The 1034707-nt window shown below is 37.4% G+C and overlaps 18 protein-coding genes, 3 long non-coding RNA genes and 2 other non-coding genes across 58 annotated transcripts; 13 read left to right on the top strand and 10 right to left on the bottom strand.

Moving 5' to 3' along the window:
• Window positions 1–107877: 107877 nt before the first annotated feature.
• Window positions 107878–145006, top strand: LOC143303163 (autophagy-related protein 16-1-like). Its single transcript, XM_076621448.1, has 5 exons — window positions 107878–108019; window positions 115846–116025; window positions 117253–117337; window positions 117736–117882; window positions 141354–145006. The coding sequence occupies exons 1-5, from the start codon at window positions 107929–107931 to the stop codon at window positions 141448–141450; spliced, it is 600 nt and encodes a 199-aa protein (XP_076477563.1). The 5' UTR covers window positions 107878–107928; the 3' UTR covers window positions 141451–145006.
• A 12237-nt stretch (window positions 145007–157243) lies between these two features.
• On the top strand, window positions 157244–217142 carry LOC117163817 (uncharacterized). Its single transcript, XM_033346561.2, has 6 exons — window positions 157244–157723; window positions 203444–203649; window positions 210181–210316; window positions 212929–213062; window positions 214953–215187; window positions 216732–217142. Exons 1-6 carry the CDS (start codon window positions 157642–157644, stop codon window positions 216803–216805), a joined length of 867 nt encoding a protein of 288 aa, XP_033202452.1. The 5' UTR covers window positions 157244–157641; the 3' UTR covers window positions 216806–217142.
• A 445-nt stretch (window positions 217143–217587) lies between these two features.
• On the bottom strand, window positions 217588–218409 carry Pfdn5 (prefoldin 5). The gene is made up of 2 exons (XM_033346562.2): window positions 218087–218409; window positions 217588–217953 (listed from the first exon to the last, which is right to left on the bottom strand). Exons 1-2 carry the CDS (start codon window positions 218289–218291, stop codon window positions 217685–217687), a joined length of 474 nt encoding a protein of 157 aa, XP_033202453.1. The 5' UTR covers window positions 218292–218409; the 3' UTR covers window positions 217588–217684.
• Window positions 218410–219944: 1535 nt separating this feature from the next.
• On the bottom strand, window positions 219945–278517 carry mAChR-B (muscarinic acetylcholine receptor). The gene is made up of 5 exons (XM_076621474.1): window positions 277574–278517; window positions 264012–264192; window positions 230270–230469; window positions 229571–229765; window positions 219945–229063 (listed from the first exon to the last, which is right to left on the bottom strand). The coding sequence occupies exons 2-5, from the start codon at window positions 264107–264109 to the stop codon at window positions 226809–226811; spliced, it is 2748 nt and encodes a 915-aa protein (XP_076477589.1). The 5' UTR covers window positions 264110–264192; window positions 277574–278517; the 3' UTR covers window positions 219945–226808.
• Window positions 278518–288867: 10350 nt separating this feature from the next.
• Window positions 288868–293957, top strand: LOC117163761 (lipid storage droplet-1). 4 transcript variants are annotated; one of them, XM_033346410.2, is made up of 8 exons: window positions 288868–289027; window positions 290620–290778; window positions 291268–291453; window positions 291539–291731; window positions 292330–292499; window positions 292726–292983; window positions 293084–293182; window positions 293330–293957. In XM_033346410.2, exons 2-8 carry the CDS (start codon window positions 290632–290634, stop codon window positions 293465–293467), a joined length of 1191 nt encoding a protein of 396 aa, XP_033202301.1. In that variant the 5' UTR covers window positions 288868–289027; window positions 290620–290631; the 3' UTR covers window positions 293468–293957. The 4 variants fall into 4 exon arrangements, with proteins under 4 accessions (XP_033202301.1, XP_033202302.1, XP_076477989.1 ...); XM_033346411.2 differs by lacking the exon at window positions 288868–289027 and adding an exon at window positions 289708–289811; XM_076621874.1 differs by lacking the exon at window positions 288868–289027 and adding an exon at window positions 289857–289877.
• A 1366-nt stretch (window positions 293958–295323) lies between these two features.
• Window positions 295324–301083, bottom strand: LOC117163760 (uncharacterized). 5 transcript variants are annotated; one of them, XM_033346407.2, is made up of 11 exons: window positions 300943–301083; window positions 299170–299276; window positions 298755–298976; window positions 298067–298563; window positions 297819–297993; window positions 297417–297752; window positions 297132–297337; window positions 296683–296929; window positions 296368–296598; window positions 296042–296293; window positions 295324–295975 (listed from the first exon to the last, which is right to left on the bottom strand). In XM_033346407.2, exons 1-11 carry the CDS (start codon window positions 301025–301027, stop codon window positions 295748–295750), a joined length of 2586 nt encoding a protein of 861 aa, XP_033202298.1. In that variant the 5' UTR covers window positions 301028–301083; the 3' UTR covers window positions 295324–295747. The 5 variants fall into 5 exon arrangements, with proteins under 5 accessions (XP_033202298.1, XP_076477985.1, XP_033202299.1 ...); XM_076621870.1 differs by lacking the exon at window positions 300943–301083 and adding an exon at window positions 300799–300934; XM_033346408.2 differs by lacking the exon at window positions 300943–301083 and adding an exon at window positions 299433–299888.
• On the top strand, window positions 300844–309592 carry Rab5 (RAS oncogene family member Rab5). 7 transcript variants are annotated; one of them, XM_076621875.1, is made up of 7 exons: window positions 303703–303932; window positions 304500–304537; window positions 305485–305653; window positions 305768–305919; window positions 306138–306354; window positions 306650–306774; window positions 308842–309592. In XM_076621875.1, exons 3-6 carry the CDS (start codon window positions 305491–305493, stop codon window positions 306760–306762), a joined length of 645 nt encoding a protein of 214 aa, XP_076477990.1. In that variant the 5' UTR covers window positions 303703–303932; window positions 304500–304537; window positions 305485–305490; the 3' UTR covers window positions 306763–306774; window positions 308842–309592. The 7 variants fall into 7 exon arrangements, with proteins under 7 accessions (XP_033202304.1, XP_033202305.1, XP_033202303.1 ...); XM_033346413.2 differs by lacking the exons at window positions 303703–303932; window positions 304500–304537 and adding an exon at window positions 300844–300934; XM_033346414.2 differs by lacking the exons at window positions 303703–303932; window positions 304500–304537 and adding an exon at window positions 300899–301009.
• A 1010-nt stretch (window positions 309593–310602) lies between these two features.
• Window positions 310603–311986, top strand: LOC143303205 (uncharacterized). Its single transcript, XM_076621876.1, has 3 exons — window positions 310603–311264; window positions 311342–311423; window positions 311550–311986. Exons 1-3 carry the CDS (start codon window positions 310928–310930, stop codon window positions 311767–311769), a joined length of 639 nt encoding a protein of 212 aa, XP_076477991.1. The 5' UTR covers window positions 310603–310927; the 3' UTR covers window positions 311770–311986.
• On the bottom strand, window positions 311687–324996 carry LOC117163510 (uncharacterized). Of its 4 annotated transcripts, XM_076621869.1 has the most exons (41): window positions 324576–324996; window positions 324193–324375; window positions 323905–324101; window positions 323711–323726; window positions 323240–323319; window positions 322974–323157; window positions 321537–321572; window positions 321321–321443; window positions 320706–320831; window positions 320556–320606; window positions 320318–320452; window positions 320151–320246; window positions 319952–320077; window positions 319768–319875; window positions 319593–319688; window positions 319379–319513; window positions 319249–319290; window positions 319075–319158; window positions 318907–318999; window positions 318633–318791; window positions 318455–318550; window positions 318286–318354; window positions 318125–318214; window positions 317871–318017; window positions 317706–317801; window positions 317244–317306; window positions 317031–317117; window positions 316070–316183; window positions 315818–315961; window positions 315530–315577; window positions 315361–315458; window positions 314788–315280; window positions 314446–314691; window positions 314282–314362; window positions 314076–314213; window positions 313820–314008; window positions 313582–313728; window positions 313264–313511; window positions 313005–313176; window positions 312314–312362; window positions 311687–312231 (listed from the first exon to the last, which is right to left on the bottom strand). In XM_076621869.1, exons 1-41 carry the CDS (start codon window positions 324783–324785, stop codon window positions 312227–312229), a joined length of 5100 nt encoding a protein of 1699 aa, XP_076477984.1. In that variant the 5' UTR covers window positions 324786–324996; the 3' UTR covers window positions 311687–312226. The 4 variants fall into 4 exon arrangements, with proteins under 4 accessions (XP_076477984.1, XP_076477981.1, XP_076477982.1 ...); XM_076621866.1 differs by having other exon boundaries at window positions 311687–312362; window positions 324576–324995; XM_076621867.1 differs by having other exon boundaries at window positions 311687–312362; window positions 316070–316153; window positions 324576–324995.
• A 384-nt stretch (window positions 324997–325380) lies between these two features.
• Nle (notchless protein homolog 1) lies at window positions 325381–327806 on the top strand. 3 transcript variants are annotated; one of them, XM_033345589.2, is made up of 7 exons: window positions 325381–325813; window positions 325890–326300; window positions 326370–326609; window positions 326688–326941; window positions 327016–327253; window positions 327379–327549; window positions 327624–327806. In XM_033345589.2, the coding sequence occupies exons 2-7, from the start codon at window positions 325928–325930 to the stop codon at window positions 327761–327763; spliced, it is 1416 nt and encodes a 471-aa protein (XP_033201480.2). In that variant the 5' UTR covers window positions 325381–325813; window positions 325890–325927; the 3' UTR covers window positions 327764–327806. The 3 variants fall into 3 exon arrangements, with proteins under 3 accessions (XP_033201480.2, XP_076477999.1, XP_033201479.2); XM_076621884.1 differs by having other exon boundaries at window positions 325383–325761; window positions 327328–327549; XM_033345588.2 differs by having other exon boundaries at window positions 325383–325813; window positions 327328–327549.
• An 88-nt stretch (window positions 327807–327894) lies between these two features.
• Window positions 327895–344346, bottom strand: LOC117163369 (ATP-dependent helicase brm). Of its 4 annotated transcripts, none has more exons than XM_076621881.1 (12): window positions 344186–344341; window positions 340012–340102; window positions 333942–334153; window positions 333211–333284; window positions 332380–332921; window positions 331964–332305; window positions 331476–331889; window positions 331243–331400; window positions 329173–331138; window positions 328860–329034; window positions 328613–328777; window positions 327895–328529 (listed from the first exon to the last, which is right to left on the bottom strand). In XM_076621881.1, the coding sequence occupies exons 2-11, from the start codon at window positions 340030–340032 to the stop codon at window positions 328641–328643; spliced, it is 4041 nt and encodes a 1346-aa protein (XP_076477996.1). In that variant the 5' UTR covers window positions 340033–340102; window positions 344186–344341; the 3' UTR covers window positions 327895–328529; window positions 328613–328640. The 4 variants fall into 4 exon arrangements, with proteins under 4 accessions (XP_076477996.1, XP_076477997.1, XP_076477994.1 ...); XM_076621882.1 differs by having other exon boundaries at window positions 328630–328777; XM_076621879.1 differs by having other exon boundaries at window positions 327895–328777.
• On the top strand, window positions 334769–337493 carry LOC117163371 (uncharacterized). Its single transcript, XM_033345590.2, has 6 exons — window positions 334769–334936; window positions 335693–335826; window positions 335979–336241; window positions 336485–336593; window positions 336722–336873; window positions 337281–337493. The coding sequence occupies exons 1-6, from the start codon at window positions 334784–334786 to the stop codon at window positions 337406–337408; spliced, it is 939 nt and encodes a 312-aa protein (XP_033201481.2). The 5' UTR covers window positions 334769–334783; the 3' UTR covers window positions 337409–337493.
• LOC117163372 (uncharacterized) lies at window positions 339791–343584 on the top strand. The gene is made up of 6 exons (XM_033345593.2): window positions 339791–339950; window positions 341575–341708; window positions 341791–342047; window positions 342266–342371; window positions 342806–342966; window positions 343214–343584. The coding sequence occupies exons 1-6, from the start codon at window positions 339885–339887 to the stop codon at window positions 343318–343320; spliced, it is 831 nt and encodes a 276-aa protein (XP_033201484.2). The 5' UTR covers window positions 339791–339884; the 3' UTR covers window positions 343321–343584.
• A 769-nt stretch (window positions 344347–345115) lies between the features above and the next one.
• Window positions 345116–346162, top strand: ND-ASHI (NADH:ubiquinone oxidoreductase subunit ASHI). Its single transcript, XM_033345594.2, has 4 exons — window positions 345116–345297; window positions 345443–345666; window positions 345767–345919; window positions 345998–346162. Exons 1-4 carry the CDS (start codon window positions 345171–345173, stop codon window positions 346049–346051), a joined length of 558 nt encoding a protein of 185 aa, XP_033201485.1. The 5' UTR covers window positions 345116–345170; the 3' UTR covers window positions 346052–346162.
• Window positions 346163–346464: 302 nt separating this feature from the next.
• On the top strand, window positions 346465–349917 carry LOC117163417 (uncharacterized). 2 transcript variants are annotated; one of them, XM_033345667.2, is made up of 12 exons: window positions 346466–346663; window positions 346893–347054; window positions 347124–347643; window positions 347717–347917; window positions 347997–348032; window positions 348124–348306; window positions 348387–348569; window positions 348631–348847; window positions 348917–349176; window positions 349251–349376; window positions 349453–349584; window positions 349666–349917. In XM_033345667.2, exons 1-12 carry the CDS (start codon window positions 346581–346583, stop codon window positions 349741–349743), a joined length of 2181 nt encoding a protein of 726 aa, XP_033201558.2. In that variant the 5' UTR covers window positions 346466–346580; the 3' UTR covers window positions 349744–349917. The 2 variants fall into 2 exon arrangements, with proteins under 2 accessions (XP_076477424.1, XP_033201558.2); XM_076621309.1 differs by lacking the exon at window positions 349453–349584 and having other exon boundaries at window positions 346465–346663; window positions 349639–349917.
• Window positions 349918–350212: 295 nt separating this feature from the next.
• Window positions 350213–353130, top strand: LOC117163420 (uncharacterized). Of its 6 annotated transcripts, none has more exons than XM_076621310.1 (6): window positions 350213–350250; window positions 350744–351034; window positions 351160–351268; window positions 351343–351690; window positions 351756–352077; window positions 352174–353130. In XM_076621310.1, exons 1-6 carry the CDS (start codon window positions 350228–350230, stop codon window positions 352698–352700), a joined length of 1620 nt encoding a protein of 539 aa, XP_076477425.1. In that variant the 5' UTR covers window positions 350213–350227; the 3' UTR covers window positions 352701–353130. The 6 variants fall into 6 exon arrangements, with proteins under 6 accessions (XP_076477425.1, XP_033201561.2, XP_033201562.2 ...); XM_033345670.2 differs by having other exon boundaries at window positions 352168–353130; XM_033345671.2 differs by lacking the exon at window positions 350213–350250 and adding an exon at window positions 350293–350460 and having other exon boundaries at window positions 352168–353130.
• mbo (nuclear pore complex protein Nup88) lies at window positions 353131–425246 on the bottom strand. The gene is made up of 13 exons (XM_033345668.2): window positions 424969–425246; window positions 369702–369871; window positions 356254–356352; window positions 355793–355979; window positions 355622–355719; window positions 355218–355413; window positions 354852–355012; window positions 354688–354773; window positions 354304–354548; window positions 354068–354178; window positions 353770–353996; window positions 353372–353617; window positions 353131–353285 (listed from the first exon to the last, which is right to left on the bottom strand). The coding sequence occupies exons 1-13, from the start codon at window positions 425170–425172 to the stop codon at window positions 353222–353224; spliced, it is 2094 nt and encodes a 697-aa protein (XP_033201559.2). The 5' UTR covers window positions 425173–425246; the 3' UTR covers window positions 353131–353221.
• Window positions 425247–425787: 541 nt separating this feature from the next.
• On the bottom strand, window positions 425788–425861 carry TRNAT-AGU (transfer RNA threonine (anticodon AGU)). The gene has a single exon. It is a non-coding gene; the product is annotated as a tRNA-Thr (tRNA).
• Window positions 425862–427538: 1677 nt separating this feature from the next.
• On the bottom strand, window positions 427539–427612 carry TRNAN-GUU (transfer RNA asparagine (anticodon GUU)). The gene has a single exon. It is a non-coding gene; the product is annotated as a tRNA-Asn (tRNA).
• A 14454-nt stretch (window positions 427613–442066) lies between these two features.
• LOC143303169 (uncharacterized) lies at window positions 442067–658189 on the top strand. 6 transcript variants are annotated; one of them, XR_013059217.1, is made up of 6 exons: window positions 442067–442263; window positions 461000–461183; window positions 508778–508830; window positions 575222–575545; window positions 656150–656200; window positions 656392–658189. It is a non-coding gene; the product is annotated as an uncharacterized LOC143303169 (long non-coding RNA). The 6 variants fall into 6 exon arrangements; XR_013059219.1 differs by lacking the exons at window positions 442067–442263; window positions 461000–461183; window positions 508778–508830 and adding an exon at window positions 571746–571952; XR_013059222.1 differs by lacking the exons at window positions 442067–442263; window positions 461000–461183; window positions 508778–508830 and adding an exon at window positions 571961–572384.
• Window positions 572961–579253, bottom strand: LOC143303168 (uncharacterized). 3 transcript variants are annotated; one of them, XR_013059215.1, is made up of 4 exons: window positions 576079–579253; window positions 574956–575617; window positions 574020–574841; window positions 572961–573425 (listed from the first exon to the last, which is right to left on the bottom strand). It is a non-coding gene; the product is annotated as an uncharacterized LOC143303168 (long non-coding RNA). The 3 variants fall into 3 exon arrangements; XR_013059216.1 differs by having other exon boundaries at window positions 574020–575617; window positions 576079–576221; window positions 576310–579253; XR_013059214.1 differs by having other exon boundaries at window positions 574020–575617.
• A 15810-nt stretch (window positions 658190–673999) lies between the features above and the next one.
• LOC117163676 (uncharacterized) lies at window positions 674000–676484 on the top strand. Its single transcript, XM_033346190.2, has 4 exons — window positions 674000–674407; window positions 674634–674946; window positions 675358–675483; window positions 675704–676484. Exons 2-4 carry the CDS (start codon window positions 674659–674661, stop codon window positions 676406–676408), a joined length of 1119 nt encoding a protein of 372 aa, XP_033202081.2. The 5' UTR covers window positions 674000–674407; window positions 674634–674658; the 3' UTR covers window positions 676409–676484.
• Window positions 676485–714665: 38181 nt separating this feature from the next.
• Window positions 714666–891327, bottom strand: LOC117163532 (uncharacterized). 2 transcript variants are annotated; one of them, XR_013059195.1, is made up of 8 exons: window positions 891170–891327; window positions 890311–890729; window positions 889922–890036; window positions 889532–889815; window positions 874405–874454; window positions 717932–718191; window positions 717055–717841; window positions 714666–716946 (listed from the first exon to the last, which is right to left on the bottom strand). It is a non-coding gene; the product is annotated as an uncharacterized LOC117163532 (long non-coding RNA). The 2 variants fall into 2 exon arrangements; XR_013059194.1 differs by lacking the exons at window positions 714666–716946; window positions 717055–717841; window positions 717932–718191; window positions 874405–874454 and having other exon boundaries at window positions 888698–889815.
• Window positions 891328–1034707: the final 143380 nt, after the last annotated feature.

Raw genomic sequence — 1034707 nt, 5'->3', positions numbered from 1 at the left:
CTTGTGAATATTGAAATGGTATGCGTGCATCAGCCCCATGAAAATCGCTACTGCCTTCCAGCGATCACGTCTATTTGAAGTGTGTTCTAGCTGCATTAACTAGTCTTATCTACACGTGTTGCAATGCAATGAGAAGAACATTTATTTTAATCTGTTCTACGTTAGATCCAAATACAAGTGAATTATCTATCTCCAATAAATTGTATTACGTGATTAATTGATAGACCAGAACTTGGAAGGAATCACGTAACGATGATAGATGTTAAGTGTGTTGATAAAATAGATATTGGGTTTGAATTATTGATGTGTCGTAAAGTTGATTCAAAGGACAGAAACATAATGAATTGATAGGTTTTCTTAGTTGCAGCGTGTGTTAAGAAAATGTCTATATTTTATTTGACAATTCTTTTACTTTTTGCTGAAAATATCGGAAAATTACTTCAGTTCTCCATTCTTTGAATAGCTTTACATCGAGATCATCGATATCGTACAATTTTTATTAAGAACATTTTCGTTTCATTCATATTTTTTGACACATTTAACTATTCTTAGCTAACCTCAACACACTGTGTATAGCAAGATTGAATTCTGACACAACAATAGTGAAACCATTTTCACTCGTCATAGTCTGTTTAAATCCTTTCCTTGTGATCTCCTTTCCACTGCGTATACTACGAAGGAAAGGAAAGCGAGTTATTGTTTCACGGTCGGATTAAGGAATAAATAGTATCCTCTGCATCTTATGACGATCTAATGACGAGTCTCACGAATCCAGGTATCTTCGATGGTTTTACATGAATTATAATCTCGCGGTTGGTTAGACACCTGGCCAAGTCAAACCAGCGATAAAGCCATGAAAATTCTGGCGTCGTATTATCACCAGGTCTAAGAAATAAACGTCAGCGGAAGACCTCCGCTGAACTTTTTAATATGACACATAGCCTTCGTACCAGCCGTTATAAGAAGTCAGGCTACGGAATTTAAATTCTTTTCACAGTTTCTCGGAGAATCCGCCTTAGAAAACGAGCGAAGAGGAAAAGAGTGGATAGGGGTAGATAGGGTGGGGGCGTAGAAAGAAATATTAATTCCAGGTTTTTCTCTTGCCCTGCCTGTAAGAAGGTGCGACTATACGTGGCTCTCATATTCCAAGTAGCGGAGCTTGCGAGGGACCGAGTCAAGAAGGTAGAGATGACGAATAAATTTCCGTCTATGAAAGCTGGTAATGGATGAACACGGGCCTCCAGCTAATAACATCTATCAGCGTGAAACTTTTAAATCGAACGGCTCGGGCACAATGGCCGAAAAAGATTCGGGTCGTTCATTGTACGAATATTATGGCGTGATAGCATTACGTAGTAATTTTTTAAACAACAGAGGCTAATGTTGATTTTATAATTCTGGCGTTGATTGAGAAATCGCTTCGTTATTTCAATACCCGAATCGTAAATCATGTAATGACGACAGTAATTGAAAGGCGTGGATGAAATTCATAGCGGAATTTTTAACAAATTTAGCAGTGAAATAACGCATGGTGTTGCGAGTACTGTTATGGCTTGTACTGTTATCTTAAATGATTACAGTATGCTTCTATGGATGATTTCGTTTATGAGGTAAGTTTGGTTTCAACGTTAGTTTGGAATATTGGGAGATTAGACAAAATTAATTATTTGTCTTGGCGAAAGTGTTACACGTGGAAATATTGCACGTATGAACTGAGTAAGATTAATATTAAGTGTGTAAAAATTATTATAGCCTTTCGCAATATCTTTCAAATTCAATTATAGTTTCCTCGATTAATGTGTACTCGGTGTTGTATGATATCCGTATGAAGGGTAAAAGAAGACATCCTATTTATTGTTATATTTGAACTAATTGCTCTATAAATTATCTCCGTTTTTTATTATAAACTTTAACTTTGCAGTATATTGCTTGGTGTGTGACTTTTTAGAAGCACTTATATATAAATCGTTCTATAGAAAAAATGCAGAGGTTATACCAATAATTTATCAAAAATTGTATATTTTATTTGCAAAAATAGTTATTTCCAAATACCTCAAAACTACAGAAAGATTCAATATATATACATTTTCGAAATATCCAGAAATCCTGCTGCGTGTATCTTCAACGTTTCCACTTCATTGACAAAGCAATATGTCGATCAGCTAGAAACTAAAATCAATTAAACCAAAGTGATGGATTATTAATATCTAGATGTATATTTTTTCAATTTTGATGCAACGTATCCTGCTAAACACGTTACTTTTCATTAGGCATGGGTCGCCGGCATTTAAAAGCGGTAAGAGGATCAATCAACTATTCCTGTGAAACACGTTCTGCGTATCGATAAAACGTTATTTTATGGCTCATAACCGCGGCGAATGCGGCAGTAATAACCGTAACATTAATAATTAGCCAGCGTACAGTGTGTAACATGCTGTCATGCGACTAATGCGACTGAAAAGGGTCGTAAAAGCAATGCTTCCGGTGTTTCCCACCTCTTTTGTCCTTTCTTGTTTGCCTTTTTTCTTCTTTAGGATCGATTAGGCATTTACTGGCCCCGGTGTATACGATTTCATCGAAACGATCCGTCGGTTTTTCATCGGTCACAGACGATACTGCGTAGAGCTCGGTACGATCGTTTAATACGACAGTCGACATAAATCGGCGAATCGAGGCTCAAGTACCACTCGAGATCTGAAATTGTACCGTTTAATCTGCCGATAATGGGCATTTCCAACGGAGATACGTAGATACGTAGATACACATATTTGTCTAGCTTGCTGCGTGCAACTGTTTCAACTGCCGCCGATTTGTTCCTCTTTGCGCAGACGCCAACGCTTTCGCCCCTGTCTGGTCGTTCCAACACTCAACCGCGAGGTCAAGAGTCTGTTTCGACTTTACTGCCATTCGATCCTTTAATTAAATCGTCCAGCTACCGTTCTAATCTGATTTTCGTCCCTGAGCTCAGAGGATAATGTTTAGGGTGATATACACACGCGGAGTGTAATTGGACAAAGTAGCAATTTGCGACAACCAATTATCAGATTTTAATCGTGTGAAGATTGTGTTCGTTTGATAGGTACATTTTTTCTAAAGGTTTTCTAACATATTTCAGAAGTTGTTATTATTATTGTTATTATTAGAAACGTTATTTGTAGCGAATTTTATAGAAGCTTTACGCATTCATGGATTGGCAATTACGATCAATATATTTGATTCTTCACTGTTTATTTCATTATTTTATTTCTATTTAATCGATCATTTTTTATGTTTATATTCCATATAACTATCATAATGGAATGTTTACATGCTGTTCGATGATTATAAATTGAATTTGTTTTAACAAAATTAAATATTTCTCATACAGTGCTTCAGTTTTCGATACGATTCATTATGATTTGTATAGTAGATACATAATGTTTAGAATTGCTACTAAGTAAGGCTATCTACGTAAGTAATATAAGATATAGAAATTAGTATTCATAAGGAAAATTGGTTTTATGAGATAAAATATGACTACGACAATTCATAAATTACGTTGTAATACTTTCATACTAATAGACTTGCGTACCACAATGAGCAATTTACAAAGGGCTTGCCTCAGATTCACCAGAGGACATGCATCATAGGAGAATCTTCCATGACAACGAATACGCATTCGTCTTGATTATCGAACCGGCAGATGGCTGACAGTCGTCTTGCCGCACAATGCGATTATGTCATTTAATTGATGCTCATTTATTACGTCAACACAAGGTAATAAATATTTTCAATAATCACTTCGTACAGAAACAGATAGAAAAACAATAAATATCTACAGAATCTAATCGTTCAATTATCAAGAAATAAACAATTATACTTCAAGGTAATAAAATCTATAAATAATTTTAATGAGTCACGACGTCTGAAGAATACTTTCCAGTCTCACAAGCAATGATATAGAATACGAAGACGTACCAATAGAAGAAAGAAGGATATTGAAAATGGGTTACAAATATAGATCGAGAGTTTTCTAAGTATCTGCATCGTCACTTGAAATATAACATGTTGACAGACCTATCTAATAGAGATTCAGTGGCTCATAGCAGTAAGAGTAACAGAGCAGTAAGAGTAGCTAGACCAGTTGCTAAACCGGCCGCGTCGCGTAGATAATCCAATGAAGAAAAGAGAGAATGGTGAAAAGAGTATTATGGGGCATGGTTTATAGCACAAAATGCACCGGAGGAACTTACAACGTCGTTTGCTATATGACATATGTTCAGAAGAGACGGCCAGTTCTTGAATAGCCGAATAAACGACCGAGGTTATAGAATCCATCAGCATCTAATCCTACCATGAGTCGCCTTCGTATTATCGTTTTCATCGTAGTTTCACACCGTCAACGGTTCTTTGCATTAATGTTTTCTTCCAATCTCTGCTTCCTCTTGGGTTATCTGATTTTGCTGTAATCCTTCTTACCTACCGTCTGCTCGATCATGTGCTGAACAGAATAGACGCTACCAATAGCCTGGCTATAACTATCGGCTTTACTAGCTCTTATTATCCATTTATTATCCGGATTTATTATGTATTTTGCTGGTTAACATGCACTAAAACCGAAATAACATTCCATAGAATTGTTTTCTTAATAATTGCGTGATGTGGTAATTTATGTTGACAGTGATGGCCGAATCTGTATCCTCTATTAATTTAATACCTAGTCGATGCTTTTTATGGATATTGCCCAATATAAATTCCATTTCTGTACATTTATAAGTCGCCTATAGGCGCTAATCGTGAGCATCATCCATTCTTGAGCATCTTCGATTAAAAGGATATAAAGGATATTACGAATTAAAAGAGGTCAAGTGAAATAAAAAGCGTAACTTTTAATGAATGTAGCAGTAAATGTGTGAAATATGCAACGAATGTGTAATTATTGTTACTAAAGACGATAATTTTAATTGCAGGCCTATATCAATCCGGAGCTTAATTCTTTTCGATTCCAATATATATAAAGTTTATTCTTTTATGTTATAATTTAACTTGTAGATATACTAATGGTTACAATATCAATAAGTAATAGAAATACAATAAACAGAAATTACGAGCAGATTTTCGAACCAATTTATTCTTTACAAGCCACTCAGAACAAAATATAAATTGCTTGAGCTACAAAGAATTATCTCCTACATCGAATAAAGGAAACTGAACAACTTTAATCCTAATGTTACATCTACTCATCAATAAACGATATTATCAAGATCCATTTAAGGATATACCACGTTCAGCTCACCGAATAATTCGCGAATCTTACAAAGGATCTTCTGCATCTACTTATAATTTCTAGTTATACTAGCTTTGTGTTTTTCTAATTCCTGTTCGAAGTTAGCACCTTGTCATTCGAATGGATCGCATACATTTGTCGGTACAGCATGTTGGATATAGAATATGGTCAAAGATGGCACACGGCGTGGCTGTTCGCGACGATGAGCGTGGCACGGTCTCGTGGTAACTCCATAGCTTGGTTATTATAAATTCTCTGGCAGTAACCGCGGAGTAGGTAGCTGCTACGTAGCTACGTACTTGGATAATAGTCTAAAACAAGTACCGCCACGAAAAGGGCGAGGTCAACTTGTCTGTCGCATATTAAAGACACTGTGCATGTATCCCTATCTCGCTAAAGGCAGGAATGCGCATACGTGGTTCTCTGGTAAGTGGCTCGTATATTGGGACGTATGTCTGACCGGTAGTATCGAACAGGAAGAAATTTTCTTCTGCTTCAACACGGTCTATCGCTACTTTCGGATTCATTGCAGTCATGGAAAGAAATACGCTGTTGGCAAACCAAAAATAGCCTTGCGTCTCGAATTTATGTGATATTTCGTTAGTTTCAACCACAAAACGAGCGATAGCAGTCGCTTAGGTGTTAGCTAAGTTATGCAGAGATAACCTATTCTTTAGTTGCCAGGTGATAACGAGTTTGATTTCGTCATAATTTCATCACTCATCAACCCGGAACTTTGATAGAAAACAATTTTCCTTGGAAAGAGACAGTTAAAAGAATTTTGAACGATCCGGTACACAAAGTATTCACGAACCCTACTCTATTGCGTTACCACAGTTTGCAACTACTTCGAAGATAATTAACGTCACGTGATCCCTTGGAAGCGTCTTAGTATCGTTATCGGGCAAAGTACACTGTTAGGTACCTGCTTTGTACCTGCTGCGGACTCAACACTGTCGGCCAAAGTATACGTTGGCGGTTGATCGTAAAATTAGTGGGACGTCTTGGCAACTTGTCCCGAGTAAAACTAAATTCCTCCGGCGAACAAGCTTCTGGTTACGTCATCGTTCAGAAAAGAATGGCCAGGGGGAGAGAAGAAGGGGGAGTGGATTTTTCAACAGAGCAGGGAATGTCTTCGCAACGACAGGATGGAAAAGATGCGGAACCGATCTCGACTTTACCTCGCTAGCCGATCATTAATGGCCGTGAAACTGTACTCGATTAAACCATCGATTGTTCCGAAGGAGATCGTTAACAATTTTTTGCCGCCCTCGCTCTTTAGCGCTGTTAATGCTCGATAAAGAATTCTTCGACACGTGGGAGGTAGACTCAAAGAACGAAAGAAAATAATAAAGAAATATAGAAGTGAAAGAAAGTAGGAAGAGAAATAAAATGGAGGGAAGAATTTTTCACGGAAGGTGGTCGACAATATTTTAAGTCTTTCTTGAAAAATTTTAGAAATAGTTCTCTTTATCTTTCTCTGTCGACTGTCCCCTCGGTCGTTTCACCTCTACCGATTACGGTTTCCTTTGGACTTGTTCATAAGGCAGCCACCATCCCGGGAAATTTCCATAAAGAGCACCGAACCTCGCAGAAGTATCCGTACAAAGGATTGCTTTATGAATTTGCGCGAGATCTATCCGGCCAAGACGTGAATAATATGCACCTGCTGCAACCGTAGAATGAGCTACGTGCGGCAGTTCCTATTAACCTTCCTGCTCGAGTCACGTCTCTACCGAATATTCGCCCGAATTTCCTCACGTTTTATCGTCCGGGGCTCTGATTTCCCCGCGACCAAACTAACGACCTAGACGACCGGTCATAACTGTGCCCATTCCCTGCGATTTCGCGAGCGAAGGCCCCTACGGCGGTCACGAAACTGTGCAGCGACGCGTATGGAATTCAAAAATGCCTGTCGCCCGACCCAGTCTTCCAAACACGCATACTTCAACAACATTTCAAATTTTACAGAAGTTAGATGCTCCCTGTGTACTTTAGACTTGAAGCTTCGGGTGCTTTTATGTCAAGAGAGAAGAAATTCAGCTTGAAATTCACTGCTGCCCCTACAAGATACTGTTGCAGATGATTATTATAGGAAAACAAGTAGATAGAGGAGAATCTTGGTTATTCCAAGCAATCATGACATACGCTGTTTGGATAGTTGAATAATTTTGTTTCTAGAGTAATATTTTATAAATATCAACATTGAACGAACAAACCTTTCGAATAAGAATGAAACGATTTCGTTCAGTTTCTATTATCGGCTCCCAATCTTTTGTTTATAAGAGATCCTTCTCGAGCTTTTCCATTAATACGTATTTCAGTAATCCGCATATTTTCTAACAACGAGCGAAACGTACATATGCGATGTTTGTAAGCGGAGTGTGTCACTAGCCAGACATAAATTCTGGGAATTAGTGGAAAGGTAACAAATATGCATTGATTTCGATTGACGTTGCGATCAATTTTAATGTATATTTAATCGGACAAATGTCATAAACTTCAAGAATTCTACGAGTGACCCGACTCTCTCACGGAAACACCAGAGTCCACACTCTGGCATCGATAACAGCGGGTTCGCCTCGTCCAGCTGCTTAACTTACTAAACGGAAGAGTAATCAGTTGCATTGTCGCTCGCAGATCGAACGATCGAGTCGAAATAACTCCCGAGTAAGTATCCCCTTATCCCTGTAACTCGGATCTTTATCGAGAAGGATTTATCGATCGGTAGCGTCACGGCGAGCCGGTTGTAAAAATATTAATTAGTCGCCGAGAGGGCAGTATATAGGTTGCGGTCAGGCTTGGTATGCGATTGCCGCGTGCAAGCAATGCCCGTATTCGTTGACCTAGCCGGTAACCAGCTCGAGCCGTTGCATAAGTAGCCTACATAAATTGCCAGCTGAGTAGCGTGTACCTGGAACAATAAAGAGGCCAGGGGAAAGGAACAAGAGCGCGACAAGAAAAGAGAGAGAGAGAGAGAGTCATCGTTGTACGCGATGGACACGCACGCGTGTACATGCGGAAAAAGGAAGCGAGGGTGGGAGCTGCTTAACGCCAATAGAGATCACTTCGTTACACTTAAACGAAACGCAGAATGGAAATACAGTTGGTGAAGAAAGTATTTGAACACTTGTAGATGCATTTTATGAATAGGTGTATCGTGTGTTTTAAAATTTGGAACTAATATTCCGTGAATATCCTTAATATTCAGAATGATCTTTGACACTCATTATATGCTTAAGATAGCTGTTCCTGTTATGTACTAATTTTTCTAAATATATGTTTGTAACAAATACCCTGTACTTTCTATATACGTGAATTACCAAAGCAGTCACAATAGCCTTGTTACAGTTATAGCATTACAGTGTTAATGAAATTAATGTCAAAGTTTTAATGAAATGTCAACATTTTGTAGATGTCGATAATAGGGACATATAGTTTGTTTATGATAAGTATCGAAATACTTTCGCGAGCCACTGTACGGCGCCGTGACGATCCACGTGCTTGTAAGCTGACTTGGCCAGTGCGCAGGTGGGCTCGTGTGGTTTCGCTCGTATGCCAACTCGTACGCGCTTTCTGTAACGGTCTTTGCGTGAAGCAGTTTCAGCCAGGGGATCTCGAGAGTTCGTCAGACGGGACAAACCAAAGTTAGACATTTAGGCTAGTGAGCGTTATCGAGTAGGTTAACGAGCCCGTGGCACTTGCGGTTCACCAATGATCATATATATGTAAAATACCTTTGCACTGTAATGACGGAACGTTGATGTGGTTTATTATAATTGCTGTGGGAGCTGTAAAAGCGACGAGCAGAAATAGGAAATTCTCTTTGAGAAGATATCTGATACTCTTTTGCGTGCTTCTCCTGGCTTCTTGCCTTTTGGGAGTCCTACTTTTGAATGTGACAAATTGAACGTTCGCTATTGTTGGTTTATTGACTTCTTCTTGGCGAACTCTGTTCGCCATGATGATGTCCGTTTTACTGGTTATGTGGCTCATTATAGACGCGAAGAAATTGCTTAAAGATATCTAAAGTGCTGTCTCCAATTTAACAAGTATGCATAGTAACAGCATAGAGATTTGTAATTTACTGTTATTTGTGTTGTAACAGAATTACTACTAATGACTCATATGGTACGATGATTCAATTATTTAGGTAATGCTGCTGACACGAATGTTGTATTTTAGTTTTTATTACTTTTCCATTGAGTTACAAAATGTAGGTCTGACTAGTGCCACATCCTACTTATGAATGTCATGCGTTAAGTGATTTTGAATAAGATCAGTAAGATTTACAATGAATGAATGAATGACAAGTAAGATTTTGAAAGCAAATCTAGGAATAGAATGGCGAATAAACTGATTCCTCAAAAATAGCTGGAAATATACAATCATGTATGATCAAGTTTTATAAGAAACACCGCAGTTGCCTCAGTATTGATAATTATGAAAATAATTATCTACTATAAATCAATCGTGTATACCTGTAATTACACATATCCGCTTAAAGAAATTTTTTTTACTGTACTTAATGAAATATCTGGCATAACTGTTAAGGTCCAGAGAAAACTAACGATGTCACGGTGACCTCGTACTTCAAAAGGTTACGTTTGAAACGAATATCGCGCACGAAACCAAACTTTTTTTTAAAAAAAGATATTGGAAATATCAAACGAACGATTCGGGGTTATTAACGTTTAAATCGTAAATTAAATAGACATTACAGTAGGCCGGTTATTACTTCGGTATTCGAGTCTGTCGAATAGATAGATTGAGCAGGCTTTCGTAATGTTTGTTGTCGAAAAAATCCTGTGAAATTTATTGCGCAACCGTGCAATTTACGAGACAGATATATTTGATGATGATGAAAGCTCTTTGATGCCGAGCGTGGGAGGTATCGTGCTACAACTACGATGGGGTATAGGTCATGAAGGTCGAGGACCTTTTCGATCCAACCGATGAAATCGGGTTTGTTACGCGTACGTTGAGGTTCGGCCAAACTAGAAAATGAATCGTCGGTTGTCGGAGGCTGTGTATGGAACACGGTGGAAAACGTATCCAACCGGATTTATCTGACGGGCGTTATCAGGGTGACAAATAATTATACAGCTGATTTAATAATGTTCTCTATCGTATACGGGCGATCTTAGTGTGGCGGGTTTGAATCAGCGGGACGATAAATCGGGTAATGGAACTAGATGGTAACGACATTTATCGAGATCGTTCTTTGCGCAGCCATTTGCACGCCGTCTTGGATTTCCGTTGATCGTTAGATAACGCGATATTTCTTAGTTCCCTTTCGTCGCCCTGCCTCTATATTCGTTAGGATAAATTTGTCACGAAATGCATACATGGGAGAGCATATATGGAGATAGTGTTATTTATTTGAACTAGCCAGTTACGTGTGCGCGTACCTCCATCGCTGCTATTTACTACGACGTTCAAGCTCCCCTTCCGGTTAGGATGTAAGCTTCGAGGTATTATGTGTTATTTTGGCGCCTGCTTTAACCAGACGCATATTTCACGCGTCCCACTTTCTTGTCACGAATCCGAGGCCGCGAGGCAACCGGTCTACCTGCGAAAGGAGCTCGCCTGTCGTTTTTGCGCATAGCAGCGCACGGTATGCACCGAACTGACTTGACTCGGCAAACGTCGTCGGGTTTAACGGTACACGCCAGATTGGAACCGTCCACGGTACCCTGGTAGTTACGTTTGGTCCCACGAGAAACTTTGCCGCTTGGTTTACGAGGCTATCAAATCGATAAACAAGTTCGCTGGTAGAGATTAGTTCCTACGAGTAGGAGGAGTCAGATTATCAGGATTATTTATACGGAAAATGCAAACCAATGCTCCTTGAGTGCGCGAGGAATAATCTTAATATATATGGATAATATTCATGAAGTATAACTGAATCGATAAAGGCGTGGGCCAGTAAGAGAAATTTCTCTAGCTAAGTAAACCGGACCAACTGGATAAACAAGAATTATATGCGTGTACCGATCTTGATTAGAGTGTTGTCGAAAGTTTTAATTTCCTTAATGTGATGTCGATACTGTTCGGCTAATTAGAATCGAGCGATATCATAGAGGAGAGTGGAGGTCTCTCGGGAGTGTCGCATGGTACTGACCCGGAGATCACTGTCCAACCTCTAATTTCCTCCCGTTACCTCGTATCTATACCGTTGTGTCGTATCTATACGTGGTCACACTCCTACGGTAACCCCCCGCCAACCCTCCTCGTTCACCTCTTGCTCCTTGTGTTGTCGTCGCCTATGACCCGACCTGAATGTACACAACGGGGCCAATAGCAATTACGAGTAGCTATATGGTCCTCTTCGTGAACAATGAGTCGATCGTTTTGATCAAGTTATGGCACGAAACCTGAACAATTGGCCTTTTCTGAACGTACAATACGTGTATTAGAGTATCGTATTAAATGTGAATTGTTTTTTTGTTCAAAAACTGCAGAAAAGATAGACTTAAAGGATAAATAGGTCAAATTCGTTAAAGAAAGCAATAATATATTATTGAGGCGAGAGATACGTAATTGATAACATATATACATAATATATAATAACTTATTAATTGCATAACATGATTTTTTGATGTCTATTAAACGTTTTCTGAGAAACAATGACACTTAGAAGAAAAAGTATTATACTGTGAAATAGTATTACCGTATTGTTATATAGTTAATTGTCTTTTTTTGAAGTCGAATAAAATTCATGAAATTATGTATACAAATTTTGAATTTACGATTAAACTGCGTTCGTTAATATTATTGTCGAATTTCATTTTTGAGATAAACATTTACCGAAGTTTAATATCATCACACTAGATCACGATTTAACTACCATTAAACCGGCTTTTACGGCAATAGTATAACACAGCGAGGACATCGGAAAACCATGGTCGTTCCTATGACAAAGATTAATTCCCTTTATTATCATTTCCGTGACGCAGTCATTTTAGTCATTATTCCGGCATTTGCACGAGCAAAAGTGTCCATGTGAAATGAACGCAGTTAAATGACTACGTAATCGTCCTATTGCCAGCTTTAATAAATACACGCTTAGAAAGTCTCATGTATATGATCAATGATACCTATTCATTAATATCATCATCGTTTCACTTATTTTCTGTGAAATAGTGAAATTTCACGTAGTATAGAACGCAAGTTTAATGTATAAAATAGCAGCTTATAAAATTCCAGAATAAATTCTCTGGAACAAAAAGAATCTTAAAATTCCGACTAGTCATACACTAAAGTATATATAGTCTACGCTTACTGGAACCATAATTTTGGAATCTTCAAAACAGTTTTTGTCGAAAGAAAAAGTCCATAACGTGTCGAGTCGAATGATGGACCAGAATTTATACTTCCGTGTTAGTTCCTCAAATTATATCGCTGGTATTGCGATTTTTGCCGGTTCATGTAAGTGAATTCGAAATAGCGGATATCAACGGAATCATGATCGTCGTCAAACGGCACATGATCGCCGCGCACATGATGAGGTACACCGCAAGAATATACGAGGAAAATTGAAGTAAAGTCACTTAAGTGTTTACCCACGTTCTCAATTATATACGATGAACCCTTGGCACCAAAATAATTATCTTTTGCAGTCCGTTACTCGAGACTCTGAGCACAAGAGTATAAATCGACCATCTTAGACAGCATCTCTCTGTTCTCGTTGTACGTTCTAATAGACTGTTACATATATACAAGAACGTTCAGAAGCAAGTTCCCAGGCTTAAAAGGCATTAAAAAAGATGACCGGGTAATGTAATTCCGCGAATAGATCTTCACGTCATATTTATTCTCTGCACGTTTGTGTAGAATAAAGTAAAAGTCCTTGATAACTGATATATGTAATAACATTATGTAATTGCGTGATGATGAAATAAACAGTTGTACATATAAATGACTATAACTGTTTAAGTGTAGAAAAAGCTGGATCTAAACAATTGTATACATATACATATATAAATTGCCTTATATTATTTTGATTGCCTTGTTGAAAGAAACATATTTTATTTTCTATACAGTTAAAGGGAGAAATAAACGATTATAAGAATATAAAAATGTACAAGATGATACATTTTTATCTAGATTCTATTTCTAGCAGTATTTCTACAATTTCTATTACGGTAGACTTAAACATCATAAATTTAACTACTATTTATTGGATATTAACTTATTCATAATTATTAATTTAGATATTTTATATTTAAATAACAATAATAATTTCGAAAAATCAACACAGATACAGACGACAGAAAATGTTACACTTAATTAAGTAATATGTACTTAGCTAATTTAATACGATATTCTCTAATAACAACTACAACGTACCAATTGTATTTGACGAGTGCGAATTCCAGTTCAGTTATGATTAGAGGTTTATCGAGCTATCGAAGAAAGTAATCAATCGAAGAGAGGGAGAGCACAGTTAACTCGAACGTAATAATTATCATGATCTCTCGTGAGCTCCCTCGCTTTGAGTCCGCGAATCCTCCGCAAAGTCTAGTAAGAAGGTATTAGGAACTTGGAATAGAGAGCGAACGAATCCACGAACGAGATTTAATGCGGGTCTTATCAAAGAATGTCGAGGTCTAGATAAACCGATATAACCTTATTCTGACATGTGAAATAGAACCACGTCTGGTCTTCGAATAACAGTAAATCGGTTCCATTCCGTTTGTACGACATTTCGATTAGTATCTCTTCTGCTGCCCTCCGTTGCTTTGTTGTCCATCGCTTTTTGCTACATAGAATTATATTTTCGATGTAACAAATGATTCAAGGGGTTGGACAGCTTCCTATTGGAAAATACTGTCCTTCGTGGTCGATCAGAGAGATATTCTAATTTATGATAGAAAACGTCAAGAGATAGGCCATGGTTTCGTCTAACGGTATCCCTCTATACCTATTTCATCTGCACGTTTCAATCAACACTTTCAGCTCTCTAGTTCCACTTTATTGCCCACTGTTTCTCTTCTCATTAATGGACTGCGAATTCTTTACAATTTCCTATGCTTTTACTTTTTTATATCTTTATAGCTTTACATTTGTATATGTATTTTTATATTTTTGTGAACACACGTCTAAAGAAATGGAAGCTACACAGAAATTTGCTTCACTTACTAAATGCTATAAGAAGTACTATAATTTGAATATTTAATATATGTTTGAGCATTGTGTGCACATTTTTTGTATTTTTGCGTAAACACCAAGATACGGATAGACAGTAATTTAAAAATATATAAAACTTTTAGAGGCAGAGATTTTATACGATATTCTTTTCTTAATTTTAGAAATCATAAGATTTCAAAATGAATTAGAAACGTCTTATTTATGTATAAAGCGTATTCGAAGCTCCGTGTAGGAAAGCAGAGATGAAAAGTGACCTTTTCCATCATTATTTAATTTTATCATACGTCGATATGTATTCTCTTTGGAAGGAAATTTAATGAAAACGTCTAGCAAAGGATCTGCTTTTTCAAGTAGTCATCACAGAGTCGTATCGTGTGCAAGCATTAATGTTTCAGTATTGACGCTTGTGTCAAATGGAGAAGCTTTCGGCCGCAGCTGCGCCCAGGATTTGCGCGTGTTTTTCAAAGAGGTCAGTCCGAGCAATTTTCATGAGCGAAATCAGAGAACATCGTGACCACCAAAAGGATCTGAGGACAAATATTGACTTTTATACCGAGTCAACTGTGAAAACGGGCGAGATAAAACGATAGATAACAAGAACGAAGAAAGTAGACAGGTTGAGAAGGTAAATCACGATGGAACGAGCAAGAAAACGGTAAGATAAAGAAAGGTAATGAAAACGATTGGAAAATAACTTGAATAACACGTGCGCAACAATGATACAACTGTACATTGAACACTGAGAAATGGTGGATTAAAAACACTTTTAGCGAATAATTTTAGACATCATATATCATACAAAATCTTCATTTATCTATTGCTTACTAGATACTGACGAGGCATTGATCGACAATTGGTTTTTAATAGCATCCTCCCCTTGCTCAAACCATTTATTTTTTCTACTATCTCTCCCTCTTCCTACGCTTTTACTTTCATTAGTACACTAATTCATCTTTCCTGCCAAAAGGGGAGATGTGTTTTAGTAATTCTTCAGTAAGTAAGAAAAGAGAGTTTCTTTATCGCATACAGTTAGTCTTTCGACGTTTTTACCGTTGTTACAGCGGAAACAATTTTCTTTGTATAACTAGATACAAATGTTTGAAGAGAACAGAATATGTGTTGTAATAATACATTCGCTACCAATCGCATAAAACAGACACTCTCAGATAAATTTACGTTTACCTTCAAGCTGCGAAACAAATGGATATATCGTATAACTGACGTGACTGGTTAAAAAAGAAGAAGTTTTAGATATTGAGACAAAAATGCAAGAAACAAGATATGATTTATGTTCAATCCTTATGATAATCTAATAGTTGATTTTTATTGAATTGACTAAGTGAATTAAAAAAAATGATCATAACACCTATGTTTTATAGTCACGTACAGAACTGTGGAAATTAAGAAAACTGTTTTCAATTGATATATTGGGATCATTGGCAATATTCATCGAATGAGATAACTATCTTTCCGCTAGTAATGCAGCTTCTTGAAGTATATATTACCGTTAAAGGAGATCGCTATCGGAATCGGTAGACCACCCATGATGGAGTATCACGAAGGGTCGAACAATTTTTTTCCATGGAGCTAGGATGCCATGTAGGAAGAACATAGATGCTAACGAATGGCTGAAAGTTTCGAATCAACTATGCCATTTCAGTATTTCTTACTTGGCCTTATCGACCACGATCGATACAATCGTAATAAAATTTTTATTCCAATGTAATAATTTCAATAAACCCCTGCAGGCTTCGATTCTATTGTCATAGTTTAACATCGATCGTTATCTTCGCGAAACTGAAGCCCTGTAAACCTATATGTTTTCTGACATTCAAGAAGACAATAGAGACAAGCTACTACGAAGTAGGCAAGCCAATCATTATAATTCCCCAACGACCCGTGGATAACATCACCGATGACAGGATTTATTTCTGTTCCGACTACTAGCTGTATGAAAAGTGCTTATTACGAGGATCTTGATTGACGTAACAATATGTAGATAATGTTTTATTATTTTCTTCGATTTTGGATTTATCATTATCCGCAACGTGGATAGAATAAAGAAGAAAATTATTGGGCTTGGATATGCATGTTATTTATGTTGCTGTTGAAGTAAATCCAACTACGATTTGAATATAAAGGAAAGATTAAAATACTTTTCGAACCTATTGTTGTTTGCCTGTTTTAATTTCAGGGATTACTTGTATTGTTATTACTAAATTAACTTTATACACGGAAAATGTCTTAAAGATGAAAGAAAACTAAAATTCTATAATCTCTGAAAACATGTAATTCGGTTCAAGCTTTTAAATGTGACTTACTAGAAAATCCCTTTCAAAGGCAATGAGAATAACATAAATGTAGATAAAAGCAAATTCCATTATTTAACAAGTTGTCCAAAAAAACATTAGAATTTGTAAAACAAAAACCGGAACTAAAATACACAGAAATTAGCATATCGAGAAACGAGGTAAAGTCACTTTTATTCGACCTAAATATTCGAGAGCTCTCTCGCGAGGAAATGTGAAATTTAAACGTGTAAATACTCGCCTTTCAATTTCATTGTTTCAATTCTGTTGAATAAACGACATTGTACAACCAAAATGAGCCATTGTAAATTCGCCTTTAACTGGCGTTTATCTTTCCTAGCAGAGGTTTTAAAAGCCTTTATAACGTGGCAAGAGTAAACCGACAAGCTAGCAAGCTATTGCCAGCCAGTTTCCTCAGGATGAATAAACAATTTGCATGGGCGGACGCTAATGCTGCGCTACGATACAACGCGGATTCGATCTTTTTCGGTAGGCAAAATCTCCCGGAACAAGAACCTTCACCGACATTCGCAGAGACAATGGAAACGGGAGATAAACTAGCCGACCGTCGTCATTCTGCAACAATTTAACAGCGCCGTCGCCGTTTCTTTTGCCGCTCGTAGACACGGTTAAGTTACGCTGAATTATCCATCGTGTAGAGCGAAAGATGGACACTAGAGTTAACCTCTACTCTTAACCTAAGCTTGAGACCGCATCAGCACGTTAATGCCAACGAAAAGGAAAGAGGTGAAGGAAGAGTGTGTGTGGTTGCTGAAACGAAGAGAAAGAGAGGGGCTCCTCGCGTTATCTCTGCGAGTGCGCATACATTTGCTGGGTGAAGCAGTTCCGTTTTCTTCGCTTCTCTCTCGCGCGCCATTCTCGACCGGTAGACGAACCTAACTGTTCCGAATCGTCGCGATAATTTTGAATCTCGCATTCAAGGCGGCGCTCTCCTGCGCATACCAGTTCTAAACTACGCCCCTCCCGCCGTCGCCAACGCCACTGTCATCCCCCAGGCATCTACTAGTTTCCCTTCACCCCCTCATTCACTAAATCAATAGATAATTCTATATTATTGCACATAGATATAACGTAATAAGCGTGCACGCTGCGGATGTTTAAGAGGCTCCACAGTCGAAAAGCACGAGATAATATTGCTACGTTCCTTCGATTCTCGGATGGGTATAATCTATATACAGGAATAATATGACTTATTGGAAGGAAAATGGGAGTGAGCTATAATCTTGCTGAATGTGAATTTATAGCATTAATTCATTCCAGTAAGCTGATTCAAAAATATGAAGATGTAGGAGCTCGTTGTTTTTAAATCAAACCCAGATAACATAAAGAAATTGGACGTTACGTTGAATACTTTGTGCTCATATTTATTTTCTACGTATAGTTGCAAATACTATGTTACGTTGTAATGTATCGTTAAATATGAGCCAGTTAAACGATAACACACTTTCCGACAAACAGTTTTGAATCATTTACACGGCGAATTCTTAGATGCCAGTTATAGCCTGAATAAGTAACTAAAAATAAGCGATTAGATTACGACGAACGAGATATTAAATTCTTAAACAGTCAAGATATCTGGAGAATTTTCAAGAAATATTTTAGTCGCATTCCTGATACATACATACGATACTTTAATAAACTTGCAGCAAGTAAGTAACTTTCACTAATTACTAGATGATAGTAACAATTCAACTGGATTTCCGCTTGTAACATGAATATTTCATTTCACACAATTTTCATCTCCATACCTATGCATAATCCTCGAACGCAATATGTGTGCTTCATCCAATCGTTTTCGACATGTTTTTTTCATATAATAGAAACTATTTTATATTTTTTACTAAAAAATTTACGCTATAAAATGTTATATAACTCGAAACTAAAATGTCTTTCGATCCTACAGTTGCAAATATTTTGTTAAAAATTGAAATATCGTTGAAATGTAGAAAATAGAGATCGAAGGCGATAATCCTGACAAACGTAACAACTTTTAAAACGTAACAGATTTGAAAAACACGCGTTTTAGTCATACTTGCGCTGTTTCCCAAATGTACAATATACAGTTCATTTGTATCAATCGATAAATAATCCCGTGCATTGTAACAGTTTTACTATGTAGCACATTTCGCTCTTTACGAAGGAATATCCGCAGTGCATCCCCGTTTTTCTTCCTTTTCTTACCAGTTCCTTCCTCTTCTTGCAGAGTTAATGACGCAATCGCCAAGAATTATACTCAATAGAATCGTGCGTCGTACTCTTACACACTTCAATTCTTCCGGTATTATTCATTTAACAACTACCATTCTCTTTCCTCTCTGCTCTTGCTTTCTTCTATCCTCATTTCGAATCTGGGCTTTATACTGTGACTATGTATATCCTCTTAAGCGAGCCAGATAAAAATGGCGGGACACATTTTATTTCAACCGACGCGAAATGCATTTTAAATGTTGGAAACGATCTTCTTGATGCGTTGTTATTATTATTCACGTTTCGTATTTGGTATTATTACAGTTTTACGCCTCGTTATTACGTTATTGATTTTAGTTACGTTCGATTGAGTGCTCGTTGGTACTCGTATTTATTATATCCATTTTTCCCTTTTTTATTTGTATTAGTTATTTCACGATATCATTTAAAATCTATCGGGTGTACGTAATATAAATTTAATTGAAGTCTCGGAGATCAAGTACGATGAGAGAAAAAATTATTGTCCATGGCCATTTCTTTTGAACTCTTTAATATTTATTCGCGCTTCTGTAATATTTTCAATTGTTTAATATTTATTTCCGCGGAAAATGTTTTCATCCTATTACTTGTAATAGCGGATGCCCTAAAGTGATTTTTAAAAAAAGGGCCCTAAATAAATTGACGAAATTCCTAAATAGATCCCTAAATAAGTCCCTAAACGAATCCAACGCTATAAATCCAGTAAAAGATTAAAAGTTAAAACGCATCGCTAATGAGAATTTACGAAAATTACCAAAGGACACCAATTAATAATTAAAATAGATATTCCAATATACACAGAATATACAATGGAAATAGTTTTCCGTAATAAGACTTTCAAAAAGTAATTTGGAATTCAGGTTTGCTGAAACTATTCGACTAAGGATAACGATTATAGTTTCTGTTCTTCGGTTAATGTTCCGCTTGAGAATTACCTGCATATTTCTCGATATTCATCGGAACGGTATTGTTAGAATGTTCATGAACCGCAGGAAGCTCGAGCCTGGACGCAACAAACAAAGATCAACGATTGGAAGTTTTTACTGGCCTTCTTCATCAACTTGTTCGAGTACACGAGGTATAAAAGCGAAACAAATCTACGGTTCTACGTTCTTTTCTTTGAGTATCGATCTCTCGAGCATCTGTTTCGTTTCATCATCGCAAAAACCAAATTCCCAGATCTGAACTTTATATACGTCCGTGTATTTTCTAATCGTCGAAATATTATGGTAGAATAGCAAAAGCAATTAACACGTTCTTTTATTGTAGCTATAATTTCGTGCAAAGCACCCGGAGTTACGTAGAAAATATATAATCGCCTCGGCGAGATGTTTTCAAGAAAAATGTAATTATATTTTCCTTTCTGTTTGCGTGACTGATTCGTTAACGCCCATGTTATTAGTCGAGATTAGTCGAAGATTGCATGCGCGTATCTGATACGAAGTATGTGTAACAGCATCAAAAGAACTTGAATTAAGTCGTCCAACTAATTTACACGTATGGAGCGTCAAAAAAACATATATAGCCATGTGCACAATATACGCATAAGATGCAATGTTTATCAGTTACGCTGATTATGCTTCGTTTAATTTCTTTGTCACTATGCCCGCATATATCTGTGCGTATCGTTAATTGCGTTTCGTTTAAAACGTTAATATCGTTAATTGAATTTCGCAATGGTGAAATAGAGAAGTGAAAGTGAGAATCTTCTACTGAAAAAGTAATTATTCCGTGCATCTACTCTGTTAGATCATACTTTCTATAAAAAAATAAATTATTGTTCCTAATTAAACACCATGACTGTCAGAATGCTTCAGATAAACCAATCCTTTTCCACAATTGTAAAACTCAACCTTTAACTTCAACCAAGTCATTGATAACCTATCATAATGGTTGATGCAACTGTAAACTAATTAAAATGATCAAAACCAAATATCTAAAAATATGTAAAATTTGGCGTAACGAGTGTACAATTACTCAATTTTGACTACTCAATTTACTATCGTCTTCCTTTATGAATTCCAAGCGAATGAACATATATCAATTTTTCTAAAAAAATTTAATAACAAACATGCATCACCAACGACCACTGTGACAGTCAACGTGTTAAGCAATACGAAATGAATTGAAAATGATTATTTACCATTTCAAACATTTTAAATTTGAATTCCTCTAAACTTCTAAGCTGATATTTTCTTCTTTCGACAAGCGATAACTAATGTTCCCAGCGCACAGGAAACCGCAAACGGAGATTACAGGACTGCTGCGCGCAGTAGTTCGGGGGATAAGGCTAAAGATCAAAAGGAGTAACGTTCCTCCAGCGAATCGAATACCAGTTGAGTAGCCTAGTGAAACGGTAAAGTCGAAAATAGTTTTCCCAGGCAGTTTTATTCCGAGGCAAACGTGACATATCGACAAGTTGCTCGCGTGGAGCCACCACATACGCCACGCCTTCGAAAGAATCCACTCGTTTTGCGTTGACTGAAGCCGTGAAAAATGGTGTGTGCTTTTATACCCAGCCTCGCCGTCATCTATAGACCGAGGGAAACACCGAACCAACTACCTTCCCCCGAAGAAGAAAAACTTAGCGGCTCGTGTGTTACGGAGCCACGCGAAGCGAAGGCACGTCTAGCTGGTAACTCATCGTCATCCGGCCAAGGCAAAGACGTGACGAGTACTAAAAGGTTGTAAAGAAGATCGGGCGGACCAACATCGCCCACGACCAATTTCCTTAATAAATGATCCTATTACGAGCCAGGAGGAAAAACTTCACGTTAAAGCGTCTTATATATCATTGCAACATGAAATTGGATATTTATTGGTGACAGATGGGACGTGGCAGTTCCGCGGATCACGCGGCGCGATCAATCATACCGTAATACTATACACTTTAGCGCAGTGCCGCGTAATGAATTGCATCTGCAGTAATAGCGGGTCAGTGGTGGCAGTACAGCCTTTGAAAAATAACCGTAATATCATTGTTCGTACGGGGACGAAGCTACATGTGGGATTCAGAACGCAACCGGTGAGACGCCACGCAGTTATAGAGGTTTCTATACATACAGGGTGTCCGAGTAAACGCCATATGATCAACAAAATGACAATTGTCTATGAAAGGACAAGTCGAAGATATAGAGCAAGATTTTTTCGTGTGACGTTTCGTTTTCGAGATGAACGAGCTAGAAAATTTGTCAGGTTTAAATAAAATGAAATCAACAGAAAATTATTCTACGCGTTAAAATAAACCGAAAATGTAGGATACAATTTTTTTATAAGGCTCTTTATTTTGGCTAAAATTCAATTTCAACATTCGGCAAGTACATACGTGCCAGTTTTTTAACACGTTCTACCTCTACTTTCTCCAAAACTCTGGCCTTAGGCGAAAAATTTTTGTTCTACCTGTTTGTCTCGTTTTCGCGTGTAGAATAAGCTCCTACTAATTAAATTACAAATTTACATATATTGAGAAAAATTTTCAAATGGAATCTTATCAGGAACGAAGAACCGCACGGAAAAAAAATGTTATTTCATATTTTCGATTTATTTTTACACGTAATATCAGCCTCTTGCAAATTGCATCGTGATTACTGGCACACTCTGTATAGCTATATCTATGTTTCTCTCGTAGTCTGGTGCGGCTGCTCTCTGCGTTCTATTCTCGCGTTATCTGCTGTCTCGTTTCACTGAGTTTACATGCGACCGGTAAACTAAATGCGCGCGGAGCCTCCAAGCGACAGACGCAACGTCGCCTGGGAATAGAAACACATGCAGCCCCGATTTGATATGCCGACTGACACACAGGATCACTGTTCGAATCTCCACGGCATATGGCTTGATACACGCGATGCGATGCGGGCCTTCGCCGCTGGCATCTATTTCCACGTGATACCTACGAGAAGAGAGCCGTACCGGTACACACAGGGAGGCAATGAGAGCCAGAGATCGGAGCAAGAGTTATCGGTTAAGCTCGTTAAATTTAACTTTGACTTTTCGAGCCACGAGAGCCCGTGGGACGTAACGGTGCCTGCAATGACGAACGGCCTTTGCTTTGAACACAAATCACGTACGCCCAGGCCGAGCCTCCGCGAAGAATTAAATGATTCTTCTCGATCTTTTATCGACTCGAAACCGACCGCCGCAAGAGCACACCAGGCTGCCATCCGATCATCTTTCTTCCTGATTCGAACCTCATATAGTGTATCCGTCTTTGAGTTATCCGACCCGTGTTTTCAATCATAGTTCAATTTTCTTACCGCGATGTTTCAAGAAAAGAACAATCGAGACGGGAATTTTGCAGTTTTCACGATGTATATGTAAAAATGTCATTTTTCCCCCTTATCAACATTTTTAATTATTTGATCAAGTTGAGGTATAAATATATTAGGGCAGTTGATTGACTCAATATTTATTTTGCAATCTTTTTTCAGCCAATTTATGTTATTAAACATAATCTGTATTCAATGTTTCTTGTCACAAAATTTATTAAAAATAACGAAACGCAATCTCCATCTTCGTTAAATCAGAATCGCCATCCGTAATAAAGTAAAATAGATCTATGAGATCTTAAAAAGTTGAAATCTGTGAAATTCGTAAAAGTTCAATTTACCTATTGAAAAAGTGACAAAAAACAATAACTTCACTCCCATTTTCTATTTCTTAAACGAAAACACGTTATGCCAGTTTCAAGGAATTCTTTATCCATTACATATCAAGGCTCGTTCCCTTGCAAAGTGCTTAATATATAGTTTACACCATGCACGGTTTATTCAGTCCCTTTAAATCAAATTGATCGTCACGGTCACGGAAGTGAATACCGGCTAAACACCACGTGTCATCTCGTTTATGACTCGTGAAGGTGTAAGGCAGTCTCTAAAATAAATTCATTGTAGCAGAAAATGGCTTCGTACGGCGAATATTAAGGCGATAATGATAGCAATATGCTTCGTAGCAAGCTGATGATAATCACTTGGTGGTCAATCTTGGGGAAGAGGCGGCCGCAAGACAGCGGTACGGTACAGCGGTGCACATGAGCTAACAGAGGCCGAAAGGATGTCATGACCTAACCTCGGCTGTCGGTGCGCGGGAGCGTCATTAATACGGTAGCAATTTATTACGCCGCTGTCTGACTGGTTGTCTGCTCCGACAGTGTCTTCGGGGCGTAGTCATCGTCTGTGAACCTGAATCTTGCGACAACACGTACGTACACACACACTGGTACACTCGACAAGAGATAACGGCCAAGAGACAATGCATCGACCACGTAAAATTCTATAGATGATGGAACGTTTCAAACGAGTTTGGAGAAAAAATCGGGACGTGAAAGAAATCGTTTAAAGTGAAAATATATTGCTCTTATTTTACAGCTTGAAATAGACAGTTGACATATTTATATAGACAAAGGAGCAAGTAGTACGAAGTAACAGAAAGCTAGCAAAAAAGTGGAAGACGTGATCGAACATTTTAAACATCGATTTGGTCGCTTGTGGAGTAATAAAGACGAGAAAGTTCGACATGGCAGAGATGTTACGAAGGTGATAGTCGATTATGTTGTATATGTAACGGTATAGTGGCGTTGGAAAAATATGTATATCAAAAGATGGGAGATTTATTCGTATGAGCATAGCGTAGGTTATACAATAAATCGAGATAAATATTTCAATAAATAAGTGGTGAAACCTATTGTTTGTAAAAAGAACCTTGGAGTTCTGATTCCTTGAGCCTAGTCTTCAGAAAGCACGTTTAAAGTTTAGTAAATTACTAACACGTTTGGAATCATCAAACTGTTTTAAGAGAAGAAATAACTAATGAAGTATTTATACAGATAATCACGAACCTTTTGAAACTGATTTTCCCAATAGACGAACTTTGTTCGGAAAAGAAACTATATCGCAAACTTTGATATTCTACTAATTAGTTTCATTGTGGCAAACAGTAACTAGATCGTAAAGAAACTGCAAGTTGCATCTTTCATTGAAGAGTACGATTAATTTTTACAGTTGCTTAGCTGATATACGAATAACTGACGACGAGTAGGAAAGTTTCAGCTGATTTTCGACAGCAGACCGCTTGAACGGAAGTAGAATTGGCGCAAGGGGTCAGACCACTATTTGGAACAGTGCATTCCCGGCGCGGCCAATTAGACGTTATTCAAGGCGGAGACCTTTGACTCAGCGGTGCACAGGGAAACTCAAGGGCGGCGTCTCACCTCTTTCGCTAGTAAAACTTTGCTCTTCGTCGTTAGCGATAATCATGATGAAAGTTTATTATTTGTATTGTGATTCAAGCTAACCACGATGGATGGTTCTTTCTGTGAAAACAGAATCACGTGGCCTGCGTATTCGATCGTGTACGCATACGCTTGTATTAACGAAACTTGCCAGAATATCAAGAACACTGATGCAATGTATTGCATAGCGAAACAACGTGAAACTAACACGTGCACCCTGCGGCGGCATACCGTAATAGGTGCAATGTAATTCCTGCGCGTGTCATTCGCGTGTCACTCAGTTATCCGAAATCTCGTTCCTCGCGTTATTAACGACGTTCCATTCAGTCAACAACCTTATTTTATGATCGAACGGATATCGAAAATTTTGTTAAAAAGGAAAGCAATTTTAAAACAATAACTTGGTTAAATATATTTATACGGGCATTAGTAAATTTATTATATATTTTTATGAGTCTCGTTAGAAAAGTGGAACCTGAGCAGAAATTTGTTTCGTTCACTAAATTATAATAAGTATTTTATTTTTGATATTTTACATACTTTTGCATATTATGTGCATTCTGTACATTTTCAAAATTATCTGATAAATGTGTAAAAATCCATATTCTATTGATAATTAATAAACTTTTATGTGGAATTAAAAGATATCAAATTAATTAATATGTTACTTTACAATAAAATTATTCTCTTAAAAATTGCGTATGTAAATTTATTATATAAATTTTCCTAAATATCGAGAATTAGGCTTTTTCTTATATTATTTCCATATGATCATCTTCTCAATCTGTTCAATTCACTTTAACGTAAAATTCCATAATTCTAACATGTTCAACGACTATATTTATTAAGTAGTGTGACAAAAAAAAAAGTTTGTGAGCGGTTACTGTTTAAACATTTACTGTTAAACAAAACAGATTGACTAGAAAAAAATTCAATGTTCTAATTTTTGAGATGGAATCAATCGACTGAAACGTCACCGACGTTATCGGTTAATATTCGTGAATTTAAACATAATCGATTAAACGATTTCACGCACTATTTAAAGTACGAAACAAGATTGAGCGGCTGAATCGTATTCGAATCATATTATCAGATTTGAACGTTGCTCTTACACTTATCTGTATAAAAAGGAAATGATATATTTCCGGAAATAACATTTCTATTTGGTCTGCTATTTTGAAAAATGAATTATCGGATGTATATGTGCTACATGACGTCCAATGCATATCTAACAAACCTATATATTTCACAACGAGCACATTGATGACACATATAATATCTACTATTCGTCTTTTGGTTTTATTGCATTTCGAAATTACAATATTGATCCAGTTCTTTATCTCGTTAGAAATTACTTTTACGTCGGGCTGGAAAATTAATAATATTAATTGCTCAATAACTATGAAGACAGATCTGTTTTTATTAGAAAAATAATATAAATTGATTGCTAGTTTGTTAATATTTTTTAAATATGTCATTTATTGTAAAAGTGATATTTAAATGTGGAAAAATGTAGAAGAACGTAGAAAATATACAATGTATGAAATATGCCAAAATAACATAAACTAATCACTAGACTACGAATATTTATGCATTTATGCAAAATTTATATGGGCAAAAATGAGAAAAATACAAAATTTACGTAATATGCTAAAATATGTAAAATATCCAAAGTAAAATATTCGTCACAATAATATTTAGAGTTCAGTGAACATTTAGATTCTATTTTGTTAGTTATATTAATGAAAATATCAATTTGAGTAAATGTCTATATTCTACTGATCACATATATACACTGAAATTTTTATTTTTCATAAAAATTATAATAATAACTATTTACACAAAATATTATCACACTTTTGAACAGTAATTCGAACCGCAACGTAATTGCAATCACGTGAAATACTGCATTTAAGTTACTCTCCGCTGTGAAGCCTTTTTATGACTATATTAACAATTATTTTTGTCAATTATTAATGCGTCTGCTATTCACATTATCGATAAAGATAAATTAACGTACCGATCGTTTCAGTAAACGAGCAATCATGGTAATATTATAATTTCCAATAATTTGATGATGCTTATCAGATATTTTCTTTAAATACATATTTCCATACTATCAATATGTACATGTATCATCTATATATATATATATATATATATATATATATATGTAGATTGATATAATATGTATTTCTGGTTTCTCTACAGAGTATGACGCTGCATTTATATATAATATTATGCTCTATAAAGGATTTTAAAAACGCTAACACTTTCCCAATCTCGAAAGCAATCTTTCTAGAAATGTCATCTAAACGAAACACATACTTGCATTGTGTCTGGCATAAGTTACATTTATGGAAAGAAGCAGAATTGTTTCAAATGTCGAGATAAATTTTTAAATATAATTTGTCTGGCTAGTTGCACGTGATTGGCGACAAATCTTCATTGCTCCCGAATATACGATAAAACGATCGCATCATCGAAACATTTATGCCATATTCATTCGTAAAAAGAGATCTCAATACCAGCATAAGTCTCGTCTAAATATTTTACCTGCAATAGAATCCCCTTTCGTGAGGAACGAACGATCAGGTTGGAGTTAGAACGTTCTTTAAACAGCCCCAGCCAGACCTATTTCGAGCACGAGCGAGAAACTCATCGAGAAAGCGTGTTTCAACTTTTGATACTTTGCTCGTGAGCGAGTGGAACGAGCTAGTACACTCAAAACGCAGAATAGTGGCTGGGAGTATAGCGACTGGGGGCGGGGGATGAAACTCGATACCGAATCCTACCGTGATTAACGACGTTTCACGCTCGCTGGACGTCGGTTCGCGGACGCTCGGAAGGATTTGCGACTCACGAGATTTTCCTGGGGCATCGACCTCGCTCTTCTGGTACCAGGATACCGAGCCTACGACCCGAGAGGAAGCTTGTGCACGACTTTCTCGTAAGCGGCGGTCGTTGGAATTCTTGCCCGTAGTAAACACTTTTTACGAGATACTTTGGAAATCTTCATAAATCCGGGAATGTCAAGGCGAATTTGCTTTATGAGAGTTTACCCTTGTCACGAGCTATGTTCCCATGGTGTTCCCGTGGAAATACGATCTATTACGCATGCCCGTGATTTCGAATTTATTCTAGTCGTTCGCCCGACGGCTATCTCATTAATTCGACGCCGCTGAACGCCGACCGTGGCATCGAAAGCGGTGAATTATTTAAATGTCATAATCGACGGGGAGACGACAAATCAGAAATAATAGCGCGATATAGTGGGAAATATTGCGTGACGAAAATGTGTCATAGTTATAGGGATTAAGGTCCGGCTATTTCAAGATATAAAAACCTAATAACTAAATATATTTGGGATCCTTCCCTTGTAGAGGAGACTATCAATCGCTGTTTAGATCGCTTTCCTTGTCATTTTAAGATTCATTTTGTTAAATGATCGTCTTCGTTAATATGTAATAGAAATAGAACAGTTCATAGTAGTATTTTAGCTTCTTAGTTGGAAAAATTGTAGGTAAAAAATCTGATGTCTTATATCTTTCCATTAAACCAATTGATAAAATGTAATGATATAGTAAACACATCATAGGACTCAATACTATTACTATATTTTGAAAAGTAGCAATGGATTATCTTCGCTATACTATTTTGTCTGGTGTACTTGCAATTAAACACATGATTCAAAATAACACTATTCCTTTAATAATTCTACAAACCTTAAATCTAATAATTTGATCCTTCGATAAAAACCATTGTACGATTCACCGAGAAACTGATCTCTACGTCTACGCGGAATAGAACAATTCCCGCTAAAGTGCTATCGAAACGTTTCTAATCGCGTTTTAACAGCCCCAGTAAATCTGCTTTAAGAAGACCGAAGTAGACGAATATTTTTTAACGCTGACAATAGTCTGGCATTAACGAAAATCTGTGGTAAGCGCCTTTAACAAATGGTTTCGTTACATGGATACCGGTTTGATCGCGTGGCCGGCTACGAAAACCCACAGCACGTTTCGCTGTAACAGAAAACCGTACGCGCGAACTTCATGCGCGCGATATTAAAGACTATAATAGTCGGCCATTAATTACCGGGCTGGAGGCTTAGCCGTTCCACGAGAACCCTCGCAGTCCGGTAGTCGAGCATTCGTCTTGGTGAATTCCTCTTCTACGTGAGAACCGAAGTCTTGGCTGGGAGAGGAGCTACGGAAAAGGGAGGAGGTGAAAGAGTTTATCGTTCACGGTGCGGGAAGATAGTATCCCGGTGACGCAAGATCGGGTTCCGGGAACAATCGTTCGTATACCGTATTGCGAACATTCGCGGACGTGTACAATTATCCCCTTGTGCCCTGTCGTCGACTCGATTAAGTATGGCCTTTCGCGGAATTTATTCCCTTGCATCCCTGTGTCACCATGCGTTACCGGAAGTCACGCTGCAATATGCTTCCTACCATCGATACCGCTCATCATGGTTTTAACATTCTTCCAACCGTCGCAATGAGGCTTCCCCTCCTTAAGGAAGAGTCTTTGGCTCGTGTAAATGAATTGTAAAGGAGGAGGAATGTATTACAGAGGTAGCAAATAATGAATGACATTAATTAATATTATTATGACAGAGATGATAGGACACTAGCGTTTGCGTTTGTAATTATGAAAAGATTCGATAGGATTATTAAGGGAGAATGAAATTATAAGAAGTTATGTAAATGATACTTTTGACTTTTAAATTATACCTCTACATCTTTACTTTTGTATATCCGTGACCTGAAGACCCCTGTTACGAAGAGAACAGAATTTAATGAAACAGAAAATTCGAAATAAGGTGCATATTATTGTGCCCTTGAATATAAATTATGTTTCGGGTTACAAGGACTATAAACAAAAGAGCTATAAGTAGATTCCTATTGCTGTTTCTTGTTACCTTCAGCTAGAGCTACAAGGTTAACTTTTTCGGTAACGTCCTTTGCTATAAATATATGAACGTGCTCCTTATCGCTTTTATCGTATTGTAACACTATAAGAGCGAGGATCTAGATCAGCAGATTATTATGTACATTATACTTATACCTTTATTTATTTCAATATATTTCTCTAATACAAATTCATCCACTCGTTCTTCTATCAGTCAACCTCAACAATATGCAAAGTACAAACTTATGAACTTATTAGCGAACTGCGAGACTGATTTAAATTGAAAGGTCTTTAAAAGGAAGTTACCGAATTTTGTCAAATTCTTATCGAAGCTTTCCTTAGAAATTGACACGATCTACCAGCAATTCGCTATACTTGGCCAGTCATAGTGTGTCAATCTAATATATATATATATATATATATATATATATATATATATATATTCGCTCATCGTCTAAAGTAAATTTTGAAAGCAAGAGAGCCACATGTATCGAGATATGTTCGTATCTAAGAACGTTCATACGCTTACGATGCTTCAATCGTGGGACACGTTGAAGACTGGTAGACAAGTCAGTAAACTTCATCGAGAGACAATTATTAACAGACAGCTGAAAGGTCAGATCGCGCATAGAAAATGAAACGCGTCTGATACGTCCGCGTATTTGATATTAAATCAATCAATCGGGTGTAGACGGAATTACGACATGCAGGATGTCGCGCACAGGATGAACCACGCGATGCAATCACCGCATACAAATCGCTTGGAAAATAACACGTTGCAAGGTTCTATTGTTGTTCGAACACGCGCGATATCTTTGAATATCTCAATTATTGCGGCGTTATAACGGCTAAGTGCTCGCGATGCCGACCGATTTCTCACCATTTAGACGAGTTTCTCAATGCCGTTGCCTCACTCGAACGCGAAAATCTTTGATCTCGAAACAACGGTACTGTTATTTCGTTCAGTATGTGGGACGAATGGTATGGCGCGTGGGCATCGCGAACCGGGATGCGCGTTGCAACCTTATTTGCCCGCGGGATGATTCACAGCACTCTGTCGGCGTTCCTCGCAGGCCAAACTGTTCGCACCATTCGCGGCAAATTCGTCCTCCTTTTGTGTATGCGACTATTCAAAACATCGCTTCGATCGTTTGACATCTTTTGGATGTTTGGATCATTTGTATCTCCGTTGCGCGTTTGGGAAACAATCGATTTCGTTGTCGATATACCATACGTACGACGCTTAAAGGACATCCTTAAATACTGCTATTTAATTATAAGATTTTTTAAGGATACGGAAAATTATATGTTTGCTGAATTTAAATTGAATAAGAATCTTTATATTCGAAATACTAGAAAATACCAAATAAAAATCCACTATTTATCAATACTCTATATATTATCAATCACATAACTAGATCGCATACGTTTATGCATACATTTATGGGAAAACTAAAGATGCGAAATTGCGTGGAATGTGTGTAACACGTAAAGATATATAAAATATTCAAAAAGGAATGCTCGTTATGATATTCAGTAGGTAAACAACATTTTCCATGTTTTTACTCGCGTTCATAAAAGTAGACATTTGCATAAACATTCGCCGTCCACAAATTACAGGAATTACTTTTCTATGCACCTGTGTCCAGGAACATCGACAACCGGTACATTCCAGTAGTAGATACCGGTTGTTAGCTGTTCCTAATCAATCTTAACTATCAATACCCGTTAAATGATGATCGTGGAACAGGACAATGTAACGGTGTAATTAAATAACCAAGTAGCGTGGAGAATCGCATGAATTGGCTGATGAGACGAAAATAGATGTCGTGGGTTGACGCATGCCGATTTTCACGCTACGTAGCAACGTCGTTACGGTGAAATCTGAATCGGCGTGACATCGTGCTGACGCGATAGCCGCGTTCCACGTTACGGAATCCTCAACACGCTGAATATGGATGACGATCCTCCTCCTCCTAGGTGGGCCCTATTTGTGGTACATTGAGCTGTCACACCAGCCACGGAATTACGAGGGCTCCCGATGATAACCCGTTAAACGTACATACGGATGGACGAACGAGCTGAACGACTAGCCAATGCTCGCCCTAGGATTTACACCGCAAAGCATTATAGCGGCTTGTAATTCGCACGCGATCTCTTTGCGTGTTGTCGTTGAATCCCCCTTGTGAAAACGTGGAAAGGATAGAAGCACGGTGGTGCTACAATTTACGATGAATTTTCTACCAAAGCAGATGTTGCCTCGCGTGTTAAGCCTAGGAGAAACTTTCGTGAGACAAGCTATCGAACCGAATGAAATTTTAGATTACAGATACCGGTTATTTGAGTAACGTGTATATTATTACGAGTTTTGTAACGATGATTGCGCGTATAATTACTCTATCATATTTATCTGTATATAATATTATTCTGAATGTTGTATTAATTAAATAATAAGATTTAAATGCGTGTTTCAACAAAAACAAATAGAATTTTTGCTCTTAACTAGTTGTTTAAAATATCAGATAAATCTAACGAAACGATAATATTTCTAATAAAAATTTAAGATAAACTTGTCCAAATAAATACTTCACATAATTACTAAAGTATTATTAAAATGCGCCTGCATTATCCACGCATAGAAAGATAAAACTAGGCGTTTTAAATAACTGTGTAAAGCTTACTTTATCGAATATTTTTCCACGATAATACCATTAGCCCCGTATACGTAAATACACGTAAGTCGTGAATTTTAATACGGATTCGTTAACGTAATGAGACCCGCGAACCTTGACCAAGAAGAACACCGGCAACTGCTCATGAACTGGATCTAAACGCCGATCAGAAGACATGTATGCATAATTCGCTGTGCAAAACCCCATTTACTTGAAAAAATAACCCGTACTGCAACTCGTATTAAGCCGGTTTTGCAAACGGTACATGCCGTGTTACAACGTGGTCTAGCTTCCTGTTTTGTAAACCGAATTTTCTCTATTTTTCCTTCCTAGCGAGCTTCATACTGTCGCAAGAGGCGATACGATAAGGCAACTAACATTCGTTTGAAAACAAATTTTTTCCACTTGCATAATCTCTGTGCGTGCTAAGTGATTTCAATTCGTTTTTCAGTGTGAACTGTTCATGTATTCGAATAACGCATGCCAAATAAACTCGCCGGGAATTATTTATCTCGTGTCACAGACGGTGTATAAATTACGTTTTGCATTAGCACGCGGAATGCTGCTTGAAAAATGAGTCGGTGGTGGTTTTAATACGACACGTTCAAAATCAATTCAATACGCTTGTTCCGAGTCAACTGTCCGTTCGATCACGTAGATTTTCGTTATTACTATTCCGGGAAATTTATTGACAATTAACGCGTTAAGCATTAACTATGAAGACTGATTTCCTGGTTGAAGTATTGAACTGGTCAGTTATTGAACGTCTTAAGGTATGTGTATAATAAGGTGCCTTATCGAACTTCTTGAGTCGTGAATCTGATTTTCTGTTAGTAGTTTCTTTTGGCAGTTTAAAGGGTTTTAGGAAAATGTATTGAGATCGTTAATATTCGTAATTGATGGAATTAAATGTTCTCGCTGTATGTTTGTGGTTACTGAAATAACAGGCATCCATATCTATATAGGGTGTATTTGATGGATATTAAAAATGAATTGTCAACTATTGAATATTAGATCAGATTTTATAAGCTTATGAAATTGTGTTCGAATTATTATCATTGCTACATTTTTGTATGTAGAATTTTGTATGTAGAACATGTTTATCATGTTACAAAATTAGATGTTCTATATTCAAATATAGCATATATCATATGATCATCAAATATCATATATTCAATTCCATATCTAATTAAAAACACACTTGTTACTAATTCACAGGGTAATATAATTTAAATGAGAAATCATTAATAACGTTAAAATGAATTTTAACAAATACATTTTCCCCACACCATATTACAAACATCCGAATTATATATCAAATTGATTGAAACGTTTGTTTGATCTGCTTATTGATGTAGACATTAACAACTTAATTCAATCTAGTAAGTGACTGGTAATTAATTCGACAAACTGTTAGAAAGCTGGTTGCTTCTAAGGTTTCCGCATGACTGACGTGTAACTGACGAGTAACTGACGAGTAATTGATGATTAATTGAAAGCTTAAATGCTTTCAATACTTCTAAATGCTGATTGATTTGTAATTATCTAATAGCCAACTTATCATCATGCTTTAACGATTTCGAAACATTACTTCGCGAGATGACTTAACTGCAAACTTTAATTAAATATCAATTTTTATAGGTTATAAATCATTTAAACTAAACAAAAGGGATATTGAAGTCTACAAAAAGTAATACACTTTCTTTGTAGATATTTTCTATGCACATCAATTTTATTCATTTTTTTCAATTTATTCAAATTCAATCTAACTCCCATATTAACAGATAATCGTCTTAAGTATATATATTTGATAAAGATTCTCAATTTAAAACCTTTTAAGAAACATTTCCACTTTCTTATTTCACATTTTATTGCATATTTGGAGTGAATCCGATGTGGATCTGTGTAATGTGTTTAATTAGCGATCTCTAGAGAGGAAAATATATAGACTCAATCTACGGACGAACTTGCATTTATGAAAACATATCATTCACAATCTAGGAACGAACTATATCAACCAAAAACTTCGTTCAAATACGCTTACGACCAACATAACAAATATCAACCTACAATTTAAATTGTATCTTCTGCAAGACGATTCTTCTAGAAATGCATTTTTAACCGTTGCAATTACCTATACATCATCGTACTAATATTCACGCCAACAACAGACCTTTGAACCAATTACAGGGACCAATTCGAGTAGCTGCCTGAAATAATACAAAGATCAAAGTAGCCGAAAAAAGCGTTCACCCCGTGGAAACGTTTGTCTGGTTTCCGGGTTCTCTGTTCGTCATTTAGCCGTGTTCTCCACGGGCATGGCTTTTTCTTTCGGTACCCACGAAACGCGCCGCGAAACGTCCTAGCACTTTGCCTACCATCCCCCATTCCTCGAGCTTCCCTTTTCCACACCCCGCGCAATTTCCAAGCACACTTGTCTACGCGGTGTCGACAGCGGCGCCGTGGATAGAACCGAGTAAATGGAGGAACGTTCTGGATACACCATTTCACAAAGAGACATCTGAAATTTCTGCGCTCACACGAGAAACGCGAACTAGGTGGAGAATGGGTGGAGGGAGGGAATTAATGGCGTGTGCACCCTGGATAAAGTGCCCCTGTGCGGCTGGTGAAAAGGCGCGCGCGCGCTTATCCTGCAGCCACTGTACCCGCCGGTAGGCAGTTCGAGACACAGCTAAAGAGAGATTCTAGATGAGCAGGAAACAGAAATAGAGGTAGGAAGAAAAGAGGGTGGAGGAAGAGACTACGAGGGTGCACTAGGTAGCGCAGTCAGGACGTAACTGCGTTTAGTAAACACGGGGATAAGTTACGTCGGCGTGCGGCAAACGACTCCTCCCGTGACAAAACAAAGTTTGATACGCGCGCCCGAGAGTTACGCCGCGCCTTCTGGACTATCCCTCTCGCCTTTCTCCGCTTTCCAGCATCCCACTAAGAGTGTTCAGGGTTTGCTCGATGAAACTCTACCGTGGTTGTTTACCCGCAAAAGCAATTACGCGTCGTCACCGCTTGATTCCGTCCTGACCACCTTGTTCGGAAGAAATAACGTTTTCAGAGTTTGTTTTTTAGCTGCGAACAGTAACGATAACTGGAGCAAATACGCAAAAGTTTAGAGGTTTATCCATATTTATGGTTAAATGGGAGTTATGGTGGAAGAGTTATCGATAAGTTACGAATGCTTGTACAATTTTGTTTCTCTGTTAGTATGATGGAGAAAATGGAATACGAATGAATGCTTTCGAGACTAATGGGATAATGCGTTCCAAGTGAACTTCCAGAAAGATTACTAGCTTATTATAATTTTCTTGGCACCACTACGACCTATGGTTATTTTAAATGGAATCCTACATTCTAATATGTCTTAGCGATGTCAGGAAAATTATGACGAATGAATGTCATGTAAAAATTATTTTTTGACTATATATGTGTGTATAATGTACATATATATATATACATTATACATATACATATATATTTTTTAATCCAAATTTCAGTGTATTATAATCTGTACTGTCGTATTATTACGTTCATTGGTAAAAGGAAAATACCTTAGACTGAAATAAAGATCTATTCAAAGCTTCCGATATTCTAATCAGTATTCTATTTTGAATATTATGTACATTTTTACATACTATATGTACTTCGTAGATGTTTGCATGTTCAAATTTTTCATTAGTAACTGGAATGGATTAATCTAGGAACTACTATAATATATCTCGTAATAGTCACCAGTATATATATCCACCAGTGCAAAGTATTTAATTAGTGCTAGATATGGAGCAGCAAAGTCAATGGGCTGAGGAATGACACAGTTTAGTTTAAGGTGTTCGTGTTGTGGTCACTGTGCGGATCTTTGGTACATTACCTCTATTAATATCTAATTTAGGTCTAACGGTTCTATAAAATTACCTGTTGAAACATTATGATCGGCAGATCGTAAAGTGAATCGTAAAAATGATTTAGTACTCTTGTCGCCTGTGGCTATCGTTTTAACAACTTAGTCTTATTAGCTTCTGATGTATTGATGGTGGGAATATTAAGAATAATGAAGTTCCTTGTAATCTGTTACGGATCGTTGCCATGTATTCCGACTTTTGTACATTTCAAATAAATGAATCGAATTCTTGTAATTTAAATTGACTATATTTGATGCGTCATATGTGATCTATTATTATATATAGTGTATTCTATCTATATATCTATGTATTCTATATATAGTGTATTATATATAGTATATATATATAGTGTATTATATATAGTATATATATCTAGTATTATATATAGTGTTATATATATATATCATAGTTTGTAATGGACATTTAATACAATATATGTCAGTGCAATGAATGTGGAAGATATTTGGTACGATTGTATGTAATAATCAAATTACATATTTGACAAGTGATTAATTAATTAATCGTTTTAAGTACTAGATAAATCATATCAGTTTCAATTGACTAATCGTGTAGTTATCTTGCTAACTGTATATAATTTCCAATAATCTAGATATTGACACACATCGGTTATGTTTGTCATCTGTCTTGCGATTTGTCTATCGCACTATTGTATGCCAGTGATCAGATTTGGGGTTTCTATTCTTGAGGAGATTGACACATCTATTTCCCATTCATGTGATGAACAATTATGTGCTGTCAGGCGGTCGTATGCTGAAAACGATCGGATATCCTGATAGCGACAGTGATAGTGCAACTATCGCGTCATTAACGCATATTTAATTGAATTCGCTAGAAAATCGTATCGAAACGAAGTATTAGCAGTAAAATTAATTGAATAAAAGCGTTCACAATGAAAGTTTGTATAATATTGATACGATGCTTAATTATCTAAAATTGATAATTAATTAATTAATTAATATTATTAATTGATGTATCCTATTGACTAAAAGAATTCATTGTTTAATGATTTTAATGTCGTTGCGTTAATATAGCTGATTGAAGAAATTCGGTATTATGAATTTATGTATACTCGAACTTTAAAATTTGATAATGTTGCAATGATTTCTATGTATATTCAAATTACAATCGAATTGTAAGTAATTGATATCGGAGAAATTTATATAAGTATTCATATTGTCTATGTATATGTGTGAATTTACATATTTTACAAATTCAGTAATCAAGATTTATTTATATATGTAAACAGAATATTTATTGCTATATTTAAATGTTTAGTATATTACTAAAATATTACATAATTTGGATAATAGATGTAGATAATATATATCTAATATATAATTAATATATAATTATATATCAAATATAATATTTAATGTATCTAATTTCGATTTCAATACTCGGAACATTTCAGACTTGCCTATTATGTGTAGCAACTAATAGCAATAGCATATATGGTCGTCTGTTATTCTGTCAAGGTAGCGCTCATAATTGACATTAACATTAAATTATGCAGACTAGCACATCACGTACAATCAATGATTCGCCTCACATCGAACAACATAATAGATTTGCTTAATTGTGTTACGATTTGGTATAAGCAATCGGTGGTATCGAAAACCAGATTTCCTTTACTACAAGAGGACTCTTGTGTGAACCACAAAACTAGTAGTTCGTGACATGGTCTCTTTGTTCCTATTCGAATGGTTAATTATATACACGTTGGAGAATTTCAAGTGCCCGAACCAATCCACATTCTCATTACGAGAGACCTATGCGATTCAGTTTACCGAAAGTCGTGTAAATTAATTCCAGTGGCAGCAAGCAATTGGAAATTCGCGGTTGTACATTGATAGGGCGGATGGGCACAATCGATGGACACTTGCTTCTCCATAAAATAGTAACCGTTCGTCGTGAAATATAACTCATTGCTGGCTTCGCGTGGATCGCGATAAATATATCAAATATTTATTCTTATATTTCGCTCAAAAACGTGTTTGAGTGAATTCATTCATATTTTTCTGCTGTTGTGATAACAAAAAATTGTGTGAATCCTTGTTAGTGCTTTTCAATGCAATATAAAAAGCAAAGGAGAAAATATAATATGATACCAGTAAATATGGTTTTAATAATATAATCTTTTATATTCGACAGTAAGGGCGAATGTAAAAATCAAAGTAACAGGATACTTTCTTTGTTTGAACAAAGCAACATTAAGATTTCTGTAGATAACGAAATTAATATTACATTTGCAACAAAATGTCTTGTAACTGCCATGTACATTTCTACATCTAATTCAAATTTTATCAACATAGTTACAACGGTTGTGTCTCATTACAGTGTTAATGAAGTTCCAAAACATTTAATACAACGCACATAATGTATCCACAAAAACGTTCTACACTAAATAATCAAAATGTTGACTCAGTAGAGATATCTGAAACTCAGTCCAAACTTTCTTACGTATCTTCCACACTTGCTGCTATTCTCGTAACATTTTACTCTCACCTCGGAACTCTCCTTCAACAGGATTTCCTTTTCACGGTTTAAAGGGTCTTCTTTCCATTCGACTGGATATATAAGTAAATAGGTAAGCAGTGCTCAGGCGGCTTGAAAATTCATCCAATAAAACGCGAATCTCTCCTATCAAGGGGAACCGTTTAATCAGGGCAGTGAAGTGAAACGCGATTTGCGATGAGCGCGCTAATAAAGATCTTACGCGAGCAATACGAGGCAGGTTGTGATGTATATCGTCGATTTTCTTTGATTCTTTTTTCGAGGCTCGTGCCACGCCATAGGCGCTGGACTTTAAGGAACAGGTAGCAGGAGGTATGAGGGCAGACGCCGCGGAAAAGAGAGAAGGAAAGGCACAGGTATCGCGGAAGCGTGCGTGAGCGGAGCGCATTTATTGCCCCGGCGTAAAGTAAAATTACCGCTGTAACTGCTGTTACCGCAGAAGCAGCTTCGCTCTTTCTCCTTTCATCTGGCCGTTGGCCGCATGTAACGCGAAATTCCCATCGTTTTAGTGGCAACTGAAGCAGAACCATTTTCGGTGTGTACCAGAGAGACTGCATAACGGGACCGAACGCAAGCGTTTCCCTCCCGCCTTTATTTTCACCGTACGCTTGTATCCTGAACTCTGCGCAGAATTTTGTACGTTTCCCTGTTTGCGCGCGGTAAACGATGGGAGGGAAACCACCCCTGCCCCCGAAAACGCTTTGCCCAGCTTTCGAACGTATTAGCAAGGAAACAGTCACGTTCCCGGTTAATTGCTAAAGTCATTTTTACTCCCTCGCCACCTGTTCCCGCGCCACGTCTCTCGGGCTTCATGCGAATATTTCTTTCTTTTCTTGCGAATGTTTTCTGCTTCATGGTTAAAAACGAAAAATTGCACGGACGAGAATTATTATTCATAGAATTACTCTTTAATTGGTTGGTGAGTTATACTTCGGTGTTCGTGTTAATTACAAATCAAATTTTGAAAAAAATTATTAAATAAAGCGAGAAAAATTAAGTTTTCTCTTATATATAATTGGATGTTAAGGAACTTGTTTAAGATAAAGATATAAGAGCACGAGCACTGACAACTTAAAATGGAAATTAGAATTTTAACAATATTACACAGCGAAAAATTATTAGCTAAATGTATTCCGTTCAATAACATGTCAATGTAATAATCGAATATCATTATAACGTAATATGTAGATATGATACGGAATGGTGTATAAAGTTCAATAAATGTGACATTAAATTACACGTAATAAAATGTAAGTTGAATTAAAGTATAATAAAAGTTCATTTTGTAGCGTAATGTATGCATCATATATGATAAATCTGTAAAATCAAATTAATTATATAATATGTAAATAAATATCTTCATCGAAGAATTATTCCGGAATTGAAAGTAATTTTTTGATGACCATAACACATCGCGTTGCTGTTGTATTATGCTCATTCAATACTTTTTGTTATACATAAGTGTATTGTGTACCATCCGAAAGATTCTCAATTATTAATTCGACTTATCAATTACCACAAAGTTAATTTGATTTTACGAATTCATCATCTGTGATGTATACATTAAAAAAGATATATTCATGTTTTTATTCACAATTCTATCCATGTTTATTCACAATACATCCAAACTGTATGCGAATGATAGTGACAGTAAAAGTTTGTAAAAACGCCTACGAGAGTAGACGTCGTTGCTTAATCTTGCAAATTGCCCGCAGCGCTTTTTATCGACCAGTTTTTGCCCTATCTCTTCATCCACAGAGAGAGAGAGAGAGAGAGAGAGAGAGAGAGAGAGAGGGCTACATCGGCCTAGAATCTCTAATTGAAGATTATACGGAAGATTTAACGAAGCAGAGTTTACGAGCATTACAATTGTATGGAATGCGTTCGTTTGATAATCATTTCCTTTGTTCTTTTTTTTCTTCGATAGAAAAATTGACGGACGTTCCGCTGACCCAAGCGGAGAAATCATGAGGCAACTTTGTCCGCTTTTGCGTGGGTAGTCTCCCGTTTTACATTTCTCTAACGCGACTCGACTGTTATTCTTATCGCACGATACCAAGGACCGCTGCGCTGGTGTATTCTCGTGCAAAGCTGCCAGCGATAGAACTCCTACGGAGAGTTCGACGACTTCGTTAAATGGCCTAGAGCAAGTTTGACTGTTACCCAGCAGCTGCCATGTTGCGTGCACTTTCGCAAAATTTCGCTTTCTTGGTGGTACAAGTGTTCCACGACTAGCTACTGGACTTTACATGTACCGGGAGACCGTAATGCGGCGGAGAGCAGACGTTTCAACACTGTACAGCCTATTTAATATAGGTCTACTATATTGTTTAGTTCGAAATTCGCTCGTAAATGGATCGAACTTCTTACCATGTTTCCTATATGTACAGTGACTTGATTTTGAAATTGTATTCGTAAAATGAAAATATATTTCAGTAACGTTACATGTTGAATCTTTTGTGTTGTAATAATTTGTATCGAATATATCTCGATGTATGTATCTCGCGAAGAAATTTTTCAATGTCTATGTAGATCAACAAGTTTAGAAATGGATTATAAGATGTATGATTGCGAGAACAGTATAATAAAAAGTTACCGAGTTATTGTACTTAAAATTGAATTGATAAAGTGGAGGAAGTTTAACAGCGTTTAGTATATCGAGATCATTAACAAGAAACGCGTATAACAAATTACTTGAAGAAGTATTCTCTGTTTGTTCAGAAAAATTCTAGACCATATAATCAAATTTGCATACTATATTCTTGTAATCCTACCAGTAAAAAAATGTCAGAGATAAATTGAATTTTTAATCAGAATATCAAATGAACACGTTCCAAACATCCTTACATTACAAGTATCGTCTCGTAAATCCATTAAAACTTTTCTATTGATTTTCTGTATCAAATAAACGTCTACCAATTTAAGTGCTACCTCAGAAACTTTATGTACAACGTCTACTACAATTGCCCGAAACAACCGAATTATTTCGAAGAAATAAAATCGTACGGACACTTCACACCATATTGGCTTTGCTGAATGAAACAGGAGCCGAAAGGAGTATCGTATATCGAATATCCATAAAGGTCTTGCGGTAACGATGTAATTTAAGGTACATAAAAACTGGCTCCCAACTGATTTCAATTGGGATTCCGTATACCGATCCTCAGAGAAGTCAACGACCAATGTAAAAGAATGGGGCTACTTGAGATACAACGAAGAAGAGAGTGAATGAAAGAAGGAGAAGAGGAAGAAGAGAAAGAGTAAGAAAAAAAGAAGACGAGAGAAGGAACCCCAGACGGTTGGAGACTTTCCGTTAGTCCGTAATTTTCGGATTCCAGAAGTTGCATTGGGTGGGTCAAGGGAAGATGCATGTTCCTTTTGGAACGGTTGCTCCACGTTGTGCCACTTTGATGCAAGACCCAAGCACATGGATGGAAAGGGAGACCATTAGCGGAGCCATTTGAATATTTGCAAAGCGTAGAAACCGAGCGCGAAGGTTAAAAAGATGTGTATAATATACTGGCTGGCGTTTGCTTCCACTTGTGCCTCTGAAACTGTCGCGTCGACTCCTTTACGGGGGAGTAACGGGATCACCTGAGTAACATCCACTTGAAATTTCATTTTCAAGCTTCACTTAACTGTGGCTGCAGTTTCGAATGCCGGTCTTTGGTAAATATTTGACATTTTATCTTTAGCCTCTTGGATATCGCTCAGACTCCAATAATATTAAACGCACCTGCATTGGTTCACGAAAGTATTTCAATGCTTAGCATGGAACGCTTCTATGGTCATATTGTATGTGCTATATAAAATATTTTGAAATTTTATCAGTACTGCAACGAGGCACGACTGTCACGATCATATTGGTTAAATTTGATATTTTATTGTTCCAGTATTTTAAAACTTTCGATCTGCTATGTATGAGAAAGTTATTTACACTCGTAAATAGATATTTAATTTTCATAATTTTTATTTACTTTGAAATCGTGTCAAATGATAAAACATTGAAAATATTAAGGGAAAATAGTCTTGAAGACAAGTAATTTCAGACAAACGCAAAATTTCAATAATTAACTTGAAAGAGGATTTATGGCCACACATGAAACTATACGTTTGGTAACTTTGTGTAAGAAATATCTTTAAGATGGTACATAAGAAATGTCGTAAACTATGTCGTAAGAATTTAATTGCAAGACTAATTTGAAACTGAACGTGATATTCATCTATGAAGTTGTTAGTCACGGTTTTCAAAGCTGTCCAGCTCGCTATCCGCCTACTTTTCTTCGCTGTCTCGTTATCGCCAAGTAGCGATTCGAGTGTCTTTAATTACGTGCCGGAAACCTGGCAACTGGCCTGATTGGAAGAAAATTTCACGTTTAACTCTGGCATGTCCGAATGATTTACGCGCTATCTACAGGCACAAAAGAATTCCTGCATCAACTGGAATGTAATACATTGGGAATATCTTTACTCGCCGTATGTTCTAGGTACATAAATTAAATGGGACATTAAAATTCGATACTTTTAAAACTATCACGGTAGAACACGAAATATCTTGTAGATTACCCGAGAGGTACAGTTCGCCTCCAAACTCTAAACGTCATTTGTAATCCTCTTCGGTCGACTGCTGCCTCCCGGAAGAGACGCTCAGTGTACCTTCAGGCATTTCAATCCTATTCGTCCTTCCATGCCAGTGATTTGCAATTCGCGACACTTAACAGATCAGAAGAAAACCACCGATACGCTTGATATTATCAGGATTTTCGAGAAATCTCTTCGTAAGATGTTTTACGTTCTCGAATCGATTTTGTATGCGACCCAGTTCTCACGATTAAGTTGCAGTGTGTTGTAATAGATCATGTTATAAATAATACATATTCTCTTTCGTAAGTTGTAAAATAGTAACGAAGACTGTTAGTTTTTACGAAATATTTTGCCATCCTCTTTTTATATATATCTTTGGAAAAATTTCTTTGTACTATTACAAAGAGGTTAATTTTTTATTATTTTTTAATTTTTTTATTATATCTATTCTATCTATCTATCTATGTTTGAATTATATGCTAAATAACAAACAAAGTCCCCCTAATTTATATAAGAAAGGAAGATTACAATTCGGAATTCTCTGTGGAAAGAACATCAGAGATTTATATACTGACCTAACACGATATATTGAATGAGTTTATCGTTATTATTTTGTTGCAAAATTCATACTACTTCTGAAACAACTTGACAATTTTATAAGTTGATAACCTCTGTTAACAAACCAACGAACGTTTGAAACAAATGATTATTCATAGAATGTGTAGAACATATGTAGAACTGTTTCGTCATTAATTGTACATGCGTTTCATCTATTTTGCAATATGTTTCTGCTGTAATTGTAGCCTCAGGTTATGAGAAACTGTAATGAGTAAGTTCTACAGATGGCCACCAAACAGTCACCATTATCTTGTTCGAATGAAGTGGTTTGGTACGTGTTTTGCATATTTGTCTTTAACGAGCAATTGTCTCTGCTTGGTACATATAAGATGTATTTTGCATCATAAAATAATAAAATCATCATTTATATATCGTTTAATTCATGTGAAATTCTTTGTTCAGTTTTTCCAGTTTTCCTACTTGCGAATAAATAAAATGTTGGAAAGGAGGAAGGAAAAATCAACGTAAGAGATTTGCTAACCTTTTCATAGAAAAATTACAAGCCCCTACAAAGTGCAACATAAATCATTACAGAAACTTGGAGGAAATCGTATTTAAGCGAAGCTTAATACACGAAACAGCGCAATTTTAATACCGGAAAATGTGGCTTCATACGTATTAAAAAAAGAAATCATTTCCGTCCCAAGAAATTTCATTCAATCTACCTTATAGCTCGCTTGAGAACGTCCAGCAACGGTATTAATGTAAGTCAAGTATTTCCAGGTATTTGATTCTGTATTATCCAGCTTCCTTGCTCGATACTTCAGTTTCCAGGCGTTTAAGAGAAAAGTGTGGAAACTTTGTGTAGGACAAAAACGTATTCCAAAGAAGTACTTCATCGTATCAGCGTAACAGCTTTCAATCTGCTAAGCGTTCGAATTACGTTTCTTGCAGCTGGCTCGAGGAAGAATGTTTTCTGACATTTACGACGCCATCGAAGAACTTGGTTTTCAAGTAATCCCGTGTCCCATGGTTATGAGGGAAAACTGTAGATAATTCTTCTCGCTAGCTATTCGCACGGTACGGTACTTTATTTCGATATTTTTCAAAATCGAACTATACTTCGAGTACATCAATAAATTCGATCTTTGACATGATACAGTGAATCGTAAAAGGTATTTGAACATTTGCTATAGAAAATATATATACATGTCTACTAATTGTGTTATCAAAAATTGTTCAACATTTTGTTGATACTATAATGAAATACGATTATCCTGATTACCTATATTCGCAAAATTTTAAACTAATCTGAAAATATATATGGAAGTTACAAGCCATTTACTGCAGATATACGATTCGTGAAAAATTAATGCATATCATGTAGTGAATGAAACGTAATCTGAAATATATATTATTGTATATATATATATAATTAATGCTCAGAGTGGTCTTACGAAATATCGTAGATTCTTAATACGAGTGAATAATTCACTATTTCACGATTTCTACAACAAAGATCTAGAAGCATTTGTATATGTACATTTCCGGATTCGTTTCAAATGTCATCAGTATAATTATGATAATGCTGTCTCGTTACAGTGAAAATAAAATTTCAAAGTGTTTTATATACATATCATATATTGTTGAAAAGTCTCTATAAACGTGTAAATATTTTTGTGAGCTACGGTATCTCACGTTATCGTTCGATATTTATTTATTATACATTAACGCTTTTTAAGGAAAGTCCACATAAATGTCTTTGCTTCATCGCTGGTATGAAAAATCAATTTTATGATATTAATTGATATTTCACTTCTCGTTAGAACGAATATTCAAGTCGAAATTCATTGCGTTAGCCACTTTTATACATTCTCCTGAAGCGCGAGAAATGAAGCAAATACCAGGAGGCGTGAAAATAAATATCGCTCCTCCCATCTCTTATAAAATCCAATTTGACGTCCATCGAGCAGTTTTATCCTTCCATTAAACAAATTGAAAGCCACATCACATCGCCGCATTATAATACACGCACGTTAGTCAAATGTGTATTGAGAACGAACTGTCAGATCGGAATTATAGTCATTCTTGATTACTTGTTTTAAAAATGTGTATTTAATTAATAGCATTTTTTATGAAACTCATTAAAAAGTACATAGATGCACCAATATAAAAATCGTTGTTTAAGCTTAACTTAGCTGTTGTTGAATATAAATTTAAATTAACCAAATGAACTATATAAAGAAGAGATATAAAATGCTCCAAATTTGTTGAAAGCGACATTTTAAACAAAACAGTTGGACATTTACTTTTATAATTAATTCTTAATATTTTTACGCTTTTTTTCTTTTATTATATTTTCCTTTACTTTCATTATGTCGTATTTATTCCAAAAATTATATAACACGCAAACGTAGAGATAGATAAAGATCGCAGATTTTGATTCGGAATGTTAACCATTTTTACAAAAAACAGATTCGCTATCCATCCACCATCAATATTATCAGCTTTTGTAACGAATTTCCGTAATTTATAAATCTCTAAATTCCCACACCCTTCAGGCATATAATCATGATAAAATACCGGAGAGATGTTCATTCTACGATAAAGGTCAAGACGAACAGATTTCCACTACACTCCCTGGAATAAAACCGCATATTCTACTAAGGATTTCTAATGCGTAATCCATGTTCGAGACGTTGCGAAACAACTGCGTTGTAGATTATTAGATACGTGTCTACGTTCTTTGGAAATGTCGGAGATCCCCGAGATATAAAAATTAAAAAGGTTCAAATTAACAGTTACTTCTCATCAAACTCGGGTCCCGACCGCAAGAAAAACTCCTACTGCCTTCCTGTGAATTTTCCAGGAAAATTATAAAATTACATGGAAATTTATATTATAACACGTGTACACGAGCTTGTTCAAAGTTCAAGGTTAAAGATTACAAAATTACGGTTTAAAGGATGTACTACGATTTTTAATCTTATTATTGCTACATTGATGTATCATGAAATATGTTGATAAGATAAAATTGATTTCTATAAGATAATATACTACAACAAAATTGGTAGTCGTAGGTATGAAATCCTACGAAATTGTTTCGCTATTTGAGAAATTCTTATCTTCAACCTTTTCGACTTACGTTTGATTCCCTGTCTATGGAGCAAATAAAAAGACATTTTTCTGAAATGATATTGCTATTTCAAAGCAAATAATACTATTGAAACTAGAGATATCTCTGACCAAAAAGGATATAGTAAAAAGAAGTAACCATTTTTTTTTATAACAATGAATCTATTAAGAAATATAAAGTATCTACAAGTATCTATAGATATAGATATAGATATAAATATAGATATAGATATAGTATCTATAGATATAGATGTAGATATTTTATATTTCTTAATAGATTCGTTGTTATAAAAAAAAATGGTTACTTCTTTTTACTATATCCTTTTTGATCAGAGATATCTCTAGTTTCAATAGTATTATTTGCTTTGAAATAACAATATCATTTCAGAAAAATGTCTTTTTATTTGCTCCATAGATTTATTCACATTTGTTTTTTAAAAGAACTATCGTTACATTTTACCTTTTATCAGAAAATTCTAATACGTCTATTTTTAGATCCTGTTTGCTAAAGTTTTCCAACTAATGAAATAATCATAACACCAGAAAACGAACAAACTTATCTATTATATGTATTACATCTATTTTCCAAATCTTATGATACCATAGAATACAGAAGATTAAAATAATAATTTTTTAAAATGATGAATGTTCCTTCATTATTCATCACAGATACAAATATTTCTTTACGAAATTTATTGTTCGACGTAGCATAGCGTTAATAATGGTAATACGATGGTATCGGAGAGACGAGGAAGAAAAAACAACGTGCACATACGTTTCCATAGCTGAGAAGCATGAGCAAAGTCCGGCACCTCGTTACGGGACTCTCGCCTCTCGATTACGCGAAGGAGATGTGAACAACCTTCGTTTATTGCAGCTGATGTAAATATTACATGCTCGTTAGCGGTAGATCGCGTAAGTACATGTGGTTGTACGACGCCTTGCATCGTCCACATCGTCGAACCCTCAAGGGAATTCCATAAGAAACGTCGATTCCATTCTTTCTGCTCGCATTACCGGAAAGATTAGTAAGCCTAGTGTACCACCCAAAGCGTGCCATTGTTTTGTAATTACATTGTGTTGCATTTGTTACGTTATACATCTGCAAGACTATCTTATATTTATAACTCAAGCGAAGAGGAAGAGAGAAGACGAAGGAAATGATTAGTGCTTTGATCGTACGAGTCATAATCGTAAAAGCTAACAGTACATTTTTATTAAAATTAATCCTCCATGGGTAAACTGGGTTGTTTACGGCCTAAGAGAAATTTCATACTTGAATTCTTTCCCTCCGAATCTTTATTCCTATTGGAAAAAGTTTCAAACATTCGACTTAATGAACGATTATATAGCGTGGTGAAAATGTTAATAAGTATCACACAATATTTTTTAATGTTTTTGAAAGTGTAAGATAGCGAAAAAGTTACATTTGGGCACAAATGGGCTTAGTTTGGGCACGTGAAATGTAAGAAAATATACCTACAGAGAAGGTTAAGTGGATTGGTCAATAACAAAAATGTACATTGTAACTATAAAAATCGAAATGTTTGGAGAAAATATTGATTCTAGTTTTCGCCATACGGAAACTAGAGATAGAAGTTTTGCAATAATAGAAGGTTATTTTTGTTGGCTTTTTAACGCCATGTTATAACACATGGTTGAATTTGTCTCGTCACACGGTTTTTTTATGGTAGAAAAACAAAATTTTCCACTATGATACACTACAAACGATTAATTCAACTTAAAAGACCAAAGTAAATATAGAATTTTTTAGCTTCAAGCTTATTTTTTGATCTTTGAAGGTTAAGAGTAAATTAGTTGCCAGAAACTAACTTCGTTAGTACTAATGTTATAATATTAACATATATTAAATGTAATAGCGACAACTATAAATAAGGTTGACAATAAATTATTTTATAAAATTTGTTGATAGATTCTGTATAATGACACGTGTTATCTATACGTATATTGTTATAAATATTAGCAGTATAACAATATCTAGTTTTAAGTAACACAACACCAAGACATAAAGTCGAACAAAGAAATTTTAATTAATTGTCGTATATGCATCTTCTTTCTTTTCTGTTCTTCTGTTTCTTTTCTGAATTTAATCTAATTTTTAATTCGTCTTCTATTTCTGTACATTGAATTAAACTCACGAAAAGATATCAATACATTGTAAAATATTTTATATCGATTGATATTATCAGATAAGTAATTCAATAATTTTTTTATTCTTAAACTTTGCCTGCAATTCTATATTATAAAATGATTTTCAAGCATTACTAACAGTAATAACATTTGAAACATCAAAAGCAAAGAGAATAAAACCTAATTAGGGTAGTTGTATAGCCAAATGTAGCATGATCGTCAGTTATCTCGTGACTTTGATTCTCTTTATCTACATCTTTGCTTCCTGCCTGCTTTCGTATACGTGGATCATTCCGGTTCCAGTCAGACTTTCAAATTAATGTCTACCGTTATCCAGTAATACGTACCAGCTACTTTTGATTCTGATTAAGCGCGCTTCCGGACATTGTTCTCCCAATTATCGCGATCGAAGATGTCGCAATCCACGTAAAACAGCTGGAGATCAGCATTTCGGTTATACAGGAAGTCGAGAACATGTATTTCAAGCCGTGTAATTACTTAATTAATTCGATCGTATACCAGCATCAGATACCTTGTTTAGTACGTTTGTTATCTCTTGTATCAAACGACCGTCTTTTCGGCAATTTCGTTTATTTCCCACAAATTCATTCTTCGTTAAGTTGTTCCAATTAACCTCGCGTCTCCGTAGTCCCAAAAATCTTTTTTTAAATATAGCAATCGTCGAATACAATTTTCTCAAAACCATCTTGAAAACCAGATTCATCGTATAAAAGTACGCAGAGTGTATTATTTTAAAGATCGTATAGTTTGGAAACCCGTTGACTGTTCTGTTAAAGTTATTCGTTGCAATTCCTTCGTAACGGAACTTGCGGAATAAAATTTCTCAACAGAAAAGAAATAATGGCGTATAACTCCTAATAAAACCATAAGTCCCTTTAGTTTACTTAAATTCACAATGATAAACGATTCATGGAATCACCAGTGGCTCGAAATAGAAATGCGAAGAACCACTTGCGAGCTATCAGCGTGGAAACAAAAGTGGTTCGAGCACGTTTTCGGAATTCCACTTTAAACAACTTGGAAAACACTTTGCATGTTACGGAGGAAGTTCGCTCGAACGCGGTCAGATAAAGCTTCATCGGAACAAAGGGGACAAGTTTAGGATCCCAGAAGTCTCATCATTCAAGAACAAAGTCGCGTTATCGCGACGATGCGATGCCTCCTCGTGGAAACGATCCGAGGCAGTTCCTTGAACAATCAACGGTATCGGAGATAATCGTTCAGCAAGGTTGAACAGGAACACCCTGTACTCTGGTCGATCGCCGATTTCGGGGAAGTCCAGCCAGTTCAAACGCCGCTTCGGGGGCTGTTACTACTTCCTGGCCATGATACATGTATCAGTGATCGTCGTAGAACGCCTCCAGGGTTGGCCAATTATTTTTAAACGGACGTGTGCCGTTCATTTAACGTTTCGCTGAGTGAATGCGTGTTCCTTCGATCGAACATCGAAACGAATATCATTTCCTCGTTCAATCCGCCTTTTTTCTTCCTTTTTTTCTCGATCGAGACGCGTAACCGTTAATCCTTTCGAAGACAAGCACCGAATCCCACGCACGTAGATGATGGAATTAACTAATCCGACGCTGGGTGTTAGTCATTTGCACCGTTAACTAAGTCGAGAAGTATATTGAACGAGAATACGTGCACGTATTCGCGTTTTTTTAATTTATGCAAAGAGATCGATAGACCATTTCTCGAGATATTCCGTGTTATTAATTTTTATCACTTGTAGATAGCGCTATTATATGTAGGCTTAGCTTGCAGTTCAAGTAATAGATCTATCGTATGTTTCAACTCCTTGTTTCTATTAACATTGACAAAAAAAACTAATAATTTAGTTAATTTGCAATATTATTTGATGACGTTTAGAATCATAAGAAGAAAAGAAAAAGAAATATTTCTGTATCGTTAAGATTTCGTGCATTACTGGTCGCAAATACAGATAATGTGAAATTTCATAGAGAATAAATGTTAATAATTGCATTGTATATGGTAAAATTTAAAACGTGAAGTTTGTAATGTTTCATATTATATTTGATGATCTATGCACGAGTGTTTCACAGTCAAATTGAATTCATGTAGATTTATGCAAAACAATAAATGTAGTAATTTATCAGAACGATCTTTTCGCCTGTTTTAGTATTTGCTCTACATTTAATGATGATTTTTCTCATAGGGATCATACTTTCATAAATATGTATATATGTATATATAGAATGCATTCTTAAGTTAAACTAAATTTCGTATGTAATTAATTGGAGTACCTCGTGAGATCTTGTTATGTTAAAAGAAAAATATCTAAAATTATAGTTTTTATCGCTATCCCTAAATAGTATCGTTATATCAAATTTCTCGACATGGAATTAACTTTAATCGTGAACTTGATAAAATACATGTACCTTTCCTGAATTATTTATGAACTATCGAATACATCTTTTTACTCCATTCCACTGCAATTATATACTGAATTTTAATTCTTCCGGAGATCACGTAGTTACTTGTCCCAAACCAGTCAGGACGTCGTTCAAAAGTGGTTGACATTAATTTCTCGACTCGATCAAGTTAGTACCGTATGACCTTGCGAAACTAGTGGTGACCCGTTGAATGCAAATTTTTCGCTTTAAACTTGCAAACTACCGGTATGCTTTTCTCTTGAAAATGTATTCGCGCCAGTGCTGACAAATGCAATGAAAATTACTTTTGATCAATTTTCTTGAAACTTTTTGCAAGGTATTCTACACTAAGTATGTAAAAAAAGGGAGGAAATTTGGAAAACTTGCTGAAAGGAATCGAAAGTATGAAGAAAATTAAAACAACCGTCGAATGGAGTTTCTACGGACATTGTACAGAGAGTCATTTAATTCCACAGATTTTTGAATCCATATATTTTCACAAATATACTTCATTTATATTCGACATTTTACTCGATATTCAGCACTCTTTCGAATTATTCAAATTATCTGGCAATAGACTTTTTTCGCCAGTTGAAAATTTGTAACAATCGAAAAAAGTTTTTTATCAAAATTAACCTTCTATACTTTCGTGACATATAAATCACCAATTTCTAAGTGTTTCATACCATTCGGAAAAATCATGAATTCAATGCTGTATATACAATAAAACCATCGAGGTGTTCCACGACTCCTAAATCCGATGCAAGATATCGATCGATACAAATGAAAATACAGCGAATCTGGCGAATCCAACGAACCACGAAGGAATCCTTTATTCTGTTTCCGAGAAGCGTGCCGATACACATGGTTCACGGTGAGCCATCTACGATCTATAGGTGTAACGGTGCCAACGGCAATTAATTTCGCTCGTCCACGTGGCACTCCCATTCTAGCCCGAAGTCTTCAATTACGTTCTCGCTGTGAACAGTGGTGTCGGCGCGTGAGCAATACGCTTTCGAAGGGAAAACAGTGGTGGTACACGCACGAGGTCCACGCGCACAATCACACGGGGAGAGGGGCGAAACACGCATCGTGTACGTTGTTGGTCTTGTGTAAAACGGATGTTCACCTCCCAGAGCGCATAATTTTTCGAGGGAACCGAGACGGAGAACACTAAGAAAGAAGCGAGAAAGGAAATTGGGAGAAAGAAGACCGTGTAAGGAAGAGGCAGAGAGAAAAAGAAAGGAGACGATCACTGGAAACATTGGGGGGCACAAAGAAAGAGGAGGAATAAAGGAAAAAGACAGCTAGAAACACCGAGAGAGGTGAAAAGAAGGGAAACTGGCGTATCTAGACAGAGATGGAAGAGAACAGCGTCGAAGAATAGAGATGGAAGATGATTTGCGCTTTCATGAGAGCGGCCAGACTTCTAGTGGTCGGGTAGGAGTACCCAGGGGGCTATTAACCGTTCGCAAACAATGATCTAGAAGCGGAAGTGGCTGCGTTCTCCATCCCCGGCCGCCGCTATCCTTATCAGAATTTCAGTCTGGGTAGGAGAAGGAGACAGACAACCGAAGAAGCACGAGGAGAGAGTTCCAACTAAGAGATAAGGGTAACCAAGGGGGAGTGTGTTCTCTTTCGTGTGGTCTTCTAATTGAGCGACTTGTACGACGAGTTGCCGCATCCGCGCTTCGCGATGCCACAATTCTCAGCTGAATGACGTCAGTACCGTGATTATCTTGTAATACAAGAGAACTCATTGGCTCATCGATATGGTAATCGATATTCGAAGCGATCCATTATACCGCTTCGCAATCGTGATACCCTTCGACGAGTTGCGATCTAATAATTCTTAATATAGTTATTTGTTTAAAAGTGTTTCGGTATTATGAATTTAAATATTTGATGTTTTTGATGACCGACATGGAAATGGTTTTAATTAATGTTTCGTATCAATGTTGTTCAAATTATTTTCCTTCGAAAATCATTTTATCTATGAATTCACCGCTTGATTTGTATTTTCTATTTACTAAAATCACGGCTACGATAGATAGAAATAAAATTGCATTTCTATAATGCAGCTCGACTATACACGTTTATATATATTCATGCGGAACATGGGACAGAAATTTGAATGTGTAGTGCAAGTTCATTTTCGAATTTATTTTATGCAATTTAATCTACGATCAAATATGCTAACACTTCATCGTAGAACGATGAAACTAAGTGACGAACTAATTGCTACAAACTAGCCTAGATCAACGCTTCTAAGTAAAAGTGAGAAACCAGCTTCCTTCAATCAACTATGAAAACAATGTCCATGTACTTAAGCCTTACACAAAGATGTCTGAGCTGGCGTTCTATTTATACGATTATAGTGTTCTGACGCTACAAGCATTTAAATGAAATTTTACACGAGCGGTAACCTTAATTGTTAGAGAATAACCGCGCGAACCCGGTGGAAAACAATTATTTGTGGTGATATGGAGAAGCGAAATTACGAAGTTTAATGATGTTGCATCAAAGAACGCAGTTGATGAGAAACCGCTGCGGTAAAAAGCAGCTTTAGCGGAGTCGCGAAACTCCGTGAAAATTGAAGCGACAGCCAGTGCCTGTTTGCGGGATCGTTGGCTTCTCCTTGCCGCAAGGTCGTGTTCAAACGCGTTCCCATCATCTGTCTCGGATGTCAGAAGGTATGGAGAAGTACCTGTTTGAGCCATCAACGAGAGCACTAAGCAACGAGAAAGAGAGAGAGAGAGAGAAAGAAAGAGTATGAAATCGTTCGCGCATAAGGAGCCATCGACAATCTTCGTGCATTTCATTTTAACAGAGACTTAATTAGATCGGGCAGATATCGAACTAAAAATATAGTTAGGATTGTGTAAAAATGATACGAGAGACGTACGGCGCCGTTCCATGTGTTTAATCCAATTACGGTCACGTTTAATTGAATCGTTGTAACCGTGACTCGCAATAAACCATGCAAAAATGTCGAAGGATATAATTTGATTGAAGAGGGCACGAAAGGCGAATAATTACAAATTTTTGAGATAATGTCATTATCGGTAATTGGGAAGGAAGAAGTACATTTTAGATTATTCCAGTTCACTTTGAACGACGTTAGGTCGGAATGTAACGTCGTTCGTATTTAAGTATAGTAGATCTAGCGTTGTGGTGTCTTAAAAATTGATCTAATTTACGTACAAATAATTAACATTACACTTCGTACACACTATATGCTACCATAAATAATTTTTAGTATTAAAAGCTTGAATCGTTTTAAAGTTCCCTTCTAAATTTTATGACTTTTAATTTGGCTTTTACATTCAGATCGCCATTATCGTGTATATCGTTGAAGTACGTGCTAGCTGAGGTCGAATAAGTCCATAATGAACACGTAGGTAACCCCCTATAAGATATTAAGTCGAAAGTGAAGAATAGAATTTTTTAAACGAGTCTTCGTCTTCCAGAAGATCGATTTTGAAAACGTATCTTGCACACCGCACTTCACTTCTAACAGGTAGTGAATTGGCCTTGGAGTTCTTGAATACCTTTATACGCATGGTTGACGTTGTAATTTATTATGTATCACCTTACTGGATTTTTATCGATGTAAAAATATGTATCACCATGTTCATATCAGAGTGAAGTACACAGTTATACCTGTTGTTTTCAAAATTGATTCTCTGAAACACGAAGTCTCATTAGAAACATTTATTCTTTACATTTCTTTTTTCTTCTTTTTATGGAGAATCACACTTTACTCGACAGTACTACAGTTCGTAGAACAAGCTTGAACGTTATCTTATTGGAAGATGTTATCTAAAAAAGAAAAATCATTTCAAAATAATTTATTTGATCTCGTTGAATTAAGTTGTTTGTAAGATAACGATATTCAAGTAGTTAGAATCTTGTAACAATTAAAATCTGATCAAGTTTGTAGCAAAATAATTTGTTCATAAAAATGTTATAAGTATTAATATACATCTTTATTGAATTTTTAAACAACAGTAAAATAATTAAAATTATCGCACATGTCTCGATAGAAATCATAATAAGTCAGATAAATATAATTCTCTTGGCTCGTCGTTCTCGACTACTCGAGAAAAACGACTCGAGTGCCAATCGTAATCGAGTTAATTCTTTACTTCTCCGCGTCTTAATGAGAAGTTTCTTAGCCAAGAAGTTTTACGGCTTCTTAGCAGTTCGTAACCGAATGAACACGGTCACTTCCTTCCGTAGAAACGAGTTCGAGGTGGCGCGAAAATTTGCTAGGAGTTCCAAGAATATTATTCCGATTTCGCTCGGAGCTGAATCCTTGTAATACGTATATACGTACGCATATGGTTGTACCGTTATAACAGCGAGGCGGTTATAATCCTCTCAGCTGGCTGGTGACGCTCGATTCCAAGGGTACAGAAGTATCCTTACATTTTATTGGACATCTTTTCTTGGAAGCTGTGTTTGCGGAAGATCGAGTTTCAGAAACAAACGACGCGTTCATCAGATTTCTTTTTGACTCACTCTTTCAGTGTAATTTCAGAGCATTGTGCTCGATAGTCGATCTAAATGTTTATTAGCTCTTATTTCAGCATCCACGTAAACTTTCTCCTCTTGTTTAAGCGATACAGAAGATGTCCATTCTTTCCTTCATATTACTCAATACATAACTTAAGCTTTTTCTACGATTATTTATGCAATAAAACATAGCGTTGATTTAAAAATGTTAAAAAACAAAAATTTTCCATCCTATTATTAATATACACGAAACACACGAGCAGAAATTGCAGAAGAAGATGTAAATCATGCACTAACGCGTAAAAATTAATTATAGAATATATTTATTCTACGACATTTCACATACTCTCTTTCGTTTCTAACTATGCTAAAGTTACAATTTATTCCAACTGTATAGAATGCCTCGTATACGCTTTGTTATATTAACCTATTAAAAAAAATGACTCAATTACAACAAGACAATACAAAAGGAATTATAGAGTACATCGGCTTAATGTTCGTTAAACACTTGTTTCTCTTTTTGATTCTAAAACGTAAGATATCCAGTATTAGTTCCCAGGGAAATTATCGTGTGTACACTGTACATATACTATCTTACATTCTGTTATATCAACAATCTCTGGTTCACAGGAATGCGAGCATATCAGTAGTAGACTTACAGCGTTAAAACGATTAATTGGCAGCATTCGTTACCTCATTAAGAACGAATACTTAAAAGATACGGTGCCTTAATCGTACGTTGGGATTCGTGGAATCAAATGCACGCATTCACGCGCACGCGTTCCCGCACGCTAATGCCTTCTGTCGAATACAAACGCGTTCCTTTGTGTGTAAATTTGTGCAAGACCACCGATGTTCTACACAGAACTTTATGAAAGAACAAAAAATTCTTTTTAGCATCTCCTTTTCCGACTATGCCACGTCCCTCCCCTTGGAACATTCAACACGTGGTTCGAGTTTCAGCGAAATAATCCAATGGAAAATGGAATAAGATCTAGAACATTTCGAAGATTGTGTATTATTATTTAATTCAACAGAGTCTCTCTGTTTGATTGAGCGAAATATTTTATGCATTTTATGGACATATTTGATCGAACGCGTTAAATATTTCATAAAATAGATATTTCTATTCAGATTATCTAGATTAAAATCTTCTTTCTAAATTTTATAGGCTCGGAGAATTAACATTCTAAGTGCACAGTAGCAGGTTACGCTGGATATTAATTCGATGCTAATTCAAATTCAACGGACGTTAACAGCTAACTATAAAATCCATTAAAGAGTAATAAATATTGAACTAAAAGCCAACACTATTCGCCGATTGAGCGAGGAAAATAGTTCTTTCAGTTACCGTACATCTAATTAACCAATAAATTTTCATCGATCGAACGCGAAAACGAGTCGAAGTGATTGCATGTCTTCGGTTACGCACAACCAAGTATTTAATTTACTGCATCGTATATCTCATGAAAGTCACAGTATCGTGCACAAGTTGACAAGCATATATCGTTCTAGCTTTAATTGACACGTTCAATTCCTACTTGTAGATCCTAACCCTAATTACGACACATTATAAAAGTCACTTAATTACTTCCACTGACATAAACCAGGGGTCAATATTAATATATGATATGTTTTCTCAAATGCATGCACTTTAAGAACGGTTTTAAAGTCGAGAAATGAGAAAAATATTTTATGATATGAAGATTTATGTTCTTAGTTCAAGGTCTATTTAGCAAATGCTTTTCGACGTTCAACTGAAGCAAAGCGTTTCTACAACTGGCAATATACACTTATACTTATGTAGTAATAATTTCACCATAGAAATTTCAATCATGAAATTGATGCTGTGATTCAGTATAGCGTGGCTCTACATCAGATTTATGATTGGAATAAAGATTAATTTTCATTATTAAAATCGATTATTGTAGCACGCATATGCAGGATTAATTATCATTTTGATATAACAGGAACTTATTTATTCATTTATCTTTTTCGAACATATCTATCTTTAATCAACCATACATCATAAAATGTATCTTCTTCTCTGAATAAATACTAAGCAAGAAATCGAACCAGCAACATAAACTCTCTATATTCACATGCTATCTTTCATTATAGTTAGAGAATGATTTGTGTCTTGAAATCCGCCAAGAGAGCATCCTGTGCGTTAGCCTCTAGATACTAAACGCCCCTAACTTTCTTTAAAAATGTCTTTAGTGTTTCATTATCCTAGCCAGTAACTCGTCTAGCTCGCAGGCAAATACCTTATCTCCGGAAACTAGTTCAATTACTCAACAGTGCCGAAAGAGAATATCTGCAACATAGCAGATTGCAGATTATGTCACTGCTAAGTTTCTCGATGTTCCCCTGCCAGCAAAACTTCACTGACGGATTACTAGCTCAAGGACGGCCAAACCAGAAGTATCTATGGTTTCGTTCCTCGCCATCAAGGGATGTTTCATTTTACGCTTCAGTAACACCTAGCTGCGCGTGTTCGATCCGTATGCAATCACATTTAATTTCAAAGCAACTGTAATTTACCATGCGAAACGGGGATTACTATAATTCCGTATACATTCGTTGCGATATTTGGAAAGTCAATTACTGTGTACGCAAAAGTAATTTTACACTGATGAACTATGCTCATAGAGCAGTGTGTATTCTCGTTAGATGTTTGTCGTAATATGTAAAGTAAAATTTCCAATTCTAAAATTAAAAGCATCGTTTGTTATCTATGATAAAATTTATTTATCATTGATTTGTATCGTCTCTTATTTTCATATAAAATTTATTTTAAGGAAATTTATTAATAGTTACAATGTTAGTATTCGATATGTGAAAATAAAATATTTCAGAAGTAATACTAAAAGGATGTCTAGGTGAATTTAACTCTTTGGAGACTAATGGGACAACGTGTTCTAAAGTAACTTTTAAAAAAGTTACTAAATCGTTATAATTTTTCTGACATCGCTGGTACCTGAATTTGATGAATAAAATTACATAGGTATTTTATTCTGAAAATTATGCTGAACATACTTTTTCAACTTTCAGTGAATCGTAGTCCATATTATTACATTATTGTTATCGTTGTTAAAAGGAGAATCTGTCTCGAAGAATTAAATTTACTTTCAGGTTTCTATCTATAAATGCTACTAATACTTCGAACAATTTGAAAATATAGAGCCACCGCAATTTTATCTATTTTATTCTCTACTATGAACATAAGAGATTCTAGTGAAATTAAAAAATTTAATATCCACTTAATATTAACGAATAACGCGTGGCAGCATTTCAATACTGCAACGTTATTTCAAGACTCTACCGTATCAAACCAGGTTTCAAATAAATTAATGGAGGAAACCTGTTGTATCATTTTCAATCATGTCACTCTTGTTAGGAGCTTACGCTGTTTCTAAGGTCACCAGCGGGTTTGCATCCGGTCAAGGGCGATAAGATTGATTTCACTGGTCTTTACAAACTCTACGAAGCCATCGAAGGAAACTAGTCTTGTTCGCAATTTATACGGCTTGTTAGCCACAGCGTTAATATTACGTGACGTTCGACCCTCCTGCTAGATGCATGTTTTTTGCGAGGAAGTAATATCGCAATACTCGTTAATATTTTATTGATGCACTCTCAAATCGGCCAGTGCATCATTCTGAATTGTCACGTTGAAGATTTAGCTACAATATTTATAGTTCGCGTAGCTTACTATCTGTTTAGTTACAGATTTATCATAGACTAGAGTTTAGAAATTTCAGGAAATAAAGATCACATTTTTCAATAGCAGAAGATTGTTTCAAATAAACTGTTACGACTCATGAATGATTCTGAATGATTGGTGCTTATGGAAGTTTGCTTTATGTCTCGCTAAAATTATCATCGAAGAACCGATCAAGTTGTAGGATTTCGAATCATATGAATATTAGAAATATTAAAAATAATTGTTATGTAATAATTATACCTGGATTTAATACTCTATTCGTGGACTGCTTTGAACTACAAGAAGACTGTGAATATGAACGATTGTGATTGAAAATTATACGATAATGATTGAAAATTGTGATTATAAAATACACGACTATAATTGAAAGTTATCAAGTTATATAAATTGTCAATCATCTCAGTAAATTTCTATTGTAATGACAAATTTTGTCGATAGCCATAGTACCTTGAAACAATGGACCGCAAGTATTCGTTGAGTTGAATTCTTCCCTTTTGCTCGATTAGCCAACGAATTGGAATGTTCCCGGACTAGAACGATTTTTCCCTTCGTTAAGTTAAATTTCATTAAATTTTCCTACGCTCAAGATCCTTTTAGTACCTTGTATTTTTAAGTAACTGCTAGCAGAAGAAAGCCATCATTGACTTATTTGATAAAAGGTTTATCGACAATAATATTATGTTTTCCGGTTACTGCGAGTCTAGTAACATATCGCGTCGACTAACTTTTTTTATTCGCACTCGATTGAACAGGCAAGTGGAACAAAGCTATTAATACTACTTATCATAGAATATTTCTCGTAAGCCAAATTGATAAAAATGGTCTATTTTTAACGTCCACTGTCCACAAGGCCGAAAACATGAAAGTAAAAAGGATTTCTAATAAGTCTATAAATATTTTATCTTAAAAAATAAATGAAAGGCACTTTCTTGTATTTTTTTCGATGAGCGATGGAATCAGAGCGTGAGTATCGCATCACAGATAAAGATTTTTCTTATAAATAACGATAAGACTATTTTATTATTTAACACGGCGCATCAAAGCAATTATTTTAATAATGCTACTGATGAGATTGTTGCATTTTTATTTTTTTTCTACCTTCAAGAAAATTCATTGAACAATTAAACAAAGCAAGGGATAAAATGTTCATTATGACTACTTCAAAGTAGTTATTGTTATTTGAAATTAAGACACTTCTATTGAAGAAAAAGAGAACGTGTAATTCCAACTTCGCCGTATTTTAATGAGAGCAAATGGATTAATCGTTCTTCAAGTTAGAAGAAAAAAACTTCTTCCTTATATCGAATCGCAAGAATCGCTCGCCACCGGCGAGGAGTATCATCCGGTAAGCACTGCGATGAACGTTATCGATAACAGTTATCTCTGGAACAGTGTACGAACAACGTTTGCTTCCGCCCTCGCTCAATTAGCTACACAATTCGTACAGAACGACCAGTTTAAATGTGCCACACTTGTTTACTCTCTTTTCGCAAATTAAATGTTCTCATTCATTAGCGTTCAGCGTCTATTTTCTTTCGACTAGAACAGTGTGCGTGTGAGAGAGAGAAGAAAGAGAAAGAAAGAAATAGAGAACGGCAAATACGATCGCGACATACATATAACGTGCGCTTTGTTTAATACGTTTCACGGTCTGTTTCACGACCTGTTTCACTGAATTTCGTACGATTACTCAGATACATTATTCCTGTGTTATAAAACGATATATGCATTATGCACTGTTTAAAAGATTGCGAGTTCATTTCTCCGAATGAAAACGCTATATTATGATGCAAACTGACACGAAGAGACAGTTACTGGAAGCTGTCCAAAGTTTTAATCTAATACGATGTGTAATCGCGAAGAAATATTGATAGCGATGATAAATCTAAGAGCGAAGTAATTATGCTAGTCAGTCTTAAAAGGTGACTTTGTTGATGAAGACACGGCCGGAGCCACTCAACGCGACTTGGCTTCTTTCTTCGTATTTAATTAACGACTGAATTACCGCTGGCATGTCACGTACAGAGAGAGGTGCGAAATGATGTAGTTTCCACTCAAGGATGATAAGATTGATTCGCCTATCCCTTAAGCCTCTTGTAAAACCATTGAAGGGCTTTAAGTAATCAATATCGCACGAAAACGGAGGAGTTGCGAGCAGGGGAACGGCGGGTGAATCTCATTACCCTCTGCAGCTAAGGCCATTGTGCAGCTGAACTTCATTATCCGGACTAATTATTTCAAAGTTAGTCGAACAGTTCGCCACAATGTAATGGCGAAGGAAACGGTCTTAGTGCCGCGAGGTTTGCAGCTAGACCAAAAAGGAACAAGAAGAAGAAAGACCGACTATGCAAGAGAGAACATAATATCGTTTGGTATAAGGATCTTGCCTTTGTTGCCATTCATTAGGGTAATTACAGGAACCGATTTTCTCGCAAATACCACCGCGCAACCAGGAATTGAATATCAGTGTGTGGAAGATCGCGGCTACTGAATACCGAACACCGAACGCGCGCTCCTTGAAACACTTAGGTATTCCTGTTTTCTAATGTCCTATCAACAATCCTATTTATATATTGCACATACTGATTTCGGTGTTGTTATTTGAAAATTATTTTATTTATATCTCAACATAAATAAGAATACAATGTGAGAGATCATCCGTCAAAAAGATAGAAGCGAATTACGTCTCTAGGTGTAGCACAAAAACAATCGTGCGGCCACCCTTTTACGGTTCGAAACGAATCACCAGCACCTCCTAGCAAACTGCTGCGAAGAGCTTCCTTTTTGCTTGCCTTTCGAGTGGTATACCGTAGCAATCGTAGGAATCAACCGACATCTAGTCAACGGCAGTCCTTTCATTTACACCACGATGTCGTAACAAGGTAATACGCTTTTTGATTGAAAGCACAAGGGAACAGAGCTGTCCGCGCCAGTATGAGGATAATGTCTTACACGTCGTACGTATGTGTACGCACTTCCGTTCCTCGCAGCGATCAATTATTCCAAATCCGGCGTGTGCAGGCGCACCAAGGGAAGAACCGAAAATTCCCTCCGAGTGGGCGAAATCATCCAGGTGGAAAATTGTTTTGCCGCCATTCGCGATACGTAGAGTGGATAGGTATAACCGTCGCGGATTGGACTTATCGATTTTATTGAGAATACAGCGCGGTTCGTCGGAATACGATCCGAGGGGCGGGATGAAGGGATAGATGCCTCGTCCAGCAATCGGCGAGACGTGAAAACGCGAAATGGAAAAATTTGAGGCCAGGTTGGCCCGATCAGGCTGGTGATAGTGGTGGTAGTAGTAGAGTTTTCGCGTTTAATTGAAAAAAAGAGGACCAGCGGGGGCCAAACCTCTCGAAAGGATCCGATTTAGAATTTCTGCCGGTGCTCGATACCTCCCAACAGCCTCGAATCGTTTTCATTCGGTATAGGCACTTCCCTAGCATCGTTGGGGCGACGTTTTGCGACGCGACGATCTATGAGGAGGTCCTCAACGCGCGACAAACCGTCACTTCTCTCACGGGAATTTTCAATCCACGCTTCTTTGAACGTCGACTGCGAGATAAATCACCAGCTTTTTTCATTCGCGCTACATCCGAGGAGAGGGTAGATTCGATTCCCTAGACCGAATCTTTCGATCGAGCGAAATTAAAAGGATCACTTGTTCATCTTCTCTACCTACTGAACTCTGGGTGTCTGTCGCGGGCGATTGACTCTGTCGTGACTCTACTTGACGGTGACAATAAAATAACGAACGCGCGTGAAATACAGCGATAAATTAGAGCGGTAGGATCTAAACGGCAAGAGAACTGTCATTCGTGAGAAATTACGTACCTTGGTCGAGTGTCGTTGACTGGGACGGTTGGCTGATGGAACCAGGGTAGATCGACAAGACGTGGTGGATCTCGTACGCAAGATAGACTGTCGTAGCACTCGGATGGCTTTCTCTCTTTTACTCTTTCTTCATTTGTCTCTTTTACTCTTTCTCTCCTTCTTTCTCTCGCTTTCTCGCTCTCTCCCTCGCGTGCCCTTGGACTTGAGCCCCGTTCACGGCCACAACCAACACAGAAATGCTGGGATTGCAAGGCGTGCGGCCACTTTTCCTGCCGGTACCACCAGGTGGGGGGATGTGCCCGGTTGCTGTTGGCAGGTGGAATGCTCAACATCACCGCAACGTACTCACGAATTATTAGTGCGACGGGACGTCCTGGAAAGGGAGAAGGAGAAGAGGAGATAGTGGTGTGTTTGCCTGGATAGGTAGAGGGGGGAGAAGAAACGATACTCTGGAGGGGATACTAAAGGGAGGAAGGCCCCCGCGATTCGGGCAACTCAACGTGTGATTTCAAGTACGTTCACCGGCACTGCGCTTCCGCGGTTTCGCGGAATGAGCCTTTTGGGTTCCTGGCCTTGCCCGCCTTCGCTTTTAAGGTCTTTGGACGCTAAATATTGCTGGTTCCTCACACGCCTCGCTCAACTTATCATCCCCGTCGTCTCGCTTCCTCATGTCAGCGGATACTAATTATTTTTTCAATTATTTTCCTCATCAGTAGCTGAAATTCCTTTTGTAGCCATATTCGCGTGCGAAACAATAAAAGTCATTTGCAGCTCGTCTATTTTTGAGCATTGAAGATCGTTCTATCGGATTCAATTTACCTCGTGTAATTGCCAATTACATAGTTAGTTAGTATAAACATCTAATGTAATGAAAATTAAGTTTTTTTCGTCTTTTAGTTCGAGCTTCCGGAACACTTGACGAAAATAACGTGCATTAAAAGAATAGAAATTATAATTTTATTGTGCTATTTGGTTTTTGTTTCCTGTTGTTTAATGGTGTTTGATGATCGTCGTTATTTTCATAGATAGCAAAATGACTAAATAAGAGAGATCCTTAAAGAGGATATCCAATAGGAGGTTTCCTTTCTTTTTTGCTGTAGCTAAACAACGTTTCACGTTTCTTGCTTTAATGTTGCACTTGAAATTAAAATTTACTTTCAACCCGTTTTCGTTGCCGTTAGTTTCTCGTGCACTTTGGATAAATGGTTCGTAGACGTCGGAATATGTAATAGTGCGATAATACGGTACTCGAAGATTATGATGTACGGTTCACTATTTCTTTAATTACAGTTAACATAACATACTTATGACACACAGTGTCAATTTCTAATTTCTACGTCCTTTCGAGTACTATTAATAATTTCAAATTTTTGGGGCGAACCATAAATAACTTTCATTTTTATTCTTCTTCTTACTAATTTGTTACAATTTAATTGTGGATATTTATTGGTACAATTAAAGAAACAAAATTTAAGTAGAGTTTGTTTTACCTATTAAATATTCTAACGAGTACTCTACTTTGATTATTTTATATATTTTTGCACATTGTATGCATTCTGTGCAATTATAAAGAACTTGCTATATCATGTTTTCTTGTGTTTTACAATTTTTTCCCATTTAATGCATTTTTTTAACCTTACACGAAGATGGTAATCTATAGAGACGATGTTGAGCGGATATGGTGAATGTGATAAAACTGACCATTCAATTGCCGTGTGAGTTTTGCTACATGCGGTCGCGCATTATCATGCAATGGAACCACATCCTTGCAATTGATATGCGCACAACGTCTTTCCTCAAGTTTTTGCTGCACTCATTCCAATTTCTGGATGTAGGTACGTGTTACGATTTCAAGTTTATTTTCGTTCAATTTTACAAATTACAAGGATACACCTCTTCCATTAGTATCTGTATTAGTATCTCCCTGGAAGCCATTGCAATTTCCCATTTTAAAAAGATGAAAACAGTGACACTTCGACAAAGAAGGTGCATTCATTCGTTCGATACACAGCTTCTATATTGTATCATTTATGACGTTTTATTAAAACTTTGCATTAATTATAATGTTCTTGTAACGTTTAATTTCATGTCATTGAAAGTTTTGGTTAAATAATAATTTGGAAAACAGCTTAATCCTTTTTGTATAAATTCCACATTGTAAATGTCATCATAACTAATGCAATTATCAGTGCCTATTTATATTCTATAAACAGTAGAAAAAATTTATTTTTTGTATTTGGTACCAGTAAGTTAGAAAGTCTTATTAATAAAGAAATAATTATTTTCTGTCATTCATTTGGAATTCGTTATCATTTTATTATACTGGAAATTACTGTTGTGTCTAGTAAATGATCTTACTCCAGTTTATCTTTGATGTCTCTTGAATGAAACTTTAAAAACCATTTACACATTGTCCGATGTTATTATGTCGTCACGTAATCATACATGTTAAAATGTCTTTTTCAGTCGTCATTAATCTCCTGTTTGAATACCCGGAGATTCATACGAACGTGTTCACTTTCAAGTTTTCCACTATTTTTAATTCAAAATCACACTTGAAACACGCTGATTAGCTTCAGATCAGTGACCAGAAAATTGCGAGCATGTATTTATTACAGAAATAGAAAAAATATTACCTGCAATGTGCCACATAAGTTTCTCCAAGAATGCAAATTTCTTTTAGTCACAGTGGAAGTTATTTATAACTCAACTTAATAGTTCAATTATTTACAATTAGTTGCACTAAAGTTTAATCGATACGCACCGGTTTATCGTTCTCTCACAGGGTGTATTATAGAACTTCTATAGGCTGCATTACGAACGTTTTCTCGTGATTGATTTATTACAATGTAATACTGCTTTATCTTCCATAATCATTCCAGTTTTCTCTGTCCAGTTAAACGCGTGGAAGTTGATCCTAACAAGCTTACGACTTGAGCATCGACTTCGTTTGCCGAACTACGTATTTGCATTACTTCCCGGTCGACAACTTTCGAAGTAGAAGAAGTTGATATAATTTTCATATGCAGTTCTCAAATGAGAATTTTAGTAGAAAAGTAGTAGAATAAAATATTTAATCTTAGAAAACTGTGGTAATGGTAAATTTTAATAGTATGCCACGAAATATCAAGACACGTTGCTGTATGTTGTCGTAATAGCATGTAAATTCATGAAATCTTGTAGATATCATAAATACGTATCTTATATCACATATCGTCGCCTGTAATTACCTTGTCTTTGAAAAAAAATTGTAGTTGTACTACTTTCCTTAAATTCCTTGCGTGATAGTAATAATTGATTCTCCTATTTATTGTACAAGTTCTGCAAGGTATCTTCTAATTATGTTCTCTCTTCGATATTAATAAACGTATCCGACGAAGACAGAGAAATTACACGAGCTATTAAGATTAAGAACAGATACTATCAGCACAAGATTTAAATTGAAAAATTCTTTTCACAAGTAACGAAACAATCAACTGTCAAAGAACTCATGGCAATTATATCCTCCGTGTTCGCAACATTGTCTATAATATATAATTGTTCTCCACGGGTAATCTTCGCACGTTAATTTCCAAAACGCACGATAGTACTTTATCATATCAAAGTATCTCAATCAAAGGAAGGAAAAGAAAGAGAGGGAGAGAGAGAGCCTTCTGACCATAAACACGCTGACGAACGTCTTATCCTTTCTCATTCCTATTCTATAATTACGTTTCGATGCGATCTGGATGGGTCGTAGATGGCGTAACACGCAGAATACGTCAAATGAATTGCCATACTCGTATTCGCCGCGCGTCTCGATATTATCATCGGGTAAAATAATATCGCAAATGATTGCCGGCGAACGTGATCCCGTTCTTTAAGCCCGGCGTATGTACCGCATTAAAATGTAGTAAAACGGATGCCATAAATCTTCGAGCTACTTCGCGGCTGCGCACACACCGCGCTAACGTTAAACGTTCAGGAAAACGTCAAGTGGATCTTGTCCGAGCAACCTGTTCGGAAGCTTTTCATTCGCGTTGAATCTTGGCTACCACGAACTTGACTCACACTCGTCAAGGAATTGTCATGGATCTCTTGACCGTTTGTAAATCGTGCTGCTCCTGGCTGTTGGATATTATCCCTTCCCCCCTTGAAGGCTCAAGCGACTTAATAGTCCTGGGAACTGTCATCGAGGAACAAGCACACAGAGAACATGTGGAGCAATGAGATTCGCGTCATCGTTTTAAAGATACAACCATGTGTTAAGTAACAGAGGCTATCAAGATATAAGCGAACAGCGTAATAGTTCGGAGTTGTAGCCAGCGCGTTCGTTTGATTCCGTTCCGGCGTTTCGAACTGGTTACGCTTCACGTCGTAGCCAACATTCTAACGGGCATTTCTATTAGCAGCCAGTCGCTTCTTAGGGACTACGATTAATTTCGCCGAGCTTAAGACAAGTAATACGATTCGAATCCTTTCAGTGTGAGGCGAATGAAGTTAGCTGATAGGTTTATTAAAATTTATGTCGCATGGTGGGCTGCCAGGAGAGTGTGTTGTTTGTAGAAATTCCTTTGGGATAAGATATTGGGACAAGCAATGCAATTTGAATGCTTTGAGGGTAAAATGAGTTTATGGAAATTTACGTAGGATTACGGGTTATTAGTTGCGTGTATTGTTTATGGAAACGTGGAAAAATATATTGGATATAATCATTAATCAACATGATTCTTTAATTTTACACCGATGGCGCTATAGTTGAATCCTTCATTACTGTAATTATAATTATAATGATAAACTATAATTATGATTATTGGTTTAATATTGCTGTGAATGATTGGAAATAAAATGAGAATTATACTTTCTTTAAAATACAATGTACGGAATACAAAATACAATGTTATTGATTAAGAAAAATCAATAACACGAAAACTCATGTCAGCTTATTGATACTTATATTAGGAGGAAATTATGAGCTAAATCAAAATGTATTTAAACGTTGAAAAATTAAGACGATATTTAATATGCTAATACGGTGGATAATATGCTAATTTCAGCTAGGATAGGATTGATATTTATTATATTATATGTATATGGAGAAGTTAATGGAAAGTATATCGGATAACTGATACATCTACGCCAAATTTTTTCTTATTTCTGGAGATGACACTTAGATAATTGTAGGTTCAGCTTTGTCTACTAATTTAAAGGGAGTAAACAATTCTTACGCGATGCAATTATCTAAGATTGATTTAGTTATATCTTTCATCAGAAGATCACGTAATCAGAGACGCTAAAAAGATGGAAGATACGATACGAGATAGTTTCTAGTAGAATTAAATACATCCTATACAACCACATGAAAGATCGCTTTCATCTTAATCAGATATAACGAGTACGAATCCTTCGAACAATTATTGCATGCAGTTAGAATTCTATTTTGTCGTTTATCTCATAAAATCTAACTTTTAAGGATCGATCGTTGCTTTTTATAATTCGCATGGATTTAACATTTTGCTTTATTGATTATTGCATAAAGTCCAATTTTTAACGAATCATGGTTGCCTTGTATAGTATTTATTGGTGGGCATAGAAAAATTCAGAATTTGCTGTTACAAAATCTTAGTGGAACGTGTGGGTTGGCGTTATTGGATATTTCCTTATTGCACCAACTTTTCTTGCACCCACGTTCAAGAGTAATGGCTGCACGTTTCGCTTAGAAATGTTACGGTATATTATATTAGAATATTCACACACTATTTTAAGGATACGAGAAATGTGGTTAAGCAGTCTATTACGGGTGTTGATATTTTGTTTTATTATTTTTGCTCGAGACATGTTAAACTAGTCAATCGTAACGTTTTCTTTTCCGATTCAAGAGTTCTGCATTTTACTGTTAATTGTCATACTGGCATTTGAGATATTGCCAAATTTCTGGACAATATCCAGTAATCATTGTTACTTTCAATTTTTATGAGACAAATTGGAAAATCAATGTTGGAGTTTTAAACATCCTTTACTTGTACTAGTAAGGAAATGAGTGTTCAGAGAACAAAATAATAAAGGCATTTTTATCATTAATTATAAATTAGTTCTGAATACATTAAAAATTGGTTACAAATATATTGAGCCCAAACTACTTCAATTGTAGAATTGAATAAGACAATAATTGTGTTAAACAATATAGTAGCAGGATTTTATTCATAATTTGCAATTGTGTTACCATAGTAATTCATTATATCAGTTAAGTCAAATTAAACAGACTGTGAACCTAATGAAAAATGAATTTCAATTCGAAAATATTGCTTACTGTTATACATATAATAGCGTTCATTTCTATAAATATTTCTATAAAATAATAAAAATCAGAGAAGCTATGCATTACAAACTAAGAGCCACATTGTTTTTAAATTTTCACTACGGACAATAAAGTTCTAAATTTTAGAAATTTATAACAAAATGTCTCACACAAGCTGTGATACAAAGTCAACAGTGAGGAACGGAGAAATTGTTAGCATATCTTTGTAGATTCACTGTTGCACGTTGCGAATAGTATACTAAAGACGAAACTAAAGTGTCATAAGTCTTCCGATAAAACGGAACAAATGTTACAGTATTTTCTACGAAGCTATAAACATTTTCTAAAGAACACTTACTTAAAGAACTTGCTTCTTGTTATGCGATGTTAGAAGTTGCATTTAACGTGCACCAATCTTCACTGTCCAATAACATTAATTTTCTGATGATTTACATACAAAAATGGTACTTTTATTATAAGGTATTTAAATAAATTGAAATATTCTTTATATTCTGAGCACGATTCGTGCAATTGTTAAGACTCAGTAGATATCAAATAAATCAGAAACCTTATTTCTCGATATGGTTAATATATTCGTCGGCGGAATCCCTCGGGCTGTAGACTGTAGATTGCTTATTCGTGCAGCGCTGCAACCATAGATGACAAGTAGCTGTAATCGTATCAAAGCACACACGCGCGTATGCGTAGGCGTAGATAATCTAAATAAATATTGCGATATGACAAATGCGCTAGTGTATCAGTGATTTTATTTGATGCCTAGGGAAATGGGAAATACATTCATAAATGTTAACTAGTTCAGATTAAAACGATTATAAACTGTATTTCATTTGTTAGACTCATAAAACTCGTTTATCTCTGTTTTACGAAACTGATTGCAAATGTTTTTGGATTTATAGGAAATTTAAAGGTGCAAACATACACAGAGTGCATATACTACGATAAAATATATAAAATATTAAATGTACAGTACTTGTCGTAATATTCAATGAAAATTTATCTTTTGCTCTGTTCATTTATTTTCATCCTGTCAAAAATAATCAAGTGTGCATAGCACGTACATTTCAATATATTCGTGGCCTACGTTTCTTTAGGCATTCACATTACTATGTTCTTGATTATATTTATGTTAGCTATTTTTCTATATTATAGCATATTTTCTATATATATTACAACGTGCATATTTCATATGCAATTCTTCAATTATATTGTATGAATTGACCCAAAACATTCACTGGGTCTTAGACCAGGATCAGATCACATAAGCAATCACGAATTTTATCCAATTCTTGTAAATAATCTTCATGCAGTGACTACAAAAAATATTCGTACACATCCTCACTTTCCAATGAGACTTCTTTCTTTTCTTCTTTTATCAGCTTCTACATTTTATTTATATATCAAATTTTTGTATTCGTATGAAGAAATATTATTAAATGATACGAAATTTCATAAGGACTAATTAATTGGTATGATAAGTCTACAATAAATACAATGTTATACGTATTTTTTGTAAGTACTGTATCTAAGTAATCATATGACATGGAGCTTTTGCATGGAGTTAGAGAGGCAAGCACGTTATATACGGAAAAGAATTGTTATTCTATTATCCGCATATCAAACTACGTTCAATATGTCCGAATGTATACGTACGTTGAAACTTACTATGGCGTTTAATAGGATATGTTGGCACGTATGTAAATTGGTAGCGTAAACGATTCGCGAATCGACACCGTACGAATAACTGTGACTATAATCGCATAAAGCGGGGCTGGTTAGAACGCGGAAATGTATGAACGCGTTGTTAAGGGTGCGCGTAACAAATGTACATGCGGTTTAACGACCAGAGGACTCATTCTGAAACCAACTAGAAGGGACGTTCTGCAATTTGCAACGCGACCTGTCGGAGATAAATGTCTCGCATTGTTACCCAGCTCGAGTGTTTCCAGCAAAAAGCCAACGGGGCTCTGATGTCACCGCTGGAATCCTATAAGCAACCGATTACAACTTGGTGACAGTTCGTTACGCACTTTGACGCAATTACCGCTCAAACCCACAATCACATTTTCATCATAAAGCGAGTAGTCCGATCAGCGATAGTGGCTGACATTTATAATCGTAGTTTGTTTCTTATCGATCACATTTATGCTGCTATTTATCTAACTGATGGTATGCAAATAAGGTATCGAGAGGAAAACTGCACTCCTTGGTTAAAATGTTCTGTTTAGCATTTTTCCATTTTACAAGATATTTTGAAGTACGTATTTAAAATTCCTCGCGCTTTTAACGTTTTATGTAAAGTTATACACTCTGCAGGTCGTTATGAAATAACGACTGGATTTTAAATTGAACGAAGAGAAGCAAACGGTACAAAGAAAATAATTGAAGTTCGGTGTTTTTCAATTTTGAAATGTTAAAGAAAGAGTAAAAAGAAAGGGTTCGGAATCAGATGGTACGTTATCTTTGTAACTGCAAATTTCAATGTTATTATAATACGGTGCGTAATTTATTCAAGCATTGCGTAATTTTTGTTTCATATCATTGGAACCTAATTATCGGTTGGACAACGATATTCATTATCACATACTTTAAGTATTGATTTATGTGTCACATCGCTGAGAAAAAAAAACTGAAAAGGGTATTTCCATTTTATCCTTTCTTGGCTGGCAGCACCCTACTTTTCATGTAAAAGACCTCGGTAAATCTTACATACGAGACAACATTTTGCTCCTATGTTTAATAATTTTCAGAGAAAACACCATATAACATTCTAGATAGAACCCCTTGCACGCCATTGCCCGTTTCACCTTGGATAATATAAAATTTCATGAAAAAGTGCTATGCAAATGCCGCGACGTAGTATTAAATCAAGTAACCGAGATGCTTTGTAAAAATTGGCAAATTATATACATAGAAATTAAAAAGTCGAATATTCTCAGCGTACTTGCACTCATCATCAACCTGTCCCCAGCTATTATTGTACAATATAGCCTTATCTGTCCTTTTTCCATCTCCTAAATATACATGCGTCGTTGCACTTGGAGAAAGATGTCGTATTCTTTGAATTTTGCATTTTCTTATATGCAAAATTCTTTTTTACCCTTAAGGTCTATAAGATTTTTCCAGTAACAGTGCTAGTTCATAGCCGTGCATCCTTTTTAAATTAGAAACCTAACAAACAAGTGGAATTGAATATTTTGCTCTTATTCAATACGAGTTGAAGAGTAGACAAATGATTTCTTGCAGCGATGCTGTTGTTACAGGACGATAATGTTAAAGCGAAATTCGCATAGGGTGAAATAAATTGGTAGTCTTGAAAGGTGAATGATAATAAGAAAAAAATCGTAATTTCTAATGTTATCTGTGTCACCATATAGTAACTGGAAAACACTTATGTATGTAAAATATTATATTTATTATATTATAGTATTATATTTATCTATTTAAATAGAATTCTTTATACATATATCCATAAAGGCTTATAAAGATGTATTACAATCCGAACAAGTTATCTGTAAACGAAAGTGAAAATTGCAAAATAGAATGAAACTCCTTTCATAAAATTCAGGACGCCATCGTATCATTAAGATATTTTTATAGTGATGCGTAGTATATTCCCTGTTTATTTGTTTTCTTGATAGCAGCACATAAAATGCGAAGATATCTATCATGATATATATGGGAAATAATTAACAATTTAGGAATATAATTCAGTATACTACACGACGTAACGGTGCATATTCAATATAGAATTGAAATCCGAGTATGAAATAATTAACTCTCAACATAAGATAATTGACCGACTGGTTAAATAGTAATTATATCCCAATTTGAATATATTAAGCGATGACTGACTGAGTGGTGAATATATTACATGTTGATTAAGTTCTACTAAACAAGCGTTTCATTGTTAGTTAAAGAGAAAACGACTTGAATGATGTTAAAATGTAACATAAATACCGGAATGAATCTAAATGAACTGTAATTTTCTCATAGAAACTATTTCCTGCTTTAATTAAAGTACATGCTATTTATATATTAAAACTGTTTAACAAGTAATTCATCAGCGAATCACATAGATCTACCATGAGTGCCTGAACCCCTTCATTTATTTCTCACGACTGGGAAATACTCGTTTGTTTTGAGCAGTGCTGTTGAATAAAATTTTTCGCTGTTAGTATAATTAGATTGTGGATCTTTAGAAAATTCACATAACATTCAAAAATATAGAAAATGTTCAGAGTAAAGTTCTGTTTGCAATATTGAAAATTTCAAGAATAAAACGAATCTTTTAATTAAAAGCTATTTTCAAGGGCCTTACGTTTTTACATTTAACAGGATCTTTTCATTTTTATTTACGACAAAAAGACATAAAAATTAGAAAATTAATAAAAAATGTACTTATCGTGTTTCTCTCATGTTATTTTCATATGAATTTACATAAAAATTCACAGTCTAAATATGATTATTTAGCACAATTAAGAGCATAAAATACTTATACAAATAAGCAATATGGTTCGTTTCGAGCAACTAGACGTGTCAGAAGTATGACTCAATATTACAATTAACTTAGTGCTGTTTTACTCCGATACAGTACCGTTAACCAGTCGACGCGAATCGTATAATTAGCACGTTGATGCTGTAAAAAAATTGGAAATCGTATGGGGAAAAGCTTTTATTAAAACGGTGTATTATAATACGAAGCAGCGATATAATGCATTAGTGCACTTTTAACAGGATGTGCTATATGTATCTCGTAAATGTTCTTCTTTCCTGGTAATAAATATAATACCAGGTCGGCTAGTGAACAACACTCATCAGCGAACAGTAATGCCAATTATTGCGTTAACAAGTGGCAGCCTACGAACTTTTCTTTCTATATTAATTACGTCGAAAATAAGGATATTAAAAGTTTCTCTCGTTCTATAGGAGAAAAATTGTTTATGGACATGTTAATGCGCGTTGATGACATAGTCATAATCAATTAGTCACCTGTATCGTGACAATCCATTTTCTTATAACGTATCATAAATATGTTTCGTACAAGTTCCTGGATGATGATGCCCGGGTCATTTCTAATCTACATGTTCTCTGAATCACGTTCGTATCATTCTGTTGAATTATATAATTTCACTTTTTAAAAGTGGTAAAGATAGGATATTATAGAGTTTTATTTGACTTATCATCGTCTTTGAATCTTTATTACTTTATAAAAGCCACGAAGCCATGAAAAAGTTATGAAACAAAAATTATGGGCGTTATAAAATTGTTAGAAGTATATTAAATAACGATAATTACAAAATGAAATGTCATCATTAATATGTCTTTTTTCTCTAAAACATCACAATACATGGAACATCAGATGTGGGTTGCTTTGTTACGTTCAGTGGTTAAGCCTCGGTGGGAGATTAAGATATTACAATGAAACGCTGATAGTATTAATTCCTTCGCTGCGTCGCAAATATCGATTAATTCTTTGTTAAAAGCATATGTACGCGTTATTTATAACTTAGACTCGTTATACAACAATTTATCATATTGCACAAAGTATTTAAATATTCACGCATAATATATTTTCCCAGTTATCAGAAACTGCTACTAGCACTATACAAAAATTATTTCCATTCCAAGCTTATTATAGTGACAGCTATATATTCTTAAATATGTATTATCAATTAACTATTTAATATTAAAATATATATTCAAAATACAGTGTACATAAAATTAAAGATCTCATTTCGAACGAAGCGAACATTTTCGATTTCCGATTTCCGATTTCCGTTAAAGCCGTATTGCGATCGTGGGTAGTATGTCAACCCTATTTACAATTCCTCTGTATTTTCTGGCACTTGATTGCGAACAGTCGAAGGGATACAATAGCCATCGCACACGCCCACTCTTTTCCAAACAAATCGAAAGACGATAGAATTTCTTTCGGCCAGTTTACATTCGAGACCCCAGATCCCGGCTCCCCTTTACAACGACGCGAGGGACAATATTTACGTGCACACGATCAAATTTGTCCACTAGAATAGGAATAAAAGAACGAATATAAAAACGAGAAAAAAAAAGAAAATGGACCAACAGAAAAAAAATAACCGTCGACTAACAAGGCCTTTTGAAGCCGGCGGTGTTTATAACATCATTAACTTTCGTACAACAACCGGCTGCCCTGTTTTCATTAGTTTGTTGGCACATGGCACATACTATCGATGCAGTGACACTTGCCTATTGTGTTGTCCGAGTGTAGTATTGATTTGTCGGGTAGTACTAACACTGTTCGCTTTTCGCGTGGACGCGTACGTTTTTGATGTTGCCGAACCGAAGCTTTATGTACATTTATATAGCGCCTGCTTGATACGTCCTATCTGCGTAATTCAACAAAAAGCAGCCGGAATCCGATGTAATAGTTTTATCCAGCTTTGATGTACGCCAGTGTCCATTGATCTCGTGAAATTGTCAAAAACCGATTAAAAAAAAAGAAACAAAAAAAGGAAAAAGAGAAAAAGACACTCCTGCATGATTGCTGTTTTACGTGTTGGAAATATACGCGTGTATTGTCGTGAGTTTCTATAAAGTAATTTTATAATCCAACAACTGTTTCGCTGAGGATGAAAAATTATCTTAATATTGATTGCGATTTTTGAAATTTTATATAATCGTTACTTTTCGTGAGAATTCTAAAGAATTGAAACGAAGATGTAGATTATGAAGTAAAGTTTGAATGCCTTCAATCGTAAAATATTTTTACAGAGAAACATATGTACATTACTAAGTAAAATAAGTATGTTAGATTCACTGTTATGATACAACGATTTGATAAATGAAATCAACAAGTAAATAGTCTCTGCATGGCAACACGTTTGTGATAATGGATCAGAATGAGGACGTCTGTACTTAAGGGCTTCGAGTACTCTTTCCTCTTCTTGTTTTCTCCATCTTGATTGAATATTCCATATATTTTTGACTTTTCCAATTGAGATTTTTATAAATATTGTATTAGCAACTTTACTAGGTTAAACGAACAATTCATACGTAATTAGTCACGCAGTAAAAATGAAGTGATCAGGTGCTGCTATGAATAACGGACGCGAGTAGTATAAATCCAAAGAACCGAAGTAATCATGTGGCAAGGAACGACACAAGAAACGTTTCCTTTTCTAATACCCTTTGGCTTAGAAACGGGATTTTGTGCTTGTAAATGGCCCTACAGTCGTAAATAATAATACGGCTCAGGCAATAGCGGTTTCGGTTGTCAGAGAAACGATACGAGAATCGAGCCAATATGAAAGCGATCCTCAAAAAGGTAGTGAAACAGACCCAACATAAAAGAAAACCGATCCTGTTTATAACCGCTACAACAACATTTTGATTCTTTACAAGTGTTTCGATTTCATGAACGTTAATTGAAATATCGTAGCGATTACGTTAATGACATCGAAGATGAGTATGGTTTAGGATAAATAAATGGTTCTAAAATAATTTTAAGTACCAAAAGTTTACCAGGTTTGGGATCTGTAAAAAAATAAGCGGAACAGTAAAAGCAGAATATAAACGTTTGGTATCACGATTTAATAGCAGCTATTCAAAACCGTGGTAACTATTCCAGCGCTAAATGCGCTAGCATCACACAGGCACACATTTAGAACGCTTTAAACGTGACGAAATATAGGGTTCTAAACGATAGTTTATGTCAAATCTACAAGTTTCCTGGTGGTTTGTGATATGTAATCAATATTTTTTTAACTAGAACCTACACTTAATATATCCATAAACACTTCTCGCAGACTTATAATTTCTGTATAGCCACAGATTAAAGAGAATTAAGATGTTTTAAATAATTAAATGGGAAGTTTATTATCATTGGATCTTAATTCAGAATTTGTAAATTTCACATTTAGTAATAGTTCATCGTTTCAGGGCTGAATGTTTCTGAGTTTTTAAGGAAAACCTTCTTTACCAATTATTAATTATGGAAACATACATATACATAACAGCAATATCCTCCGTTATTTTCGTGGAATACGACATGGTACGGTAAAATTAGAGCCAGTTTTACCACAGGCAAATACATTTATCATTTAATTAATAATTCGTTGTATGTGTAACACGCAGTGAAAAAGTTAATAACTTGCATCAACAATATTCACACGTTTATTTATTATATTTGTAATTTCACAAAGATCGCACGGTCGGTCAGTTTCCAATTTCTATTTCGCAAACACTGTGAATTTCGAAAATGAGAAAGAACGCAGGTGCGCGCGATACCAGCGCGACAATTTCCGTGTGAATAATTAACCATAACAGCTCGAATCAACCGAGGTATCTACCTAACGCTGTACACTTGTTCTCTTGTATCGATCCGATTACAACTTGGCTCGAATGCTTTTGTGTTTTCGCGTTTTCGACACTTGTCAAATTGCAACGGGTAGAACGTGACTAGCTACGGAGCAAACTAAAAGAGAAAGGCAACCTTCCATAGAACTCGTCACAAAGCCGCTGTTTATGAGTAATTACACGTTTACTGGTGCTCTCGATAAATTACCTCAGTGCCGTTCTAACTTTACGACAGGTGAAAAGCGATTAGTGACCGCGTTACGTTACAGCTTATAAAGCTTGTTCGGGATCCTTTATTTTCATCCGGCTTTACCGATCACATCATCCGCTTCTAACTTTCCTCCCTTTCCCGCTTTTTCATTCTTTTTCTCCTCCTTTCTGAATTTCGATCTCTTACCGACTTTGTAATACTTTCAATCTATGGGGTTGATGAATAGACTGCTGATATTTATGCAAGATTCATATTCTTCAGAATATGATTAAAAACGCAAAACCTTGGTGGAAACTTGTTTACGTATCAAATATTATATAAATAGTACTATTTATGCTTTGGATATTTTATGTACTTGTTCGTATTATGTGCATTTAATGCTATTGCGCACGTTCAGGTATATTATAAATGCATAAAATGCATAAAAATTCAACACGCGTAGTTCGCAAATATAATATGTTCGTTTTACTGGCGCGAGGACTAGCGATGCAACACCTATCAGAAGTCGATCCCTATCTCGTCGAAGAAGCGATATTCTGAATCGCGAGCTCATAAAAAACGTAATCTCTTACGGTTTTTTCGCATCTTGACCATGTCTCGCTGAGCGCTGCAGCCTAATTGAGTCTGTTTGTAATCCTGCTTATGGATCTTTATGAAAGGGAAGGTTTACAGGCGCAGCGTAAACCCCTTCATCCATCAAGCAAGAGCGGCAGCTAAAGACCTCATCAGTTCCGGTGCCAGCAAACACGGTGTCTCCTTGATAAGCCCACCGAGATAGAAGCCAGAGGAAAGCGGACATTCAAGCTGTAACCCCTCGTGGAAAAATCCGCATAACTCCCTTCCCCTATCCTTGGCAGATCTTATCTGTGTGTCGCCAGATTTATCTGAACATCAAGAACGCACCGCTAGTACGCTACACCTTGAAAGGTGTACTCGAACCAACCGGTGGAAAAAAAAAGAATTAGTATCTGCCTATTAACGTGCACGCAAAGCTGGTGCTACGTGGTGATTTTTCGCGATGAGTTCACGCTTGTCGGCAGAGACGGTTCGTTACCAAGCTATGCAGAATATTTTTAAACCAGTCTTATCGTCATCTTAAAGTGCGCCGCCACTTTGAAGAATTTGTAGCCCCGTTCGGGTATGCGTGGGCTTATTCGTCGGCAAATCCACCGATGACTAACGCAGTTCCGTTACGGAGAGTCGAGCTGCTCGTTTCCTTATTTACACCGACTAAATTCTGCCCGGCTAAGCAGCGGACGATACTACTTTTTCATTAATGTCTCGTGCTTCTATGATCTCGTACATCTCTCTTTCGTATATGACGCTTCCAAATCAAGTTTCCAAAGATCTTTTCTATTGTCAAATCGAGGCATCCTTCCCCTCTACAACGATAGGAGAAGCTTGTATAAAATCATATAATGAAGATAGAGATGTGTATTGCGTTGTGATAAAAGAACGTTCTTTTTATCAAGTTCTCTATTTCATTTACATAATATCAGATTTTACTGATCATATGATGGTAGCACTGAATGATACAAATTCTTTTTCGTGTCTCTAATTTGTGTTATAGGTTTTTGCAAAGTATTCGCTGTAACATGTACATTGGTTACTTTTTAAGCAACCATTACGTTGAATTACATTTTTACAATTATTTATTTGTTTGTAAAAACTCATTCTCGCTGCTTTTACAAATCGTGTAAACCTTGTAGCATTAACGAGTAGAATACTTTTACACGAATTCACAGTAACCCATTGTCGACATTCCCACAATTAAATTTCGATTTGAGCACCGACAAGAAATTCCTTAGTTGCAACATTCGTCTAAAACCATCTTACAATCCAAATAGCACATATCTAAGCATGAAAAAGACATTTGTCAGTTAAACAAGAAGCACTGCTCGTAAGAAGGCATTGCTCAGCAGGTTCTGGATCCTCGAACTAGGTCAGTTTATACAAATCGTTCGTACTAAACTTCTAAGACTGTGCAATAGTTTGTTTCACGGTATATCTCGATGACCCGCTATTCGCTATCTCCGTCTAATATTAAGTTGAACCCGTGTGTCTCACGATACCGAACGTATCATTGTCGTAATATTTCCTGCTGCTGAATGATCCTGTTTTTACCAGCCGAACGTTATTAAGAATGATTGAAGTACGAAGCAATGGCAATAATAAATTCCTGTAGGTCGATAGATTGAACCGAGTGACATGCACGCAATGAACGCGAGGCTGGAATAAGGTTCCACGCGAGCTTCGTATATCCTAGGTGCGGATAAAGTAGCAAGCGCGTTCAAGTATAATGAACCCTGTGCGCGATAATCCTCGTAAAACCTCGCTTCCCGAACTGCGTTTCCCTGGGAGCGAATACGAGGAGCCCTGCCTCCTCGTGAAAGGAATCTCGAGAATAATCTGAGCCTCATGGTACATTCTTATTCCGTTCCCGCATCAAGCTTCAATGGCATCGATTTATCACGTGCTTCGTAGGCGAACTACTTGGCCCTCGTGTGTTGCTCGTTCGAACGCGACGGAGTGAGAGAGAAAGGGAAAGACAGTTCGCCACGCTGGTTCCTGTATGTACATAGACGGCGTGTACGATCAACATACGCATGTACGTACACACGCGTGAATAACACAGTCGTATATATCCCGGAGACATAACTCTTAAAAATCCCTGAGCATTCTGGCCGTGTGTAGTGCTAGGTTTCATGAATGCGTTCCATGACATCGGCGAAGCGCAATAGCTCCGCTTTACACACGGAGTAATGACAAATCAATTTCTCGACAAGCATTTCCTGGCTGGTAGGAGCAAGGGTCTTGCAACCTTCGATGCGACGGAGACCGCAGGAACAGCAGCGTACCAGGGGTAGCCAATATCGTAGATCTGTAGTCTCCGAAGCGGCACATCGAACCATCGTTTCAAGAACGTTCACATCTTTCCGATTCCCGTCCTCTATCACTTTTCGTCTATCTTTCTTCTGTATTGGGCGTTCGGAACCTTATACGAGGTTCATTTCAACTGTAGTAGTATTTAAGTATAGCATTCGTATGGGCGAAGAGCAGATTTCTCCCCTTAAAATTTCTGGTCTTAACTCTACCCCGTTCTTTGGGACATCTTAGAGTCAATCGTGTTCCTTTTATTGTTCGGGAATTTTTTATGTTTCAGGAAATACGAAAAATACAGAATTGTTCTTGATATGCATCTTGTATTAAATATGTAAAAAAGTTGTTCTTTGGATGTTTGCTTATTGAAACAAGAATGAGATTAGGATCTAGAAATTCGAAACCATAGTAGGATTAATAAATCATGCTGCAACTCGACAATGTATCATTCTTATTGCAATAAAATTCCTATTTGTGAACTAGTCGAGACAAATCGTGTTTCCACACATCGTTTCGCCCTAATTAGTCTAATCTCTTCGTAATCTGGCGGAAGTTGATTAAGATATTAGAAATTCAGACAGAGAGCAGGAAACCAGTTAACCAAGGCATCGTTCCAGTTGGTTCTGTTGAATTTATTCGTTGCATCTTCATCAGAATCCTCTGGCTCGTTACACACGATACCGTAGGTGGGCTGCTCCATTCTTCATCGATTGGAGCAGTAAATCAAAGCGTACCAGACAATGTGACCTTGACTAAAATCTTAATAAAGCCTTGCCTCCAGGTAGCTTCTAGAGCTATAGGAATAGAATAGTTACTTATAGGCCTTCGTGCCGTTGTTAATAGCGTCATAGTCATTTTTATGCACACATATTGTACAGAGGTGAGTATAAATACCTTCGACATTGAATGCAAATTATATATTTTCGTCTGGTTCCCGTCCCACGAGAGCATAGTCTTCTGTCTAGTCTCACGTGGGACTTCATCGAACGTTGTGTCAGGTATCAGGTAACCTAGCAATTTGCGGTAATTGTCCCGGCTTCAGCACGTACGTTAATGATTACGCGTGACAGAATAAATGGCCAAACAATAGAGGCATTTAATTCTTAGAATCGAATATTGCGATATTAAATGAAAATGAGGGGATTCATTAATTAAATAGGAAACTTAGATCATAGAATGTGTGAATTTTATAAACCTTCTTATTTTTAGTTTTAATATTTAATACCAATCGTATTTTGTATTTAAATACACTATTATAAAGGAACTATTGGTTTTCCTATATCTTTTACTCATTGGAAATTATTTGCTCTTATAAATTATTCTTTTATTGCTGGTATTTTATTTTACCATCACAATATTTAAAGTAGTTTTTTAATGTTAATAATCTTCAGTTAATACTTCCCTCGGTAAAAAGGAGAAAGAAGTTTCGCCTTCAATTAAAAATATTTCCCATTTATTCTCACATAGACTTTCAGTTATAAAGCGGTTTGTGGATTTGTTTGGGATAATAATTATAATTCTTCAATTGTATCAACTACTTTACGATTAATATCTCTATTCACTCATTGGTTTCTACCAAAACTATTTGAAGAATGTTTCCACTGATATACTTTTCCACCTAATCACACAAACTAGTTAACGACAGTTACGAGAGTAACAGATTTTTCCGTGTAAAAATCACGCAAATAGAATCGAGGCTAGGCGAACTATGACCAAGACCATCAAGCCTTATTAAAATTCTCAAAACGAACCTGTACTCCTCTAAAATCCCGTAAGCATGCATAATTCACACTTTTGTCGCAAATATCTTATATTACCTTAGAGTCGACGTATTATTTCTCACAGAAGCGTATCGAAATATGTAGCACGAACTGCCTTTATCCTGCGTAGAAAACGAGCTAGAGACCCAGAAAAAAGGATCAAATGTTATCTGCGAACGTGCGAGTCACATGACCTTTAACCCATTAGTCACAGGCATTGACCCAGTGTCTTTTCAAGACAGGGACTGGTTTTGCTGAACGAAAACGGTAGCCGAAGAGTAACGGCACGTGTATAAGGCCGCGGTTACACCATTGACCCTATTTGACGGGTTATCGAATTGTTACATGAGCAATTTCTTCCAGGATCGAAAGAAGGGAGAGGCACTGCATGCCGATGTAAACTTACGAGCAGCCTTCGTAGCCGTAAAGTCTGCGAGCGTTCCGAAATGCAAAACAGTTATTCGTAGCCGCGTCTAGGACGGCTATTTGACTGTGTCTGCTGGCACGTTGCCGCCATTGTGTCGAGGAATATGAACGTCACTACCGAGAGATGCGAACAATAAGAATATATATATCTAAATCGGTCTCGCGTTGTTCCGATATACAAATTACAGTTGACCGTTCCGAGTGACAAATGGAGATATTTTGCGGAAGTTATTAACATGTTACACTTGTATATATTATATACAGTGGTTTATGAAAGTGGTTGAACTCCTGTACAAACTTTTTACGGATGCATTAGGTATATGGTATGAAACATTTTAAAATTTCATTGTTAGTAAGAGACGATTATTGCGATTACATTGGTAAAAATTGAAACCAATTTGTAGACTTATAAGTAGATTATTTATAGATGTAGTAGTTACAAGATATATTTAAAATGCAAGCGTATATTTTGTAAGAATCACCGATTCGAATTCTACATGCGCATGCACCTCTATGGTACCAATATTGTGAAGCATTAAAAAAATCATATCATGATATTAGGTATACAAATCTTATCAGTTTTCATATACAGTAACAATAAGAGTAAGCAGTAAAAGTAAACAGTAAGAGTAAACAATAACAGTAAACAATAAGAGCGTCGTTTACAAAGCGCATTGTTATTGGTTTGTCTAAATCGGTCAGCATAGATATTCTTTTACCTATATATTTCTAAACAATCCGCGTTTTGTTCCTCGTTTTCCTAGAAGAGTGTGTTCTAACGTTTCTTCGATTGGAAACGGTTTGCATCTTTGTCTGGCCGCTCCTTAGAAGTGAGACATTCCCGTAGAACGAAATATCTATTCGCCTCGTGCCTCGTATTTTGCATCCCGCACGGAAACAAAACTTCAAACGGGAACGAAACTTTTTTTTCCCCGCGAAGAATTTCATGCCTCTCTGATACCGAAACGCCGCAACCATTGTACAAGACGCTGAGAACAGCTTGTCCGTTTGCGGAAGGAACAGGCTGGTTTCAAACAACCATATTCAACCGCAGCGTATTTGCATTCTCTATTTGCGTCATAATTTCCTTCGACATTTTTTTCATCTTCACCACGTTTCATGTTACGATGTACTTGGTTTAAGAGTGTATCTTCCATTATTTCTTATTGTTAGGTTACGAGGAATATGAGATGATTGGTGAAATCGAGGTAGCTTTAAGGTCACAGTGATTGTTTTGCGTTAAATGATTAGATAGTTAGGTTTGAACTGAAGATAGTTGTTTTCAATTGTTAGTGTATATACTTTGGTATGTGAAATCACATGGCTCATTTTAAAAACACACAAAGGTGTTTAAATACGAAAAACTACGATGGAATTCTGAGACCTGGAGAACGTAAGTAGTATTAGACAGTTGAAGTCAGACGCGTAAAATTAATAGCTTGTCTGTTGACATATAAGTTAAATCGTATGCAATTATTTGGTGCCAATCAAGCATTTAATTTTAGAATATTGTCTATATATCGTGTTCCAAAAGTGATCATAAATACAATAAAAAAAAATATTTATAAATATTATAAAGATCATCATGAGTATTAAACTTTAACTTTTTAACTGGTTATAAACGCTTTACAAACGCTTTATAAATTTCTTTTCTCTACCTATAGTCGTACCTACATATATATAAATATTTAAAAAGTGCATACTTTTAATATCTCAACAACTACGTCCCTTTATAATGAAGCGCCACATGAATTTATTTTCATTCACCAGATAGGCGCCAAGAAGAAATCAAGGTCATCTAGGTTCTTCACATGGTATAATTCTTTTAATAGCATGTGATAGTTACTCGTGTTAAATTATGTGCTAGAACAATAGAGAATGGCGCTATTATTATTATATAAGGCAGACGTGAATGTTACTTCCTTATTTGTATGGAACTCAATTAGTCGAATATTTTATTTAATTTGCCACATATCTGCAACAAAATTTGTATTTTATTCCCTATTCAGTTGTAACAAACTGCTATATTCATCTGAAAATACTATTGCGAGATATTATAATTAATTTTACGGTTACTTGGAATGAAAAGTACTTACTAAAAAATAATAATTTATGTGTGCGTTTTCTACGTTTTATTTTGAAATTTAGAAAATTTTCCAAACTTAGATAACTAATCAATTAGTAGTTTTCAAGAACTACTTTCTGCATCGTGTTAAAAATTCTGTAATATTGTGACATTTCACGTTGAACTCATTCAGTGAGTCAATTACACACTTAATAAACTTTTCAATGCTTTTTGGCCATATCAAATTACCGTGTTCCATAATCTCGCATCATTTTCATCTTTTTCATTCCTTCATAATTGTATTTTATGCGACATCCACCTGAACAATCATCTCGGCTCGAAACTCTTCATGAAATTCTAAAGATCAGGAAGCTAATTTCAAGAGTCATAGGCATCGTCACGCACCTGCACTCGTTACTAGCGTCGAAAGGAACGAGCATAATCTTCCGCAAGTAATTCCACGCGTTACACACCGTTTTCACATCGAACATTGCGACCTATTGAGCAACTTCTTCCATTATTCGCTCAATTAACTATTTTCTGCCTGTTTTTTTCCTTCTTCGTGCATTTCATCAAATTTGAAAAGTGAACGCGCTTTTTCTACATAAAATACGCTAGATATATCAAGTACTGGTTGATTGATGGATCGCCATTATCAACAAATATGCATCACCGAATCAATTAACATTATATGGTTAATAGAAAAGTGTTTTATAAACACGCCTGATATCGTTCAGCTTGAAACAACGAAAATCCATTTTTCGAAAATTCAAGACTTACCAGGGACGAACACTCCCTGTGCTCCCACTCTATGAATGCTAAATTACCAGCAGAACAGTGTGCACTCATCATTAAAACTGGTTCGAGCCAATTTCCACTCTGGCTGGACAAGCATTTGTTCGTTGGTTGGACGATTTGCTGAATAATTTCGCGTACACGTACGAAGGTATACGAGACGACTCAATGCATAATTAATCGTAGGATATTATTATTCGAGGGTGTCCAATTAAGTTTCACAATTTATTCAAGCCGAGGAGAATATCCGATGAGATAATAATCGGGGAAAATAAATTGAAAAGACTTTCTCGCGATGCGCGAAAATCTGATTTAGGTAATGCACGAATCGTCATGTTTTTATGCTCGCTTTTACTACCTTCATGAGCTGTTGCGTAAATAAATAAATCTCTGTTTAATGAACCTACACGGAGAAGGATACTAAAGGCAGAAACATCGCGCTTTCTTTAAATAAAAGAGAAGTGAATCGAACAATTATCTTTTAATATATAGCACTATGATGGTATGGTACTTTAGTTTGTTGAAATAATTCGATTATGAAAGTATTCTTTTTGCAAATATATAATTACGTTAATAAATATATATTTATTAGGATATTTATAGTAATAAGTTGCTAATTCCACAGAATATTATATAATATATATATTGTCAAATATAGGTGAGATAAAGTATTCACATATAGTAAGCAATAGTAATACGTTCAATATTCTTAAACAAGGTTAAACTATCGAACTGAAGATATAAATATATTTATCTGCCCGAAAGGGAAAACGCGATGCTAAATTTAAATCTCTTTTTACAAACATCCAGCTTTGCTACATTCTGCTATCTCGCGTACAGCATCTCTGCATAACGAGTTTAATAATTCAAAATAACATAACTCATGTCTGATCAGTCATCCAGATATGTAACTGGAAGTATTAACTATAAATATATTTGCAAACCGAATAACCATAGAAACAATCATTTCTATATGATATGATTAAAATAAAAATGAAATATATCGCTTAATAAATTTCATGTCAAATTTCGAATGTAATTGAGACATTTCGAGTAATTAAAACTAAACTTAAAATTTCTTCAAATCGTAATAAAACACGTTCATAATAAGCATTGCTTGCAAAATTTACTTCTTACGAAAATACCTATGCAGTTTAGTTACTTTTTCCAAAATATTTACGATATAAGGAAAAATTGTTAAACTTTTCGTTTTCTTAATAAAATAATGAAAATTATATTAATTTTTCAGACTCTCTCGATTGATTTTGTAGGCAGTATAAAGTTTCCTAAAAAAGGAGACCGAAGATAAACAGTAAAATTTGCATAAAGTTACTAGTCGCATAATTATCAGAATGAACAATGAAAATAATAAAACGGTCGGAGTGCTGTTTCTGTTTTGATATTAAACAAATGAAGGCACAATCGTGATGCTTGCTAGAAAGGAATGAACGGTCGGAGTGGCAAGGACGTTCGCGCGAACATTCGCAAGGAATGTACGCAAGCCGGAAAGAGGAAGAGGCGGAAGGAGTTGAAAGAAACTCCGTGACTCCGGACGTTCAATCGCGTTCTCATCCTCGTGTAGTCTCGTTCCTGCAGCGCGATCAGTTTCGTCGTACTATCGGCTAACGAGAGGATGCATGACGAAAAGAAAGAGAGAGAGAGAGAGAGAAAGAGAGAGAACGAAGAAGACAGAAAGAGCGCCGCCACTGAATTTGCATTAAGGTCGGTGCACACTGCACACGGGTTCCTTGTACCGTGTTTTTCCGCGTTGCCACGTTTTCCCCGCAGGCGATCATGGCTTTGGTGTGTGGTTTCCGCGAGACTGCCGCCTCCAGACCGTCGTCTACACCGCCGGTTACGTGACGATCAATGAAACGGGGCCAAAACTATCTACGTACCCCTCCCCCTCTCTTTTTCTTAATTAAAACCCTTATTTAACATTTTTTCATTTTTTAAGATATAGCGCATATATTTCAAAAGTGACATAACTCACAATGTTACCAAAGATAACTTCTAGAAGACAATGGTAAAATATTATTGATTACGTTAAAAGAAAAGTTAGTTATATCATTTATATAATCGGGTATTATTAAAATCGTAAAATATTTCGTGTAACGCATATAATATATTTGTAAAATGTTTGGACAAATGTTCGAATACTTTCGTTAACAACTGTAATATGGTACGAAGAAAATATACGTAGATTCACGTCATATCGTGCATTCGAATTTCTTATATAAAGCGGCCAGTTTAGCTCGTCAGTTTTCTTTCCTCTCAATGATGAATTATTCCATGTTTATATTCGACATTAGTTCCCTTGGAAATATCTACGAAATATCTTTCTCCGACGAATAAATTTCGATACATTACGTGGCTAAAGTAAGATGGAATAAGATATCTTGCGTCAATTTTATTCAGCTCTGTTCGATTCATACCGTTTGCATAATATGAATGGACTGCATTACGTGGAAGCGAAGCTTTGCTTCGCTTTTTTTCTTCGCCCTATAAGGTGGTCGTTTTGCTTTCACGTAAAGAATTTGCTACAAATCACGTAAGTCTTATTACTTCCTTTTCGAGCACGTAGCAATGTAATAAGTGGCGACAATTACCACAAGGCTACATAACCATTCTGCTTTTATTTACCAAACAATGACCACCACTTTACAGTTATCGTAAACCCCGGGAAACGTTTTACAATCAATTTGTGACCACGGATAGCACATTATGGTTACACTTCGGTCGACTCCTGAAACCCACGTATAACTGCATTATCGGGTAATTATATTACATTTGAAGCAATACATTCACAGTTCGCTGACAATCACCGTTATTTCTTTTTATCTACATAGTTTATCATGGACTCTTCTGTTATTATTATAGGATTTAGTTTTTATTATTTTATTACTTTTGACCCCACATTCTTTCGATTATCTTCTATCCAGTTATATTTTTCTAGCACTAGAAAATATCCCAAGTGCGAATAAAATATGAAAATATTCTTATTGATACGCATGATTTGTTGTTTCAGTTTTATGTTTGGCATCTTCTCAGAATACTACAAACCATTCTTGTTTGCTAAAAGTGAAATAGGAATATTTTATTTTCATAATTTCCCTTTCATAAAGGAACAAATTTTTTAATCTATACTTCCATTTTATTAATTATCGAGCAAAGAAATTGAAATAATTAAATTAACCAACTAACTGATACGTCTTTGGATAATTCCATCTTATCAACAGGTTAAGTTTACGATAATAAGGAGGAGAGTTTATCTCCTTTTTATAATATAATATATCTATTTCCTTCTTAACGTGATAAAAAATGCTAACATTGCCAGAATTTTAACAAAGAAGATAGATAATTAAACGCGACACGTCAGGAAATTTTGTTTATATATCTTTGTCTAGTCTTGATGTTTTCACGATAAGTTTGCAGGCAATGCATTCACGGAAGCGTAACAACAGTGTAAAAGGTGTCGGACATATACAAAGTTTGCGCAGACGAGACAATTAGAAGCGCCTTTAGCATAGAATCGAGGAATGTCTCGAGTAACATTTAACTTGAGAATAAATAGTTCCTTAAATTTCCAACATGTTGCGTAATCACATTCGACTTGATAGATATAATTACATTTTAGTGGATATATTTGAAAAAATTATTGATTCAATGAAATGTTATACTGCCATTTGACTTAAGTCATAATAGTAGAAATTAGTTCATCTTTTTGTTTGTTAGCTTATAAGTAGTTTCATAAATTATAAATAGTACATAACATATAATAATACATAATACATAAACAGTCAATAAAGTGACATATTTAAAAAATGTGTATAATCGTAGATATTCGAGGAAGATGAAAAATTCTTTCCTCGAGCGACTAGGTATCAGCTATTCTCGTAGTCTGTTGCAGAAATTTTATTTCTATAGGTATTCAGTTATTTGAAATATATATTTTATATAAGACCGAGCTTTACAAATTTTATGGATTATTATTATATTATTATATAATATATTATATATATTAAAAATACCATTATGTGATATTTGATATGATTATGAGATATAACTGTTATAAATATATTAACAGAGAACTAAATCATGAAATTGTAGATTCAAATTCATTAGAACTTTATGCACACTATAAACATATTTCTCTTAATGTGTACCATTAACCTGAATGAGACAAGTGGCGTAATTCAAATTGGAAGAGTGTGGCATTGGAATTTACATATTGACATTTTGAGCAATTTCATTCGATGTAATAATTCTTCCTACAAAATCACAATATAAATTACCGTTAATATAAACAATTAACAATAGAAATGAAATCGTAGAACGTGAAATATAATAACTCAATCTGACAAAAGAGTATAACATTTTACAACAGCTTGATCGTCATAGCTACATAGAAAATCTAATACATTCGTATGACCGATCTGAAAATGCCATAAACATCCGATAACATATGAAAGACAGTAATATCAACTGCGAATAACGAAAGCCGAATTCTTCTTCACGCATGCGGAATGTTCAAACGATGATGAAAAATTCCTGATGCAAGCGATTGGCGTCAGCTATTTCCAGTTAGAGAGGATAACTTTTGACGAATAAAAGTCGACATAATCGAGATCCCACAAGAGAAAAGTAAAAGAAAAAGAAAATAAGAGATGGAAGAAGGAAACTACCGTCCTTGATTAAAATGTTCTAAGATACATATTTTACTTCTTGATATCTTCATTTCAGTGGAAATCTTTATGCTTCCAAAATGAATTAACGTATTTAACGTAATTTTCTTAGTAACAAACTCTCTAAATTGTTTTAATTATTTGTCTTTCAAGATATAATCTCTATTAAGTAAATATATTATGGTAATTATTCCGTATATGTTGATAAATTTTAAATAAGATAGAAGTTATATTAAATATTTAAATATAATTCCTACCTTAACCGTATCGTGGGAAGGTGTCCAAATGTGGAGAAACGACAAGGTTTCTCTTATCCACATTTCCAATGTATACATAAACGTTTAACTCTCATTAGAATCATAAACTGGAATCTTCTATTTCTGTAAATCAAGAGATTCCTGTTTCCAATCCTTATAAGAAACCAGAGGCTAAATGCGTTTCTCATTCTCAGTTTCTTAATCGAGGTGTCCGACAATACACGGAAAACTAATCAAAAACTCGTTCGAATTGAAAAAAATGTAAACCAGTCGTTTAATCGTGTTACATCCGATAACGATATTAATGTGTTCGGCACGCTCACTCAGTTTTAAATAGAACCTGATTCTTCGCGCCATACATTTTCTATTTCTCTAACAAGTAACCACGCATAAATTATTTATAGTACTTGATGTAGATTGTGGTCTTGAGATTATATCATATTTAAAATTGGCAAATATGAATATGAGCGAAATTTAGTTGACATCTGCAACATTTCCAATATAATTATTCTTCGTGTACGTATTAAGCTACGTACATATACAGAGTTAGATCGCAATTATTTTTTAATCATTTAATTTATACCTATTTATTTAATTCGATTTTCCACCAAATACTGTTAATTATTCTACTTCTAATTGAAACGAAGAACGACTGCCAAAATTATTATTTTATAGCTATGTACATATTATTTAATAGAAATTGGGCTTGATTTTGGTATATAGTTTAATAGTGTTCATAGCGCTTAGCTGCAACTTGAACTTGCTTTAACAGTCCTCGTCGCACTTAATTAGAAGTTAGCTTAACAGGCATCACAACACTTGGCGGGAGCTCCTTCAACCTGTATAAGACAAGTACTAATCTACACGAACAGCGAGAATAATATTTCCAGCCAAATGAAACAAAAATTCAAATGTCTTTTAAATCCTTCATTATATACTCAGAAGAGGTGTATATTAAAAATTCACAACAAAAATTGTCTACACCAAACGCTAGTCTAATTACTATAATCACACGTGCTCGACGATTAAAATTCTTTCTTAACGTTTTTGCTACTATTGAAATTTCACTTTCTGTCCTCAAGAGCGACATATAATCACACAATCTTTCACCATATAATCTTTTCATCAGAAACATTTTGGCACACAGCTTGATCGGGAATTATTATTTAAACAAACGATTGTCAAAAACTCAGTGATTCAAGACATCGAGTAACTATCGCCATGGCATTCTTTTTTTTACATATTCTTCTTTTATTTTACAAAGATGCGAGGGCAACATAAAATATTTAATAAAAAAAGCAGACGACACACTCGTGTCAGCGTCTTCAGCAGTAATAAAAATCTCGAAAAAAAAGAAATCGTGTAATTTTTTCTCCAAAATACATCAGAGTTTCTTTTTAGGTCGTTTTCTGTATATGTACATATCGAGTGTGTATAGTATTATAGTATTATATGCTTGAGCATTGGTCGCTCGTTCGCGCGGTTCAGCAAGCGAGTTATCAGGAAGAACCGCCGAGAGGGGAAAGGAGAAAGCGAAAGAGAGTAGTCGATACACGTTGGAAGGAGTTGTGTTGGAGGTGAGGAGGAGAGGAGGAGAGAGGCTGCTACCAACGACTAGTTACACGTATGAAATAATCTATTATCTGGAAAGGGGAGTTATCTGGTGCGGGCATTGAATCGCCAAGGTCGCGGTGAAGTCTTGACGGAGAAAGGAAGACGGAAGGAAGGTAGATAGACGACGACGGAGAGAGACAGTACGACAGATAGAGCGATAAAGGAAGAGAGAAGTCTCACAGGCGGTCAACGAACCTCCTTCGGCGCTGTGCTCAGCCCGCACGTACGTATCTACGTTAGCGATGTTACTAACGCAACCATGATCTACGTATGTACGTACGTACGTAACGTAAGTACGTATGGGAGGTACTAGCCTACCATTCAGTCGACGTTGCTCTCGCTGTCTAGGCGCCCACGATCTACAGGGTGTATCCTCATACGTGCCAGCTATTCCTGTCATGCTCTGCATCGCTTAAGCGTACCATGACCGAGCATAAAAACTGCCGTTTGTTTACATTGCATGGTGTTCGTACAGGACGGATATACAGTCATTGAGAGGCGAGTAATGGTTAAATGGATACTAATAGAGTTAGAAAGTATTGGACAGTAACAGTACAGATGGAGATACATGGTGTTTCAGTTACATTCTGGAAATCATTCGCTAGATAAACGGTTTGTACAATAAGAATTCTCGTTCGTATAGTAGAAGTGTATGCTCAGATAAGTAGATTCAGTCGACAGAAGTTCATTTTATCAGACACTAAGTATTTTGAAATTGTCATTGCAAGAAGAGTAATAGTTAAATGGATATTAATAGAGCTAGAGTGTATTGGACAGTAGTAAGGCAAGTAAAGATACATAATTCAGTTACATTTTGGAAGTCCATTTATGTGAATTCGTTAGGGGGATAAACAGTTTCTGTAATAAGAATTTTCATTCATATAATAGGAGTTCATATTAAGATAAGTGAATTCAGTCCGCAGAAATTCATTTAATCAGACAGTAAGTACGGTTGTTGAAGTTGTTATTGGGATAGTAAAATAATTTCTAGTAGTTCAGTTATATGAATAAAGTCATTAGACAGACAGTTCATATGATAGAAATTTATTAATTCACTTTACTATTCATGGTTTTTCCTTCATATTCAAATAAATAGATTCAGTCGGCAGAAGATCATGTTAATCAGACACTAAGAAAGATTTCGTTCCAGTAGATGCACAAATAGAGTTTCATTTGTTTCATATCTACCTATAACTTTAATACCAAGATAAACCAGATAAGTACATCCTAATTACATATTAGCTCAAGTAAGTAAACTACAAATGCATTTTTTATTGTAACGAAGGAAAGAGATTCGTATTAATTCACGTGTATGTTTTTATTTTATTTTATTGTATTTTCAAGTAAAAGCTTGTCCGATTTCCCGAACAAATTGTTGACACGTGCAAATTATAATTAGAAACCGATATTGAATATGTATACATACATATATATACTTGATGTATATAAATAATAATATTTTGATTTTATAACGTCCACATGTTAAGATACATAGAAATTCAAAGTATATAAAGTATGTTATATATCTTAATATTTGATATATACATTTGCACAATTGTTTTTCGTATTTCTATGAATCGTAATGGTATTATGATATTTTGTATGGTAGGAAACACCCAGTATACGTACACCTAGTAAAGTGCCTCCCAGTGCTTCCTCCTCCGGTTCTTCTCTCTCTCTCTCTCTCTCTCTCTCCTCCATCCAGTTCCCTTTTTCTTCCTCTTCTATTGCTTCTCCGCCACCTTCAGCATCTTCTTCCTCGAGTTGGACTCTTCTTTCTTTGGCTCGCACGCTTCTGGAGTACCGGCGCGTCTCAAAGCTGGAGGTTCCTACTAAATAACAAGTGCTTAGATTTACCTAGACAACCTTCTTATTTTCTTTGTCATGTTCACGGTCGCCTACCAGCTTTCCCGATAACAACCGCATCGAAATGACGTCCCAGGGGTCTTCGATAGGCACCGGACCCAATAATTAGGAGGAATATCGAAAGGAGAACCGCGCTGGTTCTCCGATGAACGCTCTCCTTTAACGCAATACCTACGGCAAAACGAGAGTGTCGATGCGCTCTGTTCTACTTGAACACGTACCACTGACAGAGACGCCATCGCGAATCTTTCCTTTTTTTCCTCTCCTGACGTTGAAATCGCCATGATAATATAGCGAATTTGATTTAAGTTCGCGAGGCGAACCTTCATTGCGATCGTTATGTAAAAAAAAAGAAGAAAAAGAAAATAAAAGGACAACCACCATGTCCTGCGATTTAGTGTGATTAGCCGTGCACTCGGAACACTTTATGCCCCTTGGAACGAGAGATTAAAATTTTACGTCTTCTCCGCGTATCGTTTGGAAACTCAAACGCCTGAAAAATGCGAAAATGTTTACCAAGCCCGAAGAATTCCAATAAACTTTGAAAACCAGCTGAAAGCTTTAACTGATGTGAATGATGCTAGAAATGTACAAGTCCATGATAAATAAAAGAAAAATTCCGATTATGGACATTTCTCTCTATAATTATATTTTCCGTAACCTACAATTTATCTCTATATCAAAGGTCAACGTTTTTGCAACATCGGGAAATTAATAGATACGAGCATCTTCATGTTTTCAAATTAATTGTAAATCTCCAATTTTACCCCGGGCAATAACAATTCGTCTCGAAAGTATCCTATCGAAATTATGAGAAATAGAAAAAGATAGCTTCGAAGCTGGAGAATTGCCTTAATCTATTTTAAGCCATTATTTTAAGTACTACCTTACGTCGATATGTTTCTCTCATCCTCATATCCTCTAGTTGTTTTCAAAGCAGATCTCAAACGCAAACTTAATTAATAAACAGTACTGATAATTTTGATAAATTTCATACAGGCTATCCCATTTTAAACTTTCATTTGCAAAATTTGTACACAGCTTGAGAGATGAATGATTTTTGTTAGAAGTTAAAGTCATTAACAGAGTGATCAATTATCAATTATGTTAATTGGTAAAATTTATTTGTAAAACTTTCATAACTTTATTATGAAATTATTAATGCCGATTACTTGTAACTTTGTAACAAATGTGTTAAATTTACAAAATCTAACTAATAATGTCAATTCCTTCGTGAAAAACCGTCCACAAAGTATTCGATGCATCCCGATGTTTTTCCTCTTGAATGACCTTGAGCATCAATGCGATGCTACCTTTCGTCCTTGACTGATAGTTCTACCTCTTCGAAACTTTTTCTGGTAATTTGTTGGCAGACATCAGTGATCCGAGCAGCAGATTTTTCTCAGCGAACTTTATGTTTTACAAAACGCCACAAGGAAAAAAAAGTAAAAACATGAAATCTGGGAATCTCGGAAAGGATATTCTACGTCCTCTTCCTATCCAACGACCAGAAAACATGTTGTTCAGCGTTTCTCGAACCCTGCGGTCGTTATGACCAGATGCATCATCATGTTGAAACCACATCCGTACTCTGGTAGCGAGTGAAACGTCTTGCAAGACTTGAAGTTCATTTTGAAGTTACGAAGTTTCAAAGTATGGAAACTCTTGTAGCCGTTTAACGAAGGGAAACTTTAAATGATCTTGAAACACTAATAGAACATAGATCGATGAATTCCTCCTGTAATGTTGCACACTATGTTACACACATAAATATATAGAGTTCCATTTAAGTTTCGTTTGTAACATAAAAACAGAAATAAAATATTATAAAGGATGTAATTCTCAAAAAAATTAGAAAGATTGGGAGTAACTACAGCTTGATAAATAAGCGCGTGCATAATGTCATATCTGTAAAATGAATTAATGTAAAGTATTGACGTAATTGAATGTCAATTTCCCTCTGACAATCAATAATATCGTCAAGATTTGAAAGTTCTGAACGTAAATTCGGTATGTCAATAAATATTGACAATAGTGTATTGACAATAGATATTGATCCTCTTAGTTGAGAACCTTGAAATATTGACAATATACAGGGTGTCTATTCTATCTCGATACAGTGAAATATCTTTAACTGTATCGAGGTAAAATAGATACGCTGTATATTGATAGTCTAAGGCCACTCTAAAAGTCGTTTCTCTAGTGTGTAGGTTAAATTTTCTCTTTTGTATTTTTAACAAGCTTACGTCACACACGTTTCTAAGCATACATATAGAGCTAATTTCCTAATTTACAGTATATAGATAAAACAATATTTACATGTTAAGTAGAACAGTATTTACATCATGCATTCTGTTTCTAACTGTTCATAGCATCCCTGAGTTTAGTTGACATCTCTATATTTAGCACGTAAGATTCCGTTACGCCTTGTACTTCGCCGAAGTTTTCTACGAAACGGTAAGCGTTTGTTTCCATTGATGCGTGAGAGACATGTTCGCCAAGCAACGTGTGGCCTGATGCCAGTGATCAAATGGTTACTATAAATTTCATATTCACAATAAATTCTCAAGTTTGGTTAGTTTCCCACGTTTTTTATTTTCAAATATTTATATTGAGTAAAATAATTGATTGTTTGTTACCTAAAGCACGAGAAACGTAAATGTTTATTTTCATCATTTGGATTTTTCCTTTCCACTGTACTAAGTTCGCCAGTTTAAGTATCGTATCGTTGGTATTGATACTTTTACTATTGAGATACAATATTTCCTGTACTATTCTCGTAGAATATCATTATCTTAGATTTTAAAAAATGAATTAATATTTGAAATGTCAGTAATAAATTATACGTTCGTTGTTAATATTAACTGTAGCTTCCATTTTAGAATAGTTAAGTTGAAACTCGTAAAAGAAAATAACTTGAATTTCGCGCTCGACTTGAATTCATTCACTAATGATATCGTTAAACAATTCGGTTACACAAAATTATTTAATTCAATGTATTAAATGATGATTTAATGTCAATGTATCTGTAATAATACTGTAGCAAAAATATAAAAATATGTGGAAGTATAAATGCAATAATGATGCCTGCATTTTATTTATGTTTCATTTTTATAATAGAATTATACTTTCATCACAGTGAGAAGTTTTTGTCCATCGTTTTAACTATATTGCAATGACACGCACAAAGCAATACATTTAAGTAATACGTTTAATGCACAATTCAATTTACGAAACCAGCAACGACCAGAGACCAGAAAATACCAGCAACGACATTAGTTCACATTCTCCGACTCTTACGCTTCGGGCTACATCTTATAGCCATTTATGTTATTACGAAGATCAAAGAGTCATTTCATCTGAATTCGTCGACTACAACCATAAACTACCGGGAATAATTGCAGTCGTGCGTAATTTAAGGCTTAATCATACGTGAGTTCAGGATGTGTTTTTCACGCGTACCGTATGAAACATGGGACAAATCACTTTTGCCTGACATAGAATGATGTAATGTTGGTTTAGGCTCAAGCTCCACGCTGTACTCTCATCTAACACGAAGATCTAACAAAACATTTCTAATTTTAGTTCTAAAATGACACTGTGGCGCCTGTGCGAAATTTTAAAAGTAAATAATTTATCTACTGACATATAAATAAACTTTAGAGTATTTAATTCTTGTTTAATCTTCTTATTTCTAATATAGTAAAAAGAGTTTATCGAAAGAAAAGTTGGAAACTTCATTTCAAAGGGGACATTTTTTAAGATGGTTAGAAGTAGAATAACGCCGTTGGATTTCTCAAGCGTGGAGTTCATGATAAAATTTTAGTATTTGAAATAACTTGTATTTTGAAATAATTTCTCATTTCTTTCCTTTAAATAAAGCAATACGTTGCAGTTATATTTTCCGAAAATGTCGAGAGATCACTGGAAACAAGTGTTTCGGTAAAAGTAAGTAATATTTAAAATATTGAAATTTTATTTAAGAACGCCCGCGAAATGCAATAGCATTGTTCTAGGTCTATCTTAAAAAATCCATTTGTACCTAAGCATCCTTTGTTCCTTATTTAACCTATTTATTAAGATCGCTTCGTTCAAGGATCCACGTTTCACTACAGCAATTATAACAGTAACGCTTTTATTAAAATTCCGTTATGATAATCCAATTGGGACGAACGGGATGTCTCAATTTCGGTAAATGGCGGTCCGTTAATGGGATTAATTAAACGGGAATGTTTACTCGACAACCGTAATTTATTACCTTTTCATGATATTCTCTCTTATTTTTCGAATATATAACGTCCATAATTTCGATGAAAAATGCGACCAGTGGCCAATATCGAATCGTTGAAAAAAGATAGGAAACAAGGCTGTCAAGAAAGAATGGTAAAGTAGGGAAATGGCTTTTCATGTGTTCCCAGTATTGCAGTTCTGGAAATATAGATGCTAGGCTGCAACTAAAGATGTTGAAGATGTAGTCGAGCAGTTGAATACCTGGGTCGCACCCAAATAGTCTTCGATAAAAGCATCTAAGTACTTATCCTTCATGTTACGTATAGTTGGATTTCTTTATTCTTTTTTTTTATTATACGGCTCTTTGACGTGCATCAATAGATCTAGCTGGTTTTCACGAAACGACGATTTTCGAACTATATTATTTGCTTAAGGATCCAGCACACATAAATACAAATGATAATAATGTCAGTATAGGGAATTTTATCGCAATATTTTTGAGGAGCTTGAAAGTGCAATAAAGTGGTAAATGCAAATTTTAGAAACTTTGGGATAATGGATATTGAGACGTGTCCGGAATAATGTTCATATTTTATCGCTTTATGGAGGGACACGCTGCTAGATGACGTTCCCTGTTAATCCGCTGTATATAACCCCTTCTAGTCCACATTATAACGGCTTAATAGATCTTTTGGTCGAAACGATATTATTGTGAAGCATATGTCATTGTATCGTTAACATAGGACAGCTTAATTAATAAGTGAACAATTGAGTTATTGATTATGTACGTTTGCATTGTGTTGGGATTTGCTCCTCTTCATGTTGGTTTTATGAAACTTAGGTTAGTAATGCTTCATTAATACTATAAAAGGTATTCTAATTGATCTAGATGCTGTTTTAAATATTCATCTATTTTATTTTAACTTTAGTTTTATGTGAATACTCAGGGATGTGAGAAAATAGAAATTGATAAGGAAATGGTAAACAAAGCTATGATTAAATGAAATGATTTTACATGCACATGCTATTATACTCTGATTTGGAATATCTGAATTTATTTAGTATAGTATTATAATTAATCAATATATTATGTTGAATTGTATATATGTCATTTTATATCGAAATCAGTTGTCAATATTAGCAGGAGAGGATACGATGAAAATTGTTAGTATATACAAGAATGCCAAATTATCAGTATTACCATCCAGTACCAGAAAATTTCAAAGAGATTTCGATTTTGTTCTATTAAATATCAAATGCCAAACTATAAATCCTCTTTTACATCCATTAAACATAAAGTCCTGCAAATTATATATTAAATGCAATAAATCCATGATATATGTGATCATATATGCAATTAATAACAACATATCGATATGTTCGCACGCATACGTCAAATGTTTTCAACCTTTCTCAATAAAATTCTTAAAAACATACATCAAATAAACAGATTGACTCGTTCTTCCTTTTACACCAAGTTACACATTGAATAAAATTCGAAACACATACGCCGACAAATCCACTAAATTATCAAACAGATATTTAACATTTACAGTATAAACGTCTGGAATACTTACCTGTACGAATAGCTTTTCACTAATATTTACGGCGCATAAAGTGTTTTAAAACGTCCTGTTTAGTAATTCGTAGCATGTATTATATCTATAACCGCGCGCGCATACGGAAATTTATCGATCCTGTTATTAATTCGATCCCCACCCCATCTCTTGGCTTCTAATTAATTTGATTTTCCAGTTGACTATGTGCGCTATTCACCATTCACTTGTCGGTTTATACGGTGTCACTTTATAGCGGGCGGTTTTTGCCGCGTAAAAGTCCATGTAACAGGTTAACATGCTATAATCTTCGGCCGGGAAAACCAATAAAACGGCGATATCTCGTGTCGTTGGTCGACATTTCATGATGGCGCACTAAGTCACGTGTACATCGGATCTTTTTGCACGCGACCAAGCGGCCACGATTCTTCCTCCTTCGGTCTTCTCATCAAGTATCGAGCGTGGCTACGACAACCTTCGGCCAATCAAACCCAAACCATCGGCCAAGTTGGATGTAATTATGGGATAGGACGTTAAGGCGGCGGAATTCCGCTTCGCGGAAACACTCTGTGCCGTGCTGTACTAACGAAGTGGCAGTGAAAAACGATGAGAACGCTATAGAACCGTCGCTTGGCGCTCGCCTGGCTAGTATTCCAGTATGTGTAAACTTTGCTTAGAGCAACGCATATATAACCTTCGTGTCTTACCTGAGATGTTTTCCGCGGAAGTTGCCGATGTTTGTTTTGCAGCTAACAACAGCCGATTTACGTGAATCGATACATGATACGATAAAACTTTGTGCAGTCGAGTAAAGCATATTTTTGCTTTGGGAAAACTAGAATGGATTAGGTTACATCCTTAACGCATTCCCGTGGTCGACTGAGTTACGTTTCGCTATATGTTTCTCAGTAGATTTCTTGCGATTTCTAGTGGAAAATCTTGTCTTATGTTAATTCGTGAGGTTGTTTAGATTTCTTTTTTGATTATCGATGAAAGTACAGTTGACCATTTTTATTTAGAAATATTATATAAAGTACGAGAAGGTTTTCTATAGTGAGAGTAATAATAATTGTGACATGGATGATTTATTTCAATGATAATTGCCAAAGTTATGATAAATTAGTTACGACAACATTTTGTTATTTTTATAAACATTTTGATTGAATCATTCGCTTTTCTAATATATCGATGATATATTCAAAAATGCAAGATATGGATTTTATTTGTAATACGCATTCGTAGGATCAACTGTCTAAATAATACGATCTTAGAGAAAAGCCAATGAAGTGCAAAGTTTACTCAAAAACAGCAATTTGTCGCTATACCTTTGTATACACATACTTTTATATGTAAAAGAAGAACCTGAAAGGTGCCTACAGTGGCAAAACACGAATACAACTCGCGGTTGTGGGCTTTAAAAACGAAGACAACGTACTGGTTGTAAAACTGAGGTCGCTAGTTACTTCCAGGAAGGTTACCAGGTTCTTCTTTGCTGTTTTTACCGACTTTAATTGAACCTTCGTACAACTCAGAAGGTCCATCTATTTCTCTTTCGCAGTATTCCTCTTTCTGCTTCGAATCTTGCCGGCGGTTCACTCTCCGACAGAACTCTACGAAAGAGTTTATGCCTTTATTGCAACGATGCATCTGGTACACGTCTCCCATTGCCGTTTCAGGCTCGCCATAAAAAGACGATATCACCTACATTTCGTGAATCTTGGTCTGTATCTTCCAAGAACGATGTATAACGTGTGATTTCGTGTTTTCAGGCGTAAAGAAGAGAAAGAGAGGAAGTTTACGTAGACCACCGCTCGAAAATATTTGGACACTTGCTTGCTGTCGATAGAATATTATTAAATAAAAAGTATTTTAATTGTTACATTGAAATGTTGTATAAATCACACAGGTATTGTTGCTACATGAACAAAACAGAAACGCGAAGAATACTCGAATGCAATATGCTTGAATACCTCTTCGCTTCTTTCATGTTTATGCACAGTGCAGGAAAAGAATCGAACCAAAGTTAAAACTGTAACGATAAAAGCAGTTGGCAAATCGTTACACCGATGCCCTGTGATTTTCTTAGAGGAAAATCACTTCGAACGTTGAATCGTGCGATTGGAAAAAGCCATGTAATGTTCTTATATATAAAGTTAACCTCTCGCGGACCAGTGGTTTTACCGTGAAATCGGCATTTTATTTTACCTTTTCTAGTGGTTTTTCTTGGGTTTGAAACAAAGTTACGTTTAGTTCTTTATTTGTAGAACTTGTGTCTTCAGCAACTAGTTTAATACGGAACATTACTGATATCTTCTTTGTTTTTGCTGTTTGTATCTATACTATACTGCGTCTTTTTCTATTATTCATAAATGTTAAAAAATGCACGCACGCGTATAAATTTGTGTGTTCTTTAAATCTTTTATTGCCATTTTGAATTTTAGCGAATTTCACGTGATCCTCTGATTTCACTAAATATACCAATAAGTTTACTATAAGATTAATATATTTTTTGAAACTTGTATATACCTATGTCAAATTTTCTTCTTTTCAAGAAAGATACTTCTTGATGCAGGCTGCAAAGTATTTATAAATTATAAACAAATTCTAAAATTATTGTTAAAATAATTTATTTTATGACGTCGTAATCATTGTTGCAGATATGATTGTGACATATGATTAATTAAGATCTCTATCTATCTTAGTACCTACTTAATGCGTTTCTCATTTTTTTGTACCTTTTACATAACCATATATTAAGAAATGTAATTTATATATCTCCAGAAAAATTTAAAGCGAACCAGTCAATTTCTAAGACAATAAATTTCTACTCTGGATTTTTTCGGGATTACCTCAAAATTTGCCTATTTGATTCACTATCGAAGAAGAAAGACGATAAAAGAAATTTGAATCTGATAAACATCGCAAAAGACCGTGCAATCGTAAATTCGGATCTGATTGAGCGGAAGATACAATCAGAAGAGAGAATCCAGTGGATCGTTTGATGCTCCTGTAAGAAACGGGGAACTCACCTCTGCACTTTCGACCAACTTCTCGAGACGTGGGATTATAGTATACTTTCGGTTCGCTCTCTCTTCTCCCTTTGCCCTCTTTCCGTGGAAAAAGTTCTTTTCTTGACTCGTATAACGTAGGTGGGTGCCGGTGCCCTCCTACCTGTGTTTCTTTCAAGTTACAGCCCTTCTGGCTAAACTTCTGGCCCATTAATTTACATTAGGACATTTTTCAAGAGCCCCCGACGCCCGTGTACCTTAAAATTGGCGAACTCTTCTTTTTCACGGCGCCCCGTACCCTGGAACAGCCCTCGAGTTGTTCGTGTTTCCCTTGTCGACGTTACGCTTGAATTCTTCACCATTAAACGGCGAAGCAGAGAGGACAGGCCATGTGTGTCGGATAACTTTATTAGCCTGTATATCTCGCTCTTTTATTGTTTAGAGGCGTCAATGGAAAATAGTGGCCGACCGTTGTCGCGACTTTTACACGGTGACATTTTTATTGGACGATGACAAAGTTCTCAAATGAATTAGTGAGCAAACTATATTTATAATTCACGCGCCTATCTCGATCGGAAGTTCTGGATAACCAGTTCTATGGGATGAAAGTACGCGAGGGAAAAGTAAAGTGTTTTCGTAAAGCGTACACTTTGATAACTTAGAGATCGTTTTACAATTATGCATGTTCGATAAATTGGATGCCCTTTAGAATATGCTGTTTGAAAAGATGTGATTATAACACATGATATTAGCCGTATCTATTAGATTCATAAATTAAACAATAAAGAAAACTGCGTTGAATATAATAATTCCCTTAGAATTTATCCTTGTTTATCATTTTCTGAAAACAAATAAGTTTATAGAAATAAAGCATTTGCTTTTTTTGAAAAGCTCGATACTAGTCACGTATCCAGATATTGAAGTTGTGAAACTTAGAAAATGTGGAATTAGTCAATAGTAGTCACGACAATTATGGTCAGACATCAGAATAGAAATTGACGGGGAAATGAATGTACAAGAACTTGAAAACTCATTCAGAATTGCGTGAAAAGATTTTTGACACAGGGTTGATATATTTTATAGAATAGCAGATTGAAATAAACATTTTTCTTCCACATTCTCCAACTCCTTAAAGTAGTTAACTATGTACATGAAAAAATCCTCAACTCTATTCTTGTCTGAATTTTACTTGAGGAAGCTTCTCCTTCTATTGTTGTACTACATTTTACACAATACTTTACGTATTATTTTTTTAATGTCCTGATCTTTTTCAGTTTTTTAGAAAATATTTCTAGTGTACTATTTAGAGCTATTAATTGGTGTATTAAGATATTTTATTATTGACTTCTTGATGATTGGAAAAATTTAGTGCTGTACTATAAAATATATATTAATGTTATAATATAAATGAAAGTGTTATGTACATGTATCGTATCTCACGAGTAAGGCAACAAGCAATTCAATTTGATTACATTTATGACTGAAATGAATTAATAATTGGTGTTTATAATTCATTCATATCCGGGATATTTCTTACTTACAGGAACGAATTGATTATACAGTGATTACTAATAAACATAATTACCAAATTATTATACATTAGTATTATTATTACATTTTAATTATTTCATAAACGTTAATATATCGATAATGTCAAAATATTCTATTTTCGTAATTGAGTTATTGGAGAGGCTATTTCTCATAAGATTAAGTTAATTATATACACCATTTTGTACTGTACTATTTATGTAAAACGAAATATATATATAAATATAGACATATAGGCTATCTAGATTTGAATTCATAAAATATATATTATCCGTAGTTATAATAATTTTCTCTCATTATAAACTGGTTATCTATAAATACCTGTTCTTAATACGATGCGGCGTGATTTTATGAAAAGTTTTTCAGGATTGCTTTAGCAATGTTACTAGCAATCTGGCTGTATTATAATGCAGTAAAATTTACGATGAAAATTCACATCATGTCATTTAAATACCTCAATACATATTTCATTCTACGATGCAAGGGAATAAGCAATAATAATATATTGAAATTAAAATGATCAATACGTTTTGCATTTAGATCATGTTTTGGGATACTAACCGAAATTAATATGAATATTGACACGTAACTTCAAAGCGTATTCATTGATTTAATCAAAGTCACGCAACTGGACAATTGAGATTGACGTGGATATACTAACAATTGAAATATTGTAACCATATTCGCATTAGTTTTTCGTATTATATTATCGTTTCATTTAAATACGTATATATTTTTGTTATTTAAGTTATAAATGTCTATATTGACTAAACTATGAATTACGATGGTTATTATTGCATTCATTCTAATAAATCTAAACTGAAACAACTCATTATTAGAATCTTATAACAATTATATTTACATTAGCCAATTTTCTAATATTGATAAAAAATTATCGTATTTCAATTACACACACTCTTTTAATATAATTCCAGAAATCGATATACATGCTATATTTGTTTTATTTTTTTTAACATGTAAATAGAATTCAGTAAAGAGAATACATACAAAAAATCTATCTGTGTCAATAATACGATCCTAGCTAGAAATTCAATTTATTTTAGCAGAAGTAATTTATATATTTCATTCATATTTATTAATTTCATGCTATTTCTATTTGATTTTATTTAATTACTTATTTTACTCAGTTAATAAATATGATATGTATTATTACATGTATATGATGTATTATTTCCTAGTACGTTAGCGATGCATTATATTCCTAGTACCTCACAACATATTCCAGCACGTTAAGAAATTATTGACTTTATTAATTGATCAATCATAGCTTTCCTTGTTAACATGTATCAGCTTGATGCAGACAGAGTGTAGAGTATATTACATCGAAGCCTAATAGTGACATACATGTAGAATCACCGAGGCATCTTTGTCGCATGTACTCAGATTTTCAAACTCAATTTCCTCGAAAAGGAAACCTGGTATACACTGTAAACCTCTTCGGTTGCAACATAAATTACGTCGTACCTTGCATACAGTGCATACCATAACTATTTTACATTACAGTTTCAATCAGTTATACATGTTTCTTATTTCACGGGAAATAAAATTACACAAAATTTAAGTTTAATTCCATTTTGTATCTTACTTTTATTTATTGTGTAGTTATATAAAGCAACACATATATTAATAAGCAACGTATTCTATATACAGATTTGTACAAATTTCGTAGCATCAATCCCCAGATATAAAGATCCTTTCTAAATCAAACGATTAACGAAAAATATTTTTTAACTGAGTTTAGTTGCAGAATGTTATATAAAATGTAATCTACAAAAAATCTAAAATCTGACTCATAATAGAAAATGAATTAAAAGAATTCTAATCTATAGAATTATATAGAAGTTTTATACATATAAAAAAAGCTGACAGTTAATAGATTTATCAAACCATTAATATGAAAAAGCTACGAGTTTTTCGGCATAAAAATTTCGTAGTCATAGAATTACAAGTATTCCATGTTAAAAAAAAGTACCTTTACAGAATTTAATAGATAACTTTCCATAACTCATGCTATCAAGAGAACTTTTCACAGTTCAGAACCACAGCAATATGCTCGCCAGTAGAATCCAAGCATCCAATTGCTACGAATCATTTTTAATACGTCACGTAGATTACAAATGATCCTATTATCACGCGGAACGAGTTGGTAAATGTTCCAAAACGACATTCCCATTTCTGTTTCAGCACACTCTAACGGGCCACTGTGGGAAGGTGATGGCGGCGAAGTTTCTTGGCGAGCCTTCAAAAGTAGTTACTGGCAGTTACGATCGTACCCTAAAAATTTGGGACCTGCGTAGCAAAGCGTGTAAGTAACCAGTGCCAAACAAATAGCAAGCGTTTAGCGTACACAGTATACTGGCGCACTCTTATCCTTAACCGTAACCAGAACGTTGTTGCGCTATAGACAGAAAATAATGTACGGCATTACCAGTAATCACGCTCCTCATTATTGCCATTAGTCATGAATAATGCTAATATACTTACTAGCGTCGTGGGACAATAAAAGGTGCGCGACTCTGCCTCTTCGTATGTACGCCTATTACGAGCCATAAGTTTGAGGCCACCCTTAACTGTACTGTACGTGGACGAATTGTTTTGAGAAAATTGAACGACTGTTACAGAGTTTACTAACGACTGTAAAATCAATCACCGTGTTGTAGGTTTGCGTAGAAACATGAGATGAATTGCTTAATCCATTATTTGTTATCTCGTATTACAGAGTCTATAAATGACAATAGAATTAATTAATAGGGTGCACTCTATTAATTATATTATTTATATTATAATTTGTATAATATACTAATATTTAGTTAGTTCTTATATACATTATTTATATTATCAATTAGTTAAATTAGTTAAATAGTTCTACCTGTAGATAGAAGTATGGATACGTAGAAATATTGTAGTAATTTGAAGAAAGTAATTGATTTTTACGATTACAATTATAACATGTAGTATCTCCATGAATGGTTGTCTCTTTTTTTCCTTTACGTAATTGCCTATTTTCTTTCTCAGATAGTTATGTATTTTTTCTTTTTTTACATTTGAAGTACTGCGATATTGCCTTGTTATTGATACGTGAACTAGATCTTGTTAGTTTAATCCGTAGTGGAATAAAAATAAGGCACTACAAGTGGAACAGGTCAAAGAATTGAACATTATATATATACATATACGTTCTTCAACCATTAAAGCGTGAAATTAATGCGAGCGAATGTAGAACTACTATTATCATTGTTTTCGTTTGAAATTCTTCTGCGGTTTAATATTCTAATCATACGCGTTTTAAAGTATCCTCAAGATAACAATTTTTACTAGTTGTTGTATTCACGTATTTGCGCCTAAATTTATGGTTTCTGAATATATAAGATAATATAATAATTTTTAATATTTATATTTTATATAAAAGTAAATTGTTACTTTCAGTTTAAGTATATAATAGCATTGAATTATTTTAAAATATTTCTAAATAATCTATGGATAAATTAATACAATAAATTAATTCTACATGTTTTAATAGATTACAATGTCTCGTTATATTAATATAATCGGTTACTAATATAAAAAATTCTTTGCAAGTGGGTAGTTCAATTTCCTCGCACCTTTATATTCGATTCTCGGCATCTTCTCGTTGCTTTCCCTTATTTACGAGCGCCCGTAAAGCCATTACACGCCTAATTCGAATCATCAGGAGGCATAACGTTGCCGTAATAGAGGAATCTAAAATAGCGTCGACGATGTTGTGCGATAACTTTGCCGGATTATGATACATAAAAGAGAGATTATTTCATGTAAAAAAATAAAAAGTTCTATTGAATATAAAAAGAGCCTCATTTAGCGTGTCTATAATACTCTTATTTAATTTATAGCGTGATTTGCGCCTAGCATTATGGTTATAGCTATTACTTAAAATCAAAGAATAGTGAAAAATACATAAAAATGTTACTGACACTGCTAAGATTATTCTATTCCTGCAAGTAGTAACAATGTCACGTGTAAGAAGTGATACCAAAGATTTCTCAAACGAGACTTTGGCTCTAAGCCAAAATGTCCACAGACTACGTATCGGTGACTGCAAGAAGTTCGAGGTTCAAAAGCAACAAACATTACTGAACCAAAAACGGTCGAAAAATGGAAAGAAAGTTATTGATGTTACTAAAGAATACTTCAGCGACTGGAAATATTTCAACGTTTAAGAATGACGATACATTCTGTTCATAAAATACATAAAGTGTGGAATTAAAAATACAAAACATTTTTTCTAGACCTAATATAAACTTAATGTTCAATTGTTGCGTAAAAGTATTCTTCGATCTTCCAAATCATTAAACACTTTTACACACTTTCAAGCAAATATAAACTTCACCGCAATGACCATAATAGTTGTCGGATCATATTATTTTTATTTCGCTTGTAGTTCGTCACTGATTATAATTTAATGCTCCAACTTTGGGATCTTCTTAAGGATTTTTAATATATTCGGTTGGAAGATGACTGGTTCGTAAAAGGATCGAATAAAAGTGATCTTTCGTTGCGTCGTCACTTCGTGAGATTAATTAAGACGATAACGTTCTTATCAGCAGTTAGCGAAATCTTTTCGAAGTTGCTTCAACCTGCAGTTTTCTTGTCGGCAGACGAGCTTTTGTTCTTGATCAGTGACGGCTCTAACGGATGATGTTTTTCGATAAAAAGGGCTCGATAAGAAATTGGTAAATTCATGCAGGATGAATGCGCCCATTTTCAAGGTAGATGGGACGAACGATTAAACGGAAGTTCCGACAAGAAGAAATTTAATTTAGATCAGCATGTAACGAGACAGCCTTAATTCTGTTCCACCGGTTTTAATATAAAAGTTTGCAAAGTTTTTTGAATAGATTATTTGGCGAATCGCCTAGTGTCTTAAACTGAATATTTTAGCGCGAAAATTTTAATGAAATGCAAATTGCTTGTATACAGACCGTTAACGAAGATGTATAATACGTGTCGTTGTTGGCAAGAAAATTTGATTTTTATTTTCCTCTTTTTTCTTTCGAACTGTATTAAAAAGAAGCGTCACGTAATATTTTTAATATTCATGTTTTATTCTCCACCTAAAGCAGCGAGGAGGTTTTGAATTTTCCCTGATATTTTGTTCTAAAGAATGAAAGCAACGTAATCAGGTAACACGTCAAGTTTTATACATGTTCTAGATTCGAATTTGTATAAATGATTGCAATTTACGATATTGTATTGGATGCGTGCATAAGTTTATGTGGATACTTCTGTATAATTTATTTGCAAAAAAGAGGAATTGCAAACTTTACTGTACGGTCACTAATTTTCCTATATTCAGATAGAATCTCTGCAAAAGAAGATAGTAATGCAATTTTTTATCGGTTCAAGAAAAAAAAAAAAGAAAACGATTAAGGGAATAGTGAAAAGCTATGATCCTGTCACGTTCATTGAGGATCATTATGAAATATATTCGCGGTGCAGCGACGAAAATGCCTCGGCATGATATATTTATTATTCAAATATTTACCCAGAACAGTCAACAAATCCACGGAAACCACCATCGCATAGAAATAAAGCCATTAGTTTCTATCTATAATATCAATTTGTGTGCACGCGGCAATTGTCAGCCGTTTAGGTGAGAAATATTCTGCTCAATAATGTTTTCAATACATGATTCCTTTTATTTTTTTTTCTTTATTAGATGTCATCTCTTATCTCTCGATTTGACATATCTTCCCATTGCAAAGTTTTAAAAGATTACATATTCTTCTTTTTCTACTCCATGAAAGATTTCATTTTTAAAACAGTTTTTACACATTTGTCTTTTTACATACTTTCGTTATCTGTGTGGCTTCTATGTAGGTTTTCAGATTTGTTTCAAACCTTACCAACATATCCGTGATAATGCTGTCTCATTTCGTATAACGGTAATTTTGTATAACACGTAATATATTCATAAAAAATTTCTACAGGTGCCCGAATATTTTTGCGAGCCATCGTTGACGAGACTTTACGTCATGCAATTAATTTTAGAACGAAATTATAATGTTTATAACGGATAGAGTATTCCACGGTAACAGTTAAGTCTCTTTTCGATCATTTACCTACAAGTTCTCTGTCGACAGGTCGTGTGGCAACAATCTCGGCAACTGTGGGTAAATTTCGCTATGATCCTTCAGTCGAATCTTGCAAATTAATACGACCGGTGTACTATCATCCACGGCAGGCTACATCGTGTATCCTTTGTCAATAGAACTCCACCTACCATTGGGGGCCGCACATCACCCACAACTTCGGCTACCTCTGTAGCAATGTTGACCAGAGTGTAAATCGATATCTCGAACGGGGTTCCTCGAATGATATGGTTTCACGAGATTAGTCAACCGTCCATAGGGATCGAATTGTAAATTCTGCATACATTTGCAAACTATTCATGCCTTTCGTTGGTTCGCGTTTCATATCGGTTGATCATGTCCATTCACCTCGTTCAATTTACTTTTCGTACCCTTTAAAGTCGCCCCTATTTGCTGAAAGAGTCTCACCTACTCTGTACTTCGCCGCGGCGAATAGCCACTTTCACCCCGCCACTAAATTATCACTTTTGCCCCTTTCTTCAAAGCACCGCTTATCACGTAAAGATCGCGGCTTGAAAACGTGCAAGGGTCTAGCTATATACCGTTGCTGAATCTTCAGCTACGATCTGTATTTCTTTTTCGGGATACGATCGGTTTCGAACGGTTGTAAATAATCGGCTTATCCCTTTCTAAATCATCAATCCGATAATAAAAATCCTATTCCACATAATTTCCCTGGAAATATAAGGAGTTTCGGTGAGATTGCATAACGGAGGAACGAATAATTTTTTACGATAAAGGTGAATCGAAGCAATGCGATAAAACTGACACGAGGGAGATCACGATTTCTGGAACATCAATTCCCAAATTCGATCTCGAGTTCGATTTAATACACCGCGGCTCATGAAAATATTTGAATACTCATCGAATTTTATTATTTTATTTTTACTTATTTTATTAGTATTTTATTTTTTGTGACTTATTATATCTTTCCTCAAATCTGCGAATATCACTCATATTACGTACACGTTTGTCCAACGACCGCTGTCTCTGTGTACTTTCAAACTCTGCAGATAATCCCAGTCATTCTGAAATCACTCTGTACAGCAATACTGGAACGGAGGATCGTGTACTCGTTCAACGCAAAAAGTGGAGTTCTTTTGCTAAGTTGTCCCAAGCGGATACGAGCACTCGATGAATTTAAACGCGGAAAGGCGAAACTTCAATCCTTTTTTTTTTTCAAAAACAGCGTAAGCGTACTAGTGCGGGCTCTTCTTTTTTCTCTTCCAATTCGACGTTCCCCTCTTTCTTCTCTTCTGTCGTATATATTCTTTACACGTATAAATATAAAGCTGGTTTAGTAAATCCAGTAGGACACACTTGAACCGTTCGCCGAAATTTGTACGCTTTCACGAGTTAAATCCAAGTTAATTTCACATAGGCGGAGATAGAAGAACCGGGGGCAGGTTGATACACACAGACACAAGCCGGACATTCATTTTGGTTCAGGGTTCTCACGCTTTTGTTGTGAACGCGGTCCTACGGGCAAAATAGTGAAAACCAAGCCCGGTGCTATCACAGAAAGGCGGACGACGGTGGAAGAGATGTACAAAAGTTTAGCGCAAATAAATCTCGCTACGCAAGGAGCGGACAATGGAGAACGGCGTTGCTGAAAGCGCGTTTAAGCGTGAATTATTGTTTAGCCAGGACGCTTTAAGACAAAAACCGATGCTTAAAGTGGATCAGCTGTTTTCTATCGGATTATTACCTATCCCTCTTCGCTACTCTTCCTATCGTTTTGTTAATGTTTCGCAGCTGCACCGGCTTACGGGTACAATTGCTGCGTTTCTTCCATTTTAATTGGAATATTCCTGTTTATAAACAGCAAATAGTTAGCAGAGCCAGAATATCTGGGAAGAGAGATGAAGATTTATCACTTAAAGTGGTATCATTTCCTTATCTTCCTTGCCTTAAATAATTTTAGGATAATGGGTAAATGGATTATAGTAATTGTTCCATTCAGAATATTTGATATACCATAAAGTCGGAGACTAATGTAGTTTCGTGTAAATAAGGGATTCAAGTTTTGTATCGTATATTCTGTGTTCAACTTTTTATATCTTCTCTGTTAGGAAATTCTAGGAATGCTTATTCATTATTTAAAGTACCAATCTATGGGACGCAAGAAATAATTTATTTCTTTTCTAAATTTACTGGTTCCTCAATATTATCTTTAAATTTATATAGCAAATTTATATCATTCTATCTTTATTTACAAAAACTAAAGCTCATTAATTCGTCCTCGTTACTTTTTAAGTTAAGTTATCGTAGATATTCTAATAAATTTCGATTGATGAATAATGATAAATGGCGTCATTAGCTGGCAGAGAGTAATTTGTTTCCTGTTTTAATAACTTTTTGCGATTCGCTCATGGTTATATCTGAAAGATCCATTACTCATTCTTGGAAATCATTTTATACCATATGTATGCTTTTATGGCAGATGAATTGCTTGACACAAGTCGTTAGAAATGTAGATTAGCCTCAAAAACTCACAAAAGAGAGCGTGTTCGCGAGATTGAAAGCGCTCGGAAACTCGCGTTTATAGTTAACTGTAATCCATTGAGAACCCTTCTCAGCTAATACGGGTAGCAGCAGGAAAAGTGAATCGACGACGAGAAACGCTTAGGTACTTTAGACTGTACTTCAGTTGCTCGAATCCGGAAACTGTTGCTGTTTGTAACGTGTAACGGAGGAAACGGATACAAAGGGCATAAAATGTGTCTATAAACTTCGCGTAAATGTATACGAACGTGCAATTAATACTTACGCATCAGCGAGTGCTGTAACAAAATAATAAGAATTTAGAATTCAGTTGATTTTATCAAAGTAAATTATAATTATATATCACTGGAGAAAGTAAAATAAACATAAGAGTTAATTTCTATTGCAGATTCTCAAAGAATCAATTGAGGTTATAAATTAATTTTATATTCAATAAATTTGTTATATGAATTGGACCATATGTCTCAAAGGAAATATAATTGCTACTGTTAATTATACTAGTTTTATATTATACCATATTTTCTTGGATACAATGTCTAATACTTATTTACGACGTATAGTTATTCTTTACATCTTTTTCTTTTAATTAATTTATGTACGTATTTCTACACATATTTTCAAATTTACTATTCTTTTTTTTATTTTGCATAAGGAAATTCAAAGGAAATAGGCAAAGTATATACATATATTGTGTTATACTTACGACATCGATATGTTCTTTCAAAAAATTTACCTAAATTTGCATTTAAATATCTATAATAAAGTCTTATGATAAAGATTATTCGAGAATTCAATGGTCAGTTATTGGATTTGGAACGGGGAAATCGCGAATAAAGTTAAACAGCTGACTATGCCCAAACTGTTCATTCGTACGATTGCAAATTTTACATAGAACTGCCCGTTTTACGTTGTCAATGGTGATCTATATTAAATCAAAGATGATTTACTAGCCGATCAATTGGCTTGTCGAACTTACCGCGACGATACGTCGCGTCGGTTATTGATATCGCTTGAGGCACTGTGCTTCCTGTGAAGATGGAATTACTGGGTCCAATTACTTCATGGCGATGCATCATACCCGTCAACTTAGGTGTACCGACGTAAGCAGATTTTATGTGAATACAGAAATACACGATCTGATTGAAATTTCAGATGTAGAAACGATTGCGTCTATTCTTTCTAGGGTATTGTAGTATACGTTACAATGTACATACATATGCAGTAAATATTGCAAAAGCAAATTTTTAATCATTAATTCTTCTAGATAAAATATGAAACGTACGAGATCACGAATATAGATTCACAAAATAGTAAAAGTTATCGTCCAGTAAATATTCATAGGTACAGTTGTTAAATTATTATTCGAATGTGTATCATATGTGTAATAACTTTTTATTATATAAATAATTAATCTAATAAAATACTTCTAGCAAATAAACGTTTTACAAAATTTATTTTCCATACAGATACTTGATGTAAGTTGAATTTTGTTTTACAGGTATAGAGACAAAGTTTGCGGGTTCCAGTTGTAACGATCTTGTAACTTCTGATGGTGCTGGTTCTACAATAATTAGCGGCCATTTCGATCAGAGAATTAGATTTTGGGACACCAGAGCCGAGTCCAGTTCGAATGATATTTTATTGGAAGGGAAAGTGACGTCGTTAGATTTATCTCGCGGTAAGTTTCCTTTTCAGATACTTTGTATAACTTTTCCATTCCTGTCATGGAGTTATCACCTCTAATTCCTGAAATTGTTTCTACGAAGCGAACGTCGTTGTTATTGGTAACGCTTTGTCGGTGATTATTTCGCTATTAATTAGTCACCGAAAAGATGTATCATATTTTTTCTGAATTATGCACATCAAACATTTACAAGGTTTCTAAAAATACCCAAACATCATTATTTAACGCTATAAATACGTAATTGGAATATTCGAGTGATTATCTGATATAAGCTTAAATTTGTAAAAAAGACCCACGAATAAAATCCAAGAAAGGTTAGAGGCATCTATTTTATCTAAACAATGTTTAAAATACTTTGTCATAAATTACTTTAAAAGAAATTTAAAATTAATAAAGAAACTGTGACAATTCTGTTGCAAAAACTTCTTAATTTTAGAATTGACAATGATTCTTATAAATTTGGAATAATGAAATTACTTGATTGGTAAAAAGCTACAAGCAATCATGCACAATTTATTTTGACTAAATGTAAAATGTTCTAAGGAAACCAAGTGCGGTTACAATTTCAGTTGAGGGAACACTTGAGAATTGTCTGTTCTATGAACACTGAACACTCTATGATGACATTTGAAATATTCATATCCAGAAACATCTGTTAGGTTGTCATACTTATTAAAGAATTCTTTGGGAATATGCAGCTCGCGTTTCATTAATTTCGGCAAAAGCGAGAATAGAACACGAATGAAACGATATTGCCAGAGACTGTAGAATTCTGCTCGATTACATCGCGCCAGTTTAATGGTTTTCCTTTATCATTCAACGTAATACATTATGTATACTTCCATTAAAGTATAATGTACCATTTCTTAGGAAATGTGGCCGGTAGATTCACAATGAAACCTTTCTCGAACGCCTCCCCATAAGATTTATGCGTCTCGAAAAGGAATTATTTACTTAGCATCTCAGTGCATTTCAAGCCGTAGTAAACGTATTTTTTCCTCTCCTTACGTACTTCTTCTTTTTGTCGCCATTAGAATAATAGAGCAACACCGCGGAAACTTCACCACGGCATGAAGTAAATGCAATCAGAACATAATCAGCGATTATGTTTATTCAAACAGAATAGACAAGCTGTTGTATTGCTAACCGTATTAGCACAACCAATTTAACTTTAACATTAACGACATGCAAATTCAAATAGCGGCACCTGCTTGTTTCCAGATGCAAATTACCTTCTGAGTTGTGTCAGAGACGATACGTTAAAACTCATTGATTTACGAATGAAGAAGATTATTGGATCATTTAGGTGAGTATAATTTTATTACGAATCTATTTAACATTACACGACTTACAAAGTGGGATGCAGAAGTAGAGAAACGGGCCTGTTGCATGATCGATTTTGTACAATTTTATATAATTTAAGCTATCAAGACTCGAACCAAAGCATCTTCAGTTAAATATATTTTAAATTTTTTATTCGGTTTCATAGAATTTCAAAGATTTTAATGTTTGATTCCTTTTACGTTTCATTGGTAACTATTCAATTTAATAGTTATGTGCAAAGTAATGTAGTATCGTACTTACACTAATATCTAATAACACAAATACATTTCAACAAACATTTAATTTCGATGAAATCGTTGCATTAAAGTATCTTTCCGAATGAAACAGGAAATTAATTACGTGCGTTACTTTATTTTTCAGTGCTGATGGATTTAAAGTCGGCTTTGATTGGACGAGAGCAACTTTCAGTCCAGATGGCCAATACATAGCGGTTGGTTCTTCGGATGGATCTGTTTTCATTTGGTCAGTCACTACCAATATGATTGAAACTGTGCTGAAAAACCATTCGTAAGTAACTTTCCTACATAATTAGTAATGCTTAATCAATGCTACTAACTCAAATCTAGTCCCATCTTTTTTTAGTTCATCATTTGAAATTATTTAATACTATTACGCTGTAAAATACTTCAGTTATATTATTCATAACTGTTACAAAATCAATAATATACAATTAAATACAATAACTTCAAAGTAACAGAATATTTAATGATTTTATGTGGTACTGTTTGATTTTTAAGCAAAATAAAATCTTTCAATTAATAATTCATGAACTACAGTGATATATATGTTCAGTCAAATTTACAATCTTGTTATGAAAATTTAGGTGATTGAAATTTATGGGAATATGTAAAACACTCTTTTTTCTCACTGTTTATACTATGTACTCATTATTTATACTTGTATTATGAATATTAAAATGGTGGATATTCGTTTGTCAGAAAATTTGTTAATTAAACTCACTTATCATACGTAATAGAATATTTAATAAGTATTTTTCACTCTGTATTGTGTGAATATGTGAATTATTTGGAGGACACCTTCATAAACTTTAGATCTAGTTTTGTACCTTTTTTCTGTAATATTAAGATATACTAAAAACTGAAATTATAAGTCAGTATCATTGAGAATATTAGTATTCTGTATCAGTCCCATATTGATTACAACCATTCATATCAAATCGCGTAATCAGAAATGAACCTAATTGAATCATACAAGTACGTATGTAGTAACCAAACACAGACCTGAAGCAACGATTGGTGATTCATGCTACCAATTCAAACTGTACGGTATAATCAGTTACATTAATTTCATTGTGTTTGGTTTAATCGAATGAACTTAGGTTTACGATTAATCGTACCAACCGTGTTTCTACACGATCTTATTCATTACTCTAATTACCGTTTCCTGTATAAGATAGATAACTGTTTCAAAAGCTTATCTCGAAGAAAAATTCATAAATTTTCATATTATCGGTACAAAAAGTTAATTCGGCAACGACAACTAAATGACTACTTTCAGTCTTGAGTTATTTGGATAATTATTATTAAACTAGTATTATAAAATATAGGTAGTATTATATACACCATTCCTCTTTTTAAATGAAATATTTCATAATTTATTTCAAACTATTAGATATAGTAAGGGAATATTAAAAATATTAATATTTATTAATTCTTAGGTACTGAATAATTTTTGTATTTATTACTTGCATAATATTCTTAGCACAAACTACATATTTTTTACACGTGTTTGAATATCAATAGTTTTAGAAGATTGGTTCCTCGCAAAAAATTAATTCGCTCTTAGGAAGAAGTTAAACATATATAATAGCAGGATCCTCAACCATTAAACTCTAATTTCCAACATTAGCTTGCATAAAAATTAACACTAAATGGGCGATACAGCGTAATATATTTTAAGTGGTACGATTTTGGTAAGTCTACTCTATGTAGCACCCAATTTATGGTTGTAATAAAGACAACTTGAAGATGCTAGAAACTACATTCTGGAAGCAGAAAACTCGTAAATCGCCTCCATACGTTATTTAAACATACTAGGAAATAATCGCGCGTTTATTTTACGGGAGGCCATGCACTGGTATCGATACCGTTACACAATTTGCTGCTAAAATTATTGTCGATCGATCGGTTCTACTAAACCAGTCCTTAAGCTGTGGACCTTCGCAAATTACGTCTGAATTTTCCACCATTTTTTACACTGTTGACTCATAACTATTTAGATTAAATTTTATTCAATGTTCTAAATTAATTGCCCATTGGTATTCTAAGAAGTGGATGTAGTACCAAAGCTGTAAACTCTACATAACAGAAAGTCATGAACTTATTAGATCTAATCGAATCGAAGGATTCGGTGCAAGAGCCTTTATTTTCTTTTTTATTTTTTCTTTTTTTTTTTGCAAAGATTGGATTTCCATGTAGTAGTAATTCTAACTACATATATCCCGCATTGCTAATTACAAAACTAAGACACCTCTGATTATCGAGATAATGTAGTTTCCCAGATGTAAAAATCACTTAGTTCCTAAAATGCAGCATCAGTGATTTATGTTTTCCAAATTTTCGCCTAAAAAAAGTTCGGCTATCTCTTTATTGTCTATAGAGAAGATGTATACATAATATTCGTTACCTATTAGATAAAAACAAAATTAGAAGATGTTTCTTCATTAGCAAAAAAACATGTACCGAAAAATGACTTATGATGTCCAAATCTTAATCCAAATTTAAATCCACAAACTGATACAGATAGTAAATGAATATTACGTATATTGAATTTATAATCTTCGTTATTTATATGGTTCTTGATAAATAAACCTGCATTTAGAGATTTTCATTTATCTATTCTTAATTTCGATGCAAGAAACTGACAACTCCACTGAAGAAGAAGAAATTCTATTGAAGCTGTCACTACTAGTCACACTGTCTCTCGTGAAAAATGTGTTACTAATATAATCTTTACACGTTTAAACAATTTTTACAGGAGAACTTACTGTTAGCTAGACAGTTGATACTGTGAAGTTTCCGATAGTGGAGTTGACCGGTTCTCGTTCCGAGCACTTCAATTGGAAATTTTAGATTGGTTTCATAATTCTGTTATGAGACGCAGAGTATTTGAATAAGCAAGCCTTAAAATCACATTAACGTTCAACTAAAAATCATTTTTACGTAATCATTCTATTCGAAGCTATCAAGGCCTGTATATAGCATCATTCTTCAGCTCCTTTTCATTGTCTTTTTCTCATTTTTCTCTGACGGCTCTGATCGTCCTGACTCGAATGCGCGCTACGCTTGCGTGCAGAATCACCAAACCGTTCATAATTGTTGCAAGCACCTTCCAGTGCTTTGCATACGTATCGCCGATGAGAGAAATTGTGTATGTATGTTCTTTAGTCCAGAGCATACACGTTCGAACGCTTACATCCCCTAACCTTCGCCTAGTAAAGTGGAAAGACGCAGAAAAATATCTCGGCGTGACCCGATTTCCTTCTCCAACTTCTCTACTTACATGTATATCTGTGGACACTCCCCGCCCATTTTACGTTAGACCCTCTGTGCACATAGTATTTTTATATATTATTATATGTATATGTATATACGTATACACACATACACACATATATATATGGGGGATACATCGCGATATCGCAAATTTATACGGTAGCTTGGTAGCCAGCAACTTCTTCAAGCCACCGTGTCGGCTCCCGCAATTCAAACTGTCGCATCGAACGAACATTCATTTTTCGTATAATAAAATATGCGTGATAAGGGAGTCACCGTACCACAATTTGTACGTGAGATTGAAAACAAAAAAGGTGTTGTATAAAATACAGGAGGTGTGCGTTAATTACTTATCAAATAATGACATATTGTGATCGCAATGCAAGTATTTGCATTTGTACCCTTATTTTCCAATGAAGTAGTTTTCTATCATGTTCCTTCATGTTTACGTATATATGAATAAGTATATATATACTTGAACATAATCGAAATTGATATGTGAAGGCTATAATAGATACAATGGTGTGCGAATACTTTTTGTAGCCATTCTATTATAATTGTATAGACGAATATTATTGATAAAATATCAGCTTTTTGCTTTTACACAAAGTTATCGACATATTATTAAATTTGCAATTGCGTTTCGTAAATATGCTTTGTTTTTCAATAGATTTAATAGCGCAAATACTACAAGAAACTTTTAACTTGCTCAGATTTCAATGAATTATACTTATAGTCTAAAACATAGCTTGATCGCAATTAAATAATCCACTCCTGTCCATTGCCATTATGTCTTTGCTTTTTCTGTTGGTCTATTAAACAGGTTCGATCTAAAAAATTATAAACAATCTCCGCTGATATCGTAACATCATCCACCACATATCCTGCAATCCTTACATGTAACATCGAGACAAAGTCACGATAAGGAAGAGGAAAGGGGACTATGAGAAAAACGAAAGCGGACTATCCGCTTCTTCTTCAGTGGTGGCGCGCATGTGTGATCGTTTTCACTCGAATTTCACGGTGGATATATCGCGAGGCCCGTTCTACAATTATCCGTTCCTTCCTTCCCCTTTCTTAGTCGTTGACCGCTTCGTCCTCGGCCTCCTCGAGCTTCCCAAGGACGCTACGAGATCTTCGGTGGTGGTTTCTATGGGAGAGCCCAGCGGGCGGTTGTGTAGTCCGGCGTGCACCTAAGTACCGGTCGTATCGAAAAATAGCTTAAGTACCAGTCACGTAGAAGCTGGTCCAGTGAGTTGGTCTGCGTGCGTGATTTTGCCGGTGTATGCGCACGTTTCACTGTTATTACTTTCACTATAGACGAAGCGCGGCCGCGGCTGGGGTCGGTCGAAGCGTCATCTTTCGTCGTCATTTCTCCTCCAGTCGTCCTCATCACCTTCGTTCTCTGTCGTATTCTCCTCCCTCCGCTTTTTCTCTCATGATCGTCGGACGTACGAAGCTGGATCGTGTAATTCATACGTTGTGGCGCGTACTCGCGCGCTCAGGAATCCCCGGCACTAACTTAATAAGCGCCTCGCCCTTTTACAATCGCCTCCCGCCTCCTTCGTCCGCGTCGAAGCTTCGCGTACGCTCCGCAATGATTCTACAATCCTGTATTTAATGCGCGCTCTCGATAGTCAGATACACGTAACCGTATCTATCACGGATAACGCGTGAGATTCGGCCGTTTCGCGAAATCCTATAACACGCAAACCATCCTTGCAATGGATATGTAACTGCATGTTAGATTCAAAGTTAACAGATTACTGCGAGCGATACTCTTCTTATTTGTCGGCTATCTGGCTTGCCTCGCCGAGATAGGAAAAATACCAAGCGAACCAGTCCTGATAAAAGACCAAGGGGTTATGGTTAGATATAAAACCTTTCCTTCGTTATTCAAGACTGCCTCCTGTGTTCTCGCTGAACGTTCTACTTCTTAGTATGTAGCCTAGTTTGGAAAAGAAACGTTCGCGTTTATAGCAGTTGTTATTTTGGAATGCTTGATGCTGTTTAGGGTAAATATAATATTTTTCTGTGAATTTTATACTCTGGAATTAACATTTATTTAGTTTCGTTATCTAATCTGTTAATTAATTTTCCAATATTTATTATCGAGTTTGGTTTTTATATATTTTCTGGGAAATTTTTTGACTCGTAGTAATTCCATTAATTAAAAAAATTTATCTATATTTTTTAATTCATTATTTAAAATCTTTACCTATAAAACGATATCCTTTGTAACTACGAAATTATCTTTACTGAGAAGATAATAATAAAAGATCAACGTAATATTATTTTCTGTTCCATAAGAGATATATTTAAAGCAGTGCTGTACAAGATTTACTCGAGTAAAACAAGCTTTAGAAGAGTAAAACGAGCTTTCTCGATTTCGCTTTCCTTGTCAAGGAAATCGAGAAGGTAGTCGGGCAACCCTCGGGCATCTTATTCAAATCTCGTAGATCTTAAAATATAATGAGTTATTCTTAAAGTTATGAAATTAAAGCATCGATTGTTGGTAATTCCTGATGAAGAAAAGTTCAGTTATTGAATATAGGATATATTATGCAGAATGATGTAACGTCATAAAGGAGAAAAACGTGTAAAGTGTCACGGTAGTAAAATATTCAGATGTAGAGGGAAAAAAGCTACATAAAATACCCTGTATAAGACTTTAAAAGATCATGAGTTTTTGTTAAGGTACTTTTGTAATTGAAAACTTCCTTGATATACACCGAGACTGTTTTCATTAATACTTAAGCGTTTTATATAATTAATTATAGTATAGTACAATCTTCGATTTTCTCGACATTAATAAATAATTCTACTTGCATCTTTTGATCCAATACAATTTTCGTGCATAGTATTATTAATAAGACTTTCTGCTTTAAATTAAGTAATTTATGAACTATAAAGCGATGTAGTAAATACAGTATAAGTCGACGCCAATAATGTTCTTCTAATTAAATTCGTATCATAACTTACTACCTCACTACATACCTCGCTATTAATAAAGAGTTATATGCATGTTTGTAATTTAATCAAATTAAATCGCGTATAATTTCCTATAATGATCGAAATGAAGAATTCAAACAAATTAAAGTACCTAATGTCTCACAATCATTCTCATTTATCTTTTAATTATCGAATTCTGTCAGAATACATTCACTGTTACGTCAATAAAATCTGACACGTAAAAAGTTCTTGAAAAAAAGAAAAAGACCAATAGTCGCGTTCCCGTTTGATCGAAATTTTTTCTATCCGATAATCAATGATCTAAAATTGATAACATCCTTATTTACATTTCAAATAAAGCAACTCGCTTAGGCGCGGCTAACACGCGGTTTATGATAACTGGTTCCATCGAAGAAAAATCGCATCGATCGCGTAGCTAAGGACGCGCTAACGCAAAGTATAGATAAGCAAAATAACCCGAAACGTCGTTAACTCGAGCAGCCAGAATGCGGAAAATGGAAGGATGTGCTCAAACCAAGGCACAATGGTTTTCCCACGTGCACGAAGAGCAGCGGGAATAAAGGCTATCATTCCGCCGCGAAGCCAGCGATACCTTGATTTGTGTAACTTGTTATTAATAAATAAGTGCGTAGCCAGGCGTGGTAACAGCACGGGTTATTATTCTTTTCAGCGGTAACTGACAAGTAACAGCATCTCATAAACATTACTGCGCCATATTTCAGTCACGCACGCATTTATGGCGATTTTGTCTTGTACTTTACGAGTAGATGGCTCACCGCGATAGTTAGAGGGTATAACTGGACCCCTAAGGAAGTAGTTCGATTAGTGTATTTCATGGGTTTTTGCAAGTATTTCGTGTCTTCTTTCTTATATTCTTGCAACAACCTGCGTCGCGTGTATTGGTATCAACCACGGTCCTTCGACTACAAAGATGGGACACTTTTACCTCTTTTTATCGTTTATACCTGTAAACAATACGTGTTTATGGTAATCCTTTGCAGCTCTTGGTTAAATTTTGTACTCTTTCTTTAAAGAGGGACTATTATTGTTTCATAGTGACTTGTTAATCGTAAGATTTTGGAATAACTGATAAGTAACAAATACTTATCGGCCTTGGCATGAAACACCAGAAACACCTCTTATAACAGCTAATGAATCATGATAGATTACATACACATTTGTCATTGGAATTCTAAAGCGTAGATTGCCAACTAAAACTAGTACCAGAAGCGATAAATCAAGTGAAAATATTTAATACCAAACGATGTTAAAATATCTCGTGAAATATTTCTAATACATAAATGTCCACACGTGTAAGAAGAGTAGATGAATATAAAGTAAATAATTCCTATCTCAATCTTTGCCAGCAACATTATCTGAAGATTTACTTTATACCTCTACCGTTATTATTGCCAAAGGCTATGGTTTTGTATATTTACAACGCATTCGTGAGTACATTTCGCATATACCCACTGAAAATGATAAAATGAACTATTTACTATAAGCAGTGCGATATGGAATGATATAATGCTAGTAACCACACCTTTATAGCACGTTAATAACTATTTTTCATTTTTAATGCGTTATTTGAAATTAACTCGTAACTAGTAAGCGGGGTCTATCAGAATCTAGCAGCTTTAACGTTTGTAATAATCGGGAAAATAATTGTCATACCTTGTTGTACATATATAGTAACAGCTGCTATTAAACAGTGCATAACATAAATAGTTTCTAAAGCAAGTAAAAGAACAGCCTGTGGTTCTTATGATATTATATAGAACACAATGCAATGATTATTGTTTCTATAATAAAGAAACAAATGGAAAAAGAAATACCTGTGCATTTCGCTTATACCATTAATATCTATTATTAAATATTAAAAATTCATGAAAGATTTTATAAATGCAGGTATATCATTTTGAACATTTAATAAAATACTTCTCATCCGAGAATATATTTATTTTTATATCATTCACTTCCATTTGAAAAAAACGTTTTTCGCAACAACTGCTTACCTATACAGAATAAAAGCAGTCTCAGATAAATAAAGAGAAGTTAATATCTCATTTCACTCAAAATAAACGAAGAAGATACTAGAAGAAGGAACGAAGAAGAAACGAAGAAGACCTAACCTCCACAGCAGAAAAATTCTACTTAAATATACCAGTCAATAATTCATCCTGAAATATTCGAATAAATCCGCGATTACAAGGATAAAACAAAATCGTAAGTGGTAAACGATAAATCAACGGAAGACGAAAATTAGGTGCTTCCATACATAAACTGGCTTCGTGATAAGTGGAGAAATCTAAGTAGCGATTTCGAGATTCTTGCAAGTTATATCGCTGGGATAACCTGATATTTTTCGTTCCAGCAAGCCATGCATACCATACTTCAACTACGAATGCCTAAAAAAAAGTATGTATATAATATATTATCCTAGCACACGCAGCAGCGAGTAATTACAAAGTTAAACGTTATAGACTATGCATCAAGGTAACTAAAAACTTGAGACTGCTTTAATATACGGTGGCTGGAATGAATTTAACAAATTGCAAAAATTTCCTAATAAGGCAAAGTCAAGATTCTAGTTGATACCGTTTCTGGAAACTTGTCCACTTTCAGACAGTACTCTCTGATTGGTAGGTAGAGGTTGCGATCAACAGTTTAATATTAGACCACGTATTAATCGAGTACCCCTAGCCACGCCGAAATTATTGGGTCTTCCTAATTATACAGATATAATATACCACCGGACACCTAAATACCGTGAGCCGCCTTAACGCTCATTGCTCTCTTATTCAACCGCTGGTCCTTTAATAAGCGTGCTGCCGATAATGCTGAAAGTCGCGGTAGCGAGACGGGGCAATGATTTATGGCGATGGTTTACGACCGTGCCGAGTAAATATTTACAGATGTCGTAAACTCAACAACAGTAATTAGTTGATGTATTCATAAATTTCTCCGATCGATTATTATTATGCTTCTTTGTGAAATATGACGATGTCCAGTGATCATTGTAACGCTGTTGTTACAAAAGTAGGTATTTCCTTATCCAGATGGTTAGCTTGATTCGTGAAGTTAGTTCTTCGAATGGCGCATATTTTATCGTTCCGTTTATCGACAGTTCCCGAGTAATTGTAAGTAAGGAATCAATATCACCAAGGAATTAAACACAGCCGTCAGTGAATACGGCGACCAAAAGGCGTAATGAATACTCAGCGATTCTTCCTTCAGGACAGTGAAGAGGGAAGATAGACGGTAAACATGTCGGATGAAGAAAAAAAGGATTACATTATATTGGCTGAATGTGTCGATACGTATACCGTACACGTGTATCCTAACCGTTTGAATCAGCCAGGAAAGCAATCTTCCTGGCATTCCCTGATGAGTATCAGACGGATTTCATTGTCGCCCAGCGTAACGAAGCATCGTCAGAGATCAATTGCCCCGTAACACTCTTTTCGCTTAACTCGATTTCGTTTCTGGGGCAATGATCGGCCAGTCCGGCACGATATTATGTCATTTATCTTCGTCGTATCTTCGGAAAGGCAAGCACCGGTGAGCTCTTTATCTGTTTTTCCCATTCCTAGGTCCCTTCGTGCCAGGAGCTGGCAGCTGGTACGGATATACATGTCAGTTCAACCTCGTGCCTTCTCTTCCACCCCCGTTCCTTCGTATTTCCCTCCCTTTCATACCCTTAACAATCCTCCCTTTTCCTTTTTGCTCGTTATATTTTTCTATTGATGATCAGCTTTCGATAAAACCTCTCTATCAACCGCGTATAGATCTTTTCTCTTGCGGTTACTGGCATCAGTTTAATATTTTTTAAATAGGTCGTTGCGCATCTTCCATAACGTGATCGTATTTATGATTAGAGATTTTAGGCCATTGTGTGACAATAAACTTTACAGGAGAAGATGTGGTGGATGTCTGGGATTTGTGGATGTCGATGTCTCTGTCTACAACAATTTATTAATTAAGAATATCAGTGAATTCTTACACAATAATTTATTAATTAATAATATTGATGATTATTAGAGACTTCTATTGTACATATAGCATTTTTACAATTTTGTATTGAATAAAACAATTAACTAGCACGTAATTTGCAAATTTCACTTTTATTACTTGTTGCCACTATAAATATCATTGTTAGCGTTTATAGTAAAATTTCTCTAATAATAGTAATTGAGAATTGGCTACTAGTGAACTATTACACAAGTAGCTTTAAAAATTTTCGTCGGATGGAACAATTATCTGGCGTGTAATTTCAAACAAATTTTTGTCAGAAGTGTTATAACTTCATTATCGTTGTTAATTAATAACTTAATAATTAGCAACATTTCCCTAATATTAGTTCCATTACGCAAGAGTTTTCTGATCGGATAACGTTGCTCAAGAGCACGTTAATCTGGAAATACTATAACTAAGCAGCTTTAAATCCATATAAACAGCTGTTACAGTTCTCCTGAAATCCTAGCAATCCTCCAGAAGTATCTGCTTTGAACTAAATATAGACAAACTGCTACTTATTTGTCATACTGATAAAATAATTAATTTGCAGAAAATTTATTTATATTAATACTTAATAGACACCGCAAATTTATTAGTATATACATAAGTGCTGGTACATATATTTCACTTATCTTTCACGCAGAGACTTCCAACCATCATAAATCGATGAAAGTTACGCGCCAGCTGCATCCGAAGTAACGCCAAGGGGCCCTTTTTCACGTTATAATTTACCTTAATTTTGGGCTTTTCGAAACAAAAAGTTGTTAAAAGGCTACTGTTACATGCTTATCTCTATCACGGCAAGTTAATTTCTATCATATTCGATGCAATATCCTCATATTATATTCCTATCAGATTAGCATAAATCTCTCCTTCCGATGCACGTCGTTGCACTTAATAATCAAGTAGGAAGAATTTAACCGATAGATATATCTCCGCTTCCTGTTAACTCTATAAGCTCGTCTAATGATTGAATTTCCCTCGTTCTTAATTTTGTGTTCCTAAGAAATATTGATCTAGATAGGAATTCTAGAAAAAGTCTAAATCGTTCTGTCATCAATTCCAAGCATTCTGTAATTATTTTAAATGCACGTCAGACGTATATAAAGTACGTTACTACTTTCATATATTAAAAACTGTGTAATCATAAATGTTATAGTCTAAGTTCATTGATTTTATTCTAAAATTTTCGAGAGTCAAACGGCTTATATGATTGGAGTTTATATGATAGAAGTTCACGTATTGTAGTTATTTCATTGTCTATCATTTTTCGTTCACGTAATAGGAGCCACGTTCAGGTATGTGAATTCAAAGCAGAAATTCAGTTAATTGGACATTAATCACAATCTTGTTCCAACAAATGGAGTTTTATATTACAGAGTAATTTCGTTTCTGGAATGTTCTTCAATGTACCTATGCAATTTATTTGCTTCAATTTCTCTCATTCCTTCTATCAAGCCGTTCCATTTGCAGCTTTGATTTCTTTTTTCTTCTCCTCCCTTTGCATAAAACTAGAAAAAGGAGATAGATGGTTGCCGAACGGAAATAGACCTTTTAGCGTGTATCGTACGTTAAGAATTAAAAAGGGGCACGGTAAAAAAAGCAGGAAGTTTGCTCGCCACTGCTGGTGAACTAACTCTAACGTAGGAATAATGGAGCACCGTGCGAGGATGCAGCACATCGATCTTGAGTATAAGTATTCACGGGATTCAACGTTGCACCCAACCACTGCTGATGTACCCAGGAAGCCTTACATAGGTGGTGAAAGTGAAGCAGAATTTCGCACAAGCGGTGCGAAACTTTAACGGAGAACCGCGTGGAATTTCGCTGCCGTTTACTAAAACTGTATGTTCAATACACTCGAGAAAACGTTCGGGGGACCAAGCGTGAATTCGAATCAAATATGAACTCGTAACCGTAACGCGAACATGGGTTAAGTAAGAGAATTTGTGTTACAGCGGAATTCATTGTCACGATCGTTTCGTTTGATCGTTTATGGCAACGTGTATACGTTTGCCTCGTGCTTCCAGATTTTCCTGTTACAGCGCTACCTAAAGCGCTTAAACACACAGATACATACATTGCTTAAGGTACTGTGTATAGCTAAGTTTATTACAGATTTAATCGCAACATTTGTATATTATTTCGTTTATAAGTAGGACAGTTTTAACCTTTTCATTATAAATCGTTAAATTTTTATTGAATGTTGAAATCTCTTTTAAATGCTTGTTTTAATTGTATTATTCGACGCTTCCGTGTCTGATTTCATTTGTATATTGTGGAATTATTGCGTATATTTTAAATTGTATAGTGCTTTAATTGAAATACCTACTGCGTCGAACCACAATATGAAAGTTTCTTGTAAGTATACGAAGAAATATCTTCACGCATCTGAATTCCAGAATATAAAGAAGAAATCTTGTAATTGATTAAAAATTGTATATAAATGCAGAACGACAAATAGATTAGATTACATCATACAGTACATTATGCAGACAAGTGTATTACATTATATCCAATTAAATAACAAAATAGAGAATAACCGGTAAAATGTGCATATAACGTTCTTTTAAAATATTTTCACATCATTTACTAGAAAAACCGCAAACATCTAAATCATAAAGATACTTCCTAGTACACCATTTATAATCCACTGTATCTCTACTCTCTGATTTCATCAGATTCCTATACTACCACTAGCAGCCACACATAATAATAAACCTGCGGGTGAAATAATTTCTGAGAAACACTCTCAGAAATGCTTCCGCGAATCCTGAATACTGGAAAAGATGTTGATTATCAATATATCTGGTCGATAAGGCGCTTTGACACCAAACAGGAACATCCTGTTCGCGCTTATCGGTCGTATCTCGAAAAACCTAGCGATTTTATAATTCGATAAATCTACATATCTGTAATAATAATGAGCCGCCTTTCACATACAGGTTTATCCGAGCCGTGTACGCATTCGCGTATGCAACGAAGGTACAAAAGAGGAGCCTGTGAAAGCTGCTTACGAGCGCAATGATGTGTCACAGGCGTTGCTTCTTTACGACGATAGTGTTTGTGGCGACGTTTCGCGTCATTTGCCGTGAGAACGACGCCGATCTAATCATCGTACGTATTGTCATTCTCGTACCCTGCAGCCCGTAGAGTCACCGGGAACTGTACGTCAATGAGCGCGCCATTAGGCGCCACTGTTCGTGGCCGAGCAAGCATTCAGATACGCGTCGCTCGCGGCCACGTAGATTGATGGCAGAGATACACGATTGTCTCGATAACCGGCGGAATTCCTTGCAGAATTGTCGCGACTCCTACGCGTCTATGAATTGCTCCCCGCGATCACTCACTTCCGTGACTCGGCCGCTAAATACACCGGAGAAAGTAATCGCCATCGCGCTATTCAAACTCTTCCGCGGATGTTCGCGGGCCTGTTCGTTTCTTTGCTTCAATACAACGCTAGATTTACTCGATTTTCTACACCGTTCCCTTGATTGCGTTGCATGCCGGACATATAATAAAATCATGCAGATGCCCCGCTTGTTTTATCTTCTTATTGATATATGTACGCATTTGGCGCATTTGCTGGTTCTTATATACAGTGAGCATTATAAAAAACATTTACGTACTATTGTTTTTATTGTAGCATTTATATGCCAATTAGTTAATACTAAACGTATTGAATTTTATAGTATTTTTATGTAGCTTTTAAAAATTTAATAATGCCAGAAGAAAATGTAGAACATGATTGATGAAAGTTTCATTGGAAAATAAGTGAATGTGAAATGCTTGTGAAAATTATTTTTGTATCGATTGTAGTAATTCGAAATAATGAATGGGAATAGATTATATTGTTTTGGAATAATCTTTATTTGACGCTTTCAATCTATCTGACAGATAGAATGGACATTATCTTTCGATGATAATTTAATGTTACATATTTTCGACCATTATTATGCATAATTACGTTAAACAAATAAAAACGACGAAAGTTTGTACTACAAATTAGTTGGCGATTTAAAATGGTTGATAATATAAATGGTACTGAAAAATATAAAACATTAAAATTTGTTTTAAAAAAAATTTGAAGCAAGTAAAATCTTTACTTTAATACATTTCATTAGTTCTAAATCGTATATACGACAAAAAGAATGATAAACGAATTGTAAAGAACTGTCGACATAAACCTACCATTACACGTCACCAGGTAATTGAAAGGCTTGATTTAAGCATGTTCTTAAAATCAGTAGCCCGTAGATTAAAGGAAGCAAATTTGCATAGCTGTACGTCATTAGGAAAAGCAGTCATTAGCGATTTGAATAATAGGAAGCGCTTAACTTTCACCAAAGGGTATGTTGACATGCCAATCTCTCCTTGTAAAAAGATTGTATACAGTAAAAAGCAAAGGAAAATTTGAATTATTTGATAGAAAAGAGAAAAGAAAGTTTTGAGAAAATCAAACGAAGCACTCGAGAATGAGATTCATGGCTCAATGCATGAAACATTGCAGAGTTCGTTATGCTGTAACATCGCTATTCTTGGCGTGACGTTGGTAAATTGGTATTAATGGAAGGATATATATCTACGTGTTGTGGATGAAAACGTGGAAAAATATGTTGAAAGTAGTTATTTCACGAAATAATTGCTTTTGAATAAAATAATTTTGTTATATGTAAAGTGCAGAGAACGAATTTTTTGCACAACGCAAAATACAACCTTTAAATTGAATATTAAAGATTTCCGACTATAAATTCACTACAAAATTCGTGAAATTTATATCATTAAGATAAGAAAGTACAAGTTACGAATTAAACGAGATAAATTAAGATTCTTTACTTGTACTGCAAAAATGTATAATGATAATAGAAGCTATTACGAAAAAGATTTTTGGATGTGTACATATAAATAAACTTTATTTGATATTTTTTTAATTGATAAACTGAAGCAAGTGTCCGCTACGATCATACGAGATCTTTGATCACTGAATTGCTTAAAATGACAGAACGTATCAAGCTGAAATTCATTGTAAACTCATTTGTGGCGTGCATCCAACAGCTTTCCGAATCAATTAATTCTGACGTAAAGGTAGTTAACCCTGCAACGCTTTGCGCTCCACATTCAGTTAAGCATGAATGTTTACTACGATACGATTTGCAAAGACATCTTTGTTGGTTAACCTCGAAATTTGTAGTTATTTCTTATACCTTATCTTTTACCAAATACGATAATTATACGATACAATTATATATACTTAATTATAATTATATGTATTTTTATATTTGCGACGAAAAATAAAATCGCAAAAAGTATTTAAATGATAATTCACACCAGAATGAATACAAAAGAAGTGATAATAATTAACTTTAAGTAATAATGCGTTATTCGTAAGAGAACTTCAAATGTTAATAATTAAATACAAATTTCTAATTTCATTATTATCTTTATATTCATCTTCAAAGCTAAATTGTAACAAAATTTCCTATTTTTCTAAATAGGATACCGAAACGTATGAAACGTGTCTATCTAATTTTTCTAACATTAATACCGTACAACCATATCCGAATTCCGCCCCGTGTATTTGTTAGTAGAAGGAAAATCATGTTTCAAATTATGCGCTTTTTCATCCGCCTACGTAACCGTAGCTCATTTAGCTTATATAAACACATGGACGGTGATACATATATAATGTAACAAACATTTTTACCCTGATTAAATGGCAACGTGCCAGTGTAGATGAATTACTTGCATAAACAGAATCGTGAAATTGATTCCTTTTTATAAATTACTGCCTATAAAGGGATCCTTTATCTTATAACCTAAAATAAGTATATATACTTATTACGAATATTATTCTATATTTCAAGGTAAATTTATTTCTATCCAATTTATTTAATATAATCATCGTATTTATTTTTTAAATTACGTTAAATAATATACATGTTTTTTGAGTTTAGAGGCAGAAACAAGAAATGAAATTTACGTAGTAATATTGAAAACCAACCATTTTATGCTAAGGTTTTTCTTAGAATGTTAAAAGTTTTATTATTCGTTGAAAAACATATTGATAATCAGTATTACTCTATTAATACTCGAATAATTTTCAAATTGGATTAGTTCCGCCATTAATGATATAATACACTGAAAAATATTAAGATGCAGTGTTTTCATAAAAATCTAAAATACATTGTGTGAATGCGTCAACATGTTGCTGCGCAATGAAAGATTATATCTCACGGTTAGGTGCGTTAAGATTCTCATTTTGCCGGTGCTGCAAATTTATCGCCTTAAGGCATCGCCTACGTCGACTGTGTCAACAGGTGGTGCTCATCATTTTGCACTGACATATTACAAAGGAGCTGCTAAGTATGATAAAAGACGCATTGCCAAAGAGTAAATTGACCAGCTCCTGCCTGTCAACCTGCTTCCCCTTTAATACTTATAAAACAATGTTTCGATAATCTTTCCGTGCGATAAATCATATTTTTCACTCATTCATTTTAATACAGGTCTCGACACGTTGCGCGTAAATCAGCCGACTTAATAATTGGCGGTTGCATATGAATTTGGTGTTAGCCACTGGTGATAACTCGTCGTTCCTATAATATGAAAATTAAAAATAATTATAAATACCGAAATGTGAAGAGGTAGGTGCTTTTGCTCGTTAATTATTATAATTTATAACATTTATAGAGATTTGCGATGAAAATGCTGTTGGGAAACTGGATATTATCGGTATCCTGTACACTTATGTTTTTGTCTAAGAACCAAATTTATGATACAAGTTTTAGCGAATAGATGAATATGTTATCAACGTTTTCAGATCATTAGATTATGTATTACACTTTGGTATCGTAACACGTCTTTAGTGTCTGAATAATAATAAATATATAGTTCTTTTATGCAAATTACAGTATGGAATTTCTAACTACATATTATTGCTTTTATACTGTGAACTGTGGTAAGCATATTTAGTCCTTTTGTGTAATGATAAGCTATGATTTTTTAGACACTCTCGATGATCTGAGAAAGAATGTTCTGAATAAAAGTTTGACAATACGCTCGAATGTAAACGAATTCCTGAAAAAACTGCTTTTCTCCAATCAAAACGTAGTCATCTGTGTACTTCTTTAAATAGCACACATAGTAATACACATTGGAAACAACTACTTGTTTTTATAATAAATTCATATTATAGTATGTAAATTAAAATTTTTTACTTGAAGCTCTAAGTCACAATATTCTCTGCAATTTTGTTAATTATTTCGCGTTCCACCGGATAAATGAGGCGCACTTATGCTACAAAATAGGCGACGCTGCTCTTCCGATGCTTTTCTTTCCTTAAGTGATCCCCCGGCAACAATATCCTCTTTCTTACAATCCTTGCGCTCCGCATAATCCATCGCCCCAAGCTGAAATCTGAAATCCTTGGTTGCTCTCCTAGCGAATACGTTTCACTTGCCACTTCCCTTCCTCATTCTTCTATAATTATTTGCCACTGGTTTTTATAAAACATCGTCTATCGACGTTTACATGTTGATCTATAACAAATCGAGTTTTTTTTCTTAATTATTCAACAATCACTAAAAGATAAGGCATACTTCACTATCAAGATTGATTCTTGCTATTGTCGGAACAGAAGCAAGTACATTAGACAAATTTTATTCACTATTGTTACGAGTAAAAAATGTATAAAAGAAAAACCCAGAAATAGTACTAGAGAAGAAAGAAGATTATAAAAGAATTAATTAATGTCCTGCTTTCCTTTTCTCTTATCCTAACGCAAATAAATAGCGAAGTTTCCTAAAAAACAGGTGCAATTATAGAATAACACTTGGCGAAATTAAACTGAATCGATTGAATAATTGTGATGATATTACTCGGCTTTTTTCTTCTCTTCGGTTAACCAATCTTTTTCGCGTTTCTTCCAGCCATTTTTTTTCTTGGTTAAACACTAGCACACTCGCCATAGAAGGTGGGTGGGGAAAAACAGGCGACCGAACGAAATGCAATGCAATGAAAGGAAAAGAGAAACAAAGGGGGCAGCTATAGAGGCAAAGTAACGGTTGGAAACGTCGTTCGAGAAAGCTTATTTCCACACTCCTTCGGCAAAAATGGATAGGGCTCCTTTATCACACTCGCAATACACACCACGTAGGTAGCTGGTTTCGCAAAGGTATCTCGGATAGGGAACCGAGACACTTCGAAAAATATCGTTGTTGTTGTGGTTGGTTGTCGTTGCTGGTTGTCGTGGATGGTAGCACTGCCTGCGGTGACGACGGCGGACGCCGTGCACGACGGGCGGTCGTCGCGACGCACGTTTCTCCTCCAATACTTTTTCTCTCTTCGACATTGTTGTTTCCTCCCATATGAGTCCGCCTTCTTGTCAGAAACAAAGTTTACTCACTCATAGGCATATCGATCAAGCGTCCATGTACAATCGATTTGATTCTTTCTTTTTTCTCGTTTGTAGGATCAACTATTTGCCACCTATCTATCTTACATTGAAACTTATTGAACATTTCTAGCGGTTTTTAGCGATTTTACTTCTTTAACTGTTGGCCTTCTACTTAATCCGCAATTTTTTGCCCGGATTTGCTTGTTTTGCTATCGATACATACATGTATATTACCGACTTTTCTTTCTTTATTTCGCTCTCGGACGAACATGAATATTCGCGAAAAGTATACCCGCATGTCGCAAAACCATGTTCTAAAGAGTATCATTTTTTATTCTCACTATAGACACTATAGGTCGGCAAGTACTACGTGTTAATGTACAATTTGAAATAGTGTAATACTTAATGTACTAATTAGAAGATGGAAAAGCAAGAAATGTTATAAAACTTCATTTTTATTCAAAGAGCGAATGTTTAATATCCTAGTTTATGTGGAAACAAGATTCCATAAATTTAACTCTGCTATCCATAAGATAGAAATTAATGTTCTAATTAGAAACTAGAAACGAAAATAAGTACCCTAGTTCTGTAGCAAAAGCACTGGAACTTTAAATGTTCCCATTTGAATCAATTGATTTATATGTTCCTAGAAATATAAAATGCAAAGTCTAGTATCTTGTTCTATTTTCTATTTAATGTAAATTTCTATTTTCGTCAACTATACATTTCTAGCTTATGTGTACATGTTTCATAAGCTATCCAATATTAGGTAGATTACAGTATCAACAGGAAATATTCATATACCATAAATAATTAGTAAGAACTTCGTTTTATTACCTGGAATTTCATAATTCATGCAAATTGAATTTAATAAGTAGCAAATTATATTAAATTAAATATTAAATTATTAACGTTTTCCATGTATGATGTCACCGTACTGCTGAGTGTAATTCGAAAGAAGATGATTATACGTGGAATATGTGAAAATACAGAATACTTTTGGAAGCAATCGTACGAGCGTAGTACGCAGGACGCAATTACTTTGGTAGAGAAATGGGAGTTATTCCCGACAATTTTTGCATTAATAGAGAACTTTTATTGTTCATCTTTCATTTTTTGATATGTGATTACGAGCACCAATACAAGTAGGTTATAACGATATCTGATCGAAGCATAAGTGAGTCCGCGCGTAAACGCCAGCACTCGATGTGACTTCGATATCGATTTATTCAAAAATGAAGTTTCAAGTGAAAAAAATGGTATTCTACATTTTCGTTTTGTCCTTCTATTTAGAACCAAGCGCATGTTCATGCAAATGCATATTTTTATAGAATGCAAATAGACAAGGGAAATCTAAATTTTAATTCGTTTTTCGACTAGGAAGATTATAAAAATGTGTGTTGTGTATTTTGCATTTTCTGCATATTTATGTTTAAGAATAGAAGCGTATATTGACACTCGCATATGCATTTAACATGTATCTAAAGTCTACTAAGAAATTAATAAACTTCTTTGTTATAACTATAAAATTACGCAATGTTGTAAACGAAAAATAAAATTATGTGGATTATCGATAAATTAATGAAACGATGATTGTAATATCAGAATACTTATTTATTTTACAATGTCAATGTTAGTCGAAGAGTCTTTATCATAGTTTCACCAAAATCAAAATCAATGTTGATTAAGAAATGACAGCTTCTAACTATAAAGTACGAAGTACTTCAATTGATATACATGTATAAATATCATTTGCTTTCCGCTAGCTGCGTACAATATAAATGAAATATAAGAGCGTATAGGTACAAGCAAAAATGATATGGATGTCAAAAAATAACACCGGAATGTTTTTCTCTTGGTCAGTTTTTCTACGTTGCAGCATCAATCCATCATATTGCAAGTGACCTGGTTTAGTATGCAGAACGTTGTCAGCAACTGAACTCGAAATTTTTACTTTGTCTATAGTTTCGTAGGTTTATATATGTATACGACAACTTAATCATTGTTCAGAGTAAAAGATCATGACTATACTGCAAATTTTTATGCATTTATGCGAAATTTGAAAGTGAAAAATGCATAGACTACACATAATTTACAAAAATATGTAAAATATCCAAAGTGTAGTACTCTCTATAATATTTAGTAAGTAAAATACTTTTCTCTCTAGATTTCATTTCTTTCAATCAGGTATATTTATAAAAATATGAATTTACTTTGAATATTTTCGGTATTTATGATACATAATTGCTTTTCTACTATGTAACATTAGAGGCAATAAATTAACGTATCTGTGAATCTTACACGTTAATTTCTTCTTCGAATTGCGTCATATTAACAATTTTTTTGTTTAATCATACAGCGACATTAATATTAGAAAATTATGAAAACTGTATCTATCATGTTCTTCTCTTGTAATGTTCGTCTATATCCACCATAGACATTTCCCAAAAAGTTTCTCAATCGACATATAAATTTTTTAATCATACTTTTACGAATCCAATTTGCCTTTAGCACATCATTCTCTCCGTTTGTACTTGACCTTTATAGTATTCCAAATATACAGACATTTTATACCCGTTTCTCGACGCACTATCTCCGGGCGAAGTTTTACTCGAGACGCAAAAGGTATGTCATTTTCAGCACGTTTGTCCTCGCATAGAAACACCCTTTTACGATTCTACGGAGCCCCGTGAATCACCCTCGGGAATTCAGGTTTTATAGACCTTTTGCTGCATGGGCAAAGCCGCTCGGACCAGAAAATTACGCACCACTGTGTATTTCCACATTCAAATGAAATCTTTAGCGAAAGCGGTGCACGCCATCGTTGATTTTCGCGTATAGGGTGGTCTGTTGTCGCTTTAATGCTTCCGTAACTTAGCGGTTCCAAGAACAAAAGTTTTTCTTTAACAAAAGATACACAAAGAGAAAAGTATCGTATTGCGGTAATAATATCTTTATAGGCGGTATTCTCGAGATGTGAATGTTACGTTTATTCTTTCATTCAACGGAATGATATATCTTTTTTCGTTTTATGATGTGATAGAGGTTTTTGGCAGGATATATGTAGGAACGTAAAAATGTGACAAAAGAAAATACGCTCTCTTTGTGGTAAATGATCGACATTCGCTGATTTCGAGATTTGGATTTTATAGAGTTTTAGGAATCAAAAAAGGCAAAAACTGAAATGTAAGGTTTTAAGTGAACTCTTTTTAACAGTATAATATATGTTTATAAATATTATAATATATATAATATATATTTATATGATTGTATAATATATATGTAACGCTACAGATTGTTATCGAACAGATTACAAAATAGATTCTAATACAATCTTGGTATAAGTTAGCTAATAAGAATTATTGTTCAGGGCAGATTGCATCATCTAACAAGTTAATAATGTTCCATATGAATTTAGAATGCAATGAGCTGTATCAGACGGCACATTTAAAAATTGGATTTAACAGTAGAAAAGTTGCAGGAAATACATCCAAGTTTCATGCCTTAGGTCTACTTAAGAATGGCATTTGCTTTAAATCTGTGGAAAAAGGGAAACAGTTAGTTTTTAACATTTATGTATATGCGTAACACTTGGCTGCAGTAACGACAAACTAAAGTCTCGTATTTAAGTTACTTCCCCAGTACGAAACATTTCCATGGAATTAAATTCAACGACGACATATTCGAAATTCGAACGAATCTGGTAATAAAAAAGCTGAAATACGTATGTAAATAACGTAAATAAAATCATGCAACCTTATATAATAATAAAAGAAATGCATTATGCTTGATTTTATTGTTGTATAAACTAAATAAGATACAATTACTTACAATTAGGTAAAATTTCTTCCAATTTCCTTGAATGATAACTTCTAAGTTAAAAATGTTAAAGTATTTCTTGTTTCTTTCAAAAAATATCCAACATAAACCGACACATACAATAGAAATTTGTTCATCAATGTAATTTATCGATAATCATTAGCAGCATTTTCAAACTAGTTCACCAGTAAACAGATAAAAATCCATATTAGGCGAAGATCTACCTGCAAAAATCGTGGTATCCGAGCGGCCTGTTTCTCCATTTTCTCTCATTTGACGAGACAAGACTGGTGAAAGACAATGATATTCAGTCATCCTAATTAAGACCGTGTCCTTCACCGCATTATGTCGATTCACAGCGGCGGATGAAACGAACGGAGCTACGACAATCCTCTAGCACATATTTACCGCATGCTACCGCGCAAAAACAATAGAAACGAGAAAACAGAGAAAACGGTATGACCGGCACCGCAAAGGATGCCGTGGCCAACTCGAATCAACCACGTCGGACATATTTGCGTGTGCTTTCCTGTTTCCAGAGACAGCGAATTCACCAGACGAGTGAGAAACGTGTGCGCAGTTCGCTTACCGATATATACCAGTCATGGGAAACCGGTGTTCTTTTATAACAGTTAGCCGGTGGTCGCAGCGATTCGATCAGGCTATTACGATCTGAAAACGCAATCTGAGATCCACAATTGACCTCAAAATGACGCTCACCTCGGAGCAGTCAGTTAATACATTGCATGTTGTTTCGTGTAATCTTTGTAATTCTTCTTACCTCGTTGTCAACTTTCCAGCACCTTTATTCAGATAACCTTGCTGTTAATATTGTGAAGTACAGAGATAAAAATAAATGAACAAGTAATAAAAGTATCAATGAAGTTTAATAAACTTATAATACTACTATATAATACTACTACTACTAGTATTATATACTTAAGTCTATTTCTCATATGTCCTTATACAGATCGTTTAATAAGTAAATGAAATTAATATTTATATTTTTGCATAAACAAGATGCGTTTAACGAAACTTCATTGATAATTATCTAATTCCACTATATGTCCACTTATTTTTATCACCGATTATATACATATGTATATATATATAAGTTTTTAAATTTAGAAACAAGTTACTAATTCCGCCGACTTTAATCTATTGTAAAATCCGGAAATCTCTAAATTGCAGCCGTCATGTACGACGAATTGCAAAAAAGTTGCGTTGATCTAATCAATCTGTTACACTATGTCTTTCAGGACTGTGGTGACAGCAGTTTCTTGGCATCCGCACGGTGCCTACCTCGCATCGGTGGACAAAGCAAAAACGGTGACAGTCTGGGGCGACCATGTTTAACGGGACAAACAATCCCGGGATAGACGATTGTTTCACGTACGAAGGTCAGCGCGTTCTTTTGTGCCGAGACGGACGTTTGTGGAATTGAAAAATGTAGATGCAAGCTTTACGCGCCATAGAGGAGGAATATCACAAAGGACACAATCCGGCGTGTGCAGGATACTAAAAATCAACGGTGTAGGTTTGGGCGCGCAGGCTGTAAAGAGTACCATTTCGAGGTTGTACAAAGCGATGCTACCGGCGATGAAGCAAATTTCAGCCACGGTAGAGATTATTGTACATAAAACTGCCCTGATTGTTGCCCCCCCAAGGTTGTAAAGATTTCCTTTTTTAGGGTAATACCCGCGCGCCACGACCGTCGCCCTTTCTTCAACAAATTGAACAAATTATCGTAGTTATCCTCTTTAAGATTCGCTAGATACACTCCTTTTACTTGTAAAGGACTATTTTTCGCGTTTCAATCGTCTGTGCCGGCAGACGCGATCGCTCAAGTTGGATCACGTTTGCGAGAAACGATAAAACACGGTTGTTTCTTTCCTGTTTCTGTTAGGTTACTGCATGTGAAATGTCGTTTTATCAAATGCAATTCTAGTCGCGTATTGCTTGTTCAAAATATGTTATTTAATCAATGCAAGTTTCACGCGATTTGATGCACTTTCCCATTGATTAATTGATTTCATTGTTTTAAATTTAGAAGAATCGTTAAGGATCAAATTTTTCTATCTTGAATAAACATAAGCGACATGTCTGTAACAGTAATAAAGTTTCAGTCTTTCTAATGCTCAATACACGTAGTCTATGATCAGTATATTCTTCTTTGACGTGGTCGCCAATTGAGCCATCAAATCAAAGTGCCACGTAGGTAACAGAGAAATGTTACAAACATTACTTGTTAAATTTATCTTAAAATTTAGTATTATGTATGCCATCTTCTTGCAACAAGTGAAGTTATAAGAGCACCGTTTGTTTCTTCAGAATTGAACATTAATCGTGTACTTATGTAATGAAATTGAGAAATTGTTAAAAAATGGAGTTGATTAGTTTGGCTTCTGACAGGTTTAATCAACGATAAAACAAAATTTAATACATATTGTTAGTTAGAAAATATTCGAGCTTCGAAACGAAAACATATCATATGCATCGATATAATATTTTAGTTAGGCTATTTTCATTACGAAAACTGTTACTCGGTTAATTCTTACTTCAGCTTAATTACTGATTCGTCTGTAGTCGATCTTCCCTTCGTGACTAATCACAGGTCACGTGCAATACACTCTCACTCTTCCTCCTTCTCTATCTCTCTTTTTAAGTAGAGAAAATTAAAAAAGTCTTATTGTAAGTAAAGTCACAGAAGAAGCTTGTTAATTGCCGAAGCAACCGTGAAATCGAGTCTTCTCGAAGTTCTCCAATGTCAGCGAGTTTCGAACGTTTTTATCGTAAGTCTGATATAGGATGCAAGAGGATGTACTCATTAAGTGAAGAAGCACAATAAAGTTCTAATATTGATACTGAGTATATTGCATTATACAAATTTTATTCGATCGATAATAATGTATCGAACAATATTACGTTTGTCTCAATCGTCGGATTTATTATAATGGTGAAGAATCTATTGATTTGTATGAGTCATTTCACATAAAATATATAAAAACTCACAATACTTGTTAATAATCTACTTAATTGTATAGTTTATTCAATGCTCCAACTTCATAGCTTAAAGTAACGTGTTAGGTTTAAAGATCAAATGAAGCAAATAGACTGATATCAATAAAAAATGCTTCTTATGTATTGCAATTTGAAAATTTTAAGTACAAACTTTTATCATTCAGAATTATCTCTTATTGACCCATGAATTTTTTTATTTGTTTTTTATTCTTTTTTCGTTAGCGGCTCGATTCAACAATGTGGATTTTCTCTGGTATTCCCATTTAGTATACGATTTTTAAGCTTTCCATGTTTCTTCCTTAACGATCTGAAAATTGTTCTCAAACCATGAACTTAATAGCGAGCTATCTCGAAACCAGATGAATACAATAAATATGCACGGTACCTTATCCCACCTCGAGCAAAGTTCTTTCTCCTGAAATTTTCAATTAATCCAAAACTTTATTACTTGTATGTATTTTTAACGTTTTAACCTTAATTTTATAGATTTTTATTTAATTTTGCAGAAAATTCATTAAAGAACTTAGAAATATAGTCTGAACATATTGAATTAAATCTATCATACTACGAAGCAAAAGCTTGTGTTCATTAAAAAATATTTATCATAATGTTATTCCTACATTACAGGAATGGTAATTTAATGTTTGGTAAGAGGCTCTATTTTAAACTGCATTTTAAGCGTGAAAGCTTTATCTAGACTTATAGAATTTTATACAAATTATAGTCTGAACTCTATCAATGAAAAATACAAAAAAATTGAAAAGGAATAAACGGATATGTAATTTCACGTGAAGTGACTCATACATTGTATTTTTATGGTTTTCGTTTCAACTACGAACACTCTTTTTGTGTCACAATTTTACGCGTTTACTCATTGCTCCTTAGTTCGTGCACAACAATTTGAAACTGGTCGCGACCGTAAATTGCACAATAGCTGTAAGATTTGTAAGTGAATGCTTTTTAGGAGTATACAGGGCCAAGATCGAAGGGCTCTAAGTATAATTTAGCCTCTAAGGGCTTCTATAGCGTAAATATAAGAATTTATGAGTCATAAATTTTAAGAAAAGTTTGCCAGTAAAACGCGAAATGCCAACGTGTATAACTTTTCATATTTTTGATACGTATTTTTGTTAATTCGAATACACAAGTAAACGAGACATTGATATAATAAACCGCGAACGTGATAACAAATTTCTTTCCTCTCTTATTTCATGTTTCACCAGTTTAAAATATTTTCACCTGTTTTTAAATATTTTTCTTTTCTCAGAGTCCTTTGATCATCGTTTAGTATAAGTCTATATTAACACCGTGAAGGAAATAATAGATTCTGCGGATAAGTTAGATGTTATATATAGATTTTGGTATAGTATGCATTGAATTATTACAATTAGTATTTCTTTATTATATAGATAACCAATACATTATGATATTATTTTCTAGCGTTTAAGTTTTGCGAACTGTAAGTTGCTCTACTCAAACATATGATTAATTTCGATATGACTGTTCATAATTTCATCGGTTTACCTGGTTGAAATTTTATATAATAGCATCGATTACGTTTGCTACTTTGATTAACCACCTCATTGATCTCAAATGTGTATAGTTCATAGAATAATATCGATCAAACGGTTTGCTCCGCTAATATTTTTCTATAGAGATAAACCGATGAGCATCAAGTGGTTATATCGTTTGTAACGTTTGATTTATCAAATAAGTCCGTTCTTGAAGCAAATTATTATAATTGCGTCCAACTTGTTACATAATTCTTTTCCTATCGTACAAGCAATACAGTGACATACATGTATTCTGTTATTCTTATTTACATTTTCTCCTACACCAACTTCTGCGGAAACAATGTATACACTGCTCGCAATATATTATACATATTAAACGTTTTCTTCTTGTATTTTTTGAAATGTGTTGCATTTTTAATTAAATCCATATTCTCCATGTTAGATGATAAATTATGGAATAAATGGTTTTACATTAAAATTATTAAAATTTCGGTTTAAATTTTTATATGAATCTTGCTTGATTCCTGAGCTTTCACACACAATTTATTACTAATTAAATTAGCAAAATTTTATGAACCACAAGTTACATATAACAAGTATTAGTGAATATCCTTACAGCAATGAGTTTGATAATAAAATGAATGGAATTTTCCAAGCAAATTTTATAGATTATCTATGTTATTGTATTAAATAAATTACCTTGTTACAAGTGAACTGTTCTATAATATGTGGTGAAAAATGATAAAATCTGTTAATTTTTGCGAATATTATCATGCTGAAGGATTCTAATCTCTATGTCGAAGTATATGTTTATTAATTTCAGTAATAATACACAGTTTCAGAAATATAGCGGTTTCGTGCCTGAATTTTATACAATTCTTTCTCAACTTGGTATTTGTACAGCGTGAAAAAGGTTCCTTTGTTACGAACGACAAAGATTCGCGGAAAGAGTTTTTATTTGAAGATGTTTATGGATAAGTAGCAAAGATCCGAGCGCGCAGCGCATTCCTTGTTTCTTTTAAAAAATTCCAAATGCACCATCTGTACTCCGAGAAAACTTTGATTTACCACGAAATGAAAGGTTCTTTCATACTAAAGAGACAAGCCGCATCATACTTTATCTTTTGTCTTTTTCCTCTCCTTCCTCCCCCTCCCCTTTCAAAATAAGCAACCAACATTTTAAATAGACCGTCGTTTGTAGTCGGCGAAGTTTCCCCCCTTCGTGTTTTTTTAACAAAGAAATATTTCTTACAAATTATAAAACTTCGAAAATCCACGTCACAGAGCATCTCTAGAAACATAATTTCAATTTTATTTAAATATGGTTTAAACAAACATAATATCGAAGCAACTGTGTAACAAAATGTTCTTTCTAAATATATTGGTCAATGATTATAATATCGATGAATGAAATGCCCTTTCTAAATATTTATTAAATCCGTGATAATTATTTATCTTAATTCTACCTGAGTTGTATCGTTATACATTGTAATAAATCCGTAAAAATGTTCATGTAAAGATATTTCATATTTATAAGAAATAAGTATATGTAATAATAAATAAATAAATATATATATTATAAGAAACAAGATATACATATTTGTAATAATTCTTTGATAATGCTTCCTGTACTGAATAACATGCAAAACTCCTTTATACGAATTCAACAAACTGATGTTTCATTCTGTACGAAGTATTAAAACGAATAAATTAATGTTTTATTACATACAGATTGTTAAAATTAATAAGCTACAAAGTATAAAAACATACATCTTTTTACATTTAAGATTAGAAATAATTTTTATAAAATTTTGATTATAATATATCCTACACATATCCCATCTCATGTTATTATGTATTTTTTTATATGCAGAAAATTCTTAAAAAGTTGCGAACAGATAAAAACGTAAATAATCCCCATCCCAATATCTTTATCATGAAATCTAGATCATAAGATTGTCTTCCACAGACTCACGCCTGGAAATATTTTCCACCAAAGTACCTTCAATTTTTCGCTCACCACGTAAGTTCCTAAAAATCGCACCTCGTCAAACCAGTCCATTACTTTTTAATTAACTCCACTCTAGAGAATGGCGACACATACGTGTCCTCGATGCCATCATTCCCTTTCGGCACGTACGTGTACGTATTCGCCGAAAAGGATGATAAGTCTGCACACGGAGAAATCGCGTACTCGCTCTCGAGGATGTGTGTACTTGTACGTGCGCATGTATCAAGATCCCTTCACAGAGGTCCACGATATAACAGAGCGTGTATCTGACAGTACCTAACGTGCTTTCGAAAGCGCTCATTAGTCACTGAAATGCGGTCGCGAAGTGACAACTCGTACGTGGAATATTATACGGTCGAAGAACTTCCGCTGTGTCGTATCGCGCGAGCAATGCGCGTCCTCTTGCGCATGCACCGTTCACCGTCTCTCTGTTTCTAACTTTCGCATTATACGCCCTTTGTCCGCGATTCGACAGTTTCGACAGTTTCGCAATGGAACGTGAGAATGCGGCGCCGCGGCCAGGGGAAGCCGCTTGCAAACGACGTTAAAGTTCGATCGGTCGGCCGCATCTGGGGCCACCGAAATTTTTCTCTCGCCCTCGCTTCCCTACGTGTATATACACGAAAGGGTACACGAGTACGCAAAAGTGCATACCAGCTTCGATTCCCGTGGTTTACCGGCTAAACACTATAATCAATTGTAAATCTTCGCCGAAACAGTTCGAATCGAAAGAATTCGAACAAAAGATTGCATCTCGTTTCCTTGTAACGCACCCTTTAAGTGCTTGGCCGTACGTAATACGGATAATATATTAAATACCCTAAAAGAATACTTGTTGTTTTATACAAATTTTACTATCGCGCCAAATAGAAAAGATACATAAATGCAAAGATTGCTGCGTTGCGATAAATATCTACTTAAGAAACAAGTTATAATAGGAAGAAAATATCATTATATAATTTGCGATATAGACTTAAAAATATTATCTTCTATTCAAAATTGCAGAAGGAATTTAAAAATTAACAAAAGCAAATCTTAAAATATACACAAAACACATATATCGATGTTCAAGTCATAAGGAAGGTAAAAATCTTTTCGGCTATTTTAGCGAGCATTCGAACGACTAATAAAAGTATTTCTGTCTGTAGTGATAAAAGATGTACAATATCCTTAATTTAATATACACTTGATTTTCATAATTTTCTTCGAAGAATCTCTGCTAATTGCTTACATTAATCTACATTAATCTATAATAGCGAGATGAATCAATAAATACCCTTCTCGTTTTAATTCTCGATTCCATCACACTAAAGATTAAACCTTGCTTATTTCTTTTATAAAGGAACGATTAGATTCGCTTGTATTTTCCTTATGGTGAATTATAATCGTATAAGATACACGAGAATTGATAAAATTTGGAGGAATAAAAGCTGATTATGATAAGATAATTTGAAAATTGATATTTGACTGGAATTATCGTTGATCTACACTACTGAACGTAGATACGGTGACTTGTACTCTTACAGGCATGTGTTAAGCTGGCTGTAGTCAAAGTATATACTATGTAGGCTGGCTTAAACTTACTATACAGTATGATGAGTTGGATTTGAGTTAAGTTAAGATTAGAACCGCGTTAATTCTACATTAAGTGTAAGTTAGTTTTGCATTATGCTATTAAAGCGTCACTTCACCTTGTTTAGAGGGATTGAATATAGATCTAAGAAGGATGAGATATATATACAACTATCTTTGAGATCCCCTTTAATGTGTATGTAGGTCTTTAAAGCATAAGACATAGAGAATTTGAAAGGAAAAAAGATTTTTTTGGTCCTATGATACAAATTAAGTTAAAACTCATTCAATATTGCCTATAAAGTTATATTTATTATTTCACAGCTGTATAATCCAATAAAACAAAAGATTTTCCATTCAGAAAGCACACAAGTTAGAAATTAAATGAAAACCTCAAGTTCCACGTTTTTCACTTTTGCCACCTGTTATACCAACATGTAACACTGTACGTTTCTACACTTCATTTTCTATTTCCCTTCACACACTTTATAAAGACTTAACGACATCAGCTTGATTTTTCACTTCCCTTGATACTATCTTCGTGTGAATAAACGTGCTCCGTAATTTTATTATATTTAATATACAGAGTGGCACTGCTGAAGAAAGATGCCACAACATGATTATTGTTGCGCGAAGTCTATATGTCGCTTCCAGCTCGCGGTAGTTCGCCGCCAACGTAATGAGCAAGAGATTAGGAATTCAAACGCAAAGAGGTGCCGTATAAAGGAATCAGAAGAGCGACTCACACTTTGGCGTAGCTTCGTGAGATCCAAGTAGCCTCGTCTCGTCTCGAGGCAGAGGGGTTACGAACATTATCGGAAAATCCGACGGAACGTCGGTCGTCAGGGCCAGGTAAGAGACTCGTGAGCAAGTTTAAGCACGATGTTTGTCCACTGATATAGAATCAGCTTCTGTGAGATCCGAAATGCTTTCGCGTTCCATCACACGGAAATACAAACTCCTTTGCTTCGATATTTTGACTGAACGTGTCTCTTTGGGTGTTCTTGCGAAAGATTCCTTCCTACTGGATTTAGCAGGAATCTCTCTGCATAAACTGTAAATACGTCGTCACTGAATATTTCAGTTTGTTCGAATATTTAGGTCTTTATTTGGAAATATTTGGTTTAGGAAATTGTTTATTAGATTGGTAGAAACTAAATAGTGTTCTATATATTTGTTAAATTGAAGAAAAATAAATAGCTTATTATAGATTTATTAAATTGGACAATATATGGTCAATTAAAATATTCGCTGCTAATGACGTATATTCATTGTTGTGTTCATTAAATTATTTAAAATTTAATTGTCAAATTATAAATAATATTACTGGATCGTTTTATGAAAAATTAGTTGAAATAACAGGCAACATAACGAACAATGATATTAAAGCGAATATTATCATACAAATTAAAAATATTTTTGATGGAAAAGGTACGTTCGATAGCTCCTGGAAAAGAATTATCCATTTCAGCATCAACGATTCACAGCAATTCATTGTGATAGACTTTCGCTGCTCATAATTATTTTTGAAGAATGAAAAAGAGAGTGAAGCTTGCAAAATATCGTAAGATATCGTGTCCGTTTCTGTTAATTCCTTGACGTTGACACGAACGTGCTATGAGCTTTGCCGACAAAGATCTCACGTAGTTCTTCTGTGTGTTCCGAACTTAACATATTGTAATATTGAAATATAATATAATGTATATTTAACTATCTTCGATCTGAGTAGAAGTGAAGTGAAGTTAGAATTTAAATTAAATTTTATTACAAATTCACGTACTCGTATTATATAATCTGCTCTTACTAAGCCGGGTTTGTAATCCATGTTACGAGTATGGCTTTATAAAATACAAGAGTTTTACACATTTTTATGGAAATTTTTTAATTATCGTTGAAATATTACGAATTAAATGATCAGTATTTTGAGTACTGGCGACATAACATTATCAAATGTGTCCGTATGTAGAACAGTTCAGTTATTTATTTGAAGCATGTTTAATACGACGCGAAATATCGTTGGAAAGTGCACGATAAAAGTTGCATTTCATGCTTTCAGAGCTTGTGAATTTATTATTAGTTTTAAAAAATAAAAAGGTGAAGTATCCTATGACACACCCATTTATTGCACTTAGAACTCCATTATACGTTTCGATTTTTCAATCACAACTTTTTTTAACGCACTTGAACCTAATTTGTGTAAGATGAATATAGGCTTACTAAATAAAATTTGCATTTTAAACTAGCTCTCCATACATTCCTGTTCAGACAAAATAATTGAAATAAATGGAGAATGAAATTACATTTAATCACTGTAATATATATATATATGTGTGTGTGTGTAATGTACCTAATCTTATAAATTAACATAATTTATTTTATTTAAAAGATACGATTTGTACAAACAAATCTTAACCACATTTTTAATTGAGTATTGCATAAAGCGCCACACACATTGTTAGGTTTGCTATCGGTTTGATTTTAAAGTGCTTTTTCTACATATAAAATACTAGTTAATAATGAAATTCATATTTTTTATGCACGTCTGCTAGACAAGTTAACGAAGCAGTATATTTTAGTGGGCGACAGATCGTGTTGTGCTCAACGAGCATATTTTGTTTCCATGGTGACATTAATTATTTGAGCTTCTTGAAATATAAGCCTGTTTGTTTGCAAAATTTGTCAACTGGAGACACTAGATTCTGAAATAATCTTTTGTCATCTTCAGTTATGAAAATTTATCACTAAACTATATCTAATAATAATTTACGGAGAGATAATAAAAACTAAATCCAATTGGTTTTAAGTGATCATTTGATGGTAAAAATGTGTAATGCATTTGAAATACGCGAAGGTCTCGTTTATATAAGATTTACATAAGTTAGTATAATTGAAATAACAAAACCCAAATAACTCCGTCTTTCAAAAATAACCCGAGCTTAAAATCAACAGTGTCGCGATATTGACATTTTTATCAAAAGAAAATTACCTTCTTTCTTTTCTTGTTGAAGTCGTCCTTAAGAAATGTTTCAACATGCAATTAACATGACCAACATGGTCGTCCTAAAATTTAGTTTATGTAATCAAGTATAACCGAATTTTATTTCAGGATCATCCATTTACTTTTAAAGTAAAACTCGCGTAAATACGAGTAATATTGTCAAATAGAAGAATTGAACGGAATAAATTTTAGTTGAAATTTATATCAGAAATATTTCATAAGTTAACCAATGATCGTTCGCATTCGCGTATTTAATACACACAGAAGGATTTTAAATTTTTGTATTAATATATTAAGTTCAATGTATTTTATTAGCACAGATGGACATTTTATAGTAATTTAACAATGAAACCAAAACTGTTATTATTTCAGAATATATAACCTGTTAATAGCCATAATTTTAAGAAGGAGATAAATTTATAATATTTAGCAGATCTGACCTATAATACAATTCTAGTGAATCTAAAGTATGGATAAAAAATTAATCAAATTTAGGTTAACGCGAGAAATATTATATAGGAATAAACCAAGTATACATATGTACAGATAAATCAATAACACGTGAAATAAGGGTTGCATAACCCTATGTAACTATGAAGCATATAGTTCACAGAGAAGTTATGAAATAATAACAATGTTTGTCAGAATTTAATTGAAGACTTTGTTTCAAACATTAGTTTGAATAATATTCAATGTCTACGAGATTTCAAAATGATTTTAAAACGTTAGATTAAATAAGAAGTTGAAACAATGGAACGAAGTAACTTCTTAGCAGTGTAATTCTCACTTCCTAGAGAATTATTCACGCGCCAAATAGAAAGAACGAGATGATAGTCGTAATGAGAATTGAGATATCCCCCACAAGAACTTCGAAAGACACAGTCTTAATAATAAAATAATATGTTTTATTACTTGTACTATTTCTAAAATATATGCTATTAATAATCGAGAAGCTTTCCCCGAACAGAGCCCATGGGTCTACAATAAATTTATAGGTGGTGGGGATATCTTTTAGTCAAATAGTTAAAATATTATGAAGTTTTCTTGATTTTTTTAAAACATCAGTTTTCATTTAATCTAGGAGAACAAAACTCTTCAGAAACCTTATCATAAAACTATAATTATCATTTTAAACATGATCAAATTTAAAAAACTAGAACTGAAGCTTCCTCAAAATTTACTCAATTCGCTACTTTGTCTTGTGGACCCTTTTAAAAGCTCTTCGTAATTATGTGATATAAGTAAATATTATACTAATTGATAACTTCTTGGAACATAAGCTTATGGAAATCTTACACAAGATCAATGATACTACTTAAAATATAAAATGTAGATAGCTACATATGAAATGCTATTGCCGTGTAAACGTCAATCATACTTCGATTCGACTAATACCCTGTCTTGAATCCAGGTCACTTACTCGAACACGACTCATCCATCCGGTCTTAATTAACTTAACTGTTTGTGATATACAGTTGTTTCTTCTTAAATGATATGGTCGTGATTGCCAGATTTCTTTTAGATCAGCTTAAGTCATCTATGCCAAACCAGTCGGATAAGTGGAGAACGATTATCACGATGATCACGATAGTTTTTCCCAAATCTAATTTTGAAGGATTGAATTCTTACGAGTTGATGATAGTTCCCTCACTGCGTCTATAGAATCTGATGAATATACTATTTACTCTCTTATGTTTGCATGTATTTGTTATTAACTTTACGAACAAAATAATGTTTTAATCGTAATTAATCTCTTGGAAATAATATAGATACAAGAATTTAACAAATCATAATTATTCTTTTCTTTTTATTGAGGTTTATTTCTCCTATCTGTGGTTTTTTATTTTGTTTTATTTTATAATAATGTTTACATATTATAAATTAATCTTTAGGATATTTCTACACTGAACTATAATCAAATCGTAGAGTTAAATGAATAGTATCTTAATTGTTTTGATAAATCTATAAATGTTTAGCATTTTATTTAAAAATTGTACCAATCTAACAATATTGTACATTGGTATATTAATTTCAAGGAAATAAATAATTTTACGTGGTAATAAGTGACATAATGTCTCTAATTTAAAATTCAATTATATTTTACAATTTTTTTAGAAGAATTTCTACTGATCGCATACATTAATCTATAACAACTAGAGGAATCGTTAAATGTCGTTCTCATTTTCATATGCACTTTAGTTGAATACCATGTTATCTATAATCAGTGATCTGTCGATGTTGATCGGCAAACACGGATTAATTAGATGTGATATGCTACAATATATGCATTGCAGTTGAAGGCCGTTCAGATGTCATCTTGCGTTATTCATCTGAGCTTAATGAACATAATAATTGTGTTCACTAATTATATGTTTCTTAAAGAGCACCAACCAACCTATTTATTTGTAAATTACACAAAAATATCTATTCTTGAAATAAAATGGAAAGTTAGCAATGAATTGATATTTATGACCAGTTTTTAATATTCACATTTATTGGATTAAAATTTTTAGACAAATTGTTTGACCTATATCCACGATATTTTTGAAAATGAGGAAATATTAGTGATACATGTCACAATTGAAAATAGATTTTATGATAATAATTTCTCGTTTTTTCTGAATCTCAATTATTTATAATTAGGTTACGTTGAAAAATGAAAAAGAATTTTTGCTGTTCCAGATCGAGATCTGGAATTGTATTCAACGTTAAACAAGCAAATTAAAGATGCTGTGGAAAAAACACGTGGAAATTCTTGGTTGAGAAAATAGAGAAGAAGTCACGTTGACATTATAAACGCAATTCACGTCGCTGTTCTTAACGCGCCATCGAGCACACGTTTTCACTTTTCTGGCATCATGTGAGCTAACAAAAATTCCCGTATCTCTCTCCTTTTAAAAATCACTGACGCATAATATTAGTTTCAATAAAATATTATACAAATACACTACGAAAATGTTGACAAGTATCGAAAGTAAAATAATATCAGTCTATATTGTACAATATTTTGAACATATATTATGTATATAGAATATATAGAATATTCATTTCTAAGGTTCCCGATTTATAAAAATTATTTTTAGAATTAAATTTTCAACATATAGAGTCGATCAATGTGATTTCAAATGACTTGTAGGATCGTTGAATTGTTAGGATTGTTGAATAAAGATGAGCAATATCGGTAGAAAAATTTCTCGTTAAATGAAGAGCAGTAATTCAGACGAAATTAAAAGAAGTAGCCACTGTGTATCAATATAAATCCAAAATACAAATGTTAAGTCGGTGGTAGGAGATTTAAAATTCACCGAACTGCGCTGCGAGATATTCTTTTGTGAAACTCGTGCGAGTGAAGGTAGATCAGCTTGTTAATAAGAACCTTCTACTGGCGATTCGTATCTACCTCCTTGAAAGACGTTTAGGGGCCGCAGGGTGATCTTGTGCAACATCTACTTATAATAATCACGCCATAAATTTTCTGAAGAAACCGATTGATGTTCTGCAAAAAAAAATCCTGCATCAGCGAAGCAGATAATATTAGTAAACTTTCTCTGTAAGCGCGTAATTTGTTTTGTCTTCTGCCATGGTTAAATCGGATTGCTCGGTTTATATCCAGCACAATAATGAGGTGAGATGGAAAAGTACGAGCGTGTTTCAGAGTTTCAAGTTTGATAGAAATTCTATCAACATCTTACTTTAAAAAGACAGCCAGGGACTCACAGTATACGTACAATACATATCCAGAATCGATATCTCGAAACATATATAACGAACATAACAATAATAAATTTTATGAAATTTCATAACGTCTTGCCACATTTTAAGTTTTTCGATATCGAAAAAGTATTTGTTGAAACTTTCGTGGTTATGAGTGGTACGTCATTTGTAGTAGACAAAATATTTCTATATATAGATAGAGTTAACTTTGATTTTTCCAGATACCTGTTTGTTTTAAGTGCAATTCTATGATTTTTAATTTATGACCTTTGACTTTATGTAGTAACGCGAAGATCGAAGAAAAATATGATAATGTACTCGTAAATAATCTTGAAACGTCTTGATGAGCAACATTTGTGGCGTAATTTATGTACGAATGTTGATTTCATTCAGCACAACAATCCATTCAAACGAGAGAGCATAAATGTTCAGAAGTTGATGAAGAGCATTTTGTGCACCTAATATAACATTTTGATACTGTTGATAGATTTGAAGATTTTATATATTTCACAAGATATTATTATATCTTACATATTTTTCTCGCACGTTTTAAATAATTATCAAGTTAAAAATATAACATTTTGATAAATTTGGTAATTCTAATAAACATCTGTCGCAAAGTATACTTCATTTGTTTGGTAGAAAATTAATTATCGAATTTTCCTACATACGTTATCACTTAAATAAAACATACAACGACGTGTGAGATTCACATAACGGTTCTGCAAGGAAGTCCGAACATTGCGTGTTCCCACACGAATTATGCTCCAGACGTGACAAACGATAATTAAATTTAAGATAAAGTTTAATTGTAGCTCCAAGTTTAACTTTATCTTATAGGATTGAAGATCGTTTAATGCAAAATGTGTACAATATTTTCCTATTTTCTATCTATCCTAGTAATTTCGCTCTGAATAGCTAACTTCGATTTTACTAACAAGATCATCGAGAAATTACGTTAAAATCAATATGATTATAAGTTGTCGAAGCTTGTCAAAAAAGAAAACTGAAGAAGAATTCATTTCACAAAGATAAGAGATATATAACGTGACAAATGTATTTTAAATTATATTTGCGTAAAATCAAATTTTATCTAACGCAATTGTGATAGTTCCTTCTTAAATATTAATTAAAACAAACCCCTGTTATATACCCAAAAAATAAGAACATTAAAACCTACATTCCAGTACTAATTGAAAAAAAAAGAGACGTGAAACTTCACATCTCCATTGCACGTGACCCATTCATTTTCACGTTCCAAGGATTACTATACGCTTGACAAATAAACGGAAGCAATAGATCAAAGTGTCCATGTATGATGCGTCGCTGTCAGTCTATCCAAATCTCAAGAATTACAATACGAATAGGACTATGGTCATAATCAATGCGTGTCCTGACTAATACGCCAAAACAATGAAATGTGTACTAGATTACTAAGAAAGGGATTAATCAAATTGAAGTTTGTATTCGAATAACGTAACGCACAAAATACAATAAGAAAAAATGTATGAAAACTACTATTTACAATACTTGGACAAAAATAATGAATTAATGACTACGTGGTGACAATCACAATTCTTTGGTTAATTCTCTCCCCGTTGAAAATTTAAAATGAACTAGCGCTACATAATTAGATAACAACATATAAAATATATTATAAAAAAAGAATACAATAGAGTAGCTAATATAAAATATCGTGAAGGATATAATAATACGAATGTTTAAATTGCTATAATCGATGAATATGCATAACCAAAATCTTACTTTATTATGTATAATCAATAAATTTTTATGTCATGATATCTAACATAGGGAGTAGGCACATATCATTGTGAGTATTTGATTTTGTGAGTCTTAATTTTCAAATCGTTAAATTCTTAAGAAGACGCATTCGTTGTAACCATTTATCGTTACCTTTGGTATTTCACCCCCATTCTCGAGAAACTTAACATCCCTACAGTACATAGTGCTCCCGGCGCAACCCGGTACCCACTTCCGGTATGTGGCATGCATCCCACTCAGGGATATCGATATTGAAACGTAAAAAAGATTCAATCAGTCGCGAAGTTTCATCGCCAATCAATCACCCCTTCCCTGGGGTTTCTATCCAGCTTTAGGACGTGAAAGCTCTCTCGCGCGCGCAGCCTGCACTGGCGCGGCTGATCGCGACGACGACGCTAAAATGGCCGAGGGGGTGAAACGAATAGAGGCCGAGGAGGGGACGAAGGAGAGAGAAACGAGCTTTCGGGTTGCATGACCGAGTCGACGCACTGGAAGCTTTCCGTGCTTGCGGCGGGAGCCTCAGTAGCCGCTTGTACGTCGACCGGAAGAGCTCTTCGCGTTACGCCGTCCCGAGACGCGCAGCGCGCCATCGCCGACCAGAGATCGACGAATCGAACTCTCGTCTCACCGAGTCAACCCTTCGCTTTTGTTTCGTTCGTTTTCTTTTTTTTTAATTAGAAGACTCGCTCGCTTGGTGTTTAATTTAAAAATCAGAAAGTTTCTCTCTGTTACCAGTGGATGTTTCGAAACGAATGAACGAACGAACACAAGGGATTTTGTCATTTTGGTGAAGTGTCTGGTGAATGGATATTTGGAATAAGTGTGACAACGAGTAGATAGAGGATGTGCTAATATGAACACGGAGCAGTGAACCGTGAGCGTATGAGTGTATAATATAACAAAAAGAAAAAACAAATTGGAAACACGGAAACACGATGAGAAGTGCCACAAGATATCGAGAAGCGCGACCTCCCCTTTTCGCGTCCCTTTTTGTCGTCCTCGCCGTTTTTGTGATCGGTAAGAAATCACCGTGCGAATGAGATACGCAGTGATCCATTGCGATATTTTTCATCCCTTGTTTCATTTTAAGGAAGCGCGCTGGTACCATATCAATGATAATTTAAAAGGAGGATTTACTACTTGAGACGCAACAATTTTGGACCTCTTTTACACTACCTTTTTAAATAATCTTTAAAAAGTGAAAGAACAATTAAACGAAAGCAATTGCAATTTTTTAAATTAAATATCCTAGAATGTAAAATATTTAATTTAATTTGATTATTAATTACGAATATTTAAATTTCAATGGATAATAAATACGTAAGTTCGTGTTAGCTATCTGATTATTAAAAGATCAGAGCGGGAAATGAATGGTTCTTTTACGTTTGCCGCTGACCTCATCCGCCAATGTTGCTGATTCAATCTCCAGAAAATTTATTTGCCAGTTGTGATCTAGAAATCGAATATCCTTCGTATAACCGAGTAAAAAATCGGGCCGAAACAAAGTTACGTTTGAAACTTTAAATATAAAAGACTTGAAAGTGATCAATTACGTCAAGTTTGATATTGCTGCGAATAATCAACGCATTTCGCATTCCATTGCAATTCATCGCGTATCACCGGATCTGTACATGTTCTTTCATATTTTTTCCATATTGATTTTTTTTTAATATCATTGCAGTTTTTACAAGTACGTAAAGAAAACAAACGACAGAATTAATATTTTCAAGCGTTCAAAAATAAAAACAGAAACAGTGCAATTTCTTAAAATATACGAATTCTTATTAATACATAACTTTTCTCTATCATTTCAAATCAATTAAAGATACTTAATCGTTTAGATGTACAAATCCTTGGTAATACATAACTTCTTTGCTCTACTTCAAATCGTGTTAAAAAAATTAAGTAAATAATGAAAAAAAAGAGAACGTAACATCTCACGTAGTTTTTGGTGCAATTTACTTATATAATTTCTTGAAATATACAAATTACTACAACATCATACGACAAATCACACGACGTAACATATTATAATTTCTTGATTTTATTTCAAATCAAATTAAATAAATTTAAACATCGTTAAAAAAGTCTTGATGAGATAATAGACAAAATGAAGAGAACGACGATGTTCTATCCAGTTGTTAGCGTAATAGATTCGCGAATTTCATATCATATCAGACGAAATTAATAAATTTAATAATTAATAAAATTAATAATGATCGAATCATTTTGATTTAAAAAAAATCGTTATCGCATAATAAATAAGGGGAGAACGAATATTCATATAGCTTTCGGTATGATATACCCGTATGGAGCGACGTATCTCATAGGGGTCTGTAATTTTTAAAGGTTCAATCAGTTTTCGTTGGCGCGCTTTTCTACAGCTGAAAGCGACGGGGCTTTTTCGAAACGACACGCCAACTCATTCGTCTTCGTAAAAGTATTTGAAACTCGGTTTTCGAGAGTTGAGAAATCGCTGCCGGGAATTGTACACGGGAGCCGTGTTTTGACTTACACCACGTAACTTCGTTGAGATAAAGTATCGAGGCAACGAAAGAAATGTTGGGTGCAAACATATATCATCGGAAGTATTCGATTCTGAAGAAAATCTAGTGCATTTACGGAATTCGAGGCCGTCTTTATTAGATGTCGATAGTAATCGTAATCTACCGAAGGGACATTTGCTCACCGATTGCGGAGAATGGGTTTCTGCGCCCGCTTCGATGGAACATTACAGTTTCCTCCTTTTATGTCGGACAGAACCGCCATGGAATAGGATTAAGAAAGGTTTTTCACCGATATTACCCGCCACAAAATTTTCGTCAGAAAGAAAATCGAGTTACTTTCGCATCCTACGTGAACAGATTTTCCTATGAAAGCTCCTGTATCAAGCAATAATTGGCTGAAATTTCAAAAAACAAATCCCGACAGAAAATTTCATCACAAGGAAGATCGAAACAGGCTACGTGTGCTTCCTACGTGGACAGATTCCTGTACGAACTCTTCGGTCTTATAATTAAATAATAATTGACTGAAATTTTTAAAAATAGAGCCCAACAGAAAATTTCATCGCAAGAAAGATCGGAGCGAATTACGTTGGCATTCTACGTGAACAGATTCCCGTATGAAAGCTTCCGTATTAGGATCAAGTAATAATTGACTGGAATTTCAAAAACCAGAACCCGGTAGAAACTTTCAACACAAGGAAGATCGAAACGAGTTACGTTCGCATCCTACGTGAACAGATTCTCGTACAAAAGCTTCCGTATTAGGATCTGGTAATAATTGGCTGAAATTTTAGAAAACAAAGCTTGACAAAAAATGTCATCATAAGGAAAATTGAAGTGAATCACGCATACATTCAGCGTAGGCAGATTTTGGTATGAAAGCTTCTATCTTGGGATTAAATAAATGAATGAAATTTAGAAAATATGAAACTCGACAGAGAAATTTTCAATACAAGGGAAATCGAAACGAGTTACGTGAATATCAGTACAAAGCAACTAGCTTTCTTTTTATTTTTTGTTTTTAATTATTCTTTATATCCACTATGGTATTAATCGCTATAACAAATTGTAATTTGAAATTATAGGTAAAGTTTTATAAATTTTAGAAGAGATTTATTTAATAAATGAAAAGTAAATTTAAAAAATGACATTCCATTTTAATGTCAGACTATATTTTTCTACACTCTTTCAATAAAATTCAAGAATATCTCTGATTAACTTACTCTAAGATAGAATCACAATGTTGTTAAAATACAACACTCGAATAATATCGGAAATTATGGCCAAATCAATACACATCTACAGGATTAAAGTGTAAAGTTTAAATACAGGCAAACGTAACGAGAAATTAAAGTGAAAATGTAGCGAAAAACCGGACGATATCGGGGCATTTAGAAATAAGAAACTTAAATTGCGAACGTAAAGCTGTCTGAAAGAACTGGTTCTTTCAGGTAGAAAACATTAGTCAAACTAAGAGAGCTGTTTCTCTGAAGTGAAACGTAACCGTGAACTACTAAATAACGTAAAAGAAATGATTCTCTGGAAACTTACATAATTTCCTTTTTGGCGATGTTTACGATCTCTCGCTACTGTTGCACGAGAAATGAAAGCCTTCTGATTATTTTGAATTTATTTCAACGAACTTTCTGTGTTCAATTAATACAATTCGGTAACGAACGTGAATGGGCCGTGTAGATAAAATTACCTTTTCCCCCGAGAAACCCCAGAGGCGTGCAAGCATATCTCTTTATTAGGCCGGAATCAATTTACGATCGTGTCTAGACTCAATTAAAAATTTTTATTGACGCGTAACCAATTTATCTTCGAGAGAAAGGGGAAATCACGCCATTGTAGAAGTTCGTACTTCGTCTACCAATGAAGTTATTAACTTGTTAGTAGTGTTTTGTCTTGTTTATTCCTGTTGGAGATCGTTGGATGTAATAGCAATTAATATCGATAGAAAATACAAAATATAGTTATGAGCTACAGAAAACATGTAGGAAATCTCGTATAGCCTCGTTCTATCATGTGTAACACTTAAGCTAATTTTCAAAATACAGTAAATCAGTCGTATAGGAATTACATTATGAATGTTAAGAAAATTCATTTTTCAACATTAGACTTCTTCTACGTCGAATGCACATATTCGTATTTGTGTATTAAATACGTCATCTGACGATAAATTCAGTGATTTACATTCAGTGATTCAGTGATTCTTCTAATAAGGAAATAGCAAGAACTGCGAAATTAAATGCCTTAGGTTGATGGCAAAACAAAAGGATTTGACGGCACGACCCTTTGTTTTCTTTGCTTGCTTCTTTTTTTTTAATCTTATACTTTACAAATTCTTTTAATACTAATGTCATGTTCCTTCTTAATATTAAATTTTTACAATTTTTTTGATAAATTTTTCATTATTTTTATTTATTATAGTGCTCCTTCATATTTTTACAATTTTTAATTTATTTACAATTTTTTGTAATAAGAACGTTTAAAACATAAGAAGTTGCTACACCGAGAACATAATTTCTCGATTAATTCTTCGAGAACAAAGGACCATACACTCAATCCTTTTGGGGTTGTTTTACTATCAACCTGAAGCATCGAATATACATGCAGCCAAGTCATTCCAGATTTCGCAGTTCTTGCTATCTCCTTGTAAGATAAATTCTGTACGAAATATAAAATTCTTAAAATCTGAAATTTCTTAGAATGAAAGCTATGAACGATAAAAATTCTATTTCATGAAAAATTCAATAAATATACAGTCAATACAATTATATTAATATAATTCGATCATCTGACTTTTTATGTATAATCAATATATTGCAAACATGAAAATAGATAAAGATTGTGATATAAAGAAGAAGAAGAATGAGATTAGATTCAACAGAGAAAGTTATTGTTTCACTATATTATAATAAACTGTGTCAAATCACTGCTAACAGGAAATCTATTTCGTAACAAATTCAGTGTCGCTGAAAATGACTTTAATAAAATAATGTGGAGCTTTACCGTGGCATAATCAAAACTTCATACCCGGTGTTGCGTCAATGACGACGTAACAATAAGTATATCGAACGAAGTTAATACATCTTCCGAGGACTATTTCATTCAATGAATTATATACAGTATCAAAGTGAATGCTATACACCAGAAGTCACATCAATTACTTCATGTACTTTAATACATGCAGATATATATCAGACTAATAGCTGCCTTCTACACTATATATTGGAACAATTATGTTTCCCCGTCGAGAAGTACAGACGCTTGTTAATCGTTATGCCGGTGAAAAACGTACTAAGTTCCAGGCATTTGTTTAAATTTTAAGGTGTTTGACGCACCATTATAATATCAAAATCATAACTTAATTAATATATAAATTATTCCATTAATTTGTGAATTTTATTGAGCTTTTTCTTTCTTTTCACTTATTATTCTCTAGCCCAATTTATACGTATTTATTTAATTTACAGAATAACTTAGAGATCTCGTAAACATATAATGACACAATTAATCAATTTTAGTGCAATTATTCAGTTTAATTGAGTGTATACAGAGTAGGCATTATGCGTGCATCAAGTTAATTTATTATTGTGAAACGAAAACACGGTATAAAATAATTTTAAAATATAACGTGTTTGCATGTGCAGTGTGCTTATGTATACGCAGTTTTGTACTGTTCATTCAGAAGGAAACAAAATCCAATACAATGTTTGTAAGAAAAAAGAAATCTACAAATATAAGAGAAATTTATATAAGTATAATAAATTTAAATTTATACTATAAGTTCGGAAGACTCATACTTTAGTAAAAATTATCAATACAAAGAAAAGTTTAATGTAAAATTGGAAGATTACTATTTATTTATCTAAAAATCCATTTTCACCGAAAATAAACCGAAGGATAGAAAGAAAGAGGAATGAAAAGGATCACGGATGCAAGACATTATTCCAAAATTAACATACTCTATATTGTCTGAATCATTTTCTGTGCAAACCCATTCTGCAACAATGTGTATCTAGAAGGCTATCCTATTTCACAACATATACCAACATTGTATAACTGGAAAATTGAAGCGTAATTGGAAAACTGAAGCGTTAACTTCTGTGCAGTGTAGACTTTAATATCCGTTAACCATCGATAGTGTCTATGTTTCGCGATAAGGACAATCAAGATGTGCTAGAAGAGAAAAATTAAACATACAAAACAAATTTTCATTAACAGAATCCTCACGAATGGGATACGTAATTATAAAAAGTCGTGCTGAAAAAAATTCAATTAATTTTCTGCTTAAATAGAAATGCCATTTGCCTCAAACGACAGAATTAACGCAACTTGATAACAAATTGACTTTAATGTATTAACAATGAGACATCAAAAAATGTCTTATCATTGAAGTTGAAAGACTAGTCCTTTTACTTTAAAGGGAAATGCAATTAGCTTTTTGGTAAGAGAGTACACGCAGAAGGATAAAAAAAAAAGTTACACGTCAATCAATCAGTAACAACATAGAAAAAACAAACTGCACTTTATTTTTATTTCGTGTGCAATCGGCGGATCACGAAGAGAGAGAGAGAGGAGAGAGAGAAATTCACGCATATGTTCTGATAGAACTATCGCGAAAGGAAATAAACTAAAACAACGTGAACGAGCGGGAAGTTGAACTCTCCAAAACGGCATAAAAACGTGAAGGGCCTATAAATCCTAGATCGTAAATTGTTTATAAACTAATACCATAAATCGTCGAACTCTATTAATACCCCATCCTTGATCAGAAAGAGTGACGGATTTCGTGAAGAATAAATTGAAGTTAATTGAAATATGATTCGATAATAAGATATAACGATGAATAATCCTAGCATAAAAGCATGGCGTTAAAAAATAAAAGAAGATAGGAAAAAGTGTCATGTTTTATTTAACAGTGAATGCATCGAATATTTAAGTATTTAAATATTATGTTTATGTATTAACTGGTGTCAGTGTTTTATTTATGCAAAGAATATTTAAATACAGATTTTTTATAATATCAGAAACAAAATTTTGTAAAGGGATACAGCATTTACATTAGATTTATACAATGATAAAGTAATTGAAATAAATTTATTCAAAATATTATAATTATAAGTAAAGTGACGTGTTTCATTTGCTATTGCGAACAATTCATTTTGATTGACATAATGAACATGGAATAGAGACGAAGTTTGGTAACATTCAATGCCGTAAATGGAATAACATTTGAGAGATAATATAATGTTGTTAATTGCCCCCTGCAGATACTTTGCATATATGACATATTTGCAGTAGCTTAAATGTCATTTTATCATTGCTATTACTATCAGCGAAACTATTCTCAAAATCATGATATATATGACAAAATCTTTCATAGCATGAGTGCAATGCGAATTATAAAAACGAAATTTTTTATTAATTATTGCATCAAAATCAGTCAGAAAGTACAAAGCTAATTTTTCCATTCCAAACTCCATGATATTTTTTTTCATCGTATAATATAAACTCTTTGTGTTTGCTGCACTAATGTTAATCAGAAAATTCTGCTGCAGAAAAAGCTGTGTGTGTCTATTCGATGCATTCAAAATTTCCAGTATATCTCCGATTGTCCTTTACTTTTAAGTAAACATGAAAGTTTTATAATTGACATTTCTATAACATAGAACGAACCGAATTGAATCAGTATTCATTTATAGTACTATTTATAATGCTGCGACATAGGATCCATTTATAATACCGCGTTCCTTATAAATTAAGATCGCATAGTATTGTGTAAACTGAAGGAAATGTCAACACGATCGCAAAAAGTGTTTGAATTGACAGAAAGTGATTAGATGGAGCAATAGAATTTCACGATAAGACATTACGAATTCCAATCGAAGTAGAAGCAATTTAATCTCAGAAATAGCAGAAAGACTGAATTCCATCTGCATTATGGTAATACTATACGTAGACACTTAACAAAGATTGGAAAGTATCTAGACTTGGGAAATGGGTTCTTCGTATACTGTCTATGGCTAACTGTATCCAAAGCACTATCATTTGTATTTCATTATGTGACCAAACATATCCACTCATTTCCCTATTGAATTATTACTTCAATGAAATATGTACATGTTTCGTGCAATTTGGATAACATAAAGAATTGTATTCAACAACAATATGTAATCTAAGGCTTTGTTTTATGTTTAGTAATACAAACTATGATTTCGCTTATTTGTCAAACTTAATTAAATTATGAACTAATGTGAAAATCGAATGTTTAATTTTATTATGTAATTTGCTAACAACACGAAAAAGAATGTTTTACTCATTGACATTGCATCGGTTATTATTACTTCTGTATATTTTTATTGAAAATTGATAATAAGATATTTTCTAAAAGTTTCTAACCATATATCGATTATTTTGCATATGTCGCACAACTTTTTGAAGACTACAAAATTGTATTGCATAGTTCATATACAGACGTGATATTTATATTTTGTAAAGTCTAATATTATATACTCGACCATCGAACAAATTTATAAAGTGCATACGGCTATATACACACATTACCAAGTAATTATTATTTACTAATGATAAGTAAATGGAAATATTAGAAAGAGAATTTTGTACAAATGAAACATTATTTCGAAGAAAATATTCAATTTTAAAACAATGTTACGTGAGGTGATCAATAATAACGGAAGTTGAATAATGAAGTAAATTTAAATATGCTCCTCTCACATGTCATGTGCCACTACGAACATATGTCGAACTATAAATTAATTTTATTTCATGAAGATCATCAATCAATCACTGCCAGTATAGAAAAATGTTTATAATTTATTGTAATTCACATTATAATCACAATAACCAAGTAATATCATATTTTCAATACATGTACTTATTCTCATTCGCTTATTAAATTTTCATATGTCGCATATTCTATTTTCATACTTCGATACGTTTTAAAGACACAAACATCTACACTCTAACAATCGCGCTCAATAAAATACATTTTATAAAATTAAAAGTAATTTCATAAATATCTCAATTTCAATCGTTTAGTATCGGCTTTGTGATTGCCGAGAGACCGTTGTATAAAATGGATTTACCTTTTGAATGCTACTTTTATGTCACTGTTTCCTTTAAAATTAAGAAACCAGTTTTGAAAAGAATTTAATATCTTAGACAAACAAACTCAGAAACAAGCAATCCAATAGAATAAGCTACAAGTATAGGAAATGCCCTAGCATGGTGCACGTTAATTACCAATCGAATCGAATTTTCAGCGTGGAAGTTAGTTTTAGTTGGATTTACACGACAGCATAATTAAAGTGTCACGCGACGAGCAACGTTGATAGCGCGTAAAAGTAAGAAGGCCAAAGTAACGGGTGCTCGCCTTTGTTCTTTGACGCTGAGCGAGGGCTTACTTGTGAGAAATTAAGCAATTAAGCCGCGTATTTTACTACCGGAGATCCGAGTTCCAAGCATGAGCCAGTCTTCCGATGTAAAGTCGTTGGTTATTGCACGACCGTGAGTACAGGCACAGTTGTATTATTAAGATATGCATGAATGTGTAACGCGAGATCTGCACGAACGAATCACCAAAAAAAAAGTATCAATGGAAAAATACCTATAACGAAGGAAAACGAAAAAGGAAAGAACCGATAGAAGAACACGAACTTCGAATAAGTTATTCGTAATTAAATTCCACTAGCGTGCCCATCGAGCCATTATTAATAACTTTCGTAGCCAGCCTCTAATATCTTGGTCAACTATCAAACAGAGGTCGTTAAATAATAATTAGGGACTTATATTTATGAACCGGTGTACCACAATAACGATGTTATTCCTAAGCTATATACATATAGAATTTCATTTTTAAAATAATTTCGATGTTAATGAACAGAAGGTTAAGAAATCGTAGTTATGAATTTCATTTGATAAATATGTTTATGTATCAGGATCGTTGCGCTTTTATTGCAGAGATATGGAAACTATAATTATAATTGCGAATTATGTTGATCGTGAGTAAATTAAACGAAAGTTATTCTAACTATAAAAAATGTTTATTTTAAAATCTGTTATTTACACTCGTTGACGATCTTTCATCTTAAAACAACATTAATAAATGAAAATTAAAAAATCTGATCTTGTTATAGTGATATTCCACATTTCCCTTTGAAACGTCAGAATATATTGCGTGGCAATTCTTAAAATTTATTCCTTTATTTAATTCAAAGTATTACATTGAAATGATACCAGTCATAGTCAGACGAGCTTACTACATTTATCAAACATTAATGAAATATTATTGTGACATTAATTACCAAGCACTCGTATTCTTTACCGTAAGTGTAAAGTACATATAACTCTGTTAGAGAAATCGCTATAGTCGTTTCCTATTCCCTTAGATTGAAATGAATTTGGACTTCTGCCTGAGAAAACAAGTAGCTCACTGAAGCACAGAAGTAACATTCGGAGGCTTTCCGTCTATATAAAGACTAATCTTACTAGTAATTCTGGCAAATCCTATTAACCTAATTACATAACTTGCTTAATAGCGTGTATCTCAAGCTTTCTGCGAAGAATGTGCACCTGTGCCTGTAATTCGTAGCAATGCGCGAATCGATACTGCGGTTCGACATTTTGCCATCAACAGTCTGATTTATTGCTTTCAAACGATTTGCTATTTCTGATTCTGTCAATGGAAGCAGCATTCTCATTCTTTCAAAGAAAACGCAATGTCTTGGCTTAAATTTGAAGGAGAAGCTACTTGTTCTATGAAGCTGGGAATGGTATTGTCTTATGGTCTCCAAAACTTATTCGAAGTAATCTATGCTTTCTGTTCACAATATAATTTGTGCAGAGAAAAAAATTGATTTTTCATATATCAGTAGTCATATACAATAACTTGTATAATAATATAAAACTAAATGTTAAGCAATAAAAAATATGTTAATCGATGATTTAATTAAACAAACAGCCCACATTTTTACAAACAATGCAATAAAAAAGACTCCTTTCTAAGATACCAATCTACAGTATAGTAATTATTATCAAATGTAAATTGATTTTCAGATCGGTTTCACATTTGACCAATATAGTTATGATAATCGTATCACACTATACAGTGTTAGTGAAATATCAAAATCTTTCGTATAACACATGCAATATGGACATGAAAATTTTCTATGGTATAGTGGGTATAATATGGGTATGTGACTAATAGTATGGTATGTTCGAATACTTTCGTAAGCCAGTATGCATCAATGCATAACAGTATCAAATTACAATAACGAGTAATATATTGTTGCATATGTTGCACAATGATCGTTTCCTATTTCACATTTCGATCATACGTTACAATAAAATAATCCCATCACTCATAGAACGAATTACGCGGCACTTGCCATAAATTGTGGCAATGTTTGTCTTCGTTTCAATTCATCACGAATGGAATGTAAGCGATAAGAGTGTGTTCGCCGTAAAATTATACTCCTCGGCCCTCATTATACGAGAATAATGTTGACGGAAGGAAGAGAATAACGAAGAAAGTTACCGTTTGTATTAAACTTTTGATAAAATGACTCACGGTGCTACTTCTGGAACTGAGACAAGCGATTCGTCGCATCAAAGTGGATCCTCGAGCGGCGCAAACGAATCGTTAAGAGCGGGCTACGATGTTGTTTTTACATCGTAAATTCAATTGTGTTGCTACGAGAGAGTTGTCAAAGCATCTCTCTAGAATAAAGGAATTAAGACAAAACTCTAATAATTTTCCACATCTAAAGTTAAAAGTAGAAGTGATTAAAGTAATTGCGAAAAGAGAGAGAGAGTTAAAAGTACCGTTCTTCGTACGGGTTTGATTTTCGCATTTTCTTAGTGCTATAAGATAATTATTTGTAGTGAAGACAAACTTCGAGTGATGATCAAAGGGCTAAAGAATTATCGTACTGTTTAGCAACGTCATATTTATAAAGATTGTCTAGTTGAGATAATGCTATTCGGCTGTGGCATAATACGACCTTCATAGCTTTCTTGAGGCACTTAAATTGCGTGTGATGGAAAAAGTGCGAGTGAGAAATCTATAGAATGATAATTAGTGATTCGGAGGCACGCAGCACTTCATCTTGGAAAATTAAAAAAGTAGTAGATAGAACGCTTTAATTAAGTAGATTCTGTGGGACAGCATTTTAATTTTAATTACATATATCGTACCCGCGTAACAAATTTTTAACATATTTATTCCATTAATATGCAAAATCGAATTTATTTTAAATATTACTCTTATGGTAGATTAAAACTGGTGCATAATTCTTAATTGTCTTCTGACAAAATATAAAGCAAGAAGGTAGAAAACGGCCAATTTTTGTGTAGACTCAGATACCACAAATATTTATAGGACGTCATTCTAGGTTCATTTGTTACAAAGTTATGATGACTCGAAGTTGACGATCACCAATTTTTCGCTCTGTTCACTTCATACTTTAATTACCTTTTTTACAACTTTCCAAACACATCAACTCACCAATCACAATAGAAAATTGTGCTTACATAATTCTTTGGAACCCATAGAATAACGTTCTGCAAATATTTTTGGTGGCTGAGCTACGCGAAAATTGGCCATTTTTTACTTCATCCTTCTTTGTAAATAAATTTTATAAATAAATATATATAGTTAGAGTTAGCGAAGACATCTCTAGAAATCTATAGCACGGTTACTGCATAGAAAAGCAGGTACATGTATACAGGATAGGGAGTGATTTCACATTCACATGATAAAGAAAAGTTGCGAAGGGGAGAGATAGAGTTGGTAACAGGGTTCCGGTGTGTCATAACCCCGATAAGCCGTTGCTGATTCTTGCTGAACTTTAGCCACATTTGAAAGGGAATCTTCGGGATTACCATTACTTCCATCTGAAATCCTTTTTCCAAACAACGATATCGCTCTTTACTTTGTAAGCTGTCAGAAGAGGGAGAGAGAAAAAGAAAGGAATAGGGTTCGAGAAATATAGAGTACGAAATGAAAACCGGCTGTCTGAATAATCCATTTCAATTTGCAGTAAACTACTCGCGAAGGATAAAGAAATCACGGCGTATGAGGAAGAGATGAATGGGCGAGGAACGGGCCAGAAGGGAAGATTTAAAAGAACAGTTTGGTGTATAGATCAAACCGGAGGGAATGCGGAAAAGGGAAAACGCGAATGAATTTATAGGCCACATATTTGAATCATGCTTCGCGTTAAAGTTACAGCGTACTTGCTCTGACATTCTGGCCTTTGGCCTAACTGATGCTACGAACGACTGTGTAGAGTGTTTTATTTTCTCGCAAAGATAATTGTTTTCCTGTTTTGGAGTGTATAAGTGGTACATAAATGCGTGAGATGACTGCTGGAGTAGAAATGGAAGGAATATAATGGGAATCTTATGTCAGTATCATGAATAAACTGCGGATATTTATGCAAAATTATATTTTTATGAATGTAATTAAAGAAATGGATATTTAGTTGAAAAATATTTTACCTAGCAAATATTATAAAAAGTACTTTGAATATTTTATGTGCTTCTACATATTACGTGCATTTTGTGCATTCCTACATTTTCAAGCTTTTCATAAATGCACAAAAATCCGCAATTTAATCATGAATGCTTTATTCGATAAATTATAGAAATTCACGGTTAGGTAATTCTGGCACAATTAAGAATTAATCATAAAGTGACGAAAATATGGTTTTTTAAATGTGCAACGATAAAAATCATAAAAGTTTAATCAATAGCCAAGATTAAAGTTGAAAATTTTATCTTCATGATGATAAAAAGTAGACAGCATAGGAATCATAACAGTGAAAATATATAGACCACAGAATATTGTTATGTGTAGTGGAAACAAAAAAATATTTTTAACTAATATAAAGTGTTCATTACTGCAGAATTGTTTGCAGTGTAAAATGAAAATAACATTCTTCACAAATGTCTATACAGTTCTGTGTTTTATTTCACATGAGAATGGGAATATAAATGAATCCACCGAGAATAATGTTTCTACGCTGAAGAATAAGCAAACAATAGAGCGAGTTTATTAGAATAACAGAAATCTATAATCAATTACTTCCATATATACTTCTATACGTCCATAAATACGTCGTCGCGTTAAAATTTCAAAAACTACAATAAATTGGAATGCCTCGTATGTGACGAATAAGCCATAACTTATTTAATTGTATGAAAGAACGTCTCGTGAGATAATCCTCATGCAGAAAAGACACAGGGAAGTGTTATGCGTGGAAGGATACGGAATACGAATACAGTAGCTGTCGTACACAAACTGAAGCTGTTTGTCTTCGAGGAAGAAGAAAAAGGCCAAAAGGAAACGACCATTCTTCAGAAGTTCTTCCTGCTGTCTGGTTTTCCTGAATCTCCAACCTATCACCGCTTTCTTTCTACTTACCAATGTGCATGAAAGTTACTTGTTTAAAATTAATTGAACAATGGAATTGTAAATATGTATACTATTTTATAAATACATCATAGCGCATATAACTTTTAACAAATTTAGTTTGGTAAAGAGATTTGAAGATTTAATAGTAAAATATATATAATAATAAATGTTTAATAATAGAATAAGTTGTACTTGCATTAGTAACTTTTCAATTAGAAATTTTTTAACATGTTGGTAACGTCTATTCTGAATTATACATATAAGTATATATTAAGTATATCTATATTTATTGGTCTTGTCAAATATTATTTGTAATATATATTTATAACATCATTTATTGTAATTTACAATACATGATTTGGATATTAAAAGAGTGCGCATTGCTAATAATTAATATTTTATTGATATCTAAAAGTTCTAAATATATAAAATATTAAAACTTTGTGTTCTATTGTTAAGTATACAAATTCCTACGTAAAAAATCTTTCACTTTATTTTCCAAGTATTTCAACAATTCGCAATTTAAATCTCTGATAAAAGAGTACTCCAGCTATTTAGTATATTGTAAATGAGAACTGTAAATGTTCAGTTATCTGTGATACAAATGCTCAAATCACTCGTTATCGGAATATTGAAGAGTTGTCCACTCGAGCTTCCGGATTCAAGCTTGTTGCACTCGTAATTTACATATATTCGACAGTTTTTTTTGTGTGTGTGTGTGTGTGTGTTTCAATATCTCAGTAGCAGTGACAATACACAATGAACGAGAAAATAATCCGATTGTTCCTCCTGTTATTACACAACAGTATACACATATATGCACTTGATACTATTAAAAATAAAGTTTGTTTCTCGATATACAATACTAAATAAGGTTTTTAAATGGCAAAGACAAAATAATACAATTTTAAAAATTGTAATATTATTGTGACGTTTCATCGGTTTTTTTAGAAAACATGCTTCGTATCTAAATGATAAAATGATAAAAGACGAGGTTACATTTCAACGAGAAAACTAGCAATTTTGCACAGTTCGAAGGGAAAATCGGCGACAGGAAAATTCAAGTTCTGCGATAAAATTTGAAATTCCTATTCGTCCTCACCAGGCAAAATCGTGATGCATTCTCGCTAACATCGATATTGGTTCTATTGTATCGAGTCAATGGGCTATCCATCTGGTGCAGTTATCAATTTGCTAAATTGCAAATCGATACGTCGAATTCCGTGCCTGGTAATATACCTGACCACCGGCGCGATGGCCGTCGGATACGTAATGATCTTTAAGGTATACTCGATATTGAGCTGGCGTCGCGACGTCTCGGCAGTAACCGAAATTACGGCTTCTACCGCGTTACATCTTTAAAGTCTTCTAGAAAATATATTTTTCGCCGGATATATCGACCAAAGGAGGCGACTAGCGCATACGACGTGGTTCGTAAAATTGGATTTCACACTTTATAGAATGTAAATTACGCGGTACTGCATCGAATCGCGAGATTCACTGTCGCATAAAGTTAGGTCTCCTTGAGGAAGACTACAGAGTATGGAAAACACGAAGGAAACCGCAATGCTAACAAATATTTCAATATCCACAACAGACGTGCGGGATCGATGATTTACTCCATAGAGAAAGATAATTTTTCTTATGGCATGTTATATCGTCGAAAAAAACAAAAGTGATTTTAAACGAATGTGTTAGAAAAATGTACGTATAATAAATAAGATATAAATGAGAGATTGAGAGATTGAATGAAAGACAAGATATAAATTGTAAATAGTTAATAGAATTAATATATTTAGGAACATAAAGTAGATATATGAAAAACTCTTTTCGTAAATTGATTTCTTTTTTAAAAAAGTTTAATGCTTGTCAGTAATTTAACCAAAAGTAAATGTTTCAAGATAATAACTCTGCTATATTCTTAAAATCATATACAGGGTGGTTGGTAACTGGTGGTACAAGCGGAAAGGGGGTGATTCTACGCGAAAAAAGAAGTCGGAAATATAGAATAAAAATTTTTTTTTTTTTTTAACTATTTCCATCGAGACAACGATCTACAGTGAGATTCGTTATAACGTACCGCGCGCGTACCGAGCGAAAATTCAAAGTCGATTTTCTCGAAGGCAAAGCCTCAAACGGAAAATTTTTATTCCATATTTCCGACTTATTTTTTTGCGTAGAATCACCCCCTTTCCGCTTGTACCACCAGTTACCAACCACCCTGTATATTAGATAAGTTTAAAGATTAAATACAATGAAATTTTATTTTATTCTTTCCCTTTACTTCATGTATAAAATATCTTCTTCGAGTGTATTATTCAGTTAGAAACTAATTTATATTTCTTCAAAGTTATATAAGTATATAAGTTTACCGAATTCCTCGCTTTTATAATTTACATCCTTTATGAATCTTCCTTCTTGACGCAGCCTTACATTTACGTGCTTTTAAAGCTGAATATTCTCAGAAGATTGAGCGGATATTGCTAAAACTAAAACATTTCACACTAAAAGACTCTTTATATTTAATCCATTTCAGTGGAAACAGTGTACTTAAAGTTCTCAAAGTCAATATTTAAAATTATTCAACAGGAAACTTCATCTTTTGATTTTATTAAACAATTTTATCCGCACGTTGCTTTCATTCTGTCTACCATTTTAATTCTATTTTCAATCTTAAACGAGGTTTAAAACTAATCAAATTGAACTTTCGTTTTGCATTCCTTAATAAAATACATCGCAACAAAAATACTAATTAAAGATTAATTAATGAAATCTTCCAAAGGGAAAATATCAATATTATGGAAATATTTAAATGAAAATCTTAACAAATAAATAATGTATTTAAGAATTTCTTTCTTATTCTTATTTTAAAGTAAATACTTTTAAAAGAGAACAGCCATTGTCAATAATTTAGAAATGCAGCCGCGAACATAGCAAGTCAATATATTACAGATTTACCATTAAATCGGAGACAATATAGATACGTGTAATTACGAGACAAGAGCTCTTATCGTCAATAATTTAGTTTCTAATTCGTTGTATTTATAGGAATCTTTTGTACTTAATTAATCGCGAGATTAATCGTGATAGGTTGAAGCATTTCTTGGCTCGTAAAAGTCAATTGAGCGAGATGATAAATTTGGGATCCACGATATTTATTACGAGTAAACGTCCTTTTCCTATCTTTTTCATACGTGCTCATCGAATGAAGTCAATGGAGCGAACGATTATCGATTTGCCGGGCCGAGAAAGAGTATAACAATAGTTTGGCGTAGACGAATACAAACGTCTATTCCCGGTAGTTTTAATAAAGGCCTGGTGAACTTTCACGACTCGTAATTTCGACAAATTCAGCATGAACGAACGCAAACATGAAGAAGGGATAAACCAATATACATTCACGGTAAGAACAATTGGCCATAATCAGAGCTAATATCCAGCTCTGAGATATCGATGAAATATCCACGTGTCACTGAGACCAGTGTGCCAAATTACAAATCGATATTCGGAATTTCGTCCGCACGATTCTAACCTCCTACGTAACATCTTGAAGGATTGACACGGTTCCTGATTCGAGAGGAAAATTCATCATCACAGAACCATTCATCAATCAAAATTATTTAGAATTCCATTAGGCGGGAACGTAGTAATTAATTTTCTAGAGGTCGAGTATTTTCACGTAATTACGTACTTACTCACGTGGAATGCAAAGGAAAGAGTGTAAATAACAAATGCGATGATTTATACGATTTATGGAAATGTCAAAAAATCTAATTGCTTTAATATAAAAATATACACGTTTAAGTACAGAAAATTTTATGAAAATTATTCGTTTCTATTACTAAAAAAGAAAATAATTTCGCGTGTATGTTAGTTTTGTAAATATGACATGTAAATAATAAATAATGTTTTCGTACTTATTTTGGATAACATGATGTTTCGGATTGTACTATCTACAATCATTGTATGATGATTAACCAAAATTATTTCTCTGCGCTTTGATACAATTCTCTCGATAATTACTTAATCTTACAATACCAGATTTATATATCAATTGAAAAAATAAAAATTGGTCATTCATAAAAATCAGAGGAATATGACGATATGACAAAAATTCGTATCCTAATATTTGAACATCTTATATATGGTCATTTCTTTTTAAACATAAGATCTTACGTTGTAGTGAAAATATTCATTTCTCGTTATTTACTAACGGTTATTTTTCTTTATTAATTCCGTACACATTCCGTACATTTGCCTACAATACGTTTCTTCTGTAATTGTAGCCTCAGGTTAGTAAACGGGAACGGATAGATTCTGCACATGACCATTAAACAATCACTAGGTGGTTTCAGCATGTACTTTGCATGTTCACCTGTATTGAACCATTGTTGAAGCGCGTGAAACGGTTTTCAGTTATTATTATACGGTAGAACTCTGTTCATATCGAAAACGTTCTATCGAAAAACAAGCATCGCCATAATAGAAATTCACTGGTTTTTCTCATTACGTATAGATTTTTCCTTTATAACAATAGAAGATTAACTTCAGATAAGTAGATTCAGATAACAAGAGTGCTGTAACTAGACACTACGATTAATAAACGCTAGTATTATTCAATACCGTATATTAATATTAGGAAATATTATAATATTATTATTAGGCGTAGCATATTATTTATCATAGCAATATTATGAAATTATTACATAATAGCAGCAACAATATTCTTATAGTACGTTAATAAATACTGCTGCAAAATCTAACTTTTCATCAAAAACAAAGATACGTTTTGAGAATGGATTCTTTTTACATATTTCTTTGCGATAGCTATCTAGGATAGCCATCTGGCTATATTCACAATATACGGAATCCATTTATCCATTGCTTTTTACAATTCCTATTTGAATCAAGCTTACTTTTTCTTTTTAAAATAATTCTTCTCTGCAAGAATAATTCTAGAATGGCTTACTTTTGTTCAAAAAAAGTTTTTTGTCTGCTATTTCCCTTGTTGTATGTCGTGAATAATATACAGTAATATTTCTTGAAACATTCTCGACGGCATTTTCCTGTTGGTTAATCTTCTAATGAAAAATCACAAACTCGAAATTTCAGGAACCAACGTTTATGTTTTATATCATCATCAATCTACATTATAACTAAAATTTATAATAGAAACTATAAATATAAATGTACTGAAATTATTTAATTTATAATTGATAATTTATCTATAATTATATATATATATATATATATTAAAATGAAATAAATATTAATAGAGACCTCGTTTATGCTATGACACTATCGATTTCAATTAATACTTTCATTGTAGTTATGTTTCATTTATTAGGCAGCCGGTAATTGCAAAATTAGTTTCGTCTCTAAAATTTATGAATTGGATATTCATTGAATACCTGTCCATCCTACAAATTCCAGATTGTACAACGTTAAATATAGAATATTATAAGGAAAGGAATCTACAGCTCAAATTGGGAATAATTAATTATTTTTGCATAACTAATTCTACAAAGTATATATATATAGAGTACATTTAAAAACAAGAGAATTAATAATTAATATAATGATTAATATATTGAATATTAAATTTTTCGTTATAAATTGGATGCGATTCCTTACAGTCATTCCAATTATATAAAATCATGAATCGATCGTAATAGATTGTTGAATGCTGAATCACATTTCATCGTGTCTAGATTTCTTATTTCATGGAACAATTTCAGGATAACCATCCATGGCAGCGGCGTTCAAGATTGAAATTACAGCCATTCGTATCCATCAAATGTCAAGGAAACGTAACATTTCCTGTTACACTGGTGCAAGGTCGATTTATCTTTTCGATAGGACTAGAGAAACTGCGCTCCGTTTTCGAAAGCGGAATGCTTCGTTCAAACTTTGATAGGAAACTTGAAAAACATTGTAGATTTTCTGTCAGTCGTTCGTACCGTACCATTGCCACGAAACTGACGCTACTTCGGAAACGTATTTTTCGGTCTATCGCTTTGAGAAAATCTTAAACTAACGTTTTCTAAAACGTGTATTTTCACGTAAAAATAAGAAAAACGATACTTGATTCTATTTTATGAGCGTTATTGCCTTTATTGGCAAATTTAACCCAGAAGATAATTTTAATATATAAAGACAGTTCACACACGAAACTCTTGCGTAAACAATATTTTTGTAAGATATAGCTTTGAATAATTTCATAAAGTTAATTTTGAAAATTTAAATACATCATCGTTAATATAAGAACTGTTAACAATACTATTATAAACGGTATTGTTAAAAAATATATATATATATTTATTCCAATAAATCTTAAAGACATGTGTGACACCTACTAAAAGTACTAAAAGTTTATACAGTTATTGTTACAAAACCAATAAACATCTTCAAATCTAGTTAGAATTTTCGAAGAGAACAAACCTTCCTCTGCAAAATTCTTTCTGTTTCATTTCGGTACAACCTTCTGTTGCTGAGATAGCGTCGCTTGAAAAGAACTGAATTTTTTAATAACTCTTTATGGCTATCTCTCTCATACACTCACAGATTTAACAGCGCGTTGGTCAGTGACAGTGTCTGCATTTTTCTTACCATTACTACTACTAAACATACGCATTTCCTGGAAAAAGTGTAGGTTAAACAGCTGCAGATTGTCATTTATAGTTCTATAGTTTTAGAGTCGTATTGCACTTTATAGTGCTACATCTTCAGAATCAGTCGAAATATCGATTTAAATCAAAATGTATTATTTAAAGGTACGCTTTTGACTATCCTCTGGTTAGATACCTAATATTTAAAAATTTCACGATTGTTTCATGTGCTTCGTTTATAAAATTTTTATGTACTATTTGGCGAAATTTATTGGCGTGATTGTACATATTTAAAGGAACTGTACAATAAAAAGCAATACAAAATATATAAATGAACAGGTTTCAGCGGAACATAGGATTTCGTTTATTGAACCCGGTATAAAAATCCATTCGAAAATGTAATCTAACAGCAATATAAAATCCGATATATAGGAATCGTAACCGAAACACAAATTCTCTCGTGACAGTTATTCGGAATAAAATTTCTATAAAAGTATTTTAAGAATCGAGAGTAATATCGAAATTATCTTCAATCTTTGAAAATCGTGTTTCACATAAAAATCGAGCAAAGAACGAGGGAAATACGAGAAATACGAAAAGTGTGCTATCAAATGAATATACGCAATTTAATCATTCTCTAATGATTTGTCAAGTACATCTCGTTTCTTTTTTTTTTTTTTTTATTATAAATGTTTTAATACTTATGAACAGAAACATCTATATTCGATAGTAACGAATATACGCGGCTTAATAATTCTCTAATAGTTGTATCCCAATACTTATGAACGAAAGTGTATATTCGATACTATCGATTCTACAATGTTATCGTTTTACCGGGTGCATTCGAATCCCACCAAACGAGAACAAGAGCATCGTTGAAAAGCTACTGCTATTAAGCGTCACCAATCCTCTAGAACCGAGTAGTTCTCCGGCTTGAAATACCATACCGGACATTCTTTCTTCCGAACAACAGACACGGATGGTGACTCAATTACGGGATCAAAGAACGCGCAATCCCCGGTCACGGTAAATCACAATCAATTCTTCCTAAGATAGTATAATGATCCTGGAGGAAAGGTTATGGGACTGATCTACTCTGAAGTTAAGCCATTTTTCGCTAAACCGGTTTACGGTGTCAAACTTCTCAAGGAGAAGCAGAGGAGAGGGATCGATACTCTGGCTGGTTCTCTAAAAGTCGCTTGGCCTGATCCTGGGGATGACTGGGGAGAAAGCAAGCATCGAGGTGTGGGCTGAGTTTCAGGGAAGCGATACCTGTTAAATAACGTTTCGGGGAAGCGCAGCCGAAGATGCTGGGCAAATTCGATCAAGTGTACTCACGTAAATCCTCGTTTCCGTTTCAAGCGATTTTGGGCTCAACTCCGAGTGTGGATCGACTATTCCTTCGGGATAATCTGCGTAAACTGGGTCTCGAAATTCGAAGAGATCCGATTCGTTATAATGTACCACGTATCGTTGCAGATTGTCGCGATTAATGATCTTATCGGATAATCCTTACGATTGAAAATGTTTATCTTTGATAACCGACTGATGTGTGATTGTGTACGTATTACAGTGAATAATTTTATGAATATATATATTAAAAATATCTTTTCTATTCTAATGAAGAAAAATGTATGGTACATAAGTACTTGATGTACATTGTATCGTGAAACAACTGTCATGATTATATTGGTCAAATTTGGAACCAATGTATATAGAAATTATAAAATATTTATTGTGAACATATGTATATTTAACAAAAAATTAGTATATAGCCATCTACAAGCGCTCGAATATTTTCGTAAGCCTGTGTATCTATTTCACGTTTATTTTAACATTATGCAGCTTCTTGAAGTTTCTCTCGAAAAGAAAAATTCCTCGTTATAACTGTTCAACTATGCAGAATGGAAAAGAATGCTTCGAACAAATGTGAAAAGAAAAGAAAAGGAGAATAGAGTTCTTTATCATCTTAGCAAATATCCTAGAAAAATTTGTAATGCATTTAATGATTAGTACCATTTACTGTAAAAGCCGACATTATCATATGAATGTATATTATAATCATAAATAATACATTCATCGTGTAATGGAGAACAGCCTTGACGTTGATTATGAAATACCGACAATCGATATATTGAGTTTTCCCAGATATAAATAAACGCAACATGAAATCTGATATAAAGTATCATTTATCAATGTCAATTATACATTGAGAACTGGATAATATGTCCATCTACAGGATTAAGTATACCTACGACTTATTATACATTAAATATTAAATATATTTTTATCGATATACATGTTCCCATTTTAATGATTGTAAAGTTATGAGGATAATAATAAGGCTAATTTTATTTTTCTAGTTTACTAATTATTATTATACTACATGTTAAGAATTCAAGAATGTACATATATATATGTGTATGTATTTAAATCACATATCGCCTATTGGAGAAAATAATCTAAAGTTAGAATGTTCTGTGTTTGTCAAACACAATTTCAGGTTCGCAATTTTTTTTTTTTTTGTTTTGTTTTATTAATTAATTTAAAGCCTTGCAATCTCACGAACTCATTTAATTGCTTATAAACGTTTCCGTTTCGCACGTCAGCTAGCGCAAAAGCTTTGGAAGCTTGATAAAATCAATTAACTACTCCTTCAAGCCTCTACTATTTTACGTTATGTTTCAATGAAACTGACTTGAAACAAACTTTCCCAGTAACATTTCCTACTTCATAACATCGCCTCTAGAGCATTGGTGGACCCGTTATTTCCATCTGAGTGGTTTGTTAGATCGATTTGAAATTACTTTATCAAATGCTCGATTATTAAATTTTTCAGAACAGAAAACCCGAATAGTAACAAAATGAGAAATATTTCTCATAATATTGTTTCCATTAATCTTTTTTCGTGTACATTGTTAGAATTAATTACATTTTTCGTTCATGTATTCAAATATATATTTTAATGAAATATCCATAGGTTTTTATATTAAGATATTTTAATTAATTCAAAGTATATTATATTTTAATATTTTAATAAAACATTCAAATATTTTTATATTGTTATTTTATTAGAACAACGACTTTCATGTTTCTGTTATAAGGACTTCCATCTTTTTGTTGTAATTACCTTTTCACATAAATACTAATTACGCAAAACTAAAATAATAAAAATATAATATTCGTAATCTTCTTTCTTTTATTTCGTACATCTTAATATGCTACTGTTAAAAATTTGTCACATAATGTACCATTAATTATAATCGTCAATTAACTGAAATGAAGGAAATATTAAAGATTATTCTATAATCCATTGGTTATTTATTTTCTTCGTGGAAATGGAGCTTTATTATTCGCGGTAAGAACTAATTTAACAAACAGAATATTACGAAATGTTTAAAATATTTTTGCGTATTATCTCCGCTATCCCCGAGAACTTGTGAAAAGCAAGAATTTTATGGAAATGCATCTAAAATGAAGACTAAACGCGGAAAAATATTACGGGTTAATATTTCGTTAGGTGAGTTATAGTAACTTGCTTTCTGTTATTTGCAATTTACAAAGCCACTTCTACGAGAAATTATTCGCTATCGCGCAGCAGAAGCGAGATTCTACTTAATACAAATGTCACGACATCTCCAAACATTTCTTTGTTATCCCAGTAATCGACCCATAAAGATACGCTCAGCGTCTTGGTATTCAGGGGAAACACGTCGTTTTCGCGGAGAAATGCGAATGTTCACCGTGCTCCTTCTTTTCAATGTCTTTGAAAAATTGAATGGAGTTCCTCCGCTAATATAATGAACCATAGCCTATGCTATACATCGTTTAAACTTGCAATGCCTCCCTTCGAAAGTTTCCTCGACTATTCGAAAGGAAACGAATTTCTGTAACTTCAAGGAGCACCATCTGAATGAATTTCCAATCCAGTTCGAAATCACATCGCCCCAGACGTTCCCATTTTCCAGCGGTAGGGTTTCAAGAGAAAGTAAAAACATTTCCGAAGTCATCGCCATATATTAGCTTGTGTCTACGATAATCTTTGTTCGTTTACTTTTGCAACGTTTTCCAGATAGTGTACGATTAGACGAAACTTTTTACTCGAAATAATTTAACTCGTTAAAGAACGAACAATAAGGTGAAATAATGTTTAAGAGTTCCATAAATGTAATAACATCATTACAAAAAGCGTATAAAACGAGTTATTGTTTTGACACGATTGAGAACATGTATTACGATCCAATGCAGTCCTTGCTCAGTGCATTAGGACCATCTAAAATTTTCTACATTATTTGTGTAGTAATAAAATCAAACGTACCGGTTATAATATATATTATAAGTATACAATAAAGTTTACTAATTACTAAGGTGTTATACATTCGAATAATTTTTGTTTCACATTTATGTTTCTCTTGCTCAAATGACAATTCTATTCTTTCGGATATGGTCTGTATCGTATACTTTATATTCCCATTATTTTACTAAACATCCTTTTCAATTAAATAGTGACAATAATAAGATACTTCGACTAATAACTCTAAAAAAAAGTTTATTGAATTAATTTATTCATAGAAATTATTAAACCTTAGTTTTCAAATTGAACTAAGGAACTATAACAGACGACAATCTTTCTCTAGTGGACAAAATTTCAATTGTGCAAGCTTAAAGATCTTTCGATATCGTTAATATCATAAACTTTGGCATAGGAACTGTAAGATAAGGATGGGTAATGTTGATATTCTAAAAGTTCTTGAATCTAGCGCCGTAGACATACATAATAAGTCGTATAACTAAATTCCGGATGGTACACTTGTAAAATACATTCAAACGGCGATAAAGAATGAACTCTGTGCCCGCAAATGTTCCCATTTTTCAGAAGAATCGAATTTTAAATATCTCGATGGAACTATTCAAAGTTGGAAGAATCCTCGGTAATAACGACGAAAGTTTAGCTAAATGTCTGCGGGGATACCCATTTTAACCCGGAATCGTAAATCGTGATTGAATGCCCATCTATATATTCTACTGCAAAACGATATCTGTTTTGTGATTGACACATTAAGGACTACATTCATCACTAATTTCCTTTTAGTCAATTCGTATTATTGAATCCTATTGAATTCAAATTACAAATTAGTATTATTAAGATAGTTATATCTTGAAACTTGAAATTATTGCTTTAAAAGTTATTACAATTTAAAAGTTGCTAAACTATTCGAATATATCAGTAAATATTTGAGTGATCGATTCAATGCATTCTAAATACTTGTTCATTTTCTCCTTAACACCATAACCATATACGAATTTATTTAGCTGTCATTATCCTTCGTATTTAAAAATCATTCTGTTCTTGTTTTTTAATCACAGTACCCTAACGACTACATCAATACGCCATCGTTCAATCATCACACCCATGCAAATTTAACTACTTCTAACAAAAAACTAACCAAACACGCAAATAAATGAATCACCCACTATTATATAACGGTTCTTAAATTACGAGGAACTACGTTTATCTCCAGAATAACATCATGTGCTCTAACTATGATTACAGCGCTTTGTTGTAATTCCGAAAAGTTTCAATTATCAACTCTTATTAAAGAACGCTACATGTCTGTGTCTTTGCATCTCATTAATACTTTACTCAGTCGCCGCGTAAAATGACGACATCGTTCAGAAATGGAACGCGAGAATTTGGATTGATTGTATTTTAGCTTAAACGTTGAAACGCTAACGAACACGCCGAGAGATATGCTGGAGTGCACCACGGGCTGCATGTAATTTTCTACTATTTGCCGGATGCGCATAGATGCAATGAATGCACGACTACACCTGCCGGCTCGTCGCGCCTGGTAATAAAGTACTTCGCTGCAGTAAAAGAGCTCATTTTTCTTTCTAGCTGTTTACACTTCATTATACCACGCACGTCAACAACAGGTAATCAGGTACAACTGTGAAACAACGCGTGCCACGAAGAGGAGCGCGCGATAAACTATACAAGAATTATATACTCCCTACGAATATCTGGCCGATGTTGAACAATGCTTGACTTTATTATTCCCTTATTCATTGTTTAGCTCACTAATGCATCTTTCTACACCGAGTATTTTCTAATAGAAGCTTGCACTCTGCAGAGTATGTTAAGCCTTCATGGTTGACGTACAAGTTGCTAAACTATTGATAACAAATATGAAGTAATATATTATACATTTAATTCGACTGTTTCTTTCTTCAGAAAATTGGTAAATTACGAACCTACCTATCGCACGTGTATTTCAGAAATGACGCAACTTAAACAAGTTTCTCAGGGGAAATGAAAAACTGTTTGGAGAAACTTACAAAGAAAATTATTAATTAAACGCGTAATGTTGGTAAAATGATAGAGAGTTCTGGGTTTTTAGATTGTTACTGACATAGATTCAGCAGAGTAATGTAAATCCTAACTGGATGGCTAGGCTCTATTTCTCGAAGTTTCTAGAAGTTTATTTCTCCCATTCCTCGTGGTTTAATTACGTGTCATAAAACTGAAGTTTCTGAGAAGTAAATTAGAAATTAGTTGTAACGGTGCGGGAACCAAAGTGTCAGAACCTGAAGAAAATTTCATACCGTTGCAGAACTTTCATCTACTTCGAATTTAATCCGAATATTGTCAAACTCCTATTCAAAAGAAACCATGCAATCGTTGAAATATTCGTTAAGTAGTTGCTACAATTTTTGTTATTATATTAAACTCTTAACTATTTTACAGGACAAATACCATTAATAGTCTTTAACAAATAAAATACAGAATACAAATTAAATTAAAACAATCGAATTAACATAAAAGTAAATAACTTAATCGATAGTATCACAAATCATTTATATGCGGCTCAATGGTGAAAGGAGGTACAAAATTACCATTTACGTCGAAAGTATGGATGATAAAATCAATATTAGATTTGACTCTTGAATTGTTTAATCTTTTTGTTTTAACATCTCGTACATCACTAATACGGTTTCTTATAATCTATCTAATCTACACCTATTTTATAATCAAAAGTAACTTAAATTTAATCAACTAACTAAATATAAACTCGTGACAACTACATTACACTGTAATATTATCACCACATTCCTATCTTGTATTTTTCTTAGAAGTATTTCGTTCTGCTTTTTCTATGGCTTTCACTTGCCAGTTTTCTCTAAATATTTCCAGTTTCCTGTTCTTTTTGTCTCTCCACTGTTAAGACACTCTTTTCCACATCGTACATCCTTGGTAACATACGTGTATCCTTTAGACTTGGAACTAGATCCTTTTCTATTAAATTTTTCCTTCTAAATACTTTCTTTTCTTACTCTTGTCTTCCTCTTCTAAGCTCTAAATAAACGCTGCGATTTTCCACTGTCCTCGGTTCTTTACCACGCTGAGTCTTTATCTAACCACGCCACGAACTTCGTTAACTCTCTTTCATGTAAGTACTTAGCTGTCACTAAATCGTTCTGCACTAAAACAAACGAATTACGATAAAGAATGCTCTTAAACTGTAACGTTGCAAAAATATAAATTTTTCTAACATCACCTGACGCGTTTGATGGCCAGCTGTCGTGTTATACCTAGTATTTGTACCGTCGTTATGGAATTGCATTGTTTTTTTCCTTTTCAAGATCGTAAATCTTCAGTTAACTAAAATGGCGTACGATTCTTCCGCAGTTGGTAGCCGCTATATTAATAGTGTTTATGGACTGTGGACTTTTATACATATATGGAAAATTTCACGTTGCAAAGTGCACAGAACGCACATATTATGAACAATAAATATTTACAGTCTAATTATATATATATATATAACTATACTTTTGACATCTTCACAATTAACATTAAAAACAAATGAACAAAATTATAGCTTCATAAATTAACTACATTATATTTGTAATTTTTAATAATAATTAATATTATAATATTAGGAAGTAATTAATGAATGTAGATTTAAATAACATAGAATATCGATCTGCATATAGAGAATGTGTACTTGAAATTATTATGGCTTTGTTAACTCATGTTATTTGGGACGAAGGAAATAAGTGACGCGGAATCAATCGAAGAATTGCTTCCTATGGTTGGTCACGGAATTTCCTATATCATCACATGAAATTACCTTTGCACTAACATCAGAAAAGCCACGTTTAATTAAAAAACTCGGCGGCCAGACGAGTGGGATAAAGTAAAGAGCAATGAGAAACGAAAGCAATCGCGTTACGAGACGTAGCTGACAACCAGCGTTGTCCCAATTTCGCGCGTGGCAATTAAACGTTATTCGTTGGCCACACGTAGAGAAAATTTCTCAGTCAGGGAGCACGATGTATTGTTGTTCTTTCCTTTTTTTCTCCACCTCTCACCACACAATCACTTGCGGATTTGGACATATGGCGTGCAATGAAATCGAATATCGCGTTTCAATTAATTTCCAAAAACTGGAAACACAGTTTTCCTTTTTATATTCTAACCTTTTATATTCTATGTCGAATGTTTTAGACGAGTTTATTCGGTGTTTTAGCGAGTTTCGTTAGATGTTCTTTTTGTAGCGTTTACTTGGATGTAATTTTGAATTTTCATAAAAAGATGTAATTTGATATAATATAATGTACAATTAGAAATTATGCGAATCAATATGTTATCGTAATTAGATAATTATGTTAAGAAGTCATGATAGAAAAGCTTATTTAATCTTAAGCGACGAACTTAAAAATTTCTTTATATATGTAGCTAGAGAACGGAAGCTTAGATATTAAAAACTCAAAAAATCAAAGACACGACGTTCAAGAATAAGAATCAAAAGTAAGTTGGACAATCAGAGTCAAAGTACAAAAAAGTTGAAATACAGACGACAGAAAATTGAAGGATAAGGATTAAGGCATACGAAGATAAAAAGGTTCAAAGTTCAAAAGGATGTGTAAGAAGCAAAGTTGGAATTGTTTTACAAATGAGAGGCAGAAACTGTGTTAAACCTTTGGTGAATAACTTTGGACAATCTACACGTCCTGATATTTATCTTATAAATACACTATATCTGTAGATATCTGTAGATACATATCTGTAGATAAATATCTGTAGATACATATTCTACAGATATTAATTTTCTGTCAAGCTATACAATATTAAATAACAAAGTATTTTATGCAACAACGTATGTAAAATATAACAAAGAATAAACTTTCGCGGAATTATACCGTGAACATTCATTTTTACCATTTTGTATTGATAACCGAACTGGAAAGTGGTGCAGAGTTTGAACACATCCGCGAGCACGATAACAGAAAATCAAAACCCACTGGCACGGAATTTAATTAAATCTGTTATTCGAATTCTGATCAGAGGAGCCTCGATTAATAATCTTTTAAGAATTGCAAATTTTTAAAAGATTCGAGCGAGTAGATATCGTAATTTAATTTTTAACGAGTTCGTCACGATTAAATGATTTTGCAAGAATAGTCAATGAAAATTGGCGACAAAACCATCGGAATTTTATCGTGGATTTTATTGCATTTTGCTTCGTTTTTCTATATTATGACATAGTAGTCCCGCATGACAAAATCGAATATCGCGCGTTTTAATTGAACTTATGGTTCCGACGTCGATAACAGACTTTCAATTTATTTCTAATTTCAAAAGTTTTCTATCGTTTAGATTTATTTGTTTATAGTATATTTATACACAATATTGCACACTAAATTATATGCATTGCTCCATTATTAGGATATTTTCAAGATCATGTTCTTTGCTATACAGACTGTTAACACATTTTAGTAAAACAGTATACTATATTTTTAATTTATTTCCAAGATCTATTTGAGGTGTCAGTGTCATTTATCATTATTTAACAAGTAAATTGAGGATCTCACGGGTAACTAGGGTTTTATTTATTGCGAAATAAAACCAGACTCATTAGTTACACGTATGTTAAACCTAGCTTAACGACTCCTGACTTCCTAATAGACTTGCCGTCTTCATCACTTCACGTACCAATGTCCTTTCATTACTGCGTGTAATAAATCTAATCAACTAGCTGCTACTTTCTTTATATCCGTTCCCTTGCTGTTACCAAATGAAGCTTCAGAATTATGATGATAATATTTATCGTAATTTTCGTCTACCTTCAAGGGTACATTAATCACAGAGAAAAGTACAACTTTATACGACATAATAACTATAGATTGATAAATAGTTAATAACTGCAGATTGATAAATTTTTTACCAAGATATGAGAATATAGGCAACATAATAAAACTAAAATTATTTTCAACGATTTTAATAAATATTTATTTTATGTACACTTATTCACGCACGTAATGCTAGTTGCGATTAGCGCAGACATTGCTTTATTATTAGATAGAATGGATTAAATGCATATCTGCAGGGAAAGTTTGCTACACGAGACACCTGTTTCGTGGCTGCCAACACTTTCCTTTGCAAATCACCAACTATGTAAGCGTTCAGAGTTTATAGACCTAGTTGTCACAACAAGGTTGAAGGACTGACGGGTTTCACCCTGAAGCATACTCTCTCACTTCCTCCTCTCAGCTTTTCATCATCTTATTCTCAAATTATATTATCATTCAGACCAAACATTATAATTCGAAACATCACGTGACTAATGAAAATTTAATAACTAAGCAATATATGAATCTCCATTTAAATAACACATGTATGTATAAATAGTCTGTATAAACTCAAACATAGCGTGTATCATCGTCAATTTATCAGACCTAGGGACGAATAAGATATTATACATTGTAATTCTGCGTAACACATTTATGTACAAAAACCAATACGTGTTACGTTATGTTATATAACCTATTCTAGAATATAAAATAAATATAATACATATTCTTTTTTCGTGATAAAATTTCATCGAATATAAAATTCGCATTTAATCAAAGTTTAACAAAATCAAATTTTGATCGAATTGAAATATAATAGAAATAGCGTGATGAAAAGAGGTGATGTTAGATCGTACTTTTAGATAATAACACCAATCCATTTAACAGGATGGAAATTGTTTCTTCTGAATATTCTATTATTAGTTGAAACAGTTTTTTAAGTTATATGAAATACTACAAAATATTACTAATTATTATCACTAACTATGGGAAATTCGAAAACTAGTGCACAACAATATAAAAAATTATCATTTTTTTATATTTTATACATTATTAGCGTATGTCTATTTTATTCTTAGAAAAAAGAGAACACATTCTGAAGTTTTATGACATAGTTTGCAACGATACGTTCGAATTATTCGCAACGATACGACGCGACATCGTCAAATTTCTCACTTTAATATTGTATGTACTAGAAATGAATTCTATCATGCAAACCGGATGTGAATTGCTAGAAGACAATTTGAAGCTACCTTGTAATTCAGACTGTTCGAAAGCAATTTAAATTCTCTCTCGGCAAATTCAAATTGCTTTTGCAGATTCGCGTCGTATCGTGTTTGCATTGCATCTCGTAGTTTGTACCGCGTGTTGCTCTTCATCTTGCAATCTATTTCCTACGCACAAGACATTTTTCCCCGCGTTGGTACTGATTACTATTTTAATTCTATAAATTAATTTCAATTACATTTTACTTAAATTTAGTAATATATATCAAATTTACAGTATATATAAATTCAATTAAATATTACTAGCGTCTTTAGAAAAGAAACTTACTGGAATCTTTATATACTTTACTTGATGAATTTTATATCAATAATTAACTTTTATAATCAATTTCTGGGAGCAAGTATTAGCATTTTTATAATGTACTGACAGGAAAGCGTAATTTTTATTAATATTTTTATCAACTTTCGTACTTTCTAATTGATACAAAATACGTTGTAATATAGAATATCAATGTATAACTGTAACATATGGTATATATCAGATCATACCATATCATATAATACATATCATATTACAATCATGTAACATATATCGTGTAACATATCTAATATTTCAAATATAATATGAAATTATTATGTAGTATTAAAGCATTACATTGTTTATCCCAAATTTCCAATTACTTACACAAATGAAACATTAAATACAAAATATATTCTAGTTTTTATCGAAAGAGATAATATATATAACATATTTCTTTCTTTATATATATATATATAGTCAGAATAGTCATATCATTAATAGTTTTAATGCTATCAGAGTTAAAAGTTTGTTGATGAAAATAAAAATGTATGATCTGAATAAACAGAGAAAAAGAAAAGCATTTGGATAAAGCTAAAAATCGCATAAGGTCGCGATTCACAATGAACTGCACTTTCGATGCAGACACGAGTTACACGAAGCAAGCGTGGGTACCGGAATGCGAAAGAATGCGGGGGCGATGATGTCTGGCCGACTCATTACACCAGTCCCGGAAAGTCTCGAGCAGAACCGTAAGCGGTTGAACTGCATGAAACGATAAATAAAAGGTGCAAAGAGACGTAACAACAGGAAGAGGCATTCTCGAATGCGGAACTGCGTTGCGTATCGGTTCGCGAGATATCAAGCACCGTAGAAAAACCTGGACGACTCCTGATGGAACGTGGAACAAAATCATTATGTCTCAGTGATGATCGAAAGAAGCATACATACATCGCTTCGCGCCGACACGTACGGTTCTCGTAAATTTTCTGCTGCTTCTCCGTTCCTAGATTCCAACTTACACAACAAAAAGAAAGACTCCGTGTAATGCGTATTTTAAAGCACTTATCTCATATATCTTCATTTCATCGAATTTTCATCCGTCTCTTAACGGGTAAAAATTTGACGAAGCAGAAATAACGAATTCAATAATGCAAACTTAGGAAGTAGATATCGATGGATGAGTCGGAGAAATTTTAATTAAACAGATTCTTGTAACGCATTGAGGAGAAGTAAATTGATTTCTCCGATTATTCTCAACAACTGACACGAACAAAATGCTTATAAGTAATTAAACAATTTTATGAATCAGTATGTCTTAATTGTTGAAACCAAATTATTGCAAAATTGGGATAAATAGTTGTGATTGAATAGTTCGCAATATTTAATTAGATTAGTTGTTTCATCTTTCTGATTTCTAATGTAATACTTGTTTCTTACTAGCTTTTTTTACAGCACAAAATAATAAATACATATAGTCGTAACTTATTGTTGATTTCAACAATTTAACGCAACACTGATTACCATAATATTAACATGAATACAGAAAATCATTTCAATTATGACTATTCATTATGTCTGTTTATTTATAATTCTACTGATGTTGTTCCCGAGTGTCTGAAGTAGAACGCTCCATTCTACTGCGACTGCGACGCGTGAGCATCAACACAGGTAATCTCAAACTTTACGTACTTTATACATAATTTTCAATCAGATAATGTGTTTTTAATTTATATTGCGATCCTATTGTGAACCATTAACGCATAAAATTTATTCTAAACTGCTTGCTACTCCCCTAAACGGTATGTGAAATAAAATGACAATTTCTACTTAAGTTTCAAATGAATAATGTGTTTCTAATTTTTGTAATTTTATTATCAATTACTAATATATGAAATTCGCTGTAAATTAATCTTATTGCTTTCCTAGTCAATATGCAAAACAAAATAATATCCCGAAATAGCGCGATTCGATTTCGAAGAACCGAAATCGCCATCAAACTGCACGCGTACATCCCTGCACTATAAACATTACACGCTTCCGCGAGAATGATAGGTTAAAATAATTTCACGTAACGGAAAAAAAACCGGGAAGAACGCGTAAGTAGCTGGTGTAGCGAACGAGCTGTAGTTGTCGATGATTACCCGCAACGCCTTTGTTTCGTCCTGTACCGCGTACGTTTCTAGGAGGAAACATTAGATTCCGTCGGCTTATCTTGTGACAGACGCGTGTTATTCTGTCGCATCGAATGACGGCGCATCGAGGGCATTTACACGTGTCATCTTGACGGAAGGAAGCATTCGTTTCAACGTAACGTATGAACGACAGGTGGTACAGATAGAGCTTCCATTTCCGCATCCGCTATCGATAATCAGTTTTACGATGACCGAACGATCCAATATATCCTGCGCCCTGTTTCCAGATAATGCCTACTGTTTTAGTTTATTCCGTCATTACGCAATAACTCGCCGGATGAAAAGAATTGTGCTACTCTGTTCGCGTTATAAAATAAATCCTGATGCTGGGTTACGTCGAATTATGGATGTTTTTATTGTACTGTTTCAAGTATGCACTACGGACCAAACTTTTAGAATTGCTTTTTTAATTTTACTTGTAATGTATCTCTTGATAATGTTGCTTCTAATCTGAATATTACGGGTATTAGTAATAATATTCTCCATTTAGGTAAATTTTTGACGAAGGAAATTTGTAAGGTAGCAAAAGTTTAAAAGCTGACATTTTTTTTACAATTCGTAGATTGCGTGGTACACGTACTGATTCCAAATTTATTTTCTTACAATTATTAGTTATGTATAATTATAAAAAGAGGACGTCCAATGTTTAAATAAGAAATACTAAAAAAATGCATTTACATCTAACAGAATAAAAATAAAATTTGTAGATATCTGTAAGATAGTGTGTAGCGGATCACTTTGAAAAGAAATTTCGCAAGAAACTCTATTAATTAGATATGCTTCCAAATGGCAAAAACTAGCAATCTGCTGTTGGAATGGAACCAAGTTTCCAGCGAACAAGCGTAATCCTTTCATCTAATAAAAAATAAATCGCTATCAACTTAGCCAACAATTACACTCTACAAAATGAATCTAATTGCACGTAATGAACAAAACTTTAAATGCTAATTCTGAATGTCCTTATTTGTCGGCATTACGTTTGCACATAAATGCATCTTCTTGCACTTTCCCTCCGTAACTTTACATTTTATCGTTGTTCCTTGTCAGAAAACGGTTAGTAAACATTTACAACATAATAACAATTCTAATTGACGCAATTCTTGTCTTCCGTGAAATTTTACACATCCTCTCACGCACGCTGTTTATCAAGCCAAGATAAAATATCATAAAGTCGTTTGTGAAATAATCCTAAGATGCCGGAAAGGTGCGACGTAACATTTTTATTTGTTTCGAGAGTGCAAAAATGCAATAAAAAGAAATATGCGTATCTTCGTTGATATATACACGAAGTTACGAGGAAGCGAGCCCAGCAACAATAGCTGTATATTATACCAATAGGGTGGAGGGGATAAAGTGTAATCCCCTTACACGTCTACAAGCCTTCGTAGTCAACAATGAACTCATATTCTCATGTTTTCTACGACTCTTCTCACCTTCGTGGTTGTTGAACCAGACTTTCATGGCTTTAAACCATCCAGGTTTCTCTTAGAATCTCGTATACGTGCCAATCGTCACTACTAAAGACGTGTTTGCATTATGTTGATGATTCAATCGCAGGCGGGAGGTTTGTCTGTCAACCAATTTTTCCAAAAAACCTTACAAATAATTAACAGAGAGAATTTATTTCATTTTCACATAATATGAAATCTACAAAGCAAAATTATATTAAATAAAAAATACAATAAAAAGCAAAAGTTCATACATAATAACAATTGCGGAATCAAAATAATAGAAAATATCGTTATACAATAAGATAATTGAATGTAATTAAATAGCTATTATTACTAATTAAATAGAATGTAAATAAATTGATAATGAAAACTTCGCTGGAAGTGTGAGCGTTATTTTACACGCATATGGAAAATTATTATAATTGTAAGTGGTAATTTACATTTGCCTCGATTAGAAATTTGTTTGAAATTTCATATTGAAAGACATTTTGTGTACAAATGATATAAACAAATAGGATGAATATTTACAAAGCATTGAGTAAATTAAAATTGAAAATCCATATAAAATGAAACCCGATTCTGTGTGCTTTTGTAAAATATTTTGTAAAATATTGTGCTAGTTTGATTGCATGTAAAACCAAAGCGAAGAGGAATACGTAATTGGTAATATAATTATACGCAATTAATGTACAAAATGAAAAAGTATTTGTTGTAAGTTAATTGTTAGTTAACTTACTTAATAAGTACTTTTACAATAAGTAAGTAAACTTATTGTTAGTTAAGGTATACTTATCGATTACCATTAATATTCTTCGTATATATACCTATATAACATCTGTTATAATTTTTATTCACAATTTAATACCTCGTCTTATGGAATTAGAGAAAACATTGTGTTTTTAACTACTGAATACTATAAATTTAAACACGTGAGAATTTAATGTATTTCCAATAAAAATGAACGAGAATAAAGCGGAATATAAAATATGAATGCATTATAGATTAAATTTGACTTTAAAATTGTATGGATCTATACTTAATAAGAAAATTATGAAATTTAAATTTACATAAATGTAATCCACAAATTTTTCGTTCTTTAACACTAATGAATTATCAAATAGTTCCAAACTTCGTAATGAGTAGACTTTGAATATGAATGGTATATAGAATTATTCAAATGAATACATAATTTAAAAATATATTCAATTTCTTTATACACATATTGTACATAGTATAAAGCAACATGAAAACACACCAATAACGTGAGTTATGCATTAAATTTTTATACGCATAATATATATAATAAAATATAATAAAGACATATAGAAAAGCACCAAAAATGATTTGTGCAACCTAACTTCCAATAGATTAGATTAAATTATAAATGAAGGCCGGCAAAGAGTTAATGTGAAAATAGAGTAAATGTGGTTCAATTAAACCGCAAAGCGCTGAAAATCCTGATTTTCAGAATTTCACCAGTTTGAAACTGGAACCGTATCAGCACTATGTGACCAGCATGAACTTCTCCAAGGATTACGATGCTGCAAGGCAAACGCGTTACTGGAAGCTTCGAAAGCAATCCAACAGACCACCACTGATACATAGACGAATTTATACTGCCGCACACCATCAACAGAAAACGGACAAATTTCGCCCTCTGCTTTCTTCTTGGCATTGCCACTCTCCACGTTTTCACAGGAGCCAGTCATAGGAAGATACATAGCCCTGGAAGCGAGTAAATCACAACCGTATACAAACACGCAACACATACTTCCGAAGTTAAGCTCGCTCAGAATAGGGTTTCAACTGAGGGTAGCTGGATGGGTACGCGGGAGGTTGATACGAGAGAAGACAACGAGGAATTGGGAACTCTATTGTGGCATATTTCGTATCCATAGTACGCTTGTTCCAAACATGGATCGGTTGATAGAAAATTGTTTCTGAAACAAGGAGTGATTTAATAATCAAACCAGCATTCTATTTTATATCGTTACTTGCAATCTATAGTGTTAGAATTGTTTAATTTCTTTTATACAACTGTATGCGTATATATCTCAATGTGTTTTATCTTAGTTCTTTTTAGCTTTGTATTTAGTTTCGGTTTTATGCCTAGTCTATAGTAACCTGTAATTCTAAGATAATATGTTTGTTTTAAATACGGATAGATTAAATAACAGTGTTTCTAAAGGAGAGATTGGTTTAATTCCTACGTTAAAGTGCTATTTATGAAGTTTAAGTTATTTAACTTCCTGTATCGAACTGTATATATGTCTCAGTGTGTTTCAGTTCATTTAAACTTCATCCTTAATATATTTTCCAAGATTTCTGTAATATGTTTGTTTCAAACCATAATTCTACTTAAACTATTACTTACAACTCTGTATATAGCTGTTGTTGTAGCAATCTAAAAATTAAGTAGTTATCGACTATATTCCTTAAAAGAACTTCTGTAATTCTAAACAATTCTAATTATCTATATAATGTAGCGGAAATTAAATATAGCAACAAAAATAGGAAAATTGTTAGTCATGACAAATGGAAAATTCTGTATATTTGTATTGAGATTTCTTACATTTGTTTTCAATAGGAACAGTTTCAGTAGGATGGGTTCATATCAGAAGAGAATGGAAGAAAGAGATAAAAGGAAAGAAAAGAAAGGTTATCAAAGGAGTTACTTACTTCGCCGACTTTCTTGTAGCAAAACTTTGCCACGATGAACCAATTCGGACTATGCAGAAATACGTATTTCTTTTTCCAGTAGTTTGTTTATTCTCGACTGAATGATAAATTGGATTGGATTGACGATTTGACCCATTTTGATTCTCGGAATTTTTATCGATAAAATACTCAAAATAATAAGAAAAAATATCAAATTCCTGAATTTATTAAATTTACGCATATATTATTTACTTTTCTTTCATGTATTTATATAAAATTTATTAAATGGCGTTAATTGTAGCTTGTATTTTACATTAGTCAGAAATTATTGTGTAACATAAAGCGACCTCGCGTGTTATTTAGAGAAAAATATTCCCGCAAACAGTTAACACAGCTTGTACTTTGAAACAGTAAACTTCCTCCTTGGAGATAGAAGAACAATAGCGCGATACAGATTAAATTACTGCCTGCAAGCACGTATCCATAATGTGAAAATAAATCTCTACAATTAGCGTACATAATGTCTGCGTAAGAAGACATCACTATGTTACGAATATTAAACTACTTCAACTTTAAAGTACTTATTACGAAACATTTTATTTTGTATTCATTGACAAAACGTTTATTTAATTTTTTAAGATTTTTATATACAATAAAGAATATATGTAAAATAATTTACTAATTATTGTTATGAAAAATTGTAATAGATATACAAATGCAAACTAAAAGAATATTAATTAAGGAAGGTGTATAGTACGTAAAATATATTGTAACTTGAGAAGTAAATTTTATAAATATTTGTCTGAGTTAAAGCTACTAGTTTATTAAGTGAAATAAAATATTCATGAAAATAAAAGTGATATTTATCTTATAAATTATAAATTTCTTTATTCAATATCTTGATATTCAAATTAACTTTTCAGTATTTTAAAACATCGTTTCAAATATTTTTACGATAACATTCTGAATTCATCCATGTATTTAGATAAGAACTATTTAAATATTACAAAGCAGAATTATATATAGAGAGAGAATTGATGAAATTATTAGTAATTTTAGAGGTTAAGAATATTAATAACATGTAAAATCTCTCGAAAGTATTTCGAGCGTGCACCGCACTGCACCGTTGGGTATTCACGTTTAATGGACGTACACTAAATTTGCTTAAAATCAGCATTAAATTGGTTTTTAAAACATTTTTGTACGCCTGCTATAAAAGCAGCAGAAAGAATCAAATATCCGGTTAAACCGAAAATATATTAAAGTACTTCATAATCAGGGATATAAGCACATAATCGCATGGAATGGACTTTGTTTTTATTTTCTCCATTTCATTATTTCTTCTAATAATAAAGTTTATAGATTGGCACCTTTCTATACATGCAGATACCAATCAAATAATTGTATATAATATTGTACATTGAAGATTAAATCAAGTTATTTCAATTGCCCATATTTTGACATCTAAAAAGCATTTATCAAATTTAAGATATTTCATTTCTCTTTTACGTTACACTTTTATTGAACATATTTAAGTATGAAGCTTGCATCATAAATTAGAGATTGAAGTAGCTTCAAAATTTATTCCAAATATAAAATATTCAATACTTCAGCGGTACAAGCTCACGCTATTATTATATATTTACAAAAGTATCCGAGTTTCCTCTAACATAAGAAATAAATAGAGATGAAAGATTAAAAGCAATTAAATACAATAAATTTGAAAGCTTTAGTATAAAACGAACGTAAAAAAGCTATTCGGTGTACGTGATATACATCAAAGATACGTGCTACGTTAAACCACGAAATGATCCGGGAAATAGACGCGGTTTGAAAATACTCATATGCGACTAGACGACGTCAGGTACTTATCCTCGATAGTCTGTTCCGGTGTACATTTTATTATAAAACTTTTTACGAGCATCGTATAAAAGTTCAAGACCATTTCGAGGGTTCGTATCGCTTTGGACTCGGCGAAATCCTTTTTCTGCTTCCGATTGCTGGCCGTCTCTCCCGCTACGGGTTCGAAACTTTAAAGATTCAACGAGCGCTTCTGAATCTTACAATATTAACTGAGCCAGCCCGCTTCGACTGGTAGATTCTCGATTTCCATTGGAAATTAAATACGGCCAAGGCACCGTTCCGGATACGTAGCAATACTAAGTCGATCGTAACACTTCCATCTGTTGGATTAAAAGATCGGCCTCGTGCCGCCTTCTAGCCACTTTCTTCACCGAATCGATACCAATCGTCAGAATTAATGTCTAGTTTTCCATGGATTCATATCAGAGGGGTTTCGACGTTATTAAGCGTTATTAAACTCGCTTCTTGTGTATTACGAAAGTATTTAAATGCGTCTCAACATTTTAAAACTTATCTTTTATTACATATTGAACTCTGTTACGTTTCTTGGATCATATTGAATCTTTTCTATAAAATATATTATTGTTAAAACATTTCTTTTTACATCTAGGAGGATGGGAAAGAAATATGAAAGGATCATTGTTAACGTATGCGATTTCTTATCTTAATTTTACTCGAAAATATTTGTTGAAACATTACAAGTATCTTTCGCTCGTTGAAAAAATAAAACGAATAATTTTTAGGCGAAATATTCCTCATCTTCTCATAAATGTAACCATATATTATTTGTTTATTTGCCGATCGTTATAACTTTCAGTTAATTAGCACTATTATTCTTTTGAAATAGAAAGGATACGAGACCAAGATGCCTGATAACATGAAAGCAATAAATATACATACTATCATCTGTAACTCCAGTGCTCTTTTGATGCTGAAGCAGATTATGGTATAGACCGCTCCGGGTACGATATTTTCTTTGTAACAAATATTTCCCGAGACTCTCTTCCACTCGTTTTTCCTGGTTTTATACAAAACAATAAAAGGGTCCACAACCGACGGTGTATCAGGAATGGGGTTTCATTTAGTTGAGTTCTGAAGGAAGAAAGGAATCTCATTTCAAAGTACAAGCTCTTTACGCCTTTGGCTTTTCCGTCTTTGCGGCCGTAAGGGATCTTGCCAAGGATATGCATAATGCTTTGAAGACTTTTTAGAGGGGCTAACGCCATATGGCCGTTGAAATATATAAGTAATTAAGGCCTAATTAAAATTCAACGGGCATCGCCGTATACTTAAAAATGTTTGCAAAATCTTCATTCGGAGATAAGCGAGCATTTAAAAGTAATTTATCGTAATGTGTGACAACTGTGTCTTGTGGTTAATAAAGACACTACATAAATCCCTGTATGATTGTAGAAATTGCCGCAGCTAACTGTATACCAATTAAGAGCGCAAATTAAATTTTAACATAAGAAATCCGTAGGTATAATATGATTTCCTTTACGCATCTGATTTCCTTTCCGCATCTGATTTCCTTTACGCAATCTGATTTCGTTCGCTAATTATAGCACCGATCTAATTATAGCATTGACACACCCTCTTTTGTGAACTGAAACAATTCCCACAGCGAGGTGTGTGGAAATTACTTTTTTTGTTGCTTGGGAATGTAATTTCATCTACTGAAAAATTGCTCGTTTAAAAACTATTTTCTTAAATAAGTACAGTGTTTAAATGTATGTTCGGCTAATAACATTTAGCCATTATCGAAAATAGTATAAATGAAGTATTTTCTTTACTTAAAATTTTATATAATAATATACTACAAAGATGTGTATCGTGGGTGTCTTGTAAAATATCAATTTTAAAATGGAAATAAATTAACCTAACTACAGTTGAATAACTTGTATTGAACTTCCAAACAGATTTGCATAATATTTTCGCGATTTTCTAGAATTTAAATTACCTTTATAAATTGATTATTCTATCACTTTCATTTTACAAACGAACTACAGAATAATGTAATATATCCCGATTAAATCGATTTGTAAGGTATCGTCTACATCTTGGGGTCTACATATTATGGTCTACATATTATGAGACAATAAAAATTTAGCGAATGATAATACTTATAAAAATGATAAATTGCAGATGACCAGTTCTAAAGATAAATTATAAATTAGCAATATATATCATGGGTCTATTTTTCGATGCGTTCACTTCCTAACAAAAAAAATGGTTGTAATCGCATACAAAATCTGTCGTCTTTGAAACCTACTTCAATTATATAAACTGTAACTCTTTAGGAGGGTTTCGAAATCTAAATAACAGAATGTAGTGTACCTAATCCCGAATGGTCTGTGTTTAACGTTTGGCTGCGCAATTTGACGAAGAACGCGGCAAAGTGGTCGTGAAGGAAAACGATTTTGGGATCTAGCTACGCTTGCCCTATTATTCCAGCGATAATTTAAGGGCAAGAGAGTTGATATATAGGTAGCGAGTTTATGCAACGCCATTGTCTCGGGGTACTGTTATTTATGGGAAGGTTTCATCTTCCAAAAATGGAAGGTGCGTGTTCCACGAACCCGTGATGCGAATAACAATCGGGCTAGGGCAGTAATTAAGGATTAGCGAGGTGATTAGCGACCAGCGGGTATTTAAATCTCACTGAAACAATCTGCCGGATGAATGTGTGCGTCTCCCGCTGTGTCTTCAGTCAAACAACTGATTCTACACGATCATCATCTATGTATGCACAATTCCGAGACCTGTGTAACCATTACATTAATCTAATTAGCCTTTGCCAACGCACCAAGCTTTATGATAACTATGATAGAACATGGATTCGAATAAACGGTCGATTATTTGAACGTTGGTAGATTGTTATCCAAACGAGGTGAAGTCATAAACATTAGATTAAATATTCCCTTTTTTATTATAAATAATTCTGATACCGCTGAATTTTTAGACAATGTATGAGAACGATATTCTATAATTCCGTAAGTCTAAATGGTATCTATTCACAACAGGTGAGAATATTCGTTCTCGTAAAACGAAACATTTGTACCTATTAAGAACGTAATTTATATAATATGCTACTGCAATATATTATTATAATAAATTTACTATAATAAACACAGTAAGATTGGGAAAGGAATATAGAAGGATAAGAAACGTGTATCATGCTTCTTAATGTGGTACCTTTATAATTATTTATTAGATCAATTAGGAACTAATTACGTTACACGTGCAGTATCCTGGCTCTGTATACGTTGTATCATGAATAATTAACAAGTTTCGCGTTTCCATGAAAAACGGTTAATTAATGACGAAGCTAGAACGTTAGTCTGGCATCGCAAATGCCACTCACGTTCATCGCGTGCTGATCTCGCAAATCCACGAGCTAGACGTTTAACTTGCGACAGATTTTTTTCCTCCCTTAAGCCGAAACACCGACGAAACGGACAAAGTTTTCAAACCGTTGGCGATAACTGTGAGCTCGGAATATGGCACATCCTCTTATCGTGAATAGACAAACATTACCGTAGGCGGTTGCATCACATATTCATTCTGTTATAGGTCTAATCATAAATATAAGATGTACCGTTTGGATCTCTACCGCAGCGATCTTGTTATTCTGGAAATACGTACATACAAGTTTCAATTGAATTCGGAGAAGCAAGAAGCGAGAAAATTATTTATCAGTAGTTATTCTCGTTATAATGGAAAAATTGAATTCTAGATTGAAAATTATTTAAATTATCCAATTTTCAAACCACAATAAATACAAGGAAATTAAGAAAAAATATTTCGATTGGAATAAAATCGAACTTCATACGACAGTCGATATATCAACCCTTTTGTTGCGATGGTGTAGATATTTAGAATTTAGAATAGAAGAAGGTTAGATATTTAGAATTATAAAAAAGAACGTGGCTTTTATTGAGAATCAATTATATATTATAATTATGGATATGGTTTTATTTTATTTCCTTATATGTTCCTAATTATAAAATATTTATGGGGATCATTTATCTGTCGTATGATCGTATTAGGTGGAAAAATTACAGACAAATGTTTGTAATCATTTTGAGAATGAAAAGGTTAAAATTATGCTTAATTAATACTTACGTTTAAAATATCCAGGAATTCTAGTCTATTACTTTCAGAATGCATAAGAATATAATTGTAAATGCTAAAATAATTGATGTTCTGAAGCCGTAATTTAAAATGTAAAAACAGTTTACTAGAAATCAAGAAGAATTAAAATACATAATCTTAAATATCAACAGCACATAAATACAATTTTAACTATTAAACATTGTTTCCTTTAAAGGAAAAAACAAACGCAGGGGCATAATTATTTCTCTCATTTATATTTACAGCATATTATTTCTCGTAAATATCATGATACTATAACAACGAATATGGTTTCATATTTCCCATGAAAACTATCATTTCAGGTAAATGTAAATTTTAATTCACACAGTTAAAGATAAAGTGTGGAACTTTCACGAGAGTAAGCCTTATCCGTAATTAGAATTTAACACAATAGAAAGTTTTAGATGCTTCTACGTATATGGAAATATTAGGCGACAAAAGTTGAAAACGCGTATTATTACCATCTGAAAAACGAGTAAGACCGCATAGTTCCCTAGAGTAATATTTAAAAATCGATGTCAATGTCGAAACTTTTTCCTACCCTTTTCACGCAATTCTTTTCTTGGGAATGTAATCCCATGGGCGAATAACGTCGACGCTGACGTTGCTAAGCTTACGTAGAAAGTTTCGTAAGTACTTGTCTGTTTAAGTTATTATAGGATAAATGCTTGTCGCTTAACTTTGTATACCTTAAAGGAAGGTTTACAATTTCTATAGGAGAGCTTTTCCTTTATCTGACAAACTTGTTTAAAAAAGTAAACATTCGATTTTTTACTAAATAATAACATTTACGACGTGGTTAATTTAATGCTAAAATTTAGATCTTTTAATTCACAAAAAATTTGAGAATGTATCCTAAAGAGTAAATGGGGCGAAGAGATAGAAAGATGTAGAAAAAAGATAGCAACTACATAGAAAGAGAATTCAAATATATTAAAACGACTAATAATAGACAAACACAATTATGTCAATCTGAATTAAATTAAGCAAAATTCCTAAATCTGATTAAAATATTATTTTATAGACAATTTCATAAAACGTAACATTTTACATACAAATCATCTTCATAAGAAATTTTTGTATTATATAATTCTTGCATCAAAATATACAGAAACAAATTTCGTACTGTATCATATATTACTATATGTATATAAATGCTAGTGGAACAATCATATCGTTTTATTTTATTTTCAGGTGTACGCGGACTTAAGAATATATCTATCGATATTCCATTGGCTGTAGCAGCTGGCACGACTGTCAATATGAGTTGCGGATACGATTTAGAATCAGATACTTTATACGTAATGAAATGGTACTACAAAGGTTCTGAATTTTTTCGATACGTTCCTAAAGAGTTGCCACCGACAAGTACTTTTGGAGAATTGGGTAATAAGGTCATTGTAAGTATTCATGTCTTACGATCTATTCATATAATATTCAGTATCATTCACAAATATTTTATTTTTATAAAATTGCACAATGTCAAAGATGATCTTTTCCCTTCGATTATTTGATTTACATTACTTAAATAAATTATTCTATTTCTGTTTTAATAAGTTCATAATATTTCAATGTTTTTATGTTAAGATTTGAAAAATATCTAAACGATGGCTTATAATCGGTTGTTTCACTAATTAAAGTTGGTTAAATAAGGCGGTTTTTGAGATTTCGCAACAGTAATCTGCTGGACGCTACTCAGAGAATTGTCGTCGAGTTATTTCGAGCTAGGAACACTCCCAGAATTTCTTACTTATTAAAAGTTGGAAGGCGACCCTGTGCGAATCACGTTTTACATTCGCACCTGACGTGCAATCGTCGAGAACCGAGGAAACGGAAGTGAGTCTCTCGGATTATATTTCCCCAAGTTTCGCTAAGCGTGAAAGTTTGTTAGTACCATTCATGTCCTACTTTATTATATAGTTGTACCTGACAAACTACATACCTATATACGAGCACATATACCATATCTTTTAAGTAATTAAATGTACACCCTGTATTCGCTGTATTTTTCATGGCATGAACATCTACGAAATTTTCATTTCCTAGCTTTGTTAATGAACTTCCCAATTATGTCAGGCCAATTGACATTTTGTTACCCATAGTTTTTAATTTAAAATGTTCTTCACAGCAGTATCTTCGTTATCAATGTTTAACTATCTTTAAAATATCATACATAATTAAAGAATAATTTATAAATTTCATGTCAAAATTTTTCAGAACAAATATCTTCAATATTTTGGTGTCATTGAAAAAAATACATTTGCTATATATTACGTAAAACATAATTTAAGTATAATTTTGAATTCTGTGAAACTAATATAAATAATAATAATTCTTGTTTTAACGTTAGCTTTTGACTTTCAAGAATTATTTTTTAACTGCTAAATCGTATTGACTAATTTTTTTATGTCTACGGTGCTGTACCGTGAATAGTGAGGGTGGCAACGATTTATGTGAGGGTAATACTCGAAACATTGATTAGAGAAGCTTTCGAAACAGATATATTGCTCTGTACTTTCTATACTGCTGCGAGCTTTCTAATGGATGAAATTGTCAGGAATTAAACATTTGAACAGGGAACAGAGAAGATACGAAATATGTATATCTTTCTTGTATTGCCATCTATCTGAATTAATAGATAAGTATTTAAATTAGTTTATTATCTTCCAAGTACTTTAAGAAATAAAGATAGAACATAAAAAATATTATTATCAATCATTATTATATATTAAGCATTGAAAATTCAAAGAAAAAAGGAAATCAATGAAGGATCGGTATTTTTAAGAAAATGCAAAAACATATATTCCATTCTAGTACACAGACAATCGATAGAACGTTAAAATTTCGTCAGTCACATTCTAATTTGCTAAAAGCGTGCACAAATACTGGTGACCAAGCAGAATGTACCGTTGCTACGACTGGCTGATCTGGAAGAAATCCTGATTAGTTGGAACTGCTCGAAGCTTCCGGGTGTAAACCATGTTCTTTTAGACAGTTTAATTAATTTAACGAAATCTTGAAACAATCCTCTGAATTCTCTTATCGACCCTTCTTAAATACATCGAAGCAACAAAGCAATTCTACGCTTAAAACTATTGTACTACTTTAATTCGATTTATTTATTACGTAAAATTTAATTATCTATCCATATCTTTTAATTTTGAAGAGAATAAAGAAACCCAAATTTGATAATGAGATGAATGGACAGCATAACGAATCGCAAAATTACTTTCTCTGTAAAAAATAGAAAAAGTACCTCATTACGTTCTCTCCCTGTAATCTTCATACATTACAATGAACTTTCGCCCCATGATAGTCTGAAAGAGTTAACATAGTTTCAAAACGAAACATTTTTCTTCAAAATTATACAATGAGCTATCTTCACAAATCACTGAAAAATTATCTTCTATCCTATCGTCCGACTAAGTCACGAAATCCGTATCGAAAGTATCTTTCTTCCATAAAAAGTACAACTTTCTTTGATCCCATAAAGCTATTTCAGAACTATTTAGGAGCTATATAGGAGTGATACAATACGAAACAAAGCACACGGTGTTCGCGTGCAGTGCGGAACGCGTATCAGAGAAAAGAAACGAGTGGACGCCACAAAATCAACGCTTCGATGCAAGTTAAAAATCTGTTAAGGGCTTTACGCGACGTCACGAATTCCATGTACACGAACCAACGTGGACGATCGACCGACTAACCACTGGAGCGTTTTCATGCACGCAATGCTTTTCCAATTAGATTTTACCGGCGGAAAGTACGGACAACCCCTTGAATCGATAAATCGTAACGCACACCTACCACTTCACGGGGAGTAATATATGGAGCAACAAAAATTTCGATACGACCTCTTTTTTATACGGATACATGTTCGCCGGGAAACTTTGTTTTCGACAAGATTAATTCTGGAGCTGATGTATGCTCACCCTGTTTTTAGGTGGAAACTGGTGTAATACTGGATTTAACCTCACTTGTATTCGTCGAATTAAATATTTGTGAAAGGAAAGATTATTATAAATAAAAGTGTTTTATATCCTTATATTCTTTTGATAGATTTAGATCTACAAATAATCTTATACGAGAATTATCAATTATCAATTACTTTCTAATGGATAAAACGAATAAGCTGTGATGTAATGTTACGTAATATTGTGTTTTAATATTTACCTGGATCTCCCTTAAGAAAAAACAATATATATAACTTGATCTATAAACTTCAGGAGGATCTCAATTCTCAAATTGATAATGTTTTATAAACTTTAATAATTATGATTTAATAATAATTAAGTAGTTCAATTTACGTAGGTATATTCTTGCTTTATCGAAATGTGATTGGTAGACAAATCATGAATATTGCAATAATGAATAATTTGCAAATCTCATAAAATATATTCAAACGTTGTATAAAGTGTTAATAATGAAATAATTTCATTCGACAACCGTAATAATCTTCTCAAACTAATGTTTATAACGTGTGTACTTATGTATCGTGAACTCTGTTCGCTATATTTATACAAGTTTCTTATCCATAGTATATAACATATGTGATAATATGTACTTAAAGTGAGGGAAAAAAAGTGTTTAAAAGCACTAATAAAAGTAATAAAAATTTATTAGTAGGCTAGATGTAGCGTTAGCTTCTCCCTTGCAATTTTCTTTTTCTCGGTCAATGGATATCGTGATCGCAATGAATATTTTTCTTTTTAGCCTCGTTCTAAGTCTACTACTGAATAGCGCTGTAATCTTACACGATGCGCCAAAAGATTCTAGCCACCTTTGATCTGTAAGAGAGAAAATAAGTTAGTAATACCGACTTTTATGGCCTAGTCCGGTTAAAAATTGCTTCAGCATAGTAAACTTCTACAGTCGGCTTTAGGTAAAAATCATATTTTTGAAAAATCTTGCTAAAATAAAATTAAAATCGAATTTATTTAGCATTATACTTAGTATTTATAACTTGAGAACTGATGCATATGTATAAAATTTAATTAACAAATTATATTATTAGTTTCATATTAAAGTTACAAGGAAAAGAAAATTTCTAGAACTCGTTTATGGCATGTTAGCGTACCTAACGTCTTCAGAATATCTTATAGAAAACTAAACGCTGGAACCTGTTTAGCAGGCAACATTTTCTTCCAGATACTTCCGTCTTTTTCCTAAAAAAATTTCTACTGTATCCAGCGTTCCCAAGTACATCGTCTATAACTTTTACTTTCGAGTAAACACCGGATCCTAATATAACACATCGATCAGTCAATAATAACCACGCAATAAAACATAGAGTAACAAGGTAATAGCATTCATTCGTAACAGCTCAACGTCACGTAATATCATTATAGTAATACCTTATATCGTTTCCTTCCGATTGACAGCCTGTAAAAAGCGTAAATCTAAATATATGAATCAAAGATAAAATTAATAAAAATAGAATAAAGGTTATTATTTATAAGAACATACAAAAAATGTATACATCTTACACATAAACAGGATATCTATACACGATAACTAAATCAGCAACATTGTTCATCACAAGATAAATACTTCAACGCAAGGCAACTTGAAATTACATACTGTAGCTGCATACTTAAATGCGAGTAAAGACGAAAGACTGATGAAGACATAATTCCGTTCGATCATTTATTTGTTTGTATCGCAACTAAAATCAATTTCTCAGCTAGAAAATTATTCTTTCATTCGAAATGCTTTCTCCATAAGCTACTCACACCGACTCAACACGTAATCATCATGTAAATTCATTGGCCATTACATAGTTTGCATCATTTTTGTCGCAATGTATTCCCTAAGGGAATCATAGGTGCAACTGTAGGTACAATTGCACACACAGTAGCAAATAGAACGAAGGGAATAGGGTGTACATGGGGTTAACAGACACTGGCACTTCGTATTTCACAAACAGTAACATTATTAAAATTGTCAGTCAGCCAGGATGAATTTATGCGTGGTGGCCGGCAGCGAATTGTCGAATCGATGGAGGTTAGAGAGAGACATGGTGTGAAATGGTATGTACAATGAACCAACCGAACCGATGCGTGACTGCACTCCGATCGAATATAGTCGATCGATCCCTACTTATTTCCCAGCGATACGTTTCATCCGTAATTCTCTCCGTGCAATCCGTTTTTCTTCTTCTCCACATAATTCTTCGAATGCATGAACAATACACCGCGATGTTATATTTTCAGAGAATGAAAATTATACACCCGATTCGTGCGTATGCTGAGAAATCGGAACGCTATAAGGTTCTTACGAACGAGCGAGCCATACTTAACCTCCGAGCGAAATCTGGCGTGCTATTTCCACGAGATTACTTCTTTGCTTTTTTCACACGTCTGCAAGAATTGAAATAGTACATCAAAGTCACATTAGTGATATTAAGATATTAGGAAACAGCAAAGTTTCTACATTTGTAGGAATATTAAAAATTGCTCTTTTGAGACTCAAGGTTCTGTGATTAAGCCAGAGACAAGATTTTACTTTCAAGTGCCTTAATTGTAAATATTATCGTTTATATCGTTTATTGTTATTATTAATTCAAACAGAAGGAAGAAATTATCCTCTTCTTAGCGTTGGTAATCGATCCACCTGACTATATCTCAGTCACGAAGAAATATAATTCTAAGTTAATGTATTATATATTGTGTTACGTTTTCTGTATATTTAAAATATAATATATAATTACGAATATTTTTACCTGCTAGATGTTATAACGCGTGTGCATATTTCTTATACATATTTTATGTATTTTTGCATATTACATGTATTCATACATAAAAATCTATTTAGCGATATACCACGTTAAAATATTACATAACATGAAAGTATAAAAAAAAACGCAATAAAAATTATCACCGAAAAGCAATAAACTACTAATAAACTAAAGCGATGCTACAATAAACTAAAATTACATTTTTTAAAAGTTTATCCGCGTGTTTAATTATCTATTAAAATGCCACGAAGTATCGAGACACTACAAGAAATTGAATATCGATATTCCTTGCATTTTTGCAAAATTAAAAAATTCCATAGCTCGACCTTATCGCGCATCCAGATTATCGTTCAAGTATGAAGAAATATGTTAAGTTATTGTGTTCGTTCAATGAATATGTACGGTCGATTGGCAACTTAGATCATGAGAGTGTTCACACCACTCGACGAAAATTGATTGTGTGATTTATATGCTGCCACTGGCAACATGTAATTAATCGATGTTGTGAGGTATTGTTTGTTAGAAACGGGCGAATGTGCGAGGATGTCAAAGGGAACGAGTAAATGCGATCGATTTGCAATAAATGGTACGCGCTCCGTTCGCAGTTCAGACCTTCCTGTAATCATCGCCGCTGAATTTACTCGAACTGTATCGAGTCACAGTAGCATGAACCGGCCGGCTTCATATTGGAGCGATTTCTCAATTTTAATTTAATTACATCGTTCCAAATTCGATTACGATGACGTTCGCAGAAAAATATGCGCTTATCTTATCGTACAACTATCGATATCGAATTTTATTCGAATAAGTTATGCCGACATAAAACAATTATTCTGTATTACAGATAGATGCACACAACGTTTCAAGATTTATGTTTCATCGAAATGCATCGAATACGTGGAAAATCTCTGAAATTTGTTGTTGCATCATGATGAAAACATATTTACAGGAATATTTTATCGACATTTGTAACAAATATGAAACTAACCATCACGATTGATATTGATGCCGACTACCATCCCATCACTAAATTTTCAAGATATAGAAAATACGTTTTGTTTTGAAGATTTTCATTATATTTCTTTTTTTCTTCGTTTATTTAACTATATTTTTGTGTTCGTTCTTTAACTTCAATTGCAGCTAATTGATATCCTGTTTCAGGTATGATTAATAGATTTTTACTGGTACTTTGCAGCTAAATAAAAGTGATGATCATCGCGTAGTTTTAAGGGACCTGCAGCCAAACTACACTGGAAAATATCTCTGCGAGGTTTCTGGCGATTCTCCATCATTCACTACTTTGGTAGACCTTGCTTACATGCATGTGGCTAGTAAGTACCGCAATTTTATTTTCGATTCATACGAAGAACGGCCGACACATAGAAACTAATATTATAACAAATAGTTATTGCATCTACTTGCGTTAGATGCTAATTAAATTTGACATATACGTCTACAGTTTAGAAGAATTAAATAGCTCAGATTTTTGCTGATATAAAACGCAATTTGTCTAAGTACGAAACGCAAGTTGTTTAAATATGATGTTTTGCTCGTAACATATGTAAGTTAATTTGAAATTAGCATACATCGCTTCTTTTGGCTGAAAGAGAAGAAGTGCATGCAAACTACAATATGCAATATTTCTATTCTTCGTTAGTATGCAAACTCGTAATCATCAAGTCATTTCGTAAGCAAAGATCTATTCACACTAGAACCACGAAAAGACATTAACAACCTCCGATATCTACATATATAGCTGCATGATATAAGCAAATACAGTCAAAGGGGATAATTTGTTCATTGAAATATTAAGAAATTGCATAACACTGTAACATTAGCGCTGACTTAATATTCCTAAAAAAACCTGCAAGATGAAATTCTCCTTAGGATATGAATTATATATATAAATCATTGTTTCCTACGGGTTAGATCATTAAACGTTTTGTACTCGTCTATTAGTTTTTATCTTCATGGCTATTTTATCTTAGAATTAACTAAATAAATTAATCTATTATTATTATTATTATTTCGATCGCACATACAATTAACAAAATTAATCTATGAAGTAGACCCCTTTTCTTGTTTATCAATTTTTGTTTTATAACACATTTTACAAATATAAAATTTTCCATCCACGCAGAATTAAACTAACCGTAGGATTATTGAAATAAACGACGACGTCAAACTCAACAAAACAAAACACACGAACAAGAGAAGAGAGACCACAGTGGGTCTCATTAAATTCACCGAACAGGCTTCTTTCATTTCATCATTTATCTTTCACGGTTCTCTTAACCGAGTTACTGTTAATTAACAGCTCACTCCTGATAAACATAACCCTACTTCCATTCAATATCGTCTCACCTAGTTCCTCCGGATTGACCTTTTAATATGCACTATTAACTTTCAATGAATACATTGAATGAATACTCGAATATCAGTAATAAGTCGGCAACCGTTTCGTGACCCATTATTTTTTCATCGATTCACACTGTGCGTCTTCAATTCGCATCATGGCACTTTTCATTATGGCCGTTGACTACGCTCTACGCGATGAACAGAGTGATCATAGCGATAACGACAAATTAATACATGATTCGAAAGGGTAGAGCAACGAAACATAGAAAAAGGAATGAAAAAACAAAATGAAGTGGAGACAAGCAGGTAAAGGATAGAATATCGGGGTCTCGTTCCCACCGTCTCGTATTCTCGTTGAACGTCGACTTAACGACGCCACAATCACGGTAGCGATTCTTCTTTGAAGAGACGAGGTGATTGCCTCTCCTTTCCGATCACGGATCGCTCGTAAAAGCTCGATACTGAATCGAGCCTTCGAATCTTGCCTTGTATCCCTCAGACAGTCTCTTGCTTTTCTTCCTTTTCTCCATTCTCACGAGACGGGATGATCGTCTCGCATTCACAACATTACCAAACAAGTTCAAAATGGTAATCTTCAGCGATCGTGTCCTTGAGAGTGATACAGAGAGGATCGCGGGACACAGAGGATTAGCTACCAGGCGGAAGTCATTCAAGCTCAGAAGTGAGACAATTCTTTGACAGCTACCGCTACAAGGAAATTGACTGCCTTCTGTGGACAGCATAATGATCCCTCGAGATGTACATGACGTGTTATGTATACGGAATATCTTACCGCAGGATACCACAAGGTGAAAAAGTAGCGTCCACCTCATCCAACAATGGCGCGTCGCCAGTACCTGTATATGCTCTTGAAATATATGAATGACAATAAATCAAATTGAACGACGTGGCATCGGATGATGGTCGGATAATATATAATTAATAATGGATATCGTCAAGTTAGTAAGACAATTAAAAGAGTTGTGATAATTCGAAATACGACATTTTAATGAAAATTTCGATCGATGATTCAATGTTTTAAGAGAATTACATGAAACAACAATTAATTCAGTTTCTTTTATTTTCAATTAAATTCGTTGCAACGAACAAAATATAATTCTTTGCAATTCACGAAGATTTGATCTTTTGTTGCATATATCTTCTATGCTCGTACTGGAGCTATAAGTATAATGTCATTAATAAAACTGATCTTCTCTTCTCCTTCGTAACCTACTCTTTGTAATATATTAGTCCTTCCATCTCAAAGTAAAGAATTATTATAAATTATTCTAATACAAAATCTTCCATCTTTATACAAAAAAATCTCTTTGAGTGAAATAATTATACATTATGTAGTACATAAATTATACATTATTATACAGTTGTACACGTTAATATTTAAATGACTTTATGTACCAAAATATAATAATTAATAAATACAATAATAATATTGATATAAAACGTATAAAGAAATCCAGTAATCGACTAATGTTAAAATAAAATTAAAAATCAACCAATGTGAAATTAATTATCACCTGGTAAGTCGAAATCTTGTTCCGTTATTAAGAAGTTCAATGGATTTCAGACCTCCCGAATGGCGAACCTCAAGTAAGAGTCGAGAAGGTGCGGTATGCAGTAGGAGATACTGTGCGTGCAAACTGCACTGTTCCTTCGGGAAACCCTCCGGCAAATGTCACGTGGACTGTCAATGGGGTACCGGTAGGTTGATAGATGTAAAAACTTCCAAGAGATGTTTGGCGCTTCCGATAAGTTGTCGTTGTAACTCGAATCAATATGTTACTGCTCTTGTCTGCTATATTTCATTCTCTTCAATGAATTTTATTGATCTGCTTTCAATCAAACCTAGTGTTCAATAAAAAAAAGCTTCGCTTTGAAACAACAAACAGATTTATAATTCAATCCCTATTCAATATCCAATAATATTAAATAATATTAAATGTTACTTTTAAAAATTAATATTATTAAAAATTAATAAACCCAAGTGTATTAATAAAATAATAAATTAATAAATCTAAGGAAATTAAAGTAAACGACTATTTGTTAAGGGGAAAAATATTGAAGTGTAAAATTATTGCAAATGATCTCTGAAGTAATTTTTACATTATCCTAATAATAGAAGCTCCAAAATTAAAGGAATTGCGTGCTGATTATTCCTATATGGGGTATAATTTCCATAAATAATGTGCTACAATATACACTTATATTCCAATATTTTCTTTTAAAATGTTCTCGGAACGCTACAAATGCAAATGAACGTCGAAAAAGAATAATAAATCATTTTTAAGCAACTTCTTGAATTTTGTACACGCTTTACGTATTCCTCCTGCGTATAGGCACACGGGTATCGATGTAGGCATGTTGCACATGTCTTTAATTTAATATACCGGCCTGCAATCATATGATCCTGTACAGGTATTTGCTGTTCTCATAAATTCGCCATACGTCAATGATTATTGAGAAACAAAAAAGAAGCTTGAACTTTTAATTGGAATTTAATATTTCACTTTTGACTGTAATGTCGCTGTTAATATTTTATGTTTTATTAGTATACATATATAAATAGATAATTGAACAATCTGAAAGTCACTAAAATAGAAGAAGCAAATTCTTAATTTTACAGATAATGAAAAAATTTCATTTTATAAATATAGATTTTAATATCTCCAAAATATTTCAATAAATATAAATTGTCAAGTTTGGTAAATTACTTTTTCTTTTTTTTTCAATTTATGTATGTAACGAAGATCGATTAAATCTGATATAACCACTTGTAATATTAAGGTAAAAAGCGAAACATTAAAACAACAGTAAGAAACGTGTTGAGAAAATGATCGATTCGCGAATGCAACGACACGATACCGTTATAAGCGTAGTACAAAGTTGTTCAGGAAATTATACTTGGTTCGGCTATCCTCAACTACAAGCAACTTCATTTAACCCTAGGTCTCATTTCGGTGCAAACTAGCAATCTGAAACGGTTTATGGATTTCCTAACAATCTGATAAACATTATAATTGTAGTTGAATACACCACAAATTATTTATGGTTCCCTAGAGAGAAGTATTACAGTGTTATTGAGAAGCAGGAAGTACTTACTGTATGTAGTATTGTCCTTATCCTGTTCATTCTCCTTTCCTTTCGTCCTTTTTATGGCAATAACACGTATATTTTATTCATGAACGGACGTTTAACGGACTATTAATTTATTACCATCATAAAATATTTAATAACATTTTAAACTAAAAATATTATCGTCCTTTGTTCGTGTAAACGAAAAATAGTAATTGAAACATGATCTCTAATTAAATATCTTATATCTAACCAAATAGCGTTGAAACTTAAAATCTAAAACAAAATTAAAAATATCTCATATAATGCTATCTTTTTATAACTTTCATTATCCAGTGACGTTAAAAAATTATACTCCTAGTAACACAAAAGACAACGTGCGAAAAGTATTCGTGCCTACCTAATTGTTTTCATCTTTACTAGTTTCAGAATGATTAGCAAATAAAATAATTGCTAAATCTCATTAGTCATGTATTATCACCTAATTTCATGTTTTGTAAACGAAATTTTTTATTTCAGGTGAATTCCAGTTTCATAATGAACGTAACGGACAAGCTCAGTGACAATCAGCAAATAATGTGTATCGCAGGATTGGATTTCGAGATTATACCGGATAGCTTTAACAACGGAAGATTACATATTGTTTGCAACGCTAATGTCTTTCATTTGTATAAAAAACAAGCTGGTGTTTTTTTGATCGAGGAACGGCCACGTTTGGCATCTGTACTAGGAACTCGGGAATCTTCTTACATCGGTATATCTTACAGATCTATTTATAATTGTTCGCCGATGGTACTTATTTTTTCCATTTGTTTTGCAATTAGTACTGTTTAAAATCCCTATGATATCAGGCTCATCTTTATGAAAGGATTTTCCTAAGTATCAATTACGTAATCAAAAGTATCATAATGCATTCTGGATTTATTACAAAGCTTTGTGACCTTACGTGGTTTCCGATTAACGGCAACGAATCTTTTTATGAATTAATTATTTTATCAATTACAAAATATAAAGGAGAGATTTTTCTCAAGTGATTTATATTTAATAATTCCTTTTATATTCGTTTAATGTATTTTTCAACGTACCCAAAATAAATATGCATTTTTGAGAAATATAAATATTCATCATTTATCAATGTTTTACGTTAGAGAAAGAAAATAACGGCTACATAATTTCCCGTTTTAATTATTATATGAACTATGTTCTTCTCAAAATTAAAATGTTTGTTATTTCTGCATGTGTATTCATAACGACTAATTCTAACGATAGAAACCTAGATAAAAGAATAAATATATATTTAGATGAATTCCTTTTTCAATATCCTATTCAAGTAATTCATTGTCAGATCCCCGATTAATGATGGAGTTAACATCTTCAAAGGTCGCCTTCAGCAAAGATTTCTTTCTTCTAAAGATTTATGGTAAATCTTCACATAAACAAATCCAAATTATATGGAAGTCTATTGTATATCAATTACTGTACTAATAAAATTCTACATAGTATCTTGTATATAAACGGAGAACAAATAATGGAGCATTAGTATATACCGTAAAAAAGTAACTTGATAACATATTGATCAGGTCAAAGTAATAATCAACTGAATATGCTAATCTCAACTCAATCGTGTAATATGCTAATCAAACTATAATCATGCTAATAATAACTGAAATTATACATCAATCACAGCGTAACGTCAAAGTTTCATTGAAATTAGCATGAAATGTAAAATTATGATAATATCAGAAGAGTTCCTCTCAACTGTTTAAATTAATCTTATTGATGCTACCATAAATGGTAGTAAAAGTATTACGATACCAAAATATATACTACAAGAAATTAACTAGAAAAGTATGTCTTATGTGTAGTACCTATCTATTACTATAAATCTTAAATCTCGAATATCAGGATCTTAAATAGCACTGAATCAATTAATCGTATTATTCGAGAGATATAACTTTCTTTTTCTTTTCTTTAACTTTTTTAATAATAGCTTTATAATATCGCAAGTATATTTTACCTATTTTATTTGCATTACTTTATTTCTTTTATCTATGTTTAAAATTTTTTCATCTATATGATACAATAGAAATGAAAGTACAACGGCACAAACGTAAATGTAGTATTTTTATATATCGTTTAATTTAAAGACTATTAATTGCAAAACAACAATTTCTTCGTATCATTGAAGATTGACTATTCAACAACTAGATCTATGAATATTAGTGTCTAGTTATATCTTCTTGTATGTTCTATATATATTTTTTCATAGATTCGTATGTATTGTTTTATTTGTTTCAGGAGGTGCAGCAACACAATTTAAAGAATGGTTCTTGAATGCCGCAGTTACGCTGTTGCTGTGCAGTTTTAGATAACAACGATGAACCCGTTAATCACCCTATACGTATATGACTGTATCGAAATGAGAGGGCAAATTGTTTGTAAAATTTTGAAATTAAGTGCGACGAGGGAAGATCGACAAAAATTTTTCGTTAACATAAATATCGACCGTATGTTATTCGTGTAAATAGGATAAAAATTTAGCTAATTATCTACATGTAATTACGACCTGCGCTGTCTCGTTGCAACGAGACGAATTTATAACCTGAATAACATGTCATAATATTATGTATTAGATCGACGATGTGTCGCGCCAAAGTGTTCGAGAACTTGTTTCAGTACTATTATATCGTGTTTTCTATCCTCTGACAATGATTTTGATACCTCTTCCGTAAAACATTCCGTAAAACATAACTGCCACACTGTATCATCACAAGTTTCTAGGTAAAAGCTGTTATTATTTGTGAATGAAGTTTTACTTAAGTGAAAAACAAATAAATAATTCACCTTCGTTACTTTCGTCTTTTTTTTACTCAAATTCCTCACCTACTCGTCTTGATCAAATCATCTTGCAATGCAATAGTTTATACTTTCAAATATAGAATTGTTACTTTTATTGCAATAGTGGTAAAATTTGTTTACTATTTATTAGAAAGAAGTATATAAGCATAAAATAAAAAGTAGTGCCAACAAATTAATAAATAACACACATTTACAGAATGTGAATATCACAAAATGATAGCTAAAATATCTTATCACTATAAAATTTAATGTTCTTTTAAAATGTCAAGTAATTATTATCATAGCTTAACAAAAGTACAGAACAATGTAATTTAATCACATTACCAATAAAAGTACAGAACAGATTAGGTAAAAACGCATAATTTAAAAAAGTTGATGTTTTATAAGCGTTCTCAATCTTCCTTCGGCATTTGATTTTGAAGTTTCATTTCTATTACATCCACTGTCGCGTCTCTAATTTTACTTTTCTCAAGACCCAGTTGCTGAATTTTTTCCATTTGCTCGGTAACATAAGCTACTCTCCTATCGAAGTAGTCCTTTGCATCTGGCACCTTCTTCTGAGCATAATAACCAGTTCCAATATCAATTAGAACATTATTAGTATCTACCAGTTTTCCAACCACATACATGGATCCAGTTAGTGGTACAAGAATTTCATTACCTAAAATAAATTCAATGATATTACTAAAATGAAGCAAGTTAAGCATTCTCACATTTTCTAACCTTAAAGTACTAAATATCAAAAAGATTCTTTACACTAGAATTTACGGGATAGAATACTAATGTAACTATACCCTCCATGGACGGAGAAATCTTCTCGAGGCATGATCCTGATTCTTGAAATTTACTTTGAGCAATTTTTAACGTTTGCAACGAATCTTGGAAAACACCGAGTTCTTGGTCCAATTGTTGCTTCAATACTGTGAGTTGTTGAAGATTTAAAGTAGTTAAATCTATTTTTTGCAGATGCGGCGCTTCTGTCATCGAGATTTCTGACATTTTAAACTATTTATTATAAAAACTATGTGCAAACAAACGATTGACACACGCGCTCCAGCCCTATAACCAAAAACGGTCAAACACCGGAGCCAAATAGTACAGCCCAACTCATATATTACATGCATGTAGTTGCTGCAAGCGTTTGCTAGATGGCGAAATCATCTGCACGTTCTAGCGACATCTGGATATGATAATATGGCTAAAATTATTATAATTACAGACTTGTTTGTGACACCTGTACCTCGCGTGTTCAGTTTCCATGCGATTCTCTACTTTACCGGTTGGGTGTTTGGTTTTCATACCATTCTATACTTTATCAATTGGACGTAAAATAACATTACTACATTAGCAGTAGTTAATATTGAAACAAAAATTTAAGTAAAATAGGAATTGTTTTAGACAGACAAAATAAATGTTTAAATTTTACTCTTTTATATATGTTTTTAAAGTGACATTCCCGTAAATTGATTAAAAAATGAAATGCAAGTCCAACTAATTTGTTATTTATATACACAAATCATTTTCATATATATACAATAACATGCATAATAAAAGTATACAAAATGCAATCATACGTATAAAATAGTAACCATACAACACAGACTGTTGCAATATGATTAGTGCATTTTATGAGTTGGATATAATTCATTCTATCATTTTATCTTAATATTCATTTCATCCATTTCAAAATAATTTTTGTCTCAAAAAAAATGTTATATATTTTTTTCCCCTTTCATTATGTTTTAAAATTCATAATAAAGAGAGAGCATCTTTCTTCGATGGCGAAAATCTGCCATTTCTATTTTGTATGTAATTCATGTTCTCCTCGTCACCTAGTTTCCGAAGTAGAGACCCGTAATACGAAAAGAAATGGCCAGACTTTTTATTACAATGAAAGCATCAGATTACTTTTCTTTAGCACTTTGGATCTTTAATTTCCGCACTGAAACCTACTTTAAGTGGAATATCGATATCTTCGCCGAAAAAAAATCTAAAAGTCGTGGATATATCATGAGTATGTGAGTGAAATAGCAAACGAACTGCAGAAGAAAGGGCTATGATTTAACGTATCTTCTCTGTGGTTTGATATTAATATTATTCCAATTTGATATAATGAATTTGCAAATCTATTCCAATTGAATGCTAATAATGAATTTACTATTCATTTATTTAATAGAGAAAATTGAAGACATATTTACTGGTATATGTACTTTATATTCAAAACGAAATTATGTAATGAAAATAAGGGATCTCATTAAACATATTTAACATATTTTTATTATCGTAGCTATTTACATGCCGATTTAATGATAAATACGTGTCTTTTTTAGTTTGTATTATTTAGTGAATTCTCCTTATCATACATAACATACGAAAAGTATATCTATTTAATAAAATTACCATTCTACTAAGATATTAAATAAACAAGGAGAAACGTGTTATTGAAATAACATTGTCTTCGTTGTTCATAAATGAAAAATTCATGGATATTGTATTTATTATTGCTTAAATAAATTACCTTTTATTACTCGAATGTAGTCATCATTTAAAACGAATCTTCATTTTTTTTAAACATTAGAGCTGCTAAAATATTATGAATGATTAACGGTGCTGAAGGTTATTAATGCTATGCACAATAGATTTTTACAATCATATCACATTATTCACTTTATTGTAGCTGCTTCTGCATATGTTATATATATATATATATCTTTTATTTAGTTTTAATAACTAGGTACATTATCATCCATCATAATTGATATTGTACATCGGTACAGCTGCGTGCACAATGCATTATAAATAATTAAAAAGAAATAATTGCTATCTAATTATAACTATGTCACTGTACTCATGTAACTACGTTATTTATATGGTTATGATTGAGCTGCCAATGTCGAGTTTTTCTCCACTATACCAGTAATCAGTTGTGTATCTTAAGAAGTATTAAACCACGTATGTACAGGGTGCATCTGAAGATAAATCGAAGCTGTGGAATAATTCTTTTCGTAATAAGATTATAAAATGATATAAGACATTTTATGTCTTCTTTCATATTTCATTGTAAGATTTTTCGTACATCCAGGAATTTTCTTTCAAAGATTGTCCTGAAAGAGAATTATTCTTTCTTTCAAAACTAAAGTTATCCTTTTATCTAAAGCACAAGCTATTACACGTCCCTCTTCCAAATTTATTCCATAACTTTCTTTATTTTTCATTTAATATATCATGTATCATAATTTTTATTGCACCGTGTACATAAACGCCATAAATGCCACTCTGGCAAAGTTTCTTCTTTAAAATAAGTAGAATGTAACTTTTGTTAAGAATCCAGCATATAAACATGCGTCATATACATTACAGCGTTTGAAAGCGCAGCTGTGCGATGTTAACAATTTTACTGCGCTAGTACAGATTTGATATAGATGCGTCCGTTTTCGTTTTGCGTCCTATTTCATTATACAACATATATTCACACACTTTATTACACTGTTGACTGTCGCTAATAAGAACAGTTTCTCTACGGCGATTACACAACTCTTTTTTCCTCTATAGAACTACTTTCAGACACGTGACATTTAAGCACTTCTATTCATATTTAATGACGATTGTAATAACAATTATTTTGTTTATTGGACTTGCTTTCCGTGTATTAATAAAACAGCGAGGTTTTGGAAAAGTCTGTTTTTTAACGCTTTCAAGATACATTCACATTTGACAGATATTTTTTGCAATACTTTTCAAAATGAATTGTATAGTATATTAAATTGTACGTTATACGAATTTGTCAACTTAATTTATACAAGAAACGATAAATATCATATTTTGTTAGAACATAATATAATTTTTTATAGAGGAACATTTAACGTTAAATATTAAAATTATTATAAATTTTTGCTTAGAAGCAATAGATTAAGATCAAAGATGTCAAATGCAAATATATCTTAACTTATGCGGTTGACATTACAGTGATTGACGAAGTACAAGAAGTTTTTAATATTTTCAATTTTAATCTTATTGTACGTATTGTACATATAGCTTGCGATATTGTATTTGTGATAAAATTAGATTATTTGCTCTATATTTTTCCTTAATTAACCCTTAAAAGCTAATTGTTCTAAGCTTTTAATGCAATTATATATTTTGTAGATATGCTTTTTCTTTACTTAAAAAATTGTTATCATATTCACAATCAAAGAGAGAACAATTTTAACGAAGATAATCAAAATTTAATATATTTTGGATGTTATTGTTAGCTCTTAAGGGTTGTTGAAGTTCAGATTGTCGAGCGAGTGCACGCATAGTATTGTCTAGAATTTAATTACAACGAAATGTTTTTTCATTGATCCCATGATAGACAAGGATGTCCATGAAAGCACATTATATTTCCTTCTGTCTTGTAGCAGATCAGTTTTCTATTTTTACTAAAAATCGAGGAGAAATGAATTTAATTTTCAAGAGCGAATTTAAATATCTTTCTGTCCTAAAAAATGAGTATCATAAATAAAGTAATTTTTTAACGAAGTAATAGTAAGAAGCATTTACGTGTTTGTTATCAATCAATTTTGGATTAAAAGAATGTAATATTTCATCAATTTCTTTTTATCATATATATATATTGATATAAAGTGCTTATCAAGCAATACCTCATTAACTTTTTTTGTACGTTTTTGATAAATTTATGGTTTCTATAAATAATTCTAAAACAAAAATGTATAAGATCTATGTACACTAAAAATCTCATTTATAAGAGTTGAGTATAACTGTTTGTACTAGTTTTAACAGAATAAGTAATAAATTATCTTAGGTAATTTATTATAAATAGGTAATTTTCACAATATATGTCAGTCAATGGTTGCAAGTCAATAAACTATCAGTCACGGAAACAACAACTTAAATTACTTAAATTTACTTAAAAATACTATTGAAGAGCTAAGTGATCAATTGATTAATTCGTAACTTCAATAGTGAATGATAGAAGCAACAAGATTTCATCAATTTATTAAAAGAAAGTAATTATATATATATGTATATCGTGTCAAAAAATTTTATATAACATACAAATTTTAACGTTACAGAAACTTCTTCGGCGCAAAATCAATCGTATATAAAACCTAATGACGCAAAGCAACAAATATCTTATAAAATATCAGTACATATATTTCATAGCGAATCAAAAACCGATCCGCAGCATGACTCTCATATTTGTGTTTGCGTATATTGTTTTGAGGTAGGAAGAGTGAAATTCATCAGGAGACACCACGAACCATTTCTAATGGTTAGAAACACGACGAGCACTTATACCCAGAAACGAACGTTTTAATTGATTTTCGATCTCTGTTAATTGAGACGAAACGTGGAGACTTTTTTTCCTTTCCACGGCTTGTACCTAACGTCTTATAGCTCATTATCGTCTCCTCCTTTTTTTTTCTCGTTCTTAATGACTCTGCTTCATTGGTAGGCGTTAATGAAGAATACTACGGCGATGAAAGCTTCGGCACACAGAAAGAAATTGCAGAGCGCAAGATATTTACTTTCTCCACGACGATCGTCTACTTATCATCTAGGCTTCTCATGCTTATTTTCTTCTTATTCGTTCAAACATTAACTTTAATCTTCTCTAACGCTATTACGCTTACTCTCTATGTATCTTTATGTTCTATTGATTATGCTACCTTTATGCATTCACGCTACGCTTATGTAGCTCGCAAGCAATCATTATTTGTTTACCTCTTTTATTTTGCGTGTAACTTGACACAGAAATTGTTAGAATATTGAGAAGAACATCATTGCTGGAACGCCAGCTGTGTGGAAGCGAGTATGTTAATTATTCTGCATGTACACAAACATCGAACTTTCTGGTAATAGTCATTCTGTGCAAAAGTCTTAAATGATTTACATGTTCTCGTTCCTCTTTTACATACTGACAATTTGAACATAGAAATATGAAATTTGAGTGACACCTGTCTTCGTTCTAGTTTAGAATCATTAATTATTTGAGTCAAGTATCTTCTGTCATTGTGCTTCGTTAGTTGACAATGTCCTAGTGAAACGTTTTTAATATACTCAATGGAAATTCTATGTTATTCTGCCTGAATGGCTTGCTCATTCCAAACGATTACGACAAAAAGTAATAAAACAGAAAACTGTGTGCTTTCATTGCACGTTCAATCAGTCAAGTTGTTCCAAGTTAAACGACTGCAGCTTGATAATTCTGATGTTCTAAGAAGTTAATAATAAAATGTTTGAGGCCTGTACATTATGAGAATAATTATTGAAAAGATGTAAAATTTCGATCTTACATCTCATATGTTCAAGAACATATTAGCATAATATGAATGAGATTATGAACACATTAATCAATTTAGCAGGCCGACAAAGAAATGCAATGAACCATTTGTTCTGAAATTATTCTCAATCAGCTCTGTCAAGTGTCCTTAATTACAAAATAATGTATCTAGATTACGATAACATAAAATATATTTGTTTATGTAAACGTATGAATACATTTTGTTTAATAAACTTATGAATATACATTTTATTTTCACCATGAACATCTAACACTTTTGCACGGTATTACACGTTCTCATTTTAGAAGATCGATTTTCGATCTATTGTGTTATTCGTGTTATACACTAACCATGTATTTTGAGTTTCTGAAAAAATTGACATTTTAACAAGCATATCCTATTCACTCTCATCTTCTTTTGCCATCTAGAAACTTCTATTTAGATATTTTTAATATAATATACTGATGTACTTCAAAGAAAGGAAGATGATATAACACGTTTTCTGGCTTATTGTTAATATCATATATATTGTACGTACATGTGTACTGTGTATAGTATTCGACTGGACATTTTAGTAACTTACTCCATGCCTTCTCTTCTTTTTCCCAAACATAGATTCCTCCAGACATGTATTTTGTTATATAACAGAATTCCAAAGAGATTAGGATGAAAAATAACAGATTCATCAGGTATCACAGCCCTAACTAGATGAAATAAATAATTGCAGATATGAAAAAGAAATAGAACGACCGTTGCTATTGGCAGTGAATTTCGAGAAATGTAAAAGATATTAATGTAGTTAAGAACAAATTAGTATTATAAAATGCAATAAATATGAGTTAAAAAGATACAGAACTAAATATGTAATAGGAAATTTTGATAATTGCATGTTCTTCCTATTTTTCTTATTATTTATCAGAATGTGATATATGTAGTTAGAAAATCGCGTGTTTTCATTTCGCGTTTACACGAAATCGAGTTCGTACCATTTCTAACAAAGGTTACAATAATTACATTAGCCGCCGTACAATCATTTAAAATATAAAGTGACTCACGTTTGTATTCTTGTTTCGATCACGTTTAACGTTCATGAAACACGAAAATTATACTTTTACGAGCAAATTGTAGTTTACGTAAATTACCGTGCAAGATAATTGCATGCTTACACTTTCGTAAAAAAGGTACAAACGCTTGAAAATGATTAAATCATGGGAAATATAAATATTGCCTGTTTTTCATTTGCTTAATACAATATTGCATAAAAGCTATTATAAAAGTAAGTTTCACAACGTACATTTTACGAAGAACAGCGAAAAATATCAATCTGACGTTCTTTTTTACGTTGTTAACGTTTGAATTTTCTTTTCCTCTTTTATATAAGGAAATAATTCCATCCGGTGATAACCGTGATAACTTTATGTAAGATTTATGTCGTACTATGTAGACGTTATTTAAAAATATATTCCTCTTAAAGCATGATATCTGGAAAGGAATTTGGATTTAATGTTTTTGTCTTTATTTAATTAGTGATTGTATCAGAAAGCTCGATTAACAGTATCAAAGTTGTACATCGTTAATGGATTAGTCTCGCGAGACCAATTTCACCTGTTTCTCAAGTTTCATTAATATGCCTTTTTTTTAAATAGAAAGCATACTCAGTCAAAACAGTAACGAAACGTTTTATAAAATTCCGAATTTTTTTCTAAAATTTACACAAGTAGAGCATCTCAATGACGAAAAAAATAAATAATTAACATTTGAGGATAGAAGAAGATTAATAAAATGTAAAATGTATGCACCTATTATGAATAAGTGAAATATTCCTCGTAACGTTTATATAAGTATATGCTGTGATGGTTACGTTGATTTATACAAACTGCGTCGCTTATTACGATTAGTGTTTTACGAATGAATAAATGACATTGACATAATCATTTTTAGATTTATTTGTGAAATGTACATTACCGCTCAAAAGTCTCCGCTTTGTTCATTTTGATGAAATGTAATTTAATTAAAAAAATTAAGGTGTAATGATCTTATCTTTTCTTATAGAAATATTATTAAAGTAATTTTTTCAAAGTTTCAAGCGATTTTAACGATTAAATCTTCGGTGATCATTCTGTTACTTGAAAAGTGTAACATCCTTCTACCATTTGAAATCTTCAACTAAAATACCTACAAAGAAGTACAACAAAATATCTAATTTCTAAAGAAAAGCAAAATTCCCTTTTGCATAATAGGGAATCCTCTTCGATCTATAAAATCTAAAATGAAGGTAATGTCAATGTCATCGATGAGTTTCTGAAAACTTCATCCGATGAAGTCAATGCGTTTTACGTAATATTAATAATAAAAGGAAACGTTATCGATTAGAAATCCGTGGACGCTCGTTCGCGAGGACAGCACCAAATGTAACTGAATTCGGAGAAAGAAGGCCCGCGTAACAGTAGGCCACCCTAAGGCAGTGTGTACATAGATAATAAAATCCTTGATTGTTTGGTACTTCTTCGAAACGAGCTATTTCCATCTGGTTCGTTGCTCGTAAAAAATATTTCTCTATCGTTGAAGATATGAAACCATAATATTCGCACGAGAGGCTCGTACAACAATAACACCACATACAATTGGCCGCAAAAATGAATAATTAAAGCTTTTCGTCTTTGACTCGAGAACATTCATCGTGATGCAGTGATATTTTTCTTTTTTTAAATCGATGTCTTTCTATAATCTTACTTCTTGTCCTTTTATCGAACGATTCGATCGTTCGTTAAACTAGGAGATTTACATATCTTTATTTCCTTTTTAAAGAATACTTAATCGGTGATTTATAATCTATATATATATATATATTGAAGCACTTATCGTAGCGATTATTATTGTAATACGCACAGTTACCTAAAGCTATCTAAATACGTTATTTTTCTACATGTTGCTTACGCATGTTTCTGCACAAGAATTTAACAAATATTCATACATATACATTATGTACATCCTTGACTGCGATCTAAAACTACACCAACGCATCCTCTATCACTATATACATGAAGCACACGATACACGACTCGTCTGTATTTAAACTGTTTACTACGTTATTCTCCAATTTAACCATAATCATGGCGTGTAAATATAATTCGGTATTTAATCATGGAAGGCCTTCTTCTTCGTAATATTCACCTCCAAGCTACATCTTCTATCTCCTCCTCGTCTCCTTCCATCTTTATCCTTTCTTTTACGTCATGTGCAGGTCACCCTTCAATATTCTCGTGAAAGTCTTCTTAAACTGCTGGTTAGCCAAGGCGTAACAAAATGGGTTAATAGGACTGTTAGTGTAACACAGGAAGTATGAGAACATGAATAGATGTTCGTTCGTGCACGGTTTGTTCGAACAGAAGCCCTCCACTAGCGCCAAAATGTGGTACGGTGTCCAACAGGCGACAAACGCGCCCAGAATAAAAGATATCGTCCTAAACGCTTTTCTGGCTCTATTCTCTGTTCGAGACTTCTGTCGTCCTAATAAAGGATCCCTTCTTTGCGTCTTGGTCTTCAAACGTTTGCCAATTGTCTTCACGAAATCTTTCCTGGACCCACCTTCCTCGTTGCTTCTACAATCTTTTTTCTTCGATTGTTTCTTTGGATCCTGTTCGTTTCCTGTTGTGCCAGAGATCGTTGGAACCATGCTACCGCTAGAGGATGAATTCTGAGGAGGATTGACCTTCGTATCCGGATCCGAAAACTGATTCATCGCGCTGTTAAAATTTTCCACTGTAGATGTGCTGACAATGGTCGTCACAGGCTGTTGCTTCGTGTCCTTCGCCTTTACTGTAACCTCTGTATGCACTTTGCTAACGGTTGGTGAGGTCTGAGAAGCAGCGTTTGATTTCTGAGTGATGAATACACGAGGAGGATGCGTCTGACTGGATGCATTAGACATCACCGGTTGAGGCTGACTTTGTTTATTCTGACCCGATTGTTGGTTGTTGACTTGTTGCGCCGTAGCTCTGATTAGAGCAGCTTGTAACAAACTCGTATTCGGCGCTGCAGACACGTTTCCTAAAATTGGAGATGACGGTGCACTCGATAGAGGATTCGCTAAGCTGTACGACAAAGAAGACGATGGACTTTCGTAAGAAGGACTTGGTAAAATTACCGAACTCTCGTCCATGTATCTCAAGTCTCCGCCATCCAAGCCAGTCAAAATGTCGTAAGTACCAGTGCCATGAGAAGACACAACGAGTGACTTAGGTCTGTCAGATAACGAAGTAGAAGGACTGTCAGAGACTTGTGGACTACTTTGAAATTGCGTAGGCGGTGGTATAATATTTTGTTGGCTGCTGCTAATAGACCGAGTAGGATGAGTGGGTGGTGATGTCTCAGCGGAGGTCAAGGGTTGCTGTTGATTGGGACCATCACCATTCCAGTGAGACTGTTCAGGTGTCAACGTCTGACTACTCGATTTGTCAGGATCTAGCACGTTGTCTGTATCTAAGAGACTCAATTCTTGGATCTTTGGCAATGTCTGAGCTTTCTGTGTCGTTGTACCTATGTCGCACGTCGAGTTCACCGAGAGAAACTTTTTCGACTGCATATTCATGTCAATCTTCGCGGGTACGATTCCATTTAAGTGGCCATTAGTCGAGAAGACTGGAAGAGCGCCAGATTGAGCAACCAGTCCAGCTAGAGAGGATCGTTTTCTGATGCTACTGAGCTGTTGAGCCGGGCCCATAGTGCTCTCTTCGTCGGAATCAAACGCTGGACTACTAGATCTTTCTGATTTTTCTGTCTCTGTGGGGACGGTGCTTCCATACACTTGCTTTTCAGTCGAATCGGTTGCACCAGTTCCAGAAGTCTTTGAGGAAGATTTCTGTCCTGAACCATCTCCACCTGTTCCTTCTTCAACCGATGCACTCAATTTTGGCTTATCCTGGCTCAAAAGAGTGCTCTGTGTCTTCGATATTCCTATTCCTGCTGCACGACCTGCCATGCCAGACATTGCACCGGCACTTAGAGCAACCATGGATTGCATCTTTCGCTGTTTTGCCTCGCTCTTCTTCTGCATGTCATAAGCTGTCTTGTATATACCACCGTAAAGAATAAATAGAACCACGAGTGTCGTCCAATAATAGCCAATGATAAGAGCAGTGTTAAAAACTGGATCTTTGAGAAATTGAACAGTGCACTGGCCAGGATCTAAGTCTCTATAGCCGATAAAATGTTCCCAACCGAAAATACTGATAAAGAAGAGCAAGGCTGGGATAATCCAAGTAATGGTGACCATCCAGATTACGCGGTTTTTCGTGCGCCAGCTGCGATATCGTGCCGCTATTTTCACTGAACAAAATCGATCAATCGTAATCAGTAATACTGTGTACTGGGATACCAGGCATACCGTGTAATCTACGGACAGCCATAAATCGCAAAGCAAGGGCCCAAGATTCCAATATCCCATCAGAACGTAGACCGTGTAGAATGGCATGGAGACGGTGCCTGTTTAACAATTGTGTCACGATTAGATCAATTCAACATAGAAGGTATCACACTGCATGTAAATTATTCTAACAAAATTCTATGATTGCAAGCTTGGTATGTACTGAAATCCTAAGGCGAAATACAAATATTTTAAAGTGTTATTTCTAAAATAGCAAGGAGGAAATAGAGGAAAATGGAAAAAAATAACCCACTACGTAATTTCACTGAAGTATAACGTGTAATGAAATGTAATAAAATACAAGTTGTAATTGTATTGTAATGCATAATATTTCTATATACTAATAATTTTAATTTAGTAATAATTTAACTATCTAATGTTTCATACACAATTTTCCTTTACTCTACATATATAAGTCCAGAATATTTGTGTCAATATGACCAACGCTTCTAATAAATAAAGTGTAATTATATTTTGTTATCTTTTCAAGGCAATATCATTTACAAAAATAAGAATAATTTACCCATAGTTGTACGATAAAAAAATATAAAAACAGGAAAACTTACCAATAAGCATATCAGTAGCTGCTAATGAGGCAATGAAGTAGTTGCTCGGTTGTCTGATGGTCCTATCTACGATAAATGCCAGAAGGACGAGAATGTTACCGCCGACAGTTAACAGTATGCATAATGCGAGGGAGAAAGCAATCAGTATCGTCTGCCAAAGTTCGAAGGGCGGTAGAACAGGCGCAAAAGGTTCCGCTGTTTAATATATAGAATGTCTTTTCAGTAAAAAAGCGCTTCTCATTTCTGTTCAATTATAAATAAAAAGAAGTATTAATATTGGGTCCCTGCATGCTGTTATGTTTTAATCTTGTCACTATTTTATTCATTAAGTTGGAACCATCATTAATTAATTTTTTACCAAAGTTGATTTTGAAATAACATGTATATATATAAAGTGTAAGCACCAAACATAGTAGAGAATATTATTGTTTTCGAGTTAAAAAATTTCATGACTTATAACTAACCTATTTAAGTAATATGCTAATAGTAGTTAGTGTGTAATATGTTATAACGAATAGTAGATATATAATACACTCTAATATACTATAATATATTAATTAAATAATTAGATATATATATCATTAGAATTGTTTGTTAAAATTATTCATGACGACGTTTTAATGATAAAAAGCAATTTCGAGTAAATGTGGCTCACTAAGTATAAGTAATGGCATCGAGAAAAATTTAATTGTGTGTTACCAGTTGATAAGGTTGTTGCATTTCCTGTTATCGTTCCGTTGGTAATATTTGACGGAAACCAGTCTGACAGAAGTTCTACATATTCCCCGCTGCTCCAGCGCGGATCATCCGGGTCAGGCCAACTTCCATTTAGCTGCGAGCATTCCGTCAAAATCTGATTGTACATGCGACAAAGACGTTCCCGTTGCCTCTCCCGTTTCCTAAAAATTGTATTACAAATATTAGAGTATTCGTACTTAGACAAAATACTGAAGAAAAACACGTTAAGGATATTTTCATCAGAAATTTTTATTTTTAAAAACGCAAAGTTAAACTAATTGCTATTTTCTATTTCAGAAATTACATTTATTGTTATTTGATTTGAACTTATTCACTGTTACACAACAAAGTAATATTTTAGCTTGAAGAATTTAATTTTGGGGTAGATCAGAGTAAGTTGAGGCAGAAATTATTTAGACATTGGATGCGCATAGTTATTTTAGAACTTGCTGAAAATTTTAGTATGATAGACTATATATGTTGGAACATACGCATTAGTGGAAGTTATTTAATTGCTTCAATTTCCTCTTGTTGATTCTTGGAGTCTTCTGGAGACGTTATATGAAACTTTATACTCTGAATTAGTTTGACTTCATATCGCGTCGTTTGAAGATAAGCTGACTTCGTTTCCTTAATTCTTTACATAGATAGTATATACTTTACTTATCTCTATAGTTTTTGTTAATCAGAATATAACAATGATGACATCATACAAAGACAATTATTATATAAAATGCGCTATATACTAAGATTTCATCATTTATACTGTACTGAACCTTTTCAAATTCTGATACACAATTACTTCTATTAATAATCGGACAATCTTTAAAATGGAATAACCTTTTTAAAATTGAATCAAACGTCTTCAAATTTTTTTATTTTCTTTATCTTTTTTTTTTGAGAAGTTAGAAAAATTAGTTTGCTAGATGACGTGTAAAAAAAATTTAGGAAAAATTGAAATTGATCGAAATCGCGAAGAAAAAAGTAAAAGTAAAAATTTTCTACAAGCTTTTTTTATCTAGGTCTATAATGACAATTTAAACAACACATTTTGAGAATTTGCGCCAGTTACATATAGACGTACTGCTATGGGCGACAAACGGTGATAAATGGTGAAAATCGTGAAAACTGTGAATAGATGTAAAGACCTTTTTATGATCTTCATCCTTCGACGCCTGTCGTTTCTGCATCAATCGATTTTGATGAAATTTTCAGCATATACACAACTAATATAAACCTTTAAAATATGTTATTTGAATTTCCATTGCAAGCATAGATATAAAACAGACTCCCTTTGCCTGATTTATCAATCACACAGTAAAAACGTTAAAAAATATAATTAATATTAGAACTATCGACAGCAGTATGGAACTTGTACCAAAGAAATCAAACTGAAAAGTATAGAAAAGAAATACACGGCGCAAGAGACAGGACAAACTTTCATCCCCATATTTGACAAAAAGATCATTCAAACTTAAAAATGTATAGTCGCGAGTTTATGAAATTTTTACGAGAAATAGTTAAGATTATTTGATCAATTTTGATCGATCTGGTAAATTCTAGCGTTGACAGCCGTCGTTAATAACATATACAATATCGATCATCTCAAAGTATACTTCCTTATCTTGAAGAAAATTATTATTCCAAAACTATTATTCTGTGTTCATTTTCAAACAGAATATTAACAATATCTGTTCTAGATATAAGTTGGTGATTCAGTAATGTATTGGCAAAATCGTAGTGTGTCACGATTTGCTACAAAAGGCATTAGGAGGTATCATCGAATCATAAGGGCGTTACTTCTTTAGTAATGTTCGTTAGCATCGAAGAAAATGTGACAGCGATATTTCCTGATTTTAGCTAGTGACATGCACATGCCTCTTGCTCTCTATGAAACATTGCTGCAGTGGCAACACGAGAAGCAAGTCAAAGGCTGAATACACCGGGCACACAATGAGCTTGAAATAAGCATGAATGGAACCACATCCATTCCTCTCTCGCAGGTCCCTGTCGCCGCTAGGCAAGAAACGATGGGCTGCGCCTTAAAGAGGGTGACTCGTTTTTAAATAATTTAGCCAGTCGATTGTAACTGTTCCGGGTTAAACATACCTCTGTCTCTTGCATTTTCTAGCTTCACGTTTATGAAAGATCTGATTAACGTCGTTCATTCATGAGTTTAGCTTACAAAATATTCACTGCTTTTTCATACAGTTTTATATAGGTTTTTTTAATAAAATTAAAACCATCCAAAATTAAAATTAAAATGTGGATTAAGTGATATACTTGTAATTTAGAATCCACTGTAAATGGCTTATATACACACTGCCTGCAGTAAATATCAATTATTTTGCATTTACTGGGAGACTAGAAAATTCCTACTTTGCTTAGTACTTCATATTATAAAATAAGACTTGATACTATAAGAAGTTTGTAATAAGGCAATTAGAATATAAGTGCAGTTAAAAGCGTTTATACTGAATATCACAGTTGATGTATTAATTTTTATAGCTGGTAGTGTATTTGTAATACCATAATTATTTCTATTATTGTTACTAACATTGATGTAGTTAAAAAAGATGTTTTATAAGTTTGTAAATATTCAGCTAATTGCTATTTTTATATTTCATATTATCGTTTTGCATCCTGTAGTTCCTGGGATGTACTGCACACTTTTCGATAAAAAAAACCTTCTATCATATACAACTTTTTATTTTAATTACGTTTTTTAAGAAGAAGTGCAGCAATGTATAGGAGGAGAAACTTCCATGAAAGAAATACTAAAATACCAAAATATTTTAACTTCATGTGATTGTAAATATGAGTATAATGCGGTATTTAAATTTCATGAAAATGGTAATGAGGTATATGAGCTATAAACTCGCACTTCATAGAAGCGGGTAATTTTTTGTAAAACTGAAAAGGATGCGTTGCTTAAAAAACAGGTATGAAGAAATTTTACGTGAAATTTTCTTATTCCTACATCTATTAAATTTTAATAAATTCTACATCAATTTTATGAATACTAAACTTTTGTTCTACTATAATTAGAATTCTTTTTAAACAGATAAAATATAATTTTACATGGAAGTTCCTTTTAAGAATGCATATTCAGTGAAACGGTCTAGTGACTATAATATTTTTAAAATAAGAAAACCATAGATTAAGAGTAATATACTCAAGCAAACACGTTTCAAAGAATTCTTTTTACTGCTCTAATTTTTGCCAGAAACGATCCTGATAATAGTCCTTCATTATCGTTCTTCCCCTGAATAGTTAAAATAGTTTTTTTGAAATTTCAGACAATTAAATAGTTTATTTTATCTGAAAAATGGCTTATCGTATTTTGCGAATCAACAATCCCAATTCGTACCAGATCTTTTCAACGGTCTACTTCGTTACATTCAGTATAATAACTAATTTAATGATTAATTAAATTTTTGGAATTGTAAAATTATTGATAGAAGCAAGGCTTCAAATTTTACGCTTTCTTCCAGCCAGAAGTTAATCGAAGGGTTTACACGAATACAATTAACTCGAACGTCTTCGGTTTCGAATCAGATTTGCAAATCAATAAGATCGTTCTAAGATTATTAGAACAAGTTTCTGCGAACACAGACAATGAAGCCACGCGAATAAAAGATGAGAGAGATGAGATCCATTGTTTCAATGTTCTCGAGGGTAAATACTTGTCCTCGTTATAGCAGGCTTTCTCTTCAAGTTGCACCACCGTGAAATGATTCGTAAATACTTGTCCTCGTTATGGCGGCATTTCTTTTTTATGGCTCTGGCAAGTGAAATGATTCGTAAAGAGGAGCCAACTACCTGTAATTAACTATAACTTCGAGCGAACATCATACCGACAAAGAACAAATCTTCGTATCAGTACAGTACATGTATCAGGGCCTAAACATGTTAGATCAATACCCAATACCCGTGCCACATTAATTGTTATTTCACCACAAACATGTCTCAAAATTCATATTATAAACATAACTCGTAAGATTAAATACTAATATTAATATTTTAATACTAGATATTCAAAGATATCCCCATGAGGGAAGAATATTTAGAGACAAGAGATCAAATGGGAAAGTGTATTAGTAAAAAAGAGTAACAGAACAGTCTGATTCAGGATATTGAACGCTTTTTCTGCTAAAAAATTTTGCTGTGATTAATACTCCCCCAAAATATAAGTTATCCAATTTATCTAATAATATTACACTACCTTTTTATATATTTTATATTTCGATAGTTAAAATACAACAATTTGGCAAAATTCCAGAATAAAATTTTAGGTATACACATAAGCAGAATCTGATAACAGAAATTTATTCATCAATCTAATACTTCCTATTTGTCGTTAACTTAAAATATAAGCTTTCTAGTGAATATATGTTTCTTTTTTTTTTTTTAATGATACAATGAAAGTTAATCAAGAAAATTAGTTCACGATTTAAAATAACGAAGATTAAAGATACTGTAACTGTAAAGACAAGAGAGAGTATTTAAACGAGTTCGAAGAGGGAGCACGGGAGTATTGGTAAGAGCCGAATGTCGAGGAGGGTGGCTCGGGGTAAGAGGGCGCTTGCAGGATACTTTAGAAGAGGAAAGGGTGCTCGATGGGTTGCCGCAACTCGTGCATCGAAACAAGGGTAAAGTATCCGTTTTGTCTAATGAGTTGTAATGCCCGCTCATCAAGGTCATTCAACCGTGAGTCGAACAGCCAGAGACACCCTTGTCAGGGAGCACTCGCAACTTTTCAATCCACTTTATTTCGATATTCTTCGCAACGCTTGGTAACTATTCGAAAAATCATCCAACAATCACAATAGAAAAATTTCGCGATACAATGCTCATTACCTAGTAGTTAGCTAGTTCATTGGTAGTAAACAATCATCAAATTAATTGCTTAAAAGGAAACTATCCGTTAAACTCTTGTTGCATTAGATAATTGTTTTCTTATTCTTTATTAATTACGAGCGATTCGTAATTAAGATGTCGTGAAATTGCACAGGTGACCTAGATTGTAGGTCTGAGAAAAAATTTTCAAGTACACTTAGTTAAAGTCTGCAGTAGTCTTGGTTTCCGAAAGCGTCTGTAACGAAAACGCAAATGTGCTCCATAAAGGTAGGTAAAGATAAATAGGTTTCCCAAGAGCTTCGTTGTGAGTAAGAGATTTTAGAAAAACTTCATGTGGGATATTAGAATAGTAAAAAGCCACTATTATTTGTGATAATAATTATATTTTTCTTATAAATTCTATCGTCCATCATTTAAAAAAAATTTTTTGAGTGATATATTATGTCTTACTATTTCTGCTTCTATTGTAAATAATACCACAACTGTTTAGTAAATTTGATTTAGGATGACTGTATTATACAGTATCCCCATATATTAAGAATGTAGTAAGTGACTCGGGGTATAGTGTACTCGGTGTTATTCCCTTGGAGCAAAACAAAATTATATTTTAAAATTCCCATTCTTTCGGGACTAACAAGAAAACGCATGTGAAAATATTTACAGATACGTATATGGTAGTCCATTATCTCGCACATAACATCTAATGCCCAGCAACATTCATACAATGACTGAACACGTATAAAAGCACCATTATACTTTATCGTAGACTATACATTAAAAAGCTTGTACTCTTGCTTCTTCTACCCCTGTACGGTGTCCATTCGAGCTAAAGATGATAAATTTACTCTCGTAAAAATGACACTATTCTACTGCTTCATGTACATTCTTTTCTATTTTGTTGCAAATTCTTCCCTTTCCTTCTCATTTCATTAATTTATGATACTTCTTCTACGTGTTATTTTGTCATAATAGCTATTTTTTCGTAAGTGATTCCTAAAATAGTGGTTGAAATATTCAAATTTATATTGGCACTGAATTTTTCAATAATTTTGCACTTGATACTTGTCAATATTGAATTTCTTTTTGGCGAATAAGAATGACGAATGGTGAGTGTTTAAATGAATTTGGCGAATGTTTCCGTTTCTGAAATTATTTATTCCAGTATTTTGTGATTTGGATAAGTTAAGTATTTGTTGCATTTTATATTGTGATCTATTAACGATTCAATTTATCATTTTCTACCTCTCTTTTAATTACTTCATTACTCTTGCGCAAGAAAACGCGTGTTTCGCGAGATGTCAACTTACTTCGTACAACGAGTATACGTACTGCAGTCTTAAGGACTTTCAGAGACAGAGTCAACTGTCTTTTGGCTACATCGCACATTTAAAGAGGAGACTTGTCAAAAAGCACTTCTTCGTGGTTATTTCTATCAATTATGGAATTCTCTTAAACGTTTCCGTAATGTGCAAAACATTTGAGTTTTTTATATATTTTCATCATCTTAAACATTCATAGCAATATGTACGAATTATAAGTTGTACGAAATTTCTTCTGAAATTATTCGTTGTGTAAATACTTTTTAAACTGACTATAGGTATTTTCTTCGAGGACAGTTCAATAGTTCAACTGAATGACAGAGTATACATTTCTGCGTTGAGGGATTTACGCAAGAGTCTCTTTACCGAATGAACGATACTCAGGTGGCGGATATTCAGTTCCTCTTGAATACCTTTGGATGAAAGGAGAATTCAACGAGAGGAAGCTTGAGAAGCTAAATAGAGAGTAGGATGTGAGAAATGACTTTGAGCATATGAAAAATCTTTTTTTGATTAAAGAAGCGTGTGCACACTGAATGTTCTCGGTTATAAGCACGCTGATGCCTTTCGTTAAAATATTTTAATTAACTTGATTCGTTTTTGTCAAAAGTGCTTTAACCTGAATCATTCCATTCGTTCGTGAATTCCACGTATTCTGTCAAATATTATTTAATTTGCAAAGGTTTAGTTTAATGATATTCACGAAATTGTGGAATGATCTATATAGTAGTTGCTTTTGGACATGAGAATGAGTTTACGAAATTAACACAATTATAACTTTTTAGAAATAATAATTTTCCATTATTCCATTTAACTAAACTTTACAGTAATAATTAAAGTATTCAATTAAATGTTAAAATAAATACTTATATCGAGATTTTTTAGCTTTTGTAAGAATGATACTTCTTATAGTAACTTAAATGTACAATATACCTATGTATATAGATACGCTATTATATTTTAACATCTCTATATACTTTATAACATCTTCTGTTTATTTTTGAACTTCGTTGCATACATTTGTTTCGAGGAACATCTCCCCACTCCTCATTGTATATTCATTTTTTGTTTATTTTATACTCTCTAAAACGAACACTTAGAAAACTCTAATTATTCTTAAACAATAATTCTATTATCAAACTCATTTCCTTTCACGACATAAACAAGTCTCAAATTTTCACTTTCATATCATAAAACCTTATTCCGCAAACCAGATAACTTTCATTTCAGTTATCTGCCATTCGATTCACTTATAGAAAGCAGCTTTTCATCCCTTTAAAGCGAAGCATCTCGTATGGAATGAATGCACAACCTATCGAAATTTCAAGAACTTATAACGCGATCCACCATATTTAAAAGAGAGTTCTAGTTAAATTTCATTCACTTCAAGTACCTCGCTTCTTCATACCTGTTCCTTGACCTTTTCCTCTTCGAGAACTCTGCAAAATATAATTCGCATACATTTCCATTTAATTGAATTAAAAAGAAAAAAAGAAAAAAAAGGAGAAGAGAAAAATGACTGAAGGTGAATGAAGTTCATCGAAAGTTTTATTTATGTAAACAGGCGGCCCAAATACATGGACAGTAATCGACGCTGCTTTGCCGGTATGTTAGATTCACCCTTGTATATATGTGTGCCAAGAGGACGGTGAAGGGTAGCTGCTACGTAAGCCCTGTTAAGCAGAGGATCATCGCCGTGGAATGGCATGATCATACGGATAGACAGAGAGGAAAGGATGAGCGAGCAAGGCGAACCAATACGAAGATGGGGTGAGCGGGAAAGAGTTGAAACGAACGAGGAGGAAAAAAAATTGCGGGAAAGGGAGGGCAGCCAGAGGAATTTCAAACGTCGAGAGCAACTGCAACAAGTACCGAAGCAGACAGGCATCGTTCCAACATTATGTGAATGCTACTCGCAGTTTCGATTCGTCCCGCAATGAACCAAAACAACCGTTGCCATCGGCATTGTATCGAGTCGCAATGGATGACACGCCTTACAGCCATCAAAATGATGCGACATTGTCAGAATTTGCTGATTCCCCCCTGAGAGCTCGTGGAACACTTTCGCATGGTTTGACCGCTGTTCTTTATGTCACGATCCTCTATCGTAATCTTCTATTCGCTAAAAATTTGGACATTTTCTCTTCAATTCTTTTGATAAAGTATAACTTGTTATAAAATGAGTTATTTCAGGAATGGATCGACATTATTGGAATTTGTTGGTTCCACTCTGAGAATACGTAAAACACTTTCGCACGGTTTGACAGATTTTAATATCCCTCCAGTCACGATCACACGTTATTCAACTAAATAAACTTTAAAAATTGAACATACATTCCTAATTTGTTTCTTATTACCATAATATGGGAATTATATGGCTCATGATACATCATGTGTACATATGAGTAACATATGGATATTAGTCAATGTGGTCTATTCTTCTGTCTCGACCAACAAACCATGAACGAGAACAAAGGCGTGTAGGAGGATCTCTTGTGCATACCACTGAGTTAAAATCTATACATAGTATATAAAGCATCTCGAAAAGGAACTGATTAGAAATTGATAATACCGTGATTACTTGTGATTTTAATTCTGAAATAGTTGGTGACTAATTAAGCTCTTCGTTCATTGTTTTGATTTGATTCGAGAATGATTCTCACATTACTCGATCTTAATTGTAAAATGAATCGTGGTGATCGACGCTTAATTAATTGAAAATCGGATGACAATGAATAATTTCGTATTAAACGCATCTAATTTAAGAGGAGGAAGTAATAATCCGAAAAACTAATGGTAGAAGAAACAATGGGATATATGTGAAAAAGTCAGAAATTAATTGAGATTATATTTTTATGATTTAACACATTTTGTTTTTAATATACTCGTATCAAAATTAAAATTATAATCTCTAAAAATTATAATCACTATTACGATACTAAAATATTTTCCATCGTTTTAATTAGATTACTTCTTCATTTCTACATAAGTCTTTAAAGATGATTTGAAAATGATTTTGCAATATCTATATTCTTCAGTATCTTCAATGTTAATTGTTGCTACTCACCAGTGGTACTGAAAAACTAGAACAAACTAGGATTACTAGAAGAGATGACGGCCTACACGAGTATTATTTGCATGAAACCGAGCTTAAACTGTAGGAGTTGATGAATACGAACGAATCCCAGAATGTTAGCAGATGGCTCGCCATTGTTATAAAAAATGTTTTAAAATTTTTATATCCTCCATATATTAGGAGGCAATAAAGGATACGAACAGTACAATAATTGTAGCTTAAACGTTCCGAATTGTTAATCAGAAATATTACATACGTTCGACGTTTTTAAAATTTCTACTTTTATAGACACAGTTAAATATAAAATTAATTTTATATTGTTACAATATAACTAATAATTGTTAGGATTTTTTAACCTTTTACTTAGCCAACAAAAGACTAAAATATGAAGAATTCTCAAAAAACTTTTTTTTCAATAAAAGATCGAGGTTACTTGCATTTTCACATCTACAGGAATGAAATGATGTAAGCTAAAAATTTATGAGATTTATAGGATTCGAGACGTTCTCAATGTCGAAGGTTCAATTTACGGTCTCCTCAAGTGGTTATGGAAAATCGATTGTTGTCGGAAAATCGAGGTGTGCATCGTGCTGTTAAGTCATAAAAAATCTAGTAATATCTCGCACAAGATATAAGATAACGCTCGATAAAAATTGATCCTCTCTTAACTATATTTTTTCTATTTAGGCAAAGATACAATTCGCTAAATCTTAAATTCAAATCTGCAAAAAGTATCACATGTATGTTCCATTAAAGTGTGAATTATTTATTATTTTTTAACTTAAAAGGACTTAAAACTTTTTCGTATATGTATATTTATTAACAAGTAAGGATTTACTTATCTATTGAATAATCAGCTCCATTATATTATGACGCATAATATTATGATTCAATATATCTGGGTAGTGTGACAGAACAGTGTACCTGTTCAGCGAGATGGCAGTGATTTACCAAAGGACTTGGGAAAACCATGACGAATTGTTACATCACACCATCCCCATTTCACAATACTTCCTCACGACCCCCTCAAGGGAAACCTTATTTTTATTTTCTTCTTTCGCAACTGGATGCAGTCTTTGAAAAGGTGCTTGTTCCCTGTCTCGCCATGCACGAAATACATAACCCATAGCTGCAGGGGTGATATCAGCTCCGCTGTTTCTTCTTCGGTGGTACACAGCTTTCCGTGACATCGTTTCCTTAAATTCCGCGATACACCCCTTCAGAGAAATAGGCCGTTATCGCAAAAAAGTCTTTCCGGGAAGTTCGGATCGGTAGGCGTAGAAACTTATGTCGTGCATGAATCAAATCACGTTTTCTCATTTTAGTCAATGGATAGATATTTGCGTTAAGGAATTTTACTATCGACGATATTATATTATCGAATGCAATATTGGTATGTACGTCTCCTTTTTGGTTTCATTCTTTTATCCTTTTCAGGAAATTCATACTCGATACCTTCCTTTCACTTTATAAATAATTTATCTTTCTATGAAGATATATTTTTTAATTGGTTTTTGTCTTTACATCAATTATACTGATGTTATAGATGTATTATAATTATTGTACTGATAATATGAAGGGAGGAGTACGCTACAGGAAATTAGATTTTGTTATAGAATATCGAATTATTCTCTTATGAGAGGAAATATTTTTAACATTTCATTTAAAGTTTCTTTGATGTTGAATCTACGCGACTGTGTATGATTAATAAGATAAATATAATACATTTTTCATTTCATTCTGCTTTTCCATCAAATATTTTAGAACATAATGGTACTAGATTGCAACAGTAACAAGGATATTTTGTTTCTTTACATTGCTCGTTCTTCTTATTTATTACAGAACGTTTTGTTAAGTGGTAGGCATTTGTACAGGAAAGCGGCACGATCTTAAACAGGTTGATCGTTTTTCGCCTGATTTCTCTCCTTAATAGTAAATATTTCCTCCGGGGTAAAATATCTGTTCTATGAATCAGACGACGATTTTTCTATTTAAACAATACTTTCATTTTTACTTAAACGAATATTACAATAAAATGAAATATCGTAATGTCAATAGGATGTATAAAATATTACATACATAATTTCCTAATTGTATGTATAAACCTATAGCTATGTAAATTTTGATCAATATAATGTACCTTTGTAACTATCTACATCTCTCTACATCAACGTCTACATGGATATCTATTATGATGTAAAATAGTATTAGGCCTCTGTATACGTATGTATATTGTCCCGTAATCGATTTTAGTACACTTCATTAAACAAGGACTACATATAGTACTGAGAATTAATATTAGGACACTCCAAAGCGTCAAATAAACAACTTCGAATTAGGAGATATCTCATGCAACCCCTGATGGATAAAATCAGTACACGAAACATTTCGTTCATGGATAAGTTTAATCGAAGCTCAATTTTTTTTTATATTTTATAGTCATAAATATGTTGTTTCAATCCTACCGTCTTCTTCTAATTTTGGTAATTTATTGGCGCTATTACAGTGATACTGATAATGTGGAAAATCATTCTTCGTATTGTTTTTATAAATAAAAAATAAAGTAAGGAAACTACGATATAAACCAATTTATCTTTATTTATCTTTATCTCTTCAAAACGAAATCCTACATTTTAAAAAGTATCAATACACCATGAAATTGAGCTAGATTTACTGGTTGATTACATCATAAAAATCCTCAGGGCGAGAAGTATTAGATCTTTTACCTTTAAAAGATCTACACTGTGACTTAAGAGGATTAAAATGTCATAATCAAAGGATTTAAATCTCTTCTCCAGTCTTTGAGTTTGATTTAGAAATCTGATCATTTAACGGGTATGTACACATTTCCGGAGATTCTTAGCTCGGGGATTTATATCGAATTATTTACTGACAAAATATGCTCTTAGAGACTGTTGCTGTTTGTATTTGAAAACTCTACCATTTTCATCATCAGTTGAATTTTACCGGCTTGGTCGTAGCTTGCCAACGGCAAAAATAAAAGAAAATGAGAGCGAGTGAGGATGAGTAGAAACTACAATATGTAGGGGAATATGTTCTACATATACATATATACCATGTATATTCGTGCCTTGAATTGGTAATTTCTTATTTCAACCTCATGTAATTCGCAGAAATATTGCTAAAATTGAAGTAAAACGTAGAAAAATTTCACTTTCCATTAATGTTTAATGTTACACAGAAAAAAAATTATATAGAATATTACACATTGAAATAAAATACAAATAGACATTTCACGAAAATATCTTCAGAAATACACGTATTGTTATATGTATGTACATTTATTTCGGAATAATATAAAAAAATTTAATAATATTTTACAATTACGAACAATTACGATCTTTTCTATATTACTTTTCGCCAGTTTATCTCAAAAATAATTAAATAGCGAAAATAATCCTCTTCAAGTGTTTGTAGAATACTTTAAATTTAATATCCATTAGCAAGAAATGTGTATATTAAGAATGAATAGTGAGTCAAGTTTTTAGCAATTTACGAAGCTACATCTTCCGTTTAATTTCCTTTCGACTTTGCCCTTGTTTTGTGTTGATTTTAGTTCCATTCTCTGTGCAAATGAAATTCGGCGTGCAGAAGTCTAGAGATGAAAGTCGAAGTTGGCAGAAATTTTGCCGAGATTGGACGTAGCTGCGGTTAGAAGGATTGGCGCTAAGGCTGCGTTTATCACTTGTCAAGAATTCGGCAACTTCTTTCCAGGTTCTTCTGGGTTTAGTAAGAAACTTTCTACTGTTGCCACTAAGCAACAAACAGTTTCGTTATATTACAAATTTTAAGGTATCACCGCGATCCCGGCTACAAACCTTGATATGAAACAGTAATTTATAATATAAATTTGCATTTCTCATGTTTTTAATTATTGCATCTACTTCTCATGTTTTGTCCCGTTGTAATGAAAAACACAAGCTGGAAATAAATTTAATTAAAACCTTGACTCTTCAAATTCGTATAAATTATATGAAACATCGCAGTAACTTGCTTTTGTATATTTTCATTATTTTAACCGTACATCTAATAACAATCAATTCCTTCGTATCCACATCCAATAATTTTAATAAATACACTTCGTTCAAATTTGCTAATTTTAAATTCGTTCGTCAATTTTAAAGTATCCAAACTATTGCTTCGGTAATGTACAAGAGAATTCCATTGTGTTAATTATAAAAAACCGCCAATTAGTTTTATTCATTACACGATCGCTATCAGTGATTTGTTCACCAACGTAGAAGCTGTAAATTTCATTCAAAGTAAGCTTCCATCGTTTGCTCTAGCCATTCTGAATTCACGAAAGAATCGATCAAAACGTCGATACACCGTGACTAATGCAAAACCATAGTACCATGGAGAATTTCTAGAAGACGTGTTGTCAAAAACAGAGGTGTTGACGATCCATATTGTAGGCCGATTTTCTTCTATACCGATTCAAGGGCTTGTTGGAAGCTTAATATAGGTAGAGATCAAATCGGATTTACACTTGGACGGAGGGCAGGCGTGTTCCATAAATATCAGTGTTACGATGGCATGCTGATGGAAGTGATGTAGCAAACTCCACGGAGGGGAAGCTTGATCGCTCGGGGGAATTGAACGAACGCGTTTAATAACTATGCTGGCATACGATCGCCCACGGCGTGACACTGAAATCATCCAACAACCGAGACGAGACCCTCGGCGGAAAGTCGGGAGGAAATACCCGCCAATGTTATCATCAGTAGCCAACCTATGTCGAGTTATCCGTGTCACATGATCACTGTTCAATGATGTTTCAAGATAGAGGTATCTCTTCTATCTTCTCTAGCGTACGATTAATTTCTGACTTCATCATGTATAGAACTCTCCTTTCCTTTTACAAGAAATACAAACTGTGGCGTAGTTCAATTCAATGAATTGAATGTAGAATATGTATATATACATATATGTATATATCTGTGTATATTATACATATATTATATGTATAAATGTGTATATTATATTGTAAAATGGATTTCTGCGATCGAGAGAACTAAAATTTTTAGCACTTCTTTGTTTTTAAAGATTATTAAATGTGTATGAAGAAGAATGTGTATTTTGTTAGATTTTTTTTTGATTGAGAGCTTGGAAGATTTTTCGTGAGTTGTTAACGATGAGTAAATAGATAATTGTTCATTATATTATTTTATGAATTACTTTTTATTTCCTAATAAATTTCAATATATCATAAATTTTATGGAGTTCGAGTTTGTATTTGTTGTGGAATGAAACTATATATCTTACACAAATTAGAATTTGGCGGTTCGTTGTGGAGATAAATTATATTTTTTGTGCTGTTGTCACTCGATTGATTATTAAGGTTACATATCAAGGCAGTTACATAAAAGTAGTTCTATGATATTGCTAGGACTTAAATCATATTTATTACATGAAAATAAAGAACAATTAACGATATATAAATTGTGAGACTAGGCTAATTGACAAGAAAAAACAAAACGATTTTAGAATTTCCAGAGTAACGATAGTTAAAAATTTTGTACGTATGTGTTGTGATACACTACAATACTTCTTATTTGCAAATAAATTTCCACTATAATATTAGGAGTAAAAAATTAGTTACTTTTGTGAGTTCTTCAACTTTTGTGAGCTCTTTTCTTTACTGACCCTTTCCTTCTATCATAAGGATTGAGTTAAAATGTATAAATCTTGTTTGTGTGTGTAAGTTGAAGTTAATTCCGTTTCAATTGATCAGCACACTGAGTAATGAGATAACTATGTGCGTGACTTTAAATTATCCTTACGCGTTAAAAATTGGCCCAAGGCTGAACTTAAATACCCTTGGTACATTTAAAAACATAACATTTCTTATTGTCTACGTACTTTGCATGTACTTCAATCTCCTGTTTTGCCTGTTATCCACCCTTTACAAGCTTTCACGACTCTTAATACTAGGGTATTAAAGTTCTTATCACTAGTCTATTACTCTGGTAATAGTGTCCTTTATTTATCTAGTCGATCCTAAAGCGTATAACACTCACCATGACTAAAATTCCTAAATTCTGAACGAGTAAATGCAATGAAGACGCATTTTTGTCGTTTATTTCGTAATAAATTTATATAAATACAATTTTCCTGGTATTCGTTCGCGATAGCATCTTGTAATATATAATTTCTTTAAAAATCTTATCTTATTATCTGCAGAAAGGAAATCTTATTTGATTATTATTTATCTTAAATTATAAAACTGTAGATTATATAGATATCATTTTACATTGAAGCTTTCATTAATTTCATTATGAAAATTGTTATAATGTAATGCATAAATATTATAATATATAGTATGAAGAAGAAATAATAAAGCATTTCGAATTATATATTACTAATTCTTCTTCTCGTACATTAATAAATTTTTGATTGAAAGAAATTAGCGTCTATTCATCGTAAGTAGAAGATATCGTCGTAATATAATAGAAATGAATATTTATCGCCTTATGATTCTCGCTTTTCCTCGATGGCTTAATTCGGTAATGAATAAATGTGCCATAAATTTAGAAGTCTCTCAGGAACAAGCCAGCGAATAGTTTTTAACGTTTTTTATGGACCAATCTGTGGATTTGAAGTTTTATCCTAGAACAAAAGCTGTATTGCTATATCCTCCCCTTAAAGCAGAAGTCATAATCCAAAACTCGACTCTCAAACTGATTGTGTTCTTCATAATTTATCTTCAATCGCTATTGAATTAAACATCAATTGATTTATTTCATTCTCTGGATCGTATCTAATTTAATTAATATAAAATTTTAAACATATACGATCATATTTTTTCCATCAAAAAATCCAAGTATCTCTTTTTCTTTCTTTTAATCCTAAAGCTTTGAGCGTCGGTGTTCATTTAGTTGTAAACTCAATTCTAAACAACTATTTTATACAAATATAATTAACGTCACATCAACTGATTCTTATGCCAGCAAGGAAATCCAATTTCCTGGTGATTTAATAGTTGATAATACTTAATTCAGTAACGTATTTCTGATTCTAGACATACGGATCACAGTTCAGCGTGAAAATTGGTTACACGTTCGTTTAATTAGTGTACATATTACGCACAGGAAATTGCAAAAACGAGAAATACATAGATTTTTCATGACTCTGGTTTTATATAATTTTATGAGCTGAACATATACAGTCGGGGACAAAAATAAGTGGCTGGACAGTAGAAATAGCTATTAACAAAGTGTCAATAAATACGGCTTATTTATACAAAGATGCAAGTATTAATTTCGATTATTTACTAAATAATCTATGTATTATAGTGATATAGTGATATAGATATAGTATATAGTGCGAATACTAGTTTGATACCTAGAACTTTGTTGATACCTACATCCACTACCTATTCGCTTATTTTGTTTCTAATCGTATACTAATCAGTAGTTTCTGGAATCTCTTGATATATAGCAATCAAGTTACGCTTAATGCCATCTCTCCACCCTAACCTCTCTCTCTCTCTCTCTCTCTCTCTCTCACTCTCTCTCACACACTCTCTCTCTCTCTCTCTCTCTCTCTCTCTCTTTCACTCACTATTCGTCTGCCTCCATCTCTGTTTCATGAAAAGACAAAGACTGGCTCATAATTAAGTGACGTGTATAGACATTGCTGATAGGGAACATTATGTTGTCATCGCTTAGCTGAAATGATCTATGTATATACATCATTGCTCCCCTATACGTCATACATATGAGTATGCGTATCAATTTCCAGTAATTACGCGACGACGGTGTGGTGTCTTTATTCATTTTACATCAACGTGTCATCGCCATTTGACAGTTCCGTCGGATATACCTAGAAATGTTGAGATTCTGCCAGATCGAAATGAACATAAAGCTGAATTATTATAAAAGACTAATTTCAGTTTTATTGGCCAATAATCATTAATGATTGATTTTTAAAGCTTTATTGTGTGATGTTACTATCAATGGCAATTGTTAATTATTTCCGAGCATTCGTCCACTTATGGTTTACAAAAGTGTGTGTATTGGTAAACATCGTTCTGAATATTTCATCATTAATCATCTTACATCAGTTTCAATTTTTTATTCCAATTTCGTATCTACTGCTACTACTACTATTTCTGCTACTTTTAATTTCAATTTACTCGACAATTATTTCTCGATCATCTAACGGTCAGTATTATATTACATGTGATTACAAGGAGGAACAGAAAGGAAAATGTGAAAGGTATCTAGTTTTCTGTACGGATATTTTTTACAAAAGAAGATAGCTAATGTTACATACCGTTAAGCACTCGGATTTCCAACTCACAGAAAATAAACAGAAGCTAAGTGGGCAATACGAATGATAGAGAATGCAGAACAAAAAAAAAAGAGAAGAAACAAAAAAGGGACAAAAAAAATGAATCCCGAGCCTCAGAGAGTTTCACGTTTTTATTGTAAATCTAGCCATTGTTGCCCTCTATTTCGTTTTATGTCGTTATGTCGTTCTGAGAAACAGAAATTTTACATTTTAACAATATATACTCCCATATAAATATTGAAGAGCTTTCAAAATATAAATACGTACCTTGATTCAACTCATTATATGATAACACAAATTACGGACTTTCATTAGAATGTCCAATTCATAATTTTCTTTCGCATATTGTAAATTCATGCTTTAATGATTCAATATACATATTCAATTAAACATTCGATATATATTATAGGAAATTGTTTCCTATTTACTCGATATTACAAACAATATGATAATTAAAACCTAAACTTGCAATGAAGTTTTTGTAACAGAATGTGTCCTTGCAACAGAATGTTCACCAGTAAAATTAGACACTCATTATCTATGTGAGCAATTTGAAACAAATCTATTTAGAGTAATTTCACACTTATCTCCGAGGTGCTTTAATTATTTCAAAAACTTCCTGGCTTGCGATAAAAGCAGACAAATTCACAAAATATCAGGAACTAATGATACTCTTGATGTATTAGACAACAGATGTTTAACTTTGTACAACAAAAAGTTCAAAACAGACATTAACATGAAGTAAATAAAGTGTTTTATAATGGTTTCTTGGAAAACAACGATAAATTAGAACCTTTTAACGTTGAAGTGAAAAGCTAGACTCGCAATACGTTAATTTGAATTTTCTATGAAATCGATAAATATGCAATTTCACTGAAACAAGTACGTACTAAAGTAGTTACAGACAATATTGTATGATTTAGGTCGTGAAGATATAGTCGATAAAAAGCATTCGAGGCAATATCGTCAGTTATCTAGCGCTTTACCTGAAAAGATTGATTCGCTTTCATGTCTTGATTGTATCCCCCTGACAGCTATAGGACCGAAATTCAAGTTGATTTATCATCGTTGACACGACATGAAGAGGCACGCATTTCTGGAACTTGATCGGGATAAAATCAGAAGAAAACGATCTAGGAATAGTCTTCTCTAGGCATAGATTCCAACTAGTCGACATGATTGATCTTCCCAATATGTTAGTTCTCTTAATGGAATACGTATATCATGAATGTTGTGTATCTGTCTGTACTTATTGTTGTACACAACATAATTAAAGATTTTGCGTAGAAGAGATCTAATATAAATAGGATAAGGGATGTTATTCGTTGCCTAAAATTATACCTATTATACCTATGCTATCTATTATACCTATTATGCTAATGTCACACTCAACCTGTAGTTGAGGAGACAAATGATATTGCTGACAGACTGAATGCAGTCCTTTGTGAGCCGAAATGATTTACTATAAAAGTCAATAGCGCGCGGTAAGAAATATTTTGGCAAACATCTAGGTTTAATCAGAGAATAAAATTTCAGTTACAATATCTATGATCAATTATTTATTACACTGTTATTATATTTAAAGAAGAATGATTTTATATATTAATTTTTGTTAGAATATATTTATTTCCTGGCCACTTCGGAAAATATGGGAATTGTGACAATAGAGAAAGAATTAAATATTATATACTTTTATACTCAATATTATGGAATAAAGATTTTATAATATTTTATAGAGAAGATAAATTCTTCCAAAATAGGTCTTTTCGTAATTACTTAATTGGTGTACGATATTTGTGTATTTTCTATATTTTCTACCACACGGAAAGAGATGACACAACATCAAGAGAGAATCAAAGGGAAAAGTAGAAAGCGATATTCCCAATCTCATATGACTGATCATTTCAAATGAAAGCAATAATTTTAAACGTTAAATGTGTCATTCGCCGATAAAAATCAAAATTGTCATATTTTCCCTTATCATCGGTGAATTACGTGTATTTTTACTTTACGGAAGTTATTTTGACGAAATTTTTAAATTACTTGATTGTGAGTATGTTGTAACATTTATAGAACGTATTTCTATAATGTGCAAATATCCTACATTCATAATTAGTCTCAAATCAGACAACCATATCATTTAATCTAATCACGGCAGAATTTTATTTTCCTCGGTCTAAGGTTTAGCACCATGTCATTTCTCTCTTTTACTTTCCCCCTATCACTTCTATTATCTCGAGACATCATTCTGAGGATCATCTTTATCCTTTCATAGTTTCCTATAAACCCTGGTAACCTGCTACGTATTTGAATCCACTGAAATGTATTTTCTTCAAAATTCTTAGTGACGAGTTCTAGAGAGTTTGCAAACTCTTCGAACATTTGATTTTCTATTCGGACCTGAATATATTATACGTAGGTATATGCATATTGTGTGCACTGTGAAACTTGCCAAGCTCAGCAGCTTCTTGACCTCATCACTGTCATTGAATTTCGTCAATTTCTCTGAAAAGAAGATTCAAAGTATGCATAGTCTATACTTTATGTTGGAATAACAATCTTTATCTTCAATTTTCATATTCTTTTAGATTAATTAATTAACTTACTTTCGTTATGGACGATCATTCCTTTCATTGGCTCTCGTTGCTTTTGATAGATTAAAGCAAATACAAAAACATACATTCCATAATTAATTATGTAACGTACAAGATAATCTTTCGGTATGTGTACATGGTCGTTCACACTTTGCTTCATGTCCTAATATAGATAAAAAATCTTTTTAATTTTAATTAATCTTATCCATCTTCATTAAGTTAATAGCATACAGGAACTACATGTATTTGTATATAAATACAATTTCAATATATATCGAAAATTATTTTGTTTCTTGTTACAGAGAACTTAGGTCAATTTGAGTGAAGGTAAAGGTTTTTACGTTACGTATGTATGTTTTATTTTGTTTTAAATAAAATAATAATAAACAGTTTTCAGTGAGCACAGAAAAATTAACTGTTTCAGGTTGAATACAAAATATTAAACAGAATGAAGTTGAATAAAATTACTAAATGGTTGATATAGAATGTGCATATGTCTGACTCTAAGGGAGCATTCTACTTAAAGTAGTTAATTTCACTAAATATCTTCCAACTTGATGGTAACGCGAATCTCCATTATTCTGTTAGTACATTCTGCTAAGACGGCAAGATGATTTACTTACTTATTAACTTATTACCATTTATAATATATATGTATAACTTAATTAACGAAAAAGGAGGACTAGAATTAATTTGGCTTTCAAGTGCAGATTCGTGTAAATAATCTCCTTTGTTGATATTGTACTAAATGTACTAAATATTTAAAATATTTAGAGTACATAATTAAAGATAAAGATTTACTTCAATCTTAATTGCTGTATTATGTCGAGCAAAGAGGTATATATGAATAAGTTTTTGCTTTTTCATAAATCATATTTCGTGTTCAACGTAAGAAAATTGATGTATAGAGCTTTTCCCGTATCGTGGTTAAATTAAATATTTACAATGTATGCGCATACGTACATATATACGAACACATGTGCTGAGAACCTCAACTGGAGTACGCAATTTGAAAGCAATACGCTTCGGTTCAACATAGAAAATGCATTTTTGCCTTTATTCTCTGTACGGCGCAATGAAAATTCGAAAATCAATATCCTCCATGTCATCACAATGTGCCTACCACAGTTTCCAGTGCTGTGCTTATTTTTCTTCGCTTTATCTTCGTCATATGCATGTGCGACGTACATATACATCCATACAATGCAATGGAATTATTCTGACTCTTTCTTCTATGTAATACTATTCATATAAAAATAATATTTTATATTAAACGGGTGTGTACAAGTTTCATATTTTATGTAACATAAATATGTTTTAACTGCGTAGAATATAAATAAAATATAGATATTACTTTATATTGAAACCTTATAACTACGCATTTTTAAAATGATATCGAATATTTATTGAAATGGAATTTTTATAAAAATAGTTTTTAAAAATTTAGCAATACAAACAACCTTTATTTTGAAATTTCATTCTTTTTTCATTTCCGATATTGATGAAAAACGTTTTGTAATGAATATACAACTGAAATTGTATTTCAATATTGTTTTATTCTTTCAGAAGACATGTTTATCTCTTCATTCTCAATTTAATAAAAAAGTATACAGTTTAACGATGAATATAATTCAAACCTAAATAGGAAAAAGTTCATTGCTGACGTATATGTGTATTTGCTTATCACTTTTTAATTCCTTTGTACGGGAAAATATACGTTTATTGCTCTTATTCGTATAATTGATCGAATTCTCTTTTTTGATGAAGTACTCAACTAAAATTCTACTGAAATCATCAGATAGATAAATTCATATTCTCCAATGTGCGTATTTTCCACATGCTTGAGGATATTCTGTTTAAGAGTGGAAAATATTTAATTAAGAAATCCTTAATTTTCATTAGTTTCATACTCACGTAAAACTACTGTACATACTTTATTATATACAAGACAGAGTTATTACCCACAATTTTTTATTAATTATCCTATTACCTTTTATTAATTATCCATAGCGTCACAAATTATGTTCGATCCGAAATAAAATTCGTTGCTCACTGACCATTTCAAAAATATAAAAAATATATCTACTACATACAAAATTATAGCCAATTTTAGCGTCAATAAAATTAATATATAAATTACGTATATTATATTAACTCTTCAATTATTTCATATTTTTGTAATAATTCGGTGCCTGAAATGAACAACGCGAAGCCGTACGCTATGCCGTATAGAACATTGCTCACATGTAAAAGAACAAAAGCATAACGCTATCACTGTTTGAAGAACGTCCACGTTCCCGTTTTACTTTTCCGACGCATTATTTCAGTCGCTTAAACCATATTGAATCGAACATCGCAAATCGGTGAACGCGTTTTAACGTCAGATTAAAAAGAATGAAAACAGTATGCGATCCAACCGTGTAGAAGTAATTAAAATATAATAAACAACCCCCGTTGTATCCACTTCCGCCCTTTCGCATCCATGGTATAACCGTGGTTGCAACTGATTAACACGCCGTAATAACGCACAGTGGCTTTGATATCGTGTAAACTAAATGATTCTGCTGTATGTTTGATCCTGAGTATATGCATTGTTGCCGAACGTAAAACAGAATTCACATGAGCAAATGCAACCTGAACAATGGCAGATTCCTCTCGTTGGACAGCCGAGCACAATTCATTCAAACACTACAGGCCGCGTTTCAATTTTTGAACAGGCTCGCGAGTCAAATAGCTGATGGTTCTGTTTACGCCGCTTCATCAGCTCCATTTTTTTAACCTCCATCCCTTCGTTCTTCTCGACACTCAATTGAGAAATGAGCCAGGCTTGTCAGTTGACGGTCTCGCGGAACATTTATTGTTTAAACGTGTCGTTACTGCAATATTGCAGAATTCTTTTAAATGCCAACCGCTGGTACTCTAAAAAGAATTGTTGCAGGGACTCTGACTTGATTTGAAACATCAACAATGAAAACTTCAAGACCGTTTTAGGCGTAAAACTATGTCATGCATGAGTGGTTAGGAAATAAGAAAGCTGAAGTGTTAGTGGATTTAAAATCAAAATATAACAGATCGAAGAAATGGAGTTATTGATTGATAGAAATAATTGAGAGCTGAATAATTTGGAATATATTTTTGAAAATTATAATTCCAATGTTAATTTCGCAACCTATAGTATTGCAATACTATAATAAGGAAAATGAGTTAAATCTTATCGATTTTATCTATTCAATTAAAAAATATATTGCCAAAATGTATAAGAACAATGATGTTGATGACAGAAATTCGTATAATGTTATATAGATCAAATTTCATTATAATTTCATAAAATTGGACAAAGATTACGCCGTATTTGGATAATCGATCCTCAAATAACAGAATAATCACACTTTAATGAATTTAACCCCTGATGAAAAACTATCGTCTAAATGCTACATGCATTTAAATTTTAAAATTCTGAACTCAGATTTATAAAACATTATTTATTCTTGATTAAAATATTTATTTTATTACCGAAATGTAAATATCCAATATAATTTAAACCTTATAATCCTTTTTATAGGTCAGCGTACTTCAATGCACGAGATCAACGAAAAATACGAAACAAAAGGGTAGATCAGGTTTAAAATTTTAATTTTTGGAGTTGAGAAATTGATTGCTTCCTTTCTGCTACTATATTTAGTTTGTTAGATTTTATAAACCATTATTCAAATTTTTATAACTTTGCAGTGGCTTGTACGTACGCTGAAAGTTCTCTTGTATTGTGTCATACGAAGTTTAATTACGCAAAGGAAGGTGAAACGAGTTTCATGAGAAACACACATTCAGTAATAGGAAAATCATATTATACCTTACATGTCGCTAGTCGCATGCAGATGATATGCAGATCATTGGAATTGCAAAGATTTTTCCAAGTTCGTGACGACTAGAACGACGATTCTATGAACGATAAATAAACGCATTGAGGTTTAACATATTATATATTTCAACCTTGTATGTCTTTAATAAAACATGTATGTTTGAAAATCTTAATTCTGATAGTTTTCATTCTTTTTTTTTTCGAGTTTTGTGGAGGAAAGTGAAATTCATCGATTTTGTTCGATTATTGATACGCAACAAAATTTTTTGCGTGTTTAGTGTTGTCAGTATAGTTCTCACACCGTATAACGTATTAATTATTTATTTTTATAATCCAAATTCAAATGTAGGTCAAGTTATTTCGTCAGATCATTAAAGACTGAAATATTTCTGAATAATGAAATAGTCGATAAAGATAGAAAAAACTGCTGATAGCCGACTTATAAAAAAAATGTTTGAAGAGAGAATTAGTATGTAAGAGGTGGGAAATGGGCACGAAAATCTGACGATCTAGCATAATGGAGCTCTCGTAGAGCGATAAAAAAGATGTTTCGCTAAATACGTTCTAGAAAACGAGCGTGCCGAAACACGGCCTTCAAGCATAAGAATATGTACTGTACAGTGTAGTAAATATAGTATATGGATGTATAAACTGTGTTTATATTATGTTTATATATGATAGATAAAAGTTCTTCTATCTGTGAGAAAGAAACAAATATTGTACGACTATTAATAAATATATGTACATTCAACAAATATTTTCTACGATTGGCAAAGTAAACCTTTTTATGTAACAACAAATTTTTTTACAGTTTTATTTCAAAAGAAACTAGTTATTCTTAATATAAAAAATTATATTTACTTATATTTATATAAATATAAATATAAGTAAATTTTGTATATCCAATAATAAATTTATTGAATAAAATATTTTCAAGATAGTAACTTTATATAGTTCTAATATTTTATCGATAGTAATACGTTAAATTTAGATAAATCTCAGTACTTTTTTCAATTAAATATTATCCGCGATTTAGTTCTATATATAGATTATCTAAGATTTGTAAAACTTTCGTTACAAAAAATTCCTGTCAATGTAGCACGCGCACATATGCATATTCATATTGTAAATACTAAAGATAAAACTCAGAAGGAAGTTCCGAAGCCCATTTTCACGATAGCAGAAAATGATACACATCAAAGGACACGTATTTGGTTTTATCGTATTTCAATAAGTCGTGAAAGAAATGACGCAGCGCTACCAAATAATGTTATCTGTAAAAGATGGTAATGTTCGAATACCCGTATTCAAGAGCGCCTTTTGTATATGATAAGAATGAAAAGACTTGGTCTACCCTATTAGTTTAGAGTTTTATTGAAAAAGGATTTCAATACCAAAAGGCGAGGACATTATCATTACCCTGTATTTGACCTGGACTTGAACAAGGGTCCCTCAAATCTTTGTAGTATCAAATTACTTGAGGCATAGTTACTTAGAAATCGTACTTTTATTTTTATTACCCTTTTCTACTTTCTAAAAACTAGGGTATTAATTTTCTTAATACGTAATTGTATCTTTAAATTCTTTAAGAAAAGTGTTCATTGCGTTTACATATAAAAATATTAAGAACTTAACATTATGATTTTATGAATTATCAAATATGCAAAATTACTATTTAATAACTACTGTCACTGACGTCATTATTAAAATTAATATTTTAATCTTTTTATAATAAAACTTAATTTAAATTCTTTTTATGAAACCGTATCGGCATTAACAAACGAACATTGTTTTAATCAACAAATCCGAAGAGGAATACTCGATTCCATGTGTATTCTATTTACACTGTTTTTCCAATTAATATTCCAATCGTATATGGAAATCAATTTTTAATTAATTATACATTTCAGTTTCTTACGTTGTGACTACATATATTAATGTATAGGATTTACGTTTAATTACAATTCAACAATCAATTGAATTACAATTCAGTACGTTACCGGACGTTAATATTAGAATACCTATTATCCTACTATAATAATGAGGATATTCCAATATTGGAAGCATTTTATACATTCGATACATTTTATTTGTGTATAATTCTATAATAAAATAAAAAGTAGCATAAAATTAAATGCTTATTCTTGCGAATAGTCACCAATAATCTAAAGAAAATGTTTCGAAAAATTAATTTCTGTAACTCTTGATATGACATAAATCAATATCGTAAATTCTTATCAAATACGCTAGATACACATTTATTTGACCATTTTATCGATAGACTCACGCAAATATTTGAAATTTTTCGACAGTATCGCGTGTCCGATCGGTCGATCAGGAGTTGAGCGTAGCTCGCGTGTTTCGTTTCTGTTGCACGACATGGATTCTTCTTTTTACGAAATTACTACGCCAGCACAAGCATGTACCCACGCACTCAACAACTGGCCCCATCAACCGAAACTCACCAGTTCGTTCATATAACCTCAGCTCTACGGGATACGCGAATTAACGTGGCTAGGTCAAGGGTGCAATTTGCCCCAGATTAGTTTTGTTCGATGCCAGCTCACTGTCACGCCTACTTTTCCCATTGCTCTACTCGTTCTTGAAACATTTCTTTCTCATCAAAGCTAGCTCTGAATTCTTGCTCGTTTGTAATATTGAATTATACCTTTATCGAAGTTGGAAAACAAAACTCGAAGTCAAGTTTGTAGCAGACACTGTTTCGTTTCCAAATTATGGCAACAGAGCAATACATAATTTTAGTGATGTATAGAGCACGTTTGAGAAAGATTGTTTGTCTGAATCAATAGAGAGTGTAAAGTGGCATAAAGAATATTCCACGAATGTTAATATTACAAACTGGTGCGGTCTGATAAATTTTGTTTAACAAGCATATAATTAGTTTATATAAATATTGCGAATTAAAAGAAGTGTGATTTCTACATGCGTATTGTGATACTGATATGTGATGCTTTTAATTAGACGGGGTTCTTGCGTATGAAATGTCGTTTCCTGGAACAAAACTTTTATAACACACACATATACGGATAATTTCTTCAAAGCAATATGTATATGTAACTAAGATAGTTTCCATATGATATTCCATATTCCTTTCGCCAGTGATTAACTAGTTTTATTATTTCAGATTGATAAAAATGTTCTGTTCTAGAACTAAAAGATTTTTCGAATGTTGCTTTTATAATTCTTCAAATAATTATCTAGATATTACACAAAGACAATATAATAAAATTTTGTACTTTATTCCCAGGAATCTTTCGCTATCGTTCATAAGGATTAATGTTTTCACTTGTTCTACAATAACAAATTATTTTATTCTTACTATCTCCACACATATTTTATATAATCGTTTATAATATGAGTACGCTCTAATAATAATCCTAAGTCGTAAGAAGAGGTAATCAGTAAGTTCTGTAGAAAAGGAGTAGGCATCTTTTGTAGATGAACCGGCGAATTTGGCATGTGATTTGCATGTTCTTTATCGAATCATTGAACCAAGGTCGACTTTTCGTCGCAAGTAAGGATACGTTTCAAAAGTAGATCCTGTCTGTTTCTCTGAAGAAACAAGGTGGCTAAGGTTTCTCTGTATCTCTTAAGTCACGAGCTACCTGTTTGTTCATTCTCTTTACTATTTCTATTTAAGTCAAGTGACAAACAATTCTGCTTACAATGCTACAACATTACTTTCATTTGAAACGCTAATTTTCCTGTTCTTTGTCTTGAATAACCGGTAATATTTCTTAAAATACTATCTAAATTGACGCCTGATTTTTAGTCATCTTATCTTTCTTTCTCAAATAATTTTAGTGATATTACAAATTAATTTTCAATAAGAGTAGCCGATAAGTCTCGTTCCGTTAACCACAGCATGCCTCAAACGCTCGTAAAACATTCGTATATTGAGATTAAGTCATATACCTTTAAGGATCATGCAAACAGTTGATTTGTTGCTAATAACACAGTATTCAAAAGCAGTTGATGCTTGAAATACAAGCAGATCGAAATTATAGACTAAAAGAGTCGAGAAATAGCCGTATACAAGCGTGAATTCGCATATTTGATATGGTCAATCAGATAAGTTAATAATGGCGTTCTTCGAACTAGGAACTTTGTTATTTTCTGATCTCCTTATTCTATAAAATGTTTTTCAATGAATATAACGAAATTGTAAAGACATTTTTATCGTACCCGAATTAAGAATACAATAAGAAAACTTAAGAATGTAGTAGACGTATGAAAAGGACGAGTTATCATTTTATATTTTAGTGCATGTGATTATAGGAAATTCTATTTTTTTCTATACACTTTAATAAGAATGAAATTTAGCAGGTTGGATTACAAGATTAATTGGAATGGAATACGTGTTTCATTGATCTTGCCGCATATAATAGATAATTTCAAGAAATAATCCAGATAAAATCAGTTGCGAATGAGAAAGGATTTATTAAAACCGCTGATTGCTCAAATCTCATTTGCTACTGAAAATTAAATAGTACTTCAAGTACGCAAATCGTGAATTACTATAACGACTATAACATATAATTCTATAGATCTTTCTTTTTAATTCATATAACGCGAGAACAGTTTCTGTACTGCGATATTTTATATTTTAACTAAAACTTATTTATAATCTATCGTGTGTAATACTCGATTCGTAATTGATAGTTCATATTTTTTTTTTTATATATGTTCAGTATATGTTTTTTAAATCGATAGCTTTAGATAAATATTTCGCTGGTACGTGCGGGCATGTTCAAACAACGGATGATGATTTAACAATTACATAACAGTTCCACGAAAATTCTCATACGGGCCTTTAATATTGTAACAATTAAATTAGTTATTTTTGCAGTTAATTAATTACAAATAAAGATAGGTTTATTAAGAAATTTGAGCCTCGCTCGAGTTTACGTTAAACGTATTGAATAGAAATAGATATCTTGAAGAGAAATTAAAAGGAGTGTCGCCAGAAGAAAGAAAAATTACGTATTATAAATCTAATTTTATTAAAGCTGTCGATATGGTGCAATATTGTAATATTACAATAGTTGGATCTTCGCTTTGTATTGGAAATATTAAGCGTGCGGTATTATGGTATTATGTAATAATAATCCGCATTTAGGGAATTCCCACGGAGACTACGCATTAATTGTTACTGTTGTGCTTGAATGATATCGCATGAAAATCTCATTCAATCTATTGTTCTGTTGCAATCGATGAAAAATTTTGTACAGTACTACATAATTCCAAATCACTTGGAACGTTCCAGCAAAATATACATATTAACAACTTTTACGGTGTTTAAAGAAAAATATAGCGTCCCTGAAAAATCAAAAATTAAATCTGCATTCCGTTAGAAAGTTTCCCCAATCTGAAACATTGTAATTCAACAGACTATAGAATAAGAAAGGAAGAAGGAGAATTTCATTCGGTACGAAACACTTTTACTGCCCAACGTATTTTTCCCCTTGATTACGTGCAAAAAGTAAACGAAAACATTATAACCGTATTGTACACGTACAATAAGTTGTAGCAGCAATACAAGCGCTGCGATACAATTTCCCTGAAGTTCGTCGGATACAATTTCGCTTAGTCGCTCATATTAACTGAAATACAATCTTTCATTTGAAATATTCGCTGCAGAAAAGTTCCGATATGTTTAAGCTATCTCGGTCAAGGGAATAAAAGGCTGATTAAAAATAGTATTCATTCGTTCAAACGTGGCAACATATAGTAAATATATTATATGTAACCATATAAATTTGAAATTCCTTCGCTATAATTATATACGTTATATAGATTAATAAAAGAAGAAAATAGTTTTACACGTGTAACTTTGAAAGCTATACTATTTCTATTCCTTGCTTAGTATCGATTATTTATTAGAAAAGAGGAAAAAACGAGGAGAAAATATTCTGGCCAGGCATCCCCTTTAAAAGAAATTGTTCTCGATAGTAATTGCCTTTCACAGGTACACCGCTTGCATTATCGGAAAACGCAGAGGCCGTCCTTTGAAACGAACGTTCGTTGTAGGTATCTGTTTGCAATTCACCCGTATATGTGTCGTATCAGACCACAGCCAACTGACAAAGCGAATCTCTGGTGCAAAATTTTAAACTTGCTCACCCTGTATGTGTTAATATTTATACGAAAATTTTGATATTCAAGCTTGTTCTATAGTATCATTATAAATTTGTTAAAAATACAGAAGAAAGAAGAGTTATTATTTTATATTTTACTTCGCACAACCTGATGCCTATCGATAATAATAAGCTTAGCTTAATAATATTCGTAACATGAATGTAATTATTCAGTTTGATGCATATTTAGTTTTTGAAACGACGCTTTCACAATAATTATATTTACATGCTTTATGATATTTATTCTTTTGGTCAATTTAATCGAGGAATATTGTTTCATGTCGTAAAAAAATGGTAGAGAGTAGGTTCAGTTTTAAATAAATTGCCTGTAACCTAATTATTCTATGGTAAGGTGATAGAGTTAGAGGTACACAATCATTACATAATGTTTTTAGTAGTAATAAATGAGATTGAAGCGAAATTTTACATTTATTAAGACAGGTAATTGAAAGTTGAAACAAAATCAATTACGGCGAAGAGATTTTTTAAAGTATCAATCGTATCTTTTATTTGCGAAAAATAATATAATGCCGTTATAACGCTATTACTGATATTTAATGTCAAGTATCGTAGTTTTAATTGCATATGGGCTATCTTTCAAAAACGTAGTCGAAATTACTCAACAATGTATGTTATAGTTAAAAATTGATACATTTGAATAACTCATACGCACATTCAATCTAAATTTTGTTTCTAAAATATCACTTTATCTTGGGCAATTATCTGCCAACAAATTTTTCTGTTCTCGCATAACTATGATTTTTACTAAAAAAAATATAAGCAATTTTATGACTAATTGTTTTATTCGAACAATTATTTTATGATAGATTCAGATAACAGTTATTTCATAATCATTAAAATTTCCGCGAATTAAATTGTCAAATAGTCATTAACATTTACAAGAGCAAAGGCTATAAAATTAAATTAATTGACAATAAAAATGTATATTTCATTCGTTCTTATTTCGAAATGCATAATGCTATTAGGAGAGGTACGCATTTTCCGAGATATATTACTTTCATATCAAAAACGATGCATCTCCAGTTCTAGACGTCTTTTAACAGCTACAAGACACAAACGAATACCCATTTACCGCATACACAGCAGTACTCATTAAACACAACCAGAAGAACAATGGTGTCTCGAAAAGGAACAAGTCCCTCAAGAAATTTTTGTCTTCCTTTTGGTCCGCCGTGAAAGTTCATTTCCTCCAACCTTGGTGTTTCCTAAGCATGCCCGCAGACAACCAATATCGGCTGCACGAGAGAAACCACATGATGCCATTACTCTTCAATAATGAGCATTTGTGGAAACAACGACCGATAGATTACGACCAACGCGGCCACTTGAAATTCGAAAAACCATCCGTTCGAACCAGGCGAACGTAGAATGCAAAATCGTGTGAATATAAAACTGTTACATGCAATTGTATTCCGTCATCATTCTGTCAATCATTCTGTCTGTAACACAACGGCGGAAAAACGTATTTCACAGTAAAAGTAAAAGTCTGGTTAATAATTAAAGTTGTGTATTAGCTTAGAGAGGTCACGATATTCTGCATTTCAATATTTTCTTGGAGAATTAAGAGTTTAAAGTTTGTAATTAATTTTAAATGAGATCTTTGAATTTTTATGTCTCAATCTCGTGTCCTTTGTTTCGATAATCAGAAAGAGTGTGAGTGTTGTGAGAAGAAGAAAAAATGATTAAAGAAGTTGAAGATTTTAAACGATTGATATATTAAAAATACAAACAACATTGAATTATTAGATCAACTTGCAAACCATACGGACTTATCTTGAATTTTTTTATTTTTATCATATTTCTAGAAAAGTTACAAGTTATTATTTGAAGAAGGAAGTAATTCGTGATATATTTATTATTATCAAACTGAATTTAATAAAATTGATACATATATGTACTGATAAATAGAGCATCCAGATCCATTTTTTAATCGACAAAGTGTTTGGTGAAGTATTATAATCGTATGGCTTAATGTTAAGGAAAATGTAGGTCAACATTTCTTTCCTACCCATTACAGAGCGGATTTATAAATGCCCCGTACCTCTTGCTAAATTGCTTCGTAACTTCATATCCTTAAGCGAAACAGTTCGAAAATTTCGCGTGTACCAAGCACAGCCTGAATACTTACTAGTGAGCGAAGTAATTCACCGAAGGTGATTATTCCATAAATACACATCGGTAGTACTTGATACAAGAAGTTTCACTTTGCAGCTGATTATAATATTAGTAAATGTTCTCTTCATGCCTAGAATATTATTGTTGTTATCGCGAGAAACGAAAATGTAGATAGCTATTTTATGTTAAGGAAATCTCTTTGATTTATAATACTGTCAAAGGATTTAAGACTTAGGATATTGTCAAAATTTTGAAAACCATACATACTTGTCTTGAAATTTTTATCATATTTCTAGAAAACTTACGAATCATTGTGTATATTATCTTACAGATTGAAGCGAAATTTTAAATGAGAAGAGAGGGTTTCCTCAGTTTTTTCTAGGTTTCAAGATGAAAATTTGTTACAATTTATTTGTGATGATCGACATTGTTTGAGTATTATGAATTATGTATGTGATTGTCACCTGAGCGTGTTGATTTTCACGATAGTCCATGTTTTAATACTTACCAATGGAAATAAAAAAAGATCGTAATATTTGCACAAATCAAAAACAAAATACACTGGAGTTTGTTCATAATTTATTTTTTAACTTTTTCTGAAATTTTTGCAGGTAAACGGTATTTAAATCTTCACTAGAAAGTTAAAAATGTTCTTCAACTTTTCATAGTTAATCCCTTCTATAACATATTATAAATAACATCTTTTCACTTTGTGTATGTACAGAATTCTGTAAGTAATTACAATATAACGTTTGAAAAGAAATCTGCGGTTTAAAAGAGCAGCTTTTTAGAATTCCATCTGATTTTTGTTAGTTTCATCTTTGAAATAACAAAAACTATTAAATGTTTTCAATATTAATATTAAGTAAATGTATTTAAATGTTAGTCATTCTACGTATAATTGTATTTTCAAACAAACATTGATGCATGGAATATCTTTTCCACGTCCTATGTTTTTAATCTTATACGTATTGTCATTTCTTTATTAACTGAAAAACTTTCGTGCACATTGACAAGTTAAGTATCTAAGTTCAGTGTTTGATGTATCGGTTTCCTAAAGTTTGCTCCTATCTCTTTTCTATTTTGTCTGATATCTTAGGAGGAAAGATTTTGAAGCCACGATGAGGTCGACTTTCCAATTGATCGCGATTAATTCGAAATTCTATTCAACTATTAATGGATTAATTCTCTCTCATTGATTTCGCTCTCAAGTAATACATGACCATAAATGTCTTAATAGACTTGGATTACGTTAAAAATTATAAGGTTAGATTTATATATTTTCATGGAAATATTACAGAATCTTACTAACAACTTTACGTATTTCTAATACATCACCAGTTAAGAATTATATGTATATGCTGTAAAGGTATAAATATACTCACCATTGTGTCATATAACGCGTGCTGATAATGAAGACTGGAGAAGTAGTGCGATTAGCTTCAGTGCCGTTTAGGCTGCTGTCTGTTCCATTTATCTCCATTTCACTAGGCAAAAATTACGGTGGCAGTAACTTCCAGAACCACTGACACCTTCACCTTAATACCCAATCATCTCCTCAGCATTCTGAAAAGAACATAATTCGTTCTTGTAGTAATCTATTACATTTTCAAATTTAAATAATTTCACCCGAGTATGGGACTTAGATTTTCAGTTTAATAATAATGATTTGCGAGAGAGTAAAGATTTTCGATCCTTTGATATTAAAATACAGATAAAGAATATCTGTAACTGCAGATATGAATAGAAGGTACATACAATTTGCGAAGGATAGCAAATAAAGATAAAGCATTATTTCAAAGTTTAAATGGTTTGATTTATTCTTTATCTATACTACTGAAAACACGTGTTTCTTACATATTTACATATTTACATATTACAAATCGTATCTTAATATCACATAGTAAAATATAATGTGCTTGATGACAAAATGATGGAACGATTATGAATAGTACTGTAATAGGTCATGCTAATTGGAATCTTGTCAAATACTACAGAGAAATACCTCTTTCACCGACGGCTTGTCTCCAAGAGCTAGTATATAAACCAGATAAGGACACCCAATTGAAGTGAATTCATTTACGAATGTTGTTGAGATTCCTTTGTTATTGATCTTCGTTTAAATTGATATTCATTTATGTCGAAAGAGATGTTTGAGAATTGAAGGTTGTTCGACTTAACAATTTACCAAAGGCATAAAATTTGGATCCCATATTGCAAGAAGAAAGAGTAAATTAAGGTAACAATTTTTAGAAAGATTCCAACGTTTGTACGTAAACTGTGAATTACTTTAATTCCTGCATATGAAAAAATGTTACAGTGATAGAAAATATTAGAATATACTTCAGAAAATATTGTACAAAACACAGATACGTAAGTTACGTTAATAAACAAAGAATTAGTATACTAGAATATATTAAGAAAAAAGAGTTTTTACAAACAGCCCTACATCATGCAATTGTTTTCTTTTCGCAATAGAATAAACCGAATTTCATGCAACACGCAACGATTGTGTATTTGATTCACTTGACCTTCGTAATTTGCTGCCATTCATTAAAAAAAAAAACGTATTGCACAGCATAACATTCTGAATTATACTTGAACACGAAATTATAATACATAGAAAAATAACATAAATTACTTCGGCCACTTTTATTCAGTGCGATCTCCTTCGAATACATCGCATTTTAACAAAATTTTTGCTTTCCTGTTTTCGCTCTAACTTGACTATATACACATAAATTAGCTCTGGTATGTACATTGGATTATTATAGTAATACTGCCTATTTTCAGATTACAATATTGGTTGCTTGTGATGAAAACAAATAAAAGTAAATGTACAAGAATATATATGCGATGACACTATTAAATGTATTAAAACTTGCTTTTCTCATAAAATATTTGATTTTTACAGATTTTTCATATAAAAATTCTCAATTAACAATCCAATTTAATTTTATTACGCTTTACTTTCGCTCTTAATATTCATGTCTTTTTTTTTTTTTTTTTTTTTTTTTTTTTTTTTTTTTTTTTTTTTGATGTATAAAGATCGCAGATATATCGCAGCGCGTTTGTCTGTATCAGATCGGGTAATTCTATTGTGACTAGAATTCTATCATATCGCGTTATTTCCTTAAAGGTTTTTTTCGGTAACATTCGACTTTTAAAGGAGCATATATTTTCTTATCCCTCGTTCCCTCATCTCTCAACCCTCAATATTCCATGCTTCATTTTGCACTAGTCAAACAGCAGAAATATCGTAGACCAGAATCTAACCGCACGTCTTATCTGTGCACACGTCACGTTCGTCCGGATGCGAGTGAACGATACAAATATTTTTTCTTCTCATCCTTGCAGATCGTAGCTGCGGTGTTTGGGCGCAGGGTCAAACGAGTTTTCGTGGTACATGTCGTGCCTCTGTGTGCAGCCGATGTGAAACGGACGAGAGATAATGAAAATGGAACGGGGAGAAGACCTCGGCTACGGAAAGTGAGAAGAGCCTGACAAGTCGGAAATTTCGGGGAATATGTAGCTTAATGATATAAAGTCATAAACCGCGAACCAGTGGTCGAGCAAGTCAAATTAAAATCAGTCAGGAACAACTCTTCTTCCTCCCTGAGGATATTAAGCTAAAGAAATCTATAGGAGATTATTGCATATTTTATTTAAAATATTTACATTTATAATATATACAACTATTAAAATGGCTCACAGTATTATTTCGAATATTTTTGGTTTCTTGCGATTCTATACCATATTTCTTTGTGTTCACTGCTTTTTTAATTTTCAGAAAAAATACTGTATAAAACCTGTTATGAATTACAAAATATTAATAATAATTTTTTTGGAATGAAGATTTAATTTAGCCATATTTTGGCATATTCAATTACAATTTTAATTTGTATATGACACTGTTTTTATAATCACACTTTTAGGACAACTACTATGGAGTTCATTTTACAGATCTTTATCGTTAACATGACATTTTCCGAAGCAACGTCGAATTGTTCATTCACGAAGTATACTCATTTTCTCCAAAAGCAGTGGTAATACTGCGAGAAGCTTCTACTGCACTGCGGCCTAGTTTAGACTCACACAAGAAGTGCATTCAAAATCGAATTCTATTTTCCGTTCTCTGTATTAGTACTACCTGCTATTTTGAAATAATTAACCATTCATCCATCTTATTATATTCAGTTGATTTCACGCTTCATATTCGTATAAAATGAATGTTATTTAATTGCCTTTAATTATTATCCGGAAAATATTGACTTATACTATGTATGTAATAACTTAATAACGAATAGAAATCATTTTTTTTTAAATATTCACATCGATATTAAGTAGAATAAAAGTGAAAGTAACAAAAATTAAAAATGATTATCTCGTGTTTACAAGTATTTTGTGCAGCTTATATCTTCAATTTTATAGAAAATTAATAGTACATGTATAACCAATATTGTTGACGCGTTAAATTTTCCCACAGAATATTGATCAACGGATTAAAATGTTATTCAGAATATCTGGGAAGTTACGCACGAAGTCTATCCCATGGACAAGCAGAGCATACAGCATGCGAACGTCGAATCCTATACGTACGTGACGAATCATTCTGAACAATTGAACCAACGAATCAGGCAACGATCGCGTTCCGATAGCATTGTGGATAATTCGTTTCGAATTTATTGCTTTTTCAAATGATACGAACAGCTAAGCAGAGCTTTGGACCAGCTTGAAAATCCACGAACAATTCCTCCGGTTTTTTCCTCCTGATTGTTCCTGCCCGTTTTTGTCTTTCCGTCTACGAATTTCAAACAATTTGCAACCGGTAGTTCTTGTCTCCACACAGTTACGATTCACTCTTCTTTATTTTTTTTTTTTTTTTGTTTTTCACTTTTTGTTTTTTGAATACTGACGCTACTACATGCGCGTTGCTTGATGACGACACATCGATTACCAATTAACAGTACTCCAATGTAACTCGGAAGATATAGATTCACAGTGAAAAATGGATTTTCGATTAAAAGTAGTTTAGTCGTTTGCTCCGATCTTCGACGACATGAATTATGCATACGCATAAATTAAACGAAATATACCTTCCAGTTAAATGGCAATAAGATATATTGCATAAATTAATATCTTTCTGAGCTATTTTACTCTCGGATCAATTTGCTCGTTCTTTTCTCCTCAAATTGTTTGGTCGACGTGATAAAGTGAAAATCAATTAGATAATAGCATGGTTTTCCTGAAAATTTAACTTTTGTTTGATGGTTTTCTAATGAATTGACTCCGATTATTAAAACGATTAAAATATAATAAGGCATTAATGATTGCTCAGTATTGAAAGTGAAATGGGACATTGACGAATCAAATTTTTATCAATATTGGTCAAAACATAAACAAAAATTGTTTCCGACGCGAAATATTGTAAGTAGGATATAGTTACCAGATTAAGTATTTAAAATGAATTTCTTTTTGCAAAGCTTCGTATGAAGAAGCTTTATTTTATATTTTCCATTTATTTTCTTATGTAGAGTCATCCCCTTTTGAGTTGCATCACCAATTACAGTTACAGAGTATCTTGTATACGTATATCCTTTTAGTAATAACACTTCACAAAATTTTATATTCCCTGCATTTACAAATATGTAATCAGCCACTCGATCAATTATGAGGCAGTAAATTAATAGCTTAAAATTCATATTTATTTCATTTACGAATATCGAATTGTCTCTTCAACTTGAAGGACAATAAAAGAATAAAATAATTCAATTAATTTGATAATATCGACTAATTTTGGATCTTTAGGCTTTGATATCTCGCTTAATCAATCCTACGACGAATTTTAAATTTCCGCTATAATACCAGAAGCAACTTAATTACTGGAGATCTTCTATTAACCGACAATATATAAGACGCGTTAGAAAATATTTTCTTATCGTCTCTTTAGAGTAAAATTTTCAGACACTGTTTAAATAGAAGATAATTTGGCTTTGCACAAGTAGTGAAAAGTGTTCACTATTTAGTTGGAGCAAAGGAAGTTGCCGCTTCCAGTCAGCTGATTGAATATCCCTCGACAGCGGAGATGAAAGTCGCTGCAGCTTGGAATTAGATCGATATATAACTATACAAATATATTTTCCCAAGAGCAGAAAAAACTGCCGATAAACCTAGTTTGACGCTTCTTCCCTTCCTGTCGACTTTAATGAGATTCCCAGCGATTAATCTGAATCGATCGTTTCGTTTTTCTTCCTTCTTTCTTTCGTCGGTGCATCTGATCAAAAATCGGACAAATATTGCTTGACATGCACGATTAACGTCTTAGGTCTCGATCAATCACATACGCGTGTACTAGTAATTATTTTGCTTCACTATCATTCACGCATGAAATGATCGAAAATAACCGAAAATTGTGCTCAGTCTGGACAAATTTTACAGTGATTGATTACTTTTGAAAGTATTACATCAAAAATTATTGTCATATTCGTGACTATCATCAACTTTGCTTTGTAATAATCTTCAGTTTCAAGTAATTTCAGGAATTGAAAGTTAAAAGTCGAGATAAATATTCGGCTGTAACATCATATGAAATGTTCGTTTGAATACTCTTTAAGTTCCTTTTCTGCAGTATAGATTGCATAAAATTGAACGTTGATCTATATTCTTTTGTTTCGTGTAACTTTCGTTTGAAATAGCGTTGAGAATTTTGTAGAATTTTCTTTGAAAAGTTACAATAAATGTGCCTGAAACTCGTGCCATTTCTTCTTGTAAATTTAACGCTAAAACTATCAGAACGTCAAAATGACGAATTTCAGATCTTTTATTTTTGCGGTATTTAAAAACAAGCGATTTTGACGGAAGGTAATTTTGGCGGAATTAGCTTCTATCGAAAAAAAACAAGAGTTGTCTTCCAAGCAGAATTATATGTCTATCTATTTTCATCCTTCCGCTTTAATTATAATCATCTATGTGTAGCACACTTATTCTAGTATATTACAGATCGTTAGTTCTAACGTTAAACTTAGCCATCCTGCGGCCAACGCCGCACGTAATATTAATATAGTTTTTGAAGAGGTTACTGCTAATGAACATGCTATTCATCGTTAGGTACCTAAATTTGTAATAGCGGGTAAAATCCTCAAAACTGTATAAAATTCGGAGAAAGATATTTTCCGGGAATAGTATTAGAGACATTGCATCTCAATGACAAAAATATTCCAGCGAAATGGTAGTTCCATTAATAAACATAGAAATATTTATAAAACAAAGTACATTTTATAATTGAAAATCATTCAAACATCTCTTATACATATAAAGGTATTTTAATATTATAATTATTTATTGGAATATATTAAATTCAATTTATATTGGGATAATTTAGCAGGAATAGGGTTATTCATATGACTATAGATACACAGGGTATGAAAAGTTATTGTAAAGGACATGAAAGTAACGAAATATCTTTTTATAGAAGTGGCAAGTACCTATACGAACGAAATGCTCCTTTGAATGACACGATGCTCAACATATTGCTATCGATCTCCACTGCGTATCAAATAAGCGAGATTGTCATAAACGCTTCTCATTCTTCTCTTAAGCGGCTTTAAACATCACTTAGGGATTTAGGTGGTCCATTATTGTACATTTGTGCCATAGGGTCTATTACTTCTTCTGTTATGGTCATACATGTTTCTGTATCTTTCTATGCTCTATCTTGAAAATGAAATTCATTTTTTTTCTGGTTCGTTAAACACGATAATAGGACATTGTAATACGTATAATTTGTAGCAGAAGAATTAATCTTAAAATAAATATTCATGTCTAGTATCATATATTCGATATATGTCTAGCACACGCGTGTTATAAATTTTGTCTCTTAAAAAGAGATAAAAATAAAAGATGTTCAAGAAATATAATATTCCAAATACGATGATATTTCATTTGGTAGGATTTGTCCAATAGTTCTGATATTTATAAACCTATTGCTTTTATCGAACATGAATAACGATATAATATTGTTATAGTCTACAATAACATATTCTGCAAAAAATCGTGATATAACCATTTTTCTTAACATTTTCATGTCTTCCATTAATAATAAGTTATTCGTTACATGCTTATATTCATATTAGACGTAATTATTTTTAATCAAACATGTGATTACTAACTAAACCAAAGTAAAACTATGCATATTATTAAAAGTGTCTTAGCTATACAAATAATATTACATTGATATTTGTTACATCGCGATTTAGAAATGCATATTCTCGTCACTATAGCAGTCAGACGACTTTTACAACGTCGATATATGTTTTAACATATATTGTATGTAACAATGAAAACGGATAATCGCGATAACGGTGTACAACCCAATAATATCTCGAGAACGAACCACGTTTATACCTAACGTTCCTATTCTTCGCGTCTCGAATAGCGTGAATAAATACAAATTTCTACGCAACGATTGCAATAGCTGCGCTGTGCGACTGCGTACATTCGATTTATTTCTCCTCGAGGAATCGATTTGAATCCTTTATTTAAATATAATGAAATTCGTTCGATTATTATAGACAGATAAGTATAATGAGAATAGATCGCACGCATCCAATAGAACCTGCTAATACTATTTTTGAGAGCCATTTGCATTATTATCACGATAAATAAACTAGTTGCGAATTAAACCCAAACATCGATGCAGAGATGATTTCCTATTCTTTGAGTCTGTTGATATTATCTAATGATAAAGCACGACCTTGTATGAATAAATTGATCGTAATAAATTACAGTCAGGGATAGAATTAATAATATTAGGATCTGTAAAAAAATTTATCGTACTTTATGCTATAAAATCTCTTATATAAATTCGAACATGTCCTAGACAAATTCATCATTTATTTCTACGCAGGAACAACGCTATAAATTTAAGATGAACTGCATTATTCGATACTTAATCTTCTTTTAGTATTAAAACGTTACATTCGCGGTATAAAATATATTTCCGAATAAATGAATGATAAATGTATACATATAAAGAATTTATTAATTTTAGTAATTTTCATACGATTTATATATTACTTCATCTGAAAGATTACATTTGGATTATTACTTGCGCATAAAAGAATCTCAACATTTTATACATTTATTTTATAATGTTCCTTTTAACACCATAAACAACATTTAACCCAAGAATACCTAAATCATTGACTTAGCATTACAATTAGAAAACATTTTTGCAGAATGCTTCTTATTTCAGTATTCTACGCAAACGACCATCACAGTCCAGTGGAATTTCTGATCTTTTCATGACTTTACTTATATTCGTGACATCCGTGACACGTGGCACGTGACAAGAACTATTCTCACTCTTCGTTTAGCTAAAAGACGAAACGAAATCTTCGCGCTATTATCTTCCATTTTAATCGTAGCCGATTATTACGTCCTCTGTCTAGAAATCGGTCCAATAGGGAGTTCGTATAAATGCAATTAAACTCGTCACGGTTAAGAAACAGCAATTTTGTAGAATTACGCTTTAATAATGACACAGAGTGTAATTGCTATCCCCGAGTAGTTTCAACGTGCACGTTTCTGTGACCGATGATATAGCATTCAGTTTATTCCTTTATGGAACGCTGAATATCTATCTCGTTTGTGTAATAGGACTGCAGCTATATCACTATTGAAAGTAATACTGTTACTGGTAGTTGTTGGTACTAGGTGTTCGTAATATTACATCGTCACGTGGTATTCGCATACAAGATGGTAAATTAATCCATGTTGAGGTGAAAATTGGACTGCGCATGTTTATGCATTTATGAAAACATAATAAATTATATTTTTCATATTTTATTTGCATGATAAATTTCAAATCAACTGCATACATAATACCAATTTGTTTCTTTTTATATGATTTTAATATCAAGTATATGTATGTTTTTGATATTACCTTGAACGCTTCAAAAATATTGATTGTCATAAAACTATGTCATAACACTTGTTACAAAACTTCGTAGATTTAGTAGCAGTCTCTAAAAACTTTGTATCGTTAGATTTAGATAGGGTATAGGATAGATTGCTTTCTAGCCGTCAAGCATCAAAATTAGAAAATCATTATCATTTCTTCATACAGAATGCACACGATATGCAAACATTTATATAATATTTCAGTCATATTTTCTCCATTTCTGGCTCACAAAAATATGAACTGCCATAGATATTCGCAGTTAATTATAATTGTATGTATGTTTATGTTTAGCATTTTTGCTAGCTATGACGTACCTAGTACGACACCTTTCAGTTTATAAAAGTTGTCATTGACGTCACATCGTTTCCTTCTGTACGCTAAAATTACGAACCCCCGTTTGAAATTAATAGTTTTCAATAAACTATCCCATTGTGATTGAGATTTATTAAAATTTATTGATCACTTAAGCGAGAAAAAATCAAATTTACGCAAGGATAATGTCAGCGGATGAATGTTGAGAATTGTTAAATATAAGAATACTTTCGTGAAAAACCAGTCCTTGTAGGTTAAATAAATTCAACATTTGATTTATCGATTCAATGCTTGACCGTGCACTTCAATATTCAATCGGAATAAAATTCAGAGAAAGAAAACGTGACTTATCGTGTTTACTATATTCCGTTTATTTGATGTTCGTAATCTATTTCGAGTTGCAAAACTCTGCTTGTTAGGTCAGAATAATTTACATAAACTAATATCAATTAAATAAATAAATTTAAATGCGAGTTGAATATATAAATAATTCAGAGACAATAATATTTGTCATATAGCTATTTTTATCTCAAAAATGTTAATAAAAATAGCAAACAAAGAAAAGTGGATACCTGGAAAGGCATAGGTGACCATCTTTAGTTATGGACAACTGTGAAACACGTGTGTGTAGTGAAAGTACGAAAATTATTATAAAGGGATGCTTTGGTGGAGAAAGTGTTGGTTTGCTGTCGTTGATTAAGGTAAATTGTGAGTTGTGAGTTGTCATTTAGAAGTTGATTAGTTGTACCGATTTAGTTGCTTTAGTTGTAATACATTAACATATTTAGAAATAGTTCCAGTTAGATAGTCATAGTTTCCTGTTCCATCATTGTAAGTAGATATATAAAATAAAAATCACTATATTATTTTTAGACGATATTATATAATACTGTCTTAAAGTTGATATTAAATTTTTTAATTAATTAATATATATTTCATAACTAATATCCTAATTAATTTCTGGAATTATAAAACTTTTACGTGTTCCCTTAATCGTTGCGTGCGAGGGTAAGTAATTATTTCAAACTGACCATACTCATAAAGTCTCAGCAAAACATGTAGAAACATTACGTCGAAAATATTCTAAGAGTGAAATTCGCTCTTATTTCTTATTACTCAAGATGTTCGTGACGGGTTTTCCGTATTAAGTTAAACACAAATTCAAGAAGGGTGGCGTGTGCTCGTAGCGTGCACTTTATCAGCTCTTTCGTAAAATGTGATTCGTCGTTCTTCGTGATATATTACAGCGGCTGTAACTATTTATCCAGAATTTTTTTTAACGATTTCCGTGTGCGTTAAGTAGATTTCACTGAATCTGTCGATAAAATTCAGATTATAACACTCCAGTTTATCGAAAGATATTTTATTACAGAATTTGATATAAACGTTTCGAGTAAAAGTATATACGAGAACAGACTTTCTAATTCATTCATTAATTCACGTTTTTCCATACAATAATCTAATTTGAATTTTTTCCTTTCAATAGTTGTACTAATTAACTAGTTTTGAACATGGAAATCGTTTAAGAGGAATTTTTGTTTGCTGAATTAACATGCTCTGTTTAAACAACTTTTGTTTACATATCGGAAGATGATCTATATTCAACATATAAATATGAATTTGCATTTTAATTACCAAAAATAAAATTTAATATAATTTTTCCAATTTCATTTGTTACTTAAGTTTTTTTATTACTGTTAAGTTAATTTATTACCGAGTAAGAAAGCGAAGTTGAAATATGTAGAGTCGACAATTTAAACAACATAGTAGTACATTAATGTCTTTTTTCACATCAGCACTGTTTAGTTGTTGATAATTTTATGAAAATGTCGTATCACTAGCATGTAATTAAATCGCTATCGCAATTGCTATCGATTATTTACTCAGTAATTCATCAAACGTATTAGTTACTACAAAGCATCACTGTGACTAATCTACTCTCGACATACTCTTCTCTTTCATTTATTTTTTAAACTAGTGTAATCACTCTACGTTACATGAGAACCACAAATTTTTAAAGAAGTTATTATATATATATTATATATACTATATTTTATTATATTATATATATATTACAATCAATTAATCTGGATTACAAATTAATTATGCAAAGATATTAGAATACATATGTGTATGAAAATTTTCTGCAGAAACAACGAATGAATATTTTTAATAATACAGATGAATATTTTGAACATAGTAGGAAATTTGCATTAACGTCCTTGAAACCTAATTTTATCGTATATTGTAATAATACGCTTAAAGGGAAGAAGTTTCATAGGTTTCTATATTCAACGTTGCTTCATTACACTTTACAAAATTTTATTCTCTACAGCTATTCGTGCAATATTAATTTTTAACAGCGTTAGTTAGAATAATGAGTATTTCGGCCTATATCACTCTTTGAACTGAGTGACCATGACAGGATAATACAAATACACCTTTCTCTATTCACAAAGAATTAACTAATCGATATTTATCGATTATCCTTTAGAAGTTCAACATAGAACGCACGAACTAGAATCCTTTTGCGTTCACTATCAACTAATCCTCCGATCATGCTAAAATACTGAACTTAATAGAAAATGAAATTTCGTTTTTTGTAATTTTATTTTAATATCTCTTAGAAGTGCTAATTGGAAAGTGAAAACCTATAATATTACTAGCTTTCAATATATCAATTACATACTTTTTACGTAATCAAGTTTGCTTTGAAAACTAAAGTTAAATATTCACTTTGATTAATACCGTTATACATAGATTATCATTTCCGCATTCTAGTATGTCTTGCGTATTTATAAAGAACCCTTCTAAAAATGTTACTATAAGGTCTCTGTAAGAGTATAAAATACTGTTTATTAATAAAGATAAATATTTTTATATTATCTACATATATACAATTTGTCTTATACATCCGATAGAAATCCTTATAACAATATAGAAGTATTTGAGAAATACATATAATTTTGTATTATACATATTGTATTATATTATTATATACAACATATTATATCATATTATTATATTCTGGTATAGAAATTTGAATCGATATACAAATCCTTCTAACCATGCATACATTTTTTCTTTAATTAAATAAATAATTTCTTGTCACGTTCTAGAAATTTTAAACCAATAATTTTTCTTCGAAGATGGTCCCTTATTTAATATTAGATTTGTAATTCATATTCTTTCGAATCCAAACCAGCTGGCTGCTGAAGCGAGCAAAACCCTCGTAAAAAGAAGACTAAAGAGAAAACACCTCACTGGCCTCGCTAAAGAAATAAAATAGACAAACTCAAAGATGGTATCCCGCTGGGGGTAGCCATCCACATGTTATTTAGCAATAAAGCTAGGAAAATTTACGGAATTTCCAGCTGGACAAATTGTAAAGTACAAATTAAATAATAAAAAAAATATATTCTTTCGAATAATCAATCTACTTAATAAATATGAAATTATCTCTTTTGAAATAATAATTCCAAACGTATGATATATGAAAATATTTCTAAAGTGTATAAACGAATTATATCTTGGTATCAGATTGTGTTCAATTATAGATTTCTATATAATACTCATCTTCTAAAATAAACCATGATATCGATATAAACATCAAAGCCAAACCAAAATGACACTCTTTTTTGTCACGGCATTCCTTTTATCTATTCTAACTGTGTCAATCATAGTTTGAATATCGCTTGGTTGAGTGGAATAAATGGTTCTGAGTCCATCCACATTACAGTTGGCACCATTGAAAATTGGAGTTTTTATCTAGCATGAAAGTCGCAGGGTACCAATCGGTCATTTTCGAATTTGAATAAACTCCAATATTTTCATTTTGTTCCGCGTGGAAGATTTTCCATGTAACCATTTCCCCTTTCTCAGTGAGACGGGCAATGAATTTACATTTTTATTAAACAAAGCGTGATCGTTGGAATGTATAATTTTTTCAATAATCGATCGACAACTTCACGCACGCACAAATAGTAAAGCAAAACGACGTACGTTCTACCATATATTCGTTGTTTCAAGGGGGAAAGGAGATTACCGTGAAAATCGCGAAAGCTTAAAACAATATGTTAAATTGAATCGAATATCAAATTTGCAGGCATGTAAAGGAGCTTTTAATGCCTCGTAAATAAATTAAACAAATGGAATTTCATAAATATCACAAGATATTGTCACTGAAGAGTAGTTATCCGACAATATTTTCAACTGCAAATAAATTTCGATAATACAGAATTTTTATTTCTCCAATTACGAATGAAATATAATAAAATTGAAATGATATTTTTATCACTGATAAAGTTGTATAATTCTAGTTCGACTTTTATAACTGACAAAGGATTGATAATGCTTTAGTGAAAAGTGGCCTTTCAATAATATTCAAATTAAATTGTTCGAATATTAATTAATTATTCGAGTATTGTTAATTCACTGTTCCAATAAAAATTTCTATTAATTTCTCCATTAATTAATTTCTTCATTAAGTCATGTCTTATTAGGTACAGATTACATTGTTTCGCTATAATTTAAGACGGATTTGAAATGTTTGAAGCTCAGGCGATATAATACAACGTTCGAATGCAAAATAATGAAAATTCAAGATATGAGATACAAAATTATAATACAGGAATAAATAAAGTACGTAAAGGCAACAAGTAATAGGTAACATACCTTGTGTATCCTTGGAGAGAAGGACTACGCCGAAGTAGGCCACATAAATCCCCAAAACTTCAATTCTCGGTGTTCCACTTTGTCATGCCTGTCTGAGTTCTTAGTTTCATCTTCCGGTATTTCGAAGTTCTGGATCGGTACAGAATTGTCACGTTACAGTTTAACAATTCACGAATGATATCACCGCAAGAAACCCAAGGAAGGAAACCCAACAGAATGTTTTTCATTCATAAAAATTGACTCGACTTGTCAGCGATAACGAAAAGGCGCAAATATCACCAGAATCGACTACTGATTCCCCAGTTAATAAATAATCTGGTAATGAAAGGTTCCATCACTTTTTCGAATTTTCAGAATTCACTAACCGTGTTGGAATAATTCGAGAGTTGTAGTATTAGAACGGTTCAGAATCTGAAGAATTTGCCAGGAATAATGAAATCCTAAAATTATTTCACCTCTGATAGAGTATTCTCTTTATTGTCAAAGTACTCTGACCATATCCCCGATTTTTCTTCCTACCTCATCACTCGTGTATCGACGTTTCAAGATCCCTTCTAGCAGTAAAATAGCATTACCGGAGACTCAGATCGTACGGATTGATAAAATACATACATCGTTCTTGGAGACTCTATACAACATATTCTTCTAAGGCTTTTACTAATTACGGACGATTTCCACTGTCTTTTCTCGTCACCCGCGCACCACATAACTCGACCAAGTGTATCGAAGCTATTAAAGCTCGATTATAGAAATAACTAATTAACCTCGTGAAGCTCGATGACAGAGAAGAACGACGGAATCGAGTATAACGATCTGAAGGGATATATCTCTGTTATCTAAAAAGACATGTCGATCTCGTACGACGGAAGGATTGGTGGCGGAAGCGCGCTACTTCCGGCTCCGTCGCGTTTCAAACTCTGCTCCGAATGGGACTTGACGGCGAGTCGGCCAACGGACACGCGGCGAGAATTCAAGTGAGCGCCGTCAGCGTCGCGATTCCGTGCAGCGTCGTCAACCTCGTTCCAGGAGACGCTTGCGCACCAGTGTCCGGCGCCCTTCGACGTTCGCGTACAGGGATGAATCGTTCCTCCGTACCGTTGTTATCAATTCACCTAGTTTTCTTCATAATCGCCGAGGAACCTAGGTGACGTTTAGGTGTGTGAATTAACAATGAGCCACTCGATTCTGATGACGACACGTGGACGCGCCACTAGACTGATATATTAACTACTCGGTGATCTTCTACATTCGAAAGATGTTATGCATTTCTACTGCTTTCTACTATAATATTACGCTAATATCTCGCATTCCTTCTTTTATTCTTCCATTCTGACCCCCTTTCCATTCCTTGTCTTGTGCTTGTTTCCGTCTTCTTTCTGTCATCGCATCCTCTGTAAGTTCCCTTTCTATGGTTATCTGAATTTTGCATTTTCGAAAAGTGTGGTAAATTTAATTAACGAAAATTATTATCGATTTATTCGTCATAGTCGTAATAACTTCTTCGAGAATAGTAAAGTTAATAGAAGAAGCATCTGTGTAGCGATTAATTCACCTGTGTCAAGGAATTTCGAGGGAATTTGAATTTCTTGTAAAGAAAATTGCGAAATTTGAAGAATTGATGCAAATGTCTTTTATCTTGAATTTAAATCTTGATTTTGATCTTCAATAGCTATCTTGTTTTTATGCACACGCGATATTTCCTCATTCTTTGTTGATTCGATTATTTTCAAGATATTTTATTTGCAATTGGTATACGCATTTAGGTTACGTACACTTTATTCTTTGAAAATTTATTTAATATCGCTGCAGTAAAGAGGTGAGCGAAACATTAACGATTATTAAAAGCTGATATTAAACTCAAGTATACTAAATATCCAAATTATGGTACAAATATATTGATACAAATAGTACTTGATATTATTCCTGTAAAAATACATTTACATAAAATCACGAAAACTTTCAAATTAAAATATCAACTACTGTAAAATCGCTAATAATTCCTGAAGTATTACAATGTTTATAAATGATGTATTGTGGATATGTTAAGAATTATCGTTTATATTGTTACGTAGAATTAGTTGCAGTTAATTGAATCTACTAAAAGACCTTGGTTTACACATTATTACTTGAATATTTTTAATTTTTTGTTTGATATGGAAACAAAGATTCGGTCAATTATATTAAAAATTCGGGACGAGATAAAACATGATATTTCGCTTTGCACATCCGTTACTTACTGTTACCACGAGGTAACACAATGGGCATTGTCAGACATAAGATGAAAATTTGTAGGAAGGAAAGTCAAAAAGAGGAGAAATTCTAAAACAAACACACTTGCAGAACGAGTTCCGTAGCATTCTTTCATTCTTACATCGTCATAAATTTTATACCCAAGTGACCATTTTGTTTCAGCTTATACTATTTTCGCGTTTAGCTATTGCTTCCTACGTATTTTTATCTTCTTTCGAGTTAACAAAGTAACCATTATTAGGGTAAACAGGAAAAGCTTTTCTATCTATTATTATTGGCTACATTAAAGCTGGTATAAAAACTCATCGCAAGTACATATTTATCAAACGTGTTCAGTTTTTCTATGATCGTTGTTTCCTGGGATTATAAATATCTATTTTTAAATAAGTAGAAATATATATTTTCGCAATTAGTGAATTGAATCGTATAAACTCGTAGGTATTATACTCCTATTAAACATGATATATTATTAATAAGTATTGTGAGCAATATATTACAAAGTGAGTATATGTACATATACTAATATACTGATTGCAACACTAAGCTTTAATTACAATCAAGCACAGTAGGCTACTTAAAATGTAACATATACCTACAAATAAATCAATAATTTCAGTAGTATAATAGCTATGAACTATTTGAACAGTCAATGATTTAATAATTCTCAATGTATTATTGAAACTATTCTTAGCATTAATAATATTAATTACATAAGTTTGTCCTAACTTTACAAATAACTATGATAATTATGTCTTTCTTCAATATTAGTAAAATTTCCAGATACTTTATACATATAACACGCACATACACATCCACAAAAAATTCTTCAAGTAAGTGTTCAAATTTCTTCATGAAGCACTATGCACACGTGCGCGTGAAATTAAAATGGGAAATTCACAACGAGACAGAATAACGAGACGTGCGATGAAAATGTCCTTTACGCGTTCGAGGCAAGTTGGCAGAGACGTAAGATTTGAGGAATTGTTCGAGATTTGACTCGAAAAATAAAAAGAAGGGGTTTGCATGAATTCGCGCTGTGGCTTATCTCGAAGTTCAACTAATTGTACGAGTTTACATCGCGGCACGGCGGCGCGGCGTGATCACGTCGATTAACGAACAGCTTTTGGAGATACACGACACGCTGCAAACTGTGCAACGGCAGTAGGTCGGCGCATGCAAAGCTCTATCGCTGATCCCAATCTTCTCCTTTGACGAGGATGTGTGATCGAGCACAGTCCAAAATTAACACCGTGCCACAGGAGCACGAGCGAAGCAACATAGCGTCACGAACAACACAGGGATCAGTTGATTCGCCCCTTTGGTACACGCGTTCCTGAGGACTTGTCTTTTAAACTGGGTCAAAAATATGTTTAATTGGACTGCCATTCATATATATGCTTTGACATATAGGAGGCTGTTATGTAATTGATAGACATAATAGTATATTAATTGCTAGGTTGTTGGATCATTGAGTGGTAGATTCTGTTAGGTTTCTGCAGATTGAATAATTGAAATCTTAACTCTCATTGGTTTCTTGTTTTTCGAACTTGACTTGCCTCTTGACAGAAAATGTATAAAATTAGCGGAGGATTAATATAATGAAAAATTCGCAGTTTACATTCGTAAATTTTTTTCATGGAAATTAAAAATAAAATTTTCGTATATCAGATATAAGATTTTTCATACTGTTTACGAATTACAAAGTAACATGCAGGGCATAATACAATAAGTTGTATTATATATCCTTCTTATATTTATTGCAATAAATTAAAATAACATATTAAAATTTACCTTCGGTGTGTATGGATGATTTCCTGGATTCAAAAGTAAAGATATTGAACTAGTTTTGTTTAACATTTATATTAAATATATTATATGTAAATTATTTAGTAGCATATATTACTTCGCATAAATATGGATACTGTCCATTTCCACCGAATGGGAATAATATGAATTTATTTGATAAACAATTGTAAAATTTCATATTACGTCCAGGAAATTCTTCTCTTGTATCTTATATTTCCTTTTATATGACTGCAGTAGCAGTTCATTTCTCATGACATGTTTCGTATCATTGAAGTCAGAAGCGTCTAACGTACAAACGAAAGTTGAAACATTACAGAATATACAACAAGAATACCGACACTTTATTGCAATGTTTGCATTCATCATACAAATGTTGTCATTATATATATTTACCGATGACGTTAAACTAAAATATATATCGAACAAGATGTAACAGTACGGCCAATAAAATTAGTTTAACTAACTTGAAGTCGTTCTTTAACATTCCCTAGAACATTTATTAATAATGGTATCATTTTTCATCAATCTCTTCAAAATACGTAGCAAATAATTCTTAGTTTCTAAAATATATTTCAATCTACCATCGCTTAAACCCATTTTCTTAAATCTTAGAAAAGATGTCTGATGTACGAAGATCGTCTAGAGTGACAATTGATGAATAACGATTGATTTTAATGCTTTTTAAGTGTTTAAAACGAATGTCTTTGACAATGCATCTAATTAAAATAACAATTCACTGATTATTATTTTTAATTATTTTTAATTGAATGTGTATAATAAATATACATATCTGTGTGAAATAGTTTTGCTTATAATCGCAATATATATGACGCCCGATGGGATTCGGTTATGAGACGAAAAAGAGCATTGAAAAATTTTACCCCTGAGGTAAGGAGGGACTTGTCTTGGATATGTGTTTTAATGAAGGTAACATCAGAGAAAGGTTTTTGATGGGGGTTCTGAGACCAGAGCACAGGTAAAGACAGGGTTTCAGAATGACGTCGCGACGGAAGCTGAAATGAATGAACGGATTGCTATGTCGAGGGTGGTCAACGTGAGAATGGCCACGTGAAAAGAGACAGGAAAAAGAAGGGAGGAAATGGTCGGAGACCCTCATCATCCTCCGCTAATATTTACTTACGCATATGCAAAGACCAGACTGGTTACCAAAAAAAACTATCTCGTTGGTATTCTTTGATAAAGATACCCGGAACTATGGACATCACATTCAGTGACCGCACCTAACCCCGTTTAATACACCTCTAGATATCCATCCACTTGATATCACTATGCACTTTTGTGTATAAAAAGAATCAATAATAATAACATTATAGATATATGTTAATATTGTGTAGTGAATGAGAGAATAATATTATTGTCGTGTGCTGATTTTGGAAAGAGATTCATACGATTAGATATTAGTCGGTGATTATATATTATAGACGTAAAGTGTATCATATATACAAAACGTTTTCATTATAAACATTCCATTTATATAGAAATGTTAGTGATTTACAAATTATTTTATTTATTTAGATCTATTTAATATTAGGGAATAATATTATATATGGATACACGATAATTTGAAATAAAAGATAATAGGCGTATTTATAAGAAATGCGTAGACAACTTTTCGAAAATGGAAACACTGTATTTTATTATACTATATAGAAAGAAAAAATTAATTTAACGTAATTAATTACCGACAACACGGGAATAAGTATATTATTGTTCAGGTAGATACAGCCTTTTGTGTCCGATTAGATGCGGCAAGTACTATTTACAATGCACATACACGTCGCGTCGTCTCACTTTAATCTCTGAAACTCTATTCGCTATTGGAAAAATAATTTCAAATACAATTTACTGTGTTTTGAGTGTGAAGTAATTGCGGCCTAAGAGCCTAACAATGGACATCTCGTATTTGTAAACACAGCTGTCTATAACCAACAACATTTGCGTAAGTTCGTGCCACGGCCACATGACATTCACAACTACGAAGAACATCTTTTGTCTATTCAACGAAGGTAAATTTTGTTTAACCCTAAATGACCTCAGAACTAGGGCTTGACTAGGGTCAATGAAACTATTTCAAAGTGCATTGTACACCCAGTTAGAAACAAATATGCGATTTCATTTGAAAAGAGATAAAAGTTCAGAAATCTTGGACATAACTCCACTTGGGAAAAAATGTACCCATTATGGGATTTTTGCCTTTTTCTTCAACCACTTGTGATAAAAATAATTGCATGCGCGGATTAATACGGGACATTGGAAAATATTTTGAACTAAGAAAAATTAAAGACGTTTATAGATGATAATTAAACACACAAATAAAAATTTGTCAAATAATTTTCGAATAATTGGAAAGCTTCTCTTGTTGCCGTTTTAAAATTATTTTACTTTTAATGTTTCGTGATATATTCATTTATTTTTCTATAGATAGTATTTCTAGACATTTTTAGCACAAAATAACAGGTCAAGTTATAAAATATACTCTATTTAATAAAAACTAGGATTAAGTTGAACAAAAACAATATATGATATAACATTCGAATTTGAATGCAGAGATTATGTATCATAGTGGTAGAGTTGTATAAAACCCGAACTATTTTTGTCGTTAAATGTTGAATACAGTTTAATACAAATATTAGAATAATAATAGATACTCGATTACAACACTTGTTATCTAAACATTTTACTACTCGAACATTTTGCTATTCGTGTGCTTTATTATCTGATCGTTCTACTTTAATATGAAATTCGCATTATAATGCGTCAATATTGTGTGTCATAACATTAAAAATGAAACGTGATAAATAGTTGAAATGAAATAGGAGACAATTTGAAATCTAGGTAAGAATATGTGTTACAGATATAAAAACATATAATGTTTTTAAGTTAACTTATAAAGTTTTTAACTCTGTAAAACATTTAATCGACATTTGTAGAAGAAAGAAAGTCAATCAAAGTCTAATTTTAACTTAATTTTTATCAGAGCCTTTCTTCTTCCTTAAAAAAGTTGACCTTGTTTAGCTAGTTCATCCATTTTCTCTCTTACAAATGAAAGTTTAACTTAATCTGTTACTTTTTCTTTCTCCTCTTGTGTTGCTACAATTCTGTTAATTCTTTCTTCTCCCATAACGGGATCAATAAATCTTGCCTTTCGTTTTCTTGATTTTCTGTTCGAAGCTTCGACTACACGTATTAAAAGATATTACATTTACGATAATATTTTTAATTAAGTTAGTTATTATTTTAAAATAAAATCAACAGGTTTCAATTTTTAGTTCGTAAGCAAGTAAGAAATTTGTTACCATCAATAGATAATGCTTCATATTCCTACATACTTACATATGGTTATTCGTGATCTTTTTTATCATTAACTAAATTACAGATAAAGCCACAGACCAGTAACCTCTGTGATAAACCACAGACATTTATGGATAAATCCCTTAACGCTCGGTAGTACAGATCGCGATGTTCCGTAGATATCAAGTTCATTTTTATCGCTTTCGATGCTTAAATTGAATATAATTCCTATATTCGTAGCAAATCACAAAAAGCATAAAGGAACGTTCAGATGATGAACATTAATGTCAATATTACTGTCAATATCCAAAATTCTCAACCACCGACGACAAATATAGATGCATTGTCAATACAATGTTGAAAACCCTAAATATTGACAATAATATTGATCATTTGAACGCTCCATAAGAAACGCTCTGATTCTTTTCGAGGTTGTGTTTCAGAATGTGGGACACAAAATTTTAAACACAGGTCTATTTTGTATTTAGTCAATGATGCGGCTGATAAAGTATCTAAGTCTAAGTAATCAAAATATCATTGAATCTGCCGGAAACTAACAATTAAATCTCATATTTTATTATACCATATTATATTACTAATATCTTACAATAACTGACAAATATAATATACCAACTTCAACACGATTGTATTCTTTAAATATTTTTATCTTCGCTACCTTCTTCGAGCATTGAATAATCCCTACGGCATAATGTTTTCCGTATTCCAGGAATTTTTTGCATCGTCATTTACGTATCATCTAAAAGTTAGTCATGACCATGACTATTATAAAATTCCCATTATGCTGAGTCGTATGGCTAATTACGCTCGTAGAGAAACCGCACTTCCTAAAGAATTATTATTTACTGTAGATTTTTTCAATAAGTTACTATATGTATTGTATGATAATGTTTGCATAGAAACCAAAAATAAATCTTGATATACATCACAGTTAAAACTAATAAGATCAATTGCAGAATGTTTGTATTGAACATAAATTAGAACCGCGCTCCACTTATCATTTGCTTCGCGTTAAGAAACTAATAAAAGAAACGAACAGTGAGAAATCATTTTATGACAATAATAATAATAATCTTGTAATAGTGATAAATAAAAAAATTAATTGTTGATAATATACTCAGCGACTATCCTCTAAAACAATTATTAAATCACACGAGGAGCCGCGATAATTTCAACTAAATATAGATATCGTTTATTTTATTGCACTTCGCTGCATATGCTACACTTGATCGGATTCTTATTGTATTATTTTCAGTATGCATATACATACATGTAATATTACATGTATATGTAAAACATATACAATGGGCTATTACAAAGTTTGAAAAATTCTTTAAAAATTCTCATTTCATTTGGATATCTTTAATAATTTTAAAACATGATTTTAATCATTCTTATATAATGTTACAATAACCAGAAGAATAATCCAGAAGAAATGAAACAATTTTCTAATTCTAATAACAATCATGCTTATATATCTAATAACCATGTTCAACTTAATTTTAAGTGATGATTCTACTAATTGTATATATTAAGAAGAAGATTATTTGTACAAAATGGACTTGTGCTATTACACTATTCCTATAATATGGATATTGAGTTCCATTTTATTGAACTGAGAATATTTAAATTTAAATCTTCTAAACCATATAAAATAAATTAGCGATATAGAAAAGAATGATGTACACGTGTAATCGTGCGTGTACATAATAACCATTTACCATGTGATGCAATTATTGCATTAGTGGGCTCAATAATTCATTTCTCTCCTTATTACTTGTTATCTATGTCATTAAATTGGGATTGATGAACTAAGAACACACTTAATTACAGTGTGGTTGTGTCTAATTTTCTACATACTAGGTTTATAAATTGAGAAACATTGTATTCAAACTTATTTAACATACATTAATATTATAACAGTTATACAAATAAACTTTTTCTTTGGGGTGTTTTAGCTAGTCTTGTTTCGGTTTAAATGGATTTTGTTGAAATCCTTTTTTTAAACGATAGATACCATATCTCTTTGGTAAATAATAAATAAACCAACTCTTAATAAATAATCCAATCAACCTTTAAACCTTTGACTTTCTAAAAATAGATAATTTGTTTTCCAGCGACACATTTCAAAAATCAATATTTCTTTCAAAACAATAAGATAAAATTCGCCTAGAATTTCCCGTCTTTAATATAGAAAGGTGTTTTATTTCTTAATCCTCAAAAAATCCATCCCACTCTTAAAATGACTATCCAATTCAAATAACTCAAATAGCTTTTCCTGAACTTGATCATTGACTAAATAGTTTCCAATAGATATCCTGTAGTACAAAGGTTATCAGAAATATGATTTTTCTACACCTTAATATCACGAATTAATCTTTGTTTCTGTTACAAAGACATAACAGTCTGTCAAATGGACTTAGGAAGAATTAAATTCTACTAAATAGCATAATTGTATAATGATACGTTGTACAATGAAAGATAAATTCTAAATCGTCTCATTACTTTACATTGATATTACTTAACTTTTTACTGAAATTCAGAAATACAAATTTGAATTCTCATTATCTAAACTGAATTTTAATATAATATTAAATATAGGAAAAATATGATACGTGATGTCTTCCTTCAAAATACGTGTCAAATAAAAAATAAGATGTATTTTTATTCACACATATTCAACTGATTACTATACCATCCCATACACGCAAATAGTCGTTTGATGCGATGGACTTTGTATAGCAATTAAGAACGTCTGCTGGCGATAATTTAAAGTTTTCCACGTAGTCTCCTTTTCCACTATAAATTTTCTATAGCTATTACTATAAGTAGATTCACTGCCCTTCGACTACTACCATGTCGCAACTACTTTCTTCTTTATCGTATCGCTTATGTCTGGCGTTACGTATTTTTAAATGTATAATTTTCTGCATGCGTAACACGTTATATATGTTTTACATTGAAATAATTGAAATAATTTAAATGTTACAAGTATTTGAGAATTACATTAATTCCCAAATAATTTAATTTCTAAATACGTACTGCCACCGTTGTACATTTATAACTTCAGATTAAAATATTTATTTACCATTACTTGTAACAAATGACAAATGGTTACGATGATGATGATTTTTAAAAATGCTCATCCAATTATTTAGGATGATATTCATCTTATTGTGTTCTATAATAGTAACTTTCGTTTTAGAATTATGTATCTTTTCTTTTCTTTCTAATTACTGAGACAATTCGTATCTCCGTGAAATTGACTGTTCAACATTAATGAATTGAACCATTGCAACATCTAACATTTTCTGAATTAAAAAATTGTTAGATATCTTTTTATAAACAGTTGCTGAATATTTTTGTACAGTAAGAAACTTAAACTTTTTCAATGAATTCTGAAAATATTCAGTTTGAAATTTCCATCTATATTATTATTTTCCATTAGAAATTTCTATCATCGATTTATTAAATTTCTAAATTACGAAACATTGTATTTCATTGAAATATTTACCTGTGAAAATTAATAATCGTGACAGATATAGAAATCAGATTCCCTTAAAATCGCCCGATACTAAAATTCGCTGCAAACTATAAATATTAATTAACTCAATTTTTACTCCAATTACACATATAATTATGTATATAAAAAAATACGCTTTATAGTAAACCTAACCTTGAATAGTGTAACATGCATTACCCCTCGTGTTTAAGCAAAAAATTAAATGTGAATGAGCGGACGAATCAGGATTAACCTTCATTTCTCTATGATCTTTATACAGAACTTTTATTGTGTATTATTAGATTATAAGTGTAAAGCAAGAGCTGAGAAAAAAATAGATTCATGAGGCATGATGGTCGCCGTGGCTGTATAATCGGCGTGTCATAGGTCAAACCGATGAGATACCATTTCGCAGACTCCGACGTGCAGTCAGTGGCGTGTTCTTTCGCGAAACACTGACTCTGTCATTCCATCTGTTTTTACACCCTGCTAAGTTCCGTTATATAATTTCATCGTGATCAAGTCTTCGCCTTACTATCGGCCCATTTGCCTTTTCGCAGCCTAAGGTAAGGATCAATTATCTGTGCAACTACTATCGATCGATTAGTCATTGGTTAAGTCCAATTTTCATGGATTTTCAAACTTTAATATAGATTTAAATGCAATTCGATCATCCTCGTGTGATTCGGTCACTATATCTGGCGTTTACCGTAAAATTCATTAATCTCTGTCTCTCTGGTAAAGTTCTATTTTAAAGATTAATAGAATCTATGTTTAATGAAGCAAAATTTTATATGCGTATTAACTTTGTTACGTTATATAAGAAATTGGATAACTAATTCCTATCCTTATTGTGAAATAGATTCAGATTGTGAAATTCGATATCTGTATTCTCTATATATTCTCTATACAACTATATTAGATACGGCAATATTTTAGGTATATATTGAGGTTTATTGAACTTGTTATTATAAGAATATTTTCTAACAACGTTATAATATATTTTGTAATAGCTTCGAAAATATTTATTCCAATTACTTTCGATTATTCCTCAAATTCGTTTCTTCCGTGCTTATATACATATTGAATCTGATGGCGCTTTCTTCTACTACTACTACTTCTCTCTCTCTCTCTGTCTCTCTCTCTCTCCCTCTCTCCCCCCTTCTCTCACTCTCTCTCTCATGTATATACATCATATATATCATATATATAAATACGAGATATTGTTCGAATTAGGATTAGTTCGAATTAATCGACAAAGTTTGCGTTATAGTTTCGATAAGCGCGATAAGAATAAGGGTATCGACCGGTGTTTAACGTGAACCTATAGTATAATTTTATGGTTTTATAGTAAGTTTGAAACAAACTTGTGTACACCGTTCTGTCGACATAAAATTGGCGTTCTTAGTTTCGGAAGTAAGACAACTTATATTATTTATATTTGTATTTATTATTTAAGTATATGACTTAAAGATGTAGGTAACAGATCTCTATAAATAAATCTAAGTTATTGACATACTTGAAGAGAAAGTACAGCCTCGACATTAACCACGAGGTACATTATAATGTGACCTTTCTTATCAATTGCTACAACTGGTTTCTCTCGATTAGTATACAGCACTGTATATATCGTGTATTTAAAAATTTTGCAAAGCTGTAGGAATATTATTCGACGACGTAATGTAACTGATCAGACCTTTCTAATCATTAACTTCCTTTACTATACGTATATGCATACAATCGTTTTATACTCTTGTTTGCACTTGTATGTGTATCTATCAAAAGTTATCACACATTTATTATAAACAGTACCAACAACATTCGTTTCCTTTTATTGTAAGACGACTGACGTTAAGAATATTGTTAAAAGTAAGTACTAAAAATGAAATGTTACCATGTCGTTGTTAGTTCTACATTGTATGTATAGATTATTTACGTTGCTAGAGATTTATGAAAAATATAGAAAAGGAATAAATTTTTAAGATGAAAACTATCATTCGGAATAGAAAGGTGTAATATGATATAAAATATAATTAAAACATAATATACAAAAACATACATAAGTAACAGAAAGCTCGAAATTGGTACTTGTGTATACATATGAGTATTAGTATTTTTTGTACTAGAAATGAAAATAATAATTTTGACTTAATTACAGCAACTATCTCAAATGGCGCGAACAATCCCGAAAACTCGATATTCCGAAAACAAACGGCACTCCGATTTGCCGCGTTTCGAATCAGTTGTTAGAATCTCCAACCTGCCTATTGTAGAAAACAGTATACATATCGCTGGTAACGTCTACGATAGACTAAAGGTAAGCAAAACTGTTTTAATAATCTGACAGTTTCACGAATCGCTCCACTTTCTCTCATCCTTCACTTGCTAGTTTCGTTTGTCGTGAAAGTGCCGTATGTTTGCAATGATCAGCAAAACTTTTATATATGTACATTGTATCCAGAAGTAAAATAGCGTGAGCAAACTGCTATCTTTAAAATAGAGAAGTATGAAAGTATATAAACTAAAAATGAAAATATTGCTTTAATGCAAGAATTTAAATATTTCTCAATGACTTTTTAGTTAGAAATTTTAAACGGCTGATTAAGATAAATGCACGTGTATGCAGCAATAAAGCAATTTGTTAATAAGTTTATGTTCTTTATATTCGTATTAATTTAAATGTCAACCACATCTTTAAACATTAATCTTATTCTACTTAATCTTCCATTTATCTAGCTTAGTAATCGTCATATCCTCACGAAAAAAAATCAAAATCAAGGGACAAACATGATATTGTTAATTTCAGCGTTCAAATTCATTGATGAGCTGGAGTTTATATACTGCCGAACAATCACTTGCAATTGCAACAGCGTCAGCGAAACCTGCGATTTCCGTATTAAATGGGCCTATTATGACGATCGATCAATTGCTCTGTAAAGGTATCGATATCGTTGAACAGAGAGTACCAGCCGTGCATCTTCCTCCGCATCTTGTAAGTACAGTTAAAGTTAAATGTTAGTTATTTAACATTTCATTATTCTAAAGAATGAAATCAATGTGTATTTTATATTACAAAGATATACTGCAATGCACGAGAATATGTGAGCAACAAAATCGTGAGGCCTGTTCTAATGCGTGCCGGAAGCGTGAAACTGATAGGAAGCCAAGCCGCGAACGCAGCGGTAGATAGATTAGATGGGGCTCTAACTGTCGCAGATAAATATGTTGATCGTTACTTGCCTGCTGATTCTACCGATACAGTAGACCATGGTAAATTCGTTTTAAATTGCCGATAGTAATTTAGACCATATTTTAAATATTCTAATAGCAACTTAAGAAAGTAATCTTTTACACTTTCTATATACAGTGGATACAAAAAGTATTCATACTTCATTGTATTTATTATAGTATTTACGTATTAACTAATTAAATCTAAGTATATTAAATTTTATATCACTTAACAGTAATTTCATATGATTACAAAAATTTTGTACTATGAAAATGAAGTGTATAAAATCTGGTAAAGACACACTTCATTTGGAGAATAAAGGTATGTGCAAATACTTTTTGTTTATCACTGTATGTATAACAAATGAAATCATGTTCAATTGATATCAAATTAAACTTCTAAATATATATTAAATATTGATTATTCGAACTAATCGTGACACGTAGTGTTCAAATAATTAAATTAGTGATTTTCCCTCGCATTATATACCTTTTCGTGTATTTTTCATCTTTATTTCTTTGGTCTCCATCTTTAATCATCGGTTCTAGCGTTTCAGTGTTAACTGATACGTCAAGTACCGTATCGAGCAAACAAATAATCGATTAAGTTAAATCGTTGTCAACGAAAATTATTTTTTAGATTCCTCTCCATCTGAACCTGTGAGTAAGACCACACGAACTATCAAACACGGTGCCAGGTTATCTAGGAAATTACAAAAACGGCTAACGCGTCGCACATTAGCGGAAGCTCGAGCGCTTAAGGAACAAGGAACGGAATGCATTCATATACTTTTATATATTGTAGAATTGGTAAGTAACACTTCTTTCAGCTGATATACGTAATAAACAATACAAATAATAAATAAAAATTAGCAAAAGTAAAAAGAAAGGAGAAGGAAGCCTTGAGTAAGTATTATTTATTTGTATTATCTATTAATATCATTTACTGAATAAAGAAACTATACTTTGCATCATTGATCACTTTCCAATTATATACTTGCTCTGTTATGCGAACGATGAAGTTGATATGTTACAGTTAGCAACGGACCCAAAACTAGCGTTTAAAAAGGCGAAAGAACTTTGGGGAACATTAAGTTTGCCTGAACCAGAAAACCAAGCTCGACCAGCTACTCTAGAACAGTTATTGGTTCTTTTAACGCGTGAATCTGCGCGTCGTATTGTTCATCTAGTGAATGGGACAACAACGTTAGCAGCTAGAACCCCGCGCAATCTTGGTAGACTTCTCATTGGAGTGTCGCATCAATTGCTCGTAGTTGCGGATGCTACTTTCAGAGTAATTGTCAATAAATTTGTACATCATTCAATTCTTGAAATATTCATTACTACGGTTCCTTCGTTTATCTATGTTTATTCGGCCTCTTTTTGTTCTGAAGATGATGCCAATTATCGGTAAAAGGGGTGCAGCAAAAGAACAAATTTCGGCCATTAATTTGGCTATACAAAGGCTCAATTCATCTACAAATCATTTATTGGTATGTAGAATTCAAATAATGTTCACTCTAATAATGTTTAACCACGAACCACATTTATTATAGATTTTTATTAATTATGATGTACCTATGTCATCAACTAGTATCAATACAAAAAATAGTATCAAGCAACTGATGCTACTTTTACAGGAGCAGTTCGCAACTTTTCTAGCTGGTCGTCCATGTGTTTCCAAAGTAACACATGCAAAGAGTCATCAACAAAACCACAACAACCACATGTCGATGTCTTCAAAACCTCCCGTAAATGGTATCGATACTATCGAGTAACAAAACTGTGGTTATAAGTTATTTTGCGTAAGTTCCGTCTATGATAGCATTTATTTCAAGGTTGATAACTATGTATCAGGAAAATTTCTCATTGAAATTTCACAGATAAATAATATCCACCGAAATATTATAATATAGTTTTCGAACACATTATACTCCCACACTCACATTAAGCAATTAATGAATATTTCTCTTATATCGAAGACATAAGTGTGTATTGTATCCGTGTCATTCCTAGTTTTCAATTCTTGAATCTACATTTAGTACATAAACTATAATGTGTCTAGAAACAAGAAAGTGCAAAAATAGATATTATGATAATTTCACAGTCATCACGATGCCATTAAAAAATGGTCTATTTGTTTTGTTGACTCGAAGTAGATTATACATTCTTGCCCGTATATATCTTTAAGAAGCTTGTTATTGATGTCTCGTTATAATTGTACTAAACATATTGAATATAATATATATAAGTTGTGTTTGTGTTTAATCCAATGCAGATATCTTTGATTAGTTTATGCATCTATAATTATCTTAATATGCCTCTTACATTTTATTTCATTGAATGATATAATTTAATAAATTTCAATTTTTAAATTATTCAAACAAATTTCGCAATAGTTAGAAAAGTAATAAAGAATAGTACATTGCAAATAAGTAAGCGAATTTAGATAAGTAATTTTTTTAAAGCATTAATGTTACTTTAGACCTAATTATCGCTTCTGTTATCAAAGCTAATGAAACTAGATTTTCTAACTAGTACATTAATGTGTTTTAACGAACTGATAAGGTACACACACGCACACATACACATAGAAACAATTGAATTAAAAATTTCACTTTTTAGCGACAGAATGATATTACGATTTAAATTGTGAAGTAACAGAATCTCTCCCCCCCCCCCCTCTTATTTTATTTTCAATTGTTTAAGATAAACTGTAATCTATATCTCTTTAATCATTATTATTACTCTATAATATTATAATATTTAATCTTTCTACTTATATAAATTTGTTTTTGCAAGAATATTATTCATTCTACAAGTATAGCTTATATTCTTATCCATGTTCAATTTAAAATATTGAAAATAATATCAGTATTTCAGTTGTATAGGAATAAATTTTTATGTCTCCAAATCATTGATTTTAAAATAGATATAATACAATAAATGCTTTATCAATACAAAATACAGAAAAATGGTGAATATAAATTGGGTATAATATATTGTTATTGAGGGATAATATATAAAAATATACATGTATATGTAAGTAGAACTAGCACATGTTAAATTAGAATTAATGCTAATTACTCATTATATATTATTCTATGTAGCTCCGACATTAAAATAAACATCAAAATAAATAAAATTAATTAATCTTTCATTGAATTCTTACCGAATCCTTTTTAAGAATGCTATTTCCTTCTATTGTCGAAAAAATATTATATAAATTATTTATATACAATAATATTTTAAAACAATACACATCTATGTATTATTGAGAAGTTTTTAATTACTTATAATATGCCAATGCAAGTGACACTGGTTTTCCAATAGTTCGATGAACTTTTTTCTTAAACGAAATGAAAGTAAATGCGGTAAGATCTTTTCCGATTGCATATTTTCGAAACACTTTCTTTTGCATTTTCAACTATTTTCGAGCTATATATTTTGTTTCAATAAAATATTACATGTATAAAATAAGTAATCTCTATTTTTTTAATACCAAAAGCATTAATTATGTTGCGAATGATAAAAATAAAAATGTATCTTGTACCGGTAAAATTGTAGTAATAAATAGATGAAGTATTATCGTGGTAAACAGTGCAGATAATTTTGTTCAAAGAACAACTACATATACAATCACACTTCCCCCACTTTTTCTATTTTCTTCAACTTTTACTGCTAACAAACTATATAATCGCTAAATTTGGAAAACTATCATTTTACATCACAGTATAGACCACAAAGAAAAACGGGGAACAGCCTTTCAACCATATGCTACTTTTTGTTTGAAAGATCCGAACGTCAGAAAGCAGATAAAATTTGCCAGTAAACTTCCTTTCCTAAAATAAGGCGTATTTAATGTCTATAAATACGACAAAAATAGAACACGATATTTTGAGATGTTCGATAAATGTTTTAGAAATTAACGAAATTTATTTTTCTATTACTTATATTAAAAATATAAGAAAATGGTATCAATAAGAAATATTTCTTTAAAAATTCCTATCAAATTGTTTTGATAATTTGAAAATAAATTTTGCAACAAAAATATAATATTAGCTTGTGTTTAGGTCTTCCTTTTTTTTGGCAGTAAGTTCAAAAATCATGTCACGCATCCGACTTAAATCCATCAATTCTGCTTTCATCTTCTTAATTATTTCCTCTTTTTCAGCAATGCTCTTTTCATACGTATGTACTAATTCTGATAATTGTTGAGTTTCTTGCTTGAGTGCAGATATATCTTTTTGATTAGACTGAATCTCCGCAATTTTTAATTCTATTACCTATTTAATATCATATATACATACATTAACAATTCTATTATAACAGTAGAGTCTATGTAAACGTACCTGATCCTTTTTATTTAACTGATCCTGCCTTTTAAGAAGCAGTTTACTAAGTTCGTGATTTTTATTAGTCATTTCCATGGTTTTTGCATCTGCAGTCACACATTCAATTTCTAACTCTTTTATTTTTTTAGTTAATGTTTCAATTCTATTTAAAGTACTTTCTAATTCATGCTTATGTTGCACGAGTACTATATTTAGATGATCAATGTTAGCAGTCTTTTCTGTTACTATCTTTTCTAAACCTTCAATTTCCTATAAATATGACTTCTATATTTTAGTTTTGATTTAAACTCTTATTTGATAGATTCACTATAAAAAGTACTAACCTGTGTTTTAATAGCTACTACTTTTTTATTCTGTTCTTCTGCTTCAGCAAGCTTTACAGTCAATGTAGACTTTACTTCTTCTAAGCATTGCTGTGTGTCAAACAACATTTGATGTAAACGGCTTGATTCTGCTACTACTTGTGCCAGCCTATGTTGCAAACTGGTTCCATGATTGTTTGCTGCTTCTAAACTAGATTGCATAGCCCGTTCTGCATGTCTCATAGCTGCTAACTTTTATAATACGAATATAAGATATAGTAAATATAATAAGCATTTTGTGCTTATGTTAAGATGTATTTAAAAAGAAGCATATACCTTGTATTCATACAATTCCATTACTGCTGATGTGGTAATATCATTGATTTGATTTGACTCATAAGTTCTTTCCAATTTTGCTAAAAATGCATCAAGCCGTTCTTCTTGCACGAAAGAAAACAGTGGGACCATTTCACTACTTGCATTTACGGACATTTTACTTCCAATATTTGTTACCATACCATGAGTACTTTGTACCAATATCAAAGGCTCCAGTTGCTTCATACAAAGCGCCACCGCGGAAACACTTGTCACACAAAAACATGGGATACAATTTGCATCTGATAGTGAATTTGTCTAGAGTTGTCATCAATAAAAATTAAAATAACTTGTTGCCAAAGTATTCAATTTTAGTAGTGAAAATACAGTAATGTTTTATTTGAATAACAATATCTGTTAAAATCTTTGTACTTTGTTAAACAACTAAAGAACATTAAGATGAAACCTACCATTCTTGAGGAAATCCCATGGTGGATGTCAATTGTAGAACCTTTTGTTTAATGTCTGTATCACCAGTGAACAATGCATTTGCCATTGTCATTTGAATTTGTTTCTTTCTAAGTAACTCAGAATATAAAGTTAACCATTGCGAATTATCAGCAGCTAAATCAGCAGTCAAAGCTAATGCATGAATACATAAATTTGTAGTAGGATTCTAAAATAGAAAGTATCATTATCAAAAATGTCTATAAAAAAACAAGAGTTATATTTTTTAAGGAACAAGAATACAATACTTGAATAAAATTCCCTGGCCAATTATCAGCTGCACATGTTTCAGAATCTAACATTGGACTTAATAATTTTCGTATCATTTGTTCATTCAAGGATTGCATCACTTTTGTTCTGAGTGTAGATGTTTTAACCATTTCTTGAAATAATTGCATTAATTCTGCTAATTTCGTTTCTGTTTCTAATGTTAATTCACATTTTCCTTGAATTTCATCATTTTCTGAATTTATTATGAGCATTAAAACTGAAGCATCTAATTCTGCTAACACTTCAGATGACGATTTAGTACGCCGTGCATCAATTACTGTAACTCTTATTAAAGTTAATGCTCTGGAGCACACCTAATTTAGAAAAGATTATTATAATCTGTTACCCATTATTCGTATTTAAATATAACAAAGACATACCTGTTCTACAGGAACCCAAGTCATTGCAGTTTTTACACATAAAGGATATAAAGATACCAAAGCAGATAATTTTAATTTTACTAGAAATGACAAAAATTCCATCATGAGAGCAACACATTCTGGATCTGCATTATCTTCTAATGTGGCCAATATATTTTCCACGCCTCTGCCATAACTAATTAAAACAAAAATGAGGTAATTTTTATATCAAATATCAAAATTACATTGAAAATTATAAAGTAACTAACTGTGGATATGTTAACAACACAGCATGGGAATATTCATTTTGTCCAACATAGTCAAAGAAATCTATGATGTGTCTCAGTAACAGAACATCCTTTTGTTTCATTGCTGTAATAAAACTGCTGAATGTGACATCAGCAAAATCCCAAATAGATTTTTCCGAAATATTTGTATTTGTATGTTCTAATATAATCAAAAGCTTACAGCATTGTACTTTGGTATTAACACTATAATGTTGTATTTTTAATAAGGTCCGTATGAATGCTTTTGTATCAATCGTTCTTATTAATATATATACAGCTGGAAGATTTTTGTAACAGAGATTTACTAGTACACCTAAGGAAAGTGCAATAATGTTTTCTTCCCTAGATTGTGTCACCCATTGTGTTAATACTGATACCAGATATGGTAAATGAGCTTCTTGCCAATAAATTTTTATTCCATATGTCAATTCTTGTAGTAGTTTTAATACTCGTATTCTCTTTTCGCTTGTTAAATTTGCCTATGAAGTTATTATACAGAAGCATTAAATTATTACTTTCTTTATATTTCCAGTTGTTAAATTCAAAAATTTTATTATAGGAAACAAAATATGAACCTTAAATGTAATAAAAATAAATATATCTCTATATTTTTTAAATCATGTTCTAATGCTATATTTTTGTGATCTTTAAAATACACAAATATACATACTTCCAATAATCTTGCCAGTATAGGTGCAAATTTAAATGTATGGATGAGAGCTTGTCTTGCAGCAGCATTGCGACAAGCATTTTGTAAAACATCCACAGCACTCCAAATCAAAGTAGTTCTGGAAGCTAAAGAATTCATCAGCTCATGCAAACTAACATAGAACTCTGCTGCTATGTTAGTTCCAGGGTCAAAAATGCTTAAATCCAATGATGTACTTATTACCTTTTAAACATAAATTTTTATTATAAAGGATATTTTATATATTGAACAGAATACTAAAATATTTATTAAAGATTGTTTTAGCTTTTGCAAAATCATATCAAGTATTCATATAAGTAATTCATAAGTATTATGTAAGATTATAATCGCTATTCATTTTCAATGTATTAAAAACAATAAAATAATATATAATTACCCCAAGATTTCGTTGTAAAATTGAAGCGGTTGTTTCACTTGGATGTTTAGTATATTCTAAAACCGCTGATATGAATGTTCTTATGTGTTGGTATTTGTCCATTGTGTCTGAGATATCATAAGTAATTATAAAATTTCGAATATTAGTAAACCTTCTAGTTTTTAATTTTAATAACATTAAAGTTAATAAATCTAATAAATTTTTATATGTAAACTACAAATACTACGATTGAATAGTATAGTTTTTTTAATAAAATCTCTTACGAAATATAATTATGTATACATGTGGGCATGTACAATAAATGATTCTTATTTGTACATTCCAAAAATGTAAAGCACACGCGTTCTTTTAACATACATAGACACACTTATAAAGTTGGAAATAATAAATATCGTTTTGCAGAAAACGGGTATTTGGCGGCCATTTCTAAATATTACGTTTGAAATTAACCAATTGAATTAAAGTCAATCAGTGCAGCTAATAGTTTTATCACTGCCGACTCTAGTAAGTACTAGAACTGCTGAAAAACGTGGCAACACCGCACCAGGAAACCTATTTTTATTTAGAGAAACAGAGCTAACTCTAGAGTCGGCTGTGGTTAGATATATGGAAGCCGGGTTCTTGCATTGTTGCCATTTTTACTTTCAGGACGGCTACTATGGTTTTATGTAAAATTTTCATTTTTTTTATATTTCATGTGTAAAAATTATTTGATACTGGATATTAAATATAATTAAAACAAGTTTGTTACATATTTAATAATTATTGTAATTCATTTTTCATTTTGTAATTTAAAAATGGTGAAATAAGTTTATATTTTTTTACTAATGCCCAAAATAATTAACAATATTTGCTATAGTGATTTCGAGATAAATATTTATGTTAATAGTAATTTATATAAACTTATATTGAAGAAATAATTATAAGAAAAATAATGGCAATTATTAAAAATTACTAAAATCAAGTACAGAGATTTATGAAATAAATTTAATGATAAAATATTATGTTACAATGTATATTAGTACATTTTACATACAATATTTTACTCCATTCTCTGACGACTGAATTATATAACCTTTTTAATCCGAAAGAGAATAATAAACATACGTACATATATAATTTTGTTTTTTGTATTGGATCTTTAGTAACAGGTTTCTTCTTTCAATTTTATGGATTTAGTAATTGCATAATTGAATATTTTACACATTATAGTGGATCAAGTATAAAATAAAAATTCTAAAATAATTTAAAATAAGGATGGGAGAAGAAAATTGCTAAGTATCCGCCTTGATACACCTACTATACGAATTAGTTGCAAATCTCTTTAATATTCCAAGCGTGAATTTGAAATGTTATGAAATTCTGATATTTTACTTTATATTGTTATAATTTATATTTAATACCTGACGTTATATCTTATATGTATATAAAGAAATATAAAATTTATTAATAACAAAGATCCCTACTTATATTTGAAAACATTTGCAACGTTATAAATTGTAGTAAAATATATTAGAAATTAGAGTATATAAACATATATTTTAAAAAGTGTATAGCAATAGAACTAAAAGTTCTAAGGAGAACATAAATTACGATATTATTAAAATTGAAAATTGATATTTTTCTTACCTAATTCTGTATATATAAAGAACACTATAAAATGAAACTGTAATCTTATTGGTCAGCAGTGGCGCCGTTCTCCGGCCGTGTTCATTGAAATGCGCCATTACCGATTCGAGGAAAAAGAAAACGACATTGAAGAAAGGTACTTACTCTTGAAGGATCCTCTCAGATTAAAATCTGTTCGACGTTTCTTCATAATTTCACGTAGAATATCTGGGTAAATTGACTGACTCATTGATTGATCGGTGGTAAACTATTGCGTGTGATCGTGACTTTCGGATTTGACGTTGTAAATGAAAGTGTTGCAGCACTGTGTGTACCGTGTGCGTGATTTGGACCTTGATTCTTTACAGTGCGATCAACTTTGATTTTAATCTTCATTCCGTTAGGTTACAGAGACATCGGTACCATCCATCTTGTCGAGAAAAGTGCCATTTGGAACAGTTATTGTTTTTCCGAAAAGTGGCGAAAGATCTTAATTCTCCGAACGTATAAGGAGGAATGTGAAAAAAATCAACAAGCTTCATAGAGCCGTGTAATCTGCCCTCTGTGTGCGTGTGTGTATGTGTGTGTGTGTGTACCAACCGGAGCTGTCATAAATGTACACATTCTATATAGATTGCACGATCTATGCTCGGTTAGTGGGCCGATTTACTCAAGACAAGTGATCGTATCTGACGCGCGGCAGTGAATTGACATTAATCATCGTCGCGCGGTGTTGTGCGCTCATCGACCGTCTAAAGAGCTAGTGCCGCATTCTTATTCGACGGCGAGCTTCCTCACGCTAGCAGGTTAACCATAGAAAATTTCAGTTTTCATTCAGTTGCCAGGTGTCCCTTTCCTTGCTACCTCAAACATTTTTTTCTAATTTTTTTCTAATGTTCACTTTTTCTTTTTTATATAACCCATAACGAAACAGTTTAGTTTATGGGATATTGTGATATCTATCACAGACGCAAAGAATATGCTTAATACCGTGTCTACGTTATTCGTCTTTTTAATGTGTATTCTATTGCACGAACATCGACAAGATTTTACGTGTGTACCCTAGGACATGTGGTTTCTTTTAGATTGTGAATTCTTTTTTCTCTGTCGTTTTCTCTTAATTCATAGGATATGCTTTAGCTCCTCTCGATTATTTCAGATCTTGCTGACGTTTCACGGGCGGTGACAAGTAGTCAGAACTGTAACTATCGTGGCGCATCGCTTACACCCTTTATTTGCTTCTCTTGTCCTCCCTCCCTTGCTATCTCGAGGGAAAGAGAAAGAATTAACATGAATGAACGAGTTCAAGAGAGAAAGATAGAGTGAGAGTGAGTGAAAGAAAGACATTGTAAATGAATACAGTGAGGGACAAAAGTATTCGTACGATAGGAATGTGAAAATAAAAAAGTACTGTATTTCTGCATTGTTGATTGACATACATATGATACATTATACAACAATGTTAGTAGTAACAAATATAAAAAACAAAGGTCAACTAAAATACTCAATAGTAACTTATAAAAATTATAAATTTGCATAATGCTAATGTTTGGGACAAAATATCTATACGCTATCAGTGTTTATTATTATATATTATAATTAATACTTTGTAGAGTTATTAATATTTCATCTTTTTAAAATATTGTTTTAATTTAATATGATATTTTCTTATCTGTTTTTCTAGTTCCCATCATACATTTAAGTCTGGTTGTTACTATGGGTCTTAATCCTGCTGAACTTTGTTGGCATTTGTCTGCAGGCTTTCTTTTAAAATATTTAAGTGTAGATGTTTGAAAAGCATCGTATTTTGATTTCCCAGAAATTTCAATCAGACGAATGAGAGAAGGTATGATGATTAACAGATACTGAAATAGATTTAAGATACGTACGATCAACTATGAAGTATGAGGGAAAAAGTATAGTGATAAGGGCGGGGTATTGTTCCATTAGGAATTAGAGAACTAATATTTATTACCCAAATGGGTCAAATAATGTTGGAATTGAAAATACATCTTAATTTCAATAGGACCAGGACTGGAAGTCACCATAGCAATCACCATGCTTAAATCTCATTGATTCTTATATGTCGGTATAATAGAATATTTCACAAAGATTCTAATAAAGTAAAATATCAGTAGGGTTTCTTAAAAATTTAATGTATTACATACCAAGTAAATTATAGTCTGTTATTAATAAAATATATCAATTGTAATATTGATAATAATCAATTATAAAGTGCAAATACTTTTGTTCCAAATATTAACATTCTATAAGTTACAAAGTTTGTATTTTCTGTTTATTACTACAAACATCTGTATAATCTACAATCATATGCATATTAATATAATTAATACTGTAACAAATACAATACTTTTTATTTTCGCATTCTTACTAAACGAATACTTTTGTCTTCCACTGTAAATGAATGAGAAAGAGATAGCGGGAAAGGGGGTGGGGATAGCGTATCAGTAAGCGAACGAACGAAACGCAGATTAAGCAAATAAGCAAATGAGAGGAAAGAAGATAGAGCATTAATAAGTGGAAGAAAGAAAGAACGTATGTAAGAACACCTACGTATGCATGTATGTGTATATAAGGAAGAGAGAAAGAGAATTTGCGCGCGCGTACACAGAATTCTGTCTGTCCTTATCGGTTTCTTTCTTTCTTTCGCAGTCCCTATGCATCGCTTTAACGGTTTCTTGTGATTTTTCGATAATACTATTTCGCTGAAGGTTATGAGCTGTTGGTTACGTAGATAAGTTTGGGGTGAGTTCGTACGTATGCAAGGTTTGACGTAGCTTCATTTTGTTTCTAAGTACGCGTAAGCTCTGTATATATGTGCGTGTATGTTTTTTTCATTTGGTATGTTCTCTCTCTTAGGAATGTTTTTTTCTTGTCAGCCGTACCCGGACGGGCTCGCGCGATGCGGACCTGTTTCCTTTTCGTCGCCGCGAGTAACGCGAATTCCGTGATTGCCGTGAAGTTGCTGCGTTTAGTCATCGTGTTACCAATTCTCACTCGTATATTCCTTGTTAGAACAGGCTACGCGTTTATCATTTAGAGTCTGTCTGGTTTTATCAATTGTAACATTATCGCAAACCAATAACGGACTCGTTCAATTCAACAAGACTCTCCTCGCAAACTAATTGGATAATGTAATTAACAGAATCCCCTGCTTTAATGGGTTAAACCGCATACGTTATTATTTTTCGTTAGTTTATACCTACTGTGTTTTTTTCACTTGTAAGTGTCAGAAAATAATCGCAATAGAGTAGACAATCAAATTTTATCATACGCATTTATGCAAGTCAATATCCAATTCTTTTCTCCTGTCTTCTAATTTGCTCAAGTTCCATATTTTTGCAGACATTCACGATGTAATTCGTATCTTGGTTCTTGATTATTTGTTTATTTGTACTTTATACGCTTAAATACCCAAGGATACATCTTTTTTGTTATTCCAATTTTTGCGTCCGTTCTTTGATCAGTTTTTATGTAATGCGTTTTAACGGAGCCTCATCCTTATAATCCATATTAATTCTTCTCTCTCATTTAGTTGTAGATATAATATTTTGTTGTATTTAATTTTATTGCAAACTGAATGTAATACAATTTTTGAGAGGTTATTTACATGTGGTCAAATTTTGTACTTTATAATATTAGTTATTTGTACAGTATTATAAAAAAATTTCTTTCGAATTATTTTATATTGTTTTATGTAGAAATAATAGAAACTATATCAAGCTGCAAGGTTGGAAAGGTATAATGTTTATACTATTGTGAAGAAATCTATTATTTGATATTTGCGACGCTTGATTCAAAAATTTATTTTAATATATTACTTTTAATCAATATGCTAATATGCTATAATATTCTTTAAAATATGTTTTTCTGAAGATCTAAATTTGAATTACTAATTTTTCTTATTTAATAATACTCATATTAAAAAGTCATCTTGTATAACTTTCAGTATTGTATTAAACATTATATTAAAATCTTTTAGAGTTTATAGAAAAACATCATAATTTATTATGTATATTTATCAGTTTATATTGTTCAAGCTAAAACATTTAGTTAAATGTTGATTACTTAGTATGTAACTGAAAGCCTTATCTATTACATATGAACTTTCAGTATAAATAGACTTTTATCTGCTGATTTACAGGTTTAGGTACAAGTAAAAAATTGACAATTATTTCAGAATTCCAGTAATTGTTATTTATATAATTCTATGTTATATTTTATAATTAAAATAATATTATAGTTTAAATGCCAATTTAGGAGTTATTTTAACAATTTATTGTTCATTTATAAAGAAAATTTTATCATTTATAATAACTGAATAAATATAAAATAATTGGTCTTATGCTGAAATAAATAGTTAGATTTTTGTAAATATAGAATTATGCTTTTAATATTTTTAGAGATAATAGCAAGGCTTTGAATAAATTTAAGTATTTTACAGAAAGTTTATGTTACTGTTTGTTTACAAAAGCTATAAGAAGGAATATTAAAAATAATGAAACATAAGTTTAGTGTTATAGATGTTTTTAAATTAACGCATCCAATTTTTTGTTATTTCTAATGTATTAAATGTGTCTTATTATAAATGTTAATTCACTATAAACTTTACAGCAGCAAAAAATTTATAATTTTTACACTAAAAGAGTAATATGTTCTAAATATTTACAAATTTTTTAAACATAGGTGATCATGGCTAATCGGGGTACAGCCCAGAGGCCAAATGGTTCAACACAAGGGAAGATATGTCAGTTTAAGCTGGTGTTACTTGGAGAATCTGCTGTGGGAAAATCAAGTCTTGTCTTGAGGTTTGTGAAAGGACAGTTCCATGAGTACCAAGAAAGTACTATTGGAGGTATGGATTTCAATATCACTATAAGTGTTAATTACAGCATCGGTCACATGAAAATAACATGAATTATAATTAATACAATATGTATCTAACTAAATAGTATTTTATTGGTTTTAGCTGCATTTTTAACACAAACTGTATGCCTGGATGATACAACTGTAAAGTTCGAGATTTGGGATACAGCAGGGCAGGAACGTTATCATAGTCTTGCACCAATGTATTATCGTGGTGCACAGGCAGCCATTGTTGTATATGATATAACAAACCAAGTGAGTAAAGATCTATCAAATTCAATATACATTTTAAGTATACTGAAAATTATGTGCAATATTTAATGCAAATATTTATTCAGGTGAATGGCAAAAAAATAGTTATGTTCTGGGTTTTGTGTTAATAAAAATAGTAATAAGACTTTAATCGTTATTTTTTTGATAATTGTTATGAATATTATTTTTTAATCTTTACATGTATCTTTAAAAAACTACAGGACACATTTGTACGTGCTCAAACGTGGGTGAAGGAACTGCAACGACAAGCCAGTCCAAGTATAGTTATAGCACTAGCTGGAAATAAAGCTGATCTTTCAAATAAAAGAGTTGTAGAATTTGATGAAGCTCAAACTTATGCAGATGAAAATGGCCTTCTTTTCATGGAAACTTCAGCCAAAACAGCAATGAATGTTAATGATATATTTTTGGCAATTGGTAAGATTGTATTGTTATGCACACGAACAATTTTATTATATTTATCTAACCTACATAGAGAACATCTGGATTTGAAATAATACCGCTTATTAAATTACATACAGTATAATAACACAGAGTGTACTTACTTTATAATCATATAAAATATTTATTGTTGTATGTTTATAAAAAGCTTTTTTTTATATTTCAGAATATTTTACTAATCTCCTTTGTATAATATATATCTCTAATAATATTCTATTTCTATTTGTATTTTTCTTTTTGTTAAATAAAGTTTTGTGTTATTATATTACAGCTAAGAAACTTCCAAAGAATGAACAATCAGGAAATGCAAGTACAAGTGGTCAAGGTCGCCGATTAGTTGAGACAGAAGGACAAAAGGCAGCAACTGGCAATTGTTGCAAGTGATTATCCAAATCTGTACGTGTCAAATATATATTGGTATACACTTTTATATTAGTTACAATTTGACACCTTCGTGATAAACAATGGTGAAAGATATAATATCCTTGAAAGAATCACAAAACAATTAATATGTGCATCAGATATGAGTCCAGCATTTGATATAATATTGTAGTATACTATGTCCACATATTTTTATAATACTAAGATATATAATGAATAGACACTAATGATTATCTTGCAATGATATAAATGTTTTGATATTAATTAGGTTAAAATTTAAACATTTTATGGGGCACTGTATGCAAAATTTTGTATTAGTATTGTGAGACATGAGTAGATATTGCTGTAGCATATTTCTTGTTATGTTTAATATTTTTATTGCATGTACTTTTGACTTCTTTCATTTTTAATATTTATTAAACAAGTAAAAAAGACGCAAACATCAAAATTTGGATTATATTAATAATAATAATATTTTTTCATATTAAATCATTGAATATCTAAAGTAATCATCATTATAGAGGACAAAATTGACATTTTACACTAAAAAGTTTGTTTTTGTATATAAGTCTGCTGAATTTTTAAGACATAACAGACAATATGAGTAGATTTCATAAATTCTATATTTTCATCAGAAAATAAGTTATTAATAGTTAAAAAATCATTTATGATATTAGAAACTATAAAAACTGATGATTTTTTTAAACCTCACAATTGCAGTAAGATTCTTGTCTGTTATAAATTTGTTTTAGCACAATTTTAAGATAAATATTTATAAATAAATATTTTGGCATTTAATATGCACTATACTTTTAGAACAAAAATTATATTTATATAAGTATATTTCTGCATAATATATCGTTGTATATTACGTAGCTTCGTAGATCAACTATTGCAGTGAATAATGCGCAGTCCAATTCGCATTTTTTCCCGTTTTTATTTGTATACTTTTAATGAGCCTGTTGTTGTATTTTATCATCTGTCGTGTTGCAAAACATGGATATATATATTTGCACTTGATTGGAAATAATGCATAATTAAAATTCTACATCAGAATTAGAAAATTTCTCTTTTTTTTATACGTCATATGTTAAATTCTACAAGATTCTATTACAAAGTAACGTTATATATTGTATGCTTAAAAATGTTACATACTATTCTTATTTCATTTAGTTTTTATACTTATTTGATTAAAACACGAATAACATACATTTATAATATTAATTATACCGTTAAATGTTAGATACAAGAGAGTAAAAATATCCTTGTAATATATTTACAATTTTATTAAGATTTGCTACTGTAAATCATAAAATGATATTAAAGAAAGTGTTAATTTCTTATTTAAAACTTGAGTTTATTAATTTAATCAATACAACTGTAAGTACTTCAAAAATAACCTTTATTTAAGTAGTATATAATATAATACAAAAATCCTGTAAAAACTGTTTCTTTTCATTTTTATCAAAACATTATCATTATTACTTCTAATGTAACAATATAAATCATTGCTTAGCCAATTTCTTCAATTTTTTCATTCCTTCATCATAATTATATCTTTATAATATAGCTGTGATTAAGTAAGTTAAAAAGAAAGTAGTGATTAAAGGACAAAATCTATTTTATTTTTTGTTTATTCTATACATATGTTAGTTCAGAGGAAATTTAAGAAAGTAGTATTGTGTTATGTATAATTAAAGTATTATTTGTATAAATATTTTTTCATGTTTTACATGTTGTTTTATTTTTGTTCCAAGTATTCTGTAGTTTATAATGTTTATTAGTATATTTTGGCAGTGACAATTGTAGTAGTATATAACCAATTATTTATCAATTTAACTAGGATACAATAACTAACACATTTTATATCTATAATATTCTTTTATAATCATATTTGAAACTGAATTAAAACTGACATTGTCATTAAACTTTAATAGAATTTATTCATAATGTTTCTCAAATAGAGTATAATGTATTTTTTTCTGTAAAAAGTAACATAATAATTAAAAAAATATAGTACGCATTTTTGTTAATATATCTAATCAATTACTGTAGGAGACACACTCTACTTTTTGCTTACAGATTTGTACCATAATCAACAAATATAAATACACCATGAGTGTGTCTGCAATGAATATATAATTGAGTGGAATATAAAACAATCAGAAAAACCACTATATTGGAATGGGAGGTGAACTGTGCAGGACGAACATTTTTCCCGAGTGATCAATGAAAAAAATGCGTGTATCACATTGCATTCAACGATATATCATCTATTTTGAGTATCAGAACTGTCAAAAAAAGAAAGAAGAAAAGAGAGACAGAGACAGATTAAGCTCCCATTTGTAATTCTAGTAGTAATGGGCGGTGTTCGTTATAAATATAAAAAATAAATAAATAAATAAATATATATATATATATATATACACTTACATATATATACATATATATATATATATATATATAAATACGATTACGATATAAATCATATATAATAAATATGATTTATGTAATAAGTAATGTTAATGGTAATAAGTAATAATGATAATATTAATGGTAACATTGATAAATAATAATAATAATAATAACACTAATATTAGTAACAATAATATACCTTTAAAACATACAATGTATGATGAAATTTTGGCACGCAAAACGTCTTGTAAGATAGTACGCCATTCCTGCTGCTATGATTACCTATGTATTTACTTTCTTAGTTTGTAAACATGTATAACAAAATCTTGCTCCGAAATGTATTGTATATTAATTTTATTCAATAATTCATGATAAATTATAAATGATTACGCAAGAAAAAATAAACTTGTGAATATTACTAAGGATTTCGTCAAATTCACCATTTCATTTCATCCAAAATTAATTAATATCACATAAATGAGTCTGCAATTACGATAGAATAGAGCGAATTTTGTATAAAATCATAGTAAATTGAAAGGCAATTGCTTCATCTAATTAGGTTAGCGTTTTTATCATGTTAAAAGCTATCTGTTTTTCTAAAATTTCATATTATATAATAGTTTTTCATACTTCATGTTTAATTTTACATGTTAAGCAGGAATTAGTTCAATAAATAATCCACATTGTAAATTATAAAACTTTAACTACCAATAGCAATACACATTTTATTGAATTTAAATCATTTTCAAAATTTCGTCTAAATAAACATTATCAAGTACCATCATGTAAAAAACAAAAAAAAGAAAAACGAATTTCAATTCTAAAACTGGGATGTTAGATAATCAAAACAAAATCTGGTATTTATGTAAAAATCATTATCAAATTTTTTAGCTTTAAACAAAATGAAGAAATATTTATATTTACACGAATATACACTTTGTTCATTATTATGCAGTGTTTGACAGATATGTTAATTTTTTGTACATTTCGAAAGTGTATATTGATATTTGAAGAAATTTAAGTTTTTATTTATTTTGTCTTTTGAAATGTAAAGTAAATATGCTGTAAATTTTGTATTAATTACATATAAAAATTATTAAAATTTTTATCAAAATATTGTATCTTTAAGCAAAATAATTTATGCATTTTATAATCGCCTTTATACAATTAAAAGAGCGAAAAATGTAATATTTTATTTTATGTTTGTAGCTTTAAATAGTGCAATATATATATATTGTGTATATAAACCCTCACACGATATATATATATATTCCCGATACGATACATATATATATCGTATATACATACACTTAATAAGCACATATATTGACATTTTATAATCACACTAACGCATCGTAGTAAATATAATTACGATTTTAAAAATTATTCTCTATTAAATTTCTATGTTGTTGATATTCTGTGGTTGAAAATGTATATGATTCTTAATGGCGTTTGCATTGATTTACATAAATTATTTTAACAATATTAAAAGATAATACATGAAATTGTAGGCTTATTAACATTTATATGTATTATTCTATATAATGTATATAATATTTTATGCTTAGGATATGTTAATATTAGTATATATATAGTGAAAGAAAACACGATCAACACAAACCGTTAGTTAGTTTGTATTCGATTTATCAAGTCTGATTTTCTCTATCAATTTAAATGTTCATAATTTAACTATTATATGTATCTGATTTTTAAATATACATACCTTGTTCTGCGGTAGAAATAATATTTGATAATGTCATATCAATTCATAACAGAAGATCGTACAGAAACCAACGGTCAAAAAGACCAGTCGAAATCAATTATAAATGTTAAGTGGTCAACTTTGTCAGAACGTATAATACCGAAAATTCAAGTAACTTTACAGAGAATCCAGTCGGACATTCAAATCGAATCAAATGTAGATTATGACGATTTGTGCGGACCGTGGGTTTATTCAAAAAATCCTCTTCATAGTAAATATGTTGATTCACCGCAGCCAAGTTTATGTATTTGGAAATATTTTACAGAAGAGGATATAATTTATCTTAAAAAGCATCAAGAAAACAAGCATCTGATATGTTCTTTTTTTGGTAAATAAATATAAATGTTACTTTGATAAATAGCAATTATATGTGTAAAACAAAATAATATCAGTTTTCTTTTGCAGAAAATAAATTGTTAAATGAGACTACAGGGAAAAGTAATACTGTTTTTATAAATATATTATGGGAATTCTTCAAGCTTACTAGGTATTTGAGTATGTTGAATTTATAAAAAATGTTTTCTCTTTAAAATTTGTAATTGATATATAATACAACTTTAAAAAGTTAATCTTAATCCATATCTAAATGAATATTTATGAACTTGTATTTTAGGCTAAAATTATTCACTGAAAAAGGTATTTCTGCATGTTTGGGGATCGTGTATTTAACACATTTATTTTTTCTTTCTTATCCATGGTGGACAGCTCAAAAAGTCCACCAGTTTTTTTATAAAAGCATTTTACTACATGTTGTTTTGGTTTGTATATTTCTCTATCAGATTATATATATAGCATATAATGATAGATCTTTAGAGATGAGCAAAAGTTTGTAAAAGTCTGTAATATGTAATTTTTAGTATCCTCCAAACAGTCTGGAAGTATTTACTATAAACGAGTGCAAGTTTTTACTTAAATTATTTCACAAAGCATACATAAAAAATCTTGTTTTGCTGCATATTCTGTGTCATACAAAGTATCATTTTACTCTAAAATTACGTACTCCAGAAGATTTAATTATGAAAAATTAATAAAGAAAGTACACATTGACAAGTGAATTATTTACTAGCTGTAAGTTTATATTTTTAAATTGACTCACGCATATAAATATGAAGAACTTCTATTACATAGTAAATAATATAAAAAAGTCTGATGAATTAACAATTTGTTTATATGTCCGTTAAGAAGTATGATTAGTTCATTTTTAGTAGTCATAACTTTCTATATATGTTCATTTACTGGTAGATGATTGGTAACCGCAATCGTGGTTTTCTTCTGCCCCTAGATCTGTATTCATCCTGTTAAAACAGTTTTCACTACATTCTACATTATTTTTTCGTAACTCGTTTACTAAATATTTCATTTTAGGGAACCACGAACCATTACTACACACTGACATGCGCTGTGCTGTCCTTGTAAGATTTAGTTTCTAAATGAAAGAAAGTATTTAAATTTAAGTCAATTAAGATTCATAAAAAGACTTATAATTCATGGTAAATAAAGCAATAAATATATCAGATTTTACATTATGTTTCAAGGAAGTATTTTAGTAAGAATCTTAAATTTAATACATATACTGTAATATAAACCGTCTAACGATTGTTTAGACTACAATCAATTAAATATAAATAACAAATTACCCTGATTTCACCTGTTGGGTGAATATAATGGAACATAAATGGAACAGAATTTGAATGAAGAATTTACCAATATGATTAATTAAAAATAATTCAAAATAATTGACCATAGATCTATAGATTCATTCCAGAAAGATACACAATTATAAAGAACAATATGATGTAAAGAACAAATCTGAATATAAATAATTTTAACTTTCACAAATTGAAGTTTCTATAAAATATATTCTTATCATATTGTTTTATTTGTATGTCATTGTTTCATTAAGTATTGTCTTCCAATTATACCATGAATTATAAGACAACTATTTGATTTTAAAAATATCATATTATCTTTAATAGTTTTAACTTTCTAATACTCTAAACAGTATATAGTTAGATCAGTTTGTATTAATTAAAAAAATAAAACAAGAAAGTTTTATGAGTGAAATTACCTTCTGTGATTTGGAGCTTGTAGGAAGATGTATATCAATATTTTTTGGTAATATTTGACATCCTGCACAAACATTTCTAACATTCCTCCCACCATGTCTATGTATCCGCTTTAGTCTTTGTATTAGTGCATGATTCATGTGTTTTAATCTTCTTGTTTCATCTACTAATACTCTGTAAATTGTTTTGTCGATTATTTTTGAGAGACTTTAAACTTATAAATCTTATAATACTAATCTTGGAAATTCTAAAAACACTGACCTCTTTTCAAATTCAAGTTGTACTAATTCCTGTTGTTGGGATTTCAATTTCGTACTAAGTTTGTTTACATATTCTCGTTGTTCTTCCATCCAAACACGTATACAAGAAACGACATATTGCGACTGATTACAAAGTTCCGATCTACTCATTGCCGTTTCTGTTAATTCTGCTGATATGCATGCCAATGATTTATTTTTTAGCTGACACTCTTTTTTTAAATCTAACAAGGATTTGTGTGTCTCTTGCAACTAAAAAAGAATTCATTTTAAATTATTTTTATTGAACTTGTATGTTACAAGCAATTAAATATTTGTTTACCTCTGAAATGATTTCACAATTATTTTGTTCTATTATCGATTTTTCCTTAATAAGATTACAATTTTGTTCCTTGTATTCCTGTAACTGCTGCACTATACAATGATTTGATTCTTCCATTTGCTTAATTTTCTCTTTTTCTCCCTCAATCTAAAAATATAATAAATACTTAAAATTAATATTATGTGATGTAAGATATATATAATCCTTTAGAGATAAAAATATTGGATTAATTTATTACCTGTTGTTGTAAAATATGTAATTGTTCCGCATAAGACTTACAAATATCTTGCAGTTTGCAATGTTCACTATTTTTTGATGAATAGTTTCTTTGAATTTCTTCTAATTCATCTTTAAGTTTATCCAAGCAGTCTCCAAGTATAGTTTTCTCTTTCTCTATAGTTGATAGTTTTAGGCAATAATCCATTTCCTAAAATGGTTAAACAGAAAGTTAAAAGAATTTTCAGTTAGATAAAATATTTAAAGATAATAAGCACCATATTTGTTAAACATTCTTGTAAATCAGCTTCTCGTTTTGTTATCTTGATTAATTGTTCTTGTGTTCTATTAAAATCTTTAGTGACTCTGCAATAATTATCTTCAGTGAAGCATAATTGCATTTGAAGATCTTTCAACTGAAAAGAAATAATATTGACATTATTTACAATCTTAAAATTAATATATGATAAAATATACTGTATACTATAGCTTTTAATTGGCAAATATCTTCTTTTGTTTTATCCTCAAAATTGCTATTCTCCATCTTCAATATAGAATTCTCATTCTGAAATAAGACATTTTTGAGTAGTCAATCAATTTTTGAGTATTCTAAAGTAGTAAAGTCAAATATCAAATATTAGTACATACTTTCATCACTTCATAATCTGCCTGCAATTTAGCCATATCATCTGATTTTTCCTTTAACATTGTTTTCAAAGATTGTATCCTTTCATGTAAAGTTGACATCTCTTCTTCTGCTTCATTTAATTCAGATAAATATGCATTAATTTGTTTATTTTTTATATCTAACTTTTTTTCAAGTTCTTCAATGATTTCTGTTTGTTTTTTTATAACAATTTCATTATTCACAATCTGACTGCATAAATCATTAATCTGCACATAATGGAATAAAATATCAGTATGATTTTTTACTTAACTAGAATTTCACATTATAATTATTAGAACTGTTTTTCTTATTGTGAAATATACCTGTATCTGCCTATCCTCTAATTTCTTTAACAATTTCTCAAATTTTGTGTTATTTTCCTGAGATAACTGTAACTTTTCTAACAAGTCCTCTATTTCGATAGTTTGCTTTTTTAAATCACATTTAAGTTGTTCATTTTCATATTGTAGACAACACTCTGTATCTCTTAATTTTTGTAATTCAAATGAAATTTGTTGAACATAAGTACCACTTTCTTTTTCTGTTTTCAGTTCTTTGTCAATGATGTCAAAATCCAATTTACATTTTTGTAATTGTCTTTTCATATCTTCGTTTTCTCCAATTAAAATTCCAATTTCTGATTGCAAGTCATGTTCATGTGATAAATTTTTACATTGTTCCGTATTATTATATGTTAAGTCACTCCAATCAAATATATCTCGAGTAGTGCAGTTTTTGTCTTTAACTTCTATTTTATATTGACATCCTTTATCTTCAGTAATCTTTGTTTTATGTTCAATCTTCAACGTTTCTTTCCTAAATCAATTAACAGTACAGTATTTCTTAAAATATATATTATACTTCTACATTAACAAAATTCTATATTAAGATATTACCTTAATTCCAGCAATTTTCCTTCTGCTTCTTGCCATAACATTTTTGTGTTCAAATATTTACTTTCCAAGTAACATTTTGATTGTATTAAAGTATCTCTCTGAAATGATATTAACATATTTTGGACATAGTTCACAAGAATATATGTTTATGAAATAAAGCTTGTTGTACCTCATTTTTTAAAGCTTCAATTTCATTTACTCGAGTTTCCAGTTGTTCCTAAAAAATTTATATTTATTAATAGATACAATTATTAAAATTAACTCTCTTTTAATATCTTAATATTAAAATAAATATTGTAAAAACTAACAGTAACTTATATTTAGTTTAATAACTATACACAAATACAAAATGCAATAAAACTCTGATAGTAAGAAATATATCATCTTTTTATTATCAGAAAAAGTATGTACAACAATTTTGAGTTATTATCTACAGCAATATTTTAAATTCCTCTACCTGTATTGTTTTTAAAATTGAATAATATGTGATATGGATGAAAGTAATAGCTGTGCTGTTATCGTATTCCATACTACTAATTTTTTGTTGAAGATTGTGTATTGCGTCTCGTTGTAGCTCTAACAATTTATCTTGTTTAGCTGCCTATATGAAAGGAATATATTACTATAAATGGTATTTAATTTCGCAAACAATAAATTATATTCTTAATAGATTAATAAAATTAATTATAGATAAAAGAGTCTACTATACCTCTGCAAAACATTCATTATATTGACTTTGAGTTTCTTCTGCATACACTGTGAGTAAACGAATAGCTTCAATTTTTTCTTCAAACTGTAAATTACAAACTGTTCGATTGTTTTCCTACAAATAATACTTCAAAATGTGTAATAAGTTCATATTAACAACACCACCAAACACAAATGTTGCTTTTAAGTATCACAATTCATTATCAAGTCACACAATTAACTTCTACAACACTATATTTGAAACTAAACAAGAAAATTATATAGTGTTAGTTATCTAAAATTATTGGTATGGTCAAAATATGAAACAAAATACATGCAAGTTATTTATTCAGTTATTTATTGTAACAATAAACAGTGATAAACTTTAATAATAAGTAATATATTGTTATTATTAATGAGCATAATTTTTGTATACAGAAATACATATATTTTTATTTTAAAACAATAAGATATAGACTTCTATTAAATATTTTTAACAATCATCAACAATATTTACAAAAATGAAGTGTTGGGCATTAATAAATATATTGCACAAGTAATATGTAATATATATGTAATATATGCAATTTTGAGGTATTGCTTAATTTAAATTTTTGAATTTAAATATTATTCAAATATTATGAAATTGTAGAAATTTAAATATTTTCAATAATATACGATTGTTTTAAATTTAAAGATATGTTCTATATCTTTAGATATGTTCTATATCTAAAATATGGAACTGATTTCAATAATTTTATAATTATTATAATCTGTCAAAATTTTTTAAATTATGCTGTAAATTGCTATCTTATTTTCTAACAAAAGTATGTTGAATGTCTGTTTTTACAAATAAGCTATATGTTACTTGCACATGTTTCACTACACGTTTCATTACAAGTTAACGTTTAAACATCATGCACGTTTCTTTGACTGTATACTGCAGATGAAATTGTAGGCCATTGTTCATTCATATCACTCACTGTTCTATGTCCCATTTGATCTATACATTTTTTAGCTTCCACTACAGCATTTTGTAAATGACCAATAGTTTGAACTTGAAGCTCGTTCTAAAAACGAATATATTTTTATATCAACTGACAGAGGAAGTTTTTATATAAACTAGAGTAAAACCAATAAATAAAAATAGAAATTTCTTCTATAATAATTATTAATAATATAAAATTAATACAGACCTGTTCTAATAATTCTTTCTTTTCCTTTTCATATTGAGAAATTATTTGATCTTGATTATCAATCTAGAAATGTGTTTATTACATACTGTATTAAAATTTGGATACTTATAGTTAACATACCTTTAATAATAAATCTTGATAGTTTCTTTCTAATTATCACATTTTCAATAAAATAATTGTATGTGTATATCAATTTTGCATCATAAATTTAGTATAAGTGATGTATAAAGTTACTTAAATTTATCCAAACAAAAAACTTAAGTGATATAACTTAAGAATTAAATAGATAATTTCAATATACTTTTGGTATTAAATTCTAATCTAAATGTTAATTTTTGATAATTATAAACATTATAACTCTTCCTATAATTTATGTATGTTATACATACAGTTACTCTACAGCCATTCTTATTAAATATTACAAATGATTCTTTTTTAAGATGTTTTTGAATATTAACATACCTTTTCTTGAAATTTTTTGTGAAGTTCTTTTAATTCAGCTTGTGTCATTACAATGGAATCCTTTTGGATTTTAATAATTTCATCCATATTTTCTATCTGTAAATATAATAGTATTTAGATGCTGTTAATAATTTTGTCCAAATGAAAAAGTGAAATAATTATTACAAGCTTATCTTTAGAATACAATGTATTCTTGAGTTCTTCAATTTCTTGGGTACAATTATCTAATTCATTTTCATACTTCTGTAATTTTTCTAGTAAATTCATTAATGTCTTTGCAGAAGAACAGCTATTAGATGAGTCTTCACAAATCTAAAAAATATATTATTCCAAAATAAACAATAATAAAAATTTGTATGTATATTATAATGTGTAACTTTTACACAGGAGATAATGAAAATAATGAAATTTAATCAAACCAATTTTTTGAATTCTGCTTTAAGTTCTTGAAGGCCAGTTTTTGTTGATTTTATGGTGTTTTGCAGTTTTTTAAATAACTGAGGTGCAGTCTACAAATATAAATCTACCTATTACTCTTACTTTAATGACTTATTTTGTATGAATAATTAATAACACTTACCATTGTGTCATATCTGAACTGATAACAGCCATACCGTAACAAAGTTTCTTCCATGCTATGTTCATTGTGCTTTTATAAAATGTAAAAAAGAATTAAAAAAATTTTTTTAATGATGTAAATAAGAAAGATATAAATATAATAATCAGACTTTTGCAAGAAATCAACTTACAGAAGAATTTAATAATTCTTTAGATCTTTTTAATTCAATTTCGCTATCATTCAATTGCCGCTGAAGAGTACATTCAATTTCTTTTTGAAATTTAAGCTAAAATTCAAATACATACAAAATAATTGTATCTAATAATATTGTAATACTCTATATTAAATAATTGTCTATATATATTTACGGTATTTTCTAATTCTATAATCTTTTTCTTTAATTTCATATTATCTATGGAATGAGATCGTCTATAATTATCTGCTTTTGTTTGTGTTATATGCAGTTCCTCTTCTATTGATTGAATGTTATTTCTTAAAAAATTGTTTGCTTCTTCATTGCACTTTGCCTGCAGAAGTCAAATTTGTTAATAGGTATAAAAATATACCACAATTTATTAAAACAACAATCAGTACGTCACTGTTATCATACTGTATTACAGAAGATAATTAAATATTACATACCTCATGTTGTAGTATTTTAACTTGATCTTGTAAGTCAGTTACTCTACATTTCCATGAACATGTTTTCTTATCACATTCAGGGTGGAGTGATGACTGTAAAATATTTATTACAAATAAGTAAATTTACTTATAATATGATATAATTAAAATAATTTATAAGTTCCTCACTTGTGACAACTTATATTTTAATTCATCATATTCTTTCCTTAATTTATATACAGCTTGTTTAGTTTGCAGTATCTCATTTAAAATCTAAAATAATATAATATTTTTATATTAGAGTGATCACAGAGAGATTTGGGAATAAATAACATGAAATGATTAAATGACATAAAATATTACTTGTGTATATAATTGAGCCTCCATAATATTATAATCAGATACCTATTACATAAATGGAACAAAATTAAGTGAAATTTTACCTTAATTATAATATAAATAGTAATGTAATATAAAAATGATAAATACATACATGTTCTTTTGGAGAAAAAAATGATTCCAACACGTTTTTTACTTTTAAATGAATCACATCAACTTCTTCTTCTAACTTCTGTAATTTTTGTTCTTTTTGTGAAAGTGTCAATTCTACTATGTCATGTTCTGTCAACTGCAAAGAATAAAGCTCAATTAAGTAAAATTGAAATTAAGAAATAGTTAAGAAATATTTATAGTAGTAAATACACAACTGCTTCATCTATTTTTTCTTGTAATTTCCTTGTAGATGAATCTACTTCACAAAATTGGTTCTTCATTTTTTCAAACTCTTTTACTATGCAACATCCCTTAAATAATTTAAATATTATTCATTTATTATTAATATTTTAACACTATTTTATGCAATAAAGAATTTCAAAACTTTACTTGAACTTGAAATATTTGCAGACTAGATGATGTTTGTTCTATTTCTTCGATTACTGAACATAATAGGTCGTAGTTGGATACATTTTCTGCATAACTAGATATATTTTCCTAAAATTTGAATAGAATAATTAATTTAGTTAGCCAGATATTAAACTTAAGTAGAGAAATTAAATTTGTTCTGTACATTGGTCTGCATTTCATTTATATAAATTGACAATTGGGATTGGGACAGATTTATTTCATTTTTTATGTCTTTTAATTTATTCTTTCTTGAAGTAATTCTATCATTGTGTCTTATTCTTTCTTCTCCCTATAATGAAGAGAAAAAGTTTATTAATTGCAAGGTGATAACATTAAATATAATTAAATTTAACGATTCTTACTTGTAATTGTAATTCATTAATTACTTCTGCTATTATCCCCCGACTTTTTATTAACTGATTTTGTACATTCATAACTTCTTTATTCAAATCAACATACTGTAAAGATCTTGTCATTAATACAAAATCATGCTAGTAATATGTAATTAACACAAAATAATATAGTTCACCTTTTGATGTCTACATTTAAATGAAGAAACAATTATATTTATTTCATCTTTCATATCTTCCATAGTAAGTTGTGCTTCAACAATACATGCTCTGAATATGTCCATTAATTTCCGTCGGTTAATGTCCGTGCTTGGCTAAAATACATTAATTTTTGTTCCTCATGTTAATAACTTACATTACAATTTATCATAAAACATTTATTGATACAATTTAAATATTATTTAACATAATACTTACTAAGCAATTAAGATCTTCTACATGAAAAAGATGATTATTTTCCATTTGGAGCTAAAGCATAATATAGAATATAATAAATAGTATAATATAATATTTAAATATACAAAATTATTTTTTCACTATATGAATGATTTAAAAGATTATACATACTAAAGAATTAATTATTTCAATTGATTCCTCCTTTTTTAAATGTATTTTGTCCACATATTCAATATTTTTAGCTAATTTATACCTTATATTATCCACATTATTTTCACTATCAATCGTTTCGTATTCCTGTTCAATTAGAAATATCAAACAGTTCTTTTGTAAATAATTATTTTCATAAGAAATTTACAAGTATTGTTTATTAGTATAACTATTTTAAAGCAATGTTAATAACAATAAACATTTTTCAATTAAAAATATGTGCTAAATAATATAAAATTTTTATTGCTCTACATTTTATTACAATTGAAAATATATATTATGTGCAAATACTATCGGAATCAATTAAGCTTTCTGTTTTTAAAAATACTGGAATTCCTTATTAAATTGAATTATTCTTCTTACGATTTCTTCGCGATATTACAGACAACTGAAAAATGTTTATTCATAAGATCTTTATCCAGAGATAGCTTATTAAAAATGAAGTTAAACATATCCTCTAAAAAAATATTCAAAAAGATAACAATAAATTCTTCTTTTTATATTACTTAATTAGAAAATGACATATTCTATTCAATATCTTGTTGACATAAAAATGTGCATTTGTATGTTACCAACTTTATCTTTTCTGCTGCATAAGTTTTCTACAGTTTTTTCCAATTCTATCTTTAAATTAAAGAGGTCTTCCTTTTCTTGTTCCATGAATGATTTTACTTTACTCAAATATAATAAAATTTGATTCTAAAAATTAAAATCCATTTAAAACAGTATTTGACAATATTATATACAATAAATATAAACACTAAACTTTCAATATTTATATATATATATTACCTGTTGATTTGTAGGATTCTTTGACCTCTTAACATCCTACAAAAAGAGTGTGAAGAAAAGTATAAGCAAAAAATATGTTAAATGCAAATGAAATATTAATTATTTTGATGTAAATGTTAGAAATAAAAGGCAATCATATTGAAATATAATATAAAAGGGACCAGCTTTACATATAATATATAATATATTATTAATAACTTATAAACTAAATGTTAAAATAATGATTTAACATTTCAATTATTATATCTACTGAAAAACGTACATTAATTTTCAGATTTTTCGAAAATAGAAGTATCTTTGTTGTTTAATAATTGTTTGTGTGTATTAACAGATGGTAGCTTTTTGCTATATTTCAAGATCTTTTTATCAATATCATGAAAACTCTTATGCATATCAATTTTATTATATTTAGTATTCTTATGACAATTTATTATTTTTGTTTTTAAATTATTGTGTTTTGTTTTCATTATAGATACATCTTTTGTTAATTTATTATGATTTAAAATATTGTTAATGTAAGTTTGCAAAAACGAATCATTATTGTGCTCAGCAGATGTATACATCATTTTTGGTATCATAATTTTCTCACATAATTTATAAAAAGATTCCATTTCTTGATTGTCAATAGTAACTTTGTCATAACGATTACAAGTATAAGGAAAGAAGTTAGAATATAGAAACTGAAAATAAAAAACATCATTGTTATCCATTTACAAATCCACAAATTACTGTTTATACCTTAGCTCGTCTTAATTTTCTTCGCATTTCTTTAATAATGCCTTCTTTAAAATGAATTTGCATGTTTGTAGAACGACATTGCTCTTGTAACATAGCTACTTGTTTTTGCAGAGACGTTACTACTTCGTTTCTTTCTGTCACTTCTGCTGTTAAGACAATTTGCTTCTCTATTGATTCCTAACAGTTGATACAAATAGAATTATAAATAAATTATCATTGGATAATAAAATATACATTCGAGCAAATAGCACAAACTTTTTGTAGATTAACCATTTGCTGCTCTATTTCTTGAATTGTCTTGTACTTTTCATTCAACTGAATTTTTAAATTATTTAAACTTATATCGCTATTACGAGTTACTATTATCAAATTAGATTCCGCGTCACGTAAGCGTTCCTGCAAGTTTTTTGTTTCTAGATCTTTTTCAATGAATAGTTTTTCCACAATATCAGCCACTAACATAATCTGGATAGCAACAAAAGTTTTAAAGATAATTTATCACTATATTACTCTAGCGAATCTCATACATTTGAAAATATTTCATATTTCAACATGATTGCCTTGTTATTCATTATTTAATCTATGTAATTTTCAATTACTTCACTTTATCAAAAATATAATTACATAGACGTATACATTCATATATACTTAAAGTTGTGATTCAAAAGTATTAACTTACTTAAGATAATATTAACTTACATCAACAGGTTCTTGATCATTTACTATAAATGAGCTACATGCAATTTGCTCAGTAAATTTAACATGTTTTCTAAGATTGTCACTAAGATTTTGAAATTGAGAAACACATGCTTTAACAGTATCTTCTTTTGTTTGCAATTTTGCATTAAGATCTATTAATTTATCCTCTAACTCTTTTTGATATCTAAAAAACATGGAATTTAGTGTTAATAACAAATATATTAAAAAATATTCGTTATTTAAATTCATTTTTCATTTTCACTTACACAATCATTCTTTTTTCATTTTCTTGAAGATGTTTGATTTGCAATTTTAAGGACTGCATCTTTTTATGACTTATATCTCCCTAATTTTAAAATCATAAAGTTAATTTCAAACTTTCATTTCTCATACATATTACAGTAAATTTAAATATAAGAAGAACAACAATTTGTACATAATTATATTACATACCCACCATTTATTTTACATAAAAATTATAGCATAATTATAGCATATTTGACAAAGAATTTATCAAAAAGAGTGTAGGAGATTAAAATATAAAATAAACAACATATACCAATTATATATCTATATATATATAGCAAAAAGTAAAAACTTAATTAAAGTGTTGTCGAATGGGTAGGATGTATCATGCATATACTTCCATCTAATGGATAATCTGATTTATTCATGAAATCATGACTAATTTGTATTCTAAGTTTCAATCTCTTATCAGCATCTACATTTATATTTACCTGATCACAGGTACAGCTGCAAAAGTATGAAAGAAATTATATTACTTAATTTGTTTAGAATATTTAATTAGCCTGGCAGCACACACTTGGAGATCCAACAGATCCCTACCATGTGGATTCTTATTTTATGTGGATTTCCATTTTAGAAGTTCATGTATATACTGCCAGGTTCATGAAACTTAATAGGAACTTACTTAGTGGGGACAGGTATATCACTAGGTTGAATTTCAAAGAATTTTATATCATCTAAATTCCAATGATTTTCTTGCACTGCACGTCGTATTAGTTCTAATAATCCTCTGATATCACTTTGAAGAAATTCTATTTTTTGTTGCATATATTTTTCATCTTTTTCTAAGATACTTACACGATTTGAAAGTGTATGTATAGTCTATAATAATTATTATTTGCTATATAAATTTGCATTATATATATATATATCATACCATAGTAATCTTAAAGAAAAATTTCAAACACCATACCATTTCTGTATTCATTGACTTTGACATGTTCCCAGAAACTAACACTGATGAATGTTTTAATTTTTGTTCCAATAATTTAACTCTATTACAAGCAGCTTGCTCTAAATCCTCTACTACTTGTACTAGCATAATATTTTGCTCTTTTAAATTTTTTATCCATTCTTTTGATATTTCTAATTTCATCTATGAAATATTAAATAACAATAAAAGTAGAAGTTTCACATTAATAATTGAAAATATAGAGAAATATACATTCATTTCCACTGTTTTCTTAATTTATTATTGTCAATTTTCTTGCAAAAAGGAATAAATATTTTTAATGTTTTACATTTGCACTTATGCAAATAAATTAAATTAACTTTATATATTATAAAAGAACTTACACAAACTTGATCAAATTCATTTTCGAACTCTCGATCAACATTTTCAATACGAGTTTCGTATAATTTTTGAAACTCATTGATAATTCTTAAAGTTTCAGTTTCGCCGCAAAATTCCCCGATAGTTTTATCAATAGCAGTACAATTGCAGTCTTCATCAAAAATCTTAGAAATCTCTGGGATAGATTCGATCGTTGAATCAAATGGGTTCATGGCACATTAATGAAAAGGTCGAATAACATGAATAAATTATTATTTTATTAAATTAAAAGTCTTCCTACACTCAGGTTAAAAATAATCTTAAAATAACCATCAACATACTAGCTCGCCATCTTATCATTAGAGTTGTCAACGTGTTTTTACATCCATGAGCAATAGTTAAGTAAGAAGCATAACTCTATCCTTTTTTAAAATTCCATTTACAGATAGTTGAAAAAGCAGCTTTAATATTACTATGAATAATTTTTCAAATATAATTCTAATTTATTATATATATTTTTTTAAATTATTAATTTCGCTTTTAATAACGAATTTGATTTAGTTATTAATATTTTTATTTGATTTTTATATCATAAACATTTTTATATTATATTATATATTATTTTATATTATATTATGAATCGTATTTTTCTATAAAAGAAAGGAAAATCCTTAATACTATTAATAAAAACTGAAAAATTATATAAATATGTATAAAATGACATGAATATATAAATGATAATTATAACAATTTAACTATAGCCTTATTAATTGACCGAAATTCTATCTTGCTATCTGGCCCTTACTATTCTCACCTATTTTTTGTATAAGTTCTTTCGTAACAGAATTTCTGGTGATAATTCTCCCATAATTGAGCAGTGGTCAGATTTGTTCCCTAAACGTGGTCAGCAATTCAATATTATATTTCGAAAAACATATTTGAGAAAAGAGTTCAATGATATCTTACAGAATTAATTACTTTTTCACCAAATCCAGGAATTGAATCAACATTTTTAAAAATTTGATTAATCAACTCTTACAAACATGAATAGGTTATAGTAGTTATATGTATTAAATCACAGTTTATAGGTTTAGTTTGAGTTATTTTAACCACGTGAACAATTATTTTTACACATAAATAATTAGTTATTTTGAAAGAAATTTTTGATATTCTTGTTGTCTTGAAACATATTTCTTACTAGTATATAAGGTGATTAAAATATTTTTGATTTATGTAATGAAAATTAAATGTGACAATTTATGTAAGTTATTTAATTTATCATTTGCAATAAATATTTTTAAAAAAGACATAAGCATGTGTTTTATACAAATTTTTAGATTGCTTGTCCTGAAAGATATCTCATAATTTATTCAACATGAGTAAAAGAAAACTTGAAGAAGAAGATAAGACCAAGCAACACAATGAAAATTTTTCAGCAGAAATAAAAAATGTTAAACGGATTTTATCACGTTTGAAATCAGATAAGGGTGACATATTACCGGGAGGTTTACTAGATTTACCCATAAATATTACTGTTGATAAATTACAAGAAATTTGTAATGCACTTCTACAAACTGAAGAATCAATACCTTTTGCTTTTTATGTAAATAACATTGAGATCACAGATAGTTTAGAAAACAGTATCAAAGAAAATTTTAGCATTAGTGAGGATGTAATTGATATTATATATCAGCCACAAGCAATTTTTAAAGTTAGAGCAGTTACACGGTGTACTGGGTCATTGGAAGGTATATATTTTATTATATAAAATGATAGAACTTTATATTATATAAAGTAAAGGCATTTATTATATTCAGGTCATAAAGAGGCTGTAATATCAGTCGCTTTCTCACCAGCTGGAACATATTTAGCTAGTGGTTCTGGAGATACAACAGTAAGATTTTGGGATATATATACGCAAACTCCACAATATACATGTGAAGGTCATAAACATTGGGTATTATGTATATCATGGTCTCCATGTGGAACTAAGCTTGCATCTGCATGTAAAAATGGTACAATTTTATTATGGAATCCAAAAACAGGGACACAGATAGGCAAGTAGTATTAGAAGTTTACTTTTAATGAACATAAATTAGTAATATGATTTACATTTTACTCTTATAAATTTGTAGGAAAAGCAATGTTAGGACACAAAATGTGGATCACCTCTTTATGTTGGGAACCATATCATAAAAATCCTGAATGCCAGTATTTAGTTAGTGGTTCAAAAGATTGTGACCTGAGGATATGGGACACAGTACGCTCACAAACTATTCGTACTTTATCTGGTCACACAAAAAGTGTGACATGTGTTAAGTGGGGTGGTAGTGGCCTTATTTATTCTGGTTCACAAGATAGGACTATCAAAGTATGGCGAGCTAAAGATGTAAGTTTTGTAAAAATACTTTGAACATTGTAAAATTATTAAATGTTTCATTAAAATTGATTGAATATATTTAGGGAATCTTGTGTAGGACTTTAGAAGGTCATGCACATTGGGTGAACACTTTAGCATTGAATGTGGATTATGTACTTAGAACTGGTTCTTTTCATCTTGGAAAAGATAAAGAAACAAATGAAGATCGCCTAGAATATGCAAAGAAGCGTTACGAATCTGTAGGGGAAGAACTACTTGTTTCTGGTTCTGATGATTTTACATTATTTCTATGGAGACCAGAAAAGGAAAAGAAATTTATTGGTATTATTCATTATTACATAAGTACAATGAGTATCATAAAGTAAAAATATTTATTTTTTTATTATTCATTTTAGCAAGAATGACAGGACACCAACAGTTAATTAATGATGTGAAATTCTCGCCAGATGGTCGCATAATTGCATCTGCTTCATTTGATAAGTCTATAAAATTATGGGAATCAAATACAGGGAAGTATATAACTTCATTAAGAGGTCATGTGCAAGCTGTATACTCAATCTCATGGAGTGCAGATTCCCGTTTACTTGTCAGCAGTAGCGCAGATTCTACCTTAAAACGTAAGAAAATTATATCTAATATGTTAATTTGGACCTAAATTTGTTATTAAAATTGTTTTACATTTTTATCCTAGTATGGAGTTTAAAAACAAAAAAACTTTGCCAAGATTTACCTGGTCATGCAGATGAAATTTATGCAGTGGATTGGTCTCCAGACGGGTCGCGTGTTGCATCTGGTGGAAAAGATAAAGTTTTGCGACTTTGGCAGAATTGAATAATGTATAGAACAATACATTTTTTAATATACAGTTTCGAAATTTTGTTTATTTTAATTACATTCACTCATCGTAAGGGGTTTGATAGGATGAACTTCGTAGAAGTCAAACGGTATGAACACTTTACGAATTACGTGTATGAACCATTTTTTCTTTTTTTTCTAGTTTTTCAATATCTTTATTTACACTTACATAACGTAATACAAAATTAAATGTTTTACCACAACATACATAACTCTTCCATTCATAGAACACAATGAAATATTACAATCTACCCACAACTCAGTTTTTATATATATAAGATATATATATATATTACTATATATATATATATTCAGAGTTATCCATTATTGCAATCAAATGTCGTTCGCCATCTATGAGCTGTTGTTAGAAGTATAATTAGGCGAGGACACAGACCAGTTTGATAATCGCCGATGGACTATAAATTTGAGGTCACAATAAGGAGAAAACGATCGGTGAGAAAGCGAGCCTCGCGTTTTCGCCCGACTATTTCATGTCCCTGCGTGCTCCTGAAGCTTCGAAGCAAGCAAACGCACCTGATTCTGTTGCCACATATAACTTAATTTTTCACTTTTAATAACTCATATCTTGGATTATGCTTACCTAAAATGTAATTACAATGTTTTGTTTAAAATTGTGTTTGAAGGCGCTGTGTTCTCGCCTAATTATACTTCTAACAACAGCTCATACATTGCCATTCTCATATGTTCTCGCGAACGTAGGGTCCGAATTAAGTGGATAATCCTGTAAGTATTAAAGATAGCAATTTATGTTTCAATATAAAAAAATAATCAAGTTCGAGAGGTACATTGGTATTAATACTTAACACTAAATTTTACTGTACATGTATAATCTTCAATTGTCATCATCGTCTGATATATATCTTTTAATGACTTTTCTTCTCCGACTTCCTCTACCTTCAATCTTCTTTTCTTTCAATTTAATTTTTCTTCTAACACTAGAATCTGCATCTGATCCTTCTTCACCTTGATCTTATAAAAATTGCATGCACATACAATCATTTTAGTCTTATTGTTTCATTTTTTGTTATTAAAGTGCGATAATAAGAAGTACCTTTATCATTTATGTCAGAAATATTGCTTTCCTCTTCAATTCGTTGACGTGCATCCATGAAAACAGATTGTAGAACAATGGAATCTTCGTATATGAGAGAAGCTTCCTCATTATAAATTTGTGCGTTTTTGCAAAGCTGCATAAAATCTTTTTCAAGCTCGTCAAAGTCAGTGTACTGTAATAATAAGTATAGAATAAACTTTATAATTGAATATAGAATTGATGAAGATATTGAATATAGAATATAGAATTGAATAGATATAATTACAATAATTACAAAATAGAGAATATATAAGAAATAATATATATTTACCTTTCCGTCTTCAATCTTTTGAAGTAATTTATTGATAGTTAATGGCTTTTTAATAATTTCATAATAATCCGGTAATTCTCTTTTAGATGGTAATTTCATAAACGGTTCGCTGAGAATTCTACCTGTGCTATCAGCGTAATTAATGACTGCCATAAGCAACTTCTTCAAAGTTCGTTTTATTTTTGGATCAATTAAAATCCTTTTTCGTTTCTTTTGCATAAGCTCGTTGTCTTCCTCGCCCTTTTTCTTTCGCCTCCGCGTATTCTTCTTTTTTTTATCGTCTTCCTCCTCTTCCTCATATTCAGCAACATCTTCGTCGATTGCTTTTAGCCATTCTCTTTCAGTCAAACTGTCAGTATAATCAACTTCTTTTCGTTGTCTCGAGCCACGCCCAAGGAATTTATCTTCTTCTTCTTCAGACGCCCACTTTTCAACTTCATCATCATCTTTTACTAACCAATCGGGCAACTCAGCTTCTTCTAATAATCGAGATTTTCTATTTAGACCTAGCTTTGCTTCTTCCCTTCTTCGTTCTAAATCTAATTTTTGGAATATTTCAAATTCACCTTCTGTTCGTGCGATCATCTGATTAACCGTTTCATCGTCTGGTACTTCATTTTCTTCTTCATCTTCAGCATCATCTTGATGCAAAATGCTTTGTAAAAATTGTTGTCGTTCAGAACCAGTGGACTTCTGATCGAACATTCCTGCTTGTATAATCTTTTCATCCATATTTAACTTATATTTAGCTGCAGCTAATATTCTTTCTTCAACCGAATTAACCGTCATCAATCTGATTACACGTACTTCATTTTTTTGACCAATTCTATGTGCTCTATCCTGTGCTTGTAAATCCTGGTGTGGATTCCAATCAGAATCAAAAATAATAACGGTATCCGCAGCTTGCAAATTTAATCCAAGACCACCGGCACGAGTTGATAACAAAAATAAGAAGTATTCAGAACCAGGATCATTGAATTTTTTTAGTAAACCTCCTCTATCCTCAGCTTTTGTAGCACCATCTAATCGTAAATATTTAAATCCTCTCCAATTTAAATAATCTTCCATAATTGTCATTAACTGTGTCATTTGGCAGAATAATAGTACCCTGTGATTTGTTACTTTCAATTTCGGAAGAATACGATCTAACAATTCAAATTTTCCAGATGCACGGTACAAATCGGGACCAGTAACGATACCAGATCCTTGTGTACCTACATGCTCGCAGTATTTTTCTTCAATAGCTTGAAACATGAATGGATGATTGCATAATTTTCTTAACTGCACAATAGTATTCATCAGAGCTTTAGCACCTCCTTTACCCTGTTTTCCTTTTTCTGAGCCATCAGTTAACAATACTCCTTTGCTTTGCATGTGTTTATAGAGAACCTTTTGCAGTCCAGACATTTCACACTTTATAATATATTCTACTTTGTCGGGTAACTGTGACTCAACTTCTTTTTTTAAACGTCTCAATAAGAAAGGACGTAATACTTTATGTAATCGACGTATAATAAGAATAGTTTCTTCTTCATTTAGTTCGACTTTTTCGCCAGTGGTTGCAAATGGAGCATTGAACCATTGTTCAAAAGTACTGCAAGATTTGAAGATTGAAGGAAGTAAGAAATTTAATAATGCCCATAATTCAGGCAATTTATTTTGCAATGGCGTTCCTGTCAGTAAGAGTCGATGAGGAGCCAGATAATGAGTATTTAGCACTTGAGTTAGCTTACAATGGTGGTTTTTCATTCGATGTCCTTCATCTATAATCATGTACTTCCACTGCAATTTTGCTAAGACCGCTTTGTCTTTAATAACGTATTCGTATGTAGTAAGTAAAACGTTGAATTTAGTAGCTCTCATTTGAGACTGAATAGCTCTTCTGTTAGCTGGTGAACCTTTATATGATACAACTACGACGCTGGGGGCCCATTTCTCAAATTCAAGCACCCAATTTGATAACGTTCTAAAAGAAAGTATTAAATGTTAGAATAACATACTAAAAATATAATTTTCTTTTATTTTTTATATTTCTTATATTTTAGGATATTTAACAAAAGTAATACGTACGATAAAGGAACAATTATAAGGAATGGGCCATTCACTTTTTTTTTCTCCATAAGATAAGTCACTAAAGCTATTGTTTGAATAGTTTTACCGAGACCCATTTCATCCGCAAGTATACCGTTCAGATTATTGTTAAATAATGAAACTAGCCATTCCAAGCCCTAAAATTGATGGAAAGTTTAGGATATATGTTGTAAAAACAGTTTTGAATGCTTGAAAACATATTAATATCAAACCTTTATTTGATATTCTTTCAATTTTCCATTGACCATGATAGATGCTTGCTCTGTTACTATCTCATGAACGGTGTGTGCAATACTATAATATGTTTGTTCTTCGGTTTTGTATTCATCATCTTCTACTTTGGCTTTCTGTATCGTTTTTTTAACTTTTTCTTCGTCTAAATCGCCAGTAGACTTTTCACCTTTTTCTTCACCTTCGTTTCCTTCTTCTTCATCATCTCCATCTTCTTCACTTTCTGATTCAATTGGTTCCCAACCTGGATGGGATTCTAAAAATGTTGAAAGTTGACTCATTAGTGGAGCTTCTTCGCCAGTCAATGTGCAGCCAGTAGCTATTTCAATCACTCCAACACGAGTATCTTCATCTCCATCATCAGCTTCTTCACCATCTTGTTGCTTCTTCTTTTTCTATATAAGTGATAACACAGTATTTATTAAACTGATTAATAAAGATTAATGAAAGCAGTAAAGAATATGTGTACCTTCTTAAGCTTCCGTGCTTCCACCTGCTTTTTCTTTTGTTCTATCTTATGTTGCTTTACCATCTCAGTAAGATTACCGATATATTCATCTGTCTGTGATAACAGAAATGCTAATCGTTTGTCTTTCTTTTGATCAATCAGTTTTCTGTAACCTTCTTCGTCTTCTGCCATTAGACGTCTCATACGTTCTTTCTCGATACGCTCTTGTTCTTTCTTCTGCTCTCTTTCAGCATTTGCATGATAATTGAGAACAGCTTTGTTAAGTCTGGCCAATTTGGCCACATTATTTCGATAAAATTCCTTGAAATCTTTACCATGTTGAAGTACAGAATTAATAAATTCCTGGTAAAATAACAATAAAGATTATATATTATTTTCTATTTAATAGCATTTTGAAAAGTTAGAAATTTAATTACCTGATGTTTCTGTCTGCGTTTACGTTCAGCTTCCAATTTTTGTTGTTTTTCGAGTTTTTCGGTAGCTCTAGCTTCTCGAAGACCTTGTCTTTTCGTACGTTTATAAGCCTTTACATTCACTGCACTTTCTAAAGTAGTATCCTTTCGAGTGCACGCTAAAATCTCTGATCGTAATTGTCTTTGAAAATTTAATACTCTAAGCATCCGTAGTTCTATTTGAACTTGGATACGAAGATCTTCTGGCATGTTAGTTGGCAAACTGTTCAATTGTTCCATTCGTAACGCTATGCGCGTTGCAACACTGTTTTCACGTTCTTGTAAAATCAGTAACGGGTCTAAACCAACTGGTTTTGCAACAGTTGTCACTTTGTTAGCTTTAACATATGGTTGAGGAGGAAGTTGTGGTGTCTGACAACTTGCTTTTGGAAAAATTGCTGGACCAATTAAGTTCGAACCAGAGATTTGTGGAGCTGTAGAAACAGGTCCTTGAGATGGATCCACAGGGGTACGTTGTCCCACACCTAAAGAGGGAGATGCTCCACCTATTTACATTAATTCTACATCAAACTCTCATTATAGATTATCCTACTCTATCTTTCTATTTTCACGATATGAATATCTACTCTTGTTGGAAAGAATATAATGAAGTTATAAATTAAACCATTAAGTGGGTGCATCGACTGATCTAACTGAAGTTAAGACTGTACGCGTCCCGGACATGCAGAAAAATGTATTACTTTCATACATAAAATAATACAAAACAAAACAATGCAAATACTAGAATAGTTAGCTAGAACGTAAAACTAATAATATTATTTCTATCTAATTTACCTTGAACGGCAAGTGCAAGTTGCTGCGATAATGGTTGATTTCTTGCTAATGATCGGTATGCCATTATTTGTATCCTGTAAATAATTATGTATAAAGACTTAATCTTAATAAATAATTGATACAATTAATTATACGTATATGTCGGAGAGGGAAGGACAGCGGGACTTTCCGTCGGGAATGCTGGGAAAAACCTTCCATTACCATAGTCAAGATTTTAATGTTTAAGCCATAAAAATAAGGAAAACAACTCTTAATGTTCCAACCTGGCGTTACGACGATGGGTTCAGGTTTAAGGTGACATAACGGGTCACCAGACGTAGCCACGGTCACGGAAGGGCCGCGTACCTGACAGAGGTACGGAATGATTTTATGACTCTCCTTAAAAACAAGGATTGACCTGAGAAGCGGGGACAGGAGTATATAAGGGTAGGTTCATCTGGATTCAGGGAGTTTTTAGTTAGTGAGTCGTTGAGCGAATTGCCGAGTAAGTCACGCTGATACTGGTCATCCCGTGGACCGTGGATTCGTTATCGAACTTGGATTCGTTATCACCATCATCTCGGACATCATATTGCCGTTACTCATAGCCTCTTGTAGTGCCCACATTCGCACTGATAAACACTAACCACATCCGCGACGGTAAAGTAAGTAAAGGTTCATAGAACGCCCCAAAGTGCCAACCTGACTCCGACATATATAATCGATTAATTAATATATTTCATATAACATACCGCAATTGTTGTAATTGTTGTGTAGTGAAAACTTGTTTCTCTCCCATGTTGCTTTGACGAGCCCTTAAAGCAAGTAACTGAGAATAACGTGGATCTTCTTGAAGTCCTTTCTCTTCCATGGTCTCAATAGCCTTTTGCAAAGAATTCATATTTTCTTGTATGACACCAGGTGAACCTCCAGATCCAGTGGGACCAATTTGATCAATACCAGTCTGATTTTAAAGAAAGTAATTATTTTCTGTATTACTTGAACTTGTAATTCAAGAATGCAAGAACATCGAGATTAAAGCTGGGGTCTGATATCTAGTGATACAATTTGACGAAAAATTATTTTATACATTAAATTATTATATTTATTCACCTACGATTTTAATATGTCAATCCAGCGTTACAGTTATAAAATATCAAAAATATTTCACGCGAAATGTCAGATTGCAACACTAAACAGTTAACAGCCTGTATGTTATTGATGTTAATCGCAATAGTCGATGATTTTTAAAATTAGCAGTAGACTGTTTATAAGCGATATGTTATCACTTGTAACTATATTGTTATTATATCTCAAAGCAAAATTAATCATATAGAAACAAAAACGAATATCCTAAAAAAAAAAAGTTATGCCATATGAATGTGAGGAAACATTTTTAACTTTCGATTACAGACATTTATACTGTAATTAAACGAACTCAGCTTCGAAAACAGATTTAACTGATCGCATTACAAACTTCAAATCAATACTTTTCAAGTTGAATCAAAACTACAATGTGGTATCTCAGATAGCGAATTCTCTTCGAATGTTTAGATTCAAGTACTTATGCCGTTTACACGATTCTGTATCTCTGATGTTAAAGATAAGAGGATCCCGACACGCGGTTCGCGCGTTCAATCGATCAGTCGTTCTGTCGAAAGCATCAGGATCGGCGATCATGTCGAGCGAGCTGGACATCAGGAATTACTTTGAGTTTGCCAAAGAGTTAATCTTGAAAGCAGGCGAAGTGAGTGATAATTATTCTCCTTTTCTGGTGAAATTCTATCGATATTAGCGCAGCGGTAGATATTATTACTAACATTGGATATATTATTTCTCATTGAAAAGAGAAATTTTCAAAAACTTACTAATGAGATAATACGTTTTAAGATAATTTTAAGAGACAACTGAGTTATACCTTTTCTAACAATACCGATTTTTATCGCATTTTTAGAAATTACTCGTTTATATTCGTCATTTTCCCACCCTGAGGAAATTTTGAAAAATTCTCTCTGCATTTACACAATTTCATAATTAGTTAAACAATGGAAATACTTTGTTCGAATTCACGTTACATAATTCATAAATGAAACTTCAATTCTGTTCAAAAAGAGGTCGAATTAATTCATGCACTTAGTAAATGTAACTACATATCCAATGTTAATTTATTTTGAAAGAGTTAAAAAGGAATATGTACAAGATTTGCGTTCGTTCAAAAATTCGGAATTCCTCTCAAGTTTCATATCTTTTTGACGAAACATTCGAATAAAAATGATTAAAATTGATGCTTTAAGAATTTGCAAAATTTAACCAATCAATATTTTAAAGAGCAATAAAATAAATTTCTCGAAGAATTATTAAATCAATTATCCAACATAACATCGACCAACTTGAGTACAAAAAAATTAAGTAGCTATTATAGTTAAAGGAATGATTTGTCTTTACTTATCATTGAGCCAACACCTATCAGATAATTTTTATCTGTATTCCGCTTTTTCTTTAGGTATTTAAATGCGGTTTTGAAGGAGAGAAAATTGTAGAAAGTAAAGCTCATGAATGGGACCTTGTTACAGATTATGATAAAAAAATTGAAGATATATTGATCAAAAGTCTGAAAGAAAAATTTCCAGATCATGAGTGAGTAACCAACGCTAATCAATTAAACAGATATTAATTTAATTAGAATCACGCGAATTAAATATGGTCGCATATAACCGGATTGCTGAAACAAAATATTAATATTTATTTAAAAATATTTTTTTTTACGATAGAAATATTTTTTGAAACAGATTCATTGGAGAAGAGACTACGGCTAGCGTTAAAAATGCGCCAGTGTTAACAGACAAACCTACGTGGCTCATAGATCCCATAGATGGAACTATAAATTATATAAATGCAAATCCGAACACCTGTATTTCCGTCGCCCTAGCAGTTTGCAAGAAAATCGTAGTAGGAATTATTTATAATCCAATCACTTCAGAACTGTATACCGCGATTAAAGGACACGGCGCATTTCTAAACGACAAACCTATTAAAACTTCACGCAATACTGGTAATGGTACTTTAAACGCTTGAAAAAGAAGTCGTTTCCATATCTATAAAAGATCTATAAAAACAATTCAAGATAGTTTTCAATTTTTTAATAATAGAAAAATTTCCAGTTTGTATGAGAAATAGCTTCATTATCAACTTAAGTGGCGATAGTCATTATTCGTGGAGTATAAAGATAGAAAGAATAATTTCGTTCGAGAATTGTAACGATTAATCTAACTTTTATGCCGGTTATCTTTTACAGAACTAAGAAAGTCTTTGATAGAGCTCGAGTTATTCTCGCTTCGCATTCCTTCAAAAAACCGAGATATCAGATGGGGAAGATTCGAAGCTCTTCTTAATGCTTCACAAGGGTGAGTGTTCATTTGAATTAAGAAGTATAATTAGAAAATTGAAAGAGAATTGAAGAGTGACTGATAAAGAATGAAATAAAGAGGAATAGAAGTAATGGTAAAATTATTTTACGTAACTGGATGTCTAGAATTAGATTTTTGGGATCAGCTGCGATGGCTCTAGCATACGTAGCAAAAGGCGCGATAGACTGCTTTCAAATGGATCATCTTCAACCTTGGGACGTAGCAGCGGGAGTGCTGATTATTTGTGAAGCAGGTGGCACGGTAATTGACACTAAAGGTGCGTTAATAAAATGGGTAAGAGAAAGGAAGAACCTTTTTTTTTTTAAATTTAAAAGAACGACTGCTTCATGTTATACTACGATACTTTAATATTTTCTTTGTATTCATTTCTTGGATTACAGTAACTGCGTTTCGGATCCAAATGTTACAATATTCCGAGGAACACTCTACGCTTTGATATTTTAATATTTTAATCCTTAATTTTATATTTTATATTTCTAAATTAATATTAAATATTTAATATTTCTAAAAGTAATATACACTGATCATATTTATTATATTTAGTTTAATATACATAATTTGATATGAATCGGCGAATATGCAAATATTTAAATATCTTTTTATCTTTATCATTGAATAATTTGAAATTCGATTGCATAAATAACAGAACTAAACTTCTTGCAGACGAGGAATATAATGTGATGAAACCAAAAACAATTGCTGCAGCAAATGAAACACTAGCAATGGAAATAAAGCAACTGATCACTGATACTGATCTGAAAATAATGAGGAAGAGATTGACTAGGACGTGATCAAATTCTAAATGGAGAATCAGCTCGATTATTATATATTCTAATTATTATGTACTGAATAAAAGTATTATTATATTCTTAATAATTTTATTTAACCATTGATACCTCTTCTTCTAATTGAAAGAACAGGATAATTTTCAAAAGTAAAATAACGTGAAAGCAATGCACTGCTTAAAAGAAGAATGTCAAGATTTATTTGTAAGATTCTACGAATAAGACATTTATGATATTATTTATCTATATTATCTTAATTAAATAATATTAATTTGGTTAATAGGGAGTATTGAGAGACAAAGGTAAATAACATGATTCATGGAGCTTACAAGAGTCGCAAACAAGAGCTGTGAAAATTCTAAACAACCGAGTATACTTTAATTGATCATAAAAAATAAAATAAAGGAATGTAATCTAAAAAATTCGAATGATTCATAAGAGAACCTAGATAATGATTGTTAAGAATTTGATCGACCTATGAGTAAGTACCATACAAATGATTTATTCAAACTACAAAAGTAATGTTGGTGAGCAAAATGTTCAAATATTATCTAATAAAAATATTATGGAAATTTGATATATGTTTATGAAATTACTAACCAAAAGATACACATTAAACATTTACTCTTTTTATTTTCCAAATGTTCACTCAAAGTTCCATTCTCGTCAAATAAAAATTCCATGAGATATAGATATCAGAAAATTAAATAATTATTAAACTATAATTGGAAATATGTTAATATGTTAATGTGTTAATAAGATCTGTGAAAAGATACGGAACAATTGTAGACCAAGTGAAGTCTCTGCATACGTATCCTGTTTGGAATGGAACATTACTTGCCAGATAGCTACAGATACGGAAAAGAGTAGCCGAAGGTTGGTCAAGGAAGTATAGTGATTCATAGACATTTCAAATTATGGCTGGAAAAATTCATGGTCGAATAAATATCACAAGCAAAAACTGAATAAAAATGTGTGAATCTTGTGCAACGAACAACAATGAAGGATCGTGTTTTCATTGGAAATCGTCTAAAGATATGGTTATGCTTTATATATAATTTAGAAAAGAAATAGATTGTATCTGGTAAAAAATACTAGTTGAAAAGAAAAAATAGGATATTAAACAATAAAATGATCTGAAAATCTCAAGGATGTAACAGGTGACATACTTCCAGGTATTGAGCGTACATTCGCACATAACAGATGTTACATTCGTATTAAAAATCGAACATTATCAATGGCTGAAACTTCACATTTAAATCAAGATAGTGTGTAATAAGCTATGAAACAATTAAACGATAATATATTTAATTTTATTATATCCCATGTATCATTTCTCTGTTAAAAAATTTGTTAAGTTTGACAATGTGCAAGGATTACTAAATTAGTGAAATTATATTGAAGATTTTTTAAAGTATTAAAAGTTTTTTTTTTATTTCTTGACACAAAAACAAGTTCGGGACGTAAAAATTCGAGGAGCGTACTTTACATACACGTTTAGTAAATTTGATCAGCATAGTGTGAAAGGGTGATCGAGTCTCGGTAATTTACCTTGGCACAGTCTTTTACAATATACTTTTATGCGTTCGTTGTGTTGTTGCAGTAAAACCATCTGGCAAATCGCTAACTACATTTGATAATAATCTTTGCTCTCCCACAATAATCTCAGTGTACGAAACGGTATCTGGGAATACGATATTTCCATAAGTAATGAGACCCGGTGCAAATCATTGCAATAATGCACAGAAATTACAGAATAAAGTGAATCACTTCTTACACGGAAAATTTAAAAATCCGCTCGAATTATTACGTAATAATATTCAGGAAATATTGTAAAATTAAATTATTTTCTTTAGAAAATTCTATATTTATTTCTTATACGTATGTTTCCAACGAATTTGCAAATACTACGCGAATACTATATACATCGCCAAATAATTAATCGGTACATGTTTGAAGAAAGCTGGTCATTGAAATTACAAACACGATATTTAAATAATGTAGGCAATTATGATGTATTAAGAAAGATAAAGAAGGAAAATGGAAAGATTATTAACAGTAAAAGTCAGTCTCTGAATATTGTCATTAAAATCCTATTTTGAGATTTTATCTCGAATGAATCGTAAAAGCCACTCTAAGTTGGAGCCGTAACGAATTTTTATGCAGACAGTTATTTACTAAATTAATCACATGATTAAAGCACAAAATCGCAGTGTAAACGTTACTATCTCGTAACACAATTTGAAGGAATGTCTATTTACGTCCAAAATGTGGAAAAACATAACTCCGAAATCATACAGTTGCAACACGGGGAAGAACTAAACGACAGATCGAGTCATCCTTGAATCGGTTTTTTTTATGACACGTTCTAAGTCGGTACGAATAAAAAGTACGCGGTGCTGTTGCACCTAACGCAGTACCTGTTGATACGTTTTCACGTCAAGGATCTCGTGTTCGCTGTTCACTGGGAAAATCTGAAGAGATGGCACGCTACGCGGAAGATGTGTACTACGAGTTCGCAATCAAGTTGACTCATGATGCCGCACAAGTAAGCACGCATACATATATGTATAATGTCCGTAAGAAATAAAGGGTGTATAGGCATTCACCTTTCTACTACTGGGTGGCATGCGATGATAAGACACGGATCATTGGTTGAATTTTAATTTTCGTTTGGCGTCGCTGAGTTGTGGATGGTCACTACAATAAGTTGAATTAGTTTTAGATTATGTTACTGATTTTTATTTGCATTCTATATTCTAAAATTCTAATAAATGACATTGACGGTATTTCTCACTTAAAATGAAATACTTTAATTCAAATTCTTGTGGATTATCTATGACGCGATTAGAATTGATAAATATAAAAGTAATATTAATTTAGGAATAAATTTCAGTAGTTTATTTGTTTCTTCATTTATCAGAAATTTAAAGAATTAGAAAATTTAAGAGTTTTTTGCATAGCCCCAATATTGTTTCTCTAATTATGGAAAAAGTCATTCTTGTTAAATTACTAATCGTTAAAATACTTCACATAAAAAGTTATCGAGGTCGAAAGAAATTGATTAAGAATTGAACAAGAATTGAACAAGAATAGATTAGTTTTATTATTTGAATAAAATAAAACAAAGTGTAAAGAAGTATGAAACATTCAAATAATACGCTAATGTTTAATTCAAACATGATGAATAGGCATCATTTAAGGAATTAAAAGATGTTGTGATTATCGATTCCTATCAAACTTTTACGTAATATGAATGGTTTAATGGTAACGAGATTCGTGGGCGTATATTACATTAACTGCATCAATTAGACTATTAGACGATTACTTCATCAAACATTTCGTTTCCAAGCTAATTGATATAAAAATTTTAACGAATTATATCTTTGCACTTATGTTACATCAAAAATTATTGTTTTCTAACTATTTGAAATGCTAAAATTAATCGTTATTAAAAACGATAGTAATAATATACGGTATGCCGGAAATACGATCTTAACTACTTGATACATGGAAAAATAAGCAATAGGAAAAGTAGAATTCATTATTTATAGAGTTGGGGAAATACGATGAATCGAAGTGACGCACATTCATTTCTTGTTGTATAGATCTTTTCAAATGTCCTAATCAGAAGTGTTTTTTCAATGATTAGCGAAACTTTTGCAAGAGAAAAGAAAAATTTTAAGTTAGTGAAATAAATAATTTGAACTTAAATATCTCTAGAAATTATCGGTTATTAGAAATACGTAAAATGTTTATATCAGTTAATGTTAAGCTTATAATAAAAGATGACACGTAAAAACAAAATATTATTGATCTAGGAAATATTTTAATAAGAAAATATTGTGAGGTATTATCAATAAAGTTATCGGAAACTATGTTTTTTCGTGCGACTTCACACAAACTAATTCTACGAAATTATTATTATTGTTATTATCTATTTATTTATTATGGCATCGACTAATAGTCATTAGCGATCATAATTAAATTACATAAATTAGTACAAGTATATTATATATACTCATTAATATTATGTCTACGTATTGTACGAAATTATGCTTTCCTTGAAACCATTTAATTTTTGCTTACGATATTTTTCGCTGTAATAAAATTCTAAAAAAAAAGGTTCAACAATATTTCAAATTATTAATTTTTACAATTTTCTATTAAAGATACTCAAGGCAGCTATCAATGGTGCAAAAAATGTTGATGAGAAGCAAGATAATTGGGACTTGGTAACAGAATACGATCGAAAGATAGAGGAGGTGGTCATTGGTCAACTAAAATCGAAGTTTCCAGGCCACAGGTAAATAAATTTATTTAAAATTCACTTATAAACTTTATAAAAATTTTTGGGGGAGAAAAATGTATGAAAAATTTGGTGACAGATTTATCGGTGAAGAATCGACTGGAAAAGATCTTCCAGAGTTGACGGATGATCCGACGTGGATCATTGATCCAATCGATGGTACTACCAACTTTATTCATGGTCTCCCTCTCACTTGTGTCGTAATCGGTTTGGCGATTAATAAAGAAATGGTGATTGGCATCGTTTACAACCCTGTTCTTGAACAACTATTCACAGCGAGGAAGGGTCGCGGCGCATTTTTAAACAACAAACCTATAAAGGTCTCTAATGTTCAAGGTAAATTACAATTTTGATTTACGAAGTCTAAGTTAATAGACATATTGTTAATAAATTGTCGCAAAAGATTTGCTGCTTTAATGTGTCTTTACATATCAAAAGGAATCATTTTTCGACCGAATAAAACGGTGAATTCCGTATAGAAAAAATAAATATTATTCTGTATGTGTTTTTAAATCCTTATTCTTCGATATTACAAATGTTCGATGTGTTGACAGATTTGTCGAAAGCTTTGGTTTGCATGGAAAGTGGTTTCATAAAAGTGCATCACATGAGGGAAAAGACTATCGAAAGAATAAGAACAATCGCTCTAGAAGCTCAAGGGTAAGGTACTCAAATATCCTATCATTTTTTTTTTAATTCGAAATTACTTAATAAATTGTATCTGTGTATTTCATATCTTTATATTTGTTATTTTCATGCCGAATGAACCCTGGATACCAGGAGTGTACTTTTCAAAACTCTATCATAAAGACATAGTCGACTTACATAAAGTCTTTGTTAGAAAAAATTTTACATATAAATTATTCCTTATATAAATTATTCATTTCATTAATCCGAATTCAGGTAGAAAATCAGACTACTTCAATTTTACTTTTATTTTACGTACATTACATGCTTATGCATGTTCTAGTCAAGTTACGATGTCTTATACCGAAGTTTGTCAAACAATAGTAAATTGCTAGTTCCTATTGCTGTATTTGCATTTCTACATATGCAGTCACTTTTTATCTAAATTTAGGTATTTCTTTTTATAGCATTCGCACACTTGGTGTGGCGGCATTGACACTGTGTTATGTCGCAATGGGAACTGTCGAGGCTTATTATATCGAGGGGCCAGGTATTTCCACGTGGGATATTGCTGCGGCATCGTTAATTATTTCCGAAGCAGGTGGTGTCGTTGTTGATCGTGAAACAGGTAAATAACTGTTTATACACATACCTTTTCTCAGTACTTTTTCATAATTGTAATATGTAATATGATATGTAATATGATATATGTAAACAAATATACTATAAGTATATTTAAAAAATTAGAATGACCGACAATTGACAATTAAAAACTTGTTATATAAAGTTTTCTAAAATTTCATTCTACACATAAAATTTAGTATTGACTTACATTTAAGACATATATAGTATAAAAATAACAATACATGTTACAGGTGAAAAGATTAACATCATGCAACCACGTGCAATTGGAGCATGCAATGAGAAGATTGCCGATAAATTGGTCAAACTTATTCACGAAGCTGATCAAAGAGCAAAATAAAGAAACTAATAAGTACTTTTCATCATAATTATAACAAGAGTAGTTCCTATTAGTTATATCTGACCTTCAATATATAGACTATAATGTAAGAATTGGGTGTATAAAATAATATATAAGGAACAAAAATATTCAGAGAAAAAGTGATTTATATCTCAGAATTGAAATACGTAATAAATAGGCTGCAGATATTTATGCAACTGCATATTTGTATAAAGCAATTCATAATAAAATATGACCTAAATAAAAATTTATATCATTTTTCAATTGTAGAATGTTTTCTTTGTGTATTATTAACAATGTACATTTTGCTTACTTCATGTGTTCTGCACATTTTTAAGTACAATATGTATTATACAAATTTTACAAAACATTCATCGAAAAAGATTGACACAAGAGAGTTTGAAAATTTTAATAAAAATTAGAATAATTTTCTTTGAAAATGCAAAATATGGAAACCTTTACTGAAACATGAGTATTTACAATACTACACATTTTTTCATGCGTACTTAGACTTAATTCTTAGTCTATGATATTTTTAATGAAGTTTCAAGGACTAGTTTAATACATGTAAAAATTTTCCATAATTTCTTTATATATCTAATATATGTGTATATATATCCTTATCACCTAACCTAATATAGAATATAGTCAATTAAAATTTCTTCTCTTAGTTGTAGGTTTACATTAATATAAATATAACAAAGTATTAGTAATACATATTTTGTTTGTGCTGATATCATAGTAAATCCAAATATAAAAATATAATTATCATAAAAATATACAACTCATCTTTTAATTAAACTTGGAAATTCTATCTTACTATAAAACCTTTATGTACATTGAGAATATTCGTATTTGTACATACCATTACGAAATATGCTTTGTTATAAAAACAAATTTCACTTCAATTATATGTTCAACCCTTTACAATGACTAAATTAATTACACTTTGCACTAACTTTAACCACAATCGATACAACCAATGAACACATACTATCGGCCATTTTCTTGTGGTTATTATACCTCACCTGTCCGCATAATGTCGATCCATATCATAATTTATATCCATTAGTACATTGGAAATCGTGACGGTCTATTCAAAAGTACTTTCTACCTCTATGTATTTTAAATTTTTAAAATTACTATAAACTTATATTTGCTATATAATTGACAAATGTATTTGTATATTTGCCACGAGTTGAATTATTTCTCTTCTTTTAATAAATTTAACATAATTTGTTGAAATCAAAAATTTTAATTGACAGCTTCAGCTTTCTTAACCATCGCTAATTCCCTCCTCATTTTTTGGAGGTGCTTTCATAGATTGAAATTTCAGCGTTACATATACTTTTTTTATTGTGCTAATTTCGAGGCAGCATTTAATTGTTTTTATGTGGACTATCAAATTTATTTACTTATTGCTTTCCGTTATAGGGTCTCCCATATTAAATAGATGTGGTATTGATACGCGGCTAGTTAGCAAGGCAGTACTGTATTTAAAAACGTTGAATAAAATGAAACGATAGACTGCAGGACATCAATATGTTATCTTTTCATAATTATCTTAAAAAGTCTCTCAATAATCACATTGCTTTTATATTCTGTGAAACATTAACAATTAGATTTTTATGTTTAGGGAAATTCAAACTAGTGTACTTTAAAACGCCCTTGATTTCATATTTTATTAGAATAAATGCAGATTTAAAAAAAATATAGATATATCTATAATAATAAATATTAAATAAAAATGTACGCTTCCATACATGTATTCAATACATATCAGCTGATATTAGTATATAATATTGGTCTTCCATGCATCATCCTATGTCCACGCATACGAGTCATTGAAAATGGCTGCGCTACTACAGGGTAGAAATTTGTCAAAAGTACTGAAAAATACACCACTTATTAGCTTTATTAGAAAGTATGAAAAGCTTATTAAATTGAGTGACCACAGGGCTGTATTGGAAAGATTACGTAAGCAAAACATTTATATTTGTGTAGAGTAATTAAAGGTTCTTTTCGTATTTTTGATAGGTTAAAATCTTATATAGGAACTTATACAAGACGATTGTTTGGGATGTAAAAATTTCATTAATTATATTTTTTTTATGTATTACAGACCCTTATGAAAAGAAATATTTACCAGGCCCCTATCCAAAAACGGAAGAGGAATGGATTGCTGCTGCAGAAAAGTATAATATGCATATTGATGAATATAAAGCTTATGCTCCAGATAAAGATAGTCTTGTAGATTATCCAAACATACCGCTGATAAGCGCAGAAGCTAAAGATCCTTATTATCCTTGGGATCATCCTGGACCAAGAATAAATTATGGAGAAACTGTAGGTATTTGATAGTATTAAACTATAATTGTAATTTGATGCTAAATAATAAATGATAATAAATAATAATAATAAATTAATCCTGCTATTTCATTTGTAGTTACCTAAGCGTTTCGATTTGCTGCAAGGAGATCGGTGTAGCTATGGTGTTCGCCAACCCATCAGTGACCTGAAGGGTGCTGCTATTTATGTTGGCTTCGTACTAATTTACTTTATGATCGATTACTTTTCAATTAAATGCAGTCAACCTAGAGTAAGATTATATCTTCATTCAAAAATAAGATATTGTAATTTTATGCTTAATGATTAATATATGAATATGCCCTTTCAGACAGCAAAACAATATCCAGGAAAAGGAGTGCATTATACTTTTGAACTAAAATAATTTTATGAATGTAGTACCATATATGTATATAGAATGCTACATGTATAGATATATATGTAACAAAATGTATATATCAATTTTTCTTAATAAATTATATTATTATAGTCCATATATAGACAGTCGACATTTATTTCTATCTTAGAAAAAATATAGAATATATACAATAAATTTATATTTTTTATAATATTGTATCTAGAGTGTAATGGATATAAATTTTTATAATTGTAATTTTGTTCATTATTATGTATATTTTAATATTTCATATTAGTCAGATTTTAACGTAATTAGTATCTGTATCTGTTTCTAAATGAACTGTTGAAAAATTTTACATTACTTATAGAATTGAAGCTGTAACTTTTTAACTTTTATGAATAGAAAGTATTACGCCACCTGTCGTTGATTTTATTAGTCATGTAATTTGTACGTAACAAAGTGTCATTTACTGTTTATAGGTAGTTTAAGTTTATATTTTTCGTTGTTCTTTTAGTGCACAGAAAAAACTCTTATTTAAGAAATTTAATTTATAGTCATGAATGTAGGAAATGTTCAGGTACCGAATCTCGATAAAATTTTACGAGACAATGATGAATCTGATTTTATGCCAGCAGCGGGGTATGTTTACTTTCTTCATAAACTACTAATTGTATTAATATATAACATTAAAAAAATGTAATTGGGTATGACTCGTACGAAATATAATTTATATTTATACGAAGGTTATAGAATTTATAACCACTACAGAATTTAACATTATTCTTTTCTGGTGGTTTCTTTAATTTTAATTCAATTAATTAGCAATTGCAAGGACATGCTTAGAATAAATGTGTATTTTTTACTTTAGATCAAATTTGGCTGCTATTTTTGGATTACAAGCTAAGACATTAGATAGTTGCTCTTCGACAAAACAAATTTCTAAAAAATTAAATACATCCCGTACTTTGACTCAAACAATTTCGAACAAAACAGAAGTCATAATAGCTAAAGCAGTACATGCTTTCAAATTGTGAGTTTGAGTATATTTTCTTATTTTAATTGTTTGTTTTGGATATGTAATAATTAATGTTACTTATAGGCAAAATGGGGCTTATATTTCAATTGGCAAGCTTGGTATGGCTCTTACAGGAAATCTTGCAACAAGAATATATCAAATTGTATTATATAAAAGCAAACAAGAACATGTATCAGTTGTTACATTAACACCAGATTTTTTATATGTAATACAACCAAACAATTATTCAAGTTATTATGATAGCAATAAGGAGAACTGGTCAATTTTATTTGAAAATAATGATATTTGCATAGAATTTGCAAGAGAAGTAGGTTTAGCAAGATATTTTTCAAAAAATGGGAGGATAGAAAATGTGCTTTATCAAGATTTATCACCAGTTAATAAAGATGTAACAGTAAAAGAAGGAGACAATATATCCATCAAATATTTTATTGTAACGGAAATAACACAGCCTCTTAAAGACATTCCCACAACATTTCAAACAATGACAGTAGAAATATCTATCGATGATAATTGGGAAAGAACACTTTTAGGGAGCGTTAAAGGATTAAAAAGAATATTATTTGTGCCTTCTAATAAACAGGTTTTACATGAGGTTTTAATAAGCAACAGTATATTGTAAATACACATGTATTTTAAACATGATTGTTTTATAGATTAGTCTAGGACCAGGATTTCCCAAGGAGAAAGATATCTTAATAGAAGTACAAGTAGCAGATATACAAACATCTGGGGAAACTGCCCATTTGCATAAAATTCCAAGTGGTAAAGCTTCTATTATATCACGAATGGCGAAAATGGGACAATCTATATTACCAAAACTCCCATCTACTACTACTGACTCTGAAGATACTGAAGTATACTCAAGTGCTTTTAGTCTAGTTATATATACATGTAATTGAATCTTGAAGTCAATAATGAATAACATATTTGTAGGATGACATACCATATAAACCGATTCGTCAAAAGAAGGTAAGTAAATGTTTAATATAATTTTAAATAATATATTTGCAGCAAAATTTAATTTATATTTTGATTTAATTTTATAATTTCGTAATCTTAGGTCGAATCATTTCAAGAAGAATTACAGAAAAAACAATCTCCAGCAGAATCTGAAGATGAAATATTAAAAAATTCACATAAGGCATTAAAACTAAAAAATGATGTATCAACAACAAATACTCCTTGCAAATCTTTTGTTAATCCATCTGTGATTACTCCTCAATGGTCACCCACGCAAATACAAGTATATAAATTTAAATGTGTTGAAAAATATATTTATACTTAATAATCATCTTGTATTATTAACATATGGATTTATTGTAGCCAAACTTTATTACCATGGATGGTCAGGTATATTCATTACAGTCACAGACAGTAACTTCAACAGTACCAACAATAATAGATCCAGGGTTAAATATGTTATTGTCTGAAACTCGAATGACAAATGCAGAACTCAGAATGGGAATGTCTAAGATAGCTGATAATGTGCAAAAAGTGCTTGACAAGGTACATATATGCTGAAAAACTTATATTTATTTATTAAAATACTATTATGTGTCATATATAGTTTCATGTTCTTGAACTTCAAAATGCTACATCTCCTATAAAAGATAAAACGGCTTTGGATAATATTCTGAAAATGTTGTTAGCCATGAGTACGTCTGAAGAAAAGGTTAATCAACCATACAAGAATATAGATAATATAGCTACTGATAATTTCACTCAATTAAATGAAATGAGAGAGAGAATAAGCATATTGGAAAAAGAATTAAATGAATCAAAAGGTAAAATGAATACTCTTATTAGTCATATAACGGTATATTGGTTATATAATAGTTCAATTTTTTATGCAGAACAAGTAAAAGATCTTGAAACTCAGAAACAATCTTTAGTACAAATTAATGAGAACTTGCACAAAACTATTAAAGAATTAGAAATATCTTTAGAAGATGCAAATACTGCATTCAGTAACATGAAGAAAGATTTAGAAGAAGCGAAGGAACTTAATAAAAGATATAAGGAAGAAACAGTGGTATTAGAAAACAAAATGCTTAAGCTTTCTGAAGAATGCAGCTCCACAGAGCAAGTTGCAAGTTCTAAAGAAGTAAATGAAGTAAGGCTTTTCATCTACTGTTCTTATGCTATACATTTTTTATATATTTTAATATTTATGATTGTGTTTCTTAGAATAATAATAAAAACAAGGAAATCAAATATATAATGAATAGAATTTACCACATTTTATCAGATAAATTTGTAGATGAATACTACTCTATAAGTTATATAAGAGCAATAATAGCAACTACAATAAAAGTAAGTATATGAACAAGTTAATTCATATATACTTATATACCATTTCTTATAATCTTTAATGAAAATATAATTCTAGAATGTTACATTACAAGTTTTGTATAATACTGATGAAACTAATGATGTTGAATTAGAATTACCTACTAATAATACAGAAACTGATGCTTCAAAAATTAGCAATACAGAACCAAAAATTTCTGACTTCAGACAGGTTTTAAGAAAATAATTATATAATTATTTTTATTCATATTCATTTTAATTCCAGATGTATTTTAAATCATGTTTTCTACAGGTGTCTTCTATATTACAAAATGAACCACCACCCATTCCCCCCATAGATACAGAAGATGATAATGACTGGCTGCATTAATAATTATATTCTTTGGTTTATAATTCTATTTTGAAAATACATAAAAATTTATGTATAAAAATAGCAAAAGATAAAGTTTCATGTAAACTAGAAATTTGTAAGCCACCCGAAGATATCTTAGAATTCTTTTGAAAAATCTGTATATTAATATCAATAAATATTATTTTGAATATATCGTTGACTTATCACTTTGTTGTAATACTAAATGATAGGTTATTATGTTTTATAACAGTTTATATAAGTTTTGTTTATTTGATATCGAGGATAATCAATGAATTTATGCTTGTGAGAAATATTGGCAGATTATTTTATGACGGGGATCAAATTACTCTAAATCTAAAAAAATATCTGAATGTGCAGTAAATTACAACAGTTGCGCTGTAGTTCAGTCACTTGTTCTGTATTAGAAATGGCGCAAAATCAAGGTACAGGTTTTTGTGACAATTGGATATTATAGAACATTATACAGATATTATAGAAAAAAATGCTAAAAAAATATGACAGGACGTAAGTCGCACTGTAAAGATTGAAAATTAGTAGAAGACAAAAAATCCCGCCCGTCTTTGTCCGGCTCTTGAGTAATTCTATTTGGCTGTATTCACGGTTTCGTCGTCCTGGCTTCTACCACGCCAATCAAATTGAAATCTAACCTCAAAGTTTCGAATAAGAGAAACAATGTGCTTGCTTCAAATGTATTGCTATCGAGAGATTTTTTTCGTTAGTAGAAGTCGAATTAAACAATAATGCAAACAATAATTTCAATGATGTTATTTCATTTGTCCCAACATATTCTAACCTTCATTTTATTTTTAACATATAATACATGGTCTTTAACGACTATACAAGATTCGATTTAGATTTTTAGAACGTTCGCTTTTTTGCAACATTTATTTCCTGTAAAATGACACGAAAATGAATACTAATGAATACAAATAACCTTCCAATGTACTGTATACCTATTCTTTGATTAGTAAGTAATACATACTTATTTATAAAATAGACTGTTAACTGTCACTTTTATGATGGATATAAATACTGTGGAAGATGAGGATGTATCTTTTCATTTGGGAGAAATGTTTGATAGCTACGAAGAATTAGAACATAAACTGGAGAAGTTCTCAAAGCGTAGTCTGGTCCACTACTGGAGAAGAGATAGCAGAACAGTTAGTGGAGCTCATATGAAAACTGCTCGTCCAATAAGCGAGCGTTTAAAATATTATTCTGTCAAATATGCATGTATTTATGGCGGTCAGAAGTTTTTACCACGTGGAGCTGGTAGAAGACAGTCTCAGTTAGTTTATAAAATTATATACTATTCAAATTAGATTCCTATAATAATTATTTTGTCCTACTAAATGGATATAAGAAAACACATTCATATCTTCAAATATATTTTATAAATATTGTTTTATTTAGATCGATAAGAACAAATTGTCCTGCTCATATTATGTTAAGAGCATCAAAAGATGGTACAAAGCTAGAGGTAACTAGTGTCAATAATGAACATAATCATGAAATCTCAGAGGTAAATAATAGTAATAAAATGATACTAAGTTAAGTTTTGTAATAGTGTATTTGATTCTATCTTCCTTTAATTAGGAACTGTTTAAGAATCTTCCACAAGAAAGGAAATTATGCGGTGAAATTAAGCAGGAAGTACAAGATCTCATGCAGTTACACATTGATCGCAAAAGATTAAAAGAATATGTACGATTACGAACAAACAAGATACTTCGCTCCAAAGATTTATTTAATATAGCAGCTGCTAATAAACAAAAGAGGAATATAACACCTGAGAGAGCATATCAACTGTTTAAAAAAATTCACGATATAGAGAAGATGCAAGGGAGAAACAATGATGGGAAAGTGTATTCTGAATCTGAAGATGAAATTGCACAAACGATAAAAAGGATAAAAAAGGAACAAGAATCTCCTTGGGGACAGGATGTGAGACAGCTAAATTTCATGATACAAAATTCATTAGTATATTTATTAAATAAATTATTTTTCAGGGATTACCAACAGAATTGGAAGTAATCGAAGGAAATGATGGTGATGATTCCTACAGTGGTCAATTAACTCAAGAAGAAGTAGTTGATGAAATTGATACAACAGAAGGTGAACTATTAAGAACAAATAATGACGGGGATATTATAGCAGCAAATGGTGAAATTGTAGGAGAGTTAGTGATGCAAGATGAAGATCCATCTGTAATTGTTGAGTCTATCGTGAACGCTGATGGTTCTGTTTTCGTAGATGAGAGAGAATTTAATACCTATTGTAACAATCATTTGTCACATAATGTAGATGGTAGTCAGTCTCCCAGTACCAGAGGTAATTATAATTAATTGTAATTATAATTGTAATCATGTTTTTATTTTTGGAGAAAAGAACGTGTGATATTATGTTATCATGATGTGTCAGTTTTAGATATTGAAACCATCCAGCCTACTACTGACATGGAAAAAATAAAAGGAACATCTACCTCACCTAAACAACAAACTAGATCTCTTACACCTCAGTCACACCAAACTGCAAAATCGTCACCAAATACTTTTAATGAATCTACAGACTCTAGGATTTGGATCATGAAAGAGGCTACAAATGCCGAGGCAGAGCCTGATAGTGGGCCTGAGAGCGAAATAAATGGTTCAAAATCGACAACGACTATAAAAGCAGATGTCGATACATCGGAAGTAATATTATCGGACGAAGCCAGTCATCAGTTACTTCAGGAGCAACTGGCAGTACTTCGTGCAGAGAAAGGGAAACTATATCACGAAACTGAAATGTTAAAACTTAAAAAGGACAAGTTAAAGTTACAGATCAATTGTTATTCAAACGAGATACGAAAACAAGAAATGGAAAAAGAAAAGTTGAGACTTGAGATTAAATTGCTACAGTCAAAAGTTATGGAAGATTCTAATGATGTTTCTCATTATATTTTTGTGCCTTGAACAATGCTTTGTGGTCGAAGGAATATGATTACAGAAATAACATGCAGATAAATTGGTAGGATTTTTCTTTGTTAAGAAAAATTGCGATCGTTTTAGAAACAAATCGAATGTTTTCACAAGTGTAATGATAACATTATTGAAAGAAACATTGCTAATTTATTTAATTTTATTTGACAACTAATTTGTTAATTACACTAATAATTTAATTTCTTGATAAATGTACTTGAAATTGAAGTAATACGATAATATTTAATATGTCGTCATTTAAAGTTGATATCATTTATATTGCATCTAATATATGTATCTTCTATATTAATACTTAAAAGAGAAATTCAAAGCGAGAAGTTATTGGAAGTATTCTTTATGCCAATAATGTGGTTGATATAGGACAAATGTATAGGTAGTGTAATAAATTATTTTGCAAATAAAATCATTTTTTATTATACGAAAATCCTATATTTTGAGGTAAAGTAATTTACAATTTTTGCAAATAACGATAGTAATACACTTTATCATTCAATTCAAATACTCACTTCTTCCTCCAACTTTTTGACTTCTGTAATTAAGTCTTTTATATCTTTTGCCCTGTGAAATAAAAGAAACGGATTATCTTAACGGAAGAAACTGTGTATCTAATTAATATATTTTTATTACACGATAACAGTACACACATTTGTCCCAAGTTGTTTTTGATGGCGTTTTCTTGATCACCTCTAAAAACAATTTTTCTTTTCTTTCCAATGTTTTCATTATTCTCTATAGGCCCAGTTTGTTCCGATTTTGTTTTCAGTTCTAGCAATTTGATTTTCATTTCTTCTATCTTTATTTCCATTTTCCTTAATTCCTCTGCTTCTGCTCTTTCAATAGGAGTCATAGACGGTTCCTTGTAATTCACTAGTCGTAATACTTCTTTTGCTCTGTAAACCCATAAGCTTTCATAGTAAATTACTGTAACATATTATTGGTATAGTAACCATAACAGTGTAATGTTTTGTTAACATCTTTTGTTAAAGATCGAAAATACTAACAAGATTTATGATTTAGAGTTCAGACTAATTACGTGACTTACCTTTGCGCTAATTTTTCTTGCTCATCCTTAATATCTTCATACTTTTCAGCCAACTGTTCAGCAGTCTGATGCAATTTTTTCTTTGTTTCTAGCAAAGTATCTAATTCTTTTAATAACTGGGTTTTTATTACTTTCAACGCACGCATTTTCTTCCCGATTTCTTTCCTCACTGTATCATGTTTGACAAAATATTCTTTACGAAAGACATCCGTGGCGTGATATAAAAGCTAGTTACGGAAATCATTTTTTTTTTATTTTCATTGAAATCAATCATTTATTTATTTATATTATTTAATACCTGTAAACATTCCCGCGGAGTGACAGATTTCGAACCAATTTTGATAAGGGGTTGTGATGTTTCACGTTTTAGCAACCTTTTTATGTACATGTCGAACGTCTCCTTGTTTACCTATAATTTATATCAGATTATGTATTAAATTCTACATGAAAATAGCAGAATGTTTTGTTTAGTTTGTGTGATATAAATATATAAGATGGTCATTAAGTAACTGAAGAAAAAAATAGATTGCTCACTTTTTTTTTTTTGTCAATTGTAAGCTCTGGAAGCTCGATTTCTGGAAAGTAGTAAAGATCGATAACAGAACGGGTGACGACATCACCGGTATGTAACAAAGCTACTAAAACGCATGGCTCCTGCAGTAGTCCAAATCCAAGAATTGGTGTAGCTTCGTTTTGTTCTGTGTGCTTGGTTCTTCTACAGATTAAGTACTGCAAACTGGGTTGATTCGATAACGATGGTAAACATGTATCTTCGTTTTCTGAAAGAATTTACTTTCAAAAACAGTATTCGGACCACACCGAGTAAATTTCAATAAATGTACACCGGTTTTTTCTTGCAGCTCGATAAAATAAACAGAATCAAAAATGTAAATTAACCGAAAAATTAATCTTTCTTGCCTTTCGAAGCGTTTATGTATTCATCTAACTGAGAAACCATCGGCAGAGTGATCATGTGGATTCCAGCATTGTGAGAACAGAAATACCTATAAAGAAATTTCATATTTATTACGCTTATGGATACGGAATAACTATAAAAGGAATAGATAACTATAAAAACTTACCTCGACTTGTTATGCTTGTCAGCGTGAAGATGTATCGGACAATTATATTTTTCATCGTTATCTGCGAAAAACAGACCTAGATCTATTTCCACGCATTCATAAACGTATAATGCATCCTCTGGTGTGTGAAAATTGTAAGTCGAACTACACTGTGACCAAGTCTGAAAGCCACAAATGTTGATTAAATACAGAGAATTAATTAATTTCAAATTTTTATAAGAAATATCTTCTCCTAAAAAATGATTATGTATGATTCGATGAATCTGCAAATTTCGAAATACAGACGATTCATTGGATTACGAATTACAAAACACTACGTAAGTGTAAAAAACAAATTGCAAGGAACAACTTAAAAAGAACACTCACCGTTCTATCGTTATCATCGTCGTTGATCGTTTCTTCTTTCAACAAAATTGCATGATAAATCTTCCCAGTAGACATAGCGACGACCACTATCGGCGGTGTAGTTTGTAGACACATGATGGAACACGAGTCTATTCCATAATTATCGTCGGCTGGAGGATACATAGAGAGTGATCCCGATACCACTGGATTTTCATGACTTAATCAAATTAATAAGCACACGTGAAAGAATTATTACATTGAGGAGAAAATTCTTATAATTTTTATACAATGTTATGATATGATAAAACCAAAAAGGACTAAACCCATATAAAAAAATAAGATGATAACGCGATGTAAAAAGTTCGATCAGTTAATACGAATACCGATAGAAATTTCAGGGACGAAAGGAACACATAATCACGTACACATCGTGCAAAATATCTCCACGAACAATAAGCACTTCTCCATTTCCACGTAGAACCAGAATCGGCCATTCAATTTGATTCCAATCAACCACATTATCCTGAAATATAATACTCGATAAAATTTCTTTGTATAGTACTATTTTATAACATTTCTTAGTTCTAGAATTATACCTTGTTGATGTCTTTGCCAATAAACAGTTCTGGCCTGCGTAGAGTAGGCGTTGCGAAATCAAAGTCCACCGCTATGTCACCCAAAGATGTGAAGTCTGGTATCCTCGATGGCGAACCAAATGGTACACGACCAACTTTCCAGGATTTTAGGTACTTTGGTTTATTACCCACTTCGCATTCGTATAAACTGGCAGAAGATGAAATTATACTTATTATCAGTTTTAAGATATTTTCTGGCATATTTTAAGCCAACCGTACAAAACTTCTTGTTCGATTAACGATTAAACGAACGAGAAATTTCAGAAATTTTGAACGAAAGACTAAAATTAGACGGAAAGAATAAATTAAATTTCTACGTACAAGAAACGTTAGTCTAATCCAAGTATATAATAATGTTTAGCAGACTTAGAAGATTAATGGAATTCTATCAGAGTTATTGTATAAGAATAATTCTTAATTACCGAAATGTATTTTCAGATGTTAGAACTAGCAAATGAGAGTCATTCGTAGATCCTGGATGCCATCTTGCCTTCCGAATGCTTATCGTTTCATTGTATACTCTAAAAGGTAGGAAAACATTATATATTTATTATTAAAAGATTGTTGTTATATAAAATATGTCTTACATAATGATAAATTGAACATGACTTGCTAAGCTCGCATTCATAATTCAATATTACTAAGCTCAAAGTTCTAAAAAAATTCCGCGAGTTCCGTGAGAAAAGTTTTTAAAAGTCGCGCACGAAAAATTCTTTTTCCTCTAACTGGTCTCGTCTTTATACACTTTGTCCATCCGTCTTTAGGCGTGTCCTCGTTAAAATTTAAATACATGGGAAAATGTTCTGTCCAATGCAGAAAAGTTTATGAATTTTCGGGAGCATCTCCCAGTAACGTCGTTGACGCTGTGCACGGTCGTCTGCCAGATATAAGTTAAGTACGATACACGTATATCCATGTGTTCATCAACAGTAATTAAAAGGTTCGTTATTGTCCACGTGTAATTTTTTGCACGAACCATAAGGTTACGATATGGTTAATTGTTTTTATGCAAGAGACGCAAAATATTTCAAAGTTATGAATTTCCAGTGTTTTTCCCAAGTGGACAATTTCTTTCACTAGAATACCTTCGATCGTTGGAATAAAATATTTAAGACGTTTAAAGAAATAGCAGATATTTGACCTGCATAGAAGAGGCGCACTTTGCTATTTTCAACGTATTGCTTACGCAAATATAATATTTATTTTATACGTAAAAAAGATGTTTTCTTTTTCGATGAAAATGCTATAATTTCTGTATTTATTGATGCCTTTTTCTAATATAAATAAATAAATAAAAGGTATCGAATGTTCGATGAACGGTGCATTTTAGATCTGCTGCCTGTCTGGCCATTGTCTTACCTGTTCTACTTGTACAGTCTCACGATCAAAAATAAACCATCTACAATAGCAATTTCATGATGTTTTAGGTACAGTAATATAACAGTAATTTAACATTTAACAACATCGCTGATTAATACAGCTTAGAAGTAACTAAAATGTGTCAAATATGATTTCGTTTCCTATAGTAACACTAATAATATGGACAAACGTGTCTCTTATTATTTCATTGCGAGTATAATTGAATAACATTGAATTCTTTTCATTTCTGGAAAAATGCGTTCTTCGCAATTTATGTGGTTGTTGTCAGGACCAGCGACACCTTGACAATTAAACGTAATCCTCGGGAGGAAAATCTCTAATTCGAACACCGAGAAAAGTGTCGAAAGCGAGGTTCGTCCCACCCCGTCGGCCTTTTGCTTAGTTATCCCGACGTGTCGTTATTTAACGCAAATTACCCTAATCTTTCACGATCGTCGTACCCCAGGCGGCATAACGAAAGGAATACAGCAAAGCGTGTCGCGGTGTTTGTTTTTCACGGGGACGAGCCGGGGACGAGCCGGGGACGAGCGGCGACGATGGTCGCCTACATTTCGTATATTTTATTATTACTCTCGCACTTTCCGTGGCTGGACACGGTAACGCTGGCAAAAGGGGTTGACGGTGGTTAGCCGTGGCCGTTATTAATGTCCACGGCACAGCGTTGGCCAGAGGCAGGCAAGGAGCGTGCAGAGGGGGTGGGCAAGAAAAAGAGAGAATCACGCAGAAAAAGCGAGAGAAAGGGGTTTGACGCAAATGGAGAACGAGAGAAAAGCGGAGGGAAGAGAGAAAAAGGGCAGGAGGAAAGAAAGGGACAGTGAGACGAGGAAAAGCAGGAGGAGGAGGAAGAGCGTTGGAAAAAGAAACAAAAAATCGATGGGCATAGGGTATCGTCGACTGGTTACAGTGGATACACCAGCGACAAGGACGAAAGCAACTTTACCATCACCAACGCTCCCGGTTGCAAAAGCACGCCACAGTTCTTAATAATTGATAAAAATGTACGCACGCACGCATAGAGACAGAGAGAGAGAAAGGGAGAGACAGACAGAGAGTCGGTCGAAAACCAGACGACGTGGTCAACCCCAGCGCCTCGGTCTGTTCTCCCTACCCTTTCCGTTCGCGTCACGTCGTTCTCGCTCGGTTTTTCTCTTTGGGTCGGCCACCTCTCTCTCTTACCCCTTTGCACGCCCAACCTTTCATGTTTCGTTGACAAAGGCACACGCAACGATTTATTCGCACTTTGCACCGCAGCCTCGCGGGGATTTTTCTTCGTTCTGTCACAATTTTGGTATTATCAAAATTTATGGCTATCCCTACCACGGTCGCGCTGGACCATACGTGTTCTCTATCCCCACCAACTACTGCTAACCGGTTTACGTGTTTCTAAATGCCAAAATTTCATCGTGCTTCTCCGTTCCCCAGTTGATCTTTCTCGATTCAGAAGAGAGCGCTAACGATTCTTAAATGAATGGGTGGAGACAAGAATAGGTTTAACATTCTCGGTACTAATGCTAAGCGACAGATTTAGACTTTAAATTATTCGATTTATCTCCGATTCTTTCGACCAACTGTTAATGCTTTCGTAGTTTCCATAATGTTATCTGATTTTTATCGGGATCAGGATCAATTATCATGTCCTATGTAAGGAGAGCGAGTCCTGCAACCAGGTATTTATAATTTATTTTACGATATATCGATTTGAAATTCGATCGCACGGGGCAATCGGTTCGTCGCAAGCTCTTACAGCGCTGTTAATTCAAGCGCAGCGGCGTGGTAGCCGGTTCGAGCGTGAAATCTGCGAAATCATATTCTTAGGTATGTGGTTTCATTAGAGTCTCAATTACAAATCTGACAGAGTCTATTATCTCAAAGGAGAAAAATGTGTAATAATGCTCGAATATTTGGACGCGAAGCACGCGTCGACTAGTATGCCGCTGTGTCAACTATCGCGGAGCTACGGGGGAATTTCTTGGCCGGAAGAAAAGAAAGAGAAGCGCGGAGGGCAGCTGCTCGAATCTAATTAAGAAATTCTTACACGGCGGTGCCGCGCATTCTGCCACACCCTTGCGCCCGTGTGCTTGTACACTTCTCTCTCGTCAGAGGCGGTTCTAGAAAAAATTAAAAATAATTTTTCCTACATAAACGTATTAACCTCCGGGCGGAGCGGAGCTTTTTACGCCGCGCTTTCCTTCCAATTTGTACAAAGAATGGCGCGGACCTGACTTCAAAGCGGATCTTACGCAGTGTCGTATCATTTTGTTCTAGAAACTTTTCCGTCGTATTTCCCTTCAGTTGTGCGCTTAAGTTACCTGCAAGCTTTCGTCGTGGCTTTTCACCGACCCCGCTTAACCCTCCTACTCGTATTCCCCCGATAATTTACCAAGCTTGTTTGTTCACTTCCTCGCTTTTCTCCCGCCTGGCTGCGTTCAATTGTCTTCAAATTTGTCTGATAAAAATACTACTGTCGACGAGCTCCTAACTTTCTATTACGAATCCAAATAAAATAGACTTTTCGAATATGCATTCTGAGAATAGAGCGAATAGATGTGCCGAGCGGTTGAGAGTTATTTTTTTTCGTTAAATAAAAAAGAATATTTTAGCGAAGAATTATCATATAAGGTGGTTGCTGTAGAGCTACAGTGGTGCAACCAAGAAAGGAAGTATTTTTACATGAAACATTAAATCGAAAGTAGAGAACGAAATTTGGTTGCAGACAAAATTTTACGTGTCCACGTTTTAATTTCTCCGACTATAATCAAAGGCTTTGTCATTTATCTCCATAACATCTTCCTCGTTGAAAGTTTCATAAAGACACTAACCTACGTATGGTAATAATTCAATTCTATAATAATAAATCACAAACAAACAATTGTAGATTTTTCGAAAGTCGATAAGAATTTTTACACCCGTTTGAACAGTTTGTAAGACACAGGCTGCTTGATTTCCTGTTAAATAGAAGCATCCTTGATTATCGATACCTCGTCTTTCATCGTAGACGTCGCATACAGCCGGGTTAACGAGTTATGTCTAATCTATGCATCCGCTTATCATAATGGCTCTCGTTATATCGTGAGCATAGCTTCCTAAGCCCAGCAAACCGCCCCCTCGACTACCGTTGTCGTCTGTGCCCTAGCCACCCTCCTCCCTTATGTACCATGCCGCCGCGGGAACGTAATAAAAATACTCCAAGTAACTGAACGATATTACGTCGTTACGGGACCACCGAGCGGAATTAAGTGCTCTGCTTTCTTCTCGAACATTGATGTCGATTAAGTACCTACTACATATGTATACGCTTGAAATTTGGGATCGCCTTCTCCTTTTCTAAGAAAATTTCCCAAGAAAATTCTGTCAAAAACTGGAGACCTGAGAGTTTGAAATCGACCTGTACAAATTTATTAAAATTACACGCTCATTTATCTATGTAAATGCCAGATTTTTTTTTAAATCAAACATGCAATGTTTACATAATATGGAAGTAAATTTTTACTTATTAATTTTGTTTTGTTAATTTGAAGATGGCGGGGAAAAATACTTAATCGCCACGCTATGTAAGTACCATTGTAAGACATAATATTCCACTTAATTTATCGTTGCTATCTTACCACTTCTGTAATGAACACTTCGCTCTATCATTCGAGTATTACGCAAAAACTTTCGAGCACGATTAACACGCACCTTTCCGCAGCTTCTTCTACCAAAGATATCTCAACCACTTCGAGAGCTTGAAGCTTCTGACTTTTTTCGCGTCCTCTAAGATCGAGCAATTACAAGAGAAAAAATATTTTAGCAGATTAAACAAGATCATCGGAGCATTTAGGATGGTGTTAGACTTTGCCGATGCGATCGAGTTTTTAATTTGATTTCGATATCATGAACGAAAATGTTGATTATTCAATGAAAAAGTACATATTAAAAAATCCATGCTTTGGTAATTTAAAAAGATGTGAAAAAGGTGAAAAAAAAATAATTTCTCGGTAGTATAACATTCCTTTCTCCTTCTGATTTAAAACTGGAATTAAATATTTCCTCCGATATTAATAATATTTTCAAAATATCAGTTATTTATCAGATATCCTTTAAATCCTCGTTTTTTTCAGGAATAAAATCAAAATCTATTTCATATGTGGGATGCATCGGTCTGAAGGTAACGGCGAACGAGAGATAAGTGAACTCTCTCGCTTTCATCTTTTCCTTCTCGGCAATAAATCCCGGGGAAAAAACCTATCCGGATCTCCCGCTGGCCTTTTCGCCGCTTAACCTAAAAATTCATTAGATTATAAAGCCATTAATGCTCATACGCGCGACCGGATTTCTCTTTTGGTTAGCCGGGTCCTATGGTCGAATTGATATCCTGCTCGGCTAAAACTTTGATCGCGTTTCATTTGGACTTTCGTCCGACTGCATTCTTAATCAGATCATTTTCTATAATTTGCCATAAGAACGATGTATGGCGTAAGAGTAAACGTTCACTGTCGCTACGATCATTGGGAATTTTTTTTTACACCGATTATAATGAGAATTCGTCAAAAAAGAGCGTAGTAATTTTCACGAAATGTCTTACAAAAATCAGATATTACAGCGTACTATCTGTTGAATCGTTCCGATCTATCACCAATTTCCTATGGCGATCAATGTGTTAAATTAAATTAACCCTCTACAATCAGAATTTTTGTCTGTTGGTAAAAAGGAAATGAAACCGCGACTGCTTGTGTATTTACGAAAAATGTAAATGCGCGAAAGAACGAACGCAATGTGCAAGAATATCTCGAGTAAAGTGTTTGCTGCGATACTCGGGCGAACGAATCTAATTTCGAATCTCGAACGATCATTTTTATCAATACAAGTAATGAAATGAAATTTAAATAATTTGAATATGCATACAGAGAAGTAAGAACGACGCGTTGTTTGTTAACAAAGATGCGATGTAAATCTATCGACGTTTTACTGCGCTCGGCCGAAGAGTAGCCAGATCCGCGAGAAGGATATTTGGCGTCTCTGTTGCGAGTCGCGTGGATGGGCCACGGTGAAGGAAGACGCGCGAACGATGGTGTGAGGGTGGCCCATAAAATCGGGATGTTACGCAAAATATAACGAGCAACGTTCTGCTGGGCTGGCTGACGCTCCTGTCGTAATTCATCCGGCTCTCGCTTGCGTTCTCCTTCCCGACGACACCTGCGTCGGCAACTAAGCCCGTTAATCCTCGAGGTTGCGTCGCGCTTTCATCGCGGCCATCGGTTTCCAACGGCGTTCCTTGCCGCTACTTTGTAGCCTCGTCCTGCGTGCCTTGTTTCTCGATCCTCCGGCCGCGACGTGCCGCCGCTCCATCCCAACCAGTCATACTTGAATCGTAAATCCAGCGACTCTTAAACCTAAAAACTCCTTGGATTGTCTACCCTGAGGCTCTGGATAGAAGTACGTGAGAGAGGAGAAATGGGTTGTAGGTTGAGAAAAGTGGGGGAGACTGTAGCTAGAGAACGAAGAGATAAGAAGAATGTCGGCTTTTTATCTTTTACACGTTTTCAGAAAATCGCTGATTGTTTCTGTGGCCTGTATTTGTTTCTGTATTTGGATTTGGACAGATTTATCGACCACGTGTGGATCAGATTGAAGAATACACACGTAACGGATTTCAATTTCTTCTTCTTACAGGCGAACGAGATTATGATTGTTGGCGGATAATTGAATATAATTTAATCTTTATGATCGACGCTGTTCGTATACACTGACTCGTAGAAGTAGTATTTGGAGCATTTACCATAGGAAGCTTTCATAGATTGCATTATTTACAATATTTTCTAAAATGTTATTGCGACAGTAATCGTAGCATATTTTATTCCAGCAGAATTACAGATTCCGTTCCATTGAACCCGTAAATCACCTACAATCTGTTTCATTAGATCTTCTAACGTAATCACGTACTGATTAATTTGACCGAATCTGCTCGAACTACCACTTGAAAATAAATATCGTATCTATCAATGCTAAACTTCTTAAATCAACAGAATTCCAACACCGAGTTGTTCGCCGTGCTCCTAACGATGCTAATGTCGTCTATCAGGAGGAAAGACTTTCTAGGCGAATTTTCAATTCTCGGACCACGCAGCGGAATCATGCAAACGAGCCAGATCTGATAGAGTATGAACGAAGGACGCGAGGGTGATGGAAAGGGAGCAACAAAAGCTCGTCGACGAAGAAGGGAGAGAGCGAGAGAGAGAGAGCGAGAGAAAGCTAGAGAGGGGCGGGCGCGGGATAAGGGATGAAGAGAAAAGGAAGGAAAATGTAAGGTCCATGGTGCGGTAGCCTCTAGCTGGGGCCACACGTACCACGGTAATTAAAAGAACCGACAGATGTCTCTCTTTTACCGTGGGGTTTTATTTCGTTACGACGACAACGACGACAACGACGACGTCCAGGACAATGACGACGCAGACGACCACAGAATGCGTCTCGCGTATTTAAATTTTCCACCGGCGTTCCGGCTGGGAATTCTTTGATTAGAAGAACCGTCGCAGCTGCCCCCGCAGGCGTACCGCGATTACCTAAGTGCGTGTTTTTTCTACGTAGACGTAGAGAGTCTATGGTACCTTTTTGCTGTTTTCACCGCGCTAAACTGCTGCGCGTTTGTATACGCGTAGAATGGTGTCTCCCATGCGCGCCGACGAACCTCGGCGAGAAATGGTGCCGGGAAAGGAGCTGGAAAGCTATTCGAGACCCGCATTGTTCGTGCTTGTGATCTTGAAGACAGGCGGGCCTCGTATGGCTGGCCACGTTTTGTCGTGTTCATAGCGAAAGAACATTGGAATTAGATTGCCTCTCTTGGGGCAGTTTTCGAATATGCGTGGTCTATGGTTCTATATGGAGAAGAGACTGTGGAGATGAGATTTTTACCTTAAAGACGATTACTAATAGGAAAGTTGTTTTAATCGACTCTCTGACAGTGTAATAAACTGTCGAAGAATTCGGATTTAGAAAATACTAATCGTCCCTTTAGTCTCAAGATTTCTGCTGCGTTTCTGGTATCGGATACGAGAGATACATACTTCTCCTCTTATAGGACATAAATAAATAATAATAATCATTATTATTTATCAGGTCGAAAGAAAAAGAAAAGATTCAGGAAACTTCCATTCAATCTTTTCTAACACCTCACGTTATCGAAGCAATTGGCACGATTAGCGAAACATAGCCGAACAACGAGATCCAAAACTTCCTGTTCGCGCCGGATTACCACGATCGCAATTACAACGAAGCGATCCTCTAATTTCACTCATCGCCACTTGTATTTCACCTCTTTTGTTAACCGCTGATTCGACGAGAAATATCGTTCGGCCGGCAATAAAGTTTCGCGCCGCGGGGGCTGATAAAGCGCGGCACACATACCGTGGCTGGTGTAGGGGGTGGGGTACGGTCACGCGCGGCTTCTATATTTTTCTCCTCGGCACAGCGGCGTGGTGACATTTTTCAAAAGGCGCGGATATCATCGGGGACCATCTAAATCATCCCCGACGCGCGGTCGAGTACGACGCACCCTATGCTCGGCCTTTGCAAACACCGCCCCTCTTACCACCCCTCGAAAATACATCGGTCTGTGCGTTGGAAAACCTGGTGATTTTCGTTAGTGCTTGCTCATCGAAAAAAAGTTGGGCGAAAAAAAAAAAGAAACGAGTAAACGGGGTGGAGAGGGCGGTTTGAACACAGGTCAGGTCAGGAGGGTGGCGATGCGGAAGTGGTGTGTGGAGACACGCGGCTGGATGGGCGAGAGCACGTTGGATTACCCGTCGACCGAATGTACGAATGGACCGCGTGTGGTTCTCCGAGATTAGCCTCGGCTTTATATCGGGATTACATATGTAAAACCATTAGGTTAAATCATTTTTTAAATAAACGCATCCTATCCCCTTTCGCCGGTGGCCGCGACCGGCGCCGGGACAGATACGAGGCCGGCCTGCAACAGCCCTTCCCGAACCAAAGGGGTGAGTCCACCGGACTCGTGCGTACCACTGAAATATTCCGTAGCACGTACGGTACGCGCGTGCCGGATCCACCGGTTCTCGTTTTGGAAGACACTTGAAGATTAATTTGAAATGCTTGGCGTTGCTCTTGTGGAGTTTGCAGTGTGTAAAGTGTTTTGAGAGCCGCAAAGTGTGTTTAGAAGAAAAATTATGAACATTTACGATGCTTTCCACGCGAAAGGCTCGATAGAAAAGCGAAACATGGTAGCGAATTTCTACTCTTCTACGAGTCTCCGCAGATCTTTGTAAAACGTATAAGTTAAACTAAATTTCTCAGTGAGATATGCGTAAATATTTGAATACTTTCTCCGATTGTATTTTCCTTACCTTTTATATTCTATATTCGATATATTAAATATAACGTTTGCCTTAACATTGCGCTAATCTTAGACTCTCGAGGAAACTTTAAAATGTACACTTTTATAAAGTACACGAAGATAATTAAGAGAAAATGTATCTTTAATTCCCGTGATTCGTTAAATATTTTCCTATTGAAAAAGTGTAGATTACAATTACGTATTCTCTCAAATTCCAGCAAGATTCGTACCGGCATTTTTTTCTTTTGTCAGGAGAACGTCCCAAGGAGTAGCGAGGATCAGAGAAACTGGAATCAACTCTCGAACGGGGACACAGCATTAGGGGTTTACGAGGTGAATACTCGAGGGACGATTCGGAGGAACGTTTGTCGGAGGTGGAGTGGTTGAGCGGTTGGGGTGGGGCGGGTAGCGCGAGAGGTGAAAATTATTCATAAACGTAGGCCGGTTCGCGACGTACGGAGCGAGGGAAAGAGACAGGAAACGGGGTGCAGAGATCTCTCTGGTGGTGCGCCGCGTACAGAGGCCGAAGCTGAAATCTACCGAATATTAAGGTAGGCGAGGTCCTACCAGACCGCATAATAAACACATAACGGTAATCCTTAAAACAATAATTAGCCGCGAGAGCCAACCAACAGGCGACGATCTTCCGGTAGTGCACGAAATAACGCGCTGGTTTCGTAGTCCGTTTGTCGAATTAATACCGCGATTCGCGATTCTGCGCAGCGACTTACTCTTACTCCGATCCAACTTATATACACGCGAAAATTGCAACCTTCTTCTTCTAACGATTATCGCCCTTAACGAAGGCAAACTGTTACGGTGAAAATTACATAGGCGACCTGTCGTGCTTTCAAATTTTTCATTTAAGCAAAGGTTGATGTTCCGGTATAATTTCAAGAGTGGTGATCAACGCCAGTATATAATTGTCCATTGTTCGAAATTTAGTTGATGTTATTGCTTCTTCAAGGTGTTAAATCGTATCTATAGAACTTTTTATCTATGAGTCTTGAAAAGGATATATTGCGTTTAACAAAAGTGTTTGCGATAAATCGAGTCTCGATGTGGCATAAACAAAGATTTCTAAACTTCAGATTATACCTTCGATAAACTTAGAGGGAATTGTTGCCGTTGCAAGGGCTTTTTATTCATCTGAGTACGTATCAACAGGAGATTTAACTTGTTAATAATTAGCGAAATACAGACATTGTTCGTTTCGTTAATTATGAATTGTAAGAAATTCATTAGCAATTAGTAGGTGAAATAGCGGAGGCCAATAAAATCTGAGACTCTCGTTGGCATTTGAAATAGCCAAGTTACCAAAGGTAGGTGGAGAAAGTCTCTAGCGAAGAAGAGAGAAAGAGAAAAGAGAATAGGTTTTGGATGGTGGAGGTCGAAGAAGAGTGGAGGCAACGCGAGGTGGTAATAGTTTTAATCCGGTGTCTTGAAGTCGGGATTTGGTGGCGTAGCAGTTAGTGGCTGCTGGTAAGTCCAAGCGAACCCACTTCGCGCTCTGATATCATAATCCGAATAATCACTATTATTGCCGTCATTTGCTTAATCCAAAGCACGGTCGCTCGGTTTTCCACGCTTCGAAGCTTGGGATCTACCGGCCGATGAGGACACCGAGCACACTGTATCGAAACTATTATATTTTCGTAGCATTTCTACAGAAACTGCTTGAATTACATTAAACACGCGTTACACGATTTGAAAATTAACAAGTAAATATGACATGGTAGTTTGAATAAAAAACTATAGTTGAACACATTTCATTCTTCATGAATCGATATGCAAATATTTTTTCAGCGAAACTTATAATTGCCATGATTTTGGTATATTTAGAATACAGGCGAATTAACGTAAAAACTACGAAATCAATTTGATATTTAGTACATTACAAAGTATAAGAGAATATTCTTATAAGAGAAACTAAGATTGTACTGTGTTTTCAAAATTAAAAATTACGAAGTACAACGACTGTTTGAAATTTTTGCAAATTGTCTAGTGACTTACGAATGAAAGCTACATTTACTCGAATATCGCTTCGTATTTCGCGAAAATATGTAAAATATATAATTACACCGTGTTAATTTATCGATAATTGAACGATAAAGAATACATCTTCGATGGAGCTGAAGATCAGAAGTTAGAATCCTACTTTAGATACGATCTCATCGTCATCACGATTCGTCCAACGGGATGAAACGCAGTAACGACGCGACGTCTAAACTTTTAGTTCTTTGGGAGAGAGCAAATATCTGTCCGCGGTGGTGGAAGTTTCACGGGCAATAATGCATAAACTCCATTTAGCTGTGTTTAAGCCGACTGGAAGGAAGGAGACATTAAATCCCTGAGATTCGTTCTAATGGCCGCGACTCTCTTACAAACTGTTCCGCGGCTCTTTTCCGCCATACATTTAACCGGAGGGGGTTACGCGTGCGTTCTTATAAATTCCCTCGATCCTCGGCGCTACGGCGGCTCTGTGTCGCGGTACCAAGGTAGAATCGCTTAAGTGAAATAACGAAAAAACTTTAGCATAAACTGCCGCTCTTAATTTGACCAGTTTGTTCAGGTTGGCCCACGCGGTTCATGGGGCTAAACGTTTTCGTTCGTTTCCGGAAAAACTTGGGAATTATGAATTAGCGGGAAGTCGGCAGGAAGGTAATGCATTTATTCCAGGCTGGACTTATTATGAAATTATAATGCAAAAGACAACTTGGAGCGAACGGCTACCCTTTTACCACGTTGAATTAAGTAGCATCGTCGTCCATCGTAATTCAAATTAATTTGAATTTTCCTTCCGTTCGTCCCCTTGCGATATCTTACGCTTGTCTCGTTGCTGGCCCGCTCTTCTAGATGCTGCCAAGTGATATTTCAGCTTCTTGGAAGCCAAGCGATATATGATCGCTACTTATCGCAGTAAAATCGCTAGAAACGATAGTAAATTCTAAGGTAAATCTTAAACAACAAAATGTTTGCGATGTTTCCATTTTTTAATTGTTGGAGTTAGCCGATGTGCTTCCTTCTGCGCTTGTTTCACAACATATGAGAAAGGTAATCGGTCATAATGTTAAAGAATAATATACAAGGTAATGTAATAACTCCAACCGTCTTTGATATCTCTCTTATTCTCAGTGATATGGAGAAGATCTTCTTCTATTTTGCCATCTCTTTCGTTAATTCCAGATAAATTACGCAGACATCCCGAACGCATGTAGACATTCACAACTATTCTACATTTTAATTAGACGACCATGTTTTCTTCCTTCATACCCAAATTCGAAACTCTCTTCTCGAATCTCACTTGCAATGAACAATCGTTAAAAATTCCTGTTCTTACATATATACATATACACACACACATATATATATGTATATATACACATGTAAACTCTTTTCTTTGAACGTCATAACGAGCAAGGTAGTTTTATATGTAGCAGAGCACTTATGACGACATTGGCAAAAATAAAAATTCGATTGAGCGAGTGGTATTAGAAAAAGAAAGGTAGGAGATGGTTGAGGCATAATCTTGAAGCTTGTGGCTAATTGCGCGAGGTTCTAATCACCCGAAAGATTAGACAGGAGTACGCGAAGATGCGGAGAAGTGACAGAGGCGGGCGCGGAGGGTAATGTTACACGAGGCAGTAGTCTTGGTGGCATGTGTCGTTGATGAGGCGGTTAGTATTCAGCGGTGCTTTCCGAGGCTGGAACTTTTGAAAACTAACCGAGTAAAGCCACCTTAATTCCATAAGAGGGAGGCCAAAGGGGTTCGGGCGTCATCGTAACACCCTCTTAATTACAGGATATTAGGACGCCCACAGGAGCCACGGAGGTGCAGGAAGCCAGATAGTGCGATTTATTATTCGCGGTCTACCTTATCTCGGTTTTTAGGAGCCGGATTTCTTCGTCTGTAAACTTCTCTCTCCATTCTCGGAGATTGATTTCGCGTATTTGCTGCACGGATTTTCCTACAACTCTGAATGAACGGATACGTTTTTTGTTTACCGCTATTTCTATTTCGACGAAACCTCTATGTGCACTATACATATACATAAGTACATGATATACGCGAATTTAATAGACGAATTATTGCGTCAAAATGAGTTTTATGGGGTTTTAAGAACATTTGTCGACGATTTAGGTTTGATTGTTACTTACATGCAGAGTATTTCTTCTTTTCCACCTTGAAACATGGCATCCTTGCCCCAACGTTTGGGAAGCTCCATGAGAACTAAGCCTAGATTGCCCCACAATGCCAGTTGCGTGCCAGTCTCGTTAATTAATAGATTCTTTATTTCGAAGATCGGAATATCGGTAGGTCTAAGTTTCTGGAATCATACGAAAAATAACAATTAATAAAAAAAAATAAAAATGAAAGATCAAACTAAATAGAAACGAAAGAATTCGAAAGGTTAATAAACGACGAATAGAAACGATGAATAAAAGTTTAATCATTTGTATCTTCGATTCAATAAAAAGTTGTATTCTTATGAGGAATAATTATTGTCTCATCCCTTTCAGACAAACCACTGCTACTCGCTACCATCGAGAAAAAGAGAACAAATAAAAACAAAATGCACAAGACCAATAAACGTTAAGTAGAATTAGATAAAAGTTTGATCGTTCGTACCTTCGTCGGTATTACAATTTTAATTTTCATCCGTAACGAGATATTTCCGGCGACCCCTGAAATTCCAGTTCCACCCTCTCCGCGCATCGTCTATCGATTAATAAACTTTATAATACGATCCTGCTCCTCGTTTGTTTTCCAGTTTGATTTTTATCACGATGGTCCGGGAAAAGGGCAGGTGTACGACAAGCCTCCTTCACCCCTGCCACCACCCTCACTGTCGGGATTTCTCTTTAACATCCCCTTGCCGCGCCACCCTTCGCCACCCTCTTTCGCCTCGATATTTAATTTCGAAGTAAGTTCGCGAACGCGAACATCATTACAGGCTGGCAGCCCCGCAGATGGGGTATCGGCGTGTATCAAGGGGCAATTATTTTTTTACCCGAGGGTAGTTTTTGCCAAGACGATGAACGAGGACCAATGGTATCGAATGTACTTCTTCCATCGTTCTTTCAATGCCTACGACAGCAACCATGAGAACGAACAGAGGCTGGTTAGGGTGACGTTTAAAAAAAAATTGTGTCGTTAAAAGCTAAACGACTAAATAGCGAAACGAATGTTTTTACGATTTTCCTTTTTCTTATACCGATCTTTGATACGTGATTTGTATTTTATATGCTTGTTAAGCTTTTAAAGATACGATATTTACAGACAAACGAAGACTGTTTTACAAATATTTTCTTTACGATGTAAAATTAAGTACCTAATTATTTAATTCATTTCGAGATTTCCAAGGAGATATTTTCATCAGAATATAGAATTTGTATAATCGTATCTACTTTTAGCAGATGTCAGCTGCATAGAATTATTCTTACAAACCGATCCATCGCAATACTCTACATAATTGACTAACAAATTTCTTCTACATTTACGACAACCAGTATACTGTTTGTTCATTTTGCTACGAAACATGCCGAGTAATAAAATCGTTCCTCAATGAGAATGGCCTCGGTGAAGTTCTCCCTGCCATCGTGTTTGATTTGCGGGGGAGTAAAAGTGCGAAGCTAAGCGCACCGTAGCATCAACGAAGAAAAGGCAGAGTCTAGTGCGTTTAAAAGTTTCCTTCTCATTAAGACTTATTCTCTGGGGACCTTGGTGGCACGCAACGCGAGAAAGCAGGAAAGAAAACTAGAGAAGAGGGAACGAGGAAGAGAGAAAGAGAGAGGCAGCCCCCCTCTCGCTTTCTTGCAGTTAGAAACACATTTATTAACGGCAGCTCATCTCATCGCGCTGTTAAGTACCAGTAAGAGAGTGCTCTCTCCCTCCGTTATCCTCTCAGCGAGAGTTCTCATTCACTTTGGTAGCTGTCTGCTGTCCCATCCAGGGGTGAAAAGAAAAAAGACGTCACATCGTCGACGCCTTATTAATTCGGGAGCTGAGGCTGCCAAGCAAGGAGGAAGGTGTCGCGGGAGAGGAGTCCTTTGAAGAAATTAAAAGAACAGAGGGTATAATGTGAACACATCCATTCCCTGACCCTCTTTCTCCCTCCTTTCTTTGCAACATCCTCTTCAGCGTCTCTCTTTCTCCCTCTCGCACTTGTTACCAACTCTGGCAGCATTAACTCCGGTGTTTCACGTTTCTGTTAAATGTCAGTCAGCCGGACGTCTTAAGTCTTGTCACGGTTTCTTAAAATCCGACGTACACACTTATTCACGATCCTTTGTTTTCCTTCCTCTTCTTTTCGGTCTTCTTCTTGCCGTTGAATGGATTCCGTGCTTGTTAAGTTTCAAGATTAATGCGAATTGCTGGCGCGAAAAGAGATTGCGAACGGGAAACCTCGCCGAAACGAGTCGTTGAAAAATTTTGCGACGCGATTGATGAAAGATAAAAATTGTAAACGACGTACAGGTAGTTTTTGGCAATACCAGAGTGTTCAGGTTTTTGTGAAATACTGAAATATTGATCCTCTTGTACTGTGATTAATTAATTATCGATATCACCGAATGGACAGGTTACAAGCTATAGACTTTTTTTATAAGAATACGAAAGCTTTACAATTTTAGTAACTGAAATAGGATTTATATAGTTTGTCGTAATAATTTATGCGGTAGAAAAGCACAGAAATTATCCGAGGAAATGTTATGGATTGAAATGAAAAAAAGTTTTTTGTAGTGGAAGGTTTATTCTTTTTCGAATATGGAGAAAACTTTTCATTCCTCGTAGACTTTGCGTTCTTCAATTTACTCTCGGACAATATTAATGCACGAAAAAAAGTTCATCGAAGGATAAACTTGTTAACTCTTCTAGTGTTTGATCCATATATAATATGTACAAGAAACGTGAAAGGTATAACGTACGAGCAAGCTAAGATGTTTAAAATAAACAGTCTATTTTATGAAGAATGATTCAAATACAATGATATATTGTAAAGCAAAGAAAAAACATATCAAATGTCTGCAAGCAAATGCACTCTTACTTTGTTGCATTTCGCGTTTAATGGAAAGACATTTCATAGAAATATTACTAGCGAGTCAGAGAAAAAGGAATTTACAAATACAATGTGTCGTTTGTTATGCTAAACGTATAGATGGAGAAGGTTTAAAAAAGGAACAAAATATTATTGTTCGTGATACGATGTTGGCTTATACCTTCGCTGCATTTAAATATATTATATAAGGAATAATTATTAAGAGAAATTAAAATTATTCGACATTTGCATTTAATTACATTCGGCTATTTTACCCAGCAGTCAAAGGATTAATAAGATACTTAAATCACAATCCAAAGGGTTAATAAGTCTTTTAAAATGATCTTTTGTTATTTGCTTCTATTATATCTGTTTCTTTCCAACGTTAAGGATTTTTAACACGATTCTGATCAGTAAAATATACATCATACTGCTACCGTGGTCCAATGGAAGCTAAATTGTACGAGCTAATTAACGATGCAAAAAGCCAAAGCATGCTTTTCCCTTCGAGCTTCTCAATTAAAAAGCGACAAGATCACCGTTATAATATCGATGACCCAAGACAAAAGCGAGAGTGTTCATAGCGTTTAATTAGAAAATAGTAAAATCAGCTGGATCAAATCGTACAGGGAATCCGCCCGATGATTCGCTGAAATGACGGGTACACGTAACGCAACGCGACAGGTGGGTAAACTGAGACGAAGAAACAAAACCGGGTAGCCAGATAGAGAGAACCGGATAGAATAGAACGACGGTATAATGGGGTATCGCGTTTGTGTATCGTTGATTCGTGGCTCACGTACGCGGAATGACGGGAATACGCAATAAGTTAATCGTGTTAGCGGCTCGGTTGATTAAACGAACGATCAGGCTGATGGTGAGTGTCGTATGCGGCGCGTAGGGACCATGGGTGCGGCATAGTCGGACATTAATACAAAACTCGATTGTCATTCGTCGCTCGACCTACCCCCGAACGCCCATCCCCCTGATTACGTCGATTCATTAACCGTAGCCAGCGGTATCGTCCACCCCGAAACGAACTGCTGTTTCACCGTTGCACCGGAAATCCTATTAGCCTTCGTCACTGTCCCATCGGTGGCGAGAAATTAATCGCGTGTCATTTTGTTTGGATTCCCGCGTTTCTTACTTAACCCGCTGTATCGTTCTCGTTTGCGATCGACCGATACGAGATACACGAGGCTTGTACGAAGTGGTAATCCTTAAAATACAGATGATCAATAGACTGTGGTCAAATGTACACGGAGTGTACGTAAATTGTGTTTAAAGGAATATGTTTGAAATATACCAGTGTTGGAAACTGAATCCTGATATTTGTTTACGTTTGACAGCATGTAATTCAATTACAAAATCACGTATCTTTATGATTGTTACAACTGTGTGTAATAAAATATAACGACGATAAAATTGGTTTTTCTATGCTAACGACAAAATCAGCGCAATTGTGAGAGATGGTGGAACTCTCTTGTCGTTTGAAAACCTCTTTATCTTCAAGTTGGAAATCCATTAATTAGGGACTGTAATATGAGCTTAATATATGGAGCATCATCTACGTTATAATATTTAATAACAGATATCGGACAATTTCCCTAAATTTGCGGCTATCAACCGCAGGCTGAACTCAATTCATTCGCTTAGAAACAAGTGAAATTCGTTGCATAGAGACGAAACGTGTCAAGCTTCGGAGCAAAAAGAGAGGAAAGATCGGTAGAAAGTAGGGTGGATAAAGGGTGTCGGAGGAGGACATCACGATGGAGGAGAGGAGGGTGGCTAGGAAAACGGAGTATGAGGAGTAAAAGGGGTGAGGGTACCCGGGTACCGATGCCGACACCGGCGCCAGTGTCGCACGAGGCTGTAATGCGTTATTAATGAACACCAAGAATTTCATTAAAGATTGTTTGTATATCAAACTGTCCACTAAATTATGCCCTATAACCCCCGTGGCGCCTTTCCGTGCCTGGAAACTATTGGCTGTGGCCGCGATAGGCACCGCCTTTCGCACCTACTAACTGCACGCGATTCTTGAACATCTTGTAATGTCAAACGTTCTATTTATACGCCTCTATAAAAATCCTCTGATCGAAGTTCGATCAAAGAAATTCTACGATCAAATGAGAGGAAGGGAGAGGAAAAAATGTGACGTCACGATTTTAATATGGAGAAACAAGGGATCATCGATTAGATAGGCTGACTCGGCTCGAAGTCAGTTATTTCGCAACCTTTGGAACATATATTATTAGAAGGGACGATATAGGTAAGTACGATGTGACGAGGGCGATGCGAGGGGAAGAAGGATGAACGCGGAGAAAGAGAAGGGAGAGGATGAAAAGGGTGGGAGGGAAGGTTCGAAGAAAAGGGACAGAATGAACAGGCACGACGCGTCGAATGAACGGCCATGGGGAAAGAGAGGAACAGGCCGGGTAGACACGCTGGGTGGAGGGATACAGTTAATCGTTGGGAAGCTATTAACTTCGGACTGGAATGCCCCATAGCGCCTCATTTCGTTCAATGCAAATTTACGCCCGACGTCGACCACCTAACGGGCCTCCCTCCACCTCTTTCTCTGTGAAAACGACGCGTATACCGGGTGTTGCTTGCTGTCCTCCTGCAACGTCTACTGTCGCCTCGAGTGGATTGTCTTATTCTACTTTGTCGAGGATTAGCCAACTAGCAATCCGGTAAGTCAGTTTCAGAATCGGTGAAATACTGGGTCATAAATAATTTCCAGCGTGGCTAAAGGAAATTTATTGTCTTAAAAGAATACGTTTTTTCGTGATAATAATATGTTTGTTAGGGCTCTCCAATTTAAATTTTGCATTGTATCGAATAATCAGCCGAGCTGTAACATTGAAAACTCGTTTCTACGATCCTCTTTGTTTTATTACCAAGTCACTGCTACGTACGAGAATTTATTTGCAAAATACTTACGATCTCTGAGATTTAACCTTTTGTATACGTAACGTGAAAAATCGTTTCTCGTATTGTTCTCATCGTTTCGAAACGAAACTTTTGCCTGCGAATAGTTCGGTACAGAAGTGCGCAAAGGGTTAACGTATCTTGCAGTCTCGTAACAAGGTCTTGTAGCTCGTTCAAAATGCCTGGAGGATTTGTAAATTCGAAAATCATGCCTAATTGAAATTCTTGGAGAGTAATGGTCTAAGTAGTCAGAGGGAAGAAGCTGCTTGAACTTATCCAATTTGGTTCTCTCTCATAAACGATCAACGTCGTAATCGGTGACCCGCTTCGTAGCCTCGCAGCTAAACTTGAACCCTTCTCGCGCTGCTCTACCCCTTCCGGTTCTCCCTGATCGTCCTACCGTGGTTGTTGTCTTATTAGTTTAGAACTTAGGCTTAATATAAAGTTGCGTGTGTCGCTTACGATGAAAGTCTGGCTGCGAGACAATGACGAGTCGGAATTTCCTTACTCGGTCGAATACATAACGATATTCTCCGTTTAATCGCAACTGTTCCACGGACGATAGATTATCTTTCTCAGTTTCTGGACGGTGAATTACGTTTTCCGTAATACAGATTCATACAACCGAAAAATTAAGATTTCATTTGCAAGAAAATAAATTTTTTAACTCCGCAAACATTGTACCACTATATCTTTTCTTTACGCGTGCGAATAAGTCAAATTTTATTTGAAAAAGTTTGCGCGCGTAAATGAAAAATATCGTAGCAATGTCTTCCGCAAATATAGAAAATATTCGCATAGGGAAATTTTTTCGATTTCTGGAAAGCGACAAAGCGACGAATTCAGAGACGATATGTCAGAGCGGGGTGAAATATCGCCTGTGAAGCTGTGCATCTTAACGTGGAAAATAACGCGTATGAAGGAACTCACTGATAAATGGGTACGTAACGGGTGCTCAAGATACACATAGTTAACAACGGAATGCGGCATGAGCTGACTAACGACGACTGATGCTCTCGCTATATAATTTCAAAGCGTACGCTCACGCATACATACGGTTGAAACGAAAACGCCGCGGCACCCTTGTAGCACACCTTAATATGGACAAATGCCAGACTATATCTCAAATGAGGTTTGTTTTGCATTATTCGGCTAAGGTCCTCGTTTGCCATCTTTGCTCGGCCGACTGGCTCGCGTTATGGCTACGCGGGATTGCCATATCCCTCTTTTTCATTCCACCAAAATCCGACGGTTTCTTGTTACGCTACAACAATATGTCTTTACGCTTGTCGCGGTTTAAATGTTAGCAGAACTGCTCGCTCGCATCAAAAGTTTCACTTTGAATACCAAATATTCCTGTATTTGTACGTTTCTAACGTAACTTCTGTCAGAGGAGGTGTGTGGCTACTTTTGTCCAACGATCAAGAATCCTGGCGTCGATGTTTCTAGCTAGAGATAGATACATAAAGGAGAATGTCCACGTCCGACGAATGGTCACGATATAAAAGGAATATAAAAGTCAGTAGACAAGAAGGTGATAAAACATCTCCGAGTCAAGCCTTCCATTCGCGGAGAATGAACGTATCAAGTGTGTAAAAACTGCTAAAAAAAGGAAAAGGAAAAAGAGAAAAAAAAAAGGGAAGATCGAAACAGAAATTCAGAACCTTTCGTAATTATTAATTCGTTTCAATAATTGTTCAACGTAAGCGGTACAAGCGTTTCGACGAGTGAAACTACCAAATGATACGAATTTACCACAGTTGGATCTAATTAACAACTAGCATATAAATGCAACAATAAATGCAGTGCTGTGCAAATACTTTTTGTGGCCACTGTACTCTACATATCTACGTATGTATCTTCATACGTGGATACGTGGTTTATGCCTGGGTGAAAGTATCCAGAGCAGCCACGAGGCGCCAATGTACGCACGCATGAGCGCAGTATAAGCATAAACGTGAACGAATGCTCGCAAACTCCGTACAATGTAAAGATCGGTAGGTGGGAAGGTTATGCCGGACGGACATCAGCTCGGATACCGGAGAGGAACGAAAGGACGCAGAGCAGCAGCACAGAGGAATGATATCATCGGTGGTGGTCCAGCTATGGGGGGATGATATAGAATTTTAATATAGTGGTTTACGAGCGCGATTGTCCGCTATTTTACGGCCGCTATAGGGCGGCCATTTGAATTCTTAGATCTGCATACTTTGCGGAATTGCGCGGTCCGGCTGGCACGACGATGGACCGCCACCACCAGCTCTGGCTCCATCAACGAGCTTGCACTTTCTCATGCTCTTTCTCGTGATAAAATACATATCTCTATCGGACTTTCGTATTACAGTTTCACCTGTTCGAAACCGATACACCTTGTGCATTTTGTATTTACTTATTATTTATTCATAGTTTGGATTGTAGAAATGTACAAAGCTCGTGCGTGTTTGGACAAAGTAAATCATGTTGCATAGTGTGGTCTATTATTTGTTCCATAGCACGCCTTGTTGCATAGATTCGTCTATTACTTTCGGGTTTCATTTTTCGACTACATTTGTACGAGTCGAGAGTTTTAGAAGTTGCAAAAATGCTATTTTGTCGAATATCATTCGTTCACGTTATTTATCATAGTACAAAGGTTGAAAGAAACTCTGGATCATTCTTTTGGAATAACTAGGATGAGCTCGATCAGAGTCGCAATTTTCGACTAATGATTTTCACAATATAAAAAGAATTATGTCGTTTGCGTTAATAAAATTAATATCGTAAGAAAATATAACAAAGTATCAAAAATGTTTATGACACAACTAATCATTGTAAAATTCTATCGATTATCTCACAAAAGTTCCCAAAGATAAAACGATTTATTTATCAACCTGCGATGAATAATGACTGAAATGACTTGTTTGAAATAAGATAGCACCCCATGGTCGCATATTTTTCTCTCATTCACGATAGATAAAATAAGCGACGGTATTCCGTCCAGTAGAGAAGAGCCATGAGATCACGTTCATATTACGTTCCATAGATGGTGGGCAGAATTTCATTTGATTACCATAGAATTCGAGTTTCTTCGAACCGATGGTGGCGATTATTAATTTTCTTTTCGTACCGCGTCTCTCGAGTTCTCCTGGCTGGCGAAAGTAATCGACGTGAAACGAGAAACGCTTTCTGTCCGCGCAAAGATGACTTACGATTGTTATTAGCATTCGGAATAGCTATTCGGATGATTTCGTCGGTGGATAAACGGCCTGCCGTGTGCAACCGCGGCTAGAAATGACAAATATGCTCCCTTTATTGATACCAGATATATGGAATTTTATTACGTCATTACCGTTAGAATTATGGCCGCGTTTAAATTCGGAATTCCCTTCGTTAGCTTATTAGAATCATTACGGCAAACTTATTGCGCACTGGCCATATTTTATCGCCAAGACTCAAGCAAGTTTTCTCACCAAAGTATTCAGCCTTTTTTACAACGCAGGAAACAGATAATAGGAAATAATACGCATACAGTTCTCATAACTATAATTAAATATCTGTGTGTTTAGATATCTCTATACTGTGTACTTTTTAAGACAACTATTTAATGCGAAAGGGTTATTCATATTTTTTCGCGAAATCAGGAATTTACGTTTGAAGGATTATTTTCAGTGAGTTCAATATCGATAAATTAAGAAAAATTAAGAGAAAAAGATAAATTGAAAAACAAAGCACATTTAAACCATTCTTCTGAATATAATAATTATCGAGACATTGGGTATGATACAGAAGAGTGTTTTCAACATGCAAATTTTACAGCTGTTTTCGCGTGTCTGAAATAAAACTTATTCAATCATTGATCGTATTCGTTTTTAATAAAACACAACGCACATATCTAGAGAACGTGAACGAGGCTGAACAAATACGTTGACGTGTCAAGTAGGTGGCTTAAAGTTTACAGACGTAATTGCGGGATTAGCGGAACTTGAAGCGTGGTAATTCAATCAATTAAAATCATCACAGGTGTCATAATCGTTGGGAAGCGTTCTGGACGCGGCAGGACGTCACTCGGAAACGAAGAAGGTATGGTAGTAACTTAGAAGGACGAGAGAAAGGAGGCGAAGGAGAAGAAGAGTCTTTCGCCTATCTCTTTCCCTTTCCCTCTCCCTTCTCGCGATATAAGCCGTATCAGTTATAATTTACAATGTTATGGCGATTTTATGTATATCTTGGCAGAGCTGTGCTCCCCCGCGCTGAGAAGTATTATTTAAATTAAACGGGGCTAAACTAAGCGAACCGGCGGCATCGAAGTGGTGTAGAGAGAGGTGCCGCGGCGGTATGCAAATTATTATCGCGGGGCGATAATTTAAATGCATATTTCGCCTCCTATATCATTTTATTATTGCCAGGCAAGTTAAGTCAGTTCGTGGGCGAACGTTTACGAGAACGAGGCCTCGCCCTGTGTGTAACTACCACCACCTTGGCTACAGCTTGTATTAGAAACGCTATCGAAGCGTTTTCCCTCATATAATCCTCATTGTTACTGCCTGCGGGACCATAATATCCTGTCGGGTAACGGCTACCGAGCAGGATTAATACTCGACGACTAATTGTATACCGTCAGGAAGTGCCAGCTCATCCACCTTCGCTTGTGTCTTCGAGACGTCCTCGTTGGTCTGCCTATGCCATGTCGCTTTAATGACTCAGTCGATTAATGATATTTGCTGTCGTACTCTCCTAGATGCTCAGCTAGATGCGTTACATATCGAGAGGATTATTTTTCCTGTTGGTCGAAGGTCATTCTTGAATGTTACTGCGATCCACATCTATCAATCTACTTGGAGCTGGTCATTGATAAATTTTCTTTCCTTCCAAGTAAAATTGAACGCTGTTGGATTATTGCCAGTAAATATCTTTGTTATTCTTTATGAATTCTAATAGCAAAGAATCTACTTACTCGTCAATGCATAATTTTTGCCTTCCAGTTCACGATGGCTTCCGGATTGTTTCCAGTTACAAATAGTGTAAGTTCATTGATTACTAAGCTGTTTCGCTACAGCATAACACTTCGTATGTTCATTATTTCGTTGAACTAATCGATTTGTCTTTGAATAATAATTTGACTCGTTCGACTATCCGAAGAATTTCATCGTTGTATTATAAGAAAGCAACTTAATCTTGATTTTAAACCATTTATCATTTTAAGGACGTCTTAGCTTTATCCTAAGAACGCTGACTTCTTCCGACGCAACGTTACTACGTGTAACAAAAACGATCCGTAAAGTCTAACTGTGAGACTAAACCACGGTTTGCGGTGAACTACGAGATCCTGTAGCCTTCGCCAGCGCCGAAAAGTTGAAACTCACGGTTCTCGGAACCAATTTGCAACGGCCACGATTGTTCTCCCTGGTGGCGCATTTAGTCTGGATTTACATTTCGAGGAACAAGAATGGAAAGCGTCGAGGATCATAGCGAGACGGGTAGCCGGGCAAGTTTCAAGAAACGAAATCAGACAGTCGCGGGGACCTGCACCATGGTGTATCCGCACGCGTATCTCGAACAACGAAGAAGGGTTAAAACCTGGCCTGAGTAGTATTTTAATTCCTGACCGTTATCGCCTCGGTAGCCAGGGTCAGTAGCGAAAGATACATGTAAGTTGACCCCGCCCTGGAGACCTTTTTGGACGCTTATGAATATTAATTTCGCCTCGTCGACCATCTCCTCCCACTCCCGTAACCACCTCCCAAACCGAAAACAGACCCGACAGGAACAAATTAGATCTTTCCTTCCATACATTTCCCTTTTATTCCCGCAGATTCTCTTGAATCCCTCCTCGCCTCCTCTGCGTTCTTTTCCATTCGATATCGCATCAACTTGGTGGATGTGAAATGTCTCTTTAAAGAAAACTTGAACCACATGCAATTTCTTCGAGATATACATTTGGCCAAAGTAAGTAGATATTTTTACCTATTTTAGAACTAGTAGATTTTTCAATATGAATGTGTTTTTGTTTTTATTCAGTAACATTTGCTTAGTTTCAAACGTTTGCATACAGTAAGTAGAATTATCCTGTCTGTGTCTGACAATATCTCTCTCGATCCCCTGTAACTCTCTATCTCTAAATCTCCTTAGCAATATTTTCTTCCAAATTTTCTGTTCAACGCAGTATGAAGATATTCGTAATGATACATTAAAAACGTCATGTATTTTCATACTAAATAGACATTTATCTATTCAATCCCATATGATCCAGCTGAGAAAGGAATCTACTACCTTCGATCGAATTAGCTAGCGGAGACGTAACTTCTACGAAACTCTAGGCTTAAAATGACCACGAGTAACCAACGTCTCCTATTTTTCGCGCTACAATAAAAAACGTATAATCAAGTGCAACTTATTTCCTTATATCTGCTGAAAACTCCGAATAAAGAGTTAAATCACCACGGATCGTGCTACTAACGCGTTTCGCGTAGCTAGATAACGCCAACTCCTAAGTGTCGAACACAAAGACGCGTTGGTTAGCCGAAAAATTGTTGGTTTTTGGGGGGAGCATCGAAACATTGGTCGAAGCAAAAGTTTTCCTCGTTGGATGCTCGGGTGTTTAAGCCGAGTGTACGCTATCTAGCTAACGTACCATTCATCCGCGAATACACGGAGGAAGCGCGGAGACGTGGTTACAGACACACACGTTCCCGTACCTCGTAGGCCACACAACGAGTTTATCTCTGTATCTTTCGGATGTCAGACGACCCTTGGTATTTCCTGCAGTTAGTTTCCAGGGCGCGACTCCGTGTGATTTCGAAGGGTGCGTGTTTCAGGCCCATGTTTCCTTGTAATACATGCTCAGGTAGGCACAAGTACGCGTGCATTCTCACGACCATCCAACGAGCACACGTACGAACAGATAGAGTTCCCTTGAATCTGGCAATCTCATAACAGGGAGTTAAAACCACAGCACGAATGTCGTATCTTAGCCTGTCCCCAACCCTCCTTTCGAGACTTTCTCCCGGCGTTGCGCCAGTGCTAGATATTATTATCAGGCTAAGTTTCATTTTGGATACTATCGTAGGAAAATCTCTTGAATCGCGATCGTTAACACGCTGATTTTACGCGGAGCGTGTTACCGATGGCCTCGGGAAGATCATGATTACGATTTTGGCTGAAAGCTGTACGAACTATGTGCTTTTGCCGAGTGAAATGGATTTTTATTGCTACGTCATGTTCGTAATTGGATGTGCTAATAATACCGCACATGCAGCTTGATTCTTCGCTCCACCGAAATAGTTAAAATAAAGAAGCAGATACGAATAACTGGGAACATTAGAGTTTCTTTTTCCTGATTTTACTCTTTGGTATACCTTGTTGCACGTTCAGAACAATCGTCAACAAGCAAGTAGTCTGCGATTACTTTAAAACAGAACAGAGAAGAACGCTTATCTTTCTTCGATAGCCAACACAATAGTCGCGTTATAATATTAATATCAGTTTTGAAGAGAGTGTTACTGACCGATGTATTATCATTGCTTCCCTGAATTTTCTCTTGGCAATACCAGTCTTGACGATGAAGAAGTGAGCGAGTCTGTATAATTGCATAACTTATATGAAATCCAGAGTAATTAAATCATCGCGTCGATATTAGCAAACATTGATTGTTCTCGATAATCAAAAAGGTAGCTCAATGACGGCAGAATGATATAGTAGTAGTAATAATAATAATAATAATAATAATACAGATAAAATAATGCGAATGAAATAATAATAATAATGAAGAAAGATATAAGGTGGTTGCAGTTTCGTTTGCAGAAACGCAGCAATGAATCGCAAAATGAGGTTTATAGGTGCATCCATGGTGTCTCGAAATAAATAAATAAATAAGAGAGGTTACCCGGGGCGTGTTTCGGCGACCACCTCCGAGGCGGGATTTGCTTTACTACAAGGACGAAGAGGAGACCGTATAACTTGGCAAGAAGTTCCCGGTGCATCCTGAATTTCTGGTACTGTGCGTTCACACGTAGACCGTGTAGCCTTGGAGAGCCTTTCGTACGCGACGTTGTTTCGGTTTACCTTAATGGATTTCGCAGTAATTGTAAAATATTTCGCGAGTTCCGCGCGCACGTGCATTTACCAGCGCACACGCGCACGCGTTTTCTTAGCGCACCGTCGCGCCTTCATTTCGCTACTCCTTGTGACAGGGTCAAATTTTCTGGCTGTAAGAAGCATGACGAGAAGGAAATAGACTACTTATAGAAACTACTATGGTAGAGTTTATAGTTTGTGCAACTAATTATCCTATACGCGTCTATTATAACGAATAATTAATGTAATTGGAGTTCATATGGTAGATGTACGCTGATTCTCATCGTTACCTGTGACTTTCGTTCAAATATATGATAGAAATTCATATTAAAATAAATGGATTCGATTGGCAGCTCGTTTAATCAGGAATTAATTGAAACTCCCTTCAAACAGACCAAGTTCCATTGTAGTCTCATTGAATAGTTATAAAAGTCTTTCGCGTGGACCAAGTTTTCGTCTCAAGAAACAAATCGAAGTCGTAGGAAGAGAAATTAGGTCAGTACGATAGGTCGAAGTGATTTGTGTTTTGATAATGAAAAATCATAAGAGCGAGTAGAGTGAAATAACAAATAATACTATGACCCCTAAAAAGGATAATGATCAATAATAATAAATAGTGTAAAGGAAAATATTACACATATATATAATAATTAATACATTGCATAAATAGATAAGATAAAGGATAATTCGACTCTGACGAACCTACATCAACTACTTGATAATCAATTGTTGCTGTTACATTGTTAACAACTATCTCCTAAAGTCATATTAGAATAAACGAACTGTAGTAGCATCGAGCTCTATTCGATACACGGAGCTCGAGTTTTAGCGGTAAGTATCGCTCGGTGATTCTTCCATTTTACGTCAGAGGATCGTTCCAACTGATGATATCCTTCTCGTCGGACGAGTGTCCAGACTGAATGCATGTGATGCGTGTTGCACCGCTGAAAAATCGTGGTCCACGTAAACGCACGGCCCGTTAAGTACAGCCTACGGTGAAAAATAACCTGGCAAATTGAATGGAGGCGACGCAGTCTGTAGCCGAAAGGGGTGAAGGGGGTGGCTCAGGCAGACGATGCAAAAAAAAGAAAAAAAAAAGGGTGAGTTCTGATGGTCGGAGTAAAAATTCGGCGAGGTTGCCCGACGACGAGACATTGTACTTGTCACCCCACTACAGTTCGAGCTTTTATAAGCGGACCGTGCAAGCTTTTGTGACCGAAAAATACTCGTGCTCGTTGTTGCTTGCCGATCGGAGAGCTTTCCACGCATTTGCGTCTGCGGCGCTCCTTCAAATTGCCTCTCCCCTTTTGTCCTTCGACGATTTTCGTTTGTCCAGACGAGCTCGTTCCTCGAAAATGATCGACCACTTAAAAGAACCCGCAATCGACGAAGGACGTCAGTTTCTCCTTTTATCGCCAATTTTTAAAAATGCTTGACGTCCTTTCTTTTTAATTCTCAACATTAGAAGCGTATAAATCGCTATCGTGGAAATTACATTTCAAGATCCGTGAAACAATTCTTACTTAAATATAATTCTTAAATATAAATTATTTCGAGGTAATCGATATGCTTCGATAAATTGCCAATATTACTATAATCGAGAAAATTGTACGTAACATTGTTGTATTTTTAAAGGTTTCAAAGGTTGGACGAAGACCGCAAGTTTGATGAACGAAGAATACTTCTCAATGAATGTTTCACGAGCGTTTATCCAGCTTGTTTCGCAGCCGATTTATCGATATATAACCTTTAATTCCTCAAGTTTTTCTCGCTATAATGCGAGATAACTGTGCTTTTGTCCATTTCTTTGTCCTTCTTATGAAACATTTACGACAGCTTTCTCCAAACTGGCTAAACTTTCATCCTTAAACGTGCTTCGTATATCTCTCTTTGCCTCGATATATTCCACGTTCCGCAACTTTGCTTTCGCTCTCTCTTCCACTTTTTATTTTCCTATTCTTCTCTTTCGTTTTTCCCTTTTGCCTCGGTTATAAGAGTTTTACCGCGGCTGCCAGCACAGTGGAATTCGTTACCGGAACTGATTAAAAGTTGTCACCGGTATAAGCTGCTTGAGAACAAGTTTTGCAAACATTTACATAGGAAAACTCCGGGCTAGTCAATTAGTTGGGCCAAGTTAACGCAGTTATCCCGCGTTGTCTGCCTCTGTTCAACGCGGTGCTTAAACTGTAACTGTAGTTCGGATGAATCACTAAATTAACTGATCGGAGGTGCTATTCGCTTTTGCTTGAGTATTAGAACTTGGTAATAATATTCGCAGTATTGAAGATGCTGGTAACACCATGCATCTAATTTCTAAAGTAATATAATCCTCTTACAGGGTAAACTGATCAAATCAACTTCTGAGTAAATTCTGAGGTAAATACAGAAAGCAGTGTTCGGAATATCGTCGCTTTTCTATACTTTTTAATTTACGAAGCTGATTAATGTAGCTTCTCGATGGTTTACATAATTATCATTTTTTTCTATAGTCTTCGATTTGGATCTAGTCGTATCGTAACTGAAGATATATGGAGGAAGTTCAAGCATCTTACTTTTCCTATTGAAGAATCCAAGATCGCACGGAGTTGAGTGATTCTAAAACTTCTAAAGCGACTTCGATCATTTTTAGAACATCGTGTTTGGCACCATCGAAGGCAGACAAAGCCCTTAATAGTAAAAATAATCGTTCCTCGATCGAGTCTACGTCAGTGAAAAGATAGTCTCACTTACGGCTAGAAGAAAGGAGGAATTTCCAAACGCTACAGCGTTGACATTGAAAACTAGCAGAATCTTCCTGCCAGAACAAGGTACCATCAATCACAGTGGCCTTTATTCTTGAAACAAGGCGAAACTCGCATGAAAATCACGGTTCCATTCAGAGGAAGGCGATTAAACGAATCGTCCAACGTATCCATCCTCCGCGTCCTTGGAATCCGAAATCCAAATACAAAAGGATTACGCGGAAAAGAGAAGAGAAGGAGGAGGAAATGGTTGGAGAGAAGGCGCGCGTGTGTTACGGAGATGTGTGACACGGGCGTTAAAGGGAGGCGACGTCAAACATTAAGCATAATGCGCCCTCGACAAGAATGTCCCAACGGTGGCTACCGCGTAAAGTGGCTATTTATTACGTTATTACATACATTTGATGGGACGCGAGGAAAGCAAGCTCGCGCGCATTCTCTTCCGGCTGGCAGAGAGAACGTCTGAACGTTGCCTCCTAATGTGACTCGATTTAAAATATAAATTCTCCGCGATATGTAATCTCGTGCCCGGCTCGTTTTCTTTGGGATTCCAGAACAAGGTTGAAGGCACGTCACCCGTTGGACCGGAGAGAGGATGTCTTTCCCCGAGGCTCGTTGTGCCGGCGGAATGCTGATATATCATTGGTTTACCGGGAAATGTAATATTCCGTTGACGGATGGAACCTTATCGGATGGCAAAATAGCGTCAGCCAATGTGTATGTATTTAAATGGCAGGTATACATATATGCTACTGGATTTGGATACTGTACATAAATATTGTTTTGATCGATAATGTCTAAAGAAAGAGAGAGAGAGAGAGACTACTACTTTTTCTATTCTTACGAACAGTTTCTTTTCTTACGAGACGTAAATCGTGAAGAAATAAGAAATTATTGAATTCGGTAATAGTTTGACATCGTTTGAAGAGAGAATTATCACATTGGAAGAAAGTATTCTTTCTTTAAGATCTATTATTTATTAAAATATAGATTCTGTGAGCAGACGAAGACATCTGGTTTTCGATTCCATTTATTCGGTTTCTATATCCCAGATCGAAAAACAAGTTATATCGTTAATAGTGTGTAGTAGAGGTTTGATACAATTTGAAGGGGATGTTATTGCTACGAAAAGAAGAATTCTGTTCAGATCCAGCTAATTTTCAAAGTATGATCAGTTTATCGACTCGTGGAGGGAATCAGTCGCGGATAGAGCTGGATGAGGAGCAGACGATCGTCATATACTTAATAAATAGGAGCCATTCGTAATACTGTGGCCGGTGAAACCGTTTGGTTGAAGACAGTGGCGCCCTTCGTCCCGGCGGATGCGCCGCTCACGTTTTTTGCTATTGATAATAAATTACCCAACGTGATATTTCTTATTGTTAGCGGGGTGCTAGCGAGTGCGTCTGAGGGCTTTGATCGGTACGTACTTTCTCTCTATATATATATCTAGTGTCGCGGTCGTTAATCAAAGACACATCCCAACTTCAGACTCGAATCTCTGGTTCGGTTGCACCATCGGGACTGTGCAAACTATTCCCCTGTGGTTTATCCCACCATTCCTTTCTTGTCGATATTCCTGGCTTCTTCTTCGACGACGTCTAAACGTGCATCGATTTACGATCATCCAGATCGTTTTCGTTTACGGGACTATCGATGCTCTCGATTTGACGATTTTATCAATTTTGGAATTACACGATTGTTTGGTAAGTTCGTGAACGACGTTTGTTCATTATCGATAAGATGTAATTTCATTCTAAAATTACGAATGAAATGGTGAAAAACGATTTTATTCTTTACAATTGTTACAGCTACGCGCAATAGAATAATCTTTATTTTTTTTTCTTTTAATTTAAATTCTGTACATAAATACTCGAGCTCCGAGAAGCTCAATTTCGATGGCGATCTGCGATTCGGAGAAGACCGGGGCGCTAAACCAAGAAAACCATTATGTCGTGGCGGAAATCATGTCGTTATAGGCTACGGAAAGACGGCCGCATTTTCCGAGCCATAAAGATCGGATATTGCGAGAATTATTCAGGATAATTTAAATTGGGACGCTGTAGCCAGCGAGGCGCGGATTTTCCGCGGGACGCGCCAAGAAAACAAGGATATAAATTATGTACAGATAGGCTGTGTAATTTAAATCGTAGACCCTCCCTTCAATATCTCAATTTCGAAGCCGTTCGTAGCCTCGTGAAATTCAAATCGGTCTGCCTCACTATTTTCACCGGAATAAGCGTCGCGGTATAATGCATAAAAACGATTTTCCCTTCCTTCTAAAATTAATCGTAACCGGCTGAAGTATTGGAAATATAAAATTGGAAGATTCGAACGTCGTCTTTTCGTTACAGTAAAATAGTTATGGTCAGATCGTTTCGGATAAATGAACTCTAATTTTTAATCGCGTGTATCTTGATGTTAAATGTCATATATCAAATATAAATCATTGAAATATTATTAGAACTACAACTAAAAATTATTCGATTATTAAAATTTTTCAATTTCGTGTTTCTATATAAGAAGAAACTGAGCAGTATCTTATTTTGTCGATTTATTAAAAAACAAAAAAAAAAAATAATAATAATGATGGAATAAGGACAAGATTCATCTAACTGACGAAAATTAATACCACCTATATATCACGAATTAACCAAACACTTGTAATTTATCCTAATATTTATTAATTCTCACGTGGCAAATCTGATTTCATTCATAAAATGTACCTCCTTCTTCTGTAAGTTTTAACGACAAGAAGAATTTCCTTTCATCGAACGCTATAATCCCAAGTAAAAAAGATAAGAAGATCCGCAGGAAATCGGTAAGCTACTTTCACATCACCCGCTCGAGTGACAGCAAAAAAGCATCTTCGATTTGCGTCCTGCCAATTTATTACATCAGCCGAAAGAACGTGTATTGAATGCATGAATGCGTTTCATGTTCGTCAAAGACGACAGAAATCTATCTATCCACGTATGGAGGAACAATATGAGAATCGGATCCGACATCAAGAATGATGAATGGTGGCTGGCAAAAGGATACACCCCTGTACGATGTCTTTCTCTTTCTTCCCTCTTCGACATTCTTTGTCTTTCTGTGTATCACTTTCGATCGTCCGTGCCGCTTTGGCTGCTCTCGCTTTCTCCCTGCAATTTCGTGCCACGTATATCGATGCTTGCCGAAACCTTTCTCCCCTAACCGTACGAAAACGTATAAACACGTGGGGCTGCGGAAAAATGTTTCCCAGCCGGTGTGTCAGCCAGCTTAGACCTTTACGTTCCTCCATTTTGCGGCATTCCACGATATCACGGGTGTCCTTTGATGAATCGAAGGAATAGAGCTGTTATGGGTTGATCCTGGACGGAAATGACGATCAATGATGCGTAATAACGAGAAGAGATTGATCCATGCATTGGATTGAATTTTCGGTTTTTCGCTTTCCGAGAGAATTACGCACCTTAACGATGATGTAGGATGATCTGCAGGATCATTAGATTAAGGTACAAAGATATATCGTTTAGAAACATGATTCTACAATGTATTGTAATGCGTGTCTTTTGTCGATAGGAACCTCTGTTTGAACGTTTCATACGTCTTCATATTACAACTTTCATAGGTCTGATGCGTACAGGCAATTTTACTTTTAAATGAGCGAATGATACTGTTTAAAAGAATTAGAAGATCGCGTTCTATGTCACTGAGATTTTTATATCCATTGCTTAATCTATGCACTTCTTTTATGATTCATGTGAAATCTATTTGCTTCTATTTGCTTGGTTTATGCGAATAAAATTGTCCAGATGAGCGATCTGTTGATTATGCCACGCAGTGTACTTATAACGAGCTATGAAAAAATGTCCACCGTTAAATCGTATTGTATTATCCCAGTAATGAAAAATATGCTTGTGAATTACGCGGAAGATCAAAGACGTTGTTTGATGAAAAGAAAAGGAATTTTGATGCTACCATTTAACTGGTTTCTTTAGCAGCTCGATCTTCCATCGCATTAAATTCCTCTGCCCTTATCCACTTTGCTCTCTTCTTGTCGGAGAAACGCGGATGCTAATGGTTTAATTGAATTCCGATTATCCAAAGACGGTTTCTTGGCCCCCCTATGCCGGTTCCAGGATCCTGTTGTGCTATGAATCAAAAGCAGGGCGCGTCTGCGACTGACGTAATTATTGAGATCTCGATTTTGCAAGGATATCTCGGTCCTCTTTTCCTGCTCCGTGGCCGAATGGCAGCCGTATTAAAATATTAATGACTCTTCGTATCGGAAACAGACTTCGGAAAACGACCCTCGACTTGCCGAGCATAAATCACTCCCAACGCGGTTTTCCTTTCTTCTTTCGTCTTCTAATCGCTTCTGTCGAAGATTTATAATTTATCGATCGGAACGAAACTTTCGATACTTTATCTTAAATCACAGTGAATTCCCGTATAAAGGAAAATTCGAGCGAAATTAACCGTGGTATCTGATCAATTGAAAAATTAAATTTTAATACAATTTCCGTCCTTATAATTCCAGGTTTATTCGAGAATTATCGATTCTAGAATTCAAAGAATTCAAAAAATTTAAGTCTGTTTCGAATTGTTCTTCTTCCTCTCGTTGCTTTATCGTTTCCATCTTTAATTCAAACGCCTCCTCGATCTTGTCTCTTGAGCTTAGGGGTGTCTACAAAGGGTTGGTGCTTTTGACGTAGACCGATGGCTGTGGCGATCGAAACCGGTCTGGTTTTATCGCCAAGATCGAGAAAGGACTGAAGCAACGGTACGAAGATCGTCATTTTCTGGCGTTATTCTTAGCCTATCGCGTAATTAAAACATTACAAAACAAAAAAAGGAAAAAGAAAAAAGGGACGAAGGAAACATTGGAACTTGAGAATCACAACAAATTTTTATCAAAATACTACATATAAATACACGACATTCGTGGACGTAAAACTGGTAAAAGATTGAAAAGAACATAAATAGAGATGATACGTTGCCTATCCCAATAATAGGACTAATACCTGCCATTGAACTCCTGATAAAATTAATCGCGACGTCAAATATCGAGAAGATAAAAAAAAGCTTGTAAAATTAATCTAACCCTACTTGTAGACTGATAAATTGCGACAGCGGTTCAATTAATACAGTTACCGAGGATTTGAACATGGTGTATTCTTTTTTAACGCACCGACGAGAAACTAAATTGAAAGCACAAACCGACCCTTTCTCTGTGAACGGGGAGAAAAGGAGGGGAAAAAAAAGAAGAAAACGAGAATCAACGGGAATACAGGGAGTGCGAATTGGTCGTTGGTGAGAGCTATCGAGGAGGCGATGCAACACGGCATATGGGGCCGATATCGAGAAAGGATCACCTGTTGCATCCGGAATGATGGGGTTGGGGCCACGAGGGTTACGGTTCGAAGGCTATTCAGGAGTTCGGGGGGTAGAAACGACCCTCGATCGGTCGTGTAGTGGCCAGCGAGTGGCTATATCTCTTCGAATGTCCCGTAATCGGGCTACCTTTGCTTCATCTTCTGTTAAGACACCGCCAATTGCTTTAAAGGGGAGCTCCTTTTTGAAAGCAGAACCTTGCTTCCCCCATTCTGTCTTACGTTTGAGTTTACGTTAAATGGAAGATTAACTTTTTTGGTCTAATTATATTTTTATCTTCTATTCAATGTAGGAGACGTATTAGGTTGATTCGAAGTAAGTTTTAAAATTTTGTAAGGTTAGCTATGTTAACTATTGAATACATGAAATTAATATTTTATTAAATAATATATGTATGACTTGTATCTTACTATTAATTTCTTAGATGCATCTTATATACTTGTTTTTTTTTTTTGCCATTTATCGGACGATTTAATTTCTCAATTCATCGGTTTATTTCTCGACAAATTCGTATTTTTTTAGGAATTACTTTTTTAAATTCTCGTTAATAAATCAAGTTTCTATGCACTTTTAGAATATTCAGCTCAGCTCTTGCGAAGATTGCTTATCATTGTGAATAAATGATAAACAGGCGATAAGATAAATTCTTGCTGAATGTCGATATTTTTAGCCGAGATGCAATATTGCTCGGCTATTGTGTTATTCGAATATAAAGATCCTTATTTATGAAGAAACGACGCTGTTTCTATTCCTAAATTTTCGTCTTTCTATTTAGAAACAATACTTTGCAAAAATGCACAACAAATAATAGGAAACATACAGAATCTAATACAATAGTGATTTGCATAACGACATACAATAACAGCACAAACGTTCCAAACAACCTAACATATTAAATTCGTTTCCGAGCAATTTCGTTCTCGTCATCTTCGTTTCTTCTACAGTTTCAGCCGGTTTAATCACTGATGCTACGTTTCTCGCTCTAGCTTTCGGGGCAAACCTACCACAAAATTCCACATGGTGTACGCACTTTTAACCTCGTGTGCTCGGCTATCTACGCGAAATGCAATTTTATGCGCGAGCGGTTTAATCGTATTATTTTCGAGTGGTCAAGATAGAGGAAATTGCTACGGAGAAAAAGGATACTGGTGAAATGGAGCATTCGAGTCCGTCGATCCCGAGCCGGGTCTTTTGTCGACAGAGGGGCCAAGCAGGACGGAAGGCAACGGGGGTGGATTCCTGTGGGATTGTCGGAACGATGCTGGAATGCTTTATGAGGGACTGACCAGCGCCTTACGGCTGGGGCAATGATCCATTATTCCACAAACTGAATTACCACGCTGCGTCAAACAATTTTCTTCCCCCGTAGTCGGCGGTTTCCTTTTTATCGCGATCTTTCGATTCCCATTATGCATCAGATCATTTTTCAATACAATTCGAATCTTTCGGACATCGTATTCCAATGATACTGACTTAAATGCGAGGCCTTATCATTTTGTTGTGCCTGTTTCAACATGAAAAGATATAAGAGATAGAAGGTGTAAACTGTAGTCGATTTTTTGGTACGTTACAAAGAAGAAGTTAACTGGACAGGGAGGATGCTTGCAGACATCACCGGATTCGAGAAACACGGAAAATCCAGTAGGTGTATATGTACGACGTACTGATCAAGGAGAAGATCTAAAATGATTTACTCACGTTTTAACGTGATATGAATAAAAAGAGAGATTTTTACTTTAATAAATGGTTATTTCGTGTTCGATCGTTTCATTATTGTGTAGAGCAAATATATTTTTATAAAAAGGATAAAGGATGAAAAATATCTTTCGCTTTAGTCGGTACACCAAATTTATAAAATTTAACAAGCTTGCTATTTAATAAATGAAGCTTATCAATATCTGTGATACAATCTTCATGTTCCATTTTCTATGATCTCTCCATTAAGACACATTCTATCAAACTTCTGTCAAAATTCAGTTATCGATACTTTGAAATTCCTTGCAGAATCAATCGTTAAATATCACATTAATATCTACTAACGCGATACATTTTTCTCATTTCATTTCCCGAGATCTCCGTATCAAAACGTTTCTTATATTGCCAAAGTTAATCGTTCCATCAAAGAGTCATGTTCATTCATACAGTCTACCTCGGCGAAAAAACCTGAATTCATTGCATCTATTATTGGCCGCAATCGCCGAGAAGGTTTCTCCTTTCTCTCCATTATTAATAGGACGATTGATCAACCTAATTCTTCAGAGATTCGCAAGAACAAGGACGGAGGAGCGAACGGGAATAACTGAAGACAGGAAAGAAATTCCAATAAGAGGGTGGAGACAGGGCCGAGAAAGAAATGAGCCCATTTTGATAATGGGTTCCTACATGGAGAAGGCAAGCGTTCGCTGCGAAAGTCTATAGGGATTTGGACGAGCCATCGCCGCTGGATCACCGTGCAAAGTGTGGATATCCATGTGTGTGTACGTGTATACACGAATTGATACGTCTCTCGGGCTTCTTGCTTTGAATTATCGACTGCCGGATTCGCCTAAGAAAAATGACTCGCCAGCCCGACATTCTTTCTTCGCCGTTTCTATATCTCATTGAACTTTCTTCGTAGAACTCTTCTTCTTAAGGGATTTAGTTTTTGTCTCTCTAATATCGAGTAGTTCTTTGAGAATTTTCGGAATATCTTAGCATTTAATTCGAGTCAAATATATGTTAAATTTAACGACGCAGAATTACGTAGATTTCACGCGAACGTTATTTATTATGATATGCTACATTTAATATACAATATATGAATTTAATAAATAAATAAATGATATATATGTCGGATCACGATTCGAATTTTGGGCGCGCGACGACTCTTCATGTGGACTAGCCATCGTTTCACAAAGCCGAGATTTTATTTACACGTATATACAGGTCTATCACTAAGCTTAACAAATAATAAGTACAACTAATAATAAGTCTAACAAACACTAAGCCTAATGAATAATACGATCTACGAATAATTAAATTAAATAATACTATTAGCAATGTTTAAGTTCAAACGAATCCACGGTCACCGGGATAACTCCTTACTAAGCGAAACTAACTTAGACGCAAATGCGATCGTCGAAAATGCTCGATGTATCACTCTCCAAGGCAATCGCAAGAATGCCAGCCTCGTGGAGATTTTTCTCCCTGTACGATTGCATTTTGTTTTCTATACCCGTTTGGAAGCATCGAGAAGGTTCCAAACGCCGTTGCTAGACACACTCGTTGGAAGCATCGAGAAAGTTCCAAACGCCGTTGCTAGGCAGTTTCTGCCTGGAGTTTTGATTACTAATACAATGTATGTCCCATTGCATCGGCACCTCCGAGGCAACATCACACGTGGCTAGGCCCGCTCTCGAGGCCGCATGCCGCCACAACCACATTTCTCGGAAAACACATACAATCACTCCAGACCTCCGTTAGATAAAACATCCATCCTGTGACCGTGGCTACGTTCAGCGACCGATTGTCACCTCGAACCCAATCTCGCTTATTACAAATCTTAAGCAATTACAACTATAATAAAATCTAGGCTAAGGTACTAGAGGATGTTCCCAAAATTTCCAAGGAAAGGCTTCGGCTTTCCTTTCATCTCCGACATATAAATTATATTTATATATTTTGTCCCGCGGTAGAAGAAGAGAACACCTCAAAATCATCTTAAAATTGAACGAAGAATCTTATTCTACCCTGTAAACGTGACCCTGTTATAATGTGAGCCCACCAACCAGTGCAGAATTAGAACGATCGTAGCAAACTGATGATAAGTTCTTTGATCAAAGATGTAGTTGTCCATCTCGGTAGCAATTTAAGGCGACGAGAAGAAAGAAAGAAAAAAGAAAAACGATGTCAACTGACGGAACTTTCGGAGGATAACCCTTTTCACTTAGCGGGTCTCGTCGTTAGCACTCTTTCCCGGCGACGAGAGACGAAATAAGAGCCAGGCTGGAACGTCGTTGCGGTTTACGTCGAACCTGGTGTCTGCCAGAAAGGTTAATTTTAACGAATTCAACGAGGCAAGAGAGGTCGGAGTTTAACAGGATAAGCTAATTGTGGGGTATTGGCTAAGAAGTCGAGAGAAATGAGAACGAGGGTTCCGCAGAAAGAGACCGCCAATGGCACAGCACGGGGGAAAGAGAGAGAGTAAAGGGTCTCTTCACTCGGTGCTAGTCGAGGATCGTTAGCAGCCGGCAAGCGACTGGAATCACAATGCAGTTTCTTATCAAAGACCCCGAGCCTCTGTGTAGACGTGTGTATTCTGTTTTCTGCAAGCTTCGATCCTCTAAGGAAACTGCTCCTTCTCTTGGACTGCTTCTGCTCTTAGTGGTTCACCTTGTACATTTCTCGAATTTCCCGCAAAACCATGCGAACTTCCACGTGCTAGGCAATCAAGTCCAATAATCCATCGATTAGGCATAGAAACTTCAAAGTTACTATAAAAACATGAAACAACAAACATTCGATTATCATCTCCTTTGATAAAAAAAAAAATTTGATAAAATCTGGTCCAAAGAAAGCAATTTAAGTTCAACATTTTATCACTATCACAGAATATTCGATTAATATAAATCAATAACAATGAAATTATTATATTCTATCTGTCTATCATACGATCCTTTAGGATTCGGCGTGGAATTAAAATAAGACTCTGCAAAGATCGTTAGGAGAGTGGTGCCAGGCAATCTCACGAAACACGTCAACGTAGGTATCCTAAATAAAAAATTCGAGCAAGCGAGCCTCCCCAATCGTCGCTTTATACTCCAGGCTTAGATTAAGTCCGCTAAGAAAAATCTATCCGACCCCCTGTCCTGTGGAAGTGGAAAAAAGAAAGCCAGCAATATGGCCGTTGTCCTGGCTCGAATCTCTCGCAAGCGATATCCTGCTTTTTCGAGAGGAATAGCCGGCCAAGGGTCTAGGAAGGAAGCGAGGGGTTGGTAGCGCGACGAGGGGGATGCTCTTCCATACGTAGCTAACTCAATTTAGATCGAGTGCCAAACATTTGTTACCGAGGCTCCGACTCTACGGTTCATCTTGCCCGAGGCACCGGTCGTTTTTATTTCCTATTATTTATCTGGATAAATAAGTCAGCCATTTGGCTCCCAAACCGGCTTCCAAAAGATGCTCCATTATCGACGCCCAATTCTAATGCTGACTTATCGATGAATTATCGGGGTTGATTACCTAGCGCGTGAGAATTCGAACATTTATGTTACAAATCTCAGAAATATGTTGGAAAATTGAGGAGTTGAAATTGTAGGCGATGCGAATTCCGAAAAAATAAAATACGATTTTTTTTTCTTTAGTAGAATACAACGTAATTGCTATCGAAAATATAATGGAAAATAACGACGAGTGATACAGTAATTTTTTTGTTTTTGGGACTATCGAACGATTTTAATCTCAGATTTGTCCATCTTACATCTCCACTTTTGCTTTTTACTTCCATTGTGAAGCTCCGCTTCTAATTTTCACTTCTACCAAGAACTTTCACTTCGCTTATCCTGTTTGCTAAAAGCTTTACCATGCATCCAAGGAATAACAAAATACTAAGTCGAGTAACAAGTCTGCTCGTCTTTTAATAATGTATCATTTCGAAGGATGTTATCAAAATATTCGAAGAACGTAATTTTTCTATAGAAAAATGGGATAAATAAATTACTCCTTAATTAGGCTGCTTTTACATAAAAATGGTAAAACGGTCACGTAGTTTCTTTAAGAAAGCATGATATACCGAATAAGTTTTCATTTCTAAAACTCGTAACTTTGCGTCAGTTCGATTATGAAAGCACGTTTGGTCAGAGAAATTTTGTTCTCGCTTGGAACTAACGTTTATATAGGGCGCACTCCCAGGCAATATCCGAGAATGCGAATGAGGATGAAGGCGTCGGACATGAGTTACACGGGTATAATAATCATTACGAGCCGCAAATGTCCGGAGCACCGGATCCAGCGTATGTTCTGGCTATACAGAGGTTACGACAATATCTAGAGCGAACGAGAGAGAAAGAGAAAGAGAGAGGGAGAGACAGAAAGCGAAGGAGGGTGAGATAGGGTGAGACACGAAGGCTGCATATTTGCCAAGAATTAATGCAACCACGAATGTTGATGTTGTTTACGATCAACTCGATACGTTAGCCACTCGTGACTTGCCGCGTTAACGTTATAATGCATGTATAATGTTACGCGTGTGTACGTGTGTTGTTTTTAGCATACGTAATGTTGTAGCCTGTTACGCTGATTTTTAAATTCACGAGCTGTGTAGGAACATCGTGAGACAGAATTTTGGGTGACGACACTCTTTGCTTGTCTCTTGTAACGCAATCCGGTTATAACTATATATCGCCAACATAAATGCCAAGGTAATTATACTTTTGTCAATGTGTAATTGAAATTTTTCTTTATCGTAAACAGTAAAGTTGAAACTGATTATATTTCTCTTAATGACTTTTTAATTTTTTCCCATTTTTCTTTTTATTACGATAGTTATTTCAATTTTGTGGCAGGTATATGAAGAAGGTAAGTGTAATCACATGAAAAATATTGTAATTATCGATTTAATTTTTATACGAATACGAAGCTTCATCTAGCCAATGGCTAAGTTTGATAAATGTCGTTTCGTAAGAGACGATGAATCTCAAAACTTTGGAAAGTATTCTAAATTTCCACTGGAATGCAATCTAACAAACGCTCACAACATCCTCATCCCCTCTAACTGTTTAACCAGAAATTTGCCACGTCCTCTTCCTTCTTGTACCTTAGCTCCTGACCTTAACGAAACACCGAAGCTAGCTACGTCTTGACAGCAGCGATACACCGTAGGTTCCATGCACAATGAAGGGAGCGAGTGAGGTGCACGAAGCCCGTGGGTCGATCCTCAAAAAGTTGGCTGCCGAAGACCGGAAGGCCCTCGATGGGAAAGGGCCGAGAACAGAAAAGGGGCAGCCTCATTGTTTCCGTGGCGTAAAAGGTGGGCTAACAGCTAACAGTCGTGGGTGCTGGTAGGAAACAAGTGTAGGAGTGCGGGCAGCAGAGGGATGGCGGTCCCGATGAAAAAAGGGGGAGGGTAGAAATGCGGAAGGGGCCTCGAGCGATTCAGGGTGTTCCGCAAGTGTAAATGCCAAGTGAACAGTTCGAGTGAACAGCCCTTCAGTACTCGCGGTGGCTCTCGACCTTTATAATCCGAGCATAATTACTGGGCGGGCAGTATAGCGCCTCCTCCGCGTTCCTACCACCACCACCATCCAACCACCATCACCCAGGCATCGTCTACTACCATCAGCAGAGGCAGCAGCCGCTGCCATACACGAGAGATTAATTGTTATTAATTATTTTCCCGCGGCGGGTAATTGCGTCATCGCCGGCAGCGGTGCTACCCGACGGTAACTAGCAACGACGTCGGCTTCGCCGTTTAACAATGAAGCCAACCGCGTCCTTTTCAACCCTGGCCGGAAGCGGACGCTTGAAAACTGCAACCCGTACCCCAAGCCTGCATGCTCCCTACGCCACGTACTTCCGGTTAGATTCTTTCACCGCTGCACTCTCGGCCACCGACGCGGTTCAACCCTCGTTCAACCGACTCTCCTTTTTCATCTTATTCTCTTTCCTGTTAATCGCACGCTGCACCCTAGAAATCTTGTTCGACTTCAGCGATGCTTGCAACTGCCTTTAGTCCAGCTCGACTCAGGGGACATCGAATCTTCGCGGTAATGTCAGTCGTTTTACCTTCTTCACCAGCGGTTGTTACGTGGTGCGAGGTGAAGGTAGGATTGGATACGATATTCTGATTTTAGATGGGCCAGGAATTTTCGAACAGCTGCTTGCTGCTGATACATTGAGATATATTTAGAATATACTAACCGATCGAATTTTCACTGACGATAGATTCTAGTTAAGCTTAAATTAAGTTTAGAAATGACTTCTACGTAGCGAGACTCATCTGGGTATCGTGACACTTCCTTACAATTTGCAATGCATCGCTTCGAAGCGTGGAAGTTACGTTCTAACATCTATCAGGTGTTTTGTAAGGATGTACTTTTTTGTAGTTTAGAGTAAGAAGAAGAACTATAGCAGTTTTCCTTCCTGAATCTTGGATTTAAATATAAAAAGAGACGATAATATAATAAGGAGACTATAACTTGTCAGTTAATAAATTAATTACTATAGCCTCCGCATAGAAGCTATTTCATTTTGAAATATCTGCTCACTTTCTTTTCAATCCTTTATCTGTAACGATTCCTATTGTTTCAACAAGTGGAATTTACGAACACGATACTACCGAATCGATCTCAAACAGTTGCTATACAGTTAAAACACCATGGAGGCCGCTTATCCTGTCTGACATTAATCGCCTGCGGTATCGTGCAACTAGTAGGGTCAACACGGTGGTACTTTCGTTAGTTTCTGAAGGACATTGCTTTCAAGGGAGCGAGAAAGTGGTATAGAAGAAGGGTGCCAAGAGGGACAGGAAAGCTGTGTTATTTGCGATTGAAGCGGGTACCATATCCTGACTGTGTCCTTCGGTGAATTATAAGACCTAGTCCAATGTCGCCGTAAAGGGAGAACAAGTGGAACGAATTTAAGAGTACTCGGGGTATCGTACGGTGTAAATTACCCGGTTTCCACCCCTAACGTACTAGAGAATTTTCGGCTCGCTTTGTGGAAGCTTTGAAATCATTTCAATTATCGTACTTGTATTAAGTTTAGCCGCGTTTGGTTAGGTTCCATCAAAGCAAACAAAAATTGAATTAGGTTTAATTTAAATTTAAATCAACATCTTAAATAAGATAGGAAGCTTGAATTAGGTCTAGTATTTTCAAAAAAAGAGAAGAGACTCGAATCAAATTTTTTACCTTTGAATTAGATTTCAAACGAGTAAGACTGTATTAACAATTGCAATGGGAATATTTCCCTAACGAAATCTAAGTATATGAAATTCGAGGTAGCTTCGGATTTTTAAATTTAGATTATCTAAAAATCGTGTTCCACGTGGAGGCGTGAATCTTGCGGGTGGAAAGTTGAACCAATCGTCAAACAGAGGTAAGAGGAGTGGAAATGATCGTCGCCAGCACACGATCGTCGATTCGTTTGCAGAGGTTTGATTCGTGAACAAAGGAAGGGATCCGGTGTTTTCACGCGGCACGCTCGTGCAGGCAGATCCTGCCACCTAGGCAAGCGTGCGTAAGCTTAAGCCCGTACGTAAATGCGAGTGGTCGGAGAACTTTCGAGGAAGCAGGGGGTGGAATTTGCTCTGTGGAACGAACAAGAGAGAGAGAGAGAGAGAGAGAGAGAGAAACAGAGGGAGATCGTGGAGAGTCACATACATGGGCCGAAGAAAGAGCGGCGACCAGACGAGGGTTGGGGGTTGGTCGACCGAGGCTGTCCGCAATTAAAATAATTCCCTTTCTGCTTGCAGCCGAGCGGAAAGAACTTACCAGCACCCTCTCGGGTGTGCACGGGTACCACGGGTACCCCCGGGGTGCTACCCTCTTCCTCTTTCTTCCTGCGCTGCTATCCGCTTCCTCTTATTCCCTCCGTCTCACCATCTCCCTCTATGGCCCCAACCATACCACGATTCCACTCTTCCTCTTCTCTTCTCGTGGCCCTGGTAAGCATAGCTATTTTAATTGTGTCGTCCTCCGCCAGGATGACCAGTCCGCACGGGACGGTGCGGAATGAACGTAGCCGCGAGAGGGTGCTGCTCGAAAGCCTCGAGTATGTGGCCACGTTACTATGCTTTACTTGTGAGAATTACTGGCAACGGCGGAGCTGATTGCATCGGAGGGAGAAGTGGACAATGAAAGACCGGTACAATCTGCTCCTGGCTCACGGGGAAAAAGGAGCGCCGCTATCTGTTACTTCGCGATACTGATTTTCTGATTTTTGTAGATCCTGATGGTCCATTGGGCTGTTTATTGAAAATGCTCGCGTAATTTCCTAAACAAGACGTTTGAAATTTGTTGATCGTATCAGCTAGGTTCTTTTTGCGTTACGTTTCAATTATGTCGTAATATCCAGCAGAGGTACGAATTTGATTTCTTGAAGAATTACTCGGATACAAGATGAAGTAAAACAGGAAAATGCGTCATTAAATGGGGAAAAAGATTCCAGGGAAGTTTGAGAGAAGCCTGTTAAGATAAGAGGCATAGAATCTACAAGAATCCATGATAACCGAAGATGCTGACTACCTTCAACTAGTACGTCGGCAATACACATTTCTACGTATTATTTATTATGAAGAGAAAGAAAAACTCCTGATGGCCATTCCATTATATCAGGAAAATGATATAGGTTAATCATACAATTTATCAGTCGCTAAAGTTTACGAGAACTTCTACAAGATGTATAGGATAACTACATTGCCTATTGTCATTTAATGTCTTATTATATTTTATTTATACGTCTTGTACTTATTATGTTTATCTTAATTACAGCAAACCTAATCCATATGAACGATAGTTAACCAAGATCTAAAGCTTCACCGAAAAATATCAATAAACACCTCTCTCTTCTTCCCACCAAGCATTCAATGATGGGTGATTGTAGTTACCCTTACCAGGGCGAAAGGGCTTAATCTGTGAGGCAAATTAGCGCAAGCTAAACGTCGACGAGATGCTGAAAGCGGCACCGTGTAAACGAGCGTCGTTTCCAAGGAATGGTTCCCTGTGACAGGAGACAACGGCATCTGAAAAGAGCTGGCCGGACGAGAGAAAAAGAAGCGCGAGCACGAGACGCTGGTCTCGGTTACCGCACGCTATAGACGAGGTTGAGCGATGCGCGAAAGGTTTATTGCTCTGGCGGCTGTTACGAACGTTCGCCATGGTTGAAATTAATCCGAGCGAGGCTGTGTCGGTTAACCTCGTCAAAAGCAGCCGCAAACGTTGGCCTCCGTGTGTTTCACAACGGGGCATTTCATTCACCGTCCGCGGGTTGAGATCATCGCGACGTAGCGTCGCATACTATCCGCGCGGCTTCTCGCGTTTCTTCGTCTTCCGCGGCGTCGGTGAGATCAACGAGCCGGTACCCTCTTCCTTGTGTGCCTCGTGCGTCGAGAAGGAGAGGGTGAAGCCAACCGGAATTACGCCGGTGTGCAGCAGCCGCATTCAGTGGCTTCTTCGGCTCGAAAGAAGAGAGAGCGTGATTTTCGACGCGAGAGAATCTTTCTGCGGAGCCAGCCACGAAAGCGAGTATCAGTCTGGTCGTGGCTCACGTTGTCGCGTGATGTACGTACATAAGTACACAGTGAGAATAAAATAACAGTGGTAATGGTTATGCTATAATCATCCCACAATTCAATGACGTAAGTAACTTCCACTTAAGCTGTTAGGACGAGGCACGAATTCTTCGATTGCAATTATTATATTACCTTGTCTATCGATATTTGAATAAAGATATCGGAAAAAATAGAGATAAAACATTAATACAATCTTCGAAAATTATACTGCACAAATTTATAAGGAACGAAGTTCGTACGATTCGCAGGTCTGTTAAAAATTACTAAAATGACACACTTAACGATGATTATAATGAAATTACGATCGCTGGAAATTCCAAAATTCTCAAAAACCCTCGACTCGTCGTTCAACCCAGCCTTTCGTTTTCCTCGGATAATACCGATGTCGCGCCTTGACGCGAAATCACTGCCGCTCCTTACGCATCAAAATTCTCAAAATAGAATCCTATACGGCATTGTGGTTTCGCGTAGTCGAATACGCCACGTGGAGAGCGAAAAGAGAAAGATAAAGAGAGAGAAAGAAAGAGAGAGAGAGAGAGAGAGAGAGAGAGAGAGAGAGAGAGAGGTCGGAGCTGCCGGCTCGTTACGCACCAATTAAATGTGTGCAGCCTGGCTGCCAAAGATATTAGAGTCATCCGAGCGAGTGGCCGGTCGAGCAAAAATAAGTAATTAGAAATACCGCATGGATAATATACGCTGCAATTAAGGCCGAAAGAGGGCCACCTAGCTGCCGCGAAAGCAGCTCTACCTCCACCCCCTGGTTCTCTGCACGCTCCCACCTCTACGAGTCTCTTGCAGAGCCGGTGGTGCCGTGCAAAGGGGGGTGGAGCCTCAACCGGATGCGGATTCATAATTAAACACGCCCTTAAAACAAAATCATTACGGCTGTGTCGACTCGGGGCGGCTTCCACCCTACCCTCCCCTTCCCGCTCATCCCCTTATTGCCTATCTCTATCTTTTCTTCCCTTTGTCCGGCTGTCTCTGTCTATACACCCCTCTTGACGCTCTTTGCGTTGTAGGTGAGCGAGTAGAATGGCTCACGAGAAGAAAGAGACGTAACTAGGGGATGAAAGTAAGGGGATCGTTCGTCGATGTCCTCCGCCGTTCTTCAGCCTTTCATCCCGCGCAAAAATGCACTTACACGATCATGCATGACAACGAAGATCGTATTCACGTGACTAGGATCTTACAGACTCGTGCATTTATTCGCTTACTTCGCAGCGAGTCGTTTTGGAAACCGACCAATGCGAACGTGTATCACTGTCCTCTCGCCAACCCCTGTATAATCCCTGTAACAGTTATCTCTGAAGCATTCGAGGGAGGTTCCGTTGTTATATTTGCGCGGGTCGTACACGCCTTTGGATTGCATACTGGTCCAACTTGGGTCACGAGCTTGCTTGAATTTTCTTTGCAGCCAATAAACAACGTCCCTCTGCTCTTTCACGCTAGTCGCAATGTACTTGTATTATAATATTGGGATTGTCGAATTTCTGATCCAGCTCTAAGGTCTTAATTCTTCGAGAGTCTCCAAGAATTTTTATTCTCCAGATTGGATTTTCCAAGTTTAACCTACATTTCTATATTCTTTCGTTAATCGTTAGTTTGATTCAGAATGCCTGAATCTTTTGATAAAATTCTTCGTAATAAAGAAAATATGTTAATTATCGTTAGCAAGATCGGATATCGTTTAAATAGAATTGTTAACGCTTACAAATTTGGATAATAGTATTAGTATTATTAATAAATTTGTATAGTTTCTTCCAAAAGCAAAATAATAATTAAACAAAATAATGTGCTTGACAATTATCCTTTTGTAAGGGACGATAATCGTAACTAGGTTAATCCGACTTTATTCCTAAAACATCGTATTTAAGACCATTCCAACGCATCCTAATCGCTAACGAATTCGGAGCAGAAAAAGGGGACCACGAGCTCTCATTTAGTCAAGGGACAAAGGTATGAAGAAATCGGTCAAACAGCAAGGGAGCCATACGAATGTATACCCTGCAGCTGTGTAGCAGAGAGAAGAGAAGAAAGAAAAGAGAGAGGGAAGGAATACGTGTGGTAGGTACACGGTGGTCTGGTTGTCGAGCAAGTGGATTCAGCGAGTTGTACAAAACGGTGGACTAGCGGCTCGAAACGAGTTCCGTCTCCGCTCAGTGTAGCGGCGAGGATCGAAGGGAAACGGAGAGGACACCGTTGGTGGTGGAGGCATTCTCGGTCCCGTACTACGCCGCGGAGGGTGGAAGCTAGTTCTGCACACCTCCCCACGAGGAAGGACGAGGGGTTGGGCATGCGAACCTACCGAGGCATCCCTGGATTCGAACTGGTTCCACCCACAAAGTCCATCGCGCCGGTCCGGCCGCCCCGCGAGGAGCTTTTCCTATTTTCTCATAGCAGCTATAACCGACAAAATCCTCCCTCCACCCACCAACGTCATCCTCCTACGCAGCCAGCATCGGCCAGTCATCGAGTGGCTGCCGTGGATTCGTTAAGGAATTAAGGATACATGCGCAGCAAACTTTGGAACCGAGCCTCTCTCCGGCTCAGGGATGGTCAGCATTGCGGATAGTCGCCTTTTCTTTCTCTACTATTTGGACGTGGCGCGATATATCGGTGTTATGCGGCGCTCTTGGTATTCATTGCATAGGAGATTAGAATGGGAGCCGGAGGTGGAGACTTGGATCTGTTTTACCGTTATCAAAACGATGCGCCCACCGGATCTCGGATAACTCGGTTAACGGCGGGGAATTTCGGCTTTCGCCGGGCTAATTGGCTTTTGATGGGGTCGTAAGAGATTTATTTTATGCAGTTCTCACATTGACGTATGTTATCGCTTGGATAATTGCTGTCTTACGTGAAACAATCGCATTGCGAAATAAATGTTAGGTACAAGTTCATACTTCGGACGATATGTACACTGATTAAGAATAATGTTAGACGATGAAAGAATATGACAATGTTAGATAGACATGGAACGAGTAGATAAAATAAATGAAAGATACAATGGTTGATGGTAACTATATTAAGTTAAATAAATACTTAACTCTGTAAATTGAAAATTAAAGGAAAATGATGGTATCATAAAGATTATTCTCTAAATCTACAGTTCAGAGGTTTGGAATGGAACAACAGTACTTGTACACTTTTCATTTTCATCGTCTTCGACTACAGTCTAATTAACACTTTCGATCATACATCTATCTTACAATAATTCTAAAAACATAAAATGAATTATTAAATTAAATTAAATTACCTCTGTTGACCATATTGCATGTGAAATTTACAACCCTTCCTACAAAAAAAAAAAAATCCCTTCCAACTGTTTGGGCATTTAAATAACTGACCGTTGTAACTTTCCAACTTTTTATCTCGTTACCTTGCGATAAATAAATTTGTGACGGTTAGTATGTAATGTTTTTAGGAACCCAACCCCAATCACATAGCTAGGTAGAGGCAAAGATGGATGATTTTGGCTCGATGAAAGCTCATATAAGCATCGTAAGTTAACTTAAGCGTAACGATCACAACTGTCACCGAAATTTCAGACGCGTTTTCGGAATACTAGCCAGGCATTTAATTACTTTCCTAGTAAGAGACGAGGGCGGGTTGGCGATGCCGCGAAACGAAGCAAACTGTCCGTAATTTCGCAAGTTGCTGGTGTCACGTCGTCCATTTATTACTCAACTTATTGTCAGAAGCAGCGGAAACAAAAGCGTGCAATAAGAACCGAGCAAGTCGGTCTACAAGGAGGGCGGCCGGAAGTCAGAAATGCGTCGCGTAAAAAGGCGAAAACCCAACGAAATGAAACGTTCGCAAACGAGTCACGATCTCCTAATTAGGGGGCTAAATACCGCTGACGTTTTTTGCCGTTGCAATATTATCATATTTAGTATGCGCACTTAGGAAGCCGGCTTAAATAAGCCCTGCAACCTCTGGAGTATGGAAGCTCCGGCTGAGAGCACGAAGTCTAATAAGTTCCACTGGTCGAGCTGCCTGCCGGACTGCGCCTCGTATATCTGCCAGAGTATTAGGCTGCTCCTTCAACGTGCCTTACTTTCTTCCCATATTTGCAGTGTTCCAATCGAAAGATCGAGAGGAAGCTACATACTTCGTGGAATATACCGAAGTATTTCTTTTCTGCTATGGGAAAATATAAAAACGATCTTTGCCGATTTTTATAGCTTTTCAGGCAAGCAGCAATATATTTTGTTAACTTAAGCAGCAGAATTAGCAAAGTCTATCAAAATGACAAATTTCAAAATTTTGTTTTTGGAATTATTCACAAAGTATACAGGTAGGTGTTTCTTGAAAAATTAACGTTAATTTTTATTGAGATATAAATACAAATAATTATATAGATATCTCTATTTATTTTTGTTATATCATTTTGATTATAATTTTCTCATTTTAATTTCCGAATTTCGTTTAACGACTTATTGTCAATAATAGTGGAAGTTATAAGTTAAAGAAATGTACGCACATTGCGTGTAGTTTTCTGAATGTTTTTTTATAAATTGATGTAAACGTAATTCTCTCTTACACTATGATTAAAATTGTTACCAGACGAGGAATATATCGAAAGCTCAAAGCAACGCGGGCCACCATTTGCATCGGCTTTCGATACGTAGCATAGCGGCATTGAAATCTCCTATCTGACTCAGTTATTTGCTACTCTTTATCGAAGAATTCGATCAGCAATTTAGATTCCGTGTATTCACGACTATCGTACGATTTTATGTATACACGACTCGCATACAGAAGCGAGATTGGCCAACTATAACGTGGTGAGTTGTTGGATTTCTAAAAAATTAAATATTAATCGCATGATGTACACACCGATTGTAACAGTTGAGAAATTTCTAGGAGATAGAATTTGGCCTTTGAATGGCTCGTATCTTTCTGGCAATTTGGATATTCACAATCTTCGTGTGTTACGTACAGCATGTAGAACATTATTTCTCCGAACGTTATAATTTCGTTGCAACTTTGTAATTTAAGGGAATTCGTCATTTCGAAATGATCAATAATCAAGAAACTTCTTTCTCATCAACCTTTAGTTTTTAGGAAACTGTCGTACCTGTAGAATAGTTGAGAAGTGATTTTGTGAGGCGAAGACGGGTCAAAGTTTCGACTTTGATAAGGGAGAAAGAGAAATAGGGAAAAAGATGGGTAAAGGAAGAAGCAGCCTAAGAGAGGCTCTAATTTACCAGGACGCGGGGACTTTGCGCCTGAGACTGAAGCTAACTGCTAATTTAAGGGTTAATTCCTTAGGAGACAAGTTGGCAGAGTTACGACGAAAATATTCATGGCATTATGCATACGCTTAGGCGGTCGGCGAGTGTTGCTAATAAAAATTAAAAAGTCTAATTGCGAAAGGTCGTCGTTGCGAAGACTTCTATCAATTTTTCTTTTTCTTCTTCGTAGTATTATGCATTTTCGTTTTGTACAAACACGTAACGAGTGCTTGTTGCTCATAATAGATAACAGTGTTATAATTTTCGATCATTCGGACACTCGTTATTTCAATAAAATTTTACCAAACCTGAGTATTTGTCTGAATACAAAAATTTTAATGAAAAATTGTACGATTACGATAGAATATTTTGACTATGAATACCGCATATGTAAATAGGATATAATTAAGAAAATTTAAGGATTTTTAACGAAGAGACCGTTGAAGTGTTTCCATGTTTCTGTAAATTAATATTTCTCTACATTTCTACACGAAGAACATTTTAAAGGAAACGCTGTTAACTTCTGAATGAAACTCGCATCGTGAAAATTCTTTTTCAAAGAAAAGAATTTGATACAGTTATTAAAATAATTAATGTCAATCTTCTTAAATCAAGTTCGAATCGTCCAATCACGAGCATGCAATTTTTGTTTTCTCGCTTAAATTGAAACCGAGATTGGTACAATTTCCCCTTAAATCAGAAGCACGCCTCATCCCCGATACTTAAATCGTCCTCCATTCGTACCGCCACTTCCTTAATTTGATTTCCACTGTCAAGGACAATAGCGACTGCAATCTTCTCGTCGTGACTTTTCGTTTCTTTTCGATATCCGATTCGTTCGGATATTGAATTTCCAACGACCTCTCGCGCACCTACAAATGGCACGCTGGGGTGGTGTTACGATGAAATATGTTCACCCCTTCTGCGCCAACACGATCTGCACTTTCTACTTTTCGCCTCAGGGATCAAATCTCCTGAAAAATTCAACGGTGTTTAAATCGTCCTGGTCAATCTATGATCGTTTGGCCTTCAATCTTTTTTTTCTGCAACTTTTAACGATTTTGAACTCCTTCAATTCATTAGACGAGAAAAGTATGTTGTTAATTTCAGCGGAAAGAGTTTTCGTGTTTTTTTCTATTCCGACAACGAACCCTTTATGTTCCAAGGATACTTTGATCAACTAATCGATGATTTTAGCACTATTTTTCTGTGACGCTGTTCGAAACAAAAAGTTATGTTTCGAAAATTGCAAATTCTTTATATATCATTTCTATCTCTTACTCGTGAAAATTCACAATTTTCGTTCAATTTAACAACGGCAAGGGATACATTTGTTCAATTTTATGCGACTACTGCAATATCGAATGTTTAAAAAAAGTATGTGAAATGCGGTAGCAACTGCAGTCACTGATAAAAATTCACGCAAAACTGCAGTCATCAATCTTATCGAGAAGATATTATGTGAACACGTGCGTGTACCAGTTCAACAATCAGGATTCGTTTTAGGCGAAATTTTTCAAGAAATATCTAAACTAATTCAACGACACGTACAAATGACTTTTTAAGTACACATGGTGAGTTTAAAGACCGGCTGACGACATTTGCACTTGGTAACTTTCAGGGAGGCTGTAGATGTCAGGGCTTGAGCGTCTGTGACGAGCAGGAAAGCCGTGCGAGGGTGGAACATCCCTGACAGCAGGCTGACAGTCAGATTTGTACATTTTAAGTACCGAGTATTCTCTCCCTTCGGTCCTTCATTTCGCGCGATAAATAAGGCTGTAACTTCGTTTAGAGAGTGATAATTAAATTGAGACGCTTCAGGCGTCCGGTAACTTTTTTCCCAACCAAACCGAACCGCCGTCGAGCTTTCCTCAAGAAACACTTCAACGTAATCTTCTCATGTACGTACGTACAGTAAGTCACATTAAGGATTACTAAAAAGTCTTTGATATTTGGTAAGTGGATTTCAAAATAGCTTTGCTTATAATTCCCATTCTCGATCATGATGAGAAGTTCTTGCGTCTCATTTCTGTACCTACGTTACAAACTTCGTAATTTTCAAAGCAGCATACAAATTTTGTTATCGATACGCGCGATCTCTTAACTGTTCGTTAATTACGAAAGATTTCAAACAAAGATCACTGGCATGGGAGCATCTGGAGAATTAATTTACTTAATTAATTAATTACTTAATTAATTACTTAATTCGTACGTTAGCTATTTTTTAAATCGATACAACGTTATCCATTTTACGCGAATAGATACAGATCTATGTGCTATTTCGATTATTTTACAATGTCCCCAGATTTCGATCAACCATGTATCCTGTATTTAAACACCCCAAAGCAGGACGATCGTTACTGTATCCTTACGCTGGCAATAAGCCGACGCAAGAATCGTAGTCGTTAAACAAGGTACGACCGACAGTATTCTTTATTCGAGCGCTGCTGTCGTCGGATCACGTACGTCCGGGTCAGAGAGCCGGGGGCCAGTAAAAATAAAGGAAATTTATTCGCGTAATTTAAGCGGGTGCCGGGGCGAGAGCGTGCGTTCGACCTAACCTCGAACAGACGGAAGAGCACCGATCTACCCCGTCGGGGTTGCGCCGTTCCCGCGCCGAGTGGCAATATAGTTTCCCTAATGGCGCTTAAAAAATTTTAAAAAGACGATATTAAGAATGTGACTCCGGCGGAGAAGAAGCCGAACAAGGAGGAAAAGAGTGGAGCCGAGGTGAAGAGACTGGGTGGACAAGGAGGAAAAGTACATGACGAGGGTGAAACCAGGTTTCATTGAGGGCGGGAGGGGGGTAGGATAGGTCGAGAGACGTACTCTTCTCACAGGGGGAGGGGTAGTAGGAGCCCGGTTAATCGCCGTAAGACAACCGGAGAAATGAGCGAACAGTAACGCGGGGTTGAGCTGGTTCCTTCTTCACGCTTGGTGAGGGTCGAGGGGGTGGGTTAGGGTGGAATTTAAAGGAGTGTCGAGTGTCGGGCACGGAGCAGGTAGGAGAAAAAACGCGAAGAAATTAAAGATGAACCTTCAGTGAAATGGGGCGTGAGTTTATAAGGACCCTCCGTTTTCGAGACATTCTCGTTTCTTTCTTTTGTGTTTTATCGAGGCAACGCGACGCGACTAACGCTATTTCGTCGGCTTGATCGAGCCTACTACCAGATTAATGCACTTTATATCGTTACATGCACAGCACAGAGATGATAATAGACGAGTACTGTGCAGAAATTGTGGCGAACGAGGAGAATAGGAGAAGAGCTTCAATCCTTTTATTTCTATAGATACTTGCAGATGCTACATTTTATTAGATATTCTATAGCATAGGCAAATTCATAGTTGATCAGCTGTAATGTGTTTTTGCAACCAGTTCTTCTATTCGTTTAAATATATTAATCCGTAATACAGAAGATAGGATTTTTGTCATAGAATGACAAGAGTACTGCATCCTACAATTATTTTTGCTTCAATTATTTTTACGGAATGGTCTGTATAATTTGTTCGAAACTGATGTTATATGGGTAAATATCATATTTTTCGAACATTTATATTTTACTATAGTTTGTTTCATGATAGGGTTAAATAGTTCTACAGCGTAATATCGCAGGGTTAATTTAATGAATCAAATCAATAATCGGGAACTGGACCATTAAATTTCGAAAGTAAATAGAATTATTTAAACGCGAGGCGGATGACTTGAATTCCCATTTCCTTCTCAGTGGCCGATAAAACATCGTTTGCCAGTAACAATCGTGTAAGAAGGTAGAGAAGGCGAAGGTTCCTTCTTGAATACAAAATATCAATCAGCTTGAGGGGAGAACAGGGCGAGAAAAATATTCGGTAATTACGACAAGCTCCCTTGATCGTCCGACAACCCCAATCACCGTCATCTCGATTACCTTTCGAGGACGGAGATTTCGATTCTTTTTAAAAGTTCCTTCCCATTAGACGGAAGCGCGTCTTATTTTTCACAACGACGTTTTAATTCCACAAAGGTCCAATACGATTGATAGAACGAAAGGAATACGAATAAGATATATAAAAAAAATATATATAAAAATATATAAGAAATCAATGATTAGAGATATTTATAATTATATGATGAAACCAATAATTGTAATAAACCACTTAGTACCGGTGTGATAGTACAGTAATAAATTAAACAAGATTTACAAAAATATGGCATTAGAAAGGGTTAATTAGTTCCTAAAATCGTAGAATAAAATGAACTGGCAACGGGACGAAAGGAAAACGAATACCAAAAGGAGAAACTCATTTCCAAGGTATCGTCGTTCATTGCGGGAAACATACAATATTCCGGTTATAAGCTTCCGAGGCCATTTTCCTTTCCACGCATCCCGGTCGTCCCCTTCGAGGTCAGAAAATCCACGTTCCAGCGTGCAAGGGGGCGCGGTATTATAACGAATCCTCGCGGAAATTAAAGGAAGGACCTTTATGTATTCTCTCGAGAATTCATACGTAGCCGGTTAATTACGAAATTCAAATTAACACAAAAAATGGGAGATCTGGAGGTGGGTGGGGACGAGAAGGGGTGGTCGAGGAGGTGGAAGAGATGGGGGCGAGAGGGTGGCCGACGTTTTTTAAGGATCTCCCTTTTTAAGGTTACGGACTCGCCTACTTATTACGTTTCTCGGTAGCTCCGCTGGCGGTCTGGCAGTCGGTTATTTACCTACTCGAGGTTTTAATTACCTACCCCCTAGCTCTACGCTGGACAGAAAAGTAATCTTGGAAGTATGTGAAAGCGAGCACAGAATTTACGTAACGGACGTTAGAAACAAAGTAGGTATATTGGCCTTAGCCAAGCACTTTTCTTTGTTAGCATGAAATAACGTCTGTAGAAATAATAAGAATAGCAATCCCTCCTTTCTCTGTATTACTGCTGTACCAAAGCGGTTGTTTCAGTTTCTAGACGAATGCCGCTCGTGGAAAATTTCTACGATTATATCAGTTGCTCGAGTTTTTCTTAAATATCAAATAGCTCCAAGATCTATTTGGGCTAGGTACATTCGTTTCTTACGTTCTCCTGCGTGTTTGGTCCTTTCTTCTTAAAAATCATACAATTTTCATAAAACAGATGTAATGTATTCCTTATTCTAATTTTATCTTTAACAATTAGCGTGATGTTAAATGCACGTACGAAGTACGGACATATCACGAGTTACTGAAGAATTTTATTTTCAAGATTTTTACGTATTATGAATTTTACGCAAATCTTCACTACCTTTATTCGATTACCTATATTCTACAGATTACATATGTCTATATTTATCTACAATATCTTCTTTCCCTCTGTGCTAAAAAATCGATTTAACCCTCTATAATATTTTAATACCACGTAACTTAAATGGGCTTCGTTTCAACCTTCAAAATATACGAAATGCGATCGAACGTCTTTGAGAATCCGATGCCTGCGGCTGCCAGCCACGATGCTGGGTTATCGTATCGGCGTTACGAGCGTCGTAAAATGTTATAGTTGCGTTATAACAAGCCATGAGAAACGGTGGCATGTGCTGAGAAAAACGAAGGAGGTTAAACAGCGAAAACGACCGAGTTTGCATTTATGTATCACTGCGAGTGTAAATTGTCGGGCCAGCGTGTAAAAAGGGGGCGCGAAATCAACGATTTATTGCGATGTAAAGAGCGAAAGCCCTGATTATTGGCACGTTCAGAAGCTCGTAAGGGTGAAACGACGCTGAACATTTTTCAGAATTGTACTTCCTATAGTCGAACTTACCTTAATTAGCAATCTTTTCGGTTTTTTATTAACAGAATCATGAAAACTATGAGAAGTTAGAGCATTTATTTCAACGTCAATGTTGATTGTGTTTGTTTAAAACAATTATAAACGTTAATGCAACATAGAAAAATATACGGGTGTACGAAGAAAAGAAGAAATTTCTAACTTTGAGGTCCGAAGAGTCTCAAATTCATTCATTTAAACAAAACGTTTCTATCTGCCAGATAGTCCTAAGTGCTTGGCGCGTTACTGTACAAACGCAACCCTTTCTTCAGCCCGTTAACAGAGACGTCTGTTTACATTATAATACCGTCGTCTATAGAGAACTCAATTAAACGTCAAACAAGATGAAATACTATGGCAACATTTTCCGAACGCTATCTTCAAATAGTTAAGTCTCGATCGTAATATCGACGTCTACGGTAAGTTACGAATGAAAATCGCGCTTAACGACGGCGATAAGGGAAAACTCGGCCTCGCGTTCCTCCTCGACGTGGCAGGTAAAGCTTATAGCTTGTAATATAAAGCCCAGTTCGGCGAGACGAAGTCGGAATAAACGGAAATTACCGGGGCCATCTTGTAATTATACGGCTAATAGGAAGGTAATTTAGTGTCTCGAACTCGAGTTACCAGTGCTGCGGACGACGTCTGTAGAAGCGGTTGGTAGCCTGCGTTGCCGCGGTCTTCGCGGAAAATTAAAATAATAAACGGCATCGTTAGGATTCATCATCTGATTTTAATTTCCATTCCAAAATGATTGCGCATTATCTCCGGGCCGCCCCGTAACACCGTTTCTGGATTTACTGCTCCAGGGCCAAGCCAGACGTTGCTCACCCGCTCGTTCGTTCACCACCTCCCTCCTCTTCGCCCCTTTTCCCTTCGTCTTCTCTAATTTTATAACCTTATTCTTTAACCGATTCTCAGAGAGACTGTTCGTTCTCCATGTATCTATCCTTTTTCTTGATTTCGAAGAATTTCCAAATGATTTGATATTTACAGGTTATCGTGGATGAAGTTTCTGCGTTCAAGAATTTCTTTGAATATTATTTCTTTTGTTTGTATTGCATTGTGATTCCTTTTGATATTATCGTCTCGTATGTATTGACGTTTCATCTAATATTAGACAATGAGAAAATATTTGAGGGTATTTGTTTGACTGTATCGATTTCGAAAATAAAAAATTACCAACAACAGCGTTAACATAAGTTTCTTTGATGATAGATTTAAAGGGTTAGGAATGCGTGGGGAAAGAACAATTGCAGGGTGGATTGAACGCGTTATTACAGACGTAAAAAGATTGAAGACAATTTTTTAAATCCATCTAAATTGATACGTAACTTTGCGTAAGAACGATGAAAACAGGTATTGAAAAAGTTTCGTGTAATGCAGCAGATTTCTAATAAAAGCAACGTCGTAACACTGCCTTCGATATAGTAGCCAACCCGCTTGACTTTGTCGCAGTTACGGCAGTTGCAGGGCTGTTCAAATTTCACCTAGCTTTTACGACTATAAGACTATGCAATCTTACGTAGAAAAGCGAGCCGTTACGTTGCTTGATATAAAATGTAGCGATGAAATTGTATTTCAGTTACTTAGGTACTAAATAAGTTTTTAAGTTCGAACCCCAAAGCTCTAAAGTATATCTATTTTCTCTACAAGTATTTCATTTCAATTTGAAAAATTAACTTCACCTCGAATTCAAAATTTCGTAATCTGTATCATTTTTCCTCTGTTCCCCTTAAACTAATTCTAACAGATGAAACAAGTCCACGATGCTGTCTACAAATTCCTACAAGCATTGCATGGAAAACAAACTACGAACTACTAATTGTTCAAACAATGTCATAAATATTATCCTGTACCTTTCCAATTTCACGTCCAGTGGAACAGGAATAAAATCTTTTGGCATAGAAGCAATACGAAAAAATCCCTATCACCAATCTGGCTGTCTTATCAATATACACGACGGAAACGTTATAGCAAACATTCAATTTATTAATAAACTTGGCCAGAATAGCTATTTAAATCGCCGCGTTGTTGAATATTCTTGTCGAATGTGTGAATTATGTGCCGATCATTATGTCGTAGTAGCGGGAGAGCGAATATTTCGACACGGTTTTATAGGAAAAACGGAGGTGAAAGCGTCGCGGTGGCGCATCCCCCATCTCGCGCGACCGACCAAAAAATATGCGCCCGACAATTTTTTGTTTTTTTCCCCAGAATCCTCGGCCATCTCTCGTCGTACGTTTCTACGGACGCGTGTTATCGCGATCGTAACGACACGAGGGCGCGACCGCGAGTACGCATCGGACGTGCGTCCCGACGATTTTGGAAAATAAAGTTTATCGCCTTCGTGGCCTCGCAGCCACTCCATATAATGGCTTGTCCGCTCGAAAATGTGAAAAGTATTACGTCGTTGCTCGTAGATTTCGACGTAATTTTTATGATGCCGCGCCAGCTCAACGTGTCGGCGAATACGATGATGGGAACGCGTTTTAGGACGAAATCTACCACCTTTCGTAACGATACATTGTGCGAACGGTCGTGAAGGAAGACTATGAAATTACTATTTTAACAAATTTTGCTTTTTCAACACCGCGTCCTAATGTATACTAATTCTTATCGTTTTAACGTTTCAGAGTTAAACGTTTATTTTCTAGATCGAGAATTCAGACAAATATATTTGATACTTACGCGAGGTTGAATATAAAAAAAAAAATAAAAAAGGAACGAATTTCAATATTATCACTGTTTCGTTACTTGCAACGAATTGGAAAACTAGCAAATTTACAAAAATTAGCGAAGAAGTAGAAAGAAACGATACCTGCCGCTTACTACGGAATTATCCAATATTTATCATCACGTCACAAAATTATTACCATTTATGCCTATAAATCTCACGATCTACAAAAATAGCTAATATATAAATCATCACGACTCGCTCCACCAAGATTAGTTACCAAAATCTCCTTGGACTATCAAAATCTTTCATCCTCTGGATTCCTTCTAATGACAATTTTAAAGATACGAAACTTGGAAATACCTGGAGTAAGGGGATCTGATTGTGTACAGGGTGTACGGTTAGGTAAATGGCTAATTAACATTACAACTACCCGGCAGGAATCTCTGGTCGTCTCGGCAGCATTGCTGATGTTCCGGTCGCGTTCTCGCCGGTGGCGGCGTTGTTCGTACTCGCGTAATTTAAGTGTGCCACCGAAGACACGGTTTCGCCATGCGACGCCCGGCATTATCATGGTAATTTGTTAGAAACAAACATTATAATTCCAGCAAGAGAAGAGAAGAGAAGGAGGCGAGGAAGCTCGGGTACCGCGACGTTGGGACTCGCGGCTCTTTGCCACCGCTGGAGGAAGAGGGTTGTGTCTCCGTAGAGGTGGCAAGAGACTGAAGAAAAGTGGTAGGGGACCAGGACCGGGCGCTTTGCTCGGAACGGCCAAGGGTTAAGACTTGGTACCCAAGTTAAAGGCGTAAGATCTACCGTGTTTTGGACAGTGTCCATTGTCTTGGGGTTATTTATTAGAGACGGCGCCGCTGGCTTCTCGTCGTCGACGCGGCGAAGACCAAACTAAGATGGTACTCTGTGCCACATAACGGTGCTGGGATTTATATCTTGGTCCACAACCAAAACGCCATTATGCCATGGCTATGCCGGAACCCCTTCTCACCCGCCAACACTGCTGCCCAAGGATCTTCAACGGAACGGGAGATTCTGCTTGTACACGATTCCGTGGGTGATTAAGTCGCATGGATGGCCGCAAAGTTTTCCATTTAAATGGATGGCAATTAGCCGTGATCAGTCTTATTGTTCGAGCTGGTAGTACAATGGCATTAAGACCAGCCTTCTGTGTGCGCTGTCGCTGAAATTATTGCTCCCTGTGTATGAAACAAACATCGATGTCTCCTTTATCTGGTATATAGAGTGTTTCTACGTATTTGAACGCTGCTTACAAAGTCGGATGAGTCTATTCCCTAACGCATATAGTTTAATATCCGAGCAAAGATATCGGTCTGAGAATTAATATGAATTGGTAAAATAACATCTTTTTATAAAAGGAGATCCATTCGAAGAAGCATTTTAAGATGGTTTGATAACTATATTACAGTCGTATGTCAGAAATAAATGCCAAGTTTCGGATAACTACCGTGAAACGTTATAAAACGAATAATAGATGAATCGGTTCGATGCAGGGTGAAAACTCTCCAAGTGTCCGCCCGGAGGAAGTCGAAGAGGAACGGGACTTGAGGGACTAGAAAAGAGGGCGTGAGAAGGGGAAAAAGAGAAAGAGGTCGAACGTGCGCGTCTTCGAGCTCAGCTTCGGTAAAGAAGAGTAGTAGGGGGATGAACTCGCGCAGCCACCACTAAAATCCGTGCTGTGTGCCACTTCCTGCGCGAGGTGGAGCCGTGGAATTATTAGATATGCAACCGCGACGGCTGGCCTCCTACCGGCATTATTAAACTTAGTTATGAATGCCCATTAAAACTGTAAAGGAAATGCATTAGCCTGCCAAGGTATTCTAAGGCTGACAAAGCCACCCCCTGCGGATCGCCTGAGCCACTTCAGCTCGCTTCAACTCTCACCCACCACCGGAATATCCCATCCTTCGATACTCAGGGCAATCGAACATTCTTAAAACGGAGCTTTCTTTTCGTTTTTAATATTCATAAATGCTAGTAGGAATAGAACGAGATTGTAAACAATATCGAAATTGGAGTATTACAAGATAAATAATTTGACGAATTTATACGAAGTTAATGATATTGGATTGTATATGTACCGGAACTTAATTTTAATCTTTTGAAATCCTAGGATAGTGAAAAAAGTTAGGTTTGAGCACAAATTAGCCAGTTTATGCGCGGAGTACGAAAAACTATACCTTCTTAGAGATAAATGTAGAATTAATTTAAAATAATTAATTCCTTGTGTTATACTTCCTTCTGTTCTCTCTACAGCATTATTTTTTGTTCAAAGAAGAATCGTGAACTAAATTTTTAATACACTTATCTCGCATTTTCTGCCATTTTCAGTATTTTAAAAAGCTGATTTCCCTTTTTGTCTTTGTTTCCACCCTTGGTTCGTTCCAAGCGACCCCGCACGCGTCCCGTAAGATTTAGGTCAGGCCTCTATTTATCACAGCACAGTTTTTAGTAAATTTGTGAATCCAGTGAAAACCAAAAATGAGAAACGAAGGTCTAAAGGTCGCATTTCGCGCAACAGAATATGCGAACCAAAATTTCTTAAAAACATATTTACTTGCTATTACGAGACTAGTAAGAAAATGAAACAAAATTCATCTAACCCAAATGGGATAATGATTTTCAGTTAAAAGGAAACAATATATCGTAGATGACTATTAGCACGGAATCATTGTCATCGTATAACATCGATAATGGAGAATATTCAAAGTATGTTTCGCGCATACATGCTACTTTCCAAGATACAAGGAGTATTTTAACGGTACTCCGTTTTGCATGTATACTGCCTTCTTGGAAAGATAAAGCCAGTGTCTTGGCTGAAAGTTACATATAGACATGCTTAAAGGGTGTAAAACTTACAAGATTATATTCAAAGTTTTTATACGTTCCAAAATTCGAAAAAAAAAAAAACTATACCTTCAGTAAAAAAAAAGTATTATTTTGATTAACCACTTACATACGAAACGTCTACGTAAAAGTTTCAGCGTTAATTGTAATAATTTTAAATATCAACGCTTGAGAGCTATGTTTTCATAATCTCAGCCACAAGAAAATCAAAAAGTAAAAGATTCAACTTTCTATTCGAGAGTAAAAAGGACACACGATCCTCTGTTCGAAAGATCAGACGAGAGTTACAACGCTTGATGAGAAGACGTCTCGATGGAACGCAAAGCCTGGGCTTCGACACATATTTGTTTTACACCCTGTACGGTGGTGAATTCCGTGTACGGTCGTACAAGCAAACGACGGGGGTGCAGGATGATCCACCAGTCAGTTGACAGGCACAGGTTAGGTGGTCTTGTACGTGCTACTGAACGAGGAGGTACGTGGAGCAATAAAATTCACGGGAAGTGTTTTACATTGGTAGAGTGGAGCCCTGTGTGCACTGTGGACAGGGGCGCCAGGGTGAGAGAGAGCCTCGACGAATTCAGTAAGTGGCGGACAATGGCTTTTGTGGTAGACATGGACCACCTCATACCTCTTTTCTCTCCTTCCCTTCTCTGCCATGCGTATTTCGTTCTACCACCATGCCACGCTGATACATTTTCGCTGCTGCGTCGTTTTCTTTCTTTCTTCAACGAGCGTTGGGGATTGTGATGCGATGTCGAAAAAGAAACGCAACTTTAGGCAGCAGCTATATAGTTAATGGTCGTATGCATATACATACATACGTATATGAGTATAGAGTGATGCTGATACAAATTCGTGGTGGAAATTGGGTTAAACCATTTGGGGTGCCTTTATGGTCGGAGAAAATCAAGTGGTTCGTTTAATGTATCTGACAGTCGTTTCTAACGCGTTTCTTACTAGATCCATCTTATTATAATTTTCAGTTAATCCATTAAGAACCAAGGTTGTATAAAAAAAAAACATTTCAGTTGTAATTTTTTATTTTTTCAGTCAATTCTGTTTTATACTTGATTTTCTTTTCGTTGCTGTTTCTTCTTTCACCAAGATCCTACGATTCTATAAACTATTCTTGTTTAAATTCTGAAATTCTTTTAGGGTCTCACTTACATAATAATAAATCTCTGTACAGTATGTATTCACATATTATTCTAATACACATTTCGTATCTTGATATATGTCTCTCAATAACGCTATTTAATATTCTTTAATTTATTTCTGTAGTATAAGCCAGTGTTTGATCCTTAATGCATTAATAATTCCTTATTATATCCATTTAAGAAAATTTTATAGTAATTTTCTTTCATACGTAAAGAAGCACCAAGCGTAAGATAAACGTTACAACACACAGTTTGAAAATATTTCCAGCGACTGAGAAACGGAGAATAATCTGATTAAAGCTAGACACCTAGCTTTTTTTTCGTACTCTGTACGTTTGGAAGCACGCGTGTAGCTACGCGACCACCCCTACACGTGTATTCTTATTGCCACGCGGTATACCAGCGTGTCCGAGTATTTACCTCTGGCAAGAAACCTCGTTGTAGGTACAAATGTCACCGTAAAATTGCTTTTTAATTATCGTCCAGAGGATTTTGCTTATTACGTGATATTCCATTCTTTCAGCCTGAGACAGGATTTTCCGTTGTGCGTTTCGACCTTGGAACGCCATTCAGAGAGTAACCACTTTTAATTTAGATAAGATGACCTCTTCCTACTGGATAGTATGTAGAAAAGCTCACGTAAGCTAGGTGAATTGCTACCGTACCATACATCGAAAGGATCTCACACCTTCTTTGTTCCTTTAACATACTAGAACTATCTATGATCGAGATACAAAACTTGTTCTAAAGAGATCAAAATGAAAGATATTTGCAAAAATCCAGTCTTGCGAATTTATCAAATTTTCATAAAAAATTACAAATTGATGGTCTTTATCGATAATTCCAGTAACGACAAAAAAGATATTACTACATCAGAATTTTCGCGTTATTCTTCAACTTTCGAGAAGTCAGAAGAACGTGAGAAGCTACGGGCAGTGACGATCGAATTCGATTATTTTCCATAGATCACCGCGTGACTTGACGATCCTAGAGTACAGGAAAGAATTAAAACTTGTAGGTGGGAACGGGGCTAGAAGGAGGAAGGCTTGTTATCTCGACGAGAAGGACGGGCAATTCGTTAGAGCGGCGGTAAATTCGCGAATTAAAGAACTTATTCCATTTGGGCAGCCAAAGGGGTGTGAACGCTTCCTCGTTCGTATTATCTCGCGTCGAGCGAGAAGAACAAAAAGGGTGGTGGTGCAGGTAGAGGGAAACAGAAAGGCGAGGACCAACGACGGTAGGGAATAACCTGTACGAACGACCAGGGTGTGGGTGTCGGTGGGGTCGGTTGGAAGGAAGACGAAGGGAGAAAGAGCAGAGAAAGGGACAGAGAGGACGCGTTTAGACGTTCGTTCCGCTGGTAACAAAGATAACTCTATGCAATAAAAATGATTCAAAGTTTCCCGCGGCGGATGGTGGTTCCGATGGCGGAGCGGTTGACAATAGCGCGTCTTTGTCTCCGCCCCACACCCTGATGCTACCCCGCGTTGCCTCTTTCGCCCTCCTCATCTCGTCGCCACCCCCTTCTACACTGCCTCGTCCGTATCCTGCGACACCTATCTTCCGGTTTAAAGTCCCGCCGTGCGCGCCAGGGAGGAACCTCGCTAACTTTTATTATTTACGACCGATATTTCAGTCGGCCAACGCGCATGCACGTACCGGCCATAAAGTGGCCCTTGGAACTCGGCGACGATTCAATTGAGTCTTAGAAAAATTATCAAACGAGTCTTGGTCGTTCAGAATCATTGCCCTCGATGTTAACTATGTGTAAGGTGAGAAAAATAAGAGGGCAGGTTATTAGGTATGATACAGGTTACTAGTTCGTTACTTCGCAATTGGATCACGTTTTGTTTGGGTTTGCCAATGTTTTCTCGAGACTCTTCGTAAATATTCTAGAAATGAGCGTTTTAAGGGTATTGTGTAGAAAGTGGATGTTGATAAGTAGATATCTAGTGAAACATTTTAAAAGCATGTAATGTGAAATTTAATGATTTAGAGAAATATACGTCAGTTGTCGCTTTAATTGCTTGTTGCGTGTTACTAAGGCGTTATACCTATTGATAGACGTGAAACAAATATAGATTAATGTATTATGTATACTTCAAAGGGATGTACAGTAGGTTAGTAATAATTGATTAATCTTATCCCAGAAGATACGTATTGATAACAGATATATAGAGGGAATTTAAAACGAATGTAATTAAATAAGTGAAGCGACGAATAATAAAATTGTAATTGGTCGATTCGTAGGCAGAAATATATCTCTCTCGTTTAGAAATAAAACAAATGTTATATTACAAGAATATATTTTAACTCAGTTTTTTAAATCATCGCGCACGCCAAAAACGTATTGCTTTATGAACAATTGCTACTCCCCATACTTCCATCTACCCAATAAAATTCTACCAACCCAACAAGTCCTTTAAATTTTTTCTGGAGATCGAGTAGGGAGGAACAGCTACAGAAATATCCATAGAAAAAGGGGTGGACCGGCAGAAGCGGATAGAGGCACCTCAGGATTTTCCCTTATCAAATCAACGGGTGAGCGAGCGATGATCGGTCCCCGAAGAGAATGAGAGAGATAGAAAAAGGAAGAGGACGAAAGAGGTTGACCCTTGGCGAGACTTCTCTATTCCCCCTCGGCGCGTACTCTTTATCTACCTACCTACGAATACCCATACGTAACCCAGTTGAAGGGTCTGAATTTGCATTTTATTCGCAGTTGTGGACCGCGGGTTCGTGGGTAACGTTCCTCCGCGGTACGGACATTTATTTTAATTAAATTACTCCGGAGCGTCGAACAACCCATTTCCTATAAATTATCCCCTCACCGGTCTTTTGGTCTCTCGCGCGTCCGCTTGGTCGGTCGCGATGGCGCGCGAGCGCATACACCAGGACACCCAGGCATTAATGTACCCGCTGATCCCACGGTGCCATTGAAATGAAATAAAAGCACAGCCGAGAACGAAACGTTCTGCCCATTCTCACCGTAGCGAGTTCGCCATGCCGCTTCCCTTTCATTTACCACGTAATCATTTTCCACTAGCGCGCGTATGTACGTACACCGATTAACCAGCGGGACATGGTTGTAGTGAGAGGCGCACGCGCCCTCCCCTACAAGTGTGTATATTGGTATCGTGGACCATAATTTAGCCAGAGCTTAATCGGTCCGAATCAAAAGTTCGCCGGAGAAAACGCTTTCGCGGTAATCGTCGTAAAGCGAACGCATCGTGCCGCGGTAATGGTCCAGGTTATCGAGCAACTTCTGCTTAACCAACGACCAAATGTCACTCCCGTTTTCACGGAACCATTAGTCCGACCAAAGTGATCGGCCCTTTTCGCACGACTCTCGTAATTTCTTTCATTGCTTGGGAATTTAAGCTTATCCGTTGAATGTACTTTTAACGATCGAGATTTTTAATTGGAATAAGAGCATAGCGTAAATGGGTTGGTGAAAAGCGAGTTAGGAAGGTTTATCACGTTTATCGATGACTGGGTTTTCATTCTATACTTAGGCTGTATTCTATTTGTACATGGTAAAGTTTTACGGATATCAATTACGAGGGTTGATTGCCACATTTCTTTTGACGACAAAATTTTGCATATATATAATCCTTAATAATAATCGATATCCAAAGAAAATTTAATGACTGAACAAATGGGTGACCAATTAATAAAAGTGTAAGAATGAGATTCGTAAAATCGAAATTTGTATGAGTCATTATACAAGAAAAAGTATTAAAATGAATCTGCACAAAATTTTTAAACATAATAATATTACTGCATTAAAACATAATAAATACAAATTGCTGCTTCAGTATAATTTTTACTGTACTGATTGTACACTTTTAACACTAATATACTATAAATTTTTTAATTTTTCGGAATTCTTTTAATACAGATTATATAAAAACAGGTTACAGTATAGAAAGTAGTTTCTAGATATCAATAAGTAAAATTTATATAGCATTCATAACAAAAAGTGTACTATTTTCATGTATCAAAGAAAAAAATTTTTTTAATTTTCACGATAAAGTTTGAATAATTTAAAAGAACGAAGTATACTATCGTTTTATTTCCATTATATGATGCTACTACATGTTATAGAAGTTTAAACGTACAAAGACAATAAAGCAAAGCGCTTGCGCACATTTTAAGAAACGTTATGGAGGTTAGTTAGGTCTGTATACAACAAACTATTAGACGTAAATGTATATTTCATCACTGATTTCAATTCATTTTTGTAGAAATCATGCAATCTGTCTTTGAATTAAATGTTGTTGACTTACTTGATAAGGAACATAGTTTTTTCCACGCGCTGCCGCAACGTTTAATGCCATCACACAAAATTCCTTCGGATTCCACACGTACAGCATATTGTCACGAATTTCTAAGATATTCCTCGTATCCTTAATATTCTTTGGCAAACTCTCCACCAAATCTACAAACAAACGTTCTTCGTTCAAATGAAGCGGATCCGTATACGAATTCATTTTCGTGAGAAACGAGGTTATAACACGGCGCACTACACCAAACGACAACAACGAAGTTCCTTCACTGGTATATTTGGCGCGCAAGGCAGCCACCTTTGCAAAGTCACATATGCGTGGCGACACTGTCTCGTAAACTTGGTTATTCGTCTTTAGATTTTATTGTGTTTTTCTCTAATAAATTCAAATAAAAGAAAATACATAACAAACTAAGGCTATTTATTCTTTAATATCAGGTTATGATACGAATAGTATAAAAGTATAGCCTATTTTTTTATTTATATATGTATGTTCGACTTTAGAATATTTTTCATACAGATAACATTATGCTGATTTTATATTAATAAAAATTTATTAAAAGACTGATGAGTTTGTATTTTACTTGTAATATATTGTATTTTCTTATATGCAAATTTCTAAAGTATGTATACATGTATACATTTACGTCAATAATGTATATATATATATATATATGTCAATATGTATATCATATCGTATGTATAAAAATTATTGTTTTACAAAAATATAAAAATCCGATTTCATTTATTTCAATACAAGCATTTCGATTTTATTTTTATATGTCGGGGAAAAATAAAAAATACTCGCTTCTGCGAGCGAAGGCCCCGGAGGGATTCGAACCCTCGATCTCCTGTTTACTAGACAGGCGCTTTAACCAACTAAGCCACGGCGCCGCTGAAATAAGGTTTTTATAACTTCTAATTTATACATAAAAATTTGTAACGATACAAAATTTGTACAGACGATTTATATTTTTTTTCTTTATTTAAACCGACCAAGACAAAATTTGGCCAATCAAAATGAAATTTTCTGGATATCATAGACTAAAATAGGAGACCTGAAATATAAAATCCTAGTTTCGAAAAATCATGCATTCGAATACAAATACCTATATACGTATGTATAATAGATCCTTTAATGCTAGCATGAATATGGCTGAGGTACAAATATACGTTACATATATATTACACTCAAAACTACTTAATGAACGAAAAGAAACGATCCTTTTAACCTCTTAGGTACGGTTGAATTTTGTGCAGGGCTGTTTCTCTGTACGACAGAGTTTGACGCGAATTACGCGTAAACGATACAGCACTGCAATGTGTAATGGATAATGCTGTTCTTTACGCAAGCACATTGGAACGAAGTTTTTGATAATTAAATTATAATTTTTCTCGAAGATATAATGCATATACTTTAACTTGAATAATTTACTTTAATAATTAATAATACAATTGAGTGTGATATATTTTAAAGCAAGGAACGACACATAGACTCACGTTACTCATAGCGCGATAGTGTTTTTCAAATTGCTCTTTCTTTCTTCTGTTTTGAAGCGACATTCTGAGGTTGAAGGTTCTAAAAAATTAGAAGGACACGGATCGGCCTGTTAAAAAGAACATCTAATAATGGTATATTTATTTTAACGGAAAGTAACAATTGATGTCTGATAGTGACAATCAAAAATTGATACTGATATCAAAAACAAAGATTATATATTCTGCCTGTATATTGTTAACACTATTATAAAACATTGCGAGAATGAAAATAGTGTAAAGCAAGACAAATGAAATACATCATTTAATTCAAACGGTGAGTGAATGAATCAGTAGAGTGGCGCGTTGTAATATAAGATGACATCCGCGAAAGTCACTATAGTGGCGCATCGCACCTAAGGGGTTAAAAACAGACATCAATATTGGTTGTGTTAAATAAATCACGAAAACACTGTCGCCAACAAGATCTAATAGCAGCGAAGATTTATTACATATATAAGGGGTGTGTAGGGACCTGTATCTTCAGAACGCATGACCGCGAAACTAAGATACATTTTAGATCGACAATTTTATCCAATGATGCCTACCAAATTTTGTCCCGATCGGCCACTGGTGCCATTTGAAATAACATACTATTAATATAAATTGGAAGCAAATATTACATACCATTTATTTCAATACTTCTGTGCTAATAATCATTAAATAATTAATCATGAAAGACTACTTTTAAAAACAATCAGTTTAGTTTCAGATTGAAACATCTACATTTCAAACACAATTTCTTCATAATAATCTCATTTCATTTCATCATAGTCTTATCCCATAATAAAATTCGCATAACCGAATTTTACCTTTAATCTATTAACATCGACTTCGTGCACCCAATATGTAATATTTGATGATAATCTTCCTAGTAAAACAATAATTATAGTCTCTCAATTATAAAATAACGTTAGTAGTATTACTCTACTTGAAAATGTTATTGTTAATGTTAAAATCAGGTGCAAACGAATGAAAGATATTGATTTTACGCTTATTATTGTATGCGTAAAAGATTCCAAAAACAAAAGAAACCGCCCCCGGGTGGGCTCGAACCACCAACCTTTCGGTTAACAGCCGAACGCGCTAACCGATTGCGCCACGGAGGCCGATGGTAACGATGTTTTTTAAGAAGATGACAGTTATTTTATTTTTATTTTATTATATTTCGTTATCAAACTCATATAATTGATATGTTTAACTGCTTAACAAAAGTTGAATCTGATTTTCGCATATTTTGTTTAATATTATTTCTGAATATTCTTCGTTTGTAATGATATAAAAATGGAAGACGATTTTTCACTTCGATGTGATTTGTAATACGTATATAGTACATCGGTATTGAAAGAGATAATTTTACGTTTATTCAATAAAAAAATATGAAATTAATAAATATACCTAATTCTTTGGTATACTTAGTGCGAAGCGTATACAATAGCATAGTAGTTTTTATACAACAGTTCGGGAGAATATAACTTCTCAACTTATAACGTTTTACATTTTCATATCACTATGTATGTTTTCAAATGAATCATATGAGATATCGAAAGCGTTATTATGAAAAGAAGAAAAAAAAGAAAGAAAAGAAACGGAATGGAACTGTACGGTAACACATTAAATACGAAGACAGTCTATACATATTAAACTCGTTCAAAGCTAAACATCAAAATAATAGTATCCAATTTTCTTAATCTTCACTCCTGCAAGTTAGTATAATATGATATACATTTTTTAAACTTCTGTCTCGTTTGTATCAAACGTCTCGTTTATCTTCGATAAAATATGTAAAATCATATCTCAAACGCATATCGAACAGATGTAGCTCACTTAGGACCTACTGCTAACGAAATATGTATCAGTCCCTGAACCGACAGTGAAAGAAGGGCTGCGTCGAAAGAGGACTACAATGCGTGGTGTGCTAACCAGGAAATAGTCCGGCAGTTGCGTCGAAGCTATATACGGTTAATTAAATGGGGTTGGCTCATTAGTAACTGTCTATATGCAAGGCGATGGCCGAGATGCGATTGGAGGGTGGTCCCAAGGTGATTTATCCGTCACGATGGATCGCAGATGTTCGACTGGTACGTGGCATGGGTCGTCACAATCCCGTAATTAGGAACGCGTTTCGTTTATACGCATGCATAATGAAATCATGTTCCTTTTTTTCATATGATGGATCGATGATAACGCTTGTAATTGTCACGTGACATGCATGGATTATTTCAATATATGCGAGTCTTTATCGAGTAGAATGCTATTCTTGTCGATTTAAAAAATTGTTATGATATACTTGAATATTCTTATATAAGAGAAGTATTTGCAAGTAACGTCATTAAGAATCATTTCTAACATTAAGGGATTTAAAATCTATTTCTGATTAGAATGATTAAAAATGAATCGTTTTAGGAACTGTAGAAGGAGAATAATTGTAACTGCAGTTTTCTCAATGTATTTAGATACTTGTTGTCAGGTATCTCTAAGCAACTGTGCAATTCTAAAGTCATTATCTCCTAGCTACGAGCAAAATAGAAGGTTCAGAAGAAGATAAAACATGGAGTCGTGCATTTTTACAACTGTTAGTTTTGCTGGTTCACTATTTATTACGTAACACCATCCAATTGATCCTAGCCTTAAACCAGCTTTCTAAGCATACCTACCAAGAGAAGACACTTTGGTTTGGGCATGCTGACATTAACGGCCCGTTTAAATTGTGCGTTTAATTACAAGTAAGAGACAGTCGCCATGAAATTTATCGGTCACTGTTACCATTCCCTCTGTTCCTAATCTACGAAGCAGATATCTACGGCTAAACACAACAGAACAAGTCCTTCGCGCGCAATAAGACGTTCCCCGTTGCTTTTTAGTGTCTGTCCTCAACCATGTGATTAGGTTTATCAGAAACTTATGTCAGGTCTATGATAAGCGACCAATTGCAAATTCTATGAATCGCTCCTTGAGAACATAAAAAAGAAAGATAAAAATCATTCCGATTCCACTGTAAACTTCGAATTTCTTGTAAGTCACTTTTAATTTACTCTTAACTGAGAAAAGAATTTTGCGAACAGTTGAAATGAGAAATCACTCAAATTTAAGAAACTTGCTAATCATAAAAAATATGATTTCTTGGTCGAAAATGATTTAATGGACGCAGCAAAATACCATCTTTGAACAACTCACTAAAAAACCAACAAGAGAGAAACCACTGCATATATGTATATGTATAGTGTTATCAATGACACGTGAATATTAACCTGACTTTAAAATATTTGTTCTCAGTATCGAGACATTTCGTTTAAGAACAGTATGAGGAAATGTCACGTTCATAAAGAGCGCCTCTTACTGGATAGAAATTCATGCCCATAAATCTAAGCGGTTCCGCCGAGAGGTCGAATCTTTCTCTTGAGTTCACAACCCCGTGTTTTCACCTTCTCTGTTTCACTATCAAGCTTTTCTTTCTCTCTCTTTCTGTCGTTTTACACCTCGAAAACCCGTCTCGAAAGCAAGGCACTTTGCAAGCCGCGGTTGGATGTCTATGATGAAGGTGAGCACATCCTGTAACGATGTAACGGGTGAACATTGCTCACGAAATCATGACGAATTCATTCGAACTGCGAATTACCTTCCGGTCGACGGAGTTTCGCTAAATGTCCGGAAGAGGGTACATATGCAAAACGCGTGATCATCAATATTCCATCGTGGTAAACGTGGCCGAGGAATCTGGAAATTCTGTCTTGCCCCTAGTATTTGCTTACTTCGCCGGATAAATTAGAAACCGTCGATTAATCAACAATTCTGGTTCGTTAACCGCCAGCTACCCCTTTTCTTCGTTACCCAGCTCTAGGTATATTTTGGAATTATATTACGTATTATTTTTCTTTATATGTTTGTTGTATATTATTATCATGTACTATTGTTATCTGAACTATTTGTCTGCATTTTTATACGAGTTAAGTTGTTGAAACATTATTGAAACGTACGAAGCTCGGAAGTAAGTTATCTTAAAGTTCCAAGAAAATAAAATGTTTCATCTGTTATTTACTTATCATTTTTACTCGATTAGCATTTGATTATTTTCTTTATCACGAAGATATATTTTCGAGAACTGTATGACAGGGTTGATTGTATACTGCATAAATATCACCCCCCCCCCCAAGCAAGTTTCGTATTTCGAAGTAACAGTGGAAACCACGTTGCTGTCTGCCTAACAATCAATTTAGCCTTTGGCTTTAACATCAAAGCTATGGTTGTTTCTCGATTCATCCATCAACCGATGATCGTCGGACTCGTGCGTGTGGCAGAACGAATACCGAACACCCGGTAGACAATACGTCTTAACACTCGTAGGTTATTGTGGCGTTGAAAGGGAGTAACTTATAGGGGCATTGGGAATTACCAGTTTATTATTAGGGAGATAGCATAGAGGGCCAAGATCAGGGGTTGCTGTTAATTCTCCTAACACTTGGCTCCCCGGAGAGAACACGCCGCCTTAAGACTTCCACCGTCTCAACCCATTCCGCCATGCAGCACCGACATCTTGAATCGCTGCCGTGTTAATTAGTACGACTTTAAACGCACCCGCATGTGGTGGCAATCAGGACTGGTTGAAATGATTTCGCTCGTCGCCCACGGAAAGATGTAATCTGTATTAATAACACCGTCTGAGCAACTGGCTCAACGTTTGCAATTGAAAAATCAGTCTGTTCAGAGACATTCTTGAGAGACACTGTAGAATGCGATGGTATTGATGATACAAACTTATATAGACAATTTAAAAATCGTAGGAAATATGATAAGTTACATCTTTCGTTGTTGTCAATTTTATATTACTCCCTTAATCTCTTTCTTTGACTTTGGGGCTAAACATATGTTTCTACCAGTTACCTGAATATTTCCAAAAGATATTGATGATTACAATATTAGTAATTGTTGTTTTTTTATGAAACTTTGTAGGCATACCACTTATTTCTATAAAGTGATCATATCTTCGAACGTAACAGATTGTTTCCTCCTTTGTGTTAGAATAATGTCCGTTTAAACTCCAAGTCTCACGGTCTCCATTTGTTTTAAAACGAGTATTTGTAATCGAAGTGAGAATCGTCCAATTTACTTATCTGTAAAGACCGAAATCATCATACTTTCTTTCTTATGCCGTATTCTATCAGAGACAAGCAGACATTTTTTTCGCATTCCATCTTCCCTCTATAAGAAAGTTAGCGTCGTCGAAAAAGCTATCTCGCGGCGAATGTTTCTCGGCGATTACGCGAATCCCGATCGAAAGAAGCGGAATTCAGGAAACGTCGTGTCAGAATGAATTCACATTTGATTCCTCCACACTTTACATGCGACTCGTACATACAATGCAGTCCATCGGAAGTTGTCATCTACCACTTCCGCTATCTGACTGCAGCATGTCTGTCTGACAGCCACCCCTTCGTTTCATCTCCACGAAATTCTGACGTATTCGCGTATAATGCGTATGTACACGTACGTTTTCAACCCCACGGAATATCCATAAGCTTTTTCTACAAAGAAGTGCTTCGCGAGAAGGATGACTTCCATTCGCAACGAAAGGAGAACTAATAATCTGTCATACGTATAAATCGAATTAAAAAAGCTATTTCTACGAAATACAGGTTTATGTATTCGCAATGAATATGTCTGGCCAATCTAAGGTCTCATCCAAATTAGTTCAGTTACTTGATGTTACTTAACAAATATTCGATTTTTGATTTATTTTAATGTAATGTTCATGTACTTACGAGAAATCGAAAGGTATAGATATGCAAGTGATATACAAAAATATATATAAAATACTCAAGGTAGAGTATTCTTTTAATAGTATCTAGAGGATATAAGAGATTTGCGTTTAGATTTCGATACTGTAATTTTATTCACAAAAATATGGGTTTGCATAAAAATCCGCAGCTTAATTTTAAAAATTTCCTTCACGATTTGGCCAAGTTACATCACGTTTGACGATATTACGTGAAAAATCAAACTTTAATATACAATCCAATAATGGTGCGACATTCATGAAGAGGCTCTCTTTACGTTCGGTACAAAGGCACGCGCGTTCTGAAACCATTTTACCCTAATTACGAAGCGATCCTATTTAATTATACAGAGTGTTTCGTTCCTAGTCTTTTTACACGATTATCTCTGAAATTATTTGTCATCGAAATGAATTGTAAGAGTGAAAGAATAATCCGTTTTGGGCATGATATAATAAGAATAAGCTTTCTTTGAGATGCATGTTTTAAAAATTGCGTTAAGTCAGCTTTATGAGAGAATTTCAACATTTCGAATATACATATGTACAATTCAATCGTATACTGCGATGAATAATTGCAAGTGGAAATGATATAAACATAAAATAGAATTAAACGAAATAAATTTCTATAATATATAATTAGATATTCCGCTGATAGGATGACATAGTTTCAATTTCTGCCTTATTAGAAATATTCATCCCCATATTATATATAATATTCATTATATTATTATATTATTCCATAATAATATTCATTCAAGTTTTCATGGTGACATTCTACGTTATAAATTTGTTAAAGATTGGAAGCTTTTAATATAGAAAATAAATTTGATATTGTAGCTTTAAAAATGCAAGAAAATAGTCGTTTACGTCAATGAAGCGAATAAAAGAAGGTCCTATTTTCGAGCGCGCATTAAATACGAATAAACCACGGCAATAACCAGCTCGAACATTTCTCTTGTCCTTATCTCCGACATTTCATTAAGCATGAGTGCTTTCGCTGAATCGCCAATAGGAATCAACCAAATCAATTATGGCTAACACCTAACAAACTTCCAGCTAATTACTTTCTTGCAGGTATATCATCGCTGAAAGGGTTATGGGGCAGTGAAACATTCATATGTTCTTGTGGCCATAATCATGAAACGTTATAAGTTCGCAACTGATTCTCCTGATAATACTCCCCCTAAAATTCAAATCTTCTCATTATCGTACAATTTAACCGTTTCATTTTTTTAACGCTACAAAATCCAGTCGTGTCTTTCTGATCAATTATTGAAATAGCTAAATCGATAGAAGCTAAATATTATTATATTTTCAGTAACAAGTACAATTAAGCTTTTGTTTTGAAAGAATATATTTAATATTTTGCTATGTTTTGTTAAAATAAAGCGGCTAAAATAACATTAATGCTCAAAAAACATAAAGAAAACCGTCTTCGTATATAATGACGCCTTATTCTGTTGATCGAACTTGTTAGCGGAAAGAACCACGTTCATGAAATAGGATGAAAACACATTTTTCGAGTGGTGTCACTTTTGTTGCAAGGATGTGATATGCCCGAATTAGATAATCCGAAGATTGATTAAGAGAAAAATTGAATTGTTGAGCAACGTGTTAATCCAGCCTGAGAACTGGAACATTTCTGTAAGCCAGGGAAGATGAGTTGGCGTGGCTTTGACGTATGGAAGACGTCGAGTGTGGGTTCGTACGGTGGTGTCGTCGATTCGTCTTCCCTTGCCTTTCACCGATGGCGAATCCTTTTCGTTCTACAATTCTCCGGCATCTTGTATAAATGGTGCACGGGTCTGGCAGCCGTCCGTTGGCCAGGACTACATCGTTCTTGCGCAAGATTGCTCTGTAGCCTGTTCGATTTATCAATCGGTTCCTTCGGTTTTCATCTCCTTTCATCGTCTTTACAGACATTCGATTTCCTCAATTTATTGCTCTGTCTGCTGTTTATATGCTGTTCTTATACGAAGATTACAGGTGGAAAAAAGACATGAAAAGTACAAATTTACTCATTTTCCAGTTTTTATGTTATTTAAAAAAGTTACAAAAAAGAATAATTAAGTAGGGGAATAATCTATTATGTTCAAAAATATATACCTTTTCGAAGAGACAAATTCATGAAGTTTCGTGAAAGAATTAACGACATATCTAATATCAAAATTATTGTAACTAATATTTTTGAAATCAACATTTTTGTTGTAAATATTTGTCAGGAGAACCCATAACTAAATTTAATAAAAAAATAGTTTCGATAATATAGGTTGAATTATGTGGTAATATTCAAGGTATTGAATCATAGAATTGCTTTCACGTGAGAAAGAGAAATCTGACTTGTGTCTTCCTCTGTGGTATTCGATCCTATCGTTCTACATCATTTCTCTGTTATTCGTAGATGATGTCTACGTATGTATATTCTCAGTCACAGCAGTAAAATAAATTCTATCACGATGACCGTATTAATATAAACAAGTTTCAGTGGCGAATGGAATCCCTGACAGTTCTGAATGAAATAAACTTACGGTTGTAAAAGTCGGGCAAAGATGAAGCTAGGGACCAAGAGACCAGCGTGATAATATATGTACAATATTTTTAATTGTTGACGTTAAAATGTGCCCTCCTGCTTTTTTTCTCGTTAACGTGACGTGGCTACGGGTGAGGGTCAGGAACGTTCCCGTCACATTTTCGGTCGAGCCCTCCGAGTTATTTATTTCACGCTTAAAGAATCACCTACCGTCCATACCGGCGTTATCCGCCATTGTACATGGTCGACTTTCGGCGAACTGTCTTCTGCAAGCACGGTAAAAATCCGACACACGATGTCGTTCAACTGTCAGGACGATATTATAAATTGTACAAACACGAAGTTACAAGAGTTTCGGAAATATTTTACGTTTCGGTTGCTTAAATATCTGTACCCCGTGGAAATTTTGTGTTCAATTTGTAAGAAACCTAGTATTAGTCATTCTATTCTTAATGCCTTCTATTCTTCTATTTTGCGTGCCAACTATAACTACACTATCTATGTTTATGCAAATTCACACTTTTATAGGTACAACCAATGCATTGAAACTTAAATAAAACTGTTTTATTATTAATGACTTTATCTTGACTGAATCATTATGGAATAAATTTTCGATCACAGAATATGAAAAGAATTTTAAAAACTAAATACACAGCTACTATTACGCATATTAAAGGTACAGATTCTCTCTAATGTTAGATTTCAGAGTTGGTAAATTAATGGAAACTCGAAGAGAATTAGCATTAAAACAGTTACTTAGATGGTTATCTCGAATATATCATTCGTCCTACAATTTTTAACGATTACCGCGAAAATAACTTATTTGTCGGTCTTGGATCTAACTCTTAATATCTATTACCATGCTTTTACTTGTTTCGAACTGTACATTTTTTTTTTTGCAAATAGCCTTCACGTTTCACGTTAAAAGTAATTACATTCACCGGTAATTACACTAACCGCGAGCTCACGATGTCGTGTGAATTTATGACGAATGCAAGAATGGCGTGCACGGTGAACGGTTATACGTATACGGAGTCGCTGCTCGCATGACAAACGATCAGGGAGGGTCGATCGAGTATTGGCACGATCCGTGCACACCGAGCGATATAAATGAATACGACATATAAATGAATTGTGTCTCTGGGGTCGTATCTTACGGGGAATATGAAACATTAATGGAGAAATGCATTTTCGCCAACGGAAACGAATGGCTCGTGACTGCCTGTCGATTTATTTCCGACGAAGGATTCTGTCACTGACGACGTCCGGAAGACACGCACCGGAATCATTATTCGGAGGAGGAACCTCCAAGGAAACGTCCAGAACGTAGCTTCCTTGCCAAGAATTCTGGTAATTGATTTTCTGATTTGATGGATGATCTGAATCGGTTTTTCTACGCTATTTTATGGTTACTCAACAACCGTGAATTTCATCAAAAAAAAAAAAAAAAGAAAAAAAACGATCTATAAATATCCACACGGTATATAATAAAAAATATAAAATACTGATGTAACCTTTTCCAGCTTTTCTAGTTTTCACTTGAACTAATTGTTATAGTTTTATGTAGTGATACCTACTCGACATACGCGAGCCTACCTTTACCAGTGAAACTTACTTATTACAGTCGTCTATCCCTTGTACATCGTCCATCGTTGATACCCTCCAACACTAACAAGTTGTAAGAAGATACTCATCATTCCGTTTAGTTGAAATATCGCGAGTAGCAAAGAGAAAGCAAGATCCAGCGTAAAAGGCGAACCAACCTCGCGGAGGTCTAGGGAGGCGGCAGATTGCGCCGTCGGGTATTTGCATAATGATTGCTATTACTATTACCGTAGCTGGTAGCTAATCTATAATGCAGTTTACACGATAACCACCAATGCATCGGGGACATGAAGATATCCCGTTAACATTCCTAGCGGTGAGGGAAGGGAGCGCTCCCTTCTACTGTGCAAACATCAACGAGATGCTATCACAGCTACGGTGTATCATCGCAGTTGCATAACATCGTCGTCATCGTCCATGAAACGAAAGGCTGAATCGTGCTTGAGTCGGTACGGTAGATATCGCCGATGGAAGGTTAAGGGGTCGCTAGCCGACCGTCTTCTTATCGACTGGAAGCGCCATGCAAAACGGCTCTCTGACTCCCCGATAGAAAGGGGTAGCTGCAAACTGATCTTACATTATTTTCCATTCGCGCACCCTTAATACGTCTTCGTCCGCGTTGAGCGTTAATAAGCCATGCGAACGACTGAGTCTTTTTTGAAAATATTTGTTCTTACTTTTCTTATTTAGTTCTTTTCAGATATTCTCTTGTAATTTTTCTCTTATTTATCAATATTTCAAAAATATTAATACCTTATTTATGTGGTTCCCTTTAGGTATTTCTTAGGTCTCGGTAAAATCGTAAAATTAAAGGGAAGACGAAATTGTCTTTGCCACTAGTCATCGAGTTAATCTCTGTAGAAATAATTATTGGGTTAATACGTACGAAATGTTTTTTCGAAGTTAATGCACTGATACTGTTCATTACATTTTGTTGTGCCGTTAATCGTTATCAAACATATCTATGCAATAAATCGTTTCTGTACGAAGAAACTTTAAAAGCGGTATTTGTAGACTTTGCAAATTCTGGAACTGATTGAATTTTAAATCGAAGATTATTTCGTATGAAATATAAGGAAGCAAAATAAAATTAAAATTAGTATCTATAATGAATCTTAGGTTTTCCTACTTTAATTTCGTAGTGTTGTGTGTAAACTTTCGCTGATCTGTTCGATAGAAGACTAAAGATTTATGAGTATCGTTCGAAAGGATACCATAACGTGTTTCAGCTTTGATAATGCCAAAAGAATCGCTGGTATTTTGCTGGTTCTCGTACGAAATTACAGTTTGGCGTGACCATCGTTCTTCAACTTCGCGTCCATTCGTCGTTCCTTAAAAAGTATGATTTGCATAGCGACCGAGTGTCACTTTGGTTTCGTTTTGAGGAATAATATCGTACACACGCTGCTTTTTCTCATTCTACACATTTACATTCGGATAGGTGCACGAATACGTAGTTGACGTATAAGTTATCTAAAAACCTTTCAATGAATTTTCGTGTCTCATAGGAGAATGCGTATTTACGTATGGTTTTCTCCTGTTATTGAATCCCGGATGAGTTATGGCCATCCAATAGAGGGAGCCCATGAACAATATATTGGATTCACGATACGCATTTCGCGTGCTTCGCGATACTCAAATTTCACTCGGTAAATCACTGCTGCCTTATTCGTTGCTGCTTTAAGGGGGTTGACGACAATCAAAGATGCCTTGATTCTCGAGCAGGAAATTCCATTTTCTTTTGTCATTACGATTTTTTCATAAAGTCTACACATCGAACTATCTATTTAAGGCAGATGTGATTAATCTGAGCTCTACTGGTAGACATACGAGGAAAGTTAATTACCTATGTGAATAAGATATGATTATTTTCTCAGAAATTTTCAAAACATTTCCCGGTACAAGTTTGCAGCTTTTGTACTAATATCTACAAATATTTGCAATGTCTTTTATTTTAGTCGTCAAGAAGTGGTCGATTCGTGGTTTTTGAAAGAATCGATCAGTAGGATCGAGTGCGGATTGAATTATTGATTACGACGAAATTAAAAAAACGGGGTCCGTTGTTGCGTTCACGTGTATCGTAGATTATATCAGCGCCACCCTATCAATTTCAACCCTCGAACAATATCTGGCAAACGGGAAGATATCGAGTGCCTTGGGGGGGGGGCGTGATCCCTTATGTGTCTTGTCGTATTATAAAATATTGACATGCATTCACGGTAGATATTTTAGGTGACGCAATGCTCTATACCAAGGTAGATGGGGACAGCTTTAATAATACAGCAGCCGATTTTCAAGTTTTCCCTGAATGTTTTTCATTCCGCTATTCCCGTTTCTCTTTGCCTCCCTACGACTCATCTTTTTGTCGTTCGATTCTTACGTCAGGTGCCTTTGATGCATTTATTTCTCTGGCAAGCGATTAATCCTTAATAAAATGCTGAAATAAAAATGTCTCTGTATTTTTGCCATTGCTACATATGTGCAGTGTCCTACGGATTACTTGATAATTTCATTTATTAAATCACCCTGTTATAAAAATTGATCCGATACAATTCTTTTGTTAAATGATGTATATTTATTCGTTCAAATTTGAAATGTTCTAACTACTAGAATTTTTCTCTAGATTACAGCAATGAAATAAAAGTTTAGAGTTCTTTCAGAGACGAATGGTTTATAATTAGATGATAGACAGAACTAATCCCTGTAAGCATAAAAGAAAATTTACCAATATGGCAAGACAACAATTCGCTGAAACAGCTCATTGAAAGAATCGGGAGGATCGAATGATTCAGTCGGGTTGTAAGCTTGAACGCAGGGGGTAAAAAAGTGGCTTCTTATATTGGTGGAAGAGGAAGAGGACGGCAGGCATCGCGCCGGTATCGGCCGGCGTCCCTTCAATAACCTCGATACAAAATTCTTTTCACCGTTGGCCTGAATGCCTATAGGAAATATGTGAAAGGCCGTCTGATTCAGACGGTCCAGTGTTGGCTCAGGGCTTTCTGTGCCTGTACGGAACGGCCGGCGTTTGCAAGGCGTCTATAAGCCACGGGCTGCCGTAATGAAACATAAATTATTCAATCGAAATCAGCCGCGTGCACCGAGGCGGCCAGTGTTTTTCGCCGAAAACGGCCTTTAAACCGAACCCTCCAAGCTTCTAGCCGGAAGAGAAAAAGGCCGAGGCAAACCTCTCTCTCGGATCTTTTTCTTTTCTGCATCGCTGCAGACTACTCGTTCCGAACGATTTTACGTTTTCATGGACCGCGTGCCGTCTCGTGTTTGCACTCGTTCCGCTCCCGCGTAACGAATCGAAAGCGCGCGCCCGCGTCCGCGTTTTTTTTATTACGCCCGTTTGATTGAGCTTCCGTTTCCTTGCTCTCTCTTTCTCTCTCTGTCTCTCTCTTTCCATCATGCTTTACCTCTCTTTCTCTCTATCTCTGCACTCTGCACGTAGACGCGAGTTCGGTTTTTAATTTCAGGGCCAGGCTTAATTACGCATACATATACGAGAGAGCTGCGCTTCTCGCGAACGTTCGTTTATCACAAGCATTAGCGACAACCGAGTGAGCGTAAAACCTTCGATTTGCCTAGTCACCTTTTAGTCTAGAAATGATTGAAGAATATAGGTATTATGACTTAAAGAGCATTCTCGATGTAGGGAGTCGAAAAATAAACGATATAGAAAATTGAAAATGATTAAATTCAATAGTAATTGTTTTATCATAATTAAGAGGTACGATCAAGTAAATAAAAAATGCAATCTACCATTACTTGCAATTGAATAAAAATCTGAATTCATTATTGTATAAATTTCCTCTATATTATACTAAAGGGAAATTCATTATTCGTTTCATTTGCACTTTATAATATATTAATGGAGCTTCAAAAGACCTATGTTTCATATAATGCTTATTCTTCATTTAGGGGCTTAGTAATCAGAAACTCCTGGATATTGTATTTTTTTCGTAGAAACAATCAGCAAATTAATTAGAAAGCTGGTATATTCGGCTCTATTAACATTAAAAAATAACATTTAGATGTTATCCTAATTCATAAGTATTAAATAACAAAATATTATGAAACACTAAATAATAAATTATTTCCTTACTTTTTAAGCAATTTTCCCATACTTTGAATAATGTACATATAATTAACTAGTCCCATTGTTAGTTAAAATAATTAATATCTCGTTCCTTACACTATATTACGTGTAAAAGCAGCGAAAATACGACGTGTGTTTACAAGTATTACGAATGTCACCCTCTCACACTTCCGCATTGGAGGTGCCCTTTAAAATTGAATGCGAGTCTCGATTCCGGGTGTGTCGACACGCGTGTCGACGACGATAGGGAATGGAAGATGCTTAGGTGGGGCCTTCGAATAAAACACATGCATCGTGCGAGAAGGGAATAGTTTGAAACATTGTGATCCCGCTTCACGTTTTTGGTATTCAATGATTCCCAATTTTACATTATATATCTGTCTAAATGGTATTTCGGTTTCAAACTACTTGTAATTGAACAAATACTAAACAAACAAAACGATCAATTTTAGAAGATAATGTTTGGTTAAGTATACAATTTTGACACTTGAATGAATGCTTTGGGTTTCAATGGTCACACATTTGTCATGATCGAAAATAAACCACTGTTTATCGTTATTTTAGTTATTAGTATATAGTTGCACTCACCAATTGAACAACTTCCATCAATATGTTGTCATTGTTGAACGCAACGAAATATTCCAACTTAACCTCATTGCGGCTCCGTAGCGCATTCCGTTCCTTTTTAATGATTTTCACTTTCCTGGTCTGGAAAGAAATATAGAAAGTTTGTAATATAGTACTGACAATTGTCCATTATATTAATGACAATAATGACATTAAAACGAAATAATGAAAATGAATTAAATTTTTAAGAAAATAAAAACAAGATTCAATTATAATATTTTCTAAAATTGTAGCAAGATTAATTCCTACTGAACGAAACACATTAAATTTGTATTAAAATTTGTTACTCACATCAATCGCTTACAATATTCAGTTACATTCTTCTCTACTTCTGCGAGGAACATTCGAACAAGCTGTCAAGAACAGTACTGCCAACTGTACGTCTTAAATATTGCATAATATGAATATTAAGAATGACTAACTATGAAAAACATAAAATATATATTTTCTATATCTAATATCGCGGAAAGACGAAATTTTTACGTCAAAAATCGAATTATTTTCTAAATTATTCGTTCTGAATTTTTAATAATTTTTGTCACACTATGAAAAAGATTAATTCTTAAAATTTCCACAAAATTCAAACAACAGTTCCCCGCGTGTATCTTAACGTCCAGGATAACGGCAGTGTGACGGTATGTTTGTTTCATAAAATACACGGTGTCTCATCGTTTCGAGCGTGCAATATGACTTACCAGGGACGCGTATATAGATTTTTATGCAAATTCTATTGATATCCGATCGCGGCTGATGATAGCGCACGGAATGTTCGCGTCGTGTTGGTGTGGTTGGAGGGAAATCGAGCATACCACGTGACCGCCGCTACGCGAGTGTCCACTGCGGTGATTGGACGTTGCCGGTCGAATGGTCACTCCGATTGGTTGAGTCTTTAGACTTGAACACGGACGTGGGTTAGGGTAGATCGCGATTAATGTTTGCTCCCGAACGAAACACGGCATTCCCCTCCGTTTTAACTCTGTGCACTAGCCTTTTATCAACCGTATGTGTTTTAGAAATTATACGTACCGGTGGATTTATCGAGCGATATGCGCTCAGAACAAACGAACGGTAACTTGTGACTCTGGAAAGAGAAAATGCTATTCTACTCTTCCGCTATAGTGGTTATGTAAGTGTACATGCAATTTACACTTTTCCGTTTAACGTTGAATATTTACGTAATTGAATAGAGCTACAAATTAATCCGATGTTTCTGCATTAATCAATTATGTTCTCCATTTGAAGTTCAAATGATTCCACCATCTCCTGCAATTTTTAATTGCTAACCGCAACGATTTTGAAATGTCATATATAACGTAACCTAACAAAATAATGACGAATGCGATATCGCCTGAGAAATGGCATAGAAGATGCTATTCTTTTTACGTTTCGTAACGTAGAAGTTACGTTCCTCATATAACATATTTTTCTAAAATTCTGAACTCTTTGTTAACTGAAAGTCACTGTCATTGTTTCGAAACGAAATTCGTCATTTGTTCAATAAATATTAAAGAATCGACAAAGAAATAAGAATTAATGTGGATATTTTAAAATTGAGTTGGAGGTTTGATGAAAAACATCGAATTATTTTGTAAAGAATATAGAGTGCAAATTCGATAGTATTTTATTTAGGACGATAGTTCAATAAACTTTCCTCTATATCACTTTTTATCTAGTTACTTTGCGCCTTTTTACTTGCGCGTGCAAGGATTTCTTTTCCTTTTGGTAAATGTAACAGCGACGACGGGTGCGTGACCCAAGGTGTACGATTACTGGGCTGGCGCGAAACTCGGATCAATTTGAAATATAACCTCCTCGTTATTAATAAAATTTGCATTTACAAGGGCGAGAAAGTGTCACGACACGACACGCGGGACGAAAGACCGTCTCGGTACAGTTAAGTAGGATTTCCGTGATTACGCTCGCGATCCGTAACTAACGATTCTAAAGACGCCGCTACATTGTACATTTTTTTGTATATCCCTTTTATGTCTCTTCTATCTTTCTTTTTCTATATCTTTTTTCTGTGGATATCTTTTGCAATTTCACTATTCCAATATAAAATTAAGAAAAGAAAAAATTCCACTTATAGTATTTGCAAGAAATATGTATTTTTATTTAGGTTTATGTCCTTCATTTCTCACTTACATATCTTACATCTATGAATCATGTAATCAGAGAATTTTACTATCATAATATATGTAAATATACACATACGTTTAAAAATCTTGAAAATATTTTTGTAGTGTTTGATCATTCGTCCGTAACGTCTTCCAGACGAAGTTGACGCGTACTCCACAGAATTCTCTGGGTGAACGTAAAGCCCGTCCAACTTGTAGGGGTTTGATTACTCGTTATCGAGGTAACTCTACCGTCGTCTGGCATCTGATAAAGTCTCGCGAGTAATTATTAATCATAGACCGGGCAGTATAACGATCCATCCGAGTCTTATCTCGGTGTCGAGTGATGTATGCAAGTGGCCGAGGCCTGTGTGCCACGGCAGAAAGGGAGGTGGCGGTGCACACCCGTTGACCGAGCCGTTGGTATTCGTCGTCGTCGTGTTGCTGGTTGCTACTTGGTCGCTGGGGTTGCAATACTTCACCAAGATAACAACTAATAATCGATAGTGGCATTGCCAGGTACGCAGCCAGGTACATGTACATAAGTACGGTCTCGAAAAGACCTTACACCCCTGCCTGTTTCAACCCCCTGTGCAAGTTGCATCGGTGGGTAGTCTTACCTTTTAGCCTCCCACCAACCACCCAGTGGCTGCATGCAAGACGCTCGTAGGTCAAAGGTTGGGCGGCTAACTACTTCGTAAATTATCGTAAGGTTAACAGTTACTTCGCTCGTGTACCGTTCGAACGAATAAGTTTGATAACGCGTACATCCTGTGTCTTATTTTATATCTGCGATAGGGTAGTTGTAAAAATAGAACAATCGTTCACGGGGCGATTGATCTTTCTTAAATGTAAAAATAAGTTGGAAACATAAGATGACATTTTTTTCTATTCGGTGCTCTGTTTTTGAAAGGTAGATCATGAACAATTTTTAGATACATATAGAGTAACTGTCGATTCGGTGTTTTTTCCACGTGCTTTCGATTCTGAAATACTATAGCGAGGCGTTGTATTTTTTTCCTTTTTTGGTTCGAATAAAGTATTCTATTGGCTGAAGTTTTCTCGCTGGTTTCCAATTTAACATTTCTATTATGATTTACGATACGCAATCAAACATACTGATAACTTCACGAACGCAAATAATTTCTAAAAGTCGATATTTCAGTACGTTACTTTAAAACAAAGGGGCGAAAATTGGTTGTATTCGTCAGGTTCGACGTATTGATCACGTTATTACTTTAGTTCCAGAAAGTATTCTCGCAATTTAGGAAGTTAATCTTGTTCAAGAAATTATTCCATTTCCGATCGTGTAGTTTGTATTTAGCGCATTTATAAAAGTACAATATCGTATCTTTAAAATAATACGGGAGACGTACATCGTTTAAATAAATTTTATCATTTCAACGATCGTATAACAAGGGATGATTACAGATCCAACAAAAGAATTTATTAGCGGCATGAATTTATAACGGCTATTGATTACGAACGGCCTACCGTTTATAAATAATTACGCGATTCGCTACTTTAACGCAAGTATTTGATTTATCAGGAAAAATCATCGTGTATGAAGAGTGCTCCTTCTGACATAATCGTGCTGGTGGTCGTGCATACACGTCGAGACCCTAGCTGTCGCTTGTTGCACGTAGGAGATCATGCGATAGAAGAAAAACGCGAAACACACAATATTCACAGATCGCGAACTAGACCGGCAAAACCATTAGGCGGCAAAAGATAATGCATTACAATCGAACGCACGCAATAATCCCTATCGCTTCTGGTCGATCGGCAATAAAATATAAAATTTATAACGGCAATTATCTCGTGTCGTGTATCTAGGTGACGCGTATGTGAGATCCAACTTCTTTTCTTCCCCTCATACCTCAGCTATGTTTTATGGCTAACTGTCCCTGGTTACTGGTCAACGGTTCAATAATTAATACATCGGCGACAGTGTGTCGTTGCTAGGTGATTAGCACGCTAAATACTTTGCTTCTTTGTCCTTTCCCTTTGACGAAGTCGTTTGCACGTTCGATGCTTCGTTGAACGTATATATGCTGCAATATTTAATTCTAATTTTTTTTAAAAGCATTGAAATTATTTTTGGCATACCTTTGCATCTAGATCTCGCGGATAAATCGAATTAATATTTTTGTCGTCACCGTTGTTCCATTTCTTTAAAAATGAAATTCATGATTCTCGCAGCGTCACAAATACCTTTGACTTGGATCTTCAGATACCATTGGTTCGTCGCTCTGCCAATCTTTTCGAAATACACATAATGTTAAAGAGTAAATACTAATTAAGAGAATAGACGCCAATTCGCCACGTTAAGGCTCCTTTGATAGAATCATATTTGTATTCGGGACTTCTGAACGGTTAACAGCGTTTCAAAATTGCCTAGGTTCCGATGTATCAGCAACTTCCAGCAACGTCGTTGTATACCCGAAGGATAATTACTAAATACTTACGATATTCCTCGAAACGTCGTTATCGTTATTGTACTAAATGAACAGTGGTATCGCGCGATACGAACTTCTCGACTCTATCTGTACCATGCAAACGATGATAATGAACTGCGCTTAGGAGGGTAATCGTAATATTCGTACGCCTTCCAAATGCGTCCTTTCGAGTTTCATGCTCTAAGAACGTTGAACATCCTCAGAGTCCCGTGGGGTGGTTCTACTTTACGATCCGCTTGTCCGCGTACTTTGCAGTCGGCACAAAGGACTACGCCACCTCGTTACGAAGGGACCAGTTAGAATAAACTGTGATTAGGAAGATAGTTATGACGTTTTGTATTATAATTCTGCGAGGGTAAAGTCTCTCGTCTTCACTTTCTCTCTAGGCTCTCTCCCTTTCGGTTTGTCATTTGTTTCTCCCTTTCTTACATCTCTCTCCCCTCTTTGTCTTTCTATTTCCTTTTGCTTCTATCGTTCTCTGTTCGTCCCGGAAGGGCTGTTTCTAAGTACTACGCAAGATTACTACGCACGTTATTGCGTAAGATTTCGGGGATTCGAAGATCTGATTCTCGATACAGGCACGTTCTCTATGTCTTTTTGTTTGCCTTAGATATTACACGCGTGATTTAGCTTTACTGGAGGTTTCACTGGTAAAGATCTTTTACTTAGTAAGTATACGAGGCATTTCGTTTATCGTGAAATTTTTAATATCTTACGATTATGAATAACTTCTTGATATGAAAAATTATATCGAGGACAGAAGGTTGGTCGGTCCAAACAGAGAGAGATTATTATTTCCCGAATTCTCAACGTTATTGATATTTCTTTTAGCGACAATAATATACTTTTATCAGCCGAAGAACAGATTTCACGTATGATTTCGAGAAGCATGGTTTTATAGAGAAAGATAAACCTACAAAAGCATCGCGAAAGTTAAATCCAAATTTATTCACTAAAATACCATCGAGGTTGCGTGGTTTCGCGATAGAAATTAAGGCAATCGAACTTTCGGTGAAGTTGATCGTTCGATCAAGCTCGATTCAAGGGAAAAACTCATGAGAACCGGGCAGGGAAATGGGAAACCTTAGGCTAGCAGCCCGTATTTGATTGTTTAATTAGCAAGATGACCGGTCCTCGGTTCGCACTGACGCTCTGTCTCTCCTTCGAGACACCGGATCCGAAGGAGAACTGCCAGACAGAGGACAGTGGGAAGAAACAAGTATACACCGGTGAGATGGAAGAGGGTTGCGCGCAAGGAAGTCGAAGAAGCGGAAGCTGTTGGATACGGTCAGATCGGAGGAAAGAGAAAGACAGAGACAAACAAGAGGGCGAGCACGAGAGACCAGAAGTGAATGTGTCCTCCTTCCAAGGAGAGATACAGTCTGAGGAACTCGTAGGAACGGGCAGGCTGGATTTCTGGTGTATAGGGGTATTAATCCCTGCCCTCAATTACCCTTTGTCTTGGGCGCAGCTTGGTCCACTTGTTAAGACACCGCCACTGTTTGTCTTGAGGAGCAGGTAAGGGAGCGGTCGCGGAGGTTTGGGGGCTGTTTCGGTCGGTGCTTTACATACGTCCGTAAACCGGAGACGAACTGCTACCGGGAAGGACTACTGATCGTTGCGGTCTTGCCTCTGTTCTTGATAGAAGTTTCCTAGCAAAGTTCTGCATCGCGACCGCCTTGGGGAGCCTCCACGTGCTGCCTTGATATGCGTCTCTGCATTAAATCGATTTCGTCTGCCAAGTAATCCTCCTATAATTCTTACTCTCTTGGATATTCTTCAAGAACTAGTCTGTTGTTCGTGTACATTCTACCTTTTCGGAAAAAATGGTCAAACAAGAGATATGTGAAAATGCGGAGCTTATTTTATTGTAACAGTTAAAGCAGCCGGACTATGTTGTTGATATTGATAGGCTCTTATGGAAAGGTTCGATTGGGAGTATCGAAACGTCTTGGAACAGGAAAATCAAGGAATTAAGTAGCTCGGGGGTGCGAGCGGAAAGAGTGAAAGACGCGGGGAGGGGAGGGGAGGTCGTGCAAATCCCGTGTAAACATTTGCAATGGATTTGCGAGCTATTCAAACGGTTAAATTCTCTTAAGAATTTAGTTTGTACAGGGGCGGTGTGCCACAGGCGGCACCCCTCCTTTCGCTACCCCACGTTACTCTCTATATAGAACGTTGGTGGTTCTTCCTTACCCCAAACTACGCGCGACGGTCCTCTTCCTTTCTCTTTCCCTTTTTCCCGAGCTGTCTCTGTCCCTCTATCTGCCAGTTTCTCTCCCTTGGTTCTCTTACCCTTTGTATTTCTAACAATTGATATTCTTCACAGTGTAAAGAAACGGTCGGAGCTTCCCCGCCCGTCCTCTTTCTTCCGTCGACCTGATGTCGAACAAATAATACGAGCGGAAAATCTGAGGAAATCACCGCCGAGGATAAATCTACCACCCACTTTTAGCAGCGTACCGAGTCTTTTGGTTTTCGCACCATGCTCCACTCGTTCTCCTCTACTTTCCAACGACTTTAGTCCCCACTTTTCTATAGTGTCAAATACGTTCTGCTTATCGTTTGATCGATACATTTGTTCATCTTTGGTAGAATGTGATTCGATTATGGGAGTTTGTTATAAGAAGATTCGCAATGATTTTATATTCCTCCTGATCTTCTTAAAAGATAATATGCAACAACAAAATTGCGTGTGATTGTCAAAGATTGTAGAATTCTTTTGCGGGTTAACGAGCGCTTATCGCATCTTCACGTTATATCTTAATGTCTGAACTATGAATCAGATAAAAAAGCTTCTTTCAAACTGACACAAAGACTGTCAACTAAACTTGGTGGGTACGTAATCACACATTTCATTGTCAGGAAAGAAACACACTGCTCAAAACTATTTCTGATTTACTCTTTAAGCCTGTATAATATCTTTAAACGATCGTTCTAAAGTGAACTTTTATACGAATAACGTGTCTGTGTATCAAGTCTATAGAACTTGTTTGCTTCTAATCATTTGATTTGTGCAATAAAATATTCATAACATATACCGCTACTAAGTTTCTTACTGAATAATTTATATTTATATTCTGCTAACTCCATAATAAACATAGCTTCTAGTCACTTTATTTAATTTGTTGATTTGTACGTTTTCATAAAACGTTTCATAAACGTTTCATAAAAGCATAGTTCTATCTCAGTCTAGTGATTGTAATCGTAATACAAACACGATAAACGTTCTCTGATTCGAAAAATGCTCGGTAGATTCGGCAGAGGGACACGGTGCCAATGAGAAATTAAAGTCGACGATCGAACCGGGGATGGAACACCCTTTCCCCAGAGTCAAAGTTGAGCTACGTACGGCGAAAGGAATATGGCTTATTCGCGTGTTGCCGAAAGTTTCTGGCGGCAGCTCGCCATTGCATGTCCCGACATTAATAATTACTTTACAACTGATTCCTCCTTTCGTATTTTATTACATTTTTCAGAGACCACAGTCCCCGGTCGTGCGTACGTGATCGCCTTTCCGCTTCGCGTTAATATTCCTCGAGCTACGGTTGTTATTGCTACACCAGTGATAAACATCGGATCATCTTTCGTTTTGTTTGTTCATTAGGCAAAGTCTGTTATAATATTAACGGCAAGCTTGCACGCATTAACAAAGTAAATTTACAGATATTTGCACATCATTGTTATATATTTTTGTTATAAACCCGAGGACCAAGTGTCTGAGTACGTATGTCAAAATATGGATGCAAGTGGATTCATTTATTGGGAAATTTGTAATTTACGTCGAATGACAAATGGTAAAGTAGATTGTAATTCTGGGTAAAATTAAGGCCGTCGATTTTTGTAGACACCTGCGAAAGGAATTATCTTGTCAATTTGATTATTATCAACGTGTCAGAAAATTAAGTTGTAAATTTATTTAACCTTCGTTTATAGCCACGAAAACATATATGAAGACTCGTTTGATAATTTATTGGGTGACTTAACAAAACTGAAAATTCTAACTTCCTATTCTTGGCAAACTAAAGAAATTTGTTGCTATAGAAAAATGTGATTAAAGATGACAAAGAGCCCACTGTGCTTCAAAGTATACGAAACTTGGTCTAAATGCAATTTTTCATCTTCTTCACTTACTTACTAAAGATTTCGATTCGAAGCAAAGTATCAGTTAGTTTAGTTTGCAGTAATAGGGGAAAGTTTCGCTGCCCATTTGTAGTCTGAGCGTACTTATGTCGTTAGGAAGATCATACGATTACGTCGCCGTGCATGCACCGAGCCTTGTCCAATCAATATCAGTATGAAATCCGCGAGCAATCGTGTGCAACTGTTTCTAGTGTCGCAGTTGCACGACAAGGGGCGCAATGCGGTGCTCGATTGCTTCGTTGGATTAAAGTACGATCGGCGGGTCACGATATACCACGATCAACTGATCGATGAAGGCCGGAACGCGACAACCATCGTCTAAGAAACCAAACCAAGGAAACATGCTGGTTATGTGCCAGAGCTCCTCCACGTATCGATGTGTCTATCTTCGCCATCGCGTTCACCGGTTATCTGATTCGCATTCTCAACATTTTTCGCCGAATATTTACACGGTCGATCGATCGACTATTTGCACGAATAGACACGAAACCTTCCTGTAAATGTCGGAAAAAGTGCCGTTCTAACACTTCTGTTTACCTATTGCTTCCTGAGTTGATAGAGAGAAATGTTTTGATTGAGCTGTTGCCTTCGAAGAAGTTGATTTTAAATCGTAAGATATTTAGCTTTCACTGTTTCAGCTGGCATATAATTTATTCCCTTTCAACTATTATTTTCGAAGAAATCGATTTCGAACCGTAAGATATCCGTGTTCTCGTCGTTTCATTTTAAAAGATTAGAAATCTAATGAAAATGTTCTTAAAGAAATTACGTTGAAATAGTTAATTAGGCGAAAGCAACGATTATGTTGAATTCTCGAATCTTTAATTTTGTTCTATTTTGTTTTAACTTAACGAACTTTTTTGTAGCTTTTAGTCATCACTATTAGTCTAGCATGATCGCGTTAGATAGGTAAATTAAAGTTATAGGAAAGTTAAAATCATTTTACATTGTCGATAAAATATGTAATAAATCTTTGTAGGTAAAATTTTGTTCCGCACCGCAGAAACAGCTTCACAGATAGTTCATATTCATTGGATAATTATCCCGCTTCGAAAAACGTTCAACTATGAAAGTATCATAATGGCGTGACACGATATAGCAGTTATCGACATGAACTTTGCACTTTGTTTTATGCACGTGGTTCAGGCTTCGGAATAATCTGTACTGCAAATTGCATTCATATTTTTAGTGAACGTGTAACGAGTGTACAGGAATCGCCGACCGATATGAGAAAAACTTGCATTAAAAATAACAGGTTACGGAGTGACGTACAACAAAAGATTACTTCCTATACGGTGGAGCTGGTTTCCTTTAATAAATCCTGGTATCGCAATCAGATAAGGTACATTGTACAACAGGCTGGCATAAAATTTAGTTCACAACATAAATCTATTCCTTTCTCGTGAATTCTTTGCTTAAACGTATCTATTCTATTTTTTCTGTTTAATTTTTCAGTTACATACAAATTACGCTTGTAGTAAAAATCATAATTTTTCAAATTTTCAAATTATATATTTTTTAGTAAAATTTATCGCAGACGAAATCAACGCGGGCTAGTTGTATTAAATAACGGCTACACATTTTGTTCCTACGATTATGTTTTAAATTTCTTTATATTTAATCTGTTTTGCCTGTCTTTCTTTCCAAAGTTGAACACTTATGGCTATTTAATGTCCGAGATCGAAATCTTAGTTTGCTTAGATAGAAATCTTATATTAAACGAAGGACTCAAAGGAAATCTGGTACAAGTGACAAAATCTTTAATTTGAGCAAAGTTCAGATACAATGTAACTTTGCAAAGATTCTGTTCAGTTGGTAATAGTTTTGTATTTTAAGTTTTAGATGATATTCTGCTGAAAGCTACAGTGTTTCGTTGATAGATTTTATTATTAATAAATTTAGTAACGGCAACATAAACGATAATAATAAATGATATTCTTAATACTCACATATACTTTTCAATGTTAGCATTTTCCTACTTGAATAAAGCAACGATTACGCTTCGGTAAACGTTAAATAAAAAAATGTGAAATCTACAAGACAGTCACAATGATCAGAAAATATCTGAGGAAGAAAAATACCGTTAAAACAATATCTGTATACGGTCCACATATAAATACAATACTTTCTCTTACCTCCCAAAAACCTTCACCCCTCTCTTTAAATTCAAACATACTCTTCCTACCCCATCAGAATTTAAAAACTTGCAAGATCCAAGTTACGAAATATTCGGTATCCATCCGATGGCGACGCACCGCGGCGAGCTTGGCAAACTGCGTTACCGTTGCAAGCTCGTCGCGGTGTGGTTAAAGTAAGCGAGTCCGTGATCCCTGAAAATGTGTATTGGTGCTGATGGTTGCTGGTCGGAGGTGGAGGCTGTAGATTCGGAGGAGGTGGAGAACCGCGAGTACCTCGCCAGCACACTTTACGATATGTCGAATGACTAATACGTTGAAACAATAGGCTGTCGTCGGCCGCCCGATGGGACTGATGGCTGAGAAGGGATGGGGGGATGCGATGGTGGTGTGGTGTGGTGGCAGGCAGTCGACGAGGTTGGGGGATTCCAATGCACCACTTAAGCGTTTCTATATCCGTGGCTTCGGGCGCCTATACGTACTTCCGAGCTTTTATCGCGGCTGGCTTCTGCTGGCTGCTACCACTGGTCTCTGCAACTGGGTGCTACGGTGGGTGCTGGGTGCTACGGTGGGTGCTGGGTACTGCTGCCGACGAGATGAGTCGTTAGCATTACGATCATTATTAATGACGTAATTGTTACAAGGAAGTCAACTTTTCCATCGTCCCCGTCATTACGTCGTTACGCGTTCTCCCGTTGCCTCGTTATCGCATCGAGGCATAATAGGGCACTCTAACTTGCCGAGCCATCTGTTTTCCCCTCTTCAGCGCGGTTTTTTAAATCGTAAGCAGCAGAGCCCCGCACACGCGTCGATATTCAACCGTGTTTGGGTAACACGAGGCCTTTTTAACGCCCTGAACATCGAATCCCGTCATTGAAAACCAATTGCACGATTTGTCGGTTGGGGTGGCATCCGATTGTGCGCTTTGAACACCACACGAACTTGGAATTGGGAATACTTATACTACGGGAGAAACTTTTTTATCCCCGATAATTAGTATCCGCTAATTAGCGTTGTCTGTCGATGCGATGAATTCGCGACTCGTGTCTCTTTCTCTCTCTGATTTTCCTTTTCCGCTTCTTTTCGCGCTTCTTCCCTTTCCTTTTTCTTCGTTTCTTCTCTCTTTTTTACCTTGTCCGTTCGTTGCTTCTTTTTTTTTCGACGTTCCCCCGTCGAATTCCGCGCGGAGCAAGATCGAGCCTCGTCAAAGGATGTTGCCTCGCGGAACATAATACACGCGTTTCCACCTGGCTGAAGGTGCTCCTGTAGTTTGATAAAGTCAAAGTTCAAAGTCCGCGGGGGTGTGTGGTGTGAGAATCGCGGGGAGGGTGGAAAACGGAGGGGGGGATGGTCGATCCCAGCCGACGGTGATTGCTTCTCCCCCAGCCTGCCTTAAAATTGACGTCATATTCGTTATCCTTTCGACCCTTCTTCCACGCCATCCTCACGTCTCCCGTACCTCTGCCTGTGGGCATCTCTTTCTGCATGCGTATAAGCTTACATCAACCCTTCTCCACATGGCCACACCCAGTTTCAGAGGCAGAATACCTCGAAGCCGGGATTTACTTGGCTGCAAATAAAAAACTCTTCCTTTGGTGCTGTTTTTGGTGTTTCATTCCGTTTGAAATTTCTTCCCCTTTCCATTTCCCTTCAACGAGCAGACGTCGATGTTGTAAATTGATTAAATTGTGCGTCACTTTGAAATCTTCGTTCATTAGAAATTTATAATTGTCCGTCGCATTTCCTTCTTTCTTCATTTTATCTCTCATCGAAATATTTTCTTTGTCGCTATTTTAGGCTAACGATTTCGGAACTTTTATTTATCGAAGTGAAATAGATAGTTGAAATAGGAACGAAAAGTATTGAGATAATAAGATAAGAACTGTAGATATCATTATAAATTTACAAATAATATCAGCGTTACTACAAGCAATAGCAAAATATCGAAATAATAAATATACAAAATATTATTTGAGTGAATTCGATTTTTAGATAAGGAACGGCGTTGACGTTGTAAAATTAAAATTTGTAGTATGTTTCTTTCGACGTTTGAAACAATCGGGAGGAATGACGTTCGATTAGAAGAGATGAAACGAATCGTTGAAATGACAGAGCCTTAGGCTTCGTTGGTTGATCGAAGGCACCGCAATAATTCCCGAGATAGAAGCGAAAAGAGAGAAGAAGGCTTTGCAAACGGAACACTGGCCATCCCTTACCACGACGCCGAACGACTCCCTTCTGAAAGAGCTTCCATCCCGGGAGAGAGCTTCCATTACTAATCCATGCAAAAACCAGAATATCTTTATCCCTCTGCATGCTGAGGACGTATTTCCGGAATAAATTCCATTGGCTCTACGAGATCTCTTTCCTGGCCCTTTATATTTTTCAGGACCGATTAATTTATTTCATTCGCTTAATGCATATTCCATTTACGATTTTGTTAATTGCATCGGCCTATCGAAGCAATTTTACCACGTCGCTCCATAAATTTCGCGCGCCATAAACTTCCTCCGTTTCTAAACTATTAATTCAGTCTTTTAATTATTCATGGTAATCTTATCTCGCTGCCACAACTATTCGGATATTATTTAAATTCGCCGAATTTTTCTTTCGAAAGTTTATTCCTCCGACAACTAATATTACATTTGCAACACTGATTTCTCCAACACTAAGCTATATAAATATTTAATTTTTTAAAATAAACAAACGTGTAGATTATTCTTCTAAATAGCGTGCAATTTAATTCCGCTGAAAAGTAAAAAATGTGTAGGAAAAGTAACACGTTTTTCTTGGCTTTAAGAAATTGTTCGCTGAACAGAGGCAAACTTCGAACAATTATATCTTCACGATGAAAAGTATCATCGAGTGACGAACAAGTTGCAAAAGGCATGTCAGCAAGAGCAATAATAATATTAGCAAAATTTCGGGCGCGGAGGCTGGTGAAACGAAAGGTTGCGACTCTGGAAATGCGTGTGTCGTTAAAGCAGCGGGCAAGAGGCGCCGAAAGGGTTGAAGCTGGAGCAGAGACGGCCAAGGGGAAAAGGTAGAGGAGGGTGGATAGACTGGAGGCAGCGGTCAGGGGGAATCTGGGGGAGGTGGAATACGAATATGAGAATTAAAGCCGTCGAAGGAATTAAAGCGTATAACCATGGCTCGGATTTCTGGAGCTGTGTCCGTCCGTCCGTCCGATGGTTGGTCCATCCGTCGGTCTACCTCCCTGAATCTCCGTTTATCCGTCTGTATTCCTGTCAGAGAATCTGAGCTTCTCTGCAGATACCGGGGCTATCGGCTCAGCTACTTTCTCTCTTCTTCGTGCACACGGGATCCTTGCAAAAATTATTCGTCGGGGAAAATTACATCCCTCTGTTCGAGTGGAGCGTGGAAGAAATTAAAACGCTTTAAATGGAAGGATAAGCAATCAGGTAATTGCTTCGTATCGAAAGCCTTGTGTCTCTTTTTTTCTCGGGAGAACCAGTTAAATAGAGAAAATTCGAGAAACTCGGCGGGGAAATTCGTTTGGTGAAGATTCTTTAAAGATTTCGTCATTTGAGCGAAGAAACGAGGGTTAAGCCTCGTTCAGACTAGTCGAGTAACTTGAATCCGAGCTTGCGTTTCTACGAGTTAACTGTTCAAAGTGAACTGAACTTACTGGATTATCGGTAACGATGTCTGTAATTCACTTCGATAAGGAGGAAACAGAACACGCACTTTTATCAATTCGCTTGCAGTTCACGCTGTGCAAGATGTATTTCGAGTTTCTGGGAATAACAGAAAAAAGCTTATCTTCGATCGAAGCTTGAGACGATGCTTCGAATCATCGAGCAATTTGACGACTGAGAAAACCGAGCACGAAATCTTGAAAGATTATCTCAAATCAAATATGTAACAAGTTCGTGTTACTCGAAGGATTTGAATTTTGAATCGAAGCAAGTTGACTAATCGAGACGAGAGTTCGGAGCACATTTATTTCTTTGGGTCGCGAAACAACGAGCGTCGCCAGTGACGGCTCGCAGTGCTCGCAGATTCGTGCACACGTCACAGAGTCAGCACTAGCAGTTGGCTCTGTACAGACCGCACCTCTATATCAATCACTTGGCCGGTGGCTATCCTGTAGCCGCCCTTCGACTATCACCCTTCGTTCACCCTGCCCGTTTCTGCACGGCACCGCTACCGCCACCCTCGCAACCATTCTAATCCACCTCCTCTCATCCCATCTTTCCCTATCTCTCTCTTTGACTCTCTTCGCTTCTCTATCGCACTTTCTGCTGCAGCCTACGTTTCTATCTTCGTCCTATCGTGTGTTGCACAGGCGCCAGGCCGCACCGCTAACCGATGTTCAGATTGATAATTTATGACTGTTAATTATGACCGTGCGGTTTCGTGTCGGTATTTGACCGTGCGCGTAATCGCGATTTCGAGACTACAGATTGCACTTGCAGTGCCAAGACGTCAGCTGATCCCTAGATTTCCCAATTCGAGCTTCTTCTTGCGTCTCGTTTCTCTTTTCTACCGCATTATTTAGTTTTTTCGTTCGTATGATTTTTGGCTGGCGGTAGGTATAATTCGATAGGTACCATGCGTGAATTTTGTTTTTTTAGAAGTATTCTTAGATAGCTACATGGCGTAGCTTGTCGACGAAAATGAAATTTCTATTTGTTCGCTATGCGAGACTATACTTGTAAGTATTTCTATGAATGCGTGAAATTTTTATATATCGAAGGTGAAATGCCAGAAAAGGGTAGACAAGTAGGAAGGGTGGAAGTGGAAGAGTGGAAGATGAGGAAGGGAGAAAAAAAGGAAAACGAGGGGAGTAATGGAAGGATGGATGTTCTATTCCTACTAGGGATCAAACAGGAATGGCTTAATGTCTACCGAACGCGAGACAGAATAATGTGGTTTTCTGCGTTTCGTCTTATAAATTTCGAATCATTGGCACATTGTCTAACTAGATAGATCACGTATGACTAATGACTGCTACAAATATTAAATAAACACCTGAAATCTTTCTAAATATTCTTAAGCAAGTACTTGTACAGTTTGCTGACAAAATGTGACGAGATGAACAAATACCATAACAGTATATTTCACGATATATTAGATATATTTAATTTTCATTTCCACCATAACTCGCATCGCAATCTTATTCTCTGTTAAATCTCTGATGTTAAAAACGATAGAAAAATGGTAAGCGGTGTCTAAAGCCTGCGAGGCGCGCTAGAAAAAAGAAAAAGAAAAAAAAAGAACGCATTGGATGATAAGTCTATTCTGTGTGTAGCTCGTCTGTGATAATATTCTCGCATCGGCTATGAAGAATCGCAGTCCGCCATAACGCATTGTCGCTGTCCCGATCCCGTGACTATGCGCGATTCTCACCCGCTCGTGATCTCGTTTCCAGCCCTTTTGTCGTGTCTCCTCCTTTTTTCTTTCTTCTCTGTTCTCCTTCCTTTCTTCCTTTTTCCTACTTTTATTTTCTTCTTTCCCTTTCTGCACGAAAAAAAGAAGAAGAAAAACGAGAAAAAAAGATAAGGGAAAAGGGTAACAACGCTCTTTCGCACTAATCGTCCCGCGTCGGCCGATTCGACGGAAACGCGCCGTCGCACGCGTGTTACTCTTCACGAAGAATGGTATGCCGGTGAAGATAAAGCCGCGTGAACGTTAACCATCTATCCGTTTTTTGCTCTTCCTCTCCATTCCTCTCGATTCATTCAGAGGGACAGGTCGAAAGAGAAAGAGAAAGAGAGGGGAGAATGGGTGGGGGGAGAAAGAGAGAGTGTGCGATGGAAAGGGTACGGGCTTAGTTGTCGCCTCATATCATTAAAATTGAGAGATATTGACAAAAGACTTCGTTATATATATCTATATGTATATATAAATATATATAGGTATAAATATATATATATATTTGACGGTAGACGAAGCAGCCTCTGGGGAGTCTCACAGATCAATGGGAATATTGAACAATTGTCTCTCTAGCTACGGCTAAAACGAGCGGCCAAGACAATCAGCCCTCTGCGAACAATGCGTAGCTTAATGACGTAGCAGCACCGTTTTCGCTGCGCATCACGCTTCATCCCCTTCCATCGAGTGTCCTGAATGCATCCTGTCTCGCCGGAGAAAATATTATAATTAAAATATTAGGCGCGAGGGAAATCGTTTGCGCGACCTACTGTTAACAGGCGTTTGGTAGAAAAATCGTAGTTTCGAATAAAATTGGTACTTTAATTTAATTCGTATCTCTCTCTCTCTCTCTCTCTCTCTTTCTTTCTTTCTTTTTATTTTGAGGTCTAAATTAGGTACTCGTACACGTATAAGTTTCGTACCGTATTACGGTCTATGTGACTCTATTATGCATTTAGATCGAGCTCTATTGGATATTTCAGATTCTGACGCATCTATTTTCGAAGATATTTTCCTAATATTCTACGTATGTTTATAGAAAATAAATAATTACCGTTATATGTAGCTAGTGGTATGATCGCGCTATTCAATCATTATTTTCTCTACGTTTTATGTCGACAGTAAAATTTAATCTTCGAGCTATTTTTTCGGTATCGGTATTTTTTCTCAAAAAATTTCATTGTACAAATTTCAATAATAGTTATCTTACGAATAATGATTATTTGATAATCACCACAAAGAATCCATAATGTTCGACGGTTGTTCGTGTATCGGAGTAAAAAGATAACGATCGGTCAGGAACCGAAAGCCTGGTGATAGGAGACAGTGGCACGGTGGTTCTCCTTAAGGTTTGGTCTCCGCAGTGGCAATGGCATTGGCGGCGGTGTGTTTTAGGGATCAATAATTTATGTAAATGTGTACGCGGCAAGGGCGCTACCGTGTGGCGGTGAGTTACAGCTATGAGGGTAAAAGGGGGTAAGGTGGGTGGTTGGGTGGTCGGATGGTGGCGGTGGTGGTGGTCGTGGCGGATGAGGAAGGAGGAACAGGAGGTGGAGAAGGAGGAGGAGGAGGAGGTGGAGGAGGAAGGTGGTTAGAGGAGAGGTGGAAGGGACGAGGTTTTAGGGGTGAGTCGCGCGGTACGGTGGCGGTGGCAGCAGACCGACTGAGGGTGGAGAAGATCGCGACACGAAGGGGTTTGACGTCCAACCCTTTCATCGATTGTACTTCTCTGCTCCCTTTTATCCCTTCGCCGTATACCACCCTATCCCCTAACCCGTTCCATGATGCTCGAGCGCGGCAAAAGCAGCCATCGACTAATGCTCGATAATTCCCGGCGCGTTTGTTCGCGCGAATATTTTCTCGACTTTCCACTGTCGTGCCGAATCGCCTCCTACTCGAACGCTCTTTTCGCGTATCTTTGTAATGCACGCCACCCACGCCTCCACTCTATTTCGCCTTCCGCGCGTTTTTCTTTCATGCCTTTGTTCCTCAGGGGGAAACCGCGGATGTATCCGCGAATAATATTTTCCAACGGGTCTCTGACTGTTTACGACGTCGCGGATGACAACGCCTACATAAATAACAACGTGGTTCCAGTGTCCATTTATTACGTTGAACTAATTAGACCGGTCATATTATTTGCTCGTTTACTATATTTCTGTCTTTGTAATTTCCTGCCTTGTTACACCAGGTGTCGGTGAACTTACGTGTCCGTGGATCTGTCCTTTATGACAGTCCACGATTGTCGCGTCTCTTCATCTTTTATGCTATAATTTGCTACTCTATCCGATCACGGTTTTTGTTCGATTTTCTTTTATCGCTCCTTTCCTTCTTCTTTTCTTCTAACCTATCGAGAATCGATATCACGTTAACGCAATATGTTATTTGCATTTTTTCCAGTCGATTTTCCCGCATTCTCTGTATCTACTTTTTAACATTGTTGTTACGAAAGGACATACCAAAGGTTGGTTATTCAAGTTATTCAAGTTCTAACACTCCTCTGTTGCAACATTTACCTCATTTACCGATTCTATCTTGCGATATTTTAACTCCAAAAGTTCAAAACTGTAAATTGCCCATATAGGCTGGCTAATTATCCATAACCATAAACAATAACCTTTTTACTTACCATGCGCGGAACGTCAGGTGGAAGACTCGGTCAGAGTCGGTGGACACGGGTGCAAGAATTCGCAGGGTTGGAGGAAGAGGGAGAGGGTGTGACGGAGGAGAAGGGAGGTAGGCAGAGAAGAGGATCAGTTGTTTCGACCCTTCGTCTTTCTCTCTGCTGCTCGGCACTGGCGTCATCCCGACGTCCCCTACCCTTTGATCCCCCCAATAATCAATATATTCTAACATAACTCTAATGGCTACCCCATTTGAATACAGCCGAATCCACCCCATGGTTCTTTGCATCTCGCGCAGCTCCGACAATACCAATCATCCGAAATATTCTCTTTCTCCGTTCTACTCGCCTTTCCCTGTGTTCTTTCTCGGCCGTGTTGTCTGCCAGATCCCCACGCTCCTCGCTCCTGTATTAAAACTTTCGAGGACGAGACGCCCGCGGGCGTCCTTCGTCGACCAACCCCCATCAAATTTCTGCTATCGATGTCCGGCCTTACGCGTGTCTTTTGTTCTGTTCGTTTCTTCCCGCATCCTTGACTCTGCCTTTTTGAACGTTTTTGGCGACTTCCATAGCGGAGAATCGAAACGCGTCCGAGGTTTGACTAATGGCAATGCCGGGAAATTACTTTTCTCCTTTCCAGATTTTTCATTGCGTCGTGGATGCTTTTTCGAGGTTTAAGTGATCTTTAATTACGTATTGGAATCGTATCGGTAGCGAGAAGTGATTTTTAATTGGACCTATTGGAATTTTATACATATTTTGTTAATGCGAACGTGCGCGCAGTATTATGTTATTTCCTTTAGAATTTTAGAAAATCTGACTGCCCGTCCCTTTACATATTTTCCATCAGAAGAATATTCCTCGTTCGCGAATAGTTTTGTTTTAATCAAACGTTGACCACGTTAGGAATGAATTTCATTATTTTAATGACTTGTAGTAGTTTTATGAGATATTAAATGATTGTTATTCGTATTTCTTCAATTTATAGATAACTTCGTCAAGCGGACCTTTCACGAAACGTTAATATCTTTACGGGGTTGCCAAGCTCGACGGCTGCATTATCGACGTCGGCTATTCAATAAAGATGACATCGTTGGCAAAGAGTTTAAAGGCGAATTTATTGAATGGATAATCTTGCTGGATCGGCAAATATTTAACAAGCGATTGCAGAGGTGAGTACCTAACATTATCTTCGTTTAAATGGACAAAAAGAGGATTGTTTATTCGATAAAAATTGTATGTAACAGATTATCGTATATAATCTGTCAACAAGGCCAGCGTATAGTTCGAAATAATTTCTCCTTGTAAAAATGTATATCGTTTAATCCTTTTCTATTTTGAATACGTGTAACGATAGATGGACAAACAATCATGGCGATATTTTTTATGAACTACCTTTAAAAGTCAAAAGCTAGCAACTTCAAAAAAAATTAGTCAATTCTCATCAATTACAAAAAGACCAGGAGTATTAACCGCAAAAAATTAGAAATATTATCAAATTAGATATTTACCACGTAACGATAAATTTTCCCCAGTCGCAAAATCAGGATCGTAAAATTTAGGAGCAATGAAAATTTCTATCTTGCCAAGTAAGACTAATCTTCGTGTCTGGAAAGTCGATCAAGAGTGGTGCGGCCACCTTTGCCCGCTATCTTTTTGCTATGGAAGGCGGCAGCCCTCTCAGGAGGATAAGTCGAGCGAGCTAATAAATCAATTCCATGGCAAAAGCGGACGGCGACGCGGAACATTTCTCTGCAGGTCGGTTTTCGGTTTCGAGTGCACTCGATCCGAAAATAAGGATTTACATATTCATGCAAAGATCTCACGTTCGTGGATCCAGCAGAAGGAGACGACGCCGACCGAACCCGAGGATAGTTTGTAATGGGATTTTCACCCCGTTTGAAGCCTCTATCCCTTTTACACTCGCGGCTGTCTTACTCTTTCCTTTCACGCTTTGCGGTAGGAATTGTCCTGGCGTATCGACGAGCGCCTCGTACCTTCAGGTATTCGATTTGAAAGTTCCCTCTCGATTATGTCAGAACTTGACTCTTCATTTTCCTCGATTACTAAATTGATGCGTATAAAATATCGTTTTCTCAGATGGAATTTTAATCTCGCAAGTATCGTTTGCGAAATATATTGAACGTTTCTATTATCTGAAATACAAATTTAGTTTTGCAATTGAAAAATTCACGGAATTTGTACAGTTTCTTTATTCGGTGACTGCGTTGTATTATATTTAAGTACATTTATGTTGAAATTTCGTATTTCAAACGTTGGAACTTCTGTCTGGTCGGTTTTAACGCACAAGGTCTCAACTTACTGCACAATGGAGTTGATTTCTATTTAACGATTCAACATGCGTTTCATCTGTCTCTTTACTGTATCTCTTTGTTACGATTGCAGTTTAGTTAATCTTACATTTTTACTGATAATTTACTCTATAAACTTTGAAGACGTTACAGATATATATCGATATAGCTAAACCTTATCTAAGTTCTGGCAAAGTGAATTCATTAAAAAGCCAAGCTAAAATGGTAGGATGTAAGCTCGCGTTCAAAAGAATCGTCAACTTTCCTTAACCTGAAGACATAGAATGTAGGATCTCGAAAATGCTCTTTCTCGTACACGGCGAACCACGTTGCCCTACATCCTTACTTGTCATTCGCGACCAAATAACGACAAAAGCAATTGAAGAAGTTTACCCATAAAAGGTTCCGTAGAATCAGCAAGTAAAGGTAAATTGCATTGGCTGCCGCTATACTTCGTTTGAAACAGCGCTCGCTATCCTGTCACATCGCGTTTTAGAACACCTAGCACCAGCCTCAATTCCACAACCTCGTCACGTACGATTTGTTTGAACTTTGCTTTTACTTATAGCTTCTCCATTTCCGCGATCCGCCGATACTACCGTTACCTGTACACGGAATTCCACCCTCTTGTGGCGTCTCGCGGTTGATGACGTGGCTGTAAAAGGAACGACGATTCGAAAAGTGGCAAACCGTGGGGGTGGGCGGTCTCGTGAATCGAAAGGAAACAAGACGCATGTATATGTGATAAAATGAGTGTTTATTGCGGAGGGGAGCGAGATACGGGGGAAGGAACGAATGAAAAGTTGTCACATTTGTTTCGCGGCGATAAAGGGCGATGCCTCGCGTCCAAAGTAAATTCGATGCCTCCAAGTGGCGAAAGTTGTTTACAAATTTCTCGATAGAACGTGATAAAAACGTTCTTCGGGGAGGAATTGAGAGCAGTCGAATCTATTTCGATGGCTGGAATACTGAAAAAAGGAAGGAAATAAATACTACGGAAAGAGGGATATTGGGTTATTCGGAAAGTACGTAGGGAAAGGGGAAAGTCGAGAGAAAGGAAAAACGACGTGTTTGTGTAAAATTAATATCGTATCGAATAACATACAGTGGTTCGTGAAAGTATTCCCAACTTTTAAGAGCAAAAACGTGTATAATAAATTGAAGTGCCCAGACACTTGTTTATTTTGCACGAGATATATTTTAATGGGTAAAAAAGCTACAATGGTTTTATTTTTTCTAATCATACTCCACGAAATATGTTCGTAGTAAATGTCTTGTAATCTATTTAGTTGCAAACTTTATCAACGTAACCATGATAGTCGGCGTTTCACTGCAGCGCTAGTAAAATTTCATAAGCTTTTGTATAACACACATCATATATCCATAAAAATTTCCTATACGTTTCTGAAGTATTCAAATACCTTCACGTGTTACCGTATGATTCATATTTCGTTGATCGTGAAAGGGAAAATATTCTGCAGAATTTGAAATAAAATTTACTAATCACGATTTTTTAATTTCATCGTCTTCGCTCTCGATATCTACGCTCGTTTATCAAGAGTATTTCGAAAAACATAATAGTTGTTTGGATATACTACTTTCGCTTTGTGTCTGTATCGTCGTTTGTATTGGAGTAGGACCAGTATTCTTCTCCCTCGTGGACGTTGGATTTCGAGACACGAAGCAGAGCACGCGATTGGAATTCAGAATCGTAACGGGACCGCGATCTTCCAGAAAATAGGAACACAGCGGACTAGGAAGGTCTTTCTATCCCTGCTTGCAACTTTATACTTTAAATCCGCCCTATAAATATCACGCTTCTTTGGACGCTGGGGCTGGTTTCCGAAAGATTGGCTCGCGGTATCCTTCGTGGGAATCGCTCACCGCTTTGCGTCGATATATCAAGGGATGAAGCTCTCTCCGATCCCCCACGAAACGATTCGTCATCCCCGTTCCTTGTAAAACAGGCCACTGGTTTTAACCGTTATCCTTGATGCCTTTCTATCATCAATGCCAAAACCGAAGGAACCTACCACTTTATTGTTTTCAATATCTTTTTGTCAATCACGATTTGCGAATATTTATTTATGCTAAAAACCTTGCCGGAGATCAATTCCCCACAGTCTAAGAATTCTATAATTCTAATGTGTAATTTTTCCTAAGAATTTTTCCTCTAGTTCTAATGAACATATAGCAAAACTGTTTTGAAGGAATAGCTTTGAAACGTACCAATTTCAAACTATAGTTCGTAATCTGAACAGGCTAAAGTATATTCTACTTCAAGAATGATACGTATCTCTTTAAGATTCTCTCATTAAGTTTGCATAGGCATAAATCTTATTATATCTTATTATATTACGGTTGTTTCGTGTATGACAATTTTATAAAAAAAAAAACAAAAGAAAAAGAAATGAAAGCTTTGGAAATAGGTAATAATTCTAATTCAACGGCCAATAAATATCGTACAAACTTCTTTCTAAGGAAAGAAATACACGGAAATAGATATATCAAGCGATGCCCCAAATAGAAGAGCAAACATCGTGGACGACGAAATAATTGTTTGCCAATGCGAACGTTTAATTTATATCTCGGTCGATTCAACAAGTGCTCCAGTCACGTTCATCCGATTATCGGAATTCTTCCGTCTCTTCTACGCTTCTGGTCGTGCGTCCGCGAGCCTGTAATGATTTATCGACTCCGGAATCGCCGCTAATCCCGTTCACGCGGCATTCCCGTTTCTTTCTTCCTTTTCTCCCCTTTTCTCTTCGATTTTCCCGTGTAAAAATTCACCGTTCGGGTTTCCCCGTGGGAACCGCAAAGCAAATCGAAGATGGAATGCTAAACAGGCAAAGGGTTGAACGCTGGTGTCGTCGACGGTTCGTTGAAGTACACCGACATCAGGCAAACCGTCTAGGCGGTAGCCCAACCTCTCTTCAACCCAGGCGCTGCGCGCATTTAGATAAGTTAAACTATAAATTAGACGGATCACTGGTAGCTACTCGAGGAAATGTTGTCGGCGCCTGAATATGTATGATTTATACAAGGAACCCGACTCACCGATATAATTCCTGAACCCCAGGCGTTGGTGAATCGCGAACCTCGAATAGGTCTTCCCTCACCGTTCAATCTTTGTTCGATGGAAACTAAAGGATACACGTTTGGCAGTTGTAGATTTACGTCGCTCAGTAGATTGGCAGACGCGAGAATTCGGCCAGAGTATACGCTGGCAATTTTTTCAAGTGACACGCGGCAACGTTCTTAACAGGTTTGTTTATACACGACGTACGTAACCCTGAGTCGATGCGTGTTTTTAAATTACGTGCGCAGTGTTGACACGAATGCGGAACGTGAATCGAAGGTCAGAACATTGTAAAAAGAATTTCAAAACATTTGTCAACAAACGTTTGTTTGGAGTCGTGTATTATAGAGACAGGGGTTGTATGAAAATGATTTATTAGTGTAGAGTACTGTAGGCAACAAAAATCGGATTCGCAGTGAAAGTGTTACATCGAAGTGATCGTATCCCATACAGCTGGAAAATGTACAGACGTTCTGATTTGCTTCATTACTTTTTCGTAATTGGCTGGGGACATCTTGGTAGATAAACATTGAAAGAAAATATAGTTAAAGTACAAGTAATAAACACTTCGCGTATGTATGCGTATTCCGACGCAATCTTGAAAAATTGGGACAAAGAAATCGACAGTTAGAGCGCAGAAAAGAGGCAAGTTTCGTTCCCTGGAAAAAGTGGCTGGGGGCAACGAGGACTGCCGCTCGGCTACGTCTTCCCGGACTGGCGCTAATGGCGTCGTTATTTTAAAATACCACGATCATATTTCCCCGCGGCCCACCAAGAATATGCCACGGCGAATCGAACTTAATCTACGCGAACCGTTTTGTCTCTTCTCCTCTCTCCGTAGTTTTCTCTGGTGGTGCGTACCCGAGCAACGATCCCCCGGAATTCTAAATCATGTAAGGATTACAGTGGGCACAGCGGAGAATCAGGGTGGCGGGACACGATCCACGCCCGGCCAACTCGCATTTTGAAAACATTTAAATTCTTATACGCGAATAAATAGCAAGAATTTTACGCGCGATAAAATATAGATTTCCTACGGGGCTGGCGTAACGCCGCCTCGCTTCGGCAAGGGTAGAAGAGACGCGGTCATAAAATCATTGATATGAAAATATAGCCTTTTCACCCCGTCCTCCGACCCCTGTCTTCCTTCCTCCGTGACGAAATCGTCCAGCCGAGAGAGAATCGAGCAAGGAGAATGGGCCAGAACGGTTATACGGGCATCATAGAAAAACAGAGACTGCTTGTTCCAGACCTATTGTTTTATCGAACTATATATATTACTCGTCTAGAGTCTGTTCTGTTCGCTTTTGCTTCCTTTTGCACGAGATACTGAAACCTGCAATTATTTCGTTTTCTTCGAAACTTTCGAATTATCATATAGTAAAATTAATCTTTAAAGGCTAATGTATGGTACTATAACGATATCGAACGTTACAGTTGCAGACATTATTTTGAAGAGAATTAACTAATAGTAAGTATTCTTGTTTGGAGAATTCTTACTTGAAGTATTTGTTAAATAGTTGGCCGTATTAAGAACATCTTTCCATAATTAGAATTTTTCACCCGTGATAGACTATTCTCCATGAGTACTGTAATATTTACTTTCACTTTCTGATCTCGTTTAAAATTTGTTATATCTTGCTTGTTAGTAATATGCATCGTATCGATGCCAGTTGTTTGACACGGTTTTCAGTATCAGACTTTTTAAACATAGGTACTTGAGGTATCGATCGTTGGCTCTACTTTCTTTTGCAATTTCTTTATCATCGGCTTAACGCATTTAACGGCTCTGATCCACACGAAAAGTAAACTTTCGAGGTTGGCTGAGAGAATTTCGTCGAAGGGGAGACGAATTGACCCCGTTCGCAAATCAGAACGATTAAAGGCAAGAAGTTAAGATCAAAGGGTGTTCGGTAAGTAAAGCCGAACGGCTTTCCAAGACTCCGTTAGGGACTGGATATTCTATCGTGAACAGAAGGCAGGAGGGTTGGCGTCGCCAGCATCTAATCCAATAATTTAATTTCAAGATCCCAGCTAAAGGGGATTTGAAGTATTAGCCGACGGAATTTGTGTATCTTTGATTAGTATTCCATTCGGTATGGCGCTCGGCCTTGCTCGATCGCGGTTATACGCGAATCCTAAATCAACTACAGAGCAATGCGAGTCTTTGCCTTTTCCAATCGGTACTGGTTACCTTTACGAAGAAACGCTACGATTTTGGTCCGCGAAGCGAAAGGTCTGGGTCGTCTCTCGCGTTAGACAGTCTGTAATTAATATTTGACAGCAATTAGATATGTCCACAGTCCAGTCTGATCCAATCAATCGCATTTATCATTCGTTTGATCTTTTCACCATAACTACCGGTCGGCGGTAAGCTTCGAGTTGCGAGATCTCCGCTTCTGCTCGTCTTTGTGTCTATGTATTATACTCGAATTGAAGTCATTCGAATAGTCTTGACGAGACTTGAAGAATTTTAATAACCTAATATCACACTATAATATGTTTTCAAATAATTTCACGCAACAGTCTCCATGATAAAAATCTGTCATGCGTACCGTGGAAACTAACGAAATTAGATTGTTCCAGTACGAGAAATATCGTCGAAGAAAATAACTAGGAATGAAATTCGCGCACGATTCCGAAACACGGGTTCATAATTCAATAGCGTTGGTTTTAATTTAACGTGGCATAAATCGAATCACGGCAAATTGACCTTAATCGGGTCGCTTTAAAACCTACGCTTTGCACTTCATCATGTTCATTCGCTTCGAATGGCGCGCATCATCTCTTTCAGCTAGGTGTTACGCTTCGAACGGTGGCAACGAATTGAAGTGGCGCTTTCCGGGGCAAATGGTACGTAGGATAATTTATCGGAGTATCGGGAAACGACAGAGAGCGGATCCATATTCCAATTAAAGCTCATCCTGCCGGAACGTTGCGCTGGATATTACTTCTCTGACTGCTGCTACTTCTCCTCTCTCTCATTCTCTCTCTCTCTCTCCGTCTCATTCTCTATGTCGCTTGCTTCCTCTTCCTATTTTCCATCCCTGTTTCTCTCTCTCCGCCCACGCTTTCCGTTCCACCCACATTCACCCCTCCAATTTCTCTGTCTCTCACTCTCGAACGTTCTGTTTTTCTCTGTCCCTCTTAATTTCACTCTTTCTCCTTTTAACGCCAACGATCCTATATATTTGTCTCATTGCTCACTCCGCGTCGGATCTCCTTTTCCATCCCTTGGAACTGCAAACCGTCTGACTCGCTCATCCTTTCGCCACTGCTTCCATGCTGCCTCCTCGTTACTCTCCTTTTTTGCGCGTTTTGCTTTCCAGTCCATTTCGCGTTGTAAACTCGAACTTTATGGCCGCGAAAGCTGGATATGCCGCGAGTTCATATACGTGGCTGCATCGCGCGTTTCAGAAGCTTCACGCGCCACCCCCGGGCATTGATTGTTGCCCTCCATTGGCGCCAACCGATCGTTCGGATTACTTTACTTAATACGCGCGAATATTGAATTATCAGTTTACAGAAGGATTAATTTATTACAATTATGTATAAGTTAATTTTCTTGATAAGTAAAATGGCAATTATTATGAGGATATCTGTGAGATTTTCCAATAAAATTCGATACCTTTCTGTGTGTCTGCAGTCTTTGTTCAAAGATTACAGACAGTTTTTAAGTTACTACGTCTCTTAGATATCCTACGATCCGATATAGAATTTCTTCAAAATTGCTACCACCGCAAGAGCGAATCTGTCTCGGATGCCAAATTTTATTACACGAATCCCATCAATAATCTCTAAATATCTTTCTGCAGAAATTATCGCTATACGTGCCACGAATATAGAATTTTTCAAAAATTCGCAACCACCGAATCGCGTTCTAAACGTTCCAAATTTTATTACACGCTGTAATTTTAAAGAATTTCATAAATTCGATGAAGGATACTATATCGTCCTCGTTTATCCAACACACGTATAGATATCCATAAGGTATATAGACGTATCTATTCGCACTTTACTCACACCCGGCGCGTGTAGAGTCGTGGGTTGTTCGGAGACCGAAGAGAAATGCCAGGCATTAGGATTGGAATGGCGGGCAATGACGGAAGTTGATTCGCCACGTTCCGCCGTGGGACTTGGTCGGCGCTTCGCGAGTTGTGATCTATACCCGGTATATTCCTGCTGCCCGTCCAGCTTTTCTCCTGGGATTCCGCGTGACGTATGTGGCTACCTGACGAGAGAAAACAATCTTCGAAAATATATCGCTCTTACCTGCCCACCGATGCAACCTAACCAACGATGCCTTCTTACTGACAGATACCATTGAATCATTGAAATTTATCACAAGATGTGTGACTTTTCTCGAGGAAAGAAAATTTTGTTCTAAGAGAAGAAGAACATGGAGACATTCGATTTCTCTTTCAATTATTCTCTTGGCATTTAATGTTGGATTTTGCTGTCACGGTGTGAGATGTCGATGAAAGTATTGCATTCCATTGTCTTTCTAAGTTTTAGGGCGAACTTGAATGTACACGTAAATAATTTTCTTATTACTTTTGAATTTCTGTTTCGTGTGGGTGATTAATATTGAAACATGCATAAATTTATTTACTAAGACTAAGGATATTTATTCTCTTTGCTATTAATTCTCATTTTAACCTTCGTTTTAGCAATTGTTGACCGTTAAGTATTAAAATATGTTAGTTCGTTCGTACTGCTTGAAGATGTCATTTATTTCAATAATAGTAATTTATATGCAGTGGCGAGTGTAACGAATATTACGAAATTAAAGCAAGAAATTGATAAAGTCGCGTTGAATGATATAATCTAGAGAAAACAGGAAATGCAAGTAGCGAACAGAACACGCCGCAAAGAAGCGGACGGTAGAGGGTACCGTTGTTTTCCACTATCTGTCTTCGGGTAAACGCGTGCGGTTTAGCCAATTCGCCCCTTGACCGAGAAAAATGGCTATCGGCCTTGGGAATACGTTTACGACCGCCCCGGGTCGAGTAATTCTATTACGGAAGGATTTTTTTCGCTTTATACTTTATCGGAATCGGTGGTTTTTTCAGAATCCTCGTCTAGACCATTCGTTCCTCTAATAAGGTCCAAACGCCTCTGGGGACTATCGATATATTCCAGGTTCGTACCAGCTGAATTTTTTCGTCCCGATTTTCGCGCTTCCAGTGTTGTAACGATTATTATTACGCGTCATTTGTTCCACAAATTGCTGGTAATATAATATAGTACATAATTCGTTCGAAATCTATTTGAACCTAATAGATTTCATTAGCTAGTGGAATTTATTAGAAATCTTCCTAACGCTCGATATAAATCGTCTATAGCAAATATCTTCTACTGTGTTTCGAGCAACGATCGAAGGAAGAACGAAATTTCATTGGTAATATCGGTTTATTAAAATCGATTAAAGACGCAACCGGCCTCGAGTTTGCTTCTTTTCCGAGCCAAGCGTTTTTTTTCTTGGCGCCGATGCAGCATTATGGAAAAGTTATGATTGTTCCTAGCAGGCAACCTAGCCGTTGCATTTGCATTTATATTTTTACAACTACCTATGATACTCTTAGCTAATTGCGGCAGCCCCTTATTGCCACAGACCACAATGGCAGAGCCCTAGCTTTCCTTCTTTCCCTATATGGCCCGCGAATCGGTCTATGGGACGTTTGATCGCTCTGCGTACGATGTATCAATCTTTTTCAAGGGCCAGTAACCCCAGTCGAGCCGTGCAACGTACTTCGATACTCGTGGTATTTGCATGTCCTTTATGAAAATTCTATAGTTTATGGGCACATTTGTATGTATTATCGTATTAGCATATTCCAAAAGACAGCAATCTCAATATTGGATATCTTGCTCGGCTATATCGCTTGTTTACTACACCTCCGTCTCCCTCGCAACCGAAACGAAACCGCACACGTGTCCTCGTCCCTTTCTAGACGAGAGATCGTGAAATCGCCTTTATTCTTTCGCCCGAATTTTCAATACAAAACATCGGAAACGATGCACAAACCGTCGGAGGGGAAAACTTTCCGCGGAACAGGCGAGTCTCCTCATTGAACGCCATAAACGTCGACTTTGGGGAATACGTTCGTGGTATTGGCTTTTCGTGCTTCGTTGATTTTGAATAAAAACTCAATCTTCGAACGTTGCTCGAGTTTTCGGGTTAGTAATCGTTGGTAATCGAGTTTCATAACGATGTTGATGAAATTTTTAATTGTCTCGTACGCTACACATAGCGTATTCATAAACGGTATCTACAAGTAGTCGAATACTTTTTATCTATCTTATATCGAGAGCTTCCGTAAGTACTTTGACTGTTGAATTTCATCGTTAAGAGCAAATATTCCTTTCTCGCCTGTTTCCCGAATCATCAGCTTTAGTCTGTCTTCTAACGTCTTGCAAAAAAATGTTAAAATTTCGCTAAGAGTAGTGTGCAGATCTACTTGGTCATATCTACCAGTATCGTTCTCTGCTTCCAAGGGAATCCATTGCACGCTATTTTCCCCTTGGATCCTACAATTAATCGTCGAATCATTTCTCTACCTTCGTCACCGTCAACGCAAATTGTCTTTATCGTATTTGCTACGCGTCGTCCAAGGAAACGTCTATCTAAGGATATTTATCATGGAAATTGCGGGCAAACGAAGAAATCTGCATGTTATTGGTTCGGTATGAGTTGAAATCAGACCGTTTGGCAAGATCAAACCATTCGTACGAGGAGCTTTTCTCGTCCTACTGATATCATGTGCGAAGGTTCGTATACGTTGCTAAGCAACGATCCGGAGGGTGCCTTCTTGCCCGCATCGACGTGGTTTTAGCTGGTTTACTCATTTAGGCAGTAACAAGCCTGCATGAAAGATATGGAAGAAATCTCGCGCGAAAAGAACGGACTCGAGAGGGGTTACGTTTGCGCTGGAATAACCGTGCCATCTTTTTTTTTTTTTTGTATTACCTTAACAGCGTAATCCGAGTCGTAAACTAAAGTATTGTTGCATTTTTTTGCTGAGAACGTCCGCGAACAGCGATAGATGGAATATTGTAATTTACAAAAGGGCAAACGGAACGTCTTTGTTAAGAAATGTATCTACAAAGTGATACTTGACACTTGTAACATTTCATTATTCACCGTGTATTTCTGCGAGATTTCTGATGTGCAAGCACAAATCCATTTATGTGACCCTGTCGGAGAAAAAGCCAGTTCGTATTATTATGTAATCGAACGTCTTGTTTATCAAACGTTCATTTACATCGTTTAGAAGATAAGTAATGATAAATTTTAAGGTAAATTTAAAAAGCAGTGTTCGTGAGACCATTATATTCTGGTTTGTGAATGGTTGATACACCGCGAGCTTGTAAACAATTCTTAAAGGTCCTAATAACTTCCTGATCATTTTTCAAATTTGTCCAATCGTCCTTAAACATTCCACTACTATCTGAAGTATCACGACACGTTTGCAACATTGTGAAACGTCTTGCGCGAATTTTCCAAGAATAAGTAGCGCTAGTTAGCACGTCTGAAATTCCAGCAAGCAACCGAACTATCGGTTATCGCTTAAACGGCGAACAGATAATACACTTCCGTAGCGATATCGAGTGCGCCGTGGGCCGGAGGTGGATGTTCGGTGGCAACGATGTCCTCCTCTGCGCCGAGGGGATCTTTGGGTACGGAGATCGATGCCACCCCCTCACGAGAATCACCGTCGCGAGTCGGGGGCTAATCAAGCTAGTGCAGCTTCTAATACGCTGGAAGGCATTTAATCTCGACAACTTGCTAACGACCTGACCAACACACTATACATTCCCGATAAGCAACAACCCTACGTGCAAGAAGCATTCCCCGATACCTTCTCGCCAGCTCGATACTCCCGGTCCCTCTTTGTCTCTTCCTGACTTCCTCTTCCTTTCTCGATACTCTCTCTTTCGGCACTACCGCCGAAACGACGGAATCCTCTTGGTCCACTTGGATCCTTCGCGAGCGGTAGCCTAATGCCGCGTCCACATTGATCGGAACAAAGGTATCGTGTAACAATTAGATGTATAGTAACTATGAAAGATATTTGCACATACTGTTATTTCCCAGTAAAACGATTCAGTCAACGGATCCAGTATTCAGCTGAATTCTGGAAATATGAGGATATTCAAAGAGATGATACTTAAAATTACAGATATGATATTCTCAATTATTAATATATTATCAATTGTTGATACGATACTTACAATCTTTTATATTAAGACTACGTGGTAATTATTATATTGGTAAAAATTAATCTTTCGCTAATTTAATATATTTTCTTAAAAGACAGGGAGAAAACGGTTTCGAATTGACACGGTGCACTCTGAAACGAGTTCGAGGTGTTCGTCTCTTCAAAAATGTCTCGTCGGTTTCCCGCTAATTTTACGACCATGACATATCGTTTCCATTTAACGTATCGTCTTCTGAACGAATAGCGTACGCTCTTTACTGACACACGTTCACAGCTTGCTGCTGGTACAATAGAAAAGTGCACGCTGTTGGCGATCTGCGCACGATCTGTTCGCAAATACCCGTGTGAAAGCAGCATAATATGCGTACAGAATCAAATAGAAGCAGCGGTAGACAACGCGTAGAAATCGTAGCAGGTTGAGAAGTGGGTGTCGAAGAAGAGGGCGCGTCGGGGTGAAAGCGTTTGGAAGGGTGTAGTCGACATTAGGCGGGCGCCGCTGCACGTTCCTACGCTCGTTGCCAGCTCAACTGTATCTCCATAGCGTTACTTGTCCCATAAACAGAGAGTACTATTCTCCAGTCGATGGTCTTCGGATACGATGGCGCCTGGTGCCCTCCCCCTCCCCCCTCCCCGCTGCACAGCTACACGTGCTGCTACGTGTATATCTATAGGTCGAGGTATAGTTTTGCGAACTAGCACCGTGCCATGCCAACCCAATTCAATTTAAACTTCGATGCTCGCGGGGGTGGCTGGATGCAGGATCGGGGGATTCGTAATGCGCACGCGCCGCCGCCACTAAATCGCCCGAAATTAATGCGAGTTATTAGTTGTCGGCGATAATTAGGAGGCAATTGCACGGAAAAGCGACGTGCCGTTGCGTCGAGGAGAATTCCGATGGTCCGCCGACTTGATCAACCCTTTCTTATCTAAAGGAAGAGTCCTTTGTTCGGATAAGGATCGCTGCGATTCGTTCGACTCGTACTGCATACCGTGTTTCGTGTTGTAGCAACGCTGGGTTGCGATAAAACCTATATTCAACAGCGAAATGACAATACCGACTTGCAAAACTCTGGTTAACTGTCCTGTCTTTTCAACGATTCACACAGAATTCTTTTGCTTTCCGATCGTATCGCACTCTTAATCCTTCCATGTTGGATGTTTACGTGTACGAAACTTTGTATTTTAGCGAGTTGATCAATGTATTTCATAAAATGAATTTTAAATTTTAACACAGTATGTCTCCTTTACAAAATCAGAAAATACGTGCTCCCGTTATTGATAATTCATAAGAAAATGAATTCCTAAGAAGTTCAATCTTAAAACTTTCTGCTGAAGTAATTACTTCAAGAAAAACTTTACACCTTTTCTTTTGTATATCCGCGACCTCGAGACCGCTGTTACGAAAAGAATAGAATTTAGTGAAAAAATTGAAAATAAGGAGAGGTGTATATTATTGTGCCCTTGAATATAAATGTTGTTTTGGGTTACAAGATCTAGAAACAAAAGACCTATAAGTAGATTTCTATTGCTGTTTCTTGTAGCCTTCAGCTAGAGATACACACCAAGGTTAACTTTTCGGTAATGTCCTTTGCTATAAATATATGAACGTACTCCCTATCTTCTTCCTATTGTATTGTAACACTGTAAGAGTGACGATCTGGATCAGTATGCAGTATACTTATACTTATACCTATACTGGTTTCAATATATTTTCCTATTACAAATTTATCCACTCGTTCCTCTATCAGTCAACCTCAACACTTTCAATCTTACACATACGGTACGAATTTTTCTAGTCAGATTACTACACAGTACAAGACATGTCAAATCTCATTTTCTATTCTCAGTCGATCATCGTCCACGTGAATTTTCATTTTTTCGATATCATCCGTACTGAGTTTATACATAAGAACTGTTCGTTCTAGTACACAGCGTACGCCAATGTGCAGGAAAGGAAAAAGTTGAAAGCTATGGATATCATGAAAGTATATTATGGAGATAGTTAGAATATTGGCTGCTGTTGAGGAGGCTGTATCCTGTCTTTGGATTTCCGGTGAACGGAGAACGAGAAGATAGACGATGCTGGATTTCCACGGGCTACAATATACTTAACTCGATGTATATTTGCATGCACGCACGCACTTTGTCCAAGGAGGGTTGCTCTAACAGAGGGAGAAACACAGAAAGAGACAGTTAGAGGGTGGGGGTAGGTGTGTGCCGCGTGCTCGTTAATATTCATACAAGCCATGAAGCACGGCGTCGCACACTCACGACCTCGTATAAAGTATCGGTAAATAAATCATAATGCGTTATTGCGTATTTGAATATGTTTGATGCGAAGTTTTGGGCATCTCAAAACGCGACGGCAATTCTGTTCTCTTAGTTGAAAGAGACGTTTGAGAGCACGGTTTGGCATTACAACCACAGAGTACCAACTCCCTGCAGCGGTTTGATGCGCTATGGTTTTTCTGATTTACCAAAGCTTCGTTATTTATTCAAACGTGTCGTAGAATGCTACCTGCAACAGAATACCTTCCGTTTTCCATGATGACTCTTACATACGTTAATAAACATTACGACCTTCGTTTCTCATTGGGAGGAATCTATGAAACTCGGTGAAAACGAGCGAATATCTGTGAATATCTGTTGACGATGCCGACGACGTTTTGGGTAAGAGCTGAATAGTTCCGAGGCGTAATTCGACGTAAGTAAATCATATTTTTATAGACACGTTTTATTAATTCTCTTTCTTTAACTTTCTTAAACGGAGTCATTCAGTTTCATCGCTAAGAAATTTCTCAATTTAGTGATATATTAATATTTGCTGCGGGAAAGATTTTTCTTCAAAGAGTCCACGGAATGATAGTCGTCACATCGAAGACGATGTCGGCGTTGGTATCGATTCTACGCAATGTTTCGGTGATTCATTGCTCCTCCTTCCCCCAAGTATCAAATAGGGTGGTAGAGAAGCCATTGTGAATCGAAAGTAACGCAATATACACCCTACCCATAACGAAGCGTCGGAGTGTAGGTGATATCGATGCTTTAAAATACATATCTGCATATACGTAGCTATCGGCCCCTTCTTTCTGTCCACCCCTCCCTTCTCTCTCTCTCTCTCTTTTTTTTCGAAGGATAAGGGCATCGTACTTAATGAGTCGGGGAGAGTTGGCCCGCAACCCTGGTTGCGGATCAACCTCCACTGCACTCGGTTGGTGGAGGGGCTTGGCACCCCGGGGACGTTCCTAACCTTACTTTGATGTCTGTGTCTCTGTTTCTCCTTTTTCTCGTTCAGGCATTGTAACATTGGCTGATTTATCGGTATTCTTCGAACCATCCTGGTAACGAAGCCGGAGTTCCCGCGTTCGATTCAAGGAGCAGTCGCGTGTTGGATGCTTGAAATACTTGTTATGTGCGTTACTATTGGAAGTATAAAACTCGATAAAACGACAAATTTAATGTTTCTTTTTCTCTTTGTAATACATAGATTATGGATTTTTATGTACGATGTACGTAATGTGATGTACGAATATAAATAAAATATTCAAAGTAGAATATCCATCTGATATTAAAAGGTTTAATAGGTGTTAAAAGGTGTAATAAGTTTCTGCGTATTCGTAAGAATAGGAAAATACGTTGCTTTTAGTTTTTCCTTAAATTTCGCTTCGAGCTTTTTCAAATAACGCAGCGTAATAAATCTTCGTCGTTATTTTCAAGAATTGAAAATATTATTTGAAACGACATTGAAAATGGTAGTAGAACACCATTGATCTCGACTTTATTAGACTTTTCTAAGATTTCGTAATTAAACCAGATAAACAAGATTCTGTCGATTGGTTTATTACAAAAGTGGTGACGACGTTGAGTGTTCCCCAACTAGCGTAAATCTTGAGTCACTGGTTGAGCGCTGGAAGATGCCATGATATGGGGGCAGGTGTCGCGGTAAACTCAGTTAATTAGACAAGAGGCAACCATCGCCACCCCTCGACACCCCCCGAGGCTTGTTAATAACGCGTAATTACCATTATACACGGCGATACACTCTTCCAAGCCCACGTTGGCGACCCCATTAGATAAGACGACACCTTATTATACGGGAACTAACGCCGCTGTATCGTGCAACCACAAAACTTCGAAGTGTAAGGCCTCGCTATGGGATGGTGGATCCTCGTTTCCTTCTTCCCGTTCAACGACAACTTGAGAAGAAAAATCAAACTAATTAAATCATGTTTTAACCGCAATCTTGAAGAACTAAAAACAACTGGAATGTTATTAACTATTTGATAATCAGCGATCCGATAATACAATATTATACAATATGTTGAAGAAATTATTTCTAATGAAAAACATTTTCTGTAAATTTATAATACCGTAACACAAATTCCTAAATTTTATTAAGTTCAAATATTTCAATTAATTACGTTCATACGTATCTCAGGTTCGTTATCGAGGAGTAAATTTTACTTTAGAAATCTTCTAGTAACGAATCGTGTTTTGCCTCGTTACAAAGTTACGTCTTAATACGAATCGTCTTACGACTATTCACGAGTCCACATTCCCCACCTACCAGCATCCACAGACATATTCAAGCATCGCTACGAAGCACGTTCGAAAATTCCTGGCGGTAGAATAAAACCAGCGTTTCTTTCCCAACTTCTACTTAGCCGAGCCCTCTGGCCGGTTGCGGTGAGAAGAAAAGAATAAAAAAAGAAAGAAAGAAAAGAATGAAAGAAAGCAAGAAAAAAAAAAAGGATTTCGGAGCGTTTAGAGTCAGATCAACGGCGCATACCAGCGTTTAGCGCTTAATTATGAGACCACACAGACCTTGAATCTCTCCTTGTATGACCTCCTGGAGCGTGGAGCCGCTAGAGGCTTCTTTCACGATTTATGTCATAATCACCTGAAAGATAGGGCCCGAAGAACGCGAGCGCAGAGCGCGTTCCCCTCGGCCCTCTCCCGGCCTCCTCTTCAAACCGGGGTTCATTCTTTCTCGAACGAGGAAGCCCGAGTCGCGCGAGCTGGAGCATAAAATGCATTTAGGGGTAATGCGACGTGTATCGCGCGCGCGGGCCGCTTTCAATGCCGCCTGGAGAAACGCGAAAACGAGCGCGTGGCTTGTGTAACCGCGGTGCGAGCCTGGACCCCGCGCTCTTCGTGTTTGAACTCTGAACGTTAAATGTTAATGCCAGCCATTCAGTATTATCCTTTTTTTCGAGGCAGCCAGAGACAGAGTGGCGGAGGAGGGACACAACCTCTCGACTCGTGAAAACGCGTATCAAGCCGTATGGCCTATGTTCGCTTCGCCTACGACCACTTTGGACCATCACTGGTGCATGTTTGCCCGCTTAAGGCAGCGCGCCGCGTTTCCTCGCTTGCCTTTTTTCCGACCGAGCAGCAAGGGACATTAGAAAGAGGGTGACGACGGGGCTCCTTCACCGGACGTTCTGAGACACCATTATTTGCCGGTTGCACTGAAAAAAACCACGCGCCACGGAGACATCGGCTTTGACGTCCATTTTTACCATTTACCTTTTTGTACCAGCGAGCTAAGACTCGCCAGGTTTCAAGCCTCGCGCCAGTCCGACCTTTCTCTTTCGGTCTCTTATTTATAATCGGCGCCCCACACCGTGGCTTCTTCAGGATTCTTGCAGAGCCCACGACGCTTTCGTTGTCGGGTAATTTCTTGTCGACGCTTGGAATCTCGGAATTCTATGCTGGATGTTGATCCAGATAAAGAGGATGAACTCGATATTTTCGATTAATCGACTTGCTATTATCGTCGCAATAGAAACGAAGATAGGAAAGAAATTTCGAAAATTTGAAGAGTTAGAGTAAGAAAGATGTGTGATATAATCTCGCTCGAAATGCTTACTTAGAAGACTGTAATAAATGTATGACATATTTTGCCTAAATTCTGGTTTCGGCCAGAAAATTCTTGGAGTTTCAGCGGATTTAACTTAAGAGAAGTGCTTTCGATTCCATTCGTGTTCATCTCATTTTTAGTCCGCAAGAATCGCCGAATATGTACACGGCGTGAAAATACACTACGCTGAGAACGACGAGATGCTGAGATGACATTGGCAATTGTATCTCGGCCTCCACGTCGTATTAGAATCCAAATGATCCCATTACGAGAACAACGATAAAACTAACAAAGACGGAGCCGCGATGCCGCAACGAAGACTCGTTTCTGAAGTTAAAATTGAGGGGTGTCTCGACCGAGATGCGCGTCTCTCTACACATCGAAGCGCTATGTGAACGGCCTGCTCAGCAATTTTCATTATTTTTACTCGAGAATTTTTCTTACCTTTCCTCTACCAGTATGCTCCAACCGCTTTCACGCGATCATCGCGTTTCTTTCCCTTTTTCTCTTGAGATTCCCGCCTACCGTTCCACTAATACATCTGAATGGTATGCCATTCTACGAATAACCTTCCACTTTGAAATTAAAGGAAACGTGAAGTTCGAGGATCACCTTAAAATTAGCATCTACATTTGAACCTAACAAATTCTGACAAATTGAACCAACTATTTATGATTGTTAGGATAGGACATAACACATATATGTAAGGCTCATAAACTTTCAAGTAATCGGTTAATCAAGTAGCTGTCGCACTTTGTGCAATTTTCTGCAAATAAACTTTCTTATCTTGAAACCGAATCATACACTCCAAGGTTGATCCTATAGTTCTGATTTTTGTCTCTAATTACATTCTACAAGTGTCTTCTAAAAGACTGTAACACGAATAAATCACGACGGCTGTCGAGTACGAACCGATTAAAAAAATTCGATGAAAATATCGAATTTCCAAGAACCGATCTTCCTACAGTTCGATCGAAACGTACGGCCGTTTATCGCACGAACCCGAACCAGAAATAGAACGAAAGCCAACTGAACGATCGACAGCGAATTAGCGCGACTCTGTCGCGAGCAAACGATTTCCTCGAGCGTGTAGCATCGAGAAGCCAGCGCGAGAGATCCGGAAACTGTCCTTGGCAGGTTTCGAGCACCAGGTACACGTAGAATGCGGAAAGGCGTCATCGTCCGTTGAGGTATAATTTACACCCGAGCCGGCTCGTGGCTCTGCTGAAGAGGAGTATACCTGCTACTAGTAGTCGGCGGCTATCGCGTACGTAGTAGTTTCTGCCGGGTGTATATATAACGCGTACTCGGGGGCGTAGAAAATTTCATTCCCGCGGTTGGTTTCGTCCCGTGAACGAGTGCACCGCGGGCTTGTGCATGTACGCGTGGAAATAATGCACGAGTGTGCCGTGAAACGAGTACGAATGCGAGTTACCGGTACCCGGGGTACCGGAGCTCCTCTCGCATACGTGCTCCGCACAGCTCGTACACACGTTCTTCTGTAACCACCCTGCTCCATCCCTCCCGCACCCTGTTTGCTCCCACTTCTCTACCCCCGACGTTACCCACACGTCCCTCGATCCACTCACCCCCTTCGCCCCCAACGCGCCACCCTTATTCTCGGCAGGAGCGCACCAAGGCATTTAGAGACCTTTTCCCCGACTCATCAGCTTTGTGCTTTTGCCGCAGCGCGGCATGTGCCAACGAGTAATAACCGCAGCTTTTGTGCGCCTCAAAAACATGAATTTTCACTTCAACTTCCCGTTAACTGTGCCCTCGCGAACAGCTAAGTAGAAAGTTAATTTTTTAATTATCCCCGCGATATCACTGCAGAGGATATTTCTCGTCGCGCGGCACCGACGCGCTCACCCGAGACATCGTGTAGCTCGATGAGACTCGTCGACCAATTGGGAACTTGGACCACGAAGCAAGACAGTCGTACTATCGCTGCCCGGGTTACGACGATCGTTCCCGCTAACTCTCGGCTAATGCCAGCGCGTAAATGCGCTTCGTTATTAGTCTTTTCGTCGCGATGTCACCCTATAGGCTTTGGGTAAAAGGAAAGTTCCTTTCCATTTTTCTCACTTCGAATTGACGAATTTTTCGGTAGCTACATATGTTGATTATCGTTGGCAGTTTGCAGCAGATCTTGCGCGAACTTAGTCGAGTCGTGGTATATTATGAGAATTCTAGGGGAGATATATATCTTTGATTTGTGAAAACTTGCTTTTCAACTCTACAAATTCGTAGGAAAATTTTATAAGTAATCGTTTCTTCCACTTATCTCGGTAGAGTGTTGTAGTATAGATTTTATTGTTCGCTAGAAACGCAATCCTTCAGATATTAACTTCCTTGTATGTATTAATAATTAATAATAAAAATCAAAATATTAAATTTGTTCATATCAAGTTTGTATTTGTTCGAACCCCATATTTGCCACTAATTCGAAAACCTCTGACAGTCATTTATATCGCAATAATTTCACAATTAATTCATCCGTCAGATTTAACACTTGGAACTTTCCTTTTCATCTCAGTTTGAAATTTCCTTTGAGACACCGGAAGGATCCGTCGCGGCAACGAAAGGAACTGAAGAGGATTTCCAGTGCTTGTCGGGAATAACCGCTGCAAGTATTGTGTTAACAACGGGAAGCTTATATACTTCGAATACAATAAGTTTAATTAGTTTTTTGAGCAAACGGGACGAAAGAAGGATTTTAAAACATTTTCTCGTTCGCTTAGAATTCTCGCGGGAAACGTTCGTTAGTGGAAGGAAGAAGGCTCGTCATGCCGGTTTTTGTGTTTTCTGGATCTTACGTGGACGGTCATATTTTAGTTCTAGCCGCCTCGTTCCGGTGAAAAATCACGGAACATGTGTATCGATATACGTGGACGAGTACCAGGCAGAAACAACGGTGGTCGTTGCAGCGGCTACTTTGCCTGGACAAACAACAGGGCCTGTTAACACAAAAGAATCACCAGGAATATTTTTTGTTTTTTTCTGTTTCGTTTTGCTCCCGTTGCCAGCACAGGACCGGCGTGTGGTTGTAGAACGCGAGCGCGTTACGTTGACGATCCTGAAACTAGCGGCGACGATTTCGCGACAAAAAGGGGAGAGAAGCAACAGAGAGAAGAGGCAGAAACGTCGACGCAGGTATATAAGGCCGTTTCGTCAGTCTCGTTGTCACGGTTGTCGGGGAATGAGAACGTACGGCCAGCTCGTATTTTAATTCCGCGGACAGAACCACCCCCTGGCTGGTGTGGCCCGCGGGCCACCCCTTTCTTCTTCGCGTCTCCTATGAGCCCTCGCGCTGTGTTGCTGTTTCTAACGGCGTTGCCGACGCCGGCTGCGTTGACATTACCGGGCATAATATTTAATAATTATTTTCATTAAAGTCGTAATAAAGTTTAGAATACTTTATTAATTTATAGGCCAGGGAACACGTTCAAAAGGGTGGCGGCGCTTCCTGTGCTGCGTCTCGCGGCCATTCGTATCAATTATCGTCCTTCGTGTCGTAGGATTAAGAAACACCGACGAATGCTAAACTCTTATTCTTCCGAGCTTTCGATGAGCTGATGATCATCGACCAAAGTAACCTAAACTTTTCTTTATTCGTGAACGTTTTGTACGATTATCGCTAGCTCGAGCGAAGTTGGTCGAGTATTATTTTCTAACTAAGCTTTATTTTCTTAATTTAATTTAAGAATGCAGAGACTTTGGCGTCTTAGTTCTCATTCTTTTCATAGCGGAGAAGACGTACAAAATTCTTGTTGTTCATGAGCAAACGTTAGGAATTAGAGTAAGGAATTAATACAATAACTAACTAGCTAATAAAATGTTCAAACAGTAACACGATTATAAACAATGATTGTCTTCAGGATACAGGCGCTACGTATAAGGATAATTGGTACCTAACCTAGGACAACTGGTTATTCGGAATTGTAGGATGTCAGAGTGCACGAGTTTACGATAGTAAAGTTACTAATAAAAATAACTGAAAACGCGTTTGAAAGTCTCTTCTTCATCTTCGAAGAGTTTCTCTTTTTCTCTGATAGACATTCTCGGATTTAATTAAAAAAAGAAAATCGTTTCATTAGAGAAAGTACAGCGAAGTTACAGGAGGACGTAAGTTATTCGCGTAGCTCGCGCTGATTTATTTATCGTTTGGAAGTTTAACATCGCGAGCAAGCACGAGTAAAAAGTTAATTAAGAGGGATTAATTACCAGGATAACTCGATGTAATGCAAATGAATCGCGAGCAACTACTCGTTAGAATCATAAACAGGTAAACGCGTAGCGTGGCGAGGCAAGGGTGCAGGGTTAACACAGGGCGCGCGCGGTGATCGTTGACAGAAGAAGCATAGAAGTGCAGTTGGTTTGGCGAAAAGCACAAAGGACGGAGAAAGAAAAAGGGAAATCCTTCAGACTGTTCGCCCGACTCCGACGGAATAAAGGGGTTAACGAGATGGAACGGAAAAACAACGAAAAGGAGAATAAACGCGTCTTCTCAAAGGGGTGAAGGATACAGTTTCCTAATTTTATTTCGAGAAGAGCACTTTTTCTCCTGGTGGTGGTGGTGGGTAGTCTTTGAAAAAAGTACCTACGCGAGTGGCCCTGGAAACAAAACGCAAGATTCAGCCCCTGAGTCTGAGCCGCGCGCGGCTGAACCACCGCAACCACCCCCCATATTTATTATGTTATACTTGCCCTGTGGCCCGGTCTTCTTCCTTATGGTTGAATTGAAAATCTTTCTGTACGAGGCCGAGATGTATGCGGACCGGCGGCTGTAAGCAAATCGCGTTATCCTACGCTCAGCCCAGTCGGCCATCTCCACACTCTGAGAGGAATTAAAATAAATACATATCTTAATTAAGCCCCGGTCTCTCTCGTCTACTGGGTGACCGAAAGCGGAGACCGCTTCCGCGTACGCGGATATTTTGAAGGATGGAAAATAAAGTTTCATCCACCCTTCCGTTACCCGGGCTAATGTAATTTTTCTTTCGTACCGACCGTACGGAATTTCATGAGAATGAACGCCAAGCAAGATCGAGAGTACAGCTTGTATTTGTTAATTGGCTGATGGATTTAATAATCATCGACTTAGGATATTTAATGAGCCGGTATCTATCGTTCAAGTAAATTGTTGTTTAAGTATTTTACTTCAGAATTCGACTTCAGAAGTCGATAAATAAAAAGACGACTTTATAGCGAGGAAATATGTAAATCTTATACGAAATGAGACGAAAGCGTTGGAATAATTCATGTGGATATTCGAGACTATGACAAGATATTTTGTTGTTATTCGAAATCTTCGTTTCTGATAGTTAATCGTTTAGTGTTTCAACTCTTTAATTCAGTTTTTGTTGCGTTGATAGGGAATACAAGAAGAAACAGAAGTATCAGAGGAATTATTACAAGTATTGAAGGTGATTATTTGATGGTTTGAAAGTACTTGCAGCTGTATTTCTCGGTTTGTGTACGTTCGAATATCTGCAGGTTGCGTTTCAAACTTGCTTTCCCACAATGAATCTTCGACAGGCACGTTAAGAGTTTCCTAGACGACTTGTTCCTTTTTGCTTGCAGCTTTCTGCTAACGAGTCCACTCGGAAAATATCCGAGAAAATATCAAGTAGTCCAGCTGGTGCCTTTTAAGTGGGTGCCACGGAAATTTTCCTGTACATTGTGTATCGCGTTATGCAGCTTTCGAAATGCACCGCCTCGTGGATCATCAGGATTTGAACTGAAAAAGAGGAATAAATAAAATACTATAAAAAATAGAGAAAATAAAGGAAGAAGAGGGAAAGAAGGACAGTCCCCGTCTCCGCATAATTAATCCAGGACGCGAATGGAGAATCTGTTTAGCGTGATTCTGGAAATGTCCAAGCTCGAAATATTTTTTCAAAGGCGCCTGATTACGTGGCGCAGTCACACAAGTTTTTCGTTTCATCGTTGCCTTCCATATGTACATGATAAATGAAGCTGAAGAGAGTTGGTCAACCTAAAGTCGAAGAACCGACCCGCGCGACCAGTTTTCTGAAATAACAAAATTACAAAATATATATATTTTGGACGATTTCACTGGCACAACTTATATATTACTAGGAGTAGAAATATTTCTGTGTCCATAATATTAGTCCACTGACAAATGAAATAAATTGACAAGTCCACATGTTATTTCCACCTCTTAGAGCTTAAGACAGTTACATAGATAAAAGTTGTAGAAATGATAAGAATAGGACAGAGGGTTTCTTCAAATTTATCGATAAACGTAGATGTACACTCAACAATCAGAGAGAGAAACACGAACAATCGAATGAATGACATCTTCAAACATTAATGCACCAACTTAGGTGAATTCAAATCGCTGCAACAATTAAACGAAAACATTGTTGCAGAAAATACTTCCAGCCACAAAGACATCTCTCAACACTTTTCACATTTCATTACGATTTAAATAGACCGACGGAAATTTGTCAAATTTCTACAAATATTCTATCTTCATATAATCATCGAAATTTTCAAATAACACGAACTATAGCAGAAAGAGTACGAAAAAGTGCTCATTCAGGCGGAACCATTTCTCGATCGACTTCGGAAACGACGAAGAATTACGTAGAGGAGAGTCCGTAGGAAAGTAGAAAAGGGACACGCGGGCAGACACACTTATTATTATTTAGGTGTGCCCGGTATCCTTTCCGAGCTGGAAATTACATATTCCTAGCAACGACCGCGCCGAGACGTGCGCGCACGGACTTTTTATTCCGTCGGTGCCTTTGCCGGGCCGCGGTGTCAAAGCGGCCGGTTCTCCTCAAAGTGTAATTATTTTAGCTACAATTAAAAATGTGCAGACCCGCCGGCAATGCGTACGCGTTCGGTCTCTCGGCCTCGTCCGCATCGATCCTCCTCGTTCTACTCGGTCTGCAGAGAAGTCTTTCGCGTGCTCGCGGATACGCGAATAATTATTCTTTTCCTGGCAGAAGAAACGTTTTTCCAGCAGGGGCCGGCTGCGTGTATCGCGAAATTAGAAACCCGCGATGTTTTTTCACGGCTTAATTGGTCGCTGTTCCTTTCGTCTTCGTGTTCGTTTCGTCGGGCTTTGCGAGGAACGAGCTCCAACTTCGTACACGGAAACGCCATGGAATTGAATAATTTGCTGGTTCGCGGTTGTATAATCATTCGATATGCATGGTCGTGGTCAGAAAACGTAGATATTATAGCTTTCCGAACACTATCGAGATTGATATATTGTAATATATAGCAGTTTGCGTTATTTATCGAAATTTTGGCAAGTGAAACATGTACGATGAATCGCAGTATTCTTGTTAATTTTGTGAGAATATAGTATTCATTTCTATATATGAAATTGAATTACATTAGTTTTTCTTTAACCTTCTGTAACATTATATGACTCAGATGTTACGTACACATATCTATGGTTCTTGAGTTTTGTTTTATTTTCTTATCTCTATGTCATAGCACTTTATTTGTGTGTGTCATTACATCGAGACTAGACAAGTTTCTTATAAACATTATCGATTCCTAATACGCAAGTAAAGTAGAAGTTGGTAATTAACATTATAATCTTCCTTTCACGAGCAAAGTTAAGTATAAAATATTCTCCATATAATGCGATGCTTTCCTTTCTACGCAAGATTCTCTCTTAATATTGTGACTAACCGATAAAATCAGCCGAATAAAAATAACATAGAACATCAGAACTCATACAAGACGACTGAAAGGAATTAATTCACAGATTCTTCGTTATCCAAAATATCAATTCCAATCTGCAGACAATAAACAAACTAAAAGTTACATGCCGATTATTACACAACGATGGAAACATGCCAGATATACATAGGATTATTCTACATTAAGCGAGTATGGATACAGAGGTTGTCGAAGAGATTTCTCGCGCGGTCGAAGAACTTTATCTTCCAAATCTGAGGGGGGTTGGAATCGCGTAGGAGAGGGCACGCGGACAAAGATACTGCAGGCACGTAATTACTTTTAACGAGGGCCCAGGCCGCAGAAAAATATGGCCCGGTAGCAAAAACTTTTCCAATTTTAATCCGTCATTCGTGGCCGGGCCACGGCGGGGGAGGGATGGAAAAAAAGCGGCAACTGTCGTCCCGTAACAAGTTGTTGCTCTGGGGGAAGAGCAAATAAAGGGCGTGGCGGCCCTCCGCCGTTAAGAAAGGCCCGGCTCTCGAGGAAAGATCGAGAAGCGAATCATAAATAAAGGAATTAGTTTTTAATGGATGTTAGTCACTATTAATTGTGGAAAGTTAACCCTTTTCTTCGCCACCTCTCGGCCGCCGTTTCATCCACCCTAAATCGTCCCCTCCCTTGCTTCCCTTTCGTTCTTTTCCTTTCTCCAGCGAGGAGATCCTTCTTGTCTTTTGAAACTGACGAGTCGGATGGCAAAGGAGGCCAAAGAAGAGGGGCGAGGCTACGGGATAGAGGGACGAAAGGGGTTGAAAAAGGGCTGAAAAACACGGTGCGGTCTTTATTTTACATTTCCACCAACCATTCTTTTCTTGCACGATAATTAAGTAAGCTGAAGCCAACCGGTAGCCGGCCGTTCATTCAAATTTGCTCCAAGCTACGTTACCGGTCAAGAGAACCTTTGAAAATTATCTCTTTCACCCTGACGTTTCCACTCTTTGGATCTTTGCGCCACTGTTACAGTCTAAATCGGCTTTGATCGGTTGGATTATCGAGTGGAAAGAAATGGGCTGGGTTAGAAGGAAAGATCCTTGATTTTTGAAGGAAATTAAACGTGATAATGTTGCAGAGTTACGAAGAAATGTCTTTGGATAAAAAGCATTGGCAGTTCACTGATATTATTCGCTGTTATTCAAATATTAACCATCTCTAAAGTCGTATTCCTCTTTACTGTCTTCGTTTAATTTAACGACGATTATTTCAAAATACTCGCTACTTATATTTGTATCTGTAAGTTACTTCGTCGAAACATACAAAAATCTAAAATACGCAAGTTTCATCAGTAGCATTACTCGAGTAATCGAATCAACACGCTATACGCGTCGATATCAGTGAACCTGTTAAATCGTCATTTCTATTTACAAAGCCAAATGCAATTTTTCTACAGTTTGTTTCCAAGTGTGAAATCTATCCGATTATCTATCATTTGATCTATATTCTCTATGCTGTGGATCTCAGATCGCGTACGTTGTTCCTCAAGAGCGAAAGATTCTCGCGCTGAAAAATTCTTTATGTTAATTTAACACGCGTAAGGTTGAAGTATCGTCCCTAGATTGAATCACGTTTCGCTCGATCCTTTTGAGTATCGATGCGTTGCTCCTGGTTGGTTTCACGCGGCAGCAAAGTAGGATGTGCAAACACATACATATGTATACATGCACGGAGCATATTATGTCTTGGGGACTCGAGTGTAGCAGCGAGGCGGAGTTATATTAGACAGGAGCGAAGAGCTCCGGTGGCAACTGCCGTCTTTCACTCCGTACTGAAACCCTGCGCGCCAAGAATCTTGCTAATTAGATATATAAGGAAGCTAATTGTAATAAGGTGGAGTCGGGTGTACACGAGAAAGTCCCCAGTTCACCGCGCCCTTCGCGCGTTACCATCTTCCAGCACGCGCACAAACGAGTACCGGCGCACTTTCCTCGTGTCCCTGTTTATCCATCGTACGATGAAATCGAAGTTGCCGCGATTCACTGCAAAAGTGGACGTGATTTGTACAACGCGTCGCCTCGGTCAGAAACCATATAAACAGGAATTTCTTGGCATTGTGTTTCAGCAGCCAAGCTGATAAACTTTCTTCCCTGGCAATTTTTTCATTTTAGCGAAGATACTATATTTGCGAAATAGTAATGTTTTGGTTTTAGAGACGAATACGAAAATAGTCGATGTTATACAATAGAATTGCTTTTATCGAAATGAGATTCTAGCGAGTGTCGGATTAACTGAATCGGAGGTTGATTCTACTTATGTGAACGCGAACAATTATTATTCGAAAAGGAGTAGCTAATAGGATTTGCGAATTTATGTTGCTCAGCATTGCTTCTTAACGTTGAGGAAATTTAGCGTGGAAGAGCACACGAACCCGGCTAAAATTAGTTTACTTACGGTCAATATCATAATTTGAATCATCGCACGGGTTTAGCGTATGACGGATTACTTTGGGTTGGATTAAGAGTACCCTGATCGTTGTCTGATGTTCCAGAATAATTGTAAAAAATATGGAAACAATATTTTAGTGGCTGCTTAAAATAATTAATACTCATCACGTGCATTCGTAACATGTTTATCTTTTTTATTTATAATTATAATTATTTCTTCCCCGTATTTGTACTCAACAAATTTAAATTAAGAACATAATTCATCGTATCAAAGAATAACAGCTTTTACAATAAATTCCTTTTCGGTAATTCCTCTACGTTCGTTTCGTTGCTTAAAATTTTTGAACATTCTTTCTGGTTTCCACCTGTTCGGCATTGATTCCAAACTATATACTTTCAAACACTACATTGCACTACGACTTCCTTAAAATTCAGCGATTTACATTTCCAGATAGAAATTACTTGCGACTTTCTCTTAGTTAAAAAATAAAAAAAATAGCAAAATCTAATTTCCAACGGGAGCATCTTCATGATTGGTTGAATTGCATTTTCTCGTGAAAGATTTGAAACGTTATGGAATACGCATAAAAAGTTGCAAGTGCGACAATTTTTCTTCGAGATGTCAGTGACCAGTATAGCTGCACCGAAGATGGTCCACGATTGCATGGAAGTTTACGACGAACGTAAGGGACGGAGCAGGGGTTTGAAGCGTGTTGTAGTTATAACGAGGAGCGGAGTAATTTAACCCTTCTTAGAGTCGTCTTGTCTTCACGGTACCCTTCTCTAGCAACCCCCACCGTGTCGTCTTATCACCTCCCTTCTTACGCTGTAATCTCCGACCCCATCGTTCAGCGTTGGTTTATTTAGACCCGGCAGAGGTGATCGCTTGATTAAATACTTCTTCCGTCGGCTTTACTTTCGCCGTACATGACGCCCGCGGAGAAATATCCGACGTTATAAAGTTCCGCTGTAAAACGCGAACAGGGACCTCCTTAATTAACGCCGAAACTTGCCAGGAATTTATTTTTTGCCCTGACACAATAATCGCCATCAGCGAGTCGAAGCAAAACCGAGAAGGTAACAATACTTTTCTCAAACGCGTAAACGCACGCGCGTTTCTTTCGTTTTCCCTTGCTTAAAAATTCTTTCAGAATTCTTTAGAAAATCCTTTGCTCTTTCCGAAATAATAGAGTCCTGGCGTTTTTTTTTATCGTATTCGAAACGTATACGTTTGATCACAAAGGCGCTCTATCAAAGAAAAAATCTTGAAACGCGATCATTGTTCCCCTTCGTTCGTTAACCCTTTGATTTTGTCATTTGTTCAAAATATTTATGATTTACGATCATTAAATGCAACTCTGAAGTTCTCGCGACTAAAAAGAAACCATTCTCGTACCGTGCAAGCCAGTTTCTAAGGAAATATCTCGCTTTGGAAATTTTTCACGCGCCGCAGACGCTGGGAAAAATTGTATTGTTACTTTCGAAGCGTTTGGTTAGACTTTGCGGGCATATGCTTAACAAAATTAATTTAAATAGTACGAGTAATTATATGGTAACACGGGCACTTGTTAACTGTGTTACCTAATTAAAATATAATTAAAGGCTCTTATTATACATAAAAGTAAACGTTTCTTTAACACCGCCTAGCTTTATGTTACGCGTTATTTAACTCCTTTCAAGTAAATTCGCGGCTACTAGTATTTGAAAAGTTGCGATTTTGTAACGAAATATCAAGGCAATTTCGAGGCCAGATATGCTACACTCGATGTAACGCAGGGGGGGGGGGAGGAGGGTAGTAGTTTGGGACGTCGTGATATCTGTGGTGTATTTTACCGTTGTTAGGTATTCCAGTTGAAAACTCACGGAAAGTCCACTAGAACAGAACATCAGGTTTCGAAAGTTGCCTTGAAATAAAATTCTCTCGTTACGAATAGTAGTTAATCATCGAATCAGATTGCGAAAGTATCGATTCTTTCAGTATCGATGAAGCAATATAGAGAAAACCAAAGAATATTAAATGGTTTGAAGTAGTTTAATGTAAGTAAAACAAGCTTCATTTTATAAGAAGCAAAGTAACAATTTAAAGGAAGGTAAGCTTAATTGTTTACCAATGCAGATTTTTTTCTTTTACAATTTAGCTGACATTTTTGAAGTTTAAGTGTCCTTAATGAAATACGCTCTACGTGTATTCCTCTTTTAAAGAAAAAAGAACGAAAAAACTTTTCTAGATATTCAAAAATTCGTGACTTTTAAGACACATTACATTTTTAGCAAATAAAAAGGAAAATCAATATTTTTCAACAGATTACCACATTAATATCAAAATATCGAACATTTAACGTCTTGATACCGAGATACAACGTAATAGCGATTCTCAAAGATTAAAATGAATCCATCGTGGTCAGTTATCAGGTCTGATCGTAGATGACGAAGAAAGTTAGGCCTGTTCGGTGGCAGATAACAAAAATACGAGGCAGGTTTTCGGAGGCCGTAAGCCGGGGGTGGCGCGAACCGTGCGGACATTAGCATAGTAATGAATATTATTACATTTCGGGTGCACACTCAGTTTAATTCCATCTTCCCAGTCGTAAAGATAATAAGCGAGTGGCTGGCTTCGTTCTCGCTCGGTTGTTCGACCGAGAGGGGTAATTCGGGCGATAGGGGGTGGGAAAAGCGGGCGGGGGGTTTGAAGGAAGCACGGAAGGTGGATGCCATGGGGGTGGTACGACTTTAAGAGGTTCGCAGGAGGAGTAAATATAAACTTGGGAAAGTGACAAAGATAATTCTAATAAAAGCGACGACTACCAAGACGACGACGACGACGACGACGACGATGCCGGAGAGTACTCCCGGTTTCTCCCCGCTTAATTCGTGACATATTCCGGTATTGCGTTACTTTTGTCCCGGCTTCAACCCCTCGCGGCTTCGCACCGGAGTTCCTTGGCCCCCTGAATTGCCCTTTTACGTTCGCTGCTTAACGGCAATGCCGGAGTCTAGTTTAAAATTCCCGGTGAACCGACGTGCTGGAATGAAAGCTGGATGTCGGTCACGCGCATGATTTGCCGATGAATCTTCTTTGCTTGATATATTTCTTGTAGGCAGACAGAAGTTAATTCAAACTTTTTTTAGACGTATTATCAATGCGGTTTTTCATGTCATCATTCTGTACTATGTTCTACCAAGTTTGTTCAAGTATTTTAGAATATATAATAACAGGCACGATGCTGTCGATCAATCTTTCAGTTTCATTTCATTTGTACACACACATAGGTGTCTCTGTCTTAACAAATTCGCTTCGAATGGCAGAAAATCACATTTTCTTTAAATCGAGAGAAATACTTTCTGACTTGACTATATCTTCCAACTCTATAGAAACGCATGAGAACTCGAACCTCTACTACACCGTGTTCCAACGCTCCAAATCCTAACCTATCAACAGAATTCATACATGAAACAGCTCCTAATACACGAGACCACAAAATAGCACAAATTTCAGAACATCCGATACACTTTTCATTCGCCGTAGGAGGGATGAATCATAGACACGAGGCATCGAAGCTACACTGCCGCCGTCAGTGGATTGCCTGGAATATCGAGAAACGCGTAACGCAATTGTCCCAACCTCCGAACCGACCGACCTCTCGATTCTCGGTGTTGGTCTCGTGGAGGGTTCGTCCGCGACATATTTTCCATGGCATGGCCGACGGACGACCATGCAGTATGTATATTTCCATTCCGGCGTTACGAGGTGTGTGGGATGATTTTATATGCAAAGAGTAGTTTAGAGCTAATTGTTAATAATAGGATTGGTAAGGTGGGAATTCGCCCCGGCAGGCCGTCCAGCCACCCCCGAAAGCCTCGTTCGGCCCAGTGCGCGGCACCACCTCCACAACCCTCCGCGGCGCATCTCATTTGGCACTGGAGTCAGCGCGTTGCAGATCTCTTGCTGTCTGTCCGTCTGTCTGTCTGCCTCTATGACCGTTCGTACCGTCGGACTGTCCGTAGGTATGTACCTACACGTACGTGGCCCTCGCACCATTTCCGTCCGGGATATGAACGTATATATACTACGCGTCGGCCCGCGTACCTACACCGGTACGTACGTATTATTACGTATAAACGCGTAATTCTGAGTTATACGCCGGCCTTGTTAATGATAATTAAAACGCCTCGCTCTATACTTTTTGCCTTGGAATATTTTCTGAAATTCTCGCCGGATAATGGCGCCATCCGCGCGCCTCGCCCCTCGTCCTCCTTGCACCCACCCTTTGCCTTGCCTCCTTTGCCTGAGCTCGGTGAAAATGCCGAGTCCTCGGGTTACACGCGCTGCCCAAGGGGTAAAAAAAAGCCGGGAAATCACTCCGCTTTCCCTGTGTCCACGGATCGAATGAAGACAAGGTAGCGTGGACGATTCTGGCGATTCGTGGTAGCTTTTGCGGCTGATGCTTCCTTGTTTGTCGAACCACGGCGAACCTTGCTTCCCACTAAGCAACCTCGTCTGTGTTTCGCTGGTCGTTAAATTAATTAAAATTAATTAGAGGGGACGAAGATTGGTGAACTTATGGACTCGTTTCCTCGTAAGAGAAACAACGCGATGTTTTGCGGTAGTCTTTGATCACGTAGAATTGTCGAAGGATTTGAACGATTCGTTTGGTACAGACGTATGTATCGATACTTAATCTGTATTGATTCGTTCGTGCACTATACAGGGTAATTTATACAGTTAACTTATATAGTAAATTTGTTCTGTTAAGACTCGGCAAGTCACTCTTTCAGACTTCCCAACTGATAAATATTCCCCGACACAATTAGTATGCTGCAACGTGATAATGCCGGTATATTACGCAATTGCACAATGGCACTGGCGTAACAGCGTAGTTCAATAATGAATAATTCGCGGAATGGTCCGATGTACAAGCGACATTATATGGCCGAACACTTTCGCAGTAGTTTGCCACCGAAAAGGTTATTCGAAATTCAGCCTGTAATTGAATCCGTGTATAAAACCTACTGCGCATGTTCCAATGGTACGTAGAATATCGGAGAAACTTCAACTATATTTCAATGAAAGTATCTTACGTTGGGTACAACATCCGTAGTTTGGCGACAGGTCTTTCTGCAATATAATGTAAAGACGTTGAACTTTTGACTGTGAATCAATACTTGAAGGATAACACCGGCCTGGGTACGTCGTATAAAATATAGTAACCAATGGGATCCTCCATGGAGTAACTTCGTAACACAGCTACAAGCTTCGCTCCCTTCCATCTCTAACTCGTCAACATGAATATTCATTATTCGATGATATTTCTCCAGCATTCGCTGTCCCTGCATGCAAGACGCTCTGCCTTCTCACACATGATAGCAAAAGGCTGTCGCCTATTTAACAGCATCGGACCAGTAACAGATTGTTCACAAATGTATCGACATCGATACACTAGGACTATATCAACGGTATTCCGACATACACATTAGATGAAAAAAGGAACGAAATATATCAGCATAAATGTATTCGAACTTATTACCAACCCTTTGACAGTGCAATAAAGCGGAAAATAAAGCAAAATGATCTCTTCATCCTTAAAGCTTCTTCCATTTTTCCTATTACATACAAAAATGCCTACGTTCAACTTCTCATAGAAAATAAATAGCAATAATTACGTTAAACATGGTATTTAATATAAGAAATTTGTAATACCATATTTGTACCAAAGTTTTCTCGGTTTGCAGGGTTGAAAGGCTGAGCGTTACGTGTATTTTATATTTGAAAATATAGGTACATCACCAAAAAGGTAAGAATTACGTATTTAGAGGTTAATCTTCCCATTCGCGTGGTCCGTTCGTTCCTCAACAGATGCCCAGTTTCGATCTCTCTTTTTAGTTTCAACGAAACCACAGCAAGCAACAATCCGTTTAACGAAAGGTGATCGTTCACCAGAAAAGGGGTGAAACGCATGTCAACTGTCGGCTACGTATCACGGGACGTCATTATGCTGACTCGCTGGTCTAGGAAACGTAACGTGCACGTTTCTGTCGCGCAATTACATGTAGCAAGTGTGTTCACGAAGCGGAGAAAGGGAGAAAGGCAGAGCGTAGGTGATGGACGGTCGAAAGTCAGTTGATTCGTGGTTCGGCGGATGCTGGCCCACAGATGGCAGTGGTTTCTGTTGAGAATGGGTGTTGAGGTTAATAGGCGGCGTAAGGAGGGTAGCTTTAATGCGAGTCCGCTCTGAAATATTTAAGTTCAGACCGAACCGCCACGTTCAGAATCTGCGCCGCTCTAGATCCGCCGGCCTGTATCACGATTTACGGTGTGTACGTGAAACGCGCGCTACTCACCCCGGACACCCAGAGTTCGAGGCTAGATAGGGTTAGCGGATTAATGAAAGCCAATTCGCTGGGTCTGGGGAGCCGGCCCTTTCCTTCTCGCTCTTCTAACGTCACCGCGCCATAAACAAGCCCGAGAGATTTGGATAACGAACGAGCCTTCCGTTGATATCGAGCCTGCGCAACCTACAGTCTTCGAAACAGGTACGTAGCATATATTGTAGTTGCAACTAGGTTCGGATATATTTTTTGATTTTCTTATTTAAAAGCATCTGTTATCATCGATCGTGTTTGCATATTCTGCTGCCATACGTAAGTTTATAATTATGGATAAATTTTGATCTTCTCGTATGAGTTAGACCGTATTGGTTTGAGTGAAGAAGAAGCTATGTTAAGGAATACCTAGGAAGAATATTTTGTGGTGTATCATTGAAGCAGAATTGTCATTTTTCTTGCGTTCTTTTAAGATTGCTATCGTAAAGTGTCGAGTAGTATAGAACCGCTATAACCAGACACATTCTGTGGTATTTGTTGTACGGAATTAGTAACTTGTCTTCGATATCACAAAATATATCAGTGGAAAATATGCAAATTAGAATTGCAAAAATTGTAACATTCGCGTAATTTACGTAATTTACGTTATTTACGTTCTTACGAACATACGATTATTTTGTTTCTAGGACAGTAATAGATAAGAAAAAGGCATGAAGCTATTCGATATATTTTTTTTGTTTAGAGCTCTACCGTATAACTTTTTCGCGTATTCAAATAGTAAACAATTATAGAGGTTTTGTGTGTTAGAATTATCTCAGGCCTTTTTTTATAGTCGGAAATGCTTCGAAATGTGGAGATACACCGTCATCGTCATCGTCGTCGTCATTGTTATCGCTTTCCTATGCTATTTCATTACTTGAAGCGCGCACAATATCGAATATAGTACATCGTCACATAGATTATAGTGTTTATCGAGTTGAGCTACGTACACGCTGGTACAAGCAGGGTTCATACTAAACGGTGCTTAGACGTGTCATAAGCGAGATGACCTAAAATCTTACGCTATCGACGAAAGATTTCATAAATAAATATAAAACAGTAATATAAAATATTTAATATAAAAACAGAAAAAACTGTAAAACTTCTCTACATAAATAATGGATGTAAATAGAATTAAACAGAAGTATAGTTATACTTTTATCAATATTTGAGAACTGAATTTAAAAGATATATTGAAAAAGAACAAGTGATACAGGAATTGATGAAAGGAAGAGTAAATTGAGATTGAATAAACATGATAGGATGATTCTAAAGATGACGAAACTATTTTGTTCAATAAGATTTTCAATTACGTATGAGTTGTGTCTGTTTAAAATATGGCAAACAAATTATTTTTTAATATATTCCTCTGTTTAATAATGTAGTCTACCGAGCTTTTATATAATACATAATGTTGCATTCGAGCAAACGTTTTCTGAGAAAATCTGGTAAAAAGATCTAATATCTCTATATTAACCGTTTATCATGTTTTGTGCGAAATTCTCGGAGTATGTGTAATTCTGAAAGTAAATATGGTACAACCAAGATGTTATAAATTAAAATAGACATGTTATTTCGCGGTATCATTTAAATTTGGAAATAGAAAAGGGGGATCTGTGATCACTTATTCAATAACAAAGATAGAAATAACAGTCTTTTACTGAAAAATATTTTCTTAACAGTAGCTGGACATATTCTTAAGATGAAAGAATTGTGTATAACTTAATAGGTCCAAAATATTTCCTAAACTTTATTCACTTTATTTGATTCTTCCATCCCCGAATTTCTTCCATTCTGTAGCTACTTATTTCCAAGAAAATAATCAACGTTGCTGTTCTTAGATTTCTGAAAAAACATGATGCAGCAATAGTAGCAAAAATTGTGAACACGTTGCAAGTTACATGAGAATACTTGATCGTGTAGCAGCGTGAATTATCGTTGAAACGATTCAATTTGGAGCGAAAGTAAAGGCAGAAGGAGCCACGACACTGCATAAGTAGTTTATTTGTTAGCACAGACCGTTAATCCGATGTCTAAGGGACTAGAAAATGTTCAGCAAGGGCGATAAAGGTTCGAATTTCTTCGAAAGGGCGACGCTTAGCATATCGTAAAAGCGTTCCACGGCTTTCCAAGGGAAGGGGAAGAATATGTACATGCCTTTCGTATCGCTCCATAAAGATTACTACCAGTAGGAGACTTTATTGTCACGCGTTATAAATGTGAGCCAAATATTCGAATGGTATTTTTATTCGTGTCGTATTTCGAGCGGAAGGATTTGAAGAAAGCACGAAAATAAAGCAAAGACTATCATTTGACTGGTCCTAATGTGGCTTTATCGTAGACGATATTGTCCAAAATCTCGACTTTTGCGACCACGTTTTGCAAATTGTCAAAAATCTTTCACTGTTGTTCCTTTGATTCTTCGAATCGTAGAAATTCCATCGATATTTTAATTTCTGTCCAAAGTTTTATCTAAACGAAAGCTGGTATTTTATAGAGTTTTAATAAATACTCATTAGCATTTATTTTTCGAAAATTTCTTATTAAATTTTCCTTAGACGCTTCTGTTTTGGGATAATATTAAATAGAAAAGAATCAATAGATAATAAAAATCAGGTACAGGCGCGGAAATAAATTCCAAGGATTATACGATATACGTATTATATAATAAATTTTGCTCTCAGCTTTCTCGCTGATACGTTCGAAGAGAGGGCAGATTGTACACGGAAGATTTCGCATTCCTAAAGTTTTCATTTGATTAGAATTTCGTGAAAATAGCTCGGACTACCTTTCCTAAGAAAATTTTCCAACGAAGGGTAGTCCCGCCACAATAGGAATACGACTATTTCTTAGGGTATTAAGTGCACTCGTGACCTTTAAGATTAATAACAATAATAATATACGACGTAGTAAGAACGCGGTGAAGGGAGTATAAGTCAGTTGCGGTAAAGGGAGGGGTAACTTTCGAAGCCAGATACAAATTACAGCTCATTTTTATGCCATTTTAATATCGCCACGCGTCATTAAATATCCCCTTGCTTTGCCACCCCTTCACGGCCACCCCCAACAGACGACGTCGTTTTCTGTGCGCGTATTTTCGTGGCGAGGAATGAAATATTCGTACGCACCCATTAGCGTCTCGAAGGCGGAAACCCATGGAACGACCTGGATCGCCTGGAAGAAACGTTTCGTCGGTGAAAAATCGGTTCTTTCGGCGATTGGCTCGACTTTGTTCCATTCTGTACCTGCGTCGATAACGAACAATCGACCAGACATGAAAATGTAGAAGCGGATTTTTAATCAATTGCACCGAAATATTGAAATATTCGTCCATTTTTCTTATTGACAAATACTATTTCGCTATTCGTGTATCAAAAATATTTCTAAACCACTTTATATAGATAATAAATATACTTAATAAATATAATAAATATATTTAATAGGTTTATCTGTTTTAAAAATATTTGAATACATCATACTCTACCACACCATCGACTTAAGTAGCTTGTTGCAATAACGATACACGAGGCAGTGAAGATTCGTAAACGTCGCTAATTTCAGCAGACGCATTTTCTTTCGCATTCCGGCCATAAAGCTCAATTCTTTCCTGAACGCTTTCGCGAAAAGTCATTCGCAATTCCGCGAGCGGAAGCAGCCGCTTTTATGCTCGTATCGCGTTTGAAGTTATGCTAATTCGCAAAGCGAAAGACCTTCAGCTCGTTTTCCCCCTTTTTTCCACGACCATTTCTCTCTCTCTCTCTCTCTCTCTTCCCTTTTCCTCTCCTTTCTTTTCCTCCTATGCTACGTATTTTTCAACTTGAAGTATTGTAGTCGCATCGAACATATTCATAACTCGCATTTAAGGACATGTCACTCGGCCTTTTTACTTCGACCAACAGGCCAGCGCTACTAGATGACGATTTTATGCCAGCTTTTACGAGCTGGAAGAGCACACTTTGAATCAGGATTCCTGGAGTTACGGGGGGTCTCAGAAACAGCTCTTCCAGAGCGGCGGTGACACAGACGGGACGGATTTCAACTTTTATTCCAGAACGTAGCCGTAACTTTGTTCGTACGTGGCTAGCTTATTTTTACCCCTCCGCTCCTCTGGTCGGCTTAATTCGCCTTATGGTGAACTCGCCGCTTCAGATGAAGCACACCGGACTCTCAGAACCGTCCCCTGAACGCATCTCTGTCAATAATCCTGGCTCTCCAATGTAAACCGCCCTCCGCGTACCTTTTGTTCCGTGATTTTAACAGCCGTGCAATTAGTTTTGTAGCAACTGCTCGAATCGTCTCTCTGCAAATGTTGAATACCCTTCGTGTCGTGGATCTGATGACTATGATTTATTTTCTCCTGTTTCGGAGTAATATTACGAATATTGTTAATCGTAATTTTCAAAATCACAAGAATTCTCTTTGACAAGTTGTTGATTATCTAAATGACGAACATACTTTTTGTGAAATTAATTATAAATTTTAGTGTATTATCTTTCCCGTAAAAATTTTAAAGAACAGCTGTTTCTATTATTAATAATCGATAAAAAGAAACGTGTTTCATAGGTAGGAAAAATCTTCTCCTGAAAGGGATCATTTGGAGTCTTCAAATTCCGCGTTTCGTTAAATTATTCTCCAAATTTATTTCGTCGCCAGTCTTTTTCGACTTTTTGCTCTTTTGTTCAAATCTCGCCATGTTTCGCGAACGACGAATTCCAGCGATTTGCCGCGAGGATGGCTACCTTTTACCGAATCAGTGAATAATTCGCATAATCGAAGCTTCTTGAAGGTCGCACGACTGGATTCTGACTTCCTTATGAGGGTGGCAAAGCACCGAAGGGTAGTTCTGCGTGGGGGTCAGATTGGGGTGAACTGTTTCGTGATAGTTGGGACGATCTATGAGCTAGAATTCGCTGAGAGACCATGGAAGGGTGGATTTACTAGTCCGTCTTGTGTTCGCACTACACAAATCCAAGTGACCGTTCGGCTTCTCTGCCAGCCCCTTTCATCTTGTCTCTTGGCGAATAACTTACACCAGCTGAACTATTTCCGTGTCGTCGGCCAAGAATCGCTCGTAGCGTTCGATGTTTTGCCGGGTATAAATTTTGCATCGAGGAAAATGAATGGATTACAGAGCATGGCGATTTATGTTCTAAGATATAACCGCTGTGGAGCGAAATTTGTGGCAGTACATTGGGAAGCGGTCTACAGTATCAGCAATCGTTCAGTTGTTGGATTAAGTTTTCAATTTTCGTGCAAAGGATATTAACTATCAGAGAGGGTTTTAGAGTAGCCTACTTTTATAAATTTCTTCCTACCATTAGTAGTCTGTCGCTTTTTACAATAATTTTTCGCTTTTTAAATTATTCTTGGTACGTATTTGAATGTTTGTGGAACTTAAATATTAATTGTTTGTAATTATAGACATAATTACAATTTTCTATATCTATCTATAATTCTATGAATATCAATCTATAATTTTAAGTTGATTATATTTATGAACTATTATCAATGTTTAAAATTTTCAAAACGCTTCCAACTTTCAAACTGATTCTACCAAATGTGATTGTTTGAAGCCAACTTTTATTTACAAAAAGGAAAAACCAATTTAAACGCCTGATTTAGGAAATTGATCGTATAGCGCAGCAACGAATTTTCCCACATTTGCACTATTTTCTCAGATGCATGAAAATATACCTATCCACGATGAAGTAAGAAGTTCGTACATAATATTAAAAAATGGCTACATTCCCAACATACCAACGCTAATGGAATCGATACGCGGTGATTAAAGCCGCCCCAACTCCTCCAAGTAATAACAAAAAATGGCGGACCGATTTCTTTTCTCCCCCTGTGTTGAACTACCTATAGCTCAGAAACGTGGTGTCTCGAAAAGAAAAGCGACGCTCGTTAGTTTCGTGAGAAATTAATTATTTGGCCGCCATCGCCACGGCCGCGCGAGTAATGGTGAAAAATGTCTGGATTGTGCAGGATTACATCGGGAACTGGTGGAGGGCGGGAAAAGTGGTGCGCGACCGGGCTTGCAGACGAAGGAAAAGAATAAGAAAGGAATGTATCGGTGTGGCTCGTTACACTTAAATTGGAGGGAATGACTGAGTGGTCTCATTATTCACCGCGTACAATATAGAAAAAGACTTTCGACTTCGTGGTTCACCTGAGCAACGATTCCCGAGACCTGATATCTGACACGACCGGTTCATAAAGACTTCTTTTGTGCAGTTCGGATGAATTAAGTGCGGTCACAATGTCGCTGCTGACTCCATGGTCGATGTAATCAGGCGTTGAAAGGTTTCGCTGCTCGGGTTCGCGCGCGTTCTTCAATCCTCGGACCTGGACTGTTATTTTTTCTGAAATTCCTTTCACCAGCGACTGTGTTCTATGCGGATCCTCGATGACAAAGGGTAACAAGGTAGCGATATTTATTATGGCTGGTGAAAATTGCCAATGGCGATGGTAGACATAGAAGGTTTCTTATTTTATTTCATTCACTTAATGTTACGTTTTAGCGATTTCATCTATGAGTTGTCAGAAATTGAAAAGTTGGAATAAAAGAGGATTTTCTCAAGAGGGAAAGTTGAAAACTACTTCACTCTGATGTTGGTTATATTTTGATACAAATGATTCAAAGATAAATTGCAATGTCTAAAATAATATCCACGCGTTTAACAGTCACCGGTAGGCCACGACAGTCAGACTTATTCGACGCGTTGGAATCCACATTCTTTCAACGATATTTTTTAATATCATTTTAGGAAAATATTTCCTCCGATATCAATATTGTCCTTCATAAACAGATGTTCTAAAAATTCGAATTACAATATCTGCGAGATACGTTCCTTAATACGGTACAATTTTCAACATATGGCGATACGGCTGAAAACAAAAATGGAACACTCGATAGAGAAATAGCCAATAAGCGGATCCACGTAAAAGGTAAAAAAAGAAAAAGAGCATCGAACGAGAAGAGTTTGGCATAGGGTGGGTGACATTAGCATCCTCTATTAAATGTCGTTTACCCAACTCGTTGGCACGACAGCCTTTAACCCTCTCGGTACCAGCAAAACCGCCAACGTCGAGGAATAGGTTGGAGGTAGTTTGAGCCGACCGGCGGTGGCTGCTACTCTAAGATCAAGTGCTGTCCAGTGCCGCACTAAGCCAACCCCTCTAACGTTCGTCCAGTCGACTGGAATCCAGGAAGGGGTAGACTGATAAACCAACCACTCCCGTCCCTCTTGACCGGATAAATTCTTGCGGCCGGCCGCTCAAGTACAGTGGCTGTCACTGTTCGACCTGGTTTCCGATGTTGGACGACACTGTTGACTCTTCATCCCCCGGCTGTCAGTCCAAAACTTTGCAGGGACGATCACGAATCGCTAGTTTCCCATGTTTTCATCGTTCATTGTGTCCTAGTTGTTAATTTCCTCACTAGGCTACGACGATTATTTAATGCGTAAAGTGATAAGGGGAAAATTGAAAGTTTCGTTGGTGAAAGAGTTCTGTAGAGACGTAGAATCATAGAACCATAGAATGGTAAGATGGAGTGGAAGAAACATGAAATATAGGTATTATTATTTGATAGGCGTTTTAATAATCGCGTACGTAAAAGCTACGCATTTTTATTAAATTCGTTAAATTCTAATTCCCGACCAAGCAAACAATAATTACGCTAACGCAACGTAAACGCAGATTAATCAAGTATAGCGCGCAACCATCCTAGTAGCGAGTCGCGTGACTGCTTGCTCCGTGCAACGAGATGACTCGAGTTTTTCTTTGATAGCTTTATAGCGGTCGGATCTCGAAGAGAGTATATCCGAGGGAAACGCGACCCAGAAGAGACTCGAGACGTCTATAGATCCACGCTCGCTTCCGGAAGCACATGGGGGACGTTAGTGTTGCGAAGGGGTGCTCGATCTCTTCTATCCAATTACCACGATCTTCGGCCAACGGCGACAGCGACATCCGGTAACAATGCTCTTGACTTTCTCCACTCACCCACTTAACCTCGCTTCCACTCTTTCTCTTCTTTTTTCCTCTTTTCTTTCTTTTTTTTTCTTCATCGCTTTCCCTGTTCGATCTCTTGTCTCTTCGCTCGTATGTGGTCTGCTTTCTAAGCGAATTTTCTTCAACTTGACCCAATACTCGTTTAGGTTCGAGTATGTCGCCCATGGGGTGCTGTACGACGTGGACAACTTCTCTCGATGACACGAAAGGGTCACGCGAACGTAGCTTCCTCCCACGTGACGATGTCGTTCTCACGATAGGTGAAGCAACTTCGGGAAATAGCGGTCGGCCACTGTGTAGATCGTATTCAGAATGCATTTCGGGAAACAGGCTGTCTCCAGAGAGCGCTTCGATGTTCTCCTATTTGCTTATGACACGCCATGTTAAAGTGACGACTCGTTGAACAAGCGATGAACTTGACGATATATCGGTTGGAACGGTTGACCTGTGTGGCCAGCTTTTATTCGATGAAAGTTTTACCAGAAGCCAAGAATATGTGCGGCCTCAGGATCGCTTTTCTTGCTGTAAATTGAATTGTCGATTATTTATGTATAAAAGCTTGCGTGTATGTGTGTGTGTTTTTTAACATGTTTTTCATGTCGTTATAATCGGCGGATGTAAAGTGTTCATTGGATAATCAGATTTTCTCTGCCATACATTGTTCAGGAAGTAATAAAAATATCGTACAAGTGTCATTTTTACGTAGTAGTTGGAAAGAAATTAATTTTCTGATATTTCTTTGTTATCTACTCAATTCGTTACTACGCGGCAAAACACTAAAATTAAACGGAATTAAACGATTATGTTAAACCGAGAACCTTTTGGAGCTATCGTTTATCAAACATTTTCTCATTGCTTTTCGTTGTCTGTGATAAGGTATAACGCATAATTTAGTCACTAAAAGTACTTTGTTACGTATAAGAGTAACAAAATTCTGATAAATCACAATTTATTACTTTTAACATTTGTAAAACTACTATTAATTTGTCGTAGAAGGAACAAGTCGCGTTACATACTGGCCGGTAATTCTCTGGAAATTGGTGGCTCGATTGTATGAGTTGGCGCACTTTTGATTTATTCTAATTGCTATTTCGATAATGGAGGCGGGGTGGCGAGCACTCTCGCAGCTTTTGCATTCCCATTATCGAACTCGAGGAATACAATCGCATTCCAGTTAAGGTAACGTCCAGCGCCAAGGTTTCCAGTAATTATTAGTTAATTTGCCGTTAAATCTTCGCTGACCGCTAAATTATCGCCAAAGCAAGACTCTGTGAGTAAAGGGCGTACCCTTATAGCTGCTATGGTACCGTTATTCTATAGTTTCTCTTCTACCCTATCTTGTAAACGATTTTCCAAATCAGCGCGCGTATCATTCTATTCCATGTTAATTGTAATATTCTATTAAAAAATTTGCGTTAATTATAATTTTCTATTAAACATATATTTTTAAAACATTTAGACACTGGGTGCGCTTACCACGAAATTTTGTTTCGTATCTATAAATGTAGATATTTTAAAATTCACATGTACTCCTTTATTATCCCATCGTGTTTCTAACATCGCAAAACAAAATTAATCTCCATGCAAAAATCAATATTAAGTAGAATTGGCTGACAACTAAGTAACCTTAATATTTCTATAAATATACATAATGTGTACAGAATGAAACTGTCCCTATATTTTTGTTAATTTTCTGTGACTGATTGTCAGTTTCGTCGCAAGTATAAAAATGGCAATGAATGAAATTTATGAAAATAAAGTGTCCTGAAAAACATAATTTTTATTTAAATGGAATTAAATTCGAATTCATAGTTCTTAATCCTCGAACCTAATTTAGGAGGCTGCTGATACGGGAAAGACAGATTCCTGACAAATGAACCGCAAACCGACTGCTGACCAAAACCACTTGAGATTGTCGCTCATGTTTGAACGTCACGTATTGTTTTGCGCGTCTCAGAGAACCACGAATCTGGAATTAGTTTGTCCCTGAAAACCGCCATGGACAATGCGTTGGTTTTCTCTCGACAAATCCTCCATGTACATCTTCTGTAATTAATATGTTTTTCTACCGCGATACTTCATTTCTTCATGGGAAATAAAACATGTAACAAAGCATAAATAATATACGATAAAAGGAAAGATGGGTGATATATAGAGAAGAGACAAAGCATCTTCTTTGGTCAAGAATGAAATTCTGATTTAAACAAAATAAGTATTGCAATATTAATTAGGAGGAATTAATATATAATAATATATAATATAAATTATAGTATGTATATGTTACAATATATGTACGATAATATACATGCTAACAATATACAGGCTAGCAAATATTTTTCTAAGGAAGCCACATACAAATTTTCACTTACCCAGTGACCACATGTTATATGACTTTTGAGGTAGCAGATCTTAAATTCTGCATAAGGCAAGTGAGTGATGCGTTACCATTATTACCATCGAAATTTGTTGCGTACTTTTTGTCACGTGGGGACATCGAGGAACGCGGTGAAAGAAGATGAAGCGAACGGATCTGAATGGCTCCCCGGGGCACCAAGTTCGAATCCCATTACCGGACTCGCGTCCGTTAAATAGGTCTCGCATCGTCAACCGGAAAATGTACATATAGACCGTAGTTTGTCTCGTGTGGGAAAAATGTTCTTGTTCACCTCACTATGGAAATCGATGCGAATCCATCGAGACCTTCTGAAGACGGATGTCTCGAAGTCGCTTGGGGTACGTGCAAGATCCCTCGGATCGAAGCATAAATCATGATTACTCGATCTTCGAGATCATGCAAATTTTATTTCACATCTTTCAATTATTTTAGTCCATGGTGTTTCGAAAAATCCGCGTCAGTGTTTTATCGTTATTTAAAAGTTTCGATACGTTTTATATGCACAAGCTGAATACTTCATTCAGTTGTTGATCCTTTCAAAAAGGAATATTTTTTGTTTACTATATATAGAAATATATAGAAAACGCAGGGAAAAAGTACAAACTTCTATCGCACCAATTCCATCATGTATTTATCAAATTAAACACCAATTAATTTACAAAGACTTGGAACTTAAAAATCTCCTCTGGGTCCGAACGTAGTCAAAGGTATTGACCAGGTTTTGCAATGTACATGTTCATCTTTATGTGTTTCTTGTAGAAGCTTATTTACGATATACCGTTCGATCCGATTACGATGGTTACATGATAATCTAAGAAATCATCACGCGAGGCAGGAATGAAATTTTAAACGGAGCATTAGCAATTTTTCTGTGATTCTGATCATTCATAATTAAATCGAGAGGACGAAGTGCGTCCCTAAATGCCACACCCCTGCTCTCTTAACAGATCTCGCGGAAAGAAAAGCTCGGCCGTCTCGAGTTTTTCCCTACGGCGCGGCGCGGTGCGGCGTCTCGGTCGTCTCGCTTTTCTTCTCGTGGCCCCGTTCCACCGTGTCACCAGCCCGCGTAACTCTCCGTTGTCGAGCGTTGCGAACGAAACGAAAATAAAATGTAAGTGGAAATTTATCGCCCCGGGCGATAGGAGACGTTTCCGTACTTTTAAATATTTTATAAACTTTCTTCTTCTTCGTAGTGGTCGTCTTTTTCTCGTTGGAACCGTAGTACCGGTGGAATCGCACCGGGAAAGCCGTGACGATGGAAATGAGAGGGACAGGAACAAGTGGAACGACTTAGGAACGGAATGAGCTCTCCTCCATCCTCTTGTCGATTTTTTACTTCCTTACTCCAGGGAGCCGCGTTATATGCATACTATATATCGTAATGTTATTAAAACTTCTAAACGGCAATGGATTGCCAACCAAGTAACATTTCCCTTTTCCTGTATCCCCTGTTTCGGCCGATGCGTTTTATTATTAAAACCGCATTTATATTAGGCTACCTTTGGTCCGCCAAGTCGACCAACTTCAAACAACCTGTTCAACATTGTCCCTGTATACGCGATATCAATGTGTCGAAGAACGATAACGAGAATCACAGAAGCCACGGATATTATCCTTCTTAGGCAAAATTTCATTCCGAGCAAATTCTGTTTTAATATTACGATTCTGTACCGAATAATACCGTGGAAATGTTATTGCTTCTAACAATAATTTTCTTATTCTTCACACAGTATTGGACAATAATAAAACATTTAACTCTATTTCTTTAATTTCATTCATTTCTGCGGTGAACTTTCATCTATGATAGCCTCGATGGGTTCAAATGGAAATTAAATGCATTAACATACATACATATTGCACCAACTACGTTGAACGATAAGACGTTGAACAACGAATGCGTAGTATTCGAAACAGAATAATGGAAATTGATGTCGATCGATTCGTTCGGTCGACCGAAAGTTGTCGTATGTAAACACGTAACTTTCAGTAACGCGATCGACATTCGACGAGAACGACGCATTTCTCGACGCGTGAATCTCAGAACGCAACTGTTCGTAATTATGTCAGGCAAGGAAACCTGTATTTGTATTATTTGTAATTTTATTGAAGTATTATTAAACTATAATTATTTCCAACTAAATTACTCTCTATTTTATTATTAATATTCTGTATTTTATAACTAATTATTCTTACAAATTATCTGTATAAAGTAATTAAAGCTAAGTTAAAGATAAGATAGAGAGGTATTAATAATTAACTTCTTATCAAAATCTATTCGATTAAATTTTCCGCTAGTTTACTCGAATAATTAACATTCTGGTGTAATAAGTAAATTATATCGCAGTTTGTCGTGTTTTATCACTGTTTTGTTTACCGACCTATGAAGCTAACGATCGCATTTTTCGTTCCGCAGGACTTAATTGGCAGTTTCGAGTGTGCAGAATGTTTATCGACGATCATCGAAAGGTAGGATTTCAATTATCAACACCGATTATTCCGCGAATTATTATTATTACAAGCCCTATTTACATTTTTACGGTTAAAAATGAGAGACTATCTGAACAAGGAAATAATAAATTAGCGAGAAATCTCCATTATGAATTAAAAGGGTAGTAATTAAAGAGACATTCTAAACGCCGGTTCCTGATTAATGCGTTTGATACATTCGAAACGTAGAATCGCATAAAAATGTATGTACATTGTCGAATATCTGGAACGGTCGAATTAAAATAATTTCGTAGAATCAATTTTTAACGAACGAGTTGCATTTAATAGACACTTGATAATTGTTAATATTTGTCATAATATATATGTATATGGTTAAATATATTTTTGTTTCTTCTGAATAAATAAAATATTACCTGTATGATATAATTAATTATATGCGCGTTTCCTTGCATGCAACGTGTATATATTAATATTTATGTCTTTAACATGTACATGGATATTTAAATTGATTTCGTGGAAGATTTTTTATTATCTTTCATCTTACATCGTACAAGTAAAGCAATGCTTCCTGAAGTCATTTATCGCAATCTGGGTCATTTTGTTATCACGTTCATGTTGAAAACTATAAAGACGTAACGACTCGATCGTAAAGAAACATGGATGCTTGATTTTAAGTATAATATATATACTTATGCATATAAATATTATTTATTGCCAAATGGTTGATACTGTAACATTAGACTTTCGCAAGTTATTAATCAGATAAATCTATTCGTTTTCAAAGAAATTTGCTTAAAATTCTAATGCATCTTTATTTCTATACAACACTATCTTTAAAAAAAAAAGAAAAAAATCTAAAGAAGTTTTATCTAAGAAAATGTTTTCGTGTAAGTTGAAAAAAGATGCGATTGTGAAAAATTATCTATTCTCAAATCGATTTCCTGAAAAATCTATTTTCCTTAATCTACTTACTCTTTTATTAAACTGGTTGTTTCTATCTATTTTATCGATTACTGTTATTACGTTTGAATGCACAAGACTTACACAACAATCCTACTCATCCTTTGTAGTTAGGAGGCTAATAACTCGAACTGTATATTTTGTTAAATATGGAGAGCTTTGGCTTTTATTCGTCAGAGTGCCGACTGCTAAATTGTAAAATTCGTATAAAGCGTGATCCTCAGTATTATACATGGAAGAAAAGTTGCAATGTTCAAAAGCGTGTTCCTGTTCCTCGGCCCAATTTGTATTTCGAAAGCTCGGGCTGGTTCATGTTACTTTTCACTTGAAACGTAAGAACATGTTTACACTGGCGTAATTAATTATGTAATAGAAGGGGAAGCACGGCGGTGGAGCGCGTTTGAATTGTATCTTTTGAGGCGGAAATATTCTTCTCCGTTCAGGAGAGATGTGTTTAATTCATTTTAATTAAACTTATCTTTTAATATCGTACTGTGCGTGCGTGACTTTGTTAATTGAACAGCGATGTATGTAGAGCCGCGTGTAACGTGTACAGTGTGTACGTGTAATAGAAGCATTTCTTTCGAAGGATTTTATGACTGAAACACAATGACGTCTGTTATACATATACGGAATATCGCTCTAGCCATGCTTTATTACTTTAGACAATTGGAAAATTCAGTAAAACCTCAGCACGTATGATCTTATTACGTCTGAATATTTCGTGGGTGATATTTAGCGATCGAGATTGAGATTATTTAGGTGCAAGATTTATTCCACTTTATTAGGCTTCATTGCCAACTTTTAATTTTCCATTTTTATTCAAAGTTTTACTCACATTATAACGCAAGAAAATTGCTAGTTTGTAGGCTATAATGCACCGATTTAGGTTACACCGATGATAAAATGTACGTCATTCGATAATTCGTGAGCTTTATTTTAACGTAACGTTTTACAATAATTAATTATCTTAATGTAGATACCATAGCAATCATCTGTCACGATCACCCACGCCAGGCTAGAATTCGCGTGTCATTCAACATAAATAGGGTTTCCATATCGTCAGTGGTATTTGGTAGAAAATAAAGAGCGGTATTTTATCGGTTTGGACTAGATAAGGAAATTGCTAGCGTAGGGATTGGATAAAGAGAGGCAACGATGATGGGAAAGGGAATTGAATTTCTTTCTGGCGCATCGATTCCTGGCATACTTGATAATAGGTAAACGACTTGGCGGAATAACTCAGTAAGGGCTTTTGGAAAGTGATGAATATTTGATGCCAACCTATCAGCGCCTTTCAATATGAATATTCGGAAATTGACAGCCTCCCTTGCTCTGTATGTCCCGATCTTGCCGCTTTTTCACCGTACACAGCCAACCCCCGATGAATATTCCTCGGCAACGCGGATCAAGCGGCAAGGGCTGGATAAGTAATAAGTTCCTTTTTATCGCTTTCGCCAACTAATAAGTTCCCTTGTCTCTTCGTGTTCCATCAAACGTCCTGAATTATTAAAATCGACGAGTCTCCTTCGTCACCGTTGATTTCGATACTTGACACTTTCCTTTCAGACGCTCTTCGAACCTTGCACTTTACTCTTCCTATTTCATTATTACATCAAGCAACGATTCGTATAATTTTTAATTCAGAAAATTTTCATTCGTTGAATCTGTCGTTAAAAATGTCAAGTGGCTTATACGTTTATTAGGCGAATTAATTCTGTTTCGTTGTGTAGGCTGGTGTCACATGTTTTGAATTTCTAATAACATTCATATTGTAAGTTTAAATAGTTGAAATTATTTCTAAATAGATTAGTTTAAATCATTTTTAAATAATTTCCAAATGTAAGAAGTTGATCGCTATTAGATTAGGCTTGAACAAAAATATACGAAGGAGAATTAGGCGGTCAATTACTGTTTCACTTAAGATTTCTCTAACCTGGCATTACTTCGTTAACTATTAAACAAGCGTTAAAGATAATGAAATCTTTAAAAATACAAGGAAGGAGCTTGTAATTACATTTAGTAACTTCTCTGTGCCGATCGTAACAGCATCACGAGATCATGCACAGCACGGAACGCAACACGACGGAACGCTAAATTATGAGAGTTGGTGTTAACCTTGTAGCATCCTCCCGTACCGCAAGATACGTGTCCTGTAAGGTGAAGGGAACCAGTGGACGGTATAGTCAGATTGCTTTTCGATAAGGAATAATTAAAAATTTTCTCGTTTAAAGTAGCTAATTCCATTTCTGCATCGTGGCAACGCGGGGACGGTTGGTAACCGGAAAAAATAACCGCTAAAATACTTGGTAGATAAAGAAGATAAAGTCACGGGTTTGCTGGTGGTAATTTACATCGGCGTGTGATTCCGGAATGAGTAGCGGGGAGAAATATTTCAGGATGGCGCGCCACCCTCTCAGATAACGGTAATTAAAAATTACGGGGTAGCGATGTAGATCGTTTCAGGGTAAAATACAAAAGTATCGATCTCCTATTACGAATTATCAACGAGGTCCACAGAATTCTTCTACTATTGTTCGCACAGTTTGTAGAAAATATTTCGCGATATTTTGCAAAAAAAATATTTCTTCGCGACATTTATGTTATTAATCAATTGGTCGATGTCTTCTTAATTTTCGCTCTTATTCCACTGAAGTTGTAAGACGCATCGTTCAGTCGATGCCGTAAGAAAATTATTCTTTGCAGTCTGTGTTAAATATAGAAAAGTAATGTTATAACTAACGAGGTTTCAAGTTTGGTGTTTTGCAATCGATTTAAAGTTTCGGTCAGCCTAGAACTCGAACAAGGATCATAAATCGCCGGAGTGGAGACTAATGTAGTGGTAATAGAGTATAAATGGGGGTCATGACCCGAGGTCAGCCTGTCTTACACCCCTAAACTGTCGTTCGCCACCTTCGCCCTCGTGCAAGCACCGGCCGAGACCTTAAACTCGCATAACACCCGCCTACCACTATTATTTCGAAATGACTTACCAGCACTCCTTGACCGGCCTGATTCCGGTATCCGTTTATGGAACCGTTCCGTGCAGATACGCTTCGATTTGCAAACGTTTTCGATTGTTTTCGCCACGGAATAATTAACATCTCAAGGACCGATCGAGTGAAAATGATCAGTTCACGAATTAACACATATCACTTTCATAAATATAGTGAAATTGCTTAGAATTTCTACTTTTAACTTACTTTCACTCGCTATCTTCTACTATCACTCTAATTTAGTTTTACTTTATTTTTTAGATTTAAAATAATCGATGTAGCGAATTATTTTCAGCACAGAAAATCTTTCCTCTGGTAATTTTTCTTTTTTAAAGCAAAAGAAAGATTGTAAATTGTAACATAGTCAGTTCTTTACATACGTGTTACATGTGATATGTTAACCCTTTGCACTCGTATGTCGAATGTGACTCGATATCAGTTATCTCAGGAGCTCATTTGTCGAGTCCCACTCGAAATTCTTTCAATCTCACCTTTTTTTGTAACTGCATCCTGGAAATTGTTTTAAGATGTATCGTACACTTAAAAATTACAGAATACAACAATAGTGTGAATGAAATTGTTATTTAAGTGAATTTGTTTCTTCACTTATTTATTTAAACTGTCTTATTTTTTAGTTAAAGCAAATTTTAAATGAAACACTTAAAAGCGTTGGCAGCTGCTGGTAACGAAATTGAAATAAAATTCGGAGTGCAAAGGGTTAATATTCGAAAGAAATTACGTTTCTATGGAAACGAAACAAAGTATCCAATTTAAACTACAGAATCACGATTTTAATTACTCAAATTAGATATAGATACGAATAACTTATTATGTGGTATTACGTGTCAGCTTTACAAATTATCTAATTGCATGTTTAGCCTTTCATTGAATACGATTCCATGGTCGGCATTATTATTAAATATACACGGTTTCCGTAAGGAAAATTCATTCAGTAAAAAAATTCATTTTGCTAAGGAACCTCTTTCGAAACGGAAACGTAACTTGTTATTGAGATTCCAGCATCCATAATGCAATGAAAGAACATTTTAACAACGATGATTGAAACAGGCTGGTTTTATTGGGACATCCACCGCGTGCATTCAAAATTGCAATGAATGAAATAACATTTTTAGACATCTATGCGCAAGTAGCAAACATGAATGCGTGATGCATCTCATAGGAGTCGTACATATTCATTGCACGTTGAAAGTGTTCTTCCTTTTTCATTCAGAAAGTGTATGAGGACTGCGTGTTGATCGTGAAACGGAAGTCTTGCAGCTTCGGTGAAAAAAACAGTAATTAGATGCGTATAATGACACGAAATATTGCAATCGTAAAATAATACGATCCTATAGAATTTTCTAAGCAATCTGCGTCGTATTCGAATAATTTCTAAAAAGAAAGTCAAGATTTGTATCTGAAAAATTTTCGAATCGTCTATCACGTGAATTGGAACACGTTGAATTTGAGGTGAACACGATATGTTGATAATGAATTCTGAGCACGCTGTGCAGTGCTGCCATCTTGTTCACCTATATCGAACCAAAGCACTGGGAGCAATACCTTTTCTTTGCGCTTCTCGCACATTTATTCCGAAATATGTGCAACTATTTAATTTTAATCTCTTTTTGGAAAATACTAATTAAATATTTTTGAAGCATAAATTGGAAACAAAATTTTAGTAAGTTACTTGAAATTGAAAGCGAAAGATACGAAATTTGGCTTTGCTTCTGTAACGTTTTTCTATGATGCATCTATAACTATGTAGTAAAACTAAAAATCAGATCGATAGAGTAAACAATATCGAGCAAACCATACTGTTATATATCGTCTGAAAATCTTGCACAAAATACCTGCTTAGACGTCATGCATCTATCATCAATAAAAATCAACATTAATTTTGCCAAATGCATTCGCTAATTTTTTTAAAGAAGAAAAGAGAAGGGGAGGAAATTTGAATTCAGTCACTCGGCTATGAAAACTTTTGCGCTTCTACCATCAAATTATCTACACGGTTAATCTGACTGAGAACAAACTACTTTCCTCTTATCTAAAACAGAGAATACTATGCAACGTTCTAGCGAAACACTCGATCAATCCACGGTCTGATTTTTCAAAGTTCTCCTCCAATTACAGAGCAGTCACGGTCGGTGCATTCCGATGGCAGAACTCTTTTGCCGAAAGTTGTTTCAAAGTTCACGAGACAATGGACGCGCGTATATCCCACCCGGCCATTTCTCTCTCTGATGGTAGATAGACCGTACGAGAGGGAAAGGCGTCTATGTGTCGAGTGTACACCTAGTGCTGACCAATGTTCGTCCGAAGATACGGTTGACGGGTCCGGTAGCGTGGTAGCCTTCACGTCACCTCCACTTCAACGTTTTCCCACACCCTTTCTCACGAGTCGCATTCAATTTCACCGCCTTCGTCTACGTCCTGACCCAGCCAGAACAATCGCTGAACCTATTCGTAACTTGGAACAAATGAAAACTTCCTAGGGGTTCGAACACTTGTGTAAAACGTGATGAAACGTTGCTTGGAAAGTTAGCGCGAAAATATCCTACGGTGTAGATACAGCGCATGAAATTTTATTTGACCGTAGGTGGACCACGAACGAGTCGACAAAAATTATACTTTTGCTGTCGAGTGGAATTATTCGCACATTCCCGAGGTAAAAACAAGAGGTAAATTTACTGTTCGATGATTGTTTTTTAAAATATAAAACTGCTTAGAAAGAGATACGGCGAAGAGGAGCTGTTAGTGTTCCAGTGTTAAGAACTATAACGCTGAAACAGATTGGCAAGCGAGTAACTCAATTAATTCGTGTCTTCGTGAAAATTTCTCCTCGTGTTTCTTTAGATCATTTGATGTTGCAGTTGTTTCAATGTTAGTGGATTGATTCGTGTGTGGCACAGTGTACGAATAAAAGTTAGACGAGAATGTTATACGAATATGAAAATATTTGCAGAGAAGTGAAATTGTTCGAAAATGTTCAACATGCATACGGATAATTTCTTAACTATTAAATGAAGAAATAAACAGATTGTTCCATTAGATGAAAATCGAAAAGTCTCTATGACAAAACGAAAAGCAATCTGGCACAGTTGGAAATGATCGAACTAACGACAGATAAAAAGTTGAGGATGGTATAAAGGGGAAGAAGTTTTCCAACCCTTTTTCCATGGTAGCCAGGGAAGATCGATATCGAACTTTATTTGACGTTTTTATTTGCATTAGTTCCCCGTTGAAAAGTCGTCGCGAAAGAATCGGGCAAGACAACTAGACCTTTGTGAAAATAATTACATGGCGCTCGGCGATGGCAACCCTTCCCTTTACTTTTCTTTATCTTAATGAAAGTCCATAAATAACGAACCTAATGCCTCGGAAATGGTCGCTAAGGGGAAACAAAAAACCACAGCATATCGGATCATGGAGGGTTACTTTTAATTATTAATTCTTTTGAAAAACGGCCGTTTTTGAAACCTCCGGGCTAGAGATTTAAATTTCCATTAAAATTTCTATCTAGAGGAAACTACTGACTCGTATGTTTCGCTTATTGTATGATACCGGGCTGTGTACGCGAGATACTGATAAAGAATTTGACATAATCGAATCGGAGTAAGGATAGAGAAATATCATAGAAAACGTCGAATAAAATTATAAATTATTTCTTTCGATGGTCAAGTAAAATAATTCAGCGAAAAATCGTACTTATTATTAAAATAAACCAAGACATAATTATTTCAAAATAATATCTAGCCAAACAGGTATCGTTTGAACGATTATTTTTCAAATATTTTAAATAATGCCCTGACAAAATTCATTTGAAGCACGACAAAATTATAATTTTAAAGTAGCGCGTCGCCAAAGTGTTAGGAGACACGTGTAGCGGTTGAATCAAGGATTACGAGAACCATTATCTGGCGAAAAATAAACGCGGTTCGGTAAAGTGGGGGCTTTGGGAAAAAGAGTTGATGCGCAATAAAAGGAAGCCTCTTACATCTGTAAAAGAGCTAATATTTCATTGACAAGAATCTTATTGGAGGGATAATGGCCGCTCTTTTCTCGGAGAAAACAGCCCCTGCGTGTATCTACCCCTTCCTGATTAAGGATCAGCCTTAAAAAATAATTATTTTTAATTTGTGACCACGATAACGCTGTTATTGTTCTACCCCGTACGAACTCGTCCGATCCACGGGGGTGATAAAAACGTTCATGGAAATTGATCCTCGTGCTTCTCGCTCATCTCATTATTTTCGATACCGTTTCTCGTGATTGGTCGACATTCTCTTCTGAAATTCTGCGGCACCTTGTACGGACGTGATTTCTCCGAGTTTCCATTCGCTCAACGTGTGTGTAACTCTTATCTTAAATGCCCAAGCGCTTCTGGCAAGAACGTTTTCTTAATAAATTTTTATGCAAAACGCTCCTAACAAATTCATTGAATTTTATGGTCTGTTAAGCTTATCAGAATTTCTCCTTGATAACAGATTGAATTTTACACGCGCGAACGTGACCCACAAATTTCAGATTGCATGTCTCGTGACTCTGTTTACCATAACTTTTTAGCTTACTGTTTTTTTCTCCTTGTTTATAAGCATTCGCTAATTAGTAGATTGCATCTGATACGGATAGTCGAGCGGCGAGAACGTATGTATAGATATTGTAGAAGGGGACGAGGCTCGAAATGGGAAAAAGAGATCCTACAGGGGGAAAGACGATAGGCTGAACTACGAGCCCCTCTCGCTGGCATAGCTAAATATAACGGGAGAGTCGTTTGCCTGCCTAGAAAGCGACACCCCTCGACAATACACTCCACAATAGCACGTAGGTTGCTATTAACTTTTTAAGTACTATAAATGTGTAAGCAGACCGTTTCTTATGAAAGAAAATCGCGCATTCGTAATTGTTGCATTCTTCGATGAACAGACTGTTGCTTATGCAAACTCGTATTTTTATTAACGTAGATAAAGAAACGTGGAAGAAATTTGTTTCGGTGTATTCGAATGTAATTCATCGAATCTAAATCGGAGGCCAAGGTATTAAATTTTCAAGTACCAATCTTCCTTTATAAAAAATTCCTTGTTCTAGATCGACACAGATATACTAATCAAAATAATAGAAAAGAAGGTCGTAGATTCGAAAGAACTGAACTCGTCGACACGCAGCATCGAACTCGAACGCCGACAAAGCGTTAGGTCGGTCAAACGTCGGTGGAAGTTGCTTCTTAGAGGCGAGCCGACGGAAACGGGTGAGGGATGGTCGATAAAGAGAAAGCTAATAACGAACGAGGGGGAAGAGAGAAGGGTGGTAAAGCTCGAAGGCGATACTCGAGGCAGAGAGCGCGCGAGCCGCTATCGCGCTATTGAAACGGCAAGTGAAATATACGAAATAAATCTTGCAAGACCCCATTCAGCAGAGACAATGCAGTGTCCAGTCTATGGACGCTGGCGAGGGTAGGTAGAGCGTATTGTGCGACGTTAGGTGGGCAAAGGGGGTGGTGCCGGTCGACGAACGAGAAACGCCAACTCGAACCGGTCTCCCTCGAGCCTGTGCTCCCCGGTATTTCGTCTTTCCTTCTCTGACTTCTCCGTTGTCCCTCTGTCCCCGGCTCTCCTCTTACCATCTTTCTTCCGCCGAGCGTTCTCTATTTTGGCTCAACCACCACCACCACCAACACCACCACCACCACCATCGCGTTCACCACGTCCACATCAACCAGCAATGCCACCCTATTTCACCCTCTTGGACTTCTCCGCGACTCTCCTGGCCCCTCTATGCGCGACCTCTGCTCCTCTCTCTTTCTCGTGTCCACTGCCGATGTCCATCTTCTCCCCCTTTCTCTCTTTTCTTCTTTCCGTCTGTTTCGCTTCGATTCATGAAACAGTTCCGCGAGTCGGTGTCGCTGGGTAAATACCAACGGCGTGCGGGAGATCTTTGCATGGGGTGGTCGTAAAGAATGGTCGTATTCAAAGTCCGGCACCACTTCTGTTCCACCCTTCCAGTTTGCCCCCGCTTCACGACTCTCGCCCCCTTGTTCGCGTCCAGCTCCTCGTTGCGACCACAGTGCAAAGTTTCTGAAGCGAGACAACCCGCAATATAATGCCACCCTTGAAACCAACACTAGGCAGACTCACACCTAACTCTCCCTCTCTCTCGCTCTCTCTTCCTTTTCTACCACGATCCTTCTGTTCCACGATGTACCCCTTTTCGGTTTTTACACCGCGCTCTGTTTTTCCCCGTGACGTTCGCGATTGTGTTTTCGCTTCTCTTATTAGCAGAAAACATAGCAGAAATTGTCGCGCTCTTGTGGGTATTCTTCGGTAAACTTTGTCCGGACATCTTTAAATTATGCGCAAGTTAATCAGACAATCTTGTTTCATTGCTGACGAGATTACGCTACTATAGCTAGGAAATAATCGAACTGTGTTCCATACGAAGGCTATCGGCTTATTGAGAGGCTATCGGTTTCGAAGTATTACATTCTTCGTTCAGTTTCAGAGCGTGTTGTGTGTTAAGTAGATGCTAACAAATTGCTTTATCGATTGTCACGAATAATGCAGCTATTAAGTAGTTCTTAGCTGATAAACACATGCTACTATTACTGCGCTCATCGAATCTATCGTCCCATAACATCGTTTCTTTTAAAATCGCAAAAGGCGTTGATGAATCGTAGATATTATATTTTAATTATTATTATTATCAATATTATAAATATCGTTTATGAAGAGATCATTCGTTAGGTTCTCTTCAGGATATAGTTTGTTCTCGCTTATTTTAGTGTTGCTATATTATGCTTCTCTTCGGACTACTTTTCTTCCTCATTTCTTTTTCGGTATATCGTTCCTCTTAGTCAAGTATAATGCTCTGTTGCGTACGTGTGGTACGACTTCACCACATTGAATGATTTTGCCGGAGCATTAGGATTTGGAAACAGGCCGACGAGATATTCTAAGCTGTCGTTTCTAATCCTTATCAGAAGACCTTGGTGATCTTGTGCGTTTGATAACGACACTACTCGGCGGACTCTCATGCCGGTTAATATTGATTTACGCGCAAGGTCCGGAAGCCTAATCCGCGTGGGCCATAAACAGATCAAGTCCAGACTAAATCCGGCGCAAATTGTTACTAATTCGCATCTTAATAATGACCGCGTCAGAGGCGTCACCGTATCTCAGAACGTGGCAAATTAGCCACGATGACAAATGACATTCGGCGTACACGTGTGACCGTACTAGCCCTCACCTCGAGCCGCTTCGTACGAGCACGTTTGCCAGTCGCTGATGCGTGTACGCACGTGGGAATACGCGCGCGCGAGCAAGCGAACGTAGCAGTCAACTTGGTTTGCAGTAGTATAGGAGGCTTGATACGTACGAATCCTGGACATACCGCAGTCGAGCTAGCGATAGGGCTGCCTATTCAACATGTGCAACCGTCAACGTGTATAGATACAATCAATCAAATCAATTAATGATTCGATCGTCCGATCGCACCGTAACAAGTGTGCTTTGCTGTAGTCGCTATGTGGCAGATTCTTAGAGAAGATTTAGAAGGCATATAGATGTTTTATGATCGATTCGTTATAGTATTTTAACTGTTATCCAGATTGTTTTTGATCTTTTGGTAAAAAAAAAAAAAAAAAAAAATTAATTTGACGCGTAAGTTTATTCTGAGTTACATCTTCTTTATTATAAAGTCTAAAAGTCTAAGTCTAAAAGAAAGTAGTAGCTGATATTTCATTTTTTCCAGAAGATTTGTATTTATCTACGCTTTATGAAATTGAAATATGTTTAGTAAAGAAGAATCGTACGATAAAAAGGGTTTGAAAAGTATGTTAGTTAGTAATGGAAATAGTAAACAGATCCAAATGACACATCAACGATTTGAGAAAAGTTATTTTCTCCGAGATAATTAGAAGCATAAGTTGCAAGTTTTAAATCTTGAACAGATTTCGTTGACTCTCTGCTTAAAATAATGATCGAACAAATTTAGCCGATTTGTAAAGTGTACAACAAGCTTACTATTAACGCTATCACTGCTAAATGGTTCAATAGGAAACATCTATCGTAACAATAAATTGCATCATACAGCACTAAATTGAAATCTCTCCTTCGAGATCGCTTATCCAATTATGTGCACAATTGTTAGATGAGTCGGTAGAGCGAAATAAGACGAAGGGAATCGCGAAGATCGTTGTAGGGTAGTCTTTATTCGACTGTAGCCACAAATCGTGAACGATACGTAGGTACGTAGCCACGATTAAACGGGATTTCAGCGTCAGTGTAATAGACGGAAAGCTTGAACGGTCTAGTAGCTCGTATTCGCCGTTTCCCCGGCCGCCGGTGCTGTGATATCGAATGTCACTCGCAGGATCCGTCATTTCATTCGGACCGATTCGACCGCACGTCATTGCGGTAAGATCTCCGCCTATCCCTCCCCCGGTTGCACTTGATTTTCTGTCCAGGCGCTTCATCGAAATTCCCTTGAATTTCCCCAGACCACAGCCAGAGGATAGGGGTAATTCTGAAGTCACGCCAGCCGATCGAAGTGATAGCGTTAGCAGCATGGGTGGTTTAGTTTCGCAGCGAACCAAATAATTTTGTATTTCTAGACATTATTTTTTCGCTTTAAATAAAACAACTACGAAGAAATACGCAGATACGTCGAGATCCTATTCTGAGAGTCGTTAGACTGTTCTTTTAATTTTCCTCCTTTTGCAAAGAGGAATAATAGTTGTTTTTAGTTTCGTATATCGAGCAATGTCTGTCGACTCCTTATAAGGTACGATCTAGTAAGATCTGCTATCTTTAAGCATATAGTATTCCAGATTTGTAATTGTTCTTATTAACATGATGGAATACAGACATTTAAAGAAGTAGTTAGGTGGACTATATTTCTTGAGCATTTTTGATACACCATATATAGCCGTGAAAATAAATGAAAGAAGACTCACATTGTTTAAAAAGTAGTCTGACGATTCTAGGAATACGCGACTTAACGATAAACCCATTAATTATCGTCAGCGCTCAGTTTTCACTACTAAAATCGATACATATTCGCTAAAGTAACCAACAATCTACTTTACGTTTTAAAAAAGGGAACATTTTCAAGGGAAAAAAGAAAATTTCGTCGTTAAGATTATAACCAGCGAATTAATTTTCTTTTTCAACAGAACCTGACATAATATTCCACGGTTCAACAGTCGTGGAATGTAGGATGAACTCGTAGAACTCTATTAAGCAGCGTTTATTTTAAAATTCCTTGGGCACGGTTAACGCGATGATCTCTGCGTCCATTAGCAGATGTTACATCAGGGTTACGAATCGGGCAGAACACGGAGCACGAAGTGACCTCGGTACGATGTGCACTGTGGGTCGTAGAACGAGACCTATCTGTGCAGATGCATTGTCTATAGCCCCTTGTCCTGGAGGGTAGTATTGTGTGACGTCATCATTTGCATACGACGCACCGTTCTGCCTGTTTCCAGTCCGCAACCCAACCACCCACTTCTGCGACCTGGCTTTCGTCCTCTGCCTAGCCAGCGCTCTCTCCATCCTGACCCCCTGCTCGTCTCACCCTGGGATCGCCAGCTACCTAGCCAGCATCACCTACGTCCCATTCCCGTTCCGTCTATGTCCCGTATCTATCTAATTATTGTCGCGGACCCCGGCTGCTCCAGTCGCCGTGATATACCGCATGCTAATAAGCGGCTAAAGACCGGAGACCATGCCGGCTCTGCCCATAAATCTTGACGACCGATTCTGCGTTCTGAAACGTCCAGCGTCGCCGTCTTGATAGCTCTTTAGAAAGGAGCTACGCGTTTAAAACGGGGCATAGAGACGTATCGGGGATTGATATCGATTCATGTTGGACGAGCAAAGTTTTAGAGCGCTGTATCTGTGCGGTATTTAGCATGACAATTTAGTAGTATAATTGTGTAAGCAAATTTATTCGTAAAAAGTGTGAAGCCCTTAGCGAGATAGGAGACTTGTAAAATAGTAAGTACACAGTTTAGTATGTAGGCTTGTGACACGTTTATTGTTTGATCAGTTTGAATGTTTTGGTCATTGGATTTGTACATTATTTTGTTAATTGGTGGTTTGATGAATCGATGATCGTAAATTGTATAATGCTGGAATTAAAGATAGTAAAGACAGATGAATGGTAGTTGGCCTGGTATTTGTGCAAATGTGGATACGATATGATTTATTTCTAACAGACTAGAATACGTAAAAGATAAGAAGTGAACTAAGATATCATATCCGGAAGATTGACGACTCGAATGACGAATTAATTTCTACGGTTAATAAGTAAAAACTGCAATATCGCGCGACCAAAGTTGCTTTCTAAGAGAAATTTGCAGAATTTTATTTATAAAGAAATATTCTGTAATATTAAATACATTCTATTTATCATCAAACTCATTCTCATTATGTAAGGGAATTTATTTAAAAAATAACTCGTAGAATTGTGAATTTTAAATTATTACGATAATCATCAGACGACATAATATTGGTAGTTCTTCGTATGTCGATCGTGTTTTTCATGACGTTGCGCTTCGTTCTGACGTTTCCTGAACATTCAGGCTCGCTTCTTCAGGGCTGGCCAGACCCCTGAAATTCAATTATATCATACCAGTTTGATCGCACAAAAGAGAATCCAGTTAAGGGTTGGAAGCCAGAGTGGGAAAAAAATGGGTCGATAGCCCGATCGAGATCGGATAAACCCGCGACAGTAAATGCATCTAGCCATCGCGATTCGCCCCTGTTTCAATGCGGGTTCATCCCTCTCTCGGAGCATAGCTTGCACCATGGTGTGTTTCGGCCGGTCGACCCTTGTGCGTGATGCAACACTGACCACACATCAATTCACTGCAAATGGACATCAATACTGGTAATTAATACATCGCGCCTCTCGCTCTCCCTTTTCCACCCCCGATTCTACGTACCGGCCTGCTGTTCTGCCACTCACCCCGCCGCGATACCACTTGCACGCTCATCGAAACGCGCGGGATTTTAGCTCTGAATTTGCATGTAAGTGATATCCCTGTTAGCGGATCGGATTGACAGCTCTTCTGCCGCGCTGCAGGGTGTTGGCAAGTCGGCTAAGGGGTACGAGTGCAAGCACTCCGTCAACCGAAACGGAGAGCTGTCGATGTTCGCGTATGGGATACGAATCGAAAGAGTTCGCGTTATCTGATTTAATTTTTGATAGTCCACTTTCGTTTTGTGCTTTTCTCATCGGAATCCGATTAAATGGGATTTCGTTGTTTTACTTGGTATTGAGTTACTCGAAAGAATTATTCAATGCCAAATGATTAAAGAATTTTGAGGGAAATATTTACAGTGACTGAAATATTGCGTGAAATTGTACAATTCTGTAGGAATAATTAGTCGTCTGTATAATTAACTTATTACGCAGTGCTCCACAAAGATGACTACGATTGTTCACACATTCGTATAGAAGGTACTAATTAATCTTTCTCGATATTATGAAGTTTATCGACCGGAGATTTTGTACATTAAGAGTACTTATTTTACGCTAAGCAACAGAGTAACAGATAATTTTGTCGAATTATTTATGTACATGAAATATTAGATTATTTTTATTCACAACATAGCACGTTATTACCTTTACCGATTATTTAATAACGAATATTAATAATGAAATACTACATTTCGAGCTTCCATTTCATATACATTTCCATTTCTAATTGTATAAATCAAAGATAGGTCGTTATTTTTGTTCGAGCAGAAAATAAATATCCAAATCAGAGATTTTAAACTCTGTATTGTACCATCTAAACTCTCGAAACTCGCGAACGTGTGTGAGATAATCCTATTCACGGACATCCTATATTCTATCAAGGATTCGCAAATGTTGCAATTTACGTGAGGAGATATCAGCAATTTGCAGGTGTACATATTCATTATGTCGATGGAAAAGTAATGACTGGGGTAGAGGAGAGAGGAGATGATCGACAGACTGCCGGAAAATCGGCTTTAACTGGTCCGGGGTCTTATACATTTGAGTTCCACGATGAAAAGTCGTTCGGGCTGGCGGGGTTGGCCGGTTCGCATTTAGGAAATTACTGTATGCCGTGGGAGACAATTCCATCGTTCGCGGGCGTCGCAAAAAGGTCCGCGAAAATTCAACCGTCGCAATCTATTTGAGTAATGCGATTTAACGTGACAGGGAAAATGAACGTGGCCAAGGCCGCGAACCTTCTTTCTCTGTATGCTGGAAGATCACGTACGATTTATATAAAAGGCAATTTAAAAAAAATGGTATGATGATGTTTCGTGTAACAAACCGATGTTTCCATCGTTACTGTAAATGGTAATTTATTATGTGCCGTTTGCATCGTACACTTTGTCTTTCTTTCTAGTGTTTTAACTTTCGCTTAAAGCGCAGTTTAGTTTAAGTGCAGTTTAAATTTGGATTCTGTTAGGTTTGGAAATTGCGAAATTGGCAATGCTTCGATATATTGTAATAACTATTTTGTAGTTTGCTTCCATATGGTAAACTTTACAATTTATATATTTTTATAGATACGATTGAAGAAGTAGAACCTAAGGAGAGGTTTATTTTTCTATACTTTTTTATGTTACACGTGTTCTGTGTACTTGTGCAGCTTTAAATCTTCTATAAATGAATAAACATCTCTGATCTGTTCGGTATAATCTGTCTAGTAGTCGCGGTCAAGTTTCTCACAAATTTTCATAACAATGTCTGAAGTGTAAAATCGTCGTTGTTCTTTCTCATCTATTGTACGTAGAATCATTTCGTGTAATACCGGTAGAAGAATAATTGATCGAATAATAGCAATCAATGTATGTTAAGAAAAATTATACTTACGCGCTTATAATTGCACGTGTTACCCTTATAAAAACAATTGATCTTAGTAGAATAAAATCCACAAACAATTTTGTGCAGTCCACGTCGCTCTTATTTAGTGTTGTAAATTTTGAGTAAAAATTAATTACTAAAATTCATCAGATATGAAGATTTTCAGGTTATTTCCTAATACCCTAGAAATTGTACGGTACAATGAGAGCTCGTTATTAAATTTACTACTGGGCGTACATTAAACGGGATAACTTTTTACACGTAATTATTCAATTAAAATAAATTGAACAGGGTTTCGCGTTAATTCCAATGATTTTCATTACGGTCATTAGCACCAGCAACGGTAAAATATTCCAAGCGAAATAATCGGAAATTATGGAGACGATTTTTGACGTGGAATAATGAAAGCAAAAATAACCGGTGCCGGGTAGATAGAACCGTGTAGTACACGGTGAACTCGTGCAGGGTGCACAAATTGGATATCAAAGGATATTACCGTGTGCTGCACCACCGATACACACTCGATTTGATGTGTTGACGTTGGTATAGCCGCTCGATACTCGCCACCCGTACCGGCCCAACAAGAGGAAGAGAAAATATTTGCACGCACTTCGGTTCTATCGGATTTTCCACTTGCGGCTTTTTTCCTTCTTTTTTCCTCTTTTTTTTTATTAAAAGCTCTTCTGCCCCCACGGTCAATCCGATTTCTGCTTCGATCTACCTTCCATATCGAATGCCTGGTTTCGAATTCCTTTTTTAACGCGCCTGCAAATTCCTCGCTGGCATATGTTCGCTTTAAACCGTGATTTTATTTAACACCGTGGCAATTTTTCTCTATCCGTACCCCTTTTCTCACTCTCTCGTGTAAAATATGTCGTGAAATATGTTTACTGTTTAACCCCTTACCTTATGATCTTTTTAGCGATCATTCGAGTGTTAGATATTCAATGTCGTGTATGTGGAACATTAAAATACTTGGATCACTGTATGCGTCAGATATGTGTTTAGTAAGTTGAAAAATTATAGTTGAAGCTTAGATTGAAATTAAATTTTGTTACAAGTGCAACTCTTTTTTATTCGATCGAAACAAATTTCATTTAAATTGAAAGATGGGGTGCGGTATTTATCGTTTAATCTAACATTGCTCATTTGTATTTAATGGCACGCGTTGTTGATAAAAATTGGGATTTATCGGTTTTGATAAGCCGCAGTTAAGGGTGCAATAGATTCTCTCTGGTATACAACCAACAAGCAGATCGTGACATTATACGTGGCAATAATCAATGATCAGGCTAATTGAGTGGGATTGATCGCATCGATGATAACAGGACGAGGTTGCTGCGTCCTACATTGGACACGCATTAGTATTGGATCGTGATGCATGTCCCTTTAGTCTGCACGTCATTTGGCAAAGTTATTACAACATCCTCGATGACGTGGCTCGTTTCGTCACAGTGTCAATGGATAGCCTGTACAGTCCTAGATATATGTATCCTAATAATTTTTCCATTATGTAAACTGTTCTAAAATTTTCTTTTCTCAAAACTGTGTAAATGTACTCTGCAAAGAAAAATGAGAAAAACTTTTCACTTAAATATAGGATCATAAATACTTCATTAAGAAATTATACAATAAAATTACGAGAGAGGAACCGATTTGCTACTCGATTTAATCTCGAAAGAGAAATAAGAGAGAGGAATAAAGAAAAGAATATGGAGATGAAAGAGAAGACAAAAAGAATGGGCTAGGCGGAGAAACGAGAAGGGGAAAGTGAAAGAAGGAAGACAGCATGGAAGAAAATGAAAAAAAAAGGAACGAAAGAATCGCGCAATCAACTTTTCTATTTCGTTTTCAGCTAAAAATATATTTCCATTGCATATTTCTATAACAAATTAACCTGAAAACGATCGAAGGCGAATAAATTACAGTATAGTGAGAAATTTGAGAGGGCACCGGATACGAAAAGGCACAAGGAAAGACGACAAAGCGAGTCACTCGAGATGTTCGTTCCGTGTTAGAATGGAAACGAAAGTCGAGATGTGCATCCCATACAATGAGTACGCATGGTTGTTCACCGCAACCAGCCTAACGGCGATGTATACCCGGTCAGAAAGTAAAACAATCCCGCGTGACAATAAACGTCTTTGCCACGAGCGAAAGGAAGTTAAATGGTTTGAAAGAAAGACACGGGAGTAACTTCTATCGGAGAGGGGAAACACGTAGACGAGGGATTTCCCGAGGTAACCGATATCCACCTGCGTACACACGTCTAAACGAGTCGATCCGATGAGCGCGAAACCACGGATTGCTAGCCAGCTCGTCTTCCCCCGTTTCTTCTTACTCATTTTACGTGTTCGATGCTTCGTTTGCCAGTTTTCTATTCGACCTACCGGATTTCGCAGCTCCCACATCCTGAGGCTCGTGTTTCAACCAGATCGCTACTTTGATCGTGGTTATCGGATGCGCGCTTGGTCGAGCGGACATCAAGCGAATATCGAAAATCAAGTAGAAAGACGATCTTGGTGATGCACGATCGACTGAATATCTATTGTGCATTTTATTGTATCTGTTTGCTCCTTGAATCTTTATTTTCACATTTTTTACTGACTTTTTGCATAACGAATACCATTTAAAAATCGTGGATTATTTTCCTGCATTTGTTTCTATTTGTTTCGATTCGTATATTATTTCATCCAGGAAGCTTCAGTTTATTATTCTCTCCATTGGTTTATAATATTTATTACTCTACTCCTTTCAAAATGTAATAATTTGTAATAAACTTGAATAAACCAGTCAAATATCGTGTTTGTACAGAATCGAAGTCAAGACGCAGAAATTGCAAAAAATTGTATCGATTCAAATGATTGTTACTGTGAATAAAATTTTGTCGAAGTTGAATTCACGTTTCTTCGAATTTGATGCAACTGTAGGATTTAGATGGAAAAGCGAAATGATAAACTGAAGAAAAGTTGCGAGTGAAATAGCTTATTGAAATATTAGATATATATATATAGTTTCCTGCGTTATCCCTGCGAAATTATCGCCACGTCAGCGCGTGATTTCGCGAACTGACGTCTCTCTTTCACGAGGCTTGTTATCCGTCAATCACGCAAGATCGATCCTCACCGTTACAGCAGTGGAATGACGGATCATTATTGGCATCACGGATGGCTTGTTGCGAGGCTTCGTCGATCGATGGTTCGTGTCACTGCTGACCGCTAGAACTAATGACTGGCTCGGCATACTCTCGCAACTGGTTGTTGCACTGCTTCCATATTAAGTTTACAATTCAGTCGTTTAAATTCTAGACTTTTCCAATTTATTTCTAACCAGAATTCTTTGTATATCGAAACTTCCACTTCTACAAGGAATAAATAGAATTTGGAGTCAAGTAACTTGACTAATGTAAACAAACCTTAACAAGCAAAATTTCATGAAATTCAAGTATCAAATTATGAACTGATCTGAGCTTATCTTCCTTTTGTAAGAAACCTCATTGATTATGCAATTTACTGGATATCCTTTGATATTATTGTTAGAATTCTTTAACCACCGTACGTCAATTCGATGTACAGAGTCGATACGTAGCTCGCACATTATTTTTAACAAAAGAAATGGTCAGATAGGCCAACGTTTCTTAGCAAAGAATAAATAATAGCAATATATGCAAACAAATTCCATAGATTCTCTTCGTTGCCATAATAGCAGACGCTATTGGTTTTCTGTGGGATTTCCATAAAACTATAATTTCTCCGAATCGAAGGGTTTGTTGCGATGGGAAGGTAGCTCCGATTTTCAGTGATTCGAGTAAACCCAACAAAAATCAACTGAAATATAAATGAAAATGAAATCACTTGTTACGTACTACGGGTTCATAATCAACTAGTCCTAGCAATAAACTTTTGCATTTGTAAATATGAAACTGTACTTTGTTCTCTCTTCGAATAAATTTATTGCTGCAATCTCTTCTATTTTCAAAATAAAATACAAAAAAATTGCCCCCAAAACACCAGATACTTTGTCTCTATGGCAGACTTGCGATAGCTGCAAGAACGATCGAATCACAGAGGCTGTTATACTTATTTTGGAAGGAGTAGGAACGAGAGGAGAGGCATGCTCCGGTGTAATTTGATTGTCAGGGTCGCGGCAAAGTCGAGTCGGAGATCCATGCGTGCACAGGGAGCACAGTAGCCACAGATAATGACGCGATATTATGCATAGGATATTCGGCGCACATCCGCGGCCGTATTCTCCGCGTTGATTTATCGTTGTCTTCATTATTAGGAATGCACGTACGCAGGCTGGCCATTATGCGAGCGAGGGAGTCGCTCCGAGAGAGAACTGACGGACGGTCTAGCCACGGACTCGGCGTACAATACAATGTACGCATATACAAGCGGCCATACGAGAGGGAACATTGAGACACACCTACGTCAGGCCAGATATAGATAGACAATTAGCTACCGTCACCGTCTATAATTCTGTTAGATTAGTAGCCCCGGTGTCCTGCAGGAATACGCTCCTCCGCGCGAGTTCGCGTCGTTGTTCCCCGTGAAGCTGAGAACACGCGCCGTAGATTGGAATCTTGTCGCATGCTAACCAGGCTTAATGGCCCATTCCTCCGATAGAAAACGTCCAAGCGAAGCTTTCCACATTATGTCATCTCTGCTATTGTCAATTTGTCAACACACTGTATCGCTTGTAATACTTCTACTCTTTAATCTGTAAATTCAAAAATATAATAGGATCCCTGTGTGTGTATGTGTATATGTAATGGTTCCGTATAATCTAATTTTTTGCAAAGCTTGTATTCCATGTGTATAATTTCCTATTATAACGTCAACTCTGCTGTCTTCTTCTATTCAGATTTATTTTTTATGCACAACGTGTCTGGAAATTGTTCATTGTCAAGTATAACGAAGAAGTACGAAGCGCTGTCTCGCTTCTTTATTTCATCTAACTTACACGCCGTTAATAGTAGTTACCATCTTTAACAACTCAATAATACTCAGTAATAAATTATCCAGTAGCTTTACACGTTGAGTTGTATTCTTTTACGTTAATCGCTATCACCCTGGAAGAGGAATTAAACAAAAGTAACAGAATTCTGCAACTTTTCTTACATTGTGTACCGCCTTTCATCGCAAAAATTACACCCACATCGTACGTATGTATATCCGAATGTATCTTAAGTGGCAAGAGTCGCAAAGGGATTCCATATTGACCGCAAGAATGTTCCCCATTGAAAGATGGCATTCCAAGAGTGTTGGTCGCACGCGACGAAGCAAAACGAAATCGCGTGCCGCTCCCTCCACCGATTTCCTCTTCCTTTCCGGGCTCTTTGCCCCCTCGCGAAAACGGGGTGGAAAAGAAGGAACCGGTCGAGGGTGCGTTCGGGGTGGACACCGATAAAATATTCAGCCACGCACGGGGGTGATATTTTACGTAGGAAATCGGTCGGTTGATTTTTATAATACTGGTCAAATATAGCCAGGGGAGAGAGCTCGGCAAGTACACCGGGGTCCCTCCCATTCGTGTCTACCGTCGTACAAAGGGCCACGGCATAACAAATAGATGTATAAAGGGTCAATAAAGCCCAACGTAGGAGGAGAAGCCGACCGCCGACGGGGATGAAGGAGGTTGCACGAGGTGGAGGGCCTCCAGAGGCAACCACGGGGAATAAATCTGAACTCGCTTTTGCTCTTGGTCTCGCAGCGGGATGCTAAAAATCAAGGGTTGTCGATGCTGTTCGAAAACGAAAGACATCCCTTCTTCTTCGATGATTGGTAAGTAAGGAAGCTTCTGAGAGAAATTTCGTTTTTTTTCTTTGCGAATTAATTTAGAAGTCATTGAAGAAGGGTTGGTAGCGACCAGTAGATATTTGAAATTCTAAATGACAGGTTTATGGGTATAATGGAACTAAATTTCACCCTCGTAAAGTAGTTATAAATAAATAATAAACGGAGTTACACGCGCGTGACAAGGAAGGTTAGAGCAATTAATATTATCTACCCTAATAAATACGATAATTGTCAAAACTTTCTGGCCTAAGTATAATTCTATTTCGGTTTAGATTATACATTAATGAAACTCTTTCGGAAAAATTCAGTAATATTCTGTTGTATTCTACAAGACGCGGTGTCTGCTGTATTAGTCCAATACATAGATAGATGTTCATCTTCGAATCTTTTTACACGATAGAACTACATCTTAGTTAAAGAATTCTAATAGGATGGCCAGAAAATTGCATGATCAATGAGGAAATAGTTTCTTATAAAAGGAAGATAAGTAAGCTCAGATTAGTTCATAAGTTTTTATACATTTCCATGCGCTTGTTAAAAACAGGAGATGAAATTCATTTTATGAAGATAGAATTAGGAAGCTGTCATCAAGATGATTCAGAATTGTATAATATAATGACGAATGATATAATATCGTAGGACCAAACAAACCTTAATCTTATTTTTTTTCTTTTTAATTAATTAACTTCAGTATAGACGATATATAGATATACATATAATATGATATAACCTTTCCTCATAAATTTCCCATCTTTACTCTCGTATCGAAACGTCGCGTCGTTCCATACCTTTTACAACACATACAAAATTGCCATCCAATCTCGGTGTCGTAGGACAAAATTCGCGAGCGTACATCACGTTTATAGACCGCCAGAGGTGCGGCGTTCCAACGTGTCTATAAAGGCTACCATCTCGAGGTCATTTTATGTCCTTTAAAACGGAATATCCATATTTTTCGTGCTCGTATTCGTATCGCAGAATTGGTCTTCCGGGGCTCTCGAAGGGCCAGGGGAGAACGTTCTCTGTCCTCTTTTTCTCACTTTTGCCAAGCGTCCCCCATGGTTACCGAGATTTCCTCTGCATGAAAAAGTCGAAATCGGCGCGGAAAAGCGATGCCATCCGTCCAATAAAACGGCTGGGGATGCCGCATTGACTCGATAAAAAGGCACTTGGTGGCTATCACCGCCAACGGCCAAAGTCGTGGGGCGGAGAATATGCGTCTTGTTAGATTTCGCCGGAAATCTGTAACGGGGTGATTTCGTGTGAAATGGCTTTGAAAAACCGTGGCTGCAACGATAATACGAATGTAATATTGACTTTCTTTTTCCGATCCATTGATATTTTTATGTACAGTATGCTTGGAGTAGATACAGACAGAAATTTTGTACTTTCGTGAATAAAATGTACGTGATGTCTGTTTCAAAGTAACGAGATTATACAATATTTATGAAAATCTTTTTAGGTCTATGTTAGCTGTAAAGATTAAAACATAGAAATGTTTAAACCAAAGCTGTTGAAGTAGTTTGTTTTTCTTTTAAGAAATAACATCCACAGCGACGTTCTTACTTTTTGTAGAAATACAGGGATATTCAGTTTATCATGGTCTGTGCCTAGATCATTTTTCTATAAATCGAATATTCACGTAAAATTCGATTTTCCGAAAAATCAAGCTTTTTATAAGACTCTAGCTCGTTACGTTCGGTTTATTTTTACACACACAGTCATCCTCTGTTACCTGTATACTGAATAATTTTGCGCGTGAAACACGGACACCCTGTATCCTCCTCTTAATTTAACCACGCTCGATCAAACTTTCTGTAAAAAGTCATCGCTTCGAAAAATATTGGGCCACCGTTCGTTCCAACGAATCTTCGCCGATATATCTTCATTGGGAAGATGAACGAACGCTTCATACGGTGATTCGACCGGAGGCCGCGCCATCGAGCCCTCTTTTCGACCATGTTTTTTCGCCGGGAAAGTCCGAAAATATTTATAGAGGGAATCAATATCGTAGTTTGCGACGCGCTCGCGAAAAATCAAGATGAATAGGACGAGGAGGAGGGGGGGCGCGTCGCGCGATAACCAAGCGGCCGTCACGCGCACTTTCCGCCAATTTGCCCAACAATATGCAATAATATTAAAATTAATGGCGTCGGCCTTCGTAAAAAACATCGACCATTCCCGGACCGTTCTCCATGCCGCGGAGCGCGCGTTTCTACCGGAAAAGAGAGAGGGGCCTTGCTGTTCGCTCGCGCTACGTACACGCGAGAGCAGAGAGAAAGATGAAGCCCGACCGCCCCAGACTGCAAGGGTGCGTGATGAAGCGTGTGTCGCGGAAAGAGACCACCGCTCGCGGGTTGGATCGAGAGAGTGATAGTACCGCGAGAGCCCACTCGTAATAATCTCCGCTAATTTAGCTTCTGGAATACGGTAACTGTATCGTTAATATTCTGAACCCGGTTAATAATAGATGTTGATGCGCCATTTGGGCCGATGAGATTTCGGGCTGGAGTTCGAGACTGAAGTGGACCCAAGCATTGCCCTTTGGTTCCGGGTTGGTCTGATGCTGCTTCGAGGATACGCGGATATCCTGCAGGACTCGCTCGTTTATAAATATTACATCGATGCCTGTTCATTGCCGTTTCTCGCCCACTTCTACTCTCTCTATCTCATCAGGCCATCTTTCTCTCGTTCAAGAGCGTTTCCACATGTGAGGGATCTTTCACCGTTCTTCGGGGATTCATTTTCGTTGCGCATGGAAATTGGGTTTTAATGAATTCATTCCGCGAACTAAACTAAGCTCTTTTAATCTTCCATTTACCGGTCGGATCAACGACGGTTATTGTACTCGCGCGAATCCGCGAACACACGCCGCTCTCCCGATGTAATATCGATTGCTTTTACCCTACGGCTTCATTGTTTACCCGTTTGTTGGCTATCTATCGAACGGCGAGCGTGGAATTGGCTTTTGCTATAAAACGTAATTCGTAAACGCGGTTCGGTATGTAGATTGATAAATGTAATGTTAATTTGTGGACCGCCTGTTCACTTCGTTTGTACGTCACATTGATGTCTCGTTGATTCCGTTACGCTCGTATGGAAGAACGATCCTATGTAAATGGCGGTTATCATTTTTGAATACGCGAGATTTGCAATACGTATTATAAGCTGAATATATGTATTACAAGGCTGATACCACTCGTATTACATCGAGGCGTATAATTTTTTGAAATGTCGCTCCGATAAAATTTTACAGTTGGGAAAGATCACAAGGCCGATGTACTAGATTTCGTAACATTTTCAAATATTAATGTCCCAATTAAAATATTATTCCGATGAAAATTCGTCGGCTGTAGAAATTTCCGCGCGATGGTTTTTGAATCAATGACTGACATTCCTCGACGGGGTTTAACAGCTTAAAACTCGAGAGGCGTTGCCATCCGCGGCTGATCCCCGCGTCGTTCAATAATTCAGGGATACATCGCGAGCTGGACGAGGCATGTAAGCATAAATGTAAAAGGGATGCGTAGCTTGTAGCCAGAGGAAGAGACAGAGGGGGCTTGAAAGGGTTCGAGGGACAAGGAATGAGAGAGAAGATAGGAGTCACGGGTTACCTGTTTGGTCAGGCAAAATATTTCTCTGTGCGATGTACGCTGAATCTCTCCGGGGATTACCCCGGAACAGAGTAATTTTCCAAAGAGTACTGTTCTTGGAAACGGTGAATAAATGGGACGTTTATTGACACGCCAATGTCCAATCGATTTAGAAGTATCGCGCTACTCGTTGCCGGTTTCACTTTCTTTCTAGTTTCTTTTTCCGATTCAATGGAGATGCCGAAACCAGATGCAATCTTTGAGTTTCGCATCGACTAATTCGAGTTTAGTGTTGCTAAAGACTCGGCGATATTCTTATTAGCAGAGTTCTTAAATTATTCGGAAACTGTTGTTGCGTCCGAACTTGAATAGTCACAACTGTTCGAGCATTGAATAAAATTACAGAGCATTCAGAAGGTATAATAAACATTCACAAGTTACGTTATAAAGAAATGAACAGCTTAAAATTAAACCAAGTGAAAATAACGTGCCAACGTTAAATTGACACGTTTGCTGGTTTTCGATCTTTTCAATTTTTCTTTCACTCTTTTTGCTCCCCTCCCGTTATACGTTACAACTAAAGATTCCAAAAAATGTAATATAACGCGATTAAGAGAATGTTAATTGGATTAACACAAAATGTACCAACTTTCCTCAATTTCCCCTATCTTCGTCCGATGAATTTTCAAAGAAAATTCCAATATCTATTATCCTGAGGTAGTATCGTTTAATTTAGAGATCAGTTTCTTCCTGAAGAATCTGAGAGAGGAGAGGAAATCTTGTCCGTGTAGGTAGCGGGTCGGTGGGCGAGAGTAAAGCGTTTTACGAGCAGCATCCCCTGATGGCGACTTTGGACAACCCCTCCGGAGCATCCCTTGCTGGCATACAAATTCAATAAGCGATAATCAATGCCAGCCCGGCAGCGTAGTCGGCCGAGCAAAAATCGTTCAAACAGTCAATCAAAAGGCCTCACCTCCAACCTATTTTTTTCCCGTTCTCTCTCCTTCCACGATTCCTCTTCGCTTCCCTTTCGTGCCATGGCTCTTCTTTTTTTTACTTTTTTCTTTCTTTTTTTTCGTCCTGTTCACTCTCGTCGTTGCCCGGCGGCCCCCTGTTTGACGTAACCGGGTGTCAAAGAACGACAGAACAGTAACACGTCCTCCCGATGAAAAAAGGAAGAAGGTAGATCGTTCGCCTGGCCGGGTTTTAGCGCGTGGAACGTAGAATCAGACACGTCAAGGGTCGTCGTTTCCTCGTATCTGAATCTTCTCTCTGGTGCATCCGGCGTGTAAACAAATTGACGTGTGTGTGCCGCTACTTCGGATCGCGTTTAACGATTTACACTGAGATTTTTGTCAATCTTTTTTCCAGCCCCGACGGCTGCTTTTTAAAGTCGATGAGTCGCGTAATACGGACATGCTCGGAGGTTTTAATTTTTTACGAAGAAATTTGATGGGAATAATTTGAGGAAAACGAGGTGTACAATTTTCAGGGATTATGGTATCCGTTTAGATGGAACAGTAGCAAATGCCTAATCAATGTGAGTATATTTTTTTTGTTAATAATTGGAGCTCCTAGAAGTTAAATTCCACGTTTGTAACTATTTCAATTTCCTTAGCTACGTACACGATTCAGACTCCGTTCAAAAAAAAAAAAAAAAAAAAAAAGAAATCAAACGACTTGGAGAAATTTTCAAAAGTAGTGTACGTGATGTGATCATTTTTTAATACTTTCTGTTTCTAGATTCGATGGATGTGGCTTCTAAACGGTTTGGTCGAAAATGAACTTCGATCTCGGTAGGATTAACGTTAAACTTTACTATCATAATTCATTCCATCACCCTGACCAATGACAATAAAAAGACACTAATACGATTAAAAGAATCTCAAAGAAGAAGAGGAAGGTGAAAAAGAATATCACGGGACATCATCCGCACGTTAGCCCGGATCTAATAAAGACTGATTTTACCCGCGTAGAAAAATAATCTACGCGTAATTCCCGCTGCAGCCCGGTTATTTTTTCACCCCGTCGAAATACCGGCTATTCTAAAATACACGGTTGTTGCAGCTCTTCGTCAACGAGATTTCTCCTGGCAGGAAAGAATCGCGACGCGGGGATCCAAGTATGCGTGCGCGCGTCTGAAGACCTCAGGGGCTCTGGTAATAAAGGGAGACATGCGGGTCGTGCGCAAATTAACCCGGGTAATGAAAACACAATGAAATTATAATAAACCAATTGCCAAGTTGATTCGCAGTCCGGGAAGGAGGCCATTCAATAATAAAACACGTAGCTACGGTTCGCGCTCGCGTTCGTATCCGCGTTCGCGGCTCACCTATACATATACCTTCGTATTTATACGTGTGCTGAAGGTATATATCCATGTGTCGTGTGTGTACAGGCCCGAGTTCTCTCTACCGGGCCACCGTCGCGTCCTAATGTGTGCGTGTATATGTGTCTGCAAGAGAATTAATTTCTCGAGAGCCTTTATGCTCTCTGACTGACCAAACTACGGGGTTTCTACGGTTCGTCCACACCTGCAGGACGTTTCTGCACGGCGAGTCTGTGTGTGGACACGTAACACGCACTCACCCACACCTTGAGGAACGTCCGAGGACGGCATACCGTTGCGAAAATACGTTTGACCACGCGGTTCAGCCTCTACGCAGGTACACCTACCTACCTACCTACCTTCCTACCTGCCGGCGGAAGATTATTACAACCAGCGAAATTTCAAAATACACTTATGGCAAGTGTGCACCAGGGGAACCGTATAACACAATGATCAAACACGTAGAGGGCCCCGGACGTACCCACTGCACTCGACCGCGGCCAACCCCGCCAATGCTACATTTGAATTCCATCGAAATGTATTAATATTTTGATTGTTCTCGTTAGCTTCTCCTATTATTGTTGGAAAAATTACCGGTTCGTGGGGACCGCTTTCACAATTAATTGTTCGCGTTCACAATGGCGGGTGTAACGTAGAATGGAGATGACGTTTGATATTTTTTTGGACTTTCGTCGATGACGCTACCGATGTATGGCAAGGGTCTTCGAGGATAAATTTCATTTATTACGGACGTATTTTCGATTATTTTCATGATGGAAAACTTGCATGTGATTCAAATGAAATTTAACCCTTGCTGGTTTCACTTTCTGACATTAATCGTGGCGGTTGCTATTTATATTGGTATATTTATATTATATTAAGTTTTGATGATTTCATTCAGCAGAGATAGGTGTCAGAAATAGGATACACACAAATCGCTTTATTTGTTATTTACCATCGTTCAGAATTTTATTGTATCGAGGATGGTAACACTACGTTCGATGTAAAAGAATTGATTCATTTCATTCGTCATTAGGATTTATTTCCACGAAATCCTCCAATATTTTCTCCAATCTAATGTTTCGTTATTTAGCAGAAGTTCGTATGATATAAATGGATGAAAAATCTTAGTAAATATTCGATAGAATATATCTACTGTGAAAAATGCTACGAACCCTCGGAACAATCGTACACGTAACGAAAAGTTTCGTACGAGAACAAACTCGCGTAGGACGTAGGCCCGAAATAACCAATGCGGAAATTTTCCCAGTGGAAGAATTCGTTTCTGCGTATACGCGGACGAAAGTGTAGGGGGTTGGAGGGAGGGTATTAGAGAGAGGATGGCAGGGAGTGGAGGATCTTTGTTGCGGTTGGACGTGGTCAGAGACGAGGAGGCGGTGGAAAAGGAGATATGTTTTCGCAAATGTAGGTGCGGTTCTCAAGCCAACCCCTTATGAAATTATTTCGTCCCTCCTGAAGGGGTGGGGCCGGCGGTGCGCGAAGCTGCGGCCGCGTGTTGGGAAAATAGCAGCGCGACTGCAAGAATTATTAGAAAAATTAATTATTTTCCCAGTCTCTTAATTAATTTTACAATTGCTTCTATGTTTCTCTTGCTGGCTGGTTATTATCGCAGCCTTTCCTCAGATGTACAGCGGAAAGAAAACAGCGCGCGAAAGCGTCGTAGAAGGAACAAGGATGAAACCGACGAGGGAAAAAAGAGGCGAGAGCTTTCACGGTTGCCTTGGCTTGCTTGTCTCTTGTATCCGCGTTTCCGGATGTTCCCAGTTTGAATACTTAAGTAGCCTTTTTTTTCTTCTATCGCTGAACGTTACGGGATCAAGAGACGTTGCCGAAACTCGAAAGTCTCTGTTCCATGTATGTACAACGTGGTGTTTCGAAAACGTATCCACCAACCTGAATCTTCTTTGTTGCAATTATTCTCCTTGTTTATTCTGCGTTATTTCTGATTTTATTTTTTCTCGTCTTATGTCGGTAAAGTTGCAGAAGCATATAATCTTGTTGAAGAAGAATATACAGGCACGCACATATATAAGCATATATACAAAATGATGTTTTAAAAACGAAGATAAAACGTTTCTGAACCTGTCTTCATACCACAATCTTTTCATCCCTCTAAATAACAATACACCTCGAAAACTGGGCAAGACATTTTCGAAATATCCAGTACGGGACGAGCAATTTCCATCGACTCAGGATGAAATCCAATTTCGAAAGCCAACCGAACATCTTATTTTTCGTCCTGGCGAGTTTCGAAAGGCGTTTTCGGTAAAGTAAGAGCAATTGGTTCGCCAGCCAGATCTTGTAAGCAATTCATGAAAGAGAACGAGGTGTATCGAAGAATACGCACGCTCTCGTTGGCGAACGTTTCACCGGGGGAGAAGTTTAAAAAATTTACATTACCGGTAAAGTTGGTTTCTCTGTAGGGATCAGTTTTTGCATTTATATGATATTGAGATACGCATATACCGGTGTGGTAACGGATGCAGGCGGCAGGCCGGATCATCCCTCGAAAAGTTTTGACTTCCGTTCAAAAGAGAGGAAAAGGATTCTCCGCGAGACAGCGGCCTGGCGCATCCTTTCCCCCTTTCTGGATTTTTTGCAGGTCTGGCCACGTCTCAATTATAGAAAGCCTTGCTTCGACTGCCACAGACGAATTCCAATTAGTCGCCGGGTGGCCCATGTCGCGGGGACCTCGTATGGGGTTTCCCGGATTCTGTACGAGTTCCTTTCATGGAGCGACTCGTTCATTTGCCTTTCGTCCATATCTCCTACTCCACCCCCTCTATCCCTTTCTCTCTCCCTTCCTCCATCAGGTTCACCCGCTACTTTCCGTCTCTCTCCTTTTTCTCCACGTTCACTCTGACTGCTTCTCTTTTCGTTGGACCAACCAAGCTACCCCGAGGGAGTCTTCTATGCTAGCCGGACGCCTGGATTAGCAGGGCGTCAAAGCCAGCTACGAAGTTGGTTCAAAGTGGGTGCGAGAACTAAATACGGGTCCGTCTCATCCTACAAATACTTTTGCTTCTTTCTTCGAGATTCGCTGCCGGCGCTTCTTGTTGCGCTTCAAATTCACTGGAAATCCTCCACCGGATTCGAAATACAATTTCGCATGGCGATACTATTTTCTATTTACTTACGGTAATCGTAAAATCAATTGTATTATCGATTTAACATTTCGGCTCACGAAGGATTGAGAAACTTTCGAGTTGGTTTCTATGTTTAGTGCTTTTCTACACGTTGATAATTCAATATTCAAAATAGCTAGGTAACACGCCTGAGGTTTATTTGAAGTAGACATGTTCACCCTTTTCTACTATGTAATTTAGAGGAATTTTTTAATTTATTTGAGAATAAATACGAATCGTTAATTCCACAACCGTCGAGTGTGGAATATTTTCGAATATCTAAAGTCGTGGCAATTCCTTGAAGAAAAAACAATCCTCTAAACAATCTCCTCCTATTTTTCTCTAATTTGTGCAAAAAAATTGCACTTGTATCATTCTACATACTCTGAAATAATATCAATGTCGAAAGGACTGTTCGGTATAGCGATCACCATCGATGTAAGCTATGTGCCGCAAGTCTGGACCTTATCTATCATTTATGGGGGGTGATTTGGAGCGGGTGCTTTGCCGTAGGGGACGATAGTTCGCGAAACGCTTCACAGCCGGATAAGTCGACCTTTAATATGCCGTTTGAATCGGAGCTTTATACAACGTTACAGGCAGAGATAGCTGTCGGTCTGACGTGTTTGCATTTGAGTGAACCAGAGAGTATTGGATGCATATGTTAATCAGCAATATGGCGTCGGGAAGATATTACCCTGCTACTGTAGCAGAAGACCATCCCACAGAGTTACTTGCCCTGGTCTCTCTCTCTCTCTCTCTCTCTCTCTCTCTCTCTTTAACTCTACCAATATCGTTTCTATATAGGACCATACATATACATGTATACAACAATGTGAACTACGCGTTGCATTGGGTTTTCTGATCCCATGGTTATCCGGCATCAAACTTCACCGTTGTCCTTCCGCACAATGAGAATCTGATAGTTCGTTGCTCCATCAGAACTTGATGATCCACGTTTCCGGTGGATCGAGTTTAGGGCATTAATGTTTTGATTACTTTGCTACGGTGATGGTATTCCTGGTGGGAAATGCTCAGTGGACGTTCAACATAAAATTGACTTAGACGCTCGTCAGTGTCCAGAGGATTGTTGGTGCAATATGAAAAAAGTAGCGGAAGATTTCCTTATGGTACGTTAAATTGATTTGGAAGATTAGTATTATATAGAAAAGGTTGATAGGATTTGAGAAAATTGTATCGTAAGCTTGATTTCCCGTTTGTTCACGACTAGTTTGTAAATTTGTTGTTCGATTTCAAGTTCGCTCAATGAATCTTTCATTCGTCGTGATCGGAAGATAAGCATTAAATTATACGAAATGAACTGTCAACATCGTCGAAAAAAAGTTAATAGGATTTCAGAAAATTGTATCGTACGATTCGTTTTCAGTGTCATGGTTAGTTAGGAAATTTTTTTGTTCGATTTTAAGCCTGATCAACGAATCTTCCAATTTATTTTATCTATAAGGAGATCACGATTAAAATAGCCGAATAATCAAAGGATGTGCAATTAACCTCGATGGAGCTGGTCGTTTAAGAAAATCAATGACCAAGAAACTCGATTGTCCGCGATAATGCCAATTCCTTTCGACGAATCACGTAGCCGGATGGGTTTAAATTGTATGCGAATAAGAAATCCATAAGAGAGCATCCTTTGGTGATTACGAGTTCCTTCGACTTTGATCGTTCGGGCGTCGAAAGACGCTTTACCTTCCAGCAGCTTTGCTTCGATCGTTCGCCTCGATCTTTCTCTGTACCGGTGGCTGTCTCTTTCGCGCAACGAACGCCCGGTACGTTCAATCGGAAAAGCAAATCTTTGGCGTTCCTCGTTCTACCCTCCCTCCTCCGCGAACTACCCCGATAAATTCGTTCCAGACGACGAAGGATTACCTGGCCTTTCAGACCGAGGCAAATGCGTATAGACGCCAGTCAGGGGATAATCTTTGGCTGCGGAACCGCGAATCCGTTTCCGCTCCCTCGCGTTTTTGCTTCCATCAACCCACAGGATCCTTCGATCGCCGATTTAGAGGAAGCCACGTAGTCATCGCGTTCAGACGTTCGTTTCCCAGTTAAGCACAGACTGCTTTCATTAACGTTGTCTGATTCCTTTCCAAGCTTAGGCTGATTCGCCGAAAACTTTCGAATTTTCTTTATCATGTGAAACCAGAGAGATGAGACGCAGAGCGTCAATCATTTTTTTTTCTCAATTATACACAGAATAAATTAGGAGTTTGAAGTGTCGACAAAAGAAATTTGTATCTGTTCACGTGGAGATTAATTCAGCCAGTTGGATGACGTTATTAGAACTTGGTTTTTGATTAATTTACATGGCAATTCATTTGATGTGGTCAGTTGTATAAGGGATGCTCTTCGTATCATATCGCGATTACTTCTGTGAATTCGAGAAGTTTTTATATCCCCAACAAAACTTAATAGGGTAAGGTAAATGATGGAACGAGATGTAATACGGAAGGGGAGAAAGGAATAAAGAAGAAAGGATGAAAATCAAAGGAAAAAAACAAAGAAGCTGTATTTTCACAACGAATATGTAATATATATCAGTCTATCGCGAAACTCTTTCGAACGAAACGAGATTGACAGTAATTGATATCAGAATCTGATAGAGATGACCGCAATATCACGCCGGAAAAGGCATTTGGATCTCGGGAAAAAGATATCGGTTCGAGGGAATGTACACGGAGCATCCCTTTTATCCCGCCCAATCGTTCGCGATACATCGGGGCTAGGCTTACAAGCACACAAATCTCTGGCTCGGTTTACCCTCGGCACGGGTGATTTAGCGGCTTTTCCCAGAGATTCAAGGGATACGATACCGCTACTGGACTCTTTTATATCAATCGCGGATTGACCCGCGGAGAGTCCATTGAAAAGACACGCCTACGGGAAAACTGAGCAGAAAACCCTCGAGTAGGTGCGAACTGGCTATTTGTCCCTTTGTCTTCGGATATTTATGTCGGAACGTGTAAGAATGTAGCGTTCTCTTTGGAAGATTCTTAACTTTTGACTTTATTGGATTTTTAGCTTTAAATTGAACATGTATCAATGAATAATTTACAAAATTACAATTACAATATTTCGATATTGCGAGACTTCAGATATCGTAGCTTTTGTGTTGTAGCTCGAAAGTGATTCGTTTTAATTTAAGCAATGTGATTCTATTGGAATACAACAGAACACGTAATGTATTTATCGATTCATTGATGATTGTTCTCAAGTAGGTGTTGCGAAATTAAATAGATGCAATCAAATTCCAAATTACACGGCAATTGCTACGACAATACGTAGGAAAAGAAATTTTGAAACACACGATTTGTTAAGAAATAATTTAAGAGGCGTACAGTCGAAGCAAAAATGATTCCGAATTCCGACTATTATTCCTACGAATGTCGAGAAATACACGGAGAATCTTTTAGCAGAATTAACATTAACTTTTATTAACACAAGATCTGATTATAAATATATACTTATATCTTCTTCGTCATATTAATTCAATTATACTCATTTATACTACGCATGATATATTCACATATGCTTACGCGCTTCATAGTTCTACTATTAAACAGCTTCGAATTCTGGATGAAAATATTTGGAAAATCATTAAACAATCGCAACGTGTTGTTAATTTTCACAATTTTCAACAATATCTCGCATGCTCACCGCAGCGATATAAAACCATTTTCGTGCGTTTACCGGAACGCAACTGTTTAACAAAACGAACGTAACAAACATCGTTCCCGTCGGTGGTCAGGTTTCACGTAGAAAAATCTGACGTGGCGCTGATCATAGTTGATTGAATTAGCGTGGTTTACATGCGAATGGTAAATCCGGGCAACGGGCTGCGCCCGCGCAATTAAATATTTATTGGTCTGGGTTAATGCAATGATCATTTAGCAACGTTCACGAATTCGCACCACGCGGCACAGAGTACGTACAACTGCGCGTGCCGCGGCAATGAAATTGGAAATTGGAAGTGTATACCGCACGGTCGAATGATATAGAAGCCATTTCTCGTGACACCTCGAAATTGGCTTCACGGTATTATTAGTTATTGCCACGCCGTGTACACACACGGTTTCCATCGAGTGAGTCGAGTCCGTCGATGGAGAACCGTTATTATCGAGGAGAGAACGGTATCAGTTTTAACAGCTTTTCCTTTTGATCTTGCTCTCGGAAATTTTCCACCTCGTGACTCGCCATAATCCGTTAAATAAAAAGTAATAAGCACGAGCACGCTCCATCGTGCGATGAATAGATCGTTTGAACCAACTGGTAGTCTTGCAATTTTACCAACACATTTGGAGAATATTTGACAAAATATTTTATGTATAATCGTGCGTGGAAGAGGTCAAAGGAATTTTCCATTTTTATTTGCTTCGGTTTCTTTTGCTGATGCATACTATGTTTTGCGAATAATCAAGATCGATACGTTTATCCTGAATGGAAACTTTACTTTTGAAATACGTAGTTTTATGTATCGTCGATTTGCTAAAAGGACGTTACAACTGGAGAAGGTAAATTTCCCAGGAAGGCTGGTGTAAAATGTAAGCTACTAAAATTCTTGTACCATTTCGAAACGTGTTTTTTCAAACTTCGAAAGTTAAAAGTTCGTCACTTCTGAATCCCGGTTCGCACACAATGGGAATAGTTTGTTTGAATTCGATGAAAGGTTTCGAGAAAAATATCTTAGAACGCAGCGAAATATTTCTGAAACATATATTCTGTTTGGTGTATTAATTGTGACCAGAAAAGATGTTCGAAAACTGTGAAACACTCGAGAAATATAGTGCTAATTGAACCAGACTATAACTTCAGCCATGTTGATTTTATAGAAAACAAACGTAAATGCAAGTTCCAACATCGTGTGAAATACTTCACTGTTTAGCTAAGCGGTTATCTTGAGAGTGCCATTATAATAGTCCATATTTCCTTTGAGGTAAAAATTGTGAGAAGAATTTGTTTACCGAAGAAATACTGCCTTGCTCTTTCGCTTCGGTTCTATGGAACATTTTAAAATGGAAGAACGTTTTAAAAGCACGAAAACCTTGTTAGAATTTATCAAACTTTACATAACGTACGGTATAGAACCACTGAGATATCAATAAAAACTTAGAATTTGTATCTACGTACATTTATTGACGATTAATACATATACATACATCAAACTTAAAGAAACATAGTATAATATCAAATTATGATTAAATGCGTGAATGAATGATAAATAAACAAAAGAGAAAGAATTCGAAATAGCACATAAAAGACATTTTAAAGACACGTAGTTTATTCATTTTTGTAGACATCTGAAAATTACCTCCTCCAACTGATTGACGTGACGATACATTTTACCCTGATTTTATCCATTTCACGTTTTATTTCTTACATTTACTATTTATTCCACGATTTAAGAAATCTTCACTTTTAAGAACAACAAATCGATATATCAATAAATATCTATAAAAACGATTAGAAAAATCGGCGAAAAGGCATATTAAGGTTTCGTCGTCGTCGTTGGCGAGAGGTTCTCCCGCCATCGTTTTCCTGCGTGGAACGAACTCGAGCCGAACAAGCTTGCCGGCGCTAAACGGATTATGTCGCGGCGCGCGGATGTCGCTCGCGACGCTGATATTAATTCTCTCGAATGCATCCGTGCCGGGCGCTGATTGATTCCAAAGTTCTCGCAAGAAACTGCCGCGTGTCGCGCGTTAATACGCACCGAGTTACGTACACGTTCAGCCCCTAGTTACGTGGTTTAACGTAATAATTCGTAGCTGCGGTGGTGGTGGCGGCGGTGTTGCAGGGGGTAGCTCACGGCAGCCACGAAAATGCTTCTCATTTTCACGCGACCGACCCGGAGAGAGGCCAACAACGGTAGAAATCTGCCGGCAGCGTTGACATAGAAGACTGCGCGACGAAAGGTGGGACGTAAAGATTCGTTAGCGTCTAATTCTGAGCCGCAGGCGGAAATGAACTTTAGGAAAGTGAGCCGCCCCCAGACGCTACCGTGCCAACTACGGATAAAATATATTTTGATCTGAATAATGCCACCTTGCCTTCCAGGCGAACCGTAATTGAGCGGTTCGAACAATATTCAACCCTTTACGAGCGAGTTTACGTTCTTCTAATATGTTGCTAGAATATAAATTTCTGTTGCAACAATCGACCTGTGAACTGCATTAATCGAGAAGTAAAGAAGAGGGATGAGACGCTGGAAACATTATTTCTGGAGATTCTTCTCCGGGGATAAATATTGTATTTATTAAAATAAGTAATTTTTTTAAGTCATAAAATAGGCTGAATATAATTTAAATCTTAAACGGAAGCAACTAATAAATAATCCTTGTTACATATATCCTATCTTTGTGTCTTTGAACAAGTATCAAGGATTAACGTGATGTTCGGGAGAAAATCAAATACTATCTTACCAATATTTGAATTTAAAAAGTCGATCGACTCTTGAAAATTAATCTTCGTGCAGGAAATTCCATCTTATAATTTCATTACTAGCGATATCGTCGCGCTTTCAATTGTTCCTACAATTTCTCGTAAAACGTTGGACGCGTCAAAGGAAAGTTAAGCGTATTCTCGGTTGGGCGTTTCAATCTTCGACGAATCTCTGACGGAAAGATGACAAAAGATGGGTTACTTGTATAAGAAGACCGATATTCCTTGGCCAGAGTATTACGCTGTTCGAAGAAGGGATGAAAACCCTTAAAGTTGGCCTCCCAAGGAGTGTCTTTGTCTCTGACCTCGTCCTTTATAAGAATTTGATCCCTCGGACGGATTATACGTATTGTGGGCGACAGAATGGTCAAAGTTTTGTCCGGACGTAACGCGGAGACGTCGTACGCGAGAACGTATACACTTTTCCATCCGGCTTATCTTCCGGCGAACGCGACATATAAACATCAATTCAATGTATGAAATCTGTCAAAATGAATTTCGCCTGGGAGTTACCGGTGACCGTCATTTTTCTTCCGGCGACGAATATGATCTTGATGTGAAATATCGTTGTATTATTGCCCTAGCCAGGACGTGGTCACGTAGATTCTCCGTTCGTCCGGAAAATGGAGTCCCTTCGTGGATCTCTCTTCGATAATTATTTGATTGATACGAAAATTCGTATTTTTTCGTCGTGAAACTTTAGGCAGCATTGATAGTAATACGTGTCTGTATACATTTTTTTACTAGAAACATAATTAATAGAGAATGATAACACGTAGACCGTGATTTACAATTATGCAAATTTATGTCTTTACGAATACATTCGAATGTTTCACTCTCTACATATTATTGTCTAATTCGGAAATATTTCTCAGCTTTATTTGTATTGTTTTATATTTTACAAGCTTTATCGTCGGAATAGAGAATATGGTTGAATAGAAGTGGATAGAAGGAACGAATATCTAAGGAATATGAAAGGTTAATTTTATTCAGCGCAATCGAGCGCTGAGTGAACACTGTAATATACCTTTACGATCGTTGGAAGGCAATAAGCAATTAACGTATCAATAAAATCAATTAGAGTTAGCATTCTAATACGGTTATTCGTAAGAACATGATATCCGTGGATTAAACCTTTTTCACGAATTCAATTTTCCCTCTCGATCGAAGAATATATACGTAGATCGTTTTATTGCGACAAGTGACAGTGTCATAAAAGAAAGTGTATGATCTTGAGATTTTATTACAGATTCTTAGAATGCGAAGAAAAGGATCAATATTTTTCTCAATCGGTTATAAATAATTTTCTAAAAAATATATTTTTCTTGGTTAGTTAATTCATATCAAATATCGGAAATACCTTTGATTTTTCTAACAATCGAAGAATAGTTATTGATAGTACCAGACCCATTCAGATTCATTAACAAAATCAATTTATCTATCGTTTCGTCGAACGAAACGATTCTTTTTCATGGTTTTGGTGGCAATGTTTGACGAGTATGGAGCATTAAATCATGATTTGAAAGCAGGTTGCGTGGTTCGGTCCGATTAATCACGCAGCCAGAGACTTTCCTGAACATCTGTCACGATTTCGATGCGAAAGCGAATTTTTTCCCCCGCAACGAGGATCATGAACCACGGAAGAGTGACGACCGCATCGAAACGTTTCGAAACTCAGACGGCCGGCCATTAGTCAGACACGCGGCCCACCAATTAAATGTAAATGTTTGTTTATGTGTTTGTCGGTAGTCGTGGACGTTTATCGATGTCCTGACATTACCTCGCTGCGATTGACGTATACATACATCGCAAATCCTGCCAACCGAATTACCAAAGAGAAGTTTCGGCTTTTTTAAGGGACCCTCTACAAATTTTTAGAATAATCCCAATTTTGTGATCGACGATTTATTTGAAATCTTGCTGCGTAAGATCTTGTTTAAGGTTGACAGAAACGAAAAATCCTGTTAATCACATTTTCTGAAGATCAAACTGAATTTTTCGAATTCATCTAAATGCTATAAAACAACTTTACTTGCCTTTCGCAAAACAACGACGATATCCAATACGCGGAATACAATCGTTTTAAGTTAAACCGCGTAAACGCGAACAAAATACAGTTAGGGATTTCGAGTAGATTGCGGATAATTTGCATTCACACGAGAGTACCGTTCTCATATACCGTGTTACATATTTTTTAAATAACTAGTTACGCTGGAAATCCCCACGACAGGCGGAAACATCGAATAATTTCGTGGTATCGGCGTTGCTATTTGCATTCTGTAAATAATCATTCTAATTGGATCGCGGTACCTCGTTAATAGCCTACATTGAAATTGTTTTCCGACCCACGTTGAACATCCGTGAATTTCACCAGCGATATTTTTAGACGTACGATGTTGAAATGAATAATCGCTTTATCCGAGCCCGAAACGCCATCCGTCGAATGGGATTTTCAATAAATTTTATTCAGTTTGTTGGTCCGTTGTTAATCGCCAGTGTACGCGTGAATTATTATTAAAAGTATTATTATAAATCACAGTCGAAGCTCGGTTGGACGCACACAAGAGGATCAAAGGATCGATAAACGCCGGTCACGTAGACGCGATTACGCGCTACGACCCGAAATAATCGTTGAACCATCAAAGTAGGTCGAGATCAACGGACTATGCGGTCAAGCATCGGAAGGTAATTAGATCAAGGACCAATAAGACGGGCCGCGATTTATGTAGTGTTAAACTCACGGTCAACTACGTAGGCTTGACCCTAGGAGGCCGGGATCTTTACTTAATTGGAAAGCCGGCAAGTTTCCGAACAGTTTAACTGACCTTCGGTGCTATCGTCCGGCCATCGTAATGCTAGAAGGCCACCCTCGGATATTGCTTCACTGAAACGCTACCGGTATCCTATTCTTGGTGATCATTCCAACGGAAGTCGACGTACCTTCGAAACTAGCCATTGAAATCTGACGAATTTATATCTAGAAATAAAGGTAGATTTTTCTTCTTACTTTTACGTAGGGTTATTGGTATTATTCGTGTATTGTATAATATTATAGTATTTAGTATTTTTTAGTATTTTAGTATTAACTCCAGCGAGGGTAATCAAATACCTACATACCCATTTCTATATTCCTTTTAAAAATTTCTTTTATTTTCAAGCTCTGTCCTTTGAATATGACTACGTGAAAATTGATGCAAAAATATTAAATATTATGTACTTGTTGAATAATAGTTTTGGTTGCCTGTATAAAGGTGTAATACGCTGATCTTCCTTTTATATTACACTATTTTGTTTGAATAAATTTTGGAACATAGAGATAGAGAAATGATATATACAGTGTTTGAAATTGCCGCATTGAATGAGAATCCCTGTAGTTCAATTGGACCAATTTCAACCACAGGATAGAGTGTCCCAGAGGTTGTATGAGGATGCTGCACGCTTAATCGAACGATCCTTTAAACGGGAGGGCAGAGGGCTCGATCGTTTGGTGAACCATTACCCAGTGGCTCGTTTGCCCTGCGATATATCGAGTTTCCGACTTGCATCTTTCCTCTGACGTTACTTTTCTCATCCCTGTCAGAAGTAAACTCCGCACCCAAAAATTTCGACCGAATTCCAAATCACATATCTATTATCTATCTATTAATTCTATTAATTATAATCTTAATATTCTATTTACCTATTAATTATAAATAGAGAAACTAATTCCTAAACGGGATGATTCGTGATATAAAAACGATAATAATGAAGATCTTTGGATAGAAAGAAAATACAACAAAACTTGTGAAACACTCTGATATATGAAAATGTTATTTTGAAGTTGTTATATTGAAACAGATAGTTTGGAAAATATTTCTACATGACTGATCAATCTATATACGTTACGTTTCCAAGCCTGGCGATATTAGAATCTTTCGGAAGATAGTAACTCGCGATCAGGTGGCTGGATGCCTCGATGCCGTTCTGCCGTATAAATCTCCGTAGCACGCGATGATCGAAAAATATTGCTGGAATATATCAGACCCGTCGGCACTCTGGTACCCCTTCCTTTGGCTTGGAGCATCCCTTCCTTCGGTATCGCTTCTGCGTTCCCCTATAGGCCCATGCTCTCACGATGCAGACCGCGTTAAGATCGGGAAAAGGTATATACGGAGACGCGAGGTGCGCGCCAGAGCGACGTCTATATCCTCAGACAATGATATGTGATCCCGGCAATATCAATAATTTTCGCATTTTTCTACCGTGCTTATTTTCTCCCCAACGTGACGTACCCTAATGTAGTGTCAGACTTGGCTGCGAATGCCTACGCGATAACCGATTTCACGTCTTCTTACTGTCCTCCCAATTTTCCCTAGGATATTTCTTCCTCGGAAATGTTTTATCAATGTATCTCACGTTTCTGCCACTTTACGCTGTTGTAAATGTTTCACGGACAAATATTTCACGCATCTCGAAAATCTTTCGACATTTTCTACAATGAAACCGTTATAGATACATATAGATACAGGATGGAGACTACGATAGACACGACGAATATGAAAATATTGTTTCAGTAGGCGGAAGGAATTTTATAAATTTCAATTGTCGCATGTTTGGTCATTTCCTTTGGTTTCTTGCCTGTCGATTATTATCGACCGGATTAGGCAACAACAAATTTTTCTATTTAAAAGGATAATTCATTGTTAAGCTGTAATACACGCGTAGAATAGGTATACGCTATCGTTTAATCTGGAAAGAACATAAAATAACCACAGCAGGCAATAGGTTTAAGGAGGGACACGCGATCGCAAGCAGCAGCATCCGAAGATCGTTTCGTTTACCGGGACCGTTGATGAGGGAGAATAATAGTTCGATACCAATTAGCGAGAAACTGCCCTGTAGCAGTGGTCTGGCCATAAAAAGAAACTGCCGTAGGTAAGTAGGTATGCCTCTAGCATTAACTACCCCCGTGGCCAGTGGTATGGCAGGACCATGTCGACCACCGTTAATTGAACGCACCGCTCGTAACAACCCTCCTACGTCCTGCAACCCCCTTCTTCCTTCCGTTAGGCTGCTCTGTCTTTGTTTCTTTTTCCCCGATTGTTGCGCCGTCCTCGGGGCAACATCGCCGTTTCAAATCTATACCACTTACTTTTATGGTTTCTAAGCCTAGTGGAGTGTACACCTTGTTCTCTTTCCACGGAGAATAAAATTCCATGAACCCTTCGAAAGAGGGAAAGAGAGAGAGAAAGAGAGAGAGAGAGAGAGAGAGAGAAGGCCTCCGCCCAATTTAGCCCACGCATCGTTTCGCTGTTCTTAAGGGTGTCTTCGTGTTTCCTTCTACTCGGTTCTGTCGTTTCGCCGAACGGCTTTAACCGCTTGTTCTTCTTCTACTGTTCGCGATTGATCACGTTAGATTGTTTGGGAAGTTCGTAAAGTTATCGTCGATGCAGGTGTTTATTATAACAGGAACATTTGTAACGTTATATTTGGTAAATATAGAATTGCAGTATACATAGATGAAATTTGGTATTCTGCTTCGAAAGGTAATAACAGCGACGCATGCTTTGGAGATTTCTAACAATCTTAAGAATTCGTGATATTAAATTCTTGGTTATTAAGTATGTTGTACAACTGTTGATATGATTCTAGAGATTTTGCGTTCTTCACTCTGTTCGAAGCTACCTTTTCCAAAAGTTAAGTGTGTCTGACGCAAAAACCAGGATTCTGTGCAATACCAATTGCTAAATCCTTAAGAAAATGCTTCTTAAAAATACAATATAAAAAGAATTTGCAGGTTCAGTTACGTATTTCGTGTTTTAAAATTTCTTGTAAAGCTATTGGATAAATATTCAACGATTGAACATTCGAGAATTTATTTGTTAAATTATCGGTCTGCTCGCTTCGGTATAATAATTTCGTTAGGTTTAGAAGAGAAAGTACGATTTCGGTAATTATCGAGGTATTTTTATAACTAGACTGGACGTTTATTCGGTAGATTTTCATACCGAAGGAAGGTCGCGCCGCTTATATCGAATAACCCTGGCGCGAAAAACAGGCGGCAATCATATGGTTCGTGATTATGCAAGGGGGATAATTGAATTAGAATTTTCTAGGGATTTGGGAGCGCTTCTTCCCATAACCGCGGACGAAGGAAATAGGGTAGTTTTCCTCCATTATAAAATCAACTAAAACCATACGTGACAAAAAGGAGAGTGCCGGCGCTCTTCTCGGAATTAATTTAATCAGAATGAAACGAGCGCCGCTAGCTGTATCTTTAGCTTCGTAACAATAGCCTAGAATTGAGTGGACTTGAGATAGTATTATGCAAATCGAGATTTTTCTTTCGTCAAAAGCACTATTAGTTATCTTTCTGCGTATCCGATTATCTATTTATTCTATCAATTCTATTTTTATTTATCGTATTTAGCTGTATCCGACAACAAACTGGAAATAATTATCTTCAGCTTGAATTAAATATTCTTGACCCTTCCAGATTGTTTCTCTCGAATGAAAACGAAATTCTCGTATATAGCTATTCTATAGATCTCAGGAAACGGAAAGACTGAAGAATCGTTGGAAGAAATACTTTCACTTTCGTATCATGTAAATTCTACAAGAATTCTGAAAGAGTCGTTCATCTATCTTTAAGTAAAAATGGACAGCTCAAATCGAACTAAAGTATTCGATAATTTTGTTATACATATCGCGTCTCTAATCTCTGCTGATTATCGCGAAGGATTTCATGCGACATCGGTCTTTATCGAGGATGTATGTTCGTTAAAATGAATCGTGGACGCAAGGCAACAGAGAAAAACGTACCGAATCGAATCTTATCGTGCATCGCTTTTAGCTCTTGCAAACCTTGGCTTTCCTTACAACATAGAATCCTTCGGTGATTAATTTAATTTCGACATACACACTTATACGTACACGATATTTAAATAAGTATTTCCTGACCTTCAAATACAAAGAATTATTGGAAGATTTTAAAGACGTGCAGTGTTTTTCTTTTTTTATATATATAATTGTAATTATGAAAATTGCTGGAGATTTTTAGAAAATTCATGTATATTTGTATGTATTAGACATCATGTAAGTTCGACAATGATTCTCCTCTCGGTAAATTCATAATTCCCACAGAAGACATTGTTAGGAGGGGTCTCTTATCTTCGTTGCGAGAGGTCTTCCATATTGAACCGAGTTTGCGTGTAACCCTTAAGGTCAGCCGCGGAGTACATTAGCAAGGTTTAAGGCATGAATGAAAAGGGACGGTGTTCCGCGTTGGGTGGTTTGTTCGCGGTTGCGAGGGCCGCGCCTGCCACAGTCAGAAAAGTTTACGAGCGCCTCTCATATCTCCTGCGTCTTTCTCTTTTTTTTTCTCGCTCGTATATCAGTCGTTGCGGTTTCGAAATTATTTTTATGTCCCGTCATCAAAGGCTGGCCCGCGTGACGACGCGTGTGCGGTATACATTGTATCAAGTAGAGTGCTACGTGCGAAACGTATGTCTTCTCTTTGGACACTTAACTTGTCCATTGCTATCGATCAAATTTTGGAACAACAAATTTCCGATAATATATGTGTACGTGTTTGATGCTAAGAACTGTTATTATTAGACTACGGATTTGTGTACGTTTATAATCCACAGGTCGCATATAGCATATAAGAATGGATAGCATAGAGAATATATAAAATATTCAAAGCGAAACGAAGTAAAGAGATCGAAATGAACTCTATGATTTTTAGTGGATGAAACTAATTTCTATGTGCGTTTCGTTCCTTTCGTTCCGTTTATAAAAATCCGCAGTCTAGCTGTAACGGAATTGTTTCAGAAAGTGTTAATTGCGTAAATACATATGCTCATGAAAATATTAGTAGCAAAATATTTATGGTGTTTATGTCGAGCTGTTATTGAAAGGAACTCGTTATTAGCGAAGAATAAGAGATATAGTCAGGAGAGGAGGAATGAAAGACTCTTTCTTGTAGTGTCACCAAGGATTGAACGACGGTCCTCTAAGTCGTCGCTTCCTTTCATCTGATAAATCAGGGGTCGTAAATAACTTCGACTGTTCGAACCTTTATTCTCGCAATTTTGTGAACCAACGAAATGAAGAGATCGATCCAATACATACGCTGCAATAACTTCTCACTCTCTTATTTCTGACATTACAAAGAAAGAAATACACAACTACGTTCTGCTTTTAGAATCTGCTGATTAAACTCTTTTATTCCTCTCGACTCTGAAGTCTTAGTCGTATTTTAGTAATTTGTCAGTAAATTCATATTTCTCCGAACGTAAATTAAGGACAGGTTTGTTTCGTCCTTTAAATACTTTAGTCTTGAAATTTAAAATTCCCAAAAAATGCATAAACATTCACAATCTATCTATCAGTATCGAATAAGAATAATAAAACGTACTTACTCAAGCAATATTTATACCATTCGCTATTCCAACTCTGCATACTCGAGTCCGCTAATTCGCTGTCTGCTAAAACACGAGATCGAAAGGGATAGCGATTCGTGTAATTGAGACAGAAACGTACTTTCAATGCGTTTCCCTGGTAGAGGAGAGATGTAAGTGACGTAGTACTAAGATCTACGCCGATCTTGTAAGAGAGGAACGCCATAAGTGGGAGCTCATGCGTCTTCCTCGGTTGCCGGATCGAAGGGTCCTTCAGCGTGTATATATCGGAGCTCTCTTCGGGTATCACGCTGCTGGAGGCATGTTGATTTATACCAGCGGTAAGATTTATGCGGAAGAACCGCGCGATTGAGTCGCAACACGGCGCCGAGTTATCGCGAGTGGGTAGAAACGACACCGCGAAGAAAGGTTGAACGGCCGAGGGGGTGAATCGAAAAACAACGAGACGCTGACTATCGATCGACGCCCGCACAACATTATCGAGGAATTTACGAGCCCCTCGAAATATCCTACAAGACGCGCGTGCCACGGAAATTTGAGTGCCAACGTTATTTTTTTTTTTTTTACTTTCGTTACCGAAATTTTACTTTATCTGCCTTCTCGTTTCTGCTTGTGTCTGTGACTAAGTAAATAAGTAAGGTAAATCTATCGTGTACTTTTGTGACAGAATTTCTCATCATTCTCGTGTCTCGGATAGGACGTCTCGGGATGTTCCGTGATCTGTAAAAAAATTGATAGTTTCGATAGAAAAAATTCAGCTGGAAAATTTATGTCTCTTTGTATCTTTAGTATTGCGTTCGACTACTTTGGTCATTTGATAGAGTTCTTGTTGGTTATAGAAAAATAACAGGCTGGGTCTTAAGTGATACGTAAACTTTCACTTATGTTTGTCTTGTTCGAGTAATTTGTTGGCTTAACGAGAGTTAAGGTTTGCCAAATCATCGATTATCATTTCTTAAACAATCTTTGTAATTATCTGACTTATCTTGCATAATACAAACAGGCTTGTTACATTATTTGAATCCATCGTAAAGGGATATAATTAAAATGACGTATTAGACTTGATGCGATAAAGAATAGAAAAGGACCATAAACTAGCGTTGTTGCGGGGCGGTTGCTAGGTTAATTTTAAAAAGCTACCTACGTTTGGTGTTATTAACAATCGTAGGGTTGTTAGCGGAGGCGACACGGCCGCAATTACATTGCCGCGACGAAACGCGAGTAATGAACGGGCACCGGTCGCGAGGACCGCAGGTCTGTTTATTGGCGCTTTTACGTAACCGCAAGGCACAGGCTTAAAGACGCCGACAAAGTCTTTTAATAATTGCAATTAGACCGCCGCTCGATAATAAATATCAATTAATATGGCACCGCTGTGCCGACCAATTTACGTTAAGTTCGTCGCCGTCTGAAACTTCTTTCACGATGAAAAATCTATTTAAGTTGCCGATGACGACTTTCATGTCGGTTGGTAGCGATCTTACAATTAGATTTTTTTACAAGAATCAGAGAGGAATCCGACCTGGCCCGATGGAATTGCAGAAACGAAGAAAACCAGTTACGGAGGATGAACGCACGCACAGTCGTTATTACGTCCCTCGTCACGTACTGCAAGATGAGGTACGATAACCTCAACAACAAATACGATACAAGAAGCCACACTCTACACACACTTAACCGGGATACGTAACAACGACAAAGCAAACACGAGACTTCCTCGTAATAAAAGACGATCCATTGGGTCGTCACGGTGCAAAAAATGAGGCAACGTGTATATGATTGCGACGCATTACCATCATTGAAAGTTAATTGCGCGAATAAATATCGAATAAATGCCAGTATAACGTCGAATGTTCATTACAACTTAGCGATAATTAGCAGTTAGTAACATCCTTATCTCTAAGAATTCAAGTACAGAAATATTTGCAATTAAAGGAACAGGTAGAAAAATCCGATTATCTCCTCGCATAAATATGAGAAAATACTGGGTTTCTAACAAAAATTTAAAACTTTATACATTTAATCAAAATTTGCTTATGGTTTGGCCAATGGATTTTAAGAGTCTAAGTCCATAATAAAAATGAAACGATGAGAGTGACAGAAAAACGAAAGAATTCACAATACGAGGATACATAAAAAAAAGTAAAAAGGAGAGAGAATCCAAGAACAGTGAAATACAAGGTCGGTTTCTTTGACCCGTTATCGGATCAGGAATGACGAACGGCCAAAGATATGCACTGGTCAAGGTAATACCTCAAAACCACAACAAGAGTGTACCCTTTAATGGACCCGATAAGACAGTCGAGACCTCGATTATTGGTAGCTATTACTTAGTGACCGATAAACCAAGTACCAGTTATTAGTACCGGATCACTGACAAACGATTTATGGTAGCTTCCTTCCTCAGGGATAGTTCTGACCTATCTTCCTTCATTCCTCTCGGTCATCGCATTACGTTAATCGGTCTTCGTGACTCGACGACAAATTAGCCAATATCCCTCTGGCTAATAGCATTTTCCAGATGTTTCTTGAAGTTTTTCTTTATCTTCATGAAGTTTGTAATTCTGTATAGTATCTTTCTTTCCAATCTTTTTTTCTAAACGTGGGGTTTACTAATACCTTGGCATGATATTAATATGGATATTATTTGGTATTTTCCTGGGAGAAATTTAGGGAAATAAATTAAAATCCAAATTTGTGGCGTGATCCAAGCATCTTGGTTCGTGTCGTCGCGCAATTTATTTAAAATATCTGTAATCTAAGTATTATTTTAATAGAAGAAATTCTGTCGTTTCTATGTTTTTGGAAGAAAAAGGGAAATCCATCGTTTTGATAGAAATTTATATTCTTCAATGTTCAATCTGATGTCTGAAAATATTACACTCACAATTCCTTTTAATTACACATTTTTTAATATCACGTGCATTCTGTGCACTGTGGACTTTTAAATTTCCCATAAATGTATAAATACCTCTAATCTACTGATATCAGTTAAGGAGGAACATTGTCTAGCAGCACTAACTTCAGAGCCACTGAAAAATCCTCCTAAACGTTCTATCAACGTGTTAAGCAAAAATAATTTCGTTCCTTCCGCTCTTTAAAAGTAGATCTAATTATCCCAGAAACTCTACGATTAGAACTATTTTGATTTGAAAAGAAGTTGGAGTCGACAGCTGTCTTCGATAATGGCCAACATGTTCGCGGAACTGCGAAGAGAGAGAAAGTGAGAGAGAGAGTGTCGTTTTAAAATTACGAGCCGTGATTAAACGCAAGCAGGTAGATTCCCGCACGAAAACAAACGGTCCTTAACGCAGCTCATAACTTTCCCCGTTGCGATTGGTCACCAAAAATGGTATTAAAAAATTGGCCGCGAGGTCGTCGCGTTTATCATCGTGGCCAGTAAGCCACGCAAGGGTCAGACGAATTAAGTCTGGTTTTCACTTTAGAACGGGCGTAGTCAAAGGTGAGAACGACAGCGCGATCAAAAGACAAAGGAAAGACGAAGGGGAACATGAAACGGAAAGGAAGGGAGGCCGCCTCGTGGCCTACGGGTTATATTTTATGCCGATGTTCGAACGTTGCTGTTCGCAACATGCTCTATAATGAGGAAACTCGGATACGATGAAGTAATATAGACTTTGGCGTTCTTTTTCACCTACGTCCGCTTGAAATATCGTGGCATTTAGTCCACCTTGTTGTTTCGTTAGTATCAGCGTGCGCGCAGCTCGACAGATGTCTTCAATAACTAACGCTGTCCGCTGGATAGCGATAAACCTTCGATACCTGTTCTACATTAATTGGCGCTGTGTCAGATACCAAAATAATTAAAATCTAACACGCGAATACAATAGGAATCCTTAACAATGTTTCGATGTAAGTAGCTGAATAACGATTATGAAACACTTGTATAAACAGTATCTATCGAAGACGTAAATTTGCAAATAATCCGGAGACTTCTATTTGGTTAGCATTACTCAAGAAATGACGATATTGAAAATAATCGAAACAACAATTGAATATTACCGAAGATCTAAATCGATCAGAACCTAATCATCAGGCTTCTACTTAATCACCATTACTTAGAAATAAAACAACCTGATAGATGTCTACTGCAAATCTAAATGTGCAGATCAAAACTTAATCGCGCGATTTCTATTCAATTACCTTTGTTTGAAAATCGATGGGGCTGGGAATAACTGAGAAACGCGAGGCAACCGATTGAAATCCTACTGAATACCCGAGTCACTGGAACTTTATTCCATTATTCCGATTATTTAAACATGCAGGATAATCGAGGATAATTACAAAACGCGAGATAAAAAGCAAAGAGGGCAATAAGTAAGAAAGAATCTTAAAGATAGTAGGGTGTCGAGGTGGTGCAGCGTTGGATGGAGGGTGTTGGGTCAGCGGCTGTGGTATGAGGTAAAGCGGATGGATCGGCGAAAAGGAACGGACGGGATCTTTATCGCCTTCGGCTCGTTCAATTCGCATAATAAACAATCCTCTGCGGGAGGAACGGGACGAGTAACCGGAACATATCTCGGTCCCAGCGAAACCGGCGACAAATAAACTATTATCGCCAGCGACAAGTTCTCTCACGCCTGTTTCATGGTGGTAGAATGGTCTCGGTGATGTCAGTGTTCGCCGACGGAGTACGTATATAGGATCGGTTGAACGAGTATGGAGCACCGTGGTAGGACCACGATGGGGACCTTCAAGGGCCTGCCCCACACACCGACAAGCGTGAATCAAACGCGAACCCGCCCAGGAATGCTTTACGGACATCGAAACATTGCAATGCTTTATGGTGGTCCGCGGTTGAACCTGATTTATATAAGTGCATTACCGCACCAGGGAAAGTACAGGGGGCAACAGGAGGGGAGAACGATCTATTCGTATTCTATTGGTTTCGTGGACCTTCCAGGTTGCCGCCGGAGATTCCACATATCTCCACGACCAATGGTCATACATCAAGGTAACCTATGTCGATATTTATGATAGTACAGTGACCGCTCTTCCGATAATTTTATCAGCCACGCTGAATTGATCGTTTCACGTCGGTGTTAGACTGAGAATTTTTGTAAGATATCAGTTTATAAATAGACATTGATACAGTTAGACGCGTGCGTGGGAGTAAAGCGTGGATCGTATTTTTAAAAGATCTAGAGATCTCGCATGATCGAGTATAGGTTATTTCATGTTGCAGTGAAAGAAATGCTTCCAGTAACTATCATTTCCAATGGTATAATTATAACGGTATACATTTTGATCAGATCGTAAGGAATTGACTCGCGTCCGATAAAGTATGTAGACAAATTCAAATGTATGTAAATAGACGAAAACATGTAAATTCGAGAAACCAGATTCCACTGAAACGAACGCAAAACTTATATATTAATGTAAAAACCATGTATATATTTTGTATCGTACGAGTTGAAATACAATAAGAAAAATTAATACAACGAACCGGAATCGAAATCGTTCCATTTCAATCTCGGAGCCTGGAATTTCTCGCCTTTAGCGTTTTCGATTTGTCGATGGTTATTACACGGTTGATCATCGTTTTATCGAGCAAAAACGCCGTGAATGGCCGTTCGAGAGGTCATTGCCAATTCCAACGACCTTCTGATTCTTAGGTTACCTGTAAGCGTTGCTCGGGCTATACACAGACGTACACGTGGATGACTCGCACACTTGGATCCACGATATCAGCCGTATTATCGCGTACGACATTACCCAGCCTTTGACTAATGTCCTCGAACGAATGCCTACGCTTCGCCGATTTATAATGGCGGTCAACGAGATGTGGACAAACACCGGGTACCAATATATTTCAGATTATGGCTAAGTCCAGAGGTTGGTCAGAACTCTGCCTTGTGCCTGGTATACTTCTTCCCGACTGGGTGCAGAACGTACTACCAGACCGACATCAGAAGTGCATCTGCAGTCCTCTCTGTCGAGATCTTTTATGATAATGCCGATCGATGGTGCTAGAGAATCCGAAGTTTCTTCCTGTTCCTTCTTCGCTTTTCCATTATTTCTGCGCCACTACTCGATTGCCGTGTTACTGGACCATTCGACCATCGTATACCATTATATACATGTATACACAATTATATTAGGAGGTGAAATTTATCAAAGAATCCTTCTTTCTCTACAGTGATTACGAAAATTATCCCATTGTAATTATCGTGGCATTTATACATTATTTGCATCTAACAATAGACATACCTTTGTTTGGTAATGTTTTCGCGCGATTATAAAAATTTGATAGTATGAAAATGTTAATATAGAACCTGACAAAGAAAGTGCTTCATTGGAAAATGGAGGATACGCGCCTCTACTAATAATTTTCCTTAAAATCGTGCTTCTACAGGGGACGCTTCGACGATTCGAACGAAAACTAGCTGAACTCGAACCTTTTCCCCAAATTTCAAGATATCAATCTAAAACGCTGCGAATGAAACCTAAAATGCACGATCGTCTAAGCAAGCGGAGTGCGGCGTGCTTGGCAAATTTCAGCGAAGAAGTGGGGCAAAGAAACTCCGTACCGAGAGACGTGCGGTATTCGAGTATCGAGGCTGCTTCTCGAAGCGTCCTTCTGTCGTCCCGTGAATTCGTAAAACGAGGATTCGCGGTGTCCTCGAGACTTTCGGCGTTGGCGAGGCGGAGGAGCAGCAAAAGACGAGAGGCAGTGACGCGGTGGTGGAAGAAGGAGGATGTCGGGAAGAAGCAGAGAAGAGTCGAAGGCGAAGGAAGAGAAGGCATGTGTCCCAAACGACGTATGCACGCCGAGACACGTAAACGATATATCAGGGGGTTAGCCGCTGGGGACGGACGGCCCGGGCCATCTTTCTTCTACTTATACGTGTGATATTCACATGCGCAAACGTGATACACTCTATAGAGAGATCCACCGGCAAATATCCAGGACTGCCGCTCACGGCGGCACCGAGTGCTCTCGTGAGCTGTAAATGTATTAAGGTTTGACGACCGTGGAGGGACCCTTTGACTCGGGGGGTGTGCAGGGGTTGTCGGATCTTGTGCCTTACCCGGTACAGTACGTGCTGCACGCTTGGAACTTTCCTCGCTCCTCCGTACCGGCCAGAAGAACAAGATCGCTTCACTTACGAAATATGTTCGGGAAGATGTACGTTCTGCTGAATTTATGTAACGGTGTTTCCGTTAGGTACTTCTTGTCCGAGTACTTAATCCTTAACATTGTTCCCTTGTACCTAGGTCTTCTTTATTCCTAAAGTGCTTCGTTGTTTCAAGTCGTGGGGTGATGGTTCGGTTAAACGAACGAACTTTTATTGGGGTGGTTTGTGTTTTATAGACGAACATTATTAAATTAATAGCGGATTAATCTGTTTGATTAATCTGTTAGATTATTATAAATTTTTCAATCACGGAAATAAAAGTTAAGGCAGATAAATCAATTTCCGGACTTTGATTCGTACAAAGGTAAATACGATATGATTTATTCGTAAGAGAAATGTAAATCTTGCGATCATATCTATTGGTGGAAGAAGTAGAGATTTTATAAGTCGAGGAAGTTTCGAAAATAAAAATCATTCATCCAGGAGGGTGGTATCACCTGAACTTTTGACGAGAAAGACCGCTACTCCCTTTTGTATCTTTTAGCTTTAAAAGTTGTTCATGATCATATTTCTTTTTCAACCGCGATTCTTACAGTTAGAAAATACAGATACGATTATCGTTTGCAATACATATGTACGTTCTCTGTGATAAATGATTGTGATTTTCTAAGGGGAATCACGAGTTCTTTCTCAATTTTTGGTCGTACCGACCGAAGGCTACTGCGTTCTCCGATTTTAATCTCAATCCATCTTTTCCGCATTGCATGGCTTTCCAACGCGTTTGAATAATATCGCTTAAATAAAATATTAGATATCACGAAAAATATTGCGTACTTCAAATCTCTATTCCATTGCGACGAAACGAATAACACAGGTTTAACGAAAAATAATCACTATTGAAAGCCTTTCGCACAATATTTCTGTGTGGATCAATATTTTATTCTTCGTATCTCGTTTATTATATTTCTAATAATTTAAAATATACGATCCATCATCGCACACATCGTAAAAAGTTGTACGTTGTAAAAAGAGGGAAATGGTACGATCAGTTAGCAGATCTCGCAATTTATATTTTCGTATATAGAGTACGAAATATTTTAATATATATAAAATAGATATTCTCGAACTTTCATGCAGAAATATACAATATCAAGCCGTGGTTGACAAAACAAATAGCAAGAGTATCGTGTCAGCGATAATTGATTAAGCGTCAGGGATTTAATCGGTCGCGTAAATTTCTTAATTCCGAGCTCGTCGAACAGGTCGGTGAAGCGGAAATATGTGAGAGCCAGGCATCAGGACATCGTTGAAAGTGCTGGTACACCGGCTCGTTTGTATGCGCGTGCATTATTACGTCCTTATATTATATCGCGAAGGTACAAATGTCCGTACGTATGTAAAATTCCTAGCTCCGGCCGCGTAGAGCTATAATAATATCTGTGCTGATAAATGAGACACATAAACGTACACGTAGGGGATTCCCCTCTCCCCTTACATCCCCCTTTCTGTTGGTGCGCCGCCGCTGCTGCTGCCGCACGGCCACCACCGCCCGCGACGCCTCCACCCCCGTGTGTCTTGGCTTATTCCACTTTTGCGGCGATGCATTACGAATTTTACATTTTACAAACGGCCCCGTTATCTCACGCGACACGCGATCCTTCCAGTTTCACGATAAAGAATGGCTAGTATCGATGTTGCGAACCAGCTGGATACGTCCGATAGAAAATTCAATTATTATACTTTTCATAAGCTAACACGTTGCTTGAGGAAATTCATAGGATTTTCCAATGTTGCGTTATACAATCTGTGTTCTAGATATACTGTACAAGGATTGTTTATTGGAGAAACAGCAAGGTATAATAAAATGGTAATAATAGTTGACCCACGGTATGTAAAGATTATTTCTTTCTAAATTATTTAATTCTACTTTTTGAATAATTTTATTTTCCAAATAATTATAATTTATGGGAGTAAAAAGCCTTCTCGGTCGGTTTTTCAACAATAATTATAGCCTTCGTTGGACGAGTAATATTTTGTAATAAATGTTATTAAATTCTTGCTCAACTTTATAATAAATGTTACTAAATTCTTCGCCATCTTTGTAGAAAATATTATGTAATATTTTGTAATAAATATTACTAAATTTTTCTCCAACTTAAGCACCATTTTTACGTTCTACTATCAGTTGATGGAACAAAGTGTTGTATCAGAAGTTCCGTGAATTGTATCAAAAGTCCGAATTCTATTATTTTCTTAAATTCCGTGGCAATATATTCTTGAAATAAGAAGAAGAAAGGAAACAGGGAGACGACTGACGGTCGAAAGGGAAAGCGTTATACGCGCGAGGGGAGCTACGAACGTTGTCGCGTGATAAATAACGAAAGATTTGCGAAATATATCACAGCGGCAACACTCGTTTTGCACGATATAAGAGGTTCTACAGGAGTGTTTATCATATTTTCTAAGGCGAGCTACTTCTTTACTGTAGCAATCAAAAAATCGCCAAAACGAATTAAACGGTGACAAATGTATCGATCAATTTTGTTTACGTGTTCTGTAACAATAAATTATACAATATAATTCTGCTACTACAAGTATCGAAGTACTCTTTATGCTTTTCTTAAACTATTGCAAATTAGATATCCTTTCTTGTCACTGAATGATAATGGCATCAAATAGAATTTCAAAATTCTTATTTAATTTTTGCAGCAACTACTATGATACATAATCTTTTCTATTCTACGTATCTGTGTAGAATACAAATTATACTTTATTACATAATAATAATAATATAATAATATATAATAATATAATAACATATAACATGTAACAACATATAACAATAGTAATATATAACAATATAATAACATAATAATATACTTCTAGAGATATATAATAATAATGAAACACGCGCGTAATAAATTAGTACTTTAATGCTTCGTTACTTAATACCTTCACAAGATCACAAAAATGTTCAATTATGTAAATTAATCCATCAAAAATACATATCTAATCCAACTATGAATATTTAAACTAATGAGTCTTCTCCAATTTTCCACTATTACATCGTCATATCTATACCTGCATCGTAGTCGACATCTCCTTCATATAAGACAAATTGCAAGCGGATATCGATTTATCTAAATATGAAAGAAATAGTAGAGAAACAGTACTTGCTGATCGGATTAGACGAAAGCTTGGATCTGCGTGGAGGAATTCTTACTCGCATTAACATTCTCGTGCTTTTGAGCAAGGGTAATCCGGTCGCGATTCGTGATCAGGATTCGTACGCGGCAATCTGGGAACGCTGTGCAAGGACAGATTTTCGGATTCGCCATTCCCGTTAATGCGATTCGCCGTTTCTAGCGTGGATTAAGGGGAGCTGTCGTAAATAACGAAACGCCAGTCGATGTATCACCGAGGAATTCGGATCCTATTATTATTCTGGCCCCGTCTCGATCTGGTACGGTCTTTCACACACGCGTCTCTCCGCGATGTAGCTTTTCATCGCGATCCTCGTAGTGATCAACGACTCGAATCTCTTGCTGTACGAAAATCGGTCAACCCGAGCGTACAGCTGTTCTAACATTTCAAGAAGATTTGTTTGGAAGGAATTTGGCAGAACTTTGTTATTCTAGATTAATCGTCCGACTTGTTTGCTGCCTCTTCGTTTAACGAAAAAGGTCGCAATATACACCTGCCTGTAATATTTCTTTTCGATCGACGTTGATGCAGTTTTAAGGTAAATACTTTGGGATTTCGAAGAACATATTTGAATCTAACAGCGAGATAAATCTTATCGGGAAATGTTGGGAAATAATATTGTGAAGAGTATATGTAAAGTATATTGCAGATGTTTGTACGAACTGATATTCGAACACAACCATAGAAATGAAAATTTAGGAAAACAAATTGATCGATTCTACCTTTTGTAAACTTTTCAATTTCGCTACATATTTATCGTCAAACGTGTGATTACTAGTTTGTAAATATTTACGCAAATTCATATGTTTATAAGCGCAACGAAAGGAATGATAGTTAAACAGATGTTTGATCCGCTGGAGAATTCTAACGAATAATTTAGGTATTTTACATATTTTGTACTTGATGTATATACCGCGAGGCGCATTAAAATTCTCTATAAATAATTAAACTTCCATAGCCTAATCGTCAGATGGAAAAACTCACATTTGAGAGAAATCCTTTTTTCTCAAAACCACCAGAGATTTGCAGAGCTATCGATAAACGTCATCGGGTTTTTCTTCGGTGGTTCTTTTCTATCGTGAAAGAAACGTCGAGGGAGGTTGCGCTGTCAACCAGCTCTTTGAAGTCGACTGAAATACGAGTCGGTACCGGAGAGCATCGAAATCGTAGGGGGGTTGGCGTGGAAAGACGCAAGGAAGAAAGAAGGGGCAAAGGGATTTCAGTCAAAATACACCTCCTTGGTGTACCGGTGGCCGATAAATTATTATCTCCGAAAGATTAGCTCTGATGTCGCGACCCTCATAAATATCAGTATATTTTTGCCCGGTAAGCCGATTTCCTTTCTGCCGATGCCTTCGAAACGTAGAGCGGCTGCTGCCGAATCGCGCGAAATCCTTTCTCCCATCTTCTTCTTTTCTCGCGTCTCGATCCTCCCCCGTCGCAGAGTCTTTATAGACCGGGAGATTAAACGCGCTTCTCGTGTTCCTTTTTAATTTTGCCACTTGTATCTGCGCGGGTTATTTTCAGTAAGGTAAGGTCCCTGTGTGTCAGCGAATCTTTCGTTCCGAGGTAATCGTCCGCGACCAGCCTGCTTTCTGATCTTCACCACGCTCCACTCTTCCATTGGCTATTGGTAACTAGAAATTCTGTTTCTTCTGCCGCTCTTACGTCTCGTTTCTTTGCTTTTTCGACGGAGGTGTGAAATATAAGAAAATACTGGTAAGAAAATAGGATTTCGAAGTATTCATCGTGTCAGTAATCTTCGTCCGTATTAAAGAATCGAAGGATATCATTTAGATTCGTTTCCGAACAGTTTCAATATTTTGTGTAGTTAAGGAGTAGCGTATGTACGGAAAATTCTGGAAATAATGTGTTTAATCCAAATGTATTGTATAGAGCCGATTTTGTAGATTGGATGAGACGAAAATATACCAATCTTTATACGAGGTGAGGATATGAATACTTGTTGGGTTTATCGAATTCAACAAATTCTTCTGAAGTCGTAGACTCTTCAGAAATTTTCTTCTGAATCAAATCCGAATGAAGATAATGTAATTAAAGTTGTCACCAGTCGGAGCAATATCCGTAGAAAAGGTTTTAATTGCAACTGTGTCTTTATCGATCGTTCTCATTTCCTTCTTTCAAGGAGCAAAAGAAATAACACGTTTCGCGGTAGCTGAACGCGCTACACCTTCGTTCCTACTATACCTACAATCCAGGAAGAGATAGTCCCTTTGAATAACCCATGAATTGCCCGATAAAGCGAACGAAAAGAGGAACGGAAAGGCAGAGTGTGGTACGTAGATCGCGGAGGATGCTAAATTCGAAACTCTGCGCAATGCCATGTCGAAGGGAAACGACATAGACTTGGCGATCGCGTTGGAAACCGGCGACAAAAATCGTTGCCGCTGCTCTTCCCCGTGGATTTTTCCGTGTCATCTCGAATTGGTATGCGGCATGGCCTTCTAACAATACGACAATTTATATGGATTTGGAAGAGTCTTCAGCGTCTCTTCGGATCTGGTACCTCGAGTTTTACCTTCCGCTGTATTCAATGGATCTCCTCACCCTTCTCCCCTCTCTTTCTCCCTCTATCACTCTTTCTTTCTCACCCTCCCTGTCTCTCTTTCTGCCCGCTGTTCTCTTTAACCCTCTATCTTTTTCTTTCTTTTCCGCCTGACGGTCGGCTTGCACTCTTACTCGCACTACACAGATCGCTCTGCTGGGCATCAGCGAGGTTTTATCTCGCATTCAGAGACTGCATCGTCCCTCATGGATGGATCGGCAATCCTCTTTAACTCTCCGCCCCCTCCTTCCCTCTACAGTCGCGTTTTCTTTCTCCTTTTCCCTCGTTTGCTCTTCCCTTTCTAATACATACGTATACATACTCTCTTTTTCTCGCTCGCACTCCCTACTTACACCCTTAGCGTGTACGTTTCTCCGTCTGTACTCCCGCCGTTCTTTTTCCTCTGAGTCTATCCAACCACTCGATGCGAGATTATACCGCGGCTGGATACTCGCGAAAAATTCACGGATTCAACGTGTGCACGTACCTATCTACCTACGTACCCAGTGCATTCGTATTCCAAATTTCCTGGAATTTTTCACCTGTTTACTGGCTTCCGCCAATTTCTGAATTCAGAAAGGTACACATTTTAGCAATTATTAGTAGACTTGCAGGTATAGATTTGATTAAATGTACCGAATGTTTAGGGAGTTCAACGCTAATTATTGACATTATTATGATGGAAGTTTAATGGAAGGGAATTCTAGTTAGCGTCTGATTGAAGAACTTCTGCTGGCTAAATCTACTTGTTTGAACGTCTGCCGTTATTGGAATGAAAAATTATAAGTAGGAAGGGGAATTGGTACATTTCTATAGTATGGACTCCAATCTTATAAATTGTTTGTTTCATGACCAGTTTAAGATAAATAGAATCGTCTTGTAGCGATTATCATAATCATAGATATTGTTATTTAAAGATAGCTTTATAATAATAATAAGAGAAACCTTCTGTATATGTGGATACACATTACAGAGTATTCTAGAAGGTATAGTTAGAATAAAAGAAAAACAAAACTAGCTAACTAGTGGTAGATAGATGAAAAGGAAAGAAAAGGAAATAATAAAATGAAATATACATTCATGATTACGGACCGCGTTGCAAGCTGATAGTTTAGTAAAACCTATAGATTTGCAGACGAAATCATTTGTACCGCAAGACTGTTTTATTCGTGTTTAGTTTTATCCGAAAGATTAAATACTTGGTTTGTGTAGATCAATAATTGTTGGTTTATGAAAATATCAATAATAATTGAACTTGAAATTGTATGCAAAAATTTTGTTCCTTTCTAAAGAAACAACTGCTTTAATTTGCACTGTAGTACCTATATTTAAAGAATTTTTCATTTAATTTCTTACTTAACATTTTTATACTAATAAGTGAAAATATTTCTTCGTAAAATAATTATGAAATTTTATATGTGAACATAAGTTGAGTGTCACTGGCAACACACCGCAGCTTCGAATATTCAGCAAGAGATGGCGCTGTCAGTACTATCAACTAACTTAAATATTCACAATTTAATTCATCTATCCTTTCACAAATCTTGCAGCTGTTTTAAATATCGTTTATTGTCCTTTTATGTACTTTAAGGCAGTTAACATAATATGTAATGTAATATACAAATGTACTGCCATTAATGTTTATTTACGTTAGTTGATAATATTTTCCTTAGAAAATTTGATGAAATTGGTGTTTCTTGGTCATGATCATTGACTTACGCTCTCTCAAAGGGTTACGTAAAACCAAGGGCGGAAACTCGAGTAGAAACGTGTGTCGCAGTTCGGTACACGAGAACAAATGCGATATAATGTTACTTCTCAATGGCCTTCCATGATACATACGTTTTTATATACGCTTCAGAAAGTCTCTTCTATCAACATTGTCCATCTATGTATTCTTATTGACGCAATACTCGACAAAACATAATATACATTTGAGTATCTTTGCATGCAAACCCTAAAAATATCTACCCATACTTTCGCTTCTTTAACAGATTTCAATTGTTCTAAGCATTGGTAATATTTTAAATTACGATACAATCTCCAATTTTCAATTAGGATGATAATTATTTTTTTTGATCATCATAAAGTCTATATATTTCAATAAAGTTGCACGCTTTCCAAATATTTATTTAATTTTCCTTAATATTACAGCAGGAATTTACACCGCAACATAACAAAATTGTTGTTTATAGTATTACAGCTTCTGCGCTTTAAGATGACTTTCTTCTTTTCGAGTTCAATTGGTATATATAATTTACGAATGCATCAATAAAAACTTACTCTAAACAACTCAGAAAAAGACCCTTGCGTATAAAGGGAATTTCAAAGCGGATTCCTTTACATCAAACGCACGTTGCGTTGGAGCTACTATATCAGTAGACTAGCTGAAGCCCAGCGGAGAGGCAAGTTTACGATGTAACAGTGCAGGTCGGCTGATCTGCGAACGAGATTGGACCTGTAATTCAGTAGACCGATATTTACGATATTTATTGGACGGACGAAACAATGGATCGATATTGTTTTTCGATTGGCCGTTCTTTGTGTTTCATATGCTGGTGGTTACACACGCGGCGGTTTATCGCGGCGGCGTGTGTGCGGTTGTACTTGTATGGAAAACACAGACGCGGTCGTCCGTGCAGAGAGCAAGCCTCGTAAGCAACCGGGATCTTTATACGAACGAACATAAATAATATTTAATATGACAGGGAGAAGCGGCGCTGCTTTGTGCGATATATTTGGCATAGAAATGTCACCGATCGCGTATCTTACTTTCAAATAAGATCGCGCTCTTACTTTATCTCCATGGCGGATTGTGCGTCGAGCATTCAAAAACGCTATCCGTATCGATGAGCATCTTTTTTTTCTTCCAGGTATATAAGTATAATTTGATCGAGCAAGAACAGTCGGGGCTAGAAGGTTATAACATACTACATTAATGGCAGGAAATGAACGAAAATGGTATGAAAATGGTGTGGTTGAAAATGTTATCTGCGCTTATAGAATAATGGAGATGAGTGTATCAATGTTTTTACCGTTTATCTACTTTACATTTACTCGATTAGATAATGTAAGTATACCAGCCTTTATAATTTCTAACCACGTTCTTTCTCTATTTCTAAGCAACTCTTGAATCCCGATACATGTACACATCTTCCAGGAAGTAGCTAGTTCTTGTTCGTACGCTTTCGCAGAAAACGTATAATACACAAACCCGACAGGAAAGCTCGCGGTCTCGCGATCTGCCGGTATTCGTCGAATCTTCGATCAGTCCAGATCGAGCTGAAGTTGGCGAGCGCAGGAACAAGAGACGTATCGTCCATTTGAATATCAAATTTGATGCAGCGGCATAGCTCTTTCGCGTATCGCGTTATCCATAATCGTATTCAAATGAAGATCACATAAGGTATGCTGTTTTAACGGAGGTTAACTCTCGAAGCGCCGTCTTTCTTTCTCTAGCGCCCTCTAGTTTTCCTCCGTTGTCCCCTTCCACTGTTGCATCTCTGGTCAGCGTTCGCAGTATGGCGCGGAGTGGGACGAAAGAGAGGCTACGTTCGGTGACGAACAATAACGATAAAGCGTATAATGGTTAAGCGCGACAAATATACATAGGCAGCTCTAGGAGCGCGAGCTTCCTTGGAACTTGGAGCGCCAACGAAGTGCGGTGCAACGGAGGGAGAGAGAGAGAAAAACATAGAGCGAGAGAGAGTGTGATAGAGGTGAACGGAGGAGGAAGAGGTTAGAGAAGGGATCCACATATGCATACAATTGATACAGATATACCATCGTCTTTATATACGTGTCGCGTTATTCTTGCTGCTGCCGCGCGCGGTATACCGAGCCGGCATAACACGAACGGCCCGAGCGGAGAGCGCCTCATAGTCTACAATACGATAACGCCGCTCTCATAGATTCGATGTAGCCAGCCGAACGAACCAGACTACCGGATACCTGCGCGACCGTCCTCCGCCGCCTTATTGCGCTGACTATTCGCGACAGGACAGGTTCGCGTACATCTGTTCTTGTCATAAGAAGTGATTTAGGGCTGGTTGCGGGCATTGATCTACCCGCCGCGGAGGATATCGACCATAGAACCGAGGATCTCCCTTCAAAAAATCCAAGATCGAACGTGTTTCATTGAGCAACAACGTTTCAATGCCATTTTTCAGGGTAATGTTGTATGATTTGAGGTTAAATTAATGGAATAAGGAGATAGCAGAGGATTTCGGTAAAGTTTGAAGGTGAAGTCGACACATAGATTGCTTTGTTCTGTTTTCAATTCTATGGCGTCTGCGATATCGATATCGATTATATCGATTTTGTTTGAGTAACAGAGTTTTTAGTATTGTTTAGTGAATTATCTTTAATTGTACGTGTTTTCCGTGAATAGTGTAATATTTTAAAGTGTTCACAACTTAACCTGGATCTAACCTAAAATTCGCCTCATGTTTATGATATCTCTGACTGATTCTTTGATTATGTAAGTTGAGTAACATTAGTTTACATTTTATTATTTAGTGAACACTCTCTAATTAATGTAACATTCGTTATTCCAACGTATTATCAAAATTCATACTATTCGTTGATTCGCCCGATTAAAATTCGTAATGGATAGATACTTCAATTTCATTAAACAGTAATATAATATCTTCAAGAGTAAACTAGTTGTAATTATGTGTAAACATTGTTATTTCAATTTAGAATAATCCTTTTCCCTTATGTATCCAGAAATAACTGCCTAGAAGATATCTTTACGAATCACATTTATTCTCGTATACAAATTAATTTAGAAGTTAATAAATCAAAGCTGTTACATGTATGCCTTTTAGTCACTTCTGTGCATACATTCGAATTTCTATTAGGAGGTAATGGATTGGAAATTATGCTAATTGCTAATTGTTCCATGCTGTTTCGAGAATATTTCCCATCGTATTCAGTATAGGAGAGTTAGTCCGTTTCCATAGATAATGCTGTTGAGAAACACGGACATAAGCTCATGTATGACGCACCGGATAACCAGTTCTGTGTGATTTGTGGCTATTCCTGGCAGATCTGTTTGCGATAATAAAGTGGCAATGAGGCTTGTTACCGAGGCTAGTTGAACGAGAATCGTCGTATTCTCGGCGCTAGATTGTCAACATCATTGGTACATCATTTTGTAGAGATCATCTATCGCCGTGTCCACAGGTATATACCTGTCTCTATCTGAAACTAGTATTTATCCTTGTTAAAAAAATGTAATTCTGTCACGTTTATGTAAGTGATAATCAAAGATAAAAAAATCATTTCGTTACACGTCGTATCTACTAGTAACTGTTATTAAAATGTTTAACGTGGTATAAATTACAGCGTTTCGCTGTTTGAGATCTTGACTGATACGCCGTTTTTGCGTTCAAATTATCGTTGAAATTTTAATTTACTTTATCATAAGGTAGATACAGCTGTGAGTTTATAAGTAAATCTTTACGATTAATTCGTAGCTAGTAAAAATTATTTCTTGAGGCAATGCAACTATTAAAGCGGAAGTTGAAAAGATAAAATATTATTTGTATATTAATGTTTCGCGATGAATTTACTTATTTTATTTATAGATCAACTTTCATTAGATTATAGTAATATTCCAAACTGTTAAAGATACAGGAAATATTTTTTAATAATTTCTGCAAAGCATCACAAAGAAGGATACAGAATATAAGGAAAATGATATTTTATCTCAGTTTTTAAACTCAGAGTACCTTGGTTACTTTCCGATGGAGTTATGAATTAAAAATGATATTTGGCTTTTTTCTTTATATTTTTCCTTACCCTGTTCTCCATATCTGTTGTTTTTTCCACGACGCATGCTTACGTAGCGATTGCACGTAGATGACTGTTTATTTTCACCGCTCCATTATCTATTTTTAATGTTGGACCAGACGTAGTGTAAAATACGCTCGACGCTGTGAATGTAAAACTTAATCCCCGGCCGCAAAGGTAAAAAATTTTTATAATTCATGAGATGTTCATTTAACAAAGCGTAAATGAACAAAAACCGAACTGGTGTTTTCATAATATTTTCATGGCTCGGTTACAAACACCATATAACACGAGTCTCTTTAATTCTGCTTTTAAGAAAAATATATGTACGTGATTATAAGTTGGAATTTAATTAATTTCGTAAATTCGGTGTATTTCTAGAAATTATGTATTATAACATTCATACCAGGGATGTAACAACGTATAAATATTTTTGTGAATAATAATTCTATATATTTTCCATTTATCATTCTTATTTCAACTTTCGTGCTTAAAATTGTAGATCTGTGTTCTTCTAGCATAGAAAGTTTAGCTAAAATTACATGCAATTATACTTTAAATACGCCCAGGTATATGTATATGTAGTATATTCAGACATGTTCTCATTAAGTATGAATATTCTAATTTCATAACAGAAAGGAAAATTTCTATTTTTTTTATTTCTTCATTTTTATTTTGCTACCATCTTTTTTTTGCTTATTTGTTCTTATTTTGTATTCTATTTTATTCCTTACTCATTATCACATACAACAAATGCATTCATAATTCTTAGAAAAGATTCTACTATACATCTTATTATATTCGCTATACACGATAAATATTTCTTCGTATCTGAAATTAAATACCCGTGCTTATACAATATTCTATTCCCACTGGTAATACCTAACCAATAGTATTCCAGTTCGGAATAGAATTACCATTTCTATATATTACCTATATTTGTACCTTTTTGTATCAACGTCTAATTTTCCTCGCGTGTTAAAGTTTCTGTTAACGTGTGAAGATTCAAGAGAACGTTGAATACCGGAAACCGCTCGGAAGACGAAACCAACGGATATTTAAAGTCGATACAATAGCGCATTACCGACTGTATATTCAGTCCCGGCGTTTTGTTGGGCTGGCTACTTGTCATGTATCAGTGTATACGTCAGAGGAAGAGCACAGAAGCGAGTTTAGATCCGGACGAAAACGAGATGCTTATATTGTTGCAGATCCATTGTTACACCCGAGTCAGAAGAGAGGTAGGCCTGGCCACGTTGGTACCGCCTACTAGAGTGATCCCGACAAGGAAGGACTTGACCAACCTCGTCCTGCCCCTCCAGCACGATCCTCTACTCCTGGACTCAACCTGACGGGATCACGTTCTGTGCCGTCGTTCCGATTAATTCTTTTGCTGTAAAGGGTGCACTCTTTGGCCGATTCACCTGTCGCAAAGCGTATTGGAGATCGTTGATGCCGTGGAAAGAGAAATGGCGGCGGTTCAGGTTTATGCAACCCAGATATATTTATCATTCTTCCAGAGGAGTAATTGCAAGGTAAGTACCTATCCACTAAGAAACTGCTATCACGCAATACTATGCTTTTCTTTTGATGATTGGACTCGTACCCTAGTTAGAGGGAGAAATAATACTACATTATTTTGAAAAACCTCTGAAAAATGTGGGTTAATGTAGACTGAAATGCTATAGGTGGAGTTATTGCAGTTTAATTAATCTTGCAAGCTTGTTATGCTGCGGAATGATTATTTTATGTCACGATTGTTTTTTTTTTTTTTTTTAAGACAATTTATTAGGAGTATCTATCTGGAATGTAATTCTCTAATTAATGCAGAAGTTTTTCAAGTATACTAATTTAGCTAGAATAATCTGCATTGAAGAGCGAAATTCTAGAAGAAATTTTCATTTCAAGCTCCAGTAGGATTAATTGATTTCAAATTTGTAAGACGATGTACTATTTTGAATTAGTGCAATGATTGCAATATTAAAATATCAGTCGAGACGTATGAAATTAGAGAGGTGCAGGTCAATTTCCTGCCTGACGTGCCACGATAAATGCAATACATATTTACCAATAATGTAGATTTTTCTTATCTCCCGTATAAAATAAGTATTCCTTCATGAATAAGAATCTCGTGGATTCAACTTCATATCTCATCGTGGTGTCCTTTTTCTCGCTCGTTGTAACCAGGATTTTTTTCCCTTCATTCACCCACTATATTACATAAGCTTTATATATACTTCTTTACATTCTTCCTTTGCTTTGCACGTGTTAATCTATGCGTCTTTCAAGTTCTTTTTACCTTGTCCTTTTCTCTGTGAGATTATTTTTACGTCGCATTCAGATAAAACGTTGTAAAGGAGGTTTTGATAATACTTCGTACTTGAATACGTACGTATTTTATTATGTCTCAACTCTGTGCCAAATAACTGTGCTTATCTGTATAAACAAATTGAAAGAAATTAATAGAGAATACAAATAACGTTCGTCGCAATAACTTCCAACAAATACTTTAAAATAAAATAGAATACACGTGAAGAATATAAAATTGTGAAGCTTTATTCCGATATTGGATCGAAAAGATCGATATCCCAAAGAACAATACTTCGATAGACTTTGAAGAATCTTCGAACGAGGACTCGAGTGTGTCGAATCGTTCATGAAACGCGGCAGTATTCTTTAAGCGGAAAACGTATACGTCTCTTGAGTTATTCGTCTGTAACGAATAGCTGGCATTAGTTAACAGGATATCAAAAGGATACCTTGTGGCAGGCCACCAAGGCACCAAGACCCCACCCAGTCGATGCCCGGTGTAACATCAGGAACGAAACCCTACCGAACACAATGCCTCGAACCTGAGACTCTATCGCGATATCATCCGGTTATAAATTGGAACACAGCTTCGCCCTGGCATTATGATGTCTCTAATATGTCTTTTTCCTCGTTGGTCACTGACCGACCGATCTCTGAGTCGATCACCAACTGTATTTTTGTTTCTGAGGCATTCGTGTGTCCAGCAAATTGTTGCACTTTCCGCGATAGAACCGTATATTCTCACAATCAGTGGAAAGATTATATTCTACGCTCCTATTTGGAAGATACATTAAGATCGGTTCGTTTGGAAAACATTAGACCGATGATAGGAAATTCTCAGAAAGAAAAGAAGTCTAATTAAAAGTTCTACTATTTAATCTTTCATTATTGATGATTGTCTCCTACCTATTCCGTTGATGATGATTTTTTCATTCTTTTTTAGTTAAATATTCTTTCAATGCCTTTGTAGTCTAGTTCTCAGTATTCAACATTTTTCCTGTGAAAAAGTTTTACAATGATCTAAACTAATTCATCTAAAGAAGACTGTCTTCATTGTAAATTTTTCTACCTGTCTCGTATACAATACAAAGCCTACGATACACTTTGTTATAAAGAATAGTTTGTCGTTCAACTTTTCAACAGCAGACAAATCCTACAGTGATTTTAGGAAATCCCAAAATAGACAGGACTCTTCTTCATCCTGATCTATAAACGCACTAGGAAAAACGTAACTGATATAAAAATTCGTGTCGAAAATTATTGAGACGTTTTCGAGATTCCGAAATGTGAGGAAAAACGCGGCAACATGTTGCAGCTTGGAGAATTGTATAATACAAAAGATGAATGCCCTGTATCTGTCAGGAAGAGCAAATTGAGGATAGAGGATGAGAATGTGAGGTACGAAAATGTGATGTTGCACGCGTGGCCCGTGGTCGAACACTTTTTGCAGACTGGAGAATATTTATGGACAATACGAAGTGGCCTGGAGTTGCAAGATCCTCGACCTCTTCCGCCGACCAGGAATTATTCAAAATCCTTGCTCGTGCGACTGCTCGAGATAAATAACGTTCGCCTCTTCCTCCACTTCTCTTCTTCCCTTATCCAGCTTCTCTTCCACCTTCATCGGATGTTTCGTGTGGGTGAGCTCTCGGGGCTCTCCGTTGTTGGATGTTTAACATAACACGGGCAATCATTTATGCGTGGCGAGCTGGACAGCGACCCCATAATTTAGACCAGTGGGCAGAACTAGCTTGCAGCACTACCCTGCGATTGGTCCCATACGGGGTGTACCTCGTAACCTTGTACTTGAACGCTTCTTGGAATACACTTTAATGTCTGTCTTCCACTGCTCCACTTCGTAATTCATTTGCAACAGTTCTTTTCCTCGCTTTATATTCGACTATTTCAGTTCCTTTGGTGTATTTATATTGTACCGTAGAAGAATTATTGATAGTGAGTTGTCGTCGTAGAAAAAGGAGGACAATACGTTTTCTATTAAAAAAAATATGGTAGATCTGGGGGTTTTCCTCCTACAGCGAATAAATCAGTTTCACATCGTATATACTTGCATTGCATATCTATTGCATATGTGCAACTTGTGCCTTAACTTCAAACGCTTGCTGCACGATTTTTCTAGTATCTGCTAAGCAATCCAAGCGATCTATTAAACGTTCTAGCACTGTGTCCATCGCAGAACATCGAAACACAAACAATTTGTATACAGAGACCTGCGACCTGAAACTTTAAAACTACGAACCAAAGGTAAACACTTTATACGATAGATAATCGAATTAATTTGTTAGTCTTCTTTGCGAATTAATTTTCACAATTCTTTAATACTTCCATAACATGTTTTAGTTTGGAGTATTTACGCGTCCATCTGCTCCTCCAGTGCAAAACTTGTCAATTCATTTAAAATCCCTGGAGAATGAGTTGGCCCATTCATAAGAGATTGAAGAATGCATTTTCCTTGCTGCGGCGGCTTTTAAAAAGTCACTGGGTATATCGAGGGGGCCTATATACGTATGTAAGCATCGCAAGGCCCCCCACGGTGGGATAAAGGCAGGCTCCACGACAGTAGCCATGTACACCATGGGTTAGACAATGCCGCTCGCATTAATACACTTCATATTAGTCCGTTTTAATGCGTGTTTGCCGGCCATTGTGAATGAGCGACACTGTTTATCACCGACCCCCGTACGGCCCCCTACCCCCTGGGTCGGGGGGGGGGAGGGCGCATTTGTCTCGAGCCTGCTGGTGATCGGGGGGATAACAAATCCGTATACGCCGTATTCAGTTTTTCAATTCCTTCGTTCGCGTGTATCTGGTTCACTCGATTCCTACCGACCTCTGCCTTCCACCAAACGTAAGTTGGTATTATCACTGGAGTATGAAAATTAGAATTTCGAAGAGACGGTGATTTAAGGGATGGTTCCTTTAGTTGGTTTAGTTAGTTTAGATCTTATCGTTGAATTTTGGATAAGATTTTGTTAGAGTGTTCTTTTCCAGTTAGTTCTAACCCTTGAGCAACCGCAATGATCCGTAGAATTTCAAACGATATTTTACTTGATACGTATGAATATATTTCGTCTGATTGTGTTTGCACAAAGGAAAATTGATTTTCTCTTAACAATTTTATAAAAATCTATATTAGGTGGATTAATTGTCGAATTGTCTAAGTCCAATGGTATTTTTAATTTAACTTAACATAGAAACTGCCTTTACGGTCCAATTTTGCGATTAATGTCAATATGTAAATAGTATAATATTGTAATATTATACAAGGTATTTGGAATAATTAACTATATCCTTCTCTCAACTTTGAACTACAATAGCTGCCATAAGTATAAGTAGCACTTCTGTGGATGAAACGAAGTTAAAGAGCAAAAGGAAAGACATAGTAATAGGAATAAGAAGACATTGAAGTCCCGACTGGATAAATATAATTCGTTAACTGATGCTGTTAGGACATCACCCCCGACTCTAGCAAAGCTCATGTAGCAACATTATTTCTGGCATTGACTCTTGACTACACTCGCTCCGTGGTGTATGATCCAAACACGATAACGTCATCTCATATGACTCACGAAACCCGAAATACACGTGCACGTTTCATGATCGTTCGGTTTACTGTCATTTTGAAATTCGTGAATCTACTCGATGGTGTACTTCTTTAATCTTCTTCCACTTTATCGTGCAACTTTGATCTGTTCGGCTTAATTGACTCATTTTCTTAAATTTTCTTCAAATGATATTTCAATGTTATTTACTACGTATTCAATTACTAAGCGTTTCATCACCTCTTTTATAACTTCAGAACGACTCGATGTTATTAACAATGTTGGAAATTGTCCTAATTGCACATTAATCCGGGTTTCTGATAGTTAATTAAGACTAGAATTGTCAAGTAGAATGAGCAGTATTTTATGAAAAATGACGAACGCTTCTGTAATATGTATCTTTACGATATCTCGTCGCTTTTATTTTCTTCTATTTTCATCTCCAGCTTCTATATTACCTTAACTCTCGCGGGCCGAACTAACACGAATTCCACGTGAATTTGCAAAATCGATCGTCCTTGCGCGTAAAAGAATCACGCGAGCGCAAGAAGACGGTCGCGTATTCGAAAAAACTTTCGCGTTCTCGGAAAGATTTGCAAGGCAAAGGAAAGGCCGACTGTGTAGCGAAAGAGGCAAGCAGAGATTAAGAGGAGAAGACGAAAGAGGAAAGCACGGGGAACGGGATAACTGCTCTGTTTGACGACGTTGCCAGAATATTAATGCAGTCCGTGTTCGACTCCGCGAAACAAACTGCGTCGCGCCAAAAACTGTCAGTGAGTCAATCCGCTTCGGGTCGTCCCGACTATTTCGTAATCCTGTGTAGGCAACGAATATTCACGGCTACGCTCGCTCGACAAGCTTGATCCTATTCTGATGCCTGATAAATCTTGACGTGCCAGTTCGAGAATGCCAGAACACTTCGTGCAATCCTTTCTCCATAGCGATCAAATATGTCGAAATAGTAACTGTTCCTTCTCAGCTTGTTCGAGAGAATTAACATCAACTTGCCGCAAAATGCAGAAGCATCCGTCAAAATGATTCACGGCGGGATGTCGTTCCTGTCGCAGAAATAAAGTTGGAAAATACGCTCGGTGCCATGTGTCGCGCGTCGATCTGTTATTAATATCCATCGATGATTTATAAATAGCGCGGGGAGGTTGCACTAGAATTTTCCAAGCACTTTTGACCTGCTCACTGGGAAGAGACGAATTAACCTGTCACCAGGGTTATCGAATATCTTGCACGTGATAAGTTATTTATTTCGTGAGCTCGGTGTTGTTTGCTGCATCGTTTCGGTTCTGTTGAAGACGAGTTTATGTGATAAATGAAAATAAATTCCGCTGATACGATAATTATTTCGTGGTTTTATAAATTTATTCATAATTATATCAATTACTAGGATCAGAGATAACAAATATTCCTATATTTACATATTCGATCATTCTACTCAAACAGAAACGAGCTATTTTACGCTACAAATGAAACAATGAAACGATCTATATGCTTATAATAACGGGATGGCTTAATGGTATTCTACATAAAAAATAACTAATCTTAATATTTTTAAAAAACTGTAAATTCTTATAGCGTGTATTAATCGCTTATTACAAATCACATATTAAATATGTAATAATTGAGTATTTCATTAGTCTGATGGAATAGTTAACTATGAATATCTTTAAAATATTCCGAAAGTACCACGGTGTTACGTAGAATACGTGAGAATCACGCGGTGAAAAATGTTAAAAGTATGTGATTCTCAGATTCGTCACTACAGTCTGGTAATCTCGTTAGTTACTAGCGAAGCCAGTTATCAGCACTTGATTCTCAGGCTTCATCCAAGCGAGAGCGCCGTGTATCTCCGGCAACGGTGAAAATCCTTTATCTTCAAATCGCCGGAGATAATTTGGCCGGTGTAGACACGGCAAATATCTGTACAAGAGATCGGAATAAGGGTTGGCGTGTGGGCGGCGATGGTGGAAAATCGGTGCACAGAAAGACTATGTAGGTTATAGGGGACGAGATCACTAATACAGAAGATGTTTGCGAACCTGTTAATAATGCTGCGTTTGCTCGCCAGGTTATTAGTAATGGCAAACACCTAAATTGTTCTGCCGTGGATTAGTAATAAGCGCAGCTGCAAAGTTGTAGCTGTACCCGTGCAAAGATTTTCTCGTTTGTCGATTTCGTGAATCGAAATACCGCCAGCTGTAAACTAATTCTCGTCGATCTTTATTTGTACACTTTTCTTGTGATCTATGGAAATAGTAGTAGATATTTTATCTATTTATTTATCAGTAGATGGAACGAAGTTTCTTTTAATACATAAAAATTAATGCGAAATAATAAATGAAACTCGTCTTCTATCGATCAACTTACCTTGATGAATCTTACTTTTTAATATCGTAGTTATGGAGAAGAATCACAAGGATTTGCTCAATACTTTTATTGTCACTATCTTATCTGCCATCTGATTTCTATAATTTTGTAAAGCTTAGAGAAATTGAAGTATTTATGAAACACTGCGATGAATTATCTTTTTCCCAAATCTAAATGCAGATACATACAATTACAGATACAATTCTTTTGCTAATGATTCTGCAAATTATTTTCTATTATCACCTCCATCTTATTGCAGTCTACTCTTGCTTTTTGTTATTTAGTCTTCTATCAATGTGTCAAATCAGTTACCTCCATCAACTTCTGATCTTCATAAATATCATTGCTGTTAATAAATCTTCCAGAGCAAAAACTTCCCACTTTTCAATCAGCAAACAGCGATAATCTCGCTGGTTTTGGTAAAATCACGGTAGAAAGTCACGTGTAATCCATCTTTAACGTAAGTTCGGCAGCATATCAAATCCGTGGCGAATTTGAAATTTCGATAACCAGCTGCATGTTTGTCGAAACATCGTCGAGATATCCGATAAGATCTCGTCGCCGTGCTGTTGGTAAGGCTTGCTGTGGTAAATTCTGTCGCGGAAGGCTACGCCTCCCCGACTTGCCTCGCGAAATACCTTTCGAGGTTGTGCACGCCGTATTCCGGTGGATCTGCCGTGAACACATCCGGCGAAAACTAAACTGATTTAGCTTTAAGCACGTTAGGACCCCTTTAATAGCTTATAGGTAAACAAAATTAACATATCTTAACAGCGTTAAGAATTTCCGCGTCCCCGCACCGGTGCTTGGCCCAGACGGCGGGGGTTAAAGGGTAAGTTTGTTAAGTAGCGCAGGATCGCGAAACCGCCATCAGCTATACGAAGACACGCGATACCGAAAAGACGCGATACTCGAGAGGACGCATCCTGTTTTCCCATGATAAGCGATGTTACCTTGTTTTTCTTGCCGACGATCGATATTCTTCTGATATTTTATTTTTTGTACAGATAAAGCTTACCAAAGTATTTGGACGCTTATAAACACTTTTTATGGATATATTATGTCCGTTATAGGAAATACTTTGAAATTACGCTAACACGAAGTTTGCGGCGAAGTTTGCGAAACAAATTTGAAAATAAACGTAGAAATTACAGGATATTTAATCGTGGAGATTACAAAAGTATTTAAACAGTCGATTGTCTATTCCGTTAATAAGTTTCAATATTCAGTTGGACATGTATTATATAGAGTCTGGTCATCGTGAAAAAACGTTTGCCTTTCATCTTTTCCATCTCCTTTCTTTTATACGATCGTTCGACACGAACAATGGCTGACAGAGCGAGTAGCCTTTAGAGCTTCCCACAGCAACAATTCAGTTTCTGGACGTCTTCAAAAGTTCGGGATACATTGGTACGTACAAGTATCGATGTTCCATCCGCGTTTGCAAATCGGCAGCAGCGTGCACGTTGAATTATTCAAGGGAGACCGGGCCTGATATCGCAGGTAGAACGCAGTAGCGGCGTTCGACGTCTTTCCACGAGACATTGGCGAGAGAAGAGCGAAAGCCAGGCTTGAACAAAGAGGAAGACACCAGCTACGAGCAGGAGAGGTCAAGATTGTCGCGAGTCTTGTGCGCGGCCGCGAGAGAAACGAGAAATTCCTATTTACATATTTATTCCACGAAGAAGATTCACCGGATAGACGGAAAATGTCGTGACGCATTATCGGGTCCTTTTCATGAGAAAAATTCCCGGTTGCTCTTTCCGTGACCGAGATATGTATGGCTGCTCTATCAAGCTCTACCACTGTCTTCCGTAACATTCTCTCTGACTGATCGAAACAGGGACAATTAGATGCAAACTTCAAGGTTATAAACGAATTGAAAATTACGCGGCAAATATACGAGTATAATAAGTCCATTTTTGTTCATTTTTCTAACTCTATTTTCCTTGGTAACTAACAACAGTACACAATTATTTTATTTCTATATAAACGATCTATAGAGTTTTGATAAATTTATTGGAAAATTTAATATTTTCTAGGGCCACTTATACTACGTTACGCGTACGAGAGGATTTCATTTAAAGATTTTACAAAAATGCATTACTGATGACGTAAATTACTTAACGTAGTTAATGTTAAATTTACTTAATGTACCAGTTGTACTTTTTCGTGTAAATTTCTATATTTTATTCTATATTTTATTCTATATTTATTGGTGCTGACAAAGTTTTCGTAGTGTCATATTTTCACTTTCCAAATGCGTTTAATTAATTATTATAGCGCGGATGACACTAATGGTTGGAAGAAAAACTTATATGGATTTATAAATTTAGTTTTATCACTCTTCTTCCAAATTTAATTTTCTCAGATTCTTAGACTGTCTGTGTTTCTTTATAGATTGACTAACTGATTTCCCAAACTCGTAACTTTCCCAAACTTCGAATTCGTCTATTAATTATATTTTATGAGATTGAGATCTCGATCGGTTCGGTTTCCCATTTGGTTGGATAAATAAAATCGCAATTAGGCTAAAAGCTAATTAATATTGGACAGCTAATTTCGGGCATCGATCCGTTCTGGTCTGCATTTTTGTAAATGCTAATAATACCGTGAACGAATGTCGAGTTGTACAGCTGTCAGGTATGCCCACCTGCTGATATTTCGAATCGAAAATGAAGTGGACAGCGATCTTGGTCCAGTCAACCATCAGAATCATTATATCCTGCCTTAACTAAAATTAATTGGAATTTGTTACACGTTTTGGTTAAACTGCTGCTTTTAGTTAATTGAATAATTCTTCATTACACGTTGAATCACTTTCACTAAAAATAACGTAATGATGCTAATGATTAAATGCTATTTAACATCTGCCAGGTATAAACACGTGCCAAGAGAATAGTACGTACAAAAGAATAGCTTTCGAGCTGGAAAGAATAGTTATTTATTTGAGGTTCGATTATCTCGCGTAAGACCACCTACAGCGATTTTCTCATAACTCAGTTCTCGTGGATAGTCGGTAAAAAATAGTAGAATATCTTTGCGCTTATCCATTTTCTCACAGATAACAGTCAATGCTTCGAGATTCTCTTATATTCAGCAATAATGTAGTATATACGCTATGATTCATTCGTATTCGAACACTCTGGTAGAGTTGTAGATCAAGTTTGCTTTGTTTTCAAAGAGAATGTTATATCTTCCATTTAAGAATATGAAATTTTATTATAGAATGTCGAATCTAGAAAATAGAAAGATAATCGCTTCTCCAAGATACGTGGCTAGATTTTTATAATTAAAATTATTCCAATTTGGAACTTTGTATGAATTTTATACTTTCGATGAACATTTTATACAAAAATCACTGTATGCTGCTCTTCTATCAGTTTTCAATTTGCTTAACACGTGTTTCTGTTCGAGCGTTGATACAGTGAAAGTGCGAGAATAAATAGGCGATAAGTGGATAAAACGAAAGACACCAGAAGAAAGGTGAATAGGATAGAAAAAAAAGGATGAATCCTGGGACCCCCTACGCACCATCGTTCGGCTATTTTTCGGTGCGATCGTAAAATCTAATGGGCACATAAACCGTGGAAAAAGAGCTTCGGCATAAAAAAGAGAACCGTCAGCGATAGAATCGTTATTAATACTTTATGTTAATTACCGCATCGTTTGGTTCGACGAACGGCCTTAAATCGAGTTGCTAAAGAGCCATGCTGGATCGTAAATTCGTTGTCTCGGCTTGACTCTCGATTAAAATCTGCTTTCAAGAGACGTCTACTGCCCCCCTCCCCTTCTCTCATTTTCACTACCTTTTCAGCATTTCGACTTTCCTATCAATCTAATTTATTTATCGGATATACCATTGGAATAAACGTCATTGTGGAGTCGATTAAAATCCTTGAGTTATTGTCGCCATTTTCTGTTTCTTCGGTTTTCGGGACAAATCTTTAGAATCGAAATACAGAGTTTCAGGTTTGGTATTAAAAGACGTCGATTTTGAAAAGCCACAGGATACACGAGAAATATATTTGACTAACAGTGATTAAGAATCTGAACAATGTTCAGTTAAGAAAAAGAAAAAAGAAGAAGGTAAGGGAAAAAGAGGAAAGGTGCACACGCATGTAATGATTTTTCATACTGGGTGTTTCGATCAATGACATTTCATTCTATTCTTCCATAGTCAAAGTCATCCTTCATCCAGACATTTTGCAATTAAATTATACTTTAACTCATTTATAGATACGGTACTTGTCAAAAATGTTCGTACAAAGTTTCTAAAGTCTTAAAAATGTTGAGCACTTCGAAGATTTTGTTCGGAAAAGGATGATGAGTGGCCACGGTTTAGGAGAAAGTGGCAATTGAAAGACAGGAAGAGGAAAACCGTGATGGAGGGAGAACCAGCAGAAGCCGTAAAACATATATTAAAGCTACCACCATGAATATGCATGTCGTCCAGTTTTCAATTTTGTGCGAATACTTTCTCGGTTGCTGCTTTCCTTCCTGCCTCTTTCGAAAGTTTTACGAGCCGTAAAGGGAGCACCGGCCATTTCTGTCCTTGGATTAGTCGCAAGTGGACTTGGCTTCGTGGCTTATTAGCTTCACCTTTCGCACATTGTATCGTACTATGTATATTTCCTGCATCGCTTCTCCTGCGGCCCTCCCTTCCGGCATTTTCTTACTACGAACTACGTATCTCCTTGAAATCTAATTTCCCTGCTAATCTTTAAGTTGTGTTATAAATATGCAAGTATTAGGCTATAAACGATATAATGGATCCGAATGTTCGAGTGTACGGATTAAAACAGTCTGTAGATTGTTAAGGGTCGAGCATAAAAATTTATAAAATTTACAACAATCGCGAAAAATAAAATAGGGTTAACTCGTGTGGATACTGAAACCAATCTTTTTAATGTAAAATGTAGTTTCCTATTTTTTAACTCTGTTAAGCTCGTGGTCGGTGTTTTAGATATACATAAATTCTTTCTATAAATGTTTTTTACAAGCACGTTACAAAACTATTCAGTGAACGTCGAACATCAGCATAGGAGTACTGTACTTTCGTGGTCGAGCGTGAAAATTGACTAAACACGCCGGGCATATTAAAAGAATTAGGTAGAACCTAATTCTTCTATTATCTGCCCTCATATTTTTTCGACAAACCCAGTGACAAATGTATTAATCAATAAAACCAAAGATTTGACATCGTTAAAGCTTCGTGCAAAAAGATACGATACATTAATTTACAGATACAATTAGCTAATGTGGAACGCAATCAGTTACACAATAAGTGATTGCAAACACATTTTGCAATCCCTAAAATACAAATATCTCTTCAAACTATCTGGAACTTCAGCCAAACCAAACTCTTACCAAAGTTTCGTTACACATAGAACCGAACTGTGCATAGCTGGAAGTCTTGCCGTAACCTGGAAACGAGGCAAACCATTGAACAAAAGGTACGTGGAAAGTGGAAACAGAAGAGGGTTCGAATTCTTAGCGGCGATAATTTAACAGTCAATTAGACGGTATTCCGCGAGTTGCCGAATTCTGGTCGACGATCATATCGATCGGCGAGCGTTATTTTGCTGAAATCGCTGTCTTCGTACGCGCTTCGAGTTCGACTGGTAACCGTCTCTCGGTTCCTAGTCCGATTTCGCCCTTCGTTTCGTCCATTCTCTCTGCATTTCAGGAAGATTCGACTGTGAACGGTTGAAAGCCACCGCCGCTGCCGCTGCCGCCGCCGCCGTGGTGCGATCCCTGCCCCCCACCAATCCAACACCGCCACCACCACCTTTCACCCCCTCGTAATTGTTTGATTACTCAGCACGGTGCTGAGCCACGGTTAAACTCAAACTAAGGCCTTCGCCAAGATTGTTCCGGCTCCACGAGCGATGGTTAACGTAAGGCTGGTGCGTCGAGCCGGCGTTATCGGGTATTACCGCCCTGGGGGAACGTTAATTAGCGATCATTAGTTAATTGATCGGCACCCGTCGGCGGTGCTCTTCCCGAACAGTTCAGCCGAACTGCACCTCTCTCTTCCCTCTACCCAAGCTTCAACTGAATTCCCATGTGCGTTCATCTGTTAATTCAAGTAATGGACAGATCTTGCTGATAATGTATGCCACGGACAAGAAATTACTGGTATTTTTGTATAACGACACAATGGATTAACGAAAGAACGTAAGTTTTAAGTTAGCCATTGACGGAATATGTCGTTTGGTCTCTTCGGGAAACAATTTATTTAAGGTAGAAGGTAATCGTATTTTTGTTTATGAGGAAGTGATACACGTACATGGAATTGCATGTTACGGTTAAGTACTTGTTAAAGGATTTCGTACAATTATCTATGATTGTAGATCTATACTTATTTAAAATAATTTCATATATACATCAAACTTAGCAGTATTCTTGAAGAGGTTAATGCCGAGATATAACAGATTTGGTGATTTTCTAACGATATAATCGTTCTATTTAGATCCTTCGTCTAGCAAAATAATGACACTAACAGAAATTCTATACTAATTCCTAGATGTACTGCTCCGTTATTCTCCTGAATTTTATGTTGATTGCACATTGTGAAAATCAGATTTTGAAAATTTTTTCAAACATTTGGAGAAGATGAATCGCTAAATACTCCAACGGAACCGGTTAATGGTAATCCAAACAAAACCCGATGTGTACGAAGCAAGGTGAATCGTAAATACCCCAAAGAATATCCCTGATTTCTCACGAGTATCTAACAAAATGTTACAACGAATAGAAATTCTTTGACAAAAGTCTGTGGAAAAGGTATCAGTTCGACATCGAGTTCTCGAAAGATTATTTTCCTCGGAGACACTACTGGATCTACCCTTTTATGGATGACTTAACCATAAATTCTCCTTTCAACTTTAATCTCGGTTCAGAGATTATTTCCTTCTGTCCAATACATCGATTTTCACTTTCGATAGATATTATTAAAATTGCAGCGGATATCTCAGATGCAACGTAATTGCCTTCGTTGAATTTTCTTTCCTTTTGTGCTGTGATATATATTTCAATTTTTATGCAGTCACGATATGGCGATGCTCATTGACAAACAGCTGCGATCAAACGTACAACACAAGGTATTGCGAGTAGCCGGTAATTGTTAATGAATAAATATAAGTCCGGGACAATGGAGTTCGTATAAAACCGGACGCGGCCGACAATAGTCCTCCGCCTCCTCGTGATCGTCATCGAGCGGCAGGTGATGTTTTGTTCCCTCGGCAGGGCTCGTTTAAAATGAACCAATTTGAAAGATTAACTCGTTCTGCAATTACCATTCGAATTATCTTCTCTTCGCTCGGCAGCCTTATCGTTATCCGCTTCTGATAAGAGAACTTCAAAGAAATATATTATACTTGCAATTTTATATAGTTCTATAAAATTGTCATATTCCGTAGCGAAAGATTATACTTTACCTTTCCACAGAGGTCGTAGTTCAAGCTACTGTGAAAAGCCGGTGAAGTGGATCCAGAGTGCAAAGCACTCGATAGAAAGATGCTTTCCGCTCGAGGGAGCCGAAATAAGTTTCGATTCTTTTTTTTTTCTTCTTTCTTTTTTTCATCTCGGCACCTCATCTGGCTGATGGAAGAAGAAAACAGGTTCCATAGGTGTTACGCGTGGGAGACTTGGCCCCATCGAAGCGAATGCAGACCGATGAATGGCTTGACAAAATCATAACAAAAGAATTCATGCGTGTGACAAACGTTGCCTCGATAGGTCTTTTGGCTCTGTAAAGGGGGATGTGTTCGCACACGCGTGGTTGCTTGTCATTGTGACGTGTCGAGATAGACCTGTACGTTCTGATTTACAACCGAATAAATTTCCAAACATCGAGTTACGTTTCTTTTTAATATCACAACTACCACGGTGGTCAAGATGACTAACTTGCGATTTTTCATAGAAATTTGATAAATTTTATAAATAAAACGATACATTTTTAGGAATTTGGATTACCTTTCGTAAAGATCCCTTTTTACATATTAAGTATTTTTTCGTACATTTTTCATTTTGATTTCCTTTGTAAGAATTTTATATTTTAGTCGTTGATAATTTTATACAGTTTTCTCTTAGCACAATTAGTACATCATTTTTAAAGAAAGATACAGTCAGGTTAGCAATATTTTTGTGAAACAGAATTGAGTAGATGTGTTACAATTAATAGAACAGAGGATGTGCCTCAGTCACTGCACGTAACACCTCGAAAATCTGATTACCTAAAGATGATCAGATTATTTAGTAATACAGCTGCGGAAGTGACTGCTACATAATAAAGCCACTTGCACTGGTCCTAATGAAAAACGCATAAAACTTACAGACCATAAAAGATGCAATTCACATTGTTGACGGTAAAACACCAGAGGATGATTTCATTCTAGATATTTTAAAGCTCGATAATGCTGTGCTGTAATTGCAAAAAAGAAAACTAATTATTCTTACAGCCATACTATTATGCGCTATATTAGAAATAAATAAGCAAACCAGAGAAACGTCTTTTCTGATAACAGAATCTTTTTCAAAATCCTTGATAATTATTTTTACGGATATTATAAAATATTATAGATTTCCATCTAAACATCGATGAAATATTTTTTTGCACCGACAAATGCAAAATATTTCGTCCAACTCAGCTAACACGAAAGGAATGAAAGAAAATTGGAAGCAAAATTGAAGAATTCATTCAATCCAAAATTTTACTAGAAAGTTTAATGTCTGTTAATACTTTTGTTCGCCACTGTACACCAAACTAATGAACCTAATCTTTTCTGAACCTAACACTTTTCTCGGAACCGCCTACCCGGTACAAGCGATTAAATGCACCAGTTGCATAGAAGATAGACCACTGCCTGCGTTAATGTCGACGAGCCTGAGGCAGTGGGAGGATTTCTCAGACACGGATCACAGGGAATAGCAATAGGTTAGAGCCCTAATATTTTGACGTACTTTGATTAAACAATACTTTTCGCTGCGCGAACGAAAAAGAGCGAGAACTTATCTAGCGGACAGAAAAGGAGGTGGAAGGGAATAGAAGAAGCGACGAAATTATGGACGAGTTCTTGATCTCCCCTGGAATTATTGCTTGTCTGTGCCGGCGGAAGCAGCTGCACCGTAAATCTGCATTTTCGACAGGTGTTACGTTGATTGCGTTACATCGACGATTTCAATGAAGGCTCGTCTTTCAGACTCAGTCCGCCGACGTGGGAATGATAGAATTCCAGTAACATCAAACTTTTCTAGATAAAATTTCGTACGTCGCTGAGAAATTTATTTACTTTGGTTATCTTACTCTTACTATCGTATATTGAAATTTCGTTAATTGGCCATTTATTTATTACTATTTTGATTGATCTGCTATTGGATACTTAACCAAAGGAATACTGTTCAACTTTGCTAATTCCTCGAAAGAAAATTGATTCTATTCTAGAAAAAATAATCTACATTCTGGCTCTGTATTTTCTTCAAATATTCATTTACTACATTTCATATATTAATTCCTGGTTTTGTTCTTCGCATAATTTATAAGAATCCATGAATCACCACAATAGATTACTTTCTTCTCTGCTCATTGCTGATCAGTTTTTATTTTCGTTTTAGCTATTCCTAAAAGAACACAGTCTCTTTGTTATTTATGTTTTCTGATAATTTCGCATGACCAGGATCATTCACCGATAGAATGTTCCATCGATAAATTTATATTTCCTAAACCAGAATAAGAACTGAGAAAGTAATTTTTTCAAAACAGAAATCACACCTTGGCCTGTAATAAAAACTTAGAATAGATACGGAAACCTATCAAATCGGGAACTGATAAACTGAATTGATCGGTCAGAGAGGGTTGTCTTTGCTCGGTTGGAGTTGAGTGAATTTCGATCGGCCATCGAAGCGGCCGAGGCTCTCGAACTGGTTGATGCATCGTCTTGGAGCAAGCCTAATCGCAACATTTTTTTTTCTCTTACGATTGCTCGATGGTACGGGTGAGTGTAAAGGGTCGGTGATTGGTCGAGACGGGAGAAGGAGCCCATACGGCCCTTGGGTCCCCATCCGAGATTGACCGTCCTACCGCCACGGGGATACCTTTGACGGGTCGGCAACAAGAACAAGTATGAAATCAGCCTCCCGACAGACAACGAACTCTATCAGATGGTAATTATGTGTACGGTTGATATAGCCAGATACGGCTCGATACACCTATATCCGAAATCTATACTGGGTGTTGGGCAATAAATCAAATCCTTGCCGAAATCTTGTAATAATCTATACCAGTCTTACGTTGATCGTTTGGTTTGCTGATTGGTTCTTTACTTATCGCTATTTTGCCTGATCTGCCATTCCATACTTGATTGACGATTAGATTAGTTTATGGAAAAGAAATTGCTCTTTAATTATCAAGCGTTTTATTCGATTGATCTGCCGACATTCGACCAGAGGAATATCGCTCAGTTGTGTACAGTTAGGTTAGCTAGTTGAAAGGAAATTGCTTTTTAATAGAGCGCTCTGTTTGATTGATTTGTCATTCAACATTCGATCAAAGGAATGTTGCTTCCTTTTCTATAATTATGTAGGCTACCTGTTTGGAAAGAAATTGGTTTTTAATTATCAAGCGGTCTGTTCGTTGTTAGGAGATATTTAAAGAAATATTGCTAGGTACATCGACGTTATCGAGAGAGCCATTTCCTGAAAAAGAAATTCATCATGGAATTTATAAATTATCGAGTATGTTTTCTTCATCTATTATTGGGCATTTGACCAAGGGAACGTTGCTCAGTCTTATCCTCAGTACATCCTCGTCATGAGATAGTATGTATATTTCTATAAGGGAAAATTTTTTGTTAAGCATTTAATGGTCGATTTGGTTGATCGATATTTAACAAGAAATATATTGCTCAAGCTTGGTATATTCGCCTTATGGAAAAAAGTTTCGCGGGAAGAAAATTGCTTTTTAATCATTGAGTAACCAGTGACCGATTGTCCGATCTAAATATATCGATCGCCTTTTCCATATGCAAATACCTGCAACCTTAACATTATCGTCACTTCGAAGTGACAGAGAGATTATTACGAGTAAGCTTCGTTCGTTCTTGATCGACAAAATGATAGCGGCTAGCGTATAATTTGTTGAGAAGTTGTACATGCAGGTAATTATCCACACACATGCACATTGTTTCTATATAGAAACATTGACACACAAATAACAATGAAACTTCAGTTATTGCTTAACCATTCGATCCAATTTATAAATTCCACGAAAGGAGGTTACAGTCTTTCAAATGTATGTATAGACAGCTATACAAGATCCATCTAGATGTAATTACGCTTGAACAAAATGACTCTTGCTGGAATAATTAAGAACTCGTTCACGTACGTGTTTTCTTTTTAAATCTATTTTCGGAACACCCGGTACGTGAAATACGTTCGAGACGGTACGTTAGCGACTGACATCGTGAGTGACGTACGATATGGAGGAAAGCATTGGGCAGTCTATAATATATAATAAAAATGCATCCACACGCCTCGATGAGTTGATTGTCTGCTTGTCCGGATGCCAAAACGTCCGAACTCGTGCATTTCATATCGTGTTTCATGCATTTACGAAGCGATCTGCTGTTTGTACTCGGGTGGCCGAGTAATCGGCCCACGGCATTTCAGCGTCATCTCGTTCCCTCGTCCGTCCTTCCGATGACGATAGTTCGCCATTTTTCTCATAGATTGCTCAACCTATCTAACTATAATACTACCGAACTGAGTAGTTTCCTCTTTAGAATAAAATGTATTTGACGTAGGAAAGGATATCGCACTTCAAGTTGTACAGTTTACAGTTTCTTTACAGTCGGCGTTCTAATAGCAGTCATCAAAGTCTCACATTGTATTTTCTTCGCATTTTAAATAATGTTGGCTGCTCTCGTGGTAACACACATATTGTCAGAGATGCTGTATTTAACAAATCATAGGCAATCGGTAGAATTAGTGGATTCCTATTGTACGAATTGTTGCTTAACTGTTTCGTAACTTGACGTTTACTGTCTTCCGCGCTGTTATATTGTACAGATGCAACAGAATTCAAGCCTAAACAAGATCGATATAATATAGCACCTTCAAGTATATGTCGAAGAGAATCGATGCGAGTATTATGTATAGCAGTTGCGAAAGTGTTAAGAAAAGTATAATAATTTTTTCAAGAAAATATGCAGACTGGTTCTCGCAGCGTTTTGTCAATGTTTCTGAGGTAATCCGCGTTTAATACCCGAAAAGTGAGAGTAAGACGCGGAGAGGATTGAGTGATTACGGTCGTCCTCTGATTTAACCGAAGAGTTTTGCTGAAACTCATGCTTCTGTAGCTTCAGTTGAAGTGCATACTCCAGTGGATTTGCATACGAGTTCGTATCGCGGCGTTACCTGCTGTTGTAGGGAGCCCGGGCACATGTCACATTCCCATTGTCTGTGTCGTCGCAAACTGAGAGAGAAAGAGAGAGAGAGAGGGTAAGTACTCGTACTAAGTGCTGTTTTATTTGTGTAAGAACAGCCACTTTACTACCGCCACCCCGAACCACCCTCTCCCTCTTTCCCTCTCTCTCTCTCTCTTTCTCTCTCTCTTTATGCCCAGAAGATTGACTAGTCGCACACAAACAAGAGTTTCTGGTAGTCACAATTCGCTCGCAAAATGCTCGTAATTCTGTAACTTGTTCGTGGGAGAAGGAGGTGATGGGAGATGAAAGGTGGCAGAGATCAGTAAATATGACTAAACGAAGCCACTTCCGGTCGCATAATTCCGCGGGAACAACGCGAACTTTCTACTCGGCTTTAGCGGCACGCTTGGAAATCTCGCAGCCTTTAATCCGATTTCACGCCTGTTGCGCCCGAGTCTCTTAGTTTTTATCGAATTATCGTGGAAATTTCCATTGCGTGTTGGTAACCTCGCAAGATTTCGTTATCGCTTTAGACGCAAGTTAGCCTAGGTTCTGATCTGGACACACTCTCCTAGATCTATGGCATACCGGTACTTCACTTTGATCTTGATCAACAGGGAAACTTTAGTCCAAATATCTCATCATCGGTCCAATCGAACGAAAAATATTCTGTCTAATTTATGAACGACGTTTGGCAGTCCAAGGCGAGCTTATCATCGTGCACATTTCTGGAAAGTAGAGGTTATATGACAACTTGTCAATCGATATAATATTGTCAGGCCAGCAGCTCGATTTAGGACAATAGAATTTCCAGGTGTATGTGTAGCACGTTGCTGAGTACGCGGGGAAAAGGAAGAGCAACTAGACGGCCTGTGTGATACTCCGACTGATGTCCAAAGGTGCTGCCCTCACACTCGACGCGGGATGTGCCTTAGATGTAGCAAATTGTACAATAACAATCTTAGTAGCGGTGCTGGTTGGCATCGTCGTAGCCTGCCTCTTGCTCCCTGCCAAGTGTCTTCGTTACAGTACTAGTGTTGTGTACATTAGCGGATGCTCTGAAGGCAAGACAAACGGAATATTACACAAATACCCATCTTCGTCGACCCTCCACGGTTCCTTGCTACCCGTACACTTTCCTCAACTACCAAACGGTCTCCTTTCTCGCTCAGTCTCGCTCCGTTCGTCTGTTTCTCTTTCAAAACCAGCCCTCGAAAGGACGCCATCTTAGCCCGCGGATATTTCGTCTCAGGAAAGACAGAAAGAGGAAACGGCTTTCGAGCGAGAGACTAACACAGCTTTAAGGGATTTCACTCGGAGTTTCAACAATTCTCGGATAAGGTTCGCCTTTCCGATGCAGTAGCCTAATTTGAATTCCTATGAAATATCGAAGTACGTGATATCTTTGATATATTTTCTGCTTTCTTTATTATTGATCTCTTTCTAATAGCGATTGAGGAGTTCAATGGAAAGCGGGTACATGTCACAATCTAACCATTTTTTAAATTTCTAATCTGATCATTTCAATGGTCAATTACAATCGAAAACTAGTCTGACTTCTGCAAGGTTCGATTAGTTCGCGCACTTTGACATTCATTGCAACATCTTCTAGCATATCATGTACATTTTATCCAATGAAAATTCTATATAAATTGAAAATTTTATCGACGATCTCACTACCTGCAACAACCGTATGCTTCGTAAAATTTCAGGCTTGAGGAATTCAAAAAATCGCACGACTCCCTTAATCAGGATCTTCTGTTTTATTATTATCACTCGCACGGACATTTTACTGCCCTCTTTTCTATTTATTCTGCTTTATCTACTTTAACGTTTTATTCGATACGACGAAACTTGAAAATGTATCTGACGGAAAGCGAAACGGTGCTCGTCAATCTCCCTGTCCCTTATCAATTTAAGATACGTTAATTAATTAAAAGGTGAAAGGAACAGGGTGCAAAACGTCGATATAAAATACGATGCGGAACGTACAGGAAGCGAGCTGAGTAGCGAGAGAAAACAGCGTTGTAACGTTAAAGCTATGTATAAAAGAGAGCGTAAATTCTACACACTTATACCAGCATTAACAACTTGGCATCAGAGGAGTAGCAATGGCATACGCAACGAGCAACGGAAGAAGCAAGCAACATAGCAGGACAGCGAAGGCAGCTCCCGGCTGATTACGTATTAATACGTTTCTCTGAATCCCGCGCCGTCAGACAGACGAACGGACGAACGGATGGACAGACATACGGACAGAAAGGGAGTAGGTGGGGTGACGAGCGTCCCACTGCCCAGGGCGTCCCACGGGATACTCGAGCGCCCGTGCTCTGATGAGAAAAATTACCAGAAATAAAAGGAGGACCGGCAGTGCGATTATACAAAACGGATATTACAACGGACCTACAGCTCTGTCTCTTATTAAACCCTCCACCTAGCAGAGAATCAGCCAGCCTTCAGCGTAGTATTCAATGAGACACGTTCAGATGCTATAGAAAGTCTTTATACCTTTTCCCTTTATCCGCAGGATACTAATTCAATAGACAACAAACGTCAAACTTCGTTGGATACCTCTACTTGTTAGTTGGAATTCATTCGAAGGATATTGTTAAGATCTTGTCCTGCTTAATGTGAAATGGTTTACAGCAAATGTCTTCTTTTTCCACGTAGTCGATCAGAGACAAAAATTAGTAGAGACGACACGCACCAAGCAAATAATATCAATCGACACGTCGATATGTTTGAAGATGAGTTAATTCGTCAAATAAATTTCTGAACATCGTAATATCCTTATTTAGAATACGTATTCTTCTTCTTTAATGAGATCAATATTTCACTTTTCACTTCAGAGACACTTCACACGTACCGGTGTAACATTATAAATCCGCGAATCGATATATTCGAAAAAGGTACCATCAGTGACATCCCGTAACCTCTCAAATTCCAAACGGAAGATTCAAAAGGAAAAAGAAAAGGTAGAAGGAGAAGAAGAAAAAGCCAAGACAAATGCGTATCGCTTTCACGATTCTCCATCTACCGTGAACCTCCATTGGGTTACGCGATCGTTCGTATTATCTAACGATCGACCCATTTGAATACAGAAGGTCAGATCAGAGAGCCGATCTACAGTTCCATCGTGGTTCCACCTCCCTGGGCCGCGCATTATTTAAATATTAGTCTCCTACGAGAAGGCCCATTCACCGGTGGTCGCAGGTGCAGCCACGGCTTTGCTTTCTCTGCAACCGGGAAACGTGCACACGTGAACCCGCGCCCATTCCGGGCTTCTCGATCCCTCTATTGGGACCCTGTTGGGTGCCCCGATTTCTCCTTCCACCCTCTACCAAAGCCTCGATAAACCCACGGACAATGCAATGTGCGCTGATCGAGCCGTCAAAGGGTTGCCTGCATGGGAATATCACCCAGGACCCGCGCAGGACCTTGAACCGCCACCGAATCTTCTTTCAAAGACGAAGACGAAGGTTGAGTCTCTGACGAAATCGGGTCTCGATGATTAGGCCCATCTGTATCGATTATTACGTTCCCTTGAATTGTTATTGTTTAGCACGTGGATGTCCTTCTTCCTTTTGTAATCGATTCTTAGAAAATTGTATAATATACATTTACCGGAGAAGTTATTCTTGCAGGCAGTGAAATTTATCGTGAAAGTTTTTAACTTTTATTGTGAAAGTTTTGTTGTGTAATATAGAACGATGGAAGAAATGTCTAAAATTTCATTTGGTTTTTAAGTACATTTTCTCAGTGATTCGTGGATTAATTTTGAGATGGAGTAGACATTGGGATTTTACTACTTTTACAAAGTTTCATCTTTCAATGCAGTGCCGAAAGAAATTTCTAAAATGGGATTCAGCTTATATCTTCTAAGCGATTTTTAGGTAAACTTTGAAATGTATTTGATAATAAAATTTTAATATTTTAAGAGGTGTCGAAGTATTTTCTGACGCTAAAATTACATGATTTAATATAGAGATGACAAATTCTTGAAATTCTTCATGTTACCGAAAAACAATACAAGATGATGGAAGTATTGAAGAAGGTTGAAATATTCGTTGCATATAAATTGTGGGTTCTCAGTGTAAATTTAATTAAACCGCAGACGCACAGGAGAAGAAGTTACAGATTCACAAAATTGCAATATTGTATCAAAGTTGAAACAGTATATTTTACGCATTATCGATTTCAATCGTTTCATAGTGGTGCATAATGTTAAGCAAAGGTGCAAGTAATAAATGAAAGACCCTTGCTACTCCTCTATGCTTATTAAAAAGTATCTGCAGGCGATAGTTACATGAGTTAGCTGTTAATTCCATTGCATGGCTCTTTAATCGATTGCTACTAATTACAAAGAAACATATTCTACTTTGACGAGTAATGAAAAATGATGACAAAGCCTAACTGTTTCTTTCTAACTGTTTCTAAGCCTTGGAATTTCTTGTATGCGAAATTGAATAATTAGTATAATTGGAAGTTTGATGGAAATATTACATCATACAAAGATACGCGATGCGGACGCGACTTCATACGCGATGCGGAAGTTGTGAACTTTTTAAATCGAGTGTTCGGTGTTTCGTTGCTTTTTTTACATATTTCTGCAAATTTCCATGGGCTCATCTCTTCACAAGGTTCCCCGTTTAAAATACACAATCGCTTTAGCGAGCTTACTGCATGGAGATAACGCGCGGAGTATCTTTCAAGTCAATCCTCGCCATTCTCCCTCTTGAATATTGAAACGTCAATTTGTAAACTTTGATCGGATTTTAATTTGGTTGGGTGTCGTGTGTGTACATCCTTGGTACTGTCACTCGTCGAGGGAACTTTCGTGAAATTGACGGCTGCATGCTGGTGAAACGGAAGTACGAAAAAAAGGGAGGGAAAACTAGGAGTAAGCAAAAAAAAAAAAAAAGGAGAAAGGGAGGAGGAGGCAGAGGAGTAGAGGTCGGAAAAGTGGATACAGCTTCGATATGAGCCCTAGACAGAAGCGAGTAATGAGATTTATCGAAGGTAGAGTTTAGAGGAGATAACTTTCGCAGCATCTGGCCAGAGTTAAATGAGCGCTCGTACGGACGCAACATCTATCGGAAATAACTCTGTTCACTGGAGTATGGAGAACGTGCACCTTCAAAATTGAGAGATGGAACGCCTTTCTCGAGTATTATTATTCGGCATTTCCACACTCAGCTTGGGATTTCGGTGAATGCTTCGTGAAAATAACGCAAACAGATCCGTTCAATCGGTTTCCATACTTTACTGTCCTTTCTTTTTGTAGAAAGTCGCATGTGAAATACACGAAAGGAAATTGATGGTAGCGTGGCCAGAAACAGAGGCTAATCGCATGATATATTGCAGATGGAAGAGATATTTGAATCAAGTCCAGCCAAAACTACCAGTATTTTACATTGTTTAAGTATCTACAATTAAATGACGGATTCCTTTATAGCAAAAATTATTCATAACAAAGATTTTCTATACAAAGATGTTAATAAATTTCACTTCTTATTTTAGTTTTGAACATGTGTATTTGTATGTTCATTAACCCAAACTGCAGTGATTTCAATAAAGGCAAACAAGTGCGTAAGTTTGGAGTCGAAATGTTCTATTTATTTTTACGAAATTGTATTTCAGCGTCAAATTATTTCTTCCTGCTCTGATCTACTCTATTCTTCTACCCTGCCGGAATGCGAAAATAGGAATTGAAAGGCGTCTAATTTGTCGTCGACTCGCTGGTATAAATTTATTAATGTCTCATCAACGTTCAACAAGTTCGTTCCCCTCGAAGCAAATCGTCGTGGCGGAGCGAGGTTTAAAATCGTCGCGACGCGGCATGCGGTGAATGTTGGTAACGCTCTCAAGACGAACATAGGAAAAATAGAAGGGAAAGAAAAAAAGAAGAGCAGCGAAGACCCTGGCAAGTTCTTATCGGTGATTATGGATACGTCAAAAGAGAGTGGAGTGTTTAACAAGGACCGTGCAGCGAGTCGAGTCACCGTCGCTAATGATTGTAAGCCATTTTCTTTCATCCCAGGTGACACATCGAAACTCGGTGTGGTCCTCGAATTGCCTTCCCTCGAGCAACGCGTTGATCGGTGACAAAAAGATTGCGCCCATCTTTTCCAACTGCCATTCTGAGCCCACCCATATTCGTACTCCTCTGCATCCTCCTTTTTCTTTGTTGTATAGTTTCTACTACTGTCAAATCCTTCCTCAGCATAAGCATAAAATGTCAGAGTATTGTTAGAGTGTACGACAAATGTATGACGACGATAAGGATTTGTTAGCCCTTTATTAAAATTTTAGTTTTAATTAAAACGTTAGTCTAATGATATTCTGAAGTATCTTAATGAAGAAGTCGTAATTGGATCTTTAAAGATAATGGAAGAGCGAGAAATGAATAGTTTTGTCATCATACGATTAAAAAAGAAGTTGCATCTTCGAATATAGTTTCGAGTTCCTCATTCGATGAACTACAAACGACGAAACCTTTAATTTCAGAAGAGCGTTCCCTATAGTTAACTCGTATGTGAACGAAATGTACTTACGCTACATCTTTTAAGCGATGGTATTGTTAAAAAATCAAACCTTCCATCAATCTCGATTGATATCTTGACACGTAACTGCTGACAGATGCTATTCGAGCAATTTGGAAGGAATCTTCCCTTGAAATGTGTTAAACATGGAAAGTGTTAAAATCGAATTTGGCGAGCGTAGACCAGGGCCTAACCCTCGTCGAAAAGCCATGTAAGCGCTTCAGCGTAAAAGAAAAGAAAAAAGAAGAAATACTACAAATCCAGCGAAAGGACATCGCGTTTTTGCTTTAACGACCAAACACCGAGCGACATTGTAATTTCCAGCGTTGGGTGATTTTTCGCGCCTAACCGAGCATAACGGAATCGTAATGCTCGGTGCGCGAGAGTCGCGAAGTCGATGCACACATTTTTCCTCGGCCCGATACCCGAAGGAACCATTAAATTATCACGCTCAATTAACCGTATCCTTTAACCGCAAGAAATACAAGCACGCCGGACGGTTACAGTTTCCGCGGCGATGATAATTCGTAACCTCGAAGCGGCAAAGAGGAATCGTAATTGTCGTCGCGAAATCGTTAAAACTCTTACATGAAAGGCAACCGACGCGAAGGGAGTTTGGTTTTCTCTGCTCTCTTTCTTCTTCTCTCGCATTCTTTCTCTTCTTGTCTCTCTCTCTCTCACACACACACACACACACACATACACACTCTCTCTGTCTCTCTGTGTATACCGACGAACGACAACCGCTTGCCGAGCGCTCATTGTGCGACATTTTTAATATCCAGGTGGATGCACCTCGAGTCTGTCGCGCAGCCCCTCTACGCTCGCCTACGCGACGCTGCATTCGGAATTACGTCACGCGTGATAAATTCTTGTCGCGAGCGTGCACGCGCGCGAGCTCGTAGCGCGAACCAGCGCGAGACCGCGTGGTGTACAGTCCCCGGTGAAGGGACTCTCGTTTCATCGTCGTCGTTCTACGTTCGCGTCCGTACGGAGCGCAAACGATCTCGGTTATAATCCTCGTAGAAACGCAGCCAGAGAATAGACGACGGACGATTTAGAGCTGGTACTAGTCGCGGCCGAGTAGACACGGACAAAGCCCTTTTAAAGAATTGTTACCCGTCTAGACACTGCCGTTGCTGCGCATGTTCCTTCACCGGCTACTTGGAACGTGTAACGAGACCCGTGGAAAAATAGGATTCGTATTTAGGTATCTAGGTATCTCTATACAGGTACGATCTTTTGTTTGTTTTATAACATAACCAAATTGACAATTTGACTCTTCTTGTACAGGCTAATGGGACCGTACGTTATAAGATAACTTTTTTTATTATAAGAGAGGCTACTAGACTGTTAATATATTTATAATTTTTCTGAGCTGATTATTGAGACTTATTATCTCAATAGGTATATCTACACGATTTCATTAATGGGAGAATGTGTTAGAAGTTATGTTTGCCCTACTTCTTCTGAAATCTAAGCGAATTATGGATCATATTATCGTTACGGTTAGATTTTGTAAAAGAAAAGTCTGTCCAAATCTGGTTAAAATTCAGACAGAATTATGCTGCATTCTGCGAATACTATCGCCGTAAATATTAGGTTGTTCCAAAAGTTCCTTTCGTTTTATAAGGACGTAGTAGATGCACAACATTTTTTGTTTTATATTATTTTATTGAATTATGTTTGATCAATTTTATTCTATTACTACAAAATGGAGCATACATAAATCCATAAAATAATATAAAATAAAAAATGTTGTGCATCTATTATTTCACATATGAAACGAAAGAAACTTTTGGGACAAACTAATACATAAACATCCACAATCTACTTATGAGCGATAGTATGTACAAAATTGTACAAAGACCTTCCCAAGTTGTTGGTCCTTTTCTTTTTTTGCATATGATGAAATTAAAAGATATCCTACTTTTTTATAAAGTGTATCACGAAATCCCTCGAATATCTTCGAATTCTGTGCAGCCTCTGGAACGAATGAATAGGAACACCGGGACGTAACGTCCTGCGTTCCTTCGTTATCCTTTTTTCAAGACGAGAGAGTTCGATTTTTCCAGTTCGCGGAACACCGCTCGCGCCACCGACAAACAATAACCGATCGAAGGGAAGAGAATGAACTATGAGGGTGTGGAAGGGGGTTGAGAAGATTCGGGAGCCCCGTATTTCACGGGGATTTGAACCGAAGACATTTTCGCCCGATAAATAGATAGTAGGCCCGGCAGCGGCGTGTTATACACGACGGCCGATCCTTATTATAAACTCTAACTAGCTGAAGCACCCTGCCACCATACACTTCGCCACGGGGTAACGACGATACTTGATGGGATTCCTAGCCGATGGTGCGGACAATCCTATCTCGAATCCCCGCCGCTCTTGAAATCACGCACCTTCCTTCGTCTTCGTCGTTTATTGTACTGACATTCGCTGCTGTGCTCCAGAAACTAGCGTAGATGCTTCCGAATCTTTCTTTTACCATATTTTCGTAGATCGTGGTAGAGGACGAAGTTGGAGAGCACGGTACGTGTGGAAAAATTTGGTGAATTTTGAATAGGTATCGTGGAAAAATTCAAATTTCTATTACTTTGTGTTAGAGATTTTATTATGCTGTAATTCCTAATAGCGGTTTCGTTGATCCGAGCTACTTCTGAAGGTTTCTAATAGAAACAGGAAATTTTCTGTGAATTTTCCACTTCACATTATTTAGCACCTACAGGTTTTTAGCGTTTAGCACTTTAACACCATCGAACTAGAAATAATATGGAAATGCTATAGCGTTATCTATACAAAAAAAGCTGTTATTCTGATAATTAGTATATACCATAGCCATGCGATATTAATCGAAACCTCTGATCTACCTTAATTACTAATTTCAACCAGACGAAACGATAAACACGCACGCACGTGTTAAAGACAACGGTTCGAAATCTGTAGCACGCAGTCGGTCGAGGCAGAGAAAAGTCGATCGCGTTCTAGGCTACGAGAGTGACGTCTCTTTTCATCGGTTTGTCGTGGTCTGGCAGAGTCGAAGGACCATTTACCCGCGTGACACGTCGTTTCCTTCGTAAGTTGTCACGCGACAACGACGTACCGATTTACCAGCGTCGCAGTGCTTCCCTTTCGTTGGGGTCAGGGCCACGTATGCACGCACACGCGCACGCATACGCGTGCACCGGCAACGATCTCGAAGACGATGGCCCCACCAGCGAATATCTGCAGGAAGTTAAACAAAAAGAAATCCCCGGGGGCCCCCTGAATATTCTGAATCGATTAAATAATCGAAGGCTGCCATCTAGTTTCCCTGCCGGCTCGAAACGCGTCTGCACGCACACACACAAGTATAATCACACGAGCGCGAGTTCCTACCGGCAGAACCATTCACCCGGCTCCTTCTTTTCATATTCAAATGCCGCCATTGACGCTTCAATGAATAATACTCAATGATAAATTTGTGGGCGTATTCAGGATGGACCGCGGCAGGACCTTGAAATCCAACCGCGCCAAACGCGCGCGTATTTGAATACGTAACCGAAACGCAGCGAACCGGTGAGTGAAAGGCGTGGAGGGGGACGACAGAGATAGGAAGGTGTACAACGAGCCGCGATCCTTTTCCTTTTTCTATGAACGAACCTTGGTTCGTTCAACCTCGACATAATGTTCAGACTCCCTATTTCTATTCCCGCGACGCATCCTCTTCGATTAATGGCAGCCGGCCGTGTCGCGCCTCCCTTACCCCAAAGAGACAGCCCTGCAACCTTTCTCATCTTTGCGAGATATTTGTACATTCCTTGACGACGATTTTTTGGGAAATAAGTGAAAAAAACATACGCGATATACGTGAAGATCGAAAGAAATATTATAAATTCCTATGATAATCTGTTGTGAATCTTATTGGGAGCTGAATACTGTGATAATATTGATTTTGCTTCTCGAAGTACTTTGTACTTTCTATGATTGCTACAAAGAAAGTAAACTATGTATGTGATGGATATTTTATCGATATGTGTTATGTAGAATATTTTATATGACACAGAACCAATGTAAGAATCGCTATTAAAAGCAAAATCAATATTTTCACTGATATTGTTCTTGCTGCACAATAATAGGAAGCAAGTCACGCAAGTCTGTAACGTAAAAGTTGAAGAATCGTAATCGAGACGTCTAACGTATTTTCGAAGAAATGTCTGCCTGATTTCCGTACCTTTTTTTTATTGGAGAGGTGGCATCAAAGGTTCCTCTGTCAACGAGATTGGGGCTTTTTGTTTTCCACTTTGCATATCGAGTTTCTCGAAGCCAGATGCAGATGCTGACAGATTTCCTATTGTTGTCGACTGCCGGAATTCGTATAGTTCAACTTGCGAACCTCGTGTCGTTTCGGTATAGGGATTTATAAATCCCATCAGCCCGGAAAACTTTTTAATTTATCGTCTTGTAGATTTCACTTCTGTCTTCTGTTACGTTCAATTTCATTCTTTTGGTGTAAACAGATCGTCGTTTACATTTCTTTCTTGATGCAATTAAACAATGTACATCTCCTTTCGATCGATTGATAATCTTAGGAAGAAGAAGTTGGACGAGAAAATTATTACTCCGAACACGCAACGAAACTTTGAGAAATATGAATAATCGCTACAGTTTATTTCGAGATTGGGATTTTCATTTTTAACTTTGTAAATAGAGCACAGACGATAACGAGATGACAGTGAAATGTGTTGTAACATTTCCACTTGATCAGGATCAAGCCGCGATATTTTTGCAATTTCTTAGAGCACAAAATAGAACGCATTACCAACTTTATGAAGACCATTATGCAAAGTAGCTGGCATCGTTTCCATCGCGGACTATCTCCATCTAATGAAGTAATAACTCGTTCCTGCGGAAATCATTATTGGATAGCGATTCCAAAATTAATAACTCTAGAGACGACAGTTCGCGCAAATTTATGATCTTTCCTTTCTCTCTCTCTCTCTCTCTCTCTCTCTCTCTCTCTTTGTCTGTGTTTTTTTTTAGTCACTCGGTGAATTTTAGGAAAGATATATGCGTACGCACTAAAGGTAATTGGCCTTTGAACACTTTGCTAGGAGGAATAACACGTTTAACGAGCTGAAACATTGGTACCTCATCGGTGCAATTATCTCCTTCTTGCTGGAAGAAAAATCGAGTTAATTATCCGAAGGTATAATGACTGTAGAGCATAGGGAGTGAGAAGCACTAAATTAACGGACGCTATATTTCTGTCCGAGTGTCCTTTTATTTCTTCCCTTCCCATTTAAAAATATGACAATTCTACGATGCTACGGAAACTTATCTTTCGATGGTCGCTGGGGAGTCAAGTATGTTTTGTGCATATAATAATCGGTTGCACGTTCGTCTATGCGTATTAAAAGTTTTAGGAAAGCTAACGGGATGATCGAACTGCAGATTTTTATGCATTTATAGGTAATTTGAAAGTGGGAATTTGCATAGAATGCGTATAATATGAGAAAAGATATAAAATACCCGAAGTATGATGTTTATACATTTTTAATTATACATATCATGACAAATACGAATTTGCATAAATATTCACAGTCTAGTGATGATTAATACTTAGATAATTACATAATGAAACGAAGTCTATAGTTAACTGTTTGGTTGAAAGTAACTATGAATGTTAATATGTAGAGTAATTATATATATTGCTATAGAGTATGTTTATAACTCTAATAACTAATTATTAAGATAGAAAAATACTGGTGTATATATTTAGAAACCTTAATATAAAATGTTAATATACAAATACGTCAATTACAAATAAATCTTGTTCTATAAGAGTACTGTTTGATTTGGTGAAAGGATATTTTTTGAAAAGTAAGAAAATGAGGCCAGATTCAGTTAGTAAATAACGCGATTTGGCGAGGTGTGGCATGATCTAACTCTGAAAGTGCGAATTATGACGTCGCGGAGGCGGTCGATAATAACTAATTGTTATTATAAACTTACAGTATAGGTTTAATCATAATAGCTTGAGGCTAATTGGATGGATAATTAAGGGTAAAGGTAATTACGGGCGTATACACTGCATATACCATGCTATATTCGTGCTATATGCTGCTTAGTTGTCGACATGGCTTTAGGCTACGTTGCGTTTATGAGCTACGCGATCTGCTAAAGGACGCCCATCGAAAATTTCATCTGTCCTCGTCATATCTATCCTATTTGTTTTTCTTCAACGATCAATTTCTCAGGAATGTCCAGCAAACGGTTCTTTTGCACACTAGATGACTGCAATTACTGTCGATATCTTGTTTTCTGTTAATTATCAGTCAGTTTATTAAAAAGGTATAAATGTGGTACATCTGTTTACTATTAAATCTACTTTCATTTTCACTGGAATTTATCTAGGGCCTTTAGAGGTGTTTATAGAAAATATATCCAAATTATGAAATGCGTTGCTTATGATACTTAAATGATCTTGCATACTTTACAAATGTTTAAACTCAAACGTAAAAATAATTTTTCTTAAGATGAACAAGGAAATACGTTGCAAATATAAAATATGAATATTTCTTTAATATTATACATATAGTTGTATTACCAATGTATTATACTAAACAGAAAGTTCTTTATTATACATTGCATGAATGTAACATCGGTATTAAATATTAGAATATCAAAAATATCAGTAATGGAGAAATTAATTCAAAATATAAACTATATGAATATAACAAAAAGTATTTAGAAATACGAATGTTCATCAGCCGTTCGTTTCCTAATTGCCTAATACATACTTCGATTTGCTTCTAAATAGTCGCTGTAGAACATTAATACGGATTTATATCCGTGATATTCACAGAATCATCTTCGAAGCGAGGTCGATGTTAAATCCAAATTACACGTTCTACCGAAATAGAGGGTCAATCTCCTCGATTTCGCGAGAAATCACACTTGCCCTCGGCTACTGTTTCCACTCCAGCATTGTACGCATGCTACCGGTTTGCGGCATCGAAACGGACCATGGGTTTCGTCAAATTACCAATTAACGTAAACGCCAGCAACAATAGCTCAAAGCTGTGTTTCCTTTGGAACGATGTACCATGCGAACAAACAGACACGAACCGTACCGTGCTGGAGCATAAAGCCGTAGGACGATTCGTTCAACGGAAAAAAAAATTTTTCCATGATACTTCTGAAAACGTACCCCATTCACAAGATATTGACGCGAAAGTGAGATAAACTTGAGAAAACTACCAACAATTTTAACGATTGTTATCTCGTTTGAAACTGTAGCACATCCATATGTTTAACATTGTAATAAGAGTTTTATAAAATATACAAAATATTTCGTCCTTGAAAATCATGGCTTAGCGGAATGAAACTTGCTCTGTTATATCTGCTACTCGTAACTATTTCTCGTAAGCAATATTTCCTCCATCATTTTTCCATATCATCATATTCAAACGCAAAGTAACTTAGCCTGCGATATATCATATATAAATCACTTCATAAATAATAATGAAACGCCTTAAAGTTAATCACGCTATACAGACAGTCTCTGTGTGTTCGCGATATTCGAAAGGAGCATTCAAAGAAGTCGCTAATTAATATCAATCTACCCATATATTATTGTTTACGAATCCTCGCGGTATCATTGTTCGTTTGAACACTAGCAGTGTTTACAAAACGCAAGGGAGGGCAAGGGGTGGGACTGGCCTCTCGAAACAACATTGTCTCTTTTCCTTTGCACCAGCGATAGAGGCAAGGTCGTTCCATTGAAGCGGGACACGCGGAACGGTGAGCGGATCACTGAGCCGAGTCGTTATATCGCTGAAAAAAAGGATCGAAACGTTCGCGTTGCGGCCAGAAGGGTGGTTCGACGCGGTTGCCGCCACGGATTCGTTGACGAAGAGGTTGAAGAGGTGAAAGTGGCGACGGAAGAAGATGCACTAGAACAGCGGAGACGGAGCGAGGGGGTGAAGAAAGGGGAAGGGGGATAGAACGCGACGCGGTGACTCCTGATTATTTGTAATTTGCCGGGTTGAAGCACTCGAGTGCGGCCGACGCTCAGTGACAATGTATCCCGTGGCAGATAGTAACGAGCAACGCGGAAAATACAAACGAATATGCCACGAAGTGACACCTCTCAATGACACTCATTTGTTCCTGCTGTTACGCGCTCCGGCATATTGATGCCAGGGCGTGGGAGCCCTTTGGCCTGTATCGCGCGGCCCCAAAGAAGAACACACAACCGCTGCACCAGACTCGCCACTTCTACGATAACGACAAACGATGAATCCCTTGTTTTTAATGAGAAATAACGGTTCTTCACCTCTATCATTATGGGGCTGCGTTCTCGCGCGCATTCTCAGTCCCGGCGAGACGATGACGATTTTTGGTGCGCGATGAAAGAGTTGCGTGGTAATGCATATCCGATCCTCAGCCAGTGTAATTGGGAAGCTTTGAACAATTTTTATGTCTGCTAGCATTAGCAAAATAGACTTTCGTCTGGAGAAATTGTTTATACTAACAAGTTGGAAGTCTGTGAGAACATTCAAAGATTTATTAGAAAATATTCTATTCTTTGTTGTTCTGACACGTGTAATTGGGAAGCTTCGACAAATTTTTAAGTTGTCCATCATTTTGGTCTGGAGAACTTTGGTCTGGAAAAACTGTTCATCCTAACGTTGGAAATTTGTGGGAACATCCACGGATTTATTAGAAAATACTTCTATTCTTTATGATTATAGCCCGTGTAGTTGAAGCTTTGACAAATTTCTGGATTCTTCAATTATTCGTAATTATTCGTTGCCCAGCCTAACGTTGCAAGTTTGTCGGGACACTCAAGGATTTATTGGAGAGAAAGTACTTTTGTTCTGTAGTATTATAGCGTTGCGTTATTGTACACTTCCAGCGAAATTGGCGATGGTGTCGACTTTTAATGGGCGATGAAGAAGATGCGCGGTGCTTTCGTTGCTTTGAAAACTACGTAAATTTAGCATTCGCATTCATTGTAGAGAAACGTTTCTTTTTAAAATCTGAATCATCATCGACCACCACTGCTACCAATAACCAAAGTATGAAATTTGTAGCAAAATATAAAATTTCCCCACGTGATTATCAAGTGGCCGATTTCAATCATTCTGATAGTTCTTGTATTAATTTCGTTAGGTTCGCGGGAATCGCGAAGCGTAAGAAGGACAACGATGAACATCGAGATCGATTAATTCAAATTCGTGAGCCATGTGACGGGCGACAAGTGGAGGTCGGATTTGTTAACGAAGTTACAGATTCCCGTAATCAAGGTGGGAGGAAAGGGATTTTGGGCTCGCGGTCCTCGCAGATGTTCGATATATCTTGCGTATTAGCATTCACAATATTATTCATATATGCAGAAGCCCGATACATTTTGGCTCGGTGTGTTCCTTCGATGTATACCTACGCGCTGAGGGATATGGAAGAAAACAGCGAACAGCGGAGTGTGAGAAAGAGGAACAAAGGGATGGCTGAGCGTAGCGTCGAGGATTTGAAAAGACCGGCGGAAGGGTAAAGGGGGAAGGCCGAATTATGCACGGCGTTGCCTCTGCGTCACAATCACTTGATTTCGAATTATAATTTCGTTGAGTACCCTTTTCCTCGTTAATAAATAATGGATTTGCCCTGGTTGTCATAATCGATATCGATATGTAAAATTCAACATTTACTTGCGACATCTGATCAAAATTTTTCACGAACGGATTGAAAAAAAAGTACACAGGATATATTAAAAATCGTGACACGCATAAAGCGAAAATTACTCGAAGAATGGAAGGAGAATGCACACTCGGGATACTCAGAATGTAATATTACATAGATTCTAAATAATTAAAAAATATTTGTATAATCGTAACATTGGATATCAACGAAAAAACGACTTAATAAATGATATTCCATTGTACTGATTTCACGAAACAAATGAAATATTAAGAAGAATTTTCCCTGCTAATATACCATCCATGCACAAATATACAAATAACTCTTAATAAATCAAAGTTCGTGTAATCAAGGCTTTATCGAATATTTTATTAGAAATTTTATTCTTAACTTATATCTCCAAAATCCTGAAGCTACCTACACATACACGATACAAATCCAGGCTGCATTTCTTCGGTTCTACTCGTACTTTTGACTGTACAATGAAAAAACAAGGTTTCCTTCTTATCGTGATTCGACGTGCATTCGAGGAGCATCGGCGAAATAAAAGAATCCAAGAGAAATACGGTAACGGAGATTGGAGAGTGGGGAGAAAGACGAAGTTTCGAGATAATGGGTATTGGAAGAAATTCTCTGAGCAACCCCTGCAGCCAGACACTAAACACTGAACGGCGGGGGCGCAGTTTGTCTTGACCCATTAGGAGAAACGCTAGTTGGCTTGCTCCGCAGGGGTGGATAGAGCGATAGGGGGTGGAAAAGAGGAAGCGGTTGTTTTATGGCCCGGCATCTGTTCGACGATCGTCTCGTTCCGATACCACTTTATCCTCGGCGTTAGCTGTTTCCTAACTGTTTGCGAAACAAGCTCTGCCTTTCTTCCTTCATCCCTTTTTCACTTCGCTGTTCTCGGAAACGCCGCACCGAACCCGTACACCGTACCTCTTTCTCCTTCTTTCTCCTTCTGGGTTGGTTTCCTCGGTTCTAAATTCTTTTCTTGTTTTCTTCACCGCTTCCTGTAAGAAATACTTATTTCACGGTGTAAACTTTTCGAATTTAATAGGGGTAAAATCTTGTTCGATCTTCGAAGCGCGTTAACATTTCATAACATTTCGATGGAAGAAAATTGTCGAAAATAAGTTGTACAATAAGTTTCAAACGTAATGGCATGTTTTCAGATTGCCAGAGGTATTTCCTCCTGAGGCAGTTTTCCAACCATAAAGGTACCTATCCATTTTACGGAATAGTTGTTTATAAAGATCTCTGAGTAAAAGGAAAATTCGTGAATCCGGTTAATACATATCATGATTTAATAACTGCGCGAAATCATTCTAATTAACCGTTTGAAGATAATCAAGATCGTATCGTACAAGTATAGAACTCCTATTTAGTGTTTTTTCTTTTTTTGCAAATACAGGATACTCGGTTCTATACTTTATTAATGTGGCAGTAAACTGTAGTTTTCGCTAGCGTTATAATCTTATCCTATGTTCAGCCACACACATCGAGAATTACGCTAAAAGCACGCTAAAAGTAAAGTGTTTCTAGATCTACCGAGGCACAGCAAAAAGCATCTCACATGATCTCTCTTCTTCGCTCCGTGTGTAACATCGGTCTACGATCTCGTAAGAAACGTACGCAGATATCGATCGACAGAGAAAGGAGGAATTGGACGAGCTTCAGGAAAGATGGGAACATTAGCTGGGAAGGGAATAAGCGGTGTTTTTCACCGCGAGATACGGGGTAGCAATAAATAAACGTATGGCGTAGAGGGAGTCGGCGATAATACGTGATCCCCTTGCGCTGAATACTTAATGCTAAGTACTCGCTGTATTTGCATGCACCCCTACCCCGCCCGTCCCTCGACTCCTTGGCGATTCCACCGCGGAGGTATGATCCTCCCGCGCATATGTGCAGCTCGTGCGCCATCATACGTTTCGGTATGTCCTCTCTCGCGCGTGAAGAGAACGAAAGCGAGAGACAGAGAGGGAGAGGGAGAAAGAGCGTTACGTGTAACGAGGACAGCAGGTAGGGTAGAGGGAAGCTACTATTGAGTCGCAACACAATAAAATAACATGAAATACTTGGGATGGAGAAAAAGCGAGAGGAAAAGGGAACGCGGCAAAACCCCGTTCTCCTCTGGCCGCGGAGAATCCAGACCCGCAGTAAATGGGGGAGGTTGCTTCTGCTGCCGGTGTGTATGCATTATGCACGAAGATAATGCTCTCGGATACTTCGTCTGTATGGGAATAACGCGGAAAGCTGTGAGCCCCACAGGCTTCGAAGCGCGAGAATAACTCTTTCCGCGAGGCGCCACCGTGAATCGGGATCGCGAGCTTCCTCGATTTATTCTCGGATCAAAGTCAGAAATTTGCCAAACCTGTGGTTATGTAGAATGATAAGTGGATGATTATGCGTTTATGGGAAATTTAAGTGTGCAACAATGGTTAGGCTGTACGCAATATGTATGTAAAAATATGCAAAGTGTGCACGAAGTAAAGTACTCGTTATCGTATTTAGGGGTGAGACAAGTTTTTATTACAGTTTCAATTGTGTTCGTAGGAAAATATGAAGTCACGTGAAGATTTCTAGCGATAATAAAGATAGGTGTAACAGCTAATTCTACTTGGCTGAAAGATTCAGATAAAATTGAGACGAAGATCGAGGTATTTTCAACTTACATACCTGGTGTTCAATAGAACGGTTATCAGAGCACTCGATTTTCGCCAAACATAAAACAAGCTTCATCGGGACGCTATTAAACTTTGCTCGTTGAAACTATACGTCGAAACACGAGCTGTTCCGAGTTGACAAGAAATCGGCAGAATTTCTTTGCACGCACCTGAATCCAATTGAAGTTGCCATCCGCAGGCAGGCGAGACAAAGTAATTTGCAACGACAGTACCTTCGAGACACATCCCATATACTCGTGTCACCGGCGCAACCGTGTGTGCGTTTGTTTTACAGGAACTCCCAAAGGTGAATCGGTACTGCAGTCATGTGTGGAAGCACGTGTACGCGTACACGTGTATGAGTGACTTTCGATGTATCCCAGGATAGTTCTGGAACAGCGAGAAGAAGTAGAGAAGGTGGTGTGCGGAAAAAGAAAGATCGAAACGATGGAACGAGAACATGAAGCAGAAAACGAGACGGAGAGAGAGAAACAGGATAATAGAACAGTCATTGTAGAAGAAAGGGAGAAAAAGATAGACGAGAATAGCTGGTAAAAGGAAAACGGAAGATGTTGCAGGTTCGTGGAGGCGAAACGAGTCGATATGTACCTATACATGGATGCACCTATGAACGACGTGAGCCTATGTGCGTATATGTATATATGTACATATCGGGCCAGCCTAACCTAAATTCTGAATAAAACGGGGGTTGCATAAGAGATCAGGGGTGTGATGAAAAACAAACAGCGGTTTAGGTTGCTGTTTGATCTTCGGGCCAGGCATTCACAGAACTCTCGACTCCCGCGGTATTATCTATTGACTGCATAGGATAGCGTGTGTGCGCTTCTTGCACGTCCACCCGTCAGGTTGCATCGTGTTTCGGTGCAGTGACGAGAAGTAGATGCTGATACGAGCGCTGACCGTGGCTTGTACACCGACGAGTGCTGGCGACGAAGCCTTTCAGCCTTGACGCTGCTGCTCCCGACGACGACATCGCGGCTGCTTGGCATTTGGGAATAGCTTTTATGCGCTTCCTACCTTTCATCTTTAGCGCTTGATGATGCTCTCGAAACACGGAGAAAGAAAGCTAGTCCGGAAACGGCGGCTGCCTGTGACTTTTGCAATAGTTCAATAACGACTGGCCTCTTGTCGCTCTTCCGACTTCTCGAATTGTTGAACTTTTCCGTGTCGAGAACCTTAAAGAATCTTTGAGTTCTTTCGTGCAACGAAAATTGTTTGTATAAATAGAATTTTATATCAAATAACGTTATCTTTTTGTGTAAATAGTCGCAAAGCAAAAGATTTGCGTGTCCAAAGAATAATTATATTCGGAATAATAAAATTCTCAATATAGGAAGATAGGATTTTGTATGGCGCCATAGGATAAATCTTTGGTTTAAAGTGTTAAAGATTACAATACCAACTTCGAAAGTATTGATCTAATTTAAAAAAAAAAATTTCAAACAGAAAGAACAATCGTGAAGTAATTGTAAATAAAATTTGATCGATTAACGAAGGAGGGCTCCGGACAAGACAGTCGCTGTATAAACCTCTTGAGCAACTGTAGACCCCTTCGCGGTACTCGAGGATATACGAAGATACACATGGTTAGTGTAGTCGATAGGGAGTGGTTGGGTTGGTTGGATACACACATCGCCTGGTGATTTCTGGCTTTGCTCCCATCACGCTTACACGCACGCTCCTTTCGTATGTACTCATCGGCTTATCTTCTCATCTTTTGCCTTCGACTGTTGCGTGTCTAACGCGTCCCCGTCCTCCCTTCGTCTCCTTTAGGCTTTTCCTTTCACCGTTGCCTTATTGAATATCCCACGAGTGGAAAATCAGTTCAACCTCCATGAAAGGAGTCCACCAACCCTTGGCTGTTTGCCTCGTTCTTCCTTTCGGTTTTCCCACCCTCGGCCTGCCAGACTCCAGTTATCGCGTTCATTGCGATTTCCTGCCGATCAAAATTGAATCACGGAAGAAGCAACTTCGTTGGAGGGAACGAGGAAAGCAAATTGTCGCTTGGAAGATTTTTACAATGCCGAATGCTTATGAATAAATTTATGCTTTTTATTGTGGAATTAATATCTTGATGTAAAAGTGTGACATTCGTGTGAAGAGGAGTATCCATGAATATTTGTAGATTGTCGTTTATTGACTAAGTAAGTTTAGATTTATCCAATTTTGCCATCTAAAATTACTTTCGTGTGATTACAAACATTTGAGAAATGGTTCTCACCCTTTGACATTTCGAGATTCGGACTCTTTGTGGTTATAAAAGATCATCGCACTATGTGAAAGGCACTTGTAATAGTACGTAATCTTTCTTCTCGTGATTTTATTAAACACAGTAAAAGGTCAAGATAATAATTTATATTCTTTGCAATGTACAAAATATTCTTGTCGTGGTAGCAATAATAACAAAATTATATGTACGTAAGTTCAGTACTCGAACACCTAAATCTAACGTCGAATGTCATTTTGCTTTACCCTCATCTTCAACCAAGGACTCGCTTTTTACGATGATCGTATTAGGATGAGCTTGAAAAGGCTACATTTGGCGAAACGTTGCCGCGAAACGTCGCGTTTGACGTCTTCATGTATCATCTGTCGGTTTCCGTTGCGCACGCCATTATAATATCCCGTAGGATACGAGATGACGCGAAGCGAACACGTCGTTGTGTATAAATGTATTCGCAACGGTGGAAAGTATCGCGAACGCTTTTGAGTCGAAAGAGGGCGGAGGGTGTGGAGAGAAAGAGAGGAAAAAGAAGAAAGTGGCGCAGCGAACGAATATCCCTCGTAGATTTCTTTGCATAGAGAATTTGATCGTTTGTCAAGTAGACGGCGTCTCGCGCAAATTGATGCAGCGGACCGGTGCTCGGGAAATTGCTTCCTCGCGGATTGAATTTTCTCCTGTGAACGCACTCGTGCAGCGGCTGATTCGATTTTACACGAGACAATTCGGCATGAAGAGTTGCATCCGAACATAATAGATATTTCGAAACAGTTTTTATTTTGTTTTCAAATGGGTAACCGCGCCGGTTGTCCCGTCATTGTTTCACGACTACATATTGCAGTTGCCTGTATCAGAGCCTGATTGGCTTCTGGTATTGTTGCACCGTCAGTTTTATTTCCTTCGGAATTGACCTATAATACAATAGGTCGATCATTCCGCTCGCCCATGAGATCGAACATTCAATTTGCAATTTAATAATTTACGATGGGGGCTGTTATACTTCGGATTTATTATTATTCCCTATCCATCCGTTCGAGCATACTTCTCTCACCATTTTTCGAATATATGCTGGAAGCTTGATTCAGTTATATTCTTGACAATGGTCTTTGGAAATTCTATAGCATCGATTGTTGTTCCTCTAAGCTTTTTACCGTTGGAAATAAAACATCTAAATAGTATTCACGACCAATGTAATCTTTAATCAAATCTCTGTTCGATTAAAGATCCAAAGAAACTGGACCACAAGAAACTATAATTAATTCGGTTAGCCAGTTTTAAACGCCACGGTTAAGTAGAATTAGCGGATAGCCGTGCTGAGGAATAGAGAACGCTACACCTACAGAATGAGGGCAAGGTGTGGAAAGAGATGAAAAGTATCTGAGATAAGTGAAAAACAAAACGATATCCTTATTTTAACTAAGAAGAAACCACTTGAAAATCATCGTCAAAGGGCACACTCGTGCATACCGAGTTCATAGGTGTGTACGCGGGAGACTAAGAAGATTCAGAAGCTCTTTACTTAACCATTTCCTTCGGAAAGCTTTAGCATCCGGCACACTCTCTTTTGATCGTTAGTTAAGAAGTGAATAATATTAATTAAAACGTTCTTTTGCGGTGTGGCTCTTTCTTCTCTCGGCCCTGGGGCCGTCGTCGTCGCTGTCGAGCCCTTTTTCGTAAGAGGAGGAGGGAAAGAAGGTTGGAATGAGGCAGGAACCGCCGCCACTCGACTTGTCGCTCCTTGTTGGATATTTATTCGTTCGTTCGTTTTTTATTTATACTCGAGGTCTGAAGACCCGCCTTATTTGTACCCACCCCCTGAAACTGGCAGCTCTTCCAACCCACTTCCACCCTCTCCTCTCCCAACACAGTTCCTTTAAACGACGTGACTACCGCTCGACTCGACCCGCGAAACCCTTTTACCCCCTTCACCCTTCTTTGCTCTGCTCTCTCTCTCCCGGCCCAGTGAACGAAGAAAAAAAATTAATGGACGCATTCGGATGAATTTTATTAATTGAATCGCGCGCAGGGCGTCGCGTTTCGACGCGACTCGTACATCCTTTGTAAACGCGGGGGTGACTTGTTGCAATCGCCTTTTTAAATCATCCCTTCGCCTGCTGAAAAAGAGACAAACCTGCTGCCGATTGCCTTTTGCCCGTTATCACCCTTGGTTGAGAACGGTTATTGCCGCAGACGGACACGGGGAAAAAGTAATTGCTGTCAATATGGAGATTCTATTGGCGCATACTGTGTTCCTTCGTGCATGAGGACACGTTATTGAAGTCAGCTACATATAACGGGTGATTCAACAGCTTTCGCCGTCTTCAACGTGTTCTTTGATTGCATCGAAATACATACGGAGGATCAGATGCAGTACCGTGTTTTTCTTCAAACTTTTAAATCAGCTATAATTAATTATTAAATTACTTCAATAATATATCAACCATAATTAATTAGCAAATCGTTTTAGTATTTGAATAATTTTAGTCGACAGTCACTATCGTGTTTATACTTATAATTCAACGTGCATTGCATTAGACTCGTCATCTTCCAAAATATACGTCGCGATTGTAATTATCTACAATTCGACATTCGCAAAATCGAGCCACGCTAAATTGCTAGAAAGCTGGTTTCTCTAAAGGAATTGGCGAAGGAAACGCGGTCTAAGCGGGCACAAAACTAAAAGCAACCCCTTAGCAGCAGGATAAATTGTCGGTGGAGCTTTTGTATTATCGAGTGCGCGAATTCGTTATTACTGCGGAACGATGCCGTGAAAACGGACCATCGAATGAGAAGCCGGAGGCAAACGTCTGCAAAACGCGCGGGCGGCAGCTCGCCAGCGTCCAAAGAGACAACGATATGCGGCGTGGAGCACCCGTAAAAGAGAAGGGAAGACACTCTCTGTGAAAGAGATACAGAGAGAAAGCGTGTACGCGCGCGTATCTACGTGCGAGGGGTGGCTGTGGCGGGTGCTCGGTGGAAAAGAGCGATAGGGGTTGGGAGTGGGGTAGACAGAGCATAAAAGGAACACTAGTAGGTATTAATATTTAGCATCTCTGAAGCCACCCGCATTCAAGCAACTCCGCTGGATTCCCATCTAACTCCTCCCAGTATCCACCGGTGCGGCCACCGCCGCTATCGCCGACACCCACTCCCTCCTCGCGTCTTCCGCCAAACACCGATCCTCCTTTACTTCGCCCCGGGTACTTCCCTTTACGGTAAAATATGTAAATCTAACCAATATTTCTAAAGATACACCGATGCTCAGAGACGGTGGGGGCTCTTTTATGATGGGGCAGAGCGCGAAACCCGCGGATACCGCGTTAACGTGACTCCCACCACCTCTTCCACCCCTATACACCACCTTACCCCTACGCCGTTCCGGCCTTTCTCTCCCTCCTTTCCTGTCTATCTGAACGTACGCCAACCTAAATACACCCTCGCCTCGGTCGAGTCTCGTGGGCGGAGGGGTGGCTACGCGCGAACCGTACATGTGTGTATAGTATATATACGTGTGCTCAAGTATGTGTAAAGATGGTCGAATATGCGTGTAGACGGGCGTGTGTGCGAGACGAGTATTTGAATGGGGCTTGAATATCGTCCATGAATATTTCGCAAGTTCCTATTTAAAAGAACGGGATGAACGCGTGGTAAGATACGACACCGGGCTGACTCGAACGGTTTCACCGAGAATAAGGGTGTATACATATAGCCCTGTTTGAAAGTGTCAGAGAGATCGATAGTAAAATCCCGCGGACATCCGGTGAAAATTGTGGCCAAGGGTTTCCCGGCGGAGTAAAAAAGTTGAGAATTTATTTTTAATTACGGCAATTTAGAGGCGGATGACCTTTTATTACGTCAAACGGCGCCGGCTCAATGGAACCTCTCATTCACGAATTGAAACTTTTTTAATCTGTCCCGGGCAACAGAATTTTCATAGAGATATTGCGCGTGTTCGTATATTTCCTTGCGCGTAGCGGATCACGAAACGAAATGACTGCTGGTAATTATTTGATATTTTACCGTTGCCGCCGAATCGTATCGGTTGGACGAGAGGTTTGAGTGCAATCTGAATCTTTTTTTTTTCAGTTTCCCGTTTCGCGGCATGGCATACTTGAATTAAGCACATGCGATATCTGTATGCACGCAATGTGTAATCGAAAGAACCGGAGTATCTTTTACCATCCCCTCGACTTGTAACGAGACCGATGTTGCGTTTGCTCGCTGTTCTTCCCCCTTTTTCACGCAAGGGTAGCCGGATCCGAGTGTTCGCTCAAGTGGCCTCGAGACCCACGTCTGATTATGTTTATTCGTGCACGTTAACTAAGTATATTCTCAGTTCTTCTGATGTCTTGCGAATGATCCCAAATTGCTGGGTAATAGCAGCTCTGACGTTTGCCAAGGTGGTTACCGGTCTCCGTGCAGCTTATCCCAGTTCGAGGGTTTATAATTTGTGCTCAGTGACGCGGCTCAGTCGTAATACCTTTCATATCTACAGGATAATATGTCGTATTAATTCTACGTTCATTTTCAACAACTTTTACACAGTCATTGTTGCAAAATCAATTTCAATTACATTCTTATGAAATACTATTCACCGGTATTATCTGTAAAATTTAATTTATAAATTCTTTTATTATTTGTCGTTCAAATTACATTACTCTCGTCCAATTCTTCACCATGTATATAACTATGCAGAAACTAGGACAAATTGAAAAAATCATTAGGAACTTATTAGGAACTCTGGGATTATTATTATTATTTCGTTTGCGACAGGTTTGTTCTGTCTTGTAGCTTTCATGTACATTTTCAAATTCGTTTCGAGCTCTGTCAATATAACCATGATAATTGGGTTTCATCGCTAATGAAATTTCAAACTGTTTCCTACAACGCCCGTAATATATTCGTGAAAGGTTTCTACAAGTGTTCGAATATTTTCACGAATCAGTGTACACGCAATACGAATATCGTAAAACGAAACTCGATAACTAGTTTTATTTGTCCGAGGTTATTTTCTCCGATGAAAATCAAGCGACAAAAAGCGATCCAGTGGGAAAGGACGATTGTGTCAACCGTCGCGAGGTACGCGGAAAGAGGCTGTTCGCGATTCCTGCCGCATCGTCTTGCGCCAATTCCGGACAAATTGTAATTTCTAGAAACAAATTGAATATAAACGCGGCGTAATTCGAATGCCTGCTGCAGCGGCACCGACACAATAATGATGACGGCTGTGTAGAAACCAGCGGCCGTGGCTGAAGGGAGCCGAGCCAGCACCAGAGACGTAGCCATGCGCGAAACAGCAATCTTTCGAGGCAATCTCTTTAATAAATGAAGCATACGTTCCCGCTTTTGAATTACGTCTACGTAATAGCCTCCCCCGCTCTTTCTCCTACCTACCACCCCCTCACTCTCCCTCGTACACCAGGCTTCTCTCTTCGTTTCTCCTTTTCTTGCCCGCTGTGCCAGTTCCGAAACGAGACAAAGGCCGGCCTCGAGTGTGCTACTGCGACCCGCGAACCTGATTTCCGCGGGTTTGAGAGTTAGATCGTTTCCCGAAAAGTAAAAGGGAACGTTATCGATTCTGCTCTGTTGATGTTGCCATGGCTCGTGGTGTTCGTTATTTTATCTTGTACTCGATAGTTTTAATAGTTGGGTAATTTGACCTGGAATATTTTGGTAATTTAGTATAGATATAGCAATAGGTTTGATAATTCTTGGTAGACTTCGAAGATTAAGAAAAATGCAGAAAGGCGGACTATGTTAATTTTTAACATTAATTTTTTAGGATTTATTTTCGAATTTACGGTACTTTATTCCATCACATTGTGATAGATAAATATTATAAACGTATATGTATTTCTTATTTTCTGGAGTGCTTTGAACTAATTAAATACCTGGATAAAATCAGGAAAGATTGGATCATCGGTTTGGATTCTGAGAGGATGGATTCTATCACAGACTTTGTCAGTTTCCGACCAAATCATATTTAGAGGTTCATTTTTAATTAAAGTTCCTCTGACAACAATTCATTGCCATAGCTATTTATAAGAATACGGCGTCGTAGAAGAGATATTTCCTCGAATAAAAATATTTCAGTTTAAGATTTCTCCACCTCCTGTGGTTTTCTAGCGCAATTGAACCAATATTACTAGTGGAAATTCTCTTGCGGTACAGTAACAAGTTTGATAAGAAGAACGTGAACCTATTTCCCATGAAATTGAAAAATTGTGAGAGAAAAGTCAACGATCTACAGCTTGTAACTCGTCAATTCAAACAAATAGATTGCTAGATAAATTATTATCCAAGACTGTCCTCATAATACTGAACAGATTTAATTTCTTAAATATCTCTTTGATCTCATACTTCATCGAATCTAATAAAAGATAAAACTTTGAAAAATCGAATAACGAGGAGAAATGCGGACGATCAAAAATATAAAATCGTCGATCGTGGAGATAGCGATGTGTCGGTCTGAAGTCGAACGAAACACATCGACGGTAAAACCGCAACGATTCCCCTGTTCACGGTAATCTGCGAAGATTATAAGCGGCAGGGTTGCCGAAATAACTGCGCAAGTAAGTAGCGTCTGCCTCCATTGTTTCCCTTCAAATCAAAAGCAGTGAAATTCTCCATTGTGATCGCACCACGTGCTATGCTTACGCGTGGTGTGGTCGTAGAGAAGTTGGAGACGCACCATATAACGTTACCTATGTATACGTGTCCTCGAGAGTTGGCCGTGTAGTATGTACGTGCGAGATTTGGGGTTCGTATGGTGCGCGTATCCGCGCGCAACCGCGCCTCCACGTGTATACCAACACCGGGTACCGGAGAATTGGTATTCCGTCGACTGACAGAGCTAGGCAAACAATGGACGTTTGATTGTTCAAGATTTAGTACTGGTTTACTACTGTCGAATCCGAATTCCTAGTATTGCGATACCTCCTGCCTGTTCAGTTTCTGTTATCCTGGCTGCAGCTGCTGTAGCTTTCGATCTTTTCGTCTGATAGAACCTATCCTTGCCAGGATGAGTTATCTCGAACGATTTTATCAATTTCTCCATTGTTTTCATTTTTATTAATGACAATGAAAATAGTCAGAGATGATGTATTATCATTATTGTTGATTTATTGAAATTTATTGAAATGTTACTTTAATTTAGAAGATATTTGCCACGTAAGAAAAAACATTTGATAAGTAAAGGATTAATGCACAGAGTTGCAGTTTCAAACTTTACGTACTATAGATTATAGAATTAGCTTTCTTGTTAAGCTGTTTTAGTCAAGTCAACTTTAATATGGAAAGCTTTGAACAACCGATTGCTACTTGAAAATCGAAATACATGCTAGGATCCGAGGATCGGTGCCTGGCATCCGTGCTATTCACTTTAAATGCCAGAGAAAGAAGAACTCGGTGGCTGGTTTGCTGATATTGTATTCGAGTGTCCAGTTCTGTCAAAGTGGTATTTTCAATAGACCGTGGAATTTGAATGGCGGTCGAAGGAATTAGAATTTCTCGTGGAAATCGCCACTAGTCATCTCGATTTAAATATTATGTAATAAAAATAATTGTATACTACGTTGGCTATGTCATAAAAATTTATTGCAAAATATCGTTAAAAATGTCGTCGAGTAATTACGAAGATTTTTGTTTATCTTCGAGAAAAACAACAATCAGTAATAGAAGCTTGGAATCCGAGAGACGGTTAGAAGAATTCGAAGTTCTCTGTTAGACGAGGGTTTGCCTGGCTGCGATTGGATCGGGGTTGAAAATGGCCACGTATTCCGTGTCTTAGGAATTCGACTGGTTCCATAGTCGAGAAAACAGAGCTCGATTGGGAATGACAAGAAGAACACGATCAGCTCCGCTCGACCCCAGCAGTACCAAGGAATGTAGAGCATTCGTGGGTTCCTAAATATTAAAGCGGGTGTCACCCCTTCGTAAATTGATGACAATTTTCAGAATTTCAAGAAGAAAGATTCACTCGAAATATTGGAATGTTCCCCTGCTTTTAGAAAATGTAAACCAAATTATGAATATCCAGAATCTTTAAAAAATAATATTGACATTCAATATTTTTAATTGATTTTCTAGTCTTTTTTTAATTTATTAAATATATTACATTGACAGTTGATAAAGTATTTGATAACTACATAGAAGAAACGACTTTAAAACTGCTCAAAGTAGAAGATGATTCTCGTCTTGTCTGACTCTTTGCCGAGTATGGTCTCATTCTACTGACACTTGGTTGGTCTTTCACAAAAATTACTGAAATGCAAGAATTCCAGAAACGAATGAAGAAAATGAATAGTTTCTCGAGGAATCATAAAGTTGTGGAAATATTCTTTTCAGTTATAATATCAATGGCAATATCTTCTCCAGATTTATAACCTTTTATAAAACTGTATCATACATTAATTTGAGCACACACAGACATTATATTTAGAATAACTTCTTGGCTCGCAGTAACCAGTGAAACCAATACTATATCTATAGGAAAAGAGAATAAGGTAAGGATTTTAAAAGCATTATTTATTTATTTATTTATTTACTTAAGGAGAAGAAAACGTAAGCTGTCACGGTAGATCTGAAAGAACGCGCGCGTGCTCGTAATACGAAATATCATACAAATTAAATTTATAAATCTACATACTAATAAACAATACATTACAAACAACTATAGGCTAGATAAGATACGGTACAACAAATTTTCCATTAAATGACTGGATTGAGAAGAAATACCAATTGAGGAATAGACACTATCGAAGTTTAATAGTATGCAGTTGACATCAGTATGGTACGCATTATCAGTTCAGTGAAAGACACATTTTCAACGTTGGAATATTAGGAGAACGAAGCGGATGCAAGTTTTACTGCCGCGTCTCGCTGATAATATAATCTACGGTTTGCCAACAATAAGAGACGTTATAGAACAATTCTGTGGTGATTGAACAAATGGAACAAGATGCATGGTCGGTTCATGTGAAAGGTTTCATGGCACAACGAACCGCATCATCGTATCGTGTCCGGGAATCTCGAGTCTCGAAGAGCCGTCCTATGGATGATCGCGAACGGTCTCCACCGCGCGATAAGTCGTAAATCCACAGTAGAAGAGGTCGTAAAAGGAACCAAAGTGCGTCCTTATCCCGAACCCCGCGTAATCACGAACCCTTTACCACGGCGAGCCATCGATCCGTTTCGTAATTTCGCCAGTGAGTATCCCCGCTATCTATCGTAAAGGTAAGCCTCGAAATCGCCTTTCGAGGCGGCAGCGTGGGGGTTGTTTTAAGAGGTTCTAAATGTATTCGGATTAGAGAATTTAAGGGTGGATTAGTACGAACCTGCAAATATTCTTTACGCAAGCGATACGACGTTACAATATGATACTCTAGTTACATTTATTAATAATTTCTAATATTTCTGTGTTTATGCGATTACACAAATCGTAAGAGTTTCCGAAGATTGAGAGTAGATATCGTTTATAACTTTCGCTGTGTTAATGTTTTAGTGGTAATTTATGTTTGAAGAATTACTGGAAGAATTGCTTAATAGACAAATATTTCCGATAAAAATGGTAAAATTTGTGAAGCATTAACGTATTTTTACGTTGGTTTTCAATACAGTATTCTTGGCTTTCAACACACTTAATCCATCAATGCATAAATTTCGTTATGCCCTATATATAAAACATTTTTTTATTAAAGGTATCCTGGTTTTGGTGGTCTATCTACTTTTGGTGTTTTCAATTCATTTTTAAACGCTGCTACATGATAATCTATTACTTCCATACTTTGAATCCTCGTGCTTTGAATCTTTCGATAGACCCAAACCACAGAAATCAGATCACAATTTCTTATTCCTCTCTGGGGCAACCATTTTAAAAAATAAATACAAATGAATAAAATATTCAGTAAATAAAAACAACATAAATGATTATGGAGAGAACTACTAAGTTCAAATTTGATATAGGAAACGAAGGAACGATGAGTGTTGCGCGTCATTTCGATCGCCAGCCGGCAATTAATATTTCTAACGTAAGTGCGTCAAACGCAGCGTTAGGGTGGCGTATTCTGTTTAAACGATCTCGGGAAATCTATAATCGGCCATAGTGCATGGAGTCACTTATCAGCCGTCCAGGCAGAAGCACGAAGGATGTATGTCGGACGCGTTCGGTGTGTGTTCCTCCGGTGGCGTTGAAGAGGGCGGTAAGACACTCTCTTCCGTGCGACGGAACGGTAGGAGGATATCTCATTCAATACGGGTGTATTGTTCAGGTCTTATCGTAATATCTCATAATTAATATCTCTGCATTGTAGTATGGATGGATAGGCTTCGCTGCCAGAGCCAACTGATAGCGAAAACGTTTGTGCCAAGCAGCTCCCATTCTCTTCTATCTCCTTCCCTCGCACTCAGTCACTACCTTCATCTTTCCACTTCAAACCGGGATCGCATAGATCTCAAGAAACCGCTTCGTTTTCGAACCGAAGTTTAATACCTTGAGACCAGAAGGTGCTAGTTTCAAGCGTCTATAAATATTTATTCGCCGCATATGCTTTCGAACGTAACTGATAACAAAACTACTGCTTGCTAGGGACAACATTTTTAATGCTTTTAATTCTTTCAATATTGCTGTCGTTAATGAGCAATATTATTTTATCGAGTTTGAGATGCGAAAATCGCTTGTCGATTAACTTATTGATTAGCTTTGCCACTTTTTTCTCCGTAGTCGAAGATTTAGACTAAACTTACCATTTTCTTTAACCGCTACTTAAGTAAATCCTTTCTCGTTTTTCTTTTTACGTTTGCACGTTTCTCTTACGATATCAGCGACGAGGATCTGGACGTAGTGACAATGCAGTGAAATTCCATTCCATTCGATATAATTTTATCTGTCACCGGGAATACCGTCTGTCCATTGAGCGTAATTACATTTCGAGGTAAGATTGAGATCCGGCCGGATCCAACCGGCAAAACGCGTTTATACGACGAGTACGATCGTTCTGTGTATGTATCGAGCGTCGGTGTGCGGATGAGCGAGCGGTGTGTATGCATTCAATTACACAGTGAGTATACATGAATATATCTGCTGAAGGCTAGAAGGACTCTCGGCGTCTTAGAAACGCTATTGAGCTTACGGCTAGATACGAGAGCTTCCCTCTGATGTTCTCCTATTCTCGGCTGTTTATCGTTTATTCCCGACATTTGGACAACCGTCTTGGTTCGCGGGATACTACTGCAAGTCAGTCTGATCCTCAAAGCCCCGTTAACGCTGTGTTTCGCCCTACGAACACTGTGTCCTCTTGGATGACCAGTTGAATCGTCCTTGCAAGGATCGGTGAAAGGTCAGCGTTTCAATAGACCGGATAAATCGCGCGAAGCACCCGTTCAACGTTTACGTGGTACAACCACGCTCTGATTAACTCCATGGACACGCTGCTTTGATGTATTATCCAGATCTACTTAGGACTTGACGGTGGTCCTGTTTCCACTGTCGTATAAATTACTGGTTGAATGAATGTTTCAACGTGCATTGCGCGATTGCGTTTGCAACTTTCAGGCGCATCCTTGGATTTTATAATGCGCTGATGCTGTACGAAATTGATAACGTAATTAACTTCATTTGTGCAGATGCCATATGCACGACGAGTCGAAAGTTGGAGAAAGTTTTTCTTCTATCTTTAACAATCACGCATTTTTATAATTTGTGTTTCGCAATAAAATCCAGAATTGGTGGCAATTAATAGGTCAGTGGAAAGACGCGTGCAGTGTCCCGAGCAACGTTCCGGCTATCTTCCTTCGGGTATTTCGGGGCGTATAAAAGTCGAGGAGAGGAACGAGAGAATGGAACGGCAGGGGGTGGCAGGGGGAGGTGGTACAGAAGATAAGGCGAATCAAACCGTAAATAACTGTGGAACGGTGAAAAGGAAAGGGGTGAGCGGTACGGCGAAAGGGGGTGAAGGGGCGCGTAGAGGGTGGTGGGTACGACGCCTCGCCAGCTGCAAAACTCGCCGAGTTTTATAGTTGAATCGCATGACTCCAAATCTCCATACATTCCCCGGTGTGTTCCCTTCTCTTCTCCTCTCCTTTCCACCCTGTTACTCGTGTCTTTTTGCACGAACCTTCGTCTCACTTCTTTCCACCACCTACCCACCAACCACCATCGGCTCATATCTATTTTTATATCGCCATTTCTTCCTATGAGCTCGCGGCTTCCACTCCACGTAACGCCCTACGGCTCTTTGCGGGCAAACCGTTCTTTCCGTACATCTGTGTGCCTGTACAGGTACGCGTATTTGTGTTAGAGATACACGAGCACACGAGCGTAGACGAGAAACAGGCGATTAATTTCGTATTCCTAGATACTTTCTAACGTTCGCACGCCAGCCTCATACTTCATGGTTCCGCCGAGGCTCGGCTGTTTACGAGCACCGTCCTCTGAGAACAACGGCCAAAGAATTGGATGTACGTTCAATATATCTGGCCGAAACCTGGAATTACGAGGCGAGCCGGCTCCTAAGCGAATATACGGCTTGCGATCGAGCTGTCAGGCCATTTTTATTTTTGAAATACTCCCGGTGCGATTGGTTCAGTTAACATCTTTCGAAGAACGTGAGTTAACTTTAAAAGTTTCTACAACTCGTTGGGTAATCGTAGGATTACGTAGAGTAATAATTTTTTATAGAAATTTTCGAAAATTACAATGCGCGTTTAAAAGTCATTTCGTCCAAGGTGTATTATATGATAGATTGGTCTTTTATATAGTCTTTATCTGGATTTCTTTTGCAAATTTTGTATCTTAGTGGTCGCTTCTATCAGATCTTGCGTCAGAGATGATAATATCGATAAAAGATGACTTCCAATGTTGAATCTTTAGCCCATGTTTTTTTGTAAACTCGAAACACATGCTTATAACCTCAGGACAACGATTACGTGAAACAATCCTACGTATTTTACATATGAAAAATCCAAACTTCCAAGTATCTCAACATTCAGTTCTTCAATTAATAATTTTGTTTTTTATATCCATTCATACCGCCACGCTTAACAAATATCAGTAAGATCACATACAGTCTCGTTTGTTAAAAGGTGTTGTAAAGTCGCACAAAGGGCAGGTAATCGATTAGAGGCACGAGCACCTTCTTCGAGCAATGGAAAATGGAAATCGTTAAAGCAAAATAGTGGAAGCTCGGTATACGGCGGCGAAACGATAAGTACGTCGGGCACGATACGGCGAACGCTTTCAGAGGGAGAGCCAGTTATCTTTTCTATTTACGAAAGCGCGAGATACGGTTGCACAAGTCTTTCAACGCGAGAAATCGCGAAGCAAGTTTCCATTCGTCGGCTGATCAGGTGTATGTGGGGCGTGCGTGGCCGATAGAGTCTGTCGGGAGTTGGGGGTGGCGGTAGAGGTTGCTGAAAGTGCACGGAAAGGAGGGTGGAATGCAGGCTGAAGTCGGTACTAATGCCGAAAGTTTTAACGAGTTTGAGTGATCGTGGTCGATGTAACCGCAACAATAATAGCAATAGTAATAATCATGCCACTCCTCTGGGGCGGTACGAACTTATCGCGTTGCTTGAAACACAGGCCTCCCTCGTGTTTCTCTTTCTCTCCGCCTTTCTCGCTGTTTCTAAAAACAGCCTAAGACATGTTTGCGCGTTCCTGGCAATTTTCGTTGGAACATTGATAATAAGTTACTATCTACGATGGGGCGATTGTGCGTGTTTTGCAACGGCACGTAGAAATCGGCGTATACAAACGCCAACTTTGTTTGAAACTAGGTATTACGATATACATATGTATGGAATGTTTCGCGAGATGCGAAGAACAATTTTTTGATTTATTTCTTGCCCAAGAAATTGTATAATAATCGGATATTCGACTATTAAATACTCAACTGAACGATTATCCTTGAAAGCCCTATTATTAATGTTTCAAATATTTTTCGAATTGTACGGGATTATAACGAGTTACGAAATTCGATCCGGTATATTACCATTAATAATTTTATTTCAAGAGTCTTTGATACGATATTCAAGCACAAACACCGTTAAATTTCGAAACTGTTTCTTATCTTCTGCTTACCATCCCAAAACGTTCCAAGAAACGAAGTACCTATCTATAATCTAAGCCAGTCTTAGAATCGAGTGTCGTAACTCGAGGAACCTCGTGATTTATCAACTTGCAGGATCTTTCCGAGGATAAGGACGATTTCGTTGTCTTTCGTGTTCCTTTACCTGATTGATCTGCCGTTTGCCACCCTCGGTGCAATAATCCTACTCCGAGTTAATACATCGGGCAAATGGATCGACGAGAGATAGGAAGGGAAACGAGCAACGAGGAGAAATAGAAATCGGAGAAAGGAAGTAAGTGCGCGAAGGGAAAAAGAGACGACGTGAAGCAACGAGTCGAGCCAATACATCACTCCGCGTTGGCTGTTCGGCGCGGCAGACCCGCCAAAATAGCAATTACCTCCACGGAATCAAATGAAATAAAATTGCATTATCTGGCATGCCATGGTGCGATCAATCATACACCCTTTAGTCGATTCGCGTATACTTGACTGTTCTTTCTGGATACCTGTCTATACCTGAATGTGTGTAGTAGCAGCTGTGAGCGTGTACGATATAGATTCCAATATCCTGGAGGAAGATTGAACGGATTTCGTTTCGCCTAGCTTCTGGTTGTTGATCTGAACGAGGGAATATTTCATACATGTAATGCATTTATGGTCGATGGTGGAAATTTTGACTGGTGGAAGAAAGATGCTTTTGACTATTTCATTAAGAATCTTGTATTTTCTATGCTGTATGTATGCGAAAAATATTGCCACATGCTCTTGCTTTCTAATAAAACATTCGATTATCAGGTTCTATACACATTTCACTTTCATAGTATCGAAGTATTATTAAACGATAAGAGATCTGTTTGGATCTAATTAATTACTAAGTAAACTATGTAAACTTTTTGTCATATTCCATTCAACTGTACTTTTATACTTCGTATTAGCCAAAGTTCCTTCACCCTGCTTGTAAAAAGAAACGCGCAAGATATCCATGAATATTCGCGATCTCGCAACAAGAAATCACGCAAGTTCCAAAAGTAATCGTTGTCCGAACCTTCTCTCGTGGTCGCGTCGCGGACCATTACGATTGATTTACTGGCGTGTAATTCCGCGTAACGACGAATCCATTTGAACATCTCGATTCTCGGCGCGCTGCAAAGAGGCAACTCTCATAGAGAAAGAGAGGAAAGAGAGACAGAGAGAGAGAGCCTTGGTCTCCGTTGACGTTAACCCCGCGGCACATTTCCATTTGACGTCGCGGTGCCGCCGCGGGTAGACGGCGTCGCCGCGGAGTTGGTTAGCGTTAATTGTAATGCTTTTTGGCCCATACGCGATTACACGATGAAATAATCCCTCATTTATGAGTTAAGTGGTCTGTGGAACTACACGGCGCTTCTGATGAAATGCTTGTGGCAAGTACGCCGCCGGTCCTGAGGAGGGTCGTTGACGATGCAGGAGAAAGAGGGACGGAGAAAAGAGAGAACGTTTGAGTGCAAGCTAGAGAGCACGGAGCAAGGGGGCCAGGAAGGGGGTTGGGGGTTGGCTGGCAAACGGGGTAGGAGAAAGGGGACAGCAAACGAGTCAGGGTCGGTTGGGGGCGGAGGGGGTGGCAGGTAACTACGGTGCAAATCCTGCAACCCTTAGGCGACGCGAAGCTTTGCTCGTATTATAATTATATTCTCCGTCCGTAAAATTGCAAATAATTAAGATTCGGTCAATGAGAGCGAGAACCGCGCGCTTTCCAACCTCTGTGCGCACGTTTGTTGCGACAAACTGGCGCGTGTTATCGCTGCTACGCGCAACCACAGTCGCGAGTCTAATTTACTCTCTTCGACGCACCGAGATTCGCGATCCAATACACTTTGAATTGTCGTTACAGAACCCTTCCGATTTTTCGCTCGTATTCCGAGGAAAGAAAGGGTTTCGGGAAATGTTTTTGCCCTAGGAAATTTATCTAATTGAGGGAAATTGTTGGGTGAGAAAAATGGCACCTGTAATCGATTCCTGGTATTGATAGTTTGTAGAGAATGATTTATGAACTCAGAGATTCCTTTCTTTATCATCTAATAATTTGTATTTACTACGCTTCGTGAGACGCGAGATTGATTGAAACTTATAACTTCTAGAATTCTAAAAAGAATTTCTGATTGATATCCAAGTTAAGTGACTGGTTAACATCGTTTCTGTGCTATAATTCTATGTCCATCGATTGTTGTGAAACGTAAATGATGTTTCTGTGTTTCACTGGAAGTGTAAAATCTAATGATTTCTCGCTGAGAAATAGAAAAGATGAACCCTCAGGAGTTTAATGATCCATGGAAGAAAGTCACCGATGTTTTCCCGGTGAGATGCATTCGGAGCTTTCCTCGCGGAGATACTTTTTCCCCGCAATAATAGGAGGTATTATCCACTTATATCCTCGACTAAGTCTGACACACTCCGAAGGAAGGTGGCAGAGTATGGTTGGAGGACACGTCGAAGAAACCTTGAATGATATATGGAGACAATATGGTTCCATATTTCTATCGCTGTCGCAGCAGGATTAAGCTTATACTTTTTCGCCATCGAATATCTTTGGCTATTGTCACGTACTTCTTGCACCCCACGGAAGACACTCCCTTGCTTTCTGTCCCTATCTGCTAACATTCTATCATCGATGCTCTCTTCTTTCTATGTGTGACAGTCCAATAAGTAATTCAGCGAAGTGATAAATAATCACGTACGACGTCATTCAAATTATTTTGTCAATATATGCTACCCTCTAAAAATTAGCGATCATCGTCTCATTTTCGTTAGTCATTACTGTATAGATGATAATCGGAATAAAGTTTTGTTGCATATGTGACGAATGTAAAGAAATGTTTAAGCATGTAGAATGCAGTGAGAGACAAAATTTTTCTTACAAGTACAGAATAACGTAGATATATTCGTAAACTTTTAAATGGTAGTGTATGTTGTTAGAAACATACGTGAGATGTTTTTAATGTGCAGCATTATGAAGTGAAACTTAATACTAATTGAAGCGTATGCTACAGGTTTCTTTCAGTATTTATCATTAGTACAATTATGCATATATTATACCTATGATATTTTACAATTTTTTATATCACAATATAGCAAGAAAGTTCATTATCATGGTTTATTCGTGATTCTATTTTATACTAATTAAATTACGATTTCCTATATACATTTTACATTTTTGCTCTCTTACATTCTATTTTACTCTTCCTGCGTTTTCCACTTTATTTTCTACTTTCGATGTAATTCGGTCTTGTTGAAGTGAGCTTTAAAAGTAATTACAAACCGCGAAGGTTTAACAAGATGTACATCAGATACGTGTAATTTTTTTTTTACAATATGCGATCAAAAATAAAATATCGCATAATGCAGCGATTTTGAGGTGGCGTTTTATGATATAGCAAGCCAATTGCCTTCTTCCTCGCACACACTTTGATTCCTTTCACGAGATTGGGACACCAGCTGCACAATACGGTCACGTATACAAAGAGATGTTCGTGCAACAAAGACTTATAGCATTATCCTTCTGTCTGCTCTGATCTCTTCGAGGCAGCTGATAGAAAGAAGAGACGAGAGAAAGAGAAATCCCTTTGTATCTCGTGCGTACATCTATCCTTCTTTATTATTCCTATCTCTCTTTCTCTTTGCCCCCGTCTTTTGATCCATATTCCCAGTCTTTCTGTGTCTCTTGCCAACCTATCAGCTCACAGGCGACCATTAGTGGCTGCATGAAAGCTATTGGAAGCCCGTCTATCTTTCGAGTGGACGACGATTGCGAAGGCGTCACATTCGCTTTCTAGCTTTCTCGCTTCCATACTCTTCTGTTTCTTTTATCCTCCTCTTCTTTAACTGCTTCTATTTCCTTCGATACCGAAAATACGAAGAAATATCATCCAAATTTTCAAACAGCTCCATTATTTTATTTTTACCTCTCCTATTCTTATGAATGATTTATACATTCTTGTTTAAAAAAACAGAGAAAAATGACACACACGAAAGCGCAAAGGAAAGGTAGATAGTACAAGTGGATGGTAGATAGTAAAAAATATTTTCACAATCAATGATGAGATTGAAATCATAAATTAATCGCTATTCGATTATTTCTATTATCTATTAACAATTATTGTCAATTCTGCGTAAGCATAGAGTCGTCGAGTTACGAGCAGTTTTACTACCCCTGTTTCCGCATATCGGTTGCTTCAAACGCCGGTTGCATGTCACGCATTGATACGTGCAATGTGACGTGATTGCACCAATCATGCGATATTATAATCAATAATACTCGTTATTAAAGCTAACTATGTACGTTCGTTGCTAATATAAGCGATGCACCGCAGCGCCATTAAGGGTGGTAGCGGTTCTCATTTCACTGTTGCTACCCTTACGTGGATTCAATTGTCTTCGGTACAGCATAAACCTATAATTTCTGAGATCAGATTTTTTAATCGGACTGTCAAAAGAAATTTCACGGCGAGATTACATGAATTAGGTACGAATGTGCGAATAGACTTTGGAAGGATTTGATCTGAATGAGGATCTCTGTGTAAAAGCAAGTAAATAGAAACAGGCAGTGCCAGCCAGTGCTCGGAGCAACGCAGTTTTAGACGTTTGAACGCCTGCACTATCTTTGCGTTTCTGTGTATCGTAGAAGATCTGCTGAAAATCTCGTGATACGAAATGTCGTGTAACATTACATGTTTTACATGGCAGATAATACACGGCTAAGGAAATGGGTACATTTTTTAAAAGTGTAATTCGTGAAGCTCCTTGGGTCTTTTACAAGAGAATAACAGACTTACGGTACAACGTACTTTTGTGTTACACATTTTCCAGGAAAAAGATTAGAGTCTTGACTTCAGTAATTTTTACTCGATTCAAGTATATTTTAATTTCGTCATCCATTTGAATATTTGCAGTACATACATTTTTGAATTTATTTATGTTATTAATGCATCATATTGCATTTCTAACAGAAAGAAAAAAATGCGAAACAGAAATCTGGAAAATTTACTGGAGAAAAAAATTATTGCTTTGCAATATAAGACATTAGCCCATTTGTATCGTATAGCATAGCGTTAGCACTTAACAATATCAGCAATCAGCATCGGTGATGGTTCAATCTTACACTGTCGTTTTCGATTGATTTCTGGAAGGACAACGAGGTCGAAATTGGCCGTGTTTTCGTGAAGCGATGCTTGAGAATAAAATCACGAGTGACTCGATAGAAATTACTCGGGACACTTGTCCCAACGGGGACGCTGGATATCAGAGGTGTAGAGGGTAGTCCGTGAAGCGTCGTCATTAACTGCCAATCACTGCCATTCACCAGCCGAGAAGACGAAGATTGGAAAAGGAGGACGAAAAAAAGAAAGGCAGCGCTGATGCTGAAGGGAGATTCTAATTATTTATTTACGAAATGCAAAGAGCGCCACGTTGCTTCGTCGATTTTCGTTTCTTTCCTCCTTTGCTTCGCTATAGACGTCTGAATCTCTGTTTCTGCTGGAGTTTTCAAAGATTCGTACAAATATTCGATCGTACAGTACACAACGAGCAATTAGTAGAAATACCACAATAACTTACTTTCCAAATTATTTTTATTTTCACTTAATTAATTCTACTTCGTCGTACCTGTCTCAGAACGAGATTATTTGAAAAGAAGACAACTAATCAAATATGAATACTTTTATAGTACTTGTTATCGATTGTCAAAAACATTGTCCATATAAAATAACAATAAAATGTTGAACGACTCCGATAATTGACCCAAATATCATTTCTTACTCAATGGACTAATTATTTTCCAACAGCGTATCTTATCTTGCCAACATTGATTGGATCTTCAATTCCCCAACCGCAAATAAGGACAAAATTCGAAGAAAAAGCAGAACGTGCGGCAGGACGCAGGGATCCCGGGGCAACGATTTACTCGCAGCGTCGAGGAGAGTCGCAAGCTTTCAACCGCGGAATTATCAATTCCGGTTCCTCGGAGGATTTAAGGTAGTTTCTCGTTCTGTCGTCGGTGACGCGGAGATTGAGGCAGGTTACCGGTTGCAGAGGATTGTAGACATTCGTACTTCGTCCTCGTAGCGGTCCTCGACCACTCGGGGAATAAAGTACAACAATACGAATCGTGGATTGTGTTCGGAGGCCGTCGGGGGCCGTCGACGACAGTGGCAGCCTATTTACTCGGATAACGATGCTCTGGTTGACGTCGAACCAGCTCTCCCTCTCTCTCTCTTTCTCCCTCCTTCCCCTCTCCTCCGAACCATCCAATCTCTCTCTCTCTCTCTCTTTCTTTCCTTCGTTCATCGTTTTTCCATTTTGTCTTTATCTATACTGTCATCTACCTTTCCTTCCATCCGAACAGCAATAGATCCTCTCTTTCTCGCTCACATAAACTTCCTCCACTTTTTCTCCTTGTCGTCGGCATTAGCCTCGCCCCCATTGTTCCACCATAAAAATGTCAGTCCGCGAATCTATAGTTCGGCGCGACAAAGAACACAATGAAAGATGTATGGAAATAGCCAGATAGGCAGCTACCAGACTTCCGACGACGGTGTACGGGCCGCGCCGCCAGGCTCAACCACTCGAATGCACTTGTCGTGCACATTTAAACGACGGTAATGAACCATTGTTGAAAATTATCAGTCCTACGTTCAGCTTGCTTGCTAATTATCAACGGAGGGCCGAGCTTCAGCGTTAGCGGCTCCGACACGGAACTACAACCTCCCAACACGTCTTCGTCTTCTGTAAAACCGTGTTGCAAGATTCTTTACATTCTAAGGTGTATCGATCCTTTATTTTCTTCTGATAATACGATAGCATACTTGACGTAGATTGGAGTTTCATGGAAATGAATAGTTATCATGACTCGCATTAATCTTGGTGTTAGTATCTGGGTATTTAAGTACTGATTTTCGTACTTACTTTGAGAATTTTTTATATCGTTCTTGAAATACGAGATACAGAATCGTCGTGAATTTTTATCTGTTAGAGCTTCTCGAGTCGAGTCGAGCCTTCAAAATTCCTATTTTCAGAGTGAAAGTTTTTATAGAGAGTCAAGATCGACTAACTGTCAACTTCAGCGTTGTATTATATTGTATTTGCAAGTAATTGTTTCGTCCAAATCGGCTAGAACTACGCTTGGTTTTATCGTAGAATAGAAAACTAGGAATTCCAACAGCAATTTATTAATCGAAGCATTTTGAATAATTTAGAAACGATTAAAGCTTTCTTTGCCTTCATATAAATCGATAAAACATATTCTTCGTTCAACTGTGGACATAGGAAACAGAAGAATCGTCACCATGTTATAAAAAATCAATAGAGTGATTAAAATTATCGTGGAATCGCGTTTCACAAGTTTCATAGATTTTTCATGACTTTTTATTCAACAGTTATAAAATAAAACCTTGCCGACCATTGCCGGCAGAGAAACTTTGATTTCACTTTAATTTAACTTCATCGAGAGTTGGTCAATAGCAATATCTTTAATTGCTCGTCGGCAAATCCTACCAGTCGGTAATGGCACCCTTTATTGAAATTCGCGCTAGACTTTCTTACTTGAACACTTCACCGCCCCTTTCCTTTACGTGCAGATCCAATATTTTAATCATACCATTTCCGCCCTGTAGGAACTGTTATATTATTTCTGAACTTCTTCCTCTTTGCTGCTCTTTTTCACTGCAGCTAAAACGGAACGTCGATTTATCTGGAAATATCTCAACATTAACACGAACGACAATAAGCCGCGTTTAAGATATTTTACACGAAATATCGATTGTTATATTTTTCGCTCTTTAGAGTCTTGACAACATACTTCTAAAGTATATTTCAACATAGTTTCAAAAATTGGTATGGTTATAGGGACTTGAAGTATTTTGACGTTAACGATCATAGTATCTTGATCTTTGATATTTGTAATTTTATATCGTGCACTGTTCTTCCAGTAATATTTCAATAGAATAATAAATCGATGCCTTGTTTTAATTCCATAGATAAAATTAAAAGAAAAAAGGAGAATAATACTATAAAGATTTCCTAATTTAGGTAGAACTGAAGGAAAATGGTTTCCAAATATTTTACCTTTACATTAAAATAAAGCAAATATCCTCTCCTTTCGAAACTTTCAATTTCAAAAAGCTTCACTGAACAGAAAGGGTTCCAAACTCTTCCATCGATCCTATTATTAAAAAACATTCACCGCGCAAACGATTAATACGGTCCGTTCAACACAGCAGATATCTCCTTGAATCTTTGAAATTCCATAAGAAGAGAAACGTTCAGCCATGGAGAATATCTAAATGAAATGTTAAACGATTCTTTCGGATCTCTCGCCTAGCACGATCTCATCGAACTAAAACGAGTCGTTCGTTCTTATGCAAACGTTTTAATCGACCGATCACCGTTCGTGGAGGTAGCTGCGTTGCCTGCTCGATTCGGGCTATTCTCGCGTGAGAAGAATAAAGAGGAAAACGGGGTGCAGCAGCCGGGCAGAGAGGCGAGCTTTCGGCCGAATCTCCAACGGTCTTATCTTAATTATTCCGAAAAGTTAATTAGTTTTTTCCTGCCGCTCCGCGAAAACCCTTTGAACGTTTCCGCGTCTGACGTGGACCTCGCGTTCAAGGAGAATCTCGGAATGAGAATAACCGTCCAATCGTGGTAGCTGGGCGGTGCAGCGGCCGAGTAATTCGCTAGGCGTACTCTTTTGTGCCTTTAATTATTCTCCCGGCCAAAAGGTGGAAAAAAACCTCCTCACACATGTTCCACTCGCTATCGCGCGAGTCGTATGTACGGGGGCGAATGTTAAAATTTCCTCGTATCGTTTTCCTAGATAGTATCCAACGGAGCCGCCGCGCCGGTCCGGAGCTCGTTATTCGTTTTAATATCGCGTCAGACGAAACAGATCCGCAGAAACAAAGGCGGTATATGGATATCGCGCATGTTCATAATTAGACCCCGATCGATGATGGAGCTCTAAATTTTGTTTGAAGGACTCGCGAACGTTTTTATTCGTACACAGGGCGTGTTGCTGGAAAAAGAGAAAACTTTGTTTGCGTGTGTTCTGAATGTATCATATAAATAAATAAAATAATGTAAATAGTATGGAATTAGTTGTTGCAATAGATTTTATTTTCTATATCATTTTTCGTAGAAAAAGGTTTCTGTCTTTCTCTTGCCTTTTTTTTATCACGAAAAGATTGAAATACGCGAAGTTTATTATTTTTATCTCATAGAATTCTTTTTGTACAAGGTGTTCGGAGTATATTAAAAGTTTGTCAAGATCGTTGGAATTGAATCTTCGGAACATAATCTGCTGAATATTCATGTCTCAACACAGTTATCTCTCCCATAAACTGATACAGTATGTAGTGAAATATTATTAGAAATCTATAACCAAAACTCCTTCCCCGATTTTTCTATTTAAAATATTGTAAACTACATTCTTCTTGCAGCTTATAGTATCGACGTGAAAGAGATTTGTATATGCATCGAATTTATATGAAGTACGTCTATAACGATAAATCAACAGCTTTCGGTATGCATGTATACAATTGTCCATAGGGACTAAACAGGTGTCGGTGAACGGCTGTACACGCGGTTTACACGAACGTCACCCCTTGTTGGCGAAGATGTAACATCGGAGGGTAGACGCGAAAACTGAAGAGAGAAATTCGCAAGTAACTCACGATAGCGAGAACACCGTGTAAAATGACACGTTCCTTCTTGTCTGGAAATTTTCATTACACGACATATTTTCATTTTGTAATACCCATCGCCGATAGTAAACAAAAAGACTTAGTACAAATCCAATGCAAAATTTTCTTCCGTATCTTCGCATATATTGTACATTCAAATATATATTCTCACAATAAAGTCGCAGAAATTTGCCAAATTATACATAATGTCACTATATTAACAGTTTAAGAAAAGGTGCGATTACGGTCCAGGTGTATTAACCAGAATTTTAGGAAATGGCATTTCTAGAGATCGAATCTACTTTATAGACAGTTACTTGATACTTGTGTACCTGTTGGATGATGTTAAGATTGGATTGGCAAACTACAAACGGTCCTGCAGCCACGTGAACACGCATTACGAGTGTAATGCTTTTTTAAACTATGGAACATAACAAAGGGTGTTTTTAGAATATTGATATCGAAGCTGTTGAGCTTTCAGGGGGTGAGAGAAACCGAAGGAGTGGGTAGGAATGGAAACTTTGAACGCACATACGTGAGACGACGCCAAACCCGACGACGCAAGCTTTCGTTTTCATTTCTTTTTTATCTTTTATTCGCGATGGACCAACCCCTTTCTCCATTCCATTTGCATTCGTGCACGCTGGCTTTTTTTCCTTGGGACGACGCGTTTCCAAAGGTTCGACACGTTGGTTCGTGTGATCTGACAATCTCTGTTCGCTTTCATGCAGTCTACTTTTATTTTTGTTCTTTTCTTTCCTCCTTTTTGTTTTTTAATCAACTGAAAGGCGCTCAAAGTATCAGCTCTCTGTTTCTCTTTCTCTCCTTGTTCTTCGCTGTCATGGGAAAGTAGGTCCTGTTAAAATTACCGAAAAGTGAATATAACTAAAATAAGATCTATGTGAATTTCGAACGACTGAACTTTTTATCATATTACAAATAACAATATGAATGAAACAATCTTAAGTGGGCGCAATCTTCTATATCGATTTTGCATTATTTTATTTGTCCAAGCAATTTGCCATCGATCGGGATTTATTTTTTATAACTTTCTTGGTAGACCGTGCTGTGAATATTATTTTTAAAATGCTGATTCAAAATGATATCTAAAGAAAGATGGCTCATTAAAAATATATATTGTTATTATCTTGTGCGACTGAATATATTAATTTCATTTCCAATGCCATTAATATCGCTGGACATGTACGAAAATGTATATTTATAAACGCAAACATTCAGAGTACACCGAGAGCGACACAAATTGCCCTGAGCACAATTGACGCACCATGTTGTTCGATATATTGACAATGCCCATTTACGAAATTGCGAAACTGCCTTCGAATTCGAGGGTTCTTCGACGAGGGGTTCGGTTCCGGCACTAACATCTTTTACTGTCAGACCGCATATTCGATGTTTCCACAGTTTACATTGCTCCTCGACAAAGGAGGCCTGCTGTCGCGATTCTCGATGAAAAGACACAAGAAAAATCCAGCGGTAAGATGGAAATGATGGAACAGACATGAGAAGGGTGAAACGGGGTGACATAATGGTCGACGTGACAACGGCTGACTAGCATCCGATACAAAAGAACATTCCCATTTAAGTATATTGAAATTGTACACACAGAGAGATTTTTTCTATCGAGAACAAACAGAGAAAAATTGGCAGATTATTTTGCAAGGCTACAAAACTAACATCTGCGTTCTAAATTAATCATAATCAAGATAATCGATCGCAGATTTTTAATCTTTCCTTTAAATTAAAGACTTTAATTAGAATTCCAAAAAGCATTAATTGATATGCTATCTGACATAGATCGATTGATAAAGATATAGTATATCAGTAGTACAGTAATAAAGGCATAAAATAATACAAAATCGAATTCGCTACAGAGGGTTCGATCGAACACTCCCACGTTTACTTTCATTGGTATACGATGCGATTTCGAAAAACATTTCCGTCTAGTGGAAGGGCAGAGCGATGGATGGGAGCAAGAAATTAAAGGCAATGACAAATTCACGTCGTGCAGATAATTGGAATAAATAAAGGAATAATGGAGGAAGGTTAAGAAAGGGAAAAAGTGAGCGGAACACCGCGAGGAGGAGCCGGGAGGACGGACGGTTATAACCCCTTGACATCGGTAATTAAATGAAAACAAAAAGGAAGTAATCGTACGGTCTCGAGGGGACGAGTCAAGACGGAGAAAGGAGGGAATCTGATAGGGAAGCAAGACAATGCCCTCTTGGTCGTGCAAGAATGAAATGTCACCCACCGGACACGGACCAGCGATTCGTTTGAATCGTCGTTCTTCCGGTCCATCTTTTTATTCCCCAAGCCCTTTCCTCCTCCGCCTACATCGAATCAACTTCAATCGATTCGATGGAAAATATCGCGGATCGATTTTACCTTCTTCTCTCAATTGTTCTATATACAACCTCTATCTTTGTTTCTTCAATTTATGTAAAAGAGGATCTACATAAATGTTTTTTATAATCTCAATAGGTACGTCGAATGTTTCAAATAGAAATATAGGAAGAGTGAATTTTCAATAATTTTGTTTAGTTTCTATGGAAAAACCGTCGAAGAAATTTTCAAATTCAAAACGCTATCTCATAAAAGTGTTTGAAGACTTATCTTAAAAAACGCTTGTGTGTGTGCGAGTCCTATAAAAAATTTTGAAATTTCATTAGCACTGTAATAAAATGGATATTCTATGTACAGAAGTTAGAAGCATTTATTGCAAACACATACATAACAAAATATTAGCACACAGTAGCAATATTAAACGTACAATTAGCGCTGAAGCTGATCTCACTAAATATCGTGACTTACTAAAATAATTTATAACTAACCGCCCAAATACTTTACTGATTCTTGCAATCTGTATACTTGTAATAAATATTTCTTAACTTCTTTGTACATTTTCGGATTCATTTCAAATTTAACTAACGTGATCGCGATAGTCGGATTTAATTACAGTACGAAATATTAAAATACTTCGTGTAACACGCGTAATATGTTCATAGGACTAGTCTTAATATATCGACAGGACTTTCTACAAGTGTAAGGATACTTTCGTGAGCCACGGTACATCGCGTCGATATCACGTTTCACCGAACATCGTTCGATACAGTGCAATTCAATTGTCCGTCGTTGGAAACGATTCGAAGAGCGCATTGAGAAAGCGAGGGCGCAAATCGACGTGGCTCTCGCTGCTTTTGACAGTGACGCATTACTTTGAAATCGTCTTGGCCACCCCAGCTCTTAATACAAGGCAGACAAGCCGCGCCGCCGACATCGGAAAGCGTTACCAAAGACATCACAGAGCGATCCAGAGTCGAGCAATATGCCATCAAATCCCCGTAACCATCAATATCTTTTCGTTCCCGGCCGTAGAAATCGCCCGTCCGGATCTCCACCCTTCTGGCTGCGCTGAAATGTTTTACATTGCAAAATCAATGCCGCCATCGAGGCCACCCTCTGTCACGATACAAAACCGACGCAGCCCTTCGTGGCGGCGCGGCGGCTGTTCCTACGATCTCTTCCGGTAAATCGCACAATTATTGAAAACGCGTTCCTGATCTTCTTCCCTCTTCCGTTTCCTATCCATCGGATACCATCCAGAAGAACGCTGTGAAACGATCTGCTATTAATTGCGTGATTCTTTTTTCCTTTTGCGCGATGCTTTTGTCGAACGAGCTTTGAAATGGAAGCGAACGTTCCTGGAACTCGTGTTCTACGTAGATACAGGGGTTTGTAGAATCTTTCAATCTGGATAAAGATGTCTAGAGAGTAGAAGAAGATGATATCCGCACAGGTTGTTTCGTGTCTGTTAAAATGCGTATGGAGCAGATTTATATTGATTATATTGATTGGAAATTTGTAAAATCGAGACATTTGATGTGAACCGCGTTTTTATAGAATGCGTGTTTCGATGTTTTGCTAGAAGCGCAGCGAACTTTGTCACAAGTCTTCCTGAAGAGCAGCTCTCACACTTGGATGCCTTGATTCTTAAAATTCTGCTGTACTAAACCGCAAAATCTCACATTTCTCGCATCAATTAAGAGATAGGAATATTCTCGAATTAATACAAAAGTTGAATGAATATTCCTATAATAATCCTACAAAGATATAATATTTTAATGAATAGTGGAAAATAATATATTGGAAATTTATTGTACTATTTTCCATCTATCTCGCAAACTAGGAAAGAATTATCTTGAGATCAATCGGCAATTTTAATAATTTGAATTTTCAAGTTTTAGAAGATTCTAAAAACGTGCAGTATCTACATCATAAATCACGCATAATATTCAATGAGTAGATCTTCAATATTCAATTCAGTACCATGCAATAATGTTTCGAATTCGTATATACGTATTACATCATCGCGTTTAAATTATTCGCGCAATTGAAATGATTTCCCTGGCAAGCTTGCTTGCCGGGCTCGGCGCGCATTTGCAGGAACATAGGAACGTTCGGTGAAGTCGTTACGTTTGATCGCCACGATTCATGGTATAGTAACGCGTTATCCGCCGGTGAAGTCGCAAATATTCCACGGTTCGATGAAGCACCGAGAAATTGGGATGTGCCGGATAATACATTATGCACCGTCCAATCTCGCAGGTGATTTCCCTCGAATCGAGAGAGGCAATCACCCTTTTTAAATACTCAACGGTCGGCTCGAGAGGACCAATAAAAGCTCACTTCGCGGATTGGGTAATAAAGCTCCAATCAACGGCTTAATTATTCGATTACGAGTCGGCCTGGCAAGAAGGATCGAGGAACCCCGGATCCCTGGTTTGTTTCCGGCCAGTGGATTACAGAATCGAAGGTAATTAGAAATAAATAGTAACGAATCCCTTGTTCATTCTCCCCTGCTTCTCTGGTTATCTTGCTCTTATTGCTTTAATTAAAACGCAATGTTAAGACACCAGGCAATCTTTGTTCTTTTCTTTCTAGAAAGAAATGTTTCCAATCTGTATATGTTGAGTTTACTGAAATTTACGTAATATTTTATGCTGTTTGTTTCTAGAAGAATATACGTAACATTTGACGTGTATTATTTTTTGTTGGTAAAAATCCGTACTTAGAGGTGAAGACAGTCCTCAAAGTCGAAGGTCCGAATTACATTAGAATTAGACGGTGTACAGTGAAATATATAGCAGCTATTTTATTTAAGATATTTGAGGAAGTTATGCAAAAATAAAGGAGAATCTTTGAGAGATCTGTTCAAAATTTGAATCTCACTCTTGTATGTTATAATTTACAGAGTGAATCTCTTTTGAGATCAAACAACAAATACAATGGAAAGCTAAATATAGGAATATCGACGAAACCAAGAGACAATAAAATTGTGGAAAGGAAGATATTCGTCGCGAAACAACCAAATGCTAATAGTAATCTTAAAAAGTTCAAACAGTAATAGGCGTACATATATACAAAGATTGACTTAAAAGAAATATAATAAGGAGCGTAAAAAATGGGAAATTATTTAGCGTTATTTCTAATTAATTTAAAGCTTACTACGTTCAAAAATGAAGAAAGCAAAGAAATGCAACTGCAAGTCCTTCCATCCGGCAACTGTAATATCGTCGAACTATTCGTTAATACCGGTATATCGATATATTTATGGCTGTCCCTAAGGAATTTATAATCATCGTCGTCTCGATAAACGATAGAAGGGAGAAAACATTATAGAAAGGGTAGGGGGAGCAATTCGATCTGGCGGCATTAATGCAGGTTTTAATGATCGCCGATATATCGAGGAGAGCTTTTGAATATCGTCGCGTACGGGAAGACGAATCGTTTCTTCACGGAGCTTTATTAAATCCGTGTTCTCGGAACGCGAGCGAGCGCGAGGATCGTTCGAGAACGGGGCGTTAATACGTTCGACAATTTTTATGCTCACGCTCCGGAGACATATTGGCGGCTTTAATGCGACATAAAATTTCACAGCCCTGTCGGGCTACCGACAATATATATCGGCGCCACCTATATTGAAATACATATTTCATGCGGACGCGATCATCGCCGCGTTTACCTTTTTACACCAACCCCATCTGAGCTTCCTTCGGATATTCGAATCACTGAATCACTCGCCACGTTCGAGGCTGTTAACGCGCGCCGGGGGTGTATCAAAAGTCATATTAAATTCATGCATCCCGACGCGACCATCGATATTCCGTTTGGTCCACGTTTTGTAATTTTTACAGGAAACGACCTGTTTTTTTATTCGCGGCTCCGTTCTTTTCCTTTCTTTCGTTAATTTGTAAACTATGAGAACGTTAGGTATGTTTCATGAATTCCGTCGTTTCTTTGTTAACCAAGTGTCAAGCATATCATTTTTTTCGTTGCGCACTTTCCCAACGGTTACCTAATCTTAAATAAATGTAAATTTAAACAAAATTGACCGAATGCTGAAAGAACGATAATCAAGAGTGTATTAGTTAAAATAGGTGTGGTTAATACTGAAACATTGGTTACATGCATTTAGATAGAATACAAATACAATTCAAATCACTCAACAGTTTCTTAGCCATTTTTTAAATTATTTTAGTCTGACAAAAAAGTACTTAATACAAGTTATATATTTTACGAAGTCTGAGATAGCCAAATAAATTTATCAATATCGGACAGCGTTACTCGGTTCCCCGTGCATTCGTATTCATTTGTTTGTGTTTCATATGAAATAGCAACTTTGGTTTTTGAAAAATTGAAATTTGCCGAAATTCAGACCGACAGCATAGCTGCTCGCTAAATAATTACCAACGTTGCGATCGTAGAGCGAAACGCTTCGAAGAAGCTGTAACTACAATCATGCTCTAAGCTAACAGCCGTCCATCGAGATATTCGAACTTTCATGGAGCACAGTTCGACTCGTGGAATATGACTTGAAAGTATGAATTCTGACGGGTGGCTGAAGACGAAGTTGCGATGGGTGGGACCGGTATTCTTCTTCGAGGCGGCGTTTCCCCACCAACTTTATTAGATATTTTCTTCAATAGGATAGAAATGCAAATAACAGTTGTCAAGTAACTTCCTCCCGTTGAGTGGAAGAAATAGATGGGTCCAAGACGAAGAACGGACGAAGATCGACTGAAAATGGAAGATAGGAAGACGATGTCGGAGTACCAATATTGAGTCGTGGTAAAAGTCTGACTTTCTCTCTCTCTTTCTTCCTCTCGTTTTCTCCTTTCCTTTCTTTCTCAGATACCATCGTTCCCTCGTCAGCGAATATTGTAGAATATTGCATTTCAAGATTTCCTTTTAGAGCACAATCGGACGCATTAACCCTTTGCCAGACGAGAAGAAATTCACCAACGATCCAACTTTGAGGAATCTGGCAACTGAGGATGGAGGTTCTGATTTTGTGTGGCCGCGGGAAGTTCATTGAAAGTATTGATATGAAATAATTGAAGTAGAAAATATATTTTACAAAAGTACGTAGATAGTTAAAACAAAAAAATCAGCTGATGTAGATAATTAACCTGAGAATGGAAGGATATTATAGGAAAATACGTTTTTAATTAGATTAATTACTTCGTATAAAAATTGTATAATGTACATAATAAAACAAATATACCACTAATATTAACAAAAATGATAAATCTGTGAAACGGTATAATAGGGGCGAAATACCAAACGTCTGAAATGACTATGGTTCAGATATCGAGAAGAAAAATTCTTGGAAACATTGATCAGTTGTGTCAATGGAAAAATTGTTATAAAGACGGAATCCTAAAGGTATTAGAAATCTGCAAATCGAGAAGAATAACCCTTGGTAATTTCAATTCTCTGTTGTAACGTCGTACGATATAGGAGTAACCAATTAAAATTGCCACGATCACGCTTCAAGCGGATGGATTAATTAAGTTCAGCGACAGCTGTAGAATGTAAAGTTATTAGTACGAACAAGTTGTCCGCTATGCGCTCCGAATTAAATGACGATTCACCGATACAATTGGTAATATCACGATCATAGCTATTCTTGACTCTGATTCACACTCCTAAATGAAAGAATCGTGAAACGGCTGGAATCCTTTCGTAAATAATTAAAGAGGTCATCTTTGTGTCGCAACCACGCTCACACTTTAAAAAGAATAAGACGAGATAGATATATTTCTTAATGTACTTTAATATGAAATAAATTAATGGAAATGGTTGAATTCGAATTTCTAATTGCTTGAATATAATAACCGAGCCTATTCAAGTTGACGTATTTAGATAATTACGAGAATACGAACATTGGAAAAACAGAATGGTTTGAGAGTTCGAAGAGTGACGATACATGTAAACTGATTTCTCTTCTTCCGTAGGAACAATTTTGTAACATTTTAATTTATAATTTTATAATATTTACGAGAGACTATTTCCTAATTACCTTTTTCTAGCTTGCGCACTTTGATAACGTCGAAAAAATCTGAAATAACACACAGATAGGAATTGCACAAACGAAGGGTCGGCGAATTTTTAGATCCTGGCAATTTTACTTTATGTAAAAAAAACGATGATAATTCGTAAGAAACATACTTCAACGGTTACTCAGCCGCGAAAATATTTTGCTGAATCTACATTTTAATTCCGATGTACGTCTTCGGTCGGCTGAGTAAACGGAGGAGAGAGAATAAACGTAGACGGGGACTTTATTCGATTTGCCTTCATATTTTTGTAAGCTGCGGCTCCGCTCCGTTTTCATCTCGCCTTTCTCGTGAATTTTATAATTAATTATCTTAATGCATTCGATTCGGCGTTCCTTCCATTTTCTCCGGCCGCCGTTCTCCGCAAATCCTGGCGAAAGATGCCGTAAAGTTTCCTCGCTTTTTTCCACCAGCGGAACGTGATTTCCGTTTCCACACTCTCGTTTATCGATTATTTCCGAAGAATGCTTATTTCTGTATTAATCTTGGATCGGCTATAAGCGAAAAAAAGTATGCACTTTTGCAATAGCGTTCCATGCGGTATACTCTGATATTCCGAAGACAAAGCCGCATTAATAATAAAAATCGACTGTATAATTTTTAGTAATTTTTAGCAATTTTAATATTTACTGTACTCTTTTAAAATAAAAGTTTAACGTGGAAGGGGTTGCCACTGTTTTTAATACACTAATTATATAATATTTTTTAATTAAAATTGTGTGTAACTAAAATTAAACAGACACAAATGTTTCTGTACTGACCATCGTTAATAATAATGCGAGCGCAGTTTAGATGATGTAAATAAATATTTAAAAAGTAAATAGCTTGGTAGATGCCCACTAATATAAGTAGCACGTTATTCCTAATTTATCATCTGGTGTTCATCATCTGTTCCTCATTTATCACCAATTTCGATTCGACTGTTGGCGTCCACGCGGTGACATCCTTGCCAATAATACACCGACTAAAAATAAAACGCTTTATGATCAGTCGGCCGTTCTCAATGATTGAAGCCCATTCGATGATGACGTAACCGGGTCTGACTGTTCGCGAGCCGATCACGAACAGCATGAATCGTTGGCGCGTGCCATAATTGACACTGAGACCGTGCAAGAATATCCGATACGATCATCTGGGGTCAATTGACTGCGATGACTAATCGTGGTGTAAGTCAATGACACGAAACAACTCTACTATTCACCTACGTTTTAAACAGCTTCGTTTAACACTATACTGATTGACCTCTGATTGATCGATCTCTTCGATCGTACTTCCTGGTCTCGTGAATCTTATCTTATTTCTTGTTTATGATATCGAAAGAAATCTACAGTGACCATATTAAGGATGGAAGCAATTTTATAGAGGAAGGTGCTTGATTCATCCAAAATTTGTTCAACGACGCTCAAGCCAGGAAATTGTACAGACTGCAACCATTGTTAATTCATTATTTCCTTGTCAAATTCTTCCAAATAGTTCCCGCGGTTTTGTATTTAAAATAGATACAAATACAAAATTCCAACTGATCATTTATTTAACATGTTACAACAGACGCGAAATTTGATTTAATCGCGACACCTGTTGTCGTTACAAGCATGTTGTTACGTATCGTATCGTAACGACTTTCTGTTTCTTTCTGTTTCGACACCCGAGCGATACACATACGCGAACTTCGAAGTGTAAAATATGTCGACTACATCCAAACAAACTATTCTTTCTGTTAAATTACAATACATCAATCTGGAAGAATCATCACGTTCTGTAAGAGAGCAGGTGTCCTACTGCTTGCAAACAGGACTGTACGCGAAAAAGTATCGCTAACAGAAATATCTAATAATTTCTCCTAAATGAGATGCATCTGTCGCAAAGCAACGATAAAATATTGATTATGGTCTCGTTCGCAAACATGCAGACTACAAGAGAAAGGTGAAGCTGGCAGGCTAGTGGAGGGGTGGTGAATGGAGGGTGGGTGGATATGGGGTGCGGTGCCTTTGTAGGAAGTTTGAAAACTCGACGAGTGGATTAATATCGCGGAGTTCTCGTTACTCGTTGTTGATTTTGTCTGTTTCCACCCAACCACCCCAGCGAGACCCCTGAAACCCAGCCCACGGTTGCCACCCGGTTCTCTCTTGCATCCTGAACCACCCCGTCTACCCGTTTCAGGCTGCCATCCTCGCGAGGAGCTCAAATGTCTCTAATGAACCAGCTTGTGTGCTTATACCCGAGTCTCCTCCAACCGCTTTATACTGCCGTTCGTTCATAGGATGCACGGTAAGTAAATAATGCGGTGTAAATAAAAACACCGACTGAAGTTCCAGGCCACAGGCGACCGCCCTTTTGCTCCGCTCGCGCTTCGATTCCGGGCTACACCGGGATCTCCATGTGGATTTTTTTACCCCAAGCGTAAATCTCGATGGAAATTTTAGAAATATACACAATCGATAAAATGACACGTTAGAAATTCTTCTTTAAAGAGAATGGAGCATCAGGTTTTAGTTCCGTATAAGGATACGTAGGAAGTGGATAAATATTATTGTACGTAGATTGGCTAACGAACGTATTTCAATACTATAGAAAACTTTTGCTTTCGTGTTGTGTGTGTTATATGAAACATTTTAGAATACCACTAGCATGAGAAATAGCTATGTGGTGGTTTTATATTGATACAATTTGAAACCAATTCGGAAATCTGTATAGATATTATAAGTCATTTACTGAAGACGTATGTTTAGTAAAAATTTATAGAATAATTAGTGTACAAGTTGAATAGTGATCTTAGACGTCTATTAAATTTTGAAGATAGTCCTACTGAATGTTGTTGCTTGTTAGTGTAATTGGTAATTATTTAAATACTGAATTACATATAATATATATAATAATATTTATTAATAATAAAATTAATAATTATATATAATAATTATTATTTAAATACTTTTGTGGTCTCTGTGAAAGATATGTTCGTATTGAATATCTTGTAGTTTTTATAAAATTGACAAATGTTTTTGAGAGAAATATAGTAGGTATAAAATTGTCGCAAAAGTTTCTTTTGTTTTATAAGGAAATAATAAATATACATTTTTTGTTTTACATTATTTTGTTGAATTATGTATGATCCATTTTGTTCTATTGAAATACAAAACATTGGAAAACGTCTATTGGGATATAAAAACGTTTAGGGCAACTTAATGTATCTCTTGTATAAAAATGATATTCGTGTACTATCGAAGAATAAGCATACAAAAGTTGTAATATGTAATTTTAATTCATTTTTATATGAAAAACTATTTCGTTCTCCATTGTATAATATACTTAGATTAACGTAGCTTATAATATAACGTACTTTGCTCAAATTAATATTTTCATTAATCTGTTTCTTTACCTTCTCTTTAATATTTACAAATTGTTCTCGGTTTGAAGTTGGCAAATCTTACGACTACGTATATTAACGTTCCATCGGAGACATCGCGTTAGCTTTTCCACATTCGACAGTTCCCGTTCCACGTTTTTGCACATCCAGCACGCTCGACGAAGTGTCTACCGACAGTATTACTATTAAAAGTTGCAGCCGACGTGAATTTTTCACAAAGGAAAAAGTATTCGGCGCCGCCGCTCGTATCTTCTATATTAAAACCTAATATGCGAGCAGGTAGACACGTAATATCTATTACAGAGTAATATCACCCTCGAAAACCTTCCGCGAGTACTTTGTCACATTTATTGTTCATATTCGAGGGGTTCCCGCTGCATTAAAGAGACTAACGCTCGCGATGGATGAAAAATCGGTAGACGACTGAACAGTTTTTCCTGGAAACACTCGTTTCTTTGATGTTACTGGAATTTTTTTAACAATCGACTGCGTAAATAGAGTAGTTTCCTTATAATCATCGTACTTTCGGTCAATAGAATTTTTTGTTTGGAATTTTTCACGGATTAATGCGTGGATTATTCGAAAATGTTAATTAGAAAGGTTTTAAAGAATCAAATTGGTATTCGATACATAGAATGGTTAAAGTATAGTAGAATTTCAATTCATTAAACTAAGATCCAATCATACTGAGTTTAGACGTCTTTAATCTAAACTTCGCCTCAATTAGGATATCAGTAGAGAAAATGGAAACAATGAAATCATATTAAAATGGAAACAACAGTTAATAATACAAGGAATATTTAGCAGCTCAATTTGCGTGGTCTGATTAGTCCTCAATCAGGAATTCACTTTCCAACTTTAAGTAGACAACTCCAAGAAGCTTTATACGATTACATATGTTTTGTATTTCGTGGATACTCACAGCGAACGGGAATAAGAGTTATGAACGTCGACTGTGGAGTGAAAGAGTGTCGTAAAGCAAGAACAGGAAGTGCAGCGAGCAGAACCCCGCAGCGAGCGATAAAAATTTATATCAGGGTGTTCGCCTCGGTCGGATAGTGAATTCAAACAGGCGTGTAATTGGCAGTATCGTAAAAAAGACCGAGAAGATCGAAAGAAAAAGCGAGAGGGGGATAGTGAACGGCGAGTCGAAGAAGATGAAGAAAAATACAGGCGCAGGCCGAAGAAACGGAAAGAAAGGAAGCTCGAGGGGCCCGTCTGTCCTCATAATTTTTTATCCTAAAACCGCTCCATCGCTTCGAAGAGCAATATTGTTAATATGCAAAGGAGTTTCGGAAAAATGGGGTGGCAAGGAATAAGGAGATAACAGGGACGCCCTGCGCCCCGAAATTAACGTGCGCCTCTCTCTTCCGAAGATTATCTTGTTCCAGGAATATTACGCGCTTGCTTACGGAATATCGATATCAAAATGTCCCTTATAAATTCGCGTTAATTCTTAAGCTCAACTTTAAACGCGTGTAAATTCTTTCGGATAAATTCTATGATTTATTTAATTAGTTAAAATTATACCCACGTAGTTCCCATAATTAGGTACGTTAGGTAAGTTTTGAAATATTCTGCACTAAATAATGATTGAAAGACAAATACATTAAAACGATATGATTAAATTAAACCGGTTAATACTTCAGGAGGCCATCGTAAAGAAAAACACCATACAGAACGCTTCATACGCCTACAAAACAAAATAATAGTATAATTGTTCGAAATTTGAGGCAACGCAAACGCTTTTCTTATTCAAATGTAATTAATTACAAAATATAATCGAAGATTGTCTGTTCAACTAATGATCTAGAATAAAAAAAAAGGGAGAGAAAAATGCTGCCAATCGAATCTTGTGACGACGGCGCAGAGAACGAATCTTATCCTAAGCTAGTTTAATCAGTGACAGATGAAACAACGTTCTCGCAACGGAGGCCATGAAATAGTAGTTGAACGAATTGTTTTGATAAGTCGCAGAGACAATACGTCGTTAAGGTGGCGAGGATTTCTCCTTGAAGGAGGAGAAAGTAGACGTAGTCTGGTGGATGGAGAAAGATGACTGACACCCTCGAAAAGGGGGTGGCACGAGGAAGGTGACGGCGGGGCAAGGCGAGGAGGACTCTCCAAGTTTAGATTAAACTCACCGCGGATAAATATTCGTAATGGAGCGCCAGGGTGCTATAAATTAGCATGCTGCCCCCTGTTGTCCTTTCTCGATTCGACAATCTGTACACCGGGGCCCGTTACCTCCAACCATAAACTTCGACTTTTCCGCGAGTGCTCGCGCGCTCGTGCAACGTTGTCTGTCGATAATAAAAGAACTTTCGTCGAACTTTGTCCTCCGCGTAAAACTTCACATCGAAATGATAACAGCTATTTGGTAAAGTATTTTTATGAGAACAAAACAAGAATGACAGTGTTTCATTTTTTTTTCTCCTTAGTAACTTTACGTTTTATACATTATCGCTTGGTTGCGTGCTGTTTTCCGTTATCCAAATATGTTAAAAGAGAATTAAAAGAGAGACGAATTCGACCAGGTAAGATCACGAAGTTTAAAAGTGTACAGTGTTCGTCAAAATAAGAAAAAGTCTTGATTATCCTGCACGCTAGAGGCATAGGTATAACATTACGAATTTAGTTGTCTATTTAAGAAGCAATAGAATAAGAGAATAAGCTTATATCAAGCTTAAAAAGTATTTCATACCTCTGTTTCAAAAAAGGATATACTTATTCTGCATATTTGTTACAGTAAAGATTCTAGGAATTTAATAACGTAAATATAGTAAACGCTCATCGCTTGAAGTTCATATTGCTACTAACTTTTTAAATATTTATTTCCACAAATTTTTCCATGACAACTATCGCCTATATTTCGGATATTGATTAATATACTACAGAATAGCGCAATATGACAATTTTATATTTGTAAATACTGCTAGAAATATTTAGCACATATTTAATCATGGCAAGATAATAGAAGTTCAGGTCTCGGAACGTGCGTCATAGATCGTGTAGAAGACGCTTTCGGTTGCGAAGGGATGGAAGAGGGGGTAAACCGCTATTAATCCACAGCAAAATTGAGTATTATTAGGGGATACATCCAGGATTTGCGGTGGGCCGGGTTAAAATCTCTTTCCGCCGTATCTCAGGAATATCTGGTAATCGTTACTTTACGTGCTGGCGAGAAAACTCTTTCGCCCTCCGCGTACCTCTCTATCTATAAGATTAGACCAGACGCGGATTTACTTTGTTTTATTGGCTGACCCATCCCTACGATCTGCCTTGAAAGGGACTTAATTGGTGTTGCGGGATCACTTTGATACCGCAACGTTTCCAGACGCGGCTACCCGTCGAATTCCTGCTTCAGATTTCCAATCTGGGACGACTGTTGTCTGACCATGCGTGTATACGCAGCTAAGGGTAATATCTACCCTTAATTGGCATGCTTGCGATTTTTGCTGCCCGTGATTCTCGTGGAATCGATTTTCCCGAATATTCCAACGTATTCTTCTCTTGCTGTATAATTTACGCTATACTTGTAATTGGGTTTTCTCTAAACGAGAATTTCTTTCTTTTAATCCTAAATCTCTTTCTTTTATCCTAAGTCTACAAAAATTTAATCGTAAGTATACAAAAATTGTTCGTACCTATGCCTACTTTTCATTACTGTTCTGGACTCTCGAAAAATCCGAGAAAATTCGGAAAAATATATTGTAGTTTTAACCGCATTGTACATTAATTAATAGATTTTGAGGTAAAAATAAAAATACACTAGTGAAGTTCAGGATGTAAAAGACTCGGGTTGTCCACTAAAATAAAACACAAGTGTAATAGAATCTGAAGAATTTTGTGGTGAATCGCAGGAATAGGGTTGATCACGATATATTTTAAAACCATATCAGCCGAAATATTTGGCAAACGGGATACAGACGAATGGGAAACATCAAGTTCAATGAAAAGCGCAGCAGGATCGGATGGAAAGCAGCCACAAAGATATTTTGAATCCCAACGGTGTCTCTTTCGATCTCAATACATCTTGGCGTGTCTGCAGCGTAATAGAGAGAGAGAAAAAAGGTTCCTCGATGCTCACAGGGCTGCTTTCTGGATTGAAGTGGATTAATTGGTTGAACACTCACGGGGGTTGGAGCGAGACCACCCCCTCACCCCCATTCAATTACTTGTGATCTTTGCCGCCAACCCTTCGGTACTCCGAGACCTCCGGATATATCTCGCCGCTGTGAAAATTGGTCCCCCTGCCTCTGCCACCCTTTGCGCCAAGGGAAACTGCGCTATCGCAGGTATCCCTTCGAATAAGAAAACCTCACTGGGGAATCTTTCGACGCATTCTCCACGTGACTGCCATATCGATTGCACGCTCCAATATCAAGATTCCCGGCAGAATCTTTGAATGAAAACTTTCCTACGGCCTGAGATACGATCTCGTTGCAATCCTCATGGAATATGTATGGAATTTACGGTAATATACGCTTCGGTGTTGCTGGAATTATCCTGCAAACTAGTTATATGATTCGAATTTTTGTTTTTCTTTTAGTACGAGGTCAACGATGATTGAAAACGATAAAATATTTGTATCTTTCTGCTTATTCTTAAGAACTATTAACTGGATTGTTAGGTTTAAGTGAACTTTTCTTCTTCCATCCATTTATTACCGCGATAAGGTGCGGCATTAAAAACGGTAATAGTTATAGCTGTATGTTGCTCGTTATATCATGAAACCGAAATTAAACATTAGCGTATGTGTTTGTTTCAGAACATCGATGACAGAAAATCTTCATTCATCGGTCCTCGTCCACTGAACCAGGTAAGCACTGTATAATTTATTCATGTCATATTCTATTGACCGTAAGCATGAAAAAGTCCTATAGTCGATTGAAAATCTCTACCTTTCCCGCTTAATAGGTGCAACTTTTGAACGTAGAATTAATTGAAAGCGATATCATCATACATAATATTTATTTGGATACCAATCTCCTATTCACTCTTACATTTCAGATGAATCGAACCTACGTTACAACTTATTAAGTCGATATTCCACGAAGACGACACTTTTGAAAATTTCCTTGCCTCGTTGCCAAATCTTCAAATTCCCCCAAACGAATTAGGTGTATGTTTTTTAATCAACGCTCCTAAGCACGCGTGCTTCATCGTGACAATCGTAGCGAGGATAGGACAGGATAGCACAGCGACAATTAACCACGTTCGTCCAGTAGCTGGTGTATATACATATATATCGGGTTTCGTGATATTTCTTAATTAAATATAGCCTCAAGTTAAAAATGAAATTAAATAGAAGCCAGTATTTTTCGCCGCCGCCTACCGGCGCCGCGTCCACCGCATGGCCAACCCTTTCAACCAGTTTCTCGGTCGTCGACAATGGCGAGAGTAAGGTTGCACGGCCGTCGTACGCCCATTTCGACTCTCTCTGCAACCCCTTCTCGCTTTCCACGGGCCACCCACCATACATATTTCACGTCGAAATAATTAAACGCCGCTGGACCGCGAGTCGACTCGCCTCGGCTCGACTTCGAAGCCTGGCCTCGCTGATTATTAATTAGATCGTGCGTGCCTTACCGAGGCAAGCCTCTCGATTTCCCGATAAGCTGCTGACCATCGGTGTGGGCTCCTAGCCATGAAAACTCCTGCGGTAAAACGAGTATTAATGGAAACTGATAGACCCAACCGATTATCTTTGCGTGCAAAGAGACGTTCTAGTTATATGCGTGTTGGATTATCTTTGTTTGAATTTCATTTTACCCTCCTTATACGGAACAGTGGTGTTTTTAAATGATTTAAAATAATGTAAAATGATTTTAATATTAAAAATGCTGCATAGGGAATATTTGAATCGCATCGGTTTGTCTTAAGATCAACGTTGATTTACTATTTTTGCTATTGAAACAGAAACATCTATTTTCTTTATTACACAGTGTGTGTTCTTTTTCTGTTAAATCCTCTGCAATTTATAGATACTTGAATCAGGTAGATCATTTGTAACACTCTGGGAGTCTTCTCTTAAAACAAAAATTACTTCGAAACTTTCGACAAGATATAAGTGACATAATGACAATTGTAGGAAAAAAATATAGAAATAGATAGAATTTTTAAAATACTTAAGCGTTGAAAATTAGAGCTACATACAAATAAGTAATTTATGTCATACCGATTAATATAAGAAGGTTTCCCTAAAGATTCTTAGGATTCTTAAAATTATCTTAACAATGTTAAAACATTTGTTCGTCGTCTTAATGATCTACTGTTCAATTTGTCGAGAAGTTTGACGTTCGCGTGGCGCTAATTCTTGGAGATACTGTCATCTCAAAGGCGATTATCAATTGCCTTGTCAATTACACCCCGTCCAAGAATGACGTGCACATGTTACTGAACCCTCCTGTAACTAGACCCCTGCTCTTCCTCTGTGTTGCTGCGACCGAATCTCGAGGCTCTGGCATGATCGCAACGAGTTATTTAATTACCACGATCTATCACCGGCTGTCAGCTTCCAGTCTATAATGCATGATCGATCGAGCCTCGACTTTCCTACGGCAACCTTTTGCGTCCACACCTCCGGTCCCGTGTGTGTTACGCGTGTTCATCTAACCGAAACGCCAAGAAAATCTCTTCTGTTCCATCAGATTTTCTGTCGTTGATACCTTTATACCTTTGTTTGAGAAAGCAGCTACGAAGTATTTTCTTTTCTTTTTCATATCTCATAGTAATTGTTATATTACAAATATTTCTTACGTAATATAATATATTGAGAGCATTCATTATTTTACTTCTTTTCCTGAAGAATTCCTCACTTTTTCTATATCTATAGTATAATCGCATAAAGTATTTAATGTTACGTTTAATATTAATGAGGTTCGAATTGACAACTTTGTATCTTTCGTTGTTCATCGAATACTATCGACCTTATTACGCCATTTTGGTGATTGTCGCTCTTCCTATTTTATGAAACATAGTATGTACAACGTATAATCTGACGATCTTATTAAACGAATCCTATGATATCTTCAGTTTATTAAAAATTGATCAATCAAACGTACCATCAAATCTCTAAAACTCTTTCACACGGTCGAGAGGATTTCGATGTTCGGAAAATGCAAAGCAATCGTGGCATTCAAAGTGCAAAGCATTCTGCGTTCGACACAGATTAAATCCAACCGTATTGAAACGAAATTCCTTTGTTGCTCGTTGAACCTGGTGCAAGCGTCTTCAAAGGGGCGCACGTATTTAGACATTATAATTTTTTCACAGTGGAAGGGAATCAGGAATCGATTAAGGTATAAGTTTTATGAGAGGAAAGAGAGATCGGTTGGAAGAGTGGAACGAGCTCGCTCGGCGCTTTTCCATCGTCATTTTTATCGGCGCGGATAAGACAGCCGGGCTAATTCGCATTCCCCTTGATGTCTGCCGGAGTTAACAGTTTTAAGGGATGAAACGAGTATAGATCGAAGGCTGGAAGCATCGCGAAGGCGAAGGAAGACGATGCTTAAGAAGGGAGAAGACACGCAGGTTAGGGGCGACGACGAGAAAAGGAGACGAAGCAAGAAATTGATACAGCATACGAAAATGAATTGCCCCTTTGCCGAAGAATGTTCCACGGCAATCTGCCTTGTGCCTCGCTTTCTTATACTTTTTATGCTCATTTTCAATTTTCCCCATACTGCCGATCCACCGGGCTCTCCTATAAAACGTTGCGGTAACGTGTCACTCGCGTCTCCCACTTGCACTTTTATTCTTTCCAACGATGACAGGATGAATACAAACTGACTCATTATTTCCGCCGCCTTGTTTCACGTTGCGATCGAAAATGGATTATGTATATGATTCTAGGTATTCAATTAACGAATTCATTATTCCTGGAGGAAGATCTATCGTTTTATGGAGAGATAGCATTTTTTATTTTATTGGAAATTCCATGAAAATGTTGGTTTGTAGACTGATCAATCCAAGTAAAATTATTTACGACTGCAAATTATCGATCTACTGATTTATCATTTTTTTCATTCTTTCCTTTTCTGTCGTTAATGAAATCCACCTTTAAATACTCTTTATAGAGAAACGAGTAGATCTAATCATGCAATTTTCTTAATATTCCTGGTATAATTTAATTCACAAATCTAAAGGTACTACGTATTCCATGGAATCTAGAAATTTTGGAAAACCATCTGTAAAAAAGACACGCAAAATTTTGTACCGATTTACCTTCTTACACCTTCTTTATTTAATCTACCCAATTTAATCAATCAAATGTGTAATCTATATCCGTAGAATCTTTTTCTAATTTCTATCCCTGTGTCTACCCTTTAAAATACTAACGTATATTCAAAGACGACCGCGTACATTAATCACCATGATCGACGCACATACATATATACAACGTGTAACAAGTACAATTAAAACATGACAGGCAGACAATGATAAGAATCCGAATCGAATTTAAAACGACGTCCTGGCAGGATGGCGGGGTCGAAGAAGATAAATTTCAGCCCGTGGATGCGAAATCAAGGCTCGAGTATCTAAAGTGCTTCCAAGACGAGTCGTTGCTGGTGCGAGATAGGGCCATGTTCGTTCCGTTGCTTATTTGTCGCTGGAGAAACGAAACGACTGGGGGAAATGGTGAGTCGGTTCTGGGGGTGGAGTTGAAGTTGGGGATTCTTCGATACGGTACAAATAACACTTGCAGACACCGATTCCACTTTCTCTCGTTTTCTCTCTTTCTCTGTTACACGTAGAAGGAGCAACTCCAGATTCTTCCATTCGCCTCGGGACTCCTCCATTCGTGGTTCGATGGCTTCGTAGATGCTATCGCTAAGAAGGAATTCGGAATCCTAAGAATACCGCGATCGCGATACTGTCTTTTACTTGCGATACTTTTCTCTTGACTACGAATAGCTTTAAATTTTAATTCAACTTGTTTCGATTAAATGAACGAAAGGCTCGTTAGAAATTATAATTGCGAGTTTCGTCGTATTGCATGATTTAAAAAAGAAGAAGAGACATTTGCAAATATATTGTATGAAATTATTCGTCCACTCCCCCCACAGTTAGAAGCATCGGACGAAGCAATCTCGTTCGTTCAGCACGAAGCATTTTTGGAGCGTTCTTAAAGCATTCTTAGAGCACTGGAATGTTTGATTTCTAAATCGAGCAATCTCCAAACGACAGGTTCCCCTTTTACACTTTCGTTTTACTTTATTGTACGCAGATTTAGAGTGACAAAAAGAAAAGAGGATTTTAAACATTCACGAATATAAATACTTTTTATTATATTATTCGAAAATTGTGTATTGTTGAATAATAGAGTAGGTCACGTGTGCTATACCTGGAAGATCGACACAATAATTCAATTACTATCAAAGCGTGACGAATTGAAGCATTTCGTTAACCGTTATAATCAGCTTTAGCGAACCAGAAGAGATTAAGCGGTTGCGAAAATTTCGGTAGAGCGAGGCTGAATTATTTAGCAGCGCGGAAGAACGTATCGGTGGTAAGCAGCAAGCACTTCCTATTTCCGTTCCGTAAGCCTCCTTGCCTTTTTGTCCCGCTCGACAACAATGGACCGCCTCGATTTCCAGCGCGGAAACGCGTTTCCTACAGTTGCTTGAGCCGATTCCGCCGTCAGCAAGGAGGCAAGCGAAGAAAAAGCATCGATCTTGGGGAAAAAAGCGACGCGGGTTCCGGTACGTTCTAATTGATATTTTAATGGATTGGCCATGGATAGGGAGAGAGGAAAAAAAAGAAGTCCTTGAAAATCACTTCTCTGCCCACAAACGGGAGACAAAGGAATTAATGGAAGTCGCGGAAATCCACCCTCGGCCGTTGTTCCGTTTTCACGGCTATCAATAGCACTGTCGAGAGAATTCGGGCCCGGTCAAACGCCGCCTGTTATAATTTATTCAAATTAGCACCGGGATTATTCATGAAAAAGTTACGACGGAGGTGAACTGACGTTCGCCGAGGACGTCGCCCGATAATATCGCTCTATCTTTCCCTGCGAGATTAATACGGCTTTATTAATGCATATTTGACCGAAGTGCCGGTATTGCATTTATACGAGTAAGAAGTTTGCCGGCTATGCGACGTCTAAGCTTCGTCTCTCCCTTTTCGGCTGAACCGTCAAATTTCTGCGGGTGTTTAACTTACTTATTACACGATTGAAATGTAATCTCGCAAAATTTCTATACTTCTGGTCCGTGTCTTAACTTTTTATGTAGTAACTCTCCTCCAGTTGTCCGAATAACATCGTAACATCTACATTTGTACAGTTCAAAGGATTAATAAACATATTTAGTAGGAAACATAGTTAGCGTATCGCATCGTATCTGGAAAAATGTTGAAATTTCATTTGGGATAATTTGAAATGAAATTTCTAATTACGAATGGTATAATTCGAAATTTGGAAGATCGTAAAACCTATATTTGAACAACGTTACTAATTAACTGTAAACGAGAAAGAGTGTTAATTTTGTCTTCGTAACGGTGCTAAGTGCAAAATATCTATGAAACAGTTCAATTTATAACCAAGAACTTCTCAAGATATACTTAGACTCTTTATACGGTGACTTCAAATTTACATTGAAACTGTAGATAAAAGCATAAAACATTCTCGAACAGTTGAAATCTGGGACGAAAATCTCATTTTTACATACTTCTGTATCTTACTCAACTTCACCCTTAACCAATTTCTAAATATATTTTGAAAGGAAATATATTGCGTATTCTAATACATCACTGTATACGTATATCAGACGCTTTTATTTATCAACGAGTAACACGGCATATCCTTAGACATTTTTCAGCAACGAATAACACGACGGGAAATTTTTCTCAATAATTAATGTTACATTCGGCGCGAGCATAAAGATTCATAATAAAAGCGAAAAGGAATTACGTGTAGTAGATTTGATAATCCGATGCGCGAGTACCGTGCACGGTAGATTTTTCTACTTACCGTGGAACGATGCTCAGAATCACGTCCGTAACGAACAAACGTTTCTAGAATACCTGGTACCTACGGCGCTGGAAAAAATATGGGAAACCCCATCCTTGGAAAAGAAGTGGGGGCGGCCGTGAAGGATGGGGTGGTTACCGTGCGATACGTGGGTAAGTACGTCGATGCACGCTCGCGCGCGCACACTTTCACACGCGTACATACACATAGGGAGACGTACGTGGTCTCTTTCTGTGTGTTCGTATGCGAGCCAAGCAAGCAAGCGCAAGGGTTGAATTTTAATTATTTTCTCTTTGGTAGGTATAATATTTCAATGCTCGCCGGAGCCTGTCCGGCAAGGCTCGTCTCTCGCTGCCATCTCTGTCAAGTAATGTTATTATAATTATACGCGTGTGTGCTTGGTCGGTCATTTCTTGTGCCCGTCCATCCCCACTTCCACACGCCACCCCTTTGTCTGTCTTTCTCTTCTTTCACCTTTTCCGTCACCAGCGCCGAGCTGCCTGCCTCTTCTGTCGCCTCTCTTCTCCTTTTTACCTCGCCTTTCTCGTCCCTCTGCTCTCTGTTCGACGTTCTCTATGCCCGGGTATTGTGCAATTAAAATGTCGTAATTGTCCTTTGGAATTTATCTTGAAATTCGTCGCTCGCCAGCCTTTCATCTCCCCCGTACTCGCTGTTTCGCGATACTCGTTTGGATAGAGATATCGAACCGTCGAATCGTCGATATGAAACGTTACAGGCGTTTAAAGCGATAACGCAATATTACACCTCTTATCTGCTCGATATACGATAAAATTCCTTCCTACGTATCTCCATCGAATAAAATTTATTCCTTTTCTGAAACTATTCCGTTACCTTCTTCACAAACTTTACAAGAATAAAGTTGTATTCATTCGAAAGTATCCAGTATGAAGTATTTTGCTAACACTTGTATATTTAAAAACAATAGTACATATTTATCGTCAAAGAGGATAGGTAATAGCGGGAATCGAAGAAGCTTCTTGGTTGAAACGGATGTTCGTTGTATCCGCATTCTTGGACGGCAGCAGGTCCACCAGCGGAGGCAGCCTCGGTCGATACTTACCCCGCGACGAAAGGCCGCCGAGGAGATAAAACCGGATGGTGTGTATGTATGCGATCACCTGAATTTCAGAATTGCAAATTCTTTAATTCACGGGGACGCAATGGCGGCGACGGCAGCCGCCGCGGTTTGCGACAGTGGTGCCCGCCAGCAAAATACCTTCGCCTGACCTATACAAACATCGCGGGAGACGAGGGATGTGTATTCAAAAATTTACATAGGTACATTTTGATTAAAGTGTCCTAGAAAGCAAATCTAATACAGCAGCCGGCCCGTACCTACATGCCGTACCCCCTCGTCCTTCTCTCTTTCCCTTTTTACTCCCGTTTCCCTCTTCCCCGTGTTCTTCTCTTTCGCGCCGTCTCTTCTCTCACGCCCCTTCTATCTATAGAGGGAAAGAGCGGAGCGCGCGGAATTGCGGAGAGGATTATTACGTATCCTTCGGAAACTTTCCGCTGGACGGAGAATTGGATCCGGACGAAGTATGAAAGGACTGAATGTTTCACGGACGCGTCTATTATATCATGATAATCTCGGGATTTATTACTTGGTGCTGGGCTTATTTTGACGGCGGCGTGATGCATTAAGCGACTCGCAAGTGGAAAATGATACGCGCGAATGTTAAATCTCTGAGGACCGTAATTAAAAGAATGCCCCGGGTGATCAACGAACGCTGATCGTTTCCTCGTCCAAATTTTTACTTACCTCCGAACTTTATGTCGAACTTCGTCATTTATTGTCGTACAGTTTGTTCTTGCAAAATGCGGTATCAGTAGGTTGAATGTACTTGTGCATTTATGAGAATTTTGATGATTTAGGAACATATAGAACGCGTGTAAAGTATCCAAATACTTCTACTGTGTTTACAAGTTGATCTTATAAAAATGTGTTCATAAAAAGTATACATTCGCATTTCATTACAGCCTTAATGAAATCTCAAGATGTTCCGTATAACGCTGTGGACAGAAAAGTTCTCCTTCATAAGCGTTAGAATACTTTCGTGAGCAATTGTACGTAATACTTGACGCAGTAAAATTAGATACAACGGAATCTATTCCAACGAGAACTTAACGTCGCGGGTATAAAAGGCTAGGTCCTTTGCATCCTCGTGCGCCGATTGGATTTGCCAATTAATTGCCGACGAGGGATAAAGCCGGCGGACCGTGGATGAAAGAATAACGACGCGGAAACGAAACGAAATTTAAATATTCTCGCGGTATTGCCGACATTCCTCTGAGCCTCCCCGGCTCACAGGAAGGGAGGAGCGCGAGCTCGGTGTAATTGCAAAATTGCATTAGCTTTGTGTTCTTCTGCCGTTCGCCCAGACGTAAGAGATACGCATGTAGAGAGCGTTGCATCAGATGATTCATATGGATTTTCATGTTTCCCTTCCACCACCCCATCCAGCGATAAGTATCGTTCTTTCAGACCGACGGACCGACGGCCGAAGCGAGATAAATCTTTCGTAGATTTTTGTGAACGCCAAGGGAATCATTATTGCGAGTGCTGATCACCTAGCCTTTTAATTATGGAAATGTACGGAACGCTTCCTGGATGTTAGGAGATACGAAACGTCCGCCGAATGTGTGTCTGATAAAGTACATGCACTTTGATAAAATACAGACACGTATCGGAGCTTCGTTATTATTCGCACGAAGCATCGTTGGAAAAGGTAATCTCCTTGAAAAGATATTTTCTCGGTGTATCCAAAATGCATATTTAACCTAATAAAGAAAAATATCATAGTTATATAACTGTTCCTAGAACTATATGCTTAAACGTGTGTACTATATAATGTACTAATATCAAAAAATGCTATATAATATATATAATCGATTAATAATTGATCCTCTAAGTCTATTTAGTTAGGTCTATTAAGTAATTAATTGTTCCCCAGTGTATTTTCTGAATAGTTCAATTATTAGGAAATTTTTCTTTATTCGATAAATAGAGAAAGAAGATTTGCAAGATCCATTGCAATTACTAATTCACGCAATAGTAGCCTTATACTGAAAAGTTAGAATTACAACCAACGCAATCTACCCGATTCGCTGTTTCGTCTTATACGTTCTTTTTCCAGGAAGCTCCTCGATATATAAATAAAAAACAAACGGAAGATAGTCCGTTTCGAGTAATCGTCGTTCCTTCGAAGATCTTCCGGTGAACTCTTAAAAAAATCTGTTATTCGTAGAAATTAGCGAACGGCTAAAAAAGAACACGATAAATCTAGGGAAAAGATCCCGCTGTCAGAGGAACGCGCGTAAGGACGAATCACGGTGGTTCGCAGCGAGTCGTACATTATGATTTAATGCTAACACTGTGGTAATGTCGTCAGAGGATTTCTACGTATAAATAATTCGCGTGTCCGGACACCCAACCCCGAGGATCTCGAGTCAGGATGGACAAGGGTGGAGAAAGCAGAGGCGGAGAAAGAGGTCGCCAGAGGGTGGAGCAGGGGTGGCAGGTTTTTAATGCGGCATCTCTGGGGGCGACGAGGATTACCAAGGCTAAAAAGGAAGTTTTTAATAATTTTTCATTTTCTCTATATTTATTATCGCGCGCTTCCTAACCGGAGGGGGGCCGCTGGAGACAATGGAGGGTTGGTACACTGGTCCGTCGTCCAGGGCTCTATAGGAAACAGCAAGGGGCGAATTCACGATTGTCAGTCGTCGTTGTAAAATTTTCATTCGTTTTGTCCTGGCTCTTTTATGCCCAGGTCTTGGTTGTTTTCGATCTTGCTTATGTAAAGTCGTCATTTAATACACAACTTGATTTAACGAAACTTCTCAATAATTTCTAATCAAATATGAAAACGAGCAGGTCGAATACGAAAAACCACTTCTTTTTGTTCATAACATTGTGTTTATGCATCGATACTTTTATTTTGCCTGATTATTAATATTTGTGGGGATGGGAATTTGATGTGAATAATTATCGGGAAAGTCGAGAGTTTAATATTAAAGAGGAAGAATAACGTAAATTCATCCAAGGATTTAAATGGGCGAGATTGAATGTATTCTGAATTCATCTACGTAGTTTGTTTGGATATGATTTATTATGTAATAGTTATTCGTAATTATTGAACGCAGTTAATTATCAATGGCTATCGTATAGAACAATTGCATCATTGAGTAGTTTTATTTTGTATTGGCCTGTAATAAACTACTATTATATTTAACAATTGCTTGTAGTATGTTTAGTTATAATTTTATATTTTCATGTTTATTTTCTAAGGATGATAATCTGTTATCGTTCTGAAGATAGCGTAATCGATATTTCTACAAGTTATTTCTTTACCAAGAAAATACCTACAGTATCGGCGTTATTGTGAAAGCATCGACAGCAAAGAAAATTACGTTTCCCAATCAGTGGATCCCTGAAGAAGCGAAAAAGCACGGGCTGGGTATTTCGTTAAGGTGAGCGACGGGACACGAGGAAATTTCAGCGAAGTATGCACCGAGGAAGAAACGACAGAGGGTTCGAGGCAAGGGAGAAATTTGTCTGTGCTAATTTGTTGCAGAGATCGCGGAATTGAAGGAGGCGCGATGTCTCTTCCGTTGGCCCAAAGCATTCCACCGCACGCCTTTCTTCCGGCCACCCCTGACTTTCTTCTCCACCCTCGTGAGCCTCAGCATCCTATCGCATTTTCTACGAGTTCCATTTCGAATTAGGTACAGCTCTTTGTCGATAAGGAAGAACGACAGTGGCGAAGGGGAGAGGAGTAGGAGAGTGGAAATTAGCAGGAACATCTGTTAATTAATTGATAGTGTCTAATTTGTGGCACTTTATTACGATATGAAAATATCTAACAGCGATAAATTACTAATTTATGTTTTTTTTATATCTTCTGTACGTCGTTCGAACAAAAATTTGTCGACGATCTACTCAATTTTTAAATTATATTTTAATGTATTTCAAATGCTGGAGGTAAGTTTGTATATTGACGTCTTGCTGGTTGAATCAGTCAGTTTGTCAAATCGGTAATTAAGGAGGGAAAAATTGCTTGAATCTGAGCTTCCCTCTTAATCCAATAAAATACACTCTCGACGTATTAATCAGAAACGCGGGGCAACGTGTTTCATAAGACTCGAAGTATCGTAAGAAGCCGGACGAAAACATCAATGTCAATAATAATTCATTGATTACTTAATTCATAGTTACCATGACGACCGCCTCTCGCTTTTCCCTCGCCTTCAAGCTGTTCTGTTTTTCTCGCTTCGGCGAAGGAGAGTTACGTGTTCCTTAAGCTCGCCTCACACGAAATCGACAGATTTCGTGCGATCTATGTGATCGATTTACTTTTTCGAATAAACAGAAATTCTACGTTATTTTAATTTCATATTACCTAATATATGTATGTGTATTTTAAGAACGATGAGTTTCATATTACAGGTTATAAGATTCTTTAAAAGTGTATAACTTCCACTGGCTGTTTGTAAGCTTTGCATCAGATTAACTAGAACGTGAATCTCAAATCTTCTCGTTAGATACATATGAAAACAAGCACGAATATACGAGCAACATGAAACTGAAAGGATATTTTAATTACGCATCCTACTTTGAACTTCATATTCATTTACCATTTCTTTTATTATCACTATCAAATAATATATGTTCGATGTTCTTCTAGATCCATTTTATATTAAATATTCTTCTATATCCACTAAAAGTTAACTACGTAGTGCCATCGAATAAGAATTCGCGCATAAAATTAGTACAAACATCCATGTTTTCAACTTCAAGTAAGAACCTGTGCAAACAAAGGGTAAATCTCATTTTTCTTCGACCACCATTCGCTTACTAAAATTTAATTACTAGTGTCATCGAAAGAGAATTTCTTTCCTATACAAAATTACTACAAACTTTTTACATTTCATCGATTTAAATTTCTACCAAAATGCAAAAGAAACGAAGAAGTGGCGACAAAGTGAATGGGACAATCAGCCAGGCAGTGTACGTAGCTGACTGCGCCGAAAGTCTGGCGCGTTGTGAGCGTCGCATTAGCCTTGCTTACGGGTACGCAAGCAGGCAAGGAGAAACACGAAATGAATATTCAGAAGTTATTAGTCTGTAGTGAAATGTGACGGGGCTCACCCTTCTCGAAAACCGCCCTGGCCTCCGCCACATCGCCCACTCTTCCGTCTCATCCTCTGACTCTCGGCTGCTCCTCCCCCCCGTCCTGGGTGCCTTCGTCTCACCTCCTCGCGCCCTCAGCGGTATAGATTTTGCGATACATCCTGGCAGAAACACTCGCGAGCGAGCGAGACGCACTGCTTGCTCCGCTCGCTGCTACCAGTCGAAGAAGGGGTTGAAGCCTCGATGAAATAGGGGGGTTGGGTGGGAGAGAGGGCTGAAATCGTGAGAGATGAGAAGCTGGCAGGGAAGGGGACAAGGAACACCGGAGAGCAGGCCCGACGGGAACACGACGGAGCTAGCGAAAGAGCTTTATGCATAAGCTAAGAAACGCCATTGACGGGCACTGAGCACTGTATACATACTTTGACTGGAACAGTGCGCTCGATAAACAACGGTGTAGATAGCGCCTACGTGATGCTACCGTGTCACGTAGCCGAGATATTCTTCGCCCGGTAATGCGTACATCGTTTCTATGTGCCGACATCTCTAATTGCCCTAATTATATTAATACTCGCCGCGTTTAATGAAATTAACGGCAATGCACCGGTGAGAAGAAGCGTTGATTAAGAGTTGATGCTACTTGTAGTTTTTACGTAGTTTTCGATGGTTCGAAGCTTCTGCACGCCTGAAGATCGTGCAGATTTACATAACCAGCTATGAGTTAAGAGACATTTAATACCCTGATATTAGTAGGTATAGTAATTAAAGAATGAAGCTGATGCTTGTTAACCGCATGTGTTGTAAGTGGGCTACGGATTTTTCTGCGTTTTTTGTATACAACATATCGAAGCTTTAAGACTCGTTATAGCATTCTTCTTCTATTGTTAGTAGGTAAAACAATTGTCTACCTATATAGAAATTTGCATAGATATCTGCAATCTAATTATGAGGAAAATTAAATTGTATTGTATTTTATTAAGGGTTACATTTAATAATAGCAAAGGTCTCATGACTTGCGTACGGATGAAAGTCTATGTATTGATATCTTGGGAATTGTCTTCTTATTATAATAATTGTTAGCCAAGGTAGAGAACAAGGAAATACGAAGAAAAAGAAAAGATGACAAAAAGGAAAGGTGAAAATTTAGAATATTACTGTAAAAATATTAAACTTATCTACTGTGTGAAACATTGATTTATGACCATTCTCGGACCAGGAGTCGAAAATACTTCACAAACAGATGGATATCTGGGGAAACGATACGAACGGCTATAGAAACAGTAGCATCTTGGAAATGTGTTGTAGCGAACGATATTCAAATGGCATCAATTTCTACCGAATTGCTCCCTCTATATCTGGCCGCAACCTGGATGCAAGACCTTCCTTCGACTCCCTTCGCGAAGAGGGAGGAAACCGTATTGGCAGATAGCTACATCGTTTTACAACCCCTTATCTGGATAAGTTACGGATATCTATTCACCGTTTCTCTCTCCTCCGAAACTGTCTTCGATGGTGTCATCGATTTCCATGGAAATTCCTCTCAGATTCTACGATACGGAGGGGAAGCATCTAGAACGAATGATAAAAAACATATTCGATGTCCATTGCCTGATTTTATCTCTGTGCTTTTCTATTTGATGAAGATATATCGTGTCGTTAAAATGTTGTCTTTTTATAAAATAATCAAATAACAGAGATGTATTAGACTAAGAACTGTAGAAGAATTATAATTGAAAAAACGTTACGGAATAACTTAATAAACGTTCTGGAATAATTTACATATAACAGATCAGCTATTAATATTAAAATCATATTATCGTTAAAGATGACGCGAGAAAGATTTAATATGTTTGGGCAGAACGGTCGAACATCTAGTGAAATATCGCGACACCCAGTACATCGCGGCAATTCCCTTCATCTGCTTATATTACACATACAATATCTGGGTATCGAAGTCGGTTGATCCTGGTAAGTTCTCTCCCTTGGCAGCGGGCTATACATCATACTTTCTTCTTTATTAAACTCATATTTTTCAAAAAGTCTCACCTCCGCTATCTGGTGTCGGCCTCCTCTCGCTCGCAACTCGGAAATCAGCTCCGGGGAGAACGAAAAATTCATTTGACTCTCGAGGATAAGATGAATATGAAAATTGCCTGGCTAAAAATGATTTACATTCGAACGTCACGTTGATGATATAACTGGAGGTGACTGTCTTGTCATGAATAATTTATTCCACCGGAAAATGATAGAAAAATATATCTATGCTCCGTGATAAAAATCACTTTCCGTTTTGACCGCCCGAAACAGTAAGCATTATTAACAGGAAACATAATCTTTTATCGAGAATAACGGGTATAATTCTATGTAAAAATTCGGGACACGTTCAACGATAACTGTGCGATGATTTAATTGTTATACATATATATACATAAGACATAAGAATGGTATAAGAAATCAAGACTCATCTCTGTGGAAATTTTGTCTCTTCAATAACTAAAATGTCGATTTAATTCTACTACAACGAAAAATAAAATATATAAATGTATCACACCGTTTCCCCGTGCGAATCATAGCTCAACAATTTTCGGTCAAAACATTATTTCACTATGAATGCTGTTGAGACCAGAGAGAGTTCTGAAAGGTAAAATATTTATTGAACAAATATATCACGCATCGTGATTCGAATATAATACTAATAAATTCACATAGTAAAACTTTTCTTAATACGTAACTTACATGTAAATCAAATTACAAAGGGTCTGTGTCGAAAATTTCTAACGATCACAGTGTGACTCTAAATCACAATGATTGTTGCGCTATCCTTTTTCAAAAACCATGTTCGAAACGCTTGAGCAATGTATTCTTATTCTGCTACGCAAAGTCTGGTGGGAAAATATAATTCTCCGGTAGTTGGCTGACAATGGAGCCGAAAGGAAAACGAGGGGGAAGTTCTGTAACGAGCGACGCTTTCGTCGCGTGGCGATTTGTCTGTTCGCGGGTGGAGAAGTTCGGCCACTTTCGTTCGACGCGTCCTGGAGAGATTGGCCGTTCCACGGGCATAAAGAAGAAAGCCACCCCCTTTAGCCGGCTTTCAGCAAACTCTCTGCCACCCTCTCCTCATGACCCGAAACCGCGGCCGGTTATAAAGCATTCTTCCAGTTTATTAGACGGAGACTCGCAGGCTTCTTTTTATATTAAGCATGTGCATTATTAATGCGCGAGTATAACCGTAAAATGCTGATGAAAAAAAGTTGCGGAGCCCCACGGGCGTTTCTTCGTGGCCAGGCGGGAAGAAGGCTCCTGCGAGATTGCTGCTTGACCGACTATTCCTTCCTCGGTTCCGCTTGATAACGTACTACGAATTTTCACAAACAAATTCTCTTTCCTGTTTAATCTAACTCACATTTTGTAATTTTAACGGTGCTACAAACGTTTCATCTTTGGTTCGGTTTTTCTTTATGTAGTTAATAGCTTAGAGAACGATTTGTTTGCCTTCTCTGTTCTTTGAGTAAATACGTAGTAACATTAAGATGTAATTGATTAAAATGCTTTTACAATTATTGCAATACTTGTAATGATAATAGATCCGAGTTACCTTTCTTTTCGTTAATTTGTTAAAGATTAATAAATTAATAAATGTTACACGATCTAACGATACAGAGCTACAAATACAGAACATTTCTAGATAAACGATTAAGAGATTGACAATCCAAATATAATGAAATAGTTCATAATACACGAATAGTCATAAATTAAATTAAACTTAATAAACTCGAAGCTACTAACTCGATCGAACTCAGTGTCCTTTAATTTTCCAATTTACAACTTATCTTCCCTCCTCGTCACGTAATTACGTATATCAGTCGATACTAAAGGAATTCATTAGACACGACGGCAATAAATTATTCAGCGTTACTGACAATATTTTGATCGACCGATAAACCAGGTGGTAACCAGGGACGTTCCTCGCGTTCACCCATTCCATCCTCTGGTGGCCGCTGAATATTTCATCCGAAAGATCTGTATTTTTCTTCGGGTGATTGTCATTCGACGAGGAGCAGAAGCGACGGGATATGCCGGCAGGCTGAAGCAAAATCAATTATTCATCCGAATTGGTCGGGAAAAAGTCCTAATTATCCGGGGCAAATACAAGCTTAATACGCGGAGAGAAGTGTACCAGCCTTCTTCGTCCTCACTCCTCCCCCTTCCCCTGTCCCTCTCTTTTTCGTTCACCGAGCCCTCCATCGGTTAGTACTTGGGCTCTCACAGTCGGTCTTCAGGCTTCCTTCTTACCGTGAATAACCATTTGTATTTCCAATTAGCTTTGCTAATAAGAAGACGGAGGCATTGCCGTAGTTAAAAAAATGTATAACCTCATCCAGCCACTGGGGAAATAAAGAAAAGCGCCGCTCGGGTATGACAATACCGGCGGGTCGAGCGGGGTTATACCGGCTGAACTACAATTAAAAATCCTCGCTTCACCCTCGCTTAACCCTGCTTCCTCCTTATGCCGTATTAACGACCAGGACGTGCAGGGAGGGGACACGAAACATCCTACCAAACATCCAGCCTTTTTTTCCCAATTTTATGCTTGACCCCATCTCCGCCCCGTCCTTGTCCAGCCTCCATCCTCTCACTGTCCGACTGTCTGCCTTTCTGTCGGTTAGTTCGTATTCTATCTTTATTTCAACAACTCTTCGGTTTTGCCACGATGCGACGATAGCTTCGTTCGATTCACAGTGAACAAGTTTGTTCTTTTACGAAAGTGAACAGTGGTTCTGTGGTGGATGGCTGCGAGATGATGTTAATGTCGCGTTTGTAATACGTACACCGATGGCTACTTGTGAAGCTCGAATTAGAATCTTACAGGAGAAGTTTGAAAGTATTCAGTGGCTATAAAAGGCATTGGCACAACATTGTATTTATTATGGTATTTACATATTAAATAATTAGGTCCAAGTATGTTAAAATTCGTATCATTTGGTAATTAGTCTCATACGAACAGAGAGATTTGATACCGCGAAACTGAAACATAGAACATGATTAAAAAACGGTTGATGAAAAGACGAGGGCGTGTGTCGATACCGTTTGTATTCATTGTATATTTAAATACAATACGGTTTGTTCTTCGACCTTGACAAAGCTGAAACCTTAGGATCTGTCGGAAATGAAATCGTTTCCTTCCTTCTTGTTACTTATTCGAAATGGAGACAGTGAAAATTGTTCATTTTGAAATTATAAAAAAGATTGGAATTAAATGGACCTTATATGAAAAAATTTTAACGAAATTATTATTACAATTATTATGAAAAAAAATTTATTAAAATAAAATATTTAAATGAAGTACAGTTACAAAGATATAAATTAAAATTCGTATAGTATTGCAAATCCATCTTTTTCAAGAGTAAAAGTACAATTACGAAATTCAATAAAGATATGAAAAATCATCGAATAATCAAGGTTTTCGAACCAGAAAGACAGAAAGGCAATATACGGTCGGAAAGACCCTATCCGAGATTTTAGCGTTAACGAGTGATAACGTTATCGAATAAAAATGCGAGCGAATGTTAATAGAAAAAGTATTGCTATAGCAATCATTAGGGATCGATCAGGAGGTCGAATTTCATTGAAGGCAGTCCCGTGTTTGCAAACTTGGATTTTCGTGCGGCGACTCCGCCAGGCGCCCTTTGTTGTGCCAACCATCAAAGTCAGCACGAGGTCAACTAAACACAGTTTCTTCTCCGTCACTGTCGTCAACGCGATGTGAAATGTGTGTCGTGTGCTGGCATTCTCGATCACGTACTCGTCGAATTCGATCCGTAGTGAATGAATCAAAATATCGGAACTGCGCGTGGTGAACGAAAATTCTGGTATTTCGCAGGACGCTGATGCCTTACGTAAGTAAATCTTCTTGCGTATTCGTGTAAATTAACATTTTCAACGATTAATCTTAGAGTAATGTGTTTTGCCACAAACATAGTACAATTAACAATTTTTATTATTACACGTAATATTTAATATTTTAAGTATCTTTACAATTTGTATGCTGTAGTGAATGAAAGAGTTGCTATTTATTTCTTATTTCAATACCGATGTATTTTGACATTATCGATGTATGTTCAGTTGGTTTACTTCGCAATAGACGACAATGAGAGTGAAAACCGTGCCGAGACAGCGAGTAATTCAGGACAACAGAAACATCGAATCACAGTCGGAATCTTCTAGTGTAAAGTCTGAAAGCACGGGACGATCTTCAAACGACGACAAGAAAGATATGTCGGAAGCTGGCAAAGATGAGTTACAAGGATCGAACGAAGATGCGATTGATTTGAATCAGAATAAAATCAAATCAGAAGATCGATCGAAATCAGTAGCGAAGGACAAGGAGACCTTGAAATATTCGGAGGAAGTATTAGATATGTCGATTAAACTGAAGGTACGATGTGTGACAGCTGTGTTTATGTGTATGTATGTGTGTGTGTGTACATCGGTATTCGTGGACGACATGATAACACACTCTTGAAAGTCGCCATGACGCAAATATAAACGGTTACATTGTAATGTCATTCCCTTGAATTTATTAAATAATTCTTATTCGTTACGTGTTAATTATAATTTGTAGGCGAAGAAATTCTTTTGAGAATGGATATTTGTAGAAAAAGAATATTATCAACGTTATACAATATAACGTTTATTTCTATTGAGTAATTTATTTTCGTTATACAATTTGTGCCAGCTCGATGTACCCGAATGATGTTGTTTAACTATACTGTTTTCAAATTGTATAAGTTTATGCAAATCGTACAATCGTGCAATTCTTGCAAATCTTATAAATTCGTTTTTATAGGGCGAAACCTCTGCGGAAGGAGATTCAGTTCTTCTTAGTTTGATAGCTGGTCCAAGCTGCAAGTATTCCAATTCGCAGTCAACCGAGGATGTAAAGGAATCTGTTAGTAACGACGACAATAACAATGTATGATGTATTTCTATGTTGTGGATGTTTGTATATTAGAGACTGTATATCAGAATCTGCTGAGAATATGCTACATTATACTATTTATGAAGTATGGATGATTTTTTTGAAACAAAGAAGATCTGATCTACAGTCTGCTAATGAATAAACACCCGTAATCTAAAAACTAATTATAATATTTCCATGTTACTATATCATGAAATTAATCAATATATTCTAGATACTACTTCCAAAGACAGATCTGGAAAACTCCTCGGCGGCTGGTTCCTCGAGGATAGAAGATTCAGGTCCATGCGAAAACGAATTAACCACACAAACCACCAACGATTCGGATAAACCATCAGAAGCTCTTAATTTGTGTAAACGAGATTGTCAGGACGAAGATGATTCGAATCACGGCGTAGGTTCCGATGAGAAATTAAAGGACACTTTCCTTTACAAGATCATGACAGATCCAACGTTCTTAGAAAACATACAGAAGCACAAGCAAACGAAACGATACACGTGTCCGTACTGTAAACAAGAATTTAATAACAGCGATGAACAGGCCGACCACATGGATGCGAAGAAAGACGAATCGAATCAGGTGGTTTGCTGCGCGTGCAAAAAGACTTTCGCGCAGAAACGATACCTAAGGTATCATCAGAGGTGTCACTCGGAGCGGACCATGTTCACCTGTGATATTTGCACGAAGAAGTACACCAGAATAGACAATTTGTCGAGACACAACGCGTTTCATGTGAATCCAGACAAATTCTCATGCAACTACTGCGAGAAAACGTTCGCGAGGAAAGATCTGTTGAACAAGCATTTGAAGTGTCACGACAACAAGTATCGCTTCTTCTGCGAGATATGTCAGAGATATTTCAAAGGGCCGCTCTCGTTGGAAAACCACAAAAAGAATTTTCACTCTAAGGCTGCATAAGTACGTGGTTTTTAAGCATATTTATAACTGTATTATAGCTGTAAGCTGTAACATATAAGTGAGAGACTAAAATCTTAACTAGTCGCTAATTAAAATGACTCAATATAAAACTTGTATATCATAGTCGATCAAATTAGATGCAGAGTGAATAAATCTTGGGTAAGGAACATTGTATAGAAAATAAATTAAAAGAATACTATCTGGATCTTGTATCATTTATCCTGAATTTAGTTGAACGCGAAAAATCTGGATTCTTATTATTCTTATATTCTTATATTCTTGTTTTATTAGTCGTTACCTTTTTATTCGCTATGTCATTAAATTGCTTAATGCTAGATTAATTAGTAATGAACAGTTGATCTCAGTTTTCCTAAGTGCTTGTTGTTCATATACACGTATGAAATGTAAAACTTTCATACAGATTTCCAAAGTTTTTATATAGAAAGAGAAATGCTATTTTGAAATATAATATTTCTTTCTACAACGATACGTAACATTTTTCCAACAAATGAGTGGATTAATAATATAGCCATAATGAATTAATCAAACGCTTCTCGAACGCCTCTAAAGCTCTTTAATTCTCCCAATATAGAACCCGCACGCTGTGACAATATCATCTAATTTCTTGCAAAAGTCACTCCACAGTACGTGTTCCATATTCCTGAAAGAATCGAATGAAACGAGAGACTTCATTGATCCATTGTTTAAACAACAGAGAGACTTTCGAAGGCATTGCACCCGTACGAGGGATTCAGCAAAAAACCAGAGAAACACTACAAGAAAACTCTTTTACCTTGAATACCTCGCGTGGTCTCGAGAAGTACCTCCGCCCCTTTCTTTCTCTCTTTCCTTTCGACTCTCTTCCTTTTCTTTTTTCCTTTTTTCTCGTTTGCCCGCTTCCTCTTCGTCGTCCATTCCCCCCATTGCCTCCTATTGCACCACGGCGTTTTCTCTCACTCCTTATACCTCGAACTTCCAGTTGGAATCTAAAACATAATCCGTTTCTTCCGTTCTACCTCTCGCCCTGGCCACTTCGCGAAAAAAAGCGAGCAGTCTGTTTGTTTCGGCTCAAAGGGCACCGCGGCGCTGCAATAAGGAGCACTTTGAAAATCCGACGTATTACCACGAGAGAGCACATCCAATCGCGAAATAGAACAACCCATGAAGGTTGACCCGCGTCCCTTTCCCCTCCATCTTCACCTTCACCCCCTCCAACCTCCTGTTTTCTTATTTTTTTCTTGACAGCCTTCTTCCAACTCTCTCGTCCCCTCACCACTTTTTCCTTTTTCTTTATCCCCCCCCCCGTTCTTCACTTTCTCTGTCTTTTCCTGTTACTCGCCTTCCACTCGGTCCCCCAGTTTAATGCAATTAAGTCGTGCGTTAAAATATCGTTCTTAATTCGCCGGCGGCACCTTTTGTTTCCTCTGTGGTTTAGCGCGAGGCAGCTTGCGTCGACTCTTCATTCCTGCCACTCTTTCCCTCTGTTTCCCTCCTCTGGCCACGCTTTTCGGCTCTTTTTCTTCGCTTTCCACCTTGTTTCTCACTCCTAAGGAGGGAACACACACGGTTGGACCAAGTCGCGAGATGAAACTTCCCTTTTCACGTTTGCAATTATTTTTTCACTCACCAACCTGTTTCTTGATGTCCTTCTTATTGAGCACGATTGTGCTTTTACGTGTTTCACTTTGTGCGCATTCAATGGCGAGGGACTTTGTTCCGGACTGCTTTATCCATTTGATACGGTGTACTGTCTAGAGTATGCGTAGGTTGCGAAAACTATTTTCTCTGGGGTTTCAAAGAAGTTTACTTGTCAAATATCTGTATGTGTTCTAGGCAGCTATGAAGTTGGAGTAATTATATCGTCCGTTAGAAAAGTGACACATTTGAGAAGAGAAAAATTTTTAAAAAGCGAAATTCGAAAAATTCGAAAATGCCACTCAATTTCTAGCGAATAGCTCGCCTTTAGAATAAATTTTTGCCGTTATCCGTGAACTGACAGTTCTTGGGATGTGTCATCTAGAAAATTGACATATGTGGAAGTTGAGTTGTATGCTCGGAACGAAAATAAAAGTAAAGAAAAGGGTATAATAACTGAAAAGCTTTCATACCTTCTGATTTCGCCAAAATATTTTTATTGTACGTTTTATACTTCTCTCCTATTTTTATAATAATATCTCGCTATATCAATTATCCTCGGACGTTCTAGATGTCCTTGCTAAGTCAAAGGATTTTTACGAATTTTTACAGGAGAGCGTAGAAGGAATGCGACGTTGCTTCTCTTTCGTTTACACCTCTTTTTCAACCTCTTGTTACGTTCATGCTTGTCCCTTTGATCCGGCTTATTCGGCCGGCGTATGTCGTGGAGCTGACCAAAAATGTAACAAAGTTTTCGCGAACGTCCTGGCACGAATGCCAGCAGAGATTTTGTGGTCTCTTTGCCGCGCGTCGAACTCTGTTCTTCCTTTGCGTGTTTGACCATCCTCGTCCTTTTGACAATTACATGTCCGGCAAGATTCTTGAATATTCATCAGGAATTCCTCGATTCGTGAAACTGCGTTTGAAGTATTCTTTACTATTCGATGTCGTATTGTAAAGGAGGTTCCCAGAAAAATTGTTATGCGGTGATTTCAGTTTTTTCTTACTTAGTTAGGAATTTTTTGAAACGATCAACCACTAACCTCGAAACACGTTTATTTTTCCGATTCCAAAAGTTCTTTCTTCGAAAGGAAAAAATTGCAAATACTTGCCAATTTATTTATACCATAGCTTCCTTTTTCTTTTCATTCTTTCTTTATACATGAAAACGTCATATTGGAGCGGAGAAGATTAACATTAGAATAAGAAATATATTTTCCATACTTAATGAAGAAATGTGTATGTGAGAATATTATATTTCCAGTTGCTTTACAAAGAGGGAAGGAATCGGAAATAGAGTAGTTTAGGGGTGGTTACAGGGTAGATGTAATGAATCTCTGGATGTCGAAGAATGGACATTTCCACGTTACACGCGTCTGTAATATCCTCGCCCTCCCGTTGTTCCTTAATCTCTCCTCGCAGCGAAATTTAAGGCATTATACTACGGAAGAATCCCTTTGATGTCGCGCTTTACATACAATATTTACATACTATCGAGGGAAGACTTTAAACTTCTTGAAGATATTTTGGAAGCCCCGGAGTACTTTCCGCCGGGCTTGCTGCATTAAGAATTTAAGGAGGGGTAGACACGGTGGCATTTATTCATTCGGGTATTAATGAAAAGTTCTCGTGGCATTTAGTACAGAAGTAAACATCGTTGAAAGCTCATAAACGGTACCAGGGAATTTATCGATAATTTAACGATTTATTCATTTATCAACCAGATACTTGTTATTCATTTAAATTAATTCTTTCGTTTTTACTGATTATGTCGTTATTTCTGATTAATTCTTTCGTAAAGAAACTTTCGTTTTTACTGATTATGATAGTTGTAATGATCATCAACGTATCAGCTCGTATGTCTTTTTTCCATAAAAAGAGTAATTCAGCCGGATGAAGCGAGATTGGTTGGTCTTTCGGAAAGCAACGAATCATGTCGCCTTTTCCCGGTTCGTAATTAACTTGCCCAATTACGAACAATCAAAGCGGCGCTAGAAGCAAATAACTCGACGCGGTGACAATGCGAAGAAAAATCTCAGCCCCTGTTTCTCGTGCAACCCCTTCACGGGGGTGGTTTTCGACGCTGCCGTCCCGGCAGCCACTTTCCGATGTTTTTTCAACGCGGTAAAGTAAGCATAAAAACAAACGTCACGACTTGAGTCGAGACGAAAGTGCACGCATGCAGACTCACGTGGCAGAGTCGGAAAAACGAGCGGCAAAATGCCGGGGGAGGAAAAACCGTGGCGCGCATATTACTTTACACGCTGTTCGTTTTCTCCGACTCAGGTAGAACTTGAAGTCGACGCGGAACAGCCAACCTATTCGAGGAAAACCAAAGCTACCTGTCACCGGTTCCAAGGACGACAATTGACGACAAAGAGCTTGAAAACTACTTCTGATGCCATCAAGTGCGCGTTCAAAGGAACGCTCGCGTGCGTTCAGCGTATTTCAACGATGCTTTTGCGTCGCCTGCTATCTTCTTCCCTTAATACCTTTATTTCAAGCCTGTAAATAATTCTCTACCTACATATACAGAATCGATGGAATTAAATTTACAAGTTTAAAAATATTATTCTCTCGAAGTAGAAGGTTTCGATACAGCATACAACTAAATTAGTCGAGATACGAGAGCCAATTTTTAATGTTTGGTGAGAAATTACGAAAAACTTTCAATTCGATAAGTTATTCATTTCTATGGTTGACAAACTAATTGACAATAGCTTTATGTAATTAGAAAATAGCTGACTAATAATTTTAACCTCCAATATTAAGAATTATTCGAACGATAGAAATTTTAGATCTTGTTTGAATTTCGTTATAAAATGTAAGTAAATATAAAATATCTAAATATTGAATAATATGAAATACTTTAAGGGTGCAATTTTTTTTTTACTACTAAAAAGCATCGTAAAGGATCAAGCATTATTCGTCTAACTGTAAAGAGCTTCGATATTGATCTTCTTTTTTCCTTTAAACAGAATCCTCCATTTTTGCCCGAACGTAATGGCCTCAATAATTTGCTCTCTCACTGCACCGTTGATACTGTTGAGATGTGGTGTTACTTCGTTCGTACATAGCTCGGCGTCTAAACGCAGGAAAGCTCGCGCGCAGTATTCATTTTGTTTTCGCAGCCACGTATTCTCTTTTGTGATACGCGGCTTTCTGTATTACCATGAGTTCGTACGCCAGGGAACAAGGACTCGTTACGAGACAGACGGTTGTCCTTTGAGTTTTGCTCGCTTAGATTAATATTATATCAATGCTGTGTCAAAGAGAACACCTCTTCCCACCCTCTTTTTCACCCTCTCTATAACGAACGAGGACCCTTTCGCACGTTCGAGGCTCGCTTGAGTGGCCGAGCAACGAGTACCTCGTGAATAATTGACGCGCGAAGCGCGGACCACGAATGCCGTTGAAAACTCTTCGGATTTACTTCGACAGAAGTCCGATTCTACCAATCGTCGAGCGTAGAATGCGAGAAACTCAATCTTGCAGCTAGGAAATTCTTTTTTAGTTTTATATACCAACTAGGAAAAATTCGAGAGATGGTGATTTACAGGAATTAGGAATTCTTTTAAATTGAAAATCTGCGAGGATAGTTTGTCGTGTAAAGAGTTTTGAGTAATGAAAACTAACATTTCTTCTTGATTCGAAGATTGTCACGCTCAAATAATGAAAATTTGTTGAATAATCGAGTTGGAAACATTGTTGCTTTTCGTCATGATCAGTAAAATAAATTTTTTCTCAGCGATTACGTCACTCCTTGTTCCAATGGCTAAGTAGAGGCTCGGCTTTTTTCTATGGCAGCCCAACAGACTGGAACATTCTCCGGAGGGTTGGAAGATCGTTTTACATCGGACTCGATATTCCAAGCTCGTCGGCTGGTTTTCCCGACGCGGAATTATCGAGGGGTGGCGCGGCGAGAATTAAGGCTTCTTGCGGCATAAAAAATCTGTGTAATCAATTATCGAACCTTTTACCCCATATTTCACGGCCAATGAGTCGCCACCCCCTCTCCTTGAAGCCCTCCGCGTCGGCTGTGCGAGACTCTCGACCCACCCTCGACACTTTTTAGCCGCTGTGGCTGCTTCTCTTTCCTCAGGTTTTCAGCCTCTCTTTTGCCCCCCCTCACCAAGGGTTCGGCCTCTTCTTCTATCCGTTTCCTGCTTCAGAGACGCCGTAGACGAGCCTTTGTTTGGGATATCAAATATTTATTTTCTTAAATAACGCAGATGCCCGGCAGAAGGCCGGATCGCGAGCATTCCCCCCTTAATAAATTATCAGCGATTATTGGCCGCGTTTGCCTAGCTACCTCTGGAACCAAGCGTTTTCTTCTTTCTTTATCCTCTTCCCGGTGCCACTCTTAGGAAACCGAGCAAGTTGAGCAGAATCGATTCGGCATTCCGCTTCCTTACATTTGTTGACCAAATATTTCACGAAAAGTTTTCATTTCTTTTTTCTTTCCTTCTCCTTTTTTTCTTTTTCGATGAGCGAGGTAAAATACATTATTTACTGGGAAGGGGAAAAATGTTTACGAATGGTACTTCTCTATGTATTCTGTTCATTTTCAACGATATAACAATGCCAAGGAAGGCTGTGTTTTAAGAAAAACAATTGAGAAGAGCGAATAAGTGATCTTCCATAAATTATTTGATATTATTGAAATGAAAATAAGCTGAGGTTCTATTGTTGGAAATTGAAACGCTTTCTGTATATTGATTGGAAAATGTCACAGTATCAAAGTATCAATCGTGCCGTTTACAAGTCACAATGATCAACTCCGTAAACTGAACGGTACAGGAAAACGAGTTACATGACGTTACATGAAGTGTTCCTTTGTATTTATGTCTTTTGGTGTCTCGAGAATTAGATATTAATCGTGTACTTATATAATGAAATTAAGAAACTTGTTGGAATACAATGATATTATACACATAGACACAAATAGTCTTATACAGACACCTATGCAGGCATTTGAACAGGACACTTACACAGGTCATACCCACTACTGTAAAAATCTTTTAAGGGACCATGGGTCACTACGTACAGTCAGTCTGAGAGTAACTGGCCAACTGTCAACAATCTATAAATTCTTTACCTGCACACTTTGTTAATTATACCATATCACTCACTTATATTTTAAATACATTTGGTTCTGTAACTCTGTTTAATAAATATCACCTAATATTATTTCAACACAAACATTGTGTCTTCCACAGATTATTTATCTTAACTTTAAGATTAAATTCTAACAAAACTGATAAACAGATGGAACTGATCAGTTTGGCATCTGAGAGGTTCAATTATTATCATATTTGTTGCTTCCTCGTCTGTAACTTCATCGTGTGTAGTAATTTCAATAACAACCCGCACATGGAATCCATCGTACAGACATTTCTCAACGTTGTATCATACGTTACCACGAAAGAGGGCTAATCAATAAGGTCACAAAAGAAGCAGCGTGCCCTGTTAGCATTTAAACAATGAGTGGAATGTTTTCCGCGTGTATAGCCACGAATTCTAATATTAATTTTTATCGAGAATCAAAGCTTATGGAAGGTGGTTCGATAGAGGGTGTACGCTCGACGTGCTGACATATTGATTAAAATGTGAGCGAAGAACGCTTTGTTTCTCTCGTGTCGGGGAAAAAATCATCGCCGTGCTAATTTGAAAATATTGAAGCCACACCGAAGCGTAATAAAGAGAGAGAAAGGGAGGAGAAGCGGGTGAACGGGCGAAAAAGCAAAGGGGGTGGCGTGGTCGATTTATGTACTCCGGCATTCTACGTACGAGGCGTTCGATGGGAAACGTCGCGTCCCCGATACCGATAGGCCTGGGCCTCCTTTGTTTTCTACTAATTAAATTGGCCCACGACCCTTTCGCCACCCCCTCTCCTCCACCCTTTAACCCTTCGCCGAAGCGACCATCGTTTGAACTTTTTCTCCTCGCCGACGATTTCGAAGGGTTTCGCCATCGGTTTCGCGAGATGGACTAATTAATTACCGTGGAAGTGGCCCGTTCATCCTGCTACCTCCTCCCTATCCTCCCCACCCCTTAAGGAGATTTAGCTCTGCGGCTTGGCAGTTGATTTACGCTATACGCGTTATACGATCCTTGTACCTGTCCCCTTGATCGAACCGTGGATTTTCACATGTGTCGTACCGGAAATCAAAGGAAGAATTTGATGGCAATTTAGTCGAGAGTTCGGTCGCGATGGGAACGTTTGCTCCGCGATTACGTGCCTATTAATTCGTTTAAGTTACCCGAGACGCGGTTTGAAGAGTTGCAATATGACTTTAATTGGCAATGATACGTATTATTGGTAACTTTATCGACAAGATTTATTTATTTTATGAAATTTCATGTGACAAATTGTTGCGAACATTTTGCTTACACAGGCTCGGTCTTATTCTACTTACGTAGTATTCGAACGCTTACAGTTCAGTACAGGTAAAGTATAGCAAGAAGGAAATTTCAGAATTATATTGATAATATCGGAAAACTATTTATGAATACACGCATATTCGAAACGTTGAAGTAATATTAAAATGAACTTTATATAATACGTGTAATAAGTTGAAAAAATTACTCGATAAATCTCGATGTAACTGCTCTTAAGCGATTTTAAGTAATTTCTTCTATGAAACTAACTTTGCGAAACTAACTCGACGTTTATTTCAAATTCTTATAATCATACTGACTGTTTTAGTGATTGTTTTTTTTTGATAATGGACAATCGTACAATTTTTCAAATCTTTCTGCACGAAGAATTATAACATCTTTTATAATTTATATTTCCTTTATGATCTGTAATCCTATTATCCTTTATAATTTTTGCTTAAATACGATTATCATTCTCAAGCTACGACTATGTTAGCTAACTACAATTGCAACTACAACTACTAGTCTGCAACTATGCAGATGCTAAAGTAACATTTGAAACATTGTTGATCGAATGATTTTACGTGCCGTATTTCATTTGATAAAAATTTCTCAACGCTACATGGCAGAAAATAGATTGCAAGCTATGAATAGAACATGAGGAATTGAAGGAACGAGGAATAAACTGCTACGGCCTTCGTGCAAGCCGACAAACGGTCCAATATTGTTTAGACAGCTACACTGAAGTAACTACAGTGAAGTGGAGAACAGAGAGACGAAAATTGATTCGATCGTCGTGATCGTATATGGTCTATAAATAGTGGCACCGATGATGGAAGGCTTTAAACGAGATGATATGGCCTGTGATCGACCCAATCAATGCATCCACTAAATCATCGTCTAAACTGACGGCTGCGACACAGCTAGTTAATATCATACTGGTGGTGGGCGACCGGAAGGGGCCACTCATCCAACGATTGTCGATGCGTGGCATCTTTATAGGATCACGAATTGTGACGCACTGCTTTTCGTTTCCGCGTATCATCAGATCAGGCTATTAAAATCTTACGTTTTTTTTCGATCGATCAAAAGAATAGAAATTTAGAAATTTATTTTTGTTTGGAATATTTAAATTTATGTTCGCGATGAGACCGTGGCAATTTCGAAGGAATTGAATATTCATTTTTAATGGACGTCCAAGTACAATGATCTTTTTATAGTCGAGTGATTATTTATTATTTAACATCGAAAGGAAATGCGATAAAGCGAAACGAGAAGGGTGCTACGCATGACTGAAACGAACGTCACGCTAAGTGGGTGCTTCGATACAAAAAAGAAGGTGCAATTGGTGTCACGTTTCCTGTACCTATAGTCATGTTGAATACAGGAATAAGTATTCAATCTTCTAAATTAACAGCTGTCAAAATGAGATTGGTTTCTGTATATCATTTATAAAGTTATATGATTATTGTCAGAACTAGAGATTCTTCCCTTTCATCAAGATTTTATAACTTTGTAAAACTTTGTAAATTTCTGTCTTTTGATGTTTCTTTCCTAATATATTTTATATTTAGAATTGTTACAATGATTAACTGATTATATACATATGCATGTTATAATATAAGTGATTATTCAACAACATATTCTACATAATGTGCGTAAAGTGCATAGTAGCACGAAGCATCCAAACAAAGTATTCATAATTTCACAAAATATGCCTATAGAATATTTTCTGAACGTTACCAAAATCTGCGATATCTGTATCACAAAATTTCTCACGTAATTTCAATACAAAAATCGCGATACACAGTTAGCTAACACAAATCAAACACTATTTAACCTCGAAGAAGTACGACTTAGGAGAAGCCGGGCGAATGGTAAATAGAAAGAAACTGTCTCACTCTTGACTGAAGATGAGCAATCGTAAAATGCGGAACAGGCGGCCGAAGGGCGCCTAAAAGGATCCCGAGCAGCGATAGGGGCGGAGATGGCTTAATGCCACAGTGTCGAGCAATCGGGTATCGACTTTTCCATTAGCCACAAAAGTTGTGGTCACCGCAACGACGAAATTGGCCGTACCAAAAGGGACGTTTGCGCCAAGGTGACGTCGTCGTTGGCCAGCGTCGCAAGAGGAAACGCTCGAACGACGAGGGTGGACACACCGGTCGGCGAAGACATCGCATCGACGGACAACGAAGGGTGACATTAATTCTCATAACATTTTACGAGGCGGTATCTGACCTGTGTGAAGTCTTCCGACGGCCAGAAGCACGGTTTAGGAGTCATAACTTCCAATCACCTTAAGACATGCAGTCGCGGCCAATTCACACAGCCTCCGGATAATCGCTCTTTGTTCAACATTTAGGAGATTGGTACAACCTCTCTTGTTATCTTTTTCCGGTTTACAATTCTCTCGAATAGCGACTAATTTCTTAATGTTTTGGTTACTTCTGAGTTGCAGTAATTTATTATCGCGCCGGGCTTTTAATTGATGAGTTAATATTTTTAAATTGAACATATCGGAAGAGTTAGCTATTCTAAAGTATATAGCAAGCAATAGAGATATATGTGTAATTATATTTTCGTATTTCCTGTCTTTTGTGCGGGAGCAATTTTAAAATTCAATCTATCGTTAACCAATTCCTCGTCAAAATTATCCACTTGATTTTGAAATCCTCTTTGTCAATCCTCTTGAACATTTAGAAGATATTAAGTATGCATAATAATGTGAGAATCTTTTGTGTTAATTAATATTTAATATTTCCCGGAAATCGAGAAATCTTTTGTGTTTCCCATACGCGTGACGACGAACGTTTTCCTAATTGAATATAATAAATATAGCATGTGTCGTACAACAAATGGAATGTCTAAAATAAAAACATTTTGGCAAATTAAGTTACGTATGTATATCGGGAACCGTTGACGCGGAATCACACAAATCCCGAGTCTAGACAGGTAATAATGGGCGGACTCGGAGTCCGGTGCAACACAGAGTGAATTTCCGTGGCGAATGATATTCCATTTCTATCGTCTCTAAACGTGAAATTCCCTCGACGCCGGCGGCACCGTCGTTTAACCACGCGCGCCTCGGCGAAATATCGACCTCATTATCGGGACGTATCACCGGCAATGAAACGTAAGTCGCCAAACGCGCAACGGATCCCGATGAAAAGACAGCCCACGGTAGACTGGGTGTTCATTACGGCCGGGCCGCTATAGGAATCCATTAATGCGTGAGACGTTGCTGGCGATGAAACCGAGCATAATGCGGCGGCACCTCGTATCTGCGAACGGCCACGAGAAGAACGTTGGAGAGGGTAGAGGAGGAACGAGGGTTCGGTGGAACGTGCCTCGTTAAGGGAAACACAGGACACAGGGTGTAAGGGTGGCCCGAGGCAGGGGGTGTTCGTCGTCGTTAAACCGTACCAGGAATATCGCCGTTCAATTTCGTTCCTCGTGCTACAAAAAAAGAAGAGAAAATAAAAAGAGTGCAGAAAGAGAGAGAGAGAGAGAAGGAAACGCTCCCATGCCGCTTGCCGTATCGGCCAACCGAGGTTCTTTTTGATCTCGCTAAAGAATTCATTAAGTTTTGCGGCCGCGGTTAGGTATTAATACGCGGGGGGTGGAAAATGTGCGGCGCGTTTTATGCTCGCCCAAGCACGAGCCTCCTGCTAGCTGCTGGAGAGGTAGGTGGATCTCTTTTCTCCGCCACCATCTCCCTTTGTCTGCCGGATTCTCCTTTGTCCTCCTGTTGCACGATTGTCTATCGATGGCTCTTTGATATTTCCAGGTTTGCCACTTCACGCGGCGCGCCCATTTTTGCTCGCACCCTCTTCGCGTTACTCCCTTCTATCTATTTCTTCCTTTCTGATATATTCGCCAATAAATACAGACACGTACATGGACATACTCGTTCATTCGCACTTTATATCGATGTCTCAAATCTAATAATTGTTAAATAGTTTCAACATGGTAAATACGTATTTTCTGTTTACAAGAATGTATCATATTCTTGTTTTCATATTGTTGTTGACTCTAAGAAAGTTTTTAGAAATTTGATTAACCATTACCCCTTTCGAATGACCATCTCAATTTTCTTTGTTATTAGTCGTCGTCACAACGAATCTTGCAAATATACGCCAGGGACAGGGTCAAAGTACGGAACGCGAAACAGGAGGATCTTCTTAAAAAGTTGATATACTGAGTTTTTCTTGGCGGTGATGGGCCAGGATGAAGGTGCCCGGAAAATGCTGGCCGGACGATAGAGATCGGATAGAGGGTGGGGAAGTTTAGGTTGCTTCACGCTGTTGGAGTGCATTTGGCCATCAAATAACATCGGCAGCGCCTATAACCGGCTTACGTCCCGACATAAAGTCGGCTTGGGCTTCTCTTACTTCCACGGTCTTTCCTCGCCATCTCGAACCACTAACTCGTGATCAGACCGCCCCGACCACCCGCCGAACTACCCGCCGTATCAGGAGTTGCGGTTCTTGGAGGGCTTAAGCTCGCGATATCAGTTGATTGGGTCTAGAAAGTATCGTCGGAAAAGAGGATTCGTTTCCTGCCGTCGTTGCTCTCACGATTGCTCCGCTTTCTTTCACACGGGGAGTGTGTTCGCGCGTGAGATTGCTTTTTAAAGAATTGCTAACGAGAATCTATCTGTAAATACCTAGGAATTATGTCTCCCATTGTGGCTTAATGGTAATTGATAGTCGATGATAAAATTACATTTTTAAGCAGTAGCAGCTTTAACCAAGTTCTTATTAAGCTCTGTCTTCTATTTGTATAATGCGTAATTTTCTAATTATCCGATACTTGTGCACGATACAATGATATTTGGATTTCAACACGTATGCATAACTATCTAACTTATTTCAATCTTAAAATAATTTTAGAAACGATGCATCTGAAAAAATATGTAGTATCCTTCTAATTTAATGTTGACCTCTAGGATCATATGTTTTAACTACAATAAATATTAAAATCACGTAACTTTCGACTCTTACTACTGTATAAATAATAATTGTTGTCGTCTCCCATAAAATCCCATGTGTATACGTAATCGTTGATTCATTTCACTACATAGTCGGTTCCGCATCAGTTATAAAACATTTTCCGTTGATAAAAATGCGATTGACCGGAAGATGTCCACAGCCTTAGTTAATCTACCAGTTCTGACAACCTGGTTCTGCCTCTCTATCCGTTTGGCAGTTTGGCTTTCCTGATGTTTCCAATTAAACTTTTCGCGCTATTCGACTAGCGATACTTTTCCGGATTATCGGAGATACGTTTCAACTTGCGGTTACTATGTGGTTGGTGGGTGGATTCGGCGTGGGTCCGAGGAAGGGACCAATAACTTGCCAATATCGGCATTACTGGCGTACTGAGCGCAATATAAACGTTTATGACCCAATGTGTGTCCATCTGAACCCCTGTCCATTGCTATACCCTGTTCAATCCACTGTTTTTCCAACAGTGGCTCTCAAGTTTTCATTGTGCCCTACTGTTTTATAATAAAATCTATAGGTTCAATATTTTTCAGCTAAAATGTTTTTTACCAAACAAATATTCCAAAATATTCTGAATGAAAAATTCTGTAGCAAAAAATTTGCTTTATTAAGATTATATCCGATATATTGATCTCTCTTGCATAGTGTCTTCTTTCATCTATATATCCTCTATATTTCGATTTCATATTATCTTCATCTCTTTCAATATCCTACCGTCATATGTTTTATCTTTGAATTTCTGGTTTAATGAAATTTGCAGTAATTTTTTCCTCCTTGAATATTCAGCAATGGACGTTTAAAAATATTATTATACAGATACATATTATACATATTATACAGATTAGTTGTAAACGATACTCGCACTCACTGACACCATATCGCATTTCCTTAAAATACATGTAAATTTGTTTTCTCGTAGCATCGTGGACATGAGAGCTACTGGTTGGAGAATGTCGAGAAGACAGAGAAGGAAAGAAGGGCGAACATCGGTAGCCAATGTGGCTGCAATACAAACCGCCTCTGACCCGTTCCTTCAACATCCCCCGTAGTTGTCGACGATACGTAGCTTTCTATCCGTTGCCCTTTCGCGACGGCTGTGTGTTGGGGGCGCGTGCTTGTGCCCAGGACACTTAATGTTTCTCTATCTATAGTGGTCAGGGCGAGACAGTCTGGTATATTGTTATATACGACATTGTGCGAAGGGCTGCGGGGTAAGGAAAGAAGGAAGAGTGGAGCCACGAGAGATATCACCAGCCACCAATTACCAGGACCGACCAAGAGTTATTGAAAAGATCTCCCCATAGGAGAAACCCCGTGGAATTGCGCTTTCCTAGCAGCTAATGAACACTGATTATAGTTCAACGAACGCTTGTCGATGATTTATTGCGCGTTTGCGATACACGATAATGCTGCTTATTATTATAAGATTAAGATTATAATTGTAATTCGACGTATATTATAGCAGACATAGAATGGTATTACATGATGTGATAATTATCATAATTTTTGAAAAACACCGTGCAATTTAACAGATTCTATTTACCATAGTTTATATCTATTAAAATTCTATTGTTGAGACGATTTAGAGTTTTAGTTTTCTATTATTTCTTTCATTATCTTCACTAGATTAGGTTTCATTGTATCAAAAATCCGGTAGTTAACTGCGCGTTTCTAACAAATTACAGTAACGGAATTAGAAATTAACAAAATTAATTGATCACATATCGTTAATATAGAGAGTATACCCAATTCTCGATGTAAAGGATAATTTGCAAGGAAATTTGTTATTATAAATAAACAGACCAGAATCCGGAAATCTTTTTTTCATGATTGATCAAGAATTATATACTTCGGCATTAAAGTATCAGCGGAAGCATTTTGCAGTAAATTCTTCGGAGGCCGTATTTTTAAAGTAACGAGCGAATCAGTCACAAGTCGGACGAATATCACGGCGGTTCGATAAGCTCACGGCTACGGAGCGAGCATTAATTATTCCCTTTAGATTGCGCCTGGTGCGATCCGTAAAATTTCCACCCCAGCGCGGAGCGTCGCCATCAATTTCGCCGCTTTTGCTGCGCAATAAGGTTCTCTCCTACCCGTATTCTCCTGTTGGAGAATCTACGAAAAGGACTTCTTCGTCTCATCGAATGGTAATGCCTGCTTTTACGATCATCATATTTATAAATGTAAGCCCGGATGTGGATCCCTCGTGCTCGACCCCGATGAAAGCAGCCTGTTAATTGGGAATACTGATGGCAGCGGGGAAACCGTATTCGGATCGATGCCGCTCCGATGCCTTCGTTTCCTTCCCTCTTTTCGTCTATCCTCGTGCCTTGGTTTCATCTTCTCTTCGGCCACCCACGCAAGATCATGGCGCCGGATAAGACCCGTGGGACGCTGTCAAAGGGAGCTTATATTTATGAGACTTTCGGCAAACAAATGGATAAATCTAATATCTCGAAGCTCCTTGAGAACGACCAACGTCTTCCCGCGGATTGAGATTCCTAACGCTGGGTTGAGATCGAGCTGCGAGAATTAAGACTTCTTCTTCAATGGACAAGAGATCGATGAGATTGAGAGTTAGATATTCTTATTGGTTTAGTACACTCCATATAAGGACGTAATGTCTTGGATTAATGGTGGCTACTAAGTACGTTGGAATGGAAAATATTATACGTTTCACGTTTAGAATTTCTTTTGATCTTTGAACATTTTGAAGATAATTAAGAGATGTTAGAGTAGCTCACTATTATACACCAAACTTGTGACGTTAAGAAGATGCCATACATTTTATGGTAGAAATGAAACAGGACAAAAAGTGGATATAAAGATCATATCATCAAAAATGAAGAAGAAAGAAGAAGATAATGACATCAAAAATGGTGCTCTAACTGTTTTAATCAATGTAAGCACGTGGTCAATGCTATACACTACGTATACCTAACAAGTCCCTGTGTATTATCAATTGCGTAAGAATGAAAGTACGATTCCTGTGTCAATTTGTTTGTCGAGATTTCACGTATCGCAAACAGTAAGCGAAGAAACGTCGAAGAGTAATATTCGAAGGGGAGGACTTGGAATCACGGACGCTGCCTGCCGTTTCGTTCACCAACGCCATTAAAGATGCTATAAAAGAAGTGGCCTGGCGGCGGCGAACGAGTCCCGATGGCGAGAGAGTGCTAGGCGAAATTTGTCAGTATTAAATAAATAACCCATAAAGGTGGAACATCAATCCACCGTAGAAACATTAACGCCCGATATAAGGGGGCGATGTAACGGCTGTTATTTTTCATACACAAACAACGTCTTATACTGTGCATGAACGTAACATAGGTAAGGAATCATCGTTTCTTCCCCTGTCGATACATTTTTCGTCTTCTTTGATGTTTTTACGACTTATACCATAGATCGTATCGTAATTCACGAGATAAAACACGATGTATCTATTAGGATAGAAGTGTTTAAAGATGCTTCGAAATACTTTGAGACGAAATAATTAACACACTCTTCCTTTCTTTTTTTTTTGTTGCTATATTACAATTGTTTAACATATATAGGTATATAATATACAGTGTCGTGTTACAGTTATGTGAAATACAACGATATTTAGTAACACGAGTGAGTTGATACGAAAAGAAGAAGATGAGGTAAAGCTATATCTAAGTTGCGGATATTTATGTAAATTCCTATTTTTATAAATATAATTGAAAAATGAACCTGTATACTAAATGTATTAATAGATACTACTTACTTGTTACATATTATGTACATTCTGTGCATTTTTGTCTTTGTATTATATGCATACAAAATGCATAAAATTGATAAAGAAGAAAACTAGAACCTGATAAAACTCCAGTATACGATGCATTAATTTTTCTTTCTATAGCGAAACAGTTTAGCCACTCAGTGAATAACTCGGACATCGAAAACTTGCGCACCTTGGAATTCAACTTGTTGCTCGTCGGCCGGCATTCGAATTCTGGGAAGCCCGATTCCTCGCCTGCTGGAATAACACCTCGACCCTTTGCCGAGAAAACTGCAAAGCGGCGTCTTCTTGTAGCGAAAGTTCGGGCGGCGTGGCGCGTCGAAAGTTCGAACGGTCCAAAAGAAAAGACCACCAATGGCGGCGAGCTTTAGCGGGGAACCGCGAGCGTCCGGAATGCCATGGCCAGTCGAGACAGGGAAGAGGGAAAGAGTCAGCGTGTGCGATGAGGCGATATACACCGAGAGGGTTCAGCGGCGAAAACGAAAAGAGAAACGCGAGGTTCGGTACGCGTGCAGAAGAGAGGCCGGTCAGACGGTCGTGTCGATACAAGGAGTCGATTGTGGGTTGAAAGACACCGCCGCGACGCACAATAAGGCCTCTTCGAAGACGTCTCATAGAGCACAGTGGCCGACTTGTGCTTGCGATACGATTCCGATGCCGAGATTACGCCGGATTTCGCGGATCGCGCGCGGTCCATCTCGAATCCTCCGCCGACTCGGCCTATTAGCTCACTGTTTGATTGGCTGCGGTTAATGAGCCGAGCGACACGCGTATAAATTGCCTCTTATTGCCGACTTTGAAGATATTTCGAGGCACGCGGTCGCGTCTCTGATTTCCAAATGACGCGCTCGTACGTCAATTACGAACATTTTTGGAATAATTGCGGGGCAAACCGGTCTCGATGAAAATTTTCTTGCAGTTGATGCAAGTTTCATAAAGATAAAGTTTGGAAGGGTTTGATGCTGTTGAAAATGACAACGTGAGTTCGTGTTCGCCTTCCAGGTGCAGATGCGCTAATTACAGTAAATAGTAACTAGAAGATAGTTCTAGATATAATCGATAGATTCAATCGATAGGTTTAAGATCTTCTTTTGTTTTTATCCCTAGTTCATGTAAGAAAGTGCAATAAAGGTTTTTCGGCTCAGAACGGTGTGATAGATTTATCCAAAGAATAAAATAATAGCTATTGTGATCCTACCTCTAAATACGGAAATAACAACAGATGCTCTGCACGTTTGTTATTTTGTAATGCTAGGTAGGTCGATCTGGTAGAGGCAATGTGGAATTTATGATTGCTGATAAGTTGGCGAATAAGAAATATTTCTTCGAAGATGAAGATTTATGTGGTCGATGTGAGTTGAAGGTTGGATTTGAACAAGAGCGTCGTGAAAGCTACTAGAGAAATCTTAGCCCTGCTGGAGGAGGTTGAAAACATTCTCTGTTCGATTTGAACAATGTTTTAATTCATAAATTATTTGATTTGTTAGCGCGATACGTCGGTATCGCCAGAAATTGCAGATGTTCCGCGCGAATAAAAAAAGACAATTTACAATGTGAAATTATCTTAAAACTACATTCACGCGTATTAATTCGGTAACAGTGACACGTTGTGTAACCTAGCAGAACTGAGAAAATTTCTCCAAAATGGATCGAAGCGTTATGAAGCTTCTTGAATCAACGATCGCCGGACGTGTAAAGATCATCGTAAATTGAAATTTCTGAAACAGAATCGCAAGCCCTGTACTGAGACGAGTTCACTACATAGTGAAGCGTACTGTGTATGTTCGCATTCTCTTAAATTGTAACATATATCCCAGTTTCTTTGTTCAAGATTTCCTGAGTTTCGTAGAACATGTTCGCTTCAGATTCGAATCCCACCAAGCCTTCAGAAAATAACGAAAATACAGTATCCCGTTATACATCAGCAACTTGTTTATCTACGAACAACGTGTACCTTAGAATAAAACCGAACTCCGCAAAAACCAACAAAGAAATCTACACAGTGGTCGGTTTAAAGACGCTTCACGTAAAGAAAGGCGAGAACGTAGATAGGAAGTACTCTTTTACAAGAATTTTCGATTCAGAGTCCACTCAAGCTGATTTATTTTGTCAAAGCGTACGGTGGCAAGTGATTTGCTTTCTTCTCGGCGAGAGTTCAACGATTCTGACCTATGGAGCTTCTAACTCTGGGAAAACGTATACATTGTACGGATCAACGGATTCACCTGGTGTAATCCCTCGCGCCATCGAATTTTTATTTTCCACGATTAACTGCACCTTGGCTCCTTGGTATAAAATCAGCGACGACAATAGAATTGTCTGTTTAAACGAGCACGAACGAAATTCTGAAATACACAACAAAACGAATTTAATAAACCCGAATGTAATCGCGAAGGAAGAATACACGCAGGCTCGATTGTCTTTGAATAATTCGAACCCTCGAATTCCTGAATCGGAGGAACAAGATCTTTGGAGTGACGAATGCATGTCCTCTGTATGGATGTCCGTTGCAGAAATCTACAATGATAACGTGTACGATCTTCTAGCCATCGACGGTCAGGAAAGACGACCACTAAAAGTGACAACTCGAAGGGATTGTTCTACTTACGTGAATGGTTTAAAATTTATCCACATCACCACAGCATTGGAAGCTTGTCAGCTATTAATCTTCGTTCGATCTAGGATGGCTGTAATCTCGACAGCACCAAACATCACGAACTCGCAGTCTCATACTATTTTGACATTAAAATTGCTGAAGTATAAGAAGGAGAACGTACCGGAAGAAGTTCGAGTTAGTACATTAACATTTTGCGACGTGGCTGGTTCCAGAAAGTTTAAAAAAGGAGAAGGAAGAGGCAGCGGATCAACAGAATCGAGGAATATAAATAATAGCTTGCTGGTGCTTGGAAGATGTCTTAAATCTCTACGTGACAGTCATCCGAGCGGTGACAATGTAACTGGCCCTTTTAGAGAGTCCAAGTTGACCAGGATTCTTCAGAAGGTTTTGACTGGTCGAGAGAAGGTCAGTTTCATTATTAATATCGATATTGGAATTGATTCTTTTCCGGAAACTTTGAGTGCTCTGAATTTCTCAGCAATGGCAAAGAAATTAGGTAGCGAACCAGGGATATTGAAACGAAGCACGTTCTCTGTGACGACGATGACGCCAAGGAGTCCAAAATCATCCACGTGGGTTTTTGCCGCGCATAGTCCGAGAAAGGTCATCACTGTGGATTTCGAAGAATACGAAACCCTCAAGCAACAGAATAAGAAGTTGATGGAAATACTGAATGCCATGAAAGCCACTAGTAACAAGAAACAGATCATCTCGATGGAAGTTTCGAAAGAGACGCGGTCGGAAAATTCGTTTTTCGATTACAGAGAGTTGCAAGAGAAACACGCGCAACTGATGAAGCGTCTGGAAGCTTTAAAACGCGAGAACTTAAATCGAGAATTTGAGATAAGGCAGGAATTGATAGATTACTATTCCACGGCTATCAAACAGCTAGAGTCAACTTGGAAGAAACGCACGCAGGATATCGAGGACGAGAGACGACACTTGTTAAAGTGGTCTGTGAACCAAGTAGAAACGTTTTTTAAAGAACGTATCGATAGTATAATGTGTAATAAAAAGAGAAAGAGGGACGACGACAACAACTCTAACGAAATTCAACCGACCTATGTGGAACTTGAAGCTGAAAATGCCATGATCACGTCGGAAATGGTCGATTTAAGAGAAATGGTGCGCAGTCTGAGGACCGAGAACGAGTTATTGAATAAAGATAGAAATAAATATAAGTTTCAATTTTCGTTAATTGATGGAAGACTCAAATATGTGTATGAATTAGCTGAAATGAATTTTCCTGAATTATCTTTCAAGGCGCAAAATAACGCGTGCGACCCCAGTCGGCTTATGGACGAATTGAAACGTATGTTTGACGAAATGGCGGACAACATCTCGTATTTGAAACATGATTTGAATTTAGTCAATAATCGTGCGAAAATTATGGCGAATTCGATGGAAACCGAGGAAATGCTATGGAATACGAAAATTACGTTGGAGGAGACGTTGAATAAAGTGAAAGACCTTGAAAGTGAAAGACGAGAAAAGACGAATCTCATTCACAATTTGCAACTTCAATTGCGGTTGCTGAGAAAAGACTTAACCGACACTCGAGAATGTGAGATCGAGTATGATGCGAAATGTGCTGGAAAGGAAGATGTCCGTAGCTTGAACCGAAAATATCATTCACTCAGCAACGAAGATTTCTTCTGTAGCGATAACAGCGATAATACCGAGTTAATAACGCAAGCTCACGTGGATATAAAAGCGGAACGATATCTTAATGACGACACCAAGAATTCACTGAAGAACGTTTCCTTAAATACTGTAGACTCAGACTTGGATCGACGCACTTTCAGATCCAGCGACAGTGGCAATGTGAAAGAAGATTCTGGTATCGATTTCAGTTGTAGAAGCCAGTGTATTATTGATAGTTCCACTATGGAAGAAACGAAAGAAAATTACACGCGAACGACTTCCATGTTCCACCATTACAATGATGGGTGCGAACAAACCAAACAATTGAAGACTAATCATACGAATGTGGAACATTATACCGAGCAAGAACGAGAAATGTCATTGGACAGAGAATTATTACGCGATGTGAGTGACTTGAAGTCGGCAATAGACACTTTGAGAAGAATCGCAGATTTCAATAAGCTGGAGGTCGCGGAGTACAGAAGCAAATTGCTATGTTGCGAAGAAAAAGCGAAGGAACTGAAAGAAGAGAATGAAAAACTGATAAAAATAGTGGAAATAGATTCGCAGAAGTACAACGAGCGGATCAACGAGTTGACTCAGGAGCTTCTGGTTAAGGAAGAGGACGATAATCGCAGTCTGAAGCAACTTGAGACTTGTTTGAAGAAGTGTGCCTCTCTCGAGGATCAATTGTCCATGCTTCATCTCGTTTACGAGCAAACGCTGAAATCGTTCGCGAATAAGAATCCACAAATCGAAAAATCTGGAAAGGAACTGTCGGCGAAGAGTTTGGAGACGAGCGACAAAGTAGCAGAAACGCGGAGCGATCTGTTCAGGGTGCAGCAGCTGCAGGAGAAGGTTAACGGACTCGAAACTGTTCTCGAAAAGTGCCAGGAGGAGAGAAACAATTATCGCGAGCGATTGCAGGAACATTTAGAGACGCAGTCGATGCTGGAAATGAAATTGAAGTGGCTGTCGACGGAAATTCGGAGCAGAGATGATGAGCTGATCTCGTTGAAGACGGAATTCAACAACATGGCGCGACAGAACGAATCTAACGATAAAAGAATGAAACATTTGAGCGAAGAGATCGTTCGATCGAACGACAACGTGCGTTGTATGAAAGAAAAATTAACATATTTCGAAGAGACACGGAAGAATCTTGAAGAAAGATTGGAGAACGAAATAATTGATCCTCGTTCGAGTTTGACGAATATTATTCAGAAGATCTACGAGGAGAATAAAGACAGAGAAGAGAAATTTTATAAGTTAAAGTTACAGGTGCGTGAGAACGAGATAGAGATGGATTTGCTTAAGAAGCATAGGAATGATAATATAAAGAAGTACGAATGTATGGTACAGTATTTAAGAATAGAGGTTGAGAAGAAGAAGGAACAGCTGACTAAATTGCAGAAATTAATTTTTACGAATTTCACTTTGAGATATCGCAAGTTGTGTAATAAACGACGAAGCAAATCGATGGTTTTTCAATTGCAGAAGCTAACTATTTGTAGTAAGCAAGATTTGAAAGTGTCGTCTGTTGATAGAATAACTAATGACGAAGAATTATCTCCGTCAATTTATGAATGCTCGATTGATAATTCGCGTGATGTTCATTTCCCAAATTCACAATTATCAGCCAGAAATGAAGAATTCGATACTAAAAGTGCGTATGGAACAGAAGAGTCTTGTCCAGTACGTTGTTCTTAATCTACTTATAAGTAAAGGATAAAGAGAAAGTAGGAAATATCAATTTTTCTGATTTTACGCTGCTTTTTCTCGATACTAATAAGATTATAGAACCGCTCATATTTTTCTGACGCTTAATCGTCCCTTTTAGAATCGGATATCTCTTTAAATTTATCCTCTTCTATCTTTCTAAATATTCCAAATATTTTCTCGCCTTACGTTTTGAAAAAATTGCTTTATTACCGGCATTTATAAATTTAATATATCGTAACCAACAGATAGAATTTCAATTTTGTGTAAAGAGGCCTAACCTGTTGTTAGTCTAAAGCATTACAAATTTATTTTCGTTCTTCGCTTTCTGTTGTTCTCTTTCAATTTTAATTTCAAATATATCTAATTAGTTAATATTTTAATAAGTGCATTAACCGTTCTGACATAATGATATTAAAAGTACATTAACCGTAACTTCCTATCTTATACTCTACAGTTTTAAACGCTTCAGACAGAGAGCAGTTTGGGGTTGAACGACTCGAACGTAGACGCACGTCAGATCCAGAGCGATGCCTCCGACTGTTCTGAAGTGCACTGCGGTTGCGGTATTGGTTTTAAAAATGCTGGAAGGCAGGGAAGAATGTCAGGTTGGATGAAAGTTCGAAGAAGCATCGCGAATACCTGTCTCCTGCGTCAACCCTGCGGTGAATACACCAGTGTTCACAACGATGCTTTCAAGACTGACGTTGTAAAGCATAATACATAATTAGAAGATCATTTTCCGGGCAATTGAAGTGTCTGTAAATACTCGCAACATATCTGTTATTCCCTACAATCTTGCACCATTTTTACCACAGTTCTTGTTACTACATACTGTTCGTTTGGATACTTTGTTTTCTAGTTTCCTCCTACTTAGCGTGTTTCGATATGATATTGCTGTACGCATCACGTATCGTAGTTATCGCTTAAATAAAGAAACCGAAAAGAAAAGATATCACAACTGTTATTCTTATTACATACAATCCATTTGGTTATTTGTTCTTTAGTTCCATTTAATAAGTTTCGATGTGATATTACTTTATGTATCCAGTGTCACAGTTATCGTATAAATAAAGGCACAAAAAAAAAAAGAAGAAAAAGAAAACACGTGTCTCGGAAGTGGACCGTTTTTCTTGGTTCGCGACTTGAATTAGAGATAGAAAGAAAGGAGCGTCAAACTGTAAGCGAGTTATCGACTAGCGGTATTATCGGTGTATCGGTCGTTCCCTCGGGACGAGATCTTGTGTAATGGCAAAACGTGGTTCCAACGTTCGTTACAATAAGCCCGCCGCCCCCGAAGAGCAGGAGAAACCTGTTTAGTTGGCTCGTACAAGGGCGGACCCTGGTCGGGATTTTATTGGCAATATGCTATAATTTCCGACATTAGATGCCGCTGACGCTTTCTGGCTCTCATTATACCCCGGCTGCGTCCCTATATGTGATCTTTTCGCGAAAACGTCGCTCCCACCCCTGGTAACCTTCTACGGATTCTGATATATGAAATTATGACGAGGGACATCGGAATGGAACTGTAAGTCCTTTCCACGCGATCGCTCAGTCTCTGATGGTATTACTCGGAATACCTCGTAATGGGAGAGATCAGATAAATGAAACGAGACGCGAGAATACATTACATCAACGTTACGTCGCTGAGGGGAAATTAGCGGTTTGATTTTTATGGCCGCCCGATCGATCCGAAACAGTCTAATAATACGAGGGCTATCAGTTTTATGTCAGCGAAATGAAAGATTTGAGAGAAATACGTAATACACTTCGGGATATTCTAAATTAATTTACATAGGTACTATTTTCGTTTATTAGTTGGAAATTGTTTTCTACAGTATAAAGGGAATTCGTATTATTTCATTAAAATGATTTCATTATAATGTAGTATACGATGGTGTATTGTTCTGTATAATTCCTTTTCGAAACTCCAAGGTATTTCTTAAATATAAAAGATATAATTTCAATCATCATTAGGTTCCAGAATAATTATTTAAAATTCATAACGAAACTTTTATTAAAATACATTTTCAAACAATAATGAAATTATTGTACAGATGATCATTAATAAAGTGATGTTAATGAAGTATCAGATTTTGTTGTATTTATGCGTGTTTCATATATTTCATTTATCATTTCCTGCGATCCATAGGTCCAAATAAGAGTTCCAAATTTTCGCGACAGTGGATTGCCACGACTATTTTCTGGTTCACCTTGCAACCGCTGATTTTCCCGGTAAATGTACTGCGAACTTTCCTCTTTCAATTGGCAATAAGGTTTGATCGTCACGGGAAATATCATCCAATTTCCTTTCCCTGCCAACCGGTCTACATTGCTACTGTCCGCCTATCCTTAACTATACTATCAGCTACCCCGACACGCTGCCACTTTCGCGTCCGTTTCCCATTATAAAGAAACTAGAATATTTCTTTTCGTTCGGTGTAATTTTGCCACATACACGATTCTTCGATTTTCTACTGTATCTTAGATAAAACGCATGCTTGTAATTGCTCAGTTCACGTTTAAAATATTTTTAAATGAATATTTAAATATTTTAAAATATTTTGAATTTTGTATTTCTATTTTAAAAAATTTAGCTTTTAAAATATTTAAAATTTTCGAGAGTAAGTTTTAGCAGTATTATAGCAATTATACGTAAAATTCTCCTGTCAAATTATTCATGCTTCCTCCCTTCTTCTTTCTCACTGGAAATAGCTTTCTTTATTATTATTGCGAAACATAATGCGATGAATTAGATTGTTCTTAGGTATAGAATAAATTTACAGTTCATTTTTATGATATTTTCAGTTCTATATATGTGAATATTGAGAATCGACGAGGTTACAATTATTAATATTCACTGATTTTATCATTAAGTACTAATTTCGATAATGCATCGCCTAAAAATCACATGCATTTTCTCAAAAAGATTTTCAATAAATGAAAACAGTCAAACTACACGTAGCAGAGACAGCGAAGCACGTTCGATCGTGGAGAAGGCAATCGGGTCCCGTAATTGAGAAGAAGGGGAGAAAGCCATTGGAGGCAAAGTTTCCTCAAGACATTAGTTTATAATTCGGCAATCCGGGATCAGTATTTGTCACGATTAGCCGATCCTTCCTCTCCTCTTCCTTCTTCGTTTGAAATATCTGATTCCGGCCAAAGATTTCATCCCTTTCTTCGCCCCTTCTTCGCAAAATCCCGCGCGAGTTTTCATTAATTTCGCCAATTCTACCGAACTATTGTCGTAGTTACGCACAATTTCAACGCGACAATGCCCTGGCCTTTCCCAGGGACTGACACGGACGAAAGGGGTGAAACTACGTGAAAGAGAAACTGACGTGCAAGGAGTTCGAACGACTCCCGTGAGCGAGAAAGGGTAAGGTATTTCTAGAGTTCGAAGCACACCATCAGCACAGATTATATTTCTCGTGTCATTTACCTCGTGAATTAGATCAATGGCGTTTCATTTGAAGTCCTCTTCTCGAGGATTTTGTCTCGTTACGCGAGCAAGGACGAATTGAGAGGTTCAGACGGCGGGCGATGTGAGTGTGCCAAGAGTGAAACTTTTCATTAGAAACGGAAGATATATTTGTTTTTGAAATTTGGATGCATATAAAGACAGAAATTTAACAAAATAGTAAATTCTATGTGGATTGTCGCCTAAACTTTAACCATAATTTATCTTTACTCTTCTTGATATTTTAATGACAAACCTAATCGACCAATACAAAATCTGTACATATTTTCCTCAAGAAATTGTTAGATATTAAACGAAACTAAAAATTCTTCTGGCAGTATTATAAATCGATATATATATTAAAATAAGCATATAAAACCTATACAATATATCCAGTTTCTTATACAATAAATAAAAATTCACATGTGTAACTATAAGAATTAAAAGCCTGAACTCAATAACTGCACTATTTTATAAATTTCTGTCAACACACTGACCAATCACATTCTGTTTCAGAAAATTCTACTTCGTACACTCCATCCCGTCTCTTACGGTGTCCCAAACAACCCTGTTCCATGAAATTCGCAGGGTGTAGGGGTGGAAGAAACTGGCGAAGGATGGAAAGAAGAGGAGGGGTTGATCAAAAAGAGGAGAGTCGGTGTAAGAGAGACGAGAAGCTCGGCGCACGAAGCTAGCGGCGAACAATAAGCAATAATAGGTAATGCAATTCAAACGTTGAGGCTGGCAATACTCCGAAGCCAACGGGGTGGTTACAATGCCGGGAAATGCAAGGCAGGCATTTCCTGCGAAGCGCCGGCGAGAGGAGAACGGAGACAATCGTACAATACAGGACGTTCAGGTAGTCTATTGCATATTTGCTTTTACGCAATTCTACTCGCGCATGCTGCTCGCGCGATATTACGCAATCACGATTTATCCGCCGTGTGCCGTAGTCCTTGTTGATGAGTTCCGCTGTATTTAATCCGCTCGATTCGCCGTATCATTTGCACCGATGAGAACGCTGGCAACTTGCGCGCGAAAAACCCGTCGATGCTGGCGTTTTCAGCCGGAGCAAGTTGCTCGAATCGGTGAACTTGCTCTCGGTAAAGATGAAACGTATGGAGTGTGATGAACATGGGGTTAGTCGGCTAGAAACGCTACGAGTGTTTGCTGCGGATGATAAGCTGGAAGTGTGAAATCGCGTTTCCTTCGCGGATTGTTTTAGTTTGGACTTAGTTGATTTTAGGGAAGATATGAGTCTTGAAAAGAATTTTTGTAGTGTCTCGATAGAGACACTTGGGAAAATCGAAGTTCTATTAATTAGGTGACCTGCTAATAGTTCGGCGAAAGTTAAAATTATAATAGCAGCAATTCAGGTACGTTTACGTGTTTTCCTGTATTCCTAAGTTTCACAGAGATGCTTTTCAAGCGAAAATAAGGGTAGTATCAAACAGCAAATTAAATTATATCAAGTATCATTGGCTCATGAACCAGTGATCAATATTTCAAAATTATTTTATTATAATCAACAATATTTTATTGAAACAAAATCTCAAAGAATTTGTATAATTGCAATACGTCAAAAATAGCATCTTTGTTTTTTAGCAACATTTCAAATTTTAGGGCTATGAAATATAGAATTTCTGATACTCCCTCGCCTTCAACATTTCGTCGTACGAAGGAAGGGAATTCGACCGGTAAGAGGTTGGTTCAGAAATATGTTCCTTCGCGTGGCTACGATTTATGTCTAAATTTATTCACCAAAAACAAAACGCATCAGATTCGGTCTGCTGGCCTGAAGCGACCGCAGCGTGTTCCCTCGACGCAACTTACCACAATTTTATTCGTTTTTACATATGGCCGGGCTAGCGATAAGAAAATGCCCCATGATATTTCACGTTTTTATACGCGGCCGCTTTTGCCTTGAGGTGTTGGCTGGCCTTGCGCCCCCTCGCTATAGAAACGTTACGTGGTCTGGCTAGCGCCTGATATGCGAAATAAGTAGCCCCAGGCCATTAGAAACCCGTAGCCTCGTTAACTCGATACACCGTAATCCTGAAACTCGTCCACCAAGATGGCCTTTCCTACAACCTTGCTTCCCTTCGATCCTGCTGTTTCTTTCGGGGAAGTTGTTCCTTGGAGAGAAATGTTCGTTTATCGAAGGACCAGTCCGTATACGTCTACATCAATTTCCACGGGGTTCGCTTTTCCTACCTCCAAGCGTTTCATGATTTCCGAATGCGACACTCGTCAGTTGTTTCACGGTCGACGTATGACATATTATTAATGAAACTTAAGACAGAATGTACGCGAATGTGCAGCATATAAATGTGGCGTACTCTGGCGAAAAGAAAAAGGTTTTGCCTTTTGAAGAATCGAGAAATTCTGTGCAATGAGAATAAATCCAATTCCCTATCCAAATAAAATTATTTGACTTCACAATTCACCATTAAAAGCATATGCTAGTGGTGAAAATAATAAATAATAAATAATAAATAAATAATTATTCATTACGTCAGAAAAAATGACAAAAGATTTTTAAAAAACGAGAGAATTAACCTTTTTTCCAAGTGATATCTTCCTTCACTCTTTTCTTCTTCGTGTTCTAAAACAGATGAAAAAGAAACAACCTGACCATCGAGAAGAAAATTATTATATACCAGAGACAAGTTTTATAATACAACACTGATAGTTGCAAGATAGTATTGCATCAAAGTATATGCCGCTTTTCGTCAAATATCAAAATCAAATATAAAATCAAAAGCATGGGTCGCGATCTCTGCGTATGTATAGGGGCAACCGGTATAAAAGGTTACAAGTCTAAGCAGAAATCGCGCTCTCAATTCGTACACGCGCGCGTGTAACAAGACGGGATGGTAGGAGGTTCGAGTGGCTATTGAGATGCTCGATTCTCGAGCTACCCTGACAGAAGAGCAGTACCTACCAGATATTGGAGGCAATGAGGCGGGCTACTTTTAACAAGACGACTTCTCCCATCGTTCTCTCCACTTCACCGATCCCCCCTGTTCGATACCAAACGATGCGCTCGTTGTTATGAAATCCCATAAAATTACGAGCACCGCGACGAACCCATTGATCCTGACCCCCTAACGAGCCGCGCGGCTCATGGGTTCAGCCACGAGAGCATCCGCGAATCGTCTTTTTTGCGGATGAATCTTTTTTCGATCAAGCTACAACCCCATACCTGTGTGCATGCATTACATCAATTGACTCTGATGTACGGCGGGGTTTTCTGTCGAATTGATTGTTAATTCGGTTCGTTTTATCATCTCAGGAACATTGTAGTATGATTAAACGTGTCATTTGCAGGCGTTGATGTTTTTGTTCGATTCCAATTAACACGCTCGCTACTAACGTCATGTACAGTTGCTAGCAAAAGTTTTCGATACTCCAATTGTAAAATTGTAATTTCGTTTTGGTTTTAAATATTACTTGGGTTATCTTGTGTAATAATTTATTAATTAATAACGTTGGTGAAAAATCCTAGGTTATAGGCTACTGCGCGTTGAGAATAGTTTCTAGGATTTAATAACAAATATTTATCTGATTTGTCGTTTTTCTATAACTTTATTATGATTTGATAAATGTTCACTTAGTTTACATGTGAATTCGCGTAAATATTCGCAACTTATTCATTAGCGGTTGTTGATGAAACTTACACTGTAATCGAAAACTTTTGACAGTGGTTGTATAGCTACGTGACAATCTGATTTCTCGTGACTTCTCACGAATCATGTATGTACATATAGAGGAGCGCGATGCGAGTACTCTATAACTGTAGCTGAACCGTTACGTAAATCACACGCATTACATTGAACTTCCTGCAATTGATAGAAAATATAAGAAATATCAGCACTTAGGTTTCTTCCAGAAGAAACCGCACTTGCAACAGAGTTCTTATCATACCAATGGACCTCGTGGCTTAGTGCAGCTTCGTGACGCGACATTATGGAAAATTGTTATTACACACGTGTAGTTGATCATATAAAATCTTCACTTTACATAAGTGCATAAGTGTAGTTCTGCTCCATCTTTGATATCAAAAAACAATAAACAGCAATTATTCTTATATCTATATAATAGACAATATTTTTTGAAATATTAAAAGTCAAATATACACTATGGATAAGTTTGAAAATAATAATACAGAATGTGATAAATTTTGTAATCACCGGTTGCGTCAGTTTGTCAAAATTTTTCTCAATACACACAACACTATTTTACATGAAATTCATCGACTTGCAAATCCAGGGTTTAATTGATCGTATCTGAGAAAAAAGTCGAGTCAATAGAATAAAGAATAACGTAGGGTAAAAAAAAGGGAAATTAACGTTACAACGCGACGATTTGTCCAAATTTATCGGTGTGCCACGCAATTAGGCAAATAAGCAGTCTAACTGGGAATAGGAGTGGTACGGGACGAACGGAAGGGTGTAACGATAAACAATCCCTCTCTCTCTCTTTCCCTCTCTTTCCCTCTTCCTCCCTCTCTCGTTTCCTATTCTGCGTTCGTTTGCTCGTCGAGAGTAGCGACATTTCGTTTCATTTGTTCGTCCCCCCGTTCCACGTTCTGCCGCCCCCTCTTCCGCATCGAACAGCCCTCATCGCTTCAATTCGAAACACCCTCTAATTTGCTTCTATGAATGTGTCTCGTTTTTGATCCTACTCTTCTGTCTTGGCCGCTGTACCGTGACCTCCACTAATCACCGATTTGCGAGTGAAAAAGCATTACCGTTTCGGCAAAACCGGAGGAAAAGATCACTGGATCCTACTAACGGCAATTCACGTGTAATCTGACAAAATTGGTTGAAATTTTCAGTAAATCGATAATCAATGATACTATACATTGATAATACTTAAAACTGTGAGAAACAGATCGCGATAAGGTAACTACGCTGGTACAACTGGGGAAAGAAGAGCAGAGCGATCGACGCGCACACACGCGCCGTTTTCAAAGATCAAGGCCCAGCGATTCAGCATCTGGTCTTAGCATTTATGGTTCATAATGTGCTTTTTGCATCGAATGACCAGCGCGAACGCGAAGCATCAAACGTCGCGTCGCGGTGAAAGAAAGAACGCGAAGAGTCAAATCGACAAGCAAGAAAAAGATCGTTGCCGCGAGTGAAAGGGAAAGGGTGGTGGCTGACGAAGAGGAAGAAGAAGAAGAAAAAGACGGAGACGAAGACAAGAAGGAGAAGGAGTCACAGAAAAGGAGACGAAGAAAAGTACGGGGCAAATGAATCCAGACGTTTTCAACGGCGCGTCGGCGCTTTTGTAAGCGCGTACAATCGTAAGATCATGCACCGTTTTTTCCACGGGCCACGAGAAAAACTTAAATTGATGCGATGTGGCTCGCGAAAGTAAGACGGATGTGTCGGGACTCGGCCGCAGGCAGCCACGGATCGACGCGATTGGTAAAGATAGATGGAAGGAGAACGCGATAATTAGTCACGCAGATTCGCTGGGTTTTGCGCCACGCTCGAACCGATCTACATCGATAATGCGGGTCCGCCTCGTGTCCCTCGCGCGGCACGTTTGAACGCTCCATCGTTTTGCTTTTTAACTTCTTCCTGAATGATACCCTCGCTTCAATTATTTTTGTTATATCGCTGCAAAGAAGGACATTATCTACCGAGCAACCTGGAACGCTAATAACAAGCGTGAGAAATAGAAATCCTACGTTCATAGACATTTCCGTGATTTATGCTGGTTTATGTCGATGCTTTTAAGTTTTTCAGATGTTTTGTAGAACTGTAGCTTCATGATGTTATTTTTAACGAGCAATTTTTATAGAAGAATCTCTTTTTCTGTTCTTCATCCTGCTGCGATCTTTGATCCTTTGTATGGATTCAAATCTTTTTCCTCTATTAAATACATATTTATATAGAATGCTATAATATTGGGAATGTTAATCGGTAACCGAGTAAATAACCTGAACACGAACGTAAACTCTTACAAATCATTTCAACAAAATTGTACTATATAAAAAACTGAACTTTCAGCAAACAGTCAAGTTTACAAGTATCGGTCACCACCCCAGTCGGCGTACATAAATTTTCAGAGTGAAAATCAAGGATTTACGGTGGCATTATAACGTTTGGTTTCTGTTCGGCACCAACCCCCCGATAAACTCTGACGATGAAGTGAGCTACAGCCGGGTGGTATCGGTAGATTTGTTTCATGTCACTTGCCAGGTGTATGGGCCGGGAGTCGAGAGGTTCCCCTATCCTATCATCGGCAGTTTCACGTGCACGCGTGGCCGCATGCCGAAAAAGAATCTACGCAAATCGGGGGCGAGGGTGGCGAGGCGAGATGGGGCAGAGGAAACCGCGGAAAAAAAGCGGGACGAGAAGTCGTTTTGGTGGATCGGTCAAAATCGAGCCGGCAGATTTGCGCGGCGATCCGGATTCCTCTCGCTGGGCGACATATAATATAAAGTTGACGCGGCGGTTGTTTACACGTTGTCGTGGCGCGGCTCCCGGACGTGGCTGCTATCGACAGCTTCACGCTGGCGCGCGTTCTCGAAATGAGTTATTTCGTGAGCGGCGCGCGGCGACGAACGGGAAAAAAGGGGTCGGGCGCGGCGAAATATCGGTACGGTTCTCTCTCGTCGAAGGAAAATATTGTCGGTGACACCACCCCCTCTTACAGAAGCGGCGGAACGAGGGTCGAAATGCCAGCGTTATTACGCGGACTGAAACGAAACTGCGAATCGTATGGTCGACAATCGCGCTGACTGGATAATGTATCGTGCGAATTGCCACTCTGAAATGGACCCACATTGTACGCGCGGCCGGTGTACATAATAATTGTGCCGCGTTCCCGTGCAAACGAGGAATGGGGGTGTCATTTTGAGTGGGGAGGGGAACCACCAGCTGATTACATTTTCAAGCCGTCACTAATTTTCTCGAACACGTGCGTCCGTTTCTAACGTGTAGCCGCTGACCATTTTCTATGTAGTCTCTTAAGACGACTTGCAAATAATCCTTCAAAATGAAACGAACGTTGGTAAATTAAAGTTTTTGCTAAGAGATACAGGGTTTCTTTGGAAGGGAATGTTAACAACCATCGACGGGAATGTTCATTTACACCGATAAAACTGGATGGTACCTAGCGGACACATTTTCCGATGCTCCCGTGGGTTCACTGCCATGGAAATACGGGCATTCTGAAAAGCAGGAATGAAACACGAATACCGCGGGGATCTTGCTAAAATTCGACGAACTGATTCGGTACAAGCGGACGAACATACGCGGCGGAGTTCATTAATAAGTTTCACATACTCGTGTAAGCCGCGTGGAATGATTTTAATTAAAAATATAGGCGAGCGAGAATTTTTGTCCGGATAATATTGAAAAGGAAAGGAATACGAGGAGCTGGTGCAGCAGCAACCGGATCACGATTCGGGTCCGTTTTCCAACCGTGAGCCACGTTTTTCTACCAAGGGGGAACGAGAAACGATTTTAGTGAATACCGTGGAACGCGGCTTAAAAGAAAAGTCCCGGCCCTGTATTCACGTTCATTACCTATATTTTTCTGTCTTATACGGCTCGTTAAACGCGACGTGCTCAATACGAAAACGCCGGCGTCAGCTACGACCGGCGTTGCGCTGCCCGGATTTTCATATTTCACTTCAATCTCCACTTCAGCTGCTCAACATACATATACTCGGGGAAAGGTCGGACACTCGTGCGGAATTCATAGGGCCGGGCGACGACCACGTGGGGAGGGAATTTACATCTGCCGCTGGTCCGCTGGATGGCTCTTCTCTACGCGAAAATTATTTAGTGGTAATTATTACCGGTGTCGTCCGACAATTTGTCTGTCGCCCGATAGCATGCTTCGAGTATTTTTAGCTCGTGCATCTCGTTTTGCCTGAATACATCGATAAAAATGTCGAAAATCACGATAAGCTTTGGAAATCTACCAGCTTCTCTATTTATTTTGAAGTACTTGCAAAACGGTGTAATAATATTAATGATTTAACTCGTGATTTTTGTTTCATTTTCGAAAATGCACGCGAGAATTGTACAGTCTACAACTGGTAATTTTTCGCTTGTAAATTAATACCTAACAAAATTTTGTTGAAATTAAAGTACTATAATCGTCGTATCTCTTCTCGCTTTTTTTCTGTCCAAATTGCAACTATCGGGAAAAGTACAGGTTTTAATCGTACGTTTGATAAAGTGGGAGGGCGGGGGGGGGGGGGATAAAATATGACAAATATCAATAGACTAAAATAAAATTATATTCACGTATATAATTAATATCGTCTCCTTCTTTTTGTGCTCGTATTTAAAATGTTCAGAAATATACAGCTTTACAATGTGAAAGAAATTTCAACAAGTCATTGCTTTTAATCCATAATCTACATACATCACACCTATGCCTCTATCTTATAAGTAAAAAATTTAAAGTTTTTCTACAGAACCTTACTACTACCACCTTGATATACATTTACTGATAGCGGCGCAATATATGAAGTCATCTGAGAAAATTTCAAAAAATAGAATATATCAATCAAAAACTTAAAAATAATGTATCTCCTTTCCTGCATCTTTAAATTCGTCGTGTTTGACCATCTTTTGATTTCCTCAAATTCACAAAAAGAGTACGAATTGATGGACAAAACGATGCTGTTGGCGTAATTATCAGCCGGGAATAAACGAACCGCGATTACTGGTTCGTTTCGGGCAACCGGCTGCTGCACATGGTAATACACTTTTCGCACACACAGGCATAGAAACGGGATAACACGCGAACACGTGAGACAGCGGCGCGCTGATGATCCGTCAGCGACGCCATAACGTATAAGCGAAGCGATGATAACATCAGCGGCACTTATAATGCAAATTAGCTGGTGACACTCGACTCGGTAACAGAGTAATGTAATGCGCGAATAAATAGCAACAACTGGCCGGGCGCATCGCGCTGTCAAATGCGTCCTGAACTCTCATAAAGCACCGTTGGCTGCACCAATTCGTCGGCGTGGGCGTGAGTTGTAGGTATGCTTCTGATGGAAATATTGACTATTACGCGCGACCGGGAATGTGTATCATTGAATTGCCACCGCCATAAATATGCCGAAATTCTGCCGGCAGCGTTTCATACTTTTGATTTATCCGCACGCGACCAGACCACGATTACATGTGACCTGGCCCCCAGTGTCCATCCAGATCCTTAGGCCTCTTCTCCTCTCACAGCGTTTCGAAAGGTGGCTACTGGTGTTGGTTACATATGGTGTTTCGTATGGAAAAGTTGTGCGTGCTTCGAATAAAGTTGGATTAGTAATTAATTAGTAACAAAATTGGTAATTGATCAATGATCCAAAGAAACATTCAATCAGTGACTTTTTAATAGTAGTTTGTAATTATCGTTGAATATAATGTAAGAATATTAAACACGAAGATTCGACGATTTGTAATTTGTAAAAGTTACTTGCAGTACTATGTTTTATAATATCCATTCTATAGGAGAATAATAACAATGTTAGTTCGATTATACGAGACGTTTCTGACATTTTCGTACAAGTCGAAACTTATTGGAACATTATTGAAAGAAAGCTTCAGACTGATTGTTACGTCGTATTTTGCAGTTTTCCCTCGAATAAAATTTATCTTGAAACAAAATCGCGTTTCATAAATCTGATCGTTTTTTTTTTTTATCATATTCTGAATAATTTTTTTTCTTTCGCTCTTCTGAATTTACAATTTAGTTCACAGTTCTCGGTTCATTCTTGAAGCATTCGTTTCAAATAGCCTAATGCTCCAAGAAGATAAGTCGAATAAAAAGCTATTAACTACTCTGAGCCTCTGCTACAAGACTATGATTAATCACATCATATAATCATACGCTCGATCCTTGAACGAAAAAGCTTTTTTACTTCTCCTACATGCAACGTAAAGATTATCGAACACGATATCGACCACAGAGTCAAATTACGTACTGTCCAATTACGAGTAGACGACACTCCGTCTAATCGTCAGAAGGAAAAGGAATTAATTCGTTTCCAATTAGATCTTATAAACCTTTCAAGCGTACGTTTAATAGCCTGAATGAGTATTCCCGAAACGTTAAGCTCGCTACTTGGCAGTGCGTGCATCCTGTGTTGAAGGCAAGGTCCCTCGTTGCAAAAAGCCGCGTCTTCGAACCAAGTATTCCGTAACCGTTTGCATTAGTAATTCAAAGACTGACATAAATGATACGTTCAATCCCATGGTTGAATTAATAAACACAAATAAAAAGGCTGAGCTTGCGCTGACTAATGACGTATTTACCGCTTCGAGCCCGGGACTCGGAGCCAGAGTCGAAGCATGTCGAGTGTGCATGTATGCCAGTTCATTAAAATTTACCTTATAAACCGGCACCGTTGACACATTCAACGGTGGACGTAATAAAGCAATGTTTTAATGCCGTATCGCGAACACCCTCGTGAATTACCTTCTCATCCCGGCGATGATGATTCTGCTTCAGCCCTTTCTTACTTTAAATGCTAACTGATTGCATACGTCTCTGTTATTAAAATGTGGTAAGGAATGCTGGGTGGTCTCCATACATACTACTCAAATTTGTAAATAACTTCCTCTTCATGCGTTTAGAATTTCATTATATTATATTTCTTATAGTTTTTACTATTTATGAATTGATCAAGTTTCAGTAACTGGATTACATTCATCGTTGGATATACGTTCTTCGATAAACAGGTTCCGTATATTATGGAAATTTTTATATTTCTGTAGTGCAATACGTTCCATATAACGTATAATGCGTATAGTAATTTCTTCATAGCCTTTTCATGTATAGTTTCGATAAATTTGCAGAATTTGTTCTCCGGAACAGTTTTTCAACGACCACAAATGATCTTCTCAAAGTTCTTTCTATCTTAAATGGTGCTCCTTTATTGATCAGCTTCGTTCCATTATTTAATCCCTTTGCCCCTTTTAATAAAAAAATTGTCACGCGAAATTGAAATAACTCGATCAACAGCCTAACAATTGGTATTACAATATAAACTAAATGACCTCCCTAACTCTTACTACTGGGCAGCAGTATAATGATCTTCAATAACGATTTTATTCAATCATCAACACGATCAATTAGCAACGACACTGTAGATTATTCGAACTGCATATCAGGCATAAAATGATTACTCGACAGTTAGTACTTACGTCCTTGTTACTCGATGCAACTGCGGCGGACCTGTAAATCTGCTTTTCGATGAATTAGTGAGGTATCGATAGCACCGGGCACGGTGTTATTAATAGAGCGACATGTGTTGCAGATCGCTCGCGTTGTATCGATACTCGCGTCCAATTGCGCGTTAATTATTGGTGCCCTGTGCCTGACAATAACGCGAATATTGATGAGATTATCAATAATTTCCCCGTGGGTTATCCCCGTTGCGGTTCGCGGGCATCGCGTTTCACCTCAATTTGCATGCACCGACGGACAATAATCCATAACTGGTCCAAAACTCTTCTTTTCTTACATTTACCACACATCATTACACACTGAATTCCAGTGCAAATCAATAGTGCATTTTTCAGACAAAAATATGTAAATGTTCGTGTAAGAGTTTTATGATAAAAAATAAACAGAAAAGTCATTGTGGAATATTTTAAGCAAATTTAACTTTGTATCGTTCAAAGTGTTTATTCGTAAACAACGAAGTGTTACTGGAAAGTTGTTTCTCTGAAATACGAACAAATGTACTGTAATATTAAAGAAACTCTTCGATTCGACACGTGGCAATTGGGAAAAGAGTAACGTTTCAATCTTGTTTTGTTATTTTGCATAAAATCAGTAGCCTTCTGCGGTCAAACGTTCAAAGATAATCGTAATGACCTTTTAACTTCATTATTTCAAGCTACTTTGTTTTAAATATCATTCAGTTGTTAAGACACATCTAGAAAGTCATCAATTTTGGAAATAATAAGGAATTTTTCAGTAACAGTAATATGGGATCAATTTATTTAGCTTTTATTACAAATCTTCTTTAGTAAAAAAACATATATAGCTATAAAAGAAATAGATAGCTATCGTTGGAGAATCTGTTTTTCTTCAGGATCCTGATTTTATCGACAAAAACAGTTCACTGTAATATCGTTCATTCTCATAATAGCTCACTGTATTTCGATTATATAGAGTGATTCACAAGTATCCAGTCTGAAACTGAAAGATACATTTGAATGATAATATCTGACACCGCTATCGCCTAGGAGGCATAGTTAGATCGCAGAAGGTTAACCCTCTGACGAGCTAGGCGATCAACGTCTAACAAGTTTTCACGAGGAAGCCAGAGTAATACAGAAAGTCGTCTGAATAGCATTCCGTATGGAAAGAGGAATGGATGCAATCAGTACCGATCGTGCTGTTGAAATTTATACCAAGTTCCTACTGCTTGAGTAATATTATTGCACTAACATAACAAAATATATACATAACATAACATAGTGTATACGATCTTTGTTTTAATGTTCGAAATTTATATATATATAATGTGTCAGTGATCATTTCCAGCATTGTATTCAGTTTACTAAGGCACCATCAAATTTTTCATAGTAATTATTAGATATCATCCTCAATGTGTTTAAAATTATAAAAGTATAAGGTAGTAAAAAATTATTACGAAGATTTTTGGCTTCTCCAAAGGAAAGATGTTTTAGAAATATTCGACGATGATTTCTATTTTGATTTCTTTTTTTTTTTTTTAGTAAAATATCCTAACCAGAGATTTTGTCTCTTTCTTAAATTTGTAATTCCTTCCTGAATAAAAAACATTCTTTTCAATTCAAGATATTTAATTTTGAGTGAAGGTTTTGTACTGTGCTTTGTAAATGTGACGATCAGTACTCACGTGTATTTTCTTAAGTTTATATTTTCTTTTACCGATCCAAAGCTGATCTACGAACCTTTTTTGCAATCTAATAAAGTGAAATCAAAAGATGCAAATGAGAAATTAAGATATCTGACATCGTCGAAAACCTGGAATGGCTAGTACTTCCAAACTAGTAATTTCATTTACTTAGGCTTACGAGGACCTTTAGATGCGATGAATCGACGTCTATTCTAGCAGAAGAGCTGGGGGACTTTAAACAAACATCATCTAGTTTAGTGAGGGGTTGTATCGGGTATACACGATCTCGTGTAAACATGACAGATCGAGTCGAGCCACTCGAAACATCCATGAAGGGCTGGTAGTTTTCTTAAGTCGACGTGGAAGCCCCTGTCTCGTTTGAGACAGGTTAGGGCAGCTCTTAACTTCGATTTATACAAGCTTGTAATTTCTATATACATACATATTTCTTTGATAAAGTCCTGTGTGGCAGGTGGAGTTATACCTACATACCAAGGTATTAAATATCCATTAAACCATTAAAATAAATATTTAATTCGTAATTAATTAGCAATTAAGTAGTGGCTTCAACATCCAAATTGTAATTTTATTTTTCCTTCATATTTCGATCAAAGGAATTGAATTCACGCGTATTAGGTATATATACATAGAAGCTTAGATGAATGAAAATAATCACCAAAATTACTTCAAAGAAATAATTTCAATTTGATCAATGATTTTTTAAAATTTTAGTATTGTCCGTATATTTTCCCAGCGCACATTGATAATCAAATAAACTAAAAATGAAATGAAATACTTAAAGTTTCAGCCTAAGACGACTTCAAGATACAACTTTATTCACAGTCGATCGTTTGCAATGATAGCACATCGCTAATAATTCCCAGTTTCTAAATGTCAAATGGTAAAGAGCGGCAGCAGGCTTCCGTTTGCTCTGTGAAAACACGTTGAACCATTAACAGAGATCCGGTTAACACGAAGCATATCGTGGACGATCGTAAAGACGGCAGGAGGCTTGATACGCGTAAATAAACTTCCCTCTCCCGAGGATCTCGTTCGAAAGAAAACACGACCGGCTGTCTGTCTCTCTGTGTGACTTGCAAGTCGGACGATAGGTTTGTCGATGGATCGAGTACCCTTCGAGTGTTCGTCTTTGGAGGGTCGAACGGAAGCCGGTTTGCAGGTCGAACACTTCTCAACGGATTTGGAGGCAGGAAAAGCCAGCCAGATACTTCATCTTCCAAACAGATGCAGACAAGTCTGGCGCCAGTCTTGGGTACCGAGGTTTCTAGTTGAGATTTCGAGGCCACTGGGGACATGGACCACTTTCACTGACCACCCTGAATCTTCCGCTATATATGTTCATTTCCATTGAGAGCCACTTTACAAGGTCGCCAATTCTTTGAAACTTGCAACATCTCTGCTGGGTACTTTATTTTGAAAATTACGTAATTAGAGATTACTATTTTGTGAATTATTAAAAACTACACAAACGTAGCTCCATATGGATTTTTATTAAATGTATTAAAATTTAATACCTTTAATTGTATTCTGAAATAATTTCAATAGTCTATGTTCATTAATTTTACACACAGATCTCGAATACTTTTGTGAGATTTTTGTTACTATCATTATACTAATTTTCGTTTAGATGGTCCAGTATGTAAGTGGATTTATATTCCATCGGAGAGAACTGTCTAAAACGTTAATTGAAATTGCAGATGATTTTAAGTACAAAAAGCAAATTTTCTCGGTTTATTTGTGCTAGTAGGTACTTAGAGAAGGAAACGCACGTGACACGGACAATGGCGCGTCGGCCGGAGAAATACAAAGGTAGTCAATAATGCGTGTGATTTGTGCAATAGGCGCCTACTGCACGTGCACCCGGTGCCGCGTAATTCGACGCTCCGAAATCGTTCTAGCTCGAAACATCACCGATGCACATGTGCGCCCACTACGATATCCGGGCCGAGTTGTATCGCGCGCATCCATGTTACGTGCATTCGTGCTCGTCATTACGTGCAGCGCTTGCTCGATACGTATCTGGGCATTATCTCCCTTACGTTGACACTCGCCATCATTGGTCGTGATTTTTGCGGTTAATCGAATGTACTTCCTCGGAAACTCAGGTTGTCATTCGAATTTCGATCTTCTCTTCCTTGTTTCACAAAAGGTATCGTAAGATGGAATGAGTATCAAAGATCGTATCTTTATAGATACAAATACAATTTCAAAGAAATGGCACCTAAACAAAGATTTATGCTGCTGCTTTGTATATTTTTCATATTTTAACATATTCTATGTATCTTTGCGTTTGTTAATTTCCTGTAAGTATATAAATGTCAGTTAAATGTCCATTTAATGCCGTGTGTCCGTAATTACAAATAGGAAGATAGGAAGAAAAAGACTATTTACGCGATTGAAATGTGGGTCAGTTTCTTGCATAATCTCCCTGAAGTTCCGAAGCGCATTTGGTCCATTTCCTAATAAGGTTCTGTATTCTTTGCTTGAAGGAAACTCTTGTTTTCAAGCGTAGTCGCTGTCGTTGCAGCGTATCTTTTTGTCGAAACGAAGCTCTTGTTTTGAAGCAGAATCACGTTTCTTGAACAGTTATTCTGACTTTTGGACCTGATTTTTCTCTAAACTTGCCATCTTCTGGATTTAGTCTCCTAAATCTGGAAAACACAATAGTCTCCATTACTAATTACATTTATGTAGTTGATATGACATTAATTAACCATACTTCATACTAATAAAGTCTCAAAACGCTCTTATTTTATATATCCAAACGATGTAGCTACACGTTGAAAGATTATACAAATATTCAAATATTAAAGCTTCTATAAATCGGAGATTATATCGAAGCTTAAAGTTTGTAGCTCAATCCTCGATTGAACAATTAAAACACCTCATCACACCCAAACATTCGAACTATTCGAAGTTTTCGTGAAATAAAGCGGATCGTCGTATGTTTTCGGTGGATGGCAATAATTAACCGAAAGCACTGGCCACTAATTTCAGCGAATCGTCGGATACACGGGAATGCGATGCAATGATCTCGATTGTCCTGCTGGTCGAAACGATGGACCAGTCATCCGTGGTGAATCGGGGGTGGCGCGGATGAAGGGGAACGATCCATACGTCCGATGGGTGGGCGATGCACATGCACGCTGTGCACCGGAGGCGCCGCTGCATCAATGCACTCTCCACGTTTTGCGCTCGTGCCGGTTGCACGTTGATCGTACCGACATCGAAGATAGGGGATAGGATACATATAATTATGGAGGGACCGTGCTCCATTTCACACGTCACACACCGTGTGACCGCGTCACACGGCCAACGCCTCGGCATCCTGCGTTCGATGCGCTCTGCATGTGCGCTCCGCATGTGCGCTCCTCTACCCGCGATTGGTCCACGGAAGGATTTCACGCAACGACAACCTTCGCTTCCATTTGGAAAATTGCTTGTTTTCCTTGGAAATCGTCTAAATGCTCGGTAAAACTACCAAAATTCCAGCGTTTATTTAATGGTTCTTTGTTTTACGGAAAAATAGGTAAAAATTACACGAAGTTGAATCCTATTAATTGAATCCTTGTTATTTGTTTAGTTTTATAGTGAAATGATTATGTATGATGGTAGAATTTTGCTACTATTTCTGTTTGACTTCCTGTCGTGCTTACATAGGTCATTTTATTTTAATTGACGCAAATCACGTTCAGTTAAGTAGGCTCATCTTATTTTAATCAGTGTCGTTGCACTCTAGTTTCGAGCACATCTTTAACATACTGTGTATCTGGATCGTATATATATATGTTAAGATGTATAATTAGAGGATAGAAGCTTCTGTTATCCGAATGTGCAATGTCAATGTTATAAAACTATTGCTATATTTTCAGTTTGATATACATATTTTCTGAAACAAATTTATTGACGATTTATAGTTAATTTTTAATATAATTTTTAATTATAGATAATTTTTAATTACTTACATTTCACTCGATTTCAAATATCGTAACTGAACAAAAAAGAAGTGCCAAAGAAGATCAAAAATCGAAAGCAACATTTTAATACCAGTTACACGTTATATATACATTTTATTTTTATCGTTACTCTGAGACCGATCTACATGGCGTTCCATTTAATCATTTAATTGATCGTATTAACAGAGATTTACATGAAACTTACGTTGATCGAGGGAACGGAAGACGCAGTCAGGGTAGATGTATCGACGGCGTTGCAGCAATTGCAGGGCTGCGAGGAACAACGAACGCGACAGACGTTCGACGATCATACACACACGTGCATGTAAAGCGATTGAACAGCGAATGATTCAATTTGTCAGACCAATGAGTTTGTCAGGTGGTACTCTATGCCACGGTGTGCAACGCGCAAGAGCTCAAATTGGATTTGATTTAACGCCGCGCGTATTGCCGCGCATTACACACTAGAAATATCGCAATTTCTCGCGCCCCATCCAATCGGTTCTCCCGCAGTTCACAATAGATAAAACGTCGAATTTGTTACACCACTGATATTCCTCTTATTTCGTTAACATCGCTTTCTACTTACAAATTTATATATAATTAAATAATGAACATTTTCGTTTTAATCTGGGCTTGAATTTTCCAGAAATAATCAAAGTATTAGAAATATGTAAGCGATGTTTCTGTACATATAAATATTTTGAAATACCTAATTCTCCTCATATAAGTTATTGTCAAATAGCATGAATCTAACATGCATGAATCTTTGATGCACTTCACGAAAATCTTTAGTTTCGTTATATTAAATGACAACTATTTGGTAAAATTCATATATATTGAACGCTTAATTAAAATGTGGCTTATTTTTATATTTGAAAGATCGTATCAAATGTATCTATTTACTTAAGAAATATATAGTGTGAATTTAAAAATTACAGAATTGGAGATTCGTAAATACTTAGTTTCGTAATTCATCATGAGAATAAATTCACCGCCAGATAATCAGAAATTTATGTAATTTTCTTTCAATTTTTTAATCATATTAAGCTAATATATACTACTGCCAAAGGCTCTGTTGTACGATTATTATCTGTATCTCTATCTTAACACCTTCATCTTATTTAATTTCCACGATATTTAAAATCCATCGCGATTTACGCACTTCTACCCCGTAAAAGTCACCGAAGAATACTTCGAGATTTTCCATCGGGGCTTTACTTTCTCTGATTATGTAACATGAGTACCGCGTAAGGATACCACTCCCGATGGTGTTGTTTCCCTATGGAATGGGGACGAACGACATTACCGACCAGTGGGCCTGACTTAATTAAATGGCTTAAGTCCTGACGAAAATCCGGGGGTCGATACGGCTGCGGGAAAAATATTTCAACTGGATTAAGGACATAAGCTTTAGAAAAAGGTTACGAAGGAGGAAGGCTAGCTGCCGGGAAGCGGTATAAATTCTAATGTGGCGGCATTATAATTGCGCGGTTTACGTTCGCCGCCGGCCAAGGGCTGTACCAGGTCCAAATTAGCAACGATCATTATTTATGTCTCGCGAGGAAAAGGGGTTAAAATGGCCACTCGTTGCTGTACCGGTTCCTCTAACCCGGAAGACAAAGGGTACACACTCGAGGAAAGGGAACCTCCAGTCCCCAAGACATTATTTATGCGAATGAAACCAGTGCCGAATTACAGCCACCGATATGGCCGCCGTCTTTCGGAAGAACAAGCCAGGGGTAAAGGGTTCACTTGCTCGTTGTACCTACTCTTAATTTTGCGAAAATCAAGATTTATTTTGTATCTTGGCGGAACAAGCCAATTTTAGAATCAACATTCGTGCTTTACTGCCGTGGTAAGTAATTTTACATTCATCAGTGAAACGCGAATATATTTATGTAAATGTATATTTTAGTGAATTCAATTAAAGAAACGAAACTCGAGGAGAGATTTGTTTCACTCGCTGAATACTGTAATAAAGAATACTTGCACTTTAGATATTTTATACATTTTTCCATATTGTTTACACTCCGTGTATTTTTTCACAGTTAAATTCCCCATTAACGTATCAACGTACAGCTTGTCTTTGAAAGGAAATGTACTTGCATCACTGAGTGCGTTGAATGACTAAGCGATGTGTCGTATTATATATGAATTTTCTTCGAAACTAGACTTTATTCTGTACCAGAACGAGATGTATAAAACGAGATTTAAATCATATATCATTGAGTGAAGAAATAATCAGTTTCCAACTCCATACTATTTTCGTCGTGCATGAAACGTCAAATTTCTTTAAATCATTCAAGTATAATATTACGTAATTGCAGGTAACTCTGTAGCGTAAACGATCCTAAGACTTATACAGGCAAACATAACGAGGCCAAATTCTTCTCATATCGTCTGTGCAACGAAATTCCTCGAACGTTACCTTCGCCAGAAAGCTTTCTCCGCATCTGCCATGTAAATATGAAATCAGGTTCAGTCGCCACGAGGTTTGTCGTTTCGATAACGCAAGCAGCGTGCGTTTTTCAACAAACGGTACAGGTAATTTATAGGACACCGTGACACTCTGTCTGGACTTTATAACGGGCTTTATGGTGTAGCGGCAAACAAGACCAACTGATAAGTAGCTATCTACCATGTTAAACATGTTATCCTAACGTGTTACAGACATGTCTACGCCGAAGCGGAGATAAGCAACAAGTGTGCAGTTCACATCGAGCCGTTTGGGAAAAGGTATTGTGTACTCGCTGCACGTTAATTGTCCCCTGCTCGCCACCCCCGCTCCAGCCAGCATCCCTGTGGACCACCCCCTTTTTTTCGAGCGAACCGAGTTGGATAACGCCACGGCTGCCGATATGAAACGACGTTTTAATCATCGAACAAGTACAAAACCAACCTTTGATTCTCCCCGCCACGCGAATATTTGCCCGGTATTGAAGGGCGAACCGTCGGAAAAAAGTCGCTCGATTATTTCAACGAACTCTTTTGTACGCGTAGGAGAGATTTTTCTGTGATTGAGATCGCAAGTTTTAAAAGATGGCTATTGATTAATCTTCATATATGACGTTTGTAGAAAACTTTACAAATATTTCAAAATAAGGTGGATGTATATGAAAGTATTTTCAGGAAATTTAAAAGAATCGAACGATACAGTAGTTATTACATCGTATAGATATTCCTTTTTCGATGATTGTAGAGGTAATGGGATGGGTTCAGTTACACACTTTTATGTATACAGTTTCATTAAAAAATATATCCCAAGCATGATTGTAGGCTGCCTTTATCGCTATCAAATTTTTTTTACATACTCATCTTATCATAAAAAGTTTCAATTTTTGTTTCCGTTCAAATCTATTCAAGATACATTAAGTCTACAGAAATTCTTAAAGAAGATCGAAAGAAATCATTTGTAAAATTTTATGCATTTAACATATTTGTCAGTAGAATTACCTATAAGGTGGTATGATATAATTCATCTGCATATCTGCTATGTATTATTTAAAGAATCATTAACTATTAATTGCAAGAGTGTTCTGAAAAAATTCTTCGACAAATATTTTGTACTTTCCTAAATAGAAACTATATATTTTAATTATCGCAATTATTATTAAAATACATTAAATATATATTGCAATAATTACAATCTACTATTTCATTTGATTTTAGATTTTATGATATTTAATTTTGTGGAAAACGTTCATTCAGTAATTAATTACACTGTAAGGAAGCTCTTGTGTTGGGTATCTTTCGCAGAAACGAAAGGATACACGAAAACAACGGAACGGAAGAATGATCGCAGAAACCCTCAAAAAGCCGTATTTCACGGAAATAGCCGATGAAGCCTCCTTATGGTCAGCAAATATAATAAAGTCCAAGTCCATATATACGTGCTTATGGTCTCGGCGTGGCAGACCCCAAGAAAATGCAACGGCGTGCCGTGTAACCAGGCATGGGCCAAGAAAAGAGGGAGACGCGACCTCCTCATATTTTCTGATTTTCCGCCAATAAACCCCATTACTATTTATCAGGCTAATGCGTCCTTATAACTCCCATTAACAACAATCTATACGGTCTCAGGCATTAGCGGACCTGTATACATGTACCGTGGGTAAATCTTCTTCAGAGAAGAACGGTTTCTCTTAATTGTGTACATTTTTATTCTTCCAAAATTTATCAGACAGAAACGTATTCTTTAAATTTATTGACATTTTGAGAGCGTAGATATCAAGTTTTATTTTAAAATCGATTATCGACGAAAAGAGATAATACCGTTATTCGTAAAATTAATAATTATTATGTTGCATTGACTTTGTAAGCATGTAACAATAACTGAAAAATATTCAATGCCTACAGTATTTTCTTAATGGATAACTTTTGAAAATTTGGAGACGAACGAAAAATTCTTCGAGAATGGAATGACAAACTATCTGAGGATAGAGAAAGATTATAGAACAAGGTGAACAATAAATTGTAATTGTTACTTGTCAGATTCTATCATATATATATCGTATATAATATCATAAAGTTCCTAAAATGTATTTCTATGATAATCTTCAAATCGTGATTTAATCGAACCAGCTTCTAAGAAATATCTTGTAATTTAAACATTTTATAGACAGTCTGTGAACTTTGGACTTATCGTGTCCTCCAAAATACACTCCTTCTTCTCACTGATTTTATTTAAGAAAGCTTCACAGGGGATAAGGAATGCAGTTTGAATGGGTCACTTTCTTCGTCAAGTGTTTCCAGAAATTCTCAAAGAACACTAAACAATCTCCCTTTGGAATAAACAGGAATGCATCATGAGTAATTGGTAGGTCGATACCGCTGAGCATCTGTCACGACAGGTCTACGAAAATAGGCAGGATTATAGCCTGTTTGTCGGCGACCATGAACTAGACTAAACAGTGTCATAGGTCGTGGCGTTAGTCTGTATACATAAACGCACGACGAAGGGTGTACGACCGGTAGCAGCCACTCGACTACCGTCTGTTTCAAGGGTTTTTAGAACATAAATAATTTTCTAGAGGACTTCGAAGACTCGAATCTTTTACTTGATTATTTTGCTACCATGAAATACCGGTGGGACGTTCTTGAGATAACGTTAATTGATTTAAATGTATTTCAAGTTCCCGTTGAAACACATACGTGTTCTTCCAGTTTCTCACAAAGATATACTATGTTATACAAAAGATATGTAAATTAGTTGTGGTGATTAATTCGTACCATGTGTTCTGTACGTTGAACTTCATAAAATTTCACTTGGTGTTTCTCAGATATAAGTAATAGTAAGGATTTCGGATAGAGGTAACATGATTTTAGAACATTTAATACTATTTACAGATATCTAGAAAATGGCGTTCCAAAATTAGGTGTCCTCGCTTTCGATGTAATTTTCTATGAATACACTACAAATAAAGAAAGAATAATTTCCTATATGAAAATACCTTAAAATTGAATCGATCTCCATCCAAACCTCTTTTCAATCTTCGTATCGGTTCCCTAATAATTACCTTGTAATCAACAACCAGAATAAAAAACGAATACTAGTGTTTCTTAAACAAATGACCACTAAGCAAGGCTCGTCCACAGCTGTGTAAGATTTATTCCACATACGACCTCACGGGTGAAAATGTGAAGGTGGTAAAACGTTGGCTCCCGAAATTTCGAAAGCTTCATTTCGGCCACGATAAAACAAACGTCGAGAAAGCGAAGAAAAGTCCGCGACTGCGGGCGAGACAGAGGTAAGATTCGGGCACGCAGTGTAATATAAACGTCGTAAAATAGGAAGCAGGTGAATCGTATAATTCGCGAAGGGGGCCAGGTTCGTCGAGTAATTCTCAGCCGCGTTGCGACACGGCCCTCCTCCTCTCTGCGTACGCGTTACCACCATACCAGCCACCACGTACGACGACCGCATCGCACCACGTGCTGCTCATATCGCCCTCAGCGCGAACGGCTCACCGGAAGGGGTGAGTCTACCGTAATATACGAAGAGAACGCGGTCACATCCGATTTCATCCGGCTTCGGTTGTGTTTTTCTTCGCCTGGATATGCTAGATGCGCCACGAGAAATTGTCTACGAGCTTCTTCGCCAACCGGAAATGAATGCGGTTAGGTGATGAAATGCACCGCCTTTCCCTGTTAACCCTCTATTAACGTCGTCGAGGATGGAAAATTGTATATTCAAGTATACTTATTCCGTTTTTTCTATTTTATTTTAGTAGTTTAAGATTGCGCTAGTGCCATATGGATTATCCTACACAACTGAACTAATAGATTGTAGACGAAATTTTACAGGTCATAAGTTATCAGCATTAGTAAATATCCTCGCATAATTCAACAAGACGCAAATGAATTTTACGAATCATAATGTATTGGATTATCTTATTCGTGCGAAGATTATAAAATTATAGGAAAGAAATCTGTAGCTTGCAACTTGTCAATTTACTAACATTATTAGTTGGTAAATTATTGTATAAGACGATCCTATTGATGTAATATTGGGTAGTTCGAAAAACTCATAGTAAGTGTTGTATCACTCAGAATTTACATTGGTCAACTCTGTAAATTGAATAGTAGAAAATCGTGATGATGTTACAAGCGTTTTCAAATATGGAATTTACGATTATTTGCCTCACATGCTTTATATGTATAAGTAATAAAATCGAAAAATTTATTAAAATCGAAGTCGACCAGTCCGACTTCTGAGAGGCTCGTTTAAGTAAAATCATTAGGCAATATATTTTTACAAAATTAATATTTTGCTAAACAATATCTTTCAAGAATAGTGTTACAAACAGTGCGTGTCAATAGTAAAGTATAACAACTTCATTGACACGGTATCTCACTTAATCGACTTTCTGTAATTACCACTAAATGAACGAGATCGAAACGAATATCGAAAATGAAGCAATCACGTCGTGTTGATTGTGCGGAAGCAGCAGAAATTCATCGGTAAGATGCACGCATACGTTTACAGTGTTGCGTCACGGAATGAGTTGATAGCGGGCGGTGGATCCACGAAAAAATCGCTGACACCACCTGGGAGTCATTCTGTTATCGTCGCATATTTGGTTTTCCCTGCAAGGCCCCCTTCCACCTGTACCGTTAATGCCGCAGGTATCCTTCGGTAAACAACGAAGCAGCAGGTTGTTCAGATTTTATTTGTCAAGCCCGGCAGGCACCCGTCTCCCTCTCGCCTTCTCTCTCGCTTATCGTCCCCAAACGCATTGAGTGGCCGGCGCTTCCTTCCTCCCCCAGCCCCGCCAGAAATCCGTAGACGGCCAAATATTAAACTTCTCCCCTTCTCGTGCGTACCGATAACGGGAGGTCCCGGTTTCGCCTGTGATACCATCTTTATTCCCCGCGACTATAAAATTTTACAATCGCTGGACAGGGATTTTTATCGACGTGCCAGCTCGTCGTTTCTTTTCTTCGCGCGGTCCGCGCCCGAACCCCGAGGAACACCTTTTGTGGTTTACAGCCATTGCGTCCGTATTTTAGCGGGATCAATAAGGAGGAAAATTAAACGTCCAGAATAGGTAAATTTTGCCGTCTGATTCGAGTAATTATTACCTATGATAGAGACAGAGTTGGTTTGGCATAACTGGTTTGAATATAAAAAGAGTGATTTTGTATCATATCATTTATTACATAAAGAGTCAGATACTTGAACTGAGTTCTTTCGAATTTCATGTGAACCATGTTATGTTAGGTTGATTGAGAAACTATTCTTGAAGGGGAAATTAACTTTCTTTATCGAAAATTGTGTCAATTATTTCTCAATGTAATGTCCATTGCTGTTTCTGGCATTCATTGCTGAAATCATTAACGGCAACTCAATTGCCCAAGGTCTTTGTTTAAGTATCTTTATAACTTAAAAAATACTTTCTAATTGAAACTATTCATGCTACAAATTCTTTCTGTTGCCAATCACTTAACTCCCTAGATAATTATGATAACAAATTTCCGATACCTATTACTTAATTAACTATATTCGATGAAAATCGTAGATTAACAGATGCTCCTTCCGATAACCGAAATGAAAGAGAAGGCCAAAGAACGTCATATGTGAGTGATTTTGCAGCGTCGGTTTCTACGCGCAGGCTCCCTTGTCCATTAGCCCGCGTCCTCGAAAATTATTTGTGACAGAAGGACAATAGGTGAGCGCGCAGCAAACAAGTTAGCAGTCGCCTGATTCCGCGGAGTGGCAGCCCCATAATTGTTACGACATAACCTCCAGATAATCGCATCTAAAGTTTCAGGACGTTTCGCGGAGTTAGTTGCCGGTTTGCTTGGAGCTGGGCATTTAGCCCGTATTGTCGTGCATATGCCGAGCGTGGATGTACACGCTCGGAGGCCTCTTTGCCTACAGGCTCGTTCAAACGGAACGTACGTAGAGGTACGTGTTCCTCTGGCTGTCGGCGGTGAGCCTTGTACCTTCTACAACGCGAATGTGTCCGTAATCCGTTCACGGACCAACTGCCGCCTCCGCTTCCGTACAATGCTCTGTTACTTGAACTTGCGCCTCATTGTGTGCTGCTAATATGCCTCGAATCGCGCGAGATTCGGACTACCGAGCGCCGTCCCACTCCATAATCGCTGTCGTTATGTTAACCGCCGCGAGATTTCTGACGTTCGCTGTGTATTGAATTTAGAAGGCACAAAGGAAAATTATGCGTACGAACAACGATAACTTCGTTTCTCTGTCTGGATCTCGGGGATTCCTTGTCTGTCGGCCGCGATCATCAAGAACCGTGAAAAGTTTATTATCTCTGTTACTTTTAGGTAGAATTATTCTTATGGAAAATTTTTATTTTCATCTTTAGTATTTAGATATCTTAATGTGAGTACGTAGGAATATTTTAGTAGATGGAAATATCGAAGGAACTTCAGATACATCGGGATGAATATTTGATTTTTTCAGGATTCGAGAAAGGTTAGGAGATATCGATGGAAACTGTTGTCGAGCACTAATTTTACAATCTCTTAGAAATTTATCGGTTTTTATAACATACAATTTTATTTTAAAATTACAAGTTCTTTATTAACGATTCTTAAATTAGTCTGAATCTTTAACATCTATTCTACCTTCGTATTAACAGTCATGATAAAAAGAACAGCTTTCTAGTTTCGATACACATTATACCTCTGTGATCCAATATTCTCGTATTCTCTCATAGCGAAACACGCGAAACCTCTGACACGACGATATCCCTGTCAAAGCATATAATTCGTAACTCGAAATTCTAGTAACAAATGGTGGTTTTTCTTTTTTCGTCGCATCGCTCCAATCGGTACACTTGATTCCATGCGGCGAAATGGCAACTGGGACACGGAGTGACGCACAGAGGCATGCACGAAGCCGCGATTAATGCGAGAGCGAGCGACCGCACGAATTAACGCTTGTTTCCAAAAGCCCTAACGTGGCCGCGACAATTCTTGAGTGCTGTCTGCTGCAGAGGTGGCTAAAGAGAACGGCAGGAAACGTTGGCTAGATGAAGAGAGACGGAGAATCAGTGACACAGTAAAGTGAGAGGGAGACAGAGAGATACGTTACCGGGTCTACCCCTTCTACGGCTGTTTCTACCTCCTTCCTACCCAACCAACCCCTTTCTCTGACCCCGGGGATGCGGAGCAACCACGTTAAACGTTGGTAATGTTAACGTAAATAGATTATAACACTCTGTTAAGCAGGCAGGCAGGCTCGGGCCTCGGCTCGTGCGAATTACTCACGGATCGCGTGACACGTTCCCCTGTCCTGCCAACCGCTGCTTTTGGCTATCAACCTACGTGCTGCACGCGTCGACGACGCTGTCCTGCCACCCTCGCGCACCCTCTGACCTCCCCCGTCCCGTCCACTTTCCCACCGTGTAAACGCAATGTCGTGTTTTGGAAGCGTCCGACAAACGAAACCGTGCTCGTGCGATGGAAATTGTTCGGGGTCCTCTCGGTTTTGACGTTCCTTGCTCCTTTTTTTCCTTTTCTAATCCAAGATGACCGACGTCTGGCTCCGCCCCAACTTCTTCCACATACTGTGCCATTTCCTCCCATTTTTTGATAGATGATCCTGAATTATATATATTTTAAGGTTCACTTTCGAATAATACTGGCAGGCAGTTCGTAACAAATGAACACGTAATTAGTGTAATAAATAAGAACTGTGTAAACTCTTAGCGATAGAGGCAGCGATCAGGTATCGTCGGATTTAATTATCAATCGCCGTGCTAAAAGACAACTAGTGGACAGAGAATACGTAATGCACAATGCTAAGTCATATATTATAAGACGCTTAAAGTTAATCAAAGATTTGACACATGCGCAGTCTGGCATTATACAATTTTTAGAATCAAGGCAATCAGGCGTGAGCTGTGCCATTGAAGACGATGTGTCTCAACTTTTCGTCAGTATTGCAAATATGTTCATCAGAGATCACGGTAAAAATTCTACTTGAAGCTACAGACACTTTACATACAAGTGAATATAATATAACAAAAATAAGTGTAATGAATTGCATGGTAAACAGGATGCGCATTAATTGATTTAACTTTCCTTGCTATATCACTGTCATTGGTTCGCAGGTTAAGAAATGTCTATGTTCTTCACGAAATTGCGAATTCAGTACGCTTTCTAGGCAACATATTGGCGGATTTTAATATGTGTTGCCTTGGAATTTACGAAATTTGTGATAGAATGCCTGGTTTAATTTTTTGAAAGGTTTCTCGGAAAACGGTATTATGGGAGGAAATTGGTTGTGCGTTTGGCGAGATAAGCGTTTATGGAGAATTTCCTTTCGGCCTGGAGCCAAATAAAACGATGTTTCTGTTATAATACGCCGCTTTTCAAGTCTACGTCATTCTCCTGAACGCATTCTTTGTTTAACCATCAACCTGCTCGCCTTTTATCGTACGATACATCACCCCTGTTCGTAGGTCACGAGAGTATTATTGCCTCTTACAGTTGTCCTTTCGCATGATTACTTCCGCTTCTTAGCATTCTCACGCACCACTAAAATATGTACGCAATAACGCGGTCATAACGTTTTTATGGCAGGACGCCTGCTTTCTGAACTTCGACTGCGAAGCTCCTTTCGACGTCCATATAAAATTCGATCTCACGGGAACGATGTTCTTCTAAATATTTCATGAATAATAATTATATTTGAAATATACCAGAATTTCTATCGATTGATCTCTTAGAGGCGTAGATGATGAACTTTTTAACTTTATAACATTCGTATACAATTTGATATTAGTTGTTAATTTAATTGTACTTGTTAAGATTTATTTTAAAAAATTGTATTTGAATTATTTTCTACATAATATAAAAATTGTGTTTTACATGATTGATATAAAATAGTCGTGTACAAAAATATCTTTCTTTTTGTAATAATAATAATAGTACGAACTATAGGCAATAAATATTTAAATCTTATAAGATGAATCATCTATGAAGTAGCAATCAAACATGTAAATTTAAATCACACAAGGTTCGATCATCTTTAAGAATACCAATTTTTAAAATTCTTATTCTGTGAATCCTAATTCTCTAAATCATGCTACTATCAATAACAATAAGCATGGAAAGTTTCCTAGAACCGGTGAACGACATAGACATGTTCAATCTTGGAGGTACATTTTACTGCTTGAAGTACGTTAACTCGTCACCTCGTCGACCTACAAACGCTACTTCCCAACAGGACCCTTGTTTTCCCGAGCCAAAAGTGAATCTACTTTTACTACCGCCTTTTCCCGAGAAAATGTTTAGCAAACTGGCGGGGCCAAGAAAACTGTTAGCCACAAAAAGTCAGCCAGCTGGCTTTATAGTTCCTTAAAAGGTGGCGCATTTTCAGACACGCGGCTCCTTCTCTGTCCCGATTTTCACGCGTCGCGTATGTAACCACGTGTCACGCGCCTAAACGCGGACTAATGCACCTTCCCCGCGGTGACTGAAATCATTTATAAGCTATAAATGCGAGTTATTGACCCGGCCATGCCCCTTTGCGTGCCAATAAAACTGTACTTTGTCCCGACTAGACACGACCAGTCACTTCAGACGCTCTTCCATCCCGACCTTCTTTTATCTCTTATTTACAACTCCTTTATTCGCCGATTCCATCTCAATCAGACTACCCTGGCTCTATCCGAGTTCGTCGTCCTAAAAATAAGGTTGGCCAGGGATTAAGGTCGTCCCTTACACTTCGTTTCCGTCAGTCAAATGCCGGCCGAGCTGCGGTTCCCTCCTGCAACTTCGCATCCTCCGGTTTAGATTCTGCTCCATTTGATCTGGCCTAATTATTGGGTCGTCATTTCTTCTGCACGATAGGTGGGACGAAAGATCGAGATTGAGATTTAAAATTTTGATGTAGGTATGATATATGAAAGGTATTTTGGAAATATCGATCAGAATACCTGGAAGAACGTGTATATTGATTGCATTAAAGAATTACCAATTTGCATTAAAGAGGTTGCTTGGTCTGTGGAAGTCTGATAATTAAACGGTTTTCTTTTTGTTAGTCGATCTTAAATACCTTAGGAATGGGATGAACGAGAAAGAAGCAAGAGAAGAAGGAAGAGAAAAGATAAAGGAAAGTAAGAAAGGGGAGAAATGAAGGGAGACAGTAAAAAGTACTGTGTATATCCGATCAAATAATACTAATCAATTATTAATGTTTTAATTAGGCCAGAATACCAACGAAATTACTTTCTTTTATAGCATAATTACTCGTAACTGAATTTCGACGATACGAGAAACTAAAAATTTAGTTTATCCAGAATACGTGATTTCCTAAGATACATAGACAATAATAATAACGAACAAAATCTGGCATTGTTCTTTCCCACCGACTGCGCATTTCGCGAACATGCATTCTCAATAACTATTAGAGCTCACGGTGACATCGCTTGCCGTGATATTCAAATCCAAGCCACGAGTATAATGTCTGTGTTTCAGTATAGATTGCTTGTACTCTTTGTCTGGTTTCCGCGGATCACAATAATTTCGATATTGCCTACCGTTCCCGCTGATCATTTCGCTAAGTACAGCGTCACGGCTGAATTTTTACGGACGTGCAAGCAATATCTATTGTTGGATATAAAAAAATACACGCGTACTCCGTGTCGCGTTTGCTTCGCTTCTTTTTTTTCGTTTTATTCGTCTGCCTCGGCGCATACGTTTCTTCGCGACCCAATGTTTTATAAAGTGAGCCACCCATACCTGAATCTCTCCCTCCACGATTTACCTGCACTCGCGCATCACTCTAACGTGCGGTTCTCCGATTTTTCAATATCCATTCCTCCTTTTGTTCTTTTCGACGTCATTCGCGATATTTCGTTCAGCACCGATTACGATAGCAATCACAGATGTTAAAATATTGCCTGCTTAATGAGTTTCAGTATTCGGAAATTGGAAGAACTAAATGTCTAGGAATGATTGTAGATAGAAATCCAACTGAGACCATTTAGTGTACATTTGAATTCTATTTTTATTTCTGCATTTCTTCTTACCGAAAAACTATCTTTCTTATCCATGGCTTATTGTATAGTTTCTGTAATTTAAGATTAAGTCAAAATTTGTTGATCAATTATCACAATTGCAGTGTTTGTACTGAAATAAGCAGCAACATTCCAGCGTCGTGGATAACAAATTGGCCCGTCTATTTAAAAAATAAATTTCCAGTTACTAGGAATTGCGAATCCACTAGTTAGCCATGGAATCTTTTCTAGGAAAGGAAGTTAAAAAGCGAAAAGAAGAAAGACGAAAGGGGATTGAGTCTCCAGACTGTTCTGGTTCTTCGATAAACCACCTCGATATCTGATGTCGGCCGAGCAAAAGGAACAGCGAAACCGAGTTTTTAATTTGGCGCGTGTCACGTGACAGGTTGGACGGCCGGCAGAAGAGGATTCGAGAACGGAACGAGCGGGCAGCCAGATGAATCTCTCGCATTGTCTGCGTTTCAATGGATACGCCCCGACTCTCTATTCCTTCCCGGTTTTTCGGCGTTATTTTCGGTGACAAATATTATCGTGTCGAACAATGTGATCGCCTTCACTGAATGCTCCAGCTTCGCTGACGTTCCCGCACGGTCGGTAATCTTCGACATTGTTTCTCGGAAGCGTGCCCGCGGCCATATTGGAATTGCTAATGTTCCAGTCTGCCGCAACCTGATGAAAATGTAGGATGGATGGCTTTATGTTGACGAGAATTACGATCCAGCCGTGATCGAAACGGGAACAAAGAATTGATCTATGATTTTTTTGTTGCGACAACCTTTTCCTCGTGTCACGTATAATCTTTGACTTTAATACTGGATATATGAAAGATTGGTGTTCTTTCTTAGGCTTTAGAAGCAGTAACTAAACTTGCTGTTACTTTAAACGCCATACAGAAAAACCTATTATCTTTCATTCGAGTCAAAAACTTACGAATAATTGTACTTATTAGCGAAGACAATAATTTTCGATGACTTTCTGTTATGTTAATATTAAATTAGTGCTAAAGAATATATTCAAAATATGAGAATTGTATCAACTTATCTCAGATTCTAGAGTAAGAACATACTTCGACTTCTTCATTTACTTTCTACGGTTTTTCAAATAATTAATATCTGTTGGACGTTATTATTAACGGAATTATCAGAAAAGGGGGAGGCTTGACACTTTTACATATAACACTGCCAGATATTACGCGATGAAGCTCGCGATACGCGCGTGAGGTCCGATACGTGATCGAATAAAAAGGGTGGATGGCATCAGCCTCTATGAACATGGACAGTTATCGAGATTGCAGAAGGTACGGTTATCACGATGAGGAGAATGGAGGATTCCATTCAGTTGGACTCTCGCCGGGGGCGCAACGACGATGGAACGCGAAGCTGAACGACTGTCATTGTTGTCATTTTTACGGGCATTAAAATCGGGGGTCGGCTACCTTCCTCTGGCGAATTCCGATCCGACTAGTAATGAAAGTTCAGTTCCTCTTCCGTTTACGTGCATTACTACTACCCTGAAAACAACTCGATGCTTCCATTTGTTAAATCCGACATAATCATCATGCATTGAGAAATTATCGTCATAGAAGAGATCATTTCTATTGTAATACAGCGATTTCGTTAGAAATCCAAGTTTTGAATGGGAAGATGGACAGTGAAAATGAAAACACAGGTAGGATCGATAGTTTACGTATGAAAGTGGCGAATCGGACAGTTCGAGGAACACAGATCTCGTATCAAAGCGGCAGCTATTCGAAGTGACAGAGAAGACCCATCTCGGCGAAGACAACTTCAACGAAGAGGATGGTGAGCCTGCGAGGGGGTGGTAGAAGGTGGATTACGGCTCGATTCGGCAGCAGGCCCCCTAGGGCACGTCGAGGATCGAGAGACGCGCCATTTCATTCGCCGACTGCCGATATCGCCAGCCCCTTCCAAAATATCTCATTCCCAAACGCCTCGAGCTCTCGATGGATTACAAACCTATCTATTACTTCCCTGTCCCTATCTCTGCCGACGAGGAATCACGAACGAAATGTGCTCGTCTGTTAGCGTTTTCAGACTCTTCAAGATTTCCCAAAGAACGCTTTTTTCAATAGCTTCAATCGCCGACCGAAAGTTACGTTGATTTCCGCCGAAAGGCAGCCTCTGATCAGAAGAACTGATACGGCTGCGAACTGAACAGTTGCAGTCTAGTGTGATGTGATGTTTGGATTGTTCTTGTTTTGTAGCAACGATAATACGACTGGTTATTTTCACTATTACCATAGAGAAAAGCTGGTGGTAATTATTAATTACTATATATTTAGATCCTTATTTCTATAAAAGCGCTCCCGCTTTTGGGAAAATATATCTTTGTTTGACTAATCTAGGTATTGTTCTTTTAAGGAAATAATTGCAAGATATGTAATTATAATTGGGAATTGAGTTAGTTTGGAAAATCAGCGAAAGGAGATATACCATTGAAAAATATCAAAATATATAAGTTGATGAGAGTTTTGCTAACTCTGATGAGCTGCCAATGACGGTACATTTATCGATGACACACAATCTTCTTTGAATCTTTGAAGCAATATATTAGCACGCATACGTAAGTCCTCTTTTCGTCATTCAACGCTAAACATAAAGAAACGGGGTGTCTTATTTATCCGCGGCGACATTTCCACGAACGAAAAGGCATTCCGATTGCTGATATCTCTTTCCTTGAGCAAAGTTGCGAAGGTTGGTTGCAACAAACTAATTCCACCGAGAGAGAGTTGTATCTCGGTTTGCAGCGGGTCGGCTCAGCAGGCGGGAAGAGGATTCTCGCTCTTCAATCCTCTACGGCGTTCTCGATGCGCCGTGTGCTCGGTACACGAGAAGGGACACAGGCATCTTTTTTTTTCGCTCGTGTTTTTTTTCTCTCCTCCGTCTTTTTTTCCTCTCTCTCTTTTTTCTTTTTTTTTTTAAGGGGTGGTGATGATGGGATACTCTCGCCGTGAAGAAACCGGCATAGGCGCGGCGAGAAGCGGCACCTCTTAGTCTAATTGAAAAGTCGGCGGAAATTGAAAATTGCGATCGCGAATTGCGAGCTGCTTTAGGGAAAGCAAAGGGACAGAGTTTGCCAGCCACTGAAGAAGATAGATAGAGGGAAGAGGCGGTGGTCGCGGAACGAACGTGGAAGTAAGCGCGAGCGGGAAAGGGTGAGAGAATGCGGAGGAGAGGGTGCAGGCTAGCGTGTCGGAATACGGTAGAATGAAGATTCAGTGTTTTGTCTTTCGTTGGCAGGGAGATGGAAATGGTGTCGGAGGGGGTGCGAATCCAGCCTCGTATGGGCATTCTTTTAAAGAGTCGTCAATTGTACCGTTCTATATGCCCGTTCTGAGGGTTGATTTCCTCGTGCCTGCATCCAACCATCCATTCATCCATTCATCTATGCATATAGTCTTCGCGGAGTGTGCGCCTGAACAACAACTTCGTTGCTAAATTCCTAGCTCCCACCACTCCGCCACCCCCTAGTAACCCGGCAAACCATCCAAACCTTGCTTGCACCCTCGCCCACCTCCCATCCCTTGCACCCGAAGGTACTTGTCGTTTGAAACGGGACTATGAGTGTGTTCAGTGCATCGAGAAGGAAACGAGGGACGAATTGTAACCAGACCGTCTGTCGGAAGAACTATAATTATGCTTGCTTTAAGAATGAGGCGTCTTTGATAATGCTGTCTACGCACTCGTCAAAAGCTATCGTTTAGCGAGGGAGTGCTTCAGCCGGATTGTTCTTCGGACAGAGATGCTGCCTGGATTCAGATTCTTGTTTAGAAGTATCGTCGTTTCAATTAGCTAACGATGTCAAGTCCCGGAACGACCGCTATTCCGCAGACAGCAGCCGATTTACCTTTCAGATAAATATGTACTTTGTACATTGATCTGCTTGCACAGCGGTCTCGATACGTGTTTCGGTTGCTTTGCTTCTTCAAGGTTGCTTGATTAAATTTCATTGACTGCAGTTTTATAGAATGTTAAACGTTCGAAACGCTTTTTTAAGAGACATCTATATTTTCTACGTTGCAGATGTAGGAACATCGCGTCGACGTTAGTAGGAATTGGAAATGCCAACTGAGATGAAGAACGTTTTATCAAAGATTGTTGCGAATTATCGATTAAAGAGCAACTGGTCAGGTCAAACCGATCGGTCGATATCGCGTACCTCGAATGAATTAACGCTCAAGGTGGAGGAGATTTAATAGATCGAGTGTTAGAGTAATCCAGCACTGTATTTGCACTTGTTGTATAAACGTAAAGTGTGATGTTGAGAACACGGCAGTGGTAAGATCTTGTTGGGAGTGAAGTATTTCACCCGCACGGTACGATGTCTGATGATGAACTGTCCTCCTACGTTCCGGATTCTCCCTACCAACCGTTGGGCTTCGTCTGTCCATCGTGCCCTTCCGGCTGGTCCTTTCCCGGGGTTTTTTACCTGACCTCAGAGTCATTAGGTTTACAGTTCGGGGAGGACATGTAATTCGGAATTTCCTAAAGAACGGAATGGGCCTGTCCGTGCCATAAACGGACGGCCACTCAAAATTCCGAACAAAGATATTTAATTAAATGATGCAAACTTAGGATGGTGCATTTAAAAAGTCGATGGATGGTACTTTGGTCGAAAATGCTGTATCGTTTTTTTTTATACATCTTGTTTATATAATACCTGTATCTCTTGGTATTGTGCCTATGGCAAATTGCAGAAATATTCGTAGCTTAATCGTTAGTTTCACATCAGTTTGCTGAAATATTTATTTTTATTATGTCGATATATTGTTTCTTCGTTATTCGCTTTATCCATTCTTTCTATTAATTCGCTTTACTTTTTAAACATTTCTAGCGAAGAAGATTTACTGCCAAATGGTCGAATTATATTTTTTCTTCGGAAAAACAGCACTTTTTAATTTAACAAAATTAAAATTGCCAATAATTTTACAGAAAAAGCACGTAACTAAAATGGGATATAACCCTTCGTCTCGTTTCACCGCTCTCACTCGAGGCAGAAAACAAACCAAGTGAACGAAGATGAACATGAAAGTCGCGTTCACTCGGGAATCTTGAGTAAACGAGTTAATTTGCATTGAGAACGATCGTGATGACGGTTCGAGAAGGGTGATTAGAAAATAGCTGTCCGCGAAGGAAGGAACCATCAAGAGTTCTAGTGATTGCTTGTAATTGGAAGAATGCATTCCCCGAGACCTGACATCCTGACAGTGCGAATTATCGCAAATCCTTTTTGTAAAAGGAAAGAACGTTATTTTTTTCTATTATTAATTATATTCTTTTCAATGGAGCAAAGTATCATACGTAGATTTATTTTTAGCCTTTAATAATTTTGTACCTTATAACAAAATATCTGACCTAAAGAAATTTAGTTATTTCAGAATCTGTGATACTTTAAAAAATAATAGAAAATAATGTAAGTAATTCGATCTAATAAATATTTTAACTTTGCATAAATTCTATGTTATTATTACTCAATAATGCATTATTGAGATAATCTAAATTAATATCTACTTCAGAGATTAGAGACGAGAGCGACGCGCGCGAAAAGTTAACAGTATTTCCCGCGCTCATCAATGTTCATTCGCATTACTAAAAAAGTCAGGATAGTCAATTAATGTAGTTGCCACGATGCGTTTCGCCAATGCTGCAGATTAAAACAAAATTACGTCTTTACCGGTGTGATGTTCGTCGGCGACGAATCGAGCAGCTTTGCCCTACGCTCGTGAGCTGACGCGCGTAATTACACGGCAGGATTAAAGCAACACGTCGTGCTGTAGCAAAACGACAGATTCTGGGACACTTCGATAAGCGTCTATCTGCCCCAACCTTTTCCTTCCGCTTCCCGGCAATACAGGGTGTCTTTAGAAACTGAATTTGACCATAGTATTTTCCAAAATAGTTACGCATCTTAAATTAAATATCCCCGTAGTCTTCTTTGTACTTTAAGCCAAATAGTGTAAATTTATTAAGTGAGATATAAAGATTCTATTATACTTGAAAATACTTTGCTTTTAGAGTTAAATTTTGCACATTTCTATTGATCTCTATTAAACAGAACTCTGAAGCTAATTTCTGTAAATCAACGAAGTTTTAGATATGTCATTCCTCTACACCTAGCAATATAAATATCGGACATTAGACACTTTGTAAAGTTTCTTTCCCTATGAAAAAAAAAACAAAAAAAAAAAAAAGAATGAAAGAAAGTTTCTATTAATGCACCTACACAAGCAAACCTCCTTATTTTCTTGAAAAACCAAATTCTCTATTCGATAATTTCATATCAGCTGCTCTCTAAAAAGCTATATCGCCCTAACAACAACTAAGAATGAAAAGAAAACTCGCATTCTACAAAATGTAAAAACAACCCCCGTGTTTATCGTGCAGTTGTCTAACGTCACAGATGCGAAAGAAAAGGTTTAAATGATCCAGCATGCAGGTGGTTAACGTGGAACCCGGGGGCGTGGGTTCGTCGACTAATTGGAGATTCCCGAAGTTGCCGCAACGAGAGTTCACACGAATGAATTTCGTCAGCGACCTGTGCTCTTCAATTCCAGCCCATAGGGCAAACGTCGAGTCTCCGGCGCCAGCTCTGCATAGGCGTTCGTTGGTTAAAGGGATGATCCCTGAACCTGGGGATGGTTGGTAGTAGTAATTCTGCCGGGGCGGTGTAACGTATGTCGAGCAATAATTATATCGAGGCCCGTTTAAAGGTTCCAAGGAGGGCAGCGTTCCTAGCTTGTCGGAGTCATGGACGAAGTTTAGGGACGGGGGTTGGTAAGGTGGCGCGAACGACGGCTCATACGGAGGCGGCTGGGAGGGTTTTAATCACAGGAGTCCGCCGTTAGGTAGGCTCGGTTCCACGAGCTTGTAGTTTAAACGTTCGTCGACTCTGAGAATGCGAATTGAGAGATAAAACGGGAAAGTTGTGTCCGGGCGCAACGTCTCTCTATTGCTCTGCCGCCCTCTGTCCTCGTTCATCGTTACCGATTCCACGTCTTTGCCTCCGTTTTCTCTGCGAGCCCAGGCTGCCGCTCACGTACGCCGAACTCTCGTTCGTTCGTTCTCCTGGGCGGGCGCCTCTCTAATTTTCTTCGGAGTTCAGCTATGTGAACTACATTATGGAATAATTGCGCGGCTCGTTATTCTCGGCTTCTGTTTTCGCCGGCGGCCATCATTTTCATCCCCGTATAATAAAAGAAATAACGGTGGCGAGTCGCCGAGAGACGCGCCTCTGCCGCGAACGCTCGCCATACAATTGCGTTTTCGATGGGCTTTTACGATTCGCGAATGACTCGTGAAACTATGACTAGGTGATGACGAATCGTAGAATTAACGATTTATGAATAGCTGATTTATCGTCCACGAATTTTTCCGTCTCGATGAAATGGAAATGTGACATTGTGCGTATCGATAATAAATTCTTTCATGGTTTTTGGGTTGTCTTGACAATGATTCAGAGAATTTAATGGGACCGTTGATCATATGAAATAATTAAACGAGACGAGATGGTAACGTTTAATGACAATCATGAATAAAAACGTAGATAGATTTGTAACTAGGTGTATATGATGAAAAGATAAATTCAAAAAAGGTAATAACCGAAACCAAAAGAATAAAAAGAAAAGATAAAAAATTAATATTTCGAATATTTGTAATAACAGCAATCCGTTACTGTTTTCCCTCGTGTTCCAAAATTTGGAACAGCCCGAAAAAGTAACTCTCTCATTGACACAGCGATGATGTAAAAATTAATTAATACCGATATTGTAGACAAAATTAAAAAGATTCCATCAAGACTAGGGTGAGGAATATCCATGCGGATAACGGGGGAAGACGTCCAAGCGGAACGATCGGTCTAGGAACATCCACTTTTATTGAATTGACCTTCATCAAGGATTTATCGCGAGAGCGACGGCTGGAGTCTCCGGTCTATTTTGGCCAGGACCGAAATGAGAATCCAACATGGAGGGAGAGGACGAAGGTAGACCGTCGAAATAAACGGGGGAACGCCACTTTAAAGCTGCAATTGCATTGCCAGGAATCAGACCCATTCCTCTCTATCTCGCTTCCGCGTGCTTGGATCGGTCGACAGAGAGAGCGGGGGCAGCTCGGTGAGCATCCTCCCCTTGCTGCCCCCTTAGCCGCGACCCTTCGAGATTGCTGAGCTATTCTCGCGACTGAATGTTTCATTAAGGCCACCCGGTATTGCTCTTAGATAACTCTACGAGGGGTAAATGAAATTTCCGCCATCTCCGATATCGCCACGCCACCACCGTGCCACCTCCACCACCTTTCATCCTCTAATACACCCCTGCCGCCCCTCCGCCGCCTCCGCCGCGTTCATCGTAGAGCAGACCCGAGTCTGGGGTTTAATCAAAGGCCCATTGCTCGTTCGACGGAACGAACCAGTGAACGAACGAAAGCGACGAATTTAATGCTCGTCCGTTTGCCGTTCGCGCGCGCGTTACACTCTGTGTGAGAAGCAACCTCTGGCTGACGAACGAACGAACGAGTCGCTGCTAGATGCGTCATGGAAAACGTTGTTGCTGTTTCCGTAACACCGGCGGAAACGGTGAGAAACGAGAAGAGAGGAAGAGAGAAATTCCGGGCGCTGACGGCGTCGAAAGGGATAGGAAAAGGGGGCGGCGGAGGAAGACGCAGCGGCACGGGGAGGAGGCAGTGGTGGAGTTAGAAGGAAACAGAAGAAAAAAGCGAACACCCTGCAGCCAGCCGTCCACCCACCACTCGTAACGATCTCGCATCAGCCGTCACCCGTTAAATTCATCCGGAGAGAGGACGAACCCTATGGAAAGAAGACCCGGCTCGAAGCGAAACCCGTAGCCGAGCCTAGGCTCTGGGATATAGGATAGGTGGGCGCTCTTTAGCGGAACATACGAGCGCCCGGGACGGAGGCTAGGGATGCATCAGAGAGAGCCTTCTCTGTATGGCCTAGATCGAGACGAACTTGAATGCTAGAATGTCAGAGAAATGGCGAATCCTCATTTGCCGTTTCCGCGAGTACATGCATACACAAAGAGGAAGGAGTTAAACAGAGCGACGGAGACAGGGCGAGACATATACAGGGGAGGGGAGCGGGAAAGATGGGCTACGATGGGCGCTGATGCGACAGAGACAGGTAACGGGCGGCAGAGGGTTGGTAGGAGGTAAAAGGGGGGGCGGAAAGGGAGAAAGGCTACAAAGAAGGGAGAGAGAAAGACACGAAACGCGCGCGCGTGCACAGGGCCTGTGTCTGCTCCGGTGCTGTCTGCCGTGCTCATTCCCGCGATCTTCAATTAATGAAACTCGGGTGCAGTCGCGTCGCATGTCAAATAAATATGTCTCCTGCCCCTTCTTCCTCCACCCACTAGGCGCCGGCCTCCGCTAGCAACCCCCAGCTTCCACCCGCGCGCGCGTTCCCCTGTACGACTCTCGTGTCTCTTCTCGCCGCCCTTCTTCCCGGATATTCCTCATCCTCCTTTCGATTCAAGCCCTCAGCCCGTTCCAACACTTTAACCCTTCTACGTTCTCAACCCTTCGCGTCTTTAGACTTCAACGTAGACGCGAGCTTTCCTGATCGCCTGAACGTACACACGGCCACCATCGGGATCCGCTGCGATCCGAAACCGGGAACCACCGTACAATATTTAAACGTACGTGCTCGTGACAGCTTTCGTCATCGTGCCTCCTTCGTACCACCCTACGTTTCTCAACTTCCGAAAAATCAACGCCCTTTGATACGATGTACTTGGACCGATTCCAGATGGCTGAACGATCTTTGTTCAGGATGTCGACTAACGACGACAGTGATGAACAAATGTTAAGCTTCTGTGTTTACGACTAAGAAAGCGTCGATTTTACAGTCTTAGAAACACGCGAGGTTAGACATTTTTTGTAATTAATGACTTAGAGAATAAAGAAAGTGGCAGTTCTCCTAGACCTGTTACGAGCAATTAGCAAAGCGTATCGGTAGGAAGAGCGTGTTAAGATATAGACGTAAAGTCTGGCGGAAAGTCGAGCTGAGGCAAAGGTGGCGAGGCCTTCCTGATTAATATTTTTTTACGACTGCAGTGTGTCCTGTCTTCAGAAAGGGATTAAAAAAGAAAAATGGGAATAAAACGGCAGAGAGGAGCCGTAGAGTGGTGAAGACAAGGAGAAAGACGAAAGGTAGACGCAGTTCAGTACACGGGTCGTCGACACGGTCGTATAATGTCGCTGGTGGCTGACAGTGTATCTCCCTCGACTGGCCATGAGAGAGAGAAGCCAAGAGCAGAAGGTAGACGAAGTAATGGGAAGGAAGACAGAATGTTACAAGAGACGAGAGCGAACGAGACAAATTCCGCAAGGGCGAGGAGGAAGGGGAGAGGGAGAGAAAGAGAACGCGCTTCACGAAGATCTCTTTATTCTTATTAGCCCAACAGTGATTTCTGCAAAATTAAAATTGCCTAAGGAGCTATCATTTGCCTCCCCGTCGTCCCACCCACTCGCCCCGCTCCCTTACTTCCCCTTTTTTCGTATCTCTCGCGCACTTCACTTTGGTTCGGCGTCCTTCTCATGCCAGGCACTTCTTTGCCTCCTGCCAACCAACCAACCAAGCAGCCAAGAGCTCCTCTGATGTTGCTCCTACAGATAAGTGGTCGGCTCTTGGGTTGCCTGCCTGCGGGCACTATTGGTCGATGCGTTTTTCCGTCCTCCTTCCGTCAGTTTTTTCCCCTCTTCATCCTCATCCCTCTGCCCACCTTGTACCTCCGATCCACCTCCCCTCTGCCCCGTGTCATCCCGTCACCCCGTCATCTCGTTCTTCCTTCTCTCCGTTTGCGCCTCTTTCCCCCTTGTCCCGTATCGCGTGCCTTCTCTCCCTCGTCTTTCACCCCCGTGTTTACATTTTATTTTACGTCACGCTCTTTCATTATCTTTCTCATTTCCTAGGGATACCCGTTCGTTCGTGACAATTGTCGGAAATGGGGTGGAAGTCGAGGAGTCGATGGCAAGTGGTTCTTCAAGGCTCCTTCGGATCCGGATTTAAGAGCAATCGTTGAGTCGCGATTCTTCTTTTTTCTTGCTTCTGCCTCGTGATACCGGTCCGCTGAGAGGAAACTTGCTGAGATATCACGTTTCATGTGAAAATTGATCGTAGAGATACACGTAGTGTCTGCGAACTTTTCTAGATGATATTGTTACTCTGAACAGGTTTTTAAGTTACCACCATACTATCTCTCTCTATGTATCTAACATTCGTGCAAGATGCAATGTTCAAGCTGTGCTTTGTTATAGTATAGTTTATTGATCGAATTCTCGACAATGCTAGAAATCCCAAATAAAGTTGTATATGTACAAGCATATCAAACTGATATAAGCGAAGGAATTGTACTAGATAATTATATTGGACAATTCATAAAGTAATGTTAATCGTCATTTGTCCAGATAAATATATTCTCTTTCGACTTGGAAAAATACAATAATCATAACAATACTATCGCCCTATTTCTATTCTTATTTTTATCATACACTTTGAGAAAGGCTATTCTTTTCTAGTCGAACAGAGCAACGCGATCCATTTAACTACCCTCTGATGTTACTGCAGATACCAATTTATCGGAGAATTTGGGGAAATTTTCATTGAAGCTAAATGCAAATCAAAACGGACCAACAACCATAGGAATCAAGGAGTCAGGTACATCGTAAAGGCAATCCGAGATTTTGGACATCCTTGAGGAGCTGCACTGAACAGGATTAAGGACAGCCAGTACCGGTGGAATTCTAGTCAATGGATGGACAGAGGAGATGCTTTGACTTCGAAAGGGTCGAGCAAGAGAGGGTGTATGCTATCAAACGCTCGGTATGCCACGGAATGTCTGGATTCCCTTCGCGAGTCGCTCCCTTAACCGATAGACAAATTGACGCGGAATTTCCTCGGTCTCACGCTCAATCGGCTCTGCCACTTTTCTCTTTCGCCATGGAAAGCCACCCTTAGCTAGACAGTGCCGCCCTGTCCGCAAGAGGTTTATCACCGACACCTCACTGACGCTCTGATTTCCAGCCCGCAAACTGCTTTAAACCAACTGCTAATTAATCCTTCATCGCTGCGGATGGCTTTCGAGCTTTGTGCTTCCGCCGTGTCCTACCGATTTAACGAATCATTCGACGTTTGTTAAAATTTTCAAATGAAATTGCGAAATTATTTGATTTGGCGTGTTAGAAGTAATTCGAAAATCATTTTCTCGTTGTTTCTTTTGACGTACATTGAGATTTAATTGTGTTAAGATTACATGTTAAAGTTTTTCGAGCTAATGCGATTTATTTGCTTCTTCTTCTCTTAACACATGATTCTTAATTATTCCTTTTTTTTTTTTATTGGACCGGTAAAATAGCACATGAATCTTCAAAATACGAAGTTAGACGATTCTTTAAATCATTGTATGGTGTACAGCATTTGTTGAGAAAATATTTACGTAAATGTAACGAGTCAGACTATGTAAGTAACTTCTTGGGGTGGTTTGGTTCCGGATCTTCGTATTTGTATGTTTCACTTTTATGGTATGGGTGCTTCGATATAAAAATGCAAAAATCGTGATTGCACAATCATCTGTTTCTTTTGTTTCGGCTCAGTGTTTTAAATTAAAGGTTTTTTTCTGCGAAATTATGCACGGTAATTGTCCGACATAAAAAGCCGGCGAATTGGTAATTGGTGTTCATTAGCACTCATCTTAGCAGCATCTTTCGAGCTGTGATTAAGTTAAGAACGGGTAATTAAACAACGTTTCACCATTAGGGAACTTGATACAGCAATTTTATGCTGTTATTAGTTAATACAATAATTCGGAGGGGAAGCGTATTAACACTTTATTATGTATGACTTCCGTTGCAATCGATGTAAAGTCGTTTGAGCCTACCATTCATTTGGAAATTATCTGATGTTTCTAAGAATTGCAAAGAAAACACGACATTATAATATAGCTATCATACATTATTTCGTACTATAACATCGAGTAATACATATTACAGCAAGCGATTATGGAGTAAGTTCTACGTGAAATATGCATATTGCCGCTCATAATTATTTGAACGACATCAAAGATCAATGAACATTGCTTAAACAATTTAAGCTTAAATCATACTATATAAACAAAGTACGGTAGAAATCACATCACCTCCATTCCGTTAGCTTTAATAAAAAGAACTAAACTAAAATAAAAGATCTAAATCATCCTCGAATAATTACACGCAATACTATATAATTACACCCTTTCTGAATTACCCTAATATTATTACCGTCGAATAAATAATCGAACGTATAATTCAGAATCAATTTACAATCCAGAGCACGATAGCAAACTCCAATAACTTAATTGCCGTGTATGCGCAACTCGCAGGAAGGGAAGAACGAAACGATTTGATATATTTTTTTTTCTTTTCACGGAAGAGAAGGAAACGCGGGAAAAAGCTCGCGCAGAAATGAAAGAATGACTGGAGGAAAATAAACAAATTATCGCCCGCAAATTAATGTCTACTCTCGGTCCGTCGCAATTATTCAAGCCGAATGATGGCGACAGGAAGAAAGAGGAAACGGAAGGAAGCGCCGGGCGAGTAGGAAAAACGAGGAACAAAAAGGGAGAGGGAAGAGAAACGGTGCTTGGGATCGGTGCGACAGCTCAGTTCGCTGCTACGATTTCCTGGTATAGGCTGTTGTCGGTGCCGCGCGACTCTGCCTCTTCCCCGACGCCGCCTCTATAACGGGGCTTGAGACCGTTCTCATTAACCCGCGAGCGAATGCCGCTGTTCCGTCTATTCTGTTCTATCTGCATTTTGCACCCGGGAGCATTCGGTGGATGCCTACTTTGATTTGTCTTGGAATATTGCGTCGCGTTCTGTTGAATCGTCTGAGGATCCCCCCGTCTCTGTCTCCCTCGTTTTATCCGCCCACCGTTTCTTACTTGTTTTTTTTTCACCCTACCGAAGACGAGCAGAGGGTAATTGGTCGGCTGTTTACCTGTCGAACGCCCAAGAAGATTGAATTTTTTGATTGCCATCCGATAGATTGCTTGTTTTGCGCGAATAAAAAGTTAAAGGAACGTGAACTGGGATTGAGATTAGTTTCTACTGGATAAACGTAAAGAGTTTTATTTCGTTCTTGGACACGTTTAAATAATTGAATATTCTTCTTGTTGGATGTTGGATAAAATGTTTAATTAAAAGGTTACAATATTAAGATCTACTATATATGCATTGATTATTTTAAAAAATGATCTACGTCATTTGCTCGAAATTGATAATAATCTTCCTTTGTATCTTTATATTTCATTAATCTCTTAAAATCTGACTTTGTATCTTTATATTTCATCCAATCCAGAATCGATGATTCTTCATTAAAAATATATTACATTTCATACATAAAAATTTATTTTACTTAATCTACATACGAGTACATTTCCATTAGCTTCAAGAAAGCTTCGAACGTAACGACGTTTGAAGTTAAACGTAAGCTGAATTTCAACAGAATTTTAATTTTGTCAAAATATAAGATTATCTTTTAACTACAATGTGATACTGTACGAATTCAATTTCAATTATGGAAAATGAAAGTCACCAATTCTGAAGATATACCGAACCAACCCTCTGTCTTGCCTACGTCTTTTAAGTTTCCCTTTTTACTCAGGAAATCGATATTTTGTCATAGTAGTTCAGTAATTTCGTTCATTTTACAAGTCCGCACATTCGTCGAGATTTGGTAGAACCGCTTTGAACACCATTAATCACGCTGGCGAATAAAATCTCTCCATTGTGCTTAGCAATAAAAAATCAGTTTCACATTGTATGCGAACGGTTGGTTTATTTTTCGTCCCGATACCAAGAAATTTACAATGATCTCTTCGTGCCGTAAACGAAATTGTATTGAATTATTCATCGAATGAAATAGCAGACTCGTATTATGGAAATCTCTTGTTGAGTTAATGGGTGTTAGATCTATTACTATACCCGGAACTGTTCCGTGTAAGATCGTTTTAATTTGTTCTACTAGACTACGTCGCGCTCTCTGATTTCGCCCTTGGCAATTTCGTATCGTTCGAGAATTAGTTTCTTTCACTGTGTATCGATATTGACGAATTTATTGAAATCCATTACATTGTACCAAACTATCAAGCGATAAATAACTGAGAGTTGCAAGTGCGATGAGTCGTAACACGATTAATGAAAGTACGTTGCAAAGGTGTAGACATTTTACGTTGATTAGCGAATAAATAAGTATAAACCTGACATTTCAGGGCTTAAGGTCTGATATGCTCACACTCAGCCCCTCAATTGCTTCTTATTACGAATTAATTCGCTGTATACGCACAATGGTATCAATTACGAACTCGAGTTTCGTTCCTCTGTTCGCATTAAATTACCGATTATTTTCTTCACTGGTCACCGGTTGCCCTTTCATGAGACGATCCCAGACAAATGATACACGTGCACATATATACGAGGCCATAGTGTCTTCTCTTCTTACGCTCTTGTTACCGTTAAATTTATTATAATTAATTTCCCTATCTATGCAGAGTATCGCCGGATGGACGTGACCGGTAGGTAAGCCACGTTACTTTCATGTACGAAACGTTCAATTCGGTTTATCCAGCGTGTATCTCGAGGTGTGTTCATCTTGGTATTTGGTTGAGCTTCAACTACAAGCTCTTCTTTGTAGAAATATCTTTTACAAACTTCAATTGGGAGATCAACTATCAACGATCAATTATTGTACATTGGATTTAAAGCTTTCTGAGTTTAAACTCATATCGATATATGCACAACTCATTCTCTCGACTTACGAACGTCTTTATCAAAGCATTGGAATCGCTGTCTCAATTTATTTATACTCATTTTGTTATTAATTCGAAATTAATACAGCATTATAAAGGTTCTTCAAAAATTCATGAAACATGCATTTGACAAGATTTGATTGCGGTAGCCTATGAACAGAAACAAAGATGGTTAAACGAATTTTTCCTTGGAAGACTATTTTTGCATTATTTGTCCACGATGCTCTATTTTGGGAAACAATCCATATGAAAATAGTTAAAAATGTGAACTTTGATATCGAAATTGAACATTCGTCATATTACAATTTGCATATTTCACGATGTCACGGCAATAATGGTACCGCTAATTTTGACAACAGAATGAAGACATAATGCCGTTGTTGCAGTGTAATGTTATTACAATGCTAATTTTACTGCACAATTAACACGTATATCTCTACTATGAGATACACGAAGAATGCTAGACAGAAAGCGTCGCTCCAAAGCTGTTAAACCTTTATATTACACTACTGTGACATTAGTCTTTATAACTTCGTGCTACACAACATACAACCGATGACACAGAGTTTAGTCCTGCGCAAACAACGTTCAACAGAAGGCTATTACAGTACCGCGTTATCATAATTATGCTGTGGCTGTAAAACATTGTTAATTGATAGCACTAGGATTCATTAATACAATAATTATACAGCGTACAAACCATATTACATTGTAACCGTATCGTCGTAACATCAATAGCATACAGGGTGTTAAAAAGATAAAGCTTCAATACTTATAATACACGTCAAAAGGAATAAGATATTCTCAATCGATATAATTTCTAAAATCAATATATTTAGTTCAATGAATTAAATTTACTCGTCTATAACAATTAATACAAGATGTACGATGCTTTATCTACTTGGTATCTCTTGTGAACTAAAGTGATAAGAAAAAGACAAGTCACGAAATTTACTTTAGAAAATACGATCTTGAGAAGACTGCCTTTAAAACACCTTTTTCCGTGAGCTCTTAAGTTGTACATTTGAGTCTTGTATCTTTCCAACTATAGTTTCACTCGTTTTAGCAATTCCAACATGCATCTTTCTACATATATCCCAGATTACATTTTTTAAGAACATCCAACAAAGAAAGGAAATCAATTGTATCAAAGGTTCACAATACCTACAGTTTGAGTTTTACAGTTTCTCGAGCATCTTTGAGATATATTTTCTAAGAAAATTGATTTGTTAAAAATGTACGATACAATACCCTGTCACAGTCTTTACTTCCTACCACCCAGTATATCTGTCTGTTAAAACGTTACTTAGTTACCACTTAGATTCCCTCAGTAGGAACGATTTTTGTGGAATGCCTTTTGCTTTTCGAGAAATTTAATGTCCGGCTAGGCGCATAAACGCGCGCCTACGCAACTTTAGGTATACACGCGTGTACACGCACGAGTCCGTCTGACCCGTGTGTCAAGAATGGGAACAACGCCGCGGACGGGTGCACACGTGAGCGCGAGCGTAATCTGTAATTAGCGATCCCGATTAAGGTTATTTACGAGCGGTGCGCGCTCACACTGTGTCAGCTATTGTATTTTAATGCCACCGCGCGATCCTCGCCTATGGAAAAAACGTGCGATCCCCCCAGCTGCGGGCGAAAAAGGAAGTCAAGCCGTAACGCTTCGTGTGCAACACACAAATTAACGAATCGGATCGAAATCGCAGCCGTACGCCATCCTCCAACCCTCCACCTCTCCTATATCCAACCCTGTATAAGTTGTAGAGAGTACGCGTTTGCTATAGAGGCGTTGTGACGTGCTCGCTAATCGCGCGCATTTAAGAAAACGCGCCCACGTCCCTGATTACCTTATCGTTTATGGCCGGTCACGGTCCGCAGAACTTGGAATTCATTTACGAGTTATCGGGACAGCTGTATGTCTTCATCTTAAGAAATTCTATTTTCGGTGTGGTATTATATTAACCTCGAGGATCTGTAACGTCTACGTGTTCTAGTTGTGTGGAAGGTAGTTGAACCGCATTACGAAGGAAAGGAATGGATTCGAAGTTTAGTGGCTGAAATTAATTTGAAACTATTTTGTTACGAACAGGAATAAGGAAGGAAATTGACTCGATTGTGGTTCGAATTAATAATTTGCAACTATTTTGTCGTGAATAGAAAGAAGAAAGAAACGGACTCGGAGTTCCGTAGTTGGAATTAATTTAGGATTATGTACTTCGGTATGAATAGAAGTTTTGCAATACTGATTTTTGGGCGCTACTGTTTCGCGTGGAAATCGTAGAAAGTTATTAATAGACTGTAAATGTTCGTGTAAAAATGTACAGTATGCGCACGATGTTCAATATTATACGAAATATCTAAAGCAAGGTACTTACTATAATATTTAAGGGACGTAACAAATGTGTATTTAAGTTTCGCTGTTTTAATTGTATTTAAAGAAATCTCTATTTATATTTCACTCGTTTAACAGTGTTTAAGAATCGTATAACATCTGTAGTCTGTGTGTGTATGCGCGATGATTTAGTTTGCAATATATATTTAATACAAATGTTGGGCATATAGAAATGATGATAACATTGGAATAGGGGACATGAATTCTGCATCGAGCTGAAAACTATAGAGATCCTTTGTTACTACATGTATTTGCGTGCTTAATATACCTGACTTTATGAATTGAATGAAACTGAAATAATTCCTGTTACGAGATGTATTCTACACTTTCGTTTTGAAACGGACGTAAACATTTCTTGATGGAATTTTTATGTATGATGTATAATAAACGTAGATGTTCTGCATAATACTTCAAATATGGCAAAAGCAGCGCAACACTTTTCCAAGACAATGCTACCTACATCTTGAAGGAAGATCATGCTGACTATTTAATGGTCCGCGACTGACATCATTTGCTACAACTTCTTGAATTCAAATGAAACAACTTCCTCAGTTCAAGATGAAAAATCGAAGAAATGACTCCGTTATTTTACATAATAACACTTGGCTACATGTTGTGTATTTGTCAAATCTTTAGTCACTTGATTATACTTTGCAAGAAGAAGAATGCATAAGAATTAAGCCACTGTTGCATGTTGCAATGTTGCTCTGAAGGGTTCAACGCCTCCGAACTTTTAGAACTCCGAAGTTCTATTCCAATTAGACAACTCTACTTCAGACTAAGTTACATAATATTTCGTTAAACTTTATGTTAAAGAACAAGAATTAATTTTGACAATATAAAGTGCACGATCTTTCACGATTCTCAGTTATTTTAATCATAGATATTTCACGATGCTACCAGAAGAACAACAAAATAAATATAGGAAACACGCGAGATACCCATTTGAAGATCAAACTTTAACGAATCGACTTGGCAAGCAGTCACGTAACTGGAAAATGTATAATAACATGGATTCCATAATTCGAGAAGGTAGATGTTCGTCAAATAGTTGGTTTATTGAATTGTAACGAGGTAGAGCTGCGGTCTAGGAATTATGCCTCGAAGCTATCTTATAAATAAAGGTAACAATCAACGACCATTAAAATCATAAGCATGGAAAGGAAGCGTAATTCGCTCGAGTCCGCTGTCTGGATTTTTCCACACAACACACACAAACAATTTTCCTTCAGTGGAACACGTTACCAGTCGCATGTCCGGTTATCGTAAAAACTGCGTCAGGCGTAATGACCTTCTCTCTGAATATGGTTAACCAGTCAGCCAGCCAGCCAGAGGTAATAATTAAGATGCGTGGAAAAGTGATTTCGCGCCAAATTGCTTAGAAGCTGACCCCTATGTAATATATAGATGATCTTAACCCCGAGATATTAATTACGGCGAAGCAATTACGGCTTCCAGACTGTTTTCCATGTCAAATTACTTTTTCAATCTACGCGACGCGTTACTTTACGCGGTAAACATTTTCTATAGATCTTTCGGGGCTAAGCAAAGTTCTTAATCATTGAACTTGTTCTGTCTCAACCCATTTTAACGTGATAGACGCAATTTTAATAAGTTGTAATTCGTTTTAAACGCACGATATACTTATGCGATAAGTTTTAACGAAATAAATTATATAGGGGACGTTTTATGTTCTACACACGTGTAATAACTTTGATTAAAAGCGCGGACGGTATTAAATATGTTGTTGATAGAAGGCGTTAATAAGCAGGCACGTTTCGTTTCAAGTCGCGATCGCGAGCTGAGCCGCGTGACGCTCGTAATAATGTTTTCATCGAAAGTGTGCGGATTCGCGCAATCCGCGTGCAACGTTTCTTCGTGTACCTATCAAGCTGACGCATCTTCAGAGATGTGTAATTACTCAATGAAGGTATCTCCGTATATGTACGCACCCGATTGATATCGCAGATTATAAGAGCAATTACCATTAGCATAGCTAATGGTATCAGGCACGCCGGCTGGCAGACATCATGTAACCAACAGATTTAGGAAAACTCATTGTGTGCATATCGTTATCTGTCCTCGAAGCTATCTCTGCTCTTGCGTCGTTCAATGTACTTCTTTGTTATCGCGACAATTTGACGAAACTTGAGGTTAACACGCTGTGGATCTACCTTACCCATTTGATTGCCGAAAGTTCCTTAAACCGGATCTTTCAACAGAATTCTCCTAACGATAGATTAAAAATCTAACACAGATCTAATTAGGCGATACGCAACGCACTTCTTAGCAAGTACTGAATCTATTTTCGCAGCCAGTGCTACTCGATACACAACGATGATGCTTTTCGCAATATACAGTGCGATGCAGTTATACGTTAACATGTTTTGTGGCGAGAGAAGAGCAAGTGCTTTTTCGCATAAAGTAGAGAAAATTGGAATTACGATATTTATTCGAGAATGAAGTCTTATTAAGTATACATTGCAGACACATTTTGAAATAGTAGTTCTCGCTGAGGCAAGATTAAAGTTAAAGCTAAACTCAAGCATATTGATATGTCTTATAGCGACACAGTACTATAAAGCAAGGGGTTAACCAGACATTGCTACATAGATACGAGACCCAACGTTCATATCGCATGAGATGGAAAACACACGCGTTCGTTCACATGCTGGTTCTTGAGATGACAGAAAAAGCGTCGGTCTTAGCCGACGATCGTGTTGATCCGCAAACAGAAACGTCAGGTCGGTGTAACTTTATAATTAGTATGCGTACGGCCGGACGGCTTTTGAATAATTCCAGGCGGGCGTCTCTCGGCCCACCGCGATGAACTTTATCGACATTAATTAAAAACGCGGCGTCGCGGTCGACGCAGTTAGCATTGCGACGCGTCCCTTCGCTTATCGCTGTGACCGGCCGTTTCGTGGCAAACATTGCGAAAAAGCGAAGGATCACCGGTCCCGTATTCGTTATCAATCTCCTGCTCTCTCACGTTCCGTCTTCCACTCTCAACCCTCCCCCTCAACCCACCGCCTTTCCTGCCCATCCTGCAGACAAATCCCCGTCCCCGCAGCCGTGAACGCCTTCCTTACGAAAGGGGGATGAATATTCATGCCCTCACGCCGCTGTCGTGCTTGCCATCGGACGTCAGTGGTGATCAACTGACAAGCCTGAGTATCCGCGATACCGTATCGGAGGGAAAAAGGGTACCGAGGATCGGTCGACGTCCAGGATCGAGAGAAGCTACCTTCCAGGATTCTTTCAAATTTGCATAAATTAAATGATACTGACGTGGAACACGTATAAAATGAGAACGAGAGCGACTATGCCAACAGAATACCAAATTTTCGTGCAAATATCGATTCTTCAAGTTTATAAATGTTGGTATTAATAACGTAATGAGATAGATACGTCGATTGTTGTCCGAAAGTGTGGATTTATTACGGTGCAACGTGTAAATATGAGGCATATGTTAGCTCATGAAAGTATGCGATGATTTATTATAGGAAATTTCATTGGCACCTTGATGGGACACGGCTAGCATGATCGTATCGTCAAGTCTGAAATCAATCTGAAAACGTATATGACAATTATAAGATGCTTGTGTTGCAGGTAGAGATATAATCGATAAAGGATGCCGTTTGTTGGAAATATTTTGTGCCTCGGTGTATTATACCTGGTAATTTAGCTTTTATCGATCGATCTTCTGCATTACGTAGTTTTCATTTCATTATCCCGGAAATGTAACAATGGAATACCTCACCGTGGACACAACGTCTAATTTGTTAATTAAATCCGACTAAATTCGTTAATTAAATTCAACGTCATCTGCAAGCACTATTGATTTGTGTCATTGCGAACGCATATACTCTCGTTCTACCCTATCAAATTTCTAACCAACTTCGCAATATCCTTCCGACCGCAATTTAAATACTGCGAAAGCATCAGATTCTTTCCTGCAGTTCCCTTCTCTTTAACAGCAAAACAAAACGTACGGTGAAGTATACTGTTATACTCATATATAATATACTATATCTCATGTATCGCATACTGCAAGTTCATACTATTGGATAAATATCGTAGGTATTCAAAGAACTAACTTCGAAGCTGTAGAATTCTACACGATAAAAAATAATGGAAGACTTATTGTCAATAGGAAGATGATAAACGATTGAAAATTAGAAGCACATCAATGATGGATGTTTATGCAAATTTACATTTTTACGAATTAATTTTACCCTCTAAATATTATAACGAGTATTTTGTTCTGGATATATACAAGTAGATACTGTAGATAACAAGTATTTATTATGCATATTTGGATTTCTGGCTTTTTTCATATAATATACGTTCTTATAATTATCTATAATTCAAATTCCCATGAAAATCAATGCATTAATTATGGATCAGAGTTATTTATTTTTCACTATCCTATATACAAAATGTACACAAGCTATATACAAATGCACACTGTATACCAATGTACAGTAAATACCAAATTATTTGTAGATTCATCTGATATGGTTCCTTTTATCGATACGAATCCCTGAATTTCGAAGAACTGAACTCAGCAATCTCTCTCCCTACTCTCGTAGTTCCTATAAAGTTCTAATACGAATCTAAACGCAAGGTGAAAAGGTGCGTACACGTAACAGTATGCGGAAAACGCAGGTGTTGATCGATAGAGGAAAAGAGTGTTCCTCCGTCCCCTGTGGGGGAACTGGCTGGTTCGATAATAGTCCGCTTGTAGCACTGGGCACAAAGAGGATCGGTGTTCGCGCAACCGGAAGTAGCATTATACGCGCGAGTAAGAATACTCGTCTAATTGTTCGGTAGAGATAATTCCTCCCAATTTGCATACGTTTCCTCGTCCGTTAAGCCAAACCGCGTCAGGCGAGCAATTAGCGATTACTGATTAAGTCAAACGGCTAGGCCAGGCCCGTTGTCATGGAACGAGCAAGCCCAAGGGGGAAAAGGGAATTCTGGGAGAGGTAGGCAGGGGTGCTGATGGCGAGCGATTGATATCAGGTGGGAGGAGTGATGGGTGCTGCCTGTAGGCTCGACTTTCTGACTCGTTTACCCAAGCCTCCGATCTATCCGATGCCTCTCTTATTGTATGCTAATTATTCCTCGGGCCTAATCAACTCGCGGCTCTTCACGCGGGACCACTATCTTCCTGAATCCCGGACGTTGGCTGATGTAACTGTGTGCCCCAAAGTCACCCGAATTAATTGGCAAACCAGCGTTAACTGGCACCTGTGGCGCACTGAATTTAACTACGAAACCGATCCATGGTTGTTTCAAGTTCAACGATCATCGGCTTCAGGACCTCTTTGTTGTTCGAATTATTGTTTCCATAACAGTGTCAACTGCAACTTTAGGAACTTTTTCGATTTCGTTTCGTCAAGAATATTATCTTTCGCTTCATTAATAATCGATGGATCACCGGCGCTCCGAATTTTTATTTTTGAGTTCCCTGTTTTCTATCAATTAAGTAAATTTCTCAATTTCTAAAAAAAACCTCGGGATGGGCCTGTAGTTTTAAACCCTGCTCTCAAAAATATTGTATTACTTATAAAATGATCAAATATCTTACTAGACGAATATCTAAGAAAGATTAATTTTTAGTCATCGGGAATCATTGCACTTTTCGCAGGACACCTTAGTAGAAAGTTGACGACGAAAGCGAAAATATGAAAACAATGATGTATCTCTATCGTTAGCAAAAGCACGAACAAAATGAAGACAGCAGGATGGATAATTGGACTGTACTCGCGCACACCTTCATTTGCAATGTAATTATTACGTGAAATAGGGATTCGTTCAGGCATGTATCAGGTGTAGTATTTGGCAGGTGTTGCGAAGGGTTGAAATTTATTATACGGACATCATGGCGTATCGAAATCTGATCTATTCATCAATTTTTATTGTATCTTAAATTGCTATGCTCATATGATACGTACTTTTTCAAGACATTGTTTAAAACGTTCGACGATAGAAACGAGTAGCCGTTGTTCACGCTGAAAAATGAATGAATTCGTACTTCGATACACGTGTTTTCGTTGTTATTAATTTGCGCTTGTCAGAATTAACACGTTATAAATTATCATTCAAAACCATACGTTTTCTTGTTCGTTTCTATGAAGTGAAAAGGTCTTATTGAAACATTGCGAACATTGTCGTTGGACACGTTTCAAGTAGATAGAATTATTGGAGTGATTGATTGCTTAGAATTCTAGCTGCAATCAATTAGTGCCGTGAAAGTTACAGTTTAGCATCGAAAGGGTTTTATGTTTTGCTCGCTACGATTATTTTCATTATTTACTATACTTTTCAAGAATAATGTGATTATTTCATGAAAATGTTTTAATAAATTACTACTTTTGCGGATTTTTTATTTTGTCTTTATTGAACTTCGTGAGGCGAACGAAACTCTGCTCTAGTTTCAATATTAGCGTTAAAGAGAAGCATCTGAGGTATGTAAAATGTCTAGAAAGACGAGCATTCACTTTCGATAGCATCAGCTTCAATTAAACAATTTTCTATATTAAGAAGTATAATTGTAAGTTGATCAGTTTATCCTGCGCGTAACTGTTTGTTAACGATTCTGATTTACAGTTAATTCGATTCAAAGGTGGAATGACTTTATCCACGACGTAGACAGCGAAGATCGGTTATCGGTGGAAGAAGAAACTTCAATGGAATCTATTAAACTAGGTCCGGGATTCTATCAATTTGCATAGATACATATGTAAATGAAACAAAGTTGCTCATTAAGCGTGAGAATTAGAAACCTCAATGTGCGAATTTTAATCGCATTAATAGACCGCGGTTCCTTTTTGCCGACGTACAACTATTCGCGAAACAAATGAATGATTTATCCTCGATGATATCAACGTCAGGGTAAGCGATTTATCACAGATAAAAAGGACGTCTTTAGTAATCCCCGGGTGATTTACTAACGAACCAGAATCATATACTTTCCAAAATTATCGCGAAACATACGGTCGGTTGAGTTTCTTCCGCGATACGGTTAACCGCATAGGTACATTTAATTACGCAGTTAATACTAATATCAGTTACACCGTATTAACATTCAACTATGTTAACGAGTTGTTAATGACGCGCGTAATATTCCTTTTTCAAATTTAAGATTATTTGTTTATTAATACCATACAAGGACATGATTCGATTTCGTAATACGTACTAGCTGGTATTCTAATTTTTAAAATTGGAAAAATTAATTAATATATCTTCTGGATTCGTTTGAAGACTCAGAGAAACGTAGTTATTTAAAATTATTGCAAAGAATAGTTGACTGTCTAGACATTTCTGTGACATTTAATTCTTCGATCGTTATTCAACAATAAGCGCTTACTATTAAATATTGGTATGGTGTCATTGTTAAAATGGTTTAATATAATATAAGCTACCTGTAATATCGATTCATTTTAGTTACTAATTCCATTCTTATCACGTTCAAACTAAGCTTGATAAGATTATCGTCTGTTTTGATCTCAGCAAATTCAAATGATAAATAAACTATTTAATTGCTTCATAAATTGATATTTATAATGGCAGAAAATACACAGTGACATCATCCAACAATGAGTAACATTAGTTACTATGATATTCATAACGAGTTGGAATATCCACGGCGTAGGTATAATACAATTGTACAATTGTGTGGTTCGAATGTCGATTGTGCAAATCGGTCATTAGCAAATCAATGCGAATCTTTTGAAACGAATTTCGCCATTATCTTGAAAAGTGGCGTAATGACGAGTCAAAGAACAGTTTAGATTAATTGTCATGGCGATGCATCGACGAACGCGATCAAGAAAGATAATTCGCTTATTGCGACAAGAGAAACTCGAGCTTCGTGGATTTTTGTGTTCCTATTTGCATATACACAGACGCGCGGTTAAGCGTGAGAATTAGAAACCGCGGTGAACATAAAGCGAATTAATTAGCTGTAACGTTTTTTCCCTTTTCTCTTCTTCTGCTTCTCCTCTTTTTTTCACTCCTTCCTTCTTTCTTTTTCTATATTTTTTGTTTCATTGACCTTCGTCTTCCACCAGCGAGAGACGAGACGAGCGAATTAATGATTTATCATTGATATTATCTATTCCACTTTAATATTAACGACGGTAACTTTACTCCCGTGCATAACCTTAACGACTTTTTCCCCGACGATTTATCACAGGCAAATTACATCTTCGATGATTTATCGCCGGGCCTGTACGTAAGATAGGATTACCTACGTAAACGCTAAAGAAGCCAACGCACCTCCGCCGCGTGTATTTAACTTTCTCGAGATAACCGCCCCGGCGACATCGATAACCGCAAATGCAGCCGACGCTGTCGTTGCGTTTAATAACCGAGATCCGAGAATTTATTCGGAAATCTCGTGTCGCCAGGTGTACGCTATTCATCCCACCGACGAATTTGCCAATTTTATGAATCTTATAATCTGGATCATCTTTTGTAATATCTGCGACATTTTTCAATCTACCATAGTCCTAAAATGCTTGGATTAAAATATGTTCAAATACAGTTTGCTAGCTTTCTTATCCTTTTGTGTTCTAGTTATAATTTCAACACCGATGAATATTTATTAAGCCATAACTAGTAATTAGAAGACTCTGAAACCCTAGGAATTTTTATTTATACGATAATTTGGAAAACACTTATTGTGAAGTATTCTATCGTTAACCCATGTACAACTGGACGTATATGTCTACATGACAAAATGATATAGATTAAAGTAAGAAAGAGAATATTTTGATTTTCAAAAAAAGTTAAAAAATAATGTACGTCTTATTTCTTTTGTCCAACAGCCAATTGAAATACTTAACATTTTTGCTAATGACATAAGAAATTTTATTTAGTCCTAGAAATATGTAGAATTCTCAATCCTAAAAGTACCTCTCCATTACGATCAACCCTTGCAACTGTCATTCGATATCGACGAATATTTCATCAATTAGTTGTTCAACGCTTCTCAAACGGGAACCCAGTATCGTAGCCAGTAGTCGTAGCTGGGAAGCAAGAACGGAGGCAGACAGCTGTAACTCTGTCTCTTGTTCACGGTCATTATCGCCGTAATTATAGTGTCTCTTACACGCTGAACGCCTTGCGGGCTTCGAGTCATAGACAAGCCCGGGCTACGCCGTGAAAAACCGTACGTACACGTGTGTCATTTATCGTGGATGCCTTGATACAAAAGTGAGCAGTAAAGCGCGAGCGTGCATGTCCTTTTATTTGTATTCCAGCGTGCTTCGTTCTAAAAGTTTTAATTACGTCCATCATAAAAGTCGACACAGTCCGTTCGTTTGTTCCTATACAAGCGTCAGCCTTTCACCTCCTTGCCGCGTACTTTTTTTCCCTACCCCTTTTTCCGCGTGGCCCTGTGGACGCGCGTGCGTCAGCGCGCGTGCCTCGCGGCTCACGCTACCTTTTGTGACAAACAGTCGGATACGTGAGGCGAAACGTCGGCTCAGATTTTGCCCCTTTATGCGGGAAAAAGGAAAAGAAGTGGCGAGTAACGCGTCGTCGTTTAAGACTTTCACGTTTAACGGCCGCAACGCCAGCTTTTCGGCCAGGCTACGCGGCTCTTTGTCTCGCGTCTGGTCTATATACACTTCTTCTCCTGGCAAAACTCCTCGCCTTTTCTCGTTACGATATCCTGGTACGTTCTACGTTCGAAGGATACTTTGTTTATGGAAAATGACCGTCTGGACCCTCTTGCATAATCGAATCAATATCGGTGAAATTTTACAAGTTAATGGTCACAAATTGTTGACGGTAGATTCGCATAGTAAGAGAAAGGTTGATAATGCAACAAATGAATCTCTACATGTGAATCTTGTAAATTACAAAGATAAAATTATAAAGAAGAAGTTTATATAACCTGTAATTTGCAACTTATTGATCCATTTGTTATTTTATTCACATTTCATATCTTACATAAACAACTTCACCGACTGAGTACTTTAGGTGGGTTCTTCTTACGTGTCGCGCGATATGATTCTCCTATTTCTTCTCTTATCATTTGCATTATATGTATATTAAAAATTTACATAAAAAATACAATTGTATTATATGCGACGCACAGACTACAAACGTAATAATACACTTAAAATTATCATTCAGCTGAATTCATAATAGTTAATGATATCCATTCAACGATCAGAATTTTTGAATTGCAACATGTTTAAACATCTCCTCTATATTAATATTTTAAAAAATGATGTATAGAGTGACGGTAATTTTTATAACCTCACGCGAAGAACTATTATTTTTATCAGAAATTGAAATACTGATCTCATCAACAGATACCGATTCTCTCATTTATAGTGACACGACGTAAAAGTCGTAGATACAAACAAGATTACAATCATCGTAACGAAACAGCAGTGAATTTAAATGGCATTAAGAATTGACAAATCACCGTACTAGACTCGGCAACATTTTCACAGACGACAGCTAAAGTTCCGACTTTTAATTGCTTCTTATTATTTCATTACAAATACTTTTATGAATGTAGATAACACAGAACGAATTCCTTTTTAAGCCTCGGTACAGTAACAACAGCTTGGAGGAATTCGGAGCGAACTTCACGCATTGTTCCATAGGCGGAGCTGATTCCTGGAAGTCAGTAATGCGAAGAAGATTATAAAACCGAATGGTAGAAACGTTAATGGTTTTCCACCGATCCGTGAGTAAAGGGATCCGGAGATTTTTCCGTAATTAGCCAAGCAAGAATTAGCAGCGAACGAAGGCTCGTTGTGGCCGGCCGCGTCTAAATCGCTCGGCTAGACGTTCCTCTAGGAAAATAAATAAATTATCACACAAAAGAACTAACGAGTCGTTAGATGCACAGCTTCTTGCGGCTTATGCATATGGATCTCTGACGCGCGTTTCGTTGATGACCAGATTTCAACATTTTGTCTATTCTCTAATTATAGAAGCAATACAGCGGCACCAAATTATAATTTGAACGTTTAATCTTTTTCAAAATGGTTTTCTTGTTTCACGTGAATTTTGTATTATTGCCCTGGCTGCAATTGATTGTACTATACTATGTCATAAGATTTTTACAAAATATCGTATCGTACTTATGCTCTTTTTCTGTCAATGTTATGTAAATCATTCACATCGTTGAAAATTCTTACAGAAACTAATTTTATTTCTGTCACTAGATAATTCAGTAAAGCGTGGATCACCGACGATCACAGTACCAGTCAACGTGCTAAATAACAGTGCTAAGAAAATTTTCAAATGTTCCGTATAACACGCACGATGTGTTCATAAATGGCGTCTACACGTGTTCCAATACTTTCGTGAGCATATAAAATCAACTTATAGGTCAACTCAAAAAGGACAGTATCATGAAATCACCTATCTGTATCAGCAAAAACAAATTGCAACTAACATTAAATTGCATTCCCTTTGTACGCGTTTTCCAGTATCCCTTCCATGGCCACCTTCTCTTGTGAAACGCGATTGTTCCATGCACTCGTGTGAAACTCCGTACGCGGTTTACGGATCCTGAGCCGAAACGTTTCTTGCTCGTCCATTCGGTGTTTCCCGCGTCGCGTTTTCCCTTTCGTGTCATCAACGGCATTCGAGCGAGTAATTAGATGGAACGGTTGCGTTTTATGGAAAACTGGGTTTCCGTCGATCTGAAATCGCTATCGGACGATCATTGGGCAACCTTCTTCGCACAGGGGTCCCATTGAAAACCGTAGGTGGTTCCCACGTGCTGAAATATAACTCGCAATAAACTAAAGTGATAGTAGGTTAGGTCCTACGATGCTATCTGCCAGCTAATTGCCCCGCGGACTCCAGGTAACGGCTGTGCACAGGATTCTGAAGCAATCCGTCGTTTGTCGTCGAGTCAGGGAGAATAAAGAGCAACGATCTGTTCTTATTCTTTCTTCAACCGTCTTTGGAGGAGGAGGAGGAGGAAAAGCGATCGGCGCGAGTTAAGGAGGTCGCCTCTTCCTGAAACGGTATTCCGGATAAAACAGAAAAATCCCAACAATCGTTGCCGATGGATCAGACTTGAATAGACTTCCCACGTTTCCTTCGAATAACACCTTTCGAAATGCTGCTGCATTCCAGACTGTTTCAGAGAATATAGCAAGTATTCGGGGAATTGCGGTTATTTAGTCCATGCATAATTGGAAAATTCGATTCTTAGAGGATGATATTGTCTGGAACGCGAAAGAAAGTCAACTGAATGCTTGGGAAAGAGATTGCTATCACGAAGAAATGGTTGCGAAGACTGACTATTAGTTGTGTTTAAACTTTGGATATTTATTATCATACAGGGCAATGAAGGTCTAATATCGAGAATATGTAGACATTTATTTGGACAGGACGAAATTCTACTCACGATGTATCAGAATTACTGGTTTTAGTCAGAAGTTGTTACTCGCAACATAGGAAACAAATTGAACTATATTTCGGTATTTATATTTTAGAATAATATAATGTTCAAAGTAAAAGATATTCCGGATCAATGTATTAAAGAAATCTTTCGAAACAAATTTACAATGATTTTCGTCTAGAAAGTAACTTAAAGAGTAATAGAAAATTAATAAAAAAAAAAAAGAATAATTTCAAGTAGACTCGTGTTAATCGATGTTAATCAAATTTCATAAATTCCAACCAAAAGGCTAAAAAACACAACTGGTCAATCCTACGTCCTTACGTTTACAGCCATCCCGCCACATGCAAATCCTCGTAGCTCTGAACATTCGAGAATAATCACGGACGTCTAACGTGAGGTTCTCAGAGAAAACTCGAGAGTAAGCCGACTCCGTATCGCGCATTTAAATAGCAACACTCGGGCAACACGCATTGCCTCTAATAACGGAAGTAATTCGCTCTCATGCACCATTAACTCCGTTCGAAGTGATCTCTTCCGGAGACGAACGCGTTTCGGAAAGGGCACTCCTCCTTGCAGAAGATACGTATTTAGCCTTTCAACGCGCGAACGAGAAAGACATATAGAAACGCGAGGGCTCCTGATAACGTATTGCCAGACGGCCTCGTATAATCAACAGATTAGCCGAAGAATAGATCAGACGCGATGGGTAAAAGGAGACTCGGTTAGCTGAAAGCTTTCCCGTTGCCCATTAACGGAGGGGTTGATTTCGTTCTTCGTGAAGGCGTGTGAGCGCCGCGTGGCCGCTTGCTTGCTCATGTGCTGCGACGAGCCGGGAAAATGCGATTATAAGTCACGAGGTGTTCGTCGTGCCACGTCTGTCACCAGAGCTTGAGAGAGCCGGAATTGATTGGATGTGGGGAAGCACGGCAACATCGAAAGATGAAAGACAAAGAGCCTGCACTTTGGCTAACAAAGGAAATGTGTTTTCCTGAAAGCTATACGTGTTACCTCGATCGACGCCGAACCTACACGATTACTCGGAGAAAATGTTCCTCGTCATGGAGGTTTAAGGGATTTATTGATTTAGCAAGATGCTTCAGATATTTCTTTTTAAATTTTATGAATATAATTTGTGCAGTATAATATTGATTTTCTAAATTCCCAATCGACGTTTAGTTATCGGCTGTTCAGTCTTGTTGTATTTGGTGTCTGTGATAATCTTTTGTAGAATTATTGATCGGTTTAAAGCGAACATTTTTCAATTATTCTCAAGTTTGCGAACCGTTAGAAAATGTTTCATTGAAATCCTTTTACCACTTTTGCGATTTTTATAAATTCTTTCAATCGAGTTTCTAACAACACAGTTTTGTAAGTTTCATTTCTAGATACTGAAAGTGACTGATTTTATTACTTTACTTGTGTTCCTCCTTGCCTATGGATTTTGTCCGGATAATTAATTCTACATGTTTTACCGTTAATCATCTTGCAATCTCTGTCATCATTTAAAGAGTACATATTTGTAAAGAAGGCGTATAATTCATCTAGAAACACTGACATTCTAGTTGGCGATCAGAATCAATTATTTTCAACTGATTTGCTGTAAGTGGTCATAAAATTGTACTTACATTATGTCGTACAAAAGACATAAAGATACAATCGTCAAATTTGTACGAAGAAAGTATTCGAGGTATGAAATTAAGTTAAAGATACGTCATCCACCAATCAATCACCCATCAACGAAATTGAACACCAGAAAATCATACGATCAACATCAATTTCACGTAATTTCATCCGCGTGTTCCTTTAAATCTCCCTCCAACGGGTGATTTTCCATTTAGTACGGGCGTAGCTGGAATTCCGTGAAATCATGGAATATATTATATGAGCCAGTCGGAAGTCCATCGCCGCAAAATAAACGTTCCGCGCGGAAATGTCGTTCGGTAGATAGGAGTACGATCTGAAAGGATTTGCGCGACGCGTTGAAGCGTTCTTCCTGTACGCCCCTGGCCCCTCGCACGCAATCGAGGCAAACGTACTTAAACACTCGCGCAGGTTCGTTCACACGTATCTTTCGGAATCCTGGTGGTCGTCGATGTAACCAAGACACCGACACGCGAGACCATGACACACGCGAAAATGGAAGACTTCGTAGTGCGTAGGTATCCCAGGGATACCCATCGAGAGATTAGCATTTCTGCTTTTCTCTCAACAATTCCTCGTTCCTGTACGGATTAGCCGTTAATCTGCGCGGGCCAACGGGGAGAGGCGGAGCACTTCAGTCGAGCGAATTTCTCTTCCAGGTACCAGCTGTATCAAGTATTATTTCAGTATCGTCTCACATTGGAGAGCATTTTGCCAGAGATGTGTAGTTCGCCGAATCGAGCGAGTTGCCTCAATGAGGATCAATTATTTTCAAGCGAGATCATACATTAAGGAATTAAACTCGATATGTAGTTTATGTTGTAGCGGTTTTACATTTTCTTGTGGTGCAAACGAGGAACTAGAGAATCGAATGGTAATAGTTCGATGTTATCGACATTTGTTTAATTCTTTGTCATTTATAAATTGATGGGTTCAATGGTGTGCAAATTACTTTGTGCGGCCGTTAAGAGAATAACGAGCTGGCTTACGTTGAAACGTGACAGTATTTTTGACGCGAGACTCGAACGAAACACAGCCACTGGTATTAAACAACGTCGCCCATTACCGAAACTTGAATCTGGAAAGCACGTAGCGCGAGCGTGGTTTTTCTTTGAAACACACGAAGCAGCCCCAGGCCGGTGGCTCGCCAGCCCCCTGCCACCCCTCGCAAATCAAAGCTGCGGCAGTAATAAGCAGCCGCGGCGCCGTGCACAGAAGGTGGACCCACGCTCGAAGGGAGGTGGTGACCAGTGGAGAAGGAGGTAGGCAAGAGGGTGAGGAGGAGGTGGTACCGGGAAGGAACAGTCTTCCCGAGTGGTCATATATGGACGGGGCTTGAGGTCCTCGAATAGAGAAGGATGATGCATTATTGAGTGGACTGTCGAGAGGGGTGTATAATCGCACACATCCTCACTGGTCTGCTAATGGACTCCATCTACCCGTTTCAGCTCATCCCCTCGGCCAGCTACGCTCCGGTGGCAGCGGACATCGTGATATTTTCACTGCCTCAAGATTCATCCGGGGGTGTACCTACCGGCATTACAGATATACGTAGGTGCTGGCACGTACTCCGCACATAGACATGCCGAGGCATGAGGAAATGCTCGCGCAGTGCTGTACCTAGTTCGTTGGATTCCTCGGGGCACTTGCTATTCGCGGAACTTCTTTACCTCTCATTTCTGGCAATCGACTTCTAACAATTGTAATATTCACGTGCCAAGTGTATAATTATTTATACGTTAATTGGAAAAAGGTGTCGAAAATTTTATTTTACAAGAAAAATATATTTGAGATAGAAGAGAATCTTTGATCAGAGAAAAAATAATTTCGGGATAGAAATTTAAAGAAATGAAACGATCGATGAGGGTAAATGTATAGTTTGTATGTAGCAACGAACGGAGTAATTATGTTTGAGAAAGAAACCCTGGACGACCCGTGCATCCCTTATTTCTACGCCACTATCTTGGTACATACTATATGTACGTACGTACTTCCACGGGCACCAGAGACGCGTTATTATTGGATTACATTTTTAATCCGCCCTCTCTACCGCCAGCACAGCCACCCACTCTCTCTCTCTAGCAGACCACCCTCCAACCCTCCGTGTCCGACGTCGTACGTAGCTACGACCCCGCGGCGCATCCTCCACTTTCGTATTCCGAATGGAATTACTATGCAGGAGATTTCATTTGTTATATATGCACGCTACAAACGAGTGCATTTTCGCTTAGGTTAATCGAATTATGGCCCCGGGTGTATGCATTTTAAATTCGCGTCGCCTTTCCTGCTTTCTTTGGGAGACGAGCATGTCGCATCGACTTCGCTCTGCCCAGCTTCCAAGTGCGCGTTGCAAGACTGCGCGTTTTCCAACTGACCAAATGGCATATTAATGTTTTATACATTTTCCCTGAGTAGTGGCCGTAATATGTAGTTTCTATCAAAAAATGAAAATATGGAAGGCACTGGTAATTTATTATTACATTTTGTTTTAGTCAGTTCAGTCGTAATATTATTAAGTAGTCTTTTGAACAGTACGTAATACTAAGAACCAGATATAGCATAATATGAAAGCTTCTTCTCAGAGAATAAGGATATCGATTTAGCGTTAAAAAAATTACACAGCTTGACTTGATATGCTAAATATACAATTTGTAATCCTCATCGATCGTTTCAATATTTTATATACTAGAAAATTCCAAAATATGCGATATTCTCGTTTTTATTATATTAATTTATTTCTCGTAAATTATTCATTTACACGTGATCCTTTTAAGTAACCAGCAATCTGTGAGTCTGAAAAAATTCTCTGTGAGTTCTATTTGTACGTATAAAGATTAGAAGCTAATTATAAAAAGCGACTCAAACAGCTCACGCGACGACCTAATAGATCTCGTTGCACCCTTGTTCTAGTCAACAAATAATCGAGTCAGTTGATTTGTCATCGTCGGTAGGCGAGGATTCACGATGATCCACGCAACAAATCCAGAACACGAAATCACGATCACGCGCGAGATCGTGACTACGTTTTAAAGCTGTGAATAGAGAGGATCCCTTCTCAAGCGCACAGTAGCCGCGCGTCGTCACTCTCGCCTCATTCATGAATGATCACGGTCGATCGTATTGTGACAGGGCAGTGATTGGTACGTCGTCGAGGCGAGAAAAGATTCATTGTCCTGCAGTCACGTGCATCAGAAAGCGACCAGTCATCGTCCCTCTTGACATAACCACGGCCGAGAAATTTCTTGCCGAATCATGTCCACCGGTTCTTGTTGCTTGTGCACACCTTCCATCGAAATACAGGGATTTCAGACAGCCTGTTTCGAGTAATTTCGATAGCCAGTGTTAAATTTGATAATTGGCATCACGATTTACAATTCTGCTTGTACTTAATTTTATAATATCCTTCATGGTCGATGAGTTAGAATGGTAAATTACGTAAGAGTAGAAAAGATAACAGATTCTAGCGAATGAAAAGGATATTGAAACAATTTATTTGTAAACTTTCTCGACAATTTCCATTGTTCCTGAACTATTGCACGCAAGGAACGGAACATAACAAATATAACAAACGACTGCCATTGGCTATGGTCATGATTATATTCAGATTAAATTTCAATAAAAACGTACGAATACAGGGAATGTTGTTTCGATTACGTCTTTGATATAGCTTAATGCTCAGTAGCAATTCGATTCCTATAATTGTCGTTACATTCATTCGACTTGTTCCAAAATATGAATCTTCCAAAACTATAATACACCTACATACGAATCGATGTCTATGAAAGTCGCCAAGAAACGTACAACGAAACTTCGAAGAGCAAAGACGAACGACAAACATCGGAAGGTAAAGATAGCGGTTTCCTTGAGCCTTCCTTGCCAAATCGAGTCCTTTGCATACACTGCAAACGCAGATGGCAACAACAATGTCCGAGCGGAAGTAATTTCCGAGATGAGCGGCGTCGGCTTGGCTCGCAATAGTGGTTGAACAGTCAAAGTGGGCTCATTTCGGCATACATGCCAGATCCCGCGAAGGGACGCTCTACAGGGAGGTCATATCCTGTCCACCCTGGTGTCCTGACTGGTCGCGCATTAAAGCCACGGGCAGAAGTAATTTTCTGAAGAAGCCACGCAAAGTACCGGGGCCCATGTGGAAAAGTGTGAGAAAAACTGTCCGTGTTCCCGCTCCAAAACGCTGGAAAATCCATGACGCTATACGTGGTACATCGCGTGTCTTTCGTTCATTAATCCTTCGATTGCCACAGATATTTATCAGATGCAATTTTCTATATGAAACGTTCAAAAGCCACAACGATGAACTTCGTAGATTATGCATAGAAAAAACTAACGTTACAAACAATACTTTTTAATTCTACCTTGGAATTCATTTATTTCTGTCATTTCCTTCTGATAAATTAAATTGTAGAAGTAAATCGTTTGCTTCTTGAAATTTGGATATTCATTGTACGCAATGAAGTTGAGAAATTTACAGTTGGACCAATTCGACTTCCGAGAAGCGTAGGAAAGAGTTGATGATTAGTTTAGCGTATATTCCAATAAGTTGATTGTAGTATTGGTTTCGTTTGTTCTCTAATCATTTTTAGGAGTTTCATTAAAAAGAAGTGTGTTTATGTTGTTCTATTAATCTTGTCTCCGTAACGATAATTTTAACGCAAAGAATATTTTCTCCTATCTTAGATATTCAAAACCTTTCGAGTTTACATTAATACAAATATTTTTGTTACTTCCATAGGCAAAGAGAATTACTAAACGAACTTACTTTTTCACATTATACATCACACATTTAACGTTATACGCCACAAATTACATAGTTTATCGAGCACAGTTCAACTGGTTGAGCACAAGTGGTTTTATAAAATGACACTTGATGAAAGGGGTGTTTCGTGAAACTCGGTTAAACGACGTACAAAAGATTCGTTTAAAACAACCTTCAAGTTGTAGTAGAGTGTTGCTGGCAGCGAGAGGAGAGAAACTTAAAACGCGAATTGCATCGAACGGGTGGAAAATTAGAAGGTCCAGCAAAGTGATGTCTGCACGGGTAAGGATTAAAGACAAGTGATTAGTAGTTCCGGTTCTCACACTCTGCAAAACAAATAACTGGCACTAACGAGGGCCAATCAATAACCGACGGATAACGACCGGTTTTGCGGGAGAAGCTGCGATCGCGGCAGAAACTCCGCCCTTGAAATCTTGCAGACACCTCCGAGAAAACCACTCCTCCTTCACTTTCACAATGTTGGGAACCTTAACGAGGTCTCGGAATCGATGCCATCATAGTTTCCCTTCGTGGAAATCCGATTCGAATACTTCTGTTAATTAAGATATTCCTGATATACCTATGCTGATTTTATTAAACTAATTATGACAAGATTGGACTGCTATGGAATAGAATGCTTTATTTTAGCTCAATTTGATACTATATGGTATGGTACTATATGTATATGAGTTAAGAAGAATTGTTTAAGGCAACGAATTATAAGACAAATCATAGAAAATCTATTACTTCTACAGAAGAAAAAGAAAGAAAAAAAGATACGTTTACAAGAAAGTTAATCATAGCAATATCCATGCCACTAAAATTGTTATTCTAATTCCCAGTGAAACAAAATATTCTCGTTTCTTTCAAACTAAATTCTTTCATGGACGAATAGTATTTTCTAAGTAGAATGAGACGTACTATTCAGCCACATTGCTTCTTCCTCATTCCATGTATTATTAACGTAACTCCTGCATAATATTACTTCACGATCAGGTTCTTTTAATAGAATTTCAATAAGACCACATTCCATTTTATCGTTGTACTTCAGTTAAGAGCTAAAATACAAATATTCATCGATCCTTCAATTAATTATTAAACTGCAGACGTTTATGCATTTACGTGAAATTGAAACGTGCAAAAATGTATAGAACGATAAATATTATACAGAAATGCACAAAATATTTCAACTGAAGTATCTACTAATCATATCTAATATTTAAAAAATAAAAAAATCTTTCTTCTGAATTTATTAATTTATACACACATACGCGTTACCATGTCTGCATCACTATTTCAAGAATCATATTAAATAGAAAAATGCCAACATCTCAACGACAAAGTAAATCGTTGTACAAAAGACGGAACACGCGTGAGGAGCGATTCCAAGAGGGCAACGGGCATGACTGCGACAACAATGGCGCACAGGAATCTGTCAATCCACGTACACGTCTTCCATGAAAGCGGCTTCCTCCTTGGAGGGCATCCGGGTGCCCCATCATAGCTAATGACATGCACCGACTCTTTTCTCGTAGACAACGCTCGAAAACCGAACGAGCACGGCTCAGATTCTTTCATCCGCTGCCTGACCGAGCTATTGCTTTTTCGGATTGTGTCTAGTGCCGCGTAAAACTCGTCCGCCCTTCTTCCTGCCCCGGCTATGATTAATATAAAATAAATGATTGCCAAGCATCCGGTCTCACAAAAGGCTCTTTCTCTTTCTCTTTGACTGGACTCTTCAATGTCCCCTCCACTATACCGATGATTTAGTCTCTTTTCCTCGATTATTCCGCGTAATTTGTCGGTCAAGCCACCACGGCTAGTTAAATGTTATTTCATGCTTATTGTCCAAGGGAATTGTCGAGCAACGCGTTTCCGATCTACCTGCAATTGTTGCAGGCAGGTTATTTCTCGATTGTGTCGATCTTCGACCTGCAGAAAGCATATATTTTATAGAAAGTTTTGTTCCAACGATATCTCGTGTAATATACTAGTACGTGTAAGTTGATATTTTTACGAAAACAATTGGAGAAATGGAATTTAAAGCAATTTGTTGTCACCTAAATATTATTTTTTAAATATTATTTTCGTTATTGAGACAAACCAGGCTGTGAAAGCAACACATTTTCTTAAGGATTATTTAATTATCATATAAATTCATAAACGTAAATTTTAATAAAAAAAGGAATGAAAAGCCAAGTGGAATTTATTCAATTTAACATTTTTCCTACGGACTCCTCTTTTAGAGCAGGTTTAGACTAACTTGCCGCTACATTAACATCTCATTGATATACAAAGTACTTACAAGAATATTCACAATGCATTTTTTCGCACACGTTGCGTTTTGAAACCTACTAAACGCATACAACCGAAACGCGATTTACACTCCTCGCGATAATCACGAGGTATAATGCGATGCATTCTCAACGTAGCAAGAGAGTTCGTTAAAAAAATTTACGATCCCGTAAACATCAAACTCCCTAGTGCGCGTTCCAGTTTGTTACAAGGGGTTTCTCGTTTAAACAAAGTTGTCAGGTTACAAAAGAACATCCTGCTCGAGGGGCAATCCTTCCTATACATTCTGCACAAGTGGTTCCCAGTATCAGGAAATCCGGTTTTCCCAACCCAGTCAAAGGGGATGGAAATTGCGTGATTGGAAAACGTGCGATGGTCGACTGGCTCGTGTCTAGACGAGAAGAGAGAAGCTGTTTGCGACTTAGAAAGGAAGGAAAGAGGAATTCTCCCGAAGGAATTTCCTTCACCCTCGCGACCTCAAACCGAACGGTGCCAGCGAATCCCTTAAAAAACGGATTTACAACCTGTTGCTAGCGAGGCCACTTAAAGATTCCCCTCGATATTGAAAGAATATCCGAAAAGGAGGGCAGCTTTTCCTCTCTTCCGAACCCGGCTCGTTCCTCAATACCTTGTAGATATAAAAGTCCGGATATTGAGTGGAAGATTGGCGAAAATTCTTGCAGGGATCCGTGTTCCCAACGATCGAGGCTCCCTCTTCGCTTTGGCTTCCTCCGATCGGAACGGATTTATACTGATTTCTGCTATGTCCGCTTCGCTTCGCACGGATTTACTGGTTTACTTATTCGCTTGATAGCTTTCCTTCTTATAATTCTTAATAACATTCTTATTTACTTGTTTAATAATATATTTTATATTTGTAAGTAGTGTAACAAAGCATAAAGATATTTTCTACCATTTCTTCTCGTAAGTATTAAACAAGTCATCAAATACCGTAGAAATGTATTTATCTGAACCTGTCGGAGGATCAGCAACTTATATAATTCAAACTCATATATAAATGATAAGATTTCACTAATTCTTCTCGTTACATAATAAGACTGCAGGTTCAGTTCAAGTGGTTTCAATCGGCAAAAGTTCAATTAGTCGTGCGTTAATTAAATTGTCCAATAAACGGAGCTCGAATAAACGGACTTCCAGTGTACCATTGTCGCTAACCCTTTCTATAAATTCAGAAACACCGTGACAATATGAAGTAACGATTCTTCACTGCTGAGTCACGGGATTTAAACGTGACCGATCGGGAAACTGACGCACAGAACCGAATATCCGGTAATAAATCAGTAACGGCGGAATATCTCGCGATTTCGAGCGGGGACCGTTCATCTTTGCGGCCAATATAGTTGCACCGGTGCGCGTAATTCTCGCCTGGAGGTTATCAATGGCGACACGAAAGCACGGAGACACACAGACAACACACCATCGCTGCAGAAGGGAGAAAGGATGCGTAACGTAGCGGCTCGATTTTGCTATTCATTAGAGCCGTCAGTGGGTAAACAAACAGCGGGTACTCGTGTGTGTGGATATGTGATTAACGTGGAAGCTTCGCGTAACCACCTCGATATCAGTCGGGGGTGAACTGTGCACAAGCTTCCCCACAGTCTGCACAACCTCTTCCCACCAAGACTCACCCCAACCTCACCGAGTCTATACGCGAATCGGGCTCATCGATCGAATGTCCCCCAGTCTGGTCCATAGCAAAAACCAGCCAAAACCACGATCGTATGTGATCGAGGCACCTTGCCCTATTTACGCTGAAATGATCAATTTTTCCATAAGTTCTAACTTTCATTTAATAGGTTTACTTAATAGGTTGTAACTTTCTGGAATAATATACAGGATGCTTTTGCTTGATACAGGTATTAGAAGTCATTGTATCTTTTCTAACGGAGGTTGTTTCAGGAAGAAATGAACTCTGGAATGTTTTTGGGTAAAAGTTGAATTTTGCGACGATAAAATGATTTCTGTCTCGAGACGATGAACTCGACGACTCACTTTCGCCCCTCCTTCGCATTTTGGAATTTTCGTTTCGAGGAAATGATGTTATGTTATACCTTATTTGTTACATTTGATTGTTGTAAAATTGATTCCCCAAGATTTGTCTGTCGTAACTGACACTGTAAAATAATTCGATATATTCTACACAACGCGTAATTCCTTAAACTTGCAAGTATGTCACCGTTTTCTCCAAATATGTTCCAAATTCCAGCTATCTGTAACTCTACGTAACTCATAGTATCAGTTACCATTAGCAACTTCATTTCGACTACGCTGGCTGATCTTGAAATTAATGTAATAATTCTGCCATAAATATTCCGATATTAAAGCAGATAATACCGATCGATGCAATATTAATAGGACATTTTTCTACAAGAACCGCATGATGTCGCGGTCGTGCAAAGGCGTCCGCATTATTCATGCGCTATTGTCTGGAAGAATTGGTTCGCTCGATCCAGGAATAGGTTTCACTGGAACAAGTTACGGTATCTTCCTTATTCCATGCTGATATACATCGCGAGGCAAACGTAACGAGGGGGATGACAGGTTGCAGGATGTCGATGAACAGCGTCGCGATTTTGCCTTTGTTTTTAATCACTGACCGAGTAGATTTGATGTTCTACCGCGGAACGTCGTTAATTGGCCTAGGATAGCAGAATAATCAACAGTGCTATTAGTTGGGCGAATTAAAAGCGCTGTTAATGCTAACGTGGGAATATTCTGATCATCCATTGTCTAGTCTGATCTACGTGGCTTCTTATAATTACGTGGTAACTGTATCGAACCGGGCCTTATGCGTGTGTACACGTGTTCCTCCACGCGGACTATAATATCATTTGCACTGCAGATTCGTTCCAATAGACAGAGGTGTGTTTAATTGGTCCGTGATTGCTTCGTGATTGCTTCGTATTTGCACGAGCCAAGATATTCAAATTTCGACATCATTTTTTATGGGTTTTACAGTTTATTGTTCTACGTCCTTGATGAGTTCATCGTCAGCTGCTAGGTGCATAGGATGGCCCGATAATAAGTGATCCGAAATATAATAAACTGGCAAGTTCGAATATATAGATATCACTATGTCAGAAAATTGGGAATATACAAAATTAAGTTACCATATAGATATTTCGCTATTAGCATATGGCGAGCTAAAAATTGTAGCAGTTGGAGATTTTGAGAATTTTAATATAAAATTTATGTGTGTTCCTCAAGTCTTAGAAACGTCGTCCTTTTAATTCCACCGTGCATTAGTTTCATAACTAATTAAGTTATAATTTTATTCTCTGTCGAGATACATCCTCATGACTTGAAAAAACGTAATGAGATTTTGTAATAATAGACAGACAACGCTCTGTTTTATGAAGATTAGCCATGATCTGATTTACACCATTATAATTCTCAAACAAACTATATGTATATTTTATATGATGACTACTTGAGACGAATATGATCGAGCGATTTTTCTACGAAAGCTATACATTTAAGTAATACGTGCTGCTCAAATAAAAATTCGTATTGACACCGTTGTAATTTCACTTCAAATGCTATCCAGATTCTAAAGAAAATCACAGGTGCTTGTCAAGTACCTTCGCAAATTGACGTTCATTTTTCGCGGACCATAATATGCGCGCGATAACGTCGAAGTGAGGAATATCGGTTGGACGATTCAGCGTGAAAAGAGGAGGGTTGGGTCCCGGGATCGGAGGAAGGAAACGCGTTCGGGACGGTTCACAGGCATCGTTCCCGGGGGAAGCTATCGGCTCGCGTATCGAGAGGAGGGTGAGCGAACGGTTCCGGAAAGGGAGAAGTAAGAGGGAGGGAAAACAGGGGGAGGGGTGGGCATGCAACAAGTAGTTCGGTTTTCAAAGCCCATTGAAATTGATGGCTTTCCCATACCCTGACAACTCCCTGTGAATCTGCGGCGGCGGGTTCTGTTCGCGGACGAGCTTACAATACATCCAAGCTTTCATCGATATTGCAACGCCCCGGCTGGAAAGGGGATGAGTGAGAACTGATAACGAAGGAAGCAGAGGAAGCCCGTCCGCTGGTTTTATTACTGCATTTTCACCTTGTCATAGCTTCTCGCTTCGGCTCTTTATAAGCTATCGAATGTCGAGCTATTTCCCTTCCTCGTTTCACCATCCCCGTTACGCCACTAAAGAGTGCCTCTGCACGCTTTTCCCTCGTTGTGTTTGCCCCCTTCCGTTCGTGGTTATGGTTTCCCGAACCGGATTTGCATCCAAGCCGCGCCAAAGGGTATCGATGTATCATTCGAGCACCGCCACCGGGCTAAATTAAATTCCACTTGTCGCGCTGCAGCGATGAAAATCACGCGACCTCTCGTCTCTACGTACACTACCGTCCATAAGTATTTTCAGACTTCCACATTATTGCAAATACGTAAGATAGGGTGATGTAGCGTTATTTGAGTCACTAACACGTTCGAGTCGTGTTAAGTAATTCGTCATATAAGTTGTGAAATTCGATTATGAAAAAATCTTTGGGCAATTTATATTTGGAGACAGACTATTTCATTCGTCGTTAGTTGATAAACAATAAAATATATCTCGTATATTGACAGTTAGTTATGAAACTAGACTAATACGTACATATTCCTTGTTCCAAGTTATAAATTTAACAGAACATTTGATTGCAATTATGGCAAGAGGCAAGAAATTAACGATAGAGAAACGTATTTTAACAATAACTTTCATAATATAACAAAAATGTTAATTAATATTATTGGCGACATTTTGCAAATTTTACAAATCATGTTACTAATTGCTGATATTATGTAAATACCTTTGCGCAACAGTGACACGTTTGATAACAAAACAAATAATATAGTAAGAGTAAATTTAACAAATTACAAATTACCTGATCATTTACTTGAACCGTTATTTGACTACAGAAAAATCTATATAAAATCTACAATTTTTAATTTGTCAGTTTACTAATATTATTAATCGGTCAATTATCGTGTAGAAGTGTCATGTTCAAATACTTATGCTCGATAGTGGGTAGTATAAAAATGCTTACCACGTATCTTGGAAAGTCTCTGGTTCATTGGGACGCACGGTGCATTTCCATCGAGGATGGGCGATGTTTGTTTCCGACTTAATTGGATTCGCTTTCCCGATAGGTCTCGCGACGAGAGCCGATTTTCCAAGGTAATTAGAATTGAACGATCGAGTTGAACAACGAGAGGATTAAACGTGTGCCCGATTAATTTTTCAACGGGATTATCAACCGGCATTATCGTATTATTGGATCGCCATGTTGTTTGCTATCTACGATATTCTTTGGAGAATTACTCATCCGGAAAATGAAAACGACCGCCGCTTATTAATGCTGAAATTTGATTGATCACTGACCGGTTAAATTTGCAGAATAATATCTTCCACCGCGCATAGATGTTATGGCTTTTCGGCGTGCTTGTGGCTACTCTAATATGGGTTAAATCAAGACCGCTTTGAAATCGCTTGATAATTCATTGTGACGAAATAGAGATTATTTAACGTTTGTTTTCGTTTCATAAGTCACTGGATAATTAGTAGATTCAAGATAAATATTACATTAAGTTTACAAAATGCAGCTAACAATTATATAGTTGTAATGTAATTACATAATATATAATAATATATATGTAATATATATGTAATATAATTACATAATATAATAATAATGTATAGTTGTAATTACTGTATAATAATTATATAATTATATAGTGCTAGTTATATTGCAAAGTAAACCAGTATTGTGTTTTTATGGCCTTTTTAGAAACTTATCTTAATTCTTCCATTTGCAAATTATTTCATATTTAATATTTATCTATAATTTATCGATCTATTTTTCAGTGGATATGAGATTCCATAGAAACATTTTTGCATTTAAAAATACGTAAAATTCTTCATAAACTTTATCGATAATTGATGAAAATAATAATTCTACTTCAAAACCTTACACATGTAACGATGACCATCACAAGAATTCAAGGATCGCCGAATAGTTTCTAGTAACTTATTAATTTAACAAATTTGAAAACACACGAATGTTCCATAGGTAAGAGTAGGTTCGTCGCTGTAACTCGAAAAATCAGATGGTATCGCGATGGTTGTTGAAAATGTTGGCTGAAAATGCTAGTTGAAAATGAATAAGACGTTGGCGGAGCAACCGGCTAATAAATAGTAGAACATTTTCTTTCGAGTCGACACAAGTACGTGCTCAGTCATACTGTCGTCCCGCGAAAAAGTTCGCGGTCGATCCCCAAGCAGGGGCGGTCTTTGGTGATGCTTAGCTTTGCTTGCAAATTATCACAGGTACACACCATAGGCGCAGCACGTGTTTAGCGTGCACTTTAGTGCAATATGTAGTCGCTCTGCGCTTTAGCTTGCAGTCGATATTACATCTCGCCTCTGGGGACTCCCAGTGTATTAGCAGTGGTTCGCAAATTCGTTCCAAGAATCAAGTTCACCTTCTTTGAAAACCCTACGAACATCTCTCCTTCGTAATCGCAAATGAAACAGAGTTTTAAAACAACAATATCTTACGCTCAGAAATAACCACCAAAATTTCATGATTCGTCAAGAGTACATATATTATCTATCTTAAAGAAAACAAAGGCTCTCGTGATTTTCCAAGAAATAAAGAATTGTTAACGTTTCGATATAAAATTGAAGTAAAAAACCTCGCGTATTGAAAAAGATTCTTGCTTGGCGTTTCTCAAGCTTAAAGAACTTTCTATCCATAGAAAAATCCGATTGAAAGACGACGATAAAAGAAACGTAAGAGGCTAAAGCTTGCATCGATGGAACGTAACACGCGTGACCAGCTGTTCCTAATGATGAATATCGATGGAAACTCGGGCGTTCCCGTGATCAGCGGATTCCCGTCGCGAGCGAGACCGTTACGGTCGGCGATAATATCGATCACACTCGATAACCCGCAACAGGTGAAATCGTCTCTCGACGAACTCACCGTACTCCCTCGAGCGTGGCCGATTGAGCAACCGATCAGCTGCGGCCGTAGAAACCGGTAGATAGGTATCTGCGCGGAAGCGTCGTTATCTTGGTTCAGGGAAAAGATCTCGAGAAGGAGAACCAGGTGAAGCGACCGAGGCCCCGGCGTAATACGTTTATAATGATAACTTGTCATTACTCCGCGCGCGGCTCCGCGCTCGCAGACGAAGAAACCGAGGGGGACCAAGAGAAATGATGATCCCGCCGCTGCGGGCTAGGTAATAGCTGCCGGTCGAAGGAGCATGATTATTGATTAGTTTGGAGGTGCCCGATCGGTGCCGGTGATCCATCAACGATGAAACCCGGCCGCATCGATGCTTCTCGCGTTGCTCCCGCCCTCTCAAGTCCACACACGAAGGACTGGTCTTTAAAAACGCATTACCAGACCCGCGCCCCCCTGCGCCCGGCCCAGGTTCCAGCCAATCAGACCGATAGATTCGAGACCGACCGATCGCACAGACCGTTCAATTATTTTGCAATCAACGATCCCCTTGGTCCTTTGGCTCTCTTCTTTTCAACGGTGCCGAGAAGAAGTTCCGATTCCGAGACTTACACTTCGACTCTGGCGAGGTTTTCTATCGAATTATGGAAAAGAAATGTTTGGATTTAAGGGTATTTTTTCTCTAGTTTCTCGGTAGTTCCGATTCCTTCTGCTTCTACTTGAACTCGCAGTTCCCTATCTTTCGGATAATGGAGAAGAAATTTTAGGTTTCTGGTTTTTTCCTTTTTTAGGCACTGGAAGTTTTGATCTTTTACTTCACACTTGAATGATATGATTTCTTATTGTTCGAGTAATGGATAGCAGACAATGGGCTTTTGGAATTCTTCATTTAGTTAGTTCTTGGAGATTCTGATTTTTCAGTTTCCATTTGAACACGAAGGTTTCTATTGTTCGTATAATGGAAATTGACATTCTTGTAAATTCTTCTTGTCTATTAAATAATTGTAAAAAGATTGTACGGTTTTGGTATTTTGTTTAATTCTGTGGATTTTCGATTTTCCATTTCCATTCGACTGTGAAAATTTCCTATTATTTGAATAACGTAAACGAGATTTTAAGTTTCTGAGATTTTGGGCGAGTGGACATCCATAATAAGTATATCTCTACGTATATCTAGTTCTTATTGAATCCATGAAAAGTTTCTACGAATTCCAGCACAGCGATTAAAAGTGTAATTTGAACGGACACCTGCGGTTTACCCAGCAGTTCGATTTTCGAATTTCAATACGCAGCCAGCAAGATTTCGCTCGGAAATAATTTCCACCTGACACCAGCACCTGTTCGTTACATTCAATAAACGACAGACGGACTATTTAATTATAAATACCTAATTCGTAAACATTCATCGGTATTTCGATGTGTTCAATAGAATTCTACACGATATCACGCTGCTTAATTCCTTTGTATATATTTAAGACAGTTAAAACAATTTTCCAAATTCTTCGCTATCAAAATGCGACAATTATGAATTTATCAGAAATTTAGAATGTATGAAAAACATATAAAATATTCAAAGCAAAATACACTCCATAATATTTAACGAACAAAATAAGTCACTACTTGCATCCATTTTCGTTATTTACTTCTAAAAAAAAACACGAATTTGCATAAAGATCTGTAATCATAAGCGTTGGCTGAAGATCCATGAAATTTATCCACTTATTATCTACCATAGGAACGCTATCAAAATGGCGTTTTTTAACTGATCGTCCTAGAAGAGCATATCGTCGAGTGCTCTGAAATTTTTACGATAATCAACTGGAAATAACTTCGTAACTTTATTACGGATCTCCTTGGCCGGTGGGGGTGGCCTAATAAAAAAATATAGGGCGCGGGCTGCTTCAGATTTTACAGGCGAGCTGCGTCTTTAACGCGGCTCGATCATCGTTGTTCGAGTAAAACTCGAATAAAAAATTATCGCCTCGAAATGCAACGCTTTACGACTGCGCAGGGGAACGCAGCGATTGTTTACAGTAAGTAACGATAACTGAAATTTATGTCGTTCGTTACTCGCAAGTATCGCGAGCTACGATTCTCTCATACTAGATGATACTACGTATAGTATTATGCAAAACTTTCAACTCCCTTTTTATGTGTTACTGTATATACCTACTAATATTTGATTCAGATTATCAAAAATTGTGTATTCAAAGTACGCAGTAAAAATTTATAGAAGCGATCTAATATAAAATTAATAGAAACGATCCACTTCTCAGCGAGCTGCCTGCTCTCCGAATATTTCGAAAATAGGAAGCAGAGCCAGGTGGAAAAAAAATGGTGGTTCTCAAACGACGAACGTCGCAGCGGTCCATCAACGCTGGCAAACAATAACGGTTGCGAGCGTTAACGAATGTTTATGCGGCTGCAGCGGGTCCCAGTCCATCAAAAATTGATTAACAAGAGAGTCGCACTTTTTCCCCCGGTCTTTGCCCGCCATTCGTTCCGCGAATAAAATATTTTATCTGCCTTTGGCCATGGACTCGCGACCATTTGCATATCAACTGATACAGCTTGCAAAAAAAAAAAAAAACGAAGGAAAAAATATAAAACCAAGGGAGGGGAAAAAAGAGGAGGGAAGAACGTATGGCGCGGGCACGTAGCTAACTCTCCACGACGTTCATTGCTAGACCGAGGAGAGGGGGGAAAAGCAGGCTGGCGAAATTTACGCGCGGTTTCCCGAAAACAGATTAATGCTCCCTTAAATGCAGTAACTTTGCTCGTGATTCGAATGCAGGTCGATTCGTTCGAAAATGCACGGTCTCGCGCACGTGCGTCGCGTCTGCACGAGCGTTAATTGCCCGCCGGGATTGCCACTCTTATCTGCCTTTAAATATTCGATATTTATATGCGGAATTGTTTTACGCGGCGCGCGAATTTCACGGCGATAAATCGCCGGTTTATGAACTGTACGCTCACAAGCGTGGATCGCAATGAAAAGAGCCGACAATGAAGATCTAGTTACTATGCAGACTGTGCTAATTAAAACGACCATTGTCGTCGATTGCTGGTTTTTACTATCGTACAAACACGTCCCGACCAATTATCGGCCCTGGATACAAATTCGTTACGATCCATTTTAATCGTGCCACCGTGTCGTTCGGTTTTATCCGTTGATTGGTAGTTGCTTTGTTTATCGCGTTTGGCTAGTGGCTATTATACGGGGCGCCTCTGTAACTTTGATGACAAATTGATGCAATCTACTTGTAGCAGATACAGTCGATAGAGGAAATATGTTTCAGTGGAAATTGTGAAAAAATCTGGTAATAATTAAAATATGTAGAAAGCGTTGTTTGATAACGAAGAAAGTATTTTTGAGACTAAATGTCATTCGTGAAATATAAATAATCGATATGAGTTAGCAGAAGAGATACGCGTATTATTTTGTTGCTATAGATACATTGTACTGTCGGAGAGTTACAAGAAATGTACTTTATTATTAAAAAATCGCATCGCAACATATTGAATCATAAAACTGACAAACGTTATACAATTTTGCTCAACGTACAAAGCGCCTTTGTTTTCTTGCAACTCCTTAATTCTTTTATGGCTATAAATCCATAGCAGACTAAACACTTGCTGCGGATTAAACATACATTGAACGATATGTCGGTGAATATTCACACATTAACAGACAGTTTAATGTATCACTGAATCTTCTGAATGGATTGCATCAAATTTGTAACAATTTTCTAGGACACTCCGTACATCATAACTTTTAGAACTTTAACGTGCGGCAATAATGCCTATTTAATTTGCATAGTACAGCAGAGCGAAGACCAGAAGAATCGAACGAACTGGAGTTTATAGTTTGAAATTTGATAACCGCATTCGAGAGCAACAAACATTAACTTATGGGCATTTCGAAATCTCCATAACAAATAACGATAGTCGTTAAAGCAAGCTATAACACGCAAATTGAACTTTTACACGTGCACACGTGTAATTTTCATTGACTTCTAAAGTTCACTATTCGAAGAATTGCACTATTATATTGACATCAGTCGAGCGTGCCGAAATTGAAAGCTGCGCACCTAATGACCGATCATTTGACAGTCCAACGGTCCCGTGGTATTATAATTTCATCAAATCGGCATTAGCCGCGACGATCGGCTCCCTCTCAGTATGTCGATGCCAAACATTAGCCTTACGCGCAGCTTCGAGATTTATGTTATCATTATACGTATCTGAATTTCCACATTCTTTGCATTTGCATATTTTTTGCTTAATTTCTTCGCATTTGCAATTAAATCTTCGCATATTAATTAAACACGAATTTCGTGCGGCCGTTTTATGTGCTAATTAGCTCAGACTTGGTGAATTGTAATATGTTCTGCGTATAAAGAGGTAAAGGGAAATATCGAGAACATGTTTATGAAACACTTATGCGATAACAATATAATTGGATGTTGCAAAGTTAGAAAATTAATTGTCCCACATTGAGGCACTATGCATAAGAAATGGAATATATATTGCGAATTTGAGACACAAGCTATGGATATTAAGAGAGGAAATTTTCTAACTAAAATAGCAAAACGATAGATGAAGTAATTGATCTAGAGAAATAATGCACCAAATTAAAATCCGCTAGACTATACATATTGCTATGATTGATACAATTTAAAAACCAAACATATAGATATAACTCTCAATATTACAATATAGTAGGAAGAAATAATTGTCTCGTGTTTTATTAATATATAAACACAATATATATATAACATGTGGAAATTAAAAAAAAATCTTAATTTGACCATTCGATATACAATATCTCCTACAAACTTTGGGGGGGGCGCAATATGTGTTAAAGTGTGAGTCATTCGCGTGCAGAAGCCAGCCACGATAAGTTTCTCGGTCGACGTTGATAATCAAATTCGTCGTGGGATGACGAATCGGCCAATTAAAGCTCGATCGTTCGTCACGATAAGGGTAACTGGTCGATGAACCAACCCGTATTAAGATACGATACCAGCCTCGTAATGACGGCACCGACGAGCGCCGTCCTGCATAGAAGGTCAGTTGCTCGATTATAAATTTAATTTTTCGTAATAATTTATACGGTCTTTCGGGCAGAACGAATTTGTTTAGCAACGGCCTGGCAACCACGAGAAAACGACACTGTCACGATGCTTGCCCAACGAGTGATATTTATTAAGGGAATAAGACGATTCGATGAACATTTGCGACCCCTAACGCAGCAAAAAGATTATAAATATCGAATAAACGATAATTAAATAAACACATCATTTTTAATTTTATAGGTTGGTTCGATGATTTTTTGTTGCTTGGTAATAGGAAAAGGTAGAAAGACGAAAGAAGTGACTAAACGAAGTTAGATTAAATGACTTTGACGTTCAAGTTCTTTGAGCTATTTTGTAATATGCAACTCGAGACACCCTTGGTACTTTTTTGTCGATGATCTTCGTGAATCTGCTTCGATGCGGCAATGTCTGATGAGTCTCTCGAACGTCGACGACAATTATATTTCCATTAGAGGCTTTGACTCTCTGGACCCTTCGCATTTCTAATAACCGTATGGTCCGCGAACCATTGGTCCCACATATCCTCTAATTCTTGGCCATTAAAAGGGATACCAAAAACCGTTACTACGCATACACGATACGCCCTCATCATTCACGAAGCAGTAATCGAGAATTCGAAGAGGAAAAGGCTAATTGTAGGGATTTGATAGACACTGCTTTCATAAATCTTTGTTTAAAGTATTCAATCTAAACTTTCTGAACGTTTTCCATGTAAGCAATGTTTTATAAAGTGTTTTTGTAAAGTGAATCAAGAAAGAAATAAAAGAGAGATTAAGTGAAACGTACTTTTATTACCATGTTTTAATGCAATTGATTGCTTTTTTTATTACTGTTTTAAACACATTGAGAATAAATATCGTGTGCGAAAATCTAAATGAAATATGACAGTTCAAATTTTCGAGCATTACTTCTTTGAACAATACCTGGTTAATACGAAAATTAAATTTGCCAGTCTATTCAAAATCTACTTCTCTAATTCTCTACAAAATTTACTTAGAAATTCAAAGTTATATCTTGCAGAGGAAAATTATCAGAATTCTACGTCGTATCGTGAAACTATCAAACTTCTAAATCTATCCGATTCTACCGACGCATAGTCCGCCATTAATCCCATCTGTGCTAATATGTCAGTTACTAAAAAATATTTGTATAAAGATAAAGAACAATGAACGATAACAAACTGGCACAATAACCCACGGTCTAATCCTTTTCTCAACTTTAGAATCGGCTCGTCCAATCGATAGTATTCGACTAACCGAAGAAAGTCGGCAAAATCCGGTCGCGGCCACCGCTTTTAATTATCAACTCCTAATCATCAATCAATTTCGTCTTTATGCGAAGCCTGACCCGTGGCTATCGGCATTTTTTGCTTTCAGTTTCGAAACCGCTCTCCACTCATTCATTCTCCTCACCCTTACACCAACCCGACCGTCATTATAGTCGATCGTTACATGCATGATCATCCAGGTCAAGTTGATTTCCATCGAACTTTTTCTTCCATCGTTTCCTATTCTTGGAACGACATTTATTCTTGATTCGATGTACGTCCGAATCCAGAGAGGATGGTTTTTCTGACTTCACGGTATGCGTGCGAGTTAATACGAAAATTTTATATCAAAATGAGAATTTATCTTTAACGAAAATTTCGCTATTTTCATTTGGTTGTTTCGGATTTTATAAACGATAATGGACATTTTAATGTTGGGTAAGTTTTGGTGGATAACTAGATTGTTTATTTAAGAAATTTGTGTGCTGGAAGAAATATTGACCTATTTTTAACGATCGATAATACGAATTATTAATGTGCATATATTTAAATCTGAAGATACAAAATTGCGGAACATTATGAACAGTTCTGAAATTAGAATGAGAAAAATGCAGAAACATTCGAAGATGTGTTGTTGAAAGTTGTTGAAGAGAGTAAGGAATAGCTGCGATGTCGAGAAACAATGCTGCTGACAACTGGCGCCGCAGCAGCCAGCAGCGGACACTTCAACAACTAACGACAGTGCCAAGAACATTCCGTTTCTCCGAGCATCCTCTAACTATAACTACAGAAATACTAAGTAAATAAGTTTTTTAACACCAGCAAATTTTGTTCGGATATGCAAAGAATAAGAAACTTTTTATCGAATTTAACGTATTTCAGTTTTTATTACATCGATGCCAGTTCAATCGCAATAAAAGTGTATTTTAGATATAAAACAGATACAACGTAACGTTATGTCATTTCTTGTTGCAAATTGAATAATACTTATATCAAATGAGAAAGCAGTTCCCGCAAATTTAAAAAGAATATTATACTAACCAATATAGTATAATACTTCGAAGAAATAAGGTATGTACAATTACTTGAATAAAATCAACGTTACAAATGAGTTTTCTTTTTGCAGTAAAAACTCGTTATAATAATCTTTCTTTAACAATCGTTGTATTATAAAATGCACGAATAATTCAAGTTATAATAATTCTCTAACTATCGAGCAATCTTTCTATACTTTCGAAGATTTAAAAATAGCTTGCTAAACCGGTTGTATTACGCAGAAAGTAACGCAAAGTATTTTTTTACGCAAATCTTGCTCCCGTAAGACTTGAAAAATTAAATCCGTCAGCAAAATAGATTCGAGTACATTGAAATCATATACACGTTTACATATAATTAACGTGACGTCACACATTCTACATAACACCATCGTTCCAGCGGATTATGTCGGCAGAAAAAGCCGTGGACGACAGGTCGAGAAGGAGCAACGGTACGAAATAGTTTCTGTCATTTATCGGTGAGAGATGACTGCGCTGAGTGCCGCGGAACGCTGCCGGAGAGATAATGTTTTGCAGCAACAGGTGAGGCAGGTGCTCGACCTGAATGCCGAGCTGCACGCGTCTAATAATCTGGATCTATAGATCAGGTGTCCCGACCCATTTGAACTTACGAGAGGTAATAATTATCACCGAAACAGTCGAAAAAGTTCGAGCCTGCTAGTTGTTCGACTTTCAAGGCAGTTGCATAAAATGACACGATACTTTTAAACATTAATAAAAATAAGCGGGTTAGAGTTGCGGTTATTTCACATGCTTCGTAATGTCCACAATACTGTATAGAACATACCTACAATTATTTGCAAATTAAAACTTCTTCCAAGTTGACTTTTATTCCATTAATGTATTGTAAATTATTATAAAATAAATTTACTTAGCTCTCGAATTATTTTGTTTTCCACTTTTCCTAACCTAACGCCAACTTCTATTTGCTCTACCACCGCATTTTTATTTCGATCATATTATTTTTATTACTAAGCGATTTTATGATTATTCGTTATATATAAACATATTCCGCAGGATATTCCACAATTCTACAATAACGTAAATTTTCACTTGACACCACACGAAACTCTAAAAATCGTCACACATAATATTCCCACTCGTAAACGATTCTCACATTACTTCAGACACTAAAAAAAAGGGGATCGACAGGATTCGATCGTTAAAAGCCAACGTATTTTTTCTCCCTACAATGTCGTTAAGTTTCGATGCAGATTGCTAGAAGGATCGGGACAGCAGACATTAATAAAATCTGCCGGATTTTACGATCCCCCTTCCAAACCTGTAACTTTGTATCAAGACCGATAAGTCGGCCGACTGCCACGAACTAACGTTTTACACCGAAGTACTTCATTCTCGCCCCTCTAACGAACAGGCAGACCTGGCAATTCGAAGGGAGTTGATCGGTCCGCGGTCTGTGTACGACTTTCTTGCAGAACCCCGCCCTGCTCGCCTCCTCTTGCCCGAACTTCGAGGTAATCAAGAGTCTATAATTTAGCCCGATCGAAAGGCACGGGCTAACGAACAAAAACGATCACGGTTTTTCGTGTTAAAAATCATCCGAGCCGCTTGACCAGCGCAGCCGTGCGTATTAACGATCGACGATTCCGCGGAACGACGATTTATACAGCATAAACTTTCCCCGTACCTGTGCAATTATTATACGATAAAGTTCCTAACGATTTTTGCGTGAACCGAGATTTCGCCTTGTTGTTAATGCGATGGAAGATGGGCAAAGTGGGCGGACAAGCTGCTATTATAATTTCGAACTGCTTGGCAAACTTGAACCTCGATCGAGTTGACCCAATCTTGTACGAGTTTTATATCCGATTTCTGTATAATTGTAAGATCTCCACTGGACAAGCTGTAGAACAGGTTTAGCAAATCTACGAATTCAGTGGAACAATGTCACGAGGAAGATTGTAATTTTTATTCATGAAATCTTGAGATATTATCACTTAAATATCATTTACGTCGATTGCTTATTTATGAACGATTCGCACGCTACAGTTAAACTGTTTAAATGTTTTCTTGCGGTTGTATTTTAATCCGTGTACATCATAATTAACCAACAAACTACACTGACAGGATAATCTCCAGGATAGTGAATAATCGAATAATTTCAAATCGCTCAATCCCAAAGGATTAACAAATACATGTGTACGACTTTCGTAACAAAAACATTCGTTAAGAATTTTCCCTAAACGACACCGATTACTGCTCCAACTGTCGAGGCATGGAAGGAGAAGTCTGTTACATAATACACGCGGAGGAATTCGAGATCGTCGTACGTAGTTTCAAAACGACGGCGCAATAGCTTCTCGAAGGAATCGACCTTGGAGCAGCTTCCAACGGAGGGATGCATAAAACATAGGGGCATATAGTGGCGGTCGTATACCGGTTTCTTTTCTCTGTCTGTCCATGCGACTTGTCCGTTTTTCCCCCGTTTCCCTCTCGCTCGACCGTGTTCCGGGGAGCTGCGAGGCAAAAACTCACCCCGAATATGACGTATGTACGTGGATGCAGAAGAGCGCGGTGGTCTCCCTCCATGGCTCTTTCCCTCTGACGCTACCTTTGTCTCTTTTATTGGCGTTCTCCGGAGAATTGATAACGGCGGAACGCCGCCACGAGTACGCTAATCGTACTCGAAAGGATACTCGAGACTGCCGCGGTATTTTTCACGATTTCCACGATCCCTCCGCGTCTCGCCCCCACCTACGCTTTCTGGCCCGGTTCTTCCATACCCTCGCGTCCTTTCCCCGATATTTACTTAAGCTATACATTTTATGCGGAACAACCGCGTGGGTCAAACCGAGATTTTTCGTGCCGCGCTCGTGCAGGGAGGAGAGGAAACTCATTTGTGCGATATGCGATGATATTTCGTTAAACGTTCGCCTACCCTCTCTCTCTCTCTCTCTCTCTCTCTCTCTCTCTTTCTCTCTCAACTATACGCATGTACGAGTTGTGCTTAATGAAATACCTGGACGCTTTCACGACGAAAGGGACATGATTTCCGACCATCCGGTGCTTGCTTATATTCGATTATTCTCCCGTTATAGAGAGCCTTTCTGTTTCTTGCTAAATCGGCTATTCGTTCGTTTATTGCTTCGTTTTACTGTCATATTTTGTATTCTTACGTCGATTCTTTCATGTTCTTATTTTTTAATCTTCCAGAGTTATGTCCCCTCGATTGCCAGTGCTGTGGTCTTTGTATCGCCTGTTTTATGGGTATTAACATTTATTTCTAAATGTTCCATCAGAATGTGTTCTTAAACTGGGAAGCAATGCTCGACTCACAAAGAAATTAAATAAAACCTCACGCGTTACTTTGCTCGCGATATCGTGCCTTAACAAGTTACTAATTAACCAAACGATAAATTTGCTTGCGATGAAACTTACGACACGACGTTCGATTACGAGTAATTGATAAAGAGGATCTTTTCTGCGTTGCAAAAGGAACTCAATCCGGAAATTCCAAGCATCGAACAACTTTCAAAAATTACTTATTCAAACACGAAATCGCTGCGAAGCGAAAAACAGAGTTTGTGGAGGATTTTCGGGCACGTGGAGCGCCTTGATCGCATTTTTTCGTGCAAGACGCTTGAGCACCCCTGCGAAACGTGCACATATATACCGGGAAAATGCAGAGGGCGAAGAAGGAGGGGGAGGTATAGGTAAAACGGCAAAGCCGCGGGACGTAACGTTGAATTTATCCGCGGCGTATCCGCATACACGAAGGTATCCGTCTATCTTACTTTATCCCCAGGACGCGGTGCTCCGTATGACAGCCGCGCCAGCTGATCTATCGCATAAAACATAAAGTGGAGTATTCCATTTCTAAGACCGTCGCCCCTCCTCCCGTCTTCCGGAAATATATCACGAAACGAGGCATACGGAAAACGGCTCGGCTCCGACTCTCTTTTCTCCTGTGACGGATGCGCCGGCTTAATTTTTTAAAACGCTCCACTTGCCCTTCTACCAATCGACAACGAGCGTACGATAGACTTCATACGGATTTTTCAAGTATTTCGATTGCACAGACAGTACAATGTTTTATTTTTTACGCCACGCGATAAATACTTTGATCATTTTAGGTTCGAGTGGTTTAGAATGCTAAGGCATATCGAGATCTTAGAAACTTGAGAAGTTTTAGTATAGGTTAGTACAGATAGTAGTAGAAGGTTTAGTATAGCGGAGAATATTGATCGAGAGATTATAATCGGTGTTACTGAAATAGCTCTTCATTGAAATAAAAATCTTAATATATCTATTATTTGCTTATTATCCTTTGTAATTTAATCCTCCTATATTTCTTATACTTTTGCTTAGGTGGGTTTTTCAGCATGATTGAAAACTAACCAAAAGTATTAACACATGCGATTTAGACCTCAAACGAAGGATAAACACAACGGAGAATTCGGATATCTGGGTTAAGTCGTTATTACGCTAATCGAAACTTATAGCTTTCTGGTCGATTGATTTCAAGACCCGCTATATCGCTGGCAGGATTATACATGACTCTATGTACATTCGTGCAATTAGTCACCTCCGTCCAGATAGATCATCTGGTTTCTAAAAGATTAAACTCTTAATCGTGTGTTATACCGCTAACATGAACTTAATTGTTTGACTCAATATGAAAATAAAAATTTCCTGAACTTATGAATGACGACGTTATCAGCCGTCAGTGTTAGTCATAGTTTTCAAAACCGCGACTGAACATTACGTTTGAATCAATCTCGTGACTTCAACACGTGCTGGTCTAGGGGCCAGTACACGGAACAACAAGAGGAATTGCAGCTGCTCCGTGGGGACGATGATAGAGCTCGGATAGCAGCGGCAAAGGTGGTGCACATAGCTTGACGAGTGCCGAAGAAGAGAAGCGAGGAGAAGAGAGAAATAGAGAAAGGGAGCGTGAGAAGGTGGAGGGTGAATGCTCGTGAAGAAATAGACGGAAGGAAGGAAGGAAGGAAGGAATATTGCGAGGCAGAAACGGAGGCACTCCGAATGCAATCCACGTACCGACTGCTTTCAAATATTAATGTCACGTGACTTATTATATCCGAGGCGTGTGCGGTGGAGTGAGTGGCTCTCCGCTATGCAACGCTCCCGTCTCTACCTCAGCCTCGGCATCTCGGCCCGATGAGAAGCAACGGTGCAGACTATGCACCACTGCGGCAGGACTAGCTTGTCTGGGCTTGATTGTAAAATTTTTCGTGCCGCATAGTGGCCCATTTTATCGCCTTGTGCCGCGAGATCGTGGGCGAGACCGGGGGTGGCTGGCGTCCGCGGGGTGCGTACCGTAGGGTTGGAGGAATGATGGAGGTGGAGGCGGCGGCCGACGGAGAAGGCCAGAAGGGGTGCCGGATAAGCGTAGGGGCCGGGGAATTGGGGGAAAATACTCGAGCGCGCCGCAGCTTTTAATCCGAGCGCTCATTCTCGTGGATTCCTTTCTAATTTTTACGCGGTCGCTCATGCGTAATCGAAAATGAAGGAAAAAGGGGGAAAACGGCGTGACGAGGGGGCGGCTGCACACGGGGGGAAGGAGCACTTCCGTCGTTGCAGCCGCCACTTCAACCCTCATTGGGTTGACTTCTTACCACTTGCGCGAGAGAAATGTTATGAATTCGCGTTTTGTCGGCTCGACTGCGAAAATTCCTGAAGAATGCCCGATGATTTTCCTTTTTTTTCCCCTCATTTTCTTCTTCTTCTTCTTCTCTATATACCGGCAATCCACGACCACTTTCTACCAACCCTGTTCGAACACATCTGTTGCATTTTTCCTTTTTTTGACAGCGTACCCGGGTTTCTTGGACCCGCATGGCTCTTGAGCGTATTTTTGTCTTTTTCGGTTACGTCTTTCATATTTGCGATATACGCAGAACTGTTCAAGTATGATGTAATCTAAGGAAAAATAACTTTGTGTTTAATCAAAATGCAAAGTAAATTGTTGCTTCAATGGTTAAGCTATGAATCTATGCATAATTGAAAGTACTTTTTTACAAAGTTATATCGAATTTGTGATTTGTTCCTCCTATCAATTTTTACCAATTACTAATTAAAAGCGAATAATATTTGACACAATTCCGCTCTATTGAATAAAAGACAAATACCGATATTGTTTAAATAAAGGAAACATTCTCGACTTCGATGAAGCATTCTCTTTCTCTGGTGCACCCTTTGACGAAAAGGGTCGTCATTTTGGAAGATAGCTCTTCGTTGCTCTCCTTCTCTCTTTTTCTTTGTCCCTCTTTCGAGAATAAAAATTAATATAAAACTCGTTCCAGAGAACTTTCCGCACACCAGGTGTCTTTATAATCTGTAAGTGACGCCGAGTTTCTTGTCTCTCTGCTACTCGTTCTCTTTCCCGTTAACAAAACTGCCTACAGAGTGTGCGCTTTTCTTCAAACGTTTCCACCGTTTTAATGCGACGCGATACCTTTTGCATTGCTTCCAGGAGTGAATAACTTTCAAGTGTATTCCACTGTAATTACGGTTAGACAAGACCGCTCTTTCTTTGCCTCACCCATAGGCGTGCGGATATTCAATTTGCTAGAGTTTTACGATTCTCTTCAACGACGAGGCACCTTCTGGACGCTCGATATTTTGACTCACAAAATTTTCATCATACAAGAACGGAATCTCTCTTAAGCATCTTTATCAAATTACGTTTAAAGACAATAATACGATACAATTGTATTTTTTCATATCATTCTTAGATATGATAAATATTAGATAATTTATCGTTGTGTCGTTTTATATTCCTAGAATTCAATATTTTTGTATAAAATTTTATTATAACAGACTATGCATAGAATGTGATTGCGGCAAACGAAACGAGAAAAAGGAAGGTAAAGGAAAGAAGTGAATTATCGAAGGATTAAAAGAATGAGCCGAGAATCGAAAAAAGAGATTTCTAAGAGTCACTGTTCCCAGATTGTCATTAAATACAGTTTCTATCATTTTATCTTTCATACATGTTAGTAAATATCTAGCCGCAACGTTAATTCGCGTCGCAATAATTACTAAAATTTGTCAGAAGTTAAAACTAAAAATTCTCAAAAGGCATACGTAATTATTAAACAGCCTCGTTATATATTCGTAAGGTAATTGGAGGACTGGAAATCCCATCGCTGCTAACGGCATTGCCCCAGGGACGTAAGAAGCAAAAAGTGAGAGGGTAATGTCGGCCACGGGGTTGTCGCGGGAGCACGAAAACACCAGCTTTACATCCATCATTGTTCCTCGCTTGAAGACTGATAGGCCGCCATTATCTGCGAACTCATTACGATCCCCTATTGATAAAGCTACGATTATGCCGTGGGGTTAATCCGGCCTCCGATTCGGAAATTGGAATTTCTGGCTCTGCCAGCGAGACGTCAGCTACCTTCAAGATTCCCTTCCTCTTCCAAAGGTTACCGCTGTGAGTCACTCCCGTTCGTTTCACTTTCTAACCTGCTTTGCTTGCTTTCCTCCCTTTCCAAGCTTTTGCCTTCACCTGCATTTCAACCTTTTATATTCTGTCATATTTAATATATTATATTATTGGTTTTGTATTAATATTATATAACGATGTTTCAAGTATGTATATAATAATAGACAAAATTATTTAAATATTTAAATATGAAATAACGATATCGTAGTTAATTTCAAGATCGTCAATTGCTTCTTGCGAAGTTAAAAAAGATTTGACGCGGAACTGAATAGAAAAGAACGCGTACTTCTATTATAATTCATTAAAATAACGCTTGAGTAAAATAACACAAATTGAATAACCTGTTCGTGATATTATGTACGAACAATATAGAAACAAACTGGGTGAGATATGGAAATAAATTATGACTTCATCACAACATTTGAAATATTTCACATTAAAGATCATTCTAAAAGATATAACTTCAAAATTCGTTCTCTGTATTATCTTAATGCAATTTATGGATTCGAGGGAGTGATTTTCGTTGCACGATTAACCGCTGAACTTACTGTTACTTTCGAGCATTCAATTTTCCGGAAGCTTAAGAAACGCGGCGCTCGTTCAACCGAAATCGCAAGAAAGTCCGCGCAGCGTTGAAGATTCGAAACGAACGATTACATGACAGGAAATTACGGTGCCTCCGATCGCGTCTGAGCGCACGCAACCCTTCGGGAATATAAAGGGGAGACCCTTGTAGAGCGTGGTCCCGACAGTTTCGGACACGAAGCGATTGGATTCTCTTCTTTGCGGTTTAGTTTCACCTTTGTTTCGACAATGTGATTCTCCCTGGAACGGCAAATCCTCAAGCTCGTTTAAAATCACAGAATTAAAGAACCGGTTACCCTTTCGATCTCTATCCCTAAGTATATTGGAAGCTTCAATTCAAAGAATTTTCCAATCGATGATGTTCTAGTCCTACTACTATCTTCGACTAAAAAATTTCTTAAGATCGCGTAACACATGAATAATGTACTAATGCTTTCCTTAAAATAATATTAAACTTTGAAAGTGAAAAAATAGATGATGCAGCATTTAAAAGCATTTTAAAGACAAGCTACGTTATAGTGGATCTGAGTATCGACCAAGTACTCCTCTGACAAATGAACCATCCGAAGACCAAAATACAGTCTATTTTATTATCCATTTAATGATTAATGTTGAATCCTGAAAAGATAAAAGATTTACTTCCATAAGTTGGTTTATCGTAGAAAAAGTGGTATACGAGTGACAACAAATTTCAAGGTAAATTAAAAAAAATAGTATTTGTAACGTCACTTTTCTCTATCTCCCTACTTTGAAGCTGATTAATGTGGCAGAGCGATTCGATTATGAACCTCAATCGTAGATACAGAACAAGAGAATGCTACGCTTAACTCGGGAGACACGCGAGCGCGTGAAATCGGTGATCGTAAGCGGGCCTAATCGCCGTTCTAATGAAGTGTTCCGGTAAACAGATCGACGTGTAGTTTCGCGCTGTTGAACGTAACTGCCGCGAAACACTCGGCTAATCTCCTAAAATATATGATTACGGTCAGCCCCGGTTCAAGAGTGTGTGCCGTTAGAAGAACGCCATTTTTCAGTTTTATCCCCGCCGGTTTCTTAACGCGGGACGCCGCGCGTTACCGCGTCCCGACGAATGCGCAGGTGGTGTCGCGGCCACGTTTGCAAAAAGGCGGAAAAGGAGCGGGTGATATATAGACACGAGGCGAGGTCCGCTCACGGCGCATATAACGTTTCCGTCGGTCCGTTCGTAATCCCCGACTTACGGTCTGATAAAATCTCAATTTATAAGTGTCCCACCGGCCGCAATATCGAAGACCGAAGGCTAGATAGGCCATTCTTACCGGGGGTGTATGGTATCAGGGACGCTGGTATTACTCGTAAGCACGCGACTACTTAGCATGCAAATGCATGAAAGCAATAAACTACTCAATACAGTTGCGGGGAATTCGCCCCCCGATCGATTTAGTCCCGTGTACTCCAAATTTAAAAGGACGCCAGAGCCCGCCAACTCGGAGACCACCGACTATACATACCGTGATCGAACTTGCCTGCTCGACACGTACACCTGCATCTCTCTGACTCGCTCCTTACAATCGAGTAACCGCAAACGACGATAATCTACGGGCCCTATCTGCATCGTACGATCGATGTGTTTGTGATAGGCACGAGTCACTGAACGAGTCGTCGACAGTGGTAGTAGCGATTTTCTATTTTCTACCGGTTGATAGATGCACGATGATAGCCAGCAACGTCTAACCGCGTGATTAGGCACGGTATCATCAGCGTTTAGGCACCAGTTGCAGGATATTTCGTTAAGATACCGTAGCCATATGTAGGATACACGACACTGTGTCCAAGTCTTAGGTTATTTATGATAGGGATCTTATAATGGCAACTAATTATACTTTTAGGGAATATTTGGGTATGGTGTCATATACAAGGTGTTCCGTAGGAAAATGCTCCAACTAAACGAGTGTCTTGTCCCTTTGTGGCTCGAAGGTTCTTCGGATAATAACAATTCATCTAGAAGTTTGCAGTTTTTGTTTGTCTTATTGCGTGAGTGCTATTTTTCTAGATAAAACAGCATACGTGTAGAGGATTTTGTGGCGAGAACGGATTTGATTTCAAGATTTTTAGGATGCAGAAGGAGATAAGACGATTTGAAAGGCTTTTTAACGCCTTTCGAAGAAGGGATTTGAAAAAAAAAAAGAAAGAAGTTTATCGTCGGGGCAATAAATTTTAAGCGTGCAGCACGATAGGCAGAGGTATAAATGCGTCGCGGTGAAGTTTTTATTCGCCGATCGATTCGCATAAGGACTCCGATATTCCTGAGCGCCGGCTAAGCCTCGGCTCAGCCTCGAGAAGTTAGTACGATAATTAGGAGACGGTATCAGGAGAAATAAATCTCCACGCCGTTCGTATCAGGGATCGTTAGTTAGTCTAGCGTAACATGAAAAACATGCGCAAAAATAGTACTTGCATTCTCCGACGAGTCTAACAGACTGTGCTCGATTCGAAGAAATTTTTAATCTTTCACAATTCCACCGTCTTCTTATGGAAGAATTCAATTCTTTACTTTTTATATCACAACTATTGTATATGTTTCTGTGTCGTTGAATATTCAGTGTATCGTGGGTTGCCAGACAAGTGACATTTATAAAGCGTTGTAATTGTTAATTAAACCGATTGTAATCGTTAATTAGACCGATACAACTATTCGAAATAGGGTTGTTTTAATCTTTTTTTTAAATCTTGGATAATATCATAAAGAATATATATATATGTTAACTCAATGGAAGATGTGTTTTCATTGCCGAATCTTTTATTTTAAACTAATTTCCCGATTCTACTTTTTCGAATTCTGTTACAGCGAACCAATAGTACCTATCCTCGAAAAAGGTATTCGTGTGCCACTATAATTCCTATGAAGTTTTTCTAAACATCTCGTCTTTAAGTGACAAAATTGACGCGAAACTTTTGGTTTGTCGCTGGTTAGTGTAAACTAATATCATTTTCCACGAATGGCCATGAAATTCAACGAGCAAGGCTCAGCTTTTAAGAAATCGACCAGTCACGTTACTGGGAAAGGACTCGTTAAATAATGGCCGGTGGACGGGCGTCTGTCATTAAATTGTTAGATCCACATTAGCCACGTTCAGATCACAATCTATTCTTCGATCATTACCGCTAATGCGTTTCCAATTAATACCGGACCAGCGACATTCCCTGATGCGGCAATTTACTAGTTGCGTACGCTGCTAATTCAACGCCAGCTTTCTCTGTTTTTCGAAAATTGAGAATATTTTTACTTTTACATTTCTTATTTTTCTTATGCAAAATATAGAATTCTAAATATTGAATATATATTTTACATAGAATGAAATATGCCATATATATTAAAATTACATACCCTGAAATTAAGTAGCTTCTCTAACACAAATACAAACTAAAATTTTTACCAAATTTTACAATTTATTAATTAATAAATTATATTAATGCATTAATTAATTAATGCAAAATTATATAAATGCATCGTGCATTTCTATTTTCATTGAAACTGTAAGAAGTATTTCAATAATATTATCAGGAATATTTATGTCTAATTATAATGGCACTTAATTTACAGTAATCGTAACGATTCTAACATTCTTCGAAACACCTCGAGTAAAAGTGACTGAATTTTTACATAACGTTCGCGGAAATAAAGGTAGCCCATTTTTTTTGCCAGGGTTTCATTGGAAAGCCGAAAGTACTGACTTAATCAATCTCAATGATTAATTTAATTTTCATTTTAATGTTTTTCCAGAGTCCGGTGAAAGCGGCAATGCATGAGAGCATCGACGCACTTGTATTGTGCTTTAAATCATTTTCACTGACTGACAGAGTTCTTGAAATAACGATTAACTTTTCTAATTCGCATGTTTCCGTGTTGAATCTTAGAAATTGGTCGTTTAAAAATTAAAATAGAGACGTGATATGTTTTTAAACATTTGCTTCGTTAAGGGTACTTCGTTACTAAATAGTACTTTTTCTATTTGATGCTTTTTCGCAATCTGCTTCATGCATTCCTTACTCTTTGTATTATGTAAATAATCTAAATCTATGTAATTATTCACTGGAAAAGATATAGCCGAAACGATCTCACTTTCGTTGTCGAAACGGATTCTAAATGAGATATTAGTGTAAAGGGTAGTGAATGTTTCATATATGTAGAACAGAGTTTTACATACAAAATATAGTTATGCGAATGTTCCTTGCTATACATTACGTAAGATAACACTTATTGTATCTACCAATATTCGCTTTCTATCGAAAGTAAAAGGTTTAGAAATTTGTGCTATGTAATACCTTTGGTATCATCAGTGGTTCTGCAAAAATCGATCGATCGATTTCGAGTGTATAATTTCGAGAATAAATCATATTTTAAACAATGCAAAATTGTCTAACGCTAGAATCCTTTTAGGCCTGATACTATTTTAATGTATGAAATAATTTTTTGAAACAGTCCACGCTATTATTTTCTGTGTTTATAAATATTAATATCTTTTGCTGAAAATCTCGCCAAAAGTAGCTTAAATTACATAGTTTGTGATACTAATAATAAACATAGAATTTGAAAAATGAGTAACTACTTGCAAACGCTTCGTTATAAGTTACAGTTTGATGTAGTTTCTCGCAAATAACAGACATTTTTATGATTTTATGATTAATTGCGAAGAGTAGAACTTAAAAGTCATTCTTCCATGTTATGGAATTTACAAGCAGCGTGCTTTTCGTGTGCGCACATCGACAAAGAAAATCTCTATATTAAAGCGAATCATACTTTCACGTTAATTGGAACATTGTGAATGGTCGGAGACTTAACTCGTTTATTATTTTGTTTCATTCTAATCATTAAACCGATAATCACGTCGATGAATCCTTTTAAAACTAGGAATTATTACTTCTTATGTATACTTTCCCTCAATCTTTCATCAACGTTGATAAGATTAACAGCCTTCCTTTTCCATTTTCATTACTAACAATATAATTCGACATCCTTCTGAAAGTTTCAGAATTAATTAAAATTCGATTAACGAAACTTATTCCTTGTTTTAGTGATCGTATCGGTTACAGCAAATTCTTATCTGTAACGTTAATCTCCAATATACGTATATGTGGTGTAATAAATAATTCGTATGTTATCCATCAATTAATCAGGAAAGCCTGTATTGCAACGATAATGTTAAATATATAATAATGTTTCACAATAAATCTAACTTTAAATAAATGCGTCGACAAAAATTGAATGAGGATACTACTCTTATGTTTATGATCGTTATATCAAGCATTATGGAGTAAAACGACGACGTAAAACATTGCAAAGACGATAACATGAAAGTTGTCTCCTTACTTTCGTAAATATCACGTCCAACCTGTGAAAGTTCCGAAGAAACACACCTTTCTAAGAAGGAAAAGAGCAGAAAATTTCGGTTGAATTTTCGTTCGACGGTACCGTAGAGATGACTCTTTGATCATTAAGGTGAATTATTCCCAAGACTTGTCACTATTAGTCGAGGGAATTAGTTGGCCCGAAATCGTGCATAACGCGATAAATTTCGCAGGCATGCTCGTACATTAATGCATGGAACGACGAGAAAGGTGTTAGGTGCAAGTAAAATAACGAGTGGGTTGGTGGCTCGGCTTGGTTCGCAGCATTAAATAGAATTGCGCCGGCGTATAAACAATTGGATCGATAATTTAAGATCATTATCAACCCCCTTTATATTAGTGCCAACCTCGCGGCAGTAAATTCGCCCACGAAGCAGCGGTTCTCACTTTATTGCTCGAATTATGTCAACGCCGTTTTATAAAATCACTAACTGCCCTGACCATAGCAATCGATCCGGCGAAATCGACCTCAAGATACACTTGTCGACTAAAGTTAGAAAACCAAGCACTTACTTTGAAATTATATAGAGTATGTTTCGTTGTTTCATTTTTTTTTATTTAAATATATTGTTGAGGACTTTAAAAACATTTATTTCACGAATTATTTACATTTGATTAACTTTGCTGCGATTCTCAAATTTTAGCATCCGAATCTGGATTTCGTTCTAGCCGAGAAAAGAAATTTCAATATTTCAAGAAAATTGAGAGGAGAAATTACACGTAACAATAAGAATTCTTTCGTAGTTTAAGATAACTTTGGAGCAAGTTAAGAAATGTTCTAATAATAGAAAGCCTTCATTTAGATATCGGGATATTTCGATTTTAATATTTGCGAATATGATTCATCAGACACTCGATTGACTTCATCTTTGTCAAAGAACGATATTTAAAGGACAGGTAATGAAAAATGTTACGAGCTATGCTCGACAGATCGATTGTGTTCGTTAAAAATGAAACGATATAAAGTCTCAAATTGTTCCTACAGCAACGATTCAATACACAACACGATACACAAACATGCCGAAAGTCGAAGTCAGAGAACTTGTACTATGTAAATTCATCTTCCGGTATGTAATTGAAAAAGCAAACTGTAAACGTTGTTCGCGTTATCAAGCTTGAACGATAGCCCCGCATGCTGTTGTACCGTTTATTATTTTCCACGGTTCACGATATCGCGCTGTTTCTTTCATGATTCGCAACGTGTGCTCCGTTCTTCGAAAGACACGAGCGTGAAATTTACGACGGGCCACTGTTCAACAAAAAGAAATCGAAAATTACTGCCCTTCTTCTGTTTTATAAAATTCCTCCCAGTTACGAGTGAAATAGTAGTATATTTTCCTATTTTATTAATATTAGAAATGACAGAAAATGTTGATAAAGCACAAAAAGCATTAAATGAAAATATTATAAGTTAATGGCAATAAAATAGATCTGTTCGATAATTTCAATAATTTTTCAATAGATAAATCTTCTTGAATAATTTCGATCTCACTAATTAGTTACCTTTCGTTAATTTATGGATAATACGGGCTTACTTTCGCAACATTTAACAAACCAAACGAATTTTTAGCCCTTTGAATTGTTGCTGTGAAGGGTTTCGACCAGATCTCTATTTAGATATCAGATTACTTTGTACACTGGGTATGCAAACGATCGAACCCTGTATCGTGGTTCTATCTATCAATTTCCACGAACCCCTATTTATCAAGCTGTATAGTGAAACGATCAGGAGGAATTATCGAAAAGGTTAAACGCAGGGGAACACGGACTGCAAGGAGTCAGCACGACCTTCTTAGACCGCCGACTTTCGATCGATTTCCTAATGTGGAACGAGCCTGAGGACTTATTGACCGTCACCAGAAGCCAGCCGAACTATACTTTAACGCTTTGACGAGTGCGTGCACGCGATAGTCGGGGCAGTTGTGACGTCATAATACTGCGGCTGCCCCGGTCGCGTATGTAAATCAGAGGCGAGCGCACGCGAGTAAAATTTCATTTGATCGCGCCTTAATTGCTCTCTACGCAAGACTTTCGCTAAAACCTGTTCGTACAAACTCCGCTTCAAACTCCAACACCTGTTCCACGACTTGCGAATCGGTATTGCACTGAATTCCAATTCAATTAGAATAATACCAGAGCAAACTAGATTATCACTGCCACTTATTCGTTAGCGGTCAGATATCTTTTTGATTGCAATCACTATTTTCTATGCTATTTTTTAATGGCCCGTTTCGAGTATAGGGAGAATTTCGAATTACTTTGAATAGTAATGTTTCATTGAAATCGCAAAACTTTGGAAATATTTAGGTTAAAGAAATGTATGTTAATTAATGACTATAGTGTTGGCTCCGTATTTGTGTTTTATGTTTTTGTTTCTTTTGTATATTTTAATATTCTTACAATATTTAGTAGTATTTTCGTAGAATTGTTTCTGCTCCTCGAGAAAACTTTCTTGATGTTTTGATCATTTTGCTACAAAATTTTAAACAACTATGTTTTGCTTTAATATTGGGAAGAAGAAAGCCTTTGCTTGCCAGTTACACGGAAAAGTAATACGTTAACTATTTAGTCACGCAACTTTGTAAGTTTTATCATTAGACTACTTGTTGGAAATCTCTTCTTTCAACAAATTTATTCCAATAAAATCTCGAATCTCTGACGCTGCAGTTTACGTATGAACCGTCTGCCAGGATAAATGTCTGTTTTTCATGTCGTCTTCTCATGTCACTACAACGAGAACTAGTACAAAAATAGTGCATATTGTTGCGTGCCAATGCACTGTATATCTAAAAATGTGTGCAAGGTCTCTTTTTCTAGCGTGTCAATTGTAAACTTGACCGACAAAAGGAACTACTTGCACGCGAAACTTGTTCAGTTGACAATGCAGCATGATTTATCAAATAATTCGATACATAAATGCTACTGGCAGTGAATCACAGGATACAGTAGAATTATTGCAATTTGTTTGCATAGACGAGATTAAATAGAAAGCTGATTTGGCGATCAAATCGATCGAATCAAAAACGTATTAAAAATTCACCCGAGTTACATATGACGGTAAATTGTTGTTCGATTTACGAGCAGGAAAAATTTCTCGGGATTTTCTTCACTTCAGAAATCAACCGTTGCAGTTTCCTTTGACTAATTGCTAGCCGCACGAATTTCACTCGCGACCGTAAATGTCACGCGTTTCAATTCTTCATCGTTGCTCTGAAAGTATAAGGATCTAATTAACAGAAAATGTCAGTTAATTAGTTCTGCTCGGCGGTGGCAATTTCTGACGTCAATTAGGAGCACGAACATACGGGTGTAACGTTCGACTAATCTGTCGACGACGACAGTTGAAGTTAAGAATCGAAAAGTCATCGAATTGTCTCGATCGGATAAAATTCCAATTTCTCGTAGTTTCTTCGACAAATTATGTATTTAATCAAAATAATTTCCGTATGATTTAATCCACTTGCCTGATGGCTACTTAGATCCGTCAGCCCTTTGTAAAAATTGTTAGTCCTAGAATTCAAAGATTTTCGGAATGGGATTACACGTTATAGTTCCTTGCAAAATAATTTACACATTAAAAATTGCACAGATGAAGTGCTACGATTATAATGTACGTCGTATTATTGTAATCTTCGGCTATAAACTTCACTACGAAATAGTAATTCAATACCAACGATAGGAATAATTACTTTAATGACCTACACGTCATAGAATTCTAACAAAATTACTGATTAAATATTATTTCTTACGTTTTAAGTGATACAACCTAATGAAACAAAGAAAAGTTGTGTGTTGTACCTAGCAAATGCAAAAATCAAACAAATCGTGATAACGAAATAGCGATGACAATTTTAAGTGAAGCTTTAGTTTTCGAATAGAGAGAAGAAAGGAGAGAGAGAAAGAGAGAAAAGGATTAGAGGTAGTAGGGAAGACACAGAACGGTGAAAACACTGAGGGAACTGGCAGCAAAGGCAGAAGGGCGAGTCAAAGAGTACAGGGGGTGGAAATACTGGCGGCATTATCCTTTAATCAAATATATTACAGAGAATTTATCGCGGCCCGTGAATTAATTAAATGCCGAAGGCCCGAAGCGGAGTGGCCGCATGAAATTTAACATTCAATAAAATAAATCGCCACCCCTTCAGCGAGAACACCTCGGCCACCCTCCTCGCGATTTCCTCGGTCGTCGGTGTTATTAACGCAGTCGTGTAAATTATTGCGTTGCCCCGATTTACGGGGCCGAGTTGTGACGCTCCAGATACCCCTTTCACCTAGGGCTGGAACTCGATAGACTCCTCTTTTCCCATCTACCACTCTCTCCATCTTCTTTCGCCTCAATCTTCTCGTATCCTTCGTTAATCTTGCCCTCTTCCGATTTTCCCGACTCCTGATAGCGCTTTCTCAATCTCCGATTTCTACATCTCTATGGGTCCCCTACTTCTGTTTCTTCCTTCATTTATCCTTCCAGTGACATCTTCCTCCTGATTCTCGTCTTTTTAAAGATTTGGTATTGAAGAAATTTGATATTTTAGATCGGTAGAACTTTATATGCCAGCTTTAATATTCTTCTACTCTCCATCGGTCTACGTATATTTATCATATAACATGTTTCCCAAAGACGAATTAATCAAAGAAAAGATCTACGAAGCATCCAGAATTATAGAAAGAACTATTACTCGTTCATTGGATTTCGCATAGAATGCACATAATATGTGAAAACACATAAGATATCCACAGTCGTTTCGCTGTTTATAAATAAGTATCTGCAAAAGAAGACACTGTAAATATCTATTTCTAAATAAAACAACCCTCTATTTAGATTTCATATGAATTTTCAGAAAGATTCACAATGAATCCATTACCTACGACCGATTCACCGACACCTACTTCAAAGCAACAGAATTCACCAAGTATCATATAATAGACGATGGACGAGTTTTATCAACAGGAAAATGGAAACGTTAACGGACGACTATCCAACTACCAGCCATCACTGACAGCGAGGACTGTAGCCAGGATTTTCGACCAGCCCTTAAGAGACTTTGTCCCAGGGAGCAACAAATCCGGCTCTATCCGGGCGAGTTTATTCGTGCAGTTGTTTCACGCGTGCCGACCCTGACATCGAGCCTGCGAAAATCACGGGAGAATTTCGCGAACCGGGAGCGGAAACGCGCAGATCCTCCGCAGCTTGGATAAAGAGAGGGGTGAATGGACGAGCGAGACGGAGAACAAAAGCCCGGTTTCCGCTCTCGATGTCGCGCGCTCGAGTTAATTAATCCTCTCGACGCGACACGGTCAGGTACGCCCCAGACGGGTATCTTCCTTTAATATCGATAATGCGAGAGCCGCCGTTGAGTGGAGACGACTGGCTGCCAGGGGGGAAAAGAAAACTCAGGGCCGATGTTTAATAGATAGATACGTCGAGGGTGGCTGCGGTTTCTGAACGGCGCGTCGCGTGTGTGCGACCGTGTGTCGCTAACCGGATGAAATCGCCGAGAATCCTGCACAGGATGCGTGTTACGTAGTCCTGTCTTAAATATACCGTGACATGCGAGATTTTTTCTTGTCGCTCGTTTCACTTCCGGATGTCTGCTGATTGATCTGCAGGGGTTAACGACAGCATTTCCTGCGACTATTTAAGTCTTCTTCGAGGTAATTTGTTCTTTTTTTGCATTGAGTAATTATCGAACAAGAGGATACGCACGTCTTTTTATCGGTAACTATATTTTCGTTTGATTCGGTTTATTGAATCTTTCTGTATGCGATAATAACCGTTAATTATATACACTGAAGGTAATAATTAAATATTAAGGATGCGTAAGGATGTAAAAGGGATAATAAAATGATTGTCAGGAAAGGAACTATTTAAATACCAAATTGTAGCTCAGATTGTACAATGTAACATAACGAAAAGTATTTTCAATTTGCCTGAGCTGAAAAGACTATACATGCAGCTAAACGAAAATATACATTTACTCTTAAAATGACAAAAATCACCTTAAAATCTCAGAAACACATCCGCTTAAACAATAACCGCGATCAACATAAAGTATGTTCCTCTAAATACAATAAATTTTATGTGAAATATCTCACCGAATAATGAATAGTTGCAAAGATAATCAGGCACAAATGCAACACCCTGTATATGAATATTTCTTACACATAGTATTCGAATCGAATTAAATGAGCTTGAGTATCGGAACTGATCCGGATTTATAAGTACGTATTGAGCTTGATCCCGTCATTAATTTTATTACCGTCCACGTGCACAAGCAGACGTTGCACGCACGCGCGCGCATTCTTCGCAAACGTGAAATCAAATACACATCTATATTTTAATACAAGCGTGTAGAAATTACGCGCACGTAGAGAGGTAGACTCGTCGGTTACTTACGTGTATACACATAAATATGTAATTTCGACGGCTGGTCTGTTCCAGACTGCGTCCGCCAATGCGCATTCGTGCATGTATCAGGGAGTACGCGAGCAAGTACGTAATATTTGCCTTAGCTCAATCCACACCCAGCTCCTAATTACTTACTGCCCGGCTTCCACGCCACGATGGATCGCTGGTCGCCGTATATGCGATGTATTACGGCCCCGCTGCTACTTTATTATAGGCACTGTGCATAGGCGCGAAGACGTGGATCAGGAGCGTAACAATGTAATCCTGAACGTTGTATTTTGTTACTCTATACACAAACGTGATGTCAGTGGTGTAAAGCAACGATGAAAGAACTGGCAGGTTATTATTTCGGAATTTTTATATTTGAGGCTTTTTGTGGGATAATTTATTAAGTAATAATATTCGTAGATAGGTTCAACAGTATCTATAGTAATTTTATGTTATAGATACCTGTTGCACGAACAGTTTCCAATTTTTTCAATTTCAATTTTATTGTCTTACATTAAATCGCATAATCAGGCTGACTTGATTCATTTATTAATTTTGTTTATTTGACCAATGCGTTTCAAGTGTCGTTCACTCTTAACGTAAGCTATGGTAAGTTGGATTGACAGTGTCCAAATTATATTTTGGTTCAGAGAGCTGTGTGAGGGAAGTAACTCTGCCTTCGCTATTGTAATAGAGGACAGAAAATGCAACGTTATATTTCAGAAGTGGACCTTTGGAATACAAACATGTATTTTTATTATCTTATTGTTATTATTTTCTGCGGACGATCAATACGTATCTACATCACTGTATAGATGGTTACAGAACTTGAGCAATATAATCTAGAAATAAGTACTTGATACGTATACTTTATACTTTAAGATGATCATATTAATATTACTCAGAAATTGTTTGTTTAGAAATATTACAATAGAAATACATAACAAAACATTATTGTATGTTAATAATGATCCACAATAACTATATGTTAATAAAATCTTCTTCGTATATTTGTTATTCGAATTCATGCTAATAACGTGCCTATTCATTTATCGACTATGCATCGTTATTTTCAATACACTACTGGAATTTGTACGACATACGTAGGTGGATTAAGACAGTATCGGACGCGAATTTTCGATGCGGAAAACGTTTTACTACATCGCGAATTAACCACTCGCGTGCATCAGCGGTTAAAATTCACTCCTAAAATTCATCAACTATTCAATTCTAATTTCCTTTCTCCCGGGAGTTTATGTTCTTCCATCTCTCTCTATCCTTCTTCCATTTCATGGTTAAGTGTGGCCAGCCCGGCGAAGTCAGAGGGTGGCGCCTCTTTCCTGTACGTTATTCTCTATTCAACAGAGGGTGCACGACGTCGTTCCCTTTTCGCCATTTTTACGTTTTAATGTAAAAATGAATTTTACTAGTTCTCGTACGCATCCGACTTTATTCTCGTTTTTTCCTCTCTTTTCTTTAAAAATAATATATTGACGTGGAATACGATCTTCATCTTGGTACATTTGCATATAAAAATTTGAAATGAAATTGCGAAGAATCTTTTGTGGAAAAATTATTCCAGTAATGATAGGATAATTACTTTCGGAATATTCTTCAGTTCGTGTTTCTCAGTAAAACGTTACAAAGTTCAAAAAACACTAAAATGCGTATTTCATATCAAATTTTATCTATAACAAGTGAATCCATTTCCGGTTAAAAATGTATAAAAGATTTTCCTAATTATCTTGATCTTTAAATTTGAATACCGTTCGTGTTCGTTTTTCCATGAACGGTTTCCGCTTTGCGTCCCTTTACTCCATCGTTTTTCTCAAACTTCGCTTCAACTCCATTCTTCTTTTTCTCAAAGCCTTGACCTGAGCGCCATATTTTTAATTATCTTCCACGTGCATACAAATAAGCTCCATAAATACTTGTTCCATGCTCGCCTCGTGTAAATCAATCGTTGGCTGGTACCGAGGCAGGACGAAAGAAACTCATGTGTTCCCGGTGACAAATTTACTAGTCTTGGTAACGTTTTGGTTTTCTGTATAGTATTTTTATTCAAGGTCACAGTGCCGTGACGTTCTTCATTTATACGAGTGCTGTTACACATTTTCCTTTCCCTTTTGTTTTTCTTATTTTTTCCTGAAATCGATGCTCCATCTCAAATAATTACGTAAAGTGAAATCAAAGATCATACAATTCTTACAAAAGTAGGTTTTTTCAGATCCATTGAAACTATTAATATCGTATTTCAATTAATAGAGATTGAAACGACGATGTTTAGATACCATAATTCCTTTAATCCAATCTTGTTAACAATAAAATACCTCGACGGTTAGCAGCATGTATTACATCGAATAATATCTACGTTATTTAAGTGCTACTACAATAATAATATAACGTAAGATAACATAAATTTCAAGAGAGTCTGAATATTATTAATAATTAAAAATTAAGCTTCGACCACTAACAAGCTATAAAATAGGATTAAAATTAATATTGAGGAGAACGAACTATCATAATCATTATTGTTTAAGATTATTAAAGATCATTTCACCCTCAGATTTTCACCCATTTAGGTCATTACAAAATTCCCTTAATGGTAAAAGCTTCAACTCTTTGGTCGACATAAAAATCATATTGAAAAGATTTTCGCCGAAAAGCCTGAGAGATTCTGGAAGGATGGAATATTTAGTTGGAAGTTTAGTTTAGTTAGTATTTAGTTTAGTTAGGAAGTTGTTTGAAAGATGCAGAAAGGTTGTGGCACCTATACAATTCAATAAACGTATGTCGAAATACGAATGTGCTGCGCTTGAATCTTCCTTAGAAATCGAAACGAACTTTTCGGACAACCCAATATCTATATAAGTATCAGTATCTACATATAATCGCTAAATACATAAAATGCCAAAAAGAAACAAAATATTCTAACAAAGAAGAAATCTTATCTCCCGCCATCATTATAATATCCATCTTGAAACCCAAGATAATTACAAGTACGAAAGTTACGTCTCTCTACTAATTAGAGTATTACAAATCTCATTGTTTTCGAAACAAACGTCAATTTGTACAGCGATAACTACTCAATACAGTCGTCATTGAAAACGATTCTTGTATATGAGATTAATCAAAATAATTCCATCAAGGTTGACTTACAGGTTTCCTTTTTGGATGAAGTGATTCTCCCTCGAATGATTCGGTAATCATTAGGCATTCGCAATATAAACTCCGAATTACACTGTCGAGGTCGACGGGTTTGTTTTCACGTGCGTTCCTAACACAATGCGCTGCACGAGTAGCCCTGTTTGTTTGAACAACTGGCCTCTGATGTACATTCATAGCGCTCGCTATTAATAGGCGTAAATGTCGCGGAGCGTACAATTGCGGTGCATAAAGTTTATTCGAGATTAGCCCGCGTGCCACGCAACGCCGACAGAAACGAGAAAAGGGACAGAAAAGAAAGTCCGAGCTATATCGTCGTCGTTTAAGCTAGAAAGTCAATTTTTCTTATAGGTCACCACTCTACACCTTATTGCGTATTACTATTAATTGCAAGATAGAACGTTTTTCACTCCATCCATCGCGTTAACCCCCGTTTTACCTCAAACCTCCAGCATACCGACGTGGAAATTTTCATTTGTGCCCGTTGTATTTTATACCGTTGCAAATTTTATGTTGCAAACACTCTGCGAACCGTAATATTGGACAATTTCATCGCAATATCTGATTATTCTTCTGGATATTTCATAATACTCTCGTACGCCCTAGGAAAATTTATATTATCTGTGTACGGTTATCTACACTTAGCAGTAGATAGTTTGTATTAGCACCGATTAGCAAGTTTTCTGACTCGAGCAAAGGTCTGAGGATAGGCTAAAAAGGTTAAGAATGAAAGCGCTAGACAAGAAAATTTATTTTCTATAGTACGAAAGAATAATTCGTATTGAAAAAGTTAATTATATTGTAAGAATCTCGTGTCGATACTAAACAAATTTCTCTATCAGATTTTTGAGGACACGAAAGTATCATAAATAAAAGAATCTAAAATTCAAATAAATCATTAAATGGATCCCCATAACATGTGTGTCTCTTTAAATTCACCGCAAAAGTAAAATTTTTTGCTCGACCTCGCTATCTTATCTATCTACCACACGAACGTATTGTTTATGCTTCTTGAGATCCAAGAAGTTGAACTATGGTGGAATTATCACATCGACCTCGTGACTACATATTACGCCATTAGCATATCGGATAGATAGGTATAGTGGAGAGTCGCGACCTTTAAATTTAAAATCCGCCACCCAGCGTTGTGCTGAAGGTGAGAAAACACCCTTCGATATTAAAAATTGCGTGGCACCGAGATATTACCCAGGGGCTACTAACAACCACCCCTTTCTCTTTCTCGTTTTGCTTTGACTTTTGCACACCTTCCTTTTCTTTTCCCATGTTTCGTGCTCTCTTTTACGCGTGTTTTCTTTCGATTTCCACCCCCTTCCGATCCCACCCTTTACATATTGGACTCCTTTATGCAGTCGGCGAACGTAACACAACGAAAGGTATACTTTCTTTTCCTTTCGTTCGAATGTATCGTGTATACACATGTTGGCTTTCTATTATCCCTTCTCCTTTACGCAGACACTCATTCATGCACATAATACGCGTAATGCAAATGCACATCCTACTCCCCCGTTTTGCATGCACGCACAATGACGCACAGGATACCCCTTTTTTCCTTGCATAGATTACTCTTAACACATTTATCGTCTAATATTAGAATCCTTTTTTTTCCATTGCGTAGAATACGCGAGTTGTTAAAACCAGTCGGAGGTTCTTGTGTAATATAGGCCGTTATTATCGAAGGAAACGCAATAATTTACACGCGCATGTAACGAACCTATTTATTTTTAATTGTTGCGTTTACTGTATCTCACCGTTAATTGTGTGTCTACTGTACATCTTCTCAGATTCCTTTTAAATTGATAATTCATCATTCTATCGTTCAGTTATGATTTTCATTATCTGTGCTTAAACTGTTATACATTCTACTGACAAATAATGTACCTATTGTTTTCATATATGTTAAAAATATGATTCTAAACATTTCTCATGTACATTAACGGTATTATTATTATTAAGGTGTCTTCACCCGAATTTTACAAGAAACTTATACTAGGTTTCGAAGAATACTTTTTTTACACCATATCAATTAGTAATTTTCCAATTTTTTAATATCATTCTCGCTCTAAAAATTATGTATACATAGATATATGTACAAAATTTAGTACAAAATTCTGAGAAACTCTTGCCATCTCCTGGCAAAACCTTTTCCTAACCTACCTAACGTTAACTATAAAATTCATCAAAATCTCATTTTTGTAAAGTGGATATCAGTGACTGGTTTTACAAAGTAGATACATGTACAAAATTTAGTACAAAATTCTGATTCTTGCCATCTCCTAGCAAAACCTCTTCCTAACTTACCTAACGTTAACTATAAAATTCATCAAAATCTCATGTTTTGCAAAGTGAATATCAGTGACTGGTTTTGCAAACTCGAACCATGTCTGTAACCAATTTACATAGTTTACTCCTGTCCGAATTATCTTACAAATTCTATCTCACTATCACGACTCTTCTTTTAAATACCGTGCACGAATGTTGTACATGTAATACACTTCCCCTTTTTCCTGTAGTCTCACCACAGTTGCCTGTTGTACTGTACGTATCGACGTCTCTCCTTGGACTTTATAACCGGTAGTGGTTGTAACTCAACCAGTTTGCGCACCGATTCGTGTCGGTTGGCCACATTTGCACATTTCACGTGGCAGCGGAGGTGCGAGGTTATTGTACGGATTTGTCGTGCGACCGTGTCGCGTGATCGACATTGCTCACGATCGTGGAAAATCGTCTGAATTTTCCCAAGGGATGAGAGAATGCGCAGGACGAAGGGGAAGGGGCGGGCATTTTCACGGGTGAAACTACCATGACCGGCGCATCGGGTCCCGTAATTGATGATGCAAAGACGCATCGGAATTCTGCCGCGGGAACGGCGAGCAATTTGAATTAGTTTTGCGCGATAAATTTGGGGAAATATCGAAGTCGCGTGGAAACAACGAAAAACTTCGATGTACGCCCGTGAAATTGGAGCCACTTCGACTCTTTACTGTATATTTCTATCAGCGCATGTAGGTGCTTTAAGTTTAGATTGTCGTTTGAAACACAATAGATTATGCGAATAATACAATGCGAATTTTAATATAAATTCTTCGTCAAAGATATATAACAATACATTTTTATGATATAAATAGGTGAAGCAGTAAATGGAGTTACAAAATGTAACGAGCGAAATTTATTCAAGATTTCATACTGTTACCTCCTGATATTGTAACATGAATTCATAACTGGGACTTTCAACCTGCTTGATTTAATATATGATAGAAATTTAATTACAGATTAATGGTTAATTATAGGAATTATTACATATACTAATTAGAAATCTGAAAGTGTAATGTGCATTGTTGTTTTTGCTTGTTACGTTGTCATTGCATGAAATTGATTAAATGATATAATACCAATTATAATACAATGCATCATATCTTATTGCCTCTGTCATGAGTCTAAAAATTCGTAAACTTATCATAAACAACGTCAACTGACATTACATGAAAATATTCTAATTGTTACTTTTCCTAGGACTTCCTTATTATACTCCATCGATACTTATTTATATTTCATATCGCAAAAATCTAACAGAAAGTGACCAACGCAAGAAACTCTAAGAATATTGTCCAATAACAGAATATAATCTGGGAAGGGTTACTTGGACGATTAGTCGCATTGATCTTCGACTTGGGGTCGAGGCCGGCTCTATCGATTGCTGTGATATATTTCGTCACGCAGTTAGTTACCTGTACTGGTAACGACCAAGGCAATTCGAGCATGAAGGCCTGGTGTCTACACGGTTGCGCGCGTGCACGTCCCGTTCGTACAGCTTAAACCGCCTTAAACCACCTTCGACTACCTCTTCGACCGGCGGCCGAGGCAGTGATGGATCGAGTCGAGTTATCACCACCTCCGGAACACCTGCACCCAAACAGGACAGACAAGAAAGGGTTGGAGAGAGGGTCAGAAGCTTCTAGCTGCGATATCGCGCAAACAGTCAACGGGGCACTCACCCCCGGATATCTAGCGAATAAAAGTTCCGGGTTTCAGGTTCGATCAATTTTTCCTCCAAGATACTCCACCGTAGCTACTTCCTGCCTACTTTCCTTACAGCTACCCTACTCCAAGATAATATAAATCTAATTTTAAAAGAGAACAGGTCGATGTTACGTTTGAAATATCTTGAAACAAGAAATTACGCAGTTGTATTTTTTGCAAGAAATGGTTCACGTAATTACGTATGAATGAAATTTTTAACGGGAAATCTAAAACTTCGGATCGTTTCTAGTCAAGTAGCTATTTATCAATTGACGTGAAGTTTTATTTTAAGACTCTTTGCTTTTGATTATTTTTAAACAATTTTGTTAATAACTTTTATTAAGGAGGCTCTATATAAACGATGTATAAAAAAGGGAATAAATAATTGCTGATTGAACGCATGAGAAATTGCAGAACAGTCTTATCCACGGCTGAATCTACTTACTTACGCAGTTTTATTCTACTTAATATTCTGCAATAGGAAGACGGTATATCTTTTAGTCATATCTTTTCACATTCGCTCGATTTAATACTACCTCTGTGGGATTATTTACACAACTTTTTTCACTTCCGACCAATATCTAATACCTATCTTTGAAAATAACCAATTTCATTTTCAGCTCTTCGCGTTAAGAGCAAGAAATTTACGCACGTCTGACGTCTGTATTTTCCTCGTGGAAAAACTTCCATATAACCGTTCGAAACCGTGCAATATAAAATTATGTCTGAACTGAAATCTATAGGAATTCTAAAAAAGATGTTCAACTACTAAAGTACCTGTTAAGTCTTCCAACAAGTAAATTACGTCCGTGGCATAAGCATAAGAAATTGATTTCTTACAAATGTCGAGTTCGAAGAGCCCTGTTAAACGATCATTAAGCGATCGTAAATCGTTAACGCGGCAATTAAAGATTAAATGGTAGCAAGATCCAGGCGAACAATTAAGCAGTGGGAACGCAGTTAGCGCGCGTAGAAGGAACACGATCGCTCTGTGCAAGGAGCTTAAGGATCGTCCTCGAAATTCTTCTGGAGACGTGGCCGCCGCATTGCCGTTAAAATATCGATGCAGGAATATATTTACTGCCGCGTACACCGTGTAAGTTTACCAGGAACACGATTCACCGCGCCCCCGTGGATCTCGCGCCAATACGATGAATATGCAGCAAAGAATCGTGTATTAAATATCAGCAGCCGCCAGGAACGACGACATACTAGCAACCGTACCGGTATGCTTGACCAGCGTACGCTTGATTTTGCTCCTTTAAAACAAGACAATTTGTTTGCACGCTCGATACTGTGCACAGCGTCAGCGGGTGGGATGCAGACTATTTTGTACGTCTCTCTTTTGCTCTTAGACGACCTCTGCCTCCCAAGATCCTTCTGTCTAGATATTCCCTCTTCTCCAACAACATCCCCTTTCTTTCTTAATTCTTTCCTTTTTCTTAGTTTCTCGTCCCTTTTTCCTTCCATCGTGTCTTATTCCGCTCTAACTTGTTTCACTTTTTAAGCGACACGTTTACTTTCACTTTCAGCCCGGCGTCTTTCCAACCTCATCTTTCGCCCTCTGTCCTCTCCTATCGATTTTTTCTATCTTTAGCTTGTTGTGGAATTTTCTCGTATATTTGTTTCATTTCAGATACCATTTATATGAAAATAATTGAATTATTCAGATACCGAGCGTGACACTTCTAAATAACGATATCGTATGGGATATATAAAATGAATCATTTAGTGAAATAACTAATCTTCCCATGAAATATATAAGCGATATAGTCAATTCTCTTGTCTGTTTCTGGACCTAATAATTAAGAGAAAAGATCTATTTATGTGACATTTTACAAATCCATATAACGTAGATAAGTTTTTCAGTAGATACTATTCTTCTATTTTTATGATTTCCTTCTTCTAAATTTTCTTATGAACCTGATTCTACGCTATTTCATGAAATACAAATTCCATCGATACTTTCCTCTCCCTTATTTAAATTTCCGTTCTTCCATGCTCCTTCCCCTCTCTCTCTCTCTCTCTCTCTTCCTCATTGAGATACAAAATGATCTAGTTCTTAAGCGGCAACCGGCAAGCAACCGAGAACACGTCGCAACAAACAGATCCATAACTAATATGGGACAGATTAAAATTTAATTCCACGACTTAGTCAACGGCGGCAGGCCAAACTCGGTCGACTGATTAATTGAATTTTAATTGAATCGCAGCGGAAATATTAATTGGAAAGCCATTAAAGACTCCGTGCTGCGCGGCCCCGGGGAAAGCCTCGGTTTCCTCGCCAGGCTAGGGTAATTACCGATTGAACGCAGCGATAGATAACCTGGAATTATTTATGAGATCTTCCGAGAATAAATAAACGATCCTGCGACATACTTATTTGAATTCGGATACAGCCGATGAGTTTCGGCCGGAATTTTGCACCGGTAACAACGTCGTATTATCCAACAATGAAAAATCTGCAATTTGTAACAGTAATTTCACGACAATGGCAAATCTATCAATTGATAAACCTCGACGAATCTATCAAAAAATGCAATCTGCCTAAATTCGAGGATAGTTTCAGTGATGGCGAATACCATTTAATTCATATTTCTCAGCGAAAGAAATGAAATACGTTACTTTTTAGAACATACGTTACGGGAACTATCAGAATGGTTGAAATAACCAATTCATAATTTTCCACGGAAATTTTATAAATTTACAGGTTTTTAGGGATCTGAAAGATTTCCTCCGTTATATATCATTTTTCGCGTATCTTCCTTAATATCTCTGGTACAAGTTTCATATTTCAATCACCGATAATTCTAGCGTTAAAAAATATACAGGTAAAATTGCAGTATTCAGACACCACCATAGCCAGTCGATTCCCCCAGAAAAGGAATATAAAGAGGAACAATGAAAAAGGAAGGAACAGTCCGAAACAGGACACACAGCGGGGCAAGAGAGAAGGCAGGATAGTGGCTCGTCGTTATGCGAAAATTATCGACGAGGCCGGATACACTCTTTAAAACAAAATCCCGCCTCGTAAAGTTCCTTCATTAAACGTCGAAGGTGGCCCATAAAATCGGTGATTCCGAGAGGTGTTCGCGCGAGAAGAGAGAGAAGGCGCCAGGTCGAGGAAGAATGAACGGAGGGAAGAGCTGCCTGCCGGAGACCAGGTATATAAACATACATATAGGCTGGCCTGGGGTACAGGCGCCCCGCGCCTCACGCCGGTTATTGTACGTGTCGAACCCCCGTGGTGCCCCGGCACCATCTCGCGACTCAGGCTATTCCCCCGAAGTCCCCCCTTCAGATGCTGCTTGATTAAAATCCGCGAGCATCCGATATACGAACAGCCAAACTTTGCCCGACTCCTGGCCTCCAACTATCGAGACACCGGCTGCACCCGCTATCCACCCTTTTCCCTTCCACCCCATACCTTGATGCTGAATATATAAATATCAACGCGTATCAGGGAAAATATAATTCGCGCTAGTTGATGCTCTATGAGATTCCTATTATTGGAATCAATGGCTTTTTGCGTTTTTATATCGGTTTTGTTATTTGTTAATGATCTACTAGTAGATTGTGGATATTATATATAGTGGCAAGAAGAAATATTTGCACATACCTTTAGTTCGTAACACAGTTTTTTTTATCAGGTTTCACATTTTATGTTCGTAGGATGAAATTTTTGTAATCGTATGAAAGTACGTACTGGCAAATGATATGAAATTCGATATACTCGGAATAAATTAATTGGTATATGGATGCTATGAGTATTTTTCTAGCCACTATACGTAAGTAGTAACTTTTTTCATTTCATCAGAATTAACTTTTACGTAAGAAATGATGTTCAATTTAACAGTTTGCTCTTTTTAGATATAATGGCGTAATTATGATACCGATGTAGTATGCAACATCGTACAGGTAATATAATTTATTAGCGAGTGTAGTATAACTTCAATTAGACATAAATCAAAAACTGGCTATTAAGAGTGAGCCTGGACCCCCTGTGAGCACGATCCCAATTCCTGTATTAGTTATCGGGTATCCTGTTTCAATCGTTCGACCGATTCGAATTGGTTCTCCGATCGAAATTGCTGTATCAACTATAATTTGAGCGATGAATATTGGTTTAGGTTTAGTAATGAATCTCTTCGAAATCTTCTTTGATATTTATACCAACATTTTTTATTTCTCATAGCTTTCCAAAACTGTAGTGAACATTATTCACGCTTATCTTACATTTATTCTTACTTTCAACCACTTAGAAGAATATTTCACAGAAAGGAGGAATATTCTTTTAATTGGACCATAAGCTAACCCAATGGAACAAAGGCGAGACGCTCGTAAAATCCGGAATCGAACGAATTCCATGTTTCGTGTGGACGTTCCTTAAGGCAGTCCCCAGTGCGAGAACCAGTCCCCGTGCACAGTGTATCATATTTATGTTACTCGTATTCAATAATTATTCATCCCGGCGTACAGATTTGCGCAGATAAATTCAAGGTCGATCTCGGCCTCTAGCAGGAGCCGCGCGCCCCAGGGACTCTCCTGACCGGCCGAGCAAACAAATATCATAATTCGCATTGTTCTCGTCTCTTTTTTCCCGTTCGCGATTGAATATAACGAAATGCAAACACAGGAACGTAGGGGAACCTGAAAGCGACTCCGTGAACGGTGGCGGCGGAGAGAGGAGGCGAAAGTATTTCGACGGGACTACGGTTTCGTCAAAGTCAAAACCTCCCTCATTCAACGAAGATCGTTCTGGAATTTAATAATTAACGGACCGCCCGAAGCCACTTGTATTTCCGTTTACGTTGGCCCGCGTTTCGTCGATTCCACTGGTTTTTGATGTCGAATCCTTCGGATACTCGATCAACTATTACCAGATGTAACTTCCATGTTTCGTTCCTGCATTCTGCTCATAAACCAAGGCAAACAATTTATTTTCTCTTTTAGAGAAAAAAGCGTAGATACACCTTGTGTTTGTGGATACTACAATTACAGTAAAGCATCTGCTATAGTCCAGAAAAATCTGATCAATTTGTAGTTATCAATACAGTTGGTAGTTGTTTGCCCAATAGAGTTCAAAGTATTTAGGTGAAACAATTTTATATAGTGTTATTTCATTTTTGGTAGAAGATATTTTTAATACAGAGTGTATTGTACTTTTATATACATATATGACAATCGTCGTACAGATTTTTGTGGAACTTATATATATTTTCCAAATCTAACTTTAACGATTATATACTATCGATATAAATAACAAAAGCCTATTCTAACTTGTTAGATATATTGGCAGGTAGAGACAAGATGGAAACCTATTGAATAAAAATGAAAGATGTTGCATAAAATATTTTTCTGTACTTTTAAAATAGGTAAAAATTGGTATGGGTCATTTTTCGTACGGAAGCTTCGATCGTAGGCGAGGTTCGTTAGAAAAATGCCGATTCCAAGTGTCGCGATATTGCTTGGAGATTCTCCGTTTCTTTTCTTCGAGGGCCATGCCTTGAATCAGGCACGAAACGAATGACAACGGCAGATTGTTCCTGTCATTCCGTACCGGCGACGTCTCCCGGCGATCATCCGGGATCCCGTGAATGGGCGACGCAATTTCCCCGGATGTCTTTCGAAACCGTACTTGGAGAAAACTCCTGGAAATATCTCGGCAGCCCACGTCCGACCCGGCGTATAATTGAATTTTAATTTTGTAATTCCTCCTGGCGTGGGTCGGTGCCAATCTCCGAGAATATCGGACCTGTCCTGACCATGCTGACTTCTTTACAATTCGTTTCCTTTGCTCGACTCGCAAGTCCTTGCTGGAAAACAATTTAGCCTGGTCGCTGTTATCGGACCGTCATTAAATATTGTTGCGAATCCGTGATAAATCGTGGCGAGAGTTCGGCTCTGTTCGAAGTAGAAATGATTAGAATATGATAAGATCTTATTTTCAAGAGAAAATTATTCTATCGAATTGGAATTTTAAAAAGATTCTCCGTTACTATCATTGCACTGCACAAGTATTCTTAGTCGTCAATGGACATCTCCAATTTTTTGAAATTTTCGATGCTGACAGAAACTTTAAGAAAAACTTAAGATTTGTATTACAGTTAATCCCTACTCTCTTTTATTTTCAAATTATAACCTAGCAAAGTGAATTGTTATTTTTGAAATCTCTTAGGAAATAAGCTATGCAAATAACAGCGGCGAGCATGATATTGGATAATATAATAATCACTGTTTGTTTTCCCACAGTGTTTAGTATTCTTCACTCCAGACGACGAGATTTCAGCAAGTTTACTTAACCAATCATAACGGAGAAAAATCAGCACGGTAGGGTAAAGTCGAGGTTACCCTTAGCAACGTCCGGGGGAACATCATCAGGCGAACCTTGTAATTTTGATCATTTGACTGGAAATAATCTACTGCCCCCTGTTCTTACCGCAGCATTTATTGTCCGGTTGCAGGGAGTCAGAGATCTCAGGAAATCTGGCGAATCTGAATGTCGATGCAAGTATTATTGTACACCAAACATTTTCGATATCTTTGGTCGTTAGAAGATCGAAACCATAGGAAGCTAGAGCAATGAACGATTCGAAACCTACGATATAATTTATAAAAATGCAATTCAAGATATTCATTAAGCTCTTCAATATTGCTAGAGTGCATGTACGGAAAAAACACAATACGAAGATATCCAAAGAATAATATACTTATTGTAATATCTATTTAGTGGGCAAAACAATACTCCGGATTCCAATATATTCGCAAAAATATGAATTTACGTAAATATTGATAGTTACTAGATGTTACAGAGAATATCGTTAATTTTAGCTCCTCATTGAAATAAATTATAAAAAAGTCAAGAATGCCAACAATTGATCAAACGTTGCTAATAGATAATATTTCTTATATAAAAATCCAAATCTACTATAAGATCAATAAAAATAAGATCGCGTAATTATCTAAAAAGGAAAATTCAACGATACATAGAATTAGTGAAAAATCCGAGGGAGACCGATTTGATCGGAAATTCACACGGTCCGACTTGGGTGTACCGATTGCTCCTATCCGTCTCTGACAGAAGGAGCAGCGATTATCATTGTCTGGGCGCACGGTGCAATCTATTTGCGACGAGAAACCAGTCGTTGCGGTATCGTTAACCAGAGACTTACATTAGATGCACGCGGAAGGATTAGATCGTGACCTCGTAATTTCTGGACTCTAACCTTCGTGAGCCAGGACTTGATATCAGCCGGCTGCATCTTCCTTTTCGAATTGACGGTGTGGGCACTTGTTCGGAATTAAACTTGTCTGCGATACGTTGCTACACTGATCCAGATGCAAAAACTTGTTCCAGACATCCTGCAGTTCTAATTCCTGATGATAAATGCGATCTTGAGATGTATAAGGTAGATCTTATCTATCCAAATGTTGTCGTAATACTGATTTAACAAGCGTTAACTTAGTCTCATTTACCTGGCTAAATTTTTCCTATTCCAACCCATAGGGTAAGGATATCTGTAGAATACTTTACGATCCAATACTATGATACTTTATGATTCGAATTAATATTAAAATTCACACTTATTTCGAAGATTTAACTAAAATAGGCAACTACTTGAAAAAATACAATTAATAGAAAGTAGAGTTACCTTACGTATGTTATTCCTAAAATAGAAATAGCACAATTCACTATTTTAAATTATTACCTTTCATCTATATGTCGAAATAAAATTTTCCCAAGTCCACAGGGTCGTTCCAATTATTGTCTAAAAATTGGAAATCATTTGCTTTGAAAGGAGGTAAAAGATGGTATCGGATCCCGGGGGATCCTCAAGGACGATAGACCTTGTTCCTCTCGGTCTTTATTCTTCCGCGAGATGAAGAAGCGAAGTAGTAGGAGGAGAAGTAGGCGGATAGCAGCGAACGTGGGTATCCGAGGCACGAGTTGAAGGGACTATCGTAGTAGATAATTCAACGCGTATCCCAGTAGCCGGTCGCGTCCCTGCACATTGCGTCGGCCATCACAAAGACAAACCTCTGACGCGGCACCGGAACGTTCCACTCTGCACACAATCATCCCACATGCCGTGTACACTGGCAACGCGAGTTTCTCGCCAGGAAGATGAACACTGACTGCACCAAAGCAGGAGAAAGACGAAAACAGAGAGACGAAGGGCTCGGTTAAGGAAAAGGAAATGGAACAAGGAGCGAAGCAGAGAGAAGGACCGAGTATCGAGGAATAACAAAACTCGAGATTGCTGACGGAAAGGTTGGCGCCATCGCGTGATTACCAATTTCGAATTATCCACTTGCTACGCCGATGGACGATACGATGAACGAGGGTCACTGAAGGAAGCACGATTATTCGGAGTTCTGTGTTTCACCTACGAAATTTTACTTGATAGAAAAGAATATCAAGATCGGTTCCAGACTTGATACGTAAACGTAGCTTCAGTGGTATAACACAATGAATTCGAGTAGATTTGATTGAAATCAAATTGAACATATGACCAGACGTCTTGCATTTATTCACAGTCAGGCGAGGTTCTTTACACTTCATGTATAAACAATGAAAAACTATTAGAATTGAAGATTAAATTACAGGTTTATACTATATATGACTATCACTAAAACGCTATAATGAAAATCAAAAGTCATTTGTTATTACTTACAAATATGTTTTTACTTAAATGAAAGTCAATACCAATTTTACCAAAATACCTGGATATTTTCAATAGCTACAACGAACAGCTTGTAAATCAATGAAAAAGACACTATAATTTGTGCATATAATTCATCATTCGTACATGATCTTAAAGCACAAGTCATCGACATATGACTGATATATTACAATGAATAGTAGCTGTTTTCTTTTCAGTATTAGAAACCTCCTCGAGGATTTGCTGAAGAAAGTAATATATTACTTATGACTCAATCTATGACTTACCATACACTTCACTTTACCTCACTTAGTAAAATTATACGCATCAACGGCGCCGAACGCAAGGGAGCGCTAAACACTTTTTACAGAATTTCTCGAAATCGTACGAACCTTGACGACGATCAATTTAACAGGGAGGCGTCTGCCTGGAGCAACCGTAAGGTATTCGAGATAAGATGTTCCCGCAGTTGTTTGTGCCCACGGGATCGACCAAAAAATCAGCCAATAACATCGATGCGCGAGACCGCATTCCAGAACTGGCCGAAGCCATTCATCACCTGACCGCGTTGAACTACGCGTGGCCATAGGTGCGTGTTCGAATGTGAATGTCGTCGGGAGACCCGCACACGAGTCGGCCAGGCCACAGCCAGTAGGAAGACACTGATTGAATTGAAGTAATATCAGGAGCAGTGAGTAATGATCGCTTCGAATTGAAACGCAGCCCGACTACTGATTTCCGTACACGCACAAGAGAGGTCCCAATGCCATCACCGTACGCCGTCTGGTTCGATGTGCGTGCGGATCAGATAGTGTGTAGTCATGCCAGGTGATTATATCGCATTATATGAGAAGTCTGCTACTGTGTACTCAGTTCTCGCGGGTTCTTTGGGCCTCTCCATTCGCAGACTCCTGTCCACGGATAGCTTTTGACCAACTGATCACTCGTCCGCGAAAAATTTATCATTATGAATAACGCTGTTACGAGAATTATTTTCCATTTTGCTCTCGATTTATACCTGATTCGAACGTATTGAGATACTGAAAATTATACATGTAAGTATTGGAAATTATTTGCAACATTATTTGAAATTTTAACCTTCAATTAAATTGCGAATTCCGTGTTTGAATTTTCTTGAAAAAAAAATCTACATTTTTATTGACAAAATTCCAAATATCTGTCGTTGACCCAACAAAAGATTATACGATATATTGACGACATTGATAAGCATTCGTGAATTTTTTCAAATGTTTTCAAAGACTGGAATATTAAAAACTTTAAATTTATAAAAAAAAAAGATATTAAAAAGAAATCACATATTCACATATGGAGCATTAATTGAGAGCACTTTGATCAAGATCTAATTTCATGAAAATAAGTGAAAGTGAAAAATGTCGTGCAATATTATTTTAGAAAATTCCAGTGCTTGAACGACACACGCGAAGAGAAATTATCGAAATCTTGACAAAGGACTTCTTGATTCGACGGTTAACAATTCCTACTAGTCATATTCGAAAGAACCGGATAACCGTTTCTTTTTTCTTATCTCGTAGGGCACCTTCGGATGCAGCAAGATGCACCGTAAGCCACTTGACTCAAGGACGTGGCTACGATTCGACAGAGTTGTGCGGAGTCAATACGATCCTTGTCGGGTCTATAGGTTCAGTCCGGGTGGTCCCGAGCTGCTGGGCACTCGGGGCCTCAAGCATAAGGGCCAGGCGCCCCTTTATTCGCCTGACGCGTAAGACAATGTGGCCCTCGGCATCTGATTGATACGCAATACTATCCACCTATTGTAACACTACGCTTCGAAATATACCCCGTGTATTTTCTGCGCTGTATTGCCTGAATTATTTTTCTACGCGTCAAACTCTTCTGAAAAATATATTTTAATCTTCTTCACATATATTTCACTAAGTAGCATGAAAGAAGGATTTGCAACGTAATTTTGTTGTCCATCTTTCTTCTTTAAGCCATTCTAGCGTTGTCTTTTAGTCATTCTAATTTCTTAGATCAATCTTAATTCCAGATTTTTTCAAATAATTTTGAACGTAACTTTCTTCAACAATGCTATGATTTTAAATGAAATAATTTTAAATTACAAAAATACAGAGTGTATCTAATAATAATAATTGACAGTGTTCATGAAAATTCACTGAAATGTGTTATTTTTATATTAAAGCAAAAAAAAAAAATGATTAAATATCAAATTCGTAAAACCAATCGCTGTATAGTCCACCCCTCAACCGGTTTAATAAATAAATTAATTAACAAATTAAACATTCAAGTATTCTAATTAATTTCAAAGTACACGCTTAAGTATACTCGAACGTAATACGAATTCCATTCAGTTTGGAATTTATCGAGATAAAGTTCATCAAGTCTAACCATTATCACGTTCTCGCGTTCCGGACGATTAATTAACCCGCATCATCTACTGATAAGAGAGGCGGGCACACGCGTGTCCGATACTCTTGCGACACCCGTTGCATCGGACACGGCGATGCTACCCGTCAACTGACTCAATGATATCTCTGACGTGTCCGCGATGATTTATTCGATATAAGATGGCTGACTTGGGTTACCCGGCAGCCCCTCAACCCCCTTCGGGCCATAAGTACTCTAAACAGAAGCTATTGTGAACGTCTACGTCGAGATGATCGTACCCCACGCACGAAACATGGATCTTCGATACACGCACATCACGTACACACACGTGCTGCTGCACTTGTGTTTAATCGTCAGTCGGAGTTTGGTCATAACCTTTGATGCGGGAGGGCATGGACAAAATACCTGACGAGATAAGATCGCAAACGTTATTTCATTTGCCATTCCCTTTGACGTAAAAAATGTTTCGTGAGGGGCTCCGGTTGCTTCCGGCAATATGTTGGAGTTTGCTGCCATCAAAAATGCATTGACAGCTTTCTCTGTATCTATACTCACGCGGTCTGACCATGTAGGAACCATTGTGCGTAACGGATTATAGCAATTAGTGGAGATTTTAGAAAACAGCGTTTGTTTAACCCTGCAGGGGCGATCTAAAAGTGAATCATTGAGTCATTTATGGGAAACTGAAAGGTGGGCAAATGTGGACGATACGCGAAAGTAGATAATGCAATGTCATAATATTTCGCAGGTGAAAGAAAATTCTACTTAGGTTTCACTATTTTTTAAATCAATATTTAATCACTCAATATTTACAGCCTAGTGACGAGTGTTTAATTTGATTAAAAAAAGCAGAAGACGTGCTTTCATAAATTTATTTATTTTTCATTGTTCGAATATTTTGTATTTTTGTATTTTTGATGTAAAAAAGGCAAAGAAGTTTCCTTGAATAACTTGAATAACCCTAAGATATTAATCTTATTTCCTTTAGTTTACATTACAAACTAGTAAAATCTTAATTTCATTCTTTAATAAGTTATGATCATTGTTCATCTGGATTCCTCGCATGAATATTGACGTTCCTGTATCAACAATGAACCGTAAGATAAATACAAGTGGCAATTCAAAGATCAAGATTTAACAAAATGGGGATTAAAAAATATAGCGTGCAACGTAGGTGTTCGGAAGAGGCTTTTGCTGTTGAGAGACAGTAAAGAAACACTAGCGAGTCATAAACAAAGCCAATAAAATATTATATATACGCGGCGGACGAGGCCGAAGAATGGGCCGGTCGGCGGACACAGTGGAGCCATAATAACAGCCGCAACGCATAATTGCCTGAACGATTGAATTTCTATATTACCGCGAAGCCTGGCCAGCAAGATGTATAGCTGCAGAGAAACTGCAATCTACTCTCCGTACACCTTAAGCTTTCTAAGATAGCTCGGATGTACAATAACGACAGACAGAGAAATACTAAGTAACGCCATACATCTTTTAAAAGAGGTGTGTAAAATGTGTACACTGCTCGATGATACTCGTGATATTTTATGCATATTCGTTCTAAATTATTTAGGCTACCTGCACTGTACTGGCAAAAGATTGGCAACATTTTATTTCTGTTATATTCTATCTACATTCTACGCGATAAACTAACTCAAATCTAATCCAAACGTTACGATCTATGACTAGGTGGTAGCAGTTTCTGGTTATTACAAGTTGCCAATTCTTTTTCTGTTCGATATTTTATTCGCTGTTACTCATGAACTAAAAATAGTTTCACACGTGGAGGTGCCAATAATAATTTCTGAAAATAGCTGAAGTTAAGAGTTTGGAAAATCTGACTCCATTAGTTATTTTGACGTTGGAAGAATCGCTTGTTGGACGTTTATAAATTTAAAGTTATATCCATAACTTTAGTCATTTTCACAATCTATTACCAATTTCCACGCAACATGAAAAAGCAGAAGGGAAAAGATTTCGTTATCGATAACTATCAATTATTCACCAGCTTTCGAATCACGCACGCAACATGGTAGAGGCGGTTGAATCTGCGTGAACCGGTTTTCCAATTCTCAGGAATTTTCATCTGTTTAAAATGCCATCGATTCCCGAAGACCGTACGATACGCGCCATAGACTAGTGGATGCGAGCCAAACGCATTGCTAGAAACGACATACGCTCGGCAATGAGTTACCGGGAGGAGCCTATAACTCGCACAGTGATATACGACTGTATCTCGGTACCATTTGGCAGACGTAGATATATTATACGCATTCCAACACGACGTGAATTTATTTATTCTATAATTATCGCGTACAATCGGTAATGTAGTCTCGCGTGAACGCGCGCGGGGGATCACCGGCCATTTTATGGCCATTTTCGAATTCGCCGAAGATTGCTCTTTAACTGGCCATTACTAAGTGTTACGGGGATTATGAGGCGGTCGACTTGAGAACCTGCGACAATCACTCGACGAAAGGAGATAGATCAAACGTTGCAACGACTAACCATCGACTCACTTTTCTTTTATCGATAACGACTCTTTTGTAGGAGGTTGCAGAATGTTATCAATTGGAAAATAGAGATGACGAAAATCAAAATAATAATTGAGCAGCGTTAAAATATGAAGAGTTTCAGTGGATTTTCCAGGGTGGACAAAAATTCTTGTCGTCTACAGAAAAGAAAAATATTAATTCAGAATAAGATACTTCCCTCCGAAAAGTACAAAAGAAGGTAGAGTTTGGAATTTAATCGGTGAAATATTAAATGGCACTTGTTATGGAAGGATTTCCTCACCAAGCAATAAATAAAATAAATGAAAAAAAAATAGAAGTTTGCAACACGTAATTAGTCAAAAGTAAACGAGCAATAATTTATCGTTTGCTATAGGTAATTTGCTAAATTTCACAGTACACACGCGACAATGAGCGTATCAATAAGCTTGACGATATAAATTTCCTAATACAAAGTTCCGTCTGTATGTGAGAAGCGTTTCGCCATCATCGAAAACACAAAGGAATCCTTTGATGACATAATTTATCGTGGCACAATAGCCTTTCACTCAAAATAGAAACATTTAAAAGGTATTTATAGCTGTTAATGGCACAATTTAAAATGACACTTGGCATAGAGAACAAGCGGAACAATAAAACTCACGATCCGAACGCTTTCGGATGAGACAATATTTCTCCTGGTCGTGATAAGTACCAGTGGATATGGTGAACGCTCATAGTTCGAAATAGATGCAAGAGCGCACTCTTCCTTTGAAATAACATAATGTAGCGCTTTACGATCCGAATAAATTCGAACCGTGACTATAATCTTATTTTCAGCAGGCACAATAAATTCTTCCAATTATAAGGAAAGCAGCTCTATGACGATAAACTTCCGAGTGAATAAAATTACAAAGCCCGGTCAGCAGGAGACAGGAGAGCTATCAGACGCGAATCTGACGATGACACTCCTTCGTTTTATCGCAGAAACTCTCGAATATATTTTTATACTCATTATTATTATACTCATTCTAATATATATTCTAATTACACACTGCTTCTATTTAAAATTTTTCCACTAAAATCATACCTATACTATACATCAGCCATTACTGTTTTAGTTGTAAAACAAATTACTCTTCTGTCAGAAATTTAAAAGTACTACTTTCTTCTGAAAACTTCTACAAGGGCTCAAACAACAATGCCCAGCTCGTCATTTTTTCTTTTTTTTTTTTTTTTTAGCCATATCATCGAAGTCCCGAGAAGTTATGCAAAATACGTGGCGTATGTTACGCGGGCGGGCTGAAATTCACGTGTTCGATGTGTGAAAAACAAAGCAATCTTTGCTACAAAGGAGGATTTCCACGTCGAAAAATGCGAGAACCTCGAGGCGAACAAAAAGAGGGTCACGGAAGGCCGAGAAACCAAGAGAGGCGAAGTTTGAACGAGTAATGGTACGGGGGGTATGACCAATCAATTACTAGTAGTGCAACTCGGGCCCCACACACAGCACCGATATTACCGGGACCATTACCTTTCGCCCGCTACACCTTTGCCGCGGCAGAAGGGAGAAGGGACGACCAAGTCGCATGATGCACGCTTACAAATTCGCCCTCCGGTTACAGCGCAGCCTCTGTTCTCCATGGAAATTAACCGCGCGATTTGCCTTTCAACGATACCAAAGTTCCCTCTAACAATAGACAACATGCACGTTAGAATCACTTTTCGAAGTTGCAATATTCGAAGAACCGACATTTTTAATTTGGTTTTTTAGTTTGTGATTGAAGCACCTCTATTCATAAGTTTTCATTGTTGGAACTGCTACATATATTGATTTTTATGCAGAACAGGGAAATGAGGGAACAGAGTCTTTTACAAATATATACAAGATTCCAATGCAAATTTGGAATGACATAAATGCATTAATCTTTTGTCATTTAAAAAGTTCGTGTCCCTTTCGACTAAGAAACAACAGGATGGATTTTTAGTGTTTGTTTGCTATTCAACGTTTATGATATTATTCTACGAGTTATTGAAATTTAAATATAGGATAATATGTAGGAAAAGGATTCAGATCGAATGTTTTGTAAATGCTTGACCCGGGATCACCAACGTCGTTTCGCTCCAGGCACGTTCAATACGTCCCAGCCACGAGTTGCACCAAAACCATCGAACGAGACAGCACCGAGGAGGATATTTTAATTATCGTCTACGTGATCTTTGTTGCTTCACGGTCTTATTAAGGTTTCTACCTACGTTCGATTGCGTCGAAGACCGCGTCGATTTTATAAAATAATTCTTGGCACATTCTGGTCACATTGGCAACTGATCAAATATCTGGCAAAAAATATCTATTGATCTATTCGTAACCTTTTAAACCTTTATCGAAATCCTAGCACATCGTTGGTTCACAAGTTATAAAATCTGACTGTGTAAAGTACCATTCGTATTTGCATATTTTATATTCGCTGATATATCACGGCATTAGTAAACGACGAAGAAAATAATGCAACATTAACGAAACATGAATCAAACACAACGTAAAATTGCAAAATTCTTACATCCGCCACGGTCCACTTCAGAGTAGAAATCCGAATTAGCAAGGAATAGAGTCAAGCTAATAACGTACATTAATTACCGATCATATAACTCACGGTATTCATCATTTTCGCGGAGATTAAATTAACGGTTATAAAGCTGACGCGGAAGTTCCTGAACGGTTCTCTACTTTCGGCTTGTCAACGATGCCCGCGACGCTTGTCCCAAACCCGTAACCTAGTTCAGCTATTTTTCATCACGCGTAATAGCGTCGATAAATCAAATTAAACATGATGTTAGTGGCCGTCGCGAGTGTGAGCGCGCGCGCTCGCGCACAGGTACCGACGAAGTGCGCCCTTAAATCATTGGCGGGCATAACGCATTGGGAGGATCAAAGAAGCTTCAGCTTACGTTGCTCGCTCAGGCTTTTCGTCTTCCTTCCTTCTTTTCCCTTCATTTTTCCTCCTTTCTGTTTTTCTTTTTCTCTCTCTTTATTTTTCCAGGCAGCGTCGGGGCTTCTTTCCTTTTCACGGAGACGCTTGTAATTACCCTTCCGCGTGATCTATTTAGTTTCCGCGAAGTGTCATGGACCATCGAAAGGGTTCCAGAGACTCGGTTCTTGTGCGCACTTTAAAAGACTTCTCGGAATAAAAGACACTCGGACAGAGACAACGACTCGCTTCTGTATTTACGCTGAAAGATCCGCATTGATATTCTCGACAGTTATTCAACCGCATACTTGATATATTCTCCTGCCAACGCTTGATAATGCGACACTTCAATTTTGTACGTTATCTTAGATTCTTTTATTTACCTAAATTTGCTTATTTGTGGCAAGTCGTTCGTTATATAGTTATTTATGCAACTCTTCGTACGTCTTATTTTACAGCTAAATGTGCCATTTTTACAAGAAGCATAGCTTACGTTAATATATTTTGGGAATCTTCTTTTACAATCAAGGTAGCTCTTGATTAATCTTCATAGCATAGGATGAACTGTATGAAGACTTTCGTAACTAGTTATATATCACATAGTTTCTATAATTTTATTCGTATCTATCGATAACTTTTATCGTAGGAAGAGTGAGAAATAATTTTGGAACACACGTGTCACACCTACTTGATAACGAAAGCTATAAAATTCAAGAATATGTAGGTTAATTTTAGGAACTTAAAAGAGTATCAAATTGGACTTGTTGGCGCAAAAACAGGCACGTAAAAGAGGATAAACGTCTCGTGAGGATAAACCAAAGCATTCTCGTTTCACGCGTACAATATTGTAAGCAGGTATTTTGTCTAAATTCAGAATCAGTCGGCATTCTTCTTGCGAGAGCAGAGCTCGAAATCCATTTCGAGTTTTCGCACTGTTTCCTTCGAATGTTCCAGAACGGGCCATTCATAAATCTCAGAACGGACCACCCGGTGCCCAAGTTTATTCCATCTCGTTCTCCACGTCTCATTGAGTACGTAGATTCGAAGAGGTACTTTCGCGAGTAGCATCTCATCCCTCGTTTCATGGAAAGAATTTTTCCTGGACACTTCGTGGTTCGCGGAGCCTCCTTTCGTCACCCTTTTCCCTCGCGTCTTTCGACGATTCTTCGTTAAGCTATTCGCAAGTTCTCTTGAAAAGGCGTAGGATAAGATGATCGTTGTATCTGAAAGCTCCTGCTGTTTATATTTATATTTTCCATTATCTTATGTTTTTATTGTATTCTTTCTTTTTGCAAGCCTAGTATTAGCAGTATTATAGCATTATACTATGGTTCAACTATTGCTAAATTATAAATCAGTTTGCTTCGATGTTTATTGAAATTAGCTCAACTTTTGAACAGATATCTAAGAAACTGCGAGTGTTTGTACAAATTCATGCTTTTATCTATGCAAATTAAGAAACTTATTTCACCCTCCAAATATCATGCCAGATACTTTACCTTAGATATTTTGTATATCTTCGCGTTTTATTCACATTCTATACAATTTTTATACGTCTAAATTTACGATTTATTCTCTACTTTATTACCTACAATTTGTAGCTTCTTAAAAAACAAAAGGCCTCCTTCCCTAAGCTTATAAATAGCTTTAAACGCCGAGAGAAGCTTTGAAAAATAATATTTCATGTATACAACTATTTAAGACGAGAGGATCTATCAATGTTGACCCGTTTGCAATTCAACGTATTCTTATAACCAAGCTCGCGCACGGGATTATTTTCGAACGCTAATTATCTTTCTGGTGATCCTTTTCTGGCTGGTCAGTATCATGACAGTCTACCGTAACACACCGCGGCGAACATCGAGTGGGAGTTCTTGAAAACAGTCTGTGCCGGTACAATAAGAGTAACCGGGGCGGGACAAGAAAGCCCGGCGAATCCATTGAACAGCAAAGAGTTAGAACCGGGAGGCTGAAAGATACGGGTAGTCCATAAAGGAGTAGCACGCATCAAAGCGACAAAGGCCGACATGCTACGCCAGTGGTCGTATAAATGCGTACCGCGTATGGATTCGCGGAGGTGGCACGCGGGAGGAGTAAAAGCGAGAGGCCTGCACCTGCTTCTCGGTCCATCATGCAGCGTGTCACCCACGCTACTTTACTGCACTGCGAACCGTGTTATGCATCCACGGGACAAGGCGGTCCGAGGATCTATGGAGGGATTTCAGTGGTAATCGAGAGATACGCAGCATCGTCGCGATATTTATTCCTACGGCACGCCGCGCGTTGTTTCATTACGGCCGCCGGGAGCTGCTGCCAAAGCAATTGGCTTCGACGCGCCACGAAAATATTAAGATGTAGCTCACCGCTGAGAGGCCACCTCCACGTCGGAGACATAAATCAATGCCGTGTCTTTCGCGTGCCCTCGTCTCTTTTCTCTTCTCTTCGCTCTTTGCTTCGTTTCTTCTGCCCATACCACCCTCTACCCTTCGTCCTTTTATTTTCTATCTATTTTAAAGTAATTTCAACCGACGCCGAGACGCTTCTTGCAACGTTGTTCCTTGCTTATATTCTGAATACTTGCCGGCCTAGAACTGTTTAAACTCGCCGCTACTAAGTTTCAACGTGTCTCCGTGTGCTGTTACTGTCGTAGGCGTTTCTTTGCAGAACGCACTCTTTGGTATCGTGCCGAGGACGAAGGCTAAGGAAAATAGTAGTTGCTTCGCGATTCTAGTCTTTTTAGACTCTATAGTTAGTGTTACACGTGCTAACGTATTTAAATGTAGCGTATAATACGTCGATATGTAGGGACGTTTGACGGACGTGTTTCGTTAGATGAAGCTTTATCGTAAGCGTTTCAATGATGAAATGCAGTTGAACTGAAATGAAGTTTTGTACGTAGTTCACTTACGACGAGTGTATTGGTAATATTAATATTTTATCGACGTCTTTCGTTTTTACCGTGACAATGTGAATGACATGTGCGGTGACTCGTATGCCTGCCTAATTAATTAAGAGAATTTAACATGACATTTTATGTTGTAACATATATTCATCCCATATTTTCCGTTTATCTAATATATATAAAAGCAGGAGGAATTTATACTATCTAATATAATAATAATAGGTAATATAACATATAATTCAACAGAACACAACAAATAATTGCCGCACAGAAAACATTATAAAAGTCTCTCTTCGAAGTGTGAAAAGCTTCTGTTCGTTAAACATCGGATATATATATTTGTGTCTCTCAAGGAAGAGTTATCAGCTTTATCAAAGACACTTGTTATTTCGTATATGTACGTATCTATAGAGGTTCAGGTGGTCTACGTTGCTATAATTAATTAATCTGTTCGTAATTATATGTAATCGGCAACGTGACTGCACAGTCACGCGCATAATAAGTAAGGCTTAGACCGTCGGAATCCCGTGACTGGTGATAAATTGCCAGCCAATGACTAACTACCGTATGGAGGCGTTCCTGGCGTCTAGGAAAACGCGCTGCATCCGTCGTCTTTTAATGAATCCCAGAAAAGATATTCTTCGATTGATATGGGTTAGACGATCATCCTTCTTCGAAGGATTTATAAGTTTGTGGTTTAATTTTGAATTTTCAATCGTTTGCGTCTAGAATTGGCATACACGATCAAAACTATTCAAAATAACTCAAGATTATTTAATCTCGATTCGCTTCTTCTTTAATATGTTTTTAGACGAGAACTCGAAGAGCTTTGGCAAGTTTTCGATTCAATTTTCACATAGAACAGATACTGTTCATTATACTGACATCGAAATATTACCAAAAAGCCTATCTGTGTCTTTTGCTTTTATAATGCTGATAATATATAGGAATAATATCATTGTCCAACATCATAATTTTGTCGAACTAAGGAGAGCATTTATAAAATTGTAACCGAAACGCTAAAATTCCAGGTTACAAACAATCACGTTTGATCATTGTAAAATCTATTAATGCACAGAGACAACTGTCTCTACCTGTAATGACACAGTGTTGGAATGAATGCTGGAAGTCACGCACGGTGAACGTCATCTTGCATGTCGTTAGCGTGTTCCAGTGTGATTGAGCATCCGCTCCATGCGTAATTCATGCTTGGAGGAAAGTGATCGCGTGCCCGGGTTCGACTCTGTTCACCATGGCCCGTGAAAATGGACTCCTCAGCCTGATAGAAATTGAATAATGGCTGGAAGATCGAATCGCTCCGCTGGCGATTAATTGAACGCGATTGGGTAAACACTTTCTGCTTTCTCGGCTCACTGATTTTCGACCTATCGTCGATGGCCCTCTCTCCCAATCAGTTTATGCAAATTCTCGACTATCCTGCAGATAACGTTGAGTGCAGACGCAACGAATAAGAGAATCAAAAGACAGAGCTGTTTATGAATCGACGAACGCAATGTAAAATGATGATTCTGAGTTGTAAAATAATCATCGCGTAAATATAGAATTATTCATATTTAAAAATAAATTATGATATATTATGATATAAACTTTTTAAAAGAAACAGTTTGGTGAAATAAAAATTTCTAAAAATTCTAACAATTTGTTTTGTTCTGTAACTTCGGAGATATTCAACATGCATAACTACAGCTGGAGACGTTGAAATAATTACATAAACATTAACGAAAGGAAACTTAAAGGATCCATTATGAAAACAAATATCTCTACCCTTCTATTTTTTGCTTCTAACAAAGGATAATAGTTAACGACAAATTTCCATAAAAAATTCTCCTCTTATAGATCCTCTTTTAAATTTAACCGAAAATGGAACTGCCTAGATTAAAAGATATGTTTATTAACATGCGTATTAAAACCAACATGAAGAATCTTACTAGATACCCGTTATTCAAGTCCAATTTACTACTTGCAATCCAATGTTTATGGGACGAAAAAAGATTCCACAAGATCGAACGTCTATAACCAAGCATAGTAAAAATAGGAACTTTTAAAATCGAAGGAGACATCACATCATACGTGGCTCGATTGCAGAAGAAGAGTGGCGATTCAGTGGAAGAAACGAGTCTGGGCGATTCAGTTTGACGATTTTAGCCTCGTATAAGAAAGATGCTTGGCCCGTTCGCACTTTCATCCCCGAGCTAGACAAAGCTCGCAGACTGCGAACGTCTCTTCTCTCCCCGTACAACATAGCGCAGACGTCGACGGCTCGTAGTAAGGCGGGCAAGGATATTTCGGGCGCGAAAGCCAAGAACGTGTAAACGAAGTCGCCCCCACCGACGTCGAGCGTCGCTACGCGGCGCGCCTGCTTACCGGCGCATAAATCAGAATTATTACGAAGCTATTAGCGTGCCGTGGTAACACCGGTTCGTGTCCTTCGTGCTCCGGCAGAAGGTGGTGCACTCTCTTCGAGCCACCCCTGTCTGCGTTCCTGCATCAGTTTAGCTATAGGCAATAATTAATCATTTCGACGAGAGGCACTTGATTGCGGTGGCTGGAAAGCATTAGCATGCGTCGCGGCTCTATCTTTGTCATTTTTCCAGAGCCGCTCGTTCCTTCAAATTTGGAAAAGTATTTGTTCCAATGAAGACGACAGACTAATGGTAAATATACACCATATATACAGGTATAGTAATTCATTTATAATAATTGTCTTTGAATTTCAGCTATGTATAAATTATTGATGAATCAATAGCTGGAATGTTAAAGAATATAACAATACTACATACTTGTACTATATAAAGTGCACTGATCAGAAGACTCCATATACTAAGTTATAATTAAAAAATTAGAGAATCTGAAGATGCCCAGATGCAGATTGCCAACTTGTGTCATTCATACATAGATTTCTTCACGACATGTATTCGCCTGTACTGATACGCAACATCTAACAACCTATACTCGGCCACTATAGAATATTCATATCACGGAGCAGTTTCGATAAGATTACACTGTGCCATTAAGAGCGTATGGACGAGCATGTTACTATGCATCTAGGTTGACCGATCGGAAACTCGTGAAATGTACGTCTGACGTTGCTTCTTTGAAGGAAGGGTAGGTAAAATGAACGGTCACAATTAGATATTCGATTGATGCACACAATTTAGATTTCCATCACAATACTATGGAAATCCTTGCAATTTATCGTTTACAACCTAGCACATTCTATTTCTAATTTCTAACTTTAATCGACAATTTAATATGTGTAAAATAGTTTAAACAAAAGAATTGCTATAAAATACCGAAATGTATCAACCAAAAACATCTACCAAGATACGTAAATATGCGAATAAATGTGAATACTTTTCATTGACAAAGTTCGACAAGCTTCAATATAAATCATAAAAAATGCTTCATTCCACATCCCTAAACAGTTGCAGAAATTCTTCTTTCATCAAGTAAGCCATTGCTATTTTTAGATAAATTAGCAGAATTTAAGGCGCAAGCGAATCGAAGAAATCGAGAGACGTTTCACGGTTGGGTAAATTTAGGCGAGCATTCAACCGGACATTTTGCTTCGGTATTGTCCTGGGCAGCGTCAACGATCCGAAGCGGTCGAATGTCGGCATTTTCGCGATTTTCTAACTTGACGACGCGGAAATCCGCGACGCTAGAGGGCGATTCTCCATACATTCAGTCCGTTTACTGCGCGGCCCGATAAGTCTGAAGGGGCTGAGCTCGAGAAGATGACATTGACGGGCTAAGCGCGGGACTTAAAGCCTGGGGCTTAACTCATCCGTCAGTACACGATACACATACTTGGCCACTGTTTGTCTAAGTTGATATTCTCACTGTTCTAGACGGGGCTGAATGTCGGAATTCCTTCGGTTCTTGTTTTAGCTTCCATCCGCGTCTAATGGAAAAGCTTCCGATTTCGGGACAACCAACTATTTTACTAAAATGTAGAAGTGTATTGTAAATCGTACGCGGATATGCGTGGGATGATGTCATTGGCGCCAAGTTCGATCAAATAAACTGTCAAATAGATCATTTGTCTAAAAACAGTAAAATATTGTAGTACTTGTGTCATAAAACTGTAGGAAAGTAATTAAAGATACAGGCGTGCAAAAATAGTAAAACGAACAATTATTTATTCGACAGACGATTCATTTATTTATAGTGTTCCATACTAGTTTCAGACCAAGAATTAATCAAGAATTCCTTCTAATATTCATATAGTCGAACAAATCAGTATTTAGATTTCCATTCTTCAGTTCTATTGATAAAAATCTGAATTTTCAAGCATCCACAGTCTCATTACAAAGACAATTAAATTTTAAGAAATTGTAAATGTTTACTGCTTCCTCCTGGTTGATTTACCTCTCGAGATGATTGTAATATCTTTTCGTTATTGCTTTCTACTTGGTAATTGCTTCTTGTTGGCTCCCTAATTAAAATATTTGAATTTGTCTTATATTAAAAATTCAACTACAATCATTGGATACCAATACTCGATTTAAGCTAACTGCAAATTCCAAGTTAATGCAAAGGAGATTTATGCGCTCCTGCTATAGCCTACAAAAGGACTCATAGTATGAATTTAGTGACACTATTTCTCCTAACAAGTTAATATATTTTCTTTCAGCCTCAACACCCCTGCTCTTAATATACGACTTGCCGTCTGTGCCGCATTTGCGTGCACGCACAACATAACTGAGCAAAGCACGAGCCAACGTTACATTAATCTTTGTCGCTATTCGCTTTCGCCTGGACTTTATACTTAAGTTGGCCAAAACCGAATCGAGTTAATTGCGACAATAATATGGCAAACAATCGAGAACAGCACTGCAGATTCTAATCGGCACGTTTGCAGCGTAAACGCTCAAGTGATAATTCTAAAGAAAAGAACCATAAGAAAGACCATAAACCCTGGGTTCCCAACCTAGAGGTCGCGATGTGTTTCCTGAAGTGTAGAAGGTTTTTAACGTTTTTTAACAATTTTAAATACTAAGTTAGATTCATATTCCAAACCATTTGTTTCTAAATCAACTGCTCTACCTTATTAAAAACCCTTTTTATATTACAATGGGATTATTTATTACGAAATAAGTTATTTGACTTTGTTTATTAGAAAAGAATAGCACAATTTAAAAAAGATTGGCACATATTGTTATAAATTCTATTGGCGTATGATTATTAGAGTAAAGTACAGTATTCGAAGTAATTTTTTATCTATGACAACCACGGATTAGGCGGTCTAAACCATAAATTAATATTGTGCTAATGGACAAAACGTTTATTAAGAAGCCAATAATTTTGGACAGTGGCCGATTCAGCAAGATGGCAACTAATAACGTGCGAACCTGGCCATGCAATAATTGTCATACATAGACATGTAAATTATACTGGCCAGATATAAACGTCAATATGACAGCCGGAGTTTGCCATACCCGTGGTTCCTCCGAGACTCTGCCGCCGCCCGGTCAAAGTGAAATCATTAGTTTGCTTAAATCAATGCGCACGTAAACGTCCGAGTTATTTATGCTCCGTCATTACGGAGACGTTCTCCACAGCTCCGAGTCTTGTCTCCCACTTGACCACCCTCCCGCTTCTCTTTCCTTCAATCCTTTCCCAAGTCCTGAGGTGCTCTTGGCACCAGTGATACGAAGTTACTCGTCGTTCCTTCGCTCGTTCGCGTCAACCAGTGCTGGTCCATTCGCTTATCTTCCTCGTATTTGCACTTTTTTTAATTTAGTTGGTATAACTTTTTCATTCGGTGATTTGTAAGACACATGTTGATCGATACTTCATTAAAATCTTCGTATAAAGCGTTTAAACAAAGTTCTCATATAACTCTTCGTATAAAAGTTTGTAGATAGATACAACAACAAAGATCTTTTTTTGCCACATCTATGTACGTGATCGTAAGTGAAGATAATGAGTTTCGTTCAATCGGCACAACTATCTATAGCATCGAAAAAGTTCCATTTTATAATCATCACATCAATTTATCAATATCTTAGCCTAAGTATCTATCATATAGTAAACTCTAAGTAATTTCAATCATCCAGAGATTTCATAACTTGCTGGTATCTCTAGACGAATACAACTCCAAATTGAAGTTAACGTTTTCTACTTTGAATTCTTTGCTATCGTCGTCAAAGGAATACCGAAGAGTAATTTTTAGAAGCATTCTTAGAAACTAAAGCGAAAGGAGTCTCATTCACGACACATGAAAAAAAAGAGATTAAAGATTCCCATATTTTAGTAGAAACATCCACGGTGTTATAAATTACTGCGAATTACTTTAACCCACCAATATATTCCACTAGTTATCCCCGAACGACTTGCAAATGCACACTCATTGACATTTTCTTCCGCGGCGAAGCATTAATCAACTCGGCCGCAAGATACAAGACCAATAAAGCGTAACATTTAACGCAGCCCTTAACATTATGAACGGAAGTAGCCAGTAAATCGTGAACATTAACGAAACAGTCCTCGGGGCATGATTCTGAATTCAGCGATGCCCGACTCGTAGCCCGAAACACGCATTACAGTGGCTCGAATTATCGAATTTCCAGGCATGTCTCAACGAATGTTTCTCTTCGAGATTTACTGCCGGGCGAACGTACTGGACGATTACCAGCGGGGACCGCGTTTAAAACCGCTCGAACCGTCCTCCGAGAATTTTCCATTCGTAAGGGAACCTTCCCCTCCTCTTACTCTTTCTCTCTTTCTCTCCCTGCGTGTCCACGTGGTCCGCGAAGAATCCAACGTTACTTTACAAATCTACAGGGCACAGTAAAATCGCGTTAGTTGATGTTAAACCTCGCCGAATGTTTGTTATGTTGTCGCGTAAACAGTAATGAAGCGTTTCGAGATATACAACGCTATAAAACGGTCCGACGAAAGTAGCGTGCGTGTCTCGATGTTCCAGAGAGCGGAGCGCGGCGTGGCTGTCTATTATTGGGCGCGCTGCTAAATGCTCGCACGTAATTTAGCAACATGCACCGCGTGCTTGTACTTTACCCTGATACATTCGTTCTCTGTATTTTAATGTTTGACCGTCGTGTAAGAATATTACCGTCACGCTGACAGAAATCGCCCGTTTGCTAGAATCTTCTGCCACGTTTAGATGGGCTACGCGACTGTCTGATACCAGATGACCACTTTGTTATTAATTCATAGAACCCACTGTTTTCTTCCATAGGAGCTGCAAGACGTACGATCTATACACTCTTGCACATTCGTTCGACCGTTTCGCTTAATCGATTGAGTTTTTTAGTTAGCTTCGTGCAAGCTTCAACTTCGAAGACTGGAGTATGATAATCCTTTGGAAAAGTGGTTTATTAATCGTTCTTCGGTGATGGAACATGTTCCTGTCGTACTTGCAAGCTTGTGATGTATCGAATATTGTCTAGAAGGAGTTTAGTAGCTTGTTGTATTATTTATTATTTTAGAATGTGCTTTCTCCAATCAACGTAATTATTTTCTTAGAACTTTGTTAATGACAAAGTTCAAAGGATAAGATTGCTCGAGTTAAGACAGTAATTAGTATACATACTCGTAACACGTGTATAATAGATATTTATTTAAGTGAAAAATACATTTCCAAGCAGAAAATAGCCGAAGGTGAGAAAATTCGTGATTTTCATCAGGGATTCTAACCCAATGAGACAAGAACCCAATTCTCTAAACGTATCGGGTCAAAAGCGATCAACCGATGGTGATCCATGTCGAGATAGGCGCGTCTTGTAATAGGATTGATGCGGTCAGTTGGCAGAGGCTTCAGGGATTTGCGGAGAGCCCTTCAGACAATCCCTCCGACCGATCTTGACAGAACACGCGAAACGGAATTGTTGCAATTGTCTCTACATTTGTCCCTAATTCCTACGTTTGAAATAACATCATTGTATCGTGAATTACTACTGACAAAGAGAAACATTCGATTATCATCAAAAATTGAATACTTCTTCAAGTATTTGTCCCCCACATATTATTAGTACCATCGTTGAAATAACCAATTATTAAATTACTTTTGACAGTGCTCATAGATCTAAGTCTAAAAGACGATACATTTTCATCATTTGCAATAACGAATTATTTACATCTCCTTAATCTTAGGACAAACTACCCTATCAACTAATTTATAAACAAAATAACCTAGACACTGTCTGAACGATTTTAAAAACTCTATTAGTCCTTCGATAAATTAATTTCAATCTCATCCTATCACTATCTGTGTATCCATGAAGGAGCATAAACCAATTCCAGAAGGATCTCATAAATCTTGTATCACATTTATTTGTTAAAATTCCAAAACCAGAGATTCCCCCTGCAAGTGATTTCCCCTTATTTCCGTGGTCGATTCGAGGGTAAGTGGATGCATGAGATTACTGGCAGTTGCCTCGGCCAACGAAAGAGCAACGGCTATCGAAAGCAATCACACTCATCGCATCAAAATCCTTGTGCGAGGCTCATGCTGATCGCGGTTCATGCGACCAGGTGTCAGTACTCGGCCAGCCAGGACGTAGGAATGGCAGAATGCCAGGATAGCAGTCAGCTTCGAGTCACGTACATAACAAATGATTGCGGGTCGGTCGAGCAAGAGCAGAGATGAGTGAGAGAAAGAGAGAGAGAGAGAGAGAGAGAGAGAGAGAGAGAGAGAGAGATGGAGCAGCAAAGAGGAGAATGGGGATGCAATGGTGAGCTCGGTGGCGCGAGAGCGTGCGCGCGCGCGCAAGATCTGTTGGTGGTCTGATGCTCCGGGCGTCGCATCGTTTGTCAAGTCGTCGATATGCCGATCCCGCGGCTCGATTACCATATTTTAACGCCAGCGTTATTGGCTCGCCACCGGCTACTGGAATCTTAAAAGCCTCCCGCGCGACTCACCGCTCGCCACTTTTCAATCCTGCCGATCAAGGATGTCTCGTTTCGTTCCTTTGATAATTCGGTTATGGATTATTTACGCGCGTATTTTAAAGAATACTGGGTAATAGAGAAATGTTTGAACAAGTGCGGGAGATTCTTCTAATGTGACCTATTTTTATATTCAAATTGCAGGATAATGTAATATATGCAGGAAATATAATAATCAAGAAAATAATTGTACATTGTAAATAGAAATAATAAAATGAAAGCCGATTAGAGATTTGTCTCGCCCTCGAAATATTTAGATTATAATTTGATAACACTTGTGTGTTTGAATATTTAGACACCTGTATGCTTGGATGTTTGGATATCTTTCATTTCTTTGCATATATTTTTACGTATTGTATGCAATTTGTACAATTTCCACACATTTAAACTTCCCTTAAATGCCACGGCTACCAAAATTCACGTAACCATCGTACGTAATCCAGCACTAGTTGACCGAAAGTACAGAATTCTGATTCACGATCAGTGTACCGTTTTTGATTTCCGTTGAAATTGTACGATTCGAGTAGGCGGCGCAATGAGAGGAACGTGGGAGTCGCGGGTGTACAGTGGGATGAGTAGTCAATTTCCTTTCAGCGACACCGGTGACATCGACGGAGACATCGGACCATTTATAACGGTCGCTAATAGATCTCCGGTAAGCCGGCGTGAGGCCGTTTTACAGGTTTTCCGTCAACATCGGAATACATCAGAGGTATATCGTCCGGCGACTAATGGTCGTCGACGTCTACCTCGACGTCGTTGCCGTTGAAACGCGAGCCCCTTCTGACGATGTCAACCTGTCTTGACACCTCGGCCCGGGAATCGTTGCCGCTTGATAAATCGACGATATCCGAAAAATTTGTCAGGGCCGCCTCCTTTCCATGATCCATTCAATCGTTCAACAATTTCCTCAAGAAGCTACGTAGAAGACCTGTCCTCGACTACCAAATCTTTCTGTGTGGAAGACATCGGTATGTGGAGAGAGAACAATAGTCTTCCATATTCGTTGTAGAGTCTTCTTCTTCTTCTTCTTCTTCTTCTTCTTTGCGTCATTGACTGATTTTCGTATTTGAGATAATAGATACAGATCATTTATCGTCCTCTGTATTCACGAAGATAAAACCGTTTCAAAAATATGTTGTACAAAGAAAACTTTCTCTCAAAGTCCTTCTCCTTGGAGTTTAATTTAAAGATAAAATGATTTTTAATTATTTTATGCATAAATCCAATAAATATGAACGCAAAGAGACACATCTCGAAATTGTATTAAAAATTTATACAAAATTTAAATTTCTCAATTTAAACGCAATGCTCCGTCACGAATACAACTCATGTGACATTTTCTCACTATGCAGTCTGCTGTTTAATTAAACAATAGCATGTACCAGCAGTTTCAAGGTAGCAGCAGTCACTTCTTGATTCCAGTTGGCTAACAAATCGTAGGGTTTCGTCTTCGAACGCTTCCGTGCGCTTATTCGAAACATGATTAAGTAGCATTCGCGTCCCGCTGGCTGGTAAATGGTTCGTCGGCCGAAGGTTGGCCGCCATTGACAGCAGATTGGAATCATCGGCTCTGCGTTCATTCAACGATCAGATATGTCGAACGTACACGATGGTGGGATGTCGTCGGTGAACAGTTCGGCAAGTAGGTGTTGGTATGAAATTTAAGACACTCGGCTGACTCAGTTCTTCGTTATTCCCTGCCGGCAAATGCTGGCAGCTTGATGCATGGCGTACCGCGTGCAATAATTCGTCATGACTACTGTTCATTCGTCATTTGACAGAGAAACGGTTGGCATCGACGCAAAACTGCATGCAGCTTTCTATCGCTCGAAAGTGCGAACTCGAGGCACCTTGGGAAATTGATATAACGTGATAAACAGAGAGCGAGAATTGGAGAATTCTTGAATGGACCGTAACGTTTATCGCGTGATATGGTGTTTCGAATTATCTTTTAACAAATTTTATTACAAAAGTGAAGCTAAACGTTTCTTAGAGTGCGAAGGAAATTATTATTTTTATTCCGAAAAAATTTTAGTGCTTCATGAACTCTCTTCTTTTCAGACGTGTATTCTGTAGGGTTATACCATCTGTCTATAATGTGGAGGAATATTGTGATACGTCAATAGTCGAGTTAAGTATTCAAAGATGAATCTTCAGTTTTTATAACATCAACTGGGTGTTCTTCGATCAACGGCACGAGTGTTCACAAGAGATTCCATTCAACCGACGATCACCTTTGGTGGTCCAAAATTCTTTACATTCAAAATTAAGTCCACTCATAAGTGGAAATATTCCAAATGTCTCGCAATCAGATCTGTTAAGAACCACGTTTCCTTAACGTATCTGTGATTCGTCAATTTGGAGTGTTCAATATTTTTAAAATTGTATTGTAATATGATATACATATATAGATCACTTTTCAGCACAGAAATTTCAATGTGAATAAGAATTTTTTAACAGGACAGTAACTTCCGTTTGGACATCTTTTATCCGGGCTCCAATAATGCCTAATCATTGCTGGCAGGTACCTGTTTAATCGCGTCACGCTTAAAGAGGGTAACAAAAAATCAGCTGTTAAATCGACGATTACGCGGCAACTGGTTTGTCTAACTTGAAAATTTTCTGCTCAATTTCATCGCTTGCTCGAGCAGGTTTGTTCCAATTAGTAGCCCGTGATTCCCCGTCTTCGTGAAACGAGGGAAAAGGTAGAGCGTGTTCTGCACTGTCATCGTATTTCCAAGAAATTACTTTTTACCTACTTTCAATTAAATCGCAACTTATATCAATCGTCATCACATTTAATTACACAGGATTTTTATTTATATTCTTTCATGTATATCCTTCTATTTTTATTTGTGTACTTCTATATTTATCCTTCAATAAATAAAAAGCTAGAAATCGATCTGTTTACCTGTCGAATAACGCAATCATGGACAGTGACGCGTGATCCTCTTCTCTTTCTTTTTACTCTGAAATCCCCCGGCACGTTTGTAAAGAGAAGCAGTAGGACAAAAGTCGCTATTTGCTTCGTCACGATTTTGTTCATTCTGTACCAGACACACATACACCTACCGTGTACCGACGTACCGTTGTGTGCGTGGGTGTTGAATGCAGTCACGGCACAAAACGGCTATTTGCTATCCCTTTTTAGCGGAGAAATAATTAAATTACCGTCGGGATAATCGCATGTTTGATAAACATTTCGTTTAAGCTGCATTTACATCTGAATTTGCGATCAATTTACCACGACTGATGGAACAATCGTACAAATATCCTTTAATATTAACTTGACGATTAATTTCAATGGCATGATGCTATACAAAATTCTTATTTCATAGTATTACATGGTATTATGCAAACGGCATTGTCAGTTTTCATGCAAAGACTTTAATCGACAAAGATTTCATTTTCCAACCAATCAACGCGCCAAGATTAAGCAGTTCGATTATCGGCGATTTTCATATTTCAAGACATCGTGCATTTTCCAATTACCTCGGTTGGGAATATCTTAAAACGACCCATTGTGCATTCCACTCATTATTCTCCGTTCGCAAATATCCTGTTCTATAGTCTCGATACGATCTGGCTCTGAATAGGCAGCTAACTTACTCTTCTTCTGGCAACAACGACGTCTTAAGCTGCTTGGCTGCATTGTTGCTGCTAATGGGACTGCAGCCACTTCGCGGCTACCGCTTGCAGCCTAATTATGATTTATAGTCGCCTGTACCTACAGCATCGAGCATCGAATGCTCTCTGACCACGGGAACCCTATAATCGTTGTCCTTTCGCGAATACCCGCACAATTTCTATAGCCTCTCAAGGCCGTTTATCGAACTTCTTTCTAACTACGATTAATAATATCTCGTATCTTGTCTAGGACTCTTCGAACTTAGAAGGTTATGCCACAGTAGATTTTTATATCGTTGTCGTATTTCAAAAGGAACCACAAATTGTTTTCTCCTGATAAGTTGGACATTTTATCCGAGATGAGTAATTTTCAGGAATTTTTTTGTAAAAAGCTACAACATTAATATCTATGCGTATATTTCTGAACAAAAATTCTTAAAAGAATGAAAGAAACGAAAGACTAAGGTACTTGTAGAAATAATTGTTTGAGCTCATGAATTAAACGAGAATCTGCGTTTGGGATACGAACATTTTTCAAAAGTATAAAATCTAACGCAAAATTTACATCAAATGAAAACAATTTTCTCGGAAAGCCAGGCCAGAGAGTAGTAATAGAAGAGGATAGTCATTCGTATAATAATAACCATTAATATCGTAATAACCATAATGACCATTTTATCTACCAAACTGATTTTGCCAGTACAATACGATGAACAAAATCGAACTTATCGTAAAGTTCAAAGTACGAAGGCTAGTTCGAAGAAGAAACAATAGAACCTTTCGATTATGCGACTACTAAACTTGAGACAATAAGTTATAAATATTGAAGTTGACTAAAAACCCGCCCCTTCGTCATCTCGCGGGCATCCCTCATAAAGATGCGAATTAGAAAATCTCATCGCCCACGTACAGGCGACTTTTTGCCTGCGTGTAGGCATCATTAGCGCAAAGGTTTCGTATATGAAATCGAATGCCACGTGTACGAACCGTAGTCAACACAAACGCGTCGAAACCGTCGATTCTTCTGAACGAACTGGTCCGGCAAGGTGAGGGACTTCCGGCCCTGGTCCGCTATTATTCCTGGGTGCCGCCTGGGTGTGACGAAGGTGAGTCAAGAGACGTTGGTGATTTAGGCCCCCATCGACCACGGGATCATCGCGAACGATACACACCAGCACATGTGAACGTGTGTGCACAAACGCAGGTGAATCGGTGGGTGTTAATTGTCCCCTCTCTGCTGTTTCGAAGATCAGTAAATTCTATCGTGCCAACTTTTCTCCCATTAATATTTATAACAGTCGCGAGTCGAAGTACCTCTTTCTTGTAATTATGCGATCCCAATGTCTGTCGAGTGCGTTTGGTTTTAAATTCAAATTAATTGTAATGTTTGAAGAAACGTATACGAGATAGCTTCGTATAATCATTCGTTTATGATAGTGGTAATTTTTGAAAATAATAAGTAAACGAATAATAAGCGAAATATAATACATAGCGACTTAATAAAGAATCTTTATCAGAATTGACAAAGAAACGAGTGGTGTTCTTTGAAAAATAACTTATAGATAATTCTATAAAATACCAAGAAATAGAATTTCTTCATTATTTGCCTACAATAATATCTCGATATTATCTGAATGTCTGAAATTTAAAGAAGAGTCCCGAAGAATAATTAGAGTACACGTTATGATAATACGTAGGTATCATATTTGAAGATACGGTTCCGAAGATCTGGATACATTTTCTCACGAATTATGCGGTGCGAGTCGATCTTTATCGTCACGAAGTTCGCACTTCTTTCGATTCAGCCAATTTCGCCGTGGTCGCATGGCGCGCGCATAACTGTGCATAAGCAAAATTTATGCCAGGCGATTTGATTACCATGATATAAACTTGATGCGGATCTGGGCGACAAGACGGGGACATACATCACGTGCTCGGTTCGAGGTTGATCTCTGTACCCTGGTACCATTCCTGGTAACCAACAACGCCCCGCGCGTTCCGATCTTCTTTCTTTTGTTTCTTACTCGAGATATTCTTCCCTGCCTTCTTTCGTTCTGTGTCCACCATTTTCTTCGTTCTTTTAAAAAACGAGCTAAATAAAACGAAAGTGATATCGAGCGCAGGGAAATTGTAATTTTGTAAATTTATCTAAATTTGTACAATCTTGCAAAGATACTCGTATCATACTTTCATTGCTTTATTAAAGACTATGATTAAAGACTAATGAATTTTTTGTCAATTTAGTTATTACCTAATTCGAAATTAATGCTATTGGGAGATACGAATGGCACGTTTTTATTTGAAAGATACACTTTTTGTTAAAATAAATTTTGTTAAAATACTTCAAGTATCTTGAAGAATTCTAAACTATTATCTTTTAAAATTTATAACTTCGATTATGTGATACAAGTGCTTATGATTAGACGATTGAAGATGTGTATCAAGAACTTAAAATTTGATATTTTCTACTTGTATACAAATTAGTATTATTTATATACAATGAACAATTGTAAGACAAAGGATAAAATTGCGAATTTCATCATAACATTTATGCGTGTTATTATGCTATTATACGGACTGTCTTTCTGTGAATATATAATAGCACTGAAAATACGATAAAAATTCTATGCAAAAATATGTCCGTCAATGTTTTATTAAAGACTTATAACGTTATAACGAAGACATGAGATGAACAGAAAATGCCACATTCAATATCTTACTGTATTAAATTGTATAATTTTATTGAGAAACATCTTTTTTCTCATGATAGCATGTACTGATAAATGCTACACAGAAAATTATGAGACATCCTGTATAATACATAGTAAACTATGTTTACTAATATAAAACGAAGGAGAAAAAGTAGTACATTTATATTTTATTCAGTATAAAATAATCATATATTTTCTTACTATTCTCCGTCTTAATGTTCAACATGAATATTCAATATCCTATGATATTCTATACTGACTTGAATAATCAATGTTTTAATTTTAGCACTTCCGTTACTTATTATATTCAGAGTAGTATTCGAAAGATTTAAGTACGTACAGATATTCGTATAAAAATAATCAAGATTAAAAAGGTGTAAATCTCAGCAAATCCCATTTTAAAACTCCTTTCATATTAATTCGCCATACTTTCGTCCCTTTTCCTTCTACAGTGACCCATGTCTTCATCATTACTCCATCCTGTTCCCCTGTATGGCTGTACATTGTAAACAGGATAACGAGAACGAATTTATGATGCCAGATCTCTAACGAAACATGAACGGCTGAAGAACTAATTTTCTTCGCGTTGTAACAAACCAGAACGCAATTTAACAGGATGGAACCTCCATTATCTATGCTGTATGCCCACAAATAATTTTCCCACTAGATCTTCTTATGTATTGTAAAATATTACGTATACAATTCATTTTAATATTTCAAAATTTCGTGATGTTTAATTTCTATATCTCAGCCAGTAACGCATGATTCACGCGCATATCGTAAAACTACGTGCCAACTTGGATCTCAGACATCTGTGAACTTGTTAAATAATACTGTTGGAAGTTATAAATGGATTTCCGAATATATATGGCAGCGATAAAAATTTGACAAATTAGTTTTTGCTTCAGTAATTTTCTAATCGATTGTTTATTTTATGTCACTAATTAGAATTAATGAGATGTTTAACGCGATGAAGCATATTCGCGGCCTGGATAGGTAAGTTCTTGGTCGTTTTATGAAGATCGTGAACAAATGGAAAAATTAATCAAATTATACCACAAACAACGTACACATTAACTACGACATACATTTTCCAAATAATACGGGAAAGATTTAGTGGATTCTGCTTAACATCTACAGAACTCCAAGTCATAAAAATTTCTTCATAGTAAATTTATTCTATTCCGTGTAATTCGATAAAAATTAATTACCCATAAGGACACGTCATCAAAACACGATAGAACAAAATCCAATTCTATGAATAATTCCAGTTGTTAAAATAGCAACTCTCGGAATGGAAGAACGACAAATAAGACAATAATACAACAAAGTCCCTGTTGAAAAGTGCTAATTCCATCAGCACTGCTCGGATCGTTACGTTTTCTGATATCTTAAAGACGGCGGCCCGTGGTAAAACCAAACAGGACAATTTGTTACGAGGAGGCAGCCTTTACACCCGTGCACAGCAACCGGCAGCTGAGTTAAATGGAGGTTAGCGCTGCGCTGGCCCATCGTCGGAATTTTATTATTCAGGTTTCTACACACTGTGCCGGTGAAATCTTTATTTGGAATCATTCCAAGAACAATAACGTATCTACCTCCTATCCCCTTGTTCCTCTCACCCTGCCTTTCCTTTCCTCTTCCGCCGCGCGTCCTCCCTCCCGCCGTGTCAACCCCTTCTTTCCCCTCTTCGCCCGTTCCACTGTCTGTCTGTCTGTTTGTCTATCTATCTATCTCTCTCTCTCTCTCTTTTTCTCTCAAGCAACGTAACACACAGCGCCAAATAAAACTAAAGGTAACCCAGTTATTTTCTGTTTGCGCTGGCCCGATGATTCCCCCAGATATGATGGCTGCTCTCAGGGGCCCCCTCGTTGGTAATGCCGGCACGCGTGTATCATCGTGCATATAAATCAGTCGACGAGGATCAGATAGGATTTCAGAAATATAAAATACACGGCGATATTAAAAAACAAAAGGAAGCAAGGCCGTGGCACGGAACAAGCGGCGGCGGAGGCCGGCTTCAAGGGGGAGAGAACGATGCTGAAGGAGCTTGTCGGCGGGACAAGAGAAGCTGCGGTGATTGGTGGCCACGATTCAGCCCGCGATACAACTTGTTTACGCGAATTTCGGGCTAATTTATACGCGTTCCGCGAGCTGCGGGATTCGGGGACCTGAACAACCGCCGACCGAAACTAGTTCAATCGAGCCTCGAACGAAATGCTCGCGTCGTGAAGGAATTTCGAAAATATGAGTAACGATGTGAAGATAGAATTGTATATTGTATATTTTCTAGTGCACAGATGTATAAAATATTCGATCGAGTAACGCGTCATTTTTCTTCTTTGTCGTTTTACCTACAATTTCTATTAATTCTATTCACCTATCCATCTAAATTATTTCGTTGTCGTAGAACGCTTCGTTTTTATCAAAATTATTCTTTTATGGCATTTACGTACAGTTTGAATCAGAGTATTGAACGTGTTTCCTGTGAGAAAGCTATACGGAGACTTAAACAAACCAACCATATCCAAGTAAAACAATGGAAGCTGTCTCCGTTGTAAATATCGTTATCTATAACCTTCAACTAGTTTAAATACAAAATACACATTTTATAATACAAAATAGGCATAAAACGATACTAAACGACCCTTGTATCTGTACATGTACGTACACTAAATTAATCCTATGAACAGTTTCCACATCAACATGGTTCACTTTAACGGACCAGATAGTTACGAACTGATTAAACCAATGAATATCTCCCATAAGATATTCGAAACACGTCCAACGTTGCCTAAGAAGTGTTCTCAAATCCCGTATCACCAGATCATCAAGTGACCCCGGTACCAACATCCCATCTCATTCTCCCGTTTTACGCCTCACCTTCGGCTATTCAATTTTCCAGTGACGCGAAACTGGTCGACTTTAAGGGAAAGTGAGTAAGACCTCGGTGTGCAGAATGGCGAAGAGAGTACGCTGTACAAACAGTGAGTCTTGAAAAGTATAAAGGAGCTGTTCATTACGACTAGTTGCTCTAGTTACCTGGCGAAGATAGGGTGGCGAACGTTGGACCAAGGGTATAAAGGGGAACGTAAAAACAATGTATAATATCGCCGGACTACTAGGCAAAGGAAGCTAGAGAAGAGGTCAAGAAAGGAAGTAGCGGAAGGGGATAGAACCGGAGGTGGAGGTAGGTGGGAGCACTCAATTCATCAAGGAGTCGACGGCACGTAATTTAAGACTGCTTTTAACTCTTGGGTGTCGCAATTTATGTGAGCTTCTTACAAAAGAATGGCGCTCTTCTCGCTCCCGTACACATCACCACTAACCCGGACTAGCATCGCCATCCCAATCTCTCCTTCTCCCCCCCTTTTTCCGTTACGGTGGCTTGTATCACCCCCTCGGGCCAACCTCCACCCCCAAACCCCCCCACCTCTTACGTTTCCAGCACCATGAAAGTTGGTAGGTTCAATGACGTTGTGCGCACGAGGCCAACGTTCCACCGAATAGACGACGTTTATTTTTTCTGACCAATTTGTCAGAGATTAGGCTGGTTATAAATTCGCGCCGAGTTACTATAGTCAGCCTACCTCACAATTAATGTCCTGTTCCGCCAGACCTACTGCCATTGGATTTGCTGCTGGCGTTCAACGTCCCTGGATGTTCCGATGAATCCACTTTTCAATTTTCTGCTTTGTGCGATCGTCAAGTGTGAGATACATTCTTGGTTACAAGGATTAAGTGTAGCAAGTTAGAGTGGCCGTGGCTTATTTTTGAGTAAAATGGGCTTTTGAAGGATTACGTGCATCCAAGGAATTCATTTTACTTTTCCGATTTCTTCTTTTATGAACGCGAATGCGATTTAAAGAGAAACTTTCCATTGTTCTAACGAGTGTATCAACGACTGTACAAGTTTTGTTAATCCAGGATTTGTTTGATTTTTATTCTTCAACGAGGAAAATTGATTTTGTCAAGACAGGCAAATATTTGTTGTTTAGTCTCGTACGATATAAGTTAGGAAATTGTAAGATATCGTATCTAATTAATATCTCTTTGAATTACCAAATTTTAACAAATTAACCTTTCGTCCGACGATTTAGGACGATTATCACGTTTTACGTTTATTTTATAAGGCCGCTATCTATCTTCACACTTATAAACTCAGAAATTTATTACAAGTTCAATAAAATCAACAAGTTCGACGAACGTTCGACAACAACGGTGGTTTTTAAATTCTTCGAACCTTCGTACTCGTTTCCTTGTTCGAACATTTCGCCGGATGCAGAATCCTCTATAATCCAGCATAAATGAGAGGGGCATTTTACGATCGTAGGACAAGAACACGGATACCATTTGCAAAGAACGCACGCGACTGTTAGAGGACGGACATCAGCGAAAATTAATCGACCGTAATTCTTGCAAGTCGTATACATAATTAACGAGCAAGTGCAGCACCTGTAGTTACAGGTCGAAACCCCTGTACCGCCTCAACACGCATCATGCGTGGATGGATCAAGAGAAGATTCCGTCCGCCCTTTCCGCGTTCGCTCGGTAGCCGTTAGAGACGCCCCTCCGTCTCTGGACGTTATCAAATTATCGTTTGTTTACACCTAAGCCTTGAATTAATGATTAGAGCACCCTTCCTCCGTACCGTGATGCGGCAGATCTTAAGGCTTGCCGCCCAAACGCCGTATACAAGGTGTCTTTTTGCGACCTTCCACTCTTTCAATTCCAATCATGCTTCATCTTATCCAGGAAAATAACGACATTTCTCTAGAAACATCAAATTTGTCCATACGCTAATGAAATAATCGAACGACACGGTGATTAGAAAATGTTTCCAACTTGAAATAAATTTCCAGCGGTTTCTTACTGATGATAATTGTGGATAAGGTTAAAGCATGAAGCATCGATGAACGAATGTTTAGCTGACGATCCCGTCACCCGTTACATTCTTCAAACAACACACGGACTCGGTGGCCAGAATATATCCCCTTAATTATCCTGTGTGTGCATTCTGAGTGTGAACTCTCCATTAATCATAGGAGAAGAGAAGGGTAGGTTGCCGTCGCTATAGCCGGAGCGATTTTAATTCAGACTGGCCGCTCCATATGTATTCTACGGGGCCCACGAGATCATTAGTAACGTTAGGTGGACACCTCCGAGTCGTTCTTCATTCTGATGATGCCACTGCCTCAGAATCCACCGATCCGCGTCGTCATTGGCGACCGACACCGTATCTGCGCCGGTTCTCGGAGGAAACCGGCAGCACGTCTGCTTCCCCGGGCGAAGGTTCAATGCACGTTGAAAGGAATCAGAAACCGAGGGATTCAATGGGCCTCTGCTACTGTTCACCCAGTGATCTATTGTGCCATCTAAGCCGATCATTCTAAAATATTTTCTTAAGTTTCTTTCGGACCAACGCCACTTCTGGAGATTCCACTTTCCTTTCGCCAGATAGCGTTCGACTTCTGACTTATCGTTTTCTTCTGAAATATTATCGGCTACTAAGCTTTTAATGCGGTTGCTAGGATATGTGAAACTCTGTACGAAGGACGCTGTACCTTTGTTTGTTTCTCTGTGACAATGATCTCGATGAAGAGTTTCGGTGAAGAAATGAAAATTATCGTGAGATTTCAATACACTTGGACTACTTTCTTTTTAACGAAAATTATTCTTCATTTCTGACAACATACGCAAACGATATTTCCATTTCTTGTCGTCGTTATTATATCTCGCTAACTGGAACGAGGAGAATTCTTATCGTTTGTACAAACTGACCAAAGTCGTGTTAATTCAATATTATCCACTCTACACCTATAACACGTTAGACGATAAAACCTACAAAATTCTCAATTCTTACCGCGACCGCCATTTCCACAATTAAACCCGAAATAATGCGTGTCGTCAACGTTGCTAGCAATTATTTCGTAAAAGTCAAGCAAACCCTGCAACAGATATTATCACAGTTTAACAGGACGAATTTATCCGACAGAAGCTGCTATCCACCATAGCAGGATGAGTTTAAAATTCCCATATCCTGGTTTAAGGCGGATTATTCTCTCGCATCCGTATCTTCGATAGCCATGTGTAACGATAGGGGCATCAAACCAGATAGGAACGATGTTTTATTATCGGCGTTGCGTCGTAGATCGGAGATCTGTCTCACAGGTGACTGTTAAAACGACTTTAGTTCCATTGGTCGAAACGAAACGTTCATTTTCAGGATTATCGCACCGCGACGTGTATCGCGACCAAGGGAAATTCGTAATGTCGAATTTACTCCAGCGTCCAAGGGAAATTGGATCCAGATTTAAGATGGATTATACTGATATACGTTGGGAAGGACGCGTATGCGCGTTATGGTTGGCCCGATGCGGCTTGGGTGTCAAGTTATAGGGTACACGAGTTACACGTAGAACCAGGGTACGAATAACTTCGCTGGCTGCATAGCTACCAACTTTATAGCCAATTCATTTTATACGTTATTTCCCATGAAACGGTCGTTACGCGGACGCATATGAGTGCATCCTATCTTGCGCGGAAAATCCAGCTTGCCTCGCTGCTACGCACTTTTCTCAGAAACTTCGAATTATGGCTAATTCAGATTACAGAGTATAGGGGTACGTTCTCGTTTGGAGATGTTGATACGTTATTGCTTGGTTACAAAGTTTATAGAAGTAACATTTAACACAGTTATGGTGTAGAATTAGAATTTGTGTTATATGCAGATGAACGGTCTGAGAATAAAACGTGAAAATATTCTCTTTCAATTTCACGATACAGCTTCGTCTCTTTGTTTTCTACAACGAGGGGGAGACTTTCTCCTAAAACAATCGAAGATATGTTTGAAACGAGAGAGTGTCAGGATTCGTAGTGGGGTTAGAATTCATGTTAAAACATCCTGATAAATATTATGCTGATAATGTATATGCATTTAAACGGATAATACAATGCTACTTAAACACTTAAACAACGAATTCTGTAATAAAAGAGCCATTAAAAACCCATTAAAGCAATGAGTTAATGGCGTATTATAATTAATTCGATTACGTCGTTACTCGCTAACAATTAATTAGTGTTGCTGTTTATACGACACATTAGACTCGCTCGTGGCCCTAGTTTAAACTGAAGTAACACGACTAATTATCTGCCCACCATACAATCGTATTAATATTACATTAATGGTTACCGTAGCGATATCTTAGCGATTTCTTTCAAATAATATCAATCTGCTTTAATTATTCGATAGCATAGCGGAGTTTTCTTGCAAGACGATCACAGTATTTATGGAGCACGGTATACAAGGAAGAAGAGGCCGATACGCGAGAAGAAGCGAATAAAAAAAGTGAAATTCTCCGGCAAGGAATATTCGCGAGGAGGCAGTCTTTGCGACCACACGCGGATGGCCGAAGGCAGCGGCTGTCGTCGATACATCCTTGTCGATATGGACACGTGTTGCCCGACACCTTTCTCCGACGTGCCTATGGCTGCTCTTTTGGCCCTCCAGGCCGGCTCGTAAACATACAATACGCGCCAGCTACATGCGATATTATACACGCTGCGGTCACGCCGTGTTAAGCCCCGTGACGGCATTCACCGCGTGCCGAACTGCAAACGCATTCGTGACTTTTTAAAAACGTCGCGATTACGTCACATATACGAAGGTCCGAGAATGGGGTCTCATTAGTTCGGTTGATCGCCCCTTTGTTTCTTCGAGGACAGGAAACAAAACGTCTTTGGCCGAGGCGTGGGCGGTAAGATCAAAACCCGGTATCTTCGCAACGCACGTTTTCTTCGAACGAATATCGAGAAATGCTTATTGTTATTGCCAGTGGAATGTTTATGTATTTCTGGAAAGTTCAGAGTGCTATGAAAAAATATATTTTCTTGTATTTTTCGTACTGCAGCCATTGTCACTTGACATTTGCTGCAAGATAACAAACGTCGTAATTTTCGCCTCATATTTTTTTTCTTAATTAAAAATATGAGTTCCTATATGGTGTTGGAATTTGTGTTTGTTACCTAATATTTCATATGAATTAATATAATAATACGTCGAAAGTTGTGCGGTAAAATTTAAACGCGATGAAACTATACCTCACAGATACTACGGTATACCACACTTTATAATAGATTTCCTGTTGCAAACATTTAGAAACTCATAGCAACGTCATATGATACATTGCACCTTTGAAAGATCTAAGACTTTGTACTAACAGAAACACGGTATTCATTAGTCAACTATCATTCAGATTACGAACATAATTTATCCACAATCCAACAGCCAAATTACAAGCTCCACTTAGAATCACTCTCAATAGCTCCGTTAAAATGACAGAAAGAAGGAATATCAACCCTCTTCTATACCATTCAAGTAGTCTGCGAAGAAGAGGAGCTGCTTCATGTTCGCTACAATTGCACCGCTAACAATTTGCCGCTGATTCCCGATTCCTCGAAGCTTTTCAAAGACCGCCCACGAGTAAGAAGGCCGGCTTCGAAAGCTCGAGGCAGGCGTCCGCAAGGACGATCGAAGGTTGCGTCTGCGGCCGGAATCTATATAATCGATTCTGATTGCATTGAAGCCCGGTAGTGGCGGCGTTGATTGGTGCATTCATAAATATCCATTAGCGGACAATGTCGGTAATGATCGGACCTGCAGGCTACGCCCTGCGTCGGCTAAAGGGCTCCGGTAGCATCTCTGGTAGCGTTCGTAGACGCTAAAACAAGACTACGAGATCCTAGCACGCCATCCGTCTACATCTCATCGTCCCGGTGTCCTTTTTTCTTCCTCCACTTCTAGCCTTTCTTTCGTTCTTTCTTTCGACTTGTTTGCCTCATTGGAATACCTGCTGGATGAACGCATTCGATTTTCGGCTGCGTGTGTATCGGATGACCTTCGATCGGTGCTGGCTTAGCTCGTAGAAACGAACGTCAGATCCAAGGCTACACTCGAGAAGCCATCGATGAGGGAATCGATCTGAAACCCATGACGTTTTGGGCTTCGTACCTGTCTCGATGGGACGAAGGTGCTTCGGTGCAGATTAGAGGCCCCATTTCGTACGTGCCTTTGAATCCTTGGCGGAAATGATATGGAATTCCTCACATTCCTATGTAAATGTTAGTTTTATATTATATTATGGATATTCCATAAATTTATAACAGTCTTTATTACTCGAAGAACGCATAGTGTACGAATAGCTTCGGGACGATCGATAGTACTGTGGAGGTTGATTGCTCAGTTTTTTAAGAATACATTAATCTATGTTAAGAATAAATTCTAGAGAATAAAACAAGATTGGATAATGTATCATTCATCAGTTCGATATCTGAAGAATCATACAGAATAATGGAGTAGATTGAATAATTAAAACAATAAGAACTGAAAATTTGATTTCTACGAATCATATCTAATGCTATGCTTTGTTCTGATTATGACAATCTCTGACTATGAATTTTCATAACCAAGTGTAGTAGAATTTCTAGAGTGTAAATTGACGGTGACATGTAGGTAATCGTTTGGATAGCAAAACAGCAATATTTCTATTATAATGTTCCATACAGTAGATAGTTTCGAATAGTTTGGAAAATAATAGAGTGGGAAAACGATAATGAGACACACCCTGTATAATATGACAACCAGAGAATCAGTAAAAACTGATCTGTCCCCAAAACTGATGACAAATAATATTCAAAAATAAATAAATAAGCTTTTACATAAAATATTTTGAATTCTACACGCAATTTCTCCGACGTACTTTCTGCAAAGTACTATTATAGGTACATACTTTGTTTTTCTAGAAAATCATTCATATAGCTCTCGTTATACGTCGAATACTTTTCAGAAATACGCGTGTGCGGCAATAAAACGATTCAAATTATTTGGATAAAACATTAGATGAGATAAAGCGCGGCGAGTGTTACACGCCATACCGTACTGATTTGAAGGAACATAAACCGTGAAATTTATCAGTATGATCGACAGAGCAGGTATTAGAGGAAATTGTTGCAAAAAAGAAGTCAGATGAGTTTTAATAAAACGCGGCACACAAGAAGCGAAGACAGACGTAATTACCAAAGCTAGAAACAATCGTACCTGTTTAATATGCTAATATTGTGTACATGCAAAAACATGTTTTCTAATTGATAAGAACGATAAAACCAGTTCCATGTAGTGGAATCTGATCGAACACCGATCGTAAATTTCCTCTCGCGATAAAACTTATGCGATATGGGGCGTTGATAATTGGACGTGATGAAATCAGTATAAACCTGTTATACTGGTGCCTGGAAATCGATTTCTCAATTAGTGAAATGACGCTTCGTTAAATGATAAAGTTCATCGATATAACTGTCTTAATATTTCCATTTCTTGAAACTCTGCAAATTCTAGTACCAAGATATACATTTATTACCAAAAGATCGAGTATCTCACCCATGAAAATGAATATCCATGGAGATTAAACGGTTGCAAAATAATTTTATTGATATGATAACTTCTTCAAATAAAATGAAATCTGACAGTTACGAATAACTGAAGCAGACATAAATAAACAGCTACCGTCTGTTAGTTGGAAATGGCTGAAATAAAATCAAACGAGGAACACAGTACCTTACCATAGTATTAGGTTGTCCGAAAAGTTTCTTTCGTTTTATAAGGAAATAATGGATGCACAACATTTTTCGTTTCATATTATTTTATCGAATTACGTACGATTCATTTTGTTCTATCAAAATAAAGATCACAACGTTCGACAGATTAGGTTTCATGTTTGTATAAAAATGTAAAAAAAGGACACTTTTCGGACAACCTAATACTTGACAATTCCAGCGCTAATGTCGAACTGTCCAAAAGTCAAACAAATTTGACTCTTTATATTAATTTTGATATAGTAGATTAGTTCGGTTTCCGCATGACTCATGCGATAAATCATAACTTCTTCCTTCATTCTACCTACCATTTACCGTTGAATCGTTGTTCCTGCGTTTTGCAGGAAGAAGAAAAACCTAACGACGTTTCGATCCATCCCATTCTTCGCCTTCTTTCGACGTACTACGATTCATTCTTCGCTTTTTTCCAAAACAGAACGATACCACGGCTGCACGTGGGTGCACCTTCGGATTATTCGTAGTTCTCCAGTCGCGATCGACGAATCCCTCGAGCCGATAGAGGGGTAGAGGAAATTTATGAAAGTAATCCGGCCTCACTTGACTGCTGATCGGCGTGGGAGCCAACCAAAGTATTTTATTGTAGGCCACGCTCGACGAGAAATCAAACTTTCCGAGCGATAAAATACGACGCAACGGATACAACGAATAAAGGACGTGGGGTGTCACCTGTCCGTATGTTCAACAGGTAACTCGCCATTGTCAGACGACTTTCTGGGCCGAGCGCGCGTTCCCCTGCACACACATTCGATCGTTGCGTGCGGGTGCGGATTTGTCCAAGGGGGAGTTCTATCGATGCGAGGAGCGAGGAAAGGAAAGAACTACCGAAGGAACTGGTTCTCATCTAGTGGACCTGAAAATCCGATCGAATCACACGTTTCGCACCAACCGATCGCCGCTCCGAAATCATGATACGTGCTCCAATGAGATTAACATCGTATAGTGGTTAGTTTCATCTTGTGAAACGAATCTTTTCTTTTCTTTCTCTTTCGCAGAGGTGTAGAAGCGAGGACGACTTGTCAAGAATTAGTGTCTTGCAAAGGCTACTATTGTAATATTTAACGTCTTTTGTGCTTTATTTTCATTAGGTTTGCGAGAATTATTAAATTACGCAATACGTTGCCTTGAATTTCTTTAATCCAGTGATTGCATAGTGAAAAAATTACATGGATAATATAAAATATTAATTTTATTTGTTATAGGTTAATCGACATATTTCAATCAAACTACGTAGTTACTTTACTGGACAGTGACAGAATTGAAAAAAAATACCAAACATCTTTATATCCATTGGAAAACACGAAACATTTCCATTTTTCCATATCACTGTATTATAAGAGAATCTTTCCTGTATCTACGCCAGCATTTTATGTGAAAATTTGAAAGAACAGGTTTCTTTAATAGCAGCGTTTTGCATAGATACAAGATCTTTTTGTTGGAAAAATACCAGAAAAACTGGTCCGAATTCCTGGGAAGCGTATGGCGTTGGATTCGACAGATTTCCGAGGATTTAGCATAGACTGGTCGAGCAAGGCGACGCGTATAAATTAGAATCAATCAAGCCTGCTTTTCCAAACTTTCTCCAGATTAGCATCACGTCGAGTAGTTATAATTTGTGGGCAGCCCCCGCTGAGAAGCAACCAGGGGTGTTTCTGGCCTTTCTAGCTGGAAACGTCACGGCCCGCACCCTCGTCAATATCGATACACCCACCTCGGAGTTGATGGCCGCGCGCGCGTCACGTTCCACAGAAAACCGAACGGGAACTTCTCACGGGCGAGCTGGGGCATCGCTTCGCCGCGGACGAAATTAAAATCCTGTCAGAATAATAATACCGTGTTAATCTCTCGTTCAGAATTGGACGTTCTCGATTACACGCGTGCTCGGCTCGTCCTGTTCGCCCGTTCCGATTCCAATCGGGCTCTTCGATTTTTAACCGCTACGACTTTGGAATAAATTATCACGCCGCCGTGCCGCCTCGCCGAAAACAGCTACTCTCCCCTTGTCTCATCTCTTCCTCGCTGACTTTTCAAACTTTTGCCGTAGATAAACAAGAAAATATTATCGACTATCTGTATTGCTACGTTAAGAGCTAAACAACGTGCTTTATCGTAGCACTGTAAATGCATATATTTCTTTGGCAGAGGAACAAAGAAAGACACAACCCGCGTCTCTATAGCCGTGCAAGTAATCAAGCAACGAAGTATTCGTTCCGCATCGATCAATAATGTCAAGAGAAGAAAGCTAAACGCAAAACGTCGAGTTCGTATAGATCGACTCTTTGAACTTCTTCGTTTCTTTCGTAGAAAAATAAAAAGAAGAATTATTGGACCGAGGAATGAACAGAAACACGTGGCAGGAGATCGAAGAACAAAACATCGGCGAAAGGAAGGGAACGCGCGTCAGTTCGCCGCATTGCAGCAGCCGCTGTCGATTTTCTCCGCTAGCAAATACTTCTCCGGCCAACTTTTAAACAAGATTTAACTAATTTTCAGATAGTTTAATATCTTACGTATCCCTACTCGACCTGGCCAGGCGAACGAGTTGAGTCGGAACGACTGGCTCGTCTGCGTTGGAGATGATCGCACGACGTCGAGGGAGGAGGAGGTGGTGGAGGAAGAGTAGAAGGAGGCGGAAAGATGGGGACCCGGGGGTGGGTGAGCCTGGAAGCGAAGTGGGCTGACTGACGTGTAAAGACACCTCCACGTCCCGAAGAATTTAACTAATTATAATATGGGATAAACGGTTTATTCCCGCCTGGCAACCTACTCGCAGCGATACTGATATCCCTCGCCATATTCCCCGCCAACCCTCGTCCAGCCCTTGCTCGCTCTCTCTTCCTGAATCCCCGCCACGACTTGGCACACGTCACAGAAGTTAGCGACTCGGGGCACCGGGCCATGATTAGGCCAGATTATGGAGGTTGAACTTTGAACTCTCGCGAAGAGCAGCGAACGGGGTGGGTTTTCAACCAACGACACGACCCTCTCGACTTATCGCCCACGAATTTATCTGTGCAGTTTTCTTTGAACCTATACTATTCTTCGATTGTGCACTTATAGTATTTTTTATTCTTCTTTCTTTTCTCTTAATGTTATAATTGAAACACTAAAAATCGACTTTTCTTCGCGTATATACATAGGTAAAGAAATATTTTCTTGCGATATAACAGTATCTTAATAAATGCAAGAAAAGCCGCACAATTATTTGTCGCGATCCTCTTGAAAAAGAATACTTAAAGAATATCAAGTTTGGATCAAAATCACTCATAATAGTCGAAGAAAGCTAACAAGGGCCGGTTTTGAAGTGTAGTACTCACTTTCCAGTGAGCTTTTGTATAATAACGACAACATTAGAACTACTGTAAATTGTAACGAAAATTTTCTACCGAGGAAATTAGAATGAAGGATATGTAGAAAACATCTAACAAAAACAAAATCCCTAAAAATACATCGCAGTAAACCTAACTAAACTTCTACGAAAAATTAATCATTTTCCTGTAAAGATAAATAGAAAACCTACAAGTCCTTTATCGCGAATACTCGAACAAAGTCCGATTAAACATCTGAATAATCATCAAAGGAAAGTGTAACTATTATGCTGAGACATCAAAACAAGCAAAAGGTAGCGAGGCAAGGAACAGCTTGTGTTGTGACGCAACGAAGTCGCGATCATCGTCATTATTCTTTACGACGTAGCAAAAAGTGGCACACATTGAAACGTTCCCTTGGGAACTGCGTTCGAGATACACTAACAGTGGAGCGGCATTGAAGCACCGGCCGTAAAATCGCAGCCAGTGAGAGCAGAGTGGAAGGGATCCATAGGGATCATTGAAATCCGTGGATCGAGACCGGACAAAAGGCGCGGTTCCTGCAACGTCGAAGGTATTCGCGCGGGCTATTTAAAAATCGTAAAAGCCGATACACACCGCGGACGGTGCTGTGGGACGCGGGCAGAGGTGGAAGACAAGCCAGTACGAAGGACCGCGAAGGATAGCGCACTCGGCACGGAGAGGGGTGCATTTAAAGTAATGGCGTTTCACTGGAGATGCTATAAATTTATCTGCCATAACTTGTTATACGCGGCTCTCCTCGCGTATTTATACATGCCTGCGCGCGGCCACACACAGATTCCGCTCGCTCGCTCGCGCGCTCCTCTGTTTCGCTCGACCGAGTTATGGCTGTCGAGGGACGATGGAATAGGGCGTGGAAACGAAGCGCGCCAGGCAGAAGGAGGAAGGAGACACTGTTCTCCAGTTGAAGCATGAACGTTGCTCCACGATCAATCCGGATGAGCCACGTTGTCGTTCTGATAAGAAGGGAATACGATTAAGTTTCCTCTTTACCTTCTTCGTGTTCGAAATTTCACCCTTTCGCTTTCGTAGGTAGAGTAATCCACGAACAGCGCGATATTTCCCATCGAAATACTAGCGGGAAGGATATAAAGGATCCTAGAAAGGCGCCGCCTTTAATGGACGCTACGTCAGACGCGCGGATGAATTAAAACGAGCTGTTTTGTGTCGAAGCGTTAGGTTCAGCGGTTCCCATTATGGCGTCGCAAAGGTGCCGCCGGCAGGGGGTAAAAGAGTCATAAAAATGGCGCGAGTCAAAGACAACTTCACCGAGTGATCAGAAACGACGTTAGGGCGTTCGTTTCCAACCTAAAGTCGATTAAAGGTCGAGATGGCGTGAACGAGAAAGCTCCGAGGTCGTGAGAGACGAAGGGAAGCGTATACAGCGTTGGCAGAAAATTGAAATCGTTCGAGAAATCACATGGCCCGTGTGTCGTTGTGCTCTCAGAGAACTACTCTACGGAACGGTGTGAAATCCTAGCGTGTGTTCTGTGTGTTCTTTGCCGTGGTACCGGCACGAGAACACACCGAGTCGCGCATCGGGACCGTGGCCAAGGGAGAGGACGACGCGAGCGGTCCGAAGCGCGCAGTAACGTAATGGACGTCATTAGCCCGTGTAGATTATAGGGCGGCGTGCAGTAACGATCACTTCTTATAGGGCACACCGTGCCACAGCCACAGAGAACAGGGCCCACCGTGGTCAGAGGCTCGTTCCTAGAGGTCGTACCGCGACCGATATCGCAACCGCTATCACTCAGCTTCCGGTATCGTAACATTCCTCCCGTTTCTTTTCTACCTTTCAAGCCCTTTAAACGCACTGTCAGTATCCGATCTTTGATACTTTTATTTTTGTTTGTCTTCCCCTTATCGTGGAAACTAAACCGTAAATGTTTAGTAGAATTGTTATTTAATCCGAGGAAAATTATAAGAACAAAATTTTATTCCGTGTGAATCTTTATTAATGGACATTGGTATTATCTTTTTGGGTAATATTCAGTATTTTTAGTAACTTCGTAGTCAATTTTTCAGCGGAATGCTGGGTGTAATGTGAAAATGTAAAAAATGAAATATTAGTCATCGTATAGAGGTGTACTTCATAAACAACAGAATTAAATTTTATTTACAATCTAACACGTAGTGAACTAATTTCAAATTCCTAGTTACGTATACGACTAGTACATTTTGTATGTAGATAGTTGAATAAAAGTATGAGGAGTTGTTGATCATATCCTAAGATTAGGAGTATCAAGAAGACAAAACGTGAATACAAAAGAAGCAAGAACTATCGAAATCCGTTTCTGGGATCCTAACAATATTTAAAAGTCTAGCATAAATTTAATAGGATACCGGAACACATCGTATACTTAATTTATGAAATAAATAGCCTAACAGTTTCGAAATAATAATATTGTGCACTGTTTCGTTTAAAAATTACAAACTTCATTTCCTTTGGTGATTACAACCCTATCCTTGAAGCGAAAATAAATATTAAGGAATGATTCATCCGTCAGCGACAGCAGTAACACGCATGATTTATACAACAGGCATTCCCACAAGTCATTAATTAGCTGTAATTGCAGTCGCAGAAATTTATTACAATTCTTTTGAATATGTGCAATATATCCTGTACAAGGCATGCATCGTGGCGCGTCCTGTATTAAAATCTTTTACAATGGGTCATTGTTCCAAGCATATTAATTAATATTTATTCATCAGTTTGTTTGACTATTTAGCTGCACGACCAAATATACGTGTATATAAATGCCTACTTCAGATATACGTATGAAATTAAAAATTTTAATACGTAGGAATTCATCAGAAAGTTTGCAATACGCCTGTTTAGAAGTATATATATAAAAAGAATATCTTACAATAAGTATTAAAGCTTAATACAATTGCTCTGTGAAATTCTTTCTCCTTCTGCCATTTCTCCAATTTTTCGCAAATCTAAAACCTACAATAATTAACCGTAGAAATCTAATTTTCTAACTATGTAAACATGAATAATATAATCTAGTAAATTTTGAAAACATTTCGCGAGCTATTTAAATTTACTACCGTGGCAGCGGAGATTTTACTTCGAAAATAGACAATCATAATTGCAAAGACATTCGTTATGGAAGTGTTCGCGAAGAAAAATCGTGTCCGGGGAGAAAATAACTTGACGTTACTGGATTCTAGGATCCTTACGAAATACACACAAATACGCATTAATCGCCCGGTAACAGCTTGGCGCGCAGCCATCGAAGGGTCTGCCGACTAGCTTCGTAAAAAGCTAAGCGTTCCGGATAATAAACCAGAGATTTACTTTTGACATTTTTAACGAGACGTTGCGATCGATCCGTTAATTAACGTTCAGCGTTATCAACAATGAGCGGCTGCTACATTTTAAAATATACTGTTATTGTCCACTACAATTAATCTTAATGCACAAAATTATTCAAATTATTTTCTGCTCGTTAAAAAAATTACTTTAAAAGAATTTAATTATAAATGAAAATAGAATATTAATATAGAATGTGAAAGTAGTAAGATTATACAATAATTTTAAATTATATCACAGATATTGGCGATTTATGAAGAATAAAAGATTACAAGAATATCTTTTGTACATAAATGTATCACCATTTTAGCTCGAGATTTTTGACATGTTTGCGACTTCATATAAATTTCCGCGAAATCACATTAACGAATTTACTACCGTTTAACATCGCTCCTCATGGAATATTCATAAATGTAAGAAATGCTCTAATTGTTAATTATAAGATGAACGCGACACGTGCGGAGCCGTTCGTAATTTAGAAACAAAAACTAAGGTTAACTAGCTGAAACCAAGTTATTAAGCCCTTGCCACACGTTTCCAAACTTCTTTCCAAAATTCCCAGAAACTTCTCTCGTACTCAAATAAGAAACTTGTTGCAATTTTACATGTCCTAAATATCGACCAACTTCTTTTAAAGCATGGAAGCTGAACTTTGAATTCGATTACAAATCTAAAGCATCAAATCTAAAAGCGATTATACACTTTTCCAATATCATGGAAGAAGAAGCAATTTTCTCAAAATTTCACCACACTTAGGTGACATCGATGGGGGTCTAAAGTATTCAAATGAAGCATGGCTCAGCTTGAAACTCGTCGGTAGCTCGTTTAAAACTGGCGTGAAACGGAGAAGAAAGTGCTTCCTGTAGTTTGAGCCCGGTCGAACGGTTAGCTATTAGACAGACTGGAAGAACTGTTGACGTCCTAAGGTGTAGGTAAAACATGAGCTCTCAGTCTTCTCCTTGTCGATAAGTCGATGCGTGATTAGAGGGTGGCATTGTGCTTTGAGGGCTGCCTTCTGCTCCTTGCTCTCTTCTTCTTCCTATTACTCTGCCGGCAATAATTACAAGCGCGGCTTCGGGAGGAGCTCTTTGAGCTTATCGATTTCCTGGAATTAATAATTGCACGGCAAACCACTCCCGTCCCTAACACTGCGCCCCGTTCACTGTGGGTAATCGGCCTGATCTTTCGTCTTTCAGAGAGGCTCCCCCGTTTATGGCATTAATCTATCGTAGAAAAAGTAGACGGACGATTTCTCTCGAAGAGGAAGGCCTTTAAGGACAGAGAGATGACTGCCGCGTTATTCAGTCGTCTCGAACTAGCTTTTCAGTGGAACATCGTTCTCGAATAATCGAATCGACGACACGGTCGATCGATCGTTCACAATTAAAAGATATGAGATTTCCGCGAAAATAAATTTTTGTTTCTCCTATCGTATAAGGAACTCTGTGTATAGCACGGCAGAAAGATAGGAGCTGATATATTAAGTTGTACAATACAGTCAATGGTACGTAATTTTAATAGTTATAGGGGAAAGGTAGCATCCGCTACTGGTTCTTGATATTACATAAACAAAGACTTATAAGGTGTTTAGAGATTCAACGTGTTGACTGAAAACTTATTCCATCCCCTTATTGCGTGGTTCCTCGCTTCCTTTCCCGATACGAGCTCCCGCTGAGTTTTCGGATAAATTTTACGGGTCAAAGTTCCGAAGTTCCAAGGAGCTCGGGAAACGCGATAGACAGCTTATAGGATTTTGCCGTGGCAGCCGGCAAAATTTTCTGCTTCGAATATACGGCCTTTTCATTTGTCCTTTCTAAATTTCAACGCTTCAATCGCCGTATTCCGCCAACGTGTAGGCACTTTCTAAAAACACGTGGAAAACTGAAAATCACTTAAAAAGACAAAATCTAAAAAGACAAGGAAGAACGAGAGTGGGAAAGAGAGAGGAAAAAAGAGAAACGCAGGACCGGAGTTCGAGGCAAGAACGTATCGATATCCGTGCAACGATATCGCGTGCACCATCGAAATCGATAAATAACCAAGGCCCCGGCATAAATCGTGGCTTCGCTCCTTATAAATCCGACTCTGGGCACCAGGACAGACAGTTCCACGCGCTACCCGCCGGATTTTACTAATTTTCTGTCGTGCAGGCCTCGCCTGTTCCTCGTCACAAAGGCAGATAAAAGGAGGGATGCGCGAGCTTCGCAACTTTATCCTCCTTTTTCTTCCTTTACTTCCACCTCCTTCTTCTCCTTCTTCAACTTCTTCTTCTTCTTCTTCTGATTCTTCTTCTGTTCTCTTCCCCTTTCTGCTTCTTTCTGTCTCTGTTGTTTTCCTTGGACCCCGCCTTTTTCTCTTTCTTCTTGTCTCCGTTTCTTTCTCCGCGCTTCTACACCTCCTCCCTGCTTTTTCTGTCTCCCCCTTGACCCCTCCCCCCCACCCCCGTGTCGAGACCACGTGTGCAACTCGTAGAGAGTGGGTGCACCGAGGCAATATATTTCTGGCATCCGTTCCTCCTTCGCCTCGTCCATCCATTCATAATATGCATACGCTTTTGTTGTCGCGTCCCTGTTGGGTCCGTTTTTGTTGGGCCATTAGAGGCCCACGTATCAATTTTTCTTGTAGCCGGGATGCCACCGCCGCGCTGCACCCGAATGAGATTGAAAATCGACGCGCTACACGGCCTGGTGACACGATGTCGATGCGAAAAATTGCGCGTGGGCAGAGATAATAAGGATATGTACAGTGGCTAGGAGAAGTATTTACATTTACATGTTGATTAATTAGGTTCGAGTATATTAGATCTCCTGTGATGTATAACTTGTATAAATGTATAATCTGTTTAAAAAATGTATCATTTGAAAATTAAAGTGTAGGTATGCATTTATCTTTCATAGTAACTGTAACCCAGCAATAACTACATTACTGCTTGGGAACCATCATTTGTGGAAGACTTCTAGATTTTGAATTTTTTGTTCTTCTTTCTCTGTTTCTTGTTTTTGTATAGACACCTATGAAATCGTAGCAATTTGTATATGTTGACTCAGCAGTGGTTGGGAATCAACGAGAATTGGAGATATACATACGAATTGTTTAAAAGTGTACGGGCATCTGAAAGGTGTTAAGAAAGCAATAAAAGTTGTCTTTGTGGATACCTATACTTCTCAAACGAAGAAGAATCGTGGTCGAGATAAATTGCACCGCTAGACATCGTGATTTAAATCTTGCTAATAGAAACCGGTATTCTTAGTCAGTCTGGACACGCTTGATCGCGCATAAATTATAATAAATAGGAATATATCAAAACTTGATAAATAATGGACCGACTAGGAATGTTGTGGAAAATAGCAGTCGATTCAGGATCCGAAGTTCTCGAACCACGGAATATCTCTTGCTCGTTTATTTTATTTACTAAGAGAATTAAGAAATCAATGGATTCTTAACAAATATTCTTAAGCAATATAGAGAATTATTATTTGACATTTGGGAATTGTTGGAACGAAGATGTTACAGTTTTTCATGGTTTTCATATTTCTATTATAAATCTTCCTAATAAAGGTAATAAATTTCTTTTTCTATAATGTGCCCTATTAATAAACGATGAAACGAAATATAATAAAATTCAGATATCAGAGAAATCAAATTTCACCTGTACAAGTCTGTTACCAATAATCAAATAACCAAGTTTTACGCGATTAATAAGCCATCGAGTTCCAAATAATTCAAACTTTTTCGTCACACATTTTTCTTGAACCAACCTGTTCCCTCGATAACACAGTCCATTAATTCCTGCGTGCATCTAATGCGATCCAATTTACCCGGAGATCCACCAGCATAATCCGTCCTCTGGTTTTCGAGCGGTCGCCTCTGAATAATGGTTCCGATCGTCGATCTATTTCTCCAAGACCGGACGAATATCGGCCAGGCCATCGAGAGTTAGGAGCCCCGTCGGGAAGCACGGGTGAAATATGTTCGGCAATTTTTCTTACCACGGGAACGAAAGTTGCATCCCGGTCTCGTACCTGTGTAAACCTTTCTATTCGCTACTTTTGCAATTTCCGATCTCTCTCTCTCTCTCTCTCTCTATTTTTCTCTACCTGGTTCATTCTGGTCAGGTAAAATCGACTCGAAATCCAGAGCAATCCCGAGAAGACACGCTGAGGGCAGACAGAGGAATCGGACAGGTCGATAGTTCGAAAGAGATGATGATAAATCGCGCCTAGGTTGGGCTGACGCAATTTTCTAATTGCTGGCCGTAATTAAGGGTTATTCCAAGGACCGTCTTCCGGCTGGGGCTACCAGGAAATTGCCTGGCCGGTCCCACACCTTTTGTCCTCACCACTTTCTCGGCATTCTTGCGTTTAGTAGGCTCCTCGCTTCGACCAAGTCAACCAATTTGCTTGTTGGACCTGGTGCTATTAGAAAGTGGTTCAGTTTTATGGAAAAGGGCAGTTGTCATCCGGGTGACTCTTCTATTGTGTTAATAGTAGACAATCAACCTTGTACATTTTCTTTTGAAATTTTGGGAAGAATTGTTTTAGATACTTTAAAATATGTAGGCACAAGAGAAAACGGAGAATAATCACGCTAAAAATTAGTTGCAATTATGGGAAATTTCAATACATTTACATAATTTCTAAGCTAACAATTTAATCCTTGTGACGGTGTAGCGTAAGATAAATTTCACATCTTAAACGTCATAAGGAATTGAGAATATGTATTTCTTATATCTAAAATGCCAAACATGCAAGAAATGTCGAGGATAAAGAAATATATCTACTTCCTCTGGATGTTCCATTGAAAATACCGAAAAGAACCGAATAATATCACTACTGAAAATCAATTTCCCCTACACATCTAGACATATACAAAACCAACTTTCTAGTAGTTTCAGGAATCCCAACACCTGTCCCACACGCGTCATTCAATCTCAAACAATGCTTCATACAGATTATCAACCGATCCTGCGAAGCGACGCTGCCAGAGAAGATAAAATAGTACAGCAATAGAAAGAACCGAGAAGTCAAAATCATCGAAGAAGCAAGGAAACATGGCCGAAATCTTGGTTGTATCTGAACGTTCGATCTTCCGAGCGGAGAACGTGATTGCGATGCCTTATGACTTTCTTTCCCTTTTTTCCCCGGTTTGTCCCCGGGGCCCAGGCCGAAACCTGTACCGATATCCGGAGCCGCGTTCCACCGGAGACGACTTATAGCGGCCGTAGAAAGGTAATGGATCCCAATAAAGCATCGATACGTGTCGGTGTATATCAGGAGTCCGTGGGACGCGTCGCGTAAGGACTCAATACAAGCGTGAACAGGGGGCGCGGCGCGTCCAGGACGATGGGCCATCTCGTAAAATAAATCGGTGACATCTTGGAAGGCTGGTTGGGCGATTTGTGTGACGGACAAGCGACCGGGCTATACGGCCACCGCGAGACCGTATGAAGACGTCACTGGCTCCGGTTCGAGCCTCGTATCGGCAGAATCATTTGTCAGGAGTTTCACGTCGCGCGGCTGGAGGTCTGTCTACTTCTGATCGACCCGCTGATTGACTTATTGTGCAGATCGCGGATAGTCGCCTGTCGACGTGACAGTGATGGCTTGATGGCCCCGCGCGCCACTGTACTGCACGCTCATGCTAAATTGTTTTTCCAATGTAATCAAGCTTCGTCTCCTTCTTCCCTTCACGTTTCTTTCTGTTTGGTCAACTTCCTGGAGGAAATCGAAGGTTACGTCGCATCGTCTTCATATCTCTTGTAAGACATCGGTGTCGGGAATAGAAGATTATGTAAATAGCTAGTGGATGTTTGCAATTGAATAAAGGATAATCGAATAATCCTGAAGACGAGTGAAGCTTCATAGCGTAATCATCGTTGTAACTTCGTATTTGTCATTTTAATTTATGTAATTAAAGGAAGAGGAAAGAAGACTTCAGTCTATGTTTTATTGGGAAAATTTGCACATTTGCGGTTTTGACATAGCGTGGGCTATATGTTTCATGTTATTTTTCTTTTGAAGAATTACCGGTATTCGCTGTAGATTTTGTAGAAAGCGAATTTTTGCTCGCTTGTCGGAAAAGAGATTTCGATGAACGTATCGTTAATTGTAGAAGAGTATGTTACTGATATAACTAACGTTAAATTCCTAAATTTCTTCCACTTCCTGACATTTCGAAAGTTACACATAACTTGTATAATCATTGAGAGTTTATCCGAGAAACAGTTCAGAGCTACAAGTTGCAGTTAGATATGATTTGAATGGTGTTCGTTGAATGTCAACGATTATGATATACGATGGGACAATAAAAATCTTTGCAGTAATTATGTAATGGCAACGAAACTTCATTAATCTCGAGCGATGCAAAACAATCTATAAGTTGAACCTGACGACATTTCGATGAGCGTAAAGTTGCGCTGATGCTAAATCACAGCCAGAGTAATTGCGCAATCAACAGGAGCCCTGGTACAACTATCAACGTATTAATTTATCATTATTTCATAGGCTATAGAAAAACATTTGTCATGGCGTACGTTATTCCTTATATCTTTGACTAATGATTAATTAAAACGACATTAATCCGTGCGTCTTCATTTACATCCAATACACATCATATGTGTACTAAAGCGCCGATACACTGGAATATTCACATTTTTATCGTACGCAATTCGTATTTTAAACATTAAATTCGATTTTTCTATTGCTAAGTTATTGCACGAATATCACAAAGTTTTCAAATTCCGAATCTTCTTTTCCTAAAGAATGCAAGAATTTGGAAACAGAAGATTAAGAAGTTTGAGTCAGTATTGAAAGATTGTCCGTAATAGAATCGATTAGTCCTTTTCTAGGTCGACAGAAAAGTTACTTCGATCGGTTATTTATTGATAGTGAAGATCTGAAACTTCTAAATTTCCAGCCAAATACCGCATTTTAATATTGGTACATAAGTTTCTCAAATCTGTTTTACACGCATCCCTAGACGTAGCTCATAAGCTCCTGAAACAAGGAGAAATAAAGTAGAATAGAAAAATGAAAGGAATAAACTACAATAATAAAAACACCTCTGAGAATCGATTAATATCGTAAAATCTAATAAATAGAAACTTATAATCCCCATTTATCTACCGCTATTAATTTCTCGAGATCTACCTGTTTCAGAGCTGTGAGGCTTACGTAAAAGCATACGTAATTCGAAGATCTTCGATCGGCAGAATGGTGGTCGAACGATAGTTGAAACGGCGCGAAAGGAGCAGCTAAGCCATAATTCAAGAAAAAGGGAGGCGAGCGGGGCACAGTGGAGTGCGTCACCCATTGTCCAAAGGCGGGTGTGGTTTGTCGTTGTTGGAGCAACGCGTAGGATGATCTACCTGGGCCATACCTTGCCCACAGCCAGACTTTGCTCGTCTCTCTAATGCTAATATCGTCTCCGAAATTGTACGAAGGCGAGACATGTCTGGTCGGCGAATTTTGCGACCATAAATCCATTAGCCACGCTCGTGAAAAAGGCTCACTGACAATGGGAATGGTGGCTTGACAAACACTTACAGTTTCTTATACTTCTTTTACCCTGAAAACTTTCTAATGAACTTAGTATTGACTCGTTTCACCGAATCGTTTCCCGATCGATCCTGAATCCAGCTCTATTACACGCTCATAGATCAGTTTACTTGATAAGAAACATAGACACAGGCACGTACAAGGGCCAACTGCTTATTATTACGAGAGAACGTCTAATAAAAATTACTTCCTCGCCAGATCTAGATCAGATAATTGGCCAGATTATCGCCGGTTTTATTTACCAGGGCTGTTTCAAGCGTACAAGTTGGTTCCACGAAAAAGAAGAGCCTAGTAGGCCTTTCGAGTAGCTCTCACAAAGGCTCTCGCGACTGTCATCATCTTTATTAAGTACGCAGTACCTTTCAGCCGGAGAGCTGGATTTCCAAGTCTCTTCATCAGTCGTTCCGCTTAATCGGGCCCCGAAATCTTCCGTCCAACGAGAATTACCCAAATCATCGTTCCCCGAAAGCGGCCACCAAAAACGTGCTCATAAACTTCTCTCGAGTCCTCCGGAACAGAAACGACGTTTTCTGCATTTATGGGAGACGTGCTCCTGTCGTTGAATGACACTGCTATCAGCCAGCCAAAATCGCCCGTATCAATCTCTTCAACGGACAATTGAAATTGACACCGAGTCAAGGGGAGGAAGGTCTCACACCCGCATCCTAAATTGTATCAGCGAATCAGTCGCGGTCCTCGGTCCATTCGGGCCGATTTCCACGATTAACGCGGTGTGCACATCCAACACCGTCATCCAATAAATTCTCAAATATTAATCACGACCTTTTTTCCTTCCTACCACCCTCGCTGGGGTTGCTTTGTGTTATTTGAAAATTTATGGCCGTTTAGACAAAAAAGAAAAAAAAGAAAAGGAAATATATTAGGATGATTTTATTGGAGCTTTTAGAGTTCGATACCTGCGTTTCTTATGATGAGCATTGTGGCAAGAATGGAAGGCTATATGGAGCGATTGATACGCTAAATAAAGCGTTTTTAAACATGGAAAATGATTTGTTTTCTACTTTTGAGTTTCAGGACGGTGGTTAAATCGAAATAAATCTTTTTGACGTAGAAATATAAATATAGGTTACTTACTCGTACTGCGCATTCACTGGTCAGAATCCAGGAGGTGTTCATCAAAGGTGCTGTAACAAATAAACGTAAGAATACACGATTAGTCAGTTTCACACAATGCTAAGTTCGTGTTTCATCAATTGTCGTAATGTTATTCAAATGAAGTTTAAGTATCTTTAAGTCGAGTGCATCGCATTTTGACACGCAATAAAAAATAAAAGATAGAAACCCGTGAAACGCCCCGACCTCTGAAGCAACTTTAGCCAAATAGTTTCTATTTTTCAGCTGAACGAAACAATGTTTTCCCTTTGCGCCAAAAATGCTTTGCTAGCAACATATTAAAAAGAAAGAGGAAAGGAAAAAGAAAGAAAAATAGATCTCATACAACGTTGCATCGTTCTTCTTCTTGGGGGCAGCACGGAGGTGTAAAACGCGGAGTTTTCTCGGCGACGTAAATGCCGTAAGCGCGATAAATTTCCCGTCGGGAAGGGAATTCCAAAAGTTTCCGATTCAAAAGACGCCGCGTGGAGAAGCGGGGATGCGAAGGCGCGGCCATGAATTATGCATGAAAGCTTCGATTCGCGGATTAAGCGAGCGCAACCCGTGGTTCTAGTGTCTATTCTTCGTCCTGAAAGCCGAAGCTAGCCAACCGGAGCTGTCCGTGGCGAATGTTGAAAGATTCGGACCGTAGAGAATGGATAAAATCGTCAAAGGGACCAGAATCTATGAAAGCATCGCCAAAACGATCCAGTTTCCTTTGAATAACTCCATCCCTGCACAACTGCTCTTACTACATCAAACAGTATCACGATCGAAATTACATTCGTCACGTTTCTGTCTTATCAGATACGTATCGAGTTGCTAAAAAATTGACTTTCCTAGTTTCAGTATTCTTCCAACAAAACGACGATGTATTTCTTCGGAACTAATTAACCCTACGTGTAACTTAATATAAAAAATAATAAGGTAATAAATATTTTACAGCGATTTCTAATATTCCCGATCGTTAAATCTTGCCAGCGTACTTCCACGAAACCATTTAGTTTCTCCTCCGCGTATCGATAACGATCGGAGGGCATTATCCTCAGAGAATAATTTATCATACGAAGAAACACCAACCATACTATTTCAAGCGGAGCCGCCGAAAAAATGTGGAACTAGCGAAGATCGATCAAAAATTTCTATCACGAATGAAGGCGAACCGGTACCGGGGACCGTTTCGGCGGCTCAACCACATCAAAAACCGATCGCGCGGGACTCCAAGACGCATCATAATTATCATGGAGCCCCGTTTGCGCGGGTGGAATACGAAGCAGCCGGGGCAGCCAGCAAGTCTCTTCTCTCTCGCGGTATCAGGCATTTCTATTTACGGCCATGGGCTCCCGGGGCCGACGAGTTATGATATTGTTTCGGCTGCTTCTCGGAATCTACGCGATCGGTGACTCGGATAAACCCAGAAAGGGAGAGAAAAAGAGAGAGGGAGCGAAATCTGCCTGCCTCCGCAACCCTATCTCGGTGCTTTCTGTACCTTCCGACCGGTTGGACCGCGGACAGAGGGAAGCGGGGTCAGACGGAGGTATACACTTTTATTTCTTCATCAGGCAACGCTCAACTTGCCTACCTTTTATGATCGTCTGACTGCTTCATCAGTTCACCAACTTTCCGAACGCTGTATGCCCAGTCAGGTTCCTGATTTCATGGTGTTCCTTCCTCTCTCCCTCTCGCTCTTTTTTTCCCATCCGTTCTATCTTCCTCGCTTCCACCTTTTTCTTTCGTCTCTGTTTTCTCTGGTTCATTGCTTGTTGCCGCGGAACGGATTTTTCTTTGTGCTCCACTGGAACGTTTGGATCGCGGATTTCACGGCAATTTGGAAATTGTTACGCGACAAGCTCGACCGCCCTTGCAACGGGCCACGAGCCGGTGAATCGCGGAAATTTTTCGTTCCACGTTCATCGAATGAAAGAATTTGTATCAACTTTGCTGCTCGAGCTACGTATCGCGTTTACGGATCAAGTTTAAGGCCGAAATATCATGCCCATTCCCTTTAGAACTTGTTTGAAATGTTTGTTGTGTTAATAGAATTATGCCATTCGATCACCTGCATCGCTATTTTCACGTTCACAAATATCCTTCCGAAGGGTCTGAAGAAACGTTATATAACAAAGATATGGATCACAAGAAAGAGAATAAAAAGAAGACGACTGCGCTTCTCGTAAAATGACAAAGTTTCTTTGTACACCGATTGGATCTCCCAATATGCTAAACGAAACCAAACTATTACAATTTTTTATGTACGAGTTCCAAATGTAATGTGTACACAAGTATATTTGGAGTAACTAAACAATACAAAAATAATAATCAAAACCTCTCTGATATATCTTCCAAATTTTATAGCAATATTTCGATTAATTTGAAAAAGACCGATCAATCTTTGCTCCCATTTGCTGAAGTTACTCCGAGTAATCGTTGTCAAAGGTTCTCAATAACTTTGATATCAAGTTAAGTAGTTAAGCTCAATTGATTAATAATTATGCATAGTAGGTGATTATGGTCGAACGATTAAATTCGGAAAACAAGTTGACCGTGGCCGACTGCGCGAATCGTCGCGATAAATATCTCGGTATTTAAGAGAAGGATATCCAACTGACGAAAACGCACGTGAACCCGTCGAGGCGGCACTGTCCCTAGAAACGAAGTGCAGTAAAACGAAACAGCGATGACGCGCACACGTGTTCGACACGATTACTATTCCGCGGCCGTGCCTGTCCGGTGACTTATGTTAATGTTGTAATTATATCATCCTAATCTACCGAGTCGCCGCGTATACATAGCCTACGTGTCCACATCCTATCAAATACCCATCTTGAAAACTGCTATACGTGCCAGAATGCAAACTCCACAGTTGCGAAGCGAACTCGCGTTTCTCTGAATCTCACGGACACACTTTGCCCGTTTCAGCTTTTCAGTCTCCTTCGTTTCGTTCCGTCTATCCGCTGCTCTCTGTGTTGAAAGAACCGTCGTGTTAGGGCGGATAAGTGGTTGGAAAACCTCTGGACGGAAGTGGGTTATGTGAACGCGAAGGGGTTTGACCTAGAAAAGTTCCACCGTAGTTCGGTGGATCGTCGAAGTTCCGCTTTTGAAGAAGATCGAGCCGTTTCGAATTATTGCGCTTGCTCTTCTGCCAATAAGTTGAGACGGTTCCTCCAGTTAGAAGGAACGTATTAAGATTCTCGGTAATGAGAAGTTTCGTTAAATAACATTCCTTGGAGATCATTGTTGTAGCTATGTGATTGACGAAAAGTTTTCAATTAACCTGATTTTTAAAAGCTCGATTATCAATATCATAATTTTCGATATCGTTTATACGTAAAAAAATGAAATATACTTAAAAACTTTCAGAAATCACATTGCAAGATACATTTTTCGTACATTGACATTAACAAAAGCTACAAATATACCTACAGAAACGTTTAAATCATAATTTAACATAAAAGTATCATGTGTAACGTTGAAGTGAACTTTTCATCAATTATTCACAACTTTAAGTGCAACATAACGATACCTAATTAGCCCTGCGATTATGTTTGATCCTATCAACGTTGCCAAAGTTGTCCAACCTTCGTTGCTGGAGAACTTAAGCATAATCAAATTCCAATAATTCACGCTACCCTAACAGTTTTCCTAACCACAAAACGGGCCGTTTTAACCCTGAACAAAAGTTGATGCAGAAAAGGAGCGGTAGTTGAGAGAGCAATGGCGAATATTCGGCGGAGGGAAAGAGAGGCGAAGTTCCCAGAGAGTTATCCTAGGTTAGTTATGGCGGCGACAGTCCCCGCGCGCGGTTACAGAAGTATTTGAATGGCTGTCGGCCCTTGTAAGACGTCAAAAAGTCAAAGGGAAACCACTAAAATCAGTTAGGGATCTCAACTATGCGTGAAAGTAAGAGGGGACAAGAGAGAACAGACTCCAACGACGAGGAAGGGACTAGGAGATCACACGAAAGGATCGGCGGAGTTTATGGAAATTTTTTTTCCCTCAGAAAAGGACCGTTACACGCGTTTCGCCTATTTCCGTGGCACGACCACTTATTGGCTACATTTTGTCCTTAAGACAATAGTTTGTCGTTCTTTACGACCCCGCCGATATCTCAGTTCGAGAATTATTGTCCGGGAATGCGTGTCCTTTAGTCTGTAAATCGTGAAATATGTCCCGACCCATGCGACCTACAGGAAACGAGGAAAACGAGAAGCTGAAATCTCAATGCGCTATCAATACAACGCTGCACTTTTTCGTTACGTGTATCGTACGGATAAACATCATCTGGATATTCTGATCGTGATATTCGTCATTGTTATTTACGTAATATATGTTGAAACGAAAAACACGGTTTTTAATAATTAACCCTCTATAATTATAAGAAATAAACGTTGTTCATTTCGATAATGTGATTTGGATGAAGTATAGGCTGATGCAACTAAGAATTATTTTCACGAACTCATAAAATTTCATCGGTGGAAATCAATCTAGATTCACACGTTCTTATCCGAAGAACAGAAGAGGGAGAGAGACAAGATTAGCTAATTCTACACCATAAAGATCAATTAGTAACAATGGTGTTCAATCTGCTCCGCCATTGAAGAGATTAGAAAAGTTGAATGGCACGTGCCGTGCCGCATGTTTCCCTCATCGACAGCGAAACGAACGCTTCAAGTGCATCAGAATTCATTTGATCGCGTTCCAAGAACACGCGCACGATTCTGTGCAGCATGTTACCCCATACACAGCAAGGAAGGGAGAACGAGAGAACGGAAGAAGGAAAGGGACATGGCCGGTAGAGCCGCGGCGTTGCGAAGATGCGGATACATTTTTTACAAAACGTTTCTCATTCCGCGGCGCATTACTAGAGGAACGAGAGAGGGATGATGCGCGGGGAGAAGCTTGGACAAGGAGCAGGCCACGAACGGAAAAGAGGGAGTGGGAGGGAAGGCGAGCCTGAACATTTCGTGAAACAAGGAAAAATGCGACTCCACCGAGGCACGACCGCAGCATTTTTGTCTTTACAAAATTATGTATTCCGCAGGCCTCCGCCATATCTCTCAAAGCATAACAAGTTCCCTCTGTGTCTCTCTTGCCTCCCCCCCCACCCACCCGCCCTCCAACTCACCCCCCTCGACCCACGACCACTATTTCTTCCTTCTTCGCTCTTCTCGACTACGACCCACGAGATACCACCGTCCTTCTTTCATCTTCCACAGCTCGTTTGCTCTTTCTACCAGCCCCTCTCCTCTTCCTTTTCCGGCCGTGTGCTCGTGGATCTCCTCGTCCCATCCGCGCACACACCCACGGCGCGGCGTGCCACGTCTTTCCGCAGATCCACGTCCATCGTTTTCCTACGACGTAGAGTCCGTACGAACGCGAGCCACAGCTACCGAAATCGAATATCCTGCGGGAGGAGAAGCTCGACCGTGGGATAGTTCAGCCTGTTCATCGTGAACACCAATCCTACGCTTTGATTTTCTCGCTACCTTCTACCTGGTTAATAATCCCTTCAGCTGCCCTATACTGGATTGAAACGCTTCCATGTCTCTACCGTTGGATTGGAAGGTTCTTAAATTTCCCGAGTCTAAATCGACTCTTGGTTATGTTTGCACTGCTGTTTGTACTGCTGTTAAGTTCGTTAGACTCGAAGGGGTTTCGCTGGGTTTTTAAGTCAATTTGGTGTCGTGTTTCTTTGTCGATAATGGTCCTCATATAGTAGCAATATAGTAGAAGCATTTTATAAATTAGGGTCTTCGTCCTAATCAAGATGCATTAGTTTCGAATCTTCAATATTGTCATGATTATCGACTAGAGTCGAGTACGGCTTTTACAACAAAAATTAATGAAATATTATTTTTGTTACGTTAGTAGAAAAATTCAGTAACTTCGAATATTTCGCTGGAAATAATAAACAATCAAAAAAGATTGACCCTTATATGGAGTGGCTGTAACGTTACTAATCGTCGTAGCATTAAACAGATGCGTTGCAAGTAACTTACACTATGAATCTAGAAAGTTGTATCGAAATCTGCGTGTCACACTTGGCTAATATTCCTGTTACTGATTCATCTAAGTTGCTCAATGGTTCGCACAATATGACTTCAGCGAAGTAAGCCTTTAAGCCTACCGTCATGTCAGAGGAATCCACGATATCATTGAGAGACGAGCCAGTTAACACGAACCACGGTTGCCACCGTAAAATTTTCGTTTCCAGATCACGGGGGATCTGGTTTACTGGCGGAGCAGCTTGGAATCGGCGCGAACATCGTCGGTTTCCACGATAGCCCATGTTGTAGAGCCTCGTAACGGTATCCAAGACAGTTCGTGAAGATTTCAGCTCTCGATCGGCCGATGTTCGAGGAATTCGACTGTCGGCCGCGCGATCGGCAATGGTAGACGTTTTGTAGGACCGTTAGACGGTTGTTGACGAGCAACTGTTTGGACATTATGCCCCGCTTCTCTGTAATCTGACCGATCTCAGCCGGTGTTCCTTACGGGGGTTGGGGCGGCTGGTCGTGTGGCGATCCATTACACCTTCCACGCGGTATCTTCTCGCAGCATCTAAGACAAAGTCTCTGAAGAAGGCGAACAAGAGAAGGGGGAGAGAAAAGGTATCCGTGTCAAACGAGGAGGGCCACGGAAACTCCCCGCACCCGACGACATTGACGGATTCTCGTCGCGGGCTCGATGCGATCAACGCCATGCCGATCTATCATTCCATTCGAACAGTGCTCGCCAACTCCTATTAGAGTGAATGATCGCGTGGAACGTTTCTTTATGCTATTCGAGGGATTGTCTCGTTACTTAACAGAACATACAGCGCGCGGTTACAACGATGATACGATCTCCAGAGATAGTGCAAGGTCTTGCACGAAGGTAAACGAATAGTGGAATGAAACAATTTGGAGAACATTGACATCGACTAATCGAAAAGTTTGACTTTCATTTGCGATCGTAGATAATCCCAACGAAATTTCAAAATTGTATTTGTTCCTTCGGAATTACTATATCACTGAAATAAGTTTCAAACGTTTTATTCGACGAATGGTAATCTAATGAAGACATTGTTGAGTATTCCAAAATTTCATGCTTTTTGAAGGTTGAGAAAAGCGAAAGAATGAAGTTTGAACATAAATGATTCAGTTAGCATGTGGTGGATTAAGAACACAAGCTACGCTTTCTGCAATAAATAAGAGTTTCATTAAAACTTTTGTGAAAGATAACGCCTGATATATTTTAATGACGCTGAATCGAAAACACACGAAGCCATTTGCGGTGTTAATATTTTCTGAAATCTTATTCCTGGGTCCCTACTGTCAGTCATTCTCGTCAGAAAAGCACGTCGTTAATCGGACCCAAAAACACACCTAACGAAAATCCTGATTCCCGGGGATTTTCAAATTTCATAAACAACGTTCGTTGAAACACGATATTTGCGGCTGTTATCGTCCCGTGGTATCTCCGTCTAACCTCTCGAAATTTCATGAAAAAAGCAATCGCCGCGAGGACCCGTTGTAATTCGCGATTGGCCTCGTCGAGGAACGACTTTATTGGAGCTCCATTAAACGGGAAAAGCAGCGAACATCGTGCACGTATATGACCGTCATAAATCGATCGTTGCGCAAATTGCCTTGGCCCAACATCTGGCATCGTGTTTGCCTATCAGTCGGATCACATTCAACGGCGGTGAAGGACAGAGGAACCGGGAGGAGATCAGAATTCGATAAAACCGCTCCAGACCCCGGTGTAAAGTGCTTTACCGCGCTCCGGAGCAGGAGGTAAATTGCGCGTAGTGCTGCGTTCGGATCTTGTAGGAACGAGTTTCGCATTTTACAGGCGTGTGATCGTTCTACTAAACGACCAATCGAATCGTACTGGATCCCCCGTTTATTCGCTCCTCGAATGGATCCGTTGTCGGGCTATTTACTCTTCGAGCCACGAAGAACGAACGCGCGAGCAACTCTGTTCTCCGTGGTCGTCCCGTCGTGCTTTTCTTACGCGCCAATGCGTCATGGCCACGGCCACGTTAACGTTCGTGTTTTCTGAAGATGTTGCTTGCCTTTGGATAGTTCCTTCAATGGGCTATGAGTAATGCTCCGAAGAACATTTTTCTGGCTGTCCTCCTCTCGATTGCCCGCATCTCTCCCACAGATTCCACGCTTTGCTGGAATTAAGTTCGCCGAATGCGGGAACATCATATTGGATGAAACGTCGGTTTACGTCGATAAAGGGTTGTTGTCAGACAGTTTCAATTATATTGCGTTTAACTTTATAATTTTTTCTGCTATTTTCTTTCATTAGCGCGAATGAGTTTTATGCTTATGAGTTTTATATCATCAGACAAATATTTCTTACAAATTAGATACTCGACAAAATGTTTGATTTAGTGTGGCTAATTGATAAGAATGAAACATACAAAAATTCCTAAATCAGCCTACTGTCACAAACGTGGAAAATTGATTTACTTTTATCGAGTTTTCAATTCTTTGCGCTTCTATTATTCGTCTCACTTATATAGATTGACAATTATAACTGGAATTTAGAAATACACAATATCATTCATGATATAACTTTTCACTTCGATGTCCATAGAAATTTTGTATGAAAATAATATCACAGAAAATATGTTGCATCAACCGTTGCCATAAAAGGAAGCGTTATATTTATATGGATATAATTACCGGGCGCAAGAAACTACCTATTTGCCTCTTTATTACTTTCAGACTCCAGTCGACTTGACTTTCTGTAACATCGTAGCGAAAACGATGTTTAATTAACAGTAACATCAGCTCGTAATTACTTATTGCGTATTTTAATGTATTCCCCGCGTAAAAAGATTCCAGCAGGTCTAGCACGGTTTTTACGAAACTGTCCTGTGATCCAGGCTAACCGATAGCGTCTAACTTCTACTAGCCGATCGTTAGATATACGGAAACTTTAACGTGGTTCAGCATCACGGCAGTCAGTTATAAGATAGCGACACTATATGATAGTAGCGATGCTCGTTCGAATTTCAATTTTACACAACGGTGTTAATCCACTCGTTGCTAATTGGAAAATTAGTTTGGGCATACGCGAGCAGATCGGCGAATCTGATGGTGATTCGAGGATTCGAAGAACGTCACGAACCTTTTATCCCTTTCTGTTTTGGCTCGCTTGAACCCTGTGAGAAAACGTTCAATTAGCTACGAATGAGAATCGACAGGACGTCTGAAATGACCGTCATAAAGTCTTCGACGAATTATCGTGTTTTCAGGATCCAGTTGAGTCCTCGAAGCGAGAGGCTATCGATAGAGATTGGTATCGGGGAGTCGATTTAAGGTCATGCCCGGAATTCCTGATGATTCTATTTCAACCTCGTTGCCTTTCCAGCCTGATCCTGGCCCATCTTTATGTCATCAGCTTTCTCGATAACTATACCGGGCCATCCCATCTCCTCGACTAATAAAAGTCTCGATTTTAACAGCATGACGGTTCTACTACGGTTCTGATATGTTGATACGTCAAGAATAATGGCTTTAACAGGGTACACTGGTTTTAGACTATTCGAAAGTTTAGTATTCGGGCTTTCTTGTTCTTCGAGTCGATGATAAGTTCTAAGCTCAAAGGTATTTGAGTTTAATTTATATGTTTCTCGCGGTACGTACAATTGGTAAATCTCGTCGCATAAAACGCAGCAAAAGAATTATTATGAAATACTGGAAACCATTATGTAACTCAACCTATACTCTCGAAGATCATCTGTGATCCAACAACATTGAACAGTAACAACGTTGGTATTTTAAAGACAACGTTCTGCAAATAGATTTATAATGGTCAAAGACACACTCTATAAATTATGTTTTACGATACCAAAAGAACCATAGGCGCTAAAAAATCAAATTAAGCGTCAGAACGAACAAATTAACGCAGATTGGAGGTTTGAGCAGATCAGCGCGCGAATAGGCCACGTGCAGAGGTGGTCGGGGCAACATAGACAAGCGTCCATTAACAATTATAATAAAAGAGCCGGCGTGCGGACACCAGAGGAGACGAACTCTGCTCGGTCCAGGGATAATTTTAATTTAAACAAATGGTCAAGAGGGCGGCATCTTTGTCCGCGTCTTGTATTATTTATGCCCGACTACTCAGAGTGCACGTGCGCCGCTGTGTCATCGGCGGGACGGGTGCGTTGCCTCGTGTCGTGTCAATGTTTTCCTGAACCCACCAGGTATACGACGTACCTGCCCGACGTATTCTCTCTATCTCTCCTACTTGCTTCTTCGTTGTTCTCCCCCCTCCCCTTGTCATCTCTTCGTCGTTCTCTGCCCCTTTTGCCCTGATTTATGCGATTGCGACTAGAGATGCCTCCTCCGCTCATTAGCAACTGGGTTCTTGACCCCTTCGCTCTTCATGGTTAGACTTTGCACTGTTTACAAGGTAAACAGTGTTCCCAATGTCTTTGAATTTTTTGTTTGAATCAAAAGAGAATTACGTATATGGTCAAGGGAATTTGGAAAAAGTTTGCTAATTATTTCGAGAAGGAATCCTTGGTACATGATTGGCAAACTTGAAATTCAAATTTAACGATAGAATTATATATGTATAATTTTGATTGTGATCACTAGGTCGCAAATTCTTATGCAATTTCATACTTTCACGAACATAACTAAGGAAAATGTAATACTTTACGTATATCTTTAAAGTTTGAGGTTACCGATGGAAAACTTGTAGTTTGAAAAATGAGAATAAAATGAAATAATCGAAAGAGTTTCGTTAGTGGAACAGTTCTCTATAGTATCAATATAGAGCTACAAAATCAAATTTTACCAAACTCTATAGTTATATTCTCGGTACTTTTTTTGGAAGTGATTCCGACGAATCGGATATAAAATTAAAATTTGGAAAATAGGTTGTTCAAAGTATATAATCTGTATTGGGTTTGTTGCGCGTCACCGATGACGTGATGAAATTTTCAGATCGCAAAGAGACGCCGATAAGGGGACACGAGGTTCGCAATTTGCGGGGAAATGAAGGAGTTAGGCCGCTCGTTGCAGGCCGAAGCGACCGTTTGACATTCCAGTCGTTGTTATTATCGGCAGACCGGCGGATCTGGAGGGACTCTGATGACTCAGAGCTACCGAGCCGTTCTGCTAATTTTTCAATTTATTCCTCCAATTACGCCGGGTACGCGATACGCCGACAATTGGCCGTTATTAGTTTCGAAACGCGACGTTCAGGCCGGGGTTTCCGTCGTCAGAACGAATTCGCAACTTACGAAGCTCTGACGTCTTCTACCACTCCTCAACCGCTTCTAGCAAACTTTCCCTTCGGCGAAATTTGAAAGAACCTTCTTACAAGTTGCTGCAAATTTTTTGTTAACAATAAAATTGTTAGGTTTTCCTAGCAAGTTAATTTTTGAAAGTTTTTTAAACAGATGAAATGTCTTAATTTAGAAGATGGTAATATTTCCGCAATTTTCTGAAAATTTACTACTAGATGAATTCTTGAGTACATCAATTCTTCTTTGCAACATTTTTCTAGAAAGAAATTGTGTATGTTAAATATACACTACGATTTGCAAACTTGCAATCCAAACTTGCAAACTGACCCTTCCACATTGTCCATTTATTATAATTTATCATTCTATCCGACGAATAAATCACGTAAAGGTTTCACAACCCACTTAACGCACCAATCATTTACGACATTAGCAAAATAAAAATCTAAAAAGGTCCGATACTAGAATACAAATACGATACAAATCATCCAAAAGCTATCAAATATTAACTAATCATTCCTAGTCTCTCGCTTATCGTCGCACGTTCAAACTATTATCATTGACAACCACTTAAACTCAGAATTCTTCCATTTAGAATCTTAGATCTTGGAGAACTGCATGGAGGACCAATGGCCTCGCGAGAAGCACGGAATCTTCGGGAAAAAGATGCAAAAAGTGTTGGACGCGGTCGCGGTCGCGAAGAAGTGGAAGAAGCATCGCGAACGCGAAAGGAAACAAATAGGGGAAAAAGGCGAAAAAACGAAAAGGAAAAGAAAGAAACGAAGAAAAAGAGAGAGAGAGACATTTGCTCGAAGAGTAAGCGGGTCTCGTGAGGAGCGAGAAGGACGGTGAGAATAGCTGAAATCACGATGTGGATGGAGCAAGATCCATCCAGTCGGCAAAGGAGAAAGAGAACAAGCGAGAGCTGGAAGGAGGGGGGCGAGCGTGTCCCGAGCTACCACGCGGCGTCTATAGGCCCTTTGATCTTTGCCGCTCTTCGCTTCTGCCTCGCTCTATCGACACTTCATACTTCTACGGCTGATCGCAGCCATAAAACATTATACCAGGGCTTGGCAGAGAACCGCGAGACCTTCGTTCGACGGTGCCCCATTGTGTCCGCCCAGTGCACAACCTCTGCCCGCCTTTCCTCGCTCCCCGCGAAACCGTCATCACGAAACCTAGCGAAATAATTAAAATGCGACGCTCCATCGAAAAGCCAGCAACCCGAGTTTTTATGTTCCTCTCCATCGCGGACTGAATGTCTGCAACTGTAGACCTTTTCTCGAAGACCTGTCCTGTTGCAGGTGCGAAAAGTATTAGAGAGAAGCGTGAAGATGATGTTTGTTAACGAAATTGGCGTACGTCGTTGGAGTATTTTTGGTAATAAGACGGGGTAATCGGGGAATTTTAATGGACAGCGAAATCTGTTTACGCTGTTCATGCTTTTGTTGGCTCGATGGTTAGTGCGTTTTGCGTATAAATTAATACGATGCTTGTAGATTTATCTATCTCTAATAGGATTCAAAGTTTGCTTACGTAATTTCATATGATTTTTCCTTCTATAACTTGATCATTAGTTTTACACAAATTGATTAAATAATAAATTGATTGTTTAAAAAGTACTGATACGGTGTCCTCCTACGAAGTGATTTGTATTTATCTTCGCATGTTACATAAAAACTTTTGAAACCTAATAACGTGTTATTTATTATATTTTGCAGAACATATACTTTGTTCGCTATTTCGTCACTAAAAATTTTCATTTTTAGAGACAATTGTTCAATGATTGCTATGAAATATAATCAATATTATAATTAGTATTTTGGTTATTGAATATCAAATAACAATTAAAATCATATCAGAAATCAGTTCGTCAGAAATGTAATTTTCTTGTTCGTACGTCGCTTATTGTCAGTATCAGTTGAACGATAGCTTCCGCGAAATAGCAAAGAATTGCCTGCGAGTTTTTGCTGTACAACTTTTACCTGTGGAAATAGCGTTGAATTTATGGGCTATTAATATCTGTAATGCTGCGGCTACATAGACACAGACGTATCTATTAATAGGGCCAGCAAAATACTAGCGTGCACCGCAGTTAACGCACCCACCACGCTCAAGAATGATAAAGTTGGCTGTCGCTCGCACTCTATCATGTTGTTAAGACCGAAGGTGCGACATTTCTGCGGCTGGTTTGAACGTTACTCTAAAATAACCGGATCCGAAGAGAAAAAATTGTTACGACTTCCATCTCGAATTGCAGAATTTATTCCGCCGGCAAGATTCATACGATCTCTATTATACACGATTTCTTTTCATTCCACGTTTAAATGACGTTTCATAACATGAAACATCACGCGAAACGTTGCAAAACGTCGATTACACGTCGCTGATTCGATAAATATATACTATACAATCTTTATTTTTTATTACGATCCAACGATCGTTTCTAATGGAAATTCGTTTAATTGGAAAATAGAGAGAAAAGAAGTAAGAGATCTTGCCGTGAACGTCGTCGAAAGAAAGATGAAAGACGTCGATGGAAAGATTTTGTTCGATATTTTACGACGTGGCGCATTCGTGGTCCGCGACCTCGAGAAACACGCTAGGTCGGGTCATTAAGAGGCCACGAGGACTTTTGTTTTATAGAGGGCTCTACGGTTTAAAGGAGATAGTATCCTTCGAACAGGGAAGGTCAGCCGAATTCAAACGGCCGTCTGAAAAGGTCCTTCTTTCCCGAGAAGTGGCCCGATCGTGTTACACCGGCATTTCGGGCCTCGTATCATGGTAATTATCCATCCTCTTGACTATGGAGACACTTTGGATTGGGTTACACTTGTTGGTTTATGCAATTAGTGGGCATCATTTTTTACGCCTGCGAAATAAATTCTACCTCTTGCCATACGTTCGTGCAGAATTCTAAATTTCCAATTTGTATTTAATATTAAGACTTTCTGTAGACATTGTATATTTGTTTTTAATTATTCTTATTCTTTCGATATCCATTTCACTACTTAATTCGTTTTACCATATCACCTGATTTATTTCTCTCTTATTAATTAGTCTTGAGAAAAATACAATAGTTGTTAACAAGCCTGTTCCCTTCGTCTATGCTTTATATCAAAAATTCATTTCTTTTTAAATTGGAAATTGGTAGTTTGTATTACACAATAAGACAATCAATCGCAGATCCTTCGTATCTTGTTATTTATGAGTTTCTAGTAATATAGTGAATCGCCTGTTTATATGAAATTTTCATTTCCAGCATCTTATCGTTATACGTATCTATCAATTAAATCTATCAATTATGCAACTAACCGAAAAGCTAAAAGCATTTCTATAACATCCATTAATCCACTAATAATCTATCCGAGGTGTATCACATTATATCATCTTGTCCCTTGCCATATCCTGCCTGTTTTTCTTTTCAATTGTACGTCAGAGCCGAAGCAAAGCGATAGAGACCGTAGAAGCCATCAATTGTATCCACAACCTCTCCCTTTCGTTGATTAATCGATATTTCTGAAAACGCCCATGGGACCCGAACTCATCTTTCTCGGTCGTCTCGGGAGACTCAGGAGGGACACGAATCATACTGTTACGGATACGATCCGTTAATGACCGAATTAATTTTTCCATGCGACGACGAGTCGTACACACGCCCGAGAAGAGAACGACAGAGACGGAGGATAGAGAGCGTTATTAATTAACTTGATAGACCATAAATAAAGCTCGACCCGCCCCCTCCACCAACCGCCTCCACCACTCTCTGGAGACGAATATAAATAAATAAATGTCTCCGCACGATGCGTTATGTTAATTGGGGCGTTGTCTCACAGCATTCGCACGCACCTATTCTCATTAGCCTTTTACTATCGAACAGGACTCGTTACATTTATTTTATAACCGCGTTCCTCTTCCGGTCCCAGCATGAGTTACCATCCCACTTACGATGTCGTGTTGCACGTTTATTAATGGTTGCAGCTTTTCTTTCTTCCATGTGTCGATCAGTTCACTATCTCGTTGGTGGTTCTCGTTGCGAGAATGGAATTAGATTTTTACATAATTTTTAACATCTTGAAGATTGCAAACACAGAGTTTTTGATAGCGTAACTTGTTTTTAAGAAGTAGTGGACCTATCGATGGAGTTACACAGATATAATGAGGTTTATATTTTCTTAGATTTTTTCAGTATAAGTAGTATTAAAATGGTGTTTAATATATTAGATAATTTATACTTACTTAGTAAACGATTGTTTTCTCAGCAGATTATTTTCAACCTATTTCAAGTTTTTAAGTTCTTCTCAGCACTCTAATAAACAGAGTAATACTTTGCGGGACTACTTACAAGAATACCCTATAAAGAAGAATTATAGTAAATCTCTATTTATTAGGACGAATTGAACTTCTATCAAATAAATTCTTTTATTTGAATAAAAAAACGTAATGGACAGAATCAATGAATGTCTATTACATAAACCGTTTATCTTCAGACATCCAGATAAATAGAGCATTCATTTGTATTTACATCACATAAATAAATTCTTTCAGAACTATTACGCTTTTAGATTTCAGTTACATAACATAACATATGGTAAGAATAACAGTAACCTAAGCTGCAAGTAACTTACACAGGTCTTTGATCCGTTAATATCTTGGATTTATTGAAGACACGTGAGACACTATTATTTCGCTGGTTAGAAGAATTGCTAGTTGACAAGGATCGACGAAAGATCGTGGAATCGCAACGCGTACACGGAACGCAAGGGAATTCGGCGATGGCCTGAGAAGTGGCAAGTAACGACTCGCGTCAAAAACGCGACAGATCGTCGTGCATCAAGCGTGGCCGTAACAGGCGCTTCGCGACGCGCTCGTTACGAGTCGGCCTTGTTCTGATCCACGTTGCATTTAGTCAGGACCACCCTGTATCCGCAAGACGCATCTGCCCACGTACGTGGACCGCTCCCGACGAGAATATTTATACAGCCATTGTCCCCGAATCTGGCGCCGATAACTCAGTCTAATTATGCGCGCGCACCGAGATGGATCGCTAGAAAAAGTACAATAGAAAAACGGAACGCTTAAAAATTTGGAAATAGATAGAGATCCTAAGAAAGAATAAAGAAAGAAACGTTTCACTCCATCGATCTTACCATATTTGAATCGTCAATAGTGATAATTAAAATAATTGTCTATCGAATCTGTACTTCTGTAATTATATTACCAAAAGTTTAGTGGCAACTAAACTGTCAAATATGTATATATATATATATATATATGTACATACAGCGTATGTTCTTTCTAAATCATATAAAAATTTTCGTACACAGAATTGAACAATAACAAACTCAAGTAATGACAATAGATTACAGATACGAATGTAATAATACATTGACATGTTTACCGTATTAATTTTTCTTATGTTGCATTCGTAAACATGACAACGAAATCTAGCCTTTACTGTGTAGGTTAATATCAAAGAGAGGGTACCTGATATTTCACGTTGCTATCGGCTAAATATCAGTCCATATGCAGCAATCAGCTCACAGCACAAACACACATATACACATACTCATACACTGAACATTTTAAAAAACATCACAAATTTTATATTCAATCGCGAGAAAATTCTACGTGTCATCAATATCCTCGCCATCTTAGAAATGACGTTTCGCATCTTCGACGTTTGATGTGATTGGTCATTTACAATTATAGCGTCGCTACTAGCGGCGGGCCCATTTGAATTTTAAATTCAAAGCGGTTCGTAGTTTCTCACTGTGTATTAGAAACAGCAAAATTATTTCAAATAATTCGGAATATTTAAAACTCTTGAAATTCTTAGTAAGTATAAGAAACGCAAAGATAAAAATGTCTATTATGCATATAATTCGTAGAAATATATTGTATAAAGTATTTCAAGTGGAATACTGTTTGTAATATTTTATTTAATAGACGAAACAATTCGTCGTTTAGGTTTTTATTTCTTAAATTGTGTTCATAAAACAATGAATTTGCATAAATATCCGCGGACCATCGGTAAGTTTTGAATTTTGTCTCGAATTTCTAAGTTTCGATAACTCTTGAAAGTATCGAGACTCCTGAAAATCTTAACAAGTTTCACATTCTCCTATTCGAATTACGTATTATTTATTCCCATTAATTCAAATACTGGAGGTACAACTGAATTACGTGAACGATTTCGTCGAATCAACTCAATTTTTCTGTTTACCAGGTTAACAGAATAGAACTGTTAGCGACTATGAAGCAAGCATTGCACCAACAGTTTAATAGAGCTCTCTCGTGCATCGATGATGCTCGAGGTTGATCAACAAAGGCCAAGCTGCTGCGTCGAAACATAATGGATCATTTTCGCGGCTGTCGAAAGCCATTAAACGGCTCATCATGAATTTCACAGGCCGTTCAGGCAATCTGTAATAATATCGTCGATCGAGCAGCACACGTAACGACGATCGGCCGTATCTGGACCGTGCCCGATTCGTAATAAACTGCGATCAACGACTATGTGTGTCCGTTGCGGACGTGTCCGATCGCGATAGCCGGTTTTAGCGCTACGGACAACACTGCTCCGCGTTCTTTGAAAAACCTTCGATGATCATTAAATTATATCGCGAGTGGGTTGTCCATTTGGATTCGTCTGGGATCGATATCCAGAATGACTTTCTGATTCCTCCGGCGACGATTTCGTCGTTGGGAACACATTTCGCGAAGCTATCGAGTCATAAAAGCAAATTATATGTACTTGGATTTTGCAAGGCCAATCAGGTTTGTCCTATCAGCTTCGGAAAAGCTGTTGTTCAAGATAATGTCGTTCACCAGCTATCGTGTACGGGTATATACTATATCTACACATTTGACGAATGTCGAATAATATTCGTTCTTTTATGCAATTTTGTACCTGTACATATCGAATTCCTCTATTTATAGGTCACAAAATGGTACTTAAGAATATGTAGGTTGCTTTGATATTTTACAAAATCCTCAACTTAAAAAGGTACGAGTATGTATAAAGTAACGACTATAGTGAGTAAGATAATATAATATTAATATAATAGTCGAATGAATATTCTCATTGAACACCATATATTTTGTATAATATATTATATGTTCGTACGATACCATAAATTAAAACCTTTTTTTAATCAAATGGATAAATATGCAAATTAATTCAAATATAAGAGAAAACGTGGAACCAGTGTGAAGTATCTATGAATACAAATATTAGCTTCATAGTTGGGAAATGAACACAAATTGCAGTAGACTCTCTGTAGACGGAGCTATTTACTTCCGCACAATAGCTTGCATTTCTACAATTTTCGATGTTCAAACGATCAAATAACACGCTGGGGTCGAGAGATCAGAATCATTGGCTGAGGGTCAACGACCATATTATGCGTTGGCTCGCTGGTCGCGTTAGATTAGAATCGTTTATCGTCCATCAATGAGAGGAAGTTCTCTCTGCGATCAACGGGATGAACTTCAACCAGAAACGACTTCAGGGTTCAGTTGACTGATCGGGAACAAACTTCTGCACGGAGAACGAAGGTGAAGTCCGCTATGAATTGCTGCCTTTATAAAATTTAGACAAATTAAAATTGGATTTTTCTTGTAAGCAAATAAAATGAAAAAATAAAATTGCTTCAGGTAATTTATTTTAAGTAAACTGTAGTCGTACGCACGCAATCAAACAAGCATATTGAGTGCAGTCGAGGTGAACGTAACATCGAAAAGCGGATGCCTGTCGAAAAACTGGTTATTTCAGGGGAACAAGCGTCGACACGAGACGCATGCAGCTTAATTCCATCAAGTGAGCTGGGCCAACGCGCCGGAAGCAGGTTTTATGGGAGCGCACATGTTAACTGAGACAGATCAACATTAATTTCAATAGCACGCGCTCGGTAATGATAACAAACAATTAAGCGAAGTCAAGTCGGCTCGCGGCATGAGATCATCGATGGTGTGAGGGTGTCAGAATTAAATGACACGTAGATGGCGTGTGCTGCCATTACACTCGTTAACGCTCCTCCGCTAACGTAACTAATAGATTATGAACTCTATGAATTAATAGCATCGTCACTGAAACGGTTCTCATTTCTCCGCTTCGAGATGAAGCATCTATCAATCTTCTTTTTAAATTAACATCATATCCGATCGATTTCTCTTTTCAAACAGACCTCTAAACATGTAGATTATTTACTTGTCACGTTGGCAAATACTCGCACATACAATTTTTTTTTAACTCGTTAATCATGTTCCAGAGTTTTAATAAGTATTCTGAACTCTTAAGATCTTATATTCTTATATTTAACACCTTATACATATCATATACGCACAAAGACAGTTGCAATGACGCAATTATATCTTGTGACACGCATCGTATAGCCGATAATTAAAAAGTTAAGAAAACTGATATTATCGAAACGAATGCGAAACAACCGTGACGGAAGATCGTCTCTCAATGAATGCAACATGAACAGAGCTCAAACGTCTCAATCTTGCAAGCTGAAAAATTTGCATGAACCACGTAGCAGAGAGACATCTGCGCGACAAGCATAATTACACTGTAGGATCGAAGTAATGCAATTACAGATAAGACGATATTGTGCACAGCTGGTTCTAAACCGAGCATCAATCAGATATTGAGAACCGCGTTTGGACGGCGTAAAATAAAACACTACGGTGGATCAATTAGCGAATGACTGCCGCGATAATATCCTGTCTGGAGCGTTGGCCGACTCCGTTCGGTGCAGCGGCAGCAGATCTCCCGGACAATGATGTCATCGTGACATCATAACGTCATTCCGATATACCCTTCGTAACTTGTTGCACTGATCTCGAATGATCGTAACGAATGATATCGTTGCCAATTTTTCTTTCTTTTTTTTTTTTGTTTTTTTGTTATACATACTGTTTTACTTATTCGTTCGATTGTGTTACGAGTATCGGATCTTAATTACGTATGAGAATATCTATGCGGTAGTCGGATGTTTGATATTTATTAATATTATTCTCCTCCTTCGAAAGTTTGACAATTTATTATTTCTTGATATACTGAGATTTACCTACGTGGTGTGAGATATAGATTACTGATCCCTAGGTCAAAATATCGAAAAATTTAAATATTGAATATTCGAACATTTTTAAAAGTCACACTAAAATTTTGAAGCATTATTACAGTCTCCGTGTTTCCAATATACGAATAATTACTCGTTTAAATATCTCTGCACGAATATTGTTAGTCTTTGATTTACACGTATTCAAAAAAGTATTGTAAAAATTCATTTCATTTTGGAATTGTACTTCGGTATACATGATATCATCTATCTCTTCTTAAGAAAAAATATGAAAATGAAATTTTGAGTAAGTGAGAGGATCATTGGAAGAGAAATGAAATCAGCATCGGTAGAATAGCGAGGCTAGAAGAAGCTGCGAATGCACTTAGCACCCCGATCACGCAGTATGGGACACGCGTGCGTGCACGACGTAATTATGGTGACGCGTGGGCCAAGACGCCAGTGCATCAAAGACTGAGAGCGAGAGTGTTTGTCGTTCATTAACTTCTTGCCACTGAAAGAACGGAAAGAAAGGAAGAGAGAAAAGGCGTCTGATAAAGTCTGGTCCGAGTCAAGATCCTCTCCGTCCTCTCCTCTCTTTTCGTGACCTTTTAAATACGAGCCGCGTGGGATTCGCGGATTTAAAAGCAAGGAAACGCGTCGCAAGTTTTGCCGGAGTTGGAAGAAAATCAGCTAGTAACGCCTTCCTGTAGCTTTAGCTGAAATATTTTCGGACATTCGCTGATTTCAGAAGAATTCTAGCGTGTGAACTGTTAAAACTTTGACATAGAAATTGCCTAATGGTTAGAGTAACTGAATTAAAATAATAATAAATATCTTTGAATTTGATAGGTATTGTGATATTTCTGCTCGATTATACAAATTAGGTATTACTTACGATATATCGCTAATCATATTTTTTTATACTCTGATCTCTATATCGATATTCAGTTACATTTTGACAAAACTTCAGGGCAACGTGATAAGCACGAAATCGAAAAGAAAATCCCACGAACTAGACTAGCTACTAATTTCGGTGGTTTAAAGCGAAACAGGGAACTTCTATGCGGCTTTCCCCTCGATTAGAATCAGAAGCACAAATATTCGGTCTCCATACCGGAAGGCGATATTTCGTTTCTTCGTCGGAACTCCGAGGGAAAACATATTCCACGGGAAGTTGGAGTTCGATACGGGTGTAAAAGGCAGAGAGAGAGAATATGTTGGTACGCGTGCCCGTATCCCGCAAGTTTTCGCGGCGTGGCAAAAGCGCTACGGATCGCCAAAGCGGCTAATATAGCAAAGTTTTCGCATCATCCGGCTAGCTATCTTCTATCTCTTCGGCTCTTTCCACGCTTATTAAGTCCCGCCAGTGATTTCTGCAGCCAGCGGGAGGTATTCCCAGTGTATATAATGCTGCCTTCGAGCAGCCGTCAACCCACTCTCCTTTCGTTTCCCTCTCCTCGAAAGAGGCTCATTCGCTTTCCAAGGATTCAGATTCGAAACGCGCCGGAAAAAACGGCCGCCGTATTGGAACTTTCAACCTGGAAATTACGATGTAACTTGGCCAACTTTCCGCCGCAATATTTGCCGGCCAAGCATTGGTAGATGGCTACTCCTAAATCGAACTGGGCTTATCAAATGTGAAACCTTTCTTCCTCGAGTCCATAACATTCGTTACAATTCATACTGCTGCGACAAATTTAGGAACAGATCGATGCTTGGAGTGTTGAATCTTTCTTTTATGGAACATTAGCTTGAAAGTTTATGAAGTTCTTCATTAATTCGTCAACTTGTCATCATCGTGCCGTACATTCTCAATTTCAGTGAAGAAATTTTCACGCTTGTTCCGTTGCTTGAAACAATTCCTCTGTATTTCCCGCGCTGAATACTCTTTACTACGTCTTCGTGTATGTTTCGAATGGATCTAATAAATCTGTTAGACGTAAAAATTCCCTGAGACATCTTCAAATTTTCAGTTCAAAACACGCTCAAAACACAGAATTAACCAAACTAGAGATGAATTATCGATAATTTCTCGCAATTGCGTAATCAGGAAGAACAGATCCACCCGGGATTCGTTTCATCCGCCATTCATGGACTTCCGTTTCGAGAATTTCGCCCCGTGTAATTCCAGCTGCTTAATAATTTCAAATGATACCGGGCTTATCGATAAAAATGATTACCCTCCTTAGCAGATCCTCAAGACTCACATGCCCGGTGGATAGCACGAACCCCTGGCGATTTCACGGGTTTATTAGAAGCAAATCAGGAGGATAGAGCCTCTAATCAAAGATACTGATGAGCGGGACTGTGTTGGTTTGGCATTATGGTATTATGCGCTGTCCTCCTTCAGCTCGTTCGCCGCCTCTTCCATTCGGCTTCCTACCCTTATCCTTATACTACACTCTCGTTAGAGACATTATATTGCCTCTCCACCGCTAAATCAAATCCGTGATTGTGAATAGAGCGGCAGGGGTTCTCGGAGCAGTTCCGCGGATCGAACGTCTGTTCGAGTTTTGCGTAAATAAAGGAAACCAAGACATTGAATAAAGACTAATCACATATCGTGAACTATTGGCAGATTTTTGTAATATTTTTCTGCGGACCGTAAAAGACAGATTATATACATTTGATATAATTTTATATATATATATTTATATAAAATAAAAATGTTAAATTTTAATTTAATGACCGAATTATGAATTTTTCTATACTTTCGGCAGATATTACAGAATGTTTTTAATACCGTTGCACACCTCGAAGCATAAAGCTAATTATTTTCTCGAAGGACGAATAGGTACTTAATTAGCCAGGACATTAGAGGTCCGCGTGTTCGCCGTGAATGGATCGGCGCGTTTACCAAGAAAATCGGTATAAATCGCCTGTCGACAATCGGCGCGCACAGCCCTGTCCTCCTTCCATTTGCAAGGACTCGAGATAAATTAAGTTGAATCGAGGCGAATCGAGGATCGATGCAGGAAAACATGTCGACGTCCTGCTGTTTTACGGCGGCCACGTCTTAACACGTCCTGTCGGGTCCCAGGCTGTCCATTAAAGGTATTTACTGCATATTATTACCTTCACTTGCCCGATCGTTTACGATCGACGATAATAAAATAATTATAACTCGGTGTCGTAAAACGTTTACGGGGGACCAGAGAGTATCGTCGTGTACCTTTGGAAATCGCGTTGTCCACCTGAGCTCGTTTTCCCGCCTGCATGCGTTCATAGACCAGCCAAGTGGATGGAGAATCATGGTCGGCAGATTGGCTGGCCGTAAAGATAACAAAATGCCCGGCTATCTTAACGTCCACTTTGATTTTTCGTTCGGAGGACGATTATTCTCGTGGAACAGGACGCGCGTCGATATTGTCGAATCGAACCGACGATGGCTTTACGTGAAAAAATTTATCGAACATCGGATCTGCTCTCTCGATTCGACCGTAAAACCGACTAGAGTAGACGGCTAGTATCTAATGACACGTACAATCGTCCGACCGATGCTAAAACCTCGTTCTATGTTTCTAAATCCTTCCGACGTCGACTCGAGCTTAAATAGGCCAATAGGGATGGAAATGTGAGGTGGAATCGCGTATCAACACTTGAGATTGTACTTTGTTAACGAGCTACACTCGTGTGGCAATGATAAAATGTGGCGATCTTGGGAAATCTTGTTAAGGAAAGATGTTTAACGTATCAATTTGAAGTTCTATAACTTTATTAGATAAGATTCCGGCTATATATTGAATCTTTTTCAAATGAAAATAATGGATTTATTAGAAGTTCATAAAAGTGTGTGCAAAAATATTGTTGCATGGCTGCCATGATAATTTTTCCGTAGTAGTAAAATTCAAAGATATTTTCCATTAAACACTATTACAGGGAAATGTTTACGTAATAATCATGAATTCTATCTGCCTATTATAATCAAACATATCTCGTGCATTCGACTTCTCTTCCAGTAAAAATTGATAGGAAGAAAATTTGAAGAAAATACACACCTTCGATATATTTCTAAGTAAATAAACGATCTATACAAAATACCCTTAAGAAATGTTCCGTCAATTTTATCCTAACGCAAACTAGTCATCGAAATTTCTACTTCGTTTAAAGTATCCTTTGTGCGAGCCTCGTTAATCTCGGCGGGGTGATCGTTTTCTAGAAAACAGAAGCGTTCTGATAGCTATAAATTATCGATCTTTAATGATTCCGGCAAGCCGTGCGTTACAGACCAATAAATCTCGCGGTCCTAAACGATTCCAGTGGACAAAGAAGCATCGGAGTGGAGCATCGACCACAGGCGAGGACCGGACATGGCACTGCAACAACAAAGAGGCTAAGTGGTAATTATTTATGCATTATAGATGGCATGACAGTAAGTGTCGCAAGGCTGAAATTAGACAGCCTCTAAATCAGTATAGACCAAGCTGTTGGATATCTCCCGAAGATGCAGAGACCAGTTGGCTTTCTTCGTCGGGCACGGGGACCACCGATTTCACCATTACCCGGTCGACCACGGGAGTTTCCTCACACCCTCCATGTCGACACCTACATCTAGAGAGAGCTCTGGCACACCCCAACTGACCTAATTGTAACTTATGGCGACCCTAATAGAGCCAACCGTTCACGCGTCTAAAATGTACACCTTTGACCGAATCTATCCGGACCCGTGATTGGTGGATGCTTCTTTATCATCGCGAGTCGCCCTAATCTCTATGAGGTTGTCCGGGTTTCTCGAAATCAGTAAGTAGAAGTTTCACTGTGGCTTAGGTCTGATAATTTGTAGGTATGGACTGGATTGCATGGAGTTTCGGCGATACTAATTTAATTCAATTCATCCGTACTTTGTATGGGTTCTACGCTTATATTTATATCGGTGTATTTTTTAAAAGAAATGGGTCCTTTTTTGCAAGAACCGATGAAGGATAATCAGATGAATTGAACGATTTTGTTAGGAAATTTGTGAGATAAGTTTCCATTTTTCATATTATTATTCCAGAAATCATTAGAGTCTTTTATAATAATTTTAGACACACGATGGATTTGCGTTGATAATCAAAGTATTATCCTTGAACATTTGAATTATTTTATATAATTTCATAAGTTTAGTTATCCTAACTTAGAAATTCCTATTCCCACCTCTCATGTGGACCATTATTAACCTATGATAATAGATGGAAATAAAAATCAACGCAACTGCAATCTTACGCCAATTAAATGCTTAAACATTTTCCACTGAATCCTAATACGCTGAATTTTCTAAATTTTCTCCTAAACGTCCGCAGAAACCTAATTTCCGATGTGGAACGTGTTAATTACAGTCATGAATTAACGGAAGCAAGCACCTGCAGATTGTAACACGTGTTCTATCTACGGAACGAACGATAAAGCCGAAGTAGAGGATGCGTGTTACACGAAGCAATTTTTTTCAAGCGAGAATTATGTCGGAAAGTAGGTTGAACTCGACTGTGAATGACACATTTGATTAGATGAAGAGAAAAAGATTGTTTGCTCCGGTTGTTTCTTTGAGGAAGTCGACAGGTGCGCTCAGCGCCACCCAGCTGCTGTCTCGCTTCCAATATCATTCATACGGCCCCAAGTTTCTGACAGCAATTGTTTCTCTACCGTTTCCTTATCGAATATGCTATTGTGTCGTGAAAACACAAACGACTATGCGCCGAGCAAAATATATATTTACCGTCAGACCATTCTAGGAAGATAAAGTGTCTTTCTTGCAGGTAAACTGAACAGCACTGGCTGCTTTATCAACGATCGCGGAACGCGAGCCGAAAGAAATATCGATAGATCTCGCCTTTTTATTTAAAATTCCAAGACGATGCTTTTACTCCATTCATCAGATCAGATGGGCCAAGATCATTTCTTTTGCACAAAGTATCGCGATAATTCGAATATCTCGGTTACTGGATCGTTTGTACGATCGAACAACTTTATTTGTGAAAGTTATCTTGTCAGACTTAAATTTTTTGGATATTTTAAAGTCATTTCCATTGTTTGAAAGTAGAACAAAGAAACGATATTTGATTCTTCCAGATACAGAGTACTGGTACAAGAAATAACTGATTCTGATTCCTCTTCTACACACAAATATTTACAATGTTTAAACTCGCCGAGCAACAATTATGAAATAACAAATGGATACATCGAAGTTTCGTCATCCACATTTCGTAACTGCTTTTGTAAAGCGTCTTTTAAAAATATATATTCAAAATAGTAACAAAATTATTAGGATGTTGTGTGATGGAATAAACTCGCGTATCTACCTTCCCCTAATTTAAAAATTGCTCAGTCCATTTCTAAGTGAAAATTTAACGAGCTTCGCACGGAACCTCGTCGAATTTCCAAAGCTTTTGGAGAAACGGAGTATCACGCGAGCAAACGTACGAATGAAATTCATTCATTAGGTCAACTAATTTCAAGAATAAGCGAGAATGTATTTTTTCCATAGGGGGTGTTAGTCTACGCACGCACAACAGTTTGATAAAAGAGGTCCGGTTAATACATAATGTTGACCTTCTAATTTTTAACGCAGTCAGCATTTTCTCTGTCTGGCCCATAGGGCCAGCGTATAGGGGCGGCTTCATCCCCTATAAAGGCGCGACTGGATATCAAAGTCGCTATTTATAAAGAGTCAGGTCGTGCACCAACACCGACGAGCTATGTGGCGTAAAGACGCGGCTCGACACACGCCGGCCTCGATAATACGCATTTCCATACATACACGCGGAGAGGAGACACGCGAAAGAGGACACGTGGAGGGACCGGTCGTACGTATTTGCATATAGAGAGCGTTAGCTAAGGGAAATAGAAGCCGAATACGTGACAGCCTTGCTCTGGGAGGCGATTCTTCGCCGGGAGACGGACACTTCCTATCAGCGAGTTCATTAATAACCAGACGAAGCTGGCCAAAGGTGAACCAGCCCGGCTAAATGGCCGAACGTCTCCTCCCTTCGTTCATGTCCTTTCTCCTCTGCGAGCTTTTAATATCTCACCAATGATCCGCCGTCTCTTGGAACGACCTTATCTGCTCGGCCAGCCAGGAAGCTGGAAAACTTTCGTCTGCTTGTTTGATAGGTTGCTGGTAAAAATGGAGATATCGTGAAAGTAATAAGTAGATATAGATTCTCGAGCTTTTAATGATTTTTATCCCCTTCAATGTAGGTATATAGTTTCCAATTCATAGAAACCAAGTTTCAAGCGTGTGTTTCGTTTTACCTTAACAAAAATTCTCATTCTCTTATAGTCTAAGGTTTACTTAAAATGCTTCTTTGTTAATGCAAAGTTAAATGTTCCATTTTCAAAAACTATATTATTTCCACTTACCGAGTTTGTAAAAGATGTCTTTACAGTTTGACAATTGACTAACGAGCGTTCAGTTTTAGAATTTCAGCGTGGTCAAGGAGTAGTTAGTTGGTTGTTCAGAAACGGCTCGAGAGTTTGCGATTGTATAAGACAAAAAATTATTCGAACCCTTCATTCGCGGCTTAGCATTAATCCCACTCGCGAAACAAACGCTTTATCAGACTATGTACTTGGTTTGTTCTACGGATAAATACGGTCCCAAAAGGCAAATGGGATAAATCTGAATAACACGTTTCAACCGACGGCTATGGTGTCCCTTGATAAGGGTACGAAGGGGTTGGTGAATGATTAGAGATATTAATATTGCTCGGTAGAAGGGTGCAAACTACCAAAGTCCTACGGAAAGGGTGATACGTGCTTTACACATTATCCTCTGTACATATACTGTAGAAATTTATAGACAGTCTTTGGTTCGACTGAATCGTGGCTTATCGCTGTCTATCAATCCTATCAGAAATGTCAAAAAAGACATACATATTTCGGACAATCATATTCTAACGATTATATTTTATCGATTCATGGCATGTATTTCATTTTCCACGGTAACCTTCAATTTCTATGAAAACACTTTAAATATTGAAAAATGGCACAACTTACGCAAATTGTTCAGGAAAATGAAATAATTATTTGACAAGTTGTAATAATCTTCTAATAGTCTAATTCCTATAATCGCTGCATTTTTGAGGAAAAATATCCATCACCTTTCTGCCGAGCTTCTCGATTGAGTTTCCTAAGCACCGAATCGTTGCGAAAGCCTATCAAATAACGAATGGAACGATCTTTCTGATAACCACGAGATTTCTTCATCGAGGCACGATTTTAATTTCGCTGTGCCCTCGATCAACTGGTTCTAGGATCACGAGCGAGCAAGGGTTACGTCTCTTCTCTTGGAGAAGATCTCGATCTCCCAACGGTACGAACCCCGACGGAGTGTCGGATCACAAACAAACGCGGATCTGAGGTTCCGCAAACTAATTCTAATCTGGGTGCTACCGACAAATCGCTCGCCATAAATCTGGAGTCAAGAAACCGAGAGCCAAGACGTTCGTAATCGAAGATAAACCGCCGTACCGCGCTACCGCGTCTCTGCTTTCCACCCCACCAGCGGAAAGCAACTATCGTATAGTTATCAAAGTCAAAGCAGGACGCCGAAGCTCCGGGGGGGCACCGTCAACGGAGGAGGGCTGCCACCGAGGGGATGACGTCCTGCTAACTTATCCAGATAAATCAGAAATCCCGTCGAGTTCGTTGCACGTGAACCACGAACGACGACTCGCGTTCCTATGTGACTACGATAAAGTATTTCGACTTTGATAGCTTAAAAGACAACGGGTCGTCGAATGCGCCTTTGCGCGCCTATCAAAGTTCGGTTAGGTTTTGAATATGTAAAGGTATCGATCAAAGGGAACGTTATAGTGAGATCGATGATTATTTCGTGGTACTGGTTTCGTTTATTTTTTACGGTGTTCGTTGAAATTTTTAATACGTTTGAGCGAAAATTTTCCTATAAACACTTTGCAGCAATTTTACTGAGCTATTTCATTTCGAATGAAATTGACGAGCAATCTATATATTTAAGAAAATTACTTTCAATCAAATGAAATAAATAAATTAATTTTTAAATATCCTTGCCATCGCGCGAGAAACGTGTAAAATTAAACAAATGAATTTCATCAGTGCGAAAGGTAACCAAAATTCAATTGCCATAATCTCTGTGTATGGAATTCTTTCCCATGGTAAGTCACCGTAGCTATTCAGTAAGAAAACTTGAAATTTCTAATACAAGTTAATCGAAACTAAACGACTTTAAGTCTGAATAGCCTCTAATTCTACACATTATTTCATCTCCAATTATTGTTCCACGTAAACCGAGTGTTAACAGCTCGAGGAATTATCTGGCGATTAAATACTGCTTAGAAAGCTTCGAAAACCATGAAGCGTTAAGTAAGTGGTCAACCTTTGAAGAAGAATTTAACACTAGACATTTAAACGTTGTTAATCGTCAGCAATAACGATTGACTAATTCTAAAACGATCCTCTGTACCTTGTCACTGTTCCTACGGCTACGTCTTTCACACGGTATTTTACAGAACAAAGCTAATTACGTTTCATAAATCATTCACTGCCAGGCGATTCAATTCTTCTAATCACCGCGACAATCAAGACTATTCGATTTGGTAGATTTTATTGTTCCAAGACCGGCATCTCTCCTAGATAGAACTTGTCATAAAGGGATTCCTGATCCCAATGTCTGACTCGTTGACGAGATTGATCGCTTCTCAGCGACAATCGTTGTCGTTTGGGAACAACGAAGACCCTTTTCCCCACTGTGAACGAACCGGCACCGTGTGCTATACATCACGGAGATTGAAACATTTCCTTATTATTACGAACGCGGGCATAGATTAATTCCATGGTATTACAAACGTCCACGCTCTACCAACATTCATTCGAATAGCTCGGTGATGTCGGTCCGCTTGACACTCGCAGGACGGTTAGCGTCTTTGTTTAAATCGAGCTATGAATACTCTTTGTTCTTCCCCCTCTTGCAAATACACGTGCGGATATTCGTTATGGAACTTGCGTGGAAGATGGAGAAAATACCATCTCTAATGCTGTATATGACTGTGTTAGATATTTGGATGTTATGTAATTTTATAAAGAGAATTTAAGCTGGATAGATAGGCGTATCGTCGTATTACGTCTTTGTATTCGAAATTAATAAGTTTTTAATTAGAGTGTCTGATGGACGAAGGGATGTAATTAGCTTTGTTCGACAAAATTTCTATAAACGGTGATTTGTGTATCTACGTGTAGATGCGTTTGTCTTGCTGGAAATATTATATTTTAAAGAAATTCATATTATGTATATTCCTTAAGAGATGATATGGTTAAGCATTCAGGGATCTTTTTTCGCCATTTGGAAAATAATATAGTATTGCAAATTTTTCAAAAGTAGCGTAAACTCTTTCACGTTAAATTGAACGAAGAATATCATTAATCGATTTAGTAATGGAATCATTTAGACCGATAACGTTTCACGATTCGCTCCCCTCGTTTGCGCCGCACGAAAAACATTGATTAATATGGAACGTTTCCTATTAGTGTAATGTGATATAACACCGGTAGAATAAGTGAAACCGACATCGCTGGCTAGAGAAAACAGTAATTAACACGTGGGAAATTTACCCTAAGTTTGCTATTAGATTCCAGTTTCCGACTCATCAATGATGAGTAGTTCACACACCTTGCGTTTAACACGCGAACCAACCCTACTCGCGATATTGCGGCAAGAGAACGCAGGCTATACATATATAGAATATTATTTAAACGAAATTTATAAATTATGTGCGAAACGTTTCCCTTACATTCTTCATTTATTCGTGTAAAATTCAATACTATTAATTTTTTAAAGATAAATTTTCGAATTGATAAGCATCTAGATCTTTTTAGAATCAGAATTGAAAATCACTAAAATTTTCTTGAAATATTAAGTGCCTTCTTATCTGTATGTAAATGACGGCGCTACTCTTATCGTAAAAATGCATCAGGAGTAATGTCATGCAAATGAAGCTGGATATTTCTAATTTCTTTAGATAAGCAAATTAATTGATTTCATACACGTGCCGATTTTAATATGCAACAATTTACAGTCGGAAATGTTGATCTACAAGTTTACTCTATGCAACACTTTATCTTAATTAATAATCATTCTAATGTTTTAATCCAAATGAATAATTACGATTTATACATCTATAACTATTTCAGTTGGATAATATAATTCATAGTTATCTTGTTGATCGTTGCAAATGTTTCAATTACACATAATTTCAACTAAAACTGCGATGAAAGCTTTTATCTTTCTAATTAAAGAATAACTTCCACTTCCTCATAGTTTCACGATTTATTTTCTTTTCCTACTGATATTTTATTTCATTAAGGATTTGGTAGATTTAATGAAATAATCAAGTTTATAGATCAAAGTATGTTAATGAAACTTTCGCAATTCACGAACCAGGAAAGGCGTTTCGATTTAAGGCTTCGGAAAATTTCACCAGATTAGAAATATACGCGAGCAACAATCCTCTGTGATGTACTTTTACTCGATGACATGAGAGAAAAGCATAGTAACGTATGATCATCTTACAAATCAGCGACACTTTTGGACGTCCTTGATGCGCGTTCATAACGGTGAACAACGGGTGGTCCATCAAGGGCGGCGGCCACGACAGATGCTAAAGCGAATCAAGGAATCGTCTCTTCCAACTCGAGTAATTGGTGTTCGCGGTTCGATCATTTGCGGCCGTGTAATTTTCATTACCTGTTCAATGTTGTCTGTATGTCAATCCCTATCGTGCCATCAATATTTTCGTCTCCAATGAAGAACAAAACTCTTCAACGTAGAATATCTCGCCAAGAACGAATAGATGATTGCAAATAAGCTCACTGCCCGGATTATGCTCCGATAGGTGTTATTTGAAAGAAATTATAAAAGACAATTGCATTTAACTTCTCGTCTTACGATATTCAATTACATTCTAGACGACATTTAATAGAAACTTTACTTAATAAAAAATTGTTATCGCATCACAAATTGTTATCGAATATTATATACTCTGGTAAATAAAGGAAGATATAAAATTAATATGTATGAATATTAATGTATATAAATATTAGTAATTTTCGTACTAAACATTTTTTACCGCGTTAATATCAATCATCTATCCATTCCTTTTGACAAATATGATTTTGTTTTGTCAAATTATATTGTTCCTTCGTACCATGCGTCTCTTAAACATTCTGTTACCATTCTATGAGCGATATACATCAACCTGTGTAAAAAATATATCCAACATACTGATAAATTTTAAGTAGAATGTACCAAGTTACACTGTGCAATACACATGTCTTCCATGTATGTTTATCGACAGTGATTTCTAACAAGAGAAAATCCACGTTATTTACCTACCTATCGCGAAAATAATCGCGGTCTGTGACGCGCAAACAAGGCAAGTAAATCATATTCGCGTATTCGCTTCTGGTCGCGCGTTGTTCCGCTAAGGACTCTTGAAAAACACGCTTAAACATCCTCTCCGGTTGCTCTGTGTCTTTCCTTTTCTTCCATCCGTACCCTCGGTTAATCTCGTAAATTGCCGTCGCCGAGAGTTGACGGGAATATTTACTAGAATCTAAGTTTATAATTACCGAGAAATCCAACGCCGCGTATATACATATCGGACGTGGCCCTACCGATCTCGTTATAAACTAGGATCGCACTGGAGCGTTCTCCCTCGTTTCTGTCATCTCGCGCGCTCCTCTTGGGCCCCAGCCCTCTCACCGGTTGCTCTTCGTGTCCCTCTTCGTGGCCGCGTATTACGAATCGCCTCTCACGTCAACCACGGCGAATTAATGCACGTAATATGTTGGCCTCGGGCACGTTTACGGGTTTACGTTCCTTCTGGTATAACTTAAGACCAAGCTCGTAACGCAGGGTTGGTGTGTATCGCGGGTGCGCAAGGATTCATTGGCCCTTAAGAAATCGTCGTCGCCGCCGTGCCGATTCAACCTTTCTTCCTCTCGCCTGTTTGCGCCCTTCTCTTTTCCTTTATTTCTCTTCTCTCCCACTCCCGTCAACTCTAACAGTTACGTCGACAACGTTTGGAATTCATACGTATATACCGACGCCGTTCCCAGTAATCAGCTTTCGATTATTTATCACTCTATTAATCCGCGAATAGGCACCGATCGGCCAGCCAATTTGTAATCGTTAACTGAGCCCGATTCGGAGCCTTCAGCCACTGGTCGGTCCTTTTGGAGACAAGATACGTAACGTAGAAGTTATTCGCGCGTGATCGCGAGAGGAATCGCACGTTGGTACATACGCGATCCCCGTGTTGGGCGACACTTTTTAAACGCTTCTTGTTGGCAAGTAATCTTTCCCGTGGTTTCATGCACTTAGCTCGAGATTACTGAGCGATATACAGGCAATTTTATTTTACTGGTTATTTTCATAGGAGCGTACATTACAGGGTAACGTTCCTCATTTACTCATTTTAAGAAGAATCGTACTATAGTTCGTCTATGATATATATATATATATATCATCATATAAATATATATATATATAAAATATGTTATATATATAAGATATGTTAAGATCAAATTGCTGCGAACGATGATGATGATGATAAGTCAAGATGGAAAATTATTTACGGCCATTTACCGATGAACTAGCTTTTTTCTTTTACGATTTAGGTAATAAGTCTTCAGATGTTAAGAAAAAAAGCTTCTCAATTGAAGCGCGTTTCTTGTTGATACGTCCATTTTAGGAGACAATTCACTTTGACAGTTCATTTTTATAGATAGTTCAAAATTGAGGATTTTTGATGTGACATGTGTTTCCAACATTCATCAGCCATCTGTTTCCCGTCTGATTCGATTCAAACATCTTTTCGCATCGTCTAAAATTTCTGTTGAAAAAAGCGGAGAATGCATCTTTTCCTTTTCTAGTATACGCGAGGTCCTTCAGGTAGGTCCAGGCAATGATATATTGGCTATTACCCTGAGCATAGCACCTGTTAATGCGTTTCTCTTCTGGTTCGCGGTTCAACACCTGACTCTGCTAGTCCATTCAGTGATCTTTCGACGTTTTGCTTTCGTTACTATTCTTTACAAGAATATCGCAGCAGGAGCTACGACTGGAATTAGTATTGCCTTTGTGTCTCTTGACAATTGCATATGTGTTGGAGTTTTCTCGTTTTCTATCGATCTTCGATAAAGGTACCTATGGTAGTGCTCGATTGAAGAATCGATCACAGGTGCATCTCGCCAATAATAACACCTTCTTCTATACGTTAGTATAATTTAATTCGAGTATTTTTCGTTGTTACGCGATACAGAATCCTATTATTAGCCGCGATTCATTCAATATCAATATTAGGAACAAAAGATCTCTCGACTAATGAATCCTAGCAGGGAGCTGGTAAATTGATAAGATGTACAAGCTCGTTTAAAAATCCTGTAAATATCAGAAGATTGCTAAAATTGTGGATAGTAATTATTAGGAAGCAAAAGACACAGAACTCTTCGACCAACAAGTTTAGTAAACATGTTAGAATGTTTATATGAAGCATTGCGATTCAATTTTTCTAACAATAGAATTTATATACAAATGTATATTCGTACGATCAATTAAAAAAGCATTTCTCATTTCTCTATATTTTTATCAGTTTCCCAGCGTTTCGAATCAACCCATTTATCCATCCGCGGAAATATTTCCTCTGAAAGTTTAGTGGAGAAGCATTAGCCGTTCCTCTCTGTTTGAGCCAGCGGGGACTCGTCTTATTCGGCGAATCGACAACCAGCAGGAAGGAACTTTGTTACCCGAAACCGGAATTCACGATACTTTCCATATTTCAGAACTCATCGAGTACTCGCGAATAAAGTACAACGTTAATGCTTCCTTATCCTCGCGGCGGGGTGTGCAGGGAGGGCTGGTGGGGGAGTTTAATACCTTCTTAAATATTCCCCCCATTCTCTTCCCTCCTCCGTCTTGCTCTCGGCTCGGAAGATCTTCGCATTCCTCCTTCTTTCCGCCTCCCCACCCCTCGTGACTCCACGTCGACTCGAGTATTAGAAGGAGGGTAGTGTTCTTAAAGGTAGAAACAAATAATACGATTACGTTCCGTTTCCGTTTATTAAAGAAACAAGATATCGCTGTCTGGCTGGATGATTCCGAAGTCGGAGTTCTTCCTGAGAAAACGTGGCGTCCTTCTTTACCTATGGACACCTCTTGCCCGCTCAAGGCACTCGATACCGAAACTCGATATATTCAAAGTCACGAGAATTACTGCTCGCTGCAGATGGCACGCACTTGCGTCTCCGCGACAGCCAGGGAAAAAACGCGTAAGCCTGCTTGTCCTGATCATCAGACAGAGTTTCAACGATTTCCTGTGCGAGCTTCTACCATATTCGATATCCTGCTGACTATGCTCGTCGTAGCCGCTTTCTTGCCGCTGAAAACGTGAGAACGGCTTCGTCTCTTTCCTGTCGACCTTGAACTCCGAGCGCTTCAAAAATAGCTCGTCGATCGATTCTCATTATTGTTTAGGGAGAAAATTCTAAGGAAAAAAAGTCTCACATTGTTCGCAATTGTATTTTCGGATAGCTTTGGTAGTTCAATGATCGTCATATGTTGCATCGACAGGGGTGAATACTTTTTGAGTAAACTCTGAAGTAAACTCTTTGAAAATCCAAAGCTGCCAATTCCTATGCTTCGATTTCTCCAACGTAAATACTAAACGATAATATCAATAACCCACGAGAAACATTTGCATTTATAATGTTTATCTATCCACGGATGATTTTGCAGGAATCTTAGAATCTCAACGATGAGATTTACGCTTAATTTCTGTAATTTTCTAGAAACGAACAAAATTCACGAGTAAAAAGAGTTCACCAGTAAAAACAGCCTGTCGATAAAGCGTGAAGGTGGTTGTTGTTGTCCACCTTTGACGCGGCGATGAATCAGCCAATTTATTCAAAGCCGAGACAGGCAGCGCGTTTACGTAGCACGCGTCAGTAGAAACGGCGTGTACAACGGTCACGTCGCAGAGTCGCAGACGAGAGGAAGAAGTGGTCACCACCCACCCATGATACGACAGGAGCACCAGGTCCAATCCAGTGGACGCGGCGCGACCAGTTAGCTAGTCGAACTCACATGGCGCGCGTATAGCACGTGCGGATATATTGAGACACGCGCTAACGCATTCTAATTATCATGTGCATAATGGTGGCCGCTCGCCAAGCTTCAGAAATACATGAGACCGGCTCACTATAGATAGATATATTTGCTCGGATTCCATAGAAATCGTGGAATATTCAAGTACGTGGTACGCAACGACGTTTATCGAGAGCAAAAGGCTGGAATATTTCGATCGTCTTGTTTGAAGACGCACAGCAGAGAGTGTGAACGTTACACGATGACGGTGAAACATTCTTCGATGAAGAATGGGCCGATGTAACGAAAGCCAGCTGGATTTCGGTGAATCCGCTTTTACTTCGTGGAACTTTTTAAAACTCAACGACGACGAGAAAAAGGATTCTTTTTCTTTCTTCGGTTTACTTTTTTTTGTTTCGTCGGACGAAATATTGATGGACACTTGAAAGAAATTCACTCGTTAGAGATATTAATAGAAAAGGAGGATTCTCTCTAGAGATGAAACAGGGGGCCAGGTGTATTTGAAATCGTTAATGACTGTCGAGCGTTCGTCGATTGACGGTCGCGCCGCGGCCATAGTACGAACGCGAAGAAATGTCAAGCGGTTTCGGGCCAAATGACCATTCGTTCGCTCGAGCACAATGACACTTTTTTTTCATCCCGGCCGAGGACAATCACAGGTACGCTCGTTCCTCCCTTCACGCTCTTTATTTCTCCTTCTTCCACGAACCATACGTCATCGAAGCCTTTCGTGTTCTCGTCGAACAAGAGGAAACCGACTGGCATTCAGTCGACAACGAATGCCCATATAGACGAGGCCCCCGCCGTCCCTCGCTCCTCCACCCACCCCTTGGCCTTCCTTCCTCTTCTTCTTCTCCTTCAGTGCTATTGCTCGAAAGGCCCTGGTTTCGCGTCTCATTTTTTTCTACCGAGCCGATCTTCAATCTTCGAGCCACGGCCGTGCTGGTCATTGCCAGGTCGGAGTGATAGATGTGGAAATAATTATAGGCGAACGGTCGCGCAATAAAAGTAAAAACCATGTCAAATTTCGCTGGCCAGTAATGACTTTTGACCATGCAACAGAAAAAGTAAATAATAACTGCGTTACTTGCGTTTGACAATCACCGAGGAATCGATTAATTCTCGCGAACTTTCCTCTGGATAAACCTGAACCCGTCACCGTCTTTCTATATACATATGTAGCAACGTCAGCGTGCAAACGTTGAGAAACAACGAATTTCTCTCGATAGAGCGAAAGAATACAAAGAGAGGTCCGTTAGGTGAGAGAAGAAAATCCCGTAGCCAAAATTCGAAGCTTGGGGCTATCAGAGGCCATGGATAAAAATTACAAACGATTTGTCCCCGTCGCCGTGTGACGAAAGACGAAATCAGTTTGTTCCAAAATCAAAGACCCCGCGAATCCCCTGAAATGATCTCCACGACGAAGGTCGCATCGCGCCAGGCCTTCTCCCGCGTGCCTTACCGCACGGTTCCCCCTTTCGTTCCCGACTAATGCAGCGCCGTGCCCCGGGGCACGGTAATGCCTAATTAATCCAATTAATCTAGGCTCTCGAGCACAAATGACCTCAGCGAGGACCTCAAAGACGCAAGGGGCCGGCCAGTTGTCCTGCGCTCGGCTGATGGACCGGGGCCGATCTAACATTCCGAGAAATTAACGATTACCGGTGATTTATACAAATTCATATTTTAAATTATTGGCCGTCATTAGCGTGCGTCGAGGTATTAGTTCCCGGTGACGTGTAAAAGGCTCAGCTGGCCCCCCTTCCTCCTCTGCTCCCCTCGCCGCCCCCTGACCTAACCCTACGCCGCGCCGCCTCATTTCTCCTTCAGGCTCGATCATCGTTCCGTGGCGTGGGCCTCGAAACGGCGTATAGTATTCGCTCGATCCGTCCAGATCCCGTCCGTGCTCTCTCGCGCTCTCGCTCGACGTTCGGCTCGTTCTCGCGCGCTCGTTCGCTCGCTCGCTCGCTGGAATATATTATCGTTTTGTTCGTGCGAGTCGGAGCGAGATGGAACAGCGGAGAACGAGAGAACCGAGCCAGGGCCGGGCTGGTTGTCATTGGCTCATTTGTTAGACGCCATCCAAAGCATGCGGGGCCTTGATTTAGTGCCTCCACCTCAAACCGCGTGCGTATATACCCCGAGAGATATCTGCCGCGGCGCCCTTCATCGAAGAGACAAAGACACGAATTGAACCGCGCGCAAGTTCATGACCTCGTTGTCGTTTTCCCAACTCGTTCACGGTGTACCCTGTTTCATCTTTTTTCACAACACTTCTACGCATCGTTCGATCTAGAAAAGCGAATTTATATTTCCCATACCGTAACGGGAATATAGCGATTCGTATAGCGATGATCGAAGCGCGTTGAAGAATTTCGTCGCTACCCTTTCGGTCGGGTGGAAGATTCGATCAAAGAACAGAGGTTCTCTCATATAAATCCAAGGCTCGACGAGGACCGGTGTACCTGTCCGTTTGGCGTACGATATTTCACCTTGTAAGCGCATCACGGTGATCCATCAGGAAGGAGGAATTCAAAGAGATAAGAGAAGAAGGAATTACACGGGGCAGGTGTAGGTGGTCCTCTCCATTTCCTCCGGCACATTTGCGGAGGCCCTTTGGGCCGACAGATCGGAGCCCGATCTCCCTGTGCCTTGCACTTATACGGTAGCCGAACAACGTAGCCCAGGAAATCTAATTGTCGGTCTTCGACATAGTGGGCAAATTGCAAAAATAAACACGTCGGCGTGCGGCCGCGGTAGCGGCAGTGGCGGTGGCGGCAACGGCAGATAGGAGTAAGCTTGAGGCCGAGGGGTTACAAGGAGGAAAGGGATAAGGGAAGAAGGAGAACGGTTGAATCGAGAAGACCAACAACCAGTCGCTGCTGTTGGAAGTCCGTCCTTTTTTTGCTCTGTCTGTCTCTCTCTCTCTCTCTCTCACTTTCTCTCTCAATCCCTCCTCTTACTTCCCTGTTCGCTTCTCTTCTACGGAGAATGGAAATACTAATTTTGCGGAATACGGTGGCCGGACTGCGGTAAGCGGCCGTTGGAAGACAGTGGTGTGAGTCGTGATTACCCGAGGATAATTATAGTCGACGTGCGCACGGGTTATAGAAGAGGGTAGATCCTTCGTATCACGTCCGATGTGCGTTTACGTGTGCGTGGGGCTATCACGTGCTTGATGGAGATCCGAGGTAAAGTCATCTTGGTGAAAGCGGTGCATTTCGATCTGTGTTTATCTTCGGCCGTCGAAAGAGATTTCACGGATTTTCACGCTTTTCCGACGTGCCCGGTGTACGCAGGCATTTTTATTTCTCTTTCGTGGCGAAATTTATCGGCAGCTTTCGGAAGGATAGATTTATAATTTTTCATATACATTTTCGTATATGTACATACAATACATTCTATCTTATCAATTTATAGACGAAGATCTATATATGTTTTTCTCGTTTTACGCCGTATATTTCTTTGTATAGATATCTTTCGTTTCGATTTCTCTGATAAAAATTTCGCACTTTAGTAGTCGGTAGCTCTTCATGTAATAATTGTCATGTATGAGTGATACGATTCGCTCAAGCTTTCGAATAATACCTTGTCTTGATTAGTACCTATAAGCCTATAAGTAGTATAATTCCTTCGCGAAATTATTTTTGCAATTTGTTGCTTAATAATTATTTCGAGGGTAATTTTCAAGAATTCTGCCAGCTACTTGAAAGAACATGACAGTCCTGTATTATAAGTAGAATAAATAAAATAAATACCCTATAGATAGGACATAGGATATAACTTGCTATTCATCGATAGATTGATTCACTTTTGCAAATCGATCAATTAAACGTTAAAAAGACGTATCTACTTCCTTGTAGAAGGGCGATTTGAAACTTTTCACGAATCGGAGCGTAGGAGCGGGCACGCTTGGTCGGAGCATCGATAGACGAAATCAGGCGATGAAATAATGAGGGAAGAGGAGTTGTCGTTGGTGTTCGGGGAACCGTAAATACCCCGATGAACGGCAATAAGAATTTATTGCAGCCGCCTTTGACGGTAGGCCGCCGGTTTTCGGATTCGAGGAAGGGTCATTTTTGATATCACGAAGCCACGTTAATTGTTGCGTTACGAAGACGGGACCGCGTCTGAGGAGACGCTGAAGGAGAATAAGAGGACGGAGAGAAGAAGGAGGTGATTGTGGTGTTGAAAGAGAGAGAAAGAGAGAGAGAGAGAGAGGGAAGACCGGAGGAGAGGATGGAGTCAAGATATAATTGCTACATCCTCTTAGTCACGTGCCACTCACGTGGTTCCCAACTGCGAGTGCGAACGACTATGAGGCACTATAGCTTCAAGGTACAGCGCTTAACACCGACGTTTATACCAGGACGTTTCTTGCCGCGTGCTGTGGTTTGATTGATCGTTTAATAAAAGTCTTGTCCCGTACACTGAAAATAAATTTTCCACTCGGATAAATAAATGGTTCTTACAATGTGGTCAAACGAATTATTGTCGTACGAAGCAAATACACGTTCCCTTAGCTAGGAGGACTCAATTCCATTAGGCGATCGTCTTTTATGAACTTGCTATATCATTCCTATATCATGTTCTAACGCCGCTATCTGCTGAATATTTTATTATCCGAGCCTTTTGCACGATCGGACAAATATCATTAACAAGATTTACGGGCCATAAGTTACAAGTTACTAGTGTTAATAAATGTTGTTGCATAACGTAATATCAAGTATTATGTGTTAATGTAACATTTACTAGATTTCGGAGTAGTGGAGTTATTTGTGAAAAGTAGAAGTGAGTTATAGGAAAAAGATTATGGAAGTGAAGTCTATCTGGCCTTGGTACCAACAAAATTCGTGCGAAGATCGGCCATTAATTTCTTTTCGAGAGAAAAACCCAGTCGACCTAATGGGAGCCATGGTCTAATGCCTCCTGCTGTGTCTCCCAAAGATCTTTCTTTTGCCCCACTCGTCTACTAATGGCCACTCTTTGATGACAAATATCAGACAAAAGAAAATATATAAATTACTTCGAGAAGCATGTTCCTATCGATGACATTCACCGTCGATAACAAGTTTAGTTACCTAAAAATTGAACGAAAAAAATCGACAGCCCCCATTTAAACTGGAAAAAAGCTTTGGGTATAATCTAATCGCCAATTTAAATTCTAAACTAAATCCGAATAGATGATCAGATTTCTGAATAAAAGATTTTGGAAGTTGAATAGGAATAAAATTGAAAGTAAGCAACATATGTAGAAGAAAGCATCGAAATATTAGCTTGATTACACTTAACATTACGTAAATGATCCATATTTCTTATCGCGTATTTTCCAATCTTAACATTAATATTACCAGTAAATTTATTCGTATCGTATAAAACAAGTCTCAAAATAATTTGGCAGAGAGTTTTAACCAAAAAGTATTCCTATTTATTCTCCGCTAATAATTTTCGCAGGATCAAAGGAAACGCAGCTTTATGCTCTAATATAACTTATCCCGAATGATGGAATCGGAGAGAAAGGGCGGTAGCCGTGCGTTATCTCAATTAAACGAAGCCCGATTGCCGGGTTTTTGAGCTCGCAGGTGCAAGCGTGGCGACGTCGAACGGCGACATTGAAGCGTGACACCGAGCGATGCATCAAATCCTTGTGCGAGCGCGCCAGTTGCACCGGATCGCCGTAATTCTTCGCGAGAAGGAATCGCGGTGAAACCCTTTTCGTCGAGCTGCCACTTCACCACGACAGACCGGGCAGCCCCTGTGCGTACACTGGGGCCGCAGAAGCGTCGCGCACACACGCAACCGGCCGCCATACTTTGACAGACACAAAAACATCGGAGAGCCTTGATAAATTGCCCGGGAGAAAAAGCATCGGCCACTCGAGGCTGTTCGGTGGCGCGAGAGAGGGGCCCAAGAAAGAAACAGAAAGAAATGGGAACGGAGAAGAGAGAGGCGTTAAGGACAGGATACATCACGGACTGGTTCCGGTATTGTTCGCGTTAATAGCGCCCAGATACAACGGGACTCAGGCCGATTCCACCCTCTCCGCGCCAGTAAATACGTGCGTTCGAATGAGCGATGCTTCGATTATCTGGATCTGGAGAGCGTCAATTCGACGGAAACGAGAAACAGGAAGCGTCTGGTGTACGAGGGAACGGCAAAGTAGCTGGCTGAATGCAGGGGATGCTCTGCTGAAACTCTCCTTTTCTCTTTTTACGATCGTATTGTGTCATCTGAGCCCAATACTCGAGATACTGATGCGGGTTACTTGCTGTGAGATTTGCTGTAATTACGTATTGGCATTCGATAATTAATACAGTGATTTTAATGGAGTAATTTTGTATAGAAAGAAACTTTGAAATTGTTTCAATGATGCGATTACGTAGCTTCTTGATCGCTTCATGTTACTGACACTGGGGATTTTCTGAAGGCTGTGCTCAAATCATCTTCTCGCTTATCTATTAGATTTAACCATTTTCGATTATGATATCAATCGAAAGACTAACCGATCCATTAGACTTCGCCTTGTTATCGATAATTTCTATTTATTCGTGCGTAAACGAAAAAATACACAAGACGAAATATGATTTCACCAACTGTTCCCTATATATCACATACAACTACTATCAATGTCAAAGCAGATGTTTGCCATGATTTCATCAAGAAATTTCTTCAACTTGGAGAACATATGAGAGATGACGATATGGCTGATTATTTTTAAAACTACATAGTATACTATTTAATACTACATAGTATAGCCAACAGTATTAAATTCAACTTTGTAAATCCACTTATCTATTAACTGCCTAACACCAAACATTGTACAACCTCGTAAAATGAACAAAATCAGTACTTATTTGTACGTAATGATGTCAGAGATAACACCATGTCGTCCCATATGGTTCGGTTTCCTCCCGATAAGAAGCTAAGTAGACCCAACGCTATCTAATGAGGCTTGTAGAGGATATCTATCGGTGAAGAAACACGTGCAACCACAGTCACCGTGTACTTATTTATTCATTTAGCCATTTCGTTAGATTCGCCTCTCGTGTAAACTCCGCAAACTATGATTTCCCTTCATCGATAAACCAGTTCGATCGCGCGGACGGAGCACGCACTCTATTATGGTTTCTGTGTAGATTGCTTGGTGGCCTTCCTGCGGGGAACAACGCGCGTCGGAGTTGTTGCCGTGATGGCGAACGTTAACGAGCCGCTATCGCGTGTTAATTCAAGGCAGCGTTAAAACCGGGAATTCCAATATCGCGATGAAGCTTGGTTTTTCTAGCGAAGTTGTTTACATATCGTCGCCATCGATGGAAAACCGACTCGACCCAATGTTCTGTAGGATCTAATTGGCGACAAGGCCGGTCGATAGCTTCCTCTGGAGAACCTGGTACTCTAATAATCGTCAGCAAAGGTTCGGTTTATATTTCCTAGTCATGTCTGTGGATATAAACCCGGTGATACGGTTTACTTCGCGTTTATTGCTTCTAATCAATGGTCATTTGGATCTCGCATGACCAAGACTGGGTCACGCTGAAGACTGGTTTCATTTGAAATATGAGTGTTTGCCTTGGGCGATAACGTCGCAACGTGCTGACGAAGAAAATTATAATTAATTTCTGGTACACGTACATCGTTTGATGAATAGGATAGAATTGGATTTTTATGAAAGCGCAGAGAGATTACGTTCTCTTGAAGGTTCTGTAATAGATCATAGAGTCGATGAAACTGAATGAGCCAATGGGATAGATTAACGTGAAAATATCACGCTTTTAGAAGTTTCGTAGGTCATCGAGTAACGCGAACAGAACGAATCGAAGGCAGTACGTTTCCGGCTAACAGCCGTTTCTAATCGTGAAATAACATGCTGGTAACCCGTGCACAAAGACGCGAAAGCGAAGAAAGACGTTCGGTCGATCTGTACAACTCCGCCCTTCGGCTCACCTGAAAAGATCGTTAATCTTCAAAGAGATGATAGTTATATTGTCCTGTCACGGATACGGGGGATTGTCGTTCGTAGCCGGGCCAGAGGAGAGAACGGAAGATAATGCCGCGGGAAAACGTTCCTTTTTTCGCGTGTCGAGATGTAATTTCAATAAATCATGGATAAGTGGTCGGGCGAAGGGATACGCGGGGGTGGGGCAGTAGGGTGGGGGTTAGGGAACAGCTTGCGAATTTGGTATACCACGAGCTCGCAGCACCGTCGACGCTGCGTTGGATTAATTTATCGTCGTGCCATCATTTACACGTACGACCTTTATATTTTTCCTTTCTTTCTAGTTTCCACAAAATCACTCTTGCGAAACGACGATTGAACGAGACCTACGGGAATTTCTTCCGATTTTCCAACGCAATTCAGCATATCCGCGGTAATCGGGCTTTATATCCGCTGGAAATCTCGTGAGCTACACCCATGGGTGTATGGTGTGTTGCAGAAACAATTACCGTCTTTTGATACATTAATTCGAGGTGACGATGAAAGTATATCGTTTTACTCGGTTCTTTGTTATTTATTTTATGGTTATATTCAGACGAACGATTATTAACTTGTTTGCTTCGTGGGAATTTAAATCTGTGAGATAAAATAAATTTAATAAATCTGTGTCACCTTCCTTTCCTAGTCAATTCTTTAAAAATGTACTAATATGTTCAACAGTATTAATAATTGTACAGTACATTGGAAAATGAATGCCTCCGTACAGTAATTCTAGTGAATTATTTTCTAAGGTCGCAAGTTACTCGATGCTGATGAAATTATTAATCAATTCCAAAGATTCAGTATTTTTATCTTCTGTGTTTCGTTTCTTAGCGTTTAAAATATAAATATTCTTATCATAAATTTATTTGTGACACTTTATCAGTATCCACTATACGTATAATTTCTTGTTTTCAACCTAGATGATTACACTTCAACAAATTTCACCGAGTCATACACCTAATATTCAAAGTTACGAATTAATTTTAAATCGTACTTCCAGCTGTCCAAGACGCACGAACTCATTTCTCAAAGCAGCTGCTGTCGATTGCAATCTTTCGTAGTGGTTTCGCCGTTAAAATTTATTTCAGCCATTTTCAATTCACGTATATACGCTGTAATTAAATTAACGTGATCCAGGATGGCAACACGTTTTAAACAATCTATCGATTAATCTTGCGCGTGTCAGAAAATCTGCACTGTCGAAAACGGTAATATTATTTCGCAGTCTGTAACGAGGTGCGGCACGTGCCAGCACAGGTATGCTGGCGTAAAAAGCCTGTTGAAGATCCCCTGATAGCAAACACTATCGTATCTTTCGTTAAGGTGGCTCGTCGAAGGATATTATAACGTTCATTCGCTTATAATCTTAAGCATAGACGACGACCGGCAATTCCGCGCTTAACGAAGCTTTTCCGTACACGAGGAGCGACTGTAACTGCCTGGCCGTGGATTCTCTGCATTAATGCTTCGTGGCGAAACAACAAGATGGAAAAACAGGATAATTACTTAAAAGAATGTTCCTATCGAGTGGTCGATTGGTAGATTCCAGTAATTTATCTTGGATTGAGATATTGCTGCTATGTAATTTTAGCTGATGATTCTTTTAAGATGATTACGTGATGGTGTATTCTCAAGAGAAATATATGTCTAAGGTATTTGCCGTGGAAATGACATACATTTTGAAAAGTCGATACTATTTCTAAAGTTTATAAATTCTTTCGAACATAAAATAAATTTGAAAGAATAAGCGCTTTGATATTTTCTTAATTTTTGGAGATACTGTAATTTCTCTTTCTTTCATACTTATTATAAACACAGATTTCTATTTTCTAAATATCTTCTTTAATTTTATGGTGCAATCGGTGCCAACGAGAGAGTATCGATTTTTGCCGTAACAAATATTCCAAGGTGAAATGGTCCAAAAACTGATGGACAACATAGGCTGAAAATATTTCATTCTTCAGTAGATATATTAACCACGACAAGCAATAAATTTATTTGCCTGTATTGTTTATCTGAAAGAAATTTCGGAGAATATCGCTACTTTTCACGCTAACGTAATGTCTTCTCCCCTTAAGCGCGGTGAAACGACATTCGTTGTCGAACGAAGTAAATGAGCGTTTGTACAGTCGACTACAAAGCTCAACTATATCACGGATCGCTGATCTTAGGTTAACCCTCGACGGAGAGTCCAGATTCTGCCTACGGAGTATTCAATTTGAGCGGAGCGAATTGCAGATTCTCACCGACTGCCCGCGGGCTTATTATCGCACTTTGCCGGCTCGAAACATCGAGCGAAATTGCTGCTTTAGTCGGCTCGATTCACTATACACGATGATTTCGAGGCCCGATTTACAGAAGCATTGCATAATCTTTCGATTCCGTTTGCCTTCTTTTCTCCATAGTCTTCCATCTGAACGCGAATCGATCTAATCGAATCAAAGAACATTTTGGAATATATAGTCGATCTCGTGACTTGAGACACTATCGAGATTTTACGTCCGAGCCCTCTAATAAAGTTCTTCGACTTCTTATTGCCTGATTCGAATCTTCAGGTTCTCAGGGGAGAATTAACCATTGGCTGTTTAAGGCAATGGAACGAATCATCGTTTCAATGACTCTATTATTCGGTCAACCGTTTCGAATGCAGCTGGTAACATAAATCGTTTGATAATTTTATGATTGTGTTGTCTTTATCAGAGATGGAAAGATAGATGCAATTTAAATTACATGCGTAAGTACTGAAAGAAATCAAATAACGTGGATGGTTATAAATACTTGTGCAATTTACTTGTAATAAAACCTCTGAAAATAAATTTTCTTTAAAAATCTTTCCGAATAAATTTAACGTTTCCCATCGTCTAATAAATTATTCGTACGTTCTTTGTAACAGTATTTTTCTTTTAAACTTTGAACGTTACTAACATTATATTAAAGCGCTAAAAATATTTTTAGGATACAGAAATATTGGAATGAATCAAATATCGAAATACACTTTAGAGGGTTTCATTGCTTGACGAGAGGAGTCGTAAATGACTGCATCTGGCAAAAACCTGGTGCCTCGAAAACCTGACAAGATTGAAGAGCCAGTACGATGAATCGTCACTAATTGATCGTGTTGTAGGAACGACGAAGCGATCAGCGAACCTCTCAAACGAGAGGGTAGGAGGGGCGAAAGGGTTATTAAAAATGCCCTGAAATATCCGACGGATTAAATCGTCTCATTTGCATAAGATACGGTCACCGTAAACGCAAATTTATGGATATGCGAACGTATAGATTCGAGACCGAACAGGATAACTGCTAATAAAGGCTCATCCTGGCAGCAAATAATGAGAGGGTCCCCTGGGTGGTGTGGCGCCACGATATGCGACTAAATATCTCGCATAAGCTTATACTATACGCTACATGATTGCAGTCAGATAAGTTGTAAACATTCCTTGCCCGATGCAATTCTGCTCTATCCTTCCTGTTTACGATTTACGAACAATCTTTAACTGTTCGATGCTTTCTAGGGGAAAGCGTGGTGTATGTATATGGAATCTTCTTTCCTGATTTTATCTTTTTATAACATTCGCATAGTGATTAATAAATATTTCTTCCTGTTGTTCTTTTAAGTTGAAAAATATCTAAAATAGAAAAGATCAATATCTAAAGATTAAATTTTAACAAACGTAACACAAACTTCTGTGCGACACATCAAGAAAATTACTTCGAAATTATCCATGATCCATAGATAACGCAATACTATTGCCTTTCTTACTCTCGTTCAAAGTATTCATGCATGTTTGACACAGACAGTATCCGTGTATACCATACCAACACTATTCAGATTCACATGCACGTACACAGAGAAACAGGAGCGTGTCATTGCAAAGGAGACGCACGCTTCACGGCAGCTTGTTTGCATTAGGCTGGCCGCTCAGGATATTACGTAAAGTCAGAAAAATGCCGGACGAAAGCAAAGTGGACAGCTCGGAGCCGCGACAAAGGGTCCGTTGCTTTTCACCTCGAGCAACGCACTCGAAGGCATCGTTCGTCCGTGTAATTAACGGCGAATATAATTACGGAGCTTCTCGAACGACGCCTGGCGACATTATTCGGGCCATCACACCTGTATAAAAGAATTTTACGCTGGATCGATATACTAAAAGTATTTCCTTGAAAAATGGTTACGTTCGTGAACCGTGACAACTGTGAAATTTGAAATTCTCATTTTAGTAAAAGCTATTGCTTTAATATTTTACGCGTAATATTATGTTGGCAAACTTTGAAGCCGATCTGAAAACGTACATACAAATTACAAGATACACGCATCAAGTCACATCAAAGATCGCAGAAATATTTAAATAACCAATTATTTGTTATATTAATAAGCCTCGATACTTTATGCGATATTATAAATATATGTTTCCTGTGAATATCTTGCAACTTCTATAATATATACATTTTCAGATTGATTTCAAACCTTGCAATGTTCTACGTAAAACATACAACGTATACGTAAACGTTTTCTGCGCTAAGTATCCAACTAATTTCCTGCGCAAGACAAACAGAAATAAAATTTCTATCGACAACCGTATTTGCAAGAGAAATATCATACGTTTCCACACAGATTCGAGTTGTTCGAGATACTTAGGAAGGGTAAATGGAAAATCAAGCGTATTTTAAGACTCTACCGCGTTGGAGACGGTCATATCCTCCCCGTTTATTGTAGACAGGGGCCACGGGAAATTGTGGCCAAAGCAAAGGCGGTCGACTCGCGGTTCGGTAAACACTAAACACTCGTTAGCGTATAGATTGAAACGCAATCTGTATTCGCTGTGGCTACCTTGAGTGCGGCAAAGAGAGAGAAAGAGAGAGAGAGAGAGAGAGACGGAGGGAGAAAGGAAGAGAAACGGATAGAAAGGCCATGGTAACTCGTTACGTCAAGAGAAGAAGGGAGATCCGGGGTTGTACGGCCGAGAAAGGGTAGTTCTGGTGCCCGAAGAGCCCGAGGCCCCCCACTAATTGATTTGTGCTTCAGCAGCCCTCGTTGCCATAACCTTTCTCCGTGCCCCTTGTTCCAGCTCTCTTCCCCTTACTTGGCCATCCGAAGATTCAAGCACACGATACGTTTCTGCCGCGTCTTTTGCGAATACAGTGCGATTAATCACCGAAATATCGCTCCCTGGCTTACAGTTAACAGTCAGACGTTAGATTCCATCACTTTGAGCCAAAAGAATCATCACCTGAGTCATATTAAACGGAGATTAAATTATTTACGATTCACAGCAAATTTAGTTGTACGAGTTTCGCGATACATTTCGCATTGAATGTCAAATTGGATTGTATACGATATACTAACTTTAAAAAGAATCTCTAATTCGGCAATATAGAATTATAAATAGATATAGTAATAAATTATAATTTTTCATATCGAACGTGATCACAATTTCAACTATCCGCTTAGCTGAACAAAATTTGGTCAGCCTATCACCCTGTAACTAATTAGATCGAGATAACGCAACTCCTACTGTGCCATCAATCGTTATCCAAGTCCAGAACAGGAGCGATACATCGGGGATCAAGGATAAAGATATAGAGGACAGGCGAACCCTTTTTATCCGTAGAATTTGATGCGGCATTTGTCTGTGGAAAGAGTCAGGTGCGGTTCACGTGGGCAATAGCTGGTTCCGCGTGCATCTCGGCCACTGTTGAAAATTTCGAAAACCGTGATCGATAGGACCGCGAGCGTAGGAACGCGCATAGAGAGCGAAACAAATGCTGCCGCCTCGCATTTAATTACAGGAGTATTTTATCGGTACGAAGCCATTGGTCGCCCATTCATCCGTCGTTCTGTCGGTGTTCACGTCCGGGTGCGTCTGGTATTTGGAGGGCAGCGCCGGTTTCGGGCGATGCGCCGCGCTCGACGGCGGCATAGGGCCGACGCTTGCCGGTCCTCGAATATTTATGGGGGCCAAAGTCAAATTAGTGGCGTACGGCGTGCACCTTTTGATTAAGTATCTGTTAACTAAAGGTAATACTTAATAAAGTAACGCTGATTTAGTGTGGGCCAGGGACGCGCGGCATCGACCGATCGTTCGTTTTCCCATTCAAAATAAAAATTCGATATTTATGGGCCCGTGGGGGCCCCATAAGAGCGGGGCCAACCGCACGCGGCCTATGGCAATATGCCGATGGCTTTCGAAGGGTTCACCACGTGAACCGAACGCTGCGCCGCCGCGTATTCTGCTCGCCTTGAACGCTGAATCTGTCGCCTCTATTTCTTCCTTTCTACGAATTCTTCTTTCGTGAGCACCGAACGCGGTGATCTTCAAGGAAATCCGTCGAGCGTAGTGTGTTGTACAAGGAACGGTATGTACGAAGTATCACTGATTTTCTTTGAATCTGGTTAATCCTGCTTGAATTTCGGATTTGTACATGTACGTTTTCTATAGACTATGGATTTTGTGTAGATGCACAGAATATAAATATTGGATATTAAATGTATGTTTCAGGTGTTATTCGACTTTGTAGAATCGTGTACAGTAAATAAAGATTGTTTCCTTTTTTTCATTTTTACTTTAAATACATTGAAAATTAGTGAAATAGATTAGAGCTCTGTCTATGTTTAGTTGAATGAATATATCCATGTTCATAAGCTCTCAAGGGGATCAAAAATAAGATGAATGATGAGTGGATGAATTTGTAATAGAAAAATATATTGAAATAAGTATAGGTATAAGTGTAAGTATAAGTACAGGTACAGAGTATGGTGATCCTGATCCTCAATCTTTCAGTGTTACGATACAATAGAATACAATAGGGAGCACGTTCATATATTTATAGCAAAAGACATTACCAAAAGTTAACCTTGGTGTGTAGCTCTAGCTGAGGACTACAAGAAACAGAAATAGAAATCTACTTATAGCTCTTTTGTTCCTAGACCTTGTAACCCAAAACAACATTTACATTCAAGGGCACAATAATATGCACCTCTCCTTATTTTGAATTCTTTTTTTTTTTGTTTCACTAAATCCTATTCTCTTCGTAACAGCGGTCTCTAGGTCACAGGTATACGAAAGAAAAGCTGTAGAGTTCTTCTTGAAGTAATTACTTCAACAGTTCCTATTTAAAAAATTAATTAAATCGCCTAAAAATTAAAACGACTTTGATACCAAAGTACCTGATTAATATTTAACTCTAACTCAAAAATCAAACGATTAACCTTGATGCAGTTTATCGTCCTAACCTATACGTGGCTCAACCAGATCTAATTCTAACCTAGAAGATTTAAGGTTAATAAACTGGAAGCTATTGGTTCGTCTACTGCTCGTGTCAAGACCAAAGAGTATGAAAGATCTTGAGAGATCGCGAAGATGTTCAATTGTCTCGGTAGTTGACGCGTAGGGGAATCCGGTGCGCATAAAATCAGCATGTACAGGGATCCCGTAGCCTCGAAATGTTTCAGTTTACGTTCAAAAGGACTTTATCTATAAATACATTGATTAATGTCCGCGTCGCCTCGCATTTCATGCGTTCTCTGGGGTTGGCTTGGCCGCGAGAATACGGTTGCCAGGCAATTTAAGACGCATCGAAAAACGCAACGGTCAGTTTGGGGGGCGAAATTTATGCTCGTCCGCCAATGCATCGCCACTGCTTTGGCCGGTCGTCAATAACCACCGTCCGCCGATACGATACACCTTCGGGGCCCTTCTTCGGCCTCCGAATATCCGATTGCAATTATTTCTTCTTGTTTGCATACTTCGCTCGAATCCATCCGGTTGTTCCCAGAAGTCATTGATATTCGCGTAATCGTCGGAACGGTGATACCGAGATCGTATCGGTCCACGAAACCGACGTAAAACGCTCCGGCGCAATGACTGTGCACCGAATATATCGTTACTCTCCTCAGATCCCTTTTCTTTCAATGGAATTCCTTTTTTTTTTTTTTAAAGAGAGGAGACAATTGGAGAGGTTTTGAATAATTCTCGGTTCGCTGTGTAGTAATTAGTCTTCGTATAATTGGTGATGTTAAGCTTCAAACAATATTATTTATCGATTTCATATGAAAATTGTTTTACATGGAATAAGCAGTATAATGATAAAGCAGTGGAATAATTTGTTATCTCTTAAAATCTCTTAAAATAAAAGAAAATTTTCTTTAATAGGTAGAAATGTCAAGAATATTGACGGAATGGGGAAAGAATAGCAACAAGTCAAGAGCGTTTGCGACACTGTGTGCTTCATCGATGTCTTAAAAGGATCGAAAATATTAGAAGAAGCGTAGAAAAGTATTTTAAAAATAACGGTAGAAATTCACACGATTAGGATCTACGAAAAGAGAAGAAAAACTCAGAATAAATATAACCTAGAAATATCCAAGATATCCTCGATCAGATCTGGAAATTCTATACTACTAAATTCTGTTTCATACGAAACACAACTATACTTTAGTACCGACCAACGATCGATTCTCGATAAATGATCGCTTACATCGATCGGAGAGTGACTAACGTGAAACACCTTTACCAAAGGAGATAACGGACACGGGAGAAACAGTGCACGAAACGTTCGTCCCCGAATCGGATCCTCGAGTAACTTGAACGCTGTGGAACGAAATCTCATCCATCTTTCGTAAAGAAAATAGTGTGGTGCTACATTGGTGTCCCATCTCGAACAAGGCGATCGTACGCCCGGGCCCGAAGAGGGTGGTGGCTTAGGTGTATTTCAACCTCCGGCGATAAAGCATTTTTATGTCTTTCCTGGCTGTTTGATTTCGAGATTAGCCGGGAATTTTGGGCGAACCCGCATATCACCGTGATTTACGTGGTACCGCCGTTTGGCCAAGAGGGGGGGGGGGCGCGGTCAGTGTAGCGCCCCACTAAAGGTAGAATTCTCTTAAATTTCAAATTTATACCCGACGCGCTGTCATAATCTTGATTCTGACACCCGGCCGCGAAGCTATTTGTTCGTTCGCCCGTTCCACTGCTGCACGGTGGGCTTATTTGTCAGCCCTGGCTCTTGCGTGAACTCGAAGGAAACCAGGGAAAAAAGGAAGAAAAAGAAGAAAAAGAAGGAGGCAAGACTGGAGCATGCAATGCGAGCTCACGACACGAAGCCGACGACAAATTGGGCTCCTCGTATTGAAACAAGAGGACAGCCGCTGGTCAAGTGTGCCGATTCCGAAGAAGATCAACCTCGTTGACACTTGCACGAAACTGATTCGTTTATCTTTCGACGCGACCCGACGTCCACGAATTTCAGTCACGATAGTTCCTCGAGTTTGTCACAATCTTAAGCGATATCCTCGTCAGGCTTAATTTTATTAAGCTGGTGCATACGAAAACTTTAACTACGCCTGGTTTCTTAAAACATCATACAATTCGCCTGATTCTATGTACTTTTCCAATGATTATCTATTTTCACAGTTCCAAATATGCAAGAATTATGTATCCTAGAATTCAACAATTTGTGGAACAGAACTCTTACATTTTCTTCGTTGCATGATATTGCGCAGTCGAACGTGGATTCATGAAAGTACCATAAAATATGAGACATAAATACGACTTCCAATATCGAGGATTGATTTTTCTCGGACGATGTCTTCAGGAGAGGATGGTAAAGTCGTTTCAGCGCGTAATCGTTCCCGGAAGTCCTACTACCGACCGTGTCGCACCACACCTAGTGGGTTGAATGATTTAAAGGCGGAGGAACGTCGATTTTGTAGGGTACGAAGAACAGTCGTGGTGGACACGTTCGATCGGTATACCTTAGGTCGAGGATATTTTAGGTGGTACCGAGGGGCACCGGTTGCCCTCCCGGTGTGAGGACGATTTAAAGCCTACTGGTTGGGCCCAGCTCGCTCATGGTGGTCTATATCAAGACAGAGGACCCACTCGATATCATTCCAGCTCCCTATATCGTTCTTATATCGCACGATATCTTTTCCTCGTTGCTGTATCTCTTCCTCGTAATTCAATATTTTGCTTAATAACACTTTCAGTTCCTTCTCTTTCTTTTATTATTGAATAACTGAGGAACTTTCTGAAAAAGGGTATACGGTTTTAAGTGCATTTCCTAGTCGGATAGAGTGTTTAAGTTTCTACCGAGTTCTACAAGAGCCATTGACATTATTACACTGCGAATATTTATCCACTTATGAGAAATTTATTTAGGGTGTAAATATAAAAAAATATAGAAAATGTCCGAAATAAAGATCGTTATTATCTTATTTATTAAGTAGAGTATATTTTATTTAGATTCCACTTCTTTAGCTACGTTTGTAAAAATATGAAATTGCGTAAGAATACGCAGTTCAATAACTATCGATTCAAATGTAATGATGTTAAAAATCTCGAACTGGAACTTCCCACTTAATTTATTCCACTCGCCATTTTATCTTATGAAATCTCACTCGAGAAAACTCTCCAATCCATGCTCTGATTATTTTCCAACACCTTCGTTGCATTTATTACTATCTTTCATTTCTTTTCATTTCTTTCTGTTTCTTTTCATTTGTTTCGGATAAAAGAGCAGAAGTTCGTTTCTCTAGCAGGATAAGGACGTTTCGTCGAATTCTTTGCATTTGTGTTTGCCAGAGAATCGGTGTTATAATAATTAATCGCGCATTATCATTGGACATGACGACTGCACAGCTAGTTGTCACAGCGAATTTACAACGAGTTCCATTTGCTTACATAATGATAAATCAGCGACCAATTAAATTGGCCAAATTTATAGACCAAGTCTCGACACTTTCTCGATACACAGCCTTGACGCCAGTAATTTGATCGGCGGCGTTTTCGACGAGTATAGACGCGTTACCTGTCCACCGTTAAAATTATACGAGACTTTACGAGCCGGCTCGATTTCTTCAAATACGAAATAGCACGCGAACTCGAGGCGTTGAAACTGATCTTAAAAGCGAACCGATGGTTGTCGATAAGTATTCGTTTTCCTGAAGTATTAGAAGAAAAATTGGAAAACAAACCAAATTCTTTAGAATATTCAAATTTATGTGCTACAGCTTTGAACAATAGTCTTCCTCTGCTATCCGATAATCTGCTCAAATAGTTTAGTTTCCTCGTTATTTTAATATGAAGTTGGTATATTACAGTCGTCAATCTTATATTTAATATCATCGGAAAGACAACGTAGAAATAGCGCAAAAGTCATAGGTGAAATAAAATAATTATTTCAAAGATGGATCGAGTAGTCTCCTATTCATATACTGGAAAGTTTCAAGAATGAAAAAATTCATCGTAGCACTCGACACCGAGAAACGCAAAGACTTTCTACAGGAAGCACGAAATTATTTAGAATATAGGTTATAATGTTCCGTTCGAGAGCAGGTTCGGTTACCATCGAACAATTACGTTCAAGCGGCTAATTCAATCTTCGTATGTCCTAATTCAACGTTCGTTGCTTAAGAACTTAATTGAATGTAAGTCTTGCGAGTTACTGGTTCCTATGAAACAGGTGTTTCGTGATTTATCGCCGCTCGGTTTGACCAGATTTGAGAATGTGAGAGATGGAGCGCAAACGCGTTTAGCGATCACGCGATCATTAATTTTAATGACGCAGAGTCAACAGCCTTTTTTTTTCCTTTCCTCTCTGCTTCTTCTTCCCGGACGGAAAAGAAGCTCTGATTTATCGCACTGGCCGAATGAAGACTTTATGTAAACTCTCCGCCAAGTGGGATCTGTTTTCACCTTTGAAGATGTGAAATATTGTCAGTGTAGAGTCGTTAACTTGCTTCCAATTAATCCTTATCATTACTTTGCGCTTCACCGGTTCACGTGAAAACAGGAATCCCAAATCTTATAACGTAATGAAGTACGCGCGACGATGGGAAAGAATCGAGCAGAAAAAGCGATAAGTAAAAAAGAGAAAAAAAGATAAAAAAAATGAAAAAAAGGTTGGTACAGCTCGTTAGACATGTAGATGTAACGGAGCTCTGTACGTCCTTCTTTCTCGGCCGGGTGTGTGTTTTTCTTCGGAGTTCGCCCCGAAAAAAACGGCTTCAGGCCTGTGAAAAACCTATGTCACGAAAATTTTCTCTCGTCATTAGCACCGGTTGATAAGTGTCGCCGAGGTGTGGTGTAACCGCTTGATCCGGCAGGCATTAAAAGTCAAATGCAACAGATCCATTCACTGGCTATAATTACTCGGGGGGACGCTCAGTACGGCACGCATAAAAGCGGCGTTATTAAAAATTTTAAATGTCTATTAATTACTCGCCGTTATACCGACCACACGAAGAACTGTATAAAATGCATTTAATTATCGCACGGGGCTGAATGGGGGAAATCAATGGGTTTCCCTGTGGTAAAGCGACGCGGAGGCGAGTGCTTTTTTTCAAAACCTCAATTTGTTGCTTCCACCGTTCACCCTCGAAGGCAACCGCCCCTTTCCTGTTACCCACCCTTCCGCACCCTCCTGCCGGAGCCCGCCAGTAATGAGGGCGACACCTGAATCCGTGATTACATCGCGGCAATGAAAAGTAATTTGTCGATTCACGGCACGATGGACCGGTTCGATACCGCTGCTACAATTTTCCACTTTTCACGAGTGAAAAGCTCCTGGTCGCCGCTGCTGCCGACGTCGCTGCTACCCACCACCGCGGGGGCGGACGATACGTTTTTGCTCATTAACACAGGCCCAACGGTTCCCCGTATTTTTATATCGATGCCATTTATTGAGTACACGTTAAACGTCCACTTGGAAATGTTCATAATTATCCGAAACATTAATTGGTCCGCTTTTCAATGATCAACAAACGTTGATTGCACTTCTGCACGTGGATGTTGAAAGTTTTATGATTTTTCTTTCTGTAGTAGAATAAATTGCTTGTTTTTTAATATCTTTAAAAAAGGGGACCTATTAATTGCGGATGTGAGTATTCAGGGATTCCATTATTTCTCTGCCCTTACTTTCCAGTGTTTTTCAAACCTTATATTAAATTGAGCACACGCAACAAGTTAGCAGAATATAAAGATCAATATTGCAAGTTCGAGATGTTTTGTTTAATGTAATTATTCCTAAAAGTTTTCCCGTCATTTAACCAAACGTTAAGTACTTCGAATTTAAAATCACCATATCACACTAGACTGAACATAGGACTACAAAGGATAGGTCTAGGGATTTTTAATAATTCAACTTGAAAATTTGTATGTGAATTTGAATTTGAAATGACTTCCACTCCACCCCATGGAATTCACATTCCAAAATTTGACGAATGTTACTATAATAGCGCAAACAAAAAATTTAATTGAATCCCTGGATGAAATATTAGTTTGTTCAACTTAATCTGTATCGAACCAGAAATGTATAATCCATAATAGTAGCAACATATACTTTTTATACAGCCTATACATACACGTGTAGTCACACAGACGGTCAATAACATGTATCTCTGGTGTGCACCATCCAAAGAGCAGAAACTCCAGAAGTGTCACCGAGAGCGAACTTGGGTCGAACGACCTGGGGGCTCGGGGACGATACTGCTTACACATTGTTGACCCGTGGCTGATATATCGCCTCTTCTACTGGCAAGCGGTTCTCAGTTCTTCCTATCGATCTCATCGATTCCGTGATTTAGATCTTGGAATTAGAATTCCTACGACGATATTCTGATCGATTAGAAACACCTGAGCAGGTGTAAATACCTTTCTTGGGAACATTCCTGAACCATAAACGTTAATAAAAATCCATATGGGACCAGACCCTTGTTTCTTTTTTTTTTTTTTAATATTTGTGTACTTTGAAGCGATGTGTACGAGTCAATTTTATAATTTGTGGTATTTTATTTAACCAGTATACACGTTAGTCGAAAACTTTGTTTCGGTTTATTTCGGCCGTTGACGTGTATGCTCGTCATGTAAAATATAAAATTACCATTTACTATAAGAACTGAAAATTTTAGCAAAAAGCAATATAAATGACATTTAGTGGTATGTTTTCTTTATACTTGCAGTAAAAATATTATGTATTTTATAAAAAAAAGAAAGTTTGAAAAAGAAGAATTTGATTACTTGATTATTTTTTTTTGGTATATCGATTATGCCCCGTATAATGTATTGCTTTTTATAAACTGAGTTGATTATTTTCCCCAATGAACCGGCTTTTCACCAGATTGTTTTTTTGGTAATTTTTAAGTGTTTAATAACAATATCTTTTCTCAAGAATGAATCGTTAATTTTTTACCAAATGGAAATGTAATCCTTCCTCGTTTTGTTTTACTTTTTGCGTAAAATTTATAGTAGATCGACGTGTATACTCGTCATTGCTTGATTTTACCTGCACACCTCGTAAGGCATTTTTGAAACTAAATTCTCCAGTTAACAGGTTAATCGATTGAAGGAAGTTCGTGAATAACGGAACTGTAAAAATAATCCGTCGAATAAGAAACTAAGTCTCGAATGTTAATATCGTTTGTAATTTAATTCGTCCGAAGTATGTGATTTTTTCAAAAGAAACAGATCGCTCCATTATTCGCGTTCGTAAAATATTTTGACTAACCATTGTGGAAGACCTCCTTCAAATATTCAACTTTATATCCCTACCCAAGAACTATCCTTAAATGAAGCGATATTTCGATACGTGTACTTGACGTGTACGATTAAATTCGATCACTGAAACAAATTTCTCGGAAATTCGCTCCGTAATTTGCCTAAATTTAACTTCCAACATAATACTTCGAGTTCCCACACAAAACCACCTTTTTATTAAAAGCAATAATTCGACATACGTATACATGTATTTTCCAAGAAACGCAATTAGATTTAATCAGCGACATATATTCCTCGAAAGCCCTTGGCACGCACACGTTCGTCGATCGAAACTTTATTCCGATTCCAAAAGCGGGTGACTTTACGGGGCCTCGGATCGGAATCGTTAGGAAGGGTGCACGCAACCGGCTGATCATTAAATTGAGAACCAATATTGGCAAGGTTCTGCGGCGCAGCTGCCAGCAACATAAACATACGAGACTCGTACAGCCCGCTGGAAGGGCCACCGATGTAGATATATACATATACAATATACATACATATATACCGAGAGTACGGTGTAAGAGCGGGACGTGGCCAGGCGCGCGATGCAAAGCACTAATTTGTAACCAAGTTGTCGCCCTGGTTTGACACTGCAGTAAATACGAGGGTGATAGCGTTGTATATCACTGGGCCACCACTACCACCGCTGCCACCACTCTTGTATTGTCGCATCAGGTACCAAGTGGCTAGAAAATCGTACGGACCTGCCGTGTGTTTCCTACCTTCCTTCGATTCCCTTCCCCGGTTCGATTCCGTTTTTCATGGCTGATTCTACTTTTAGATTCTATAGATCGATATCAAGCGGGGATGTTGTGTTTCATTGTTCACTGTGTGATGTTGGACGAAGAACGTTGATGGCAGATCTTGATGTTGTTAGAAGTGCGTAAATCATGGAGAATTGCAGATATGCAGCTTGTGAAAATCTTAAAGTGGAGTTTCCTATGTTTGTTTTTCTAGAAGGGGTTTATATGGTTTGTAGTTTTTATCGCAGATTGTAGATAGATGATGTCTATAGAGATAACTTGGAAGAAAATGTTACGTGCGTATGGAAGTAATAATCGTCGCATTTCGTAAGTTATTAAGATAAATGATTTTCAAAAAATGAATTCTTCCTTAAATCTTCAACGATCTTGTTACATTCTAATGTTTTATGAATCTCGTAAAGATGGAATATAATAAAGTGAATATTCGGCGCTACATCTTTTTCTTTATAATCAGAAGATCTTAGCAGGCTCAATTAAAATGATTTATAAAACATAGGACGTGAACTTGAACAGGCGATAAAAATTGCATGTATTTATTATACATGTTAAAGAGAGAAATGCTTTGATTAAATCGTAAAAATCTACAATATCGACATGATGGATTTCTCTAAGCTAATCAGAGAATCAGAATTATGAATTTACCAATACAGAGACGAACAGAAATTTTACGACAGATATTTGAGGGAAAAATGTCGTTTATTGAAAAAGGAAATGCCGCGTTGTCTTGCTGTATGTTAATAACATGTCACTATCGAAACTTGATTAGAAACTGTTACTTACTTCTGCTTATATCGGTTACGTAAAAAATAAAAAATGTTTTCGAACTAAGTCACCAGTTATAGACCAACCATATTAGAATTTTAAGTTACAGATAATTCATTAACATAGAGTAACTAATACATTTGATTTCAAAAAATAATAAAAAGATATACATACAATTTAAAAAGAAAAACTACAGATATGAAGAGGATCCTTCGAAAAATTACAATTCTTTAGGACTACAAACCTGTTACCATAACAGCGTTGTGTCATTTCTATCTGTTTCTCTTTCTCTTGACAAACGAAGGTACTTTAAAAGACACAGAAAATTAGCAACAGGATACCAATAGTTAACCAAATTATCTCCCTAATTTGATTTTGTGGCACAGGTAAAGTCTGGCTTGGCTATAATATTATCAACCATCAACTCAAAACCACTGTCGCCGTCAGTATAGAATACCAGATAGTTGCATATTGCATATTAAACGTGACAATCACATGTACACTAATACACGATAACATATATGTATATTCTTGTACGTGCAAAATATTAAACGCATTATTAATGTTTATTATGGCGCAAGTACTTACGCAACTTATAAAGTTGCACTGCCTAGCTGCACTACAGATTCTTCTTCACGCTTGTACCAGTCGAAGCAATGATCGATAACGTGTCGGACTTGGTGACGGTTTGTCGTTTCATTTTAGTATTGCGCTTATTCGATCCGTGAAAGTTATCGGAATGCCATAACATCAAGACGAGAGAATTCTTGACAATTAACCATCCGCTCCAGGCTCGTGTATCACTGGAGACATAACGGAGATACCGAGTTTCTCCGAACCACGACGATTTAACATACACGATGCTTAATCGCGGCAAGAAGCTATCGTCCGATCGATTGGTAAACATACTCCATCGTCGCTTTCTCGTATGATTTCTAATAGAATTTAAGAGCAACATGTCACTTGAAATATTCGTTGGGAAGTCTCCTTTTTATGCAAAATTTGATAGAAAATCACAACCCTGACAAGATGATGTCTTTAAGTAGAACGAACCCCTTAATGCACTTTTCTTTGTTTCGAAATGACCAATGAAACAGGGTCAAGTTTCTTTTACAATGAGGAAACTAATAATGAAAATGGTTATGATATGTGTCTTATAAGATATCGCAGCTCGAATCCATAAAGATTAATAGTTAAAATAATAAAATTACTAAATGTCAGGAACTGCCAACACGATGACACTCGAATACATACAAAGAAGATATTCTATTCCAAAGCCGATATTCTAATTAATATCTTTCTACGCTCTCCATTCTTTCATTTTTGTGAATAATCGTATTTAGTCAGAAATTCCATAAAACGTGTTGTCACATAGAGAATCGTGCTAATAAATTCCAATTTCTTTTTAGAAAGAAAAATGTCATATTTCACGCGTCATCGTTAATCCATTTGAAAAAGACTTCGAACGATTATAACCGTTTCATGAAACATCAGATCGCGTGATTGAACTTTTGACCGCGTATCCGGTAATTTTGAAATTTCATTGCCCTTTCATCCATTATCTGGTAACACTTGACCGCCTCTGCACTTCGTATCGTTTCGTGGCTGTTGAATTTTCTATGGTACGTGTCGTTCTTTTATTAGATTGTAAATTTCACTCGTATTCGAAACTTCTGCCCGACCAGTACCACTGTAATCGAATCTCGGGAGGTTCCTATCACGCTGTGTTCTATTTTTCAAAGTCGATATTATCATCGGTTCCGACCGGAGATTTATTCACCGTCATGGCAGCGGCACGTACCTAGCGTTATAACACGAAACGAAATACTTTTCGATATTTATTTTCTCGTTTGGCATCGATTTCGTCGTTCGAGACGATCGTATCGTCGCTCGACACACGAATCGATCAAGTATTCATCGATCTCCAGACCGCGACTAGCTTTCTTCGAATTTCGAAATTTCATATTCACGATCCTATCGACCAATCCTGTCAATTAAGTAATGTAAATGACGGGTCTCTCGAAATATTGTAAATATCGCGGATTAATCCCGCTATGAACAGAGATTCTGACATGTGATCGTTCCGGTTCCGTCGCGCGATGACACGAAAAACTCAATAACTTTAGTTACCGATAAATAAGATTGACGTTTATGTACCGTTAATCGTTGTGTCCCGTTTTGTCCATCGTTTTCGGAATGGAATATCGCAGCTCCATCTTTTATTCTATCCTATCGTTGCAAAAGGGATTACTATTTAAGAATCGTTACCGTAAACTGGAAAAACGTTGACAGTACAGGATAAAAATCAATGCATTTTTATAGCCGTAGTAAAATCACCTAAGATATAATGTTTTAATTTTCATCGTACATGTTAATTGTAAAATGTTATAAGAAACCTGGCAAATTTGGAATCGTTTAATTCAGAAACTGAATAAAACAAGAATTTCTGTTTGTATGGGCAAAACCATAGAAATAGAATCTAAGCAGAAGTTGATTGTACTCGCTAAATATTATAACAAGTATTATACCTAGGATATTTTGTATCTTTTTCTATGTTATGTGCATTCTCGCACTTTTATATTTTTCATAAATGCATGAATATTCGCAGGCTGCTTATGATTAACGATAGTATAATTCGTTTCGATGTGAAGAATTTATTGATCGAATGGTTTTGCATGAATCATTACGAAGAAATTAGCGTCAGAAACAGGCTCGAAGAATATTTTAAGCGACAGTAGTACCAGTAGAGTTCAGAAACGTTTTTTCAAACGGTTAATGGCAGGCATACTCTTTAGGGAATCAGTTACGAGTCAACTGTTAACGTGGTCAATCCATAATCGGTAGCAAGTCGGATTGTAAAGTGATCGATCCTGGCATCGCAAGTCAATTTGTTATACGCGTCGCGATAATCAATAATTCAGTCATGTTGGTATTTAATTCGAGTCGAGTATCAATTTCACCTTCGAAACAGCTCATTAACTAACTTGTTCTAGTTACACAGTCTCGAGACCACGAACTGATCGTAAGTTATTGCGTTTCGCTTACGGCACGTAATTTCATTATCCAAAAGTGGCGATATGGTGGCGATATTTATGATGGTATTGCAAAAAAATTTGAAGTACGATGTTTGAGCAGTTTAACTGACTGATTGATTCGCTGACATTTATACTATGCACAAGGTAACGTTGATTATAATATGTAGGATACAATTTTGCTAACCGCTGGTATTACGCATTTAGATCATGGAATCATCAATAAAGATAAGAAGAAATAATAACGTAGCAATAGATTTTTTCAAATAATTCTGCTTTCGTTAAAATTGCAAGGATGTACCTAAAGCTTTATATTCCTCTCTGTATTTTCATTCTCTCTTTACTTCACTTAATTTGGTAAATCTCGTATCAACTTTATATCATCTTTAAATAATCGAAAGAAGAAATAACATTCTATCCAATTAAACAAATATTCTAACTTTTTCCTGTTTTCTAAAATACATTCACAAGAAATTCATCCGTCTCCCAGAGAAGAAATCGTAATTCGCGTGAATTGAAACGCGACAGTAGCAAAAGGAAGCGAGAAGGGAATCTGAGCAAACCAAATAACGCGGCGCGTTATCCGCTTGGTCGCTTAAAAATATATCTTACAATAGAGACATTCCGTCAAACGTCGTAGACAGGCACCGAGCAGTCTGTCGTTCTCCGAGTAGAGGAACGAATGTGACGGTCGAGGCAAGTTCGACGAAGGCGGCTAGGGCTGGAAATTCGTTATTAAAATTAATTATTCAGATCGGGAAAATGGCGATATAAGGCGCGCCGACGGTGGCGGCCGTTTCGACGAAATGAATCGTAAATTGGAGCCGTGCACGTTCAACCCCCGAGAGCGCATCCCTCCGGTACTCCTTCCACGGAGCCTGCCACCGCGAAAACCCGCCAGCTTCTAACCCTTTGTTCTTACCTATTAACCACCCCTGATTTATACACGATTGTTCGCCGGCCAACTTTTTTCATTTTATCCCTTTCTCCTCGGCTCGCGCGCGCGGTCCTCGTTTCGACTCTTATTTCTCAGTGGTTTTCAACCGTGCCCGTTGCCGCGTGTTCCGCGCGAACGGATCCTGATTAACTCGTACAATCCCGGTCCACCCGCGCGGCCTGCCGTGAATCTCTGATTTGCATGAGCAAGGAATTCCTTCGGTTTAAACCCCCCGAAGCCCTCTACGCGCTCTCCTTTCTTCTCTGCCTATCCGTCGTCTCTTTGCCGCTCCTCCTTGCTCTCTCTACCTCTTTTTCTCTCTCTCTCTCTCTCCCACTTTTATCCTTCCCTCTCTTTATTCCTCCTTGGCTGAGCCACCGGCGATTCGAGGCGAGCCCTATCGGGAGCGCATTTTAATGCGAGTCTAATTTTCGATTTAATTTCGGTAAAAATGATCCGGCCTCTTGGCCGATCCCGCGGCGCGGTTCGAGGGGGCGGGAGACGAGCGGCAGACTGATTCCACAGCATCCCTCTCCGCGCAACCCCACCGAGCATCCTCCTGCTCTCCTCTCCGTTTCGTCGCCGACGAAAGTTCTCCCCGTAAAAACCCATTTGCATAACGTTTCCGTCGCCTTCCCAGGATGGAAACGAGCGGACACCCCGCGGCATGGTGCGCCCCTGCCCCCTCGCCGCCGGAACGCGACCGTGTACGCTGCCAGCCACAAGGATCTCCGCTTCGACCAACGGGTTCCATCGGCGGAATTTTTCGCGATCAACCGCCAACAAGGAGGAACCTTTCGATTTCCGACGTCTTTCCTGGATATTTCTAGTTGTGAGTAGAATGCAAATTTGTGTGCAGTCATAAAACATTTAAAGATGCAATATCGTCCAAGTGTACGTAATATCACTGGAAGATAAAAAAGTTTTCAATGCGAAGTAAGAGTTTTAACATTTAACGGATAAAATATCTGCGTATAGTTATATTAATAAAAATATAAAGTTGCATAAGTATCGGAATATTTGTGCAGAAATGCACAGAACGTGCATATCTAGAGATGATTTATGAAAAAGTTTCGAAAACATCGAAGAACCACTGTGAAAATAAAGAAGGAAAGGGGTTGGAGGGTAGGCGCAAGAGAACGAATAAAATTTTATATTTTATATAGGAAGATAAACCGTCGCTCTCTCTCTCTCTCTCTCTCTCTCGCTCTCGTTGTGGGCTTGCAACAGAATTTGTAGCCAATATTATTTTATCGACGTATATTTTTTAATTACTTCGCTTCAACGCCTCTGTCCTTCGATCTTTAGTCCATCGGGCTGCTTTCTTATTAAGCGGTGGCATTCTCCATCCTGAACACCCTTGAGAATCGGAGTTCAACCCTCTCGTGGAAACAGTATTTTACCGTGAGACCGAAGACGACGGAATACTTCGTATTTACAAGGAAACTTTCTTTTTTCCCCGTTTCTTTAAGTAATTTGTTCGCTTCAATGCTGAAAATGAAATTCTGCCGCGAATTCATTCCCCTCTCGTTGACATGAATTTTTCAGTGGAACACTGAGAATATCGATACATTGAGAATGTAATTGTATCTGGGGATGATACTGACATTAGAAAGTTTTTAAATTTATCTTACGGGAAGTACAATCCATGATTCTATTATTATTAGATATTCTTTAATCTATTTATTGCTATATCGCAGACCTAATAAACTTTATATATACGATATTATTATATTATATAATAAGAAATATCTGACATTAATTTCACGTTGATAACAAGAAATATATTAAATTTTTCGTATCGACTGTACTTCTCACTTTCTCGCAAGATGCAAAGGGACAACAAGAAGCTGCGCAAACCACCCCGGACGCCAGCAGATGTCGGACATCAGCGACGAAAGGGTTGCAGAGCCAATAAAGGGTTGGAAAATATATGCGCTAATAATCGAAGAAAAAAGTGTCCAATGAAAAAAATTTACGACTGGCGCTAATTAAGAAAAAAGGGTAGGCGAGTCCTATTTTGCGCGTTCTCGCCATTGGCTCATCACGCTCGGAAGGATTAATTAATTCAAAATATATCAATTAAGAATAAGGTTTACTCTTCTAACGTCACCGGGCCTCTATCCCCCTCCAGTCTCGTTCCCACCGCTTCCTGGTTCGCCAGCTTCTTTTTATTGCAAATTGGACGTGAAAAATGACGCCTTGATTAATCTCGCGGATAATTTAAAAACGAAGGGGTTGCCGGGCTCGCACCCCCGATTCCGACGAGCCGGATAAAAATTCAAGACGCGAAATTGCCAATCAACGAAGGGTGAGAGAACGGTGCAGACCGGGGAAAGGGTGGAAGAGAGAACCGATTCGCAGGACGGTCGGCAAGTAATAACGTTAAAAAATTATCCCTCGTCTGAATTTCATCGGTTCGCTTCGACGCGCTCGCTTGGCCGCCGCGCCGCCTCCGCGTCGAGTCAGCTCGCCCGTTACTTCGCCCTTTCTCGTCTTCTTCCCGCTTTTTAATTCGTAGCGCGAGTCAAGTAAGGGCTGGAAATAAAGGGAATAATGGCTCGCGTGCTGCTAAATATCCAACACCGTCCATGGAAATGTTGTTCCCGGTTGTAAAAGCGAAATAACTTCGTTGGGAATAAGCTTCGAATAGCTGACAATATGCAAGCTGTTTAAAAATACGCGACTATGGTATCGCGCGGATTTGATGAACCTCGGTTAATCAAAAATGCGTGTTTATAGCATCAGAAGAGTATTTTATGTATGTCATATTAAGAAAAAGAGAAAATAAGGAAACGAAAATATCTTTTGGATCAGGTTACGAGTTGCATTAAAAGACAACTGTGCTTTATACCTAGAGAAATTGACTTTCTTCTTTCGCATTTTGCGTCAGGCAAAATATCTCATCAAATTGTTATTATCGCTTCTAATAAATATTTAAATATTACTATATTCGTACATTTTATTAAATTATGTAACTGCAAAATATCCCTTTCATCTAGATAAAAATATTGTATGGAGGTGACGCTACACAGCTTGAAGGAGACGTTATTGGTTCAAGGATATAGGTCTACGCTATAGTCTATTCCCAAGTGTATCGCATACTATAAGCTTTTAAAGATAAAACCATTATCACAAATTGTAAGACATTTTTAACAAGTAGGTAAATTGCAGACTCTCCTCAAAAGCTAGAGAACAAAATGAAATAAAAAAGATTCATGATAGAGATATGTTAGGAAAGAGCGAACAACAGTTTCTAAGAGGATCTTCACAGAAAAAGAGATCTGGAATATCAAATGAAACATTAAGATGCCCAATTTTAATATCTTTTACATCTAACCCAATCTTCTATCAAATGTCAGACCAGAAGACTTAGGAGGGTCGATCGTTTTTCATTGCTGGCATCTAATTACACCCGTCTAGCTGATAATGCTTCAATCCCAACCTTTAGATATCGACGAGCACAGGGGAACGATTGTCCAGGGAATACGCGAGGAGCAAGAACTTAATTTGTCTCCTGGAACGCGAGCGACTATCGAGGCCGCATCAGGGCAGATGGGGCTGCAGAGTTCGAGTTCTTCGGGCTTTCTCTTGTCTTGTCTTGTGATGTGATCACGCGGTCTCTCTCTCTCTCTCTCTCTCCCTCTCTCTTTATCTCAGCAGGCGAAGGGAATCGAACGATTTCGACGTTTATTTTGTCGAGTGTGCAACACCTCAACCATATGGTGACAGTGCAGCGTCAATGTTCCATCCCAGTGGGATTTGGTGGTAGTGGAGGCGTATAGATGCGAAAAGAGAGTCGATAAGTTAGTAAACTAATTAGCAAGGCTGCCGACAAAGCTGATCTCCTCTGCTCTCCTCTTAGCCATGAGGCGAGTTGGCCACGTTCGTCGCCAAACTTTTTACCTCGACCTACCTCCGATTCTTCTCCTCCACCACCCAGCTATTCGTCCCCTCTTCCTTCTATTTGATTTTGTCCTCCCTCTCCTTCTCCTTCTCCGCCTCACCTTGCCCCACACATGTCCGCCGTACCTCTTTTTTCACTATTTATTTCTTTCTGTTCTCACTGCCACGAAAGGAACGGTTTCCCACGGGAGACCACGCGAGCTCTCTCTCTTTTTGTCTCGCGCCCCGGCCCGAGATTCGCTCGCAACCAATGGATGCGTTGATTCTAATTGTGAGAGAGCTTACCTCTACGCGCGATAATCGTCTTACAGGCTCGCTGGAATTCGAATGTCGAGCGCGACCATCGATTGCCATTCAAGAAAGACGAATGGCTACAGTCGATGGATATGACCGCGAGGAAAAGGATTCCACTGAAGGATCCTGTTGCTGGGATACTCTGTGGAATACTCGGTGGAATACTCGGTAGAAATGGAATTAACGATGTTGGTAGATGTATGTAGATATGCGATATGACGATATTGTTGAAACTCGTGATACGAGGTTGTATAGGTATGTGGAGCTTTAAAACGAATAGCGCGTAATGTGTATTGTGCGGTGGCTTTTGCAATATTACGCTAGCGAACTCGAAACCACGTTTTTTAGCTTGGTATATATGGGATTTAAGCTGCTTTCGTTTGGAGATAAAGCTATGAGGCATTCAATCATGTACAAAATACTTGTTTCAATCCGCTTGACATATTTGTCACGTGATACGAGATTACTGCAAGTGGGAGTCAGATGCGTTCTGTAATCTGGCTTAAGCTTGTGTCTGTTCGCATCGCTGCTTTGGGGGAGTTTTCGGGAATATGAAGGATTGTATCGATAATCTCGACACCTTATTAAAGATCATTTAAGGGATCAAAGAAGATACTTCTTTCTAAAGTGTGAATTCGAACATAAACCACGTATTATATACAATTAATAACAAATAATTAATTGCAAGAGAAAAAGTGTCAACTGATTTCTCTGAAGAAAAAGAGAGAACCTTAAAATAGGAATTTTAAGTGAGCAATTTGCGTCTACTATCCGCGGAACCGGAATCAGCTACCAAATAATTGAAAAATCGTCTCGTTCGTTACGATAAATACGGTGAACAGGTTTGGCAGTCGCAAAGATGAGACAAAGGCAGCAATTTTCTTGGGATACACGTACTCCGTTAAGGGTTGAAGGATGAAGCACCTTCGTACAGGAAGGACTCGCATTTAGCCTTTCATTCGGAACGAAGGAAGCAACCGGGAGTCATAGTCGACTTTCCAAATAACCGAAACGAGGACTTTGGGAGAGTAGCAGCTACCGTCTCGTAGAATCGCTGCGCTAATTGTCTTCGGTACTCTGCCTGCCTTTGACATATTAGCGTGTAGACGAGCTGGCTGTCATACCGTTCAACGGCTCGATAGATAAACCGGAAACGGCAGCTACTCGTGATACATGGTCGGGGGACGCATCAGGAAACGCTGATGCGTTGCTGCCTGAAGCAGCTACCTATTTCGCGATGTTTCTGAGCCTTTAGGCAAAGTTTCATTTGCTGATGTTCTGAATTTTCAGTGGTTCTCACCTGACTCCGTAGAATGTTTTCAAGAAAATCCATTAAGCCTTACGAGGAAGAAAACGAGGCAAAGAAAAGATAAAAATGTATCTTTCTCTTATATTTCTATTGCGCTGTATCTAACTATCGTTTGATCGAAATAAAAACTCAGAAGAAGTTTTGTGACAACCTACTGGCGCATAGGATAAAAGAGAACACGCGACGAAATACTTGAAGTAATTCGAAACAACTTAAAAGCAGCGACTTGAATAAAATCAGATACAGGTGACTAGCGAATCACGTAATCTATAAGTCGAATTCTTGATGACGAGAGAGGCAAGAGACTCTGTGAGAACCACTTTCGATTCGGTAACGAACGAGAAGCAGCCGTCGGTGCGGTGACAATGGTAATTATTGTTGATGCTGAAATTTCAATTTTGCAATTGATGCATCGCCCGGAAAGCGATGCCGTTGTGTCTGTGCGCTCTCGTAGGATGGCAAGGGCAGGATGAGGCTACGGGAGGATCGTGTGCACGTATAGATACGCGCAACCACAGAAGGGTGAGCGGCAAACTGCGGAGACGCGAGCCAACCAGAAACCATCATAAAGGTTCGGTTCTCCCTTTGATACCGGTACGGTAACGTATTTAGTTAGACATATCATTCGGTTTCCACCTATTGTACGCTCGGCAAACAAAGTTCCTATTTGTTTGAACGTTGGAAGTTACCCCCTCAGTCCCTCAAAACCTCTGCAGACCTCCGCCCGGTTAAGGGTGGAAAGAGTCGTATATGTTCTGTCTATCGACGAAGTACTTCCGTTGTCGTCGCAATTATTCCGAAACGCTTTCCACCGCCCTGGCAAAGAGTCGTATTAAAATATCTCCTCTCTAAATTCATGCCCCTTTGTCGCCGGTCTCTTTCGAAAGATCCTTCGCTTTTTCGCCGAAAAATCCGACCGCGTTTCTCCACGAATCGACTTTATAATTCTCCATCTCGTTAGAGAGTTATTACCATCGTAACAACTGTCGATTAAAGAAAATCGAGCTCGAAATACAGTGAGGATATTCGTCTTCGATAGTGAAATTCCCAAGAATGAACAAAGAACTGTTATATCGTTAAAATTTATTGGTATGTTATTTCTAGAATTTATGATAATTTATAATGTTTCTATAAAAGTGCAGAGTAGCAGAAAGAAACAAAAATTGAAAGCTTTTCTGGTGAATCATTATAATACCGTTTGAATCAATTAAATGGAGCACTTTCAGTTAGTTAACATTTATGAAAACCCAATCACATTTATAAAATTATGTAATAAACATATATCTTAATAGATATATTTTAAAAAATGAAGTGGAATTTGGCGTTGGCACTACAAACCTGATTTAAGTCAATTTAAAGAAATAAACTTCACTTTATAAGATTCGGGCAACCAATTAGAAAAACTAATTTCTTAGTTAGCGAGTTGAACCGCACGACAATTTAGTGGGTTTAATTATTGCGTAAACAATTAAGAAGGAGGTTGGTTGGTGGCATGTTGTGGTCTAAGTGACGTTTGCCCAGGGGATTCCCAAGACGGTTTTATCCGCGGGCTCTCGATAGCAAAGACGACCCGCCTAACGACCGGCACCGGCATACCGACTCCTTCGGAATCGCGGACGACGTGCCTCGATAGATTCATCGAATACTATCGAAGGAATTTCACAAACAATCCCGACCAATCGACACACGGTCTTGGGAACTACCCGGCCGACGGCCTCTCAAACGACGGTATCGCTCACCTGTACACGCTGACAACAAGCAATTCGACGAATTTCTTTTCTCAAGTACCGTCTGGTTTCGCCTGAACCGTCGCGTCGTCGTCTCCTCTATACGACGAATTGCGCCATTATATCCAACGAGGAAAGTAATTGTCTTCTAATCAAAAGAATCTCTCTTGTAGATATGGAGCTCAAAGTCGAATAAAAGTATAATTGTGTCACAAAATTCACGTGAGAGTTAGTCCAGGAAAATTCTATTTTCAATCTCTTCAATTTAAAATCTGACTACTCTGATATGAAATAATAATAAATTTACGAATGGAAATATTCATCTTTAAATAAAATAAGATACATTTAACATGTAATTGTCGATAACACGTATGAAGCAAGATTCGGCAATTCTATTCTATTTTAGATATCCTGGCACTGAATCAATAAGCACAGTATCACGAACGAAATCGAGCAATTTCAACGGAAATTAATTAAAAAACTTAAAACCGTGTGAAGGTTTAACCGCTGTATTGCAACGAAAGAAATTTCACTCTGTTGCCAATTGCACAATGAAACGAGAGCAAAGTTGAGTCGAAGTTTTCGAAAGTTTCGTGCTCTGTCGTTGACGTTTCTAGAACAAAAATTATTCCATTCGGTGTTCATCAACTGGCTGGATCGGAGAAGTTTAAATAGAAGACCCGATCGAATTGGTGGAATCGGAGCTACCCTTGCCGATGCGAGAAACCTAGCGGCCGGCCTTAAATCAAGAAGGCCTAATTCCAGCAAGAAATGGTCGCGGGGCGTTGTTCCCAGGATCAGCTGGCTGGCTGACGGCATTTCTCGAACATGCCTGTCGTACCTCATCGACCGGTTTCCGACCGGTCACAATGATGAGCTTTCCTGGTGTTCTGCGCACGCTTCACACATACCTGCCTTTATGATTTTTCGTGAACCAAATTATTTCATTCGTAGCACAGATTCAGAATGTAGAAAATTATTTCACTCAATTTTTAACTGATGAAACATATAATTGATGGAACATGCGATTTGAAAAATTGATCGATTTGTACGTATATCGAAACATTTGGAAACGTCATAAATCGATGAAGAAATTTTAGACGAAAATGAAGATTTCGTTGAATCGTTAGCAGATGGTCGTTTTGTTGTTGCGAAGCTCTTCGACCTCGGTAGACAATTGAGGTAGATGTTGGTAGCAAGCGAGAGAATTTCTCCGCTTATCCAGAAAATGTCGTCGGTTCAGTGTTACCCTTCTCGAGGAGTGGTCACCTGAACAGCGGCGATCACCTGCCTTATACCAGCGAATACGGCAAGAACACGTAGAATGCAGGCAACTCTTGGCCGACCTTGGCTAGGTCGAGCGTGCGGCCTCGAGTATGCGACACTGATTGAGCCGCATCTGCGGTCTAGGCTTTCTAGGTTTTTCTTCAAAGCTATTAAGCTGTGATAAAGGACGGCCGATTAAGCATCGGTAGCTTCTTCGATTCTTCGATCCGAGGTGTTCGTGACAATTATCGTAAAGGGGATATACTACGATGTCACTTGGCTATTCCCCAAGTGGTTCGAGTGTACGCTACAGAACGCTGCGTAACTATTTCTTTAGGTATTTCAAGATACGGTGCTTAATTTTTTAATTTTTAATTGTTTAAAATCATATTATATCAGATAAATCAAGGAATAATTGATCGGAGGAATTTATTGTAGTAGAAAAGAAACAGAAGTAGTTTGTAAAACTATAGACATAAATGTGGGTACTTCTGATTCGATGAAAAATTAAAAAATGCAAAAGTAGAATGTGAAAAGATCCTCTCTATAATATAAACAATGGCTTCATTTCATAATTGTGATATAATTCTTTGTTTATTAAAATCTTGCCAAACCTTCAATAATTTATACTGCAATGTGAGAGTGCGTATATTATCAGATCATAAATATGATCTTTGATCATCCTTTGATATCAAAAATAAGGAACTGCAAAGTTCACGATTAAAACAAACCCATTAAGAAATTTAATTAAACGCTGTCTAGGGGCGTCTAAACCGTGGGACGTTTTCAATAAAAGGAACAATTTCACAGGCACGAAAATCAAACGCGGTTATATTCACCGGACCGAATCGTTCGCAGAATCCGTTTTCCTGGCGGATTAATCTGGTCTTCGGGCACGATCCATTTGAGAGTATCCCCGTCGCGTAAGTAGGACGCGGCTTAAACCCTTCTTTCCGTTCTCTCCGTCCGGCCCATTGTCGTACAGCTAAGCACAGATTTATTATCGCGTTGAGACACACCCTCTCCCTTTTCTCTTCGTCTACACCCCCGTTCATCCTCCGTCGACCACCCCCTCTGTCCCCACGTCACCGTTCTTCGGTCCTTCCTAACCGGTCTTAGTCTCGTAAGAGAAATACATTCATCGAGTATTCTATTAAGAATCTGCACTCCGCGGATAAACGAGCGAAATAAGGTTCTTCTCCGGCAAACCCCTCGTTCTTGTTCCATTAGTCGAACGATTCCGACCCCCTCGAGTTCTAGCTTTTTCCCCGGCGACGTCTTACCACTTCGGATCACCTGGTCTTTGCGCAGATTACGCGGGATTCAATACCGAGGCCAGTCATATTTTAACTAGAAAATTCTGTTTCGTTCTACGAGATAGCTATACATACGTTGTGCCAGATTAAACGTTATGGGTTAATAGATTGATTATGTTCGTATCTGATGAGATACGAGTGGTGTTGTGGACTAAAAAGTCGTTGAACGTATTGTTTGTGATGATTTTATGGTATTATAAACGGCTACTCCTTGTTAATATGATTTAGGTACAGTATGTCTACTTGTTTCCTTGTCTCATATTATCTCGCAAGTACCAGATTATGATCGAGCTAAGTATCAAAAAGAACTGCCATAGAGAAGTTGAATTTTAGTTAAAAAATAAATGGTTTAAAAGACGGCAACGTAATTGAAACTGTAATAGCAATTGTACAGGTAGAACTTCTTAAAACTTTCTACAAATATAATTTAAATAATCTTTCTTTATGAATATCAATGAATAGACTATTAGGAAAGAAACAGGGTAATAACTTGTACCACTGCATCCTGCATATATTTTCACTGAAAGAATTTCCGCGAATATACAGAAAATTTCTAGAATCACGGACGAACGAGGTCGGCGAAACTCGTTACACGGTCCGTTTGCGAACCGATTAATAAATTACCCCATCGACGTGTGCACTTGCTCGATGGAATGCCTCTGAAAGATGTCGGAATAAGCAGTTCCAGGAGCGGCCGTTGCATTCTAAGGATAATGACGCGACGTGTAGCACGCGCTCGACCAGACAGGCAGGGGCCATACAGCCAAGAACCCAGCTCCCCTTCCTTGTCTAAACGCGCGAGCAAGGTGCAGCTGTCCGCCCGTGAGGCTCGAGAAAACGATAATTAGCTCATTTCAATAATTGACAAGCCGGCGTTGGCTAGTCGTAACGCATCTGGCGTTCCGCAGGCTCTCTCCGAGTACGAGCCTTGCCAGGAGGATCGCGGTATAACTGCGTTCACCATGCTCTTTACGCGGCCATAAAACGGATGCGCCTATTTCTAGTCCGAACTTCAGCTCGAACGGACGTTCGATGCTGTTACTTGCACGTGTTCAACGAGAATGTGCACGCGATTCCAGAGGCGTCCTTGCTGCAACTGCGTGTGCAATTATCGCCGTTTACGCGAGCTCGAAGGGCACAGCGTTGTAAACTCGACGAAGGATCGAAGAAACCTGGTTTGAAGTTGGCTCGCTCGCGACGCTCCGCCATTATGGGAAGAGAGAACCTCGGAGTTCAATTTTTTTCACTTGGCGCGCATCTACTTCTGGCCACCAGCTATGAGAGCTGTGCAGATCCAGGCATGGTGCAACGCGTAAATTGCCACACGGGCCCACAGAGGTGCCTGAAATTGAATATTATCCGCTTCGAATGAGCGCACGCGAGCCATACGAGCGTCGTTGAAACGTGGAACAGAGAGAGACTCGTCTCGTAGTGACATCGAGATCCGGTCCTATGCATGGGAATAAGAAGGCGTGCGAACGGGACCGGCGTTTTCATACCGGGGACCAGGGAATATCTTGTGTCCCGGCCGTTAGGAGGGTGTTAAAAGAAGAATTCGCAATAAAAGTGACGCGACGCGGTAACGTTGTAGTCGAAGAACATTTAGGATGCGAAGAGAGGATGTGAAATTTCGCTCGGGAAAGTGTTCGTCCTGTGACGAGCGACGCGTCGAGAATTTGATAATCCTCGGATGGGAAGAGAGTTTCTTATCCGTTTTCGGAGCTCCGAAGGATTGACACGTTAAACAATTTTCGTTATTTATTATTTTTCTAACACTACAACTATCCATGTGTAACGTGTATCTAAATATACTTGTGAAAAACACCAAATTAAAAATGAATCCTTTTCTATTCGCTAGTAAAGATAAGTATCATCTTCATCGAACAAGAATGTTCTATAATTCTATCATCCTTCGATTCCTCGCTCGACTATTAAAACGTGATATACTTCGATCGGTCGACAGCCTCGCACAAAGGGGTGAGACAGGGTGCTGCGTTTCTCTATAGCGAGGAATCGCTCGGAAACGCGCGATATATTGACCGGACTGTTGTATCACGGAATCCGTGCATTAATAACCCAGCCGGTCTTTAACCCGTAAACTTTGAAACTCGGACGGGGTGCGATTAAGAGGCTTCTAGGGCCGTTTCGTGCTGCCCACCCACGCCTCTGGTCGAGTAAACTGGTCCGCGGCACCACGGTGGAGAGGGTGGGCAGTTATAGATACCTTGGATCGAAGAGTTTGCGTGAGACGTCGGCAGAACGATCGTTTTGACGATTGCGATTTCACCAATGCCGCACGCGCGCTGTGCGAGCCATTCAGTCAACGAGACAATTAGAGTGCTTTATAATATCGGTCCTGATATCGGAGACTCTAATTGCACCCGTTAATTGCGCGATTGCAATTCGGATTTGAAGTGGGAGGAGCATGAATTTAAGAGCGTCCACGGTCGACGTTGCGAACGTGTTACAAAGTCGATATGTATGTACACCGATGTTACGTGAGTATGTGAGTATACGTGTGTATCCGTATATGGAAATTGAGTCGTTCACATGGATTGCAGGACTGTTAACAAGAGATACGGATGATTAAATAAAACTTGATATCGCGGTGTATTGTGTTTAATGATCGTTGATGAAGAGTTGAAACGGAACACGGCGTATCATGAAATATATTCTGGTTTTAATGATTTTTCAAGTGTTGCGTTATGATGCGTTAATTTTCATGGCGAAAAATTGAGTCGTTCTCTCTCTCGTGTGGCGTTATTATAGAAATCCTGTTAAGTAATGCTGGATAATTAATAAATTACTAACAGAGCCTCGTTTCAACCGCTGGATATTTTAAATTAAATTCGATCATTATTCTCGAAAATCATAATTTTTAGTGGAAACACGAACCTTTTTCCTTCCCTCGCGGTGCGGTCTGCAGTTACTCGTACGACTTCCACGTAGACACGGGGATTAACTTTGTATAAGGGAGGCCGATATTGAATGCATTCTGACACGCCACCGTCTCACATTATATTCTTTGCCTGATAATTACAACGATAATGAGGCTTTACGATAGAAACCTGGCCAGCGGCGTGTTCCGAACACACACGGCGGTGTTCGGTACTTTTCATTCTTCAATCTCTTTCTCCCTTCCTCTCTCTTGCTCACTCTCTCTCGTCCTGACTCGGCCCCGATGCTTTTGTCGGAATTCGCGGGAATTTTGCTTGTTGGTAACTTTTTCATTCAGCACGCAAATCTCGCGCCGTCTGCCGCACCGGAATATTATTACTCCATTGTGTTTCACGGCGCACATTGTGTTTAATCACAACGCACGTTTCGGCGGGGGCGAAACTTTCGAAAAGCGATGCGTTATTACGATCTCATAACAACGGACCACTGCCGAATTTCTGAACGATTTTCAGAGATACTACGGATCGTAATCAGACCGTAAAATAGGAGGCCCTAAATATTGTATTAATCTGAAAGGAACAGAGATTGTTTTCGAGTTCCCTGCCTTTCCTGATGAACCGACATTAAGTTAGCTTCAGACTTAACAGTTTGTAAGTATAGTATTAGGTTGTCCAAAAAGTTCTTTTCGTTTTATAAGGAAATAATAGACACACAATGTCTTTTGTTTTATATTGGTTTACTGGATTATGCACGAACATAATAATAGAAATATAACGAAATAAATCACACCTAATTCAATAAAATAATATAAAACAGAAATTGTTCATCTATAATCATTTTATGAAACAAAAGAAATTTTTTGGGCAACCTAATATATCTGGTATGAACTATTCGTGTTTGTAATGGAGAAATTGTAATAACGTTCAAATAGATTCCGATGTTATAATAATACCAGATCATTAATCACTTTTTTAAGTCAAAACGAAAACCACATCAAAATATTTGATTACACGCATGAATTAATTTTGTATCAAGAAAAGTATCGTAATATAATATTCACCATCTCTTTAAAGTTTAATAAATTTCAATTTGTTCAATCAATCTTAACCTTACAATACAGACGTTAATAATTTTCACGACTGACAAAGATTCTGTCTATCGCAAGTGATATCGATTATATCGATGTTTGATTATCGATTATATGGAACGTTTATGTCAAAGGAATGTGGAATAACGTTTGTATTCTAAGGTTAATTTCGAACGACTCTATTTTGTAAAAGTAGAAATTAGTAATGTAACGTGTATGCATATTCAATATTTACTCACAGATTGTTGCATCACAATCGCATCATTGCATACAGTGGAGATTCTTCTGTCCACAGAGGCATAAATTACGTATACTCAAATATCCAACCTCCAAACACCATCCGAGAATTCGTCAATTTCTTCGTCGATAGAAGTATGTTGATTCCAGTGATTATTATCTGGATGAGAAAATTAAGTATTAATTATCGAAAAGCTACGAAAATGTTATCAATATTAAAATAATAAATTATAATAAAATAATAATAATAAAATTAAGAGAAGAAGAATATTTATGCAGTTTGAAAATCTCTGACACTCAATGGCTCCGTGTATTCACTCGTGTAAATACTTCGATTCTCGAACGTCGATATACTAAATCGACTTCTTCGCTCGTCTCGTCGACACAACAGTCGTTCGGAAGACTTCGTGTAACGCGTCGTCGATATAATTGCGCGTCGTAATTGTGAATGCGTTGTTCTTGTGGTAATACGAACAAAGAAAAGCAAACGAATCGAAATTCATTGAACCGGTGAAAGCTGGATCTAGTTCGGCGACGAACAGTGCGGTGTAAAGTGTAAAAAACAGTGTTAAACTTCTTGAAATTGGAATGCAAACAAACCTATTATCGTAAAGTCAAAGGGGAAGACAACCGTTTATTTAAAACCCGACCCGCATGCATATTGCTGTTCCTGACAACGACAAACAGACAGTCAACGCCTCGTTTATCGCACGAAAGTATGAAAAGTAATTAAAAACGTGTTTCATTGCTTTCGCGGACATCACTCTTTCGACGAAAACGCCTGTGCTCCCCTTCGTTCGAAGAATCACAGATCGTTCTTTGGTGTTACTGGATTGGCTTCATCTGGATGTAATTCGACTGATGAAATGTTCTCAACTCGTTCTAGATGAATGGTAAATGAAATAGAAATTATTCTTTAATTATTATTAGTTGTAGTTTTCTTAGTCGGTAATGAAGAAAGTTCATTTAGGAGGTTACATAACCTGGAAGGTTAGAATTACACTGTGACTTCAAAATTTATTTTCGGATTGTAAATGTGACTTTTTATATAGATATTTTCTTATTTGGAAGTGTATTCACATTTAATGATTATATGTATTTTACTAAAAGATAAAATAAACACACTTTTATACGACGTGCTTTCACATGTAGAATTTTGAAGTCACATCTATGATTCATGCAACGTATCAATACCATCGAAAAAACATATAAAATACATACGAAAGATCTATCTCTCGTCATAAAAGCATCTTACGTATTACAAAACTACAATGTTTCTAATTTTTGAACACCATTGTATTTTGAACTTAATTTGGACACTCTTACACAATAATTTACTAATTAATGACAACGACGAATTGACAAGTGACAAATTATAGGTTATAAATTACAAACTGTTATACAAACAATTAGAATTTTACAATTTATACAAAAGAATGTACTAGCGATAGCAACTTTTGATTCGTAAAATTTTGCTACTGTATTTTGCTAATTTCGTTAATATTAGTTCTCAACTGTGTAATTCAGTGAAACTATCTCGGCGAAAAATTGTATCGGAAGCTCACAGAAAAGACCATGCAAAGATTAAAATTTATCAAGCTATTTTCTAAATTCTGTTTTGGAATAACTGTGCAGGGAATCGTTTTACGCAATACATTCTACTTTATCTGGTTGAAAACTCGACAAACCGCACGGTAGCGTGCAACGGCGTACGATTGGCGACAGTGTGGCGTGCGTGGTGAAAAAGTTGGAAGCGTCCGTGTCGGTTCTTGATACCGTTGGAAAAAAGTTTGCCGAAGGATTCTCCGGTGACGAAAAAGCGGAAAATTGTCGGTCGTTTCGCTCGGACGAAGATTTTGGAAATTGTTAGGTTAACTGTATTCGCGAGCATAATGCGAGAATACACGCTTTCTTTCATCTATTAATTATCGGTTCCGCGAAAGAACCGTGGAAAACGCGGTTTAAGAACTCGCGTAGATTTTCGGAACGGTATCTTCGACAATTCTCTGCTCGTATTAACCGCGTTAATTCGTAGCATTCAATAGTAGATTTACCGAGCGAACACATGTGAAATGTGGCATTAGGTGAAAGGTAGGAAAGCCGCGTGTTTTCGCCTGTGACTGTGGGAAAATTACTCTACACATTCTATTATCTCTAATAGCGATGTTCTCGATCTGCGTCCATTGTGGATGCTATTCGACTGGATTTCGTTGCGTCAGAGCTGCGGTTTTCCTGCCACGGCGTTCTACGAAACGGGCATGGAATCTTTGTTCGCGGGAGTAATGAATCCCGCTCATTATCTTTTTTAATTGGCATCATTTAATGATTCCGACGGCATCGTTTAGAAATCGACTTCCTGTTTCTTAATGTAACACCGAGCGCCTTCACAATTTCGCCCTGATTCGTTGGAAACCGCGACAGAAGCGTATACATACCTATATTAAGCTCGACTCAAGTTCACGTAACAGATAATAGCTTTAGTATTGTTATTACCTTCGTTGTATGTAAAATAAACGTTAATCTTTATGATGCGTTACAATTCTAAAATCCGCTATTTCGTATCTAGAAATTTTTCTTTAATTATTTTCTTTAATTATGTTCGGCCACAAAGTTAGTATCAGTTTGACCGTTAGTGGAACAATTCGCAATATAACATTACGGGCACACAGATGTAATTAAGTCCTCGTAGGACAAAACACGAGTGGCCATGAATCTCCGAGAATATCTCCATCTGCCGAAGAAGCCAGCGGCAATTGGGTATCTAAATAGGTTGATAAACGGGGTTCGTCAATGCTGACGAGTTCCCACAGAACCAATCGCCTGCGTATCACGCAACGTGTATATGTACCACGCAACGTATCGCACGCATTCGTATCTTCTCAGACCTGACTATGTTCGTAATCGAACGTTCGAATGATTGATCTACCGTCGTGCCCTTCTTCATCACGTCTGAGCCGGTAATCGAAACGTAATAATTGCTAGTTTCCGTGTAGTTCGTAATAATTTATTAGGTTGGTGCAAAATTTGAATTAGGATACGAATCGTTGCGATATTCACGAAACCTTCCTAAATCTTTTAAATCTTGAATCAGGCATCGTGAAAATTGTCGGAAGTATAAAATTGACATTTGAAGAAGCTTATGTAAAATTATGCGGAAATTGGAATGATTCAAAGTTGATTCGTAGAATTCAATGCTGGTGATTTTTCACTTAAAACAAGGAGCATATTATTTTTAATGAAACTAAGTTATTCTACAATTATTTACATTTTGATTGAACTGTGCTACAGATACAATAGATATATGTTTATATGTAAAAAAGTATTCTACGATATTTAGAAAAAAGTTTACACGTCGAAGACAAAGAACCGACTCGCGATACAAAATTCCTTCTGAAACAGCAATTGTATGTGCTAATTTGGGATCGTTGAGTGGCGAGTAGAGTCGTTAATAGACACGTGACAGGTGAGCAGGAGATTCATCCTCGGAACACGTCAAGGAAGAAAGGTGCGCGAGGGTTTTCTGATGGAAACGCGATACCGAAAATAAAAATCCGTCATCGAGCATAGGCGAGTCGAGGGCTTCTAAATCGAGAAGGAAAGCGGCGCGTTGCTCGATTCCCACGAAATAATAGAAAATAAATATCTCGTCGATGATTAGTCGCGTTGGTTGCGCGTTTCTTCGTGGAACCCCTCTACGTTGCTTTGCGGTTCGGTGCACCTGGAAAGAAAACCGATGGACACACGTACGGTGGAAGGAAGGTAACAGAAACCAACAGGCATATTTGGTATTTCTACATGAAGGTTCTTTATTTGATTTAAAACAAGCGAGTCCGAATACAGTATTCGTAACGTAATACGGCAAATTCTTAGCATTAAAATAAGAATACACGTCTAAATGATCTTTTTCTAAATGTTTCAATGGGTAATTATTTGTTCTTTGACGTTGATATTTATTGCTCGTGTCTTCGATGAGAAAGAAGGAAGTACTGATTTACATAAATCGTGTCGGACGAGATCGGTGATTATTTACTATGACTAACGAAGAAATTATTCCTGCTCCATCATATTTTTTAATATGCTATCTAGTGGAATATTAAAAACAGAAGACGACGGAGACGGTGACTGATTGGCTTGCACGCCAGTCGGATGGATTTTTTCCATATGTTAATGCGCTTCTACTTTTGTGACTGTAAAACGGCTGCAATTTTAAATTTCGTATTGGTGATTCAATATGAAATTCTCGAAAAAATTGGGAACCAGCGTTACTAGAATACTTCATCCTGATAATCTACAAAATGTTTTAACGACACAAAAGTACGATTGCGACGAAAATGTCGGAAATATTTCAATTTTAAGTTCAATTTGACGCGAAAGAAAATTGTATATCTATTCCAATAATTGGCTATTCTATTCAACAAGTTCTACCTGTTTAGATTAAAATTAGTCCGAACGTGAAATTTCCAATAAATTGACCACCGTTCCGACAATCTTGATCGTCACGGGGGCAATTTCACTAATTGCAGCACAAAGCCATCAGGCATTTCGAGTGGAAAAGTAGGTCCAAGTCACGTGGTAGTCGCTACCGTAACAGTGCACGAAGAGGCTCCGTTTTTTTTTACGACTGGCTCGTCGATGACGCGGTTGAAAACGAAATCGAACAGCTGTAGAAGAAAAATTATCACCTCCGCGTTTTCGCAGAGGCCGTACGAGAGAGCAGGTGCTGCAATTAAAAGGCTCACAGGCGTCATTTGTTTCCCTGACGATCTTGACGGCGCATCTTCTTGAGGAACTTTTATGGCCGTGGTTGCCTGTCCAGAAGTCGAACAATGCGGTTAAAGAGGCCAGTCATTGTTCGAACGCGCGCGCGCTCATCATTATACATAATTCAGCAAGCTAGTTGAAGAGAGCCTCGTGTACCAGCCATGTTGTTGGTTGTCGGAATGGCGTAATGGCCTGATAATATCCACGATATCGATAGCATCGTTTTCTTCTAAATTCCTTCGTAAGTTTATCCTCCGTAATTTACGCGTTACTCGCGAAACAGATAGTTATTAAGATAGGGATCGAGGAAACACCTTCGTATGGTCCATTATTCTTATCTAGCCGGTGGGAAATGAAGCCGTGCGTTCGCCCGTGATAAAAGGGCGAAGTATCGGGCAAACTTGTGGATCCATTTGTAAAAACGAGGGGGCAATAAAGTGTATCGTCCGGTATCGCGTTGCAGCACAATCGCGAGGACCCTTCGTCGTGAACAATGGCCTCGGGAAATTAAGAAACAATTCACTGTTTTCATGGAAGCACCAAGGCTTTTTATGAGCACACTCCATGGTATTACAGGTATTAGATAGGATTTATTCTGTGAAAAACTTTGCAATGTGAAATATTATTATTAATTTTGGAACGATTTTGATCGGATCTGCCAGATTCGATGAAACTTTTAATGAATTCGGTAAATACACTTTTATGACGATAGTCATTAATCTATGTGGTAATGAGAAGTATAATGAAACAGGATCGTTTCGTTTCTTCAGTGAGATATCTTGATTTCTATTTACATATTTAGTCACTTGGATAGCGTATTATAACTACCATAATGCTAATTATTGCGATTAATCAAAGAGTATGCAAACTTATTACTCAGAAGAAGTACATTATTCGCCCATGACATTCTGTCTAATCGATCACTGTTCGGTAACCATCTGTTTAACTATAATACCTCTTCGTCATCCCGCTATAAAATAAAATTAGAGGATCAGAATATTATTACCGAATAATAACATACATTTCTAACAACACAAACTTTGTCTACAATAATCTCGTAGAATTGATACTAAATTGCAACGGAATCCAACCGAGCAACTGGTCATTTCCTGAGAAACTTACGAAATTCGCGTCTCCAAAGGTTCGTAACTGAATTGAAACGTGTAAAGTAAACGAAACCCGCTGCGTAAACATTCACCGATCTATCAGCAACTCGATTTTTATCATCTCGATCAAGGAGCTCCTAAACTTGAGGCAAACTTTCTATAGCAATAAATTTTCTGCGTGCGATGCCACAATTACCGAGCGCGCGTATGCGTTTCATGAAGGAATTCAACGGAGCGCACTGAATAATTCAACTACCGGTTTCAATCAATATTCGCTAATGCGCAGCTAAAAAAAGCAAGAGAAAAAGAAAATATAGAAATAAAAAATGCGCTACGCCGTGGAGAGCTCGCACGGAGAGCCAGGAATGGAAAAAGAAAATCGCGACGTGACTGCGTGGCGCGGAACGGAGTGAAGAGGAGAGGAGTTGGAGCGAGGGCAATTATACACGTGCCGAACCGGGACGGATGAGTCGAACGTTACCGGGGTCGTGGTTCGAGAGGGTAACAGGTGGTCGAGCAGGAAACATAGGCTATATAAGAGCAGATACTGGTCGACTGGTTAGCATAACAATTGCGCCAGCTACTGTGTTCTACGCGAGCGTGGAATGATTTATGCGTAGGAACGCGCTGCGCGTTCACACGCGCGTCTCGAGCGTCTCGTGCGTAACGCACCGCTTTTCACTCTTTCTTGTGCCGATTCTGCGAACCCGGGGAAACGTCCGCGGTGAAACGCGCCGTCGATCGATCGACAAACTGTCTGAGAAAGCGACAAGCTAATGTTTGTTCGAACGAAATTTTCCAACGATGGAACGACGAAGGCAAGGATTTTATGTTTGGAGTGGATAATTTGGAAAAAATTAATCGTTGGTTGTATAGATTATTATATGGAATGTTTGATGTATGAGATATTCGATTATGTGAATGTTAAGGAGGGAGTGCGATGGCGTCAGTTGATGATAGACGCTAGACCTGCCAGTGGCGCCATTGTAGTCTTTGATGAGCAACAACGTTGGGGTGTGTTAATGCACTCGGATGAATTAAACAAAGATATGAACTGATGTTACGATAGCGGTGCTAAGTACCCAGTATATTGTAGAACATTTGAACATTCTGAATTTTTAATAAGATATATCGTATGGGAGTCATTGGTAAGCAAAGCTCGTCGGAAGATATTAAAGCACGTGAATTAAGCAAATAGAGATATGTTGATGTTACGATAGTGATGCAAAGTACCGAGTGTATCGTGGAACATTTGAAAAATTTGAATTTGTAATAAAATAGATACACATTGCAGACAGATGTTGAAATAAGTAACAAATTATACTTCGTATGTTATATAAAATATACAACTTTATTTTTTTACATTCACTTTTATTGACACACAGTTTATTTTGCACTCAACATATTGTTGTAACAAAGATTGTTAATAAAGTAGAACGAGTACACAAATATATACAAATTGATGTATCGTTTCAGAGATCTTTGTACAGTAGTTACAAAGGAAAATTCTTTTACTTGTCAATGTTTATTATTAACTTCATCTTATTAAAATTTGGAGAACATAATATTTCCCAATGTATATTAATATAAAAGGAAATATTCCTTTCTTTTCCTATTAATTCCTTGCTAATTAATATAAAATTCGATAATTTGCTTCTTCCGATCATTAGGCCCTATTTATAGGATACTTAAGCTCAAAATAAATCTTTTCCCGTGTATAACGTATAGTTAACGTAATATCCGCGATATAACTGAACCGTATAGAAATTAAGATGCATATTACGGAATCGTGTTAGGATAAGCTATCATTACAACCGAAAGGTACATGTAATTTTCCTCACAATCTATTCTACAATGATCGATAATTCGTATCTATCAACTTAAATTCAACCGAGAAGCAACTATATTATAGTTCATCGAAGCGAATTTTTGCATTTGTATTTCTTTTTAGTCGCACTCTTTTAATTACGCCTATTCTTTGATTTATTATGGTAATCATGATAAGAGTGAAAACAATAGCAATATCTAATAATTTCGTCTCACCTGAAAACCACAAAACACGATAAATCATATTTCCTGTTTTCTTCTATAGGATAACTACCTTGAGATTCTGTTGATAATCAATCCCATAGTAGAAGAATTGTATAAAGATATTAAAATATCGCTTGCCTTAATAATTATCAGGTATCTTTGGTTTCATCGTGGTTTTGGTTCAATGATAGGCGTTAAAATCAGAGAATCGATAAAAATATACTTAACATGTTTCTCTTCTGTGATCTTCGTTTGATAAAAGAAAATGAACATTTGATTTCTCAGTATTGTTGTTCGCGTGATTCGATATCCAGATAGGCGGCATGAAATAAAGTCGGGCAATTAGCGAAAGAGACACGGGTAGCCGTAGCATAACCCGTAATCAACAAGGTATGTCATTGCAACGCGTGAACTGGCAATTATGTGGACCGATCGCGGGATCGCGATCAATTAATTTGCCGTCGAATTCGTCACGGCAGTGGCAGATGCGTCAATTCGCGGGCTCCGCCGGCCATGAAACGACGAATCATCTCTCTCAGCAAGCCTCGGGGAAAAAGAGCTAAGTACAAAGTAATGGAGGGCCTCCGAAGGGAGGAAGACTGCTTCCGGCGGATACGCGTCATTTTTTGTCACAATCGCGACGACATCAGTAGCATTATAAGGAACAGTTCAAGAGGGTGCCGCTATGACTTCGTTTCGTATCGATAATGATCTCGAACCGACCGGTGACCGTCTCGCAGCCGAGTGAAACGTATTTCGCTAGAGAGATCGTTTCGCCGCAACCGAACCGCGGCTAACGGAAAATTAATGAAGAGTACGTTGTACCCTGCACGTCAGCCGTCCCCATCTGTTTCTTGCGCGCGCGGTAGATGAAGATGATAGGCGATGAAAGGGCGTCGAAGTCCAGGAAACTACGAAGCGATAATGGATAAAGGAATGCGCGAGCGCTCCAGCCGACTGCCCTCGGGAGAACCAAACGCATTTCGATGTTGGTGACTTATGAAGAAGCAACGCACTAAAACGTGTAATTTTACTCGGTAGCCGATCATTTGGTTGGGTAGGGAAGAATCGTAAATGGCTGCGCGGTAGACGACGCATTTATATTTGAATTTCTTTCGCCTTGCATTTTGTAACCAAAAGATTGGAACGGATTTTTTTGCGGAGAATAAATTGTAGTTATAAGAATAAATTATCGTTTCGATATCAGTACAAAAAATTTCTCTCTGGTATCTTCCGTGAATTTGAATTGGTTATAGAGATTGGATAGAAGTGTCGTCTATCTTATTCCTGCCACTTGTGAACTGGATAATTTCTTAATCGCGAAGTCTTCCAGCCACTGAATTAAAGATGTATACGTAAGAATTGATTTTACAATGTAAATATAACATAACAGTCTGGAATACAAATGTAATTATGCATTAACAAGTAAAGAATCTCTACGAAACGTCTAAAATATCGCTATTTCACATAAGGCAAATCTTTCGAAAATAACAAGCTGCAAAATGCAGCAAGACGATCCAAGTAATTATCTGAAAGAATACTTTGTTCTTTTACTCGAACAATAACTATCAAAGAAGAAATAATTTATATAACTGTAGGTGACTAATTTTTCTCGTTACCTATCATTCTCGTACAAATTGGATCGACATTTAATCGGATCAGGTAAAATTTTCAACATACCAAAAGGAACATCGTAAACGAAAACTTGGCCAGCATCGGCCCGATCACAGTCCATTTTGTAGGCGTCACATCCTCATTAGCAAGGGGTGAAGTGTCGTCCGATCCCCTCACGAATAGTTTTCGCGAGGCAGAGGTGCGCAAAACAGGCCAAACGGATGTCGAAGCGGAGAAAGAAGTCGCGGTGTCTGGTAGGCGTGCGTTCACGCCTACTAATTACGATTCTAGACGGTGTTATGCCCCCCTGAAAGCACTCTCGCCTCGAAGGCACCGCTGCTAACGAGAAAAACCCACACAGTATGGCCAATCGAAGTGGCACGCCAGGGTGAGAGTGGAGGACCGGTGCGAGGAGAGGGTGGAGACGGCCCTCGAGGCGAATCCGCAGGGTCCGCGAAGAAACTCGACTAGTTCCTCTCTTCTCTCTCGCTTTCTCTCTCTTTCTCCTTCTCGCCTCGACCGGGTTCTAACGTGTTCGGATACCAACCGTCTGCCGCCCGAGGTAATTACGGCCGGACCGCGCTTCTCCCTCGAGAAACCGAGTGACAAAAAGCCGCGTCTTAATGCAAACGCGCCGGCTCGGCCGTAACTCGTTAATTATAGGCCGCTTCTGATTGATCCGGGGCCAGTTCGCCTCGGTGTCCGCGAGCGAATAACCGCAGCCAATGTACGGAGACCCTGTCGATATTCGGCGCGGCACGCGCGACCAAAAGCCTTCCTTCAGCCTATTGAAAAAATTAATTGAAAAATACCAAAGTCGACTTCGCTGCTACTGGCGAACCCGCCTACGAGTGCTGTGTCCCTTGGGATATTCGGTGTATCGATTTGTTAAAGTCGTGTTCTTTGCTGCTTGAGTTCGTCAGTGTCGCGTGGATTGCGTCATGGCGCAGACATGTTGCAGCTTGACTTGTTATGGTTGATAGAGATTGTTCTGTATCGGATTGTATCGGAAGTTAAGATGACGGTGAATTATTAACGTTTTCCAAGCTTCGTTACACTGTAAAATTGCGAAATTACAATCTACAATTTATTTAGTCGACCATTTGGTGGATGATATTATTGAGAAATTATTATACAAAGGAACCACGTATCTTCTAATCAGTAGCTATCTTAACCAAATAGGAACCCTTTAATCACGCAAACACGTGTGCATAAAATTCTTCGTTACTTCTACCTCGTTGGCCTGTTCCTAAATTCGAAAATTCACGAATCACGGTGTCTCGTCCTATCTCAGCTTAGTATGTATGTAATTCAATTCACGAGCTAGTAAGAGGCGAAAGAGCGGGTCTCGCAGCTATCGACACGTCAAACGTAAACACATGCAGATTAGATATTTTCGTACGATATGACGTGGCTGGTCCCCGGCTCAAAGGATCCAGCGGAACCGAGGAAAGCGCGCTACGTGCTCGCCGATCCCCGGAAACCCACCCTTAACCCCACCATGGATCTGCATGACGATATTACCCGGTGCCATGGCCGAATATGTAAGCGGATATTGGCTATACATATTTATAGAATGGTAACGCTACCGGGCGCCGATCTCGCCGTTCAGTTCGTTTGTTTCGAGCTCGTTCTCTCTCTCCTGGACACCGACATCCTCTTGACCCCTTCTTGCTATTCTTGCTCTTTCCCTCTTTCTTTCGACGCCAGCATCGCGCATCCGGCGCTCTCTGTCGTCACAGACGTTCTCTTCTGTGTGCAAAGTGCGCTGGTCGAGATAGAGGGTGGAAAAGGACGGTGAGGGACCCAAGAGGTGGAGAAGGAATCCTTTGTCCACGGCAGGACTTCCGTCACACGGAAAAATATTTGCGTTATTATCTACTAACTCGAGCGGAAAATTGAAATTTTCTGTGACGTCGGAGTCGCGTTTGGAGAAATAGTAATGACTGAAATTCGCGTTTCAATTAAGCACCCGCCCCCGTATTTTTCTTTTTTCTTTTTTGCTTTTTGCTGCTTCGACCATTGTGTTGAAGCTTTATCGTTCTTCAAGGTCCCGCGATGCTAATTGAAGCGACGGATACGAATATGTTTTTTGACGTAGGGAGGAGTCGAAGTTGGGCGGTACATGGATTTGAATTTTTTTGTTTAAATGAGATATAAATGGAAATTTTATAATACGTAATGCGAAGAATTTTTCAATTATTTCGACTAATATTTAAGCTCGATGTATCGTAACTTATACATTGCGCATTTAAATATTTTATTGGTTGATCAACATCGTGCAAACGCGGGGGTAACGTGTTGAAGATTCAATTTAAAAAGTTGAGAACAGAATATAATAGACTCTTCTGCTTGAAAACACATTTAGTTTCTATTACAAGGTCTTCGTGAAATTTTCATGAAATTCATTTCATATACAAAACGCTACCCTATAGTTGTTCATAACTTTCAGAAGCAAAAGGTACACAAAAAGCCAAACGATAAAAGTCCTCCCTCGATCAATCTCCAGCTATACGAGAATCAACCGATACACTCACCCCATCGAACTTCGAACGTACCAAACCGTGAGTTCTCATAAATATTCCCAGAGCAAATCGAGTATCTCGCGATGTGCACCACGTTTCCAAAACGTTTCGAACGCATTAATAAAAGGCGCGACGCGTCAAAACTTTTCGAGATAAATAAGCGGAACGTTGTGGTCGTTGTTCCCGGGGCGATGTCCGCGCGACAGGTGTCGACGACGATCCGGGTGATCGTCCTGAAGTCGTCACCGAACGCGAGCGATGGTGCGCGCCTCTTAAATCGCAGCCAGATAGTTTTTCTGCGTCCATAGAGCGAGCAGCGCAGCCGCGGTCCGCAGCAATTTGCAAGGTGCAACACCGTGGTCACATTAGTCAGAGTACCATATCGGCTCACAACCATCGCGTAACGGTATGCGCCAGCAGGCGTTGCGATTCGCTACTGTTTTCTACCGGTCGCATCGCAATGACGCTAATGATCTGTTTAATTATCGTTGTGACGTGCGGAACACTAGCGGCATCGACGCTCGGGCGATCGTTCCTCATCTCGCCGTGGTGATCGGATAGATCGTAATAAATGAACGCCGACATTGTACGTTGGGAATTTAGAATTTTTGAGATCTGCAAAAATCTGCTAATTGCGTAATATTTTTTTAATCTACGGATCGCTTATATATAATATCAAAATTATTTGTCTGTGATCTTTATATGTGAATGGATCTTTTATCAGATTTGTCAAAAAAGAGAAAAATAATGTGATCATTGAACACGTAAAAAGCAGTTTAACACAGTTTATCTGCATATATTATTTATACCTCGACATTTCAATCTCCATGGTGTTACGGCGTTTAAACGGCTGCGGCTCGTTTGAACGTCACGCCGTAACTGTGAAAAGTATTTTCGCGACCTGGTATCCAACAATACGGCGAATGTTGCCAACGTTTAGAGCTCTGACAGAAATTCACAGTGAACAAGACAAATCTTCCCTAAAATCCGTAATAAGCGGCAGCGCAGCGAGGCACATGTCGCGGGACGCGTGGGACTTGTAACGAGGACGTGCACATTCGCGCTCGTCAGAACGTGGCGCGTACACATCGGTCACACGTGCCAACTAAGAATTCGAAGCCGACCAGCTCGAGAGGCTTGTCTTTGCCCGCGCAACGGAACCTCGCTGCCAAATACCTAGCGTTCTCAGTCGATTTTTGGCCCCGACCTTCGACCGTGCTCGCATTGATAGCGTTAATTGTCAGATTCTTCGACCTTGAATCCTCACGCGTGCTCTACAGTCACTTAAAATTAGTAAAGTCGATTTGAAGCCAAAATCAATCTTATTCGAGGGAAAGATGCTGTGACGTTGGGATTTCGACTAACAGAATTTCGAAAACAATATCCAAATTTAGCTTTGGTCGTTCTAAAAATTGTTGAAAGTGTAAAAGATGTTTCGTTTAAAGTTTCAAGAAAATTCGAGGATATCACAATCAGATCCTGAAATTGGAATTTCAGCGAAGATCAAAATGTCAGAAATTCATTAGAGTCTTCATTTGTTTCTAGAACAAAATGTAATTGTACTGTTTCTCCATTAAGTACCATATTTATATAATACAGCGTAAAAACAGGAACAAAGAATAAGCAACGGAATTACGAAATAACAATTGATTAAAGACGACATTAACATTCTATCGATCGTAGTTCGTGCTGCTTCAGTTCGTACTAGGTAGCCCGGTGAAATAATCCATGCGTGCAGTCCACAATTACACACCGAGATTATTCGATCAGAGTTGCGTGTCTTCGTGGCAAGTCCCACGCGTTTCACTGCATGTCCTCGCGGCATCGCTATTGGTATCGCAGGAAATCTGGCTCATAAGTCAGTCTCACCCATGTGCCTCCGCTAATGTCTAACGCTGCCTACTTGTTCGTTCTGTCCTCCTCGGTGCGTTCGTTCGTTCGCGTATATACGAGTTCTTGTGCGAACTCGCTTGTCTGCGCGCGGCTAACCACGTACACGGCCTTTTTTTTTTCTTCTTTTCGCGCGTACGCTCGCGTTTGTATCTTCGAAACGTCGTAGATGCGCACGCTTCCCTCGGTGTAATTAATGCAATAATTATTAGCACGAAAAGATCGTATCGGCCAGCGGTCTTTTCTTCGTCTACTGTTGTTTTTCTTGTCCCCACTGCGCGGCCATCGAACTCTGGGACGTTCATAATCCCGGAGATGCTCGTGCACTCGCGTGGAATCAATTCTTTTTTTCCAATCTCTGCTTATCTTCGTTTCGACAGAATTTTGATTCAACTTTATCGCGATCGAGCTAATTACAATGCTTACAACAAGTATTGGTGTACTATTGTATTTTTTATTGCATTTACATAGGTGCTAATTAATTTCGTTCAGGTATATTAAATTACGTATCTTACATTTCTTTTTATTTCTATTAATACTTGATACTATGAAATTTAAAAAACGCTTTATTGGAGACTAAAAGCGTGTATCAATATTTTGCACAGTTACTGCGAGTCACGCGATTAAACATGAGAAATTGAATTGAAATTATTGCGGAGGTCGTCAGAGATGCCCTAGTTTTTTTTAAAATTCTGTGTATACTTTGAGAACTTTAATCGAAGCAATGAATAATAAAGTTTCAAAGTCTTTTAAATTTATTAGGCAAATATTGAAATATTTAAATGTTGATAATAATTTGTAATTAATGATAATGATTGTAATATTGCTTTCGAAAAATATTGAAAGCAGCATCGTCACCAAAGATGTGGTCACTGATGCATCGAGCGGGTTCACTGGCCAGCTATCGGCGGATCTATTGCTCGCTGAAGTATTATTCCTATTTGCCAAGAGTTTCCAGCGAGTTTCACGGCAGCCTGAGCATCGATTTTTCGATCACATAAAAATTCATTTTCATGCGGCTGCACACCATTCTACACCGAGCGTGCAGGTGTGTTATAGTTTACCGAGCGCACGCTTTGCTGGCGATGAAATCAATTCCGAAGTGTGTGCTTTCTCCGTAGCACACGATCGGCCGGAAATGCGCTCGCGGATTCCATTTAACTTCCTACTTCGAACAAAGAAAACGGTTTGGATTCGTCGTGGCTCGATCGTCGAATTTTATGTCCTCGTCATTTGAAAAAATAAACCATGCTTTCCATAAATATACCCTGGTTAGCATGATTTATGCTGGCGTAGATAGTAAAAGACTCTAAAGGTAAACAATATTTCTTTCGGTCAAATGAAAAAGTAGCGTAATCATGATAATCCGTGTAGTTTATAAGAATTTTGTTACATTTCAATTTACAGCACAATTCAAATATAGCATAAACACGTATAAACATGTTATTCGAATATTCCATTTAATATCAAGATAGTTATCAGACCGATTACTGCTGAGTTTTTCTAACATTATGAATGCTAAAATATGCATTTGTACATCAAATATACAATAACTACGGATGGAATTTTACATCATCGTATATTAATCTGTAACAGGGCTACGCTAAGTTTTAACATCTAGGTTATCTTAAAAACATAACATGTTTAGATTTCTAAATTGGCAGACTATTATAAAATGTATATTACCGATATCTTCGAATAAAATTAACCAGACGTGAATATAATTTTTCTCCGTTGGAAATCATTAAATTACATGTTGTGGAAACATTTCTCATATTATATCGTCTATTGATATCAACCATACTTGATTTTGTTGTCTTTTTATCTACGATATACGTTGGAAATTTATCCATTAGTCTTCCTATATCTCACGCGTTCTATACTTGGTTAGTTTATCTTGTTCGCGGTACTGCAAAGTATCTTTAGAATTGCAAGAAGTAACCACAAGTATCGCATAGGTTGGAAAAAACAGTGTATTTAAAAATATGCGAGATCATTACGCAGTTAATCAATATGTTAGCTACAGCAATAAAACATTTCTCGGAATCTGATTAATAGCCGGTCATCTCGGGATAAAATGTATCTTTTAAAACGCGATCTAATAAAAAAAATGACGGTTCACGACGATTCACAAAGTATACCGCCAGTATCAATTCATATTTATACTCTCGACGTCTACTATATTACAATTACCCCCTAATTAGTAATTATAGCCACGTAAATCATGATCGTTTACTGCGGCATCGTCTATCGTTAGCTTTCTCGTTGACTGCAGACTAGTCGCAGCAGTTTGCTCAAAAGCCACTCGTGAATTCGTGGATACACGCACTTTAATTCACCTATATCTACTAGCAATATGTCAAAATAAAATGATCTCAGTGGCTGACGATTTTAGAAGCGACGAATTCAACGTTTAAGTTAGAATTGCTATTTTCAATATAAAATATCATTCTATTATCAGTTGCTAGAAACATATTGAACATAGGATCGAATTAAATGAAAGATACTATTCCTCCGAAAAAATGAGAAATATGGTTTGTGAACGGGAATAAGAAAATTTATACGAGCTAAAATATACTACATAAAACACGCTACACAATTAGAAACCTATTCAGCACCTACCTAATAATCTGTCCATACGAAATATTGTCATATTCTGATTCACACCTAATAAAATCGATGCTATATCCTACTATACGTATATATAGTAACTTCTAAACCCTTTATAGTTTTTAAAAGCTCGCTCAAACAAAGAATCCTCGACGATTTCATTTGACACGGCGATATTTCACGACTTTATTACGCTATAATCGACAGAACGAAACGTACTTCCAAAGGCCTGTCCTGGTCGTGTTTTCACAAATGAAATAGCCGACGCTCGGTGACATAAATACCGTGTCGCGACGCGACGCAGACGAAAAAGTTGCTTGGTGGAAAGAAGCGATCCGTCGGTGGTTTCGTGAGTCGATTCGAAGAAATTTCGCCGGTTTTAATTGTGGCCATCTTTCAGTCGATCTGCAACAATGTAACCGAGCCGCGCACAAAAGAGGTTAACCGACGGGATACGGGCCAGCGCCAGGCTGTAAATGTAACGCAGTGCACGCGTCCGTAGAATATCAGAAAGGAAGTTATTATTGATGGCATATTGAAACGGTATGAGCGTGGTGATAAAACGAGCTGGGCCCACGGCGCCGTGGAGGTCTCCACTTAACGTCCAGGATTATATATGACCGCAGAAAGCGGGTTGGGGCCCCGATTCGAGAGAACCCTCGATGCTCCTCTTTCTTACTGTTAGCATGTACATACGTTTTCTATGGGCTGACCGAGTGACTGCAGTATTTACCGGCTTCTTTGGAATATCTTTTTCCATGCAAATTCTATTGGAAAAGTTATAAATGAAATTAGTGGAAAATGCAAGATTCATTTTATCTAAATATTATTTTATTATTATTAGAAAATGATGTATGTCGATTCTGTAAAGTGTGAGTCAGTCACTTTTATTATTTTATTTAAAGATGTGGCAGAAAATTTGTTGAAAGAATCGTTTCTTTCTGTAAAAAGGATCTGATAATCATCCAAATTATTGAATTTTAGAAGAAACTATTCTTATATCGATATTCTGTAAAGATTTTATGTTAATTGATTCTACATATATTTCTAATTAAGTTAACGCATATATATCCAATGAACATTTTTAAACTACTTATATAATCAAAAATATAAAAGAATTTCTAATATGTTCTAATAATGTCAGTAGGTATTTGTACTACTTTATTCTCTTCATGCAAAATTTCAATGTAAAAGGAATTATACATGTATCGATAGTTCTACCATCAACAAATCGCAATCCTTCTCTCGAAAAATTAACTTCGACTTCGATTAATTAATTAGTCAATGCTGGTATCGCGCCCACTACTGTCTACCAAGGGAATATAAATAAACGAAGAATCGACAGGCATTTTTGTAATTAATATTAATCATAACTCGTTAAAAATAATTACGATTAATTCCCGCCTGAATCAATAATGATCTGGAACGTAACGCAATCCGGAGTTCATCAGGGGCCATCGTACAACTTCATCGGGCAAATAAGACTGGCCCCTGAAATCTTGATTGAATCCTGATATCGTAATTTACCCTTCGGCCCTAACACCTGCCAGTGAACGCATTTCGTGACAGGACGCGAAATAAGAACGATGGTCGACGAAATAATAATTACAAAGGCTTGGTCCGCCGAAACACAGCCGTGTCAGCGGGGTGTCATAAATTAAGTAATTTGCTAATGATATTCTCACGTGGCTCGCATTTTCCGTCCTACGTGTTCCGTTGTAGCTGTGCTGGCTAAATGTGTTTCGATAAACAGTTAAAAAGCTCGAATATTTCGTAACCGTTGGTGTCATTAAAATTTTCGATGCTTTACCACTGACGAAATAGAATCACATGCATAGCGAACAATATAAAATATATTCAGATAGTTGTTGAAATTATTAGTATCTTATCAACGGAGTGTCTTTACTGTAAATAATGATTCTTTTTAAAAATTGTGTTTTTTAAATTAATGAAGACATCCATATCAAAATTTAAGTTTGTGTTAAAGAGATGAGAATTTGGTCGCGTATAACTAAAAATAGATATAGAAGATATAGGAAGAAAGAAAGAAAATTAAAGATCTATCGATGAATTTTTTGAATTTTAAAAATCAGTAACGAATAAGCGATAGAATTATCGAAACAAACTAATATTTAGTTGTAAATGATCATATCGTATCACATCTATGAGAAATACATTAAAGCCAGAACAACGAACGTAAGAATATTAATTTTTCCAAACCAGCCTAATCGTTCAACGACTCGAACGCAACCAAACCAGGCTTTAATTTGTCCCATAGAAATTCACGCAATATTCCATGATTTTTTCTGTGCACCGTCATCCTACATATTTCCTCCGTAGTTTCACGGAATGGGTACAACGATTTTGTGCACAGGTGGACCGCGGCGAGTCGGTTAATTATTTCGCTTACCTTTTTCCGGGGGCCATCGTATTTTTCTTGAAGAACCGGCTCAGTTTCCTCGGAAACTGCGAAAAACGCGGGAACGCAAGTGACTCTGTAGCCAGGTCGAGCTTAATCTTAACGCGGTTCCCGTTTTATTTCAACCGGATTATTTCCTGTCGTATTTCAGATTGGGATTTACCCACCATCGTTCCTTTTGTATTAATAACGATTCCCCTTTCCTGCTCCCTCCTATATTCGGGACGTATTCCCATTCTCATGCACATCCACCCCCTGGCTGTGTTTGTTTATCGCAATCCCAAAGTGTAGGGGTACGGCCAAATCTTGGGATTAAGGACAACGGCCAGGTGACTGTCTCGCTTCTTTCCTCGCTTTACTATCGCGGAACCGCCCTCGTCTATGAAGCGAGATCGTTTTCTGAAGCGTAATCTGCTTGAAATTGGACCACGGGGGAAGAGATCGTGCGTACCGATAGAAATTCCTTCGCTTTCGTCTCTTTCACCTTGTTTATATGCCGTACATTTGATTAGAAAGAATTAGAGAGGCTTGTAAGGACAAGTCTGGTTGCTGGAAAAACACGACGCAAGTGTTGTAAATTAGGATTATTTATTAGGAACTCGAAGAGAAAAGTTATAGAATTTTTTGGTCAATTGGGCGTGGAGAAAAAATTGCTAAAGCTTGAGTACGAAAATCAAAAAGAACATAAGAAGAATTCTGGTTTCTTAACTTTATTCTTGAATTTCGTATTCACGATATATCTATAGTTTTATACCTCTATATTCGAAGAAATCAGACTGAATATAATATTCTTTGCAACAACAGTATATGTATACAATATCTTAAAATTTTCGCTAATGAATATAAATTCAAGGGGCAGTTAAGTGATTCAAACGAACGAGTGTATCGCCTCATTCGAGTTTCCGAACTGTTTTAATTCATTATCGATAACATTTTCAAGTTATTTCGTTGCTAGAATTTCGTTAATATCAATTTAGAACATTCGGCACGGCAAATAGAAATTAGGAGCAAACGTGACGAGTCTAGCAAACTGGCGATTATTCTTAGGGATGATTGGAAGGCAGTAAACAGCGAAAATGATTGGGAGATGAAGGGAGCGATCGCGCATTAGGGTTCTTTCCCGTTCAGTTATTGTTCGAAGCATGATTCGAGTCTTCGTGACTCGAGGCCCATGGGTCGAAGGTGAGGGTTAATGAATGAATCGCCGGATATTCACGGTACAGCCACAAAGGAGGCAAGTCGAGCCACCGCGAAGACAAGGCCTCCCTTAATTAATATAGATTACTTCTAATTGTATATTTACCTATTAATTCATATTAACTCGGGGAGTAGGGCCACCGAGAAACGAATCGTCTTCGACTGGCTGATTCGGCTTAATCGACCAAAGGGTTGTAAATTGATTGATGTCTCATTCTCTATTCGTCTCTTTTCGTCCAGGGCTTCTTGTCGTCAATTGCATCATCGACTATGACTTTCCGTTTTCGTTCTAACGAATTAACTCCATCTTCCTCGGACCCTGATAATCGCGTCATCGGATCAAACTCTCAGCTAGTAATCAAATCGTCTAACCTAGGCGAGAAAAGTCGATCGTTTTAAAATACACTCGATTTTCATATTATATGCAATAACATAATTATTATCGTTATTAAATTGATCTACTCGCATGTATGTCTTAAAAATTCACTTAAGTTATAAACGGCACTAATTCATGATTGCATTCAGTTAAATGGGCTGATTAGTCCTTGATTTATAAAGTCCATTCATAGATTATGATATATCTATTGATTTTTCTCGTATTCTTAAAATCATGCTCATTTCATAATCTTAAACTAGAATGAAGAATATACCATCGTGGTTAACATAGATCTGTCCCTTACACAATTACCAAATTGCCTAACCTAAAAACGTAAGTACAATAGTGTCCAAACGATCATTTGTCAATTGCTTCTGCGTAATCTTCACGACATGCAGTGTCGCCAATCGAACCGATGAGCACGCACCTAACGAACGAAAGGCTATCAAGGGATTCGCGGTTGTCTCGCTATTCTGTTAATTGAGAACCCCTGCAACGACACGGAAAAAGAGTGAAGATAAGTTAGAAGAGAGGTTCACCTATCGGTATCGGGGGCGCTCGTTCCCCGTGAAGAAGCGAGTTCGAAATGAAAGCCGCGACTTATCCTCGGACTCGGCTTCTGATTGAATGGCTGCGCCGGAGGCAGTCGACGGGGAGGCAGAAAAGAACTACGAAGAAAGAGAGGGAGATCTCACATCCCTCTCTGTGCATGAGAAGACAGAGAGAGAGACAGAGAGAGAGAGAGAGAGAGCACGTTGCCGCGAGAGCGCGCGCGGCATTTGATATCTGAAATCCCCAATATTTTTAAAAGCACAGGGGCTGCTGCTCCGGACTGCTGAGGAGGAGGGGTCTCGAGGAGCCGTCGTTTTGCCCGATCTCAAAGGCGTACGAGCCTTTCCACGGCCATTAAAATACGAATAATAATTATAAGAGCGACGGCAGAGTGATCAGTCCGCTCGCAGACGAAGCGATCGTCCATATCAGCCAAACGGGGGCCCCCTTTCTTACGCCGCCACCACGTTTTTCCTGCACCTCTTTTCTTCTTTCTCTTCATCCCGCTTCTTCAGAAACGAATGCAAAGCTGAATTTACAACGGACAGAAAAGACCAATCGGATGGTCGTCGTTATTTCACCGTAACCCACCAAATGTGTTTGATATTCGTTGGACGATATGAGAATAGTATTTTCCAAAATGGCAACGGCGATAACGAATTATTCGATTTATATTGAATCCATCATTTCGTAAATGTTCTTCTATCGTTTATCGATCTAGGATTTTATGGTTATTTCCAATATTGTTCTTTTACTTTGTAAAGACTAGATCTTGACATTTTTTAATTTTCCATTATTTTTAATCTCTATTGCAGGTCAGGTGATAAATTATTTCCTTAAGAATCACTTTAAATTTTTTACTTGAGAAAACTAGAACCGCTTATATTAAGTTTGTAATTGAAGATCTTTCTGAGGGAGTTGCCATAAGATTGCAGTAACTTCAGCTTAAACGATTATTTCTGCTTCGAAAAGACACTGTATATTCTTGAAATATAGACAAATAAAAGTAAAGAGTCACAAGATGATACGTGGAATAAATTTATTATAAAGAAGAGCCAAAAATTGGCACGGCTTAAAAGAATTTGCGTTCAATTGTCATAATCGGTACTTTCAAGCAAGGTTTTAATTTCTGTTCGCGCTTATGCGTTGGCACTCGTAAAACGCTCATTCGCGGATCGAGTTCGCTTGCGATTATTACAGCCGCATTTATACAGGGTGAGCCGTGCGACATCGTTGTTTTGATTCTTTGCAACGTAGGCGTGAAAGTTTCTTTCTTTCGAATGTCTGCATTCTCTTCTACATGATTTTTACATCTTACTATCTATATATTTTAGTTTATAATCTGATTGAATTCGATTTATAATTCGTTTATAATTCGATTAAATTAATTATATATCATTTCGTTGCAAAAGCGTATTGGTATTAAGGAACAAGAAGATTTAAAAAATAATGTAAAATATTTTCTAGGAATCCAATATCTCACTTCCAAACTGGGAAAAGGAATGTGCAAGTAATTAACCTGCATACCTATCCCTCAGTGTAATGATCCAATAAAAGCAAATTCCTCGTCAGTTTACTAATAACGTGCAATCAAAGCGTTCGAGTTGCACGAATCACCTTGTATATGGGTGTGTTAATCAGCGCGAATCGCTTTTTTGGTAATTCCGCGGTGGATAGCTAATAAAATCCCATGCGGTATTAACGAGGATCGAAGTAATATCGTGGTAGGCATCAGCGGGGGTCTGGGTAAACCAGGACGATTACAAAGTTCTAAATTATTTCGCGAATTGGTTAATAAACGTGCGTTCGTGGCACGGTAAAACGCACGTAATTAGTATCGAAGATATTCTTTGCTGCTTTCGCTATTGGTCATTAGCATGTTTGAAGTATAAAAAATCTCTAGGACTTCGCTTAATTTCTTTTCTGGATCGTTAAACACTGAAAACATTTAGCCAGGACAATAGATTCAATTTGATGGGAGAAAATGTTTTCTTTGTGGTATTGGAAGAATTTTATTAGCAATCTTAGCATAGTGAAGTTGGAGTGAAGGTTAAACGCTGCTCTCAGAATGTTCGACCCGTTCAAATATAAATTTTCGAAGTGTTTGACGTATTTCGATCGAATATTTATTAATCGTAGAGCATGATCTTCGGTAGGAAAAAGTTAAAAGTTAAGTAGAATCTTCCAAAGCGTGAAACAATCTCAGGTGTGCTTGATATATTCGTTTCTACTGACGCGTTGATTCAATCGTCTGATTTACATTTACATTTACAAACGACTCTAGCGAAGTAGCTAATGTTCTTTTGAGTCTATGTGTTTCGACGGAAAGCTCTAAAGCAAGCATCGTATCAAATCTTTAACATGTGACAAACTCCATTGTGAATTTTACTGTACACCGCAAACTCAAAGAACACCAGAAAGATGAATACTCTTGTGCTTTAATGTACGTTAATTTATCGGAACTCGAAACGATATGCATTGTTTCGAATATTCCTACAGGTATACGAATACTGAGAATTTATCACAAATTATATTAAATACTAAGCATCCGCGTACGAATACCGCGTGTGCACAGCCGACATAAAATCCTCTAACCATGAACCCAACGTTTCACGATCGTTAATCCAACGCAATCTTGCTCGAATCTCAAAGTCGAGACAAAGAATGAAAAATTTTTTACGGCTTTCTATCGTTACAGTGACTACCCGTGTGAACGTCCAGCTGTAGCTCGTCGACGATACGATTGGTCGAAGAAGAGTGTCAGCTCCGAACGTTGCTATTTCATCCAACGTCCTGAGCCATAATAATAGAAGAGCATCGAGCCTAATTACGGCTGATACACATGTGACCGCTCGTCGAGGCTGCTAGAACGCTAGGTATCCTTAAAGGCACATCCACACGCCTTGGAGTGTCGCCCGAGCGAGCGTCTGCCCGCGATTGCTCGTTAGCGGAGCCACGGCCCCGTGTCTGTCACGAAATCGCTGATTATCATCGTTCAAGGAAACCACCGACGCTACGTCGCCTCCTAGCTCTCGTATACCAGCCATCGCGGTCATTACTTACTTATGCCACGGACTGGTAGCCTTAGAAAAGCTGTTGTCCACTGGCGCAGACCGCTCGATCTAGTTTCGATTTTCTCAACGAGCTTCCTCCTGGACAACTCTAACTAACGACCGTACATTCTACTTTGCACCTGCCACGGTAAGCTTGTGACTTTTATTTGTAAACTGAAATTACTCGAAATCTTCTGCCTTAATTTGAATTGATTATTAGGTCGTTGGTGTTCACCGCAATTGAACGTGTTTGTAATTCATGGAAGAGTTAATGGAGGATATTAAATTTTAGAAATTCCCCGTTTGGATTGATGTAGACGAAATATCGAAAAATGTTCGACTCTTTAATTTCTCTATTTATATATATACATATTTGACGCGGCTATTAACCCCACTTCGAACGACTCGAAGGGGAGTTTCAGGCGCGATCAGCGAACTTTGAAATCGTCGGAGATCGTTAACACTTACGTGAACTATAAACGCGCCGGGGGATCGTTAACTTATTGTAAACTGGCGCAGAACTCGCAATTTTAATGATCCACCGACACATGAATATGAATCTTGCAAATAACCCGTGCAACGAATACCTTTCCAGTTAACGTATACACATGTAACTATTGAAAAAAACATTCGTCCTCGACGTACATGTAAGTACTCTACGATCGTGATGTTCGATCGAACGTTTTAAGAAAGTGAAACGGGAACGAAGCGGTATAAGAATGGCACAAAAGGAGCGGGGGAAGAAAAAGGAGGAAAAAAATGGTTGCGTTTCTTGTTCTGAAAAAACAAAACAGACGCGAGTTTTAGAGAGTCCTTGGCACGAAACGTTGACGGAAGCAGCTTCTGTGCGCGGTCGAGAATGAAAAACCGCTTCTACGCTGCTGGCCTGGCTGGATCCGCGACGCGTTCACACATCGGTTGTCACCCGTGCACGTGTGAACATGGCGACACAACCCGGAATTAGGGAAGACGCTTATTATTTCAAGGTTCGGTTCGCTTGTGCATCAAATAATCAGTCGCGATGCGTTACACTAGATAAGTCCGTGAAAAAGTAGGCGATTAGACGCGGGGAAGGACGCGTCACTGACAGGAAGTAACTCGGATTAATTTCGCCAAGTAAAGCATTGTCTGCCTCGTTCTTTGTTCTCCTTCTCTGACGGCGAATTTATTGGAACTGACGTGACTTCGTAGCGAACTACTGCTTCCGAAGAAATTCTATTATTTTATCGTCCCTCCGTTAGAAACATGGAAACGATCGTTCAGTTCAAAAGGTTGTTGCGATATCTCGTGATGAATTAAAACGACTCTTATGATTTAAGGTAGATGCAAATTGAAATCATTAAACAAATCGAGCATTAAAAATGAGTTTACTTTATGATATCTATCGATAGGCGCTTGCATGATTATGTGGGTATAATAATCGTACAACAAACATTGTTTCGACCGTTCGCGGAGAGACGCGATCTCGAAGAAGCGCGTCAACGCGGGAGTCGTAAATTCCCGTTACGATTCGAATAATCGACGCCACGAATAGATCGATCCCCTATTTCGATTAGGATAATAGGGGTGGTTGAGTGAGTATAACGCTGATTTTAACAGGTTATAATATTATATTTTCAGCAATTAAACTTCAATATTGGATACAATTGTGTGTATGTTGATTGCCAAACTACGAGTGAGTATAGCCCGAGACTCTTCTCGTGTTGGCGACTGCGTTTTGACTTTGACTATTGTCGAGATTTGATTGTGACTGCTGAGCTCTGACTTTTGTCGATTGACTGTTTTCGATTTGGCGACTGTAATGACTGCAACGAGTATCCTGGAGCGAAACGTCAAACGAAATATAGGGATGTTTGTAAGCAAAAGAATTCTATTCTTTTCTCAGTAGGATTAAGATATTATAGATTTGGGTTTTTTTATATATATTTTAGATTCCTTTTAAGACGCGAGGTTTAAATGTTCAAACTCTTCGAACTTTGAAATAATTCTGTTCTTGGTTTTTAATCCTTACATCCTCGGTATAGCTGATATTAAAATATGTATCCCTCCTACGTCGTATAAATTAGTAAAATGTATTAACAGAGTCAGCAGTTAGCAATATTGAAATCAAACTCGTTTTAAGAGCGAGCCGAGACGTCAGCTATTCCGGTAATAGATATGAATCGTTTGTATAAATGAAGATTTCGATTAAACGTAGAAGAAGGTCCAAGAAAGTTTGATGTAGGGTCATGAATCATTTAGCCAGCCAGGACGTATCAGGGTTTCAAATAACGATGCTTTGGAATCACCCTTCTGAAAACGTCAGAACGATTCCTCTGCTAGAACCCGCATATCGGTCAGGGTTAGTCGTTCGGTAGCAAGTCAGCTTGACAAATGCTCGGTAACACCCTCGATCTCTCTGATCCTCTTTCCTCGAATGTGAATCTTCTAGCCGGGAAGCAATGAAGCAGATACTTTTTCTTCTATCAGATACTTTATTACTTTAAGAAATAGGACATAGAGTTCATGTTTTCTTAATTAACCATTTTTTATTATATCTATTTTATCGTTAAGATATCATTGAAAGGTTTGCAGTAATATTTCTATTATTCGTTAGCGCTTATGAACGCAGGATTTTATTTTTTTTTTTTTACAAAATTTATCGATACGCTGTGGATTTTTATACAATTCATGGTTTTCTTAATCCGACATTAAACTTGCAAAACTTTCGACCGATTTGTATATTTTCTAAAATTCATACGTAGATACTTTCTCAAATTGCTGTATCATAAATATTATACGTTCTTATATTATCAAAATTCATACGGTCAGCAATGTATTGGAATTTAATTCGAAGTTAAATTGTCACGTAATGAGACTGACGTTTCGAGTGAAAATGAGAAGTAACGAAATCATTGTATATAAAGATGGAGAAACACAGATAGACACGATTGTCCGCGTATAAAGGTCTCGGCGAAGGCGGAGAAGGGCGGAGGGACACAAAAGCGGAAAAAGAAAGAAAATAATTCCTTCGGATGGGTTTATTTACGGCTCACCTAGTACGGTTGCGTCCCGTACGTGTTGGGTGCCGATTCGTTCTTGCTTTCCATCCGAGAGCCAAAATCCCCGTGATACTCACAATACATAAGGGAGAAAAACAACGATCGTGATCGTGGAATAAAGTAGACAGCACGGCATAGGGATGATGTATGGCGAAATATACAAAGACACGTTGTCTCCCGTTATTTACGTTATTGTGTGCCGACATCTTTCAACTTTAATAAGAATGGGACTTTGAAATTCCGCGTGTTGAACGCGACACGCTGAACGAATTGCCATTGGTAATACTATGTTATAGCAAACGTAGCATCAGCAACCATTGAACCGGTCAACTCAGATTTAACGTAACTTCCTTTTCTTTTTTTCGTTTGCTATCGAGATATGAATTAGATAAATTGAATCGCTTGGAAGAAATATTTCCTTCAATAAATATAATCGATTTCTTTAATTTTGATGCGAAGGATATACATTGAAGATGGGTTTTATGTTTCAGAAAAATCTAGCTACCAATGGAAGCATATGAAATTTCTGTCTTTAGGATAACATAGAAAATAGTCTACATTCATCCATATTTTAATATACTTATCCATAAGTTATTGTGAAGTAGTTTTGAACATTCTTAAATATTTACGAGCAATTTAAACTTCAAACTTGGGAACCTCGACGCGTAAAAGTATGCTGTTCTCTAAAAATTGCTCGAACTATCGATGAAGATAAGGAGTACAAATCGGGAAGGAGTCTCCGTGTCCAGACGGTTCTTCGATGTTAATTTAGCCGAAAGTTCACGAGAACAAATTGGCAAGATCAACCAGCAGAAGAAGTTGCTGGAAGAAGTTAATCCACGTGAAAGCCAGACTAGGTTAAGTCCACCAGGTCAAAGGATTTCTGTTGATCGATCGAAGGATCTAGCTTTATCGACCTCTCCTTCTACTAAGGCTTCTCGTTGGCTTTGTACGGTAATACGACGGAGAATCACCAAACCGTATTGCAAATCCTATGTTGCTTGCGATAATGAGTTTTCCAGCACCATAGTCTTTAGTTTTGGTCAAATAGTTTAAACATACATGATTTTTAATTATGTGATAGAAATTGAATTTATGTCACATTATTTTTAATTATGCGATAGAAATTGAATTTATGTCGCAACGTTATTAATTACGAAGAAGACAAGAAGCTTCCCGTTATTTCCTATAAAAATTAGGTTAAAGTTAATAGCCAAGCATATTTTTATTTCTGGGTCTCACGTTCTACATTTACATCGCGGCTGATGTTAATCTTTCTATTTCCTAATCCTCCCTTTCTCCCTTTCTTTCACGCATTCGTTTACTCACACGCTGTTCTGCTTTACGTAAACTCTAACTTTCTACACATGTAATAAAATTATTATTATTTTTACATTAAATTGGTCAATCCACGTTTCAAGCAAATTATCAGCGTAGCTAATTGTAGGTCACGATTCCGTCGATCTAAACAAGCCTGATTAATCCCCGATTTTAAAAAGAAGATATCTTTGACAATGATAAATATTATTCTAAGGATACCTGGATTGATTTTTTGAGTATTTTTAATACTATTGCTGCAATGATTAAAAAATGATAAACCAGTTGACAAAAAAGCTGTCTACATACCATACTTATTACATCTTATTTAATGGATCACGAAAGACTGAAAATTCCTTCGAATGGCCTATAGAACAATTTAAACCCGAACTGATCTAAAGAAGCAACACGGTTCGTTCGATCCGAGTGATTTTGAAACGCAAATCGTCGCGAGTGTTCCGTCCTTTCCTGAAAGCGGTGAATGGGAGGAAACAACGGGCGATTCAACGACCTGGAATAGGAAAAGAATCTCTCTCTCCCGTTGTCCTCACCGCCGCTATTAGTCTAGCTGCTTCCATTAACGAGTACAGTAATTGCGACGAAGGTTTTCTCCTCCGGCGCGGATTAAATCGTATAATTCAGCTAGCGACATTCCAGGATTGTCTATCAACGACCGCGGGGGCACACGATCGCGGCTGCTTTCTCACCGTCACCGGAAGTAACCGCGAGAGGAGACGGCCGCTTGCCGAGAGGGGGCACCGTTAAAAACATAGAAAACGCAACAGATACATCTCTTGTCATGGCTTAATTCCATAAATAAAGGCGAACTGAGCTGCGCTCCGGCATAATGAACCATCGGCCGGTTAATGCATAGGATTATCGAGTCTTCCCATGCCCCACATCGGTCATTACGGAATAACAGTAATTATTGATATGCGAGCTTCGTAGCCACGTCTCCGCTGGCATTGTCAGGCGCCTCGTCTCCTTTCTTTATATTTCTCTCGACTCCTTTCCTTTCCTCTATGCTCGCTATTGCTCAACCACACTCTCATTCTCTCTTTCTCTCGCTCTCTCTCTCTTTCTTTCTTTCTCTCCCTCCCCTCGACAGCTTTACATTTTTATAAAGATCGCGTCCGTCTCTTCGTTTCTCCGTGTCTGCTTGGCTGTCTGTCCCCTTTGGAAAGAGGAAAGAGACATTCGATGAGAGCGGATGCAGAGGGACAGTTGCGTGAGCCCCGCTCACATTGTTGGCCCCCGGCTGAAGATAAGTACTGGCTGAGCAGTGCCTTTTCTTTCCCTATCTCTCTCCCCCCTCTCTCTTTCTCTCTTCTCGCTAGCTACCCGCCATCTCCCCGCCTCTCTACACCCGCGTACACACGCTTTTTCACGAATCGACGCCGCGCGCATACACGCAGCTATAAGGACTCGGAGGTTAGGCCAGGTCGGGTTAGCGAACTGTACACAAATGTCAGGGGAAACCATAACGTTGTAATTTATTGCTGAGCACGGCATTGTGGCCGCCTCTCGCGGGGGCGGTGTGACGGATCAAGAGTCGGACGAAGAGAAAACTCGTTCCGTATCGTTCGAACGCGGCCGGACGCTAGGATGAGATTCGATTTGCCCGTCGACTATCCAGACCCACGACTGTCTCGATACGGATGTTAGAGAGACACAACGATAAAGCCATCTCCTTTAGTGCCAAACCAACGCAACGTTGCTTCCTACTTTTGCCGTCTGGATCTTTCGTGTCCAACGCGTTCTTCAGATCCCCCTCTGTTTTTGTCGAGCTACGTGCGTACGTGGCAGTGCTTTGAGATTCGGAGGCGATTTGTATTTGTTTGTTTCTTCAATTCACCAAGCTTTATGGAGATGTGGCAAAGTAGAATCTTTCAGCGTAGAGTTTTACAAGTATGTTTGAAGTTTCTACAGGAGATGAAAACGGTTGTATAGCGATGAAAGTAACAATCAAGGTATAATACTTTCTTTTAATGTTGAACACAAAGTTTTATTTTAAAGATTGAATTCTACTAACGACGGACGTAATTATTTATTAACTTCTTTTCCATAAATACGATTATCCTTTTCTTTGAACGCATTCTCCAGTTTCGTTTCTCTCCGCGGCTTTCTGTTAATGTTTAATAATGGTTAATGAATGTTCCCTGCTGCTTGCTCTGAATTTTGTATTCAAACAGGCTGACAAACACTCGTTTCAAAAAAATGTTTTTCTACATAGTCGCGATTTTCTCCGATTAAAATATTTGCGATTGCTCTTAACAAATTGCTAGAGGCATCGAATTACACGTTGGAAAGCAATGTCTCTTTCAGAAGATTCGATCAGTGTATAACTAATCGTTTTCCTAACGTTCTAATTAGATGCTTTTAACTTACACTGTCATATACTTTGGCAATTTGATATCTTGTAAAATTCGTATAAAACTAAGCGTAATTTACACTACCGGTGGAAACATGGATAGAGCAACGAACCGATTTCTCGTTATATGGAATTCGATGGTCGCGAACGATGTCGAGCAAAACTCGAAGCGACGGGCTTTATTAACATCGGCGAATGCGTAAATAGAGCGACTGCACATCCCCAACATTCCTGCGGACGTGCTGAGTGACCATGGGGTACGCGTTATTGGAGAACGCCTGAACCGTAACGACCATAGCCAAACCGCATACGATTATAGTAGGAAAGAACGCATCGCGTACGGTCATATCAGGCAGCAGGCAAGGCCGTCGTATATACGTAATGTATAGAGAGTATGTAGATACGTATGTATACGGTGATGTGTATGGTCACGCAGGGACACGCGTATGCGTGCACGCGCGGCTGCGCTGCATATTCCCAGCGTTAATTTATGTATGTACGCGTACAGGCCGCATTGTGCGCAGCTGTATTTGTATCGCGGACTGGGCTATGATCCGAGACCACAGATCGTGACTTCTGTGGGAAACTTGAAGGAAAGTAATAACTGCCGGCGCTACCAAAGCACATCCGTCATTTCTGCGTGCCGGTGCGTGCATCCGTGATCACGCTCTACCAATAAAGGGGTACGAATAATCGACGATGGAACCATTCTTTTCTTCTATTCCAATTTTTATTGAAATCCAGAAACGATTTTTTTTTTTTTTTTTAATAGTAGCAAGGAACATAAATCTTATGAGGAGTACTGCATAACAAACGTTAGACAGAATTGTCGACTTTTTCTCCCAATTTAACATGACGATAAAAATATCTAAAAAATACCAAAGAATCTTTTAAGAATAGATAGAAAAAACGTAATATTAGAATTGTGGTATCCATATGATAAATGTGAATCATACTTAAGGTAATGAGTCGTTAGAAGCAATAATTATTAAAAACAACACCGTGTTTATTGATCCTTATCTATTCGTTTAAAATTCTATAATTTCATTCGTCCGATCCACTGATTCTACAAAATGATCCAGCCTACTTTCCTTTCATGATTATATTCGTTCCATTTGTCGGAAATCCCGAATCTCGAAACTCGCGCAGTGAAATCAAAGCGATATCTATCTGGTCGGCAAAGGCTTTTATTACAATTGCGAGCTTCTCAATCGAAATTGGGGCTTCACCAAGGTCGCGGTGACTCGGCCCGCTAGCCGGAGGAAAGCCTGGCTGGCAGGTAGGCGACTGAGAAAGAGACTAAGAGAGCGGTCGGGTGGGGGTGGCTTGAAGTTGCCATAAATTCGCGAATGGACCGCCCAGCCATCAAAGCGATCACCCGAGGCTTCCTTACCCCGAGTCCTTGCATACCGGCACCGATATTAAATGACAAAGGCCAAAGGCATACCTCGCCTCGACGAGAAGGGTTGGCGGGGTAGCAAATTCTCGCGTACGAACCCCCAAGCATCCGCCGCCGCCTGAGAGGCCAGAACGTTCCCTCTTCTCGTACCTTAAGTCGGCCCCTTACCTCGAGAGCCCATCCGTATCGGCATTTCGCGGCCAGGATATTTTAAATACGTACACCCGCGCGCCACCCTAAACCACCACCAGCTGAGCAACTTTCAACCCTCTCGATGCGGGGTGAACGAGTTGGAGGACGTGGTTTCTACGCAGCGCGGCTGGCTTTGATGTCGTCTTAAAAATATTAACGACGCAACGTGTTTCAGGGAGAGGCGAATCGACGACGAAAGGACGAGGGCAAACGACCCATGCGGAAGTCGAGGAATTTCGTCGCCCGTCCGTTTTCTCTCTCCTTGCCGATTCGAGAAATTTTTCTAACGAACGAGTGCTACGGGATCTGCCTTTTTCTCTTCGCCTGCTCTGTTCTCACTTTCCTCTTCTACTATCTCGTTTACAGTGAAATAGTTTTGGGAATTGAAGCGGGAGACCGCTATCGGTCCTTGACTATTTAATGAGAAAGCTAAGAACGACGAAATCCCCGGTGACGCGACCATCTTTTCAATATGGTAATTCTTTGGGTATATACAGTCGTGGCTATAAAGGACACGTCAATCGACCGCGCATTTCCTGCGCTCGACTACGTTTGAAAAGGAGGAGCTAGTGCAGCACCCCGAATCTTCCGTTTCCTGGTGGAATAAAGCATTCAAAATTTCATCACTGTTTCGATGCTAATCCCAATCACCTAATCCCAATCGTCCTGTTTGACTTGGTGAATATTTTTGTTTTTGAAAAAATCAACGTTATACAATTTTGTTATAATCGTATTTATGTAGATTTTGTACGATACAACATATTGGCGCATATTGTATTTTGAGGTAAAGGTAAAAGATAGGTTTAGAATTATTGCATTTTTATCGATATATGATTTCTATAATGTCATGCTGTTAGATACATAATTAATTACGATACGATTATTGAAGATATCCAGAATTACATATTATATTATTACTTTACAGTTCAGCAATTTGCACAAGAGGTTGTTTCGAAATAAATTAAAATAATTGAATCACCTTAACATCCGTCTTACCTACGCGTCAAAATGTTATACATACATCTCGACGATCAAACACCTTTAACCATCGTAACAGTCTCAAAAAAGAACATCCGTTGCACCATTCCTTTCTTTCCCCACTTGATTCGAACAATAACTCTGTGTCGGGAACGAGGTTGGGTCCTATTTACGTAGGACCGTATGGCGGCAATAAAGAAATTAAGAGAACTTATCAGTTTCCGGCAAAGCACCTGGCGAAGCCGAACCCCGTGATTACGAGCGGTCACAATAGAAACATTGTCTTTGGTCCTTGTCGTTCTGCAACCCTCTTCGAAGATCCAAGTCTTTCTCGGTGTATTCGTGGACGATACAAACGAATGTCTGTATACCATGGTGGCGTAATAAAGTCAGGGAATAGCAAAGAGCAGGAGTGAGAATCGTGGAAAGAAGGCGTGAGTTTTACGATCCTGGCACGCATTGTGCGCGCGCGGTGATTCTCGGCAAACGAAATTTTATTATACATCCCGTGTCACTTGCGAGCCCGTAAATCGACATTTATTTAGGCTCGCATTGTTACCGTCTCCCACCTGCTCCACGCGATAAGAAATTCCGATAGAACAGGTACCAGGAGTTTTCCTTTTAATCGTGCCGAGATTTCTTCGTTCTTCTTTACCACGATTCGGACAATGAAAGAACGGCGTGCTTTACTTTTCTTCGCGCGTCAAGGACGCGATGAAACTGCGTGCTTTGCAACTTGTACGTCGTATATTTTTGAAACGGATTTTTTAAGGAATGTTTTTAAAAAAATTGCTGGTATTTATACTTTATCGTGCGGGATAAATTTCTTCAATTTTCCGACTTGCATTGATGTCAATATTAATAGTCGATGAAAAATCAAACTAATAGTCATCGATATAATAATTACAATAGTATATTACGAGATAAGAAATAATACAATTAACCGAATCACTTCGATAACCAGGAATATTTCTCGAATAATTGAAACTAAGACTCGTGTGATTTTTAAAAAACGATACGATCAAAAAACAGTATTCGTCGTTTCAATAAAGAATCGTAGCTATTAACAATAGCAATGAACCCTTTTTAATTAGAAACCTTCTCATGGTAGAAGCGATTAAAAATATAAAAGATATCACTGTGCGCGTACATCGAAAATTTCTAGTAATGGCGTAAATACGTAAAGCAACCCCTCTATGAAAATAACCACATATTATTCCATCCTCGTGTTCTTCGTCTCTTTTCTACAATCTCTTTATAATAGCGTACTTGATAAAGCGATGGAACGTTGTTCCCCGATGACCAGTGGTGTAGCTGAACGACGCTTTGGCGTGCCGTATTCGCACGTAATTTATCGAATCGGGTGTAGGAAATTTCTCCGCATTTCTTTTTTAACACGCCGCTGGCGACGATCGAATTACCGTGGAAGTAATAGGGGTGTGATGATAGAGAATATGTGTGCGCGCACAGCTCGATGCACGAACGAACGTGGAGGATCGTTTGCCATGGGAGAAGTGCACTCGACCCCATCCTTTCATGGCCTATTGATTCCCAATTTCACCGATAATGGTCGGGGCGCTGGCTTTTTTTTGCGCTGATACACTTGTTGAGCCTTGCTGCGAGGGTGAGGGGGTGATTTTGCACCGGCCTGCGAACGGGACCTATCCTCTCTCTATTTTTTTTCCTCTCCCCGCTTCCTTTTTTTCACACCCACTCCCCTGTGTTTAGGAGGGGAGGGGGAGAATATGGTGTTCTCGCCCGCATGCTCATGTGGGACATGCAGGGGCTGATTTTATGGCGTGTTTGGGGCGATCCAGACATAAACGCGATCCGAGCCGAACGACAGGGGTGAGAAGCATCCCCAAGTGGACCTGGATTCGATGAGCGATCCTGTCTTTCCCTGGTATTCGCAGTGAATCTTGTTCCTTCGTGAATTTCTGTGAACCATGTCGCTTCTAATTATTGATAAACGAACGTACAAATGATTGATTGCATATCTAAAAATATATTATAAGTAATATGAAAAATATTTTTAAATCTTCCTGTATTCTTTTAGATGAGAGGATTTATCTCTTAGATGATAAGATTTGGGGATTGCTCGCTTGTAACTTATATTTTCTTTCTTACTTTATTTCAAAGTTTTATTTCAATTCGATCAAGTCCAAATATGTTTTAAATCCAATAATTTTCTTTCTTATTTCTATTATCGTTATTTCTATTTCTCATGCATGCTAATTCTATTTAATCGCGGTAGAATTCAGTAGGAAACCATCGCAAATAACCAACTTCCATTTTATCGCTTTTGTGATCGAGTTGTTAGTCTTACCGAGGAAGGATGGGAATCCTTTTAAAAAGGGAGCAATGAAGAAACCTGGGAATCAAACCCTTCTTTTTTTTGCTAAACACCGTGGTAAAACGTGGAGCTTTTCGGAAAGAGCTATTTGACTAAGAAGGGTCTCCGATGTAATGGGGTTGCCACGGAATTAAAGGAGACCCAGTGATTATTGTCGGGGAAAGGACTGGACAGGAGGGTGCGACAGGACGCCGGAAGGGACAACCAGTTGGCTAACCGAAGCAAACATCAGTTGACCGGAATCGTTTGAACGGGGTCCGGCTTTGAAGTGTGTTTCGCGTCTGACAAAACAATCGCCGATAACACGCTTGAAATTAATTGCAAAAGAAAATGTTGACGCAGAAAATGTTGAATTTCCTGGAAAAATTGAAAGGGATAGCTTAAAGAATATTCCATTGTACAAGTTTTTTTACGACCCTTCTGTTCTTTTTTTTTTTATAAAGGAGCCATACAGATCTTTTCAACGACATTTTGCATATAGTTTGTTTTGCATGTTAGTAATACGTACACATTTTTTTGAAAAAAAAAAATTTATTTGAAATGAAAAAGAGGAGGTAGATTCTTAAAATAGAAGGAGTTCGACTATAGTAGATCGAAAAAGAGAAGTTGCCGTAATTGGAAGAATATCGATTCCTTTAAAGCTACAGCAATTTATTTCACATATTCTAATTAGTGACACTAATCCCCTCGAGAGGAAGTATATGTTAAATATATGTTAAAAACGTTAAGTTAAATGTCAGTGTCATAGTTAACTCGCTGAGATCAGATTTTTACCGGAAAATTTCCATTTTATTTCTCGGCGTTATTATCAAATTTCAAGCTCCTATAAATGATTGTGCACAGCCAACGATTTGGAAGAAAATCGTATCCGTGCAAACGTCGAACTATTGACAGAAATGACCGCAATTAAAATCATTAAAACGAATCATGCGGATCCGTTTTAAAGACGTGCTTATCCTTGGAGTTTACTGTTTCACCAAAGGTCTTCCAGTTCGTTTTGTCTATCCTTTCTTTCCGCTCCCTTGCCTCCTGTTATCTTCGTTCAAATAGACATCGCCACTCTTTTCCGTATAATACTGCCGTTCAAACTGCTAGCACTCTCCATCCATTGGGTAATGCTGAACCCCTCTTCTCGTGCTCTTGAGAGAGATCAAGAGAACGGTAACAGTGACGGTAACAGTAATAGCCCTTCAGAGATACTTTGCACGTTTGCATTTTCAACGAGAACAGAACTCTCTTTGGTGCACAGGCGACCTTATCGATTTTAATAATGTTCATTTTTAACGAGATGCTTCGCAGATGCGATCAATTCCTCCTCTCGAGCGAATCGCAGTCGAAACTAATTTCATCTCTCTATTACAGCCTCCCAATTTTGCGCTCCTTTGTTATAAATGGTTCATGCGTAAATGTGCTTTGTCCAGGATTTTGAAATTTGTGTTTAACATTTCTGATACTTTCTGTAAAAACAGTGAAAGTAGCCATTCTATGATTACGCAAGTTCAAAGTGTCAGACTGATCTTTAAATCGATCTCTAAACAATTAGACAAGTAGTATTTTGTTAATGGTAAATCTACGTATATATGTTTGGTCCTTGCGTTATTCGGTAGTCTATATCTCATAGTCGAAATGTACGCGTAGCGTGAAATTTAGAATTTATCAAAAGTGTTGTTCAGATTTTGCGTCTTTCTTATCTACCGTAATACAAACTTTTAAGCAGCATCAAACTGCTAAAGCTTAGTTTCGACTATCCTGTAACATTTATTTCTCATATTCATAACATGAATGCAGCCGAAATTAAATTTACTCTTCGAAGCTCCTATACAACCCTTAACGTTATTCTCTGATCATCGAGATCGGAATATCGCTCGACGACATTTACCTAAAACGTTCATCCACAGAAGCAAAGATAAATCGATTGCTACCAGTAACTGCGCTTACCGAAACCGGATCAAACTCGTACAAACCTACCCTATGCTCGATTCCACCTAACAATTTGGTCAAGCATGATCGTATCCGAGTTGAACGGAGCCAGCTAACCAACAATGCGATCAGCAATAGGACTGCAAAGGGATGCGAAACTTTTCTCATCTCCTTCGATATTTACCAGATCGAATCGAGTTCGAAAATTAAAGAAACCGAGGTACGAAGCGAGCAAACTAAACGGTTTGGAGCGGAAAGCTGACTCTGTAGGTGGTGATCGAAGGGACGAGCGTCCTCTCTTTTCGATCTGGGCGCGCAGATACCCGGCGTAATTACTAATAAGTTTTCGACACGAAACGAGGTGAGGAAAAGGGAGAGGGTTAATCCGAAAGTACGAGCAAAAGGGGTTCGTACCGTTGATACTCGGCAGACGGAGGACCCGTGGGGGCAATGAGGGAAGAGGAGGAAGGGTGAAAGCGTCGAAAGAGAGCGGAAGATCACCCTCGGGTTCCCGTCGAGGCGAAGGAAGCCGGATGGCTGAAACCAGTTAAAGATTTGCGATGTCTTTTCGATCCCGAGCCGAGATATTCGTAATTACTGTTTGTGTTTCTCTCCGTCGGCGCCGTATTTATCCCCCATGGAACCCGTTCAACCCCCGACCCCGTATCTTTCGAACTCTTCAACGCAGCCCCCCTCTTCCTCGTCCTTAAATCCGGTTCCCTGATTCCCGATTCCTCCGACTTTCTGCCGCCTCGTTCCTCTCGGCTCCTCTTTCGATTGCCCCTTGCTACCCCGTCGATCCTTATCTCCGCGGGGGTGATGAAAGCGGCTGGGAGTGCCGCTCTTGAAAGGGTGCCGCGAGTTTTCGGAGATCGAGTATCCTTTTAGTTGGCTGCATTTGATTTATCGAGCAACCGCTGACGCAACCCTATCGTACGTCTCGATTTTTGCTATGGGAAGAACTGGATCTTTGCATCACGAATTCTAACTAGTGAAAGATTGGTATCGTTTTCATGATCTATTCTTTATAATATCGAGTTATGCGTTGTTTTATATAAAACATAGAAGAGTTTAAAAGCCATTATTTCTTTAGTTACACAGTTACTGAAGAGTTGAAATGGCGAATGCGCGAATGGGAAATGTGGATTTCTAAAAGAGATAAAGAACAGTTGGTTAATTAGTCGAATGCTGTGAGAACTGTTTCTATAATTCCTATGTCCGAAGCTATTAAACATATGAACTCGTTCTTTTTTTTTTTTAATTTTAATCAAGGATATTGATATTCTGAATAGGTTTCGTTACTGCTGCCATATTCCTTGTCCAAAGATTTATGATTTCATAGATCATAGTTTTTTATTACAATTTGAAAACCGGAAGCCAATAACTATTATAATCAGATTAAAGTGAGTAAATAAAATAAAATCTAAAAAATATACAGACACTAAAATATATCACTTGCAAATTATACGTACTTGTAAAATAAAAATTCAAGTAAACACATACACTTGGCTCTAAAAGGATAGACTAATCATTAAGATCGCAGATCTATAATTGAGACTATCATATATTTCACATTTCAGCCAGACCAATCGAAATTCTCTCGTTTTGTAATAGCAAGCTCTTACTTCCTGCCATATGTTTAAAATGTGGAGCAGGCAGAGCGGAATGTGCAGACACGACAGAAAGTACGCTGAACTCCTTTTAAATATATTTGTTACGCGTCTGCTTGTAATTATGTAGATCACAGGTAGTGAACGTATCATCAAGGTAATGGCTTCTGGTTGGTGGTCAGAGTCCAGGGGAATCGTAATATATGGTGGTTAAAACCAGGTGTCAGAATCAATCAATATTTTACGATCACTAATAATCAGCTTGGACATACGCGACATGACACGTTCACTGTTTTTGAACGCCGTACACTTTTCCGTTAAGTCGTTTGTCATCGTGCCCGATGACTTTACGACACTACAACACGGTCATCTCTTACTGGGTTATGAGAAATTTACAATCGACGTCTCAATTCGTAGTTTCGTTTAGTGACAAGTCAAACGAGCGAACCTGGGTATTACGGTTAATAATCGTTAGAGAACCACCCGGGGATATTAATGTGTCGATTTTATCTTTAAATTTAACTCTTTCGTCACTGCATGTGTACAAGTTTTTATTGGGAACGACATTCATTTCCATTATCATTTTCTCGAATAAAATTTTAACAAAAAACAGCCTGTTGTTGGCATGAAAAAATTCTGTTGCCGAATTAAAGTAGACAGACGTATCAATCATACATTGAAATATACCAAAGAAGGATAAACTGTAGATTTTAATTAGTATATATGAACATAACTTTAGCTTACAATGGTCAGAATATATTGAATCTATCGTATGATATTTTGGCTGATATTCCGAAGTAAGCTATAAGCGTTAAGTTTTTATTAAAAATTCGACCATTTCATCTTCGATAATTTTAATAACATTTTGAAATAAAAAACTAAAAATAAACAAAATAATTGCCTTGTGTATCGTATCAGTTTTTGTGGAATAACGGCCGATAACATAGTTATAAAATAATTTTAATACGTTGAAGTATCTACGGAAACAATGACCAAGAGTAGTGTCTTCGACCAGAAACCTTCTAACGACTAAAGGACCCTCGTTTGCCATCAGGATGCTTCGGGGGTAATGTTTTCCTTCCCGACTCGGCGGCTTGATTTATTTTATTGCTCCTGGCCTAACGTTCGGCGTTTATTTCGTCGAATTACAAGAAAGGGGTTGCTCGCGCCACTCGCTAAAAGGCGGCCCACTCCTGCCCTCGCACCCCTTTCTTTTGCCATTTCTCAACCCCCTCCGATCCTTAAACCTTATGCTACTTTCGATTGCGGGGAATCGGGCTTCAGAAAAAGTTATAACTAAAGAGACCGCAGGCCTCCAATGAGAGGAAATATCCCAAACATTGCGTTTCAAGGTTTCCCTTTTATCGTCGATTTCATTTCGAACAAGACTAATCATTTTTTCAAGTGAATATTGAAAACATTTTATAATTTATAAACGGTTACTACGTATTGCAAATAATAATTTAAAGCAATGTACGTGCTTCACAATACGTCGAAATTGAAATGTTCGTATCGTACGTTCGCTTCGTAAAAATTATTTAGCTATTCGCGTTTTTCATAGTCAACGGATAGAACTATATTCATCGAATAACAACAGGATATTTTTTAAATCAATCCTTAAAACACGAAGCTTCGTATTAAAATATGTTTAACAAAATGGACAAAGCCAACCCTGTTACATAACGAAATTCAAGATAAACACCAGCTCCGTATCTTTTATTTCAATCTTTTCTCACCGCTGGCACGTGTTATAACAAACGAACCGACAAAGTTACGCAATCGTGCTATTCAATAGCGACTAAAATTAGTAAACGACGCTTCGACGCAAATTCAAAATAGAAACGATGGATAAAACGTAATAGACGTCGGAAACCAATGCAGGCCCCGTAAGAAACCCGGTTCTAAAGGCATCTTAATGTTTGCAACGTTACGGTTGTGGGGCTGCTATGATAATTGTAATGAACGCTTGCAGATTCCGCGAGCCCATCTGCGCCCAGGTTCCGCCAACCCCCGGCCGCCCCGCCGCAGACGCCGCTTCGAGGAATGAGCGAGCAACGCTCTCTGTACAAACTCGGGAGCTCTTAAGTACCGAACTTGTTAGAATTGATTTAAGTGCTGAATGCTAAATCAACCGAAGGGCCCACCCTTCCACCGGGCCTCTGTGCTGCAATGGTGGGCGGGGGTCGGGAGCGGAACGGAAAATTTACGAGTCGCTCGCGTTTACGTGTATCCTCGTGGCAGACCGACGACCCTCCGTGTAATCGCTGTTTCGCGCGGATCAGATGAAGCTTAATGGAAAGATACGCGGAAGATACTGCCTTTAGCTGGATCTCCTTTACTCGGAAAACGTCGCGTCCTACCGATAGATGAATCAAGGTAGAAACATCTAGAAACTTCCTTATTTAATTGCAACTTGTGTCGAAAGTAACATATGATAGAGAAAATCTGACACGAAGAATACGCGAAAGATTTGAAAAACGAAGGTGAAAATGTAGAAGGTGAAAGAGCGTTGATTAAGTTATAGCTGGTGATGGACGAAAGAAGAGTTATCGGTTGTTAAATATGTACTTGAAGCTACCTGTACACTTTTTTTCTTTTTTTATTTGGATGAATTTTACAATCAATTCTCATTGAGAATTAGAAGTAAATTTTTCTGGCGTGGTACGATGTTTAATAAGTGTTTATCTTGTGTTTGATTCTAGTTGAATCTAGTGCTTAAATCTAAAGGGTAATGTCTTTTTAGCCTGCGGATCTGATCCGACGTGTCAAGTAATTGAGTAACTAGTGGCTTTTTGTGGTTGTTAACTCCTATGTTGTATCTATTACTGAATTTGGATATTTCTTCTTTGACTGCGGGTATCTTGAGGTCGCGAGCTACCCGTACATAGATTTATTTAGTTATTATAGTCTCATTTTTTTAGGTTTCAAACGGTTGATACTTACAGTCACGATTTCATGCCGTTATGGACGTAAAAAGCGAAATAAACCGTTCGAACACGAGTTAAAAAAGAAATTTTAAAGAAATTAGAAAAGCTAGTATTTTGCGTTAAACTGCTCACTTTATTTAAAGGTTGCCAATTTTTATTGCAACACAAGTTACCAGGTATATACGCAACATTTACCACGAAATTAAAATTACCACAAAAGTAAAAATCGTAGGCTTCTATCTTCTATAGATCCTACCTTGACAGATACAGGTCAGAATCATTTTTTATTTCCACGTCGCTCGCGCTATTATCACTTCAAGTACCCAATTCTTCGACATAGCAAATCACGAGCAGCAGGAGCGGGGACCAATTAACACGCTGACAGTCGAAAGGTGAATCGACTTTCGGAAAGCGGCTGTTACAGCTGAGTTCGTGAGGTCAAGTAGCAACGACTTCCAAGAGAGTCCGAAACGCGCGTTGTATCCGCGATGACGCACGCATCCGTCGCGTTTTATTACACGTGTCCGGGTCTCTGAGAACGGCTCACGGGAGCGAGCAATATCCATAAATCAGGAGTATCGTTGAACGTTCCGCGAAAGAAAGAGACAGATTGAAAGTCCTCGGGTCTCCACGAACTACGTCTTTGTCGTCAGCCGCGTTAACGCGTTGAGCAATGAACTCCGGATCTTTATGTAGATCGTATCGGGCCGACGTGACACGTGGAAAGTGTGAGAACTGCCACGAACGACGCTGATGGACGCGGTCTCGCGGCGACGCCGGATAGAGCAGGTTCTTGAACAGTGTTCGGTATCCGCTGATGGATTCTCGCGTGCACGTGGAATTTCACTGGTCGAGAATTATGCTGCATTTAATCGGCCGGACCTTTCCGCCGACTTGCGAACTTGACGTAGGTTCGCCATTTCGTCGCGCGAACTTCTCTTATAGCTTCATCGGTTTAGGGTGACCTGCACTCGCGCGCGGTTATGTGCAAGCTCGCGGATCCTAAATTTTTGATCGTATCTCTCGAGATAGATACCGCGGATTCTGTTGATTTTGCTGATTGCTGGGTGGTTAAAGTTTGCTCGTTTAGTTTTTTTTTTTCGAGGTAGCATGGTTCAAGTACCTTTGTCCGAATAGAAGACCGTAAGTTAAACGCATGTATTAGATTGTATATTCACTGTTATTAAGCATGATTAAGGATATTCGCGCATATTTATATCTCTACAAGCACATTTTTAAAAAATGGGACTGAAACAGAGATACATTTCATTCGCCAAATATTATAACCAGTAGATACTGTACGTTGGGTATTTTACATACTTTCGTATGTGTGTCATGTATATTTCGTGTTTTTTCACACCTTTAAATACATAAAAATTCCAAATTTAATAATTATATTCCTTCAACATTTCAACCTATTAACTACGAAAAAAAAAAACCGGTTAACCTGCTTCCGTAATTTATTACCCTGACCATTTCACCTCTTTTAACAGATTCTTACGTTTATATCAAAAATACGTATCTACATTATATCATTCCCCTACAACTGTTAATTCTATCCTAATTAAATTTGAATGATAAACCAAGTAACAAGTTATCGAAAAAAGAAATGAAAAAGGTTCGAATCCAGCAGAATAAAAGGGGAAACACAAAGGTACGTGAGAGAGACGTGTTTTTCAAGGATCGAAGAAAAAGCGAGCCGCTGGTTGGCATCGACCGCGAACGGTAGCAGACACGCCGGAACAAAATGATTGAAACACGGCCTGGTATATTGTCCTTATACGGAGGCAGCGTTGAATCCGCGCGAGTCGAGAAGAACCTGCCCCGGCGACGTTAATTTGTGAACGATTACGGGCACCTGGTGCGTACCGCTGGCCTCCGGAGACAAAGAGACGCGCGAGAGGTCGTGGTTGTAACGAGCCGGCCATTGCGCATTCTTTCCCCAGGCGCGGACTTCTGCCGCGATGTTTTCCGCGGACTCTCGACAATTCCACCAGCTCATCGCAATTTCTGGCGATTCCGCTCCTAAGAAAACTACTTTACACGCATCGGCTACCGTCGCTAATTAGACTTCAACCCTTCATCTGGATATATTTGATTCGTTTCATTTTTGGAAACAGCGAATCCTCGACGCAACGTTAACAACGTTAACCTTACCAGACTCGGTCTCAAAATTTAATTTAAAATTGTACATCCATCGTTGTTTCTTTTGTTCGTCTATATGTAAATTCTTATGTTGAAAGAAATTGGGAAATTGATTAATCGGGCAGTATAAGAATTTACATAAAATCGGATGAACAAAAAATATAGCGATGAATGTGCAAGTTTAAATTAAATTTTGCAATCGATCATAAGGTAAGGTTAGTGTTCTTTATGTCACTTGCAAAATTGGTAGATTGAAGGAAAATGTGAGCATCGGCGACGATTCAAAAATCTGAGGAAGTTGAATGTGTATTTAATATGTAGAAATCAATTGGTTTCGAATATCAAGAAATTAAGTAATCTATCGATAAAAAGCGAGAAGAAATCGGTGGATGGAAGAACGACTGGAAACGGAATTAAAGAACATTCGAAGACTCGTGTGAGCTTTTTAGTGAAAAGGCCCGGAGAACTGGCTGGCGTGGCAGAAGCAGGGAACGCGACAAGTAGATCGGTCAGAGCGGAGGTCGGTCTTCGTGACGACCCAACTGGCGCAGATGAATTTACATGCACGGCGTAAACTGAGTGAGCTGTTTCTCCAGTTTGCTCGACGGACGATAGAGAAGAGAGACCACAGGGGAACGAGAGAACGAGAAAGAGAAAGGGAAACCGGAGGCAGCTAGAGGGGCAGAGGATAGCGTATTAACGAGCTTAAACGAACGGAAACTAAGTGTCTCGGCTCGGAGTAAAATTAATTAATCGCAATCGTCCGAACTGCGGCGACGATCGCGCGCTCTCGTTTCTCGAAATCGTTTGTTTTCTTGCAGCTTGCCACGAGAAACTACTCTTTGTCGTCTATCGTTGATAAAAATCGTTGCATAGACGAAATTCCAGTCGCTTCATTGATTGTTAGGCGCGATATTTATAATAACGTCCTGTATTTAATAAAAATGGAAAGAAATCAATTCAAAATTAATAAAAATAGCAAAAAAAAGAGGATAACACGCATAGTGTGAATTAGAAGAAAGATCATATATTTAAAAAAATGCAGAATTCTGAACAACTCTTATCATCCATCGTTTACGACACAGAACCAGGCAAAGAAAATGTATCCTTCCAGTCTTTCGCCATTAAATAAAGCGACAGAGGCTTTAAACATTCGAATGCAAAACCTCGTATCCAAAAAGTCGTGCGCGTAAAAATCTTTCTTAATACCATGGCGGAGTTACCAAATTTTTCGTGGGCACGTAGCAGTCCTTTAGCCGGTAGCTGGTCATGGCTCGTGTCAGGGACACGTAATTTTTTCGGTTTTACCGCGGACTGTTTAATGAAATTAGTGGAAAGGACTGGTCCTGCTGGTGTCGTGGGAAGTCGCTCACGGGTCAGCACAGTGGTCGACGGCGTTGACGGCCAACGTAAGCGTTTACACGAACAACGGCCTTTTCTTCTTCTTCTTCGTCTCCTCCTTTTTCTTCTTCTTCTTCTTCTTCTTCTTCTTCTTCTTCTTCTTCTTCTTCTTCTCTGCGTACACCGTCTTCGCCACTTCTCTCTCGAGAACGCTTGTAAAAGTTTGCCGCTCTTGTGTACCTACGCGATGATAATTGCCGAGATTAGGCCGACCGGGGACCCGATGCTCCCTGAGAGAGCTAGTTAAAAGTAATGACACGTTGAACGGGGCCCCGACTGGCGATTCGAAATCTCGCTTTTTGCCGGAACCTGGCAACGGGCAGAGGTGAAGACATCGGGCGCCCGGCCCGTTTGCACGACGAATCGTTGTCCGGTACCAACTTTCCGACGCGAGACACGCTCGTTAGCGCGGCATCCTCGATCGATCGTGGGATCTCGCCGAGTTTTGTTCGGCACCTTGTTCGCGGCGACTACCGGAATCAGGTTTCTTCTTACGATGCTGAATGCCGGCGAATTTGGACGAAATTCCGATAGACTCTCGTTCCAGCAATAAATGTAAATGACAGGAGACACGTTGTTAAGTTTGGTAAAGGAAAAGTGGAAATCATAGAGGAAACACACGAGAAGCTTGCACTGATTTTCTCATTCTAATGTCACTTTATGGTTAGAAAGGGGAATTTTAATATGAAAAAATAGCGGTTAAAATGTTTGTAAAAGCCAAAGGCATCAATTGTTAAGACAAGTTATTTTATCATGGTCAATGCCTCAATACGGTGACGATAATTATAAATATTAATTTTTGAAATTTATTTTGGAATTATCTACGTTATCAAATAGCGCGTTTTTTTAAGATGTCGAATACCAATTACGTATCTACTCGAGTAATGAGTTTACAAATTTCGTAACAGCTATCTACGTTTAGTCTCTTCTGTCATTTATGCAATAAGTATACAAGCAGGACGAATGTAAGTTATATGCATCTTAATTAAGTAAAAGCGTGCGCGTATATACGAAGTACAATCTCAGGTAACACTGGAAGATACGAAAGAAGTAAAAAAGATTGTACAGCTCGATCTGATATCGATTTGCCAACATACCTCGTCTGGAATACACAAGAGAGCTTTAATCTCCACTAAGTTGAAACACGTACGAAGATTGGAAAGATCTCGCGATCAAACGGCCAAGTACTGTAAAGACGAAGAAGATGTGGTGGAGAAGGATGCGCCGATGCAAAACTGCACGGCGTGCAGTAGAGGAAGATATAAAATTAATAGCGATCTAGATTTCTAGATTGCGGGGAATGCGAGCAATTGCGAATCGTGGGAGTGCGAGAGAGGCGATGCGTGAAATTTAATACGTTCGACGTGAAGACGCCCCGGCCACGGCAGAAACGAAGGGAAAAGAGGAGAACGGAGACACATAACGAATGCCATTCCTGACCCGCGTGGTTATGCGCGCATCGCATTATTGTTTGCCTTCAATTAAACTTCCATTTTGTGCAATGCCCCGGCTTCGTCTGTTGCGATCCCCCTGGATTGCCAAGCTCTTCCAAGGAAGAGGAAATTCATTTATGCGCTTCCATGAAATCGACCAGACTCACGATCGATGATTATTTCGATGCTAGCCAACTTTTTTACGGGTTTCTGATTGTGCAAGATCAAATAGCTTTCCTACAATGTTTATGATTAGTCGTTTACTGATTCATTTCTTCGATCCTACTTCATTGATCTAGTTAATTCTTCAGTTTAATTAGGATCATCTAGTTAAAGAGTTAAAGTATCTTAGAATCATTTAGTTAATTCTACAATGGTTTATATATTGGGTTGGCAACTATGTGATTGCGTATTTTGTCATTACCACCTAATGACAAAATCCAACCCAACGTATTAAGATATCTCACTGTTATAATTAATATTTTAAATTAAACGATATTCTATTTATATAATATAATATATAAAATAATATTTGCGTCGGATAGTATAAAAATTATTGTTCGGTTAGTATCTGTTGAGTTATGAGGTGATATAATAATTAGACAAAAAGGTTGGGAAACTTTAACGAGCCCTTTATATTTTCCATCCAACATATTCTGTATCTTGGAATTAAAAGAATCTACGATACTTGCAGCAGATAAAACTTTTATTAAGTAATTTAATATTCTGTTGAATATTTTCAAAACGGACGAACATACAAGAAGAAAGTTAACAAAGGGGGAGTTCTAAAATATTTGAATTATATAAATATAGAAGTATGATGTTATAAGCCTCCTACATGTTCATTATTCTTTATTTCCGAACGTCGTTACCGGAAACGTCGCGATTAGACGTCAACCGCAGCATCGAACGTTCGTTTTCTCGCCCTATCAACGATAAGCAGGAAGCCATCGAAAATCGTCTATCTAATCAACTTCCTTCCGATGACACATTTCTGAACGTTTCTACCACTTTTCGACGGTGGTCAGTGGCTTTTAGTTTTAATTGAAATGTAGTCGGCACGCGTGACGAGGTTGCCAAGTCCTCGTGAAAGTCGATCTGATAACAAGTACAAATTGCGATTACTCTGGCGCGGCCACGAGAGAACGTGCGTATTTGTTTAATCGGCCAGCACACCGATGCTCGCAAAGAAGCGGAACAGCAAAATATCCCATTAATTAAAACTCTCTAGATGTTTGGAATTACTCGAACCCCAGCAAAGGCTCGGACGTTTCTTCCAATCTCGTGTTCCGATTTTCTCGTCAGTATGATTCCCTTAGACTTCCAAATTTTCTGCACAAACTTTCGAATCGCGTTTTCTTTTCCTACAGTTCTAGAAAATCTCTTATTTTCAATTCGTTCGATTTCGAAAGGTTGATGAGTTAGTTTCTTAGCAATAGAAACTTTATTCTAACTTTCAATTTTTTATTTGCCAATACAGAATTATTTCTGGATTAGACTTCTCTGTCAGTTTCTTTTCTAGAAGGATTCCTATCCTTCGTTTATTATTGCATTTAAATTAAAACGACTCGAAGCTTGTTCTTCTAACTGTCTAGTGCATTTAAGTATTTGCAAGTGTTTCTAATTGGCAGAATTCTTTCTTCAACGTCTGTAAGGAATTGTCTCCGAGTCTTTCTCGCGTCTAAATCGATCTTCTATCGTAACTCGAGTTTCTAAGCGCCCTTGAAATTGATTAGTAATACTAACATTGATTCGTTCTAATTAACCATAATCGGCGAAAAATGAATTTTTCTCAAACATCTATTTAATGAGAATAATTTCAAATAACTAAAAAATAACTAAAAAATACTTGAAAATGTCTGATTTTTATTAAATCGTCCAACCTATTCAACGAACGTTCGTCGTTCTTCAGTCGGTTTAAAACATTTCCTCCGTCCGTGCTGAAGTCTAGGAACCTAACAATTTCATTCCATCAGAACGCTGTCCGGTATCTCACAAGTCAAAGTGATCGTTAAATTGTATCTCTGAGTATGCAATCTGTTGGAGGAGGCAGAGAGATGCAGCCGGGAAGTGCGGAGAGGAGAGAAAAACGCTGCGAAGGAGACAGAACGTGCATACAATGGTGTAGGAACGAGCGTCCAGCCAAGGATGCGTTTTATAGGTCCGATGCCTTTTATAGTCCGCAGGACCGCTGGCGGCTCTAAAGAGACTGCTACGATGAGGAATCCTGTGCAATTAAACGCTTATTGCTTGCATATCTCCGAATCGATCCACCACTAAAGTGAGTATTGGCGCTGGCTGTAAAAGCTCCTAGATAACCGACGGCACTGACCACCGACCGCGTTCTGATCCTTCGATTTTGTGGCCACTAGTGGCGGCTACGAAGCCCTTACGATCACGATACTTGGAATATACATTCCAGATCTTTGAAGCAAACGATTGAAAAATAAAGTGAAAGAAAAATTGGAAGACGCGACGTTAAGACGTTCCAAATTTTCGTAAATTCTGTAATTTCGTAAATGTTTCAGCTGTTACTGGACTTCTTCCTACTTTGTCTTCGTTCTATTCTTAAATTATTTCTGTAAATAAGAAGAAGATCTTTGAATTGGAAAGAACAAGGAAAATGATAATTCGATTCGATTAGGTATCAATGTAAGAGTAAAAAGATTGGATTTGATGAAATTCGAGAGTAGCTCGAGTCCTTTGCTATTTGGCGAAAGATTGCAGGAACGAGAGCGGCCAAAAAGAACTGTAAATATTTTCCTGGCGGGCTATCCCCCAACGGAGTGGTTGATTTTATGACTTTATGGGTTCAATTTTATGAAGCTGTCGATTAGATTCGCGGTGCCGCTTTTTATGTTCGTTTCACTTTTTACCCAGCTATAGGGTGAGGGCAATGTTTGTGGTTATACCTGTCGGTGATTTTCGCAGACACGAGAATCGATCGTCCCACGCCTCGATTAATTTTTAAGCAAACATCTATGTATATTGATGTGAATTACTTGTCACGAGAAATCGTGATCTTATAATTCGATTGACTCAAATCCGGCTCCGATTATTATTTTTGTTATTTACTTACGATTCGACGATACTATCGAGGGTTAACTTAATGAGTGTCTCATTTAATTTAACTTTATTCCAAGGAGAGACACGATACATAGAGAAAGTTAAAGACATCGTCTATTTCATCTAGACAATATTTCAATCCACAACTTATTTATTGAATTCTATAATTAATAATTTTTATAAATTTGTAATAACGAAACTGCTGCACTGAATCATACGAAAATTATCAAGGATTATACATATTTAATATAATTACACGACAATCAAATTATAAGATCGTTCGAGAGGTCTACGTCTAGTTAACAGTTTGTTTAAGAAGCACAAAGTTTTTCGTATGTGTCAATTTAATGGCTAGACCAGTAATCGTTCATGTGTTGTGTCCAAATCCACGCGTCGTCTTGTTCAACAAAACGGTCGTGACGAGCAACTCCCTGCCTCCCCAAACCCCGATGAAGAGCCACGACCGACAGCTTTACTCAGCGCGGTGCTCATTGCTCCATTACTAATTTCCGCCCTCGGCCATGCACACTGCTCTACACGCTCCATCGTGGTTCACGCGCGCGCACACATACAAGTCGCAGATAATGCTTCCACCTACAAACCAATCTATTAGGCGCCATCTCTTTGACTGCTCACTTACATCGGCCTCCCCGTCTGCCCCTCTCGTCTGCGAGACCCTGCTTGGCCACCGGAAGCGCTCCGATCCCGGACACCTACACGCTCCAGCGTATATCTGAAGCATATCGGCCGAAGAACACGCGTCCTATCGAAACGTACGTTAAGACCAACTTTCGTCGCAGCGACCGGATGCGCGATAATTTACGATTGGCACGTGGGTCTTTGGAAAATCGATTTGCAATCATAATGGAAGTGTTAGCAAAAGTAAAGCTGGTGCCGAGTTAAAAAATAGAAAGTATCGTATTCGATTGTGTCGATATCGAGTTACTCGGAAAGTTTTACTTTTGATTTCCTTGATATTCCTTTTCTCAATAAATCATGGAAGGTTCTCTTGTTTTCCTCTATTTTGTGCATTAGACTTTTTACATTAATCCTATTTTGTATAAAACGATGTATACATTGTTGCAGTAATGCATTTCTGCAACTTTGCCTCTATTACTTCACCATTTACTTCCAAATAGCTTAATTTTTTATTAGCCTACTTTTCGATAAGACAATAACGCGCAGAACACGCTACAGCTGCGACGCTTAACCAACTCCGTTGAAAACTCTTACGCTACGTCGGATCGATGCTCGTTTCCGCAATGTTATCCGGTAGCAGTGTATTCGTACGATCTGTGGCCCGTGTTTGTCAGAAGCATCAATCCCGCTGATGATCAGGGTATTATTTCCTTCGATTAATCAAGGTCTATCACGTGTACGGCATGCAACAACGACAGGCTATCGTAACGAAGAAGGATGTTATTCACGGGATATGAACGTATCATCGTAACACCTAATAACGAACATCCGAGCCGGCTCGATGGCCAGCTGTAGTTCGTCAATGATGCGTCGGAGTGCGAATTGCCGCTGAAATTCATTATTCTCAATTCTCGTAAACAGGCAGTTATAAATTATTCAGGCCGAATACCCGGCCACGTTAGGATGACCTAAGCGGTCGGATAGCCGCTAACTGCCGGTAAATTAGCCAATTGAGGGCTTCGAGTATCCGCGGATATCTTATTACACACTTGCCAGCCGCAGCCATGGCGCCCGTGCGTTCGTACGTGTTCTCTTCGACCGCGACACGTAATCCTCTTCCTCCGTAGATCGACCAGTTCCAATTAAAAGAATTCGACGTGATACATACTACAGCGATCAGAGTGGCGCTCTGCGAATTCGACCCGCCAATTGCCTGCGTACGCTGCTAATCGAAGACTGGAAGTGATTCAAACAATGCTGTTTTATTGAAATTCATGGAATCGATGATGAATCACTTTGGCTTTCGATAGCTTGGAAGTTGAAACGTGGAGAATTCAACGAATTTCCGTGTAAATTGCGTCCGTGGATTTTAGAGGAAAGACAATAGCAGATTGTTATATGGAGTTTACTCTTTCTATGTGTTTCTCTATTTTTAACACGTTTGATAAAGGCGAGGAATATACGAAAGAATCATCTTGATCTTTGATGTGTTAATTATTGATGTTAATTATGTAATTATCGATGAGTTCATTATTGATGTTAATTATTTATTAACTAATGTGTATGATCTCCCGTCCTAATCTTATGTCAAAGACATCCTTAACACTAGAACTACCGATAGTTAACACAAAGCTATTTCTACCAAAACCAGCCAAAATGATTGATCTTTAAAAAATAGGTGATAATAGAATATTTTTATATTTATTGATTTATTACTTTATATATACACTTATAAAATTGTAAAACCAGTCATTTTGACTGGTGTTGGTATAAGTAGTCTTGATACAAAATTATTTTGAGTTTGAATACATAAAAAACAAAATAAAATTCATTACATTATTCTTTTAGTTATCGTTGCGAAGGTCATTACATCATTGTGGAGAAAGATATAACATGAAATAGGAATTTTAAAATAAAATTGTAAAACCAGTCAATTTGACTGGTGTGGTAGTTCTAGTGTTAAACCAATAAAAATGTTTTCGATTGTTGCTACTAGGATATAAGGATTGCAAAGAAAAAGAAATATGAATTCCGAGTTTTCGCATTTCGATGCACTGTTCATTTCAATCTAGAGATCTAGTAACGAAGAAACATCAAATAATATCTCCATAAAATATCTGAACTACAAATACTTAATTAACATTCTCGTAGCCATCTGCCAACGTTAGACAGAGTAATCCTGAATCAATTGCAAAATTAGAATCGTTTCAATTCGTGTCTGTTCTTCGAAATGACAGCGTCTGGTCGAACAATGCTTGAAAAGGTAACAAAGAAGAAACTCACACGGCAGACGTAACGGTAACGATCGAACCATAAAGACGATGTCGTTGTCAACTGGTTGGGTATGCGCGCGTCTTATTACAGGATCCGTGGTTTACGCGCGCGACTCTTTGCTAACGAGGATCGTGAAAGGGAGTAATGACACGGCCGGACGTGGTCGAGGAGGCGTCGCTCAACAACAGACGAATAAATTTGCTTACCGGTTTAGCGAACGATCGCCGTTCGATGTACTCTTAGTACTTAGTTCGTTGTCGTTTCAAGATTATCAACTGGCTGTCGTGTCTTTTTCGAACCACTTGATTATTCTACCAGTCCACACGCCTGATGATTCAACCGTCAGGTTTCCTCCAAGGAAAGAATATTCGGTCGTTTTTATGAGAATATTAAGGCCAGTATAAAAATTCGCCTGTTAAACACGTTAAATTTATTAACGGTCGGTATTATTAATGTGCCAGTATATTTGTGTTTAATTAGGATCGGACTATGAGTTTTGAAATATTTGCTTGAAGTGACCGTAGTAGAAATAAGAGATATTCCACTTAACGCGTCTGCTTTTGTGTGTAATATAAAGTGGAATTCTCTATTTAAAGCTGTGAATAAGATAAATGTTATATTTTCTGCTAAATGGTAACTGTAGAATTGATAAATACACTGTAATCCTTCGAACCGAGTAAAATAGACGATTACTCACCGAATATTACTTTACCATCAAATCATTTCGTTATATCAATCATTAATTCTCCATTCCTCCGCTCGAATAGAACAAATTCAAATCGATACTGTATTTTATTGCTTGTTGGCAACAGAAAATCCAAATAGATATGCAGTGTTAACAAGCACATTGCTTGTCCTAATACACGAAAGGAAGCTGTTTTATAGCTTGGGCAAACGCGAACCACTCTCAATTTCATAGCGTGAGCTCGTTTTCGGCGACAGGAGCCGCGTAAATTCCGTTCTGCGTCGGGGGTTGATCCCGAAGCGGCGCAAAGTGAGTGACTAAAGAAGAGGAAAGGATTTTCTCGATCGTGGCAGCGTCGCCAGAACGCAGCTCGTTCTTGTACATCGCTGGGCATAACGTCGCTTAAGTTGAAGGGATGAGCGGGCGACTGGAAGCACGCTATTATCGTAGCTCAAAAGAGAACTCGCGCGCGCGTGCACTGCACGCGACAAATCAAATCTCCGCCAAGCGAGTGGAAGAGAAACGGGGGAGGAAGGAGGGAGAGATCTTGGGGGAAAAAGAGGAATCATAATGGAGAGACTGCTACTGGAATTTCACCAGACGCGTTCGCTACGAGCCATTGAACAGTTATCGCCGTCGTGGCGTTCAATGAGAGGATAACCGACTGCGAGCACTTCCGGTTTAATAAACGCCCCGACGAGGATGACCTTTTCGTGGGTGCATCCTTGAATAACGCAACGCGACCGGCAAATAAATAGTGGAAACGCTGCCGTTCTTTGTCAGAGACGCGACGCGACGTTTCTCACGGATGGAATGTTTAATTATGGTTGCGCGATCGTTATCGCGGACCCTGTTCAACCATTTTTCAACACAATTCTATATGAAGATCGTTTTAATAATGGTGGAACGATGGAACGCGGAAAAGGGGATGCCTGTTTATGTTTCATGAAGTTGAAGAATGTTCGAGCGATGTGTAATTCTGAGAGATAACGTGTCGCTGAAATAGGCCATCTACCGTCGTATAGATATTATTTTTTCGAAACAGAAGATTTATTAGATTGTCATTGAATTTTATTCTGTCTTCGGTTATCAAACACGTTAAATTACATCTTGTAATACGAATTATTTATTATTTCAAGAGATGCAAGTTCTGTATCGAATAGATAGATTCTATATAAAGTACTCGAGATTAGTAACAATTATAAATAATATACGTGCAATCACACTTCGATGCTATTTTTACCAAATTTTAGTTGTAATCTCAGAATTAACAATTGGTAACGAGTAACGGGTTCAGATATTTCCGTCGACGATCCTGGTATCCGACAACAAAATAGCCTGGGTAGAGTAGTATGTGAAATCATTGGGCCATGTATGGCAGAGTGTGTTACGTTTTATGATTTCAAAGGTTTCGAAGTTTGGTCACCTCGATACCCATCAGCGATCGCCTGCGACTATCTACATGAGTATGGACGCGCTGTTTACACAGCGCGTTACATGTTTCCGGTGAAATCATCGCGCGATCATTACCAACTAACATTGTGCGTGGCCGAAATTAATACGGTCGAACGATCTTTCGTGGCAGCCGGATAATGACAAAACGCGAAGAAGTGACAAGGTAGTTTGATATAAAGCGCAGGGATAGCAACAGAATCGTAATTAGGACGTTTTTAACGATATTTCACGTATTTAAAGGAAATTCTACGATTACCACAACAGTTGATAATTTCTAATAAAAATAATGTATCCTGCTGAAATTGCGTAGAGATTTGGAAAGAATGAGTTTGTTCCTTTAGAATCAGGAACATCTTCTACGAATATAAACATTCATTTGTTTCACGTAAAATTATCGTAATATGCTTATCACGATATTTCGTGCTAGGAAAAATGGGAATGCCAGCAATTCAACGTAATAAACTACATGTGTAATTTCAATTCACGCAGCGAACTAAATCCATCACGAAGTTCCTAGATCCATAAAATTTCCGTTTCTAATTTAGACACATCGAATTCTATACCAGAGCATCGACGCCGCGAAGTATAAAGTTAACACGCATTCTCATCCTCCCGCAATGAAACACCCTCCTCTTCTCTAGAAGATCACGGGCGAATTTTCTTTTGCGCCAAAAATGTCCGTGGGCAATATAACTGGGAGGCCTTTGTCTAAACTGTTCTTTACGAAATCGAGGTGGAACGGTGATAGCGAGTGGAGGGAATTGAGGAAGGGGAAGACGACACGAGGAGAACAAAGAATGTAGGAGAAACTTGGTTCGAAAAAGGAAGCGGGATAAAAGTCGCGCGGTAACCGCGTTTCGTTCTCAGCTAGACTTTGCGTGGTTCGTGGCTTGGCGAGGGAAGGAAAAGGTGACGAGAGAGCAGTGGCGGGATGTCGCGGTGGCAGAGGGGACCAGGGCGGATATAGAGAAAGACATTTCCCACAGATCAAAGCCGCTACAGCCGTCGTGGCTCCACGCGAGCGTAACAGAAGCCAACCGCGTAATTTATAGAAGCTGGGAAGCGGCCGTTTACAAAAACAGTTATAAAAATGACAAGTTTACCATGCGTGCGAGAGGAGAGAGGCGCTGTTACTTGACTAGGCGTCCGACCATTCACGACGACACGGCCGCAAGGACGATTACCGGGACAACGCGGTGCCCGCGAACGTCGTCGCAACGATGTCTTCTCGCCAGCGTCCACCAAACAATATGACGCCTCGCGTAATCGTGACAGACGTGATAATCGCAGAGGCGAGGCGTCGCGTCGTCACACCTCGTGCGCCGTACAACGCCACATCGGTTAACCGTTCACTTACAATTATCGAACGAGCAAAGGGTGCTCGCCAACTCCTTGAATTATCAGTGCTGATTCTATCTGCTCTCTTGCACACTTCTCTTAGTCTTTGCTGGGCCTTGAAACGATCTAACAGCTTCGTTTCTGCTATTGTTTTTAATTATCAGAAGCTTGGCGATTCGATACATCGAGCTACTTGAGATAACTTTCTCATCTTGTCATCTTTCCACAGATCGATAAGTTGCAAAATATAGTGTATTATAGTACATTACTTAGGGCATTGGTCGAAGTCTAGGAAGTTATACCTCTTGTACTTTAAAACCAAACAGTTACGTTTGAATTAATCGTGGTAGTCCTTGTGTCAGCTTATCTGATCCATGTTAATGTTAGAACATCTGCAGATAAAGAACTTACAGATAGTATTTACACATATACAGTTATATGGACAGAAGATGGTTTAAACTATTTTAATAAGTAAAGATACGATTTCGGAGGCACGTAAACTTAATGTGATTCAGGAGCCATGACTACAAATTAGCGAAACACTGGTTACGTTCTTTTTTAGAAAGTCGTAAAATTCGAATCACGGTAGTTTCAACGCCGGAGGAACCGAAGAGAGCAACTGACACAGGAATCTTCCGACCATTAACGAATAACGAGTTCTTTTAACTTTTCACTAGTGTCGTTTTCAACGAGTATACATATTATCGCGAATCTTCTCAGTTTTTAACAATCACATTCTTATTTAATATTTATCTGGACTTCGTATATACGTTCCATTCTTATGCGAATAAAAATAGCAGCGTGAAAGTCACGTAACAATCACCGAGATTTATTAATTCGATAATTAGTAGCCGAAAAGCATTTGAAGTCGGTGGCGCGGACGTTTCCCTGCATTATTTCACTCGTACATCGTCAAGGTGTATTTTCTCCATGATAGTACAAGTTTATTTCTCATTCGACAAATTATTGCCGACGCAAACGGTCGAGCCTATGCATCGTCTGAACGACCACGTCAACGACACCGTGCCACGAGCATCACGAGCCTCGAGACGAAACACTCGCTTACAATTATTAACCGTCTAACACGAACTCCGTGGCGTTTCCAAACGACCGTGGGAAATTTGAATTAATCAGACTCCTTCTGGCCTTCGGTGACCAACCGCCAAAAAGTATCTTCCTACTGGAAACAGCGAGTTTAGCCTCCAAATAGACGTGAACGATTCTACGGTTGGTTCATGGAGTCATTGAAGAAAGAACGCTCAGATGCTCGATCAAAGCGATCGTTGTCGCGATCACGGCTGAGATTCGTCAGCTATTAATACGACCGAAAGAGCCGAGGCGTCCCAAAAGGATCGAAGAGAACTGTGAAACGGTTCGAGAACGTTTGCATCGGCGTGGCCGTCGCGAGAGCCGCATACCATATCTAATAGTGAAATAACTCAAATAATTCAAAAGGAGTTATGCGAATGCCTTATCGTCCTGACGCTTTGAATTACCCGCCGGAACGATGCCGCTTCGGGAGAATGGACGAGGCGGAGGCGGCACCGTCAGGGCCCAGTGGTGGGAGCGTATTTTTAGAATGATCTATGTCTTCGTTTGATTCCGAAGATTGCGCTCTCGCGACACCGAGAAACCGAGAGTCTTAACGGGATCTGGTTACGGGCCTGATGCCGCGTGTTTTCGGATTCCTGGCTTCGTCCTGGTCACGCTATCGGTAACACGGATCTACCTTCTCGCCTCTCCCTTTTTTCACCTCCGCTGACAGACTGGGCCGTCGAGTTCGTGCCGATCCAGATTCCATGCTATCTTCTTCGTCACTTTTTCCCCGGCTGCTCCCGGCCGCTCCGGCTCCGAAATTTGTACGTCGATCCCCTGACACAGAAGACTGGAAATAAGTGTCCCTGAAGTTCCTCCGCCCCGAAACCATTTTTAAATATGCCTCGAATAATTCTTTAAAGTAAATTATTAAAGTGAATATTCCTATCAATATTTTCAAATCAATCCATCGCTGCCTTTGTTTAAGAAAGATTAAAAATAAGAACGAGAGTTTCGTATGGTTAATCTGCAGGTTATAACCAACATATTTTTGCTTTTTAACAGAGAATTTGAAATATCATAGATTAGTATCGATCTGTTAATTGCTCCAATTGCTCGACCTACTTTTTCAATGTACTTGTAAATTTTGACGAATAATTCTGCCTTCTTATTATCTTCTAATTTTGTTGTCATTGATCAATTGATATCATGACAATTGGTATCATTGGACCATGGGTGAATCACGCTAGTTTCTGTTAAATCACTTAATTTTAGAGTACTCTATTTCAGTTAATATTCCACATTTTATGCGCTAAAGACCATCAATTTAAATTAAGACGATGTATTCCTAAGTCTGTGTGTGTTACGATCACCTAGAAACCAACCATAGACTAACCGATAAACCGACTGGGGGTTAAACAAGAGCAGACAAAAGATTCATTATTTCAATTAAACATTAAATAGGTAACTGTATCTTCTTTACAGAAACCATTTCTATCGATCGTCTTTTATAACTTTTATTTCAAGCAATTACATATCGCTAAGCATTTTTATCGAAATATATTCTTGCGGTTTTTACGTTGCACGTAGTGCTCAGTTCATAGACCCCAATGATCAATCGTTCAAAGGTTAATTCTTCTTCGTTGAATTTCTTGAATTCTGGCATATCTCGATTTAGAGAGCGATTAAGGAAAATGTTTGTCAAAGTCGAATTCGCATTTGGCCCTTTTAAGGTTACTGGCATTGTTCCTGGTTTTCGACAGGTCGTAGATCGAAGTCGATTACGCTTCCGGGAACACGAGCCAGATCGTCAGACAAATCTGTCAGTAATTTCCCCATCGAATCTAATTGAATTCTCACGGTGGAATATGACGCGGAATGGGACGATTAATAAGAATTAAACTGACAGGTTAAATCCCATTACAGGAGCCGGATTTTCTGATATTTCTCGATCGGTGCCATCGAATTATCATTAGCGAGAGGTTTCCAGAAAATTGTAACATATCGAGTAAATTTAATGATATATCAATTACCGAAATATTCTTGATTAAACAAATAGAAATATTTAAAATATATATGCACGACATGTATGTATATGTTATTTAAGCGTATACGTACTATCGTTTCTTAAACGTTGGAAGTTGTTTGATGTTACGAAAGAAACTTAACGAGCTAATTGTATCTCTCTATAAAATCGCCATTACTAAACCACTTTTTAAGTAATATTCCTCTTTCATACTCGTACAGAATTATATGAATGATAAAACTATGTCACTACAGAGCCTCGCGTGATACAAACAAGCCCAAGCACACATTTAAAAATTCATCAAATATAACTATCTCCATGACAAAAACTAAAAAGTATTCAAGTACAGAAGTGCAATCGGAAGAAAAAAGAGCGTCCGTGGCGAGGTCGCGAGAGAAAAGAAAGAGATTCGCAAGGGGAAAGAAGAAGGAAACCGCGGCGTTGTGCACGACGGGCCATGATCAAGATCGTAAGATCTAACCAGAGGGCTAGCCGCTCATTCGACGCGCTATATTTATCGGTGATCTTACTGAGTTTTCCGACCCCTACCGTCGGATCTTCGTGGCTGGTGTAGGAGAGCTCGATAACGCGGTCGATCCCCGTGCACACGCGTGCATCTCGCCGAACAATGGGCTTGTGCACGGGCAAGCTGTTGTGCGTGAGTAAACGCTCGGCCGCATGATTCACAATGATGTACCCTGCATGCACGCTTGTACTCATTAACACTTATCAATAATTACGTTTCTAACGAATTTATCACATAACAAGCGAACCCATCCCATCATTAAATAGCGTTCCCGGCACGGCTATAAGGACACGGTCTACTTGCCTCGACCGAGGTCGACTCGCGTCTTCAGAGGTATGCGTTACGCGCGAATGATGATGGATCGCGTTCGGGAAAACTGTACAACCGTGTGCTTCTAGTGTCAGGATTGTTCGTGAAATGGAGTGGCCATGATCGTCTATGGATCATAATCGACCTGCCGAAGTTGAAAGAACGATGATACATGATAATGCTTTGATATACAACGAACGACAGAACTTGGGATATTACACTATTTTGCTAATATAATTGTGCTAATATAAGATCCTTCGTGTTACAGTGAATGTCTTTTTTTGGCGAACTGTAGAGTTTTTTGGATTATACGTTCGGACGTTTAGAGATTGATTGAATGAAAATGTAATGCGGAGTAGCGTAGGTTTTGCGAATGTATAAACTTGTGGAATAATAAATAATACACACATATCATAACTGTTCATATGTATATGATATTGATAGAATACAATCTGATATTAATTGAATAAGGTGACAATTTTTGTGCTAGGGATACAAGTTCGTGTATAAATTTATCAGAGGATAAATAATTCGCATAATTATCGGTATTGGTGGTTTATCGCATGAGTAACGCATTTAAAAAGAAAATGAGGTTTTCAGGGAATCAATCTAAAATAGAAAGTTTGTAGTGAGACATTTTGTTCCTTTTACAATTTAGTTAAATATTCTTTGGATTTTAACAGTTTCCTCTAAACTATTGTTTATGTATCGTTTATAACTTTCCTCCAAATAATAGGAGCTCAAATCCAGACAGTTGACAGCAGTTGCTTTCATCAGATTGATTAGAATTTTGTTGGAACAAAGGAATCTCACCGCAGATATCGGAAATTCTGGAATCACGAATGACCAAGTTACACAGAGACTTGAAACTGTCTCACCAATTCTGAGTGTGCGATAAATAATAATAAGACACGAATCAGATGAGCGAATTATTTAGTTATTCAGAGGTAAATTAAAAGTGTAACAATTAAGAGTGTAAAATGGAGATGCGGGTGAAAAAAGTAGTGTTATTAGAGCGTATAGGTAGAAAGAGGAAGATTGATACGAAATTATTCGTACGGTTGTATATAGCCCCAATTATGACAAATATCGAGCAGAAAGCAGTCAGCGATAAAATTCTCGAACAACTCCGAGCATTAATTAGACCGATTCAATTCTAGATATACAAACTATTTTCGTGGTTACTTCATTGCTGATTCGTTGAAGCCGGCGATAATGCCAGCGATTAGTCGAGCTTGAACAAAAGCGGCAGGAATTACGTATCTCTTTATGGAAGCCGGATGTTCCTTTCCTTAATGATTCTGTCTTCTACACGCCGTTTCTTTCGCGAAAACTGCAAATAACCGGGAAGTGGAAGCTATTTCCTATAACATGGTTGCACGGTATACCGAATGAGCTTCCAATGGAAAAATACGCTAGAAATCCATTTATCCAAACATCATTTGTTGGAAATTTTCCCATTCAATTTGTTTATCTAAACGCGAATTCTTATCATTCGAACGAACGATAATAGGCAAGGAGGTAAAGCGACGAATATAAATTGCATTATACGAATTTCAATTTTATGAACTATTCGTCTGTCGACAAAATTCCTATTATACTGTAGCTTGACGATATTTTTGAAAACGTCACGCAATAATAATTGAATATACTGTAACGCCATTTATTAGAACGACATTTTCGTTAACATTCTATTCGATGAGCTTGTGATGATCTATTTGAACGCGATCTCTTATTATATAAAGGAAAAATCATTTTCATCGTCAAGGAGTGAGAATAATGAGAGAACTCTTATTATATGAACTTATTTGTCGATGAAAGAAGCTCTACTGTAGATCGTTGCAACAAATATTTCGAATCATTAATGGACTTTTTGCTTCCTCTATGTCTGTATGATATAAAAAGGGGAAAGTGTATTCTCTTGTAGAGTTGTAGATTGTAGATTTCCATTGGAATCGAAAGTGGTGGCGTCGAAACAATGAGTGACGAGCGATTCCTGGTGCACCCTTGCGCGGCCGAGTGTATTAGCTCTGCAAGATGAAACCGATAAGATCGAAGCCAACCGCCTAATGAATGCCATAGCTCGCGCATTAAACGCTATGTACGCGATTAATATCGTCTTCTGGTTGGGTGGAAAAGTTATGCCCGTTAGCGACGGCTGTTTAAGTGGCCGGTGTCTTACAATGTTGCTTCATTACGAGCGATTTATTATATTTCATGGCGCGGTCGGTCCGCCTCGCGCGATCATTATGCGTCTGCAACAAAAGCTCGCGTGATTCATTACCGACCATGCTTTGTGTGTACGCAGCTTCGAAATATTATGAATGTGATTCGGATCTACGTCCGATGCCCGATTAATGATTTTTTCACTGCACCGCGAGGCGATTTATATATTTATTTTTGTCTAAGCTGAATATTATATTTTTCATTCTATGATACTGTGGAATGTGCAGAGAGAAATTAATATGTGACCTTCGTGTGGCTCTGACAATTTATTTCTTACTAATAAGTATAATAATAATGATAACTGCGTGCTTACGAGGTATGGGGGAAAGGACAAAGAATGTCATAAAAACGGCTTTATTGAGGAAATCAAGTTTTAATACTTTACCCTGGCAATGCAGAAACCAGAGAAGAAGAAAAGGGAAGAGAAGAGAAGGAAATGGACTGTATCTTGTCTGAGCTGTTTTTTCTCACAATTAAAACTAATTAGGTCAACTGTATCTAATAGCTTGTACAAATATTAATGAATCCTGCAAAGATCCTGCGAGCTACATCCATCATATACACGCAACAGCTTCTTGTAAATATCGCACGTTTTATTGTTCGAGTAACTATAACACATTAATTCTGTATATGTTTACTGTAGAATAGTTGAAATAATTTACAGCATTAAATCTTGTTTACCTACAGCGTGAGTTAAATGGATTACCATTCCAATAAAACGAAGATAGGTCAGTATGACAACGCATATAAAACAATGTCGAAGAAACAATTGACTTATTTATTTCATAATTTGATTCTCAAGTACGGGATGTTAACTGGCGAATAACAGGGAACGACAAAAGTCCCGATCAAAGATGCCGGCGGCAGGCTCGCGCAGGCTGGCGTGAAAATCTGGTCAGATCGATTGGATCTTGATTTTGCAGGCTAATTATCCCGCTTTATCGCGAAAATGACGTTAATGGCCGTCGAGACGAGCTTCTCTAAGGGGATGTGTCAGTGGATTCTAGTGCGACGAGGCCCGGAGGAGACGTCGGAAGGGAAATGGGGGCTGTTTTGCCCGGTATATTAATTTAATTCTTTGGATACTCGATAGATGCTGGAAAGAGAGGACGGCTCGGGGTGGCTGCAGGCTGGTCTCGTCGAGTTTGAATATTCATAGGAAAGAGGGAATAGAGATCGGGTGTAATAGAATTTAAATTAAGGAAGGGAGGTCGGCCGAAACTGTATGGAGAGTTCCATAATATGATAATGCTCGTCCTATCGATATATTCCTGCAGAAGACTGGCCCGCCGGGAGCTGAAAATACCTCTAGAAATTGTCGTTCCGTCGATTGACCGACCGTCCTAGCACGGAAACTGATTATGGCCGCTGCTAACCCCCGCGTTAATCGGCCAGCTAAACCCTCACAACGTTTCTATGTCGATCGTCCGCCTATTTTCTTGTCGCGTGTTCGCGTGATCGAAAACTGAGCGCTATTATTAGTTAGGATGAATAGATAGATGCTTTGTAGAGGACGGTTGTGGAGACTGAAATTGCTTTAGTTTCAGGGGATTTGAGTACAAGTTGTCGAATATTGATTGATGACACATTTAAATTGACTTATACAGCAATAGAGAGAGAGAGAGAGTGACGAATAAATTAACAGTTCAATTTCTTAGAAAAGTAAATTTCCGTCTAACTTTAAAGATTTAGCGTTATTGATCAACTCTAATTCTTATACAAAGGCAAAAATATTGATAATCAAATCAGCTGACCAATTTTCCTACTATTTACTGAACAAATTGACAATACAATTAAATATAGAGTAAGTAATCTTTAGCAAAATCCACGATTAAAACAGTCATAATCGGCAAATCGGCAGATGTCAAATAGTAAATACAACTTCGACGCTGACGTCCTTAAATGATGTGTATCTATCTCTTTTCTGTAAATCGAAAACGGGAGCAAGTATAGAAAAAGAAAAGGAAGTTACGAGGCGCATATATACATATACATATACACGTCAGTGATTACCACAACCGGGAAGTGGAGATGCATGCTCGGTCAGAGTCGCGGCAGTCGCGCAAGTTAACAAGGTTAAACACCTCAGCTGTGTTAACGGGAACATTAACACTCCACGACCATTACGATTAGAGACGTCTCGAGCGAAGGACTCCGACGTCGCGTCGGGACGCTGGTGTGAGCCACGCTCCGTGAGAGTGAGCTGAGTGAGTGGAAGGGAGAGGGAGGAACAGGACGGTCAGAAAGTAAGAGGTTCAAGGTGGAAAAGGTGGACTTTAACTTTGGAGCCGCATTAAAAGTTTCCTGAGTAGGTGGATATGCCAGACGGTGGTTATTTCTTTGTGATACCCTTGTACAGAGCTGTCCTCTGTCTGGCGATAGAAAAATGTAACGAAAAGGAATGTAGGTCTTGGCAAAACTTGGTTACTTCAGCGAAACTGGATTAAATTGTTCCGATTAGTTATACACTTATTTAACCATTTAATTTTCATCGATTTCCAGTAGAATCGTTTTATCCCGGTCCTTCGTGTCATTGATATTTCTTACAGAAAAATAATTGTAGCTCTTCAGCAAGTTATTCTCCGTCGTAACTAATACTGTATAATATAGGTATTTGTACAGAATTTAAATCTTTCGAGAAATGAATTAACTCGTATGATACCTATCACTCACAAAAATCACTTTTTATTAACACCTATTGTTATAGCAATATGTATTTTTGTATAATAAAATTTTTTTTAAATTATAGAAACTATATATATTATACATTGTCATATCAATCTTGAATTCAGAGATTTTCCAACGATATAACGTACACGCCTTTAAAACACTTGACCTCTGATTGGATTTTATCAGAATGACTTGGCTGTTTACTCAACAGCAAGGCATCGATCGTCAAAATACGCGAACGTTTCGCCGAAAGTTTCCCAGAGAGGTTGCTTTTTTTCGAAGCGGCTAAATCATCTCCGCTCCGGTCACACGCCAGCTCCTCCCGCGACACAGCTAAGTAACTCGAGCAGGAAGTAGCTGTATCGTGCGGAAAAGTGACTGCAAAGTTTACCTCGAAGCGACAATCAGTTAAATAGTTTCCTGCATGGCGCGGCTGGCGCGAAACGCGCCTAGGTACCGCCCGAGGAGGAGTAGATAGGCTAGTCCGATAAGCGAAATAAAAGTTATACTCCTCATTGTTCGCGGCGGCTTCTAATTACGCGCGTGAACCAGCGTAGCTTGCGCGTCTATCGCAACAGCGCAGCGTCGCCCCGCTGCATCGGATTTTCGCATGTGCAATCCGGATCCTGCTCGAGTTTCCTCGTATCGTGATAGGAATCGACGCGCGAGCAGCCATACCTTATTCAGGCTACGTGCAATCTGCGTTGGAATGAGGTAATCGGTGCCGTGGAATGCTTAGCATTGTGCTTAGGAGTGGTGCTTTTTTTTTGTCGACAGATTTCTCGAAATACACCGTGGACGTAGACATTCAATTTCCAATCTGAATTGCTTTTATCTTAGAAAATAATGTTCATGGTTATCGGCTTGGGTAGAGATGCATTTTCAAGTTTTTCTTCTTTACGATATGTATGTACATGTATCAGAATTGTTGAAATTTGAGTGAGTTTTTAGATTTGTAAAAATATGAATCAGCTTACTGATCGAAGGAATGCAGAGAATGCGAGGTAACCTGCGTTTTCAATTTTCGTGATAGAAAATTTTCTAGAATTAATACACCAATATACTATAGTATACAGGAGCCCGTAGTATATAAATTGGTGAACATTTTAACTTTAATAAATTTGTCAATATCATTAAACAGGTGGGAAGTTAGAATTCAGTTTTCCTAAATTGAATGACTTGCTTCCTTCGCTTCGTATATTGTAAGAAACTAGCGTAAGTAATATTAAATTATAAAGTGAATTTAAAATAATGATGTTCACAACATCGTCACTTATTTCTATCTTTAATCAATGTAATTTTTAATTAATGAAGTCGATCAGTATGACTAAGTGACCCATATACTTCACTGCCACGTGTTATACTGTATAAAGTGCCATTAATATCGATTATATAATTTCTTGCCAACTAAGGGGTGTCTACTCCTAACAATGTTCGTAACATCATCAGCTTTTTCTATTTTTAATTTATGGATAACTATGGCTGAGTGGTTCATATAGTACGCTGCACGTGTTGCACTAGCTAATATGCCATTAATTTTCTATTAATATCGATTATATAACTTCGTGTCAACCAAGCGATATTTACTTAGCCATAGCAAGTAAACATTTTTATCCATAATATTATATAATCCTATCGTAACAACGCAATAAAGGGACAAAGCACCTCTTCCAATATTCCAAGAAATAACCTTTATTATTCCTTCCTTTCTTCGCTACTTGCTAATTATACCAAGCTTCCTAATAACCAGACCAAATGCAATAACGCAACAAAAAGAAACTATGCACCTCTTCGAATATTCAAAGAAATAACCAAAATTCCTGTCTTTTGTCGACTATACCAAATTTCCAAACAACCGGTCCAATAAAAAACAAAAAAAGGAAAATGATCCTAGCTACTTTTGAATCCTTTTAAGTAGTAAAAAGCGACCACATCGACTGTCAGCAAACATTACTATGTCGGGTATCCGTGGGCAAACCTCTCCATAAGAGAGTCTGCGATAAAACGCAGCCCCTGCCACATCGGCCACAAGTGGCACTAATTTTTCTCCCACCGTTAGGACAGTGCGGCAGGATCTCTAGAACGGTTCGTTCCGACTGGAGTTCGTTATCAAACGCGCATCGCGGACCGCGCTGGATCGAGTGGAGGTGTACGAAGAAGAAGAAGAAGAAGAATTCACGTTCGCGGAACGAGCGTACCAAATCTCGTGACGTGGCCGAGACGTTTCCACGACGGTCCGGAATGATTTACCGGGACTCGTTGTAAAACGGTACCGCCGTTCCACACGCGGGAGACACAAGAGGACTCTGATTATCGTTCGAGATTGTCCGGCACAAAGGGCTTCTCTCTGTTCGCGGTAAAAGGGCCTGGAGATTTAGATATTTATGAACGAAGAAATTCCAAAATGGGGAGGAAGGTGCTCCGAGTTGTCGTGCGACTCGATGATCAGTTTTATTGTGGCGAGATCAAGGAATGGGCCTTCTCTGGAATCAGCCCGAATGAACGTCGCAATCTTACCTCCTCGCTCTAGTGTGAACCGAGAGATAGCACGTTTCTAGGACGTGTTAATCTAGCCGCGATATGAGAAAATGAAAGCGAAGGAATACTCGTTTCCACGTTGGTCGAGTAACTGAAGACATAACGATAAGTATTAATGCTTTGAGTTTGCTCATCAGATAGTTACGAAAATTTGTACGGTATCATATATTTTTATTCTGGTAGATCAAATATAAGACTACATTCGCTGCAAATATTTTTAGTACTTTACTGTTGTTTCAATATTAATAGTTGAATTATCTTCAACCGGAGAAAGTTCTGTCTCTTAACGTTTTACGTACAGAAACTTCACTTTATTCTTCGCTTATAGTCAGAACAACTCGCAAAAAGTGTAAGGTTTTTAACTCAACCGTACATTGCCATCGTCCGATTAACACGAATATTCACCGAGTAAGATATCCCTACAGTATTTCGACACAGAAAAAACTTCCCAACTAGTCATCCAAGAAATTATCAACGCCATTTGAGCGAATCCTCGGCACCGCGGATTGCCATCCGTGAAATCAATCGCACGATAAGTCAAACTTTTAATTTACGGCGCCATTACCGGCGCTCGGAGCTAGGACGCAGGCACGGGGCCAAGAAGCTCAGCTTGAAACGGCGTCTGAGGGGTTGAAACGAGAGACGTACCGACTACGATAGTCGCAAAACTTGAGAGAAAGGCATTAACGTTATTTTAATCGGGAGATATAATGATCGCTCTGTAGTCGACGCGTGGCGAACGAAAGGTACAGGAAGGAGGTGCGGGGGAACGAAGGAGAACGGGGGCTGATTTGCGAACGCAGGTTGCCGCGCATTTGTTACGGGCCGATAGCAATTGTTTCCCCTATCTGCTAGCTACACTGCGACACTGTTTGGTTGGTTGCACTGTCTGGCTCCGTCGTGGTGCACGTGAATGCGTGTGCGACGTGTACCTGCTTGCAACGCTGTCGATGTGCACCAGGGAGAGAGTATGGTCTTATGTAACCACCCCCACGGTGCTGCCCGATATAGATTCTATTCTATTGGTACATACGGTAATGCTTGGCTGGCATTGGTACAGCCTGACTGCAAAACCCCGATTCCCCGGTGGAAGCTTGCGGAAAAACTTGCAACAATGTGACTTCATTTCTTAGGTTTAGCCCAGATATATACTTATTAACCTAAGAGCGTGGATTTAAAGGGTAATTTTATTATACTATGTGGTTTTTGCAATTATTATGTAACTCGATATTTTTTGGAACGCATCATTTCTTGAAAATTATCTATCGATATTCAACATTTGATCATCGATACGTTCGATTCAGATCTCGAATAAAGGGGAAATAACATGAGTCTGTAAAATATTTTGCCAAAGAGTTCGTGTATGTTGGAATTAATAGATTAGGATCTTTTTTGATCAGATATTGAACAGAGCAGCATGAATTCTTCAATATAAAAAATGACACATGTTTTGCTAAGACTTGCTCTATTTGACAAGCATCGTTAGCGATATAAAACACCACGCATGACTCATTCGGTAGCTTCTTAAACGCCTCGCGATCCCCCCAAAATAGACAGATTTTCGCGTTATATCTTGGTCGAGCGTATTAATCATACCTCGCAGGCGCAGTCTAAATTTCTAGCGCATCGCCGGTGCCTCATCATCCCCCGCACATTTTCGAGTACCGGCAATCACAGAAATTCGCGTATCCATGCTCACGTGATCACCACGGCAGGTAGATTCGTTCCGGATAGAGCCACGTCTGCCGCGAGATTGAGTTCGACTCATCTCAAAATGCTTGTAGCGACTATCCTATTCGTACATAGTCGACTGGTGCGACAGATACATAGACGTTCGTTCGGTGGCAGAGGGAAGATCGAGGGAGAGAAGCTCGTTCCACGAAGAGAGTAGTGGGGAGGGCGGGCGAGAGAGACGAAGAAAAGACAGAAGAGCGGCGAGGGGGAGGAGAAGGGGAGAGACTCATGTACGGCGTGTATCTATTTGCAGACACAGATAAACACGAACAGAACCAACACCCCGATATACCGGGACAGAGCGAGAGTGTTCTTATAGTGGAACTTATTGATCCAACAAAACTCATTTCAAGATACAGTGCGAAGTCTCCAAGATACTGCTCTCCTACTCCACCCGTCCTGCCTCTCCTCGCGCTCTTCCGCCTCCACCCGAGCACCAGCCCCCTCCCCTCTTCTTCGTCCAGCACCACCGCGCCGTTCGACGCCCCCGTCCGCGCCCGCGACGTCCCCCGCCATCCCTCGCGACCGTGTCGTACATCCAAGACGTTCCGTACACGTGCATGGGGTCCGATTAATACGTACGACCATGGAAAATAACGAATAACTCGGTGCTAGGACTGGCGTTTCTCTGGAAATTCCAAGTAACATATTTTCACTGGTCATTGGCCTATCTCTCTGTGGATATCATGTCGAGTATAGTTTTGCGAAGTATCGGTGCATGGATCGTTCTGATTTTAAACACTCGAAAGAAATCAATGTACAGTGGATAGAAAAGGTATCGATACATATTTGTGTTTATTATAGCATTTACGTACTAATTAATCAGGTGTAATTAAGGTTAAACTTTGTACCATTTCGTTATACATCGCTGATACTTTCATTCTTTCTTCCTTTTTTTCTCTTTACTAATATTTTAATTTAATTACGAAAATTTGAAAATAAAGTATAGAATGTGAGAAAAGCTGCTTTATTGCAAAATAAAGGCATATGTCGATACTTTCTGTAACCATATGTAGATCAATTTCTTTCGAAAAGAAAATTTGACTAACTTATAATTGTTATCGTAGATTTCTTTTCATCGCGGATCGTACTTTCGGAGTGTCAGTAGTTGGAGTAACGTGCAGCATAAAGAAGTTAGAAAGCGACCGACTTGATGATATGTACTTCAAATGAACTTTGGGAAAATCTGGTCAGGTTAATGTTGTTACCTCGACAGTGGTAATTAGCTTTTTATCTCGAATATTATTTTTGGAGCGCCCCTGGTTCTTGGAACAAGCAATGCAAGGTAGAAGGTTTAGGACGAGCGTGACCTTGAACACAAGCAAACTTGCGTGCTTCCCTGTTCGTTGTGCCCTTGCACTTGAAACAATCCCTGAGATGTACTTCTACAAGAGTAGAACCCTTAATTACCTGACATACATATAACCTAAATTTCTATGGGTATACATCTACCGTCTGTTTATCGAACAAATCAAACATTTGGATTTCTAAATGATCACAATCTACATTTCTATATAGTTAAAAAAAACAAATATCCCTACAAACCATGAAATATCAATGTTTGCGAATATTAACAAAACGTTAAAGACGTATTTTAATAATTGCAACGTATCTAATAATTTAAAATCGGCACACATGACGAACACGTGGCAAATTAAAAATTTCAGAGATAAGAAGTGAACGAATATCGCATGATAAAGGTAATCGCAGGTTCGATGGAGAGTCACTGGGATGGCCAGGATCTTTGTCGGAAAAGTTAATAATCAGCCCCGACGCGTGACCTTGTACTCGGTTTTCCCCTCGCCGCTTTCACCGCTCGTCCGAAATCCAAAGTTTCTCGGCAACTCGACACTGCAAGCAATTTCGGCGTCGAGCAATCCTCCTTCCCCGTGCCGGGCGTCCTACTCACCTAACCCTGCGCCGAGCAGCAAAGGAAAGTGCATAAAGCTGTAGAGTGTCGCCACTTGGAACGTCCTGTGCTCGCCTTGGTTGTCTTCTCTTCGAGAAGGTGAACAATTTCAGACAAGATTCACGAAGATTTACTCAGGAGTCTGAGGTAGCGAAGCGATCACTCCGATATCGATGAACGTTGACGGACGCTTTCCCTTTAATTAAAATTTAAGGTCCACCGCGAGAATAAGGGTGCGATGATCGACGTTGTGGCAACACGTGAGAAACAGAAGCGACGACGCGGCAGCAGAAGAGAGGAAAGTTTTACAGGGTTCCCGGGAAGTTGGTTCGTTTTTTCCCTGGTGTTTATTATCCTGCACATGACGACGCGACGGAGAGACCCCGTTCGGTTGATCTCGGCCCCCGTGCGTAACAATATTCGCACAAGCGTTGAACGAGTAAACAAACGGAGGAACTTACGATTGCGTAAAACTGCAAAGTGTCTGCGGTTTGTTTGTCGGTGAGAGCGTTTTCGAGGCAAAGGCCTAGAGAGCGAGAGCTGTGGGCGCAGAGGGAGAACGGGAAAGAAGGAAAGAGAAAGGACGCGGGAGAGAGTCTGTCGGAGTTGAGAAGGAGAAGAGAAGTGGCGAGAGGGGGTGGCCGAGGAGAGACGGGGTTTAGGTAGGTGAGTCGCGAAGGATGGGTGAAGAGGACGCGGAGGGAGGCACACAGCCGGAGAAGGAGGAGAAGGTGGAAGAGGTAGAGAAGGTTGGAAAGGGGTGGAAGGGGTGGAAGGCCACGAATGTCGGGGGCGGGGGGAAGAGGGAAAGAGGAGGCGGGTAAGAGGAACGGCCAGGAGAGGGTAGGAGTCGGAGGAGATAGATGTATGTAGGAGGGCCGCTCGATACAGCCCCAGCAACCTCCTCCTCCACCCTCTCCCGAAGCCAAGCATCGCATCGCGAGGTTAAAGTGAGAAAAGTCAACCCTAGTCACTCGGTGAGTCCTCCTGTGCTGGAATATCGAGAGGTAGACAGGATCTCGACCGGAACAGGATTACAGGGACTCGATCATCCGGAAGGTAACTACCCTCTCTCTCTCTCTCTCTCTCTCTCTATCTCTCTCTATCTGTCTGTCTACATTTTGGCAAACGTTTCAGTTTCCGTACGTTCGTGATTCCTGCGGTGATCGGCCGACCTCGGTCATCGTACATGGAATGTACGGTCGTTCGCGCAGTTTTTCGACAGCGCGTTCGATGGTCGCCTCTTATGAACCGAATTTCAAGTTGAACACGATTAGACCGGCTAGGGAAGTTGAAACGATCCAGTCTGAACGCATACTCGCGCGCGCAACTCGCTTTTACGCTGAACAGAAACGTTTCTAACAGGCAGTAGGTGGAAACAACGGCAGTCCCCGTCGGGCCATCACGCCGGCACTTATCGAGAGACTTTTAAACCCACTTTTCCGAGTTGGCTGCCTTTCAAAATTCGAGTCGAGAGGCGTGCTCTTGCTGGCAGGTCTATGCCAGCCGGGGACCTGCCGGGTTGTCACTTGGCTGGTTATCCAGGCACTTCCATGCCCGGCCACGCGGATACGAGTGCATAAACATGCGAGCGAACGCCATCCTAGCTAAAGAGTACCTTTATCTCTAGCCAGCCGCTTCCTCCCATCTCCTCCTCGTAGCCTGCTCTGTATACCCTTCTCTTTTCCTTTCAGTCGCAGCTTCTCGTCTCCTTTTTCGCCTTCTGTCCCTTTCTCTTTCTCTGTACCGCGCTTTCACCCTCCGAACCAGGCATTCTCCTCGTGTGACGCTGCCGTGGGTGGAGGAGGAAGCTCACGTAGGTTACTCCTTTCTGCCGGCAGAGGATATTGTGATTTTAGCGTCTGTGTAATTATGGAAATTAGCGACATGGAAAGCCTAGGATAAAAGGGTTGATTATAATCCGGCCGCGGGGGGTGAGCTCCGACCCCAGAGTCCCGCTCCTGTGAGCGACCATAGATTAAAACGCTCCTTCTACGCTAGCGCCTTTACTTCCACCAACTACCCCTATCCACCGGCATCCCCTATCGCCACCACCACCCACTCGGCCACCCCCGCTGTTCACTCTCTTCGCATCACCTATCCCATCCACTCGGCTTGTCTTCTTCCTGTAGCCGTACCTCCTATCCCCGCTACCCGCAATTTTTCCGCTTCTCGCTGATCACGTATCCAACTTCGTTCTCCTTCGTCCTCCGTTCCATCGCTCCGCTCGTATTAAGATCGAGTTTCCTCCGGACGAGTATGTATTTCGGCACGACGTAACGCTACCAGGCAAGGTCGCCCAAGGTTCCACCGGCTGGACTGTGTGCAATCGATATTTGAGTTATTTCCAACGACACCGAGTCGAAAGTAGCTCGGAGGTATTGACCCCTGCAGCTGGCGAATGCGGTACATAACGTTTACTCGAGTAAACGAGTGGCAGGTACGCGTTGTGCTCCGAGCAGGATAAACGAGAAAATCCATTAATTATCCCGGGAGACGTATTCGTCATTTTCCATAGATAATAAATAGGAATTGTTCGCCGAGTGAAAGTGCCAGCCAGTTTAAGCATCGCGAACATGCTCAAGGGTATAGTCGGTTACTTTCGTTCTCTTTATCTGGCTGAGAGCATTGATTAGTTTAAAAGTTAGTTGAGAAGCGGCGAAACTTTTCGTTAAAGAACGCGAAGGAAAAGTTTGCATTTTCACGACTGACGACCTCGTAAGAAGCGACATTTCCCAACCACCTTCTATCTATCATAAATCTCGAGCGCAGAGATACTTTCCAGTATGCATTGGCTTCCACGTATCGTATCGTTACGATCTAATCCATCACGGAAACAAGGTTTTGGCACATAGATAGGCGTGCAATAGGAGCAACGAGCTTGTCTCGAGGAGGCGGCGGGAAGGAAGAAAAAATGGCGAGACCAGCGACGAATTGTCTGCCACAAGGTTGGGTGCAATTGTTCCCCCCTCGAAGCTTAACGCTTTCTCTTTCACCCCCTCGCATCGCCACGACATTGGCGCGAGTGCTCTCCTCTCCCTCCGGCGTTCATCCCTTTCCGTGCATCCCACCCTGGCTTTCGGCCCTCTCTCCTCCTCTATCGCGTCCCTTTTTCCCATCTGGCTATTGGACTACCTTGGTGTTTCGAGCAGCGGGCAGGAACCTATGATGCGATCGGGTATCGAATATCGGCTGGCTCTCTGATTGGTCGTTCTACCGCGCACGGTCGCAACCGGAGCGCGCCAGTTACGACTGATTTGTTACGTAAAAACGTCGATAGCTTCTATACCCTCTCTTGTCCCACCCCCGATGCGCCGCACTCCCTCCATTCCTTCCTTCCGCCCTCCCGGCCCTCTTCTCCTCCCTCCGAACCGCGCTCTCTTTCCACTACCGATTCCTCTCCTTTTCTCTTTCTCGACCACCCTTCACCCGACCGGTCTGGCCACCCCTTCGACGGTCCTCGACACACCGCCACCGCCCCCAGCGGCATCGCGTGCGATAGACGAACCAACGGGAGAGAGAAAGAAAGAGAACTCGTCTTTTTTATCGGCGCCGTGCGCCACTGCCTCTTCGTTCGGTCGGGCATGAACGCATTATCGAAGAAATGGCTGGTCGACGGTACACCGATCCCGCTATCGATTTCTTAGAATCTTCTCCGCTCTCGATGACAAACTGCTGTATTAACGATCAAGGTCAGTAGAGAAAGTTGCGAATCAAATAAAATGATTATTCTATCTTTTTATTTTTCCTTCTTAAGGAATATAGCGAATTTTTATGGAACTATTTAGTGGTTTGTCGCTGGACATTGATACAATTTGGTAAAGTAATTCCGTAACAGAGTGTGATGTTAACGAGGTTAAAGTAGGTCGAGTCTTGGAAAGATCTTAAAATATGGTGAGAGAAAACGATAGTTTGAGGAAGTTCGTGCTCGTTTTTATGTCTCTGAACAACGCTAGTTTGGTACGACCGCTTCTCCCTTTCGTTTTATAATCAACAAGTCGTCATAGTCAGAACCGATTTAACTTCGCTTTCTCCGAACAAAATGACTGTCTTTATCGATCAATTTCTCTTGTACGTTCGATTCCAATTTTTTACTTCACAACTTGCTAATCATATTCTTGGAGAGAAAATTTTCATAATCGCAGAGTTCAAAATAAATAAAGATAAATCCCACTTCAACATAAATGTATATAATTTACTTTTGACCAAAAGGAAATCACGCGTAAAAGATCCTTCGATAAAGAAATTATCTTGTCTGAAAGATTGTCAATTGTTGGTTGAAAGATTAAGAATAATTTAGTGGCGCGACATAGCTATTTTTACTATAATAGGAATTTTATCTGAAGGAAGGAAGTTTGGTCTAATCGTGGAGAAAATGTCGAAGGGTGCCAGGCGTACAATGGGCCATTATTCAAGTAAACTCCGTCCCATTTTACGTATCGTCCCGGTGAAATTTTCCAGGCAAGAAGACGTCCACTCTCGAATATTCCTATCACGAGCGAAGGCAAAGCCACGCGTTACGTTGCCGCGTACTGGCCGTATTGTAGAAGCGTATTCAATGCCGACCTGCCATTTAACACCCAGGCAAGCCGCGAAGTTTCCTGCAATGAAAGCACCGGCGCGGAACCTATTGTGAAAATATCTGACCACTGTCCGGTGCAATGAGGTATGGCTGACCCCGGGGCTGCCGGGTCAGGCACAATGCACGCGTATGCATGCGGCCGTGTGCTGTGAAAATATTTCACGCGGCCACCGCTAAACGGACATAAACGCACTTAACGACAGTTCCATGTCACCGACGCACTGGTTCGCATTGCGTTCGGTTTTAACGATGCGATGCGCTACCGACGAGCATCGTTAACCATTCCCCATTTTTCTACCTCCTCCTCTGTTTTCTTTCACCTGGTTTTCCACGAAAGAACAAGAGAAAGAAGAAGAAGAATGGCAAGAAGCAGAAAGAGACAAACTTACGTCGGTATAAAACGATCGATCGAGGGGCATCGCTGAAAGGTCGCTAACGAGCAGCAGTTTCTCATTAAAGATCGACAGAGCCGGTTCACCGTGAAAGTCGTCGGCGGAACGAGACAAATGCCGGAAGAAAAAAGGCGGGCTAGCCTAACTCGAGTGTCGAAAAGCATCGAAATGAGGAAGAGGATTAAAGAGTGGGAGACGAAGGAAAGAAGAAACGAGGTGCGAACAGGAGAGACAGCAAGAGGGGTGGATCAACGTAACTACCGAAACGAACGACGAGCATCGGCAATGGAGAGAGAGCGCAGACTCAATATCTCCGAACCGAACCCTCCGATAGGTCGAGGTTCGACTTCGAGGGTGGGAATAGATTTCCAATCGCGCGGGGGTGGTCCTCCGGCAGTGGATGCTCGCCACCGGAGCACCCTGCTGAACTCCTGCCTGCTTCGGCATGCCAGGGTCCACCCTTTCCTCTATAGGTGGACCGAACGCACCTACACGCACTCCTCTCTCTCAACCCTGCGCTGCTACACCCCTTTCCGATTCGACGCTGCCGAACCGTCGACTGTCCGAGAGGGGTCGTTGGAGAGGGTAAAGCTACGACTACGAACAGGAGACAGAACGATTCTATTGACCAGGCTTCGATGCGCGCATCTGGGCGTAACCCATTCGTTCGTTCCGTCGGTCCGATGCGATAGGAGCAAGGGAGAAAGGTATCGACGGAAGAAGAGCGGTGGTGCGGTGTGTGACGAAGAGAGGAACAGAGAGTGTACCGCGCCTGCGAATTGTCGTCAGGGCGACGGCGACACTGGAAAAATCGAACTGAAATAAACCGAAGCGTTTTCTTCGCGGAGCTCGAGCACCGGTTCCACCATCTTCGTCTTTCTTCAGCACTTTTCTCCTCTCGTATTCGATCGCCGTCTCGCTCGCGCTACCGCCGGTTTCACCTTCATCCTCCCACTACTCCTGCCGCCGCTCACCGGCTTCTCTGTCGACCGTTCCACTGACGTTCCCTCCTTCCAACGCTGCTTCTCTTACCTAGACTCTCTCTCTCTCTCTCCCTCTCTCTCTCCCTCTGTCTCTCTCTGTTCCTCTGCCTCCGCGTTCCTTCCACCCAGCCTCTTCGAGTTTACTGTGTTATTGCCAGACCGTCCGGGACGACTGCGTCGGACTTTCCACGTCAATTTTCTCTGCACTTTGTCCCATTCCTTCCGGCTGGAATACCGTTTTCTTGGTTTTTTTTTTGTTTCTTGCCCTTTTTTTGAGAGAGAATTGCTGGAATGTTGTAAGCAACAGATCGTAAGCGATCGATCGAAATGAAACGAACTATCGTTTTGGTTTTTGAAGTTCGAGGTTTGGAATTTAAATAATTTTCTTTAATCCACAACTCGTGGTCGAACCGGACGACTACCAATCTGCGATATATAGCTAAACACGTGGCGAAAAAGTTAAGAACGTGAAAGAAGATAAAAAAAAGTCTGGAACTCGTTAAAACGAACGTAAAAATATCCTCAATAAAATCACAATCATTACGATGAAAATACCAATAGAATCAGTTCCTCGGAACCGGACAACAATCCAAAATTTATGAATCCAATTATGAAGGCAATTTCAAGCATAACACAATCAAGAGCGGGACCAATCGCACCTGAAAATGGGGCCAATTTCACCCTGGCAACTGCTGCACCCCGTTCGTCTCAATCAAGACGAACGGTCGATGTCAGCATTACGGTAGCTGGTCCCATCTTCAAAGACACCGCTTGAACACCTAAGCCGTGGGCCGGTCTGATGGTCATCAAGGACGGAAGGGGCAAGGAAACGGGGGACAAAGGGACAGAGACAGAAGACAGAGCGGCGAATAAGAGGCCATGAAGCAGTGTTTCGCGAGGAAGAAGAGCCGTGAAGCCCTGCCGCCGTACATCTTCGAAGCTCGTCGCAACTTTCAGCGGATGAGTTGTTGGAGCGATTTAGGCGTTACCGCGGGAATAGTCTCCTCCCTGGAACCCCGAGCCAGCTCTTTCTCGCTTCTGCCGCGTCTGGCAGGGCTCCCTGCGAGCTGGAGAGAGCTACGCCGGTATTTACACGTCTCCGTGCTCGCGCGAAACAAAGAATTATTATTTGTATGCCCTCGTGGGTGGCGGAGGATTTTGCAGTTCACAAACTAAGTTAGCAGCTACAACTCGGCCCGAAGCCGACCGGAATGGGGAATGTTGGTGACCGAGGGTGGTCACGGGGAGGAGAACGACCTCGTTTTCTCTCTTCTCCTTTCGCGCGTTTTCAGCTGGCTCTCTCGTTCGCGGTATCCGAGATTATGTGCTATGGATATACGCGAGTTACAACCCTCGTCCTGCTGCGACCAAGAAGCTTCCAACGTCTGCACGTCCATCCCCTTCTTCAACCACCCACGTTTTCTTTTTCGGCAACTGTCACCGGTTGTTGTATCTTCGCGCCACTAGAAGGATTCTCACGGATCAACGTAGCGATCTTCTAACAGGCAGATTGGATTAACCGTGAATTATAACGGGGTGTAAAACGTCTTCGGATGTGACTAGGAGAGCGATCTGTTTCGTTTTTCGGACGATGTTCAGAGAAATGGAATTGGAAAGGAAGATCGGGACGTTCGTTGGATTATTTCCGACGAATGCTATAGTTTTGTTATTTTTGCTTCCATCGTGTATTTAAATAAAATAAATTCTATGTAAACTTGCTGGACCAAACTGCAGGGAAATATTCTAATAACTAAGAAAATGGAAATATGTGAAATACGTTTACAAGTATTATATCGAAGTTTCGATTAAAGCAATTGACGTGTTCCAAAGCACGAGAACGATGGAGCTTGGTCCAACTGATGTAATATTCCAAATTCAGTCAATAGATCTCATCTTTACATATAATCTCTGACTTTTAATTTTTACTAAATTAAGGCATCGAACGTGTATTATTATCGATACATCACGAAGAAGAAGGCATAAACGAAGGGCCACGCTAACGAACAGTTTTGTCACCAAGGTGTTGTCAATAATAATCGCGAGCAACGATGACAACGAGCTCGACATCGAATAAATTCAGTGCAAGTGGCGTTAGAGGAACTACTTGCAAGGATTCGGGACAAGGTTTCGCGGCCGGGTGAGGAGAATTTCCACATTTCTCCGTGTTACCTGAAGAAAGAAAACGCTGACTGAGAGGGGAAAGAGAGAAAGAGTGCTCGAAGTCTCTGAGAGGTCTCACAAGTCTGGCGACTTCTACGGAGAAGCCAGGGGGTCGTGATGGGGCGGTCGGTCGGAGGTATTGATCTCAACTCTTGCTTTTCTCAACTTTTTATCCGGCAGAACCGACCGGTACTACCACACCATCGCCGGCCCAACGACGACGACGACGAGGACGACGACGACGACGAGTGCTAGAGTCGGCAAAGCCGCAACTTACTTCAATTCCTCATTCCCGTGCGAATTCTTGGCTTGAACTTATGACCGGCTCTCGGTCCCGTACCTCTCCGCGTCACCAAACCTCGATGCCTTTGGCCTTTCGAACAGTGGTTACTAAACGAGCCCTTCCGAGTTTACCGTTTCCCTCTATTTTTTTTTTCTTTCTTCTACTTTCTCCCTTCACGTTTGCAAAACTTGCAAGTTTTGTTTGCGATATCATTTTCTATCTCTCTTTTTTTATTCCAAGAATTTTGAGTCTGGTCGCGGTGCTGTTCGAGGAGAAAGTTCGCGGAAGTTATCTTACACTTGAGTTTTATTTATTTCCTCGATAGAAAGTTCATACTGCAATACTTTAGTTGTGATATACTTGAGAAAAATTGTACGTGGTGCAAGCGTAAGGATAATTCCTCTGTGTACAGTAAGGGTAGCTCCTTCTCCGAAGGATAAAACAACAATCGACGTTTGAGGATGTCAATATTCCGATCAATCCTTCGATTCTCCAAAACCTAATTTTCGAACCGACAGCCTATACTAAAATTCACATGTATTTTTTCTTTTCAAATATGAAAAATAATCCCATTTTGTGAACACAGACCAATGCCCTCAAAATTGCGCAATCTCTCGGAAAATAGCGAGAGAAGAGTTAAAAGTATTTCCGTGTTGGAACATTACCGGAAAAGGTTGTCGCTGATATTCGACTTAATACGACATTCCATCGGTCGGACGAATTACAGGGCAACGAATCCGCCGCATGTAATAAAGCGTATCTGTCGTACATTATATGGCGGAGTAGGTAATCGAGGTATGTAGATACACGCTCCTCAGAATTAAAATTCAGTTTCGCGGAGTCTAGCCGGTAAGCAAGCCACGAAGCAAACTCTCATTTCCCATCCGGTGAAATATCGTGTATTTATTTGTCTGTGAAGCCCCCGGTTTCTCGTCTCGACCACCTTCCACCCCCAGACTCCGATGTGCCGCCTCTTTTGGGCACGGAAGCCCGCAGAAACCGGGCTCTGCCGAGGCAGCAACTCTCTACATTTCCACCGTTTTCGCGAAATTAATATATCCCTCATATACTTTGCATATTATTGCAATATTCCGTAGCTATTACTCGTCCGCCTTTTCCTATCCCCGCCGGCATCCCTTCAGTCCGCGAAAGGTGAGCCCGTGCATTCGAATACACATCGCGAACCGAAAGTAGATTTTACCCTCCCGCTTCATCTCCTCTCCCTCCCCCTCCTCCTCTCCGTCCCTAGCCTCTGTCTGAATTTGCGCCATTTAACTCGTGTCGCTGGTCGGAATTTGCCGGTAAATAATTGGACGCTGATGTCGATCGAAAATTTCCACGATGTAGATGTATGTGAACGATCAATGTTCTCGATGCTCTTTTCCTCTTTCTGTATCCTTTTCCTGACAGACGTTTAATCCGTATAAAATATTCATTAAGTTTGGGTTGCGCGAAGGAAAATCGATTAATTACATTGAAATCAAGCCTGAAAGGATATTTTATTAGTTGAAATTGAATTTCATTTCCAGGACAGGCATACCAGTTTCAAGAAATAGGAGAATAAGTTGATTAGAAGGAAGAATTTTATTTTCTACCAAAACTTTGAGAATATTCGACGCCCGATTGTGTACGCTGGTTACTGAAAGAAAGATCGAAAGACCTGTGAGATAGACCCGAGTCAAATATAGGAAGATTTTATCAGAATCTTTGTTAATAGCGCTAAAGCTAATTCTCAG

Source organism: Bombus vancouverensis, chromosome 9 (genome assembly GCF_051014615.1).
Source record: "Bombus vancouverensis nearcticus chromosome 9, iyBomVanc1_principal, whole genome shotgun sequence".
NCBI classification, from domain to species: Eukaryota; Metazoa; Arthropoda; class Insecta; order Hymenoptera; family Apidae; genus Bombus; species Bombus vancouverensis.
The sequence above is the reverse complement of the archived record's forward strand: the minus strand, read 5'-3'. Positions and strand labels throughout refer to the sequence as shown.

Excerpts from the sequence above, each read along its gene's own strand:
- LOC143303163 (XM_076621448.1), top strand. The coding sequence starts at position 107,929 with ATGGCGGCGAAGTTTCTTGGCGAGCCTTCAAAAGTAGTTACTGGCAGT. Across the intron at positions 108,020-115,845 it reads GGACCTGCGTAGCAAAGCGT|GTATAGAGACAAAGTTTGCG; the intron begins GTAAGTAACCAG and ends TTTGTTTTACAG. Across the intron at positions 117,883-141,353 it reads ACTGTGCTGAAAAACCATTC|GACTGTGGTGACAGCAGTTT; the intron begins GTAAGTAACTTT and ends TATGTCTTTCAG.
- LOC117163817 (XM_033346561.2), top strand. The coding sequence starts at position 157,642 with ATGAGAAGTGCCACAAGATATCGAGAAGCGCGACCTCCCCTTTTCGCG. Across the intron at positions 210,317-212,928 it reads TGCTTACATGCATGTGGCTA|ACCTCCCGAATGGCGAACCT; the intron begins GTAAGTACCGCA and ends AATGGATTTCAG. Across the intron at positions 215,188-216,731 it reads TCGGGAATCTTCTTACATCG|GAGGTGCAGCAACACAATTT; the intron begins GTATATCTTACA and ends TATTTGTTTCAG.
- Pfdn5 (XM_033346562.2), bottom strand. The coding sequence starts at position 218,291 with ATGTCAGAAATCTCGATGACAGAAGCGCCGCATCTGCAAAAAATAGAT. Across the intron at positions 217,954-218,086 it reads GATTTCTCCGTCCATGGAGG|GTAATGAAATTCTTGTACCA; the intron begins GTATAGTTACAT and ends AATTTATTTTAG.
- mAChR-B (XM_076621474.1), bottom strand. The coding sequence starts at position 264,109 with ATGGAGATAAATGGAACAGACAGCAGCCTAAACGGCACTGAAGCTAAT. Across the intron at positions 229,766-230,269 it reads TGCAACAACCTTATCAACTG|CGGAACCTTTTGCGCCTGTT; the intron begins GTAACACACAAT and ends TATATTAAACAG. Across the intron at positions 229,064-229,570 it reads AGCTACTGATATGCTTATTG|GCACCGTCTCCATGCCATTC; the intron begins GTAAGTTTTCCT and ends ATTGTTAAACAG.
- LOC117163761 (XM_076621873.1), top strand. The coding sequence starts at position 290,229 with ATGTGTATCTATCAAAAGTTATCACACATTTATTATAAACAGTACCAA. Across the intron at positions 290,331-290,619 it reads CGTTAAGAATATTGTTAAAA|CAACTATCTCAAATGGCGCG; the intron begins GTAAGTACTAAA and ends ACTTAATTACAG. Across the intron at positions 291,732-292,329 it reads TACCGATACAGTAGACCATG|ATTCCTCTCCATCTGAACCT; the intron begins GTAAATTCGTTT and ends ATTATTTTTTAG.
- LOC117163760 (XM_033346407.2), bottom strand. The coding sequence starts at position 301,027 with ATGAGTCAGTCAATTTACCCAGATATTCTACGTGAAATTATGAAGAAA. Across the intron at positions 299,277-300,942 it reads TCTGAGAGGATCCTTCAAGA|ACACAATGGACAAATACCAA; the intron begins GTAAGTACCTTT and ends ATGATATCTCAG. Across the intron at positions 298,564-298,754 it reads TACTGGCAAGATTATTGGAA|GCAAATTTAACAAGCGAAAA; the intron begins GTATGTATATTT and ends ATAACTTCATAG.
- Rab5 (XM_033346413.2), top strand. The coding sequence starts at position 305,491 with ATGGCTAATCGGGGTACAGCCCAGAGGCCAAATGGTTCAACACAAGGG. Across the intron at positions 305,920-306,137 it reads TATATGATATAACAAACCAA|GACACATTTGTACGTGCTCA; the intron begins GTGAGTAAAGAT and ends AAAAAACTACAG. Across the intron at positions 306,355-306,649 it reads TGATATATTTTTGGCAATTG|CTAAGAAACTTCCAAAGAAT; the intron begins GTAAGATTGTAT and ends ATTATATTACAG.
- LOC143303205 (XM_076621876.1), top strand. The coding sequence starts at position 310,928 with ATGTCATATCAATTCATAACAGAAGATCGTACAGAAACCAACGGTCAA. Across the intron at positions 311,265-311,341 it reads TCTGATATGTTCTTTTTTTG|AAAATAAATTGTTAAATGAG; the intron begins GTAAATAAATAT and ends TTTCTTTTGCAG. Across the intron at positions 311,424-311,549 it reads GAATTCTTCAAGCTTACTAG|GCTAAAATTATTCACTGAAA; the intron begins GTATTTGAGTAT and ends CTTGTATTTTAG.
- LOC117163510 (XM_076621866.1), bottom strand. The coding sequence starts at position 324,785 with ATGAACCCATTTGATTCAACGATCGAATCTATCCCAGAGATTTCTAAG. Across the intron at positions 324,376-324,575 it reads ATGAATTTGATCAAGTTTGT|ATGAAATTAGAAATATCAAA; the intron begins GTAAGTTCTTTT and ends AATATTTCATAG. Across the intron at positions 315,962-316,069 it reads ATAATGAATGTTTTGCAGAG|GCAGCTAAACAAGATAAATT; the intron begins GTATAGTAGACT and ends CCTTTCATATAG.
- Nle (XM_076621884.1), top strand. The coding sequence starts at position 325,928 with ATGAGTAAAAGAAAACTTGAAGAAGAAGATAAGACCAAGCAACACAAT. Across the intron at positions 326,610-326,687 it reads AAAAACAGGGACACAGATAG|GAAAAGCAATGTTAGGACAC; the intron begins GCAAGTAGTATT and ends ATAAATTTGTAG. Across the intron at positions 327,254-327,327 it reads AAAGGAAAAGAAATTTATTG|CAAGAATGACAGGACACCAA; the intron begins GTATTATTCATT and ends TATTCATTTTAG.
- LOC117163371 (XM_033345590.2), top strand. The coding sequence starts at position 334,784 with ATGTTAAAGATAAGAGGATCCCGACACGCGGTTCGCGCGTTCAATCGA. Across the intron at positions 336,594-336,721 it reads CTTCTTAATGCTTCACAAGG|AATTAGATTTTTGGGATCAG; the intron begins GTGAGTGTTCAT and ends CTGGATGTCTAG. Across the intron at positions 336,874-337,280 it reads CACGGTAATTGACACTAAAG|ACGAGGAATATAATGTGATG; the intron begins GTGCGTTAATAA and ends AACTTCTTGCAG.
- LOC117163372 (XM_033345593.2), top strand. The coding sequence starts at position 339,885 with ATGGCACGCTACGCGGAAGATGTGTACTACGAGTTCGCAATCAAGTTG. Across the intron at positions 341,709-341,790 it reads TCGAAGTTTCCAGGCCACAG|ATTTATCGGTGAAGAATCGA; the intron begins GTAAATAAATTT and ends ATTTGGTGACAG. Across the intron at positions 342,048-342,265 it reads AAAGGTCTCTAATGTTCAAG|ATTTGTCGAAAGCTTTGGTT; the intron begins GTAAATTACAAT and ends ATGTGTTGACAG.
- LOC117163369 (XM_076621879.1), bottom strand. The coding sequence starts at position 340,032 with ATGCCACCCAGTAGTAGAAAG. Across the intron at positions 331,890-331,963 it reads AAGCACGGAAGCTTAAGAAG|AAAAAGAAGAAGCAACAAGA; the intron begins GTACACATATTC and ends TCACTTATATAG. Across the intron at positions 328,778-328,859 it reads TTCTGACATAAATGATAAAG|ATCAAGGTGAAGAAGGATCA; the intron begins GTACTTCTTATT and ends AATTTTTATAAG.
- ND-ASHI (XM_033345594.2), top strand. The coding sequence starts at position 345,171 with ATGGCTGCGCTACTACAGGGTAGAAATTTGTCAAAAGTACTGAAAAAT. Across the intron at positions 345,667-345,766 it reads GAATAAATTATGGAGAAACT|TTACCTAAGCGTTTCGATTT; the intron begins GTAGGTATTTGA and ends TTTCATTTGTAG. Across the intron at positions 345,920-345,997 it reads TTAAATGCAGTCAACCTAGA|ACAGCAAAACAATATCCAGG; the intron begins GTAAGATTATAT and ends ATGCCCTTTCAG.
- LOC117163417 (XM_033345667.2), top strand. The coding sequence starts at position 346,581 with ATGAATGTAGGAAATGTTCAGGTACCGAATCTCGATAAAATTTTACGA. Across the intron at positions 348,570-348,630 it reads TGCAAAAAGTGCTTGACAAG|TTTCATGTTCTTGAACTTCA; the intron begins GTACATATATGC and ends TGTCATATATAG. Across the intron at positions 349,177-349,250 it reads GTTCTAAAGAAGTAAATGAA|AATAATAATAAAAACAAGGA; the intron begins GTAAGGCTTTTC and ends TGTGTTTCTTAG.
- LOC117163420 (XM_033345670.2), top strand. The coding sequence starts at position 350,228 with ATGCTAAAAAAATATGACAGGAC. Across the intron at positions 351,035-351,159 it reads GCTGGTAGAAGACAGTCTCA|ATCGATAAGAACAAATTGTC; the intron begins GTTAGTTTATAA and ends TGTTTTATTTAG. Across the intron at positions 352,078-352,167 it reads TCAGTCTCCCAGTACCAGAG|TTTTAGATATTGAAACCATC; the intron begins GTAATTATAATT and ends ATGATGTGTCAG.
- mbo (XM_033345668.2), bottom strand. The coding sequence starts at position 425,172 with ATGAATTCGTATACGGATCCGCTTCATTTGAACGAAGAACGTTTGTTT. Across the intron at positions 355,414-355,621 it reads GGAGATATTTTGCACGATGT|TCATGAAAATCCAGTGGTAT; the intron begins GTACGTGATTAT and ends AATTTGATTAAG. Across the intron at positions 354,549-354,687 it reads ATACATAAACGCTTCGAAAG|AAAACGAAGATACATGTTTA; the intron begins GCAAGAAAGATT and ends AAATTCTTTCAG.
- LOC117163676 (XM_033346190.2), top strand. The coding sequence starts at position 674,659 with ATGAGAGTGAAAACCGTGCCGAGACAGCGAGTAATTCAGGACAACAGA. Across the intron at positions 674,947-675,357 it reads ATATGTCGATTAAACTGAAG|GGCGAAACCTCTGCGGAAGG; the intron begins GTACGATGTGTG and ends TCGTTTTTATAG. Across the intron at positions 675,484-675,703 it reads GTAACGACGACAATAACAAT|ATACTACTTCCAAAGACAGA; the intron begins GTATGATGTATT and ends AATATATTCTAG.